The sequence below is a fragment of the Schistocerca piceifrons genome, chromosome 4 (assembly GCF_021461385.2).
Source record: "Schistocerca piceifrons isolate TAMUIC-IGC-003096 chromosome 4, iqSchPice1.1, whole genome shotgun sequence".
Classification (NCBI taxonomy): domain Eukaryota; kingdom Metazoa; phylum Arthropoda; class Insecta; order Orthoptera; family Acrididae; genus Schistocerca; species Schistocerca piceifrons.
This window is the reverse complement of record NC_060141.1, coordinates 158,097,491-159,235,269: the sequence shown is the minus strand read 5'-3', so window position 1 is coordinate 159,235,269 and position 1,137,779 is coordinate 158,097,491. Positions and strand designations below refer to the sequence as shown.

Genomic DNA, 1,137,779 nt, shown 5'->3' with positions numbered 1-1,137,779 from the left:
AGGCCAACAAAACGGGGCGTAGAATGTCGTCGACGTACCCCTGCATTGCAAGGGTTCCGCGGATGACAATTAAATGAAATGTCACCCCAGACCATCACTCCTGGTTGTCGGACTGTATGGTGAACGACAGTCAGTCCCACCACATCCTCGGCCCACATTCAACTTGATTGGTGCGAAAAGTAGCAATTGATCCTGAATAAAGAAAAGCGTGAAGTTATTCAAATGAGTACTAAAATTAGCTAAATTTCGATTACGCGATAATTCACACAAATCTGAAGGCTGTAAAATCAGCTAATTACTTAGGGATTACAATTACAAATAACCTAAATTGGAACGATCACATAGATAATATTGTGGGTAGGGCAAACCAAAGATTCATTGGCAGAACACTTAGAAGGTGCAACAGGTCTATTAAAAAGGCAGCTTATACCACGCTTGTCCGCCCTATTCTGGAGTATTGCTGTGCAGTGTGGGATCCGCATCAGGTGGGACAGACGGATGACATCGAAAAAGTACAAAGAAGGGCAGCTCGTTTTGTATTATCGCGAAATAGAGGAGATAGTGTCACAGACATGATACATGAATTGGACTGGCAATCATTAAAACAAAGGTGTTTTTCGTTGCGACGGGATCTTCTCATGAAATTTCAATTACCAGTTATCTCCTCCGATTGCGAAAACATTCTGTTGGCACCCACCTACGCAGGGAGAAATGATCATCACGATAAAATAAGAGAAATCAGGGCTCGCACAGAAAAATTTAAGAGTTCGTTTTTCCCGCGTGCCGTTCAAGAGTGGAACGGTAGAGAGACAGCTTGATGGTGGTTCATTGAACCCTCTACCAGGCACTTTATTGTGAATAGCAGAGTAATCACGTAGATGTAGATAAGACCTTCAGCACACGGCGTGGGTTTCATTCCTTCTCTTCGTGCTTGTCAAACTCTGCCTTGGCCAGCAAGATCGCAAGATCCCTCCCCAATTTAGAACGTATGGAGCTTTACGGGGATGACCCTCCAACGAACTTGGGATTTTGACGATCTAATTCCCAATTGGACACAATTAGACACTATATCCCTAAGGAGGACATTCGACAACTCTATGAATCAGTGCCAAGCAAAGTAACTGTTCCTAAAAGGCCAGAGGTGGGCCAACGCTCTATTGACTTGCTTAATTTGTTAATCTCTTAAGCTCATCTGTTGAATAAATCATCCAATTTTTCTGAAATTGTTATCATTTGTTTGCTATACATGTACGTCATATCTACCGATTTCCGTCCCATTCGGATAATTTCTTAATGGTGCGTCGTTCTTTCTTTTGGTCCATAAATTACGTTTTGTAGTAGATAAAATAAGGTCAGGATAACGATGTAACAACATAGGAATATGTCTGGGTAAGTATGACAAGTGATATAATTGCGTAGACTTCCGCGGCCAGAGTCAGTCGACATAAAAGTTTTCTGGGTGTGGTACCGCGACATAATGTATAAAACTACTGCTGCTGGAGAAAAACGAACGTTTCTGGGTCTAGTCCCAGAAGAAGGCCGCTGGAACCGTGGCCGAAACGTTGGTTTTCCTCCAGCAGCAGTAGTTTTATACATTATGACGCGGTACGACACCCAGAAAAATTTTATGTCGATGAAAGTGCTGTTACTACATCTCGAGAGGGAATCGTCGAACTAGACTGTATTCATATAGCGAGTGCTTACTAGAAACAATTTATTTAAAGTGCTGCCGTAACAAGAGACCCGCCGTTTCTTTAAACAATCCATACGAAAATCGCTTGCTATTTGTCCTGCATTTTGGGCAGGTACCTTTTCGTTATGTCTTGCGAAAGTGAAAGGTTACAAATCTTTATTATTTTTCATATACAATAAATACATAGTTATTCTGTAAACATTCTTATAATCCACACAATTTATAAAAAAAAAGTTATTGGCAGGAAGAGTTACGGTCAGCAGTAATAAATTTCCTCATCTTCATGGAGCTTTAAGTGCAGGCGAGTTTTAACAATAAAATTTGGGAATGGTCTGTAAACGTATATCATAAAAATTTTTCGAACGTTGATGTGAACGACAGAGTATTTCGTAACTTCATAATGGTGAACGGGATCAGAAAATCTTTTGATCTATGATCATTTTCCGATCTTCTCTGGAAGGAAATTCTATAGAATGTGTCAGAAACTCAGAATTTCATTGCTAACTGCCGTTAAGCAATGACTAATTCTTTCGACTACCTTTTCCTTGCCAGTGTCGTTCGGGGAACGAAGGCGTCATAATTTCCTTATCTGAGTAACAATTTGCACTCAAATACCTCGCAGCGTATCTCATCTCTTTCCTCGAACGTCACATTTCGTGACACTATGATGTTTGCAAGTGACGCGCTACAACGCCCTGTTTCATAGGAACCAGTGATTCACTTGCCCAGCAACAATGCGCTTTTACTTCATCATACGTACTGGCGCCCAATCGGTTAAAAGCTTCTTCTTTAGAAATATTTTATATATTTCCGTCACCGAAAACTAATATACAGAAAACAAACGAATATGCGATATTTGTGTGGAAGTGGAATTTGTTGACGTTTCTAGGGAGCTCAGGACACTCCTGCCAGTGGACTTAGAAATAGTGCCTCAGTGTGTAATGAATGTAACTTATGGCGTAGTGTAAACTTTATAAAGAATACATGTAAAGGAAGACTACTCACTAAAAATAATAATTTTAGGTGAAGGTAGCATGTTTGTTTCCCAAATGACGCAGCAAATGAAGTGCGAATATATGTTACAACTCGAAAAAAACGTGCTAAAGAAACAGGTGCTACAATTTCACTAGCTTACGTTGAAGAAGTAGGGCAGCTCTTCAATCAAAGCTACCACTTAGTGACATCGTTATACTCACATAGAAGTGGGAAACAATAGCTGCATCGCATTAGGCAAAATAATGTGGGAACTTCGCAATAATCGACAGGTTCTGGAGGAATGTATTTCAAGAAAATAATTGATGAATGGTGACAACAATTTTTTTTCTTGCAGAGAAGATTCTAGGGGAATATATTTCACGAAAATAATTGATGGACGGTGATAACAATTTTTTACTTGCAGAGAAGTTCGAAAAATGATCATAGATCAAAAGATATTTTGATCCCGTTCACCATTATGAAGTTACGAAAGATTCTGTCGTTCACATCAACCGTATACCGTATGAGAGACTATCGGTGTTTACCAGAAAAGGGAAAATCACGCCTCTCTACTGTCAATCATTGTTTGGGAACGGAGCGTTCACAAGTTCGAACAAGGAGTTTGGACAGTTGTTTATACTCCACGCCAATCTCACAAGTTCTTTGCATGAGAAAAACATTATTCCAGCTGTTTACACTTCGCTACCGAACGAAAAGCGAGAAAGGTTCTGTCGCTTTCTTAAAGCTATTCAAGCTAACGGGTCTTGTCCAGCCGGCCGAGGTGGCCGAACGGTTCTAGGCGCTACAGTCTGGAACCGCGCAACCGCTACGGTCGCAGCTTCGAATCCTGCCTCGGGCTTGTATGTGTGTGATGTCCTTAGGTTTGTTAGGTTTAAGTAGTTCTAGGGGACTGATGACCTCAGAAGTTAAGTCCCATAGTGCTCAGAGCCATTTTCTTGTCTTCTCCATCATGAGCGGTAACGAGCGTATGTCAAGAGAACTATGGTACCCACATTAATGTCAAATGTTCACCCAAATTTGCTCTAGTTGCAACAAAAAAAAAAAAAAAAAAAAAAAAAAAAAAAGAAGAAGAAGAAGAAGACTTGAGAAGACGCACAGGTACACGGCCAAGAAAGAAGTCAGCAATTAAGACTGAGGAATTATACAAAATCATTGCTACAGAAAATCAGGCAAATGACATGCAACTACATTCATTCTACCTCCATCTGAAGACGAGAAAACCAATATGAGAGCCCTTAAGGCTAAATTAATTATCATGGCAAAGAGTGGTCGTAGTTCACAAACTTTCAATATATATTGAAACTAGTTCATAGTAACACGTGTTGTAGACTACACGCTGCTGTATATTGAAGCTGTAATATTGGCTTGTAACGGCGAAAAGCAGCTATTGCAGCAAGAGTCTTAGGCTCGTAGAAATGTCTACATCTACATCGTACTCCAAAAGCCACCTAACAAATCTCGCCTTCCCTTTTCCATTCACGAATGTCTCATGGAAAGTATGATTGTCGGTAAACGTCATTATTTTGGGCTCTAATTTCCCGAATTTTATCGTGTCTCGTGTCACACGGAGCAGGGACTCTTTCCGGAAAGTGCTGTCTCGAAATTTCAATAGTAAACGTCTGCGTGATGTACAACGCCTCCCTTGTGATGTCTGTCGGTGGAGTCTGTTGAGCACCTCGTTATGCTCTCGCGCCGACTGAACGAACCCGTGACGAAACGCACCGTTCTTCATTGGATCCTCTCTGTCTCTTATATCAGGCCTACCCGGTAAAGATCCCAGATTGGTGAACAGAAGAATTGGTCGAGGAAGCCCCTTGTAAGCCAATTCCTTCGGGAATTCCTTAAGATTCTTCCTATTAATCTCAGTCTGGCATCTGCTTTTCCTACAGTTTATTCTATGTGGTCTTCCCACTTAACGTCGCTCTGATAGTTACTTCTATGTATTCTACGATAGATAATATTTCCAGAAATTTTTTATCGGTAGTGTAGTTTACTTTAGTGTCATCTGCCTTACGCTGAGGCGTTCATCAATCCTCCGCAGATCAGTCTGGCATTGCCATTTTCTAATAGACAACCACATTATCTGCGAACAGTCTTAAAGAGTTAGCGACGCTTTTTCTACTAGATCATTTATAGACATTGTAAACAGTAAAGGTTCTGTCATTCTTCCCTGCTGTACTCCGGAAATTACATCTGTCGATTTTGTTCCGTTAAGGGCGACGTGCGTAAATCTTGAATCCAGCTGCAATCCGATGTAGTTTTTTCACTGAACAGCAGTGCGGGACGGTGTCAAACGCCTTCCTCAAGTCAACGAAAGGCATAAAAGTGAGCGCCGTGTCTACAGCGCTATCAGTCTCATGGAGGAACAGAACAAGCTGAGTTTCGCAAGCTCTCTTTTTGCAGCATCCATGTTGACTTTTATTGAGGGGATTTTCGTTCTCCAAAGAGTCACAGTTCTTGAGCACAAAACATGTTCCATAATTCTACAACAGATTGAGGTCAACCTTACAGGCCTATAGTTAAGTGCATTTGTCCTACGTTCCTTCGTGGAAACGGGAATGACCTGCGCTTATTTCCAATCGCTAGGTACCATTCGTTGCTCCAGCGATCTACAACAAACTGCTGCTAGAAAAGAAGCAAGTTCTCTCACATATATAATCTTTGTATAATCTTATAAGTCATCTCATCTGGTCTTTCCGCTAAAGAACGACCGTAGTTGCTTTTGTATTCCTTGTTCGGTTATCTCAGTATCTGCCATTTCGACGTTTGTATGTTGATGCAAAGGAGAGACTGCGTCATGATCTTCCGCAGTGAAACGATGTCGGAAGACTACATCCAGTATTTCGACGTCTGTTATCTTCCGTTTAGGTGTCAGTAAAGTCACTGTGTGAATAAACTTTCCGTAGAAGTGTCATTTCGCACAAGCGTTCCAATCCTGAGGAAACTACGTTGGTTTGCTTCTGTCACGAAATCTCCAAGGGGATATTATGAGTAGCAGCAACTTGGATACAGGTGTAGTTACTACTTTATGCCAGCTACTAAATCCGGCAGTGGCTTTCATAACAGCGATCAGCGTTAGCCATTCACCGGAATATGTTACAGTTTTCATGCATATCGGCTCCTCTCCTCCTTTCTTCTAAGTTATTGTTAGCACGAAAACAGAAAAAGCGAGAAAAAAATAGATCATCTCGCGAAAAGGCTACAGCCTCCTTCCTACAAAGAAGACTTCTTACAGAATACTTGTGGGACCTATGCTAGAATTATGCGCAGAAGCCGAACCAAATAGGTCTTACGGGGGGCAGTAAATGTATCCAAGAAAGGGAAGCATTACACTGAGGTGACAAAAGTCATGCGGTAGCGAGCCGCATCTATACAGATGGCGGTAGTATCGCGTACACGAGGTATAAAAGGGCAGTGCATTTACGGAGCTGTCATTCCTGTCCCCCATCTGCTCCTATTCCTTGAACATATCCACATCCTCTACACCTCCCGCCGTCTTGAACCCCCTCACCCCCTGGTTGCTCCTCTCCTCTCTGATCCCCGCCCCCTGCCACGTCTTCACCGTTGGGTCCCCCCTACCCTCCATCTCTACACCCTACATCTCCTTTCCCAAGGTGGCTTCCATCAACTCCCCCTCCCGGATGATGCCCTCTCTCCCTCCATTTATCCCTCATATCAATTCTGATCCTCACTCCCCCTCCTCTGTCCTTTTCCCGGGCTCCCTCTCCCCCCCCTTCCATTCTCTTTCTTCCACACCTCCCCTCTCTTTGCCCCCTTCTCTCCCCCGAGTCCTTTTACATTTCCCTCCTCTGCCTCCTCTCATTCCGTCTCGCGTCTGCCCTTCTCCCCCTTTATTAGTCCTCTCCCTCCTTGGTTCCCCCCCCTTTTCGTTTTTTCCTCTCCTCCCTCCTTGTTTTTCCCCCTACTCCAGGTCCCCGCCCCCCATCTGCCTTGGATCGGGAGATCCATCTTTGTGCCGCCTTTTTCGTGCAGTGTTTTACAGTGTGTTTTTCCAGTGCGTGCTCCGTGTTGTGTCTTTTGGGAAGTGTAGCGAACAGCCATCATACTGTCGCTGGGTGTGCTTTTTATCACTTGCGAACAGACACCAGACTGTCGCCATGTATTTTTAATTGTGTGTCTACTATGTTACTTGTCTGATCCCTGTGTAATTTATCAACATTGCCGTCCCCTTTCGCTTTCTGTTTTAACTTTCCGCATTTTTCCGCCATTTTCCACTTTAAGTCACCATTTTATCGCCTGTTTTTTTATTGTTTCTTTCTTCTTACTTTTTTTAAACAAAAGTCTGTACGCTGTAGAGCAGCGTAGTAAGCTGCTGCCAATAAAGAAAAAAAAAAACGGAGCTGTCATTTCTACACAGGTGATTCACGTGAAAAAGTTTCCAGAGTGATTATGACCGCACGACGCAGTGGCCGACGGCCTTAACTTAACGACCGAAAGCAGCGGCGTTCGCGTAGAATTGTCAGTACTAGCATACAAGCAACACTGCGAGAAGTAGCCGCAGAAATCAATGTGGGATGTGCCACGAACGTTTCTGTTTGGACAGTACGGCGAAATTTGGTATTAATGGGCTATGGTAGCAGACGACCGACGCGAGTGCCTTTGCTACATTATGACATCACCTGCAGTGCCTCTCCTGGGCAATAGAGGCAGCATTGCTCAATATTTCTGCAAGGGACTTCCAACGACTTGTTGAATCCACGCCACGTCGAGTTCCTGCATTACGCCTGGACAAAAGGAAATCCGTCTCGATATAAGGAGGTATCCCATGACCTCATTATAACGAACACGGGTGAGCGTCACTGCTGACAAATTTTGACTGACAAACACTTGAAGATAAACGGTGAAACGTCCCCTTTGAACAATTCTACATGACTGCGCTTAAACTGACACACAATGTTCTGTTAGCGCAACGCAATCTGACTTTCAAAATTCCCTACAAAAGAATGGCCCTGACTAACATTAAACTATACCTTTCACAAATCACTTACCTCACAAAAATCTTCGCTGCTCAAGCTACTGCAATACAGCGAGCGCCGCTACTGCCAGCTAAATAAAAGATTCAAACTATGGAAGGCACTAACTACTGATAGGGATAGTTAGCAAATGAAAGATATTAGTAGAGAACAAACAATGTATTTACCTTGATATCATCATATATAAATATAGCAGTTCATGACAAATTACAAATCTCCGCCATCTCTCTCCCCACATCCACCACTGCTGGCGGCTCACCTCCAACTGTGCAACGCTACGCGCTGTTCACATCCAGCTGCCCCTCTACAATGGCAGACAACAATGCAAACTAGCCACAGACTGCTCACAGCACAGCCAGTGATTTCATTTTCATACAGAGAGCGCTACGTGGCGGCGGCGTTACCAATATAAGAACCTAAACAGCCTACTTACATAAAGAAAACATAAACAGCCTACTTACATAGCCCCCATGCTCCCCACAAGAAATTTTTACAAATGGTGTTGGGCACTGGCCAATACAGATTTGACAAAAATTTTTCACAATTACACTAACAAAGATATAAAATGCACACACTTATTGATACAACGTTGGTCAAAAGCTAAAATTTTCTCACAGTCCATAAAGATAGTCCTGATCATTCATCATAATAGTAATTACAGTTTCTCATTAGTAAAAGAAATTGCACACAGAAGTAGTGGATTTCCATACAGTCTTGAAGAAGTAGTGTTGTCCTTCCAATGGAAAGACAGTGCTGACTCTTGACATGCTGACAGGTAATGGGCCACAATGGAGCAAACCCACAGCAGAGTCATTCGAAGTTTTGAAGAATATTGGTAGGTACGTCATCACAGAGTAGACCCACTGTAGTCCTGGTAGAGAGTATGGTATTGGTGGGCCACCAGAGGTGCAGACCCACTGCAGTCCTTGTAGAGATAATGGTACTGGTGGGTCATCAAAGATGCAGACCCACTGTAGTCCTTGTAGAGATAGCCAGCAGCCATCTGTTGTGACTGTGCAGGTGCACAATCACCATTGAAGAGTCTTGCGGATAATATAGCAAGTCCATAAACCACCACTTGTGCACTCACAAAGTTTTCGGAACTGTCCTTAGAACCAACAATGCTGTTATCCAGTCCCTTGCTGAATTATTAACACACGTGCAAACACTAACAGTCCCTACTTCTCACATATTGTCCATATACTATGACCAACAGAAACGTGTGCAGTGAAATGTAACTTACAAGTTACTTAATTTGATGAACTGGTGTCAATTACAATTGTATAACATAAGAATACAATTACAAAGGTACAAAATACATCATTAAAGAACATAACAATACAGATAACATTTGTAGTAATAGGGGCTTTACAAAAGAATAGAAATAAGCATATACATCAGTGTTACAGGAATTATGACATAAGTAAACACATAAAAGATCAGAATAATTATTGAAACATCAACTTCACACATGAGCATTAAAACAAAACAGAATAAATAATGTGTAAACATCTTTACAAAGTAAATAACATATTATTAATGCAAATTATATTCGAGGATAACAGTATTCCTCATCATAGTGAATGTAACTTAGTATTAGAAGAGAAAAAAGTTCTATGAAACAGTACACAGAGACAGGAAGAAAACAAATACACAAGGGTACACAAACATATAGTGGGATAACACAAAAGGGAAAGGACAGGGTTTGTTTTACTGCAGTATTTTGCATGGAGATCTCCCTTTGTTCATCATTATTCCCAAAAAGTCCTATCTAAGCCTGCTTTCTGTATTCTGTTCATATTTCTTTCAAAATAATTATTTCTGATTGTACAATACTCATTTGGGCCCAAATCTTTTTCATATAACTTCGCAATGCATTCTTTACCTATTCTCCATAGTCAGTTTCTTATATAGTCTACCCCCTCTTAAGCTAAGTTAAATCTACTGAGTTCAGATGCTAAACTAAGGGACGAGGCAATGCAGCAGCACATAAAACAATTAATATAAACAGCAATGAAAAAAAATGGAAAATCGCAAAGCAAGCTACAGTAAATCTAAATTACCAAGCAATTCAACATTACAACTAATATGGCCAATGTGCAGCAACAAAAAAATAAATCTGGCTTAGCAAAGTAACACAAATTAAAGTTCAGTAGCACTATGCCTGGCAAACAGCAGCAGCAAACGATACGCTATAAACCTAAACATGACAAAGCTCAAGCAGAAAAAATAGTACACTAAAGATAACAATGCAGATAAGAGAAATGTATAATCACATCTTAATGTCTAAGTAATTAAAGTGGTGCACCACAACAACTTATTGTAAAAGAAATATTACCATGTACTTGAAAAGAATATTATGTATGCAGTTACTGTTACTAGTCCCTTCTTATTGTTCTTTCCTTTCCAAGTGCTCCTTTTTTGAAGAATGTGGATCACAAAATTATTATTTAATAGATCTGTTGAGAGAAAGTGTTCACATTAGCAAATGCATTTAATTTTATTTTATGAAACCAATGCTGCAACACAGCTGGAAACCAGATGTCAAATGAAATAAGCAATTACGCAAACCAAAGCATAAAAATATCATTCAATAGTCATGTGACATTTCATAAGTTAGTAGAAATTCTCTCAACTCTCGTAGAAAGACACTTGTCATTATCAGGTTTGCAGATGTAAGAATATTTCCCGTCATTTCATTAGGCATTTCAGTAAATATCATAAATTACGAGCTCCACAGTATGCTTTCAACAAGGAAATGTCAATAGCGAGGACAATGACCTCCCCTTTCTTTTTTTCTACCTGTGTTTCTGATGAGGCACTCACTAATGACTTGCTCTCCCGGCGTCTGACACAGCTGGGTGCCCACGACGCATTACGTGCAGGTGGTCACTTAACTTTCTTACGGAAATATTTACGACAGCAGTTTCCGCTACAGTGACAGTCTCACATAAAAATATTTCACAGGTCAAGAATTAGCGTTGCAAATCTGTAGAAAGAAAATCCTATAAATATAAGTGTCCAAATAAAATACTCGTCAGCATTGTGATACAGTCACGCATTTACGCACATTTCATAACTCTTAAAGTACGATTCTTGGTTTCCAACATACTTCTTATTCCTCATATACGGTAGCATCATCTTATTGATCATAAACATATCTCAACAGCATAGTACACATCGTCGTCGTAATAATAACATCATAACACCTCAGTCAAATCTCAAAAACGTCGTAGCTTTCTGCAATAATTTCAAAACCTAAAAAAAATTCTCTGCTCATTTCAATAGTGTCATCTACCTCAAACGTACTTTAAAATCATGCTCCCTTACCAAATACATCATTCAAAGCTCTCATAGTATCACAATGATTCCGAAAAAATATGAACAGTTTACAAAGTACAGACAAAATACAGTTTCATAAGTGTGAAGTTACCCAACTGTGTATTGCGTAAACATGTGTCACTGATGTAGTAAAAAAATGTTTATCTCTCAGTTAAATGATCAGATAGCTGTGTAATTTGTGTGTTAGAGAAATATGGTACCGATGTGTAAAGTTGTATAAGCAAATACCATATTAGCTAGGGTTCCTTGTGGTTGCCACACACATGGTACACAAAGTAAGCGTGTACCCCCCTGTGGATAAATGTAATTATACTCCCAGGTGTTACAAATTACAGCAATGGAATGAAATGTATCACGGAAAACTTTCTTTGTAATTAAAAAATCTTTAAAAATAAGTGTTTTAAGTATAAGATTAATCACTCAAATGCGTGTACTGTAGCGCTAAACTGTGCATCTTGTCGCAACATAATCTCTGTGGAAGTGTCGTAGTTATCGTCCTCCGAAAGCTAAGTTCTGCAGAAGTCAATGTACTTACCACATGATAAACAAAAGTGAAATGCTTTGCGTATAGATATCGTAGTTATTATGTTTATTGGCGTGATGAAGAAAGTACTGTACAGTAACGTATTGTTATGCCACGAAAAAGGCTGTCTCATTGTTGCTATACCACAAAAGTTACTACTAAAACATGTTTTTCTTCCTAGAAGAATTCAGAAAACTGTGCAGATATAAAACAGATACACTGCAAAAGCAACATTGTAAATTGTCACTCATTAGTAGCGTCGTGATAACATCGTGTAGCTCTCACATAAACTAACCACTGTGTCCTCTGGTATCTCACAGAAAGTACCTTGAATCCGTAATGTATTTGCAAGTAAACCAAAATGTTGCATTAAAATCTCATTAGCAGTACTGGTAAATGTTCTAAGTATGTAAGCCTTATAGTCGTTCCATAATCGTGCAACTAACAAGCAAGAATGTACACACACAATAACACTGCGGCGTCTGTTCACTATAACAATGCATTCGTCATTTCTGTTTAAATAAGTTCTCTTGGTTCTTGATTGGATATTTAACTTCAAAAATTGTTGTATGTTAACAGATTCTAAGTCTGACAAAGCATACTAGAAATGTGAAGTGAAAAGTTTTATACCAAAGAGTAAGTTAAAAAGCAGATTGTCTCTCAATAAATGGTTTTACATGTGAAATGTGGTGTAAACCTTTACTCTTCCTAGTACGCAGAGTTTCAACTTCAACGCAATTATCATGTGGTATACGTCGGATTCTGTATGGTCCATTGTAAACTAGAAAGAATTTGTGACTCAAGTGTTTCTTCTTATGTGACAATGAATGAGCTTTAATGAGAACTTTCTGACCAATATACAATTTCTTTGCATTTGCTTTACCGTGTAGTTTTCTCCTTTTGTCTGCTGCAGATTTTATATTTTTAAGAGCCAAATCAATTATGTCTTTGTGTCGAAGTTTACGTGTATTCGGGAAAGGTACAAGCTCTGTGATTCTGTATGGTGGTTCTTCATTCTTCAGTACAAGAGTAGGTGGTAAAGCAGTGGAATCATGAGGCATTTCATTCAGCACATTTTGAAATAACTGTAGATATCTGTCCCAATGCTGATGCTTTCTGTGACAATAAAGTCTGCAAAGCTTATTGATTTCTTTCATAATCCGTTCAGACGGGTTGCAATGTGGTGAGTACAATGAAATAAAAACAGGTTTGATTTTATGATTCCTAAGCGTGCGTGACCAAACAGCAGATCTAAATTGCGGTCCGTTATCTGAAATGACTTTAGCAACGTGGCCAACTTCACGTAAGAAATTTTTAACAAAGGCGTTGGAGACAGATCGTCCAGTGGCTTTACGTAACGGAGTGAAAGAAACAAATTTTGAAGTAAGTTCAACAGCGACTAGAACGTACGAAAATCCATTGGATGTTCTGACAAGCGGTCCCAAGAGATCAACAGCAGCAAATTCTTTTAATTTAGAAGGAATAATAGGAAACAACAGAGCACGATGTGAGACAGTAGATGGTTTCGCCTTTTGGCAAAGTTTACAAATAGACAAGACTCTTCGAATTCTTTTTTCCATATTGTTAAAATAACAAGTCGTTTGAAGAATATGATAACATTTTCGTGGGCCAAAATGTGCATAGCTGAAATGAATGTACCAAATGAGCTTATTAACAAAATCGTCTGGAATGCAAAGTACCCATAGCTTGTCATCAACAGTGCAGCGTTTGAAGAGTATGTTGTTTCTAACCAGGTAATAATGCCGAATCTGAGTGTGTGTCTTTTCATGCCATTTATTTTTGATGTCTTTCCAAATCGGATCTTTATCTTGTTCATGAGCAATGTCTTTTAAAGATGTGGTGATGAAGTTTTCAAAGGCGACTTTCTGAATGTAAAGAATACTGAAATTTTTCTCGAGGTTGCCTTCTTTGTTACTTTTCTCAAGCCCAGCCGGTGCGCGTGACAGTGCGTCCGCAACAATGTTCTCCTTGTCGGGAATCTAGACTATTGTGAAGCGGAATTCTTGCAGAAACAATGCCCAACGTTTTAACCTATCATGATTTAATTTTGAAGACATAAGAAATTGTAATGCACGATGATCACTGTTTACTTTTACGTGCTTACCAGAAAGAAAGAAACGGAATTTGTTAAATGCCCAAACGATAGCTAAAGCTTCTAATTCAGTAACGGAATAATTTTTTTCAGATTTTGTTAGCACTCGGCTAGCAAAAGCAATGGTTTTCTGAACGGTAGTGTCATTTTCTATGGCTTCTTGAAATAAATGGGCACCAAGACCGACTTTAGAAGAATCCGTGCTAAGGCAGAAATCTTGTGACAGATCTGGATGAGCTAGTATTGGCGCATTAAGTAGCGATTCTTTCAAATAATTGAATTCCAACTGTGCTTGTACGTCCCAGTTCCAAATAGTATTTTTTCCAGTGAGAGAACAAAGTTTTGGTGTAACAAGAATTTGCATATTCAGAAAACGACGGTAAAAATTTACGAGACCTAGAAAACTGCGGACTTGTCTTTTTGTAGATGGAACTGGAATGGCTCTGATTGCTTCTAACTTTTCAGGATCTGGCTGAATGCCTTCAGAAGAAATAATATGTCCCAAAAACCTCACCTTTGACCTACCGAATTCAGACTTTTCCAAGTTAACTGTAATTCCAGATTTTGCAAAAATATGTAACACGCTGTTGAGGATGCGATTGTGTTGTTCCCATGAGGCTTCTGCTATCAGAATATCGTCTACATATAAGGTGATGTGACGTTTTAAGAATTCGGGTAATATGGAATTTAGCCCGCGAATGAATGCTGCTGAAGAAATGTTCAAACCAAAAGGAAGTTTCCGAAACTGATAATAAACGCCGAAACAAAGGAAAGCTGTGTATTTTCTACATTCTGGATGAAGTTCGATCTGATAAAAGCTGGATCTGAGATCAATGGAAGACAACACTTTTACACCATTAAAATTTTGAAAAAGTTCTTCCATCGTCTGCAGCCTGTTTGTTTCAGGAATAATGATAGTATTGATTTGTCTCGAATCTAAGACAAGCCTGATCGATCCATTTTTCTTCTCAACAACATGTAACGGATTGTTGTATGAGCTTACTGCAGGCTCAATAATGCCCTCGTCAAGCATAGATTGTATTTCTGTTCTAACACGGTCCCTATAATGCGCCGGAATTACGTATGGTCTAACACAAAATTTAGTATGCTCACGAACACGAAATTGGTATTGAAATCCCTTGATTGTTCCTGTTTTGTGAGTAAAAACTGTGGAATGTGCTTGTAAAATCTCAAAAAGGTCTTGCCTATCATTGTCATTACAATTCTCAATTGTTTGAATTTTATTCTGAATTAACTCATTAGTATCAAATGCGCCGTCGATATCACCCCTGTCAGTACTTGCAGAGTGATTGTTAGTGTCAAGTTCCGTCGAAAATTCCGAACTGTTGTCTAACAGGAGGTAAAGCCGATTAATTTCTTCGTCATGGTTTGAGAGCCAATCTTCAAATTTCAAAGCTACTGACTTACCTTCTTTTTCGAAAGTTATTTCAGCATCGTGAAAGTTTAAGATTGCTTTGTATTCATTCAAAAAGTCTACTCCCAGTATAATTTCCGTCGACAATAATGGAACAATGAGAAAGTTCATAGAGAAGCTGTGGCTTTGACAAAAGAATTCTAAATTGGTTTGTTGGCGTACATCTACACTTTTTCCAAAGATTGCACCTTGTAATTTAATCTTACGTAACGGAAGTGTGGGGCAATCGTTCGATTTGTTGCATTTGCTAAAGGCTGTTTCACTGATTACTGAAATGGGACTGCCAGAGTCAAGTACTGCCGTAAATTTTACATCATTTACAGTAATGTGAATCACAGGATATGCAATGTTGTTATGCTTTACGTCGTGTTCCTGGAGTAAGATGTCCCTAATGTCTTCCATTTTTACGTAATTACTAGCTACGGCAGCTGCGTCGTTAGTGTCATAAGAACGTTTTGTGGCTGCCAGCGGTGTGAGTCATTGCCTATTGTCTCTTTGTTGGCGCGCGTCGTTATTGGGATTTGGAGACCTAACTTCTACAAATTCACCTCCTCGAGAGGGCCCTGCTCTGTTTGAATCCCGCCAGTTCTGATGCAATTCAGGTCTGTCGTTACGATCACATCGTCTGTCGTCATGTCGGTAGTTCCTGTAGTTTCTTTCTTGTCGGTTAAGTGGTGGAGAATTTCTCACTGAATCGTAACTGCGCGCTGAACTGTTGCGTCTGAAGTTATTCTGTCTCCCTTGATAATAATTATTTTGGTTCCCATATTGTCTGTTTCTCTGATTGTCTCTGTAATAGTCACTACCGCGGAGAGGTGATCTTTCCCTGTAATTATTACTACTCTGCCAATGGTTGTCGTACGGGTGGTGTCTATTTTGGTCACGATTTGCGTTGTAAGAATAGACCAGTCGCGTCCGGTTATTGTTTCTGTCGTCACGGAATTGTGACGGATGTGACCTGTAATTGTTGTGTTCTTGTTTTCGCGTTCCGCGATTATCAGTGTCAATTTCTAGTTCTTGTAACAGTCCCTGAAATGCTTCAATGTCGTCTTTGCAACGTCCTGCCAAAATAATATGTCGTAAATGTTCAGGCAGTTTGATTAAGCAAATGCGGATGAGTTCTGAGGGGCTGTATGGGTTTGAAAGATACTGATTCTTATGCAACATGTCTTCAAAATATTTCACAATACTGGAGAATTCAGATTGTTCGAAATGTTTCATCATTATGATACCATGTTTTACTCGGTCTTGTGTGGGTTGAGACCAATATGCTGAGAGGAAGGCATGGTAAAATTCTCCTTCACTGTGGCAATCGTGAATGACCGATCGCATTCTTACAGCTGGTTCATTCTCTAAGTAGCCACACATAAATTCTAATCTGTGCTGTAATGACCAGTTGGGAGGAAAACAATGAGAGAATTGATGGAGCCACGCTTGTGGATGAATGTCGTTGCCAGAATTCTTAAATGTTTTGAATTTACGTGTAGTAATGAACAGCTTATAGTCAAAATCATCATGTCGGCAAGTCGCATGTCGGTCATTGTTACGTCGTTTCGGCGGTTCCATCTCAAAATTCGGCGTACCTTGCCAACTTCTTTCACAATTTCCGAAGTGCCCTGTGTTGTTATTTTGTGTCTGTTCCGTATTTCTATGTCCCTCTTCCCGTACTGGAGCGCGAGTGTCCTCTGAAATACGTAATTCTTGTACTACTTGTGCCAACTGATCTTGCACTTCCCGGATTTCTCTTTTGTACTGTGTATTGATTTGATTTTGATTTTGTTTGAATTTTCTAATTTGTTCATACTCTTCAGCGTCCGTGAAGGCTACAGGTGTTGTGTCATTCAGAACATCATCTACCTTTGTAGATAAGTTAGTGAACTCATCTGAAAGTTCGGCTACTTTATCCGATAGTGAAATCATTTTCTCTGTATGTTTTTCTGAACCAAGTTTCAGAGTGTCCATTTGTGTTGAAATCGTATCTACTGTGTCCTTTAAGTTTTCCTGAGTTTTTGCAAGTTGCATAACCGTATCGGTAGATGCAACTGAGTCAAATTTTGCTTGCAAGGTCTCATGATTTTCATGAACAATAGTTTGCAGTTCTTTTATGGCTGCTTCGTGATTCTGTAGTGCATTTTCATGACGCGAAAAAATAGGTTGGAAATGCTCACAAATTTGTGTTTTTACGTCATTACAGACTTTTTGACATTTCGATTCAATGTGATGTAACTCGGTAGTTAAATCCTCACGTGTTTGTTCAAGAGTTTGCTCCAATGAGTCTAACTTTTGAAGATTTTGTTCCATTGCGTCTAACTTTTTAAGATTTTGTTCCATTGTGTCTAACTTTTGAAGCTTTTGCTGTGTTTGTCTCTGATTTTGTTCCATTGTGTCTAACTTTTGAAGCTTTTGCTGTGTTTGTCCCATTTGTTGTATTAATTGTAATAACAATGCATTGGTGTCTGAAACATGTTCCTCAGTGCTTTTCGGCAGTGAATTTGCACCGGAAACATTCACATTTTGACAAGCAGAAAATGTGTCTTGACTTATTTGAGAAAACGGTGAGGATCCAAAACCTGAATCTACAGTATTTGCGAGATTGTGTCGTGTCATTTCGGCTTCCTGAGGCGAGCTATTGCCGACCGATCGATCGATAATGCTTCCCTCTTCACTAATTGTTTCACTGTCCACGCCATTGTTTGCCGCCCGCTCCATTTCCCTATGCACAATTACCAAATTACTACTTTGAACATCAGTTAATTCATTACTCGGTGGCGCTAGCATACTGCTTTCATTTTCACTGTCATTTCTCAGTTTACTTTGGAGCCTAGTATTACGTTTTTCACACGCCATTATTGTCACAGTACTTCACACGACAACACAGAAAAACACAATTTGAAGATCAAAAATAAGAGAACACATTAAAATAGCACTGAAAATAATATCTAGTTAATTGCAGCTGCGAAATACTTGCTGCAAATCTACATGCATGCCACAACTGTTTTACTGTACAACAATGAAAGACTGCAACTACAAAGGAGATTCTCTCTACAGTTACGCGCTAGCAATAAACAAAATCTACACTAATTACACAAACTACAAGAAAAATCAGAAGATTCCAGTGAGGTATCCTAGGCTAAGGGTCGACATATGAAACGTCCCCTTTGAACAATTCTACATGACTGTGCTTAAACTGACACACAATGTTTTGTTAGCGCAACGCAATCTGACTTTCAAAATTCCCTACAAAAGAATGGCCCTGACTAACATTAAACTATACCTTTCACAAATCACTTACCTCACAAAAATCTTCGCTGCTCAAGCTACTGCAATACAGCGAGCGCCGCTACTGCCAGCTAAATAAAAGATTCAAACTATGGAAGGCACTAACTACTGATAGGGATAGTTAGCAAATGAAAGATATTAGTAGAGAACAAACAATGTATTTACCTTGATATCATCATATATAAATATAGCAGTTCATGACAAATTACAAATCTCCGCCATCTCTCTCCCCACATCCACCACTGCTGGCGGCTCACCTCCAACTGCGCAACGCTACGCGCTGTTCACATCCAGCTGCCCCTCTACAATGGCAGACAACAATGCAAACTAGCCACAGACTGCTCACAGCACAGCCAGTGATTTCATTTTCATACAGAGAGCGCTACGTGGCGGCGGCGTTACCAATATAAGAACCTAAACAGCCTACTTACATAAAGAAAACATAAACAGCCTACTTACAACGGCAACTATAACAAGAATGCTTACAAAGTTTCGAAGACAGGAAGTTTGGAATGTATAACATCTCTCTACATATCACTCTCGCAGGGAAGTCGAAGATAATATTTGACAAATTACAGTGGACGCAGAGGCTATAAGCATTCAAACTTTCCTATCTCCGAAGGTGAAAGGAAAGAGGAGAAACCTTAAAGAGTGGTACAATGTGCTAGACCTTGGAGGACGCAAGGACGAGAATGAGAGCGAAGTGTTGATGACAAAACAGAGGCAGGTATGGACAGTCATACGAAGCATTTTCTTTCCTAGGCGCATATCACCCCGGCCACAACTCGGCTAGTACCTGCAGCAACCTGCTCCATCAGCAGCACTGCCAGGCAATACGGCAATATTGCTGTCTGTTGTAGGCACATTGAAGTAATGTTGACGCAACACTGTTGCGCCCACACAGTGCCGTTTAACCCTTAAGCGGCCGCGCCATTTTTCATACCACAAGTGGACGCGCCGCGCAGTTCGTACAGATATAGAGAATAGGTGTCTTTAGGTTACCAAGGTAAATATGTATGAGCAAAATCACAGTTTAATCTTAGTTTAATTGAGCAATGATAAAATAAACTTATACAATATGACCTAAAACACTCTTTAATTATACAATAATGAAATAATTTTTCATTATATCACTCTGTTGCCACAGACAGGTGTTTCCCTATAGTAATGACCCACTCGAGGCATTAAACAGTTGCATGGCATCAGATCCAGACAACCGCTGTTTCGATAACTATTAACCCCGTAGTGGCCTCATTGTGGCATTGTGTTGCTAGGTCGCAATCTGGGTCATTTTCTTGCAGGGATCGTAATTTTATTTTATTTTATATTACAGCTGCTTCGTTGGACGCTTCTGATAGTAGAATCAAAAATGAGTGTGAGCCCTGGCGCCATTGAATTAATAGGCTGTTATGTCTGGCGTCACTGGCTCAGTTGTAGTATCGACTATCCATCTTGCGGCCCATTGCCAGTATCAATGAGGTAAAGTTGGTATCTGTGGGTTGTGTTTTTATAAGGTCTTTGTTTGCCTACACACACACACACACACACACACACACATATATATATATATATATATATATATATATATATATATATATATATATATATATATATATATATATATACGGGGTTCACTGGCCCAAGAGGAAGGCACGAAATTTGCGGATTGGCGGTAGCGTCGCGACAAGAGGTGGACACGAGGTCCGAGCGGCCGAAGCCACGAGCTGCGCAAGGAGGGCCTGCACAGAGCGAAGATACCGGAGTACTTCACTAGGGTCAGCGTCGACTACAAGCAACACGATGACATCCCGTCGGTTGGTTGACAACATTCGAGTCAGACGACCGTTCGTGGCCTGTCTGCACTCTTCTATCTGGCACCACTCAGTAACCGCTGCGACGCACCGAGGATTCGTGGAACTGCTTGCTGATAAAAGGGAGTAACATTTTGTAATCCTCGTGGTGATTTGTTTCATTGACTGCCTGCCCTCCTTATTTTACTCGGTCGGCTCTTAGTATTGTATGAAGACACTAGTTGTTGTTTGAAAATTTAGCCGGCCGGTGTGGCCGAGTGGTTCTAGGCGCTTTAGTATGGATACGCGCGACCTCTACGGTCGCAGGTTCGAATCCTGCCTCGGGCATGGATGTGTGTGATGTCCTTGGATTAGTTAGGTTTAAGTAGCTCTAAGTTCTAGGGGACCTGATGACCTCAGATGTTAAGTCCCATAGTGCTCAGAGCCATTTGAACCATTTGAAAATTTGTCCCGCTATTATATTTCCTTTCCTTTCTGGTTTGGACTCGATCATTAATGTTCTAATTAATCAGTTCTTGGTCGTAAATACAGATGGGACAATTGTACTAAGGCACAGGTTGCAGTTAAACAAAAGAGGGACCTTGTCGTTAGATTTAGCTGTCAACCGGTTCAATTCTTTGATTGAAATTACATTTCTCAGTCATTAGTTATAATCTGAACAACCTGTTGTACTAAGCTGTTCGTTTCTGTGCTTGAAAGACCGGGTCATTATTAATGTATTTTACCTGGAACTTGTGTTAACGCCGAGTGAGTTCTCTTGTAATGAGTGTACACAAGTAATGTTTTTTGGTATTCCTTCAGAGCCGTCTTAATAGTCACCAGGGTTTCAGTCAAAATAAAACAGTCAGAAGTGACGGCTTGGGATCCAATCGCACCTTGGTTGCCGATTGAAATTAAGAGGTTCGTTGCTTTGAAGTAAGCCTTATCAGTGTCATATTGTTTGCTAATCTGTTTAATCTTTAAGCACAGGTACGCAACTTAACCCCGAACCTTTCGACATACAGCTTTCCAATTACATCTACATCTGAATCTACATCTACATGGATACTCTGCAAATCACATACTCTGCCTGGCAGAGGGTTCATTGAACTACCTTCACAATTCTCCATTATTCCAATCTCGTATAAAGAGCGCAAAGAACGAACACCTATATCTTTCCATACGAGCTTCGATTTCCCGTATTTTATCGTAGTGATCGTTTCTCCCTATGTAGGTCGGTGTCAACAAAATATCTTCGCATTCGGAGGAGAAAGTTGGTGATTGGAATTTCGTGAAAAGATTCCGTCGCAACGAAAACCGCCTTTCTTTTGATAATGTCCAGCCCAAATCGTGTATCATTTCTGTGACACTCTCTCCCATATTTCGCATTAATATGAAACGTGCTACCCTTCTTTGAACTTTATCGACGTACTCCGTCAGTCCTATATGGTAAGGATCCCATACCTCTCAGCAGTATTCTAAAAGAGGACGGACAAGCGTAGAGTAGGCAGTCTCCTTAGTAGGTCTGTTACATTTTCTAAGTGTCCTGCCAATAAAACGCAGTCTTTGGTTAGCCTTTCCCACAACATTTTCTATGTGTTCCTTCCAATTTAGGTTGTTCGAAATTGTAGTAGCTAGGTATTTAGTTGAATTTACGGCTTTTAGATTAGAGTGATTAATGTGTAACCGAAGTTTAACGAATTCCTTTTAGCACTCATGTGGATGACCTCGCACTTTTCGTTTTTTGGGGTCAACTGTCAATATGCGCACCATTCAGATGTTGTTGTTGTTGTTGTCGTCTTCAGTCCTGAGACTGGTTTGATGCAGCTCTCCATGCTACTCTATATTGTGCAAGCTGCTTCATCTCCCAGTACTTACTGCACCTACATCCTTCTGAATCTGCTTAGTGTATTCATCTCTTGGTCTCCCTCTACGATTTTTACCCTCCACGCTGCCCTCCAATGCTAAATTTGTGATCCCTTGATGTCCTACTAACCGGTCCCTTCTTCTGGTCAAGTTGTGCCACAAACACCTCTTCTCCCCAATTCTATTCAGTACCTCCTCATTAGTTATGTGATCTACCCAACTAATCTTCAGCATTCTTCTGTAGCACCACATTTCGAAAGCTTCTATTCTCTTCTTGTCAAAACTATTTATCGTCCATGTTTCACTTCCATACATGGCTACACTCCATACAAATACTTTCAGAAACGACTTCCTGACACTTAAATCTATACTCGATGTTAACAAATTTTTCTTCTTCAGAAACGCTTTCCTTGCCATTGCCAGATTACATTTCATATCCTCTCTACTTCGACCAACATCAGTTATTTTGCTCCCCACATAGCAAAACTCCTTTACTATTTTAAGTGTCTCGTTTCCTAATCTAATTCTCTCAGCATCACCCGACTTAATTCGACTACATTCCATTATCCTCGTTTTGCTTTTGTTGATGTTCATCTTATATCCTCCTTTCAAGACACTGTCAATTCCGTTCAACTGCTCTTCCAAGTCCTTTGCTGTCTCTGACAGAATTACAATGTCATCGGTGAACCTCCAAGTTTTTTTATTTCTTCACCATGGATTTTAATACCTACTCCGGAGTTTCTTTTGTTTGCTCAATATACAGATTGAATAACATCGGGGACAGGCTACAACCCTGTCTTACTCCCTTCCCAACCGCTGCTTCCCTTTCATGCCCCTCGACTCCTACAACTGCCATCTGGCTTCTGTACAAATTGTAAATTTGTATGTATAAAATATTCTCGGTATTCTTGCCGCGTCAGTTCTAGATAAAATCTCGAGCTTTCGACGATTACCTCCATCGTTATCGTCAGGAGCTGACTGTCTCTACTGCTGCTATGGTAGCCTCTATATAGCCCGAAGACGGCTTCTGATTGGTCGGATTCTGATTGGTCGGCGATTACGTGCTGCTGTCTCAGACGGTGTCACTGTGTGCGCCGGTGGCGCCACCGCTTCCGTTTAAACGTAAACCTTGGAAGGAACGTCTCTGCTGCTTCTCTGCATCAAGCGCTCGTTTCCACGCACAGCTCAGATGGTATCCGCTATCGCGGTTAAAGTTCTTTTGGCTCATTCTGATTTCAACAGCCTCCTTAATAACAGAATCCCAGTACGTGGAGGCATGGGACAGAATTTTAGTTTCATCGAACAATATTTTGTGTTTGTTCGTGAGGCTGTGCTCCGCAATTGCCGATTTCTCAAGCTCTCTATTTTTAATGTGGCGTTGGTGTTCTGCACAGCGGTCGGAAACGGTACGAATAGTCTGACCTACATAATTGCTTCCACACTCACAGGGTATATTATAAACACCGGGGACCCTGAGGTCGAGATTGTCCTTAACAGGGCGCATCATCTCCTTAATTTTCTAAGGAAGACGAAAAATCGGTCTAATACCACGTCTACGCAGGACTCTTCCTATTTTGCTGGAAATTGCGCCACAAAAAGGAAGAACCGCAATCGGTGTTTCATCCTGTGAGGTTGCAGCATTATCACGTTTCCTTCTTTTGGAGAACGCTGCCTTTATATCGCGTGCACTATAGCCGTTCTTTCGGAACACGTTCTTTAGGTGATTAATCTCGAACCTTAAGTGGTCCTCGTCAGAAACAGTTTTGGCTCTATGTACCAACGTGTTCAAAACGGCTCTCTTCTGAGCAGGGTGATGGAAACTCTGTGCGGTAAGGTATAAATCGGTATGCGTCGGCTTACGGTATACAGAGTGGCCAAGACGCCCGTCCGTCTGTCGTTGTAGTAAAACGTCTAAGAAAGGCAGTCTCCTTTCCTTCTCCGTCTCGACAGCGAACTGGATGTTCGAATGGATGCTGTTCATGTGTTCAATGAATTCTTTAAGAGCTTCTTCGCCGTGTGGCCAGATCATAAATGTATCGTCAACGTAACAATAAAATAAGGACGGACGGAGGGGAGCCGAATTTAGTGCACGTTCTTCAAAATTCTCCATAAAAAAGTTAGCCAATGATGGAGACAACGGAGAGCCCATTGCCATACCGTCTGTCATTTCATAAAATTTATTACCATACAAGAAGTAGGTGGTCGTCATCACGTGCCGGAACAATTTTATAGTTTCAGGAGGAAAGAGATCCGCCAGCATTTTCAAAGTGTCCTCCACAGGAACTTTTGTGAACAGCGACACCACATCCAGGCTGACTAAGATGTCATTTGGACCAACTCTAATATCTTTGATTTTCTCAATGAACATCTGGGAGTTTTTGATGTGATGTTCACACCGGCCAACTATAGGAGTCATCAACTTTGTTAAGTATTTGGCCAGCTTATAAGTAGGAGAACCAATTGCACTGACAATAGGTCTCATGGGAACATTATCCTTATGGAGCTTCGGTAGTCCATACAACCTAGGCGGTCGAGGAGCTCGGACTCTGAGATTTTTTGTAATATCGTCTGGAAGCCCGGAATTCTTCAGTAACTTCATGGTTTTTCTGCTGTACGTCAAAGTTGGGTCCCGTTTAAGACACTTATACGTACTGTCCTCCAACAGTGAAGTCATTTTTCTATGATATTCGGTAGTATTAAGGACCACGGTGGTATTTCCTTTGTCAGCTGGTAATATGACAAGATCTTCATCCTTCTGAAGTAAACGGAGCCCCTCCCTCTCCTCTCTACTAATATTAGACCTGGGAGGCTTAGCTGAGGCCAAAAAGCGACTGGTAACAAGTCTCACTTCGTCGGCGTCGTCCTGTGCAAGATGCCGCACAGCCTGTTCTACTCCACTGATAAGATCCACGATGGGTATAGTACGTGGTGTAGGAGCAAAGTTCAAACCTTTATTAAGGGCCGAGATGGCTCCTTTGTCCAGGTTCTTGCCCGACAGGTTGACGACAGTGCGTGCTGTTTCATGCGCTGACTCTGATCTTTGCACAGCAACAAGACGCTCAAATTTGTTTACTTGTCTAGCAGATGTATTACTAAGATGAGCTCTTTGATGAGCAGCCGTCGTCATATCGACCCACTCCCAGTCAAACGGCGAGAGAACAGTAGATAACAAAAGATGGCAACTGTATAAGCTTCGTGCATTAAGATCCAGTTCGTACCTTGTGTGTCGTAATCTTTCTCTGACGATCGCCCGACTTGTCTTCTGTAATATATTCTTCATTCCAACCGACTTGATATGGTGTTTAACCACAGCAAACTTAGGCACAATCTCCTTATCGCGACAGCGTTGCAGAAATGCCAAATTACTCCGCAACTGTGCATATTTGACGCGCAGCTTCTCCAGGTGACGAACCTGGCGTGCGATGTCCTCCCCGTAGAGGAAAGTAATATGAGAACGAAGTTTTTCGCGGCGGCACTTATGTATAAAATATTCTCGGTATTCTTGCCGCGTCAGTTCTAGATAAAATCTCGAGCTTTCGACGATTACCTCCATCGTTATCGTCAGGAGCTGACTGTCTCTACTGCTGCTATGGTAGCCTCTATATAGCCCGAAGACGGCTTCTGATTGGTCGGATTCTGATTGGTCGGCGATTACGTGCTGCTGTCTCAGACGGTGTCACTGTGTGCGCCGGTGGCGCCACCGCTTCCGTTTAAACGTAAACCTTGGAAGGAACGTCTCTGCTGCTTCTCTGCATCAAGCGCTCGTTTCCACGCACAGCTCAGATGGTATCCGCTATCGCGGTTAAAGTTCTTTTGGCTCATTCTGATTTCAACAGCCTCCTTAATAACAGAATCCCAGTACGTGGAGGCATGGGACAGAATTTTAGTTTCATCGAACAATATTTTGTGTTTGTTCGTGAGGCTGTGCTCCGCAATTGCCGATTTCTCAAGCTCTCTATTTTTAATGTGGCGTTGGTGTTCTGCACAGCGGTCGGAAACGGTACGAATAGTCTGACCTACATAATTGCTTCCACACTCACAGGGTATATTATAAACACCGGGGACCCTGAGGTCGAGATTGTCCTTAACAGGGCGCATCATCTCCTTAATTTTCTTAGGAAGACGAAAAATCGGTCTAATACCACGTCTACGCAGGACTCTTCCTATTTTGCTGGAAATTGCGCCACAAAAAGGAAGAACCGCAATCGGTGTTTCATCCTGTGAGGTTGCACCATTATCACGTTTCCTTCTTTTGGAGAACGCTGCCTTTATATCGCGTGCACTATAGCCGTTCTTTCGGAACACGTTCTTTAGGTGATTAATCTCGAACCTTAAGTGGTCCTCGTCAGAAACAGTTTTGGCTCTATGTACCAACGTGTTCAAAACGGCTCTCTTCTGAGCAGGGTGATGGAAACTCTGTGCTGTAAGGTATAAATCGGTATGCGTCGGCTTACGGTATACAGAGTGGCCAAGACGCCCGTCCGTCTGTCGTTGTACTAAAACGTCTAAGAAAGGCAGTCTCCCCTCCTTCTCCGTCTCGACAGCGAACTGGATGTACGAATGGATGCTGTTCATGTGTTCATGTGTTCATGTGTTCTCGGCCCTTAATAAAGGTTTGAACTTTGCTCCTACACCACGTACTATCTTATCAGTGGAGTAGAACAGGCTGTGCGGCATCTTGCACAGGACGACGCCGACGAAGTGAGACTTGTTACCAGTCGCTTTTTGGCCTCAGCTAAGCCTCCCAGGTCTAATATTAGTAGAGAGGAGAGGGAAGGGCTCCGTTTACTTCAGAAGGATGAAGATCTTGTCATATTACCAGCTGACAAAGGAAATACCACCGTGGTCCTTAATACTACCGAATATCATAGAAAAATGACTTCACTGTTGGAGGACAGTACGTATAAGTGTCTTAAACGGGACCCAACTTTGACGTACAGCAGAAAAACCATGAAGTTACTGAAGAATTCCGGGCTTCCAGACGATATTACAAAAAATCTCAGAGTCCGAGCTCCTCGACCGCCTAGGTTGTATGGACTACCGAAGCTCCATAAGGATAATGTTCCCATGAGACCTATTGTCAGTGCAATTGGTTCTCCTACTTATAAGCTGGCCAAATACTTAACAAAGTTGATGACTCCTATAGTTGGCCGGTGTGAACATCACATCAAAAACTCCCAGATGTTCATTGAGAAAATCAAAGATATTAGAGTTGGTCCAAATGACATCTTAGTCAGCCTGGATGTGGTGTCGCTGTTCACAAAAGTTCCTGTGGAGGACACTTTGAAAATGCTGGCGGATCTCTTTCCTCCTGAAACTATAAAATTGTTCCGGCACGTGATGACGACCACCTACTTCTTGTATGGTAATAAATTTTATGAAATGACAGACGGTATGGCAATGGGCTCTCCGTTGTCTCCATCATTGGCTAACTTTTTTATGGAGAATTTTGAAGAACGTGCACTAAATTTGGCTCCCCTCCGTCCGTCCTTATTTTATCGTTACGTTGACGATATATTTATGATCTGGCCACACGGCGAAGAAGCTCTTAAAGAATTCATTGAACACATGAACAGCATCCATTCGAACATCCAGTTCGCTGTCGAGACGGAGAAGGAAGGGAGACTGCCTTTCTTAGACGTTTTAGTACAACGACAGACGGACGGGCGTCTTGGCCACTCTGTATACCGTAAGCCGACGCATACCGATTTATACCTTAACGCACAGAGTTTCCATCACCCTGCTCAGAAGAGAGCCGTTTTGAACACGTTGGTACATAGAGCCAAAACTGTTTCTGACGAGGACCACTTAAGGTTCGAGATTAATCACCTAAAGAACGTGTTCCGAAAGAACGGCTATAGTGCACGCGATATAAAGGCAGCGTTCTCCAAAAGAAGGAAACGTGATAATGCTGCAACCTCACAGGATGAAACACCGATTGCGGTTCTTCCTTTTTGTGGCGCAATTTCCAGCAAAATAGGAAGAGTCCTGCGTAGACGTGGTATTAGACCGATTTTTTCGTCCTCCTAAGAAAATTAAGGAGATGATGCGCCCTGTTAAGGACAATCTCGACCTCAGGGTCCCCGGTGTTTATAATATACCCTGTGAGTGTGGAAGCAATTATGTAGGTCAGACTATTCGTACCGTTTCCGACCGCTGTGCAGAACACCAACGCCACATTAAAAATAGAGAGCTTGAGAAATCGGCAATTGCGGAGCACAGCCTCACGAACAAACACAAAATATTGTTCGATGAAACTAAAATTCTGTCCCATGCCTCCACGTACTGGGATTCTGTTATTAAGGAGGCTGTTGAAATCAGAATGAGCCAAAAGAACTTTAACCGCGATAGCGGATACCATCTGAGCTGTGCGTGGAAACGAGCGCTTGATGCAGAGAAGCAGCAGAGACGTTCCTTCCAAGGTTTACGTTTAAACGGAAGCGGTGGCGCCACCGGCGCACACAGTGACACCGTCTGAGACAGCAGCACGTAATCGCCGACCAATCAGAATCCGACCAATCAGAAGCCGTCTTCGGGCTATATAGAGGCTACCATAGCAGCAGCAGAGACAGTCAGCTCCTGACGATGACGATGGAGGTAATCGTCGAAAGCTCGAGATTTTATCTAGAACTGACGCGGCAAGAATACCGAGAATATTTTATACATAAGTGCCGCCGCGAAAAACTTCGTTCTTGTAAATTTGTATCTTTTCTAAATCGTTTTCCAATTTGTTTTGATCTTGTGATGACTTCATTAGTCGATAGACGACAGCGTCATCTGCAATCAACTGAAGACAGCTGCTCAGATTGTCTCACAAATAGTTTATACAGATAAGGAACAGCTAAGGGCCTATAACACTACCTTGGGCGCCAGAAATCACTTCTGTTTTACTCGATGACTTTCCTTCAATTACTGCGAACTATGAGCTATCTGACAGGAAATCACAAATCCAGTCACATAACTGAGACGATATTCCATAAGCACGCAATTTCACTACAATCCGCTTGTGTTCTACAGTGTCAAAAGGCTTCCGGAAATCCAGGAATACGGAATCGATCTGAAATCCCTTGTCAATAACACTCAACACTTCATGTGAATAAAGAGCTTGTTGTGTTTCACAGGAACGATGTTTTCTAAACCCGTGTTCACCGTGTGTCAATAGACAGTTTTCTTCGAGGTAATTCATAATGTTTGAAGACAGTATATGTTCTAAAATCCTGCTGCATATCGACGTTAACGATATGGGCCTGTAATTTAGTGGATTACTTCTACTAGCTTTCTTTAATATTGGTGTGACCTGTGCAAGTTTCCAGTCTTTGGGTACGGATCTTTCGTCGAGCGAACGGTTGTACATGATTCTTGAGTATGGAGCTAATGCATCAGCATACTCCGAAAGGAACCTAATTGGTATACAGTCTGGACCAGAAGACTTGCTTCTATTAAGTGATTTAAGTTGCTTCACTACTTCGAGGATATTTACTACTACGTTACTCATGCTGGCAGCTGTTCTCGATTCGAATTCTGGAGTATTTACTTCGTCTTCTTTTGTGAAGGCATTTCGGAAGGCTGTGTTTAGTAACTCTGCTTTGGCAGCACTGTCTTAGATAGTACCTCCATTGCTATCGCGCAGGGAAGGCATCGATTGTTTCTTGCCGCCAACATATTTCACATTCGACCAGAATCTCTTTGGATTTTCTGCCAGGTTTCGAGACAAAGTTCGGTTGTGGGAACTGTTATAAGCATCTCGCATTGAAGTCCGCACTAAATTTCGAGCTTCTATAAAAGATCACCAATCTTGGGGATTTTGCGTCTGTTTAAATTTGGCATGTTTGTTTCGTTGTTTCTGCAGCAGTACTCTAACCCGTTTTGTGTACCAATGAGGATCAGCTCCGTCGTTTGTTAATTTATTCGGTATAAATCTCTCAATTGCTGCCGATACTAATTCTTTGAATTCAAGCAACATCTGGTCTGCAATTATATTATTAATTTGGAATGAGTGGAGATTGTCTCTCGGGAAGGCTTGAAGTGAATTTTTATATGCTTTCTTGAATAGGTATATTTTTCGCTTATTTTTGGAGGATTTGGGGATTACAATATTCAGTCTCGCTACGACAAGCCTGTGTTCACTAATTCCTGTATCAGTTTTGAATTCCGTTATTAACTCAGTATTTGTTGCTAAGAGGTCAAGTGTGTTTTCACAACCGTTTACTATTCGCGTAGGCTCATGAACTAACTGCTCGAAATAATTTTCAGAGAATGCGCTTAGCACAATTTCGGGTGATATTTTATGCGTTCCTCCGGAATTAAACATGTATATTCGCCAACATATCGAGGGTAAATTAAAGTCACCACCAACTATTATCGTATGAGTCGGGTACGTGTTAAAGGTAAGTCATATGTTTTGAGTAAATGAATCACTCTTGTCATCAGTGGAGCATTTATGGTTTCGTGTGTTTCAGAAGGACGTTTAATAACCTAGACTGTGTCCAGTGCGGTAGTAAACACCGCTGTTTCACCCGATAAAGGGCGGGCTGAAGGTCCGGCTGTCTTGTAATCATTGTCATATTGTTTGCTGTTTTGCAATACCGCACTTCAGATTTCTTTAGCAAAGGTTAAAATCTTATTCAAGTTAAAGTTTAAGGTCAAAAGAATTTTGCAAATTTGTTCATTTTGTTAAAGAAAATTTTATGGTTAAAGGCTTCGATTATCTGTAAAACACAGTCTGTATATTGTTAAACAAACAGGTTGTGTGAAAAGTAAGGTTTATGTTGGTGTGTCCTCCCTTCCACATTTTCCTTAATTCCAGTAACTACCACGTATCAGAAGGAACATGTATAGACTCGCTGTGGTGAAACAACAATGGAACTGTGCAAAACAGTTTTACTTGTGGTTGGCGCACTTTATACATGTTCCGTGCAAACGTACCTTTTTGGTGCCGCACACGCTCCAGTTGACGGGTTTTCAGGTCGCTCATTATGGTTGGTTGGTTGTTTCGGGGAAGGAGACCAGACGGCGAGGTCATCGGTCTCATCGGATTAGGGAAGGATGGGGAAGGAAGTCGGCCGTGCCCTTTGAAAGGAACCATCCCGGCATTTGCCTGGAGCGATTTAGGGAAATCACGGAAAACCTAAATCAGGATGGCCGGACGCGGGATTGAACCGTCGTCCTCCCGAATGCGAGTCCAGTGTCTAACGACTGCGCCACCTCTCTCGCTCATTATGCTACGGTGACGAGGGCCACTGGGTATCGGCGGCAGTAACACACCAGATTGCCGGAAAAAAACATCACAATGCCTCAATACGTGACACCGCGGGGCAGAAATGTGCCTGGCACACCTACTGGCGGGCAAAAAGCTTTGCTTTTTCTGCCTTTTTTTTTTTTTTTTTTTTTTTACTTCGTGCAATAGCTCGTTTCCAGCAATAAATTCTTACAAACGACATCCATTGCGTTCGCAAATTCCAGAGGGAATTATAACAGGCAGAGACTGAACGAAACAAGTACTCATGTTGTTTTTGTTGTGCTCTTCAGTCCTGAGACTGGTTTGATGCAGCCCTCCATGCTACCCTATCCTGTGCGAGCTTCTTCATCTCCCAGTACTTACTGCAACCTGCATCCTTCTTCTGAATCTGCTTAGTGTATTCATCTCTTGGTCTCCCTCTACGATTTTTACCCCCCACGCTGCCCTCCAATGCTAAATTTGTGATCCCTTGATGCCTCAGAACATGTCTTACTAACCGGTCCCTTCTTTTTGTCAAGTTGTGCCACAAACCCCTCTTTTCCCCAATTCTATTCAATACTTCGTCATTAGTTATGTGATCTACCCATCTAATCTTCAGCATTCTTCTGTAGCACCACATTTCGAAAGCATCTATTCTCTTCTTGTCCAAACTATTTATCGTCCATGTTTCACTTCCAGACATGGCTACACTCCATACAAATACTTTCAGAAACGACTTCCTGACACTTAAATCTATACTCGACGTTAACAAATTGCTCTTCTTCAGAAACGCTTTCCTTGCCATTGCCAGTCTACATTTTATATCCTCTCTACTTCGACCAACATCAGTTATTTTGCTCCCCAAATAGCAAAACTCCTTTACTACTTTAAGTGTCTCATTTGCTAATCTAATTCCCTCAGCATCACCCGACTTAATTCGACTACATTCCATTATCCTCGTTTTGCTTTTGTTGATGTTCATCTTATATCCTCCTTTCAAGACACTGTCCTTTCCGTTCAACGGCTCTTCCAAGTCCTTTGCTGGCTCTGATAGAGTTATAATGTCATCGGCGAACCTCAAAGGTTTAATTTCTTCTCCATGGATTTTAATACCTACTCCGAATTTTTCTTTTGTTTCCTCATGTACTCAGTGCAAATGAAGAACTCCGTCCGAAATGTCAGATTCATTTTCTTGATTATTGTCCCCGTTCGCCCCACTACACCACGCCGTTATAGTTCACAAACTGTTGAGTACTATTAAGTCACTTACACAAACGTCATCTGTATTTACATCTTTATTCGCATATTAGCGTACGATGTATGGAAAGGGTAAATTGTATTAGAAGTAGCGATTTACTCCCATAACAGATGTTCGAGGCAAGGATTACTGTCGGAACGTCTCCGTACTAAGGCATACGCAGCATACGAGAAGCAAGAGTAAGCAGCTTATGTTAGTCTCATGGTGAATCACAACATGCACTACGCAACACATTCGAGAATCACTTTTCCGAAACCCCGCAACAGTCTCTCACTGCGACGTAGAAGTTTGAAATTTAGCTCAAAGGTGTCTGCAACCTTCCTCTTCAGTACTTCAAAAGCAAGACGCCTTGTAATGTGAATCTCGGACTGGCGATCGCCTCAAGCAGTAAGGGTTTTGACACACTTGACAAAAAAAAGCCACAACGCAGAAGCTTATGTGCGTGTAAGGCGTGTTAATGATGTAGCATTCACTACAATTATGCACACCGCCAACGTGGACGTGACACGCGATGGGAAGGCCATCACGCTCCTTCTTACCCACTTTTTTCCCTTTCTTTTGACGCCTCTGGCATGGGGATCAAGACTGCGATGCCCAGCATTGAAATCATGCGATATTCTTAAGTAATAGAACCCAGTACGTTGTCCTCGATGGTGAGTGTTCATCGGAGGTGAGGGTATCATCTGGAGTGCCCCAGGGAAGTGTGGTAGGTCCGCTGTTGTATTCTATCTACATAAATGATCTTTTGGATAGGGTAGATAGCAATGTGCGGCTGTTTGCTGATGACACTGTGGTGTACGGGAAGGTGTCGTCGTTGAGTGACTGTAGGAGGATACAAAATGACTTCGACAGGATTTGTGCTTGGTATAAAGAATGGCAGCTAACTCTAAATATAGATAAATGTAAATTAATGCAGATGAATAGGAAAAAGAATCCCGTAATGTTTGAATACTCCATTAGTAGTGTAGCGCTTGACACAGTCACGTCGATTAAATATTTGGGCGTAACATTTCAGAGCAATATGAAGTGGGACAAACATGTAATGGCAGTTGTGGGGAAGGCGGATAGTCGTCTTCGGTTCATTGGTAGAATTTTGGGGAAGATGTGGTTCATCTGTAAAGGAGACCGCTTATAAAACACTAATACGACCTATTCTTGAGTACTGCTCGAGCGTTTGGGATCCCTATCAGGTCGGATGGAGGGAGGACATAGAAGCAATTCAGAGGCGGGCTGCTATATTTGTTACTGGTAGGTTTGATCATCACGCGAGTGTTACGGAAATGCTTCAGGAACTCGGGTGGGAGTCTCTAGAGGAAAGGAGGCGTTCTTTTCGTGAATCGCTACTGAGGAAATTTAGAGAACCAGCATTTGAGGCTGACTGCAGTACAATTTTACTGCCGCCAACTTATATTTCGCGGAAAGACCACAAACATAAGAGAGATTAGGGCCCGTACAGAGGCATATAGGCCGGCCGAAGTGGCCGTGCGGTTAAAGGCGCTGCAGCCTGGAACCGCGGGACCGCTACGGTCGCAGGTTCGAATCCTGCCTCGGGCATGGATGTTTGTGGTGTCATTAGGTTAGTTAGGTTTAACTAGTTCCAAGTTCTAGGGGACTAATGACCTCAGCAGTTGAGTCCCATAGTGCTCAGAACCATTTTTTAGAGGCATATAGGCAGTCATTTTTCCCTCGTTCTGTTTGGGAGTGGAACAGGAAGAGAAGATGCTAGTTGTGGTTCGAGGTACCCTCCGCCACGCACCGTATGGTGGATTGCGGAGTATGTATGTAGATGTCCGAGGGAAACATTTCAGATACACCACTGCTCAGAAGCAACAAGAGAAGTTATTGGGAGTGGCATAATGGGTTCAATGTTACCACTCCTTTCCTTGAGGTGTTGATTTCCGCACATTTCGAGGTCGAATACGACATTTTGCAGTGTGAGGTGCAACAGGACGACGTTCTTGACAACCTTTGAAACTGCTGACACCTACCCCCCCCCCCCCCCTCGTCCCTCTCCCCCGGACGATTCAACCCATCTCTAACTCATCGTGGGCGAGCAACCTCGTTGAACGTGGTCGCACCCCTTTGGAGCGCAGTGCGACCAGAGTTTTTGTTCTGGTGAACAGGGTGGAACCACTAGGGTCTGTTCATTCGACGAAATCGGAACGACATCCGAAGCAACAGAGGGTGCTTTTGGCTTTCAGCCCCTCCTGTCTTGCGTCATCCTGTGGCTTGATCATTTAGGGGTGCATTGTTGACACATGAGTGAATGGAACGGCAAAGTGTTCCTCCAAGAGCGCCCAGATCGGCAACATCCTTGGTGCCACACGGCCATCTTTGTTGAGCGCTTTAAATGTATCTCTACAGAGAGTCTTAGGCGCCCGGTGCTTTTACAGCTGTTAGCCGTGCGGAATCGGAGTGGTATCAAGGGTTGCCATCCTAAAGTGCCAAGGACTCCGTCACAGTTTGTACAGGTAGTGTTTAAAACAACTGGACAAGGGGAGGGGGAGGGGGGCGGCACAGAGGTTGTTGCCTAACTGGCAGGTCTTGGATATAGATTCTTTGCTGTAGATTCTTTACTGCTTTATTCACGCATGTGTCAGTGTCGCAGCCCTCCGTGATAACGCCGCAGGACAAACAGGAAGACTGAGAAACCATAAGCACTTTTTGTTGCTACTGATTGAATTCCATTTTCGTCGAGAGGTTTTGAACAGTACACAGTGGTTCCACCCTGTATTCCACCCTGTACGACAAAGCAAAAACTGTGTTTGCACTGCAAACAAAGGGGTGCGACCACGTTTAATGAGACTGGTCGCCCACAATATCCCGAGAGGAGGACTGAATCGTTCGGGGGACGGGGGTGTAAGCAGTAAGAAAGGTTGTCAAAAAAACTCGATCTGTTGCTTGTCACGCAGTAAACTGTCGTTTTCGACCGCGAAATATATGGGAATCAACGTCCCAAGGAAAATGATGCTTTCATTGATGCGCTTTATGCATTCCCCTAAGAGCTTCTCGTGTCGGTTGTGAGCGGCAGTGTGTCTCAAATGTCCTCCTCAGACACCCATAAGAAAAGCGCATGAATTCAACGTTGGGCGTTGAGGATATCATCTCTGTCGCAGAGGCGCCAAAAGAAGGGGTGAAATGTGTGTAAGGAGTGTGACGACCTTTCTACCGTGTGAAACATCCACGGAGACACTGGGCATAATTGTGATGAAATACGGTGCAAATGTGACATATCGCATGAACTTCCGAGCTGTGACCTTTTTTGCTATTTTGTCTAAAACTGACATGTTGAGACCGTGGCTGTATACAGTTAATGTAGGTTAATTCTTACAAAGAAAAGGACAGCAACCAGCCAATATTAATACAGCTATTTATTTTGGCAAATAGCGCCGTTACCGATTTCGAAGTGGCAAGTTCATCATCAGACGGCTGTTCACATGATTTCCAAGATACACTTTACATCATCGTCCGTTTTCGATTTTTATTCTTCCACTGCGACGCAGTATTTTTGGTTTGTTGTTGCCCTACGGTAGAAAACAGTGTCAGATGCGCCGTATGTGAAAATAACTAATTTTCACATAGGGTGCTTTAACACTGTTTTCTACCGTAGGGCAACAACACTTCTTTCTTTTTTTTCACTAGCTGCTTATATTTTATGACCCACCGTCTAATTTCTTATGGTGGGTCGTATGTTGCCACTTAGCCGCTGTGACTGGGTCTGGGGTCCGGTGTGACTGAGAATGACACCACACCGGGTCCCGTCCCCACTCACACCGTTGGCCGTGTCCCGCCACGCGGAGGCGGTCTCTAATTGTTTACATCCATTTGATATCCTTTTTTTGTGCAGCATTAGAAAAACTTATGACTAAAACAAAATCAAGTGAGATATTAATAAACAAACCAAAAATACTTCGTCACAGTGGAAGAATAAAAATCGAAAACGGACGATAATGTAAAGTGTACCTTGATTAGATTAGATTAGATTAGATTAATTCTAGTTCCATGGATCATGAATACGATATTTCGTAATGATGTGGAACGAGTCGAATTTTCCAATACATGACATATTTAGGTTAATTTAACAACATACTTAAGTTAATATAACAACTTTATTTTTTGTGTTTTTTGTTTTTCTTTATTTTTATTTTTATTTTTTTATTTTTTAATTTTTTTTAATATTTTTGTTTTTTTTCTTATTTTTCTTAATTTATATCTAAAAAATCCTCTATGGAATAGAAGGAGTTGTCATTCAGAAATTCTTTTAATTTCTTCTTAAATACTTGCTGGTTATCTGTCAGACTTTTGATACTATTTGGTAAGTGACCAAATACTTTAGTGCCAGTATAATTCACCCCTTTCTGTGCCAAAGTTAGATTTAATCTTGAATAGTGAAGGTCGTCCTTTCTCCTAGTATTGTAGTTATGCACACTGCTATTACTTTTGAATTGGGTTTGGTTGTTAATAACAAATTTCATAAGAGAGTATATATACTGAGAAGCTACTGTGAATATCCCTAGATCCTTAAATAAATGTCTGCAGGATGATCTTGGGTGGACTCCAGCTATTATTCTGATTACACGCTTTTGTGCAATAAATACTTTATTCCTCAGTGATGAATTACCCCAAAATATGATGCCATATGAAAGCAATGAGTGAAAATAGGCGTAGTAAGCTAATTTACTAAGATGTTTATCACCAAAATTTGCAATGACCCTTATTGCATAAGTAGCTGAACTCAAACGTTTCAGCAGATCATCAATGTGTTTCTTCCAATTTAATCTCTCATCAATGGACATACCTAAAAATTTGGAATATTCTACCTTAGCTATATGCTTCTGATTAAGGTCTATATTTATTAATGGCGTCATACCATTCACTGTACGGAACTGTATGTACTGTGTCTTATCAAAATTCAGTGCGAGTCCGTTTACAAGGAACCACTTAGTAATTTTCTGAAAGACAGTATTGACAATTTCATCAGTTAATTCTTGTTTCTCAGGTGTGATTACTATACTTATATCATCAGCAAAGAGAACTAACTTTGCCTCTTCATGAATATAGAATGGCAAGTCATTAATATATAATAAGAACAACAAAGGACCCAAGACTGACCCTTGTGGAACCCCATTCTTGATAGTTCCCCAGTTTGAGGAATGTGCTGATCTTTGCATGTTACGAGAACTACTTATTTCAACTTTCTGCACTCTTCCAGTGAGGTACGAATTAAACCATTTGTGCACTGTCCCACTCATGCCACAATACTTGAGCTTGTCTAGCAGAATTTCATGATTTACACAATCAAAAGCCTTTGAGAGATCACAAAAAATCCCAATGGGTGGTGTTCGGTTATTCAGATCATTCAAAATTTGACTGGTGAAAGCATATATGGCATTTTCTGTTGAAAAACCTTTCTGGAAACCAAACTGACATTTTGTTAGTACTTCATTTTTACAGATATGTGAAGCTACTCTTGAATACATTACTTTCTCAAAATTTTTGGATAAAGCTGTTAGAAGGGAGATTGGACGGTAATTGTTGACATCAGATCTATCCCCCTTTTTATGCAAAGGTATAACAATAGCATATTTCAGTCTATCAGGGAAAATGCCCTGTTCCAGAGAGCTATTACACAGGTGGCTGAGAATCTTACTTATCTGTTGAGAACAAGCTTTTAGTATTTTGCTGGAAATGCCATCAATTCCATGTGAGTTTTTGCTTTTAAGCAAGTTTATTATTTTCCTAATTTCAGAGGGAGAAGTGGGTGAGATTTCAATTGTATCAAATTGCATAGGTATGGCCTCTTCCATTAACAGCCTAGCATCTTCTAATGAACACATGGATCCTACTATATCCACAACATTTAGAAAATGATTATTAAAAATATTTTCAACTTCTGACTTTTTGTTCGTAAAGTTTTCATTCAATTTGATGGTAATACTGTCTTCCTCTGCTCTTGGTTGACCTGTTTCTCTTTTAATAATATTCCAAATTGTTTTAATTTTATTATCAGAGTTGCTGATTTCAGACATGATACACATACTCCTGGATTTTTTAATAACTTTTCTTAATATAACACAGTAGTTTTTATAATTTTTGATAGTTTCTGGGTCACTACTCTTTCTTGCTGTCAGATACATTTCCCTTTTCCAGTTACAAGATATTTTTATACCCTTAGTAAGCCATGGTTTGTTACAAGGTTTCTTACGAGTATATTTAACTATTTTCTTGGGGAAGCAGTTTTCAAATGCATTTACAAAAATGTCATGAAATAAATTATATTTTAAATTGGCATCAGGTTCACGGTGCACCTCATCCTAGTCTAACTGCTGTAGGCTTTCCCTGAAATTTGCAATTGTTAAATTGTTGACTGAACGTACTACTTTGAAGGACTGTTTAGTATTGCTGAATGGAGCTATGTCATATTTTGTAACTAGCTGTGCACCATGATCAGAAAGACCATTCTCAACAGGCTGAGCATTTATCTGGTTAAACTTATCTTGGTCTATAAAGAAGTTATCTATCAGTGAGCTGCTATCCTTTACCACCCGAGTAGGAAAATCAATAACGGGTGTCAAATTGAAAGAACCGAGTAATACTTCAAGGTCATTTTTCCTATTACTCTCTTTCAGAGAATCTACATTGAAGTCCCCACAAATAATAATTTGCTTCCCCCTGTCTGACAGATAGCACAACAAGGAGTCCAAATTTTTCAGAAATAGATGAAAATTTCCTGATGGGGACCTATATACAGTTACAGTTATAAATGTGCCTTTATTTAATTTAAGCTCACAGGCACATGCTTCTATATGTTTCTCTACACAAAACTTTTTTGTTTCTATACTTTTTGCACAATGATAACTTTTGACATATATGGCAACTCCTCCTTTCTCCATATTTTCTCTCATTACATGTGAACAGCCGTCTGATGATGAACTTGCCACTTCGAAACCGGTAACGGCGCTTTTTACCAAAATAAATATCTGTATTAATAGTGACTGGTTGCTGCCCTCTTCTTCGTAAGAATTAACCTACATTATCTGACCTTTCTGCACATGTGTTGACACCTTACTGTTTGAAGCCTCACCGAGCCCGAAGATGATATCGCAGGGCGCCACGCTTTTGCACCGTTTCAGAGAAAAGTTGTAGGCACCTTTGAGTCAAATTTCCAACTTTCACTTCACGATGGGTGGCAATTATGGTACACCGAAAAAGTTCTCCTCTAATTGTGTTGTGCAGTGTTGTTTTGAGATTTCACGGAAATAGCTCTATGTACACTAGCTATTAATCAATATCCATTACATGTTACAGCTTTTTTTTTCAGATCGAGATGTGTGTTTGGGTTAACCGGATGCAGATTCTATTTCTGAAGTTTCATTTGGAAGCAGTGTTAGAAACTTGGAAAATGAAGGGGGGGGGGGCGGTGTCAAACTGCCCTCCCCTGCCCCTAGATTGGTACACCCTTGCCATCGTACATAAGCACAACTTCCTCTATTTTTAAATCCGCGTACATACTATGCAAGCGACTGTACAGAGCATGGCGGAAGGTTCTTTGCATCAGGTTTGTCAACTTATATTCGATTCATGATTTTAATCAGGGACAAAACATTATAGTGTATCCACGGAGGAATGGTCAGTATTCAGGAATATGGCGGGTACGCTCATTTGAAGTAAGAAACATCGTATGGGCATAGGTCGTATTCCAAATGGTTTAACGTACATTTAGTTTCGGGCTAGTGGCGTGCGCTTATTTGCTTTACCCACCCATCGTGTGTTCAAATAACATAGCTGGATTATCTGCAAAAAGGACAGATGAAATGTCCGCACTGGTGGGCAAATCATTAAGAAGGAACAGAGAAACAGAACTCAGGTTAGAACCTTGTGGGACACCTTGTGTCGCTGTTAAAACTCTGTATATGTCAATGTACGTGCTTTAATCTCTCTTGCCTTACTCTCATTATCACTACGCGAGATATACGATGGTGGTAGCCGAGTCGTCGCACAGTCATATTCCATTATATGTTCTTTAAATTTACCCAGAAGTATTTCGCAAGAACTACGTAGACTCCAGCGATTCAAAATAGCTTCCCCGACCATTTTTGTTACACTTTAGTGTGGGTTATACCAACCTCTTACAGTCCTAGCCAATCATTCTATGTCTTTAAAGAGTTTATTAATGATTCTGTCAACAGTCGTCTAGTATAAATACTGCAGCTATTACAGAATTATTAATCCAAGAATTTCAAAAAGTTGCTGGTTCTCTGAAAGAAAATGTTGAAACTGAAGAAACGTTCTATGTCTGTTTCATGCCCATTCGATAAGCACTCTAAACGCTGGATCAGTTCCGCGAAAATCAATACGTGAACCTTTTCAGGAAATCAGTAATCTGTGTGCTGACTCCTATCGATAGTGTTAGCTCTCGTATCTTTAAAGTGCATCCGTCATTCGCACGAACTTCCTAGTAACGTCTCTAACCAGAGTTGAGCGATTTCTATGGCTTCGCTTTGATTAAACGAACACTTGCAGAAGCGCACAGCTCTTCTCTTATTCTTCGCTATTATTGGATCTAAATTGGCAGTATTTTTAGAATAAGTCACAATGACACGAAGGGAATATGCAGTATTGATCCTATAAGAGATAATACGAACAGCGGCGAAAAAATGAAAATGTTATTAGAAGCTGCGAAAGTTCCGACAAAATTAGTGCATTTCACTCTTTTTTTCTTAGTTGGGAACTGTTTGCTCCCTAAATTATCTGAAAACTGAAATCAGCCGACAGTTGTCTCGTGAGTCTTAGAAATTGGTCAGTATCTCGATAGTCACAGTGTAAGCTTCACATCTGCAGAGTTGGTTATGCCACAATCTTTGTCTTTAGGTAGGGCAACGCCCCTATGAGGGGGAGGACTCGTCTGATGACGTGATAGAAGAAGACATTAGAGACGATATGGAAGACATAGGTAATCCAAAATTTAAAAGAGCTTCGGAAGACTTGAGATCAAATATGGCAGAAGGGATGGACAACATTTCACCCGAAGTCAAAAAAGTGACAACCAAACTACTATTCAAGCTGGTGTGTAGAGTCTATGAGTCTGGCCTTTGGAAAAATATAATTCACGCAACTTCAAACTGCAAGAGCTGACAAGTGCGAGAATTATCGCACAATCGGCTTAACAGCTCATGCATCCAAGCTGCTGACAAGAATAGTATACAGAAGAATGGAAAAGAAAATTGAGGATATTTCAGATGAGGATCACTCTGAGTTTTGTAAAGATAATGGCACCAGAAGGTGCAGTTCTGACGTTGCGCCTGATCATGGAATCAAAAATCAAAACACATTCATATGACTTGCAGAATTAGAAAAAGCGTCGACAGTGTAAAATGGTTCAAGGTGTTCAAACTCTGGGAAAAATGTGAGTAAGCTACAGCGAAAGGCGGGTAATATATAGTATGTACAAGAACCAAAGGGAACAAGAAAACTGGAACATGAAGAGCAAAGTACTCGAATTAGAAAGGGTGTGAGCTCCTGCCGTTCGGCCTATACATTGGAGAAGAAATGAAGGAAATAAAAGGAAGGATCGAAATACAGAGTGAAGCTGATGACAGTGCTACCGTCAGTGAAAGTGAACAAGAATTACAGGGTCTCTCAAATGGAATGAACTGTCTAATGAGTAAAGACTATGGTGAGAGCAGACCCAAGAAAGACAAAAGTAATGACAAGTAGCAGAAATACGAATAACTAGAAACTTCACTTCAAAATTGATAATCACGAAGTAGAGGAAGCTAAGGAATTCTGATATTTTGGAATGCAAAATAACACATGACGGAGCAAGCAAGGAGGACATAAAAAGCAGACTAACATGACCAGGAGAAGTCTACTGGTGTAAAATATTGGCCTTTATTTGAGGAAGAAATTTCTGCGAATGTACGTTTGAAACTTAACATTGTATGGTGGTAGATCATGGAGAGTGGGAAAACTAGAACAGAAGGGAATCGAACCGTCTGAAATGTAGTGCTACAGAAAAAGCATAGCATTATATGGTAGTGAATCATGGACCGTGGGGCAACCGGAATAGAAGAGAATAAATGATTTGAGATGTGGTTCTACAGAAGAATGTTGAGAAATAAATAGACTGATAAGGTAAGGAATAAGGAGGGTCTCCGCAGAATCAGCGAAAAAAGGAACACATTGAAAACACTGACAAGGAGAAGAGACAGGATGATAGGAAATATGTTAAGACATCAAGGAATAACTTCCATGGTACCGGAGGGAGCTGTAGAGGGTTAAAAACTGTAGTGGAAGACAGAGATTCGAATACATCCAACAAATAATTGAGTGCTACCCTCAAGAGGTTAAAGCAGAAGAAGAATTCATGGCGGGTCGCACGAAACTAGTCAGAAGACCAGAAGACTGGTGACTCGAAAAAGGAGCAACGCTCTCACTGAGACCACAAACGTCATTTCTCCGACTCACAATCGAAAGCAATGGAAATTAATTCATGGAATAAGATTTACTGCCGACTGTAAGTCGTAATACCCAAGCAGCAGGCACAATAGCGAAACGGGAGTAAAAAAAAATCATCCAGCAACGAACTGACGGTCAGCCGTTGGGAATGAGTACATTCGTAACGGCAGATGGACCAGCCACAAACGCGAGGGAAGAGGAACTCGTTTCTGTCGCTAAACGCTGTGAACGTTGATTTAATGTTGCTCCTAGTGTACGCGCGGCGCCACTTATGAATGTGAATAGCCGCTCCTGATGACTTTATGCTGTGAAACGTTAATCAGGGCCGCAATTTGTCCGAACGCAGTAGCGGCTTACGAGCCTCGACCGGGGCGTTAGGTAATTTAACACCTCCGCCGGTTTTTCTCCGCCTCAACTGCGCACGCCGTAACCACAGCGTCCACGGAGTGAGAGCGCGGGGTTCTCTCCAGAGACGTTCCCACCGCGCATCGTCGAAATAAATATTTAATTTCTGTACGGCCGTTCACACCGTCACGTCTGGTAATGATTCGTTTAAAAATTACATACTTGCAGCTTGCTGGCCCATTCTTAGAGAGCGAAGCTGTGTTTTTACTCGTACCCGTTACCACTGGCGTTCTCACAACATAATCATTAGTGCCACAGACGGTTCTCTACGAATAATTTGTTCCACGAGTATTACCCTAATTGGAACAGCGGTGTACGTGCCTATGACTGAATATTAAATTCCCTTGCGGCTTCTCTTAAGGTCTTTGAAGTGTTATATAAGGATATGGTTCATCCGCCCGCCTTCAGTTCACTTCTTTTGGGTTTGCGACCGTAGCGTCATCTAAAATGATACACAGGGTGAGTCAGGAGAGAACTTACATGCTTTGGGGAGCGATAGTATTGGTCATCCGGAACAAAAAATTTCCTTTTCTTAATGCCCCCGTGGCTCCCCCCGTCGGAGGTTCGAGTCCTCCCACGGGCATGGGTGTGTGTCGTCCTTAGCTTAATTTAGTGTAAGTTAGATAAAGTAGTTTCTTTACCCTAACATTTCAATGATGACCAACACATCGATCCAGTTGTTTGTATCCTTATTTCCTCTAAAATGTTTACCAGAATACTTGGAGGATATTCCTTTGGCAAAAAGACGTCGTATGTGCTTTCAGCACAACGGAGCTCCGGCACATTCTGTACGGCAAGTGACACAGTGCCTCACTGAAACTTATCCTGGGCGTTGGATCGGTCGCCGTGCAGTCATTTCTTTTCCATCGGGTTCACCGATCTCACTCCATCAGATTACTGTCGGTGGAGATGGCTTAAGAGCAAAAATCTACTAGCGCAGAGCGGACACAAAAGGAGAATCTTCTCGCTTGCACTTTACGTGTGCTCGAGTAGAGGACTGTAAGAATGAGCTCAGATCAGCAATACAGTAGGTGTCTACAAGGGCTGCACAATGCATTACAATTGATGGTGGAATTTTTGAACAACTTTTTTAAAGAAACATACACAATTAAACGAAACATAAGATCACATTATTTCGTCTCAGTCACCTACCTTTCTTGTCTTCCCCACTGTTTTCATTATTTTCCTCCGAAACTGTTAAGAACAGGACATACATAAACATGATGTTTTTGTTCAGAATTACTAATACTGCATATCCCTCTCCTCCTGACTCTCCCTGTACGTACTGTGGCCATGTAGACTCAGGCTGCACTTACACCACTGCAGAATTGCATCTGTTATTTTCATAACATACGTACTTATAGTAAACCCAGAGCTTGTGTCGGTCTGTTTACGGCGACACACACACCACTCGTTATTTAGTCCTTGCATCTTATTATCTTAAAATAAAGAGATTTGCATGTGTTTGATTATTTTGACTTTTTGACTTTTGGGCTAAGGTACGATCGTCTTGAATGAAAAAAGGGACGCCATTAAGTGACAGTTACTCAGACATTCAAATGTGGTGCTGTCCTTCTGAACTTCAAAACTTGTACAAAACTCTGCACAGCAAATGTGGTGCGGTCCTTCTGAACCTCAGAACTTGTACAAAACTCTTATTGCTTCGTCTTCCTATGCCAAAGACAAAGTAGTCGAAGGGTTGTGTTATCAACACTACAAAATACAAACAACAAAACATACTTGAAGTACAAAAACAAACAGAATACATTGGTGTGCACAAAAGACTGTTGTCAGAAATGCATAGTACTGCAGAACATCTAAAAATTAGAGCAAAATTATCAGTGTCTAACACTGAAAAACAACAATGTGCTAGCAGACGGCATTTCCCGATGTAAGCGAGAAATCAGCCGAAAAATCAACGTAAGTACGTATCAACCTATTCCTAAAGAACTTTTTTTCGATCTAAAAAGCAAATAAAAATGTGAATAAGTTAATTACAGACCACTGATGATGCTTTAACTCAATAAAGCGAAACAAAAATACTCTCAAGAATTATAAAGCAACTACGGACACTATGGCCACACAAATGAAGAGAAAGAAGGAGCTTATGGAACCACACCACACAGTCACATAAGCTGAGTACAGTGGTTGTTCCAGTGCAACGTATGGCGGAGGAGAACTTCATATGCTACAGTTCTGTGCATTCGCGGCACTCTGTGGAGTAAAATATGCGTTGTCCGTCCAAAGAAAATTCCCCAGCCACATGTTATCCACTACCACGAAAGCCAAAAGACGAAGGACAAAGCCACGGCGTTGTAGCCTACCTTGAGTATCCTTCTGGTTCACATTCTGGATTTTGTAGGGATACCAGGTAAAATGCAGCGCAAAATCTTTTGAAATGTTGACCAGGGAAGAGAAAATTCTCGTGACACAGCTCGAGCACTGACTGCAGAATTTGAGGCACGTGCTTCTCAGTCGGCTATAGCTACAACAATTCTTCAACAACTGCCATGGGAATGGGCTGCCTCCCTCTTACTGCTGCACCATTTAATTCAGCTGTTTCTTCAGATTTGTTGATCATATTCTTTAACCCATTTATTGAAATGGGGCCTCTTCGTAGCTGGTTCTGTACACGATATTCCTGCAATGCACCGTCGTGTTCTCAATAGCCACTGCGTTTCGTATATAAAACTTCAAAATTCACAACCCTTTACACCAACAGTCAATTCACAAAACACGTTACAGCGCCATATTTTGAACTGGTGGCAGAAAGTGAAACTATTAGTTTTTCAGTATACTCCGTGAGCGACCGACTAACGAAAATCCCTACGGTGTTTCAGCGTCCTCTGACTAATACAGCCCGCTCTCCTGCACTCGAAACACCTCAGTATAATCATAAGCTAGTCATACGTTAAACATAACGCGGCCCAGACTAAACTTGATTCTTGAGTGATTTCTTAACGCGGTACAAATTTCAGTTATTAATTGGCAACCAATGCTGTATAATCGCAATAAGGTCATGAGATGTTCAATTGACTCTTTTATTAGAACATGTTACGCGTTGCCCGCATCTCGTGGTCGTGCGGTAGCGTTCTCGCTTCCCACGCCCGGGTTCCCGGGTTCGGTTCCCGGCGGGGTCAGGGATTTTCTCTGCCTTGTGATGGCTGGGTGTTGTGTGCTGTCCTTACGTTAGTTAGGTTTAAGTAGTTCTAAGTTCTAGGGGACTGATTACCATAGATGTTAAGTCCCATAGTGCTCAGAGCCATTTGAACCATTTTTTTGTTACGCGTTTCGGGATTAGACCCATCTTCAGACATCACAAACTTCAACTCCTTCCTAACCAACCAGGCGTACAGCCTTGACAACTCAAAGAAAGTGTCGAATAACATATGACTGCGGCACAAGCGGTGCTCTGCTTCAGGACTGCTTGTGTCGCAGTCATATGTTATTCGACACTTTCTTTGAGTTTTCAAGGCTGCACGCCTGGTGTTACGAAGGATTTGAAGTTTGTGATGTCTGAAGATGGGTGTAATCCCGAAACGCGTAACATATTCTAATAAAAGAGTCAGCTGAACATCTCATTACTTTAAAGCGATTGTACAGCATTGGCTGCCAATTATTAACATAAAAGGATGGCAGGCGTCAGACGGGATTTTATGTCATGTATATCATAAATTTCAGTGTTACATTTTGGACAGCCTTTGGTCCAGACCAATCGTTTAAGTAAAGACCTATCTATTAACCCTACACTGGAGAACAGCTCCAATCTCTGGCAACGCGAAAACCGACGCTGGCTTCCACGGTAGCGACCAGCTCTTGTCGAAGAGGGAGGACAGAAATGTTATGTTACAGTGATTTCGACGTCTGTTAATAGGCGACGATGGAAAGAAGGGGGGAAGGGCGAGGTAAGGGGTGTATGATTATGAACACTACCTTCTGCCACACACCACACAAAGGCTTGTGGAGTGCAAATATACTAGGGGCGATCAGTAAGTAATGCAAAACACTTTTTTCTCTGGCAATTTCGGTTGAAAAAATGCAGAATTTGTTGTATGGAATATCCCACTTCAGCACGTATAGTTTCATGAAGCTCCGATAGGAGGCAGCGCTACACGTAGCTTTCACAAAGGTGTCTGCAGTGGAGGTGGGTTACAAGCAGAGAGCTGTCGTTGACTTTCTTTTGCAGGAAAACTAGAGCATCACAGATATTCATAGGCTCTTGCATAACGTCTACAGAGATCCGTTAGTAAACAAAAGTACGGAGCGTCATTTTACAAGACAGCTGTCATCACTGCATCAGGATCGTGCAAACCTGTCCTATCTCCGGCGTGCCGGCTCACGCAACTGTGTTACCCTTACGAAATTAAAGAAACTACTTCAACGTGTTCGTCACCACGTCCCCATGACAACGCAAGGCCTCACACAAGACTGCACACGAACATAATTGCGCTGTTCTTCCTCGTCCACGCTACAGCCCGGACCTCACACCTTTCGATCTCCATCTGTTTGGCCCAGTGAAGGATGCACTCGACGGGAAGCAGTAACGTGGATGATGGGGAGTTTATTGATACAGCAAGACGCTGGCTCCGATGTCGATCAATAGAGTGGTGTCATTCGGGCACGCACACCCTCCCAGTAAAGAAGCGTAAGGGCACTGAACAAGATTGGGCTGAAATTAGAGTTTTGTATCTTAAAAAATGGGGAATAATATGGTGTATTGGAATACCGAATAAAGGTAACCTACTGTCAGAAAAAAGTGTTGCACTTCTTATTGTACGTCTCTCATATGTTTAGGGTCATGGACATTCAGTGCCTCGTCACCGAATAGCCGCATCAGCGCAATTCGTTACACCCTCGTCATTTACGTGCTGCCTTCTACATCTACATCTACATATATAATCCGCTAGCCACCAAGCGGTGTGTGTGTGGCGGAGGGCACAATTCGCGCCAAAGTCATATTTCCCCCCTCTGTTCCACTTGCGGATCGCGCGAGGGAAAAACGACTGTCTTAACGCCTCAGTACGAGCTCTTATTTCCCTTATCTTTGAATGATGATCATTACGCGATTTGAAAGTTGGTGGTAGTAATATATGCTCTACATCCTCGGTGAAGATTGGATTTCGGAATTTAGAGAGCAGCCCCTTCTATTTAGCGCGTCGTCTATCAGCAAGTGTGTCCCACTTCAAATTTCTATGAGATTTGTAACGCTCTAGCGATGGTTAAATGTACCAGTCACGAATCTTGCCGCTCTTCTTTGGACCTTCTCAATCTCTTGAATCAGACCCAACTGGTAAGGGTCCCATACAGATGAACAATACTCTAAGACTGGACGAAGTAACGTATTGTAAGCTATTGCCTTTGTTGAAGGACTGCATAGCTTAAGGATTCTACCAATAAACCGCAATCTAGAGTTCACCTTACCCGTTACTTGCGTAATCTGATCATTCCATTGGAGATCATTTCGAATAGTCACACCCAGATACTTGACTGATGTAACCGCTTCCAAAGACTGATCATTTATTTTGTACTCATACATTAATGGGGATTTTCGCCTCGTTATACGCAGTAGATTACACTTACTAATATTGAGAGACAACTGCCAGTCATTACAAAAATGGTTCAAATGGCTCTGAGCACTATGCGACTTAACTTCTTAGGTCATCAGTCGCCTAGAACTTAGAACTAATTAAACCTAACTAACCTAAGGACATCACACACATCCATGCCCGAGGCAGGATTCGAACCTGGGACCGTAGCGGTCGCTCGGCTCCAGGCCAGTCAATACACCACGCATTTATTTTGTGCGAGAATTCTAATTGATTTGTTCACAACTTTCGGGTGATACTACTTTCCTGTAGACTACAGCATCATCGGCAAACAGTCTAAGGCCGCTGTCAATACCATCAACCAGATCGTTTATGTAAATCGTAAAAAGCAGAGGACATACTACGCTGCCCTGGGGCACACCTGAAGTTACTCTTGTTTCTGTTAAAGTTACCCTGTTCAGGACGACATACTGCTCCCAGTCCCGTGGAACTTTGCCGTTCCAATGATCTCTGATAGATGACGGATAAAAATGGTGCTATATTTGTAGCACAATCCAAAGTCAAAAAGACAGCCTATGCAGGGGCGCTGTTGTGTACATAGTTCCGCGTAGTCAGCGCGTACACAACTTTCCCACTAGAGCGCGCCCCGCTAAGCACAACAGCGCAGGCGCAGCGCTCGTCCGTCTCCGCACTAAGAGATGGCGCTGCCATAGAAACGGACCAAATTCTGCTTCCGACGATCCGCGTATTAATATGTAACGCAGCCAATGAGATTGCTGCTAAAGTAGAACCTTTCCTCCTCGCGGATCACACTCGCGCAGTGATACGTGAACACGCGGGGTGTTATAACGAGTGTACAGACCTCCGATTAGCCTGTACCAGTCTGCATTAGTCTGTACCAGTCTGTACGAGTTCTACATTTGTCTGTACCAGTCTACAGTCAAGTTTCAGTCTGCGCCTAATAAGATTACCATATTCCTGTACATAGCCATGAAGATAAATGTATAGACACTTTTGTCAAGTATCAGAGATATATGTGAGAATAAGATTAACGTACCAATACCAAAGGAACTTCAGATTGTCAATTGTGAATAGCACCCAGAACGAAGTTAAGTAATTTTTATGCTTGTTATTATTTTAATAAATGTGTGTGAAAATTAATCAAGTTCTGTTTAAAGTTGGCCACCATCAATCTGCTACTCCAAGCGTGCAAGTGGCATTTCTATCATCTGACCTAATGGCAGAAGATAAACACGCCACGATAAGACCACGAGACATATTGCTGACACTCGCCTACTTCGTTAGAGCGACAAGTCAAATAATCTGATGGTGTGTGTACTGAAGGTCTTACAGTACGCACACCACCCATAGTCAACATAAAATCTTACGGGGATACCATTTGGGCAAGATACCTTTCTGGCGTCGAGGATTTTAACTGTTTTACAGTTCCAGATATATTAAACACTATGTCAGCCTTGTTTCTACGCTCTCGACTGAACGATTTCTCTATCTCCGCGTTAGAGCATTAGCTGTCTTCCGTGGGAGGTAGGCGTCTAGGAATCATTATGGTTGACAAATGTACACGGCGAAAGGTGTGGACTAGTACAGCTGGGACTGAAGCAGTCCTTCCGTGAGTCTTTTCTACGTGCGGAGGAAGGCCGCACCCTCAGCCGGTGCACCTGCTTCTTGTGCCGGCTGCTGGAAGAATTCCAGGTCAGACGGGGCGGCAGCGTATCGCAACCACGATCGTGGGCTGGAGCACAGACAGCGTAGGCCGCAGCGTGTGCGTGCGCTCCGCCTACGGCGCCGACTGCTCCTCCCGGAATCCCGCCGCCAGCTGGAGTATGGAGGCTGCTCGCTGGAGGCTAAATGTAGCCGCGGAAGGCGCGCTTCCGGCAGCTCCGGCCCGCAGCCTCGGCCGCAGACCAGCCACGGCCAGGGCCGTGTGACTCAGACCGCAGCAGCCTTCTCTCACTCTGCCACGTGCTCCGTTCCTGGAGATATCTACAAGAGAACCACGCAAACCACTGTGCGGTGCATGTCGGACGATATTTTTCACTGTTGTTTACGGTTGTGTGCGAGAAAAAAGGGCGAGTGCGTGATGCTTTCTGCGATCTGGGAGTCGGATAATACACCATTGGCCATTAAAATTGTCACACCAAGAAGAAATGCAGATGATAAACGGGTATTCGTTGGACAAATATATTATACTAGAACTGACGTGTGATTACATTTTCACGCAACTTGGGTGCATAGATCCTGAGAAAACCGTACCCAGTACAACCACCTCTGGCCGTAATAACGGCCTTGATACGCCGTGGCATTGAGTCAAACAGAGTTTGGATGGCGTGTACAGGTACAGCTGCCCATGCAGCTTCAACACGATATCACAGTTCATCAAGAGTAGTGACTGGCGTATTGTGACGAGCCAGTTGCGCGGCTACCATTGACCAGACGTTTTCAGTTGGTGAGAGATCTGGATAATGTGCTGGCCAGGGCAGCAGTCGAACATTTTCTGTATCCAGAAAGCCCCATACAAGACCTGCAACATGCGATCGTGCATTATCCTGCTGAAATGTAGGGTTTCGCAGGGATCGAATGAAGGGTAGAGCCACAGGTCGTAACACATCTGAAATGTAACGTCCACTGTTCAAAGTGCCGTCAATGCGAACAATAGGTGACTGAGACGTGTAACCAATGACACCCCATACCATCATGCTGGGTGATACTCCAGTACGGCGATGACGAATACACGCTTCCAATGCGTTCACTGTGATGTCGCCAAACACGGATGCGACCATCATGACGCTGGTAACAGAACCTGGATTCATCCGTAAAAATGACGTTTTGCCATTCGTGCACCCAGGTTCGTCGTTGAGTACACCATCGCAGGCGCTCCTGTCTGTGATGCAGTGTCAAGGGTAACCGCAGCCATGGTCTCCGAGCTGATAGTCCATGCTGCTGCAAACGAACTGTTGGTGCAGATGGTTGTTGTCTTACAAACATCCCCATCTGTTGCCTCAGGGATCGAGACGTGGCTGCACGATCCGTTACAGCCATGCGGATAAGATTCATGTCATCTCGACTGCTAGTGTTACGAGGCCGTTGGGATCCAGCGTTCCGTATTACCCTCCTGAACCCACCGATTCCATATTCTGCTAACAGTCATTGGATCTCGACCAACGCGAGCAGCAATGTCGCGATACGATAAACCGCAATTGCGATAGGCTACAATCCGACCTTTATCAATGTCGGAAACGTGATGATACGCATTTCTCCTCCTTACATGAGGCATCACAACAACGTTTCACCAGGCAACGCCGGTCAACTGCTGTTTGTGTATGAGAAATCGGTTGGAAACTTTCCTCATGTCAACACGTTGTAGGTGTCGCCACCGGCGCCAACCTTGTGTGAATGCTCTGAAAAGCTAATCATTTGCATACGACAGCATCTCTTTCCTGACGGTTAAATTTCGCGTCTGTAGCACGTCATCTTCGTGGTGTAGCAATTTTAATGGCCAGTAGTGTACTTTGCGGTTCCGTCAGTGTGTCTCTGCTTTGTCTTGAAAACTTTTATTCGCTCTTCGCCGTATTTCCCTGTGTGGCGAAATAGCGTTAGATTTGTATTGGCAGTAAGTACGAGGCTGATCAAGGATAAACAGTGGTGGAGTTCACAAGGAACAGATCACGTATGTACGCCACTTTTCTGGCGAGGCGTTGTCATCTTGGAAAATCGGGTTTTCTGCCGGTAATCCGCGTCGTTCTTGTACGATGTTTCAATCGCATAACTCAGTCTTCATCAGGTGTTCGCTCAGGATGAATCCAATATGGAGCGGGTTCTGTTTATGCCTGTATGTGTGGCTAGGCGCTCTGTCAGAGGCCTGCGCATCGCCAGGCATCCTGTACAAGGTACGCGCCAGTCAGCAGCAGCAACGGTAGTATTTTTTAGCCACAGCTGTCTTGCCTGATGCTCGCGTACTTTTTGGTTGTTGTCAGTACGTGTTTGTCGCGCACTATTTGATTTTCCTGTGTTATTATCGTACGACTATAGGCGAATGCGCGTGACTGTTACGAAGTACCCTTGTGTAAAACTGTAAATTGGTGTGTAGTGGAATAGCGTTTAGCTAGGACATTGATTCAGTTATCATTGTGAAGAGCTAGCGGAGCGCTGCTAGGTCCCAAAGTGACACAATTCGTCGGAATATAAGCGACAGTCGGTTTTAACCCTAGCAATATCAACACGTTTTCCATAATGGGCATTACTCTAGAAAATTGAAAAAAAAATAGATAGTTCGTTAACTGTTTGTTGAATTATATTAATAACATACTTTTTAAAGACGTACACATGTGTTACTAGTGTCCAGAACATGAGCATATCTTTTAGCAAATTCTAAGGAACATCAACGCATTTTCAGTAACGTGTTCTACTGGGGAGGGGAGGGGGGGTGTCACTTTATGCCTACTCTAAAAAAATTAAATGTAAATTTAGTTAATTATTGTGGTGTCACCGCCAGACACCACACTTGGTAGGTGGTAGCCTTTAAATCGGCCGCGGTCCGGTAGTATACGTCGGACCCGCGTGTCGCCACTGTCAGTGATTGCAGACCGAGCGCCACCACACGGCAGGTCTAGAGAGACTTACTAGCACTCGCCCCAGTTGTACAGCCGACGTTAATAGCAATGGTTCACTGACAAATACGCTCTCATTTGCCGAGACGATAGTTAGCATAGCCTTCAGCTAAGGCATTTGCTACGACCTAGCAAGGCGCCATTACCAGTTAATATTGAAATTATAAAACACGTACCATCAAGAGCGATGTTCTCCAATTGTGGATTAAAGTTAAGTACTCCAAGAACTACGTTCTTTTCTTTATAGGATAATTACTTTACCTTGTTCCAGACCTCACGGCAATCTGCGTGAGCTTAAAAGCGTGCATTTCGGCCTCCTATAGCAACACGGTGTTGGCTCTTCTGCCAACACTTCAATTATTGTTGTCATTTACTCACAACTTACTTTTAAAAGAGATACTGATATGGAAGTAAGGTCCTGAACCTGAAAATACTGAATATATCATTCATTAAGGGAAGTGACATATGCTTTGTACTAACACTGATTGTTTTGATTAAGTTTGACTGAAAAATTTAAAATACTTATGGAATTTGGCAGAAGAATTCATTAATGACAATAACTTTTTTTCAAAATTTTAAAATATGCCTTAACTAACTAGACTGCTATATTTTCAAAAGGTGAGCACGAATTAACCCCCCCCCCCTCCCCCCGCCTGCCCCCACCTCTCTTGGTATTGCAAGTGTTAAATTTAAGATATAAAGGTAATGTAGGATGTCATCTCATACGACTTTTAAATGTTCTCGGTATTAAAGGAAACGCAAGTCACAAAAAAGCTCACGTCGAAGGGAATCCAAATAACCTAAAAACATGTAATATTTCTGGCTTTAGCAGCCGTATCTACATCCAAGATTCTCTCCTCATAGCAGTTGAGATCACAGCATTAAGCAGCTTACGAATAAGCAGGGTGACGTACCGGCAGCAGATGGTACGACAGGAACCCCTTTCGTGGGAAAAACCGCCCGAATTGTAGTCAAATTCTAGTCCGACATTGTTATTGGCCGCTGAATTCGGAGGCAGCGCGCCAAAAAGCTAATTTTCTATCATTAATCGAATGAAAGCTATGCATTAAATTTCCTTCGCTTTCGAATACAGGTATCCAGAAGCCATAATACTAAGCAAAACTAAGAACAAAAGCTAAACGAAAAAGCGGACAAAGCACTTCGATACCTTCGCATCCCACCTAAACTGCGCATTTAGGCTAAGTGGTTTGCGCTGCCTAATTACTAAAGAACGAGGAGTCATGAGGCACAGACGTGGTGTCTGGTACGATCAGATGTGCTTCAGTTCTGTAAAGAAATGTTGCGTCTAGAACAGTCAAAAGAATAAGAAGATGTATGTTCAATTACGTGTTTACAGAGAGAACTTGTGAAATTATTAATGAGATGTAAATTGCTAAATAGACTGTGGATAAAGATTGTAATTCGCAGTTTCTCGTGTTCTGCTAGAATAAATAAGAGTAGCACCCCAAAAAAGTGAAAGAATCAGTCATTTGAGAAGTATCAGTTCCTCGCTAACAGTTCATTATAGCGTTAAGACAAAGGATCTACGAACTAAGTGCTGTTCTCCGCGCAAGTTGGTGAACTTCATCTGTAATCCCATGCATTTCACTCAGAGTGGTGAAAACAACTAGGCATCTCGCGTATACTGTTTCCTCGCTACAAATGGGATCAGTGGCAAATAACTGTGACGCCAAGACATACGAAGCCATTCTCAAAGTAAAATTATTCTAAAGTCCAGTGAGAGGCACCCACATGCCTTGCTCATACTGTGGCATCAAGCAGTCAGGCCTGCAAGATGAGTGGTCTGCCAAGCGAGTGGATTCATTCTTATTTATCGAGTAATATGAACTCTCGTACTCTCAATTAAGTTACAAATTATCCTCCTGTATGAATAATACGCAACGGAAACGCACATCTGACTATTAGTAATTTACAGAACCCTGACTGTTCACTACGCACTGGCAATACCACATTTTCTTTTTGTCTTTTTGTCTTTTATTTAACGGCTTGTATCAACACGTGGCCACCGCATTGAGTATGAATGGCGCACACATTATAAATTCGGGACATCATGACAACATACAATTCGAAGGAAAAGTCCACCAATCTTTTTCTTTTCACTTTATTATTTATTCCGATAAATTCTATAACCTAAACACACAAATTCTATAACCTATAACAATAACACATGAGAAATTCCGCCCAGTGGACATGGCTTTACACTGGTGATTCTCTACCTTATGGTCTCGTAATTACTTAACGCTACATGCACTTTCTGGATAGGATGGTGGATCTTTTATTATATCTCACACTTTGACTCTCACAATCATCATCACGAAACTTTCCTCCAGATCGAGCGGTACAGGAGGAACAAGCATAATCCACTAATCTTTTGAAACTACCTTGCTACTCTCCCATGCAAACCACACATACCCAAATTACATGACATACACCACTCTACAACATGGAATACAATACAATAAATAGTCACAACACTATCACTTTCAGCTTTCCCACTTCAATTAGTATTTATCCCAATTTCACACGACACTGCCTCACTTTGTAATTCTACTTTCCTACTATGAACTCTGGAGATATATGCACGTCTTCCTGTGCAATGCATGCCAAGTGGCGTTGCTGGATAGACGGCCGATTCACCTTGCTTCTCTCTCAGAGTTTGACTCTAGCGTCACACGGAATCATATCAAGCAAAGTAATATTAAGAACATATTCATCACACACGTGAGTCCTCAACTGATACCATGGATGAGTACTTCTCTTTATCCTTTGTCTCACACACAGATTGAGACTCACACAGTACTCACCACGTGGAAGTACTTGTCTCTAATTTCAAGTCCTGCACACGCCATTTCTTAAATATTTCAACTTATGGTACACACGCTATTTCTTAAATATTTCAACTTATTGTACACACGCTAGTAATTCAGCTTAACTTAAGCGCACAGAAGTATTTCAACTTATTGCTACACGTGGTTTCATTGTGACCGTTGGTCACTTCCGAAGATTACTACGATCCCATTAATATTACCTGCCTGACATTTAATTCTCCCCACAAAAGTTCCTGAAATAGAGAAATTATTATTTCAAACTACTCTTAAATATTCCACATGCATACCGTGTCTCCACTCTTTTGTCTTTACGGAGCACAACTAAGACAGGTCTTAACAGCACAAGATCCAGCGGCAGAGTGTCGAAACATTGCCGTTCTTCAGGTCCTCTCGCACTTCTGCTGAAGTGGGGGAGCACCTTGCTACCGTATTGGTCAGCCACATTTCAGGCACTCAAAGCTCAGGTAAATTTCATCTCTTTGGTCCCACCAAAGGTGGCCAAAGGATCGTCTCAAAGATGATCATATATTCACATTCACTATCTGCGGTTAGCAGACGACCATACATTCATTCATTTCACAAATCTCACCAAATTGGATGTAGGGATTTATTTTGTGGGAGTGCACATGTGATCTATTAAATAAATAAATTGTCATTCTTTCCCTCACTGGTAACCAGCTTCGCTGTATTAATTGAAATTGAGTTATTTTACAAAAAAAATGTGTTGTTCTGACAAAAATAATGAAGTATGTTGTACCTATTTTCAATGTTGGGCGGTACTGTACCCTTTCATCAGTGCCGAGCGAACGTGGCAGTAGCGACGTCGAAAAGGAAACCAAACACGGCGCAAAGCGATTGTGTAGCAGGTCCGTCGGGAAAACACCAGTAAGCGACAGTCGATACTTGCGATTTGTGTACTGTGTAACCATTATACTACTCTGTGTAGTCATTGTATGTAGAGACTGATAGATTACATATTAATACGAAACACTCCCTATGATGTTATCCCAAAATTTTCACAAAAAATCTAGGTTGCGGGTCCGAACTGTAAACACACAATTTCTTTTGTTCCAAGCCACGCCTGCCTTGTCCAATAACTGGCCCGCTGGTTAGGCATCACATTGAGCCATTAATCCTGATTCTGACTGTCCATGGGAAAATGTATATGGTCGGAAAATTATCGCTGTCACTTCTTTACGTTAAGTTTGCTGCATGCCGCCGATAATGAAAGCCACAGTGGTTGATCACCTTCATAACACCTAAACTAACATACAGGTGGGGCTCAATGACGCTAATGGCCGGAACCTCACGCAATGCACTACTCCTTACTAGCGCTTATTGCACCTCTAACTACCTTTTTACGCGAACATCACTCTAGTCATTATCAGTCCTGTTCTATTCGCAAGTTGTACGAGCGTAAAACTAATGGCTGTACGTCTCTTTAGGAGCCCTTAGCCCCCTTGTTTTATCCCTACAGTCCTTGGAGGCAGTAAAATGGCTCTATAAACTGATAGAAGTACTGGTTCTCTAAACTATCTCGATAGTGCTTCCAAAACAATTCTCCCTGTATGGAATCCCATCAGAGCTCACGAGCATTTCCGTAATATATACAAATCAAAACCGGAAACAAATCGTGCAGCGCGACTTTCTCCTATCATCCAGGCCATTCGGTGTCCCAGTCACTTAAACAATATCCCAGAGCGGCATAGAATTGTTGAAGCTTTCTCAGGCACTTCTAGAAGTGTTCCCTGTTGGCGCGCACATTGGGATATTTGGTGGACGATCATTTAGCTGTTATTCTGACATTTCGCCGGCAAAAATGGCTAGTACTGGCAAAGATTCACCTTCCACTGAGACTGTCACCAATCTCTCTAACAGTGCTCTCCATTCGATCCGACGAAATGTCATAAGAACCACGAATAATTTTACTTTCAGAATGAGTTTGTTTGTCTTTCCAGATGTATGTCACAGATGACGTGTCACTGATGCCATTTGTACCGAGAAAACAGTACATGCGAGATGCCTAATTGGCTTCACCACTCTGAGAGGAGCCCCTACACGCAACACGAGAAGTGGCTGCGAAGGCCTCAACAATATTATACCATTTTAGACTATCACGCGAGTGACTGGAATCCCCAGAGGGTCCAGCAAAGGATGAAATCACGCTACACGACTTATTACTATCAGACGAAGATTTCAGCCCAGTTTCCAGTAAACTGTTCCCGACAATCCGAGCAAAACTCTACTAGGATTTCAGCTGTCAGCATCCGTCTATTCGTCAGAGCCAGACGAACAGTTCTGCGACTTTCTCACAAAGCAGTCTTGATGGAAGGATACTTGTCTGTCCGTCGGGGTGGCCGAGCTGTTCTAGGCGCTACAGTCTGGAGGCGCGCGACCGCTACGGTCGCAGGTTCGAATCCTGCCTCGGGCATGGATGAGTGTCATGTCCATAGGTTAGTTAGGTTTAAGTAGTTCTACGTTCTAGGGGACTGATGACCTTAGAAGTTAAGTCACACACCTCCATGCCCGAGGCAGGATTTGAACCTGCGACCGTAACAGTCGCGCGGTTTCGAACTGAAGCGCCTAGAACCGCTCGGGCACGGCGGCCGGCTTGAATTTTAATCAAGACATCCCTCAGGTATTGAAACAGTGGAGTACCAGTTCGGCCAAGTTGTCCATGGTGTGACGCTTTCCATTACTGCCAGTGTATTCTACAAAATGCTCATATACTTTTCTGGTAGAATATCACACATCGGAAAATTTTTGCGCAAACTCGTCTCCACTTGCAGAATAACTGGTGCTTGATAACTGCGATCTACTGATACATTCGGTTCAATCTCTTGGGCAGGCGTTCGCGTTTTATAACGTTTGACAACCGGTCAAGCAACTCTGTGCTTTACTGGATCTTGTATGTCCTCTAAGAGAACAGCGACACTGGAGCTAACAAAGTAGTCACCCGGGTTACAGAAGAAAAACCGATTTGTCGCAAATATTTCCAGTGTAATAGCCGGTCGTTGTCGTGAGTGTCAGTTTTTACTACGCACAGTTCCTCCCTGCAAGACTTACTGGCGCGCGCTCCGACAACGTAATAAGGACAAGCGGCCAGGACGGAGAAATACGACCACATGCGCGGGGGACGGAGAGAGAAAGGGAGCCTTCTCGGCGTGAGCAACAAAAATGACAATGTGCCGCGCCGCACCGAGGCGTGCACGTTGATAGAGAAGAGCCGGGCCGGCCGGCCCTCTTATCGGCGCTGAGATCGCGGTGCGCCGGCGCGGCAGCCTGACGCTCTGATGTGGTCGCGATTATTTGCGGGGAACCCGATCCGCGGCGTGTCGCGGGGTTGGCAGCACTGACTGCGCGGCGGGCACGCGAGGCAGGTGGGGGAAGCCCCGGCGCTGCGAGGCGAGGCGTGGAGCGGAGCGGAGAGGCGCCGTGGTGGCGGAGCGCTTTACGACGCAGATCTGATCGTCGGGCGACGGAGGCGGCGGCGAGGTAACTGGATCTGGCGGGGGTCAGGTGCACGCCCGCTTCGCTGAGCCTCCCGGAAACGAAACGTTGCCTGCTTGCTCCACTCGTTCGTCGCTTTGTTGTTCAGCGGCGATGATAGCGCAGGCGAACCGAGTCCACAGTAGGTGCCAAGGAGACATATACGAGCAAATTTTAGAAGAGTTTACTGAGAACTACAGGGACTAATTTCCATCTCATAGTAAGACTGCGGAAGGGAAAGAAGATGTAATTGACATGTCTGTGAAGCAGCATCGCCAAAAGTAGAAAAGTCAAAGCCTAAATTTTCTTGTTTTTAATCCCAGCGTTTTAATCCATTTCTGTAGAGTTAATATGCACTGCCTTACTTCTGTCGATCTATGACGTCTTCTCGCCAGAGGCCAATGATCTTTACATTCACAGTGAGACGGCTAAGGCAGACCACTCCAAATTAAAGCAGAGCTAGTAAATATATCGACGTGCTGTTTTCTCCAAGATCCAGTCGACAATGTGGCGAACTTTCTGACGAACACAAGTAATTTTTAACGTTAATAGCAGCCAAATTAAGACATCGCCCTCCTTTTACGAACTATTGTACTTTATTCGTAGAACTGGAAAGAGTTTTCGAAGACGACTTCAACGACGTAATATCTGCGGATCAGATACTAACAAGCGCTGCAAACCGCTGTTCCGCCTTTAGGGGAAAAGGTCTCACAACTGTCTACTCTGGTACAGTTCGTGTGTTGGCAGTTATGACTGGCATATCAAGGGCTCACAATGTTAACTCTGAGCACTGATACATGCTACAGAGCTATACCGGATAGTACTGCTCGTTGAATTTCATCTGGACGTACCGCACCACAGGCTCCTGTCATAAGGCATTTGTATGTCTTCGGGAGGGTATGGTTTTCCTTGTGGTACATATTCTGTGGACTGAGGAGACTGATTTGTCCATGGCTTATAAACGACACGTCATCCGTAAACTGTCTTGTACAGAAATACCATATCACATGGAGGATTTTCATTGCTCAGTCGTATTCACTCGTATAAAGCATAAGACTTGGGAGAAATATATGGGATTACACACCGTCTTCAAGAACTATACCTGCCTGTAAAGAAAAAAATCATTCACTCTTTTTTAAGAGCGATACATATTCCACTGTTTCCCCCTACCTACTGAAATAAGAGTTTCTCGAATTCTGCAAACTACTTGATTGTGTAAATGATGCGCTGCCTGAAGACTATGTGACAGATAACGGTTCAAAGTCCCGTCAATGGAAGGGGAAAGATAGAGAAGAAATTCGACAGTGCTCTTTTTAGTGGCGCCCCACCCCTCGTAGCATCGGTCCTTGTTAGTTTGTCATATCTGAAAAGAGTATTTTAGGCAAGAGCTTGATGGCATCGTGGCACGGTAGCAGCATCTTGCAGTTCAAAATTCTTGCGTACAGTTATCCATCAACCAGATGACCGCTGTAAATTAATCCTAAACTTACGCATTTCGTCTTGAGGGCCTCCTTGTCAGTATTATAGTACACTCTCCTTGTGCAGAAAAGAAATGCAATATTTCCTATGTTTCATCCACTGGCCATTTCAGCATTTCGTCTCCTTCTTGTTCCTCTTTCCTCTCCACCTTCGCCCTCACTCTTCCCCCCTCCCTACCTCATTTCTTGGGCAAGCGCCCCAATTCGCATACCCTAGATACAACGCTGCCTTTATGCCCTGAATACCGGCCCGCATGCGAGTAGAGCGGAGTACGCATTTGTATAGGTGCATCCCATTCAGGCTTGTAACGCGAGCGGACATAACCGCCCAGTGCGAAAGACAATACGGGTGCTTGATAAGAATCCACTCTCTGTGTTTCACACACACACACACACACACACACACACACACACACACACACACACACACACACATTACTGTGCAAGCTCTACACGGGGAACTGAGCGCGCAGCGATAGTGTCTGTGAGGAAAACAATGACTGAGACCCTAACAGGAATACGAGCGACACCGTACGTCAACTCCTATGTACACATGGCTATATCTATTGTCCGGAACGCTGCACTGAGTCACATTTTCAGCGAACGTATGCCCGGATATCCCACCCACGTAACAGATTCACGGATGTTACAACCTAACTTTCCTATTTCCGTTCAATTTAACGTAGTTATATCGGTTTTTGAGACAAAAATAATCTGCCTGTAAGAATTAATATCGGTTTTGCCAACAGCGATCTCGCGAAACTCAGCTCACTCCGATCGTCCATGATACACTGAAGAGCCAAAGAAATTGGTACACCTGCCTAATATCGCGCAGAGTCCCCGCGAGCACGCAGAAGTGCCGCAAAACGACGTGGCATGGACTCGACTAATGTATGAAATAGTGCTGGTGGGAATTGACACCATAAATCATGCAGGGCTGTTCATAAATTCGTAAGAGTACGAGGGGATGGAGATCACTTCTGAACAGTACCTTGCAAGGCGTCCCACATATGCTCAATAATGTTCATGTCTGTGGAGTTTAGTGGTCGGCGGAAGTGTTTTAACTCAGAAGATTGTTCCTGGAGCCACTAAGTAGCAATTCTGGACGTATGGTGTGCCGCATTGCCCTGCTGGAATTGCCCAAGTCCTTCGGAATGCACAATGGACATGAATGGATGCAGGTGATCAGACAGGATGCTTACGTATGTGACACCTGCCAGAGTCCTATCTAGACGTATCTGGCGTCCCTTATTACTCCAACTTCACGCGCCGCACACAATTACAGAGCTTCCACCAGCCTTAAAATCCCCCTGCTGACATATAGGGTCCATGGGTTAATGAGGTTGTCTCCATACTCATACACGTCTATCCGCTCGATACAATTAAAACGAGACTCGTCCGACCAGCAACATGTTTCCAGTCATCAACCATGCAATCATCAAGGGTACACAAGTGGGCCTTCGGCTTCGAAAGCCCATATCGATGATGTTTCTTTGAATGGTTCCATGCTGGCACTTGTTGATGGCCCAGCAGTGAAATCTGCAGCAATTTGCGGAATTAAGCCAAGAGCCCCTATCGGTTCGCAAATCAACTTCTGTAGCACCAATGTCACCTCCTCACTTCGAATGGTGGAACAGACCGTGCATATGCCCCACCCTCAACGCACACAATATCAACGGAGTAAACCAAACCATTACTACATTCCAAGATGAGTTATGAGAAGAATTGTGTCTCGAAGACTTGTACAATTATTTCTGAACCAAAAATGCAAGTACGGTCCAGTGAGTGCTACTTTCCAGAATCATTCACATAGCCTGACTGCTCCATTCAGAATTTATGGCTCCCATTCCATCGCTCTTTCTGTCCTCTGTCGCCTTCACTACGGCCCCTCAGGTACAAGGCCTGTACAGGCTACACATGCAGTCATAAGAACATTCTGCACACAATATCCTCATGTGAAAAGGTCAATGGCTCTGAGCACTATGGGAATCAACTGCTGTGGTCATAAGTCCCCTAGAACTTAGAACTACTTAAACCTAACTAACCTAAGGACATCACACACATCCATGCCCGAGGCAGGATTCGAACCTGCGACCGTAGCGGTCGTGCGGTTCCAGACTGTAGCGCCTTTAACCGCTCGGCCACTTCGACCGGCTGAAAAGGTCATAAAACACACATACCAAATGCAGTACTGGTGAATACCGAGATCATGACCTAAAATATGAATATTAATCTGGCTGACAATATCGTTGAAGTGAGAGAGTGAGTACCGTCTCTCAAATTTAATATCATTCTTGAGATTTTTACTAAGAATACTTTGTATATGAGTGAGGTGGGCTTCAGTTTAGAGCAGAACAAACTGACTTTGGCTTCCCAGACCATTCGGTTAGTAGGTTCATTGTCAATGTGTGTGGTATAAATGAAATTAAAAGTGGCTTGAAATTGAATTCTAGATCTTTCATTAGTTTCTGGAATTGATACTGGTTAACTTTTGGAATTGATATTGGTTAGCATTGTGCAGCCAAACTGCTACGTCGTCAGTGGTAGAGTCTAAGCCGATTCTTTGTTAACCTACGGTGAATGGTTCAAATGGCTCTAAACAGTATGGGACTTAACATCTGAGATCATCAGTCCCCTAGACTTAGAACTAATTAAACCTAACTTAACCTAAGGACATCACTCACATGCTTGCCCGAGGCAGGATTAGAACCTGCGACCGTAGCTGCAGCGCGTTTCCGGACTGAAGCACCTAGAACCGCTCGGCCACAGCGGCCGACCTACGGTGAATGTGAGCACCTTCATTGTCTGAGTGTTGTATGAAATGCATTCCAAATTTCTACTTATTTTTTCTGTTTTTCCGTTGTGTGAATCTGGATTTACTCAGCCACGTGTGACCAGAGTAAAGCGTATTGCATTTTTACAATCAGTCAGTAGACTGATCTCGATCTGTAGTGTGGAATACGCATTTGCTTAGCCAAATTATCCAGATCAAGTAGTGTATTTACTTTGCGGATAAAAGTCTGTGCAGACGCGGATATCCAATTGTACGTCAACGGGTATCCACAGATATCGTAATGGTGGACGGTGAAAGAATGATTCAAATGACTGTGAGCGCTATGGGACTTAGCTTCTGATGTCATCAATCCCCTAGAACTTAGAACTACTTAAACCTAACTAACCTAAGGACATCACACACATCCAAGCCCGAGGCAGGATTCGAACCTGCGACCGTAGCAGCAGCGCGGTTCCGGACTGGAGCGTCTAGAACCGCTCGGTCACAACAGCCGGCGGTGGACGGTGATCTAGAAATGATTAGTTTATAGTTAAAAGTTAAAGGTCGATTCAAACATTACGATTTTCGTCTGTTTGTACTACGTGTAGCTAATAATAACAATTCTAATTATTTAAAGTCACTGCTGTTACCTATTGGGGAACAAGTGTCACTACATTGGCACAAAACCGGTCATGGCAATGAAACAAACCTTTTTTAAAGACTTTTCGACAGTTGGGAAATGAAAGCTGTTCGGGGAGATTCTATTCATTGGAATCTTGGCCAGCCATCAGACATCGGGCGTTTTGCTACACCGCAGAGTGCTGTGCCGCCCGCGGCGCTTCCTCTGCTTCGGCGATGCTGTCGCCACTTTGCAGGCTAGCCCGACCGCCGGGTGACTCAGCGGCGCTTTCGCCGCCGCGCTGTGGGGCACCGGCCGTCGGCTCTGTGCAGTCGGGCGCCGGCCGCATCTCGCCTGGCCGGCCGTTTACCTCCAGTGGCGACAAATGTCAGCGGGAAGACTTTCTCCGCACGAGACACACTAGCAGCGTGTCATGGAGGCGTCACCGTCCACCAGTACGCGATGGGTAGTCATCAAGTTACCAAATCTAAAAAAATAAAGCTACGGTCCTGATATACTTTGAAATCACTGCTCCAAAGTACTGTAGGACGCCATTAAGGTACAAAAACAAATTCACAAAGCCCATTCATAATGTTGAATATGGTGCAGTAATTCGTTTTGTGTATTTGAACACATTTTGAAGTGCCGTCATAGGACGCAGTGGTTAGGCGAGAGTATAAAAAATGGAAATCAGCCATAGATAAGATTTCAGCCTCTCGCACGACATTTTGAACGTGATAAGCGTCGCTCCCTACAGGGTTCAGTGACTGCTAACGTCTATTCAAAAAGCCGTCCGAATCGAGGCAGTAGCGGCCAATGCTGATTGAAATGCCTGGGCTAGCAGGACAGAGCGGATTAGGTTGTGGAAAGGGGCCAAAATGAGTTCCTGTCAGTTGCACTCAACATACAAACCTTATTTATCAACACACAATATTACAACAAGGATGCAAAACACTCAAAACTTTAATCGACCTCCTTTGATTAACTTTAGATCGGCTGAAGGCCACACTCAAAATCCAAGACAGAAGATCTAAGCAAGAAATTGAAATAAAAGGCTCTTCTGGAGGTTTCACCCAAAAATATTTTCTAAATCTTCAATCTAAGCAGGCTGAAGGCCTTAGCAATTTAATTTTAATCCAACTTGGCTGGAGGCCGCATATTAAGCAATAAGAAGAGTTTCAATCAAACAGCAGAAGGTCTTATTTTACAACATTTCATGCACAATTCGGCTGAAGGCCCCTATAAACAATCTCATGCCTTAAGGGCAAGACAAGAACATTAATTTAAGACATATTAATACTCGGCTGAAGGCCACATATCAACAAAATATGTTTAACGGCTTAAGACCTAGAAAAAGAGTCTCAATTTAAAAGGCAGAAGGCCTTATCTTAAAACATCTCGTGTAAAATTCGGCTGAAGGCCCCATATAAAAGAATAACAATCTCATGCCTTCAGTGCAAGACAAGAACATTAATTTAAGAGATATTGATACTCGGCTGAAGACTACACATCAACCAAATAACTAAAACCCAAACAGGGAAATTACTACGTAACACACAAAGAACGGCGCTCTGAAGTTTCCAAGGGTCGGCCTGACATTGTAACACCAAGGCCCGTTTAGGTGAGACAGACAGCCTGTCCAACGACTTCTTAATCTGAAGGCAACCTAATCAACAGACAGCCGACCGACTAATCAACATAATCAGTTCCGGTCCACGCAGCGAGCAAAACGACCACAAGATTTCAATACGACACACAGAATATTGGCGCCTACAGCGACCAACACCTCAGCTGTCGAACTACACGCCGCGCTGCACGTCAACAACACGACGAGGAAAATACACGAAAATTAAGTCAACGACCAGGGCAGGCAACCGCAACGTCAAAGGCCACAAGGCAGAAGATACCGCTGGTCAACTTCAATAACAGGGAATAAATTAAGATGGCTGGAATCTTAGCAGACTTGAATACACAAACGTTGTTGCTCGCAGGAATGTCCCAATAGTGGCAACCAGGATCAAACGAAGAAATGTAAACAGTTGAGGACTCAACTTTCATGTCCAAGATCGGTGGGCGACGAACTTCTTAGCACTCGCAAGCAGCACCTCACACTCCATATGCGCCGGCACACCGCCAGCGGCCCCGGCCAGAGCACGCGCGACGGAGATTTCCTCGCTGCTCCATGCCAACCGACCGACTGCCCAGGCCCGGAAACGGCGAAACGTCCAAATACACGCCGGCCGATGAGACGACCTACCGAACGACCAACCAACGGTCGTCCCGCTCCGTTGGACAGTTCATGTGTGTCGCCAGCGATCGGCGAGCACTGGCTGTCCGCCGCCTCACCGACGCTCCGCCCCGACTCCACTGCTGGTCCAACTGACTGCCAGACACACGACGACCCGGAAATACTATCTGTCGCTCCAGAGATGGTACGACAGTGCACTTATCGATACGCTCTGCTGCTGCCGCTCACGGGCAAGTAAGGCAGGAAGTTAGCGACGCCAATAAATTGAATAAGAGAACGAAGCGGCAGTACCGTAATAGAAGATGACAAACAGTAACTGGCATGAACACGAGCCGTGCACGGCTCACAGATGACAACATTCGACGCTCAGTCACCAAGGATGAGTGCTGGATCGGTATGATCCCCATAAAAAGAATGAAACAAGCAATGGGAACATGTGGACGCACCACCACAGAAAAAATGCGAACTCTCGTCAGTCATAGGACATATCGATGCTGACAATGAGTATTTTTCGGGAATGACGTAATGCGGTGCTAACACATTATCCTAAATGGCCAGTCATCACATGAGTGTGCTATCAAAATTCCCTGACGAGGTTACAAGACAAGGCTGTCAAGACGAAACTTCGCGCGAAGCCGTCCAAGGGAGTGGGTTTCCTCCATGCCATAGAACACACACATGTACCTCTGTGGGCAGTCAATTTGTATCTCACCCTCTGTATTCTCCTGCCTTAGCACTGTTAAGGCACTGAACAGTAAGAGGTAGAAATGAGAAAAAATTATAAAAAACGCACTCACATTGCCTTAGGCAAATTCAAGTCAGAACAGAGACGGAAGCAGGAAGCGAGCCAAGTGGGTCGGGTCGATGACCCTAAGGAATAAGCATTGAGCAGAAAAGAAGACATAAAACTAAAGGAAGCGAAACAAGAATATTCGTTATCTTGTTGTGCACTTTGCAAGAAACTGTATCTACACTACTGGCCATTAAAATTACTACACCAAGAAGAAATGCAGATGATATACGGGTATTCATTGGACAAATATATTATACTAGAACTGACATGTGATTACATTTTCACGCAATTTGGGTGCATAGATCCTGAGAAATCAGTACCCAGAACAACCACCTCTGGCCGTAATAACTGCCTTGATACTCCTGGGCATTGAGTCAAACAGAGCTTGGATGGCGTGTACAGATACAGCTGCCCATGCAGTTTCAACAGCATACCACAGTTCATCATGAGTAGTGACTGCCGTATTGCGACGAGCCAATTGCTCGGCCACCGTTGACCAGACGTTTTCAATTGGTGAGAGATTTGGAGAATGTGCTGGCCAGGGCAGCAGTCGAATATTTTCTGTATCCAGAAAGGCCTGTACAGGACCTGCAACATGCAGTCGTGCATTATCCTGGTGAAATGTAGGGTTTTGCAGGGATCGAATGAAGGGTAGAGCCACGGGTCGTAACACACCTGAAATGTAACGTCCACTGTTCAAAGTGCCGTCAATGCGAACAAGAGGAGACCGAGACGTGTAACCAATGGCATCCTATACCATTACGCCGGGTGATACGCCAGTATAGCGATGACGAATACACTCTTCCAATGTGCGTTCACCGCGATGTCGCCAAACACGGATGCTACCATCATGACGCTGTAAACAGAACCTGGATTCATCCGGAAAATCGACGTTTTCCCATTCGTGCACCCAGGTTCGTCGTGGAGTACACCATCGCAGCCGCTCCTGTCTGTGAAGCGGCGTCAGGGGTAACCGCAGCCATGGTCTCCGAGCTGATAGTCCATGCTGCTGCGAACGTCGTCGAGCTGTTCGTGCAGATGGTTGCTGTCTTGCAAACGTCCCCATCTGTTGACTCAAGGATCGAGACGTGGCTGCACAATCCGTTACAGCCATGCGGATAAGATGCCTGTCATCTCGACTGCTAGTGATACGAGGCCGTTGGGATCCAGCACGGCGTTCCGTATTACCCTCCTGAACCCACCGATTCCATATTCTGCTAACAGTCATTGGATCTCGACCAACGTGAGCAGCAATGTCGCGATACGATAAACCGCAATCGCGATAGGCTACAATACGACCTTTATTAAAGTCGGAAACGTGATGGTACACATTGCTCAAATCACTTGCTGCATAATGCTACGAAACATGCTTGTGATGCTTTACATGTAGATATTGAAATGCTGGTTATGAAAATATATGGCCATTTTTCTGCATCTGCAAAGAGAAGATAAGATTTGCAAACATTCTTCAATTTTGTTGATGCTGAGTGGCTAGAAATTGTTCCTCATGTTCCTACCCGTTGGCTTTCGTTAACATCTGCTGTGGACAGACTAATGCAGAACTGTTTACCAATTAAGAGTTATTTCAAGAGTGTGGATGACTGTCCAAAAACATTAACAAAGTTTTTTTGTGAAGAAGATCCAGAAAAGGAATGTGTTATTGAGGCATATCTAAATTTCTTTTCCAACGTAGGTGGTTTACTTGTTCAGTCTGGAAAAATCCTTCAGACTTCAAATTTCTGCATCATGGAGTGCTATGAAGTGATGAAAGATGTGTGTAATAAGATTCAGCAAAGGTTTAAGAACAGTTTTTTGGTACTACCACTGAACAATTATTGAACAGTTAAAGTCCATCCATGGAAAAATGTGTCAGAGACGATTTTACTAACTTCTACCTTGCTTAAATAATAACATAACAAAAAATTTTGATGTATCAAATGCAAAGCCAGTTCACTGTCTTTTACCATTAAAGTTAAAAACTGAACACCTTTCAGAGTGTTACAAGCCATAGTTATAGAATTTGCTCTTGATTTTGTAAATGAGGGTGCACTGTATGAGGAGTTTTCTACTGTCAAAAAGTGCTGTCAGTACGGTGAAAAAAAAACAACAGCAGAAAGTTGGGTAAAAATTTATAAAGATCTAAAATTCAAGCAAATTGATGTCCCAAACCTTAGCAAAATCATAAGCTTTGTATTAAGCATTCCAGGATAAAATGCTCCCACAAGAAGAGTTTTTTCTCCTATGAACAATAAGTGGTGGGCAGATCAAATAAACTGTCCAAAAACATTAACAAAGTTAGCTTAGAACTTATTAAGGCAGATCTTACGATTGAAATTAATTTTGATTATAATTACAAAGAGTTTTTTAAATTTGCTCAGGAAGATAAAAAACTGCAGAGTTATGCTGCTTCTGTAAACAAGTATGTGTGAATTTGCTACATTTTGTTGTGATTATTTTGGAACATTTTATGCCATGGAAAAAATAAATTGTTTTGTTTAAATTCCTTTTTGATTCCATAGACCAAAAAAAAGTGTGGATCCTTGTAGGTGTGAAACATAACAGAAAACATAACAAACATGCTTAGAAGACATCTGTGTAACACATATTTCAGTGCACTTTTAATATATTGAATTTACTCCACAAATGAGTCTTATTAATTTCATTGCACTCTTAAAATCCTGCTCGCAGCTTGAAGAGCTACCCCAAAACATGATATATGAGTAAAAGTAAGCATAGTATGTCTTACTTTTTATGTTTACATCCCCATTGTCATCCAGTTCAAGGAAATGCGTATAACTGCGTGGCTGAAATTCACTATGACTAAATCTCCCTTATTCTTCCTTATAAAGATGGTCAGATTTTGGTCACCTCCCTTAAACCCGTAGTCAAAAGTTGGTCGCCCTCGTGTATTTTCTGTTCAAAGCTAACCTCGTAGAGCGAAATACCTGTCTTTTCATGGACTGTGGAATTTTAGATGCTTATGACATCTGTAATAGTTTGCTCTATTCATGATGGCTACTAATTACTTAATAACTCAGCCCTTTACTCAATGTTCTACGAACTCTCCCTGTCCTACTATTCGCTTGCAGGTGAAGGGCGCTAGTTCGTAACATTCTTAAGCACAATAGTCGAAGTAGGTGATTGAATAATCTAGGCATAAAGTTCGTGTCATGATCTGTTATTATCATTTCTGATGTCCTGAATTCAATAGCCACTGGTTAACTTAAGTATGAGGTATTGTACTTGTTCGTTTGGTATGGCTAGCATCGCCAAGTAACGTGATATATGGTCAATTATAGTAAATATAAATCGATTTATCGTTAGTGTTTGTGCAAATAGTCCAAGCACGTCAAGTCCTACCTTTTGAAACTGTTTCTCTGCTTCAGGCATCTTTGCAGTGGGATTCGCTAATGACTCACATTGACTCTGGGATAGCAATAAATGCAGTTCTTTACGTAGCACTCAACGTATTGTTTTCTCTGTGGCCACCTGTAATTTTTCGTAATGTGGCCTTAAGTGGCTCGTTGTCCGCTAAACCCAACTAAAACGGAATCATGGGCTTGCCTCAGTACTTCGCACTGCAAAATGTTCAGATGGCTCTAAGCACTATGGGACTTAACATCTGAGGTCATCAGTCCCCTAGACTTAGAACTACTTAAACCTAACTAACCTAAGGACATCACACACATCCATGCCCGAGGCAGGATTCGAACCTGAAACCGTAGCAGCCGCGTGGTTCCGGACTGAAGCGCCTAGAACCACTCGGTCACAGCGGCCGGCTCGCACTGCAGACAGGCTGGTTTGGTAACATAGAGTGCAACGAGAATTCCACTGTTAAATGCAGAGGAGAGAGCGTATAGGTGGCAAGAGTACACTGAAGGCGTGTAGGGCGGGGAAGATTTGTCTGGTGTGATAGAACAAGAAATAGAAATCGATTTAGAAGAAATAGGAGATCCAGTATTAGAATCAGAATTTAAAAGAGCTTTGGGGGACTTACAATCAAATAAGGCAGAAGGAACAGATATAACATTGCATCAGAATTTCTAAAATTATTGTGGGAAGTGGCAACAAAGCGACTATTGACGCTGGTGTATAGAATGTATAAGTCTGGATGCATACCATCTGACTTTCGGAAAAATATCATCCACACAATTCCGAAGACTGCAAGAGTTGACAAGTGAGAAAATTATCACACGATCAGCTTGATACCTCATGCATAGAAGTTGCTGACAAGAATAATATACAGAAGATTGGAAAAGAAAATTGAGGATGTGTTAGAGGACGACCAGTTTGGCTTTAGGAAAGGTAAAGGCACCAGAGAAGCAATTATGACGTTACAGTTGATAATGGAAGTAAGAGTGAAGATTCATAGGATTTGTCGACCTGGGAAAAGCGTCTGACAATGTGAAATGGGGTAAGCTATAGGGAGAGACAGGTAATATACAATATGTACAAAAGCAAAGAGGGAATCATAAGAGTGGATGACCAAGAACGAAGCGCTCGGATTAAAAAGGGTATAAGAAAGTGGTGTAATTTTTAGCCCCTAATGATAAATCTGTACATCGAAGAAGCAATGATAGAAATAAAAGAAAGGTTCAAGAGTGGCATTAAAATTCAAGGAGAAAGGATTTCAATGACATTATTTGCTGATGACATTGCTGAGTGAAAGTGAAGAAGAATTACAGGATCTACTGAATGGAAAGAACTGTGTAATGAGTACAGAATACGGACTGAGAATAATGACAAGTAGCAGAAACGAGAACAGCGAGAAACTTATCGGGATTGATGGGGACGAAGTAGTTGAAGTTAAGGAATTCTACTACCTAGGTAGCAATATAACCAATTATCAACGCAGCAAGGAGGACAAAAAAGCAGGCTATCACTGGCAAAAAGGACATTCCTGGCCAAGAGAAGTGTACTAGTATCAAACATAGGCCTTAATTTGAGGAAGAAATTTCTGACAATACATATGGAGCACAACATTGTAGCGTAGTGAAACATGGACAGTGGGAAAACCTGAACAGAAGAGTAGCGAAGCATTTGAGATGCGGTGCTGAAGACAAATGTTGAAAGTTAGGTTGACTGATAAGGAAAGGAATGAGAACGTTCTGCGCAGAATCGGAGAGGAAAGGAATTTGCGGAAGATACTGACAAGGAGAAGGGACAGGATGATAAGACATCTGTTAAGAGACAGGGAATATCTTCCATGGTATTAGAGGGAGCTGTAGAGAGCAAAAACTGTAGAGGAAGACAGAAATTGGAATACATCAGTAAATAATTGAAGAAAAGAAGGCAGGTTGGCACAACTATGCGGCAACCACACCTTGTTTGCTTGTAAAGCAGTCTGTCATCGGAGCTGAACTGCGCGTGTTTTGTGTACCGCTGACAATCGATGTCAGGCGCCTACACTCTGCACTACTCTTCTGTGTCTATTCCTATGCATTCTACAGCACATATTTTGCGACTTAACCTATTAGCGTTGCCTTGATACTTCCCTCAACGATGCACTACATCAGTACCGAATTTGATAAGTCTTACACCCCAGTGGGTTAGACTACTGGTGGAATCCTTTAACCCCAGAAGCCATCTAATGTGGCATGATATTTTATGACCTTCAGTCGCCCCCCGTAGAGATACGTGATACGAAAAGTTAGCGCCAGAGTTTATTTTTCCGTAGTTTAAAAATGTTTTCTGCTTTATTTAGTTATCTGGAAGCACATTCCTTGAGGCGTTCCTCCCCTTCCACCACTTGGCTCAGAATACAGCTGATGGCATGGTTGTTCGAATCACAATATTAGATAAATTGGTTTCGATAATCTGGGAAAATGAGAACAGGACCTATGGTCAATAATTCCTTTAACCATTGAAAATCTTCCTGACGGTCTGCAACCAAGTAAATTTTACTCCATTTTTTAGCAAATGCCTAGAGGTCTTGCTACCTCTGCTAATTTTGGAATATACTTCCTATAGAAATCCGCGATCCCGAGATTTGACTGTACTTCTTTTAGAGTGCTAGCCCCTGGAAAATCTGTTACAGCTCGCACACGTCGTTGGTCGGTACGTACTTCATGCTGGCCAACAATCTGACCTAAATAGTGGAGCTCCTGCAATACAAAGTGAGCTTTTTCTGAGAGTCAGCCAAATTGCTCAAAACGAATATTTCCCACAAAAGCACCATGTGCTCTTGCATTTCCTTGGAGTGTGCTATTACGTCATCTAGGTAAACTGGGCACTGTTTTGCTTTCAGTCCCGGTATAACCCCATCCAACCAGCGTTACAAAGTCACCGGCCTGCTTTTCAAACCGAAAGACTTCTGACGTTACTGGAAGTATCCAGATGAGACCGAAAGTGCTGTTTTGGGCCACTCTTCTGCTGCTACTCCTAACTGATGATAGCTGCTGTGTTAAGTCTAAGGTGATGAAGTAATGGCATTGCCCCAGATTTTCTAATGTCTCTGTGATATTGGGCCGCACGGGAATAGCCGAGCGGTCTGGGGCGCTGCAGTCATGGATTGTGCGGCTGATACCGGCGGAGGTTCGAGTCCTCCTTCGGGCATGGGTGTGTGTGTTTGTCCTTAAGATAATGTTGGTTAAGCAACGTGTACCCGTGGTCTGGGGGTAGCGTCTTTCATTCATAATCGAAACGTCTTCGGTCCCGGGTTCGATCCCCGTCACTGTCTAAATTTTGATTAATATCAGCATTGGCGGCCGAAGACTTCCGGCATAAGAAGTCAGCCTCATTCTGCCAACGGTCTTGTCAAAGAAGGCGGAGGAGCGGATAGAGGTTCAGAGCACTATCTTGTCCTAGGGGTGGGAAATTGCCCCTAAAGGCGGAAGAATCAGCAATGATCAACGACATGAGGATGCAGAAGGCAATGGAAACCACTGCATTAAAGACACGTAACGTTTATCCACAGGACATGTGGCCTGTAATTGAAGAAGTGTCATGATGATCTCTCCATTGGGAAAAGATTCCGGAATAGTCCCCCATTCGGATCTCCGGGAGGGGACTGCCAAGGGGGAGCTTACCATGAGAAAAAGATTGAATAATCAACGAAAGGATAACGTTCTACGAGTCGGGACGTGGAATGTCAGAAGCTTGAACGTAGTAGGGAAACTAGAAAATCTGAAAAGGGAAATGCAAAGGCTCAATCTAGATATAGCAGGGGTCAGTGAAGTGAAGTGGAAGGAAGACAAGGATTTCTGGTCAGATGAGTATCGGGTAATATCAACAGCAGCGGAAAATGGTATAACAGGTGTAGGATTCGTTATGAATAGGAAGGTAGGGCAGAGGGTGTGAACAGTTCAGTGACTGGGTTGTTCTAATCAGAATCGACAGCAGACCAACACCGACAACGATAGTTCAGGTATACAAGCCGACGTCGCAAGCTGAAGATGAACAGATAGAGAAAATGTATGAGGATATTGAAAGGGTAATGCAGTATGTAAAGGGGGACGAAAATCTAATAGTCATGGGCGACTGGAATGAAGTTGTAGGGGAAGGAGTAGAAGAAAAGGTTACAGGAGAATATGGGCTTGGGACAAGGAATGAAAGAGGGGAAAGACTAATTGAGTTCTGTAACAAGTTTCAGCTAGTAATAGCGAATACCCTGTTCAAGAATCACAAGAGGAGGAGGTATACTTGAAAAAGGCCGGGAGATACGGGAAGATTTCAATTAGATTACATCATGGTCAGACAGAGATTCCGAAATCAGATACTGGATTGTAAGGCGTACACAGGAGCAGATATAGACTCAGATCACAATATAGTAGTGAAGAAGAGTAGGCTGAAGTTCAAGACATTAGTCAGGAAGAATCAATACGCAAAGAGGTGGGATACGGAAGTACTAAGGAATGACGACATACGTTTGAAGTTCTCTAACGCTATAGATACAGCAATAAGAAATAGCGCAGTAGGCAGTACAGTGGAAGAGGAATGGACATCTCTAAAAAGGGCCATCACAGAAGTTGGGAAGGAAAACATAGGTACAAATAAGGTAGCTGCGAAGAAACCATGGGTAACAGAGGAAATACTTCAGTTGATTGATGAAAGGAGGAAGTACAAACATGTTCCGGGAAAATCAGAAATACAGAAATACAAGTCGCTGAGGAATGAAATAAATAGGAAGTGCAGGGAAGCTAAGACGAAATGGCTGCAGGAAAAATGTGAAGACATCGAAAAAGATATGACTGTCGGAAGGACAGACTCAGCATACAGGAAAGTCAAAACAACCTTTGGTGACATTAAAAGCAACGGTGGTAACATTAAGAGTGCAACGGGAATTCCACTGTTAAATGCAGAGGAGAGAGCAGATAGGTGGAAAGAATACATTGAAAGCCTCTATGAGGGTGAAGATTTGTCTGATGTGGTAGAAGAAGAAACAGGAGTCGATTTAGAAGTGATAGGGGATCCAGTATTAGAATCGGAATTTAAAAGAGCTTTGGAGGACTTACGGTCAAATAAGGCAGAAGGGATAGATAACATTCCATCAGAATTTCTAAAATCATTGGGGGAAGTGGCAACATAACGACTATTCACGTTGGTGTGTCGAGTATATGAGTCTGGCGACATACCATCTGACTTTCGGAAAAGCATCATCCACACAATTCCGAAGACGGCAAGAGCTGACAAGTGCGAGAATTATCGCACAATCAGCTTAACAGCTCATGCATCGAAGCTGCTTACAAGAATAATATACAGAAGAATGGAAAAGAAAAATTGAGAATGCGCTAGGTGACGATCAGTTTGGCTTTAGTAAAAGTAAAGGGACGAGAGAGGCAATTCTGACGTTACGGCTAATAATGGAAGCAAGGCTAAAGAAAAATCTAGACACTTTCATAGGATTTGTCGACCTGGAAAAAGCGTTCGACAATATAAAATGGTGCAAGCTATTCGAGATTCGGAAAAAAGTAGGGGTAAGCTATAGGGAGAGACGTGTCATATACAATATGTACAACAACCAAGAGGAAATAATAAGAGAGGACGATCAAGAACGAAGGGCTCGTATTGAGAAGGGTGTAAGACAAGGCTGTAGCCTTTCGCCCCTACTCTTCAATCTGTACATCGAGGAAGCAATGATGAAAATAAAAGAAAGGTTCAGGAGTGGAATTAAAACAGAAGGTGAAAGGTTATCAATGATACGATTCGCTGATGACATTGCTATCCTGAGTGAAAGTGAAGAAGAATTAAATGATCTGCTGAACGGAATGAACAGTCTAATGAGTACACAGTATGGTTTGAGAGTAAATCGGAGAAAGACGAAGGTAATGAGAAGTAGTAGAAATGAGAACAGCGAGAAACTTAACATCAGGATTGATGGTCACGAAGTCAATGAAGTTAAGGAATTCTGCTACCTAGGTAGTAAAATAACCAATAAAGGACGGAGCAAGGAGGACATCAAAAGCAGACTCGCTGTGGCAAAAAAGGCATTTGTGGCCAAGAGAAGTCTACTAATATCAAATACCGGCCTTAATTTGAGGAAGAAATTTCTGAGGATGTACGTCTGGAGTACAGCATTGTATGGTAGTGAAACATGGACTGTGGGAAAACCGGAACAGAAGAGAATCGAAGCATTTGAGATGTGGTGCTATAGACGAATGTTGAAAATTTGGTGGACTGATAAGGTAAGGAATGAGGAGATTCTACGCAGAATCGGAGAGGAAAGGAATATGTGGAAAACACTGATAAGGAGAAGGGACAGGATGATAGGACATCTGCTAAGACATGAGGAAATGACTTCCATGGTACTAGAGGGAGCTGTAGAGGGCAAAAACTGTAGAGGAAGACAGAGATTGGAATACGTCAAGCAAATAATTGAGGATGTAGGTTGCAAGTGCTACTCTGAGATGAAGAGGTTAGCAGAGGAAAGGAATTCGTGGCGGACCGCATCAAAACAGTCAGTAGACTGACGACAAAAAAAAAAAGTTTAAGCTTAGGGGCTGATGACCTTAGCGGTTAAATCCCACAAGATTTCACACTCATTTGAACATTTTTTGTGATATTGGGCATGGTGTAACCATCGGTGACTGTTCACTAATTTAGAAATTTGTAACCGCAGCAGAACCTATAAGCATTTTCCCATCCGAGGACTTCCTGGGTACAGGTATTTTCAGACCCGACCAGTGACTGCCACTTTCTTCTATAATTCCATCGCAAAGCTGTTGGTCAATGAACACCTCCATCACCGGTTCTAAGTAGTGGGCGGCACTGTACGGTGTCTTGTATATAGACTGTTCATTCCCAGTGGGAATTTTATTTTCCATCAGAGGTGTAGTTGGCACTGGTCCAGGTGGGTTAAATAATCCTGCATATTCCTCCAATAACTTCATACATAGTGTATCACATTCTTTCAGATGCGACACTTTTGCCTTGGCGCAGTTAAATCGACAGACTGTCCTAGCTCTTGGTATTAATTCTCTACAACTTCTAAGTTAGCTATCAGCATTCCTTGTGATAGCCTCATTTACTCTGAACCAGGGCTCTGCTTGCCTACTGTCTACCTCCTGCTCATATGGCAAACTACGTCGTATGAACTATTGCGCCTGATCCAGTACCTCATTCTCTGGCAAGAGCTCTACCATACATACGGTGTTAATCGGCAGATCAGCTTCTACATTCATCTAGACCAGCCTTCCTGTATCTTTCGGTATAGTATCCCTCGAGTCAAGTCCAAGAGGCCGTGTACGCAGTTAAATTGGCTCACCCGACATCTCAGGTGTTTCTTGCGATAGTTTGGTTCTTAGAATCGTAAAACTGAGGCAGACCGATGTCCCCACCAGCTCCACCATGGATTGTCGTAGATCGACTTTGGCGTGATTTTTAATCATCAAGTCCAGACCCACAGTGATGTTGTACCTAACTCCCACAGTAGGAAGAATTCCACTCGTACTCGGGAAGTCTCTCCCTCCCACTCGAAAACCCAACAATGTTGAACTGAGATAATTACCATCCACACCACTTAACCTACAGCGTGGTGGGCTCAAATTCACTTTATTTAATGGACACCGGTTAGACGAAGATCCTGCGATCCTTCATCTAACAACAACGTACACAACCTTCTTTTTACATAGCCGCATGGACATATGTCTGCCACTGGTTTTGAAGTGGGTTGTCCCTTAGTCGAAGCTACTGGGGGCGTTGCACTGTGGCCACACCGCTTCCCGGTCCGTTTAATGCAGAGGCGTGAGTGTTACGTTGATTCCACCGTCTATGCACCTGCGGATATTTTGAACGGAGTGCCCTACTTGCTTGCACTTCAGGCACAGAAACTACAAGTGCCTTTTAATTCGTACTTATTGATAATGATTCTTCTGATACAGTCCACAAACCGTCTACTGGTTCTCCTTACTTCTGCGCAACACCATTACATTTTTCGCGACAGTAACGTGAGGTATTTCTCTTCCTGTAACGACCCGTTAAGCTTTCCTGAAAATCTGTGAAGGTTTGAGCATTCCACAGTTTTTCATTGTGCATGACATATGTTCTAGCATCCCTTACTAATTTTAAACGAGCCACACTTAACAACTGTTCATTACTGCAGTTCCCTAATTTCGCGGCTGCATGCAAATTATCGGTTAGTCATGCACTAGGGGCCCACGAGACGAATCTCTGGTTAGCTCCCGGAAACGCCGACTGCAGAATTAGTGATTGCTGACGTTGCTAAGCTGACAGGGCATTTGCCGGCAGACTGGGGTCCATTTCATTGCTGCGTTGCTTTTCCTGCTGCCGGATACCGAACCAGTATAACTCGATACTGCGCTACGCTTTCCGGTCAGTATTGTCTCAGTGTGTTGACTGAAAGGAGGAAGCGTACCAAGACCTTACTCGGACTTTTGACATCCTCCGTTTCGGTGCCAGTATCATCACTAATTGACAGGCTTTGTTCTGTTTACGAATATAAGACCAAAATCGTCTTAGACGTTTTTTTGTATTATCGGTGGACAGAATTTTACTTTTGATTTCGTTACACGCTTTTATGCGTGGATCTCCCTAAACTCATTTTCTCTTCTTTCATATTTTGTACATCAAAAACTGTTTGACTACGCTTAAATATGTGGCTAAGTTTGCATTTCATTTGGAACAGCTTTATAGCACGCATCTTCAACCACATTGGGTCTTCTTCAAACCTCACAGCCTTTCTAATGAGATACATTAGGCGTTTTATAGAAGGTGGTCCATTGATCGTGACCGGGCAAAATATCTCACGAAATAAGCGTCAAACGAAAAAACTATAAAGAACGAAATTTGTCTAGCTTGAAGGGGGAAACCAGATAGCGCTATGGTTGACCCACTAGACGGCGCTGCCATAGGTCAAACGGATATCAACAACGATTTTTTACATAGGAACCCCTATTTTTTATTACACATTCGTGTAGTACGTAAAGAAATATGAATGTTTTAGTTGGACACTTTTTCGCTTTGTGATAGATGGCGCTGTAATAGTCACAAACTCATCAGTGCGTGGTATCACGTAACATTCCACCAGTGCAGACGGTATTTGCTTCGTGATACATTACCCGTGTTAAAATGGACCGTTTACCAATTGTTTCGGCGCGAAAGTAGTCTTTTCTTATTTGAAAGGCCAACGTCCCAGAGGTCTTTTTAGTAACAGTGTGTGTCTCACGTAGGGAATCTGAAGTGTGATCGAAGAGGTGTACTGGTTTGATGAGATCGCAATTTTAAACGATTGCTGAAAACGATATCTCGAGTGTTCCAGTGGTAACCAAAGAGTGCTTCTATTTTCTGCTAACTGTCGGAAACCATTTTGGTTTAAGGCCTTCAACAGATGCACTATTGAACCATGATTTCTCCTCCAACATCGCTGACAGTTTGTCTCATCACCTTGAGCAACCAAGAGCAGTTAGGACACTGTGTAAACTCCGCTATATTATGGCAAAAGGTGAAAATTTTAATGTAGAGAAGTAGGTTTTAGTCAAAATTTGCCACTCGTGACACTTCTCTGAAAGTCACAAATGGTTAGCCAGGTAAAAATAAGTCGCTGCATTTTTGGCGAAATTGATTTTAGATACTAACCAAAGCAGAGGTGACAGATCTTTTTGAATGGTTGCAACGTAAGGGGGGGGGGAAAATAATGTTTATTTAGTGCTATCCCACTTTGGGTCTGTTTAACTGCGCAAATAACACCCCTAATACCGTTTGCATCAATTTTGAAAAATAATTTCTGCTAATGGAAACTCTCACTCTCATTAAGTGGTTTACTACCTACGGAAATGATAATAAATTTAGTCATGGTATGTAATCAAATAACAAATTTATTAATCAAAAACACGATGAGGAATGTTACTGACCTAAGACATCACAACACCAATCAAATTAACCTCTTAAACTAAGTACTCTACCATAGGCGCAATGGAAAATCTATTTTTTTCGCGCCCCTCTCCCAACCTTACATTGGTTGATACTGGTCATGCAAGTCTTTGTTCTACTGAAGCTCCACCTAGACGGACAGAATCAGAGAGCTCAAGCAAAGAGCTTTTGGAACACGTACTCATTTACGATTACACTGCCCTACTTTGTCAGCTGTTTGCGCTAATATCACCGTAATTCAGTGTGAAGATCACGACGGTTGTCCCAGGCACCGGCGTGATGTCGTCTTTCCCCTGTGAAATATCGACTTTATCTAAAAACGTGGACGTGATCTTGGTCCAAAAACTCCTGGGCGTAAGTTGCTCAACTGCGGAGTCCGTCACGAGTCGATACACAATTTACGAGTAGTTGCACAAATGCCAGGAGTAGTTGGTAGACTCAAGTGCGCGGCAGCAAAGGAACACTTAATGTTGCATTCGAACGCCACTAGTGTGCACAAATCTGTTTTCTCTCCTCAGAGCAATAGATGATTTTACTTTTGTGGAGATGTATGCACTGACTCCGAAAAACTGGAAAGGAATCACTGGTCGCAATGCCAGCAATACCTCTGAACTTAACCATGTCTAGGCCTCCACTCGCAGACGAGACACTCCGTGTCTACCCAGCACCACACCAGGCACCAGATCCCCTACCTCTTGTTGCCGCCAAACTTTCCAATTCCTCTCACATGTATCGCTACGCGTTTTCGGCCGATCAGGACTCTGAAATTTTGTGCGGTTCTCCCACCTTTCGGAGGTCATCAGTCTCCTAGAACTTAGAACTACTTAAACCTAACTAACCTAAGGACATCACACACATCTATGCCCGAGGCAGGATTCGAACCTGCGACCGTAGCAGCAGCGCGGTTCCGGACTGAAGCGCCTAGAATCGCTCGGCCACAACGGCCGGTACCCTCTCTCCCTTCGCTTGCTGAGTCATAAACGCTTGTATCAGAAAACATTTCTTTGAAATATGAACTGTTGCGGAAACTACCATGATGCTGTGTGAGAGAAGTGAACGTCGTGAACTCAGCATGTTGTTGAAACTACTTTGGGAGTTTCAAGACACGTTTTTAGGTTATTTACGAATGACTGTAAAATCGTTCATCCGTCTCTTACAGAGAAACTACAGAAACGATATACTAATTACGGAGCTAGTATATCTCCTGAGTATCTCTCCAAGAAGTGGAAATGGAGCTGATGATATTGCCACAAGCTCTTTGCACTTTTTTAAACAGTTACAATTTTTAAAAAATGCTTCGGTGGACGAGGAGCAGAGAGAGCGGAAGCCAATCAACAACAGATGAAAGTGCTACGGTGTTTCAGTATGTTCAATCTCCGAAGTTACCAGATTTTCCTCAGATAGTTAACACACCTGAGTCTCAGAGGAAAAAATGTATACCAGTGTATGTATAAGCAAAGACGAACGGTTGTTGGACATCGAGCGAAAAAAAAGAAAAAGGAATACTGGATCAAGACATATACAGAAACTTAAATGGCGATCTTTGTTCTTTCAGAGTTTGTTAGTCACAAACATATGGCTCACAATTTTACCCGATATTAAAATACAGAACATAGGTACATTTGAACATTTTATTTCGGTTGTTCCAATGTGATACATGTACCTTTGTGAACTTTTCATTTCTGAGAACTCATGCCGTTACAGCGTGATTACCTGTAAATACCACATTAATGCAATAAATGCTCAAAATGATGCCCGTCAACCTCAATGCATTTGGCAATACGTGTAACGACATTCCTCTCAACAGCCAGTAGTTCGCCTTCCGTAATGTTCGCACATGCATTGACAATGCGCTGACGCATGTTGTCAGGCGTTGCAGGTGGATCACGATAGCAAATATCCTTCAACTTCCCCCACAGAAAGAAATCCGAGGACGTCAGATCTGGTGAACGTGCGGGCCATGGTATGGTGCTTCGACGACCAATCCACCTGCCATGAAATATGCTATTCAGTACCACTTCAACCGCACGCGAGCTATGTACCGGACATCCATCATGTTGGAAGTACATCGCCACTCTGTCATGCAATGAAACATCTTGTAGTAACATCGGTAGAACATTACGTAGGAAATCAACATAAATTGCACCATTCAGATTGCCATGGATAAAATGGGGGCCAATTATGCTTCCTCCCATACTGCCGCACCATACACTAACCCGCCAAGGTCGCTGATGTTACACTTGTCACAGCCATCGTGGGTTTTCCGTTGCCCAATAGTGTATATTATGCCGGTTTACGTTACCGCTGTTGGTGAATGACGCTTCGTCGCTAAAAAGAACGCGTGCAAAAAATCAGTCATCGTCCCGTAATTTCTCTTGTGGCCAGTGGCAGAACTGTACACGACGTTCAAAGCCGTCGCCATGCAATTCCTAGTGCATAGATATATGGTACGGGTGAAATAGTTGCTGATGTAGCATTCTCAACACCGACGTTTTTCAGATGCCCGATTCTCGCGCAATTTGTCTGCTACTGATGTGCGGATTAGCCGCGACAGCAGCTAAAACCTACTTGGGCATCATCATTTGTTGCAGGTCGTGGTTGACGTTTCACATGTGGCTGAACACTTCCTGTTTCCATAAATAGCATAACTATCTGGCGAACGGTCCGTGCAGGATACCGAGCAGCATACATAGCTCACAGCCGTTGGGAATTTTGATCACAATAGCCATATATCAACACGATATCGACCTTTTCCGCAATTGGTAAACGGTCCATTTTAACACGGGTAATGTATCACGAAGCAAATACCGTCCGCACTGGCAGAATGGTACGTGATACCACGTACTTATACGTTTGTAACTATTACGGCGCCATCTATCACAAAGCGAAAAAAATTTGTCCAACTAAAACATTCGTATTTCTTTACGTACTACACGAATATGTAATAAAAATGGAGGATCCTATTTAAAAAATCGCAGTTGATATCCGTTTGACCTATGGCAGCGCCATCTAGCGGGCCAACCATAGCGCCATCTGGTTTCCCCCTTCAAGCTAGACAAGTTCTGTTCTTTTTAATTTTTTCGTTTGACGCTTATTTCGTGAGATATTTGGCCCGGTCACGATCAATGGACCACCACGACTGAAATTCCATCGTTGCTAAATCTTCCAATGCCAAGGAAAATTCAAAATATAATTGTTTCAGAATTGGAATCGGCTCCAGATGTCGTTCCGCTTTTGAAAACTACTGATATTAATGCTTCGTCATTTGCGGTAGGGGAGAAACAAACAAAATGACGTAATCAGCAAAGTTTATCAGGCAGTATACTCTTCGAAGACGCTGGGCGACACACCAGGAAGGACCAACACAACCGTGCATCTAGCGACATGCGAAGCGACTCGCTTAGTCAGTTATCGCTCACTGAGGCCGGCCTCCATAGTTCACGGCTGTTTGTTATGAAGATGAGTCACCTTCTGACAAGTGGAAGCTACCTAGGTGCCAAGCGAGGCGTGTCCGATGTGGCAGTAGCTTTAGGCAGCTTACAGCGGCGACTCAGAAGGAAATTGTATGACTGAACAACCTTTTCTCTCTTTCTGAATCCATTCTGGGTCACTCGCTGCGCGGTCAGGCGGTAACGAGGATGCAGCAGCCGGTCTCGCCTTCCGCATAAGCTCACGCAAGAGTGGTGTGCCATCCGGATTCACACCTCACCGATGGCCAGCGGCGCTTCCTCCCGGGACCGGGAGGCCTGGGAGCTGGCTGGCTTTCCCACGCGGACAGACCGACTTGCGTGTGACTCAACAGCCAGCGACCGCAGTGCCAGGTATTTGGGCTGCGGCGTTACTCTACGACCGCTGGCCTGTGTGGAACGCGATCGGCACGCCGGGATGCGGCAACGCGGGCTTTCTTTGTGCCCCACGTGCCACGAATAGTATCCACGGTAGCGTGCCTGCGGTATCACCCAGTTTCCGGCAAAAGAGTCTGCTGAAGAAATTCCAGAAAGTCCACTGAATTGTATGTCCAAAACGGACGCAGTCCTCATTGAAAATGAGGAAGAGCTGCAGAACCTGGAATTATCAGGGGCAGAATATGCGTTGGAAGTAAACTGAAGAAATGAATTATGGATGAACTTGTCATAAAAATTAAGAACCACAAAGTAGGCGAAGTAAATAACACATAGTGGACGCAGCAAGAAGAACAACAAAAAAAGTTAATAAAAAAGAAAGAGACTGGCATAGGCAAAACGGGCATTACTGGCTACCGAAGTCCACTTGTATCAAATATCAGCATTAATCTGAGGAAGAAATTTGTTAAAAAATACATTTGGAGTAGCATTTGGAAGTGAATCATCGACTATTACGAAATAGATTTGCCTTATGAGGACCTGGATTGACGTCAGCTGTTTGCAACTCTCGAAAATTTTTACGTGGCTAGAACCAGGATTTCCAGATTATCGCGAGCGGTCGCTTTAACCGCTTCGGCTATCCGATCACGCTTCCAGAACAGAACGAGACTTACTTACGCCATGCAGTCCACAACCTTTACGCACGCACGTTTCGTGATTAACGAACATGAAGAGACAAACATTTTATCGTCATTTTAGCTTCGACGCGTGGACACATTTTGGGTGCATGAAATGTACTCGCGGTTGCAAATACGAGCAACAATCAGCTGTGTAAGTGAATGATGACATGAAATTTGTGCCAGATCAGGGTTCGAATCCGGATTTCCCACTTTACACCAGCAGTCGTCTTATTCGCTTTGGCTATCCAACTTCCATATGCTATCGTGTCACAACCCGTGCTCGTACAAACATTATGCAATTCCGGTACTGGGGAGGACACTTGATTTGAAAGTTGCGGATAAATACAATATTCCAGTACCTTTATTCTTAGGAAGAAACGTGCAGTGTCTGTATATTCACAGTACAATGTCCTTTTGACATGCATGCATGATACATACACCAGATAACACAGAGATTGTAACCACAATGATGTATCCATGCCTCCACGGGCTAAAATGACGATAAAACATTTGTCCCCCCCTGTGTGGGAATCACGAAATGCGCGAGCATAAGTGTTGTGGACTCTGTGACATTGGGAAGTTTGGGTCGGTCCTAGACGCGTGATTGGATAGCCGAAGAGCACTCATGCCCATAAATTAAGGATAATGCTGATACTTGGTGAAACAACGCTCTGGTGAGCGGTTTGCGGGTTTAAATCACCTCAGGGTATGACCATGCAGTGCATTTGACCTGTGGTCGTCGCACGGTGGCGCTGGCAGCAGTCCATATACGCAGAGGTGTGTTGGTGCATGTCAGAGTACGGTGTGAGGGGCAGAATACTAGGGCGACTGGAGGCTGGTCAAACACAGCAGGTCGTAGCACGGGCCCTCTGTGTGCCACAAAGTGTGAACTCAAGATTATGGCAACGATTCCAGCAGACAAGAAACATGTCCAGGTGCTACAGTACGGGACGTCCACAGCGTACAACACCACAAGAAGACCGATATCTCACCATCAGTGCCTGCAGACGGCCACAGAGTACTGCAGGTACCCTTGCACGGTACCTTACTGCAGCCACTGGAATAGCTGTCTCCAGACACCCAGTCTACAGACGACTAAACAGACATGGTTTATTCGCCCGGAGACCTGCAAGGTGCATTCCACTGACCCCTGGTCACAGGAGAGCCCGTAAAGCCTGGTGTGAAGAACACAGTACATGGTCACTGGAACAGTGGTCCCAGGTTATGTTCACGGACAAGTTCAGGTATAGTCTGAACAGTGATTATCACCAGGTTTGCATCTAGCGTGAACCAGGAACCAGATACCAACCCCTTAATGTCCTTGAAAGAGACCTGTATGGAGGTCGTGGTTTGATGGTGTGAGGTGGGATTATGATTGGTGCACGTATACCCCTGCATGTCTTTGACAGAGGAACTGTAACCGGTCAGGTGCATCGGGACGTCATTTTGCACCAGTATGTCCGCCTTTTCAGGGGTACAGTGGGTTCCACCTTCCTTCTGACGGATGATAACGCACGTCCCCACCGAGCTGCCATCGTGGAGTTGTACCTTGAAACAGAAGATGTCAGGCTAATGGAGTGGCCTGCCTGTTCTCCAGACCTAAAACCCATCGAGCACATCTGGGATGCTCTTGGTTGACGTATCACTGCACGTCTTCAAACCCCTATAGCACTTCAGGAGCTCCGACAGTCACTGGTGCAAGAATGGGAGGCTATACCTCAGAAGCTGCTCGACCACCCGATCCAGTGTATGCCAACCCGTTGTGCGGCCTGTGTACCTGTGCATCGTATTCCATATTGATGTCGGGGTACATGCGCAGGAAACAGTGGCGTTTTGTAGCACATGTGTTTCGGGACGGTTTTCTCTACTTATCATCAATACCGTAGACTTACAGATCCGCGTCGTGTGTGTTCCCTATGTGCCTATGCTATTAGCGCCAGTTTTGTGTAGTGGTGTAGCGCCTCGTTGTGTGGTACCACATTCTGCAATCATCCTTAATTTATGAGCATGAGTGTAGTTAAGGCGACCGCTCGCGATAAGCGTGAGATCTTGGTTCGAGTCTCGATCCGGCACAAATTTCCATTTGTCGCAAACAGCTGACGATTAACCAGATTCGCGAAAGTCGAATACATCTCCTAATATTTACCATGGCTGTAGTAGTCAGAACATTGTCTGTTCCTTCAGATATGGATGCATAGCTGAAGAACATTGCAATGTGAAAATACATACGTTGTATAAACACAGACATTGTAACCAACAATAATCAGTCATGAACTGTTGCTGAAATATCGAAGAAGGAGAGAATCGAAATATTTGAGATGCGCCGCTATAGAAGGACGTTGAAAATTAGGTGGATTAGTAAGGTAAGAGATGAGGAGGTTCTCCGTAGAATTGGTGACGAGAGAAACATGTGGAAAACCTTAACATGTAGAAATGACAAGATGATAGGACAGGTGCTAAGATATCAAAGAACAACGTCAATGTTAATTAAGGGAGCTGTGGAAGTTAAAAATAGGAGAAGACAGAGATTTGATTACATCCAAGAAATGAATGTGGACGTTGGATGTAGGTGGTGTTCTGAGATGAACAGATTGGCCCAGAAGAGGAATTAGTGATGGATCTCACCAGAAGACTGATGACCCAAAAAAACAGTGTGAGTTGTAGATTCATAATCTGCAAAATGTGCCATAAATAGTCGCTATTTTAGTATATACGTACGAGAGGAGAGCACTCCAGCTCGCTCATCTATCTGTAAAAGTCGGGACTGGAACAGCTGGACAGAGTGACACTTGCACGGAGTGACACTTCCGCGGGGCCTGGGGCTCTTGCTAGGATGAGCGGCTTCCCAGAGGTACGGGCGTATTGAGATGTCTAGCAGCGTAGCACAGCGCGTTGCGGTCTACTACATGTCTTCAGACGGAGGGAGAATGAGTGGGTGCAGTTGCATATCATTTGACAGCTTTTCGGCTGCAAAAATTTTGGATTCGGTGCCCCACTCACACAGATTTCGCTTCGGAGACTTTCACAAGGAGAATGCCGCGACGATTCTCTAGAAGAGACAAGGCCATTGAGACAGTCGTTCTACATCAGCAAATATTTTATAAATTGGAAGAGACACTTAAACGACTTTTTGTCGTTTCCCAGGAAAAGCATATTGGAAGAGACACTTAAACGACTTTTTGTCGTTTCCCAGGAAAAGCATGAGGAAGTAGTCTCATTTCGCACCCCATTCAACGTATTTACAAAAAATGGCTCTGAGCACTATGGGACTTAACTTCTGAGGTCATCAGTCGCCTAGAACTTAGAACTACTTAAACCTAATTAACCTAAGGACATCACACACATCCATGCCCGAGGCAGGATTCGAACCTGCGACCGTAGCGGTCGCTCGGCTCCAGACTGTAGCGCCTAGAACCGCACGGCCACCGGCCGACAACGTATTTACAACATTTACAAGACTGTCAAGGGGTATGACGTGAATTAAACAAATTTTCAATATTTACATATTTTCCAGTGGTTGTGACGTTTTCTGCTTCACTGTAATGTCTTTGAGCAGGCTACACAAGTCAGAAATTTTGCTAAATTGCCGCAAAGTCATTGCAGAAGTCCCATCAGTCTTAATTGCTGAATTCTTTCTTCCTGTCCCACCTAAATTTAATTCACGAACACTCCATGCTGTTTATGTGTGGAACACAACCTACGAACAGCCTAGAGACAGAAGTGATGACACTTTCTGCAGGACAATGCTCAAGCACGTACAGTGCAAGCTGTTACTGATTTGTTTGACTGATGGGGCTGCTAAGTGCTATACCACATACTGCGCTCCCCTGACTTAAGCCCTCGTGAGTTCAACTCGATTTCTAAACTGAAGGAAACACTTCACGGCATTCGCTTCAGAACTGCTACAAATTCGTCGGACAATAGACTGCGCCGCTCGAACTATCAACACAACTGGCACTGCTATGAGTAATCTACGACTTCCACATCGCTGGCAAAGGGCTATACACAATGCTGGTGACTAATTTGAAGGTCACTAAAACTTTGAAACACGTATCTATTTTGCGCGAGCTGTAAGTAAATAGTTGCCACTATTAAAGTTCCAACCCTCGTATATGCAAAGTAGAGCAACCTCTATGCCGGTGAATAAGCACCTACATATAGGAAACGGATTAGTGTGGCTTTCGTGTCTTTCTGACGTGCGTGCAGTGAGTGTGGAAACGTGAACTTTGGCGACGTTATTACAAAATGCGTTCAAGCAAGACCAACGTGCTGGTATTCTTTTCTTGGTTGCCGAAGGATAGACACCGGTAGACATCCATCGGAGAATGAAGAACGCGAGTGGGGCAGCATGTCTGCGACAAGGGGTGCTGTTGGTTCATGATAACCGCATTTCTCCATATCCCAAATGTCGTAACGCACAAGCTAGGCCGTCTCAAGTGGGAGACACTCGAGCATTCTCCCTAAAGACCTGATCTCTCCCCATCCTATTATCTTGCTTTCGCTCCCTTAAAGAGTGTCTCGAAGGTTGGACGATCCCTATCCGAGGAGGATGTGCAGTAGGCAGTTAGTGACTTCATCACGCACCAGATCACGTTGTATTACCAAACGGGTATCTTCAACGTGACGCTTCGGTGGGGCAATTGCCTCAATGCGAATGGCAATTTTGCCTGCTTGGCGTTACGATTCTAGACTGTACTGCACTCAAACGGAAATATTTTTATCACCCCTTAGCCGGCCGCGGTGGCCGAGCGGTTTAGGTGCTTCAGTCGGGAGCCGCGCGACTGCTACGGTCGCAGCAGGTTCAAATCCTGCCTCGGGCATGAATGTGTGTGATGTCCTTAGGTTAGTTAGGTTTAAGTAGTTCTAAGTTCTAGGGGACTGATGTCCTCCGATGTTAAGTCCCATAGTGCTCAGAGCCATTTGAACCATCTGAACCATCACCCCTTGCGCAAGGTGATTCAGCTGCACCTACCGCTGTCGTTTTACGCAATCCGCAATGTTACATCTGGCCTTCAGAAACCACGCGCGAGATTTTCATATTGACTCGCTGACTACGTACAAACTATTAGGCCCATAGCAAAAAAGGAACGGGACCTTTTTGTAGGAAAATTTATATAGTCAATATAGTACTGAGATACGGTTTCGTTGGAGACAAAGGTTTCAGAGTTATTCAAGAAAATGGTAAAAAAAAGTGATCTCTAAATGCAGTCCCACTCCCACGCTCAGTCCCTACTTCTCAGGATTTCTAGTACGTTTTTCGTGGCAATCCGTCTTACCACTGTACAAATATTTGCGGCTGCACGAATTATTTCCACGTTCGACCTTGTTGTGGCCTTCATTGACTGGCTTTATTACGCTGCCGGCTTGTTGAGCACTTACAAATTGCAAAACTGATGTTTGTGTGAATTTTGCCTATGTGACCAAGAAACTACTGTGCTTGTAAGGTTTAAGTTTGGATCGAATTGTCAACGTTATTAGTTCTAGCGTAACGTTTACGAAAGTCGTTTTCCTTTCATTACCCTCAAGGTCACGTTTAAATTAATGATGTCTACGAAGTAGTCGACTATGCTGGTGACGTGTAGCCCATTCAATAGAAATAAAAAAAGGTTTAATATCGGGAATAGATTTTTTCTACAGCTGTAGAAGGAAGCGCCACGAGCATCGTACTAGACATGCTGACTGTTGAAGGATGGACGTGGGGTGAAGGTACATTTGAAGGTCACTTTAGTATGTTTTTATTGAATAAGTCGAACAACGTGGCCTCCAGCAAAAACATATCCCAGCCAGACCACCCTGTATAACAATCTTCTAGAGTTACTAAGGCATATATCAGCCCATGATACGAAAACAACAATAAAAACATCAGTAACAGCGATGTATGTAAAACTGCAAAGACGACAAAGACTTCCAAATGCAGTCCAAACAGAAAAAAAGGTAACTGATACCATATTAACAGACACGCAGTCTACTTTCTTTCGCTGTTCTGTTCAAAAAAGTTATTACCTTTTACAAATTTTAGTAGTTTATTACCAGCAGGCTCATAATATTCTAGGGATCACAAATGATTCCTATACGCCAAAAGTAGCACTATATTCTTACTATTTATAGTTGCATAGCACAGATTTACTTCATGAGATGCGAATAACGTAAAACTTTCACCAATAAGGAATTGAAGTAAGTTAATGTGTTCACGATCGTACCTATTTCCATATTTTTAAGGCTTTATTTTAGTGCTGTTTCTGATGGATATGTGTAATTGATAGTTTTGTGTGTTTTTTCACACATGACCTTCTTCCTAGCAGCATGTTGCATTGCTATGTAATCATGCTGCGTCTCAGTTGTAACAAATCAGTAAACAGATCGCTTTGAAATCATCTCAATCACCATAACACATAGTTTATTAAATGTTTTTCGTAAGAGAAAGCGTTTCGTATGCAGTTACTTCTGCGTATACATCTTTATCAGAGCGTGGTATAATCTCGAGCTAAATAGCCTTTTTCGACATGTTAATTTATGTAAAATGAAAGGAAATTATTATAAACGATTGCAACGAAAAAATACGAGGCCAGTGGCTGTGGGCTCCATTAATAATTTCATTTTCTGCAGCAGAAATGGCTAGTTCTACTCTTAATTATTTGCTTAATAATATTCCGTTCCCATTTCTTAAACAAGATCCAACGGTGTATTACATATCAGCTTTGTAGGTTCCGGCTCACGCCCTTACGCAAATGACTTAATAAAGACCCTGGGTGGAGGTAATCAGGTGGGTCTGCCTTATTGATTTTTAAAAGCCCTTTGCATGACTGCCGTCCTGACTTTTCGTGCTTCGTTCTCTAGCTTACCTTATAGGTGGTATTAACATAACGATATCTAAAAAATGGCTCTGAGCACTATGGGACTTAACATCTGTGGTCATCAGTCCCCTAGAACTTAGAATTACTTAAACCTAACTAACCTAAGGACATCACACACATCCATGCCCAAGGCAGGATTCGAACCTGCGACCGTAGCGGTCACGCGGTTCCAGACTGAAGCGCCTAGAACTGCACGGCCACACCGGCCGTCAACGATACCTATATAGTCAAATAATGGAGTATCATATTCTTGAAATGTGCACAACAGACAAAGTAATTAATTTCGAAAGGTCGACAATGAATAATTTGACAATGGCTACAAACCCGAAACTGCAAGGGAGTACCCAGAATGAAACAAATAACAGGCCAATGGCGTAAGCTTTAGCATTTAGAGAATCTCAACGAAATGTGTTAGTACTAAATATCGAATATCGGGAGTACTGACACATTTGCCGTTTCTGGTACAGAAAACTCACGGAAAAGTGATAGAAAATGCTGTACTAGTTACATTCTTGATCGTTTACAGAGAGTCGCCGTAAGAATTTAGAAACCGTTTTACACAGCATCAACTCGGGACATTCATAGCTGACGTTTAACGGTAAAGCTGTAATCATAAAACGCAAAATCAGATTAATTACGGCAGATACTTTATCAGCAGAGCTATACCCAATGATAACCTATTTGAACACGGGAAGTGTGCGGTACTTCTGGTTAATGAAACTAAGACTTAAATCATAATCGGTACATTCACAGGAAGCATAAAATCTATTGCTTATGCCGAGGCTAATAATTTTCAGATGAGAAATTTTTTTTCTACATTCTCGGAAAAATTAAATCATAAGGAATGAGCATATTCACGCTTTACTATCGAAGTCATTAGAGGGTGAGAACGAGCCGAGAACATTTCAAGGAAGGAGAAAGAAATCAGCTGTGCCCTTTCAAATGAACCATAAAGGCATTTGCCTGGAGCCGTTTATGGAAGTCACGGAAAACCTAAATCTGAATGGTCGGGCGCGGATTTAAACCGTCGTCCTCTGGAATACGAGTCCAGTGTGCTAACTATTACGCCATCTTTGCACGGTTTCTACTGGAGTAAAGATTGCAGCTTCAAATGCGACAAGCGAAATAAAAACTATACAGTTCTTGTCTACAATTTATTGGAAAGTTTTCAAACGAGTGGGGTTACGAGAGGAATTGAAACCTCAGGAGCCGGACAGAAAATAGTGCTCTGACAAAGTGATAGTACAACATCGCTTTATTTACAGACGTTTCAAAGACAACGTTGTCAACACTTGCGTCAGTTATAGCAAACTGTAGAAACCTCTGCGAAAAATGGTGCCGGAAGTCTTAACTAGCGTAAGCAACGACCAGATATTAGCAACTAAGCATTTTGATGTCGTTGTAGTTAACCTCAATTTGGAGCTATCCGTCAGTTTTGCTACAAAGCAATTATTTTTTCACGTTCTCTAATCAGCTCAGACAGAGGTGAATGTAGATGAAATAAGGCAATAGTCCCACCTCGGCTGCGTTGACCTACTGTGTCGTTCTACAACACGGGCCGTGTTTACGACGTCATACTTCTCTTTTTCTTTTTTTTGTAAATTTCCGGAACGGTATCGCAGTAGTCAGTTACAGTTCTCTTATTCTTATTGAACGGAAAAACAGTAGCTGATCCATTACGGTGTAGCGTTGTACACATCTCTCTTCTGGCAGTGTATCTGAAGAAGAATGTTATCCCCGAAATGTGTTGCGCATAATAGAGCAATAAAGATGGATAATACAGCCGAAGTGGATTTACTTCTTCGTATCCCGCGTCAGCAAAATGACGGTGCCACCACAGCCTGGATCGAACAAAACGGACGGATTAGGTTGTAAACCTATTACACTCAATCCGCGCTACACAACATGACCACTTTTATACGTGACGTCAATCAGCTACGACAGAATCGACGATGAATGTTTCCCTTGTGGCAAAGTTTCAAATCTTTTATACGACTTGTCCAGAAAGTCCCTTCATTTTTTACTTATATGTATGTTACGCCATCTTTCGAAGGAATTGAAGACAAATTTAGTGGTTATGAAGTTTTTAAACATCCGGTGATTGTGTCAGATATAGCCAATGTATGCTGCACAATGATCTCGTCAGCGGATGTTGATTTGTTTTCATGAAAATAAATGGCGCTGGAACAGACAAACGTACAAGAAGTAAGTTTAAACTCTGAGGTAGAAAAGTGATGTTAACGTGTGGAAACGGCATCCGGTAGCATAATTGGCTGTTTACCACTGGCAATTTCACTACGCTTCACATAGAGTACATTTTTCAATATGATATTTCGACAATACACGTCCGCTCATTTTCACATAAATGACATTAGATGCAAACGGTTGTGGTACACATATCCCGTCCAGTGTGTAACAGAGAACGACGGTAAGAGCACCCGTCCACCCCTTAAACTAACTGTGCCGAATCCGTTGCTAACCATGCCGACTCTGCGCCGATGCAGGACAAAGGCAGAAGAACAGGAATAAGAAGAAGAAGAAAAAGAAGATAGTTCCACAACGTGACTATCCTACCGTGAGGATTCTAAAAGAAAAAAAAAAAGAGACTATCTCACAAGCTTCAACAAGTAAAGTCTGACTTTCCGATACTGTGCAATTTAACAAGCGTTTGACATGAATTGTGAGTACAATTGAAATAATCCCCTTTATTATTCTTCATGAAAAGTGTCTAAGTTAATTTTGGTACACTTGAATAATATTCTGTTGGATTACAACCAGGCACTACACTCATCTATTCTCTACATGTTTCTGAAGCCTATTCTCGCATCCTCCCCTTTTCCAAGTTCTTGTGCAATCGAAATTTGTACAGAGTATCTTCATTACTCATTCACTTGCTGATGTGTATAGTAAGCATGTTTCGTGTGTGTTTAGATGATGATACATTATTCATCCATATGGAACGACAGACTAGAAGAGATCGAGAAAGAGCTTACAAAAATCAACTGGAGTATTGTTGGTTTAAGCGAAGTTCGCCGAAAAGGGGAAGACTGTCTCCGTTTGCGCTCTGGCAACTTGTTTTACTTTTGTGGCGATCCAGAAGGAAAACTCAATGGAGTTGGGTTCTTAATCAACAAGAATATTGCTGATAGAGTATCTGTCTTAGAAGGAACTTCCAGCAGGACAGCTCGAATGGTCCTGAAGGTGTCGAATAGGTATAAAATACAGATTGTTCAGGTGTACGCTCCCACCTCAAGTCACCCTGACGAAGAAATTGAATCCTTTTACGAAAGTCTGGATAACACCTGTAAAAAAGGTAGCGATTGTCACTTCCAGATGGTCATTGGAGATTTCAATGCAAAAGTTGGCACCAAGAAACAAGGCGACACAGTGGTGGGCAACTATGGGATTGACGACCGAAACGATAGAGGTGAGAGATTAGTCCAGTTCGCTGAGTACACCAGTATGTCCATCATGAATACGTTCTTTAAGAAGCACCCTGACCGAAAATGGACTTGGAGGAGCCCAAATTTCAGTGTCAAAAATGAGATAGACTTTATTCTGTCAAATATTCCGCAGATTGTAAAAGACGTATCAGTGCTAAATCAGTTCAACACTGGCAGTGATCACCGTCTTGTGAGAGCAAGGGTCGAACTCAATGTAAGAAATGAAAGGAGTAAACTTATGAAAGGGAAGAGAAGGGTAATCAACCTCAAAAACCTGGAAGAACATTCCTCGAAATTCCAAGAAGTCCTCCAAAGCAAGTTCCACGTAACTAAAGATTGTGATTTGGCGGAAATGATTGTTTCAAGTGCACAAGAAGTCGGTAGCCTATGCCAAAAAAATAAACAACCAAAGAAATTCAGTGCCAAAACTGAAACCCTTTTACAACAGAGGAGAGAAATGAAAATCCAAACCGATCGTGACATGGTGGCGTATTCCGAACTATGTAAGGCAGTGCGAAGAGAAATGAAAACTGACATACAGAAATTCACTGAAGACACCTTACGAGCAAGCTTGGAGAACAAGACAAGTTTAAAGTCAGCCAAACGCAAACTCACAATAGGTAAAAAGCAGATTATCGCACTCGATGGAAATGACAGTCGAATCACTGAAAAGGAGGCGGTTTTGAAGTTCATCAGAGACTTTTATAGCAATTTGTATAGCAATCCAGGGGAAAATTTGAGTGTATCTAATTTAAATGATATATCTAGTGTTCCAGATATACTCCCATCGGAAGTTAAGTGTGCTCTAGATAGCATGAAGAAGGGAACAGTGCCAGGTGATGATGAGCTCAGCGTTGACATCCTCAAACTGGCAGGAGAGGTAACAATAAATCACTTGGCAAAAGTATTTACTTCCTGCCTGCACTATGCTTCAATCCCACTATCGTGGAACAAGGCTAAGATTATTTTGATACACAAGAAAGGAAGTATTCACAATATTAAAAACTACCGTCCTATCAGCTTGCTCTCAATTTTGTACAAAATTTTTACAAAGATCTTGTTAAACCGAATTAGTTCCACCCTAGACTCAGCCCAACCTATAGAACAAGCTGGATTCCGAAGCAATTTTAGCACTATTGACCACATTCTGACCGTTAGTGAAGTGATAAGCAGAGCGAATGAATACCAACTGCCTCTCTGCATTGTCTTTGTTGACTTTGAAAAGGCATTTGACTCCGTTAGCCATGTAGCTGTCCTCCAAGCTTTGAGTGAGCAAGGAGTGGGAGCAGCATACATTGAAGTGCTCAGGAAAATCTACGAGAATTCTTCAGCTTATGTTAACATCGGCGAATCAACTCAAGAATTCCGCATCATGAGGGGTGTCAAGCAAGGCGATCCCATCTCCCCAAAACTGTTCTCTGCTGTATTGGAAATGGCTATGTCAAAGCTGAGCTGGGAAGGTAAGGGAATTAGAATTAATGGAAGAAGGCTTACCAACTTGAGATTTGCTGATGATATTGCCTTACTGGCCAAAGACTTCGCAGAGCTCCAAAACTTAGTTACAGATCTTGCATCGGAATGTCAGCTGGTTGGCTTGAACATGAACCTTTCCAAAACAAAAGTAATATCCAACAAATGGGTCCCAGCTGGAGATGTGAAAGTCAAGGACAGTCTACTAGAAGAGGTCAGTGAATATGTCTACCTTGGCCAGATTATAAATATGAAGGGAGACATAAGACCAGAAATCTATCGACGCATCAAGCTTGGCTGGCAAGCATTTGGGAAGAATTCAAAAGTATTCAGATCAAAAATGCCGGTAAATCTGAAGAAAGCAGTATTTGATCAATGCATTCTTCCTGTGATGACGTACGGATGCGAGACATGGACACTGAACTCATTCACAAAAGGGAAACTTAGGACAGCACAGAGAGCCATGGAGAGATCAATGCTGGGCTATACAAGAAAGGACAGGAAAAGGGCAGATGACATCCGGTCTGTGACGAAGGTTAATGACATCTTAGAGAGAGTAGGTTCCTTGAAATGGCAGTGGGCTGGCCACGTCGCAAGAAGAAAAGACAACAGATGGACGAAGTTAGTACTGGAGTGGAGTCCGAGAGAGCACCGGAGGCCTAGAGGAAGACCACCAGACAGATGGGAAAAAGACATCAAGAAGATCGCTGGTAACACCTGGCAGAGAACTGCCCAAGACCGTCCCACTTGGAGAAGGCTTCTGAAAGCCTACCTGAATCCACGACTCGAAGAGGCACATCATCTAATGATTGAATTGGCTGATGATGATGATGATGGAATGCAAATGAGATGTGAAATATCAGTCTGAATATAACAGCTAGAGGTTTTCAACACTTTGTTGATACTTAAAAAACATCTGCCAGTAACAAGAGAAAGAGAAATCAGAAGTAGAGCTTAAACGAAGCGACTAATACTGCCCTGCTGTAAACTTAGCTGTCTTCTGACCAGCCTTGGCGGTAGAAATACTACCACTTGATGGAGACCTCATTTGGGAAAACGAGTTGTGAATGATCTCGCGCAACAGTACTTACGGACACATCCTCGCTTAGCGCGGCAGGAAAATAAAATAAATAAATAAAAGAAGAAAACGCTAACTCAGCGCAGATACGCGGGGCACCAGACAGGTCTCAGTGGGAGGACGTTCACCAGATAATCACGCCTCTTCGCATTTGCAGTTACGCTACTGGTCTCGTCAAATACCGTGTTGCAGCTTATTCCAAAAGAGAAATCGGCGACAGCAAATAACGAAGACGCTGTACTGGTCGCTCTTTCGAATTCTCTCTCTCTCACATATGAAGTCATAGGGTCAAGTGTCGGTAACGGAGTTCCATCTGGGGTTGATCATCACGTACATAATGAGACCTGGGGTCGTATTTTACAACGTAGGAGGATTAGACTGTATTTAAAAACTGAAGGTGATGCGTCAGTAGAAATAAGAAAGTTCTTGTGAGAATGGGGGAGTTAATGAACTTTTCATGTTAATGAAGCAACAGTAACCGTAGAACAAATAAATATGTCAGACTCTACATTAGGACGAGTAAACTTTTTACGTTCTCCACACAGTCGAATATTCAAAACAGTAGGGATGGGTGACGAACACAGTAGAGAGGTGTTAACTATATTTCCAATGTTTCTACTAAAAAAAATTAATAGTAACATGGCAATTCGAAGCGTGGAGCAACTATCTAGTTCTGTAGACTATCTTTCTCCGTTCAGATAGGCACAGTTCCTTCCCAATATGTAAGTACTGTGTCTGAAGTGTATCTATTTAGTATAGACTTCGATGGAAGTCGTTGAATATAGTATTGCGTTTTCACGGCGAAGTGAAAGGCGCAGAGCCTACACCGATGTAAGTACGAAGCCCGTCACCGAGCTAGCCTACAACTGCAATTGTCGTTTTAAAATCCACTTTTCGTTTGGCCAATGTCCGACCTGGACAATTAGCTTGGCTCCCTTTAATGTCGTAGGGAGGCCTTACATCAGCGCTTTAAAGCCCATACATTTTTTAAAGACCTATCCCTTACATCGTCATAATATGGTAGGCAGGTTAGCAAAATGTAAATAAAGAAACTGTGTGACTAAATCCCTTTGAAACGATAATGTTGTCGAAGTACAATAACTATAACTTACATCCAATAAATGTTTATTGCAAATAATTCACACATTTTAAAACGGTGGCCTCACCCAATTGCGGATTCAAATGAAAACAAAAATAAATAAGCAATAGAGCAACGTAAACGCAACATGTCCGTGCAAAGTTTGTTTAATAATACAGTTACCAAGAAATTCATAAACAAATACTCGAAAGTCCGACAGCACAATTTCTCACTAGTAATTGTGACGTGACTGCGAAAACAAGAACGTCACAAGCGCGTCTCAATATCAACTGCATTCACCAAAAATATTTGAAGCTCAAAAGTTAAAGTATGTAACTAGCGCGGCTGCTTCGCCGATCAGTCTCAGCTACCACCAAGCACATCTGCCAACACAATAGCAAATTATAAAACAATGGCCACCATTAAAAACTAAGAGTATTTGCACATATTCGCATATAATTAGAATAAACCCATGATTATTATCATCATTTTGCGACCTTTCTTTACAAAAATAAGTAAGTATGCCTAACTTACTAACAAAATTACGGCGTCGTACCACTATCAGTCGAGATGACAGACATCTTATCTGCGTGGCTGCAACGGATCGCGCAGCCACGTCTCGATCCCTGAGTCAACAGATGGGGACGTTTGCAAGACAACAACCATCTGCACGAACAGTTCGAGGACGTTTGCAGCAGGATGGACTATCAGCTGGGAGACCACGGCTGCGGTTACCCTTGGCGCTGCATCACAGACAGGAGCGCCTGCGATGGTGTACTCAACGACGAACCTGGGTGCACGAATGGCAAAACGTCATTTTTCCGGATGAATCCAAGTTCTGTTTACAACATCATGATGGTCGCATCCGTGTTTGGCAACATGGCGGTGAACGCACATTGGAAGCGTGGATTCGTTATCGCCATACTGGCGTATCACCCAGCTTGATGGTATGGGGTGCCATTGCTTACACGTCTCGGTCACCTCTTGTTCGCATTGACGGCACTTTGAACTGTGGACTTTACATTTCAGATGTGTTACGACCCGTGGCTCTACCCTTCATTCGATCCCTGCGAAACCCTACATTTCAGCAGGATAATACATGACCGCATGTTGCAAGTCCTGTACGGGCCTTTCTGGACACAGAAAATGTTCGACTGCTGCCCTGGCCAGCACATTCTCCAGATCTCTCACCAACTGAAAACGTCTGGTCAATGGTGACCGAGCAACTGGCTCGCACAATACGCCAGTCACTACTCTTGATGAACTGTGGTATCGTGTTGAAGCTGCATGGGCAGCTGTACCTGTACACACCATCCAAGCTCTGTTTGACTCAATGCACAGGCGTATCGAAGCTGTTATTACGGCGAGAGGTGGTTGTTCTGGGTACTGATTTCTCAGGATCTATGCACCCAAATTGCGTGAAAATGTAATCACATGTCAGCTCTAGTATAATATATTTGTCCAATGAATACCCCTTTTATTATCTGCATTTCTTCTTGGTGTAGCAATTTTAATGGCCAGTAGTGTACATAATGATTGAGTGTACAGGGATTGGATAAAAAAGGGAAACACCACGAGATTCGCATGTTTGTACATAAATGCGTACGCTAGCCAAGGATGGAGATTGCACCGTTGTATTTTAACATGAACGGCAACTGTGCACGGCAACTGTGCAATATCCTCAATAAGTTGAAAGTATCTGTCGTTGTCAGGAAAGTGTTCTGTGTAGCTGTGACTGCGTATTACGGAACTAAGTGAATTCAAAGGTGAGCAAATTGTTGATGTTCATACGCTAGGTACTTCCGCAACCAAGGGAGCCGAAGTGCTTGGTGTTTCAAGAGGCAACGTCCCGAAGATTTATGCCACATACAGGAAAAGGGGAAACACCTTACACGCTAAGTCACAATGCCGACGAAAATGTGTGCTGGGTGATTGTGACAGGCGGTGACTGAAGTGGACTGTGAAGAAAAATAAGCAGGCGACAGCTGTAAAAGGCACTTCAGAACTCAATACTGCCCTCGTGAACGCTGTCAGCACCAGCATAATACGAAGGGAATTTCAGAACGACCTGGAATTCCAAAACCACTCATTAGTGTTGCAGATGACCGCAACAGGAAGACGTCGTGCCGAAGCCATAAAACCTGGACTGTGGAGCAATAAAAGAAAGTCATTTGTTCGGATGAGTCTAATTTCGCTCTGTTTCAAACTTCAGGCCGATTATAGGTCCCAAGAGTGAAACGTAGCGGGAATTCGGTGATGATTTTGGGAGCCGTATCGTGACACCACGAGATTCGCATGTTTGTACATAAATGCGTACGCTAGCCAAGGATGGAGATTGCACCGTTGTATTTTAACATGAACGGCAACTGTGCACGGCAACTGTGCAATGGCCTCAATAAGTTGAAAGTATCTGTCGTTGTCAGGAAAGTGTTCTGTGTAGCTGTGACTGCGTATTACGGAACTAAGTGAATTCAAAGGTGAGCAAATTGTTGATGTTCATACGCTAGGTACTTCCGCAACCAAGGGAGCCGAAGTGCTTGGTGTTTCAAGAGGCAACGTCCCGAAGATTTATGCCACATACAGGAAAAGGGGAAACACCTTACACGCTAAGTCACAATGCCGACGAAAATGTGTGCTGGGTGATTGTGACAGGCGGTGACTGAAGTGGACTGTGAAGAAGTCCCGTGGGTCCCGTGGTTACTCTGCGAGGTACGATTACTGGTAAGGACTGTAACACCAGTTTGGCTAGTCAGATCCATTCCATGGTACGAGGCGTGTTTATTAAGTAAGTACTGTTTTGAAATTTAAAAAAGACGTGCTAAGATATCTCAATAATTTTATTTTTACATGAGAGCCTGTACCTTAATCTACTTTTCTATATAATTTCCGTCAATGTTGAGACACTTGTCATAACGTTGTACCAGTTTCTGAATACCCTCCTCATAGAAGTCCGCCGCGTCACTTGTTAACCTCTGCATCACCACTGTTTTGACTTCGTCGTCGTCTTGAAGACGGTGACCGCCCAGGTGTTTCTTCAAGTGCAGGAACAGATGGAAGTCACTGGGCGCAAGGTCGGGGCTGTACGGAGGATGATCTAGAGCAGGGCTTCCCAGCCTTTTCAGCTGGTGGACCCCTTCTTCAGTCGAAAATCCATGGCGGACCCCTAGTCAGCCAAGAGCACAGTAACTTTACATTTCAGAGCGAAACACATGGGAACTGAAAGCTTCTTAATGCAAGTTCCATTTTCCCAATGACTCCCCCCCCCCCCCCGAAGTATCAATAGTCTTTGGTTTAAAGATGAATGAATGAATGAAAACAACTTGAAGGTCAAAAATCGACTTATGAAATTGGTAGTGTACTGACAAAGCAAGTTTAACATTTAATGATGCCTGGAGCCGCATATGTGCCAGGCGAGTGCTGTGATTGGTCGACAAAGCTCACTCCGCGCATGCGTAAAAGGTTTCAGCGCATCTACCGCCGTGAGCCGGCGCACAAATGACCCCCGTATTGTTGCGAAACAGTCGATCAGAGAAGCCGCATTCTCCGGCAGTAAACTGTGTATGCGTTCTCAAAGGCTGCTTGGGAAAACGACCTGAAGTACACGTTTTTCACACGAAAAAAAATAGCGATGAATTTAATTTTCACATTTTTATTCAATAATTTTACTCATTATTTTACACGATTTGGTGAAGGGTTGCCGCGGACCCCCTAGAAAGAGTCGGCGGACCCCTAAGGGGTCCGCGGACCACTGGTTGGGAGGCCCTGATCTAGAGTTTCCAATCGAAAATATGTGATGAGATCTTTGGTCTGATTCGCCACATGCGGACGGGCATTGTCTTGCAGCAAAACGATGCCCTTGCTCAACTTCCATGGACTGTTGCTTTGATTCTGGTGTGACGTAGGCCACCCATGTTTCATCGCCCGTAACAGTTTGGCGTAAGAAACCATCACCGTCGTTGGTACTGCTCAAAGAAAGTCAATGGACTGTCTAAATGTTTGGTTTCGTGCACATCCGTCAACATTTTTAGTACCCAACGTGTGCACAATTTTCGGTAATTCAAGTGCTCGGTCACAGTGCCATATGAAACAGTACGAGAAACATTAGGAAAGTCATCCCGCAAGGAGGAAATCGTAAAGCGTCTGTTTTCTCTCACCTTATTGTCCATTTCCTTCACCAAACTTTCGTTAACGACCGAAGGATGCCCACTCCGTTGTTCATCATGCACATTTGTCCGGCCGTCTTTAAATGCTCTCACCCTCTTTCTTACCATTCCATCACTCATAATGTTTTCTCCGTAAACTGCACAGATCTCACGATGAATATCGATCGCTTTTAGGCCTTTAGCACTAAGAAATCTTATAACAACCCGTACTTCACAGTCGGTGGGACTCACGATTATCGGAGGCATCTTAAACACTCACTAAACAACGTAAACAAGGAAGTATCAGACTGTAATGGCGTCAGTGCGTAGATTAAGTTACAGGCTTTCATGTAAAAAAAAAATATTGAGATATCTTAGCACGTTTTTTTTTAATTTAAAAATGGTACTTACTTAAAAAACACGCCTCGTACAGTGGTTTTTCCCCAGTGGTGGTGCCATGTGTCAAAGCGGCAGGTCCCGTATTCACACAGCTCGCTTCATCCAGGAGTGGTTTTGTGAGCACCTCGGTGAACTGTTGCATCTGCCCTGGCCACCACAAACTTTGTGGTCTACTTTGGAGAGAAAAGTGCATAATCGTTATCAATCTCGGTCATCTTTACCTTAACTTGCTACTGTTTTGCACGAAAATGGTATAAGAATCCCTTGAATACAGTAGATGAGCTGTATCTATCCATTCCGTGACTACTGAAATATGTTTTGAAAGCCAACGGGTTTCCTGCGCCTTTTCACGGATGGTGATATGTGCGTTTTCTGATGTTTCCATGTTTTTGTCCAACCCCTTCTAACATACCTCTACTTTTCTACTGCTGCTTAATGATGGCGCAGACTTACCACGAGAACGTACAAGTGATAATTTGCGCAACGGATATTTTAACGCGACTGGAGTCGCGCTGAAACTTATACGTTCCCCAGTCGTTGTATGTTATTCCCTTTGATTAAGTAAATTGTCGTGTGATAGCACTGTTTCCTAATCGTATCCTGTGGATGCGATTGTATGTCAGGATTAGCCGACAAAATCCAATTCCCTTTTAACGAATAAGTTAAAGGAAGTATAAAATGTACACAAGTGACAAGATTAATTAGCACAGGAAAATACTATCTACTAAAGGATAAATGCCCTGATTTTAATATATTTATTCATCTTAAACACAATTCAAGGAGACTAAACAATAATTACAACTCTCAGGTTCTCCCTGAATTAATATTGGCCTTTAGACTGTCTGGCTCTGCCCTATAATGCACTCGCGATCTGTGATTAGGTGCGGAGTAACTGACATCCCCGTTGTACTAAATAGCAAGAAGGAACTACTATCTCAATGAGCAGTGTGAAAAATCAGTGCAGAACGGAGTAGAACATGTGATTCAGCGATGTAAATTTACTTTCCTACACGCCGGTGCATAAGCAAGATCACCGTAGTGATCAGACGCTATAGCCGCAGAACTTCTCTTCTCAGCGAGATAATAGTAAAATTATACTTCACCAAAATTACAGCTGAAGACGTCCGTCGACTGCTGTGAACCCATGAAGACCCTCTAGCTCCACGATCCGGCAACGACTCTGTAGCTCCACGTCCAAGGAACGACCTCTCAGCTCCACGTCCCAGGAACGACAGACCTCTCACTTCCCTCCACTTTTTCCCAGCTCAAAGTCTTTTTTCCCACCCTATATTTGGGTATCGATTCATCTTTCCGGAAGGCGCTCGTTTCCGAACGCCGACCAATCTCAGTTTAGACTCCAGACTGAAGTTTCTGGAAGTTCTTTCTACGTCCGTAGGAAAGTCCGCGAATACTTGCTGCCACGAGTTTTTGACGGACCCGCTACGTTCTCACGCCTCCCCTCCATGCTCACTATGAGTGACAGCCTCCCAGAGGTTGCCTAAAAATGAGGAGTCTTTGTCCTGTGACATTTACTCCAAAATAATGTGTGGAATGTTAAAACTGGGACAAGGGAAAAACTCGACTTGCCCGAGCAAGGCAGGATAAAATAACTTCCATATGCTAGTAGATCTAGCGAAGTTTCTTCTTGGTCCTGGCTCTTGACACCACATCTATGAGGGATTGCCAATCCCTGGGCGTGAAGATCGGATGGGAATTAATCAGGGCTAGGTCTTTTTTATATACGACGTTGTGCAGGTTTGCAGCTGCCCAACAAAAGTCGTATCGTTGGTGAGGAAGAGGGGGTTTGGGAACATCGGGAGGGGTAAAAGGGTATGGATGGTAGAGGTACGGATATGTACCATCTCGCAACGACTCCGCTAGTATGTTCCATCACCAGCTTAGCAGCTCGCGGGTTGTCCGGTAGCGGCAGGTGGTCATGTTTGCCATGTTTTGCACCCTCCTCTCGGACCATTAAAGTGACAGCAGCGACTTATGCTGCCTCTTCGTCGTCCTCTTCTTCCGGCTGCTGTACCACCTTCCTAATGGGGGTCGGCGCCTCTTCTTTCCGAGTCGAAAGGGTCAAGGCTTCCGTCAGCTGCCACACCTGACGGCCTCTTCCAATTGCGCCCTCAGGGACGCCCTCTCCTCCGCGATGGCTGATTTAAGGGCGGCAACGGCTTCGTTCGTGGCTTTCTGTAGCGATTCGCAGAAACTATCGTAATCTTTTTCTCGGCGGCGCGGTCCTCTTCCCCTTCTTGGATAGGGGGGCGGGGCGGACGCTTTGTCTTGCTGGGCCACTTCTCCAGGTTTAGCGGCCTCAGTCTTCTTATTCCGCTTCTGCTTCCTCCAATTCTTCATGTAGTTGCAACGACGATGGTTTGCAGCGTGTGCGCCGCCGCAGTTGACGCACTTCGGAGCGGCATCTTGCGGCTTATTACAGTCGCGTGTATCATGTCTCTTCGCACACTTTATGCACGCGACCGTATTGCTGCATGACTTTGCTACATGGCCAAGCTGTTGGCATCTGTAGCACTGCTGCGTCTTCATCTTCTTCTCACGCCTGCTCTCCGGACACGCGTTCCCGTTTTGCAGGTGGTCCAGCTCCCTTGCATCCCGACATTAGCACTGGAAGCGGCTGCGCCGTCCTATTGTCCGAAGGGATGTGTGAGCTCCCTGTGGCCTTCCGATCTACCACGAGTTTCACAGCTCTGCTTGTTCCTCAGTCACCCAACACGCAGACATACAATAAATTAAGTGTACTGGACGATGTCAGTCACATACATGTTTTTAAATGAAGGGGCTTACTTGTGTCGTATTGGATGTAAACGCCGTTTGTACAACAACGCCACCATACACCCTGTACGTCTAATAGCTAACTGCGGATAGTCATTATCTGCGATGATCAACTGACGACCTGGAAAATCATGCTGCCCTCCTACTGCATGTAGCTTTTGCAGTATATATTCTGTGCCATACTAACATATTTAAATGTTATAAAATCGTCTGTAATTTTGGATGTAGTCGCTGAATATAAAATGTAGCATGTTAAGGTGTTTGCTGATGTCTCAGTTTTCATTTGATAATTCATATGATGTAATAATAATAATAATAATAATGTCGTGTGACGAGGACCTCCCGTCGGGTAGACCGTTCGCCTGGTGCAAGTCTTTCGATTTGACGCCACTTCGGCGACGTGCGCGTCGATGGGGATGAAATGATGATGATGATTAGGACAACACAACACCCAGTCCCTGAGCGGAGAAAATCGGCAGCCCAGCCGGGAATCGAACCCGGGCCATTAGGATTGACAGTCTGTCGCGCTGACCACTCAGCCACCGGGGGCGGACCATATGATGTTATTATTCCAGTAGTTTAATTATTATCAATTTCTTTTGATAATGAAAAAAGGTTTAAATTTCTTAATACTTATCGTTAGAGTTGCAATGAGTTCTTCACACCGTCGCGATTTTAATGTTGTGTTTGGTTTTATTGCATCATGTTTGTAAGGTCTGTGACACAGTTTCCCTGAAAACACAATATCATTTTATATTTCGTTCGCCGGCCGTAGTGGCGAAGCAGTTCTAGGAGCTTCAGTCCGGAACCGCGCGACTGCAACGGTCACAGGTTCGAATCCTGCCTCAGACATGGATGTCTGTGATGTCCTTAGGTTAATTAGGTTTAAGTAGTTCTAAGTTCTAGGGGACTGATGACGTCAGATGTTAAGTCCCAAGTGCTCATACCCATTTGAATCATTTTACATTTCGTTCACTGTTGTCTCCATTGCGACTTTTTCAAACGCCTCATCCATGCCTGCGTGAACGAGGCGGGCAATATCCCGCACCCACCGGCCACTCTGCTCACCTGCCTGCTAACCTTCCCATGCCGCCAGAGTGACAGTTAATGTCCACCAAGCCACAACCGTCGTTGCACTCCGCATGCGAACAGTCTTGTATAGCACTCATCGTAAGTCCTGCGAAGAGGTTTTGGATTCATCCTAGCGTATCTGCTCAAGGCTTCGTGATTTTTAACAAAAACAGTCCAGATCGCAACAAATATTTATGATTTCTGGTAACTGACTTCACTCAGAAATGACCATCTTCAAGTCACTAACTCCTTGGTGACGCGTGGAGCCAATACATTTAGATGCTGTACATATCAAAAGGCACCACTAAACAAAGCAGTTGTGTGCATCAGTAATTAATTTGTCGACTTAGAATGACCTCCAATAAATCTGGAGAAACGCGTTATCTGAAAAGCATTTGTCCTGTAATTTCAGAGGTGCATGTGTCAAGCTATTCATTTTAGAACAACCTTCACATCTTTTAAACTTGCATGATATAAAAATGAAATATGCATTCATTAGCAGCAGTTACACTAGCTTTAAGATTGTCGGCAGATTGTGAGTATGTAAGCATGCAAATTGGAAAATGCTTTTCCTTTCAGCCTATATTTTGGAAGATTAGCCTCGGTTATTTTTCCCTTTCCCCATCGCTTCGTACAACTTCGTGTGGTCTGCCGATTCAAACTGTCGACCGAAGGGCCATGTTAGGTTTGTTGTCGGCCGTAGGTACCAACGGCCTGTGAATGTGTGCATTTACCTGGCTGGAATATTTCATGCAGCCGGTCAAGTTGCAAGCTGATTCATAAGGGCTGGAATCTATAAGTGTAATGTGACTCTTAGTTTCACATTACTTTATCACCCGAAAGTTAGTTGGAAAATTTCGAAATCAATACACGTAAAAATTGGAAAGCATTTAGTAAAATATACCACGGCCTCTCTCCCCCCTTGGACTCTTGCCTGAACCGAACGGGCTACCTAATGGGTCGAGCGTCAGCACCCTACAACCTCAGCTGCGGTAAAATGCAGTGCATTAGCTTCTAGCTCACCCAAACAGAAAAAAGGTAATGCCGTTTCAATCTCGTAAAGCTCACACACTTGTCATATGTTAGGTGGTGTCCTCTTCAGGCAGGTATCGTTAGCGTCCACAGTCAGTTTGCGTACAAATAAATATCATCTCACTCAGTCCGGGATTCTTGAAAATAATACGTGCACACTCGTATGTAACCGTAACCTAGGTTTTAACAACCAGGTTCCTCGGCGCGCTAATCCCCGCAACCACTATCACAACCACCACCAGCCAACGTTCAAATTGCGGTTGTCCATGTTCTCTGAAGACCGTTTCAGTTAAAGAAATAGTTTTTTTTTAATTGTACCATAGTTATTACTAATTATATTAACATTTTGTTATAATAAAATTAAAATACGAAGCATTTCGAGCGAATTCACCTCGCCAGCGGTAGTGTAACAAACGATAGAAACAAAAGTGTGCTACTGAACGCAGTTCACCAAATAAACCGAATCCCAAGAGAAGAAATGGTGAAATTCAACAGAACAGAATGGAAGTCATGAAATTCAACAGAACAGAATGGAAGTCATGAAATGCACGCTGAACGTAGAACAATATCCACTTGTCGGTCTTGAGATAATTTCATTTTTAAATTGGGTTATTGCGGCCTTCAATTCTCAAAAAATACTTTCTTTGCAATTTCCGCCTTCGGCCATACCCAAGATGTAAAATTTCTTACTTTAGTACATGTTAAAATGCAAAATATATGCGACGATGTATTGCGTGTCATTGTATGATATATTTTGAATTTTCGCATGTTCTAAAGCACGAAACAAGACGAAAGACTAAAATTTGCAGTCGTGGAATATGCAAATGAAGTAATTTTAGAAGTCAAAGATGACGGTTATTTTTTGAAAGGTTTTACGTGACGTCTTTAATATTTATTTATTCAGTCTGGTTGAGTTTTCCTATTGACGGTTACAGGTAAGATATAGCACACCGCTCTGAGAATCAATTTTAATGTATTTGTCTCTCCATTAATTTACATTATTTATCATTTTACTTTTAAAGAATCAAAATGTCCTACATGAACGTAGACACAATCCAAGAAAGGATAATCTCAAGCATACGAGGAGGTATGAATGTCACCTTAAATCGTTGACGAATATGTAATGTCGTTCTTGCCCATCGCCGAAATCATCTGGTCGTATAACGTAAATGACAGTGACTGCATAACAGCCAAACTGTCTGATGACGTGTTAGACGAAATTGCACTTTATTTTGAGGATGTAAGGAACGCACCATTACAATCAGAGTTTGAGAGATCTTTCGTAGACTAGTGTTCAGACAAGCAGAAGGGGTAGATAACCTTCCTACAGAATTTTTAAAATCATTGAGGGAAGTGGCAACCAAGTGATTATATGAGTTAGTGAGTACATACCTTGGGATTTCACAAGAAAATCATTCACAGAATCGAATAGACATACAGGACAGATAAATTCCAAATTAGATTTCACAGCTCTAACGTCCAAGATGATAAAGGGGAATAGACAAGGAAAGCTGAGGATACGTTGGATGGCGATTAGTTTGGCTTTGGGTAGGAGACCATCTGACATTAAATTTGGTAATGGAAGCACCTAATGAAGAAGCTTTTGACAATATAAGGCGATGTAAAATTTTGAATGCCTCAGAATTATAGGTTTGGACTCCTCTAAAAGACGGGCAATTTATAATATGTAAGAACCAAGAAAGAATTATGAGAATGGTCTAACAAGAGAGAAGTCCTCGGAATGAAAAGTATGTAAAGCAGAGACGCAGTCTTTCTGCCCTGCTGTTCAGTCTCTACATCGGCTAAACAAAATAGAAGAAGATCCATAAATGGGTTCAAATATTCACTGATGACATTACTCTGAAAAGTCTACTGAATGCAGATATGTACTGAGAGCAAATCAGACAAGGTCGAAATGATTAAAGACACAAAAATAAGAATGTATAGTAGATGAAGTGAATGTATTCTGTTTCATTAGAAGTAACATAATGCATAACAGATGAAGTGAGGATGAAGTAAGTAACAGATGAGCACAGGAAAACAAAGCATTCCTGGCCAAAAGAAGTCTACTAGTATCAAACATAGGCCTTAATTTCAGAAAGAAATGTAAGTCACAGCATTCTATGCGAGTGTCTCATGAACTATGGGAAACCCGAAGTGGAAGAGAATGAAAGCATCTGAGAAGCTGGAAATAAGGTGGACTGATAACATAAGATGACTGGTAGAATCGAACCACTTTAATCGTACTGAACAAAATACAAGATTCTCATCAGGTTTTCAACACTCACGTCATATGTTTCAACCCTCCAATAAATTAACAACACAGTTTCAGTGTTTATAAAATAAAATAAAAGACGCTGGACTATATATAGTCCCTCATCTCATATCAAATCGTTCACTTCTGTTGTTGTCAGTCATTATTACACGCTCGCAAGTGAGATCATGTCGTCTTCGTCAGATGTGGGCACCGAGGGTATCAAATTGCCCCTTCTTATGGTGTCCGATGTGAGCTGCAATCAGCGTGTGAACTGAGTATTGACAATATGATAATGCGACCATTTGCTTTCTAAGTGCGTTGCTGTATTGTGGAAAGTATGGTTATGCTAATTGAATGCTACCATTCATTACTGATGAAGTATAGCAACTGATATCTCACATCGGATGATAGGACAAGCGGCCGGACATAATGAATAAACTTCCATGGTACTAGAGTGCATTGCTAAAGCAACAAGGAATTGGAATATATCCAACAAATAACTGAGTACGTTGAGTGTTGACGAACAGGTTGACGGAGGAGAAGAAATCGTGGCTGACTGTATGAAACGAATCAGAAGACTCATATTCGGTAGATCACTACTTGCGAAGGCAAATTCCCGCCTTTCGAGTCCCAATTCGGCACACAGTTTTAATTCCTCCAGGAAGTTTCATATCAGTGCACACTCCGGAAACATCCCTCAGGCTGTGACTACGCCATGACTCCGCAATATCCTTTCTTCCAGAAGTGCTAGTCCCACAAGTTACGCAGGAATACTTCTGTGAAGTTTGGAAGGAAGGAGATGAGGTAGTGGCGGAAGTAGAGCAACGAGGAGGAGTCGTGAGTCGTGCTTAGGTAGCTCAGTCGGTAGAGCACATGCCCCTGAATGGCTAAAGTCCTGGGTTCGAATCCCGGGCTGGCAAGCAGTTTTGATCCACAGGGAGTTTCATATCAGCGCACACTACACTGCGAGCGAAAATTTCATTCTGCAGTAGGAAGAGTGAATAAAAAATAAATTAGCAAATATCATAAAAAGAAGAAAAACATTGTGTAGCCGACGAAATGCCGAAACTTCCTTGGAAACTGCTGGTAGCAGGTTATCTTCGACATATTATCGACAGAGCATACACCAGGGAGTCCCACGCGAGAACTACATTTTATGTAACTGGGTGGGGTGGCGCAATGTCAAGGCAGTGAACTCGCACTCGGGAAGGCAGGGATTCAAATCCCAGACAGACGAACCAGTGTTTGGTTCATCGTGTTCCCACTATATCGGTTAAGGCTGTGGCCACAGTGGCACCGATATGGTGGATGCCGCCGGCAGCCAACATTGGCCGGAGATGGCCGATCTTTTGAAATCAGTACACCACTACGTTCGCGTTCACACTGTAGCCGATCTCACAGTCCGAATGTACAGGCTTCAAGCAGTGAAATTCAAATAAGCTTGTTTTCTTCGATCGAATCGACCGACGTTCTGACACACAGGGAATATGGACTGTGAGAAGCTGAGAAAAGAATGAGTGAATTCATGGCAACTTGATGATGAAAAATATCCTAATCGGGGTTTAGTTCAGAGTCTATGGCATTACATCACAGGTTTATAGGAAACAGAAGTAGGCAAAACCTTTACCCGTAATTTTAGTAGTAAATTATAACTTCATAAAATAATTTGTGGAAGTGAAAAGGGTGGCGTACTTATGCTTATACAGTATTGTAGTGGATATTCTTTGATTTCTGGTAGGAGGGTAATAGATGTCTAAAAATTAGTTACGCTACTTATTGGCACTTTTATACCAGTAGCGTGGTGATTCAGTTATATGAAGTAGTTTGCAGATGTACTGTATGTGTTCCTATTGCCGGCCGTTGTGGCCGAGCGGTTCTAGGCTCTTCCGTCCAGAATCGCGCAACTGCTACGGTCGCAGGTTCGAATCCTGCCTCGGGCATGGATGTGTATGATGTCCTTAGGTTAGTTAGGTTTAAGGAGTTCTAAGTTCTAGGGGACTGATGACCTCAGATGTTAAGTCCCATAGCGCTCAGGGCCATTTGAACAATTTTGTGTTTCTATTTTTCACAGTTATTATAAATTTAAATTTGTCTTTCACACGTGTGCTGAATGACATTCACTGAATGTTAATTGACGTATGTCTGCACATCTTCAAATAAATATAGCAAACCAGAGTGTTCATAATATTATATTATATATTCGTAAAACTGTTCCGGTTATTCCGATAACTGAGGACAGACTGTACAGTACTTCGTACGTTCTTTTCGATACAGATATAGACCCCAGCTTATTCAGATGCATCTGGTGTCCCTTTAATAGCAAAAGCCGTAATGCATCACTCGTCTGCAAGCACAGGTTAAAATCTAATCTACTTCATACAGAGAACAGATTCTAACCTAACCTAACCTCGCTGACCTTGCCAAAAGCTGACGAAGGGGTCGGATGCACTGTGACTAAGCTGTCCGCCGATTTTATCGGGCGACCGCTGACGACGTCTGGCAACTGTTGTTGGTGACGCTGCAGACGCAGCCTAAGGTCGTAAGGTATCCATATTATTTTGGTCACACTTTAAATTCTGTCTCTTACATAAATATCGAGATGCCTAGTCACACAGAGCAAACCCATGTAGCTGAGTAATCTTTGACTATTGCAACAGTATCTTTGTGTTGCTACACCACCTCTACCTGAGAGCGCTAGCAAAGTTACACGTATTCTAAGTTGGACAGTGTTGCGTATTAGACTTATTTTGAAGAAAGGTCAGGAAATTTTCTTTATAAGTGTAATATGAGATTGATGGTATTGGAGTATCAATATGTTTGATGCAATTATGGAGAGAGAAGTTAAGGAGATAATTTGTGAGTTTTTCTGGAATACTGACAGACTAAAATAAGCACACAAGTGCGTAGCATTGTTTTGTGTTATTGAGATTGTAGTAATGAAGCTCAGATAGTACGACTTGCGGCGACGCGGTTCCTTTTTCTTCCTTTACCTGCACTTAGCTGTGAACTCGTTGCAGCAGATCGCCAGCAGAAAAGCCGAGCAGAAGCCTACCGTACTGTAACTCGCACCAGGCTGCATACAACGTAACTATTCCAAGAATCGGGAAAAGGTCTTTATTTTGAATGAAGGGTGGAAATAGTGGCAAAACTTCGGTATATTCTGAAATCAAGAATTAAAAACCCACTGCCAACCCTGTGCTAATCCTACCACTGTCATGCACAAATCCTTTCACTCATGTTAGCAGGTATATGGTAACGTATTTCCCGAAATCTGAACAGCTACTAAGCACAGATTGTTCTTAAATGAAAATGTTCGCCATACTATTAAGTTTATCAGTGTCTAATGCACTCAAGTTTTTAGTCACCGATCAGCTCAATATGCCACGCGGAATTACTGTCTTTTCTCGTACACAAAATTACTTAAAAAATATATACTTTCTGAAAAAAAACACACCGGAATAAGTGTGCCTTCACTTTAAAGCACTTTTAAGGCATGTAGCACAACTAAAACCGGCAAACTATAGCTTCCTTCGGGGCTCATACAACACACGACAGTTCCATTGAAAGGCTGGGCTCCGACTACCTTAAACTGCTGTAAGCATTCTCTATTTCCAAGAGAAAAGACGCGCGAAGGATACTCCGTTCTGAATGGCCAGTTTTCATTAAGGCCAATAGAAAAGCATTATTCTCCCGCGTTAGTCCGCGCTTTTCATGACTAACCAGTCAACAAATAACACACTTTCGAAGTGTACTTTTTCCCGAAATAAACATTTACCATTCTGATATTTTGTTTATACTTATGCTATTAACTATTTACATTTGCACTCGAATTAACTTTCCTTTTACCATAAACTTACGTAACATATTATGATACAAAATTGTCCGTCGTGTGCATTCACACTGTCTCAAAAATTTCTCACGCTAGTTCGTACAGCGTTTATCAGTAGAACAATGATCTACATGTTTCGTTTAGTCCACATTCACGCATCATTCACACTACTAAAAGCATATACAAAACTTTTCAAACATACAAAACTGTACAAACATAAACAAACAAGAAAGCCATCAATAAATAAACAGAACAATTCACAAAAACATTCTCTTGACCTGTTTCTTGAATGTCTCTGTGCACTACTGGACTCGCGTGGATGGAAATTAGAACTACGTACTCGACTGAACCCGCTTCAGACCATCTGTCACTATGCAAGCATGAGTCATTCTCCCGACACACAGGCTCTAGACAGGAGCGATATAAGGCGCCACGCCTCAGACTGTCATATGGATTGCGCTGATAGGAAGATGAGATTCCCTTTGCTTAGAGTTATATCATAAAGTCATTTTACGTAGATAGTATTGTGAACATTCAGTTGATTTTTAAGCATTATTTCTGAATATAGAGCTTCATTTGAATTTTGTAACAAGTTGTTTCTTATTAGTTCAAATTTCCACCTTTCACACAGTTTACTATATTCTTACGCATATTGCAATTTGTGATACGGAATTTTCAATCGTAGTTTTATTTTTAATGTCGAGAAATCTGCAAAAATGCTTTTCAAGACACAAGGTAAGTGAAAATACAGTTTAGGGCCGTGGATTTCTTTGTAAGTGAAGTTGAGCATTTATTTAAGAAGTCAGGTTACATTCAGGGTAGCACTGCATTTTTAGAGAAACAGTTAGCTTCACGACTGCAGACAGTGTCGAACAAATAATACATTACTGGGCATTAAAATTGCTACACAATGCAGATGATAAACGATTATTCATTGGACAAATATATTGTACTAGAACTGACATGTGGTTGCATTTTCACGCAATTTGGGTGCATAGATCCTGAGAAATCAGTACCCAGAACAACCACCTTTGGCTATAATAACGGCCTTGATACGCCTGGGTATTGAGTCAAACAGAGCTTGGATGGCGTGTACAGGTACAGCTGCCCATGCAGCTTCAACACGATACAACAGTTCATCAAGAGTAGTGACTGGCGTATTGTGACGAGCCAGTTGCTCGGCCACCATTGAACAGATGTTTTCAATTGGTGAGAGATCTGGAGAATGTGCTGGCCAGGGCAGCAGTCGAACTTTTTCTGTATCCAGAAAGGCCCGTACAGGACTTGCAACATGCGGTCGTGCATTATCCTGCTGAAATGAAGGGTTTCGCAGGGATCGTATGAAGGGTAGAGCCACGGGTCGTAACGCATCTAAAATGTAAAGTCCACAGTTCAAAGTGCCGTCAATGCGAAAAAGAGGTGACCGAGACGTGTAACCAATGGCACCCCATACCATCACGCCGGGTGTTATGTCAGTATGACGATGACGAATACACGCTTCCCATGTGCGTTCACCGCGATGTCGCCAAACATGGATGCGACCATCATGATGCTGTAAACAGAACCTGGATTCATCCGAAAAAATGATGTTTTGCCATTCGTGGACCCAGGTTCGTCGTTGAGTACATCATCGCAGGCGCTCCTGACTGTGATGCAGCCTCAAGGGTAACCGCAGCCATGGTCTCCGAGCTGATAGTCCATGCTGCTGCAAACGTCGTCGAACTGTTCGTGCAGATGGTTGTTGTCTTGCAAACGTCCGCATCTGTTGACTCAGGGATCGGGACGTGGCTGCAAGATCCGTCACAGCCATGCGGATAAGATGCCTGTCATCTCGACTGCTAGTGATACGAGGCCGTTGTGATCCAGCACGGCGTTCCGTATTACCCTCCTGAACCCACCTATTCGGTATTCTGCTAACAGTCATTGGATCTCGACCAACGTGAGCAGCAATTTCGCGATACGATAAACCGCCATCGCGCTAGGCTACAATCCGACCTTTATCAAAGTAGGAAACGTGATGGTACGCATTTCTCCTCCTTACACGAGGCATGACAACAACGTTCCACCAGACAACGCCGGTCAACTGCTGTTCGTGTATGAGCAATCGGTTGGAAACTTCCCTCATGTCAGCACGTTGTAGGTGTCGCCACCGGCGGCAACCTTGTCTGAATGCTCTGAAAAGCTAATCATTTGATATCACAGCAACTTCTTCCTGTCGGTTAAATTTCGCGTCTATAGCACGTCATCTTCGTGGTGTAGCAATTTTAATGGCCAGTAGTGTATCAAGTCTTTGTACTGTATAATTCATTATAGTCAAGAGTTTTGCGGAGTCCACGAGTGTAAGTTAGGAAGTAATTTGTTTGGTAATCTGTTATGAGAAGTTTCACTCAGAGAGGAGCAGACAAGCGGTTAAGCTACATGATGAATACTGGGACTATTTCATCAAAAGAGTACAGCCGATTTCAAAGGCACAGACGATTTCCTTCCCTGTCCCTCCTCCTTCCCAGCTTGTACTCCAACAAGCTCGTCCTCCTCGATCACTTTGGTAGAAGACGCCCTTTGCCGTGAGGTCCCTGGACTGGCGATGTAAGCCAGGACGGCTGCGGTACGACACTAGTTGTGGAGCCATTGTCCGGCACGTGACCCGGCGCGCGCTGCGGGTTAGCCGACCGCCGCGGGGCACCTGCCGCCGCTGCTGCCGCTGCCGGAGCACGACGCGGCCTGCCGGCCGCGCCTCGCCATCTATTATTTGTAATGGGGGCCTTGAACCAGCTGCGCAGCTACTAACACCCGCCATAACGAAAAATAAAAGGGAGCGCGGCGGCGGCGGCGGCGCCGTCGGCAGGAACAGGTTCAGCGCGGCCGCTGGCGCCGAGAATAGCTGCAGCACGGCACAGGGCCCGGGCCCTTCCCTCCCCTTCCCGTCATTAACTCCTCTGCTTATCGCCTCAGTGCGCCCACCGCGCCGCGTATCCCACGCGTTCCGCCGCTGCGAGGCTAATGACTGCGACCTACGCTACCGAGTTACGACCCCCTTCCTGACACACTGGTTAGCAAAACTCCACCGTGCTGGCGTTTCGAACCACTGACGTCGTGCGGTGGTATTCCAGTACAGTTTCTGAGCCGACCTACTCCATATAGGAGTAATAATAGCGAAAAATTAAAAACTGAGGTGCGTGTTACGAAGAGCGTAGGGCAGGGCTGCAGCTTATTGCTCCTCTTGTTCGAGACTGAAGCGCCAAAGAATCTAGTATGGGCCTGTGTATTCAAATACCGATATACGTAACCGGGCAGAATACGGCGCTGCGGTCGGCAACCCCTTTATAAAACAAGTGTCTGGCGCAGGTGTTAGATCGGTTACTGCTGCTCCAATGGCAAGTTATCAAGATTTAAGCTAATTTGAACGTGGTGTTATAGTCGGCGCACCAGCGATACGACACAGCATCTCCGTCACAGCGATGAAGTGGGGATTTAAAAAAAAAATGTTCAAATGTCTGTGAAATCTTATGGGACTTAACTGCTAAGGTCATCAGTCTCTAAGCTTACAAACTACTTAACCTAAATTATCTTAAGGACAACACACACACCCATGCCCGAGGGAGGACTCGAACCTCCGCCGGGACCAGCCGCGAAGTCCATGACTGCAGTGCCTAAGACCGCTCGGCTAATCCCGCGCGGCTGGGGATTTTTCCCGTACGACTATTTCACGAGAGTACCGTGAATATCAAGAATCCGGTAAAACATCAAATCTACGACATTGCTGCGGCCGGAATAAGATCCTGCAAGAACGGGACCAACGACGACTGGAGAGAATCGTTCAACGTGACAGAAGTGCAACCCTTATGCAAATTGCTGCAGATTTCACTGCTGGGCCATCAACTAGTGTCAGCCTACGAACCGTTCATCGAAGGCCCACTCGTGTACCCTTGATGATTGCACGACACAAAGCTCGCCTGGGCCCATCGATAACGACATTGGAGTGTTGATGATTGGAAACATGTTGCCTGGTCGGACGAGTCTCGCTTCAAATTCTATCTAGCGGATGGACGTGTACGGGCATGAAGACGACCTCATGAATCCATGTACCATGCATGTCAAGCTGGTGGAGGCTCTGTAATGCTGAGGGCCGTGTGCAGTTTGAGTGATATGGGACCCCTGATAAGTCTAGATATGACTCTGACAGGTGACACGTACGTAAGCATCCATTCATGTCCATTGTGCATTCCGAGGGACGTGGACATTTCCAACAGGGCAATGCCACATCCCACACGTCCAGAATTGCTACAGAGTGGCTCCAGGAACACTCTTCTGAGTTTAAACACTTCCGCTAGCCACCAAAATCCCCAGACATGAACATTATTGAGCGTATCTGGGACGTCTTGCAACGTTATGTTCAGAAGAGATCTCGACCCCCTCTTACTCTTACGGATCAACGGACAGCCCAGCAGGATTCATGGTGTCAGTTTCCTCCATCACTACTTCAGACATTAGTCGAGTCGATGCCACGTCATGCTGCGGCAGTTCTGCGTGCTCGGGGGGGCCCTACCCGATATTAGGCAGATGTGTCAGTTTCTTTGGCTCTTCAGTGTTTGCAAGTTGAAAAAGCAATGAAAAAAATCAAAGAATATTTCGGGACACAGTTAAAAGAGCTTTGTGGATGATACCAGTCATGAGGTTATGCATAGGCCTTTATTGCAACTCATACTTTGGTTTACTAGGTCTGGATTTTGACCTGTTGGTGCCAAAAGCTGGAAAGTCGTAACAAAAAATACATTCATTAAGCCACCCTGATGACTTCATTCACAAATAAATATAATTTTCGTAGGCTTCTTTGAGGCCCTTTCGCCCTATTATAGTGTGGTTCATAGACAGAAGAACCCTCTGGAAGATTACTGGTAGAATGGGGTGCATACATGATACAGAATACGGTGTAAGATTGTGTACCTGGAGTTAGTAGAGCGGTATCAAGATAGAACCTGCACCAACGCCACACGAACCTAACAATCAACTGGCAGTTGGTCTCCAAGCAGCAGAACTGCCTGGTCTTGGATACATGGCGGTTGACTTCGCGAACATATGAATTTGGTCCCATATGTGTTAAGGACGGGGCACCTGCTGTTATCTTGGTATCCGGAGTCAGTTGTGCAGGACGGAACCTCACGGACTTGAACACTCAGCTGAGGAGCCGAGTGGTGGTTGGCATTGGCGAGCGGTCCCAAATGCTACGAGTACTGGCCGGCCAGTGTTGTCTTGGTATCGGCTAGCCTGTTATTGCCGTTCCTGGTGAGCGCCAGCAGGGACGGTGATTAGAGCTGTGTGTCTGTGTCTTACATACAGTGCTTCAGAAGGGCCAATGCGAGTTGTTCTTAAGTCTGCCCGCTGTACTTTCAGGAAACTGAACAGTCACATAGCATACACGGACTATGCTTCAGTAGAAAGTTGTCCATATTCTTACACAGCTTGTCACTGATTTTGAGTGTCGTTGGTTACGCCTGGTTATGATTCTCCTGGCTTCCGTTATTTCATGCAGTCCTTGAAATAATATAGTACGATTAAAACGTGTACTGTCATTTTATGATGCAGTTGCATTTGGAAGACAAAGCTGTTTTAGGGTAAATTCAGCCAACAGTGGTGATTACGTTATTAATTCAGATTTTCATTACATTGTTCATTTGCGGCGTTTTGAGCATGGCAGTCTAGAACTCATTTTTCTGTGCACTGTATGGGCGAGATTCTAAGTGGGATTTATTCTGCTATTTTGTGGTTCCGTTACTACCGGCTTTTCCCTCATAAGGTTTTGTTTTGTTCATTGTGTATTCGTTAAGAAAACCTTAATCACTGTATGGGAATTATATACGTTCACTATCATTCAGAAGTTATGTACTATCCATTGTCTATTCATTCAGAATGTTTTAATTACTGTTATTCGTTGTGTATTTATTAGATAAACTCGTGGTATCACTTAACAGGTTGGCCGTAAGGTTCCATGGTTTATATGAGTCCAGTCCAAGATGCCTGTGGTCATCAGTATTATGCCAAGCAATGCGCGGTAAGGATGATCTGTTTACGCTCGAAAGCGCAAAGGAAAGATTACCCATAATGACACGTCTTCCCAGGGCACCAACTCCTCAGTGGGACGTGATCCCCAACAGCAGTAGCAGGTACACGTCTGTCTGGCAGTATTGCTGCATAGTGGACGGCTCGTGTGACGGCCATTACGCCACGGCGTCGTATCCGGAACAGTCTGGGCAACGTTGGGCAGCAGGTCTACGAGCTGACTTCTGAAGTGCCGTCGTTGATGTCGAAGACACATCGCAGGAGACTGGCCCTCCAGTCCAGAATGAAGTACTCGTCGTTATGTGGAGTTCGAACTGCAGCCTCCAGTTAGGAGACAGGTTGCCAGCATCATCAGTGTTGGCAGCAGGAACAGGGCCAGCAGCAACAGTGGCTTACACTCACGAGGACGGATGGCGAACAACTTTCAGCCCAGCTGGTCAAGTCTCCAGTGGGCCAAAACACTGATGGAGGTCTCTGCACCGCGTGAGTGATGATACAGCTGGTGGGGCTGCTGTGTGCAGTGCCAGAGTCACTCCAGCGAGACTTGGGTCTCCATAGACGATCGCATGTGATTAGGTGTGCAGAGGGTCGACTGGCACAGCCTCCTTTCACCGTAGAACCGCTGCAAATGAGATCATTGATTAAGAAAGCATAATATTTATGTTGGTGCTTCCCACACACTCTGCCATATTGTGGGTAGCAAACATTGCCCACTAATGGTAAAAGTTCGAGTCTCGGTCTGGCACACAGTTTTAAACTGTCAGGAAGTTTCATATCAGCGCACACTCCGCTGCAGAGTGGAAGTTTCATTCTGGATCATGTGTACTAGTTTTGCCATTACCAGGTAGCTTCAGACTTTCGTAACTCTTTTCCGTTGCGTCACTGGCTTAACACTTACTGTTGCACTATTTCTGGGCCTTCTTGTGACACTCTCGTCGGCCACCAGTATCAGTGCTTCCTGATGCCGTGATGTAACTCTGCTTTGTTCACGGACTTGGCCATTTGTCTAGTCCCACAATTCCACTTGTCACACTCATTTCCGCATTCCCCTCAACCTCAACTTGCTCATAATTTACTCCCCCCCCCCCCCCCCGGAGAATTTCAACGAATTTTTAGTGTTCACCTGAGATACTGCTCTGTGGCTCAACATATTACTGTGTACTTTTTTAACAGACGTGCTTGTTTACAGTTATTTATGGTATTTATGTTGTCAATGTAATGTATGTTGATAGAAAAGCATTCGTCTCCACAAACTCCAGTTACTTCCACTCCTCAACCTATGTTGCTGCTAATACTGCCGCCGGCCACAACCTTTACGCACGCACGTTTCGTGATTAACACAACATGAAGAGACAAACGCCGCCCGGTGTGGCCTAGCGGTTCTAGGCGCTACAGTCTGGAACCGCGCGACCGCTACGGTCGCAGTTTCGAATCCTGCCTCTGGCATGGATGTGTGTGATGTCCTTAGGTTAGTTAGGTTCTAAGTTCTAGGGGACTGATGACCTCAGAAGTTAAGTCCCATAGTGCTCAGAGCCATTTGAACCATTTGCTAATACTGCCATTCCACTAGTAGAAAAGAGAATAACTACTTGCCGGACATCAAGCTTGGTAAAGACATAGTAATGGAAGAAACGAAAGAATTGTGCTATCAAGAAACCAAGCTTACCCAGGATGTCGCAAGCAAGGAAGGTATCAGAAGTAGTTTGGAACAGTGGAAAAAAGCTTTCTTCAACAAAAGACCTCTATTGATATCATATATTGGTTTGAAACACAGCCAAGTTCTTAAAGAGGGACCTCTGCAACACATCATTGTATGAAAGTGATGCGGGCCCTCGGAAATCTGGAGAGGACAAAACTGAAAGCATTGAAGATGTTGAGTGTAGTTGTGATGTAAGGGTGAAAAGTTTACCAGACGATCGGAAAAGATAGACTACAGCAACATATTAGTAGAAAGAATGATTTTTAAAAAAGTAATAATGAAACTGTCGTTAGAACTCCATGTGGCCAGAGGTCAAAAGACACACATATATAAAGACTGAACCAAGTTCCGTGCAGTCAGACGTCATAGAGCCATTCAATTCACACTAATAGTTCAACAATGTCTGCGACAAAGTTTCGTTCCGTGATTATTTTCAATAGAAAACGGACGTTAGAGAAAGGTAATATGGGAACACAGCAATCACAAGCACCACAAGTTCAAAATGGCTCTGAGCAAGATGGGACTTAGCTTCTGAGGTCATCAGTCGCACCACAAGAATCTTCATTCACTGCTGTTTAGCTGTTCTGCACAGTTAGTAGACTAGGTAGAGTTTTGCATTACAGTAATTGAGTTCGTCTGTTAGAGTCCATGTCTCAGTGGCTTTTTCTTTTTTTAATTTTGTAAAGTATGCTTCGTGATATTGTATCTGGCTTCATAACCGTTATACAGCCTTACAGCAGGTCCTACACAAAAAAATGTGTGATTATTTGATACCAACACGGAGGGGGGGCTTACAATTGGTTCGCCTCTTACTTTAAGAAGAGAAAGCAGAAGGTAATTCTCCGCAGTATTGAGAGTGGTAGTGATGTTCAGTCGAAATGGGGCACTGTTAAGTGGGGCGTTCGCCAAGGGTCGGTGCTGGGTCCACTGCTGTTTCTTATTTATATAAATGATATGCCTTCTAGTATTACAGGTGATTCAAAAATATTTCTGTTTGCTGATGACACCAGCTTGGTAGTGAAGGATCTTGTGTGTAACATTCAAACAGTATCAAATAATGTAGTTCATGAAATAAGTTCGTGGCTTGTGGAAAACAATTTGATGCTAAATCACTGTAAGACTCAGTTTTTACAGTTTCTAACTCGCAATTCAACAGGAACCGATATATTGATCAGACAGAAAGGGCATATTATAAGAGAGACGGAACAGTTAAAGTTCCTAGGCGTTCGGATAGATAGTAAGCTGTTGTGGAAAGCCCACGTCCAGGATCTTGTTCAGAAACTAAATGCTGCTTTATTTACCATTACAACAGTATCTGAAATAAGTGACAGTTCAACACAAAAGGTAGTCTACTTCCCATATTTTCATACGCTTATGTCGTATGGTATTATTTTTTGGGGTAATTCTTCTGATTCAAAAAGGGTAATATTGGCTCAAAAACGGGCTGTTCGAGCTATATGTGGTGTAAGTTCGAGAACCTCTTGTCGACCCCTACTCAAGAGTCTGGGAATTCTGACGTTGCCCTCACAGTATATATTTTCTTTAATGTCGTTTGTTGTTAGCAATATTAGCCTATTCCCAAGAGTTAGCAGCTTTCACTCAGTTAATACTAGGCAGAAATCAAATCTGTATGTGGAATGTACTTCCTTGTCTCTTGTGCAGAAAGGAGTGCAGTATTCTGCTGCATCCATTTTCAATAAGCTACCACAAGAACTCAAAAATCTTAGCAGTAGCCCAAAGTCTTTTAAGTCTAAACTGAAGAGTTTCCTCATGGCTCACTCCTTCTATTCTGTCGAGGAGCTCCTGGAAGAGCTAAAAAATTAAGCAAATTCCAGTGTTACGTTGTTGATTTTCTTTATTTAAACTTTCGACTTGTCGCCTGAATATGTTTTTTATATTTCATTTTATCTGTTTCTACTATCGTGTTATAATTTCATGTATTGACCCGTTCCATGACCATGGAGATTTCTCCTTAATATGGTCCCACGGAACAATAAATAAATAAAATAAAAAAAACCAACACGGATATGAAAGTACAGTCATTTTAAACAAGTAACCCTACACGTTTACTCTATTCTCTTCCATGCACTACACGCCTCCCGCATTGCTTCCCTTTTCTTGAGTTACACCCCTTCCCCTAAAGTAGAAAAATTATTCCTCTCCTTTTTAGCCTATCCCTGCTTCTTTTAACCTAAATGGTTGTCCTGAATCACATCGCCACATCGCCTAGCATTATTGTGTCGTACTACTTCGTAAACAATTTTCGAACCTAGCTTCCAGTATACGCTCCTGCCATATCACGCTTACTACTTTCACGTCCATTACATTTCCTGAATCCATTACGTCATGAGACTTCTCAGGCAAGTCTCAAAATCTGTTACTACCACACTGCTCTTGTTACTGTGGATGCACCTATGCGACGAAGGGTTCAGTGAACTCTTAGTGAATGTAGTATTACAAGGGGCGATCAAAAAGTTTCTTTTCGAAGGTCTCAGTAATCCCATTTCCTATATGACGCTGCTTATATACCCGCATCGAAGTCGTGCTGGGTTGCATATACGCTGCAGCAACACCAGCAAAAAGGAAAGTAGTCGTATCTGACAGCCCCCCCTCCACATTGACAAGTTTTGTAGTAATTTCTGTCATACGACATGCAATTAATTTTTGACTTATTATTATTCATGGTTATTTCTGACGTATCTAACCAACAATTACTATGTCCGACGTTAAAAAAATGTAGAATTTGTATCATTTACGAATATGTGCATGCCACTGCATTACTGAGCAGATCGAAATTAGATAATAAAAAATTGTTTCCTAGATCTGGAAAAGAACTCACGAACTCGAGTGTTCTAACGCAAAACTGTACTCAGTGCACTAATAGGGCAGCACTGTTCCAAGCTATTGTATCAAGGTACTTGTGGTTACAATGTTCCCAAATTTTAAGTTTTATTTTTTGCCGAAAATGTTGTTACGGGCATTTTTGTACTGTTAGTATGGAAGGACTGTGGCGTCTGAGAGCCTGAATTTTGGTTCAGCCTGTAGATCTGCACTCGGCACTTTATGGAGTGAGTAAGAAGTGAGGAGCGGGCTACACAATGGACCAGTTTCATCCCCTTCCGCTCCGTCCTCGAGCCCTCCAGTTCCCTGTCCCCCTCCCCAGCACCCCGTCTCCTCCCCAGTCCAGTGCCAAATACCCCCTTGTTTCCTACCCAGTTCCACAAATAAATGGTGTGTAGAAAGAGTGACAGTGTTTAAGCTTCTCCATGTATATGGTCTGTGTCATTTTGTGCAGTTTGTTACATCTTACTAGAGTTACATCTTACTAGAGTTACCAAAACTACAGTTCAGTAGTTTTGGTACAGTACGTAAAAGCCGTAGTAAATGGTAGGATTATCGATAGTATTGGTAGCATTGGTAGAAAAAGGAACACCAAGGCGGGGGACTGTATGGGAAGAAACTGGGAACCGACGACTTCTCTTTGTTTTTGGTTTATTTATTTTACACATAATTGGAACCACACATCGGTCAATGTTAGTCCATTGTGAATTTTATATCCTTACAAATTACAAACTGCAAAGCAATAAAAATTAGTTGATCGCTTAACTTCTGCGCTTTTATGTAACCAAAGCAATTACTCTTGATGCTAGTACAGTTTACATGCTCAAACATAAGATATCCATTTAATTACTGTTTTTATTTTGTACTCAAAGGAACGTTCTTCATCAAATGCAAGAGTTTCCTGTTATTAATGATAAATGCGAAAGCTGTTTATGAATAATAGAGTGATGCTTTATACATGCCCGAAGAAGTAGTTTTTTTTTTTTTAATTTTACCTTTTATTGAGAAAATTGCGTTTTCTAGCACTATATTGCCCTTTTTTCTGCTTTTACTACAACGTCCTTCTGTTTCACATTACAGATCAACAATTTTCGAAGAAAACCTAAATTATTATTTTGTTGTAAAAGCAGTTTATTCTTAAGCAACAGAGAGGAGGATAACTATGTAGACCAAAAATGTTCTATAGGTTACATGGTGCTTTATACATCCTCACTCAGTTTCTAGACGATTCACCGCTTCTGGTTTCAAGTAGAATCTACGTACTAAGACACTAATCGAACATGTAAACGAAGGGACCGAAATGAGGTGACCCCCGATGGGTATGCAACACACTTAATGTACAGGTAGTGTGGTTACGATCTTGGCTGACCAAGGCTACTAGGAAATCTACTGCAGTCTACGCTTACTTATGATAGTCTACCGTAGCCTATGGTTGTTTTACAACCCTTGGTCTGACATTCTTGCGCTAAAAGCAGTTTCCTGCTTATTTGTTCGTTGGCTCTGTTAGGAGCAAACACTACGGACCCCCTCGGTAACATCACAGTAGACGACGTGCATTCGTTTCACGAGTGGGAGGTACGAACGCATACATGCATCGGCTCATGTGGCTGCCGACTCGAAAGTCGAACGGAAGCAATGCGAATGTGTTACTTGGCTCTTCTTGGAACGTGCACTCTCGTCTGCCACTGGAGTCGGATTAGCATCTCCGTGACGTTTTTGCGTGACGGGCAGTTCTTTGAACTTCTCCATCTCTGTCAGTCCAGTCCGATAACCCGATAAACGATCCAGACAAGGATTGGTTGTAATACAGAAGTGGCCGCCTTCAAGGATGGATTACTTTTCGTTAAAATTCTTCGACTGAATCTCAGTTTGTCATCTGCATGTTCTACAACTAGTTTTCTGCGGTCGTTACGCTTTTAATCGTTCTGAACGCTAAATGCTATCAATTTTAAAGATGATGTTTGTGAGACTGAATAGACCTCAGTAATCTAATCAAACATTAATCAAACTTTCTGCGTTTTTACGTAAGTTCCACTTTCATTCGTTCCAAAACGTTTGTTTTACGTTGACGAAGACATTTGGTTAACTGAGTTTGCAATTGTACCCATTGCCCAATCTATAATCTGGCACATTAGGTATTCATGATCTTCAGTCACAAGGTAGTAAATTTTCCTTCACAAACGTACCATAAAATAATAAAGTTATACAGAGGAATGTGAGGCTGATTGTCAGTAAACATGTCAACCGAACTCCATCGCAAAAAGGAAGAAATATTTTATATAAGTCAGTTGAGGTACACAAATGGTTGTGTGAAAATTATCTTCACCGCTATCTGTTTTCAGCCAAGACTGCACGACTCGTATCGTTTCTTTCTCATTTTTCTCCTTTATCTGTTGTTGTTCGTCCTTACACTTATAAGACAGCGAAGATATTAATGAATGGAATATAGCTATGTTTCCAAAAAAATAGTATTTGTGGAGAGCCTGTTTTATACTCGTTCTATTATTCCACAGCAAATGATATATAACTTCTGATGAAATTCACAGCTGCGACTGGCGATTCAGACCAAAAACAATTTTTTGCAGTCAGTAATGAAAACAAATTGACAATGTTTTTAAACAATTCAGGTGGGGTTATTTATTTTAGATGTGGAAGTACTGGACACGTAATTTTTATAATAAATTATTCGGATATTTTTGAGCACAGTCAAGATGGGGCCGCGACTGTAACGGTCTCTTTTATATTAATGGCGGCTGAAATACTAGGCTTTGATTTTTAGATAAGGGAGTGAGATGGTACATTATGCATTGCGCCTGGTTTTATGTAGTTTTACATTTTTGGTTACGGAGAGCCCCACTATTCAATTATACTAGCGCGCTTCTCATCAGGCGGCCAAGTGAATTTTCTTAATTAGTACTAATACTCAAGACGTCTCCGATCAAGATATAGAATATTCCTATCTGAAAGCGATCCGTCGTTATTGTAAAGCTTCATACACAATTTCAGTACTTCGCTGTTATTGGCTCGACACAGCGGGAGTTGATTTTTAATTCCCCAGTTGACGCCATATAACGAAAAGTGTGAGGTGATCCACATGAGTTCCAAAAGAAATCCGTTGGAATTCGATTACTCGATAAACAGTACAATTCTCAAGGCTGTCAATTCAACTAAGTACCTGGGTGTTAAAGTTACGAACAACTTCAGTTGGAAAGACCACATAGATAATATTGTGGGGAAGGCGAGCCAAAGGTTGCGTTTTATTGGCAGGATACTTAGAAGATGTAACAAGTCCACTAAAGAGGCAGCTTAAACTACACTCGTTCGTCATGTTACAATATTGCTGCGCGGTGTGGGATCCTTACCAGGTGGGATTGACGGAGGACATCGAAAGGGTGGAAAAAAGGGCAGCTCGTTTTGTATTATCACGTAATATGGGAGAGAGTGTGGCAGATATGATACGCGAGTTGGGATGGAAGTCATTAAAGCAAAGACTTTTTCGTCGCGGCGAGATCTATTTACGAAATTTCAGTCACCAACTTTCTCTTCCGAATGCGAAAATATTTTGTTGAGCCCAACCTACGTAGGTAGGTATGATCATGAAAGTAAAATAAGAGAAATCAGAGCTCGAACAGAAAGATTTAGGTGTTCGTTTTTCCCGCGCGCTGTTTGGGAGTGGAATGGTAGAGAGATAGTATGATTGTGGTTCGATGAACCCTCTGCCAAGCACTTAAATGTGAATTGCAGAGTAATCATCTAGATGTAGCTGTAACGAAAGTGACTTGGTTCCTCCAGCTTGGATTATTTTACTAGCTCATTCATTTTTAATACTATGCTCTGATTAGTTGGAAAAAGTTGGATGGGAAAGTAGAGGAAGGGGAGGAGGAGAGAGCATAAATTGCCATGTGATAGGGATGGGGCCGTGGGTTGTCACGTGACAGATAAGAGGGAAGTGGCTTGTCATGTGATAAGGCAGACGTTATATCCACCTTCATGAATTCTGAGGGCAATAGCCTGCTCACGTGATATAAACTAAGTGCACCAAAGTGCCCAAAGTAAACAAAGTGGACTGGAGACCCTATATATATATATATATATATATATATATATATATATATATATATATATAAGTTCCACTACTACTCTTCTTCCATTTTCGGACTGCATTACGTATGGGGTAAAATGCTCACACTTGTCTAACGCCTTTGTCTATGGTTCAGAGCCGGCCAGAGTGGCCGAGCGGTTCTAGGCGCTACAGTCTGGAACCGCGCGTCCACTACGGTCGCAGGTTCGAATCCTGCCTCGGGCATGGATGTGTGTGATGTCCTTAGGTTAGTTAGGTTTAAGTAGTTCTAAGTTCTAGGGGACTGATGACCTTAGAAGTTAAGTCCCATAGTGCTCAGAGCCGTTTGAATCTATGGTTCAGGCAGCCCCACTATCTAACTATACCATCGCAACTCTCACAAAATGACCAGGTGAATTTTTCTGATTAGTGCAAATAATCAAAACAGCCTCCGATCAAGGTACAGAATGTTTGTTTCCGGAAGCGCTCCATCGTTTTTGCAGAGTTATATTTAGTTTCTTCGGTGTCTACATGCTCATTGTTTAGCTTTGTCGCTGATTTGTCAGAGGTGTTTGACAAATACTCTTTGTTATTGAGCAAACAACATCCACTGGTTCCACGTCTGATTGCTCCCCATCCATAGAGATTGGGGGGACCATCTCATACACTTTCGTTGTTGCTAGAGGTTCCGGCGGCTGAATCTTCTCCGTGGCTGCCATGAAATACTCTCTAACCAGTGTACACTACTGGCCATAAAAATTGTTACACCACGAAGATGACGTGCTACAGACGCGAAATTTTACCGACAGGAAGAAGATGCTGTCATATGCAAATGATTAGCTTTTCAGAGCATTCACACAAGGTTGGCGCCGGTGGCGACACCTACAACTTGTTGACATGACGAAAGTTTCCAACCGGTTTCTCATACACAAACATCAGTTGACCGGCGTTTCCTTTGGGAAACGTTGTTGTGATGCCTCTTGTAAGGAGGAGAAATGCGCACCATCGCGTTTCCGACTTTGATAAAGGTCGGATTGTAGCCTATCGCGATGGCGGTTTATCGTATCGCGACATTGCTGCTCGCGTTGGTCGAGAACCAATGACTGTTAGCAGAATATGGAATCGGTGGGTTCAGGAGGGTAATACGGAGCGCCGTGCTGGATCCCAAAGGCCCCGTATCACTAGCAGTCGAGATGACAGACATGTTATCCGCATGGCTCTAGTGGATCTTGCAGCCACGTCTCGATCCTTGAATCAACAGATGGGGACGTCTGCAAGACAACAACCATCAACACGAACAGTTTGACGACGTTTGCAGCAGAATGGGCTATCAGCTCGTAGACCATTGCTGCGGTTACTCTTGACGCTGCATCACAGACAGGAGCGCTTGCGATGGTGTACTCAACGACGAACCTGGGTCCACGAATGGCAAAACATCATTTTTTCGGATGAATCCAGATTCTGTTTACAGCATCGTGATGGTCGCATCCGTGTTTGGCGACACCGCGGTTAACGCACATTGGAAGCGTGTCTTCGTCATCGCCATACTGGCGTATCACCCGGCGTGATGGTATGGGGTGCCATTGGTTACACGTCTCGGTCACCTGTTGTTCGCATTGACGGCACTTTGAACAGTGGACGTTAGATTTCAGATGTGTTACGTCCTGTGGCTCTACCCTTCATTCGATCCCTGCGAAACCCAACAATTCAGCAGGATAATGCACGACCGCATGTTGCAGGTCCTGTACGGGCCTTTCTGGATACAGAAAATGTTCGACTGCTGCCCTGGCCAGCACATTCTCCAGATCTCTCACCAATTGAAAACGTCTGGTCAATGGTGGCCGAGCAACTGGCTCGTCACAATACACCAGTCACTTCTCTTAATGAACTGTGGTATCGTGTTGAAGCTGCATGGGCAGCTGTACCTGTACACGCCATCCAAGCTCTGTTTGACTCAATGCCCAGGCGTAATAAGGCCGTTATTACGGCCAGTGGTGGTTGTTCTAGGTACTGATTTCTCTGGATCTATGCTCCAAATTGCTTGAAAATGTAATCACATATCAGTTCTAGTACAATATATTTTTCCAATGAATACCCATTTATCATCTGCATTTCTTCTTGGTGTAGCAATTTTAATGGCCAGTAGTGGAACTCCAATAACAGTCGCCCGCTTTGCCTGTGAGTCCTCTCCCTCAGTACAGCCCAAAGAAAGTGGCGCACACCGACGCCTGGATGAAAGCCGCACGTTGGTGGTTATTCCCACAACGCTTCTTCACCTCTTCCGGAATATCGCAATCTACAGTCTTATTAGAAAACACTTTCAAGCCTCTTCAAAACTGCCTGGCGGAACTGACCACTTTGACGGCGAGTTCACTTGGTATCTGGACTGTTATTTACGGCCCGTCTGCAACTGCCCAACAGTGCAGTGTAGCACAGGTCGGTTAGAGTAGACCCTCTGGCCGAGATTCGCAACTGGACAACCACCCTGGCTCCGGTGAGTGCTGGGACGCGACTGTACCGCGTCCAGAGCGCCGGGCGCCGCGCGCACTCAACCCTCGCCCGCAGGTGCCGACGCAGTGAGTTATGGGGTCGCAAGGTCACGCTCGGGGGAGGAGCCACCCCGCGCACGATGTGGGTCACTCGGCGCCGCCCACACAGCCGCCCACCGCTCGCCACTCCACTGGGCTCCCCGCCCCCGCTGCGCAGCACGATAGCCATGTCCGCCAGCGCGCGGAAAATCTTCACTCTCTCTTCGAGTAATGTGCCAGAGAGAGGTGACTCAGACCTGAGTACTTCCCTATACACTGAGGTGACAAAAGTCGTGCGGTAGCGCTATGCACATGGCAGTAGTACCGCGTACACGACTGTCGCGTCCCGGCACAGCCTCACTATGCCATAATGAAGTAAGTGCGATCTGCGTAGCGCAATCGGGACGTTAACGACAATGTGTTAGTTATAAATTTCTGTCAACCTTCATATCGGAGATGAGAGGGAGAGAAACTCCTTGGTTCAGAGCAAATAAGTTTCCTGAAAATAGGTTACAGAATTGCAGTAGGCAGGAAAGATTGGTTAGTTTCTATCAAGTTTATTCTCACACATACTTATGTGAGGTGTTGGATCATAAACCACTTAGTAAGATTCAGTCAATTTATTCGGACTTGTTACTTCAAAGCTAATTGCCGGTACTTATAAGAAACAAGTACAAAGCAAATCACTTGTTCTTGGTTAGCACTGAAATCTCTCTAAGTAATTGAGACAAAGACTGACAGCCTCTGTTCAACACTATTCCAATGAAACTCTAAAAATCCTACTTGACCTGCAGTTCCTGAGTGTCCAGCAGAGTCTATCACCGTCTTCTCGTAGTTGAAGTCTTTATCCGCTGTATCGGCTGCTATGGGCCTACTCGGCCCCGCTGGCGTCTCGCTGTGGAATCTCCAAACTGCCGGCGCTGGCTCTGAATCTGCATCTCAATCTCTGCTTCTAGCTATTCCGCTGCCTGGCCTTTTATTTCTCATGTACTTGGGGTGATGCTGAGGGTATTAGATTAGGAAATGAGTCATAGTAGTAAAGAAGTTTTGCTATTTGGGGAGCAAAATAACTGATGATGGTCGAAGTAGAGAAGATATAAAATGTAGACTGGCAATGGCAAGGAAAGCGTTTCTGAAGAAGAGAAATTTGTTACATCAAGCATAGATTTAAGTGTCAGCAAGTCGTTTCTGAAAGTATTTGTATGGAGCATAGCTATGTATGGAAGTGAAACATGGACGATAAATAGTATGGACAGGAAGAGAATAGAAGCTTTCGAAATGTGGTGCTACAGAAGAATGCTGAAGATTAGATGGGTAGAGCACATAACTAATGATGAAGTATTGAATAGAATTGGGGAGAAGAGGAGTATGTGGCACAACTTGACAAAAAGAAGGGATCGGTTAGTAGGACATGTTCTGAGGCATCAAGGGATCACAAATTTAGCATTGGAGGGCAGCGTGGAGGGTAAAAATCGTAGAGGGAGACCAAGAGATGAATACACTAAGCAGATTCAGAAGAAGGATGCAGGTTGCAGTAAGTACTGGGAGATGAAGAAGCTTGCACAGGATAGGGTAGCATGTAGAGCTGCATCGAACCAGTCTCAGGGCTGAAGACCACCACAACAACAACAACTTGAGTGCACGCGAGTTAATTTGTTTCACAGGACCCTTTCATTTCTAATTGGTCGGCTTGCGCAAGAATGTCTTCGGTTCCATACGACACTTTCGTTTCTAGCTGCACACAACTTAATTTGGTTCCACACGAGTCTCTGCCGCACGTGACTTACACTCTCTCTTGCTGTATTATCGCCCTGGTGTTTGCGTCTTCCATTGCGCAAGTTCGATTCATGCTGCTTCCTCTGCTAGGAAGTCAAACACTAAGTTACTTGATCAACAAGCCATACTTGGCAGCCTCCGCCGCTTATCTTGTCCCTATGTCCAGGTTGACTATTTCTTAATGTCGGCTGGCTGTTTGGAGCCTGGACTCTTATTATGGCACGAAAGCAAGAATAAAAATTAAAATTTTCTACAGTCACAACACGACATATAAGGGGCATTGGTGGAGTTGTCATTTGTACTCAGGTGATTCATGTGGAAAGGTTTCCGAAATAATTATGACTGCACGACAGAAATTAACAGAGTTCGAACCCCGAATGTTAGTTGGAGCTCGGCGCATGGAACTTTCCACTTAGGAAATCATTAGGGAATTCAATATTCTGAGATCCACAGTCTCAAGATTGTGTCAAGAATCCCAAATTTCAGACAGTACCGCTCGCCACAGGCAAGGCAGTGGCCGAAGGCCTTCACTTAATGACCGAGAGCAGCGGCGTCTGCGTAGTGTTGTCAGTGTTAACAGACAAGCAACATTAGTGAAATAACGGTAGAAATCAATGTGGGGCGTATGACGAACGAACCCATTAGGACAGTACGGTGAAAGTTCGCGTTAATGGACTGTTGCTGCGGAAGACCGACGCGAGTGTTTTTGTTAACAGCACATCTTCTTCAGCGCCTGTCCTGACCTTGTGTCCGAATCAGCTGGATCTTAGACGACTGGAAAACCGTCGCCTGGTCAGATGAGTCCAGATTCCGGTTGGCGGTTGGTAAGAGCTTATGGTAGGGATCGAGTGTGGCGCAGATCCCACTGTAACAGGGATCCAAGTTGTCAATAAGGCTCTGTGCAAGATAGTGGTGCCTCCAAAATGGTGTGCGCTGTGTTTTTGCATGCAATGGAGCGGGTCCTCTAGTCCAACTGATCCGAACATTGACTGTGATTACTTTCGGCTACTTGGAATTTTTATGGATGACAATGCGCCATGCATTAGGAAATGCATTACTAAAACAAAGGGAGCAGGTTACAGTACACTTGTTCGCCCACTGCTTGAATACTGCTCACCGGTGTGGGCTCCGTACTAGATGGGGTTGACAGAAGAGATAGAGAAGATCCAACGGAGAGATGCGCGCTTCGTTACAGGATCATTTAGTAATCACGAAACTCCAGTGGAAGACTCTGCAAGAGAGGCGCTCAGTAGCTCGGTACGGGCTTTTGTTGAAGTTTCGAGAACATACCTTCACCGAGGAATCAAGCAGTATATTGCTCCCTCCTATGTATATCTCGCGAAGAGACCATGAGGATAAAATCAGAGAGATTAGAGCCCACACAGAGACATACCGACAATCTTTCTTTCCACGAACAATACGAGACTGGAACAGAAGAGAGAACCGATAGAGGTACTCAAGGTACCCTCCACCACACACCTCAGGTGCCTTACGAAGTATGGATGTAGATGTGGATGTCACTGGGCCACAACTGCTCGCAACTGGTTTGAAGAACATTCTGGACAATTCGAGAGAATGATTTGACCACCCGGTTGCCTGACATGAACCCCATAGAACATTTATCTGACGCAATCGAGAGGTCAGTTCGTACACAAATCCTGCATCGGCAACGCTTTCGTAATTATGGACTGGAGTTTATGGCATGTCGAGTTGCTGCACTACGCCGAGCAAAAGGAGCTCCAACACGATGTTAGGTGGTATCCCATGACTTTTGTCGCCTCGTTGTTTTTAGTACTACGCATGTGTGTAGTAGCGATTTATGTTCAGAGGAAGGCTACTAAATTGATGTCAGGTGTTCCACGACTCAGAGCGACACAGAGAAATCGGAAAGCCTTCATTCACCCACTATCTGCAACTCACAGAGTGACTGGATCCGAGGCGATGGAGGAGTGTCATTTTCAGTGACATAGGGGTGAGGTTCTAACCCATGTGTTTACACTGGGTGTCTCTCCTAAATGTCCTCAGAAGCATTTCCTATGTCGCTCCGGCAAATATTTCCTATTTTGTTTTTTCGGTGTATAGCTGGAGCCAGCGCAAACAAATGTTGCTTATCGAGAATTCCGTGCAACACCCATTTTCAACGGAAAGCGTCGGTTTGTTTCCCATTACAAACAAAATTATTTTTAAAGCAGAACTGTAGCCGCACATTCTATAGAGCGGTCTCAGGTTAGCCTAGTACTATACTTGTTTTTTTAAATATAAGTCAATGGTCGATAATCCTCTTAGTATTTCCTCTGACTGACCGAGCTTTCTGATTGAAAACAAAGAGTGATATCGTCTGCAGAGCAAAATTTCTTTGTAGATGTTTTTGGAAGGCCAGAAAGACACTACTGGTCATTAAAATTACTACACCACGAAGATGACGTCCTACAGACGCGAAATTTAATCGACAGGAAGAAGATGCTGTGATATACATATGATTAGCTTTTCAGAGCATTCACACAAGGTTGGCGCCGGTGGCGACACCTAAAACGTGCTGACATGAGAAAAGTTTCCAACCGATTTCTAATACACAAACATCAGTTGACCGGTGTTGCCTGGTGAAACGTTGTTCTGATGCCTCGTGTAAGGAGGAGAAATGTGTACCATCACGCTTCAGACTTTGATAAAGGTCGGATTGTAGCCTACTGCGATTGTGGTTTATTGTATCGCGACATTGCTGCTCGCGTTGGTCGAGATCCAATGACTGTTAGCAGAATATGTAATCGGTGGGTTCAGGAGGGTAATACGGAACGCCGTGCTGGATCCCAACGGCCTCGTATCACTAGCAGTCGATATGAAAGGCATCTTATCCGCATGGCTGTAACGGATCGTGCAGCCACGTCTCGATCCCTGAGTCAACAGATGGGGACGTTTGCAAGACAACAACCATCTTCACGAGCAGTTCGACGACGTTTGTAGCAGCATGGACTATCAGCTCGGAGACCATGGCTGCGGTTACCCTTGACGCTGCATCACAGACAGGAGCGCCTGCGATGGTGTACTCAACGACGAACCTGGGTGCACGGATGGGAAAACGTCATTTTTTCGGATGAATGCAGGTTCTGTTTACAGCATCATGAAGGTCGCATCCCTATTTGGCGACATCGCGGTGAACGCACGTTGGAAGCGTGTATTCGTCATCGCCATACTGGCGTATCACCCGGCGTCATGGTATGGGGTGCCATTGGGTACACGTCTCGGTCACCTGTTGTTCGCATTGACGGCTCTTTGAACAGTGGACGTTACATTTCAGATGTGTTACGCCCTGTGGCTCTACCATTCATTCGATCCCTGCGAAACCCGACATTTCAGCAGGATAATGCACGACCGCATGTTGCAGGGCCTTTCTGGATACAGAAAATGTTCGACTGCTGCCCTGGCCAGCACATTCTCCAGATCTCTCGCCAATTGAAAACGTCTGGTCAATGGTGGCCGAGCAACTGGCTTGTCACAATACGCCAGTTGATGAACTGTGGTATCGTGTTGAAGCTGCATGGGCAGCTGTACCTGTACACGCCATCCAACCTCTGTTTGACTCAATGCCCAAGCGTATCAAGGCCGTTATTACGGCCAGACGTTGTTGTTCTGCGTACTGATTTCTCAGTATCTATGCACCCAAATTGCGTGAAAATGTAATCACATGTCAGTTCTAGTATCGTATATTTGTCCAATGAATACCCGTTTATTATCTGCATTTCCTCTTGGTGTAGCAATTTTAATGGCCAGTAGTATATAACATGGTCATTAGCATAGGAAGAATCACCAGCAGCGGCAGCACCACCCTGGCTCCCGTCATGCAGCAGCGCTGCTGTCACTACTGGAATACTCGTTATTCATAGTGGAGCACACCCATTAATGCGTAATCATAAAACGAATATATGCACTAGACTAATCTGGGACTCTCTGTCGAATGAGCACATAAAATTCTGCACTGAAAATTATTTTGTTTGTAACAGTAAACAAGCCGACGTTTTCCGTCGAAACTGGGCGTCACATCAAAGAAAATTGAAGCTGGTGGAGGGGAAAGGAATATTGATGTCAGCTGCATCGAGACTTTATACAGAATCAGAGGCGATGAATGGAACTGCGTGCCAGACTGGGATTCGAACCTCGACCGACCGACCCATATTCCCATCCTGCTACTCCTATCCGCACTCCCCGTCATGTCCTCCATGCTCGTTACTTAGAGACCCCCGAAAGAATTCGAACGTAATTGTCCACCCGCGTTGAAGGTGGATGCACAATTACGTTCCACATGTCCGAAAGAAGAGCACCCGTTCGCATAATTGATTCGCCTCGATGGGCAATGAATCCACCATCTTCAGTGACGATGCACAGTTACGTTGGACCTCATTCGTGAATCTCAAAGTATGGAGGACTTGGATGGAGACTTCTGCTGAACGTACCGTATTAAAGGCGAAGTCTAGACACATAAAAGAGCTATAAAAATTTGGTCTCTAACACTCACTTCATTTGTTGCTTCCGTTCATTTCTTATCATCTTTCTCTCATGATATGCTCATAATTCAAAAGAACAACGAATGGGAGATATCAGCACGATTTCCATAACTCGTTATTGTACACAATATTTCAGTTAGCTCGTCAAAACTTGATTTAGAATGGTGAGAATCTGTCGTTTGATAGCTATTGCTTTTATCACCATAACATTCCCATTAATCGTTTCTGGAGTCACAGAATTAGGAGACTTATTTACATGTACGATGGTGTAACTCAGAAAGTTCAGTCTTGATCCGGAAATACAATTCAGTGATTTAAGGATGAATTTTTGTATCCCGTTTGACACTCCTTTCTAATACTGTACACTACAAAGTTTTTTACAATATGCTGTAAGAAATTAATCAAGCGGGTGCAAATATTGACGTATTTTCTGTTGCCTTTATTGTTTGAAGCGAGAATGGAACGTTTCTGACACCTATTTTGGATTTCATATAATGCCAAAATCTGTTTAAATGATTTTCATAAATCTCATCACCACATTAAAATAGTTTCACAGCTCTTCGCCTGTGTTTTGCAGTTTTCTAGTTGCTTTACTCTATCTATGGGTCATTCTCTACTCTGATAACACGGAGTCCTCTAAATCTTTATTTTATATTCTTGCTGTTGGGTGAGAGTTCAAAACGTATGAACATTCTGAGCCAAGGGTATGCGACTTCCTTTGAGAAACAGTAGACGTCTCCTCTTCATATTCTGAACAGGATACCAGGATTAAATCGTCTAATTAGTGAATTGTGATGGCAGGAAGAACAGTACTTCTGGTCAGGTGAGTATGGGGTCGTAAATACCAATTCACATAGGGATAATTCACGAGAAGGTCTAATAATGAATAAGAAAACAGAAATGCGGTTAAGCAACTATGAACAGCGAGGTTAAAGCATTATCGTAGACAAGCACGAAGCCAACACCGCAACAGTAGTAAAAATTTCCATGCCAACTAGCTCCACACCGATGAACATTTCAAAATACGTCTCATGCGACGACAGAAATTCTTCAGATAGTTATGTGTAATAAGAATTGTATTTGGTTCCTTTAGTTCTCTCTCACGTTTCCATTTCACATTCCTGACTATTTTCGTTGTGCGCATTCGCTTTTCATTAAATAAACTTTATTCTAAAGCGTGACTTCTTTCGCTTGATCATATACCCGTCACTATAAATGCATACATAATACTTTGATGAGTGATATAACATCCTATTACTTAAACAAATTCGTACACAAAATCTTTTGTTTGCCCGAGAGCATAATTCTCTGATGGCGAAAGCAAAATTAAAAAATTCTCCTGTAGAATAATGAGAGTGTGGATTTTAGGCGTTTCTTGGACATCTCTCTCGTGCTAGTCTTCAAATTTGGTTGTACTACCTTTGTTGGCTTGTTGGAAAGAAAAACAACATTAGAAGTAAACTCAGAAGTTCATTCCATCAGGCAGCTTCCCTCTCTATTAGTTAGTACGCTGATTGTGCACCGATACATGTAAGATCTTGATGGTGGGCTGAGGTGCTTTCGCTCACATGGCTCCTTTAGAGAGATTATTTATATGACCGGTAGCATACGTTTAAATGTCTCTTTTTCTGTATAACAGTAGCGTAGCAATCAATTTCCTCTTTTCTGTTAATTTCAGCGTCGCCAATTTTTGCTGTGCAGTGTGTATCAGTTTAAGAGTTAATTGAAGCATTTCGTAACGTTTAATTTAATAGCCAGTTCCTGCAATTTCCGTCACGCAGATGCCTTTATAAACTGATTATAAATCAGTTTCGTGACATCCTGTCCAGATCTTAAAGGTATGATGGATTTATCACGTTTCTCTCAGCCATATGATTGCTTGAGGCGTGCTCTTTTCAAGCGACTAAGACAAGCAGGAGAAGTAATCTTATGAAATATTTTTTGTAAACGGGGGTAGCAATTATAGCGTCACATTTAATTGGTGACCATTTATTTACTTTCATAGAAGACGTCCTCCAGATGCCGCTGTCCAGGCTTTATTAGCTTCCCATATCTAGTTCGTTTTTTTGTTTGTTTTTTTTTTGTTTTTTTTTTTCTCCAGATACAACCGGTATGCAACTTCTTTTCTTTGAAATCGTTTTAACGGACATTGATGGCATATTTATGTTCGTTTAGACAGTGTCCTAAAAATAACATCGTGTTCTTCACTTTCTTCATAAAGTTAGTAATTTTTCCTTTAAGAGTGTTCAGAAATTCTGTTTCAGGACATATGACACCAATGAATAAATGTTGATCACTGCCTCTATGAAAATAATTATTCTATAATAAGCATATGCTGATTTAAACACAGTTGGTAGAGCTACTGCACTGAGTTTGAATTCCTCAGTATAGCACTTTTGTAAGTGGTATACTAGTGAGATTGGTCTGCTGGAATATGAGATCTGGTGTAATGTTCTTAGTAATAATACAGTAACTGTAGAATATTGTGGACTGCGATTTTGCTGTCTAATCCACCATTATTTGAAAAGATTTTTAGGCTATGAACTGAGTTACAAACGAACTGTATATTTCTTATCTAACAGTAAAACTCGGAAAATAGAAGTATTCTATCAGTCTTATATTATGATTTTTAGAATTAAATATCATAGCACAAAAAAGGATACAGTATCTGAGACAGTCCACTTGTCAACAGGGACGCGTGAATCTTTGGCAAACGTAGTGCGCTATGAAGCAAGTGCATGGTCAAGGTATTCCACTAGCAAGTGAACGTTTCCTCCTTCAAATGGCGAATCAAAAATGAGAAGTGCGCTAATTTAGCTAAATATATGTAAGGGTTGTAATGGTTGACACACTAATGGTTTAGTATCAGAAGACAATTATCTTGACGTAACGTACCGTAGTCCAAGAATATTTATTTTTGGAGGTTTGGGTAAAGAAAACTGTTGTCATCATCATGATGGCTGTCGGTCGCTAAAGGGGGTGATGTGAACCTTCGGGACCTCAGAAGCTCATTTTTTGTGAGTTCTGAGGTCAATATAGGCCAAATCTGAAGCCGCAAGCTCTCTGACACTGTTGACAGACATCTGTGTCAACCACAGCATGCTGAGAGTTGTTTGTTCGAGTGGTCACACTTTTCTTCCTTGCGTGTCGCTTATCCATATCAAATTTTTGACGTGCCTGTTAGAGGTTTCATAGACCTTTAACAGCTTATCGACCCTATGATTGTCGAGTAGATGGTGTTGCTTCCTAGTTTTGAAAATTGGTCAAGCATTTCTCCACGTTGCATTCCGCGCTGTCGTCCCTGCGTTTCCGTTTGTTTCCCATCCGCAAGTTGAAGTTACATGATTTGATTATGGATACGGGAGTCTGCATATGGTCCGCACACGCTGTTCCGACCGGAAGGCTGTGGCATGTCGTCACCGTAAGGCTCAAGACGCTCAGCTCTGCGCTACCCCGTAATGAGATGCTGCTTCTAGTTGAGTAGACGTCTATTTGTAACGCAGGGAACGGAAATTTACAAATACGTATGAGAGGACGGATAGGTTCTCAAGACTGTACTTTATCAACACTAAAACGAATTGTACATTACGAAAGTCAGTCTCTTCATCACATGCTACTTCATTAATGTTGACAACTATTATCAGATCTAAAAATGAGAAAATGTAAACAAAAAACGTATCATCAATTAATTCATAAAACAAGAAAATGTACTTACTAAATGTGCGAAAAAAGACCAAGTTATTTAAAACTTGCAGCAGTGCGTAGCCAAAACATAGAAAACCTTGAGCAGGTAGTGCAAATTTATAAATTAAGTAGAGTTTACAATGATCGGCGCTTACAAAATACAGTAAAATAATAATTAATATCAATTACAAACAGTTGAAAAAAATGGCTCTGAGCACTATGGGACTTAACTTCTGAGGTCATCAGTCCCCTAGAACTTAGAACTACTTAAACCTAACTAACCTAAGGACATCACACACATCCATGCCCGGGGCAGGATTCGAATCTGCGACCGTAGCTGTCGCGCGGTTCCAGACTTGAAAGTATGTGTTTTAAAAATAGATAGTAAATATAATCTCTGTAAAAGCTATAGATCAGTGCATTTCAAGTGTGGTAAAAGAACGTAACACACACGGTGTTAGGAATGTAAGTGCAGATACGTTTATTGGTGATTGAGGACAGCATACTGAACAACATTACATCATTTTTCCAAAGAAAATTCCGCACTGGCTGTATCAATGATTTTTATTAAATCTGCGACCGGTTTCGCACCACTTATAGGTGCATCATCAGGCAATCTGTACAAAAAGTTATATAATAAGAGCTCTTATAAACTATTCGATCCCCCAATTCTGAAGTATAAACTGAACTTTTAAACAACCAGTTTTTTGAATGAGACAAGAAAGTACTCATATACGCTATTTACAACATGGTAACGTTGAACATTGCCCTGTAGCCACTCCCCACCATTCACGTCCCACGTCACATACGCTATTTATAACATGGTAACGTTGAACATCAGTATTTACTTCATTTGCAAACTGATAGTTACAGCTATTGGGTGTAGTATGTTTTTAGGTTGGTTAATATCTCCAAGTACATGTGACAGGAATAAGCACTTAACCCTTTCGGTCATGGTGTCCTCATATAAGGACATACTAAATAAATGCTTAGTATATTAAAATTCTTTAAATTTTACCATTTGTGATTTTTTCTTCATATTGTCACAAGCACAGAGTTTATTTGAGAAAAGTGTCGACATCTCCTGTCAATCTGTGGTAGCACAAAACAAAACTGAATGTCCACAGTCACATGGAAGCTTCCCAATAATCTTTGTACCTCCCACCAGCCGGTTAATATCTTCTGACATTAGGTAAAAAAAAATATTTGTGCTTAGAAAGGTGTGTTCTTGAAGGTGAAAAATAAAGGTGTCTTTCAGAACGAAAGGTAAGTGACGAATTTATAACTTTATACATGTCTCCAAATGAGGACATTGTGATTGAAAGGTTGTAATAACGCAGAAATTTAGGACATTATTTCGCTGTCTTTTTAGTCATCTTACGGTGATTTCACATTGCCCCCAGTCCAAGATAGACGAAGGCCATTTACAAAAGAAGAAGTTATAGAGCTCCTTAATTCATCTGAGATTGACGATCAATCCGATGATCCTGGCGATAATTTTGAACAAGAGGATAATGATGGAGGTAATGTTAGACGTTTTATATCATACGGTTTATTAAAAGCTGAGTAGCCTAGATGCAAAGCCCGTTTACTGCATGATAAGTGACACTGACATAATCACGAAACACTCGTCCCATCCAAACGACAATGCATTGGCAGCGAGAATGTTAGTGTTGTGTACGAATTTGTTACAGCGCAGCCAACCTAACGCTCATAAGAAAAACATCTGTTCTAATAGTAACAGACTGAAAGATAGCTTTGAATGTCCAAATTGGTAACTCTGATGTCTGATTGCATCCGGACATGGCAGGGCGACAGCCACGCCTATTGGGCATTTAGAAGCTTTGCACCCGAAGACAACATGCAGTTAGCTACTTTTGAAACCGAACACGATTTTCGACAACCATTTTCGACGGTTTACAGCCGGTTTTGCAACCTGAAAATATTCCATCATGTAGGCGCTGAAAAAACTATACAGCCTTGTGCCCACCTCAAAATCGACATAAAATGAATTTTTTAATGTCAATAAACTTCATCAACAGCGGTATACTCTAAGATATTTTATTTGATTCTGAAAGCAACCGGTTTCGGCAATTCATTTTGCCATCTTCAGGCCCTATACGCTTTTATCCAAATAAACGACTTATCGTATAGCGCAATAAAACACTTGATATCGTGAATTTCAGTCGTTATGCAAATGCTTCATTTGTGTAATTTATGTATTTCGGTGAAATACAATCAAATAAGATGACTTTTAGACTTATTCTGCACGCACTTTAACACAATTTCCTCATTTGGGGACGCGTTGTATCTCCCCTTGGAGGGAGGGGGGGGGGGCACCTCGAAATATTTAATACATCTGAAAAATCATAATTTAATTCGAAGAACTGGATAGCAAAGCGAAGATTGTTTTTTTTTCAGGAAAAAAATAATTCATGACCAAAAGGGTTAATGTTTATTTTAACCTGTGCAGCAGGTCAGATTTTGACGCTTCGATGTGTGGACGGAAAATGGTCGATCTGTACTGACAGCGTAGTCCACTTAGTTGTGCAGTTATGACCATCCAGAAAGCATCAGGTAGTCAATTATGTGACATGTTATGGAAATACTATTAGATGCAGAGAATAAAAAACAACGAGAATAAAAAACAACTACGAGACTGAAGTGGGTACGTATTAAGGTACCAGTGATCACAGTATCTGCACTTATATGTCTAACATCCCGTATGATGCAAGATATAAGGTAAACGCACAAAAAATTAAACCGCACTTCGAAGGTGTATCTACACAGCTGGATCACACAGGCATTACGTGAAAAGCAGTGCATGGTATCGCAGCTGCCACACAACTCTGTACATGATTCATAGAATGCAGGGCATTATATCGAAAGCGAAGACGAGTTAAAATGAGCTACAAGGCATGAGATGTTAATGTAAGGTGGCTTGAATAAAAATGTAAGTAAGTAAATAGTTGTATAAATATAATTTTAAAAATCGATTACTCTGGAAGTAGGAGTGGCGAAGCAGCGCAGGTGACGTCAGTGTTGGAATTAGCTCAGGGTGACCATCGGCGACTGTAGCGGCAGACAGGGAGGCGGCGCGGGTAGTCCGTCGCCTTGTGTTGACGTTGGTGGGCCGCGAGGTCGCTGTAGGCATGAAGCACAGTGGTGGCTATGCGCCTAGAAAGCATCCATAAGTGTTTTGTCAAAACAAATTTCTAAAAATGTGCTATGGTGTTGTTCCTTTAGGGAGTTCAAGCGGTTAATTTTTTCTGCTGGCACAGATTTCAGTTTCTTTCATCGCGATGAGTAGAGCACCTTTTGTTTTCCACGTAGAGTTTTGGAATCGGACTGCATGCCGTTCACAGTGTGCCCAGTGGCGTTCGTATACTTCCATATGCTGTTTCGTTACTCTGTTCATAAATGTGGTCTTTGTATTACGGAGAAAAGGTCCTGCATCTTTAGCCAACGTTTTCTTTATCGGAGTTTCCGCACTTAAGACTGTACGCTTTAGAGCTAAAAAAATAAGTCACTTTCGTGAAATGTTACATTATGAATTAATTTGTTTCCCAGTGTTCTTTCGGGACTTGAAAGCATATTTTAATATTATGTTTATGCAGCCATTGTGTTATTTGAACTGATATTGGTCCGTGGTATGTCGTTGCGACATATCTTGCTTTCTCTTCATTGCTGTTGCTGCCTTGCCACAGTGGTAATACCAATTCCGGTCACATAACTGGAGTCAAGCGTTGTCCGGCTGCGCTAGAGCTGGATGGGTGACCGTCCGATTTGCCGAGTGCTGTTGGCAAGCGCAGTGCCCTCAGCACTTGTGATGACGCCTATTATCTGAGGATGACACGGCGGTCGGTTGGTACCGTTGTGCCCTCATGGCCTTTTCGGACTGAGTTCTTATATTGTCTCGTTACTGGTTCGATGCAGTCCGCCACGAATTCCTGTCCTGTGCCAACTAGCGCTTGAAACCTACATCTTCACTTATTTGCTGAATGTATTCCGGTTTCTGTCTTTCTCTACAGTTTTTACTCTCTACAGTTTTTAATCTCTGTAGCACCCTCTAGTATCATGGAAGTTATTTTCTAATGTATTAACAGATGTCCTATCACCCTGTCTCTTCTTCTGTCCTTTCCTCGGCGATTCATTGGAGGACGTCCTCGTTCCTTACGTTATCAGTTCACTTAACATTCGCCTGTAGCGCCACATTCCATATGGTTCGATTCTTTTCTCTTCCAAGTTTACTCACAGTCCATGTCTCAGTACCATACAACGCTGTGCTCCAGACGTACGCTCTCAGAAATCTCTTCCTCATATTAAGATCTATGTTTGATACTAGTATACTCTTGCACAGGAATGGTCTTTTTGCCAGTACTAGCCTGCTTGTCATGTCCTCCTTGCTCCATCCGTCGTGCGCTATTTTGCTGCCTAGGTAGCATAATTCCTTAACCTCATCACCTTCATGATAAACAATTCTGATGTTCAGTTTCTCACTGTTCTCGTTTTGATACGAACGGCAACGCCTGCTGCTAGGCCACCCCTGTTGCAGTAAACGTGGCTTTGTATGCTTACGAACCGTAGGCGGAACGAGTCGCAATGTTGTTTGTTATTCAGTGATCCCTACTGATTGCTAAGATTGCCAGTGGAGAAGGAGCTTGCAGCGCTGTAGGCAGGCTTCATCTTCTATGAATACGATGCTCTCTTACTTTGGTGAATGACAGTTTTGGACATGGGTTTCCAGCCGCAGTTTACTTTTTTCCCCTGTATACCGAAATATATTGGATATTTTACGCGTTCCAGATGAGAAATAAACTGAAGATGATAGCCTGTGTCCAAAACCATCATCCACAGATGAAACAGAGGATTGCATTCGTAGGAGACAAGGCTTTTCTATGTAGCAGCTAGCACCACTTTCTCCACTGGCAATCATGGCAATCAGTCGCAATCACTGAATAACAAACAACATTGCGAGACGTTCCATCTGTGGTCCGTCAGCGTACCGATTCACGTTTGCTGGCAAAACGGTGGAAGAGTGGCAGGCGTCAGCGTCTAGAACGTCGACGCTCTGTAGCGTCGTTGGATGAAGTTTCCGGACACGGACTCCTATCTCGATTTGCTCGTCAAGATACACTCTACAGCCACTCGAATTTGTCGCAACATTTCTGGAACACACAGTACATCTGTTCTGCCATATCACATTTCTGGCAACACAACCACACCTGTTTTCGCAAATTTCCACTAGTTGATTGTTTATTTCAGGTGTGGCCATTTCCTTCAGTCTTATTACACTTGATACAGTCTTATTACACTTGATACTGCAATCTCCAGCCACATATCCGTCAATCCCTCCATCTTGAAACGGCATTTCGAACTGATACAATGTAGTTACCGTCATCATTTTAAAGCTATGATCGTCTTTTGTATCTAGACACTGATATAATTTATATGTGGTGCGGACACAGTAGTGAGAGCTTCTTGTTACTTTTCCACCCTTATAGTGACAATTTTAACTCCTTCTCGCGGGACAAATAGAGGCGGGTGACCACAAAAAAATATTTTTACGAAGTATGTCCTCAGAATTAGACTAGATCCGTGAACAAACATTTCCCGTTTTTTCAGAGGAGTGATCAGTCTGAAACTTTGTCTCTAGCGGTGCACATAACTGAGAGTGTATGGGTTTTGGCTGCAACCAGAATGAGAGTTTGCACAATGTTACGAGGGTGGACGAAAAAGTAATGCCTCCACCTTCGTAATTCTTCAACTGTTGGCAGCATTGTTATGCGGCAGGTACGGGCTTGTTCCGTAGCGTCTTCTCTACAGCTCCAGTTGGAGGGAAGCCTTAGCGTTGAACGATTGTGTAGTTACAGTGTAAAGTATAGAACCCTGTGCAGACGGTCGGCAATGGGATTTAAGCAACGTGCCGACACTGAATTCTTGAAAGATGAAGGTGTCATCCCAAAGGAGATTCATCTGTGAATGAAAGCAGTTTAAGGCGATTGTGTTGATGTGAGTACTGTGCGTCGTTGGGCGAGTAAGTTTGAAGATGTTGAGGCGGGAACAGAAGAGTTTGACGGCCTGTGACAGCAACCACCGAGTTTCACAAGCAAAATGTTGACAGATTGATTCAGGACGATCGTCTTATCACTCAGAGAGAAATTGCAAGCACAATCGGCATTTCACAAGAACGTGTGGGTCACATTATTGCTTAGCTTGGCTATCGGAAGATCTGTGCACGATCGTTACCCCGGATGCTGACCCCTGAAATGAAAGAACACAGACCTGAAATTTGCCAGGAACTCCTCTCGCGTTACGAGAATGAAGGTGAATCCTTTCTCTATTCAATTGTGACAGGAGACAAAACATGGGTACACCATTACGACCCGGAGACGAAACAGTCTATGGAAGATCGACACAAAGACTCGCCCCAGAAAAAAAAAAAAAATTCAAGACGCATCCCTCAGCTGTAAAAATCATGGCCACAGTCTTCTAGGACGCAGATGGTGTTATCCATGCTGATTTCCTTGATCGTGGAATAACAATAAATTCAGAGCGTTACATCACAACGCTGCGAACTCTGAAACGACGATTAACAAGGGTCCGAAACGAAAAGGGAAATGTTTTCCTGCAGTATGACAATGCCAAACCACACACTTCACGTGCCACCACAGCAGAACTTCAGAGACTGGATCTCACCATCGTACGGCATCCTCCATACAGTTAAAAACTAGCACCGTCTGACTTCCATCTGTTCCCGATAATGAAAGACGATCTGCCGGGACATCATTATGCTTCTGTTGAAGACGTTGAGAGAACTGTGAGACTGTGGTTGCGGAAACAGAGTGGCGACTTCTTCTGTGACGGCTTCAGAAAACTTGTTCAAATGGTTCAGATGGCTCTGAGCACTATGGGACTTTACTTCTAGGTCATCAGTCCCCTAGAACTTAGAACTACTTAAACCTAACTAACCTAAGGACATCACACACATCCATGGCCGAGGCAGGATTCGAACCTGCGACCTTAGCGGTCGCGCGGTTCCAGACTGTAGCGCCTAGAGCCGCCCGGCCACCCCGGCCGGCAAAACATGTTCAACATTGGCAGAAATGTATCCAGTTGGCTGGTGATTACGTGGAAAAGTGAATATTAGTAATTAAAGATCACTTTCTAACGATTATTTCTACGTTTGATTTATTAAAATATTCCCATCGAAACCCAATTAACGAAGATGGAGGCATTTCTTCTCATTCAATCCTCGTACAAGGCTCCAAGAATGAGACAAAAGAACTTTCAAGCTGTATGGAACTACTGACATTATTACATGAACAAATATGCTTGTCTCCCACAGCCCCTTTAATCTCCTAACTGAAATCCTAGCCGGAGAAGTCATTGACATGTGTGCTCATCATTAGTCATCTCGAAAATGAAGTGTTGCAAGTGGAAAAGTTCAGAAGATTGAAGCCAAGACAAAAACAGTGAGGTTGTTCAGACACTACTGAACGTGGACTCAGTTTATGGAATTCAGGCCGTTTGGATAGTTGCGAACATGGTGCCAATGTACGCAATTCAGATTATTCGTACACTTTTGAACAGAGTGCCAATTTACTCAATCCAAGTCGTCTGGATACTTTTGAATGTGGGAAGGTGGTGGCCTGGGCTGCATACTGATCGCCTATTTAGTTTTCATGGGCGCTAGTTCCGCCATCTCGGATTTTTCTATAATTTCTCGCTAGCAAAACTTTGCTGGTTCTGTCATCTTACATTTTTTAATTTCCCACTACCGCCATCTTAGCTTCCACCTTGTACTGTAACATCGATGAGTTATGAGGGTGTGTTACTGTGAACAGTTCAGTGACCGGGTTGTTCTAATCAGAATCGACAGCAGACCCACACCGACAACGATATTTCAGGCATACATGCCGACGTCGCAAAATAGGCAATACGCGCATGAGATGATGTAATCCACGCATGTGACGTCATTGCTCCAACAGTGACGTCAGCTTGAAGAAACTGACACCAGTTACTGAAGAACGGTTGCGGCTACCTGTGGGGCGTCCAGCCGAGTGAGCCCACGCCGCGGGCATCTCTCCCGCTCGCTGTGATCAGGCGGCTCGTCGGAGTGATCCAGCCGGCGCGGGTCGGCGCGGCGCGGCCACGACTAATGGCCGCGAATTACAACGGAATTAACGAGCCACCAGCTCGTTAGGTGGTCCGCCGGCAACAGTTTTATGGTTGCCAAGTGCAGCTGGGAGGAGCCGGCTCAACAGTTTGGTCTTGCGCAGCACCTCGTGATTAAACCCGGGCCCAACGAGCGGGTGCGCATGCGCGAGTGCCCCTCCCACTTCCTCGTCTGTCTGCCGGCCTGCTTTATTTGCCGCCGACTCTCGTTCGGCGAAAAACTCGTCTAACCCTCTTACGAAATCGCCTTTTATTGCAGGTGAAATACCCAGCCGCCATAAATTAAGTCGAGAGTTCGCGATTACGCATCCCAACAGTTTTCCAATTTCGCTTCCCTCAGTTTCTTTACGCACATTTGGGGATATCGGTTTTTGCTTCCTCCTTTGTGCAGGGAAATCAAGTACAGAGTATTATGCACCTCAAGAAACTCCTCCGTTGCTTAAAACGAAGCGCGCTTAGTAATAACCACAAGTTTATTTCCCCGGAGCGTAAAAGTAATAATTAATTTCTTTCTTTTCAGGTAAATACTGCTGCGCCTGCATTGGCTTGAGCATCATCCACCCTGTAAGTACAAAATTTTCTACTAACGTAATGCAATACGCCCATGCCTTAAAACCATTGACAAACTGCGTTTTCCGCAGATTGAACTGTCCAGTTTAATGCACTGCACTGTCACTCCGAGAATTAAGAATGTTTTACGACGCTGGCGACGTTCATTACAGACCTTGTGGCTAATTGTATTAAATTATGAGCGAAGAATTTTTGAGAAGATGGAACTGGAGATGGACCAAGCTTTTCAAGGCAGCTACTAATGAGAAACAAGAGGGAAAAAAATCTGAATAAACACTGTGCAAAGATTCCGAGATATAATTGTCCAGAACCGAAAAACTTAGCGCAGTATACAACATAACTGTTGCTGAAATGTCGTACATCATTTGCATGTTCATTTACTCGAATGGTGTAAAGACAAGGGAAAGGATAATTCCTAGTCAACTGAATTCTTGATGGTACTGCAACCGCAAACAAACCGCAGGTTGGTCACTTCAGCATCAAACGATATTCAGCAGTCAGCGTTGCTTTCGATAAATAAATGATAAGTTCTCCCTAGACAAGATATCGCTGACACCACTTCTGGACAAGCAATCCAGTTTTGAATTTCTGTGAGGACTTAAAATTACATCCCCGTGCATGAACCAAAATCAGGTGTAAGCATATAGAAATCAGTATTCTACCAAATATACTATTTGCGTATACCTCATTTACTGCCACAATGTGCATTTCTGAGTTGTTGACCTTCGGGCCTGCCACGTTCATCTAATTAAGTAGCAATCTGTCTTTTCCTATATTCATAATTAAGTTTTTATTTCTCGATAAACAATGGAGAAGAAACAGGCACAGATCAAGTAAAACATTCGTAAAAGTCTACATTGTCACCCATACCTTCGTACTTTGAGGAAGGGTGCCACATTTAAACACCAACGTACCGTTTCCCTACTTTTAATTACAGCAAATGGTACGAATAATGTTGCTTTTCTGCTAATTTTATTTTGGTTTTCACTCGTTACTGACGACATAAAAAGTTTAGGCTAAACAGCAGGTGGAAACAATTTTTACCGAACTCCAGCATTTTCATTATTGAAATAACTGGTTGGAATTCCATTGAAAGTCGCATTAAGGAGTATCCTTTGTTTCTTGGAGATGTCTAATTTCGGGCATTTTGGCCATTATCAAACCATACGTCTTCGTAAGTACTTAGATTACAGTGAAACATGTACCCTCGCAAATAGCCACAGCAGACAGTCCGGAGTGACAATAAGGTAGTTCAACTCTCAATAAACAAACTTAAAAGTACAGAGATAAATGTTCAACATAGTATGTTTATTCAGGGCTGAAGTACCTGAATTACCGCCCTGGACTGTCTGTGGTGACTATTCCCGAGCATGCGTATTTGATTCTACTCTAATTGATTATGAAGAGGGATGATTTGATAATGGACAAAACGTTCGAAACTAGTCAACACTAATAAATAAAGGATACTACCTAAAGCAACTTCCGACAGAATTCAAACCATTTATTTCAAGAGCAAAATTTTATCATAAATGTGCAGAAATCGTAGGCGGCAGGATTAGATGCTCTGCCACCGTCATATATATAAGAGTTAAAGTAAAAAGTGACCTACAGAGATGAGCGACCGCATGTGTGATGTGGAGAAAACAGGTGAAATTGTAGGGAGACTAGGAACAAGACGAAGAAAGTGTGTGGAATTAATTTGAAACAGCATTTTTTAATATATATCAAGTTGTAGTACCCTCTAGGATTTGCAGGAAAAAATTAATTGCAGATGGAATCCTGTGTCTAAAGCTATCATCCACCAATGCAACAGAGCATCGCAATCGTAGGAGACAAGACCTGTCTACGCAGCACCTAGCTCCATCTTCTCCACCGGCGATCACAGCAATTAGTCGCGATCACTTTCAAATAACTTCCGGGAATTCAGCCAGGTAACACTAACAGCGACCGCCGATATTCCGGCGGGAGAACACCGCACCATTTTCAAGGCAAACTCCAACGGACAGGCGGCGTACATGCAAATTTAATACCTCGGTTCTCGGACTGAAGCAGGAAAGATAACACACACACTGAACACTAGTGCCACCACAGATGACCAAAGTCAGAGCTATCGGTAGTGAGACTATGAATTCGTAGGTGAGGTAGCGTTGACTCTGTCCCTCTGTTTTTTGACAAGGGAGAGGGCCGGATTCCAAACAGATTTTAAACAGAAACCTCCATCCCTGTTGATGAGGTTGCTCGCTAATTTAATCTCAACTGCCTCCCGAATCACACTGTCCCAATAGCTGGACGTGCATGCCAGTATCTCGGTGTTATTATATAACACGGGGTGACCAGTATCTAAGCAATGTTCGGCAATAGCAGATCTACTTGGCTGCTGTAATCGTGTGTGCCGTTTATGCTCAGTACATCGGTCCTCCACGGTCCTGATAGTTTGACCAATATACGCCATGCCGCAGCTACAAGGAATACGATATACACCCGCCTTACGCACTCCAAGATCATCCTTAACGGAACTCAAAAGTGCTCTAATTTTAGATGGAGGTCGGAAAACACATTTCACATCATATTTCCGTAAAATACGACCGATCTTGTTGGACGTATTTCCTACGTAAGGCAAAAAGGCAGTAGACTTAGGTGTTGACTCAGAATTATCATCAATCACCCGATGTACAGTTGGTCGATAGCGCAACGCACGTTCAATCTGTCTATCACTATAACCATTTTGACGAAATGTAACTTAAAGATGGGACAGCTCAGCTGGAAAAGTCTTAGCGTCAGAAACGACATGTGCTCTGTACCTTGGTGCACAGCACCATCGCAAGCGATTATTTGGAGATTTTTATGAAACATGAAAGCTGAAACATGCTGTGCATATTTTGTTCCCTGTGTCATAACTGGACAAAATTCATCTTTATTTCTGTTTTATCATTCACTGCTAATTAATTCTGAGTCAAATAATCAACAATAGTAGGTAATTCTTGATAACTATGTGAGACCTTCTTTTCTGCAGTCGATAATCAGTTGGTCCCTAGTAGCTACCCTGAACATTTTCATTCATCAGTCTATTAAGAACTGTCTCCCAATTTAGATGCTGATTGCTTTTAGAATTCTCTCTTTTCATTTAGTGTTTTGTCAAGCAGATATTTGTCATGAAGGATGAAGTAGTATTTTTATTTTTCAGTTCGTTCTTCACCACGACAGTGTTGAGGTTCATCTAGAAGTTTCGGATATTTGATTTCCTACTTTCGTTTCTTTTGTTTTTTATCTATTAGGATTTGGGCAATGCTGTGCTGCTGTCCATCGCATCAACGTACTATCTTCCTTAACACGTATTTTACTGTATATTTTCTTTATAACTCAAGCTTCGTTGCTCACGAATTTGCAAGGAAACGTATAGTCGTCTATTCGAGGGATACATTCCGACAACCACCTAGAGAGATCGAGGGAAACAACCGGAATCCTATGGCCAAAACTGGATGTCAACGCCAATTGATCTAAATTTAGGTCCACCTTGAAGTTCCCATTTTGGAGTCGTCTGAGCTGACGAGAGATCAAGAAAGCAAGGAATACTGTTACTCAATTGAGAAGAATAGCACATGTACCGTAGATTAGGCGAGAAAAATGCAAGTGTTTTTCAGCCTGAAGCACAGTTAATTCACACGACGATCGATGAAGCTCTAGCCCACTATTCCTGAACAGCAGCACTCCTCACTGTGGCATCAAAGCAAGTTGCATCCGTATATCATTCAGATCAAAACTGTAACTGTCTGGTGCTTTCTAATTCATCACCAGCGGGAAAATCAGCGTTTGTTATTAGCGTTGTGTGAAAAGTAACGATACTAATTTCAACGTCTTCTGAGATTAATGCCATATGTTAGCTGTCAGAGGCGTGGTGTAGGTAATGTTTGTGTAGCGGAGACGTGTTATCCGTCAGGAATTAATTAACGCAGCGACCGTGTTTCATTTCCGTCGGGCTATCTGGCTGGTAAGAATGCGGGCGTTGACCATCAGATGGAAACGTACGGTCGTAGTAACGAGCACTACACCGATTGGGCAGGAGCAAGATTATGCGATTAACAGCTGGCCGCAGCTGCAACCTCTGCTGGTAAGGCTTAGCTGGCCTGCAGGGAGAGCAGCAAAACATGAATTTCTAATTGTCGGAAAACTACGTCACTGAGAAATGTGCCAGAATTGCTTCTGTTGAACTAAGGTCAAATTATTAACGAGGGTCATGAGGCTGTTGTTTGGGTCTACAACCGTAACATTGGTATTATGCATTACTGAATTCATTATAACTGCTGCACCCTGCTTTACCTTGCACACTAATATCCACGCCTGCCCTCCTATATTAATTTTACATCACTCCCTAGCAGCACCAATGTATTAATGCATGGCCAGCCATATCTCGTATCCACACGTAAAATAAGTCAAAAGCACGTGGAAATATTTCGTCACTCAGGTATAAGAGTCTACATAAACTGAGTAGAAGAAAGCCACGGGAAGAGTTGTCCCAATTCTTTATGTCCCGAAGCTGCGGCATTTCGTGCGAGTGTAGATTCAGCATCTGAGCAGACTGTTACAGTCAGATGCGTTGTGAATGTGGCAGCCGACATTGAGCATGGGATGATAATCGATGCAATACGCTTGGGTCATACAGTACTGGAGACTGTCCATTATAATTATCCGGGCTGTTATGCCGTGGTCGGTTGATGAATTCTGTGGTGATTCCCAACGTTTCGTCTCCGACTGCGGGAGACATCTTCAAGGGGGTCCGTAGCTAGATGGAAGGTCCAACACACACACACTGGCTCGCTCAGGTCTTAGGCGCTGCAGGCATGGGCTGTGCGGCTGCTCCCGGCGGAGGTTCGAGTCCTCCCTCGGGCATAGGTGTGTGTGTTTGTCCGTAGGATAATTTAGGTTAAGTAGTGTGTAAGTTTAGGGACTGATGACCTTAGCAGTTAAGTCCCATAAGATTTCACACACATTTGAACATTCTGTGTAATTTTTTTTTAGATCAAAAAAGCATCTGTAAAATCTACAAAGGAAGAAGCAATGAAGGTTAGGGCTTGAACGCCGACGAAGTCTTTAGAGACGGAGGACAAGCTTACGTTCCAATAATTCGATATATCCCTGAGTTTTTTTGTCAACAAAAGAGGAATAAGATGATTTGTTGGTCTAGAACATTTATATAGTACTACCTGAGTATCCGGTGTTGCCCAAGTACATATTTATTCTAATGTTCTGCTAGTGTGTCTCATCCTTCCACCTCTCTCGTCCACTTCCTCCTCCTTCCTCTCTCTGCCCACCTCTTCCTCGTCCCTGCCTCTGTCCATTTCATTCTCTTTCCTTTCTCTGTCCATCTATTCCTCTCCCTTCTCTCTGTCCACTTCCTCTATCTCTGTCCATTCCTCTTCCAGCCTCTCTCAGTCCATCTGCTCATCCCCATCTTTCCCTTCTCGCTGTCCATTTCCTCCTAGCACCTCTCTCTGTTCATCACTCCTTTCCTTTTTCGCCGACCGCTGTGGAAGAGCGGTTCTAGGTGCTTCAGTCCGGAACCGCGCTGCTGCTACGGTCGCAGGTTCGAATCCTGTCTCGGGCATGGATGTGTGTGATGTCCTGAGGTCAGTTACGTTTAAGTAGTTCTAAGCCTAGGGGACTGATGACCTCGGATATTAAGTCCCATAGTGCTTAGAGCTATTTGAACCATTTTTTCCTTTGTCCATCTCCTCCTTTCCCCTTTCTCTGTCCATCTCCATCTCTCCCACTGTGGGATTCGCATGCTGCCCGAAAGATGGAGGAAAGTAGTGGCCAGCGATGGCCAACACACCGAACCGTAAATTTTTTGGAACTTCGAGAAAAACGGCGAAAGCAAAGTTGTAGGCCTAATACATTATTGGATTCAGATCTGGGGACCTCGCCACTGGATTTTACCCGTTAATCTTCAGTGGCCCTCGCTATACTCTGTGGTACGGCGTCAGTTACCTGCCAGGAGATTGTTCGCGTGTCCGGCCTAGCCCGCAGGAGACGAGCCACAGGCGAAGTTTATTATGTGGGGGAAGGCTGCGACCCCGATCGGTTCTTTACGCAGTCCCGGGCAGCGGGAGCCGCGCGCCGTCAGCGGCGACTCGGCGCTTTACGCCGGCAGTAAACTCGCGTCGCTGACGTGCCAATGGCGGCGAGCGCAGATAGCCGCGCCGGCGCGCCGCAGCCCGTGAATCTGTCCGCTCGGCCTCCGCTCTGGACCGCCGACTCCTCCAGACTTAACGCCGCGGACTACCCGCGCGCGCGCTCGTAGGTGCGTAGCGGGGCCGGTTAGTTATTTGTAGAGCAGCCTGCCGACAAGGATCGTCCGCTGCTCACAGGGCTTTATCGAGAATCAAAGCAACTTCTGCCGACGCGAGTTATTTAATGAATAGTATCCTTGTCTCTTTGCAGCGCTGGTCGGTAACTTCTGCTAACGAATAGAGGAAGGACTCCGTTTCCACAATCCCTACTCGTATGTCTGGAGCAAGGGAGAGTTTGCAGTGTTGGTCGTTGCATTATGAGCAGCGGTCTGACTTGTGGCATAACGCATTCCATGCAGATTTTATGCGATAGCTGGGCACTTGTGGAATCTACGCGTTGGGAAAGGAAGAAGGAATGAAGAAGTTTGAAGGCCTGTCGACGACAAAGTCATCAGAGATGGGAGACAAGCTCCCGTTCCAACAATTCGTTACATCGTTGATTTTTTTCAGTCGACAAAACGGCTTTTTGGACAGGAGTAATATGATTTGTTTTCATCTCTTTGGTCTAGAATATTTATGTAGCATTTGTCAGTCACCTTTGGAACGTACTGAATAAGGACCTTTCGCGTGTTGGAAAGCATTGAACATCCGTCCTGGTGAATGAAATCGCTTCCTTTTTCTTCCTCTTCCAGGAGCATAGCTCTTCCAGCCAGTCCTTTCATTGTTGTCTGGCTTCTGGCGTGAAATGACACCACCTACAGTAGCATATGACCTTTCGCGTGTTGGAAAGCATTGAACATCCATCCTGGTGAATGAAATCGCTTCCTTTTCCTTCCTCTTCCAGGAGCATAGCTCTTTCAGCCAGTCCTTTCATTGTTGTCTGGCTTCTGGCGTGAAATGACACCACCTACAGTAGCATATGAACTTACAAAAGATTGCTGAGTAATTCATTTTATTATTTGATTTTTACCAGCATTCAATAAACGTTGCATCCATCTAGTATATAGCTCTTTTATATGAGGGTTGGAACTTTTAACAGCCGGCCGGAGTAGACGAGCGGTTCTAGGTGCTTCAGTCTGGACCGCGCGACCGATACGGTCGCAGGTTCGAATCCTGCCTCGGGCATTAATGTGTGTGATGTCCTTAGGTTAGTTAGGTTTAGTTAGTTCTAAGTTCTAGGGGACTGATGACCTCTGATGTTAAGTTCCATAGTGCTCAGAGCCATTTGAACCATTTTGTCATCACTTCTGCCTCTAAGCTGTTCATTTTTAGAATACAACCTACGACCGGCTTAGAGACAGAAGTGATGACGCATTCGACAGACGTCGGATCAACTGCTTTCCTTCGTCTGCCACAGCACTTCAAAAGAACCTGTCTTTCCAATGCTGCAATCTTTTTCACCAGTCCCTTAGGAGACATCGAACTAATGTCTTTTTTCCTACCTTTGAGTGTCCGGAACTTCTGCAAGGCCACTGTCGCACAGTCAGCGTTCTTGGGAAGTTCTGCAGGGCTACTGGCGCACAGTCAACGTTACAAGAACGTTGACTTTACCAACAGCCTGAGATCCTTCATGGTGACAGACATATTGGGCATCTGGGACGCTAACTGAGCTGCCCATCTACTGTTGTGAATATTCTTACGCTTACAGAACATCTATTGGTTATATTTTAGTGATTTTTTTCCCGTGACGTTTCCCCTGCGTCAATAGTAAACAGTTCAAATGTGACGTCATTCTGAGCAGTGGTTCTCCTTTCACTGCGTTTTGAAACTGCAACTTTAGTTATGGACACCCTGTACATTGTAGGCCTACGTAATAAACTCTCCATTTATACATAACATGATTGTTGTGTTTTCATGAAGGCTTATTAAGGTTTTAATTAAATGGACTAGATATGTTCTTCAATACGCTCCACAGTTTTGTTCTCTATTTCCAGGAGTAAATTAAACAAGAGCTGTAAAGCTTCCATATCGTTGTCCTGCCGGCAATGAACTCTGTGAAAACAAACTGAAACGGACAGGTGTAGTCATAATATCCTCTGCATCGCTGAAGCGATTCAAGTAGTGAGGCATGTGAACCGAGCGCTGCCGCTAGATGCTTCGGAACTGACGTAACTAAAAGCTCAAGATCTGTAAGTGGCGATGCTCCTGAGATACCGCCGGGATAGTGGCTTTGAAGAGAACACGTCCGATTCCTTTCCACTTTCGCCCTACATCAGACCGTGTGCTCCATCCCTACTGACCTTATCGTTGATGGGGCTTTAAAACCGTGTCTTCCTTCCGTTGTCTGCTGAAGTATTGCAATAACTACGATCGTTTACAATGGACAGGAGTACCTTTCCACGGAAAGCAACGAAAATTTTCGTTAAAACTTCGAAAATGTGTTAAATGCAGAGCTCTTTTATTGAGTTTGGCAATCAATTTCTGCCCCCGACAGATCAGTCACATCTACATCTACATCCATACTCCGCAAGCCACGTGACGGTGTGTGGTGGAGGGTACCCTGAGTACCTCTATCGGTTCTCCCTTCTATTCCAGTCTCGTATTGTTTGTGGAAAGAAGGATTGTCAGTATGCTTCTGTGTGGGCTCTAATCTCTCTGATTTTATCCTCATGGTCTCTTCGCGAGATATACGTAGGAGGGAGCAATATACTGCTTGACTCTTCAGTGAAGATATGTTCTCGAAACTTTAACAAAATCCCGTACCGAGCTACTGAGCGTCTCTCCTGCAGTCTTCCACTGGAGTTTATCTATCATCTCCGTAACGCTTTCGCGATTACTAAATGATCCTGTAACGAAGCGCGCTGCTCTCCGTTGGATCTTCTCTATCTCTCCTATCAACCCTATCTGGTACGGATCCCACACTGCTGAACAGTAATCAAGCAGTGGGCGAACAAGCGTTCTGTAACCTACTTCCTTTGTTTACGGATTGCATTTCCTTAGGATTCTTCCAATGAATCTCAGTCTGGCATCTGCTTTACCGACGATCAACTTTTTATGAGCATTCCATTTTAAATCACTCCTAATGCGTACTTCAAAATGGCTCTGAGCACTATGGGACTTAACATCTATGGTCATCAGTCCCCTAGAACTTAGAACTACTTAAACCTAACTAACCTAAGGACATCACACACATCCATGCCCAAGGCAGGATTCGAACCTGCGACTGTAGCAGTCGCGCGGTTCCGGACTGAGCGCCTAGAACCGCTAGACCACCGCGGCCGGCTAATGCGTACTCCCAGATAATTTATAGAATTAACTGGTTCCAGTTGCTGACCTGCTATTTTGTAACTAAATGATAAGGGAACTATCTTTCTATATATTGCAGCACATTACACTTGTCTACATTGAGATTCAATTGCCATTCCCTGCACCATGCGTCAATTCGCTGCAGATCCTCCTGCATTTCAGTACAATTTTCCATTGTTACAACCTCTCGATACACCACAGCATCATCCGCAAAAAGCCTCAGTGAACTTCCGATGTCATCCACAAGGTCATTTATGTATATTGTGAATAGCAACGGTCCTATGACACTCCCCTGCGGCACACCTGAAATCACTCTTACTTCGGAAGACTTCTCTCCATTGAGAATGACATGCTGCGTTCTGTTATCTAGGAACTCTTCAATCCAATCACACAATTGGTCTGATAGTCCATATGCTCTTACTTTGTTCATTAAACGACTGTGCCAAATAGCTCGAAATAATGCCGTTTGTTGGAGCTAAGGCCTCTAGCACAGTCAATTTCAACTCCCTTATGCCACGTTTGTGTGGTAATTAATAGAGGTGCACATGTAGCCCATTTTTGAGCTGTTATCAGGAAAAGATTTATGGCTTGAGGATAAAAGTTGCAACTTTCATTTACAAGAATGTAGCTGTTTCTGTGGTGTCACAGCCAGACACCACACTTGCTAGGTGGTAGCCTTTAAAACGGCCGCGGTCCATTAGTATACGCCGGACCCGCGTGTCGCCACTGTCAGTGATAGCAGAACGAGCGCCACCACACGGCAGGTCTAGAGAGACGTACTAGCACTCGCCCCAATTGTACAGCCGACGTAGCTAGCTACAGTTCACTGACCAATACGCTCTCATTTGCCGAGACGATAGTTAGCATAGCCTTCAGCTACATTTGCTACGACCTAGCAAGGCGCCGTATTCAGTTGATATTGAGATTCTATTAATGTATCATCAAGAGCAATGTTCTACAAATGTGGATTAAAGTTAAGTATTCCAGAAGCTACGTACTTTTTTCTTTATAGCATTCATTACGTATCCTGTTTCAGTCCTCACGCCAGACTGCGTGAGTTTAAGCGCGTGCCTTTCGGCTTCCTCTCATTGTGTCTAGGCTGTCTTGTCTAGACACAACAGTTTCAATACTCTAGTTAAAAATACTGTACCCCATTTTGTCATTCTTGTTAGCTTTAACGTGGAATGAAAATGAAACATTATATTTTCCTGACACTGTCGGATTGGGGCGATCTGAACGATAACTGAAGATAACTTCAGGTCGCTACAAAAGTATTTTGTTGGATGATCGGCTTCGACAGAGCAATACTGTCATTTTCACTATCAGATCTTATCGTTCAAAAATGACTCCGAGCACTATGGGACTTAACATCTATGGTCATCAGTGCCCTAGAACTTAGAACTACTTAAACCTAACGAACCTAAGGACAGCACACAACACCCAGTCATCACGAGGCAGAGAAAATCCCTGACGCCGCCGGGAATCGAATCAGATCTTATGTTTCTGAATTTTTACATAAACCTAAGATCTGATGATTACAGAAAAGCTCTGTCAAAACTGGTCTTTCAGAAAGTGCTTATTTACGATCTTGGCCTGTGAAATTTTCTTCAGTTAAGAAAATAAAACAATTTAATTATTAGAGATTCATGCTAGATTACCTTTTGGTTGACAGTCTAGCGTAACTATATTCACTATCTGATCATATGTATCCGGACAACTATTAGAGGGTATTAATATGGTGCGTGTCCACACTTCACTTTTATGATGGCTTGAACTCTGCTGGGGACATTCATGTGGTTGTCTGAATGTTTGTCGATGAATGGCAGCCCATTCTTCCTCAAGAGCCGAAACTAGGGATGTGTTTGGCCGCTGGAGCAAAGGCGACGTTCTAACTCATCCAAAGTTTCCCAGAATGAGATTTTCGTTCTGCAGCGGAGTGTGCGCTGATATGAAACTTCCTGGCAGATAAAAACTGTGTACCAGTCCGAGACTCGAACTCGGGACCTTTGCCTTTCGCGGGCAAGTGCTCTACCAACTGAGCTACCCAAGCACAACTCACGCCCCGTCCTTGCAGCTTTACTTCTGCAAAGGTCCCGAGTTCGAGTCTCGGTCAGGCACACAGTTTTAATCTGCCAGGAAGTTTCATCCAAAGGTGTTCCACTGGGTTAAAGTCGCGACTCTGGATAGAGAAATCCATTTTACGAGTGTTACTATCCACAAACCATCGCGTCACAGATGACGCCTTACAACTTTGCCACGCTGATAGAGTCATCGTTTCCGAACTGTTCCTATACCGTACGCAAAACACAATGCCGTAAAATGTATTCATATCCGTCCGCATCTATCGGTTTCTTGAGCACAATAGGCGGACCATACCATAAATACCGTGTACTTTAAGACGACCTCCTCCGTACTTCACTATTGGAGACACACATGATGGCAGGCAACGTTCTCCAGGCATTCGCCAAACCCAAAACCCTCCATTGGATCATTGGACTATCACAGGGTATAGCGTGATTCATCACTCTAACTGACTTGATTCCAGTCCTCCACTATCCAGTGGCGTCGCTTAGCACTGAGTGTAGCTTATGAGGAGCTGTGTTACACAATCATTGTGATAGCTGGATTGCTGGTACCACTCTGGAACTCAAGATTCCTTCAATCCTTCGCAATGCTACACGGCCCCTGGTGGTCCAGTACATGATACCTGCGTGGTCTTGATTTAGCTGTGGTTGTTGCTTCTCTTTTACCACTTCACTATCACATCAACAACAGTTAAATTGGGCAGCTTTAGAGAGCATAAAATGTTACTAAGGAATCTGTTACTCGCGAGACATCCAATGGCTAGTCGAGGACACTGAAACCCCCTGACCGACCTATTACGCCCTCCCCCCTCCGCCCTCTTTTACGGTTGCGGGTCCACTTCTCGTGACTTCTAGTGGTCAGTTACTCATTATGGATGTCCGGATACTTTTGCTCAGATACTGTGTCTGGTATCATTGTTACATCGTCTATGAACGGTCTTCAGTTCGAAGACAGATTTGATGCAGATCTCAACGCTAGTCTATCATGTACAAGCCCACTCATCTCTACATAACCCACACTTCCCTGAAACATCAAATTGATTACTTTTTTAATTCATCAGGATGGTCCTAATAATCGATCCTTTCTTTTACTCGTGCCGTAAATTTATTTTCTCTCGGTTAGACTCAGTACGTCCCCATTAGTTATCGAATCTATTTTTCTGATCTTCGGCATTATTCTGGCTACGTGTGAAATATGTTGTAAGCGTACTTTCCTAACATTCCTCGTACTGAAACCTCCTGGTAGTTCAAAATTGTGTGCCGGACCGGGAGCCGAACATGGTACTTTTGCCTTTAGCGGGCAAGTACTCTAGCACTAAGCTATCCAAGCACGACGCACGACCCATTCTCACAGGAATACCTCATCTACTACCTTCCAAACTTCACGGAAGTTCTCCTGCATACCTTGAGGGACCGGGACTAGTACCTATGCTTTTACAAAGAGTACAGCTTTGGCCTCTTACGTAGGTTGCATTTTTCACGATTCTCTCGCCCAGTGCAACGTACTAAGTGACTGGAAAAAAGGAGCCGGTGGCTCGAGTACGTAAGAAGGGTAAAAGAACGGCCCCGAACAATTACAGACCAATATCCGTAACGTAGGTTTGCTGCACAATTATCGATTCTCTGTCGAATATAGTAAGTTTCCTACAGACCAGGAAGCTTATGTCCACGAATCACCACGGTTTTCGAAAGCATCTATCGTTTGAAACTCAGCTTGATCTTTTTTTCACATGAGACACTGCGAACTGTAGATGAAGGGCTACAAGCAGGTTCCATTTTTCTAGATTTGGGGAAATCATTTGACATGATGTCCCACTGCAGATCTTTAGCGAAGGTACGAGCAGGTTTCCAGGTATGTGGGTGGCTGGAAGACTTGTTAAGAAACAGAAACCAGTACGTTGTCTTCGGCGGCGAGTGTTCATCAGAGAAAAGTTATCGTCAAGAGTGCCACAGGTAAGTGTGACAGGACTATATAGGCTTAAATGATCTGGCGGACACGGTGGGCAGCAATCTGCGGTTGTTTGCCGATGATGCGGGGAGGTGTTGCCGCGCGGGATAGCCGCGCGGTCTGAGACGCCTTGTCATGGTGCGTGAGGCTGCCCCCGTCGGAGGTTCGAGTCCTCCCTCGGGCATGGGTGTGTGTGTTGTCCATACCGTAAGTTAGTTTAAGTTAGATTAAGTAGTGTGTAGGCTTAGGGACCGGTGACCTTAGCAGTTTGGCCCCGTAAGACCTTACCGCAAATTTCCAAAATTTCCGGGAAGGTGTAAAGTTGAGTGACTGTAGAAGGATACAAGGTGACTTAGACAAAATTTCTAGTTGGTGTGATCAATGGCAGCTAGTTCTAAACGTAGAAGAATGTAAGTTAATGCGTATGAGTAGGAAAAATAAAACCTCAGTGTTCGAATACAGAATTAGTAGAGGGTCATTTGATGCAGTCACATCGTTTAGATATCTGGGCGTGACTTTACACAGCGATATGAAATGGAACGAGAATGTGAGGATTGTGGTACGCTAGAGTTATTCGGAGAATTTTAGGAATTATTTATTTAGAGTTATTGGAGAATCTTAGAGAAGTGTGGTTAATCTGTAAAGGAGATACTGTAACCTCTTCCTGTCTACTGATCTCGTGTTTGAGATACAGATCGGATTAAAGCAAGTCATCCAGGCAGTTCAGAGGCGGGCTGCTAGATTTATTACCGGTAGGTTCGAACGTGCAGGTACTACGGAGATGCTTCGTGAACTCAAATGAGAATCCCTGAAGAGAAGGAGACGTTCTTTCGAGGAACATTAATGAGAAATCTGGCATTTTAAGCTGACAGCAAAACGATTCTACTGCCGGCAATATACATTTTGCGTAAGGACCAAGAAGATGATATACGATAAATTAGAACTCGTACGGAGGCCTATGTACTGACGGAAAAAGGTATCGCAATGCCAAGTAGGAGTTGTGAGATATAAACGGAAGTTGTTAGGAGTGTTTCTACATCTGAAAGATGACATCACTTCAACTTTCGCTCCAGTCGCATAAGAGTGGCGCTGGTAGTGCCACTATGAGGATGCAAATCAGTTTTTCTTTAAATACGTTCTACAACGGTCGTGAGCGTTAGCTACTTTTGAGGTAAGGCGAGATGACGCCATTATCAACATCTCACCGAGTTTGAATGAGGTCGTGTAATAGGGCTACGAGAAGCTGCGATACTGCAGAAGGACTTGACGGGAATGTAGCCATCGTACATGACAGCTGGCACAGTTGGTCACCAGAATGTGCGGTCGCAAGAAGACCGGGTGCGCAAGGCCACGTGGCACTTCCTAGAGGTGCAAGACTGTCGTGTTCCGCATGTGGCTCTGGCGCATCGAACTGCACGTGCAGCAGCAATCTGAGCAGCAGTCGGCGCCGCAGTGACAGAACGAACTGTTACAAATCGGTTAATTCAAGGGCAGCACAGAGGCAGGCGCCCCATAGTGTGCTTTCCACTTACCCCTAACCACTGCCATTTACGACTTCAGTGGTGTCAAGCGCGAGTACATTGGAGGGCAGATTGGCGGTCTGTTGTGTTTTCTGACGACAGCTGGTTCTGCCCCGGTGCCAGTGATGGCCATGTATTGGTTAGGAGGAGGCCAGTTGAGGGCCTTCAACCAATTTGGGTAGTAGACACACTGGACACACATCTGGAGATATAGTCTAGGGTCTGGTTATCTCACACACCCTGACTGCAAATCTGTACTTCAATCTGGTGATTCGAACTGCTGCCAGTCGTGAAAAACATTCCAGGTGGTGTTTTCCAACAGGATAACACTCGCCCACAATCGGTGTTGTAACCCAACATACGCTACAGAGCGTCGACATGTTGCCGTGGCCCGCTCGATCGCCAAATTGTCTGCAATCGAGCACATATGGTACACCTGCGGACGACAACTCCAGCGTCATCCACAAACAGCGCTAACTTTTCCAATACCGCCCGACAAAGTGCTACCGGCATGGAACTCCATCCCGCAACCTGACATCCGCCATCTCTACAACACAATGCTTTCACGTTTCCGTGCTTTTATTCAGCATTCTGGCGGTTACACCAGTTATTAATATACCAGCATTTCACATTTGCAATGACTTATCTCGCGCTTACATTAACTTGTGATCTTACAATGTTAATCACTTAAACATGTTACGTACACAAATGTACGAGGGTAATCCCAAAAGTAAGGTCTCCTATTTTTTTATAAGTACATAAACCTGTTTATTTCTACAACGGTTTACATCATTTTACAGCTTGAACATTTAGCTATCTTTCGACATAATCACCATTTCTGTTGATGCATTTTTGTAGACGCTGTTGCAGTTTTAGTATGCCCATGTCATTCCAGTTCGCCGCCATGCTGTTCAGAATGTTATGAACCTCTTCTTTCACCCGCCGGCCGGTGTGGCCGTGCGGTTAAAGGCGCTTCAGTCTGGAACCGCGTGACTGCTACGGTCGCAGGTTCGAATCCTGCCTCGGGCATGGATGTGTGTGATGTCGTTAGGTTTAATTAGTTCTAAGTTCTAGGCGACTGATGACCTCAGAAGTTAAGTCGCATAGTGCTCAGAGCCATTTCTTCTTTCACCTCGTCGTCGGAGCTGTATCTCTGGGACCACAATTAACGCTGACAGGTACCGTGAGACTGAAAAAACTCAAACGGGCAATTCAGAACCGGAGAAGAGGGATGTAGAGCAAGGGCGTACACATTCTCCATGACAACGCTCGCTCACACGCTCGGAAAACCGTTGCTCTCCTGCAACAGTCTCAGTGGAACATAATCACCCACACACCCTATAGTCCTGACTTAGCGCCCAGTGACTATCACCTGTTCCCTAGGTTAAAAGAAAATTTGGCCGGAAAATGATTCGGCTGCGACGACGAGGTGAACTTTCTGAACAGCATGGCGGCCAGCTGGTATGATATGCGCATACAGAAACTGCCACAGCGTCTACAAAAATGAATCGACAGAAATGGTGATTATGTCGAAAAATAGCTGAATGTTCAAGCAGTAAACTGATGTAAACTGTTGTAGAAATAAACAGGTCTATGTACCTATAAAAAATAGGAGAGCTTACTTTTGGGATTACCCTCGTATTTCCCAAATTTCTTTACTTACTCTACATCAATGATTTTTGATTTTGCGATTTTTTCCGCCTTTGTAGATAGTAGCTTTTTCCTCCGTTTCTGAGTGGAACCGAGAAGGAAGTGACTAGTGGTTGTACAGAGTAGCCTCCTTCGCCAGGCACCACGGTGTGTTGGCGGAGTATGTATGTATATACAGATGTAGGTGAAGTAAAGGGACTGCGGATTAGTAACAGTCCAGGTCGTGTCATGTTTGGGTTGCGCAGTCTACTGCCAGCCGCCGCGCGGGACGGACGTGTGGCGCTCAGGAGCTGTGTCGGAGTATAAACAACGCTCAGCATGAGACCAGTGCGGCTCGCGGCCGGACGTCTTTCTTCCACAGACTGTGAGTGACGACAACGACACCACGCAGACAGACGACCAGGAGACCTACGGCCAGATTCGGTTTGCGGTATGGGGAACAGCGCCCCATGTTGGTACCACTGACAGCTGGTTGGTCGTAACAGTCAATGTTTCTGTACTACTCTATCGCAAACTCTCCACCGCAAATTACGTTTAAGCAGTTAACGCTGATGTACATGCACGAGTGATAGGTCACTTTGATTTCATCGCTGATTTTTCCTACTTCCACAAAGTATTTGTTAGTTACGCCTGTATGGGACTGTATTCAAATAGCCCTTTCAAATGCCCAACGAGGATATAAAACAGGCTGTAGCTTCCTCTCGAATTTTCTGCAAATACAAAAGGAGAAATGGTCCACAGACGGAGCATTCAATGCATAAAGGCTAATTCAGCTGCCCCTACTGCTAGGTTTTATGCAGCCCTCAGTGCCTTCAAATATCACGTGCAAGGTTTTCATATTCTCTCGCTCGCTGTGTGCAAACTATTAGTCCTGTAAATAAAATGAACAGAACCTTTTGGTAGCAAATTTCACGTAGTTAACTTTTGGATTAGCATACTTTTTTGGTGGAAACCACAGTTTTTGAGTTATTCAAGAAAAAACGCTTTTGGAGATCATTTTTGTACAGTTTTCTTGAATAATTCGGAAACGGGGGCTTCCTGCGAAATCCCAGAACGAAGTTTAACTTCATTAAATTTCTTACGAAATTGTCCAGTTCGTTTTCTTCTGTAGGACTGTAATTTGCATGAAGGGAACGTGAGGATATGAAAATCTTGCTTGTGGTAGTGGAAGACTTTGCGGGTTGCATAAAACCCAACAGTATGGGCAGCTGAATCACCTTGTATAGTGGTGTAAGAGTTGTGCAGATTGATTTGAAAAAGTATATACCCTCTTACTTGATAGCAAATGGCTGCAAAGCTGTAATTATGTACGAGAGCCAGCCCCACACTTGTGTGACGTGCGCTAGTTTCGACCACCTACTCGCCCAGAACACTGCAGTCATATAAGCACTCAGCTGTCGCGAAAACCTACGAAATCAGACTTCGCAGGCAGAGTCCTTTACTTGCTTAACAGCCGCCCTGTATCATCGGAGGTGGTTGACTGACAGGAGTGGAATGCATCCGCAATAAAAGGACTCAAACCCACCACCAAGTCAACAGGTGCGCTTACCCAGCCTCATGTTACCGCCACAGCCGGTTCGCCATCCACTAGCTCGACGACTATCGCCACTACTCCAGATCCACGCACAGTGCAGGTGAAGAGAGAAAGTCGAACTATACATTCATCTTAAGCATCGACCTCTTCGGGGCTTAGACTCGCGGCACGTGATTCAGCGACAGTCGAGAGGCCAGATCGGTTGCGCTCACCAAGATAACCCTCTGCTGCACAAAGAACTCGTTCTCAGTCTTCGGAGCTCAGAACGTAGCAGCTCATTCGAGCAAAACAGACTTGAACCCAAGGTGTGGATCCCATAGACGGTCGACGCGAGAGACGTACACGTTCGCAGTTTAGAACTGCTACGTAATTTCAGTCTAGAGCACAGCCGTTGCGGAGTGAAAATTCGTACCGGATTCCTCGTTCTTAATCCCCTTCGCCCTCTGCTTTGCTCCCGCAAATCCTTCGCCCCCACGGATGTGAATGAACAAGTGTGTAGGCCCGGCCCGAGACGCGAATTGGGCTTGCACCTGCGCGACCTGCGAGAATCGACCGGGGCGTGTCGTGTTTTGGTTGGCGGGGCACCTGCCCCGAGCCTCGCCCCGTTATAAGGCGGGGCGCGGCGCCGGCCGCGCAGTCACGCGGAACGCACGGCGCGTAGCCGTAGCGCACGCGGGTCGACGCCCGCCGGCTGCGAGCGCGTCTCGCCTCGCACAGCCACCGCCCCGTTGCTGACCACTGCAGGTTTACTCAGCAGGCGCGGGATGAACTCAACACTGTCGATAAATCCGTGGCTACATAATATCAAGTTACAGTGTATTCCAAAACGATTCTTCAGACTGCACAAGACGATACCCGCCACATCAATTAATATACAGAGTGGTCCATTGATTGTGGCCGGGCCAAATATCTCACGAAATAAGCGTCAAACGAAAAAACTACAAAGAACGAAACTTGTCTAGCTTGAAGACGGAAACCAGATGGCACGCTAGATGGCGCTGCCATAGGTCAAGCGGATATCAACTGATGTTTTTTTTTAAATGGGAACCCCCATTTTTATTACATATTCTTGTAGTACGTAAAGATATATGAATGTTTTAGTTGGACCACTTTTTCGCTTTGTGATAGATGGTGTTGTAATAGTCACAAACGTATAAGTACGTGGTATCACGTAACATTCCGCCAGTGCGGACGATATTTGCTTCGTCATACATTACCCGTGTTAAAATCAACCGTCTACCAATTGCGGAAAACGTCGATATCGTGTTGATGTATGGCTGTTGTGATCAAAATGCCCAACGGGCGTGTGCTATGTATGCTGCTCGGTATCCTGGACGACGTCATCCAAGTGTCCGGACCGTTCGCCGGATAGTTTCGTTATTTAAGGAAACACCAAGCGTTCAGCCACATGTGAAACGTAGGTAAATGATGATGCCCCAGGTAGGTGTTTTAGCTGCTGTCGCGGCTAAGCCGCACATCAGTAGCCGAGAAATTGCGCGAGATTCGGGAATCTCAAAAACGTCGGTGTTGAGAATGCTACATCAACATCTATTGCACCCGTACCATATTTCTATGCACCAGGAATTGCATGACCACGACTTTGAGCGTCGTGTACAGTTCTGCCACTGGCCGCAAGAGAAATTACGGGACGATGACTGATTTTTTGCACGCGTTCTATTTAGCGACGAAGCGTCATTCACCAGCAGCGGTAACGTAAATCGGCATAATATGCACTATTGGGCAACTGAAAATCCACGATGGCTGCGTCAAGTGGAACATCAGCGACCTTGGCGGGTTAATGTATGGTGCAGCATTATGGGAGGAAGGATAATTGGCCCCCATTTTATCGATGGCAATCAAAATGGTGCAATGTATGCTGATTTCCTACACAACGTTCTGCCGTTGTTACTACAAGATGTTTCACTGTATGACAGAATGGCGATGTACTTCCAACATGATGGATGTCCGGCACATAGCTCGCGTGCGGTTGAAGCAGTATTGAATACCATATTTCATGACAGGTGGACTGGTCGTCGAAGCACCATACCATGGCCCGCACGTTCACCGGATCTGACTTCCCCGGATTTCTTTCTGTGGGGAAAGTTGAAGGATATTTGCCATCGTGATCCACCGACAACGCCTGACAACATGCGTCAGCGCATCGTCAATGCATGTGCGAACATTAGGAAGGCGAACTACTTGCTGTTGAGAGGAATGTCGTTACACGTATTCCCAAATGCATTGAGGTTGACGGACATCATTTTGAGAATTTATTGCATTAATGTGGTATTTACAGGTAATTACGCTATAACAGCCTGCGTTCTCAGAAATGATGAGTTCACAAAGGTACATGTATCACATAGGAGCAACCGAAATAAAATGTTCAAACGTACCTACATTCTGTATTTTGATTTAAAAAACCCACCTGTTACCAACTGTTCGTCTAAAATTGTGAGCCATATATTTGTGACTATTACAGCGCTATCTATCACAAAGCGAAAAAAGTGGTCCAACTAAAACATTCGTATTTCTTTACGTGCTACACGACTATGTAAGAAAAATGGGGGTTCCTATTTTTAAAAAAACGCAGTTGATATCCGTTTTACCTATGGCAGCGCCACCTAGTATGCCAACGATAGCGCCATCTGGTTTCCCCCTTCAAGCTACACGAGTTTCGTTCTTTGTAGTTTTTTCGTTTGATGCTTATTTCGTGAGATATTCGGCCCGGTCACTATCAATGGTCCACCCAGTAGAATCTTGAGGTTAATGTTAACTTACCCATCGAAACTAAAAGTTTACTTTGGCGTCACTTGTAAGTTGTTTACGTGGTTGCTCCTCCTGTATGATGGCTTAACACACGTGGAAGCATTGCCTGTGACACTGAAGATGCATTCTAGACTTTGCTGACGTCGGAATCCCGAATTTTAGTATAATCTCCTATATGCTATGACCCATGCCTCTGGAACCGATTACTGTCCCATTTTCAAAGTCTCTTACACCGCGACCTGCTGCCATATCCACTACACACCTTTGTACAATAGACTACTCAGATATCGAGTTAACACTCGCACCATACACAGCAGCTAGCCACGTTATTCGTGCGTCAAACAAGACACATATTCAAATGGGTCAGCCTTCCCCGTCATATTTGGCCACTAACGAGGAGAACACGGCAAGTGCCATACACCGATTTCCCAGAAAATTGGTGCAGTGAAAGAGGAACCAAAATAAAAAATACTGGTTTCGGCTCATCCTTAGACACTCGAACGTCTCTGAAAAAACACCCGCCAATGTCTTTTAAGGCGCGATACTCTTAGGCCAACTGATGGCGTAGTGACCACCGTCGTGGCCTCTCGCTTTTGCGTCCCGTATTCTATACCCGACAATTGTCTTTATTTATTTTATTTTTGTTTTTGGTTATACACGAATGTCGCTAATCAAGTTAGAGGATACAAGAGCGTTATATTACTTGTAAAATTACAACTGGTTTTCACGATAAGTGGCACACATATATTATATAATATATGGGTGTATGGTATTTTCAGGGGTTACAATCTTTGCAAATAACATTCTTATATTTCATTTTTTCGTTAATTCTCATATTTTTTCCTACTTTTATTTTTTAGGAACATATGGTGCATTCACTTGGATGATACCAATCGTAGAAACATTCCAAACAGAGAAATTCCAAACACGGCGAGTATCGCGCAAAGGCAGCTTTGAAAGAGCATATGAATCTCACTCGGGAAAGAAACATTGTTAACATTGCACAAGATTTCACACGTTGGCAATAATTTCGCGGCAAAACCACACATAGTGGATCACTTTTCCGAAAACTGCTGCTTTCATTGAGTATGAATCAGCTACACCACATGTATTTCATCGAGAACAATTTCAAATAACTTTTCCATTCATTTAGTGACTTTTCGTCTTATTATTCACCAGACGTACTATTAGTTGACGAACACGGACAACGTTATTTCAATCTACATTGGAAAACATCCGTGCAGTACTCTCCTACGAATATGTGTAGATAAATGAGAAACAGAAATAAAAATAATGATCCGATTTGGAACATGGGGAGTAAAAGCGTGAAGCCGCAGCGATGGCCACGCTGCCACCGCTGCGGTTGAATTTTGTATGAAACGACTGAGTATCTTCAGATAAGCCGAGACGCGTGTTCATGTATTGCGTCCCCTCTTCCACTGACAAGGGGAGGCCGCCAATTGTGAAATTCAGATTCAATTCATACTGCGCATGATAAAAGCTCATGGCCAGAGGTGTAATGTGGCAAAGCACCAAGATGCACTTCTCAGCCGTTGTCGAGAAAATCGACAGTTAACAGAAACCGTTGCGGTGAAATACTGTCTACGATTAATAGTTTTCTACAGCGTCGTGGCGCAGCGGTAAGCGCTCGGGTTCGTAATCGGCAGGTCGCCGGATCGAATCTCGCGCCATGCAATTTTTTTTTAGTATTTGTTATTCAAATGTGTCTATACACACACACACACATATATATATATATATATATATATATATATATATATATATATATATATATAATTCCCGGCAATCAGTTGCAACAATTATGCATATAATAAGCTGTTGAACGTCGTTTGTCGTGGAAAAACTGGTACTTCGAACATCATTATGTTTTCCGCAAATAAAGTTGTATTTCACAAGTGTTATTAATTGTCTTCACAATGTTAACCACGTATAGTTAACGGAAGACGTAGAAACGATATTCCGAAATGAATACGTATAACGTAAGTCAAACGTTCGAATTAGAATAGAGACCCCACGAACACAAATTTGCTGTGGCAGGTATGAAATATAAGCTCCGTTACTCACTCGTTACACTTGAAGGACAGATGTTGAACGGGCCGAAGCGAGCCGCCGCATAAAAGCGTAGTTGCCTACTAACTTTGAAAGAAGGTAGATGCGGTCCCTAGCGCAACTTTAACATCGTCGAAAATCAGCGCGGACGTGAGAGCTTTGGTACACCCTGTTAAACAAACGGAAAAATGGAGGCGGTACAATTGGAGAGCGATCCGCCTTCACCAAAATGCATAAGCAATTCATTAATAGTTTATATATATATATATATATATATATATATATATATATATATATTTGAATTACAAAAACCTAATAATAAAAAAAAATGTTGCATGGCGCGAGATTCGATCCGGCGACCTTCCGATTACAAACCCGAGCGCTTACCGCTGCGCCACGACGCTGTATAAAACTATTAACCGTAGAGGGCATTTCACCGCAACGGTTTATTTTAACTGTCGATTTTCTCGACAACGGCTGGGAAGTGCATCTTGGTGCTTTGCCACATTACACCTCTGGCCATGAGCTTTTATTATGCGCAGTATGAATCGAATCTGAATTTCACAATTGGCGGCCTCCCCTTGTGAGCGAAGTTTCTGGGAAATCAGGTTATGGCACTTGCCGTGTTATCCCCGTAAGTGTAAAACATTTATCACACGCAGTACTACCTGCGAGGCCCACTGATTCTATTTTACCTCCCTCCGGCCCCTACCTGTTTCCACGCCTTCAGAAATTTGTTGATTGGGAAACGTTCGAGTGTAATGAAAAAGTTTTGGCAGCCGCAGATGAGATATTTTCAGACCTTCCAGGATCGCGCATTAGGGGAAGAATCTACACTACTGGTCATTAAAATTTCTACACGACGAAGAAGACGTGCTACAGACGCGAAATTTAAGCGGCAGGAAGAAGATGCTGTGATATGTAAATGATTAGCTTTTCAGAGATTTCGCACGAGGTTGGCGCCGTTGGCGACACCTACAACGCCCTGACATGAGGAACGTTTCCAATCGATTTCTCATACACAAACAGCAGTTGACCGGCGTTCCTTGGTTGTGATGCCTCGTGTAAGGAGGAGAAATGCGTACCATCACGTTTCCGACTTTGATAAAGGTCGAATTGTAGCCCTTCGCGATTGCGGTTTATCCGATCGCAACATTGCTGCTCGCGTTGGTCGAGATCCAATGACTGTTAGCAGAATATGGAATCGGTGGGTTCAAGGGCGTAATACGAAACGCCGTGCTGGATCCCAACGACCTCGTATCACTAGCTGTCGATATGAAAGGTATCTTATCCGCAAGGCTGTAACGGATCGAGCAGCCACGTCTCGATCCCTGAGTCAACAGATGGGGACGTTTGCAAGATAACAACCATCTGCACGAACAGTTCAACGACGTTTGCAGCAGCATGGACTATCAGCTCGGAGACCATGGCTGCGGTTACCCTTGACGCCGCATCACAGACAGGAGCACCTGCGATGGTGTACTCAACGACGAACCAGGCTGCACGAATGGCAAAACGTCATTTTTTCGGATGAATCCAGGTTCTGTTTACAGCATCATGATGGTCGCATCCGTGTTTGGCGACATCGCGTTGAACGCAGATTGGAAGCGTGTGTTCCTCGTCGCCATACTGGCGTGATGGTATGGGGTGCTATTGGTTACACGTTTCGGTCACCCCTTGTTGGCATGAAGGCACTTTCAACAGTGAACGTTACATTTCAAATGTGTTACGACCCGTGGCTCTGCCCTTCATTCGATCCCTGATAAACCCTACATTTCAGCAGGATAATGCACGACCGCCTGTTGCAGGTCCTATACGGGCCTTTCTGGATACAGAAAATGTTCGACTGCTATCCTGGCCAGCACACTCTCCAGATCTCTCACCAATTGAAAACGTCTGGTCAATGGTGGCCGAGGAACTGGCTCGTCACAATACGCCAGTCACTACTCTTGATGAACTGTGGTATCGTGTTGAAGCTGCATGGGCAGCTGTACCTGTACACGCCATCCAAGCTCTGTTTGACTCAATGCCGAGGCGTATCAAGGCCGTTATTACGGCCAGAGGTACTAATTTCTCAGTATCTATGCACCCAAATTGCGTGAAAATGTAATCACATGTCAGGTTTAGTACAATATACACTCCTGGAAATGGAAAAAAGAACACATTGACACCGGTGTGTCAGACCCACCATACTTGCTCCGGACACTGCGAGAGGGCTGTACAAGCAATGATCACACGCACGGCACAGCGGACACACCAGGAACCGCGGTGTTGGCCGTCGAATGGCGCTAGCTGCGCAGCATTTGTGCACCACCGCCGTCAGTGTTAGCCAGTTTGCCGTGGCATACGGAGCTCCATCGCAGTCTTTAACACTGGTAGCATGCCGCGACAGCGTGGACGTGAACCGTATGTGCAGTTGACGGACTTTGAGCGAGGGCGTATAGTGGGCATGCGGGAGGCCGGGTGGACGTACCGCCGAATTGCTCAACACGTGGGGCGTGAGGTCTCCACAGTACATCGATGTTGTCGTCAGTGGTCGGCGGAAGGTGCACGTGCCCGTCGACCTGGAACCGGACCGCAGCGACGCACGGATGCACGCCAAGACCGTAGGATCCTACGCAGTGCCGTAGGGGACCGCACCGCCACTTCCCAGCAAATTAGGGACACTGTTGCTCCTGGGGTATCGGCGAGGACCATTCGCAACCGTCTCCATGAAGCTGGGCTACGGTCCCGCACACCGTTAGGCCGTCTTCCGCTCACGCCCCAACATCGTGCAGCCCGCCTCCAGTGGTGTCGCGACAGGCGTGAATGGAGGGACGAATGGAGACGTGTCGTCTTCAGCGATGAGAGTCGCTTCTGCCTTGGTGCCAATGATGGTCGTATGCGTGTTTGGCGCCGTGCAGGTGAGCGCCACAATCAGGACTGCATACGACCGAGGCACACAGGGCCAACACCCGGCATCATGGTGTGGGGAGCGATCTCCTACACTGGCCGTACACCACTGGTGATCGTCGAGGGGACACTGAATAGTGCACGGTACATCCAAACCGTCATCGAACCCATCGTTCTACCATTCCTAGACCGGCAAGGGAACTTGCTGTTCCAACAGGACAATGCACGTCCGCATGTATCCCGTGCCACCCAACGTGCTCTAGAAGGCGTAAGTCAACTACCCTGGCCAGCAAGATCTCCGGATCTGTCCCCCATTGAGTATGTTTGGGACTGGATGAAGCGTCGTCTCACGTGGTCTGCACGTCCAGCACGAACGCTGGTCCAACTGAGGCGCCAGGTGGAAATGGCATGGCAAGCCGTTCCACAGGACTACATCCAGCATCTCTACGATCGTCTCCATGGGAGAATAGCAGCCTGCATTGCTGCGAAAGGTGGATATACACTGTACTAGTGCCGACATTGTGCATGCTCTGTTGCCTGTGTCTATGTGCCTGTGGTTCTGTCAGTGTGATCATGTGATGTATCTGACCCCAGGAATGTGTCAATAAAGTTTCCCCTTCCTGGGACAATGAATTCACGGTGTTCTTATTTCAATTTCCAGGAGTGTATTTTAGCTCCCTCCGGCCCCGAACTGTTTCCAAGCCTTCAGAAATTTGTTGATTGGGAAACGTTCTGAGTGTAATGAAAAAGTTTTGGCAGCCGCAGATGAGTTATTTTCAGACCTTCCAGGATCGCGCATTAGGGGAAGAATCTACACTACTGGTCATTAAAATTTCTACACCACGAAGAAGACGTGCTACAGACGCGAAATTTAAGCGGCAGGAAGAAGATGCTGTGATATGTAAATGATTAGCTTTTCAGAGATTTCACACGAGGTTGGCGCCGTTGGCGACACCTACAACGCCCTGACATGAGGAACGTTTCCAATCGATTTCTCATACACAAACAGCAGTTGACCGGCGTTCCTTGGTTGTGATGCCTCGTGTAAGGAGGAGAAATGCGTATCATCACGTTTCCGAATTTGATAAAGGTCGGATTGTATCCCTTCGCGATTGCGGTTTATCCTATCGCAACATTGCTGCTCGCGTTGGTCGAGATCCAATGACTGTTAGCAGAATATGGAATCGGTGGGTTCAGGAGGGTAATACGAAACGCCGAGCTGGATCCCAACGACCTCGTATCACTATCAGTCGATATGAAAGGCATCTTATCCGCAAGGCTGTAACGGATCGAGCAGCCACGTCTCGATCCCTGAGTCAACAGATGGAGACGTTTGCAAGATAACAACCATCTGCACGAACAGTTCGACGACGTTTGCAGCAGCATGGACTATCAGCTCGGAGACCATGGCTGCGGTTACCCTTGACGCTGCATCACAGACAGGAGCACCTGCGATGGTGTACTCAACGACGAACCGGGCTGCACGAATGTAAAACGTCATTTTTTCGGATGAATCCAGGTTCTGTTTACAGCATCATGATGGTCGCATCCGTGTTTGGCGACATCGCGTTGAAGGCAGATTGGAAGCGTGTGTTCGTCGTCGCCATACTGGCGTGATGGTATGGGGTGCCATTGGCTACACGTTTCGGTCACCCCTTGTTGGCATGGAGACACTTTGAATAGTGGACGTTACATTTCAAATGTGTTACGACCCGTGGCTCTGCCCTTCATTCGATCCCTGATAAACCCTATATTTCAGCAGGATAATGCACGACCGCATGTTGCAGGTCCTGTAAGGGCCTTTCTGGGTACAGAAAATGTTCGATTGCTGTCCTGGCCAGCACACTCTCCAGATCTCTCACCAATTGAAAACGTCTGGTCAATGGTGGCCGAGGAACTGGCTCGTCACAATACGCCAGTCTTGATGAACTGTGGTATCGTGATGAAGCTGCATGGGCAGCTGTACCTGGACACGCCATCCAAGCTCTGTTTGACTCAATGCCCAGGCGTATCAAGGCCGTTATTACGGCCAGAGGTACTAATTTCTCAGTATTTATGCACCCAAATTGCGTGAAAATGTAATCACATGTCAGGTCTAGTACAATATATTTGTCCAATGAATACCCGTTTATCAACTGCATTTCTTCTTGGTGTAGCAATTTTAATGGCCAGTAGTGTACTCGTTGGAAAAATCTTTGCACGAAGTGTTATACACCAAAACGGAACCAAGTCGAGAAATGATAATTTTACGTAAAAGACAGTGTTTCACTGACACATCGAAATCACTTCATGTTGCCGTCATAACGCCTCACCGTGCCCTCCAATAACGCGTGCCACGTTCAACGTAAACATGGCTTGTGGGTGTCGCCGGAATGAATCAACGAGGAAACGCCGTGCTTTGACCCCGACCGCCGCGAGTTAAGTGGCTCAAGTGCGGCCGTGTCCTGTGCAGAGCAATCACAACGTCCGGCGTGGCAGCTCAGCGACTTGCGTTGGCCCCATTGTCCGAAACTGTGGGCAGCCACGCTAGGCCACTTGCTGCTGATGACCGCGTCCGCTGCCGCCGCTGCATCTCCATCAGGCGGGCTCTCCGGAATGCTGTGCTGTTGGAGGCACACGGCGACCACAGTGTCACCATCGTTGCGGCTTCTGGCAATGTGCATAATCAAACGGCTAGAACGGTCACCCGATTCCAGCTGTACGTTTGCTATCTAATGGCTTCCAGAGGTAACAATTTACAAATTTCAATGCTGTCATAATCTACTCATTACCTACTCGTTAAGAGGAATGACGTTACGTTACAGGTTTAACACTGGAAGCCCAGTATTAACGTTAGGAACTAAGTATAGGTCTTTAGGCAGCCTAACTCACGGCGTGCAAATTATCCAGGCTATATTCATCTAGTATACGAGACCGAGAGACTTAGCAGCTTGTAACAAACTTCATACATAATTTCAAACCTTTTCGAAAATTATCCTCGCTAACATCTCCTACAAAATAATTAAAGGATTAATGTTTATCATTCACTACATTTTCGTTGTTGTGGAGCAAAACTGCAGCCTCGGGCATGAGAATTTAAAGTTATTGATTATTTACAATTAAATGTATTCGGAACACATTTTGCGAATAGTATCCACGTGTAATATTGAATGTACGTGCAACATTTGTGCCGATTTTCGGAATGATTGTGTTCCGGTCGCCAGTGTTAAGAATCGATATTGGCCTCGCCAGAGATACTGGGGCGGCGAGTTTGCGGCGAGTGGCCCTCTGGCGACGAGGAGAGGAGGGTTGGAGAGTACCGAGCGAGAAGGACAACGGCAGAGTGTTCGGGTCCGGATGGTCCGAATTGTGCATTAATAATTTTGGCACTCTGTGGTAATGAACTGATGGTGAAACCGAGACGCTTGAAAAATTCAACGTTGCTGTGGAACGATAAGGCGTGGGCTCTGGAATTGTATGGACGCAATTTACAGCGAGCTATGGTCGATGTCGTTTGTGAGTGTTTTGCCACGGCAGATAAACAAGACAGCATGAGCCCAACCTGAACACGCTGTGCTGTAGCATGTTCGCCCACAATAAGGATGTCATGATATTGGAGAAGAAAGCAGTGGAATAAGGTACGTGTATTAACCTTCAGTGACTTTTGCGGTGTTAGTTTGCTTAACTGTGTGGAGATTGAGCAGTGACTGTCACTTTTCAGTGAAATTTACGATTGTGTAAAAGTTTGGCCAATGCTGGATGGTCGTTGTCATAAAGTTATTATATTTCTTATTTGGAACATAAATTTCTGTTATCAGGATAACTCATTGTACAGATTTGAAATTGTCAGTTCTGCGCTGTAGTTAAGAGGGTTATAAATACTGGAATTTAACAAATATGCTAACTGTGAGTTTTGGATACGTTTTTATATCTGCGTCTTAAATTAAAGTGAATTTTGAAGTTTGTAAAGTACTTTCCTACGGTTACGATTCGGTAAGTTTTTATTTGGAAGTGATGTTGTTTGCTACTTATTGGTTGAGAATTTATTACCCGATTAATCAAACGAACAGTTATTTAACCAGCCTTTCTATGAAGTGTTCTAAGACTTGTTTTTCAGCGAACTATTATTAATAAATTACGTAAATCAGTAATGTTGTGTAAGCAGTTATTGAAGGCACCCATCTCCATTAGCCAATCAACCATGGCCAGTTGGAAACGGGCACTGATGTAATATTAGGGGATTAGAAGCTGTTTGTTAAGTTGTAGCAACGCTAATCCTGTTGTTTGTTGCTCTTGTTGAAGTGTCTAGTCGCCCTAAATTACGAGGGCAGTTCAATAAGTAATGCAACACACTTTTTTCTGAAAAAGGGGTTGTTTTATTCAGCATTGAAATACACCAGGTTATTCCCCAATCTTTTAGCTACACAACACTATTTTTCAACGTAATCTCCATTCAATGTTACGGCCTTACGCCACCTTGAAATGAGGGCCTGTATGCCTGCACGGTACCATTCCACTGGTCGATGTCGGAGCCAACGTCGTACTGCATCAATAACTTCTTCATCATCCGCGTAGTGCCTCCCACGGATTGCGTCCTTCATTGGGCCAAACATATGGAAATCCGACGGTGCGAGATCGGGGCTGTAGGGTGCATGAGGAGGAACAGTCCACTGAAGTTTTGTGAGCTCCTCTCGGGTGCGAAGACTTGTGTGAGGTCTTGCGTTGTCATGAAGAAGGAGAAGTTCGTTCAGATTTTTGTGCCTACGAACACGCTGAAGTCGTTTCTTCAATTTCTGAAGAGTAGCACAATACACTTCAGAGTTGATCGTTTGACCATCGGGAAGGACATCGAACAGAATAACCCCTTCAGCGTCCCAGAAGACTGTAACCATGACTTTACCGGCTGAGGGTATGGCTTTAAATTTTTTCTTGGTAGGGGAGTGGGTGTGGCGCCACTCCATTGATTGCCGTTTTGTTTCAGGTTCGAAGTGATGAACCCATGTTTCATCGCCTGTAACAATCTTTGACAGGAAATTGTCACCCTCAGCCACATGACGAGCAAGCAATTCTGCGCAGATGGTTCTCCTTTGCTCTTTATGGTGTTCTGTTAGACAACGAGGGACCCAGCGGGAACAAACCTTTGAATATCCCAACTGGTGAACAATTGTGACAGCACTACCAACAGAGATGTCAAGTTGAGCACTGAGTTGTTTGATGGTGATCCGTCGATCATCTCGAACGAGTGTGTTCGCACGCTCCGCCATTGCAGGAGTCACAGCTGTGCACGGACGGCCCGCACGCGGGAGATCAGACAGTCTTGCGTGACCTTGCGGCGATGATGACACACGCTTTGCCCAACGACTCACCGTGCTTTTGTCCACTGCCAGATCACCGTAGACATTCTGCAAGCGCCTATGAATATCTGAGATGCCCTGGTTTTCCGCCAAAAGAAACTCGATCACTGCCCATTGTTTGCAACGCACATCCGTTACAGACGCCATTTTAACAGCTCCGTACAGCGCTGCCACCTGTCGGAAGTCAATAGAACTATACGAGACGAAGCGGGAATGTTTGAAAATATTCCAAAAGAAATTTCCGGTTTTTTCAACCAAAATTGGCCGAGAAAAAAAATGTGTTGCATTACTTATTTAACTGCCCTCGTAAATACTAATTCCGCACATTGGTAGCAGAGGGTGGTTCAATGTGCAGAATTACTATTAAGGCGAGTACACCGTTAATTGGTCCCGGCGGAGGTTCGAGTCCTCCCTCGGGCATGTGTGTGTGTGTTTGTCCTTAGGATAATTTACGTTAAGTAGTGTGTAAGCTTAGGGACTGATGACCTTAGCAGTTAAGTCCCACAAGATTTTACACACCCAGTTACCCAGTTACGCCGTTAATTTTTTTATATATTTTTACGTGCTTCAAACAAGAGCGACTTATTTTCAGTTATTTGTGTAGTTACTAGTTTATTTTTGTTGTTTCTTGCGTGGTTGAGTGCTTATTAGGCACAACCTCTTATTTTAATAACAGTGTAGAGTACAATACCACCGTTGTTACCGACGCTTGTGTCGACCCTCGAATCGTACAGACTTTTGCTTGTTTCGGTTAGTGTAGCTCAGTGTCAACAAGGAATGTAAGGACTGAGGATGGTCTCTTAGAAGGTCGAAACAGGTCATCTAAAAATAAAAGTAACTTAAATGCGATCACTACTGTGCTTGTTAAATAAGTTATAATATTAATAGACTGAAGCGCTATAGGCATGGGTATTCAAACACAGATATACGTGAACAGGAGGAACATGGCGCTTCGGTCAGCAACGCCTATACAAGACAACAAGCGTCTGGCGCAATTGTTAGATCGCTTACTACTGCTGCAATGGCAGGTTATCAGAATTTAAGTGAGTTTCAACGTGGTTTTTCGTGTTTTTTTAGTCGGCGCACGAGCGATGGGACACAGCATCTCCGAAGTAGCGATGAAATGGGTATTTACCCATACCACCATTTCACGAGTGTACCGTGAATATGGGGGATCCGGTAAAACATCAAACCACCGACATCGCTGCGGCCGGAAAATGATCCTGCAAGGACGGGACCAACGACGACTGAAGTGAATCATTCAACGTGACAGAAGCGCAACCCTTCCGCGAATTGCTGCAGATTTCAGTGTTGGCCATCAACAAGCGTCAGCGTGCGAATCATTCAACGAAACATCATTGATATGTGCTTTCGAAGCCGGAGGCCCAACCGTGTACCCATGCTGACTGCAAGATACAAAACTTTACGCCTGACCTGGGCCCCTCACCACCGACATTCGGCTGTTGATGGCTGGAAAGATGTTGCCTGGTCGGTCGATTCTCGTTTCAAATTGTGTCGAGTGGATGGACGTGTACGGGTATGGACACTACCTCATGAATCCATGGACCTTGCATGTCAGCAGGGGACTGTTCGAGCCGGTGGAGGCTCTGTAATGGTGTGGGGCACGTGCAATTGGAGTGATATGGTACCCCTGATTCGTCTAGATACGACTCTCAAAAATGTTCAAATGTGTGTGAAATCTTATGGGACTTAACTGCTAAGGTCATCAGTCCCTAAGCTTACACACTATTTAAACTAAATTATCCTAAGGACAAACACACACATCCATGCCCAAGGGAGGACTCGAACCTCCGCCGGGATGGATACGACTCTGACAGGTGACACGTACGTAAGCATCCTGTCTGGTCACCTGCATCCGTTTATGTCCACTGTGCATTCCGACGTACTTTGGCAATTCAAGCAGTACAATGCGATACTCCGCACGTCCAGAATTGCTATAGGGTGCCTCCAGGAACACTCTTCCGATTTTAAACACTTCCAATGTCCACCAAACTCTTCAGTCATGAGCATTATTGAGAATATCTGGAATGTCTTGCAAGGTGCTGTCCAGAAGAGACCTCCAGCCCATCGTATTCTTACGGATTTATGGACCCCCATGTAGGATTCTTATTGCCAATACCCTCCAGCACTACTTTAGACATTAGTTGAGTCCATGTCACGTCCTGTTGCGGTACTCCTCGTGCACGCAGGGGCCCTACACGATATTAGGCAGATGTACCAGTTTCTTTGGCTCTTCAGTGTAGATCCCTGTTTTTCCTGGAACCATGCTCCAAAAAAAATTAAATTCTTAAACTGTCTTTCTTTCTTGCTTTCTTTTTCTGCCGGTTTTGGCGCCACTTCGGTACGGCCCTGCATTCCATACAACAGATACTACGCGAGACGCCGTCCCTACTGCGTCGCATTGCAAAACTTTTAAGGCGAGAACCCGGCCACCTGGCCGCCGCCTTTGTAATACAACGGCTGCCCTGGGCATCCAAATAATAACGCCTCCATTAGGGCGGCGTTTTTTTCATTATTATTGAGTCGGCTATGAAATGCCGACGTGTCACGGCGTAACAATGGTTCGTAAAAGCGGCGCTAAGCAGAGCGGAACGGATACACTGGAGGCGTGCGGCGAGTCGACGCCCACCGTGGCGGCGGCGCAGTGTAGTGCAGTGTGTGGCTGGCTGGCGTGCTGGCATTGTGACCGGTGCGTACGTTTCCTGCTCCTAGGGGCAGAGAGAGAGAGAGAGAGAGAGAGGGAGAAGGGGGCACTGCCTCCCAAGAATGCCGTGCTTTCCTGCGTGGACTGCGTGTCCAATCGCGAAACGTTCCGTTCTCCGGGTGAAACTGTGGCGTCGGCGGCGCCAGAAAGCGGAATGAATCACAGGCGAGCGGAAGAAACGCGCCGCGAGTGCGCGGCCGCGGCGGAGCACACACGGTGTCGAAACGCGACTTGCCGTACGCTGTGGGTCGAGGCCTACGAGGCGTCTTTTAATGGTACGGAGAGTCATCTGCGGGATGGCGTGCAACACTTGCGGACGAAAATTGCTCAGAAGTATTGTATCATTTCACAACGATCCGCTACCTGATGCGTTGTAACGAATGTCTGTATCTGCACCACAGAATTACCACTATGATTTTCCCGTCAGAATTGTTGCTGTGCTACTATTAACGTGCCTCTCTAATTAACTGAACGATGGTGTAGCTGCACGAGTATTATCTATACCGTGTTATTCCTGTAAAGACTGATTGACAGTGGACGTAAATGGAACGCGAAGGAACGTAGAGGCCAAATGAATGCGTGTTCACACAAGGGGAACGTCAAAACAATGTCCCTTTACGCAGTGGTTATGCGGTTATGAGAAACGATACATGATATAAAAAGTCGATTTATAATTTCGGAATTAAAGTACAATCACATTAGTAGATTTCATTGGAGGTCAAAGCGAAATTCGTAGCAGAGATTCTTGACAGTGCTGGTAGGGCAAATTTTCAACGGTGTTGTGAAGTAAAAGAGGAGGAAAGTGTCTTACAAACATTTCAAAGAAATCAACAATTATTTGTTCTATAAAATATATACATACAAACAAATCAGACAACATTCACGAAACAATACGTAGCACCTCTTTCTTTATCCACTGCATGTTATGTTATTAGTACCAAATACTGTAAAGGTTGTATTTTATTCCTGACTTTTTCTCTTGTCTTATTACTACCAAATACTGCAAAAATTGTACTTTACTCCTGCCTTTCTGTAATGAAAATTGTTTCATCTATATACGTTGCTGTTTATGCATTTTCTCTGTCCAGTTACCAAAAAAATTGTTCAAATGGCTCTGAGCACTATGGGACTTAACTTCTGATATCATCAGTCCCATAGAACTACTTAAACTTAACTAACCTAAGGACATCACACACATCCATGCCCGAGGCAGGATTTAAACCTGCGACCGTAGCGGTCGCGCGGTTCCAGACTGAAGCGCCTAGAACCGCTCGGCCACAACGGCCGGCAAGAACACACGGTTCTAGTTCTGTAACTGTTAACGAAAAGCCGCTCCAGTTGCATAACTAGACCTTTATTAAGTGCACACGACTCTTTTCGACATTTATATAAGGCTATCATCAAGTTTATGTGAATACTATGACGTAGAGATGGAACATAGCCGATAAGTTACTCTTAACACTCAACATTCGTGTTTCGGAAAGGAAAATTGTCGAGTACAAAACGAAGAGGTAGTAAAATGGGCGAAGAAATAAATCTGTCAGTGTCTTGCAACATTGGTATGAAACATGACTCACACCAACCAAAATTAACAGTCGAGGGAAAGGAAATTGTGGCAGATGACAAATATCCTTCGAATAGCTTACTGAGGAAACTGACTGCAGCGTTTGTGGTTCAAATGGCTCTGAGCACTATGGGACTTAACATCTAAGGTCATCAGTCCCCTAGAACTTAGAACTACTGAAACCTAACTAACCTAAGGACATCACACACATCCAAGCCCGAGGCAGGATTCAAACCTGCGACCGTAGCGGTCGCGCGGTTCCCGACTGTAGCGCCTAGAACCGCTCGGCCACCTTGGTCGGCTAGCGTTTGTGCAGAGATGAAACAAATAGAATAGCAAATTAAAAATTGTGAATGACATTCTAAAATAATCTGATAAGAATGTCGATGTGGTGCTGAATATAGCGGAATAAGTTTTCTGATACGTTAATATATCTTCCTTTATAAAATAATAGCAGACCGCGATCGGAAGATGAAATCACGATTTTTTCGTGGAATAGCTCTTTATCAGCCAAGCAGATAAAAAGGGGTTCCCTTCTTTGTTAATACCAAGCAATCGAAGAGAGATTAAAACATGGTTTGTTCGGAGAACTTGAGTGATTATGCCGTTCTGATTTGGAGATACATATTCGCAGGTTCAGATTACGCCAGCAGCAAGTTTTGCATAACCCCGGTTCCCAGAACTCCTGAAGACAGACGTTGACTGTAGATATTGTATGGCAGGCCCAGTCCCTTTGACTGTTCAGAAATGTCACTAAACCCGCCCAAAGACGTAAATAACCAAAATAACCATGCATGAGCAGCGCCTATTAGACAGAGGGGGTCAGACAGCCGATCTGTTCCAGTCATTCCACCAGAAAGGAGGTACACGGCTCGTGTTGTCTGTAGTTGAACCATGCCTAGACGGTCAATAGCGCGGCTCGATCGCGTCCGCATTGTTACTTTGTGTCAGGAAGGGCTCTCAACAAGGGAAGTGTCCAGGCGTCTCCTAGTGAAACAAAGCAACGTTGTTCGGACATGGAGGAGACACAGAGAGACAGGAACTGTCGATGACATGCCTCGCTCAGGCAGCCCTAGGACTACTACTGCAGTGCTCGACCGCTGCCTACGGATTATGGCTCGGAGGAACCCTGACAGCAACGCCACCATGTTGAATAATGCTTTTCGTGCAGCCGCAGGACGTCGTGTTACTACTCAAACTGTGCGCAATAGGCTGCATGATGCGCAACTTCATTCCCGACGTCAATGGCAAAGTCCATCTTTGCAACCACGACACCATGCAGCGCGGTACAGATGGGCCCAACAACATGCCGAATGGACCGCTCAGCATTGGCATCACGTTCTCTTCATCGATGAGTGTCGCATATGCCTTCAACCAGACAATCGTCGGAGACGTGTTTGGAGGCAACCCGGTCAGTCTGAACGCCTTAGACACACTGTCCAGCGAGTGCAGCACGGTGGAGGTTCAATGCTGTTTTGGGGTGGCATTGAGTGGGGCCGACGTACGCCGCTGGTGGTCATGTAAGGCACCGTAACGGCTGTACGATACGTGAATGCCATTCTCTGACCGACAGTGCAACCATATCGACAGCATATCGGCGAGGCATTCATCTTCATGGACGACAATTCGCACCCCCATCGTGCACATCTTGTGAATGACTTCCTTCAGGATAACGATATCGCTCGACTAAAGTAGCCAGCAGTATGTTCTCCAGACATGAACCCTATCGAACATGCATGAGACAGATTGAAAAGGGCTGTTTATGGACGACTTGACCCACCAACAACTCTGAGGGATCTAGGCCGAATCGCCATTGAGGAGTGGGACAATCTGGACCAATAGTTCCTTGATGAACTTATGGATAGTATGCCACGACGAATATAGGCATGCATCAATGCAAGAGGACGTGCTACTAGGTATTTGAGGTACCGGTGTGTACAGCACTCTGGACCACAACCTCTGAAGTTCCCGCTGTATGGTGGAACAACATGCAATGTGTGGTTTTCATGAGCAATAAAAAGGGCAGAAATGATGTTTATGTTGATCACTATTCCAATTTTCTGTACAGGTTCCGGAACTCTCGGAACCGAGGTGATGCAAAACTTTTTTTGATGTCTATATGAAACTTCCTGACTAATTTAATACTCTGAACTCGTGGGCATTTCTCTATCAACTGAGCCGTCCAAGCGCGTGTCAAGATCCAACTCATAGCTAGTATCACACTGCTGATCTCACAGAAGGTTCCCTGCATTCCTTGTTCGCATGTCACTCCTCGGTGGAAGGACATAGCTGAGAACGAGCTGGTCCAATCTAAAGTTTGTTTCTCTACCAATCTTTTTGTTTTGCAGCGCTATGTATACTTTAGCAGAAACAATGTCATGTGGCATTGTTGGGAAGTAGACCCCGAAGAGATGCTTTAGGAGCCTAGCCAGAAACGCTTTCTTTCGACGAGTAAGACGGCACCTTTCCTTCGGGAAGAAAGGCAGTCGTGTCTAAAATATATCTGTTGAATGCATGAGAAGGTTTTGGTGTCGTGTTTCTCTAACTGAAGGAGAAGAAGAAGATGGTGATTATTATTATTATTATTAGTGAGAGTAAGGAGAGGATGAAGCCCATAGTCGGCATACAGTCGACTCTAGTCGAACAGCACCAACTACGCTTATATAACTCGCAAGTCACTGCATAGTGTAAGGCGGAGAGTGCTTCGCACCAACATTTTCTATTTTCTGAACTACTCCATTCACATGTTGAGCGAGGGAATGTGGCAGTTTGTAAGTCTTTGTACGTACCCCGGTCTTACCAAGTCTCAGTTTCCCTACGCTAGATACATGACTGTGCGAGCACAGTTTTCTTTGAATTCATATTCTCCAAATTTTACCTAACATTGTGTCGGGAGAACAATTTTTCTTCAAAAATTCCCATGTTAGTTCTCCGAGCATTCCCATTAGACTATCGTATAGGCTGTACCGAACTGTTACTATACTAGCAGCACGCCCCTGAATTGATTCGAAGTCTGTTTTCGCCCCACTTGACAAGGACTCCAAACACTGGAACTGTATTCCAGATGAAGTCGTAGTAACATCTTACAAATACCGAGGTTTTCCAGCAACTCTTCCAAAAAATTTGAGACTTACATTCGCTTTCCCCAATACCGATTATACGCGATTGGCACATTTCACGTTGCTTCTTGCCTAAATGCTTAAACACTGCGATGTGCTCGAGACGTTCACCACTAATCTCTCTCTCTCTCTCTTTTTTTTTATTTTTTTTTACAGTGCAGTGCAGACACAGAGGGGGCGCCGAATTAAATGTTCCCGTCACGAGTGCAACATTTTCTGACTCAATGATACACTGCGGAAAAGTTCTGAATTTAGTCCACGACGCTGCCTCAGAGTGGTAATCACTAACTTCATGTCACCACCTTTCCTCCTCTTGCCAGGAAACGAAATTTTTTCACTAATAGATTTTGAACCGGTTACATATATCGCCCTATCAAGTTAACAGCTCATGCATCGAAGTTATTGATAAGAATGGTGTATGGAAGAATGGAAATGAAAATTAATATCTGATAGACAATCAGTTTAGGTTTAGAAATAGTAAATGCACCAGAGGAATAATTCTGACGCTACGCTTGATACTGGAAGCAAGACTTTAGAGTAACCAAGACACGTTCATAATGTTTGTATATCTAGAAAATAAGCTCTACAAGGTAGGTTAAAAATTCCAAGGGAAATAGGTGCAAGCTGTAGAGAAAGGTGGGTAATAATCAAAATGTACAAGAATCAATATGGAAAAATAAGAATAGAAGACCAAGAACGTAGATAGGGATGTTGTATTTCGCCCCTACTGCAAATCTATACATCGAAGAAGCAGTGACGGAGTTAAAAGCAAGATTTCTGGAGAGCGTAAAAACCCAAGGTGGAAGATATCAATGATGATCATTAGTGAAAGATAGAAGGAACAGCAGTATCTATTAAATGGAATGAATTGGGTATTGAACATAGATTATGGGTTGGGAGGAAAAAGAAGAAAGATAAAATAATGAGGAGTTACAAAAATGAGGTTAGAAATAAATGAAAATTAAGGATCACGTAGTGGAATTATGCTACCTTGGAACGAAAATAACACATGATATAAAAAGCAAGAATTACATAAAAAGTGGCTTGCACAGACAAAGAGGTCATTCATGGACGAGAGAAGTATACTGGCATCGAATATTGGCCTTAATTTGAGGAAGAGATTTCTAAGGATGTTCCTTTGGAGCTAAAATTTGTATGGAAGTGAATCATGGATTGTGGGAAAACCGGAAAAGAAGAAGATCGAAGCGTTTGAGGTGTGTTATTGTAGAAGGACGTTGGAAATTATATGGACGGATAAGAAACGAGGAGTTTCTCCGCAGAGTCGGCGAGGAACAAACATGTGGCATAGTCCGATAAGAAGAAGGGACAGGATGATAGGACATGTGTTAACTCATCAAGAAATAGCTTTCATGATGTTACAGGGCGCCGTAGCGGGTAAAACCTCTAGGGGAAGACAGAGAATCCAACATATCCAACAAATAATTGAGGACGTAGGCACAAGTGCTACTCTGAGATGATGGATGAGGTTGGCACAGTACAGGAAATTACTGTCGGGTCTCATCAGACTATTCAGAAGACTGCTGACACAAAAGAAGGTCAAAGTCGAGCCACACAAGAGTACATTACCAAGCGAGGTGGCGCAGTCGTTGACACAATGGAATCGCATTCGGGAGGACCACGGTTCAAAACGGCGTCCGGAATTCCTGATTTAGGTTTTCCGTGATACCCCTAAATCGCTTCGGGCGAATGCCGGAATGGTTCCTTTGAAAGGGCACGGCCAACTTCCTTCCCGATCCTTCCAGAATCCGATGGGGCTGATGACCTCGCTGTTTGGTCCCCTCCCCCCAAATAAACCAACAAGGGTACGTTAACGACATTCGTTACGGATCCGAGTCTACATTTTAGTGAAAGTTTGTGGCAATGAAGGTACGTAATTACCGCAACACGACTGATTCAAATTTATTCTGCTTGCTAATTAAAAATCACGAGATGGGCAGGCTGATGGGACAAGTTTATTTTAAGGACGTTGTAAGCTCTCGCTGCTCGCTACAGTTATTTATGTTGTAGTTTGAAGAAACTAGTTGGGAAGTGACTTAATAAGAAAATAGGTACTAATGTTACGGCTTGCATACGATGCAACTAATCTTGCCGAAATCAAGAAAGATGTAGAATAACTGCTTACTTGACATCGTACTTCAGTCAAGGATAAGGCAAAGATGAAAGTGATAAAGAATAGCATAAGTGAGAATCTCGATGTAGTGAACGTCAAAACAGTGGACGACTCAATAAAATGAAAGAATTTTCCTTTCCATGGAGCAAGGCAAGAAAGATCGTACAAGTACATCGAGATAAAAGAGAGCTTTACACAACGAATTTTCTGCTGTTCTGTGGAATATGTCGTGTTATATAACTTCCTGACACTAAATCTGAATTCTCGACTGGGATTCGAACCCGGCCTCCGTTGCTTTCTCGAACAATTCTCTTACCTTCTGAGCTATCCAGATACGTAGTCGAAAGGCGAATTCTGTGAAGGCAAAGCCTAATAAATGTGATTAGGCTCATTTCAATGTGTCCAAGATGAGCTTAAGCAAATAACACACAATGTTGTGCCAACATTATCGTCATATATAAATTTTCCGTTATCGATTAATCGTAAGGTAAGATAAGGCTGAGAAAGCGATAAGTTATTGTAGTTAATCACAGTAAAACTCAAGTACTACACGTAAATTTCACTTATTACCATGTTACAATCGCTTTGTTTCTATCAAACCTATAATCTTACTTTTCCTGTTGTGTAGGAAACAAGAAAGATTGTCGAATACGGCCGGCCGGTGTGGCCGTGCCGTTCTAGGCGCTACAGTCTGGAACCGCGCGACCGCTACGGTCGCAGGTTCGAATCCTGCCTCGGGCATGGATGTGTGTGTGATGTGCTTAGGTTAGTTAGGTTTAAGTAGTTCTAAGTTCTAGAGGACTGATGACCTTAGAAGTTAAGTCACATAGTGCTCAGAGCCATTTGAACCATTTTTTTGTCGAATACGTCTTCAATATGAGGATAAACAGCGATGGAGCAATAGTTAGGATGCCAAGGAGATAGACAAAAATCCTGTGTTTTGATTAAGTAATGGTAAGGCAACCATACAAAACGGATAGAGAAACCATGGGAAGTTAGAATCTGGATAGCTTTATGGGTGTGAATGACACTCGTTCCGATTTTACTGCTGCACAACCTTGTTATGTGAGCGTGTCGCTGCTCAATAACGGTGAGGTGGGCACAGTTACCCTCCCCCCCACCCCCCGGGAATACTTTTTAGAAAATAATTACTTGGTTCTAAAAGATATGTAACGAGGTGCTCTACTAAGACACACCGTCGACGACACCATCATTAGAGACGGAGCACAAGCTTGAATTGGACAAAGAAACTATCCCGGCACTCACTTTAATCAGTTTACGGAAACCAAACCAAGAAAACCCTACGCCGGGGAATGAGCTGAACCCTAGTCCTGCCGAGTGTCATATCTGTCTCTTACCCGACTAGCAGTAACTTTCACTTATAGTTGCAGTTGTTGTAGCTGTTACATAGGCATGCGAGACAGCTTTCCTGGCGAAACATCGTTCCTCTTTTCTTTTCTTTTTTTTTAATTCTAAATTCTTTTCTAAAGATGCCTCTAAACCCGAAGGAGTGAATCAGTATGGAGTAGGAGTCATGCACTTCTGGGCACAACTCCAGTTTTATTTCTGTCGAAAGTGAAACAAAGCAGATGCTTTCTCGACTGGCTGAGTGCCAACATACTGCGTGAAGCGACTGCATTCACACACAACTTGAGTTGGATTACACTGACTTCTATCGGTGCGTGACACGTTCTTCCAGCAGACCGACAGACCTTGTCTCAGTCATCGTGCAATAAAGATCGGGGTCGGCAGTACACACACATCAGTCGTAAAATAACCGCACGAGACTAACAGTTGCTTAACTAACGTTGCACACTATTTATTTGTCCGCGCTGGGATAAACTGAGTTTTTGCATTCCAGTCATCAACGTCTTTGTAGCGTGTGAAGCAGGGTACTAGGATCATTGTATATTAAGTGTCCCGAACTCTTCGACCACACAGTCAGCCATAGTAGACAGTCACCTGCAGTCAGCAGCTAGTAGTCTTGTAGATAACTTTGCTAACTCTCGATCAATGGGCCCCAGATTCGATTCCCGGGCTGGGTGAGGATTTTCTCCGCTCGAGACTGGGTTTTGTATTGCCCTTACGATCATTTCATCGTCATCAACGTGCAAATCACCGAAATGACGCAAAATAAAATGATTTGCACCAAGCGGCCGAAGAACCCAAATCTCCTGACCAAAAATGCCATATGTCCATTTCATGTCAGCAGTACAAGCTACAGGTTTGTCGGATGTGTATTTTCTTCCTTCTTGATACCTAGAAGAGAACTATGGAGTTCTCCACGTTCTCAATATTACCGCCAACCTCTCGCGGTGGGATTAGTATTCGGGAGAACCGGGTTCTAATCCACAACGAGATATACGCTGCCGGCTGTAAAAATTGCAGCACCACGAAGGATAACAAATATCGGAATTAGCAGAATAAATACGTCATTAAATTTTGTAATAGTTCTAGTGAGTGCATTGGGTAGGTTCGATGAGTGTGACACATGTTTTTCAGACCCATTACATTGACTGCAATTCCAGTACCCAAGAAACATTTATTTAAAAAATAATACTGAAACTTTCTTTATTACAACGTTTCGAATCGCAAATATCACCAGTAAATGTTACTTACAGATGAGCTCACACAATTATGATAAAACGATGCAAATGGCTTTCCACACAATTCTAATAAAACAGACACTAGTTTCTTAATTCCAGTTAACAGTCGGGAGTAATTTAATGACTTGGTCATCAAGCTAGAAGCAACACCAACAATCTTACAGAACTCACGCCTTTCAATCATGTGGTTTTCCTTCAGCTGCAGTTGTAGTAGTTTATCTGCTACGTTAAATGATGTCGTTATTGCATTCCACACACGTTTCCTGATTTGACTGGAAGGGCAGTGAAGAAAACTTAACGTTTCCGAGTAGATATACAGCGCATTTCCTGCAAAAGGTCAGGTCTCCAGCTGTTTACTAGCAGTTTCGTCGCTCTTAAAGTACGTGATATTCTCCAGAAAATATCTGTAGGTTACAAGAAAATCGTAAATAAACTGTTCTGTAATGCAGCGGTTCTTACCTCCTAGGGCCGTTAGGAAACGTTGTTGTTGTAGTCTTCAGTCCAGAGACTGGTTTGATGCAGCTCTCCATGCTACTCTATCCTGTGCAAGCTTCTTCATCTCCCAGTACCTACTGCAACCTACATCCTTCTGAATCTGTTTAGTGAATTCATCTCTTGGTCTCCCTCTGCGATTTTTACCCTCCACGCTGCCCTCCGATACTAAATTGTTGATCCCTTGATGCCTCAGATTATGTCCTACCAACCGCTCCCTTCTTCTAGTCAGGTTGTGCCACAAATTTCTCTTCTGCCCAGATCTATTCAATACCTCCTCATTAGTTATGTGATCTACCCATCTTATCTTCAGCATTCTTCTATAGCACCACATTTCGAAAGCTTCTATTCTCTTCTTGTCTAAACTATTTATCGTCCACGTTTCACTTCCATACATGGCTACACTCCATACAGATACTTTCATGAAAGAGTTCCCAATATTTAAATCTATACTCGATGTTAACAAATTTCTCTTCTTCAGAAATGCTTTCCTTGCCATTGACAGTCTACATTTTATATCCTCTCTACTTCGACCATCATCAGTTATTTTGACCCCCAAATAGTAAAACTGATTTACTACTTTCAGTGTCTCATTTCCCAATCTAATTCCTCCAGCATCACCTGATTGAATTCGACTACATTCCATTATCCTCGTTTTGCTTTTGTTGATGTTCATCTTATTTCCTCCTTTCAAGGCACTGTCCATTCCGTTCAGCTGCTCTTCCTGGTCCTTTGCTGTCTCTGACAGAATTACAACGTCGTCGGCGAACCTCAAAGTTTTGGTTTCTTCTCCATGGATTTTAATTCCTACTCCGAATTTTTCTTTTGTGTCCTTCACTGCTTGCTCAATATACAGATTGAATAACATCGGGGATAGGCTACAACCCTGTCTCACTCCCTTCCCACTGCTTCCCTTTCATGCCCCGCGACTCTTATAACTGCCATCTGGTTTCTATACAAATTGTAAATAGCCTTTCGCTCCTTGTATTTTACCCCTGCCACCTTCAGAATTCGGAAGAGAGTAGTCTAGTCAACATCGTCACAAGCTTTCTCTAAGTGTACAAATGCTAGAAACGTAAGTAGCCTTTCCTTAATCTATAGGAAACCTTAAAAAAGACAAAAGTTGTGTCTTCTTCTTGTTTTTGCTGCAGTTTATTGCGCTACAGATGCTCCCTTTTGTAAAAACCATTCTACAGACCAATATAAACAACTACGATTCTCTTTCGTTTTCGTAAGACTTCGCCGAACTCAACAATGTAACTTCCTAGCCGCTTGGTGCGCTGCAATTGTAGTGGTTAACAAAAAGAGAGACGGTGTGTCGCGACTATTTATGTTAGACTGTGGCCGCAGCTGCAACTAGGCAGCGCCAAGTCGCGCCACTTCCAGCGCCGCGCTCCAGCGAAAGGCACGTGCAGGAATCCAAGCCACAGATTTGTAGGTGATTTTGAGGTACACTGGTGGCGAACGTTGGTACACAATTCTGTCGCCAGTGACAGCAACAACGACTCCTTGCCAGCTGGGCATCGAGTTGAACTGGGCTTGGATGACAGATGAACGTCGTACCACGCTGCTTCAACTTCGTGTCTGAGGTTATCAGTAGTAGTGGCTGGTGGGTGGTGGCGTGCCAGACTCTCGGCAGCGCATCGCCAGATGATTTCATTGGGCGAGAGATGTGCAGAACGTTCAAAAAATGGTTCAAATGGCTCTGAGCACTATGGGACTTAACAGCTCTGGTCATCAGTCCCCTAGAACTTAGAACTACGTAAACCTAACTAACCTAAGGACATCACACACATCAATGCCCGAGGCAGGATTCGAACCTGCGACCGCAGCAGTCGCGCGGTTGAGGACTGAGCGCCTAGAACCGCTCGGCCACCGTGGCCGGCTGCAGAACGTTCTGGCTTGGGTAAGAGTCGAATTCGGTCTGTGTCGAGGTAGATCAAGACAGCTAGGACACCATATGATCTTGCACCATCTTCTTGAAAGGCAACGTCACGAAAACCTCGAAGATAGGGCACAGCTACCAGCCTTAAAAGATCAGGAATACAACGCCTGCTATTCGGATTACCAGCTACACGAATCAGAGGTGATAGTGTTGTTTACCCAGTGGCCTGCTATTCGAAGTACCAGCTACACGAATCAGAGGTGATCGTGTTGTTTACCCAGTGGCCTGCTGTTCGAAGTCCCAGCTACACGAATCAGAGGTGATCGTGTTGTTTACCCATTGGCACACCATGCAATCACACCAAGTGCTGGGCCCCATGATGATGAGAAATGAAATCTGGCAGCGTTCGTTCTCTTCAGATGTCCATACACGATACGTCCATCGTGACGTACGCGGAACTGGTATTCGTCTGTGAAGACGACGCGGTGCCACTTCAAAAATGTTCAAATGTGTGTGAAATCTTATGGGACTTAACAGCTGAGGTCATCAGTCCCTAAGCTTACACACTACTTAACCTAAATTACCCTAAGGGCAAACACACACACCCATGCCCGAGGGAGGACTCGAACCTCCGCCGGGACCAGCCACACAGTCCATGACTGCAGCGCCTCTGACCGCTCGGCTAATCCCGCGCTGCTGCGGTGTCACTCTTGTGTCCATTGATGTCACTGGGTGCACTATTGCGCTCATCTCAGTGCTGCCGCGTCGAGGAAAGCTGCAACAATGGTCCCCGTCGTGACAGCCGATGGTGCTACACACGTCGTTGCAGTCTCTGCAAATTATTCTGCAGGGTGACACAAAACATTTGAAAATATATTACTTCACGGAATGATGTCGGTAGAGAGATAAAAATTGACACACGTACTAGGAATGACATGTGGTTTTACTGAAGCCAAAGAAGGTACACAACTTGAGTAAAAAATAGCGCTTCATGTGATACAAAGGCAATAAATACCGTAAAAATTGACTTTAAACGAAGACAATGTTCTTTATAATAAATGCTCAACATGTCGGCGTCATTCATCAAAAATACCTTTGATCGAGGGGGAATTTAGCGAACAGCGCTGTATAGCATATCAGTATATACGGTGAGAAATTGTCGTCGGATGTTGTCTTTTAGCATCCTCAATGCGGTCTGGGTTCCTGGGAGGCCAGGCTTTCGGAAGTGGTGATTCAGCATGCCATCTTCGCCAAACGATATGTGCAAGAGATGTTTCACACGTGTAGGGTGGAGCGCCATCCCACATAGACGTCTTACCTTCCAACAGGTGTTTATCAGCCACACTAGAGATGATGCGATTCTGCAAAACATCGGTGTATCTCGCACCCGTCACACTGTCAGTTTGAAAAGTAGCACCCTGCGTTTCCTGTAAGACAAGGGTTCCGATCACGACTGATGTGGTAAATTCACACCACATCGTGTCTTTCTCGTCATGCAATCGGGTTCCCACGACAGTTATAGGATTTTCAGTAGCTGCGGCTGCAGATAGACCTTCGGAGTGTGAAAAGGGCTTTGTCGATCCACAGCATGTTAGACAACCAATCGTCATCTCTCCCTTTTTTTTTTTTTATTAAGTGTCTACACTGCAAATGCTCCCCGCATCACAAAAGCATTGGATAACAGTTCATAGTGACGCTGGATTTTGTAAGGATGGCATTGGAGGGTATGCCTTAGTGCTCTCCAAACAGTAGTGGGTTGGAATGCCGGTGCGCCGTGCGACATCACGAGCGGTCTCGGGCGCTGCAGTCATGGACTGTGCAGGTGGTCCCAGCGGAGGTTCGAGTCCTCCCTCGGGCGTGGGTGTGTGTGTTTGTCCTTAGGATAATTTAGGTTAAGTAGTGTGTAAGCTTAGGGACTGATGACCTTAGCAGTTAAATCCCATACGATTTCACACACATTTGAACATTTTTGAATTTAGCGAAGACCTCGAAACGTTCTTGACCAATTTACTTGAAATTTTTACCTGATACTCTCATAAACATTCAAATGGGTATAGGCTATTTTTTAAACAACAATGCATAGGTTTTCTGTTAAAACCGACTGTGAGAAAGAAAATAATGTCCCATGTTGTGTTGTGGATATGTGGGTTTCGTTTCCTTTCCCACTCTCAGTTTTAAATATCATTGCAGGGCATTTAAAGCATTAGGCAGATTGCTTCTCGTGTCCTTTTAAACAAAACTAGTATATACAACAATGTACTGTCACAGTTTCTGCTCGTGGCCTTGTTAACAGAAAAAGGGGGAGTTGTAGGTATGACGTGTCGGCTTGTGATTAGAATACTACTACGGAATCTCAGTCGTGCGGAATTTATTAATCTTAACCTTTTGGAGATTGAAATTACGCGAAACAGCGTCATTGAAGCTACTGTCTTCACAGTTCTAACATCAGGAGTGGTCTCTCCAACCCCATATTTTAGTCGACTTCAACTCCAAATCAAGGTTTCGTTGGCTGTAACAATAAATAATGCCCAAGGTCAGCGAGAGGGGGAAGAAATGTGCAGGGAGGGGAGGGGGGCGTAGACATAGAGAGGGGGAAGGAGCAGAGAGAAGAGGAGGTGGAGGTGGAGAGCCGGGGGGGGGGGGGGGGTAGAGGGGTAGAGGAGGAAATGGACACAGAGAGGAGAGAGAAGGACACGGACAGAAAGAGGGAGGGGGAGAAGAAAGTCAAGGTGTATATCCAGTCATATTAATATTTCGTAATTGCGAAGTATTGTCGCATTCAATAATAAATTTTATAACGTAAAGTTACTTCCCTGCTTCGTAAATCACAATTACTGTGCTAGAAAATTTTACTAATAACAGCTATACAAAAGTGGGCAGTAGGTAAAAAGGGTTGACTACCCTTGGACTAGTGACTTCGAGATCTAACGAGTCGTTTACAGTAGCATCAGAACAAAAGGGTCTAGCGAAAAACTGTGTGAAACTAACTCGATCGCAGCCTTACAGAATGAAGCATCCCGGCATTTGCCTGCAGTGATATTATCTGAACCAAATAAAAATTACACTGCTGGCCGTGAAAACTGCAACATTATGAAAGCAGCATGCAACAAATGTCTGGCTGGCGTCAAACATACACGCGCGGCTTCTTCGCTAACAAGCATCCCCAAGACACAGGCTGATTCGCGAATGTTTGGTTGGTTCAAATGGCTCTGAGCACTATGGGACTTAACATCTATGGTCATCAGTCCCCTAGAACTTAGAACTACTTAAACCTAACTAACCTAAGGACAGCACACAACACCCAGCCATCACGAGGCAGAGAAAATCCCTGACCCCGCCGGGAATCGAACCCGGGAACCCGGGCGTGGGAAGCGAGAACGCTACCGTACGACCACGAGCGCGAATGTTTGCAAATATTTTAAAATATGTTATTCTACAAGTAAAACTAAAGAAAAAGTTCATATAAACATAGGTCCTCAAATGTATAGTACGCAGTTACGGTTAATAAAAGATTTTGCCTGAAATTTAGCAACTTCACTAATATGAAGGCATCGCAAAACTGTACGAGGTTAAAGTAATCTAATAAAACATGTCCCAGACGTGTATCTGCAGTAATTTTCCAAAACATCCAGTGAATCAAAGAAGTAATTTCGTAAAATTTTAATTTATTTACTACTTGGCCTATTTTTTTTTTTTTTTTTTTTTTTTAATTCCAAGCAATTGCTCAAAGTTTTCAACAGAAGTTGCAGAGAATTTAATTTTGGAAAAATAATGGTAATAACGTTAACTGAAACTATATGACTGTGTCAGATAATCTGCTTTTATTAATATCATAGCATTTGTACAGTGGTCAATGTACATACAATTTCACTATGTATTCACAATAAATGTTCAAAAATGTCTCCATCAAGTTCAATGCTTTTAGCTGCTCGTGTATGAACAGATTTTGTTGCTCGATTCAGTTTCACAGGGTTGTTCTTAATTTCGTCTGTTGCATTCATAATGCGAGCGAGTAATGCCTCCCTCACATATATTGACTTTGGCCTCATAAACTATGTCTTTCATGCATCCCAACGCACAAAAATCCATTGGTGTTAAATCGGGCGATCTTGGTGGCCACAGACGTGTAGCACCATGACTAATCCATTTCTGGGGAAAATGTTCATTTAAATGTGTAGTAACGGCGTTGGTGAAGGCGGGCTGTCATGTTGAAAATGCATTTGCAATCGCATAGCAAGTGGAACATCTTCGAGCAAGCGGTGCACTTCATCTTGAAGGAATTGTAAGTACGTCTCGCCTGTTAGACGTCCTGGGAAAATGAATGGTCTAATAAAGTGTGTGTTGGTTATACCGCACCACACGTTTATGCTAAATCGCTGCTGAAAATTGCGTTTCACTGTTGCATGCGGGTTTGCTTCAGACCATATGTGCTCGTTATGTAAATTGCGTATACCATCTACAGTAAACTGTGCCTCATCAGTAAATAAAATGTGTTTGTGTAACTGCCGATTAGTATTTAACCAGTTGCGAAACTCCAAGCGAAGGGCAGGATCTCCGGGATGTAAATAATGTACTTTTTGTTTGTGGTAAGGATACAGATTATTGTACTTCAGTGTACGCCGTACCTTAGATTGTGAAATGTGTACTAGTGTAGTGGTACCCGGGCTTCTTTGAACAGCATCCACAATATTCTCACCATCGTCTTCACGTATCGAGCGCTCGCACTGATTATGAGCGCTAGGTAGACACCCTGGCCGGCCGGCGTGGCCGAGCGGTTCTAGGCGCTACAGTTTGGAACCGCGCGACCGCTACGGTCGCAGGTTCGAATCCTGCCTCGGGCATGGATGTGTGTGATGTCCTTAGGTTAGTTAGGTTTAAGTAGTTCTAAGTTATGGGAGACTTATGACCTCAGATGTTAAGTCCCATAGTGTTCAGAGCCATTTGAACCATTTTTTAGACAACCTGACTCCCGTGACATTCGAAATACTCCACTAAAGGTTCGTGCATTCGGAATCCTCCGAGTTGGACAATGTACGTCATGTTCGTTAACTGTAGCCGTAGCATTACCATCACATTTGCCAAAAATGAACACGATATCGACCTATTCCTCTGTCGTATATTTGAAAGGCATCCCTATTTCAAAAACAAACTGCAAACTACAACAGTGATATGTGGTTTCACTTAAAAACACTGTTGTTATTATGTTCTTTCACTGAGCAATACAGAAAACTAACTCGTTTCAAGGCTAGGAAACGATAGAAACAACTAACTAACGGTTGTCAACAAGGACATAAACTGAAACTTCCTGGCAGATTAAAACTGTGTGCCCGACCGAGACTCGAACTCGGGACCTTTGCCTTTCGCGGGCAAGTGCTCTACCAACTGAGCTACCGAAGCACGACTCACGCCCGGTACTCACAGCTTTACTTCTGCCAGTATCTCGTCTCCTACCTTCCAAACTTTACAGAAGCTCTCCTACGAACCTTGCAGAACTAGCACTCCTGCCAGGAGGTTTCATATCAGCGCACACTCCGCTGCAGAGTGAAAATCTCGTTCTGGAAACATCCCCCAGGCTGTGGCTAAGCCATGTATCCACAGTATCCTTTCTTTCAGGAGTGCTAGTTCTGCAAGGTTCGCAGGAGAGCTTCTGTAAAGTTTGGAAGATAGGAGACGAGGTACTGGCAGAAGTAAAGCTGTGAGTACCGGGCGTGAGTCGTGCTTCGGTAGCTCAGTTGGTACTGGCGAATGCCGTGATGTGATAGCGCTGGCGGAGGAGTGCCGGCTTAAAGCGGCGATGGTGGCGGTTGATTTTGACAGTGCTTTTGATAAGGTGCGCCACAACTATCTGTACGCTGTACTGGAACAAATGGGATTTCCAGACCGTTTTACTGGTGTCATTAGAAGGATTCATGGGGGCGCACAATCCTTGGTACAGGTTAATGGGCGCTCAGCAGGGCCCATTCCAATTCGACTATCCATTCGCCAGGGCTGCCCTCTTTCGATGCTGCTGTTCGCGATAGCGTTGGAACCATTAATTGGGAGGCTAACAAATTCTCTTTCTGGGATGGAACTGCGGGGCTACACCTTCAAATGTCGTGTCTATGCGGACGACCTCCGGCTGCTCGTTCGTTCTGAGGAAGAGGTGAAGACGGTCCTTGAACTGTTGTTGGACCACAGTGTGACGGCGGGTGGTGCCGTGAACACGAACAAATCGGCAGCAATGCCGGTTGGAAGGGGCCTTACGCCGGAAGAAATCAGCCCGTTTCCTTATGTGCAACGGTTCCGCTATCTCGGCATAGACTTTACCTCATCTGTAAAACATACTGCGGCAGTTAACTACCGACGTATTTTACAGACAACACGTACCATGGTCCGACAACATCTCCTACGGCGCCTTGATCCTTTGCAGCGAGTCGAATATCTGAACGCTTATGTGGTTTCTCGAATGGTGCATATTTCTCAGATCCTGCCCCTACCACTCACGCTCGGACGTCGACTTCAATCAGCACTAGGCTATTTTGTGATGATTGGGTCGCCCCTCAAGGTGCGATACGCAACGCTCACGCTCCCTACGGACAAGGGGGGACTCGGACTTACGAATGTTCCCTGCCGAACGACGGCGCTCCTTCTAGCCACGATGTACAAGCAATGGCGTAGTGGTCGTGATTCCCTTACATCCCGCTTACTGGATCTCCTAGTTCCAGCGTCCCTTACACCTCCGGTGGCGGTGGGCAACATTTCGCCATATTTTGCGCATGTATCAACATTTATCGTGGAACTTAGTTATATCAGAGACGAGCTTCCGCGCACGAGACCGCCATGCGCGAAGGATTTTTATGTTTGGCTGCTACGACGGATAAGTTGTAATGTAATTGAACTGAAACACCCCAGGTTGCATTGGCCGAAGATTTGGAGACATGTGCACCAAAAATTCTTTCCTACCTTCGTTCGGGCACTGTGGTTCTCTGTCGCCTGTGGCAAGTTCAACACCCACCAACGGCTCCACGCAATTGGACTAGTGGACACTCCACTATGCCCGAAATGTCACCAAGTGGATGACGACCATCACCGCTTAACTTGTATCGCGGTGGAGGACGTCTGGCTCCTAGGAAGACAGATGGTGGCTTGCTACCTCCGTGTGACCCCGCAACATATTACACCTGCTTCCTTCTTACATCCGGAGAGTGACTACTTTCCGGCGACTAAATCACAGTCGATCATCTGGATCAAAGGTTGGACGATCGCGTACCTCTATGGGGATACTGCCACGTCGCGACTTGACTTGACTTGACTTGACAGTGAAGTTCATAGATGGTCACACTATCGGAAAACCTTTGCCAATTATCTTCAGGCAGTCTTCCTTGACCCCCCACGCAGTTGGAATGTGCCGGGTGCAGTCGGTGTGCACATTTGACAGCTGATGATGAACCTCACGCTTCTCTCACCACTCACTATGTAATGCACATACTATACGATGAAATGGTCTATATGTTCCTTTTAACAGAGTGATCCTTATTGAAAAAAAAATAAAAAATAAAAAAATAAAATTAAAAAAAACATCAAAAAAAAAAAAGGTAAGCGCTTGGGTTCGTAATCCGAAGGTCGCCGGATCGAATCCCGCACCATGCAAAAAAAAAGAAAAAAAAAGAAAAAAAAGGTTGGTAGAGCACTTGCCCGCGAAAGGCAAAGGTCCCGAGTTCGAGTCTCGGTCGGGCACACAGTTTTAATCTGCCAGGAAGTTTCATATCAGCGCACACTCCGCTGCAGAGTGAAAATATTCTGGATGACATAAACTTTTCTACACTGAGACATGTTTTATTAGACTCACCAGACTAATACCAACAACATAAATAGAAATCGTGCTTTACTTTAACCTCGTACGGTTTTGCGATGCCTTCATATTAGCGAAGTTGCTAAATTTCAGGCAAAATCTTTTATTTAACTAAACATTTGCGGACCTATGTTTATATGAACTTTTTTCTTTAGTTATTTGTAGAAATAACATATTAAAATATTTGCATATCTTCGGGACTCACCCTGTATATATTAAAGAAATATGTAGGCTATGTCCATCTGAATATTAATTAGAGTGCCCCGTAAAAATTTGAACAAAACTGGAAACATACCTTTCGAGATTTTGGATAACAGCTTTAAACAACGTCTTGTCTTCATGTCTTCATATAGTAGTGTAGATAAAGCAGAGTTACAGTAGGTTAAAGCGTTTAATATTATAAGGTTCAATCAAAAGATTTCCGTTCGAAGACCGTGGAATCGGTATCAGGCAAAATCGCCGTGAGAATTGAGACAATCATTCCACAGACGCACCAGGTTCAATAACGGCGCGAAAAAGCCACAGGAGGTGATATAAAGCACCTCAACGAAACCACCGCTTTCCCCGGGTCGTTAATTCCCAAACATTTCGCTGTCGAAAACGACATTCCGCAGTGTGATGAGCATCAGGGTGACGCTCTTGACAAACTTTGACACTGCTGACACCCTCGGACGTTCCTTAGAGGACACTATGAGGATGCATCACCATTAAACGTTATCTGACCCCTTTGAAGCTCAGTGTGACCATAGTTTTTACTCTCGTGTTGTGATTGGAACAACTAGGAATCGCTCAACACCATTCAACGAAATTTGAACGGGATCCAGAGCAACAATCGGTGTTTATTCTTTTCCGTCCCTCATATTCCGCGTCTTCCTGTGATCACAGTGGGGTGTAACACTGACACGGCAAAGTGTCCTTCTAAGACCTTTTCCGCCCCCCCTCTCTCTCTCTCTCTCTCTCTTTCTCTCTCACTCTCTATCTATCTATCTCTCTTCCCCCCCCCCTCCGCCCCCACAGTTCGGCAAAACTCTCACTACCACCCACCCACCTGTGATAAGCACCTTAAAAAATGTACCTCTGAGACAGAACCTGTGACGAGAATACCAGGCACCTGCAGGCAGGCTACGCTGCTTCGCTTTCTTCCCTACACTGCTGCTTTTGCGTCTGAGAGTAGGCTATCTGGAATCGGAGAGTGCCAAATAGGTTGCTGGTCTGCAGGCGCCAAGGACTTCGTCAAAGGTTCTGTCTGTGGAGGTACATTTTTAAATTTCTTAGTAAACTTGGGAGGGTATCACCGAGGATTTTGCCGTACTGGGGGTCTTAGGGGGACACTTTGCCGTTTTATTCACATATGTGTCAATGTAGCAACCCCAATAATCATGACAGGAGGACACAACACAGGAGAGCTGAAAAAGCATAAACACTCTTAGCTGCTTCGGATCACATTCGAATTTCGTCAAATGTTTCTTGGACTGTCCCTAACGGTTTCAACTTTTACACGAGAGCAAAAATTGTTGTCACGCTGAGCTCCAAACGGGTACGATCACATTCGACGGGGATACAGCCCCACAATATCCTTAGAGAAGGGCAGAAACACCCGAGGATGTTAGCAGAGTCAATGGCAGTGAAGAACGTCGTCTTGTTGCTCATAGCACTGCGAAGTGTCGTTTTCGACCGCGAACCCAGCGCCCCATGGAAACGGGTGGTTTTAATAACGCCGTTTATGCGAAATCCTGCGACCTTTTCGTGCCGTAATGTTTTTCTTGGCCTCTCACAGGAAGACCTCGGTCTTTCAAGGTTGAGCGTCGCGGTTATGACTTCCACGGCAGAGTCATCAAAAGAAGAGGTGAAACGTGGATAAGAGGGGGTGAAACTTCCACTGTGGCGTTGGGCAGAATTGTAGTGAAACTTGGTGCTAACGTGACGTCATCAACTCACCTTGCATCTCACATGAACTTCCGATCTGTGGCCGTTTCGCCACCTTGCTGTTTGAAGCGACCTCGAACACGAGGTTGACGTCCCATGGTGCCACGCTGTTGCAGGTAGCTTTGGGCCAAATTTCCAGCTTAAGCGTCGCAATGGGTGGGAGTTGTGGGATTTCGAAAGAGCTTTATTTCTTTAATAAAATTTTCTCGGGCTTCCAGCCGCGTCAGGTGGTTAAAATCCCACGAGCTTTCGACCGAGCTCTCCTCAGTCATTGTCAAGTGGTAAGACTGACTGCTGTGTCGCCGTGGCCGTGTCGTTATAAAGCCGCACTGCTGGCTGTGACGTCACTAGTGCTCTCTTCCTCGCCATAGATGGTAATGTTTTCATCCCACGTCCGTCGCGCCCGTTTTAACCTCGCGATGGCCGGGTCCCAGGCTGTGCTAAGCTGCAAACCGCCGTCCTTGTTGATGGTGTTTTCAGAGGTTTTTATTTCAGTGGCTGCTTTTATGACGCTATCCCAAAATGCCTTCGCCCTCATAACGACAGATGTTTCGTCGAATAGAATTCGGTGTCCATTTTCTACGGCGTGTTCTGGCACGGCTGATTTTTCCGGATAGCGTAGGTGTAAGTATCTCTCGTGTTCCGTCCGGAGTTGCTCCACAGCCCGAGAAAATTTTATTAATTCATTTCGCCGCTAAACCATGCATTCATACTGAAAGTATCCAACCAAAATTGTATCCTTTTATTCTGTGAAAGTATCAGTGATAAGATTGTCCTAAACTAATTATTCAGCAAACCTGCATCTGACTGCTTCTGTGAACTTGTCTCTTGCGCTCCTCCATTTAGCCAGAAATACAACATGTATATGACTCAGCAATCAAGTTTAAGAGAATAATGCCGTTTGTGCACTGGCATTAAGATGGTACTGGAAAATTAACTTTTGGCCCTGATGTTTACTTGGTTCCTTCATTGGTGGGTAACTTTAGTTTACTACTCATTTTCGTATTCAGTACAAGCGAAGGATGGGGATTATGATTCAGGCTGTTAGATTTAAACACAATGTTGATCTTAATATATGTACTGTTAAAATTTTAAGTCATACACAAAACCTACTATTTCAAACATTTTCGCAGCACGAATCACTCTTACAAAAAATTTTACAAAACGCTTACTGCGACAAACCTTGGACATACAAATTCTAACTCTGAACATTATCTAACAAAAACCAATTTGAAATGATTATATATCTTCTCTCATTTACATGCTAAAGTTTGGTCAGGGGCAGCGACCTACCTTAACGCTGTCACCACACGTCTGCTTCCTCCGGGCACCTAGCTGCGACTCCTCCCTTAAAGCCGTCTGCACACATTTGATTCCTCCGGGAACCTACCTGCGACTCAACGGTTTTTTTACTGCACGCTCCCGGCTCTCTTAACCATCAAACATCCTTCCTACTCAAAGATATTATACTCGTTCCACCTTGCGGTTGGCAACCCCCGATTATTTTCTAGAGCTACCCTGATCAGACCTTAGTACATACCTTTCAATACAGCTTTAATTCTGTTGCGTAGCGTACTTCATGTCAAGATTATATGAAACAGTATTGATAATTTTTATAAAACCGCAACCGCCTCCGGCCATCTTGAAATCTGGAGCGCTCAATAGTGCGCAGTAGAGACCAGACTGATTAGCTCTGGACTAGACCCTTTTCTAATAACTTTGCTGTAAACCGAGATGTTAGATCTCGTCCTTCCACTTTTAACTCTGTAAGTAAGAGTGCTTTGGTTCAGGGTGTTGCAGCCTATTGAAGTGGCCGATAACTGGACCACCCCACCACCCATAGCCTATCGTTCCGTCGCGACACACACTGCACTGGGGTAAAAGCCCCCGGCAGCCCCTCCCGGCGCCCCCGCGCGCCGGTTTAACGACCCACTAGCCCGAGGCGCGCGCCCGACCAGCCGTAATGGGATCACTTTGACTCATTTTTGCATCTCGTGGCGACGGTGCTGCTACTTCAAAGGACTTGTGCTCACATGAGACTGCAGATTAAGGCTTAGTGCGCCTGCGGTGCCCTGCTACCGAGAGCTTTAATCCAAAATGCAAATAAGCTCCCGTGGTGTTATAATTGGCAGGGAGAAAAAGACAAAGCGATACGCGTAATGGAAACTGACGTGCAGTCTAAAGATAAAGATGAAGTACCCTGAAACACGGTGTCTCGCAAAAAGTAAATGTGCTCTGCGCTAATGTAGGAGTTGTCCTAATTATACGGAGATATTTCAGCTCAGAGACCGTAATTACGTCCATTGAACTAACAGAAATTTGCATTCACCTGCTTCACATTACCAGCAATTGCAATTAGACTACCACACTATGTTTTGCTACAGTTCTTCTAGTACATTTCGGGTATTTATAGCTCAGAAGAATGACAGGAAAATATTTAATAAACAAACTAAAAAACGTTTATTGCAGCATTCATAAATGTTTATTGATTCGTCGAAGCTATGAAAAAGTAACAACATGCCCTGACGTATAGAAAACGACTTTCTATCATATGAGCAGTTCGACGTAACGTGAGCACCTCTGTATTTTCGTAAATGGTTCAAGATATAGGAACAAGCATTTTGGTAACTGATGAAGCACAAAAGGTCAAATACTTTCCTGAAACTGTAATACTTGTAACTCTTCAGGCCATGAGGTTTTGAAGCCACTATGTTTATCTTAACCTCATTCGAGAGCTGTTGCAAAAGAAGTGAGACATATCAACTTTTCACGTAACAGCAGGGTATGCTAAACGTGACTCTCAAATGCCCCAAACACCACAGTACGAAACTTCATATATCGTGGTTTAATCCTGGTTGGATCAGCAGCGTCATTGGCCAGATTTGCAATTTTTGTCGCCTCTTTAAGCGAAAAGCTGCGCTGTAGGCGTTAATGAACACTGTGTTAATCTACTCTTCCTTCCAAAAGGTATCGAATAAAGAATACATTTTCCAGTAAAAATACCACAGGATATCCAACACGATAGAGAAATAACTTATGATTGCTATCCACACGGCAAATACTTGCCACTTTGCAAGCTAACACTTTCCGAGCGACATGATTCGATTTCTCGTACCTTAACATATCGACAAGACAAATTTCTAAATATTTTATGAGTTTCAAACACACGTTTAAGCAACGTCTGGTAATACTTCCGGCCAATTTGATGAACATAGTTCAACATCAGGCAGGAGAAGCGCGCGCATACGCACGGGTGCACACACACGCTCATGCACACACACACACACACACACACACACACACACACACACACACACACGTACGCACTCACAGGCACGCACACGCAAACCCGCACGAGCAAAACACTCATTTTTATCTTAGTTCTATTTGTTTTGATGTAACGGTCAGGTTGGTTTTTTTTTTTTTTTTTAAATGACATCATGCACGCCATCGACGGTTTTATTTATTACAATTTCTGCGATTACAGTTTGGACTCTATGCCATTTTCTAGTGATTAAGGTACTGAAAACACACCAGTTGTCAACATTAATAAAGTAAATAAAGAGGACAGAAGCTTATTCGTCTCATGTCGGCAGTCGTCAGATACACCATCGGTGTACAACAGAAGAAAATAAGTCTCGTCAAACTGTCTTAACATGTATAGAAACCATGAATCCAGTTACACAAGATTTATTTCTCTCTGTTTCATATAATTGGTGTATGAAACGAATGCTGGCTTGTGCCATACAGGCTGACATTCTGAAAACCTAACTATTTACGTCAACCGTTGCGATGTTTTGAGCACGTTAATCACTTGAAAATTTCTTTCAAAGTCGAAATTGTAATCGCAGCAGTTATGCACTGCTCCCACAGTCGGACGTTCGAGTCCTCCCTCGGGCATGAGCGTATGTGTTGTCTTTAGCGTAAGTTAAAGTTAGATTAAACTGTGTGTACGCCTAGGATCCGATAACCTCTGCAGTTTGGTCCCATAGGAACTTACCACAAATTTCCAAAATTTTTCGCAGCAGTTATGATAAACATATAGCCGATAGCGAGCACATCATTTAAAATTTAATTTTAGTTATCACTTAGATAAAGAATAACAACAGAATATAGTTCTGCACGTCCTCACAAATTAGTATATTAAAAATGCAATGTAAAGAGATCCTGCGACGTCATTCGTATTACGATTACATTCAGTTCAGCATAATGTTCAGTACTGTGGTGCCAAGGAAGTCTTCTTGAAATATCAGGTAGATTTTCGTTTTGGAATTTCGTGGATCGTAACTGCCGCGAGACGTTGCTAAGAACTGAGATTTCAATTGCTGCCAATAAGAAATACCGGCTGGAGAATGGTGGACAGAGCTAGAAAGCTCGGACATCATTCCAGAAGAAGGCCTAATCACCGCACCTACCGGCAGAACCTGAATTACTTGAATGGGGAAACAAGAACGACATGTACGTTGTGAAGTCGTAGGCGTGGAATATCGACAATATCGCAAAGATGGAAGTTACTTCGAATTATTAAATTTTTTTTTTAATTTGTAAATTTGTGGTAAGGTACTACGGGACCAAACTGCTGAGGTCATCGATCCCTAAGCTTACACACTACTTAATCTATCTTACGCTAAGGACAACACACACAGCCATGCTCGAGGGAGGACTCGAACCTCCTACGGGGAACCGTCACAAGGCGCCTGAGACCGCGCGGCTCGAATTATTCACAATTGTGAAATAGATTTCGGATTTTGTTTTTATCTGTACTACGATATTAACTAACAGAATTGGATTCTATCTTTATTTTTAACTTTCGTTGAAAGACGTTGCTTGCAAACATTTACGCCTGATAAAGCCTTGTTATCTGACATAATACATAAAAGTGAATGTTTTTTTTTTAGTATTCGATGCATTCCTGTGCCATTCGCCCGATTACGATGAAATTTTGGTAAGTTGTTGCACCCGTGAAGGTTTCTGTAGGATCAAGAACCACCTTCCACCCATACGAGTGGATGTGAAGAGGTGACACAGAAATTTAACTCAGTAACATCCGGAGCAATTTGAATCGAAATTTTTAGATACATGACTAATTTTTGTATAAAATTATTGTGGAATTAATATACACCAAACACCCCAGGGCGGAGAAGAAGTGATGTGTAGGAATGTACGTTAATGACCGACGAGATGTATCAACTCCATAGTTTTCGGGGTCGCTAGACATGTAACAATCACGGTGACGTTTCAGGTGTTTAATTGGCGATAGGAGAGTGGGGCCGGGGAGGGGGTTGCGGAGACAGTGACTAGTGACATATCAGCATATCTCTGTAACGCCTGGAGAATATCTACCAAAGCTGGCACACGAATCACTTGCTGTCTGGAAAAATGTACTGCGGCAGTAAGTCACCGCTAGCACCTCTATGGTTGAGCGTTGGGGTGAAAAAGCATGACATAGAAGCATAACTCAGGAGCCAGTAGATAAATTTCAACTGCATTCGGTAAATACATAACATTATTTGCGTAACTCTACTACCATTAGAGTTGAGGGTGAGGATGACAAAAGGGTGACATGCAGAAAAGTTCTTAACTGACCGTTGGTATTTCTTTACTGTAATTAGTTGACAGTTTGAGGAAGCTGGTAGCAGAGGTAGCTGAGAGGATAAAAACTGAAGGGAAGACAGAGATCGGAATTCATCCAGCAAATAATTGAGGAAGTACGGCGCAAGTGTTACTCTGAGATGAAGAAGTTCGCACAGGAGAGAAATTCGTGGGTGTCGCGAGCCGCGTCAGAAGATTGACGATTCAAAAAAAAAAAAATCAATCAATAAATAAATAAGAAAAGTGTGTTAAGCGCCACTGTTTTTATATCTGTTATGCAGGGTGTCAACCATCTCGTGAGAATAAGCACTGCAGCCGGACAATAATTTTACCAGCACTTTTCCTGGCTTAAGTTCATACCACACGGCTCAATACTGCAGATGCATTCAACGTCCTGAGTCGTATGGAATAAAATACCGGAGACGCAGACAGTTTCTCTAGAACTCATATGAAACTGCAGGGCGAAATTCGCTAGAAATACGGATGAAATATCTGTAGAAATATATGTCAAATATGTTAAATTTACGTGAAATATAAACAGTATGTATATGAAATACGCTACTGATCATTAAAATTGCTACACCACGACGATGACGTGCTACAGACGCGAAATTTAACCGATAGGAAGAAGATGCTGTGACATGCAAATGATTAGCTTTTCAGAGCATTTGCACAAGGTTGGCCCGGTGGCGACACCTACAACGTGCTGATATGAGGAAAGTTTCCAACTGATTTCTCATACACAAACAGCAGTTGACCGGCGTTGCCTGGTGAAACGTTGTTGTGATGCCTCATGTAATGAGGAGAAATGCGTACCATCACGTTTCCGATTTTGATAAAGGTCAGATAGCAGCCTATCGCAATTGCGGTTTATCGTATCGCGTTGGTCGAGATCCAATGACTGTTAGCAGAATATGGAATCGGTGGGTTCAGGAGGGTAATACGGAACGCCGTGCTGGATCCCAACGGCCTCGTATCACTAGCAGTCGAGATGACAGGCGTCTTATCCGCATGCCTGTGACGTATCGTGCAGCCACGTCTCGATCCCTGAGTCAACAGATGGGGACGTTTGCAAGACAACAACCATCTGCACGAACAGTTCGACTAAGTTTGCAGGAGCATGGACTATCAGCTCGGGGACCATGGCTGCGGTTACCCTTGACGCTGCATCACAGACAGGAGCGCCTGCGATGGTGTACTCAACGACGAACCTGGGTGCACGAATGGCAAAACGTCATTTTTTCGGATGAATCCAGGTTCTGTTTACGGCATCATGATGGTCGCATCCGTGTTTGGCGACATCGCGGTGAACGCACATTGGAAGCGTGTATTCGTCATCGCCATACTGGCGTATCACCTGGCGTGATGGTATGGTGAGCCATTGGTTACACGTCTCGGTCACCTCTTGTTCGCATTGACGGCACTTTGAACAGTGGTGGTTGCATTTCAGATGTGTTACGACCCGTGGCTGCGAAACCCTATATTTTAGCATGATAATGCACGACCGCATGTTGCAGGTCCTGTACGGGTCTTTCTGGATACAGAAAATGTTCGACTGCTGCCCTGGCCAGATCTCTCACCAACTGAAAACGTCTGGTCGATGGTGGTCGAGCAACAGTCTCGTCACAATACGCCAGTCACTACTCTTGATGAACCGTGGTATCGTGTTGAAGCTGCATGGGGAGCTGTACCTGTACACGCCATCCAAGCTCTGTTTGACTCAATGCGCGGGCGTATCAAGGCCCCTATTACGGCCAGAGGTGGTTGTTCTGGGTACTGATTTCTCAGGATCTATGCACCCAAATTGCGTTGAAATGTAATCACATGTCAGTTCTAGTATAATATATTTGTCCAATGAATACCCGTTTGTCATCTGCAGTTCTTCTTGGTGTAGCAATTTCAATGGCCAGTAGTGTATATATGATATCCATACATGGACGAAACCGCGTGCAAAAAGCTGGAGAAACTGTAAATACTGTCGTCTGCAAGAAGCATTCAGTAGGCGAGACCTCAACATGTGCATGAGTCCAGCGCTTCACTGCAGTGGCAGAGAACAACTGCCTCAGCCGGGAGGAGACCCAGAACTGTACCTGTTGTCCTGTTTGACGTCCGCCTCATAGGGCAAGGGAGAGCTTCTTATGGAAGGATGTAGGAGTTTTCTAGTTCCGTCCACCGTTCCCCGGTCGCTGATTATGGTGAGCAGTAACTAAAACCTGAGTGTTTTGCCGGGCTACCTTCGCTTCGCAGTTGGCTGCGATCCATGTAGTGGGTGGTATGTGTTGACTTCCATCCTCGTCTTTTCCACGTGCAGTGCTCAGCAGAGGGGCTCAGTGCGAGCTCCTGTAGAACTCTTTTCCATTCTTAACGTTGACGTCTTTGCTTCTGATTTCGCCAATAGTTTTCTTTACTTTTCTGCAACCTGAATTCGTTCTTCCAATGACCGTTTCCTTTGTAACGTTCTTTAAAAATTATTGAAGTACTTAAATGAATGCCTGAACTGTGAATGCATACAAAACTGGAGTTATCGTGCAGCATGTTGTAATTGCATGTGGTGTGCTTATTCTGTGTTATTGTTAGCAAACCTTTATAGGAACTGATTGGGTACTGCAACTCCCAGTGCCAATAAAGAATTACAGTCAGTGCAAAATACATTCAGCCCCTACTGAATGCTCTCGCTGTGTTCAAAACTGATAACTTTGGTCCCTGTGCACATAACGGATAAATAAAATTGTCTTACCTCTAAAGCAGCAACGGCGGATCGAGCTATATTCTGCTCTCTCATGTAGAAGAATAAAATGTACTAGCTATAGGCTCAGCGGTGTTTAATGGTGTCCATAATACTTTGAAATATACATGAAATTCTTTTGGCTAATAAATGAAAACATTTAAGAAAAATTCGATGTCTTTAAAAACATATGACCTGTACGGGGAGGCGGTAATGATTTGGGCGAATTACTAACACTGACTTTTTTAACAGTGACGTTGTATTTGAAGTTATGTCTGGTTTTTCAAAACACCTGACAATTGAAATTACATTACTCAGAAAAATTACATCGTTTTTACTAAATGAAAACCTTTCTTTGCTGACGTAGTCACAAACAATGCGATCTGTACAGCAAAAGTATTATCTAACATCACAAAATGTTTACAGAACCACTTATGTCAGTCCATGATTTCGATGCCATCATAAAATTGATTTCACTATGATTAAACAGAACGGTCCTTAGGGTTGTAACACAAGGATTGATCTCTATTCATACAAGTACATAAAAGAGGTTATGCATGAACAGGGTGTAACTAAATTCCCTTCACAGACGTTGAGGACAGGTTTCTTACATCAAAATAAGAAAAAAATTTCCAGTAAACATGGGCTCTAGAATGCATACCGTAAGAGCTATGTGCACTACTTCATCTTGTTCAATGGAAGAGATGTGTTTCACAGTAGCGAAAGCGAATAAGTCATCGTATCTGTTAACGTGTGCATCTTAGAGACCATATTTACTCAAATTTTTTTTTCTTGTTTTGGTCCATACCACCTCCTCCTAAAATACAGAAAGCAAAGAGCCTGCAGAAGAATAATTACGTTTCACAGTACCTATAATGAACAGCCGCCAGTGTGGCCGCGCGATTCTAGGCGCTTCAGTCTGGAACCGCGCGACCGCTACGGTCACAGGTTCGAATCCTGCCGTGGGCATGGATGTGTGTGATGTCCTTAGGTTAGTTAGGTTTAAGTAGTTCTAAGTTCCAGCGGAGTGATGACCTCAGATGTTAAGTCCCATAGTGCTCAGTGCCATTTTGATGATGAACAAGTGCTGATTGCTCTTAAGATATGTATTTTAGAGCCCGTGTTTACTGGAAATTTTTTTCTTGTTTTGGTGAAAAGAACCTGTTCTCAGAGTGTGTAAATGGAATTTAGTTACACACTAAACTAGAAATCTAGATACTTCACAGCTTATGACAAACAAACCGCTCTTCAATACTACGTTTCAATCGCTCTTACAAATATTTTCTACGGGGATGACATAGGGTTATTTAGAGAGCGAGTTGAGGTGCAATAGGGTACCTGAATGTTCGTCAAGCCAAGAACTTATTTGTGCAACCCTGGGAACATTGGAACCAGAGCTGTTGGCATCTTGCGAGACAAGCCTGCATACTCATAATGAAGATGTAGGTGAAAGGGTACGATTTTGTCACCGGAAATATTGAAATAAACATCCTGTTTGATATTCACGTTTATCTGATTGATCAGACCAAAGTCATGAAACGAAAAACATGCCCAGTACACCATAAGCCGGCCGGTGTGGCCGCGCGGTTCTAGGCGCTTCAGTCTGGAACTGCACGACCGCTACGGTAGCAGGTTCGAATCCCGCCTGGGGCTTGGATGTGTGTGATGTCCTTGGGTTGGTTAGGTTTAAGTAGTTCTAAGTTCTAGGGGACTGAAGACCTCAGATGTTAAGTCCCATAGTGCTCAGAGCCATTTGAGTACACCATAGACCCACCTCCGTTCTGAATTATCTTGCATCTTTTGAAAAGAGGTGAAATCATAACTTTTCAGACCCAACTACAAGCCCCCATTCAGCAACTGTCCATCTTATGTTTGAAGACATGGGAAACGGTCTCTTGTGATGTGTCCATTCCAAAAGTGTTTTGCATGTCGTTCCTTTCGCTAAGTTCGCTCGCAAACATGACGGATTTGAAATCGATTCTCATTGTCATGACTTGACAGTCGTCTCCGGCCCTGTCGTTTAGTATCTTTTTACGACCTCTTTTCTTACGGCGAGTTATTTGGCTGTGAGAAGGAAACTACTATTTATGTATTCGTTGGAGAGACCGCCTGATGCATCAACAAATCGGCCAACTTCATTCGTAGTGTGGTATTATGCATGTCTGCAAGCAATAGTTCCTTTCGATCATTTGGTCACGTGTCTACGTCGACTTACGTCATTGCTCTGATTCTATACAACTGACTGGCTTCCACACACCATTTCACTGCCATAACTTATGACAGTGGTGAAAGGTCACATGACGTACTTCTACATCGCTTGAAAACGACCAGTAAGCTATCCTGACTGGAGAGATTACCATTATTTCCATCTCTAATCAGCCGTCGCACGAGAATACCTGCACTAATTGTTTTTTGGCAAGCAGAATTCACAATTTCACACTGTTTTGTCTTACCCGTTCGCATTAGAGTGTAACGACATGTAGTGTAACTCATTAGACTGAGCGACCAAATCCACGCTTCACGCGTGTTGCTGCACCCAAGTTAATATTTGTGCCCCAGCGAAGATAACGCGTGTGGGTTGGAGCTACTGTGCCTTATAGCCAGTGGGCAGCGTGCTCTCCAGAAGTTGAACTGGTGAGCGATTGTTACCCATATACCCTGTTTATCCGCTGAAGTCAACGGTGACCCCTGTTATCAAGACGCCGTTGTCCACCGCATTTGACTCTCGCAGTGGCTGTTTCCTACGTTTCGATGTATCCACGGTACACTCTTGATACGGTGGCACGCGATGAGCCCAGTGCGTGGGTGACCTAAGATGTGGAAAGCCCAATGTATCGGCTACCTACACTCCGCACTGATTAGATGCACTGATAGAGGTCCGGCCATTGTGCCCGTCGACTGTGAAACTGATAACCAGTCCGAGGTCAGAAGACTCCCCAATCACGTGACACGTGAAACTTTCCTCTAACACAACTACTGAGTTTAATTTAATGTCATGAGTTATTCGATGGAAGCTGTTATCTTTAAATGAAGAAACACCGTCCAGATCACAAACTTCTTTTGTTGACGGCTATCGGTTTAGGTACCCGTGGTCTAGGGGTAGCGTCTTTGATTAGTAATTAAAATGTCTTCGGGCCCGGGTTCGAACCGCTCCACTGTTTAAAATCTGAATAAAAATCATGAGCTTTTACGGCCGAAGCCTTCCGGCAAAAGAAGTCACCATCATTGTGCCAATGGCCTTGTTAAAGAGGGCGGAGGAGCGGACAGAGGTTCAAGTGGGGAAACTGCCACTAAAGGCGTAAGAATCAGTAATGATCAACGGCTTCGGGATGCAGAAGGCAATTGAAACCACTGCATTAAGAAAAAAACACATAATGTGGATCCACAGGACTTGTGGCCTGTAATTTAAAAAGTGTCATGATGATCTCTCCATTGGCAAAAGAATCAGGAACAGTCCCCAATTCGGACTCCGGGAGGTAACTGCCAAGGAGGATGTGACTATGAGAAAAAGACTGGACAACCAACGAAAGGATAACCTTCTAAGAGTTGGAGCGTGCAATGTCAGAAGCTTGAACGTGGTAGGGAAACTAGAAAATCTAAAAAGGGAAGTGCAGAGGCTCAATCTAGGGGTAGTAGGGGTCAGCGAAGTAGAATCGAAAGAAGACAAGTATTTCTGGTCAGATGAGTATAGGGTAAAATCAACAGCAGCAGAAAATGGTATCACGGAAGTAGAATTCGTTATAAATAGGAAGGTAGGGCAGACTGTTGCTGTCGACAACAAACCAACACCGATAACGATAAGTCAGGTGTACTTGCAGGCGTCACAAGCAGAAGATGGGTAGAGGAAGTATATGAGGACACTGAAGGGGTTATTCAGTACGTCAAGGGAATGAAAATCTAACAGTAATGGGGGAATGGAATGCGGTTGTGGGGGAAGTCGTAGAAGAAAGCGCTACGGGACAATAAGGGCTTGCTGTTACGAGTGAGACAAGAGAAAGACTAATTGAGTTCTGCGATAAATATCACCTAGTAACAGCGAATACTCTGTTCAGTTATCACATGAGAAGGGGATATACTTGGAAAAAGCAGGGAGATACGGCAAGATTTCAGTTAGATTACGTGATAGTCAGGCAGTGATTCTGAAATCAGATACTGAATTGTAAGGCATACCCAGGAGCAGATATAGTAGTGATGAAGAGTAAGTTGAAGTTTAAGAGAATAGTCAGGCAGAATCTATACGCAAAGAAGTGGGATACGGACGTACTACGGAATGCACAGATGCAACTGAAGATCTCTAAGGCTATAGACACTGCGATAAGGAATAGCTCAGTACGCAGTACAGTTGAAGTGGAACGGATATCTCTAAAAAGGACAATCACAGAAGTTGGAGAGAAGAACTAAGTACATTGGGTATCAGAAGAAATACTTCAGCTGGTCGATGAAAGGAGAATGTACAAAAATGTTCGGGGAAATTCAGGAATACAGAAATACAAGTGGCTGAGGAATGAAATAAATAGGAAGTGCAGGGAAACTAAGACGAAATGGATGCATAAAAATGTGAAGAAATAGAAAAATAAATGATTGTCGGAGGTATTGACTCAACATATAGGAAATTCAAAACAACCTTCGATGAAATTAAAAAAAGAAAGGGTAGTAACATTAAGAGTGCAACGGGAATTCCGTTGTTAAATGCTGAGGAGAAGGCGGAGAGGTGGATAGAGTACATTGAAGGCATTTATGAGGGGAAAGATTTCTCTGATGTGATAGAAAAAGAAACAGGAGTCGATTTAGAAGAGATAGGGGACCCAGTGTTAGAATCAGAATTGAAGAGAGCTTTGGAGGACTTAAGATCAAATAACGCACAAGGGATGGATAACATTCCATCAGAATTCCTAAGACCTTCGGGGGAAGTGGCAACACACGTTGGTGTGTAAAATGTACGTATCTGAGGACGTGCCATGTGACTTTCGGAAAAATATCATCCACAAAGAACGCAAGAGCTGACAAGTGCGCGATCAGCATAACAGCTCATACATCCTGGTTTCTGACAGGTATAATATACAGAAGAATGCAAAAGAACACTGAGGAAGTGTTAGATGACGATCTGTTTGACTTTAGGAAAGGTAAAGGCACCAGAGAGGCAATTCAGAGGTAGCAGCTGATAATGGAAGCAAGACTAAAGAAATATCAAGAGACGTTCATAGGATTTGTCGACCTGGAAAAAGCGTTCGACAATGTCAAATGGTGCAAGAGTAAGCTTTAAGAAGAGACGGGTAACATACAATATGTACAAGAGCCAAGAGGGGATAATAAGAATGGACGATCAAGAACGAAGTGCTCGGATTAAAAAGGATGTAGGCTCTACTGTTCAATGTATACATCGAAGAACAATGATGGAAATAAAAGAATTACTCAAGAGTCGAATTAAATTCTAGATGAAAGGATATCAATGATAAGATTCGCTGATTACATTGCTATCCTGAGTGAAAGGGAAGAAGAATTAAATGATCTGCTGACTGGAATGAACAGAGTAATGAGTACAGAATATGGACTGAGAGTAAATCGAAGGAACACGAAAGTAATGAGAAGTACCCTAGCACGAATGAGAACAGAGAGAAATTTAACACTAGATTTCAAATGGTTACGAAGTAGATAAGGTTAAAGAATTCTGCTACCTAAGCAGTAAAATAATTTATGAGGGCGGAGCAAGGAGGACATTAAAAGCAGACTAGCACTTGCAAAAGGGGCATTACTGCTCAAGAGAAACCTATTGGTATCAAACATAGGCCTCAATTTGACGAAGAAATTTCTGAGAATGTACGTTTGGAGCACGGCATTGTATGGTAGTGAAAAATTGACTGTGGGAAAACAGGAGCAGAAGAGAATCGAATCATTTGATAAGTGGTGCTACAGACGAATGTTGAAAATTAAGAGAACTGATAAGGTAAGAAATGAGGAGGTCCTGCGCAGAATCAGAGAGGAAGACTATGTATGGAAAACACTGACAAGAAGGAGGGACAGGATACGACATATGTTAAGACATCAGGGAATGACTTCCATGGTACTAGAGTGAGTTGTAGAGAGGCACAATTTACCGCCAGTTGCTGAATGAGTTTTATGCCATACATACCACTGTTGACAAACAGCACCTTGCTGCACCATAGCGAAGATGATCAGCAGAGCAGCTCAAAATTGATAGTCGTCAACAAAAGAATTTGTGATCCAGCCAGTATTTCTTCATTTAAATATAACAGCTGAGATCACCGATCCTAACATGGCTTCAGTCGTTCATCCTATAAAAATATGAAGTGGAAATCATTTGAAAAAGGCACTTATTTTACACAGATATCTCACACAAATTCTTCATTTGTGTTGTCAGTGTTTGTAGCTCCAGTATAATTATTTAACGCATTTCATCAAAATCGTCTTCGCGACTACTAAAATGTTCCGTCTTGTTTCTTCTGTACTGAGAATATACTGTGATTATTTAATGAAAGCTATTTGTCTCTCATTTGCAATGTTTTAAATCTTTTTTAAGACCTGTTCTTCGTTATGATTTACCTTTACAGTAGTTTCATGTGGGATGTGTCCACAGCCTTCATCCATTTATTAAACATGGTCGTTTTCGCTTATGGCTATTAAAAATTGTTATTTTTCATTTATTGACATTGCAAATTGTATTATTATTCATCTTGAGGCAGAAATATTAAGTGCACAGAATACAGAAATAAACACAGAAGTACATAAAAACCACTGCAGTAAAATAATTTTTCACTTCTTACGGCCCTGCTTCCATTTGGATAACGTGATGTTTGAATGTTCGAATGAGTGTGAAATCTTATGGGACTCAACTGCTAAGGTCATCAGTCCCTAAGCTTACACGCTACTTAACCTAAATTATCCTAAGGACGAACACACACTCCCATGCCCGAGGGAGGACTCGAACCTTCGCCGGGACCAGCCGCACAGTCCATGACTGCAGCGCCCTAGACCGCTCGGCTAATCCCACGCGGCAACGTGATGTTTGTTTTCAATTATCAAGAGGGACGAGAATAAATTTAGGAAACATGTCACTGGCATGGTTTTTATCTGATTATGTGTTTGTTACGTGCTCCGTTCGTACTCGATTGGTGTTTGGACTAGTGATTGTAATTAGAACTGTGTGCGTGTCTTCATTTGATAGTTCTGCCTGGAGAAATAATTCAGATTACTATCGCTATAAATAAATAATAAAAATTATTTTTCACAGCCTTAAGTGAAAACAGCCATCTTTAATACTTAGTGTTTTGATTATAAGATTGGCAATCTTTGAATAGGAATATTTTTATCTTTGATGTTTTGAAGTTTTGTGTTGCGCATTATGAGGTCTGCTCTTTGTTGCGCTTTAGCCATGTTTGTGCAGCATTCAACTTTTTCCATGACGGAAGCAAATCGAGAAGGACTATTTTTATTCTAAGTGGAGATGAATTTTATATAATTTTCGTTTGAGGCTTTTTTTTTTTTTTTAGTACTTAATTTTGTGTCAAAGCGGCTCCTTGTTGTACCCCACTACCTGACTAAATAATTATTTAGGATGACATATAAGGAACGTTTCCGAGCGAATTGTTGAACGTTGAGGCTACGTTAATCAACTCTTATGAGAAGATCCTGCAAAATCCTTGCAGTTTTTCTAGCTCAGCATGGAGAGGTTTGTTTAACACGTGTCTTGTAAAGATTTCTCGCTGTCTCTATTGGTTTCCTTCTCCATCGATCGCAGATTCTAACATGCATACAATCGACTGTGACTGATGGAATGGCAAGCAGGAAAGTCTCAATAATACTTCAATGAAAGTCTAAATAGAAGGATGTCAACTTACTTTAATAGAAATGAGGAAAAAGTAGTCTTTTTGAGCCAGTCTGACACCAATAGTTGAACCTAAGTTCGCGGATCCTAATCTACACTTTTCGACTTTAATAATCATACGAAGTCGCACACATGCGAAAACCCCTCCCGAACAGGCCATGAAGGCACAACGCTACCGACCGGCCGCCGTGTGATCCTCAGCCCATAGGCGTCACTGGATGCGAATATGAAGAGGCATGTGGTCAGCACACCGCTCTCCCGGCCGTGTGCCAGTTTCCGAGACCGGAGCCGCAACTACTCAATACAGTAGCTCCTCAGTTTTCCTCACAAGGGCTGAGTGCACCCCGCTTGCCAACAGCGCTAGGCAGACCGAATGGTCACCCATCCAAGTGCTAGCCCAGCCCGACAGCGTTTAACATCGGTGATCTGACGGGAACCGGTGTTACCACTGCTGCAAAGCCGTTGGCCGCACACACATGAGACCGCATACAAACTTTCTCCGAGGCACTTTTAATCAGTAAATCGCTTTTACGTGGAAATTCAAATCGTCGAAGCACACATTAGTATGTGTTGCCTCTCCAAAATCTAGTCTGAGACTTAGTCATAAACGTTTCCCGAGGCTAGCTTTAACTCAATCTGAACAACCTAAAATATCTACTTGTGTTGAATACGTGGTGTCGACATGAAAGTTAGTTTTACAAGGTGATTCAAAACGACGTTTACAAACTGACGTGGCACATCGGGCATACAACAAAGATCAGTAATCACATAGGAACCGGTGGTCACAAAGGCCATGAGGGGCTAATAAATGGCGTTGCAGTTGTTTAGCCACGTGCTACAAATGGACACCCACTGCAGGAAATGCTCAAAGTTTTGTCCAGATGTATCGCGACACCCGCGGCATCGACGTTGCGTTGAACGGCGCACCCTATCTAAGATACCTGGTGTATCTCGACGACATCCTGCAGCCGCAACAATCCAGCCCAATAGGTCCTCAGCCGATGTAACAAGTGTTTCGTACGGAAGACCCTTCAGATATCCCTCACAGGAAAAATCGATTGGAGACAGATTAGGTGATTGTGATGTCCTTGCGTCTGGCCCACTATGACCAATTCAGAGGCCGGGAAATGTTGCCCGCAGATGTAGCATTATTCATCATGTCCGGCAAAATCTTCCGTAGGAATCCCAGATACGTATGACCGTCAAGACGGTCCGGGAGAATATACGGCCCAATCAAAGAGTTTCTGACAATGCCAGCCTACATGTTAAGGGTAAATTTGCGTCGTGGCGCAAGCGTACGTGTAACATGCGGGCTCACATTCGCCCACGTATGCAGGTTGTGAACGTTCATCACACCCTTGATTGAGAACGCAGCCTCCTCAGTAAAGAGGACTTCTTGTGAAGCTTCGGTTTGCAGCGGGTTCCTGCAGAAACCACTGCGCAAATCCCATGCGCTTGTCGTAGTCCCCCGGTTGCAATTCCTGGAGGCGTTGGAAATGAAACGGATGCAGCCATGCGTCGTGTACAATGCACCAAACGGAGGGTTGGGGGTTACCAATGGCACGGGATACATCTAGCGTACTTGATGACGGCGTACGCTGCACCCTTTCGAGGACGTTTTCTTCCGCCGCAACGGTCCGCGTTGTTCGTTGGCGGCCGGATCTTGGTACATGCAACGAGCCGGTTTCGCACAATCGGCGATGTTGGGTGGGCAATAACGTGCGGCACGGCACCTTTCTATCGGAATATTGCGCACGATACAATCGCACGGCTTCTCGTCCACTGCAGCTGGCCGCGCCATAAATCAGATGCATCTCAGCCATTTCAGGGTACGTGTAGCTAGCCTTGTCACTCCAAACGCTTCCACGGCGTGAATGGCGACGGTCTCCGTGCACTCCGCCCGTGTTTGTGTAGCAACGTCCTCTCGTGACCGTAGCGCCCTCTCGTAGCGTTTGCGACCCCCCCCCCCCACCCCCCCACCACCGCCCCCCCTCCCTTGCTGTGTGATTACTTATCCTTGTTGGGTGCCTGATGTGCCATGTCAGTTTGTTAATGGTTTTCTGAAACATCCTGTAGACTGACTGAGGAGCTAACTTCGGTATTTCGCCTCTGCCTGCACAGGTCTTATTGGTCGATGTAGTCGGGCAATGGCTGACAACATTACCAACATTATATGAAAGTGAGCTTGATTTTGGAGTTACCAGTGTGAATAACGTTGACAGTCTAGTTGGAGTCGTGTGTAAACATTTTAACAGTTAATATTAATAACCAGACTTACGCGTTTGCGGCCAAGCCTTGTAGTGTGACTAACCACCGCATTTTCTACACTCTCCAGTACCACACGGCTCCTACTTGTATCTTCGTTCTCACGCTTCGTGTTGGCTTACAGCAGCGTTGGCGTTATTATACTGTTTCACGACATCTAATAAAATGTGAGCTGGCCGGCCGGAGTGGCCGAGCGGTTCTAGGCGCTTTAGTCCGGAACCACGCGGCTGCTACGGTCGCACGTTCGAATCCTGCCTCGGGCATGGATGTGTGTGATGTCCTTAGGTTAGTTAGGTTTAAGTAGTTCTAAGTTCTAGGGGACTGATGACCTCAGATTTGAGTCCCATAGTTCTCAGAGCCAAAATGTGAGCTGATATGGGCCGTAAATGTCACAGTGTCTCAGCCAAACATTCGAAGCAGTTTGACTGCTTTGCCCTCCGGATTGTTTCTTGAGATTAAAAAATTGTTGCTTTACTGTGGTTATTACATCTTATAGTTTCAACGGCAGTTGCAAAGACAGATTTGAAATAGTTAACCAACGCCTCACCTTATTAATATAACGCAGTTTTCGAACGTAGCCATGAAGACAAGCGTGAGTCAAAAGACAAGGGCTTTGCAGGAGCAGGCGACGAGCAGTTTGGCCACTGTACTCTGGAACAATGGTCTAGTAGCTATCAGCAAAGAAGATCGGAGAACGTGGTGGCCTTTAGCAGCTGGAGCAGTTCTCTCTCTCTCTCTCTCTCTCTCTCTCTCTCTCTCGCTGGGAGTTGGTTCTCACTCATTACGTGAGGCCGGGTTCCCACGCGCTGTTTACGAGCAGGCCTCCTGCTGCACTCTTTAAGTGGCCCGTTTTGCAGACGTAGCTCGCTATAATTATTACAGAAGCCTTGTGCGTAACGGTACCGCGGAAATCTGTGGGAGGCGCCAGGAAGCACTTAACGATCTCGGAACGCGGTTAGCTTCTTCGCGTCAGTGTCCACCAACTCCTCGCCAACTTGATAATTATCGCTGCCGCTCGGACTGGTAGCTAAGTACCAACACAAACCTTCGTTACTGATAATTTGTTTAGCTGAATAGCAAGATGTTTCCCACAAGTCTTCCTACCACTAGGTCAAAAAATTTTTCAAGAGAGACGTTCAATAAGTAATGCTACACATTGTTTTCTGAAAGAAGGTTGGGTTTGCATAGATTGACTGTTCTGTCGGTTCTTGGCAGAATATCTGATACATTATGAATGAGACAAACACAACACTGGTGTAATATTCTACAGTATATATTATTTGTTAAACGAACTGGTTTTCGACTGTTACGCCATCATCAGGTACGAAGGTGTGTGGTGCAGAGAAATTTTGTCAGATCAAAAATTTTAAACTAGTGCATCTACACGGTATCTAAATTTCCAGAGATAAAAAATTTTAATGTTAGAATTAGGAATAAAACAAGAGTGATCATTTCAGAGTAAATGAGATGTTAGATTGTTTAACTAAGACAAAATACGTGGCACATCAACTAATGAACTGTAGACAAATTACAACAGTTGTACGTGGAAGAAAATAGTTGGACAATGAACTTTGATGACATATTCCAAAGATGTGGCTGAACAAAATAATCCTGTCTTTAATAAGCCCTAAATTACAAACAGATAAGATATAATAGTGATACTGTATTAAGCAGGTAAGTGAAGCAGTTGTAATTTTACAAAATTAAATTTCTTTTTTTTTAACGTGACAAGGGAATTAATTATAAATATAGGTTCCGCCTTTTATGCAAAAACACTGCTTTTTCTCTTGTTACCGAAACGTGTTTCGGCACCTCTGTGCCATCATCAGTGGGTTTTGTTAACTGAGAAGTGATTATACATTATATGGTTTTGCAGGAGTGCTCACCGCCTTTTGCGAAATGAAAATGTTTTTGTAAAACCGAAATTACACAAAGTACATTAATATGTGTGTGCAGTGCTCTCAGAACACACAAAAAGAAGGATGAGTCATAACAAAACATGACAAGCTGTCAGTGCAAGACTCTATACACATGGTATTGAAAAACCATATAATGTAAAATCACGTTTTCAATAAACAAAACACACTGATGATGGCACAGAAGTGCCAAAACATGTTTGTATAACAACAGAAAACACAGTGTTATTGCATAAAAGGCGGAATCTGCGTCCCATAATTGTAACTGCAAACACAGAAAAAAATACAAGAGCTTGCAAATCAAAAAGATTAATATATGCCGAGAGAAATTATAGTACGTGAAATAAAGGAAATGTGGCATGTAAGTAAGGAGGGTAATTTATGACAAGACCTGGATGTGATAACGAGTAGCATCTGTGTCTGCTCATTAATAAACACATGTCCATCAACCCAGGCTTAGTACTGAATGACCAGCACATTTCCCTTACTCGCCGCTTCTTAACTGCAGATACTACTCACAATCCCATCCAGACCATGCTATAAATTACCCCTCTTGCTCACGTGCCCCATTTCCTTTATTTCATGTACTACAACTTCACTCGTTGTTTAAAAAAAATGAATAAAACGAAGTTACTTCGTCCAATCAAAGCTGCTTCACTCACCTGGTTAATATCGCTATCATATCTTATCTCTTTGCAGTTTAGGACCTATTAAAGACAAGATTATTTTGTTCAGCCACATTTTTGGAATGTGTCACAGAAGTTTATTGTTCAATTATTGTCTTTTTGTGCAATACTTGTAATTTTTCTGTAGTATATTAGTTCATGTGTCATATAATTTAGCTTAGTTAAATAATCTTAAGCCGCATTTACACTGAAATAATCCCTCATGTTTATTCCAAATTCTAACATTAACATTTTTCATCTCTGGAAATGGAGATACTGTGTAGATGCACTAGTTTAAAATATTTCACCTAGAAAAACTTCACTGCGCCACGTACTTACCTTTGTATCTAATGATGGCGTGACAGACGAAAACCGTTTCGTGTAACAATGTTATGGAATATTACACCAGTTTTGTGTGTGGTGCATTCGTAAGACTGGTTTTATTCAGGATTCCAGTACACCATACTATTCCCCACTCTTTTGGTTACAAAACACTACATTTCAACATTACCTCCGTTCAATGTGACGGCCTTACTGCGCCTTGCTGGGAGGCCTATATGCCCGCATGGTACCACTCTGCTGGTCGACGTTGGAGCCAACGTCTTCTTGTGTCAATAATTCCCCATCATCCACGCACTGCTTCCCGCGGAGTGCATCCTTCATTGGGCCAAACAGATGCTGTTTGTAGTCTTCTATTAGGCGGCGAGGAACTCAGTGGGCTCACAGCGTAAGAGTATCCTAGCTGGTAGGCGAGTTCTCAACACTGCCAACGGAGACGTACAGTTGAGCAACGAAGTGTTCGATTGTGATCCGTCTAGCACCTAGACTGAGAGGGTCCACAAGTTCCAGCACTGGAGGAGTCACAGCTGTGTGCAGCCGGCTGGAACGCTGAGATCAGACAGGTCGGCGTGGCCTTGGTGCGATGATGACAGATACCTCGCTGAGCGACTCATTGTTCCCTGCCAGGTCTCCGTATACATTCTGCAAGCGCCTATGAAAATCTGCGATGCTCTGACCGAAACTCGAAATCGAGACCTTTGCCTTTCACGGGCAAGTGCTCTACCAACTGAGCTATCCAAGAGCGACTCACGCCCCGTCCTCACAGCTTTACTTTCGCCAGTACCTCGTCTCCTACCTTCCAAATTTTACAGAAGCTCTCCTCCGAACCTTGCAGAACCACCACTCCTGAAAGAAAGGATATTACGGAGACATGGCGTAGCCACAGCTCGGGGGATGTTTCCAGAATGAGATTTTCACTCTGCAGCCGAATGTGCGCTGATATGAAACTTATATGTAGAGCACTTGCCCTCGAAAGGCAAAGGTCCCGAGTTCGGGTCTCGGTCCGGCATACAGTTTTAATCTGCCAGGAAGTTTCATATCAGCGCACGCTCCGCTGCAAAGTGAAAATCTCATTCTGGAGATAGCCCCCAGGCTGTGGCTAAGCCGTGTCTCTTGCATTATCCTTTATTTCAGGTTCGCAGGAAAGCTTCTGTAAAATTTGGAAGGTAGGAGACGAGGTACTGGCAAAAGTAAAGCTGTGAGGACGGGGCCCGAGTCGTGCTTGGGTAGCCCAATTGGTTGAGCACTTGCCCGCGAAAGGCAAAGGTCCCGATTCCGAGTCTCGGTCCGGCACACAGTTTTAATCTGCCAGGAAGTTTCATATCAGCGCACACCACTGCAGAGTGAAAATGTCATTCTGCGATGCTCTGGCTTCCCACCAGAAGAAATTCAGTGACAACTTTCTGCTTGGAACGCACCTACGTTACAGACGCCATTTTCAAGGCTGCTTATAGCACGGTCACCTATCCGAGCTTCATGAAACAACAGGGGCTGAAGCGGGTATATTCCACGATGTCCCACACCAAATTACGCATTTCTTCAACCGAAATTGTCCGAGGAAAGAAGTGTTGCATTACTTATTGAACGCCCCCTACATATTTAACTACGTACCCAGCGGATTTGCATGTGTTCCGTCGAGCCTTTCATGGAGATATATGCGTTTGCATGTCATTCTTGAGGTCACCATGTAAGAAGCATCTCAAGAACTATTCTTCCTCAACACTACATTAGTGTTGCGCCGACGTTGAGTCACATGGCACTTGATTATTCCCCGAAATGCGTTGTCTGTCGTGCTAATATTTGATCTTTGCCGTGGTCATTTCATGCTGGTGACCCAAGCCCATTTCAGGGTGCTCTAAACTTTTCATCAAAGACCTCACGCACCTGAGTAGCAAAGTGTCCTGGAGCTCCGCCCTGCTATAATCACAAGTGATCCAGTATTCGCTTCAGGATAAGGTTTTAACATGAAATGGTAAGGATGCGGCGATACAGGAGTGGTGAGCTTCCAAGCTCACACTCAGCAAAATAAAATTTCACAATTTATTTCACGCCAGAAAGTTTTCGTAATGCACACGCTGGTAACCAGAGCACCCTTGACTATTAAACGCTCGTATGGTAATTACTGAATTGTTTAAAATCACTAGCAAATAAATCACACTTGAAACATCAAAATATTTTCCTCTAAAATGATATTTGTGCCTCAGCGTTAAATTAATACAAATCTGGTTATCGACAGAATTCCAGTGACACGAGTTAAATTACAACCCACAACCTAATTACAATACCAAAATAGCAGGCCAATAGCCAATGAACGAAGTTAAAGAATTATCTTGCGTGACTTCATTCAGAAGTTGGTATAAAAATTATTTACATTTCCCATCAGTTTTACACAGGTGTAGCATAACTATAAGGTTTTAAAGTTCTAAAACAGACAAAAAGCAACAATACATGTCGTAACACCTTAAACAAATTACATATAATTTAAGCGAAGGTACCAGAGTTGCACCTGCTCCACAAACCAACAGCATAAAAGAATTGATCATGTCATTGTTCTAGTAACTCGTTGACTACGTGGCCTCTTTGGCCTAATCGTACTCATTTTACCAGCTAATACCTAGGGAATCACATTTGGAGGCTCTAATCTTAACTGGCATCGTTAAATAAACTCTACCCCAGTGACAACTCAAATTCACGAAGGACACCTTAATTAAAAAAATAAAAAAACTATACCGCAGTCGATGGCCACCTCGTCCTCTTCAAAACAGAATAAAGTCTGCGGCAAGATTCCACCGACGTGTGCAATATTTACAGATTAAACTAAATCACAGGAGCCCACAGGCTACTGTTGGCACTCCCACAGGAAATGTAAATAAAACGAGCTTCTAAATTTAACGTACTGTACCGCAATAACTGGCACCTGATTTCTAAGCATCAAACACAGTACCAATTTTCGTCGACGCGTAAATGATGTGGCAACTAATCTAGCACTGCCACTATTAACATTCATGCAAGTCGTATGCTCACTCGCTTTGGTACAACTAAGCCCCTTTCAGATGCAGCTCAGCAGAAGGAAGCTCGCCATTGCCGTGTCATCCTCAGCTGAGGATGCGGATTGGAGGGGCGTGTGGTCAGCACACCGCTCTCCCGGTCGTGACGATAGTTTTCTTTGACCAGAGCCGCTACTATTCGGTCGAGTAGCTCCTCAATTGGCATCACGAGGCTGGGTGCACCCCGAAAAATGGCAACAGCGCATGGCGGCCCAGATGGTCACCCATCAAAGTGCCAGCCACGCCCGGCCGGGGTTAACTTCGGTGATCCTCACGGGAACCGGTGTATCCACTGCGGCAAGGCCCTTGCCCTCAGTCAACTAATTTTGGGACTGTATTAGAGTCTGAATCCACCACATGGAAATGTTCCAGACCAGTATTTGGGAACGCAACGTAAGAACTGAAGAATTTACATGTGGCTGCCAATCACCTAACCAACTCCAAGCTGAAAAACCTGCCGCATTTTCCAAGTTGGGCAACGGCCTTGTCGCAGTGGATACACCGGTCCCGTGAGATCACCGAAGTTAAGCGCTGTTGGACATGGCCGGCACTTGGGTGGGTGACCATCCAGGCCGCCATGCGCTGTTGCCGTTTTTCGGGGTGCACTCAGCCTCGTGATGCCAATTGAGCAGCTACTTGACCAAACAGTAGCGGCTTCGGTCAAGAATACCATCATAACGGCCGGGAGATAGGTGTGCTGATCCCACGCCCCTCCTATCCGCATTCACCTCTGAGGATGACATGGCAGTCGGATAGTCCCAGTAGGCCACTTGTGGCCTGAAGACGGAGTGATTTTCCAAGTTGGCAATTGGCATGTTGACATGCTCGCCGCTGCCAGGAGACTCCGTGGTCGAAGTCCTTCCAAACCCAGCACCCTTACCGGGCGTGCGCACCGTCTCCAAGTAGGTGCATGCAGAGTTGCGCCCCCCCCCCCCCCCTTTCCCGCGACGCAAGTAAGCTCCAGGTACAGTAAGTCGAGGCATCGTCGCATCGGAACGAACGTATCATTAATAAAGCCTGCAGTTGCTTAGAAGAGAAAACTGCATTCCTCCTGCGTGATCTGCGATATGTCTCACAATCATTATGACACGGTTGCAGGTGGCGTATGTGATTGTGCCAACAAAGCACTGCAGGTTGCAACTCACTACTCCAAGTCGTCGTCTGATAATTCATCGGCAAGTGTCGGTCAACGTCCTTTCGTACAATACTGACAATAATGTTTTTCGTCAGTTTCAAAGCAGGGGTAGCAATAAAACAACTATTTATATTCCCAGTCGCCCAAAGTCAAGACGGGTACAGGGAGTGCCGAACACCCTTAAAGTTTCCATTGCATATAAAAACGTTCTGCTCGTTCACGACATTCAGTAAGTTAGACCTTTGTCTGTCAGTATGCGAAAGCGATCGCTACGTCCTTGCTATGTACTGATAATCTTTCGGGCGTTAACTGTGTGAGATTTGCAAGTTCGTTTTAATTCGAATTGGTATTTCTGCTGTTATGATAAGTGAAGCTGCTAGCAATTCGAAGGTGGGTTTTAACATAGCAGTGCCGGATGGAGTACGCCTTCACCTTACAACGATTTTTAAACTGACTTAACCAGTCAAGTGACGTGGACCCCAAACTATGGCACCTTTCACACTAACAAATCATGCCTGTTAAATGACAGAAAAAGTCTTTCGGGTTGACGGTGGTTGAATCACGGACCTTTGGAAAACGATGACCCACTGCTGACCGTTAACGAAGGCACGAGCATAGGGAATAGTTTCCCAGATGTGATAGTGGCTCGAACACTTCTTATGTAGCACAACCCAGTACGTTGTCCTCGACGGCGAGTATTCATCAGAGACAAGGGTATCGTTAGCAATGCCCCAGGGAAGTGTGATAAGACCGCTATTATTTTCTACATACATAAATGATCTGGCATACAGGGTAGGTAGCAAACTGCGGTTGTTTGCTGATGATGCTGTGGCGTACGTGAAAGGGTCAAAGTTGGGTGACTGTAGGAGAATACAAGATGACTTTGACAAAATTTCTAGCAAGTGTGATGAATTACACCTAAATCTAAATTATAAATACGTAAGTTAATGCGGATGAGTAGGAAAAACAAATTCTTATTATTAGGATGCAGCATTAGTAGTGTCGTGCCTGGCACAGTCACGTCGCAGTAAGGGGCATGTTTGGATTGTGATAGGGAAGGCGAGTGGTCGAATTCAGCTTATTGGTAGAATTATGGGAAAGTGTGGTTCATCTGTAAAAGAGGTCGTATATAGGACGCTAGTACGACCTGTTCAATAGTACAGCTCGAGTGTTTCAGATCCGCAGCAGGTCGGATTAAAGGAAGACATCGAAGCTGTTCAGAGGTGGGCTGCAAGATTTCTTGCCGTTAGGTTTGAACAGCAAGAAAGTATTACGGAGATACTTTCCTGGTGGGAAGACTACGTTCTCTTATGAGGAACACTGCCGAGAAAATCTAGAGAACCGGCATTTGAAGCTGCCTGTACAACGATTCTGTAGATTCCGACATACGTTCTGCGTAAGGATCACGGAGATAAGCCAGGAAAAATTAGGGTTCATGGGGAGTCATATAGATAGTCGTTTTTGCCTCGCTCTATTTGCGAATGGAACAGGAAAGGAAACGGCTAATGCTGGTGTATGGTACCCTCCGCCACGCACCCTATGATGGCTTGCTGAGTGTCTATACAGATGAAGAAGTAGATGAAGGAAAGAACATTAGGGTTTGACGTTCCGTCGACAACGTGGTCATTAGAGACTGTGGACCTTTGGACTCGTCGACTGACGCCTACCCACTTTTTCTTACAAACTTTTATTTTACACAATTGCGCCACAATAACAGATAAAATTTTAAGTAATTGTTTACATTCACGTATCAGTCTTCATAAGAGAATTGCAAGAGTAAGCTTTCTACTTCTTTTGCAGCTTTTTTGTCTCCTTGGGGTCGGAGGCTATAAACATGATTCATTTGTAGCGTCAATCTCTCTGTCCGAAACGTCTCCTTTCGGCTGCGGCTGTGTTTTTCCTTTGTGCTTGTACGAGGGTGAGTCAATGAAAATCGTAAACTTGTAATAACAATTCGAAATTTCGCGCCGTTGTCCTGTAAGTTGGTAAGCGTGCAGAATGGTCTGTAGGTGGCAGCATAGTGCAGATGCACACATACCGTCGCAGTATCAGTATAAAGACGGCCGCCACACTTGCGACTTGCACCAGGAAAGAACAGCGTTCTGTTATTCGGTTTTTGCGTAGTGAAGGTGTGAAACCTATTGAAATTCATCGAAGAATGAAGGTTTAGTATGGTGATGGCATGTTTGTCACAGCAGCAAGTCTACGAATGGACTAAAAAGCTCGCAAATGGTGTGACTTCAGTGGAAGATGTTCCTCGTCCAGGTCAGGTACAACGAGTTGTGACTCCACAGAACAATGCAGCAGTCGAAGACATAGTGAAAGAAAACCGCCGAGTGACACTGAATGACATTGCAGCACGTTTACAGATTAGTCATGGGTCAGCACACCACATTGTGCATGAGGTGCTCCAAATTCACAAAGTGTCTGCAAGATGGGTGCCACGGCAGCTCATTCCTGAAAGGAGAGAAAGACGTGTTGATGCTTGTGAAGAACTTCTTCGGCGCTTTGAACGAGAAGGTGATGGCTTCCTTGCAAGAATCGTTACTGTGGACGAAACCTGGGTTCACTTCCACTAACCGGAAACGAAGTGAGCGAGCAAGGAATGGCGCCATTCCTCATCACCAAAACCAAAGAAGTATCGAACAGAACCGTCAGTGGGGAAGGTTATGCTGACTCTCTTTTGAGATGAAAAAGGCGTCATTTTGGAGCATTACATGCCTAGAGGGACGACTGTCACCAGAGCATCATACACAGATCTTCTAAAAAACCATCTGCGACCTGCTATCAAATGAAAGCGACGTGGATTGCTGTCAGCAGGTGTCCTTTTGCAACATGACAATACAAGGCCCCACACTGCCCGTACAACAGTTGCAGCAATCACAGACCTGCATTTTGAGTGTCGTCCTCATCCACCATACTCACCAGACCTTGCCCCAAGTGATTTCCATATGTCTGGACCACTCAAAGACGCAATACGAGGAAAGAAGTTCCGTTCTGATGAAGAGGTACACCACGAGGTGCATGAGTGGTTGCGCGGACTACCAAAAGAATTTTTTTCTAAAGGAATTTATGCACTTTGTAAGCGCTGAAGGTCTTGCATTAAGCGTGGGGGAGATTATGTTGAAAAGTGATACAGCATCGTACCACTTCTGCACAATATATAATATTTAAAAAATATTTAATGGTTTCATTTGACTCACCCTCGTATTTGTTTACAATTTGAACTTAGTGCAGCATAATTATTATCAACAATCTTGCGAAATATTGTATTTGATTTCTGATATTTCTGTATTTGTTATGTTGCATAGTAATGTAGTAATTCTCCAAGTTTGTGTGGTTTTCCCCCGATATCACGCAGTATCCGGCGGGAGGTAAGCTTTTTGGAATTGTGCCTCATTATAAGCGAGAGCTTTCAAACCTTTTCCGAGTCATAACAGATCTCAGCAAATGGGAATAACTCAGTATCTCTAGTGAGATGACAGTCATAGAGTTACTGCCATGTTCTACATCCTGAGGAACCGTTGTACACTTTATCGCTAAAGACCATACTGGAGCCTAACTTCCGCAAAGAAAACCTGGATGTGGCCCGGTGTGAGATATTTGTCTGGGGATATTAGCGGAAAGCATCTTCATTAAAAAGATAACGTATCAGTGTTAATGGCTTGTTAGTGTACCTGAGTGCCACAGACTCTTCGTTCTTCCCGCAGCCTGCTTCTGTCATTGCGGAAAAACCAGTCCCTCGGTACTTCCTGTCGGAGTTGTCAATAAACGAGCGAGCTTGCGGAATGCGGCTCACGTCGGCGTTAGCCGTGGCGATGTCTCGTTCACGATCACGTAACATTCGTCTTCCGCTGTACGGTGCTTTCAGCAAATTGATTACAGTGCTCTACGTCCATTTGTCCGTACACCGTGACATAAACAACTCGTGGACGTCTCGGATCATGTTACAAGCTATAGCCGTCCACGTGAACCCAAATCGTTATAAGTAATAGCTATGTCCTCATCAGGTCTATAAACTTAAGAGAAATCTTATCATTTTTCCTTCAAGTAGTCAAAGTACAAAATATCAGCTGATGTTCGTACGAGGTGTGTTCAAATAGTAACGGGAACTTTGTAATTTAGCGTGTTCTGTTAATCCGATTCTCGCGATGTCTTCGTTGTTGTGTTGATAAACATGTCTGAAAAGTAACTGTTTAGTGTTACACATATCGGATATATTTTGGTCTCCTGTCAGCTGTCATAATGGTAACACTTCTTTCGGTAGTATCGTCGATAATTTAATTCTGTAAAAAAATGGATCAGAGTTTATAGTAATTTTTTTTCCAAGAACAGAATCAAGTGCAGCAAAGTCATATAAAAGTTAAATATTGCTTTTGGTGGCTGTGACTAGTGGTATAAGCGTTTCGAAGAAGACTGTGAAGACGCTGAACTTGACGAGCGCCGTGGGCGCCACTGCATGCTGTCAGGAAATCTTGGAGAACGTGAAAGAAATCACTATGAACCATTGGCGGATCAAGCACAAATCGCTGACGATGCTGGCATATCGACTTGCTAGCTAAGATGTTTTTTGTTCGGTTATTTTAGGGATGAAACGTGTGATAACAAAGCTTATGCCCCAATTGCTGAATTTCGAACAAACACAGCTGTGAATACATGTTTCTCGGGACTCGTTAGATGAAGTCAACAACGACTCTGAATTACTAAAATGTGTCATGAAAGGTGAATAAGCGTGGGTTTGCGGGTATGATGAAACTAAGGCTCGGTCGTCACAGCGGAAGCATTACGGATTACCAAGGCCGAGAACGGTCAACGAGTACGGTCAAATCCTTGGATTTTAATGGGCTACTGAACAATGAGTTCTCGCCACTAGTTCTGTCAATAAGGAGTTTAAGGTCGCTTGCGTGAAGCAGTCCGAAAAAAATACCCAGATATGTGACGAAGCATTTCAAAGATTTAGCACCACGATAATGCACCTGCTCACAATTCGCTGTCTGTTCGTGTATTTTTGACCAAAACCAATACTGCAACGATGTCCCAGCCTCCATATTCGCCAGGCTTGGCCGATTGTGACCTTTCTCTTTACCTAAAATAAATATAACCATGAAGAACTGTTATTTTACAGGCACAGATGAGATTAAAATCGCATCACAGAGGCAGCTAAAAGTTATCCCAAAGGTTAAGTTCCTAATGTGTTACCGTTATTGGAAAGAACGCTTGCGTAAATGTACAATATCTCATGGGAACTACGTTTACGAGGATAACGTTTATTTAGACGGATAAATAAAGCGGAAGACAATAAATAATTTTTTGATACTTTCTAAAATCGTTAAGGGTAGTGGCAACCGAACGGCTATCCAAGTTGGTTTCTAGAATGTATGAGACTAGAGATACACCATTAGGCTATCGTAAAAATATCATCCACACAATCCCGAAGATAGCAATGGCAGATAAGTACGAAAACTCACGCATCCAAGTTGCTGACAAGAATAGTATACAAAAGAGTGGAAAAGAAAATTGAAAATTGACTGTCTGATACATGACGATCAGTATAGCTTTCGGTAAGTTAAAGACAACAGAGATGCAGTTCTGCCGCTGTGCCTGATAATGGAAGCAGGATTGGAGGAATATCAAGACACGCTCGTTGGATCTGTTGAGCAAGAAAAATCGTCCGACGGTATCAAATGGCACAAAATGTTTTAAACTCTGGGAAAGAAAGGAGCAAGCTGTACGTAAAGACACGTGACGTGTATTATTACAAGAATCAAAAGGAAAGAATAAGAGTAAAAGACCATTAATGGTTCAAATGGCTCTGAACACTATGGGACTTAACTTCTGAGGCCATCAGTCCCCTAGAACTTAGAACTACTTAAACCTAACTAACCTAAGGACATCACACACATCCATGCCCGAGGCAGGATTCAAACCTGCGACCGTAGCGGTCGCGCAGTTCCATACTGTAGCGCTTAGAACAGCTCGGCCACCCCGGCCGGCGACCATTAATGCAGTGCTTGTATTAAAAAGAGTGTAGCGCAGGGATTTAGTCTTTCGCCACTAGTGTTCATTATACACTGCAAAGAAGCAATGGCGGAAATAAAAGTAAGATTCAAGAGAAGAATCAAAATGATAACATTCGCCGATGACATTTGCTATTCACAGCGAACGCGAAGAAGAATTAAAGACATGTTGATTGGAATAACCTAGTTTGTACAGAACATTGGATGGCAGTGCACTGAAAAAAGACGAAAGTAATGAGGAGTAGCAGAAATGAAATTAGCGAAAAACTTAACATCAAAATTCGTGACCAAGAAGTAGATGAAATGACGGATTCTGCTACCTCGGAAAAAATAACCATGACGGACGAAGAAAGGAAGACATAAGAAGTAGACTGGCACACGCAAGAGGGACATTACTGACCAGAAGAAGTCTACTGGTATCAGTTATCGACCTTAAATCGAGAAAGACCTTTCTGAGAATGTAGGTTTCGAGCACATCATTCTATGGAAGTGGATTATGGACTGTGGGAAAACAGGAAAAGAAGAGAATCGATGTGGTGATTAAGAATAACGTTAAAAATTAGGACTGATAAGGTAACGAATGAGGTGGTTCTTAATAGATCGGCTAAGATAGGAGCCTATTGAGAACAAAGAGAAAAACAAGGAAGAGGATGATGGAACATGTGCTGAGGTTTAGGGAATAACTTCGATGGAACTAGGGGTAGCTGTGGAAGTAGAAAGCATGGATTAAATACAGTTGACGGTGGAGTGTTTATTCCTGTCGAAGTAGTTTACTGTGCAGTGAAATTAAAGTAGGTAGTGCCTGTGAATTATTATGGGTAGAGGTTATACTTGGCAACTGGAACCCCCCCCCCCCCGGAAACCCCCCACCCACCCTCCACGACGACTCAGACGATACAGTTGCTGAACAATTCAAAGAAAACTTGAGTGTCATTTTAAATGGGTATCCCACTGGTACAATTATAGTTGGTGGTGAATTCTATCTACGAGCGATATCTTCGCGAAAATATGTTTTTAAAGTCGGTGATAGGCCTAAAAGTCGTTCGAAATCGTCCTTAATGCTTTCTCAGAATGATGTGAAAAGTTAGTTCACGGGCCCACTCGGATTGTAAATGGTTGCGAAAACATACTTGACCTCTTCGCAACAAATAATCCTAAGCAAATAGGGAGCATCACGACGGATACAGGGATTAGTGACCGCAAGGCTGCTGTAGCCACCGAACATCAACGCAAAATACATCTACATAAAAAAGCAGGTGAAAATTCGCTTCACGCTTTCCTAAGACACAGTCTCCACCTTTTCCAGTCTATGTAAGAACAGACCAGGTGTGATTTAAGTTCATAGAAATAGTTTAAATTCAGGGAAATCGACGATAATTTAAAGATATACATACCAAATAATTTAATAAGAGGTTGTACTGATCCCCCAGTCTACACAAAACAGTTCAGAATACTCGTTGCAGAAAAAGCATGCCAAATTTAAACCCCCAAATTGACAAAATTTTATAGAAACTGAAAAATAAGCGCTAACTTCAAATGCGAGATACTTTTAACCGTTTCCGTAACGAAACTCTGTCTCGAAATCTGACACAAATCCCAAAGAGATTCTGGCAAGATGCAATCAATACCTCAATTGCGCCATAACAATGGTGACATTTCTGATGACAGTGCCACTAAAGCAGAGTCACTAAAGACGGTTTTCCAAAGTTATTTCACCATTCGAATCAAGAGGCAAACATGAGTAGATGTAGATATCCTCGGTCTGGCGAAGCAGCTTAAATCACTTAAAGCCCATAAAAGCTGGTCCCGATTGTAGTACGTCAGGTTCCTCTTAGAGTAAGCTGATACAATACTTCCAACTTAGCAGTCACATACAACCGTTTAACCGTCGGAAGATCCGTACCGAAAGACTGGAAAGTTGCATAAGTTACACCAATACCCAAGAAAGAAAACAGGAGTAATCCGCTTAATTACGGACCCATATCGCCAACGTCGATTTGTAGTAGGATTTTGGAACATATACTGTGTTCGAATGTTATGAATTACCTCGAAGAAAACGAATTATTAACAAGCAGCCAACACGATCAGAAAATATCGTTCTTGTGGTACACAGCTAGATATTAATGCCCAATAGCTAAAGAGTGCTATCGTCAGTGGATGTCAAATTGATTCCATATTTTTAGATTTCCAGAAATAGTTTGACACCTTTGCACTTAAGCGACCTCTAATCATATTGCATGCCTATCGAGTATCGTCTCAATTGTGCGACTGATTGCGTGATTTCTTGTCAGAAAAGTCACAGCTCGTAGTAATTGACGTAAATGCAACGAGAAAAACAGTTTGACGTTCCCCAAGAGAGTGTTTTAGCCCCCCTGTAATTCGTGATCTACATAAACGACTTAGGAGACAATTTGAGCAGTCCTCTTAGATTGTTTGCAAAGATACTGTTTTGTGCTGTCTTCATATGATCAAAAGCATTTGATGATGGTTTAGACGAGATATCTGTATGGTGCGAAAAGTGGGAACTGACTCTCGATAAGAAGTATTAAGTCATCCTTTAAATTTCAGCCACACGATATATCTACATCTACATATATACTCCGCTAGCCACCAATCGGTGTGTGGCGGAGGGCACAATTTGCGCCATAGTCATATTTACCCCCCCCCCCCCCCACCCCTGTTCCACTCGCGGATCGCGCGGGGGAAAACGACTGTCTGAACGCCTCAGTACGAGCTCTTATTTCCCTTATCTTTGATTGATGATCATTACGCGATCTGAAAGTTGGTGGTAATAATATATGCTCTACGTCCTCGGCAAAGACTGGATTTCGGAATTTAGTGAGCAGCCCTTCTGTTTAGCGCGCCGTCTATCTGCAAGTGTGTCCCAGTTCAAATTTTCTATGAGATTTGTCACGCTCTCGCGATGGCTAAATGTACCAGTCACGAATCTTGCAGCTCTTCTTTGGACCTTCTCAATCTCTTGAATGAGACCCAACTGGTGAGGGTCCCACACAGACGAACAATACTCTAAGTCTGGACGAACTAACGTATTGTAAGCTATTTCCTTCGTTGAAGGACTGCAATGCTTCAGGATTCTACCAATAAACCGCAATCTAGAGTTCGCCTTACCCGTTACTTGTGCAATCTGATCATTCCATTTGAGATCATTTCAAATAGTCACACCAAGATATCTGACTGATGTTACCGCTTCCAAAGACTGATCATTTATTTTGTACTCATACATTAATGGAGATTTTCGCCTTGTTACACTTACTAATATTGAGAGATAAGTGCCAGTCATTATACCACGCATTTATTTTCTGCAAATCCTAATTGATTTGTTCACAACTTTCGCGTGATACTACTTTCCTGTAGATTACAGCATCATCGGCAAACAGTCTAAGGCCGCTGTCAGTACCATCAACCAGATCGTTTATGTAAATCGTAAAAAGCAGAGGACCTATTATGCTGCCCTGGGGCACACCTGAAGTTACTCTTCTTTCTGTTGAAATTGCCCCGATCAGGACGACATACTGCTCCCTGTCAGGAAACTTTCTATCCAACCGCATATGTCACTGGATAGACTGTAAGCGCGCACTTTTTGTAGCAAGCGACAGTGCGTCAATGAGTCGAATGCCTTTCGAAATTCGAGAAATATGGCATCAACCTGGGAGCCGGTATCTAGAGCCTGTTATATATCACGCACAAAGGGGGCCAGCTGTGTCTCGCATGACCGCTGTTTCCTAAAACCGTGCTGGTTTCTGCAGATGAGCTTCTCAGAGTCTAGAAAGGTCATTATGTCTGAACACAAAATATATTCCATGATTCTACAACAAATCGATGTCAGTGAAAGTGACCGGTAATTATGTGCATCCGATTTTCTACCCTTTTTATAGATTGCTATGACCTGGGCCTTCTTCCAGTCCCGTGTAACTTTCCGCCGTTCCAATGATCTCTGATAGATGACGGATAAGAATGGTGCTATATTTGTAGCATAGTCAACATAAAATTTACGGGGATACGGTCTGGGCCAGATGCTTTCCTGGCGTCTAAGGATCTTAACTGTTTTACAATCCCAGATACACTAAACACTATGTCAGCCATCTTTTCGTTTGTTCGATAATTGAAAGGGGGAATGGTGCTGCAGTCCTCTATCGTAAACGAGATTTTGAAAGCTAGGTTTAGAATTTCGGCCTTCTGTTTATCATCATCAGTTACATTACCCGAACTGTCAGCAAGAGAAGGTATTGAATTATTTGTAGCGTTCATAGATTTTACGTACGACCAAAAGTTTTTGGGGCTATTTTTAGAATCTGCAGATAAAATATTGCTTTCAAATTCGTTAAAAGAGTCTCTCATTGTCCTTCTGATAGTTGCTTTCATTTCGCATAATTTCTGTTTGTCAGCGGAGCAGTGACTACGTTTAAGACGACTGTGCAAAATTCTCTTCTTTCTCAGCAACTTCCTAATATGTTTGTTGTACCAAGGTGGATCCTTTCCCTCCCCTATACTTTTGCTAGGCACATACTTCTCTAGCGCGTGGTGGACAATACCTTTAAATTCCGACCAAAGATGCTCAATGTCTTTGTGGTCCGCGGTGAATACTTGGAGCTGACTATGAAGATATTCATTGATGGCACTTCTATTTGCTTTCCCAAACAAGAAAATTATACGCTGTTTCTCTCTCTCTTTTTTTTTTTTTTTTGCTGACATAGAAGCCACAACGACATTATGGTCGCTAATACCTTCTTCTAGATTAACTTCCTCAAAAAGATCAGGTTTGTTTGTTGCCAAGATATCTAATACGTTCCCATCTCGAGTTGGTTTTCTAACCAATTGCTTCACACGAATCTTTGCTTCTGCCCCCTGTGATAAACGTGTAATTTTCCCGGTCAATGGATACTAGATTAAAGTCTCCACCTATAACTAATGGATAATTTGGATATTTACTTCCTAGAAATCGTTCACATCTAAAGGCCGTAAATTCAACTAAATACCTAGGAATTAAAATTACGAATAACTTAAATTGGAACGATGACATAGATAATGTCGTGGGGAAAGAAAGCCAAAGACTGAGATTTATTGGCTGAAAACTTAGAAAATGCAACAGGGCTACCAAAGAGACTACTTATACTACATTTGTCCGCCCTCTTCTGGAGTGTTGTGCAATTGGATTCCGCATGAGGTAGCACTGACTGAGAAAATCGAAAAAGTTTAAATAAGGGCAGTTAGTTTTGTATTATCACGACATAGGGGAGACAGTGCCACGGACACGATACGTGAATTGGGGTGGCAATCATTGAAACAAAGTAGTTGTTCGTTGCCGCATAATCTTCTCATGAAATTTCAATCACCAACTTTCTCGTCAGACAGTATTTTATAGGCGCCAACCTATATAGGTAGAAATGGTCATCATAATAAAATAAGAGAAATCAGAGCTGGCACGTAAAGATTTAAGTGTTCGTTTTTCCCGTGCGCTCTTCGAGAATGAAACGGTACAAAAATAGCATGGCGGTGGTTCTGCCAGCCTCTTAATTGCGAATTTCAGAGTGATCGTGTAGATGAAGGTTTAGATACAGATGAAGAAGAGAGAGATTGGAATACATTCAACAAATAATTCATCGCGTTGGGTAAAAGTGCTACTCTGAGGCGATGGGGCTTGCGCTGGAGAGCAAATCGTGGCGGGCTGCGTGAGACCAGTCAGAAAACTGATTACCCTCCAGAAAAAACTATTACACAAAATATTTTCGAACACATTTTGGAAGAAGCAGCAATCAGTTTTCACAATTGTATTCAGAAAACAGTCTAGACCGCACAAATCACATTTATTGGTGACCGGTTTCAGTTCAAAGACGAACAATTTTCAGACCCTACTCCAAAGACGATTGGTCGAGAGAGATCCATGAAGCAGGAACTGCAGAAGCAGTTTAAAGCATTTGGAGGCTTCTGTAGTTCCTGCTCCATGGATCCGCCTCCACATATCAGCTTTTGAGTACGGCCCGAAGATGGTCCGCCTTCCGACTGAAATCGATCACTAATAAATGTGGTTTCTGCGATCTAGACTGTCTTTCTAAGTAAAATTATTACATTAAAACTGAAGAAATTCTGACACACAAAAACATATTGATAATCATTCTTGCCACACGACATCCTGGATTGTACGACGGACTTCAGTAAGTCTTACTTCAGTAAGGCTTACTTCAGCAAGTCATGCAACAATTTTTTTTTTAAGCAAGTAGGTTCCATTCATGATTCCATTATTCCTCACTCTTTTGGCTACAAAACACTACTTTTCAGCATAATCTCTGTTCATTGAAACGGCCTTACGCATTACTGGGAATGCTAGCATGCCCGAGTGCTACCACTCTACTGACCGACATCGGAGCAACGTTGCGGTGCTTCAGTAATCTCCCCATCATCCACATATTGGTTCCCGCAAAGTTCATCTTCCACTGGGCCAAACGGATGGAAGTCGGAAGATCTGGGATGTGGGCTGTAGGGTGGAGAAGGAAGAACAATCCAACGAAGTCTCTGGTGTGCAGACTTGTGTCATCACTACGAACAGCGACGTCTAGTTGACGGGCGAGGTGTTTGATTGTGATTCGTCAATCACCTAGAATGAGAGTGTCCACACGTTTCAACATTGCAGGAGTCACAGCTGCGTGCGTGCATCTGGCACGCGGGAGCTGGGACAGGTTTGCGCGATCTTGTTGCGGTAATGACAGACACCTAGCCCAACGACACACCGTTTTATTCAGTGCCACGTCTCCGCAGAAATTCATCAAGCACCTATGAATATCTGCGATGAGCTTGTTTCCCGCCAAAAGGAACTGCGTGACAGTTCTCTGCTTGGAACGCACCTACGTTACAGATGCCATTTTGAAGGCTACGTATAACGCTGCCATCTATTGGAACTTCATGAAACTGAAGCGAAAATATTCCAAGAGTCCCGCAATAAATTCCAAATTTTTTCAACCGAAACTGGACGAGAAAAAAAAAAAGTTGCATTACTTATTCAACGCCCTTCGTAACGGAGTAACGTGATACTTGCACTATACGAGGTGCGGCTAGAAAAAAAACCGGACTGATGCTGGAAAAAACATTTATTTACAATTATTTACAATTTCATGTTATCTCCTTCAATGTACTCTCCTCCTCGGTCTCTACACCGCTCCATACGAATTTTCCACTGTTCATAGCAATGCTGCAGATCATTTTCGGTAAGTCCATACATTACTTCCGTCGCTTTTTCTTTTACTGCTTCAACAGTCTCAAATCTAGTTCCTTTCAAAGCTGACTTGACTTTAGGGAAAAGAAAAAAGTCACAGGGGGCCAAATCAGGTGAGTAGGGTGGATGATCTAAGATGGGAATGTTGTGTTTTGCCAAAAACGTCTTCACTGACAACGCACTGTGAGCTGGGGCATTGTCTTGGTGAAGGATCCATGACTTTTTTCTCCACAAATCGTTCCGTTTTCTCCGTACTCGCTCACGTAGGGTAGCCAGGACGCTAATGTAGTAATGCTGATTCACTGTTTGTCCCTCTGGTACCCAATCAATGTGTACAATCCCTTTGATGTCAAAAAAAAACAATCATCATTGCCTTGAATTTCGATTTTGACATTCGTGCTTTTTTCTGTCGTGGAGAACCAGGAGTTTTCCAATGCATCGATTGGCGTTTAGTTTCGGGATCGTAAGTAAAAAACCACGATTCATCGCAAGTAATAACATTTTGTAAGAAGGTGGGATCACTTTCAATGTTTTCCAGGATGTCAGAACAAATCATTCTTCGGCGTTCCTTCTGTCCAATTGTGAGACACTTTGGAACCATTTTTGAACACACTTTGTTCATGTTGAAACTTTCATGAAGAATCTGCCTAACACTTTCCTTGTCAATTCCTGTTAACTCAGACACTGCTCTGATTGTTAAACGGCGATCTTGTCGAACAAGTTTACCGATTTTTTCAATGTTTGCATCAGTTTTTGCTGACAATGGTCTGCCAGTGCGAGTGTCATCACTGGTGTCTTCGCGGCCATCTTTAAATCGTTTAAACCACTCAAACACTTGTGTTCGCGATAAACAATCATCGCCGTACACTTTTTGTAACATTACAAACGTTTCACTTGCAGATTTTCCTAGTTTGAAACAAAATTTGATGTTAACACGCTGTTCTTTCTGTACTCTCAACATTTTCCGACGCACAGACAAAACGTCAACTACTTAAAACAGACGCCACGGGCAGACTGAGTGCAGGAGGCAGATGAAACTCGAGCAGTAGGCGGAGCGAGAGTCACGTGACAGGCCATGCGACTTTCAGCCTTATTGCATTCGTTTTATTGTTTCACCAGTACTAGTCAGTTTTTTTTCTAGCCACACCTCGTACTTCCTCTGTGCCATACGCTTGAGAGATGTAGATATTAAGACAAGGGTCATTCTTCTGTCCTCGAAGAAACTATCTGCGACGGTCTTTGGACGCAAAACGTGATACTAAACTTCAGTCAGCAAGAAACACCGATTTGAGACCGTCAGAAACGTATATTCCAGTGGCAGGCACTCTGCTACTGGAGTACAGCATTTTACAGTGAATTCTATCTAATGGATCATTGTCAGTTCAGTCGCTAGACACCATAAATTTCATCAGTACAAGGCTGACATGTTTCGACTATCACTTGACATCTTCAGATCATCATGTCAGTCGCATGATACTCGTTTTTCCCAACGAGGGATTACTCGGCAGAGATCTTGTTTGTACAATTCCACATCGCGGCCTTGCTGTGTGGCATGTTAGGTGAATTCAGGCAGGTGGGGTGAGGACAGGGGGAGGGGGAGGAGGAACGTGGAAAAATCTGATAGCCCAAAGAAGTAGCATGTGTGACTGCGTCCTGGTGCACATTGAGCTGGTTCATTGTCGCGGAGGAAGACCACACCCCTGGACAGCTTCCAGGAACGATTCGTCTTCACAGCCTTCCACAACCTAATCAGGTGGTTACAATAGTATTTTACTGTGAAGCTTTGCCTCATAATGTGTTAGAACCACACCTTGATAGTATTTAAAAAAAAAAAAAACTGGCCACTTGCGCACACTCCTCTGCAGAGTGAAAATCTCATTCTCGAAACATTCCTCAGGCTGTGCCTAAGCCATGTCTCCGCAATATTCTTTGTTTCAGGAGGGCTAGTTCTGCTAGGTTCGCAGGAGAGCTTCTGTAAAGTTTTGAAGGTAGGAGACGAGGAAATGGCAGAAGTAAAGCTGTGAGGACGGGGTGTGAGTCGTGCGTGGGTAGCTCAGTTGGTAGAGCACTTACCCGAGAAAGGCAAAGGTCCCGAGTTCGAATCTCGGTCCGGCACTCAGTTTTAATCTGCCAGGAAGTTTCATATCAGCGCACACTCCGCTGCAGATTGAAAATCTCATTCTGGTAACTCCAGTGTCATTCACAAACAACATTAATCGTTCCTTTATTGGCCGATCAAGCGCAAGAGTCATGGAACTCCATCCCACAAACTGACACCTGGCACGTCTGTAGGTTCTAGGCGCTCAGTCCGGAACCGCGCGACTGCTACGGTCGCAGGTTCGAATCCTGCCTCGGGCATGGATGTGTTTGATGTCCTTAGGTTAGTTAGGTTTAAGTAGTTCTAAGTTCTAGGGGACTGATGACCACAGATGTTAAGTCCCATAGTGCTCAGAGCCACGTCTGTAAGCTTGCCTTCAACATTTTGGCCGTTACAACTGTTATTAATGTTCTAACAATTCGCACTTGCAATGACTTTATCTGGCGCTTACATTAACCTGTGGTCTTGCTCGGTTAATCACTCAAATATGTTACCTTGACAAACGTATTCCTGGAATTTCATTACTCTACAGTTTTTTTTTTCTTTTTTTGTGTTGCCTTTTTGCTCTTCGGGCAAAATGTCAGGCTAAATACAACGCCGAGTCCGGCTTTACTATTTTTGGACCTGTCAACCCTAACGGTAGTCCAAGTTCGACACTGGTAAAGAGGAAGTCACGCACAGCAGCTCAGAGCCCTCCCAGTCACACGAGCGGCGAACCAGCGGCCTCGCTGCTCGTTGCTACAGGCGGCCGGCTTGCGAAGCGGCCAGCGGACTGGCGGAGCGCCGTTCAGCGAGTGCAGCGGGCGGCGGAGAGCACAGAGCGGCGGCCGTGTAATCTGGCATCTGCGCCGGTGTCGCGGCCGCGTCCGCGGGATGCCTGCTGTCGGAGGCGGCGGCCATCTTTACGAGCGCCGGCCGTCGGTCATGCGGCGACGTAATGAGAGCGATACATCAGGGCGCCGCCAGATAGAGACGTCAGCCGGGCCCGGCCTGCAGGGGTCGCCCGCTTCGCATCCCATCGCTCTCCCTAATCGATTCGCCGCACTAATGGCTTGTTTACCGTTGCCCGATGAGTCATCCATCTGCAGGTTGCCGCCGCTGGATCCTGACGCTCATGATGCTGGCTGGCCTTCTCGGTTCAATGGTGCCTGTAAGTAGGCACTGGCTGTCTGTGGCGCTGAGCACGTTGAAGAGACCTAGGCAGACGACGTCTACTCTCTCTTTCTTTTACAGATCGTATCCGTTATGGTGATGAACTGGATCATATAGTTGGTTAATTTTGGATATTTTATGTGTATTATCCCCAAACAGCCGTCATTATACCATTTCTTTAAGTTTTAATAACATTTGGGAGTTCATCCGACACTCACACCTGTTAGGAAGGCCTATTGTGAAACCATTAAGGAGAAAAAAAAACAGTCATTACCACACAGAACTGTCTTGGAACGTGCTATTTGCGTCCAACAATACGACAGGAAATAGCAGGGCCATAATTACCAAACATACACAGCTTGCGTTAAACAATATTTATTACCTTGCACAATTGAATTGCAATAAAACAGACAAATTTAACAACCTCACAGAAGCACAATAAAAATTTTTATTAAACCACTGTTGAAAGCTGCATAACAAATGCGTAAGCGCTGGTCGCGGAGGCCGAGCGGTTCTAGGCGCTTCAGTGCGGAACCACGCGACTCTTATGGTCGCAGGTTCGAATCCTGCCTCGGGCATGGATGTGTGTGATGTCCTTAGGTTAGTTAGGTTTAAGTAGTTCTAAGTTCTAGGGGACTGATGACCTCAGATGTTAAGTCCCGTAGTGCTCAGAGCCATTTGTACCATTTTGAACTATCTTATCTTTGTTCCTGATTCTTCCGTTTTGTAATTTTTAGTACTGAAGACGACTATGTAGCAGATGAAATCTAGATCTGCTGTAATAAAAAGTCTGATTTCGCGACTGATTGCTGTCCTTTTTTCCACAGCTGACAAAGAAGTACGTAAAATTCTATTTTGCTCCACAGCCAAAGGAATTGCTTTAGCTATTTCTTAAATGCAACAGGACACTGAGCTGTACGTAGAGTAGTTCATTACAGAGGTGGACAGTAGCAACAGAAACAGTTAGTGAATGTTTCATTACATGGAAGAAGGTGTAACGCACGCGCTCTCCTATCTGCATTCTTTTCGTGTATCCGAAACGTCGGCTAGCGAAAGTATTACTGCTAAATTTTATGTCCATTCTGCGAGTAATAAATATCAACTGAAGCTCAAAAACCTGCCTTATGACTACTACAGGTAATTGCTTGAATGGCGAACGCCAGTATGCCTTAGCAATGTCGGTTTTACGAACTTCGATAAAAGTCCTTTTTTTTTCAATGAACAACATAAAGGAGAATACTGCGTTCCATACTGCGAGTAATTTCCGTAATACCCTGTATCAGCTTTAATTATCTTAACATCAGCACGTAAACGATCATAACTGTACGCAAGCTTGCCCTGGGGGCAACGACACCCCCTCGATTTTCGCCAAGACTGCTAAAGATAGTTCGCATGCATAGTAGCATTTACTGGTTTCCCTGATGCTTTGCTGATCTGTGATATCCTGTCTGTGCAACACTGACAGGTGTACGTACAGCAGGTGTACAGCAGTAGAGAAGCAAACAAAACAATAAACAAATTGTACGAGGGCGTGCTGAAAAGTATTGTCTCGGGATTTTTATATAAAAAATTCTTATTTAAAAAAAAACTATCGTTATTAACATTCTACATGTTTATTGTTCATGTCAAAATATTTGCAGCACTCTGCCGCTAGGAGGCTCAGAACTGTTGAGTGTAACGTGGCGGTGTTAACGTAAAACTACACGGCCCAGTAACATTAATGTCAGATGTTTTTTATTCCAGTCTTTGATCAGAAAAAAACAATTCTTTAGACGATGACCGGTTTCAGTCCGTAATGACCATCCTCCGATCTACAATACACAAATATATACACATAGTGAGCAGTGTGTCTTTCAACATAATACAGCAATACGTATCAGAATATACTATCATACAACCAGGGAAATGTACAGATAAAATACGGTAAAACTTGATTTTTTTACACCATGTCCTAAAGTGATAAGGACATAGTGGCATCGTCAAAACATATAAATATAATCAGCACAGCATCGTCACGCAGATCAAAATAAGGTATAGAATAGGCCACATCGTCCACACAGTCACTATTGCAACTGGCTACTGAAGTACAGTAGTTACCAGAAATCTGTTTGCCTACATCGTCCGTAGATGTTGATACTGTGGGCTTAGATGTAGTCATTATTTACGCAAGAAACATAATCTGATAAAAACACGTTAGGTAAAAAATATGTAGCAGACTTTTAAATATTGATAACTATCATATAAACCAATTGTGATACATGAAAAGACGAATACAGTTACCCATATAAAATTATTAAAAGGAAATATATGAAGAGAATAGGTCCGACCCTTTTATGGTCAATTTACGGTCAACCATTAATATGCGTAATACATTGCCTGTAGCAACCTATAAATTGCCTATGAAAGATAAAATGTCTACATGACAGCTGAAAAAATATAGATCAATGATCAGCGCCCTCTGTTGGGTCGGCCGCCAGGATGCTGTGTAAGCGCTCACCGATAGTAAGAACGTAACCACTAGAGGGCTTTGCATACATCGTGATATGTCCCCCACAGGAGTTTACACAAAATATTAACACCATAAAAGGGTCGTACCTTTTAATAATTTTATATGGGTAGCTGTATTCGTCTTTTCATGTATCACAATTGGTTTCTATGATAGTTATCAATATTTAAAAGTCTGCTATATATATTTTACCTAACGTGTTTTTATCAGATTATGTTTTTTGCGTAAATGATGACTACATCTAAGCCCACAGTAGCGACATCTAGGAAGGATGTAGGCAAACAGATTTCTGGTAACTACTGTACTTCAGTAGCCAGTTGCAATAATGACTGTGTGGGCGATATGGCCTATTCTACACCTTATTTTAGATCTATGTGGCGATGCTGTGCTGCTTATATTTATATGCTATTATGGCCTTATCACTTTAGGGCGTGGTGTAAAAAAGGTACGTTTTACCATATTTTATCTGTACATTTCCCTGGTTGTATGGTAGTACGTTGTGATACGTATTGCTGTATTATGTTGAAAGACACACTGCTCACGAGGTGTATATATTTGTGTATTGTAGATCTGAGGATGGTCGTTACGGACTGAAACCGGCCATCGTCTAAAGAATTGATATTGTGATCAAAGACTGGAATAAAAAACATTTGACAGTATTGGATAACTGTTCGTATACACGACTATGTCGCAGTTGGTGTTACATTAATGTGACCACCAGTCAAAAGCCTGAATAACCGTCTTTTACGGCTCGGACGTGCATGAAGAGAGGCAATGAGGTTCTGGAACGGGGCGACAGGTATATTGTGTCATGCCGACTCTAGCTTTCTTGGTTGAGGGTCCATTGCGCGAACAGCCCGCTCAAGCTGGTCCTGCAGATCCTCGATTGGACTTTAATCCGGGGTGGGGGGAGGGTGAGGGGGGGCGGGGTGGTTGGCGGCCAGGAGAGGGGAGTACGTACGGTAAACTGATCCTGCCGCTCTTCGAACCACGCACGTACGCTGCGAGCTGTGTGACACGTTGCAATTGCCCCACTGGTAGATACCACCGTGCCGAGAGAAAAGAAACTGCGTGTAGGGATAGATGCATTGTGCCTTCCAGAAGGACGAGAGCACCCAGGGAATGCCTCGAAAAGCTTCTCAAAGCCGTAACACTCCCTCCTCCAGCCTCGAACTTCTAATTTCTGACGTTTCACGCCTTACACGCCAATAACCATCTATCCGATGGAGCATATAACGTGATTCATCTGAAAAGGCCCCTCAGTGGATGCGCAATTTCGGTACTGGTGTGCAAACTCCAGCCTTCGTCGCCGATGAACAGCCGTAAGCATGAACCATGCGCCTGCTGCGGACGCCCACACGCACCAATGTTCACTCAGCGGTCGTTGAGGAAACAATGTTGGTAGCCTCTTGGTTCATCTTGGTGGTCAATCACTTAACAGTTGCACGTCTATTCGGCCTTACAAATGTCCGCAGCACTAGTTCAACCCTGTCATCTATGGCCCGTCGTGCGCCACAGTTGCATCAGCGTCGGTTTTCGAGAGCGCCATTTTGCCATGCATGGCATATAACCATAGCAGCATGCGAATAGTTTAAAAAGTCGTTTCGGAGGTCCTTGGCCCGAGAGCCAATGATTATGTGCTTTTGAACGTCAGATAAATAGCTTCCTCCCCGCGTTACAAAGACTGCGCTGTTTCTCGTTCCCCTCCACACGACAAGCTTCATATACCCTCCACTGTTAGTACTGCCACCTGTTGTCTGTGAATAGTTACTGTATGTTGGCGTCGAACATTGGCGGCGTTCACATTAGTACGACTGGAGCGTATATGCCGGTGCTCGAGAATCAGCGTGGTGTTTTCGAGTTTCCAATTCGAAGTGTTCGTCCATACATGCAGCATCCTATTGTTCAGCATGCCAATGCCAGACAACACACGAGCGCTGCGACATCTGCAACAATCCGATGCCCTGCGTTCACTGTCATCGATCATCCTGCGTACAGTCCCCCGTACAGTCGAATGGGTGGGGGAGGGTTCGTTAAACTGCTTTGTCACTTCGCTTCTTGACCGTGGCCCTGTCCACACCACGTACCTGATAACCCCGCGGCGGTCGTATTGTTCTCCTCCACACTGCTGCTGGCTTGCCTGAAATTATCTATCGAAATATGCAAGCGGGTTTAGGGGAGCCACTCAACGTTAAAACACGTCACTGTTCTACGTCTGGTATGAACAACTATATTGTGAGACGATAAAAGAAAATCGCATGTTTCACTGTTAAATTCTAATTCATAAGTGTTTATCCCAATTAATGTATGATTACCAGTCCACAATATCGCTCTGACGAGCGTACGCATAGCCGACACGACGCGGGTGATTGTTGATAATGCGGAAGCCGAATGATCGCACGAAAATTCTTAAGCTCATCACGCATACACAGATATTTGGTACCAGTCCTCCTTGACACCAGTATTGATATTTTAACACTGTTCGTAAAGTTAACTTTTCAGTTTTCACTTGTACAAGCGTGCGCGTAACCGTCGCGGCGCAGCTGATCGTTGATGATGCGGAACACGATGACCGAACGCACGTTCTCACGCTCGCTACGAGACACTGGCACTTAAACGCTCTCTTTTGTGGTAAATAGTATTACTGATTCACATTAGTTCATCTGGGAGACCGAACACGACGCGGCTGATTGATGCTGTGCGACACGCAACGAGAGCATACACAAATACGTTATTAGCGGCACTGCTCATTTTTAATTACATCATTACTCACTTTCCTCTGAATCGCTTTCCTTTACTGTAATAGCACTTGTAGCAACACTTCAACTTCCATACTAACAAAGCCTCTCACATGCAGAGCTACCCAAAACACAACAGTTCGGTGTCCCGTGCTCGACTCTGCAGACGCGGCTGCCCGCAAAGATACTCCGCAACCAGTCCAGCGATATGACAGTACGCTTACGTCCCGACTTGGCCCCATCCGATTTTAATCTGTTTCCAAAACTTAAAGAACACCTTCGAGGACGTCTCTTTCGTAGTGATGAGGCAGGACAAGCAGAGGTGAGGTTGTTGCTCCGTCAACGAAGTCAAACATTCTACAGTGACGGCATCAACAAACTGATCTCTCGCGGGGAGAAATATGTTCGTAGCCAGGATGTCTATGTTGAAAAACAAATATGTATAATGTTAATAACGTTTGTTTTACTTCGGCCTAGTAAGAGTTTTCACATAAAAAGATCGGAGGCACTACTTTTTAGAACGCCCTCAAATCGTGAACACAGTATGCTCATTATGGGTGCAACTAGGCCCGCCCGGTTGGCCGTGCGGTCTAACGCAAGGCTTTCCGGCGGGAAGGAGCGCCTGGTCCACGGCACGAATCCGCCCGGCGGATTTGTGTCGAGGTCCGGTGAACCGGCCAGTCTGTGGATGGTTTTTAGGCGGTTTAGCATCTGTCTCGGCGAATGCGGACTGGTTCCCCTTATTGCGCCTCAGTTACACTATGTCGGCGATTGTTGCGCGCCGGCCGGTGTGGCCGTGCGGTTCTAGGCGCTTCAGTCTGGACCCGCGTGACCGCTACGCTCGCAGGTTCGAATCCTGCCTGAGGCATGGATGTGTGTGATGTCCTTAGGTTAGTTAGGTTTAAGTAGTTCTAAGTTCTAGGGGACTGATGACCACAGATGTTAAGTCCCATAGTGCTCAGAGCCATTTGAACCATTTTTGATTGTGGCGCAAACAAGTTATTCACGTACGCGTACCCTGCCATTACTCTACACGCAAACATAGGGGTTGCACTCGTCTGGTGTGAGACATTCCCTGGGGGGTCCAACGGGGGCCGCACCGCACAATAAGCCTGGGTTCGGTGTGAGGCGGCGGAGGGGTGAAGTGGACTGCAGTAGTCGTGGTGGGGTTGTGCACCACTGCGGCTGCGGCGGGGATGGAACCTCTCCGTCGTTTCTAGGTCCCCGGTTAACATACAATACAATACAATACAATGGGTACAACTGTGAGACTAGATAAATGGGACCTTGAGCCTGTGGAATCTCTAGGATTCACTGCAGTGATAACTCCGAACAGGCCTTGTAAGGCCCAAAGCTACAGACCGACGACGATGTCATCCACAGCCCATAGTCGTCACTGGATACGGACATGGAGGGGCATGTAGTAAGCACGCCGCTCTCCTGGCCTGTCAGTCTTCCTGACCAGAGACGCTACTTCTCAATCAAGTAGCTCCACAGTTGGCCTCACAAGGGATGAATGCACCCAGCTCACCAACAGCACTCGGCAGAGACCAACGGCCACCCATCCAAACGCTAGCCGAACCCGACAGCGCTTAACTTCGATGATCTGGTGGGAACCTTTGCTACCCACTGCGGCAAGGCCTTGGCACGGCAGTGATAAAACATCATTAAATTTCGAAAAGAAATGGTAGGAAAATACCCAGCTGACAAAAATCATTACAATTATGTTCGAATGTAGACTCCTTAGGCGGATCCAACCATCCAGTAGCATGGTTTTGTTTAAAAAAAATGCAGGACTAGCTGAGCTCTTAAATAACGCAATCACGAACACCGTTTTACTCCAAAGCCAAAGAACTATTTGCAAAAAAATGTGTGTGAAATCTTATGGGACTTAACTGCTAAGGTCATCAGTCCCTAAGCTTACACACTACTTATCCTAAATCATCCTAAGGACAAACACACACACCCATGCCCGAGGGAGGACTCGAACCTCCGCCGGAACCAGCCGTACAGCCCATGACTGCAGCGCCTCAGACCGCTCTGCTAATTCCGCGCGGCGAACTATTTGCGAGTTAAATGTATGACATGTCTGCTGGACCGTCGTAGGACCATCGCCTTCGGTCAATTGTAGTCCATTGATACCTCTCCATCTTCCAGCCGCTAATAGTCTAATAGGGGACAACACGACCGTTGGTGCGAAACTACTGTCTGGAACCTAGAAGGCGACGGATAGAGTAGTCACTGCAAGTTGGTGGCTCTTATTGATTATTAGTAGGCGTATCGATAATGGTACCCTTACACTAAGACTCAAGTACCTTATCAGTTAAGAGACACGTAAGAACGGATGTGAAGATGGTACCGTGATATGATTTAACATGAAATCGGAACCATTCCACAGACGGCCACATTTCCAATACGTGAATATAGCCAGATTGCCAACGTTTGCGAACAACATACACTTTCTGGCTGGATGGAAGAAAGCCTTGGAAGAGCTGTTCAAAGTAATGGACAGTGTAATTAGCACAGACTGTGCCATAAGAACAACCATGACAAAGGAATAAGTCATATGAGAAGTAGAAAGAAGAAGAATAACATGTAATTCATAAAAAAGAGAAGGAAGTGTAATTAGGAGAAGAAATCCCTGTCTAGGAAGCTAGACTGAAGTCACGAAAATGTCAGAACTAGATTGTCACAGGTGAAGAAAGTTTCCATCTACAAAGCTGTCCGACTGATATCTAATACTGCTACGGACATCAGGAAAAAGTTTTCGAAAGTGAATGTCTGAAGCATAGAATTGTAAGAAAGTGAAACCTGGACCACTGATAATTTCGAGAATAAAAAACTGGGAGCGTTTGAAATTTATTTCCACCGAAGAACGTTAAAAATTAAGTGGACAGATGAAGCACGAAAGGAAGAAGTAGTACATAGAATAGATGAGGAAATATGTGGAGAAAGGGCCATGTTAACGGGATTTCAGCACATCAGCCAGGAACTGTGAACTTGTCGCAGATGTGTAGAAATGGATATATTAGCACAAGGTTCCAGTTGGAGCGAAATTTAACGAACGTGGGAAAAGATGGAGAACTGCATAAAACAGGTCGACAGACGTTAAAAGACAGTTGGCGAGTAGTCTCGAGATTTTAAACGAACATCAGTTTCAAAATCAAACGAGGTCACAGAGAAAATAAACGAAAATCATTCCGCGTCTGTGTGTGAATGTGCTTTATAACAACATTTTTTCTGCGTTAGAGTCAGCTAGTTATTTCTGTATGTCCTCCCCCAACAGACGCGGGAGATAATTAACTAGAATTACTCTCGCAACACGTTACCAAGAAGTGCTGTGTAGAACAGGTCGCAGACAGTTGTTTGTTTCTCATTCTTCATGTCAGATTGAGTACACACTAGACGAGCAAAGATACGCGAACGTCAGTGACTGGGTGTCAAAGCTTTCTGCCGCCATTAGCATATCGCAACAATCTTGTTCCTCGACGACCTTTTCACGTGCGTATCAGTGGCGTATTCAAATGCTAGTGTCCGATTACCTTACATGAGAAAGATATACTACCTCGATAAATCAATCATTCGTGTAACCCCGTTCACTCATTCGCTCTTTGCAGAACACAAAGCATATCAGTAATTATCTCAACATTTGCTGTTTGCATTCGTTGTGTAGATTCGGATGAGTTTTTCTTGGTGCAACAAAATCACCTTTGAATTTTAAAAGATGAATATGTCGAAAATTACAATACAAAGAAAATTGTGATACATTATATCGTATGTTTTGTTGTCGTAGGCACGCTTTTTCTTTGCGGTCAACTTCAAAGAGTTACACTACTGGCGATTAAAATTGCTACACCAATTAGAAATTTCGATGATAAACGGGTATTCATTGGACAAATGTATGATACTAGAACTGACATGTGATTACACTTTCACGCAATTTGGGTGCATAGATAATGAGAAATCGGTACGTAGAACAACCACCTGTGGCCGTAATAACGGCCTTGATACGCCTGGGCATTGAGTCAAACAGAGCTTGGATGGCGTGTACAGGTACAGCTGCCCATGCGGCTTCAACACGATACCACAGTCCATCCAGAGTACTGATTGGCGTATTGTGACGAGCCAGTTGCTCGGCCACCATTGGTCAATTGGTGAGAGATCTGGAGAATGTGTTGGCCAGGGCAGCAGTCAAACATTTACAGTATCCAGAAAGGCCCGTACAGGACCTGCAACATGCGGTTGTGCATTATCCTGCTGAAATGTTGGGTTTCGCAGGGATCGAATGAAGGGTAGAGCCACAGGTCCTAACACTTCTGAAATGTAACGTCAATGCGAATAAGAGGTGACCGAGACGTGCAGCCAATGGCACCCCATACCATCACGCCGGGTGATACGCCAGTATGGCGATGACGAATACACGCTTCCAATGTGCGTCCACCGCGATGTAGCCAAACACGGATGCGACCATCATGACGCTGTAAACAAAACCTGGATTCATCCGAAAAAAATGACGTTTTGCCATTCGTGCACTCAGGTTCGTTGGTGAGTGCACAATCTCAGGCGCTCCTGTCTGTGATGCAGCGTCAAGAGTAACCGCAGCCATGGTCTCCGAGCTGATAGTTCATGCTGGTGCAAACGTCATCGAACTGTTGGTGCAGATGGTTGTTGTCTTGCAAACGTCCCCACCTGTTGACTCAGGGATCGAGACGTGGCTGCACGATCCGTTACAGCCATGCGGATAACATGCCTGTCATCTCGACTGCTAGTGATACGAGGCCGTTGGGATCCAGCACGGCGTTCCGTATTACCCTCCTGAACCCACCGATTCCATATTCTGCTAAGAGTCATTGGATCTCGACCAACGCGAGTAGCTATGTCGCGCGACGATAAACCGCAATCGCGATAGGCTACAATCCGACCTTTATCAAAGTCGGAAACGTGATGGTACGCATTTCTCCTCCTTACACGAGGCATCACAACAATATTTCAACAGGCAACGCCGGTCAACTGCTGTTTGTGTATGAGAAGTTGGTTGGAAACGTTCCTCATATCAGCACGTTGTAGGTATCGCCACCGGCGCCAACCTTGTGCGAATGCTCTGAAAAGCTAATCATTTGCATATCACAGCATCTTCTTCCTGTCGGTTAAATTTCGCGACTGTAGCACGTCATCTTCATGGTGTAGCAATTTTAATGGCCAATAGTGTATTTTGCAAAATGTTATTGCAACTTCCGTTTGCTTACCAAAAAAGAACAGAAGGTCATAATTCCACAAGCAGTTTTCGTTTACACCTCTTCATCAAGCAATAGTAGCTACTGTCCACTTTTTAACGTCACCTTGTATAACTTTGCATGTCTCCTAAATTCGATATTTGCAACAGTCGAGTCCATCTCTGGCCCCACTTGGAAATTCAGTTATTGTAATCCTACTATGGATGCAACAAAACGAAGTTGTGAAGTCGCTGGTACCACACAGGGGATCGTCAGATCGTTGTCACTTTTCTAACGGCCAACGGTGTTGCCGCAGTGCTGACACCGGTCCCCGTCAGATCATCGCACTTTTCTAGTGCTTCGATGGGTCACCATCCAGATATGCCGAGTTCTGTTGGCAAGTGGGGTGCACTCAAACCTTGTGAGGCCAATTGAGGAGCTACTTGACTGAGAAATACAGGCTCTGGTCACGAAGACTGACAACGGTCGGGAGAAGGATGTGCTGTGCACATGATCCTCCGTATCCTCATATGGTAACGCCTGTTGGCTGAGGATGACAAGGCAGCCGATCGGTACCGTTGGGCCTTCAAGATGTGTTCGGACGTTGTTTGTTTATTTTATTTAGTAGACGTTTGAGGAATTTTGCAGAAAAATGTGCTTTTAAGATAAGATATACATTTTCAGAGGTGTTACTAACAACATATTTATCCTTCCGTTACTACACGGAAACAAGCGGCAGCAAATACTGGATTCTGCAACGATATCCATACTTATGCCGCATATCCGATTCTACTCAGAACTCGAAAATTTACAAGCTACATTCGAGAACAATTTAGAATAGGGTCTAGTTGTATTTTCTCATTGGTTTAGATCAGCCCCGTAAAAGTGCTACAAATAGGTATCTAAGTCCTGCCGACTCCACTATCTGTGGGTATCACCTTGCATAGTTTCATACTGACAAATGTTTGGATGTTTCCATTTAAATCATTGGAAGAAGTTCTGTGAACTGGCTAACTAACGCAGAGTGTCTAGAGAGAGAATTTCATTTAATTTGAGAGTACGAGTAATTTATTTATGGTGTTGAATAACTGCCACATTGCATTACGCAGTTTGGTTTATTTAATCGCTGGCTCTCAGAATTTGTTACTATCGAACTACTCATGACTTCTACTCCAGAACGTAGTGTGAGGTGTCCCACAATGATTCCTAATTGTTTAGTAAATTATTACTTTCTCTTCGGCATTTCTATAGTTCTATAGTTCTTCTCTCGCGTTACGTATGGCCCGCAGGCTCAAGAGCAGTTTGCAATTCTTAAGGTAACTTGTTCCAAGTATTTACAGACATACAGGGTGACAATTTTTGAAGTATATGAAATAAAATCGTCCTAACTCCTGAACAGTTTTGCTTTAGAACTTCAAACGGCACGGCTGGCCGTGGGGCATGATGGATATTAGTATGCGCATGCGCCCGCACCATGTTTTTGTATGCCATTTACACGTGAAAGTGTTGCGGTACAGCGTATAGCGTTTGTGAAGGCCTACTAAGCGAGCAATAACAGCCCAACTGCGGTTCAAAAGAAGTTTGCGACAGAGTTCAAGCTGAAGATAACCGTCCAAGTGTGCTAAAAAATCAAGAATTTGATGCGCAAGTTTGAGAGAACGGGTAGTGTTCATGACTGTAGTGTTGCCAATGTCTGTCGTCGAAAAAGAATGAAAAGGCCTGGAAACATCGAGAAGACACGCGCTGTGTTTCAAACCAGCCCCATGAAATCGATCAGACGAGTTGCACAATTGGTGGGAATCAACCAGGAGACAGTGCGACAAATTGTTGTTGAAGACCTGTGACTCTTCCCATATAAAATTCAAATTCATCAGCCATTAAATCCCAGGGCCAAGGAAGAGCGGTTATGTTACGCCAACATTATTGTCCACAGGATTGCCGAACAGGACTTTGATGTGAATATGGTTTATTCTAGCGACGAAGCCCACTTTCAATTGGATGGGTTCGTCAGTAAGCAAAATTGGCGCCTTTGGGGAACTGAGATTCTGAATTTCGCGAACGAGAAGTCTCTTCACCCTCAATGAGTGCCTGAATGGTGTGCAATGTCCAGTCATGGAATAATTAGTGCGATATTCCTTGATGGCACGGTGACTACCGAACAGTATGTGAATGTTTTGAATGATGATTTCATCCCCATTGTCCAAAGTGACCCTGATTTCGACAAGACGTGGTTCACGCTACACACACATCTCGTAGCGATGCGTCAGCCTCACTGGAACAGGTAAATACATGCGTGCGGCTGACGCATCTCGCGTGTCCCATTTGGATCGCTAGGAACAATGCGCTATTATGGGAAGCATTGGAACAGATTTCTATAGCGCTGGACCCACAGCTCTGGCCGGCCGGTGTGATCGAGTGGTTCTAGGCGCTTCAGTCTGGAACAGAGCGACCGCTGTGGCGCAGGTTCGAATCCTGCCTCGGGCATGGATGTGTGTGAAATCCTTAGGTTAGTTAGGTTTAAGAAGTCTAGGGGACTGATGACTTCAGATGTTAAGTCCCACTGTGCTCAGAGCCATTTGACCCATTTTGAACCACAGCTCTGCGTCATCGCGCCAGCAACGGTGCCTAGGTGAACACGTATTTCGACAAAAATTTCTCGTGTGTCAAGTATGAAAGGGGTGCCGCCGCTTCATCCTTGCGGGACCTGAACTGACACCTGCGCATGGTTCGGCAGCTAACGGCCGCGTCGTCACTTCGTGGCGTTCTCAGTGGACCAGTGGACAGGGGACAGGGAGCACTGCATGCTTCACGATCAAAAGATTTTTAACTGTGTAATTACGTGTGATGTGTGTTTCATGACGGTATTCCTTGCGCAACCGGAATAAAAAAAGAAATACGATCAATGTAATTACTTCTCACAAAACCTGCATCTTTCCAGACTGCAAATAATTATGAACAAGAGAAATCCATGCCCTGCAAACTGATTTTTTTTTTTATGAAAAACAAGATACCCCTGAATTTCCATTCGTGAGATCCTTCCTCTCCACCACAGAGCGACAATTTCCAGGTAGAGAAGGGGAGAGGGAGAGAGGAGGGGGTGAGGGGGGCAGGATAGGGTGATGGGGTGGTGATCGATTTCCTGAAAAATTATTAAAATAAATAAATAAACTGTATTCCATAAACTGCCTTGAATCCCCTAAACTGTGTGAGTAAATAATATTCCACACATTGCCTAAATTGTTTAAACAATATTTCATACACTGAAATCGATTTACAGACAAATTCTGTAACTAGATAAATAAACTATATTCCATACACTACCATAAATTATTAAACAATATTCCAAACATTGTGTAAATTGTTTAAACAATATTCCATACACTGAAATCGAATTCCCTCCAAATGAACGATCAACTGAGCCTTTTTTCCGCCAACTTCCGAGACGTAGGGTCGTAGGGGATAAGGTTCGCCAGTGAGGGGGGGGCAGAAGTTAATAATTAATCAATTTAATTATGTAGTCAATCAAATGATAAGAGTGAGAGGGGCTATTTCTGTAACTCAGACCTGAAAGTGTACCTGTAGCAGTGTAGGGGGAGGTTTCCTGAGGGGAGAGGGGAGTGCAAAGGGGTGGGAGAACAATAGGTTAAGTGCCTGTCAATGAAACGGAAGGATCCTTATCAGAACAATAGGCTAAGTACCTGTCAATCAAAGAAGAACAATAGGTTTGCCCCTTGAGTGCATACCTGCACCTGATGTAGGCAACTCGCGCTAACAAAATGTGTTCACGCCAGCCTCGTCCCCCTACTAATCAGTGTTCATGCTCTCTCTGACTACCCTGATTTAGGTTCTCTAAAGTATTCCTATCAATGCAGATAAGTTCTGGAATGGTTCCTTCAACAAGTCCACAGCTGACCACTTGTTCTGTCCTAATTAAGACCATGTGTATACTCACATGTCTGCATATGTGACTCACGTTTTCCTGAGTCATAGTATAATGATTCCTGATCGAATCCATTACGAACATTTATATTAAATGATCTACATGTGCTGTTCTAAATGATCCACATGTATCTGAAGCGAATAATACACACTTAGAAACTACAGATGATTTCCGAATAAGATTCCAGTACTGAAGTCGAAACGTCGAGTTTTCAGAAAGAAAAGGAGACGTTAGAAGCCCATTCAGTATCTCTTTTTCTTTTTTCGTGGGCTCCGGGAGGGATGGGGCGGTATGTTTACCCGTTCCACCACGATTTTCTCTCCAGTGCCTGTTCAGAGCTGCATCTTCACCCAGTTTATTTCATTTGCTCCAGTTTCTTAATTTCTATCTTACCCCGTATTTCTTGGCTTATGCAGCTTAGTCCAATACAGTGGAAGTTGCCCGTTGATGTCTTAGCAGTGTTTCCCATCATATCTGACCATAACACTGTATCTGAAGCACTGCTAGAAACACAGCAAAATCTTTCACATAATTATATAGAATTGTTCAGTTACATAATCAAGTTCAAATTAAGCGATATAGTTGAATATCTATTGGACGGCCACTAACCTAAAATCCTCATTTCGGCAATTTTTTTACGATTGGAATGAGGCACCATAGTATAGTCTCCTCCTGTAAAACAGTTTCAGAAGACTAAATACAGGTTTTCGGCCTTCTCTCATTCACTCTCCGTTTCTGTTCAGAATTGCGTATGGTGAAGGCCTCTAGGAACAGTGACTGAAATGCTAGTGATGAAGCATGACCTCGCAGTGACATACTCGGAAAAGTTTTAATTGACAGCGACAGCTGTCCTACTAAAAAAAGACCGCATGGGACATAAATCGGTAAATGTGATGTACATGTACAGATGAACAAACACATGATTACAATTTCGGACAAAATGGTTTATTTATTGAAGAGAAAGTGTTTCCCAAACCGAGTGAGTTAGTAAAGCGTTGGTCCATCTCTGGCCCTCATGCAAGCAGTTATTCGGCTTGGCATTTATTCATAGAGCTGTTGGATGTGTTCCTGAGGGATATCGTGCCAAATTCTTTCTAACTGGCGTGTTAGATCGTCAAAACCCGAGCTGGTTGGTGGGCCACCCCCATAGTACTCCGAACTTTCTCAGTTGGTGAGAGATTTGACGACTTTGCTGGCCAAGGTAGGGTTTGGCAAGCACAAAGGAAAGCAGCAGAACAGTGCTACTTATACAGACCGTCTCCAATTTAACCCTTGTAGTTATGAGTACTGGAAGATGTTGAAACGTTGACTCTCGGAATTTTTAGAGTGGGCCTCACAACTTTTTCCTTGCAGTGGCCCGAACTAATTACACACGCGACGGTTGTGAATTTTTTTAATGTATGTATCCTCTGCATCTCTTCCGTCAAATTGCAAAGGGAAACCAAGGCTTGACCGCACTGATCAGGTTCAAACGGGATTAGGAGAGAGCCAGTAATCGATCATTGCCGGCGGGGTTTTGTAAGTAGCATCGGGGGTGAATTACACTTCCTTATAGTACTTTCGTCTATTACCTGCTTTCCCCATGGCTACGTTTGCGTAGTCGCATATACAGAGTGTTTGTTTTAACTTGAGACAACTAAATCTTTTGAAAACTACGCATCGAAAAAAAAGCTTTAGTTAAGGGGACATTTGTCTTTACTACAACTGGCCGTCTTCTAGCCATCGCTTTTGTGAGGGCAGTCTCAACTTGGTATTTTCATTGCATATTCGGATTCTACGTCAAAAAATACGTACGGTTTGCTCAAGTCACTCTGTTCCATTCGTGGTGTGCTCGCCAAATATCAAGTGCGCATGTTCTTGCAATTAAGAACCGACGCATTTGATTCTACATTTCATTTAGGATATAAATGCAAACCTTTGTGTTCTAATGGTTGAAATTTATGTCCGAAATTTCGTTTGGTGTTGCAAATTTGATTTATAGTGAAGTATGGTTAGTCGTTTAAGTATCTGGTTAGAAACTACGTTCAGCGTAATCCAGGAACATCGACGTGGTTGTATTAGTTTTCTTGCTTGATTTCGATGAGACCACTCTCACAGTTGGGGTGTTTGATTTCGGTGAGTCTCCTTGCCTCTCACCATTGGAGTGCTTGATTTCGGTGAGTATTCGCGGCAGGCGTGCCTGTCACCATCACTTCATGGACATTTTACATGATTATGATAGTTGTGGCTTGTATTCCGCCTACCACCGATAGCCCCATAACGGCCATCGCGAAAGTTACGGCAGTTGAGTGGAAACACGTACCATAATCAGTCACCTTGATGAGGGGGGGCGGGGGGGGCGCTCGAGGGCAGCCACCGAAATCAAGCCTTACAATGGTTTGGGGACTCACCACAATCAACCCCGTAGGGAAGAGAAAACCACATTACCACACAGGTAGCTTATTTGCCGGAAATTTTAATGTCTAGTCATATTATTTATACTCTACAATCACATTTGCGACACCCTAGAAACGTGCGACTATCAGTATCAACCGTTAGAACACAAAGGTTTACAAATTACATCGTAAATGAAATGTAGAATCAAATACGTCGTTTCTTAACCGCAAAAACAGGCACACTTGATATTTGGTGATTACAGCGCCACCTACCACGTGTGAGCCCCTATAGTGATATTAACTTTTCAATTAATTTTTCATCTACAACAATATCTTCGTACGATGCGACGTTATCGAGATATTTACTTGTCTGCAGTTAAAACGTACACACTGTACACTCGTAGACACTGGATTGTTGAGACTCATCCCAGCGACTGATCGGCTTTCGTCTTGTCAAACGCTATCGGATCTTTCTAGCCTCTTTTTGTGCACCAGATTACATTTATTAATATTGAAGAACTAACTGTCATTATTTGCACCAAACGCTAATGACATCTGCGTGTTGCTGCACTTATATAATCATACACTCCTGGAAATTGAAATAAGAACACCGTGAATTCATTGTCCCAGGAAGGGGAAACTTTATTGACACATTCCTGGGGTCAGATACATCACATGATCACACTGACAGAACCACAGGCACATAGACACAGGCAACAGAGCATGCACAGTGTCGGCACTAGTACAGTGTATATCCACCTTTCGCAGCAATGCAGGCTGCTATTCTCCCATGGACACGATCGTAGAGATGCTGGATGTAGTCCTGTGGAACGGCTTGCCATGCCATTTCCACCTGGCGCCTCAGTTGGACCAGCGTTCGTGCTGGACGTGCAGACCGCGTGAGACGACACTTCATCCAGTCCCAAACATGCTCAATGGGGGACAGATCCGGAGATCTTGCTGGCCAGGGTAGTTGACTTACACCTTCTAGAGCACGTTGGGTGGCACGGGATACATGCGGACGTGCGTTGTCCTGTTGGAACAGCAAGTTCCCTTGCCGGTCTAGGAATGGTAGAACGATGGGTTCGACGACGGTTTGGATGTACCGTGCACTATTCAGTGTCCCCTCGACGATCACCAGTGGTGTATGGCCAGTGTAGGAGATCGCTCCCCACATCACGATGCCGGGTGTTGGCCCTGTGTGCCTCGGTCGTATGCAGTCCTGATTGTGGCGCTCACCTGCACGGCACCAAACACGCATACGACCATCATTGGCACCAAGGCAGAAGCGACTCTCACCGCTGAAGACGACACGTCTCCATTCGTCCCTCCATTCACGCCTGTCGCGACACCACTGGAGGCGGGCTGCACGATGTTGGGGCGTGAGCGGAAGACGGCCTAACGGTGTGCGGGACCGTAGCCCAGCTTCATGGAGACGGTTGCGAATGGTCCTCGCCGATACCCCAGGAGCAACAGTGTCCCTAATTTGCTGGGAAGTGGCGGTGCGGTCCCCTACGGCACTGCGTAGGATCCTACGGTCTTGGCGTGCATCCGTGCGTCGCTGCGGTCCGGTCCCAGGTCGACGGGCACGTGCACCTTCCGCCGACCACTGGCGACAACATCGATGTACTGTGGAGACCTCACGCCCCACGTGTTGAGCAATTCGGCGGTACGTCCACCCGGCCTCCCGCATGCCCACTATACGCCCTCGCTCAAAGTCCGTCAACTGCACATACGGTTCACGTCCACGCTGTCGCGGCATGCTACCAGTGTTAAAGAATGCGATGGAGCTCCGTATGCCACGGCAAACTGGCTGACACTGACGGCGGCGGTGCACAAATGCTGCGCAGCTAGCGCCATTCGACGGCCAACACCGCGGTTCCTGGTGTGTCCGCTGTGCCGTGCGTGTGATCATTGCTTGTACAGCCCTCTCGCAGTGTCCGGAGCAAGTATGGTGGGTCTGACACACAGGTGTCAATGTGTTCTTTTTTCCATTTCCAGGAGTGTAATAACAATCAGTTTCATAGAACTGCATAATCTGGACAGGAAAACAAGAAAACTCATGACAATTCACCGTGTAATCTACCTTCGTAGTGATGTCGACGTGCTGTATTTACCCAGAAATGCAGGCGATAGAGCAGTGCAAAGTTTATTGGAAAGGAACAAGCCATCAGAACTACAGCCGTCAATGACAGAATAGAGAAAGCAACAAACTGAAAATGTAGATTACGCAAAGAAGTTGAGGAGTCAGTTGACGATCTTCGACCCGTGGCAAAAAAGTTCATTAAGACTGAGTATAACAAGAGGTAGTATGAGGTGAGACGAATGATCCACTGGCAATTATGCCAAAATTACCGTTTGCTGGTGGCAAGGAACTAATTGCACTACAGGCCGGAAAAAACTGTCGGAAACAAACATGTCAACTTATTGTAGGACTTCCGACACGTCGAATGCTGGAATAAAATGGTTCAAATGGCTCTGAGCACTATGGGACTTAACATCCGAGGTCATCAGTCCCCTAGAACTTAGAACTACTTAAACCTAACTAACTTAAGGACATCACACACATCCATGCCCGAGACAGGATTCGAACCTGCGACCGTAGCAGTCGCGCGGTTCCGGACTGGAGCGCCTAGAATCGCTCGGCCACCGTGGCCGGCAATGCTGAAATACTATGCAGAATTCATCACAACTGTGGAGGAAAAATAAGTTTGGATCAGTAACATTGCGATGCGAGTTGACTGCAGAATGAAAATAAACAACTTGAAAAACCTGCCAGATACGAGGAGTTTAAAATCGAGCTACAGCGATTTGATGTAATTAATGAAAATAGTCCCTTGGTTCTCAGCATACTGGAAGCAGTGGCAGAAGATTTTACTGGGCACTTGAAAACTATTGGCACTGATAAAATATCCATGTGCCAACTACAAAAAGCCGCTTTACTGAGATCTGCACGAATTATCTGCCGATACATCAAGCAGTCTAAGACGCTTGTGAATTGATCGACTATTGATAAAATACGAAATCCAGCATAGTAAACTCAATTCCCATGTCTACAGTAATAATAATAATATTTATCCGCTCTCCGATCAGTTTGTACAATGGTATCGATAAGCCATTTAAAAACAGGTGTGATAAATGTAGGCAGAGGAACATGGAAAAAAGTTTGTCTTGATTATCTAGATATGGCCCGCCCTGTTAGCTGTGCATTCTAACGCACGGCTTTCTGTACTGGGAAGGAGCGCCTGGTCCCCGGACTTGTGTCGAGGTCCGGTGTGCCGGTCAGTCTGTGGATGGGTTTTAGGCGGTTTTCCAACTGCCTCGGCGAATGTGGGCTGGTTCCCCTTATTCTGCCTCAGCTACACTATGTCTGTGACTGCTGTGCAAACAAGTTCTCCGCGTACGCGTGCACCACCATTCCTCTACCACGCAAACTTGTCTGGTGTGAGACGTTCCTTGTGTGTGTGTGTGTGGGGGGGGGGGGGGGGGGAGGAGGTGTGACCGGGGGCCGAACCGCACAATGTCACTGCAAGAGTGGTTCGGTGTGTGGCGGCGGAGGGCTGAAGTGGACTGCGGTGGTCGTCTACATCTACATCTGCATCTACATCCATACTCCGCAAGCCACCCGACGGTGTGTGGCGTAGGGTACACTGAGTACCTCTATCGGTTCTCCCTTCTATTTCAGTCTCGTATTGTTCGTGGAAAGAAGGATTGTCGGTATGCTTCTGTGTGGGCTCTAATCTCTCTGAGTTTATCCTCATGGTCTCTTCACGAGATATACGTAGGAGGGAGCAATATACTGCTTGACTCTTCGGTGAAGGTATGTTCTCGAAACTTTAACAAAAGCACGTACCGATCTACTGAGCGTCTCTCCTGCAGAGTCTTCCACTGGAGTTTATCTGTCATCTCCGTAACGCTTTCGCGATTACTAAATGATCCTGTAACGAAGCGCGCTGCTCTCCGTTGGATCTTCTCTATCTCTTCTATCAACCGTATCTGGTACAGATCCCACACTGCTGAGCAGTATTCAAGCAGTGGGCGAACAAGCGTACTGTAACCTACTTCCTTTGTTTACAGATTGCATTTCCTTAGGATTCTTCCAATGAATCTCAGTCTGGCATCTGCTTTACCGACGATCAACTTTATATGATCATTCAATTTTAAATCACTCCTAATGCGTACTCCCTGATAATTTATGGAATTAACTGCTCCCAGTTGCTGACCTGCTATTTTGCAGCTAAATGATAAGGGAACTATCTTCCTGTGTGTTCGCAGCACATTACACTTGTCTACATTGAGATTCAATTGCCATTCCCTGCACCATGCGTCAATTCGCTGCAGATCCTCCTGCATTTCAGTACAATTTTCCATTGTTACAACCTCTCGATACACCACAGCATCATCTGCAAAAAGCCTCAGTGAACTTCCGATGTCATCCACAAGGTCATTTATGTATAGTGTGAATAGCAACGGTCCTATGACACTCCCCTGCGGCACACCTGAAATCACTCTTACTTCGGAAGACTTCTCTCCATTGAGAATGACATGCTGCGTTCTGTTATCTAGCAACTCTTCAATCCAATCACACAATTGGTCTGATAGTCCATATGCTCTTACTTTGTTCATTAAACGACTGTGGGGAACTGTATCGAACGCCTTACGGAAGTCAAGAAACACGGCGTCTACCTATGAACCCGTGTCTATGGCCCTCTGAGTCTCGTGGACGAATAGCGCGAGCTGGGTGTCACACGACCGTCTTTTTCGAAACCCATGCTGATCGCTACAGAGTAGATTTCTAGTCTCCAGAAAGGTCATTATACTCGAACATAAGACGTCTTCCAAAATTCTACAACTGATCGACGTTAGAGATATAGGTCTATAGTTCTGCACATCTGTACGACGTCCCTTCTTGAAAACGGGGATGACCTGTGCCCTTTTCCAATCCTTCGGAACGCTGCGCTCTTCTAGAGACCTACGGTACACCGCTGCAAGGAGGAGGGCAAGTTCCTTCGCGTACTCTGTGTAAAATCGAACGGGTATCCCATCAGGTCCAGCGGCCTTTCCTCTTTTGAGCGATTTTAATTGTTTCTCTATCCCTGTGTCGTCTGTTTCGATATCTACCATTTTGTCATCTGTGCGACAATCTAGAGAAGGAACTACAGTACAGTCTTCCTCTGTGAAACAGCTTTGGAAAAAGACATTTAGTATTTCGGCCTATAGTCTGTCATCCTCTGTTTCCGTATCATTTTGGTCACAGAGTGTCTGGACATTTTGTTTTGATCCACCTACCGCTTTGACATAAGACCAAAATTTCTTAGGATTATCTGCCAAGTCAGTACATAGAACTTTACTTTCGAATTCATTGAACGCCTCTCGCATAGCCCTCACACTACATTTCGCTTCGCGTAATTTTTGTTTGTCTGCAAGGCTTTGGCTATATTTATGTTTGCTGTGAAGTTCACTTTGCTTCCGCAGCAGTTTCCTAACTCGGTTGTTGTACCACGGTGCCCCTTTTCCATCTCTTACGATCTTGCTTGGCACATACTCATCCAAAGCATATTGTACGATGGTTTTGAACTTTGTCCACTGATCCTCAACACTATCTGTACTTGAGACAAACTTTTGTGTTGAGCCGTCAGGTACTCTGTAATCTGCTTTTTGTCACTTTTGCTAAACAGAAAAATCTTCCTACCTGTTTTAATATTTCTATTTAAAGTTGAAATCATCGATGCAGTAACCGCTTTATGACTGCTGATTCCCGGTTCTGCGTTAACTGTTTCAAATTCGGGTCTGTTTGTCACCAGAAGGTCTAATATGTTATCGCCACGAGTCGGTTCTCTGTTTAACTGCTCAAGGTAGTTTTCAGATAAAGCATTTAAAAAAATTTCACTGGATTCTTTGTCCCTGCCACGCGTTATGAACGTTTGAGTCTTCCAGTCTATATCCGGCAAATTAAAATCTCCACCCAGAACAGAACCATAACATGGTGGGGAAATCTACTCGAAATATTTTCCAAATTATCCTTCAGGTGCTCAGCCACAACAGCTGCTGAGCCAGGGGGCCTATAGAGACATCCAATTACCATGTCTGAGCCTGCTTTAACCGTGACCTTCACCCAAATTATCTCACATTTCGGATCTCCGTCAATTTCCTTCGATACTATTGCACTTCTTATCGCTTTAAACACGCCTCCCCCTTCACTGTCCAGCCTGTCTCTGCGGTATACATTCCAATCTGAGTTCAGGATTTCATTACTGTTTACGTCTGGTTTCAGCCAACTTTCTGTCCCTAATACTACATGGGCGTTGTGACCGTTTATTAATGAAAGCAGTTCTGGGACCTTTCTATAGACGCTCCTGCAGTTTACTATTAGCACATTAATATTGTTATTCCCTGTTGCATTTTGTCTACTCCTACCTTTCCGCGTCTCAGGAGGCGTCTTGTCGGGTCTAGGGAGGGAATTCTCTAACCTAAAAAACCCATATGTGCACTCCACACGTACTCCGCTACCCTTGTAGCCGCTTCCGGCGTGTAGTGCACGCCTGACCTATTCAGGGGGACCCTACATTTCTCCACCCGGTAGCGGAGGTCGAGAGATTTGCATCCCAGATCTCCGCAGAATCGTCTGAGCCTCTGGTTTAAGCCTTCCACTCGGCTCCAAACCAGAGGACCGCGATCGGTTCTGGGAACGATACTACAAATAGTTAGCTCTGATTACACCCCGCGAGCGAGGCTTTCCGCCTTCACCAAATCCGCCAACCGCCTGTACGAACTGAGGATGACCTCTGAACCCAGACGGCAGAAGTCATTGGTGCCGACATGAGCAACAATTTGCAGTCGGGTGCACCCAGTGCTCTCTATCGCCGCCGGCAGGGCCTCCTCCACATCTCGGATGTGACCCCCCGGCAAGCACACAGAGTGAACACTGGCCTTCTTCCCCGACCTATCCGCTATTTTCCTAAGGGGCTCCATCACCCGCCTAACGTTGGAGCTCTCAATAACTAATAAACCCCTTCCCCCGTGTGCCTGCTCGGACCTTGCTCACAAGCAGAGCGGGCGATGCCACACGGCCAGCCTCCACATTTACCCTCCGCCTCGTGCGCCGGAACGCCGCTGAACCCGCCACTCCCCTTGGGGAGAGGGTGGCCCAAACGCGCCCGGTACCCGCGATGATGTCTCGACAGCAGGGACAGTGGGTGAAACATGTAACACCTGGGGTGTACCATGCGACGCACCAGACTCCCCACTGGCGCTACACTCCGAGGCAGCAGCCTGAAGACGGCTGACCGCGGCCATCAACACGTTCAGCTGTTCGCGAACAGTGGCCAGCTCCTCCTGCGTCCGTACACAGCAGTCACACACACATCCTATCCATCCTAAGAAATCTTTTTACTGTAGAGAGTTAATCAACTTTTAACTAGACTGCTAATTCACTAAAGGCGGATGATTGTTGACTGAACTGTGGTTGCTAGCCACTTCTTGTAGAAAACAATGAAAATAGCACTACCTGTCTCTGGACTGTATTGAAAACAAACACTAGCACTACTTGCACTATGTTTGACTAGAGGGACTCTCTCTGACTGTATTCAAAACAAACACGAAATCTATGGAACACTATTACTAGCACTCGACAATTAAAGCTTCCTAAAAGCAAAAACACACGGAAGAAGAAGTGACAAGTAAGAAAAATACAGTTAATACTTAAATTAAGGTAGCTCGCTGCACAGCAGACGTGAAGCAGGCGGCAGTTACGAAGACGTCGTGGGGTTGTGGACCACTGCGGGGCTGCAGTGGGGACGGAACCTCTCCGTCGTTTCTAGGCCTCCGATTCACATAGAATAGAATACAATGCAATACAATCTAGATATGTAATCAAAATATTATATTCAGAAGCATAACCCATCCTTCTAGAGTCGTATATCAACACAACATTGACACCACTACACTTTGCACACGTATATTATTGTCCATCAACAGCTTTGGAGTTGTCCGATTATTATCTACCTACTGTCGACTATCAAAGCAGAGAGGTAACTTCAGAGACATTCTTTATGAATTAGACATAGTAAAATGCATTCTTGAACAATGTGGCAAGCCTGAATCAAAGTCAGTAATATGTACAAAAGTACAGCGAGTCATGAGAAAGCGAACACATTAACAGATGTGTATCGCTTATACAAGTATAAAATGAAATGATATTTAAATGGACACCCTAACTGCAAACAGGCGTTGATGTACTTCATTGTGCGAACGCACACGCTATGCCCGAACTCGTACGGGACTTGGTAGATTAATCTGCCACGAGTAATGAGTATGATGGGCAAACATCTATTAGGCGCACTACGAATGTAGTGGTGTGGACATGTTGGGAATGTGGATCTCACGGGAAGCGTGCAAGGGATACGTCCCTGCAGACGCACTATCCTCTGTGCCCGCGGTGGCTCAGATGGATAGAGCGTCTGCCATGGATGCAGGAGATCCCGGGTTCGAGTCCCGGTCGGGACACACATTTTCAACATGTCCCCAATGAAGTACATCAACGCCTGTTTGCAGCTAGGGTGTCCATTTAATTATCATTTCATTTCTAGCAAAGCTGCATGGTCATCCACGGTAACTGTTCTTTCGGGAACAGATACTACCGTCATATATAACAAGTATAAAAGGCGGTGCATGGGGGGTGCTGTCATTTGTACTCAGGCGATTAATGTGAAGACATTTCCACCGTGATTAGGCCGCGCGACGTGAATCAACAAACTTTGAACGCGGAATGGTAGTCGGATCTAGATGCATGGGACATTCCATTTCGGAATCGTTAAGTAATTCAATGGTCCGAGATCCATAGTGTCCAGAGTGTGCCCAGAATACCAAATTTCAGGCATTACCTCTGACGACGGGCAACGCAGTGGCCGACGGCCTTCACTTAACGACCGAGAGCAGCGGCGCTTGCGCAGAGTTGTCAGTGCTAACAGACAATCAACATTCCATGAAATAACCGCAGAAATCAATGTGGGCTATAAGGTAAACAAATCCGTCAAAACAATGCCGCGAAATTTTGCGAATGGGCTACGGCAGCAAACGACCAAAGCGAGTGCCTTTGCCAACAGCATGAGATCGCCTGCAGCGCCTCTCCTGGATCCCCGACTGCGAAACCGTTGCCTGGTCAGACGAGTCCAGATTTCAGTTAGCAAGAGCTGATGGTAGGGTTCGGCTGTGGCGCAGACCCCACGAAACCAACAAGGCACTTTGCAAGGTGGTGGGGGCTCTGTAATGGGGTGGGCTCTGCTTACATGGAATGCACAGGGTCCTTTTGTCCGACTGAACCGATCATTGACTGGAAATGGTTATCTTCGTCTAATTTTACAGCCTTTCATGAACATCATGTTCCCAAACAATGATGGAATTTTTGTGGATGACAATGCGCTATGTCACTGAGCCACAACTGTTCGCGAATGGTTTGAAGAACATGTGGCCAACCGGATCGCCCGACATGAATCCCATCGAGTATTTGTAGGATATAATTGAGAGGTCAGTTCGTGCACAACATTCTCCACCGGGAACACTTTCGCAATTATGGACGGCTATAAAGGCAGCATGGCTCAATATTTCTGCAGGGGACTTGCAAACACTTGTTGAGTTTATGCCACTGCACTACGCCGGAGAAAAGTAGGTCTGACATGGTATTATGAGGTACCCCATGACTTGAATTTAGAATATTTTTCTCACGATCTAGCTTTCCTGTATACAACTAAGTCGTGTGTGAACAGCGTCAGAGAACATACCTAGAAACTTGTGGAGACGGTAGAGCAGCAAGCTGCGGAAGACCAACTTTTCAAAAGGCCGGCAGTTATGTATTTGTGCAAAAAAGTCATTTGCGTTACAAAAGATACGAGTGGTCTAGATGCAGAAATAAGATGCAAGGGCCACTCGGAGGAACGATACCGAGAACAGTTACAAAAGAGGCAATCGATTTTATTCGGACCGAAACCGCAGCAGGTTTCGATTGAGGTGAGCCGGCAGAGCTCGGAGAATCCGCCCCGCATAATCTAATCTGGGAATCGATCAGCGAGCCTCGCACAGTGGGCAGTGACCGGGGGTGGGGTGGGGTGGGGGGGGGCGGAGGAGGGCACCCTTCACGGCCGCCATTTGTAATGCTAAATGTGTCTCTACGGCGGCGCGACGCGGGCGGAGCGGCTCTGCGCGAACGAGATAATTCATCGGGCTGGGTGCCGCTACTCGTCCGCGAGCGCCCCCACCGACGCCTGCTCCTCGCCGGCAAGAATAATCGCGTCTTTAACTTGCGTAATTAGCCGGCTGGCCAGGACGAGCGACTGGACTGGCCGCCTGCTCGCGGTCGATTACCCCGCGGGTCGACGCTGCTCGCTGCGATTAATCGCGCTCGCTCTCGACGTCGACCATTACTAGACGCTTTCCTTCTTCCACCTCCCCTCCTTCCCCCACCGCTCGCTCTCTCTCTCTCTCTCTTCCCTGCCTGTGCGCGGGAGTAATTGAGAGCTGCTGGCTAGCATGTGCACAGTAGCCGAAATGAAATACGTGCGGAAATTTCATAAATAAACGGCGGTGTTTACTGTCGGTTTTCGTTCTGCGCCTCGAGGAGGGATTACACCCCCCCCCCCCCCCGACCACCGCTTCCACCAACCCGATGGCCTCGAGCGTGGCGTTTGATGCTTAATGGCATTTATAGGCGCAGATGGTATTCCATTACCGTCCCTGACGCTGTGATGTCTCGCTAATGACAGGTTATTAATGAAGCTTAGCGTGTTCTATGGCGTAGCTGCTGATTCAAGCTGACGTTCTCGTAATATTTTATTTTGCGCGTCTCTCCTCGTACTCGCGCGCAACGGACTCTCGTAGTTTTACTTTTTCTGTCTGCGTATCCACATACTTTCCACCTGGCTGGTGCTTTCGCACTTATGTTCTGATATGTATGTTGTTTTATATAAGCCATATAACATAGTAATGTAAGAACCACTAACCACATTAAAGATATCATAATTCCACAATGCCTCGTAATCTCTTAGCTCCAGTCTTAGGAGACAGTTAAGTAACAACTCTACATGTACATCAATTTCATTGTTAAAAATTGTTGAAGTAAACTACGCAGTTTGAAAACTTGTGACATAACTTACAACGAAAAATCATTTTTTATAAATTACTGTTCTGTAATTCAGGTTTTTAAAACATAATTTCTTATACTCAAAACAATAAAACCACTGAACTTAATATAAACAACAGCTGCTCTGTCTTTCCTCTTAGCAGTGTCACGCTGCTCCCTACGTCTGCTCGATACATACCGGTGGTATGGTGGTGGTTTTATTATCATTACAATTATTATTTAATTAATTTTATTGTATTCTGGCTTTTAAAAAGTTTGAACTCAAATGCAAATCTGAATCAAATTATAATTATCTTTGGCTACATGAGCCTTCAATTAAATCCAGAAAATTACGTACTTGAAAAATCATGTAAAAATGTTTTTTTTTAAATATTGAAATTTGAATGCAATTACCACCTTCATAGGTAATGATTCATACTTTCTTTTAGCTAGGCTCCTCTACCGGGATTGTCTGTTGGCGAGTATCATTTTAGGACGTGATTTGCGCATAAAAGCTACCGGACTTGGAAAAACTGAAATTTTAGATGCAGGTGCCGGCCAGTGTGGCCGAGTGGTTCTATGCGCTTCAGTCTGGAACCGCGCGACCGCTACGGTCGCAGGGTCGAATCCTGCTTCGGGCATGGATGTGTGTGATGTCCTTAGGTTAGTTAGGTTTAAGTAGTTTTAAGATCTAGGGGACATTTGAACCATTTTTAGATGCAGGATCTACTTTGAAAACAAACCAAACTTATTACACTGATTGGTGCCGTTAATGTGCAGTCATTCACCAACAGACATCCCCACACAAAGTAAGCCACATTTACTTATCCAATTCATGAAAAAAGCTGAGGAAAAAAGGTATGATTAGTCGTAGTGATAAACACAACGAAATTAAATAATTATTGTTACGCAAAATGAGTACAAAAAAAAACAGAATCTCTGCGTAACACAGATTATTGCGAACATACCGGACAATGGCTGAACACGAAGAGAGAGAACAAATCGTTGCCGGTCCGGTTCATTTAAATTTACATAGATGATGTTATTACAGAGAGGTTTTATTGTAATCGCAGTGTCTATTAAGCAGCGATAAAATCGTCTCAGCGCTACTGCACGAAAAAACACAGTCACGAAATCCGTTAACACTTGGGGAACATTACCGTAGTCTTCGTGTGTATGACGTCATGTTTTCAACTGCTGCCAGTCGCAACGCTCAAACAGTCCGAATCTAGCTGCTTGGCGAAGAGGAAGTTTCGAAAAATGGCTCTGAGCACTATTGGACTTAACTACTGTGGTCATCAGTCCCCTAGAACTTAGAACTACTTAAACCTAACTAACCTAAGGACATCACACACATCCATGCCCGAGGCAGGATTCGAACCTGCGACCGTAGCAGTCGCGCGGTTCCGGACTGCGCGCCTAGAACCGCTAGACCACCGCGGCCGGCGGGAAGTTTCGAGTGAACACTTGTATTCCTAAGCTTTAGAAAAGCTCACCATGAATCTCCTGTGGCCTTAAAATTTCCTAAGTGATGTGTTTCATTAACTAACATGTTAGTCTAGTTACACAGAGCCTTATCCAACGCCCCTGCCCATCCCACTATGTTCATCACCAATCGTGGTGCCGGCGCAGCGGCAAATACAGTTACGTTGCAATTTAATACACATGTACTATTTTAAATCTCCGGTGTCAGCGCGCTCGGGCAGAAATTAAGCCCTGAATGCGGATGACTTGCGCAGCAATGGAAAAGTGTGTTGCAGAAGTCAGTAACTCTGAACAGGCCGATATGCTAAAAACAAAATTAACAGGATATAAGGCCTTTGACGATACTTATATATTAGAAGAATACAAAATAACCCTCCTATAACACATTATTTTTCTTCTTTTTCCTCGCCTTGTCGCCTGTCTTCACAGGATGTACAGATCCCCCTCCCCCCCTTTTTGCCATTTGTTCACCTTCCTGATCTGACCGATCTAATTACGGTAACAGATCCACCCTCAGGAGCCAGTGCTAATTAATAAAGTTACGCAACAGAATTTTGATAACATGATCTGGTCTAAGGAGCCCTATGAGCTGTATCCTGAGTGCGGTCTCACGGAATCTTCTATTATCATTTTTTTGTGGCGTGGGGTTTACTGGCTATGAAAGCAAAATCGCAGGATATAATAGATTCAGAATTTATTTCAGAAGCAACATCAAAACTTCTAAGGATTGAACATGCATTATTCACAGAATCACGTTTCTGGCAGTACATGGCAGGATACATTAATAATTGTCACGTTGGCAAGGCCCAGAGAAGAGTGAGGATATCAGTTTGTGATGATTACCTATCATGATTACAGAATGGTGAAAACTTATGGCAAGTACGCAGTGACTACAGCGCGAGAACTTGACAGCAAATGAAAACAATTCTACTAACTGGGCAGAGCGATCATACCGGAGGCCACCGTTTCCATCCAAACGAACAAATAATTGTGTTTTTCTATGCGTGGCACGTTGGTGCAGCAAAGTAATCTTATAGTGAGGTGCACTGGTTGGCGTCGAAGTGCAGCATTCGAGCGGTCCCTCCATCATAGCCGATCGTCTGTGCACTCCTGTCTCCAGATCCGAAGTCTCATCCCGCCAAAGTTCTTCACAATCAGATTCCGAATTTTCAATTCTCTTACTTGCCCGTCCGATTCTGAACGTCCGACTTCACCGAATGAGTATAAAACCACATAATCCTCCAAGCATGGATACCGCTTTTTGCACGCCTGAAGTTTCCTAATCTCACGCGTTACTTCCAACATGGGCCAATAGTAAAATTTTATAAAGTATCTCATATTCCCTCCATTAACTTCGTAAATCTCCTCTCAAAGTCAACTTCTTTATCGCCCGTCTCCGCCCAAAAAGTGTAACCCAAGACGCACATCACATGCCGCTTGCTAATGACAGAGCGTGTTTTTCCCGCAGGTGCGATTTTCCCATCGCGGGAAAACAAAAAGAAAGGAGTTGTATCCTCTTAGCTTCGGCTGGGAGAATCACCAGCCCTGCAGTAACAGCATAATCGGTGCTGCTTTCTTGATCCACTTTCTAAAGGTGCGCGTCTGGAGCCTTCGCTGAATTCCCTCAATTCTTCCATCAATTCACTATCGAGATTTTCTCGTTCACCTGCAGGCGCACTGTGCTGTTCGCAGGCCGGGATGGAGGGAGCAGAGGGAGTGGGGGATTGCATTTCTACTCCCACAACTGCGTCTTGTTGTATTGTCCCACGCCTTGACAGTCCAAGTCCCTACACCGTTCCACCTTCTTTCGCAAAGACCATTATTGCCACTTTCTCCTTGCCACGGGTTGACTACACAGTTATTAAAAGACACCGCCACTGTGTCCCAAGGGAATGACTCCCCGTCTCCTCCCCGGACAGCACAGCATCCGCCTTTATACCTCCAGACATAGAAGCACAGTAGAGAAGGAGCAAGCATAGACAGTTACGCACTATCCTGTATGAGGACAGCCGCAATAACAAGTAGGCATCTTGAATAACAGCAGCTTGGGTGCTGTTGTAAAGAATTTATTTAACGACTGATTTCATAGCCTAGGAGCCACATCATAAGGATAAATCTGTTAAATTACAGAAAGCGTTCGCTATAATTGCGGTCGAATTATACAGTAGTTACAATCATTAGTGAATCGTGACATTAAAGTAGAAAAGTGGACGGGACCGAACCATCCTTATCTATGAATAAATGACGCAATTAGCGGATCATTAGGTAACAGGAAAGTATAGGTCCACGGTTCCTCAAGTGTGCCCCCTTTTTTTTTTTAACTGTAAGAATCGTCAAGAAATATCTTCCCATCCTAATGTGATAAAAGGCCAAAAACGGGCCAGTCAAAAATTAAAAATATCTTTCATGAATCCAAATGGACGTCAGTAGACCGAACATAACCGGTTAACCATTAGATACAGGGACACAATCCATACAGAGAGCCTAAAAATTAATGAAAGTATGGGAAGTATCAACAAGAAACTACTTAGTAATAAAAACAGTAGACGATAAACTGATGGGAAATTTGTGTGAAAAGACGTACTGTAAATTCAGCAAACTGCAATGCATTGAGGTACAGGCATAGCTAGCCACGTTCCCACCTGTATCTTGTAAGTAGGCTGTTTAGGTTTTTATGTTGGTAACGTCACGTAGCGCTCTGTATGAAAATCACTGTGCTGTTTGCAATCTCTGGCTGGTTTGCATTGCTGGAATTTGCTATTGTAGTGTTGGGCAGTTGGCTGTTAACAGCGCGTAGCGTTGCGCAGTTGGAGGTGAGACGCCAGCAGTGGTGGATGTGGGGAGAGAGATGGAATTTTGAGAGCGGATGATCTGGACGTCTGTCCATCAGAGACAGTAAATTTGTAAGACTGCATGTCATGAACTGATACATATATTATGACTTTTGAACACTATTAAGGTAAATACATTGTTTGTTCTCTATCAAAATCTTTCATTTGCTATGCCTATCTGTAATTAGTGCCTTCAGCAGTTAGATTCTTTTATTTAGCTGGCAGTATTGGTGCTCGCTGTATTGCAGTAATTCGAGTAACGAAGATTTTTGTGAGGTAAGTGATTCATGAAAGGTATAGGTTATTGTTAGTCAGGGCCATTCTTTTGTAGGGATTTTTGAAAGTCAGATTGCGTTGCGCTAAAAATATTGTGTGTCAGTTTAAGCACGGTCATTTATAATTTTTCCAAGGGGACGTTTCAATCTCCATGCAATGCAGTCTGCTGTATTCATGGTATGTCTTCACTCTAGGTGGACGGTGCCCCGGTATCGAATTGTTAAATGGTTATGTTCGGACTACAGTGGTCCGTTTGGATACATGTTGGGTGTTTTTAATGTTTACTTTTTAATTTTTGACTGGGTGCTCTAGCCAATCATGGGCCTTTTATCGCATTAAGATGGGAAGATAGTTCTTATAGGTTCTTACAGTTACAAAAAAATTTAGGCACGCTTGAGGATCTGTGGATCCATACTTTCCACTCACCTGATTATCTTCTAACTGCGTCATTTATTCATAAATAAGAAAATTCCGTCCCGTCCATGTTGCAGCTTTAAAGTCATGATTCACCATGTGAAAGTTCTGTTTCTCACTACTGATTGTAGCTACAATTCGACCATAATTGCAGCTAGCGCTTTTTGTACTTACACAGATTTAACTTGACGATGTGGCTTCGAGACTACGAAACCGGTCGTTAAATAAATTATTTGCAAGAGCAGCCACGCAGTTATTGTTCTAGATATAGACAGACAGTACTGATTTGCAATCTCTGCCGCATACGACCTTACGACTGTAAGTGCAGTTGTCCCGTTCTACAAGTCATTAGCATCTACTCCATTCCAACTCTACCTATAGGTGATATGTGGCTAACTGGAAACAGTAGCCACCTTTTAATGGAAGTGGCAATATTAGTGGGAGAGGGTAGCCGGATGCCATTCATGTCATCCCTCCCCACTTGCCGCAACGAGTGTGTATAGCCGCGCGGAGTGGCCGCGCGGTTCAGGGCGTCTTGTCACGGACTGCGCGGCCCCTCCCGCCGGAGGTTCGAGTCCTCCCTGTGTGTGTTGTTCTTAGTATAAGTTAGTTTAATTTAGATTAAGTAGTGTGTAAGTCTAAGGACCGATGACCTAAGCAGTTAAGTCCCTTAGAATTCACTCACATCATCTCTGAGTGTGTATACCCCATCTGTTTGCGTCTAGCGTTATCCCATTTAAAAGAATGTGAACGTTTTCGTAATGTTTGCGAAGCATTTAACTGTGTCGGGGATATCGCCCCGCTATTCATCTTATCGGATATGGGAAACCGCCTAAAAGCCACTTCCAGGATGGCCGGCACACCAGCAGTCGTCGCTAATCCGCCGTAACGGGTTCGATCCCTGAATCCCTGAAGTGGCTCGGTAACGCGTGCGGCTAATCGGGCGGGACGTTCCTTTCTCCCTATTTCCAGCATTATCTCAAAGACTACGTGGAAAGTGCTACGCATTTTGGTGAAAGACCATTCTTTTTAGGTCCAAAATACACTCAGTTTCACACTTGGTGCAACGTGTTTCCAGTGTAGTTCAAATGGTTCAAATGGCTCTGAGTACTATGGGACTTAACATCTGAGGTCATCAGTCCCCTAGAACTTAGAACTACTTAAACCTAACTAACCTAAGGACATCACTCACATCCATGCCCGAGGCAGGATTCGAACCTGCGCCCGTAGCGGTCGCGCGGTTCCAGACTGAAGCGCCTAGAACCGCTCGGCCACACCGGCCGGCCCAGTGGAGTGTTTTCTGGAAAATCCGCGAAATATTCATCTACGTCTGCTACAACCATTTCGTTCGCCTCAAAAGTTATTACAGTATTTTCTGAGGTTGCCTTGCAACAGTTGTTTGGTGCGGTGCAGTAGGCGGAGGGTTCAGTAGTACCGCATCTACTCTCTCTCCCGTTTTAAGATTTGCGAGCCGCCTCCATATCGAAGTATAATCCCAGTATGCAATTTGTGTAAGTTGGTTACGCCCTATTAACGTTTTGTACATCTTAGAAATATTTTAAACATAGCTGCACAACAGCAACGATTTCACGTAGTAAATTTATAAACAGCCGACCAGTTGCAATGGATAAAGAAATTCTTGACCTAGATTTCGACAAATATAAATTTGTCTTCTTCAGAAGGTAACCTAAGGCGAATGAACATCATAGCTTACCTGGAAAACCAATCGCCGGCGATCTCTACTGAATGTACAAGATTTCTCTTTAAACTGGAGATGTTACAGTTACATTTTTTCATTAGAAGACGTTTTATCCTATATGATATGTTGCCAAGAAAAGAATAGAAATAAATTTTTTTAGCTATTTTGCCTTTCCAATTCAGGGGTTTACAAACTAACGTGTAACAACTGTCCTTCATATGATATTGGTCAAACAGGCAGAGCTATGAAAACAAGATATAAAGAACACCTATTAGGTATAAAAGGAGCGAATATATACAATTCTACTTTCGCTGAACACCTCCTCATAGCCAGTCATACGCCAAAACATTTAGAAGACACTGTTATCCCACACAGAGGAGACAAAGGGCGTAGATTAGATCTGTGGGAAGAGTTACATCTTGAGCTCAAGGACGGTAATATACTGAACGACCAGTTGAACCTGGCTTGTAGACTATTTTTCGAAGGCTTTAAACCTGTACTGTTTAAGGTATAACATTAATGCTGGTAACCTTAGTGGTTTACTTCCTCAGGAAGATATGATGCACCTTCAGTGCTTTAAGCTCACTACCCCTTATGTAATGGTGGTTTTGTCACGATGGATGTTTGCTACTACATCGGCCCTTATGTGATTTTGCCTGGCTCTAAAATTTTGTTTTTCCTGTGAATGTGTGTTAACAGGATCGTGTACCAGTGTTCGTAATTCTTTCTTGACAAGAGCCATTATTGTCAATTTTAAAGTTCTGACATGTATACCGTTTGTGTGCTTCAGTAATATAGTAATGTAATTTTTTATATTTTGGCTATATATGCCACTGGGCGTAAGTTTCTCGGCGTAAGCGCCACCTGGCTTTTTTTATGTATAACTACATTATTTGTACCAATGCTCCCATACTGTTATAAAGGGAGTGTTAATTTCCTTCCCTTTTTTTATTGTTATTCTACCTAAGGACGTTATTAATACTGATAATTTACACGATGTCTTTGTACGCCAATTGTCACATGTTTCTCGGCACGAGCGCCACCTGCCCTGTTTTCAGAGCAACTTCGCTCACCGATTACACTCAGTCAGTTGTGAGCACTGCAAGATCCATTACTATTTATATTAACGTGACAAACCCTATTTCTAGGGCTATATTTTATTTTGGACACATGGATCTATGTCGACAATTGTAAAAACGGCGATGGTACATTAGTCCTTACTAATGTAAAACTGTAAGTACCAGTCACCGTTATCATACTTCTGTAATGCAAGAGATCTCTAATTTGTCTTAAAATTTATGCTAGGCTTATAAGTTTCATACTTATCCAATGTAAGCTATGATGTTCATTGCCCTTAGGTTACCTTCTGAAGAAGACAAACTTATATTTGTCGAAACCTAGGTAAAGAATTTCTTTATCCATTGCTATTGGTCGGCTGTTTATAAATTTATTACATCTTAGAAAATCCTTCCCGTGTCGCATTTGATCCTGAAGGACAGCACGGTGCACAACAGCGCATGACCACGACGAAATCAAAGGATATGTATTGTATATTATTTTTTTAACGAATGTAACCACTGAGCTTAATAAAACTTCCTGGCAGATTAAAACTGTGTGCCCGACCGAGACTCGAACTCGGGACCTTTGCCTTTCGCGGGCAAGTGCTCTACCAACAGAGCTACCGAAGCACGACTCACGCCCGGTACTCACAGCTTTACTTCTGCCAGTATCTCGTCTCCTACCTTCTGGAAACATCCCCCAGGCTGTGGCTAAGCCATGTCTCCGCTATATCCTTTCTTTCAGGAGTGCTAGTTCTGCAAGGTTCGCAGGAGAGCTTCTGTAAAGTTTGGAAGGTAGGAGACGAGATACTGGCAGAAGTAAAGCTGTGAGTACCGGGCGTGAGTCGTGCTTCGGTAGCTCAGTTGGTAGAGCACTTGCCCCCGAAAGGCAAAGGTCCCGAGTTCGAGTCTCGGTCGGGCACATAGTTTTAATCTGCCAGGAAGTTTCATATCAGCGCACACTCCGCTGCAGAGTGAAAATCTCATACTGAGCTTAATAGTTGATGTTTGTGTTTTTTGCTTTATTTTTAAAGGAAAAGATTTGCATACTTGGTTAATTATAGCATCTATGCTTGATTATTTGTCGTAATTCGTTGGATGTCGTATGCATCACATGTAGGGAGGTTTATGGTATAAGAGTTTAAAAGGAAGGAAAATATTTTGTCCTACAGTGCGCATTATAGAGCCTAGGGGGCATTTAAGTTGTTGTTTTAATTAAAATTTTGTGATCAGTATTTTATTGCCTTTAGAGGTCACAGGTGATATCTGGGAAAATTTTGGTATTGCCATGTGGCGTTAGAATCTTTTATTTAACCTTGCATTATGCAATTTAATTTTTTTTCTTTTCTTAAAAAGGGATTTTGAGTCTTAAGCGTTGTAATTTGATCTGTTATTATTCAAGAGACTGTTAGTTAAATAATGTTTCCAAAAAAAATGGTTCAAATGGCTCTGAGCACTATGGGACTCAACTGCTGAGGTCATTAGTCCCCTAGAACTTAGAACTACTTAAACCTAACTAACCTAAGGACATCACAAACATCCATGCCCGAGGCAGGATTCGAACCTGCGACCGTAGCGGTCTTGCGGTTCCAGACTGCAGCGCCTTTAACCGCACGGCCACTTCGGCCGGCAAAATAATGTTTCAGGAACTTTCATTAAGAAACTATATTGAGGATCTCTCTGTTCATGACAACGAATGTTCACTTACTATTTTAAAATGAAGTTAATAAAGTTGTAAAATTTTAAAGGTGAAAACAATCTTTTATTAGAGAAACGGTGCCTGCCCGTACTCCCCACAACTTCCACGTATTCAAGCTATTGGCCTCCGGGCGCTATCTGATATTTTTCCCGGTATCTACCCCAGCTAACGCCTGCGGGGCCATGTCACCCGTTTTATGTATTATAGTTCCTTCCCAACACTTATTAAAATGTGATGCATGTACCTCTTCGACCACGTAACGGGTTTGAGATCACCCACTAGATATGTATAATACTCAAGAAAGTAAAGTACTGGCCGTCGTTTAATCAGAGCTTTTTATTAGAGAAAGTGTATGCAGGGAAAGTAATTCATAAGGAATGGTCCAAGATTTCTTCTTTCCAGATCAATCGAGGGATAAGGCACGTGTGGTATAGCCTTCTTCCGTTCCTGTGTCTCGCCCTATCGTCGGCTGGAGAAACTATACAGCCACCAAAATTATGTTGGTAAGCAAACAAGAATTGGATGTTGTTTCAGCTAACAAGGCAGACGTGAAATGGGGTAAGAAATGAATCACAATCTGAAATTAAAACGAATATCTGCTATAAGGTGACCGAAATGATAAAGACCTAAGTAATTTATTACAATTTGCAATCCGTAAAAAGAGTATCGTTCATCATTATCTCAAAATGCGATGCGAGATTCTCTTCCATGTAAATGCTAGTTGCAAAGGAAAATTAAAAATCTCTTCGACGTCGATAGTCAATGTGATGTATTGAAATTTAATATACATTGGAATCAGCTGAGAGGGAGCATTTCATTCGTGTATTCTGAACGGATTTGGGAAAGGGTGAAATATCAGCAGAAAACATAGACAATGCGGGTTGACTTCTTGCATCGTTACTTTGCATCTAAACAAACAACCTACAAGTCTGTGACGTAAAATCATTTTTTTCGTTTATTTTTTCCTTCCTTCTTCCTGATCCATGTACAATGAAGCATCGTAGATATAGCCATCTCAACGTCAATATAAGCGCATTAATACGCATTAATCTCTATTCTGCTGTTTTACGACCCTTTCAGCAGACAACAGAGAGTGAAGCATGATTCATTCAGCTTTGATTATTCCTTTTCCACACCTGAATATGGCGACATCGAAAGAAAGTTTTCGTTAGAATATTCGAATATATTTCCCTATGTACATTCGAGTTCTTCGATTAAAGCATTCTGCTTTAAACTCTTGGGAGGGCCACACCAAACCACAGAATGATGTCCCACGCTAAATTATGAAAATACTATCATCGATTTCGCCACGACAAGTAGAACCGTGAAATACCATAAGAAGTGAACTGCAATTAACACGATTGATAAGCGTGCGACTGAAAAGCTCCACAGTCAATCTTTCCATTACTACAGACATTTAATAGTACCTCCAAATTTCTCTCGTGGACACTACCAGAGTGTCAAATTACTCGTTATAACTGTAGATAACAGAGTTTAATATGCTAGGGGCCGACTTAGGTTTCTTAATAAGACAAGCAATGATTCAGACCCTTGCTTGGCTCCACCTTCGATCCAAAACAGTAATTTACTTTCAAAATGGTTCAAATGGCTCTAAACTATGGGACTACACATCTGAGGTCATCAGTCCCCTAGACTTAGAACTACTTAAACCTGACTAACCGAAGGACATCACACACATCCATGCCCGAAGCAGAATTCGAACCTGTGACCGTAGCAGCCGCGTAGTTCCGAACTGCAGCGCCTAGAACCGATCGTCCACAGCTGCCGGACAGTCATTTACTTTAACGCAGCTCAATAGATGATAATGCCGACATCAACGCTCTCCTCCAAAGCAGCGCTCCAAATGGAGACTGCCGTACCTAAGCAAGGCTTACACCACTCACAAGTCTGATAGTCTGATATACGCACTACCAACGTGCACCTTTTTAGAATTCTTATGTTCACCTCATACACCAAACTTGCCGTAATTCTTCGTCGAAATCCAAGGGCAGAACCAAGAAATCACTTCTCAGCCCTTGAATGACCATACGGTGACCACCATCGGGACAACACCGGCCTTCCACACGACAACCTTCGAGCCCACGGCGTTCCTTCCCCAACCGACTGCTTCCGCGGGGCCCAGCGACCAAGCGGCCTTACCCTCCGACACCGACGTCGCTCCTCACGCACTGTGCAGAGCTAACTCACAGCAACCCGCTTCTACCTCATTCTGTCTCCTCGCGGCGCGCGGGATGCCAACTCGCCAAAGATATACGGCGCCCAGAGGCTCTAGTTCGATCTCGATATAGATATTGCGGCGAAAAGCGGGGTGATCTCAAAAACAAATAAAAAAAACAATTGAAATAGCGATCCGTATCGGCTCAATGGGTTTGTTTGCAAGAAAAATGCAGTTTTCAAGAATTAAATGTGAAGTGCTGAATCGTCCCTGCTTTTGCACAGATCCACTGTCTGATCAAAAGTGTCGGGACACCAATAAGTAATGCGGAATTGGCCACTGGTGTATGAGAGGTGGACACGTCAGTATAAAAGGATGTGGACAGTAGAAAAGCAGTAATAACAGAATGGGTCGTTCAGGGGGATTCAGTGACTTCGAACGAGGACTAGTGATTACGAATCACTAACAAATCCGTCCCAAGTCGCCTGTTCGTGATGTCATTGTGAAGTCGAAACTCGAAGGAACAGCCACCACTAAATCAATACCAGGCAGACCTCACATACTGAAGGACAGGGTCTGTCGAACATTGCGGGATAAATCACTCCTGAGTTCCAAAGTGCCACCAGCAGTTCATCCAGCTCAATGGCTGTTCTTAGGGATATGGAAAGAATGGCGTACAATGGCCGAACAGCTCTGCAATCAATGCAGAGCGACGCTTGAGGTGGTGTATACAGCGACGCCACTGGATAGTGGATGACTGGAAGCGAGTGATATTCAGTCATGACTGTCTTATATCCCATGACAGTCTGATGGAAATGTTTTATTGCCGAATGCCTGGAGAACGGTATCTGCCGCGATGCGTAGCGCTACCAGTGAAGTATAGAAGAGGTGGGGTTACAATAAGGTAGGGTTTTTCGTGGTTGGGATTGGTCCCTTTAATGCGATTAAGGAAACGATAAATGCGGAAAGGTATGATCACATTTTACAGCATTGTGTGTTGCGTAAAGTAGTGAAACAGTAGGAACACTATGGCTGTTTGTATCAGCATGACAGTACACCGCCGGCCAGTGTGGCCGAACGGTTCTAGGCGCTTCAGTCTGGAACCGCGCGACCGCTACGGTCGCAGGTTCGAATCCTTCCTCGGGCATGGATGTGTGTGATGTCCTTAGTTTAGTTAGGTTTAAGTAGTTCTGAGTTCTAGGGGACTGATGACCTCAGATGTTAAGTCCCATAGTGCTCAGAGCCATTTGAACCATTTTGAACCATTTGACAATGCACCATGTCATAAACCAAGATACACTATGTGATCAAAAGTATCTGGACATCTCGCTGAAAATGACTTACACGTTCGTGGCGCCCTCAATCGGTAATGCTGGAATTCAGTATGGTGTTGGCCCACCCTTAGCCTTGATGACAGAGTCCACTCTCGCAGGCATACGTTCAATGAGTTACTGGAAGGTTTCTTGGGGAATGGCAGCCCATTCTTCACGGGAAGCTTCACTGAGGACAGGTGTCGATGTCAGTCGGTGAGGCCCGTCACAAAGGCGGGGTTTCAAAACATCCCGGAGGTGTTCTATAGGATTCAGGACAGGACTCTGTGTAGGCCAGTCCATAACAGGGATGTTATTGTCGTGTAACCACTCCGCCACAGGCCGTGCATTATGAACAGGTGCTCGATCGTGTTGAAAGAATCAATTGCCATCCCCAATTTCTCTTCAACAGTGGGAAGCAAGAAGGTGCTTAAAACATCAATGTAGGCCTGTGCTGTGATAGTGCCACGCAAAACAACAAGGAGCGCAAGACCCCTCCATGAAAAACACGACCACACCATAACACCACAGCCTCCGAATTTTACTGTTGGCGCTACACACGCCGGAAGATGACGTTCGCCGGGCATTCGGCATACCTGCACCCTGCCATCGTATCGCCACATTGTGTACCGTGATCTGTTGCTCCAAGCAACGTTTTTCCACTGTTCAATCTTCCAATGATTGCGCTCCTTACACCATGCCAGGCGTCGTTTGGCATTTACCGGCGTGATGTGTGGCTTAGAGCACCCGCTCGACCATGAAACCCAAGTTTTCTCACATCCCGCCTAACAGTCATAGTACTTGCAGTGGATCCTGATGCAATTTGGAATTACTGTGTGATTGTCTGGGTAGATATCTACCTATTACACATTACGACCCTCTTCAACAGTCGGCGGTCTCTGTCAGTCAACAGACGAGGTCGGCCTGTGCGCTTTTGTGCTGTATGTGTCCCTTCACGTTTCCAGTTCACTATCACATCGGAAACAACGGACCTAGGAATGTTTAGGAGTGTGGAAATCTCACGTAGAGACGTATGACACAAGTGACACCCAATCACCTGAGCACGTTCGAAGTCCATGAGTCCGCAGAGCCCCCCATTCTGCTCTCTGTCTAATGACTGACTACTGAGGTCGCTGATATGGAGTACCTGACAGTAGGTGGCAGCACAACGCACCCAATATGAAAAACGTATGTTTTTGTGGGTGTCCTGATACTTTTGATCACATAGTGTATGTGAGGCAATAGTTTGTGAACATAACACTCCCGAAGTGGAGTAACCTGCCCAGTGTTCCGGCCTGAACCCAGTGGAACACTTTTGGAATGATTTAGACTGTGGACTTCGCTCAGACACCTAGATGAAAGTGTGCCCATCAAGTTTCAAGCTGTCATAAAAACTAATAGTGGACACACCCCTTATTAATGTCCATTAATTGGTGTCCGGATACTTTTGGTCAAATAGTTTATGTGACAGCATGTTTTGGCTGTTTTCAGATGAGCTAACAGGAAATATAATTCTAGATTTTCTGATAGCGTACATCATTGATTTGCAACCAAGCAAATATTATGCAAGTCGCAATAAAATATGTGGCTGGGAATAATTCGTACCCTTGTTTCACTTCCGTTTCCTCGTACTGGTACAATGGAGCGTAGGAGAAATAAATACATAACTACATCTGTTCGTCCTTAAGTGCCTTAGTCTCTCAGACGGTGTTTTTATGGTACTTGAAACAGAGTAATAAATATTTTATTCTGTCTTGACTATTAGCTTTCTACAATTAAATACTGCGGCCCTCGAAAAAGAAATGTTCGTCAAGAGATACCCGTGAAGTTCTTTGTGTAACTTCGGATACTAACTCAAATGCTCGAGTAAAGCGTTTTATTCGTTAAAACTTACGAAAGCATTAGTTTGCGGAAGTTATTGAATATAATAGTCAAAGGTATTTCAAGTTGCATTTAGAATACACCCACCGACTTGTTAATGCAGCAAGCGTAACCATATTGTCCTAATGCTACGGTCGCGCTCTCCTCGTATGTATTCAATGTACATCGTCACTCTTCACCCCTCTCCCCCTTCCCTCCCCCCCCCCACCCTCCCTCACCTGGCAGGTTAATGGAAACCGCCGCGCTCAGGTCCGCATTCCTCTTCGGGCGTGACTAGAACACTACAGGCGGCATGAAGAGCTTTTCTGTTGCTGGGGGTAATATAAATCTCCAAGAGAAATTAGAGGTACAGGAAGCCTTCTCCCTCATTCCGTTTCACCGTGTACAAATAATGCAGAGGCAGCCAGCTAAAAATAAACTCGCTGCAGCGAGTGGACTACTGGGAGGAACAAGCTTATTACAAATCACGGAAGCGGTATAACAGGGATGCCACAGTCACATTTTTCTGAAATAATATTATTGTACTTCGCAGTAATACCAAGAAACTTAAAAAGGTTTTGTTTTCTTGCAGCAGTTTCAAATTTCTTCCTCAGAGTGTAGCAGATAGTAGTTAGTGTAGCGAGAGACACTGTCGCCGAGAAGACTGATGTGCTTCAGTTTCGTTAGCGTCGGAAGTCAAAGTGCACTAAGCGTCAGCTTCATTCAGCGATGACGTCCTCCATTTACAGACATAGTATGAATACTTTCACCTTACATCCTCAATTATTTGCTGAATTTATTCCAATCTCTGTCTCTCTTTGCAGTCTTTACACTCTACAGCCGCCCCTAGTACCATGCAAGTGATTCCCTGGGGTCTTAGCTTATGTCCTATCATCCCGTCTCTTCTTCTTGTTAGTATTTTCCATATATTCCTCTCCTCACCTATCTTGCGGAGATCCTGTTCATTTCTTACCTTACCAGTGCACCTAATTTTCAATATTTTTGTGTAGCATGGCATCTCAAATGCTTCGATTCTCTCCTGATCCGATTTTACCAGTGTCCATGATTCACTACCGTACAACGCTGCGCTCCAAACGTACATTCTCAGAAACTTCTTCCTCAAATTAAGGCCTACGTTTGACACCAGTAGACTTCTCTTGACGAGAAATGTCCCCATTGCCTGTGCGAGTCTGCTTTTTATGCCTTCCTTGCTTTGTCCATCAAGGGCTATTTTACTTCCAAGGTAGCAGAATTCCTTAATTTCATCTACTTCGTGACCACCGATTTTCATGTTGAGCTTTTTTGCTATTCTCATTTCTCCTACTTCTCATACCATTTGTGTTTTCCCGGTTTACTCTCAGTCTGTATCCTGTACTCGTTAGAAGTTCATTCCATTCAGCACATCCTGCAATACTTCGCTTTCACTAAGGATACCAATGTCATCAGCAAATATTATCACTGATATCCTTTCACCTTGAATTTTGATCCCACTCTTGAATCATTTCCTTCATTGTTTCTTCTATGTGTAGGTTGAACAGTAGAGCCGAAAGATTGCATCCCTATCTTACATCCTTTTTAATCCGAGCACTTCGTTCTGTGTCTTCCACTCTTATTATTCCCTCTTGTTTTGTCCATTATAATTATCCGGGCTATTATGCCGTGGTCGGTTGATGACTTCTGTGTCAATTCCCAACGTTTCGTCCCCGTCTGTGAAGGACATCTTCAAGGCGGTCTGTCGCTCGATGGAAGGTCCATCACACCCACTGGCTCGATAATGACTTCAAAGTTCTTTTCAACCTTCCCTCACGGCACTTGTTCGCTATCGATCTCGTGGTCACATTTAGTCTCAGATGGACTTTACCACCCATTTGGAGCTGCACTCTCAAGCAACCCGACTCGAAGGAGAGGTCAGTAGAGAGCCAGTGGGTGTGTTGGACCTTCCATCGAGCTACAGACCCCCTTGAAGATGTCCTCCGCAGAAGAGGGCGAAACTTTGGGAATTGACACAGAATTCATCAACCGAGCACGGCATAACAGCCCGGATAATTATAATGGACATGACATTTCCGGCCGGGACAGTCTACATTTTAGTATCCCTCTTGTTTCTTGTACATATTATGCATCATCCATCTTTCTCTGTAGCTTACTCCTATTTTTCTCACCGAACGAGGTGGCGTTAGCTCATTGGATTCGCATTCGGGAGGACGACGGTTCAAACTCGCGTCCGACCATCCTGATTTAGGTTTTCTGTGATTTCCTGAAATCGCTTCAGGCAAATTCCGGGATAGTTCCTTTGAAAGGGCAGGACCGACTTGCTTTCCCATCCTTCCCTAATCCGATGGGACTGATGACCTCACTGTTTGGTCCCCTCCCAGCGAACCAGCCTACTTTTCTCAAAATTTCGAAGATCTTGCACCACAATTTCGAAGCTTTTTCTAGATCGACGAATCGTGTGTGTGTTTTGACTTATCTGCAGTCTCGATTCCATATCAAACGAAAATTCAGATGTGCCAGTTCGGTGCCTTCACCTTCCCTAAAGCGAAAGTGATCGTTACCTAACGTATCCTCAATATTCTCTTCTGGAACATCTTAAGAAAATGACTAACATAGAATCTTACCGCTTGTAATTAGAATAAAATGGTTTCCATGAGATAGGTACAAATACGCTTATAAGTGCACTAAGTTTTCATTGTTTTTTCACTGGAACATATTGTCCCAGAATTAAATTAAAAATAGTTCCCATGCCCTGGTGTTCGAGATGTTGCCTACATGGCACATGCCCGATCTGGAAGTCACTCTCCAAATTTTCCCAATTCGACTTCCTTTGCTCCACTATCAGCTTGACCAGTATTTGTCTGCAAACGCCCGAACCCCGTAGTGCGTCAGGACACTGGCAGCCCGCTCAACCTACAGAGATACTGAGTGAAAACCAAAAAATAAACAACTACAAAGGAAAGAAGAAGGAGCAGATAAGCAGTTGTTGGCATCCCACTTAGATGCTGAATTGACATCATTTAGTTCCAGTATGATGGACGTAGAGGAATTACGCGCAATGTTTAAACGGATTACAAATCGTGACCTGGAGATGTATATGCCGTGTAAGTGGATTAAGGACGGAAAAGACCCACCGTGATTTAACAATGAAATTCGGAATGTGCCGAGGAAGCAGAGACTGCTACACTCGCCGTTCAAAAGAGAAGGCGCAGATGATAACAGGCAAACGTTCATAGAAATTCGTGTGTCTGTAAAAAGACTGATGCGCGAATCTTACAACAACTACCACCGTCATGCCTTAGAAAAATCCTTGCCGAGAACCCGCGAAAATTCTAGTTCTACGTAAAATCGCTAATCGTGTCTAAGGCTTCTATCCAGTAATTCGTTGACCAGTCTGGTATGGCAGCAGAAGATAGTAAAAGGACAGCCGAAGTTTTAAATTTCACATTTAAGAAACGGTTCACGCAGGGGACTTGTACAAGCATACCATCGTTTTACTGTCGCACACAGACTCCTGTATGGAGGACATAGTAACAATCATCCCTGGCGTAGACAAACAACTGAAATGAAACTTCCTGGCAGATTAAAACTGTGTGCCCGACCGAGACTCGAACTCGGGACCTTTGCCTTTCGCGGGCAAGTGCTCTACCAACTGAGCTACCGAAGCACGACTCACGCCCGCTACTCACAGCTTTACTTCTGCCAGTACCTCGTCTCCTACCTTCCAAACTTTACAGAAGCTCCCCCGGGCTTTGGCTAAGCCATGTCTCCGCTATATCTTTTCTTTCAGGAGTGCTAGTTCTGCAAGGTTCGCAGGAGAGCTTCTGTAAAGTTTGGAACGTAGGAGACGAGGTACTGGCAGAAGTAAAGCTGTGAGTACCGGGCGTGAGTCGTGCTTCGGTAGCTCAGTTGGTAGAGCACTTGCCCCCGAAAGGCAAAGGTACCGGGTTCGAGTCTCGGTCGGGCACACAGTTTTAATCTGCCAGGAAGTTTCATATCAGCGCACACTCCGCTGCAGAGTGAAAATCTGATTCTGGAAACAACTGAAATGTTTGATGCTAATAAGCCGCCACGCCATGATGGAATCCATCTCTAGCGCACTGGCCCCTTGCATTCATCGCGAATCTCTCGCCCAGCGCGAAGTTCCCAAGTGACTGCGAAAAAGCGCAGTTGACTTCTGCGTATACAGTGATGATACTGTGGTGTACGGGAAGTTGTCGTCTTTGAGTGACTGTAGGAGAATACAAGATAGGTAAAATTTGTAGTTACTTTGATAAATGGCAGCTAGATCTAATTGTAGAAATATGTAAGTTAATGCAGATGAGTAGGAAAAACAAACCGGTAATTTTCGAACACAGCATTAGTAGTGCGCTGACTGACAGTCACGCTATTAAATATGTGGGCGTTAATTGTAAAGCTGTATGAAATAGAACGAGCTTGTAAGGACTGCACTAGGGAAGGGTAATGATCGAGTTCAGTTTGCTGGGAAAATTTTAGGAAAGTGTGATTTATCTGTAGAGGAGGCCGTATAGGTCGGATTCAAGGAAGACGTCGAAGCAAGGATGCAAGAACTGACGACAATGCGGATGTGTGTGCCGTGAATAAACAGTTTCCAAGAAGAGCGAATGTAATACGAGGGGTCCGACAAACTGTATAACAACTGTTTTCTGTTAGCGATAAACGTACTAGAATACTGCGAGGAAGAACACTGCGAACAATTAATTCAGTACCCCAAAGTGTTCTACTGCAGTTTTAGTGATGATCGTCTGGAGTCTCTCTGTTAAAATATCTGTGGCTAATATCACGATGTGATATGAAATACACGTGACATCCTTAATAGAGAAAGTAAACGGTGGCCCTGGCAGCAGTCCACATACACAGAGGAGTGTTGGTGCATGGAGAGTACCGTGCAGCGAGTAAGTGGGCAGACGTTTTCAGACGTGCTAATGGTGACTGCGTGTTGAAAATGGATCAAACAACACATATTGATAACGGCATGAGGGGTAGAATACTAGGGCGACTGGAAGCTGGTAAAACACACCAGGTCGTAGCACGGGCCCTCCGTGTGCCACAAAGTGTGATCTCAAGATTATGGCAACGATTCCAGCACACAAGAAACGTGTACAGGCGCTGCAGAATGGTACGTCCACAGTGTACAACACCACAAGAAGACCGCTATCTCGCCATCAGTGCCCGCAGACGGCCACGGAGTACTGCAGGTAGCCTTGCTCGGGACCTTACCGCAGCCACTGGAACAGTTGTCTTCAGACACACAGTCTCTAGACGACTGAACAGACATGTTCTATTCGCCCGAAGACCTACAAGGTCTGACCCCTGGTCACAGGAGAGTCCGTAAAGCCTTGTGTCAAGAACACAATACATGATCATTGGAACAGTGGTCCCAGGTATTGTTCACGGACGCGTCCAGGTATAGTCTGAACAGTGATTCTCGCCGGGTTTTCATCTGGCATAAACCAGGAACCAGATACCAACCCCGTAATGTCCTTGAAAGAGACCTGTATGGAGGTCGTGGTTTGATCGTAAGGGGTGGAATTATGACTGGTGCACGTACACCCCTGCATGTCTTTGACAGAGAAACTGTAACAGGTCAGGTGTATCGGGACGTCATTTTGCACCAGTATATCTGCCTATTCAGGGGTACAGTGGGTCCCACCTTCCTCCTGATGGATGATAACGCACGGCCCCACCGAGCTGCCATCGTGGAGGAGTACCTTGAAACAGAAGATATCAGGCGAATGGAATGGCCTGCCTGTTCTCCAGACCTAAATCCCATCGAGCACGTCTAGGATCCTCTCGGTCGACGTATCGCTGCACGTCTTAAAACCCCTAGGACACTTCAGGAGCTCCGACAGGCACTGGTGCAAGAATGGGAGGCTATACCCCAGCAGCTTCTCGACCACCTGATCCAGAGTATGCCAACCCGTTGTGCGGCCTGTGTACGTGTGCATGGTGATCATATCCCATATTGATGTCGGGGCACATGCGCAGGAAACAGTGGCGTTTTGTAGCACATGTGTTTCGGGACGGTTTTTTCAACTTATCAGCAATACCGTGGACTTACAGATCTGTGTCGTGCGTGTTCCCTATGTGCCTATGCTATTAGCGCCAGTTTTGTGTAGTTCCACGTTGTATGGCACCACATTCTGCAATTATCCTTAATTTATGAGCATGAGTGTACATATGGATATACTGATATTCACATTAATATGAAATCGGGCTGTGGGAGGTCAAGAAAGGCACAAAGGATTGGTGGTAACTTTGGCAGTCGGAAACATGAACGCACCTCCATTTAGTCTGGTCATGGAAAGAGAGAGAGAGAGAGAGAGAGAGAACAGTCTTTTTGTTAGACGCTAGCTAATCTAATCTAAAGCCGTTAACTCTGTTGCCTGATACTGAAGACAGAGCTGGCTACACTGCTGTACGACAGATGGCGTGTCTACAAAGGCTCTGCACTTCCACCAAAGAATGTCCAGACGCAACTACTTTCAGCTAATACGTTCAAGACTTCGATGACGACTGTGAGGAGATGGAAGTGGTCATACGATTTCGGCAGATACGATCTATCTTCAGATCTTGATTCGTTAGTTACACTGTAACACGGCACATTCGACACTGTAAACGACTGCGTTGCCATTCGATTTCAGTATTTATATTATAATATCGTCTTTTAATTTACATCACACTTGTCCTCGGTGGCATATTCTTCCTGTTACTGCGAACTTCTTACTAGAAACGTGCTTACGGTCGTGTTTTCTACCATATGATTCCACCGTGTTAATTATCGCCTAATTCCTACAATGATCCGACGAACGCCGGTGGGGATGCTCAGAATAAAGGAGTGAATAAGAAACGACCTGATTCCCTTACATTCAGTCTCTGAGTAGTTTGATGCGGCTGCCAAGATTTTTCTCTCATGTGCCATTCATCTGAGAGTGACACTTACACACAGTACCCTCAGTTATTTGTTGTATACATTCCAATCTCTGTATTCGCCTGCAGTTTGGCCCTCTACTACATGTTCCCAAATTTTAATGACAAGTTTTTCTCTAATCTCATGGGCCCTATGTTCGTTCATTTAATCCAGAAGGAATTCGATACATTGCCGCACTGTCGCCTAGTGAATAACATTTGAGCTTACGAAATATCGGACCAGTAGTGAGAATGGATTCATGACTTTTAGCAGGTGTCATTCTCAACTCGATCTTAACTCGAAAAACTTCAAGCATCGTATCTCAAGTAAGAAACTCGAATCTTCTTTAGCCGCCTGGGAATCTATTACATAGACAAACGGATAATGATTCGCAGAATGCCGATGTAAGTGTTGGATTTCTCCTAAAGGAATGTTACTGGGCTGTTACTGTTTAAACGATCAGTTGCACGCGAACTCGTACACCGTTGGAAGTTCTTTGAGGCTGGATTATGTGGGTAGGAAAACTGTAGCTCAATGCTGGAAGATCAGCAGAGGGTCGGCGTTTGATGTAAGTGTATAAAAATGTATTGGATTGCGCTTAAGTAGGTGGAAAGACGCGTTATTGTTAGGTTACGTAATTTGCGATGTTACTGTGAAGAGTCACGATCGTAACACGTTTAGGTATAGGTGTAAAGCGGGGCTTAAAAGTGAAAAACTAGTTTTAGGAAAGATAGGTACCAAACTGGGACTTACTAGAACGATCCTAAAGAAATGTAATTCACCAACGTTAGTAAACCTTTCTTTGGACGTATTCTTGATCTTTGCTTGTCAGTCTGATAATTTTACCAGATAGAAGTAATACAGAAGACAGAGACCTAATGAAGAGTAGCCCCTTCCATCACGGGATCGTTTAGTAAGCGCAAACGCATTACCGAGATTTTTATCCAGTTCCAGCGATAGATGCTGCAAAAATGCCGTAGGCCATCACATGCGTTTCTACATGGCTGCCCGCAAGTCTGCATGTTTTTAACATCAGTCGTGTATTTAAGCAACAGCTACGTTGCTCTCCACAGCAGCTGACATTCGTGGAACCACGATACCTGCTCCGTTCGCTGCCACAGCCTATCTTCATGGATATAATTTCTTCTTTTACTTTTGGTCGTATATCATGTATTTTATATGTTACTATTAATATCAGACTTCCCTCTAAATCCATTCTGTATTTGTATTTCAGTGTAAATGGTCTGAAGATTGTCATATTCTGACCGAAGCAGATTACCATTGCAAACAGAAATTTTATTGCGGTCAAGACTATTTTTAATCCATTTTTAAAACATCACATAAACTTTACCATTAATTTTTCGACACTCATTAGAAAAATCTTACGGAGATGCCATTCGCCTATATTAGTGAACTTCCTGTTGCGAGTTTATTGATCATTGCTTTTCAGTGGCGCAGTTTAATACATCATTTCACATGCAGGGTGAACCAGAACTCCATCGACAAACTTTCAAAGGTGGTACAGGGCACGGCACGTAAAACCGGCCCGTAAAGTCAACACATGAACATAAAGTGAAATTTAATGTACTGAATATACAATAGGTGCTGAAAATGTCGTCCGCCCACTTTAGCACACTAGTGGGCTCGCTTGAGGAGATTCACATATACCCTCGTCAGTTCTTGTGTTGTGATGCTACTGATGACATCCCGGATCCTCGTCACGTGGTCTTCATTTGTGTATGTATGTGTTTCGTACACTCTTCCCTTTAACAACCTCCTCAAGTAAAAGTCACAAGTGGACGAGACTGGTGACACAGCTGATGTATGCCATGTTATACCGTCTTGCTGAAAGTAACATAAGTGACACTCCTTTTCTCTCAAGTTTGAATAAAACTTATCTAGGATTCCCAAATACACGTCACTGTTCACCCTCGTCTCAAATATCACGGATCCCATAACGCGTGTGGTGGATATGGCACACCGAACACCCATCTGCTCGTCAGGCAACGGTACTTGGTGGATGGCGTGAGGATTTTCTGTCGACCAATACCGGTTTTTTTTTTGGGAATTTATGTACCCAGACAGGTGGAATCACGCCTCGTCACTCATGATGAGCCTCAGTGGGTTCAGGACACCACTGGCAACATTTCTCAACAGCCATGAACAGAAATGCACTCTCTTCTGCAGGTCAGACTCTTTCAGTTCTTGCACAACACTTATCCGGTACGGTTTTAACTTCAGTCCCCTTAAAACACGTCTGCTACTTCTCTCACTCGCATGAACCTGTTGACGCAATTTCCTGGTGGACTTCTTGTCATTATCTCTTGCACCTGCCTGTTTAATTCAGGTGTGCAGATAGGTGATGGTCTGCTCCTGGGAGCATTCTGAAACGATCTTGTACGCAGCCATTTTTCAATGAGTTCGGTGCTTTTTGCTGGAAGAGAACGTCCTGGAAACTTCTCCGGAAACAAATTCAAAACAGTCGCGCACGAACGAACCATTTCCTCTGATGAACCGCACTGCGCGGAACTTTGTTGTTGTGTAAGACAGCTGCAGCCGCAGCCAGTGAAACTTGTCGAAACCAGTTGAGAAAAAGGCCTCGTTGTGTGAAGCCGGGTCAGTGTGAGTGGGTGATAATGCTATACTCGTTATACGAACTTTCTCATTTTTCATTATTATTGACGCGCGCACTGGAATATTATCGTTTCATACGACAGGCCGGTTTTACGTGCCGCACCCTGTAGTATGGACCGACACAAGAACAAATACTGCCAGCCGCTGTGGCCGAGCGGTTCTATGCTCTTCAATCTGGATCCGCGCTGCTGCTACGGTCGCAGGTTCGAATCCTGCCTCGGGCATGGATGTGTGTGATTTCCTTGGGTTAGTTAGGTTTATGTAGTTCTAAGTCTAGGGGACTGATGACCTCAGATGTCCCTAGTGCTAAGAGCCATTTGAACCACCTGAATCTGAAAAATACCTAGACAACAAGGCATACCTTCGTATCTTCGCTACTGTGAAACACATCTCTTGTGCTGAACAAGTGCTCATAGCCGTTCAGAGCTCATGTTTACCGGACATTTTTCTTGTTTTGCTACATACAACCTCCTTCCAAAATATGGAACGCAAAGAGATGTGTTTCACAACATCGAAGACGAAGAAATGTGCATTTTAGAGCTCATGCTTAATGGTTTTTTTTTCTTATTTTGGTTCATACTACCTCCTCTGAAAGTTTGTCGGTTCACCCTGTATGTCCCTAAAAAATCAAATACATTCGGGGTCATACGGACACTTATAACAGTCGTTCTTCCAGCATTCACATATGGAGCAGGAAATGAAAAAATGATAGCAGTACTGGAAATACCTCCCGCCTCACACTGTAATGTGATCTGCAGCTCAAAAGGAGGACAAAATGAAACTGACACTGAAAATATTTCGCGTACCTCAAGACAGGCAACCCAACTTACACATCTGCGCTGAGGACAGATGATGTATGTTGCGTTGCCTATTTTAAGGTGCACGAAATGTTTTCCGTGTCAGTTTTATTTTTCCGCTTTCTATAAATGTAGATGCTCGATTCCTTCGTAGTAGGCTGGGACATCAGTGATTGATCAGAATCGTTCGCCTTCTCGTTCCACGAATATTCATTCCTAGTCAGACTGAGAAGCTTAGATCAACTTGCATATCGAGAATTCTACTGCCAGACCAGTAGTCCTGTAATGGACCTGTACCATTACTTGTATCCAGCAGGGAGCCATCGCCAAGGGATAACTATTGGCATAGTGCCACTGGTCATTAGATCGCATTTTATCGCGTGCTCCAAGTCGATTTTCTTGAGGAGATAACAGGCAGCTTAACCTCTGTTCTAGCATACATGAAAAGTATTCGCAGTTGCGTATACGAACAACCATCGGCTGTATAAGGGCATGATGGAAATAAAAACTTGTGCCGAACCGGGACTCCACCCCGGATTTCCCGCTTTACGCTTTGGCTATCCGTTCAAGACTCACGGCCAGACCGAAGCTTTCACATGTCGTCGTTTCTGCGTCACAATTTCTTTGTCACAACCTGTACTCGTACACACAGGATGTAATTCCTATACAGGGGAGGACATTTTAACTGAAAGTAGCTGCCTGTCATCGGCTGATAAATACGATATTCCTTCGTTTTCTTTATCAACACAGACGCTGCAATATCGTATCGCCTGTTCTAGTACTCTAACCGAATGGGCAAGAATAAGGGACTTGCTTTTTTCATCAGTCTTCCGTCAGCACGCAACTGCCTTCTCTCCTGTACCAACGTCTTCACCTCAAAGTATGAGGAAACTTCAAAAAAGTAAGATGCACATTACTACGACAGACCAAGTAACTTTCATTGAATGCTATGCTTCACTTCGAAATGACAGAGATAAATGACATTATTTTGCAACATACTGACCAAGTCTCTCCAAACAACGGTCGGAATATCCTACCAACAGTTCATTTCCTCGGTGACAGAAATCCGCTACTCGGTCACGGAGCCATTCGATAACAGCTACGTGAACGTCCTCATTACTGGAGTCTCTTTCCTGACAGACGTTCTTTTAGCTTACCGAAAAGGTGGAAATTCCATTGTGCATTGGACGGAGTGAGGGCACCATTTCACTACGGGTGTGTGCGACTGTGAATTTGGCCCGTAAATCGCCAGCATTTCACTGTTAGTCTGTGTCCAGTTTAGATGTTTTGGCTGCAAGAATCGTACTGTCCCGCACTTTATCTTGGGAGTGCGTTTCCAGTTGCCATGCTATTTCATTGCCACACTGTGATACACCTATTATCCGTACCGTATCAGACCTGTGTCTGCAATAAACAAGAAACATGTTCTCTCTTCTTGCAATGCGCCACTCTTGTTGTGCAATGGTCTCAGCGTTGGACGACATAGGACTCGTTTTCTGAAGTTCCTATACAGCGCCTACACTCAAAGCCCTTGATTACTTGCTGAATACATTCCAAACTCTTGTCTTCCCTACATCTACGGCTCCCTCTAGTGCCAAGGGAGTCATTCCCTGAGGTCTTAACACATGTTCCATCAGTCTGTCTCCTCCTCTAATCATGTTTCCACATATTCCTCTCCTCTAAGATTCTGTGAGAAACCACCTCACTTTTTCTCATGGAGTAACAGTGTGTACTGTGAAAGATTCACATTGATAGCTGCGCCACTTCCGGCTTTCTGGGAGATGCGCCGGCCCCAGATCGAATCCTCCCGGCAGATTCACGACGAGGGCATGTGTGTCGGCCAATATGGATGTGGTTTGTAGACGGCTTCCCACATCCGACTAGGTGAATACCGCCCTAGTACCCACCTACCACCTCAGTTACGTGATCCGCAAACATTTAGAAATCATTGACACACTTTCGCGCGGAACAACACTAGAGGCACACATGTGGGGTAAACAAATTCCGTCCAGGGTGGAAGGAGCGTGGCAACAGGAAGGTGATCTAGCCACCAATGATCACTAATATTGCCAAATCCTGACGTTAACCAGCTGACCCTGTGAAGACACGAAATAAAAGGTAGGAAAGTAAGTAAAAAGAGGAAGTGTATTGTGGAACATAGACACCTTGTTACGGCTTTTAGCTCCCTTGGATATTGTTACATCGTTAGCTGGTTACCGAGTTATAGTAAAATACTACTGTTCTTTCACCCACAATATATAGGACAACGATATATATTATTTTAGACGGTTTTCTTTTCCTGTTGCACGGAAATGGTTCTTCAGAAACACGCCTGATCTAGCCAACATGAGCAAGTCGACCGATTTGTTTCGTCTATAAATACATTATTTTGAAACTTCCTGGCAGATTAAAACTGTGTGCCGGACCGAGACTCGAACTCGGGACCTATGCCTTTCGCGGGTAAGTGCTCTGGCAGAAGAGGAGCTGTGAGGACGGGGCGTGAGTCTTGCTTGGGTAACTCAGATGGTAGAGCACTTGCCCACGAAAGGAATAGGTCCCGAGTTCGAGTCTCGGTCCGGCACACAATTTTAATGTGCCAGAACGTTTCATATCAGCGCATACTCCGCTGCAGAGTGAAAATCCCATTCTGAACACATTATTTTATTTAATAGTGTACGCTGTTTTCTGTGCCTGTTATATACCTGGCTCTCAATGGCATCCTAGATATCATCAGCCGTTGACCTCTATCTGAAGAGCCAGTTTATACACTCGGGCGACAAAAATCATGCGATACCTCCTAACATCATGTCCGTCCTCCTTTTGCCTCGACGTTACATAGACTCAACAAGTCGCTGGAAGTCCGCTGCAGAAATATTGAGGCATGGTCCCTCCAGAGCCGACCACAATTGCGAAAGTGTTGCTGGTGCAGAATTTTGAGCGCGAATTGAGCTCTTGATTATGCCCCATAAATGTTCGGTGGGATTCACGTCGGGTGATCTGCCTGGCCAGATGACCCGCTAGAATTGTCCAGAATGTTCTTCAAACCAGTCACGAGCAACTGTGTCCCAGTGACATGGCGCATCGTTGTTTGGGAACATGAAGTTCGTGAATGGTTGCAAATGCTCTCCAAGGAGCCAAAGACAACCATTTCCAGTGAATTGTCAGTTCAGTTGGACCAGAGGACACAGTCCATTCCATGTAAACACAGCCGACACCATTGTGGAGCCACCACCAGCTTGCACAGTGCAGTGTTGACAACCTGGGCCCATGGCTTCGTGGGGTCTACGCCAACATTCGAACCCTGCCATCGGCTCTTACCAGCTGAAATCGGCACTCATCGCACCGGGCCACTGCTTTCCAGTAGTCGAGTGTTCAAGCGACTAGGTCACGAGCCCAGGAGAGGTGCTACAGGCGAGTTGGTGTTGTTAGCAAAGGCACTCGCATCTTTCGTCTGCTGACATAACCCAAAAAATCTGGCCACACTGTTCTAACGGACACGTTCGTCGTACGTCCCACATTGACCGAGAATTCGGGAGGACGACGGTTCAATCCCACGTCCGGCCATCCTGATTTAGGTTTTCCGTGATTTCCCTAAATCGCTCCAGGCAAATGCCGGGATGGTTCCTTTCAAAGGGCACGGCCGTCTTCCTTCCCCACCCTTCCCTAATCCGATGAGACCGATGACCTCGCAGTCTGGTCTCCTTCCCCACACAACCCAACCCGTCCAACGTTGATTTCTGCGGTTATTTCACGCAGTGTTGCTTGTCTGTTGGCACTGACAACTCTACGCAAACGCCGCTGCTCTCGGTCGTTAAGTGACGGCTGGCCGGCCGCGGTGGTCGAGCGGTTCTAGGCGTTTCAGTCCGGAAACACGCGGCTGCTACGGTCACAGTTTTGAATCCTGCCTCGGGCATGGACGTATGTGATGTCATTAGCTTTAAGCAGTACTAAGTCTAGCGGACTGATGACCTCAGATGTTAAGACACATAGTGCAGAGAGCCATTTGATTTGAACGTGAAGACTGTTGGCCACTGCATTGTGCGTAGTGAGACATAATGCCTGAAATTTTGTATTCTTGGCTGTGGATCTCGGAATATTAAATTCCCTAACGATTTCTGAACTGGAATATCCCATGCGCCTAGCTGCAACTATCACTCCGTGTTCAAAATTTGTTAACTCTCTGTCGTGCGGCTATAATCACTTCGGACGCCTATTCATATGAATCGCCTGTGAACAAATGGGAGCCGCAGCAGTGCACCGCCCTATTATACCTTGTGCATGCGATACCACCGCAATCTGCCTATGTGCGTATCGCTATCCCATAATTTTTCTGCCGTGCGGTCTAAGGAGCCTTCTCACGGCCCGCGTGGCTCCCTCCGTCACAGGTCCGAGTCCTCCCTCGGGCTTGGTTGTGTGTGTTGTCCTTAGCGGAAGTTAGTTAGTTTAAGTTAGATTAAGTAGCAGGTAAGCTTAGGGACCGATGACCTCAGCAGTTTGGTCCCATAAGACCTTACCACAAATTTCCACCTTTTCTCACCTCAGAGTAAGCGCAGTGAATACGGCACTTACAGGTGGAAAACCGTAACATAAAACAATAACAAAGGTGAGGAGATTGCAGTGATGTATGCGGCTGTGGACCGCAACAAAGCCGCTAGGCTAAGATAGCCTCCATCGTTATGAGAGTGATAGTGAGTTAAATCGAAATACAAACGAAGACGTCACAAGCTCACATAATTTTTTTCCCTGGTATCGATGAAGTCACCGGCGACGTCTAGATAAGAGGCGAGGTGAGATAGGTGTTTGGCGCCAGGGAGGCCTTGGATGGCGTCGTGTTCCCTTTGATACGAGCCGGCGGCTTGTTCCGGCTGTCGCCAGAGCTGTCATCAAACAGCGCTACGATACGCCTCGGAGATATTCGCGACGTCCAACAGCGGCGCTGCATCTGACCCTGCGGGGCATGGCCGGGATGACGCCGCCGGTCTTATCAACAAGACTCGAGACGCCAGTGGGCAACTTGCCGCCCGGCCCACGCGCACTCTTCGCAGCCAGGCGCGCGCATGCGCCTGCGATCGCACACGCTATCGCTCTGACCTGCAGTAGACGCGAACACGCTGTTGCGACCGGTGTGAACCGTGAGCGCGCTCGCGGTGTCGGCTCAGTTCGCAGTGGCGTGTGTTTTATTGTTTTTAAGCCTACATGTCGGCCGAAGACACGCGGAATACTGAGCGGGCAGCACGTCTGCTCTCTGCTCTGGTCAGTGAGCTGGATATCGCAGAAGGCCGACTGTCAGGTCTGTACAAGTCCCTCTTCATTAACGTAGCTAACGTCTGTCTTGGTAGACGAGCATTTTGAGTGACAAAATAGGGCTTCATGCAACCTCTGAGACAAATTTCAACATACTGTACGTAATAAAATCACTATTAAAACTGGCCATTGTTACCGAAGCCTTCCATCATACCGCCGAAGCGTCTCCTCGTGTTTTGTCCCACCATCACAGCCGAAATTGGGTCACAATGGGCGAATCGTCTACAGGATGTTACAAAAAGGTACTGCCAAACTTTCAGGAAACATTTCTCACACACAAATAAAGAAAAGATGTTATGTGGACATGTGTCCGGAAGCGCTTAATTTCCATGTTAGAGCTCATTTTAGTTTCGTCACTATGTACTGTACTTCCTCGATTCACCGCCAGTTGGCCCAATTGAAGGAAGGTAATGTTGACTTCGGTGCTTGTGTTGACATGCGACTCATTGCTCTACAGTACTAGCATCAAGCACATCAGTACGTAGCATCAACAGGTTAGTGTTCATCACGAACGTGGTTTTGCAGTTAGTGCAATGTTTACAAATGCGGAGTTGGCAGATGTCCATTTGATGTATGTATTAGCACGGGGCAATAGCCGTGGCTCGGTACGTTCGTATCGAGACAGATTTCCAGAACGAAGGTGTCCCAACAGGAAGATGTTCGAAGCAGTTGATCGGCGTCTTAGGGAGCACGGAACATTCCAGCCTATGACTCGCGACTGGGGAAGACCTAGAATGACGAGGACACCTGCAATGGACGAGGCAATTCTTCGTGCAGTCGACGATAACCCTAGTGTCAGCGTCAGAGAAGTTGCTGCTGTACAAGGTAACGTTGACCACGTCACTGTATGGAGAGTGCTACGGGAGAACCAGTTGTTTCCGTACCATGTGCAGCGTGTGTAGGCACTATCAGCAGCTGATTGACCTCCACGGGTACACTTCTGCGAATGGTTCATCCAACAGTGTGTCAATCCTCATATCAGTGCAAATGTTCTCTTTACGGATGAGGCTTCATTCCAACGTGATCAAATTGTAAATTTTTACAATCAACATGTGTGGGCTGACGAGAATCCGCACGCAATTGTGCAATCAAGTCATCAATACAGATTTTCTGTGAACGTTTGGGCAGGCATTGTTGGTGATGTCTTGATTGGGCCCCATGTTCTTCCACCTACGCTCAATGGAGCACGTTATCGTGATTTCATACGGGATACTCTACCTGTGCTGCTAGAACATGTGCCTTTACAAGTACGACACAACGTGTGGTTCATGCACGATGGAGCTCCTGCACATTTTAGTCGAAGTGTTCGTACGCTTCCCAACAACAGATTCGGTGACCGATGGATTGGTAGGACCAATTCCATGGCCTCCACGCTCTCCTGACCTCAACCCTCTTGACTTTCATTTATGGGGGCATTTGAAATCTCTTGTCTACGCAACCCCGGTACCAAATGTAGAGGCTCTTCGTGCTCGTATTGTGGACGGCTGTGATACAACACGCCATTCTCCAGGGCTGCATCAGCGCATCAGGGATTCCATGCGGCGGAGGGTGGATGCATGTATCCTCGCTAACGGAGGACATTTTGAACATTTCCTATAACAAAGTGTTTGAAGTCACGCTGGTACGTTCTGTTGCTGTGTGTTTCCATTCCATGATTAATGTGATTTGAAGAGAAGTAATAAAATGAGCTCTAACATGGAAAGTAAGCGTTTCCGGACACATGTCCACATAACATATTTTCTTTCTTTGTGTGTGAGGAATGTTTCCTGAAAGTTTGGCCGTACCTTTTTGTAACACTCTGTATACTGCCTAAGAAACCTCAGAATGTAGTTGAGTCCATATAACGTGAAATTTAAAACAGTTTAAAACAAAGAAACAAAGTTTATGAAGAATCATAAAATGAAAAATTCCATTTGTTTTTGGGTAATTTCCAAGAGGCATTGCCTATCGAACGCGAGGTATACAGATGATATGTATCGAACGAGCGACTCTCGTGTCGGCAAATATCGATACTGTTTACTGTGGTGGCTAGACCGACGACAAAAGCGGAACGTTTACAAACATTAATTACAAAGAAGAGTAGTAATTTCACTTACTTTACTCGACAGCCGGGTCTTCTTCAAGAACTATTCTACGGGTTGTGTATGCCGCCGGAAGCTATCCTCGTTTCCCGAAATCCTGGTACATTCTAGATATGTCTCTGAAGAATAATGGGAGGGTTTCAGAAGGCTGAATTTTCCCAAATTGTGAACGTGCAGGTATTGGAATAGGTACAGTTCATCCCTGTCTCCCTGTCGGCCCTTTATTTTAATCGACGATTTGACAGACTTCCACAAGCGCTCTGTATTCTGTGTGCGAGCTGATGGATAACCATAAAAGACAAATTTCAGAGAAGGGTTTACAAATTCATGTTGGAATTCTTCTTTCCTCAAGGAATTGTAGGATTCAGAGCCGTCTTTTATAACTTTGGTCCCTGGTAAGTTGAAGTGCTTTCTAAGAGACACTAAAGTTTTCTTGCCCCTCAAGTAAACTCGAACTATGAAGCACTTCCTGGATTCCCTTTCAGTATCTCCGAAGATCTGTGTGTTAAATTTCTTTTTTACTGTTCGTCCATTCTTGTGTTTCCGAATGGCTACATGCGGTTCACATAACAGACTTCTCGAAAGAACCCGTAGAAGTCACAAACTGTAGTTATCGATAGCTCAGTTTCGGTAGCGCTCGCTTATGGGGTATAATCCCTTACTCAACATGAGACTAAAATAACGTTCTTTTCAAAGGTCAACTTACAGTTGTCAAACTATACGTCTTTCCTTATTGGTGTCCTTTTCTGACAATGCGTGCAGTAAAATTGAAATGGGAAATCAACATCGGCGCCTTCCTTACGAAGTGTCACACATCTATCTCCATGACAGTTCGCACAATTCCTGAAACTGTCTTTTGGCAGCGATCCATATTCCCAACAGAAAGCCATACAAGATTGCACACTACATAATCGAGGAATTAAGTTTCGCTAGGTAAGATTATAGGGAATGGAGACTTCAACGACTTCACTCATTCTTATTCACAACGCTGAACGTTACTCGATGTTCCCTTGGCAGCGCACTAAAAACATTCCATATCTCCCGCCATGACAGCCGTGCGTTCGATGTATTTCATCGTTTGATACATATCGCTCGGAGCCCTCACGTTCGATAAGCAACGCTTCTTGGAAATTACCTGCTTTTGTGTATAAAATTACGTACTTTCTTGAATGGCACTCGACAGTTCGTATGACGTTAACAGTCTTACGAACAAGACAAGAAAATATGCTGAATCTATGATCAATGTTTGCCGGCACACGCATTTGCACAATTTTTGCTTGTTGATGAAGCTGAAACATTGACACATCAGGTTTAAAATATTTCTTCACTACCTTTGTGAAATGTTTTACTACGTATATTTCTGTTATCTCTCTGTGCTTCGGTTATCACGAGCTAAAATTTAATTTAAAATAGCGCACAGTTCAATTTTTAATAGAGAAAGTTGCAGTTTCTCCAATAAGTAGGCGGATATAGAATTTTAATAATACATCAAAATACCCCTTCCCCTCTTATTCCTTACGCGTACAATGGTTTACCGAAAATCTGTTTCTTTTTTTTCATATCTCGAGCTGTTTATGAAATATTATGGGTATCCATGTAACAAGGGACTCCTCATATAATAAAATAGTCGCGTTCTCTTCTCTCCACAATTAAGAAGTGCAAAGATCGTTGTGCATATGTATGTAACTGCAGAGCGACCCCGAACACCTGTTTCTGGTTTCAGTCTATCGGTTGACCATGTGCGGCATTTGTTCACATCGATATTACGCAATTGTATCACGCGTAATTTTAACAGGCCGTATTATGTACCACAGAACTATATTAAAAACCCACAACTGGTTTGTCAAAAATGTTTCGATTTAGCCAGCTGCTGACTACATCTTTAACTTCCTAATTCATTAACTTCTTCAAATGTCACAATGTTTAGCGTCGTGTCAGTGAGGAGCTCATATTGACGGATACTAGAATTAACGCAGGCGAAACAGAAACCCACCTTTCCAAACATCAACTAAAATTAATCAAAAATAATATCCTCGATTCGTTTCATAATGAATTTCCATAAGTATTTCTTCGTTATACGCGTCGGCTTCTTCAGTGGCTGACCTTGTAAAACAAATATTCTTTGTGGAATTATAACAGACCTGGTATGTTACAAAACAGTTAATCATTCCTCAGTAACAAAATTCGACATTTTCCACAGTCGCACCATCATAAAAGCAGATAGTTCAACCACTGCAATGTGAAGACAGAGTTTAAAAGTTTCTTTTCGGAAATGAAAACACTAATTCAATAATTGGAATTGGACAATGACAATGATTTAACAAAAAACACAATAACAACTCTTCCGCTTATTTAATTAGAAACGATATCGTTGAAGAAAATCTTATCAACGACAAACTCATAATTATTTTTCAAAATCATTTAATACAAAGTGAAACTATTAACTGACGTGAAGACATCAATAATGATCAGAGGTTGATGTTATTCTGTTGTATTACAAACGCCTCATAACCCTGTGAGTTCCAAAAATATTAAGAAAGAGAGGTAATTTTAAAATTGTTCCCAAAATTGAACTTAATCATCATAATAATATACGAATAAGAAGGAATTTGCCCAAAGTAAAGAATCAGTTATGCTGAGGAGGTGGTCTCACTTTTGAACACAATTTTAAAATTTTTCAGGAACTAACCTGTATTATCATAGTATGCAATGAATACAAGAAGAATTTGGCGAAAGATAAACTATCAGTTGTCTTAAGGCAGTGGTTTAACTTTTAAATATGATTTCAAAATGTATTGAAAAAGTTACCTCGATTGCAGTATATTAAGTAACGCAAACAAGAAGAAATTGGCAAAAGTAAACGTTCAGTTGTTTTAAGGAGGTAGTTTCACTTTGGAACCAATGGGACATGCAGTACTCAACCACCCATCATTTCATGTGATATATTTAGTTGTAATTTCGCGTTTTCCTTAGACACAATCTTACATCTCGAAATTTCCATGAACTTATAATAACTAAAATATAGTCCTACGTATCAAACGAAAATGGGCGTAAAATTTAATAAACTTACATTCATAGTACATACTGTTCCAGTGGCTTCGTTTCCAGAGCACTAATAAATACCAGTATTACAAACTTAAATTTATGTTACAATAACTTTATATATATATTTATTTTCACTGTCAATGATATCTTCAATACGATCGCTATAAAATAAACCGCATGTCAGAATGCCCTACAATCACGTAGCACCATCTCCGCGCCGACTGTTGCTTTCAACGCTGTGACTGCCACAATGCAGTGCATTTGTAGAAGTACTCGAGTGTACCACTAGATGTATCTACATTGCAATAGCATCGATGTCTTCATGCAAAAGGCACTGGTACTTCAAAATAATAATAATAACAATAATAATAATAATAATAATAAAACGGTGGTTAAAGGCAGAAATCACTGGTACTCAAAGCGTTACTCACGAACTTTCTTCACTACCATGTAAGATCCCGTACAGCCTGCCTTATTACGCTGATAACTAATAATACAAATCAAATAAATAGTTTAATTCCTGCGAGCAATTTCACACATTTTATACGCTTCAGTGGCAGGAGTTCGAAATTGATAACAAGCATATCTCAACTAAAAAACTACACCTCGTAGCTCGTGTTGGAAAAATACCCTTGCAAGATGGTACACGAGAGCGAAACAAGAGATTTTTAATTAAAAAACTGACTGTATTTACTTCTCACAATGTCTTGATAAAGAGATCACTTTTGTTGTTGAGAATAAAGCCTATTCTCTTATCACTTTTCCTCCAGTTAGCTGTGTTTATTTTTTATTTATTTTTTATTTGCTATCTATTTCGAAGGAACTCCGGCTTCATCTTCAGGCATTACAGCACTGTAATCTGTAAGATATACCACATCAGGTATATCCTGTTAATGTACTCCATCATCCTCTAGTTCAACTCAAAGTGTTTGAATATGAAGCGGTGGTTGGTTCGAAATCGATAAATTAAAACAATAAACACTGCTGAATAAACCAAAGGTGGTATAAGAATAGCCTTTCTTCTCCATAACAAATCCGATAACAAAACATTTCAGCACAGACATCCCGTATTTTTAACGTCACTGTACTGTCACTGTAGCAGGCGTAACACAGAAGATGAAAATGGCAGGTCTTCAACAACTTCAGTAAGTTCACATATCCAGTATAAACTAATAAATAATTAGTATTTTACGTATGTTCCTGTACTTGCACATGTACCTTAACAGAGTACAAGCTTTAATGCTGCAACTACAGTTACAACATTTCTAACATTTTAATCTCTTTAAAACACTGTTCTCGCTTCTAGAACGCTCGATAACATTTGTACGTCATTCACAAAGTCCTGTACGAAGTGGGGGAAAAAACACCCCTCCTTCTAGTCTGGGATACAATGCTAGCAAGTAACACAAACAAATTCGCAGATGCTGACATTTGTGAAGGGCCGCTTGCAGTCTGTCACTGTAGCAGGCATAACACAGAAGAGGAACACGTGGAACTCATCATGGCTAATCAGAGCCTCGCTGTTTACAAACACCAGCTCTCCGTCGAATGATCCAACGGCGCGAGCACACTTGCTGTACAGGCGTTCGCAAGTCCAAACAGGAAGCATACTCCATGCGATACAACGCTTTTGGCCACAAGAAAAACTGGTAATAATTTTTACTTTTCTTTGTACTAGTGTTTTGCATTGAGACATCATCTTCATAGCGTTACTGAACAAAACGGCTGAGCAGATTTCCAGAAAAAGGCCAGAAAATTTCGTGTACAGTCGGCATAAGACGCGTCCATCCGTGGAAGCTATTTCATATTCACGACTTCTAGAGTGCTTCATCTTTCTGTGTATTACGTTTCAATTGTGATGAAAATTTGAAATTCAATTCAGTGCATCTGTGCTCATTATGTTGATTAGGAAAAGGGCCGCGCTATTTCCAGCTGCCATACAGTGCGGTACACATTAGCATTCTGTCATCACTTATTCTAGCACGACGTCGTAGTGGAAACAATGCGATATTTTCTTCTCCAAAGGTTATCTGCAACTATTCGAGCGTTCCTAGAAACAACAGGCTCAACTTCCTCCAGCCTCCATCCACCATGCCACCCCTATGTCCCTGTCCTCTCTTCCTCTTTTTGCTTAGTTTGCGTTCTGTATCGATTTCTCTTGTACGAAGAATAGCTTGTTATTTGTGAGATTAATAGAATTAAAGCCATTTTTAGTGAGGTAATTCAGTAGTCCCTGTACATATACGACAATGTCGTTGCACAGTGCACTCTTTTGCGCATGCCACATAAGTAAGGAACAAGGGATAAACCTTTAGATGAATAGGGTCGAGCCTGAAATGTATTTAGGCCCAAATTCAGCAACCACTGACCTTTTGGAAACAATGAACAAGCGTCCACTGCTTAATACCAGGTAACTGTGTTTATATATGCTACCGAGCTGTTCTAGGCGCCTCAGTCAGGTTCGAATCCTGCCTCGGGGATGGATGTGTGTTATGTCCTTAGGTTAGTTAGGTTTAAGTAGTTCTAAGTTATAGGGGGCCGATGACCTCAGAAGTTAAGTCCCATAGTGCTCAGAGCCATTTGAACCATTTGAAACATATGCTACCAAACTAACTGTACAGCACAAGCTCGTTATCCTGTACACACTTGAGTTTGGGTCGACAAAGCCGAGTCGTTACGTTAGTCAATAAGCGGGAATATTCCGTACTCGCGTGTCCTACGTGAGTCGTCCTGCTAGATTTATCACCAAGGTTTTCATTCCTGCAGACTTATCATTGACGGGTTATGCTAAACAACCTGCTCCATGACGCAAGGGTCTTCGTCACCCAGGGTATCTCCACCCATTAGGCGGGAATGATTATGCTTTCACAGAGAGCCGATTCGGCGACGTACAGGTTAGATGGCCACTTCAAGTCTCTATACTCATTTACTTTGTGTTACACTGTACATATTTAACCCGTTTCCTTTATCATCGTTCCATATCTCATGTTCCCTACACCATAGATGGTCACTTCAACTCTCTATACTCATTTACTTTATGCGTTTCACTGTGCATATTTAACCCATTTCCTTTATCATCGTTCCATATCTCATCTTTCCTACAGCATCCGTCAGTAGACGGAAGAAATTACATTTCGGTGGACTGCAGTAATAATAATAATAATAATAACAATAATAACAACATCACTTCCATGCATATAGTTTCAGCAGAAGATACTCCATAGTTTTGTACATATTCAAGGACATACTGAACCACCAACAGCTGTTGTGCAACCAGTTTCAATCGTAACAAATCAACTTTTTTTTCTTTTTTTTTACATTTCTAAACACAGACACTGAGCTATAGTATTTTCGTACGTGTTCTGTTACGACTGAAAGTGGTTACATATACAGGGTGAGTCACCTAACATTACCGCTGGATATATTTCGTAAACCACATCAAATACTGACGAACCGATTGCACAGACCGAACGTGAGGAAAGGGGCTAGTGTAATTGGTTAATACAAACCATACAAAAATGCACGGAAGTATGTTTTTTAACACAAACCTACGTTTTTTTTTAAATGGAATCCCGTTAGTTTTGTTAGCACATCTGAACATATAAACAAATACGTAATCAGTGCCGTTTGTTGCATTGTAAAATGTTAATTACATCTGGAGATATTGTAACCTAAAGTTGACGCTTGAGTACCACTCCTCCGCTGTTCGATCGTGTGTATCGGAGAGCACCGAATTACGTAGGGATCCAAAGGGAACGGTGATGGACCTTAGATACAGAAGAGACTGGAACAGCACATTACGTCCACATGCTAACACCTATTTATTGGTCTTTTTCACTGACGCACATGTACATTACCATGAGGGGTGAGGTACACGTACACACGTGGTTTCCGTTTTCAATTACGGAGTGGAATAGAGTGTGTCCCGACATGTCAGGCCAATAGATGTTCAATGTGGTGGCCATCATTTGCTGCACACAATTGCAATCTCTGGCGTAATGAATGTCGTACACTCCGCAGTACATCTGGTGTAATGTCGCCGCAGGCTGCCACAATACGTTGTTTCATATCCTCTGGGGTTGTAGGCACATCACGGTACACGTTCTCCTTTAACGTGCCCCACAGAAAGAAGTCCAGAGGTGTAAGATCAGGAGAACGGGCTGGCCAATTTATGCGTCGTCCACGTCTTATGAAACGCCCGTCGAACATCCTGTCAAGTGTCAGCCTAGTGTTAATTGCGCAATGTGCAGGTGCACCATCGTGCTGATACCACATACGTCGACGCGTTTCCAGTGGGACATTTTCGAGCAACGTTGGCAGATCATTCTGTAGAAACGCGATGTATGTTGCAGCTGTTTGGGCCCCTGCAATGAAGTGAGGACCAATGAGGTGGCGCCAGTGATTCCGCACCATACATTTACAGTCCACGGTCGCTGTCGCTCTGTCTGAGCCAGCGAGGATTGTCCACGGACTAGTAATGCATGTTCCGTAGATTCACTGCCCCGTGGTTTGTGAAACCCGCTTCATCGGTAAACAGGTAGAACTGCAACGCACTCTCTGTTAATGCCCATTGACAGAATTGCACTCGATGATTAAAGTCATCACCATGTAATTGCTGATGCAGCGACACATGAAACGGGTAAAAGCGGTGACGATGCAGTATGCGCATGACACTACTTTGACTCAGTCCACCGGCTCTCGCAGTGTCCCGTGTACTCATGTGTGGGTTTATGGCAACAGCAGGTAACACACCAACTGCACCCGCTTCTCCTGTGACGGGCCTGTTACGGACCCGTTTGCGTGCTACGACCATACCTGTTGCATACAGTTGGCGGTAGATGTTTTGCAATGTGCGGCACGTTGGATGCTCTCTGTCCGGGTACCGTTCTGCATACACCCTGGAGGCTTCAGCTGCATTTCGTCGACACTCGCCATAGATGAGTATCATCTCCGCCTTTTCAGAGTTCGAATACACCATGGTCACAATTCCTACAACACTACACTATCACAGACGTCTGGTAACACGGTTGGTCTGCGTGCGGAGACGAATGCAGAATAACAATAGCAGCAAGCGCTACATGCGGACACTGCGACAGCTAGACCAAACCACAACAGTGCACTACAGCCACACTCGTAAACACGGTCGTCATCGTAAACATGTCCCTGCAGATGCTGCTCGCCGACCGTGGTCCGTGTTTGTTACAACACGCAACTGAACGTCGGAGGTTTCAAGCGTCAATTTTAGGTTACAATATCTCCGGATGTAATTAACATTTTACAATGCGACAAACGGCACTGATTACGTATTTGTTTATATGCTCAGATGTGCTAACAAAACTAACGTGGTTCCATTTAAAAAAACGAAGGTTTGTGTTAAAAAATATACTTCCGTGCATTTTTGTATGGTTTGTATTAGACAATTACACTAGCCCCTCTCCTCACGTTCGGTCTGTGGAATCGGTTCGTCAGTATTTGATGTGGTTTACGAAATATATCCAGCGGTAACGTTAAGTGACTCACCCTGTATAATGTATTATACGACAGTAGCTGTTGGTGGTTCAGTGCGACTTAGTATGTCTCTTAGTATCAGGCGAGTGGCGTAGTGCCTTAGACGCTGGGCATGCCTTCAGGAGGAATGAAATCTGCAGCCAGACGTCCTGTTTCTTCTTCCGCTGTTTACCTAAATCACTTGAGATTAGTGTCGCCCTGCTCTCTGGAACAACGGTATGTGCCACGTGACTGGAAATATGCGCAGGTAGTTTAATCTACAAAAAGAGTGGTAATACCTACGTCACTGATATCAATTTCTTGTAGCATGATGGAACATACACTGATCAGCCAGGACATAATGACCACTGAACTATTGTCAATATAAACCCGTCCAAGCGACAGCAGGGTCACTCGGAGGTCACCGAGGGCAGACTGTGATAGCCTGGACGCTCGGCGCGAGCATTTCGGAAACTGCACTACTTATCGGGTGTTCGAGGAGTTACTGTCTTCAACATGTGGCGAAACCAATGTAAAACTACTTCCAGGCGTCGTGGGTTGAGCAACCACCCCACATTTACAGACATCGTTGGCTGGGCAGACTGGTAAAACAGGACAGGCGGCGAACTGTGGCGGAACTAAGATCAGATTTTAATGCTGGGCTGTGTCCGAACACTCCTAACGACGGACCTCCACATCCGACGACCCATGTATGTGCCAACTTTAACACTACGACATCGACAGCTGCGACTGAAATGTGCACGTGACCATCGGCACTCGACGTTGGAGCAGTGGCAGAGAGTTGCGTGGTCTGATGAATCCCGGTACCTTCTTCATTATGCCGATGGGAGGGCGCGAATCCGTCGTCTTCGAGGGGAACAGTTCCTTGGCACTTGTAGTACGGAACGGAGATAAGCGGGAAGGGGCTCCATTTCCTCTGAGGAACATTCACATGGGCATGCATGGGTCCAGTTGATCTCATGCAACACACTATGACAACCAAGGAGTATCGTGCACTGGCTCCAAACCACGCACACCCCTTCACAGTGGCTATGTTTCCCACCGGCAGCGACAATTTTCAGCAAGATAATGCGCCAAGTCACAAGGCCAGAAGTGTGATGGAGTGGTTCGAGGAACACAAAGGCGAGTTCCAAATGATGTGTTGGCCCCCCAACTGGCCAGATCTGAACCTGATCTGACATATCTGGGATGTTATTGACCGTGGCGTCAGAGCTCATCGCCCCCTCTCCTGAATTTACGGGAATTAGGTGACTTGTGTGTGCATATGTGATACCACCTCCCTCCAGTCTCACTGCTTTCATGCTAAAACGCGTCGCCACTATTATCCGTGCCAAAAATGGACATGCCGGCTATTAGGTAGGTGGTAATGTTCTGGCTTCCCCTCTCCGAATTTACGGGAATAAGGTGACGTGTGTGCAAGTGTGATGCCAACTCCCTCCAGCGACTTACCACGGCCTCACTGCTTTTGCCAAAACACGTCGCCACTATTATCCGTGCCAAAAATGGACATGCCAGCTATTAGGTAGGTGGTAATGTTCTGGCTTCCCCTCTCCGAATTTACGGGAATAAGGTGACGTGTGTGCAAGTGTGATGCCAACTCCCTCCAGCGACTTACCACGGCCTCACTGCTTTTGCCAAAACACGTCACCACTATTATCCGTGCCAAAAATGGACATGCCAGCTATTAGGTAGGTGGTAATGTTCTGGCTTCCCCTCTCCGAATTTACGGGAATAAGGTGACGTGTGTGCAAGTGTGATGCCAACTCCCTCCAGCGACTTACCACGGCCTCACTGCTTTTGCCAAAACACGTCGCCACTATTATCCGTGCCAAAAATGGACATGCCAGCTATTAGGTAGGTGGTAATGTTCTGGCTTCCCCTCTCCGAATTTACGGGAATAAGGTCACTTGTGTGTGCAAGTGTGATGCCAACTCCCTCCAGCGACCTACCATGGCCTCACTGCTTTCATGCCAAAACACGTCGCCACTATTATCCGTGCCAAAAATGCACATGCCGGCTATTAGGTAGGTGGTAATGATCTGGCTTCCCCTCTCCGAATTTACGGGAATAAGGTGACGTGTGTGCAAGTGTGATGCCAACTCCCTCCAGCGACTTACCACGGCCTCACTGCTTTTGCCAAAACACGTCGCCACTATTATCCGTGCCAAAAATGGACATGCCAGCTATTAGGTAGGTGGTAATGTTCTGGCTTCCCCTCTCCGAATTTACGGGAATAAGGTGACGTGTGTGCAAGTGTGATGCCAACTCCCTCCAGCGACTTACCACGGCTTCACTGCTTTTGCCAAAACACGTCGCCACTATTATCCGTGCCAAAAATGGACATGCCAGCTATTAGGTAGGTGGTAATGTTCTGGCTTCCCCTCTCCGAATTTACGGGAATAAGGTGACGTGTGTGCAAGTGTGATGCCAACTCCCTCCAGCGACTTACCACGGCCTCACTGCTTTTGCCAAAACACGTCGCCACTATTATCCGTGCCAAAAATGGACATGCCAGCTATTAGGTAGGTGGTAATGTTCTGGCTTCCCCTCTCCGAATTTACGGGAATAAGGTCACTTGTGTGTGCAAGTGTGATGCCAACTCCCTCCAGCGACCTACCACGGCCTCACTGCTTTCATGCCAAAACACGTCGCCACTATTATCCGTGCCAAAAATGGACATGCCGGCTATTAGGTAGGTGGTAATGATCTGGCTTCCCCTCTCCGAATTTACGGGAATAAGGTGACGTGTGTGCAAGTGTGATGCCAACTCCCTCCAGCGACTTACCACGGCCTCACTGCTTTTGCCAAAACACGTCGCCACTATTATCCGTGCCAAAAATGGACATGCCAGCTATTAGGTAGGTGGTAATGTTCTGGCTTCCCCTCTCCGAATTTACGGGAATAAGGTCACTTGTGTGTGCAAGTGTGATGCCAACTCCCTCCAGCGACCTACCACGGCCTCACTGCTTTCATGCCAAAACGCATCGCCACTATTATGCGTGCCAAAAATGGACATGCCAGCTATTAGGTAGGTGGTAATGTTCTGGCTTCCCCTCTCCGAATTTACGGGAATAAGGTGACGTGTGTGCAAGTGTGATGCCAACTCCCTCCAGCGACTTACCACGGCCTCACTGCTTTTGCCAAAACATGTCGCCACTATTATCTGTGCCAAAAATGGACATGCCAGCTATTAGGTAGGTGGTAATGTTCTGGCTTCCCCTCTCCGAATTTACGGGAATAAGGTGACGTGTGTGCAAGTGTGATGCCAACTCCCTCCAGCGACTTACCACGGCGTCACTGCTTTTGCCAAAACACGTCGCCACTATTATCCGTGCCAAAAATGGACATGCCAGCTATTAGGTAGGTGGTAATGTTCTAGCTTCCCCTCTCCGAATTTACGGGAATAAGGTCACTTGTGTGTGCAAGTGTGATGCCAACTCCCTCCAGCAACCTACCACGGCCTCACTGCTTTCATGCCAAAACGCATCGCCACTATTATGCGTGCCAAAAATGGACATGCCGGCTATTAGGTAGGTGGTAATGATCTGGCTTCCCCTCTCCGAATTTACGGGAATAAGGTGACGTGTGTGCAAGTGTGATGCCAACTCCCTCCAGCGACTTACCACGGCCTCACTGCTTTTGCCAAAACACGTCGCCACTATTATCCGTGCCAAAAATGGACATGCCAGCTATTAGGTAGGTGGTAATGTTCTGGCTTCCCCTCTCCGAATTTACGGGAATAAGGTGACGTGTGTGCAAGTGTGATGCCAACTCCCTCCAGCGACTTACCACGGCCTCACTGCTTTTGCCAAAACACGTCGCCACTATTATCCGTGCCAAAAATGGACATGCCAGCTATTAGGTAGGTGGTAATGTTCTGGCTTCCCCTCTCCGAATTTACGGGAATAAGGTCACTTGTGTGTGCAAGTGTGATGCCAACTCCCTCCAGCGACCTACCACGGCCTCACTGCTTTCATGCCAAAACGCATCGCCACTATTATGCGTGCCAAAAATGGACATGCCGGCTATTAGGTAGGTGGTAATGATCTGGCTTCCCCTCTCCGAATTTACGGGAATAAGGCGACTTGTGTGTGCAAGTGTGATGCCAACTCCCTCCAGCGACCTACCACGGCCTCACTGCTTTCATGCCAAAACGCATCGCCACTATTATGCGTGCCAAAAATGGACATGCCGGCTATTAGGTAGGTGGTAATGATCTGGCTTCCCCTCTCCGAATTTACGGGAATAAGGCGACTTGTGTGTGCAAGTGTGATGCCAACTCCCTCCAGCGACCTACCGTGGCCTCACTGCTTTCATGCCAAAACGCGTCGTCACTATTACCCGGGCCAAAAGTGGACATACCAGCTATTAGGTAGGTGGTCATAATGTTTGGCTGGTCAGTGTGCACTGTGTTCACATATGATGACTTTTTGTGGACTCCTGTGTAAGAGTTAACATGGTTTACGCAAGCACCGATCAAGTGAGACACAGCTTCCTTTGTCCATATATGAGATCCAGAAGACATTAGATAGCAGGGCGCACGTAGATACCATGTTTGTTCTACAAAGCATTCGATACAAAACCGCACCTTCGCCTAGTAAACAGCCAGAGGCATACCGAATATACGAACATATGTACTATTAGAACTACATGGTACAGCCACATTATTGTGACCACAGTCTGTCTTTGACGTCAGCGTCAATAACCACTTACAAACAGCAGGTGGCAGCACTAGCAGTAGAGGGTAGATATAGCGTGTGGGGGGAGTGAAGAAAAGAGTGCAGTCGGTACCGTAATGCAGAAATGGGGCGATTTATCTGACTTCCAAAAGGGCATGATGATTGGCTTTCTGTCAAAGGTGGAACTATTTCCGAAACGGTTAAATCTGTAAACCGTTCGTGTGCCGCAGTGGTTCAAGTATATTGTGCGTACCAAACTGGCGGTATCCAGAAGCCGGCCGGCCGAGCGGTTCTAGGCGCTACAGTCTGGAACTGCGCGACCGCTACGGTCGCAGGTTCGAATCCTGCCTCAGGCATGGATGTGTGTGATGTCTTTAGGTTAGTTAGGTTTAAGTAGTTCTAAGTTCTAGGGGACTGATGACCTCAGAAGTTAAATCCCATAGTGCTCAGAGCCATTTGAACCATTTTTGGTATCCAGAACCGGTGCCGAGTCATCTGTGGTGCACCGCGGACCATAGATTAAACAAGTCAACAACGGCTGCAGAGATGTGTACGAGCGAATTGGCATGCATCTGTTGAGCAACTGATCGCCCAGATGAACCAAGAGGTTGACGACAATGTCTCCTCAATGACCACTTAGCAAACGGCGTTGTCTATGGTCATTCGCAGCAGGCGCCTGGTTGTAACAGCCATGCTGATGTTCATCGGTGACGAACGGAAATTGACGTCCACTGAGTGTGACTTTTTATGCTCCATCAGACAGATGGCCTTTCGCCTGTACAGTGTGAAACGTTTGGAAGCAAACACCGTACAAAAACCGCTGGGAGAGTCCAGGACGGAGGAGGAAGTGTTACGTGCTGGGGAATGTTTCTGTAACATCCCTCGGTGATCTCGTTATTCTGGTAGGCACAGTGGATCAACAGAAGTATGCATCTGTGCCTGGTACCATGTCCATCGGCACGATGGCATCTACCAGCAGGACAATGCAACGTGCCACACAGCTCGCAGTGTACGTGCGTGGTTCGAAGAGCATCAGGACGAGTTTACCGTACTACCATCTGTTGAGCAAGATGTATGAGACAGGCGAAATTCCCTCAGACGTCAAGAAGAATATAATAATTCCAATCCCAAAGAAAGCAGGTGTTGTTTCTCTGCCTCGACTGGGTGTTGTGCGATGTCCTTAGGTTAGTCAGGTTTAAGTAGTTCTAAGTTCTAGGGGACTGATGACCATAGATGTTAAGTCTCATAGGGCTCAGAGCCATTTGAACCATTTCTGGACCAAAGCAGGTGTTGACAGATGTGAAAATTTACCGAACTATCATTTTAATAAGTCACAGCTGCAAAATACTAACGCGAATTCTTTACAGACGAATGGAAAAACTAGTAGAAGCCGACCTCGGGGAAGATCAGTTTGGATTCCGTAGAAATGTTGGAACACATGAGGCAATACTAACCTTACGACTTATCTTAGAAGAAAGATTAAGGAAAGGCAAACCTACACTTCTTGCATTTGTAGACTTAGAGAAAGCTTTTGACAATGTTGACTGGAATACTCTCTTTCAAATTCTAAAGGTGGCAGGGGTAAAGTACATGGAGCAAAAGGCTATTTACAATTTGTACCGAAACCAGATGGCAGTTATAAGAGTCGAGGGGCATGAAAGGGAAGCAGTGGTTGGGAAGGGAGTAAGACAGGGTTGTACCCTCTCCCCGATGTTATTCAATGTGTATATTGAGCGAGCAGTAAAGGAAACAAAAGAAAAATTCGGAGTTGGTATTAAAATCCATGGAGAAGAAATAAAAACTTTGAGGTTCGGCGATGACATTGTAATTCTGTCAGAGACAGCAAAGGACTTGGAAGAGCAGTTGAACGGAATGGACAGTGTCTTGAAGGAGGATATAAGATGAACATCAAGAAAAGCAAAACGAGGATAATGGAATGTAGTCGAATTACGTCGGGTGATGCTGAGGGAATTAAATTAGGAAATGAGACACTTAAAGTAGTAAAGGAGTTTTGCTACTTTGGCAGCAAAATAACTGATGATGGTCGAAGTAGAGAGGATATAAAATGTAGACTGGCAATGGGGAGGAAAGCGTTTCTGAAGAAGAGAAATTTGTTAACACCGAGTGTAGATTTAAGTGTCAGGAAGTCGTTTCTGAAAGTATTTGAATGGTGTGTAGCCATGGAAGTGAAACATGGACGATAAATAGTTTGGAAAAGAAGAAAATAGAAGCTTTCTAAATGTGGTGCTACAGAAGAATGCTGAAGATTAGATGGGTAGATCACATAACTAATGAGAGGGTATTGAATATAATTTTGGAGAAGAGGAGTTTGTGCCACAACTTGACAAGGAGAAGGGACCGGTTGGTAGGACATGTTCTGAAGCATCAGTGGATCACCAATTTAGCATTGGAGGGCAGCGTGGAGGGTAAAAATCGTAAAGGGAGACCAATAGATGAATACACTAAGCAGATTCAGATGGATGTAGGTTGCAGTAAGTACTGGGAGATGAAGAAGCTTGCACAGGATAGAGTAGCATGGAGAGCTGCATCAAACCAGTCTCAGGACTAATGGCCACAACAACAACAGTTCGAAATTGTCACAAATAATAAATACATCCGGGCTGTTAATGATCGGCTTCAGACGTATAAATGACAATAAAACTTTGATAGGTAACAGTTTAATCTTTCATTTTTATTTATAGATTCGAAGACGATCATTAAGTGATGGAGACAAGTTATCGTCTCCGACAATTTTCAACTGAGACTGTTAAAATAAATATTTTTAAAAATATATAGTTGCACAATCTTTCATGACATGTCGTCTATTATCAAGATACACTACTGGACAGACTTCGTAGCAAACAGAACTCAGTATGTCGATTTAAAAAGCGGAGGCGCCGTCAGAAGCAAAGTTAGAGTGTGACACCGCAAGGTGTCAAGGGAACTGTGTTGTCTGGTGGCTGCTTACGTGAAAATCACATATCGTTTGATTTCTTTCTCCCATTTATCTTTGTGACTGTATTGCACTGAAAATATCTGCACGACAGTGCAAATGTCGTTGACTCGCGCTGGGTGTCTTGTTCGGAAATAAACTTGTCCTGCTCTGTCACAGCACCGGCTGTTGACAACAGGAATGACCACTCTGCTTCAGGTTGCATTCTGTACAGCTCGGCTCTGTCTCAAGTTAGTTTTTCTGATAAGTGGTAGCTGAGCGTTAACCGCTACTCGTAGTGGCATGATCAGATTTACTTAAGAAGTGATGGGCCAAATGCACATCGTGAATGGGTTCACTGAACAGTATGGAAGAGCGCCACAGCAACGTTCTGCTCAGCTGTTCCCACAGTGTCGGCAACCATACCACAGTACTTTTACATCTGTATACAAGGTCTCCCCGAAGGAATAGTCAACATTCAGGTATATAACAGGAACTCTCATTTGAAGCAAAAATCTTCATAAGAGCGTATGCGCTGTTATGAATGATTTCCGAGTTAGAACAGATTTAATGTATATTTGTTGTGGGGCTCACGTATGTCTCTTACCGACCCAATCTCTTTGATTTATCATTCTAGCCCAAACTACCTCTTTGATCGAAATGTTTCTTTGACATTAAACTAGTCCGCTGAACGCGCAGTCGTCCACGGTGTGTGAACTTGTGCGAGGGACTGACAGTGTGTCAGAGAGAAACATCGGTTAACTTTGTTTGTACACGCGCTGGTTGAAATGCCGTATATCTACTCCAATGAAGAATACACATATATGATGTATGTTTCCGACTTCTGCAACGGCTGTGCTTCTGATTTTGTCGAAGAATGCCGTCGGCGCTTCCTGATATGTCGAATTCTTGATAGCAGATGTTGACCAGAGTTTTCAGCACATTGCGTCAAACAGGTATTCTTCCAAGCTCTCATTTTTCTTCTGAACGTCTAATTCAACAATCTGTGCAGTAACAATTATAATTTTACGTATACAATGATGCTTAGAGGAAAATTTCTTAAAAACACATATTTTTCAGTTAATATTCGTTTTGTGAATAAAAAACGCCTTTTTCTAGCTGCAATGTACTTCATTTGTTCCTGACGCATTTCGCCTTATACTTTGAGGCATCTTCAGTGGAGTCCAGAATGATACAGTTATCTTTTGATATGCGTTACTTGTAGATTATAAAACAGTTCACGTTTAATATTTTACATAAATAAGTGATTACTTATTTTCGTAAAAAATATAAAAATCAAAACAAAGCTGTATCATTCTAGACTTCACTGAAGATGCCTAAAAGCAAAAGGCGGAATGTATCTGGAACAAATAAAATACATTGTAACAAGAAAAACGGCGTTCTTTATTTACGAAACGATATTTCTGTGCTTGCTAAGGATGATGGCTACGCGCACGAACTTTTTTTCAATTGATAATTTGTGAAACGAATACTATAATTTTTTCAAACCTGTAAATGTATTGAAGAATACTGAAAATAAATAACGGTGTACATTAAATGTGTTCTGTCTCGGAAACCATTCGGGATAAGGCATATGTCCACATGAAGTTTTTTGCTTCAGATTATCGTCCCTTACATGTCCCTGATTACTGACCATTCATCCTGGGACGTCCTCTCTGGGAGCCTATGAGTAATTAAATCCTTCCATCATAGAAAAGAAAAAAGCAGCCGCCTATTGCAGGTTTCATAGAAACAAAGGTAATTGGGGTAACAAAACGAATAAATCATAACTCTGTTATTATTCTGTAACGAGCCATAGGAGACCATTAGCTTCTTAAACCAATATTTTAACCCAGCAAGCTTGAAGAGCGATACGTTTCAGTTTCCAAGAAATGCAGGAATTAAGGACCTCTCGCTACAGAGCACTGTGTTTGTCTGGATAACCGTTTGGCTTCGCCATGTTGCAACTAAGTAGTAACAGCAGTAAATTTTGCAAATGAAACTCTGCTACTATCCGCATTACGTGTACAGTTTATGTCCAGTGTAATATTATTCACAAGAACTTCATGAACAATGCCCACTTAGCTGGAAAAGTGAGTCTGAAGGTTTTAATCTTTCCAGGAAAAGTAAATTCGAAAATAAAAAAGTTAAAAAACATCTTTATCACCTCAGTTTTCCTCGGTAACAGAAGATTAGAACGTTGCATAGTTTGAAATACAGGGAGTACGAGAACGACATTAACTGAACAGTTGCCAGAAAATAGCCTCTAGGAAAAAGTATGCGACGCTAGTCAAGTAGTCCCTGCGTTTATTCAGTTCGAAGAAGCCACAGCGCTCAGAATCCGGTTATCGGTTGCCGTCGCCGCGATAAGCAGGCACACGGTGCTCGATCTTCCTATGCTACGCCCTGTTCCTGAGTTTTCGCGGTAGTCAGTGAAGTAATGTCAAGCGAATCGTACGTCATGGGAGTGACGCGACACACTTATGTCACACATTCCTTTGTGCTGAGCTATTCCAAATAATTGTAGGCCTACTTTTCCACGAAATAGTACGATAACTGGTCATGTAATGTCGTATCTGCAAGCAGACGACGTTATTTATGCTGTAAGTGGCTAAAAGTGTGATTTAGGGATGAAATCCTATCAGGAATATACGTACGAACCGATTCAACTCCTTATTAGACCATTAAAGCTTAGAAGCTAAAATTTTCGTGAGTTTATTTACTCCACGAAAACGCAAGACGTGTTCTTTTAACAATACCAAGGTTACGTTTGTGGGCAATGCGCTGACATTTGATCTGAAACAACCTCAGTGAAGAAGAATTACAGGATATGTTGAATCGAATGAACAGTCCAATGAGTACCGAATAAGAATCGAGAGTGAATCGAGTAATGAGAAGTGCAGCAGTTAGAGCAGTAAGAAATTTAACATCAGAAATGGGGATCAGGAAGCAGATTTAGTCAAAGAATAGTGCCACTAGGTAGCAAAATAATCCCTGATGGACAGAGCAACGACATACAAAGGAGACTACCGCTGGAAGAAAGGTCATTCCTCGCCGAGAGAAGTGTACTGGTATCAAGCAAAGGCCTTAATTTGAGAAAGAAATGTTCATTTGGAACACAGCACTGTATGGTGGTGAAACATGCACTGTGGGAAAACCGGAATAGAAGAGATTCGAAGCATTTGAATTGTGGTGCTAGAGACGAATGTTGAACATAAGGTAAGGAATGAGGAGGTTCTCCGTAGAATAGGCGAGAAAAGGATATGTGGTAAACACTGAAAAAGAAGGGACAGGATGATAGGACAGCTGTTAAGACATCAGCGAATATCTTCCACGGTACTATCGAACGTAGAAACTGTCGGGGCAGACAGATTGAGACTGCAATACATTCAGCAAATAACTGGGAACGTGCGTTGCAATTGCTACTCTGGCATGAAAAGATTGGCACAGGAGAGAAATTCATGGCGGGCAGCGTCAAATTATTCAGAAGACTGATGACTAAAAAAAATAAAAAATAAATTATCTTACTGTGTAATAAAATCCTAGCCACGAAAGTTGGGCTCTGTATCTTTCCCGTTCTGCTTGCTTGGTTCCCAATTCGAGTGTTAACGTGTTAGAGAACAATAACAGTAATAATAAACGTTTTGCCAGGCGCGGTGGCCGAGCGGTTCTATCGCTTCAGTCCGGAACCGCGCTGCTGCTATGGTCGTAGGTTCGAATCCTGTCTCGGGCATGGATGTGTGTGATGTCCATAGGTTAGTTAGGTTTAAGTAGTTCTAAGTTTTAGAGGACTGATGACCTCAGATGTTAAGTCCCACAGTACTTAGAGCCATTTTTTGAATAATTAACGTCTTCCTGATCATCCAACCCTGTCGAAACGACACGAATGTAGAACCAAATTCCGACAAGATATCGATGTGGTGCAATGATTGGCAATGGACTGTAAATTTTGAGACATTTAATACAGTTCACAGTAGGCTTTATACCGTAATAAAACAGCTACCTATCGTAATTAAAATATTTTATCGCCTTGGTGAGATTCTAAGACTTCAGCCAGCAGTATTCCGTTTGTTGCTTGCGTTTGAAGTCTTTTTTCTTCTACATCTACATCTTCATGGATACTCTGCAAATCACATGTAAGTGCCTGGCAGTGGGTTCAGCGAACCACCTTCACAATAATTCTCTATTATTCCAATCTCGTACAGCGCGCGGAAGAAACAAACACCTACATCTTTCCGTGCGTGCTCTGATTTCCCTTATTTTATTATTATGATCGTTTCTCCCTGTGTAGGTCGGCGTCGACAAAGTTTTCGGAGGAGGAAGTTGGTGATTGAAATTTCAAGAGAAGATTCCGCCGCAACGAAAAACGCCCTTGTTTTAATGATGTTGACTCCAAATACTGTATCATGTCAATGACACTCTCTCCCCTATTTCGCGATAATACAAAACGTGCTGCTCTTCTTTGGACTTTTTCGATGTACTCCGTCCGTCCTATCTGGTGCGGATCCCACACCGCGCAGCAGTATTCTAAAAGAGGACAGGCAAGCGTAGTGTATGCAGTCTCTTTAGTAGATCTGTTACATTTTTTAAGTGTCCTCCCAGTAAAAAGCAGTCTTTGGTTAGTCTTCCCCACAACATTTTTTATATATTCCTTCCAATTTAAGCTGTGCGTAATTGTAATTCCTAGGTATTTAGTTGAATTTGCGGCCTTTAGATTTATCTGATTTATCGTGTAATCGAAGTTTAACGAATTCCTTTTCGCACTCATGTACATGTCCTTACACTTTTCGTTACTTAGGGTCAATTGCCAGTTTTGCACCATACAGATATATTTTCTAAATCGTTTTCCAGTTTGTTTTGATCTTCTGATGACTTTACTGGTCGATAAACGACAGCATCATAATCTGCAAACAACCTTCTTCTTCTTCTTTCGTGCGAACTTTTTTCATACAGGAGCTTCCAATTCCTAAATTTAAGACGAAATTTGTCTGTATAATGATGTTGTAAAGATGCTTGAGGCTAAAACATTTAGCGAAATCGCTATGGTTTCCCGCGAACGTAGCATAACCCAGAGAACTGACAAGGAAACATCACCAACTTGACCTTACATTTTAAGGAGAAAAAAGCACACTAGCAAGATATCAGCCTCGGCAATCGACCCGCCTGAAAATTTGCCCCGTAATTCTGTTAGTGCGCAGTCGAAAGTACAGCTTTTTAACTTTCGCACGCACGTTTGTTTGTCACTCGCTCCACCCCACTCAGCCGCCTAATGCCCGAGCGCGAAGTACAGTGGAGCGAGTAAGAGGTTTGTGAAATACTGTTTTGATATTGATAACATGCCTCGTACATCGTGTCAAAGCGTTCGGAATCTAATTTACAGATGGTACCAGAGATTTTGCTCTGAACATCTTTACATTGTATTTCACAGATGCTGTGTAAATGAATGAAACGAATGAGTGTATCATTAAAGAAGTAGCTTAGCGCTATTTAATTATAGACATCGTTTTTTTCGTTTAGATTTTACAGCTGGCACTGTTAAAGTGTAGTTCATTTGAAGGAGATGCGCCATTCTTCAACGTAAGTGCCATGATTGGATTGTAAAAGAAAAATAATTTACTCATTTCGTAATAATTCTCCGATTGCTTAGGTTTATTCATTCTTATTTTGAGGCATATACTTAGCTGCAGAATGTCAGTGCAAGAATATTGTTAAAATAATATTGAACGAGTTTGACGTATTACGTACTCATATTACTTAGTATTTTAGAGCCGGCCGCTGTAGCAGAGCGGTTCTAGGCGCTTCAGTCCGGAACCGCGCTGCTGCTACGGTCGCAGGTTCGAATCCTGCCTCGGACATGGATGTGTGTGATGTCCTTAGGTTAGTTAGTTTTAAGTAGTTCTATGTGTAGGCGACTGCTGACTTCAGATGTTAAGTCCCATAGTGCTCAAAACCATTTGAACCATTTATTTGCGATTAAAAAAAAAAAACACGTTGGACAGATGCGTCCACCTCCCTATCCTTCTTCCCTAATCATAAATATCCCGAAAATAGGAGGCCTCTGGCTATCACTCCACTTTACAGTCTCGCGCTCTGGCATTAGGCGTCTGAAGTGGGGCGGAGCGTGTGACAAATAAACGGTGAGCGCGAAAGTTTAAAAGCTGTACTTTCAGCAAGTCGTAACTGCCAAAATGTCCAAAATTTTTGCGCAGGATTGATTGCAGAGCCGACATCTTACCTGTGTGCTTTTTGTCCTTAAAATAAGAGGTCAAGTTGGTGATGTTTCCTTGTGAGACGGCTTCAGTTCAACACTGTGTAACAATTTCACTTCAGTACTGTATCTGCGCCTTTGTAAAAAAAGGCGGTTTCAGTAGCTACAATATTTCTAAAACACATTCCATCCTCCGAAACACCTTATGTTCGCCTAAGTATGAAAGATGAGGACGTTGATATAGATATAAAGATGACGCTGATATACACTTATGCTCATAAATTAACGATGACTACAGAATGTGGTGCCACGCAACGTGGCACTACACAAAACAGGCGCTAATAGCACAAGCACGTAGGGCACACACACGACACAGGTCTGTAAGTCCACGCTGTTGGTGATAAGTTGAGAAAAGCGTTCCGAAACACATGTGCTACAAAACGCCACTGTTTCCTGCGCATGTACCCCGACATCATTATGGGATATGATCGCCATGCACACGTGCACAGGCCGCACAACGGATTGGCATACTCTGGATCAGGTGTTCGAGCAGCTGCTGGGGTATAACCTCCCATTCTTGCACCAGTGCCTGTCGGAGCTCCTGAAGCGTCCTAGGGGTTTGAAGACGTGCAGCGATACGTCGACCGAGAGCATCCCAGATGCGCTCGTTGGGGTTTAGGTTTGGTGAACAGGCAGGCTACTCCCTTCGCCTGATATCTTCTGTTTCAAGGTACTCCTCCAAGCTGGCAGCACTGTGGGGGCGTGCGTTATCATCTATCAGGAGGAAGGTGGGACCCACTGCACCACTGAAAAGGCGGACATACTGGTGCAAAATGGCGTCCCGATACACCTGACTTGTTACAGTTCCTCTGTCAAAGACATGCAGGAGTGTATGTGCACCAATCATAATCCCACTCCACACTGCCAAACCATACAGGTCCCTTTCAAGAACATTAAGGGTTGGTATCTGGTTCCTGGTTCACGCCAGGCGAGAATCACTGTTCAGACTATACCTGGATTCGTCCGTGAACATAACCTGGGACCACTGTTCCAATGACCATGTACTGTGATCTTGACAACAGGCTCTACGGGCTCTCCTGTGACCAGGGGTCAGTGGAAAGCACCTTGCAGGTACCCGAGCGAATAAACCATGTCTGTTCAGTCGTCTGTAGACTGTGTGTCTGGAGACAACTGTTCCGGTGGCTCCGGTAAGGTCTCGAGCAAGGCTACCTGCAGTACTCCGTGACCGTCTGCGGGCACTGATGGTGAGATATCGGTCTTCTTGTGGTGTTGTACACTGTGGACGTCCCGTACTGTAGCACCTGGACACGTTTCCTGTCTCCTGGAATCGTTGCCATAATCTTGAGATCACACTTTGTGGCACACTGAGGGCCCGTGCCACGACCTGCTGTGTTTGACCAGCCTCCAGTCGCCCAAGTGTTCTACCCCTCATAACGTCATCATGTGTTCTTTGAGCCATTTTCAACACACAGTCACGTCTGAAAAAGTCTGCATACTTACTCGCTTCACCGTACTTTGACATGCACCAACACACCTCTGCGTATGTGGACTGCTGCCAGCGCCACCATGCGACGACCGCACGTCAATTGCACCGCATCATCATACCCCGAGGTGTTTTAAACCCGCAAACCGCCCACCAGAGCGTTGCTGCACCATGTATCAGCATTATCCTTAATTTATGAACAAGCGTGTAGCCAGCCGAAGTGGCCGTGCAGTTAAAGGCGCTGCAGTCTGGAACCGCAAGACCGCTACGGTCGCAGGTTCGAATCCTGCCTCGGGCATGGATGTTTGTGATGTCCTTAGGTTAGTTAGGTTTAACTAGCTCTAAGTTCTAGGGGACTAATGACCTCAGCAGTTGAGTCCCGTAGTGCTCAGAGCCAGCCATTTTGAGCATGCGTGTAGATATAAAAGCTATGTCCAAAGATACAGACAAACAAGGAAGTATGCACTTAAGCGACAATTCACTCGTTACTGTAAAGATTGCGCCTACCAGTGCAACAGGTCCAATAAATGCAAGGCACGCTTCATAGCGCCATGCAGCTTTAAGCGGTTTACCGAGTTTTGTTTGGTGGGGCTCTACCTTTCTCTTCGGAATTAGGACTGTTGTTACGCGCTGAAGTTCTTTTGCCTGCGAGCTGTCTCAACGGGGACAATACGTTTACAACTGAAATGAGCAAGGAGTGCTGTTCTTTCACCACAATCGCGGTTTGCTGTACGACTGCATGCGTAATGACACCTGCTGCAATAACTGTGTTGTAAACCACCGCCAGACAATTTTCTCTAACAAATGGTGGACGTTCTAGTCCTCGCACGCACAGTAATTCCACTGTCAAAGGAGGACAAATCATAGTTTTAAAAAGAAAAATAGCACAAGTTTCCATCGACATCGTGATAATTGGAAACAGTGCAAGACGACTGGACAAAGGAGGGATAGAAAAACGATCGTTGCGTTATTTAGGAATCGTCTCGGCGTTCTTTTGACGTGATCTGTGGAACTCAAGGGATGTCAACTTATGAATGGCCCGAAGGCTATTGAAATTCCACTCCTCTCGATGAAGGATCCGGTATATTATAGCAGCGCTTCCTCACTCCGTATTCACCGTTCGAGACGAAACAATAAAACCTTACTGCGGACTGTTACTGTCTGAAACTTCCTGGCAGATTAAAACTGTGTGCCCGACCGAGACTCGAATTCGGGACCTTTGCCTTTCGCGGGCAAGTGCTCTACCATCTGAGCTACCTAAGCACGACTCACGCCCGGTCCTCACAGCTTTACTTCTGCCAGTATCTCGTCTCCTACCTTCCAAACTTTACAGAAGCTCTCCTGCGAACCTATCTGTTTGGCACCCTAGGATCAGGTAAGTTAATTCTGGGAGGTATTTTAATTTTGGCACACTCAATCTCATTTGTCATTTTTACGGAAGTGTTCGAGGAATCTCAGGAGTTGGTTACCACATGTCGAGTGAGACGTCCATTTTTACATTCAATGAAGTTTTTAACACCAGAGGGTATCGATCTCTTCATTTATAAAAAATAATAACTTTGTATAATTCGACTCTTACGTAGGCGATATACTTTTTCAACTACTGCTCTCGTTTGGTATGAACTGAACAATTTTGCAGTTAATCAAAAAACATAAATATGTTAATTTCATATTGCTATTTACAATAATACTTCAGTAACTTTGGTAATAGTTACGCAAAAACTTTTGTAAAGTAAATTTGAACACTTTCGTCGCCAACTATGTAAACGCTTAAGCTCTTTGCTTATGATAGTTTCGGATGTTCTCCCAAGAGGATTCTTTGCTTATAACTGTAGTATCTCTGTTTTTCGCCTGGCGGGAAGAAATGTGCTATTAGGGACTCACGTGGAGTCGGTGGAGTTGGTTTATCGTTGTGAAACAGTTTGCTTTTTTTATTAGGGAACATTACATACGACAAGAACTGATGGGATCTCTTATTGTTCACGAATGGTAGCTCTTCGATCAAAAAAGCCTGTGCCAACAGTCACACTCCGAAGATGTAAACGAAGTCAATACAAAACAACCCAAGTAAAATGGGTTCTTGTGGCAACTAAAGAGGCCAGAACAGCACAGAGGAGCAAGAAAAGGAAGAGAGAAAATGAGGAACACACAAAGCAAGAATATTATGCAGCTGCCGGCCGTTGTGGCCGAGCAGTTCTAGGCGCTACAGTCTGGAACACTGCGATCGCTACGGTCGTAGGTTCGAATCCTGCCTCGGGCATGGATGTGTGTGATGTCTTTAGGTTAGTTAGGTTTAAGTAGTTCTGTGTTCTAGGGGACTGATGACCTGAGAAGTTAAGTACCAAAGAACTCAGAGCCATTTGAACCATTATGTAGCTGGAGGGCCTTAATAACGAGAGACTAGACTTCATAATTTAGCATTCTGGGCATGAGTTCTTTGAATTTTACGCGAAATAACAAACATCTGTAAAGTGATACGACATTGGAAATACCCCTATGGAAAGAGCATGTCGCCGGCCGGGTTGGCCGTGTGGTTCTAGGCGCTACAGTCAGGAGCCGCGCGACCACTACGGTCGCAGGTTCGAATCCTGCCTCGGGCATGGATGTGTGTGATGTCCTTAGGTTAGTGAGGTTTAAGTAGTTCTAAATTCTAGGGGACTGATGACCTCAGAAGCTAAGTCCCAAAGTACTCAGAGCCATTTGAACTATTTTTAAAGAACATGTCAAGCACACACACACACACACACACACACACACACACACACACACACACACACACACACACACCATTAAAAGAAGACTGCTCGAAGAGAGTCAGTACGTTGCTTTCCCAACATTACATTAAGATATCCGTTTCGTTTCCTCTGCTGCACAGTAATTAGAACTATATATTACCATCACCTAGTGCTGCGCCGGCCGGAGTGGGCGTGCGTTTCTAGGCGCTACAGTTTGGACCGAGCGACCGCTACGGTCGCAGGTTCGAATCCTGCCTCGGGCATGGATGTGTGTGATGTCCTTAGGTTAGTTAGGTTTACTTAGATTCTAAGTTCTAGGCGACTGATGAACTCAGAAGTCGCATAGTGCTCAGAGCCATTTTTGAACCTTGTACTGCTCGTTAAAAAACTAAACTAAACTCCACCCGAAAGGGCCATGAAGGACCAAAGATACCGACTGGCCGCTGTGTCATCTTCAGCCCACAGCTATTACTGAAAGCGGATATGGAGGGGCACGTGGTCAACACACCGCTCTCCCGGCCGTATGCCAGTTTACGAGACCGGAGCCGCCATTTCAAAATCACTGCTGCTCGTTAGGAGTACCACGATGCAAATAGCAGAGCGTTCAAATTCGACAAAAACGGACAGTTTTTAATAATTAACTCACTAAATGGCACGACTGACTAAATGGCACGAAATTTAAAATAGTGTCTCCCTGTTTTGGCAGCCGTAAGTTATATAGCCTTAGCATGCGAACAATACACCCAACAACAAACTTCATGAGACGGCACTGGATGTAATATCCGTCGTCGGCTGCTGAAGCCTATGCGGTGGATTTGTCCCCATACAGACATTTTAGAAGTGCGTTCCTAAGAGCCCACATTCAGACAGACAGTGATCCCATACCATACCGTCGTTCGCTCCGTAATTCTTTATGTGATATCCGTTCGCTAAACATTTCTGGTCGCACTGCCGGCGGTTTATGAGTCTTTAAACATTGTCACTAAGGTACTGAGGATATACACTATGTGATCAAAAGTATAAGGACACCTCCCTGAAAATGACTTACAAGTTCGCTAATTCTGGAATTCAGTATGGTGTTGGGCCACCCTTAGCCTTGATGACAGCTTCCACTCTCGCAGACGTACGTTCAATCACGTGCTGGAAGGTTTCTTGGGGAATGGCAGCCCATTCTTCACGCAGTGCTCCACTGAGGTATCTGTGTCGTTCGGTGAGGCCTGGAACCAAGTCGGCGTTCCAAAACAAACCAAAAGTGTTCTATAGGATTCAGGACAGGACTCTGTGCAGGCCAGTCCATTACAGGAATGTTATTGTCATGTAACCACTCCGCCACAGGCTGTGTATTATGAACAGGTGTTCGATCGTGTTGAAAGATGGAATCGCCATCCCCGAATTGCTCTTCAACAGTGGGAAGCAAGAAGGTGCTTAAAGCATCAATGTAGGCCTGTGCTGTGATAGTGTCACGCAAAACAACAAGGTGTGCAAGCCCCGGCCATGGAAAACACGACCACACCATAACACCACCCCCTCCGAATTTTACTGTTGGCACTACACATCTTGGCAGATGACTTTCACCGGCCATTCGCCATACCCACACCCTGCCATCGGATCGCCACATTGTGTACCGTGATTCGTCACTCCACACAACGTTTTCCCACTGTTCAACCCGTCCAATGTTTACGCTCCTTACACCAAGCGAGGCGTCGTATGGTGTTGACTGGCGTAATGTGTGGCTTAGAGCAACTGCTCGACCATGAAGACCAAGTTTTCTCACCTCCTGCCTAACTGTCATAGTACTTGCAGTGGATCCTGATGCAGTTTGGAATTCCTGTGTGATGGTCTGGATAGATGTCTGACTATTACGCATTACGATCCTCTTCAACTGTCGGCAGTCTGTCAATCAAGAGACGATGTCGGCCTGTTCGCTTTTGTGCTGTACGTGTCCTTTCACGTTTCCACTTCACTATAACATCGCACACAGTGGACGTAGGGATGTTTAGGAGTGTGGAAATCTTGCATATAGACGTATGACACAAGTGAAACCCAATCATCCGACCACGTTCAACGTCCGTGAGTTTCGCGGAGCGCCCTTTCTGGTCTCTCTCAATGTCCAATGACTACTGAGGTCGCTGATATGATGTACCTGGCATTAGGTGGTAGCACAATGCACCTAATATGAAAAAGTATCTTTTTTAGGGGTGTCCGGATACTTTTGATCACATAGTGATCTCGGTAACCAGAATCCTTAGGTAACCTCCGAAATGCTCTGACCTGTGCGTCTTTCAGCAATTTTCGGCCCACGTTCAGTGTCGGTTAACTCGTAACGCGCTACCCCCACTACACACGTCTCTGTAACAACAGTTCAGAAAATTTGTTTATACTGGCGTCATAACCACATTTAGCCGCAATATTCGGGCTTCATACACGGCACGTCTTAAAATAGGGCAACCTGTTCACATTATACAAATCCTTTACCAGTCTTGTATGGAACAAGCACAGATTTATTCAACGTTCTATGGCTAAAAAGTCGAACAGTCTAGAATGGATAGCACTGAAATGACACTGAACGTAAACCAAAATTGGGAAAGTTACGTAATGATTCTTCTCCAGCAACAGTTCTCGGACAATGGTATAGAGAGTGGAACTATGTCGCGGAAACGGTTTAAGCACCAATACCACTACTGTAAGGTACGGTGGGCTGGTAAAAACAAAAGAGATTCTTCTCTAAACTTTCTCCGAAAAAACGTATGAAGACCGTTTGTGGTTAGTTTTCACCTCGTTCGGACCTTGACTCAAACCCTAATCCCTGTCTTTCATGGGTAAAGTGCTGCCAAATACGGAGTTAGTTCAAACCTCACGGACAGCCTCAGAGCTGCAGCATGACGCGAAGTTCACAGTCCATGAGTCCTGTTCGGATGGAGCAACTGGTAGCGCTCTGTCTGCGAAAGACATGAATTCTGGTTCGAGTACTGGTCCGGAGCACAATGCACAATGTTTCCTCTCGCACGCGTCCATCTCAGTGTATGCTCCCTTAAAGCATGTCATCTCAGGAGATTCGGAATGACAAGAGGCAATGTCGCCTATGTAACAGCGCCCTGTACGTTACAGTGGGTGGTGAGTGTACGACATTAACGGAAATAACTTAACGGTGTGCCCCAAGAACGCGTAGTGGTATCTCTAATGTTATCATTGTACATAAACGATTTATCAGGTAGGTTTTGCAGCACCATCAGATTGTCTGCTGACGATGCTGCTGTCTGAACAAAAGAATCGTCGTTGGACAAACATAAGGAAATGAAGAAAGACTTGTGCAAAATTTCCAGTTTGTGTAATAAATGGCAGATAATGTCTATAACAAAGAGCCCTGTAATATCTGATTACAAGGTTGGTAGCCGCGCGGAGTGGCCTTGCAGTTTGAGGCACCATGTCACGGATTGTGCTGCCCTTCCCGCCGGAGGTTCGAGTCCTCCCTCGGGCATGGATGTGTGTGTTGTTCTTAGCATAAGTAAGTTTAAGTAGTGTGTAAGCCTAGGGACCGATGACCTCAGCAGTTTGGTCCCTTCGGAATTCACACACATTTGAACAAGAGTGGTAGTGAACATCTGGAGTATGTTAAATTGGTGAAATATCTACTATTCATACTGTGAAGAGGTATGAAATGGGATTACAGTAGATGTGGACGAAATCGTACTGTTATGATCGTAAGAGAACGATATACCTCCTACAATAGTGCAACAGAGACACTGCTGACACGATGGATGCAGCATGCATCTATCTCGCGCCTTTTGGAAAATTTCAGGCAACTACTGGTAAAGACCATACCAACTTACACTAAAGCCAAAGAAACTGGTACACCTGCCTAACATCGTGTATGGCCCCCGCGAGCACGCAGAAGTGCCACAGCCGGCCGCGGTGGTCTCGCGGTTCTAGGCGCGCCGTCCGGAACCGCGCGACTGCTACGGTCGCAGGTTCGAATCCTGCCTCGGGCATGGATGTGTGTGATGTCCTTAGGTTAGTTAGGTTTAAGTAGTTCTAAGTTCTAGGGGACTGATGACCACAGCTGTTAAGTCCCATAGTGCTCAGAGCCATTTGAACCATTTTGAAGAAGTGCCACAACACGACGTGGCGTGGACTCGATTAATGTCTGAAGTAGTGCTGGAGGGAACTGAATGCTGCAGGAATGTCCATAAATCCGTAAGAGTACGGCGGAGGGTGGGGGGTGGGGGAGGGGGGATGGAGATCTCTTCTGAACAGCACGTTGCAAGGGTCCGAAGTCTGCTCAATAATGTTCATGTCTGCCTTCCTGTAGCCACTCTGTAGCAATTCTGGATTTGTGGAGTGTCGCATTGTCGTGCCGGAATTCCTCAAGTTCGTCGGAATGCAAGATGGACATGATCAGGCAGGTTGCTTACGCACGTGTCGCCTGTCAGAGTCCTATCTAGAAGCATCAGGGGTCTCATATCACTCCAACTGCACAAGCCCCACACCATTGCAGAGCCTCCACCAGCTTGAACAGTCCCCTGCTGACATGCAGAGTCCATGGATTCGTGAGGTTGTCCCCATACCGGTAAACATCCATCCACTCGATACAATTCGAAACGAGACTCGTCCCACCAGGCAACATGTCTCCAGTCATCAACAGTCCAGTGTCCGTGCTGACGGGCCCAGGCGGGAGTAAAGCTTTGTGTCGTGCAGTCACCGAGGGTACACGAGTGGGGTCTCAGCTCCGAAAGCCAATATCGGTTATGGTTCGCACATTGGCAGTTATTGATGGTCAAGCATTGATATCTGCAGCAATTTGAGGAAGGGTTGCGCTTCTGTCACGTTGAACGATTCTGTTCAGTCGTCGTTGGTCCCGTTTTTGCAGGATCTTTTTCCGGCCGCGCGATGTCGGAAATTTTATGTTTTACCGGATTCCTGGTATTCACGGTACACTCGTGAAATGGTCGTACGGGATAATCCCCACTTCATCGCTACCTCGTAGATGCTGTGTCCCATCGCTCGTGTGCCGACCATAACACCACGTTCAACTCACTTAAGTCTCGATAACCTGCCATTGTTGCAGCAGGAACCGATGCAACAACTGCGCCAAATACATGTTTTCTTATATAGGCATTGCCGACCGCAGCGACTTATTCTCCCTTTTTACATATCTCTGTATTTGAATACGCATGCCTATACCGATCTCTTTGGAGCTTCAGTGCAATACCATCACCTCAGAGAAAATGTTGTTGAGAGTAGCTTCAACGGTTAGGAGGGTGAGTAACTGACATAGCTAATAATGTGTATTCTGAGTGCTACAAGGAATCGGTTATGACCACAGTCTAGCTCACAGGCATCTTTCTTTTCTACAAATGCACAACCAGAAGTGGTTCCATATTGAACAAGACAACAAGACCTTTTCTTCACGTTTGTCAGTATGTGAGCAGGAAACAGCAGTTCTTAGAAACACGACATTAGGTCCAAAGAGATCAGTGACCGACTTATTGTGAACTTACTTTTATTTCAAACGTAGTCAGATTCTGTGACACAATCATAACCGGTTTTGGCTTACAATGATCATCTTCAGATTCTATTGGTCATGCGCAGCATTTGGTGAACAAACTCTAGTGTGACAACGCGTGGAATGAACATTTTGTTCACCAAATGCCGCCAATGACGAATAGCACCTGAAGACAGCCATTGTAGGCCGAAAGTGTTGATGACTATGTCATGGAATGTGTATGTGCCTAATTTAAAGGTAGAGCTATTCTTGTTGTTCTCCTCTATGGCATTATTGTTGAGAGACGTGTCGGTGAAGTGGACTATTCAGACAACTACATCCTGGTCCCATATACCCTCGATCTAGGAAGAAATTCGATATCTACCTCTACATCATACTCCGCAAGCCACTTAATGATGTGTGGTGGAGGATACTTCTGGTACCAATAAATGATTGCCCCTTCGCTGTTCCACTCGCGAATGGCACGTGGGAAGCCTCTGTTTTGACTGCATTTTCTCAAATTTCCCAAATTTTCTCTGGAAATGTATTTGGAAGAAATTAATATGTTGTCCCACTCTTCCCGGAAAGTGCTCCATCGAAATATCAATAGTAAGCCTCTCCGTGATGTACAGCGCCTCTCTTGTAATGTCTGCCAATGGAGTTAGTTGAGCATCTCTGTAACGGATTCGCGCCGACTAAGCGATCCCGTGAGGAAACGTGTCCATCTCCGTTGGATCTTCTCCGGCTCTTCTACCAGTCCTACATACTAAGTATCCCATACTGCTGAACAAAAGAATCGTTAAAAAAAGCGCCTTATTAGCCACTTTTCCCTGCATGATTTACATTTCCTTAAGATTTTTCCTATGAATCTGAGTCTGGCATCAGCTTTTTCTGCTATTGGTTTTATATGGTCGTTCCACTTAACGTCGCTCTGGATAGTTTCACCAAGATATTTTACGGTAGATACTGTTTCCAGCAGTTTGTCATCAACAGTGCAGTTGTACAGCACTAGCTTTCTTTTCTGTGTAAGCGCAGCGAGTTACATTTATTTACGTTCTGGGTCAATTATCAGAGCCTGCACCATTCATCAATCCTCTTCAGGTCATTCTGCGATGCTGCTTTGTCTTCTGGCGTTGCTATTTTGTTACAGACAATCGCATCATCTTAAAGAGCATCCGACAGTTTCCACTAGGTTATTTATATATATTGTAAACAGTAACGGTCCTATCACACTTCCTTGTGCTCCGGAAATTACCTTTACATTTGTCGATTTTGTTCCGTTAAGAGCGACGTACTGAGTCCTGTCTTCAGGAAGTCTTGAAATCAGTCGCAAATCTGGGCCGATACTCGATAAGCTCGTTTTTTTCCCACTAAACAGCATTGCGGGACAATATCAAAGGCCTTCCTTAAGGAACACGGCATCAACCTGAGCGTCGTTGTCTACGGCACTGTGGATCTCATGGGGAAACAGATCGAGCTAAGTTTCCAAAGATCTCTGTTTGCGGAATCCACGTTGATTTTTATAGAGGGGGATTTTCGATCTCCAGAATGGCCATTATTCTCGAGCATAAAACATGTTCTATTTTTCTACAGCAGAGTGACGTCAGCGAAATAGGTCTATAATTGTGTGCATCTGTCATACAATTCCACTCGGAAACGGGAATCACCTGCGCTTTTTTTCCAGCTGCTACGATGAACCCCAATGACTTCGCTACAGCTTAGCTTTCTACAGAAAAAACTGAATTCCGGTGGATAAAATAAACGTACCGTTCAAATAGTTTTTTATAGGATAAATACAGGTGGAACAGATGGATATTCAGCAGTCAGCCTTATGCATTGTTGCCTCAAGCATAAGCAGACGACACTCAAGAGCAAAACTAATTGATGTACTCTGCGTCTCCAAGAATTTGGCGTTTCACGAAACCACCGTGAGCCACGTACAGGGGACTAAGAACAGCCGGCGATGACGTGATCGGTAAAGCCGGTTTGCCAGCAACTTTCAAGCCGTCTGGATCTCTAAAAAGTTTAGCAAGACCTTCGGCAGTTGTTGCTTTGAAGTGGACGGCAGTCGAAGAAAAACTGGTTCAAATTACAATCCACGTTTCGTACCCTGCGCACCAGTGTTTTCGCTACCGGCACTGTTCATAGCACCCACTCGTACGAATCCATATATATATGTGTGTGTGTGTGTGTGTGTGTATGTGTGCGTGTGCATGCGCTCGTGTGTGTGTGCGTGTGCGCGTGCGTGTGTGTGTGTGTGTGTGTGTGTGTGTGTGTGTGTGTGTGTGTGTGTGTGTGTGTGTCTGTGTGTTGGGAGAATTATTATGAATTTTCTTGCGTATGCTTCTTTTTAAACTAAGAATGTGCTACAAGGCCTGTACTCTACAGTACTCTTTGTCCAATTTATGTTCACGCCTTTACTATGCACTCTAAGTTTTCGTTGTTTTTCTAAGCGCTTCCTGGCAACAGAACAAGGAACGGCTCTTAAATGACGTGTTTCATAGTGTGAATTAGTTCTTCTAAATGGACTTTCTGCCAGTGTGCTTCGCGAGATTTATTCATCAGTGACGCGTTATCACATGATTACCTGTAATTATTTACACTTAATAACCGATTCAGATTGTTTTGTAACGTACGTTGCTTTATTGCTATAACAGGAACAGATCGCCCAGCAGGACAATAGCGCGCTCTTTCCCGTCCATAATAATGATGTGAAACCTTCATTACTCGGTGAGATTAAGTGTCATACTCGGTAGGAGCGAGAAAGTTAGTTTTCCTTGACTCTTTTTTCGGGAAGCTGAAATCACGCACGACCTTCTTGATGTAGACAAACATGACAGCCCTGTGAGGTACGGCAGTATTCAGTCACTAACAGAGACACTTTAGCACCGCGATGTACCCACAGCTCCAGCCGAGGTCGCTAAACCACCCTTACTTTCACAAAAAATTTTGACTGGACAGTCTGCGTTGTGTTATTAGTGGCGATTTACAAAAATAGATTAAGGATGAATCTATCATACTAGAAGCAGCACAAGATTTTTAAACTCTACTAGAAACAACCTTATATTGTTACCTATGTCTTTTTAGTGATGTATGGTTTTTATAATCTCGGGAGTGTTTTTGGAATTAATGTGTGTATATATATGCATGTCAATTTAAATAAATATATATGCGTTTCGTTATCCATATTAAGTGCAATATTTTTTGCCACTGTGTAATGAGAGCCGGCCAACTTTTCTGCGACGGTTTATAGTTAGCGAAGTCAATTTCATATTATCTCTGACTATACTTGGTTTTTGTATAGACGATTATTTCTCAGCACAACATCCCCTGCAACATCCCTACAAGCTTTTCAGACTGTTTCTGACTATCCTGTATAATGAAATCTGTATTAGGTTCTGGTGATTGAAAGATGACCAAGAATCAAATAGTAAACAGCTGATTTTTTACATATGAAAGCCCTACTCCTGGCGACCATTATAGAAGAGTAGCGTAGCTCTGTAATATTGATAAACCAGTCTTTGGGCTGCTAGGTTCCTACTTATGTACATGCACACTGACCTGTTCATTCCATACACTAATAAAAATAACCAGCGCAGAGTACGCGCTACAGTACCCAGACCTAGCAGACGACCTTATGATCCTTTGTGCGGACTCCGTCTAGACAGAAAAGGAGCTCTTTATATGGGAGCACATGGGTGGGCCAGAGCTTCGCGCCAAAGCGGTGCACAGAGAGAGCCAGAGGAAGCATAACACAAACGGTGTAATTTCTCCCCTTCTCGACAGCGTCAGATTGGACGCAAACGAGCCGAACTCTAAACAAGAGATGGCCGGGATGCCGACCCGATTACACAGTACGTGAGATCAAAGGACCGCGAGCAGCGGCCTCGATCGTGTGAAGGACTTGCGCCGCGCTCCGGCGCCTTATTAAGGGCCAGGAAGTTCGCCGGGTACGGCGCTGGCGCCTCCACATATGGGAGATTCGGGGACAGCCTGCAGTCCGCTCACACTAACAGGCGGAGCGAAACCTCTGCCTGGCCGCCTTATGTAAATCTGATTTCGCAGTCAAGAGCACGCCTTTGTCCGCAGTGTCGTTCCCTCACACTCCTCCTACACGGTCCGGTCAAATTAATGTGGGCATCGCCTCTGATGTCAGCGACAGATGGCAGCACTAAAAGTGGAGGGCGTATACGGCGTGTCACGGGGGACGCAGAAACCAGTGCTGTCGTTGTCCAGACGCGATAACTGAGCGTTTTATCTGACGTCCAAAAGGGCATGATCATTGCCTTTCGGGTTGAGGGTGTAAACATTACCGAAACGCGTGATTTGAAAAAAGTGTTCACATGTCGCTATAATTAAAGCATGACGTTTATAGCGAAATGGCGCTGTCCAGAACAGGCACCAAAACAAGTATGGAGTACCATGGGCCATAGATGGCAGGAGTGAACAACGGCTGCAGAGATGTGCACAGGCGAACAGACATGCAACTGTTGAGCAACTGACCGTCCGGATGAAACAGGGGGCTACCAACAGTGTCTCCTCAACGACCGTTCAGCGAACCGCAGAGATGTGCATGTGGGAATAGACATGCAACTGTTGAGCAACTGACTGTCCGGATGAACCAGGGGGCTACCAACGGGGTCTCCTCAATTACTGTTCGGCAAATCTGGGAGAGGTGCACAGGCGAACAGGAATGCAACTGTTGAGCAACTGACTGTCCGGATAACAGTGTCTCCTCAATGACCGATCAGTGAACCGCAGAGATGTGCACGGGCGAATAGACATGCAACAGTTGAGCAACTGACCATCCGGATGAACCAGGGGGGTACCAACAGTGTCACCTCAATGACTGTTCAGCAAATCTCGGAGATGTGCTCGGGCGAATAGACATGCAACTGTTGAGCAACTGACTGTCCGGATGAACCAGGGGGCTACCAACAGTGTCTCCTCAATGACCGTTCAGCGAACCGCAGAGATGTGCATGGGCGAATAGACATGCAACTGTTGAGCAACTGACTGTCCGGATAACAGTGTCTCCTCAATGACCGTTCAGCGCACTGCAGAGATGTGCACGGGCGAATAGACATGCAACTGTTGAGCAACTGACTGTCCGGATGAACCAGGGGGCTACCAACAGCGTGTCCTCAATTACTGTTCAGCAAACCTTGGAGATGAGCACAGGCGAACAGACATGCAACTGTTGAGCAACTAACTGTCCAGATGAACCAGGGGGCTACTAACAGTGTCTCCTCAACGACTGTTCAGCAAACCACGGAGATCTGCATGGGCGAATAGAGATGCAACTGTTGAGCAACTGACCGTCCGGATGAAGCAAGGGGCTACCAACAGAGTCTTCTCAACGACATTCAGAGAACCGCGTATGGGCCTCCGCAGCAGACGTCTGGTACTCGCACCCATGCTGACTAGTCTTCATCGGCGACGAAGGCTGAACTTTGCACGTCACTAACGCAAACAAACGTCCGCTGAGTGGCGACAGGTGTCCTTTTAAGATGACAAGGCGGTTGCGTGTACGGCGTGAAGCTCCTGGAATCAAACGCTGTAACAATCGGCGGAAGTTTCCAAGCCGGAAGAGGGAGTATTACGGTGTGGGAAATGCTGATTTGGCATTCTCTGTGTGATCTCGTCATTCTAGAAAGCACAGTGGATCAATGAAGGTATCCATCTACGATTGGGAACCATTTACACTCCTGCCAAATTTAAACAGACGCAAAATCCCCAAGATTGGCGATCTTTTACAGAAGCCCGAAATTTAGCGCGGACTTCAATGCGAGATGCCTATAACAGTTATGGAACGAAACTTTGTCTCGAAACCTGGCTGAAAATCCAAAGAGATTCTGGTCGTATGTGAAGCATGTTAGTAGCAAGAAACAATCAATGCCTTCTCTGGGCGATAGCAATGGAGATACTGTCGAAGACTACTGCCAAAGCAGAGCTACTAAACAGAACCTTCCGAAATGCCTTCACAAAAGAAGACGAAGTAAATATTCCAGAATTCGAATCGAGAACAGCTGCCACGGTTCTAGGCGCTCAGTCCGGAACTGCGTGACCGCTACCGTCGCAGGTTCGAATCCTGCCTCGGCCATGGTTGTGTGTGATGTCCTTAGTTAGGTTTAAGCAGTCTAAGTTCTAGGGGACTGATGACCACAGATGTTAAGTCCCATAGTGCTCAGAGCCATTTGAACAGCTGCCAACATGAGTAACGTAGAAAAAAATATCCTCGAAGTACTGAAGCAACTTAAATCATTTAATAAAAGCAAGTCTTCTGGTCCAGACCGTATACCAATTAGATTCCTTTCGGAGTATGCTGATGCATTAGCTCCATACTTAACAGTTATGTACAACCGTTCGCTTGACGAAAGATCCGTACCTAAAGATTGGAAAGTTGCACAGGTCACACCAATATTCAAGAAAAGTAGTAGGAGTAATCCACTAAATTACAGGCCCATATCGTTAACGTCGATATGCAGCAGGATTTGGAACATATATTGTGTTCAAACATTATGAATTACCTCGAAGAAAATGGTCTATTGACACACAGTCAACATGGGTTTAGAAAATATCGTTCCTGTGAAACACAATTACCTCCTTATTCACATGAAGTGTTGAGTGCTATTGACAAGCGATTTCAGATCGATTCTGTAGTTTTGGATTTCCGGAAGGCTTTTGACACTGTACCACGCAAAATGCTTGTAGTGAAGTTGCGTGCTTATGGAATATCGTCTCAGTTAGGTGACTGTATTTGTGATTTCCTGTCAGAGAGGTCACAGTTCGTAGTAACTGGAGGATAGTCATCGAGTAAAACAGAATTGATTTCTGGCGTTCTCCAAGGTAGTGGGTAGTGTTATAGGCCTTTTGCTGTTCCTTATCAATATAAACGATTTGGGAGACAATATGAGCAGCCGTATTACGTTGTTTGCAGATGACGCTGTCGTTTATCAACTAATAAAGCCATCAGAAGATCAAAACAAGTTGCAAAACGATTTAGAAAAGATATCTGAATGGTGCGAAAATTGGCAGTTGACCCTAAATAACGAAAAGTGTGAGGTCATCCACTTGAGTGTTAAAAGGAATTCGTTAAACTTCGGTTTTACGATAAATCAGTCTAATCTAAAAGCCGTAAATTCAACTAAACACCTAAGTATTACAATTACAAACAACTTAAATTGGAAGGAACACATAGAGAACGTTGTGGGAAAGGCTAATCAATGACTGCGTTTTATTGGCGGGACACTTAGAAAATGTAACAGATCTACTATGGAGACTGCCTACACTACGCTTGTCCGTCCGTTTTTAGAATACTGCTGAATAGTGTGGAATCCTTATCAGATAGGACTGACGGAGTACATCGAGAAAGTTCAAAGAACGGCAGCACGTTTTGTATTATCCCGAAATATGGGAGAGAGTGTCACAGAAATGATACAGGATATGGGCTGGACATAATTAAAACAAAGACGTTTTTCGCTGCGACTGAATCTTCTCACGAAATTCTGATCACCAGCTTTCTCTTCCGAATGCGAAAATATTTTGTTGACACCGACCTACATAAGGAGGAACGATCACCACGATAAAATAAGGGAAATCAGAGCCCATGTGGAAAGATATAGGTGTTCGTTCTTTCCGCGTGCTATACGAGATTGGAATAACAGAGAATTGTGAAGGTGGTTCGATGAACCCTCTGCCAGACACTTAAATGTGATTTACAGAGTATTCATGTAGATGTAGATACATGCAGTTTGTTTTTTCTCAGCACGATGGCATCTATCACCAGGACAATGCAACGCATCACACTGTTGGCAACGTACATGCGTGGTTCGAAAAGCACCAGGTTGCTTTTATCATACTCCCCGGATTTAAACGCAGTCGAGAATTTATGGGACCACCTCGATCGTACTGTTCACGTTATGGATTCTCAGCCGAGAAATCTAGCGCAAGTGACCAAGGCGCTGGAGTCGATATGGCTCCACATCCCTGTCGGCTAAGTTTGTAAAATGTTCGCATGCCACTATGACTCTCTCCCTGCTCGTCTCGCAGCAGGTCTCACTGCAAAAGGTGGTTATTCTGGCTTTTGACAGGTGGCCACACTTATGTGACTGCACAGTGTAGTATGCGCATTTACACTGACTTAAATGTGACACCTAATTTTATGCCGTCACTGTTGAAGAGAAAAGGCTCACGCCAGAACATAATGATCCCTATATTAGAAAACAAAAAGAAAGCTACTACATGTAGCATAAAGATTGTTTTTCTGTCAGCTCCTTTATTATTGATCATACATTCCATTTCTTTTCGAGGAAGACTGCTACAAGTAACGAACCTACGCAGCATATCCCTATATTCGAAAACAAAAAGAAAGCTACTATATGTAGCATAAAGATTGTTTTTCTGTCAGCTCCTTTATTATTGATCATACATTCCATTTCTTTTCGAGGAAGACTGCCACAAGTAACGAACCTACGCAGCATATACTATAGCAGTGCAAAATTAATATGCCCAGCACTTTCTGCGTGACATTTATAATAATTAGCGTCATCTCGTGTGCGATATACGATGTTCAGATACACACAACCGCGCACTTCCTAGCGTGTTGGACCACCTTTGGCGTGCAAAAAAGCTGTAACTCGTTGTGGGACGTAGTGTGCAAGTCCGCCGTGCTTGTTCGGAGGTAAACAGCGCTAGCTGTTCGCGCTTAGGTCACGCAATTCTCAGGCATTACGAAAAGTTGATGCGTAAGCTCACAACAGCATCTAATAGCAGAAGCGTAACAGGAAGCGAAAAAAATTAAAAAGGGTAGAATAAAAAGGGAAGAGGGAGATTGGAGAAGAACAAGAAGAAGAAGGGAAAAGACTGAGTGCATTAATATTAAAATGGACCCGAAGTACGAGAAAGGAAATCGGATTCGGATTGTTCAGTAAAAATTCTTGAGATCTACCTCGCCCTGGTACTGAGACGTTTCTTGTATTCGACTACTAAATGTTGACACTCTGATTATGCCAACACAATTAAAGTGCAAAGAGTATACTTTGTGTTTGTTCATTCTGTTTGTAACGGCTTTATATTGATCGCAACTGTAACAGCGAAGGAAGGATTCGCGTCACTGTTGCAATCAGTGGGACTCAGTGTTTGTTGTCACAGGTTTGGAATCGTATCGTAAAAAAAGCGCTATTGAGCTGTTTACCTTTTCTCTATATCTACATTACAACATAAAAACGAGTAGATGATTAAAGTTGTTACAAAAAAAAAGCCGGCCGGTGTGGCCGTGCGGATCTAAGCGCGTCAGTTTGGAACCGCGTGACCGCTACGGTCGCAGGTTCGAATCCTGCCTCGGGCATGGATGTGTGTGATGTCCGTAGGTTAGTTAGGTTTAAGTAGTTCTAAGTTCTAGGGGACTGATGACCTCAGTAGTTAAGTCCCATAGTGCTCAGAGCCATTTGAACCAGCCATTGTTACAAAAAATCCCCGAAAGTTCTTGATAGATTTACATCAGATTTTTACACTTTATTCTAATTAACGTTCGGACATTATATATATATATATATATATATATATATATATATATATATATATAAGGGAATAAAGGCAAACGTTGGTAGCAAAAATCGTGGCCTTACTTCATATTTTCAAGCGATACTCTAATAACCGTTTTGACGAACATAGGTCACTCATTTTTAGTATACATGTTTCATATAATGATATATAAAATATATAAAGAGGAAATATTGTTACAAGTTCTTGACCGACAGACCTCATATTTTTGCACAATAATCTAATAAACCTTTGGACGGACGTAGGCTATTTACTTTTCAGTATATATAATGTATTAATATATGTACATTATATAATAGTTAAAGGTTGTTGGCAAAAATCTCGAAATTTTTGCTCGATATTCTAAAAAACATTCAGACGGTCATTGTCTTCAACAATGTACAGATTTTCTCCGATGAAGAAAGTGTTGTGTTGTGAAAATGTGCTGTTTCGTTTTCTTTCTCGTAGTCAGTTTTAACTGTGACAGCAGGGAGTTTAAACCATTGGGCAAATTCTTCTTCCCATAATACATATTCCTTCTCCAAAAAAATGGTTCAAATGGCTCTGAGCACTATGGGACTCAACTTCTGAGGTCATTAGTCCCCTAGAACTTAGAACTAGTTAAACATAACTAACCTAAGGACATCACAAACTTCCACGCCCGAGGCAGGATTCGAACCTGCGACCGTAGCGATCCTGCGGTTCCAGACTGCAGCGCCTTTAACCGCACGGCCACTTCGGCCGGCATTCCTTTTCCTAACATATTTTAACAAAAGTTGTATACACAACTACGCGTTGTTTTCTTTTCTTCCTCGGAGTTGGTTTTAAAAGAAAGTTAAATTTTTTGCTTACTGGTTTACGATCAGAATACTTCTGAGGAATCTGAATTGTCCGAAACTTCGTAATCCCACCCGTTCGCAGATTAAAACAAGAGTTGTAAAAGGAGCGTAGGCTACCGTACCATAAGTAAGCACAGACTTCAGTAGTTTTCTTAGTAACTTTGGTCAGTTAAGGTCTTACCCGCGTTACCTATATGTTGGATGTGTTGCATACCGATCGAGCGTTACATCATAACGATCGATTTCTTTATGAATGCGTCTCACTAATACCCCTAAGACCGGAAGCTGCGCCGGCCGGTGTGGCCGTGCGGTTAAAGGCGCTTCAGTCTGGAACCGCGTGACCGCTATGGTCGCAGGTTCGAATCCTGCCTCGGGCATGGATGTGTGTGATGTCCTTAGGTTAGTTAGGTTTAAGTAGTTCTAAGTTCTAGGGGACTGATGACCACAGCAGTTAAGTCCCATAGTGCTCAGAGCCATTTTTTTGAACCGGAAGCTGCGAACCATCTAGAAACTGCGTGAGAATATATAAAGGGCCGGGTAATCTACAGAACATTTTCTTCTACTTAGTCATCCTCCTGTCTGCCTCTTAAGAATAAACAGTATTTACAGCAAAATTAAAATTATCAATGAATAATTCAGGTTTTATTTGAAAATTGTTCATTTATAACGGGAAACGGAGGGATGCTGTAGTAGAAATAAAGAAAATATTATGAATTTATTGTACAGCTCTAGAAAACGCAATCTCCTCAACAAAAAGATTAAATAAAAAAATTGCAAAACAAAAATATACCAAAAATGGCTTCAATACAGGGAGTCCACAATGAGACTCCAACATTTGAACTCATAAAATCTGAAAGGGAACACAATTTATTGACGAACAAATACAGGGAAATCATACAGCAGCTCATCAAGTTTTATTAGACAGGTGGACGGTTCAGTACACTTGAACATGAGCGCCACGGGTAGCGCGAAGAATATCAAGACTATAATCGATTTCGTGCCATGTGTTGCGCAGCATCTGTTCTGCGACAGAGTTGATGACAATTTTTATGCGCTGTTTCAAGTCCTGCAGGTCCTTTATTGGTGTAGCGTGTACCCGGTCATTCACATAACCCCACAAGAAAAAATATCTAGGGGGGTTATGTCGGGCGAACGTGGCGGCCAAGGAATTGGACCTCCACGGCCAATCCATCGTTGTCGGAATGAGTCATTTAAAAATTTTCGGACATCAAGGCTCCAGTGGGGTGGTGCACCGTCCTGTTGAAACATCAGATTTGGCTACAGGTCTGTTATCTGTGGCACGGCAAATTGTTCCAACATTTCCAGGTAGATGGCTCCATCCACAGTCGGCTCCTGAAATAAAAACTGCCCAGCAATGCGATTTATCATCAAACCACACCACACATTAACTTTCGGACTGTCGCGCATGTGTTCCCTAGGTGCATGTGGATTTTCGGAGCCCTAGATGCGCACATTGTAATAATTGACAGCCCCTGACACGTGAAAGGTTGCCTCGTCAGTAAACATCACGGGTGATAAAAATGTCTCGTCCGCGGCAATGCGATCAAACATGACACATGCAAATTCTTCTCGCTTTGGTCGATCATCAGGCTTGATTTCTTGCACAACCTGCACTTTATATGCGTACAAACGTAATAGCTGATGAAGCACTTTGTGCACTGTTGAACGTTTCATACGAAGTTCTCGTGCTGCTTGTCGCACTGACTTCTGTGGGCTTTGTTCGAATGACCGCCGCACTTGTTCCACATGATGTTCGCTGATCCCAGGCTTACCACCACCATGTTCTTTCGCAACACTCCCAGTAGCTAAAAACTGATCACACCACTTCTTTATAGTCTTGAACGGCGGGGGCGCTTTGTTGTAAACTCGACGAAAGTTTCTTTGCACTTCGGTCGCCGATTTTGTCTCTGAATACCACCTGACCACTTGTACACGCTCCTTCATATCCTCCATTTTGCTAAAACAATTGATTGCAGCTCCACTACGGCCACTTGGCGTATCAAATTTGCACACCACAAACTTGTTGAGTTGCTTGCTCTGTCTGCCCCTTCAGGATTCTCAGGTCCACCATCTGAAATGAGAAAGATATAGGATATTAAAATGTTGGAGTCTCATTGTGGACACCCTGAACTTCGTCGAACGTACATAAAACATATTTATGTTATTCATAAACAACTTTCGCATTTGTCAATAACAAAAGGAAACTCTTGACTTCGATCACGATTAAAAACGTTCTACTGAGTTCAAAATAACAACAATAACTATACATAGACCTAGATTTTTTTGTGTTTGTGCAAGTAAACTGTACTTGTATCAAAAGTAATTGCTTTGGTTGCATAAAACTACAGAAGTTTTTATCACTTCTAAAATGCAATTTACATTCTGTAAGGGTGCAAAACACCTTGGACTAACACTGAATCATGCTTGGTTCTAATTCTGTGAAAAAAAGAAAAGAATGGGAGAGAGAATTCGTCGACTCCCTGTTTCTCTCCTACACATTCATTTATGTTTTCGTCCTTACCAATTCTACCAACATTTGTGGTGACCTTACAATTTAATGCGCCATTTATGTAGTGTACCAAAACTACTGAACTGTAGTTTTGGTAGAGCGCCAGTCTAATTAAAACTATGCGAAATATTGCCATTCAAGCTACAATCCTCACAGATCTAGCAGCTAGAGAGGTAACTCACACCCTTACACCGATCATCCCTACCGATTTATTTTAAGCGATTTCAATTCCCAATCAAGGTTTCGTTTTCTGTAACAATAAGTAAGGCTCAAGTTCAGCGACAGGGGGGGGGGGGGGGAGGCGGGATAGGAAATGCACAGAGGGGGCGGAGAAGGGGGTGGACGTAGAGAGAGTAAAGGAGGAGGGAGGAGAAAGATAGGGGGAGGAGGAGGAGATGGACAGAGTGTGGGTGAGGAGGCGTTGGATAATGAGAGAGAAGAAGGAGGAGAAGATGGAAATATAGAGGTGGGTTGATGGACATCAGACAATTTATATAATTCCCATACGTCTTTAGCAATTGTGAAGCATTGCCGGGTCTACTAGTTTCAGTATAAAGTTATGTAGAGCTCAGTAATCAGTGTAATAAGCGATGAGCGTGAATAAAAAATAAAAATGGGGAGATCGGCAATCGAGGAAAATGGGGGGGGGGGGGGGGAGGCACAAAGTGTCTCTAGGGCATGTCATTTTGAAAATTTGTGGTCCAGAACATCAACTTGAATTCATAATGCATATTAAAGCAGTAGAACGCGGTCTTGATCTTGGGTCGTGGACAAATATCCTTTTGGAAAATATAAAAATATAACCTTACGAATTAAGCCAATAAGAAAGGTTAAACGACTCATCGTTAAGAAGGTCATTCAGTCAATTTGATTTAAGGTGTCCTCAGAGCGTATCTATGTTGGCTTTCATCTTAAGCGGTTTAGGAAAACCACGGACATCTTAAATCAGATTGACTGAATGGAGAACTGAACACTGCTACTTGATAATGCGGGTCTAGTGCCTTTAAACATCGCTCGGTGTCACCAGCCTTGAAGAAATGGTAGTGGACAACAGTTACATTGATCTAGTCCGAAGCTTTCATGGTGTCTTCCATAATAACCAACGGTTCCTCTATTATCCAGTTGAATGTCCTCCAGCATGCACCCAACAATTTGCAGTGACTACTGTTTCCCGAAACACAAAGTTTAATTATTTTTGATTATCTTTAGGATTGTCTGGTGGTATTATTGTCAGATTCATTTGCTTCCGTCAGGTTGATTTAAAGTCTTTGATTGCCTATTCTTCTGCTGCTCATATGAGAATGGTTATAGCTGGTTTAATGACTATGAATTGATGGGGATACAAATCCTGTATGTAATCCTTGATACGTTCCTTCACGAACTTCAACAACGTGATATAAGACACTACTGTTGAACATGGTTACACTATACAGTACAAACGATAAGGAGCCTAACGGTCTTGCACTCCAGCGGCAAGCTGAACAGCTGAGACAACTTTGCCAAACACGCAAAGAACGAAACAAAGCACAGTGGTTCTCGGTGGGTCTGATGAGGAAAGCAAAACTGGCTGTCTTCTACAGTCAGCCGCGGTTCACACCACAGGTTTTGCCATTACACTGTGCTGGCATGTGCGTCCCAGTTGCTGCGTATGGTCTGTAATCCCCCCCCCCCCCCCCCCCCCCCCACGTTCAGTATTTGTTGTACAATAATATTCTGTCAATGTATTATGCGAAGGTGCGAGACCAATATCGGCACTCTATTACTGCACAATATTTATGCCTGGGACGCATCGTATCGAAAATACCGGCGCTCGCCGATGTGGAACTCACATATATTCCAATTGAGTTGCTCCCCTTGTAAAAGAGAAGCACAAATTATCCGGAACGGGCGAAATAAGTCTTAAAAGCTTCCAGTGAACATTTCACTGAACCAGGAGCTCATTCATTGAAGCACAGAATCGTAAACTAAAACAACAACTAATTACAAATTAAGCAAGTGAAGTGTGTCATTTATCGCGTTCATGTGCTATTCTCGATATATTTCTCTGTTGTAGCAACTGTCGCAAAAGAAATAAAACACCCATTTACTACTTACTGATTGAAAGCTTATATGATCTTGTCTTTGGTATGACAACTATTACAAGAAAAAAGAAAAAAATATATCTATGCTCAATGAACAGAATTAGTCAATTCTGCAAACTGCTACAAGGGAAATAAACATTTCTGCTTACTTTCATAACACCATGATTTTTAGTTTCCTGTGGACAACAAAATATCTGGAATTTTCTAAACAGCCTGGAATTTCATTTCTCGATGTCCCACGTAATACTTTAATACACATCCCCCAGCACACCCACTGACATGTTCTCATTTACTTTCTTTTAGTTCTTTGCGGAAATTCGTTCGGAGCGGATTAAATTTCTTTGGTCTCGGCAGGAACTGCTGTGCGTTGCGCAATGCTACCCTCACACGGTACAATATATTGCACAGTATATTGAGCAAGCGACAATGTTTTTAATGCTCTTCGTACTTCAATATACTGCGCAAACCATTAACACCGCTTTTCAGATGTTCAATATTTTGCGCAGTACTCAGTATTGCCCAATAAATATTGAGCTTGTGATGGCCCCTTTAAGTTCCCATCGCCTCCTCTACGACGTCAGAGCGGAGGAACTAAGCAGTTGACAGCTGAATATGCGTCACACACATACATTCTGCAGTTGGAAATAGAAAATAAAGCAAACGTAACAACTCTGTGAAAAGGTGTGTGCTTGCAATTTGTGTGGTGTACAGACAGGATTCACTAGTGGTGAACGCGGAAGAGTAGCTTCGCCAAACAGCAAGCTCGCATATGAAGACAGACAACACCACACACGTAAAACATAAATAAATTTTTTTTTTCTTTTTAGGCTTACCGCAGTTTAAGAGTGTTTTTCACCAGACGTGTTTCGGTGTTGTTTACAAAACATCTTCTGTGGCCATTCTGAAAATCGTATACATGTTTCTAGATTTTGTTGTTTGTAGATTAAAAACTGTTTTTCCTTGTAAGTTTGATGTACAGTTTTCTTACAGTGTTTTTCATTCTTGTTTATATGTTCTGAAAGTCACCGTTTTTTCCCGCTTTGTTAGCGGAAGCTGAAGTTCAAAAAAATCTGACTCCACATTCAAACAGTTCAAATGGCTCTAAGCAATATGGGACTTAATATCTGAGGTCATCAGTCCCCTAGAACTACTTAAACCTAACTAACCTAAGGACATCACACACACCCATGTCCGAGGCGGTTCCGGACTGAAGCGCCTAGGACCGCTCGGCCACAGTGGCAGGCGCTCCACATTGATTTTCTCGATATGTGTGTGTGTGTGTAGAAGTATAAATTAGAGGAGATGTGTTACATCTTTAGGAGAAAAATCATGAAGATGAATGTCAACCAAGTTTATTCGATTTCAGCTTCCACTAAGAATGGGGACTAAAGCGTGGACTTCTGAACATGTAAACAAGAGGAAAAAAGCTCCATCAGTAAACTGTACTGCCAGTACTTCTGGCAGGCCTACAAGCCTGTGTTAAGACACCGAGACGATTTCGTGAAAAACGCTGTGAGGATGCATCACAAACATACCATAATAATCATACGTCATTGTACTGATTTATACTCCGGGGAAAGGAGATTTCAACGTGGTAGCAACAAACGCGGAGGAAAGCGTACTCCAATGTTTACTTCTATGTTAACGACAAAGGGAGTAAAGCAGGAAGTGAAAGTAGAGCGTTTAACGTGAAATCTCGAAATTTTTTTTCCTTCAGCTCCCATCCCCTCACCCCTCTCTCCCCAATCGCAAAAAAAATTCCACCTCCAGCCGAGGTCTTGATGTGCTGGGTACTTTCTTAGACAAGAAATCCTTACTTCGGTCGTTCTTTGGAACATTCGTGACAGTTAAAAGCGACCGCATGACGTGGTCTGCAATCAGCACCCATATGACACTCTGGTCACTTCGACGAAAGCTCCAGTCATAGGCCGCTGTCTTATAATCTGAGATTGCCTGAGGCGAACAACAGGTGGTGGCAGTGTATTACAGCGGACGGCGCCTGCAGCGGACCAGCTCGGCAGCCTAGCTCGCCGTGGGAACCCGCGCCTGCGCTTTAATTGCTGCCGGCGGAGGCTCTGCTGCGCATGCGCGTTGGGCAGCGGCGGTTTTTGCCTGCATAGCCGCGCAGCGATCATACTAATGCCGCGAGCTCTTTGTGAGGGCCACGCTCGACCCATTGTGGCGCGTTTCAAAGGAGGCGGAAAGCGGGAAAGAAGGCAGCGACGGACCGGTCCCCTGGCTGGCGGGGCTGCTTTTTCACCGCGCTGCGCCACGAGTCCACCGATCGATCGATTTTCTCATGCTCCCACCGTTGCGCTCATATGTTTTTTTCCCGAATACGACTGCTCCAATCGGTATGTCGTTTTAGTGGATTCGTATCGATTATAACGTCTTTACTGAGGACGAGACTGCTAATTCTAATAATTTCGAGATTCTTCGCGCACGTCTTCCCTCATTATTTGTGTGGAGTAGTCCAGATGGCTCTCTCGAAAAAATTACACAAATCATGCGATGTAATACCAGTGATAGCCCAGTATCTGTAAACTTTCTGATGACGATAAAAAAGAGTCGACTAGCGATGATAGCACAGTTTTTATTATTGAAATATACTGATGACCCAAAGCGTGACCACTACCCACCAGAAAATTGGATGGTGCATGGTTGCTTTACACGCAAGTGACGCGGCGAGGGATTTTTATAACTTGAGCAGAGAAGAATGAGGAATCATTTTAGCGACATTAAGGTCCGCAAATGGGGAAACCCACTAACGTACCGGGAAGTCAATTAACCACGTGATGTTCCTTTTTTTAAATTTGGAACCGCCTTCCCCCTTGGTGAGATTTGGTGAGATATGGTAGTACCCCTACCGCTAACAAGAGGTCTACACAAAACTTTTTAAATAATTGAATTGAATTCATATGTTCCTTTTTACTTGATAACAGTAAAAATACCTAAATCATAGCTTTTATGTGCCACATTTTTTTCTTTGTGCTTAGGGGTGAAAATAATAAGGCGCGCATAACGAGTTTAATTAAGTTAACTGCCTTGAAAACTGCTGAGTGGCTATCTACATATCGCGGTTTTTGTATATAACTTTCTCTAATAAGCAAATACAAAATAGGCTGCGACAGTTACCTTCCATAAATGTTCACTCACTGCTTGGGCATTCGAGGGCATCATCTAGCGGAGTGATTGGACGCATAACATCCACGTGTTTTCGTAGTACAGGAAGACAGTCTTTAGACGTATCTACGGCCTCCTCGTGCAGCCACTCCAGCCTATCGTCCAAGGCCCACAGGACCCCCTCAGCCCAACTGTTGACCAGACGCGTTGATTGAACCCTGAAATTAGGATTCGTACGGAAGCATGTAGACTGCCGCTTTTCCTTCGCTCTGTTTGCGAGTGGAACAGGAAAGGAAATGACTAGTAGTGGTACACGGTACCTACCGCGATACACTGTTGGTGCCTTGCGGAGTATATCCATTGTTGTGGATGTAGATGTAGACGTTAGATTAGTAGCGACACGCAGTTACTTGCAGTGAGATGCTGATACAGAGTAAGAGGAAAGTGTAGTTTTTGTTGTTTGGGTAGCATTCATTTCATCGTTCAGCTGTCCACCTCTATATACGAGTGGTATGCAAAATACAAAGCTATTATAATTTATGCTTTGAATCGCATTTTTATTATAACATTCTGTTCTACGACATTTTCATTTGTACTCATTACAAAATATAATCATGTAATTAAAGATAAAGAAAGAAAGAAAGAACAATTATAGACCAGTGAAGCCTATTGCCTTGGGAGAATTTTTGAAAATAGGGGCATCGCCTGAAGAGGAAGTGTTCATCTTTTTTTTTAGGTAGGGTTCCAGGTAGGGGCAGATTTCATTTTCGCTTCTTTTACTTTTACAATTAAATCAATACCATCAGCTGCTGACGGGCGTTGATATACACAAACAGGGACAGTTGAAAATGTGTGCCCCGACCGGGACTCGAACCCGGGATCTCCTACTTACACGGCAGATGCTCTATCCACCTTTTTTAAAATTTTGTTCGTTGTTGATCGTTGTGTTTGGTCGTTGTGGACGTCACAATGACATCCGTTCAAGTTCGTTTGTTGATCCTTCCACTCAGTTTTTTTAATTACAGAGGCCAAGCGGCTCTCTGGCCGAACACGCTGAGCTACCGTGCCGGCATCCACCTGAGCCACCGAGGGCACAGACGATAGTGCGACTGCAGGGATTTATCGCCGGCACGCTCCCCGTGAGACCCACATTCTCACCTTATAGTCCACACACTACGTTCGTAGTTCCCCTGCCATTATACCAATTACTCGCGGCAGACAATCCACCGAGCCCCGGAAGAGTTCAGGCAAATCGCGTGCATCCGCACAGAAGAAGGTCATCAGGCGATTAGCCTTAAACGGTATGAAGATGGCATCTGTTCTTTCAGACACGTCCGAAAGAACAGATGCCATCTTCATATCGTTTACTTTTGGCGATTACAGTTAGTTAGATGGAGAGACAGGTCCACGATAGCAAAAGAAAAAAGAAAAAAGTGACCAACGTGGCAGAATGCCATGCGAGGGGCCCAAGGTCGATTCCCGGCCAGGTCGCAAATTTTCTCCGCGCGGGGACTGCGTTGCATTGTCCTCATCGTTATTTCATTCTCATCGCCACGCAAGTCGCCGAAGTGGCGTCAGCTAAAAAGACTTGCACCAGGCGACAGGTCTACCAGACGGGAGCCCGTAGCGACAAGCACAATTCCTGTCATGTTTCAGTATTTGCAATAATTAATATCTTGATACATTGGTCGTATTCCTAGGAGAATGGAATACATCAGAGAAGGTGCAGGCAGTAGCCCCAATGCAGAACTGCATTCAGCTTGAAATCAGTGTTTTGCAAGTGATAGCAACTATAGTGACAAGACAGTTTTAATGTCATTTTTTCATTAGTTTTTTTGGGAAAAATAGTAAATAAACAGAAAAGTGCCTCAAATAACAATTGGTATCCGCGGAGCTGTACGTATTTTGAAGAAGGTTTCTAGATTTGTCTTCATCTGTATAAGTTCTCCGGAACTGGGCTTATGGTGTTGCACCGAGCAAGGCGCTGCTGTACCGAGACGCTGAAAATGGAGTCGCAATCGGAGGACGACGGCTCAAATCTCCGTGCAGCGTCCCTAGGTTTTGTGTGCTTTTCCTAACTCATTCACGGGAGGACGACGGTTCAATCCCGCGTCCGGCCATTCTGGTTTAGGTTTTCCGTGATTTCCCTAAATCGCTTCAGGCAAATACCGGGATGGTTCCTTTGAAAGGGCACGGCCGACTTCCTTCCCCACTTTGATTTCATCCATACTGGATGAGAGGTCGTGGTTGTGAATGTCAATGTTAAAAAATATATTGGCTTTTTATTATTCTGATGATGGAAGCTTGACTTCCGAAACGAGTCAACCTTAGTGTTTTACACTATAAACAAGTGGTTGAGCCAATATATTTTTTAACATTCCTTCCCCACCCTTCCCTGATCCGATGAGACCGATGACCTCGCTGTCTGGTCTCCTCCCTTAAACAACCCAACCCTAACTCATTCAAGGCAAATGCCGCCACGGTTCCCTTGAAAAGAATATGGACGATTTCGTTAGCCAGCCCACGCCAGTGCTCCGTCTCTAATGACATAATGACCTAATGACTGGATGTTCGATCTTAATCTTCTTTTCTTTAGTGCATTGCGTGAAACGTTTAGAACAGTTAATTGCTATGCAGTGGCGGGTGTACTACTTGAATCCCTAAATACCCCACGAGATCTAAGTTGTGTACTGCCTGCACAGAGCTGCCGAGACAATGGAAGACCACATCGTGTTCTCGTTACCAACTGTGTCGGGCCGGTGGATCAGACGGCTGCCGTGCCCACTAAGCGATCGGGCGGGCTAGATTAGTCGCCACGAATGGCCTCTGTCCACTGCGGCTCTCTAGGCACGTACCGGCTTGCAGCTCGTTTGGCCAAACGCGGCAGTCCTGTTCGGCCAGTCGGCTGCCTCCCGCTTTCGTCAGCAGATTCGTCCCACGTCTGGCGCAGAAATGGTATTTCAAGGCCGCATTCCTTCTCTGTTGACCTTTGCCTGTTCTTTTGTCCTGAGCGACTCCTTTCGATTCTACTGACTTTATTTTTCTTCCTGCCTCTTCAGATAGTTTACACGAGGCGTATTTTGACGACGCTTGCTTGTTTATTCGTTTGTTGGTCCATCTGTGATGCTGATGAACCGTCGGGATTCTCTTTCTTTTTTGTTTTTCAGTGACTTCCTTTCAACATTTCCTGGGGTGTCTCTGTCTTCTTTTTTCGTGCTTTGGGAAACGCCACCTTTACATAGTACAAGTCGATCTGTGATTCCTTTTCCTTCCTATGCTTTGTATTAAATTAAGAAAATTTATCAGTATCTGGCTGTACTGATGATTTCAACAGTTTCAACTTCTTAACACTGTCACCCGATTCGTTTTGCAAATTCGCTTCTCTCTGCATTGTTCTGTTCTTCAAAATTTAATTTTTAGAATCATTTCTCCTTGCACACACCAGGTTAAATTAGGGCAAGTTACGACATGTATATAATTCTTAATTTCAGTGTCTGATATTTTTTTCATTTCAAGAGTTCCATGTTCTTGATGTGATCAATCTCTCCGTTTTTCAAATTCGCTTCTCTCCGGCGTTTTCCCTTCACAAAATCCGTTTGTTTTAAAACCTTCTTCTTTGTACTCCTCTCATCGAATTAATGAAAACAATAACATATATACAATTCTTAATTGTAATAGCTGATATTTCTTATGACTCCAACAGTTTCGTGTTCTTCACGTTATCATCCAGTCAGTTTTGGTCCTTCGCTTCCTTTTGGGTTATTCTGTTCGCCGTCCGCCTGGATATCTGTGTGGTCAGCGTGACGGATTTCCGTCCTACGGGCCCGGGTTCGGTTCGCGGCTGGGTCGGGAATTTTCTCCGCTCAGGGGCTGGTCGTTGTACTGTCTTCCTTATCATTTCATCCCCATCCGGCGCGCAGGTCGCCCAATGTGGCGTCGAATGTAATAAAGACCTGCAAAAAGGCGGCCGGACCTGCCCCACAAGGGGCCTCCCGGCCATTGACGCCAAACGCTCATTTCCATTCTGTTCGCCAAAGTTTCTTTCCTTTGACGATTTACAAGCGAGTACAGTACATTGAGACGAAGTAATTTACGTCAAACACGTTTTCAGTAGTGAAACGACACCGAAAAACCTAATGCATGTTCTTGCAAAAAGAGAGATGCAGATTAAATGACAAACAGGAGTGCTCGTTCGGCAAGTTTCGCGGAAGAACGTCTGCGAAGTTTGGAGAAGGGGTACTGGCGCAAGTAGAGCTGTGAGGAGGACTCGTGAGTTGGTAGAGCTCAGTTGGTAGGGCACTTGCTTGCGAAAGGCACGAGTCTGGGTCCGGGAGACAGTTTTAATGTCCCAGGAAGGTTCATATCAGGGCACACTCCGCCGCAGAGTTAAAATTTCATTCAGGAAGCAACTACATCCAGGCGAATTTGTTTCCGACGGGATTGCTAACAATGACTTTGGTTATACCACCATTGGACAATTTCGGCTGCAGTTTCATTTTCAAGTGAAATTCGTTATTCTGACACCTCTGTGTAGTGCGGAACTGATCACTAAATTTCACAAGAGGCGCACCCCGACAGCATGATAGGAGGTGAGAAGTATTTTGTTGTCAGGAACACCAGTCACTTCGGGCGTAGACTATTCGTCGGATGTCATCTGAGGCACATATCTGTCAAGGATATTTCAACACTTCTGAAGCTTGTCACGTAACTGTGGAGACATGAAGGAACAACAACAGCTAAACCAAGAACAGGCGGAACCGCGCGACTGCTACAGTCGGAGGTTCGAATCCTACCTCGGGCATGGATGTGTGTGATGTCCTTAGGTTAGTTAGGTTTAAGTAGTTCTAAGTTCTAGGGGACTGACGACCTCAGATGTTAAGTCCCATAGTGCTCAGAGCCAAGAACAGGCACAGCTCAGGCACTGACGGACATAAGCCATCGAGCAGTATGGAGGGTGTTTGTAAAAAAATGCCAGAAATCAACAGAAGGAATCACTCGTGAGTTCCAAACGTCCAGCTGGCACAATGTGCGTAGAAAATTAAAAAGAACGGCGTACTATGTTCGAGCAGCAGCTGCACATTCCTGTTGTCACTGCAAAGCGACGCTTCTGATGGTGTAAAGAGCGACCCGACGTGGCAGAGGACAACTGAAAACGAGCGACTTACACTGACAAAGTACACTGTACGCTGTGGCAGTCCATGGAAGAGTGAGTGGAGAACATTACCTGTCGTGATGTGTAGCGTCAACAGTGAAGTACGCAGGATGTTGTGTTTAGGTATGGGGATGTTTTTCGTGGCTATGACGTGGTCTCGTGTATTGCACCTAAGAAAACACTAAGTGCTGAAGAATATGAACACAGCTTTCTGTACTACGTATAGCAGAGGAGCAGTTTGCTGACTATGACTGCATCAGCACCATGTCGTATGAAGGAGCATATGTGAGGCAAAGGATTGTGGACAATAACATTCCTGTAATGGACTGCCCTGCCCTGGCGGCCGCTGGTGGCCGAGCGGTACTAGGCGCTTCAGTCTGGAATCGCGCGACCGCTACGATCGCAGGCTCGAATCCTGCCTCGGGCATGGATGTGTGTGATGTCCTTAGGTTAGTTAGGTTTAAGTAGTTCTAAGTTCTAGGGGACTGATGACCTGAGATGATAAGTCCCGTAGTGCTCAGAGCCATTTGAACCATTTTTTTGCCCTGCCCAGATCCCCGACGTGAGCCCAGTGGAATACGTGTCGGATGTGTTAGAACGTGGACTTCACTCCAGACTCCAGCGTCCAACATCTCTGTTACCTCTGGTTTTGCCCCTTCAGCAAGAAAGAGCTGCAATTCCTCCACAGACATTTCGACCTTTCGTTGAAATCATCCTCAGCAGAGTTCTAGATCGCATAAAGTGAAAGGGTGGACACGTCCCATATTAATGTCCACCAGTAACACTGACAAGATGAAGGGATAGCATGGCAGAACATCTCTTAAGACATCAGGGAATAATTTCCATGGCACTGGAGGGAGCTCTAGAGGGTAAGAACTGTAGAGGAAGTCAGAGACTAGTTCACCTTAACTGCTGAACTCATTAGTAATCAATAAATGAATAACAGTTCGCCTGCTTAGCTGGGTGGTACAGTGTTCGCCTCCCATGCAAACGGGCACCGGGTTCGATTCCCGGCCGGGTTGGATAATTTCTCCGATTGGGGACTGGGTGTTGTCCTCATCATCATTTCATCCTCATCACCGGCGCGCAAGTCGCCCAATGTGGCGTCGACTGAAATAACTTGCTCCTGGCGGGCGAACTTCCCCGGATGGGGCCTCCCGGCCAACGATGCCTTACGCTCATTTCATTTTTTCCAGTGAATAACAATATCAGCAGTGAAGTGAAAAATGATACTAAAAAAAAATTAAAAGTTAAAGTGTAAGTAGGCTGTTTAGGTTTTTATGTAGGTAACGTCACGTAGGGCTCTCTATGAAAATCACTGACTGTGCTGTGTGTGCAGTCTGTGGCTTGTTTGCGTTGCTGGATGTTGTTTTTTGGGGGAAGAGGCCAAACTGCGAGGTCATCGGTCTCATCGGATTATGGAAGGACGGGGAAGGAAGTCGGCCGTGCCCTTTCAAAGGAACCGTCCCGGCATTTGGCTGGAGCGATTTAGGGAAATCACGGCAAACCTAAATCAGGATGGCCAGACGCGGGATTGAACCGTCGTCCTCCCGAATGCGAGTCCAGTGTGCTAACCTCTGCGCCACCTCGCTCGCTGCATTGTTGGAATATTAGCTATTGTAGTGTTGGGCAGTTGGATGTGAACAGCGCGTAGCGTTGCGCAGTTGGAGGTGAGCCGCCAGCAGTGGTGGATGTGGGGAGAGAGATGGCGGAGTTTTGAGAGCGGATGATCTGGACGTGTGTCCATCAGAGACAGTAAATTTGTAAGACTGGATGCCATGAACTGTTATATACACTACTGGCCATTAAAATTGCTACACCACGAAGATGACGTGCTACAGACGCGAAATTCAGCTGACAGGAAGAAGATGCTGTGATATGCAGATGATTAGCTTTTCACAGCATTCACACAACGTTGGCGCCGGTGGCGACACCTACAACGTGCTGACATGAGGAAAGTTTCCAACCGATTTCTCATACACAAACAGCAGTTGACCGGCGTTGCCTGGTGAAACGTTGTTGTGATGCCTCGTGTAAGGAGGAGAAATGCGTACCATTACGTTTCCGACTTTGATAGAGATCGGACTGTAGCCTATCGCGATTGCGGTTTATCGTATCACGAAATTGGTGCTCGCGTTTGTCGAGATCCAATGACTGTTAGCAGAATATGGAATCGTTGGGTTCAGGAGGGTAATACGGAACGCCGTGCTGGATCCCAACAACCTCGTATTACTAGCAGTCGAGATGACAGGTATCTTATCCGCATGGCTGTAGCGGATCGTGCAGCCACGTCTCGATCCCTGAGTCAACAGATGGGGACGTTTGCAAGACGACAACCATTTGCACGAACAGTTCGACGACGTTTGCGGCAGCATGGACTATCAGCTCGGAGACCATAGCTGCGGTTACCCTTGACGCTGCAACACAGAGAGGAGCGCCTGCGATGGTGTACTGAACGACGAACCTGGGTGCACGAATGGCAAAACGTCATTTTTTCGGATGAATCCAGCTTCTGTTTTCAGCATCATGATAGTCGCATCCGTGTTTGGCGATATCGCGGTGAACGCACATTGGAAGTGTTTATTCGTCATCGCCGTACTAGCGTATCACCCGGCGTGATGGTATGGGGTGCCAATGGTTACACGTCTCGGTCACCTCTTGTTCGCATTGACGGCACTTTGAACAGTGGACGTTACATTTCAGATGTGTTCCGACCCGTGGGTCTACCCTTCATTCGATCCCTGCGAAACCCTACATTTCAGCAGGATAATGCACGACCGCATGTTGCAGGTCCTGTACGGGCTGTTCTGAATACAGAAAATGTTCGACTGCTGCCCTGGCCAGCACGTTCTCCAGATATCTCACCAATTGTCTGGTCAATGGTGGCCGAGCAACTGGCTCGTCACATTACGCCAGTGACTACTCTTGATAAACTGTGGTATTGTGTTGTAGTTGCATGGGCAGCTGTACTTGTACACGCCATCCAAGCTCTGTTTGACTTAATGCCCAGGCGTGTCAAGGCCGTTATTACGGCCAGAGGTGGTTGTTCTGGGTACTGATTTCTCAGAATCTATGCACCCAAATTTCGTGAAAATGTAATCACATGTCAGTTCTAGTATAATATATTTGTTCAATGATTACCCGTTTATCATCTGCATTTTTTCTGGGTGTAGCAATTTTAATGGCCAGTAGTGTATATTATGACTTTTGAACACTATTAAGGTAAATACATTGCTTGTTCTGTATCAAAATCTTTCATTTGCTAACGTTGCCTATCAGTAGTTAGTGCCTTTAGTAGTTAGAATATTTTATTTAGCTGGCAGTATTGGCACTCGCTGTGTTGCAGTAGTTCGAGAAACGAAGATGTTTGTAAGGTAAGTAATTCATGAAAGGTATAGGTTATTGTTAGTAAGGGTCATTCTTTTGTAGGGGTTATTGAAAGTCAGATTGCGTTGCGCTAAAAATATTGTGTGTCAGTTTAGTGTTGATCAAAATAAATAAAGAGAGAAATGTCTGAGTATGTTCAGTTCTGCTCAGCTGTTTGAAAATCAAATAACGTAAGGGGTTTACCAGCACAGTAATTCATAAATTTTTCTAAGGGGATGTTTCAAAAGCAAAACAACTAGGAATCAAAAGACATTCTAAAATAGATAAAGAAAAACTAAATGCGTTGATTAATTATAATTTTGAAAATTTATATTTTAAGGAATTATATAAAGTGTGTTCGACAACAGTTGATACATCTAGAAATACAATTGTTGAGTATATTAGAAATGATGATCCATTTGGTAAATTTGGACGGAACTATATATCAGGAAATATTACCAAAAAACACTGTGAAAATGTCCAAAATCTATCAGAGTATCTGAAAGTTTAGACATTTACATAAATGGGCCTTATAAAGACGATTAGTGACACATTCTCAAGGAAATTTAAAACAATATGATAATTGAGGTACCGAAAATACAGATGATTCAAGCTGTATTTCACAACCTAATTCAGACCAAAAAACATAAAAAAAAGCTAATAAATTGTGAAAATGAGAGAAAAGAAGTCCAGGTTGTCAAAAGTTTGTCAGCGTACAAAAACAGATTTTCATGTAAGATAAAGATACAAAGGTTGCAAATGCTTGTCTCCGATGAAGAGGCTGGCACGGGTGAGGAATTCGTGGCGAGTGGCATCAACTCAATGAGAAGATTGATCACAAAAAATAAATAAATAAATAAATAAAAAAGAGGTAGTGTTTGCCTTTGTTGGTGAGACGTTATCGTCCTGTAAAAGTCAGAAGTTGTTACGCTTGGAACATACAGTAACTCTGTTAGAAATGCAGAGCGAGTTGTCCGAGCGAAGATTTAAATCCCACACCTCCAGGATTACGAGTTCACTGCGCCACGTGGCTCGGTGTAATTGATTTCTCTCCATCCTTTGTGCTCGAGTATTACCTCGGTAGTAGAAGAAGTACTCTCTTCAAAAGGGACCGCCGTCGAGAGAGAACAGAACGAGTATAGCTGGAAGTTGTACTTCTGAGTATTCTGCCGTAAATAGACTGTGCTGAGCGGTAGACAAAGTACAGCAACGACTGCACCAGCACGGAGGCATTTCCGCCAGCGTGCCCCGCCATAAGAGGCGGCTACAGAAGGCGATGTGTGAGTCAACGCGTTCACTGGCGCAACGTCCGGATTCTTATCTGGACCGCCCAAACGTCGTCCTGTGCTGCAGTTCGTCACGAAATGGCGTGGCTAACATACGGCAGTGGGACGTACCTGGCAGTTAATGGCCACAGATGTACATGTATTTCCAACAGTACACTGGTATGCAAAAGTTAAGGACGAAAGTGACTTTCGCATGCTGCATCACTGTCAGGTAATATAGTTCGATGAAACTTGAACATTCATAAGAAAATAGTTGCAGCATAATACCGAAGGTAACTGAAAGAGATACGAGTTGAGATGAACAGAAATACACTTTTATTGAAAAACAATAGTTGCACTGAAGTCACCGCAATTCGTGAAGGTCCGCTGGACATTACAAAAGTTGGCCATGGTTCTTAATAGACTGTTAATCACCATAGACAGCAGTCCTGCCCCGGTAGCTGAGTGGTCAGCGCGACAGACTGTCAATCCTAAGGGCCCGGATTCGATTCCCTGCTGGGTCCGAGATTTTCTCCGCTCGACGCGCAAGTCGCCGAAGTGGCGTCAAATCGAAAGACTTGCACCAGGCGCAGTGCCTGCTCTGTAACATCCTCCCACGCATGCCACAAGATTGGTAATTAGTTATTGCGGTAAGGCGTTCCATCCTTCCACCAATGCTGTTAAAAACTGGTCGTCGGTGCTTGTGGACGCGCCGCAATACGTCTCTTCAACGCGTACCCCAAATGCCCTATGGGATTTAAGTCGGGGGGGAACCTGCAGGCCAGTCCTTTCGCTGAATATTCTCCCGTCCCAAGAGCTGTTCGGTGCGGTCATTGTCATCTATAAAAAGGTGTTCAGCGCCGAATGCACCTCCAAAAGACGCACTTCGGGGAAGAGTATAGTGTCACGATAGCTCTGAATGGTGAGTGTTCCGTGTTGAAAGATTTGGAGGTCAGTGATATGTCTTGCGAAAAGTTTTGCACACCAGTGTAATATACGAGGGAAAATCAAAAAGTAAAGGCAGTTTTTAAACAATGAAACGTTTTACTGGGAAAACAACATTGGAAGTGGCGTAATTTTTGTGCATCTTCAGCCTCAAATCACTTGGGTCATCTATTGACACACTTCCTAATTCCATCTTGGAAGATGTTTGTGGCGTCGTGCTCATATACCCTGGCACCATCTCCACAACATTCTCATCAGGCGAAAACAATGATTCAAGCAGATTCATCGGATGAAAAAGGCCAAAATAATGTGGACTCAGGACGGCAGCTCTCGAACAAAAATTTTAATGCACTGGGTTAATTTCCCTTCTGTATGATCGCCGGGGTTATCAGGAATCAACATCTCTCTCCAAAGCTTCCCTATCCTCTTCGTTTTGATTTTGAGTTTCAGATTTCACAGTAGCTCACAGTAGCTGTCTTGAAGTTGTCGCAGTCTGCAGATCCCATCTACGAAACCTACTGCTATTTATTAGAGAACTGGACTCGTTATTGAGCTACGCTTCGGGCAAGAAGAAGCAATAGTTTGTGGGAGTTCGGTGCAAATTTGTTAAATTATTCTGAAGGAATTTGGCTATTTCAGTCTGGTTTCAAGAGTGTCTTTTCCAACTCGTGTGCAGCAAGAGAGCAGGAACCGCATTGGTAACATTTTTACAGACAGTAGTGAGACTGAAACGACTAATGTGTACCCCCAATTGTTAACGAATTATCGAATCACGATGTGTCACTAATCGAAATAAACAATACATCACCTTACAGCTGTGAGGCACGCTCGTAATAAGCGGTGATGCCACCTAATGCTGTCAGTACATAGTATTTTAAGAATATGTTAAAAGAGATTGTATGGGATGAGGTGTATAAGAAAAGAATCTCAGTGCGACCTTCAATGCAATTCATACTAAATTTGGATCAATATTTGAAACTAGCTATTCTAAAAAGGTTCTCAGAAATTCTAATAAAAAAAAAGGAAAAGTAAACCATGAATTATTAAAGAGATTAAAACATGATGTAAGAGGAAAAGGGAAATTATACTCCAGAACAAGTCAAGATCCAAAGTTACTTGTATTCTACAAAAAATACTATAATATTTTAAGGAAAGTAACTGAAATCTCCAGAAATACGCCCGTCATGATTGAGATTAATAGTGCAGATAATAAGATCAAAACTAAATGGGATACTGTGAATTGGGAGACGGGACAATTAGTGCAGAAGATACTGTGACAGTTAAACTTAACCGCAGCGTTGTGACTGCTAATTCCAAAGTTTCGAGTATTTTTAGTAAACACTTTCCAAATGTAACAGCAAAAATAGGACTAAATGGCTCAGTTCAACAAGGAAGAGAATATATTAAAAATGTGATTCCGCACAAATTTTAAGAACATCGAAGTAGCACAAAATCCTTCACTGGAATTAATATAAATATGAAAATTCTAAAAAACAGAATTCCGAAAACTTCTTCTAACTTAATAGTAATGTGCTTAGTGAGGTATGACATGCATCACTCGCATAGGGAATTTTGCCAGATAGATTAATATACACATTTCTTAAACCTCTTTATATGAAGGGTGGCAAGGAAGACGTAATTGCCGTTGAATTTCCTTGCTGATGAATTTTTGTAAATATTCGAGAAAGTAATAAACTCAAGAACAGTTTCACATTTACGTAGAAACAATTAGCACATCACAGTTTATATTCCAGAAAGGTTTCGCGACTGAAAACGCTATTTATACATTCACTCACCAAATATTACAAGCCTTAAATAATAAGATATCGTCAGCTGGTATTTTCGTAATCTGTCTAAGACGTTTAATTACGTAAATCACGTTACTCTCTAGAAAAGCTAAGTTTTGTGGAAGTTGTGGTTTTACAACCAACTGGTTTGAATCATACTTAAGAAACAGAATGTACTTGTGGTGAATAATTCAAACAATTTTAGCGACTGGGGAGAAATCACAAAGGAAATTTGACAGGGTTCAATTTTTGTCCACTCACATTCCTTACATTTGTGAAGGATCTTCGTCAAGCAGAACTGATACTTTTGCAGATGATACGTTATGACAAATCCCCTTAGAGAATAAGCATCAGGATAAGCTGTTAAGAATTTTGTAAGGAACTATTAAGTGATTCACTAAAAATGAACTCTCCCTAAATTTTGAGGAAACACACTGTATTCAGTTCTTTACAACAGAGGAGAGTTATACCTACACCACATGTAGCGCATTGACAGGTGTCATTGAGTACGGTAAAATTCTTCAAATTTTTGGGTTTACGTATTGATGAAAACTTGCACTGGAAGAAGAACTTTAATGACCTCCGCTCTACGCATAATTTTTGCTTTTGAAGACAATCGAATCAATCTCCTAACATACTTTCTATATTTCTCTAATGGGATTTATTATTATTACGTTTTATGAAATAATTTTCTGGGGTGACAAATCACTTACAAATAAAGTATTATCTGCACAAAAGCCGCGCGGGATTAGCCGAACGGTCTATGGCGCTACAGTCATGGACTAACAAGCAGGAAGAATAATGTGTGGCGTTCATCCGCCGTCATCTTCGGAGTTGGATGTTTTAACTATATCTTCACTCTATATATACGCTAATGAAATCCATCACTGAGAAGAATAGTGATTACCATATCTGTAACAGAAGAAAAATTGAAATTTATTACCCATTATTATAGTTGTCAGTGGCTCACCAAGGAGTTCAATATCAACAAAAAAATTTGATCACTTACCCAGTAACACATAATACGAGTATCTGACAGATACAAATCAAGTCTTAAATGTAGCTTATAATCTTTTGTTCTGAACAGTTCCTTCTATTCTATAAAGGAATTTTTATTTAAAAACTGATAGCCATAAAAAAATACCTAGTTCTTAATTTTAGTAGTTGGAGTAGATAAAAATATTACATTCATTTATTTTGAAACTGATCATGTACATACATCTTTTAAACTGACTCGTTCCTCATCACTTCGCTAAAAATGTCATTCAGATGGTCACTGGAATATCTACCTAACTTAAATATCCAATTTCTGACCTTTAGGAGTGTAATGAGTTAGGAGTGGACCTCTCATATTCCAGAACACTGTCATTATCAAGTTCTCTGAAGGAGTATTACATTTGAATTTATTTGATATGGGCAAACACGGGTGTTTCCATATCATGTTATCCCCCTTACTGTGGGGTTCGATGTGATGGATCCAAGTCTCCTCATCGGATACTATATGACTGCGATGACATCTCCTTCCTCTTCAAACGCCTCAAATGTGATTTATACATTTGTAAATATCTTTGTTTGTCCGTTAGTTGACGTGGCACCCAATCTGTAGAAGCTTTGCAGTAGTTTAGATATGCACGAACGATGCAAATACTATACCATACTTAATGTTTAACTCATGCACAGTATCATCAGCTCTGATACGCCGATCATCGCGAATTGTTTTCTCGGAGTCTCGATACTCCTGTCCGTATTTTAAGTGGATGACCTAACTGATCGCTCTTCGTCGCAGGCAGATACACGTCCACATTTAAAGCGATTTGTGTACAGGTAACAGAGGTCTACAAATTTATACTTTGCACTTTTTTCTAAATCATTTTAGGTGATTCTAATGTGTTTGAGCAGCAAACACATCAGGTTTTTTACAAAGTAATGATGGAAATCCTAAAAATTCATACAAAACACATACATTAAAAAAACAGTATTAAAATATCATAAAATAAAGCACTTTTAATATTATAAGGAAGTATTACGTTCTTCAGGCATAAAAGAAAGACCTCAAACTTAATCTCTCCCTTTTCCCCTCAAGTCTCCAATGCGCTTTCTTCTGTGCGCTGACTGAGGAGACTTCATGTGCAGTATCCAACAATAGTTAGCAATCATGCTCCTGGTACTCCAGTTGCATTTGTTTAATGTTTTGCTGGAACCTTTCTCTCTGCTCCTCACTCATAGCAACAAGACACTCGTATTCTAAAAATAGCTGACGCGGGGGTCCAGAAAGTGCAACTTCAAGCTCACAGAGGACACAGTATTTTCATCCAGCACGTTTCTTATTAATTCTCGTAATCAAGGTCTTTATCGTTCGGAAGAAACTTGCTGTCAACTAAAGGATATTCAAGATGATCTTCAAAATGATTCATTTTTCTTGAAATGTTTCGTTTGTCATTAGTTCCCGAACGTCAGGGCTAACGAAAACCCTCTTCTTTCATCTTAGCTTCTGATAGCCACAGTAACTTATTAGACACATACTTGAAATTATCACCATCTTTTCGTAAGGCTTTAATAAATTGTTTCACATTGCCAAGTTTTATGTGAAGTAGAGGCAGAAATATTTTTTTTTTTTTATTTCATCCGCCTTCGAATCAAATAGTTTTTGCCTGCAACTTTTGGCGTTCTAATTGGCCAGATTGTTTGACACTGCTTCTTGTCATTTGCACGACTGTTCCATTTTCATAGGAAGCAGGTGGCGTTCCTCACGACTTGAACTCAATAGATGTGGGGCCCATGAGTTATCTTGATGACGAACATTTTACACCAAAATACACATTTTTGACTGGGAACGTGAAAACCTGATGACACCTGAGACAACAAGCTGTCAGAACTTTGGCTCTAGCCACTCTGTACCTTTCACTGTTTCTCTGCCACTATTTCAGCTCTTTCAATAGCTCAGTGTTTAACGCACGATTGCCCGCAAATGATACAAAAGTAATAGTTAAATCAGTAACTTTACTTCATCAAATCGTCGTACAGAAAAGCTTCAACCATGGTTTCAACTCTAATTTCTGACAACATCTATCTGTGATTCAAGACACAAAGGAAGTCAGCGTCCATCGTAAGGTCATCTGTCTTTTTTATAGCATTGCAGATCTAAATTTCAACTGACATTGCAGCTACCATCAACTGCACTGTCAGTTGCAATCGAGATCTGCAATGCAGTAAAAAAGATAGACGACATCACGACCGGTTCTGACCTTTCTGTCCCGGATTGCATCACGCCCGTGGGGCACAATCATTCCCATGGAATCGAATATGAATTATTTGTGTGTCGTTTAATCTCTGTTTATGTATATTCGTTTTTTGTTTTCTTACCGTGTACTTGCGGAAGGCATTGGATAGCACTCTACAATTAATATAAATGGGAGTAGAAAAGTGCATACATTGTTAAATCTATGCCGGCTATTGTATCAAATAAATGACTAATTCATTGCGTGGATTTTTACCATGTCTTGTTCATCTACGTGTATAGCAAGTTACCGCTCTTCGCCTTGCATTACACGAGACATTGTGACATTACTGTCGCATATCGCTGCATGATATTGATTAATTTGACACAATTTCGTGCTTAATTTTTTTTGGGAGAGGGGGGGCAAATATGATGCGAGGAAAGCTTTGTTGTTTTTTCTCGCTGGGAAGGTATACACCTGGTGTATCCGCTGTAGTGTCTGGGTTCTCCTTGTTAGCAGGAGGGTCTGGGTTCTCTTTGTTAGCAGGAGGCGTTGAACTAAGGCTGCGGCCTGCGTTGTGCTTATGTCAGTAGATCTGGCACCTCTCCTAGCCTTGAGCGAGAGGTGCCATGCTGCCACTACCACCCCCATAAAATAATGGAGCATGACGTTTTCGGCTATTCTCTTCGGATGTCAAAGGATAAGGTACTGCGAGTCCAGCAAGGGAGCCCAGCTTGAGAAGGTCTGTCGGTTTCTCTTCAAAATTTGGTGTACCCATTCGAACTGCGTTTGGCGCGAATTAGGCGACCAATCAGTACGGCACTGCTACATCCCAGTACCAACCTCCTATTTGTTAAGGTGCGTTTTGTATGCCAGGAATGGGAAGTTACTGTAGGATTCTCCCGTATTTTAATAAATGGTATTCTCATTTGTCACACTGGCAACAGCACTGAGTCGTCCTATCCACACACAGCATCTTTTTTTTTAAAAAGAATCTGAGAGCTGTGGAGGGAGTCGCTGTATCTTGGTCATTCGAACGCCATTCTCTGTGAAAGTCCCTCGTCACCCAGCCACCATTTGGTGCTGGTAGGTGCATGGTTTTCTAATTTTGTGGAAATGTGTGGCGGTAGTGCGAGCCATATTCTGAGCAAGTCGTTACTCACTTACCTTACCAGACAACTTGTGTTGTTTAGTTTGGTTATTATTTGTAGTAGCTTGTTGTACCATTAACTTTGGTTTCACGAGCTTCCCAGATGAGCAGATCTTATTACAATTTCTCCACACTGTCTTCCACGTTTTTTTGGTGCCTCCCCAGATCGTGAGCATCATTTTCTAGTTTGACCTGAGTTTTAGACAACTTCGTTCTCTCTTAATTTTTATTGTGATTTTTGTCAGTCATTAGAGCAAATTCATACCTGTAGTCTCAGGTATGACTTAGATTCGAAGGTCCTTTACATTGTCCTACACCTTTTCGACGATTATTCGAGCCACTAATAATATATATAATCAGTTGCACACATGCACCTGTTGTTCTCACTGTGACGGCGTTATTGCCGTGCACTGTGATCAAACTAAGCGATCGGTTACATCGAGAACTCAGAGAAAAAGAACAAGCAAGCTCTGCTGTCGCTCGTCTGGTATGATCAAAAGGTTTGTTGTATAAGAAGCAGTACACTTACGGTTCTCGACTCTGATCCATAACTGGAACCCGGCCGCTGTGGCCGAGAGGTTCTAGGCGCTTCAGTCCGGAACCGCACTGCTGCTACGGTCGTAGGTTCGAATCCTGCCTCGGGCATGGCTGTGTGTGATGTCCTTAGGTTAGTTAGGTTTAAGTAGTTCTAAGTCTAGGTGACTGATGACCTCAGATGTTAAGTGCCATAGTGCTTAGAGCCAGACCTTATCATAAAACTAGCTGCCCACTCCGACAAGAATACAGTTGTATCTCTACTGACGTGTTAGTTGTGCACACATTTTAAGCTAAAGCTGTAAATTTCCGAACGTAGGACCTTCCGCCATAATAGTAAAATGTAAGTTGTCTTTGTGAAGAGATCCGGAACCTGGAAGATTAGTTCAACTGCCAGTTCCGTAACGTGCTGTTACCTAAACAGACACAACTTGTGATGGTTGTCAACACATAGCGCATTAGAACACACACATGTGTACTGACGAAACACGTAATCTGCTTCCTTGTTATGCTTCTGACACTAGACTTTCTAAACAAGGGAGAGACGGCATCTCGCTGATAATTTTTGCAGCGGCGCCCGTACGCAAAAAGGTTATCGCGTTAAGAGCCGTCGATATTTTCTCATGATAACATCACAATAATCAGCTTGCGGTTGCACAATGTCTCTTTGATGGTCGCCGCCGGTAGATCCGAGCCTAGCACTGACCCACCACGTGAATACCTGACGTGGCTGCATTATGCAACGTTGTATTACTTACGTTGAAGCAGATATTTCGGAACGAAGGTTATTCTTCGATAACTGCCATGGAGACTTCTTACATAATGGAAAATAACCGATATCTGTGTAAAGTTCCCATTATTTACGTAACAAAAAGAAAAATCTCTCTTGTTCTCCACATTGAGTACATTTTCCAAACTTCACCTTATGTTGTGTATTTATCGCATCATTTTACAAGTATGACGTACGCCGTTCTCTTGTTTGCTCAGCGCACGGCGCATTTCGGTCTACTGCGTCCCCCCTACACAGATTTTATTTTTGTCTTATTATTTTTTAATTTTAGTTTAATTTATCTTATATCGCTTTCAACTGAAAGGAACGAAGAGCTGTACGAAATGTGCGTTTTCTTGCTTTTTCATTCAGTTCATGTTCCGTAGCAGGTCTCTTTTTTTTTGTATCCGCAGCGAATATAAAGATTTTCTTCTTTTCCAGGCTCGTGAACTTTTAACACTACGGCCTTCGTTACGCTCTGGCGTAATCACACTCGTTGTGCCACTGACACTAGATTATCTCTGACCATTTTCCTAGTGTACCCTTACCTGAAAACCCCATCCCAACAGTTGTGAAAAAGCGTAACACGAAAGATTATTACATAAATTACAGCCAGTCAGAAAAACACAGTGCCCACAAAGTCACATTACAACAGTCATTTACAGCAAGTACTGTGTTTCTCGTTTTTTGATGACTTTGTCGTTATAATGTTGTCTAAATTCTCATAGACAATAATTTTCTTTAGATTTAAAACCATAAAACTCTGTTTCATTCAAGCATCCCACAGTTTTTCTTCCAATTATAATCACGCCATGTTTCGGAGTTTCAATCATAAGAGATAACTCGCTGGGATGTGGAACAAGTTGGGGGTCGCATATACGCACAGACTGAACTGTAAAGAACTGTTTGTGTCGACGACGAACACTACAAGTAATAATGGGCAGCTTGTTAAGTATGTCAAGGAAATCAAGCATGCTGTACTTATGAAATGGCTCGAAGCACTATGGGACTTGAGGTCATCAGTCCCCTATACTTAGAACTACTCAAACCTAATTAACCTAATGACATCACACACATCCATGCCCGACCCAGGATTCGAACCTGCGACCGTAGCAGCAGCGCGGTTCCGGACTGAAGCGCCTAGAACCGCTCAGCCACAGCGGCCGGCGTACTTAATGATGATCGGATATAAAATGATGAATTACATAATCGGCAGGAAAGTCGCAACTATAGTAAGTACTGTTGCTTCCCCCGTTATATTAATTTGCTGCTGATCATGTTTTATCATGTGGTTCACAAATGAATGAATTTACTGATAACTGTTAAAGTATAACAGTTGTTATTACTTTATGAATGGATACTTCCATGGAGTTGTAATCTAAAAATTTTAATGATTCCTAGACATTATTGCTTTAGCCTTGTAAAGAAGTGAAATGTGGACAATGAGCAGTCAAACGAAAAGAGAACAAGCCTTTGAAATGTCGTGCTACAGACGAATGTTGAAGATTAGATGAGGTACTGAATAAAAGTGTGGATAAAAGAAATTTATGGCATTACTTGACTAAATGAAAGGGTCGGTTGACGGGAACACATTCTGAGACATGAAGGAAACATCAGTTTAGTAAGGGTGGGTGGGTGGGTGGGTAGATGTGTGAGCGCATGTGCGGGTGAGAGGGGGGTGGGGGCTAAAATTATAGAATACAGTAGCCAAGTTTAAATGGATGCAGAATGCAGTAGTAATTCGAAGTTGAAGAGGTTTCCACAGGATAGAGTAGCGTGGTGAGCTGCATCTTACCGGACTTCGGGCTGAAGACCACAACAACAATTGAACCCAGTACTTGATAATGGACGGCCACTACTTGGGAAGTGTCCCAGCGATGAGCAGTAGGACCCCTAATAGCTTCCTATACGTAAACGATTTAACAAGCGTGAATATAAGATTGTTCACTGACAATACAGCAAAATGTCGTCGTTGGACTACCATAAGGAATTGCAGAAAGTTGGACTAAATTTCCATTCGGTGTAACGAATGACAGCTCTCTTTTAAATACAAACAAAGGAAGCAAAAAATATCCGATTACAAGTGCAATAATGAACTTCTTGAGTACGTCACATCGTATAGGCATTTAGATTATCATGTAAACTGAAAGGGGAGGGGAGAAAGGAAAGGAAAGGTTCCAATGATGTCAGCCGCATCGGGGCTTCGTGCGGAATCAGCGACGAGTGATAAAAGTGATCAGGACTGGAACTCGAACCCAGGATGTCCTACTTACAATGCAGTTGCGTTAAACATTGCTCCTTCCGGACACAGTGTTTATCGCACATGCGTGGAATATCTCGGCAGTCTCCCCGGCCAAGACACAGTTCCACCTAGCGCCACCTATCTGCACTTCCCTCCATGTCCTCTGCGCTCGCTAAATTTTAATTTCCGCTGGAGGTCGAACGTAAACGTTCATCAGCACTGAAAATGGTGATTCGCTGTCCATACAGGCGAATCAATTATACGGATGTGTGGTGTCAGATCTTTCAGACATATCCCTTTCCTTTCCTTGCCCCCTCCCTCAATTTAAATAGCACGTATCACAGCTGTGGATCCCGCGGGGCGTCTGTTCTTTAGGACATTTCCCTGTCCTTTTCTCTTTCTCCCTTCAGTATCCATAATATCTATCACAGCTGTGGAACCTGCGTAGTATCTGTTCTTCCTCACATGTCCGAAAGAAGAGACACCATGAATTCATGTAAGTATTTAGGGGCAATACCAAAAGCGATAAACAAATGGGACGATCACATAAGATAAGTATTAGCAAAGGGGGAAGAAAAAAAATTTTTTTTGGATTGATTCAGGCAAAACACAATAAATCGTAAATGAAATCACACACAAGGGGCTAGTGCGTTCGAATGTAGGGTAATGAAGCAGTGTTTGGCGTGCTTATGAAGTACGCATGATTATAGACATCAAACGAAATCAGAGACACGCTGCAAGATTTGTTACCGATCAGTTCTGTCCGTACGAAAAACTAACAGAAATGTTCGGGGAACTTAAATTGGAATCCGTGGAGGTAAGACGACGCAGCTCTCGCGAAACCGTGCATGATAAATTTAGAGAAATATTATACGAAGATGATGGCGCGATCATTATGTTATCACTCTCGCACATAGCACGTAGGGCTCATGAAAATACCGGGTGATCAAAAAGTCGGAATAAATTTGAAAGCTGAATAATGTAGATAGAGAGGTACAGACTGACACACATACTTGGAATGACATGGGGTTTTATTAGAACCAAAAAAATACAGAAGTTCAAAAAATGTCCGACAGAATGCGCTACATCTGATCAGAATAGCAATACTTAGCATAACAAAGTAAGACAAAGCAAATATGATGTTCTTTACAGGAAATGCTCAATACGTCCACCATCAGTCCTCAACAATAGCTGTAGTCGAGGAATAGTGTTGTCAACAGCACTGTAAAGCATGTCCGGAGTTATGGTAAGGCACTGGCGTCGGATGTTGTCTTTCAGCATCCCTAGAGACGTCGGTCGATCACGATGCACTTGCGACATCAGGTAACCCCAAAGCCAATAGTCGCACGGAGTGAGGTCTGGGGACCTGGGAGGCCGAGCATGACGAAAGTGGCGGCTGAGCACACGATCATCACCAAACGACGCGCGCAAGAGATCATTCACGCGTCTAGCAATATGGGGTGGGTCTAATAAAACCTCATGCATGTGTGTCAATTTTTACCTCTCTATCTACATTATTCCGTGATTTATTAAGTTTTCAAATTTATACTGACTTTTTGATCACCCGGTATAATAATATAACAGAGATTAAGGCATGTACAGAGACAGTCATTTTCCCTCACTCAATACGAGGATGTAAAACTAAATCAATAATAGGTACTGGTACGACATACACGCCGCCATGTACTGTATAGTGGCGTGCGGAGTATGTATATAGATTTATATGTTATTCAGTGGAAATGCGGTAAGACGTAGCCAAATGAGGAAGGGCTAACGAGTGAACTGCCGGGCTCCCTAGCACCAGCATTTGCCTGAAAATGTAGCGAAAGTGTTTTCCGTTGGTCTGGCGAGCGTCGAAGCGTAGGCCCCGCGGCAGGATGTGGGCCGTCTGCTACCCGCCCGCTCCTAATACAGAGCAGCCGTTAATGTGACGTCACAGCACCTGTCGCCTGCACCTCTGTCGCACCGGAAACCTGCCAACGCCTCCTCGGGGCGCGCCGTTGCGATATCTGGGTTGGCTCTTACGCACCACTATGTGGGTAGCCCATAAAATGATCTGTATAAGCATATGGGACGAGACCCACAGCTTAGCTTAGGAACGAGGTTTAAGGACCCTCCGTATATACAAATGAATTCACATTTATACCAGCACATTTGTAATGTTCGACGTACGATAATCGTCTGCTAACTGTAGCAAAGCAAAACTTCTGACCAACATTGAAAATCTCTGTTGCTCGAAGACAGGGGGCATGTACGACGTCAGTGATATTACGTCCTGCTTCACGTGATATCTCAGAAATAGTACGAGGGCCATTCAGTAAGTAACGCAACACTTTTTTTTTTCTGAAAGCTGGTTGGGTTTATTCAGAATTCCAATACACCGTAATATTCCCCACTCTTCTGTCTACAGAACCCTATTTGTCAACATAATCTCCTTCAATGCGGCAGCCTTGTACCAACTTACTGGAAGGGCCTGTATGTCCACATGGTATTACTGGTGACGTCAGAGCCAACGTCTTGCTGTATCAATAACCTCCCCCTCATCCACGCACTACTTCCCGCGGAGTGCGTCCTTCATTGGGATGGTCCTTCGTTGCTCATTTTGGTCTTTTGTTAGGCGGGATGGAACCCACCGGATACACACCTTTGAGTATCCCTACTGGCGGACGAGTGTGTCAGCACTACCAACAGAGACGTCCAATTGAGCAGCAAGATGTCTGACTGCGGCCGTCCATCACCTCAGATGAGAGTGTCCGCACGTTCCTACATTGTAGGAATGCGGCCGGCCAGCATGCGGGAGGCCGGAGAGGTTTGTGCTACCTTGTTGCGAAGATGATAGACGCCTCGCGCAGCAACTCACCGTGCTTTTGTTCACCGCCAGATCTCCGCAGACATTCAGCAAGTGCGTTTGAATATCTGTGATGCTCTCGTTTCCCGCCAAAAGAAATTTATTGACAGCACTCTGTTCAAAATGTTCAAATGACTCTGAGCACTATGGGACTTAACATCTGTGATCATCAGTCCTCTAGAACTTAGAACTACTTAAACCTAACTAACCTAAGGACAGCACACACATCCAAGCCCGAGGCAGGATTCGAACCTGCGACCGCAGCGGTCGCGGGGCTCCAGACTGTAGCGCGTAGAACCGCTCGGCCACGACGGCCGTCCACTCTGCTCGGAATGCACATCCGTTACGCTGCGTATAGCGCCGCCACTTATCGTAACTTCATGAAACTGTAGGGTCTGAAGTAGGAATATTGCACGATATCCCAAAACGAATTCCGTATTTTTTCAACCAAAAGTAGCCGAGAAATAGATTTACTTATTGAACACACGTCGTACATGCTCCCTACTATTGAGCAGTAGAGACTTACGATATAGGTAAATAGTTTTGCTTTATTATACACAGCAGACGACTATGGTATGCAAGTAAATGGCTGTTACATTCCGTGATTGCTAAATTAAGTAAAGCTTCTGCCTTGGAGATAATCAGCAAAAAATAAGTACACCTTTCTATTCATTTTTACCGTTGTTGTTGTTGTTGTTGTTGTTGTGGTCGTCAGTCCAGAGACTGGTTTGATGCACCTCTAGGCGCTACCCTCTGGAACCGCGCGACCGCTACGGTCGCAGGTTCGAATACTGCCTCGGGCATGGATGTGTGTGATGTCCTTAGGTTGGTTAGGTTTAAATAGTTCTAAGTTCTAGGGGACTGATAACCTCAGAAGTTAAGTCCCATAGTGCTCAGAGCCATTTGAACCATTTTTTAAGCAGCTCTCCATGCTACTCTATCCTGTGAAAGCTTATTCACCTCCCAGTACCTAATGCAACCTACATCCTTGTGAATCTGCTTAGTGTATTCATCTCTTGGTCTCCCTCTACGGTTTTTACCTTCCACGCTGCCCTCCAATACTAAACTGGTGATCCCTTGATGCCTCAGAACATGTCCTACCAACCGATCACTTCTTCTAGTCAAGTTGTTCCACAAATTTCTCTTCTCCCCAATTCTATTCAGCACCTCCTCATTAGTTATGTGCTCTACCCATCTAATCTTCAGCATTCTTCTGTAGCACCACATTTCTAAAGCTTCTATTCTCTTCTTATCTAAACTATTTATCGTCCACGTTTCACTTCCATACATGGCTACACTCCATACAAATACTTTCAGAAACGACTTCCTGACACTTAAATCTATACTCGATGTTAACAAATTTCCCTTCTTCAGAAACGCTTTCCTTGCCATTGCCAGTCTACATATTATATCCTCTCTACTTCGACCATCATCAGTTATTTTGTTTCCCAAATAGCAAAACTCATTTACTACTTGAAGTGTCTCATTTCCTAATCTAATTCCCTCAACGTCGCCCGATTTAATTCGACTACATTCCGTTATCCTCGTTTTGCTTTTGTTGATGTTCATCTAATATCCTCCTTTAAAGGCACTATCCGTTCCGTTCAACTGCTCTTCCAAGTCCTTTGCTGTCTCTGACAGAATTACAATGTCATCGGCGAACCTCAAAGTTTTTATTTCTTCTCCATGGATTTTAATACCTACTCCGAATTTTTCTTTTGTTACCTTTACTGCTTGCTCAATAAAGATTGAATAACATCGGGGATAGGCTACAACCCTGTCTCACTCCCTTCCCAATCACTGCTTCCCTTTCATGCCCCTCCACTCATATAACTGCCATCTGGTTTCTGTACAAATTGTAAATAGCCTTTCGCTCCCTGTATTTTTACTATTCATTTCTAATGTTCTTTTAATATTTTTCAGTTGTCTTAGAACAGTCGGGTGAAAATTGCTGTCGAAAGTATTACACAGTTACTAACAACGTTGCGTTATATGGTAAATTGACAACAGGAACTGACTGTCACTGCGTATGTAGCACGCACGCTACAGCATATACGTACAGCGAATGCTCTCCAATCCATCACAGGACACGACGGTCATGAAATATGCTTTCCCTCTTGAGTAACTCTATTGCGCACGGAAGGTTTTCGTTGTTATTCTCGACAGAATGTTTACTTGCTTGCCCTCTCAGGAAAAATCACAAGCTACGCTACAAATGATGACAAGGTCTCTTTCGTTCAAGGCACTAGGCCTATATAGCATCCAAAGGAGATAATTTAAAAAAATCATTTATTGAACTGAGATTTTAAAGATAAACGTAGGGAGCTATCGTACAGCCCTAAATTTAAAATAAACTTTAGTAGAAGGAAAAAGAAGGTGAAGCCTATTTTGGCTGTCAGTCTGGTAATAAATATGAAGTGTCAGACTTGCTAAGTGGTCGCGTTCTGTACATATGTTCAAATCGTTCAAATGGCTCTGAGCACTATGGGATTTAACAACTGAGGTCATCAGTCCCCTAGAATTTAGAACTACGTAAACCTAACTAACCTAAGGACATCACACACATCCATGCCCGAGGCAGGATTCGAACCTGCGACCGTAGCGCTCGCGCGGTTCCAGACTGAAGCGCCTAGAACCGCTCGGTCACTCCGGCCGGCTTCTACATGTGTAAGCTAAAATCTGAGGTATTTTGCCATCAGTTTATCGCAGAACACGGATGAGGCTATCCGGATGAATCCACCTCTATGTCTGTTATTTCTACTTCCACAAGTATGTAAGTGTCAAGCTACAAATCCAAAGGCCAAAGCACAGTTACACATAGGATCTTCTTTTCGTTTGTCGCTTCGTCCCCTTGCGATTCCATGTTAAGCTGTAGATCAAAATGGCTCTGAGCACTATGGGTCTTATCCTCTGCGGTCATCAGTCCCCTAGAACTTAGAACTACTTAAACCTAACTAACCTATGGACATCACACACATCCATGCCCGAGGCAGGATTCGAACCTGCGACAGTAGCGGTCGCGCGGTTTCTGACTGTAGCCACTAGAACCGCTCGGCCACTCCGGCCGGCAGCTGTAGATCCTCTTCACAGCAGACTGGGCAAGTTATCGTGATGATCGGAGAAAGGCATATCTCCAATAGTGCCATGTCGAGTACAGCTCAGCGTTGAACAAAGGCAACGTCGACTTCAGGACAAGGATGTGTTATCTGTTCATCACCATCCTTAACTGCAGCAGCCATTTGGCATCCACAGCTCTGAAAAACATCCTTTAAAATTTTCATGCATTACGGTCTTTGTGGCACTCAGCCATGCTTCTACTGCATATTTTCTAATGCCAATTACTCACCTACTATACCCATCCCTCATCTCTTGTAATTCGTCAGACAACTTCCTAGATCCAACTACTACGCCATTCGCCTGGCTACGTATTCCGCCAGTGACCATTTCCTTTTCTATTATATCAAAAATAACATGTTCAGGCCCAGTCTATTTCCTGAGTCATACATTTGCTTTCCTATCTGTCCTAGTAACTCTCAATGTACTTCTCTCCGTTGCTCGCAAGGCAACTTTCTTCTTTTGGGTGGATCTCACTGAACTGCCACAAGTCAAAACTGGTGATGTACACAGGCAAATTAGAAGCTTCGCTTTGAAAATCTATTTAATTTTCGAGAACCACTCGTCTAATTTACTCTTCTGTTTATTTCTTTTCCTGTCCATCCTGACGTTGTCTTCAGCTACCTTAAGTGTAAAAACTTGTTAACTGGAACTACACGGTGAGCATTAAGTCTTTCACTGCTTGCAAAAATTTACTTCAGAATAACGATGCTAGATACAGCTATGTGGTTTCTTTCAAATGATAGCTCATAAAGTTTTTGCATGAGCGCACTTCCACATATGCTGGAAATAAGGCGCTTCGATTTCTGGGAGCTGCATTGAAATGCTGTTCGTACGGTATCAACAGCGTCTTCACTCACCTCGTGTCCACTGCTTCTTGTCTTGTCAGCAACACTACTAGTCATACCCTCCTTTGACACTTCATACCTGGCGGATCTCGACATTAGGTATTTCTGTGATGTTGCTGAACTATAGTAAGCGACCATGTTCCATGAAACCAGGTAACACATTGCGCTCTCTAGTGCAACGAAACAGAGAGAAAAGAAATCAGATGCTGTCAGAGCACATGTAGAAGTGTTTTCGTAAAAAACCTGATAACTTAAACTATTACGTGCAATAAACCCCATAGCTGTATCTAGCACAGATCCTTAGTAATAAATTTCTGTAGTCAGGGAACCACTTTATAATCACCCCGTATGTCTTCACTGTTATTTTGTGTTATTGTCTTTTCAGTGTCATGGTTATACATAACTACCTTAGCCCCTACTGCTTCGATTGCATAGACTGCATAGTGTGCACATTTTTTTCTTTAATCGCATTTTTATATTGTTCAGAAATGCCAACTTTTCACGCAAATCAAGGAAACAGAGACATGGTATTTGCCAGATATACTTCTGACAAACAAGCGATTCTGGTACGTAGAGTCCAAGGTTTTTGTTACTCATTACTTTGCGTTCTTGTGAAGATATTTCCATGCCTAGAAGTGAAATGGCAATTTTCATACATAAAGAATTAAATTTTTTTAATATAACGAATTATTCTCTTAAAAGTTTTCATGCTGTAGTCACTCCCTTAGGGGCTGGATTTCCAAAAAGAGAGAAATATGTATTTTTTTATTATTTCTAACCGAAAAGTCAAATTCAAATTTTCATAGATTTACGCTTGATATTAAAAATGCTTTCGTAATGAAATAGTTTCGTAAAACATTTCCTTCCTTATTTCACCCCCGGGGGGGGGGGGGGGAGGGTTGATTATCCAAAAACAATGAAACACGTATCCTTTTACTTGAAGCCGAGAAGTCGAATTCCAGTTTTCATAGATGAGGGTTTAAAAATACTTTAACAGTTCTCTAGTAATGATATGTTTTCCAAAATGCTTTCACCCACTGTTTCACCGCAATAGGGCTAAATTTCCAAATATGCTGAAACACGTATTTCTTTATTTCTCACTGACATGGAAACTTCATCAACTCGATCTCGTGTATTCTTGAGAAAAAACACATGAGCTAGATAACAACCCTAGCAATCGATCTCAAGCGAAAATTCAGGCCATTATGCAGATACTACGCAGGTATGGCCTTCTCAACGTGCAGCTTTTAAACATTCACGCGCTCGGGTTGTTTGTCGCGCGGCCCGCTTCACAGTGGCCGCATAATGCCCGAACACGGAGTACTGTGCGCGGCGTTCGGAAAGAGGTTTGCGTTAGTGATGTCGGTGAATCTACAAGCTGTGGTGCGGCGCGTCCGGCAGCGGGATGGAATGACGGTTCAACACGGTAAACGAAAGCACGTGTCCACCCTTGGTAGCTGTGTGGAAAAGCGCGACGGAAAGTCGTACCTAACGGCCCGGGTTCGATTCCCAGCTTGGTCGGGGATTTTCTCTCTGCTCAGGGACTGGTTGTTGTCTTGTCCTTCTCATCTTCATTTCATCCTCATCGACACGCAAGTCGCCGAAGTGGCGTCAAACCGAAAGACTTAAACCAGGCGAACGGTCTACGCGACGGAGGCCCTAGCCACACGGCATTTACATTTTAACGAAAGCGTGTGACGCTTTCCTTATGCTTATCTTTCAACTTCTCTGCCAATATCGTATACAATTGCAAGGATGAAGACGTGCTAGATATAGAAGAAATCAGTGGGTTGAAGTTCGGGGCATGTGTACAAGAGGATGACGACAGCGATAATGAAGCTCCCATTTCATCACCGTCACATTCATGGAACACTTCCATTGCTTCAAGGAGGCTGGGGTGTACAACCGAGGATGTCAGTGATGGTGAAGACTGCTTTGACGATGTAAAATCGTCGAACATCACCTTTCCCGTGTCCGTAACAGAGAAATATATATAACGGGCCATTGCCTTCTGGAGAAGTGGAAAGGAAGGGAATCTCTATCAAGACCATCAAGAACAGCTTTAAATTATTAAAACTAAAAAAGTTGTTGTATGCTTGGAATAAATAGGTATAGATAAATTTAACAATGCATACAGCGATAAGATCACGATGTTAAGGGTTACAGCAGTGGGCCTAAATAATTTCAAGGCATCTACTGGATGGGTTTACGCCTTCAGGAAGAAATATGGTATTGTCTTACGAGGGATAACCCATATTACATCAACATAAAAATGGTTCAAATGGCTCTGAGCACTATGGGACTTAACATCTGCGGTCATCAGTCCCCTAAGCCTTGGAACTACTTAAACCTAACCTAAGGACATCACACACATCCATGCCTGAGGCAGGATTCGAACCTGCGACCGTAGCGCTCGCGCGGTTCCAGACTGAAGCGCCTAGAACCGCTCGGCCACTCCGGCCGACTCAACATAAAAGCTGTGAAAAATTCGTCCTCGACACCAGGGTTGTTATGGAGGCGTTCGGTAAACGAAGTATTTACAATATGTTTCAGAGTGGACTTAATTTAGAAATGAAGTCAGGTCGAATTCTTGCGAAAAAAGAGATAAAAGATGTCGTCACAGTCGTGCAGTCCATCAGTAACACGACTCATAGCTACACCATAACGACGACGATAATTGCAGATGGACACTTGCAGTCACCTCTGTCTGTTTCTTTAAAAGAGCCGACAAGATCGTTTGGGCCGCGTATCAAACAAAACTTGTTTCACACCGACAATATTGTAGCTGTCACCTCAACCTCTGGCAAAGTGAACAAGGAACACTTACAGAAGTGGCGAGAAGAGGTGTATTATGAAATCATCCGAATCAGTTTTAATAGTTCACTCGTTTTGTGGTCACAAAAGTTTGTCAGAGCATTAAACACAGGCGATAGAAGACACCGCCGTCTCCGTACTGACAGTGCCACCAGGTGGCACAAAATACTGCCAACCGCTAGGCGTAAGAGGCTCCCGCGTGTTCAAGAGTTTTGTCAGGAGCTTTACCAAATCGGTACCACTTCTGGGTGTTGATGTAAACTTCGGTCGGAGGAAAGAAGAAGCTTTATCACAGGCAGTTATGCGCATCAATTTTAGGTAACTCGTCCAGAACGCGTGGTACACCAGTAACCGGCCAGAACACTGGGAACACCCAGTGAAATACTGTTTCGACGCTGGTGAAGTGCTATGTTCGTTATGTCAAAGTGCGCGATCGCTAACGTGTAGCTGGTGTCAAAGATCCCTTTGCTTTGAACATTTTTACATTGCAATTCATAATTGCTGTGGAAACGAATGGGTTTTTCAACGAGCAGTGTAGTGTTATTTAATTTTTAATGTCATCGATGCACGCTATATTCTTTGATATGTAAGGCTGACACTATTAAAGTGCAGAACGCTTGTAAGAGTTACACTACATGGATTCCATTTCATACTAATATCCGCTGCTCCACTTTCCTAGCTCTTTACATTTCAAGTTTTGGGGGGGACTCGCTGCTGTCACTTCGTTACACATTACTTCGCTTTCGGGTATAATGAGGCCGCATGAAGCAGGGCGCGCAACAAACAACCCGCGCGCACGAATGTTTAAAAATTGTACTTTGAGAGGGCCATACCTGGGCAGTATCTGCATAATGGCCTGAATTTTCGCTTGAAATCGGTTGCTGGGGTTGGTATCTATCTCATACTTTTTTTTTCTCAAGAAAGTACGAGGTCGAGTTCCCTAGTAAGTAACCAAATACCAATTTGTAGCCGCGCGGGATTAGCCGAGCGGTCTTAGGCGATGCAGTCATAGACTGTGCGGCTGGTCCCGGCGGAGGTTCGAGTCCTCCCTCGGGCATGGGTGTGTGTGTGTGTGTTTGTCCTTAGGATAATTTAGGTTAAGTAGTGTGTAAGCTTAGGGTTGGCTCTGAGCGCTACGGGACTTAACATCTGTGGTCATCAGTCCCCTAGAACTTAGAACTACTTAAACCTAACTAACCTAAGGACATCACACACATCCATGCCCGAGGCAGGATTCGAACCTGCGACCGTAGCAGTCTCGCGGTTCCGGACTGCGCGCCTAGAACCGCTAGACCACGGCGGCCGGCTCGGGGTATTTCAACACAATAAACAACGTTAGTAAAAAAAAAAAAAAAAAAAAAAACCTCCTCGTTCGTTAAAAGCATAGTCCCAGAATGGCAAGGTTCTGGGTTCCAGGCCCAGACCAGGAGACAATTCAAATCTGCATTAGCCTTCACTGACACTATCGTGGGCAATAGTTCATTCAGTCTTTGCTCCACCAAGACTCCTTGATGCGATTCCTGTTTGTTTGGCCTTTGAGTTATTGTACATAGAACTTCGTGCACCGAACTGATGTCACACACAATGCAGAAAATTTATTGTTGGCTGGTCAAATGGCTCTGAGCACTATGGGACTTAACTTCTGAGGTCATCAGTCCACTAGAACTTAGAACTACTTAAACCTAACTAACCTAAGGACATCACACACATCCATGCCCGACGCAGGATTCGAACCTGCTACCGAAACGGTGGCGCGGTTCCAAACTGTAGGGCCTAGAACCGCTTGGCCACTCCGGCCGGCAAAATTTATTGTTAAAATAAAATTAGTAATCGGGCTTGATGCAAATGATTTACGTTTTTCACTCATGGACAGTGCGATGACATGTCGAGACCCATGGTCTGTCAGTACCACGACTTTTACTGCTACAGCAACAAAGAGAGGTGCGCCGGCAGGATGCGCCCAGCGATAACATTGGGTACAGGAGCGACACCACGTCTCTTTTCAATGGAGTACCAGCACTAGCTACAGATCACGATGGACGTATTCGTGACTGGAGGCTCCGAGGAGAACGAACGTTCCCATATTGTTATTCGTCAGTAGTACAGGTCCAGTATCTTGCACAATAGAGTGTCATTCCGTACACAACACGATCACCTCTGCTTTTGGCAGACGGTAAATTGAACAGCGCAATTAATAAAATGTTCCGGGCTATTATGAGGTGGTCGAATGGATTTCACATTTATACTCAATGTTTCGTCCCCATCTGTAGGAGACATTTTCAAGGTGGATCGTAGCTTCTTTGAGTGTCCTATTCATACCTTGGGTCGCTATTGACTGCAACAAAATTCCGTTCACCCGTGCTCCCCAGCAATGGCGTGACATCACATGCTTTGAATACCCGAGCGCAACTGCCCTTGTCGGCTGCCGTCATCCGGTGTTGGTATCACCCTATCGTGGAAGGTAGGTACACATCTTCCTCAGTACCAGCATCCAAATGTCATTCAATTTCACATTCTCCTCCTTCCCATTGAAATTCCTGGGATGTTTTACAATCTCTATGGTCTCTCTGCATAGTCATTCATGGTATCTGCTTGTGGCTGCCAGTACGCGAGTCTTTTCAAAATGAACGTGGCGGTCTCCTGGCTGCGAAGCTTGTTCCACAACAGCTGATCTGTCACTCACACTCTTTCTGCATTGCCTTTGTGCTCTTCCAGTCGGACTTTCACCTTACTTTTTGTAGTACCAATGTACACCTCCCCACAACTGAAAAGAATACTATAAACATCCACTTTTTTCAGCGGTTTGCGAGCGTCATTGGCCAGTTGTAAGATGATCTTTTATCTCCCTAGTCGGTCTGTAGATTACAGCGATGTTCCGTTTTTTTCCAGGGAGCGAATCGGACACTCAAAGAATCTACGATGCACCTTGAAAATGTACTCCACAGATGGAAAAGAAACGTTGGGTTTAAATGTAAAATACATGCGACCACGGCATAATAGCCCGAAACATTTTATTAATTGTGACATTCCCGGCCGGGAAAGTTTACATTTTACATTTCGGATAGTAGCAGTAGGTTTCTTATGTGTTAAGGCCAATGGCTACACTCTACCTTCGAGACCTCGGTGAAGCGGTCTTCCAACAAGATAACGGAAGACTTCAGGCTGTCCTTACCCACCTCGATGCAGAGCATGTTCTACTGTTGCGCTAGCCAGCATGTTTTCCTGATCTTTTACCCATGGAAAACATCTGCTCATGGGTCTCCCCAGCCACTAAAACTGATAGACACTGGCACAGAGATATAGCAGCATAAGATTATGCAACTATTCCTGTAATCCAGTCTCAGTCCGACACTAGGTCTAGCAGAGTTAGATCCATTATCGCTGCAGTTCTGAGTACTGAATATGGTACCTTACAAACCACGAAATGACCTAGAAATTTAATGATTTACTCGTACAACTATACTGTTTACGAAGAAAAGTAAAATACAGTTATGCCTTTACTGGTGTTGCAAAGAGACGCCAGCGAAAACGTTCACTACTGGTCATTCAAATTGCTACACCACGAAGATGACGTGCTACAGACGCGAAATTTAACCGACAGGAAGAAGATGCTGTGATGTGCAAATGATTAGCTTTTCAGAGCATTCACACAAGGTTGGTGCCGGTGGCGACACCTACAACGTGCTGACATGAGGAAAGTTTCCAACCGATTTCTCATACACAAACAGCAGTTGACCGGCGTTGCCTGGTGAAACGTTGTTGTGATGCCTCGTGTAAGGAGGAGAAACGTGTGCCATCACGTTTCCGACTTTGATAAAGGTCGGATTGTAGCCTATCGCGATTGCGGTTTATCGTATCGCGACATTGCTGCTCGCATTGGTCGAGATCCAATGACTGTTAGCAAAATATGAAATCGGTGGATGCTGGAGGGTTATACGGTACGCCGTGCTGGATCCCAACGGCCTCGTATCACTAGCAGTCGAGATGACAGGCATCTTATCCGCATGGCTGTAACGGATCGTGCAGCCAAGTCTCGATCCCTGAGTCAATAAATGAGGACGTTTGCAAGATAACAACCATCTGCACGAACAGTTGGCCGACGTTTGCAGCAGCATGGACTATGAGCTCGGAGACCATGGCTGCGGTTACCCTTGACGCTGCATCACAGACAGGAGCGCCTGCGATGGTGCACTCAACGACGAACCTGGGTGCACGAATGGCAAAACGTCATTTTTTCGGATGAATCTAGGTTCTGTGTACAGCATCATGATGGCCGCATCCGTGTTTGGCGACATAGTGGAGAACGCACATTGGAAGCGTGTATTCGTCATCGTCATAGGAGCGTATCACCCGGCGTGATGGTATGGAGTGCCATTGGTTACACGTCTCGGTCACCTCTAGTTCGCACTGGCGGCACTTTGAACAGTGGACGTTACATTTCAGATGTGTTGCGACCCGTGGCTCTACCCTTCATTCGATCCCTGTGAAATCCTACATTTCAGCAGGATAACGCACGACAGCATGTTACAGGTCCTGTACAGACCTTCCTGGATACAGAAAATGTTCGATTGCTGCCATGGCCAGCACATTTTCCAGATCTCTCACCAACTGAAAACGTCTGGTCAATGGTGGCCGAGCAACTGGCTCGTCACAATATGCCAGTCACTACTCTTGATGAACCGCGGTATCGTGTTGAAGCTGCATGGGCAGCTGTACCTGTACACGCCATCCAAGCTCTGTTTGACTCAATGCCCAGGCGTATCAAGGGCGTTATTACGGCCAGAGGTGGTTGTTCTGGGTACTGATTTATCAGGATCTATGCACCCAAATTGCGTGAAAATGTAATCACATGTCAGATCTAGTATATTTGTCCAATGAGTATCCGTTTATCATCTGCATTTCTTCTTGATGTGGCAATTTTAATGGCCAGTAGTGTAACTACTGAGAAGCGAACGCTATTGATGCCGAGTTTGTATCTATTGTGGACCCGGCCGTCGAGACACGCTTGAGTTCGTCGAGGTAGGCGAGAAGAGTGTGGTTTCAGTGGCTGGTGAGGGCGCTAGTAGCCTCGGGTGAGGTCCCGCCCTCTGAACTTGCCGGGAGAGCGCACTTGTTGTCGGGCGCCACACCTCGGCAGGGCGTGCCGTACGCAGGCGGTGGCAGCTGGAGAAAGTCCGGACCCCGCGTTGTGTGGGGGCGTGGCGGCTGCGCCGGATCTGGGTCGCAGCTTAACCCGCCGCTCCCGCGCAGGTGCCGCTGCTCGCCATTCACCACTTGTCCGGGGCTCCCGGAGACTGGCCTTTTGCACGTGCGCCGGCACCGACGACTGGAGATTAGCATCTGGCAGAGATTTTTATTTAGTGTCGTTACAACCTTCGTGTACTGCACAGCGACCTGGCGGAGCCAGAAGGTGGGGTTACATACGCTCTAAAGTACAAGATCCTAGCGAATGCAAAAAGCTATAATTCTGCGGTGCAAGGAGTAGGTATGCAACCTCGTTCCGGGAACTTCGAGGCTATTACCACAAACCAAAACGCTGTTGGTCGCTAGCTACAAAGCGTTGCTGTTCATTTGAAAAGTAATATTTATGTCGTCATTTTTTTCTGTTTTCCGTCGTTCACCAGTTGCTTTAAAAAGCATCGCCGTGTATTCCGTCTTTGCATCTTCACTGAAGCGCCAAAGAAACTGGTATAGGCCTGCGTATTCAAATACAGAAACATGTAAACAGGTAGAATACGGCGCTACGGTCGGCAAGGCCTATTTAAGACAACAAGTGTCTGGCGCAGTTGTTAGATCGGTTACTGGTGCTACAACGGTTGGTTATCAAGATTTAAGTGAGTTTGAACGTGATGTTATAGTCGGCTGACTTGTTGGGGGTCACAGCATTTCCGAGGTAGCGATGAAGTGGGGATTTTCCCGTGCGACCATTTCACGAGTGTACCGTGAATATCAGGAATCCGGTAAAACATCAAATCTCCGACTTCGCCGTGGCCGGATAAAGATCCTACAAGAACGGGACCAACGACGACTGAAGAGAATCGTTCAGCGTGACAGAAGTGCAACCCTTCCACAAATTGCTGCAGGTTTCAGTGCTGGGCCATCCATCAACAAGTGTCAGCGCGAGAACCATTCAACGAAACATCATCGATATGGGCTCTCAGGGCGGAAGGCCCACTCGTGTACCCTTGATAACTGCACGACTCAAAGCTTTACTTCTCGCCTGAGCCCACCAACACCAACAATGGACTGTTGGTGACTGGATACATGTTGCCTGCTCGGATGAGTCTCGTTTCAAATTGTATCGAGCGGATATGAAATACCCTCATGACTCCATGGAACCTGCCTGACAGCAGGGGACTGTTCAAGCTGGTGGAGGCTCCGTAATGATGTGAGGCGTGTGCAGTTGGAGTCATTTGAGACCCCTGATACGTCTACCTACGTCTCTGACAGGTGACGTGTACATAAGCATCCTGTCTGGTCATCTGCATCCATTCACATCTATTGTGCATTCCGACGTTCGTCAGTTCCAGCAGGACAATGCAACACCCCACACGTCCATAATTGCTACAGAGTGGATCCAGGAACACTCTTCTGAGTTTAAACACTTCCCACCAAATTCCCATGAACAGTATTGAGCGTATCTGGGATTCCTTGCAACGTGCTGTTGCAGAAGAGATCTCCACCTCTCCCCTCCCCACATACTCTTACGGATTTATGGACAGCTCTGCAGGATTCATGGTGTCAGTTCCCTCCAGCACTAGCTCAGACATTAATCAAGTCGTTGCCACGTCGTGTGGCGGCACTTCTGCGAGCTCGCAGGAGCCCTACATCATATTTGGTATGTGCACCAGTTTGTTTTGCTCTTCAGTGTAAATGAAAGGCAGTTTTTTTTCTCGTAAGCATTTCGATTTTTTTATCTATGAAGCATCTTCGGTGGCGATTCCCAATGTTGCCAGTCCATATCTGTGGTCCCCATACTCTAGATGGCCAACTTCCGGCGTTTTTTCACCCACATTTATTGCACACTTCACTTGCCAGCTGACCAGTTGGCAACACTACATGCGGAAACACACATATACGTTCAACACACAATGAAAAGTCAAATCAGTTGGCATCACTACATACTGTAAACACACACTCGTTCAACACACAATGAAAAGTGCAAGTAATGCGTGGTAATAAATGTGGGTGAAAAAAGGGTGAGTGTTGGAACCAGAACCATAAACATGGACTAGCGTTGAAAATCACCAAAGACAAAACTTCGTAAATCAAAGAAGCGAAATGCGCACGGAAAAAATGTGCCTTTCATATAGCTGCAAAGATGGAACATACCTCCAAAAATCTTTGGTTTCTGCAAGATAGTTACGTCGGCAATTTACCAAGGGGGACGATGGTGGAGTCGAGTGACTAGTGTGGTCTTGCTTTAATTCATGTTTATAAAACAACTAATCAGGAGATTGATAGGCAAAAGTGTGTCAGGGATACGGGAGCATATGGGGAGCGCTAGCTGTCAGTATTAATATGGTGTGGGCAGTCCGATATAGATGGCGAGTTTATTTTTATGTATTTATTTATTACCCTTAAAATGACTCCGCGAATATAAAGTCACTTATTACATTCTCTACTTTCTACATTTTCTCTCAGTATCACATGAAATACACAGGGTTAGTCAGCAGCAAAGGTACATTCTTTGAGGGGTGATAGTATTAGTGATTATGAGCAAAAAACGTCGTATGAACATATGTCCTGTTCTTAACAGTTTCCGAGGAAATTAATTAAAACAATGGGGAACAGGACTAATGATTGATAGTAAATGAAACATTGTGATCTAATGTTTTGTTAATTGTGTACATTTCCTCAGAGAAGACGGTCAAAAAGTCCACCGTCAACTGCAATGCATTTTGCAGCTCTTGTAGACATCTGCTGTGTTGCTGATATAAGCTCATTCTTACAGTCCTTTACTTGAACATACGCATGTAAAACACAAGCGAGATTCTTCTTCCTGCCCACGCTGCGCTTGTTGAGTTCGCTCTTAAGTCAACACAACAACAGTAATCTAATGGAGTGAGATCGGATGACAGCGACACGGGAAACGTACCCTGGTGGTTGGATCGTTCGCCCTGGAGTCATTTCTTGGCCACCGAGGTCACTCAATCCTACTCCATTAGATTACCGTTTGAGGGGTTGGCTTAAGAGCGAACTCAAAGAGCGCGCGATGGACACAAAGAAGCATTTCTCGCTCGTATTTTACAAGCATGTGCTCAAGTGAAGCACCCTACGAAAAAACTTTTGTCAGCAACACAGGAAGTGTCTATAAGAGCTGCAAAACGCACTGCAGTTGACCATGCAGTTTCTGAACATAATTTGTGGGTAAATATACACAATGAAACAAAACATGAGTTACAATGTTTCATTTACTATCATCTACATTTGTCCCGTTCCCCATTGTTTTAATTAGTTAAGAGCGGGACATATTTTCATATGACGGACTTTGTTCAGAATCACTAATAACATCAACTTCAGAACATGTACCTCATCTCCTGATTCGCCCTGTGCAACATTAAACATCTGCAGCTATATTGTAAAGCTGCAGGGTGATTCCTTGAAGATGGTACCAACTTCCAGAGATGATGAAGAAGGCTCAATATATTAAATTGAGGTAAAGAACCCCAGTCCAGAAACGACATAGCAGAAAGTTGTAAGCGAAAATCGTTGTGATTCCTCTGACTGTGAACTTTTGTTCAAGATTCAAATACACCACATTATTCCCCACTCTTTTGGCTACAAAACCCTATTTTTCAACATGAGCGACCGGGAGGCCCTCTGTGTCCGCATGGTTCCACCCTACTGGTCGACGTCAGAGCGAGCGTCTTGCTGCATCAATGATCTCCCCGTCATCCACGTACTAGCTGTTTCCCGCGGAGTGCATCCTTGAAATGAAATGAACGTATGGCATTGTTGGCCGCCGTATTGCAAGTCCTTTTTAGTTGACGCCACTTCGGTGACTTGCGAGTCAACGATGATGAAAGACACGCAACACCCAGTCATCACGAGGCAGAGAAAATACCTGACCCCACCGAGAATCGAACCCAGGACCCCGTGCGCGGGAAGCGAGAACGCTACCGCAAGACCACGAGCTGCGGACACTGCATCCTTCATTGGGCCAAATAGATGGAGGTCGGTAGGTGGGAGATATGTGCTGTAGGATGGATGAGGAACGATAGTCCGGTGAAGTTGTCAGCTCTCCTTGGGTACGCAGACTTGTGTGGGGCCATGCGCTGTCATGGAGAAGAAGTTCTTTTTCATTTTAGTGGCGACGAACACGCTGAAGTCGTTTCTGCAATTTCCACGGGGTAGCGCTATATATAGCAGAGTCCCAGAAGACCGTTACCGTGCCTTAGCCAGCTTATGGTGCGGCTTTGAACTTTTTCTTCGGAGGAGAGGTGGTATGATGTCGCTCCATTGATTGCCGATCTGTTTCTGGTTCGAAGTGAGAAAACATGTTTCATCCCTTGTGATGATGTTCGACAAAATACTGTCGCGATCGGCCCCGCGTCCAGGTGTGCAGCAAGGTGTTTGCATGTGATCCGTCGAGTACCTCGAATGAGAGTGTCCGCACGTTCCAGCATTGTGGGAGTCACAGCTGTGCTCGGCTGGCCGGCACGCGAGAAATCGGACACGTTTGCGCAAACTTGTCGCGATGATGACAGACACCTTGCCCAACGACTCGCTGTGTTTTTGTTCACTGCCAGATCTCCATAGACACTTTGGAAGCGCTTATAAATACACTCCTGGAAATTGAAATAAGAACACCGTGAATTCATTGTCCCAGGAAGGGGAAACTTTATTGACACATTCCTGGGGTCAGATACATCACATGATAACACTGACAGAACCACAGGCACATAGACACAGGCAACAGAGCATGCACAATGTCGGCACTAGTACAGTGTATATCCACCTTTCGCAGCAATGCAGGCTGCTATTCTCCAATGGAGACGATCGTAGAGATGCTGGATGTAGTCCTGTGGAACGGCTTCCCATGCCATTTCCACCAGGCGCCTCAGTTGGACCAGCGTTCGTGCTGGACGTGCAGACCGCGTGAGACGGCGCTTCATCCAGTCCCAAACATGCTCAATGGGGGACAGATCCGGAGATCTTGCTGGCCAGGGTAGTTGACTTACACCTTCTAGAGCACGTTGGGTGGCACGGGATACATGCGGACGTGCATTGTCCTGTTGGAACAGCAAGTTCCCTTGCCGGTCTAGGAATGGTAGAACGATGGGTTCGATGACGGTTTGGATGTACCGTGCACTATTCAGTGTCCCCTCGACGATCACCAGTGGTGTACGGCCAGTGTAGGAGATCGCTCCCCACACCATGATGCCGGGTGTTGGCCCTGTGTGCCTCGGTCGTATGCAGTCCTGATTGTGGCGCTCACCTGCACGGCGCCAAACACGCATACGACCATCATTGGCACCAAGGCAGAAGCGACTCTCATCGCTGAAGACGACACGTCTCCATTCGTCCCTCCATTCACGCCTGTCGCGACACCACTGGAGGCGGGCTGCACGATGTTGGGGCGTGAGCGGAAGACGGCCTAACGGTGTGCGGGACCGTAGCCCAGCTTCATGGAGACGGTTGCGAATGGTCCTCGCCGATACCCCAGGAGCAACAGTGTCCCTAATTTGCTGGGAAGTGGCGGTGCGGTCCCCTACGGCACTGCGTAGGATCCTACGGTCTTGGCGTGCATCCGTGCGTCGCTGCAGTCCGGTCCCAGGTCGACGGGCACGTGCACCTTCCGCCGACCACTGGCGACAACATCGATGTACTGTGGAGACCTCACGCCCCACGTGTTGAGCAATTCGTCGGTACGTCCACCCGGCCTCCCGCATGCCCACTATACGCCCTCGCTCAAAGTCCGTCAACTGCACATACGGTTCACGTCCACGCTGTCGCGGCATGCTACCAGTGTTCAAGACTGCGATGGAGCTCCGTATGCCACGGCAAACTGGCTGACACTGACGGCGGCGGTGCACAAATGCTGCGCAGCTAGCGCCATTCGACGGCCAACACCGCGGTTCCTGGTGTGTCCGCTGTGCCATGCGTGTGATCATTGCTTGTACAGCCCTCTCGCAGTGTCCAGAGCAAGTATGGTGGGTCTGACACACCGGTGTCAATGTGTTCTTTTTTCCATTTCCAGGAGTGTATCTGTGATGCTGTGCTTTTCCGCCAAAATACACTCAATGATAGCTCTCTGCTTGGAACGCGCCTCAATTACAGACGCTATTTTGAAGGCTGTGTCTAGCGCCGCCAACTGCCAGTACTCCCTGAAACTATTAGGGAATATTCCACGATGTCCCGCAACAAATTGCCCATTTTTTTTCAACAGAAGTTGGCCATGGAAAAAGTGTTGCATTACTCTTTGAACGCCCCTTCTACATGACACATTTGCTTGGGTAATTGGGCTTGACGACTCTGCTCCAGGAAATGAACTGACGATGGTACTTGACCTGAAAATAATTGTTTTGAGATTGTGTTTGTTGTTGTTCCGAGTGACATTGTTCGAGAATATGTAGTAACAACACGATTTGTAGTATCTGAAGAATACGACTGGGTTGAGTGTTCAAATATGTATATCAGGCCTTCCCCAAGGTACTGTTATAGGCCCTTTGCTGCTCCTTATATATGTGTATATATAAACGATTTGAGAGACAATCTGAGCAGCCGATTTCGGTTGTTTGCAGATGACACTGTCGTTTATCGACTAATAAAGTCATCAGAAAGTCAAAACAAACTGCAAAACGATTTAGAAAATATATCACAATGGTGCGAAAATTGGCAGTTGACCCTAAATAACGAAAAATGTGAGGTCATTCACATGAGTGCCAAAAGGAACGCATTAAACTTCGGTTACACGATTAATCAGTCTAATCTAAAAGCCGTAAATTCAACTAAATACCTAGGTATTAGAATTACGAACAGTTTAAATTGGAAGGAACACACAGAAAATGTTATAGGGAAGGCTAACCAAAGACTGCGTTTTACTGGCTGGACACTTATAAAATGTAACAGACCTACGAAGGAGACTGCCTACACTACGCTTGTCCGTCCACTTTTAGAATAGGACTGACTGAGTACATCGAAAAAATTCAAAGAAAGGCAGCACGTTTTGTATTATCGCGAAATATGGGAGAGAGTGTCACAGAAATGATGGATTTGAGCTGGACATCATTAAAGGAAAGGCATTTTTCGTTGCGACGGAATCTTCTCACGAAATTCCAATCACCAACTTTCTCCTCCGAATGCGAAAATATTTTTTTGACACCGACTTACATAGGGAGGAACGATTACCAAGATAAAATGAGGGAAATCAGAACTCGTACGGAAAGATATAGGTGTTCATTCTTTCCGCGCGCTATACAAGATTGGAATAATAGAGAATCGTGAAGGTGGTTCGATGAACCCTCTGCCAGGCACTTAAATGTAATTTGCAGAGTATCCATGTAGATGTAGATATAAAAACTTACCAACAACTCGGCAGAATATCAAACGGAACATCATTAAATTACTGTGTAGATGTAATTTCAGACAAATCCCTCTAAACTGATGCGTGGAGTCGCTGACCTACATATACGCGATAATATTTGGGCAGCAGACTTTATAACAGGAATGGCGATGTTTCACAAGCGAAAGTAAGAATGTGGCGTCTTGATCGCATGTAGTTGAGAACTGTAGGTTCACCATCGGCCTCGCGACTGATCACATGTCCTTTAACGCCTTTTAATCGACGCTGAGACACAGCCACCGTTCATGAGACGCCCATTGTCATTAAGAAATAGGTTGCTTAACTCAATTAACTGGAACGGCTTCCATCTAAAGCGACATTTGTGTAGTTACTGCTATTACGGTAGCTTACGTTTACAGTCAACTTAATGGAAAGGTTCAGTCAATTAGCAAACGCCAACACTACGCTTTACTCTAGAAGCAGGAGCGTCTAGCTCATAATTTTTGAAACGTCATCAGTAGTCTTTTAAAAGACATAAACTCAGAAAATCCCATTCTTAAAGCTGAGTACATAATAGGGACTTGGAGTGGGAAGCAGGAAACTGAGGTCATCTCTTTTACGACATAGTCAGTATGGTCAGTACTCCAACTGAACTTATAGCCCCACACGGCAAACTTGTTTCTTGCTAATTGCTAGCGTAGCAAAACAGGTGGATGTAAGACCCACCAGGATAAATAACCGCAAGGGAAGTCCCTGCCGTAATCTGAAAATTAACGAGGAACTCTCCTCTGAGACGTAAATGGACAACCGCACTTTTTCGTCTCTGTAAGAATTTCCATCAAGGTGGCGGACGTGGATTATTTACATAACTCGTAAACTATTGTAAAATAAAAGAGATATACGTTTTACACTGAAACTTATAAAAGAAGAATTAAGGTACTAAGTGATACAAAAAAGGTCAACTAGGTCATTGGAGTCGATCAACGAGCTTGGGCTATTCACTCTGTCCAAACCATGCAAATGAAATAAGTAGCCGAGAAGTGAGATAAGTTGCTGATTAGCAGCAATGATAAATACTAACTGCCAAGGATGTAACATAATTATAAGGGGCAGGAAACTGTTTATTATTTAAAAAATAACCGCCATTACTGGTAACAGATTTATCTCACTGTGAGACAAGACAGTCAGTCGGTTGCTTACAGAACCATGATGCTTCCCAGGAGTTCACCTCTTCGTTCGAAGCAAATCCACAGCGATTAATGTCTTTCTGCAGGGCTCCAAAAGCGTGGATATCAATTAGAGAGAGATCGGGGCTTTATGGTGGATGCGTCAGGGGTCCCAGCGAAACTTTCTGCAGCGTAGTAAAAACAACTTTGGTGACATGTGGATGGGCCCAAGATATACGAGAGAAAAAAAAAGTATATTGTGGTGCTCAGGGAGCGACAAATGATCACTAATGCTGTAAAAAATGTTGCCTCATATACTGATGGGTGATGACGATCATTGTGAGATATTTAAAATCGTTCATAATCTCGGATGATCCAAACCAAAATTGAATTGAAAGTTATTTGATTGAAGTTTCTCATAAAGAGAAACGAGAAGGAGCGACCTGTACGTACTTTAAAGAGTATAGCCAAGATCGCGTTCAAAAATGTTTTTTGTTGAACGGTTCCTACAAGTAAGATGGCCATCTTCAGATCTTTGGAGGTTTTTTTTTGGGGGGGGGGGGTTGTACGTCATGATCTATTGTGAGTTCATTACTCATGCCATCTTAATATTTCAGCAGAGAGAATAGTGCGTAGCCGCGCGGTCTAGAGGCGTCTTGACATGGTTTGCGCGACTCCCCCCGTCGGAGGTTCGAGTCCTCCCTCGGGCATGGGTGTGTGTCTTGTCCTTTGCGTAAGTTAGTTTAAGTTAGATTAAGTAGTGTGTAAGTCTAGGGACCGATGACCTCAGATGTTTGGTCCCATAGGAACTTACCACAAATTTCCAATTGCCAAATAGTGCGTATTCCATACAGGTTTGCCGAAAATAAAATTACAGACAGTAAAAATATACACAACTAAAATGCGTTTCGTCGAACTCGGCATGTCCACACATGTACCACACCTTTGACGTTTGTCAGTTGTTGAAATCCACAACATATAGTAGAACTGCACATTTATGCTACTGTTTACATTTATGTGTCGAGAGAAGTATATCTTAGAACCTTCTTACTCGAAATACATATCGTGACTTCGAGCGAGACGGTTACAAGATGAGCTTCACTCGTCACGTAAATGTAAACATTGGCATAAATGTGCATTACTACTAAGTATTGTGGATTTTAACAACTGACAAGCATCAGACGAGCGCTGCATATGTAGACATGAGGAGTTCAACAAAATGCGTCTTAGATCTGTATATTTTTACTTGTGACAAACCTGTTTGTAATTTTATTTTTAACAAACCTGTGTGAAATTTACAATACATTCTCCACTAAAATGTTAATATGACATGAGTAATGAACGCACAATGAAACATGACTCACAACCAAAATAGTTTTTGAAGAACGAATACGACGGTCTTGTGTGTCGGAACCGGCCAATAACAAACGTTTCTGAATGCGATCTTTGCTATAAAATATTTTTGCAAGTTATTTATAAAGGTAGTCGAGGTGAGATTTTTAGAACTGAGGTGGCGTCTAATTTTGGTATGTCGCTCAAGGTAAGATAAGTTGACCAACATCAGTAAAACGAAATACGTAATGACTGCATGGAAATGGTGGATGGATCAGTAGAACCAGTTGCTCATAACCAAGAATGAAGTCTTCTCTTAAATTAAAAAGGAAGGAAAAGCCGAGACAGGGTACATTATAGTCAAAGAGTGTGTACGAGGGGCGTTTGAAAAGTCCGTGCAAAGTCCGAGAGATGGCATGTTAAGTTAGTGGCATCTTTGGAAAGAACGCACACCAAGTTTCAGACATATTGATCTATTTCTTTGTGTCTGGCATTCGTGTGAATCAAGAAAATCGAGTGATTGTCAAAAAATGGACGAAAAAGAATTTCGTATAGTGATTAAACATTACTATATGAAAGGCAAAACGCCTCAGGAGACTAAATAGAAGCTTGATAAACATTATGGTGACTCTGCATCTTCGATTAGAACTTTTTATAAGTGGTTTCAAAATTTTCGTAGTGGCCATATGGGCACAAGTGACGCTGAACGTTCTGGACGCCCTGTGGAGGTTACGACACCAGAAATAATTGATAAAATGCACAATATGGTGATGGATGACAGAGGAGTTAAGATGCGTGAGATTGCTAGTGCTGTGGGCATCTCGAATGAACGGGTACATAATATTTTACAGAAACATTTGGACATGAGAAAGCTATCCGCAAGATGGGTTCCGCGATTCCCCACGCTTGACCAAAAACGGAATCGTGTGAAGAATTGCAAGTATGGTTTGCAGCTGTTCAGGAAGAATCCGCAGGACTTTAAGGGTCGTTTCGTCAATGTGGATGAAACATGGATACATTACTACACTCCTGAGACCAAACAATAATCTAAACAATGGGTTACCAAGGGAGAATCAACACCATAAAAGGCGAAGACCATTCCTTCGGCCAGAAAAGTTATGGCGACTGTCTTTTGGGATTCGCAAGGGATAATCCTCACCGACTATCTGGAAAAAGGTAAAACTATTGCAGGTGCATATTATTCATAGTTATTGTACCGTTTGAAAACCGAGCTGCAAGAAAAACGCCGGCGATTGAAACGCAAAAAAGGCCTTTTCCATCACGACAATGCACCAGCACACACCTCAGCAGTTGTGGTCGCAAAATTAATGGAAATAAGATTCCAACTCGTTTCACATCCCCCTTGTTCTCCAAACTTGGCTCCCCCGGACTACTATTTTTGAAGAAATGGCTGGCGGGACAAAGATTTTATTCAAACGAGGGTGTGATTGCAGCAGCCAATAGCTATTTTTCAGACTTCGACAATTGCTATTATTCGTAAGGGATCTACCAATTAGAACAGCGTTGGGCGAAGTGTATAAGTCTAAAAGGAGGCTATGTCGAAAAAAAAAGGTTTACCCCCAACACGTAAATAGTTTTTATTTTTGCACGGACTTTTCAAACGTTCCTCGTACAGTAAAGGCATGACGAGTGAAATTGTCAGAATCCTAATAGGAAGGAAGAAAACAGGTAAGTTGAAAATTAAGGAATGCTAAAAGGGGTGCATTCCTGGCTTGCTTGTGGCCACCGCAGTCACGTAGATCGACATAAGTTGCCTTTTAGCTTATCTGCTCAAGTGTGAAGAAATTTTTCCCGCGCGTCGAGTCCTTGGCATCTCGGTGAATCGCTGGCTCGTGTCGCAACGTAAGCCCCAGACGGTTACCTGCTTCCTCGGCTGTTGGCTTCACGCCGAAACGACCCCGACGGGCTCGATTACGGTGCCGCACTGACATTTGTAGCTCCGAATTGCTACATTCGACAGCACATTCGGGCTGATCGCTAGAAATCCCAACACAACACGCATAACACCGCTACGATCAGATTGAATGTGGGGCGGTTTCCACTTGTTAGGACAGCCAAAGCACGTAAGCACACTGGCACGATAGACCACTAAGCACCACATAAAGAAAAGAATGGGCCGTTCACGTGAACTCGGAAGAGGAGCGATTGACACGAGTTATACTCGCACTTCTTTAACGAGATACTGTACAAATAGCGTCGAAGTTTGAGATACCCTCTGTATTAGCATAGAAATGGTGTTTGGAAGTTACCTGAGAATTGCCTCTTCTGGCAGGAGTGCGCGAACGCTGCATCGTGTACATCCAATATATTGCAAGATAGCCAGCCACGCGAGTACCGCGGGGCGAAAACCAGCTCGTAAATACGGGCAAGCACCTCATTTCTGCACGCGAAGTGCCGTGCCGAAGGCAGGCTGCGCGAAACGGGCGGGGCACTTGCGCTTAACATGTGGAATCGTACGTAAGTCGTACTTGTTTTAGTAATCCTCAAGCTGCTTGCGAATTACAGTGCAACTTTCTTTCCTTTTTCCGTACTGCAAGAGCCTCCATTCATAATGCGGTGCAAAGGCTTGCCAAACGCACGTTACACTGATCTGTTGACTCACGAGGCACATACCGATTGAGGTGGTGCGGTTCTTCAAAAAACGGAATGAAACAGGGAAGCACAAATCTCTGTCGTCCAGCCTGCAGAAATTTTATATATGGTTTTGCAAAATCGGATGCTGGAGTGCTTCTTAAGGGGCCAGCACACTTCAACATTTATTGACAACATTAATTTGTTGGACCTTCACTATATTGAAGCGACTCCACCTATTCAATAATACTGACAAAAATTATCAGTTAACAACATGGTTTTGCAAGGTTAAGAGATCGGATACCCAAAAGAAAGTGAAATTAAAAGTAAGGGTGGTAACACTAAGAGTGCAACGGGAATTCCTCTGTTAAATGCAGAGGAGATAGCGGACAGGTGGAAAGAGTACACTGAAACCCTCTATGAGGAGGAATATTTGTCTAATGTAACAGAAGAAGAGACAGGACTAGACTTTGAAGTAATAGGGGATCCAATATTAGAATCAGAATTTAAAAGAGATTTGGAAGACCTAAGTAATAAGACAGTAGGGACAGGTACCATCCACTAGAACTTCTAAAAGTGCCAAGAAAGCGACTGTTCTTGTTGGTGTGTAGAGTGTATGAATTTGGCGATATACCATCTGGCTTCTGGAATAATATAATCCACATAATTCCAAAGATTGCAAGAGCTGACAACTGCGAGAGTTATCGCACATTCCGCTTCACAGCTGATGCATCCAAACTGATGACAAGAATGATCTGGAGGAAAATTGAAAAGAAAACTGAGAATGTGTTAGATGATGATCAGTTTGGTTTTAGGAAAGGTGAAGGTCCAGAGAGGCAATTCCGATGTTGCGGTTGATAATGGAAGCAAGACTAAAGAAAAATCAAGACACTTTCATAGAATTTGTCGACCAGGAAATAGCGTTTGACAATGTAAAATGGTGCAAGATCCTCGCAATTCTGAGAAAAGTAGGCGTAAGCTATAGGAAGGGATGGTTAATATGGAATATGTACGAGAGCTAAGAGAGAATAATAAGAGTGGACGACCAAAAACGAATTGCTCAGATTAAAAAGGGCGTAAGACAGGGATGTAGTCTTTCACCCCTACTGTGCAATCTGTACATAGAAGAAGCAATGATGGGAATAATAGGAAGGTTCAAGAGTGGAATTAAAATTCAAGGTGAAAGGATATCAGTTACAGAATTCGCTTATGACATTGGTATCCTGAGTGAAAGTCAATAAGAATTACATGATCTGCTGAATGGAATGAACAGCCTAATGGATGCAGAATATGGATTGAGAGAAAATCGAAGAAAGACGAAAGAAAAGAGAAATAGCGGAAATGAGAACAGCGAGAAACGTAACATCAGTATTAATGGTCACAACTTGGCGAAGTTAAGCTATGCTCCTGCCTAGGCAGTAAAATAATCAATGTGGGAAGGAGCAAGGAGGACACCAAAAGCAGACTTTGAATGGCAAAAAGGGCATTCCTGGCCATCAGAAAACTGGTAGTGTCAAACACAAGCTTTAATTTGAGGAAGAAATTTCTGAGAACATCTATTTGGAGCACAGTATTGTATGGTAGTGAAATATGGACTGCGAGAAAACCGAAACAGAAGAGAATCGAAGCATTTGAGATGTGGTGCTACAGTGGAATGTCGAAAATTAGGTGGACTGATAAGGTAACGAATGAAGAGGTTCTGCGAAGAATCGGAGAGGAAAGGAATTGTGGAAAACACTGACAAGCAGAAGAGACAAGATGATAAGGCATTTGTTAAGACATCAGGGGATGGTACTAGTGGGAACTGCAGAGGGTAGAAACTGTAGAGAAGGACAGAGACTGGAATATATCCAGTAAATAATCGGGGACCTAGGTTGAAAGTGTTACTCTGAGACGAAGAGGTTGGCACAGGAGAGAAATTCTTGGAGGGCCGCATCAAATCAGTCTGAAGACTGAGAAAAAGAAATGGCTTACAAGCAAAAGGAAACAGTAAAAAAGAGAAATTGGTTCCGAGAATGATTGAAAAAAATTGTAGCGTCTGGTCACGTGTTAATTCACTGACAAATCAATATCTTGTACCCGAATGTTTCATAAACTATTTTTCGATCATTCCTGCATAGCACAGCAATGTATTAATGTTGATAGGAGATGAAATAGAGAAACAAAATACGTTGATGAGAGTGGCGGCATATGTCTAGCAATTATATGTTCAGGCTATTAACGAAAAACTTTTTTTTTTAGATTTGTACGGAAATAATTTGGATTTGGACAAACTGACAAGCATTTTCCTGACCTCTTACTGGCTTTGCAGATATATGACATTTTTAGGAGTGGAAGCACTTTTCCCGAACTGCTATGTAATTCTCCAGTCTGTACTACATTTTCAAACTAACAAACATAAGCAGTGTGATAGAAAATCCTCCGTGGACCATCCTAAAATTCTTCATAGCACGAGCGGTTCTAGGCGCTACAGTCTGGAACCGCGCGACCGCTACGGTCGCAAGTTCGAATCCTGCCTCGGGCATGGATGTGTGTGATGTCCTTAGGTTAGTTAGGTTTAAGTAGTTGTAAGTTCTAGGGGACTGATGAACATAGCAGTAAAGTCCCATAGTGCTCAGAGTCATTTGAACCATTTCTCTTCATACCATGCCGGCCGCAGTGGCCATGCGGTTCTAGGCGCTTCAGTCTTGAACCGCGCGACCACTACGGTCGCAGGTTGGAATCCTGCCTCGGGCATGGATGTGTATGATGTTCTTAGGTTAGTTAGGTCCCATAGTGCTCAGAGCCATTTTTTCTTCATACCATAATATGCACAAAGAGGAACTGAAAACATAAACAGTGCACACTAACCTCATGTGGGTGGTTCATGAAATACTGAACGTCTGAATGGACGATGCTCGTCAAGATTTCTAGTATTGACTGTACGTTAATAGACACCCCCAGACGATAAATTCATTGACGGTTTGACAACATTGTTGCACGTGTGAGGGCTGTTGCATTCCTTCCTTCCCGTGCAGTACCGGGGAGCAAGCACCGCATTCTACCCCTGTCCTTGTCAGTATACGACCTCAGCAAAGTTTGTGCGCCAAGAATCAGACGCGCCCTAAGTTGGAACGGTGTGTAGGCGACAGCGAGCTGTTACCTGTTGGCGCGCGCGCGCTCTCGCTCTCGTTGTGAATCAGGCGCGCAAAGTGACGCAACAGCTGAGGAGGCGTGTAGGCATGCGAGGAGAGAGGCCCAAACTGTACGGGGTGACGCGGCTGCCGGCTGCCGGCGACCTCGCGCCTTCTCTGCAGTCCAGGCGACGCGGGTTCGACTCCCCCTCCTCTCTCGAACATTTCTTTTTACTTTCTAAACTCCGACCCTGCAGTCCAGGCGACGCGGGTTCGACTCCCCCTCCTCTCTCGAACATTTCTTTTTACTTTCTAAACTCCGACCCTTGATCGTAACCACAAGACGGCTTCAGCTACCACTGCGAACTTCTATATAATCTAAAACAAATGGTATGTTCTCTCTTGATGAGATGGCACATGCGCTCATTTTCACATCCCAGAATAAAATCTTCACTTCGCAGCGGAAGACGCTCTGTAATAAAATTTCGGTATAAATTAAAATTGGGGGCCGAACCAAAACTTTAATCTTTCCTGCCTCTCATAGACACTGCTCTTGCCAGCTGAGCTATCCTGGTACGCTGACTATACACGAGATGCTCTATCGGCTCTCTCCTACTTTCCAAAGACTACAACAGCTCTCCGCAATTTCTGCACTTGCATTCCTCGGAGGAAGAAGGACTGTGCCACAAAATATATGTAATTAGATTCCAAAATTAAAAGAGTTATTCGCGACGAATGCTCTTAAGGATCTATCGAAAATGCTTCCTGCAGACAGATGAGCCATTCAAATGCGATTTATGAATGATATTTACCGTCTCTTTTTTGCGCCGTGGAGCTAGATTCAGCTCAAGTGAACGCTATTCATCACTTCCTTCAAGCTACGCCCAGCGTCGATGGATAGCGTGCCGGCCGGTGTGGCCGTGCGGTTCTAGGCGCTTCAGTCTGGAACAGCGCGACCGCTACGGTCGCAGGTTCGAATCCTGCCTCGGGCATGGATATGTGTGATGTCCTTAGGTTAGTTAGGTTTAAGTAGTTCTAAGTTCTAGGGGACTGATGACCTCAGATGTTAAGTCCCATAGTGCTCAGAGCCATTTGAACCATTTTACTCCGGTGATTCAGGTGAAAAAGTTTCCGGTGTGATTATGCATGCACGACGGGAATTGAGAGACTTTGAACGAGGAATGGTGGTTGGAGCTAGACGCATGGGACATTCCATTTCAAGAAATCGTTTAGGGAATTCAATTTCCCTAAATCCACAGTGTCAAAAGTGTGTGAGAATAACAAACCTCAGGTATTACCTCTCACCACGGACAACGCAGTGCCTTAGCTTAACGACTGAGAAAAGTGTATTTGGTTAGAATTCCCAGTACTATCAGATAAGCAACACTGCGTGAAATAACCGCAGAAATTAGAGCCGGCCGTGCGACAGTGCAGCGAAATGTGGCGTCAATTGGCTATGGCAGCAGACGTCATCGCCTGCAGCGCCTCTCTTGGGCTCGTGACGACATCGTTTGGACCCTGGACGACTGGAAAACCGGGGCGTCGTCGGACGAGTCCCCAAACCCCGCGGATACGTGGACCCAAGCTGTCAACAGGGCTGTTTGCAAGTAGGTGGTGGCTCCATAATGGTGTGGACTGTGTTTGCAGGGAATTAAGTCGGTTCTCTGTTCCAACTGAACCGACCATTGACTGGAAATGGTTATGTTCAGTTGCTTGGAGACTATTTGCAGTCATTCAGGAATTCATGTTTCCAAACAACGATGTCTTATCACCGAGCCACAGTTGTTCGTTTGTTTGAAGAACATTCTAGACAATTCGAGCGAATGATTTGGCCACCCAGATCACCCAACACGAATCCAATCAAGCATTTATGGGACATAATCGAGAGGTCAGCTCATGTAGAAAATCCTACACCATCAACACTTTCGCAATTATGGACAGCTACAGAGGCAGTACGGCTCAGTAATTCTGCGGAGGACTTCCAACGACTTGTTGAATCCATCCCACGTAACGATATTAGGAGGTATCCCATGACTTTTGTCACCTTAGTATGGAAAGTGTAGCTATATCTTGAGAATACATTCCAATACAACGTACTGTAAAATCGTTTTGGACCCTAAAGACGATCATTTCGATCAATCGAAGCTCTGTGACCACCACGTTTTCGTCGCTGTCTTGAATCAGCTTCTCTTAAGTAACTGTAGTGGTTTCTTTGCGATACGTGATGCACTTGTGAAATTCCATTGCACACTACATTTTTATGTGCTATCTTTCCAAGAAACTTCAGGCTATTTGAGCTGCCATGGAAGGTTCTAGATTATCACCATATTACCGTGTTTCATGTCCGACCCCGGTAGCTGAATGGTCAGCGTGACGCATTGTCAATCCTCTGGGACCGAATTCGATTCCCGGCTGGGTCGGGAAATTTTCTCCGAGCAGGGACTGGGTGTTGTGTTGTCCTCATCATCATCCTATCATCCTCATCGACTGCAGGTCACCGAATTGGCGTCAAATTGAAAGACCGGCACCTGGCGAACGGTCTGCCAAACGGGGGGCCCTAGCCATACGATTAAATAATACAGGAAGTCGTTTCTGAAAGTATTTGTATGGAGTGTAGCCATGTATGGAAGTGAAACATGCACGATAAATAGTTTAGACAAGAAGAGAATAGAAGCTTTCGAAATGTGGTGCTAGAGAAGAATGCTGAAGATTAGATGGGTAGATCACATAATTAGTGGTTCAAATGGTTCTGAGCACTATGGGACTTAACATCTGTGGTCATCAGTCCCCTGTAACTCAGATCTGCTTAAACCTAACTAACCATAACTAATGAAGAGGTATTGAATAGAATTGGAGAGGAGAGAAATTTGTGGCACAACTTGACTAGAAGAAGGGATCAGTTGGTAGGGCATATTCTGAGGCATCAATGGATCACCAATTTAGTATTGGAGGGCAGCGTGGAGGGTAAAAATCGCAGAAGGAGACCAAGAGACGAATACACTAAACAGATTCAGAAGGATGTAGGTTGCAGTAGGTACTGGGAGATGAAAAACCTTGCACAGGATAAAGTAGCATGGAGAGCGGCATCAAACCAGTCTCTGGACTGAAGACCACAACAACAACAACCTTGTTTTTTAAATGTTTCCATCTTGTCATTATTTGGTTTCAACCTTATGCCGTTTGAACGTACCTACTCATTTTTTTTAACTATATGACCATGAACTGTGCGATGATAAATGTTGTCCTACGGTCGTAGGTTCGAATTCTGCCTCGGGCATGGATGTGTGTGATGTCCTTAGGTTAGTTAGGTTTAAGTTGTTCTAAGTCTAGGGGACTGCTGACCTCAGATTTTAAGTCCCATAGTACTTAGAGCCATTTAAAATGTTGTCATGCTGGTCTCTTCTCGTGCTGTCTGTAAACCATGCCTGTAACCTTGCATATAACACGTGAAAGAGGCAACATTTGCCATCCTACATTTTTATGACCACACATTTTAGGTACCTGAAAACGCTCTATGGCCCATACTGCTCGATAGCGCAGGCTGGAATCGAATCATTTGGAAAATTCGTGGGAGCTGTCAGTATTCGTACTAATTTGCACAATTTCCGTAGATGCAGTAGGTCTCTCTTCTTCGTCATATTGTCGTTCAGTCTCAGTCACCAAGGTAGCCATGTTCCACACCGCACTGGATACCGGTTATAGTGGGTCGTGCATAACTATTGGAGGAGCAACTGCAGTTGCTTGGCAGCGCAGGGGTTCGACTTCACGCACTACCGAGATACGAAGTCGTGAGAGCGAGCGGTCATGAATGGTGGTGGCTCCCACGCAAGAGCAGGCGGGCAAAGCGGTCGGCAGCGGGAACGCCGCGGATAACTGTTTTAGTGAATGGTGGCGCGGTGATGCCTTCTCCCTACTCCCAAGACGCCGAAGTAGGTCTCCTCGGCTCCGGGCACCAGGGCCTACAACTCGGCTCGCGTCGGTCCCCCTCGGCAGAGCTCGGCCCGGCGGCGTCGTCTACAGGCAGGGCGGCCGACTGGAGCAGCGCAGTCGTGGCGTGGGTGTCGTAGTGTGTGGTCGCGAGTGCGAGGCGTCTGCTTGCCGGCCATGTGGCACGGCCTAGTGATCGCGCGCCAGTGAGAGCACCGGCAGGTGTCATGCCGTCTGAGAGGCAGGCGCTGCCCGGCGGGCCCACCGCCGAAGAGGAGGACGCCGAAGCCGCCTTCTGGGCGTCCACTGAAGCCGGTGAGTACACAAACAACGCACGGCGCAGAGCCCCGAGCAACCAGCGGCGGGAAGCGGGCAGCTGGAGGCGGAGCCGCGGAAGACGCTACTGCGCTGCCGGCCGGCATCCTACAGCCTCATGGAGTTGCCACCACTGTGCGTGTATATACGTCTGCCGCCCAAAACGATACTTTAAGTTGGCGACCGTGGTCAGCATCTAGTTTTAACACAACGCCATGCTTCTGAGTAACTGATGTTCGTCCCGTTGTCTGTTGATACCCATGATTCGAAAACAGATCTTAAAATGTACTGTATTTTAAACGTTATCGTCATCTGAGATTTCAGACAAGCATGTTAAAAGTGTGTGTAGCAACGTTTGTGGGTGATTTACAGCTTCATCAGCGTACATTAAACGACGTGGCTAACCGCTAACCTGTGAGGGAGGTGGTCAATTTGTGTACAGTGTCAGGTAAAGAATTAGCCGAGCAGGCTAAAACAGGAATACGCTTGTCGTGTATTTAGTGTCAGAGGCAACAGACGATGATGATAGGAGAATGAGCATCGTCTCATTCTGGCGGATGGTGAAAGAACTGAACCCTACGGCGGTTTTATGAACGATTCTAACATTCATCCGACTGATTTTGCAGGTAACAGTGTCTGGCGGTTGACAATTGACATATAAGGCATCCCCTGGCGGAAAATGGTCGAACTTCGACCACAGTTATTCTCCTGGCGATATCTTATCGCCATTTCTCTGCTTTACAGGAGCAGCATTTACTGAATACTATTGTAATAGTTGTTTTCATATGTACTTTTCTCAACAATTGCCAACACAGTTTACTTTGTGCCGGACCGAGACTCGAATTGGCAACCTTTGCCTTTCGCGGGCAAATGCTCTACTTGCCCGAGTTCGAGTCTCGGTCCGGCACACAGTTTTAATCTGCCAGGAAGTTTCATACCAGCGCACACTCCGCTGCAGAGTGAAAATTTCATTCTGGAAACAGTTTACTTTCTTATGGTCCTAGTGTGTCGCTCTTAATATGTGGCACCGCCCACTTCGATGAGTTTCGCAAGTGAATCATTACGGTTCTCGTTGCCTGACACGGTGATTTTCAGTATTCATTAATTTTGAAAAGCTTCACTCTGTCTTCATATCTACACAAGACAGATGTAAAGATGTGTGCAGAACATAATTCTAGTAGTGAGTCAGTGCATCTGTTCGTTCCTATAAAGAACAAAATTATTTTGTTATGGAGTATAAAGACAATTCTCTCACTACTTTAAACTGTGGTCTATAGCTTGGTTTTTGGCTGGAACCAGCAGATGTTCTGTCTCACCCCCACCACGGTACACCTCCTTTGATCGTAATACCGTGAGACTGACTGTCACGAAGTCTTTTACTCTGTCGTGAACATAATGACAGTCAGAATGACTTTCTAAAGTCCTGTCTAGTTCCTTGGTCGATATGACGAAAAGTCAGAGTACACGAAACAAAATCCCCTTGCCGTGACATGCTTCCTGTTTGTTCCTTGCAGGAAGACAAGTCGTCGAGCAGTGGCCTGCGTGATGCATTTCCAAAGTTGAAGGGGAGGAATTTTCGTTGCAGCGTCAGGCACAGACTAGTTTAGCACACACACACGTTCGTATTACAAACCCACTCAGATGTAGCATCGAAGTTCTGGAGAATGTTTCGTTGAAATAGTCGCTGAGTTATCAACCAATACGTCGGCACGTGGGAAACTTACTGGCATCCATTTGTCACACGTAAGAGTGCAGCTACCTATACCGTTAGAAACATAACGGCTGTTAAATAGCGTTTGCCACACATAAAAGTGCATCTACTTGTACTGTAAGCAACATAATGGCTGTTACATAGCGTTATATCACAAATAAAATCGGGAACAGTAATTTGTTTGGGTAAAACCGACACAAAGACGAATCTCTCTACTTGTATGTGGAACATACAAATAAAGTCTAATACTCAACAAACGGAAGATTAGTTTTGCAGTGGAGAGCTGTACCATACATAATTTTGTTTACTGTCTCCTATCCAAGCTAATTAATGCGCGTTCAGTTTAGCATATACAAAACGTTGTTACAAGTTTAAGTCACGTTAAGTACCAGAGTAGCTCCTAGAAACCAACCTTGAAAATATGGACTGAGACACGCCGTGTTGTTCAGATCCCATCACAGCTGCTATGACAGAATAACTGTGTTCGTCCTAAATAACTCCAGGCAAAGGATAGAATAGTAATCTAAGCTACGTGCAACAATTACCAGTTCTGCCTTTGGCGAGAATGCTGTGGTAAGAGACGGCACACCAAACGAAGCAGGAGACAAACGACAGCCTTTCTCAAGTACGTTCGTGACTTCAGAGCAACATACATCTAACATATCTCGAGGTCGACAGGTAATTTCGAAAATATGCTAACCTAACACCATAATAGTAGCTGTGTTCTGAAAAACTTGACAGCTTCGCTTTTTGTAGCGAGGACAGCCGCTAGTGTGCTAAAGCGCTACAGCCTTGAGAAAACGCGGTTGTTGTGTCGCCCAGCGCTGGTTGTTTCAAACAGAACACCCGGGCACCCGGGAATGTAAACATCGGCTAATCTGTAGCCACGCCCACATAAGCATCGGTGTTCACTTGTGAGATATCGCACTGTGACAGATTCAGTACCGGTGATGTTGGTTCTCAAGCTGGTCACAGTGCCAGGCGTTTTTGGTTGGTTGGTTGGTTTTGGGGAAGGAGACCAGACAGCGTGGCCATCCGTCTCATCGGATTAGGGAAGGATGGGGAAGGAAGTCGACCGTGCCCTTTTAGAGGAACCATCCCGGCATTTGCCTGGAGTGATTTAGGGAAATCACGGAAAACCTAAATCAGGATGGCCGGACGCGGGATTGAACCGTCGTCCTCCCGAATGCGAGTCCAGTGTCTAACCACTGCGCCACCTTGCTCGGTGCAGGCGTTTTTGCTTCAAATTTCACTCCTTCTGTGAGTGGACCACTTTGCCGCTTGCAACATCAGTAGAAACTTGTTACCGTTTCTTTGCTTAGTGACAGATTTCGAAATCTGCGTCGTCACATCAGTTCAAGCCGCAATTATTATGGTATACGCCACAGTAAAGGAACAAATGAATCTATGAACTATACACGGATTTTCTACCTCTTATTTTTCGAATTTATCGCACTTTATGCATAAGATTGTTGGTCACGGCAGCTTTGGCCGACGTTTGTGACTTTCTTGATGTCTCGTCAACACAGTTGAATGGCATTGTCAAAGATTCACGCTCCATTGCTGGTGGCGGACTGACGTATCCAGCAGTGGATGGTGAACCTTTAACAATGGCAGTTAAGTGAAATGACCGTATAAAACGAATAGTAGGAAAAGTAGATGCCAGACTGAGATTCATAGAAAGATTTTAAGGAAATGTAATTCACCCACTAAAGAGGTGGCTTGCAATGCGCTTGCTCGACCGATTCTTGACTGCTGTTTATCAGTCTATGAAAATAACAAGGCAGAGATAGAGAAGATCCCAAGAAGAGCGGCATATTTCATCACTGGACCGTTTTGTCGGCGCGAGAGCGTTACAGAGACACTCAACAAACGCCAATGGCAGACGCTACCTGAGAGGTGTTGTGCATCATGGAGAGACTTACTATTGAAATTTCGAGAGCGTTCTTTCCGGGAAGAGTCTGACAACATACTACTTCCGCCTACATACGTTTCACGAAATGACCACGGCGATATAATTCGAGAAATCAGAGCCAATACAGAGGCTGACCGACTCTCCTTCTTCCCACGCCCCATTCCCGAATTGAACAGGAAAGAGTGAATCATATAGTGGTACCGGAAATAATCTCCGACACATACCGACATGTGACTTGCGGACTACTTATGTAGTTATTGCTCAACTTAGACGGTATTCTTGATCTGAAGCATCTGGTGAGAAACACATTTATTATTTATTAAGACAGTAACTGTTCTCGAATGAACAGATACCATTGATGACCGTGCAGCTTCTCTAGAATAAATGATAATTAATTAAAACCCTCAGCTGCCGACAAGTGTTGATATACCTCGATGGGGAGAGCTGAAAATGTGTGCCCCATTGACCTTCGTCTGTGCGAATGCGCACAGGTTGCCCCAACTCTTACGGGAATCGTCTCCTAAGTTGGCGCGAGTAATGAGTGGATGGGCAAATATCTATCAGGAACATCACGTATGTAGATTGTGGACAGTTGGGATTGTGGGTCTCACAGGAAGCGCGCAAGGGATAAGTCCCTGCAGTCGCGCTGTCCATCTCTGTCCTCGGTGGCTCAGAAGGATAACACGTCTCCCATGTAAGCAGGAGAAAATGGTTCAAATGGATCTGAGCACTATGGGACTTAACATCGATGGCCATCAGTCCCCTAGAACTTAGAACTACTTAAACCTAACTAACCTAAGGACAACACACAACACCCAGCCATCACGAGGCAGAGAAAATCCCTGACCCCGCCGGGAATCGAACCCGGAAACCCTAAGCAGGAGATCTCGGGTCCAAGTCCCGGTTGGGGCACACATTTTCAGCTGTCCCCATCGAGGTATACAACACCACCTGTCGGCAGCTGAGCGTTTCAATTAAGTAACATTTATGATTTGCTTGCAACTAATTTGAAGCCGAGACATTTTGACTGAAGTTACAGTTCGCGGTTTAGAAACTACTTTGCCTCCCTGGAGGCTGCGGCAACTTCGCATCTTCGCAGCTCTCTCGGGGCCCTCCCGCTGTTTACGCTCTGGTTACGCCAGTCCACGGCCGGTATCAATCATCATCGGTACAAGTGGCGGCTTCGGGCGGCCACCGGTTCCCCGACTGCTTTCTCCATTGTACCCGCTTTTGGAGAAAGCGTTCCGTAACAGGCGAAACAACTGGTCAAGCGAGGAAGGGGTTGCGACCTTCCCCTCGGGAAGTCTGTACTAGCTCCACAGCTTCCAGTCCATTTCCGCGTAAGCATTTGTACCGTGACAGGGGAAGAATGATACGAACTATTTCGCGCACATGGCGTTTGTCGAGTAGGATGAGAAAGCTATTGTTTACGTTTCTGAAGGGCATCACCTGCTCACTGCTGTCTGTCACCGAGCGTGGTGGCATCTGCACCGGAGAGGATGACGGTTCAAATCCGTATCCTACCATCCTTCTTAGGTTTTCCGTGATTATGCCAGATCGTTCCAGGCAAAAGCCTGGATAGTTACTTTGAAATGATACGGCCGATTTCCTTCTCTATCATTAAAACATTGCGGGCTTCTGCTGCGTCTCTAATGACCTCATTGTCGACGGGACGTTAAACCCTAATCTTCCTTCATTCTTCCACTCTGCCATCGATCAATGAGGCTTCCAGTCCCTACCTCGACATCTCAGCCGGCCGGCGTGGCCGAGCGGTTCTAGGCGCTTCAGTCTGGAACCGCGCGACCGCTACGGTCGCAGCTTCGAATCCTGCCTCGGGCATGGTTGTGTGTGATGTCCTTAGGTTGTTAGGTTTAAGTAGTTCTAAGTTCTAGGGGACTGATGACATAAGATGTTAAGTCCCATAGTGCTCAGAGCCATTTGAACCATTTGACATCTCAATTTAAATTTTCAGAGTTTTCTGTTGAGGCTAGGACAGTTCCTCCAAGGAGGATTTCCATTTGCTTTCTTCTCGTACTGCGTTATTTAAGCGTTTATTTGTATTTAGCTTTCCGTTGTCACATTCTTTCTGCCTTCCTTAAACCGCTATCTGTAAGTTCCACTATCATTCCATCAGGAGGTAATCAGTTGGATTCTCGTTGCTGAGAACGATTTTCATCATCCTGATTCTGTCGGCAAGAGAAAACTGCCAAAATTATTGTGATCAGATGCAGTGCCTTATTCCTACCCTAGTTTACAAATATCTCTGCGATTTTGCGTATTTTGCTCTAAAGAGATAGTGGTAATAGAAACAGTTCCATTAAGTGTCATCAGTCACTTCATCAAGAGCAATAGATTGCCAGACACACTCTGCAGCCTTAACAACATGAACAAAATCTTTCTGTAAAACTGATAAACGGTTACTCGGTTTCAGTAATAATATTCGCAGTTACTCCTGGAATTTTGTCATTTCCTTCGTCACAGGGGTCTTGCTCGCTACACATATAAGGTTGCCTGCTGATGCTGGTTAAGTATTTAAGGAGACCGAACAGCTAAGATATCAGTCTCCTATTCACACCCGATGACAGAAGTAGTGTACCCAGTCTGTCTGGGTATAGAGTAAATTCCGTGAGAAAGTGTATTAAATGTTTGCATAGCGTGTATCTGAGGCGGAACATGGAAACCATGCCGGTACTCACCTACTGCGACGTGGGAAACCATATAAAAACACCTAGTCGTTAATTCGCTGGTCGGACTGAATCCGGGGCCAGCATATCCCCCCTTTCCTGAAGAGATCGCTTAACATTCGCGGTTACGCTGGCGGATAATGTTGCCCGTTCAGCACGTTTTGTATTAAAGCGACATTTGTCGTTTTTTTAAATCTGTGTTAACTTCACCGATAAAAATTCCGCACGTTATTCAGGAATATTTGCTGAGTGTTTTAGCACAAGAGACTTATGGTCTCCGGTGACTTGTTACAGAGTAGTTACATTGTGTTTGATTTAGTACGTCCGTCTATCCTTGTATCTTTGTTGCACTGGAAATATCTGCACATCAGTGCAAGTAGCATTGGTATGTGCTGTTTGTATGATTTGGAAATAAAGTTGTTCTATCCCCGTACGATATTTACTGATAAAAGTACCATCCAGTTTACTCTTCGCTCTCAGGTTGCATTCAATACTGCGCCGTTCTGTCTCGGTTGTTTTTCTTTTTTTGTGGTGTTAGTTTTATGCTCACAGCAATAGCAGCGGGATAGGTTTACTGAAGAAGAACTGGTCGATACGCAACTCGTGAATAGGTGATGAAAGGACAGCAGCATGACGCTGTGTTAGGCTGTTCTCGCAGCGATGTCAACAACATCACAGTACCTTTGCAAAGGAGGGTTGGGTATCCTATGTTTTGGTAATTAGATATTACAGATTTTCTCACTGTTGAGAACCTATTTTGACAGAGACAGGGGTAATTGGAGCAGCAAACGAAAAAAATCGTAATTGCTTTATTTGTTATTGATCCCCAGATACCATGGATCCCTTTTACCGAAATATTCAGAAAATATCCTTAAAAACTTGCGGAAATTTATCGGTGGAATTCGATGGTACCCCGTATACTACTGGTCTGCGTTATGAAATGACCCATGCTCGTAGTATTCTCTTCCGTTCATTGATATGTGGCAGTAATAGAGTTGTAAAATTACCGTAAGCTACCGTTAGTAAGCGGAGACCGCAGTAGTTTTCCTAGTAGCCTTGGTCACTTAAGATTGAAACGCGTTATCTGAACGTTATGTGTGTTGCATATTTATTGGGCGTACCTCATTTTAATCACTTCGGTTGCGTATGCGATCAGAGTGTTATTAGGTTCCCTAGAAACAGGAAGCGGTGAACCGTCTAGAAACTGAGTGAGGATATATAAAGGGCCACGTAGCCTACGGAACAGTTTTGTTCCACATAGTTATCCAACTGTCTGTTACTTAAGCATTGAGACTATTGTAGCAAAACTGAAAATATCAATCTTTAATTGAGATTTTATTCGAAAATTGTTGATTTCTGACGTGAAAGAGTGCTGTTTTAGTAAAAATAAAAAAAATTATCATATAGTAATAGAAAACGCAATTTCCTCAAAAAAAAACAGATAAACTTAAAACAACCGCAAAAAACGTGTCAAACACCGCTTCAACACCTCGCCGAACTTACATAAAACCTGTTTCTGTTATTGCTAAACAACTTTCACACTTACCAACAACAACAGTTTCCTGTGCACAAAACAATAATTATGTAAATTTTGATGTGATTGTGCATGTAAACTGCATTTGCATCAAAAGTGATTGCTTTGGTTGCACAAAAGCGCCGAGGTATCATGACCAGTTAATTCTTTGTACTTTACGATAATGTCTTCTCTGCTCCTATACGAACCTTGCACCCAGCAGTTTCCAGGCGCCATATTTGTTTAAAAATATGACAGTATACATGGGTTGCGTTATGACAGCGAAAGGAACCTGTGACCACTGGAGGTACTCTATCTTACTTATTTTATGTTTACCGTTAGATATAAGTTTAATTTTTTGTCAGAAGAAAGCCAAAACCATGTTCTGAAATAGTGTCTTGTTTCTCCATTAGACAGTGCCACAAGTTCCTCCAAAAAATCGTAACACAACACACACACACACACACACACACACACACACACACACACACACACACACACACAGCCGGCCGTGGCTGAGCGGTTCTAGGCGCTACAGTCTGGAACCGCGCGACCGCTACGGTCGCAGGTTGGAATCCTGTCTCGGGCAGGGATGTGTGTGATGTCTTTAGGTTAGTTAGATTAAAGTAGTTCTAAGTTCTAGGGGACTGATGACCTCAGCAGTTAAGTCCCGTAGTGCTCAGAGCCATTTGAACCATTTTTTGAACACACACACAAATGTCATACTAACTAATGTAAATCCACCTGAGGATGGAGGTTTAAACCTTTGAAACGCTTCGTGGAGATAAATAAAACGGTGGCTGGTAACAGTAAACTTGTTGTTTCATTTAATGTCAATAACAGTCACGGTAAAGCCTAACCTAAAATGTTCTCATTTAAAGTGATTCTTGTTACTTAAAAAACGCAATTTATATTTTGTAAGATTTTAAAATACATAATGGCCTAACACTGAACGATGCGCAGCTCTAATTTGCGTGCAAATCAAACAAAGATAATTCGTCGGCTCACAGTTTCTCTCTCAAATATTCATTTATGTTTATTTCCCTGGCAATGCTACCGGTAATGCTGGCATTTACTACGTCATTTATGTGCTGTACCAAAACCACTACCTAGCGAGATGGCGCAGTGGTTTGCACACTGGACTCGCATTCGGGAGGACGACGGTTCAAACCGGCGTCCGGCCATCCTGATCTAACTTTTCCGTGATTTCCATAACCAGGCAAATGCCGGGATGGTTCCTTTGAAAGGGCACGGCCGACTTCCTTCCCCATCCTTCCCTAACCCGATGGGATCGACGACCTCGTTCTTTGGCCCCCTCCCTCGAATCAACCAACCAAGACTAAGAATCGTAGTCTTGGTCAAGCGCAACTCTCGGTAGTATTGACAGTCTCCTCTGCGCTTACGGGTACCGTAAGAGTCTCCCGCCTGCAACTGCCCGCCGTACCGCAGCCAGGCGCCAGTGCGCGCTGTGCAGCGTGCGCCACCGAGAGCCGGCCGGCCTGTGGTGTAGCGGGCAGCGGCAGCGGGCGTTGACTCTGCGGCCACGGACTCCGCCCGCCGGCGGCTACTGCTGCGCCAGCTACGGCGCGTCGCTCATCGCGCCCGCCTCATTCACTTTACGTCCCGGCTCCATTCAGAGCGCCCACTTGCACCTTCAAGCACCTCCTCCAGGTATTACGGTCCGCTCCGGCAGCTCAATACATTTCCTGTACCAGTCGGTCGAGATGACAGCTGAGACTCGACAGCCCAAGTGATAACGCTGATGGGGCTGTTATAACTCCTGACAAGCCCTAACGTGGTTTCTGAAGCCTGTGGAGGGTTACACAGGAAGAATTAGAATGCATCAGTTAACAACACGAAGACTTTTGAGGTGAATCTTGAGTGTATCGCCCAGCAGCGTCGTGGACGTTGTAATGCCAGCTTAACACTGTCTTCACGTGGGCAGGGTTGACGGACGCTATTTATCTGTCAGGAAGTTTCATTAAAAGTGGGCACTTCGCTTCTGATTCATTTCGGAAGCATTGCATAGGCTGTGCCTAAGCCGTTTCCGCCTTGGCCATTCTCCTAGGATTACCACCACAGCAAGGGATGTATCCAGTAGGAAAAACAAGTGAAGTGTTGACCGAGTGACGTTTCGTGCCTGGTCACGAGTCCTGCTTGACTGGTACGAGTATTGAGTTATGGGACCATTGCTTTTCACAATATATATATAAATGACCTAGTAGATAGTGTCGGAAGTTCCATACGGATTTTCGCGGATGATGCTGTAGTATATAGAGAAGTTGCAGCATTAGAAAATTGTAGTGAAATGCAGGAAGATCTGCAGCGGATCGGCACTTGGTGCAGGGAGTGGCAACTGACCCTTAACATAGACAAATGTAATGTATTGCGAATACATAGAAAGAAGGATCCTTTATTGTATGATTATATGATAGCGGAACAAACACTGGTAGCAGTTACTTCTGTAAAATATCTGGGAGAATGCGTTCGGAACGAATTGAAGTGGAATGATCATATAAAATTAATTGTTGGTAAGGTGGGTACCAGGTTGAGATTCATTGGGAGAGTCCTTAGAAAATGTAGTCCATCAACAAAGGAGGTGGCTTACAAAACACTCATTCGACCTATACTTGAGTATTGCTCATCAGTGTGGGATCCGTACCAGATCGGGTTGACGGAGGAGATAGAGAAGATCCAAAGAAGAGCGGCGCGTTTCGTCACAGGGTTATTGGTAACCGTGATAGCGTTACGGAGATGTTTAGCAAACTCAAGTGGCAGACTCTGCAAGAGAGGCGCTCTGCATCGCGGTGTAGCTTGCTCGCCAGGTTTCAAGAGGGTGCGTTTCTGGATGAGGTATCGAATATATTGCTTCCCCCTACTTATACCTCCCGAGGAGATCACGAATGTAAAATTAGAGAGATTCGAGCGCACACGGAGGCTTTCAGACAGTCGTTCTTCCCGCGAACCATATGCGACTGGAACAGAAAAGGGAGGTAATGACAGTGGCACGTAAAGTGCCCTCCGCCACACACCGTTGGGTGGCTTGCGGAGTATAAATGTAGATCTAGATGTAGATGTAGATGAACACTTACCTCAGATTAAAACTGTGTGCCCGATCGTAAGCGGATCCAGAGAGTCGGCCACGTTACTAATGAACACTACACACTGAGGCGACAAAAGTCCTCGAATAGCAATAAGACTTGTACAGATGGCTGTAGTATCGCGTACACAACGTAGCTGTCATTCGTAGTCAGGCGATTCATACGAAAAGGTTACCGACATTATTATGGCCACGCGACTGGAATTAGCACATTTTGAATGCGTAATGGCAGTTGCAGCTAGACGCATGAAACATTGCATTTCGGAAATTGGCAGGGAATTCAATACTCCGAGATCCACAGTATCAAGAGTGTGCCGAGAATACCACATTTCAGTCATTACCTCTTACCACGGACGATGCAGTGACCGACGGCATTTACTTAACCAACGAGAGCAGCGGCGTTTGCGACCGTGTAGGACACCAATAAAATTGTTCTAAGACAGTGATGAAAAAGCTGTGATATTTTAAAGTGGTCATCCCTGATAACTAGAGTCCTTCACGTATGGAATCCGTTGGAGTGCTAACAGAGAAGCAGCACAGCGCGAAATAAACGCAGAAATCCATGTGGGGCGCGCGATTAACGTATCCGTTAGAACAGAGCAGCGAAGTTTGGCTTTAATAGGCCACGGCAGCAGACGACTGATGCGAATCCCTGCAGCGCCTCTCCTGGTCTCGTGACCTAATCGGTTGGACCCTAGACGACTGGAAAACCGTGGCCTGGTCAGATGGGTCCCGATTTCATTTGGTGAGAGCTGATGGTAGGTATGGGTTGGGTTGTGTGGGGGAAGAGACCAAATAGCGAGGTCGTCGGTCTCATCGGATTAGGGAAGGACGGGGAACGAAGCCGGAAGTGCCCTTTCAAAGGAGCCATCCCGGCATTTGCCTGCAGCGATTTAGGGAAATCACGAAAAACCTAAATCAGGATGGCCAGACGAGTTATTGAACGGTCGTCTGATAACCTCAGATGTTAAGTCCCTTAGTGCTTAGAGCCATTTGAACCTTTTTTTTTTTTTCTTTCCAAAGCCCTTCCTAACGATTTTTGTTTTGTCTAGATTCGGAAACACGAAGTTCCTTGCTCCAAGGAAAATGGAGTTCTTTGGCAAACTTTGTGAGAAAGATTTCTTGCAAGAGTAGAGCTTGTGTCGGTGGAGGTGAATAATGCCTCCCCTGTAAGGGGAGGACAGATGCCCTGTATTAAAAATAAATAAATAAATAGAGAAAAGACAATGCTGTTGGTAGGGCCCGGTTCACGAAAGGCACGAATAAGGAGTCTCTATCCGACACCAGGCATCTTCATACGAGTACTGACTGCGAAAGCCAACGGTATCATACTGGCTCCTGGCCCAGTATACAGCTTTAATCCATCAGCGAGTTACAACCCGAAGCACATCTGCAGTTGGGCATTTCCGCCTATATAGTCACCAACCGACAGGAATAATTTTAAAAGAACAATATTGTGCGACTTCGTCGTCTTCTCCCTGCTTTGCAAAAAACACTTCTCTCGGTGGCGGCTCCCTGCGTCAGAGGTTCGAGACCTCCCTCGGGCATGGGTGTGTGTGTTGTCCTTAGCGTAAGTAAGTTTAAGCTAGATTAAGTAGCGGGTAAGCTTAGGAACCGATGACCTCAGCAGTTTGGTTCCATAAGACCTTACCACAAATTTCCAAAATTTCTCTCGGTGGCGCTAGGTGTTATCTGTGAAGATAAGACAAGCGCCCTGCAATTGCAAGAAGAATAAAAAATGAACCGCTGGAATGTACGTCAAAACCATGGCTAAAATAGGTACCTCCCGCGGTGTAGCAAGAACGGAAGTGTAAGAATAGGAGAAAAGCGTCGAAAGACTAATAACTACTGAAGGATGATGTCTGCTCATCAAAATAATAGAGAAAACAATCGTAATTTTACTGGAGATGAATTTTGCTATAGTAACCTCACGTAATAAACAAGACTGTGCACCCTTTACTCCAAATGCAGAACTAAAATTAGTCAAAAGCAGATTTTAGAAAACACTTTACTACAGCCCTGCCAACGGCCTTGCCGAAGTGGTAACACCGGTTCCTGCCAGATCACGGAAGTTCAGCGCTGTCGGGCTGGGCTAGCACTTGCATGGGTGACCATCCGGTCTGCCGAGTGCTGCTGGCAAGCGGGGTGCACTCAGCCCTTGAGGAGCTACTTGATTGAGAAGTCGGAGCTCCGGTCTCGGAAACTGACATATGCCCGGGAGAGCGGTGTGCTGACCACATGCCCCTCCATCTCCGCATCCAGTGACGCCTGTGGCTGAGGATGACACGGCGACCGGTCGGTACCGTTGGGTCTTTATGGCCTGTTCGAGAGGAGAGTTCACTGTAGCCCTGCTTAGATGCTGTTGTCATGACATACGTTCTGCAAGGAGCAAATATGTGTTAGTAAAACGGTACTCGACTGTTAGACAGCAATAATAGACAATTTGGAACTAATAGCATAGCAGAACATGGCTCAAAAGAATTAGAGGAACGTTACCTTGGGCCTCTGCCACACTCCACTGAGCAATAATTCAAGATCGGGTATGCTACCGAATTATATCGTTATCTTTCACGAATTAAGTATATAACAAAAAATCATTACATCCTCCATCGCATACATAAAAAGAACTGAGAGGTCCGACATGTCTGCGGAGGTCACCCTGCGGTATCCGTTCCCATTGTTCAGTGAAATCCATGAGAGTTCTAGGAGAATCTGTGGCGGAACAGGGTGATCACGAGCACCTCTGTCAAACATGTCCCACATACACGCAGTGGAGTTTACGTCGGGACTTACCGCCGGCCATTCCCGTATTACTGTGTCCAAGCGTCGCGAGAAATCCCTGCTGACGCCCGCCCCATGGTCCCCGGCGTTAGAAGGAATTCAGGGTCACTACCGCTTGCAGCAACCACCACATGGTCCAACGTATCTGTTCGATATAATGCCTGGCTATAACACAACATGCACGATAACGTCCGTGTGGCTGTCAACATTAAAGCGTCTCCACAACATCATAGAATCTTGGAAGTCTGTCGTTTTCGTGGACAACATTTGGCAGACACCACTCACCACGGGTCTCCGCACACGAACACGGCTGTCACCTTCCATCTGAGGGTATCTGGAATCATCTGTGAATAACACGTATCGCCAGTGACGAAGTTGCCAGTTGACATGGGAATGGCAGAACTGAACACGAGCTGCAAGATGTTGCTGTGTCAAACGGGGTAGTCAGACAGGACATCTGGGTCGTAAGATCTTTGCTCGTAACTTGTTCCTTACAGTCTACCGAGCGAGGTGGCCCAGTGGTTAGCACGCTGGACTCGCATTCGGGAGGACGACGGTTCAATCCCGCGTCCGGCCATCCTGATTTAGGTTTTCCGTGATTTCCCTAAATCGCTCCAGGCAAATGCTGGGATGGTTCCTCTGAAAGCGCATGGCCGACTTCCTTCCCCGTCCTTCCCTAATCCGATGAGACCGATGACCTCGCTGTTTGGTCTCTTCCCCCAAACTACCCAACCCAACCCTTACAGTCTGATCGGACACAGTGGCTACAGTGGTAGTGCTCTGGCAGCGTCCGCATCGCTGAGATGGCCGGATATCGGTCTTCACGTGGTGTTGTAATGCGTCGGCGACCTTGTCCAGCTCGCCTTATGTAATGAACCGTCTCCCTGCAGTGTATCCACATCCTACGGATGACACATGGAGAGGTATTGGCATGTACAACACCACAACCGAAGGTCCACCCGTTTTCGGTCAAACAGACCGCCCTTGCAGCTTGCGCTACAATAAGATTTCGCATGTCATGTGCTTGGTTGAATACAACGTCCACAACTGACAACTGTCATCTCTGTACTTCAGTAGAAAAAACAGGGGCACCGATACCCATTTCCTACTGTGGGGATCTACTGACACTGTCATGCATAACACAGCCAATAGATGTAGACTGATTTTAATTGTTGTCTACACTGAAAGCGAAGATCTAAAACCACATGATAAGACCACAGTTGTCGTCTGTATGACAATAGATTTCACATAGCAGACGTTGATACACGTGTGCCCAATTCTTTTGAACAGTGTACTACCTCACAGTGATTTAAAAAAAAAAGTGCGGATATTTCCCAGAGGGCCAAATCAGTTCGAAATGTGCGTCCGCAGCATGTGTGTACAAAACGGCAGGCCGAGAGCGCAGCTCGTTATCTCGGTGTATAGAGGTCGATTCAGCAACTCTCGCTCTTATCAGTAATCCCGTCGAACTTCTCTGCTATACCACTTCCCCTGTTCCAGCATCGTCATTGTGTTTAGTTCTCATAGCGCTGTTTTCGGCAACATATTAACCTTGCAGGTATTTGAAGCATCGAAGTATTGGATGACACTTACTCTATACTATGTCAGAGTAAGGTAGGCTAGGCAGTAATTAATTTTATTCAACATCATATTTTTGGTCGCGGTACGGCGTGTGGAATAGTAGTCCACTGTGTTGTTCAACGATGACGATGACTACCTACGCTTCAGTTTTATGTACCGGAAAGAAATTCGATTACGGAAATCATGACTTAAAATGCACGTTTAAGATCCCAGAAATACATCCGCGTGTTTCCTAAAGAAACAAAAGACACGGAGTTATATCTATGAAATGGCAGTGCAAATACTAATTAGAAAAGTAAGGAAAGATATTCTGCTACTGGACCGGTAACTACTGGACCGCACAGAACTAGCTCATTAGATGTGGTCCTTTGACCAAGAAATGGCTTTGATAAGTTGTTCCTATCTGAAGTACAGGATGAGACGTTTACACAGCTGTTGTCTTAGTCATTTTGGATTAGACCCAGTCGCCATAGTTGTGAGTAGCAATAGACATACCCAAATAGCTGTAACCATTCAGGTGTTTACGTTCCTATGTGCCATTTTCTGACAACATCTGGGGCTATCAGCGGTCGCAGACTGTATTTTCGAGTCGCTAAATCCGTTACGTGTTTGATTTAATGTGATGGAACTTGTGAACACTGGTAGATAAATATGAGTTGAACACGTCCGAAAGAACGACACGATTTTGATCCAGCCGCTACTGTGAATTAAGACACAAAGGAAATACAGACATAATGGCCAATGGGCACTACGTTAGTAATGTGTGAATAACTTGAGAATTTGGGTTTAACGGGAGGTATGCTAGGGTAGTACGTGCACCTGCCATGACCATTGTGTCCGGATGGCTTAGTGGTCAGAGCATCTGCCTAGTAAGCTGGGTTAGAACCCTAGCCCGGAACAAATTTTCAACTTTCCCTATTGATTTCAATCAATGACAACGTTTCTAATTCCTTTGTGGTTTAATTTATAGTGGCTGCTGGATCTAAATCATTTCTATTCTTTCGGACACCTTCGAAAGAACTGACATCACATACATATAATTAAGCCGAGGACGGCCAGTGGTCTTTTCAGTGCAGATGCACATCAGGTTCTAACTCTTACGGGAATCGGCAAAATGGTGCGAGTAATGGGCATAATGGGCAAGGGGCACTACATTCGTAGTGTAGGGATAAGTTGATAGTTTGGATTGGCGGGATGTGTGGTAGAAGAGTCCATGCAGTTGGTGATGATCATTGTGTCCGGATGGCTTAGTGATCAGAGTATATGCCTAGTAAGTGGGAGACCTAGTTCGAATCCCGGAGTGGCACAAATTTTCAACTTTCCCCATTGATTTCAATCAGTGCCCACTCGCAGCGATAGTTTGTAATTTCTTTGTATGTGACTGGTAGATAATGCTATACATGTCCAATAATCACTCATATGAACCATGCATGTTACGTTAACCTTGCGATCCAATAATGCGAGACAGAGATTACGCCATACGGCTGAGTATCTGAATTACATTCAACGTTCTCCCTGGAGTCGCACGGTGTACAACAACGGAGCTCCAGACAGTTTTCAGTGGCCAGGCGCATTTTCTCCGGTTTTTCGGCAGATATTTGCATTTTCGCTCTTGCACCGCGCAGCTCGAGTCAGCCCAAAATAGTACTGCTCTTTACGTCTTTCATACGAAGCCCATTGTTGACGGAAGTCACCGGTTCGTTTCCCCATTACAAACAATATGATTTTCAAGGCAGAATTTCACGTGTCCATTCTATAGAGCCGTCCCAAATTGGTCTAGTGCGATATTCGGTGTATCGGTATGTATCAACAGCGGCAGTAATACACGGAGGATAAGCAGTACTGAAGCAGCAACAGCACAGCACTGGTACACACTGACTCCTTACCGCCATGCAGCAGCGCTGATCAGTCGCTGCTGGAGTTCTGCTTACCATTCACGTTTTACTGCCTCTGCTAACACATATCGAAATGTCGTTCTCAATGGAGAGAAGTCTTCCGAAGTAAGAGTGATTTCAGGTGTGCCGCAGGGGAGTGTCGTAGGACCATTACTATTCACAATTTACATAAATGACCTTGTGGATAACATTGGAAGTTCACTGAGGCGTTTTGCGGATGATGCTGTAGTATATCGTGAGGTTGTAACAACGGAAAATTGCACTGAAATGCAGGAGGATCTGCAACGAATTCACGCATGGTGAAGGGAATGGCAATTGAATCTCAATGTAGACAAGTGTAATGTGCTGCAAATACATAGAAAGAAAGATCCTTTATCATTTAGCTACAATATAGCAGGTCAGCAACTGGAAGTAGTTAATTCCATAAATTATCTGGGAGTAGGCATTAGGAGTGATTTAAAATGGAATGATCATATAAAATTAATCGTCGGTAAAGCAGATGCCAGACTGAGATTCATTGGAAGAATCCTAAGGAAATGCAGTCCGAAAACAAAGGAAGTAGGTTATAGTACACTTGTTCGCCCACTGCTTCAATACTGCTCACCAGTGTGGGATCCGTACCATATAGGGTTGATAGAAGAGATGGAGAAGATCCAACGGAGAGCAGCACGCTTCGTTACAGGATCATTTAGTAATCGCGAAAGCGTTACGGAGATGATAGATAAATTCCAGTGGAAGACTGCAAGACAGGCGCTCAGTAGCTCGGTACGGGCTTTTGTTGAAATTTCGAGAACATACCTTCACCGAGGAGTCAAGCAGTATGTTGCTCCCTCCTAAGTATATCTTGCGAAGAGACCATGAGGATAAAATCAGAGAGATTAGAGCCCACACAGAGGCATGCCGACAATCTTTCTTTCCACGAACAATACGAGACTGGAATAGAAGTACCCTCCGCCACACACCTTCAGGTGGCTGTCGGAGTATGGATGTAGATGTAGATGAAGAAAAAACGAATATCACACTAGACTAATTTGGGACCATTCTATCGAAAGGACATGTATGCTTCTGCTTTAAAAATCATTTCGTTTGTAATGAGATAACAAACCGATGCTTTCCGTCGACACGGGGCTTCGTATGAAACACGTGATGAGCAGTACTAGCCTCGGCTCACTCGATCTGCACAGTGCAAGAACGAAATTGCAAATATCCGCCGAAACATCAGCGGGAATGCTCCAGACGACTCTTAGGTGTGTGTCTGTGCCTGCGTGTGTGTGTGTGTGTGTGTGTGTGTGTGTGTGTGTGTGTGTGAGAGAGAGAGAGAGAGAGAGAGAGAGAGAGAGAGAGAGGTCTGTGTACGTAGACGAAGCCGCGGACAAAAGCTAGTTTTAAATAAATCTGCCTGATGAAGTATTTTTTGCGAAACCCACAATGACAGATAAACAAAAGTTCTCTCCAGAAGAGAATTTCTCCAGGATATCTCTTTGAGAACTCAGTAAGTTTGCTATGCAAGATGTCAGCATCTCCCGGTCTTTCTGTGACAATGACGTCACTGTAGTACCACCTGGTAGAGACGTCACATAATTTAATAAATCCTGTAAACCATGGGAACATGAGGAGGAAGTCAGTTCGTATTTTGTCTAACAGTTCATGGTTATATTCAAGCACGTTCGCAAACCTCCATCGTCTTCTCCCAATGATGATAGGATACTCGTTACCAGGTATGTGTGGAGCTTCATGGATAGTTTCTTCACTTCGGCTTCCAGCATCGGCCACATCAAGGTTATCAATTCCACTATGTGTTCCATTTTCAGAATTCTGCAAACAAATTATCAAACATTTGCTCATCATCTCCATCAGAATCGGAAACTGCACCAAGACAACCTCCACAACGTACACTACGAAATAGTGGGATGTTTGCACAAAATGAGCACCAATAATTATATTTAGTTACAATGGGTGGTGCAAATACACCTTCAACAACTTCCAAAGGATTAACAACTAGTGATATGTTGTCGACACAAAACATTTTATAAATTAGATCTCTGGGTCGTACAGAAAGCATTTCATTTACACACTGCTCACAAATATTTATTGTCCATCTTGAATTCTTCAAGTATGAATTATTGATCTTAATATAATAATACTGCGCACTTATTTTGAAAACACTGCTAAAGAAATTGAAACGCTCTATTTCATATGAACTTCACGCTCACTTAGAGTAAGAGGGGAAGTAAAAGGGGAGGCAGTTACAAAGTGAACGATGCACAGTGACAAAAAGAAAAAGCTAATTTCATCCACTGATACAAGACGGGCGTAGAACTGTAAAGTGCTACAGCCACAGATTGAGCGTGAATATTGTCAGCCGTTCAGTTTTTGCTGAGAGCGAGAAACCTCTAAGCAGCGCGCACGTCCAGCGCCTGAGAAACGAGGAAAATTTACAGCCCAGATTGCCGTCCATTTGTGGCTTCCAGCTCCGGGCTTCCGTCATATTTCATTTTTGTTGCTTTCTTTTCCCGTGTCATTTGTTTTTCGTCCCTGTTATCGCCGACCACTTTCGTGTTCGTTGCCGGGGCAGAGCCGTTCACGCTTTCTCCAGAAAGGCCACAAGCGTTCGGCTAGCGTAAACAAGAACCTTTCTCCGAACGATCACCGCCTCTTGCTGCTCGAGAGCACATTTTTTTTTTTTTTTTTTTTTGGCCCGTTGATTGCTCATAACGTAGAGAACATTATATCTCGACAAATCATTTCCGTTCCTCATTACTATACTTTCCTTCAGAAAGTGTTGCCGATTAATGGATCCAGCCGATTGCGCAAGCGGACGCTGAGTTCCTACGCTACTTGTTCGGACGACCAATACAGAGTGCTTCTACGTCTGCACCTACATACACATGCTCCGCAGTGACTGTCGGATGACCGTACCCACTAATATTAGAGACTGGATGTCTTACTCCATTCACGTATAGAGTGATAATAAAAGGATACGTTCTTCGAAAGGAAGGAAGGAAGACTGGGCATAACGCCCCGTCGACATCAACGTCATTAGAGACGGAACACAAGCTTGGTTCGTGGCAAGGATGGAGAAGAAAACCGACCGTGCCCTTTCAAAGGAATCGTCCTGCCACTTGCCTGGAGCGATTTAGCGAAATCATGGAAAACCTAAATCTGGATGGCCGGACGCGGTTTGAAGCGTCATCCTTCCGAATGCGAGTCCAGTGTGCTAACCACTGCTCCACTTCATTCGGTAATATGTTCTTCGATTCTCACATTGAAAACCCTTATCTTATTCTCATGATCTCTACAACCGATACAAGATGAAAAGCTGTCAAATTACCAAACAGTCTTTTCGGAACACCTCTTCTCTTAATTTAACCGATAAAGTTTTGCCGGAAGAACGTCGACTTTCTTCCAAATATCCCCAATTAAGTTTCGTGCGTGGTATACCAACCTGCTACGCTTCTAGCAGCGTATGGAATCCTTATCCAGCAGACACACACACACTGAAGCAGCATTCCAAGGTTAGACACACTAGTTCCTTGTATACTGTTTCCTTTAAATATATACCAAACATCTTCAGGACCCTTCCAAGTCTTGCTTTCGCATCTCCTAATTCCGATTAACTTCTCATGGTCGGGGTTTGTTGTTATGTAGAATTTCTTAAAGGACACCATATTCGCCTCTGCCTGTAGAAATTATTTATTTCACAAATGCAATTTCGGCCTTTGGGCCATTTTCAAATGGAAGTGCAAAATATTTTGCTGACTCATATCGGAAGATTTTAAAGTCGGGCACGTGCTGAAGCAAAATCTTTTTCAGTACCACTTGCAAAATGACCCAAAGGCCGAAACTGCAATTGTTAAATAAATTATTTCTTCAGTCAACGGCGAATATGGTGTCCTTCAAACAATTTCCTATTTCTGATTTCAAGTGTTCGTCTCATTACGTATCGCTTCGCAGTATTTCTCACCACGTATTTAGCTCGAAACGTTTATGTTTGACCATGTACTTGGGTACTATGGGGTTTTCTTTGTTGTGGGCATTACCTTACATTTACCTGCATTGAAAAAGAGAGCAGAAATTCAGTAAATTAAGTGATAAACCCAAATTATTCTCCGTGTTTTGATGGTTGTTTGCCCTCTACCTTGCTCTTCACAGTGTTACTGAGCCTATACGTAGTGACAATACATTCATGTAGGCAACAGTACTGACAGCGAACAATGTAACCGTGTTGATGAAACTTTCTGATAGATCTTTTATTTCTTGCCTATCTTTTAGTATTGTTGACTGTAGTAACAGAGGTCACAGTTTCGTTTCCTAACAGTCCGTCCGGAGACTTCAATAATTTGAAATTATTTCCACATATCGTTGCGAGATGAACTAAGGAGTTCCTTGGGGAAAGATTAATTTGTTCACATTTTCCTTTTCCCTTTCGGAGATGGTGGAAAGTGGTGCAGTTTACTGCCACTAAGGAAAGAGAAGTAGTCTCCTCCATTATGCAGTTCATACAGCTTGTGAAATAGTTAATTGTGTTTTGTTGTTCCTGGTCGTAAGTCGTGATCCTTGTTTCCTCCAAGGCATGGTTGTCGGCAATGCCTGCGCTATCATCCATTTTTAGAATGCTCAAATACGACGTTAGGAACCGCTACGCAAAATTCAACTGCTACGGCAAAGTTGCAACGTCGCGCCGTACTGCTTGTTCACGAAGCTTGGCATGTGCACAACTTACTCTAGGACTTCTCACTTCTTCCGATTCTGACCAGTAGACACCGTAGCAGAAGAAAAAAAAACAAATAATAAAAATAGACACTGAAAGCCGATCGTCAAAATGACATCAAGTCAAGTCTGAATCCAATTTTTAGCCAGACGACATAAGTATTCAACCCCTGATAAGGGTCTCGAGATTATAATTTACGTAAAGCGCCAATGTGCACACCTGGCATTCATGAACCATCTACTTTGCAGCAATGATTAGGGCCTCCTAGATGCTTCTAGCGACAAACGCAGTCCTCTACCATTAAACGAATACCTGATGCCACACATACTGCCTTCAAAAAGTCAGCAGAGAAAGCTGAAAAGGTCAAGACGTCTAGTTGTAACCTAGACTTGTTTCTAGGAAGAGTATCTGCATAATGACACGGGGTTAAACGTACAATTTGCACTTCAAGTGGCGATTAACGGCAGGACACCGAGAGGGAAGAAGGCTCTGCTCGCTGATCACTGTAATCAATGGTGTCAGAGATGACACGTTATTACCTGTCTGAACCAAGTACAGCGCCGGAGCCCGATTATCTCCTCAAGTTCTCACTAATAATGCCATCGTAGACATGCCAACCGAGGCAGTACACTGTTAAAGGATGCAACAACCATTACTTGCGTTCAATTCCAGTTTTACTCATACTAAAAACCATTTCAAGCGTTTTCTGAAACCGTTGCCATTAAATAATGACGAGCACCGTTAGGAAGGACTACAGTTTTATTCTCATGAAATGTGCTTCTTTGCTGGGATGTAAAAGCCCGCGTTTTTTACGCACGATAGCTTGAAAATCATACGTGCAGAATCTGTGTTATTAGATTTCAGAAGGACGTTAACCATCGAACCAAACTGTCGATTGACAACGAAAATAAGAGCATGTAGACTGTCTTCCCAGATATATCACATTGTTCTGGATAAAGATCGCTCGTGATAAACAAAAAGTGTACCTCAAGGATACCGTTGCACCTTGAAGGATACGTGGAGTTAAAAACAATTACGTTCCAAAATTGGCTGAAATCTCAAACGGTAGCAATTACTTCTGAAGGTCTGATGAGTAGAATATCTTAGTATCAAAGTGGGACACTTGCGTATAGATCAAAGAAAGTTTTCATTGTCTTACTCGTTATTGAATGAGTCATCAAATTATTCGCCTAAAGCACACTTGTACATTGGTCCTTGACTCTGTGATTGGTGGTTCGATTTATGAACGTAGAAGAAATTTTCATCACCAGTATTTCGCCAGCAAGGAGAGAAGACGAGATGCAGTAAGTTCTTGCACTTGGGGTTTTATGCCAGTGTCACGTGGAGTTAGAGCATGTCAAAACTGCTGAACTGTCTGTGTTGGTTCGTCCGTCGGACGAGGACGCTGAGATCGGTGGTTCTCATGGTAGCCAGCAAGAGTAAGCTGTGAACCAATATCGAGTTCCACTATTTCCCTTCTCCCATACAAAATGCCATTCACGACGCAAACGCAGCGCTACTACACACCACTCGCAATCATCATGGCCGCTTAGACGTACCAGACATACTGTACTTAATTTACAACTTCCACAGTTCGCGGAAGAAGTTGGCATAGTGTGCAAACAATGGAGACCTTTCAAGTTAGGCTATCCTTAGGGGTCAGTCAGCCAAGAGGGCCATATGACTTTTTTCCTTCCTTACAATATCAACGATATATGTGTTCAACGTACAAATAATATCGAGAATTCTGTGTTTATGTACCATGTACAATCTTAAAAACAATTTGTCATATATACATAATTGTTAATAATATCATTGTTGTATAATTTCCTTGCGCATACGAACTACATAGTTTGTATCGCCATAAACACACTACAGTGCAATGAAATCTACTTTTATAGTTGAAGAAACGTTTTGTTTTACCACTTCGTCAACAGCTTGGTCATTCGATGGTGAACAAAAGGTCAATTTAGCACATACAAAATGTCTCAGGAGGAATTATCAATATTCAGGATATGACAGGAAAGAGCATTCGAAGTAAAAAAGTCTATTAAGCATGGCCCTAAAATGCATACCTTCAAGCTATAAACATTTCTTCATCTCCGATACTTGGAAAAAATCACGTCTATTGCAAATTCTTTGCTTTCCATTATTTAAGACATGGTAATATGGACCAAAAGAAGAAGAAAATGTACAGCAACCATAACTACGAGCACTTTTTTTGGTGGAGGAACTGTGTTTCAAAGTGGCGGAGGTGAACAAGTGCTCATAGCTCGTAAGATACGCGCTCTAGAACCTGTGTTTACTGGAATTTTTTTCTTGTTTTGGTCTATAATACCATCTCCCAAATATGGATGCAAAACGCTTGCTGCAAAAGAGATTTGTTTCACATTATTTAAGATGGAGAAATGTTCTTAGCTCTTAAAGTGTGCATTTTAGAATCCATGTTTACTGTGCTATTTTGCATCGAATGGTCGTTCCTCTCATATCCCTGAACATTGTCCATTCCTCCGGGGATACCCTGTATATGGAGAAGGAAGGCGGCCATCACATTTTCAAAGAAAGCTTCTTGGTATTTGTCTGAAGTGCTTTAGGTTTCCGGCGGCCAGAAATTTAGATGGCCAAATGAAGATTTTAATTTTTTTTCCTTACGAATATGAATCCGGTGTCTTAATCAACTCGTGCATCTCTGCCAATCGAACACCGCGAATCATTATATAAATTGCTAAGCAAGTTCGTGCGAAGGAACACGTAGTGATGTCACTACCTGTTGTGACGTATCATTTTATATTGTCTTCCGTATAGCACAAACTGTCTCGTAATGCCGCACTGTGCTTGTTACCTCTTTCGGGCCTCTGATGAAAGCTCTCTGGCGCCAGTCATTACTGAGGCAGGTGACGCCGTTTCCGCGCCAGTCGGTTGCAGCTTAACCTGTGCTGGCGTTGTGGGTGGTCGTTTTCTGTTAATCCCGCCGTGTTGCAACTGCTGACTGGCGCCTGGTTACGTCTCCTAGATAAGATACACTAACTACTCGCAGATGCTCAGAAGGGCCTAGAGGCATGCCAGTTACGCTGCACTAGCACAAACATGATTCTACCAAATTATTACATCTACATCTACTTATGTACCACGTAAACGGATGACGGAGGGTGCATAGTGTGGATGTATGAAAACTGCCTCTAGTGAAATTTGCGCCTATTCATAATTCTGTGAAATCTGCGCCTGTTACTCCTGGGAACTACGATTCACTGAATCACAGCCTACTTACAAAGCCGAGAGTCCTCACCCATCGGAAACGCTTACATTCCGTAGTGAGATGCTATGTCGCTATGTCCCAGGAGTCATGCACATGACCAGCAGCGTAAACATTCTACTGTCGGAAGAAGCGCGTCATCAGTTGTGGATATAAAGTTCGGTGATATGCCCTCTTACATAGGCGTATTGATAGATGTTTTAGCGTTGAAATCGCTTTCCCTTTTTTTATGATACCGTAAAGCGGGGTGACTGAACATTTTAAATTCATTTTTTGAAATTAAACAGAAACTTCTGAAGATATTGACATGAAACTTTTTGTCAAGTTGCAAGAGGTGTTGCTGAATATGATAAAGCATATTATACATTTTCATCACCCAAGCTTTGTTTATTTATTTATTTTTTTTTAATTTTTCACTGTTCAATTTCACCTCATGGGTCGCGGTCACTTTGAACATGGGAAAAATTTGACTATTCTGTGGGAGTAATGTCAATTACTGTTAAATGACACCCCTATCATATGAAACAGCATGATATTTTGTATATAAATATAGTTTTGAAAGTAACTTATTTAGAAAAATTTGAATATTTTTTATGAGTTTTCTTTAATCACCTGAAACTGTTCGTATGATAATGGCTTAATTTTGCTAATAATGGAAATGTGTGCTGAGCTGTTATGAAATAAGAAAACTATTTAAAAACAGATCTTTTTAGAACAGTCTGTATGACTTTAATAAATGAAAGGGAAAAAAAGTTATCGCATATTAAGAATTACATCTGTGAGCATTCTACAGGAAAGGGGAAGTGGTCACGAAAGAGTGTCCACTCTACCAGATGTCATAGACAGCAAATTTAAACTCAAAATGAAGCTTTCCCCTCCTGTCTACCTTAGAATCAGATAGAATCCTACAAATTTCATTTTTCTCAAAATCTGACACATTGGGAACATTAGGCCACACAAAAAAATTTCATCTCATTCCACCTTGGACTTCCATTTCCTCAGAAGTGTGATTTCATCATCAGTGATAACATGTCCAATACTATTTTACACTTCCCTTTGAAGGAAACTTCACTAAAACATGTTTTCCATGGAGCTGATGCGTCAAAGAATAGCGAAGGTGCTGTTCAAAGTCACTCCTTGAAAGGCAAGACTTCACATTTTATTTTTTTACGTCACCAAAGAAAAAATTTAACATTTTGTGCTTTCTGTAGATGTTCAGTCAAGTGTTGACTTTGCCCGTAAAAACTCGTTTCAAATTCTAAACTCAAAAATGCTTCTAATAATGGGCAAATGTTTTTGCGGTTGTGAAGGAACTTGCATTTCCAGAAAATTACTTTATTTTCTGGCGTTGGTATACAATATTATTTCATATTGACTGTCATATAACCTGAAAGTATCGATTATTGGAGATATATAACGACTCTGGCCTTAGTTACATACTTACATAGTAGAGTACAGCATTTACTTTAAAAAGACGCTGAATTGCTGCTCAGAGTCACCTTACCGTTCAAAGTCACCCCGCTTTACGGTATACGCTCTGTCCTAATGAGAAAAATCATGCTATGCATTACCACCTAAAAAAGTTGATTGTTTTAATAGGTAAATTATTTTATGATGCGAACTGTGTACTGCTAAAGTATTTCTTACAGTTTTATAACGGCCATATATCTTCCGCTTGGCAGAAATGACGATGGTATGCACTCACAATTATAAAGATCGGCTCTACGTTTTTGAGCCAAATATAGAAGACGTACGCATGCAGCGCTATGAGTGGAGGAGACGCTGTGTACAGCTAACGTCACGTATATACTTGCATTATTCTGATCTTTGGGTATCATATGCTGAAGAAAAAGTGGGTACCACGTTTTACTTTACATGCATTTTAAAGGACGATTGTAAAAATGTTGACATTAAGTTTTTCTAGAGTTAATTTTTCTCTCTACAGCAGAGTGTGCTCTGATATGAAACTTCCTGGCAGCCGGAAAGGGACTCGAACCCGGGACCTTTGACTTTCACTGGCAAGTGATCTACACGAGCTCGACTCACGACCCGTCTTCACAGCTTTCCTTCCGCCAGTACTTCATCCCCAATCTTCCGAACCTCCTTCATTTTTCTGGGTCCAAATTTCATTGGGCGCAAATTACAGCACATCGGGCTGACATAGCTGAAAAAAAAATCACAGAAAGAGCAGTGAACAGCAAACGCACTTAATGCGCTTACTGTCCTCGTAGTTAACGACGCCAGGTGACTACAGAGGGGTGAGGGGGGGGGGCTAAATTTCTCCCACGCCAGCGCCGTAAATCCTCGCCGTTATTCCCGTTTACTTTGCCGACAAAGCGAAAGGCCGCCCACTCGAGCGAATCCGCCGAAGCAGGTAGTCGAGGGGGCCGTGTAAACAGCCGGGCAGGTATACTGCCCTCTCGACAGCAGAGAAGAGCAGCTAATTGCCCGCGGAGACGTCTTGTCGCGGCGACCGGCGGAGCGCACTTCCTACCTGCCGCCTCCACCTGCGCCGCCGTCTTCAGGTCATTTGCATGGCTGCCTTCCGCCGGATCTGCGACTGGCCCCGTTCCCTCGCCCTCCTTCCGCTCGCGTCGCTCTCTGAAGACACAAACAGCGCGTCCTCCGAGAACTGGTCTTCCTCGCGGCTAACCAGTCTCTCCTGAATTCAATGACTGGATTTGTCCGGTTCTGGCTTTCGCCACAATCATACGCTTCATGGATGAGATGAACAGTTTCCTCGGCCTTCCTATACAGCCCACTAGTAATCGCCGTTTGCAGTTTACACACAAGTTAGACGAATTGCAATTGGATATGGAATGCCGGCTGATGTGGGCGGGTGGTTCTAGGCGCTTCAGTCTGAAACCGCGAGACCGCTACGCTCGCAGGTTCGAATCCTGCCACGGGCATGGATGTGTGTCATGTCATTAAGTTAGTTAGGTTTAAGTAGTTTCAAGTTCTAGGGGACTGATGACCTCAGCTGTTAAGTCCCATAGTGCTCACAACCATTTGAACCATTATTTTAGACTTGGAATGTATCTGGAACTACGTTTTTAGCACATTTACCATCTATTCTTAACAGGTCGCAGTGAAATCCTCACAGAGGGAACACGATGATCGCGGTTTTTTCTTTTTCGTGAACTTCCCAATCATTTTATAAGCAGAATTTTATTTGTAATAGCTTTCTGGAAATCACAAGTCTGAAGTTTTCTTTTTCCGCTACTACTTTCGGGCCGCGCGGGATTAGCGAGCGGACTGGGGCGCTGCAGTCATGGACTGTGTGGCTGGTCCCGGCGGAGGTTCGAGTCCTCCCTCGGGTATGGGTGTGTGTGTGTGTTTGTCCTTAGGATAATTTAAGTTAAGTAGTGCGTATGCTTAGGGACTGATGACCTTAGCGGTTAAGTCCCATAAGATTTTACACACATTTGAACATTTTTTTAAACTACTTTCGGCATCACAACCTCATTCTGAGGCGCTCATTCTTGTTCAAATTAGCCAAGATGCCATGCTGAAACCTGTTATCATCCCTGCCTACAGTACTTGGATACTTCAGTCGAACTTTATGCAGAAATGATGCCAGGTTGTAGCATCACAGCCTGGCTTATAGATGAAGAACGTGCTATTTAGAGTGGTTCTGTGACTCTGAAGCTAGTAGCAGAGGGAGAAAGAAGAAAAAATTATGGCTGTGGAATTTTTGTTTCATGAAAAGAACATCAACTGCGAGCGATTGGGATATTACAATTGCAGTTTCGTGATTAGGCAAGTACAGTCGGGCAAAAAGACGCCCCATTTTTTGTGAAGTACTTACAAACAAAGATACAAAGAAAATACGTTTGTTCGTGAACAACAAATATTACGCCATTTTCCATTAGCTGTTTTAAAAATTATGTCCAGTATATGGCGTACTCCATTGTTTACTCAATGACGAGGCCTTCCCTGGGATTTGTGTATAATTCTTCGTGCCATTTCCAATGGAATGGCAGCCACTTCCTGAATGATTGCCTCCATAAGTGCTTACAGGTTTGTGCCCCCAGCGAAAAAAATTACTAGGTGGTAAATCGGTTGACTTGGCACGGCGATGTCTTCTCGTGAAGAGAGAAGGCGTCTAGGAGACAACGCGAATGTTTGGGAGTGTGGGCTGTGGCTCCGTCTTGTTGAAACCAGACTTCTCCCTCTTCACGGTCGCCAACAAGCTGGTTTAATAAAGGTCGGAGAAAGGTCTCTATCAAGTGACAGTAGTGATTTGAATTAACCGTGCCGGCGGCTGTAGCCGAGCGGCTCTAGGCGCTTCAGTCCGGAACCGCGCTGCTGCTACGGTCGCAGGTTCAAATCTTGCCTCGGGCATGGATGTGTGTGATGTCCTCAGGTTAGTTAGGTTTAACTAGTTCTAAGTCTAGGGGCTGATGACCTCGGAGGTTGTCCCATAGTACTTAGAGCCATTTGAACCATTTTTTGAATTAACCGTGACCATTACGCCTTCCTCTTCGAAAAATACAGATCCCGTCAGCAAATTCGTCAACGTCGCAATGAATTGTCGTATGATGGCTTTGAAGTGGTCGCTGCTGAAGTTCCTCATGGTTTTCTCTGCTCAATAGCGGAAACTTCGTTTATTTACAGTACCTGATAAGTGAAATTGGGCCTCGTCAAGATTTCCATCACTTAATTCTTGCTAACCATCTTTTGTATGGGTGTTTGTAAAGATCTCTATGCAGCATACTTCGTACATTCCTGTCAGACAATCTCCGGGCAGCTGTATGTTTAAGTTCTGAACGCTTTGGAGACTGCTGGACGGACTCACTCACACGCGCCACGTTTTCTGGCGGTGTTACAGTCCGAAGTCGGCCAGCATATTTTCTTTTCAGTGCAGAACGTGTTGTTCTAATGTTCCATACCCAAACTCGAACACTTTCTCTATCAGGAACAGAATCATGTCGGCCAAGGTCGGACCGAATGCGAAGTGCTCGCTGAGTAGTAATCACAGAAACATCATTATGAATATACTCCTCCACAACAAAAGCGCGATGCACATATAGCCAAGCCATTTCGGTTACTGAAAACAGCAGGTATACCGCTATCGATCGATACCCCTTCCATATGTGTATCCCCACCGCAACTCACACAGCTGACTCTACAAATACGGGAGGTCTTTTTACCGGATCCTATACTTCGAACTTTTTAATGTGCGCTCCCGACCGTTTGAAGAACCACTATTTGTGTGGAAAGAAGCATTACCTAGATGAAGGAGCCTGTCCTTCCAGCGAAGGCGTAGCTATATGCTGGTATACGAGAACTTCACGCCATTTGCTGACACTTCTAACCATTTGCAAGACCCTACCCTTACCGGAGAAGAAATCGTTATATTTGGGTGCGCATAAACTACCATAGTATACTGCTCATTTCAAGTCATTTGCGGAGATGTTTAACAGTTTGCGAAGCAACATTATCTAGCTGAAAACTTTCCAGCGAAGAAGTCGTTACGTGCGGGTCAATGTGAACTTAAAGAATTTACCATGGTTTTCCAGCCGTTTTCGGACCTGTCTGTTCATGTGAAACGAATTATTTTCTAGGTCAGATATCGCATCGTAGCCTTCCAGCCATTTTAGGGCACTTGGAAAGAAGCTACCTAGCTGAAAAATTCCATCCTGTTTGGAGACGATATCGTCCTATGCTGATGAAAGCAATTTTCAAGAACGGATCACTGTCTTCCATCCACCTGCGGACACTCGGAACTATATGGCGTGAAGTATTATCTACCAGCAAGATTTCATTGTTGTGTTCCATTCATTTTAAGACAGTTCATATGGAAAAGCGATCTTGATGAAATATTTCGTGCTTCTCACCGATCATTATGCAGATTTGCTAACTAATCGGTAAAGAACCCATTCGAAACGGATTAAGGGTTCTAGAGAAAGGTACCAAAATATAGACTTGGCGCTGTGTTAAGAAACTGAACTCGACCACTACGAAGCAGATCTTTAATGTCTGTCTTACGATAGCTGTTGAAAGTTTGAATGAGATCGCTGTGGTGTACGCCGATCCGGCGAGCAACTTCCATTGCTGATAATTCCTCCTGTCGTAAAGCGACAACGTGAAATCCGTCTAAGCTTCGGATGATCCTTTTGGAAAACTGAATAACTTACCCAAATCAACATTGTCTCGTTCATCACTGGAAGTTTCCGATCAGCAGATCAGCAAGACGTATGTAAGTCACGAGGGTGTTGCAAGACCTTTTTGGAGCAGCTTATCTAAAACCTTCCATTTTCATGTTCTGCAACTTCTCTTTGTTCATTGTTTTGGATCAGTCTACTTATGCAGAAAATTCTTTCTCGACTGGATGTAAATACACTCCTGGAAATTGAAATAAGAACACCGTGAATTCATTGTCCCAGGAAGGGGAAACTTTATTGACACATTCCTGGGGTCAGATACATCACATGATCACACTGACAGAACCACAGGCACATAGACACAGACAACAGAGCATGCACAATGTCGGCACTAGTACAGTGTATATCCACCTTTCGCAGCAATGCAGGCTGCTATTCTCCCATGGAGACGATCGTAGAGATGCTGGATGTAGTCCTGTGGAACGGCTTGCCATGCCATTTCCACCTGGCGCCTCAGTTGGACCAGCGTTCGTGCTGGACTGCAGACCGCGTGAGACGACGCTTCATCCAGTCCCAAACATGCTCAATGGAGGACAGATCCGGAGATCTTGCTGGCCAGGGTAGTTGACTTACACCTTCTAGAGCACATTGGGTGGCACGGGATACATGCGGATGTGCATTGTCCTGTTGGAACAGCAAGTTCCCTTGCCGGTCTAGGAATGGTAGAACGATGGGTTCGATGACGGTTTGGATGTACCGTGCACTATTCAGTGTCCCCTCGACGATCACCAGTGGTGTACGGCCAGTGTAGGAGATCGCTCCCCACACCATGATGCCGGGTGTTGGCCCTGTGTGCCTCGGTCGTATGCAGTCCTGATTGTGGCGCTCACCTGCACGGCGCCAAACACGCATACGACCATCATTGGCACCAAGGCAGAAGCGACTCTCATCGCTGAAGACGACACGTCTCCATTCGTCCCTCCATTCACGCCTGTCGCGACACCACTGGAGGCGGGCTGCACGATGTTGGGGCGTGAGCGGAAGACGTCCTAACGGTGTGTGGGACCGTAGCCCAGCTTCATGGAGACGGTTGCGAATGGTCCTCGCCGATACCCCAGGAGCAACAGTGTCCCTAATTTGCTGGGAAGTGGCGGTGCGGTCCCCTACGGCACTGCGTAGGATCCTACTGTCTTGGCGTGCATCCTTACGTCGCTGCGGTCCGGTCCCAGGTCGACGGGCACGTGCACCTTCCGCCGACCACTGGCGACAACATCGATGTACTGTGGAGACCTCACGCCCCACGTGTTGAGCAATTCGGCGGTACGTCCACCCGGCCTCCCGCATGCCCACTATACGCCCTCGCTCAAAGTCAGTCAACTGCACATACGGTTCACGTCCACGCTGTCGCGGCATGCTACCAGTGTTAAAGACTGCGATGGAGCTCCGTATGCCACGGCAAACTGGCTGACACTGACGGCGGCGGTGCACAAATGCTGCGCAGCTAGCGCCATTCGACGGCCAACACCGCGGTTCCTGGCGTGTCCGCTGTGCCGTGCGTGTGATCATTGCTTGTACAGCCCTCTCGCAGTGTCCGGAGCAAGTATGGTGGGTCTGACACACCGGTGTCAATGTGTTCTTTTTTCCATTTCCAGGAGTGTATTTGACATCAACAGAGCACTTTTCGTTGAAGAAAGCCTACTATGTTCACCCAAATCCACTTCTTATTAAAGTGCGCAAGTTTCTGCAGACAGTACCTATTTGAATAAATTCCATTTATGTAACGAAGTACTTCGAAATCTTTCGACCGAGTTAGGGAGATCCTCTTCAGGACGAGGATCCGACTGTGTTCTGAAGTCGTCTCCTTTATACAATATTCATATTTTGTTTGTCATATGGTCTGCCAGAGCCAAGCTGCCTGTGGAGGATGAAAATGTGAGGGAGTCTTTTGCGAATACTACTCTAGTAGCGCATTAGCAGCTTTTGACCAGGAACAATACCTGTCAGTAGAAAGTCATCGATACGCGCTACAGTTTTCCTACCCCTTCTAGTATATTTTGATGCTCTCGGGTCTTGAGAAGCGCATCGTGCGTTTTACTTCATGACACGCAACTTGCGCGGCGGCAGCTGACGCCCCCCTGGCCATGTGCCAAGGTGGAGGGATAGGGTTTCCTCCCCTTGTAAGCGGCAGGTGGCGGTCGCCGTATGCCGTGGTGTGGATCACCGAGGGGATACCACCTCTCGGATCGCGTTTACAGAGCGCCGGCCACCTTTCCTATCACCCTTTCAAACACGACGTTTTACTTCTCAACAACTGGAGCTTCCTGAAAATTAAGAGGACTGGTAAGGAAGACAATGTTCTCCGCATAATCGATGAGGAATGGAATGCTTCCAGTTAAACTGGGAAAGGGCGATAACACGTAACTTTCATGATAGTAGAGGGAGCCACTGAGGACAAAACTCGTTGGGAAAGACAATGATTCTAATATATACAGGGTGGTCCATCTGAAGTTTCGGATGAGATTATCTCGAAAACTATACATCGGGTAAAAACAGTGGGTAAGACAAATTCTTAAGCTCAAAGTATCAAATGATACTACACCCAAGGGGGCAGGGGACAACTTTTAAAAATGGAAACCCTCATTTTTTATTGCAGATTCGGATTCTCCATAATAAAGCAATCAAGTTTTGCCTGAAACATTTTTTTAAACCATTGATAGATGGCACCCCAACATGTGAGCTGCAAGGGGACTCTCACTAATGAAGCACCCCATGGGAACATCATTCTACCACGTCCATGTCGTTGTTCCTGGGTAACGCTAAAAGTAGGATACAGTACATTTTGTACAAAAATAGCTTAATTTGGCGTACCGAAAGAACTGGTGCACATTTTTTTATCGATTTGATGCGTCTTTCTCGCATAATTCTAAATAAATCAGAGTTGTTCCCCAATTTTACTTTTTCTCGATTGTAGCGCCATCAGTCAATGGTTTAAAAAATGTTTCAGACAATACTTGATTACTTTTTTATGGAGAATCCGAATCTGCAATAAAAATGGGTGTTTCCAATTAAGATTTGAAAGTTACCCCACCCAAGGGGGCGGGAGGTCACGTGTAGTAATATTTGATGCCCCCCTTTGAGCTTACGAACTTGTCTTAACCACCATTTTTACCCGATATATAGCTTTCGATATAATCTCATCCGAAACTTCAGATGAGGGCACAAATTTTTGAGGGCACTGAGCGTTTGTGTTATCCTGAAGCAAAGGGATAGGAAATCGTAAAGAGTGATGACAAAAAATGTCTCCCATTGTGTAATCAAAAAACTGTAGGCTATCTGTATTAACAGTATCTAATGTCTTATATACTAAAATGACTGATCTTCGTAAATGATGATTTTTGACGTGTTCTTTGTATGCAGTCAAAGAAAATGTGATTTACATCTTCTTCATCTTGTTCACATAGATGAGATGGTACGATGTTGATGGTATGGTAATTCTTCATGTCACGTGGTTGGCTCTTCATACTTTGTTCCGCCGTTGTTCTGAAGAGAAGCTGTATTTTGGCATGAAGTTTCTCCCCTCACTGAAGTATAGTAAGAAAACAAAGAAAGAGTTGGTCAGAACTGATAGTTGATGTAACGAACGGCAGGTTTATTTAAATTTCACAAATGAAAACTGTAGTCACAACCAAGCGAAATGACGTATCATATCACACTATAAGGTTAGTTGTAAATTTTTGGAGCTCCTCACATCATTTGCATATTTGGAAGTAATGCAAACAAGCGACATGAAATGGGACGAATGAGTAAAATAATTAGCAGGGAAGGCAAATAAAACACGTAGATTTGGTTGGTAATTCGGGGAGGTGCTGTGCATCCGTAAATTGCATACGAGACGCTAACGCGTCCACTTCTGCACTACTGCTCCAGCGTTTGGAGCTCCTGTGGTAGCCGTGGCAGCAGACACGCAATGAAAGTATGACAGAGATGCTCAGGAAACTTCAGTGGGAATCAATGGAATCAAGTCGTCGTTGTTCTACCGGAAGGCTGTTTGGTAAATTTAGACCAGTAGTCGAGAAAGACTGCAACAAATCTGCTGTCTCCATCGTACATCTCGCCTATTAGTCATGGGAATAAGAAAGCTAAGGGCTTGCGCAGGGGCATATAGTCACTTTTGCCTAGCTCTGTAAGTGATTGGAATAGTAAATGGTATGAAGTACCCTCCGCCATGCATCGTAAAGTGACAGAGGCGAGAGTGTCACGGACGTGATACAGGATTTGAGGTGGACATATTTTTAAAAAGCCATTTCTCGTTGCGGCGGGGTCTTCTCACGAAATTTCAGTCACCAACTTCCTCCTCCGAATGTGAAAATGTTTTGTTGTCGCCGACCTACTTAGGGTGAAACGATAATCATAATAAAATAAGGGAAATCAGAGCATGCGCTGGAAGATATAGGCGTTCGTTTCTTCGCGCGCTGTTCAAGAGTGGAATAATGGTAGTGAATTATTGTGAAGTTGGTTCGATGAACCATCTGCCAGAGTGTCCATGTAGATGTAGCTGTATCGATACCGTATTCTGTTATGTTGGAAGAAAGGAATAGCGTTTGCTTTTGAGTAGTATGCTAATCCAAGGACGGGGAATGGTATGATAGCTTGTTGTAGCACGTCAAAAATGCGTACACATTCGGGGCTGAATCCCGAGACACACGGACGTGTCACTGTTTGATCCTGTACAATCTCTGTATCCGTAACACTGTGCATTTAACACCACATCGTATATCACGCATAACGACGTTAATAATGAACTTATTAAGATTATAGCTAGTTAGGTGGCATAGTGTTAATCATTTTTCCACGTTCCATCCACAAATTTAGCGGGAAAAGAAGTCAATAATTATAGTACAACAAGTGCTTACTGACCACTGTACCGGACAGTGACTGATGCGCAGTATTTATATGCAGGCACACCAAGATGGGTTAATATCCTCGCGAAAGAGAGTACGACATGGATCAAACCACTAAAGTATAATAGCCTTCATGGCGTCAATTTCTTAATTCTTTGTTGATTAATTAAAGTAGCACAACATCGTACGACGTCGTTGGCTGGGAGGAGGTCCGACACCACAAATTCCTGAAATTGGCCTAATTCGTTACTCATCAGGCACCTGTCCTTTGCGAACCATGAGCGTTGTGCTTCATGCGCAACAAGCTTTGTGTAAGCGACCATGGTGACTGCGTGAATACTGTGAAGTTGTGCCTGTGCCGTTCATGATGAAGAGAGAAAGAAGGGACAGCATGAAATCCGTTTCCGGCAGGAATCCTACTCGTTTTGAATATCAATAACGGCGCTGACGAGCTTACCGTCTCCATTCCACGAACTGATAATCATCAACGCAGCCTCGGCTCACGATAGACTACAGAGCGGTTTAGGATTTGTGCTACGACATTAGTGAACAGTGCGTTGATCAGGAGACATACGTCACCACCCGCCCTCTGCTTTACAGACATTTGCTGATGATAAAGGTAGATTCAAGATTAGAACCAGCTACTTCTTGGTCTGCCACCATCGAACTGTCACACATTTTGTTTTTATTCCTTATTTTGGATTTCAGCAACTGACTGTTAAGCATCTACAATATCGTACTTATCTCTTCTTTCTAATAATAGAATTATGAATACTGCTGTTGTTTTCAACTATGATTAATTGTTGACAGCAAACTGCTGAAGTGCGTAAATGTACTCTGAGACTGTCAGAACGCCCAACAGTTTAAAGAGCTGTCTACATTTACATCTACATTTACGTGACTATCCTATAAGTCATACTCAAGTGCCTGTGAGAGTGTTCATCTAACTGCTGTCAGACTATTTCCCTACCGTTCCACTCTCAAATAGCACGCAGTAAAAACGAACATTTAAATCTTTCCGCACAAATTCTAATTTCTCTTATTTTCTTAAGATGATCATTTCTCCCCCTGCAGACCGGCATCAACAAAATATTTTCGCATTCAGAGGAGAGAGCTGGTGTTTGAAATCTCGTGAAAAGGTATCGCCACAGAGAAAATCGCCTTTGTTTTCATGGTTGCCGCACCAACTCGCTTTCCGTATCTGTGAGACTCTCTTCGCTATTTCGCTGCAATAGAAAACGAGCTTCTTTGAACTTTTTCGATGTCTCCCGTTAATGCTAACTAATACAGGTTCCAAACCGCGCAGCAACACTCAAGAAGCGGCCGAGCAAGGGTAATGTAGGCTGTCTCTACAGTAGACCAGTTACATCTTCTAAGATGCCTTGTCCACAAGATTTTCTAAGTGATCGTTCCAATTTAACTTGTTCGTAATTGTAATACCTAGAGATTTAGCTGAACTTACAACCTTTAGGTTTGTGTGATCTATCGTATAACCGAAAATATACCCACGTGGATGACTTCACACTTTTCATTATTTAGAGTCAATTGATATTTTTCGCACCATACAGATATCTTACGCGAATTATTTTGCAATTGGTTTTCATTTTTTGATGACTTTACTAGACTCCAAATGATTGAATCATTTGCAAACAATTGAAGAGGAGTTGCTCAGATTATCTCCTAAGTCTTTTGTGTCGATTAGGAAAGCAGGAGGCCCGTAACTGTGCCTTGGGCACCGCCAGATATTACTGCTGTTTTACTAGGTGACTTATCATTGATTACTAAGAACTGTAACCTTTCTGACAAGAATCTACAGGAGGCACTAGAACGGGAACCGGCGCGGAGGAGTGTGCTCTTTAGAGAGATTAAAATTCGGGCAGGGGACTCGGAACAGAAAGGACAGTAGTAAGATTGGAACTGGGACGCGGAGAAGAGCTGACTATTATGATTGGGACGGGGTACATGGAAGAGGGCGGGCGTGCAACATCATACGGTGGCGTAAGACATCTGCGGGCAGCACACACAAGCAGCAATGACGGGGGGCCAGCACAGCTCACAATATAGGTGTATTTACACCTGTGTGCCTTATGGGCTCGTTGCCGTGCAAGCAAAGGCATGTGTGTAGCTGCATGCCTCATTCTCAAAATTTGCGTACGAGTATACTTGTATTCACACTGGTCGCCTCTACTTTCGTATGGGCCAAGCTACAGCCGCACGACAACGAACCGGAAGGTGCACATGTGTAAACGCATCGTAAGAATAACTGCTGCAGCAGCAAGCCAAGGGCAGATAGCCATAGGCACAACGATTGATTCGTCCGAACATAAGTAGCAGCCTTCAGAATGGTGGTTGTGCCCCAATAGGAGAGTTATTTTGATTTGCTGTGCATTACTTGCCGCACAATCACAGCTAACCTAACGCACAACTTTGCGCGGCTCTAAGTATGACAGGATCGTTTCATACCTTGAGTAGTATCCCTACTGGTCTCCGACCCTTGCCAACCAATAATGATGACTGTGAATGTAAAATGTCTTGCAGTAATTAAGATGAGATTGCGAATCGTAAATGCTCAGTTCTTGCAAATTCTAAAGTTGTTTATGAAATAAATTCTGGATGTTGAAATTTAAGACTTTCCTTTCATACCTAGTAAATCCGTCATAGTAAAGACTTAGAGAGATATCAAAGAGGCCCTACTCGGCTTAAAGTGCTTAGGGCCCCATACACCAGATCGCATTGTCCAAAATTTGTTGCGCAACTTCACTAATTAGCATTGCACCCTGAGGAGAGAACTGCTACTGGAATCGGATCGATCTCTTACAATAGAATCACAACTACGGTCGAATTTTACACACACAGGAGGTCTCGCAAAATTTGTAAATAATAATAGACAGAAAAAGACACATGGAATGCTGTTTCTAAAGACTATTTGAACAGAAAATTGTGATGTGATGATCTGAACGTCAAGTATTAGACAAAACGTCTCCGATCATATCACTGTAAACAGTAAGATATGTCTCGAAGTAAAAAAATTGAGAAAAAGAAGCGTACAAATCTATGAAAAGTGCATGTGAAAACTGTGGCCGAATAGTCATTCTATGGCGACTTAACAATGGAGGAGCCTGACATCAGAACAAACGAAAGGATGGGATAGGCAAAGCTCCTCAACCAGTTAGTACAAAATGAAATGCAGTGCACTGATGATGCAAAAAATATTAAATTGGAAAGTACAACATCCATGGGGCGTACTACATTACCGAATTTGTCGAGTACGAAGATATTAATCTACAAGTAATATCTTCTGGCTGAGGCTGTTCTAAAATTTTTTCATAACATGAAATGCAAATGACGTGTTGAAAGTCAGTTAATCTTCGCACAACTAAGAGCCTCCGTTAAGTATTTACTCGGGAAAAACATTCAATAGCCAAGAAAGTTTTTCCGAAGTAAAACGAAGATCGCTCCGTTTTAAGTCCTGAACATGAAAAAAATCAGCATTAAATATTTCTCAGTTTCACAGATAACCACTTTTTTTATAATATACGCAATAAACAGTTCAAACTCATACACAGGTCACCGGTTGTCAGCTAACGAAATGTTATTGCCAGCCTTATCGCCGCAGTTTCCCGAGCAAAAAATCCTAAACCTCGTTGTGACCTCCTTCTGAAATTTGCAAAGAAAAGGTCGTCATCACTTTGTATTTCTTACACCTCTGATACTTAGATACCTTTTTACCCATAGCCTTCGTCGCTGAGTGGCCATGCGGGTGTCCCAGGTTCGATTCCCGGTATTGCCACGGACTTTTCCTCGGTGCGATGACTGGAACGGGGAACACTCTGCCTCATTATGCAAATTGAGGAGCTACTTGAGCGAATAGTAGCGTATCGACGGCCTGGAAAGTCTGCAAAACAGCCGTGAGGGCTGGTCGCTGACCACATGCTTCTCCGTACCACATCTGCATGGCGCAGCCAAACAGAGAATAACACGGCGACCGGTAGACATCACTCGCACCTTCCGGCCTGGACGAGAAGCTCTTTAAACCCGTAATAGCCTTTTGTTTTCTTTTTGAATTCAATAAGTGCAAAACAAATTGCCGCGCAAAGAAATGGATGCATAGCAGACTGCTTGAACAACGAAGCAACGTGTAGACAGGAAAACACGCAAGCGTACGTGCGTTCTTTCTACTAATTTTCGTGCATCCGCTGACCTTAAGACTTCCTTAAGCCCGCCACCATTATGCGAGATTGCAGCTGGTTGGTTTTCTCCAATTTTTAGCACAAATAGGCCTGCTGCCAAGTTAAGGGTGGGAAACACTGATTGGTCGAAAACCATACCGCTATTTAAGTTCTGGATAAACGGTGTTTCTCGGTATTCGTTTAGTATCAGTTGTAACAGATTTTTTTTACTAATAAACTTTTAAGAACCCTGAAATATCAATTAGCCATAGCAGCAGTGCTTAAATGTTTGGTTTTTAAATATTCTTTTTAAAAACGAGTAATTGTTATCCGTAAAATTTCCGTTGCTTTGAAAGATTGCGTTATGTCAGAGAATGGGAGAAGCGATCAGTGCTATTGTAATAACAAAACCGACAGAAACGAGCTCAAATACACGGCATAAGAATTGGTACAGCATTGCTGAGGCAATAATGAACCTGTTACCGTGTGGTGTGTACATGCAGTGTATATGGTAGTTTCTCGCTGTTGTCGTTGAACAAAAAAAATTGTTCAAATGGCTCTGAGCACTACGGAACTTAACTTCTGAGGTCATCAGTCCCCTAGAACTTAGAACTACTTAAACCTAACTAACTTAAGGACAAAAAAAATGGTTCAAATGGCTCTGAGCACTATGGGACTCAACTGTTGAGGTCATTAGTCCCCTAGAACTTAGAACTAGTTAAACCTAACTAACCTAAGGACATCACAAACATCCATGCCCGAGGCAGGATTCGAACCTGCGACCGTAGCGGTCTTGCGGTTCCAGACTGCAGCGCCTCTAACCACACGGCCACTTCGGCTGGCTAACCTAAGGACACCACACACATCCATGCCCGAGGCGGGATTCGAACCTGCGACAGTAGCAGTTGCGCGGTTCCAGACTGTAGTGCCTAGAACCATTCGGCCATACTGGCCGGCGTCGTCGAACATTTGTTGTATTATAGAACGGCGTCATCCCTATTCAGAAAGCACTCGAATTTTGCGAAGAGCCATATTAGTGAAGTACAATGCCCCATTTGCTTTAAAAGATTTAAAATAGGAAGAGCAACAACAAACTTCTGACATCATGTAAGGAGGAAAACAGAAAGTAGCTGATCTGTTACCTGTGTCTACGTAATACGTTTTCACCTTCTTGTAGCTTTTGAAAACGGACAAATTAACATGAAAAATAGAGTTCTTCGAAACGGACAAATTAACATGAAAAATAGAGTTCTTCGACCTCAGTTTACACACCTTAGCACTGACTGTTCGTAATGCCCAAATAGTGGTGTGATCCTCGATTACAACGTGATTTATAAGCAGAGTTTAAAAAAAATTTCGGAATCAATTGGTGAATACCAGTGATTTTTTTGTAATATTCAACCACTTTTCGGAAAATGCAGCGAATGGTTGATGGACAATTTCTTTTTTATTTCCAGAATGAGATTTTCACTCTGCAGTGGGATGTGCGCTGATGTGAAACTTCCTGGCAGATTAAAATTGTGTGCCGGACCGAAACTGGAACTCGGGACCTTTGTGGCAAAGCCATGTCTCCGCAATATCCTTTCTTTCAGGAGTGCTAGTTCTGCAAGGTTCACAGGAAAACTTCTGTAAAGTTTGGAATGTAGGAGACGAGGTACTGGCAGAAGTACAGCTGTGAGGACGGGGCGTGAGTCGTGCTTGGGTAGCTCAGTTGATAGAGCACTTGCCCGCGAAAGGCAAAGGTCCCTAGTTCGAGTCTCGATTCGGCACACAGTTTTAATCTTTTATTATTTGCCTACTTGATTTAATATTTTGATTCTGCGTGTCTTGAAACTAAGGGAGTCAAAATTTTTCAGTCTTTGTCCGATTTTTGCAAGAAATGATCGGAATAAAAAACGGAAAATCTATTTCATAAACATCTACATCTACATCTACATCTATACTCCGCGAGCCACCTTACGTGTGTGGCGGAGGGTACTTATTGTACCACTATCTGATCCCCCCCTTCCCTGTTCCATTCACGAATTGTGCGTGGGAAGAACGACTGCTTGTAAGTCTCCGTATTTGCTCTAATTTCTCGGATCTTTTCGTTGTGATCATTACGCGAGATATATGTGGGCGGTAGTAATATGTTGCCCATCTCTTCCCGGAATGTGCTCTCTCGTAATTTCGATAATAAACCTCTCCGTATTGCGTAACGCCTTTCTTGAAGTGTCCGCCACTCGAGCTTGTTCAGCATCTCCGTAACGCTCTCGCGCTGACTAAATGTCCCCATGACGAATCGCGCTGCTTTTCGCTGGATCATGTCTATCTCTTCTATTAATCCAACCTGGTAAGGGTCCCATACTGATGAGCAATACTCAAGAATCGGACGAACAAGCGTTTTGTAAGCTACTTCTTTCGTCGATGAGTCACATTTTCTTAGAATTCTTCCTATGAATCTCAACCTGGCGCCTGCTTTTCCCACTATTTGTTTTATGTGATCATTCCACTTCAGATCGCTCCGGATAGTAACTCCAAAGTATTTCACGGTCGTTACCGCTTCCAATGATTTACCACCTATGGCATAATCGTACTGGAATGGATTTCTGCCCCTATGTATGCGCATTATATTACATTTATCTACGTTTAGGGAAAGCTGCCAGCTGTCGCACCATGCATTAATCCTCTGCAGGTCCTCCTGGAGTACGTACGAGTCTTCTGATGTTGCTACTTTCTTGTAGACAACCGTGTCATCTGCAAATAGCCTCACGGAGCTACCGATGTTGTCAACTAAGTCATTTATGTATATTGTAAACAATAAAGGTCCTATCACGCTTCCCTGCGGTACTCCCGAAATTACCTCTACATCTGCAGATTTTGAACCGTTAAGAATGACATGTTGTGTTCTTTCTTCTAGGAAATCCTGAATCCAATCACAAACCTGGTCCGATATTCCGTAAGCTCGTATTTTGTTCACTAAACGTAAGTGCGGAACCGTATCAAATGCCTTCCTGAAGTCCAGGAATACGGCATCAATCTGCTCGCCAGTGTCTACGGCACTGTGAATTTCTTGGGCAAATAGGGCGAGCTGAGTTTCACATGATCTCTGTTTGCGGAATCCATGTTGGTTATGATGAAGGAGATTTGTATTATCTAAGAACGTCATAATACGAGAACACAAAACATGTTCCATTATTCTACAACAGATTGACGTAAGCGAAATAGGCCTATAATTATTCGCATCTGATTTATGACCCTTCTTGAAAATGGGAACGACCTGCGCTTTCTTCCAGTCGCTAGGTACTTTACGTTCTTCCAGCGATCTACGATAAATTGCTGATTTTGAGCCGTAACAACACTCAGGTTAAACTTCTGTTGAAAAAAAAAAACGATGTAATGGAAAACAGGTCGTTTCAGCTATAACCGCCATGTCAAGCGCACAGTACCGTTCCGCTGCTGGCGCCCCTACGACGAGAGACAGCCGCCGCCGCCGCCGCCGCCGCCGCTTCCGCCTCCGCCTCCTACGCCGCCGCCCACCTCACAGGCGCCAGGGGCGGCGTCGCCCCCGGTTAGCGCCTCGTTAGCGCAGCGCGGGTCCGCACCCTCCCAACCAATTACCGGTTTTCGCTGGAACTGATGGACGGTCCGTCGTCCGCTCGCCAACCCGAAAGACGCTAACGCGCGAGCCAAACGTCAAAGTCACCGCTAAAAACGGCGCGCCGGACGCTTGCAGCACGTTGCCGACTATTTGTGTTAACTGCCTGTCCCAACAACAACGATCAGGACCTGTTCGCCACCACCTCTCTGCCTGTCCCGAACATACTGCAGTCGCTGAAATTATTTTACCAGCAACAGCAACATTCGAACCAGCTAACTCAAGACCGGGTGCAATTGCGTGTAATTGATTTAAATATCTCAACCGTATACACCAGTGCATGCTCCTTGCCGAAAGACGAATCCAAACTGCATGTCCATTCTGTTCTCTGATGTATCGCATTTGATCTTTTAGTCGTGATGAAACCTAACGAGCGCTAACCCACTGGATATCGTAAACATTACCGATTTCTGTCATAAGAAAGTTGCAGTAATTTCACCCCCACAGGGTGAAGTTCGCTTTTACGATTACGTACCTCAGTGGATAAAAACGGAACCCTTGTAGAATCATTTAGTTGTCGGTCTGCCTTTCTATTTGTCTGTCTGACTTTTGAAAACCCTTTCTCTCGGGAACATGTAGACGCATTAAGTTGAAATTTCTGTCACATACTGAGGTCTACGGTACTTTTGTCGTGCAACACACTTAAGCTTCTAATTCAATGCACTCAAAAGATACGCCCATTATGTCACATGTTTTGACACTAGCAAACTCACTCATCAAAATCTCTAGGGTACATTCCGTTGGCCTATAATCATGAAATTTGGCAACGAGCAATGTATTAAGGTACAAGTATGGGAAAAAATCCGAAAATTGGTAATCTGTAGTTAGATCAAGCGAAAAAATGTTCTCTATGTCTTTTGTTACCCGATATCTGTTAAAACCCAGTTTTCCTCAGGAATGGGTGAACGTATCAAGTTTTAAACTTGATACGTTCACATTAAGTTTCCAAGTCAATGCAGTCAAAAGATACGCTCAGTTATTTTATACATTTTGATATACACAAACTCACTCATCAAAACCTCTAGGGTACTTCTCGTTTACCTAGAATCATGGAATTTGGCAGGAAACAAAGTTATACACTACAAGCAAAGAAGAAAAAAAACAGAAAATAGTTTTTATAATTATATCACACGAAACAATTTTCGTCATATGTACTCTGACAGTATGTCTGTCCTCTGTCAAGATACCTTTTACTCAGAAACGAGTGGACGCATCAAGTTGACATTTATTTCACGTACTAAGTTCTATGGTCTCGTGGCAGCGTAAAAGATTTAACTTACCACGTAAATGCGTTCAAAAGATACAGCTATTTATGTCACATTATTTTAATATCTTGCCAGTGTCAATAACGAAACAGTCAAAAATCGTCGAAATTATCAATTCTCGAAATGGATGAAGTATCTGTATACTTGATTAAGTTCGTACGGAACCCTCGGTGCTCGAGTCCTATTCGCACGTATCCGGATTTATTAGTAGTCTTCTTCGTCTAACAAGATCTTAGACGATTCTCTCTACGTTCTCGTCATGCCGTCTGTTTCTTAGGCATGATTCTTATCCAACTCTCATCTTTACTACTAAACTCTTCAGGAGATCAAAAGGAGTTGTAAAATGATTAGACAAGACATCTGAATGATGCGAAAATTGGCAAGTGATCTCAAACATAAAAAATGTGAGATCTTGCACACGAATACTAAAAAAATTCGTTAAACTCCGATTACACGACAAATAACACAGATTTAAAGGTTGTCGATTGAACCAGATACCCAGGGATTTCAATTACGAGAAACTTAAATTGGAACCAACACAAAGCAAATCTTGTGTGCAAGGTGAACCGAAAGCTGTGTTTTATTGACAGAAAGCCAGACACATACAGCAGATCTGCTATGGAAACTGCACACACTATCCTAGACCGTCTTCTTCTGGACTGTTGCTGCTCGGATTTAGATCCTCACCTTATTATTATAGCGAAATAGGTGAGACAGTCATACGGATATGACAGGCGAGTTGGATGACAGTTATTAAAACAAAGACGTTATTCGACCATCCTAATAAAAATAAGAGAAAACAGAGATCACACAGAAATATTTACGAGATTTTCGCGCTTGCTGTATGATAGTGGAACCCTCGAGAAACTGTCTACGAACCCTCTGCCGAATAACTGAATGTGAATTGCAGAGTAGCCAAGTATGCTAACTTAGACAGCCCACTACCTTTCCCAAATAGCTGACCTCTCCAAGATTACAACGACACTTGCAGAGGATTGTTCGTCACGTAACTTGCTCCAGTCATGTCATGTTAGAGTTCGGCATTGACGCTAACATACCTGTGCCATCTTCCCCGCGACAACACATTAGCACTGGTAGAACCGCTTATCGAACTTAATCCGTATTTTTTGTCACATGCTGACACACGGCGTGACAAAATTTTCTTTCATTTAACTACAATCCCGAATACACGTCATCAGCTCTACGTTGTGTTTGTCGTTGATATTACGGATGTGGATCGATTCCTGCGTCGTTGTAAAGTAAAAGGGCGTCGAGTCACTTGGCACTGAACTCGACAGCGTGTAAATTTAGTATCAATAAGTACAGCCGAGAGTGAAAACAAAAAGGATAGGGAAAAAACTGGCCAAATGCGAGTAGGACTCCCGCTCTGAAGGTTCGGTATGATCTTAATGATGTGTACTGACAGGTCATCCATCTCGGGAATCGAGAATTTCGATGTTTTTTGCCTGTTATCAACGTTGATACTGGTACAATACCGCTCCCGGGAATTACAAGCCTTTCGAGAATGTTTTAAGTTTGAAGTCGGACAACAAATGAAAAAAAAACATGTTTTGTCGTGTGGCGTAGTTAACAGGTTTTTTTTTGCGTATACTTTTGTTTCTTCCAAATTTCATGATTCTAGGTCAACGGGAGGTATCCTATAGCTTTTGATGAGTGAGTTTGTTCAAAATCAAAATATGTCACATAAATGGCCGTATCTTTCGACTGCAGTGACTTAGAACCTCAAATTTTTTATACCGTCCAGGGATCGTAGACCGTTGTGTGTGACGTATATTGCAACTCCCGTCCGTGAGGAAAAGGAGATACTTGTTTTGTGCATAAAACCTCCTTTTCTTGCTAAACTTATTTTTCCCAAGCGCGTTGCGCCTTTTTCTTGCTCTAAGGTATCTGCACTGGGCTCTATGACGATACAGTTTTGTTATTTTTAGATTATCATAAGTTCACGTTGCGTTTCCTTATGTAAATAAGTAATTGCTTACAGTTTGCTGTGATCTGCGTTTCCTCTCATCTGGTGCGGAGGTCGCACTACTGCTTTATTTCCGAAACATAACCACAATTTTGTACTCCGCACTTTTTCACACTGCTTACCATGTTCCTCCTCCATTTTTCGTGCGGTGTACTATTATTCTTTTGCCACTAGGTGTAGCCATTTGTTGGAACACTGTACTTTTAACAACGTAAACGTTGTAAATTCACTCTGTGTTTTCTCCTCTTTGGTTTGTTTACCTACATATTGCCAACCTAACCAAGCATTTGTTCAAAACCAACTTCTGTTTATGATTTTTAACTCTTTGTTTGTGCTCGTGTTTGTGTTTATAAAACAAGTATTTCTGTGCTTGCCGCGGAAGATGGCGACGCAAACAAAATCGGACTGACAGTCAGACAGACGGGCAACGAAGTGATCCTACAAGGGTTTCGTTTTTACCGATTGAGGTACGGACCACTAAAAAGGAGAACACAAAAAATATTTATATCCCTCCTCAGTCTTTACCGTCTGACGTCCCTATTATCGCGTGTCGCCATGGAAGCGACTATGTTAGGAAGATGGAACGTTTCTCAAACCTGCCTTCCTACTTTGAGAGACAAGTAACTTCTGTGTTTAGGTTACTGCTTGCCGTCAATTCACAGTGCGTCTCAGTTATGATAAAATTTTGAAATTCTGCAACACTCTTCCGCATTTTCTCTCTCTGTACTGCGACCATGATATTTTAAGCAATACAAAATCTTAGAAATTGTTGTCAGCGCTGCGCGGCTGCTACGGTCGCAGGTTCGAATCCTGCCTCGGGCATGGATGTGTGTGTTGTCCTTAGGTTAGTTAGGTTTAAGTAGTTCTAAGTTCTAGGGGACTTACGACCTCAGCAGTTGAGTCCCATAGTGCTCAGAGCCATTTTATTGCTGTCAGTGGTCTTACAACATCGCAGGAGAGGAAGGGAGAGTATCTACCTCGAATGAAATCAGTCTGCGACCAGAGGAAAGCCAAAAACGTCGGTTATTATAGTAAGTTAGTATTCTGAGTTCTTTATATGAGAACGTGGTCGTAAGCGCAGCAGGATTTTAATGAAGTAGCAACACAGGCCTCTAGTCCTGAATAACGCTACAGAAGCTACGACATAAGCTGAGTCCCGCGAGATGGCTCCGCGGGCAGGCAAATGCCAGATGCGGCCAGCTCGGTTTTAAAAGGCAGCGCAGCGCAACGCAGCGCGCCTAGCGGAGACCACCTGTTGCGCTCGTCAGCGCCACCGCGTCGGTTTTTTTGTGGCGTCGCTGGCGCGGCCGCCGAGAGTGTGCCGTGCAGTGTCTGCCGGCGCCAGCAACCGCAAATGGCGCCCGGCAACTCCTCCTGTTGCTCGTATGCTAGCGCACAACAGCCAGGAATTTCTTACAGCAGAACCTAATTTGTCATCTCATAGAATGTCTGCCCCTGGTTACGCCTTACAATCCGATATCCCGTTTCGATCTCACTATGAAATAGAGCTGGCTTAATCCAGTGTCTCCAGGCATTTTCCCTTGTGGTTCTTGGACTGTTTGTTTGCTGTTACTAGCAGAAATCTATCCTGGAACACAACGGCTCTTCTACTCCCTCATTCCTGCTACCGAACCCGTATCCTGTCGTTACCTGATCAACGCCCTCATATTCTCTATTTCTTCTTCTGCTTGTGACTTCGGTATGTATACGTCGATTATTGTTAGCATTGGCTTGCCGTCGACTATGATGAGAGTAATCCTGTCACCAAACTGTTCACAGTAGCTCACTCTATGTCTTTCCTTCCAATTCATGACAAATTCTACTCCCATTTGTATCAATAAATAGCACTCCGTCGTCAGGCCACAAGTGGCCTACAGGGACCATCCGACCGCCGTGCCATCCTCAGTTGAGGATGCGTATAGGAGGGGCATGGGGTCAGCACACCGCTCTCTCGGTCGTTATGTTGGTATTCTTGACCGAAGCCGCTGCTATTCGGTCGAGTAGCTCCTCAATTGGCATCACGAGGCTGAGTGCACCCCGAAAAATGGCAACAGGGCATGGCGGCTGGATGGTCACCCATCCAAGTGCCGGCCACGCCCAACAGCGCTTTACTTCGGTGATCTCGCGGAACCGGTGTACCCACTGCGGCAATGCCGTTGCCTGTATCAATAAATAACTGAATTATTATTTCCGACCATTAGTGCTGCGCCTAAAAGCACTCGATTTACCACAGTCTACCATCTGTAACCTACAATTTTAACCCAATAGATTTTGAACAATGTACATTGTGCAGTTAACACGGCAAAGCTTAGCGGATCCGTCCCAAGGTGGATAAAATACAATCGAAAAGTAGAGCAGCGCAATCGCAACGCTGCCAGAGCTTCTCACAGGAAGCGGCTTTGAAGTAACAACCAACGGTTTTCTGCTGTTGTCAAATAACTGATTCACATATAGGTCAGTTGAGCATATGCCTATGAGACTACCTGTTCTAGTCCAATTTCTGCCTTATGCACAGCCAGGAAAAAAACGTGCAAGAGTTTGCTTATTTTTCCACAACAGAAAATACGGTCAGTACAATGAGATGTCTCGAATACAAGTCTAGCGGAGTATACTGAGTCGTTAGGGAGATCGGTGCAATTCAAATTTTATTACTTATCGTGAAGCCGGTTTTTGGTTTTCCAGAAAAAAACGAAAATCGAAGCGTTTGAGATGTGATGTTGTAGAAGTATGTTGAAACGTGGGTGGACTAATGAGAAACGAGGGGGTTCGCCACAGAATGGGCGAGAACAGGACTATGTCGAAAAGAGCACCTAAAGACAGAGCAGGTTGTATGTGTTAAGACATCAAGCAATAACTTCCGTGGTATTGGACGGAGCTATAGAGGGTAAAACCAGTATGGGAAGACGGAGATTGGAATATATCCAACAAATAATTGAGGACTCTGAGATGAAGAGGTTCACACAGGGGAAGAAGTCGTGACGCAAATACAGGGGATAGGCAAAATAATGTGAACAGTGGTAGTAATGGGGTGGTTGTGTTAGACGGTCAACAACGTAGGTAAGGCACAAGTCGCAATAGACTGTACATGTTTAGTATGGACTAGGCATCAGTGCAGGTTGTTTACGAGTAGCACTCACTTCGTATTTGCATTCAGAGGCCGAGGTCGACGTGCAATGAAAGACGTACAATAGCTCCAAAGAGGGCGCATTGTCGGAGCCCAATTAGCTGGAGCATCAGTGACCAAGAATGTTTCGAGAGCAACTGTTTCAACAGTCATAACAGCCTACACAAAATATGGAAAGATATGATCGTGTAAACCTAATAGTGGACGCAAATCAAAACTAAATGACAGAGATCGTCGTACGCTAATGCAGCACAAACTACGACAGTTAAAGTGACTGCAGAGCTCAATAGCCATCTTCGAGATCCCGTATCTATGTACACTGTCTGCGGAGAGGCCGAGCTGCTATACCGAAACCATTAGTGACTACAACCAACACAAAAAAGCGTAAAACATGGTGTCAGCAGCATAGATCCTGGACGGCAGATGAGTGTAAACACGTCGTATGGTCCGACGAGTAAACGTTTTCATTATTTCCAACATAGGACAGTGTTTACGGCTGAAGAACGCCAATAGAAGCCTCTAATCAGGATTGCTTGATTCCAACGGTTATGCATCGAGGGAAGTGTGACGGTGTGGGCAGCCATATCATGGTATTCTGCTGGTCCCATCATTACTCTCAAAGGCCGTGTTACAGCCAACGATTATGTGAGCATTTTAGGTGAACAGGTGGTGCACCCCATGATTCAAATGTTGATCCCTAACAATGATACCATATTTCAGAACGATAATGCGCAGATGCATACAGCCAGGTCAGTACAATCGTGGTATGTGTAGCATGTAACTAAACTGCTGCGTCTTCCCTGGCCAGCACAGTTCCTGGATTTGAACATTATCGAACCCTTGTGGGTGGTATTGGAACGCAGACTGCGGAGCAGATTTCCGCCTCCCTCGACAGTACAGGAATTAGGAGAGGTGCTGATCGAGGAGTGGCACACCATTCAATTGGAGACTGTACAGTCATTATATGCCAGTATTCCAAGAAGAATCACAGCTGTATTACGGGCAAATGGAGGTCCAACCCCTTATTAATAAACCATTCCCAAATAAGTACAGGTTTTGACATTATTTTGCTTGTCCCCTGGACATACACTACGGGTATTCATTGGACAAATATATTATACTATAACTGACATGTGATTACATTTTCATGCAATTTGGGTGCATTGATCCTGAAAAATCAGTACACAGAACAACCACCACTGGCCGTAATAACGGCCTTGATACGCCTGGAGCTTGGATGGCGTGTACAGGAACAACTGCCCATGCAGCTTCAACACGATACCACAGTTCATCAAGAGTAGTGACTGGCATATTTTGACGAGCCAGTTGCTCGGCCACCATTGACCAGACATTTTCAATTGGTGAGAGATCTGGAGAATGTGCTGGCCAGGGCAGCAGTCGAACATTTTCTGCATCCAGAAGGGCCCGTACAGGACCTGCAACATGCAGTCGTGCATTATCCTGCTGAAATGTAGAGTTTCGCAGGGATCGAATGAAGGGTGTAGCCACGGATCGTAACACATCCGTCCAAAGTGCCGTCAATGCGAACAAGAGGTGACCGAGACGTGTAACCAATGGCACCCCATACCATCACGCCGGATGATACGCCAGCATGGCGATGACGAATACACGCTTTCAATGTGCGTTCACCGCGATGTCGCCAGACACGGATGCGACCATTATGATGCTGTAAATAGAACTTGGATTCATCCGAAAAAATGACGTTTTGCCATTCGTGCACCCAGGTTCGTCGTTGGGTACACCATCGCAGGCCCTCCTTTCTGTGATGCAGCGTCAAGGGTAACCGCAGCCATGGTCTCCGAGCTGATAGTCCATGCTGCTGCAAACGTCATCGAACTGTTCGTGCAGATGGTTGTTGTCTTGCAAACGTCCCCATCTGTTGACTCTGGGATCGATAGGTGGCTTGTCTTGCAGACGTCCCCATCTGTTGACTCAGGGATGGAGAGGTGGCTGCACGATCCGTTACAGCCATGCGGATAAGATGCCTGTCATCTCGACTGCTAGTGATACGAGGCCGTTGGGATCCAGCACGGCGTTCCGTATTATCCTCCTGAACCCACCGATTCCATATTCTGCCAACAGTCATTGGATCTCGTCCAACGCGAGCAGCAATGTCGCTATACGATAAACCGCAATCGCGATAGGCTACAATCCGACCTTTATCAAAGTCGGAAACGTGGCGGTACGCATTTCTCCTCCTTACACGAGGCATCACAACAACGTTTCCCCAGGCAACGCCGGTCAAGTGCTGTTTGTGTATGAGAAATCGGTTGGAAACTTTCCTCATGTCAGCACGTTGTAAGTGTCGCCACCGGCGCCAACCTTGTGTGAATGCTCTGGAAAGCCAATCATTTGCATATCACAGAATCTTCTTTCTGTCGGTTAAATTTCGCGTCTGTGGCATATCATCTTCGTGGTGTAGCAATTTTAATGGCCAGTAGTGTATATTTTATGAAGCCCAGCGTTAACCACCTCCCCAACTAACAGTGTCTTGGAACCGCTCTTCCACTTTTGCATCCAAAGAAAGCTGCTACCAGCTCGCAGAGCCTGTCGTGGTGTGCGAAGTGGCAGCAGCACGCAGCGCTGGAGGCGCCTGGTTTATGCTTTGGCTCACGAAGACAAGTTGGCACGCCACCAGACTAACAAGTGAATCAGCGGCGTGCCTTCGCCGTTCAGTCAGAGTTTCCCAATCGCTCATCAGAATACGTACGTGAGCCGGACACCTCACACGTGACTCACTAGATACTCCACTGCTCTTGCAACATGTGCCTCAAGAGTTTCACCCAGTCCAGCATCCGACGCGCAGACTTCTACCGCTGGCATAACAATGATATACTAACCGTTGAGACTGGCGGAAACTCAGTACAAATACGAATTTGAATCAAAGCCTCGAGTGTGTTAGGCAGCGTCTTCATAAAACACTAAAACAACTATACAACCGAGGAGGACCGCTGCAAGGACTGTCGAAACGTTGGCTGTATAGTTCAAAAATGTTCAAATGTCTGTGAAATCTAATGGGACTTAACTGCTAAGGTCAACAGTCCCTAAGCTTACACACTACTTAACCTAAATTGTCCTAAGGACAAACAAACACACCCATAGACGAGGGAGGACTCGAACCTCCGCCGGGACCAGCCGCACAGTCCATGACAGCAGCGCCTCAGACTGCTCGGCTAATCCCGCGCGGCGGTTGTATAGTTGTTTTGGCGTTTTATAAAGACTCTGCCTAACATCCCAAAGGAGTTTATTCAAACTGACACAGGCTCGTGAACTTAAATCAGTAAAAGCACTTAAGGAGTCATATTTCTTGGGAAGTGAGACTATGCAAGGTAATAACAAAGGAGACTTCAGAAGTTCGCAACCAAGGAGAAAAATTCCGCTGATACCGGGAATTATCATGAAATCTTCTGAAGAGCAGCAATGTTTAGATTCGAAATATGGATAGTGGGTAAAACGAAAAAACCCTAAACATCTGAAATGTTGTGCTAAGAATTATGTTGAAGTTTATGTGTCTTTCCCCATAGCTGTGAAACACCTGAGGGAGTGCAGCCAAGCTTGGACTTCTATCTGAAAACAAATATGGTATGGGATTAGGACAGATGCAACATTCCTTGGCATGCGAATTAGAGGACGGTAGTGCACCCTCATGATTCGAAATACTTGTTGGTTGGTATGGAGAAGAAAATTCTTTTTGAGATACCTCACTACGTCTCATTTCTGAAAATGTTGTAAGATGAGACTGGACCATAGTTTTTGAAAAGCTTTTGCTACCCTTTCAAAAAAATGGCTCTGAGCACTATGGGACTCAACTGCTGAGGTCATTAGTCCCCTAGAACTTAGAACTAGTTAAACCTAACTAACCTAAGGACATCACAAACATCCATGCCCGAGGCAGGACTCGAACCTGCGACCGTAGCGGTCTTGCGGTTCCAGACTGCAGCGCCTTTAACCGCACGGCCACTTCGGCCGGCGCTACCCTTTCAGTAGACGGGTGTGACCTGTGCTTTCTTTCAACTTCTGTGCAAGTTTTTTTGTTCGAAGGGTCTACGGTATATTAAGTAGTTAAAACATCCAATACTTAATGCTGTATCTGTCAATTAAGACTTGTCAGAAACAGGCCAGACAAGGGAATTATCGTATCCCAAACTTTTCTGACATACATTTCCTTCAAGTGAGACACTGTCAAATTTAAAACATTGCTGGGAACAGATCATTGAGAATGTTGACTGATGTACGTATGGAGGTATGAGAAAGCATGCCTAAAAAAGATCTATAAGGGAGACTTCGCTCAAAGGAGTTACAACAAAAACAAAAACGTGTGGAACACTTGTGTTTTAAACTAGAGGTTTTCTGAGGAAAAATGATAAGTATTCTATGTAGCCTCCTCCCCACTTCGTACTGTACCTTGCTAAGTACAGAAACAAATGTAGACTTGTCAGGTATAGCGATTTGTATATATTGCTGGGATGTCAATCTGATTACATTGCTATTTCAACGTCGTGGCTACATTCTTTTGCTAAAATCTGAGCAAAAGCAATACAGAAATGCTTCAATTTCATTTTTATATTTAGTTTTAATGGACTGCATCCTAAACCCCTTCCTTGTGAAACAAGAACCCATCATATGTATACATCGAGTTCCCATTTTTAAATTACATCATGTTGAGACACTATTTATTACAACTGCCACAATTGCACTTTCGACTTTTAAGTGGTTTTCAATGGCGAACACGATATCATTTTAAAAAATCAAAGTTACTGTAGTTCCAAAATAAACAGGAATATGTACACATAGTATCTTTGTTGTTTTAATGGGTGGTCTGGTCTGCCGCGAAAACTATCTACACCGCAACTATTAGCGGTCACCGATGAAGACGATGGCAAGCGAGAGCAAAGTGCATGGCAGATACTGCTCATGACAGACCCTTTTTTTCCCCCCTTGTTTGCCCCAATTAGCTGCAACGCCTGTTTATCCATTACCCAATTAACCGCTATAAACACATTTTATTTCTTTTACTCAGGAGATTAGCTCTTCCTTTTCTTTTACAGTACTCTTTGAAGATAAGCGTCTGCCGCCTTGATAAAGACTAGACTTGTACGTTACACGTCATTCCCCACTCGTAATAATCTTTCTTTCTCTTTCTTTCAGGTGAGTCCCGTTCGTGTGTCGGAGTGTTCTTGAGAATATAGTGCTGCAGGCAATATGCTGCCACCCTCATTCTGTGGCGTAATTGACAGGTACTTCTAGTGCACTTTAGTGACTTCATATTTTTTTTTTTTTTTTGTTTCTCGAAATGGTAATGTCTTTTTTGTGTTTATGGAATAGCGGGATGCCCGACAAATCTCAAATTTTCTTTACTGTCACAATTTCTTAGATGTCAATTAGCAATGCCATTCAAGATATTTCTCCAAAGTAATAGTGTCGTAATGGAGACTACGTCAAGTTTTCAGAATTTTTATTCGCCGTCACAATCCCCAAGTTATTTCACATTGTTACCGGTCGTCTTTAGAACATGAAACGTCGCAGCAGTCTACTCGGCGCATTTTTTAGTAAATATTTCTAAATTATTTATTAAAGTTTCCTCAACTCCCTTGGGAAATTTCATTAAATGTCTTAAAAAAGCTAGAAAGGTTGATATGAAATACTATGTGCTGAATAATTGCAAATGCATCGCTAACCGTGTAACATTGTGCTTATTTATAATCGTTGTAGCGATAGAAGCAAAGCCAAGTAAAATAAAGCAGAGTAGATTCGTGAACAAATGATATCGTATTGATATGGTAAGATTTGATTACCCATTAGACTCCATTACTGCAGTCGCCGAATTTGAGTTGGTATATGCTATACGTGCCCTTTACAGGCTTTCATTCCAGTGTACGATGGTAAATTTATCAAAATCTGTGGCTATACAGTAATTATTTTTAAAGCAGAAGATAGTATTTAAGGTAACATAATATGTAAGTTAAAATGTAGGGAACTGATTTTAGGGGCCGGCAGCAAACCCGAGGATACTTTGAAGACTTACTATGACGAAAAATCTTACGAAGTCACACATCCCAGAGTTGCATGTAAACCATCTAACATTTGTGAAATCATCTTACAAATATTTGCACTACTTTGAAATATTATGAAATTCTGGTTAAATATTTACGCACCATTTTTGAAAACTCGTAACTATAAATAACTTTTGGGATAAGTTAGAGGTTACCATTAATATTGTCTGCAGGGTCATTAATGTACAAGACGGGAGCAAGAATGCCATACACACTTTCCCGAGGGGCGTCTGAAGTTACTTCTACCTCTGTTGAAGATGCTCCATCCAGGTTGACATGCTGTGTTATCCCTACCAAAAAACCCTTCACCGAGTCACAAATATCGCTCCATACGCCATGTAATCGTAGTTTCCATAATAACCTTACGTATGATACTGAATCAGTGCCTTTCGGAAGTCAGTAAACGCTATTGAACAGCACCAGATAAAGACTACATCCCTGTCTTATGTGCTTTTTAATGCGAGCAGTTCTGTCTTGGTCTTTCACCGTTGACATTTTGGTATCTACTAAATATTTTATATTGTCAGCCTTTCCGCCTCTAATGACTTTAGTATCGGCGGGACGTGAAGACCAAAATTTGTTCTTATGCTGTGCGCTAGGAACGGATACGCTGTTCCTTGCCGAAATTCAGAAAGCCCAACAGCATGTCGAACTCCAACTCCTCTCTATATTTCATTAGATAATAGCGTTCGCAAGTTTAATAAAGGCAATCTTAATGTATTTATCTACTTAGATGAGAGATAGATAAATAGATAGATACATAGGTAGGTAGAGAGAGAAAGAGAGAGAGAGAGAGAGAGAGAGAGAGAGAGAGAGAGGCAAGACTCACAAACAGGTAGAGACAGGAAGGTTAACACCTGTGAGCATGTGCGATCCTATCCCATGCCCTGCTCGATTTAAATACAGCAATATTATTATTCATTTCCATTCGTTTAGGTTTGATAGACATACATTCATATTCAGTATTGCAAAACGAACAAAATACTTAAATATAGTCACTGTTTATTCGACTAGCATTTCAGCTCGCATTCTGACTGGTAAATATTGTTAACAATTTCATTATGGCGAGTGTCATTCCGCATTGTTCCCTGTGGAAAGCTAAAAAATTTACAGCCGCGTGGGATTAGCCGAGCGGTCTGGGGCGCTGCAGTCATGGACTGTGCGGCTGGTCCCGGCGGAGTCCTTCCTCGGGCGTAGGTGTGTGTGTTTGTCCTTAGGATAATTTAGGTTAAGTAGTGTGTCAGCGTAGGGACTGATGATCTTAGCAGTTAAGTCCCATAAGATGTCACACACATTTGAACATTTTCAAAAATTTACAAAAAGAATCTTGTGTTTCTTATCGATTACATGCGATGATTAATTTTAACCACTTGAGTCAGTTTAAATCACAACATTACTTCTTTAATAACTCCTTATGACCATTTTCCGACTGCCTTACAAGTTAATATCCTTCCCCTCTTCACATCTGCCCTTCTTAATCACATCAATCTCGTATTTTTAATCATTAATACTCCAGGTAACGGCGATCACCGCAATTTTGTCTGTCTCTACCAGTCCCAAGCGACTACACGCCTGAATTCAAAAACCAAGCATTCTCAGCACGACAATGCTCACTAGGGGACCGTACGAACTTGCCCTCACCGATCTGATTCATACTGACAGACTGTGTAGAGCACGAACAGAGCTTCAACATATGTAAACAGCAGGACGTAACTCTCAACTGGTTTCGATAAAGTCGGCCTTGAACATTTTGCGCGTGCCTACACACTTCGTATGGTCGCTAGTACCTAAGCGAGTAAGCGCTTTGTTTCGTTAAGTGCAAGCTCTGTGGAGCGAATGTCCCTTTTTTTTATTTCATTCGCGCGTAGTTCTAAGAACAGATATGCGTGGTACGCTGCTTAGTTGTGTGATGGTCGAGAACTGCTTACGAATGTAACTCAAGTTCCTTTTGCAATAGAAACATTGAAAGAAACATGCACGTGTAAGGATTCGGTGCTCATTACAAGAGCTGTACGCAGCAATAATTATTGTTTCTCATATTTCTATGATCCGTATCATTTGATTCGTACAGTGCTCCATAGGTTACACATTATATTTGCCACACAGGTACATAAAGTAATATAAATACAGTGACTATACTGATCTGATTGAAAGTTTTTGTGTTTCCTTTCTTTTTTCAATTTGAAAATCATATTTTCTTTCTCCTCTTTTGAATATTATGATTATGAAAATAACAAATGAATCATTCTAGAATGACAGTTTGCACAACCATAATAATTACTTTGGAAGAATAAAAGGAAGTGCAGGCAGGGATACTCGATCCGTCAAGCTCGCGCTTTGAAACTAACTGTTTGACAATCTCGGGTGCGGACTTCTTGATCATACAAAATACACACCGAACATCCAAAGAAACTAGTACACCTGCCTAATATCGTGTAGGTCCCCGCGAGCATGCAGAAGTTCCGCAGCACGACGTGGCATGGACTCAACTAATGTCTGAAGTAGTACTAATGGGATTTTAGACCATGAATCCTACAGGGCTGTCCATAAATGTGTAAGAGTACGAGAGCAGGGATATCTCTTTTGAACAGCTTGTTGCAAGCCATCCCAGATATGCTCAGTAATGTTCATTTCTGGAGAGGTTGGTGGCCAGCGGAAGTGTTTAAACTCAGGGGAGTGTTCCTGGAGCCACTCTGTAGCAATTGTGGACATGTGGGGTGTCGCATTGTCCTGCTGGAATTGCCCAAGTCCGTCGGAATGCACATTGGACATGAATAGATGTTGGTGATCAGAGAGGATGCTTACTTACGTGTCACCCGTCTGAGTAGTATCTAGAGCATCAAGAGTCCCAAATCACTCCTACACACGCCTACAACATTACACAGCCTCCACCAGCTTGGACACCCCTGCTGCTTTGCAGGGTCCGTGGACTCATGAGATTGTCTCCATACCCGTATACTACCGTCTGCTCGATACAATTTGAAACGAGATTAGTCCCACCGGGCAGCATGTTTCCAGGCATCAACAGTCCAATGTCGGTGTTGACGGACCCAGGCGAGACCTAATGCTTGTGCGCGCATTCATCAAGGGTACACGAGTGGGCCTTCGGCTCCGGAAGCCCATATCGATGATGTTTCGTTGAGTGGTTCGCACGGTGACACCTGTTGATGGCCCATCGTTGAAATCTGCAGCAATTTCCGGAAGGATTGCACTTCTGTCACGTTGAACGATTCTCTTCGGTCGTCGTTGGACCCGTTCTTGCAGGATCTTTTTCCAACTGCAGCGATGTCGGAGATTTCATGTTTTACCGGATTCCTGATAATCGCGATACGATCGTGAAATGATCGTAAGAGAAAATGCCAACTTCATCATTACCTCGGAGATGCTATGTCCCATCGCTCGAGCGCCGACTGTACTCACTTAAATCTTGGTAACATGCCATTGTAGGAGCAGTAACCGATCTAACAACCGCGCCAGACACTTGTTGTCTTATGTAGGCGTTGCCGCCCGCAGCGCCCTATTCTGCCTGTTTACGAATCTCTATATTTATTTGAATACGCATGCCTATATCAGTTTCTTTGCCGCTTCAGTGTATAAGTACGCGTAAAATCTTCAAATTTGATTTTCTCGAAAATGATTGGGAGTTGTATGTTTAACGTATGTTGAAACCGTAGTCGTGCCCTACACATCCTATCAATGTAAATCAAATCGGCGAGGGGAAGCTCGTACGCTAGTCAGTGCCTACCAACGAAATTGCATACGAAACATTTACAACCCGTCACGAGAAGCAACCGGTATGCAGCCATAAGCAAGTGTCAGACGAGATCCCAGATGCAAATCACAAAACAAGTCGACGGCGCCTGCCAGTCGAAGGCAATCAGTGGCCGGCCTCCGCATATGGGCGACGACCCGGTTCCGCGCGGGTCAGCCAGCGACTCGCGGCGGCGGCGGCGGCGGCGGCGGCGGCGGCGGCAGCTGACGGATGACGTCACCGCTGCGACACCCGCACTGTGCTCCGGCGCCAGAGCCAGCGCCGCAGCCGCCGTTGCAACAGAGGGCGCCGCGTGATAGCCATCTCGCTCGTGCCCGCCTTGCTCAACAGGTTGCCGGCGCCGGCGACGCGTGGACTGGACCTGCAAAAGGCGGCGGCTCCTCCGCAACCAGCGCTGCTCGGTGTTCCGCTCGTAATGCAGCAGTTACGTGTGAAGACGATGCTGTTACCTGTAACGAAGTACAGCCTGAAAAAAAACTGGTCATGATTGTTTGAATATTGGAAATGAGCGTTTGGCGTCATTGGCCGGGAGGCCCCTCGCGGGGCAGGTCCGGCCGCCATATCGCAGGTCTTATTACATTCGGCGCCACATTGGGCGACCTGCACGCCGGATGGGGATGAAATGATGATGAACACAACACAACACCCAGTCCCTGAGCGGAGAAAATCTCCGACCCAGCCGGGAATCGAACCCGGGCCCAGAGGACGGCAATCCGTCACGCTGACCACTCAGCTACTGGGGCGGACGTTTGAATATTGGCGGTAGACTTTAATCACACGAGCCCCAGTAAGTAAAAAAGTTTTAATTCAAAATGTTTTCACAAAATTGCATTTGTCATCTCAGAAAGCAACGAGTAGGAGAAGAAATTGGCAAAAATAAACAATCAATTGTTTTAACGAGGTGGTTTCACTTTGGAAAATAATCATAAAAAATTTCACAAAATTGATCTTTACTGTAGCCGTAAGCAACGAATGCAAGAATAAATTGGGAAAAGGTAACAATAAATTGGTTTAACGAAATTGTTTCACTTTGGGACTGACAGTTTTGAACGAACCATCACTTCACTTGTATGAATATCAAAGAGCTCAGACGAACTATCAGTTTAATAAGTCACGGCTGCAAAATACTAACCCGAATTCTTTACAGACAAATAGAAAAACTGGTAGAAGCCGACCTCGGGGAAGATCAGTTTGGATTCCGTAGAAATATTGGAACACATGAGGCAATAGTGACCCTACGACTTGTCTTGGAAAATAGATTAAGGAAAGGCAAACTTACGTTTCTAGCATTTGTAGACTTAGAGAAACATTTTGACAATGTTGACTGGAAGACTCTCTTTCAAATTCTGAAGGTGGCAGGGGTAAAAGACAGGGAGCGAAAGGCTATTTACAGTTTGTACAGAGTAATAAGAGCCGAGGGAAGCAGTGGTTGGGAAGGAAGTGAGACGCCTCTCCCCGATGCTGTTCAATCTGTATATTGAGCAAGCAGTGAAGGAAACAAAAGAAAAATTCGGAGTAGGTATTAAAATCCATGGAAAAGAAATAAAAACTTTGAAGTTCGCCGATGACATTGTACTTCTGTCAGAGACAGCAAAGGCATATAATCATAAAAAATTCACAAAATTGATCTTTAATGTCGTCATAAGCAACGGATGCAAGAATACATTGGGAAAAGATAATAATACATTGGTTTAACGAAATTGTTTCACTTTGGAATAACAGGGACAGACAGTTTTCAAACAGCCATCATTTCATGAGAGATATTTGAAAGTAATTTCGCATTGTTGCTAGACATAATCCCGCATATCGAAACTTCCACGAACTCATGATTCCTAAAACAAATTATAGTCTTAAATAACAAGCAAAAATTGGCCTAAAATTTATTAAATTTATACCAAAGGTACCGACTACCACAGTGGTTTCATTTTATTCGAAGCCACTCATAAAAGCAGTAGTACAGACTGAAATTTACGTTACAATAACTTTAGATATATTTACTTTCACCGTCCATGAACTCCTCAGTACGATCCACTATTCAAAAAAAGACCTGTCACGATCTCGTACGATCACAAAGCACAATCTACGCGGCAACTGTTTGCTTTGAACGCTGTAAGTGACTGCTACAATGTATCAGTGCCTCAGTGGACCATTGAATATCTATGTCTTGCAACGGCATCGGCAGATTCATACAAAAGGCACTAATACTTCAAAATAAATAAAATAGTGGTTTCAGTCAGAAACAACTGGCACTCAGAGGCTTAATCGTATAGAAATGTAAATCATGCTCTTCACAAAATGAAAACACGCTGTATCTTGTGACAGCGTTATCAGTCATTCACGATGTTCGGGCGAGATTTAACAAAGCGCGTTCTGACGTGAAGATTCCTGCCAGGATGGACAGCCGAAATTCCTTGTCAACAGGATTGATCCGATTTCAGACCCGGCGAGAACATTGTAAGTTAATACGCTGTCAAAACCTAAGTAATCACTACAAAAAAAGACTGCTTACAAATCACTTGCGCGTACCACCTCAGAATATTGTTCAAATGCATGGAACCCATTCCATATGGACTAACAGGAGATACTAAACGTGTACAAGAAAGGACTGCATGATTGGTCACAAGTTTGTTTTACACACGGGGGTGTCATGAAATGCAGAAAAACTGAACTGGCAGACTCTTAAGATAGACGCAAACCATCCCGAGAAAGCCTATTTTGAGATTTTCAGAAACCAGTATCAACTGCAGAATCTACTAGAGACATTCTTCAATTCCACTGCGTATCCTCACGTGGGTTTGTGAAGTCACGCTTTTTTTTTTTCAATCCTGTGTAACGCTACAAATTTGGTAAAAGAGGTGTGAAGAAGTAGGTAGCGTTACATAACCGACAAGAAAAGAACAATAAATTTAAAAATATGGCACAAGTTTATTTGTGGTGCCATCAGATCCTGTCTCACCCGAACGTTGAGGTTTTTATAGCCACAGGTCGTAGCTGGAAAATAGTAGGGTTGGTGGCGGCTGGCCGTGTAACTGTTATCGTTAATGCTAAAAAGTTAGTTTTGCATAAAGATGGTAATGATAATCGGACATCTTTAAAAACATACACTACCATTTGCTTCTGCATCGTCTGGTGACGATAGAATTTGTTGAGAGAATGGGGACGGCATGTCTTTAACACACTATTCTCTCCTTCAGCATATTCCTCTACCTTTATTGCATTTTCTGAGGAGCTGTATTTGTTTCGTTTTGTAGTGCCTTTAATCTGACTTGCAGATCGTCTTTTACCACTTATTATGAAGTTTTTTATGCATATTCACTCTACGTTCTGTTTCTAATATTTCCTGAACTCGATGACCGCATAATCTACTATTTCTTAGTCATTAGCTACGATGGCCTGGCGATAAATGAAGGTAGTCGTTCACGACTTGGAGTCTTCCTCTCAAGCAGTTTCCTCTCCAAAAAGGAGAGGTTTTCATAACTTATTTAAAAAATTGACGCCAAATTGTTTTCACTCTTCTATTTTGATGCAGCAGTGGGATATTGCTATAAATGTCTATACATACAGCTTACTTATATCAGCATTCATTAGTGCTGACTTATTCAAAGAAAGAATAAAGAGGCATGTAAAAATACTAGGGCAGCTACATATGGAACTGACTGATGATTTTGTGGAAACAGTATTTCCTTACTCTGGTTCAAAGAATGTTGCAGTTGTATAACGAGTAACAGACTACGCGTGAAGAGCCAGGAATTCCTTCGGTCATAAGAAAAAAGGAACGCTGCGCGGCTAGCTCTCTGAACAATGTGCGCGCGCCTCAGAGGTTTCATCGTACAATTTTCCAGTTCACGCGACATCAAAAAGGCTGCGCCAAAGTCGAATTGATTTGAAGGTCAGCCTCTACCCGCCGTCTGGCTTTTCTCAACAAAAGATTAACGTTTTTCTCAAAAACCGGACTGCAGAAACTGCGTACTTTAGGTCAGTCATGAAAATAATAATAATCATCATCATCATCATTCTGTTGATCACTTACAGTTTTCTGGGTGCGAAGAATGAGCACTCACCATTGTTCAAGTACGTGTCTACATCCATTACGCGATGAAAATTGAGACCTGGCTCGGCTAGATCATTTCCAATCTCATAGATCCAGTTCTTCCTTGGCAGTCCTCTTGGTCTCTGCCGTCGGAATTTTTTTCTGAGAATACATTCTAGCTTTTCTTTGTGGATTCATTCTTTTGAGATGACGATGACCAAACCATTTCAACCTGACTTCAACACATATCTCGGTAAGTGGTATTCTTAATTTTTTATTTAGGCGTTTCTTGCACATCGTATGTGATAATACGCTGAAGTTCCTGTGGAGTGTATGTTCTGAAGTTAAGAGAATTTTCTTATTCCAGAGCTTTCTTCTCACAAGATGGTAAAACGGTACTCTAATAATTATTTCTGCAGATGGACCGTAATCTGTTACAATTAAGATTTGTTGCAGAAAAGTATACTAACACGACATAATTATTATTACTAATCTGCTCATGCTCATAAATGCATAACTAATTCGCCGGCCGCGGTGGTCTCGCGGTTCTAGGCGCGCAGTCCGGAACCGTGCGACTGCTACGGTCGCAGGTTCGAATCCTGCCTCGGGCATGGATGTGTGTGATGTCCTTAGGTTAGTTAGGTTTAAGTAGTTCTAAGTTCTAGGGGACTGATGACCACAGCTGTTAAGTCCCATAGTGCTCAGAGCCATTTGAACCATAACTAATTCCAAAGTACTTTACACGAATATGTTTATGTGTAGTACGAAAGAAGTACGCTTCTACTACACATTTGGTGATTTTACCTAATACTTCAAACAAAGCATTTATGTAACTTTACACATATCACTACGAGCTGTCTACATACCTGGATAGTCATCAAGTGTTTAATGTAAAAATAGAGTTAAGCGCTTATATCTCGGACTCAAAATACTCTGATTAATTTTCGAATATAAAATTTCAGTTCCGCGTCTGATAAAAAAAAAATCATTTTGGACATGACCACAATCAGATTTTTAAAAAAAGCTGCATACTAATCTAACCTATCTGCGCGACAAAACGACAGACCTCCTATAAATCATTGGGTTATTGGAATCCACCTTCTTTCGAATGCAAGACTAGTCCGCAACTTTCGCGCCACTTCCATCGTTTTTCGAGCAATGCTGGGGCCGATACGTGAACAGGAAATCTCTTTGTAACTGACAAAGCAGATCTGTAGAAGACGTCACTCTTCTTTTAACACGTATAATATGACAATAATTGATATTTGTTGAACTCTAATAATTGTCGAAAATGTTTAATGAAATTGTTGAGAATCTGTTATTATCGTGCACAATTGGAGTAGAATGTGATCAGAAATGTGATATCACTATATTTATCCCGTTTTATATCAGACAGAGAGGTGTAACTCTCATGTAACATCCGTTTCCAGGTGCCTAACTACATGTACATATACACTGGGCCGGTCACTGTTCAGTGGTTGGCAGCAGTACTGTCACACGTTCCTCATCAGATACAGCCATCTTAAATATACACAATAGCGTTTCTTGAGAGGAAAGTCAACTTTATTGCAAAGATCGTCACCGGAATTCCCCGCGCAACTTTCCTACACTTTTCTGTACCAACTTGTTAGCATCGCGTCTCTGAGTTAGTGTCTTCTATCATGCCAACTTGACATTGTCTGGAAACGCTGGAGCAGTAGGCCAGTCTAGGACCGATCGCACTAACGTCGTGGTGTGCAATATCCTTCGCAGATACACCGCAGTTGCTCAGAACCCTGCCAACAGATTTAAGTTAGGCGTTCGCCTTCCCCATTACTGATCTTAGGCATTCGTCCCTTGCCTCATGAGTTCAGAATTTTACTAAAAAATTGTTCAAATGTGTGTGAATTTTTAAGGGACCAAACTGCTGAGCCTAGACTTTCACACTACTTAAACTAACTTACGCTAAGAACAACACACACACACACACACACACACACACACACACACACACACACACACACACACATGCCCGAGGGAGGAAATGGTTCAAATGGCTGTAAGCTCTATGGGACTTAACATCTGAGGTCATCAGTCCCCTAGACTTAGAACTACTTAAACATAACTAACTTAAAGGCATCACACACATCTATGCCCGAGGCAGGATTCGAACTTGCGACCGTAGCAGCAGCGAGTTCCGGACTGAAGCACCTAGAACCGCTCGGTCATAGCGGCCGGTCCGTGTGAGGACTCGAACCTCCAACGGGAGGGGCCGCGCAGTCAGTGACATGGCGTCTCTAACCGCGCGGCCAGAGTGTTACTCCTAAGTGTTCATCACCTGCTCTAGATGTTCATCACCATCCTGTAATCGGATTCTGTCGGGTTCTTTGTCTTTTTTATGGGAATTATGTTGTATGTATAAGTGTTAAATGAGAGATTTGATTCATCATAGCTCAACCTCGGAACAGGAATCATGCTTCATTCTCGCAGGGAGAAATATGAACAGGACATTTGAGTCTCTTCTCTATGCTATATGAAGCTCCCGCAGGGAGCATTGTGTACTATAGGGTAGGACCTCTGTGAAACTGAAACGAGAAATACACGGTACAGTGACACTGACGTGACCACCGCCTATGTTCGACGTCAATATGCAATAACAACTCACAGGCGGAAAGTGGCGGCATTGGCTGTGGAGGGTATATAAAGCGTGTAGGGCCCACGCGGGAAACAGTTGTCGTGATGCAGAAAGAGAGCAGTTTATCTGTCTTCAAAAAGGACGTGATCGTTGGCTTTCGGGCCAAGGCTGGAAGCATTTCCGAAACGGCTAACTTTATAAACTGTTCGCGTGCCGCCGCGGTTAAAGTATACTGGGCATGCCAAAATGGCGCTATCGAAAACCAGCGCCGAATCAATTGTGGCAAACTCGGGCCATAGATGACTTTGGTGAACGACGGTGCGGAGCTGTGTACGATCGACTAGACGTGCAAACGTTGAGCAGCTGACCGCCCAGATGAACCAAGGGGCTACTAATAGCGTCTCCTCAACGACTATACGGCGATCGTTGTTGCATATGGGCTTCCTCAGGGGGTGCCTGCTCCATGCTGATCGCTGTTGATAGGCGACAAAGGCTGGAATTTGCACGGCAGTAACACAGATGGACGTCCAATGAGTAGTGACAGGTGGCCTTTTCAGCTGATAAATGGCCGTTGGCATGTACGGCGTGAAACGCCTGCAAGAATCGTCGGAAGTGTCCGTGCTGGCGGAGGAAGCGTTGTGGTCTGGGGAATATTTTCGTGGCATCCCCTGGGCGATGTCGTCATTCGGAAACGCACATTGGATCAACGCAAGTAGGCATCTATTCTTGGGGACCACGTCCACTCCTACAGTCTGTTTTTGCCTCGGCACGATGGCAAAAAAATGGTTCAAATAGCTCTAATCACTATGGGACTTAACATCCGAGGTCATCAGTCTCCTAGGCTTAGAACTACTTAAATCTAACTAACCTAAGGACATCACACACATCCATGCCCGAGGCAGGATTCGAACGTGCGACAGTAGCAGCAGTGCGGTTCCGGACTGAAGCGCCCAGAACCGCTCGGCCACAGCGGTCGGCGCACGATGGCAGCTATCCGCAGAACAATGCAACGTGTCATAAAGGTTGCAGTGGATGTGCGTGATTCAAAGAGCACCAGGGTGAGTTTACAGTAGTTCCTTGGCCACCAAACCCCCCGGATTTAAACCCAGTAGAGCATCTGTGGAACCACCTCGACTGGGCTATTCGCGCCATAGGTTCTCAACCGAGAAGCCTAGTGCAGCTGGCCGCGACACTGGAGTCGACATGGCTCCATATCGATATCGGTGGTTTCCAGAACCTCTCTGACTCTCTTCTTGCACGTCCGCGCTGCAAAAGGCGGCTATTCAGGCTTTTGGCAGGTGATCACATTAATCTGGTTCAAATGGCTCTGACCACTATGGGACTTAACATCTGAGGCCATCAGTCCCCTAGGACTTACGAGGGTGAGTCAAATGATAACCTTAAATTTGTAATAACAAATCGAAATTTCGCGCCGTTATCCTGTAAGTTGGTAAGAGTGCTACAAACAGCGTGCAGGACAGCATAGTGCAGATACACACATACCGTCGCAGTATCAGTATAAAGATGGCCGTCCCACTTGCGACTTTCACCAGGGAAGAACAGCGTTCTGTTATTCGGTTTTTGCGTAGTGAAGGTGTGAAACCTACTGAAATTCATCGACTAGTGAAGGTTCAGTACGGTGATGCATATTTGTCACGGCAGCAAGCCTAAGAATGGAGTAAGAAGTTCGCAAAAGGTGTGAGTTCAGTGGAAGATGTACCTCGTCCAGGTCAGGCACAACGAGTTGTGACTCCACAGAACGTTGCAGCAGTTGAAGCCATAGTGAAGGAAAACCGCCGAGTGGCACTGAATGACATTGCAGCATGTTTACAGATTAGTCATGGGTCAGCACATCACATTGTGCATGATGTGCTCCAGTTTCACGAAATGACTGCAAGATGGGTGGCACAGCAGCTGACTCCTGAAATGAGAAAACGACGTGTTGATGCTTGTGAAGAACTTCTTCGGCGCTTTGAACGAGAAGGTGATGGCTTCCTTGGAAGAATCGTTACTGGGGACGAAACCTGGTTCACTTCCAACAACCGGAAAGGAAGAGAGCGAGCAAAGAATGGCGCCATTGCTCATCACCGAAACCAGAGAAGTTTCGAACAGAACCATCAGCTGGGAAGGTTATGCTGACTCTCTTTTGGTACGAAAAAGGCGTCATTTTGGAGCATTACATGCCTAGAGGGACCACTGTCACCAGTGCATCATACACAGATCTCCAAAAAAATCATCTGCGGCCCGCAGTCAAATCAAAGCGACGTGAATTGCTGTCAGCAGGTGTCCTTTTGCAACATGACAATGCAGGACCCCACACTGCCCGTACAACAGTTGCAACAATCATAGGCCTGCATTTTGAGTGTGTTTCTCATCCAACATACTCACCAGACGTTGCCCCATATGTTTGGACCACTCAAAGACGCAATGGAAGGTAAGAAGTTCCGTTCTGATGAAGAGGTACGTCACGCGGTGCATGAGTGTTTGCGCGGACTATCAAAATAATTATTTTCTAAAGGAATTTATGCACTGTTTAAGCGCTGGAGGACTTGCATTGAGCGTGGGGGAGATTATATTGAAAAGTGATACAGCTTTGTACCACTTCTGCACAATAAATAATATTTTCAAAAATATTTAAGGTTTTCGTTTGACAGACCCTCGTTGAACTACTTAAACCTAAGTAACCTAAGGACATCACACACATCCACGCCTGAGGCAGGATTCGAAGCTGCGACCGTAGCGGTCGCGCGGTTCCAGACTGAAGCGCCTAGAACCGCTCGGTCACAGCGTCCGGCCACATTAATCTGACTGGACCGTGTATGGACAGTACATACGGAGTATCCACAGGATACCTTGCACAACCGGGGAGCGCTGTATAGCTGCAGCGAGAAACGTAAACAGTACTGTACTCTTGAGCCACCTGTGTTTTATGTACGGGGCACTCACAGGCTGCGTTATGTAGCTCGATGGAGGAGCGTTGTGGCGCTGGGCTTCACACGTCGGACAGTCTATTGCGACGCCCATTGCCGGCGAGGGCAGCGGTTCCCGGCGCGTGTGGCCATTAGGAGGGACCGCGTCTCCCTGACCCGGCTGCACAGTGGGGGCGAGGGCGCCGGCCATTACCCAAGTGTGCGCCGACGTGATTTAGCCGCCCGTCCGTCACCCGACACAAATTGTCGCTCTTACGTAATTTGTTTTATCCCAGAGTCGCCGGCTGCCCCAATCCCGGAGAGAGCGGCGGCCAGATGACTGCGGCGCGGCTGTTATTTGTCTTATGCAGCGGCCGCCTCTTCTTCTCGCGGGCGCGCGCTTATTGCCGGAATTAATCCGGGCCGGGTAATTTTAGTAGCCACGCCGGCCGACCGGCGGGAGTCCCGGTTTAGAGGTCAGCGCGGCGGCGGGTGGGTCCGTCGCTACCTTACATGGAGGAGGCGAGGCGCCCTGTTGCCAGTGCACCGGCCGCCAGCACGGGACTGCCCCGGGCGAGATGCGACGACAGGCGACGCCACAGGAGGGCCGCTGACAGCTGCAGCTGGCTACCGATATGGTGTTCTTGTAATGTCGATACACGGCCTTGACAAAAGTGCGAACCGAAGAAGTAGTGAAAGAAATAGGAGAAGAAAGAAGCAGCCTATATGGAACGCCCTTATCAGAAAAACACGGACAAGTTAGCCTGACACCTGCTGCTGCACCTAGCAATAGTTCACTTGTTACTGGTAGGAGCAGTAGAGAGGGAAATAGCAGCGACAGACTAAGACCAGGATGTGCAATACAGATTATAGGGAATGTCTTGTGCAGCTCAGTAGAGATGGCTAACGAAGGAAAAGGCAGGAAACTGTACCAGACTGGTCGAAACCCTAATGACTGCTGCTCCACCTGGCAACAGTTTACTTGTTACTGGAAGAAGCAGTAGAGAGGGAAATAGCAGCGGCAGACTAAGACCAGGATGTGCAAAACAGACTACAGCAGATCACTTGTGCAGCCCAGTAGAGACGGCTAAGGAAGGATAAGGTGGAAAAGTGTATCAGACTAGTCGAAACACTAATGACTCTGAGAGAGAATTATCGAAGCGGATTAGTCTCTGTAACCGACGTCGCTAACGTACACCTGTGTGGTGGTGCTCGACTCGGAGGTAAACAGGTTCGAATCCTGGTGGTGGATGAAATTTTCACTGTCAGTGTTTGGCCAAAGAGGGCAGGAGAGGTGCCAGACCTCTCCACAGTGTTTCGCTAAGTGAAGACAAGTGACGCTGCAGATGGTGGTCCGTCCGACGGAAGGGGGCGTTTAGCTCGGCGACACCGATGATCCTATTCGACAGGAGTAGGCTATATGCCAGCACTGGGTTACATTCTCTGCTTTCTCTCATTATCATCATACAACACAAACATAACACTACACAATACACGCATCCATTACACTCACCTAAATTTCACAAATATACGAGGGTCACTCCAAAGGAAATGCACACTATTTTTGTAAAAATACAGTTTTCATTCTGCATGTGTGAAACATTTACAATGTTCCCGCTTGTTTTCAAACTTAGTTCAACCTATTCCCGTGAGTGGCGCCGTCACAGCATGTCTTCAAGATAGCTGCTGCACTTGACGTTCGTCAGAAGCAACGTGCTGTCACAGAATTCCTGTGTTGTGAAAACGAGACAGTGGGAAACATCCTCAAGAGGTTGAAAAAGGTGTATGGAGATGCTGCTGTCGATCGCAGTACAGTTAGTCGGTGGGCAAGCAGGTTACGTGATGAAAGTGGGCACGGCAATATTGAGGACTGTCCTCGCAGCGGCAGGCCTCGTACTGCACACACTCCAGACAATGTGCAGAGAGTTAACGAATTTGTGACTGCTGACAGACGCACCACAGTCAACGAATTGTCACGCTACGTTGGGATAGGGGAAGGAAATGTTTGCAGAGTACTGAAAGTGTTAGCGTTAAAAAATGCTTGTGCCAGGGGGGTTCCCAGGATGTTGACAGTGGCTCACAAAGCAACAAGAAAAACGGTATGCAGCGAACTTTTGAAACAGTACGAGAATGGTGGAGATGACTTTCTTGGAAGAATTGTGACAGGTGATGAAATATGCCTCAATCATTTTTCACCAGAGACGAAGAGGCAATCAATGGAGTGGCATCATGCAAATTCACCCAAGAAAAAAAATTCAAAACCACACTACACCTTCTGCTGGAAAAGTTATGGCTGCGGTGTTTCTCGATTCCGAAGGACTGTTGTTTGTGGACATCATGCCAAGTGGAACCACCATAAATTCTGATGCATATGTGACGACACTGAAGAAACTTCAAGCTCGACTGAGTCGTGTTAAACCACATCGGCAAAAGCAGGATGTTTTGCTGTTGCACGACAATGCACGGCCACATGTCAGTCAAAAAACCATGGAAGCGATCACAAAACTCGGATGGACAACGCTGAAACACCCGCCTTACAGTCCTGACCTGGCTCCATGTGACTATCATCTCTTTGGGAAACTGAAAGACTCTCTTCGTGGAACAAGGTTTGATGATGAGTCTCTTGTGCACGCTGCCAAACAGTGGTTCCACAATTTTACCGTGCGGGTATACAGGCGCTGGTTCCAAGATGGCGTAAGACAGTTGAGAGGGATGGAAATTATGTGGAGAAATGAAAATATTGTTATTAAAGGATGTATCTACAAACTGTAAAACTTTCAAACATGTAGAATAAAAGATGGATATTTAAAAAAATAGTGTGCATTTCACTTGGAGTGACCATCGTATACGCGACACAATTCTCTCATATCTCCAACGACAGAGGAGGTGGGAACTGACGTGAAAAGCGTTACACTGGAGAGCCGTCGGAGCTTCGGAGAGCAGCGAAGCGTGTCCAAAGTAACTATACACATTATAAAGTCCCGCCGGCTCTGTGGCGCCGGCCGCTGTGGCCTAGCGGTTCTAGGCTGCTGTGGTCGTAGGTTCGAATCCTATATCTCGGGCATGGATGTGTGTGATGTCCTTAGGTTAGCTAGGTTGGTTGGTTGGTTGTTTTGGGGAAGGAGACCAGACAGCGTGGTCATTGGTCTCATCGGATTAGGGAAGGATGGCGAAGGAAGTCGGCCGTGCCCTTTCAGAGGAACCATCCCGGCATTTGCCTGGAGTGATCTAGGGAAATCACGGAAAACCTAAATCAGGATGGCCGGACGCGGGATTGAACCGTCGTCCTCCCGAATGCGGTTAGCTAGGTTTAAGTAGTTCTAAGACTAGGGGACTGATGACCTCAGCTGTTAAGCCCGACTGTGCTTAGAGCCAATTCAACCATTTGAGCCGCTGTGGCCGAGTGGTTCTAGGCGCTTCAGTCCGGAACCACGCGTAGGGTCGCAGGTATGAACCCTGCCTCGGGCATGGATGTGTGTGGTATTCTTAGGTTAGTTAGGTTTAAGAAGTTCTAAGTTCTAGGGGACTGATAACCTCAGATTTTATGTCCCATAGTGCTTAGAGCCATTTGAACCATTTTTATAAAGTCCCTGTAGCGTTTCCCTGACTACATGTGAATGCTAATCTCAGAAACTACTGTAAGGATTTTGATACTGTTTTCACAACAGATAGACTGATTAATGAAGAAGGTTTGTGTGTATAGTTTGTTACCGTTACGCCAAACAAATCGTCCGCTGGTAGATTTTTAGTGGTATCGACTCGAAGTCGATGCGGGTCGCCAGTTTTTTCTGAGTTTTCTGGCAATTGGTAGTAGCTGCAAAATACAGAAGCACATGAGAATAAAATTGAAAAATAGGCTAACTAAATAACACGTATTTATGACTGACATTGAACAAAGTTTATTTAAATAAATAATGCTGGACTTAATTGCTAATAGTGGTCTAACAATAAGAAAAAAAAACAAATAAAAACAGTTTTGACACGAATGATTCGTGAGCAAAGTCCATATATGCGTGATATAGAGCTAGTAGTACACCACATATGATCGTAGCGGACTTCAATACCAAGCAATCGTCACACGCGGACACTGTTTCAAAGTTCGAAAGCTCCCTAACTTAATGAAAATCGGAAATTAATGCCCATTAAATACACTGCTGGAAAAAAATTAGTACAATCTTTTAGAGGGTTCCACTTCACTCAAGATTTAATGCTGCTTGACAAATTAATAGCACAAGCGGTTCTGTGGTGCCTGAGGTACCCCACGTCAGTACGTGGTGTATCTCAACAGGCGATAATGCAGGTGCTGAGTCTGGCATCCAGTCGATGGTACAGATGACGAATAGTGTCCCGCGATACGTTACGCCACGCCTGCTCGTCCTATTCACGTAGTTCGGTAAGAGTTGTTGGTCGACGAGTCGCACGAATCGCTTCTCGCCCCATCATATCCCATACGTGTTGGATTGGAGAGAAGTACTGAGATCTTGCTCATTAGAAAGTTGCTGCACGTTCTGCAGACCACGTTGAGTCTTAAGCCCGGTCCACACGCAACGATCTGTCTGCGCAGACATCGGTGCAGATGTCTGTACATGCAAAAGATCGCTGCAAATGTGGTGTGTTCACACGACACAAACCCCAATCTACTACTCGCCCGCCATCTGTCGGTGTAGAAAAGAAATATCAGTGGCAAGCGACTACGCTCCCCGCAAACGTCAAATATTTAATTCAGTTATTTTGAAATATAGAAATGAAGGAAGTTCTGTTGTGGTCTGTGTTCGCAACTTGCGTTGCAAAAAAACATTCAGACCAAGCGCAGGAAACAGAGAAAGCAGGCAAAATGGTGTAGACAGTGGCTGCTAAAGCGAAAGCAGTTTTCTCACGTAAATTTACTGAGAGAGTTGCAGGACGAACCTAACGACTGGCGAAATTATTTGCGGATGGATGTCGAAACTTATAATTATCTCTTAAAGCTTGTAACCCTTCATATTATGAGAAAAAATACTTGTATGAGAAGGGCAATTTCTCCTCACGAACGGCTGGCGGTAACATTGACACTCCAATTTCATCTTCAATTGTACTCCTGCTTGGTCTTGGCGTTTCTTGATCACTAAGAAAGCCAAGCAGATCAAAATACCATAACGTTGGCTGGTATACTTGATCTATTCCTACACCAGATCTAGATTTCTGAACTTTGGATAACTCAATTAGAGCATTGTATGCTGCAGTCTTTTTGTCTCGGTCACTATATTCTTTACTTTTAATCTTCCACAAACATGGGTGGTTTCTACATATTTCAACGAATTCACTTACAAACTCTTGAGAACACTGACGAGTATCAGACAATTTAATGCCCTGTGCACGCAAACACTAGACTGAGCAAACAGCTGTTTCGCGCCAGATTTGCGGCGATCTCCTGTCCACACGCTCCAACTTGTCTGCGCAGATGTGGTTTGAACCCACAGATTTGAGAGGTTTCGCTCAAACCTCCAACTCCAACTTCCAGGTTTGCACACACCTCAGGTTGGTGCAAATCTTCTGTCCACACGCAACGATCTGTCTGCGCAGATGTGATGTGCGCAGACATTTGCACAGACAGATCGTAACGTGTGGACGGGCCTTTACGGACAGTGTGCGGGTGAGCGCTATCATGTTGGAACAACACATTACCTTCCTGTTGCAAAGACAGCAAAAGAACGAAAAAACTAGCTCTGAGCACTAAGGGACTTAACTTCTGAGCTCATCAGTCCCCTAGAACTTAGAACTACTTGAACCTAACTAACCTAAGGACGTCACACACATCCATGCCCGAGGCAGGATTCGAACCTGCGACCGTAGCGGTCGCGCGGTTCCAGACTGAAGCGCCTAGAACCGCTCGGCCACAACGGCCGGCCCAAAAGGACGAGTCTAACAACATTCTGCACAGATTCGCAACATTCTGCACGTACCGAGCGCTGGTTAGCGTCCCCTCCAGGAACACCGAAGGTGAACGAGAGTTGTAGGTTACCGCACCTCAGACGATAAGGGCTGAGGTGGGTCTGGGGGGTCGGCCCAGTGTGTCCACTCTAAGAGACTGAGTTCACTCTGTCTGCATCGTATGCGTAAACGACCATCACTTGCTTGTAGGCAGGATCTGCCTTCGTCGCTGAAGACCACGGCGCTCCATTCCATCTTCTAAGTGATCTTCTGACGGTGCCAATCGAGCGGTGAACGTCGATGTTGTGGCATGAGTGGAAGATGGGATACAGGTGTGCGTATCGGTAGTCCCATTGATAATAACCGATCCTACTGGTTGTGAGCATGGCGCTCGCGCTATCTGAATAGAAAAGTGTCGCGGATACACTTGGGATTCTTAACAACCTACACAACAAAATAACGAGACCGTAAAAAATTTATATAGTATATTACAATTCGAACTTGCATCTGGTTAAAAAGGTCTCGTTTCCCTTTGCCTCTTAAACCTGTCGAGAAGTACTGTAACTGAAACTCGAGCGTCACATAATCCCAGCTTCTTCTTTCGTTACGTCGCTGTCAGAGAGTTCTTCAGTCAATCAAGGGACATGTTGGGACTATTAGAACTGGCAGAGTTTAACAGCATTTAGTAAGGCCTCTTACCATTTCTCATCAACAGGTAAATACTTCGGAAGTGATACCCACTGCAGGGCTAACTATCTGAGGTGAAAGGTGCTGGCCGGCCGTTGTGACCGATCGGTTCTAGGCGCTTCAGTCTGGAACCGCGCGACCGCTACTGTCGCAGGTTCGAATCCTGCCTCGGTGATGGATGTGTGTGATGTCCTTTGGATAGTTAGGTTTAAGTAGTTCTAAGTTCTAGGGGGTCTGATGTCCTCAGACGTTAAGTCCCATAGTGCTCAGAGCCATTTGAACCATTTGAAAGGTGCAGATCCACTTGCAACAAAGCTACAGACAGTTCGTGTGTTTGTCAACAAGCTGATTGCGTTGAGTTACCGGTTCCTCCCCCCCACCCCCCCCCCCCCCACCCCACCACCCCGGCCCACTCCTCAAGCTCCTCACAACATCCATCACCTGCTTGCTTTTGTTAAAATGATTCATATTTTGTGTAATAAAACCCAGCGTCAATATAGGTGCCAATATCCACTGCTAGGTCTTGTGGGTTGACGAAGAGGGCGATCGTTCACAGGGCAGTTATTTGCAGAATGCACGTTTATTCCTACTTAGTTGATTTTCGATCTCGCATCTGAGAAAAGTGAGAAATTAACTGCGAAGCTTTGGATTGGTTTCTTTAAACGCTGCAGGGAAGCCGGTTGCTGCTTCCACCGCGAAGAAACGTGCTGGGAAGGTAGTGCTTAGCGGCACCGCACATGACACAACATAAGCTGCGGAAATATATGAAGACTGAGGTCATGACTAATAACGCGAAACGCCTGCTAGACGTTAGTTGGTGTAGCACTTAGGAGAGGGGTCATGCCGAATTGCCAAAGGCCGCTGGGAATAAACTCGGCGCTGAAGACGCCACCATTAACTTTCACTCGGCTGCGATGTAACTGGCCGCCGCGCCAGTCGCGATTTATCTGGTGCGCCGGCTGCGGGCTGACAAGAGGAGCCGAGTTAAGGCAGAGGCCGTCACATTTAAATGTGCTCCGCCCCCTCGCTACAGCTGGGGAGTGCACGGCGGTGAAAGCCCCGCCGGCCCGTCCCTGCCGCGCACGCTCCGGCGTCTGGTCGTGAAGCGGCGGCAGTAGCCGGCTGGACAGCACGCGCGTGCACGTGCACGAGCGGGATCGGCCGCTGCCGGTACCACGGCAAAAACTACCGCAGCCGCCGTCTGCTGCAACGCCGGGAAACTTGTCGCTACCGAGCAGTGCTGACGTGCGAAGCGCTGCGTGTGAATCGCTTTCCATCCTCTGCCGCTACATTCCGCTTCCATTTTGTTATTACCACTAGCTGAGTACCTGGCGTCTATCTTATCCTGCCCCTCTCTCTATCCACCACCCTCTCTGTGTCCACCCCTTCCACCCGCACTTCCTGTTCATTCCTCCCCTCTCTCTCTGTTCATCTCCTCCTCCCCCTCTTGTCAATCTGCTTCTTCCCCTCAGTCCCTCTGCACCTCCCTTATCTCTAATTCCGTCTCCTCCTCCACTCTTGCTGTTCATCTTCTCCCCCTTCATTTCTGTCCATTGTTCATCTCCTCGTTCCCCATCTCTCTGCCTACCTCTTCCCATCCCTGTCTCTTTCCATTTCCTCCTCTTTTCATTCACTGTCCATCTCCTTAAGTAATAGAACCTAGTACGTTGTCCTCGATGGTGAGTGTTCATCGGAGGTGAGGGTATCATCTGGAGTGCTCCAGGGAAGTGTGGTAGGTCCGTTGTTGTTTTCTATCCACATAAATGATCTTTTGGATAGGGTGGATAGCAATGTGCGGCTGTTTGCTGATGATGCTGTGGCGTACGGGAAGCTGTCGTCGTTGAGTGACTTCGACAGGATTTGTGATTTGTGTAAAGAATGGCAGCTAACTCTAAATATAGATAAATGTAAATTAATGCAGATGAATAGGAAAAAGAATCCTGTAATGTTTGAATACTCTATTCGTAGTGTAGCGCTTGACACTGTCACGTCGATTAAATATTTGGGCGTAACATTGCAGAGCGATATGAAGTGGGACAAGCATGTAATGGCAGTTGTGGGGAAGGCGGATAGTCGTCTTCGGTTCATTGGTAGAATTTTGGGAAGATGTGGTTCATCTGTAAAGGAGACCGCTTATAAAACACTAATACGACCTATTCTTGAGTACTGCTCGAGCGTTTGGGATCCCTATCACGTCGGATTGAGGGAGGACATAGAAGCAATTCAGAGGCGGGCTGCTAGATTTGTTACTGGTAGGTTTGATCATCACGCAAGTGTTACGGGAATGCTTCAGGAACTCGGGTGGGAGTCTCTAGATGAAAGCAGGCGTTCTTTTCGTGAATCGCTACTGAGGAAATGTAGAGAACCAGTATCTGAGGCTGACTGCAGTACAATTTTACTGCCGCCAACTTACATTTCGCGGAAAGATCACAAAGATAAGAGAGATTAGGTCTCGTACAGAGGCATATTGGCAGTCATTTTTCCCTCGTTCTGTTTGGGAGTGGAACAGGGAGAGAAGATGCTAGTAGATGTAGATGTAGAATTCCGTCTCCTCTTCCTCCTCCTCCTTCCTTTCTGTACATTCTTCATCTCCTCGTTCCCCATCTCTCTGCCTACCTCTTCCCCTCCCTGTCTCTTTCCATCTCCTCCTCTTTCCATTCACTGTCCATCTCCTCGTCTCCCCTCTTTCTGCCCATTTTCCTCTCAACTACCCTTGCCCATATTCCCTTCCTACTATCTGTACCTATCTCCTGGTTCCCCTCGCTGTCTGTTCATCTCCTCGTCCTCACTGCTCTCACATTATCACAATCACCCCAAAAGGAGGCTGGTGGGTCTTACCCACACAGTGTTTCGTTGCAGATTGTAAGTAACGTGTGTACCAAAATAGAAATCGTTTGAGCGGTTTATGATGAGCTTTTCATCCGTATCTTTGTTCGCATACGCAGATGTCACATATATTTCACAAACATTTAACATATTTCTCTGGTATTTGTACACATATTTCACCTGTATGTCTAGCTAATACCATCCTTCAGTTTCATTATCACGCAGCTCAATGTTTACGACGTCGTATCTTCTGAACCATGTGCTCTAAAGTAAAGCAATTCTGCAGGTACGTGCAGCAGTATACGTATGTGCCTGCTCTCTGCGAAATGTGTTGTGGTTCAAATGGCTCTGAGCACTGTGGGACTTAACGTCTGAGCTCATCAGTTCCCTAACTAACCTAAGGACATCACACACATCCATGCCCGAGGCAGGATTCGAAGCTGCGACCGTAGCGATCACGCGGTTCCAAACTGTAGAGCCTAGAACCGCTCGGCCACCCCGGCCGGCAGATGTGTTGTGTAAAGAGTTAGTAGTAAAGAAGAAATAAAGTAAAACGTCATGCTCCAGGCTTATTCTCAAATTTTGGCTGACTGAATTATGGTATTCTGACGTCGTAGGCTACATTGCTTTTTCACTCTCACCCCTACCCCCTTGATAGGTGGACGGCTCTAACCCACACAGTGGTTCTGTATACCAAATGTAGTTGCAATCCACCCAGTGGTTTAGGAGGAAATGTGTAACTTACATACATACATAAACCCACTTTTACAACTTGTATGAATTATTCACGGTTTTATAATGCATTTATATTTTCTTGTAGCTGAAGATTGCAAATCAGCTTTAATTTTCGTTCCCCACTTGTGACTATCAGCCCATAAATTTTCTCAAATATTCTTCTTTGCTACTATCCACGTGGTGGTTAACTCTCTCTTTTCTTTCTTCCTTGTGGTTCCCATTCCACGATCTGCCATGGTAATCTCGCCTCTGACACCACTGTCGTATGTCCTTCTCATATGAGCGGTTTGTTCATCACACTCATTTTGGCCGGTCGCTGTCGCCGAGCGGTTCTAGGCGCTTCAGTCCGGAACCGCGCGACTGCCTCGGGCATGGATGTGTGTGATGTCCTTAAGTTAGTTAGATTTAGGTAGTTCTAAGTTCTAGGGGACTGATGACCTCAGATGTTAAGTCCCATAGTGCTCAGAGCCATTTGAACCATTTTTTTCCGAGTCGAATTTCCCCGACACCATTACTGCGAAATTAAAGGAAACAGTATACGTACTGAGAGATGTGTTGTTGCTCGTTAGAGAACTCTCGCTAAACTTAGATCTTTCACAAATAACCTCTTCGACGTTTCTCTTACCTTCTAGAACCTCGATGACCTCTTTCCGCACGCCGGCCGCTGTGGCAGAGCGGTTCTAGGCACTTCGGTCTGGAACCTCGCGACCGCTACGGTCGTAGATTCGAATAGTGCCTCGGGCATGGATGTGTCTGATGTCCTTAGGTTAATTAGGTTTACGTAGTTCTAGTGCACTGATGACCTCAGATGTTTAGTCCCATAGTGCTCAGAGACATATTTGTAATTAAAATGGTTCATTTTGGCTACGTTACTTTTTCGTGCTTAAACCTTTGTGAAGAGTCCGTAGATCTCTAAATGTTTTAAACTGAATGAAGTAGGTCTCAAGCCTTACAAGGTTAAGCGGCTTGCCCTAGTCGGATGTGGCAAATCGACTTAAAAGCACATCCAGAGTGGCCGGGCGGCCGCGTTGGCCAAGCGGTTCTAGACGCTTCAGTCCGGAACCGCGACGCTGCTACGGTCGCAGGTTCGAATCCTGCCTCGGGCTTGGATGTGTGTGATGTCCTTAGGTAAGTTAGGTTTAAGTAGTTCTAAGTTCTAGGGGACTGATGACCTCAGATGTTAAGTCCCATAGTGCTCAGAGCCATTTATTTGAAGAGTGGCCGGCGCACTGGTCCCCGTCGTTAATCAGTCGCCCAGTTTCGATCCAGGGCCAGCGCATTTTCCCGAATCCAGGCAAATAAAGATAATGAAAATGTCTGCCATCATCAGGTGTTGAACGACACAGATCGTCTCGGTATCCCACGCCACATGGTATCAGCTGTGTGACGTGGAATACCCAGACGATCTAGCGTTGCGTCTACTGGTACGATGCGCCAATCTGATACGCGAGCATCAGTGTGTCTCGCGACGGAGGGTAACGGCCTGGTGGGGCACCCTCGTGCAGTCTGCTGGCCGAGGAATGCGACTGAGGCCCTGGGTGCTGGCGTCTATCACGCGGTGATAATTCAAAGCCTATTGTCGTGGGGCTCGGCGGCTCGTTAGCCGTGGCCTCTGCGAGGGCGGGGCCAGGCGCACAATGGCGTGAAGCCTGCCGGCTGCTGCCGTCCGAGGCTGCCGAATGAGCCACGGCGCGGCGGTCCGCGCGCGGAATGGTAACCGCCGAGACAATGCCGGCGCGCGCGCTCGTAAAGCATCCCGCCGCGCGCGCTGCAATGCAAAGTAGTTAACGCCGAGCGCGCCTGCTTGCGCAACCGCACAGCCCGCGATGGAAATCTCTTCACCCGCGTAAGCGGCCAGCCGGTAGGCGCACGGCGACCCAAACACATCCAATTTACACATATTTTATGCACAATCGAAGACAGATGCAGTAGTTTTCTTCAGGTGCTGCGAGATTTGTTGCCACGCGCCCTTCATACTGTGAACTACTGTTGGTGTCGCGCTGATGTTTATAGCCGAACTGTTGTTCAAATGGCTCTGAGCACTATGGGACTTAACATCTGAGGTCATCAGTCCGCTAGACTTAGAACTACTTAAACCTAACTAAACTTAGAACACCACACACATCCATGCTCAAGGCAGGATTCGAACCTGCGACCGTAACAGCAGCACGGTTCCGGACTGAAGCGCCTAGAACCACTCGGTTACGGCGGTCGGCAGACCGTGTAGTCCTCAGTTTTGTAGCCGCTCTAGGGTATTTAGATAGACTCGACAGTTTTCTGGGAATTTTTTCTGTAAACTAAACAAAATCAAAATGTAATAAGTATGCACCCAAGTCACAAAGCAAACTCCATAAATTCGCTTTTCCTAATCAAGAATTCAAATGTAAATAATACCTGTCGATGTTGATAATACACAAATCGAAATCTGTAAGCCCTTATGTCATAGCCAAGTAAATGAAATGTTAGATTTTATTCATGAACATAAAATTGTGGCAGTTAATTCTGTCACTAAAGTAAACTTCCGAAAATACTTCTTTCACAGAAGTAAAACAGTGCCATCCATTGGTTCTTGGGTGTACTGCGCCATGATGACTGTGTCACTGAGGCAGGCATCCGAACTGAGGATATAAGTTGTCTCCTAAAACTATAAATTAAGGTAGCTTTTTTCTCATGATCTGATTTTGATCAAATAAAGCCCATATGTTACCCCAGGTCACGCTCAAGTTACCTGCGGAAATCCTATGATCCCGTCTAGTAGTTTTGGAGATTCGAGTTTTCCAACAGACAAAGTTTTTAAAAATAGTGTTATTGTATTCTGTTACACTCCCCGTATTACCTAAAACCAGTTTTTCGCAAATACTTTCAATGTACAGGCACGACAGTCTTACAGTTTTATTATTAATATAGATATTGCTTGAGGTAGCTTTTTTCTCATGATCTGATTTTTATTAAATAAAGCCCATATGTTGCCCCAAGTCACGCTCAAGTTACCTGCGGAAATCCTATGATCCCGTCTAGTAGTTTTGGAGATTCGAGTTTTCCAACAGACAAAGTTTTTAAAAATAGTGTTATTGTATTCTGTTACACTCCCCGTATTACCCAAAACCAGTTTTTCGCAAATACTTTCAATGTACAGGCACGACAGTCTTACAGTTTTATTATTAATATAGATATTGCTTTCTATTCGTGATGCGTCACAAATATTCCGTGGTGACTTGCACATTTTTTCCATCTAGTATTGTTCTGCTAGAGAGACCACATATCTGAGAGCAAGAAAATGACTTAGACTTTGCAATAACCCGAAAGAGAAAAAGTGGACACTGTGTGTAAATAAGATCATAAGTTGATGAAGCGATTTTCATTAAGTAAGCTCTTTCTAACAGCGAAAGATTAATTCTAACGAAGGATAAAATTCAGTAATTCAAAAAATGGCTCTGAGCAGTATGGGACTTAACTGCTGTGGTCACCAGTCCCCTAGAACTTAGAACTACTTAAACCCAACTAAGGACATCACACACATCCATGCCCGAGGCAGGATTCGAACCTGCGCCGTAGCGGTCCCGCGGTTCCAGATTGAAGCGCCTAGAACCGCTCGGTCACATCGGCCGGCGAACTGTTGTGTACTGCCCACTCTTCCAGTATAGGGTGCTTAGGAAAGCTGCTTCTCGGATTGCTAGACAACAATTCAAGCAATTCATATTATTGTATTTTTATTACAGCAAGAGAAATCGCAATACTTAACTTTGAAATGTACAGTGAGATGTTGCAAGTAAAGGGCGACGTGAAACATAAGCAATCTCTTCAGTATATACTTTTATGTTAGCAGAATAGCCAACACAGTATTACGAGTGGAGGCCGAAATGCACGCGTTTTAGCTCACGCAGGCTGGCGTGAGGAGGGACGAAATATACTAACGTGAGGTCTGGAACATGACAAGGAATGAGAATTCAGAATACGGACGTAATTAGTTTGATACTTAACTTTAATCCATTGATGATGAACGTCGCTCTTGACGGTACATGATTCAGAATATTATCTGTTCAGAATACATTCTTGAAGTAATTATAGTAAGTGAATATGGCGCCTTGCTAGGTCATAGCAAATGACGTAGCTGAAGGCTATGCTAAACTGTCGTCTCTGCAATTGAGAGCGTATGTAGACAGTGAACCATCGCTAGCAAAGTCGGCTGTACAACTGGGGCGAGTACTAAGGAGTCTCTCTAGACTAGACCTGCCGTGTGGCGGCGCTCGGTCTGCAATCACTGATAGTGGCGACACGCGTGTCCAACGTATACTAACGGACCGCGGCCGATTTAAAGGCTACCACCTAGCAAGCGTGGTGTCTGGCGGTGACAACACATATACAATTCCTAATACAAATGAAATAATACAAGTCCTAAGCCGCTGCTGTCGAGTTCGTAGACTGCTTGGACTTCAAATGGTTCAAATGGCTCTGAGCACTATGGTACTTAACTTCTGAGGTCATCAGTCACCTATAAATTAGAAACCTAAGGACGTCACACACATCCATGCCCGAGGCAGGATTCGAGCCTGCGAGCGTAGCCGTCAGGGATGTCGTGGTGGCAATGACGATGTTTCACAGCCAAGCGCAACAATGCTCTATTCGATATTCTAAGTTACTACCTCCAACAGGTGTACGCACTGTCCGTTCCTTTAAATGCAAGTGAATATTCAGGTACTGAGTTTTCAGTCAGTATGTTGCCCGTTGTTAGCTACACGTCGCCGTAATACCGGCGCCGTGGATGATGCGGGCTCTGAAATATGAGATGGCGCATTGTCTGCGTGCAGACGTATTTCTCATTGTGTCAGCCCGGTGCATTGTTTTAGGATCTAGAGGCGTCTCTGATGCATCCAGCTGGGAACAAGGATGAGTGTATTTTTCTGTGGACTCGGACGTAGAACATTTATTTTCTTAAGCATAATTTGCATCTCGTTCTCGAGCTGCTAATATTTGCGTACACATAGTGGAGAACGCCCTCGTCTGAGGATTAGATATTGCAAGTGGTTGTGATAGTTGGTTTCGGCGCTGCTAGTTCACACTGACTAAGGGACATTAGAGATTAACGTTCCGTCCACATTTGCGCCAGTGGAGGAAAGATGGTTGAAGATTAAAGGTGGAAAGGGGGGGTAACCACATGGAGGTGTGGCAGTCGATCTTAAAAGGGGTTATTTTCGTATATAGTCTGGTATATGTCATGAATTGACCGTGGTAACATAAGAGTGATCCGAGCTCTTGAAAACTGAAATTTCCCAGTGCACGAATAATAAACACCGAATTTCCCGTTATTTAGTAGAAATAGAATAAAAACTTCGCTGATAATGCTGTTACGTTCAGCGAAACATATCTGGACAAAAAAGAAGAAAAAAATTGTGTTTGCTCAAGGCACAACCTATGTAAAAACAACTTCAGTTGTTTCCTGTTGAATTTTTTTGGATTTTTATACTACGTCAGTACGAAACACGTAAACAATCAAAACGATGGCTCTGAGCACTATGGGACTCAACATCTTAGGTCATAAGTCCTCTAGAACTTAGAACTACTTAAACCTAACTAACCTAAGGACATCACACACACACCCATGCCCGAGGCAGGATTCGAACCTGCGACCGTAGCAGTCCCGCAGTTCCGGACTGCAGCGCCAGAACCGCACGGCCACCGCGGCCGGCCAATCAAAACGATGACATTTAGACCTTCCTTGGAGTGTTCCAGTGAGTAAACTGTCCAGTGACATACCAGAATCTGAGGTCAGCAGTTTAATTGCCTAAAAAGGACCACTGCGAAGACAGTTGAAAGGTTAGTTTAGTATTTTGTAATGATGCAACCTAACTCCCAACTCCAAACTGACACTGACCGGAGAAGTACACGCTTACATTTTTTGTAAGGGGGACATACTGTGGTGGTTATCAGTAGCAACTAATGTGCTGTAGCACACTGTAATATCGCGCTGAAATAATGCCATTTCTCTTCGAATGCAAGCCGGAAATCGCACTAATAATGCGACATTTTTCTTCGAATGCGAGCCGGAAATCACACTAAAATTACGCCAGTTCTCCTTGAACGTGTACTAATGTGCAAATAAAATGGACGAAAACGTGTTTTGAAGAGCTCTGTCCGTGGTAACTAGAACCAGTGTCGAGTGGTGAAATGACTGTCAGCCACACTACCATCAACTCAGAGAAGGGATCCAGCGGTCTATATCTGACTTGTATGCTCGGGTGTGACGCCATACCTTCGTACTATGAGTGCTACGTTGCTCACAGCCCCAGGCCTGAAACTGTGTGAAACGTGTTGTACAAGCGCGGAGTATGAGAGATTCTTGAGGAGCTATGGATGTAATGGAGTCGTGGCCAAGTGGTCATGCACACCGGCTGTTGGCTGCCCTGCTGCTACTGTCACATTTTTTTTCATTTTATTTTATTCATTATAATTTTTGCATTCTATGCATAGCGCGGCTTTGTTATTGCTGTAGTGCTCGGCTACTGCTGCTACCTGTGCTGATAGGAGGGTATTCCAGCCACTGTGAAATACTTATCGTCTGATTTTCAGAAAATATCTTCGCTCGATAAAGGACTGAATTTATTTTCGTTATTCATCATAGTTACTGTGTTGCATCAGTTGGCTGATTTTCGCCCATACATTACTATGTATGGAATGTAGATAAAACATCGAAATTTTATTTAAAATTAAGACCAGAACGATAGCTCATTTCGTTCTCGAATTACTCATTCTTATGTACAGTAGATAGTCAATCCGCGACACGTCCGTTTCCTCTTTGCATATCGGTATTCGTGTGGTCATAACAATCAAATGGTTCAAATGGCTCTGGGCACTATGGGACTGAACATCTGAAGTCATCAGTCCCCTAGAACTTAGAACGACTTAAACCGAAATAACCTAAGGACATCACACACATCCATGCCCGAGACAGGATTCGAACCTGCGACCGTAGCAGTCGCGCGGTTCCGGAGTGAAGCGCCTAAAACCGCTCGGCCACCGCGGCCGGCTCATAACGATCAACACGTTTCATAAGCAATTCAAGATATCGAAACGAGTCTTTTATAGCATGCAAAGAAGCACGTACTTTATACGACAAATACTCGAAACTTTTTTATTCACCGAGACGTGGAAGCAACTCGTATAGAGCAGTGAGAGGGTCGACGGGACAGAACGCATTCAGTAAGAGCTGATTCCCAAAGCCCAGGGGTGAGCTGGAATTAGACCATCGTGAGACAGGTTAGTTTTCCCTACTGATCACTACTGTCTCGTCTCACCAGTAATCCTGCTTGATACGAGCATTTGCTTCACGCACTAGGCCGAGCGGCCGGTGGTGCGAATCCGTGGGATTGTCTGACAGCCTCTGAGATCGAATCCCGTCTAGCCATTGTGGCAGCAACGATATCGCTAAGAAGTCCTGATGGTCTAAGGCCTCCAAAATACGTGACTTTACTATGCGCGGTCGACCCATGTGGCGCCGCACCCTAAGGGCCTAATTCGTTTGCCGGACGGGGCATTCGGGAGGCGCTTGTCTGGGATATAGTTTCCGCGCCCCCCTGCCTCTACCAGTCGACCATAGGTGTCTATATTTCGATGTCGGGACTCGGATTCGTCTGTAGACTTCTTAGGTACCGGGCAGGATGTTGTGTTGGGTGGAGCAGTTGCCACGATGCGATCTATTGAGACTCAGCGCTAGCTTGGAGGATTCCTAAAGAGATGAGATAAACCCAAAAAAATTATAACAAGAGAAGACAAAAACCATAAATAGAATTTTAAAAAGTGGTGCTGAAGAAGTGCACGTATTAACATTTTCAAGAAATATTTTTATTTTATGAAGAACGTCCTTTATTTAAAAAATGGTTCAAATGGCTCTGAGCACTATGGGACTCAACTGCTGAGGTCATTAGTCCCCTAGAACTTAGAACTAGTTAAACCTAACTAACCTAAGGACATCACAAACATCCATGCCCGAGGCAGGATTCGAACCTGCGACCGTAGCGGTCTTGCGGTTCCAGACTGCAGCGCCTTTAACCGCACGGCCACTTCGGCCGGCTCCCTTTATTTAAAAATGAATTCATAGGAAAACTGACAGAAAAAGAAAAAAGGTAGTAGAGCACTTGTCTGCAGAAAAAAACAGACACCAATACCTACAATTTCAAAGACACCTCGGAAAAAAGTGGTCAAATGGCTCTGAGCACTATGCGACTTAACTTCTGAGGTCATCTGTCGCCTAGAACTTAAAACTAATTAAACCTAATTAAACTAAGTACATCACACTCATCCATGCCCGAGGCAGGATTCGAACCTGCGACCGTAGCGGTCGCTCGGCTCCAGACTGTAGCGCCTAGAACCGCACGGCCACTATGGCTGGTCAAAAGTGGTCACGTGCACTGACTGCCAATTGATTGGCTCAGGTTTTTATTTTATTTCTCGCCGTGTTGAAAGATCAATTATAAAATTTAAGTAATTTTAAACAGTTCAATTAATAAAAGTAAAATCAATATACTGTATTTAATTTAGCTACGATTACTACAATTGTAAGTGAAGTGACCATAGGTCGTTACATTCCAGCACACTGGTAACATTTTGCACGCGTCGGCACTGGTGGTAACCGTTACTTTGTTGAGATTCCCCTCAACGACTCGTACGCGGCCAGCTCACGAGACCCCCGTATATCAGAGCCGGGGCGCTGGCCCCGTGAAGTTGGCAACAGTGCGGCGTGTCAGCCGGCGGCGGGCACCCGCGGCGGCACGGCAGCCACAACACAACGCGGAACCCGGGCTGGCCGGCCAGAGCAGCCGCGTCGCGCGTTAAGCCTGTCTCGTCTCGTCTCGTTTCGTCTCGACGGAGATCTCGTCGGCAGCGGGCCTAACGCAACGGACTGCGCTCGCATTCCCGGCACGAGCGCGCTCGTGAGGCCGCGTGGGCCCTCGCGATGAGCGAGCGCTCGCCCGGCTGCCTGGCTGCGTGCGTGCGTGCGTGCGTACACGCATGCGTGCCCCCGCCGGCTTATCTGGGACCTCGTCTCGGACTCCGCGGTCGCCCTTCCGGAACTATCCGGGGCTGGGCCGCGGGCCGCCGTCCGCATGCTAATTTGGAACTCGCTCGGCCGTGGAGCTTAATTGGATTGTCTCAAAACAGAGCGGTTCTGACTCGTTTTATGACGTCTCTCGGAATTCCGCTCGTCAAGTTCTTGGTTTCGTTCCCCCCTCTCAAAAAGAAAAAAAATGTTTTGTATTCCGACGAGATTCCATATTTGGCCCTTTCGCATAAACATTCGGGTGCAATTACACTACCTTCTGCCACACTCGCATCTCGTCGGGTCGGGATTTCTCTTCTTGACTTCTGAAGCAGCAAAATTCAAATAGGCTTTCGAGTATCCCAGTTTCCTCCGTTTACCCAATTAGACGGTGTATCCCAAAACATTACTGAGCGACAAGTCGATCTATACTGGACGCAATTGCAGTCTTCAGGATGCCGGCCGCTGTGGCCGAGCGGTTCTAGACGCTTCAGTCTGGAACCGCGCGACCGCTACGGTCGCAGGTTCGAATCCTGCCTCGGGTATGGATGTGTGTGATGTCCTTAGGTTTAACTAGTTCTAAGTTCTAGGGGTCTGATAACCTCAGATGTTAAGTCCCATAGCGCTCAGAGCCATTTGAACCATTTTAGTCTTCAGGATGGGCAGGGAGACCAAGGTGAGAGATTCATCATCTCAATAAGATTTTTAACCTTCCTGGCAGTAAAAGATTCTGTGCAGATGCACAAAATAATTTAAGGAAACTATCTACAATACTATCGCTTTGTGTAGTGTTAATGATTTCAGAACTGTGGTGCCGGGGCTATCCTGTAAATGTATTTCTTGAATTTTTTTTCCGGCGGATGGAATATTCCATCACCTTTCGTATGTGCATCTTAGATGGTAACATTTCTTCTTCTGATATTTCGCCTGGTGAGTGTACACATTTGTACACATTTGTCTAAAATACATGTTGAGAATATGAAGCAACCTCTTACTGACTTCCGAAGAATGAGATACCGCCTAAAACCTCATTCTTACTGGAGTTGGTTAGTTCATAAACACAGCTTTTGACGAGATAAAGTCTCATAGACGATACGCAAAGAACGATGTCATTAGGAAGACGCAGTACCGCTTCAAGGCAAACTGATCATTGGAGGATAGGTATGGAGCCATTACCGCATTTGCTTTTAGCGATTTCAGGAAAATCATGGAACACGGAAAATTTATCTGGGTCGTCCGACGGGGAATTGAACGACGATACTGCCGAATACGAGCTCCACATCTTGCCATTGAACTCACAGCTGTAGTTTTCCTGGTGGAGACACGAAGATCGTAATAATAACCTATTACTCGCGCAGCTCTGTAGCGGATAATGAGGGTGCACAAAAATATGGAAACGACAAAAACACAACACATTATACTATCTAATGCAGTGTAGGAAAACAGTTCACATTCAAAACCGTTACCGGTTGTCTCTAAATGGATAAATGCAGGTCTTGCATGGTTTTCAAGGGTTCTTACATCATTAATTCCTACAAAATCGTGCCTTGTACAGGTAACGATGGTGGAAGTGGATAACGATCAAACACCCTTCTCTCCAAAGTACACCACAAAGACTCAACAATGTCCTGTGGTGTCCAGGGCACATGCGACAGATCATCCCCGTGCTCAACAAGCCAGTTCTCAAGCACGCGAGCTGTGCGAATATGGGCCCTGCCGTCTTGGAACAGAGTGTCACCATCGGGGAACGTAATCAGTCAAAATCAGTCAGAATGGTCACATAATGCTTGACAGTAATGTGACCTTGAAGCATAACCGTGGGGCCCATGGAATACCACACTATGGCTGCTCAGATCATCACCGAACCACCGCCATGTTCCACTCTTAGGGTGTAAACTCGGACAGAAGTTGGAAACAGCGTGAAAAAAGGCACATCCAGCAAAATTACTTTCGTCCATTGCTCGAAAGTCCTTGTTTTATGGCCCTGGCACCACTTTTTCCTGTTACGGGCATCTGCATCATTGATGTGTGGTTTTGAAATGCTACCTCGCCCTGCGATTCTCAGCTTTTGGTGCTGACAGGGATCGCAGGTGCGACACTCTGCTCTGCAGTGACAGCCGTCGTTCTCTTCTTTTCCGCCATAATCCTCTTGAATGGGCGTCTGTCACGATCACCCAACACGCGGTTTCGTCTGCCTTGTGACTCTACGGATGATGTTTTGCCGATTTATATGCGGTAAGAATCTTCAATATAGTGCCTCTTGAAACGCCAAACACTTCAGCTATCTTGGTTCCAGAAGCACCCGTCATACGAGTGCCAAGAACTGGTTCGTGTTCGAATTCACTAAGCTCCGACGTAATGCACTTACAACTACACAGAACACTGTTATGACCAAGTCTGGCCCTTGCAAAGTATTTGGGGCAGTGCACAGGCGCCGTTCTTGGTCAAATACAACGGCGCAACCTTAATGCTTGAGTAGCATCTGCATATTTTAAGTCCAAGCGTGCATTTGTCACGGTATTTTCCATATTTTGTCCTACCGCTGTGTGGCCTACGTGTTGCTAGGATTATGAAGGACTTTTTGTTCCGAACTGTAAAAACTGAAGCCTGCTCGGTGTGGGAATCGGAACTGCTGAAAACTTCTTCCATTCAAGAATTAGCAGTAAAACTGCAAGCCCCAAATGTGAAAGGCTTAAGGGCAGACGTAGAGCAATATATATTCTTGTACTTAAACATATGTAACCCCAGAAGCATCGCCGCTAAAATAATAAAACTTGAGATTATCGTGTACAACACAATGCTTGATATGTTGTATAATTTTTGTTCGGAAATTGGCATCGACATACATTTTATAAGGATTTGAATTTTTAGTTACCATTGTTTCTATAATGTACCTTTTCTTGTAAACTAATCAAGCAATTAAACTGGAATTTGACATTTCACATCTGCACAAGAGGCCAATAAAACTGTGAAACAGATCTTCGTTTAAGGTCATAGCTGCTGTCAGATTATTTTTTCAGTTTCGTGTTACCCAGGAGCACTCTATTTCTTTTTTTTAATTTTAAAGGAGATCTTTTCTCGGAAAAAAGGTAACGAAAAGGTGCTGCACAGGATTATTCAGTAAGTAATTCTTAAAAACTATGCCAAATTTCAGGATGTTAGCTTCTATAGTTCCTGAGAAAAGGTACGTTCTAGTTCAAAAAGGTTGGTTTATGGCAGGTCGCATTTAAAGTTTTCATTTCATTTTTTCACAACAATGACTAAAGCTGTCCATATCCATAATCTTTATTCTCTTCCTCGTCTTCCTGGAGTAATCTCTGCCCCTGCCTCCTTTGCCTATACAATTTTTGCATTTTTTCTTCTGCTGCCTGAGCTCTGTCCAGTCGCACATCATCAAAATTGGCTCTGAGCACTATGGGACTTAACATCTGTGGTCATCAGTCCCCTAGAACTTAGAACTACTTAAACCTAACTAACCTAAGGACATCACACACATCCATGCCCGAGGCAGGATTCGAACCTGCGACGGTAGCGGTCACGCGGTTCCAGACTGAAGCGCCTAGAACCGCACGGCCACACCGGCCGGCCGCACAACATCGATGCTTCTGAGTGCCTTCAGTGTGAATGTTCCTGAATGGAAGCCTGGTCACAGCAGGCACTTGATCCTACCTACTTTTCCACTACCGAACACTAGACGGGAATGGCATGCAGCTATTTTCACAAAAACTGAGGACACAAATATTGCTTTTGGACAACACATCCATATAAGGTGATTGTACCTCTCATTTACATTATGTGTTTTCCGATGTACACATTTTTGAGAAGTTCAGGATTCGCTAGTAACCTGACAATTGGTTTTACACATCTGAAACAGAAAGTGGCAAACCATGTTTGTGTGTCTGTGGCTTTCCACTGGCTTCTACCTGGAGATACTTGCACCGCGATATGTCACAAACGGAATGTTGAGTATTATCATCTCCGGAAAGTTTGTGAAAGAATATTGCCCACACCGCTTGCTTCATCGTTTTCACACTATGTAAGCATCCCTGATACCTTTTCCATAATATATTTTTAATGTGTGAACTTCCTCGTGTCTCAGTCTATAGACACCTCCCAGTGGCTTCCCATCTTCTAAAAGCCACCTTGTAAGCAAAGGAACAAACAAAGATAATCTTTCTCACAGCCTTCTAGACTCATCTGCAGTTCGTTTAGATTGTGTGAACGAAAAATTGACGCACATACAATTTCTAGCATAGAGAAGATGTAGATCACTCCATAGAAAGAGTGGGCGTGGCAGGCCCAGACGCCCAAGCAAAACTTTTTAAAACATATTTCTAGCCAGAATTCGGTTATGAAACTTTTCGATGTTATTCTTAAAGAATCACTCTAATAAGTAGCGCAATTACAAAAATTCGATTTTTTCGCTATTTTGGCCTGTATCTGCCATTAATGAAAACCAAATGATGTGCTAATTTGAGAGAGTCAGTAACCGTATCACTTCGTCTTCATAGTCTACACAGTCATCAGATGCTCGTCAAAAACTAGCCTCTGTGATTGCCAGAACCTTAAAGTTCTGCACGCTTTTAAATTCCATCACAACTTATCTACGATTAGGTAAGATAAAACATAGCTAAAGTAATGTACTTCCATCTAAGATCTGCGCTACTGTTCCTTAGAGTAACTGAGTTTGTTTGTATTCAGTATAAATGAACAGAAAACTTTTTCAAGTCTCACGACTTCCACTCTTATTACCAAACAGGCTATATGAGAGACAAAAGAGGAAGTAATTACGTGATGAAAATATTTTCTTTTAAAGGTGTAGTTAACATTGCTACTTTTTCATCCTTGCCACAACATTTGTCACGCTGACCCGATTCACCACAGCTGCAGTTTGCTTGAAGGAAGATGGTCAGTCAAATGGTAGTCTTTGTGCTCTAGACTTCTACGCTTTCCTGTGTCGTATCGGTTTCAACAGAGAGCCACATTCGTTTCTAATTGCTTCCGGTCAAACTAGGGCGCTCTAGCAGAGGCTTTCTGAGCCACGTCGTCGCAACAGCGGATGGCAGTGACAGATGCAGCTGGGTGTGAGAAATAAACAGCGGACACGATGTTTGTGGAATGTGATGCCTGTTTCCGCTTCGCGGTAGGAACGCAAAGCACAAAAAAAGGGTTTTATGATGTGCGTTCTAATGCAGGAACGGGGCTTCGCATGTGTGTAAGTATTGTCACTGCCCTAATCCTCTTCGTGTTGTACGTTCGTTTGTTGACAGAACGTCCTCGTGGGGTTCAGTAGGCTGCGGTTTAATACGACATGTCCTTAGCTCATTATGGAGGCAGAAAAATGCAGATTTAAATAACGATGGACATTTACTAGGCGTTCAGTTACACCATTAAACACAGCCTAAGAACAAGCGGGATGCATAACAGAATTAATTTGTGAACTTCCGCAATGCAAATGTGCATATATAAGGCCACATAAATGTGTCGTATCGCAAGTATGTTAGATCAGTTGACAGTGACAGAACGCAATGTTGCACAAATACTACATAGTTTAAAAAATTCCGCCCGTCGTAACACCAAGAGTAGCACAGACATTTAATTTAGAATTCACCGACCGAAAGAAGTATGTCAGCAATAATTCTAAACCACGTTGCAGATAGCATTCTAAAATATGCAATAAACAAGTTTATGATCAGTTATGGCTGGGAAAGTATCTGCATCATCCCGTCCGTATGAACCCGAAGTAAAGCTATAAAATCGCCATTTGCGATAGCGTCATAAAACTTGCTGTATGTTTTCTTCGCAGAAGACAACTGTACTAGAAAATGGCAGTAGAAGTAACTCCTGATAGCAGACGCTTAAATTACGACATGAAAAAGAATGACATCCCAACCAGGCAGAAATTTCTCCTACTGTCTATGACTTGCATAGCCTGAACCAGCGATGTAATTGTTCTGTGGAAAACTAGAATATTCGTGTTTAACTATGCCCTAAGTGTGCTGTGGCACAAGCACGCACTATTTTCTTTTACTGTACACAGGACATCAAAATTATGCTGATATCAGCAGTCTGCGTTATTGTAAGATGTCTTCATTTTGAATCGTTGAAGTTTTTACTACCTGACCGATGGACCAGAAAGTTCTGCTACCACTGCAAAACTCTTATACCACTCTGCTTAAATAAATTACGGATCCTGTTGTGGCAATATCGCTGTCAAATTGAGGACGCATTAACTGCTTTTGATAAGTGTCGATGAAAATCGGTACACACCTATGTCCTCTTCTCAGAAGACCAGTTAATAGGACTTGTCAAACAGCTGTAAATGTGGCCATATAACTGGCTTATCAGGTAGCAGTAAAACCTTCGACAGATGACAGATAAATTTGACATAGACAAAGCTTTATCTAATTGGATGATTAATTGAATTTTGTCGCTGTTCCCGCAAAGAGCCTCAATGTGCCAGGGCAATATCTGAAAAGAAATGAAAGGAAGGTTGGAGTTTAAACGTCTCGTAAGAAAAAAGGAGATGGAAAGATCATTAGAGACGCAACAGCTGGGCGAGGTTGGGGAAGTAGACAAGCCCCCACTCCCGAGGGAACAGTGCCAATGTTTGTCTAAAGTGATTTAGCGAAATCCCAGAAAATCTGTTGTCATAATGGCCATTTGCGGATTTGAACCTTTCTCTTACGGATTATGAATCCAATGCCATTATTGAGGTTCGAAAACCAATTCCTACTGGTACCATTTACGAATTTATGCTTTTCGAAAACCAATTGCATCTTCCAGATATGCACCACTGAAGGGTTCTCCTGCTGGTAGAGGGGCTACCGTACAAAGCGTGAGGGAATGTATCTGCAGACAGTTTCTGTCTGAAGTCAGAGTAGCCCATTTCAGAATTCTCTGAATCCTTCTAGCCGCACTAGGATTGACTCCAGTTACTTCACTCACTCACGTTGAGCAAGCTACGGCGTTGCTGACATCGCGTGGGCTACGGGACGTTAAGTCTTAATCTACCTTCTTCATCAGGCAAGTAGCACATGCCGTTTTACACTCTAAATCGTGTATTACGCTGCAAAAACAAGCTATTACTGATGCCGCAGTTGTGAACTAGTGTTTTACCTACACCCTGTCAGAGATTTTCCATCCGATTTTAGGTTAGGAACTCTGAGTGTACCTGTACGTTCCTGTGCCAAGGAAGGAAGGGTGGGAGGGAGGGATGTTAAATTTTATGATATGTCGACATGGAGATCGTTAGAGATAGCTCATATTCAGGAGATATCCACAACAGGTTCAGCAAGTCGCTGTTCGCTGTTTCATAGATGTACGAATCACTTTCATCACTAAGCCAAGTAAAATTAATAAATAAGATTTCTCAATTACAGATCCTAAATTTGGAAATTTGTTGTAAGGTCTTATGGGACCAATCTGCGGAGGTCATCGGTCCCTAAGCTTGCGCACTACTTAACCTAACTTAGACTAACTTACGCTAAGGACAACACTCACACCCATGCCCGAGGGAGGACTCGAACCTCAGACGGGGGAGCCGCGCGGGCCGTGACGAGGCGGCCTAGACCGCGCCGCTACCCCGAGCGGCCCACAGATCCTACTCACAAATTTTCGGTGTCCTGTTCAGTTTTTATTAAATTGATGGCGTTGTAATGATTTAAAGCTAATCCAATTAATATAACTAGTATAATTAGGTTGGAGGTTATTGTATTGTTATACTTGCCTGAAGATGTTTAACCTCTAACCACAATGCTAAAGTAAAAATTTAAGCAAATAGCAACAAATTGCAAGCAGTATTGTCTACGGTATGTCATTTTACTAATTACAACCAAGACGCAGTTTAAAAACAGCCAGCGTAACTGTAGATAGAAAAAAAAGCGTTGAATGGCTGGCTCTGAGCACTATGGGACTTAACATCTATGGTCATCAGTCCCCTAGAACTTAGAACTACTTAAACCTAACTAACCTAAGGACAGCACACAACACCCAGTCATAGCGTTGAATGTTATTGATTAATTTATGATTTTTAGGATCATTTTTTCACCATCTATCTGTCCAATTGGTAAGAGCCCTTTTTGTCAGCAACGGGTAGAAATAATAAGTTCAAATTTATGACAAATATTAACGTCTGCGGTCCCTTGGAGGGACCGCTTCTAAGTCAACGGAACCAAAAGATACAGCGTTTTGATATTCACAAACTCATTCATCAGAACCTATAGAGTACTTCCCGTTGATCTGGAATCATGAAATTGAATCAAAGTTTAACAGTACAAGTAAACGTAAAAATTGGATATACTTGACGTCACTCAAGTATGGGGGCGATCTAGAGTAATATGAAATACCAAAGTAAAAATTTCAGCAGCCAAGATCGCCAATTATAATTTGGTACCGTTACCAGTTTCGAATCGTTGTGATTCATCCTCAGGCGGTTTACATGCTTTCTTTATGACATGTGGTGTGTTTTTTACAGATTAACTGTCCCAAAATGTAAATAATACATAATTATAAACACGTCATACACAGATGGTTGCGTTACAGATTTTCGTTGCATGTGACTTACGTGAAATGTCCGTTTGGAGTGTTTGTTTTCATAATATTCGTCCAACAGATGTGAATACGTAATACGTTCCCACTGCATTCTTATTGTTTATTTATGATGATCAGCTTCGACAAATCTAAGTTGCTTAAGAGCCGATGGTGACAACTTCTCCGAAAGCTGTCATCATAAATAAAATTATAATTAACGATCTTCTATAATTCATAAACAAAAGTAAATCCTAAAATTTTTAATTGGTAATTATATCACTCAAAAAAATATTTTTTGCCGTTTGTTGTCCGTCAGTCTGTCCGTCCGATTTTCTCAGGCGCCGGTAGAGCTACCACGTTGAAAATTATGTCAAATACTAAGGCCTATGCTGCCTTGACACAGTAAAAAATTTAAGCTTCTCAGTCAATGTAATCAAAAGATACGACCATTTATAACATACGTTTTGATAAACGCGAACTCACTCATCGAAACCTATACATAAAGTGTCCGTATACATAATTAAGTCTGTACGGAACGGTCAGAGCGCGAATCTTATTCGTACTTGTTGTCAAAACGAAACTGATAAAAACATACCTTAGCATATCCAGAACTTTTTAAAAGAAAAAAAAATCAGAATAATGAAAATTGAAGTAAGACGTGTCAAAAAGAAACTAACGATAAAAATAACATGATGATAAATAAATGACGTAACAATGTACGCCTTTAACAAAAGGTTTATAATAGGTTAGCAAACGTGTCTGCTTTGGCGTCAGTAACAAACACCCTATCAGATTCACCGATGATAAGAGAATGTAAAACCCCAATCAATATGGCTGCATCAAGTAAAGTATTAAACAAGCTTCAATCCTCTGTATATGAACAGTTTAGCCTTTATATTCAACTCATTTACCATCACACTGCAGGCCTTCAAGGCTACTGTTAAAGTAACTGATGATTTCGTTACATTACCATTAGAGAACGGTTTAAGGCATGTCCCTGTGCCTAATGTTTCTTCTGCCAATGCTGGAGTTACCCGTCAGAGCGTCTAAAGACGCAATTACTGTTTGCGAATCTGAACAAGCTCAGCAAGGATAATTATTACAGTCTAAAGCCATATAACAAAGCACGACTCATCATTTAGTTACCTTTGGCATAAAACAGTGAAACGGAACTCATTTACGATTCTTTTTCTTCGTTTCATTGAATTAGATTCACGTCACTAAATGATTGCAGTACGCGTTGCTCGCCGGAAGAACTGCTACAGAGAAGAAATAAGTGTCCATCGCGAAAGAATAGAAATGCTTGTCAACACACCAGACAGCAGGGGAAAGGGTGAGAGGGAGAGTAAGTTGTTTGGGATTTGACACGATACGTCTTCCTTGTCAGGTCTCTCGCCTCTGTCTCAATCGTCGATACACAGCGCGGAGTGGCCGTTTGTTTTTCTCTGGGTCCTTAGCGTGTATCGCAGCGTTCTTGGCTGCTCCTTCCGTGTATTTGTTTCCCGCCTCGCCCTCGACTGCTTCTCGAGCCACACTGCGCGCCCTGTGCGTTTCTCTCTCTCTCTCTCTCTCTGTGTGTGTGTTTGTGTGTGTGTGTGTGTGTGTGTGTGTGTGTGTGTCGTCTTTTGTGGGTGTGTTTGAGCACACTCCCACGGAAGTCGCCCGGTGTTTATTTTTTGCTTTTCCATCTCGCACACACACGCGGGAACAGAGTTAGCGTCAGGCTGGCAAACAGAGCCCACCCCAGGAACCTGCGAACAACGTTGTCGCGAGGCGCGGCGCGTGGCAGCCGACCGACCGCAGACTGCACCGACCACACGCAGCGACCGAGACGGACCTCCCAAGTCCATCTCAGAGTAGCAATATCTCTGGAGTAAGCATAGCGTACCACGCAAGTCGCCAACATCACGAGGCGCTAAAATGTATACGCTACAGACTGGCTTTCGGCTGAAATTATCCCGTTTGACTGTGGTGACAGACGGACCTGTACCGTAGCCCGAGGTCTATGTTAAGTTGAAAGGTGTGAGTTCGCCAACAAATATGAATGCCAGATAAGGATTATGGTAACAGACTGACCAGTAGCCTAGCCTATTGTTTACGTTCGCGCCGTATCAGTCGGTCGATTACAGCAGAATAACTGTTGTACAGTTGCTCTGTACTCATTGTGCTGGTCGTGCCAACAACAAGTCGTGATTGTTACTTGACATTCGTATAACGCTGTTTGTTTACATATTAGCTTTTAACACTGTTTCTCACAAGCCGCTTCTAATCAACTAGCGCGCTTATGCAGTGTGACTGAATTCGTGACTTTCTGTCAGAAGGTTCGTAGTAACTGGCTGTAAGTCACCTAGTAAAACCGAAGTTGTTCAAATGTGTGCGAAATCTTACGGCACTTAACTGCTAAGGTCATCAGTCCCTAAGCTTACGCACCACTCAACCTAAATTATCCTAAGGACAAACACACACACTCATGCCCGAAGGAGGATTCGAACCTCCGCCGGGACCAGCCGCACAGTCCATGACTGCAGCGCCTAAGACCGCTCGGCTAATCCCGCGCGGCAAATCGAAGTTGTATCTCCGGTTGCGCAAGTAGTGTTCTGTGCCGTTTTCAGTCAACATAAGCAGTTCAGGAGACAATCTCAGCAGCTGTCTTAGACTGTTTGCAGATGTTGCTTTCATTTAGTGTCTAGTAAGGTCATTAGTAGAGCAACACGAATCACAAAAAGATTTAAACAATGTTTGTGCATGGGGCGAAACACAACAATTAACCCTGAACAATTAAAAGTGAGATGTTCTCGTCGTGAGCACTACAAATACCTTTAAATTTCGGTTACGCGATAAATCATAGAAACTTAGAGATTGCCAAGTAAACTAAATGTCTGGGGATTACTGTTCGGACAAACTTAAACTGGTACCATGGCGCCGGCCGCTGCGACCGAGCGCTTCTAGGTGCTATAGTCCGGAACCACGCCGCAGGTTCGAATCCTGCCTGCGGAAAGGATGTGTGTGATATCCATAGGTTAGCTAGGTCTAAGTAGTTCTAAATCTAGGGGACTGATGACCTCAGATGTTACGTCCCATACTGCTTGGAGCCATTTGAACCATTTGGAACCGTGGCATAGAAAATGTTGTCTGGAAGGTGGACCAAAGACTGCGTTTTATAAGAATACTTAGAAGGTGCAAACGAAAATGCTGATGAGCGATGAGACTGCGAACATTACGCATGTCCGTCTTTAGGTTTACTGCTGCGCGGTTTGAGATCCTTACCAGATAGGATTGACGGCTGACATCGAAGAAGTTAAAAGAAGTGCAGCGCGCATTGTACTGTCACGAAATAGAAGCGAGTGTGTCATGGAAGTGATGAGCGACTTGATATGGTAATCATTAAAATAAAAGTGTTTTTATGTAGCCGCGAGATTTTTTCAAGGAATTTCAACTATCAATCTTACCTCCGAAAGCCAATATACTTTTTGACTCCCACGTGCAGAGGAAGAAATAGTTATAGTGATAAAAGTAGACGAATCAGAGCTCGAGCGATAAAGTTTTTCCCCATGTACTAACCGAGAGTAGAAGTGTAGAGAAATAGTCGGAAAGTGGTTCTGTGCACTCTTTGCCAAATACTGTAAACTGCGACATAATTACGTGGCTGTAGAACTCTGAAACCCAACTGGCTAATGGATAGACTATGTCCTTATAGTTTTATTGGCCTTAGTGGTGTTCTATAGTGATGTCTTCGTCTCCTCCCGTGCTGGCAGCTCCTAGGTTCTGCGTGTAGGACCAGCTGTTGTCGGTCCTTCGTCGGTGTGTCTGCTGAGTACAGTGTGTGTAGCAATGGACCAAGGAAAAATTCTTGTCGCTCCCCAGCTCGCATGTGGAGTTCTGAAACTTCACCCACATTTTGTCTTCTCTAGTGCCGTACTGGCCTAGAAATTTCAATACGCACCACGGCTGCAGAAGGTACCAACAAACCAACAAAAAATTAATTAACTGACTTAATTTTTTCGAAGTGCTAATTAGAACTTTATGACTGTCAGTCGCAGTTTTGCTACAAAAATGCTGTTCTGAGCTGAATGCTCTCTGCAGCCGACGCACAGAGCTCGCCATTAGCCCACCTCCAGCTCGGCCAGTGAATTATTCATAAGTGACGGAGCCGTGTCATCCGGAGTCTTCTGCTGCCCCGCTAGGGGCTCGTCACCTTCTTTTTGTTGGTCATCTGCTGGATATTATTTTTTGCATTTCGACAGCCATCCGAGACAGCATAATTGCCAATCTTCTTAATCCGTGAACGGCACCTGTGCCTATCTCTCTCTCCCCCTACCTCCGCTTCCCCCCCCCCCCCCACCCCCCCTCGCCGGTACCCCGTACACCACCCTGCCAACAGACGGCTCTTCCTGTAGCGTTCAGACATTCTACCCTGTGTCATTAATTATCTGCTGCGTGAAGCGATGCCATGTTCTTTTTAATGGGTCTACTCGTTGACCAGCTGCTATCAGCTTTTACGCACAACGTACTTGTTGTCGCTTTTCCGTCACGTAGCCAGGAGAGAATCCGGATGGAAAAACCAAGCCCGAGAATGCTAATTCATCTCGTCCGTAGTTTACGTATATCACTTCAAGTGAATATCAGAATGGTTCCTCAAAATCAGACCTTTTCACGGGCAAACCAAGCTGCGGTCCATCCATCCAGCTGTATTCCTGAATATTCACTCTTTCTTCTATATTGGCATAAGCGGCGAACAAAAAATTTCCGTTTTGAAGGCCATAGATTCCAGCGCCATGAGCACTGAGCCAATCATCCCATCGACGCAGCAGACTGAAGATACGCGTCTGGTAAAACACGGTGTCCTGTTGCGTGAAGAAGTCCATAACTGTCTGCTGCACATCCTCGTCCGACAAGAATCGTCGGTCCCTGAAGGCCTTTTGTAAGGGACCCATGGCGCGATAACCACATGGAGAGAGATCAGAACAACACTAGGGCGAGTGCTCGAGTGTCTCCCTCTTGAGTTGGCGTAACTTCTGCTTTACGACATTTGTGATATGGCAACGTGCGTTGTCACGATGGAGCAGCGCCCTCTGGCGCACGGTGGCACAACGTTGGTTTTCGAGAGCCATGCTGCCCCACACACATTCTCCATTCTCCGACGGATGTCTACCGTTGTTGTCCTTCGGCAGCCAAGAAAAGAATAACAGCACGCCGGTCGGTGAGGCCGAGCGGTTCTATGCGCTTCAGTCCGGAATCGCGCTACCGCTACGGTCGCAGGTTAGAATCCTGCCTCGGGCATGGATGTGTGTGATGTTCTTAGGCTAGTTAGGTTTAAGTAGTTCTAAGTCTAGGGGACTGACGACCTCAGATGTTAAGTCCCATAGTGCTTAGGGCCATTTGAACCATTTGAATAAGAACATGTTGGTTCTGTTTTGGGCGCACTTGGTTATAGAGTCGTCATAGAACACATTTCTACTTTTACCGTAGGGGTGTCAGAAAGACACGAATGCAACACTAATCCCTGATCTACATGTCGCTGCTTATATACTCGCATTGCAGTCGCGATACGGTGCATATACGCTGCAGTAACGCCCTTAAACCGGAACTTTTTGATCGCCCATTATAAAAGGTGTAGGTTCCTCAGCTGATCCCCTTTTTCGTCCTGCTGTTTTTATTTATGTTTGTTATAAGCTGTACTGATAATTTTATCTTTATGTTCAATGATATCAGTATCTACATACATACATACTTACTCTGCAAGCCACCACAGGCTGCATGACGATGGGTACCTTGTACCACAGCTTCTCATTAACTTTTCTATTCTCCTCGCAGATGGAGTGAGGGGTAAACGACTGTCCATGTGCCGCCGTACAAGCTCTGGTTCTCTTATTTTGTCTTCGCAGCCGTTAGACTAGACACATGTTACTGGCAGTAGGAGCTTTCTGAAGTCTGTCGCAAATGGCGGTTCTATAAACCTTCTCAATAGTGTTTCATGAAAAGAATATCTTCTTCCCCCCCCCCCCCCCCCCAGGGATTACCATTTTGGTTCACAGAGTATTTCCGTAATACTCGTGTGTTTATCGAACCTACCGGTAACAAATACAGCAGCACATCTCAGAAGTGTCAACTCCGGAGTGGCCGAGCGGTTCTAGGCGCTACAGTTTGGAACCGCGTGACTACTACGGTCGCAGGTTTGAATCCTGCCTCGGGCATGGATGTGTGTGATGTCCTTAGGTGAGTTAGGTTTAAGTAGTTCTAAGTGCTAGGGGACTGATGACCACGGCAGTTGAGTCCCATAGTGCTCAGAGCCATTTGAACTTGATGAGGTTCGCAAATAAACACATAAAAGAAAGTTTTGCATCACCCCATTCCCGAGAGTTCCGGAACCTGTACAGAAAATTGAAATAGAGATTAACATGAACATCATTTCAGCCCTATTTATTGCTCATAAAAACCACGCATTGCATGTTGTACCACCATACAACGAGACCTCTAATACCAAGTAGCACGTCCTCTTGCATTGATGCATGGTTAAAATGGTTCAAATGGCTCTAAGCACTATGGGACTTAACATCTGAGGTCATCAGTCCCCTAGAACTGAGAACTACTTAAACCTAACTAACCTAAGGACATCACACACATTCATGCCCGAGGCAGGATTCGAACCTGCGACCGTAGCGGTCGCGCGGTTCCAGACTGAAGCGCCTAGAACCGCTCGGCCACTCAAGCCGGCCATTGATGCACGCTTGTATTCCTCTGGCATACTATCCGCAAGCTCTTCAAGGCACTGGTGGTCCTCATTGTCCCACTCCTCAACGGCGATTCGGCGTAGATTCCTCAGAGCGGTTGGTGGGTCACCTCGTCCATAAACAGCCCCTTTCAATTTATCCCAGGCATGTTCGATAGGGTTCATGTCTGCAGAACATGCTGGCCACTCTAGTCGGGCGATGTCGTTACCTTTAAGAAAGTCATTCACAAAATGTGCACTATGGGGGTGCGAATTGTCGACCATGAAGACGAATGCCTCGCCAATATGCTGCCGATATGGTTGCACTGTCGGTCGGAGGATGGCATTCACGTATCGTACAGCCGTTACGGCGCCTTCCACGACCACCAGCGGCGTACACCGGGCCCACACAATGCCACCCCAACACACCAGGGAATCTCCACTCTGCTGTACTCGCTGGACAGTGTGTGTATGGCGTTCAGCCCGACCGCATTGCATCCAAACACGTCTGCGTCGATTGTCTGGTTGAAGACATATGCGAAACAGATCGGTGAAGAGAACGTGATGCCAATCCTGTGCGGTCCATTCGGCATGTTGTTGCGCCCATCTGTACTGCGCTGCATGGTGTCGTAGTTGCAAAGACGGATCTCGCCACGGACGTCGGGAGTGAAGTTGCGCGTCATGCAGCCTATTGCGCACAGTTTTGAGTCGTAAAACGACGTCCTGTGGCTGCACGAAAAGCATTATTCAACATGGTGGCGTTGCTGTCATGGTTCCTCCTAGCCATAACCCGTAGGTAGCGTCATCCACTGCAGTAGTAGCCCTTGGGACGCCTGAGCGAGGCATGTCATCGACAGTTCCAGTCTCTCTGTATCTCCTCCATGTCCGAACAACATCGCTTTGGTTCACTCAGAGACGCCTGGACACTTCCCTTGTTGAGAGCCCTTCCTGGCACAAAGTAACAATGCAGACGCGATCGAACCGTGGCATTGACCGTCTAGGCATGGCTGAACTACAGACAATGCGAGCCGTGTACTTCCTTCCTGGTGGAATGACTGGAACTGATCGGCTGTCGGACCCCCTCTGTCTAATAGGCGCTGCTCATGCATGGTTGTTTACGTCTTTGAGCGAGTTTAGAGACATCTCTGAACAGTCAAAGGGACTGTGTCTGTGATACAATGTCCACAGTCAACGTCTATCTTCAGGAGTTCTGGGAACCGGGGTGATGCAAAACTTTTTTTGATGTGTATATTAGAGTAGTTCTCAAGAGTGGCTCACACATGCGTTCTGTACGCGGTCTCCTGTATAGATGAACTACACTGTCCTAGAATTCTCCCAGTAAACAGAAGTCGACCATGTTTCATACCTACAGCCGAGCTTAGTGCTTATTTCACTTCATGCTGCTTTGCAACGTTACGCCTTGATATTTAATCGACGTGACAGTGTCGAGCATCACACCATTAATACTGTGTTTGAATATTACATGATTGTTTTTCCGATTCATCTGCATTTACTTTCGTGTTACTGCGTTAGAGCGAGCTGGCACTCATCACATCACATCGAAAGTCTATACAGATCGTCATCCCGTATCCTCCTACAGTCAGTCAGAGATGACACTTCCCCACATACTACAGTGCCATCAGCAAATAGTTGCAGACTGCTGCTCACCTTATTCATCAGATATTTTTTGTATATAAAATACAAGAGCGGTCCTATCACACTTTTTTGGAGTACTCCCAGCGGTACATGTGTCTCCGATGAACACTCGCCGTCCAGGAAAACGTATTGGGTTTTACGACGTATGAATCAATCAGGAACCACGAAACTGCGCTGTCTCATGTCAGGGGTGTACAATATCGATCTGGACGTTCCAGACTTACTTGAAAGCGATATAACAATGAAATTTAACAGTCACGTTGCTTGCAAGTAAATTTGGCACATGCAGATTGGGAATGTGTACACCTGATATGTATGAGACACCACAGTTTTGCTGGGCAGCGGTTGATTTAGGTGTCCTTTCAAGGCGCTCTGTGACGAAGCTTCCTAGCTTCAAAAACTATACCATCTAAAACTAACAACAATATATACTGCAGGAGGAAAAGACAGTTCTCTGTTTCTATAGTTCTTCAAACTGAGCATGACGGAGTAGTGGTTAAAATATTTCTAAAGAAACAGGTTAAAATCACGGCAGTCCAGATTAGACTTTGCAGTGGTTTCCCTGAATCTCTTAAGGCGAATATTGGGATGACTTTTTTTTTTAGAAGGACACGTCAGATTTACTATCACGTCTTTCTCCAATCTTATCCTGTTCTCTGCTTCTACAGGTGCTATCATCAATCGAACTTTAAAATCTTATCTTTCTTCATGATTTGGCTATCCAGTTTCTAGGAAATCAAGGTAGCGTGGCTCAATTACATTCAACCGACGAATGCGGTGAAGTGGCTGTTTCCTGCTGCATCTACGGAAAACTAATTTTTTATTATAAATAAACTGCCTGTTTATGCGCAAAGTGAAGTAAATCATTGATAACGTAATTGTGTTTCGTTTTCAGTTTGAATAGAATTTTCAGTGGTATCCTGTTATCTGCCATTGTTTTTGTTTCATGCCAGAAGGAGCTAAATGATAGGCGCAAATGTATATTTAGTACAGTGTTTAAATGAAGCAAAAACAATATGGGTGCTCAGTTTTCTGTACGACGATTAATTGTAAGTACCTTCTCAGGTTGCTCTGTAGCTACTAACTATTTTAAACCTGTAACTATTAATCTTATAAAAACAAGGTTCTAATTCATTGATGTAGATAGATGTGCAATTTATTTATTGCAAATTGTAAACAGATTATATCCTTTTTCTGTTATAAATATCAACAGTAATTGCATATCGTCTGTCTCTGCTTGACTCCGTACGCCACAGTAAGAGGTTCATGGTTCGGTTTCCGATGCTGTAGTTCTCTTTTTTCAGAGCTGTACGTAATCGGTAAACAGTTACCAATTTTCCGATAAATTAAAACTTGGAGACGAGCCGATACTGATAACTTTGCACGGCACGAGGCTTGCTCGAATTCCTCAGATGGTCAACGCTTTGGAAAACGTAAAAGTAAAAAGGTTCTTTACACAATTTCAGTCTGCCAGCATTAGATTGCAGAGAATACTTAGCTTCAGAGTGAAAGTTTATTTCGGAAACAATTAATATGTTTTGAGACAGCTTGGTTCCGTCTTCGATGAAATTCATTGAAAATGAATGACGTATCTGTCGCAGATTTGCATCCATTCAATAATGGTTCAAATGGCTCTGAGCACTATGGGACTTAACATCTATGGTCATCAGTCCCCTAGAACTTAGAACTACTTAAACCTGACTAACCTAAGGACATCACACAACACCCAGTCATCACGAGGCAGAGAAAATCCCTGACCCCGCCGGGAATCGAACCCGGGAACCCGGGCGCGGGAAGCGAGAACGCTACCGCACGACCACGAGCTGCGGACCATTCAATAATGATAGGTCTCTTACTGCGGGACACACCCTCAGTTGCTATAAATACGCAGTTAATTGCCGAAGATAAACTTGTGTACGTAGCCGAAACTGACTTTGAATATCTGCTAACTACGTCTGAGGACATCTCCAGCAGGAATGAAACCTGCGATACCCTGGGTCAGGAATCGTGCACTTACCACTCATCACTGTAGCGCCAGGAAGCACATTCCGTCTCGTGAAGCTGGAAACTAACTGCACGTCTTGCAGAGGGACGGACGGTGACTAGTAGCTTAAGCGGAGAGCAGTGCAATGCAAATGCGAACCGTTGCGGCAGTGGTGTGCTGTTGTGCACTGCCCTGCAGCGGTGCTAATTGCGCCATGCAAATGGGCGACACGGTTCGCCGCTATCGGACAAAGAGAGCACACACGTACGTAACGATCATTAGCGGTAGGCCAGCGCACTTTCGCCATTGTATTATCGTGCTTATTCGTACAAGCAAACCTGCCAGTTGCTCGGCTCCACACAGAGGGGAAGAAAAATGAGTCTCCGGTGTCAAAGAACTGAAAAGCTCATTTGTCGCACACGGTCTAATTACCTAACACTGGAAATATTATTCTCTTGACATTGCTTCTACGTACATTGTGCCGCAGCCTAAGGCATTTTCCTGCGCCCAGCGTACCCTACTGCGGGAGACTTCTGTGGATGCCACACAGACGTAATTAATTTTCAAAGTGCAGTTTCGGCTAAATATACAAATTTACCTTCGAAAATTAACTAACTGCGTCTTTGTAGCCACTGAGAACGCTTCCCGCAGTAGGTGGCGAAACGCTAGCTACGGAAATCCTACATTTACATCTACAGGGTGTTTCAAAAATGACCGGTATATTTGAAACTGCAATAAACACTAAACGAGCAGCGATAGAAATACACCGTTTGTTGCAATATGCTTGGGACAACAGTACATTTTCAGGCAGACAAACTTTCGAAATTACAGTAGTTACAATTTTCAACAACAGATGGCGCTGCGGTGTGGGATACTCTATAGTACGATATTTTCCACATATCCACCATGCGTAGCAATAATATGGCGTAGTCTCTGAATGAAATTACCCGAAACCTTTGACAACGTGTCTGGCGGAATGGCTTCACATGCAGATGAGATGTACTGCTTCAGCTGTTCAATTGTTTCTGGATTCTGGCGGTACACCTGGTCTTTCAAGTGTCCCCACAGAAAGAAGTCACAGGGGTTCATGTCTGGCGAATAGGGAGGCCAATCCACGCCGCCTCCTGTATGTTTCGGATAGCTCAAAGCAATCACACGATCATCGAAATATTCATTCAGGAAATTAAAAACGTCGGCCGTGCGATGTGGCCGGGCACCATCCTGCATAAACCACGAGGTGTTCGCAGTGTCGTCTAAGGCAGTTTGTACCGCCACAAATTCACGAAGAATGTCCAGATAGCGTGATGCAGTAATTGTTTCGGATCTGAAAAATGGGCCAATGATTCCTTTGGAAGAAATGGCGGCCCAGACCAGTACTTTTTGAGGATGCAGGGACGATGGGACTGCAACATGCGCCCGTTCTGTTTATTGACGAAGCCGTCCAGGTAAAAATAAGCTTCGTCAGTAAACCAAATGCTGCCCACATGCATATCGCCGTCATCAATCCTGTGCACTATATAGTTAGCGAATGTCTCTCGTGCCGCGTTTGAATTTTGTGTGGATAGAGGTGTAAACTCTGGCGCATGAGACGATACGTGGACGTTGGCGTCATTTGGACCGCAGCTGCAACACGGTGAACGGAAACCCGAGGCCGCTGTTGGATCACCTGCTGCACTAGCTGCGCGTTGCCCTCTGTGGTTGCCGTATGCGGTCGCCCTACCTTTCCAGCACGTTCATCCGTCACGTTCCCAGTCCGTTGAAATTTTTCAAACAGATCCTTTATTGTATCGCTTTCCGGTCCTTTGGTTACATTAAACCTCCGATGAAAACTTCGTCTTGTTGCAACAACACTGTGTTCTAGGCGGTGGAATTCCAACACCAGAAAAATCCTCTGTTCTAAGGAATAAACCATGTTGTCTACAGCACACTTGCACGTTGTGAACAGCACACGCTTACAGCAGAAAGACGACGTACAGAATGGCGCACCCACAGACTGCGTTGTCTTCTATATCTTTCACATCACTTGCAGCGCCATCTGTTGTTGAAAATTGTAACTACTGTAATTTCGAAAGTTTGTCCGCCTGAAAATGTACTGTTGTCCCAAGCATATTGCAACAAACGGTGTATTTCTATCGCTGCTCGTTTAGTTTTTATTGCCGTTTCAAATATACCGGTCATTTTTGAAACACCCTGCACACTTTGCAAACCACTGTGAAGTGAAGGTCGTTCTTATGAGTTTGTAAACAGGATTCAGCGGGGTAGTTTGCGTCTTTCGTCAGGCGTCTGTCAGTTCAGTTTTTTGCAACATCTCCCCGACGTCCTCTCATGGGTCCAACAGTCTGCACATCTCCGCTGACTTCGCTGCCTCTAGATCGCGAGGTCCCGGGTTCGATTCCCGGATGGGTTGGAGATTTTCTCTGTTCGGGGGCCGTGTGCTTGTGTTATCCTAATCATTTCATCTCATCTTCATCGACGTGCAAGTCGCCGAAGTGAGGTCAAATAGAAAGACTAGCTCCTTGCGGCTGAACAACCGCAGACGAGCTCTCCCGGCCAATAATGCCATACGATCATTTCATTTCATTCCATGGATCAAACCAACCTGTGACTATTTGCGCTTTTCTCATTTTTACATGTTCAGTGTCCCCTGTGAGTCTAATTGGTCGGATCCCACACAGTTTATCAGCATTCTAGGATGAGCAATCTCCTTTGTAGAAGGACTGTATTTTCCTCGTACCCGAACGACAACTATGCCTACGAGACCGTTCCAATGTATATCTGCACTAACTGTAATAGCCAAGTAAGTATTGGTGTGAGTTGACGAATTAAAGTTGTTCAAATGGTTCAAATGGCTCTGAGCACTATGGGACTTAGCATCTGAGGTCATCAGTCCACTAGAACTTAAAACTACTTAAACCTAACTAACCTAAAGACATCACACACATCCATGCCCGAGGCAGGATTCGAACCTGCGACCGTAGCGGTTTTTCCTAGCTTATCAAGATCGACTGAATGTCTACACAGTTGTTTCTTCTTTTTCAGACGGTACTTTATTACAGACAACCGCATCATCTGCGAAAGTTTGACTTTGCTATGAACATTGTCTGTGTGTCTCATTAATACGCAACATGAAACGCAAGGATCCCAACACACTTTTCGGGAGCGCGCCTGAAGTTGCTTCCGCCTATGACTCTCGAGTCAAGGTAACATGCATTAGGCCTGTCTTCCGTACCACAGCCTATTGGTCATAAAATCATTGATACGAAGGACGTAAATACCGACCGTGAAAGCGTGCAGTGTAGATTAGAAAGAGTGACAGATCCAGGAAGAAAACTTGTTTGTGCTCTTGTGGAGGCAGTTTGGTAGTTAGTTTAGTGTTCGACACCGCTTTAAAATGATAGCACCGCTGCTTTGATGCGTGAGATTCCTCTTTGAATCGTTGCAGTGTATCAAATTTCAACTATCGGAATTTGGGTGACAAGAGTACGTTGTGGCACATAAATTCTGATTACTAGCCTATGTGGCATCGTCTTTGGTTAAACAACTGGCCTCTATTTGCTGTTTCTCATAAAGCGTTAACCTGTTACACTTTCGTGATCATACGCCCGTCGGATGGGGAAGTTTGAGCTCGGCGGGCTTCTTGGTGCCATTCGACAGACGTAGACTATGTAAGGGCATTGCCGCGCCGAGTGTCCGCGCGGTTAGAGGGGTCATGTCACGGACTGCGCGGCCCCTCCCGCCGGAGGTTCGAGTTCTCCCTCGTGCATGGATGTGTGTGTTGTTCTTAGGATAAGTTAGTTTAGGGGCCGCTGCCCTAAGCAGTTTGGACGATGCACCGAGCATCGTCAGCTACAAGAAACATTCACCTAAGACACTGTACTGATACCTCGCAATGACAAGGTCGCTCTACAACGTCAAACGATCTCCCATCCAATAATGCCAGAAGACCGTTCTTTATTTTGACTATTGATGCATTTCCATTAGGTAGTAGAAAAGGACATTAAACTGTATTTGCTTTTTTTTGACGCAGTTCGAATTTTCCAGACATATCGTTCATCGATATTATCGTATTTGAAGTTGTAATTTATTAACATGAATGAGAGGTGACTGAACTCAAAGAAATTTGGATCGCCATTTATCGAAACTAGCGCTCCTCTGTTCTCTCTTGTGACATTGCATCGTAAATATTGAAGTAGTATGAAGATGGCACGCTTGCTATCGGAGCAGTTTGACGGGGAGATGCGACACAATGGTTAAAGCATTTTGCTCATATTATCGAGTAGTAGAATTGAAATCCCCGCCCAGTCAACATGATTTAGGGTTCCCACGACCTTCCCAAGTCATTTCATTCCTTTACGAATTCTACAGTCCGTTCACCCCCGGATGCAGCCGCAACAGCGTCCAGCTATAATAATGTCACCGAATCTGATGAGGCGTGAAACCAAAACCTTACCTGCGTTTGATGCTGTTCCCAGAACTATGTTGTGCGTCTCTTAAAAATCACAACGGTAATTCGCGGGGAGTCCCCTCGTAATAATGATAACTGCCATGCGTAACTTTCTCTTTACAGTTTACAGATTTAAAAACAAATTAGTATTGAGACTAAGTTTTTATACTGTTACTTGCAGACCACCATGTCAGTAATTTGACATTAATTATTTTCGTGTACAGAACTCTAAAACGAATTCTCCTTTCCGTTCCTCACTCAGTATAATTCCAAAAAAGTGCCGCCTTCAAATTACCAAATGGCCAACTCGGCGCTTTAACATCGCACTGGAACGGTGGGAACGCCGAAATCAAATCGAGACCGAGTTCTTGGTGGGAATTACCGATCGGCGAACAGTTCGCTCCCAATAGCTCCGAGCCGGCAACCGGCAATTGGCCCTCGCTCGATCGCTCCAGATAATAGCGAGAGATTTTACGCAGCGGCCTCCGCAGACAAACGCTCGGCGTGGGCGCCCCTGATAACCGCTGATAAATCACGCAGCGCCCCGCGTTCGCACGCTCCGTTCGTAACGAGCCTGCTAATAGCTGGGCAGGGCGCGTCCGGAACTCGCGAACAATCGAGGTTAGTCCACCGAGCAGCAGACGCAGGGAGCATTGTTCGCGTAAAGTTCACACCTCTCCCTTGCTTCGTGGAGTAAGTACCCGAGATCACCAGCAACCGCCTCCGCAATAGAACATTATCGGAACCGACCAGCTTCGAGCAGTGCCCGACAAGTAAAGCCCATTTTAAATTTGAAAACACAACCAAGAAACAGCTTTACGTGAAGCTATTTTGAGCAAGACGTCTTTCGTGGCTGCATTCTTGGATGAAACCTCCTCCGTTTTGTTATTTTTTTTATAAAATTTCAAGCTTTTGACATAGCATGTCTCCAGCATTTTCCCGAGAGAAACAAGCGACCGACTTCGTGCTGCTGACAAATATGGAAGCAATCTTTGAAAGGTTGAGACTTTATCCAAATTTGTGCGGAGGAGAACAAATGAAATTATGTTCCAAGAATCATTTTATTTTACAATGAAATGAAAATCCTTAGCTGCTTACAGGCGTTGACATACGTCAACGGGGGATAGATGAAAATGTGTGCCCCGACTGGGACTCGAACCCGGAATCTCCTGCTTATATGGCAGAGGCTCTATCCGTCTGAGTCACGGAGGACACAGAGCGTAGTGCGACTGCAGGGATTTATCTCTGCCGCGCCTCCAGTGAAACCCACATTCTCAACGTATTGTCCCGCACTACATTCGTAGTGCCCCCGTCCATTATACTCATTACCCGCGGCGCGTTGCCGATTCCCGTAAGAGTTCGAGCACTGTTTGTGCATCCGCACGGAAGAAGAAGATGGTCAAGTGGCCGGTGAGCCATAACTATATATATACTAAGATGGTATCTGTTCTTTCGGACATGTCCGAAAGAACAGATACCATCTTAGTATGTATATCATTTTATTTTACAGCTACATTCAGGGTGTCCCAGGAAGAATGGTCCATATTCAGCGGTACTACAGGAACGATCATTCGAAACAAAAAGTAGTACAGCACACGTGGACCCTAAAGTACATCCCATAGGAGCTATGATCACTTACTTCTGTGTCTTCGTTACCGTGAAACAAATCTGTTCTACTACAGGCTCGTTGCTTTCCACAATTTTAGAGGTGGCAATATAGCCAAAAGAAAAATAGTAAGTCCAGTAAACATGGGCTCTAATAAGCAGGTCTTAAGACTTATGAGCACTTGTTCATCTTCGCTATTATGAGACACATCTCTTCTACTGAACAAGTGCTCATAGTTCTTAAGTTACGCTCTTTAGAGGCCATGTTTACTAGGCAAAAATTCTTGTTTTGGTCCATACTACTTCCTCCCAAAACACGGAAATATTTTATTTTTTTATTTTATTTGCCGCTGTTTACAAATGTCCTGCCACCTCGTTACCAAGACAGATCGTACTTTCACAATACGAGATTGTACATGTACAGAATGTGAAACTTATTTGTTGTTTCTTATTTCTAATAAGAATTAATAATATTACAGCTTCAAATATCTGTGCACTTAAAAATAATTAACAAACGAAAGTCTTAAAGTTAACGATTCATGAATAGATGATAGGAATTTAGGAAGAGAGAGAAGAGGTTATGACACATGATAACTTTATGACGTATTATAAATTCGGAATGATTTTTCTAAAATACACAAGTTTCTTATATTTAAGAAGAAAAGATAATAAACATTTATGAAATTAACAAAATTTTGGAAAATCGAAATATAAACCATAAACATTATAGAAAGAAAAGAAGTCGCATAAGAAGAGATTTGTTTCATGGTATGAAAAATGAATACGTGCTCACAGCTCTTGAGGTAAGCATTTTAGGGACCATGTTTACTACGACATTTTTTGCTTCGGATGATCGTTCCTGTCAGATCGTTGAATATTGATCATTGCTCCTGGGACAACCCTGTGTTTACATGAATATTTACATAGCTACTCTTAAGTCCAAATACAAGACCTATCGTATAATAAATTAGCAGCCTCTCTTCTCATTCCTCCTCCATTTTTCTTTGAAAAAGATGATAGGATACCACTAATGGTTGTGAACGATAAACGAAATTCTTTCATAGCGTTTGCCCCGTCGTACGGGGCCCACCGTTTCCATAATATGGCCAGTTTAGTTTTACTTTTACGTTTGAGCCCGAATGCTCATTCTTTCGCCACAGTCATCAGCTAACCCAAGGGAGGGAAGTCGTTTGTTTCAACTGTCTGTGAATCGTGTAAACTTTAGTTGCGAGTGTTATCGTACTGTAACTCTTTGTGTGTCGTACTTTCCGAGGCGGAGGTTGGAGATCAGCCCAGCGTTTGCCTATTCTAGCGTGGAAAACAACCTAAAAATCACATTAAAGCTGCTCGCTGTAGCAGATCAGTGGTCGTTAATACACTGCGAGAGTTAGATCCGGGTCTGGCTGACATTTCCGTGACACAAGGCAGCGCACTGAGCATGAAGCCGTACAAGCTGTTCTTGGTCGGAAGCGATTATCAAAATAAACGAATATAGTGACTGATCCAAGCTAAGCGGCAGCGTTAACTGCACCAACGAAGCACTAGATTTTAGGTGGTATCAGCCAGTCGTGTACGGTAAGAACGAATGAAGAGGGTACTGTCGATTTTTGCTCCGTCTCTAAAGACATCTTTATAAAGGGAATATTGAAATAAGAAGATACCAAAAGACTGAGCAAACGCCAAAATGGTACAGATGGCTCTGAGCACTATGGGACTTAACATCTGAGGTCATCAGTCCCCTAGAACTTAGAACTACTTAAACCTAACTAACCTAAGGACATCACACACATCCATGCCCGACGCAGGATTCGAACCTGCTACCGTAGCGGTCGCGCGGTTCCAGACTGCAGCGCCTAGAACCGCTCGGCCACCCCGCCGGCGAGTGACATGGGACTCCTGATACGTCTAGATACAACTCTGACAGGCGATACGTACGTAAGCATCCTGTCTGATCACCTGCACCCATTCGTGTCCATTGTGCACTCCGACGGACTTCAGCAATTCCAGCAGGACAGTGCGACAACCCACAGAGTGCTATAGAGTGGCTCCAGGAACACTCTTCTGAGTTCAAACACTTCCGCTGGTCACCAAAATTGAGCATATGTGGGATGTCTTGCAACGCGCTGTTCAGAAGAGATCTCCACCCCCTCCTACTCTTACGGATTTATGGACAGCCCTGCAGGATTATGGTGTCAGCTCCCCCCAAAACTACTTCAGACATTAGTCGAGTCCATGCCATGTCGTTTTGCGGCACTTCTGCGTGCACGCGATGGCCCTACACGATACTGGGTGTTGTGTGATGTCCTTAGGTCAGTTAGGTTTAAGTAGTTCTAAGTTCTAGGGGACTGATGACCATCGATGTTAAGTCCCATAGTGCTCAGAGCCATTTGAACCATTTGAACCGTACACGATATTAGGGAGGTGTAACAGTTTCTTTGACTCTTCAGTGTAGATTCTGCGAAGTCAAAACCAGAGGTGGTGGGGCTTTGAAAATTCTCTGACCTAGAGCGCCATTGCTCGTAAATTTGGGCATGCTGGCAACTGCCACGAACCCCACAGTTGTGTCGGATAGATTCTATGACAATCTGGCACCTTGAATTCCAACAACCTTCACCCGAGACAGGAGAATGTGATACGCCGCACATTGCATTTTCACCTCGCGAAGGTCGGAAGAGGGTTAAAGCTGATAGGGGGCTGAGGCTTGTTTACCAGGTGTCAGTGTGTCGATTAGAGCAGAGCAGCGATGCACTTGCACGGACGCCTGATGACCTGTTCGATACCGTCTGCAGGTTCTGCTCGGGTTATCGCCGCGGGGAACAATGCATCTGGCAGACTGACACACGAGAGCGGGGAGCCCGTCCTGGCCCTGACCCACAGCGCCTCGTTGGCCAACGGCGGAAAGTTCACCGGAGATGCTGGATCAATTAAAAGCGCCGGCTGTGCGAGGCGTTGGCCGGTCGGCCGGCTGGCTGGCCGCGAAAGCCGTCTGACCTTTAGTTGCCCCCGGCGCCGGCAGGTGGCAGCAGTCGTGAGAAGGCCTGTTTGCCCGCTGCAATCACATCGCTCGCAGGCGTACAAGTCGGGCATTTAGCCGCCGCCTCGCCTTTCACAACTCCTTCCTCCTCCCCGCGTGGCTCCTCTCACTCTGTTTATTGCCTGCGGCCCGGCTCGGCGCGGCTCCGTGCTTTCCATTCCGTTACTCAGCCCGCCTCCCCGGCTGAGGGATATGAAAACTACGACCTACTTTGTTGCTGAATCACGCCTCTTCGATGTAGGATGCTGTACTGCAGTCGTGCCCTAATCTCGTATGGATTGCCGCGCGGACAATTGAGCAATGCCTTTGCCACGAAAGCTGCAGGGGGCTTTGTTCGAGATTGCGTTCTGCCCCCTCTGTTGTGAGCCGTTCCACAGTGCGGCTGCTAACGTTGTTGTTCTCGCAGGACCAGACAATACGAGAAACAATCATAAAATATTATAGTTACCAATTCCGGACGGTAAGGAGCGCCGGTCCTCGGCACGAAACCGCCCGGCAGCTTTGTGTCGAGGTCCGGTGAGCCGGCCAGTCTGTGGATGGTTTTTAGGCGGTTTTCCATCTGCCTCGGCGAATGAGGGCTGGTTCCCCTTATTCCGCCTCAGCTATACTATGCCATCGATTGCTGCGCAAACAAGTTCTCCACGTACGCGTACACCACCATTACTCCACCACGCAAACATAGGGGTTACGCTCGTCTGGTGTGAGACGTTCTCTGGGGGGTCCACCGGGGACCGAACCGCACAATAACCCTGGGTTCGGTGTGGGACGGCGGAGGGGTGAGGTGGACTCCGGTAGTCGTCGTTGGGTTGCGTACCACTGCGGCTGCCTCGGGGCCGGAGCCTCTCCGTCGTTTCTAGGTCCCCGGCTAAAATAGCATAACATAACAAAGTTACCAATGTTAAAAAAAAAATGTTTTCGTTTGGTTGCAAGTACCTGTCTTGGTATGCATTGGAATCCCTGTACCATAGTACAAAATTTTAGATGCCGGAACGCACTTCTTCAACCACAAAAGTCGCACATACTCCCCCCCCCCCCCCCCCCCCCGTGCTATAAATGTTTGTGATGAAACTTACAATAGTAATAATTTCGTGTGGCTCACTCACCTGGTGCAAGTCTTTCTATTGGACGCTACTTTGGTGACTTACGTGTCACTAACCTACCCTGCTTATCCAACTGGAGAAAGTGGGACTACTGTTTAACGTGGAATCCGAACCACGTGTCGTTTCTGGTAGCTCCTCACATAGTTGAGACGTGAAGACTAGGTTCAAACGTAGATTTAAAAAAATCCAACGCCGACCGGGATTCGATCCCGCGACCTCTTGATTTCCAGTCGAGAAATCATTTTTTTATAAAATACTGTTCTGAAATTCAGGCTTTTAAAACAATTTCTTATAATCAAAGCAAAAAATCCCAAAATTTAACATAAACAACAGGTGCTACCGTCTGTCACTGTGTAAGTGTCACTCTGCTTCCTTGTTCTGCTCGGCAGCTTTCGTTACGATTACACCATGTTTTCCACTGTTGTCAGCCGCAACGTTCAAACAGTTGCACTGTAAATTGCGAAACTTCATTGTAGATGACCATCAACCGTTTACTTTTAAGTTCAGTGCTGCCGGTTTCGATCAGTAGACCATTATCAAGCCGAAGCAAAGCGTAACCAGCTTGTCACCACAACATTTGCAGTGAACAACTTCGATGTAGGTAGGAAAACATAGATTCTGTTGCAGTAAATACTCTCCAAGAGCGTATGTTTTTCTACCTACATCGAAGTTGTTCACTTCAAAGGTTGCGGTGACAAGCTGGTTACGCATTGCTTCGGCTTGATAATGGTCTCTCATCGAAACCAGTGACGCTGAACTTAACAGTAAACAGCTGATGGTCATCTACAATGAAGTTTCACAGCTGAAGTTTGACAGCTGTAAAGCCCCACCTGATCACAAATCTAAACTTGCACAGTAGCTGTTAGGTGAACGTGTTTCCAGTATTAATTAATAAAGCATTTAGCGAACAATGACGCTGAAGATATTCCTGGCCCATCGGGACCATAGTCAATTGCGACTTTCCGAAGAGTTACGAAAAACAAATCACGATGTGGCATAAGACAGGGAGTTAGATGTCTAGTGAATACTTTAAATGTACTTTGTGTTCTACACTTGAGTTTATTACAACTGGATTGATTTAAGTTCATGTTTATTATTACAGATATGCAACACATTTAAACAGCAGTGTGTCTGTAACACGGACGGAGATTAGCTCATCTTGGTTATACCGCAGATCTCTGAGGTTGCTGACAGCCGTAAACAAAAGACAGTCGACACGAAGGTCACCGATACGTGTAGATCGTAACTAAGGAACGAAGCTCAACTTTTATAATTATGTTCCGATTTAAAATACGTGTACTGTTTTAAATCTTCGGTGTCGACCTGATCAACGAGTTCAAAAAAAGTTCCCTACGAGGTGCCTGAACGCCGTTCCGGTCGTAATTAAGACCAGGGAATTTCGAGCGGTAATTTGTTCTTTGTAGCTGAAAGGAAACAACATTGCAATAATGCAAGTTGAGTTCGTGGAAGTGTGTGGAAACAATTCATGAGCACAGTCACATGGTGGGTAGGTGACGCGGTCACTTCCAGCATGGTAAAAAGACGATGAATGACAAAGATCAAGGTGGCGGACGGTCTCTTTTCAAGAACCGGAGATCACGAGAAAAGTGGAATCCCCAGTGCTATAAGACCAGTGTTTCGCAATAGAGGCGATTCATATGCTTCAAATGGCTCTGAGCACTAAGGGACTTAACATCTGAGGTCATCAGTCCCCTAGAACTTAGAACTACTTAAACCTAATTAACCTAAGGACATGACACACATCCATCCCCGAGGCAGGATTCAAACCTGCGACCGTAGCAGTCGCGCGGTTCCGGGCTGAAGCGCCTAGAACCGCTCGGCCACCACGGCCGGCCTCGAGGCGATTATGGTGAAAGGGGAAATCAGTCATAGAGTATTTTGTCAGAAACTGACATTTTGAGCCCGTGGCTGTGTATAGAATACGGTTCACTCTTACACAGAAGATTACAGCAACCAGACACCTAACTTCCTCTTACCTCTCCCTTTCTCATATAGTTGTCACAATTTATTTTATTTCCATTATCATGTTTCAGAGGCTTAAACCTCCTAGATTTATGTGAAAAAATGAGACATTTATGACGAGTTTGGCGTAACCTATGATCACTGGCGCCAGTGCCCAAAGTTGCCCCAAAGTCGTAAAAACATACCGGCTGATCAAAAAATCAGTATAAATTTGAAAACTGAATAAACCACGGAATAATGTAGATAGAGAGATACAAATTGACACACATGCTTGGAATGACATGGGTGTTTTATTAGAACCAAACAAATACAAAAGTTCAAAAAATTTTCGACAGATGGCGCTGATCAGAATAGCAGTAATTAGCGTAACAAAGTAAAACAAAGCAAATATGATGTTCTTTACAGGAAATGCTCAATATGTCCACCATCATTCCTCAACAATAGCTGTAGTCGAGGAATAATGTTGTTAACAGCACTGTAAAGCATGTCTGGAGTTATGGTGAGGCATTGGCGTCGGATGTTGTCTTTCAGCGTCCCTAGAGATGTCGGTCGATGACGATACACTTGCGACTTCAGGTAACCCCAAAGCCAGTAATTGCACGGACAGAGGTCTGGGGACCTGGGAGGGCAAGCATGACGAAAGTGGCGGCTGAGCACACGATCATCATCAAACGACGCGCGCAAGAGTTCTGTCGGACATTTTGTGAACTTTGTTTTTTTTTGTTTTGGTTCTAAGAAAACCCCATGTCATTCCAAGTATGTGTGTCAATTTTTACCTCTCTATCTACATTATTCCGGGGTTTATTATGTTTTCAAATTTATACTGACTTTTTGATCACCCGGTATATACTGAGGTGACAAAACTCATAGGACAGAGAGAGACAGCGATAGTCACACGTACAGATGGCGGTAGTACCGCTTGTATAAAGTTTAAAAGGGCAATGCGGTGGCGGAGCTGTCATTTGTACTCAGGTGATTCATTTGAAAATGTTTTCGACGTGATTACGACCGCATGACGGGAATTAACAGACTTTGAATGCGGAATGGTAGTTGGAGCTAGACGCACGGGACGATTCAGTTTGGAAATCGTTAAGGAATTCAATATGCCAAGATCCACCGTGTCAAGAGTGTGCTGAAAATAACACATTTCAGGCATTACCTCTCACCACGGATAACGTAGTGGCCGACGGGCTTCACTTAACGACCGAGAGCAGCGACGTTTGCGTAGAGTTGTGAGTATTAACAGACAAGCAACAGTGCGTGAAATAACCGTAGAAATCAACGTGGAACGTACGAGAAACGTATCGGTTAGGACAGTGTGGCGGAATTTGGCGTCAGTGGGCTTTAGCAGCAGACGATCTACGCGAGTGCCTTTGCAAACAGCGCGACATCGCCTGCAACGCTTTTCCTGGGTTCGTGACCTTATCGGTTGGACCCTAGACGACTGGAAAACCGTGGTCTGGTGAGATGAGCTCCTATTTCAGTTCGTAAGAACTGATAGTAGGATTCGAGTGTGCCACGAAGCTAAGGAACCAAGACGACAACAAGACACTGTACGAGGTTGTGGTGGTTCCATGATGGTGTAGGCTGTGTTTACATGGAATGTACCGGCTCCTCTGGACCAACTGAACCGATCATTGCCCACTTGGAGACCACATGCTCTTCATGTTCCCAAACAACGGTGGAACTTTTATGGATGACAATGAGTAATGTCACAGGGCCACAATTGTTCGCAATTGGTTTGAAAAAACATTCTGAACAAGTCGAGCGAATGATTTGGCCACTCAGATCGCCTGACATGGGCCGTAACCGAGAGATCATTTCGTGCGCAAAATACTACACCGGCAACACTTTTAGAATTACAGATGGCTATAGGGACAGGACGACTGAATATTTCTGGATGTGGAGTGAACGACACATCGAACTGCTGCACTGTATCGGGAAAAAGAAGGTTCAAAATGGTTCAAATGGCTCTGAGCACTATACGACTTAACTTCTGAGGTCATTAGTCGCCTAGAACTTAGAACTAATTAAACCTAACTAACCTAAGGACATCACACACATCCTTGCCCGAGGCAGGACTCGAACCTGCGACCGTAGCGGTCGCTCGGCTCCAGACTGTAGCGCCTAGAACCGTACGGCCACTCCGGCCGGCAAAAAGAAGGTCCTACATGGTTTTAGGGGATACCGCATGACATTTTTCACCTCAGTGTACGTGTCTCATTAGTTACCATAGGTGCCACTGATCATGGAGGTGTAAATCCCTGAAATGCCGTGTCGAAATAAAATAAATTGCGACCGGTAAGAGTAAACTTATAGTTTCAATTGATATCACTAACAGTCACGATAGGGCCTAAGTAGTATATTAGTGCTGTTCTTCATACACGTAATGTTGATTGAAAATTGCTCAAAATTGTCCACTTATTAATGTTATTGCAAGTTAATGTTATCATAAGTGTGACTGGTTGGCTGCACAGTTAATTAATAATTGATATTCATATTCAATCAGTCACTAATAATTAGTTTTTACCCAGTGAAAGACTAGTCTGTGTTACGTCACAAGCAAACAGGTCTCAACAGTACGTGACCGTTAGTGCAAAGCGAAGATACAGGTCCTTATGAAACACGTAACTGGCCGTAACGAAGATAAAAAGAGAGAGAAATGTACGGACTAACGAGTAGCGGTGATCTCGTGAGACTGCTTTCTCCGGGCGGAAGCTGTGCGCTTATCTGGATCGGTAAGACAGGTAGCGGCCGCTTAACGAGTGTGGGCTGTTCCCAGGCCTAATCAGAGCCGCGCCGTCCTCAGGGTCTGGAGGCAGGCGACCGGCGCTGGTCGCGGCCGTCAGCTGCGCCGAGATAAGGCGCTGGCGGGCGTCTGCCACCTGCTGGAGCTGGAGCTGGAACTGGAAAGCCGACCCGCCCGGCCGCGGTTGCGTGAGTGCCGGGCGAGGAAGCGCAGTGCGTGTCTTCGGCTGGCGTCTCGTGTCGCCTGTTTGTTGAGCAAGCAGCCGGCCAGACCGGTAGCTTGCTCCGAGGACACGCTTCCGGAGTTGTCTCACAAAATGAAGACCGCTGGAAAGTCGACTGATAACATCGATACTATCATACACGCAGTATATTGGATAAACGAAGGCCTTCGATAATATACGGCGACTTTGAACAGTGACGTCATCCCAAGTCCCAAAACGGGACCGAACCAAGATTTCAAAATGGCAAGCACGAACTCACAACACCACTGTTCATATACAAGGTGGCGCAGATAAAAGTAGGGCGTATAAATGTAAAGGAAATGCAGTGAAATTACAGAAATAAATTGAATTTACAATGAAAAATACAGTAATAAATACGTTCATACAAGATGTTGAAAGTGACTCCCTGCAACATGTGGACAGCTGTGCAGGTCTAAGCATGTTCAGACACGGTCGTCATAATTTGTTCATCGATGGCGGCAACTTCCGGGCTTACGTTGTCTTTCCGTTCCTGTAGTGAGTGTGGATTTCTTTCACAGACCTCACTTTTCCAGTGTCCGCGCAGGAAAAATCACATGTTGCCAGATTCGGCAAACGTGATGGCCATAAATTTTTCTGACAGGTCGTTCCTCAGTGAAGACACCATGAACTCGTTGCAGGGATACCTTAGACGTCGTGTGTTGCCCAACCTTTCTGGAAGAAGCGGTAGACCTATTGCATTTCATATTCAGTTGGTTGAGCACAAAATGTATCGAAAATTTCCATATATACAACCATGTTGAGGGTAACGTCAAAAAATATCGTTCCAATGATGCGCGTTCCTATTACAGAGCACCCAACGCCTCATCATGGAGTGGTTGATGACACACAATACTAGGGTCCTCCGTTGCCTAGTACTTCGCGTCCTGTGAATTCACAAGACCCGAAAAATGAAACCATTCTTCAATACTGATGATGTAATGGGAAGGATCTAACGAACCATCGTCGATGTTACTCAAGAGCCACGTGCAGTAATCTAAACATTTCTGACTGTCAGCCTCCGGTACTTGTTACACAACCGTGACAATATCCGCTGGAAACTCTTCCTAGTTACATGCACTTGTTGGGCCAATTTATGTGTGGACTACTTTGGGCTCTCAATAATTCTTCTGGTATTGCCTGCATTAACTTCTGGTGTGCGAACTGAAGGAATTGTTTGTCGTTTTACATTTCGTACAGATCAGTAGATGAGCCAGCTTTTATATGCACTATTACTCTTGGTTCAAATGGCTCTAAGCTTTATGGGACTTAACTTCTGAGGTCATCACTCCCCTTGACTTACAATTATTTAAACCTAACTAACCTAAGGACGTCACTCACGTCCATGCCCGAGGCAGGATTCGAACCTGCGACCGTAGCAGCACCGCGGTTCCGGACTGAAGGGCCTAGAACCGCTCGGCTACAGCGGCCGGCACTATTACTCTCTTTGCTGGTAGTCCTCTCTCGGGATACTTGACCCCGAAAATTTCGCGAGTTTTGTTGTGGATTGGCAGGAGCCAACGCACGGGGTTTGGAGGAAGCCGAAAGGCCCGCGTTTTAGCTCACGCTGGCTGGCGTGAGGTCTGGAACAGGTCAAGGAAATGAGACTAGCAAAAAAGGACGTAGCTGTGGAATACTTAACTTTAATCCATAAATGGTGAACATCGCTCTTGACGGTACATGTTTTACAGCATCAATAGTAACTGGTAATGGCGCCTTGCTAGGTCGTAGCAAATGACGTAGCTGAAGGCTATGCTAACTATCGTCTCGGCAAATGAGAGCGTAATTTGTCAGTGAACCATCGCTAGCAAAGTCGGCTGTACATCTGGGGCGAGTGCTAGGAAGTCTCTTTAGATCTGCCGTGTGGCGGCGCTCGGTCTGCAATCACTGATAGTGGCGACACGCGGGTCCGACGTATACTAACGGACCGCGGCCGATTTAAAGGCTACCACCTAGCAAGTGTGGTGTCTGGCGGTGACACCACAAGTTTCATTAATCGAACCTGTTTTCACATATGCTTCCACAATTTCAATTCTTTCTTCTGTCGAGAAAGTCATTTTGCAGGCCGCAACGAGAAATGTCTAACTTCACTGGTGAAATAAACTGGAATGCTGACAGAAGAATGCTAACAAGTGATTATTGCATAAAACTGGCCATTGGTGTTGCTGCTTATTTCAGAAGTCGAGGTACTGCATTGGCACTGAAAGGGGAGACGGGCTAATTTCAACTGCGACACCCTGTATGTTGTAAAATACTCCAGCCTTTCGGCCGCTATTACAGCTAACGAAGAAGCTAATGAAGAAGCATAAAAGGGAATTCTGTTTCTCTTGAAAATATAATGACGACTTCAGACTTCGGACCATTTACTTTCCACCAAAAATCCATTTTCCAGAGATAGATTACCTGCATCCAAACGATCCTAATACATGTAGAGCTACAGGATCGAAAACATCTACGACTTGAAAAAGGTTGTATGTAAGACAAGTCAAAGCTATCTTGTTGGTTCAACTTATCATCAAGGATAAACAGAATGTGACGTACATATTCTAACGAAATGAAACAAAACTTGTACAGTAAATGAATTCAGAGGGTAGTGAACGAAATTCTATGACTGTTTCTTATAAACTTGACGTAATGGATGTCATAAATATGAAGAAAAGAATCACTAAATTGTGAACGGGTAGCAGACCTAAGTTCGGTGTACAAAAGCACAGTTGTGTAACATATCAGATGCGTACAGACGAAAACTCAGCTGTTTCGCGGAATAAAAGCGCTACTCCAGGAATCAGCTCTGCTTGAAGAAAGTCTGAGACAGGTTACGAATGGCTCTGATGTCATCCGGGCTTTTTACTACCTGAACTGCAAAGGATGCGCTGTGCGTATCAATCAAAATTGTTTCGGACGTAGGTATAGAGCTTAAACGTTCCACTGGATTGCTCGAGAGGTATTGTTAAGCTGGGAATTACGGTGATCACGTCGCATCTCAGAGAGCTGTGTCACAGGACAAAGAAATTTGCATGCAACGTCCCGTTGGGCGGCATAAGTGCATGGACAATGTTCCTCGCCAATTTTGTTCTTTTTGAAGTTACCGATAGTCGAGAAACGGCGGGAAGGCGCTTTATGAACCATGGAATAGAACGGGTAAACATGTTGTTGACCAGGAAAGGATGTTGGGGTAGCACTTACACGGTGGAATGATATATCACAGAGGTACGGCCACGGACTACGTTATTTTAAGGAAATCAATACGGAGTGCAGTTGCGACCGAGGCGCTGGGATTATGTATACATTGTCTGCAAATAAGCATACAGAGAGATGTTTTTTGTTTGTTTTCATGTTATTCTTCTACAGAGTTTTGAAGTACCAGGCGATATAATCGTGAGCGGAAACGTGAAAAATCTGTAATTCGAATAATTCCGAGGAGTGCGACGCACTTTCCGACAAAAACGAACCTTTCAACAGATGAAAGAAAATATTCACCATCTCACCAACAGGTGGCACTGTAATGGCTCCAGATCTGCTGCCCGCAATTTTTTTAAATTTATAGATTTATAAATGAAAAATAATTGAATTATATACAGCCTCTGCTCTGACGATTCATCTTTCCCCTTAATGGGTGTACAAATGTACATATTTGCTGCCTTTACGAAGTAATGAATGAAATGAAGCGACGCATGTATTAGAAAAATATAGCAATTTTGGCTATACTTGTGTTTTTCATTGGAATATCTACAAGCCTTTGTACATATTCCTGGAAAACTACATCTCGAGTAATGTACTTAGGAAAACGTTACTTAAATTACTGTTTTGTGGTCATCTAGTATCTTGACATGATGTCTTCACTTTTTTGTCAACGGTCTCATGTAGCGTCATCCATTCCGTCCCCAAGGAATTTATGGAAATACGTATAGTAACTGTGAGAGTAAACTGACTGTGTGACAGAGAATTTGTGCTAGCGCCAAGGAAGGAAAGCATGAAGTCATTCAGGGAAGGACAGTTACATTACTTGTTGAAGTCAAAAAAATCTGGACCATAACGTAAGCCTGATTTCGACTCCTACCACAGTTGTACAACATCCCTGCCCAGATCATTGTTCGATGGTATTTTGCGGTACTACTACCTGTAATCAAAACACCAACGAAAAAAAACTACATTCTAATCTTCAGTCGATACTGGGGTTTGTGTTTCTGCCACAGTGCTTTTTTCACCTCTGGCACCGATGTACAAAAATGCGGTGGTGTTAGAAGTCAACGTTAAAGTAAAAGCCCACCTAAAAAGTAGCTATGCAGATCAGTTTCGAAATAGAAGGGACGCTACGACATACCACTCCCAACAGGGTCAAGTCAATTAAGAGCTGTAAATATTTATGTATGTAATCAACAATGGATCCAAAGTTTGGCATTTAGTACTCAACTGCTACTTAAACACTAGTGTGCTCTGGCTGAGCCAATCGGAGCCTGAATTTTCCCATTATCTGTTGCTAAACAGGGTACTCACTGGTTATTCCCTACGCAAGGTCCCTTCCACATAATACGTTCGGAAAATAAATTTCAAACATATTGTTTGCTGTATTTATCAAACTGAAGTTCTGACGGATATGCATAATGTTACAAGTTGTGGAATCGTCTTCCTGTGTGCCATCTATATTAAGCTTAACGAATATCGCACAACTGTTCATATCCATTTTGACAGGAAAAACATTTCTTCGTGGCTATAAAAAATAAATGCCATTATTTAATCCAAGTATGAATGTATTTTTTGTGAGGTTTGGGAGTAATTTTCTCCCCGCTACTTTGCTCGACAGGCAGGATAATGGGCTGAATTTGCTACTATATTTACAATAGTGTGCAAAACTTGAGAACTAAAGTTACTTTCATGATGCGCAACTGCCAAGTAACGTAGCTCGATGTAACTTGAGCCAAGGTCGTGTTACAAATGTCTGTGACGCGTGTAACTGAGGCGGAACGTGGGGACCAGCCCGGTATTCACCTAGCGGGATGTGGAAAACCGCCTAAAAACCACATCCAGGCTGGCCGGCACACCGGCCCTCGTCGTTAATCCGCCGGGCGGATTCGATCCTGGGCCGGCGCGCCTACCCGAGTCCAGGAAGCAGCGCGTTAGCGCTATCGGCTACCCTGGCGGGTGGTGACTGGAATCTGTTATTCTTCCAATAAATCAGATCCTCCTCAAATCTTCCTGCATTTCGCTAACCTTCTGCCATAGCAGCTTTCCAATAGACAACATCGTCGTCTGCGAACCGCCTCACAGAGCTTCGGAGATTAAACAGTACGTCATTTACATGCATTGTAAAAAGTAAGCTCGTATTTGTTCACCGAATGACGGTGCTGTACTGTATGGAATTCCTCCGGGAAGTCAAGAGACATGGTATCAATTCGGCCGCCTTTATCTGTGATGTTCTGGATTTCGTGGATGCGAGATCACTGCTCTCTGATCGGTGTTTATCTTTTAGCGCAATGCTTAGACACTGGTTTGGGCATAAGATCTCGTGCTGAACCCTGTACCTGCAACTTGTGGCGCCGACAGAAGGGCGAAGCACCTGTGCTGGCGTGCAGTGAGCGACAGGTTGCGGGCCGGAAGCGGGCGCTCTGTCCGGAGCGCCGGTGCACGTGCTGCGGCTGGCGAGGTGATGGCCGCGTGACCTTGGCGGCGGGGCAGCCTCCAACAAAGAGCACCGGCCAGCCCCAGAGACGCAGCCGATGACTCAGCCGTGGAGCCGCCGCCTGCTGCTGCTGCCGCTGCCGCTGCCGGCATACCTCTTCCTCCCTCCTCCTACCTGCCTGCCCGCCGGCTTGCTACGGAGACTGCGCGCTTCCCAGTGCGCGCTCTGTTTGGGTTCGTATTACTTGAGGCCGAGTCACATTGGAAGTCAGCGGTACGGAACGACAGACGACGTCACCGTCAAACATTGGAGTGCTCACACGAGACGAAAATCAGTTCAGCGTCACTTTAGTTACATACAAATTTATAATTTGGACAGTCTTGTTCCATAAAAACACGGGAGAACTTCCGGATATCAGTAACGTCCTGCCACGATATTTCGGCGCAGAGTCTTCTGGTCATCTTCAGGTAACTACCACCGTAGTAGTAATGGCGAGTACGCGCTGAGCTCCGCTATTTAAAGCCGTATTGACAAGGGAACCTCCCCCTCAGATTTAGTTATAAGTTGGCACAGTGGATAGGCCTTGAAAAACTGAACACAGATCAATCGAGAAAACAGGAAGAAGTTGTGTGGAACTATGAAAAAAATAAGCAAAATATACAGTCGACCTGAAGGCCTCTTCCTTGTTCCGTCGTTTGTAGGTCTGCATTACTCTGTTCACTTGCCTAGTTGAAAAGCCATTCTTCAGAAATACTTTTTGCAGGTGTTCCAGTTCCGCTTGAAGACTGTCGGCGTCAGAGATGGTGTGAGCACGGTGGATCAAGGTTTTGAGAACGCACATTGTTTGTGCTGGATCCACTCATACTGTATCTACAAGCTACTAGTTGCAACTAGTAGCTTGTAGATACAGGTCCGTTGTTGTTGTTGTTGTTGTTGTTGTGGTCTTCAGTCCTGAGACTGGTTTGATGCAGCTCTCCATGCTACTCTATCCTGTGCAAGCTTTTTCATCTCCCAGTACCTACTGCAACCTACATCCTTCTGAATCTGCTTAGTGTATTCATCTCTTGGTCTCCCTCTACGATTTTTACCCTCCACGCTGCCCTCCAATACTAAATTGGTGATCCCTTGATGCCTCAGAACATGTCCTACCAACCGATCCCTTCTTCTGGTCAAGTTGTGCCACAAACTTCTCTTCTCCCCAATCCTATTCAATACTTCCTCATTAGTTATGTGATCTACCCATCTAATCTTCAGCATTCTTCTGTAGCACCACATTTCGAAAGCTTCTATTCTCTTCTTGTCCAAACTATTTATCGTCCATGTTTCACTTCCATACATGGCTACACTCCATACGAATACTTTCAGAAATGACTTCCTGACACTTAAATCAATACTCGATGTTAACAAATTTCTCTTCTTCAGAAACGCTTTCCTTGCCATTGCCAGCCTACATTTTATATCCTCTCTACTTCGACCATCATCAGTTATTTTGCTCCCCAAATAGCAAAACTCCTTTACTACTTTAAGTGCCTCATTTCCTAATCTAATTCCCTCAGCATCACCCGACTTAATTAGGCTACATTCCATTATCCTTGTTTTGCTTTTGTTGATGTTCATCTTATATCCTCCTTTCAAGACACTGTCCATTCCATTCAACTGCTGTTCCAAGTCCTTTGCTGTCTCGGACAGAATTACAATGTCATCGGCGAACCTCAAAGTTTTTATTTCTTCTCCATGAATTTTAATACCTACTCCGAATTTTTCTTTTGTTTCCTTTACTGCTTGCTCAATATACACATTGAACAACATCGGGGAGAGGCTACAACCCTGTCTTACTCCCTTCCCAACCACTGCTTCCCTTTCATGTCCCTCGACTCTTATAACTGCCATCTGGTTTCTGTACAAATTGTAAATAGCCTTTCGCTCCCTGTATTTTACCCCTGCCACCTTTAGAATTTGAAAGAGGTCCGTATGAGTAGATTTTCTGTAGTCTTGGTAAACTGAACTAGAATAAAACCGCTAGCAGCTATTAGATGATGATTTATTCACGACCGGTTTCGCTGCGTTAAAGCAGTATCTTCAGGTGGTTGTATGTGAAAAGGAAATCACTCTTGAATCTATACAGGGTGTTTCAGAAGTGATTTTCAATAATCAAGGATATGACAGGAACGATCATTCGAAACAAAAAAGTCAAGTAAACACGGGCCCTAAAACGCATACTTAAAGAGCTATGAGCAATTCTTTGTCTTCGATACTGTGAAACAAATCTCTTCTACTGCACGCTCTTTGTTTTCCATATTCTGGGAAGTTAGTATGGACCAAAACAAGAAAAAATGTCCAGTAAACACGTGCTCTAAAATGCATGCCTTAAGAGCAATGGACGCGCTGTCTGAGGCGCCTGGCCACGGTCCGTGCGGCTCCCCCCGACGGAGGTTCGAGTCCTCCCCCGGGCATGGGTGTCTGTGTTGTCTACAGCGTAAGTTAGTTTAAATTACATTAAGTAGTAGTGTGCAAGCTTAGGGACCGATGACCTGAGCAGTTTGGTCCCATAAGATCTTACGACAAATTTACAATTTTTACAATTTTAAGAGTTTTCAGCACTTGTTCATCTTCGCTACTTTGAAACACACCTCTTCTACTGGACAAGTGATTATAACTTTTAAGGTATGCATTTTAGTGCACGTGTTTACTGGTCATATTTTTCTTGTTTTGGTCCATACTACCGCTTCCCAGAATATGGAAAACAAAGAGCTTACAGTAGAAGAGATTTGTTTCATAGTATCCAAGATCAAGAATTGTTCATAGCTCTTGAGGTATGCATTTACTTGACTTACTTGTTTTGAATAATCATTCCTGTCAGATTCCTGAATAATGACCATCACTTCTGAAACACGCTGAATATTTAAAAAATCAATCGAACACAGCCAGTAAAAATAAAGCCAAATAAAAAGCACTTACAGTACTGCCACATAGATTAGCAAGTTGAGACTCCCCCAACGTTCTTAGTCAGAGAATTCAACCATATGAAGACGGAAAGTGGACAACAAATAATAACCGTTAGATCATTGGGGCGAAAAGGACGGACTCTGAGGCACTAAGGTAAAAAGAACCATAGTTACTATAATAGATATTATTAAAATGCAATAAAAGTAGCGGAAAAATAGATACCATCAGCACAACGTCTGTCTGAGAAACGGAACCAACTAGCCAGCACCGATACTACAATGATTTTAAACAAAAAGAAGAAGGAAAACTATACGGAAGATTAAAAATCAGGAAACAAGAACTTTATTTAGCTGTTGGGCTTACAAGTGCATCCATGTGCAAATTGAATGCAGATGAAGGAGGAAAAGTTCTAAAAAATCTTAAAAGATTATGAAACTTATTTAAGAAATTTTATCAATAACAGGCTACTCAGAACCGAGAGCGAACATCAGATAATAGGAGACCCATTTATAATTTCAAACCTAAGAAACCAGAACAGGTTAATGAACCGCCTAACATAACTTGAATGTCCAGACATACCAGTACACGATATTTAGTTGTTTGTCATGAGCGCAGAACACGGGAGGCGGTCAGTTGTATACAGAACTGCCGGGGCTCGCCATACGACGGGAGGCGATGAAAGAGGTGACATGTTATTGGCGCAGCGGGGTTTTTGAACTACGAAGGTTGAGGAGAGCCTTAAGAGCAGAGCAATTTATCTGTGAATCAAGGAACAGTGGCCATCATAAGGGCCACTCATTGTATTAGTAAGAATGCAAGAAAGAATAGTGAGCGAGTAAGGTACCAGAAGTAGTAACAAAAAGTCATGGGATCCAAGGAATTACATTCCACTTTAAACAATCAAAATTACTTAGAATACCGCAGTGTCTTAGCTCCATATCGTTATTTAACGTAGAAAAATGGAAGTTTGTTCTTGCGGCGAACAATCTCAGCGCCCTCAAAGATATATAGATCACAAGGATGCTTTAGTTTCTATATAGAACCACCTGGAGATGCTGCATTAACGCAGGGAAACCGGTTGTCAAAAAATAATCATCTAACAGCTGGTTTTATTCAAGTTCAATTTACGATCAATTTAGGTAGCCCAGTACCGAACGCTGAAATTTAGTTTATTAGATACGATCCGTGATAGAAAAAGTCAGAATGTAGCACTAGAAGTAAGGGACCAGCAAAGATAAACTTCATTAATGACGAATGTGAACTTCACAATGGATATTCTACATACAGTTTGTATGGTAAACTGCTGAGTAGTGAAACAACAGAAAAAAGTAGTACTAACATTTCAAGACATTCACATTTATTTGCTACTATACAAACAAATAAAACAATAACAATAAGCCATTAAATAAACGTTGTTTACATTGTCCTTTATGTTTTCCTTAATACCAATAGCGTATTTTTCTCCTTCATTAAAATTAGTCTTTCGCTGTTAAAAAGATTTTATTTAATGTCAATCGCTTCATCAACAAATATTCTTATTTATACACAGTGTAGACTTTTTCTCTTTCGAGTTATTACAAAATCTAAATCATATCTGGTCTCCCTAGCAGAAAAACACTCGATGGAAAAAATATGCAGTTCATCACGGAATATTTGTGACATATCATGAATAGAAAACAATATCTATACTAATAATAAAACTGTATGACCGTCGTGTCTGTACATTGCAAGTATTAGCGAAAAACTGATTTTGGGTGATACAGGGAGTGTAACAGAATACAATAAGACTGTTTTTAAAAACTTTGTGTGTTTCAACACTCTAATCTCAAAAACCCCTAGACGAATTTTCATGGGGTTTCCGCAAATAACTTGACCGTGGCTTGGGGCAACATATGGGCTTTATTTAATCAACATCAGATCGTGAGAAAAAAGCTACCTCAATTTATAGTTTTAGGGGCCTGCTCAGATCCTTAGTTGGGATGCCTGCCTCAGTGATACAGTCATCACGGCGTAGTGCACCCAAGAACCAATGGATGGCACTGGTTTACCTCTGTGAAAGAAGTATTTTCGGAAGTTTGGTTTAGTGACAGAATTAACTGCGACAATTTTATGTTCATGAATACAAACTAACATTTGATTTACTTGGCTATGATATAAGGGCTTACAGATTTCGATTTGTGTATTATAAACTTCGACAGCTATTATTTACATTTGACTTCTTGATTAGGAAAAGTGAATTTATGGAGTTTGCTTTGTGACTTGGGTGCATACTTATTACATTTTTATTTTGTTTAGTTTACAGAAAAAAATTCCTAGAAAACTGTCGAGTCTATCTCAATACCCTAGAGCGGCTACAAAACTGCGGACTACACGGTCTGCCGGCCGTTGTGACCGAGCGGTTCTAGGCGCTTCATTCCGGAACCGCGCTGCTGCTACGGTCGCAGGTTCGAATCCTGCCTCGGGCATGGATGTGTGTGATGTCCTAAGTTCTAGGGGACTGATGACCTCAGAAGTTAAGTCCCATAGTGCTCAGAAGCATTTGAACTACACGGTCTCAAGAATCTAACGAAGACCATGAGGCGAGACTTGGTGTAATCCAAGAACGTTAGGCTTCAAATTACTGTTTGGAAACTCCTGAAAGCGAGGTGCGATGTAACTCTGCTCGAGAGCGTCATGCATTCTCGCGCTCCTCGCTACATATTAATAAACAAATCACACGGTTGTGCTAAGCTGGGGTGGGCCGCTCGTAATAAAATAAAGACGAAGAAGACTGTAACTTTTTCTTAGAAATCTGTTACTATAACACGAGTGAGGCAAGTGAAAACAGATTAACTTTCTGTGTTAGCAGACGACGAAATTTTCTTCCCTGCTCCCATCCACCACCAACATGAACGTCAAAGTTTCTTCACGAGAAACGTTGACCTTGACATCCCTTTCCATCCTGCCCCATCCGGTTCCATTCCGCTGATGGCCTGTGAGAAAAAATCCATTTCAAATGCTCTGCGGAATGGTCCGGCGTTCTGTGCAGTTGCGTTCCGTGAAGTGTGGATCCACCTTTGGTTGGTTGGTTGTCTGGGGAAGAAGACCAGACAGCGTGGTCATCGGTCTCATCGGATTAGGGAAGGATGGGGAAGGAAGTCGGCCGTGCCCTTTCAGAGGAACCATCCCTGCATTTGCCTGGAGTGTTTTAGGGAAATCACGGAAAACCTAAATCGGGATGGCCGAACGCAGGATTGAACCGTCGTCCTCCCGAATGCGAGTCCAGTGTCTAACCACTGCGCGGATCCACCTTTAAACATAAACAAACTTCACACTCGAAACTAGTGCAAAGTCCATATCAGAGCACTGAAAAGTCAGTCTACATAGTCTATACATAGACCATACCTAACGTAGGAAACCTTCACCATACCAGCAAAAAAATCAGGCATCAAAATCATATTTAAAAATAAGAGAAGTAGAATCTCCAGCCACACTATGTTAGCCCGTAAATAGTCGTGAAAGGTGGAAAATAGTTCTAAATGGCCTAATGCAGGACCACATAAAGAACCCAGTTCCCTTTTTATTTATGTGAAAAATTACAGACATCCTCTAGCTCCACCTGGTTGACGTTGATGATTCACAGGACTTAGACGATGGATTTCAGAATACGATGTCTATACAGAATGTAGGGCACAATCGCTCACAGAATGGAAACCACAGTGAAAATGAAAAATGATTGATTTGCAACAGCTCGCTACACCATCCAGCTATTTCTTTACAGCCGGCCGGGGCGACCGAGCGGTTCTAGGCGCTACAGTCTGGAACCGCGAGACCGCTACGGTCGCAGCTTCGAATCCTGCCTCGGGCATGGATGTGTGTGATGTCCTTAGGTTAGTTGGGTTTAAGTAGTTCTATGTTCTAGGGGACTAATGACCTTAGCAGTTAAGTCCCATAGTGCTCAGAGCCATTTGAACCATTTTTATTTCTTTACATAGTCGCCGCTCCGATTTTGACATTTGTCGTAGCGTTGTACCAATTTTCCAATAGTCTCGTCATACAAGGCAGCCGCCTGTGCTTTCCGTCATATCTCTACGCCGATCTGCAGTTCATTGTCTGTGTCAGAATGTTCTCTTCATAGCCAGCGGTTCGTGTGAGCCGAGAAGAACAAGGGAGCAATGTCCGGGTTGTATGGTGGGTCATCAAACACTTCACATCGGAAACACTGCAGTGGCGTCATTGCCCCAGCTATGTGCGGCGGAGAACTTCCATGAAGAAGGAAATGCATGACATGTACACTATGTGGGGTTGCATGAAATCAGGCGCAACTGACAGAGGCCACACATACTTGCAGTGAGATACCACTGTTCCAGGCATCTTTACGTCCTCACAACTGAAAACAGCGACGTGACGCAATCAACGGGCATACGAGAGACACTGGCCAATGCATCTGTGCAAAGCTTCATCAGATTTTCACAGTCGTTTCCGTTTCGCGACCTATCGGACCTTACTTTCCGAATATCCCTCGTACATATTTCTTGTTGATTCGTGTCTGGAAATCCAATTACATTTTCTGTTTCCGGTACTATGACAACAGTACCAAGCAAATTCTTATTTGAATCACGTACTGAAGAAGGCACGAGAATTCTGGGAATTTAGTTTGAGACGTGTTGGAAACAGTAGTAGCACGGCCCCCTCTTCTGCAAAGCCCCGCTGTCGATTTGGCGTGCCCGTTTCTACCTGTAGGACAGTGCGCGCCCTCTGTGACCATGTGAGGGACGTGTCCGGAGTGTTCACGGCGGCTGACTCACAACAGGCCCGCAGGTCGCCGCAGGTCCAGCGCGATCCCGGCCTCGCACACAAATATCGCAGTTGAGGCCGCCGCGTGGGGTCCGCGTTTGCAGTCGCTTGCGACACGCCATTGCCAACGTGTCCCACATCCGCAGTCGCTGCTGAGGCAAACTTGACCGCCGCCCGTGCACCAAAAAACTTGTGGCGGGTTTCTTATTTTCTTCTGGCGCATACTATCCTCGGGGTAATCTGTTTTGTCAGCCAATTGGCCGGTAGCAACAGAGGCCCACCGAGTACAAGTTATCGACCTAGGAAGACCCCACACGAATATGAGGCCTGTAGAGTTATCCCTGTATATTTTACTACCTCACGATAGTACCCCAGTCCTGAATTCCTAATTAGTCTGTCTGCTCCTCAGAAATGGCCGAGGGCGAACTTGAATACTACTAATGTTGAGTGAAACCAAAGCTTCCAAAGAACAAGTCTCTCGCACATAAGGAATGAATCAACATTTGTAAAAATATATCCTCAGTCTTCTGTTCAAAACCAGCAGAGTAAACGTTCCAGACCAAAGCTGCAATAATCACTTCCAGCCGAAATCAAATTTCACGTCACTGTATTTTTCCATAATGCGTACAGTTAAGCGCCATTCAGAACAATAAACTATTCTTTAAAGTCAACAGTTACATTTAACCGCCGGCCGAAGTGGCCGTGCGGTTAAAGGCGCTGCAGTCTGGAACCGCAAGACCGCTACGGTCGCAGGTTCGAATCCTGCCTCGGGCATGGATGTTTGTGACGTCCTTAGGTTAGTTAGGTTTAACTAGTTCTAAGTTCTCGGGGACTAATGACCTCAGCAGTTGAGTCCCATAGTGCTCAGAGCCATTTTACATTTAACCTACCACGCTTGCCGCAGTACAGATCTTTACCAGTGCTCATACAGATACGAACAGAACAGTACTTACAAGAAATCTTTCTGCTGAGCTGGTGGATTCCTTGGTGCGTGTTGGCTGCCCGCTGTTAGGTACCAGATACTTGGTTCACCCATCGTCCACCAGTAGCAGCACCTCATATATTACTCTAGTCTTTCTACAACAATTTTCAGTTCATAGTAACAACCTGAAAAATCCCCCTTTTCCGGACAGTGATTGCTCCTCTCAGCTTTCTATGTAATTTCCCATTCTGACACGTTTATCCCGTGCGAGTTTTTGGTTTAGCACTTAAAAAGACGGCCGATGTAAGCGGATCCTCACAAACTGCAGTCTGTATAAGGGGAAGCCCTTAAACTACAGCTGGTTACCCTGTCCATTTCCACTTCCTACGACGCTACCCTATGCCGGAGCGGGCGGGGATCCAAGGTTCTGTTATGTGGAAAAAGGGGGGGGGGGTGTGGGGGCGTTGTCACAGAATGACCTTGTCCCTACCAGCCGCCACGCCCTCTCGCAGCTCAACTTACAGTCATCCACAGTTAACGTGTTACAGATGTCTGGGATTTTAATAGTAATAATGATAAAATAAGTGCAACATATTAACACAGTCGCAATAATTTCTTTACATCGGTGGATAATACAGTACTTATGCATTTTTTGCTGAGGGAGTCATGATCTTCATTACTCTACCGCCTTGGATCCGCGCCTGGGTCGTTTTACTTGCACAGTAGCATGTTCAGAGCTGTTCCAGGCGGATTCCTGGAAGAATGCGATCGAAAGTTGCTAAAGGCGCTCAGTTGGGGGAAGGCGAATGGACCTGATTGGCTACCTACACGATTCCACAAAGAGTATGTCAAAGATCTTGCTCCTCTTTTGACAGCAATATGCCTTAGGGTGCAGAAAGAGTGAAGGGTTTCTAGTGTTTGGAAAAGAATACGCGGATGGTTCCTCTTTTCAAAAAGAGTCGTCGTACAGATGAACACAACTATAAGTCTAGGGAAATGGCGCAGTGGTTAAAACACTGGACTCCATTCGGTAAGACATGGGTTCAATTCTCTCTCGGGCCATCGATATCCAGCTTTCTTCCTGTGGCTGTTCTAAATGGATTACAGGCGAATACCGCAGTGACTCCTTTGAAAACAGCAGGGTGTTTCCTTCCCCTATCAGAACTTGTGTTCCTTTTCTAATTACATCGTCGTCGATGGGACGTTAAACCTTAATCTTCCTTTCTTTAGAATCTCCATCCGACTCTGACGAAGTCAATTATATCAATATTTTTTGTGAAAGTCAAGGTCGCTTGATTTTAAGACCTTTATTCCAGTTACTAGTTTCAACAGAATTGTGCTGTCATCTTGAATTAGCATTACACTTTCCGTGTATTTTCGCACACTTGTGTCTTCGACATATTGAGAACAAAGCCTAAATACATTAAAAAACTACACGTGTATGTGAACCTATACACAAAGCGTAATGTCAGTCTGAAGAAGACAGCACGATTCTGTCGAAACTAGTTATTGGAATAACCGTCTTAAAATCGAGCCAGCTTGGCTTTCAAAAAATATATATATGTATATACAAACAGAGATCGCCCCAATAACATGTGTAAGTTAATTATATCAACAAAGCGAAAGAATGAAAAAACATAACGTGGACAAATGGTACCTGTATTGACGCCATCTTCTCTCCCATATATCAGTGTCATGACGATTCAACAATATCGCTCGTTTTGTCGTTCGGTAACTCGATAAAGAGTTGGCATTTTAAGAGGGGCAAAAATTATTGACAAACATAGTGTAAGTACGTAAGACTTTCGCAGGCGAAGTCAGTAATCGTAAAATTCTTTTGAGCTGTAGATTGAGTCATGTTGTGAAACTATTTACGAACGTTTTGGCCACTTTGCAAGCAGCCTTTATTGCAGTACGTACTATACGTCCTAATGTAAGGGTTTGTGATAGTGGCTGAAACTTTGAAGCATCAGTTTACAGTTAAGATCTGATCTACATTTCAAAAAAATGTTATGGAAAGAAACACAATGCGTTCGCTTATGATTCCACTGTCAAATACACTGTACCCAAGCTTAGCTCTATTCTAGCTCGTATATCTCGTAATTATCTCTTTAAGTAACACAGTTAAGTAACATAGCTACTAAAGTAAAGAGAGGCTACACAGTCATAACACAGAGAACGTACTCAGCAAGGAAAAAAGCATTTTAACATGCAGTTTTGAGGAGAATTCGCCTCTTACGTGATGAAAATTAAAGTAACATGATAGCCGATGCGTGCTTTGGAATGCAGGGAACGTAGGGGGCGGGACTTGCGACGGCCAAACAAGTGTAATGCTCAACTTCCTGCATTACGCAAGCTTTCCGTGAGCTTACGTGCAGCGGAAGGAACGTAATCATTTAGCTCACGTCATTTATAAAAGTGGATATCGAGCGTCATACAGCCGAAAGAAGTAACAATATAAAGTTCCGAATGGATTCCCCTATCAACATGACGCAATTTCGCCTGTCGTTCTTCCATGCCACACCAGAACGAAAACACGCCTAAGCAGAACAGTCTGTGACATTGAAGCTTTTATTGAGAGCCAGTGACTTACTGTAAGAGACCCTTATTTCTAAGTGTGACAAGCGAAATAGAGCCTTCTTGATCGATTAGAAGTAGTTCCATTTTAAGATGCGCTAAATACACATTCAGATGGGTGAAATCGACGATTTATATATGTACTAGAAAGAGTTCGCAGTATCTTCCAAGCAAAACCAGACCATGCTGGCTTGTTTAAAGAGGTTTATACCTAATGTGCGAAATATTGTTTTGTAACAACTAGAAGACCTAATTTCGTTGTCTTTGACCTTTTATGAAATATTGGTGTTCTGCGTGTTTCTCAAATACTAACTTACGTTTTCCTTTGTGACCGTTGCCGAACCCTATAACTGTGGTGTAAATTATACAACGATTCTGGTAGAAACAGCAACCATCCGCGTCGTACCACACACATTATTTCTCAAGACAACATCCCTTTCTCTAAACACATCCTAATCGCACAGGGATGAATGAGGTATCTTAGAAAGGTTTTTAACCCGTTTCTGATACTGCAAAACCGATTTTGCGCTAAAGCTTACTACCACAAAAGAGACTTTTAACTATCTCAGGCAAAAGACATCATGGATGCCCAGCTTAACACCTTTGTTTCAAGAAGCTAACTTATTAATCAGGAATAAGAAACTCTTTTTTCATATTATCTTATTACATTTACCATTTTATTTGTTTTAAAGTGCTTATTAACTGGACAATTTGCATACAGCATTATCGTAGACAACAACCGTAACCACTGCGGTAGTGCATTCTCTCTGCCCGCCGTGCAAGCTGACTTTCCTAAGCGAATATACTTTGCGAAACGACAGATACACTTGTTATCGTCACCTTGAATGGTGATTTAACTATTGCTGCTACGGCCTAATGTGCGTATTGTAACTGAAAATGTTTGTCGAGCTAAAGTTACAGGTCATTTGGCCCTACTGACAGTCCGTGATCAAGCCTGGAAAATCAATCACAATGCAAAACACGTTTCAAGCCACATGGAAATGTATATACAAGGACGTTTCATAAATTCTTGATTATTATTTCTCGTCGTTCACTCATTTTTAAAAAAGTTTTCTCTTCACTCCCATTACTACCCCCTTCCGAATGAGTACACTTACTCCAAATGCTGTCATTAGTTTAAACTATGAAAGAGCAAAAGTTTCGCACGGGTGCCCTGGTTTTGTTAAAATATTCTATTTTCTATTAGCTATATATTAGTACCAAGTAGACTGTTTAGCAAATAGTTGCAGGTAGTGTATAAGACCATATAAAATTGAAGTTATAGTGCTGATGAAATCGTAGTAAGTGCTTAGAACTGACGATGAACCTACTGAGAATAAGACAGCTGATGGGGAAACGGTTATTTCTGAAGAATATATTGCAACTGGTTGCTGTGTCTGCCAGATATTACCTCTAATATAATGCTGACTTTTGAATGCTTCATCTGGATACCACGGCGTTATCTTTGCGGTTGTGGCTATTATTGCTACTATTGGATGGAAACGTATTTTAAACTTGGATCGAAACAAAGGAACGAGTTGATGTTTTTCACATTTACTGTGCTATTTCAGAGTGAATGTAACGGTCTTAGCAAACTCGGGTGTATTTGATTTCTTTTGGACGGCTTAAAGTCGACTCAGGCTTAGAACTAAACGTGATGAAATAATACATTCCAAAAGGCCACTTTTTCACAGGGCGTCAACAAACGGAACGTCAACGTCAAGAGGCATCTCGGGAAAATGTTTTGACGTGTATTTTGGTGGTGGGCGCTGTGGTGGCGGAAGGGGGTGGGGGGACGTCTGCTAGGGTTGGAATTTAACCTAGTCCCTCAGCGCTCACTACTGTTATAAAAGATAATTTGTTTCTACTTGGTCTTAATAAAGACTAAGCAGACACAAACATACGAAAACCATTGTTTGATGTGTTTCTGTTCGACCTTGCAAAGCATCCATGACGAGCCGAATATTTTTCACCTTAGCGTTCTTTCACAAAAGAAACCATTATCTGAAAGCTAAAAATGCTTTAGGTTTCACAATACATGAACAAAGAAATAGCCTCCAATGTGTATAAATACGAATATAAACTGATGAAACATAAAGTAACGTTTTTTAACTGTGAAAAAGTCAGCCCTTTTGCAGGAGTAAACCTCTGTTGCTTTTGAAGTTATCTGGTACTCAGAAAGAAAAAAAATAATCGGATTCGATAATGAGAAAAGGCTCCATGTATTCTTTAAATATTGTCTGAAGCGGTTGTGTGCCTATATTTTCTCTAGCAGAATAAGTATCGAGGTACTGAAATGTTTCGACAACACTTTCAGTGCTGTTTCACACATCAGCAGTTTGTCAAACAAACTTTTTCAGGAACATCTGTTATGAATTCTGCGTCGACCATCATGAACCACTGCTAGTTGCTTATTGCTGATACTATATTGCCACTTAACCTCACTTTCATCGTCCTGTGTTGAGCTAAGTGAACTGTGCTGATGCTCCGTCTAATGTGAATATTCCGCCATTTGACGGTCATGTTCTGTTGACGCCCAGTGTGATTGTATTTAAAGAAGAGATCCTCCAGAATCATTAAGTCACGCGCTGACTTCATAGATGAATAAGAAATGTGAACATACATCTCCGATGTTGTCCACAAATGGCGGAATGGAGAGCTTCCTGAATAGATCGCTTGACCTCATGTCTACGCCTATTAGGAAAATGGAGATTTCAACTTGTTCGTGACTCCGCTGTCCTCCGGCACGCCTTTCTGGGCAGGGCGCAGCAGTATGCAGAAATACACTGCCTTGCACAAGCGCCAGGGACGGCTAACAAGGCCCACAGGGAGTGCCACATAAATCTGCACGGGCTCTGCTCTCTCTCCTCTCTCCTAGGTGGACCGTGGCGTCTGCCAAATGAAGCGGTAGCGGCCGGAGTGAGGATTTGTGGAGATGGCTATCTGGCCGGCGTGTCTGAACAAGAGGGCCGGCTCCCACACCCTGGCTGCAGCTACCTGGCTGCGAGCCTATTGTCCGCTCCGGCATTCCACAGGCACCTGTCCCGGGACACGCCTCCCCCCCCCCCCCCTTTCTCCCCCCAACTGCCCTGCTCTGCTTACGTGCCGCATCCGACACAAAAACCGACCGCTCTGCCCTGCTGTATATCCGTCACGCCGGAAGCCTCTGCTCTCCAGAATAAGTTTCAGATAGCCCCCTGATTTGTGACACCGCAGTCACTTTACACGTGGCTCTTGTTGAGCATTTACGGGTCAAACAACTGGGAAAGGCGGCCGCCAGTGCCTCGATGGCTAATATCATGATACCCTTGTAGAGAATTTGAAAACTGTTTCCCCAAGAAAGTAGTTAAATCTATTTATAAGAAACCATGCAAAAAACCTTGGCTTACTAAAGGAATAAAAATATCTTGTAACCACAAAAGGGAACTGTATCTATATTTTTAACAACAAGGAAGAGTAATGACCCAGAAACAGCCAAATATTATAAAAACTACTGTGCTACATTAAGAAAGGTTATTAAAAAGTCCAGAAGCATGTGCATCATGTCTGAGATTAATACCTCTGATAACAAAATCAAAACAATTTGGAAAATTATTACAAGGGAGACAGGACAACCAAGAGTACAGGATGACGGCATCACCATCAAAGCGAATGGAAACTTGATAAACAACAAGCCGGGTGTCGAAAACATTTTGAATAATCATTTTTTAAATGTTGTAGAGAAAATAGGATATAAATGTTCATTAGAAGAAGCAAGGCAGTTAATGGAAGAGGCCTTACCCACACCATTTGATACAATTGAAATTTCACCCACCTCTCCTTCTGAAATTAGGAAGATAATAAACTCTCTCAAGAATAAAAGCTCACATGGAATTGATGGCGTTTCCAGCAGGATAATAAAAGCTTGTTCCCAAGAAATAAGTGGGATTCTTAGCCACATATGTAATAGCTCTTCGAAGCAGGGTATCTTCCCAGATAGACTGAAGTATGCCATTCTTAAACCACTGAATAAAAAAGGGGATACGTCTGATGTCAACAACTAGCGCCCACACTCTCTTCTGACTGCCTTATCCAAAATTCTTGAAAAAGTAATGTATTGTAGAGTACCTTCACACCTTTGTAAAAATAAAGTTTTAACAAAATGTCAGTTTGGTTTCCCGAAGGGTTTTTCAACGGAAAATGCTATATATACTTTCACTAATGAAATATTAAATGCTCTGAGTAACCGGATGTCACCCGTTGGGATTTTTTGTCATCTATCAAAGGCTTTTGATTGTGTAAATCATGGAATACTTCTAGATAAGCTCAAATACTGTGGTATGAATGGGACAGTGCTCAAATGGTTTAAATCATACCTAACTGGAAGAGCGCAGAATGTTGAAATAAAAAGTTCACATAATATGCAAAAAACTGGTGATTTCTCAAACTGGGGAACAATCAAGAATGGGGTGCCGCAAGGTTCGGTCTTGGGTCCTCTGCTGTTCTTAATATATATTAATGACGTACCATTCTACATTCACGAACATGCAAAGCTGGTACTATTTGCAGATGATACAAGTATAGCTATCAAACTCGACAGACAAGAATTAACTGGTGAAATTGTAAAAGATGTTTTTCAGAAAATCATTAAGTGGTTCTCTGCAAATGGGCTCTCATTAAACTTTGACAAAACACAGTATATACAATTCCACACAGTAAATGGAATGACCCCATTAATAAATATAGACTTCGATCAGAAATCGGTAGCTAAGGTAGAATATTCAAAATTTCTAGGTGTATGCATTGATGAGGGGCTGAACTGGAAAAAACACAATGAGGATCTGCTGAAACGGTTGAGTTCAGCTAGTTATGCTATTAGGATCATTGCAAATTTTGGCGATATTCATCTCGGTAAATTAGCTTACCACACCTATTTTCATTCTCTGCTTTCGTATGGAATCATATTCTGGGGTAATTCATCATTGAGTAAAAGAGTGTTCATTGCACAAAAGCGTGTAATCAGAATAATAGCTGGAGCTCATCCAGACACTTATTTAAAGAGCTAGAAATCTTCACTGTAGCCTCGCAACATATACAGGGTGTTACAAAAAGGTACGGCCAAACTTTCAGGAAACATTCCTCACACACAAAGAAAGAAAATATGTTATGTGGACATGTGTCCGGAAACGCTTACTTTCCATGTTAGAGCTCATTTTATTACTTATCTTCAGATCACATTAATCATGGAATGGAAACACACAGCAACAGAACGTACCAGCGTGACTTCAAACACTTTGTTACAGGAAATGTTCAAAATGTCCTCCGTTAGCGAGGATACATGCATCCACCCTCCGTCGCATGGAATCCCTGATGCGCTGATGCAGCCCTGGAGAATGGCGTATTGTATCACAGCCGTCCACAATACGAGCACGAAGAGTCTCTACATTTGGTACCGGGGTTGCGTAGACAAGAGCTTTCAAATGCCCCCATAAATGAAAGTCAAGAGGGTTGAGGTCAGGAGAGCGTGGAGGCCATGGAATTGACCCGCCTCTAACAATCCATCGGTCACCGAATCTGTTGTTGAGAAGCGTACGAACACTTCGACTGAAATGTGCAGGAGCTCCATCGTGCATGAACCACATGTTGTGTCGTACTTGTAAAGGCACATGTTTTAGCAGCACAGGTAGAGTATCACGTATGAAATCATGATAACGTGTTCCATTGAGCGTAGCTGGAAGAACATGGGGCCCAATTAAGACACCACCAACAATGCCTGCCCAAACGCTCACAGAAAATCTGTGTTGGTGACGTGATTGCACAATTGCGTGCGGATTCTCGTCAGCTCACACATGTTGATTGTGAAAATTTACAATTTGATCACGTCGGAATGAAGCTTCAACCGTAAAGAGAACATTTGCACTGAAATGAGGATTGACACATTGTTGGATGAACCATTCGCAGAAGTGTACCCGTGGAGACCAATCAGCTGCTGATAATGCTTGCACACGCTGTACATGGTACGGAAACAACTGGTTCTCCCGTAGCACTCTCCATACAGTGAAGTGGTCAACGTTACCTTGTACAGCAGCAACTTCTCTGACGATGACATTAGGGTTATCGTCAACTGCACGAAGAATTGCCTCGTCCATTGCAGGTGTCCTCGTCGTTCTAGGTCTTCCCCAGTCGCGAGTCATAGGCTGCAATGTTCCGTGCTCCCTAAAACGCCGATCAGTTGATTCGAACGTCTTCCTGTCGGCACACCTTCGTTCTGGAAATCTGTCTCGATACAAACGTACCGCGCCGCGGCTATTGCCCCGTGCTAATCCATACATCAAATGGGCATCTGCCAACTCCGCATTTGTAAACATTGCACTGACTGCAAAACCACTTTCGTGATGATCACTAACCTGTTGATGCTACGTACTGATGTGCTTGATGCTAGTGCTGTAGAGCAATGAGTCGCATGTCAACACAAGCACCGAAGTCAACATTACCTTCCTTCAATTGGGCCAACTGGCGGTGAATCGAGGAAGTACAGTACATAGTGACGAAACTAAAATGAGCTCTAACATGGAAATTAAGCGTTTCCGGACACATGTCCACGTAACATCTTTTCTTTATTTGTGTGTGAGGAATGTTTCCTGAAAGTCTGGCCGTACCTTTTCGTAACACCCTGTATAGAAAGACAACACATACGCACAGTAAAAAACTAATGCCATCACACTGTAAGTAGGCTGTTTACGTTTTTATGTTGGTAACGCCACGTAGCGCTCTGTATGAAAATCACTCACTGTGCTGTGTGCAATCTGTGGTGTTGTTCCATTGTGTCTAACTTTTGAAGATTTTGTTCCATTGTGTCTAACTTTCGAATATTTTGTTCCACTGTGCCTAACTTTTGAAGCTTTTGAACCATTTGTTGCATTAATCGTAATAACAATGCAATGGTGTCTGAAACATGTTCCTTGGTGCTATTCGGGAGTGCATTTGAACCGACAATACTCGCATTTTGAAAAGCAGAAAATGTGTCTTGACTTACTTGAGAAAACGGTGAGGACGCAAAACCTGAATCTACAGTATTTGTAAGATTGTGTCCTGTCATTTCGGAATCCTGAGGCGAACTGTTGCCGATCGATCGATCGATAATGTTTCCCTGTCCACTTATTGTTTCACTGTCTACACCATTATTTGCCGCCCGCTCCATTTCCCTATGCACAATTACCAAATTACTACTTTGAATATCTGTTAATTCATCACACGGTGCTGCTGATAAGCTATATTCGTCGTCACTATCATTTCTCAGTTTACTTTGGAGCCTAGTGTTAACGTTTTTCACACGCCATAATAATCACGTATTTCACACAATAACAGAAAAAGCTCAATTTGAAGAGCAAAAATGCGAAAACACATTAACATAGCACTGAAAATAATATCTAGTTAATTGCAAGCGCAGCTGTGAAATACTTGGTGCAAATCTATATGCATGCCACAGCTGTTTTACTGCACAACAATGAAAAACTACAACCACAAAGGAAATTCTATCTACAATTACGATCCATTAATAAACAAATGGCTCTGAGCACTATGCGACTTAACTTCTGAGGTCATCGGTCTAGTAATAAACAATAGCTACACTAATTACACAAACTACAAGAAAACATCAGAAGATCCCAGTGAGGTATCCTCGGCTAAGGGTCGACATATGAAACATCCCCTTAGAAAAATTTTATAAAATAACAGTGCTGGAAAACCTCAACGTTATTTGATTTTCAAACAGCTGAGCAAAACTGAACGTACTCAGACATTCACTAAACTGACACACAATATTTTTAGCGCAACGCAATCTGACTTTCAATAACCCCTACAAAAGAATGGCCCTGACTAATAATAACCTACCTCACAAAAATCTTCGATACTCAAACTACTGCAATACAGATAGCGCCAGTACTGCCATCTAAATAAAAGATTCTAACTACTGAAGGCACTAACTACTGATCGGCATAGTTAGCAAATGAAAGATTTTGATAGAGAACAAACAATGTATTTACCTTAATAATATTCAAAAGTCATTATATTCAGTATCACAAATTTACTCTTTCTGATGGACACACGTCCAGATCGTCAGCTCTCAAAATTGTGCCATCTCTCTCCCCACATCTACCACTGCTGGCGGCTCACCTCCAAGGCTCCAACTGCTTCGCTACGCGCCGTTCACAGCCAACTGCCCAACACTACAATAACGAATATTCAAAAAATGCAAACCACCCACAGACTGCACACAGCACAGTCAGTGATTTTCATACAGAGCGCTGCGTGGTGTTACCAACATAAAAACCTAAACAGTCTGCTTACAACACAACTAACACCAACGTCAGAAGTTATCGATAGTGAATGTTAATTACCGAGAGTTGAGAGAGTAGTATTAACTCTATTCCTCTGTTATTTGACCAGGGAGAGAACGGGATTCAGAGCAGAATTTAAGCAGAAATCTCCGGCTCTATCTATAACGTAACTAGCTAATTTAATTCAAATTCCTCCTTTACACTTTCCCAATAGCTGCAAGTGGACGGCAGAATCTCTGTGTTGTTATAATGCGTTGGATCACCGGTACCAAGGCAATGTCCTGCGTTAGCAGATTTGTTCGGCTCTAGTAAATGTGAGTGATGCTAATGTTCTGTACACTTTTCTCTTCCACGGTCCTGATGGGCTGACCAATGTGTGACACACGCCACAACCACATGGAGTACTGCAGACACACAACTAACTGAAACCAAGATCATCCTTTACAGACCCTAAAAGGGCCCTAATTTGGATGGCAGTAGAAAAATACGCTTCACACTGTGTTTCCGCAGAAAACAATTCCGTCGAAAATGCCATCTCCCTAAGTGAAAAAAGCCTTAGACTTAGGTGGCACGCGATTTACGACTGATCGATAGCGCAGTACTCGCATGATCTATCGTTCACTACCGGTAACTATGAGGTGGGAAACTCTTATCAGGATCTGAGATGAAGTGAGCCCTATGAATGAAGGTATTCGCACTGTGGCGAACGGTTGTAGGTTTCAGCATGAAGATACAAATCACTGTGAGCTGCTCTCCTACAAAAAACATCTAGGGAAGAAAGACAGCCATCCTTGTCCAACTCTAGACTGAACCGATTATTTGGGTGGATTGGGATCATATGTTCTAAATAACTGTTCAAATTCTTACTATCACGAGGCCAACAACAAAAGTGTAGTCTACGTATCTAAAAAATCATGCAACTTTCAATGCCGCCGACTCCAAGGCAAGTTCCTTCATTGCATATGTGTCTTGTAAACGACAGGGCTGTTCACATATCGAAATATCGGCGGTTGTCAAAGACGTCACCCGGCTGCACTCCTGTAAATTGTCTGAACATTTTAAGCGCCGGGAGAAATTCAAGTTTAACACATTTATATACCAGTACATGATGCCAACAAAACGGTGTTACTGCTTGAAGAGAAAATCGTTGCTATCATTAGCATTGCTTACATGGTCGAACACTTACAGCCGTTCTACGAACACAGACCACCTAAGAGGTAAGAGAGATTTGTGACTTCTATCAGTACACAGGATGAATGAACAGTCGCGTCAACGCCGGCTCGCTTTCCGCTGTTGTTGGATTCTGAAACGCCTTAACAGTCACCTAACACTTTTTCCTAACGGTTTATTCAACAGTTTGTGGGCCAACCCAATCTCGACATAGTTTTGCGAGGATACGCCACTATGTCCCTGTATGGACGCAGAACGTTGTGTCCAAAGCTGGTACAGATTACATAATGCTTTTAAAACTGGAAATTCTTTAGACTTCAATAACACGAAAAACAGTTACGGAATGAAAAACCATCTAGGAGCAGTTCTGACAAAATTTACGATAGACCTAAACTGTTAGACGAAAAATTTTGTTTCAACGACAGTGTACGTAACATATATAAACTTTTTTGCATATAAAACGCATATTTTACCTATTTTTGAAAAGCGAACGGCTTTTCTTAAAGCAACCAGTTTAATGAAATCATATTCAGACATTTGTCACTGTACCACGGTTCTCACACTGAACACGTTCCGAACTGAAGTTCATTTTCAGCATTTGTGATGATAAAAGTTTACAGCAATAATAAAAACAACAAAAGTACAGAGCGCAACCAAAGATCTCTGTTGGCTGCAAAGCATAGTCAAAACGTTAAAAGCTGCTATTCTGCCTCAAAGGTACGGTGGTTGCTGGCTTAAGTTAACTCCATTAAGGGTTCATTGTTCTCTCTGTAGATATTTGGCAAATCCAGACGTGAACTTTCTTATAAAAATACGCATGAAATGTCACAAATAGACGGATGCGAACTCAATAATTCAGAAAAGATCGAGGAAGAATATACTAACCTCCCCCCCCCCCCCCCCCGTCTCCCACCCCGATTTCCGTAGCTTGACCTTCAGGTAGAAGAGCGCGTGGGCAGGAGACACGTAAGTGCTTTGTGGACTGACAGATTAAGTGGACAGATTGCCCTTATCGAAGTGTGTTTTGTAGAAAGGTTAAATATTACCGTTGTCTTAATAATATTCTCTAAAGAGATTGAAGCTCATTATTATACACTTTCATTCCTTTGAAGACTTCTCTGTTCTTTTTCTGCCATTTAGTGAATAAAAGATTAGTTATAATTCACTTTATTTCCGAACTTTTGCCATAAAAATGCAATAGTAAGAGTGCTGCTCTCCTACAATATCGCTTATTGACGTTTTGCAGTGAGTAGCCAAGAGTAAATCACAGGTCTGTTGCCGATTGCGGAGTTTTGAGCAAGTAGCGGAGGCAAGGTGTTGAGCAGGTAAAAGCTACAGAGTTAGTGTGAACCAGTTACAAAAACTAGTAAGATGAGGATTTAATGTTCTGTCACAGAGATGCATCTCTATCTGAGTAGAATGGGGAAGAAATTGGTTTTAAGGAAAGCAGGGAAAACTTAAATCAGCATAGCCGCGCGATGATTTGGCAACGGCTCTATTGCCTCAACCATTGCGGCTACTCGTTAACTACACAAGTTTATCAGTTAACTCATTATTCGAAATATTGAAAGTGAGCGTGCAGGACGGAAGTCCGTACGAAGGCTGGCATAAAAGCGCGCGTGTGCGTGCCGTGGGCGCTTGCGTGACAGGACAGCACGACCTCCGCGAAGCCACGGCCTGCGGACGCTACCAGCGCCCCCGGGGTCCCGCCACGGCTGACACACACGCACATCTCAGGCCTGAGGTCGCACTGCGCAAGCGCGCACTCGTGACATTTGCCTGTCACCGACTGGAACGCCAGCCTAACCGCTCCAACTAGTCAGTCCACACATTTCGTACTTTCTCAGCTGGTGTCCGGTTTCACAGAAACACCAGCGTGCCCTTTCCCCTTAGAAAGTGCTTTCTTCATTCTGTTTCAGCAGTTTAAAACTTATTTACAAATATTCCACCTGAAAATGATGGTGCGAGTCTCAGAAACGCCAACTGAGACGGACTACAAATGCGATTTATTGTTAATGTACGAGGGTGAGTCAAATGAAATCCTTAAATATTTTCTAAAAATATTATTTATTGTGCAGAAGTGGTACAAAGCTGTACCACTTTTCATCATAATCTCCCCCACGCTCAATTCAAGTCCTCCAGCGCTTACAAAGCGCATAAATCCTTTAGAAAAAAATTCCTTAGGTAGTCCGCGCAACCACTCAAGCACCGCGTGGCGTACCTCTTCATCAGAACGGAACTTCTTTCCTCTCATTGCGTCTTTGAGTGGTCCAAACATATGGAAATCACTTGGGGCAAGGTTTTGGTGATGAGGAATGGCGCCATTCCTTGCTCGCTCTCTTCGTTTCCGGTTGGTGGAAGTGAGCCCAGGTTTCGTCCCCAGTAACGATTCTTGCAAGGAAGCCATCACCGTCTCGCTCAAAGCGCCGAAGAACTTCTTCACAAGCATCAACACGTCGTTCTCTCATTTCAGGAGTCAGCTGAGGTGGCACCCATCTTGCACAAACTTTGTGAAACTGGAGCACATCATGCACAATGTGGTGTGCTGACCCATGACTAATCTGTAAATATGCTGCAATGTCATTCAGTGTCACTCGGCGGCTTCAACTGCTGCAATGTTCTGTGGAGTCACAACTCGTTGTGCCTGACCTGGACGAGGAGCATCTTCCACTGAAGTCACACCATTTGCGAACTTTCTACTCGTTTCCTAGACTTGCTGCTGTGACAAACATGTATCACCGTACTGGACCCTTCATTCGTCGATAAATTTCAATAGGTTTCACACAGTCACTACACAAAAACCGAATAACAGAACGCTGTTCTTCCATGATGCAAGTTGCAAGTGGGGCTGCCCATCTGTGACGGTATGTGTGCATCTGCACTATGCTGCCACCTACAGGCCATTCTGCACGCTGTTTGTAGCACGCTTACCAACTTACAGGATAACGGCGCGAAGTTTTTAATTGTTATTACAAATTTAAGGTTTTCATTTGACTCACCCTCGTGTATAAAGTCTGCTTGATTTGCAAACAACTGCTTTTTTTTCTTTTATACCCAAACATGTTTCACCGCGTTTGTGCCATCTTCAGTGAGTGTTATTTATGCAAATGTGTGAAATGTGAACCTGGTTTAAGTGACATTAGTTCTAACGAAAATTAGGCCCAAAAAGTTTTTGATTGTTGTTGTCATTAACTTAACATTTTTGTCCACATTACTGGGTTATGTTCGTTTATAGTCTGTTTTCCTTCTGATTTTGTCTTCTTATGCATAACTCTTCTTCTGTTGTAAATTTATGGTATAATCTGCGGCTAGATTTTAGTATTTTTAAATCTGATTTTGTTTTAGTTGGGTGAGGTTGTAGGCCGTTAGGTGCTTTCCGTAAAAGGCCTTTAGGAATCACCGACTCAGCCCCCCCCCCCCTCTCTCTCTCTCTCTCTCTCTCTCTCTCTCTCTCTCTCCCTCTCTCTCTTTTCCAAGTAAATTTATGTCTGCAGTCAGATTTCCTTGCAAAGACAACAAGTGTTTAATATGAACATATTTTGCTGGTTTCAATATGACTTTAAAGAGACAAGTTTGTAGTTTAGAGGAGTTTAGATCTGTGGCATAGTGCGCTATAAACACACGTTGGGTCAAAAAATGGTTCAATTGGCTCAGAGCACTATGGGACTTAACTTCTGAGGTCATCAGTGCCCTAGAACTTAGAACTACTTAAACCTAACTAACCTAAGGACATCACACACATCCATGCCCGAGGCAGGATTCGAACCTGCGACCGTAGCAGTCGCGCGGTTCCAGACTGTAGCGTCTAGAACCGCTCAGCCACTCAGGCCGGCCAAACACACGGTGGGAGATACGACTTTATATCTTCCTTGAGAGTCGCCTGGCGCCATAGATCGTACGATGGCGGCTAATGACTCCCTAAGCACTTATATACAGTCTGATATCTACCTGCTGAGGGTAGCCGTGTTCATAAACGCTCAGTTACCTTATTTATGATCAGAGATATGGAAGGCGAAGATTTTATCATTATAAGTGGATGGTCTTCAATTCTGTGATTGATAAATATTGTCCTCATCTCCCGTTGCAGCACATGCACTTATAATCTTAAACTTTTTCTACATGTATATCTACATCGAAATCTACATCTGTACTCTGTGGGCCGCCGTCCCCCCGCCCCCCCCCCCCCCCTTTCCCTGTTGCAGTCGCGAATGGTGCGCTGGAAAAATGATTCATGGTAAGGCTCTGAGTGGGCTCGAATCTATCCAATTTTAGCTCGTGGTCTCTTCGCGAGATACATGTAGGTGGATCGGTTGACTCTTCTACGAACGTACATTCTCGGAATTTTAAAGTAAACAGCGCCGTAATGCACAAAACCACTCTTACAGAGCCTACCATGGAATATAAACTGTGTGGTGTCCGCCTTTCTTGTGATTAATTTTAGGTGATCGTTATGCTCTTTACTCATACTCCCAGATATTTGGTGGATGTGACATCTTCTGGTGAATATTCGGTGATCGTATTGTCATGCAATCACAGATGTTTCCGCCTATTTGTACCTTAATATCCACACGTCGTATCGTATGTACAGAGTGGTCCATTGACAGTGACCGGGCCAAATATCTCACGAAATAAGCATCAAACGAAAAAACTACAAAGAACGAAACTCGTCTAGCTTGAAGGGGAAACCAGATGGCGCTATGGTTGGCTTACTAGATGGCGCTGCCATCGGTCAAACGGATATCAACTGCGTTTTTTTTTTTTTAATAGGGACCCCCATTTTTTATTACATATTCGTGTAGTACGTAAATAAATATGAATGTTTTAGTTGGACCACTTTCTTCGCTTTGTGATAGAAGGCGCTGCAATAGTCACAAACGTATAAATACATGGTATCACGTAACATTCCGCCAGTGCGGATGGTATTTGCTTCGTGATACACTACCCGTGTTAAAATGGACCGTTTACCAATTGCGGAAAAGGTCGATATTGTGTTGATGTATGGCTATTGTGATCAAAATGCCCAACGGGCGTGTGCTATGTATGCTGCTCGCTATCCTGGACGACATCATCCAAGTGTCCGGACAGTTCACCGGATAATTACGTTATTTAAGGAAACAGGAAGTGTTCAGCCACATATGAAACGTCAGCCACGACCTGCAACAAATGATGATGCCCAAGTAGGTGTTTTAGCTGCTGTCGCGGCTAACACGCGCATCAGTAGCAGACAAATTGCGCGAGAATCGGGAATCTCAAAAACGTAGGTGTTGAGAATGCTACATCGACATCGATTGCACCCGTACCATATTTCTATGCACCAGGAATTGCATGGTGACGACTTTGAACGTCGTGTACAGTTCTGCCATTGGGCAGAAGAGAAATTACGGGACGATGACAGATTTTTTGCACGCGTTCTATTTAGCGACGAAGCGTCATTCACCAACAGCGGTAACGTAAACCGGCATAATATGCACTATTGGGCAACGGAAAATCCACGATGGCTGCGACAAGTGGACCATCACCGACCTTGGTGGGTTAATGTATGGTGCGGCATTATGGGAGGAAAGATAACTGGCCCCCATTTTACCGATGGCAATCTAAATGGTGCAATGTATGCTGATTTCCTATGTAATGTTCTACCAATGTTACTACAAGATGTTTCACTGCATGACAGAATGGCGATGTACTTCCAAAATGGTGGATGTCCGGCACATAGTTCGCGTGCGGTTGAAGCCTTATTGAATAGCATATTTCTTGACGGGTGGATTGGTCGTCGAAGGACCATACCATGGCCCGCACGTTCACCGGATCTGACGTTTCCGGATTTCTTTCTGTGGGGAAAGTTGAGGGATATTTGCTATCGTGATCCACCGACAACGCCTGACAACATGCATCAGCGCATTGTCAATGCATGTGCGAACATTACGGAAGGCGAACTACTCGCTGTTGAGAGGAATGTCGTTACACGTATTGCCAAATGCATTGAGGTTGACAAACATTTTGAGCATTTATTGCATTAATGTGGTATTTACAGGTATCACGCTATAACAGCATGCGTTCTCAGAAATGAGAAGTTCACAAAGGTACATGTATCACATTGGAACAGCCGAAATAAAATGTTCAGACGTACCTACGTTCTGCATTTTAATTTAAAAAACCTACATGTTACCAACTGTTCGTCTAAAATTGTGAGCCATATGTTTGTGACTATTACAGCGCCATCTATCACAAAGCGAACAAAACATAAAAAGTGGTCCAACTAAAACATCCGTATTTCTTTACGTACTACACGAATATGTAATAAAAAATGGGGGTTCCTATTTTAAAAAACGCAGTTGATATCTGTTTGACCTATGGCAGCGCCACCTAGCGGGCCAACCATAGCGCCGTCTGGTTTCCTTCTTCAAGCTAGACAAGTTTCGTTCCTTGTAGGTTTTTCGTTTGACGTTTATTTCATGTTATATTTGGCCCCGTCACGATCAATGGACCACCCTGTACATATTGTCAGCAATAATGGTCCTACAATACTCACTTGGGGTACACTAGAAATTACTTCTACGTCAGTTCGTTAAAAATGATGTGGTGTGTTCTGTTTGTTAGGAAATCTTCCATACAATTATATAGCTGGTCTTTAACTTCTGCATTTTTTCGTTAGGTGACAGTGCGCATCTGTATCAGATGAGCTGGGTGCCAGACGCCTTCTGAATTTCCTGAACGAACGGAGCGAAATAGGTTTCACACTACCGTTGTTTACGAAGTGCGAGTTGATTGCTGCAGCCGGCCGTCGTGGCCGAGCGGTTCTAGGCGCTACAGTCTGGAACCACGCGACCGCTACGGTCGTAGGTTCGAATCCTGCCTTGGACATGGGTGTGTGTGATGTCCTTAGGTTAGTTAGGGTTAAGTAGTAGTACATTCTAGGGGACTGATGACCTCAGAAGTTAAGTCCCATAGTGCTTAGAGCCATTTGAATCATTTGATTGCTACAGAGTTCGGTCTCCAGAAAGATCACAATACGGGAGTGTAGAATATGTGCCACAATTCTGCGACACGTTGACGTCAGCGTTATAGGGCTGTAGCTGTGTTCTGTTCGGCCTCCTTGAAGAGAGGAAAGACCTGCGCATTGTTTCATTCACTTTTTGCACAGCGTTGCAAGATCGTCTCACTGCAGCTGGAGATGAAGCAAGTAAACGGATCCAGTGCAGTGCACAAGTAACTGCACAGCGGCGTCGCGAGATTAGATTGCTGTGGAGCCCCACTCCACCGGCAGAGCCGGCCAGGGTCGCCTGCAGATCAGCGGGCCCGTCGCCGCCTCGCCGGCGCCTGCGCTGTCGGCTGGGTGGCCTACGCGGCAGGTGCTCCGCGCCTCGCCTGCGAATCGCTGACCCACATTCGAGGCGTCAGTCGGACCGCCTAAAGCCGCCCGCCGCAGCGACGCCGCTTTGCGCAAGCCGCTGCCAGTTCCCGCCCGGCTGCGCTGCATGACGTCGTCCAGAGGGAAGCCCGACATAGTGGCTGCGGCTCATTGTTACAATCACGATAGAGATACCTCGGCTGAGCGACCACCTCTCTCCAACTAGAACCTCCTGACAATCGTTAAAAACACTCCGTAAGAAACATTCATCTGTAAAGTCCCACCATTATTTTTTTATCGAAAAAAAATGCAACAACCAGCCGCTATGCTTATTTACGTCAACACGTGTTTCGATTTTCCATCCGTCTTCGCGTAACACACCTGAAGATGGGTGAAAACCCGAAACGTACATGGTGATTTAGCTACCCCTACAGCTGGGTTAGATGCAAGCCGTAACTCCGTCAAATACCACAGGCAAAATTTTCGTATTTTCTCGCTCGCTATACCCAAACTATTAGCCCTACAGAAAAAACTGATAGAAACTTTTTGTAGGAAATTTTTTATTATTATTTTGAGATTTCCCTCATTACAGAGGCTTATCTCCAACATAATAATTTACTCGGAAATTACAATACAAACAATAAACGTTCTTAAACTATATTTTCAAAATATTCCTCCAGGTGTTTCGATCTTGTATGTCCTCTTCCTCTTCGCCCATTCTCCTCATTGTGTGCTGTACATTTTCGAGCCAGGTGGTCATAGGTCGTCCTCTTCTTCTTCTCCCCTCCGGTTCACACTCCAGTATCAATTTTGGTATTCTCGTTTTCTCCATTCGTCGTACATGCCCGTACCACTGTAATTTCTTCCGTCCGCAGCTCGTGGTCGTGCGGTAGCGTTCTCGCTTCCCGCGCCTGGGTTCCTGGGTTCGATTCCCGGCGGGTCAGGGATTTTCTCTGCCTCGTGATGACTGGGTGTTGTGTGATGTCCTTAGGTTAGTTAGGTTTAAGTAGTTCTAAGTTCTAGGGGACTGATGACCATAGATGTTAAGTCCCATAGTGCTCAGAGCCATTTGAACCAAGCCACTGTAATTTCTTCCTATCCATTACGTCATACATTCTTTCTTTTATTTCCATTCCTTATTATTTTGGCGTTCCTTATGTTTCCGTTCCCGGAGATTCTTGCCGATCTTCTCCAGAAGTCCATCTCTAGAGCTTGTAATTTTTTAATGTTCTTCATGTTAATTGTCCAGGTCTCCGTTCCATACAGAACCACACTCTCTAATATGGATTTGTATATTACTTTTTTAGTTCTGCTCATTATATTCCTGCTCCATAAGACTGAGTTAAGCACCCAATGACCTTCCGTCCGCTACTAATTCTTTTATTGATTTCTGACTCTGATTTTCCCTTGATTTCGAAAATGGATCCCAAATAACAGAAAGTGTTTATCACTAGGAAATTTAATGCAGTTAAATTTTGTACTGGAATACGTTTTCGTCAGAGGCCGTAGTTTTCGAATTATTCGAGAAAAGCATATCAAAGTAACCTCCAATCGCGTTTTTCTTGAACAGTTCTAAAACTGCGGGCTTCAGCGAAAACGTATCCCAGTACAAAATTCAACTACATCAAATTTTCCACGAAAAGGTCCTGTCCATTTTTTTCTGTGGGGTTAATAGTTCGCGCGTGGTGAATGAAAGACAGTATGAAAACACCGCGTGTGTTTGTGGCATACGTAAAATGCAGCGGAACGGGCACCTGTACATTTGTATTAATAAAATTATTAGAGGTAGCTAAAAAAAATAAAGCTACCTACTTAAGTTTGTGTTTGCAGGTACATGTTTGCAGTCCTGGTACACACTGAAAGCCGCTCATCGCAGCAGCGTGGAACGCTGATAGAAGAGCTGGTCCATTATCAAGTTGTGTGTCGTGCGGTAACCCCTCAGCAGGAATGTTGCAGCTGTGTCTGGCCGATCTAAATGACTTCTTTATCCGTCTGGATTGGCCCGACGCAACTGCAACATGTTCCCTGTTGCCGCACAATATTATTCTTTCTTTATCTGTAGGGCAGTGCTATTTTGACTCCGACAGCAGCGTTATTCGCTACTCCGGTGTGGAGATTTCAATGTGTACCAGCACCTAAGACCTGTACCTACAAATAAACAAAGCATAATAGCGTAGCTTTATTTTTTGAGGTGATAAAAACTTCATAAATACACTTGTAATCTCTCTTCTCTCGGCTAGAACATCACGCCATCAACAAAAATAAAACCAATATTTGTTTATTCGCGTGTACCTCGCACTCTTCATAATGTAAAACAACGACAGAACTACTTGTGGGTTTATAACAGTCTATTGTCTCGACACATTTCGAAAGCACGCGCCTTCGTATTCAGATGGCTAGATTCTGTCCACTTATGTCTGAACACAGAGTTTTCTCGTGCATACTTGCCAGTGGCTAATGCCCATCGTAAACGTCTAACTCATTTTAAAAATGCGTTGGTTTCTAACATGTTGTTTAGTATCTTAGATTTTCTCAGCATATGTTATTTTCGAACACTTCTATTCACCGTAATGGCGTCGTACGTGTGGTGCGATATTTGTCACATTCAGCCAGTCCTAACGCCAGGACACTGGCCAGCTTGTCGAAATATCGCACCATATCGAAGATGCCATTCGAGAAGAATTCAGAATAGTTGTTTAGTAGTTAGCGTATGGTTAGTTTCTCAAGAGTAATAAATCCGTGACCAAATATGGTGAAGTCGAAGAATCACACAAATCGTAATCAGAATAGGAAAGCACATAGAAATGATATCAGGAAACCATAAGAATATCTGAAAAGGCATAACGAAGCATAAAGAAAAGGCAGGCCGCTCAACAGAGGTGACTGTGTATCGTGTTTTTTATATCTTTTTATTTTTTATAAATAATTGTGTTTAAATGCAAAAAAAATCCAAATGTTCGGGATCATTGTCAGACAGTCATACGTTGTTATTGACACTTTACGCCTCTTTCACCTTTAGTAACGATTTATTGAAGTAAAGAGGTGCCAGGCAGAATCGCTGATATGAGATTATTTATTAGACCGATAACTGACACCATACGTCAGTTCAGGAAGTTGAGGGCGTTTTTATAGGACCATGAGTAGCAAAGCACTGCCGTGTTGAAATCAACATTTGAATCGAGGACAGCCCCACTTACACATTTACCATGGAGATTACAGTTCATATACACTACTGTCCATTAAAATTGCTACACCACGAAGATGACGTGCTACAGACGCGAAATTTAACCGACAGGAAGAAGATACTGTGATATGCAAATGATTAGCTTTTCAGAATATTCGCCGGCCGCGCTGGTCTCGCGGTTCTAGGCGCGCAGTCCGGAACTGTGCGACTGCTACGGTCGCAGGTTCGAATCCTGCCTCGGGCATGGATGTGTGTGATGTCCTTAGGTTAGTTAGGTTTAAGTAGTTCTAAGTTCTAGGGGACTGATGACCTCAGAAGTTAAGTCCCATAGTGCTCAGAGCCATTTAAACCTTGACGCTGCATCACAGACAGGAGCGCATGTGATGGTCTACTCAACGATGAACCTGGGTGCACGAATGGCAAAACGTCATTTTTTCGGGTGTCTTCAGGTTCTATTTACAGCAGCATGATGGTCGCATCCGTGTTTGGCGACATCGCGGTGAACGCACATTGAAAGCATGTATTCGTCATCGGCATACTGATGTATCACCCGGTGTGATGGTATGAGGTGCCATTGCTTAGACCTCTCGGTCACCTCTTGTTCGCATTGACGGCACTTTGAACAGTGGACGTTACATTTCAGATGTCTTACGACCCGTGGCTCTACCCTTCATTCGATCCCTGCGAAACCGTACATTTCAGCAGGATAATGCCCGACCGCATGTTGCAGGTCCTGTACGGGCCTTTCTGGATACAGAAAATGTTCAACTGCTGCTCTGGCTAGCACATTCTCCAGATCTCTCACCAACTGAAAACAACTGGTCAATGGTGGCCGAGCAACTGGCTCGTCACAATACGCCAGTCACTACTCGCGATGAACCGTGGTATCGTGTTGAACCTGCATGGGCAGCTGTACCTGTACACGCCATCCAAGCTCCGTTTGACTCTATGCCCAGGCGTATCAAGGCCGTTATTACGGCCAGAGGTGGCTGTGCTGGGTACTGATTTCTCACGATCTATGCACCCAAATCGCGTGCTAATGTAATCACATGTCAGTTCTAGTATAATATATTTGTCCAATGAATACCCGTTTATCATCTGCATTTCTTCTTGGTGTAGCAATTTTAATGGCCAGTAGTGTAATAAGACGGAACTGTTGTCGTCTGCATTCGATAGACGAGAGACAAGCCTGCTGGAAAAATTCGGAACTTTACTTAAGTGTTCAATTAATTGCTCTCAAACCAGTTCATGTTTGATGCACACTGTACAGTTTCCACTATTTCCTCCAGGAGTATCAAATTTTTATCAAAACTAAAGAAATTTGGAAACTATCACATAAAGCATTATTTACTCATTACTCCAGATTTCTTCTATTTCTTTTTTTTAAATCAAGATTTTTATTTACGTTAGCTGGTCTCTCAACACTACAACCTACATTTCAAAAAAGATTCACTGGTCTCGTTAAAGTCACTTCATTATATGTCATTTGTAGTACGACAGTTTTACATAACATTTGCATAGTTTTTGCTGGTCATGTCTAGATGAGTTTGTTAAATATGCTTATATGAACTGGATCTAAGTGGTAACACGGGTAATCAAAGCTTCTCGTCGGGTAACATAAAGAATATATATATATATATATATATATATATATATATATATATATATATATATATTTGGCGTTTCGCTAGCCAATCACGTGATTTGCGTCACCGTGTTCCGCAACACCGTTTACGCTTGGACTGTTGCGAAGGGAAATATTTCATGCCGTAACTTTCACTGCATTCATAACGCCAGTTCCTAGAACTCCACGTTCGGAGCGGGCTTTGTCAGAAATGATTGGACATCTAGGCACGTTAAACGTGTACTTAAATAGCAACCAACTGAAAGACCTCACAAATAACTTATCTGCTGCCACAGTTGGTAAAGAATGTTGGCGCGCTGTAAAGCCCGTAGAAATCAGTTCCGCTTGGTTGCGCAAGCTGTTTCTCTTTTCCTGTAACAATAAAATCAGACGATAATTTTTGAATAAGCAGTTAAACGAGTATGAGTAAAGAAATCTCTGAAATCGTTTGTGGTTTACTCCACATCTGCTTTTAAAGGGATGGATAAATACCTAAAGTAAAGGCATTTTCTGTGTTCAGCAAAAAAGAATAGCATCGCCCACGTTCATTGTAGTACAGTATTCTACAGGACACGGTGTCGTCTTTCTGAAAGTAAAAACTACTTTTGTGGCTGAAAAGGCATTCACAGTAGAAATCACGCACAAGGTAGTGGGAGCACACTCGTTTCTAGATATCATGCTAGGTAAAAGGAGTTTCGTCATCAAACAATCTTACGTTCTCCGCCTCTTGCTACGTTACGCGCGAGCAGCGGAGCACAGTTTTCACTCAGTAAGCAACAGTTTTCAGAGTGTAGGACGATGAAAATAGAAGTTCAAAGGAAATAAAAAGTTATTTTCCACAGTAGCCATAATTCACCTACCGTTTTTCTGCAAAAAACGGTTATCACTCTCACTCTCCCCTTCTGCTATCACGTTCCCACGAATAGGATTTGCGTTTTTACTAAAACATACGTAGAAGATAGGCAGAATATTAGTCCCGAAATATTTTATTTTATCGAAAATCCCATTGCACAAACTGCTGAATGTTTCAAAGTAACAGCTTTACAAAACAAATAATTATTAAAAAGAAGAAACAAACCTTCACTTTTAAAATGCAAATCTTTCACAAACATTTCCCGACTGTTCACCGTTGCTGTTCTCCATTTCCATCCCATTTTGGTTCCCCTGTGTATTGCCTGGAAGATAAATATTTGCACCTCACTATTTCCGAGAAGAATAACAAATTGAAAAGAAAGTAAATATTAAAGAAGCTGTTAAAAAAGGCGTGCTACTTAGCTTCATGCCTTTATTTACCTGACAGCACAGGATCGTGTTCCAGTGCAATTAGCAGCACTGTTTGCAAAGAAGGTTGTGAACAAATGAGATTATTTCTCAATAGATGCACTTAGTCTGCCAGTATTCATGTTAATAGTGTAGACGTTAGGGAAGAGACTTTGTCGTGCAGGAATATTTTCGTGTCACACCAAAACAGACCTTAGCTTTTAAATTTTGTTGCTACTACTTTCGATTAATTTGAACACTGACTACATGCTTTGAGCTATAAGCCGGAAGCAGTCAACAACTGGTATGCCACAGACTATTACTTAAGAGATTCTTCTATTTATTTTTTTAGGAAGGGATGAAGAATGGAATACAGTGGTCATCGGTGAATAGCGGGCATTAACCTCAAGCGCTTTGAGGAAGCCACCAAAATGCTAAATCTGGATGGCCGGACGAAGATTTGAACCAACCTCCTCCCAAATGCGTCCTACCACTCAGCCACCTCGCTCAGCATTTTATAGTCCACCCAAGACTTCTCCTCTATGTGAAGTGAAGATTATATTCGCAATGTATCACCTTTTTAGATAGTACGTATTAGAAATGCAAACTCGATTTAGAGAACAATTTATCTCCACTTACCTATATTCTCATTGGTCACACTAATGTGAGAAGAAAACGACCTAAGCTATTCCGAACAGCAGAGAACGGGCGACCTAGCTAACCGACTGAATACAATGCGGAGTTGAGTTGCTAGAACTGGCGCACACAGCAATCAGCATTGAATTTAAATGAGAATCTTCGGCCAGACGAAATATATCTAAACGTTACGCCGGGTGTGTTGCCGTCACGACTTTTAGTCGGGAACGTGACTAGTTTCTCGCTTTCTATCTAAGAATTACGTTTGGTCTCACCGGCATGAATGCAGAATACTCAAGTGCACGTTTCGCTTCGTGAACTGAACTATTGCCATTCTCTTGGTCCTTGACAACCACAAAATCTCAAGTTCTATCTGCACAGCTGTCCTCCTCTTTTTATGTGCCCTATCACTGCTTACATTTGGAACGTAATACAAGGCACATTAATAGATTTCAGATTTCCTTATATTTAGGAAATGCAAATGTTAGTCCAGAAAGCTGAAGGCTTGGGTTTGATTTCCAGAGGCCTCCAGGTAGTTTTATTTTATTACTGTGACTTTCAGCTCTGGCAGCACTTAACGTATCTGAAAATTAAAAGAAACTTGAGCTTGTACTGTCGCTCAAATTCCACAACAAATTGTAGGCTCCTCAATAAATGGCAATCAGGATGGAGTAAAGCAGGTGTGTACCCCATTTTAGGACCATACTGTAGTACTGTAGAGTTAAGATCAACTTCATCTTAATTACAGCCTCACTTTAATACCAACCGATGAATAAGTAGTAAACCTAGCAACGCCCGTCTCTGGGCTGTGGTTGACTGCTGCATGTCCACACTTTTGACGTCAAAATTGCGCCGATAATTGGTGGCAGGCGACCCTAAAGTGAGCATTTAGAAATAAGAACCCAATGGTCGGAAAAGAAGATTTAGTGTAGTACGAAGTTCGGAGTGGGCAAAGTGTGTGAGCCCATTGTTGTTAATTGCTGTAAATTTCATGACAACCATCTTCTTGAAACTTCCTGGCACATTAAAACTGTGTGCCGGACCGAGACTCGAACTCGGGACCTTTACCTTTCGTGGGCAAGTGCTCTACCAACTGAGCTACCCAAGCACGACTCACGATCTGGCTTTCACAGCTTTAATTCCGCCAGTACCTCGTCTCCTACCTTTCAAACTTCGCAGAAGCTCTCCTGCATACCTTGCAGAACGGTCCAGCACACAGTTTCAATCTGCCAGGAAGTTTCATATTAGCGCACACTCCGCTGCAGAGTGAAAATTTCATTCTGGAAACATCCCTCAGGTTGTGGCTAAGCCATGTCTCCGCAATATCCTTTCTTCCACGAGTGCTAGTTCTTCAAGGTATGCAGGAGAGCTTCTGCGAAGTTTGGAAGGAAGGAGACGAGGTACTGGCGGAATTAAGGCTGTGAGGACGGGTCCGGAGACGTGCGTGGGTGGCTCAGTCGGTAGAGCACTTGCCCGCGAAAGGCAGAGGTCCCGAGTTTCTAGTCTCGGTCCGGCACACAGTGTTAATCTGCCACGAAGCTTCATATCAGCGAACACTCCGGTGCAGAGTGAATATTTCATTCTAGAACCATCTTCCTAACGCATCGATGCTGAGGGCGCTGCCTGGAAAAACAGTGTTATCCTTAAGTCACGGAAAAGCTGCGGGTGGGGGGGGGGCGTCAGCTGGCGCCGACGCTACATCCTGAACTACCGACATTGGCCCACTACGTCGTCTAACAATTAGTCGGCTGATGTTTTCCTCCAGGACTGCACTATTCGTGTCGTGCATGCGTTCGGTCCACTTTGCCGTCCCACTGCCCTTCACCCCTCTAACAGCGGACCTATCACTGCGCGACGATAGCACAGAATGATCTGCGTAATGTCCATACTGAAGTATTCACAATATACGTAAATGTCCTTGTGGATGAAATCAGAAGTTCACTGAGGCTTTTTTCAGATGATGCTGTGGTGTATCGACAGGTTGTAACAATGGAAAATTGTACTGAAATGCAGGAGGATCTGCAGCGAATAGACGCATGGTGCAGAGAATGGCAATTGAATCTCTATGTAGACAAGTGTAATGTGCTGCGAATACATAGAAGGATAGTTCCCTTATCATTTAACTACAAAATAGCAGGTCAGCAGCTGGAACCAGTTACTTCCATAAATTATCTGGGAGTATGCAATAGGAGTGATTTAAAATGGAATGATCATATAAAGTTGATCGTCGGTAAAGCAGATGCCAGACTGAGATTCATTGGAAGAATCCTAAGGAAATGCAATCCGAAAACAAAGGAAGTAGGTTACAAAATGGTTCAAATGACTTAACTTCTGAGCTCATCAGTCGCCTAGAACTTAGAACTAATTAAACCTAACTAACCTAAGGACATCAAACACATCCATGCCCGAGGCAGGATTCGAACCTGCGACCGTAGCGGTCGCTCGGTTCCAGACTGTAGCGCCTAGAACCGCACGGCCACCCCGACCGGCCAAGTAGGTTACAGTACGCTCGTTCGCCCACTGTTTGAATACTGCTCAACAGTGTGGGATCCGTACCAGATAGGGGTTGATAGAAGAGATAGAGAAGCTCCAACGGAGAGCAGCGCGCTTCGTTACAGGATCATTTAATAATCGCGGCAGCGTTACGGAGATGATAGATAAACTCCAGTGGAAGACTCTCCAGGAAGGACGCTCAGTAGCTCGGCACGGGCTTTTGTTAAAGTTTCGAGAACATACCTTCACCGAAGAGTCAAGCAGTATATTGCTCCCTCCTACGTATATCTCACGAAGAGACCATGAGGATAAAATCAGAGAGATTAGAGCGCACACAGAAGCATACCGACAATCCTTCTTTCCACGAACAATACGAGACTGGAATAGAAGGGAGAACCGATAGAGGTACTCAGGATACCCTCCGCCACACACCGTCAGGTGGCTTGCGGAGTATGGATGTAGATGTAGATGTAGAAGTTTACCACTGATTATAGTTCATAACTGATTATCGAACTTGGAGCATTACTCTTACAGGAACGTGGAGGCTTGTATTTAATGTAAGGGACAGCAAGTTGTAGTGATCGAAGGACCACACGAATGTGTAGGGAAGAGTTTGGCAACAGGTGGTGTCCAAACTGGCGGGACTTTATTGCCGTGGGTAAAAATACACTGCAGAGTGGGACATTCAAATCACAGAGAACTCGATAAGATTCTCGACAACTTGAGAAGATAGCGTTGGGCCTTGAGTGTGATCTCCCATTAAAATGCACCGCCGACGTGGCAGAGATTTGCTCTATTCGTAGTGTATAAAGCGGAGAGTGCTGGTGTGACAGGAGCTACATCCCTATCATGAACACCTGTCAGGCAACACGGATATTTGAGAGAACGCTGCAAAATATGAGACCCGCTGTAATGCATATTCAGACTTAAGACAGTAAAAAGAAAAAAAAATCCGGAGTATGTCTCACGGATCGAGGATACCGTACAAATTTAATTATGTATATCGATAGTTCATCCATCGCGAAAATCAAGAATATAGACTTTTTTTGCCTGTTATGTGTACCGAGACAGGCATGATATACATTTAGCTATTCCTGATAAAAAGCGGTATTAACAGAAGATCAGACAGGCAGTCGGATAACAAATGACAAAAAAAATTTAGTTTTCGGTGATATATTTACAAATTGACATTTTATGATTTTTTTCTTCGCTTATACTGTGAAACCTTGCTTCTTGCCATATATCACGTTTCTAGGCCAACGAGAAGTACCCTAGAGGTTTTGATGAGTGAGTCTGCGAGTATAGAACATGTGAATTAAATGCCGTATCTTTTCATTACATTGAATTGGAAGCTTGAACTTTTTACACCGCCAAGAGGACGTAGGCCTTAGTATGTGACATAAATTTAAACTTGATATGTCCACGCGTTCCGGAGAAAAAAGGGCGTTAACACACGAATAGACAGGCAGTCGGATAACAAATTACAAAAGAAAAAAATATTTTTTTCGTGTGATATAATAACAAATTCACAGTTGCAGGAGTTGTTCCTTTACTTGTACTGTGAAACTTTGCTTCTTAACAAATTTTATAATTCTAGGAATAGGGAAAGTAGGGTGTTAGTTTTGATGAGGGAGTTTGTGAGCCGGCCGGTGTGGCTGAGCGGTTCTAGGCGCTTCAGTCTGGAACCGCGCGACCGCTACTGTCGCAGGTTCGAATCCTACCTCGGGCATGGATGTGTGTGACGTCCTTAAGTTAGTTAGGTTTAAGTAGTTCTAAGTTCTAGGGGACTGATGACCTCGGATGTTAAGTCCCATAGTGCTCAGATCCATTTGAACCATTTTAGAGTTTGTGAAAATTAAAATATTTGACATAAATAGGAGTCTCGTTTGATCTCGGTTGATTGCATTCACTTAGAAGCCTAAGTGTTTTACACTGCCAAGACCCCTTAGGCCTTACTTAGTATGTGACACAATTTTTAACTTGATACGACTACATGGTTCCTGACGAAAATGGGTTTTTAATAGTCGGACTAACAGACAAACGGACAACACAGTGATCCTTAAAAGGTTTTTTGGACAACATGGTTGTGGAGATGAAGCAGCGATTAGTATGATTAATCAATTATTCAAAAAACAGTCTTAATCGCATTTATTATTATTATTATACCGCCAACCGGTTTCAACCCGATGTAGGCGTCATCTTCTGGGCGTTTACGCCATTGGTCGACTGCTGGTGGTGTCACTCCTGTCTACATAACTCATAGTTTCCTTCCGTTATGTAGACAGGAGTGACACCACCAGCAGTCGACCAATGGCGTAAACGCCCAGAAGATGACCCCTACGTCTGGTTGAAACCGGTTGGCGGTATAATAATAATAAAAAATGCGATTAAGACTTTTTTTTGAATAATTGATCCTTAAAAGGGTTCCGTTTTTACCTGCTGAGATTCAGAACCCTAAAAAACGAAATGTTCTGACCTGGTCATTTTCTCCTTACCTTACAAATTCGGATCCTCTACTGCTCTGTATAATTATGACCCCAAAGGAAGAACACTGGCTCAGGGAAGATAACATAAGAACTGATGAAAATACCTGTTGTGCCCCTGTAGTTCTACCGATGTCAAGGAATGTCAGGGACGAGATTTGAACCCGGATCTTTACGAACACGAATGCAGTGTTCCCCTCCCGCGAGTCTCGTGAAGTATGAGACTGGCGTTAGCGGTTCAGAATTCTTCTCCCGTACTAGCTGAACGGGCTGTGATTTGTGCACGTGACAGAACCCGCAGAGTTTTGAAAATGATGGCTAAGCTCGCAAGGCCTCCCTGGGGGGGACCTGGAGAAAAGATTGGCGTTCGAGAAGCGCTGCCCTCCGTCTGCCGCGTGGTTTTGCCGTGGTAACGAGATGCGGCCTTATACGGGCAGGGCGGTCTTCCGTTTAACGCGTGGGCCATTTGGCGGCGACTCTGCGGGGCATACTAAACGAGCGTGCGCTACTGGATTTGGCAGCGACGTCGTAACGCGCATTTCGAACAGCCTGCAGCCTTGGCAGTATGTCTTTTCCGTTCTTCCCTCACCTGCCGTTTCTTTTCGTTCCTCTTCTGTCCCTGAGTCTTTTTCCCGTCCAGCATTATCCTGCCCTACGTGACAGGCTGCTCGAAAACCCAGCAGACCAGTACTCCGAAGAAACTGTGACAGTAAATCCGCTTGTGTCGGTATGTGTTCAGTGTAGGGTGTATTTCGAAGTATTAGGCAAAATATTTGCACGTAGACAATTTCCTTCGTCCCGTTCTACGAAACGAAAGTCTAAAGAAAATTTTAAATACCACAATGGTGTCCAGTATTTGATGCCGACATATTTTCGCACCGTTTTTGGTTTGTTAACCAGGCTTTTATTGAAATATTTTGGCCTTGCTCAGTTCTTGAGCGATTGTGTGGTGTATTGCCTTGCAGAAGATTGCTGCAAAAGGATAAATAGACGCATATAATCGGACAGAGGCTTCATGTGTTTATCGCCGGTGAGACGAAGTAGAGACCTTATGTAATCCTTTGTCCTCCTCCACCCTGACACACACACACACACACACACACACACACACACACACATATGATAATATCTGCCTGAGCCGTGTGCTGTTGGTCAATGGAAAGCATCACCAGAAGTAGTATTCTACATACTTGCACCCTACCATCGGCGTGTACCACCTTATACCGTGAATCATCCCAGACAATCCCTCTCCATGATTCGAGATACCAACACCACATTCTTGTGGGCATGATAACTCTCGTATCTGATCTGAGTGCAATAAACAGAGGGATGAATGTGCGCGGAGAGAGAGTGGGGAGGGGAGGAGGAATACGATTTTAGTGTGGTCCTAATATGATAAGCTGAGGAATTAATTTGATGGAAGTAATTACAGGTTGGTTCAAATAGCTCTGAGCACTATGGGACTTAACTTCTGAGGTCATCAGTCCCCTAGAACTTAGAACTACTTAAACCTAACTAACCTAAGGACATCACACACATCCATGCCCGAGGCAGGATTCGAACCTGCGACCGTAGCGATCTCGCGGTTCCAGACTGTAGCGCCTAGAACCGCTCGACCACTACGGCCGGCAGTAAAATTACAGGAAAGTTGCGTTATCTGTTTCTAATAAATAATAAAAGTTAAAACTGTCATTAAACCGAAGGGTGGTATGAACACTACAATGCTCTTACTAGACTTGATTCTATTGTATGTGGTATGAATCCGCTTGCGCGCCTCCCACCTGGAACTGATAATCCCTTCAGTTAAAGAGTGATCTACGTTCCAGTGAGGACGTACAGCTTGGATGTTTTCGCATTTGCAAATTGTTGCCAGCGGTGAAAAACCGGCAAATGACTGAAAAAATTCTAGGGGCAACCGGACCACGAACGTCGAATATTTTAGTCTGAAGTCTGGCACTTTTCCGATGAGTCACAGAACCACAGCACTCTTGTAAAAAGAAAAAAATACTGCAAAGCTTTCTAACAACACACCTACGTTAATATGTGTGTCCCAGCTTTCGTTGTTAACGCTCACCTTAATGTGTACCTCCCGCGATGTAACAGACTTCGAGGGCTTGCTGAAAAGTAATGCTTCCGAATCTTCAATATGAAAAATCTTAAAGTCTTTTAAATAAAACAAACGTTATTACCGTTCTACATCTTTATTCTTCATGCCTACATACGTATTTGTCAACGTAGTCACCCTGGCGACAAACACGTTTCTCCCAAAGAGAGACCTGTTTGTTGATTCCAACACTGTAGAATGTTTGACCTCACCTACGCTTGCACCGCTTTATCACTATCAAAATCACGTTCTCAACTTGACAGAAGTTCTCCTAGCCAGCCGGTGTGGCCGACCGGTTCTAGGCGCTTCAGTCTGGAACCGCACAACCGCTACGGTCGCAGGTTCGAATCCTGCCTCGGTCATGGATGTGTGTGATATCCTTAGACTAGTTAGGTTTAAGTAGTTCTAAGTTCTAGGGGACTGATGACCTTAGACGTTGAATCCCATAGTGCTCAGAGCCATTTGAGCATTTTTTTAAATCTCTCCTACGAAACTTGCAGAACTAGCACTCCTGGAAGTTTCATATCAGCGCACAGTCCGCAGCAGAGTGAAAATCTCATTCTGGTACCCTGAAAGTGTGGGAACACTGGATCAACACTGTAGTTTTGGCGTTATATGAAAGAAGGTGGGGGACGGGAAGAGATACTCCATGTTCGCACATAAACAGTGAATATTATCTGGACATTTGCATTCCTGCGATGACACGCCGAGAAAATTATTAGGAAAAAAAGTGAGGAAAATTGCTATTTTTCACCCTTAAAAAGCAGGAGAGGATTGGCAACGGGAGAGAGTATTTCATATTCGCACAGGGCCGTGAATATTATCAGAACAGGCGGAATAACTAAGCGGTTACGGACTGCCGAAACGTCAGTGGATCAGACAGAGCGATTCCGTTGCGCCGTTTCCAAACTGAGCGGCAGACGCTCCCATCTGGGGGGAGACAGATACGGAGTGACGGCAGATAGGGGGCTGTCGGATGTTCGCGTGAACCGCCGTGTTTCTGGCAGCGGCGGCTTCCGGCCGCCAGCAGACCGAGTCTCCTGGAAGGGCCGCCGCCCCCTCCACAGATAACGCCCCCGCCCCCATCCCCACAGTGACAACGAGCCGCGGTGGTCCCCGCTGGCCAAAAGTCCGAAATGCGTCACCTGTCGACGGCGGCCCGCCGTCGACGGAACGAATCTCCCTAACCGGTTCGTCGCACCGCCGACAACCGGAACACGTTCCAGACACGGGGACACTGGCATTGTGCTACCGGGTTTCAATTAATATTCAGTCGGTGAGGCCTCACGTCACGTATTTTTCGCATGTCAAGGAACACTGAGTCACTCTGTGCTTGCAAAACACGATGCACGCTGGAAAGCGGCGAGTGCATTGTTTTGTCTTGATCTGAACGCTGTCGGCGACGATAAGATAGCAGCTGGCGCCTGCTTTCATTCTGCACCGCACACACACACACACACACACACACACACACACACACACAGTCTTCACTGATAGAGGGAGACATGCTGCGTGAAATCCGTTCTCATACAGTTTTGCCGTAAACGATTGTCGAGCCTAATAAAGCGTCTGAATGTAAACACCCTGTACTACAACATGTTCACTCAGTCTATCAAAACAGAATATATTTACATGCTATTGTCAAAATTTTCAGTTTAATCAAAACAATAGAATGAATGTTGTTGTTATGCTTGTGATGGTCCCCAGACTGAATACTGGTTAAACGCAGCTCTCGATGCTAGTCTGTCCTGCACAAGCCTCTTCATCGTTACTTAACTAGATCCTCTTCAACCTACTTACCATTGTCTTGTTTTCGTTTCCTCCTACAATTTTTATTCCACACCCCCTCCCAAGACACTTCTCCCACTTACCAAACTGCACAATTCCTTGATGCGTCGATCTCTTATTTTACTCGAGTTGCGCCATAAATCTATTTTCTCTCTGCTTTGATTCAGCACTTCAGTACTTACGTAATACTCCTGTCTAATCTTCAAGATTCTTCTGCAGCACCACATTTCACTTTTATTCTCTTCTTGTCTGAGCCGTTCATCATTTAGGTTTCACTTCCGTACAGGGATACGATCCACACTAATACTTACAGAAAATTTCTAATGCTTAAATTTATATTCGATGTTAGCAAATTTCTCCTTTTAGAAAGAATTTTCTTGCTAGTGCCAGTTTGCAGTTAATATCCTCTCTACTTCGGAACTCGTCATTTACTTTGCTCCTGGAATACATCTACTACTTTCAGTATCTCATTTCTTATAATTTTGTCAGCATCACCTGATTTAATCCCACTGCACTCAATTACGCTTTTTGACATTTGTTGATATTTCTGTTTTAGAGCTCTGTCCTAAATCCTTTGCGGCCAATCACGGAACTGCAATATCATCGGGAAACAGCCCAGTTTTTATTTCTTGTAGCTGAACTTTAATTCCCTTTCCAAGTTTCTCCTTGACTTCGTTTACTGCTTGCTCAAAGTAGGGACTGACTAATGTAGACCACAGGTTGCAACCGTGTCTCAGTATCTTCTCAGTTACTGACTTTCGTGACTTTTTTACTGTTCTGAGGCAATTTTGTTTCTATATATATTGCAGATGACGAAGACATATGACAAGAATAAAAACAATAATAATAATAAACACACTGAACAGAGATATAAGGCTAACCTGAACTGTGAAACTGCACAGCTGATTTGAATCATGCTTAACAGAATGGAAAACGTTGTGCTGAATAATTCAGACGATGTCAGAAAGGTAGAAAATTTTAGTGACCGGGGAAAAATCACAAAGGGAGTTCCGCAGCACTCAGTTTTGCGTCCACTCCATTCCTGATATATGTGACTGTCCTTCCACTTAACATTCAACAAGCTAAATTGGTACTTATTGCAGACTGTATTAGTGTTAAAATAAATCCCATTAGAGAGAAAGCAACATAAGAGTTAGTGTATGATATTTTCCAAAGAATTATTAAGTGGTTATCTGAAAACGGACTCTCTCTAGGCCGAGCGGTTCTAGGCGCTTCAGTGTGGAACCGCACGACCGCTACGGTCGCAGGTTCGAATCCTGCCTCGGGCATGGATGTGTGTGATGTCCTTAGGTTAGTTAGGTTTAAGTAATTCTAAGTTCTAGGGGACTGATGACCTCAGATGTTGAGTCCTATAGTGCTCAGAGCCATTTGAACCATTTGACTCTCTCTAAATTTTCAAAAAGCACTCTACATTCAGTTCTGTATAACAAATAATGTCATACCACCAATTGATGTAGCACACGAGGAAAGGATAGTCAGTAAATAGAGCACAATACTCCAAATGTTTGGGTGTATATACTGATGAAATCTGCAGCTGGAAGAAGCAAACAGCTAAGTTCAGCTTATTCTTTATATCCCACGATGTGTCCTATCCCTTCTTTGAGTCAAGTTGAGGCAAAAATCTGCCCTCTTCGATGCAGTACATTTTTCACTAGGTCTCTGATCAAATACCCAGAATTCTTCAAATATTCTGAATCTTTCGTTAGCTCCGCGTTTCGGACACATCTATTCTCTTTTTAATACTTACTTTACATTTTCGTGTCCGGGAGAGCTTTCTGCCATGGTCGCTGATCTTTCTCATCTCTTCTAAAATTTTCGGCCCAGTACTGGACGACGTCAACACTGCGATGTGTCCCAATCATAGATCTTCGACAGTGCATCTACTACGACTGATAGGACTCTATTTCATGTGTGTGCCATATCTTTCACCTCAATACAATCACATAAAATGTAACCGTCATCTTTTAATTCCCACTTTGATACATTCTTAATGCTATTTAGTGTCCCAAGATACTTCTGTCGTCACCATCGCTGAAAGGGAAATCCTTCGCACCTTGGCGGCACGTTGTCAGCAACTCCAACAACACCTGCCCAACTTCCACAGGACATCTTGTGACGGCCCGTGGAGCATCTCGACACGAGCTGAGGAAGCGAGCACCGCTGCAGCCGAAGAAGGCCGGCTACTTTCTGCCCGACTCTCAACTTGGAAACCCTAAGATGTATGAGACGGCGTGCAGGATGAGAAAGGAATAATGGCACGGTGAGGGGTCTGCGAGAGGGGGGGGGATGGAGGGGGGGGAAGGGCGTAGAGAGACGGTCGCGTTCGGCGCTCGTGCTGGGTGCGCATGTGCAGTGGAAGGGGAAGCGGGCTCATTCAAGTCCGACCGATCGGTCCGGTCGGCTCTTTAACTGTGCCGCCGCGCCGAACCGAAGTTGTCGAACCGGCTGCGGGATTAAGCAAATCAGGACACAATTTCGTACCGTTCACCTGCGGCTGCAAATCAGCTCGGCGGCTTGTGCCTCTTTTTTTCGCCCGGCACTTGCCAGTAATTAAGCCACAGTGCACGTCTCGGAGAGATATTCGGCTTGTCGCTTCAACCGTTCCTCATTAAGGAGTATGCTCGCTGACTACACATGCCAAACCATTCAATATCGTAACAGAACTGCCAGCATCGAGAGAAATACCCCCATGCTAGGCTCCAGAAACCTGTTTCGGTCCCTCCACATCTACATAATTCTCGTTCGGCGTATTTATCTCCTGCAAACCCATTCCCTCCTTTCGCCCCTCTTTTTTTTTTTGCCTTCAGTTGAGCGTTTACTGTCATTCGCCTAGTGAAGAACGTTATATTTTCAGATTACTGGCAAAGTATACCTTCCTTCACAACACTTCAGTGACCTAACTGTGGTAGTTAACGCTAATATTGTGGCATTTTCCGCACCGTTAACGTCGAGCTAAGAATGCACGGTCCCTATTATACTTTTTTGTGTTCTTACCGAACGTGGCTTCTCATCACATCGAGTTCTTGCATCTTAAAGCGAATAACGACGAATTAGTAGGATATTCTGCGTGTGGCGTAATATGCTAACCGCCCTTCTAGGCCAGCTAATCTGCTTTAACGTCGGTAAATACGTCTAGAATGACTTTTTATTAATTCAGTTTGGACCCGTCGTGATAAAACAACGACACTGTATTGCAATGACAAGCACCTTGCTGTTCAGTCGGAGCAGGTAACGCAACTACGACACTAAGAAATTTGAATTTTGTGGCCTAAACACCCTATAGGAGAGGTATCAAAAGTTTTACAATATAGTTGAAAATGACAGATGATAATTGTTCTGTGTCAAGTAAACTGAGCTGAACAGTTTCCTCGTCATGTAGTACAGGCACCAAACTTCTGTAACGGCTTGAATTTTCGTACATGGCGACTGAGTCATGGTGTTTAGGATTTTAATTTTGAGGTTATAATTAAAAGTTTGTTACTTGTCGGACAGGTTGAGACATCACTTGTGGCTTCACTGACGGTTACATGTCTGAATAGGAGAAAAAAGATTATAAATATCTGAACAATCAGTTATAATTTTTTTCTCGATTTCATCGACAAGAACACTTATATTAATATTCGCATGTGAACGTGTACGAGCATAGTGGTTTATTTTGACTTCCGTTAAGAATGTTAACATTATTAGAAAGCTCAGATATGAATATAACATATGTATGTGTGAGCCGATTTTTAAAGTTTGAAATGTGCTGAAACACAGCCTTTCGCATTATATCACTTTGATAATGACTGTAAGTCCGAAACTGCACTAGTGGAAAAAAAATAATTTTTACAATCGATGGTGAATATGATGTATTTCAAAAAGCTCTGCATTACTGCGGACCTTAGCCATTAGAAATTAAACTATTGAACTAGTAGGGGAGGATGTGTACCCCTTTCCATGGTACAGAATCACTGCAGTGTTATTTTTATGAAGGCGGATAGGAGCCAATTTACCACTTAGAAACTTGCTAGCAGGTTAAAAAAGTGTCCGGTAAAGTATGCGGTAGGACAGCGAATTTTGGAGGGTAGGAGGTACTGGGAGAGGAAAGCCGTGAGGGAGGGTCGTGAGCCGTGCTCAGGTAGCTCAGTCGGTGAAGCACGTACTTGCGTAGGGCAAGGGTCCCACGTTCGAGTCCTTGTCTGGCACACAGTTTTAATCTACCAGGAAAGTTCAAATCAGTTCGCACTCCGCTGCAAAGCGAAAATTCATTTTGGAATTATTACTTCGTCTTTCTTTTTTAAAAAAAAATAAGAAAGAAAAGAGACTGCTGTCCATCTTCTCAATTCATACGCTAATTTCTTTCATCTCTGCTTGACTGATACACTCAACATACTCTACAATCTGTTTTGCATATTCTAATCATTTCCTGCCGCTACTATTTTCCACTTCTAATGAACCTCCCAACCTCAGGTTAACTATTTATGGCTGTCTTAGCAGGTGTCCTACTAAGTTCCCATTCTTCTGATAAGAGCAACCTTGACACTTTTCCCCGTCTATACTTTATGGTACCTTGTCTTTCCACTTTTTTCATTTTCAGTAGCATCACATTGTAAATTCTTCCATTTTCTTCTTCTCCAGATTTCCAGTGATCCACATTTCACTTTCATACTGTGCAGTGCTCCAGATGCCCACTTTCATTTCCAAATCAATACAGCTCTTTTATTGGAGGAAATTTTCTTCGCCTATCCCAATCTACTACCGACTTCTGTGCTTGCTTCGGCCATCCCATGTAAGCTTCCTTCCTAGATGGGAGATTTATTTCACGTCTTTCGCTACTGTGTTGTTCCCAGTTTTGGAACGGCACTGTTCATTCTCCTTTCTACTACTCTCCATTCTCTTAGCTTTGCTTATCGTTTAGTCATATGTGCTAAGTATGCTGTCCATTCCATTCTTTCTTCCAGCCAGATGGGCTATGCTGTCTTCGAACCCACGAACATAAAAATTTTCTTTCGCTTCGTTCATCGATTCTTCAAAGTACAAGATGCACATCAGTGACAAGAAGTTGGGACACTGCCTCTTAGCAAAAACTTGTATATTTTGATCTTTCGCACTGATTGCGCCCTCTTTGTTTTGCAGCATTAGTCGTCTGTCTCTACACTTTACCCTAAATTTTCTACAGGATGTGAACACCTAATTCCATGTTTTGGACTATTTCTGGGCGCGCGGTTTGAGGCGTCCTGTCACGGGCTGCGCGGCCACCCTCGCCGGAGGTTCGAGTCCTCCCTCGGGCATAGGTGTGCGTGTTGTTCTTAGTATAAGTTACTTTAACTTAGTTTAAGTAGTGAGTAAGCCTAGGAACCGATGACCTATGCAGTTTGGTCCCTTAAGAATTCACACACATTTGAATATTTTTTTTTTTTTTTTACTATTTCTGCCCCAATCCATCACAAGCATTATTAAGCTGAACAAAACGTTACAAACGAGTTGTTATTTTGAAAAATGTCACCGCATCGTTAGGACAACCGAAAGCGAAGCGTTCACTGCTTGATGCAGACTTCCGTTGGATGCTTGTTTGCGAATTTTCCTGGAAGTCCACAACAAATTGCTTCGTTGAACTTTTGGTAAACGATCACATTTACAGAAGGTTTTACAGAAATTCGTTGTGGTCACGCTTCCCTCAATGATGAATACCTTGAAGACCGAAAGAAATCGGTTATTGTTTCAAAAATGAAAAAAAAGGTTAAAAACGTGGAAGCTGTGCTTAATACGATTTAAGAGAATCGACAATTGAGATGAAAACACTCTGAAGAATATGGAAGACAGTAGTAAATTCGACTAAGTACGAACATTTAGCTATGAAGACTGCTCCAGATTGATTCCGAAGCTCACAAACATTCACGTCAAGTAATGTAACGAAATGTACAAAAAAATCGTCCGAACAAATGAAAAGTCCTTAGAGGAAGTCGCAGTATGAGACGAAAATTGGATGTATTCGCATGGACTAGGAACTAAATACAGTTTTGTTTTTAAATGTGATATTTATTGTTTCGTAATTGTTCGTATAATAATGTTTAAATAAATGTTCTAGTTTTGCACTTTTCGGACTTTGTTTCGCGTAAAGATGTAGGATGTGCTATATTACACCGTTGATGTAGCGCGAATCACCTTTTTCTTTCTGTTCTTTACCTCATCTATCAGGGCATGGGTAAGGGCTTCGGATTCTAGGTGTTCAGAGGATTGGATTTTTGTTTAGAGGTTATTTGAAGGGAATCAGGGACGTGCAAGGTGAAAATGGGGTTATGTGGCACTTGTTCTACCATGTCCTCTTTTAAAGTGATGGGAGTTTGAAATTGTTATTGTGGTCTTCATTCCGAAGACTCCACATTAGTCAGTCCAGCGCAGTTGTCTTCATCTCTGAATAACTGCTGAAATTTAAATCCATTTGAAGCAGCTTACTGTATTCGAAGCAACTTTCACCTCCCTCACTTCTCTCCCTTACCAAATTTATAACATCTTGGTGCTTAAGGATGTGTCATATCAACTAATTCCTTCTTTTAGTAAAACTATGCCAAAAATTTCGTATTTCCTCAATTCGACTCAGTACCTCTTCATTAGTTATTTGATTTACCCATCTAAGCTTCAGTATTCTTCTATTCGCCACATCCAGACGGTTCTACTTTATTGTTATTTAAACTGTCATAGCCCACGTTTCACTTCAGCACAAGGCTACACTCCAGAAAAGGTTTCGTAACACTTAAATTAAGGTGTGTGTGTGTGTGTGTGTGTGTGTGTGTGTGTGTGTCCTAAAGAACAGACACCTTTCTTGATCTGCATTCGTGTTGAAATGGCTCTGAGCACTTTGGGACTTAACATCTGAGGTCATCAGTCCCCGAGAACTTAGAATTACTTAAACCTAACTAACCTAAGCGCATCACACACATCCATGCCCCAGGCAGGATTCGAACCTGCGACCGTAGCGGTCGCGCGGTTCCAGACTGAAGCGCCTAGAACCGCTCGGTCACACCGGCCGGCTGCATTCGTGTACACATGACCAAAGAGAAATTCCTACATCGGCTGCAATCGGACATTGAAATAAATCCAATGCTGACAAGTGAAAATTTGATCTGGACCCGAATTTTCGCTTATCGCGAGCGGTCGCCTTAATCACTTCGGCTATCCGAGCACACTTCTCGTCAAGCTCAAATTTCCATGTGTCGCGCACTACTTATGTAGTGTCTCCTGTCCATTCACTATCCTCCTCGCTCGCAGTCTCACCTGATTCCCACAAGCTGGACTGTGCGGCTGGTCCCGGCGGAGGTTCGAGTCCTCCCTCGGGCATGGGTGTGCGTGTTTGTCCTTAGGATAATTTAGGTTAAGTGGTGTGTAAGCTTAGGGACTGATGACCTTAGCAGTTAAGTCCCATAAGATTTCACACACATTTGAACATTTGATTCCCACAAGAGGTCGAAAAGAAGAGAGCATTCGTATTGAAGGTATCATTATTTTCAATGCCTGATAGCAGCTGATGTCGGAATTTCTCTTTCGCCATTTAAAATAATATTAGTTGTTAACAGATTCCTGTTTCTCAGAAATACCCTGCTCTTCTTTCTACTAGCGGTCTACATTTTATACCCTCTCCATTGTCAGTTACTTTGCGGCTCAAATAGCAAAAGTTATCTACTACTACTACTACTGCTGCTACTGTGTCATTTCGTAACGAAATTCCCTCAGTACTGCCTAATTTAATCGGAATATATTCCATTACCATTGTGTTGCAGCTGGTTTTAAAAGTTATAAAACGATTATTTCTTGCTGCGAAAAACTGCAGCACAAACATATTAACTGAATAGTTAGTGTCTTACTGCCGTATTCGCCACTTTCGTAGTGAAATGCCGGAAAATAGGAGCGATCGCTGTCGCCGCTCAGACGTTGGACTAGCGGCGCAGACATCGCCGCCTGGGGGTGGCCAAGTGTGTGTGTGTGACTGCGGCCACCCGTAGCGCCGCGGGCAGCGACGTCTGCGCAGCCGGCGGAGAAAGGAAATGCTCCCCACGGCGGGAACCTGTTCTGTTCTCTTACAATCGGCCGCGACGATCGGCCGGGTTTCGCCGCGGCTGCAATCCGTACCAGGAGCGGTCCTGACTCACGGCTACGCTGGCCATTACAGACGCGGGCGGCGCAAGTGCAGGGGCAACAGTCTCTCCTGCTCGCCGTCTCGGGCAGCGGCGGCGGCGATCCACCTTGGTCGAGAGTCTACAGCACTCTATACACCAGTCCATCTCTTACTCTCCGCCTCTCTCTTTGCACAACGCCCTACCTTCGTATGGCTTCAGTGATGCGTCGTATCGCTTTTACAAGACATGTTCAGAAAGTAAAGTGCACTTTTATTTTTTTTAAGGAAAAGTGTATTTGAAAAAAAAAAATTCACAGGATATTGTTGATATACGAGGGACGTTCAAAAAGTAATGCAACACATCGTTTTTTCTGGACAAATTTTCGTTGAAATGAATGAATATCGAATATTGCCGACACATCCCTGTAGTTTCAAGAAGTTCCGATAGGTGGCAGTGCTATACGCAGCCTTCAAATGGTGTCCGTAACGGAGGTGCGTTCCAAGCAGAGAGCTGCCACTGAGTCTCTTGTAACAGAAAACCAGAGCATCGCAGATATTCATAGATGCTTGCAGAATATCTATGAAGACTCGGCAATGAACAAAAGCACAGCGAGTCGTGAACAAAATCACGGTGAGTCGTTGGGCCAGGCGTCTGTCATCATCGCAATAAAGTCGCGCAAACATGTCCGATCTTCCGCGCTCTGGGTGGCCGCAAGCAGCTGACCCCTGCAACGTAGGGACGTGCAGACACTCTGATTCGAGGTGCACTTCTCCTTCTCTATGAGAACGTTAGGCCGTAGACAAGTTTGCGCACACGAGACGAGCTCACAAAACTTCATTGGACTGTTCTTCCTGACCCATCCTACATCCCAGATCTCGCATCTTCCGACATCCACCTGTTTGGCCCAATGAAGGATGCACTCCCTTGGAAGCAGTATGTGGATGTTGGGGAGGTACTGATGCAACAGAATATTGTGCTCAGATATCGAACAGTAGAGTGGTTCCATGTAGGCACACGGGCCTTCCCAGTGAGCTGACAAAAATGGTTCAAATGTCTCTGAGCACTATAGGATTTAACATCTGAGGTCATCAGTCCCCTAGAGTTTAGATCTACTTAAACCTAAGGACATCACACACATCCATGCCCGAGGCAGGATTCGAACCTGCGACCGTAGCAGTCGCGCGTTTCCGGACTGAAGCAACTACAACCGCGAAGGCAGTGAGGTGACATATGGCAATCCTGAATAAAACAAACCTGCTTTCAGAGAAAAAAGTGTTGCTTTAGTAACTGTCCGACCCTTTTCCTCCTTGATTTTTTTGCACGTAATCTCCATGCATGTTGTGAGGCATGGCACAAGTTTCTTTATGCACACCTCAAAGAAATCCCCCGTCACCTCCTTCTCCCACTCCAGAACCCCTTTCTGCACCTGCTAATCGCTTGAAAATTTAATTCCACTCATGAGTGCATTCAAGGAGGTGAAAAGATAACCAGAAGGCGCTAAGTTCGGGGAATGCGGGGGTTCTTCAAAACATCCCAACCAAATGAATCCGTGAGCGTCTTGGTGGCTAAGGCTGTGTGGGAATTTGAGCATTTTTGTGCAACAAGCACACTCCTCTCGTCAGCATTCCCCTTTATTTGTTCTTAATGCTCCTTTTACTTTTTTTTTTAGTCTCACAACATCGATGTGCATTAATAGTCTCCTCCTGAGGCAGAAATTCGACCAAAATGATGTCATGTCGGTCTCAAAACATTGAAGCTATGATTTTTGCCCGAAATTGTAGTTTTGAATTTTTGGTAGATAGAGGATGGGCGTGATGGCACTATGACGACCGTCTTTTTGTCTCAGGCTTAAATGAGCCACGCACGTTTTACCTCCAGACACAGTAGAACTCAAAAAATCCTCGCCTTCCAGTTCAAGTCGCTCAAGAAACTCGCAGGCGCTACTGAGATCCGATTTTTCTCGTGTTGCTCTGTCAGCAATAACCTTGGGTTCGGAGTGGGGCGGCGGTGGGGTGAGTGGACTGCTGTAGCATGTTGTGGGGTTGTGAACCACTGAGGGCTATGGCGAGGACGAAGCCTCTCCGTCGTTTCTAGGTTCCCAGTTCCATACAGTACAATACAGGAGCTGGAATAACAATTTCGATAAATTTTTTATCATAACTTTGCTCACTCCATCATTACCTACCACATCATAAGAGATACTGATAATGGCTGTTAACTATAGTGATATGCCTTTCATATCGTGTCCGACTGTACATTGCGCGGGATAATAATAAAGTTTTAACTATCACCTCCAAAAAAATAAAGCTGTGTAATTGATTTAGTGCTCACTTACAGGTACACGTCTACAATCATATACATTGAAATCCGCACGCCACAGTGCCGTAGCACGGCGCTAGAGCGACTTTCAACTCGGTCGTTGGCGGATCAGGATCCCATACTATAGACTGATGCATTTACTCTTCCTTTATTTGCACCAACGAAAATGAAAATAAATTACGGCTGTCGTAATACAACGCGATAAACAGAACAAAAATGACATTCAAAACATTTAGTAAACATCTGTGATCGTGTCTCATGTTTCATAGCGCTTAGAAATATAATCGCTGACATCTTGGATTGCCGGGTGTTCTGCCGGATATCAGCGTCGTACTTGCACGATATTTCGGTCACGTAGCTCGTGGCCTTCATCAGGTGCGACCTGAGACTACTCCTCGAGTGGACCTGGTCCAGTATTTATGCCTATGGCCTTCCCCCTCCACCAACGGCTGCAGGCGCTTCCTCTGTGGTCCGCGCCCATTCCCTGCGACCTGCTGGAGCGTTGCTGCTCCGTTTTCCGTCCGCAGCGTGCAAGTACGATATCCGGCAGAACACCCGGCAACCCAAGATGTCATTAGATGGCCGGAAAGCCTGAAGAGTTACAATATAATTGCTGTTATTAATCAATTAATTATCCACTCACACAAACGACAGGGCAACACTTCATTATGCAATTACAGTGTCACAACTACTGAAACAGATCAGTCGAGGACGAGATTCCCGAATGGTGCTGACTTTTAACGATTAGTCCCCGGGAGCCGGCGGCCAACGTATCACGACCTTACTAGAGCTACTCTATTTTTGGTTCATATAAGATTCTAATTTACGTATGTTACTAATTAATAATTACATTGGTACATATGCAGCCCGAGCTGCCGCCACACAATATCAGTATTGGCTCTTGAACAAAAAAGTTTGACGATCACTGGTCTACAGTAAAGGCGAGATTAAATTTACGTGTATCTGCACATCTGCTGAAATTAAACTGGCAACTAGTGTAAATGGGGCAGTTCACTGAATACCCTAAGTACATGCTAAAGACTGCGAATTACATTTCGTGGACTAATATTCCGCATCTACAAACTTTACCCCATCTGGCGGAAAGACCCGTCAATTGACACTGAGGAGCCAAAGATACTGGTACACCTGCCAAATATCGTGTAGGGCCCGCGCAAGCACGCAGAAGTGTCGCAACACGACGTAGCATGGACTCGACTAATGTCTGAAGTAGTGCTGGAGGGAACTAACACCATGAATCGTGCAGGGCTGTCCATAAATTGGTAAGAATACTAGGGGGTGGAGATCTCTTCTGAACAGCACGTTGCAAGGCATCCCAGATATGCTCAATAATGGTCGTATCTGATGGCCAGCGGAAGTGTTTAAACTCAGAAGAGTGTTCTGGAGCCACTCTGTAGCAATTCTGGTCGTGTGGGGTGTCGCATTGTCCTGCTGGAATTGCCCAAGTCCTTCGGAATGCACAATGGACATGAATAGATGCAGGTGATCAGACAGGATGCTTACGTTCGTGTCACCTGTCAGAGTCGGATCTAGACGTATCAGGTGTCCCATATCACTCCAACTGCAGGCACCCCACACCATTACAGAGCCTCCACCAGCTTCAAGAGTCCCTTGCTGACACGCTGGGTCTATGAATTCATGAAGTTGTCTCCGTAACCGTACATGCCCATCCGCTCGATACTATTTGAAACGAGACTCGTCCGAGCAGGCAACATGTTTCCAGTCATCAACAGTCCAATGTCGACAGACCCAGACGAGGCGTAAAGTTTTGTGTCGTGCGGTCGTCAACGGTACACGAGTGGGCCTTCGGTACCGAAAATCCACGTCGATGATGTTTCGTTGAATGGTTGGCAGGCTGACACTTGTTGATGGCCCAGCATTGAAATCTGCAGCAATTTGCGGAAGAGTTACACTTCTGTAACGCTAAACGATTCCCTTCAGTCGTCGTTGGTCCCTTTCTTGCAGGGTCTTTTTCGATGTCGGAGATTTGTTTCAAAGGATTCCTGATATTCACGGTACACTCATGAAATGGTCATACTGGAAAATCCCCACTTCATCGCTACCTCGGAGATGCTGTGTTCCATCCCTCGAGCGCCGAGTATAACACCACGTTCGAAATCACTTAAATCTTGATAACCTTTCATTGTAGCAGCAGAAACCGATCTAACAAATGCGCCAGACACTTGTTGTCTTATATAGGCGTTGCCGACCACAGCGCCGTATACTGCCTGTTTACATATCTCCGTATTTCATTGCGCATACCTACGCCTGTTTCTTTGGCGCTTCAGTGTATTTGTTTGGGAGAGAGAGAGGGGGGAGGGTGAAAGGATCTATTCTAGAGCCCGTCAGAAAGAAAGGCAGCAGAAATGGTGAATGTTGATGTCCAAAACAGCTTTGAGACAGAGAATGAGATGTGTACCTGCGGAGAACCATCGCAGGGCGCCTATTTACAAACTGGAACGCTGCGTCACTGTGCCGATTTGTCAACCGCTGCTCTGCAGCCCGCGGACGGAGTGGTGGCCGCGCCGTCTGATGCATCTGGTCTACCCACCACGCCTGCACTCCCACGCTGACAGCCGCCGCAGCCACCTTCGCTCGGCCTGAATACCTGAACACTGTGCATGAGAGAGAGGGGGCGACAAGCGGCAGCCGCGAGTGACGGCGGGGAAATGGGACCGCAGTGGCGGCTCAATGGCTGTGCTCAATGCTCAATGGGTGTCGGCCGCGGCAGTGCGTGGGCCATGAATGGCGTCCGCGCGCTGCGCCGGGCCTCGCCGCACGCCCACGCAGTCGAGTCGAGCCGGGTCGAGTCGCCCGGCCGTGCGCTATGAATGGACATCACCGAGAGGTCGTGACGCGGCCGTGACGTCACACGGTGCCGGTTGGGGCCCGCCGCTCAAGGGCGCCGCACGCACCCACACAGCCCGCCATTCGGTATTCCAGTCTCTGTCTCTCTCTCTCTCTCTCTCTCTCTCTGCATCTCTCTCTCTCTCCGACTCTCTTCCCTTTTGAGAACAAGCGCGACATTGAAAATGTTACGGCCTTACAAGAAGACCGAAGGGTAACGATCAGATACCATTTATTACGAAACATATCTTTTTTTCCGTACTACATCTGCACTAGGCTGCATACATTATCTGCAAGTCACTTTGTATTGCATGGTGGAGGGCACATCGAACCAATACTACCGGTTCTCTGTCCGTTCCAGTTCCCATTTTCATCGAGGAAAAAAATGAATATCTATATACCTCCGTACGCACCTTAACTTCCTTTATCTTATTCTTACAATCCCTACGTGAGATATATGATGGTGGCAGCAGAAACGTCATACAATCTGTTCCGAATACAGACTGTCTAAATTCAACAAAAAAGGTTTCGTGAGAACTGTATCTCCTTCCTTTCAAGGAAGCTCCCAAGCATGTCTGTTACACTTTCGTATTGGTTATACCGATCTTTTACGTTCCTGACAGCGCGCCCCTTGATTTGTTCTATGTTTTTTGTCAAGCCTACTTTATATGGGCACAAACACTGTAACAATACTCTAGAAATAGCCTAAGCACAGTCTTGTGTCGATTACCTTTACAGGTGCATTGCAATTTCGCAGAAGCCCCTCCCTTCCATTACTGATTTTATGTGATCGTTTCCTTTCACCCCAAATACTTACACAGTTTGAAGTGCTCAAGATGTTCACCACTAATCTTGTAATCGGATGCTGTCACCTTCTTCCTGTTAGTTGAAGTCATTATCTTACATCTATACACATTTAGAGAGGGCTGCCACTTATTACACCAAGTGTTTCTGACAATACTTCCATGTACGCAACAACATCGTCAGTAAACAATCTTATAGTGCCGCCGATCCCGACTGACAAACGTTTATTTATAATGATAACATTTCCCACAACGTCTTCGTCAGGGAGCAATTTTACAGTCCTGCCGGTCATGTCTCATAAATACTTTATGTATCACTTCTAATTTTCGAAGCTGGGTACCGTAAGTTTGTTTAGTCATTCTGTCGATAATCTAGATACAGACCGTTTGTCTCATGATTGTCCTGCAATTTTACAGTCACATCGCTTTCAGTTAAAGTTGATACACGAAGATCAGAATTCTATGCCCGGGCTTGCATAAGATTGCACTGTTTTTCGGATCTCAAATGATTCACGCATTATATTTATCCAGCTGAAGTTGAAGCTATCTTTCTTAAATTGACACAAATAACACAAATAAGTTTAGTGAATGTGAAAGGAACAATTGGAAATTGGAAATTTGTGGTAAGGTCATACGGGGCCAAATACTTACGCACTACTTAATCTAAGTTAAAGTAATGTACGGTAAGGACAATACATGGCAGAGGGGGGATTTGACGGGGGGACCCGCGCGGACCGTGACAAGGCGCCCAAGACCGCGAGGCTGAAAAGAATATTTTCGTCAATAATGGAAACCTAATATTCCCGTACCTTCCGCCAACATGAAATAATTATTTTTGAACAATTATCTTGTGATCCTATATATTTTATATAGTTCTACCCAAGTTTTCAATCCCCCTTTCAAAATAAGTTTTATACATCTCGTAAATGATGTGAATTTACGTCGAAACTGCCAACTTTTGTGATTTGAACAAAAAATAATTGCTGTCAATCAAATACTGCAAATACAACGGATGTGGAAGCGATTCAAAACGAAAGTTATACCATTTCGCGTTTGATGATAAAGTGTCAGCTTTTGACGCATTAATTAGTATATGTTTCCATAGTGACGCTTCCTCGCTTTGGTGAGGTTTTTTTTTTTTAATAACTCTAGTCTGTATTGAACGAAAATGTCCGTTCCAGTAAGTTCCACTGGGAGGGAATAATTGTTCTTTGCCGCAGTCGCATTCGTGAGAACTGGAAAGTACTACTCATCTACGATCTTCTGACTATGGGAAGATTATATCTAAAGCATTTCTATGGTGGCAAGCTAAAACTGCACCTATGAACGTTAAACTTCTTAAAATCTAAAACGTTGCCACTGGTCCACCCGAAAACCTATTCTGAAGACAAGAGTAATGCCGCTGTATCACTGCTGTCCAAGTGAAACCGAACTGATTTATGCTGTGATGAGGAGAAGAGCATACCAAATAGGTTTTCGCCTCACCGACTAGCGTTAGCATTGCCTTCCTTCTCTGGCAAGTGGGCGGTCAACCATGCTGCAACAAAGCAACACGTTCCACGACCAGTATTCGATTACTTTAGAAAAATTCCAGTGAAACTTCGAAGTGTTTTGCACGTACATCGGACCAGCCCAAAATACGGTGGCCGCCAGCGAATTAAATATTCCAGTAGCTATTGCGGTTGCACAACCTTCGTCCTCATGAATGCTTCAATCGGATTTTTTTAAATATCGTTTGCGAAGTTAGTAAATTCGTCTGTGAGGCCGGAAGTTTCTGATTTCTTAGTCATTCTTAGTCGTGATGGTGCAATAGACCATATGGTGCAATCGTACTCCGACAGTGCAAAGTTGAAACTCTCGTCCTGCCACGCTCTTCTGAATTTTTTGTGGTTTCTTTACATTTCTTCAGCCATATGTTAGGTACTATTCCTGCCTCCCACCTTCCACCCTCTTCCATATGGTACAAGGGCAATACTCAAGTTTAATGCCTCTGATGACCAATAAGCTCGGTCTTCTTAAATTTTTTCCCCTTGAGTGGAGCCCACATTCATAAAAAATATTTTAATGCATCATTCTCTCCACTTCGCTTAAATTATCTATTTGTAAAATATACGATTGCAGTTTTGGCCTTCAGCCGTTTTCAAGTGGGATACAACGACAATTTCGTACTTTCGTACGCGACAGAATTTAAAAATGCCAACATCGCACGACCCATATCCACTGGCTGGGTATGCAACTTTCTTGGCATCACTCAACTGTGACGAATATTTGCAATATTACCCGAAAGGTTAACTTTTTTATTTTATGTCTTGATGCGCAGATACACTAACAACAGTTTTACTGTTTTTGACTCCAGCTACGTAAAAAAATGTCCTTATTGGTATTTCGAGTAAATTATATTTACCCCTTTAGTAATGTTCGTTTTGATACCTTCGTCGTCTACATTCAAAGGATCGAAGAGAAACCTGGAAAGGCAGGGCATTCTACAATCACTATCGGAAGAACGACAAACCGTCGGAGTTGTAGCATGTGTTTACAGCGATATTTTCATGAATACGGGTAGGACATGCTTTTGACCGAATCGGTAGCAAATCTGTGCTGAGAGATTATGTTCGCCCGTACTCCACTATTCTGTAAGCTTAGAGGACGTGTAGTTTCTTTCATAAGGACGGGTGATGCGTGTAGCAGTGAAGACAGTCTTACGATGCTCCTATTTCTGTGTCTCTTAGTGTGTACTGCTTTCGTTTCAGGTATACATGGTGTAAAGGGTATAAACGCAGATATTTCTATGCGTGACTGAGGACGGTGTACTGAACAATATTACATTAAAATTTACGTCATTCGCAGGCTGATAAGTCCTTCGTTTGAAGGTTGGTTTGTGTCTCAAAGTGGGAGCGGGCCAGCTGTCGAAATGTGGACACATGGACGCAAAACGGTTAGTCTGTACTGAAAGGCCTAGTCCACTTAGTGGTGCTGTTATGACTGTGCAGAAAACATCAGGTAGTTAATTCTATGACGTGTCTGCAGGAAGATTGTTAGACACAGAGAAAAACAACTGACACACTAAAGCGGATACACATTAAGGCACCAGTGACAGTAATATCTCCACTTATGTCACTAACACCCTATTTTTATGTCTGTTTCAACAACTTTGTGGTAAGTTATGTATCTGGGGTTACTACTCCTGTGTTGATGTTTTTTAATCATCGAGTATTTATTGTGGCCTTCTGTGTGCAACAACCCAGAGAGTGAGTGTCTTTCTTTTGTTATTACAGTCAGTATTGCATTCCGGTGTCTGATTTATTCTACTGTGGGACTGGTTGTATGTATGCTGGTTGGGTGCATAACTGTAATTGTTAATAGAATAGGATTCTTCTTATTGCTTGCCGTGCGGAGGACAAACAATAGCGGCCAAGTACTAAGCTAATCCTGTAGACCAACTGGAAGAAAACATGGCCCACGAAGAACCATACAAACAAAGAAAGAGTATAATGATCTTGTCCAAATGTTTGCCGCTTGAGTCTCCGTCTTTCCAAGACGCTGGTAAGCACAGTAGTCTAAAAGCGTCCAGCCCCGTCAGCATATAACACAGTGAAGTGCAGCCTGAGAACAGTAGCAACGGTAAATACTTTCTAAAGCCAAGAGCACATAAAAATTTCTTTCTTTACAAACAACTAGTTTCGACAGACTTTGCCGTCATCTTCAGGTCTTCAAACGTTTTAGTTATAAAATGAGTTCATTTTGAGTTGGACCTAACACCAAGTAAAACACAGCCTCCTCCTGATTTCCCCACACGAGAAAATTCAGACGGAGTAGTTAAGCACACTATAAATGATGGGTCCTTTGGTTACTACCGAGTAGTCACAACCTTTGACAATATTGGATGGAATACTCTCTTTCAAATTCTGAAGGTGGCAGGGGTAAAATACAGGGAGCGAAAGGTTATTTTACAATTTGAACAGAAACAAGATGGCGGTTATAAGAGTCGAGGGGCATTAAATGGAAGCAGTGGTCGAGAAGGGAGTGAGGCAGGGTTTTAGCCTCTCCCCAATGTTATTCAATCTGTATATTGAGCAAGCAGTAAAGGAAACAAAAAAACAAAATCGGAGTAGGAATTAAAATCCATGGAGAAGAAATAAAAAATTTCAGGTTCGCCGATGACATTGTAATTCTGTCAGAGACAGCAAACGACCTGGTACAGCAGCTGAACGGAATGCACAGTGTCTTGAAAGGAGGGTATAAGATGAACATCAACAAACACAAAGCGAGGATAATGGAATGTAGTCGAATTAAATCGGGTGGTGCTGCGGGAATTAGATTAGGGAATGAGAGGCTTAAAGTAGTAAATGAGTTTTGCCATTTGGGGAGCAAAAAACTGATGATGGTCGAAGCAGAGAGGATATAAAATGTAGACTTGCAATGGCAAGTAAAGCGTTTCTGAAGAAGAGAAATTTGTTAACATCGAGTATAGATTTAAGTGTTAGGAAGTCGTTTCTGAAAGTATTTGTATGGAGTGTAGCCTTGTGTGGAAGTGAAACGTGGACGATAAATAGTTTAGGCAAGAAGAGAATAGAAGCTTTCGAAATGTGGTGCTACAGAAGAATGCTGAAGATTAGATGTGCAGATCACATAACTAATGAGGAGGTATTGAATAGAATTGGGGAGAAGAGAAATTTGTGGCACAACTTGAAGAAGCGATCGGTTGGTAGGACATGTTCTGAGGCATCGAGGGATCACCAGTTTAGTATTGGAGGGCAGCTTGGAGGGTAAAAATCGTAGAGATGAATACACTAAACAGATTCAGAAGGATGTAGGTTGCAGTAGGTACTGGGAGATGAAGAAGCTTGCACAGGATAGAGCAGCATGGAGAGCTGCTTCAAACCAGTCTCTGGATTGAAGACAACAACAACAACAACAACAGTCGTAATTACGCCACTGGACGACGGAATGAGCTTCTCTGGGAGTATTTTCGGAGGTGTAACAGAATACCCGCTGACCACTTGCAGCGCAGACACGGTAGGCCGGACGCCGGCACATCCCCCCGGCGGCGTCGGTGGCCGTGGCGGTCTTATAAGGCGGGCGGCTGTCCAGCGCCACACAATGCGACCGGCCGCGCCCTTATAAGGGCAAAGTGGCCCAGGCGGGACGCGACGCGACGAGGACGGGCACCAGCCGCTTCTTGCCGCGCGGCTCCCGCCTGTCTGCCTCTCTGCTCCTCTATCGCTCTGCCCTCCTGCCGACAGCACCAGACGCGGCCGTCTTAACGGCACATTGTCAGCGTTTCTCAAAGTAAAATGGAACCCTGCACTGCCATAGTAGCGCAGTTACACCGTTTACTTAGATCGGTAAGATTTAATAGTACTTCGGAACCTCCACTCGATTTTCATCAGTCTTCATCTGGTTTTGTCCCAGCCTTCGCCCCCTCCTATAATTTTTGCTCTCTTGAAGTCCATCTACTACTGTGGGGGATATTCCTTGAATAGAACAATCGGAAAACTCTCTAACACAAAAAAGTCGTACAACGAAGGAATTATCCGCGTAATGCAAAAATCGGTAAATATTATGTACATGTACAGACAAACAAATGATTACAATTTCAGAAAACTTGGATGATTTATTCGAGAAAGAGAGCTTCAAAAAGTGCACAAGTCATTAGCGCTTTGCTCCACCTCTGGCCCTTCTGCAAGCAGTTATTCGGGTTGGTACTGATTGGCGGAGTTTTGGATGATCTCCTGACGGATATCGTGCCAAGTTCTGTCCAATTGGCATGTCAGACCGCCAAAATCTCGAGCTGGTTGGATGGCCCTGCACATAATTCTCCTAACGTTCTCGACTAGGGAGAGGTCTGGCAACCTTGCTGGCCAATGTAGGATTTGGCAAGCATGAAGAGAAGTAGTAGACAGTGGCCCCTAATGTTCTCGACTGGGGAGAGGTCTGGCAACCTTGCTGGCCAACGTAGGATTTGGCAAGCACGAAGAGAAGTAGTAGACAGTGGCCCTGCATTTAATGCTCCTAACGTTCTCGACTGCTGAGCCCCGATGACCAGCGAAAGCGTGTCCGGAGATGGGCCGGTCAATGGGGCGAGGTCCTTCACATCTCGATGATTCCTTCGTGATATGATTTTTATCTTAGAGTGTAAGTTAAAGTACCAGTGAATAACTCCGATGGTTTCTTAATACAAGTGCTACTAATCAAAGTCCGTGCCTATAGAATATCGTCGCAGTTGTGCGACCGGATTCGTGCTTTCCTGTCAGTTCGCAGTAACTACCGGAAGTCGTCCAGTCCAGTGACACAGAAGTGATACCAGGCATCCCCTAAGGCACTCTGCTGTTCCTAATCTACGGGGGCGCGCTCAAAAGTAGTTCAAATGGTTCAAATGGCTCTAAGCACTATGGAACTCAACATCTGAGGTCACCAGTCCCCTAGACTTAGAACTAGTTAAACCTAACTAACCTAAGAACATCACACACATCCATGACCGAGGAAGGATTCGAACATGCGACCGTAGCAGCAGCGCGGTTCTGGACTGAAGCGTCTAGAACCGCTCGGCCACAGCGGCCGGCTGAAAAGTAGTGCCTCCGAATTTTTTATGTGGAAAATCTTTCAGCTTTTTAAATAAAACAAACGTTTTTAACATTCTACATCAATATTCTTCATGTCTACATATTTTCAGCTTTCTGCCTCTAGAGGGCTCTGAACTGTAGCGTCTAACACGGCAGTGTTATGTAACTACGTCGGTACGTCAGAAACCGCGTGCTCTAATCGAGTCTGCTATTCGTTGAGTTCATCCACACATGGGATACCCCCTCCTTTGGCATGGCAATGCTAGACAATACACGAACGTTGCGACATCTGCAGCAGTCGGGCGCCTTGCGTTCACTGTCATCGAACACTCTCCACACGGTCGCGACTTGGACCAATCAGATTTTCATCTGTTTCCAAAACTTAAAGAACACCGTTGATATCTTCACTTTGATAGTGATGAAGTGGTGCCAGCAGACATGAGGTTGTGGCTCCGTCAGCAAAGTCAAACATTCTACAGTGACGGTATCAACAAACTGGTCTCTCGTTGGGAGAAATGTGTTCGTCATCGGAGGATTATGTTGAGAAATAAGTCTGTAGATATGGAAAATAAAGATGAAGAATGTTAATAACTTTAATAATATTTGTTTTATTCAAAAAACTTTAAAGTTTTCACAAAAAAATTGGAGACTTTGGTTTTCAGCATGCCCTCGTTTATAAATGATGTTGGAGCCAATATCAGTAGTCCTCTTAGATTAATTGCAGATGATGCTGTCGTTTAACGTCTAATGAAGTCATCAGAAGATCAATATCAGTTTGAAAACGGTTTAGACAAGATGTCTATACAGTTCAAAAAGAGGAAATTGGCCTTAAACAATAAAAAGTGTGAGGTCCTCCAGAAGAGTACAAAAAGGAAGCCATCAAATTTCGATTAGACGATAGATAGCACAAATTTAAAGGTTGGTAGTCATTTCAATTACGAACAACTAAGACTGGAACAATCACAATGAAAATTTTCTGGGGAACGCGAACCGAAGACTGCGTTTTACATGTGGGACACTAAAAAGATGTAATAAATGCACTGAAGAGGGTGCCTGTACTTCCCCTTTTGGAGTACTGTGGCGCGGTATGGGGTCTTTACCACATAGGATCGACGGAGGACATCGATGAAGTTCAAGAAACGTTAGCTCGTTTTGTGTTACCGCGAAAGAGGGGATATAGTGCCACGAATATGATAGACAAATTGGGGGGCCAGTCATTAAAACGAATGTGTTTCTCCGTGCAGTGAGATATTTTCAGGAAACTTCAATTAACAACTTTCTCCTCCTAATGCGAAAATATTTTGTTAACTCCTATCTGTATAGGGACAATGACCGTCGTAATAAATAAGAGAAATCAGAGCTCAGATGGAAAAATTTGAAGTTTTGCTGCTACGCCTCACAACTGGATTCGCCGTTAATTTACTCACCAAAAATTTATTGATAGTATTGGAAGGAAATTTTGCTATTAGGAAAGGTCATGTCTACAAGGGATTCGGTTGTGAGGGGTGGCACCAAAACTTCAAATTACAGACATGTGGCTACGTTAAGCACCATCTATAAAATTTATTCAGGTGTGTTAAATAACAGATGAAAGATTACCAGAGAAGTATACCTTCTAGAAGAACAAAGCGGTTTCGTAAGAGGAAGCCTTACTGTGCGACAAATAATACAGTAAAGATGAGAATTTGATTTCCCAATCTACTTGTTTTTCAAAGATCTTGAAGAAAGCATTTGACAGCCCGGGTAGAAAGGCATGAGAGAAATTATGACGAAACGTGAATGAACTGGTGAAAGGCTCGAAGTAGCAATCACTTCAAGAACGGATGGCACCTGAAAACAAGAATATACTGAATTCGCACGTTAACGTGTGGATTACTAGCTAAGAGAGTATATAGCAAAGTGCAAATCCAAATGCCTAGGGTGAAATCCACGGTTGGTCATAGGACTTTTTCTGACACATAACTTGTTTCACCACTGTGAAAACTATAAGTCAGTTCAAAGGTCGCAGGGAGTGCAGAGGCAATGCCCGCTCCTACTAAGGCTACATCTACTAATGCACGCCGGCCGGAGTGGCCGAGCGGTTCTAGGCGCTACAGTCTGGAACCGCGCGACCGCTACGGTCGCAGGTTCGAATCCTGCCTCGGGCATGGCTGTGTGTGATGTCCTTAGGTTAGTTAGGTTTAAATAGTTCCAAGTTCTAGGGGACTGATGACCTCAGAAGTTAAGTCTCATAGTGCTGAGAGCCATTTGAACCATTACTAATGCACAGCTGTTTTTAAACCTACTGCCGGGCTACGAACTGCTTTAGTTTTACTGATCAAAGTATATGGCGAGCGTTTTCGTGAATAAAGATATTTAATATGCTAAACACGAAAGCAGATACTATAGGAACAGCGTACTTACGCGTGATTTTAAATTTGAACTTCGGTTTAAGGAGTGGAATATATCCTGTGCTTGGCCGTAATTATTCATCACCTTCAGTTCTTTCTTTACAAGATGTGTCTTTAGGAACATTAACACATTTAGGAACATTAACACATTCTTTTGAAGCTCTACGGAGTGCTTTTAAAATTGTATACAGTTCTACTTAAAAGGCGTGTAATTGTTGAGGTACCTCGGTGCATACAAAATAATGATTTAAATGTAGAGCAAAATTACCTTTGCGAACAGTTATAACTGGAAAACCTTGGTTCGATATATTCACAAAGAACTGGAGCTGTCTACGCTCCTCGGAAGATACAAGGTTTGCGAATAAAGTCTTGATGTTCTGTCCTCCTTGTAAAGCTCGGAATAGCGTTGCGTCAAACACTGAGATTGTTCGTCGCAAAATTATTCCAGTAATCTTAACTTTTCCTGTTCAAAATTTTTGATGAACACCCATCCTAAGCACGCAGTCCCCTAAATAAATGTAAATGTCGTTTGACTAGGGCCTCCTACCGTCGGGTCCAAGTCTTTCGATTTGACGCCACTTCGGCGACTTGCGCGTCGATGAGGATGAAATGATGATGGTTAGGACAACACAACACCCAGTCCCTGAGCGGAGAAAATCTCCGACCTAGCCGGGAATCGAACCCGGGCCCTACGCAGTCCCCGTGAAAGGAAAGAGAGAGAGAGAGGTGGATGTATAGCAGCAGTGGACTACTTTTCGAGTCTTGACCCTGTGTTAGATCATCTTTGTGGAGCGTGGGTCATAACGTTACTCGGCAACAGAGTTGCGGTCGCGCTTCGTGCATCCTAAACACGAGGTCGTCAGCCTCTGTCAACCAGCGAAGAGAGCGGAACGCGCGGTACCAGGATGCACAGCTGTGCTGCGCCGCGTCGCGAAGCGAGATACGACAGAGTGCTTTTCGAGGAACCTGTTACATTCATAAGAACAATTTAAAGGCTGTCCGCGACGCCTTTATGAGACACCATCTTCCTCAGTAATGAATAGTAATGAACAGCTCCGCCAGTGCAGGAACAAGACCTCAAAAGGGCTAAGAACAGTGGGTGCTTTATATGCGAAACTACAGCGCCGTGATGTGCCGAGGCGGATGAGGCTGCGAAAGCGTGTCCCCTCAAACCAAGTGGATTCCAGCCACAGACCAAGTCAGCGTTTGCTGGCTTTAATAATACGTCGCACTTTTTTAGGACAATAGGCTTTTGTTCTACCGATGTACCTGTCCGTGTACAGCACGTTTCTAATCTAACTCAGGGTCGCGGTTTAGTAGAGTCCTTATAGCATTTAGTTCTCCTTTGGAACCTGCTTCGGACAATTTCCTTAGATGATAATGAAGTGCTGTCAGTTCGCGAGAAGAATACATTGAAAATGGAATGTAATTTCTTGCATAGCTTTAGGTGTATGAAACGTTAGATGCTTTATCTGTGGCTATAGCCGTATTATATTAACTGTCAGCAAAGTAGATGATCACGTCCTTATAAACTCAAGGTCAAGAGTTACAGGAAAAGTTGTCCCATTAGAAAATGTGCCACGTGTGACCCCCGAATGTTGCAACTAGACGTGGCACGCACCTACGACGCGAGGTCAAACACCATAGCTGAGCAGTCTGCTGCAGACCGTTGTGTAATGAACATTAGTGGCAAGTTGAAATACCCAACTCTGAACGTGGGTTGATAATGAATGGAATGCCGATGGGTCAGTGGAAATTACACAAGGATTCCAGTTTTCTAAGTCAGTAATGACTAGGATAGATGATGATCATGATGATGTTCGTTTTGTGTGGCGCTCAACTGCGCGGTCATCAGCGCCCGTATACATTCCCAATCCGTACACAGTCCAACATAGCTACTTTCATGAATGATGACGGAATGATAGGAGAACACAAACACTTAGCCCCCGGGAAGAGGGCTAGGATAGATCAGCGGTATGAAAACCTCAGCTATAAACAGTGCTCAGGGAGAGGTTGACTGTTTTGAAAAACTTTGCAGTAAAGTTTCGATAGAATCGCATAAATAAGCTATCGCCAGTACATCCATTCTGAGTTACGACATATTTTAAAAATCGTAAATTACAGGGTGACACACGGGAGACGGACAGTTTTTAATGAAATAATACCCAGCCAACTTTAAAATTAATGCATGTTTATTTACACAAAATCAAAGTTATTTGTGAAAAATAATGTTGTCAAGGTGATGTCCATCATTTCGAATGCAGGACTCTCTTCTCAGAATTGTCCATCACACGGACTAAAATCTCTGCAGGGATGGCAGCAATTTCTTGAGTGATTGCATTCTTCAACTCGTCCAAATTTCGTGGTTTGTGGTTATAGACACAGTTCTTAAGGCACCCCACAGAAAAAAAAAGTCACATACTGACAAGTCGGTAGACCAGGCAGGCCAAGGAACATTGCCAAAACGTGAGATAATCCGGCCAGGAAACATGCGTCTAAGAACTGTCACTGAGGTGTTTGCGGTGTGCGATGTTGCCCCATCCTGCTGGAACCAAACGCGTTTTAAAGGGATTCGTCGTCTTCTTAGTTCTGGTTTCAAGAATGTTTCAAGCATACGAATGTAACGAACCGAATTAACAGTAACAGTGGCCCCGTTCTTTTTTTTAAAAAAAAAATAAGGTCCAATAATGCCAACAAAGCCAAGAGCACACCAGACTGTTACTTTTTCTGAGTGTAGAGGACGCTGGTGGATAAGGTATGGATGCTCTGGAGCCCAGTAACGTAGGTTTTGCTTATTCACGGTATCGTTTAAATGAAAATGAGCTTCATCGCTCTTCAATAAAATTTCATTTTCGTTCGATCCCAAAATCATTTGCTTTCTGTAAACGAAGTCTTTTCGTACAGCAAAATCAGTTTCCTTAAGTTGTTGGCCAATGAGCACTTTGCTGGGATGGAATTTTAATTCTTTATGCAAAATTCGTTTAGCCGATTCACGATTGATTCGTAGCTCACTAGCGTGACGTGTAGCTGACCGTCCTGGGCTTCTGACTGCCGCTTGCCTCACCCTTTCAACATTTTCTGGTGTCGTTACTCTGCGTCTCGGGCCAGGATGCTTCTTATACAGTATGTTTCCAGTTGATCTTAAGTTTTCCACCCATCTGAGGATTGTGTTACGGCTCGGAACAGCTCCATGTCGACCGACATTAAACCGCGCACGAAACAATAGCTGCATAGCAATAATAGACTCACCACTTTCACGAAACTGTCCTAGACAAACACTCGATGTTGCAAGTCCCACTGCTGAGGAAATGAAATGGCGTCTTGTGTGGATCAGAACTATCCCCACCACGACCACCTCCCACCACCGCGCCCTCAGTACTATGCAGTTCAAAACCGTCCGTCTCCCGTGTGTCACCCTGTACATCCAAAATTTTATTCTTAAAAGTACGTCAAAGGGTACTTAACATTGTTTACTTGCAAACTGAGTGCAACACATGGGTCAACACGGACTTGCCATTGCTTAAATTGCTTACTTTCTAGGGGAGTTGACGAAACATTGCTGTAAAACCTCTCAAAAAGACAAATTTAAAAGCTCTGAATTGCTTCAGTTTATGATGGTAAGATTTGCATTATCAATTTTTGCAGTAATAAAGTACAACATCTCAAAAATTAATCCGTGACTTGGCGCAGTGTAAAGGGCGTCCCAGAAATGGGACGACAAACTTCGAGGGGCTGTAGAGGGTATCCTGAGGAACAAATCGAGGATAGGAGCTCGTGTCCAGAAACGTCGTCCAACGATGCCACAGAGCGTCGAAGTTATTAGCGCCAGCGCCCCCCCCCCCCCCCCCCCCCCCATTAGGCCTCTCCTTCGGCAGTTCAAATGATTCAAATGGCTCTGAGCACTATGGGGCTTAACATCTGAGGCCATCAGTTCCCTAGAACTTAGAACTACTTAAACCTAACTAACCTAAGGACATCACACACATCCATGCCCGAGGCAGGATTCGAACCTACGAACATAGCGGTCACGCGTTTCCAGACTGAAGCGCCTACAACCGCTCGGTCACAGCGGCCGGCCCTTCGGCAGCAAACGTCCCTTTGTACGCTGACGGACCGTAGGTCTCGCAATGATGTTTTTCAGCAGTCGTGACTGATTGCAGCGATCGCCAGTGGAGAAGATGGAGCTACCTGTGTGTAGACAGGTCTTGCCCCCTATGAATGCGATGCTCTGTTGCCTTGATGGAGGACAGTTTCAGACACAGGTTTTCAGTTGCAGTTTATTTTTCTTCTGGAACCCTCCAAAATCTCCAATGTTTTTCGATGTACGGGAGAAAAACAACTGCAGATGAGAACCTGTGTCCGAAACCGTCATATACCGAGGTAACAACCGCATTCATAGGAGACAAGGCATTTCTACGCAGCAGCTAGCTCCATCTTATCCACAGGAGGCCGTGGCAGTCAGTCGCGATCACTGAATAACAAAGAACATAACGAGACGTTCCATCTACACTCCTGGAAATTGAAATAAGAACACCGTGAATTCATTGTCCCAGGAAGGGGAAACTTTATTGACACATTCCTGGGGTCAGATACATCACATGATCACACTGACAGAACCACAGGCACATAGACACAGGCAACAGAGCATGCACAGTGTCGGCACTAGTACAGTGTATATCCACCTTTCGCAGCAATGCAGGCTGCTATTCTCCCATGGAGACGATCGTAGAGATGCTGGATGTAGACCTGTGGAACGGCTTGCCATGCCATTTCCGCCTGGCGCCTCAGTTGGACCAGCGTTCGTGCTGGACGTGCAGACCGCGTGAGACGACGCTTCATCCAGTCCCAAACATGCTCAATGGGGGACAGATCCGGAGATCTTGCTGGCCAGGGTAGTTGACTTACACCTTCTAGAGCACGTTGGGTGGCACGGGATACATGCGGACGTGCATTGTCCTGTTGGAACAGCAAGTTCCCTTGCCGGTCTAGGAATGGTAGAACGATGGGTTCGATGACGGTTTGGAAGTACCGTGCACTATTCAGTGTCCCCTCGACGATCACCAGTGGTGTACGGCCAGTGTAGGAGATCGCTCCCCACACCATGATGCCGGGTGTTGGCCCTGTGTGCCTCGGTCGTATGCAGTCCTGATTGTGGCGCTCACCTGCACGGCGCCAAACACGCATACGACCATCATTGGCACCAAGGCAGAAGCGACTCTCATCGCTGGCACGTCTCCATTCGTCCCTCCATTCACGCCTGTCGCGACACCACTGGAGGCGGGCTGCACGATGTTGGGGCGTGAGCGGAAGACGGCCTAACGGTGTGCGGGACCGTAGCCCAGCTTCATGGTTGCGAATGGTCCTCGCCGATACCCCAGGAGCAACAGTGTCCCTAATTTGCTGGGAAGTGGCGGTGCGGTCCCCTACGGCACTGCGTAGGATCCTACGGTCTTGGCGTGCATCCGTGCGTTGCTGCGGTCCGGTCCCAGGTCGACGGGCACGTGCACCTTCCGCCGACCACTGGCGACAACATCGATGTACTGTGGAGACCTCACGCCCCACGTGTTGAGCAATTTGGCGGTACGTCCACCCGGCCTCCCGCATGCCCACTATACGCCCTCGCTCAAAGTCCGTCAACTGCACATACGGTTCACGTCCACGCTGTCGCGGCATGCTACCAGTGTTAAAGACTGCGATGGAGCTCCGTATGCCACGGCAAACTGGCTGACACTGACGGCGGCGGTGCACAAATGCTGCGCAGCTAGCGCCATTCGACGGCCAACACCGCGGTTCCTGGTGTGTCCGCTGTGCCGTGCGTGTGATCATTGCTTGTACAGCCCTCTCGCAGTGTCCGGAGCAAGTATGGTGGGTCTGACACACCGGTGTCAATGTGTTCTTTTTTCCATTTCCAGGAGTGTATGATCAAGTCACGTTTGCTGTCGATGGGGTGGGCTAGCGGCAAGCGCCGGCGCCTGTAACTTCGAAGCTCTGAGGCATCGTTACCTGACGTTTCCAGACACGGTTTCCTATCCTCAATCTGTTCCTCAAAATAAGCTCTACAATCCCTCGAAATTGTTGCAACGTTTCTGGAGCACCTTGTAAAATTAATTTTACTGTCGCTTTACTGCAGCACGTAAACAATGTTAAGGCTGTCCTTTACATTCCTAGCACCACGCTGTCACGGGGTAAGGGACAAAACATTGCTTATTTGCTCAAGTAAATATTAAGGTATGCCTGATTAGCAACAACTTTAGAAGGGCATTTGCGTTCATAAACGTGCTCAGAATCTTTACCTGAGACATAGTTATCCACATCATCCTCAGATTTGTACAGATCATCCCTGATCAGCATTTTCCTGGCACGAACACGGCACAAGTTACTACTACTAGCAGCGGTGTTTCTGGCACTTACCACTATTTCAATGAACACATCCTGACAAAGCTGCAATTAGAGAGAATCTGAAATTAGAGACAGAGCTGCGGTTTCTTGGTTTATTATGGAACTATCAACTGATATGGATCAAGCTCATTACGTATCATGTTTAACATGCAACAACTCTGTTCTCTTTGACTGTCCCTTAGCGTTGTATACAACCGAAGTCTTGATACTGCAGAAGGAATGTTAACCAAACAATTAACCATACAAGTAAACCACCGCACAGAACGACCTCAAGAGACTGATGATCCACAGAGCCGTAAGAGGTGATCGACGATCTACTGTGAGAGGCGCTGCAGTCATGGACTGTGCGGCTGATCCCGACGTAGGTTAGAGTCCTCTCTCGGGCATGGGTGTGTGCGTGTGTGTGTTTGTCCTTAGGATAATTTAGGTTAAGTAGTGTGTAAGCTTAGGGACTGATGACGTTAGAATTTAAGTCCCATAAGATTTCACACACATTTTGAAGATTTTTACTGTGAGAGATCGCCTCCGATTTGGATTTGGGGCGCGGTCTCAGAAACCTGTCTTTACACGACTGCATAGAGTTCGGCGGTAGGCGACCAACTCGCGTCACAGTGTCTTCCGCTGCTTTCAGCCATTCAGTGTAATATACGAATATCTCAGTCTACACGAAGAAAATTCTCCGGAACTTTACGCAGGTTTAGAGAATAAAGAAAAACTGAGTAGTTTTATTGTACTACTCTTAAAGACTGGATTTTTCTACTGTGTAAACGGCTGGACTATCGAAGTATTTTAAATCAGCGTGTTTAGTCAAAGAAAAGTAAAAAAAACATTTATGTGCATTAACGGGAAAATATTTAGTCGTGCGTTACTTTAGGAAATGTGCAGTGCTGCCAGTGAAAATGAAAAAGAGTCCAAAAAGACGAGTGCCAAAAACATGACGACAAATGTCGTAGGACACTTGCGGATGTAAACTGAAAACAGACGTCAGTTGAAGCACTTACGAGGTTTAATCAACTAAAACGAAACGCTTATGATAAAATAAGGACGCATTTTTTTGTAGTTGCATAGAGGGATTTAAAATATCTTAGGTGATTGTACAGCAACAACGGACACCGTGATTAAAGAAGTGAAGGACTTACGCTAAGAAGTTAGCTTATTGGAAAAATGAGATTATTAAAGGACAGAAGCGAAAGATAACCGACAGCGTCAGTGATGCAAATTCCAATTGAAGAGAGTAAGTTCTGTTAACCGTTTAATCGTGTTAGTTCGTGACTCTCATTCTACTGTGAGACAGCTCGATGGTTACATTCCGCAAATCGTTTACAGAGAGATTGATACGATTAAATGTGTGTGTGAAATGTTATGGGACTTAACTGCTAAGGTCATCAGTCCCTAAGCTTACACACTACTTAACCTAAATTATGTTAAAGACAAACACACACAACCATGCCCGAGGGAGGACTCGAACCTCCGCCGGGACCAGCCGCACAGTCCATGATACGATTAAATTATCTGGCGATGTGTAGTGAGCTGCGCGATGTGTATAGTCAAAATCGTGTTCTTTTCATTTTTACTTCTGATAAACTTCGAGAAGATGCTGAGTAACACACACATATTCTACCACTGAAATTCTTAAAATGTCCATTTATTTGCCAAGTACGTCCACGGCTTCGTTCTTCACAGCTATTAAATGTTTAATAAACAATTACACCTTAAATTATGGTCTTCACGATCACCATTGAACAGGTGCAAATAAACACATGTTGATGGTTCTGTCGTACTTGTCTGGAACACATCCGAAACCAGCCCTTTGTAGCGGTATGTGGATGAGTTTTCGTCCAGTATAGCCCGCTACATTATGATTTCGATGATAATAAAGTTACTATGCAATTAAAGACTTTTCTTACATGAAAAAAGTCCCTAGTGCAGAACATTATTACTTAAATCACTGTCGGTACAAACTTCCCTGCTGAGTAATGCTGTGTGCTGTACCTGTATTCGTGGTTTATTTAATACGGTCAAGAGTGACTGTCTGAACCAGCATTGTCAGAAATAGATCTTCCTCTCTAATTGCTAAAACAAAAAGGAAAGACGGAAGGTTTCTGCCCCTCCACTACGGGAATGTCCGTCCGTTTTTGCCATGCTGATCGAGTGTCTCATGCCAGGCTAAAGAAACGAACGCTACTCCTCAAGAACAATGACCTATAATACTTTACATTTTTGCCGTGTGTCTGCGCTGTTAAATGCCAGATTCCACGAACCTTCGCCGGACAGATAGATCACAGAGTGGTAAGGCAGGACAAGAAGACGCCGCCGTGACACAGTTCAGCGGACGCGGAATGCAAGTCTACATAGCGCAGCAGACTAAGCGCTTTTTAAAAAAAAAAAAAAAAAAAAAAAAGAAAAAAGTAGCAGAATCTCGTGGGGCAGTGGTCAGAAGAAATGGAGCAGCAGCTACGTTTACAAGAAGAGTCGGGACGGTCCGCCTGCCGTGCACGTGAAAAAGCGCCCGGCCGTCGCAGCTGCCATGTAAGGGCAGAACGGCGCCATGGCGGCGGACCCACGCGCTGGGGGCCGCCGTGCGAAGCCCGGCTGAGTCACGGGGCACCGGTCGAGCAGATGGTGTCTCCATCTTACGACTATTTTCCGTGAATGCAGTTCATAGTTCTTTTTCTACAAAAAAATTCCTGCTTTAGTTACGATTCATAGCAATATATAGGGGAAGGCGGGGCAAGATGGGGAAGCTAACTTTAAACCCTTACAAAAGGGTAAAAAACAAACAAATTCAAGTAGGTTTGATTATCATTTGTTTATTTAACCATTGAATTACAATAGCATGCAAAGAAACCTGCAAACTTGTTACATTTAGTTAGAAATATCTCGATTTGAAACATAAACTACCAATTCCCGATCTTGCCCCATATGCGGGGTAAGATGAGGAACTAGCATGAATTCATCTCTAAAGCTTAAATGGCTTGGCTCAAATGGCTCTGAGCACTATGGGACTTAACAGCTATGGTCATCAGTCCCCTAGAACTTAGAACTACATAAACCTAACTAACCTAAGGACAGCACACAACACCCAGTCATCACGAGGCAGAGAAAATCCCTGACCCCGCCGGGAATCGAACCCGGGCGCGGGAAGCGAGAACGCTACCACTCGACCACGAGCTGCGAAAGCTTAAATAAGGACTGGAATAACGAAATCATGTGACGATAAGGTTTCGAAACATGATTCTGCGAATTGTAGAATCAGGTATTACGTTTTATTTAGGCCTCTTACTTTCACATAGTACACAAGTGTGGACAGCCTCGTCATCATCACTTTCTGCCCCTGCACAAGTGTCGGGGCACCCCGACGCTGAAACACATATTTCTGTGGCACGTTGAACTGTCGAGCAGCCCTGAAAGAACCCATATGACCTTCCATAACAGCATTTACAGCGCCTTCCATTGACTCCAATGACCAATCTTGTCGCCGATACTTGCGAACCATCTGAAATAAAACACGTGGAACGTACTATTGAGTCAGATCATTCCTGGTAGTTTATATTATACACTAAATACCATATTTCCAATAGTCAGTCGTTAAAGCATGGCAGGAATACTGACTTTGCACGTTTTGTGTATTTTTGTTCACCATATAGCCTAAGGCATACATTGCAATTAATTAGGAAAGTATTGGAATAACGAATACCATTCTATTTACAATTTTATTCAACGTATAATGTACGTGTTCAAAACTCGCAGCGAGGTAAACACATGGGACGATCAGAACGTAATGGTTGGACAAATAGCAGGGGCTAGACGGGGAAGCCCCCCACCTTGCCCCACCCCGTCTTCCCCACTACCATTGTGTCAGATTATATTACGCCTACATGAACACTATGTAGTGGCCATTGACTACTGACACAGCATTTTGCTGTTAATAAGACGTACTATTCAGTGCTATATATACAGTCTGGACAAATATTCACGAAACACATGTTTTAGGACCTCGAAAGGTGTAAAACATTGCAAATCAGTACAACAATTGTACGTACCTTGAAAAGCTCACAGAAACCGCCGCGAAACTAAGGTTCAGCAATGTCAACACTCTGGGACCTGTGCACTGATGATGTTGACGTAGCTATCCACAGATGACAGCACTCTAACTGTAGCTTATAGCCCTTCCCCGTCTTACCCCACCTCCCCGTCTTGCCCCGCCTTCCCCTACTTCAGAGTTACCGGGTTACATATGTAAATAAAACTCTGAATTTTATTACATACGCTACTGCTACGATAGTTTTGATGATGCTCGTGCCAATGGGGTTAGGTGTCGAAATTCTGCAGAGAAATATTCGCTGGGTTACGAACGCATAATTTTTTGCCCTTAAGGGGCATATTTGAAATTCCTGGTCTTTCCTGCGTGAAACAGTTTTTGTTTTGTATAAATACGACAACTTTTTCGTGAGATATGATGGTTTTCCTGACGCTCTGTGCAATCTGGCATTTAAATGCCACGCCTTCCCTTTTGCGCCATGCAGAGATCTTCTTCTTCTTCATGTGCCGTCTCCTCTAAGAAGGTTGGCTGTCATCATGGCAATTTCTGATCTTGATTTGGCTGATCTAAGGAGTTCTGACGTTGAACAGTTGTACCAATTTTTTAAATTGTCAATCCAGGATGTCCGTCTTCTACCCCTCGTTCTCTTCCCACAAATTTTCCCTTCTAGTATTATTTGCAATATTTTGTAATTTACTCCCCTAATAACATGGCCTAAATATTGTAGCTTCCTTACTTTAATAATTTTAATTAATTCTTTTTCCTTTCCCATTCTTCTTAGGACATCTTGATTAGTAATCCTCGACACCCAACTAATTCTAAGTATTCTTCTATATGCCCACATTTCAAAAGCTTCTAAACTGTTCATGTCCTTCTTTTTCAATGTCCACGCTTCCATTCCGTATAATAATATTGAGAATACATAGCATCTTAGCAACCTCATTTTTGTGTTTAAACAAATGTCTCTCGAACAGAATGCATTTTTCATCTTATTAAAGATACTTCTGGCCTGTCCTATTCTCGATTTAATTTCTTCTGAGCTTTCAATCTCCTCATTTACAATTGTTCCGAGATATTTAAATTTACGTACTTGATCGACTCTTTCCCTATTGATTGTAAGATTTTCTTGTTGGTGTGTTTTAGATATCACCATGAACTTAGTCTTGCTTACGTTAAGAGTCAAGCCAAATTCTTCACTTTTTTCGGCGACTTTGTCAAGAAGTAATTGTAGATCTTTGAGGTTTCCAGCTAGTAGTGCAGTGTCATCAGCAAACCTAACATTGTTAATGTTTAGCCCATTCACTTTAATGCCAGCTATTTCATCTGATAGAGCTGCCTGGATTATGTCTTCTGAATACATATTAAACAATAAGGGTGAGAGAACGCAACCTTGTCTCACACCCCTCTTTATTTCTATATCATTCGATAACTCATTTTCTACCTTCACGGTTGCGGTTTGATTGTAGTAGAGGTTATATATAATGCGGATGTCTTTCTTATCAAGTGTTTTCTTTTCTAACAATTCTATGAGATGATCATGACGAACTTTGTCAAATGCTTTATTATAATCCAGGAAGCACACATATAGTGGCTGGTTAACCTCCATACATCGTTGCGCTAATATGTTAAAAGCAAACAATGCTTCTCTTGTACCGAGGGAACTTCTAAAACCGAATTGTGTTTCACTTATACCTTCTTCTACTTTTTTGTATATTCGTTGGTGTATAACTTTTAGAAATATCTTTAAGGTGTGACTCATTAAGCTTATTGTACGGTGATCATTACAAGTTTTGGCATTAGCCTTTTTGGGTAATGTAAGAAAGGTAGATGTCAACCAATCCCTAGGAATAATTCCCGAATTATAAATATCATTAAACAATTGTACAAATATATCTATATGGTCTATTCCTATGAGTTTCAGGATGTCATTTGGTATCTTATCCGGTCCAGGGGCTTTTCCTGTCTTTGATTTGTTGATAACATGTAATATTTCTTCTTTCGATATGCTTGGTCCTTGTTCTCCGATCATGTTATCATAAAATTTTTGATCTTTTCTTGTATCTTCAAATAGTTCTTTGACATATTCTGTCCACCTGTCCAGTTTACCTTTAACATCAGGAATTATTTTGTCATTTTTATCTAACAATAAACTTGTACTTTTCTTTTTATTAAGTCCAGCTAAATCTTTAACTTTTTTGTGTAAGTTGAAACTATCATGTCTTGTTTCATAACTCTCAATTTCAGAGCATTGTTCCTTGTACCATTCTTCTTTTGCTCGCCGTGTTTCTTTTCGTATTTCTGCATGTAATCTTTTATACTCACTTTCATCTCTATTTTTAAGTATTCTTCTCTGTTCCATCAATTGTAATATCTTCTCTGTCATCCACTTCTTTTTCATGTTGTCGTGTTTGGTCGCCATTGTGTTTTTACATGCATTATTTAATGCGTCTTTTATAAGTTCCCATTTGCCATCAATGTCTTCTGTTTGATTATTCTTTATCCTAACTAATTCCTTATTAATCTCTTCAGAAGTCTTTTGTTTAGTCAAGGGGTCTCTTAGAATAGTTGTATTTATATAGTCCTTCTTTTGTTTCTTTTGTATGGCTTTCAGTTTCACATGGAACTTTGCTACTAAAAGGTTATGATCAGAAAATATATCAGCTCCTGGATATGTTTTCACACCATGAATAGAATTTTTGTACCTCTTGTTTATAAGTATGAAATCAATTTGATTTCTGCAAACTTCTTCATTACAGTCTCTTGGTGATTTCCAAGTATAAAGTCTTCGTTTAGGGAGTTTAAAAAATGTGTTTGTAATAGACAGATTGCTTTCCTGGCAAAATTGTGACAGCAGAGATAATGCACAGCTTTTAATTAAATGAAATGAAATTAAACCCATATTTAGAGACTTTTGTAAAGATACCTTATTGAAGAAATGTCTTCATGGGAAAACTCAAAATTTAAATGAATGTGTGAATTCTGTCATTTGGAACCGATTACCGAAAACTGTATTTGCTCAGCTTACAACCCTCAAATTTGGGGTTTATGATGCTATTTTATGATGGTGTGATTAGAAAACTGTATGTTTTGGAACTATTGGGCAAAAAATCTAATGGAAATACTGCAAAATCCTTGGTGCAAATAGATAAAGAGAGAATCCGCAAAGCAGATACCGTTGATTTAAAATGCATAAAAGAAGCCAGACAGAAAAGAAGAGGGACCAAGAGAAGAAAAGAAGATCAGTGTTATTCAGATGATGCTCAATATGGTGCAGGAAAATATTAGTGGTAAGTAATTCTCATCAACAACTACACTAGAATTGCAATATTAAACTTTAAATGGATTTTTCTCAAAACTCCATTTTTTATACTTTGAGGTACCGTTATTTGATAAACTAATGGGGTTAGAAACATGAAATTTGGTCAATTTCTACTGCAGATAGTAATAAGTTATTACAAGTAAACTGAGAACCACCAAACAATCAGAAACTGTTTTGCAATAATTAATATACAAAAAGAGTTAAATTTTACTAGTGAAAGAGGAATTGTGTTCATTTTACTTGTAAATTGAGGCATATATGTTATATTATGCAGTAAAAATATGATTGTTTCATCACTTATAGTTCTTTTGAAAAGTGTTCCTATTCAAAGGGTAAAATAGTATTGGCAGAATAAGGATAAAAATTGCCTTCCGTCGACCCTTAAACGTGGCGTGTATTGATTGAAATTACCTGCTACCTGTATTACCTATTACAGCGGCGCGGTTCTGGACTGAAGCGCCTAGAACCGCTCGGTCACAGCGGCCGGCATTTCTTTATCCCACGTACATCTCGCGGAGTGACCACGACTAGCAAACCAGGAAAATTCAAGTTAATACGGAAGCTTACTGACAGTCGTTCTTCAGATGCACCATTCGTGAATGAACAGAAAAGGTGTGAAATGATAAAATCAGAAATACCCTCCGAAGCACACTGCAAAATGACTTGCGGGGTATAGATGTAGATGCAATGTAAACAAACATTTTTTCAGTCTCTGGGTCGTTTTTATTGTAAGATTATAGGTTCCGGGTAACGTCTCCAACCTTTACGTCACATTCTTAGTTACACAGTAACCTGTATTACAAAAAATTTATCAGCTCCACAGTCATGCATACTAATAGTTTTTTACCTGCTATTTCGTTTTCATTGGTTCCGCAATGTGCCTTCATGCAGTAGAGACTGACCTCCTGTTGGTGGTTGTAGAGTTATTTCAAGAGCTGTTGATGTTGGCAAAGGGGTGATCACTACTTGTTCTCCAGCAGAGTAAGCGTTTATCTGGAATCCGATTGTCTGATAGTCGGCTCTTCCAATTTTCATAAAGTTCGTTGGAAATGCTGTAGAGAGGCTGTCTTAACTGCTATTAGAATAGTGATGACCGGTGCAAGTACAGCTTTTTCTTTCCTTTCGTCATTACTCAGTGCCTCTTCGTCCTTCTTCGCTTAGAGATTCATTGCAGAAATAGGACGCTTGTTCATATAGGAAGAAATACAGATTGCAAGTGTCTCCGAGGTAAAAGGGTAATCAATTGATACTTTCAGATGAAAGACGATGCACTGGCAGCTTCAAGACGTTAGAATCTCGGGGCAGATCTACTTCTGGTGAATTTATGAATTGCCGTCGCAAACCACGCCAGGGGTGAGATGCGGCGCCATTTCAGACATTGTTTCGAGTAAATCGGCGGCTTTCGAAGGTCCGCTAAGAGTTTATCTTCTGTAAACTTCTTTCGTTTTAATAACAGTTTCCAACTGAAATTAAGACATCGGACATGAAATGGCTATTCAGTTGTTTCCACCGGTAGGCCGTTCGTTGGCGTGTATATTACGATGCCAAGCCAAACTCGGAATTTCTTCTACTGGTCAATTGTCAGGGCCGTATACCGTCCTATGAGAAGAAGCCAGTGTAAGGCATAGTTTAAATGATTTATAACTACAGTTTCATTTATTATGCCACCGTCGTTTCAGATGGGTGCAGGAGATTTTCAGAAGCGTAAAAATTCTCAAAGGCAGTCTATGAGTCAACAGGAACGTACAAATGATGTCTAGTGAATAACAGAATACAGCTGAACAGTGAAAGCTCTCGTGATGATTACTTAGCAGACTTAAATGAGGCCGGCCGGAGTGGCCGAGCGGTTCTAGGCGCTACAGTCTGGAACCGCGCGACCGCTTCGGTCGCAGGTTCAAATCCTGCCTCGGGCATGGATGTGTGTGGTGTCCTTAGGTTAGTTAGGTTTAAGTAGTTTCTAAGCCTTGGGGACTGATGACCTCAGAAGTTAAGTCCCATAGTGCTCAGAGCCATTTGAACCATTTGAACTTAAATGAGATTACGGTGCAGTATATGAGCTGTCATCGTGTTTGAACTGCAATGAAGAAAACGCGGTTTCAGTAACTGGTACCGTCTAGCGTTCCTCTTAGTTGGGCTGAGTGGATACAGCTTCATTCAGCCTTTGTACTTTATTCTAAATCACTTGAATACTGGGATTGTTCCTTCAACGACACGGCTGTGTTCTTTTCTCATTCTTACCAAACTGAGCTCGGGCAACCATCGGTTTCGTGGTCCGTTGGAGACAGAGATTACGTCGCACTATTAGATAGACCATTGAATGTCCACGGCTCGTCCTGTTTACCTCTTTCTGTCAACGAGGTCACAGCAAATTACTTCTGTGGTATTCGTCGAATTGTGTTACACCTCTGACGACTATGCTGTAGGTAGGGCTGTTAATTAGTATTAAATAGAACAGAAGACACACCTCCCTGCGAGTGTTAGCGGGTGTATTTCTCGCTCGAGCGGTTAATAAAAGTAAATGTTGCAGGAGTCGCATGAAGATGGTAATGAGATACACTCTCCAGATCTCACGCATTCGAGTCGAAGCCGCCCGCTGGCCGAGCGATTCTAGGCACTTCAGTCCGGAAACACGCGACCGCTACAGTCGCAGATTCGAATCCTGCCTCGGGCATGGATGTGTGTGATGTCCTCAGTTAGGTTTAAGTAGTTCTAAGTTCTAGGGGACTGATGACCTCGGATGTTAAGTCCCATAGTGCTCAGAGCCATTTGAACTTTTTTTTTTTTTTTTTTTTTCGAGTCGACTTTACCCGACACCATTACTGCATACGTACTGAGAGATGTGTTGCTGCTCGTTAGAGAACTCTCGCTAAACTTTGATCTTTCACAAATAACCTCTCCGACGTTTCTCATACCTGCAAAAGTAGTTCGCAAAATCCAGCACATTTCTCATCCGTGGCGCCAATATACAGTGTCATAATTAGGCAGAGAAACTAGCGTTGCAAATTTCCGTCGAAATAATCTCCCTCTATTTGCCGCGCGCCTTGATTTAGAGGCTGGCATAATTTCTATCGCCTGAGCGCTCTGCACATTTATCATCTCTCCGCCTGACCTCTCCTCCAGCTGTGTTACCGTTAAGTCCAGTGACTGACGTGCAGCTCGTCATTTTTTTTCTTCTCCTTTCTTTTATTTTTGCTTTCGACTTATTTGCGTAGCAGCGCGGCGCGGTCGGGCGCGCGTATTGATTCTCGTTATTCGCTGGGCGTTCCTGGGCACACGGAACCGGCGGTGTAGGCGGAATAATTGGTCGCTGGATTCAGCCGCCCGGGGCGAGAGGCCCGCCGTGTTTGTATAAGGCAGGCAGCGGCCGGTGACGTCACACGCGGCGCGCTGCTGCGGCGTGTGGGCGGACCGGAGCGGACTGAGTCTGGGGCGGCCCGCGAGAACAACAGGAGGCAGCGCAGCGGTCGGGACAGAGATGCGCTTGTGGTCGCGGGCAAGGACAGCGGGTGTGACGTGCCGCCGCCTCTTATTGTGAGGGGCGCCGCGAAACTTGGTCTCCTTGATGACCTGCAGCGAGGTACACTACAGGCCAATAAAATTACAACACCAGGAAGGACAGCAAATAACGGAAGTTTTCTTATTGTGCATATACGGTATAGCAGAAACAAAACAAGGTTAAACTTGTAGGTGGTGTGGGGTATACTGAGTGCGAAATTTAGCTCACAGAGTTGTCACCTGTCGTTAGCCGAGGCCCGAGAGTGCTAATGCGCTGCTTCCTGGACTCGGGTAGGCGCGCCGGCCCCAGATCGAATCCGCCCGCCGGATTAACGACGAGGGCATGTGTGCCGGCCAGCCTGAATGTGGTTTTTCGGCGGTTTTCCACATCCCCCTAGATGAATAGCGGGCTTGTCCCCATGTCCCGCCTCAGTTACACGACTCACAGACATTTGCACCACATCCGCACTTTTCCATGATTTACACTGGACGCAGACAGATGGGGTACTCTGATTCCGTCCCGGGGGGGAGGGGGGGGGGGGTGTACGGGGGGGCGGCAGGAAGGGCATCAGGCCACCCCTTCACATGCCAAATCCGGTTTAACTACGCACACCCCGCGCAGAATGGGGGACAAAGGCGCAAGCGATAGAATAGTTGTCACCAGTGGCACCAACTGCGGCTCTCAGCTAGCTGCACATAGGGTGAAACTGAGCTCGAATGACAGATGCAGGTACGTCTTTTCTTCTGCTAAAATTCTGTGCCAAAGTTCATCAATCGTAGTTGCTAGCGAGTGTTGCCGTGTCCGTCTCGTGGCAACTCACGACTAGATGTTTTTAGTGGGTGACAGGTCTGGAGAATGTGATGGCTAGGTCAGCAGTCGGAGACAGGTCAGAACACGACGGGCAATATGTATTGAGTTGCCGTGTTAACTAATAACGTCACACATATCTCGAGGATGTGAGCACTAACATAGCACCATAAATGCACAGCCTGCTGTCAACTTGCCGCCGGGAAAGAGATGATCATGTGGTGTACCGATATTGAGCGACACCTCATACCATCATGTCATGCGCTGGACCTGTATGACGATGATAAATAGAATCTTGAACGTGCGTTCCCTTCGGAGTATCTGCACATCGGTGTATTACGATGTCCACTCATACTAATGTAACAACCTGTCGCCTGAATAGCCACATTTTAAAGCGGAGACGCCTGTTAGACGCGCGGAAAGATGGTTCAAATGACTCTGAGTACTATAGGACTTAATCTGAGGTCATCAGTCCCCTAGAACTTAGAACTGCTTAAACCTAACTAACCTAAGGACATCAAACACATCCATGCCCGAGGCAGGATTCGAACCTGCGGCCGTAGCGGTCGCGAGGTTCCAGACTGAAGTGCCTAGAACCGCTCAGCCACAGCGGCCGGCGTGCGGAAAGTGGTCAGCGAGGTTCTGGAAGGTACCGTTAGGGAATTGCAGCCATACCGACTCTGGTGCAGTGGCCAGCTGCGGTAGGTTTCTCGGTTCAGGATCCACGAATAGCTCGGTCGAGGTGGTCCCACAGATTCTCGATTCGGTTAAATCCTGGGTGTCTAGAGGCCAGGGGAGTACAGTAAACTCTTACTGGACCTTTCCGAACCACTCATGTACACTGCGAGCTGTGTGACACGTTGTTGTGTCTTGCTGGTAGATGCCATTGTGCCGAGGCAAAAGAAACTGCATGTAGAGGTAGAAATGGTTCTCAAGGATAGATGTACACTTGTGTTCAGCCGTTGTGCCTCCCAGACTGATGAGATCACCCGATGAAGTGCCGAGAATGCATTCCCCAGACCAAAACGCTACCTCCGTATTTGCTTTCAGAAGTTTCACACAATACATTCCAACGACCGTCTGTATGATGGCGCTTGAAACTACACTGAAAAAGCCAACTGTCGCCATTCAGTAGACGTCCAGTTGAGGCACTGAGTTGCAGATTCCAGCCTTCGTCGTCGATGAATAGCAATATGGGTGCATGAACCACTCGCCTGCTGCGGTGGCCCATAGCTAAACAGTCGTTGGGGAGACACTGTTGGCAGTCCTTTGGTTCATCTGGGCAGTCAGTTGCTCAACAATTGCCCGTCTGTTCGCCCTGACACATTTCCGCACCTGTCGTTCACCCCTGTGGTGCACCACTGTTGCCTTCGCGCCGATTTTGGATAGCGCCATTTGGCCATGCTCGGTATACTTTAACCATGGCGGCACACGAACATTTTACTAACTTAACCATTACGAAAATGCTTCCATCCTTGGTCCGAAAGCCAATGATCATGACCTTTCGGACGTCGGATAAATCGCTCCGCTTCCGCGTTACGATTACGATTAGACGTGTCCAGTGCTCAGTCGGACGCACCACTCTCGGTGCGCCTCCCTTTGCTCCCGCATCAGAGGATACTATAACAATGATTGCTGTACTGACAGTTTGTAGTGTTTCACACAAACGCTTGCCTTGGTACAAACAGGCCCATTTTCTGGCTGAAGCTAAATAGCTTTACGATCCTGCATAATCGAACGAACGACATGTTTGCCCTCTCGAGCGCTAGTCGCGTGGGGCCGTTCAGAGCCTGCATGGCGTTGAGTACGGCCCTCTGTCTCGCGACGTCTCGATTCGATACGTATCGTCCCCTGTCCTCTCTTCTCCTCTCCTTTCCTCTTCTTTCATGATGTTGGTTAAGACTGCATTCATATTCTTGAGGACCGCGGTTCAAATCTGCGTTTAGTTCATCCCCAACTGCATTTTTTTTTTTTTTTTTTTTACCGGGAACCTAAGTCAAGTGGATGATGAAAGTTAAGTACCAGCGTCGTTTTGACAGTCTCGTTGCTTCAGAAACAAAATAGTCACGAGATCCTAACATGCAGTTACATCGGTCGTGCGAAAACTGCACCATGAAGGAGAAAGATTGTCATTAGTCATTTAGAGAAGACTTTTAAAAATTGTCTTACCTTCCGGACTCCGTTACAGAATCCAGAGAATTTGCTCGCAGAAGGGTCGCCGAATGATGGCTGTTTTCCGGTCACGTCAGCCCGAGGCCTCTCGCTCTCCATTTCTCACTTCTTCCGCGTGCTTTGGAACGACGGTCACAGAGATCGCTACGCCAAGGAATCACATACTGAAAGTTTGTCGCAGAATTTCAGACTTATGATGGGGTACCACGAAAATAAAAATTAACTTTTATTAAGTGCGCGCTACAGAAATACAAAAGTAGTTCGTCGAAAACGCGTTCCTTCGGTTCAGCGTTATATTACCAAACGCGACGATGAACTCATGTGGGACAGACGTGACAACGGGCCACGATGCAGCAGATCCTTCATCGTGGGAAGCGCTTGCATTGCAGTTCGGAGCACGTCCTAGTGTACTGATGAGTAAGCTCCACTTCGTGTCATTTAAGGAGCTACGAACTTGAAACGTAGCCTATGTGTAAATCGTAGTCATAGCTAAAACCAGAGATCACAACTGCATTCTCTTCGTGGTTTGCCTCCTTACCTGCAATGCAGAATCCCAGCAGAAATATAACGCTTAAAACGTATGTCACTTGCCATAAGAGTGGTCGTAAAGTGAAGATTAACACTGTCATAAGAAGCAGATATTCTGACAGCATTCTCTTCCTTGTATCTTTTTCCACTTCCGATTTTCTTTTCATTCAATCACGACACCTCGCGAGTCTCCAGAGGCCGATGATACTGCAATCAACCAGGTTCTGACTTTGCCGATGCAATCCATCATTTATGCGATTAACTTAGCAGATAACTGGATCATAATTGGTCTGAGCCGCTTACAGTTTGCGGAGAAACTACAAGTTACTAACGGATTCTTCCGCCACACCTTCGTGGAAAAAATTTCACGTTTAAGTTTGAAAAGGATGCAAACTGTATTTTATTTCGCTACTAATTGTATGTTACAAATCGAATTTTCTCTTATTAGGGCATCATGTGGTAACAAATGACTGGAATCCAAAGGAGATACTAGTATGCGAGAAACCAAAATTTGGAAACTAAATATATTACCAACACCCTAAACCTTTGGTCATTGCGTTAGATAGAAAACGTTAAATACAGTGCTTCGTTTGGGGCTTCATTTATTTTTGCTGACATAATCCGTGTCTCTCGTGCCGGCCGCTGTGGCCGTGCGGTTCTAGGCGCTTCAGACCGAACCCGCGCTGCCGCTGCGGTCGTAGGTTCGAATCCTGCCTCGGACAAGATTCAAATGGCTCTAAGTTCCGTGGGACTTAACATCTGAGGTCATCAGTTCCCTAGACTTAGAACTACTTAAACCTAACTAACCTATGGACATCACACACATCCATGACCGAGGCAGGATTCGAACCTGCGACCGTAGCAGCCGCATGGTTCCGGACTGAAGCGCCTTGAATCGCTCGGCCACGGCGGCCGGCCCTCGAACATGGATGTGTGTCATGTCCTTATGTTAGTTAGGTTTAAGTAATTGTAAGTCTAGGGGACTGATGACGTCAGATGTTAAGTCCCATAGTGCTTAGAGCCATATTGTGTCTCTCGTTATCTGTACTATATTATACTGTCTACACTTCCCTGGTTCTACATTCACGCAACCTGCATACTTTGATATAATGTGTGCCCGACCTGTAATGTTTTGGCACTATTCATCCTGCAAATTCTAATTTAACTCTCTCGTATACTTACACCGCTGTTAGTTTACCACCATAATACATAATATGTAGCAAGTTGTGTCTTCATAAAAAAATCTGTGTCGATTTGTATGCATTTGACACGAAGTGGTAGTTGTACTAAACTTTGTCTCTCGTACCCTGACAACTATTCGCAACGTATATTCCATGTATTTGTACCGCACCGAGCCACTAACTACCGTAACATGTTTGATACACGAGTTATTAGCACAGCATTTAAAATTTGCTACTTAGTTTCACGATCAAAGGTTGTGTGTGTTGGTAATTCGTAGTTTCCAATGTTTGGTTTTGTAGCATACTGGTTCTTGTGGATGCTAGTCAGTTATTACCAGATGATGACGTAATCAGCTGGAAACCGGTTCGTAATAGAAAAATATTGATGGAACTAAACACTGTTTGTTTTTCAACAATAACGAGAAGCCTGCGCCTTCGGGGCATCTGTAAATTTTGCCATTGTTTAATTTCATTATGGATTTAAGATAGCGATGTAGTTACTCTTGTTCGATCCTATTCTGGTTTAGGACGTACGATGCTTCTACCTTAAAATCATTGCCGGAGCATTTATATAATATACTTTTGTACATTGAAAATCCTCGAGACTGCAGTATGTGTGTGTGTACGATGTGTGTCAAAGCGACCGAGTTTTCTACCGTGCAGAGTACGGACCAAGTAGCGTCTTTGTGGCCTCAGTTTTGCACCATCAAGAGTACACGCTGCTCACAAGTGCAAGCACGACCGAGACGTTGTGTGGTGTAATATATTGTTTTCGTCATCACTTGTGTATTGTTAGTGTAGAGTTTTCCTTTCCTGTACACGTACTTCAGTCTTGTGGGGAAATCTTAACGGTTGTTTACAGCAGTTACTCACGTGTTTTCTGGCAATACCGGCCATGACCTTCTTCTTCTGTGCGGATGCACACATATAACCCGAACTCTTACAGCACTTGGTAAGAATGTCTTCCACGAGTAATGAGTGTGTTGGGTAGGGGCACTACCAGTGTAGTGTGTGGACATATAAGGTGAGAATGTGGGTCTCGCGGGAGTTGAGCGCGAGATAGTCCCTGCACTCGCGCTGTCCTCTGCGCCCGCGGTGGCTCAGATGCCGGCACGGTAGCTCAGCTTGTCCGGTCAGAGGGCTGCTCGCCCTCTGTAATGAAAAACTAAGTAAAGGAATCAACGATCACCTTGAACGGATGTCCTGTGACGTCCGCCCAGACCAAACGCAATGAACAACACAAAAAAGGATGGACAGAGCGTCTGCCATATAAGCAGGAGATTCCGGGTTCGAGTCCCGGCCGGGGCACACATTTTCACCTGTCCCCGTTGATATATATCAACGCTCGTCAGCAGCTGAAGGTATTAATATATAATTCCAATTTTGTTTTCTTTCAGTTTCCCCCTTTTTCCTATCGTTCTTTCAGCAATAACAGTACCATACATTTGGCATCAAAATAATACATTTTTCAAGACTCTTACGAGTAAGCAAATAAATACAGCGTTAACAGCTGGTGCAGCGGAACAGTGTGTGCTGCATTTCAGTGTGCGCCTGTTGCAGCGCTGGTGCTAGACAGAGGCGGTGCAGCACCTGCCGATGCAGCTCGCGCTGTGGGCGATACTATGTGGCTCTCACAATGGGAGCATTAACTTTTACGCGCTCCTGAAATGGTGAGCCGTGTACTCACCCTAACCTATATAGCTCAGCGATAACGGTCCATATCCGGAGACGCTGTGCCTAGACTTCAAGTCTTGTTTGGTGCTCTGTGCATCATGCTGCCAGAACAAAAACGAAGGAAGATTTGTGTTTAACATCTCGTTGAAGTTTAGGTCATCAGAGAGGGAGCATACGTTCATATTGGGGGAGAGCGTTGAATCAAACGGCCGCACCCTGTACATCTACATGGATACTCTGCAAATCACACTTACGTACTTTTGAATACATTCTGGGAGTGATAGTGATCAATATGTTACAAATACTTACTACTAAAAACAGTCTTTATCACAATTTATTTAGTACGGTGACCGGTTTCGACCACTACTGTGGTCATCTTCAGACCAATGAGTAAGAACCTTCTTCTGCTAGAGAATCACTAGATTAATGATTCTCTAACAGAAGAAGGTTCTTACTCATTGGTCTGAAGATGACCACAGTAGTGGTCGAAACCGGTCACCGTACTAAATAAATTGTGATCAAGACTGTTTTTAATAGTAAATATTCACACTTAAGTGCCTTGCAGAAGATTCATCGGACTACGTTCACAGTAATTCTCTACCATTTCCAGCTATGTATGTGGGCGTCAACGACATGTTTTTGCATTCGGAGGAGAAAGTTGGTGACTGAAATTTCGTGAACAGCTTCCGCCGCAACGAAACCTGATCCCATATCATATCAGTGACACTCTCTCCCCTATTTCGCCGTAATACAAAAAGTACTGCTCTTTTTTCAATTTTCTCTATGTACTCTGTTAATCTTATCTGGTAAGAACTCTACATTGCCCACCATTACTGCAAAAGAGGACTGACAAGCGTAGTGTAGGCAGTCTCTTTAGTAGATCTCTTACATTTTCTAATTGTTCAGCCAATAAAACGCAGTCTTTGGTATGCCTTCCCCACAACATTTTCTATGTGTTATTTCCAATTTAAGTCGTTCGTAATTGTAATTGCTAGATATTTAGTTGAATTTAAGGCTTTTAGATTTGATTGATTTATCGTATAACTGAAGTTTAACGGATTCCATTTAGCAAAGGTACATTTCGGCTTTTCAAAGGAATCATCACAGCATTAGCTTTAAGCGATTTTGGGAAATCACGGAAAACCTAAATCTGAGTGGCCGGACGGAGACTTGAAACCACAATCTTGCCAAATATTGGTCTAGTGTCCTTTTACACTGCACTACCTCGCTTAGTACCCCGTAATTGATTTCAGAAAAGTGCCGTTAGTATGTATCAAACATATCTTTTAATTTGAGGAAGAAATTTCTGAGAAAGTGTTTTGGAGGACAGCATTGTAAGGAAGTGAATCATGGAGTGTGGATAAACGGAAATGTAGAGAATCGAAGCGTTTCAAAATGGCTCTGAGCCCTATGGGCCTTAACTTCTGAGGTCATCAGTCCCCTAGAACTTAGAACAACCTAAACCTAACTAACCTAACGACATCACACACATCCATGCCCAAGGCAGGATTCAAACCTGCGACCGTAGCGGTCGCGCAGTTCCAGACTGTAGCGCCTAGAACCGCACGGCCACTCCGGCCGGTTCGAAGCGTTTCAAAAAAATGTGTGTGAAATCTTATGGGACTTAACTGCTAAGGTCATCAGTCCCTAAGCTTACACACTACTTAGCCTAAATTATCCTAAGGACAAACACACACACCCATGACCGAGGGAGGACTCGAACCTCCGCCGGGACCAGCCGCACAGTCCATGACTGCAGCGCCTTAGACCGCTCGGCTAATCCTGCGCACCGGCCGCGGAGGTCTTGCAGTTCTAGGCGCTCAGTCCGGAACCGCGGGACTGCTACGGTCGCAGGTTCGAATCCTGCCTCGGGCATGGATGTGTGTGATGTCCTTAGGTTAGTTAGGTTTAAGTAGTTCTAAGTTCTAGGGGACTGATGACCACAGATGTTAAGTCCCATAGTGCTCAGACCCATTAATCCTGAGCGGCTCGAAGCGTTTGAAGCATGGTGCTAGACAAAGACATTAATAATTAGTTAGGATGGTAACAGTTAGGAGTTTGTCTGCAGAAAGTTTAGCAATGTTAGGAATGTGTGGGAAACACTGACTACATAAGGCGCAGGAGGATAAGACATTTCTTAAGACATCTGGGACTTGCTTCCATGGCACTAAAGTGACAAGCAGAAGAAACAGTTAGGGGAAGACTGAGAATTCAGTACATTCAAAAAATACTATGTTGGCTGAAGGTGCTACTATGAGATGAAGATGTTGTTACAGCAGATGAAGTCAGCCGTGCGGGCTTAGCGGAGAGGTCTAAGGGGCTGGAGTCATGGACTGTGCGGCTGGTCCCGGCGGAGGTAGTTAAGTCCCATAAGATTTCACACACGTTTGAACATTTTTGAAGATGAATTCTTGGAGGGCTGCATCAAACCAGTCAAAAGACGGTTACAAAGAGAAATTTCCTGGAATTTGTGTTTAGATACCTTACTAGCGAAGCATTCAATGTTCCTGACGGGATTAAGGTTGGAAAACAAAATAGGAGTGTTATCGTGAGCGCTTCAATTTCTATTCTGTACCTGCTAGCACTGAATGACAGACGAAAGAAACCAAGTATTAATATGGCTTGCATTACCTTCATTTTGTGTGCAGTTACGTAGAAATAGAATCAGCACTTCTTTATTGTACTTCGTTTGTGGAAGTTCCTATCTCACGTATGAGTGTCATCTAGGAAAACATACAGCCTGCGATAGAGGATCCTTGAGGAATCAGGAAGCAATGAAGTCAGTGTCTTCCGGTAATAAGTAGTGTCTCAACACAGGTCATGAACAATCAGTCGAGGCTGTTGACTACCGCTTTCATTGGTCCACTAAAGCTTCATTTTAACTGTTCACAGAAACTGGTTCCTTTATTTTCCCTCTTAAAACATCATATCTTTCTGTAGTTGTTTTGCAGTAGTAGGCATACACTTAGTGGCGAAGACGTTTTAATTTGATTGCTAGATGCTCCGCAGTTACCAACAGGCATTGTGCATCTGTGTAATGTAGTGAAATCACGATAAACACACACGGAAGCATATTTTGTTTTGCGTTATATGAACTAGAGATTCCTGTATGAATCACTTCCCCTTTTTATTTCATTAGTTTCTGAACTCTGAAATCATTTTAGTTTTCGTTTTCGCGTCAAAGAGGTCTGATGTGAATTTTTAATGTTTGAAAAAGATGTTCGACACCAAAGAAGAATTTCACAGATTTTAGTAGCTTTGGAAGCTGTGTTATGTTTCATCGGCTGCTACTAGCGTGAGGCTATCTAATTATATCAGTGTCCTCGGTATCTCCGCGATAGAGATTCAGTAGACATATGGCGCACAGTGCTTTCGATTTCGCTTGGTCTTGAGAGCCGCTCCTTCATTCGCCTAGACTAGCAGGAGAAACCGCACGGGAAACCTATTACGCCTACCTATCACACCAGTACACGATCTTTCCGAGCTGCGGTTTTAAAGGCAACCTCGTAATAACATGAAAAGTAGCGCACACGTAAAATTGCTAAGCTCAGTGGTTTCCCGTCAGCATGTCTGTTATTCTATAACACATTAACTCTGCGCATTGCGTTTTGCGTTGGTAACTTCAATTACCTTCAGTCTCTGTGTTTAGCCAGTCAGTTCACAGGAAAACATATTTCAGGTTTTAAATTCGTGTTCCACGTAATGCTTCAGTTGTAAAGTGTTGTTTTCTTATCTTTAGGATGTGTTTTATGGCAGTAAACTACGTGATCGGATTTTTAACTTGGATAATGGACTTGCGACGAGTAGCAGACTTTTCGGTGGATTGTCTGTACTACATGAAGCAATCGGTGCATCGATTGGCACTCCAGATCAATTTATCTAAAGTCAAGCATATTTGTCTCTGGGGAGTGGTTTCCAGTATGCACTAAGTATTCGTTCGACAGCTTCTTCGGTCTTGTGAATCGTATGAGGTTTTTTCCCTACGACCTCGGAGAATTTTTGAGAATATTGGATGGTAATTTGTAGTAGGAGGGGTTTCTGTAAGAACACATCACCGTACAGTGGGTGGCAGATAGTGACAGATAAGGTAGAAACACTGGAAGTGTAAATCGATTAGTAGATTTCAGTGTTGATACTAAAAGGATAAACTGAGATGTAAGGCGTTTCATCAGCAGTTTATCACCGTTAATATACCTTCAATTCAGCACATCTACCATTGGTGAAATATGGTCTGAAGAGGAATCTCTCATATATACTTGTGAGACTCCAAAACCTATTAATAGCATTTGTGGCAGATATGCTGCGTTGGTTTACTAGCTTTTGGGTCTGTGGCAAGGGCACTATTTTCTTTGCACGGTATTTCAGTAACTTACTCAGGTGTTGCTCGTTGTTTGGACTCCAACCAAATTGTGAGCGGGATCGGTGCACGCTGAGAAGCGTAAGAATTTACAGGTAGTACGTACATCGATAATATATCTCAAGTGAACTCCTAGATATGACTGAAACAGGAGGAAAGAAGGAGTGCCAGATGGACCTTCGAGGAGAGTGCCGGCCGCTGTGACCGAGCGGTTCTATGAGCTTCAGTCTGGAACCGCGCGACCGCTACGGTCGCAGGTTCGAATCCTGCCTCGGGCATGGATGTGTGTGATGTCCTTAGGTTAGTTAGGTTTAAGTAGTTGACCTCAGATGTTAAGTCCCATGGTGCTCAGAGCCATTCGAGGAGAGTAGAAAGTGGGTTCCTGGCGTCCGAAGGAACTAGATCATTTTCAGTATCTGTATTCCTAAAACAAAGTTGTTGTAGGCTATGTTAGAAGCATTAAGGATTATCGTGCAATAGCAGTTACGTTTCCTTTCACGAGAGAGGACTTTGTTTAACTGTTCAAGAATTCCTAAGGGACCAAACTTCTGAGACCATCGGTCCCTAGACTTACACACGACTTTAACTTATGCTAAGAACAACACACATAAAGAAATTTTATCCGTGGTTCCAGTTGCAGAAGGCCGTCCCGCCAACAATTTTGTGTAGGATTACACTCCTGTTGGAACTAGTTGGTATGGACAGCTAGGGGGCTGCAATGTTCTCACCGGCACCACGCCAATTGGAGCTTGGGTTCCTCCGCTTCCACCGTGTTGTCATTTCCACTGCGCAAAGCATTGCAACTATCAGCTGTTAGAGAACCGTTGCAATATGAGATTCTTGTAACGTGTAGTTTCGGGTGGATTATAACGTGCGATGAAAGAAGGTAAACGAGGGCCGTAGGGGGAAGGCACGATAGCGATAGACCTATACACCAAACAAGCAGAAAGTTTACGTGGTTTTTGTAGAAGACATAGACTTCAAACTTCATGTTACGAGATAAATTACGAAGAAATCGCGTTCTTCCATAGTTTACACATATCACATGCAATGCGACTTCAGAAAGATCCTTCGCCAAACTTACTGGTTTGGTAATCAGCAAAGAAGAAAAGTGAGCTTGGATATATGACATGATATCCTTAAAACTGTTTCACGGGCAAAAAAAAAAAAAAAAAAAAAATTCAGCCAATTTAAAAAGATTTAAGTGACTCTGACCCTAATTAAAAGAAAGAAAAAAAATTGGCAACCTTAGAGACACCATAGAGGTCTATACCATACGCAAATTTCATATGTCATATGACTATTTTAGGTGGTAGGAACTTAAAAGTGATCTTCTATCACCACAGAGAGACGATTGCTTTGGATCTTAAACTTCAGGTGCCAACTAATTAATTTAAATGAGTCTATATTGAACAAGGAAGAACGTGGAGGAGATGTTGCTCGACGAGTTTCGGTAGTGTGTAATCAACTCGTTTGTTTCTGTGGATATGAAGTGACCTTGTGTTACAGTTTTGAATCTCGTGTTTTTGAACGATTATTCCCAGAATTTATTTTTTTGTTCCGAGGTCGCTGTGGCGAACGAATACGGTGAGAATATCAACACTTCTAAGATAGTTTGAGCGTTATTGGATAAAGAGGGGGCATTTTCCACTTATAGTAATTCAATAAGACGTATTACGAAATCCTCGTTTACATGTAATCGCACCGGCCAGCGAGTAACCCCCGTGTTTCCGAAGCTCCTCGAGTCGGTATTACCTCCATATTGCCTCGGGAACGCTTCCATTTGTGGAGGCGGCCAGAACTCGGCCGGACGGTACCTGAATAATAACTTCCTGAGGAGCCGGTGCGGCTTCTGCCGCCAGAAAAAGCGGCCCCGAGCGTGAGGACCTGTATTAATTACGGCGCAGCGGCCAGACGGCGTCACGGCCTTATAAGGCAGGCGGCGGTGCAGCCGGGCTGCTGGCCCCGCGTAGCGCCGGCTGCTGGCGCGGAGGGGCGCTCGCTCCGTTGTTTACACGGCCGCTACACCTGTCTTAGCGCCGCTCCCACGCACCACGCAGCGGACAGGTGTACTTTGCGCCGTTACGGCACGCCAATAACAATCGCCAGGCGGCGTAGTCCTCCGCGGCGCGAAGTGTTTTCCCAGCGGGTATTCTGCTGACGCTTTGTTTCAGCGCTAGATCTGCAGCTGCAGCGACGTCCAGACAGCGAAAGTCATGCCTACACCATGCAGAATCTGCCCGACACGCATCGACGTAGTGGGCGTGTTCAACACGTTACGGATATTAAACAACTAACCTTTCACTCCATTGCCGCGCGGGGTAGCCGCGCAGTCTAGGGAGCCTTGTCACGGTTCGCGCGGCTCCACCCGTCGGAGGTTCGAGACCTCCCTCAGGCATACGTGTGTGTGTTGTCCTTAGCGTAAGTTAGTTTAAGTTAGATTAAGTAGTGCGTAAGCCTAAGGAGCGATGAACTCAGAAAAATGGTTCAAACGGCTCTGAGCACTATGGGACTTAACTTCTAAGGTCATCAGCCCCCTAGAACTTAGAACTACTTAAGCCTGACTAATCTAAGGACATTACACACAGCCATGCCCGAGACAGAATTCGAACCTGCGACCGTAGCGGTCGCGCGGTTTCAGACTGAAGCGCCTAGAACCGCTCGGCCACCCCGACCGGCTGACCTCAGTAGTTTGGTCCCACAGGAATTACCACTACCACCTTTCAATCCATTCAGAGCATGTACTACAACATCGCTCTATACTGAGACCCACGAGGGCACGAATGCTCTCTTGAATTCGTTGCAGCACCGAAGCAAACAACCTGCGAATGTCATCTTGAGGAATTTCTTGCCACGTGTAAACCACACCCTATGTTAGTTCATGAACATGAGAAGAGTCTGCCGGCCAGTGTGGCCGAGCGGTTCTAGGCGCTACAGTCTAGAACCGCGCGACCGCTACGGTAGCAGCTTGGAATCCTGTCTCGGGCATGGATGTGTGTGATGGCCTTAGTTAGGTTTAAGTAGTTCTAAGTTCTAGGGGACTGATGACCTCAGAAGTCCATAGTACTCAGAGCCATTTGAACCATTTTTTTAGAAGAGTCTAGTATCAAAGTAACGTGTTCCCAGAGCTTGATTTGTGACAATACGCACCAGTAATCCGTACCAGTACCTCTGACGAAAAAAAATCAGAATCGCAGATTTAGAAATACGGTACAACGCAACTTTTGCGGCGGTTGAAGCAAAATTGGAAATTTGTGGCAACGTCTTATTGGACCAAACTGCAGGGTCCCTAAGCCTACACACTACATGACAAGACGCCCTAGACAGCACGAAGGCCGTTGAAGCGATGTTCGCTTGGTGCGGGATTAGACTGTAGTGGCCACCAGTGAGAGAGGGCTGTGGTCAGCTGACTCTTGTCCCCCGTCCCTGCTTCGTCCACCACTCTGCGCTAGCTCCACTATACTGCCATGTCAGTTCAGTCAGTTTTTTTCGATTCGACTCTGTTTGGTGTGTGAAGTCACTATTCGGCGTGTCAAGTCACAGTTCTGTTGTGCTTGCTCAGTTCTCCCGAGTAACGTTCCAAATTCAAAGTGTGTGAAGTTTTCGTTCGTTGTGTACGATGGATAAAGTAATTAGTTATTTCATTAAGAAACATAAAAAACAGAAAATAATATTTAAGGTGGTCAATAAAACAAGTAATAATTAATTGTTGGTGCACTGGGAGTTTTATTTGTTACCAATACAAATGTCGTACCCACATTTCTAAAATGCGCAGAAAAGCTTTAAAATAACGTTTTAAGAATTGTAAATTAACCCCGCCCCCCTTCCCGGAAAGTCACAGTAATTTTTTAAAATGGAGCACAGCACGTTCCTATAGTATCCCAAATGTGTTCTATGGATGACAAACCTGGAGAGTGGACAGCAAGTCAAGAATCCATACCTCCCTCAAGACGTTTAGGGTGTGAAATGCACTGTGACGGCTTGGATTATCCAGCTTGAATATGTAATTTGGTACAGCAGTTCTAAAGGATATAACAATCTGGTTTACCACAAACTAGTTTATATTCTGAACTGTAGAAGGTCGATTCATGCATGACCTGCCCTCGCACCTTTGCTACCAACAGTACCTTCCCTTCATTCAGAAGTTCTCCTGTATGTCTTGTGGGAGTAGCATTCCTGAATGAAACGATGTTGCGTAGAACCGGCTTTAGCCACAGTCTGGGGGATTCATTCCAGAATGATGCGGGAGAATAACTGAGAAATTTGGAAGGTACTGGCAGATGTAACGCTGCGAAGTGGTGTCGCGCGGCCTGCTTGGACATGTCAGTCGGTGGAGCACATGCTGCAAGAAACAAAAGTCCCAGGTTCGATTCCCGGTCCGCCACACAGTTTTATTCTGCCAGAAAGTTTTAAACCAGCACACACTCCACTGCAGAGTGAAAACTCATTCTGTTAACTGTTTACCATTCTTTTCACACACTGGCGCGCATTCAACCTTTCTTCTCGCATTACAGAATCAGTCCAATAGTACAGCAAACCATGAATCCAGGAATGGGAGACCCAGGGGTCTCGAGAATCGCTGCTTCCTCTGACCTGTCACCATTTCGTCAACAGACCCGTTGAATTCTCTGTTATGTGTTGAACGACGTCCGCGGTAAACGCGCTCGAAATCTCTACACTGTTTCCAGTAATCAGTTTCCGATGGTTCTTGGTGACACACGGCCTGCAACCTCTGGCCCGATTTCAGGTGCTGTCCTCTATTTTTCAGAACTAGTAGAACAGTAGTATCACCCTTGGTGAACTATTTCTGGAAGGACCAGTGCCTACTCTTGTTGCCACAAGTTCTTCTGTCATTGCACTCCAGCCAACGGTCCCTGCAATCTGTCGGTATGCCAATAATTTGATCTTGCTCACATTTAAAATACGGCGATAAGAGTCACCTGTTTTGTTGGCGATCTCCACTTGAAAAGTTCCAATAACGGTAGACACACCCATCTTCACTATTCTTCGCTAATCTCGTATAACGGTGAAATTTTAATCTACATATCCCACAGGCATGGTAAAGCGGTCATGCAGTTTGTTAGTGTTGATTTTCTTTCCCAAAATTTTTTCTTGTAACATAATTGGTTCAAATGGCTCTGAGCACTATGGGACTTAACTTCTAAGGTCATTAGTCCCCTAGAACTTAGAACTACTTAAACCTAACTAACCTAAGGACATGACACACATCCATGCCTGAGGCAGGATTCGAACCTGCGACCGTAGTGTAATAGAACTGTTAATAAGAAGTTGCGTCTAAATAAGTATCTAAAAAGTTTCGTTTTGCTTTTTTTTTAATAGTTGTTAAGCTCGTCACATTGTAAATACCTAGAATACAGAAAAATATCCATGATACATTACGTCATTCAATGTACCCCACTTCCTCGCCGTTTGTTTGGAAATGTTCATTGAATCATCACGTTCTTTGATAAGCGTAAGTGATGGTTGGCAAATAGACATCACAAACGAGGGCGTTACGCATTGAATACGAACTGTTACCAACACAGCAGAAACCGCTGAAGTGTCGCTTTTTCTCCGCTACTGATGTCCATTTCCCAATCGTTGGCGGCGTGAACCTGCAAGCTAAAGCTTGTCTCCCACCACCTCGTGGATGCATTCGCAAATGCAAGAAACAAGCTACCAGAGTGACCTTCTCCTCACCTTCCTCTGTCTCGTTCTCGACTGCAGCCCAAACATCTACATCTACATTTATACTCCACAAGCCACCCAACGGTGTGTGGCGGAGGGTACTTTACATGCCACTGTCATTACATCCCTTTCCTGTTCCAGTCGCTTATGGTTCGCGGGAAAGCCTCCGTGCGCGCTCGAATCTCTCTAATTTTACAGTCGTGATCTCCTCGGGAGGTGTAAGTAGCGGTAAGCAATATATTCGATACCTCATCCAGAAACGCATCCTCTCGAAACCTGGACAGCAGAGCGCCTCTCTTGCTGAGTCTGCCACTTGAGTTTGCTAAACATCTCCGTAATGCTGTCACGCTTACCAAATAACCCTGTGACGAAACACGCCGCTCTTCTTTGGATCTTCTCTATCTCCTCTGTCAACCTAGCCTGGTACGGACCCCACACTGATGAGCAGTACTCAAGTATAGGTCGAACGAGTGTTTTTTAAGCCACCTCCTTTGTTGATGGACTGCATTTTCTAAGGACTCTCCCAATCAATCTCAACCTGGCATCCTTCCCGCGCCCGGGTTCGATTCCCGGCGGGGTCAGGAATTTTCTCTGCCTCGTGATGACTGGGTGTTGTGTGATGTCCTTAGGTTAGTTAGGTTTAAGTAGTTCTAAGTTCTAGGGGACTGATGACCATTGATGTTAAGTCTCATAGTGCTCAGAGCCAACCTGGCATCCGCCTTACCAACAATTAATTTTATATTATCATTCCACTTCAGCTTGTAGGATATTGCGCGATAGAGTAATGTCGGCTGTTGGGGATAGCTGCTCTGCACACAAGCGATTGCCATTAGAATGAACGGTAACTAACCACATTTCGGTTTCATCATACGTTCAATGAGTTGAGATTAACGTATGTCATTGAACAAAGAATGCACCATGGAGCGTTATCGGGAACTGGGCCATGTACCTCCACGACCTCAACAGCGTTGCGAACGTTGTTATTAATCCGTAGGTCTAACAATAGCATGTTTGACACTTTAGTACATTCCTGAATTGTTTGTTTGCTCGTGTTCACAGAATTCCTTTTCAGTTTACACACTGAACTACCACGACTGTCAGAGAATGTAGGCGACAGTTAATGGTATCCGCGTGACGATCTTCTACAGAGAGCGGTTTCTGGCTCGGCCGTTGCTGTAACGAAGTCCGGCCGCGAGTTTCCCGCGCGGCACTCAGGCTGTAGGCGGCGTGAGTCAGCGCCCAACGGCCTGCCCCCCAGTGTAACCGCTGACTGGCAGTTCCTCTTCCGTCACCGCCAGCCGCCGCTGCAGCCCACCGGCCAACTGACTCAGGTACCCGCCAACCTGCCGTATATAGCGGGACGGGCCAGCCAGCCACCGAGTAGGCGCACTTTGCATCACGTGATTCATCAAAACAGGGCGCGGAACACAATTTCGCCCGCCAACTGTCCTGCGTGACACTGTTTTGCCATTCGTCTTCTGTGGTGAACGGGTGCTATTCTGTCATTCTGTGCAACGGATTAATCTGAGATGTACCCTTTACCCTGTGGCTCCTGCAAGATGCAATTTCCACCCCCACACTACTACAGAAGTCAGACAGACGCTCCTAACGTTCTAAAGAGAAATGCCTGAAAAACTTTCAGCAATAAATATCTTCTGGATTCGTCCGCTGTAAGGAAATGACACAAAAATTCACAAATTTTCTTATATAACTAGTGGGATACTTGGGTACTGGAGTAGTGCTAGTTAGTGTAAGAAAAACATGAAACTAACGAAAATTATTATTATTTTTTTTTTTGCAAAAATTCTGAGAAATAACAATGGCACTTTTGTTTATGAACTGAACAAGTCATTTCTGGCTTCTTTTCGGAATGTGAAGTTACCTCTTAAGGGTAGGAATCGCTAATGAAATTTCTATACAAAGTTTAAGATTGTTATCGACTTGGCAGAATGGCTGAGAGCCGCGCGTACTCAACTTGAATAATTATCCATTAGAATGTTGCTAGGTACGGTTGGGGCTGTCGCGTGTGAAATGCAGTGAAGTGTACTGTTGTGGAGGAAATATGGGGCTCGGAAGAGCTATAGCGCAGAATACCGTAAGCTGCGATGACTGCTGTCTGCGCCACTCGCTGCTCACAAATAAGATAACTCTCGTTCTATCTGGATTGTCCTTCGCCAATTAAACTCTCCCTACACCTTGATGAAGTCAAGGACTCCTATTCGCCACTAGTCTAACTATTGGCGTGGTACACCGGTCAGATAACCAGTCCACCGCGATGCCACTCAAAAATTCGCTCGCAGGCGTTTAACTATAACTCAGTGAACACAGTGAACAACGCTTAATCGTAAGGACTCAATATAGAGTCGCACTCCGATTCGCTCTCGGCCGAAGTGCTCTCCCAGTGAAGTACTGAGGAGAGACTTGTTCCTCGCTCTTTGGGTACATGTACGAGCGTGTGCGCTCGTTATCTGTTCTCGCTCCAAGAGAGACAACGGAACGTCCCCTCTCCACACCAGACATGAAAGAGTATATCTTTCGTTATCTTCCATTACTCCTTCGGCTCAAGGCGTCAGGAATATCGTCTGCCAATCAGCATTGCTCTTTTAAAACGGGAGAATGACGTTTCGTTTAAGGCGACCAATCCGGAAATCTGTAGCATCGGCGTCTGGCGTTTGCTGTCTGCCTGTGAAAACCTCTGAAACTGCATGCTATGTTTGTAAGGAATGTGTAGGCTGGGTGCTCCCATACAATGTAGCGGAATTTGCTTTTAAGCCGAACATGGGGTTGTTCTCCCTTTCACTCAGGCAAACGCTGTCTGCTCTATGGGCGGTCGCCGGCCGACATAGATAGGTTAACTCGTCCTCTGAAGGGACCAGCCTCCTGGCGTGCGGTTTGCCTCTCCAGAACTAAAAGCTTTTGTGACCATCGTGTGTTGAATGTGGTTCAAATGGTTCAAATGGCTCTGAGCACTATGGGACTTAACATCTGTGGTCATCAGTCCCCTAGAACTTAGAACTACTTAAACCTAACTAACCTAAGGACATCACACACATCCATGCCCGAGGCAGGATTCGAACCTGCGACCGTAGCAGTCGCGCGGTTCCGGACTGAGCGCCTAGAACCGCTAGACCACCGCGGCCGGCCTTGAATGTGTGTGTGTGTACACCAGCCTCGAGTATTTCAACCACGGTGCGCACTTACGATTTACTTGTTATTTGCATATAGTTTACATAAATTCATACAACATTGACTTTATCTTATCGAGTTTGGGTTCGAACGAAGCATCTTGATGTGTGGAATATGATCGTGAGGGCGGAATATGTAAGCAATGAAGGACAGGAGACCACGACGTCTTACATTCTTCCTGGAGCTCATACAAAATCGAAAATATTTTATGTCTTCCTTTGGAAGTTCCTTATAGCGTGGTGTGAGACAGGTGTGCTCGAACCCAACTCAAATGCAAGAGCTTATGTAAACAATCTTACAAAATAAGCGAAAGCCACTCTTTCTTCCAGAACGATGTCATAATTGCAAAGAAGAGTACACCTTCAATATCACTGAGAAAAAATATCGTTTAACCCTGACGATATGATCACACCTCGAAACAACACTAAATTTTGTGGGCAGGAATTGACGGTTACTACTTTCTGAAATAGAAGTACATTTTATTTTTCATGTCAGTTTAGCTGAAGAAGGTTGTCTTGAACTCTGCTGTCCGCTAATAGGCACGCACCTATTGGTATGCCCTTGCCTTCCTCTTGCTTTTCAGCTAACTTACCCAGCTACCGTTAAACCCATTTATTTACGACTCAATTAATTCCGAAAATCAAATGGTTCAAATGGCTCCGAGCACTATAGGACTTTACATCTGAGGTCATCAGTCCCGTAGAACTCAGAAGTACTTAAACCTAAGTAACCTAAGGACATCACACACATCCATGCCCGAGGCAGGAATCGAACCTGCGACTGTAGTGATCGCGCGGCTCCAGACTGAAGCCCCTACAACCGCTCGGCCACACCGGCCTGCTTAGTTCCGAGAGCTCATCTCCAAATTATATCTGTCCAGTGTAATGGTTTCCCAAGAAATGGTCTTCGTGACACTTGAAATGACGAACTCTCATAACTGTTTATATTCTAAACAAATGGTTTGATGGTAGCTAGAGGAACTATGGGTCAAATTCCATGCTTACTGAGATAAATCATTTCAGGGCAGCAATGGGATGATCATTTACGCAAGCCAAAGAAAGGTTCTCGTCATACTAACACTCAGTCGGTAAGAACGGAACCCTTATAGCATCTCTTTCTTGTCCGTCCATCTGTCTGTCCGACTGCTGAGACCCTATTTTCTCAGGAACGGGCAGACGCATCAAGTTGAAATTAACGACACATACTTAAGTCCACGGTGCCTTGGTGATGTAAAAAATTTAAGCTTCCACATAAATGCAGTCAAATGATACGGCTATTTACCTCACATTCTTTCATATCATGCCATTATCGATAACAGGCAATAATCGTCGAAATTCTGGATTCTCGCGATCGATTACCTATCCTGTCGTAATATTAATACCTGAACACGTTAACTGAAGTACCGATTTTTAATATTAATTGTACAAGGAGGCCAATGATATATAAAATTCAAAAGATGCTTCGCCATACATGTGCGCAAAGAAAAAATAACGTGTGTGTGTGTGTGTGTGTGTGTGTGTGAGTGTGTGTGTGGCCGGCTGGTGTGGCCAAGCGGTTCTAGGCGCTGCAGTCTGTAACCGCGCGACTGCTAAGGTCGCAGGTTCGAATCCTGCCTCGGGGATGGATGTGTGTTATGTCCTTAGGTTACTTAGGTTTAAGTAGTTCTAAGTTCTAGGGGACTGATGACCTCAGAAGTTAAGTCCCATAGTGCTCAGAGCCATTTGAGCCATTTTGTGTCTGTCTCTCTCTCTCTCTGTGTGTGTGTGTGTGTGTGTGTGTGTGTGTGTGTGTGTGTGTGTGTATGTATGTAGCCGCTATGAGTGGTAAAAGGAAGTAGAAGCTTCCACATTTACAACACTGATGTCACGTTCTCTATCACGCATTAAAATCCCCAATGCCTGAACATCGAAAATTTAAGAGCTGCCAACCTCTGCCCTGTACACCGATCATGTGCTATGATAGAAATGACACATGAAAGTAACAACATTCCGTGAAATCGCATCTTAGGGGCTTTCATGTTTACATGGTTCATTTGCAGTAAAACATGTCTACCGGGCAGATTAAAAGTGACTACTGCTAAGTCGATGATGTTGTCAACATATCGTAGTAAGGAAGTCTGTGAATAACGTTGTATATTGGTCGCGTTACATCAGTTACTTTTCAGTAAGAGTAACTGTATGGTCGTTTGCTGCCATTACCAGAAAATTTTAAGTCCTAATTTTTAATTGCTTCATTTTTAATAACCATGACTTCCGACTTCCCTTGTTGTGCCGGAACTATATTTGTTTTAGGTATGCCTAGAAGGAGAATGTTAACGGGTCAGAGTGAAAGACGCACAGCTAGGCATACACAATTATTTGTGTAGGATAAGCAATAACAATGACGACGTTCATAATGATAATGCATCTGCTTTATTTAGCGATCATAACATTAACACGTAAGCGTCGAAAATTGAAGTACCAATTTTTAAAATTAATTATGTAAGGTTGCGAATGAAACTTATACAGTTCGAAAGGATCTTTGCAGCAGATGTGCTCAAAAGAAAAAAAATTCATGTGTATACATAGCCGTTAGGAGATGAAATAGACACACACACATGAGAAAAGTTTTCCTTTGTCTCTGACATTGCTCCAACTTCTACCACGCGTAACGATCAGGCACTACTGTAGAAACGACGCACGAAAGTAACAACGTTTCGTGAAGTTGCATTCTAGGGATGTTGATGTTTAAATGTTGCAGACAGTTCATTTGCAGTAACACACGTATACCGGACAGCTGCAGTGCCGCACCTGCTACGTCGTTGGTGTTGTCAACAGTAGAAAGCGAAAAGTAGAAACGAAGCCGGCGGGGACAACAAATATTGTTTATTAGTGTCGTTCTTTCACTTACTGTGGCCTCACCACAAAATTTAGAGGGTTTCTAATTTTCAGTATCTTCATTTTGAGTAGTTACTTCTCTTATTAAGAGAAAACTATGTTTGTTTTAGGCTATGCCTCGAAGAAGAATATTAACTGATCGGACTGAAAGACGAAGAGCTATAGACACACAGTTGTTGCGTAGAGAAAGAAATAGGAATAATGGAGATGTTGATAACGATAATTCTATTGTCGTTCTGAAACAGTTAAATGTCCGCTGAACATACATCCAAATAACTTTGAGAACTGTTATTGTGGTTTGATGAATGTACAGTGCAGATTTTGTGATACAAATCATTTCGCGACTGAAGTGGCGGTGTTAACATTGTATCGTAATAAGGGGACAGTTATATTTGCTAACAATAACACAAAATTTATTTTTCAAAGCAGTGTATCAAAGACTCTCTTCAAATGATCGTACAATTAAAGAGAAATCAAAGAACTATTTCAAGAATACACGTAGCTGTTGTTGTTGTGGTCTTCAGTCCAGAGACTGGTTTGATGCAGCTCTCCATGCTACTCTATCCTGTGCAAGCTTCATCATCTCCGAGTAACTACTGCATCATACATCCTTCTGAATCTTCTTAGTGTATTCATGTCTTGGTCTCCCTCTACGATTTTTACCCTCCACGCTTCACTCCAGTACAAAGTTGGTAATTCTTTGATGCCTCAGAACGTGTCCTATCAATCGATTCCTTCTTCTTCGCCGGCCGGAGTGGCCGAGGGGTTCTAGGCGCTACAGTCTGAAACGCGCGACCTCTACGGTCGCAGGTTAGAATCCTGCCACGGGCATGGGTGTGTGTGATGTCCTTAGGTTAGTTAGGTTTAAGTAATTCTTAGTTCTAGGGGACTGATGACCTCAGCAGTCAAGTCTCATAGTGCTCCGAGGCATTTTTGATTCCTTCTTCTATTCAGTTGTGCCACAAATTCCTCTTCTCCCCAATTCTATTCAGCACCTCCTCATTAGCTGCGTGATCTACCCTTTTAATCCTCAGCATTCTTCTGTAGCACCACATTTCGAAAGCTACAATGCAGTATTTGTCACGGATCAGTTCTGCGGCTAAAATGTCAGACACTTGTAAGACACATGGCATATGCTATCACAGCTGAGGGCCACTGACGCAACTGGTCAAATTTCGAGCACAGGCGATAGAAGTACACATAATCAATTTTGTACGGAATCCTTGTTGCGCTAGTCCTACTTGTACTTTTAGGGTTTTTTAATGTGATATGAAAGGACCTCCCAATGGCATACCAGGATTAAGCAGATCCGTGATCAACCCAAATGTTCCTTTGAATAACACCTACTCTTATGAGGTTCGCTCTTAGTGGATCCGGTTTGCCCGTTTCTCAGGTGAAATGTGCTCATCCTGTCACATATGGGATTAAGACGGATTCCCAGGGACAGCTTCGTATTTTCTCATAGAAATAGCACTATCAAAACCGGAAGTATCAGAGATGATGGATCTGAGCACTATGCGACTTAACTTCTGAGGTCATCAGTCGCCTAGAACTTAGAACTAATTAAACCTAACTAACCTAAGGACATCACACACATCCATGCCCGAGGCAGGATTCGAACCTGCGACCGTAGCGGTCGCTCGGCTCCAGACTGTAGCGCCCAGAACCGCACGGATCAGAGATGATACTTACACAATCGGACACCTGGCTCAACGCGTATAACATGCAAATTAAAGTAAGAAGAAAAATACCTAGTGTGTCAGGTAGAGAGAAGGGGAAAATTAAACAGCCGTGCAGAAGTTTAGCTTTTCAACATAAATCTGTCGTACTTTCACGTCGTAAAATGTTCGTGATGTCGCCTGACAGTTGGGTTTCTCCACAGCTGAAGATTTCCGACGTTTGTCGCACGACTTTGTGCGAAAATACTGTGTACGGTGACAACAGAGTGCAAACGGCACAGATTGCGCAACACAGTGTTACCTCAGCATTAGTCAGAAGCCGCACGACTCCTGATGTTAACCGCTAAAGGAGATCAACTGCAGACAGGGGGCTTCCCACACAACAATGTTGCCAACCGCAAGCTTGAGCTGCCAACAGACGGCACGAACTGACTGATTTTAGAATGCACGCCTTCTGCGAAGTGATTCTAAGCATTTCGAGATACGCCTCTCGTTTTATGAAAAGCTATAGCGAGAGCTGGAGAATATGGTCTTGGTACTAGGAATGAGAGAGGAGAGAGACTGAGTTCTACAATAAATTTCAGTTAGTAATAGCGAATGCTCTGTTCAAGAATCACAAGAGAAGGACGTATACTTGGGAAAGGCCGGGAGATACGGGAAAATTTCAGTTAGATTACAGCATGGTCAGGCAGAGGTTTCGAAATCAGATACTGTATTGTAAAGCGTACGCAGGAAGAGATATAATGTAGTAGTGATGAAGAATTGGGTGAAGCTTAATAGACTAGTCAAGAAGAATCAAAACGCAAAGAAGTGGGATATGGAGGTACTAAGGAATGAAGAGATGCAGTTGAAGTTCTCGGAGGCTATGGATAATGCCATAACGAATAGCTCAGTAGGCAGTTAAATTGAAGAGGAATGGACATCTCTACATCTCTCGAAACGGTAATCACAGAAGTTGGAAAGAAATACATCGATACAAAGAATGCAACTGCGAAGAAACCACGGGTAACGGAAGATGTACGTAAGATGATCTATGATAGAGGGAAGTGCAGAAATGTTCAGGGAAACTCAGGCATACAGAAATACAAGTCGCTGAGGAATGGAATATACAGGAAGTGCTGGGAAGCTAAGACGAAATAGCTGAATGAAGAACGTGAAGAAACCGAAAAAGAAATGACTATCGGAAGGATTGACTCAGCATATAGAAAAATTAAAAAAAAAAGGCCTTAGGTGAAATTAAAAGCACGAGTAGTAACATTAAGAGTGCAGAACATTAAATGCAGAAGGGAGGGTGGATAAATGAAAGAGTACACTGAAGGCCTCTATAAGGGGAGGATTTGTCTGGTATGTTAGAAAAAGAAACAGGAGTCGATATAAAAGAGACAGCGGATCCGGCATTAGAATCAAAATTTGAAAGAGCTTTGGGAGACGTAAGATCAAATAAGGCAGAAGTAATAGATTACATTCCATCAGAATTTCTAAAATTATTGAGGGAAGTGGGAACAAAAGGACTATTCCCATTGGTACGTAGAATGCATGAGTTTGGCGATGTACCATCTGATGTTCAGAAAAATATCACCCACACAATTCCAAAGACTGCACGACCAGCTTAACAGCTTATGCTTCCAAGCTGCTGACAAGACTGCCATACAGAATAAAGGAAATCAAAGTTAAGGAAACGTTAGATGACGATCAATCAGTTTGGCTTTAGGAAAGGTAAAGGCACCACAGAGGCAATCCTGACGTTTCGGTTGATAATGGAAGCAAGACTAAAGAAAAATCAAGACACTTTCGTAGGATTTGTCGATATGGAAATAGCGTTCGACAGTGTGAAATGGCGCAAGGTATTCGAAATTCTGAGGAAAGTAGGGGTAATCTAAAGAGAAAGATGGGTAATAAACAACGTGTACAAGAGGCTGTAATAAGAGTAGAAGACCAAGAACGAAGCGCTTGGATTAAAAAGGCTGTAAGACAGGGATGTTGTCCTTCACCCTACTGTTCACTCTATACATCGAAGACGCAACGACCGAAATAAAAGAAAAATTGCCGGCCGAAGTGGCCGTGCGGTTAAAGGCGCTGCAGTCTGGAACCGCAAGACCGCTACGGTCGCAGGTTCGAATCCTGCCTCGGGCATGGATGTTTGTGATGTCCTTAGGTTAGTTAGGATTAACTAGTTCTAAGTTCTAGGGGACTAATGACCTCAGCAGTTGAGTCCCATAGTGCTCAGAGCCATTTGAACCATTTTTTTTAAAAGAAAAATTAAAACGTCGAATTAAAATTCAAGATGAAATGATATCAATCATAAGATTCGCTGATGACATTGCTGTCCTTATTGAAAGTGAACAAAGCGCAGAATATGGATAGAGAGTAAATTGAAGAAAGACGAAAGTAACGGGAAGTAGCAGAAATGTGAACAGTGGTAAACTTAACATTAGGATTGATGGTCACGAAGTGGATGAAGTTAAGGAATTCTGCTACCTAGGCAGCAAAATAACCCATGGCCGACGGAGTAAGGAGGACATAAAAGGCACTCTAGCACTAAGAAAAAGGGTATTCTTGGGCAAGAGAAGTCTACTAGTACCAAACATGAAACTTGATTTGAGGAGGAAATTTCTGAGAATGTACGTTTGGAGCACAGCATTGTATGTTAGTGAAACATGGATTGTGCGAAAACCGGAACAGAAGAGAATCGTAGCATTTGGAATGTGATACTAGAGACAAATGTTGAAAATTAGGTGGACTGACAAAGTAAGGAATGAGAAGGATCTCCAGAGAATCGGCGACATCAGGGAATAATTTCCATGGTATTAGAGGGAGCCGTAGAGGGTAAATACGGTAGAGGAAGACAGAAATCGGAATACATCCAGCAGATAATTGAGAATGTAGGTTGCAAGTGCTATTCTGAGATGAAGAGGTTGGCACATGGTGGACTTTAAGACTTTAAGACTTTAAGAAATCCTTTTTAAGCTTACATTTTTATATCGTTTAGTAAATGTATTTTTCGTTCTTCCTTAGGATTACTAGTTAACAAATTATGTTATGCAACTTAGATTTTACTTTAACATGTTGAATTTCATAGCGAAATTACTGACTACATATCTCTTTACAAGGAAATATTATTGACGAATATGTGACCAATCAATACTGAAGTCCTCATCTTACAATATAGTGGTAGTTAAATCCGACAAGATGGCTTTAAAGACGTTTTGCAATGTGAACCACTGTTAACACATTTTTGTGTCTAAAAAAGTGGTGAAAATACTGAGACTCCTAGTAGTCGCTTGTCGGGCGTTTAGATGAATATGGTATACTGAGTGCTATTGTATGATCGTTAAGCAATAGGAGTTTCTGTTGGCTGATTTCGATGTTTAAATCATAATTTGCCATGTGTTCCATATGAAAGGTTTTAAAACTCAGCATTTACCGTTTCATCTGATTTCAGGAACGAACACAAGGATGAATCACAGTTTCGCCATGATTATCATGAAAGGAACTACAGTTTTAGACTTGCACTTTGGTGATCTTGGGCACTACACTCAGCAGATGTAAAATGTGGCGAAGATTTATTTTACAGTGCCCCATACGGCCGGCCGAAGTGGCCGTGCGGTTAAAGGCGCTGCAGTCTGGAACCGCAAGACCGCTACGGTCGCAGGTTCGAATCCTGCCTAGGGCATGGATGTTTGTGATGTCCTTAGGTTAGTTAGGTTTAACTAGTTCTAAGGTCTAGGGGACTAATGACCTCAGCACTTGAGTCCCATAGTGCTCAGAGCCATTTGAACCATTTGAACAGTGCCCCATACAGTTTCCCCTCTTCCCCTCTGTCTGTCCATTTTCTCCTCCCCCTCACTCTTACCATCTCCTCCTCTGTCCATCTCAACCTGCCCCAACCATACACATCGGCATATGTAGCCCTTGCAATACAGTTCAATAAAGCAAGCCAATACTACCCACACAACACACCTGTCATGCAGGGCACGGGACACATCAAAGGTTTGAAAATCATTCGTTTGCCCCTGACGTATAGGCAAAGTAGGTACATAAAGCGGGCTGATACAACTCCAACACAACACATCTATCATGCTAGGCAGCCTACATATCGGGGCCCAGAAAACAGTTTGTTGCCACTGCCACTTAGGCTACCATGCAGAGCAGGTTGTTTTGACAGGCTTGTAGTTTACTTACACAATCTGAGCGTTGTTCTGTCCAACCTCAATGCCAGGGGCTGAAATAACACGTTTTTGCCCATATGAAGGTATGGGGTTAAACCCTACAGTGCTGATACTTGAGAGATCTGCTGTTTACGTAGCAAATTGGGTTGAAATCGATCTTGTGAGCTTGAGGGGGGGGGGGGGGAGGACGAGATCCCTGACATTACATACAATCTGCTATATATATATATGAAGCAGGAAAGGTAGTAATCGGACCTACGGAGTAACGCTGGGAGTCATGAAAACTAGGGCCCACACCATCCCAGATAAACAAGCAGATAAACAGCAGGTTGAAGTGACCAACAGGACTTTCACAGTCAGTCCAACGTTGCCCCAGCAATACTTCAGCCATTGGGTAGAGATGTTAGGCTCGTCTAACCCCTTGGTACTACTCCGAAAAAGTTGGCTTTGACCCCGCACAGGACTTTACCCTCTCCTTTCCCTCTTCGTCATCATCATTATGATCATCATCATCATCGTCGTCGTCGTCGTCGTCGTCGTCGTCACCATCATCACCATCAACATTATTAACAACTTAAACATTAAACTGCATTATATATACATTCATTATAGTCACCTACACGAAGTAATTACAATTAAGACGCCAGTCACGCAAGAATCCCAAATAGCGCCTATTACAGAATGGCTTGCGCCAGGCCATCAACCGCACGAGTTCATCATTCGTCGGCTCTGACAATTTGCGGTGATGGTAATAATCATCTACATATTTTCGCCTCCGACACCGAAGTAAAAGTTAGCTTGCCGTTCACATAAAACGTCCAACGGAAATCACGTGAAAAATGAACGCTGACTGACTGAGTACTTCACTGCAGACAACTAGTTTGATGAAAAACTTTGCCACTCCTCATGGGCTAAACTTTTCTGCTGATAATGGGAAGGTTATAACATGTATTACAGAAAACATTTTTTTGTTTCTGATGCTTTTATGGTGACATTAATTTGGAAATGGTAACGCCATTATCGTCGCCTTCTTCTCTCTCTATCCTTTCTCAGCTTCGCAGAAACGTCGGAAAAAACCCCAGCTGCAATGTACTGGTCAGAAGACTAATTTCGGGCGTTGTGTTGTATTTCTTACTTTTGTTGTTTTGTTATTATTATTATTGTTATTATGGGCGGCTAAACGTAATTGCATGTGCGGTGGCGCAGTCCTTTGTGTCTCACGTTTCTCACAGCTCTTCACAGTCCTCTCTCTTCCTTTTTTATCCAGTAATTTCTTTTCTTTCTGTTGCTGGTACAGCCGTCCGTTTTACGAGCATTTTTCTTCTCCCTTTGCTCCTGTGGCGCTCCCTGAAACGCAGCTTCCCAGACGTGCTATCTCCGGTCCGGTTTTTGGAGCTGGCTAACGCGAAATGACGGTGACCGAAGAGTTCCAGATTCGAGTCACGCAGTGGACGGAGTGTAATTTAATCTGCGTGGCATTTGTCTTTACATCTCCCAGTGGAAGCTATATACAAGGATGAGCACATAACATTAGAGGCCTGTCATTCGGACGAAATCTAGTGTCACTTGCAGAAATACTGCAGTACTTCGCAGGAATTTTCACAGTACAGACCAATCCATGTTGATTCTGAGAAATGATGGTTCAAATGGTTCAAATGGCTCTGAGCACTATGGGACTTAACAGCTGTGGTCATCAGTCCCCTAGAACTTACAACTACTTAAACCTAACTAACCTAAGGACATCACACACGTCCATGCCCGAGGCAGGATTCGAACCTGCGACCGTAGCAGTCGCGCGGTTCCGGACTGCGCGCCTAGAACCGCGAGACCACCGCGGCCGGCTGAGAAATGAGCATCATGTGATATTAATTAGTTATTTAAAGATTGGAGGTTCATTGTCAAACAGAGTCTGTTCAGATTCTGAAAAATTACACTGAAGCGACAAAGAAACTGGTATAGCCATGCGTATTCAAATGCAGAGATATGGAAACAGGCAGAATACAGCACTGCGGTGTGCAATGTCTATATAAGACAATAAGTGTCTAGCGCAGTTGTTAGCTCGTTTACTGCTGCTACAATGGCAGTTTATCAAGATTTAAGAGAGTTTGAACGTGGTGTTAACAGCCGGCGCACGAGCAATGGTACACAGCATCTCCGAGATAGCGATGAAGCGGGGATTTTCCCGTACGATCATTTCACGAGTGTACCGTAAATATCATGGATCCGGTAAAACATCAAATCTCCGACATCGCTGAGGCCGGAAAAAGATCCTGCAAGAACGAGACCAGCGACGACTGAGGAGAATCATTCAACGTGCCAGAAGTGCAACTCTTCAACAAACTGCTGCAGATTTCAGTGCTGGGCCATCAAAAAGTGTAAGCGTTAGAACCATTCAACGAATCATCATCGATATGGGCTTTCGGAGCCGAATGCCCACTCGTGTCCACTTGATGATTGCACGACGTAAAGCTTTACGTCTCGCCTGGACCCTTGAACACCGACAATGGGCTGTTGATGACTGGAAATATATTGATTGGTCGGACGCGTCTCGTTTCAAATTGTATCGAGCTGATGGACGTGCAAGGGTATGGAGACAGCCTCATGAATCCAGGGACGCTGCATGTCAGCAGAGGACTGTTCAAGTTGGTGGAGGATTTGTAATGGTGTGGGGCGTGTGGAGTGGGACCCCTGATACGTCTAGATACGACTCTTGACAGGTGACACGTACGTTAGCATCCTTTCTGTTCACCTGCATCCATTCATGTCCATTGTGCATTTCGACGGACTTGGGCAATGCCAGAAGGACAATGCGACACCTCGCACGTCCAGAATTGCTACAGAGTGACTCCAGGAACACTCTTCTGATTTTAAACACTTCCACTGGCTACCAAACCCCAGACGTCAACATTATTGAGTATATCTGGGATGCCTTGCAACGTGCTGTTGAAAAGAGATCTCCACCCCGTCGTACTCTTACGGGTTTATGGACAGTCCTGCAGGATTCATGGTGTGAGTTCCCCCCCGTACTACTTCAGACTTTAGTGGAGTCCATGCTACGTCGTGTTGAGGCACTTTGCGTGCTCGCGGGGGTCCTACACGATATTAGGCAGGTGTGCAAATTCCTTTGGCTTTTCAGTGATGGCTTCAAATGGCGTATATACTGATGTTCGTACATGATCCTAGCTGACCGAAAGAAATATCTATATTTAAATCCGTTACACTCAGTATAGAGGGTGGTCCATTGATAGTGACCGGGCCAAATATTTCACGAAATAAGCATCAAACGAATAAACTACAAAGAACGAAACTCGTCTAGTTTGAAGGAGGAAACCAGATACGCTATGGTTGGCCCGCTAGATGGCGCTGCCATAGGTCAAACGGATGTCAACTGCGTTTTTTTTCAAATAGTAACCCCCATTTTTATTACATATTCGTGTAGTACGTAAAGAAATATGAATGTTTTGTTGGCTCACTTTTTTCGCTTTGTGATAGATGGCGCTGTAATAGTCACAAACGTATAAGTATCACATAACATTCCGCCAGTGCCGACGGTATTTGCTTCGTGATACATTACCCGTGTTAAAAGGGACCGTTTACCAATTGCGGAAAAGGTCTATATCGTGTTGATGTATGGCTATTGTGATCAAAATGCCCAACGGGCGTATGCTATGTATGCTGCTCGGTATCCTGGACGACATCATCCAAGTACACGGACCGTTCGCCGGATAGTTACGTTATTTAAGGAAACAGGAAGTGTTCAGCCACATGTGAAACGTCAACCACGACCTGCAATAAATGATGATGCCCAAGTAGGCGTTTTAGCTGCAGTCGCGGCTAATCCGCACATCAGTAGCAGACAAACTGCACGAGAATTGGGAATCTAAAAAACGTCGGTGTTGAGAATGTTACATCAACATCGATTACACCGGTACCATATCTCTATGCACCAGGAATAGCATGGCGACGACTTTGAACGTCGTGTACAGTTCTGCCACTGGGCACAGGAGAAATTACGGGACGATGACAGATTTTTTGCTCGCGTTCTATTTAACGACGAAGCGTCATTCACCAACAGCGGTAACGTCAACCGGCATGATATGCACTATTGGGTAACGGAAAATCCACAATGGCTGCGACAAGTGGAACATCAGCGACGTTGGCGGGTAGATGAATGGTGCGGCATTATTTGAGGAAGGATAATTGGCCCCCATTTTATCGATGGCAATCTAAATGGTGCAATGTATGCTGATTTCCTACTTAATGTTCTACCAATGTAACTACAAGATGTTTCACTGCATGACAGAATGACGATGTACTTCCAACATGATGGATGTCCGGCACATAGCTCGCGTGCGGTTGAAGCGGTATTGAATAGCACATTTCATGACAGGTGGATTGGTCGTCGAAGCACCATATTGTGGCCCGCACGCTCACCTGATCTCACGTCCCCGGATTTCTTTCTTTAGGGAAAGTTGAAGGATATTTGCTATCGTGATCCACCGACAACGCGTGACAACATGCGTCAGCGCATTCTCAATGCATGTGCGAACGTTACTGAAGGCGAACTACTCGCTGTTGAGAGGAATGTCGTTACACGCCAAATGCATTGAGGTTGACGGACCTCATTTTGGGCATTTGTTGCATTAATGTGGTATTTACATGTAATCACGCTGTAACAGCATGCGGCCGGCCAGAGTGGCCGAGCGGTTCTAGGCGCTACAGTCTGGAACCGCGCGACCACTACGGTCGCAGGTTCGAATCCTGCCTCGGGCATGGAAGTGTGTGATGTCCTTAGGTTAGTTAGGTTTAAGTAGTTCTAAGTTCTAGGGAACTGATGACCTCAGCAGTTAAGTCCCATAGTGCTCAGAGCCATTTAACAGCCGGCCGCGGTGGTCTAGCGGTTCTAGGCGCTCAGTCCGGAACCGTGGGACTGCTGCGGTCGCAGGTTCGAATCCTGCCTCGGGTATGGATGTGTGTGATGTCCTTAGGTTAGTTAGGTTTAACTAGTTCTAAGTTCTAGGGAACTGATGACCTCAGAAGTTAAGTCCCATAGTGCTCAGAGCCATTTGAACCATTTTTTTTAAATAAAAAATGGGGGTTCCTATTTTAAAAAACGCAATCGGTATCCGTTTGAGCTATGGCAGCGCCATCTAGCGGGCCAACCATAGCTCCATCTGGTTTCCCCCTTCAAACCAGACAAGTTTCGTTTGACGCTTATTTCGTGAGATGTTTGGCCCGGTCACGATCAATGGACCACCCTGTATACACAATCAAAAAGGCCAGGGTGATAACCGATGACTTGGAAAATTGTTATGGTTTAGCCTCATGGTAATTGAGCTGGAGATGCTTCTTCTTCTTCTGTACTCAGTTTCGTGGCGCTACAATTGCGACAGGATCTTGTCTTGAAGTGCTGCGCAGTGCCTTGTAATACCAACGACAAGCTCCAGTCTTCTTGAAACCAGGCACACATTTCGCCAGCATTACTCCCTTCGGTAGGTCACAGGAGAATAGAGAGACACGCGGTCCCGTAAGCTGAGTCACGGGCGCTGCTTGCGCGGCGCTACGGACCGGCGCTTTCTTCTGCGGCGGCGTCTCTTTGTCGGGGCGTCGCGTTCCGGTTTGGCGCCCGCGCACAAAACCTCCTCCGCCCGAGGGTCGGTTGATTCCCCCCGCCCCCACCTCCCTCGTCCGCTGAGCAATGCACGTGCACCTCGGCAAGTCCACTCCAGCTTCTTGCTGGTCGGCGCCTCGCGACACACCTCCACGCCGCTGTGGCCCCCGCAGTCTGCCCATAAAGTACCGCCAAATACGGCGACGACCAGCCCCCGCACGGCGCACGGCTCGCTCGGGACCCGGCCGAATCTTAACGTGGTGTGAGGGGGTCAGCCGCGTTTGCCTCATTGTCCTGTCTGGTGGCGCCTTTATGCTCTCGTCCGAGCAACGCACTTTCCATATGCGTCGATCCGTCAGCGATGTTACCGAATAAGGTTGTGACTGCATCGCGCTCCTCTTAAAGATTTTCCTCCAATTTTTTCTGGGTTGACAGTCGCATTGTATTCGTGAGACGATAACAACTACAAGCGTATAACATGTGTTTGGTAAATAAGGAAGAATTTTAATTTTACGCCATTTTGCCATGTTACGGTTCTCAGCCGTGCTTTTTTTCATGTTTGTTATCCGCGATCTTCCCCATTAGTTGCCTGATAGCTTTCGTGTGGTGAACATTGTTGTTTGATATTTACGAAGATGAGTCAAATGAAAGCCTTAAATTTGTAATAACAACTCGAAATTTCGCGCCGTTATCCTGTAAGTTGGTAAGCATGCTACAAACAGCGTGCAGAATGGCCTATAGATGGCAGCACAGTGCAGATGCACACATACCGTCGCAATATCAGTATAAAGATGGCCTCCCCATTGGCGTCTTGCACCAGGGAAGAACAGCGTCCTGTTATTCCATTTTTGCGTAGTGAAGGTGTGAAACCTATTGAAATTTATCGACGAATGAAGGTTCAGTACGACGATGCATGTTTGTCGCAGCAGCAAGTTTACGAATGGATTAGGAAGTTCGCAAATGGTGTGACTTCAGTAGAAGATGCTCCTCGTGCAGGTCAGGCACAACGAGTTGTGACTCCACAGAACATTGCAGCAGTTGAAGCCATAGTGAAGGAAAACCGCCAAGTGACACTGAATGACATTTCAGCATGTTTACAGATTAGTCATGGGTCAGCACACCACATTGTGCATGATATTCTCCGGTTTCACAAAGAGTCTGTAAGATGGGTGCCACGGCAGCTGACTCCTGAAATGAGAGAACGACTTGTTGATGCTTGTGAAGAACTTCTTCAGCGCTTTGAACAAGAAGGTGATGGCTTCCTTGCAAGAATCGTTGCTGGGGACTAAACCTGGGTTCACTTCCACGAACCGGAAACGAAGAGAGCGAGCAAGGAATGACGCCGTTCCTCATCACCAAATCCAAAGAAGTTTCGAACAGAACCTTCAGCAGGGAAGGTTCTGCTGACTCTCTTTTGGGACGAAAAAGGCATCATTTTGGAGCATTACATGCCTAGAGGGACCACCGTCACCAGTGCATCATACACAGTTCTCTTAAAAAATCATCTGCGGCCTGCAATCAAATCAAAGCAAGGGGATTGCTGTCAGCAGGTGTCCTTTTGCAACAAGACAAGCAAGGCCCCACACTGCCCGTACAACAGTTGCAAAAATCACAGACCTGCATTTTTAGTGTCGTCCTCATCCAACATACTCACCAGACCTTGCCCCAAGTGATATCCATGTGTTTGGACAACTCAAAGACGCAATGGGAGGAAAGAAGTTCCGTTCTGATGAAGAGGTGCCCCACGCGCTGCATGAGTGTTTGCGCGGACTACCAAAAAGAATTTTTTTCTAAAGGAATTTATGCACTTTGTAAGCGCTGGAGGACTTGCATTGAGCGTGGGGGAGATTATGTTGAAAAGTGATACAGCTTTGTAACACTTCTGCACAACAAACAATATTTAAAGAAATATTTAAGGTTTTCATTTGACTTACCCTCGTATTTTCGTCATTGAGCAGGTGGCAGCTGAGCAACGTATCCAAGCGACAAAAAGTTATTACAAAGCAGTGAAAGTCCCGCGTCAACAGTTCGTGAACTGTGTGTGGCACTCGGACGTAATGCTGACCTGGAAGTTTGAGACCACGGGTTCTGTTTTAAACGTTAAGAAAACAGGACGACCGCGTTCTGTTCGAACACAAGAAAAAAATTGCTGTCGTTCGTCACAGTGTGACCGTAAGCCGCAGTAAAAGGTTCGCCAACGAGCTCAACAATTGAATTTATCACCAAGTTCTCTGCACGAAGTCCTTTCAAAATCTGAAAATGCATTCGTACAAGATTCAACTTACACAAGAGTTGAAGGCTGCAGAACACGGAAAGAGATATCGATTTGCTCAGTGGCTCTTGGCTCGAAAAGCGGAGAATGAGAACTTCATGAAAAGAATAAATTTCTCAGAAGAGGCGCACTTCAATCTCAGTGGGTACGTCAGTAAGGAGAACTGCAGGATTTGGGGTAACGAAAATCCGCAAGTGACTGTGGAAGACGAGATGCATCCACAACGCACAACTGCGTACTGTGGACGGAGGAGTGATCGGCCCGTACTTTTTTTGAAAACGGCGAGGGAGCCGTCGTCATGTGAACGGAGACCGTTACCGAAATACGCTTTCTTTTTAATGAAGATGACGATTTTTGGTTTCAACAAGATTGAGTGACATGTCACACATCCCGTGAAAAGATTGCTCTGCTGAATGAAAAGTTTTTCCAAAAAATTATCTCTTTGCGTCTTACGTATTGTGACTTTTTTTTAACGGGGATTTGTGAAATCAAAAGTGTACGTGAACAAACCAAAAACAACACACCAATTGAAGGGTAAAATGTAAAGGGTTACTGACGGCATTCCACCAGATGTTTGTGAACTCGTCATCAAGAACTTCAAATGAACACATTACTACCGGCCGCGATGGACTAGCGGTTCTAGGCTCTTCAGTCTGGAACTGCGAATCCTGCCTCGGGCGTGGATGTGTGTGATGTCCTTAAGTTAGTTAGGTTTAAGTACTTCTAAGTTCTAGGTGACTGATGACCTCAAATGTTAAGTCCCATAGTGCTCAGAGCCATTAGAACCATTTGAACGCATTACTCGTTGCCGCGCGGCCTTGGATGGTCATATAGAGGACATGATTGTTCATACATAAACGGGAAAGGTTACTTAATGTGTTTGTAAAAAAAAATGTTACAGTTTCAATAAATTTAGTGTGTTCAGTATCACTTTAATATACGTTTCTACTTCCCAGACACCGTTTACTAGATAAACATGTCAGAGAAAAAATTAATCGTCCCCGTGACACATTACAATAAAATAATATGATAATACGAAAATACCGCTGAGAAGTGGGAAAATGCTCTTATCAGAGCAGAAAAAAGGAATATACTCCTGACTGAAAAGTGGGGTACCGTCTGCTTCGTTCTACGTTCCTCAGCAGCTGTAAAAATTTTCCTAAAAATTTTGGTGTGCTCGTATATTTTTAACACGCAACTCACTTCCGATTCCCACAAGCTCCACTGACTGTAAATCACTCACCCCCACTGGCCCATCGTAAGTCCCTCATACCCATCAATCCCCACTTACCCATTCTCACTTATTCAGCCCAGCTCAATGTCATTACTCCTTGTGTCTCTCTAACTGTCACTTTCTCCTCTCTCACAGCCACAATCTCCTTCGTTCTGTCCTAGTGCTACTGCTGTCTCCTCTCATTATCACTGTTTCCCTGTCGCTCTCTCTCACTACTACTATCTCATTCACTCTTTCCACTGCTGCTGTTTCACTGTCACTATCTTTCTCTTCCTCTCCGTCATTGTCATCGACGCTATCATTATCATTCGCTCTGACCCATTTCCGCGTTCTCCTTCTCTTTATTCCTCTCCCTTGGCACAGTCTCCGTCACTCGCTTCCTAACATTGTTGTGTCGTTGTCAACTACTGTATGTTCCACTGCCACTGTGTCCCTCTCTCACACACACTTCCGCTGTCTCCTTTGATCTTTCTATACCACAACAACAGTCTATTATATTCCAGTATTTACTTTTCCGTGTCTTCCCCACTGCCACTGTTTCCTTCTCTCTAACTAAAAAAACCAACAGTATATTTGACAGGGGCATTTTTCCGCTGGTTGCCTTCTCTTCCCTGCCACAGCGGAAAATGTCACTCATATCAAAAGAAATTTATGGGTCAGTAAAAGTTTGATAGTTTACTCATGTGGAACTGAAATAATGCAAAATTAATCTTGCACCTCAGACCGGATTTTACGTTGGCGGAATTTTGTAATTTTGTAGAAACTGAAAATAAGAGAATACTTTCTCATAGTAGGAAAGAAATTTGCAAACGTACGAGGCTCTTAAATCTTACTTCATGCCTGAAAATAATATTCCCTTTACAATTAAGCATTTCCTGGAAAATTCTCTATCTGAAGGATACCTGTGATTTCTTTATAGTGTCTCTTGTTACCAGCACAAGCAAATATCGCGAATCGAAGGGGAAAGGCTGTCATGGAAGTGTCCTGGATGATTCCGTGTCAAGTCTGCAAGACAGAACTAAAAATGACTTAGTTTCCTTAAACGTAAGAGGTGTCATCTCTTAATGAGATAATGACCAGCTTGTTCATGTGTTCAGAAAACGTATGGATGCTTTGCATTCTGTTTAAAGTGAATACATTAGCAAATTGATGAGCTAATATGATGAACTGACTGGAAATAATCTTGTGGATGACAGTGAATTGATTGATGAAGTACATCGTCTAAAAATATTTCTACGTGAACAGCTCATATCGGAAACCAGATCAACATTTTTAGAGAAAACTGAATCTGATGGATGATGTGACTTCATAAACAATCGTTGTGGTCATGAATATTCAGAACATTCGAAAATCGTGCAATATCTTTTTTTCAGTCCCTGTGCACAACAAATTTGTGCAAAGGACATTTTACTTATTGAATATACATTACACTGATAACATAACTCGACTTTTAGTACAATGTGTAAAGAATTCGTTGACTGTCAGAACTACGAAGATCTCACTTGTTGTCAGTGCTATGATAACGCCAAATCCAAGAAAGAGTTACTTAAGAAGTTTCGTGGAAGCGATACATATGCTTTCGTAAACAAGTAAGCCATTGTGGTTCACATAAATACTGTTTGTAATTCATCCCCGGTTTTTTTTTCTTTTGGAAATATTGTAAACCTACGCCCATTAGACCGCCAAACCATGGCAACAAGGGAAATGCAGCGGTGTGAGTCCAATCCAGATGACTTCTTTAACTTCCTAACTCCATGGACGTTAACTGGGTGCCTCATTATGATCCCAATAAAACGGAGCAGAGTGTGAAATGGAAACATTCGGATTCACCACCGCCTTGTTGCGCGAAGAACCAACCATCATCGGGCAAGACCATGCTGTTTCTTTTTGAGACTGCCTTGGTGTAATGCTAACAGATTATGTACATCAGGGACAAACGGCCACAGAAGCAAACGCCCGAAATCTTCTGACGAAGTGTGGATGTTTTTACAACGCCTCATCACATTCTGCGCAGAACACAGTCACAGATACGAGTACTGCGTCTTTGGGATATAAAATTTTGTCTCGCCTCCCGTATTCTCCTGACATGACATCCAGTGATTTCTTCACGTTTCTTGCGACTGAAAAACATCTTTCCGTGGCAAGGATTCCACAAGGCGAGGTGATTTTCGAGCAGCCAAAATGCAGCAATATCCAACCAAGGTCTCCGCCAAGACATACACCAATGCAAAAGAAGTGTCGCACCGAGGGGTGAATATGTGGAGAAGGACCAATACCGTCTCCAAGGTTTATGGTGACAGCCTGATTTTTTTTTCGAGATGATAATTAAAACCTTATGGCTTGCCCTGTTATTGTCAGCCTGACAATGGCCGTCCGCCGTTGTTGCCACGGCGAAGACGTGCTGATAGGATGAGTGTGCTGGATTAGCAGCTGGCAGGGAGAGGAGAGCTCCCCCTGACACGAACAACAGACCACAGGAGGCCCAACCGCCGTTTTGTTGCCCTGACAACGCCTACACACCTGCGGCTAACGGGAAAAGCCGGACTGCTTCGGAGGGCTGGGACAGTCACGTACTCTTTCCACGTTGCAGGTTAACTTTTTTTGTAGAAGAGATGGTAGAGAGAGTTGAAGACTGGACATACTGTAACATAAATTACCAAAGCAACATATTACCCAGTAGGGTCACGTCTCGTCTAGCGATTGTATTTGTGTAAGATTTCGAGCAGAGTTGAATTCGGCACAGGTTTAACCGCGTATTGTCACTGAACAATCTAGGTTTCGTTCTGTAACTGGGCCGCGTAGGATTAGCTGAGCTGTCTAAGGCGCTGCAGTTATGGACTGTGCGGCTGGTGCCGGCGGAGGTTCGAGTCCTCCCTTGGGCATGGGTGTGTGTCTTTGTCCTTAGGACAGTTTAGGTTAAGTAGTGTGTAAGCTTAGGGACTGATGACCTTAGCAGTTAAGTCCCATAAGATTTCACACACATTTGAACATTTTTTTTCTATAACTAGCGGATGAGATTTTGCTGTGTTGGCCGGTAATATATAGACATTACTTTTAATTTTCATATTACAGTATTTCTTTTCTTAATTACGGGACCTGATGATGTCAGAATACGAAACATGACTGGTTAGTATCCCCGCCTGTCACGCGGGAGAGAGAGGTTCGATTCCCCGCCACGGAAATGCAATTTTTATGTCGCAAAACTGCGCGAATTTTGCACGTGTGAGCCGAAAATGGATTAAATTTGCGATCAAGGAGTGTAGTTGCTGCAAAATCTTAAAAAAATGCTACATCTTAGGAAGTGGTTCTCGCATTCTTCACATGACGTCGTCGTTTCAGAATTACAGGACCAAATAATGTAATAAATAAAAAGTTAATTGAGCGATCTAGACAGTATGATTCCCAAAAGTTCATAATGATGGTGATCTCACTCCAGGATCATTTGCTTTGTTAATACTAGGCAACATAACATAACATTATGCTGTGCCAGTTAAATGTACAAATAACTGTAACTAACAACTTTTACTGACCTTCTCACAACACTTTTCACAGGATTATTTTACCATCACCAGGTAGATTTATTTAAACAGACAAGACAATGACGTGTTTTCGAAGTTTTCTCAACACATTGAATAGCCCATCATGTTTGGGAGTACACCAGGGATATTATTAACTCGTGTGCCGTTAATTCACCTGACAACCTATTAGTCATTCTCAAGGTGTGCTCTCACAGTATAAACTGAAAAATGAAAGAATAGTTACTGCACAAAAACTTCCACGTGATCTTCATAATTTCTGAAGCATTTCTGCCAGCATTATGTATAACAAGGCAGGAACAGCCACTTCCTAAAATGTTGTCCCCTAAGCCTTTCTTCATTTTACTGAACACGTTGTTGGAGCCAGATCGTTCTAGACCGCCAAAAACGGCATTGACATTATCACCCCCAAATGCAACCCCTCTTGTGTCTCTGAAGTATTTTCGGTTATACTTCACTACACTGTCCGACATTTCATTTGGAAGATTTTGCATTTCAGTACGTTTAGTCTGCATGCCTTCCTTCCTCGTCCTCTCACCCTCCCTCCTCCCCCTGCCCCCATGAACTACAAGAAAAAGTTTATTTTCATTGTTGCTTGCATCAGTAGTAACACTAAGAAAAGTAACGCCTTCCAACCGAACTTTTACCTGATCTGGGCACTCAGGGGTTAAGACGTTGCTGAGTATTGGCTTTACATTTTGTTCGAGCGCAAGAAAAATTCCTTGCAATGTTGGAGTCATCGAAAGCCTTTGCAACCAATCTTTTGGTACAATCCATCGAGCTAAAACTCTAATGATGGTTCACGGTACAAAATGCGTACGCTGCATCAACTGTTACTATCTTCAGATCACGTTCACTTTAGGTTTACGGGAAGATCTAGCGATTTTTCGCGATGTGCCTTGTGTTTCTTTTGTTTTATTTTTTGTGCGTTTTGCTATTGACATCATCCATAATATCTGATCTCCAACCCTGTGATACAGAGAAGGAACAGTTGCAAGTAAATAAACTTGAAATGAGACTAATAATGAGCTGATAGAAGATACCAGTCGTCCGTGGGCGTAGGACGCAAAGTTGCAGGCTCTGCACGCATTGTTTTCTTCCACATTTCGTCCGCAGCTCGTGGTCTTGCGGTAGCGTTCTCGCTTCCCGCGCCCGGGTTACCGGGTTCGATTCCCGGCGGGGTCAGGGATTTTCTCGGCCTCGTGATGACTGGGTGTTGTGTGATGTCCTTAGGTTATTTAGGTTTTAGTAGTTCTAAGTTCTAGGCGACTGATGACCATAGTGCTCAGAGCCATTTGAACCGTTTTCTCCCACATTTTATTTATGTCTGAGACTTGCTTCCACGTCAAGCACACTTTCTCACATGCAGTTCTTCCTTCTCGTAAAAACGGAAAGTCATTCAGGCAATTTTCCCCAAATATGCATTTACACTGGCCGAGGTCTAGGCGCTTCAGTCTGGAACCGTGCGACCGCTACGGTCTCAGGTTCGAGTCCTGCCTTGGGCATGGATATGTGTGATGTCCTTAGGTTAGTTAGGTTTAATTAGTACTAAGTTCTAGAGGACTGATGACCTCAGATGTTAAGTACCATAGTGCTCAGAGCCATTTGCATTTACAGGTTAGGCATATTCGAAACATTCTCTACACTTACAACATCTAAAGTCTGACGAGAGTAGTGATGGGAAAACTGAGGAAGAAAGGGCCAGCGAAAGCAGAACGCGTCGGAATTCAAGAACGCAGGGAGCCGGCAGGAGCGCACCAGTTTGCCCTTGGGAAGCTGGTTAAGGTCGGCGGCATCGCGTGCGTGTTGTGTTACCCGCGAAGCTCGCCGCGTCTGGCCCACAGAGAGAAGCCATTCATCTCGGCTCGTGACGCAGAACCTGAGGAAACACGAGTACAGGCCTCCTCCTGAAAGACTTCTAGAGTTACTGCGGCGCCAGCGGCTCGAGCCCTTTCGCTGGCCGCGAGAACAACCGACCACGCCGCCAGGGGTACGGCGTCAGGTGCGCGTCGCGTGCTGCACGTACCGTGTAACTGGGCTCGCGTCTCACGTACAAAACGTGGAAACCCTGACGACATTAGATGTGATGCAGGGTTTAATGCTTCGTAGGCTACAACGTCAATTAGAGACGGAAGAGTAATTTAGTTATAGCGAGGCCCTGAACAAAGCATTACAGTATTGACATCGAGTCAATATAGGGAAATAACGAAAACGAAAATTAAAATGTTCGGCAACAATACACCATCATATAGCATAGTGGTTAGCTGGCAGACGGTGTGTGGCGGAGGGTACCATGAGTACATCTATCGGTTCTCCCTTCTATTCCAGTCCCGTATTGTTCGTGGAAAGAAGGATTGTCGGTATGCATCTCTGTGGGCTCTAAACTCTCTGATTTTATCCACATGGTCTCTTCGCGATATATACGTAGGAGCGAGCAATATATTGCTTGACTCCTCGGTGAAGGTATGTTCTCGAAACTTCAACAAAAGCCCGTACCGAGCTACTGAGCGTCTCTCCTGCAGAGTCTTCCACTGGAGTTTATCTATCATCTCCGTAACGCTTTCGCGATTACTAAATGATCCTGTAACGAAGCGCGCTGCTCTCCGTTGGATCTTCTCTATCTCTTCTCTCAACCGTATCTGGTATGGATACCACGCTGGTGAGCAGTATTCAAGCAGTCGGCGAAGAAGTGTACTGTAACCTACTTCCTTTGTTTTCGGATTGCATTTCCTTAGGATTCTTCCAATGAATCTCTGTCTGGAAACTGCTTTACCGACGATCAACTTTATATGATCATTCCATTTTAAATCACTCCTAATGCCTATTCCCAGATAATTTATGGAATTAACTGCTTCCAGTTGCTGACCTGCTATATTGTAGCTAAATGATAAGGGATCTTTCTTTCTGTGTATTCGCAGCACATTACACTTGTCTACATTGAGATTCAATTGCCATTCCCTGCACCATGCGTCAATTCGTTGCAGATCCTCCTGCATTTCAGTACAATATTCCATTGTTACAACCTCTCGATATACCACAGCATCATCCGCAAAAAGCCTCAGTGAACTTCCGATGTTATCCACAAGGTCATTTATTTATATTGTGAATAGCAACGGTCCTACGACATTCTCCTGCGGCACACCAGAAATCACTCTTACTTCGGAAGACGTCTGTCCATTGAGAAATACATGCTGCGTTCTGTTATGTAGGAACTCTTCAATCCAATCACACAATTGGTCTGATAGTCCATATGCTCTTACTTTGTTCATTAAACGACTGTGAGGAACTGTATCGAACGCCTTACGGAAGTCAAGAAACACGGTATCTACCTGGGATCCCGTGTTTATGGCCCTCTGAGTCTCGTGGACGAATAACGCGAGCTGGGTTTCACACGATCGTCTTTTTCGAGACCCATGCTGATTGCTACAGAGTAGATTTCTAGTTTCCAGAAAAGTCATTATACTCGAACATAATACGTGTTCCAAAATTCTACAATTGATCGACGTTGGAGATAATGGTCTATAGTTCTGCACATCTGTTCGACGTCCCTTCTTGAAAACGGGGATGACCTGTGCCCTTTTCCAATCCTTTGGAACGCTACACTCTTCTAGAGACCTACGGTACACCGCTGCAAGAAGGAGGGCAAGTTCCTTCGCGTACTCTGTGTAAAATCGAACTGGTATCCCATCCGGTATTTAATGTTCTTTTTCAATCCCCGGTTCCAAATTTATAAAACAATAAAAAACTCTCGCCTTTTGGGCTTCCATGTCAAGTTGTTGTTCTTTGACGCTAGGTATCATGTGATGGACTAAAACTGAAACTGGACATAAATTGGGAGAGATGAAACCAGGTTGTCAGCATTTCAGGCGATCGTCGACTTTCGTGGCACGGCGACTTGAGCTTCAGCTTCGCTCCTCTAGGGTGGAGTACCGCGCTTCGAGTCGGCCGTGGTGGCGGAAAAAAAGTTATCTCAATACTTGCGTACGAATACCGCCTGGCTTGTTCTCTTTCTGAAGCGTCCGTGGACAGAATGAACGTTCAACGTGTCCATGGCTGCCAAAAAGCTGAATAAGTAAATCTAGATGCGAAGTACTAACTTGACTGCATAGTGCTGAGTTAGACAAAGTAGTAGTAACTTCCAATATCTGCTGTCCGAGGTAGGATTGGAGATACGCCTGCACCTCAAATGAGTGTTAAGGACTATTAAAGAACGTACAAAATTACATAAAATAAAAAATGCAGAAATTAAGGGTGTACAAAATTTCATGAAAATTAAAAAATTCAAAAATTAAGAAAGCGGCTGAACCAAGAAACAATATAACAGATGAAACTGAATTAAATGGAAGCACGACGAGGAAAAAATATCAGAACAGCGATTGCCACTCCAAGATATGAACTATGTACCACACGGAAAAAGAAGTCTTGGAAGATAACAAAGACGAGCTGTCATGCTTGGTTGACCAACGAAGACGAAGCTTCACGCCTAACTCCCGAAAGTTGCGATGATGAAGATGCAATAAAATAGTGGAGCTGCAACAAAATTTTCAGATAATGAGATCACGCTAGGCGCAAAGCATAACAAGAGGGGTGTATCAAAAAGGTCTACTACTCCGGTAGTTGGTATTAATAATGGGACACTCAATCATTTATGGCTACGAAAGCACGTGGCATAATATAAAATAAAATAAAATTGTGGTGCATAACATGTGAAACCGATATAACATTCAGAGATTCTTATAATTCTCTCCGGCCAGTCCTTGCAGACTCGCAAAGCTGAATATAATAATTAAAATTACATCAGACCGCTTCAATCTGAATGAAAGCCTTAGTCCCTGATCTTTACAAAGAAATAGTGCTGTCCACTAAACATAAGGAAAGACACAAAGATACTTAAAGGGCATCTCAACCTTAACTCTTTCAATAACGCGACCGATAAAACTGTTACACGCTCCAGAAATAATTTGAAATGTAATCGAAAATGTTATTCACTGTCACGTCAATGTAGTCCTTGAAAATGGAGCACTGAAACGCGTTCGAATAATACAGGGAAATAAAGCGTTGTAGGACGGTGTCTACTAACAAAAATATTTCTAACGTGTAACCCAGTCACGGACAAGCCTTGGCGTAATTTCTGTTGTTTTATGTATTAATACTCTTAGCTACAACTTCACTCCACAGTATACTAATCAGATGTTTCATTGCTGCCCCAACCCGACCAATCCTTTACACAGTTTCTCCGTTACTTGTTATTGATATTCCCAGGTATTTGTATATGATTTTTTTGCGTTATCAATCTCCTGACTGGTTTTACACGGCCCACCACGAATTCCTCTCCTATGTCAATCTCTTCATCTCAGAGTAACACTCTCAACCTACCGCTTCAATTATTTGCTGGATGTTTTCAAATGGTTCAAATGGCTCTGAGCACTATGTGACTTAACATCTGAGGTCATCAGTTCCCTAGAACTTAGAACTACTTAAACCTAACTAACCTAAGGACATCACACACATCCATACCCGAGACAGGATTCGAACCTGCGATCGTAGTGGTCGCGTGGTTCCAGACTGAAGCGCCTAGAACCGCTCGACCACACCGGCCGGCTGGATGTTTTCCAGTCTCCCTTCTCCTCTACAGTTCTTCCTCTCTATAGCTCCCTCTAGTATCATGGAAGTTATTTCCTAACGTCTAAACAATTGTCCAATCATCTTGCCCCTTCTTCTTGTCAGTGTTTTCCATATATTCCTTTCCTCGGCAATTCTCCGGAGGACCTCTTTATTCCTTACCTTATCAGTCTGCCTAATTTTCAGTATTCTTCTTCTGTAGCACCCATTCTCAGATGCTTTTCCCGCAACCCATGTTTTGCTACCATACGATGCTGTGCTCCAAAGGTCCATTCCGAGAAATTTCTTCCTCAAGTAAAGGCCTATGTTTGATACCGGTATACTTTTCTTAGCCATTAATGCCCTTTCTGCCAGTGCTAGTCAACTTTTTATGCCGTCCTTGCTCCGTCCATCATGAGTTATTTTGCAGAAGCAGAATTCCTTAACTTCGTCTACTTCATGATCGCCAGTTCCGATGTTAAGTTTCTCGATGTTCTCATTTCTGCTGCTTCTCATTACTTTAGTCTTTCTTCGATTTACTCTCAATACACTTTCTGTACCAATTAGACTGTATATTCCATTCAACAGATCCTGTAATTCTTGTTCTCTTTCACTGAGGATAGCAATGTCATCAGCGAATCTTACCATTGATATCCTTTCACTCTGAATTGTAATCCCGCATTTGAATCTTCCTTTCGTCTCCGTAATTATTTCTTCGATTGACCAGCAGGGGCGAAAGACTACATCTGATTTACTTATCTTTCTTATGCATTCCTATGTCTCCGTCCATAAGAAATCGTGCAAATAACAGCTCTCACGGAGGCGTACAAGCAGTTCGCACATACCATTCCCAACTGGAAGGGGAAGAAAAATTAACATCTGCTACAATAAAAGATAACCCTCTTGTACGTATTTCGCAGGGATTCGCTCTGTTTGGACGCAGATAATAGGAGATATTAAACGCATTCGAAGATAGGTAACACTGTTTATAACAGGTTTACTTGACTCATGAGAGAGTGTCGCGGAATGCCGGAAAACCTGACAAGGCAGGTGCTAGAAGGTAGACGCCAATCTTCCACGAAAACCTGCTTACAAAGTTTCAAGAACCTGTTTAAGTGAAGAATCTAAATATATATACCTCTGTCCACTACGAATCGCTCATTAGCGACCGCGAGGGCACGGCAGGACTATTAGAACACGTGCAGACTCATTTAGTCAGTAATTTTTCTCGCGCTCCGCATGCCATCGTGACGGGAGAAACTCCAACATATGGGATAGTATTCAGTACCTGTCGTGCACTTCACAGTGGTTTCCGTTGCACGCTGAGGTGACAGGTTGCCCGGTATGGTGCAACAGCTCGTCATGACATGGACTCAACAAGTCGCCATGCTGTCTCTATAGTCTTCCATTATTGCGAAAGTGTTACCGGTGCAGAATTTTGTGCACGAGCTGACGCCTCTATTATGTTCTATAAATGTGCGATGGAGCTCACGTCGGACAATCTGCGTGACCAAATCACTCGCTTGCATTGTCCAGAATGTTCTTCAAACCTTTCACGAACAACTGTGACCTGGTAACATGGAGCATTGCCCTACATAAAAATTCCGTTATTGTTTGGGAACATAAAGTCCATGAATGGCTGCAAATGGTCTCCGTCTAGGAGAACATAACCATTTCCAGCCAATTATCAGTTCAGTTCGACCACAGGACCAAATCCATTCCATAAAATCACAGCCTACACCGTTATGGAGCCATCACCAGCTTGCGGAGTGCCTTGTTGACTTGGGTGCACTGCTTCGTGGGATCTGCACCACACTCAGAGCGTACTATTAGCTCTCGCCAACGGAAATCAGGTCTCATCTGACCAGACCACGGTTTTCCAGTCGTCTTAGGTCCAACCAATATGGCAGGAAAGGCGCAGCAGGTGATGTCGTGGTCTTCGCAAAGGCACTCACTTCGGTCGTCTGCTGCCATAGCCCATTAACGCCAAATTTCGCCTCAGTATCCTAAAAGATACGTTAGTCGTAAGTCCCATATTGATTTCTGTGGTTATTCCGCGTCGTGTTGCTTGTCTGTCAGTACTGCCAACTCTATGCAAACGCCGCTGCTGTCGGTCGTTAATCGAAGGTAGTCGGCCACCGCGTTGTCCCTGGTGAGGGATAATGCCTTAAATTTAGTATTCTCGGCACACTGTTGACACTGTGGATCACGGAATATTGAATTACCTAACGATTTCGAAAATGGAATATCCCATGCCTCCAGCTCCAACTACACTACTGGCCATTAAAATTGCTACACCACGAAGGTGACGTGCTACAGACGCCAAATTTAACCGACATGAAGAACATGCTGTCATATCCAAATGATTACCTTTTCAGAGCATTCACACAATGTTGGAGCCGGTGGCGACACCTACAATGTGCTCACATGAGAAAAGTTTCCAACCGATTTCTCATACACAAACAGCAGTTGACCGGCGTTGCCTGGTGAAACGTTGTTGTGATGCCTCGTGTAAGGAGGAGAAATGCGTACCATCACGTTTCCGACTTTGATAAAGGTCGGATTGTAGCCTATTGCGATTGCGGTTTTTCGTATCGCGACATTGCTGCTCGCGTTGGTCGAAATCCAGTGACTGTTAGCAGAATATGGAATCGGTGGGTTCAGGAGGGTAATACGGAACGCCGTGTGGATCCCAACGGCCTCCTATCACTAACATTCGAGATGACAGGCATCTTATCCGCACGGCTGTAACGGATAGTGCGGCCACGTCTCGATCCCTGGGTCAACAGATGGGAACATTTGCAAGACAACAACCACCTGTATGAACAGTTCGACGACGTTTGCAGCAGCATGGACTATCAGCTCGGAGACCATAGCTACGGTTACCCTTGACGCTGCATCACAGACAGGAGCGCCTGCGATGGTGTACTCAACGACGAACCTGGCTGCACGTATGACAAAACGTCATTTTTTTTCGGATGAATCCAATGTCTGTTTACAGCATCCTGATGGTCGCATCCGTGTTTGGCGACATCGTGGTGAACGCACATTGGAAACGTGTGTTCGTCATCGCCATACTGGCGTATCACCCGACGTGATGGTATGGGGTGCCATTGGTTACACGTCTCGGTCATCTCTTGTTCGCATTGACGGCACTTTGAACAGTGGACGTTACGTTTCAGATGTGTTACGACCCGTGGCTCTACCCTTCCTTAGAGCCCTGCGAAACCCTACATTTCAGCAGGATAATGCACGACCGCATGTTGCAGGTCCTGTACGGGCCTTTCTGGATACAGAAAATGTTCCACTGCTGTCCTGGCCAGCATATTCTCCAGATCTCTCACCAATTGAAAACTCTGGTCAATGGTGGCCGAGCAACTGGCTCGTCACAATACATCAGTCACTACTCTTGATGAACTGTGGTATCATGTTGAAGCTCCATCGGCAGCTGTACCTCTACGCGGCATCCAAGCTCTGTTTAACTCAATGCTCAGGCGTATAAAGGCCGTTCTTACGGCCAGAGGTGGTTGTTCTGGGTACTGATTTCTCAGGATCTATGCACCCAGATTGCGTGAAAATGTAATCACATGTCAGTTCTAGTATAATATATTTGTCCACTGAATACCCGTTGATCACCTGCATTTCTTCTTGGGGTAGTAATTTTAATGGTCAGTGGTGTACCATTCCGAATTCGAAGTCTCTTAATTCCTGTCGTGTCTCGGAAACATTTCCACACGAATCAGCTGAGTACAAATGACAGCTCAGGCTATGCATTGCCGTTGTACACTTTGTACATGCGCTACTACCGCCATTTGTGTATGTGGATATCGCTATCTTGATATCCCACTACTTTTGGCACCCCAGTGTAGATGCAGATACAGATATTCTCCGGGGTGGAGAAAAGCGGGCGTCCAGCTGTTGTGGAGAACTTCCTGCCTGTTGAATTAGGCAAGCGTGACACAGCTGCCGACTTGTATGTTAGCCGACAAGAGGGTGTAAATGCGCCCTCGATCTTTACACGCTCCTCGGCACGTCATCCGCGTCCTCCCACGCAGCCCCGCGCCTAGGGTGGCGTCACGATTCAGAGACTCCCCGCGGCGTGCTCCGTATCACCCAACCTCCCCTCTACTTCCCCTCCCACTCACTACCTGCTAGGGTCCGGAGGCGCCCCACATGGCGCCAATTACAGCCACCTACAACTCCTCACGCACCTCCGTCCCTCTCCCATCCTCTCCCCCAGACACACCTTCGTTATTGTTTCTGATGGAGACGCACGCTCCTGCCCCCCCCCCCCCCTTCTCTGGTTATTATTATTTTTTTGTCGCATCTGAGATTGAGTGAGCAACCTGTAACGTCCACGATATGGAAATGAAAACCGATATATCATGTCACTTTTTTTCCTCGTCGTTTTTTTATCTCGCCGGCCCCCGTGGCGCAGTTTATTTTGTGAGGCGATGGAAACGACGCGCAGGGCGTGTCCGCCCGTAGTTTTCGGGGCGCGGCCTCCAAGCGTCGTCGTCCCGGGACTGCTACTGTGCGTCCCATCCGGACGTCGTAAACCGCGGCGGGGATGGAGCCGTTCGCTTACACGGAAACGCCATTCACGGGAACGACTACTGCGCCACGCCCGTCAGAGATTCCTCCAGCGTGTCCGACGCGACACCAATCGACGCCTCGCCAGCTGCTGATGCTACATCTGTTGCCGTTAAGATGGGAACCTCTCGCCTCTAAATTTCCTACGAGTATTATACACATAAATTGGTGGTCTGGTTCCGTAACAGGTAGCACATATTGTCCCCTCTCCCCCTCACACTAACTCTCTCTCTCTCTCTCTCTCTCTCCCTCTCCCTCTCCCTCCCTCCCTCCCTCCCTCCCTCCCCACCCCTCCCATGCCGCGCTGCCCAGTCTCCCATCCTTCTTACAGCTCGAACTAATTGAAGAACAGACCTTTTTATCTCAAAGACTTTGGGTTTAAATTACAGTGGAAACTCGATTAACCGTCATCTTCGGGATCGTGGTCGTGACGGTTGAGCGAATAGACGGATAACAGAAACACTGTATTCCTCCAAAACATAACCTCAATCAATTATTTTATGTATAGACACATATCGCTCTCACAGTAATATAATAATATTTCGGAGGGAAAACAAATTAAACGCGATTGAAATAGCAAATAAAACTATTTACTACATGATAAAAACATCCGTACAGTAGCTACAAAAGTTGCAAAATACGTTTGTTGTTCATTTCAACAGCCTTGGCCATTATTATAGGCCCTGAAAGTGGAATCCCCTGACTTCTTCCTTGGATAAACCACCGGTACATTGCAGTGTCCAATACATCATATTTTGCAGGTTTCATTGTCTTTCTTGTTCGCACACCTCCATCCATGCTCTGCATTGTTGACACATGTTGTTCTATTTTATCAGCATCACGTTTTATATCGTTAACTGTTGTTCTTCCAATACCATAAGTCAGCGCTACACTTGTCGCAGTTTCGCCCTTTCTTAAGCGTTTTATAATTTCAAGTTTTTGATTCAGTCCTAAAACAACACGTTTACGTTATTTAGACATTTTATCAAGTCACTGTATCACACACACCTGCACTAAATACGATAGTGTAAAATATTAGTCAATAAAGCTTATTCAAGTGGAAAACACGTAACACGGCACAGCCCGCTAGATACGCTGCGACAATTAGTCTTCTCGCCACAACTGGAAACCGATCCAGTGGTGATTGTTGACTCACAAGTGAGACAAAGACAAGAAAAGGGGGAGCTGTGTTAGCACGTCAGCTGAAGATCATATTTTATGTACCATTCTACGGCGGGCGGGTACATTCACTTCCCACTAAAATAGAGTAAATAAACAAAGCGAACGCGTCACTGCACCTTAGAGCATTCTGTTATTACAGTGTTATTATGCTGTTACAGCAGTGACGGTTAACAGAAACTGACGGTTTAAAGAGTGACGGTTAATCGAGTTTTTACTGTATTGATAAAATATGCTATAGCAATTTAGGCCATTTAGCTATTTTCAGGACGAACCAGCGAGAATTATGTGCTTCACCACATCATTTTTTTAAAAATATTCCGAGACTAGCTGTTAGCCTCCAATGGCCGCAGTGGTAACACCCGTTCCCGTCAGATCACCGAAGTTAAGCGCTGTCGGGCTGGGCTTGGATGGGTGACCATCCGGTCTGCCGAGCGCTGTTGGCAAGCGAGGTGCACTCAGCCCTTGTGAGGCAAACTGAGGAGCTACTTGATTGAAAAGTAGCGGCTCCGGTCTCGGAAAATGACATACGGCCGGGAGAGCGGTGTGCTGACCACATGCCCCTCCGTATCCGTATCCAGTGACGCCTATCAGCTGAGGATGACACGGCGGCCGGTCGATACCGTTGGGCCTTCATGGCCTGTTCGGGAGGAGAGCTGATAGCCGCGCTTTATTATTGAGAGTGGTAGTGAGTAAGTATGCCACAGTGCGTGTAAGAATAACAGCTGTCCTCACCTGCTTGCCTGTTCGGGTAAGCATAGCTCGTAATTGACGCCCCAATCTCTCCTGTCCCAAGCTCTGCCATCGCACAATGCGTCCCCATGCGCAGTGTCGGTGCCGAGCAGTGTTTATATGGGGGCACAGGCAGCGCAGCTTTGTTTCGTGCTATTGAAGTAGCTATATGTTATACAATTTGTACATTATGCAACAAGTAGTTTGAAAATATGGATTGAACACCATGAAGAATATATAAGAATTTTATTCATTGCTTTGAATCGAATCACATGGCCCTCGTCAACCAATGAAAGTATTTTCGCCGTGAAACAGGTCTATTGGTAGTCTGTTAATTCCATTTCTAGAATTTGTACATACTTTGGATGTCTCAGACGCTAAGCGATAATTTTGAATCGCCTATTGGTCAGAGTAGCTGTGTCGCTGGAAGATGTGCTTGTTTTTGTCATCGCTGCTTGGCAGCGAGGAGCTCGGGAGTTCTAAAGTTAGATCAGCAGTGAGACAGACGCCGAGCGGAGGACTCGTAGCAATGTAGACGTAAAGTTAAGTGCATCTGTGGTTAAGTAAAATCATTTGTGTTTGAATATTGTGAAACAGAGAAGTGATTTAGAACGAAAAGAGTATGAAGAGGAATGAAGATACTACATATCTTTTTTTTATTGGCATTGCAATCGCGAATAGTTAGGATTCATTGCTGAATGAGATATCCACATCAGGGAAATTCACATTCTTCATTAAAGACTGAGTAATTTTCGCCGTAACGTATTACTTTTCATGTTCATTAATGATTTGTCTAACATTTGTGAGAGTAAGAGTCTGGTATATACGTTGCCCTTTCTCAGTGTTAATGAGTGTGTTAACATGAATTGCGTACAAGTAATAATATATCAGATAATTTAAGAAACGGTTTGTTAAAGAAATATTTCTCCTAAGAGCATTGTCCACAACATCGATTCAAGTCATTTTTATTTCAAGGAGTGTCTCACTCAATGATGTGTATAAAATAGTTTACTTGCTGTCTGGAGCATTGCACAAAGCTCTCAGCAACTGTAGTTAGCAAAAATTTGCAGCTGCCGCACATAGAGCAGGAAGCAACGGTTTCCAAGCAATTACATTACAAGGTAAGATATTTTCACTTCAGGATCAGTTTACTACGAAAATTATCAACGCACAGGGACCATTTCATGAACAGAATTATTAGGCAGATAGTTAACACACGGGGACCACTTTGTTTAATTAAAGATATTAACAGTAAAGTTTAGGATTTAATCTGTTTCCACTTTTTTAGGAAGATTATAAAACAGTTCCAAATTCATGTTGATTCTGGCAGGCAGATATATTTGGTTTATCTCGCAGTTGTAAATGCATAAATTCATTGAAATTTAAACGACAGAAAAGTTGCAACCAAGCCAGTTCTAAAATCAAATCAAATGAAAAGAACTATTAAAAGAAATTTTCAGCCAATATGATAAAGATGAAAAGTCAAAGAGTAAATATTTTTCCATAATTCACGTAATATCCTTCAAATCAGTCACTATCTTCTGCTACGCAGTTTCTAAAGTTGCTTATGTACTTCCCCTGGGTTCAGGGTATCTCCATACCAGGTTTCATCGAAATTGGTTCAGCAGGTTGGTCGGGAAAACTTAGGAGACACAATTACTTTTGCGTTTATAATGTGGGGATATAACCTCTATGGACTTCCGTCCCTAAGAATATCGTTGCAAAAACAGTATCTTTGGACCTTGGGCAGTGTGTTCTGAGATGCCAAGTGTAAGTTTTATCTGACCTTATAACGTGTATAAGTGAGTATCGTGTATGTGAATCGGTAGCGTTGACGGTCATTACGCATCATGAATATCGTGTTCGTTACCCAGTCCTTACAGTAATATTAGTGAGGGTAGTACTTTCAGTTACTGTATCTTTTTTTTCGTGATCCAATATCGATGAAATAAAGTATGTACTGTGCAGCAAGCTATGTTCATGTTACCTGTGAAAATCCCATGAAAATTCATCTCGTAGCTCTGGAGATTAGCATGTACAAACAGAGAAGCAGATACGAGGGTTTTAGTTAAAACTTTAAATCACGATATCTTTTTTCCCCATAATTCGGTTTTGATTAAATAAAGCCTACACGATGCCCATGCTACCTGCGAAAACCCCATTAAAATTTGTCCAGTAGTTTCGGATAAATGTGTTCAAAGAAGCAGACACAACAGTCAATAAACATATTGCTTCCTTCTATCCACACAGGTTGTTAGGGATATAAATGCAGACATTTCTATTGATGACTGAAGACAGTATACTGAACAACCCTACGTCAGTATTTACTTCATCTGCAGAGTAATAATTGCAGTTATTACAAATAGTATGTTTTTAGGTTGGTTAGTACCTCCAGGTACAAGCGAGCCTTAATGATTATTTTGCTCTAGGCAGCAGGTTAGGTATTGGAGTACGGACACGTGGACGCAAAACGGGAAGTCTTTACCGACAGGCAGAGTGCACTTCGTGGCACAGTTACGATCGTGTGTAAAACTTCAGGTAGGTAATTATGCGATGTGTTTGCGGGAAGACTGCTAGATGCAGAGAAAAAATAAGTAACAAACTGAAGTAGGTATATATTAAGGTATCACTTATCAACCTCTAACTCTCTGTCTTGTGAAGTGGGTCTCGAGGTAAAATTAGAAATTCGATCTCACATGGACACTTAACAACGTTCGTCCTTCCTACAACACCATCTGTAACTGGACAGGTCAGTGAGTAAGTGAAGGTGGTACATGAAATACTCCTTCCATTATGCGTTTATAGCGATTATAGGTGAATATGTAATTGCGATAGAATCATTAAGCGTGATGAGAGTCATTATTAATATTACCAGCTGACCTACACCGATACCGTTTACGACCCGCTCTCCTGCTTTCCAAACTTTACACAAAAACCTTTCTGCATACGTAGCTGGACTAACACTCCTGGAATGAACGACGAAGACAGAAAAACAGCTTCGCACAGGAACTCTTTTCGCGATGAAAGTTTCAGTCTTCAATGGAATGTTGACCGTTACACGGTAGTCCATATCGGAGCGTTCGATTTCCGTGACATATGCTCTTACCCAGGGAGCCGTCAAGTCGTTAAGGATCTGTCCTCGAAAGACAAGTGTTTTTGTTGTAAATGTGCCAAAAGATATGGATGCTTGAAACACACACACACGGAGAGAAACAAATACGTATTTCTATTAAGCTGATTCCCAGAAATTCCTTTACCCTAAATCAAGTTAACCAGGCCTATTTCCAGTAGCCATCCGTTAGACTTCAGACTTTTTTTACGTCAGGTTACCGCTCATACCGATTTTACTTTGACATGTTTTCACTAGAAACATTTTAGGCTTCGTTAACCTTAATGAATTGTTTTATTTTGCAGACACTTTGCTCCCCGTTTGCTCCTTCGCACAGTTCTGAACTGCTGTTAATGCTGTCTTCAAACTACTGTTCATTAATTTTGCTCTCTAATTAGAGTTTAATGTTACGTTGTGATAGTGCCAAGCTTTCAGCTTAGTTGTTTTCCTTGCTCGGCCTTCTCCTTTGTTACGGAAAAACGCAGCCATTCGACGTACGTATACTCCGCGGAGAACAATTACAGTGAGGCACACCCGTAGTTAGCTCTAATCGTTTTCTGCAACTGCATTCCGAATGCGTCGCTAGCAAGAAGAAAATATCTCGAGCCCTCTTACCAGAAGGCAAGAGAGATTCCTTCCCCATTACCTTTCGCTGCTGAGGCGTCCGAGGAAATTTCATTGTTGTTTTTTTTTTTTTATTTCATTTATTTTGTTTTTGTGTCTGTGGGTGTGCGGCTGCTCCTCCCATCCTCCGTTGATTTACGTCTCGGGGAACAGCCATCGCCAGTAGCTCTGGTGTCCGTGTAGTGGCAACACTGGCGCGCACCTCTGTCAGTCGCTAAAGACGCTGCCTGCACTCGGGCCGTGAGAACGAACGTAGACGTGCAACTGCACGGGGTTTGTGACTTTGCAGTGTGTATTATCACGTTACAGACCATTCAAAGCCAGAATGGCAGAACCAGAGGCGTTAGATTTTTGCCGCGTGGACGTGAAAATATCCCGCGAGACAAGATCGTTCTCTACCTCGCAACCACAACTTAAGAAACACCGTACAGGATTACATCGATAGTAGATGAAACCCGTATTTAGTAATTTTTGTGTTATAGCTTGCATACTATACTATTTCAAAGCGCCGGCACATTCAGAATCGAAAATCTACCATTCTTTTTCTAATAAAAAGACGGAAAAGAACATGTCGTTGGATAAAAGCTTTCCGCATTTGGCGCTTTCAAATGGTTCAAATGGCTGTAAGCACTATGGGACTTAACATCTGAGGTCCCCTAGACCTAGAACTACTTAAACCTAACTAACCTAAGGACATCACACACATCCATCCCCGAGGCAGGATTCAAACCTGCGACCGTAGCAGCAGCGCGGTTCCGGACTGAAGCGCCTAAACCGCTCGGCCACAGCGGCCGGCTTGGCGCTTTCCACATGCACCTTGTGTGAAAGTACAACGTTTGAAGGCACCAGGGCGTTGAAGGTATATCACAAACGCGTGGCTTTTGTTATAATTTGCTATAATTGTCAGATAATGAAACATCGACACATCGGAGGCTAAAGTCTTTAGAATACCCTAAGATCAAGGACATAGACTCAAATAACATGTGTCAGTTCATTACTTGCTTAATTTAGTTTGAACAATTTGTTGATAATGGTTAAGTTATACATCAACATTTGTACAACGTTGTAATCCACTGAGCACAATAAAAATTTTTTAGTGAAAATGCTAGTTTGTAGCGAATAGAGATTTTTTCACTTTGAAACGGAAAGTTGCTCATTCGCATTCAGCTTTTTACATTTTTTTTCAAATTCAGCGTCATATATTCCAAAAGATTATCAATTATTTTTTAATAGAAATATAGTCCGGAATATCGTATTATATGTGTAAATAATGGTAGTCTCCATTCAGGAATGAGTTTGCTCGATGTTGTGAATGTGTCAGAGAACGAAGCCCCATTTACTGCAAGATGGTTGTCTTTATCACTGCTTGATTTCCTCGTAGTTCAGAGCACCGTATACCACAGACAGAACGACTAAACTAGTATATGGACAATGGAGCAAATGAGTGCTTCAGTAGATGCGGTGAGCCGGCCGATGTGTGCTTTAGATCGGAGTTAATAACTCCAGTGGTGTGACAAACCTTATTTTTAAATATTCACAGTCTATGTAACATTGAAAGTAGAAAAAGTGGCGGGAGCAAAAGGGAAGTAATCTGAACAGCTGCTCTTCGACAATCGCTATTAGGGCTGTTTTACGCACTTCTATTTTGGTAAACAAGGTGTGTGATATGGGCACGAGGTATGGCCGACGACTGCCGCTGGAAAGAGGTGTGATCGCAAATCACGATCAGGAGCACAGTTCATGAGATGAACGAGCTCCTATCAGCACGTACACCATCCGCGTTTGGCGTTTTACACGTTGAGAGACACGTCTTTTGTGAGGAGGGCAAAGGGTCGTGGGGCAGAACTGGTGCACAATGCGAAGTGCAGTAATCGTCAATCACGATGATGAAAACACGTTCCATGTGATATACCAGTTCGCTTCAAAACTTTCAACAACCTCGTTGGAAACTACACTACTGGCCATTAAAATTGCTACACCATGAAGGTGACGTGCTACAGACGCGAAATTTAACCGACATGAAGAACATGCTGTCATATCCAAATGATTAGCTTTTCAGAGCATTCACAAAAGGTAGGCGCCGGTGGCGACACCTACAACGCGCTCTCATGAGAAAAGTTTCCAACCGATTTCTCACACACAAACAGCAGCTGGTGAAACGTTGTTTTGGTGTCTCGTGTAAGGAGGAGAAATGCGTACCATCACGTTTCCAACTTTGATAAAGGTCTGATTGTAGCCCATCGCGATTGCGATTTATCGTATAGCGACATTGCTGCCGCGCTGGTCGAGATCCAATGACTGTTAGCAGAATATGGAATCGGTGGGTTCAGGAGGGTAATACATAACGCCTAGCTGGATCCCGACGGCCTCGTATCACTAGCTGTCGAGATGACAGGCATCTTATCCGCATGGTTGTAACGGATCGTGCAGCCACGTCTCGATCCCCGAGTCAACAGATGGGGACCTTTGCAAAGACAACAACCATCTGCACGAATAGTTCTACGACGTTTGCAGCAGCATGGACTATCAACTCGGAGACCATGACTGCGGTTGCCGTTGACGCTGTATCACAGACAGGAGCGCGTGCGATGGTGTACTCAACGACGGACCTGGGTGCACGAATGGCAAAACGTCATTTTTTTCGGGTGAATCCAGGTTCTGCTTACAGCATCATGATGGTCGCATCCGTGTTTGGTGACATCGCGGTGAACGCACATTGGAAGCGTGTATTCGTCATCGCCATACTGGCGTATCACCCGGCGTGATGGTATGGGGTGCCATTGGTTACACGTCTCGGTCACCTCTTGTTCCCATTGACGGCACTTTGAACAGTGGACGTTACATTTCAGATGCCTTACGACCCTTCATTCGATCCCTGCCGGCCGAAGTGGCCGTGCGGTTAAAGGCGCTGCAGTCTGGAACCGCAAGACCGCTACGGTCGCAGGTTCGAATCCTGCCTCGGGCATGGATGTTTGTGATATCCTTAGGTTAGTTATGTTTAACTAGTTCTAAGTTCTAGGGGACTAATGACCTCAGCAGTTGAGTCCCATAGTGCTCAGAGCCATTTGAACCATTTGAACCATTCGATCCCTGCGAAACCCTACATTTCAGCGCGATAATGCACGACCGCATGTTGCAGGTCCTGTACGGGCCTCTCTGGATACAGAAAATGTTCGACTGCTGCCCTGGCCAGCACATTCTCCAGATCTCTCACCAATTGAAAACGTCTGGTCAGTGGTGGCCGAGCAACTGGCTCGTCACAATACGGCAGTCACTACTCCTGATGAACTGTGGTAACGTGTTGAAGCTTCATGGGCAGCTGTACCTGTACACGCCACCCAAGCTCTGTTTGACTCAATGCCCAGGCGTATCAAGGCCGTTACTACGGCCAGAGGTGGTTGTTCTGGGTACTGATTTCTCAGGATCTATGCACCATAATTACGTGAAAATGTAATCACATGTCAGTTCTAGTATAATATATGTGTCCAATGAATACCCGTTTATCATCTGCATTTCTTCTTGGTGTAGCAAATGGCTCAGATGGCTCTGAGCACTATGGGACTCAACATCTTAGGTCATCAGTCCCCTTGAACTTAGAACTACTTAAACCTAACTAACCTAAGGACATCACACACACCCATGCCCGAGGCAGGATTCGAACCTGCGACCGTAGCAGTCCCGCGGTTGCGGACAGCAGCGCCAGAACCGCTAGACCACCGCGGCCGGCGGTGTAGCAATTCTAGTGGCCAGTAGCGTACGTTTGGTGTGCTTTTGAGGAAAACGTACCGCGTGAGAACGGCATGAGGGGACAGGGAGCGGAGCAGATGCCCAGTGCGAGGCGCGGCTGCGTCCTCCAGCGCGCACGCTCCAGTAAAGGCTAACGAACAGGTGAACGGCTGCGGAGTGATTTACGCTCCTCACAATGCGGCTTCCGCTCGCCCGCCAGAGCGGGTAATAGAATCGCGGTAATCTCACTTCTCCATCGCTCGGCCGTCCTCGGCAGACATAATGTCCCCCATTCCACCCCTCAGCACGCACCGGGCCCACAGCTTTGGACCCTGAGGTGTGTCCCTTCCCCACAGTGCAGGTGGCGGAGTGCACGCGCATTGTCTCACCGCCGGCACCGGCGTGTGTTCCTTTTTGGACGCCCTCCGCTGTGCAACGTGCCGTGCGCGCCCGTTCGTCTGATATGTGCCCCTCGTAAAGCTCTCGCGCCGCCGACGGGTTAATTGAAACGGAAACGCACGGGGTCGTACATTACCTTCGCCCGGCACCCGACCAGTTAACTTCTTACCATTCATGGGCGCCGTTCACACTTCTGCGTTTTGTTCGACGCTCACGGCCTTCTTACGAGAGCAGCTCTGAGGTTACGACTCGCATATTTCGATTTTGTCGTCGAAAGGCTCGTCCATATGAAGCAACCCCCATTGTTAAGCTGTGCTGAGGAATGTTCGTTATTTCCTTACTGTTATGGACTGGTATGGGCCACGTGCAGTTTCAGTTCCTAGTCATTAGCTCTTTTCTCCTAATATTCTTTCTTTTCGCCGTGCCTCATTTTTATTTCTGCAGATCGCTTCCCACGCGTTCTCCTAATCCATCTGCCTTTGAATTCTAATTTTAATAATTTCGTTCTGAATGTATCTCTTTCTGCTGCTTCTTCTGCTTGTTTGGTGTGTATTTTCAAATCTTTTTTAACTTCACGGATTCACAGAGCACGCCCTTAAGACTGCTTCAGGTAAGTGAATAATCCGAATAAAAGCTTTACCAGAACATTTCTAGCATGGCCTATCATCAGAATATCAAAAACAAACTTGATACAGTGTACCCTTCAATCCTGGACACGGTACTTCTTATTTTGACATTGGAAAGTAACAGTTATTTCAGTTACACGATACAAACGGGTCCTCAGTTTCATATCCGACAACAAATGAAAGGAGGCTCGCCATCAGCCAACGCATGAAGAAGTTCTGGGAAAATAAGAAGAAGAAGATTCTACCACAGTCTTAGATTGTAAGTGGTGTAAAGTAGCCAAATTCTGTAATTTTTTAAAAAAAGTGGTTCCTTCAAGAATCTCTTATCTTTATTATTTTACAAAATGTAAAATCTCGGGGTCAATTTCCTCCTTAGGTCTGTAGTCGAAATGCTACCTTAATTTGAAGGATGGCAAAGCGTAGAACTTATCCAGCGCCTCCATAAAAAAACTCAGGCTTGGAAGCTCTGTCTTTCTGCCCCTATTATCACATGACACGCCCGTCCTAGATCTGTGTCTGGATTGTGGCGCCAAGGAGAAAGGGGACTTATTGCACAAATATTGATCTCTAGGCTACTGATATATGTTGCCACATCGATGAAGGACACTCAATTGCGAATGTCTTTGTATTTTAGATATAGCGTTGTCATTTTTTAATTGCAGCTATCATTATATTTTAAATTACTGTAGGGGACTGGAAGGGAACCCTTTACAGATCTGTACAAAACTAGTAACCTCTGGAAAGATAACTTCTTCTCAGCACACACAAAAACCAAATGCAGGGCTAGTCGTTAATGGCTTTAAGAAAGAAGCTAGAAATGAAAGAGGGTCAGCAGCGCTACGCCCTCCCGACCTATTTAAGTGCAATACAAACAAATCAAAAGAAATGATAAACAAGAACATTGCATTAGATTTGTTGACGATATTGTAATATTAGCAGATTTAGCGAAGAAGGTGAAATATATGTGAAGAAAAAATGGCTCTGAGCTCTATAGGACTTAACATCGGAGGTCATCAGTCCCCTAGACTTAGAACTACTTAAACCTAAGTAATCTAAGGGCATCACACACATCCATGTCCGAGGCATGATTCGAACCTGAGACCGTATATGTGAAGAAAAACAAAACGATGTTGAATTGGCGAACAACTTGAGAACAAAAATTAAGGAAGCGAATGTAGTTCTAAAGCGGGTAAAAGATTTCCATCTCTTAGGTTGCATAGCTTGAGAATAACAGATATTAGAAGTCTGATCAATGTAAGAACAAAAGTACTGGTGAAGATGAAATACTTCTTGACTGATAAAGGTTTTTTTACTGATGAAGAGCACCTTACTGTAGAAGTAAAGAAGAAATTTATCAATAAATTTACTTAGAACGTCTGTGAAGAGTGTTGACTGGAAACAGAGCAAAGGGCGAACTTAGAAAGGAATGATGTTGATGTGACGGAGAGACATAAAAACAGCACGGACTGAAAAAAAAAAGTCAAGTAGTAAAAGAGTTAAACGATAAAAGGGGTTGAGTACCGGAGTACAGAAAAGGAAAACTGCGTTAATTAGCCAGCCAGTTCGGTTTAACGACTTCATAAAGAACATCTACCAAAAGAAAATACTTGGAGGAAAATAAATAAATAGGCCCAAGACATTCACACCGCAAAATGTGATCAGTAAAATGAACTGCGGCAGTTAACAACCGAACTGACGGAGATGGTGAGAGGCGAAGCGACAAGATGTTGGTTTCAGTGGACGGTGGTGATGACAAAAAGCAGCCAGGATTCAGTCCCGTACTGTACGGGGAGGAATGCAGTGAACAGTACAGGAAAACAAAAGGACGCGGCAGGTGGAGCGCAGGACGACGCGGTCGGCCGTCGCAGCCTCTGTGTGGGTACGACGACCCGAAGTACCCGGAAAGACGCCGCCCCTGTCGACACGGCATCGCGTGTGTGGTGACCCGAGGCTCGCTCTGGATCTGGTCGCGATAGCGTCTGCAGTACCAGCGCCGGCCGCCTAGTTCGTGTCCGCCGAGCCTCTGTGCTTCTTCTTCTTCTTCTTCTTCTCTTCCTACGTCGCTGCTGGCCTCTGCACGCACAACAGAGCGATGCTCATGCCAACACGGCACAGAGGCGCCCCAGCACTGGTCCGTGGTTTGCAAAGCTGTTACCGACCCATCCCTGTGAGAATGCAGCGGTTCGTGATGTCTTTCCACTCACCATCACACCCTTGTGTTCATAAATCAGAAAATCAGCAATACCTAAGGAAAAACGTAGCTGACTGCAAAGTTGAGTAGCCAGCCGTTGTGTCCGAGCGGGTCTAATCGCTTCAGTCCGGAACCGCGCTGCTGCTACGCTCGCAGGTTCGAATCCTGCCTCGGGCATGGATGTATGTGCTGTCCTTAGGTTAGTTAGGTTTAAGCAGTTCTAAGTTCTAGGGGACTAATGACCTCAGATGTCAAGTCCCATAGTGCTCAGAGCCATTTTTTTGCAAATGATGCCATAGTTATAAACTTCTGAAGAAGGGCACTAAGTGCTTGAAACCGGATAAGGAAATAAAATATGTTTTATGCAACTGGTTGCGGATCATTTCGATGTATACAACTACACCTAATTTGCTGTATGACTTCAGGTATCATTCAGGGACGTGTCAAATGTTTGTCTAATCTGTTTTATTTATGATTTTTTTGGGCAAAACAATTCACAAAATATTTCACTGTTTTCTCTTTCATTTTTTCTTCAAATCCCTTCAGGCTAAACGACTTTCACTTTTCTTAATTGATGCTAGAATTCTGCTTCTAATTACTTCCACGTCCAAGGGACGCTAAGTGCAACTTTCCTTCCTCCTGACAAAGTCGCTATGAAGTTTCCATCTCTTCACAGTGTGTCCGTCATTCCTTGATGCACGCAGGTGGGAGGTCTCCTGCACGAAGTGTTCTTTCGCGACGGTCTCGGTGGTTTTCTCCGGACCACGCGTGCCAGGCCGGCTCGTGTGCTACAGTATACCGTAGACTGCTGTGGTGTGGTAATCGGGCGACCGCACAGCCGCAAGAAACCGCGGTGCGGCGCGGCGCGGCGTTCATGCACGAGTGACCCAGTTGTGCGCTATAAACAAGTGCGGGCCGTTTTATGGAGGCGGAGTAATGGTCGCCGGGAACAAACCGCTAGCTCAGTGACACGACTCTCCCCGCGGGGAAGCCGTCAGGCGAATTGGCAGCAGCGAGACGGCCCGGTCCGGCGCGGCCATGGGTGTCGTTTCCCTTCCTTCTTACACAAAAATAAGCTGTGATGCCTCAGGTTCCGAATGTTGTCGACGACGAGGTCATTAGATACAGAGCACGAGCTCGTACTGGGTAATGAAATCGGCCGTTTATGGCACTTGCCTTAAGCGATTGAGGGGAACTGACGCATACTTCAATATAGCTGACCGCGCGCGGAATTGTAACCTATAGTCTGTTCTAAATTACTTCAGGATTAACAGCTACCACGAAAGTAGCAGACCGCATTCCGCCAACAACACGATATCAGTAGCTACAGCAAACACCCAATTTTGCCAAACTTTCACCCGTCACCACAAGACCGCTTGCACTATTTCACTTTCAGGCATCTTGCTATCCTGTACGATCCTTGAACCCTATTGTTTTGCGTATTGTTTCTTTTTGCTGTTGCAGAAGTTCTTATTTTATTTACCGTTACTGTTATTTGTTGCGTGGTACTGAACAATTTCACAAATAAGTTCGTCGGAAGTTATATGAGTGGAAAAGTTCCAAGTCGTTCTCTTGGTTAGGGGATAGCTGTACGAGGCCAGTCGAGGGAAAAGGTTTACGCATTACGTGCCTAGCTTGAGATTAAAGAGCTTAATAGTGACCCGCTTCTCTCTGTTAACAATGTGATCGACAGAAATGCTGCTGCTCTGAACGTGAACAAACACACTATTGTGTAGACTGACAAGGAAACGTTCGAGAAATAAAAGGAAGCTGGAAAAACATCGAATCTGGAAGCTATTGGAGATACAAAGTTTCGTGGATTAGTTGATTGTGACCAGTCCACACTGACCGTCACGTCACGTCAAGCCACGTCACGTCAAGCCACGTCACGTCACGTCAAAACATTCTGCAATGCATTTCAAATATCGGCATCACACTGGCCGTCCAATCATGCCACATTTCTCGGGAAGAAAGTTTTGACGGCTGACATCATCCGTCCGTTGTTAACCACGTGACCCCCGAAGATCCACGATACACGGCCATGAGTCCTTCCCCATATTTCATTTCATCGTGGTCTTCGTGATTGGCATCAGTTACTTGTTCGTTATTTATGTTATTTGTTGTTGTAAATTTTTTCATTTCATTATTTCATTTGTTAAAATTTATAAATTTGTGATGATTGACGAAAGATTAATTGAAGCAGTGAGGCAGGAGTACCAAATTACTTACCCTGTACTTCATTCATAAGGTGGATTTTTATTGCTATGAGTATGGTATTTAATATTTTACAATGAAATGCACTGAAATATCGCTGCAACTTAAAGCGAAAATGTACAGTGGGTAGAATCAGATTGATTAGGCAGTTGAATTTAATTGTACGTTGTCAGGCATTTGTAATGTTTCATAAATAAATGGACTGAAACCATCAGGCACTGCAAAAGTGACAAAACTCGTTTTTTGTCAAACGTACGTCAAGTAATATATTAGAGTTGTTTGTTTAAATATTTGTCTGTGGCAGGCTTATTTATTGTTTAGTAGCTCTCTGAATTACGTGTGAAACCATTTTGGAAGCATCAGTGGTCAATATTTATGTGGTTTCACAGCTAACTCCAGTACAAATAAGGCACTTGAACCATTAAAAGCCAAATATAGTTGTAAAGGAAGTCTATAAATCTTGATGGGAAAGGTATTGAGGAAGATGTGACTATTGCATAAAAATCTGCGCCTGGACGGCAACTAAACTTAAACAAACCAATTTTTCATAGGATGTGATGACAGCTCGTAATACTGTTTTCCTTTTAGGAATTCTGGATGCAATTTCACGCAACAAATGAAAAAAACTTGGAGCTTTGAGTTTCTAAAATGTTCGTAAAAAGCAAATTCTGCTTCCTTGAACTCCCTGTATAGTGTTTGAAATTCCATCTTTCCCTAATCCGAGCTTGTGCTCCGTCTCTAATGACATCGTTGTCGACGGGACGTAAACGCTAATTTTTTCCTCTTCCTCTAAAGACCTACACTTTGACGGGACGTTATATTCTAATCTTCCTTCCCTCCTAATAATTTGACTGTACCGAAGCAACTCTTTTTTTGGTTTTTTGCTCATGTCTAATATTGTTTCAAAGATTGTCCTCGAAATGATAATGATTTAATATCAGCACCCTGGCATACACATTTTCATAGCGTCCTGTGAGCTGTGGTTTTACATCCTCGCGATCTGAGTTTTATGTGAAAAGACGAATTTATGGAGATTCAATGAAACTGGTTGGAGTTCAACTCATAGCACCTGAGGAATGCAGTTAGATCCACCAACTTCTTTACTTTAGTTTCCACATCCTCTATGAACGTGTGAAAGGTCAAAGCCGTGCTTCCGTTTAGGCTGTAAGTTTTTCTTCCAAAATTAAAATTAATTGTTACATCACGACCGGTTAAGTTTTGATCTTCACCCATTTTCAAATGATTCCCAAAAGCTGCCACATACATGAGGTGTCTTAATCTCGAGAAATACATCTCAGCACGTGCCTCGGACACGTATCGACAGGAATGTCCTGAGTCGTTACTAAAGAAATATAATGCCGTCCTCAAACAACGGCAGCGTTTTAATGTGAATGACCTGTTGGTGGTGGTCAACCGTCGCCTTGCTCCCACTTATAAATGACTTATCCAGCCAGATATACTGATGCGTTTTAACGTGGACTAAGAACCATGGTTGATTTCTTACATTAGCATATTATCGTCAGAAAAAGAAGCATTAAAGGATGGAAAAAATCCGAGAACCAACTAACGATTGGTCCCAAATCTTTGGTTTGACACCACTAGCCCCCTTACATGAGTCCGCATTATAAGAACAGTATTTTTTAAATTTGATTTACTTGGTTCTTTCACGTAGCAGTCCTCAACACGTTTTCGCTGTTTAGTAGCTTTTAACTTGAAACTTCCTGGCGGATTAAAACTATTTGCTGTGCCAGGACTCAAACCCGGGACTTTCGCCTTTCGAATGCAAGTGCTCTCTGTCTGCTGAGCCACCCACGTACGACTCACGCCAGTACCTCATCTCTCGGGACTTGAGTCGAGCTCGGGCACCTCAGTTGGGAGCACTTGCCTGCGAAAGGCAAAGGCCCTGGGCTCGAGTACCAGTCCGGTACACAGTTTTAATCTGACGGGAAATGTCACATCAGCGCACACTCTGATACACAGTGGAAATTCACTCTGAGGTTTTTAACTGTTTCTCTATCCTCCATACAGCACTGATGCTACCGTTGTGTCTTTGGTTCTCTTCCACACACATGTATTCAAGTGAGAGGACAGCTGCGGGTCATACGGGCTGTGAAACTTCTACTTGCACAACATCCGAACTCGGAAACTCGCCTTTACACAAACTCTTCAACTAGCAATAAGGCTGTGATTTTCTCTTGGCCACTTCGCACCACACATCAGTAAGCCGTAGTGTAGGAGTTTGGCCATGCGGGGCTGAAGAATGCTGCTACGCTGTTCTTACAAAATTTGAGAAAAAGGTAAATTAGTGTCTCAAATATTCTAACTGATAGACGGACGACCAAAAATTATTTAAAGAAAAGAAAGTATATAATGGCAAGCTTTCATTGCAAGAATTGCTATTAAAAAGATGTTTATAAGCTAACGATAAAATTTAAGCTTTGTATGAAACCCACTTCAATAAGTAAAATCTGTTCACTTCACCATTTCGTCATTGTGCAATTTTGTTCTGGGCCAAAGCTTGCCTTTCTCTGATTGTTTTAGTCAGTTTTTGGTATGGAATCAGGACCGACTCTGTTTTGCTGCATGTTAAGAGTCTGTTTGCACTCTTTTCATGGTAGTTATTAAAAAGGAGGTATAAAGATGAGCCGATTCACACAAAGACTTGAAAGGAGAGTAAAAACTGTCACCTGCATTTGCCAAAGCGCAGAGGATTTGTCTGTCTACGCATATTCGCGCTCTGCTATTTGTAGGGCAAGTTGCTGAATTCCGTGTGGAATGGTGAATATACTTGACGTAAGACACTTAACTTATGAAAGTGTGACTGGAGCCCATTCCGGTGTGCTGCTCTGCACGAGAGCATCTGATGATCGAGTCTCAGATTGACATCGAAATATCGTACCAATTTGACACTTATTCAGCGTGATATCCGAGAACTTGTCTTTCTAAGAAAGTAGTATGATCAGTGGTCTCCAAGAACGAGGAGGTCGATGTAGCGGAGAAAGAAGAGTGAATGAGGTTCGATCAGTGAAACAATACAAAACAATCCTTGAACTGGCAGGAATGCAATTAATTCTTTAAATAGAAGGAGAAGATGCTTCCTTGGCTTCCTTGAGCGGCGAGAGCATCGTGCTGGCTTTCTTCACCCCGCAGTTACTGGCTATCAGCGAGTGGGACGTTTTGTGTATTCTGATAGCGCTATCAGCGAGACGCTGAACCGCCGCAAACACGACGGCCACAGCACACAGACCCTCTGTGTTTTTTTCTGTGTATGCGGGCTCCCGAATGGAATTTAAAGTGGATCTGATTCATTCAGGAGGTGAAGGCCGACCCGCCGCTGCGCCTATCACTCGCGTTCTTCAACTTTTTGATGCCACTTCCCGTTCATGGAGGCGCGTGCTGGGAATCACCCTTTATAAGCCGCAACAGGTATGTATTTGCTCGCTGTTATAAACTGAGCGCCCTGTGGACAGCTAACGAAAGAAATATCCTCTTTTGGAGCTTCGCCACATTTATCACATAGGCTTCAAAATCAATGGTTTTTTTTTTTTTTTCCTTCTTCTTGGTTGAGGCTCTGTAATGACGCAACACTCATCGCCTCGTGTCTAAACAAACACGATACAAACTATGCTGGACATATGTTATTCCTCGTAAGTTCTGCCATCTATACGGTTAATCACTGAGTCAGACCACACAAATTGGTGTTAAGATCTTGGACTCGTATTGGGAGAGATTCGTTAGATTTTCGTCCAGCCATCTAGATTTTGGTACTCTATGAGTTCCCTAAATCCTGCCTCCTCGAACGACGGCCGTTCAAGAAGTGAGGCAACACAATTTTTTTCTGAAAGCAGGTTGGTTTCATTCCGGATTCCAGTACACCAATTATTTTCCACTCTTTTGGCTAAAAAATCCTATTTTTCAACATAATCTTCGTTCAGCGCGACTTTATGCCTTCTTACTGGGATGGGGGGACCTGTGTGCACGTATGGTACCACTCTACTGGTCGATGTCGCAACCAACGTCTTGCTACATCAGTAATCTCCCCATCATCCGCGTACTGCTTACTGCAGAGTGCATCCTTCTTTGGGCGAAACAGACAGCAACTGGAAGGTGCGAGATCTTGGCTGTAGGGTTAATGAGGAAGCAAAGACGTATGAGTTTTTGTGAGCTCCTCTCTGTGCGCAGAATTATGTGAGGCTTTGCGTTGTCATGAAGGAGGAGAACTTCATTTGCATTTTTATGACGACGAACACGATGAAGTCGTTTCATCTATTGCTAGAGAATAGCACAATACACTTCAGGTTTGCGCGACCTTGTTGTGATGATGAAAGACGCCTCGCCTACCGGTGCTTTTGTCCAATGTCAGGTCTCCGTAGACAGTCTGCAAGGGCCTATAAATATCTGCGATACTCTGGTTTCCCACCGAAAAAACTCAATGGCAGCTCTCTGGTTCCTCAGTTACAGACGCCATTTTGGAGCCTGTTTATAGCGCCGCCACCTGTCGGAACTTCATGAAACTATTCCACGAAGTCCCACAAAAAAATTCCGTATTTTTTTCAGCTGAAATTGCCCGAGAAAGAAAAATGTGTTGCATTAAGTATCGAATGCCACTCGTAGTAAGGCCAACGTTGATTTCTCCTCTCATCCTCTTGTAGCTAAGAGAGAGCGCCGTCTCTGATGACCTTGAAGTCGACGGGACGTTAAAATTCTAATCGTGCTTCCTCTGTCGCATCCCTGTGGCAGCTCCCCCCCCCCCCCCTTTTTTCGTGCAATAGTGTGTGCAGTCAGTCGAAGATCGTCGTCAGTGTTTTCTGTGCAGTGTTTCTCCGTTATCCGTTACAGTGCAATTGTGTCTCCTCAGTGTCCTCCACCGTTCGACAGTGTACTCATTGTGCCTTCGTGTACGTTTGCACTTGCTTATGCAATTCAGTGTCTTCAGTTCGAACGTCTTCGTTTTTACCATTATGTGTGTCACCCTTTGTTTCATATTCATATTTTTTGCATATCTGTCTACATGTTATCTGTTTTTATCGTTTTCTGTGGCCGAAGAGCGGCGTCGATGGGCCACTGCCGGCCTACCTTTTGTACAAGGTATTAAAATAACAATAAAGGGGAAAAAATCCTCTGTCGAACGCAGTAACTGAGCGGTAAGACAAGGTAATCGATCCATGAGGATCCGGTTCCCACTTTCCGACTGGTAATAGTAACTGTGTTTCATTTAGCTGGTTACATTGGCGTTCACAGTTTAAATAATCTATCAAGTCCAAATTCTCTTTCGAGTGGGAGACTGTGTTTGACGCTTCCTGTGCTAGTCTTTACTTCTCTTCCAGTTCGTCTTTCAATCTAGGGGCTCCAACTGCACGATACTGAAATCTGCTTTTCTTCTGCCATTCTTTTTAGATGAACGTACAAAGTGAGATGTGCTTTTTGCTGTATCGCCTATGTGTTCGTTCTTTCTTTTCTTACTGTCGTTGTTCCAAAAAGCTCATAGTGGAAATGTTCCTTCAACAACACCTTGATCGTTTCCTTCTCATAATCTTACATGTTCAGTCGCACACGTTTAATTATCTCGCATCGGCAACCCAGGGACGTCACCTTATCGAAGGCTCCTTCAGATTTTTAGAGAGATTATACAGGAAGAGACAGGAAAAGGAACACAGAAATAATGACGGAGGTACAAATACGAAGTATAAGCGTACCAGGGCCGAAGACCAAAATGGACAAAATACTCATATTTTGAAAACCTGTACCAGCCATGGAGGTGTTTAGCACCGCCAGAGAAAAGAGGGAAAAATGAGCACCAGCGATGCAAGCTGAGGAGAAAGAGAGTTGTCAGTTAGTTAGATGCAAAAAACAAATCATACGTGCTAGCTCCGAAAGTCGGTAAAAAGTCTTCTTTTTCGTCATCATCGTTCTGAACAGCTTGATCGATACATCACATTTACCCTCTTCATTTCAGAGTATCACTAGCACCCAACGTCTCCAGTTTTTTGCCGAATGTATTCCAATCTCTGCCTTCCACTACAGTTTTTTACTCTCTTCAGTTCTCTCTAATACTATGGGAGTTACACCCTGATCTCTTAACACGTGCTGTCATTCCAGTAAATGTTTACCACTTATTCATCTCCTCGTAGATTCTCTGAGAACCTCATCAGTTCTTATCAGTCCACTTTTCAGAAGCCTTCTCTAGCGCCACACCCCACACAATTGGTTTCCCTTCCGTGTTTTTCCTAGTGCATGAATCATTTACATGCAAGTGATGTACTCCCAAGATCGACATTCTCAGAAATTTCTTCCTTAAATTAAGGCATATGTTTGATACAAGTAGACGTCCTTTAGCGAGGAATGCCCTATTTTTCTGTGCTAATCTTCTTCTTCTGTCGTCCTCACTTCTTCCGTTACGCGTTATTTTGGTACCAAGGCATCAGCATGCCTTCATCTACCACTTGGTCCTCAATTTTGATGCTAATTTTGTCACTAATCTCATTTGTACTTACTCTCAATATTTTCGTCTTTTCTTTGGTATAATTTTGATTCATATTCTTTGTTCATTAGCGAATTGTATTGATTTCTTTTCACCTTGAATTTGTACATCTCATAACCTGTCTTTCATTTCCTTCGTTGCTACCTCGCGATATAGGTTGAATAATAGGGAAGAAGATAAATAAAATGTTCCACGCTGGCTGTTAAAGTAAATTTGTTAAAAAGTCACTGCCGGTTTCACATCAATAGAGATGCATCTAGAGGTGATCAGTTATTTAAACAGCCATGGCGCGGCAAAGTGATTACTTGGAGCCAAGTTCCATCGTTCATAGTCAAAATAGAAACAGATAGTACTCTAAAAACGATAGTCCATGATTAAATCACTTTGCCGTCGCGTAAGTGTTTAAAAAGCCTGTCACCTGAAGATGCGTCTATATTGATGCGAAAGCAGCAGTGGGGGTTTAATATAATTACTCTAACATCCGGTGTAGAAGATTTTATTCACCGTGTGGAATTCTGGCTGCTGTTATCCGATCTTTAAAATAATAGTGGAAAAGACTGCTTCACTGTTTTACAAACTGCTGCCTGTTACATGATTTAAATACGTTAGGCACAGTCTTTAAAGGAAGTTACCTATTTTTGTACGATATAATTCACAGGGGCACTGTTGACATTACGTCACAATAAGAAATGTTATCTTCTACCCAGGCGTAGATACCTCCGCTGTCATTCATTCAGTTGTTGACGTTATACTAAACGGAGTTTCGCAGTTTTTAAGGAACTAGTTTGGGGTCAACGAGATTCTTTCCTCCATCTGGCCATCCTGAGTGATGTTTCCCTATGCTGTCTTTAATTAATTTAGAGGAACACTAGAAATAATTGTTTCAGAGACGTGGTGGGACAGTGGTCGGAACACTATATCCGCATTCGGGAGGTCGGTGGATCATATCCACATCCGGCCATTTCATATTTAGGATTTCTGTGGTTTTCCGCAGTAATTTAACGCAAATGACGAAATGGCTCCTACGGAAAGGACCGGTTCTTTTTGTCTCCGACCTCAATTCAAGACTGTACTCCGCCCTCCAGTGACCCGTCGTCGACGGGTCGTTAGATCACAATCAACCCTGCCTTCCTTTATCCTTCAAAGAGCTCGCGGACATTCCCTTACGTATCCTGGTGAACTTAGTCTGTGGTCCATTTGTAACGACCAAGACGGCGGCGGGCCAAATTAATCTTCCTTTTTCTTTTCGTCAGCCGGTGAGCTGTCTTTTCAGTCTTCAACCTTTCTCTCGACCATAAGTAAAACTTGGAAAAAGAGACGAAAATACCTGCGTCCAGGATTCAATGCACCAGTGAGGGAACGATGTTTTATTTTGCTCCGCCTTCCTATCTGTCTTGCAGTGTGTCTGATTGTATTCTCTGACTTTCCTCGAGAGCGCCTTTTCCGATCAGATGGCTATGAATCATCCCCCTGCTTTCAGGCAACTTGTTAATTTTTTGCGCGTTGCAACACGGCAGGCTCACGGGCCCGCACGGAAGATTTGGCCGCGGGCGGTCTGCGGTTAGCCGAGCGTAAAGCGCTTGCGGTCTGCGAGAGGAGACAACGTCTTACAGAAACCGAAAGGCGAAAGGCGGGCTCGCCTTGTGACGCGACACGGCACGCAATGTTGCAGCCGGCGAAAGTGGTTCATTCGCTAATAAATGACGCAATGGACGCTGGCCTTTCGACCGGAGCGGGGAGCAGGGGTTTTTAAAATTATAGGCGCCTTTGTAACGCGTTATAATACAGCTTGATTAAATGGAACTTTCGCTGTTGCGTTCAGCGTCACTACACCGATACAAGGTACTATAGGTGGATGCACAACAAGCGAAAAATGAGCGCACGCTATGCTCTACCGTCGTCGTTTACTGGAGAAAAAAAATGGCTCTGAGCACTATGGAACTCAACTGCTGAGGTCATTAGTCCCCTAGAACTTAGAACTAGTTAAACCTAACTAACCTAAGGACTTCACAAACATCCATGCCCTAGGCAGGATTCGAACCTGCGACCGTAGCGGTCTTGAGGTTGCAGACTGCAGCGCCTTTAACCGCACGGCCACTTCGGCCGGCGTTTACTGGAGAAAATTGAAGGCAGTATAATTTAAGTAGTCAATAGCTATCCGACGAACCTCACCACTGCACAAAATAAGGAGACAAATTACAAAACGAATAATTTATTGAGAACTAACTAACTCGTGCTAAGCGCCAATAAGAAAGTTTTTGTTCCAGCTGCCTTTAATACAGAGGCACTACTGAGTTCTCTTTCTTACAGAAGCGCAGGCTTGGAATCAGATGATCCAAAGTTGACTGAAAAACTCCGAGTGCCGTTTGCAGATGATAAACGTGCATGGTCTTTTAGATGAAGTATGGCGTGGCACACATCTGCCATTGTCTTTCCTCTTTTGAATACTGTGGTTACGATAGCTACGATGCCACGGCTCAGGTACCAGTTAAGTTGGCATCACGAACCGACACTGATGACAGCGCCCTCTGGCCCGCGCTGGAGAGCTCTACGAGCATCGCTGCAGATTCTGCCCGTTTCATCAGGTGCAGCCAGCCAGGAACATCGCTTCAGCTTAGTTTACTATTGAGACTTTGCATAGTTACGATGGGGCCACAACGTCGCAGCTGCGTGTCGTCACCTAAAGTTATGTAATATGTTTGCATATGTTTATACACTAGTAACGGTGCTTTAATTGTATTTGCAGTACCGACGTGTATTACCTTTTCCTGCTCCTACCCACGCGCCGCCTTCCAGGCGGGATACAAAAAATACAGTGACATTTTTCCATTCTTCTGTTTCAGAGTAAGAATTTTTAATAGATATTTGAGGTGGATGAATGCGAGACACTTTGATCACACTGTATTTGATGATCTTACACACCTACATTGACAACATTGTTTCAACAGCTTAAAATGAAAGAAGTCAGTTGTACGCATTGGAATGGCACTTGCAAATCCAGAGCGAAGCAATGCTTGACACAAAGACCGCACACCCTCTATAAATGAATATTTTAAACATTTGCTCCATGGTTTGAGGCGTGGAACAAGTCTAGGGACATGCCAGAGAGTACCGAGAATACAATAGCACTGAAAACGCGTTTCTGTAAATATGGCAATATACATTCCACTCTTCAAATAATTCCGTGATCAATGTTGCACTCAGCGAAAGTCTTTCAAATGGGGAACTTACACAACGAGTACAATTTTCGAATATTTCGTCCGTTTTTGCAGGTAATCTATATAAGACTAACGGTGTACTGATGTATTAGCCGATTCAGAAAAAAAATGGTTCAAATGGCTCCAAGCACTATGGGAATTAATATCTGAGGTCATCAGTCCCCTAGACTTAGAACTACTTAAACCTAACTAACCTAAGGACATCACACACATCCAAGCCCGAGGCAGGATTCGAACCTGCGACCGTAGCAGCAGCGCGGTTCCGGACTGAAGCGCCTAGAACCGATCGACCACAACGGCCGGCAACCGATTCAGTCTTGAAGGTAAAATCTAGATTGTTAGGCCGCGCCATGTTCAATTTCTTCTTACACAGCCGACTTTTCGATGTCTTTGCCGGAACCTTTTGGTGTTCCTGGTTGGCTGTTCATCTGTATTACCGACCAGAAGATTCGAGCAGATGGGCCGAAACGTCGAATGTGTAAGAAGAAATTGAACAGAACGCGACCTAACAACGTAGACTTTACCTTCAATGACAACGGCTGTGAAAACCTGCAGACTTACGTAACCCTGTGTTGCTACAGCGCTACGTATACTGATATCTCTCCTCGGGTCTGCCAACAGACGCCAAAATCCGCTCTCATCATGATGATGACGTGGAAGGGGATGCAGCAGCACACACACCTATAACTGTCTAGTACAGTGTAGCTCTCTGTTACGCCCTGACGACGACAGCAAAATGCAGCGCGGATTTGGATTATGCCTATAATTTGAGTATCCTATTGGGAATAAGTTTATAAGTGTATAACGATATCTTTTTTGTGTACATCACCGATGAACGTGTTAAGAGTAATACTGCGCAAACTACGTGGACGAGTTATTTTTAAAATGGAACAGTGTGCCTTTCTTCCCCTTCGAGAAAAATTTCCTGACACTTTCGGATTTCTAGATCTCAGTTTTTTTCTGTTGAATTCTCACCCTACTGGACGAATTGCGCTTTGTAGCACTAGTTTTAGATGTGAAGACGATCTGTGCAACACAGATTTTATGTTGACTATGCTATAAATATAGCACCATTTTTATACGTCATCTATCAGAGATCATGGACCGGCGGAAAGTTCCACGGAACTGAAAGAAGGCCTAGATCGTAGCAATCCATAAAAAGGGTAGAAAATCAGATGCACATAATTACCGACCAATTTCACTGACATCGATTTGTTGTAGAGTCATGGAACATATTTTGCTTTCAGACATAATGACCTTTCTAGACCCTGAGAAGCTCATCTGCAGAAACCAGCACGGTTTTAGGAAACAGCGATCATGCGAGACACAGGTGGCCCTCTTTGCGCATGATATACAACAGGCTCTAGATACCGGCTCTCAGGTTGATGCCATATTTCTCGACTTTCGAAAGGCGTTCGACTCAGTTCCGCACTGTCGCTTGTTACAAAAAGTGCGCGCTTACGGTCTATCCAATGACATATGCAGTTGGATAGAAAGTTTTCTAACAGACGGGGAGAAGTATGTCGTCCTGAACGGGGTAACTTCAACAGAAACAAGAGTAACTTCAGGTGTGCCCCAGGGCAGCGTAATAGGTCCTCTGCTTTTTACGATTTACGTAAACTATCTGGTTGATGGTACTGACAGCGGCCTTAGATTGTTTGACGATGATGCTGTAGTCTACCTCAAAGTAGTATCACACGAAAGTTGTGAACAAATCAATGAGGATTTGCAGAAAATAAATGCGTAGTGTAATGACTGGCAGTTATCTCTCAATATTAGTAAGTGTAACCTACTGCGAAAGCAAGGCGAAAATCCCCATTAATGTATGAGTACAAAATAAATGATCAGTCTTTGGAAGCGGTAACATCAGTCAAGTATCTGGGTGTGACTATTCGAAATGATCTCAAATGGAATGATCAGATTACACAAGTAACGGGTAAGACGAACTCTAGATTGCGGTTTATTGGTAGAATCCTGAAGCGATGCAGTCCTTCAACAAGGGAAATAGCTTACAATATGTTAGTTCGTCCAGTCTTAGAGTATTGTTCGTCTGTGTGGGGACCCTTACCGGTTGGGTCTGATTCAACAGATTGAGAAGGTCCAAAAAAGAGCGGCAAGATTCGTGACTGGTACATTCAGCCATCGCGAGAGCGTTACAAATCTCATAGAAAGTTTGAAGTGGGACACACTTGCAGATAGTCGACGCGCTAAACAGAAGGGGCTGCTCACTAAATTCCGAAATCCAATCTTCACCGAGGATGTAGAGCATATATTATTACCACCAACTTTGAAATCGCGTAATGATCATCATTCAAAGATAAGGGAAATAAGAGCTCGTACTGAGGCGTTCAGACAGTCGTTTTTCCCCCGCGCGATCCGCGAGTGGAACAGAGGGGGGATTCAAATGGTTCAAATGGCTGTGAGCACTATGGGACTTAACTTCTGTTGTCATCAGTCCCCTAGAACGTAGAACTACTTAAACCTAACTAGCCTAAGGACATCACACACATCCATGCCCGAGGCAGGACTGGAACCTGCGACCGTAGCGGTCACGCGGTTCCAGACGAACAGAAAGGGGGGGGGGGGGGGGAATATGACTTTGGTGCGTATTGTGCCCTCCGCCACACACCGCTTGGTGGCTAGCGGAGTATATATGTAGATGTAGATTGGAACCGGATATCTCTCTCTTTCCTAGCTGTTATTCCGTCTTATGGGGTCCGCTGTTTTCATATATTCTAATTTTGTGAGTGCATTAGGACTCCTGGCGATGTCTCTCAGTAGTTTACAAAAGCAATGGAAGAAGAAATGTAGGAATTCCATACAAAAGATGGAGTACCGAATAGACAATTCGTCTAGTACGCGAAATGAAGAGGGGGGAGTATGCGGTAATTTCCAGGAGGTTAAAACTGTGTGCTGAATCGAGACCCGAACCTGGAACCTTGCTGTTACCAACAGAGCTTTCAGCCACGACTCATACCTGTATATTCACCAATACCTCTCTCCTATCATCTGCCTCTTCTGCACAAATGGTTCAAATGGCTCTGAGCACTATGGGACTTAACATCTGTGGTCATCAGTCCACTAGAACTTAGAACTACTTAAACCTAACTAACCTAAGGACACCACACACATCCATGCCCGAGGCAGGATTCGAACCTGAGACCGTTGCGTTCGCGCGGTTCCAGACTGTAGCGCCCAGAACCGTTCGGCCACTCTGGCCGGCTCTTCTGCACACCTGCTACTTAATCTATCTACTTTATGGGTGGGGGTTGGTGGGGGGGGGGGGGGTAGGACATCAAACGGGCCGACTTGGAGTATAAGAGTCACCACAGGACATTTTAATTTCTACTGTCTATACTTTTACAAATAAATTCATAAAACTTTGTAACCATGACCAGGAAGGATTGAGGACTCACACTTATCGCAGTGGAAGTTCAAAAACGTAGCAAAATACCTTTTTTACATGTGAAATTTCATCATTTTTTCACTTATTACTGGCTGCATTTGTTGCTATAGGTACACTTTTCCTCCTAAGTAAGAGAGATTCTTCGATGAATTTTTCATAGCATACAAATAGTAGTTGCAGGTGTATGAAACTCTAGAATTTTCCAAATCTATTAAAAAACTGTGGAAAAAATTGAGATAATTAACTATAAAACTTGAATTTTTTCTTAACATGAAGTTTAAAATGTAACAGTTCATTCATTTTTTCATAAATGAAATAACTTATAAAGTTTCATACACCTGTAACTATGGTTTGTATGTTGTGCAAAAGTCATCGAAGAATCTGTCTTACTTAGGAAGAAACGTGTACCTATGGCAACAAATGCAGTCAGTAGTAAGTGAAAAAAAAGATGAAATTTCACATGTAAAAAAAAAGTGTTTTATTACGTTTTTGAGCTTCCACTGCTATGAGTATGAATCCTGAATCCCTTCTGCTCATGCTGTTAAAGTTTTATGAATTTATTTGTAAAAGTATAGACTGTGGAAATCAAAATGTCCCGTGGTGCCTCTCCTGCTCCAAGTCGGCCCGTTTGACGTCCTAACCCCCTTAATTATTTGTCGAGCGCGGACTATACGTGCGATGCTGGCCGGCATTTTAGCAGCAGGTACAGCGACCGTGACACCAGGAATTCCTTTGCAAACTATGCGAGCGAAATATACGCGCGTGGTTCACAGAAGCCGTCGGTGGCTTCTGTCTGCTCCTAAGGCCCTGCTCATAGCTTCCCACGAGAGCGCTGCGCGTCTGAGCCATTAGGCGCTGACACGCCGTCACAACGCTAATTCTCCTAGCCGCCGCAGCGCGCGCTCGGAGCATTCCTCCGCCAGACAAATGCCGCGAGTTTTTTTCCCGCGGGTTCTAGCGGCGAGATGGGCGCAGCTACTGCGCAAATTGCAGTCGGCAACAGCCTCATTTTCTGTGTCCTCTGCTGTGCGCCGCGTCTTTTGTTCCACGCCTACAGCAGCTGCTGGAGCGTGGCGCTACCTTCACCCGTCTGCCTTTGTACTCAAAATCACCAGTTCGCTGAGCCTTGCAGCTCAATTGTAACGTATCAGTCCTGGCCGCTGCCATGTGCTCTACCTTTGTCTATTGTGGACGCCGAAGCCAGTTTCCAGTAACTCGGGGAATGTGCCTTTTTCCAGTCCAGAGATGACGCGGCAGACTTTCTGTAATCCTTGTGTGGGTTGCAGTCGGCACCTGCTAAGCTGGCTTATGAGCTAGCGGCTTCCCCACCGCGGCACTTATTCCCCAGCACCCGTACGAAAGCAACTTTTAAGAAATCCTGGCAGATTGGAGCACCTACAAGCGGGTACAGGAAATTCCTGCATTTCTGCTTCTTAGTCTGGTTGATGAAACAATGTTCGTGCAGCGGCTTGGAGTTCACGAAAACGAGGAATCTGCTTGTGGCCGTCGCAGGTGTGGTAGGCAGTTAATGGGCGTTTGTTACAGACGCGATTTCTTAAGAGTTTTGCATATGTCGTCAGGAGTGAATGATCCTTCGTGACATACACTTATTTTACAACTAGCTGCTACCCACAGCTACGCTCACATGCCAGTAGTTTTGTCATGAGTGATGGTGAGTAAATAGAACTACCATACGTAAGTAAACTATTGTACATGCAATAAGGTCAGCTGCCCTCAGTGTCTGGCCTTTCGGGTAAGCATACCTCGTGATGACGAAATAAATCTCGGGTGAACAGCCTGGTATGAGTGTGCGTAGGACACAATATTTCAGCAATCGACCACGTTGCCATCATCAGGTGCGCTGATGTACTGACTGGCGGTGGGCCGGCGCCAGGTATACTACGGTGAATACTACGAGCAGACAGAAGGAGAAGCCATGGGGAGTTAACTCTCACCCGTTGTCGCAAATATGTACATGGAACATTTCGAGGAGGAAGCTCTAGAATCAGCACATGTAGAACCCATCTGTTTCTTTAGATATGTGGATGATACCTTCGTTATCTGGCCACATGGAAGAGATAAACTGGCAGACTTCCTCACACATCTCAACTCCAGACACGAGAATATTAAGTTCACCTTGGAGATCGAAACGGATGGGATGCTCCCTTTCCTAGATGTTTTGATTAGAAGACTAGCTGACGGCCACAGCGTGTATAGGAAGAAGAGGCACACGGATTTGTACCTACATGCGGATAGCTGCCACCACCCGGCACAAAAGAATGGCGTGCTCAAAACTCTTGTACACAGAGCTCACACCATCTCCGACAGGGACAGTCTCCAACAAGAATTGGACCATCTGAAGACCGCGTTTCGGAGGAAAGGTTACAAGGAAGGGCAAATTCGGTAGGCTCTACATCCCACACCTGCAGCACTGGCGGAAACTGAAGATTAACCTCAGGAAGCAGCGGCCTTCGCTAATCACCAATTTCGTATTGGAGGGAAGCGTTGAGGGTAAATACCGTACAGAGAAACCGAGAGATGAATACACTAAGCAGATTCAGAAGGATGCAGGTTGCAGTAGTTCTTCGGAGATCAAGAGGCTTGCACAGGTTAGAGTAGCATGGAGAAGTATCATGGAGAGCTGCATCAAACCAGTCTCTGGACTGAAGACCACAACAACAAACATGGTTTATGTTTACTGGTGTAAAAAAAGATGTCCCACTCTCTACTTCGCACTCTTAGGAATAGTAGCCTACGTTCTTCCTGAAGTTTGAAGCTACATCCATACCAAATTTCATCGAAATCAGTTCAGCTGTTTAGTCGTGAAAGCTGACAAACACACCTTCGAATTTATAGCATTAGTAATGCGAGAAGTTTAAAAGAGTTCGTAGTTGTGTTCCCATGTGCGGGCACAGAATTCAATCAATCATTTTCTGGTTATGTAGGTGAGCGTTGCAGTTCTGGGGGCGTGTCCGTGCTCCGTAGGCCGAGGCTTCTTAGAGAACTTATTGTAATCCTAAATAGGTTAGGGGTCAGGATCTCCTACGCTTAAAATCAAATGATATTTTCCGTTTTCTGTTGAAAGTAAACTTTCGAAAAGCGTAGGCAGGAAGAGGAACTTTGCTGAGGAATACTGTTAATAGGAGCATTGAAAATATCTGCGTTGCATGCTCTGGCACAAACTAACCTACTTTCACCTTTCGTCAGTTGTCCTAGGTTGTAATCAGCTAAAATATCACCGTATAAGATAGTCCAAGATTATATGACGTCACAAGATTACCGAATTGCAGAACATACTTTTAGTTCTCAGCTTGTGTAATTTTCATAAATGTCTACCGGTTGACGTGAAGTTTCGCAATACCTACTTACACCTGCACATCCCCCAAGACACTGACATCCCCTCACACAACTGCAAGGCAGATGTTGAGATATTAACCCTCCTTACGATTAAATAGAATTGTTGGCTAGAGAATTTATTTACATCCCTACCCAACATTGTTTATGATGTAAGCAGATCAGAATGCGGTAAGTTTTTAAAAAATATTTTTTTTAAACGTATCACTTTACTTGAGTCAGTTCACACGTATGAAAATTACACATGCGACGGGCCTAACCAAGAACCTTATGACAAAGAAAAAGGCTTGGCAGTTGGGTAATCTTGCGATGTCATATTACCTTGTACTGTCTTATGATATTGGAGCTGTGAGTGAGCTAGGACAATTGCCCAAAGGTTAAAGTAGGTCACAGTTATGGTAAGACAGCGAGGTGTCTCAGAACATATAAATCACCCCTGCTGAGCTACACTGTCAGAGGCATGGATACTGAAACAATTTCGTGGGGCGGTTTGACAGGTTAATGAAATCAGGTAGATGGGCATTAGTCGGGAGTGTAAGAAGGTCACCGTGGACCATGTGGGAGTGGAGGCGAGGAGTAGGAAACTTCATCAGTGATTCATGAGTTCTTCAGCAAGTGCATTTGTGCGGGCAAGGAACTCTGCTAATTCTTCCGGTTTTCTCGGCGGTTTAGTGAGTGCTCTCGTGTTCTTTAGGAAGATGCCTCGTAGCACTGCATGGAGACATTAACAAGCTGGCAGTGGTGCTTCATAAAAGTGACTGACTCCATAATTTCCTTAGGGTCATACGTTACTTTTTTGTTGCTTTAAACATATATTGTAACAGTCTCAGTGACGATTAGTCAAACAAGATAACTAGTTTCAACCAGTTAATTATCAACTTCAGATCTTATTATTCAGTAGTTGTGAGAAGTCAGATTTCTTCAAAAAGAACAGTCATAAGAATTTTGACTTTTCACAACTCGTGATTGATCATATCTGAGGATGATTATTAAGTGATCGAAACTAGTTATCATGTGCTACTAATTGCAGCTGAGGCTGTTACAATAAATATTTTTAAAAACGTATACAGCTGCGGTATCCCTCATGACACCATCAGCAGTACATTGCATTTGTTTCTGTAGAAGCGTGAAGCGTGGTGTTTCTGTGTGTCTTTTACCCGTTGACTTTCAACTATTATCTTCTTTCCCGTTTTTGTTTATGTGGAAGTCAGCAGTGGCAGCTGCTAGGAGTCAGCTGCAGAAGATGTATGTAGTGTCATATCACGCTACGTCTTCCAGACAAGTGATCGGATTTCGAAACCTCTCTGAAAGTATTTACATTGGTACAAGGCATTTATTAGATATGTAGGAGTAGTGACATTTTTAACTCTGTCTCGTTGGTAGAAGCGAGGCTGGTGAACATTTTTAGACTGATTTAATGGTGTAACAGCGCCGAGAGGTAATTCGTGTCCACCAATAAAAATAGCCGCCTAAGTTATCTCGCGCGCAGCAAACGGCTAAGAGCCGCGGCGGAACTTCGACACGGAAGCTCCAATGACGGGACGGAAAGAACGTGTTACTGTGTCTGCCAGTATATTCACTGAGTGAGGTGGTCATTACGGCGAGGAATTGCGTTCAAAGCCCCGTCCGTTCCCCATCATTCACGTGTTTCGTAGTTTCGCCATCTCACCTGGCAGATTCCTTCAAAGACTGCCACGGCCAATTTATTGCCACCCCTCCGTCTACACATCCCGTATCCTAATCATATGACCTATTTTGCCCCTAATGACTACAGTTTCTTATGGGAAATAGGGCTATTAACACCTCCTTCTGCTCTTAGCATTGCACTCAGCGATTCCAATGGTTGAAGGACGAAGGTTTGAGTTTTAAATCTGTAAGTGGGTTGTTTAGGTTTTTATGTTGGTAACGCCACGTAGCGCTCTGTATGAAAATCACTGGCTGTGCTGTGTGCAGTCTTTGTCTGGTTTGCATTGTTGTTTGCTATTGTAGTGTTGGGCAGCTGGATGTGAACAGCGCGTAGCGTTGAGCAGTTGGAGGTGAGCCGCCAGCAGTGGTGGATGTGGGGAGAGAGATGGCGGAGTTTTGAGAGCGGATGATCTGGACGTGTGTCCATCAGAGACAGTAAATTTGTACGACTGGATGTCATGAACTGATATATATATATATATATATATATATATATATATATATATATATATATATAATGACTTTTGAACACTATTAAGGTAAATACATTGTTTGTTCTTTATCAAAATCTTTCATTTGCTAACTATGCCTATCAGTAGTTAGTGCCTCCAGTAGTTAGAATCTTTTATTTAGCTGGCAGTATTGGCGCTCGCTGTATTGCAGTAGTTAGAGAAACGAAGATTTTTGTGAGGTAAGTGATTTATGAAAGGTATAGGCTATCGTTATTCAGGGCCATTCTTTTGTAGGGATTTTTGAAAGTCAGATTGCGTTGCGCTAAAACTATTGTGTGTCAGTTTAAGCAGTCATTTATAATTTTTCTAAGGGGACGTTTCATAAATCCACCGACGGCGAGGTGACTGAAGACGGTACCGCAGTTTCATTTGTGTGTGTGCAAACATGGCAAGAACACCTCCTACCATTGCAAAACAGTACGACTGACAGTCGCCTTGGGAACGTATAAGTGAAAATGCAAGGGGTCAGAATAGCATGACCATTTGAGGGCCTAGAGAGAACCGACAAAGAAAAGTATTTCAGTTTCTTGTCTCTGCCAGACAGTTTCACAGGCTGCCCATAAATATCATGTATCCCTTATTAATTGAAATAAGTCTGTTCAACGATGCAAATGTATTCCTCCGGAACTTCTTGTGGGAAAACGATAATTATAACTCCTTGCAGTAATTTGTATTTTCAAACTGATAGTCATAACAGACAATATCAACGCTAATCTAAAATGTTCGCATTTAAATATTCCACTGTGTTTAGCCATGTCATTGAATTCCACTTAAATAAAATTGACATTACACAGACTAGGCATACTGCGTCCAGTAACGAATTTTTTAAATTGTATGTGTTATTCTTTGGTCATCTTAAATTGACTAGTCAACTGCGCAACGTACTCAAAATTATCTGGGCTCGTTAAGAAAAGAAAACAGTAATAAAATCAAGTGTGTGGCACGAGGTTCAAAAATGTAATAAAGAAATTCATTTTTTACTTTTATCCGCATCCCTAAAACGTCTCTCCACGCTATCCATTGGCTGAACTGACCTAACGTAATGTAAGAACCGTGTCAATGCGAATTCGCCAACAGCCCCTGGGAATCGCAGAACGCAGCCAGCATGACACGCACGTATGGCGGGTTGAGGCTATTCAGGAATGAGTGAGATCGCGCCGGCGGTCGCGACCACGACGAACTGTGTTACTGCTCGCTGGGGCCACGTTATTACGGGACTCGGCGTTATGCGTAATGTGCTGCTCGTATTTCAGAGATAACCACAGGGAACTGATGGCCCGCGCTCCGTTGGTGGGCGTGACGTTTTTACTGCTGCACCCTTTATCTGCGCTCGCGAGAACAGCAAATACTCATACGTTACCGGGAGACCTCATTAACAGAAATGGATCGTCAACACGTGACATAGAAACATGTGCTACTTAATAATCACTGCTAACACGCAAAGAGATAGTATTTTGTTGTGTGGTATCGATATTGATACGTTTGTCATAGTCATCTTGAACTGTATGCCTTCAACAGCAAGGTCTCTGGGCTCTATTCTGGCCCAGTCTTCTCTGTCCTCAATGCTTTCTTCCTCTACTTATAGTCTGTTGTCCATTAGCCACCACCTTAGTCTATGATTTTTCGTCTCAGGCATCCATTCCATTTCAATCTTTTCTCCTTCACACGTCTCTCGTAAGAGTTCATCATGAGTTATCTTCCTGACACATTCATTTCTCCTCTGATTATAAAAAGATTAAAAAGCATTGGTGGCTGGTATTAGATAATTTTCTACAAAAATATTGAAAGAAAAACAATTTTTCGTACAAATTGTTTTTATTTTTGAAGAAATAGTTCACATATGAACGGCCGTATGACAGTGTCCAATGAGCATATTATTTCGGCAGGCGACCACATCTCCTTTATCAGGTGCGCTGGTGACTTGAACTGCAATGCTGAGTTGGAAACTGGCATCCGGCCGTTCACCTGTAAGATACTTCGACATACAACACGCTGGGAGAAATTGAACGTTTTATTTTTTCTCGAAATATTCGTCTTTAAAATTTACCCATTTTTCCTGGCATTTTAATCAAATCTGGAAAAATTTTTTCCGCTCTGATGTCCTTAGCTTCAAAAAATGGTCTTGAGAGTTTTGACTAACTTCTTGAGATGATGAAAATCGCTGTCCTTGCATTTTTTGTTTGATAAGGGGTTAAACAGAGCTTTTTTACACAATAAATCGAGTAAATAGCATGAGACGTTAAGTCGATGTTTCCTTTGCAGTGTGCGATTTGCAGGGGGGGTTGGGGGCGATTTCCCCTCCTCTGCATCTGACCATCCCTTCCTCTGGTATTAGTTTATGCATCCCAACCTGGGATGTTTATTTCCCACGCACTGGAGTAAAACTTTACATATAATTTGAATTTGTGGAGCCGAACTCTGAAAGTTTTTTATACAGTCTTACTATTAATACTATTAATGTGTTTGCTTATTAATTTTGAAAAAGTGTTATGTAGTAGTTAAGCATTTCAAAACATTTAGAACTAAATCATCATTCTCATGTTGTCATTGTTGCTTTCGTCTAAGGTGCGTCGTCCGTTTACTTGCGAGCTTGCGAGGGAAGTAGTGTGTCAGTCACACCGCAACAGTCGTACCGCAGAGTTGGGAGAGCTGGGGGCTGAAATTCCCACCCCGGGCCCTGACACAGGGTGGTGACCGGCCCGGTACCTGTGCGAACATTTACTGTTAGGCCACCTTTTGGCAACGGTATGGCGCGGAGTAACGTGCCTGGGACGAAAGCACACATTACTAAATAACGCACCATCGTCTGCTTCTAGTTCCTAAGATACTACTTCGTGGACCTTCTTTAAATACTCTTCTGTTCTACCACTGTTTTCTTTTCCTTTGGTTTTCATCTCCGTTGTTAGCTGCATGTGCAAGTACCAAGTAGGCCGCCGCTGCGATACTTTACCATCCTTTATACTGCAAGACCGACACACGTGTGGCACAAATTCTGTTGCTTTGGTATAAATTAACCTGCCGCACGCAACATACGCCGCAAGATGTTGCCTGTTGTAGCATGCTACAAGATGACGCACACCACATTTCCGTAGCATGCCACAATGTTGCAAGACGTCGCCCCAGCGTAAACGTGGCTTTAGAGCCAGGTTTGTATTGTATGGTGGATGTGATGTGTTGCATACGAAACTAAAACCTGCCATCAGATCCAAACGTCGCGGAAAACTGTGAAGAGGTGTCATCTTGCAACAAGATAACGCTCGCCCACATTCTGCCAAACGGACAGCCGACGCAATAAAGGAGTTGAGATTCGAGGTGCTGGCTCCAAGCGATTTTCACATGTTTGGACCCTTAACGGAAGCACTGTAGGGAAGAAGATTTGAATGTGATGAAGACGTCATTGTTGCGGTGCAAAATTGGTTAAAGATTCAACCGAAAAACTTATTTTCTGATGAAATAAAAAAAAAACTCGTAAAACGTCGGGAAAATTGCATTGAAGTCCAGGGAGGTTACGTAGAAAAATAACGCACCCTTCAGTTTTCTGTCATGAGAATAAGTACAGCTTTTCACAAACCTGCCTTTACTTTTTGAATTCCCGTCGTATACCTGTACGTAGATGATTTTGTAAATAAGCTTTACCTATAATGCACTTTTAAAGATATAACAAGGGATGGCTTTTCTGATAGTGCATACGCGTGAATAGTGAGTTTCGGCATTAACATCTGTTTATAAATAATTGTTTAACCATGGGTAACGCCACGGTCCAAGCTAGTAACATATGTAATTATACTAACCCCCTAAGACATTCCCCCCCCCCCCCCCCCCCCCCACTGGTAAAAGCAAAAATCGCACACTGGTCCCTTGTCATAGTTGTTTGGCGCGATTTGTGACTTTCATCGTCGGGATAAAGAATAAAGGGCAAAACGGGTCTGGAACGTAAATAAATATTGTATTTCAGCAAGAAGAACGCGCTTTGAAACTACAAAACAGATATTAATTCTGTTGCCTTACAACTGGCATCGTCGTAGTGAAGAACTGTGCGGTTACCTCGTCGATAACTTGCGGCAAACAATTTTTTGTATACCATTCTGAATTAACTGTTCTACGATCCTCTAATGCAGTGGTCCCGAGAAGAACAAGTGCAACCAAAGGGGAAAAAAGCCATGATTTTCTTGCAAGCGCTCGCGAACGAACTACTTGGTTTCTTTTTATCTGATTGCTGCTTATTTTTCGGCTCGTTTCGCCTCCTGCAGTGATGTTGTATTCGGATTTTGCATTTCCACGGTCTAATTTTTTGACCGTTCCCTAGGACCAGCTGACACCAGCCTGTTTTTGAGCTGCGGTCAAACTGTGCGGAATCCATTGACAAAACATATTTTTCATTGCTAGATATTCTTGCGAAATGGAGTGTACAACCCAAGAATGGGTGTCACGAGAAGTCAAACGCCGATCATCTTCTATCAAGTTGTGCACCAAATCGGAGCCTTTTGCATCAACAAGGATTTTCTTCAACTTTCACCAAATTCGCATTTTATTTTATCGACATGATAACTAAAACTTTGTGACTATCTCCTCGTAAAAAGCGATATGGAATGGCAGAAAACGTGAAATCAGTGTTACGAAAAACGAACGAAAGACTCAGAATTGTTGAAAGGGCTCTGGGAACGTGTGACCTGTTCAAAAAGACTACTACGACGTTTTAAGCATTGATCAAGTAGGCAAGATCGTAGGCATGCCGCTGCTGAGGCTGTAACGTGTCGGCATAGGACATATGGAAGTGTAACGTAGAGTATTAGACAGGCGACGTTGTTCTCGGGAAACCTCAAAAAATGTTCAAATGTGTGTGAAATCCTATGGGACTTAACTGCTAAGGTCATCAGTCCCTAAGCTTACACACTACTTAACGTAAATTGTCCTAAGGACAAACACACACACCCATGCTCTAGGGAGGACTCGAACCTCCGTCGGGACCAGCCGCACAGTCCATGACTGCAGCGCCTGAGACCGCTCGGCTAATCCCGCGCGGCCGGGAAACCTCGTTAGTCAAATTTAGGGAAGCGGTGTTTGACGAATACTTATATTCTGCTGCCTCAGTCGTATATAGGGGTTGGACAAAAATATGGAAAAACACATTACCATGCCTAACAGTGTAGGAAACCCGTCAGCTCTCAAAACAACTTCCATCCGCCTCGGAATGGATAAATACAGATTCTGTATGGTTTTAAAGAGAATCTTCCACCATTCTTCCTGCAACAGAGTGGTAACGATGATACAGGTGAACAGCGACCATGCACCCTTCTCTCCAAGGTACACCACAAATATTTAATAGTGTTGAGATCTGGCGATTTTGGTGACCAGGGGAGGTGCGACAATTCATCCTCGTACTCACAGAGCCAGTCCTGGACGAAGCTAGTTGCGTGAATAGGGGACCTGTCGTCGTGGAATACAGCATCACCATTTGTGAAAAACATTGTACCGTGGGATGGACCTCATCAGCCAGAATGGTCTCGTAATACGTGGCAGTAATGAGACCTTGCACAGCAACCATGGATGCCCATGGAATACCACGATGAGGTTGCCCAAATCAACACTGAACACCCGCAATGTTGCTCTCTTGGGATGTAAACTCGCCTAGAAGTTAGAAGCAGTGAAACAAGACTCATCCGACCAGATGACTTTATTTCATTGCTCCGTAGTCCAGATTTAATGCACTCGAAGCTACACAGAACACTGTTGTGTCCACAACCGACACTTACAACGTTCTGAGGACATTGTACAGGTGCTATTCATCGTCAAATACAACAGCACAACATGCAGGTTTGACTAGAAATCAATTTGTGTTTAAGTAAGCATTTCTCGCAGTGTTTCCATAATTTTGCCGAACATTTGTATCTCCTCTAGCGATCATAAGAATTGGATAAATTAGGATGGGTGTTGACGTGTACAGACAGTAACTGTTACTTGCTCTTTATGGTGTCGTGTGGCGTTTCCTGGTGTAAAAGCAGGGGAATACAGTGGAGGCAGCCTGGCTCCAGACATCTTCACTGAGAAGCCAAAGCGTTATGACCACCTTTCGAACGTACTACAACAAATATTCCGCGTGGTATGGATTTGACAAGTCCTTAGCAGGTGTCGGGAAGCATGTGGCTTGTCTACTCACAGGTCAAACAATTCCCGGTGGTTTCTGTGAATGGAACTGCCGCGCGCTACTGTTCTGGATGCGCTCCATAAGGTTCATATCATGTGAATTTGATGGTAAAGACATCAACGTGAGTTCACTATAGCCGGCCGGAGTGGCCGTGTGGTTCTAGGCACTTCAGTCTGGAACCGCTTGACCGCAACGTTCGCAGGTTCGAATCCTGCCTCGGGCAGGGATGTGTGTGATGACCTTAGGTTAGTTAGGTTTAAGTAATTCTACGTTCTAGGGGACTGATGACCACAGATGTTAAGTCCCATAGTGCTCAGAGCAATTTGAACCATTTGAACCAAGTTCACCATAATATTCTCCAAATCACTGTAGCACGGTTCTGGCCTTGTGATGTTGACCGTTATCCTGCCGGGAGCACCATCGCCGTCGAGGAAGACGTCAAACATGGAAGGGATTAAGGAGGTCTACAGCTTTGTGCCTTCAATCAGTATGACAAATCCAATGGAAGCCCAGGTGAATGTACCGCATAGTGTAATACACTAGTGGCCATTAAAATTGCTACACCACGAAGATGACGTGCTACAGACGACAAATTTAACCGACAGGAAGAAGATGCTGTGATATGCAAATGATTAGCTTTTCAGAGCATTCACACAAGGTTGGCACCGGGGGCGAAACTTACAACGTGCTGACATGAGGAAAGTTTCCAAACCATTTCTCATACACAAACAGCAGTTGTCCGGCGTTGACTGGTGAAACGTTGTTGTGAGGCCTCGTGTAAGAAGGAGAAATGCGTACCATCACGTTTCCTACTTTGATAAAGGTCGGATTGTAGCCTATCGCGATTGCGGTTTATCGTATCTCGACATTGCTGCTCGCGTTGGTCGAGATCCAATGACTGTCAGCAGAATATGGAATCGGTGGGTTCAGGAGGATAATACGGAACGCCGTGCTGGATCTCAACGGCCTCGTATTACTAGCAGTCGAGGTGACAGGCATCTTATCCGCATGGCTGTAACGGATCGTGCAGCCACGTTTCGATCCCTGAGTCAACAGATGGGGACGTTTGCAAGACAACAACCATCTGCACGAACAGTTCGACGACGTTTGCAGCAGCATATACCATCAGCTCGGAGACCATGGCTGCGGTTACCCATGACGCTGCATCACAGAGAGGAGCGCCTGCGATGGTGTACTCAACGACAAACCTGGGTGCCCGAATGGCAAAACGTCTGTTTTTCGGATGAATCCAGGTTCTGTTTACAGCATCCTGATGGTCGCATCCGTGTTTGGCGACATCGAGGTGAACGCACATTGGAAGCGTGTATTCGTCATCGCAATACTGGCCTATCTATCACCCGGCGTGATGTTATGGGGTGCCATTGGTTACACGTCTCGGTCACCTCTTGTTCGTATTGACGGCACTTTGAACAGTGGACGTTACATTTCAGATGTGTTACGACACGTCGCTCTACCCTTCATTCGATCCCTGCGAAACCCTACTTTTCAGCAGGATAATGCACGACCGCATGTTGCAGGTCTTTCTGGATACAGAAAATGTTCGACTGCTGCCCTGGCCAGCACATTCTCCAGATCTCTCACCAATTGAAAAAGTCTGGTCAATGGTGGCCGAGCAACTGGCTCGTCACAATACGCCAGTCACTACTCTTGATTAACTGTGGTATCGTGTTGAAGCTGCATGGGCAGCTGTACCTGTACACGCCATCCAAGCTCTGTTTGACTCAATGCCCAGGCGTATCAAGGCCGTTATTACGGCCAGAGGTGGTTGTTCTGGGTACTGATTTCTCAGGATCTATGCACCCAAATTGCGTGAAATTGTAACCACATGCCAGTTCTAGTATAATATATTTGTCCAAGGAATCCCCGTTTATCATCTGCATTTCTTCTTGGGGCAGCAATATTAATGGCCAGTAGTGTAGTTGCTCCTGCCGTTGCGCTTTCGTGGTGTGGTGCGTGTTTCGAGCATCGGTTCGCCAGGATGACGGCGTATCCGGACACGACCGTCAGGCGTGATTCATTCTACCAGGCGACACGTTTCCATTGATCTCAATTATGACATGTCCGATACAATTGCAGTTGGTGATGTCTTTGATATGAGGTAGAGGTCGCCTATTGTGGCGCCCATGTCGAGCAATGTGCGCTGAATAGTGTGTTCCGAAACATTTGTTGTTGCACCGGTGTTTGTCGTCAGTTCTGTCATGGAGCGTCGACTATCCTGCTTCCGATTTTCACATTCTGTGATGAGGCGTGGACATCCAACACCTTGTCGGCTACTCGCGGTTTCACCGTATATGCTCAGAACAGTAGCAAACAACGATTCCCCATTCGTCTCTGCTTCGCTTACAGGTTTTCCTTCCCAAGTACGTGCCCGTAACGCCACGAGCACTTCATTTTGCGGTGTGTGTTGGTCATAGTGCCTTGACTTATCAGTGTGTCATTATGATATTGGTAAGCCTGTAGTCGTAGCAGTTAATATTCCTCTTCAAAATGCACCAGACGTTTGGACGCCTCTTGGGATTTTCTTCAGGAGTATTATGATGTTCCCCGGTGTTCAGCCATTCAGGGTGTAATGGTTCTTTATTTACGTGACCATTACGGCGCTCCAACCCCAGTTCTCGATACAAGTAATATCGTACTACTTTTCTGCGAAGTAACAGACATATTTTTGTGACAATATTCACATTTGGTTTTATTGATGTATAGGTACTCCGATGTATCGATATATTACAGTGATATGGTTCTTGTGTGTATTCATTTCTGTGAGACTGTCATAATCTTTGACTTACTTGTAACCGTTTTGGCGCGAATGCGCACAGGGCAGTCTTTGTTTCACTTTGCAGAAGTTAAGTTGTTATTTCGCTTTGTAAAAGAACAGTCAAGTCTTGTGTTTGGTTAAAGTGGAAATTAAATATATGAAGATTGATACAAAACTGTTTTCTTGATGATATGACAGTTAATAAGGAGTATATGTGAATTTACAAGAAGTTTAATAAAAATGTGGATCGTGAACACCAAGTCAAAAATTATTTCTACCATACCACTGTTCTGATCTGGGATTGTTTGATTATTGACCCGGCGGAGGTTCGAGTCCTCCCTCGGGTATGGGTGTGTGTGTTTGTCCTTAGGACAATTTAGGTTAAGTAGTGTGTAAGCTTAGGGACTGATGACTTTAGCAGTTAAGTCCCATAAGATTTCACACAGATCTGAACATTTGAACATTATTAAGAATTTCCTGAAAAACGCATTTATTAGGTCTTCAAATATTGTTAAAATACAGATCTAGACCTTCTAGCAGTCAAAGTGGAATCACGCTAGAATCAACAAGATGAGCCGTAACAACTTCGACGAAACCTACGTGGGAATCCATTCAAGACAAGTGCCAAAATTAATGATTTTTTTACAGTGACTTCATTATTTCCATTCTGACGACACCATCCACACTCAATAACTTTGTTGTTGCCCGATAAAGCGAACATATGCTCCGTGAGCAACATTATTAATCTGATTTCTAACCTACTTTTGAGGTGGTGGTATTGTTAGAAGGGCCATCATAAGACTCTTAAGACCCTTGAAGAAGACCCCATCGGAGTGGTCGAAACATCGAGTACTGGAGAAGTTTGCCAGAAGATTTTACCTTCAATCATCTCTTCCAGTGCTTTGGTTGCAAAAAGATCAATGTGTCACCTCCAGCCCACCCAACCACTCTTTGCATAGGTATTTCACACGGGTATAGTAACACGGCTAGACTGTGTATCAGTGCTGGGAAAGCTTATTGCACAAGAAACTGAAACTTAAATTGCTCTCCCTCGTCGTTCGTTTGGTCCAGCGGCGCTTGTAAACCTCGGGGGCTCCGGGCGGAGGTCGACACGGGACGGCAGTCGTGGAGATGGCGGTGCGAGTGTTTAGTTTAGCCGGCGGCTAGCTGAGCTGCCACCGCTGCGTCGGCTACCTGTTCGGTCCCGCGTGCGCTAGTTGCGGTCGGTGCCGCGAGAGCGCACCCCAGGCGGCAGGTGGGCGGAGCCGGTATGACAGGTAGGGAGGCAGTGACGCGGCCGCTCTCAGTGCTGCGGCGACGCGCCGACGAGCGTGATCTCGTGTGTGGTGTGTGTTTGTGGAGTACGTGAGCGCGGTGCGCGTGTGCGGCGGGATATGTGCGCCGAGACATGAGCAACACGTCCTCCCTGCGGCGGCCCGCCTCCGGGCTCAGCATCAGCGTCCTCGGTACGGAACCTCTCTCTCACCACATTCTGTCGTTAACTGTGAAGTGCCGTTGTTAGTCATATACTCAACTGCAAAACAACTATCTGAATATGGAACAAGAATTAACTACTCTCGCCCATGATCGCGTTGTGTGCATGTGCATCCGTTATTGATTATTTCTCACGTATTCGACTAGGCTTGTCGGTTATCGAAAGCGAGACCTTAACGCTGAACGGCTTGTCTGGCGGGAATGCCAAATGCGCAGGGGCAAGGATACGTTCAACACAGTAGCCCCACGTTTTCGTGAAATCAATTAGGACTGACACCTGCACAATGTTTTGTACCGGTACTCCAGATTTATCAGTGAGTGATGGTCTGGAATTCTACTTTCCATTCAAAATTCCACCTATATCTCTTTATTCAAGGCGTTTGTTTGTGTTTTTATTTCGCCTTCTCCAGAGACCGCCGTGCGTTTATAGTGCATGTGTGAATAATAGATTGAGATGGCAGGATAATTAACACTCTGACGTGGGTTTAGACTCCATTACGGCTGCCATGCATAAAGCTTTATTTTTCTGCCCATCTCATCTCATCTCATATCTTACCTGTCGTCCGTACTGTGTGTTCTCACTTATCTAGACTTTTTGGTGTGTGTGTTTGTGTGTGTGTGTGTGTGTGTGTGTGTGTGTGTGTGTGTGTGTATGTGTGTGCGTGCGTGTTCACATGGTTCACATGGCTCCAAGCACTATGGGACTTAACATCTGAGTCCCCTAGACTTAGAACTAATTAAACCTAACTAACCTGGCACCACACATCCATGCCCGAGGCAGGATTCGAACCTGCGACCGTAGCAGCCGCGTGGTTCCGGACTGAAGCGCATAGAACCGCTCGACCACAGCGGCCGGCTGTGTGTGTGTTTGTTTGTTTTAGAGGGAGGGGGGGGGAGGGTTAAGGAAGCAGGTGGGCGAGCTAAAACCAGAATGGCACCTTGTGATTGTTTCGTGCATCGGAGTAAGCTGTGTAACAACAGACCAACGTACTACTACAGTGTTTCAGACGACGATTTCTTTAACACTATTTTCGTGCAAGTTATGAGGCTACCATAAGTCATGACTCTCTTAGGTCTATGCGCAGGGATTCCCTTACCTACCGCCTCAGTCTGTTGTTTATCTTCTGTTACTGTACAGGCAACTTCGTCGCCTAATTCTTGATATGGTAAGTTGCTGTTCCGATTTTCCTGTAACCCATATGAAATGATGTGTAATTGAATATAAGAGTTATTGACTGTTCTGTGGTAGTACTCCAGAGTAAAGAATGGGCCGTTAAGAACATAGCTTCTCGTCGACGTCGGCATTACTAGAGTCAGATGACGAGCTTGCCCGAAAGGGAAAAAGAGAAATAAAAGGTCTTGATGTTATCAAACCATTCTGAAATTCGCCTGAAGTGTATCTCGAAAATTATGAGAAACCGTTAGTAGGGTAACGCTCTAAGGATTAGGATCCTCATTCTTTCCTAATACTGCACCAACTCTCTCCGTCTCTGTCAGCATTCTTAGTGATCACTACATGAGCTTACATTCTCTTTTTCCTGAAGTCTAAAATTGATTTCATTTCACAAAATGTCGTTTACCGTATCGTCCAGGGAGTGGTATCGTCTCACTACCATTGCCGGATCCAGTTATAAAAAAATTACTGTAATGATAAAACGCCGAAGTTCGCGTGTTATTTGCTCTTTTGTATTACTAATTTCACTTTGTTAACAAGAGCATCATCAGATATTAATCGCGCTGATGGCAACATGTTTAATGCTCATCGCCATTGTCAGACGCTAAGTGGTTTAAGCTGGATATGCCGTGTTTACTGCAATCCATTGGCTGGGCGTATAAGTAATAAAAAAGGAAATAATGCGCCACCAGCAGCGGTTTGTCTTCACGTTAACTGTTAACGGTCGCCGCGTCCCGTGCAGACGATGCATGCGTTCGCCCACTCAGTTATACAAAGCTTCCCTGTCTGGCGTGTTCCACCAGTACGACTGTTTTCGTCGTGGAACTGATGTGCACAAGACTTTTAGAGAAAATTCGTACGCTCTGATACATGTCAATAATATCTTTTACTCGTATTCTAGACGACTGTCCTGATAAGTTAAAAATAGGACGATGCCTGTCGCAATACTTATTAACGTGCACTTTCAGGATTTCAGTTACTGACAGTGCTTGCTATGGCGCTTTTTGCCTGACGAACCACTATTTCACCTCTTGCGATACAGCTGGTAGAAACTAACGAATGTATCGTGTAACTATTGTAGAGACCAGGAAGGGATTCCCGGAGATACGCGCTTGCTCGTTTCCACTGGCTGCCGGCGCCGTGCAGACAAAAGAAGTGCAGCGGAAATTAATTGTTAGCACACTGCAAAGCTTCCTGGCAGTGTTCAGCCTCTGTTACGAGACCGTAATGTACACAGTCGCGGAAGTCCGTACACTGCATTGCGATGCGTATCTGTAATACAGCCGACAATAATGCTACGCTGCTCCTAGAAGAGAACACACATCCTATGCTCACAAGTCTAAAGTTCACGCGCACCGCTGACGCAAGTATCCTTGGATGTGCTGCGCTATCCATCTCGTCTTACGATTTATGGTTGCATAAGGTCTTTGAGGAATGTGAATGGTAGTCAGTGCCTAGGCATAGTATGCACAAATTCTTTGCCGGAGTTAACTTGTCTGATGAGAAGGGAAGGTAAGAAAATTTCTTATTTATTTTCTGTCACTAGGACTAACTCCTTACTCGGCTGCATTGCAGGGTTATCTATCTCTTCGAAAGATTCGAATTTTGGAACAAACACATTGATTCATTATCGTTCCGTTGACCATAGATGTGGTAAAACTTGCAATGTCTGGTGTGATCTACTTGGTTGAAAGTAGTGTAAACGACAGTGCCCCTAAATAAAGCGTGAAGAGGGGATGGAGGTCCCTCCATCACACGCACCCTAATTGATGGGCTGAGAATTGTGGATGTCGACGTAGACATGTGATGTCGAACCAATAATCACTGCATATAATCGAAGTATTTATCTCCTCATTAGCGGCTTCTCCTGCTGCATGTTCATTTTGTCATATATATGGCCTGTGGAACTATTCTAACGTGTACCCCTTCTATTACTAGACTTAAAATGCATAAGGAGTGAGTTGTTATTCACAAATTCTCTAGCCACAGCATTTAATCTGTGTATGAAAATTATGCTTCGTGATAGGAAACTGTGAGCTGTAATTACTCCTCACAATTTTTGGTTTGTGGAAACCACATTCACTATCGTACTGTGCCTAACTAAGTATATGGCGTTAGTTCGGTTTTATACTTTTTAGCGCCGACGATGTATCCCATGTACTGTGCACTTGATACAGAGTAGACAATTTAAACTAGGTAGTACTGCTAAATAAAGAACTAACTCGAAATTACACCATGATAGATTGAAGCAATGTCGAATTTAATCGTTCGCCTGCTAGTATGGTTACGCTCAGCAGAACGTTTTCCTTTTTTCGAAAATATTGTACATGAACCGTTGTATCATTGTCAAAAACATTTGTATATATCACTAGATATTATGGAAGTTCAGGCTCGCGTGTTGTCCCAAGTACGAATCTTTTTAATGCCCAAACACGTTGCAGCACGTTTGTGTCATTATCAGTGAGTACTTTTAATCTGTACGAAAAGCATCTTATTTGTGTTATGATGATTACCTTATTCTCTAGAATGTCGGGTTCTGTAGCACCTTCTTTACATTGTTATAAAACTTTCCATCTCTAACAAAATGAGGTTATTGTGAGATTGGTGAATTACCAAATCACTTTATAGGTAAACGTAATTTTGTTTCACGAAAACCAAACGATGATGAATTCAACAGAACTGAAGGAACAAAGGTTTCACTTTTTCATGTCTTTTGCCAGTCTCGTAATCTATACTTGCTTCCTTCAGTAAACATCGTCAATAACGCTGTAGCAATAATCTGACACATTCCACCCCCCCCCCCCCCTTTTCTGCTGGTCCTTCCAGTGACCAGGTAATTAATAATAAATTACGCAGTCAGCAGTAGCTTACTCCTCATGAATCGCTAGATTAGACCCTGCTGATTCTAATTACAATAAAGCAAACTTCTATCATTAAACAAGGAAGGCAGTCTGATTGTAGTGGTTACACGACTAACAATGAGACCAGTAGTTCCTTATATATTTCTGTAATAAGAGAATTCTATTACCTCAGTTGTCCAAGTGGATTATGTAGTTAGAACGATAAAGTCAGCAGCGAGGTGCAAAAAGTGGCAATAATAGTCTCCTGTGACGATTCTTGGCGAAGAGGGTGTCACCCAAAAGTGACAGCTCGCACACCGACTCTTGTAAATGTATGTTGCCCTTCATGAATATCATCTTCCGCGTGACGTTCAAACTTTCATAAGAGGCCTATCTTGTTTTTGACTTGTCGAAATCTTCTCTTAGTGTTGATAAATAGCTACGCAGGATCTTCAGCCTTTTCCATGCCATAAAAACGATGCAGAAAAGACATTACATGACGTAAGCAGTCCACCATACTGCATGATTTTTCTGGCTAGCAGTCCGATTCCCCAAACTGGATAACCCGCTATCTGTGGTGTATTTTCGTTACACGTTATGTAAGATGAACTGACAAGCATGAGTCAAAACTGTGGCTGGCGCTACTCTAGATTATCGATAGGATTATCTAAGACGAGCTCTGTCGCGCAGCTTCGTTGAAGTTGCGCAATGAGAACTGTCTGTTAGCGAGAAAGGGTACCTACCTTTCCTGTGCAACTCGGCGGTGAAGTGGAAATAATGCACTAGCCTATTCTTTGCTATTGCCGCAAAATTTTACAGTTTCTTGGTAAAACACGCGGTTTGATACCAGTATCTCCTGTATCTCACTAACACATTGTACTCGATTCTACAGCCACCTAGCTTTCGAGGATATTTTGTGTTTAAAGCCCTGACAACAGCAAAGCTACTCCACACGCAGTATAAACTCGGTTTTGAATAGAATGTTCCGTGTATTCGATCGCGACCTTGGCGAAGGAACAGTACAAGCATAGGATGGGTAGTACACGAACACTGCCTTATCGAAAACTGGTTATAACAAGAGTCGGATTAGAATCGCTTCGTCCTGTTGCTAACCGTGTCTTGTCTTACGTGTAACTGTTTAATAGTAGTAGCTTGTCACACTTTTAAGTGTTACATGTAGGGACGTCTCGCGTTGTGACCACGGAAGGGAAGGAAGAGGGCGCAGCCTGGTGTTATATCTTATGGATAGTTCGAGAAGGGGCGGTGGCCGCTGCATTTTATTTTCACATTCGACGCAAGGATCACCACTAACGGTCTCAGATGAGATCGTTCTGTTAGAGAATGCGGAGAGACCTAAGATCCGAGCGCGGACATCGGCGCATAGGCTAGTGATCAGAAACTGTATGACGTCATACTTTCTACACCAAAATAATGTTGATTGCAAGACCCGAACCACTTACCCACATTTTGATTGACATAGTACTTGCGTCCACTACAGAACTCAGCGGTGGACGCCGGTATTGTTGTTATATTAACAATCACAACTGTACTGTGTTGCCTGTTGTGTGGGTTTATCTCTCATAACAATCCTACTGTTTGACTCTCAGTCCATGTTGTGCTGCATTCGGTATTGCAGTACATTGTTCCTATTAAGCAAGATTTTTTTATCGTTCCCCTAACCTGGCTCACTGAGTTTTCCAGTGGATATCAGGAGATAACTGACTCGGTCTCTCGGTGAAGGAAACAGTTCTGTATGACTCACGACCACGGGATAATTCAGTGTTGTACCTATCGTCTGCGTGACAGACGAGCTCAAGATGCGTACGGCACTACCTGCCAGTGCCTTTGATCGCTGCAGTATCATCGGAACCAGGCACATGTACCATTCGTCTAAAGTCTCGCAATCATCAGACTTTTTACATATCACTGAGTCAAAGGTGTGCCAAAGACTACGACGATTTGGGCACTGAGGTTAACAATGTACCCCCAGTTGTAGCATCAGTATAGAAAGACCTCAGCGCAAAAGCCAAGTTGTTGATTCAATGCGTCAGTGCTGGATAACATATATTAGTACCCATACCATCAAGAACAAGCATATGTCCACGTGGTACGCATCTGTAACTCCTTGTGCCAAAGCAGATAAAACAGAACGTAGCTTGCTATCAGGGCTTAGCATGAGCACAGCAACATCGTCTTTGGAGATGGCAAGTGTCTTGGATCAAGAAATACGGTTTACAGCCAAAGACATATCAAGGCAAGAGGGTTGACACAAACTTGTTTCTTTCTTCCAAGAAGTAGGGCGCGCTGTTTGAGATGCGACCAAGTGCTGACTCGCGGTCCTTTTCAGTCAAATACCAATGGGGATGGTAGTGGGGCCGATGTGATTACAGTCTGATAAAAAATGGGAAAGGTTTACTAGTTCCAGGATTTGTCTTACAATCAAGGGAAATCTTTCGAAAACCTTGGCCAGAATCAGTGTAATGGATCTATTTTTAATTTATTTCTTGGGCAATGATGACCATTAGTCCAGACAAAAATCAAGTAGATGTGAGTTCAAGCTGGTGGTGACATAAGGATTGGAACGCTAACGACTGTATGCAAACCTGCGCCGATGTGCTGCAAGCTCTGCTGAGAATGGCTTGACAGAAAATACGTTTTCAAGTTTTCTTCAGTTCAGTCCAGTTGGTCTCTATGAATACATGACTGTAGGCATATTCCCTAATTCGACCCCACTCTTTCCAGTGAGTGGTAGACCCACAAAAGTTATCACCAAGGTAGTCACGAACAGTAATACTCCTGCAACACTACGTTGGATGCTACCCTTACAGTGCAACATATTCCAGTAGTATTAAGAGTTTCTCATACTTGCCTAAGAATACCAAATAACAGCAAAGTTTAACGCTTCATTGTACAGCAGATGTTGAACGTCAACGGTTGTATTCAGTTGCTCTTTCACAGAAAGAATTCTCTGCGAAGACACAGGCGTTTCGTTGTAGTTGGCGTATTGCGCGTTAACATCGGACGTACGGTACGTACAAAGTAATAACGCGTAAGCCGCATAATACTCAGGCTATGTGTGGACAGCCGAAGAGGCTCTTTAATACCCTGAGGCCTCCCGCTGAGGCACCTATCCCGCATTCAGAAGAGACGGGCGGCAAGCAATCCGTGGGTACAATTTTTTTGTACGTTCATCTTGCATCAGCGCCATGCTGAGATTTCGTTGAGAGTGTACTTCTGGTTTCTTTTAGCAGACTCGATAACACTGCATGGACGTGTGTTGCTTCTGTGTGTGTGTGTGTGTGTGTGTGTGTGTGTGTGTGTGTGTGTGTGTGTCTTGGAGGAGGAGGAGAAGGTGGGAGAGGAAGCTGTGAAAATTTTATTGCTTCGATTCAAAATCCCGCAGACAGAAACAAGAGAAGCTGCCAAGGCTTACAATAATACGCGTAAGAATCAGACATACATTTGTATCGAGAATTATTCTGAATGGTGCGAAAGTTGGCCGTGGACCCTAAATAACGAAAAGTGTGAGGTCATCCACATTAGTGCTAAAAGCAATCCGTTAAACCTCGATTACACGATAAATCAGTCAAATATAAAGGCCGTAAATTCAACTAAATACCTAGGAATTACAGTTAGGAACAACTTAAATTGGAAGGAACACACAGAAAATGTTGTTAGGGAAGGCTAACCAAAGACTGCGTTTTATTGGCAGGACACTTAGAAAATTATCAGATCTACTAAGGAGACTGCCTACACTACGATTGTCCGTCATCTTTTAGAATACTGCTTCGCGGTATGGAATCCTTACCAGATAGGACTGACGGAGTACATCGAAAAAGTTCAAAGAAGGGCAGCACGTTTTGTATTATCGCGAAATATGGGAGAGTGTGTCACCGAAATGATACAGGATTTGGGCTGGACATCATAAAAAGGAAGGCGTTTCTCGTAGCGACGGAGTCTTCTCAGGAAATCCCAATCACCAACTTTCTCCTCCGAATGCGAAAATATTTTGTTGACACCGACCTACATAAGGACAAACGGTCACCACGATAAAATAAGGGATATCAGAGCTGGTACGGAAAGAAGTAGGTGTTCGTTCTTTGCGCGCGCTATACGAGATTGGAATAATAGAGAACAGTGAAGGTGGTTCGATGAACCCTCTGCCAGGCAGTTAAATGTGATTTGCAGAGTATCCATGTAGATGTATTCAGACGTTCGATTGTCCTAATTGGAAAGAGCCATAGCAAACACTATTCTTAATGATGAAACCAACAATTCACCGTGGGTGCATCTTGAGGAGTAGTTTGAGAGGGATAGCGTCAAGAGATTGTGGTGGAAGAGAAGCACAGTTTATGCTAGCAGAAGCTGCAGCTTTCTGCACACAGGCCGTACCGTGTACTGAGAAAGCAGTGTCACGTGTGTACACACTCATTCATGGCAGCTTTTGACAGCTTCTCCAACGGACACAACGCAGTGGAGAGAAAGGGAATCTCTGTTGTGAATTTTCCTGGTGTTTACCGCGCCGTTTTTTCTATTTCGGCTTCTACAGTAGTTGTGTACCAGCCTGTAGAATGTGTCACATTTCGCAGCCTTTTATCTCTCAGAACAAAAACTATAATTTTGTTCTTAAGCAGCATTACAGGTTATTGAAGGTTTGTCGTACTGTCAAATAGAGAAATCTACGGTAACTGAATGAAGTATCTTTGTCTACCATTGCACTTTTTTGACAACTATTAAAGGGTTCCTATAAATTATATAGATCTCTAGTACTCGAACGAAACATCTATTTGTTTAAAAAAGGGTGATATTTCAGAGCTGTAAAAGACATTCCAGTGTGATGGATACCATACCCATGCGTTTAAAAGTCGAACAAGTCCGAGGTCTGCGAATTATTCTCAATGAAGCTACATTAAGCGTAATATTCGCGACATACTTTAGTACCCTATGTCTTCGCTCCCGTCACTGTATTCATTCTGACTCCTATTTACAGCGATATGTCCACTTGCAATTTATTATTGAGGTTGTTACGTAGACGTGGTTAAAATTTTCTTTACCATGGTCAAGCTGCACTGCAGTTGTAGTTAACATGGTCAGTAATTTATAATACTAACGTAATGTGGATAGCTCTGTGGATCCCGCGATCTTCCATACACCTGAAATTACCACACCCTTGTGGAAGTTTCTGCGCATTACCCTCTCATTGATCCACCCATTACATTAAGATACGAGGGCCGTTCAGAAAGTAACCTCCGGTTGATTTAAAAAAATACACCAAGTTAAATAAAAATATTTTAATATATACATCTTACAACTACATCTTTGCACTATTTTTCTACATAGTCTCCATAGCGATTGAGGCACTTATCGTATCTCTTCACAAGATTTGAAATTCCTTCTGCATAAAAATCACCCGCTTGTGCCTGGAGCCAGCCTGTGACCGCATCTTTGAGCTCTTCGTCGTCATCAAACCTCTGTGACCCGAGCCATTTCTTCAAATGCGTGAAGAGGTGATAATCACTTGGCGCCAGGTCTGGGCTGTAAGGTGGATGGTTGATAACGTCCCACTTGAAGGACTCAAGAAGGGCCGTTGTTCTGCGAGCAGAGTGAGGACGGGCGTTATCGTGCAAAAAAACGATACCGGAAGTCAGCATACTACGGCGTTTGTTCTGTATAGCCCGTCGTAACTTTTTTATTGTTTCACAGTACACGTCTTGATTAATGGTCGTACCACGTTCCATGAATTCAACCAACAACACCCCTTTGACATCCCAAAACACCGTTGCCATCAGTTTTCTGGCAGAAAAATCTTGCGAGGCTTTTCTTGGTTTGGTAGGCGAATTTGAATGTGCCCACATCTTTGATTGTTCTTTTGTCTCAGGGTTCACGTACTTAATCCAGGTTTCGTCACCGGTCACGATTCTGTTTAACAATGGTTCTCCTTCGTCCTCATAACATGACAGAAAGTCTAATGCAGAGGCCATTCTTTGAGTTTTGTGGTGGTCGGTAAGAATTTTGGGCACCCATCGTGCACAGAACTTACGGTAACCCAATCTTGCTGTCACTATCTCGTACAAGAGAGTCTTAGAAATCTGTGGAAAACCAGTAGACAACTCTGACATTGAGAAACGTCGATTTTCACGAACTTTTGCATCAACTGTCTGAACGAGTTCGTCAGTCACCAATGATGGTCTACCACTCCTCTCTTCGTCATGAACGTTTTCTCGTCCACTTTTAAATAATCGTACCCATTCACGGACAACTCCTTCACTCATAACTCTTGGTCCGTACACGGCACAAAGCTCACGATGAATAGCTGCTGCAGAATATCCTTTGGCTGTAAAAAACCTTATGACAGCACGCACTTCACATTTGGCGGGGTTTCTATTGCAGCACACATTTCAAACTGCCACAAAAACTAAACTAGCGCAGGTACGACGTTCACTCGACCACGGCTTGATGCCGACTGACCTGTTGAGTGCGTGAACGCACAGATGGCGTCGCTACTCCCCCCACAACCCGCACTGTGACCAATCGGAGGTTACTTTCTGAACCGCCCTCGTATTTTGAGTAAAAATCTTTTTGGCGTGTGACTAGGCGTGAAATATTCCAACATTTCAGACAGTTTTGCCAATGCCACATCAGGGTGACGAGATATTATATACAATTGAGACTTTTATTGAAACTAGTACAAGACGTGGGAGCCTGTGTCCTGAGGTTAAAATTCGGAGCGGAGCTGGGAATCGAAACCGGTTGTGTGACCTTCGCGGGTAGCGGAGCAATCCGAGCATCCCTTGCTACATACTTCAAAAGGTTCCTTGCTGGTCGTGAAAAGGTACAGACCAGCGTTTGATTCCCATTCTGAAATACAGATTTATCAGTCATGTGGATCAGCTTCGACCATCTCAGCGCCCAAAGAGTTGAAGTAACAAGCCATCGATGATAGTATGTAAAATATTTACTAACCTTAGGATTGTAAATCCGCTTTTCATGCGTTTTAGAACTCATTGCATCTTACACAGTATTAATCGGGTTATTATTGCTACTTTAATACGTATTATGTTATTTGGATTTTTCGCCTCTTATTAAGAGCTGGCTGTAGCGTTCTGTCTCCAGATTTGTGCATAACCTGGTGACGATCGGTTTCAAGTTGAAAGCGGTTGTGCAATAAGGATTATGTCGTCTAAACAGCTGAGTTATATACTGATCACATTAAACCATCTGTACCGAATTATTTAATCCACACTGTGGTCGAACGCTGACATTTGGGGCAATACATGGCGTATGCGTCCGCTCTTACATTTAGACTGCCTGCAAAATCGGGACGTAATTTTGCAGTTTGCTTCCGGCTCGGCTCAGGAGCTGCTATCAGAAAAAGAGCAGTTAAACTCCCTTTCCTTTCATAATAACATAGGTTATCTGCAATCTCTGAAAGTCATTTTATTCGAATGGTGGTATACCAAGTTTTGCATGTTCAGGCTGATTAGCTCTAACATCCTTGCCATCTGAATTAGCATTCCGTCTGTAGTGATTTCGAGGTTTACGTGATTTTGAACACTAACCTTACTTCCCACCTACACCACCATTAATGAACAGTGGCAAGACCGCCATCATTCTGCATCAACGAATACACACTTTTCGCAACGCAGTCTGCGGCTGACACAATTTAGCTGCGGCTTGAAGTAATTTTGCTCTGTCGTCAGCATAAATGCCAGCAGCCACGTTTCACCGTTGTGACATTACAGCTGCATACATACCCTAGCAATGTGCATTGTTAGGAGCACTTTCCATGAAACAAGTTGTTAAGGTACACTTCTTTTCCATTTACAAGTTCAACACGATAAGATCGATTGCTTGTATGTCTCCGCGAGTGCTGTTGCACAAACATCTCCCGTTCTGTGCAATAGTAGTACGTAGTTACGGAGCCGAAGAGTATTCAGGACTCTCTTGCCGAAAACTTGAAACGGGGATCCTCTAAGTAGCTATTTTCGAGGTATTATTTTCTCTATGGAGTCTAGGAGCTGAAGTTCTATAACGCTGCGAGACAAACGTTCCTGTAGGCATTCGCGCAGCCCGTCTTTGAATATGATCCATAGTCCTACCTCGTAGGAATCCAACACATTTGAATAGTATAGGCTGCAATAGTGCTTTCCTACAACGAAGACTATGCCATGTCTCCATACACCAGCAGGTACATCCATGAATGACTGGTAGCATCTGTACATGAAATGTATTTGCTGTTCCGAATACAACAACCATCGGGGAATGAGGACAATGAAATTTTGTGCCGGGCCAGGACTCGAACCCAGATTAAACGCTTTGGCTATCCGTGCACGATACTTGGCCAGACTAAATCTTCCATACGTCATCATTCCTGCGCACGACATGTACTCGTACACACGTTATGTAATTCCCGTACAGGGCACGACATTTTAAATGGAAGTCGCTGCCTGGTGTCGGTGGGTAAATACAATACTGCAGTGCCTGTGTCACTAAGAAAAACAAGGTAATATTCCTTCGTACACGGATGCTTGTCCGAAGGGACGTTGCATCGTTCTTGCTAACAACAGAGGCACTGCAGTATCGTATCGTATCGATTCCATGTGTGGTCCGTTACTAGTATACGTTGCTACATTGCGCGAAGTGCAGTAAAAGCGCATTGAGAGGTGCTCGTTAAGCTTACGCATTATGGACGCTGTGGAACAACGGGACTGTATATTAACTGAATGTAAATGGGGCCGGCCGGGGTGGCCTAGCGGTTCTAGGCGCTACAGTCTGGAACCGCGCGACCGCTACAGTCGCAGGTTCGTGTCCTGCCTCGGGCATGGATGTGTGTGATGTCCTCAGGTTAGTTAGGTTTAAGTAGTTCTAAGTTCTAGGGGACTGATGACCTCACAAGTTAAGTCCCATAGTGCTCAGAGCCATTTTTTTGTAAATGGGGCTCTCTGCGATCAGTCACTTACGAAATATTTCTTTAGTGCCATGAAGCATGTCATCCGCAAAAAGAATGAGTTTGCTCACTTAATATTATCTGCTAAATCGCTAGTATATAACGTGGATAATTACGATCTTACAAGAGAGTAAAAAAAATTATATAACAGTCAGTGTTCTGAACTTCTTCCACGTCACGAACATTTAACTTCGTCGCGCGTCGTTCATACCAGACCGAGATTTTTTTTCAGATCGCCAGTACATCCTGCGTTAAATGTGCATCTCATGGCGGGTTGCGACGTGGGATTTCTTTTGTACCTGCTGCTTGGATGCAAGCAGCTTCTCGACTCCGTATCATATTTATCAGTTTTGCATGACGCTGAGATACGTGGTGCCTCCTAGTACATGTTCTTAATATTTTTTTTTTTTTTGTGTTTCAGGTAAGTGGAACAGCCGTCCCACGTAAAGCAGCACTGCAAACGCAAAGGAACGCGCAAGGTAGGCTTCACCGGCTGCCATATCCATTCCTTGTAACGAAAGGGAGTGCAAAAATAAAAAAAAAAAAAAACAAGAAGTTAAAAGTAATTAAGAAATACTAAGTGCGCCATAAAAGTAAAGCATGTTGTATCGACTGTTGCTTACAGCGTTTGCTTTTAGTAGCTCGATACGGGACGGTATATGTACACACTGAAGAAAAAAAAGACGGCCAGCTCTTGCGAGAGTGAGCGCGAGCTGTAAAATTTGTGATACGGCTCCAGCCGTCACGGCAAGACCTGTATGTATCTCTCTCTCTCTCTCCCTCGTTTTCTTTTTTTTTTCACTCGGCCGGCGTCTTGTTTTCGGACGCGCGTTTTTTAATCGTCCCCGCGGCGTTCGCCATTTGCATGATTGCCCGCGAGTCCCGTTTGGCGCCTCCGACGGACGAGCGAAGCGGGGCGCGCGGGCAGCCGGCGACCAGACACGAAGACGGCTGTCTGGAGGCGCCGCTGCCTGCAGCACGGATAATTGCGGACGCGGGACGCTTCCTCGTTACCACCGGTCGGCCGTGTAATCACCCGAGGGCGACCGAGCGGCGCCGAATACTGCCGAACGCTGATCCGAACTCGGCGCACGCGCAATCGTACTGCTGCTCGTTAGGCCAGTAACTGCACAGAACGTGAAAATATCAGAGTGCAAGGCCCATGTTACGATACGGAAACAACAGACCGACACAAGCGCTCCGTGTGGCTTGGCAGTGAACTTCGAATTCGGGAAAATATGGAGCGATACTTTGTATTCTTGCTTTGCGAAATACGAGTACTATCAAATTTCTTTGTCAAATATCTTTGTCCAATATCTTTGTCAAAGATATTTGATGGTGTAATCTAGGGCCTCGCTGTAGATTTGATCAAAGAAGTCGCTTGTCTTCTGTTCACTGCAATGTGACATGTTACCACATGAAGCGCTAGCATCGCTGCATTCTGTCGTCTGTAGTGTTTTTATAAACATTCCCGGTAAATGCAATTGGTGTGTGCTGACAACTACAAAATTAATAGAAATGTATGAAGCTGATGAGGCGCTTTACAACGTGAGGCACGCTGAATACAAAAATAAATTACGAAGATTGGAGACCTAACCTAACCTAACCCTCTCCTGTAGCAAGGAATCAGAGTGTTACGGTGAGCCTGTCTTCTGCTGATGTAGCAGTTCTTAAGTGAACATTGTTCTCTGTGATATGAGGATACACTTCATTGAGCACATACAGGACTGTATGCTCATCCATTCTTAAGTAATTGATGTACGACTTGACGTCCTCCACTATAAGCTCACGTAACAAGTTTTGTTGAATGCTTTTATCGTGTTGTCGTAGAACCCACGGCTTCACCCAAGTGTGTTTCCTTTTTTCCCCCGCTTCTCTTCCGCATGTGCACACAGTGCAATTGTGGTGCATGCAACTGCTGCGGTTAATAAAAAGTAGTTGTTGTCAGCCATCTTGAACTTTGACGAAAAATATGATGACAGTGTAATACCCCTTCTAGCGCTACGTCAAAGATCTTCGTCAAATATATTTGACTGAATATTTCATCACATCTTTGATCAAATCTCTGACAAATAAATTCGATAGTGTAATACCGGCCTAAAGTATACTTACCTAAAAATCCTAACATTGCAATTTCGACCGTTTGGCTATCATCAAGTGGAAATTATGTTCCTGATTACTACCTTCTTCTGTGTACTGCACTCTTTGAATTCCAATGTAAATATTTTGCTTTTCATACGAAAAAGAAACTGGTTCAATCGCATAGTATCCTGTGGCTCATGTCTATTTGTTACTGCCTATGAATCCGTGTGTGAACTCCATTTAAATGCACTATAAGTATACTGCTCGTATTCTGCGGTATTTTTGTTCCCATCCGTTTTCCATATTCACGCATTTAATGGAGGCTGCTGAAATTTTCATTGATTTCTACTAAAATGTAGTGTTTGAAGCATCTGCTAATAACGTGTGATAACATTTCCCTAACTCCTGTCGCATTTTTATCATTTAGAAGGAAGAACGCACTAGTCGCCAGTTTTACAAAGCAGACTCATCTGCATCTACATCCATACTCTGCAACCCACTGTGAAATGCGTGGCAAGAAGCAACACCATTCAAAGAGGAATTACATACCTATTCCGTGATAATAAGTAATGGAGTTGAATAGTAGTACTGTCAAAAAGTGCTAACATGGAGATCTCTCCATTAAATGCGAGAAAGTACGAAAAACGGATGCAAACAAAATTAAGGTAGAATAAGAGCAGAATTCTTACGAAACTCTTAAATAGAGCAGTTCACACACAGCACGTTTTAATCTGTTCCGTGAAATGGATGGACTCATGAGTGTAACATCGGCAGTTCCTGCCCGTACACTGATACTGAAGTGATGATAATGCCTTACGTTCACGATTGCTTCGTGGATCTGCATCTGCCCACACAGACATATTGTTGTAATTTACTACACAATGTCTTGTAAATACTGTCTCAAATACACCAACAAATACTAAACATCACTCGTGAGAAGTAAAATGGTCCATATCTCAACAGATACCGGTTTCAGGTAGGATTGAAAACTACTGTAGTCGGTCGGAGTGGCCGAGCGGTTCTGGGCGCTACAGTCTGGAACCGCGAGACCGCTGCAGTCGCAGGTTCGAATCCTGACTCGGGCATGGATGTGTGTAATGTCCTTAGGTTAGTTAGGTTTAAGTAGTTCTAAGTTCTAGGGGACTGATGACCTCAGAAGTTAAGTCCCGTAGTGCTCAGACTCATTTGAACCAAAACTACTGTAGACGCTCATGAGTAAACGTAGACAAGGTAGATTTTAGGGAAATCAAGTAAGACACGCTTGTGATCATTATGAGGTAATGCCTGATACGTATGTAACACACCCAATGTACAGGTAACGCAGGTATGACCTTAACTGACCAGAGCTACTAGGAAAAGCCAGGAGCGGTGAACTGTCTAGAAAATGAACCTTGATATACACTCTATGATCAAAAGTTCCCGGACACCCCCAAAAATACACTTTTTCATGTTACGTGCATCGTGCTGCCACCTGCTGTCAGGTACTCCATATCAGCGACCACGGTAGTCATTAGACATTGTGAGGGAGCAGAATGGGGCGCTCCGCGGAGGCCCACTGTTTCCGATGTTATACTAAAGTGGAAACTTGAAGTGACACGTACAGCACAAAAGCATACGGGCCGACCTCGCCTGTTGACTGACAGAGGCCGCCGACTGTTGAAGAGGGTCGTAACCTGTAATAGGCAGACATCTATCCAGACCATCACACAGGAATTCCAAACTGCAACAGGATCCACTGGAGGTACTACGTCAGTTAGGATGGAGGTGAGAAAATTTGGATTTTATGGTCGAGCGGCTGCTCATAAGCCACATATCATGCCCGTAAATGCCAAACGATGTAAATGCCAAACGATGCCTTGCTTGGTGTAAGGAGCGATTGAACAGTGGATAAAACGTTGTGTGCAGTAACGAATCACGGTACACAATGTAGCGATCCGATGGCAGGGTGTGGTTATGGCGAATTCCCGGCGAACGTCATCTGCCGCGTGTGTAGTGCCAACAGTACAATTCGGAGGCGGTGGTGTTATACCAGTATGGTCGTGTTTTTCTTGGAGTGGGCTTGCACCACCTTTTGTTTTGCGTGGCACTATCACAGCACAGGCCTACACTAATGTTTTAAGCACATTCTTGCTTCCCACTGTTGAACAGCAATTCAGGGATGGCGATTGCATCTTTCAACACGATCGAGCACCTGTTCATAATGCACGGCCCTGTGGCGGAGTGGTTGCACGACAATAAAATCCCTGTAATGGAGTGACCTGCACAGAGTCCTGACCTGAATCCTATAGAACACCTTTGGGATGTTTTGGAACGCCGACTTCGTGCCAGGCCTTACCGACTGACATCGATACCTCTCCTCAGTGCAGCACTCCGTGAAGAATGGGCTGCCATTACCCAGAAACCTTCCAGCACCTTACTGGACGTATGCCTGCGAGAGTGGAAGCTGTCATCAAGACTAAGGGTTGGCCAACGCCATATTGAATTCCAGTATTACAGATGGAGGGAGCCACGAACTTTTAAGTCATTTTCAGTCAGGTATCCGGATACTTTTGATCACATAGTTTATACGGTAAAGGGCTGGGTAACCTACTGAGTATTTTGTTTTACACGTTACATTTCTGTCTGTTGTTTAAGAATAGACAATATTTATAGGAAAACTGGAATTGTCAATGTTTAATTCAGGTTTTATTCTAAAATTGTTGATTTGTGACGTGAAAGAGAGGGCTGTTGTAGTAAAAATAAATAAAACAATACAGATTTACTATATAGTGCTAGAAAGCGCTATTTCCTCAACAAAAACGTAAAACTAAAAAAAGTAAAACACAAAACAAAAATATATCAAACATTGCTTCAATACTTCGTCGAACTTATATAAAAAATGGGTCTGTTACTTAGAAGCAACTTTTGCATTTATCAATAGTATCAGTTTCATTACGACGAAGAACGTTCTGTTGGGTACAAAATAACAGTAATAATTATATGTAGATGCTTACGTTTGTGCATGTAAACTGCGCTTTGATTACTTAAAACCGCAGAAGTTACGCAATCAACTCATTTGTATTACTTGTAAAATACAATTTAAGTTTTTTAAGGATATAAAATACGCAATGAACTAACGTTAAGTGATGTGCAGTTCTAATTTTGTGCAAAACAAACAGCCAAACAAAAATGCAAAGAAGTCATCGGCTCCCAGTTTCACTGTTCCACATTCATTTATGTTTCTTTGCCTGCCAACACTACTGGTAATTCTACCATTTACTACGTCATATATGTAGTGTACTAAAACAACTAAATCGTAGTTTTTATGGAGCGCAACTCTAGTTTCAGGGCAGAGTTAGTACTAATACTACATCGTAGAGGAATGTGTCACACTTAAAAAAATAAAATAAAAAGGCAATAAAATGATAAACTTACAGAACTCGTAGACAGTCTGTAGAGAGCTCATGTCTGAAAACGTCCAATGACGCTACAGTACGTCGAAGTTACAGGAAGGAACGCCTGCCGCTAGGCAACCCCTCCGGCGGCAAACAGGAGCTGCACGGCTGACTCCTTTGCCGATTCTGTATTTTCGTACAGCTGATGTTCGCTGCTGAAGGAATGGCCTATTGGTACGCATTTTCCTATCCTCACTTTATTCCTCTAGACATCCTCTATAGCTTCTCGGTATATTTGTGTTACACGCTCTATACTAGGAAAGATTGCCAGTCGGCATCGACACACACAGTAGTGGGCTCGTCTTAAAAGAGACCTGCTGTCGCTCCATGGCCGTGGTTTATGAAGGCGCTCAAGTCTGTATGTAGTCATCGTAGTAGTTAGTTTCTCGTTATTTCTACGTCCTACAGCCATCTGCCGACGGTACTGTCGTTTCCAGCCTGCGCGTAGCGTCGCTCCTCAATAAATATCAACATGGTTCTAGTTCAGACTATTTTGTTATTGATCGACAATCTGTTGGTGCTTTCTTGTATTGGTTCTTGCTGCAAGTGTGCTTGTACACAGTGAGACGTGCAGCAAGCGTTGGTAATGTTCGGTCCTCCTGTGTAGACTGCAAGGGCCACAGAAACTGTCTCCCCTCTTGCTCATTCATTCCCACTACTGCTGTCTCTTCTCGCTGTGACTACTTCTCTCGTCCCCGTTGTCACTGTCATAGACTCTGTCTCTCATAACGAGTGATTCTCAACTACTTCCAGTTTCTTCTTCTCTTTATTCCTCTCTCGCTGATACTGCCTCCTTCTTTCTTTTCCTAGCACTATTCTGTCACTGTCAACTATGTTCCACTGTTACTGCGTCCCTCTCTTTCTTCCAAACTGCCATCGTCTCCTTTGCTCTTTCTGTACCACAACTACTATCTACAGCCTTCCAGTATTAATTTTATTACTTTTTCGTCTCTTTCCCTCTGCCACTGTCTCCTTCTCTGTCAGCATAAAAAATCGGGAATACCTTACGCAAGCCAAAACTGATGTGTTTCACACTATTGAAGACGAACAAGGGCTCATAATTCTTCAAAGAGCCCATCTTTATCGGACATTGTTTTCTTGTTTTGGTCCATGCTACCACCTCTGAAATTTGCCTACCCTACAATCTTAGCAACAACAGTAGCGGTACACGCATTCCACTGTCAGAGGTATCAGAGCTATTCCTGGTTACAACTTTCGATCCGGTTGTTTCCTACCAGGTGCCTTATCTTAGACTGATACATTTAGCCTTCTCCATCGTCCCTGGACGTTTGTAACATCATCACGGAATCACCCTGTATAAAGGGTTCTTTTAGTCAAATACAGGCTGATTATAATTAAAGTTAAATTTTCAAAAAGCTGTAGAAATAACACCACTGGTCAGAATGACGTCAAATTGCAACCGAATATTATCGGAGAAGGGGGAAAACGTATGATAGAAGAAAAAATAGTGTGAAATGTTATCAATAGAAGGCGCTGAATGTGTCAGAATACGTAAATGTAAACACCTGTCATGTCCACGACCCATTGAAGTTCGTATAAACACGCCGGGTATACGGCTTTTCCTCCTTTCGCATCTGCGACGTTCGCCATGACTCTCTCAATGGAGGATCGCGCTCTGCTTGTAAAGCTGTATTACAAGAATGACTGTACACACGTCGCTCTGCAGAAGTTCCGGATACTGAAGGGTTTGAAAAAAGGCGTTGGTCCGATGACGGCCATGAGTCTGGAGAAAACGATTCGGAAATTCGAAAAAACGGTTCCTCTGACAACCTGGTAGAGGAAGGAAACGAATTGATTCGACGTCAATGGAAGCAGTGACCACAGCAACGCAGGAGGAGACAAGTGGTGGTGTGTAAACGTGTAGTGCAATGTTCGAACATTGGACATACCGCGAGCACGGTGCGTAAAATGCTACGAAACATCCTTCTTTGCTACGCATTCAGAATTACCCATGTGCACGAGTTGCTTCCTGTTGACCTGACAGCAAGAGAGACCTTTGCTTTAGAATTTCTTGCTCGCATGGAAGTGGACAATGATTGGCCGTGGAAGATTTTGTGGACAGACTAAGCCCACTTCCATCTGACGACCGAGCGAGGTGGCGCAGTGGTTAGACACTGGACTCGCGTTCGGAAGGACGACGGTTCAATCCCGCGTCCGGCCATCCTGATTTAGGTTTTCCGTGATTTCCCTAAATCACTCCAGGCAAATGCCGGGATGGTTCCTCTGAAAGGGCACGGCCGACTTCCTTCCCCATCCTTCCCTAATCCGATGAGACCGATGACCACGCTGTCTGGTCTCCTTCCCCAAAACCAACCAACCATCTGATAGGATGTCATTACACAGAATTGTCGAATGTGGGGAACGGAAAATCCACACGAAAATCAACCAGTACCACTTCATCCTGAAAAGGTCACTGCGTGTTGCGAGTTTACGGCATGATTTATACAGGGCCATATTTTTTCGAAGAGGCAGGTGCTTCCGGTCATGTTACCTGTACCGTCACTGGTAAGCGCAATGAGTGTCTTTTGCGCAAATACGTCATTCCAGCTCTCCAACAGGCATGGATGTGTGGATGGGATCATTTGTAAGCAAGATGGCGCACCTCCGCACATTGCAAATCCAGTTAAGCAGCTGCTAAAGCGCCATTTCGGAAATGCTAGAATTATCAGCCGCCGTTTCCCTACAGCCTGGCCGTCCCGATCACCTGATCTTAATCCGCGTGACTTCTGGCTGTGGGGCTGTCTGAAAGATGTTGTGTTCAGTGTTCCGATTGCAAACTTAGCTGCATCGAAGGCACGCATTGCTCAACACATTCTGAACGTGACCATGGAAACACATCGATCAGTTGTGGAACATGCTGTTTCTCGAGTTTAGCTTGTAGCAAAAAACGATGGACAGCATATTGAACATTTTTTGCGCCAGTCACACGAAAATTAGTAATCCGATTTTATTTTTGACTGATGCTTTTTATGCGGTTTTTGGCCTCAGGACATTTAAAAACCGATGTGATTGATGCTTTTTATGCGGTTTTTGGCCTCAGGACAATTAAAAACCGATATTTCCCGTCCGATATGATATGAACTTGACGTGCAGGATGGGCTTACGTAACTAATCAGTATCACACATGTACACCGATGCACAGTGAGTAGTACAGTTTATTTAACGTCAAACGTACAGCCGGCCGTTGTGGACGAGCGGTTCTAGGCTCTTCAGTCCGGAACCGCGCTGCTGCTACGGTCGCAGGTTCTAATCCTGCCTCGGGCCTGGATGCGTGTGATGTCCTTGGGTTAGTTAGGTTTAGGTAGTTATGTCTTGGGGACTGATGACCTCAGATGTTAAGTCCCATAGTGCTCAGAGCCATTTGAACCATTTTTTTTTTTTTTTCAAACGTACAGCTTAGGCATTGTTGTATGATTCATTTGTCATTTGTAGTCGACCACTATTAAATTATGATGCGTACCGCGCCATCTATTGCTACATTTTGTAACAATTTCTTCTGCCATACGTGTTCCCCCTTCTCCGATAATATTCGGTTGCAATTTAACGTCATTCTGACGACTGGTGTTATTTCGACAGCGGTTTGGAAGTTTAGCTTTAATTATAATCACCCTTTATTTCTCAAGCCGATCATGTACTTGTGAAGACACTCGATACGGTCGGTTAGCGGTTGACGCTTTGAGATAGTGCCAACGCTTCTCGGAAATCCAGGAAGACGGAATCTGTCTGCTCAGCTGCATATACATGTGTGTTCAGGATGTCGTAAAATACTACATATATTTCAGTTTGAATGCAGCAACCGCGCTTGTCCTGCAGCGGTGTTATTTAGCCTGCAACAAAGTCACGTACGAGCCGTAAACACGTCCCTCGGCTACCTCCGAACGAAGGAGTGTAAACGTAGATGTAAAGGTGAATGTAGGACCTCCCTGACACGGGCGACGTCGTCTCGCGTGACAGACCTCGACTGCAAGTACGAAATGAACTGAAGAAACGACCCAGGTGCAGACGGGGGTGAGGTCACGGGACGTGGCGATCAGACGCTCTGTTTACGAGACGCTGACCCGCGCGCAGTACCAGCCGCCGTCTGTTTACGGTCCATTGTTCTGGCGGGCTGACCGGCACCGCAACACGCGGCGCTGCGCTAGCCGAGCGCAGATCCGCGTCGGAACGGCAGCTGCGGCGCCGCTGTGCCGTTATGGTCGCCGATGGGAACGCGCGGCAGCTACTGGGCGTATCGGGAGCGCTCTCCAGTGCACGGAACTGGCACCAAACGGGAAAGGGCTGTCTGCAACTCTAAAACTCGAGGATACCAGGTAACTGGGTTTTCTGATTGGCTAACGTTCATGACGCCGTATTGCAACCCGATGCGACAGCGAAACTGGATAGCATTCGGGCGCCGTATTGAATTCCATCGTATTTCAGTGTGTTTGTATTACCTATACATCTACATCTATCTACATTTATACTCCGCAAGCCACCCAACGGTCTGTGGCGGAGGGCACTTTACGTGCCACTGTCATTACCTCCCTTTCCTGTTCCAGTCGGGTATGGTTCGCGGGAAGAACGACTGCCGGAAAGCCTCCGTGCGCGCTCGAATCTCTCTAATTTTACATTCGTGATCTACTCGGGAGGTATAAGTAGCGGAAAGCAATATATTCGATACCTCATCAAGAAACGCACCGCCGGCCGCGGTGGCCGTGCGGTTCTAGGCGCTCCAGTCCGGAGCCGCGCTGTTGCTACGGTCGCAGGTTCGAATCCTGCCTCAGGCATGGGTGTATGTGATGTCCTTAGGTTAGTTAGGTTTAAGTAGTTCTAAGTTCTAGGGGACTGATGACCACAGCAGTTGAGTCCCATAGTGCTCAGAGCCATTTGAACCAAGAAACGCGCCCTCTCGAAACCTGGACAGCAAGCTACACCGCGATGCAGAGCGCCTCTCTTGCAGAGTCTGCCACTTGAGTTTACTAAACGTCTCTGCAACGCTATCACGCTTACCAAATAACTCTGTGACGAAACGCGCCGCTCTTCTTTGGATCTTCTCTATCTCCTCTGTCAACCCGACCTGGTACGGATCCCACAGTGGTGAGCAATACTCAAGTATAGGTCGAGCTAATGTTTTAGTCTACATTTTCTAAGGCCTCTCCCAATGAATCTCAACCTGGCACCCGTCTTACCAACAGTTAATTTTATATGATCACTCCACTTGTCCGCCCCAGTAGCTGAGTGGTCAGCGTGACGGGTTGCCGTCCTCTGGGCCCGGGTTCGATTCCCGGCTGGGTCGGAGATTTTCTCCGCTCAGGGACTGGGTGTTGTGTTGTGTTCATCATCATTTCATCCCCATCCGGCGTGCAGGTCGCCCAATGTGGCGCCGAATGTAATAAGACCTGCGATATGGCGGCCGGACCTGCCCCGCGAGGGGCCTCCCGGCCAATGCCGCCAAACGCTCATTTCCATTTCCATCACTCCACTTCAAATCGTTCCGCACGCATACTCCCAGATATTTTACAGAAGTAACTGCTACCAGTGTTTGTTCCGCTATCATATAATCACACAATAAAGGATCCTTCCTTCTATGTATTCGCAATACATAACATTTGTCTGTGTTAAGGGTCAGTTGCCACTCCCTGCACCAAGTGCCTATCCGCTGCAGATCTTCCTGAATTTCGCTGCAATTTTCTAATGCTGCAACTTCTCTGTATACTACATCATCATCCGCGAAAAGCCGCATGGAACTTCCGACTCTATCTACTAGGTTATTTATATATGTTGTGAAAAGCAATGGTCCCATAACACTCCCCTGTGGCACGCCAGAGTTTACTTTAACGTCTGTAGACGTCTCTCCATTGAGAACAACATGCTGTGTTCTGTTTGCTAAAAACACAGTTGTTCTGATATTCCGTTGGCTCTTACTTTTTTTATCAGGCGACAGTGCGGAACTGTATCGAACCCCTTCCGGAAGTCAACGAAAATGCCATCTACCTGGGAGCTTGTATCTAACATTTTCTGGGTCTCATCAACAAATAAAGCGAGTTGGGTCTCACACGATCGCTGTTTCCGGAATCCATGTTGATTCCTACAGAGTAGATTGTGGATTTCCAGAAACGACATGATACGCGAGCAAAAAACATGTTCTGTGTGTTATGTAGTGTTCTGCGCTCTGCCAAAACTACGGTTCGGTAGTTTTGGTACAGTACATAAAGGACGTAGCATATGGTAGAATTGCAGGTAGCATTGGTAGGGAAAGAAACAAAAATACATTCAGCTAAAACATTACGACCACCTACCTAACAGCCTGTATGTCCACCTTTGGCACCACCAGTGAGGACGCTTCGTGGCAGAGAAGCAGCGATGCCTTGGTAGGTTGCTGGGAGGGCGCTGACACCACATCTGCACACACTAAACTAAACTCCTCCCGCACAGGCCACGAAGGCCCAAAGGTACTGACTGGCCGCCGTGTCATCCTCAGACCACAGGCATCAATGGATGCGGATATGGAGGGGCATGTGGTCAGCACACCGCTCTCCCGGCCGTATGTCAGTTTCCGAGACCGGAGCCGCTATTTCTCAATCAAGTAGCTCCTCAGTTTGCCTCACAAGAGTAGAGTGCACCCCGCTTGCCAACAGCGCTCGGCAGACCAGATGGTCACCCATCGAAGTGCTAGCCCAGCCCGACAGCGCATAACTTAGGTGGTCTGACGGGAACCGTTGTTACCAAGGGCGTTGGCACATCTGTACATACAGGTCGCCTAAATTCTCGGAAATTCCGGGAAGGGGGCAATGAACTCTGACGCCACATTCAGTCATATCCCGGATGTGTTCTATCAGGTTCACATCTGGGGGATTGGCGGCCAGCACATCAACCGGAACTCGCCATTGTCTTCCTCACACCGCTCCGTCATACTGCTGGACTTGTGACATGGCGCATTATCTTGCTGAAATACGCTACTGCCGTCGGGAAACATGATCGTCATGAAGGAGTGTACGCGGTGTGCATCCAGCGCACGATACTCCCTGGCCACCATGGTGCCTTGCTCGAGCTCCACTGGACCCATGGTTGCCCACGTGAATGTTCGCCAGGGCATAAAGGAACCGCCGCCAGCTTGTCCCCGTCCTGCAATACAGGTGTCAAGGAGCTGTTCCCCTGCAATAAGACGGATTAGCGCCCTCCCATCGGCATGATGGAAGAAGGTATCGGATTTCATCAGACCAAGCAGCACTCTGCCACTGCGCCAACGTCCAGTGCCGATGGTCACGTGGCCATTTCAACCGTAGTTATCGACGTCGTGGTGTTAACATGGGCACACGCATTGGTCGTCGTCTGCGGAGGCCCATTGTTAGGAGTGTTCGGTGCACTGTGTGTTCAGACACACTTTTACTCTGCCCAGCATTAAAGTCTGATGTTAGTTCTTCCACAGTTCGCCACCTGTCCTGTTTTACCAGTCTAACCAGCCTACGACATCCGACATCTGTAATTAGGGGTGGCCGCACAGCCTTGCGACCTCTGGACGTGGTTTCACGTTGGTTTCGTTAGATGTTGAAGACACATACAACAGGACTCCTCGAACACTCGACAAGTCGTGCAGTTTCCGAAATGCTCGTGCCGACCTTCCGGGCCATCACAGTATGCCCTCGGTCCAACTCAGACAGACCATGCGCCTTCCCCATTGTGCACACGGACAGCACACTCACTGATACTACATGCACCGAGCGTTTGACTGACGAGCAATCATTCCTCGCCAAGTGATACTGCTGTCGCCTGGACGGGTTTATACCGATAGTATAATTTTCTGGCTGATCAGTGTAAGAGAGGAACTGGGGAACGACGTGTTCTCTGTGTTTCTTTGCTTGTTTGTTTTGCACATCATTCAGTGTTAGTCCTTTGTGTGTTTAATATCCTTACAGAAAATAAATTGCATTTTATAAATAATCAAATTAGTTGATCGCGTAATTTATGCACTTTTATGTGTAAGCAATGCAATTGCTTCTGATATAAGTACACTTTACATACAAACACATAAAAAGTCTCTATTATTATTGTTGTTATTTTATGCTCAAATGAAAGTTTTTCAACGTGATCAAAGGCAAGAGTTTCCTGTTATTGTCGATAAATGTGAAAGTTGTGTATGTATAACAAAAACATGTTTTAGGTAAGCTCGACGAAGTATTGAAGCGATGTTTAATATATTTGTGTTTAGCGGTTTATTTTTTATTTTATCTGTATCATAAATTGTATTTTGTTATTTTTACTACAACATACCTCTGTTTCACATTATAAATCAACATTTTTCGAATAAAACCTTTTTCAGTGTGTTTTTAAACGACAGACAGGAAGTTAACTACATAGAACAAAAATGTTCCGTAGGTTAACACGGCCTCACTCAACTTCTATACGGTACACCTCTTCCAATGGTTCAAATGGCTCTGAGCACTATGGGACTCAACTGCTGTGGTCATCTGTCCCCCAGAACTTAGAACTACTTAAACCTAACTAACCTAAGGACATCACACACACCCATGCCCGAAGCAGGATTCGAACCTGCGACCGTAGCAGCAGCGCGGCTCCGGACTGGAGAGCCTAGAACCGCACAGCCACCGCGGCCGGCTCCTCTTCCAATTTCTAGGGCACTCTATCAAAAGTACACTGTCACATATCACGCTATCACATATGTCAAGAAAGCGATCTTTATGAGGTACAGCCCGATAGATATGCAACGCATAAAACGCAGGTTCGGTCTTAACTGACCAAATTTACAAGGAAAACTACCGTAGTCTCCGCTTACTATTGATAGTCTACGGCAACCTGCGTTAGTTTTACAAGACTAGTGTTACGACAGTGTACAGTTACAAGGCAACAGCCCATTGAAGATTTATGACGAACATGTCACTTTTGGTATAATGTATTATAATTACGTCAGTTAATGACATACCGACAGTAAAAAGCCTTCAGGATATCGTTAGAAAGGTAATGTTTGAAGTTGCGTGAATTCTCTTTGACGTAATGAAAAGAGGCATTCATTCACAGAGCCGATGTATGTATGTTCGCATCCTACTTTATGCTGACATAGTCGCATTTGTAATATATTCTGAGACTTTTTTATTAATGTACTGTAAATATGTTCTGCAATTTTCGATGCTATGTACATATAAGGCCGCAATCTCTCAGGAATGATTAAAAGAGATGAAATTACAGCGAGGTAACGAGCAACAACGGCAGCCGTAGTGTGGCTTGTCACAAGAAACCAGGGCGTGCTAAAAAGTAATGCCTCAGAATTATTTATTCTGTTCTCAGTATCAGTTGAGGTGTTATTACGTGCGTATTACTCGTTCGCCTTCCCATCTTCACTGACGCAAGTTGCAATTCTGTGCCTCTAGAGGACTCCGAGGTGTAGCGTGCAACATGGCGGTGTATGACGTAGCTATGTCTATTGCGTCAGAAAAAGTGTGCTGCAATCTACTTTCGAATTCGAAAAGTTCGTCCACATATGGAGCAGCCTCTCCTTCAGCATGAAAATGTCAGACCACACACGAGCGCTGCGACATCTGCAACAATCGGACGCCTTGACTTCACTGTCATCCATCACGCCCATACGGTCTCTACTTGGCCTAATCCTATTTTCATCTTTTTTCAAAACTTAAAAAAATGTCTTCGACTTCGCTTTGATGGTGATGAAGCGTTGCAAGCAGAGGTGATGGTGTGGTTCCATCAACAAAGTCAAAGATTCTACAGTGACAGTATCAACAAACTGGTCTCTCGTTGCGAGAAATGCGTTCGTCGCCAGGCTGACTGTTGAGATATAATTATGCAGACATGAACAGTAAAGATGTAGAATGCTAATAAAGTTCGCTTTATTTAAAAAAGCTTTGAGTTTTCACATTAAAAATTCGGAGGAGCTACTTTTCAGCAGATCCTCGTATTTGGGTGTTTCTTTCCGAACATGCCGCTGTTTCCAAGGGTGTGTTTAGGCAGGAACAGAAAAGATTACAGCTTGAAGTGCTGCAAGACCCAAATGTTTGGATGCTTATTTCTGAATAAGTTGGGGTTTCCGAATATGTGGTTAAACACGACTCTTAAGAGAACAGCTTAAGAGCTGCTTACAGGCCTAGTCACGAGGCGGAGCTATTACAGACTTTCTGCTTTCCTTATGACATCACAAACGTTAGCAAATCAGCAGCCAGTTCTCTGACGGCCGCGAGAAGCAGGTATCTATCACCGGCTGCTAAGGCTCACAATCTTTGCCAATAATTTACTTATCTCTGCTTCCACAGCACTGCGTTATTAAGATCAGCAGTATCTCCATAGGGTGTCGTATGCGCACTGATACGAAATGGAGAAGCACTGAGAAGAGGAAGAATGGAGCCCAAGGGAAACCTTTTTCAGGAAAAGGGACAAATTAGTGGGACATCCAGAAATAAACATGGCGCTAGAACGAGTATTAGAGAAGAAAAACAGTACTGGCAGACAAAGACTGGAATATGCAGAAAAGGTTATACAGGGTGTCGGATGTAATAGTTTTGTAAATACGAATAGATTAGCACAACAGAGGAAAAGATAGAACACGACATCACACCAGTTGAAAGACAGTTGGCTTAAAAAAAAAAACGCCTCTATGATCTCATCATTCTTACCCACTCACTCATATTCATTCCCTTGCCATTCTCAAAATGTCTGTAGAATTACTCCCTCAGATTTCGGAGGCACAATGGGAAGTTTCCCTCATCTTAAGTATTCCTGAAGACAAACTCTGTGGCTGAAATGTAGAGTTTATGATGCAGCGCAACGACCCAGGAGATTTTTACATTTTTGTTGACATCGGCAACGAAATCTTACAGACCTATGCATTGGGACCTTATGATTGAACACAGCGCTACATTTTCTCAGTGAATTTATAAGCGTGGACCTAATCATCGCAATCTGCTTGTGTATGTACATGATTTCAGTCACTTGTTCAATAACGTTTCAATCTTCAGGATCATCTATTCGACACATTACCTGAGGTAACTTTTGTATTACTTCAGTTTCCAACCCTCTCGGTAAATTCACTCCTCGCTAAAGTTCTCCTGCAGTCGAAGTAATTAAAATAAGATATAATCCATTGATACCTACTCCACCATCCGAGTCCGCATAAAGAAAACTTTCAGAGGCATGATATATGAGTTCGTAACTTTCTCACTCGATGCAGCTGCGTTTCTCCTTGACGCCTCTAGCTCTCTTACTGCCGTTGGTTGCTACGAGGAAATGGGCTTCCGTAAGAGACAGAGTGAAAGGGTAATGTCTATTGACTAACTTCGAGAGTTTTCTTCTAATGACTTTGTTTATGTAAGAAACTGGTAGTGCCTGTCTTATAGTGCCTGTAAGTGAAATTATTTTATTCCGATTTTCACATAGTTTTTAATAAAGGAGACGAATTTCCTGCATGAGTCCGTGATCGTGGAGAATATTATCTGAACAAAACCGTCTAGATCGCTTGCCGAAATTTATTTATTTACTTCGAGGTTTCGGTTGTGCCATCGTCAGGTATCAAAAAGCTTAGACCTAATAAAAGTACGTTCTGTGTCAGTACTGAAAACTATACCGAATGCCTATGAGAACTAGGTATCAATTTTATTGTGGCCTTCTTGTATAAGGTCTAGTATTTTGATATTGATGATAGCAGTTGCCGAAAACCTCGTAAAAAAGTAAAGAAATTTTAATAAGCTATCTAGACGGTTCTGTGTAGAAAATATTTACAGAGTTGTGTTTTGCGTGACGCGATCAAGTCAAATTTTCTAATTGACTGTGTCAAGTAATATACAGTGAAAGGTATATCCGATTTTCCACATCAGAACGTAGCACATATCCAGCATGTCTTGCACATTCAAGACGCAACGTAATTTGGTGACCACCTCCAATACAAAAGCGCCATGGGCACTAAAAATCTTGTCATTGACGAAGATACTGCAATTTTTTTTTCATCCTGATTAGCAGTTACAGTACTTACAATGCAGTTTCTGATAGATGAAATACGAGTAGCTGTTATTACTTGTCGGACTACGACAGAAGATGTCACCGAATTCTGTTTATAGTATGAGATGCAAAAACTGATGGTTGTGCTTTGGCAAAACGTAACGTCAGATGAATGACCACAAAGTTCTCCAGACGCCAGGCAGCAAAAGGAAATTGGCTGACAGGGCACAGAATAGCAACATCGAGAGACACGCCAGCGCGTCGGAGCACGACGAGATTGGTTACGGCCGTACTGAAGCGACGGAATTACGACAGAGACGAATGGTTAGGTCGAACAAAGCGAGCGCATATTCGCGCCGGCAGGACGTCAAATAGCTCTGGGAATTGTTCGTGTAGCGGCTAATTGACTTTGCCACCGGCCGCAGGGGGCCGCACGGGAAAAAGCCAGGCGGCTATCGTTGCAGCGGCAGCGGCGGCCGGCCGTGCCGTGACTCGGCGTGTTTCGATCAGTTGCAGCCGCCACTGCAGCTGCAGCAGTGCAGCCGATGCAACGCGGAGTGCAGCCAGCTGGTCCGCACCTGCGTAATACGCGGTATAGCTAAAGGGGTCGCGCAGAGCAGACGGCTATTACAACCGACTCACACGATGAAACATATATATCATTTGTGCTCGTATTTTGGCATAATATTGCCGAAGTTTGCACTCTTTTTTTCGATTTATTCCACCAGAGCGTTGCGGTAAGTAAGAAAGGCGCTGAGAGGGGTGGTGCTGTGCCTGAATTTTATTCGCATCAGTTACAGCAGTGCAGTGGCACTTCAGAACTAGGTCACAATCACTGGCAATTCCATTCGACGATATTCTACATCCACATCTACTTTAAAAAAATAAATAAATAAATATTTATTCTTCAATACAGGATACACAAGCAACCCACCACCTAATACATTAGTGGGGCCTACTTCATACTAATGCAATTATTACTACTGTAGCTTTTTTATTCTATGAATGGCAGTACTATTACTCTTCCACTATGGGCACTACTGCTAAATCGTAAGGTTACCAGTATTTACCTACGTCTACTACTTATGCTAGTCCGCCCGCATCTCGTGGTCGTGCGGTAGCGTTCTCGCTTCCCACGCCCGGGTTCCCGGGTTCGATTCCCGGCGGGGTCAGGGATTTTCTCTGCCTCGTGATGGCTGGGTGTTGTGTGATGTCCTTAGGTTAGTTAGGTTTAAGTAGTTCTAAGTTCTAGGGGACTGATGACCATAGATGTTAAGTCCCATAGTGCTCAGAGCCATTTGAACTTATGCTAGTCTACTCTACCTGCAGTATTACAGGTGAGGTGTTTATAAACCTACATTAGCTGGCCGTGCTCACCGAGCTAATCCTGGTGAGCATGCGCCTGACACGGGGCTGGCCCAGAATAGTTGATCGCTACAGTACTACTCTAATGTTGCTATCCCAGCTTATCCTACATCTAACCTAATACTAAGTCCTGTGTCAAGTCCGGCGAGTGTCAGAATCGGGTAATAAGGTGCACCCTCCCCCTAATCCCAGACTTGGCGGATCCCAGCCGTGAAGCTTCTGTGAAGTTTGGAAGGTAGGAGACGAGGTACTGGCAAATTGAAGCTGTGACGGCGGGTCGCGAGTCGTGCTTCGGTAGCTCAGATGGTAGAGCACTTGCCGGAGAAAGGCAAAGGTCCCGAGTTCGAGTCTCGGTCCGGCACACAGTTTTAATCTGCCAGAAAGTTTCATATCAGAGCACACTCCGCTGCAGAGTGAAAACCTCATTCTTGTAATCCACCGTTAGACACCGTGGGAACGAACTTGCACACACTTTTGAATATCCAAGAGTGCGTATAATTGCATGCACATTTCATTTGCTGATTGACTGATGCAGCGCCGACTGCCGAGTCGTAATGCGTCTGTACTCGCGAATGACATCAGCAGCTCGCTGCAACATGTCAGATGTGACAGCCATGGATGGTCTCCCCGACCGCTGCAAATCGTGGATCTCCGCCGAGCCGCCTTCTGACGATCTCACCCTCCGTGCTCAGCAACTAACTGTACTTCTGTCGACAGCAGATGCTCCACAGACTTTGCACAAGCATTTGTGAATATTCTCCACAGTTTCTTTCTCTGTAATGAGAAATTCAATGACGGCACCTTGCTTGTAACCTACATCATCTACAGACGCCGTTTTGAAACTGTCCTGCAGCTTCGCTACCTGTCGGAAGTGACGGAAACTTGGCGCGTCACTCTGGAGACTTCAAATAATACATACGTAGCGTTTCGCATTCGTAGCATTGTTCTCAGCAGAGAAAAAAAAATGCGGTGCATTACTTTCTGGGCAACCCTTGTATACTGTATATGGTTGCAGGTAACGTTCTCCAGGCATTCGCCAAACCCATGCCCTTCCATTGTGTTACCGTGGCGTATATCGTGATTTATCACGCCACAGCACTCGTGTCCAGTCATCGACTGTCCAGTGGTGTCACTATTTACACCACCTCAACCGTCGCTTAGCAGTGATTACAGAAATGTATGACTTACGAGGAGGTTCTCGACCACTGTACTCCACTCCTTCCAACCCCGTGCGCACTGTCTTTATGGCAGTTGGACTGCTTATAACGCTTTCGTACTCAAGAGTGAATCCTTCCGCTAATTTGTTTTTATAATCTCCCTCCACGGTGCTCGATGGTCTGTGTCCGTCAGTACATGAGTTCTGTCTGGTCTTGGTTCAAACGTGGTCGTTTCCAATTAACAATCACATCACCAAAGGTCGACTTGAGCAGCTTAAGAAGCGTTGAAATCTCCCTGATAAATTTGAATATGCTTGACATCAAGAGGGGTCGATCTAGAGTAACATGAGGTACTGAAATTAAAACTTTACAAAATCGCTGATTATAATTTCAGTTATGATGACCGGTTTCCGCAAATCTGAGTTGCCATCGTCAGATCTTACGTGCTGAGATTTATGTTCATAATACCCTATGATGGATCCTTAGATTTGCCGAAACTGGACACCATAACTACACTACTGGCCATTAAAATTGCTACACCACGAAAATGACGTGCTACAGATGCGAAATTTAACCGACAGGAAAAAGATGCTGTGATATGCAAATGATTAGCTTTTCACAGCACACGCACAAGGTTGGCGCCGTTGGCGACATCTACAACGTGCTGACATGAGGCAAGTTTCCAACCGATTTCTCATACACAAACAGCAGTTGACCGGCGTTGCCTGGTAAAACGTTGTTGTGATGCCTCGTGTAAGGAGGAGAAATGCGTGCCATCACGTTGCCGACTTTGATAAAGGTCGGATTGTAGCCTATCGCGATTGCGGTTTATCGTATCGCGACATTGCTGCTCGCGTTGTTCGAGATCCAATGACTGTTAGCAGAATATGGAATCGGTGGGTTCAGGAGGGTACCACGCAACGCCGTGCTGGATCCCAATGGCCTCGTATCACTAACAGTCGAGATGACAGGCATCTTATCTGCATGGCTGTAATGGATCGTGCAGCCACGTTTCGATCCCTGAGTCAACATATGGGGACGTTTGCAAGACAACAACCATCTGCACGAACCGTTCGACGATGTTTCAAGCAGCATGGACTATCAGCTAGGAGACAACGGCTGCGGTTACCCTTGACGCTGCATCACAGACAGGAGCGCCTGCGATGGTGTACTAAACGACGAACCAGGGTGCACGAATGGCAAAACGTCATTTTTTTCGGATGAATCCAGGTTCTGTTTACAGCATCATGACGGTCGCATCCGTGTTTGGCGACATCGCAGTGAACGCACATTGGAAGCGTGTATTCGTCATCGCCATACTGGCGTGATGGTATGGGGTTCGATTGGTTACACGTCTCGGTCACCTCTTGCTCGCATTGACGGAACTTTGAACAGTAGACGTTACATTTCAGATGTGTTACGACCCGTGGCTCTACCCTTCATTCGATCCCTGCGAAACCCTACCTTTCAGCAGGATAATGCACGACGGCATGTTGCAGGTCCTCTACTGGCCTTTCTGGATACAGAAAATGTTCGACTGCTGCCCTGGCCAACACATTCTCCAGATCTCTCACCAACTGAAAACGTCTGGTCAGTGGTGGGTGCGCAACTGGGTCGTCACAATACGCCAGTCACTACTCTCGATGAACTTTGGTATCGTGTTGAAGATGCATGGGCAGCTGTACCTGTACACGCCATCCAAGCTCTGTTTGACTCAATGGCCAGGCGTGTCAAGGCTGTTATTACGGACAGGGGTTGTTCTTCTGGGTACTGATTTCTCAGGATCTATGCACCGAAATTGCGTGAAAATGTAATCACACGTCAGTTCTAGTATAATATATTTGTCCAATGAATACCCGTTTATCATCTGCATTTATTCTTGGTGTAGCAATTTTAATGGCCAGTAGTGTAAAAATATCATTAGCGATCTTGGCTCTTGAAGTTGTTACATCCGTATTTCGTGTACGTAAGTAATTTGCTGCTCAGGCACACCAGTAACTAGTCCACGTTCGTTGTCACTTAGCTCTTCTGATCGATTCCTTGTCCTGTTACTATTTCGTGTTCGTGATAGGTTTGCTACTCAGGCGACATCCAGTGACTAGTCCACGTTCGCTGTTACTTTGCTCTTCTGATCGATCTGTTGTCCTGTTACTGCTTCTCTTCCGGCAACACACATGCTCCACATATCCTTTTATAACGGCGGGTCCGCCTCTTGTGACATCTGGGAGTCAATTCCGCATTGTATAGGGGTGTCCGGATGCTTTTGGTCAGGTAGTAGTGCAGGATGAAGAAAGATAAGAGTCACCCTGCGTCGTGATGGAGGGCGCAGCTAGCTGCTCGCAGCAGACGCGGTTGTAAGCGGGAGACTCTGAGGCTCCTTTTTTGTTCCCGTGTTACCACTGCAGCCACTGCAAGTAATTACGACGCAGGAATTTCGTAAGTGGCTGTAAAATGGGGGGATAGCGCGGTAGCGGGCGTGTCCGGCACTTTGCATAGGGACCAGACGAGTGAGGTGGCACCCAGCTAGCTGGGTACCGGCGGTCCACAGTGGCTGGTTCTGCTTGGCAGTAACTGGAACTGCACCTTTCCAGGTGTGCTGTCTCTGGCGAAATGCTGTCTCGACATTGCCTATACCTCCACCTTGTATTGTCGCTTCAGTGTGACTGCGATCGCTGAAGCACGCTTGCGTTATGCAGCTCCACTGCAGGCAACCTGCTTCGAGTCCTGTTGGTAGAAGACATTTTCGTGATCCAAATTTCATTGTCAGCAGTATTTTGTGTCCTGCAACCTCAGAATGTTGTGGAGAGCATAGAACGTAGATGCAAGATCTGATGGCCAGTGTCTATACGTCGCTGCTTCTGCTTTCTGGGAGCCAAGCAGGTCTTCAAAAAAAAAAAAAAAAAAAAGGGGGGGGGGGAGCTCTGAGCACTATGGGACTTAACATCTGAGGTCATCAGTCCCCTAGACTTAGAACTAGTTAAACCTAACTAACCTAAGAACATCACACACATCCATGCCCGAGGCAGGATTCGAAACTGCGACCGTAGCAGCAGTGCGGTTCCGGACTGAAGCGCCTAGAACCGCTCGGCCACAACGGTCCGCTGGCACCACCTGTACACAACATATTACCGCACAATGATCTGTCTTCCTACCGAGGTACAGAACACATCAAGTCTTTAGCCCTGAATTTTGGTTCAAATGGCTCTGAGCACTATGGGACTTAACTTCTGAGGTCATGAGTCCCCTAGAACTTAGAACTACTTAAACCTAATTAACGTTAGGACATCACACACATCCATGCCCGAGGCAGGATTCGAACCTGCGACCGACCCTGAATTTTAATTGGTCTATTGTAGCTCCACTGTTTTGTGATCTGTATCTGTTACACTGTAGTCAGTATTTTCCGAGGGTGACAGTTCAAATCAGAACCCTCCAAATATGGGATGGTTCGTCCGTCATTCGTGATTAAGCTTCCAAGATATCAGAATTCCTTCATGTTAACTGAATCTTCCGTCGGTTCTCGGTACACCAACATCATAATAAATGAAAAGCCCTAGTTTGCTTTTGTTCTACAGTATTACTTTTATTGTGTTAACCGATTTTCGGCTTACATGGCCATCTTCCTCCATTTCGTGTACTACGTGAGGTGGTTTTCGTGTGTGAAGTTTATCACTAATCCCATTTTCGCTACTTGTTATTATCGTCTTTCTTTGGTTTTCTCTCATTCCATGTCCTATGCTACTAGACTGCCTATTCCACCCAAAAGCTTCGTCACATTCACTGACGATAGGAATGTCACCAGCTAATCTTATCACTGATAACCTTTCACGCCGAATTTTAATACACTTCCGAAACTTCCTTTTGTTTCTATTATTCCTACTTTGACGTACAGGTTGAACTCGAAGCAGTAAAAGTCATACATTAATACAGTCTTTCTTGGTCTTCCATGTGTATTGTGCAGATCCACACATCGTAAAGATGTCGAGGTGACGCTAACTCGCTACTCAGTTTGCGTTGTATCATGGGACTGGAAGGTCTTGAGAACGTTACAAAGTAAACAACGACGCGGCTGATTCAGCCAGGGACGCGTCGCCTCGATGCACCGCGCAGTGAGCGGTCTGCTGCAGCCGGCACTACCTGTTGCTCCAGCGCGTCTCCTCCGGGTTCTCCAGCCCGCGTCCTTGGACACTCGTGCGCTAGCCGCGGCTGCGAGCGCTCACGATACTGCCGCCCGTGCGCACGGCCCACATTCCGCAGATCTAGCCTTTGATTTCCGCAACTGCACTGCTACCACAATTATCGTCTAACCTTTGTTCTCCACTCTGCGCCGCTTTTGAAGGCCACTCCCCACCGTACCGTGTTGCGTTGTCTCCGTAACAGGCGGGTCGACTGCGGAATCAACGTTCTTCTTCTTGCTAACCACAGACTTACAGCGAGACTAACGAAGGAAATGTAACTGTGCAATGCCTCAAGGCGAGGCACAGCCATAACAGTCAGTACACACTCTTGCGACATTCCCCAGAACACTCATTCCCAGTGCATAAGGTAATCCATTGCAGCTGCTTGACAAGGCAGCTGGCATCACGTCTTCATACAACGTACGTATTCATGTATATGAACGTTGCACATTAATAGGAAAATGAAAGCTGTCACTCCTGCGATATTTGCCTGCATCGATGCGAGCTTCAACATATTATCAAATGATTTTTATCTTAATAATATGAATATTTATACATGTGTTTGGAGAGAGAGAGAGAGAGAGAGAGAGAGAGAGAGAGAGAGAGAGAGAGAGAGACCGATTTTTGATTGAGATTTTTACTTTAAGTCGTAACTGGTACCTGAATTTTGATTGCTGCCTCCTTGAATGATCAGCTTCTGCACCAGTTGGTGACGTATTATAATTTGGAGGAAGTTATTTTTCTTTAAGGTTTAAAATACGAGTCTGTTAGTTACTTAGCCGTATTGCGGATAGCTTTGAGCCCAAGTTTTCGCACCTTTTCGTACCTAAGGGACCACTGTTGTAAGTAAATAAGATCAAACAGCAGTCTGCTTTTCGTGAGAAAAGAAGATTGCTTAGCACAAAAACTTCCCTCAAACTACACGTTCTGCTGCATCAAAATTGGTCAGTGGAGTTCAGCATCATACTATTATACAAGAACATAATCCAATTACTGCGATTAAGAAATTATGATATGTTGTTACGTATTGAATAAAAACTACAGAGAATGCATTTCCTTTCCTGTATTTTAGTGAACTTTGTACACTTTCACCTTCTGTCGATTGATAGCCGGCGACGACAATGAAGTTCACCTCCTTTTCCAAAAGCAAGATATTCCTATTCTTCATTTCCACAAAATTTGTGTACATAAATTTTTGGCAACTATTACACATACTTTACTCGGTTTTATCACTGAAACAGCAATTTTCATTAAATGCAACAATACGTTCTGAGCGACGCCCTAGCAACACGCCCTCTTTCCACAAGATACAGATTAACAGTCCTCTTTTTTTTAGTTAATCAATTGTCTTTTTTTTTAAGAGTCCATACTCAAAGATTCACAACTACTATAGTTACGGGGATTGCGCGCTAAAGAGTTTGCTGCTGTCCAGCTGCGCTTCACTTCACTTAAAGTACTTTTTGAATTACGTTTACATTTACTGTATTTACATACATTACTGAGCTTCTCAGAATAACATCAGGCACAAATTAGTTAAAAATGGGGGCAGTGAGGCTCACATAACCTTACAATATATCGTGTCCTGCTTGCTATTATAAACAACTGAAAGAAGGAAGGAAGGAGGATTGGGTTTAGCGTGCCGTCGACATCGAGGTCATTAGAGACAGAGCACAAGCTAGGATGGTGTCAAAGATGGAGGAGGAAATCGGCCGTCCCCCTTTTAAAGGAACCATCCCGGCATTTGCCTGGACTGATTTAGGGAAATCACGGAAAACCTGAATCTGCATGGCCGGACGTGGGTTTGAACCGTAGTCCTTCAGAATACGAGTCCAGTGTGTTAGTTACTGTGCCACCTTGCTCGGCACATAAACGACTGACGTGTTTGCTTCTTTTTATCACTTGACAAGGGCTACCAATGCTGAAACTAGACACTCGTGATGCTCAAATACATTTAATTTTTTGATGAATGATTGGAGCCTTAGTGGATTGATGTACATGGCATTTCAACAAATGCAGAGGACAGCAGTTCGCTTAGAAAAGCGACATATCATCGAAATCGGTGAAACGTACGCAATTCCTTTCCATGATTAATCATTTCACAGGCAAGAGACAGATCAGAAACTTAAAATTTTCACAATACTGACTTCAAGACAACCACATTCGGGATCATTTGTCACAATTCCTTGTCAGTATTTCAGACGAGCAAAGCTCTTCTGTTGAGAAAAGACCCTTTCTTTGTACGTTTCTGATGTCTTCCGTACATCCGCGAAGTGTATAATGTTGCTCCGAAACGACGAAATAATTTATTTTACGATCCCCATCCTACTTTATGTTAATCAAGACCCAAGACTCTTCTCAATGACAGTTCGCTGATTTCGTCTTTGCTTCGTTTTCCTATACCCAAACTGTGTACAGTAGTTTGTCATAAGTTCCTCTGAAGTGTAAAGTAACAAGAAACACGCTGTCCTAAAACCTTACACTGCGAGATGTTCGCGTCGCACTCCCACATGAGTTTTGTAGATATTGTAAATTTTTAATCTGCCTCTGTACTTCGTTCTTTGTGTTCTCTGTATTTCGAAGGTTTTATTCCACTTTACTTGAGCGAAAGATATCTGTTTCTGGATGACTTACGAGATTTTTTTTTTCAAAAAGATGACATCTTTATTGTCTTTAAGCTGCAACGTATGGTTTGTTGTTAACACGCAGGAATGTGGTTTATTGTTAACACGCAGGAACATTTTATTACCAACAGACATCCTTTCCAAAACAAAAAATAAAAATGAGATACAGGTACTCTTCTCTGACTACAAACTTGCGTGGAAGAAAAAACTTATTTGTTGGTAAAATCTTCTCGGGTTATGAGTCGAGCCCTAGCGTCAAGTCTCAATGTTTCGACGAGTTTCCTACTCAAGCGTGACTTCACCTGAAGATGAGGAGTAGGGAACTCGTCGAAACGATGTAACAGCACCACAACTGATAAAACCAAAAGATTTCGTCAATGAAATTCGCCTAGAAATCCTGAAATCCCATGTAATATATTTATGTTTGCTGATGAGTGCGGACATCTTGGGAACCGCAAATCTCAGAACACACTTACTGATAATATGCATCATTACTGGAACCGACAACATTAAATCTCTGGAAATTTTACGTAAAATAATTCCACTAATTATAAAGGCTGAAATGTATTCGTCAATAATATGCGTATTTATTACTCATATGCAACATTTCAACAGCGATAAGCTATAGATCAACCACATACTCGTTGAACATCATAATGCCAACTGCTAGTTGACTGTAATTGCTGAAATCAAATGATCACAGACCTTTTGGAAGTCTCAAAGTAAACATTACACTGTCTAGCATGTCGTCACAGGTAACCGCAGCTACATGTATGTTTTAACGAAATATACAGTTTTTTTTTAAGAAAAATGCTTACTGTAGCTGTCAACAGTAACTAAAATTGGGAAAAACATTGTTATAGTATTATACCATTTATGTCGCTAGATATTGATAATAATAATGTTACGATTCATGAAACATGAAAGCATCAAGACCAGAGCCAAAGGAACAGAAGTGTCTACTCGTACATATTGTAAAGTTTCAATGTTGGTAGTTCTGTTCCAATAAGACATATATTTTAAATACACACATTCTTAAATGTGATTACACAACTACTGTTTTTTTGTTCCTGTAAGTTACCGATAGGCGAGAACTGAGTGTTTGTAAATCGAGGGTATCTGACAATCGTTTTTCATTCGTGTTTTTCTTTTGGCTGGATGACTGACGATAACCTAATTGTTATGAAACATGTCGAGTGTGTGAACAGTGAAATATAAGATGCACGTCAAAGGTAATAAACATGTCGTCTTTAAAAAAAACTGTTAGCTACGAGTCGTGGCGTTTACTTAAAAGAATCACACTGGACTGACCTCCTAATCTCCTAATCACTACTCCAAAAATGATTATATGGCACAAATATTTGAGCACGTTTCAGCAGGAGAGGACAAGGATAGGAGTAGAGGCAGAAAAAAGGGTTTTGTAAACAGGCCGTGTGTGGTGACGGCGGAAGTATCGCTTTGCAGCCGACGCAAGAGGCGGTGTCGCGTGTCGGGCGGATCCGCGCCGCCCCGCCGTTGCGTCACGGCGAGTCGTCTTCGTCTTTACGCGTTGCTCAGCGACACGGCCCTCACTTGGCGGGACTGGCAGTCCCAGCGAGGCTGCGGCGTCAACAGCTCACCCTCGCGCTGTTTGTGCCTCCCAAAGTTACGCCACAATGAAATTAAAAATAAAAAGAAGTCTGTGTTTCCCATTCAGTAGGGCACCAAGTTCAGAATGTAGCGTCCAGTCAAAGTCGAGGTCATTGGGAGCGGATCTCCAGCAAGGACAAATACACTAAAGAGGCAAAGAAACTGGTACACCTGCCTAATATCGTGTAGGCCCCCGCGAGCTCGTAGAAGTGCCGCAACATGACGTGGCGTGGACTCGACTAATGTCTGAAGTAGTGCTGGAGAGAACTGACACCATGAATCCTGCAGGGTTGCCCATAAATCCGTAAGAGTATGAGGGGGTGGAGATCTCTTCTGAACAGCATGTTGCAAGGCATTCCAGGTATGTTCAATAATGTTCATGTGTGGGGAGTTCGGTGGCCAGCGGAAGTGTAAACCCAGAAGAGTGTTCCTGTAGCCACTCTGTAGTAATTCTGTACGTGTGAGGTGTCGCATTGTCCGGCTGGAATTGCCCAGGTCCGTCGGAATGCTCAATGGACATGAATGGATGCAGGTGGTCAGACAGGATGCTTACGTACGTGTCACCTCTCAGAGTCGTATCTCGACGTATCGTCTGCACATGTCCCACGCCATTACAGCGCCTCCGACAGCTTGAACCTTCCCCTGCTGATATGTAGGGTCCATGGATTCCTGACGTTGTCTCCATCCGCTCGATACAATTTGAAACAAAACTCATCGGACCAGGCAACATGTTTGTAGTCATCAACAGTCCAACAGTCCAATGTCGGTTTTGACGGGTCCGGGCGAAGCGTAAAGCTTTGTGTCGTGCAGTCATCAAAGATAGACGCGTGGGCATTGGCTCCGAAAGCCAATGTTGATGATGTTTTGTTGAATGGTTCGCACACTGACTCTTGTTGATGGCCAGCATTGAAATCTGCAGCAATTTGCGAAAGGTTTGCCGTTCTATTACGTTGAACGATTCCCTCAGTCGTCGTTGTCCCTTTCTTGCAGCATCTTTTTCCGGCCGCAGCGACGTCGCAGATTTTATGTTTTACCGGATTCCTGATATTCACGATATACTCGTGAAATGGTCGTACGGGAAAATCCTCTCTTAATCTCTACCTAGGAGATTCGGTGTCCCATCGCTTGTGCGCCGACTGTAACACCACATCGAAACTCAATTAAATCTTTTTAACCTGCCATTGTAGCAGCAGTAACCGATCTAACAGCTGCACCAGATACCTGTTGTCTTATATAGGTGTTGCCGACGGCAGCGGCGTATTCTGCCTGTTTACAGATCTCTGTATTTGAGTACGCATGCCTATACCAGTTTCTTTCCGCTTCAGTGGAGAACATGGAGTAGGAATCGGCTGCTGCCTTTTTGAACATATCGTTCGCTCAAAGTGATTTAGGTAAAACGTGGAATCTTAAATCGGTGTCGTCGTATGGGGGTTTTAACTCCATGTGAGATCCCCTTTACTACCTCTTATATTCCCTAAAACCCTTTTCTTATTTTATCCGTTTCTTTACAAGTTTAAAGAAAACTTGAGAATGACGTGGTCAAAGAAGATACGTAAATTCGAAAGAGTAACGTCTGCGTTTCATTAAGTTCTTATTGAAGGCCGCGCTGCTCTGCCTGTATGGCTCCTCAGCTTCCAATCTGTAGAATTCTTTTATTCCGGTTATGCAACATAGTGCAAATGGCTTTCTTTGACTTCATTCTTCTTCTTTTTCTTGTAGATTTATCCCGCATTTGCGCAGGATCGGTATGGTTCAAAATGGCTCTGAGCACTATGGGACTTAACTTCTAAGGTCATCAGTCCCCTAGAACTTAGAACTACTTAAACCTAACTAACCTAAGGACATCACACACATCCATGCCCGAGGCAGGATTCGAACCTGCGACCGTAGCGGTCGCGCGGTTCCATTGACGCATATGGGATGGCTAATTTAAGGAGTAATTGTCAATGTCAGTGAAATTCACCAATAGCCGTGTAACTTAAGATGCTATTTTAACCAGTTTCAGCATTTCACTGCGCTGTTTTCAGGCCCCATATTCATCTCTCCAAATAAGCAAAAATGTGTCACATAGAGCCATAAATCTCTAAATGTCATGAATTGAATCGTTACACTAGTGCTTCATTCTAAGACTTGATAGCAACTTTAGCAGCTCGAATGAAGCGCTAGTATAACGATTGAATTCACGACATCCAGAGATTCATGGCTATACATGGCATTTTCGTTTATTTGGAAACATGCGTATGGGGCCTGAAACTGGTGGCCTCAAAATAAAATAAAATAAAATAACATCTTAAGTTACACGGCTTTTGGTGGCTTTCATTGACATTGATAATTCCTTCACCAACCGATGTCGCCTGTCAATGATGGACCAACAGAAATTTAAGGAGTGGCCGACAATCCACCCAGTCGCCATCCCGTTACACCATGGACGGAATACGTGCACCCCCAAACACTCTGCGTGTAGTGTTATCCATGTGAAAATGAGCGGAAGTTTTCTAAATGTTTGCGAATCGTGTAACTGAGGCGGGACTTGGATATTAGTCCGATATTCATCCAGTAGGATTTGGGATGATGATGAAGTCCCATACTGCTTGACAGAGCGTAGGAGACGATGCCGGAGACCGTCACCGCTGTACTAGGCAAGGTCCTAGCGGCGGTGGTTTGCCATTGGCTTCCTCCGACCGTAATGGGGATGAATGATGATTATGATGAAGACTCATCTCGAGGCAGGTGAAAATCCGTGACCCCGCCGGGAATCGAACCCGGGACCCCGTACTCGGGAAGCGAGAACGCTACCGCGAGACCACGAGCTGCGTACAGGATTTGGGAAGACGCCTAAAAATCACATCCTCGTTAGCCGGCACACCGACCTTCATAAGATAGTATTATTGGGAACAGGATCTGTTATTAAAGTAAAATTAGTAAAAAACAGTCTTGATCGCACAATTTTACCAGTTTCAGCCTCTAGTTCCAGGCCAACTTCAGATAATGCACTGTAAAGATAAAAAAGTGCTGATTTACATAGGGAAATCGGAAAACATTGAAAGGAATATACGTTAAAATGATGTATCCTCCTTACTCATCTAGCTGACGATGAGGACGGCTGGAAAAGCTACGCAGACCCCAGTCGCAAAGCTCTGCTGCTGATCGCTGAGGCCGGCCGGGGTGGCCGAGCGGTTCTGGACGCTACAGTTTGGAACCGCGCGACCGCTACGGTCGTAGGTTCGAATCCTGCCTCGGGCATCGATGTTTGTGATGTCCTTAGGTTAGTTAGGTTTAAGTAGTTCTAAGTTCTAGGGGACTGATGACCTTAGATGTTAAGTCCCATAGTGCTCAGAGCCATTTGAACCATTTGATCGCTGAGCAGCCACGGGTTAAATAGAGTGGAAGATGATGCGCATGAGCCGCATGGCGTCAATGTCAGCCAGTGGGAAGTGATTGACATGTCATATGTTAAGATTTGAACGTCAGTTTTTTTTAAAAAATGTACATAAAATTAACTGTAAACAGCTAAAAAAACTGAAATTTCTGTATCCTGTGGACTTCGTAAAAGTTAAAACCAGTTTTATGGACATTGCATAATGAGCCAACGTGATAGCTTAACCAGAATTATCTCTGGAGGGAACAGATGGCATTACGAGGATGCTGTTTCCATAGCAACTGTTATTAAGTCATCAATTATATATTCGTAATAGCTGTGCGATCATGACTCGTCTTTACTAATTTTATACCGACCTATGTTGTTAAACCACCAAGCGGATTCGATCCGGGGCCGGCACACCTCTCCGTAGTCGTTTTAAAACGCTCGGCTATCCACGCAGGTTTTGCTTTTGCTTCATTCTTAAACTAAACTAGGTGTTAAATAATTGCCCCAATATTCTTCAAAAAGTTCATAAGCTGCTACTTATTTAATAGCATTTACAACGCGCACCTGCAAACTACAACTCGTTCTTTCGCCACTGTATTATTAACAAACATTTTCATATCTCGAGCAGTGCAGTAACTAGTACCCTACAAGGTTACTGCAGTGGAATGATAAGAGATCTCCAACTACTATAATGTTTATTTACCTCGTATGTCCGATGCTTTATTGAGCCATAACTCAATTCAAGGACTACAACGTTCAAATAGATTTGTTTTAGATAACATCCTAATACGAAATGGCAGCCACACCCCTTTTTGACGACGGCTTCCAGAGAAACTGCTCCACGTAGCTGATGAAAGGCAGAGAAAGTCAGTTTCACAATAAAAGGTCACACTCTGTCGCCTGAAAAAGCCAGTGAGTTACGGAATGCGACTCGTACAGAACAGAGACGGCCACTGAACGGTGTGTGCTTGTCGGCCTCATTTAAGGACACGGTGATAAAATAGCTATCAGCCCCAATCTCTGTGTTTCTGGACTCCTTCCCCAGTAGGCGGCCTCGGCGCGTCTTTCCTTAGCGCTTATCGTCATAGTCAACTCGTCAACCTTGCTTCGAACATTCCTCTCGGGGCACCTGGCAAGCTCCTGCTGTTTTCCATACCTTCCTGGCATTTATGGCTGGTAATTTAAGCGCTCTGACTAGCCGATGAGACCTTGGCAAGGAAGACTGGTGAATGGCGTGCCACGCGCCTGAGAGAAAGAGTCGAGGGAGTTACAACGCCATTCAGAGTTAAATATATTTACTCTCGACAGCTTTGTCACTGTTCCACGAGTAAATATGGTATATGATGAATGGAATACTTAGGATTGAGAATTAGGGATAAACAAAGCATAAGCGCCAGCGATGAACAGAGACAGAAGAATGGCAGCATATTTAACAAAGCTGGACAAGAAACAGTATAAGAAGTGTACTAGGACGCTAGATTATACAAAATAGTTCACGTAAGGTAGACACCAAAAGCGGATTAGGATGGACGAAAACAGCCTTGTTCAATAGAATACCTCTTCAGCTCTCAAGCATTGGCGGGACATGTGGGAAGAAAGTTGGGAAAATTTTATATCTGTATCACAAAATAGTATGGCAGTGTAATGTGAATTATGGGAAACCAGAGAAGAATCAAATAGAAACATTTGGAATGATGATTAAGAAAAGGATGCTAAAATTTTAGAAGTACGAGAACGAATAAGTTCGGAATAGTCTATGGAAAACTGCCTAAAATGGACAAGTTAGAGCGACTTTCACTGTAAGGAAGAGAGACAGGAAAATTGTAGAATACACAAGATTAGAATGTATAAAACAGATTAGTGAGGACTTTAGGTGTAGCAAATGCGTAGAGATGAAAAGAGTGCCGGCCGGGGTGGTCGAGCGGTTCTAGGCGCTACAGTCTGGAACCACGCGACCGCTACTGTCGCAGGTTCGAATCCTGCCTCGGGCATGGATGTGTGTGATGTCCTTAGGTTAGTTAGGTTTAAGTAGTTCTAAGTTCTAGGGGACTGATGACCTCAGAAGTTAAGTCCCATAGCGCTCAGAGCCATTTGAACTATGAAAAGAGCGACACAAGACAGCGAGAGATTAAGTGAATCATCAAACCAGTGGAATGAATGATAACTGGAAAAAGTAAACTTACTATTTTTTTTCTCAACGCAACAGATTAAGGGAATCATCAAACCAGTGGAACGAATGATAACTGGAAAAAGTAAACTTACTATTTTTTTCTCAACGCAACATTGAACCCGTTTTGTAAAGCACCATCTTTGGAATGTAACCTATTTTTCCATTTCGTTCCATATGCGACAAAGGGATTTGCTGTTTGTGTGGCTACAAGATTTTTCCATAACCGGCTACTGCAACTTACGTTTATATAACTGTCCTTAGCGATTGCACTCGTAATTCTACGTTTGTCTATCTTATGTAATTTGACACTTCTAACAGTTCCACACATTTTTTTCGTGTTACTGTATCTCTTTCGGAAACATTTTTCTATGTTGTCCACGTATGCCAGAGTTTTCTCAGGAAAATAGGTGTACGTTATGCCGGCCGCGGTGGTCTCGCGGTTCTAGGCGCGCAGTCCGGAACCGCGCGACTGCTACGGTCGCAGGTTCGAATCCTGCCTCGGGCATGGATGTGTGTGATGTCCTTAGGTTGGTTACGTTTAAGTAGTTCTAAGTTCTAGGGGACTGATGACCTCAGCTGTTAAGTCCCTTAGTGCTCAGGGCCATTTGAACCATTTTTGTGTACATTATAGAGTAAGGCGGATAATATACAATATATACCAGAAGCGAGAGATAAAAATAAGAATCGAAAACCAAGAACGAAGTGTTCGATTTATAAAGAATGTAAGAAAGGGATGCAGTCTTTCACCCCTGCCGTTCAATTTATATTTCGAAGAAGAATTTAAAGAAAAGTTCAAGAGTGGGATTAACATTCATGGTGAAAGCATCGCTGATGACATTGCTAGTGAATGTGAGGAAGTGGGAAACATTGACAAGAAAAATGGCAGTATGATAGGACGTCAAGGAATAACATTTACGGTACTTGAGAGAGTGGTAGATGGTAAAAACTGTACCGGAAGACAGAGCTTGGGATACATCGAACAAGTGATTGACGATGTTGGGTGTGCTCTGAGGTGAGGTTGGCACAGGAAAGGAAGTCGTAGCGGCTCGTTGTGGTATCAAACCATATGAAAAAAAATGGCAGCTATTACTTATTACTGTGCATATTTTCGGAACGTTTTTGGTTTCATATATCCGTCAGCTCCACTAATGCTACAGTACTGCACAGTGCGACACTTTCTGTTCAGCAGGAATCGTGTAGTGATCATGAGACACAGTGTTCTATCGCGCGTTTGTGTGTGTGTGCGTGTGTGTGCGTGTGTGTGCGTGTGTGTTTGTTCCTTTGCTTACTGTAAACTTTTGTACTCCTATGCTTGTATCCTCGAAAATTCGATCACTTTGATTTTGCGTTGGTAAATTTTCAAATTAACGTCTGGTTAATATGAAACTCGAAAAGAAATGTAGAAAAAAGTCAGTTCCATAATAAGGACGTATTGGATTGAAAAGATACAGACCAACGGGGGGCACAAAATTAAGTCACGGTGGTCCAAGGAACCCCAAATGTGAATGAGACTCTAATTTCTCACTCTTACCTAGATGTGCATGCAAATAAAACAGAGACGTCAATAAATGAGCAGCTTTTATGTAGCAGATTGCGTCACTACAGTACCGTATTCCACTGTCACGTGTATTGTTTACACTTATCACAAAGCAATTGTTAATGCGCGTCAGTATTCATCGTTATGGGATCATCGTTGGTGACTAAGACCCCAATGTCAACTGGCAAACAACGTCTCGAACTTGGAAGAAGGTGCCTTGCCGAACTGTGCAGGCTATTGTGGCAAGAGTATTTGAAGAACGACGTTTCCTGTTTACCTACACTAATGGCCTGAGACCAAACCGGGGTACGTTGCATCAGATCTTCACCGAATTTCACTGTCAGCGCAACATCTCGAGTAATTGCCTTTCACCAGACACATGTCGCGCCGACGCATACTTCTCTGAGTGCAAGGTCATTTGCTGAGACTCACCGCAAACCCTTCCACCTCTGCGCCATAGACTAATGGCCGCGACGCGAGACCGCGCATTTATTCTTGTGCTCAGTGCCTTTTTGGCAGCAGCGTCATCAAGAAAACCGAACGAAACCGCTTCACAAGGGATCGCTACTCCACTCATATCTCTCAGCTGCAACAAAATTCTCTGCAGCATGTGAGAAGCACGTCATTGATAGTCAAGGATTAAACCTGCTGCCTGTTCCTTCTTTATTGAATACAATTGGTTTTACTCCAACGAGACTATTAAAATTCTTGTATTATCCGTTCTTTCAAATGTTTTCTTTCCATTTTTATTGTTTATTCCGTTTAAAAATGCTCAGTTCCTTTCGCATATAATTATTTCTTTCTTTGTCCACGAGTTTGTTGACTACGACACATCTGAAAAATCGTACCTCGGAACCACTGTGTCATCGATGAGGTTTCACCGCTGACGTTAATACTCTGGCTGGCACAACCTTACGTTGCTTAATGGTGTTAATTTCTGGCTCTGAGCACTATATGACTTAACTTCTGAGGTCATCAGTCGTCTAGAACTTAGAACTAATTAAACCCATCTAACCTAAGGACGTCACACACATCCACGCCCGAGGCAGGATTCGAACCTGCGACCGTAACGGTCGCTCGGCTCCAGACTGTAGCGCTTAGAACCGCACGGCCACTCCGGCCGGCTGTTAATTTCTGGATTTCCCCCTTAATGTCCTGTTAATTGTACCACACATGTTCGATTTTTTTTTTTGTTTGATTGTTAATCTCCCTTCACTCGTGGTAACAGTTTAAGCATTTATAGGTATGTTAGACCTGAATATGATTTCCCCTGGAAACACATAGCCTTGGTTTTCTCACAGATACCTTTCAGGCTAAAATTTTGACTATATTTTCCAGCTTATTGGTAGCTAATCGCCGGTCGTCTTATGAATAGCTGCACAAACACTGCCCATCTACAAATAAAATGGAATTTAAAATTACATTCTCAATTTTATGGTTTTTTGACAGTGCCTTTTCTACTCCTATGTGACCACGACTATGTGTGTCTTAAATGGTAATGATCATATTGGGCAACTTTATTTTATTCCCAGATTTAAGACCACTTTGTTATTGCTATTGGTTTGCCGTTTCTGAATTTTTACTGGCTGATTCATATAAGGGATTTAAATTATTTTAATAAAATATTTCTAAGACACTTTAAACTTACGTTGTTTCCCATAATTTACTTCTTCTCTCGCAACCAAATGATTTTTTACAATATATGAATAACAATAGTTTAATAATTCGTCATCTTTGTCAGTAAATTTCTCAGGCCTACTAGAGCGAAGATTTGATTTAGGTCCTCTCTGACGTCTCGGCTTTACTGTAGCATCTCAGACAGTGGACCTAGCCATTCTTAACACATTTGTCGCAGAATATGCCTGCCGGACTGACCAAACTTGTAGGCCAAGACATCTTGGCATTCTCGTGCTCAGGCCCAGACCTCTCCAAATTTTGACAGAGAAAACGTCTATTATGTTGACGTCAGTGCCTAAGCTCATACGTCCTCGGGTGCCCAAACTGACGTCATGCAAACCGCATTCGGTGATAATGTCTGAAAACTTTTGACCATATCCTGTACTTTATTTTTGGCACATAGATTCTAACCCTACATTGCAGTCAGAATGAGAGCTGTTTCCTCGTTGATGGAGGTCGCGCGGATTTCCTCCGCTCTCGGGTGCCGTGTCCATCCGCTGGGCTGGACCAGGCGGGCCTAGCGCGAGATGCTGGAGTCTTCCAGAGCTAGCCGCTGCCCACGTGCGTTTCCCACGGAGCCTGCCGCCGGGTGTCCGCTGCGTTCTCACGCTCACCATACCGGCTCTCTCCATCACCCTCCCGTATTTGCACAGCAGACGATGCGATCACCATCCTAGCAAGTGCACGCTGCTACTTTGCCGGCGGATGCTACTCCCAGCGCCCCATGTCCCCCGCTGTGATGCATAAGTTCCTGGATGTCACACAGAACCCACCAACATTTATTTATCACCTTGACTACATCGTACTTGCCATACAGGACTCTCTGAAGTTAACATTCTGGCTGTCCGAAGTTAACATTCTGGCTGTTACCACGCTGTTTCCTAAAGCCTAGAACCGTGAGGTCATCCAGTGCGTTAGAGAGAGACAAATAGAAAAGCAACGTATGTCAGGCCCAGGTACTGAATTTTCTTTAGGTGTAGCTACCAGACTAAGATGGAATTTATGAAGAACAGTTGACTGCACTTAGGTCAGTATTACACTATCAAATTTCTTTGTCCAATATCTTTGTCAAATATCTTTGTCAAAGAAACTTGATGGTGTAATAGGGAACTTTGTCAAATATCGTCAAATATTTGATCAAATCTAGGGCCTCGCTGAACATTTGATCAAAGAAGTCGCTTGTCTTCTGTTCACTGCAATGTGACATGTTACCACGTGGAGCGCTAGCATCGCTGCAGCGTTCTGTCATCTGTAGTGTTTTTATAAACAATGTCGGTATATACAATTGGTGTGTACCGACAACTACAAAATTAAAAAAAGATGAATGAAGCTGATGGGGCGCTTTACAACGTGAGGCACCCTGAATACAAAAATAGATTAAGAAGATTGGAGACCTGACCTAACCTAACCTAACCTAACCTTTCTCTTGTAGCAAGGAATCGGAGTGTTGCAGTGAGCCTGTCTTCTGCAGATATAGCAGTTCTGAAGTGAATACTATGCTTTGTGATATAAGGATACACTTCACTGAGCACATACAGAAATGTATGCTCATTAATTCTTAAGCAATTGATATACGACTTGACGTCCTCCTCTATAAGCTCACATAACAAGTTTTGTTGAATGCTTTTATCGTGTCGTCGTAAAACCCACGACATCACCCAGGTACGTTTCCTCCTCTCCCCCCTCCACCCCGCCACCCCCACCGCTTCTCTTCCGCTTGTGCGCACAGTGCAATTGTGGTACATGCAGCTGCTGCGGTTAGTAACAAGTTGTTGTCAGCCATCTTGAACTTTGACGAAAAATATGATGACAGTGTAATACCCCTTTTTAGCGCCACGTCAAAGATCTTTGCCAAATGTATTCGACGAATATTTGATCACATCTTTGATCAAATCTTTGTCAAAGAAATTTGATAGTGTAATACCGGCGTTAGTCCTACATGTACGGGCAGCAAATCGTCTCGCATGATTTGGAGAGTAGGAGGAAGGGATACTAGTGTTGATGCGAATTTAGCGTCACCACTGATGACTACCGGAGACATTCAAAAATCCGTAGTCGTTCATTCCGTATTTAGCTGATGCCAACTGGAATAGGTGGAAAGTTGGTGATTCGTACCAAAACCTACATACTCTCTCTCTCACACACACATACACACACACACACACACACATATATATATATATATATATATATATATATATATATATATATATATATATATATATATACCCCAAGGAATATAAATCCCTTAAATTCCTGTTTTGTAACTTTCGTTGGACGAGATGTATCCTCATCAGAAATTGTACGAGCATACGAGCGAACAGTACTGTAGCACGGCGACTTAGGCTAAAGATCGTGAATGTATAATGACTGGAACAGAGAATCTTACCGGAACTTTCAAACTTACTCGATTTTAAGGAAGAGAAATAATGTAGTTGCAGAAGAGGTTGTTTACACCAAGCTGTGCTAGTAACAGGGTGGGCTGGCTTTGGTTCCCGTCCTTATAGTGACGAGTACACAACTTCCCTACTGATTTATATTCCGACACTTATCTGATCTGAAAGTACCGGGTGATCCGTCACTAGTAGCAGTGACATAAGTGGATCGATAAGTGTGGTCAGAAATTATGAACACAAGCACAACGGAAAAAATTAATCACAAGCACGAGACAGCCAGTACCGTGTACGCCGGCTCTAACTTTACTAATGTCCTAAATTTGGCGAGAAAGAGGGACCAAAATACAGTTTTTCTTACATGTCTGAAGAGCACACAATGCTCGTGAAGTCTTCCACAGAAACCGGACGCAAATTTTGGTTCCCTGTAGTATACTTGTACGACTGAATGCTTCTTGTCGTTCATGTCACAGAGCCTGAAGATAACTCTACTGAGGAGTCAAAACTGGTAACCTAAATAAAAAGCTATAAAAATAACAAATGTTGGAATACTGTTTTTACAATTCATCGATCAGCCGCAGCCCGATACTGCATAATCGCAAGATGGACTTACGTTTACAGTTTTGTTCATGTACGTCATATCCATGTGAAGCCACCTACTAATCATACTGATTTGTACGCTTCACCCACTGATCCAGGTAATCCCAGACACTTTCTTCGACATTCAGATCGGATGATTTAGTGAGCCAGTCAACGTGAGACAAGATGCCTGAGACAATAGGGCAACGTATGTGTGCAGTCTGCGGACACGGCTGTTGTCAGCTTGGCAGACGCGTGTATCCACAGCATACTCGTCGTAAAGATGTAGGGTAATATCCGGTTATCGAAACTGAAATAAACATCCCGGTTCACATTCGCTGTAATCTGCATGAAGGGGCGCAAGTTATGGTACGAAAAAGGAATAACCTCTGGCCTGAAATGCATTCCCCCATACATTGCGGCTTAAACGACTCATTGGTCCTTCGAAGTACTCGGCCCCCATTTTTGAGAAGAGGCCAAATCGTGGGTCGTCAGACCACATTACACCTGTCCAGTCAGCTACTGTCCAGTGTAGGTGTTGCAGTGCCCAGCTGAGACATGCAGCTGTATGTGCCTCAACGAACAGCGGAATTTTGCGAAGTACCAGACTCCAAATGTCCATTTCATACAGTTTCCTTCGCCCGGAAACTGCTGGATATGGACCTCCATTCATTGACAACAGTAATTCTGGTCGGATTCGAAATTATCAGTAACGAGGTTAAGATCTTCTTACAACTGCCGTGTACATGACTGCGAGTAACACATAATTGCTTGTACAGGAGGCGTTCAATAACTAATACAACGCATTTTTTTCTGAAAGCTGGTTCGTTTTGTTCAGAATTGCAATTTCTTTCTTTCTTTCTTTCTTTCTCGGGCCTTCGTCCCGCTCCAACGCGGGGTCGGCTTTGTTATGACGAATTTGGCAGTGTTAATTGCAGTGGGTGGCCGGATGCCCTTGCTGCCGCTACCCCGAACCCCAGCTGTCTGCGTCTAGTGTAAGTCATGAAATAGTGCGAACGTTTTCAAATGTCTGTGAGTCGTGTAACTGAGGCGGAACTGCGGGACCAGCCCGGTATTCACCTAGCCGAATGTGGAAAAACGCCTAAAAACCACATCCAGGCTGGCCGGCATACAGGCCCTCGTCGTTAATACGCCGGGCGGATTCGATCCGGGGCCGGCGCCCCTACCCGAGTCCAGGAAGCAGCGTGGTAGCGCTCTCGGCTACCCTGGCGGGTTTTTGTTCAGAATTGCAATGTACCACATTATTCCCCAGCCTTTTGGCTACAAAACCGTACTTTTCAACTTAATCTCCTTTCAATGCGATGGTCTTGAGCCACCGTCCCGGGGCGGCCTGTGTGCCCGCGTGCTACCACTCTGCTGGTTGACGTCGGATCCAACGTCGTGCTGCATCAGCAACCTCCCATCATCCACGTACTGCTTCCCGCGGAGTGCATCCTTCATTGCGCCAAACGGATGGCAGTCGGAAGGTGCGAGGTTCGCCCTGTAGGGTGGATGAGAAAGAACAGTCCAATGAAGTTCTGTGAGCTTCTCTCGGTTGCGCATTGTGCGAAGCCCAGCGTTGTCATGGGGAAGGAGAACTTCGTTTCCGTTTTTGTAACGACGAACACGTTGAAGTAGTTTCTTCACTTTCATTAGGATAGCACAATACACTTCAGAGTTGACCTTTGCACCATGAGGGAGGACGTCGAACAGGATAACACCTTCAGTCACAGAAGGCGGTCCTATAACTTTCCCGGCTGAGGGTGTGGCTTTGAACATTATCTTCGAAGAGTTAGTGTGGCGCCACTTCATGGATTTGCCATTTTGTTTCCTGTTCGAAGTGATGAATCCCTGTTTCATCGCGTGTGACGGTGTCCGACAAAAATAGTCACATCAGCAATTCTGCATAGATGGTCCTTGGTTGCACTTTATAGTCTTCTGTTAGGCGGCGAGGAACTGGGTGGGCACACACCTTTGAGTACCCCAAATGGTGGACGAATGTGTCAGCACTACCAACAGAGACATCCAGTCGAGTAGCGAGGTGTTTGATTGTGATCCATCGATCACCTCGAATGAGAGTGTCCGCACGTTCTAACACTGCAGGAGTCACAGCTGCGTGCGAACAACCGGCACGCGGGAGATCAGACATGTTTGCGCGACCTTGTTCAAGAAATGGTTCAAATGGCTCTGAGCACTATGGGACTTAACATCTGAGGTCATCAGTCCCCTAGAACTTAGAACTACTTAAAACTAACGAACTTAAGAACATCACACACATCCATGCCAGAGGCAGGATTCGAACCTGCGACCGCAGTGGTCGCTCAGTTCCAGACTGTAGCGCCTAGAACCGCTCGGCCACTCCGGCTGGCGCGAGACCTTGTTGATATGATGACAAATGCCTCGGCCAACGACTCACCGTGCTTTTGTTCACTGCCTAATCTGCTGAGACAGTCTGCAAGCACCTATGATACCTGCGATGTTCTGGTTTTCCGCCAAAAGAAATTCAGTAACTGCTCTGCTTCGAGCGCGCCTCCCTTATAGACGATATTGTGTAGCTACGTACACCGCCGCCACCTATCGGAACTTGCTGGAACTGTAGGCGCTGAAGCGGGAATACTCCGCCTCGTCTGTATCTTTGCAACGACAATTGGTGTTACTTACTGAACGCCATTCATAGACACGTTGGACAGTCGGTGTTTATTCGCCGACAAATTGGGGAACGTCATTCACGATGTGGCCACGGATATGTCCAATCACGATAGCTTCTTCCTGCCACTCCGTCTGATCTCCTAGTCGGACCATCTTACTGCACTAATTCCATAACACTGCCTCGCATATATACTCCGCTTCACTAACACTACTTACACGACCGTCTGGTACCAATTGTACATCATCTGAAGCGCTTCAGAGCGACATGTGTACTTCTTTAAGGGGATGACTAATATCTTACCCGACTATTCCGAAATGCTCGTATATTCCACTCCAAAGGAAAAAAAAAGTATTATTGAATGGATGTGAACGGCAGAACAGCATTTCCATTAGTTACCGTTCGACGCCCTTCCGCTGGACTCTGTGTGAGTTGCGCGACCAGTTGGTCGTCGCCTGGAGGCGAGATTTGTTCCGCCGCCGCGGGGACAGGTCGTAAAGTGCGAGCCACCCACCAGCCGCAGCTCCGCTGTCCTGTCCGGGTTCCGCTCGCCGCCCACTCCCCCGTGCTCACATTAAAACCCACGAATGGACCCGAGGCGCTGGCTGCATGAAAATAAAGCGCTGACTGCCCCACGCCAGGAGCTCGCGCGCGGGTTGGTGACGTCTCTCCCGCGTCAGAGGAGGCGTCCATCATTTCAGCAGAAACGGGCCTTGTGCCGAAATGTCGTGCACCCTCGGCCTAGTTGAATTAATTTTACAAAAAGCTGTAACTAAGAATGAAAACACTGCCGCCAGTCCGTGTTTCAATATACGTCCCGTATTATGTTTCGGCAGCATCCGACGCTATGAAATATAAATAAAATCACTGAAGAGCCAAATAAACTGGTACACCTGCCTACGGACGTATAGGGCCTCGGCGAGCACGCAGAAGTGCCTCAACACGACGTGGCATGGACTTTTCTATTGTCTGAAGTAGTGCTCGAGGGAACTGACACAACGAATCCTACAGGGCTCTCCATAAATCCGTAAGAGTACGAGGGGGTGAAGATCTCTTCAGGCATCCCAGATATGCTCTACAATTTTCATGTCTGAAGAGTCTGTTGGCCAGCGGAAGGGTTTAATCTCAAAAGAGTGTTCCTGGAGCCACTCTCTAGCAATTCTGGACGTGTGGGGTGTCGCATTGTCCTGCTGCAATGCACAATGGACATGATTGAATGCAAGTGATTAGACAGGATGCTTGTGTACATGTCACCTGTCAGTCGTATCTAGTCGTATCAGGGGTCCCATATCACTCCAAGTGCACACGCCCCACACCATTACAGACCCTATACCAGCTTGAAGAGTCCCCTGCTGACATCTAGGGTCCATGGTTTTATAAGGTTGTCTCCATACCCATACACGTCCATCTCCTCTATACAATATGAAACGAGACTCGTCTGACTAGGCAACATGTTTCCAGTCATCAACAGTCCAATGTCAGTGTTGACGGGCCCAGGCGAGGCGTAAAGCTTTCTGTCGTGCAGTCATCAAAGGTACACGAGTGAGCCTTCGGCTCCAAAACCCCATATCGATGCTGTTTCGTTGAATGGTTGGCACGCTGACACTTGTTCATGGCCCAGCACTGAGATCTGCAGCAATTTGCGGAAAGGTTGCACTTCTGTCACGTTGAACGATTCTCTTCAGTCGCCGTTAGTCCCGTTCTTGCAAGATCTTTATTCCGGCCGTAGCGATATCGGAGATTTGATGTTTTACCGGATTCCTGATATTCACGGTATACTTGTGAAATGGTCGTACGGGAAAACAACACTTCACCGCTGCCTCGGAGATGCTGTGCCCCATCGCTCGTGCGCCGACTATAACACCACGTTCAGACTTACTTATGTATTGATAACCTGCCATTGTAGCAGCAGTGACCAATCTAACAACTGCGCCAGAGACTTGTTGTCTTACATTGGAGTTGCCGACCGTATCGCCGTATTCTGCCTGTTTACAAATCTCTCTATTCGAATACGCAAGCCCATACCGGTTTCTTTGTCGCTTCAGTGTATAATGGACCGTTGATAGTCATTTTGGTACCATATACATCATTACAACCGGTTCCAGGGTTCTTGCTCCATCAGCAGGCGATAAATTTTGTTCTTAGCTAACTTGCGTCAGAATATACTGCGTCATTCCATAAATAACAGTTCGTTTTCATAGACACATTATTCAGCTATTTCACATTCATTTGTAGTCTCTGCCAAGTCTTTAGTGCAACAGTATTTGATCGTATTATTGACAGGATGGCCGGCCGCTGTGGCCGAGCGGTTCTAAGCGCTTCAGTCGGTACCGCGGTGCTGCTACGGTCTCAGGTTCGAATCCTGCCTCGGGCATGGATATGTGTGATGTCTTAGGTTAGTTAGGTCTAAGACTAGGGGACTGATGACAGATGTTAAGTCCCATAGTGCTTAGAGCCATTTGAACCATATTGACAGGATGTCCCAGGAGCAATGGCCGATATTCAAGGATATGATAGGAACGATCATTCGCAGCCAAAATATCTAGTAAACATAGACTCTAAAATGCATACCTTAAAAGCTATGAGCGCTTCTCCATCTTCGATACTGTAAAACAAATCTCTTCTGCTGCACGCTCTTTGCTTTCCATATTTTGGGTGGTGATAGTATGGTTCAAAATAAGGAGAAACTGTCAAGTCAGCATGGGCTCTTAAAATAGATGCCTTAAGAATTATGCGCTTTTGTTCAGTAGAACAGATGAGTTTCACAGTAGCTAAGATGAACAAGTGCTCGTAGCTGATAAGGTACGCACTTTAGAGCCATACTGGACATACTTTTCTTATTTTGGTCGCTAGTACCACCCAGCAAAATATGGAAAGCAAAGAGCTTGAAGTAGAAGACCGAGCAGGGTAGCGCATTGGTTAGCGGCCTGGACTCGCATTTGGAAGGACGACGATTCACGCCCTTGTCCCGCCATCAAGGTTTCCCGTGATTTTCCGAAATCGCTTCAGGCGAATGCCGGAACAGCTCCTTTGAAAGGGAATGGTCGATTTCCTACCCCATCCTTCCCTAATCGGGGCTTGTGCTCCATCCCCATTGACCACATTGTTGACGGGACGTTAAATACTTATCTCCTCCTCACGATCATGCGAGCGAAAGCAGGACGAGAGCAAAGCTTCAAACGGCATATTTCAAAACGGTAATTATATTTTAAAAAACTCCTCGTATAGATATCGAAATTAAAAACAGCTCTATCCATTGCTGGTGGCGCATAGGGAAGCATAGCGTCCAGTGTTGTGGTGGCTGCCTTTCATGCTGGTAGTGCAATGGGCATGTTTTGAGGACCTTGACAATTTGCTGTTTGCAACGCACTCTTCTTGTGTACAACTCACAACGTGCTTTATGATACCTGTTGAATGACCAGCTACGATATATTATCCTGTCTTATTTTTTATTATTTTTGAGCTCTGACTAACGTGATTTACTTTACTGATAAGCATTTTCCTTTACGTTTCATAGATAGGTTGCTTGGTTGATTTGGGGGAGGGGACCAAATAGCGAGGTCTGCGGTCCCATCGAATTAGTGAAGAATGCGAAGGAAATTGGCCGTGCCCTTTCAAAGGAACCATCCCGGCATTTGCCGGAAGCGATTTAGGGAATCACGGAAAACCTAAATCAGGATGGCCGGACGCGGGTTTGAACAGTCGTCCAAATGGTTCAAATGGCTCTGAGCACTATGGGACTCAACTGCTGAGGTCATTAGTCCCCTAGAACTTAGAACTAGTTAAACCCAACTAACCTAAGGACATCACAAACATCCATGCCCGAGGCAGGATTCGAACCTGCGACCGTAGCGGCCTTGCGGTTCCAGACTGCAGCGCCTTTAACCGCACGGCCACTTCGGCCGGCCAACAGTCGTCCGCCCGAATGCGAGTCCAATGTGCTGACCACTGCACAACTTCATTCGGCACATTTCATAGATCTGTAGATGGTTGTTCAATAGCTAAAACCGGTTTGCAACTGGTTCTTTATATGGCAGTGAAGGCAAATTACTTTATAGTGAAATATTACGGATCGCGTGTCTCCCTAACTGTCTATTTTAGGTCTTACCACAACCTTTTTTGTGTCTAAAGTTAATCGATAAACACAAATACCCAATAGCTTGGATTATTGTACCACTGTGTCTGACCAGCTTAGTAAATAGGCCAGTGGATCAAATGTGAGCCAGACGTCTTCTCACCCAGCTGGACAGCAGTTGCAAATGTAATCATCTAGCCGTTCGCTGTTGAGAAAGGAAGACGGTTTCACAGCGAGTATCCACTTGCCGCCTTGGGTGGAGTGCTGCTTACATCTCTTCTCGAGTCTGTTTGCTCCGCGGATGAGGGGACTGGTGCGTGCGACCGCGCTATAAGGTCTTAAACTTCCCACGGCCATCATAGAGCCACGTGCAAATAACGGGCGCGCCGGTTTGCGTCTTCCTGGAGTCAGACGAGAGAGGTTAATATTAGACATCGGTTGCGAGGCGTGTGGTCCAGCTGTTCACTACTCCGAAGAATTAATAGCACCGGCCCGAGGATGACTGGCTGATACGTGACGAAGCGTTATCCGGCGCTGTTTCGCAGCCGCGTCAGCTCCGTGTACACAGCCCGGGACGTGACTGCCCGTAGTGCCGGTACCTCTGCCGCTAGTAAAAATATCCACGGCAGATGGGAAGAGGCAATAAGGAATGGTTTTATAGCCCTTAGCTTTCGACATACGCGTTTGTTACGAGAGACTCTGTTTGTGCAATACCGTCGTTGAAATGAATTGTACCGAAGCTGCAGATCTCTAAACGATCACCTCTCGAAATGCCTGTATGTCCAATAAAGGAAAGAAATGGTCAGGTGCGAGCAGGACTCACATGCTGAGGGTTCCGTATGAACTTACGTGTGTGTATAGACAGTTCAACTATCCCGGGAGTCGAAAACCTCGATGATTTTTTTTGCCTGTTGTCGATATTGAGACTGGCAAGATATTGCTCCTGGGATTTCCTAGGCTTACGAGAATGTTGTAATTTTAAGTTCGAAATCGGATAACGTATGATAAAAAAAATATTTTGGTATGTGATATAATTAACAATTTTCGGATTCTATCTTTTACTTATACTGCGAAACCAACAATCTCACCAAATTTCGTGATTCTAGGTCAACGTGAAATAGTCTATACGTGTTGAAAAAAATGGTTCAAATGGCTCTGAGCACTATGGTACTTAACATCTGAGGTCATTAGTCCCCTAGAACCTAGAACTACTTAAACCGAACTAACCTAAGGACATCACACACATCCATGCCCGAGGCATGCAATGCAAAACTGTAGTCGCCGCAACCACTCTGACTGCACACGGAGGAGAGTGTCTCCTGCAATTTGGTCACAGGCGTGTTGTATGCGTTCCTCCAGGTGTCTCAAACCACGGATGCTCTCAGCATACACTATCTGCTCAAGATGTCCCCATAGCACGGGATGGACAACACGTAGAACATGTGTTGTAGCAGTCGGTAAGAAGCTAATTTCCCAACTTTGAACATTAATAACCTCTAGACTGTACAAGATAGACACAAACAATTTACACCACTAAATTCCAGAGCTCAAGCGAGTGTTATTCGATATGTCATACCCCCCTTCCCTTTTTAAAAAAAATGACTTGAGTTCAAAACTGGCGGATTCAAGTTGGCGGCCATGAATGACATTCATTCCAAAAGTTGCGGCCCCATCGTCACATTTCAATTTTCCCTTTAATCTTCCAACTTATGAAGGTGTCCAAGGACTTCTGACTCGCCCTGTATTCTGTTTCCTGTGCAACGGTGCAGAACAGTGTTCCGGACCTGAAGAAACGCGGCCACAGCTGGAGATACTGCGAGGCTTACATCGTCTGGAGGCAGGCCGGAGCGAGTCGATCCGCTGGCGGGCGGTGCGCGGAGCGTGCCGAGGCGTCGCGCGGCCCGCCGTCAGCGGGAATGCGGCGCTGACGTCAGCGTCGGTGGTGTCGGCGTCGCGGAAGTCGCGCCGTTGCAGCGGGCAGGGCAGCGTGCCAAGCGACACCGCCTTCACTGTCGCCGTGACCTCGCGACTCCCTGCACACATACACGTTGCTGTTCTCTCCATCCCTAGCCTGCTGCAGCCGCCGAGGCGCGGACAGCGCAAGGTCACCAGCGAGTTCTGTTCCGCGCTCTGGTTTCGCACTAGTGGGCGAGATGGAGGACTTTGAGCAATCAGGACTCTTAGTTCCGCACGTGGAAAATGACCGAATGGTAACAAGATATGAACACAGTTACCATGTAATCAACTTGTCCATAGTTTCGTAATGGCTCTGAGCACTATGGGACTTAACTTCTGACGTCATCAGTCCCCTAGAACTTAGAACTACTTATACCTAACTAATCTAAGGACATCACATATATCCATGGCCGAGGCAGGATTCGAACCTGCGACCGTAGCGGTTGCGTGATTCCAGACTGTAGCGTCTAGAACCGCTCGGCCACACCGGCCGGCAGTTTCGTATTGCAAAAGGACTTTAATTGTTGCCTGCGCAGGTGTAAATGGTCCGAAGTTGGTTCTTGGACGGTCCGAGAATTTTCCTGGTAGTTAACATCCAACTGAGATAATGTATATGAAAACTCAGTGTTTTGTCTTCAGAATGAGATTTTCACTCTGCAGCGGAGTGTGCGCTGATATGAAAATTCCTGGCAGATTAAAACTGTGTGCCGAACCGAGACTCGAACTCGGGATCTTTGCCTTTCGCGGGCAAGTGCTCTACCAACTGAGCTACCCAAGCACGACTCACGCCCCGTCCTCACAGCTTTACTTCTGCCAGTACCTCGCCTCCTACCTTCCAAATTTTACAGAAGCTCTCCTGCGAACCTTGCAGAACTAGCACTCCTGACAGAAAGGATATTGCGGAGACATGGCTTAGCCACAGCCTGGGGGATGTTTCCAGAATGAGATTTTCACTCTGCAGCGGAGTGTGCGCTGATATGAAACTTCCTGGCAGATTAAAACTGTGTGCCGGACCGAGACTCGAACTCGGGACCTTTGCCTTTCGCTAGCAAGTGCTCTACCGGTTCTGCAAGGTTCGCAGGAGAGCTTCTGTAAAGTTTGGAGGTAGGAGGCGAGGTACTGGCAGAAGTAAAGCTGTGAGGACGGGGCGTGAGTCGTGCTTGGGTAGCTCAGTTGGTAGAGCACTTGCCCGCGAAAGGCAAAGGTCCCGAGTTCGAGTCTCGGTCCGGCACACAGTGTTAATCTGCCAGGAAGTTTCAGTGTTTTGTATTCTGCTATGAACTGTAGACCTTATAAGTGGTTGGATGAGGCATGTTCTCGTGTCAAAGTCAAACATAGGTAAAACCGTGCCACCTATGACAGTACTACGACTGCTAAAGTACTATATAAACAAACAAGCTTTGAAAGCTCGAACGAAAATGCATTTTGTAGTTTTTTGTTTTCGCTTCGCTCAAACATTTGACCTATAGATACGTGTAAGGCTGCATTTATACATTTGAATAGACGAAAATATTCGCCCTCGTCTGTCGTCGTCGATTAGTCATTGGAATTAGTGACATCCTTGTACTATCTTTAGCGTTTTGTTTTCGTCAGAGGTACCAGTACGGCGTACCCACGCAAATCACGCACGGTACCTCTGTCTAAAAGGAAATGTTAAAACAACGTTTGAAGATGTTTAAATAAAAAAGACTCTCCCCGGAAGGTCACAGAACCGTATCCTCCTTATATATATATATATATATATATATATATATATATATATATATATATAGCAGCATTACTTCCCCGTTTCTGTTCCGAAAGTCTATCATAATTTTAGCTCCGTGGGTGCTAGATGATGTCTGCATAAAAAGAAAAGAAAAAAAACCAACGGAGCTAAAATTATGATAGACTTTCGGAACAGAAACGGGAAAGTAATGCTGCTATACACTATACGTGGGGTAGGCATAAAAAGAAAAATAAATTACGTAATTAATTACTTGTTTGTCTGCAGCTATCTGTCTGCAGTCCTTTGGTACACATGAAATACCCACACCACACTACCGTTGCAAAGTAGGGATGGCAGTTATCGCCGAAACAACCGATTCTCGGTTGTATCGTTTGTTGTCCACGTCAGTTTAACCTGAGTGCTAAAATCGCTCGAAATAACCAGTTTATGAAATAAATGATTTTCGGTTTCTTATTCCTTTTATTTCCTGTAATAAAAGTAGAAATAGAAAAAGGACTGAAAATTTTTACCTTCTCAGTTCAAAGATACATATAATCAAAATATTAAATTAAATAGGCATATATATATATATATATATATATATATATATATATATATATGTGTGTGTGTGTGTGTGTGTGTGTGTGTGTGTGTGTGTGTGTGTGTGTGTAGAGAGAGAGAGAGAGAGAGACAGACAGACATGCAGACATCATCTAGCACCCACGGAGCTAAAATTAGATAGACTTTCGGAAGAGAAACGGGAAAGTAATGCTGCTATACACTATACGTGGGGTAGGCATAAAAAGAAAAATAAATTACGTAATTAATTACTTGTTTGTCTGCAGCTATCTGTCTGCAGTCCTTTGGTACACATGAAATACCCACACCACACTACCATTAAAGTAGGGATGGCAGTTATCGCCGAAACAACCGATTTTCGGTTGTATCGTTTGTTGTCCACGTCAGTTTAACCTGAGTGCTAAAATCGCCCGAAATAACCAGTTTATGAAATAAATGATTTTCGGTTTCTTATTCCTTTTATTTCCTGTAATAAAAGTAGAAATAGAAAAAGGACTGAAAATTTTTACCTTCTCAGTTTAAAGATACATATAATCAAAATATTAAATAGGCAAATAAAGGAAAACTTAGTACGTCCAACATTCACTGCTTCTGCAAATGATAAGTGGTTGAATACGGCAAAAAATCACCAGTATTATCCTATTGGTTATAACTGTTAACTATGCTCAAAAACCTTGTTGTAAGCGGGGGTCATACCACGGGGCATTACAAATAGTCAGTGCTAAAGTTTGAAAACTGAGATTAAAGAACTCTGTTTTTCGTGTTAATTTATCATTTTCAAGGGCTACAAGGAGATAAAACCATATTATGTAGACACAGAGAGTAGATCAGATACTTTCAGTTTTATTGTTTGCTATGAATCAGTTGTTGTTACGTTTTTAATTTATTGCTGTTAGCATAATTCCCTTCCTCATTATTATTCCTTAGAAATGATAGACAAGTCTTTTTTAAGCAAATGAAGCATTGTATTTCATTCCTACGTCACTTCGTAACAATATTTCCAGACTATGGTTGGTGGCACTCTGCAATACAAAGGATGTCAGGCTACGACAACGAGCAACTACCGTACAGACCAGCTGCGGAAAAGCGTTGCACACCGTACGTGCACGCGGCACAAGGCAACAGGGACATTAATGTGTCAGCAATGCCGCACCTATTCTTATGCCACGTGTTTTTTGCTCGTTTCTGTCGGTATTTTGATTAAAATAGCACTGATAGATTTTCCGATTTTCTGCAATAACGCAATATTTCAAACCAATGTAAATTTTACGAATAAAATTACTTCATTTCTAAAATAGATTTATTTAAAAGGAAAAATTTTAGCACTGATCCGTGGCTAATTGATATTTCGGTTTCTTTACTCGGTAATTAGTAAAAAATAAAAAGCATCTGACATAGCCGATACCAAACAAATGCCAAAAAATATCGATTATTCAGAACCAAAATACCGGTATCGGTTTTAACCAGTAGGTTTTTCGCATCTCTGTAGCAAAGTGGGAATGGTCCGCGCCATCTTGTATTGCTTCTTCTAGAGGCATGGCACAATACTGTGGCGCGAAGATGTCAGTGAGTGACAAGACTGCAGACATTTATCTGCAAAGAAAGAAAAAGTTGATTAGGTAACTACTTCTTTTCTATGTAATAATTAAAGGTTTAAGACCATCCCTCATTTGGTGATTTGCGCAGAACACATCTAGAGGGGGACAATTGTTGAACTATATGAAAAAAACGTGAACTAGTTACAGAATGCGACGAGCACACTCGTTATTCAACATGTAAACGTCACTACAGATATTCGGATTTGGGTTATGACATGTTCCATATGCCTGACATTATTGGCGATGATGTGGCGCAGACGAATAGCGAAATTCTGCATGACTCGCTGAAGTGTCTGAACATCGATGCTGGCCTTCTGAATAGCTGTTTTCAGCTCAGCAATGGCTTTGAGTTTATTGCTGTATAATTTGTTTTTAACATAGCTCCACAAGAGGGAGTCGCATATGTTCAGATCCGGAGAATATGGCGGCCAATCGAGGCCCAAGTCAGTGGCTTCTGAGTACCCCAGAGCCAGACTTCGGTGCGCAAAGTGCTCCTCCAGGACATCAAAAACTCTTCCGCTTCGATGTGATCGAGCTCCACCTTGCATGAACACTATCATGAAATCAGGGTCACTTTGGATAAGGGGGATGAAATCCTCTTCCAAAACCAACGCGTACCGTTCGATAGTCACCGTGCCATCGAGGAATATCGCACCGATTATTCCGTGACTGAACACTGCACACAACACAGTCGCCCGTTGAGGGTGAAGAGACTTCTCGATCGCGAAATGCGGATTCTCAGTCCCCCAAATGCGCTAGTTTCGCTTATTGACGAGCCCATCCAAATGAAAGTGCGCTTCGTCGCTAAACCAAGCAACAATCGCATACTAATTCCCGTCATGAACCGCAGCCATCCGTGCAGTTTGAACGTCCTAACGCAAAACCGTTTGGAAGTTATGACGATTTTATTTCATGTAGTTCAATAACTGTCGCCCAGTAGATAAATGGTGGGGACAAACACTTTCAGAACAGGGCGGGGATCTTTTCACCTTGCTACCGCTGGCCGCAGTTCGTAGACAGGCGTCCACGTCACGCTACGGTGGAGACTTGGACCCCTGGGAGTAGTTGCGAATCGCAAGACGAGTTCTCGGGGAGCCGTGGGAGCCGTCCGGAGGCTGTCGCCGCTTGGAGGTCACTGGCGCAGAGCGGCCGGCCGGATGGCCGTGGCGCTGCCATGTTTGGTCGCCGCCCAGGGCAGCCCGGCAGCCACGCACACGCGTTTCCTGCCGCTTTTTACCGGAGGCCGCCGCGTCTTCCACAAGGCGTCCATCTGCGGGGCCGCGACAATCTCCTCACCTGTCTCGCACATACCTTTTACAGCAGGCGGTAATAAGTACAAAGGGCGCTCTCTCTCTCTCTCTCTCTCTCTCTCTCTCTCTCTATATATATATATATATATATATATATATATATATATATATATATATATATATATATATATATATATATATGACTGCACCTGCAGTGCTGTGGGGGCACAAGAATCAACTGGGGCACAAGAATCAACAGTACAGTTCACGGGCCCTGAAGGAGAAGAGCGGCAGGTGGCAAGCAGCTGACGGCAGTCCGTACACTAGGCAGTGTTACGTTCTCTGTGTGTCCAGAACATAGTGTGACCTCTAGACTGAAAACATCGATACAGAAATTGTAGTTTGTGTGTGTGTGTATCAAACCAGCCACGAATTCCACTCCTGTGCCAAACGTTTCATCTTCGAGTAGCATTTGCAAGCTACGTCCTCAATTATTTGCTGGATGTATCTCAGTCTTTGTCTTCCTCTCTATTTTTTACTTGCCCGATGTATCTCAGTCTTTGTCTTCCTCTATACCTTTTTACGCTCTACAGCTCTCTCTAGTACCATCGAAGTTATTCCCTGATGTCTTAACAGACGCCCTATCATCATTTCCCTCTTTCTTGTCAGTGTTTTCCATACATTCCTCTCCTCGCCGATTCTGCGGAGAACATCCTCAGCCCAACTAATTTTTAGTATTCATCAGTAGTACCACTTCTTAAGGGTTTCGATTCTTTCCTGTTCCTGAACAAATCCTTGTCTCTCAACACTATTTTAATTTTAGGTTGTCACGTTTGATACCTGTGATGCTGCAGGGTATCTAGAATAATTATATCCGGACACTGTACTTATTAATTCTAGAGATAAATTAATTGTCTCTCATAATAATTTCTTCCTCAGATCCTCATCCTGTTTCATAGCGGCGATGGAACTGTGACTAAATCCTTGTCCCTTTACGGCACTATTACACAATAGTTTGAATAACAGTCTGAACCGCTTTAATCTAATGGACCAATTGTGGTTAACACATCTATTAATCGTCTCTAGGTGTCGATTCTGTAAACTCTGTAGAAACTTTGACATACTATTCCTGCAAAATCATCACATAAACTTGTCCTTCCAATGCGCCCTTTACCTTAATGTCAAATGTATTTGCAGCAAAACTGTTCGTTCCACTTTGGCACTCATGCAATAGGAGGTGCAAAACGTGAAATTATTCTGTAGATACTCGTCAAACCGTAACGGCAGCGTCTGTTTGCGTATGTTAAGCACGCGTAAGCTAGGATCAGCTAGCAACTTCTATGTTCCACATCAATATCAATGTACAAACTTTGGAAGGCATATGCTATCAAAACCCAAATGAAACAAAAATAAAGGGAGATTATCACCTAATATCCCGTCTATGACAATGAGGGAACACAAGCCGAGATAGAACATTGAAGGAAATCGGTGGCATTATTTTCAAAACAATCATTGCGGCATTCGCCTAATCAGTTTGGGAAACGGCAGACAACCTAAATCATATTTGCCGAATGAATATTTGAACTTCACACAGCGGAAGTCTTAACCGTTGCTCCATCTTGCTCGGTCCACAAAATCTCGAAGTCTCCCTCTTTGAGGCTGTAGTAAGATATATTCAGTGTTGATAAAAAATACTTTCATATGATTTTCCAATTAAACATGCCTGACAGCAGAAAATGAACCCTATGGTCTGCCTACACACCTTTCTGACGTCACACTTTTATAAAAAAGTTTTTAATTATTAAAATTTATCATTGTCACGTATGAATAAGGGTGCATCTCCGCATTATAAGCCATGTATGCAGTAACACAGATTGACATCAGCACTGCGGCAGCCGCTTTGCTTCAAATTATAAGGTACTTTGTTTCAGTCTGAGAGCCTCACTCAAGCTTTTTTTTAGCAGCTGCATTTCCACCCCTAAAAAGCGAATAGGAAACAGAGCTGGTGAAGGCAGATATCTTACTAAGACGCCCGTTACCTTGTGCCTCCTGGCTCCTTAAGAAACTAGTATTAATCATACAGCAAAACACACTATCTGAACGAAAGTGTCCTGATACCTACTAATGGACATTAATATGAAATGTCTCCACCATTTACCATTTCGATTGCTTGAACTGCTTGGGACACTTTTAGTGAGCTGTCTGATTATCTGGAAAGGAAATGGAGCCCCTTTCTCCTCCAGCACTCCGTCTTCACGCCAAAAGTGGCCCATTGGGACCATCCGACCGCCATGTTGGACCTCAGTTGGCATCACGAGGCTGAGTGCACCCCGAAAAATGGCAACAGCGCATGGCGCCCGGATGGTCACCCATCCAAGTGCCGGCCACACCCGATAGCTCTTAACTTCGGTGATCTGACGGGAACTGGTGTATCCACTGCGGCAAGGGCGTTGCCCTTCTCCTCTAGGGCCTAAACAAAAAAGATAGTTATGTTGGATGTTGGGGTCTTCTGCTGAGTAAAAGTGGACACTCTAGGTAGGAAACTCCATTTCAAGAATGTTGTTGACCAGAAACCATTGCCTTATAGACGCTGCTTTATGAGAGGCTCCATTCTCATGTTGGCACAGCCAATCATCATCTCCGCGCTTTTCCTTTATTATACGCAGTACATAATGCTGCAAAATGTTCATTTTTCCGCATTTAGTGTTTTCTGCAGCCCACCCAATAAAGGGACCAAACCCTAACGGCGAAAAACACCTCCATACCGTTACATCCCCTCTTCCGTACTTCACTAATGGCACTACTTATGATGACATGTAGCGTTCTCGAGGCATTCGCCCAAACACAAACTCTTCCGCAGGCTTACCACAGGGTACAATGTGACCCATCTCCTCATCACTCCAAATCACTCGTTATCCATCGTCCTGTGGGGTCACTGTTTACACCATCCCAAGCGTCGATGAGCGTTGACTACAGAAAAGTGTGGCTTCTGGGGAGGTGGTCAACCACTGTGGCCCACAAATGGCTCTGAGCACTATGGGACTCAACTGCTGAGGTCATAAGTCACCTAGAACTTAGAACTACTTAAACCTAACTAACCCAAGGACATCACACATATCCATGCCCGAGGCAGGATTCGAACCTGCGACCGTAGCGGTCGCGCGGCTCCAGACTGTAGCGCCCAGAGCCGCTCGGCCATTTCGGCCGGCACTGTGGCCCACACTTTTTAACTCCCTCCGCACATTGTGCTAGCTGGATTTCTGATAGCACTTTGGAACTCACGAGTGATTCGATGAGATTTTTGCAGTTACCCTCTGCAATGCTCGACGTTCCCTGCCAGGGATTGGTTTAGCTGTTATCGTTCCTTCGCGTTTCCACTTGACACTTTTACCAACAGTCGACTTGGGCGCATATATAAAGGCTGAAATGACCTGATGGATTTGTTATTGAGGTGACATCCACTGACTAGTCCACGTTCTAAGTGACTGGGCTCTCCTTGTCTCCTCGTATACTGCCTGGTCGGTCTCTCCCGAAATCTAATGGTCTATTCGGTATTGCAAAGGGGATACTAATGATCAGATAGCGTATCTGATCCTGTGTTTACTCTCAGTATGGAAGACCTTTTTTGACTTCTTGAGCCGTTTATCTTTTACAGGGTTGTCCAAGATACACGGTATGCAAATATGCTGATGTAGGTCTTCAGAGGGGATCTTATCTGACGTTCGTGAAATTTGTATATATGAGGCTAAAGAACGATATAATGCGTTATTACATACTAGCCTTCAATTATACGGCCGTCAGTTAAGACCTCGCTGACTGCGTTTTGCTACCCAAGACTGGTAAACGATTTCCTGCTGCGTCTTCAGCCTGGATATATGGAGCGGGTTTGTGAACATTTGTAATCTGCGGAGAGCACCCGACGGCGCAGTAAAAGTGGACCAAAACGACAGGTGGTGACGTAAATCAGGCGCGGTGCGTGCAGACGCGCGGCCGTGGGCGGCGGGCGCCCGGCCGTCTGGGGCGGCGGAAGGCGTGGGCGGCGCTGGCGAGCGGCAGGTGCTGTCTGGCGGGCCACGCCCCTGCCGCTGCCCTGCTCGTGGAGCCGGCGCGGAGGGCACGCTAATGTAGAACACCATGTGGAACTGCGGTATCAGCTTCCAGTGTGGCTTCACATTCTGCGAGTTAGTAGCGTCAAGTATTGAAGTGTGTATTTCGTTCGGAGCTTTCGCTGTACCGCACAAGACCCCACGCTCGTAAGGGAACCATAAGACCAGCAGGTTCCCGATTCTGCACATCTTTCCCACGATTGTGTTACGCACTGACAAGGGAACATCACTAACTTGACCTCATATTTCAGAGAGAGAGAGAAAAAAAGCACACTTGCATGATATCAGTCCCAGCAATCGTCCCCGCTCGAAAATTTGGGCCATAAGTTCGACAGTACGAAGTTCGGTAACACTCTCCGTGCATTCCACGCACGTTTGTTGAGCACTTTAGAAATGTGCCTTTAGAAATATCGACACCCAATCAGCCTGTCGCGGCGGATGCTGTAGTACCCGAGGGTTAGGCAACCGCTTCGACATCCCTTGCCTACCTTCAGCCGCTAGAGCTTCACTGGTTTCTAACAGGCAAAGGGTGACGCTTGTTAAACTATATGAAAAAAAACGTAAATTAGGTTGCAAACTACGGTGTGCACACACTTTATTCAACATGTAGACATCACTTCCTTCTCTAAATCCTCGCACAAACGAAAAAATGGCTGACATCGAAATAAGTGTCCAAGGAATAGAAAAGCAACTGAAATCACTCAACAGAGGAAAGTCCACTGGACCTGACGGGATACCAATTCGATTCTACACAGAGTACGCGAAAGAACTTGCCCCCCTTCTAACAGCCGTGTACAGTCTCTAGAGGAACGGAAGGTTCCAAATGAGTGGAAAAGAGCACAGGTGGTCCCAGTCTTCAAGAAGGGTCGTCGAGCAGATGCGCAAAACTATAGACCTATATCTCTGACGTCGAACTGTTGTAGTATTTTAGAACATGTTTTTTGCTCGAGTATCATGTCGTTTTTGGAAACCCAGAATCTACTATGTAGGAATCAACATGGATTCCGGAAACAGCGATCGTGTAAGATCCAACTCGCTTTGTTTGTTCATGAGACCCAGAAAATATTAGATACAGGCTCCCAGGTAGATGCTATTTTTCTTGACTTCCGGAAGGCGTTCGATACAGTTCCGCTCTGTCGCCTGATAAACAAAGTAAGAGCCTACGGAATATCAGACCAGCTGTGTGGCTGGATTGAAGAGTTTTTAACAAACAGAACACAGCATGTTGTTATCAACGGAGAGACGTCTACAGACGTTAAAGTAACCTCTGGCGTGCCACAGGGGAGTGTTATGGGACCATTGCTTTTCACAATATATATAAATGACCTAGTAGATAGTGTCGGAAGTCCCACGCGGCTTTTCGCGGATGATGCTGTAGTATGCAGATGAGTTGCAGCATTAGAAAATTGCAGCGAAATGCAGGAAGATCTGCAGCGGATAGGCACTTGGTGCAGGGAGTGGCAACTGACCCTTAACATAGACAAATGTAATGTATTGCGAATACATAGAAAGAAGGATCCTTTATTGTATGATTATATGATAGCGGAACAAACACTGGTAGCAGTTACTTCTGTAAAATATCTGGGAGTATGCGTGCGGAACGATTTGAAGTGGAATGATCATATAAAATTAATTGTTGGTAACGCGGGTACCAGGTTGAGACTCATTGGGAGAGTCCTTAGAAAATGTAGTCCATCAACAAAGGAGGTGGCTTACAAAACACTCGTTCGACCTATACTTGAGTATTGCTCATCAGTGTGGGATCCGTACCAGATCGGGTTGACGGAGGAGATAGAGAAGATGCAAAGAAGAGCGGCGCGTTTCGTCACAGGGTTATTTGGTAACCGTGATAGCGTTACGGTGATGTTTAACAAACTCAAGTGGCAGACTCTGCAAGAGAGACGCTCTGCATCGCGGTGTAGCTTGCTCGCCAGGTTTCGAGAGGGTGCGTTTCTGGATGAGGTATCGAATATATTGCTTCCCCCTACTTATACCTCCCGAGGAGATCACGAATGTAAAATTAGAGAGATTAGAGCGCGCACGGAGGCTTTCAGGCAGTCGTTCTTCCCGCGAACCATACGCGACTGGAACAGGAAAGGAAGGTAATGACAGTGGCACGTAAAGTGCCCTCCGCCACACACCGTTGGGTGGCTTGCGGAGTATAAATGTTGATGTAGATGTAGATATTCGGATATAGATTATGACATGTTTGATATGCACGCGAATAGCGAAATTCTGCGTGACACGCTTAAGTGTCGGAACATCGATGCTGTCGATGACCTTCTGAATGGCTGTTTTCAGCTGAGCAATGGTTTTGGGGTTATTGCTGTACACCTCGTCTTTAACATAGCTCCACAAAAAAGAGTCGTACTTGTTCAGATCCGGAGAATATGGAGGCCAATCGAGGCCCTTGAAAGTGGCCTCTGATTACTCCAGAGCCAGAATGTGGTCCCCAAAGTGCTCCTCCAGGACATAAAACACTTTTCTGCTTCGATGAGGTCGAGCTCCGTCTTGCATGAACCACGTCTTGTCGAAATCAGGGTCACTTAGGTTAATGGGGATGAAAACATCTACGACAACATTCACGTACCGTTCGGTAGTTACCGTGCCATTGAGGAATATCGCACCGATTATTCCGTGACTGGACATTCCACACCACACAGTCATCCGTTGAGGCAGAAGAGCCTTCTCGATAACGAAATGCGCCAATTTCGCTTATTGACGAGCCCATCCAAATGAAAGTGGGCTTCGTCGCTAAACCAAACCATATTCACATAACAGTCGTGTTCGTCAGTTCTGTGGACAATAGTGTTGGCGAAATACAGCTGCTATTCCTTGGGCCTGGGGCTTAATGGCTGATAGGTTTGAGTTTTGTATGGGAAGAGATGCAAGTCTTCAACAACAAGTTGCCGCAGTCTCTCCCGGTTGATTCCCATCTGTTGTGCAGCTCGTCTGATCGATCTCCTGGGGCTGGTTTCTAACACAGTGCATGTCTTGCCGATAGCGTGTCCCCTCGAGACGCACTTCACTTCAGCAAAAAAAATGGTTCAAATGGCTCTGAGCACTATGGGACTTAACATCTGAGGTCATCAGTCCCAAAAAAATGGTTCAAATGGCTCTGAGCACTATGGGACTTAACATCTATGGTCATCAGTCCCCTAGAACTTAGAACTACTTAAACCTAACTAACCTAAGGACATCACACACATCCATGCTCGAGGCAGGATTCGAACCTGCGACCGTAGCGGTCGCGCGGTTCCAGACTGAAGCGCCTAGAACCGCACGGCCACATTGTTCACTTCAACAGTTCCAGTTTTAAAACCGAAACAAAATAACGCACAACAACGATGTTAATGATTAAATAGCGCTACGCTACTTCTTTAATGACACACTCAATCATTCACCCATTTACATTGCATTTGTGAAAAACGTAACATGTTAGAAACTGCGTACTTAGAGATAATGAACAAAGTATGTTACCAATGTCACAGCAGTGTTTCACAAACCTGTTATTCACTTCACTGTATAGTACTTCGCGCCCGGGCATTAAGCGGCTCCAGTGGGGCGGAGCGAGTGACAAACAACCGGTGCGCGCGAAAGTTTCAAAGCTATACTTTGAAAAGGTCATAACTGCGTAATCAGAATTATGGCCCAAGTTTCTTGAGCGGGGTCGATTGCTGGGGCTGATATCTTGCAAGTGTGCTTCTTTCTCCGTAAAATGTGAATTGAAGTTAGCGATGTTTCCTTGTTAAACGCAATGCGCGAGTTAAAAAAAAAAACGGTTGAGAAATTCATCTAGTAAGAAGAGTGGTCACATATAGTATGTACTACGATAGTACACATGTTGAGCAAATTCGGAAAACCGTTGGATGGATGACATCCCTTGTAGGGATGTACGGCACGCAAGACAAATTACCCGACCTACTGTTTGTAGATTTACACTCGGTAACGTTTATCGATGGACCCGGATTCATCGCCTGCATTTCTGCGGTATTAAATTAGTCTAAAGAAGGGTCTCCAGTCTTGCTGTCACGCGCGAAACAGGTTTAAACTGCCAGTACTCCTATACCACTCACAGGCTGCCGAGACTCGAACCTGGGACCTCCGAGTACCAGTCCGACACACTGTTTCAATCTGCCAGAATAAAACATTCGTTCTGGGAGCAACTGTTCAGGCCGTGGCTTACAAGGCGATCACACAGCTATCGCAATTTGGTAATTTTTTATGTTTATAGTACTTGAAGTTCAGAATTCAAATATCAGTTCTCCAAAGCCATTCGACGCAACTCTAAAAAATTCTCGAGTTAGTCCACTTTGGAGTTTTCCCACCTCCCTTACTACCGTAAGGTATGGCCCATTTTTCGACAAGTGATGTGAATTTGGGGTGAAATGCTTACCTACCATGTAGGCGGCCTGGGTTCGATTCTCAGGTAATACAAATTTTTTTTAAAAAAAGCGCGTATTCTACGAGCTTCTCAGTGAAGCGTAAAATACATAAGATGAAAAAAATATAGCGCTCGAGACTGGTAATGGCTGGCTCGAGTCATTTTGGTCATTACTTTTCCGTTTTTCTCGTTTAATTAAAATAGTATGTCATTTAAATATAAAAATCAGCAAATATATGCTAATTAACACATGTGCAATTGTTATTTTATGAAAAATGTTCGTTTCGTTATTTCTAATTACATATCATTAAAAAAGTTTCCATAGCGAATATAAATTCTTAATTACCGATCTTTTATAAAATACTGTTGATATGTATATGTGTGTATGGTATTCTGCCTTACGGCAGGTCTTGTCATGGGTTAAACCACTTCCACTTTTGTCTGTCCATAGCCAGTCTTTTCATTTCTGAGTATTTGCCTCCTTTGATATTGTCCAGCATTTGATATCTTGTTTTTCCTCTTCCCCATTTTCTCTCCACCGTTGCTTCTATTCCTTCCTTCAATAAACAGTCGATCCTCAAACAATGTCCAATCCAGTTTCTGTTGATATAGACCGTTTAAATTTAACAAGAATATTACGAATTAATTTTGTTTCATTTTTATGTACTGTGCTTTTCAGTAAAAATATTGTAGAAGCTCTGTTTAAAAATTTGCGTAGTCCAAGAATCGAATCCGGACCGCCCACATAGGTGTCAAGCACTACCACAGTGTCAAGCCACGTGTCAAAAAATTGTTCTTAATGTAGAGTATCAATAACGTTCAGAAAACTTAGGTGTCGATTTTCTCGAAAATTTTTTGCTACGTCCATCGAACTGCTTTCGCCAGTTGAAATTTGAATTATGAACTTCACACACATAAATGTAAAATACAAAACTCACACTGCCGCCGGCCGGAGTGGCCGAGCGGTTAAAGGCGCTACAGTCTGGAACCGCACGACCGCTACGGTCGCAGGTTCGAATCCTGCCTCGGGCATGGATGTGTGTGATGTCCTTAGGTTAGTTAGGTTTAAGTAGTTCTAAGTTCTAGGGGACTTATGACCACAGTTGAGTCCCGTAGTCCTCAGAGCCATTTGAACCATTTTTTTCACACTGCCGCGTGGTCTTGTTAGTCATGTCCCCGGAATATAATGTGTTTTATTCCAGGTGTGCTAGTCCCAAAAAATGGTTCAAATGACTCTGAGTACTATGGGACTTAACTTCTAAGGTCATCAGTCCCCTAGAACTTAGAACTTCATAAACCTAACTAACCTAAGGACATCACACACATCCATGCCCGAAGCAGGATTCGAACCTGCGACCGTAGCGGTCGCGCGGTTCCAGACTGTAGCGCCTAGAACCGCTCGGCCACCTCGGCCGGCGTGCTAGTCCCGCAAGGTATACAGGAGAACTTTTTGTTTAGTCTGGAAGGTAGGAAAGGGGGTACCGGCGGCAGTCAAGCTGTGAGAGCAGGTCGTGAGTCGTGCTCGTGGTCGGGCAGATCAGTCGGTAGAGCATGTGACCGCTAAAGGCTATCCCACGCTTGAGCCCTGACCCAGCACATAGTTTTGGTCTGCCAAGAAGTGTGCAATGCGCCCACACTGCGATGCCGACTGAAAAACTGCAATCTAACTACGTTCCTAAGACCACGTACACAGCAAATATTCACTACACCAACTCCAGCTGATTTTTAGCAGTTCCTGCCGATAATCTCTTCCCGGACGAAACGGGAAGTAAGTTCAAAGTCAAAAGGGGAAAAAAATGCCACACGGAAGACGCTAGGTCTCGACTTTCCACCGTTGAGTCAGACCGGGTCAAGACCGTCCTTTTTATCAAACAGTACCTAAAGCTGAAGACCACAACAACAACAATAACCTAAAGCTATGGCTCAGTAACTGATTTGAGGCTTATACCTACGATCACGCTCGCTCACTAAATTGCACCAAACGTGCAGAGTAATAGAAATGTTAATTCAAAATTCTGCGCACACCCACGGGAGTGTACTTTGGGTTTTTGGAGGCTTCCAGTATTGGGAAAATAACTTTGTTGATCACTAAAGATGGCTGGTTAGTTACAGAGAGTGTTAAATAAGTAAAACAACACAGTTATTTCTCGGCCGGTTACGGATGAAAAAGTGCGCCATTTATTGTGGGACATCGTGGAATATTCCCACTTCAGCCCCTACAATTTCTTGAAGTCCCTGTAGGTGTCAGTGCTATCCGTAGTTTTCAAAACGGTGTCTGCAACGAAGGTGTGTCCCAAGCAAAGAGCTGTCATTGGGTTTCTTTTTGTGGAAAACCAGAGCATCGCAGATGTTCATAGGCGCTTGGAGAGCATGTACGGACACCTGGCAGCGAGTAAAATCACGGTGAGTCATTGGGCGAAGCGTTTTTCATCATCGCAAGTTCGCGCAAAACTGTCCGATTTCCCGCGTGGCCGACCGCACACAGCTGTGACTGCTGGAAGGTTGGAACGTGCGATCACTCTCATTCGAGGTGAAAGACGGATCACGATCAAACATGTCGCTGCTCAACTGGATGTCTCTGTTGGAAGTGTTGACACACTAGTCACCAGTTGATGTACTCAAAGGTATGTATCCACTGGTTCCTCGCCGAAAGAAGGGCCATCTGTGCGTAATTGACTGTGCGTTACGAGGCTGATTGTGACGATCTTTTGCCGAACATCGTCAAAGGCGACGAAACATGAGTTCGTCATTTCGAACCAGAAACAAAACGGCAATCCATGGAAAAGCACCATACTTCTTCTCATCCCAGGAAAACGTTCAAAGGCACACACTCAGCTGGTAAAGTCATGTGACGGGTTCTGGGCCATTGAAGGGGTTACTCTGTGTGATGTCCTTCCTCATGGTACTACGATCAACTTCGAAGGTTGAAGAAACTACTTGAACGTGTTCGTCGCCACAAAAATGCTAACGAATGATAACGCAAGGCGTCACAAAATTCTGCTCACCAGAGAGGAGCTCACAAAACTTCTTTGGACTGTTCTTCCTCATCCATCCTACAGCCCGGATCTCGCACCTTAGGAGTTTCATCTGTTTTGCCCAACGAAGGATGCACACCACGGAAGCAGGGATGTTACTGAAGCAGCAAGGCATTGACTCCAACGTCGACCAGCCAAGTAGTACCATACGGTCATACAGGCCCGCCGGCCGGAGTGGCCGATCGGATCTAAGCGCTTCAGTCTGGAACCGCGGGACCGCTACGGTCGCAGGTTCGAATCCTGCCTCGGGCATGGATGTGTGTGATGTCCTTAGGTTAGTTAGGTTTAAGTAGTTCTAAGTTCTAGGGGACTGATGACCTCAGATGTTAAGTCGCATAGTGGCTAGAGCCTTTTGAACCATACAGGCCCTCCTAGGACGGTGGCGTAAGACTGTGACACTGAACGGAGATTATGTTGAAAATTAGGGTTTTGTAGCCAAGAGAATGGAGATTAATATGGTGTATTGGGATCCTGAATAAAACCAATCTGCTTTCAGAAGAAATGTGTTGCATTACTTGTTGCACGCCGCCCGTACTTCAGAAATAAATTTAGAAGGAGCAATTCCGTCCAGGAGGGTACAAGACGTGTGTCTTACATCCCACTAGCGCTGTTGGCTATCTCTCTGAATTAGTGAAGCGCCATCCACGCCACAGTGGGCACGTAACTGGCTTCCACGCTCCACGAGCGCTACCGGCCCATTCCTGACTTATAGAGCTCCAAAACCGCTGCGCCAAATTGTTTCAACATCCACACCTTTCAGTGAGTCAACCTCAGAAGCATAACGAAGATGTTCCAATGACTATTTCCTGCTACCGCTAGAAGCTCTTTTCTGGAAGGTGCCTCGTCCTGCTGGGACTCCTCAGTTCTTTCCAGAAGGTGCTGGAAAACACCTGCCGTCGTGAAAGCCACAATCCCTTAAGCCAGTCAAGTATGGTACGATCAAACCCAACCCATTTAGAAGGATTACGGAGAGCCTGACCCAGGTCAGGTTGGACAAAGCCACCTTCCCAGGTCTAGCGGAAACCGGCTCTGGCGTTCACAGTAGCCACAGGATGAGCCCAAGGACACGGCTGGGAACGATACGTCACAGTATCTATTAGTAGAGCTTTGCAAGCCACCCTTTGGTGTTTGCTGACATAACACCCAACATTGTTGAATGCTGAAGCTTCTTTAGAAAATTCTGGACGGAAGAAATTAAAACGACATGAAAAGTCTAGCATTCCTTAGGAATGCGTAGTGTGACTGTTTTTGTTTGCTCATCATGTGCGCATAAGTAATTCCTCTTCTGTTACAGGCACGAACCTGCTGTCAGAAGTAGCCTATCTTATGAGTCGTGACCAAGTAGCGGCATTCCAGATGATCTCAGTATCCAAGAGTCTACGAGAGAACAGACAAATAACGGTTTTTATCTTATTGAAGGGACAGAGTCCGTCCTCAGGTACCGAGTTCCTCGTGGATATTTCAGGAGAAGTGTCTCCTAATGACTCTGGTGACGATGCTGTGTCGGATGCGGGCCTCACGCCACTGTGAGACTTCTGAGGCATTCTGAAACAATGGGGCCACAGATACGACACACAAAAAAAATTCTTGATGACTCGGTGGTTATAGTCAGAGAATGAAACCGGCATTGCGCCTGAAAAGCTTTCAGTAACGTGAATGATGTAGTAGACTCTCTGTGGTCGGTAGCTGCAGAGAGCAGTCATACTCGTCATCTTTGAATACTTCAACAAAGACTCTGAGCACCGGGACATCATTAGCTACAGGAATACCAGGTCACAGTGCCTTTGTAAAACAGCGTATCTCCTTAAAGTTACAGAAAATCGATGTTTAGTTTGAAGGGATTAGGTGATGGGTTCTTAGGACACATTACTCTAGCTGTTAAATAGACATTAAGCATTTTAATAGTTATATGAATTCATTGTTTCAGTTATTTTTACAGTTACCATTCGTATTAACAACCAGCAATGAGCTTTCTAGCTGAGCATGGTAGTGTCTTTATCCACAGGATGGCGGGAACATTTCATTCTTTTTTTTACTTTTTTTATGCCTTTCTCCCTATTTCGATGACTGCTCTTCACATTTCCGCTTATACAGGGTCAGAATTATAAAAATGGCAGATTACCCTGAACTGAGTATTTTGAGATCAAATCTAATGGTCACAATTTGATACTTCGTTTTTTGATGACATAAGTAGTGACAACTTATAGCAATAATGTTACCTCATAGCAACTGTTAACGTCTTTGTCATAGGACGTTTGGCAGTGTCGTCTTTTGTAGATAAATTCGGGTTTCTTTCGTCTATCAGTGTCATTCGCTTGTCTTCACCGCCGCCTAAGTTGACGCTGCCACTCGCTCTACTCCCTCCCCAAACAGTCGTTACCGCCCGCTTGGTGGAAATGACTGAAAAGAGTGAGCTTTGATGTAGTAAGCAATGAATGTAACAGCATTGTGTCTCATTGGTTATTTTTGGAAACAGATGAAGACCATCCGCCGTCTATGAGTTGTTTTCTACTCGCTGTGCGCTTCGCAACCTTGCATTGCAGATAAATTACAGCGCCTCCTGCGAACAATTATTTCCTGGCGCCGGCATTACGGGCGAAGTTATTAACGCACAATGTGAATAACAGAACAGCTGTGCTACTGCATTACCGCTGGGTAACCTCTCTGATACCTGCATTCCCATCTGCACACCGAGTGCTACGGTTAAGGACCATCAATCCAGTCGCATAATTAGACATAATTGAATTGCGCAGAGACGCCCACTAATGAGCAATTCAATTAGAGACAGCTGCCATGCGGGGAGAAAGCGCTGTTGCCGCTTCGGAGGACGCTGAAGTTCAGCGCCGGATGTAATGTCGCCAGACTTTGTGCTGGCGAGTTGATTAACAGTCACGTCGGCGACGGGCAAAGAGCAGTGCAAGAATGTCATTTGTTTCCAACTTCTGATCGAGTTGGTGATGATTTGGGCAGCCATACCGTGGTTTTCCGTGGGTCCCATGGGTATTCTGCGAGGTCGCTTTACTGCCAAGGAGTATGTAACCCTTGTGGCTGATCAGGTCCATACTATGTTTCAGTGTTTGTTCCCCATGCGTGCTCCAAGACGGCACGGTCCCTATTCACACAGTTCGAATCGTCCAGGATTGGTTTGTGGCCATCACAGTCACTAGATCGCAGTATTATTGAGCCTTCGACGCCTATTTTGGAAAGAAGAGTGCGCCATTGCTAACCAACTCCATTGTCGTGATCTGAACATGCCATTATTTTGCTAGAGGAATGGTGTAGGATTCCCTTCAAAACAATAAAGCAGCGGTGGTTATTCTTTCCGAGACGACTGGAAGCTGTTTCGAATCCCAGCGGTTGTCCTCCACCTTGTTAGACATCTGTAACGCGTTGTGTCCATCTTCTGTAAATCGTTTAGTGGCTACACCATTCCCGTGTAGGTGTGGTCTAGGGGTATCGTCTTTGAGTAGTAATCAAAACGGAAGAGGCTGGCACAAGAGAATTATATGTAGTGGCCCCATTACAAAGTTTCGACTGAGTAATTATTAACAATAACCCTCACGAGGGCTATTTGGAAAGTAAGGTCCGATATGTAGCGAAATGGAAGCGACAGAAAACCCGATGACGCTTTGCGCAGATGTGTTTGTCAGTGTCTCCAGTACGCCTGTCGATCGCATCACGTCGCTCTTTTCAGTTCTGAGCACACAATGCGCATTCAAAGACGCCAAGAACAATAGTGTCTCCCGCAAAGAATGGATGCCTGCTTCGAGGTACGCCCGATTTCATGCAACCCCACGTAACGTATCTGTCATGAATTTCCTTCTTCATGAAAATTCTCGGCCGTGGGCAATGAGAAAGCCCTTGCACGGGAAGTGTTTGATCATCCACCGTGTAGCCTGGACTTGTCTCTCTCTGACGTTCGTCTCTGCTCATATGAACAGCTAGCTATGAACAGAAAGGTGGCGGAAAGCACACGTGGCTGCCTTCTACGACGAGTGTATTGGAAAGTTGATACAAAACTACAGCAAATGACTGCGTTGGAGCGGCGACTATATATATTGAGAAAGCTGGAAGGTGTAGCAAACTGTTGCAAATAAAGCATTTTTTATTTTCACTGTGGTTTCCATTTCGCGGCCAATGGGACCTCACTTTCCAAATGGCCCTCGTACCTCATGACCAATGGCTATGACAAAACATTTCATTGAAGTTCGAAAGTAGGAGTATCAAAGAAATGTTTACTCCTAGCTTGCTTTCCCATCCACCGGTCAAGAAATATTTATAGGTTTTTGAAAACGACTTGGCAATCGAAACCGGTGAAGCTAGCGAACATTTTACGTGGCCACTGACTGAAATAAACGTTCTAGTGTAACGTTATATGCTCGCTGTTGCTCTCAGTGTATATCATGACAAATATGAACAAAAAATATGGAAGCCTAGTGCTTTTTTCAGTATATGTTTATGACTCAAAACTTAGTAAAGTCGACAACTTGCTTGACACGTACTGTGCACCTTCCCACCGCGTCGTAGAATCTGACGTGCAATGCAAAACAGAAGTTTACTCGCGTTGCGCAAGTTGCCTGCGATACAAAGAAAGATAGGGAACATTGAATAAACGGCAGTCGTCTCAGACGCAAGAAGCGTCTCACGAAAGAATTCAGCCTACGGAGGCAGAAAAGTCAAGACCTTCGCAACTGCTCAAGTTTCCTCGAAAGTAATTAAGAGAGTAAGAGGTGCAACGGCGGTGTCCGCTTCAGTTGCTGGCGGCTTTTTGTTGCGCTGTTGAAAAAGTCTGCAAGTTCGTTAGTACCCCTTCTACGGTAAACGAGGGCGCTGTTCATTTTCTATGTAAAGTACGAGACGGCAGACGATAAAATTCTACTCTGCAGCTTAGCAAAAGAACCCTAACTTTTAAAACGTACTGTCGAATCAACTTGTTCAGTAATCTAATTTTAGCCTCACAGCTTCCCGTTCCGTTTCATAAACTCTGACGGCAATCTTTTGTTGATGTTTTCTTTTGGAACCAAGGTTGAGGAACATAGCGCAGATAATTACTGCATCAGTGCTGCTAATAAAGTCGGCCGTATTGTTAAGGAACGGCTAACAGAATCATTTTCTGCATCAGCGGCCCGTTGAGCGCTCGTAAAGCCGTACTGCCCTGATGAGCCTGAAATAAGAAACTACTTTTTATTTTCGGTTTCGTGACTCAAATTGAGATCCACAGCAAGGGAAGAGCGCCATGGATGAACGGTATCACTATTTACGGGTGTGATTTGGGATGTGTGATGGACCACTCCAGTTCCTGTTATGCTATTTATTGCCTAAACTTATTTACGCCACGATCAGTCTACAGCGCTGCTTCATTCTTTGGCTGTAGGCGTTACTGTATGTCAGTACTGGAGGAACATTTCGATATAACACGACACTCCTGGCCATCAATGGCTGTTTTGCAATTGGGGAACGATACTTCTCTGAGCAGCTTTCCAGTGCTGACTTTATTATCAGTCACGATCGCGTATGATTTATGAAGCTATTACCTGATTCGGCATCTCAGTCATCTTCAGATAGCCTTATCCCATAATCCGCCTGGAGACGTCCATCTTCCACGCGTAATCAGTCTTGCACTGGGCTTGTAAATAAAATTCCCTATTTGTCCTCATATTTCTTAATAGACCCCGTCCCAGTTCTCTAACAGGAGAAGAGTGCTTCGCAGTGTCAAGGTACCGAACCTGGGGTCTTCGAGTGGAAGTCTTATACGGTGACAGCTGAGCAGACATACGAGTCTTGTGAAAAAAGTAATAAAAGTAATAAGACTAACAACACTGCGAGCGATTTGGCAAGGCTGTGTTTTCCTGCTTGTGCACACTAGTGTATTCATCTCTTATAGATGCTGATTCCGAGTTTCAGCTCCGTACAGCAGTCACGTGATTTTTGAGAGCACCATCAGTGAAGTTTTTGTGTGTGTGTGTGTGTGTGTGTGTGTGTTAACGAAAATGGAGCAGTGGAATTTAGAGCAACGTTATGCCATCAGGTTTTGTGTTAAAATAGATGAATCCGCGAGTGTTACCTTTGACAAGTAGAAACATGCGTATGGGGAGCACTCCTTACGACGAGCACATCTTTTTCGCTGATACAAATAACGTTTGGATGGACGAGAACACGTTGAAGATGAACCTTGCTCAGGGAAACCTTCAACGTCAAAAACCGACGTAAACGTCGAACGTGTGGCTGCTATCGTGACATCGTTCCTCCTGAATAAACTGTCAAACAAACGTTTTACGAAGATGTCCTTGAAAGGCTCAGGAAAAGGGTGAATCGAATGAGACCAGACATTGCAGACATTTCGATGCTGCGTCATGACAACCCCTGTCACACAGCCATTTACATCACAGAATTTTGGACTTCAAAAGGCATTCCTGTCTTTCCATAGCACCCTGTTCACCTGCTCTGAGTCCTTGCGACTTTTTTCTTTTCCGAAATTGAAAAATGTCTTCAAAGGATGTTATTTTGGAAGTCTGGAGCCACTCCCAAGCAATTCTGGATGTGTGAGGTGTTGCGTTGTCCAGCTGCAATTGCCAAAATCCGTCGGAATGCACAATGGACATATATGGATGCATGTGATCAGACAGGATGCTTACGTACACGTCAGCTGTCACAATCGTATCTAGATGCATCAGGAGTCCCATATCACTATAACACGCCCCACACCAGCTTGAACAATCCCCTGCTGACTTGCAGGGTCTATGGATTCATGAGGTTGCCTCCATACCCGTACACGTCCATCTGCTCGATACAATATGGAACGAGACTCGTCCGACCAGGTAACATGTTTCTAGTCATCGACAGTTCAATGTCGGTGTTGACGGGTCCAGGCAAGGCGTAAAGCTTTGTCTTGTGCAGTCATCAAGGGTACACGAGTGGGCCTTCGGCTCCGAAAACCCATATCGATGATGTTTCGTCAATGGTTCGCACGATGACACTTGTTGATGGTCCAGCAATGAAATCTGCAGCTATTTGCGGAAGGGTTGCACTTCCGTCACGTTGAACGATTCTCTTCAATCGTCGTTGGTCACGTTCTGGCAGGATCTTTTTCCGGCCGCAGAGATGTCGGAGATTTGATGTTTTACCGCATTCCTGATATTCACGGTACATTCGTGAAATGGTCGTACGAAAAAATTCCCACTTCATCGCTACCTCCGAGATGCTGTGTCCCATCGCCCGTGTGCCGACTATAACACCACGTTCATACTCATTGAAATCTTGATAACCTGCCACTGTAGCAGCAGTAACCGATTAACAACTGTGCCTGACACTTGTTGTCTTATGTAGGTTTTGCCAACCGCAGTGCCGTATTCTGCCTGTTTACATATCTCTGTATTTGTATACGCATCCCTATACCAGTTTCTTTAGCGCTTCAATGCAGTTTAAATTTCAGATACTTCTCGTAGAATGAAGTAGTGTTGCTTTCGTTGAGCGCAACAAAATTGTTCTCAAATAAGTTACTGTCCGTAGCTGTTACTGTGTCAGGGTTCACCTTTGGTTTTTCGAAACCTGTCTAATAGTCTGAGTACTCTGGGCTACAAACCTAAAAAACAATGACCTGACTCACTGAATTCTCTTTCTCTCTCTCTCTCTCTCTCTCTCACTCACTTTTTCTTCCTCTCCCTCTTCCTTCACCCCCTCCTGCCCCCCCCCCCATTTATGTGTGTGTGTTTGTAAGCCAGCGCCGTCCCTGATGTCCGCAGAAGAAGCCATTGTCCCTGAGCGCTCGACGCTGCAGCGGTATTTACGTAATGTAAACGTACGCAGCTGTGGTCATCGCTTTTCGCGGACCTGACAGCAGAGACACACGGCGCAAACGGAAAGTGCCGGTTTAGAGAATCTCACCTCCCCATACTGCGATGTTTTTTGTGTCGGGTCTGTTGAAATTATGACAGTAGTATGAAGGATTCGCTGCCGTCTAGCGCCCTGTATCAGAATACTGTATCTTTTTGCGCGTAAACTGGAATCATCAACCCTGCTTGACATTGATCAACCACACTGAAAACTCTTAAATCACAATGCATAACATATTTCATTCAGGACATTTTGACAGGTTAAAACTGAATGTGAAATCGGTTCTCAGATCCAAATCCCTGCCTTGCTTGGAGAGTGTACTACTTACTAAATTCTTCTCGCACACATGTATGCTCCTTAGGATATGTAGCGGCCCTGTTCCATTAGCAAATAATGCGCGGTTATGACGGTTGTGGGTAAGCCTGTATACGAACTCGAGGGTTTTTCTGCTTTTACCGTCGTGGGCATTTTATGGGATGAAGGGTGGAAGAAGTATTATGCTGCCTGATTCTCCTTAGAAGTATGTTTGCAAAATTATCGCAGTCTTATCCACAATGCCTCCCTTGCAGCATCTCAAAAACTCTCTCGCATTTACTAAACGGACCAGTAACGAACCATGCCTGTTTTCTTTGTATCTTCCCTATCTCCTCTACTAGACTTGTCTGGTGAGGGCCTCAGACGCACGGGCAGTTCTCAAGAATCGGTCGAACGGGATTTTTGTACGCTGGATATTTCGTAGTTAAATTAAGCTTCCTTAGAAGTATTTCAGTGAACGCGCGCGGATAGACGTGCGCGTTAGCATGACGCTCCCTGGATTCGGGGAGGTGCGACCAACCCGGATTGAGCCCGGCCGGCGGATTAATTCTATGTGTACCATGCCTGAAACCATCGGTTTACTACGATTTTTTTTAAGTGCCAGTGCCTTTGGTATGGAACCGATGGTGTCGCAAGACAGAGACATCTAATGGTGCACTGAGTTACTTCAACGAATTAAGGGGATCATTGAGACTGACAGTAAGTGTAATGCTATTGCAAAGTAAATTTGAGATATTACTAGAGCTTTTATGAGTGGTTTAGAAATGAAACCACTGGGACAGTACATAGTTTTGATACAAAATTTATTAAATTTTAGTACCTTTTTTCCTTGTTGTTTACAGCTATCATTAGTTTCAGGCATTATGAACTAAACTAAAACTAAACTCCTCCCGAACAGGCCATGAAGGCCCAACGCTACCGACCGCCTGCTGTGTCATCCTCAGCCCATAGGCGTCACTGGACACGGATATGGAGGGTCATGTGGTCAGTACACCGCTCTCCCGGCCGTATGCCAGTTTCCGAGACCGGAGCCGCTACTTCTCAATCTAGTGGCTCCTCAGTTTGCTTCACAAGGGCTGAGTGCACCCCGCTTCCCAACAGCGCGCGGCAAACCGGATGGTCACCATCCAAGTACTAGCTCAACCCGATAGCGCTTAACTTCGGTGATCTGATGGAAACTGTTGTTACCACAGCGGCAAAGCTGTTCGCTTCAGGCATTATGAATTCATGGGAGTTTCGAGATGTGGAATTGTGCCTAGCAAAAAAGAGAATTTGCCTTCAAATATGTCACATGAAATGATGAGTGGCTGAAAACTGTATGTCCTAGTGGTTCCAAAGTGAAACCACCTCTTTAAAATAACTGTTTGGTTCCTTTTTGCCAATTTCTTCTTGTATTCGTTGCATACTTTGATAGTAAAGGTTAATTTTGTGAAGAATTTTAAAATTATATTCAAGAGTGCATGCCTCTGGATCACGGGGTCCCAGGTTCGATTCCCGGCCGGGTCAGGGATTTTCTCCGCTCGGGGGCTGGGTGTTTGTGCTGTCCGGATCATTTCATCATTATTCTCGAAAGTGGTGACACTGAACTGTGAAAAGACTGGGAATTTGTGCAGGCGCTGATCCAAAGTGCTACCATCTCCTAAAAAAAATTGAGGGTTTGCTTTTTGTCATTTTCTTCTTTTAAAAAAATGTTCAAATGTGTGTGAAATCTTATCGGACTTAACTGCTAAGGTCGTCAGTCCCTATGCTTCCACAGTACTTAACCTAAATTATCCTAGCGACAAACACACACACACCCATACCCGAGGGAGAACTCGAACCTCCCCCGGAACCAGCCGCACAGTCCATCACTGCAGCGCCCCAGATCGCTCGGCTAATCCCGCGTGGCTTCTTCTTTTATTCTCTGCCTACTGTGATAATGGAAGTTACTTCTGAGAAAAATTTTAAAATTATATTTGTTTTCATATTGATGGGAAAAAATGGTTCAAATGGCTCTGAGCACTATGGGACTTAACATCTATGGTCATCGGTCCCCTAGAACTTAGAACTACTTAAACCTAACTAACATAAGGACAGCACACAACACCCAGTCGTCACGAGGCAGAGAAAATCCCTGACCCCGCCGGTAATCGAACCCGGGAACCCGGGCGCGGGAAGCGTATTGATGGGAAAATTGGAAATTTGCAGTAAGGTCTTATGGGACCAAACTGTTGAGGTCATCGGTCCTTAAGCTTATGCACTACTTAATCTTAAACTAACTTACACTAAGGGCAACACACACCCATGCCCGAGGGAGGACAAGGCGCCCAAGAACGCGCGGCTACCCCGCGCGGCCATATTGTTGGGACTCAAAGGGATAACGAAGGGAACCCGTGTGACGGCCAACCTGGATGTGGTCTTAGGCGGTTTCCCACATCTCATTATGTGGATACCGGGCTGGTACCCACGACATGGTTCAGTTCCACGATTCGCAAACATTAATAAAACGTTCGCGCACTTTCACTTGGGATAACACTACACGCAGAGAGATGGGGTGCACAGATTCCCTCCAGAGGGAAGGGGATCGCGACAGGAAGGGCATCCGCCCTCTACCACTAACATTGTCAAATCAATAAATTATCATGTCGACCCCGCGAAGATACGGGGTGGAAGAAGAAGAAGAAAGGAGCCTTCCAGTGGTGCAACTGCTTTTTCGACAACCAGTTTTACATGGTCGTGCGCTTCCGATCGCTCCGAAAGCGTACTCCGTAGGTGTTTAACCATCTCAGAGCTTCAACTTGCCGTTAATCAAGATACTTCGTAACCACAGATGCCGTCCCGTTCCCTCGACAGGAGAGGAAATAGTGACATTCAGTCTGCCCTTGATGCACACGGCACAATGTTCAGCGCACTCACTGAGAAAGGCGCTGGATTGATTTCGATTCCCGATTCGGCACATTATGTTAGCATGCCCCAGATGTATACTGCGCTACAGTGTAGAACAGTGTCTTTTTTTATGATCATTTCTGCTTCATTTGTGGCACAATTTCCGTATTACTGAGTTACATACTTTCTGTATTACGGGGACATTACCGGACGCGGTGTTGACGTGGCCGCAATGTTCCTCGCCCCGCCACGTGGCGTGTCAGGCCAGCAGGATGCGTGGGAGGCGAGCCCACTAGGGCGACACAAGAAGACGCGTGCTTTTTGTCCTCAGGCCGAGATTCGCTGGGTGGTCGCAGCGGCCGTTGAGTGCAACGCAATCTCGGCGGTGATGTCACACGCTTCGTGTCCGCCGGCGGTTATGGGATGTTTGCCGAGGTACTTCGAGCCATCTCCGCGACATTCGCGGAGAAGACAGCCGGCGAACAGTACGTTACGCACTCTGTCCGTGGCATCTCCCAACCGTAAAAAGCTGCTGCATTAGTAACCGATTATTTACAATTATTCTCAGTTATAGATCATCATAAACATAGTACACGGACATTCGTGAAATATGAATTGTCAAGTCGGAAAATCACAGTTAGGTAGCTAATTTTTTTGTTTGGAGGTATCTGTCTTCAGTCGTGGTACACATTGAAATCGCTGCTTCTCGGCAACTGAGTATAACGATACGTAAAAGCACTCCGTCTTCAGGCCACGAGTGGCCTACCGGGACTATCCGACCGCCGTGTCATCCTAGGACGAGGATGCGGATAGAAGGGGCGTGGGGTCAGCACATCGCTCTCCCGGTCGTTATGATGGTATTCTTGACCGAATCCGCTACTATTCGGTCGAGTAGCTCCTCAATTGGAATCACGAGGCTGAGTGCACCCCGAAAAATGGCAACAGCGCATGGCGGCCTGGATGGTCACCCATCCAAGTGCCGGCGACGCCCGACAGCGGTTAACTTCGGTGATCTCACGGGAACCGGTGTATCCACTGCGGCAAGGCCGTTGCCTATAACGTTAGGTAAGCCAGAACAAAACGTTGCAGCGCATTGATGAAGTGGAGTATCGTTCGATAATACGGATAATATGAATTGTTTAGCTCGTTAATTTGTTAGTTAGCTAATTACATGTTCCATAGATCATTTGAAAGATTCTTTTATCGAAATGACGTGGAACGAGTCAGTTTACAGCATATGTATACATTGTTAGTGCTAACATTAATGAACACATCATTTTCTTCTTATTCATGCAACCACACTTAAAAACTAGTGTTTTTAAGGAGTTGTCCAGGAGAAGTTATTTTAAATTATATTTAAAACTTGCTTCGCTACCTGTCAGACATTTTATGTTAATGGGCAAACGCTCAAAAGTTTTCATTGCTTCATGTTGAACTCCTCTCCCAGCAGCTGACAGCTTTAACAGTGGATAATAAAAGTTATTTTTCCCTGGAGTCTCGTGGGTATATATATAAATCTCTGTTCTTCTCCAATTGTGATAGATTGCTTATGACGAAATTCAGTATCACAAATAGCGAAGTTAAAATGCCCAACACCTTGAAGAGGTATCTAATTGACGCCCGTAGGTGAACACCACACATTATTCTTACTGCACGCTTTTTTGCAATCAGTACTTTCTTTCTAAGTGATGAGTTACCCAAAAAATTATCATCTACGACATTGTTGTATGGAAATTTTCAAAATGTTTCAAAGTTTGTTTCCAACTTTACCCGTTATAGTCGGCCGGTGTGACCGAGCGGTTCTAGGTGCTTCAGTCTGGAACCGCACGACCGCTACAGTCGCAGGTTCGAATCCTGCCTCGGGCATGGATGTGTGTGATGTCCTTAGGTTAGTTAGGTTTAAGTAGTTCTAAGTTCTAGGGGACTGATGGCCTCAGATGTTAAGTCCCATAGTGCTCAGAGCCATTTGAACTAACCCGTTATATTAAGAACAAAAGTAGCTGTACTTAAATGTTTGAGAAGCTCAATAACATGCTTCCCCAGTTAATGTTTTCATCAGTACGGACACCCAAGCATTTGGAGCATTCTGTCCTACTTACTGCCTCCCTCTCATATGATACATCAGTTGCTGGTACGACTATTCGTTGTACAGAACTTCTTTAGCCGTCTGAATTGTACTGACAAAGCTCCAACGTTTCCCCTACTGCCGCAAAACATGGTACCAAACGATACTCCACTTCATCAGTGGGCTGCGACTTTTTCTTCGAGCTCATCTATGGGCATGCTGTGGTAGTGTGGAGTGGCGATTTCAGTGTGTATCACTTCGACGCGATAGTTAAATCTTCATGATTACTTTTCGAATTAGAAATATGACATGTATTGGACATTCTTTGACATCAGACATGCAATCGACATATAACCGCATTGGATTGAGTTTAACTGCTCTACTAATACTTCAGTTTTCACAATTGATATCGATCTTGTGAAGTATTTGTAGAGCTGTGATGCCCCAGACAGGCACGTCTTATGTCTTCTTGTATTTCTGATGTCAAAGAACTGCGTTTATATGCCATATTTATATTATTACTAGCTGACAAACCCGGCATTCCCCGGATGATAATGTTTTCAATTTTCTATTAGATGTGAAAAAAGAACTACGTTTGTAGTGTAATACCGAAAAAGTTTCGGTTCCATGTATTCGTGAAAACACCTTTGAAATTATGGAACAGTCGTACAAAGAAATATGCATAATGTACAAATGTATAAGTACAGCTTCTTCGAGTGACTGCAACGTGATTTTGCAAACATCTCTGCGGCTACACCTCATCATAGCTCTGTAGAAGGCTATTATTTTCACTTACAGCCGTTAGTGCTTCACAGCTGAAAGCTGCCAGGTCTCTGACATTTCCTTGATTGTAGGAGTGTCTTCGTAGTAAAGAATAAATGTACTAGAAGTTCATACATAATGCAGCAGTTTTTCATGCTTCTCAGAGTTTATGACTTCATATCTCCAGAACTATGTGTCATACAATGATATAATTTTGTAGGTACATTCAGAGGCAAATGCGGATACTGACTGCAAAATGTGTTGCGAATAGAATTAGTAGCAAAGAAGTAATAAATTTAAATGTCACGCACAATGTGGCAAATTTTGTACCCATCTCGGTTGTTTATGACGTCTTTTAAATTATATGTGGTATCATGGTTTAATTTTGTAGGTGCATTTAGCAGCATGTGTGGATACTGTCTACGAAAATTATTGTCAGTAGAGTTAGTAGCACAGAAGTAATAAATTTATACGCCATTCATGGTGCGACAGTTTTTTCACGTATCTCTCTGATTAAGACATATATTCTGAACTATGATAGGTAGGTTGTTCTTACTTCAAGAGCGACTGTCACCTGACACTAAGGGATATGTGCACCAAGTTTGGTTAAAATCGTTCCAGTGGTTTAGGAGGAGATGTGAAAAATACACACACACACACACACACACACACACACACACACACACGTAAATACACACTCACATACATTTTTTATAATATGCCCAGATAACCTGACGATAATGTATGTTTCAAACTACTCGTAAATTAAAACAGCGATTTCGGCACTTTGTAAATGTCTTCGTGAATCATTTGAGAGCTGTAGGGCGCTGCCGAAGAAAAAGACTGATTTTTGATTGTTTCTCACAGACGCAAGATTACCAACTGTAATAACGTGTGGGCTAGAATATACGTGTACGACGTGGTGCAGTCAGTTCGTGCTTCCTTATTTCGCTTCATCGGTCTCCATCGTCGTGGAAACGCAATTCATTACTAAAAGCTGAAATAGTTCAAATAAATGACCGTTGGGGTGTAGAGTTGTAGAAATAAGTAAAGCGGTCCTTAAATAGTATTACAGAGCGTAGTATATTCGGTAGCCTTGCCTTCACCAAGCTTTCAACTTGTTTCTTTTGTAAAGAAGAAAACTTGAACGAAATATATTGAATCAACAGTCTACCTCATCATGAATGTAGTGGATTAACGGTTTGTCGCTCTAGAGAAATATTTTTTCCCAAATTTTACACAGTCACTAGAACTGTGCTAATTAGATTTCAGTTCAAAGGGTTAGTTTAACTACGTCTGAAGTAATAGCTCTGGTTTAGGGATGTAAGTAACTGGCGCCATTTTTATATTGCCTTTCTCTTAAATGTTACCTACTGTCGAGCACACGTAAACGCGTTCCCTTCAACACTTGCTTTACCAGCACAGAAAAGATGTGTGAGGTTCATGTGAGGTCGAGCTATGCTCTGTTCATCATAAGAATAAACTTGATGTAAACAAATACAAACGCCATGATTGGTCAGAAGCAGTAGCACACGTACACTGGTGTTGTTACGCTCGTGGAAGTAGGTCCTGCCTGTGTATAAGATATATTATTACTAAGGTATGTTAAATGAAACTTTAAGATATTCTAATGTATTAACAGCCATCAATGTTTTTGTTAATCACGCTTTAGCTGTGTAGTTTTTATCTCAAAAATCGTGTACAGTCACAGTTTCTGTACTGTTGTGCTCTGATTGTCGCGCTGTTAATACGCAATATGAAGATGACTAACGCTGCTTCCCGTTCCGAAGTGAAACATGCGTTAGGAACGCGGTTAAAAGTGCCGAGAAATATGTTGTTCATAATGGTTTTCATAAATTTACAGAAAAAATCGGCTTTGAACTTTTCCGATGGACTGTATTTGATGCAGTTGAGAAACAAACGGATTGAACGTGTAGAGGAATCGGTAGCGTAGTAGATTGATAACCTTGTGTAGTTTGTAGATTGGTGGTTCAAGTCTCGCCCTAGTGATTTTTTTTCGTTCAATTTGAAATACTTACATCTCGTAATTGTAAAATTCTTCAGCATTGTTTAGAAATAATGCATGTCTTCTTGTTTCTAATTACATATTGCAAGCGAAATTCCTGTCTTCATTTCAAATATAAATGTTTAATTATCGATATTTTATAAAACATTATTAATAAAGGTTGCTTAAATTAGGGAAACATAACAGTTTAATTTGTTGGTGCAAAAGTCAAAAACCAAATACTCTTTATTTGGACTATGTCCATTGTTTTACCCACAAATGTGGTCTCACAGGAGCCCAAGTGACAAGTGTCGTAGAAGCAGGAAATACAATCATTTTCACAGAATCGAGCATATCATACAAATGCTGCATTTTTACATTTGCCACTGTACCATTTAATATGAATCCAAGCGAACTGATTTAAGAGCTTTGGCCCGAGAAATAACAAGATTGCCAAGCTGCCAGACGTACTGTAACTAACGCACGCAGCTTTTTCACATGTTACTGCCGAACGCTGGCCTGTCATAAAAGGAGAAAATGCGGCGGCTGGGTGGCTTCGTGGATTCTGTTGTTGGTCGATTTGTTATCAACGTATGACAGTTCCAGAATTGAAATGTATATCTCGCAGTCGGATAAGGAAGGAGCTAAGAGATCACCAGACGACTGACTGTAATTAGTACCTTCAGTGGCTTCAGTATTCAACAGTACGGTGAAATTAAAATTACCCTGTGTTTAGCCTACAATTTTCATCATTCTTGTTTGTTACTAGAATACTACGTTAGATGAGAACGAGAGCATTTTGTGCTTTGCTTCTGGTCAACTAAGAAGCGTAAGGAAGCGCTGCAGTTTTGACGAATATTATTTCATTCTCTTAAAAAATTAAATGACATTCGAAGCTATATTCTTTGCTCATCTCTTTTTATGTGTGAACTGTAACTGCTCACATCATCGCAGGTTAGTTGGACCAGCTGGATGGCCAGTGCTGTCCAACATTAATGGGCTGGTAAAGCTGTTATCGGTCAGTATGTGTGCGTGTAACACAGCATAAAACTTACCCTTATGATCGTACTTGACTTTACTGGACACAGCAAGGCTTCCGTTCCACGTGAAACGAAATCCAATGAGATTCAAGCAAACGCGGAAGAACACATTGTGTAATGTTTACGTAATGTTTATTCTTATTATAAACAGAGTATAGTTGGATACGTAAAGCGTATACAAAGAAGGGCATAGGTTGATAAACATAAAACTAGAACGCAACAGTTGCTGGGAAAACAGAAATGACACTAAAAACCTCGCTAAAACACTGTTTAAAAAAAATTGTAAAAATGTTATTTTTCAGGCTCAAAGTCTAGCACCCATAGAGACAACAGAGAGGAAGTTAGACTAGTAACAGCCTACGGAGAGGCATGTAAGCATTCATTTTTCACGAGCTCCATTCATTAACGGAAAAGAAAAATTGCAATACTTGACGCATGTAGTACCGTCTATCATGAACTTTAAAGCTACAGTCGTATGCGTAGAAACCCGATATGGCCTTTAGACTGGCTAATGGAGATTTTTGCTTTAAAGGACGAGAGACAGAAAGTAAGTTTTATTTACTGGTGTTACGTCTTGATACAGAACACCATTCTTGCTAGAAATCCCATTTCTTGTTGATACCCCGATGAAGCTTTCAAATTCCACGTAGAATATAAAATGTCCTACTTACAACTTAAGGAATATCTTTAATCATAATATTTGCCATTGTTCATAAATTCTAGTTTCCCTTTGCTCTTATCCATATGGGTTTAGCCCCGTCTTCAGTTTGTTTGTCGAAAAATATCGACTTTGTACTAACTGAAGATATTATTCCTGCATACGTCTGCAACTACTCCGACAAGAAAGAAAACTGAAATTGCGAAGGGCCAGACAGCATTTGAAATCGTCCCAAATGCGGGTCCTTGTGGTCCATATGGGTTTAACCCCGTCTTCAGTTTGTTTGCCAAAAAAAATCGACTTTGTACTAACTGAAGATATCGTTGCGACATACGTCTGCAATTACTCCGACACGAAAGAAAACTGGAGTCGCGAGGGCCAAACAGCATTTGAAATCGTCCCATATGCGGGTCCTTGTGTACCATTTCGCTCGGCTGGAGAATGACGTTACCTCTTTTTGTTGTTGCAGTGCTAGAAAGCTAAGCTACCTGTCGTCAGCCCGCATTAATCACGATCACCGCTAGAGAAATTTCAATTAGACATAAAAACGCCCTCGCAAAAAATGGTTCAAATGGCTCTGAGTACTATGGGACTCAACAGCTACGGTCATCAGTCACCTATAACTTAGAATTACTTAAACCTAACGAACCTAAGGACATCACACAACACCCAGTCATCACGAGGACGCCCTCGCAGCCAGACATCTTTGCGCGGGAGTCCCACTAACTTTCCTGTTTTTTTCTATTCATCCTTGTGACAGCAGCTGAAAGATAGAGGAATAAAAAAACCGAGGATGTCACGACTGACCTCTGGCTCTAATGGACACAAAGCGGATGACACGGGGCTGGCAGCATTTACCTCCGCCCCCTCCCCTATCCACATACTCGTGGACACATCAATAACTTAATCGAGTTAATTTAAAGAAATACTGCCCACTTCTTTGAGTAACACACAGAGTGCAAATTTCGTTACAACGTCTTCTCTGAGCTCAGCCCAATCATTACATGTCTCTCTTGCTTTTTCTAAGTTCATATCGACGCCATAAAGGAAACAGTAATAATTAAAAACACTTAAATAGTTTCTCACAGCACACGAAATCTGCCGTTCGACGAAACAGCGAAATGGGGCTTTCGAAGCGAACATGGCAGAAATCCTCGTCCGATTATCGTGATTTTGGGATTCCTGCGGTTTTTGTAAATGATTCATTTAATGAAGCTCTGGTCAGTTCGAAATGTGGATCGGATTTCCAGGCTTGATTATCTCGCAGCACTTGAATGCCACTAACACGAGAGTCGGCTCACTCAGGCACCGTGAGGGGATCCCACTGTTTAATTTGAACACAGAAAGAGTAGTGTTTTACCTGCGACGAGATCAACAAAGATGGAGCACAAGCTCGACGGAAGTGGAAGGCGCAGTAAATTATTGTTTTTTAAAGGACCGTTCTGGCATTCGTTTAACGTGGGATTCGCGTTGCAGTGCAACAACTTTTCAACCTACTCGAGGGATTGCGACAGGTGAAAGACGCGTTAACTGCCGGCAAAAAACATAAAAAAATAAGAATAAATCGATGAACGAATTCCCGACCTAGAGACCTTTACCACGACACTAAAGTAGCCACAACAGTCTACGATGATACCATAAGATCACGATAAAGATTTTAGTAAAAACAAGTTTATTTAGTCTACATCGCTGCTTTCACAGAAATCTTCTCATTGCCGATTTCAGCGACTCATTGATATCGAAAGATGTGATACGAATATGACCCAAAACCATCGGCTGAAGCTAAAGAATTTTAATCTTATGCTTCCACCCGATATCACAACTGTTACAGCAGAGCTGACATTCATCGTTCAATATCTTGACAATGCTTACCGAGTAATGAAAAAAAATTATCGTATTATCAGGCACCAAATCAGCGTGTATTCTCCGAAGCATTTTCACAGCAAAAGCAGTAATCACCGCCAAAAGCCTTTGCTGCGTAAAGATACATTGCTACGTTAAGGGAAACAGCTGCTGAGAAAGTAGACATTTGCGCCTGTCTTCCGAAGAAGTAGAGCCACAGTCAGGGAAGTGGATAACAAACAATGACATCGGTCCTCCAAACAATCGGGGACAGCTTACACCCGCCCGCATCTCGTGGTCGTGCGGTAGCGTTCTCGCTTCCCACGCCCGGTTTCCCGGGTTCGATTCCCGGCGGGGTCAGGGATTTTCTCTGCCTCGTGATGGCTGGGTGTTGTGTGCTGTCCTTAGGTTAGTTAGGTTTAAGTAGTTCTAAGTTCTAGGGGACTGATGACCATAGATGTTAAGTCCCATAGTGCTCAGAGCCATTTGAACCATTTGATCGCTGAGCAGCCACGGGTTAAATAGAGTTGAGCTTACACCCGAGCATGTGGTGAAGCGCAAGACACCAACTATAACATCTTCGATTGCATTAATCGCGGTAAGCTCACCATTGTCATATTGCAAGGTCTGATGAAACAAAACTGCTCCTCCCAGTTGTTGTAATAATGTAGTTATCATCAGAGAAGTATAGAATCTGCAAGGCGTTTTTAGTCGATTTGGAAATATTGAGTGAAATTGAAAAAAAAGAAAGAGTTGTTAAGTGTCATTTTTCGTTGCAGTTTGTTTTTAGTCATCACTATAGTAGCTCTGGTTGTAATATCCCTATACAGACGCCAGTAAAAAAGATATCCTTGTGATTATTAAAATTCTTATGTAATCTCAGATTATGTAATCACACTTTGTGAAGCGGGGCGCCAAGGATTACGAAACCGTACACACATTCCTCAATGGTAAGCAGAGAATGCCAGCTTAAGGGTCAACCAGAAGAACTGCCAGTGAGGTGCCACGTAGCGAACATTGCCTGTTTGAAAATATAAACCGCTAGCCCCGAACCTGCGTCCCCGTTGACTTCTAGTTTGAATCCCGCCTCTCTGTCAGTGTGCCAGTGTGTGTGTGTGTGCGTGTGTGTGTGTGTGTGTGTGTGTGTGTGTGTGTGTGTGTGTGTGCGTGTTGTGTCCAGCAGACAGACAGGCAGGTTCCATCGCGGCCGTGACGCCCGCGTTCCTTCCAAGGCCGTGCTCCAACTCTGGTCCAGAGACGTGGGCCCGCCTAGATGACGCATGCGTCATACATTCTGCGACCTCGCTAGCTGATCAGTCACGCTCAAAACACAACACCAATCACTGCCAAGAGCGTAGTTTATCACAAGCAGCGGCATACGTCTTACAATGAACTGTTCATTTTCCACGACACTGTATACCTCATTAGAGATCTACATAAATGAAGATGTTACCTTTTAGCAGTTTATCAGAGTTCCAAAATGTTCCTTTCGTCTAGAAACAGAAAATAGGCTCCCAAAAGCTCAATAAAATAGTCCTTATTTATCACGTGATAGTGGACCTAGAAAAAGATTTTCCGTGGCTCTAGGTCTGCAATACGCGTATCTTTATTCAGTGTGTTTGGCCACCGTTTCGTTGGCCGTTCTCGTGGTGTTTGTCCATCCACATTTCTCTCATAACCAGTTTTTTTTTTTATCACTGTGCCCTGCGCTGCTGTCCGTAACATCCCGTGGTGGTCCTCTCGCTATTTCTCGGTGTTTAGCTTCACAAATGAACTGCTGTCGCATTGTACTACTTCTTATGCAGTTTGGCTAAGACACCCATCCTATCCGACGCAGCATCGGAAATTCCATGAGAGTAAAGGGATTGCTCAGCGGCATTCAACCGGGTATGTGGAACAACTAGCAGGAACCTTGGAAACAAAACTAGGAAAGGTACTCAGATTCTACAAAACAGTTGCAGTCCACACACTGCTCTGTGGAAGCGAGACCTGGGTGATTAGCAAAAAGCAGGAAAGCCGTATTCAAACACAAGAAATGAAATCCCTGAGACGACTTAAAGGTTGCACCAAGGAATCAAGATATTAGAGAAGAACTAAATTTTTTTTTGTCTAAATGATAAAATCCTAGATTATAGAAAAACACGGAACGAACACAGAAAGAATGGAGTGTGAAAAACTACTCCTAAAGGTTAGAAATTATAAGAACCGAGGAAAAAGAGTTGGAAACCCCGGCAGTATTGGTTACCCTAACAGATTACTTCGCCTAATACCTTAATTAAAGAAGAAGAAGAAGGGGGAGGATTAGGAGAAAGAGGAGGAGGAGGAGGAGGAGGAGGAGATAAAACGAGCAGCCCTTCTTCGAACTTTTAGAGTATCTTCCGTCAATTCTATCTGGTAAGCCTCCCATACTGCACAGAAATACTCCAGAATAGGACCCATAAGTGTTGTGTAGGCAGTCCATTTCATAAATTTGTTGCACCTTCTAGGCCGTGCGGTTCTAGGTGCTTCAGTCTGGAACCGCGTGGCCACTACGGTCGGCGGTTTGAATCCTGCCTCGAGCATGGATGTGTGTGATGTCCTTAGGTTAGTTAGGTTTAATTAGTTCTAAGTTCTAGGCGACTGATGAACTCAGAAGTTAAACCGCATAGTGCTCAGAGCCATTTGAACCATTTTGCACCTTCTAAGTGTTCCACCAGTGTTCCAGAGTAGTTTTGTTCGCCTTCCCCGCAACATTTTCTGTGTGATGGTTCTAGTCTAAATTGTTCGTAATTCTTATGTATTTAGCTGAATCGACAGATTTTAAATTTGCATAATTTATCGTGTAACTGAAATTTAATGGAATTTTTTTAGTACTCATGTGGAGAACCTAACACGTTTTGTTTATTAGGGTCTGTTACTACTTCTCGCACTATGTGGATGACATGTGTAAATCATTTTATAATTCGTATTGGTCTTCTGACGAGTTTACTTGACGGTAAACGACAGCACGATATGCAAAAAATCTAAGAGGGGTGCTCAGGTCGTTTCTTAAACCGTGTAAAGAACAACAGAGGGCCTGTAACACTCCCTTGGGGAATCCCAGACACCAGGTGTAGCAAAACGGGTATTTGATCCCCGCTCCATTCGACAGGAATCCATTGCCTAAACCAGGCGTCTCCCGTCACGCTCACAAACCTACGCAAGTTATTGTATGTCCACATGTCAAACGGGTTCCAAGTGTTTGCGGTTCCCTTCCATTTCAGCCGTCAACCGGGAAACGGGCCATCCCACGGCGCCGCCTTTCTCCACAGTGTGTCGACGCGACGACAGCCGCTTACCCCGTCAAGCACTTCCCGTACAGCACTGGGCTAGTCCGCCGTGCCACTTCCCACACACCTTGACGTGCTTTCCCGTGTATTGACAAATGTCCCTCGAGCCGGCGCCTTGTTTGCTGTCCTGGATTCTGCGAACGCAAACTTAGCAGCTGACGTGGAGGTTTCCCTACCGAGAAACGTTAAGGGAAACAAAAAGCTGCGAACAATGGTTACGCTAAACGTGAATACAATCTCACTCAATGACGCTCGGACAATACAAGTAGAAGGGAGAGTACTGTTTAACGACGAGTAGATCATTAGTAGGAAGAAAGATTACGACTAACCGTGCCGTCGACGACAATGTCGTTGGAGCAGAAGCACGAAATGGAGACGAATAGAGAAGAAAACGTCCGTACCCTTTTCGAAGCTAGAAAGCTGGCATTTACTTTAAGAGATTCAGGAAAGTCGGGTAAACTTGGATAGCCAGAAGGGGAATTGAGCCCACAGATCTCCTAAATACGAGTTCTGTATTTCAAGAAGGGTTTGAGACAGGAAAGTAGTCTTTCACCGCTACTGTTCAGTCTATACATCGAAGAAGCAATGACAGAAATAAGAAAAAGGTTCAAGAGTGGGAGTTAAATTGAAGATGAAAGGATATCGATGATAAGATTCGCTGTGGTATTGCTGTCCTCATTGAAAGCGAAGAAGAAGTGTTGGATGTGTTGAGTGAAATGAACAGTCTAATGAGTTCAGAATATGGATTGAGAGTAAATCGAAGAAAAACGAAAGTAATGAGAACAACGAGAAACTTCACAACAGACGTGGGGATCATGAGGTAGACGAAGTTTAGGGATTCTGCTAGCTAGGCAGGAAAGAAACTCATGATGGACCGAGTAAGGAGGACATAAAAAGTAAACTAGCATTAGCAAAAAGGGCTTTCCTGGCCAAGAGAAGTCTATTAGTATGAGCCACTGTGGGAAAAACGGAAAAGAAGAGAATTGAGGCATTTGAAATATGGTGCTACACACGAATGTTAAAAATTAGGTGGATTGATAAGGTAAGGAATGTGGGAGTTCTCCGCAGAATTAACAAGGAAAGGAACATACGGAAAACACTGACTAGAGAAAGGACAGAATGATAGGACATCTATTAAGAGGGGTTGGGTTATTTGGGGAAGGAGATCAGACAGCGAGGTCCTCGGTCTCATCGGATTAGGGAAGGACGGGGAAGGAAGCTGGCCGCGCCATTTCAAAGGAACCATCCCGGCATTTGCCTAGAACGATTTAGGGAAATCACGGAAAACCTAAATCAGGATGGCCGGACGCGGGATTGAACCGTCGTCCTCCCGACATCTATTAAGATATCGCGAAATAACTTCCATGGTACTAGGGGGATCTGTAGAGGGTAAAAACTGAGGAGAAAGACAGAGATTGGAATACATTCAACATCCGGCATTTACTGTAACTCAGAACGTAGGTTGCAAGTGCTACTGTGAGATGAAGAGGTTGGCACAGGAGAGGAATTCGTGGCGGGTTGCATCAAACCAGTCACAATAATGATTTTAAAAAAGCCTCACGGAAGTCGGACCTACCTTTGTAGACATACAATAAAAATACCAGCTTTTACAGCAACAATAAACCCGGAAAGCAATAGCAGATCTGTGGAATAATGAAACAGACCGAGCAGTTGACTTTAGATCACGGACCCTTAAAGGCTGAGATATTTTCACGAGTGTCAGAAACTTGTCCTCATGAATTTCTTATACTTATGTCGAGTGAGCTATGTGATGACCGGTGTGACTAGGGGCGCACATTAAGAACGTATTCTCTCCCGGCAGAGTACAGCCTCCCGTGAAGCAAACAGAAGTGCCACAGCGAGTGAGTCAGATTGCGGAGGTAGACGCCTAAGTAATGCATTCCGGACCTCACACGATATCTCCCTAGAGGCAGACGCAATTGCTGGCCAGATTTGGCGATAGCCAGTCAGCCTGCGGTACCACCTACAGTATCTCCCACCAACTAGATGCTGCTGCCGGCCAGAGTGGCCGAGCGGTTCTAGGCGCTACAGTCTGGAACTGCGCGACCGCTACGGTCGCAGGTTCAAATCCTGCCTCGGGCATGGATGTGTGTGATGTCCTTAGGTTAGTTAGGTTTAAGTAGTTCTAAGTTCTAGGGGACTGATGACCATTTGAACCATTTGAACCAACTAGATGCTGCCTCCCAACGGACAACGACGACAACAAATCTCCATTGCTTCTGATGGCAACTACAAAACATCGCGGGTTTCTATGTCTCTGAACACTCAAGTGAGCTTTGTTAAGCGCACCTCGGGGAAGCTTAATAAGTGGTGACGGATTTGTTATACTACCCAATTCGAGATGGTAATATATGTTGTTTGCATTTATGAGCTATACAGAGTGAACCAAAATTAGCGCGCGAACGCCACAGCACGATTTCTTGCGTGTAAACAGTACAAAAATGTCTGTAACAAAATTTCGTTCGGTTCGTATTTTTGGTGGAAAATAAGCATCAAAGAAAGGTAATGTGACAACGCTGCAATCACGTGTACGACAATTACCTTCATTCAGTCTTGTGCAATTGTGCTGCACAATTGGTGCAGTGAGTAGAATTTTGCGTTAGAATATGCAAGTTCGGGACTTTGGGTCTAATTGTTTTTTTTATTTATAATTTCAGACAGCGTGATGTGGTATCTTGTGGCGGCTGAGTCAAACTGAGCCAGCTTCTACTAGCAATTGGTCGTACGACGAAAAAAGAGAACAAACTCCGGAGAAGATTCTCAGAGCAAAAGAACATTTTCTGAGAAAGCCCTCAATTTCGTGTGAATAAAAAATTAGAACCACGTTCTCTGACGAGGGAGTTCTTCTGCACTACCCCCACTCCTTGGTGAGGTTCTCGATGTGCGTCTTCTGCTGTGTCCGACCCAGAACACAAACGTGATCTTACATTTCGTTGAACTCGTTCATCCCGCGGCTCCCACCGTCGGAGGTACGAGTCTTCCCTCGGGCATGGGTGAGTGTGTTGTCCTTAGCGTAAGTTAGTTTCAGTTGGATTAACTAGTGTGTAAGCCTAGGGGCCGATGACATCAGCAGTCTGGTTCCACAGGAACTTACCACAAATTTCCAACTGTTCGAAAGGGCAAACTTTTCAGTGCACAAATATGGAACTGGCATAAGTGTGTCCTGGAAGAGTTGGATTATGTTTCGATTTTACTTTTCTAAGAGGCAACAAATATTAAGATGATTACGGCCAATTTACGAAAATGCGTTTTCTGACGATATTACTGAAATTTCGTCATACGGGAGTCTTTTTTGTTACTGAAGTTAGGTGAATACATTATTTGAGTTCAATCGTAAGAATACATAACATTTGCATCCACTACAAAACTATCACGGTTTCCAACACTGGATAATTTTGGTTAAATATGACGAATAATGGTTCGCTCACGCGTCAAGTACTTGCGGTCGCCCGTGCGGTTCCATTACGAGAAACAGATCGCTAGGTTTGTGATAAACCAGTTATAATTTCTTTTCTGATCGCCCTACTCACAGCATAACAAACTATAAATTTTTTGTTGTGAGAAAATATGATTATGAAGTCTGAAAATGTAGGTGACACAGTTGTCTTGTGTATATCTAAGTGTTCTCGTACATCAGTCTTGAAACATAGTTCTGCTAAATAGCGAAAATAATGTTTTCATTTTCGGTTATTTTGAAACGACGCACCCTCTTCTTTCATGGTTTTCGAGAAGGAAGTTCGCCAGACGAATAATGTTTTTTGTTGGTAAAACCGTATAAACTTCTGCAGTGATTCTCTTCAGTGTTTCTTCGGGCTACGTACATCATTTTTTACCTCCTGAGCAACATAAATTCTGCCATTGTTACGAGTACAAAACATTAATACAACTTACTTAGGCAGGAAGTAAGCTGCAGAGCTCACTTCAAAAAACGGAGATTGTTCTCCGCTTGCGAGAAACTTCTCTAGTTTTATTATTACGAAAACGTAGAATGCTCTTCTCGTTGAGCCCTTTCCGCCGACATTCCGCCTCGGTTGCCGCAGCTCGGCTGATTGCTAACCGAAGGTTGGAGATTTTCTCCGCTCAGGGACTGGGTTTGATGTTGTCGTTACGTTCATACGGCGTAACTCTCACTCTACTATTGAGATGACTGTATGGGCGCGTCCTGGAAGCCAATTAAAAAAAGCTGAGGACGTTCTCAAGTTAAGTATATTCTCAGACTCGCTTTATTCATGCGAATCTCAGAACATTCTCCGAAATTCCGTTTTATTCGTACGATCCAGTGAATGAATCATAGCCACTGTCTGTTTCCAAAGTCTCGGGTGACGTTCCAGCAGAAGTCAAAGTACACAAAAAATGGTTTAAATGGCTCTAAACACTATGGGACTTAACATCTGAGGTCATCAGTCTCCTAGACTTAAACCTGACTAACCTAACGACACCACACTCATCCATGCCCGAGACAGGATTCGAACCTGCGACCGTAGCAGGCGCGCGGTTCCGGACTGAAGCACCTAGAACCGTTCTGTCACAGCGGCCGGCCAAAAGTACATAACATCAGTCCTATATCACTGCTTGTTTAACAAACTGAAAATGACGCGTTTCCGCTGCAGCCCCACTTCAGAATGTCATACAAAATAACTTCATACAAAGTATAGGGTTACATACGTTCTTTCTCACCGTCAGTGCTCAACACAGCGCACACTTGCGAAGAATGTTCTGCGAAAACGATCCCAGAACAATGCTTATTTTGGTAATACCTACAATCTCCAGGTGCTATAGAATCGTAAATGTTTATATCAGGCTGATCCACTGTGCATATCGATGGCCCTACATGCAAAACAGCGGAGAGGTTTGTGCCGCACATATAATATCTTGGAGAGATCTACAAGTGGTGGCAATGTCTACTGAGTACGTCTACTTCCTCTATGTCTCCACATGGCTTGGCGTCCGCACATACACTGTCTGACGAAAGCTATCCGGGCACATAGTGCTGAACATTAATATGAGATGTGTGCACACTTACACTTTATGACGGCCTGAACACTGCTGGGGATACATTCAGTGAGGTGTCTGCATATCTGTGTATGAATGGGTAGCCCGTTCTTCCTAAGAGCCGAAAACAGAAGTAGTGACGTTGGACGTTAGACACTGGGGTCTGCAGTGAAGTCGCCGTCATAACTCATCCCAAAGGTTTTCCATTGGGTTCAAGTCGGGATTCTGGCAAAGCTAGTCCATTTGAGGAATATTATTGTCCACAACCCATTGCGCCACAGTTGCTGCTTTATGACAGGGTGGTCACGCTGATAAAATCAATCGTCGTCTCCGAACTGTTCCTCTTCTGCACACAGTACACAATGCTGCAGAAAGTGTTCGTATCATTCCCTGTTTCGTGTTTTCTTAAGCTAAATAAAGGGGCTATACCATAATCACGAAAAACACCCCATGTCTTAACACACCTCCTCCGTACTTCACTATTGGTGCTACACATGATGGCAGTTAACGTCTTCCAATCATTCGCCAGACACCAACCATCCCTTGGATTGCTACAGGGCCGGCCGCTGTGGCCGAGCGGTTCTACACGCCAACTAGTTTCCATTCTTCCACTGCCCAGTGGAATCTCTCTTTACACCATATCAAACGTCGCTTTGCGTAGAAATGTTTGGATTATGAAGCTAGTCGACCATTATACACTCAATCTTTTGCACCACATTCCCACAATGCTTTTTCATTTCGCCTTCATCAACTTGAAGGTTCTTAGAAATCTAAATGAGACATAATAATAAAGATGTCAGTAAAATGGAGAGAATGGCAGAGGATAGAATTCCGAAGAAAATGATGAAAGGTATGATCCATTCAGTTAGGCGAAAAGGGAGACCTAGAAGAAAATGGATCGATGAGATAATAAGGGATATCAGCAATATGGGAGTCCGGGGGTGGAAAATAGCAGCAAATAACTGAGAAATGTGGAGGAAGATTGTTGAAGAAGCCAAGGCTCACCAAGGGCTGTAGAGCTACTGAAGAAGAAGAAGAAGAAGTAAAATAATAACCTTCTGTTATTGGCGCAGATGTACAGAAACACATTCTGAAACCAATCCCATAATTTTTACTAAGGTAACAGATACAGAGAACTCTCAGAGAATCTATACTACTGGCCATTAAAATTGCTACACCAAGAAGAAATGCAGATGATAAACGGGTATTCATTGGACAAATATATTATACTAGAACTGACGTGTGATTACATTTTCACGCAATTTCGGTGCATAGATCCTGAGTAATCAGCACCCAGAAGAACAACCCCTGGCCGTAATAACAGCCTTGACACGCCTGGCCATTGAGTCCAGCAGAGCTTGGATGGCGTGTACAGGTACAGCTGCCCATGCATCTTCAACACGATACCAAAGTTCATCGAGAGTAGTGACTGGCGTATTGTGACGACCCAGTTGCGCACCCGCCACTGACCAGACGTTTTCAGTTGGTGAGAGATCTCGAGAACGTGCTGGCTAGGGCAGCAGTCGAACATTTTCTGTATCCAGAAAGGCCCGTACAGGACCTGCAACATGCCGTCGTGCATTATTCGGCTGAAATGTGGGTTTTCGCACTGATCGAATGAAGGGTAGAGCCACAGGTCGTAACACATTTGATATGTAACGTCCGTTGTTCAAAGCGCCGTCAATGTGAACAAGAGGTGACCGAGACGTGTAACCAGTCGCACCCCATACCATCGCCAGTATGGCGATGACGAATACACGTTTCCAATGTGCGTTGACCGCGATGTCGCCAAATACGGATGCGACCATCAGGATGCTGCAAACAGAAACTGGATTCATCCGAAGAAATGACGTTTTGCCATTCGTGCACCCAGATTCGTCGTTGAGTACACCATCGCAGGCGCTCCTGTCTGTGATGCAGCGTCAAGGGTAACCGCAGCCATGGTCTCCGAGCTGATAGTTCATGCCGCTGCAAACGTCGTCGAACTGTTCGTGCAGATGGTTGTTGTCTTGCAAACGTCCCCATCTGTTGACTCAGGGATCGAGACGTGACTGCACTATCCTTTACAGCCATGCAGATAACGTGCCTGTCACCTAGAGTGCTAGTGATACGAGGCCGTTGGGATCCAGCGCGGCGTTCCGTATTACCCTCCTGAACCCACCGATTCCATATTCTGCTAACAGTAATTGGATCTCGACCAACGCGAGCAGCAATGTCGAGAAACGATAAACCGCAATCGCGATAGGCTACAATCCGAACTTTATCAAAGTCGGAAACGTGATGGTACGCATTTCTCCTCCTTACACGAGGCATCACAACAACGTTTCACCAGGCAACGTCGGTCAACTGCTGTTTGTGTATGAGAAATCGGTTGGAAACTTTCCTCATGTCAGCACGTTGTAGGTGTCGCCACCGGCGCCAACCTTGTGTGAATGCTCTGAAAAGCTAATCATTTGCATATCACAGCATCCTCTTTCTGCCGGTTAAATTTCGCGTCTGTAGCAAGTCCGTGGTGTAGCAATTTTAATGGCCAGTAGTGTATATATATATATATATATATGACCACAGGAGGATGAGAGCCCCAGTCCTCCCAAATGCGAGTCCATTGTGACCACAGCCCACCTCCATCGTAACGAGTGGAATGAGGAGGAACTACAGTATGGCCTTTTTTTTCAGTGAAATACGTATGATCCTTTTAGATACGAATGAAGTGTTTAGGTTCGACACTTCTGGGTCTCGAACAACGAGAAATCTGCCAAAAATATTTAAATACTGGCCCGGCAATGAGGTTCAAATGGTGAGGCACCTCCTTCGAGACCCTACCGTGCCGGTTGGGAGAGGGGAGCGTTCGAAGAAAGCGCTGGCAGAGCGGTCGGTGGAGCGCGGAGGCGGCCAGTGAAACAAAGGAAGGCAGCATTTGCATACGCGGAGCCCGGGCTGGCGGCCGGCAGACGCGCGGAACGGAAACGCCGCCGCCTGCTCCGGGCCCCGCTGTGCCGGGCAGAGCACGGGCAGCGGCGGCGACCCCGCGTCCTTGCGCGGGAGCCCACGCCTGCGCCGCCCACCCGCCGCCGCGGCCCACGCGCTGCCCACACGGCCGCCGCTGCCACCGCCGCCCCGCCGGGCCCAGCCAGCCGCGACGGGCGCAGGTGGCCGCCGACGAGACTTGACGTGCGCCCCGCTGCGCCGCACGTCAGCGCTCTCGAGGGGCCGGCCGGACCTTCTTCCTAAGCGTGCCGCAGGCGGTGGGTCTACCCGAAAGTCAAGACTGACTAGCTGCTCAGGCCGACTGCACGGTTAGACGAAAGTCAGAGAGTCTGCTTTAGTTATACAAGGAAAGCCCGCACTCTGATTAGCTGCTTTAGTATGTCTGACAAATAGAAAAAGCCATAAATTGTGATGTACCTGCTTGAGGGGGCCCCAAGCTGTGGTTAGCTCTTCGGCCCAGCCTGACGATTAGGGCCAACACCAAACACTTCGACCTTCCCAGTACTGTATAATGTCGGCTTTCACAACACCAACCACTGTTGGCGTTCCCAATATTAGACATTGCCGACTTAACCTACACGTAATACTGTGGACTTTCCCGACTCCAGACACTATCGGCTTTTCCAACAATGGACACAATCGACTTTCCTAACACCGACACTGTCGACTTTTCCAGTACCAAACACTGCCAACTTTCCCAACACCAGATACTGTCGACTTTCCCAACACTAGACCCTGATATCTGGTACTGTAGAATTTCACGACTCCAGACGCTGTCAAATTTCCTAACATCAGACAGTGTCGAGTTTCCCGACAGCAAACACTGTCGACTTTTCCAACACCAAACACTGCCAACCTTCCCAACACCAGATACTGTCGACTAGGTGGTTCAAATGGCTCTGAGCACTATGGGACTTAACATCTGAGGTCATCAGTCCCCAAGAACTTAGAACTACTTAAACCTAACCAACCTAAGGACATCACACACATCCATGCCCGAGGCAGGATTCGAACCTGCGACCGTAGCGGTCGCGCGGTGCCAGACTGATGCTCCTAGAACCGCTCGGCCACACCGACCGGCCCCAACACTAGACCTTGTCGATTTTCCTGATACCTGATACTGTCGAATTTCGTGACTCCAGACACTGCGAAATTTCCTAAGACCAGACAGTGTCGAGTTTCCCGGCAGTCGACTTTTCCGACATCAGGCACTGTCAACTCTCCCAGCAGCCGAAACTGTCTACTTTTCGCCCCCCACACTCAATACGTTTTCCAAATATTAAATAATTTTTTTAAGATTTGGACAGCACCTGATAGCTACTATGCGCTATCTGTTCCCTACAGTGTAAGCATCTAATCACAGCAATAGAAACGACGCTCTTTTCTAGTACCTACAGTACCTATAGATTTACACTCTCCCTGTCGAGCGTTTAGAAGACTCGAAGAAGCCATCGGCGAGATCAGAGCTTCGCAACGGTCTCTGGAGCATGTCAGATTACATCACGTGGCCGAACACATTTCACAGCAATTGGAGATCCGAACCCCGACAAGTCGTTTAGCAGAAAGTGGGAGTTATTCATGTTGAAGACGAAAAATATCGACTCGACACTGTGGTGCAATACTGCAATATTCAAGTAAAACAAAAAACAAAAAAGTCACAAACTGAAAGTAAAGCGCAAAAACCAGTTGGACTTTAGAAAGGTTGGCAGGGTAGAAGTTCTCCCAGGAAGAGATGAGATCATCTCGATCAGATGAAAAGTAATGGCACTTGGTCTACCAAGTCGAAATGGGAGGCACTATCTGCAGACATTTAAAGGCAGTAGATCTGTTATCGAAAGAGTTCAGAGGTTCTAGCATGCTGGCCCGAACCGAAAGGTCGTGAATAGAGTGCTGCGCACGCCGTGAGTGAAGGCAAATTATTAGCATAATGTACCGCACTTTGCAGGAGGAAGTGAATGCTAAGCAGGCGAGCGTGTAATGTATAATCGCGCCGTGACGTTTATTGGACATGTCTGGGTGAGTCAGCCCACCGGTGGCTCCTGGGGAGACCTTTCTCAGGCGCGCGCCGCCCACCGCCTCAGCTGTGACGTTACGTCCCGGGGCCTTGTTTGTTTAGCTCCCTAAAACTCTCTGCGACAGCTGAGCGTCTCCTTAACCGGTACTCCAACAAGTCGCGATGCCAGTTCTGTCTACCATTTTAGTAGGTGTCCGAGAAGGTTCTGAAGAACAGCTCATACTGAATGTCCAGTCGATGAGGCCAGTAGCGATGGAGCACTTATCCGGTAGGTAAGGAACGGCCGGCAAATCAGCTGTGACCTTGTGGATTAATAGGCCTCACATTCGATATTTCCACAAACACCAAAAATCGAAGACGGGTGCATGAATATTTACAACCTGCTACTTCCTGTTTCCTCCTCATCGCGCCACTTTCCTTGGTGGTTTCTTTGTCAAAGTTTATGTGCAATATTCTTGTCTGGACAGAAAAACATTGTTTATCGATTTGCTTTGTTAAATTCATGAATCAGTTTTCCTAATTAGATTAAAGTTTCCTAAACTTCTTCGTAAGATACGCTTCTCCTTCTTCCTCCCTTTCTTGTTCTTCTTCTTCTTCCTTGTCTTTTCACTTTCCCCTACGGGGTCAGCGAAGTTTGATGTGTTTTGGCAATGTTAGTGACAGTTGCTGATCACGTGCCCTTCCTGACGCCTAGGACGGAATTTGCGTACCCCGCCTGCCTGCGTCTAGAGAAAGCGAAGTCGACGTCCTAGTTCATTCCAATGGTGTTCCACTGAGTTCATGTCGGAACCCTGGGCAAGTCAGTCCATTTCAGGAGCGTTACTATCCACAAACCATTACCTCACTGATGCTGCTTGTCATCTGATACAACTGTTCCTCTAACGTACTAAGTGCTGAAAAATGTTCCTATCATTCCGCATTTAGTGTTTTCATAAGCATGATAGGGATACCACACTCCAACCACGAAAAACACATATAGTAACACCACCTCATCCGTGCTTCACTGTAGGCACTACACATGATGGTAGGTGATGTTCTCCAGGCATTCGCCAAACCCAAACCCTTCCAGCGGATTGCCAGGGGGTATAGCGTGATTCGTCACTCCAAATCACTCGCTTCCAGTTATCCACTGTGCAGTGGCATCGCCCTTTACAGCATCTCAAGCGTCACTTAACTTTGCCTATAGAAATGTGTGGCTTATAAGGAGCTGCTCGATCATTGTAACCTAGTGTTTTTAACTCCCTAAGCGCAGTCGTTGTACTAGCTGGACCGCTGGTAGCGTTTTGGAACTCACGAGTGATTCACTCGGACGAGTTCACGCGATTTTTTACAACCACCCTGTGCAGTGCTAGACAGCACATGATATCTGCCTGTCATGGTTTAGCTGCACTTGTTCCTTCACGTTTTCAGTTCACAGTCATATCACCAACAGTCTATTTGGGGATATGTAGGATTGAAATGTACGTAATGGATATTTTACTTAGGTGACATCCAGTTATTTTTTTTCTCGTGTCAGAAACATACAGGTACATGTACATAAATTTTACACAGTTATGATTAAATTACTGACCAAAAGTTGGCCACTTCCAGTGCATTTTCTTTTGCTTGTTGAAGATCATCTTCCGTACAGGTGACTGGGCACAATAGACGCTGAAGCATATGCCGAACTGTCTGTTCTTCTCCACAGTCACACCGAATATCATCTGGATCAGTGTACCCCCATCTTGCCAAGTAAACTTTTGATCTTCCAACTCCGGATCTCAGTCTGTTCAGGGACTTCCAAGTTATCCATTCCCCGTCGTGGCCTGGAGGTAAAGCTTCAACAACTCTTTTCCAACCAGGGGGAAGGCAGGTCGTAGCTCTCCATAGCTGTAACCTAGCTTTTTCAGCAGTGGTTCTAAGTTTCTTTGATTCGTAAGGAAACTCTTCCTTGACTTCAGTCGTTGCGGATGCGGTTCATGCCACACAGAGGATGGGCAATTTCCTGTTCCACGGAAGGTTGGGATTCCGTCAACATTGAAATCATTGAAGACCGAGCACAAGGCCAGACTGAATAAGAAAAAGAATAGTAATTTACACTCATCCAATGACTTCTCCAGTTTCGAAGTCATTGAGCTCTCCTGACCAACCCATTCTGCTGTTACTCCGCTGACAATGCTCCCCGTTTCCTTTCATACTGATGGTTCTGCCTCTCGTGACATCTAGTGGAGAATTTCTCTTTGCAAACAGGTGTCCGGATACTTTTGTTCCGATAATGCATGTAAAATTGTAAAAGAGGTCATCATCCAGCGAAGTGTGTTGAATGCTTGATGATGGTGGTAACGCATACTTCGCCGAGGGAAGGTCCAATTGCGCGCAAAGAAAGCAAAAAAAGGAACGGAAGTTTGGGATTCTGTCAACATTTAAATCATTGGAGACCGAGCACGAAGTCAGATTGAATAAGAAAAAGAACAGAAACTGACTTTAACCTCCGAAGACTGTAGGAGAACGGTGGAATAACTAAATAAAAATGACATTTCGGTTAATCCCTTGAGGTTCTTCGTTTCTGCTTCTTCAGACTGAGGAACAGCTGGAGAGCAACAGGAGAATGCAAGATCAAAGGTGTTAGTAGGGTTGGCGGCTGCTCTGCGTCGTCCTTGATCTCTGGTGAGTCAGAGTGGTTCTCACAATTGACAACGCCATTCGACCTTTACTTACTCCGCATTGAGAACAGAACGTAAACAAATCTCGATCAGCCCTCTCCAGAGTATTAGATACTCCGAAAAATTTACATTACTTGACAGACGAGAACGTATCGGCATCTTCCTCGTAATCGTACGTTGTTCCAGTCTGGTTCAGTTGCTCTTCTTGATCTATATGAATGATTTTCCACCAAACTCACTGACTCAAAGCTTTTCTGTAGCTCAGCAGTGTGTTCGTCGCATCTGAAGATGTCCATGAAACGTAGCAGGAATTTCACGACGACATCCGACTATCACCCGAAAATTGTTTCTAAAAAAAGCCTCAAGATAAGCAAACTTTCTCTTCCCAGGTGAGACAAGTGTTACAGTTAACGACGAGAAACGTAATTAAAATGATTCAGTTAGTCGGTATCATCAAACTTTCTAACTCGGAACTTCTGTAAAAGTGATATCATATTGAACCGAGGTAATCGGACACGCAGTGAAGTCGACCATTTTAAAGACTTAGGATTGCGGATAGATGAAAAGCTTTCTAGAAGGTATAGCGTTCAAGATCTTGCACAAATACTAAACGCTGCTGTTCTCACTGTAAGAATAATCTCCTCTTTCTCTGACAATGAAACACGTCGGCTTGTTTACTTTACTGACTTCCATTCTGTTATCTCGTACGGTTTCATATTCTGGGGCACTTCTCCAGACTCGCCAAGAATGTTTATAGCCCAGAAAAGTGCGGTCAGACATATCTGCAGTTTCAGCTTGTGAACTTCGTGCAGGTCGATGTTCAGGTGTGTCGAAATTCTAACCCTACCGTCCCTGTACATATATTCCATCATCGGATTTGTTGTTGACAATATATACTTCACCTGATGCGAACCTCCAACATATCAAGGCGGCTGAAGATGGCAGTTTACAAAATAATTATAAAACCTGTTGGTATGTAAAGGTCTGAGACGTTGATGCATGCGAGCGTTAAGTATTGCGGAAGATATCTGGGGCAGTATGCGATAATGGTGCTTGAAGCATTGGGACGAATGCAAAAGTGCATTCAGCCCTCTACAAGAATACACCAATCACCGTAGGTGTAAATGCACGGAAGTTACAGTGTTGTGGGATGTGCACAGAATGGAAGAACACCGATTACCAAAGAAGGCGCTAACTGCATAGACAAAGGGACAAAGGGTAGCCACTCAGTGGGGAGATCAGTATTGCGATGGCTGGATGACGTTGAGACAGATCTGAGTAGATTAGGAGAGCGGAGCTGGAGAAGGCTGGCGATGTCGAGAGATGAATGGATGAGACAGGTAGTCGACAAGCCCTAGGTCCTTCAGGGGCTTTTGCGGCGGAGAAGGAAGAATATGGGCTCATTCAGGAGATACTGCAACCTTAATTCAGTGAACGCTAGAGGGGAAAACTGTGTACACATTTGGATAACTTTTCCTCAAGCATTGTACAGAAACGTGTGCACTGTTCAGCTGGTTTCATTTCCATAAGCTTGCAGCAGATTTTTTTTTTCTTCTTTTTTGCCGAATGCGTGTAGAACTCGTTCGCTGGGGGATCCGTGGAAATTTAGATTTTTTCCTGTTTTCAATATAGAAACTGGCAAGATATATCGGTCCTGGAATTCCAAATGGCTCTGAGCACTATGGGATTCAACTTCTGAGGTCATCAGTCCTCTAGAACCTAGAACTACTTAAACCTAACTAATCTAAGGACATCCATGCCCGAGGCAGGATTCGAACCTGCAACCGTAGAGGTCGCGCGGTTCCATACGGTAGTGCCTAGAACCGCTCGGCCACTCTGGCCGGCCCTGGAATTCCAAGACCGTATCAAAACCTGTACAGTACTTTCTCCGACTAGCCCGGACATACAAAAAGAAGTGAGCAGGGGACTTCAGTTTATTTATGTAGATATACAAGATATAATAAAACATTTTCTAATTTACATACTAAAACATGACTACAACTTACATTTTATGTTATCATGCAGTAATGTTTGTCTAATATGCTTTTGACGGATGATGAATGTTGTAATGGTTAGAAGATATTTTGTATGTGATAGAATTACATACAGTTAATCAATTTTCATATTTTTTTGCTGTGGAATCTCGCTTCTTGACAAATTTCATAATTCCACGTCAATGGGAAGTACCCTACAGGTTTTATTGAGTGAGTCTGCGATATCAAAATATGTGACCTAAGTGGCCCTAATTCTAACTCCACTGGCTTAGAAGCTTAAAAATTTTATACCGCCAGTATAACTTCGAACTTTACATGTTTCCCAGTTCCTGAGAAAACGAGGGCTGAATAGACAGACAGGCAGACAGACAGATGGACGACAAAACGATGCTGTAACGATTCCGTTTTTACAGGAGGCACGGAACCCTAAAAAGAGTGATAAATGCAAAATACTGAACTCTTTTAAGTTGAAAGGTTTTCTTGACACACACTCCTTGTATTCTGTACAGGAGTTCCTCGCAGTAGTTCAGAACTTTTCTCTGTAATGTAAAGCAGATGTTATACTGAGATTCATTGGAAGAATCCTAAGGAAATGCAATCCGAAAACAAAGGAAGTAGGTTACAGTACACTTGTTCTACCACTGCTTGAATATTGCTTACCAGTGTGGGATCCGTACCAGATAGGGTTGATAGGAGAGATAGAGAAGATCCAACGGAGAGCAGCGCGCTTCGTTACAGGATCGTTTAGTAATCGCGAAAGCGTTACGGAGATGGCAGATAAACTCAAGTGGAAGACTCTGCAGTAGAGACGCTCAGTAGCTCGGTACGGGCTTTTGTTGAAGTTTCGAGATCATACCTTCACCGAGGAGTCAAGCAGTATATTGCTCCCTCCTACGTAAATCTCGCGAAGAGACCATGAGGATAAAATCAGAGAGATTAGAGCCCACGCAGAGGCATACCGACAATCTTTCTTTCCACGAACAATACGAGACTGGAATAGAAGGGAGAACCGACAGAGGTACTCAAAGTACCCTCCGCCACACACCGTCAGGTGGCTTGCGAAATATGGATGTAGATGTAGATGTAGAAGCATTCGTATACACTCTTATAGTCCGTTTCCGTGTTTTATTAAATGGTTCAAATGGCTCTGAGCACTATGGGACTTAACTTCTAAGGTCATCAGTTCCCTAGAACTTAGAACTACTTAAACCTAACTAACCTAAGGACATCACACACATCCATGCCCGAGGCAGGATTCGAACCTGCGACCGTAGCTGCCGCGCGGTTCCAGACTGTAGAGCCTAGAACCACTCGGCCACCTCGGCCGGCGTTTTATTAAATCTTTAGCTTCTTTTTTAATACATTTTCTAGTCGGCATTCTCTAAATGTTACTGACTCGTTGATTACCAAGTAGCTTTGGTTCGGATGATCCGAAAAAAATTGAAAAAAAATGGATGAAAAAGTTCTTCGTGCGCAAGGTCGCACTGCGAGACGGTACACGGTGTCGTGCTCGGGCCAAGTACGCAGTACTGGCGCAAGAGCCGTGGCGGGGAGCAACCGAGTCAGAGCAGTGCCCCTGACATATCCACATAAGGCGCGGGTCGGAGAAACACCGGGAGCGATAGATAGGTGTCGGGGGAAGCCGGGCGTGAAATACCAGGCCTCCATCTCCTGGGTGTGACACCGACGCCGCCGGGGGGGAGGGGGAGGGGGCCACCGCTCTGGAGGGGGTGAGGGGAGGGGCGGCCATTCATGCGGGCGCTCGCTCGCCGGCTCCCACACGTGCGTGGACCGGCCTCTCCCACGTGCAGCGCCAGATCACTTTCCCCTGTGCAACGGCTCCGGGACGCGGAAATACTGCGCGAAGCCCGAGTCGTAAAGATATGTCAGCATTGCGAAAGAGAAAAGACACCGTGGGCAGCGCAGACCAGTCCACCTGCGGTTTAATTTACTCTGCTCCCCCACTATCCATAGAAAAAAAAAAGTCGGTCGCTAAGTGGATTTCCGGGAACCACGGTGCGTTGGTGAAGCGGTAAACTGCCGGCCTCCTTTTCGACAAGACAGTTGTTTCAATACCTCTGCAGGTACCCCGTATTCCCCAGAATGGACCTTTTGCTAAGCAGAAGAATCATTGTTTCGGTGGTCCATGTGCTGCCACTGTATTAATCAGAACAGGTTTCACGAGGCGACAAAAAATTCAAGCAGCTCCCCATCTTAGTGGCTGAGAAAGAATGGTGCTGCCAGCGTGAAACTTACGTGCACCGTGAAGATTGTTCCGGTGGCAAATATAAGAATGTGGCAAAAATCCGAGTTTAAGTTACGATGCGGTACAAAAGACAGCTGTCTGTTTTCGTCCTCTGGAACCACATTATTACTGTATGTTTGAAAAAGTTATTCTATAAAAACTGATAATAACTCTGTTGATTAAATAGGTATAAAAGCATTAAAAGTCTTAAATGTAACAAAAAATAGAAAGGTAGTGGCCTAGACGACATTACTGCTGAATTAATCAAATACAGAGGAACCATTTTAGAATTTTCGCTTCCTCCATTTTTTTATGTGTTAGAAGAATTGTTTTGCAGTTGAAGAATGGAACACAGCTAAAGTTATTTGTATTTCTATATTTAAGAAAAAGCAATGGTAAAGACAAAGGAAATTATAGAGGAAAAAGTTGACTAAATTAAGGATACAAAATTTAGTGAAAAATTCTTAATCAAAGATTAAAAATATAGCTGATGCCATAATTTCAGAACAACAATTGGGCTTCGGAAAGGGACGTTGGCGTAATGGTAGTATACCTACAAGAAGACAAATTATTGAAAAACTCTGGGAATTTCACTTAGAAAAGCACTTACCATTTATTGATTGTGAGAAAGTCTTTGATAGGGTAAACAGACCCATTTGGTGAAAAATATTGGAAATAGGTTTCCTAAACAGCTTATTAGTAAACTACCATAAAGAGTTTACACATAAATACAAGAATAATTATAAGTTCAGCTTCGAAAATGTCAAATGAAATTTTAAAAATCAAGGTGTTTGGCTAAATTGCAGTTTGTATCCCACTTTATTTAATTTATATACTGACAACCTAGTTATGAAGTGGAAAGATGAAATACGCTTAAGAATTAAAATAGGAACCAGCGTACTATTAAATACTCTGTTATACGCTTATGACCAGATGACGACGATATCGTGTGACTACGGCCTCCCGTCGGGTAGACCGTTCGCGGGGTGCAAGTCTTTGATTTGACGCCACTTCGGTGACTTACGCGTCGATGGGGACGAAATGATGATGATTAGGACAACACAACACCCAGTCCCAGATCGGAGAAAATCTCCGACCCAGCCGGGAATCAAACCCGGGCCCTTAGGATTGACATTCTGTCGCGCTGACCACTCAGCTACTGGAAACGGGAGGCAATTTACAAAGAGCAATATATAGACTGAGCGAAAACGCGATATATTACAACTTACCTGCAAAGAACACGATAATAATGGCTTCCAAAGGAAAAAATCCACTTTAATTACCTATATCTGCAAATAAGACGATGATAATGGCTTTCAAAGGAAAAAACCCACATAGATCGAAAATAATAAAAACTAAGAAAATTTTATGACAAATATCCCACTTGGATTATCTAGGATATGATATTAGTTTTAACTATGAGAAAGACATTGAGAATAAGGTTAATAAATATCACGCTATCTGCGGAAAAACTGGAAGAACACTGGGAAGAAAATCAAGAAAATAAACACAAATTCTACATAGTTAAGGCTGTACCTACTCTTGTGTGTGGCTTAGAATCACGGACAGTAACAAAAAAAGAAAACTGACGTATACAGGCAGCAGATATGAAGTTAATAATATATGTAAGAGGCTGTAATAAAATAGATAAAATAAAGAACGAAAAAATAAGGTAAGATTTAAAAATCTTTTCAGTTAATAACAGCATAGAGTATAATAGAATGAAATGGAAGGATCATGTTGATAGAAAGAAAACAAATTGCCAGAAAAGATAATAAATTATCGGCCGACTGGAAAGAGAGAACTACGTTGACCTTGTAAGAGATGGATGAATGGTTGGATGATAGACATCGTAACAGGTGGCTACAGCACCTAATCCCTGGAATGAGATGATGATGATGCAGCGTGTGGACGAATTACAAGTTTAATTGTGGATTTATGGCACCAGTCACGTCGTATGATTCTTTAAGGGTTGATGACTGAAATTAGTTCCGAATGGAATGAAAGTTCATTTACTTGTTATGTGATGAATATCTCCACCAAGTTTGGCAAATATCAACTGGTGCTGCACGATGAGCTCTTCCTATATCCGCCAGTGTACCATGTGTAACGGTCTGACGTGTCTCGAATATGAAATTTGACGACTTGTCGATACTCCCACAAATACACACCACACACACACACACACACACACACAATCTTATAAGATAACTTTGTTATCCGTCTGTCTTTTTGTCTGTTTGTTAAAATCCATTTTCGTAGGAACGAGTAGATGTATCAAGTTGAAATTTATGTCACATACAAAGGTTTATGCCCCTTGGCTGTATAAATAACTGAAGCTTCTATGTCAATACAATCAGAAGATACGGCCATTAATGTCACATATTTTATTATTCGCAAACTCACTCATTATAACCCCGTAGGGTACTTCTTGTTGGGCCGACCGGGGTGGCCGAGCGGTCCTAGGCACTACAGTCTGGAACCGCGCTACCGCTACGGTCGCAGGTTCGAATCCTGCCTCGGGCATGGATGTTTGTGATGTCCTTAGGTTAGTTAGGTTTACGTAGTTCTAAGTTCTAGAGGACTGATGATGGTTCAGATGGCTCTGAGCACTATGGGACTTAACTTCTGTGGTCATCAGTCCCCTAGAACTTAGAACTACTTAAACCTAACTAACCTAAGGACATCACACACATCCATGCCCGAGGCAGGATTCGAACCTGCGACCGTAGCAGTCGCGCGGTTCCGGACTGAGCGCCTTAACCGCGAGACCACCGCGGCCGGCTAGAGGACTGATGACCTCAGAAGTTAAGTCCCATAGTGCTCAGAGCCATTTGAACCATTTGAACTTCCCGTTGGCCTAAAATGATGAAATTTGGCAAGAAGCAAGATTTCACAGCACTAGTAAAGGAAAAACATCAGAAAAATATTAATTTATAATTAAATTACACGAAAAATTTTTTCTTTTGTCATTTGTTGTCCAAGGTTAAAATTAAAATCAAACATTCTTGAAAGTCTTGGAATTTCCACTGCCCGACATCTTGCCAGTATCAATTTCGATAACAGGCAAAATTCGTCGAGATTATAGATTCCCGGCGTGGTTGACATGTCTGTATACATAATTAAGTTTGTACAGAACCCTCAGTCCTCAAGTTCTACTCGCATATGGCCGATTTTTTTCAAAATATGTGACTTTTTTGGGTAAGTTTTTGCAGTCGATCTGTTTCCATGACATTCCTACGCTACGTGACTGGACGAGATGCCCGGCTCATTTCTGACCTGATTCCAGTGGCATCGAAGGGATATTGCTACTAATTAAAGATTCAAGAGATGTATTATACGTCACTGCGTTTTCGGACGACGATATCACTGTGGTACGGCAAAAAAGTCCTATCAGCATTCCTCAAAGTGCGTGATGGATCTCGTTTGGTATGTTTCACGGAGTCAGTCCGAGACTTTATAAGAAGGCGGTCCGACGCCAGAATTACTTCTGAGAATTCGTCGGCAGTGGCTTTCATAAGAACTCGCCCTGGCGATGACGCAGAGATATGCTCTTAGATAGGGTCGCTGGACGAGCAATCAGGTGTGGTCCACTCTGAACGGTGTCGTGTTCTCCTAGTATTACCTGTTAAGAGTGATGCGTCATCCCTAATGTTTTCTCTGTGTGGTTAACGTGTGCACTTCCGAGCTGTTGTTTCTATTTTGCACAATATTTCGATGACAAACCCAGTCGAAGACGACTGTACACCCAATGCACACCATTTAGAGTGATGTTTGTCACACTCTTCCTATAAATTCTTATCAGACACCTAACTCCGTAGGGCGTATACAGTGTGGAGGAGTATTTAACACCTCGGCGTCGGGTGCTTAATGAAATTTCAGTAACCATCAGTCAGATTACTGCATGTTCTAACAATAAAGCATTTCAGTGGTAATATAACAGTTATTGACAGACGATTGTTTCAGTAAATACAGTATGTGTCTATTGTGGAGTTGTTGAGACTGATATTTGAAATCTTACTACAGTGGAAGATGTAAAAGGGTCACGTCTGAAGACATGAATCAGAGAGTGCTTTTGTAGGGTAGTGGAGGACCACCGGCTGCAGAGAACACTCCAGCCACGAAAAGTCGCCCATTCACAGACTGAGTATACCTCCTACCAACGACACATCTGACACAAGAACTGGCAAAACACAGGAAACAGAGTAAAGCAATACAAGAAAGGAAAAACTGTTCAATAGAATAACCCAGTGAGACTGACTTTTCGAAAGAAAGTGGAAATGAGCGTAAGAAATAATACTTTTAAAATAAAACTACATTTTTTCTGAATTGCAATTTCTTGCAAAAGTTAAGCCAAAGTAATATTCTGACCAGGCCGAGTTCTAGTCTCGGTCCGACACGTTTTTAACCGTCCAGGAAGTTTCATATCAGCGCAAACTCCGCTGCAGAGTGAAAATTTCTTTCAGAAGAAGGCTTCGTAAATCACTATGGTGTTCGGGTCAAACAAGGTTGAGGACAGCTTTATTTTTCCGTATACATATCAACGAACGCAGTGTGTCGCCGTGATGAAACAGCGGTAGGCTGTTTTTATTCTTATTTTTTTCTTTTTCTCTCATAAGCAAAACGGCCCTGTCCAGCCTTAAATAACAATAGTTGGGCAGTTACGCTCTCTTGTTGTTGCATTCTTCAGTCCGAAAACCTGTTCAATGCAAACTTCCTGGCAGATTAAAACTATGTGCCGGACCGAGACTCGAACTCGGGACCTTTGCCTTTCGCAGGTAGAGCACTTGCCCGCGAAAGGCAAAGGTCCCGAGTTCGAGTCTCGGTCCGGCATACAGTTTTAATCTGCCAGGAAGTTTAATATCAGCGCACTCTCCGCTACAGAGTGAAAATCTTAATCTGTTTGATGCGCCGGCCGCAGTGGCCGAGCTGCTCTAGGCGCTGCAGTCTGGAACCGCGCGACCGCTACGGTTGCGGGTTCGAATCCTGCCTCGGGCATGGATGTGTGTGATGTCCTAACGAGCTTCGTGATTGTGTTGTACCTGATTCTTAAAAGTGGCTTTCACTTTTGCCCAAAAAAGGTTTAAGTAGTTCTAAGTTCTAGGGGACTGATGACCTCAGGTGCTAAGTCCCATAGTGCCATTTGAACCATTTTTTCTGTTTGATGCAGCTGTACGTGCCGTCTGTTCTGTGCATGCCTCTACATATCTGAAACCTACATTCATCTGAATCTGCTTCCTACAGTCAAGATTTTATATCCAATTCCTACCCCCTCCCCTTTCCTCCGCTACCCCCCTCTTCTTCCCCCTCCCACACAACATACTTCGCTCCATCAACAAATTGATTATTTGATGAAGTCTGAAGATGTGTCGTAGCATCTTATCCCGTCTTTAATAAAATTGTACCGTAAATGTCTTTTCCTTCAGTTGTACTCAGTACCTCTCAATTAATTGCCCGATTTACCCATTTAATCTTCAACATTGTTCCATAGCACCACATTTTAAAGATTTTGTTTTCTGAACTGATCGTCCATGTTTCACTTCCATACATGGAAGACAAATGCTTTCAGAAAAGACTTCCTGATACTCAAATTTATATTCGATGTTGACAGCTTCCTCTTCCTCAGAAATGTTTTTTTCTTGGTGTTCGCAGCCAGCATTCTACATTTCCTCTTCTTCGGCTACAGTCAGTTATTCTGCTATTCGGATGGAAAAACTCGCCTACTGCTTTCAGGGTCTCGTTTCTCTTACTTTACGAATTATCGGAGAGCGTGAGAGAGTAGAGGTGGGAGTATTCTATGGGGGAGGAGGGGGCGGATGGCTACAGGAGAGAGTCGTACTGGAATTACGGCGAATAGAGCATGTATTACTTGGAAGCTACGGTTGTTCGCAGTCACCTGTTTTGGGCAAAAGTGAAAGCCACTTTTAAGAACCAGGTACAATACTATCACGAAGCTTGACCTCAGATCAAAACACGTGCCTCGTGGGTTAACGATTTCGCTTGTGACAAGCACCGGGTAAGAAAGAAAGAGACTTTCGACACATCTGTTACTGGCCTGCAGCGTGTCATTAATAACGAATAGGACGGCCCCGAGTGTGCCGGCTACCGGATTACGGGGCCGGCTATACCGGCCGCGTGAGAGTAACGACATGCGTGCGTGCGTGTGATGGAGTGCGTGCTGCGTGGGCGTTTGAGTCACGAGCGCTGTGGGGAGTGGGATTTACGGCGCCTGATCCAGGCGCTGCCCGCATGGGCCCGACGCATGCGCGTCTGATGGATGAACTCTCCACCCACGCCGCGTTAACGCCTGTTGGGCATGAGGATTGTGCGTGAGTGGCTGCACGAGGTCCGACGGCTGCATTTGACGCCGAGAACAAGCTGGTGCGATAGGCCCGTTTAGAATTCGCCGGTCGGGTTAACAGCAAATATTCCAGTATTTTGGACACGTGCTGCATGGTTTTTAGAAAAATTCAGGGCTGCAGCTCGTTTTGAACACGCCTACTGAGGCTTTACCAAAGGCAGAGACACCAAAAAGGTAATTCTGACGTCGCTGGTGATAACGGAAGAAAGACTAAAGAAAAATTAAGACACTTTCATAGGATATGTCGACAGTGGTTCCCGATGTTCGAATCGGAGGTAAGCTACACGGAAAGACGGGTAACGTACAATATGTACAACAGTCAAGAGCGAACAATAGGAGTGGAGTACCAAGAACGAAGTGTTCAGATTAAAAAGGGTGTAAGACAGGGTGTAGTCTTTCGTCCCTCCTCTTCAACCTATAAATTGAACAAATAATGTCGGAAATAAAAGGAAGGTTCAAGGCTGGAATTAAAAGTCAAGGTAAAAGGATATCAGCGATAGATTCACTGTTGACATTGTTATCCTCAGTGAAGGTGACGAAGAATTACAGGATTTGCTGAATCGAATGAACAGTCTAATGAGTACAGAACGTTGTAGTAAATAGAAGAAAGACATAAGCAATGAGAAGTAGCGAAAATGAGAATAGCGAGAAACTTAACATCAGAACTGGTGATCACGAAGTAGATAAAGCTGAGGAATTCTGCTCCCTAGGTAGCAAAATAACCAATGACGGTCGTAGCAGTAAGGACGTGGTAAAAAGAGCATTCCTAGCCAAGGGAAGCATACTGGTATCAAACATTGGCCTTAAGTTGAGGAAGAAATTTCTGAGAATGTATGTTTGGAGCACAGCATTATGTGGTAGTGAAACATGGATTGTGAGACAACCGGAACAGTAGAGAATCGAAGCATATGAGATGTGGTGCTACAGAAGAATGTTGAGAATTAGGTGGACTGGTAAGGTAATCAATGAGGAGGTTCTCCGCAGAATCGGCGAGTAAAGAAATATATGGAAAACACTGACAAGAAGAAGGGGCAGTATGATAGGACATTTGTTAAGACATGACAGAATAACCTCCATGCTACTAGAGGGAGCAGTACAGGGTAAAAACTTTAGAGGAAGACAAAGATTGGAATACATCCAGCAAATAACTGAGGACGTGTGTTGCAAGTGCTACTCTGAGATGAAGAGGTTGGCACAAGAGAGGAATTTGTGGCTGGCCGCATCAAATCAGTCAGAAGACTGATGACTCAAAAAAAAAATCTACCTATGACTGTTTATTTTAAATGGCATTCATTCGAGCCCCAACTAATAACATAGACTCCCAAACGCACATATATAATTATCTTGCCCATGGTTAGTGGATCACAGATTCACGTGTAATGTTTTGAACTTTCAAGTAACTAACAAAAACTTGGAATATAGTTGTTCATTATTTTTCTGTACATAAACAATAATACGAGATAGTTGCACAGAAATATCTCGCTACCGCATTGTCGTCTCCTTCACCCTAGGCAAAAACGATATGGCGCCATGTTGGAAACATGTGCACATTTGTAGCAGTCAGGACGTCTCGTCGAGATAGTGTCGAGACTGTCACGACAACGGCCCAAGTGCCAAGTGCTCCCCTCTACCTGGAGCTGCCGCTTTTGTTCTAGTGGCATGTGACGTCATTCAAATGACGTCAAGCAAACCCTAAGTCAGAATTACGACCTGTCTTACAATTCAGATTAAGACTGATGTAAATTAAAGTTATATTGATGGTTAATTATACTAATTCAGTGTATCGATATGTGAGTCCTCACAGATTATCGGTTCTGGTCGCTTCCAAATCGTATTTATAGTGTACTTATTGAACTGGGCTAAAACTTGGTGGAAAGGGTTAGAAACATGCCGAGATAAATATCAAATAGAAGTTTGTCGTGCTTTATATCAAACGGTTTCGTTTGATCAGAGTATTATAAAACTGAAATTGGTTTTGTGTAGGCAAAGTATTATAAAAGTTATCAATTTGTCTTTATCGATATTTTAATTAATTAGCAGTAATTGAAATATCGTCTTTTAAATGAAACTAGTTGTCAGAAGATAAGTATTTTGACGTCGCTTCAAAGGTCTTCCCTAAAAAACTGTTAAAGTTAAGACGAGCAGTGGTCAGGCTTTGTAGAATTAGTCGATGGAAGCCACAGTCACGTCGAATGGAAGGTGATGCTGACTTCCAATATACGTAAGTAAAGCTAGAGATGATTTCTAAAAGACGAATCAGTTATGAAAACTTGAACCACACATAGAACTGATAAAGTAAATTAGAGTTAAGAGATTTATATAGAAAGGGATAGATAATTCCAAGCAATTTTATGTAGTGACTGCAAGTGCCTGATGTTCTACACCATAAAACTTTTATTATGTGGTTCATCTACTCGATGTGTCTTATACTTTATACAGGCTAAATAGTTCTACTTCACATTTTATCGAAATAATTATCCTCCCTTTATTCGTAAAGCGATATTTAATAATTCTCATCTTTGATATCCAACTGAGACACTCTTTGGATTCACCAAGTTTAAAATCTTCAGTCTAACAAAATTTACAGCCACAGATATTTATCTTGATACATTATGATGACATAACTCCAGAAAACCGATTAGATAAATAATAAATGTTTTAGATACACATTATGATGACATAACAGCCGAAAACTGATTAGATAAACAATAAATATTTTAGAAAATTACATATGTGTCGTACGTTTTTATTCGTAACTAATACAACAACTAATACAATATTATGGAAATGGAAGAGGATGTAGATGAAGACGAAATGGGAGATAAGATACTGCGTGAAGAGTTTGACAGAGCACTGAAAGACCTGAGTCGAAACAAGGCCCCGGGAGTAGACAACATTCCATTAGAACTACTGATGGCCTTGGGAGAGCCAGTCATGACAAAACTCTACCATCTTGTGAGCAAGATGTATGAGACAGGCGAAATACCCTCAGACTTCGAGAAGGATATAATAATTCCAATCCCAAAGAAAGCAGGTGTTGACAGATGTGAAAATTACGAACTATCAGTTTAATAAGTCACAGCTGCAAAATACTAACGCGAATTCTTTACAGACGAATGGAAAAACTGGTAGAAGCGGACCTCGGGGAAGATCAGTTTGGATTCCGTAGAAATGTTGGAACACGTGAGGCAATACTAACCTTACGACTTATCTTAGAAGAAAGATTAAGAAAAGGCAAACCTACGTTCCTAGCATTTGTAGACTTAGAGAAAGCTTTTGACAATGTTGACTGGAATACTCTCTTTCAAATTCTGAAGGTGACAGGGGTAAAATACAGGGAGCGAAAGGCTATTTACAATTTGTACAGAAACCAGATGGCAGTTATAAGAGTCGAGGGGAAGCAGTGGTTGGGAAAGGAGTGAGACAGGGTTGTAGCCTCTCCCCGATGTTATTCAATCTGTATATAGATCAGGCAATAAAGGAAACAAAAGAAAAATTCGGAGTAGGTATTAAAATTCATGGAGAAGAAGTAAAAACTTTGAGGTTCGCGATGACATTGTAATTCTGACAGAGACAGCAAAGGGCTTAGAAGAGCTGTTGAACGGAATGGACAGTGTCTTGAAAGGAGGATATAAGATGAACATCAACAAAAGCAAAACGAGGATAATGGAATGTAGTCAAATTATATCGGGTGATGCTGAGGGAATTAGATTAGGAAATGAGACACTTAAAGTAGTAAGAGTAAAATAACTGATGATGGTCGAAGTAGAGAGGATATAAAATGTAGACTGGCAATGGGAAGGAAAGCGTTTCTGAAGAAGAGAAATTTGTTAACATCGAGTATAGATTTAAGTGTCAGGAAGTCGTTTCTGAAAGTATTTGTATGGAGTGTAGCCATGTATGGAAGTGAAACATGGACGATAAATAGTTTAGAAAAGAAGAGAATAGAAGCTTTCGAAATGTGGTGCTACAGAAGAATGCTGAAGATTAGATGGGTAGATCACGTAACTAATGAGGAGGTATTGAATAGGATTGGGGAGAAGAGAAGTTTGTGGCACAACTTGAGTAGAAGAAGAGATCGGTTGGTAGGACATGTTTTGAGGCATCAAGGAATCACAAATTTAGCATTGGAGGGCAGCGTGGAGGGTAAAAATGGTAGAGGGAGACCAAGAGATGAATACACTAAGCAGATTCAGAAGGATGTAGGTTGCAGTAAGTACTGGGAGATGAAGAAGCTTGCACAGGATAGAGTAGCATGGAGAGCTGCATCAAACCAGTCTCAGGACTGAAGACCACAACAACAACAACAACAACATTCTACCAAGAAGCAACGGAGCAGTCATTTAACTCAGTTTCAAACCATTTCGTTTACCACAACTTTCGGTTTACTGACTGACATTATTATTATTATTTCTTTTTTACAGAAAAGCACGGCGATTGTGACATTATCTTCAAAAATGATCGCTATAATAAACGGTGATTCAGGTTCCCCTACCGCTGCCGATTTATGCAACTCGCAATGTTATTCTCGAGCACCTACAAATTGTAACATTGTTTCTGTTAACTTTACCCACAAATTGTGTGAATTTTAACAGCATAAAATAAATAGGTACATCATTGTATCCGTCAGGCGTTCTGACTACGAAACTACTGTGCTTGTAGTCGGCCGTGGTGGCCGAGCGGTTCTAGGCGCTTTAGTCTGGAACCGCGCTACCGCTACGGTCGCAGGTTCGAATCCTGCCTCGGGCATGGATGTGTGTGATGTCCTAGGTTAGTTAGGTTTAAGTAGTTCTAAGTTCTAGGGGACTGATGACCTTAGAAGTTAAGTCCCATAGTGCTCAGAGCCATTTCATTTACTGTGCTTGTAAGGGTGAAGTTTGGATTCAGTTGTCAACGTAATTAGTTTTAGCGTAATGTTTACGGGAGTTGTTTTTCTTCCATTATCCCCAAGAGCACTTAAATCAATAATGTTGACGCGATAGCAGACTATGCTGGTGGCGTAGGAGCCTAGCCAATGGAGACAAAAAAAAAAAAGGTCGAATATTGGAAACAGTTCGCACAGTCGGGAATTTTTGTACAGTGGTAGAATGGTGCGCCACAAACAACATACTAGAAATCCTGACTGGTGAGGGATGAATGTGGGGCTGGAGGTGCGTTTGAAAGTCACTTTTGTATATTTTTCTCGAATAACTCGAGAACTGTGGCCTCCAGTACAAAATTTAATTACATTATATTTCCTACAGAATAGGTCCAGTTCATATTTTTCTGTAGCACCAATAGTTAGCGCGTAGGAAGCGAGAGAATACGAAATTCTCGTGCGTGGTTATTGACGGTCAGCCATTATCTTGCGGGTTGCATAAAACGACAATGGCAGGGATAGCTGAATCTCCCTGTATACTGATTGTATGTTAAGAAACTGATAAATGATGACATGAAAGCAATATAAGAGTTGATATCGGAATGGCGTTCGATACAACTGACTTATGTTACCACCGCATCTTATTTTACATTAATCCCGAATAAGGGCTTAGTAGTTATCAGAGCTAACATTATTTCGCGATATTTTTCTCCTCATATATTCAAACCGCTAGCATTAAACTTCATCTCACTCGATCGCGTTAGTACGCTCCCCAAAGACAATCGCAAGGTTGAAATAAACTAGCTACAAGCAGGAACCTTGATCTTCACATCAGCGCGATAACAGCTATACGAGGAATGAGCGTGAATGCACAGCCACTTTCGCCGACATCCATTCATCTAACCGTAACGGCGCAGCAGGATGTTGGCGGTAAACAGATGCGAGCGTGTGGTGAGAGGAGAGCGAAGCTGATGACGAAACGGACGCCATGCAAACGAGCTGCGCAGGCCACCGCTGGAGCGGAAAGCCAAGGACACCCTCGGCACGTTTCCGGGGCGTTCATTTACGAGTAGCATTGGTTTTACTGTCTCTTGTGCCTCCTAGTATGGGTGTTGAACAGGGGACCCAGAGGATGAGCGTCCATCGGTTGCCCTTTTTTCCATGCTGCGTAAGTTCTTTCAGACTTGCTGCTACTCTCGAAATAATAAAATCTTATGGACGCCGCACAGAGAATAACACTACAAATTTGCAACAAAGTATCATTTATTTCCTATTCGGTTCTAATGTCCGTTACATTGAGTGTATCCCTTTGTCCTTGGAAATCATTTATCAAGTACGCCTGCAGAAGCTCTACAGCTGTTGAAAATCGTCGCATGCCTCCTATATTTACGTCATTTGTAGAACTGTTCCTGTTTTTTGTTTAATTTTGTGCTAGTATGAGAGGTAGCCAATGAGTAAAGCAACACATTTTTTTCTGAACCCAGGTTAGTCTTATTCAGGATTCCAGGACACCACACTATTCCCCACTCTTTTGGCTACAAAATTCTATTTTTCAAAATAAACTCCGTTCAGTGCGACTGGCTTGCGCCATCTTACTGCGAGGGCGTGTATGCTCGTATGGTACCACTCTACCGGTCGACGTTGGAGCCAATGTCTCAATAACTGCTCTATCATCCGCGTGCTGTACGACAAAATATTGTCACGGTCAGCTTCGTAACGCGCAAGCAATTCCTTCGTTGCTCTTTATGGTGGTGGTGGTGGTTAGTGTTTACCGTCCCGTCGACAACGAGGTCATTAGAGACGGAGCGCAAGCTCGGGTTAGGGAAGGATTGGGAAGGAAATCGGCCGTGCCCTTTCAAAGGAACCATCCCGGCATTTGCCTGAAACGATTTCGGGAAATCACGGAAAACCTAAATCAGGATAGCCGGAGACGGGATTGAACCGTCGTCCTCCCGAATGCGAGTCCAGTGTGCTAACCACTGCGCCACCTCGCTCGGTGCTCTTTATGGTCTTCTGTAGGGTAGCGTTCCCAGCGGGCACACACATTTGAGTACCGCAACTGATGGAAGAGAGTGTGAGCACTATCTACAGAGGTGTCCAGGTGTACAGCGAGATGCTTGATTGTGATCCGTCGATCCCCTCAAATGAGAGTGTCCACGCGTTCCAGCACCGAGGGAGTGACTACTGTGCGCAGCCAGGCGACACGCGGGAGATCGGACAGGTTTACGCGACTTTGTTGCGAAGATGGCAGACTCCTCTCCCAACGACTCACCGTGCTTTTATTCACTGCCAGGTCTCCGTAGATATTCTGCAGGCGCCTATGAATATCTGCGATGCTCTCTGGTTTTCCGCCTAAAGAAACTCAGTGACAGCTCCCTGCCTGGAACGCATATCCGTTACAGACATTTTGAAGGCTAAGTACAACGCTGCTACCTATCGGAACTTCATGAAACTATAGGGACTGAAGCGGGAATATTCCACGAAGTCCCATATCAAATTCCCCATTTTTGCAACCTAAATTGGCCCCGAAAAAAAAGTGTTGCGTAAGTTATTGAACGCCCCAAGTGAACATACTGGAAATGTCTTCGCCGACTAACCTCTGTGTAATATGATGGTGGATTGTTTCCGTACAGTTCCTCTAACTCAGTGTGGCTCGTTGCAGCGTTATTTCCATTGAAAAGCAGAAAACGAATTAACGCACGATACTGTTCATAACCAATGAGGAGGTATTGAATAGAATTGGGGAGAAGAGGAGTTTGTGGCACAACTTGATGAGAAGAAGGGACCGGTTGGTAGGACATGTTCTGAGGCATCAAAGGATCACAAATTTAGCATTGGAGGGCAGCGTGGAGGGTAAAAATCGTAGAAGGAGACCGAGAGATGAATACACTAAGCAGATTCAGAAGGATGTAGGTTGCAGTAGGTACTGGGAGATGAAGAAACTTGCACAGGATAGGGTAGCATGGAGAGCTGCATCAAACCAGTCTCAGGACTGAAGACCACAACAACAACAACTGTGCTTTATGAATGAGTTGCACCATTTTGTTTTGGTTTCTCTAGCTGCGAGCTACGGTAATTAGGAGCGGGAATTCAATGTGAGCCAGGACTGCGTACTTGTAACTTGAAAATAAACCAAAAATATGTACATCTGCAATTCACACTTAAGTGCCTGGTAGATGGTTCATCGAACCATTTTAATACTACTCTACCATTCCACTCTCGAATGGCGCGTGGGAAAAAAGAACACCTAAATCTTTCCGTTCGAGCTCTGATTTCTCTTATTTTATTATGATGATCATTTCTCCCTACATAGGTGGGTGTCAACAAAATGTTTTCGCATTCGGAAGAGAATGTTGGTGATTGAAATTTCGTAAATAGATATCGCCGCAAAGAAAACCGGCTTCATTTCAGCGACTGCCACCCCAACTCGCGTATCATATCAGTGACACACTCTCACCCCTGTTGCGCGGGAACACGAAACAAGCTGCCCTTCTTTGAACTTTTTCGATGTCCTCCGTCAATCGTACCTGGTAAGCAATATTCCAGCAGAGGACGGACAAGTGTAATGTAGGCTGTGTCTTTAGTGGGTTTGTCGCATCTTCTAAGTGTTCTGCCAACAAAGCGGAGTCTTTGTTTCGCCTTCCCCACAATATTATCTATGTGGCCTTTCCAATTTAAGTTGATTATAATTCCTAGGTATTTAGTCGAATTGACAACCCTTAGATTTGTGCGATTTATCGTATACCCAAAATTTATCGGATTTCTTTTAGTACCCATGTGGATGACCTCGCACTTTTCCTTGTTTAGTGCCAATTGCCACTTTTCTCGTCATGCAGGAATTCTCTCTAGATCATTTTGTAATTGGAATTGATCGTCTGATGATTTTACTAGACGGTAAATTACAGTCATCTGCAAACAATCTAAGGGGGCTGCTCAGATTATCACCTAGATCATTTATGTAAATCAGGAACAGCAGAGGGCCTATGACACTACCTTGCAGAACGCCAGATATCACTTCTGTCCTACTCGATGATTTACCACCTATCACTACGAACTGTGACCTCTCTGAGAGGAAATCACGAATCCAGTCGCAGAACTGACGCTATACTCCATAAGCACGCAATTTGATTAATAGTCGCTTGTGAGGAACGGCATCAAAAGCCTTCTGGAAATGTAGGGATATGGAATCGATCTGAGATCCCTTGTCGACAGCACTCATTACTTCATAGAAATAAAGAGCTAGCTGTGTTGCACAAGGATGATATTTTCTGAACATATGTTGGTTATGAATCAATAAGTTATTCTCTTCAAGGTGATTCATAATGTTCGACTACAGTATATGGTCCAAAATCCTACTGCAAATTGAGGTCAGTGATATGGTTCTGTAATTCAGTGGGTTGCTCCTATTTCCTTTCTTGAATATTGGTGTGAAGTGTGCTACTTTCAAGTCCTTAGGAATAGACCTTGCCACAAGTTTTCTACCGATGTCAGCCAAATGCAAGCGATGATTTTTTTCCGTTGCCAGGATTCGAACCAGCTACCTCTGAGCCGAGCGGCCCCGAACAAGCAACGGTTAGTGCCTTCAGTTGCAGAGTGTTAACATTATTTAGATTAGCATCTCTATTTATCATGTACATTTTATGTGTAGGCTGAACTGCATCCCAGCCACATGCAGAGGTAATCTGGTCAGACCGTATACTTTTTGTTCACTGTAGCACAGGAAGTGGGCAGGTTGCCACCCGAGAGTTGACGCAAAGATCTTGTTCGACATCGGGGAATTTGCGAAGTCTACAGCGCAGTTAAATCTCCGCTTAAACTCGCTCGGCCAGCTGCCCTACAGCATACTAGGCAGACTGCGAACAGACTACTCTGTCACCTGCTGTATTGCATCCAGAGAGTCTCTTCGCTAGCCACATGCACGCATACATTATTGCCGCCGCTAGTCTTCTTCATCCTGTTTATCCTTGCTGTTCTAGAGGCTGCAGGCTCCAGACAGCGCTCTTCGCAAATGACGTTTCGCAGCCAACTGGGCTGTGATTTATTACCCTGTAGCTGTCAGACAGAGCCAGCTACTGAAAAGAGACTACAGAGAGCAGTATTGCTACATAACATTATTATCATTGCCACATCCGCACGCAGTCGGGAGTGGGCGTAGTAGGATACTGTGAACGAGAAACTTGTTTGCGTTGAGCTGTTTGCGTTGCAAGCACGTAGCACCTCGTAAACTGAGCTGTAAAATGACGGCCTCATTCTACCGTCCTACATATCAGACGTTCAATTTCGTTTCTGGTCTCGTAACCATTCTCGGAACATTGGCACTTAGGAGTTAATGCCACATCTACAGAGAGGTCGTTGTATCTTGACACGTCCCGTTGAATTAATGGAGTGTGGTACGTCCAACGGAAAGCTCCCTGTATTCGTATAGCCAAAAAAGTAATTCAGTATATATGAAAGCAGTATGCAACAAAAATACGCATACTTCTTTCTGTACAGGTTTCATGCAACTACAGGTAAATAGTGTGTAAGCTTCCTAAAGTGGAGCTCATTGCCAAACTGGGCAAGTGACGGACTGCAAATTCCAAACTGTCTGTTTTCAGTCTTCAGTTCTAGGCTTTCGTTTGTCAGTTATCAGTTCTTTCATCTCTGACAATGATTTCTTTGTGCGAGAAATATTAAGTTGCATCGTGGTTGGGGACGCACTTCTAGATCTCCCTGTAACTGGGTGAGTAACACAGTTTAAATATGTTAGGAAGGGCCCGCATCTCGTGGTCGTGCGGTAGCGTTCTCGCTTCCCACGCCCGGGTTCCCGGGTTCGATTCCCGGCGGGGTCAGGGATTTTCTCTGCCTCGTGTTGGCTGGGTGTTGTGTGATGTCCTGAGGTTAGTTTTAAGTAGTTCTAAGTTCTAGGGGACTGATGACCATAGATGTTAAGTCCCATAGTGCTCAGAGCCATTTGAACCATTTTTTTCTTAGGAAGGAAAAGTCATTCCACCTCCGACAGGCCCCCATCTAGTTAGCCACTATGGTGCTGAAAACAACCTTCAGATTGATGACAGCTTTATCTTTCTTTACCTGTTGACTTCATGTCTGGTTCGATAGTCTTCAAATTGCGTTTAGTAATTTTTCATTTTTTATGTTGCTGTACTTTAGGCAGTGGACACTCTGTATGCGAAGAACCTGTCTCAAAGAAATTTACATGTGGGTCATGTTTTCAATTATGGCAAGTGAAGGAGAGAGACAGAGATAGTGCGAGAGGGATTTATGTGTGTATGAGAAATCCCTTCCCTCGAAAATTTCCTTCCTTCGCATCTCCTCTGTGTTGCCACAGATGAAATATCACTGATCGCAATCGTACTAAGACTGCAGTACACGCGAGGTGCCTAGTTGCTCCCACCGCCCTTAGTGGAATGCATTAGTTCTGAATAATGTTCACCAACCTGCAGTTTTCTATAATTGTTGTCCCCTGCGCAGAAAACAGCACGTGGGTTTTGAATCCGTTATCTCGCGCTGAAATAGACTGTTGGCGAGGAACTGGTTTTGTATAAATAAATAAAACTTTAATTGGTTTGTTTAAATGGGAGGCCAGCCGTTTTATATTAGCAGAATACGATAAACTGCACAATTATAGTCCACTTTGTGAATCAGAGATAATTTCCGTTCTTCACACTTTCACAGAGAATAAACAAAATAATGAACTGCGTGTCTGCGTAACTACTGTCAAACTAATTCTCAATTACATTTCCAAATGAATACGTGGAGCTTTCCGTGTGAATTCTAATCTCCCTTATTGTATCACTATGATCATTTCCCCGTATGTAGGCGGGAATCAACAAAATATGTTGGTATTCGGAAGAAAGTTGGTGACTTAAATTTCGTGAAAAGATGTCGTCGCACCGAAAATGCCTTTGTTTTTATGATTGCCATACCAGCTTGGGTATCAAATCCCTATCACTCTCTCCCCTGTTTCCCTATAATAGAGAAATAACTGCCCTTCGTTAAACTATTTCAATGTCCCATTTGCTAAGAATCCCATACCACACAAGACGAACAAGCGGAGTGTAGGCATTCTCTTGAGTAGACCTGTTACACCAAGTGTTTTGCCAATAAACCGTAGTCTTTGGTTCACCTCCCCACAACATTGTGTAAGTCATTTCCAATTTAAATTGTTCATAATTGTAATCCCTAGGTATTTAGCTGAATCGACAATCTTTAAATCTGTATGATATATCGTGTAATATGAATCAAGACTTGTTGAACCTCCATACTCGTATAGAGGACCTCACACTTTTTATTGTTCACTGTCAATTGCCACTTTTCGCACAATGCACACATTTTGTCTAAATCATTTTTTAATTAGTTTTGATTTTCTCAAAACTTTCTTAAGTGGTAAATGACGGCATCATCTGTGAGGGCTGTTAAGATCGTGAGTTTAGATTACGGACAGCAGAGAGCCTATAACGGAACGAAATCCTGGTTCTGGACGCAAAACTGTAGCAAGTAGTAATTCCCTTCTATCCTATCACACATACGGACTGGAACCACCGCATTTGGCGCGTGACTTCTCCCTTTCTCCGTGCGCATCAAGAACATAGTTCGAGTAGCTAACATGGGCGGCAACGTCTCTTCAAACAAGAATGATGAGGTGACCTTGTTGTTTGAACACTGGACTCGAATTGAAGACGGTTTTAATTCCCGTCTAGCCATCCAATCTTAGATTTGCGTGGTTTCCTCGAATACCGGAGTGGCTCTTTTCAAAATGACGCGGTAGATTTCATTCTCAGATCTGTGCTTGCACTCCGTCTCTAGTGAGCTTCAGCGAAGTGATGCTGAACCCAGTCTTCCATCCTTTCGTCAGAAAAGTTCCGGGTAGGAAACCGTGATTTGTGCACGATCATTAACGTTGCAGTCCACCTTCGTAAGGCGCATACACACTAGCCCAGAGGAGACAAACCAACTAGCCAATGGATTCCGCCGAACGTTGGTCGTCAACGCATTGGTGTTCGGCCTGCCATCCTCACCAAACCGAGTTGAGACCGAGGGATACCACCACGTGGAATCGCAGTTGGCTCTCATAACTTGTTGAAGTTGCTCCCATGTTGTTATTGTTAGAAAGTAGCGTTTTGAGAACAGTTTCACCGGCCGATCTCATGAGGGAAGAAGAGGATTCGGCAGCCGTCACACGTGCAGCATTTATTTTACTGCAAGGAGCTGATTATGAGAAAAATAAGTAGAGGAAGAAACGACGCTGATGGACGACTTCTCTTTTAAAAAGGAGAGAGCAGTGTGGTGGGACAAAATTAATGCCTGATCTTAAAACTGGTTTAGAATATGCGCTATTTCGTAATTTCTTGGGAATGAGAAATACAGATTTCGAGTTGTTATTGCATTATGTAGGCCCTAAAATTTGCATAGATGACACCTCTTTTAGGAGAGCTGTACCTGGAGTAGAAAAATATCCGTTCAGATTTCATTTTTTTTTCACATCGTGCAAATTATTTTCCAACAGCTCAATTTTTTCCCTTCAAGTGGCTAATCTTTTCAATTTGTTTTTACAATCGCAGTTCGTAGGGTCCCATAAACTTCTCTTTCATCCCATACACTTTCCCGTTCACGGTAAAAGTATCAGCTTTAATGCTGCGTCCGTATTCCAATCAATACTCCAATATTTTTAGACACAATAAATATCTACCCGTTCGACAACACAGCAAATCGCAACTGAACCAACGAATATTCTACCCGGCGTCCACACTAGGAGGTGAGTTCCAAGCCCAATTCACGGCGAACACTTTGATATTAACACCGGCAGTCGGAACACTAACCAAGGCCAATCGCTCCGATTTGCCTCCCGTACATACTAAGCAAATTTCGGCCAACGATGCAGCTGATATTCGTTCGTTGGTCTAGATTCTAATGTCTGCCCGCCTTTGCGAGAACGCGTAGACAAACTGTCGTGCTAAGGTCTCGCAAGTGTAGGGTGAGCCGGGCGGGATTTGCCGAGCGGTATCAGACGCTGCAGTCATGGACTGTGCGGCTGGTCCCGGCGGAGATTCGAGTCCTCCCTCGGGTATGGGTGTGTATGTTTGTCCTTAGGATACTTTAGGTTAAGTAGTGTGTAAGCTTAGGGGCTGATGACCTTAGCAGTTAAGTCCCATAAGATTTCACACACACATTTGAACTTTTTTTTAAGTGTAGGGTGATAAACAACAGCGTTGTGTCCGGCCAGCAGTTGCCCGTTGCGTTGCACCGGCGACCCCCTGTCACGCTGGATCTGCGCATCTGTCGAGCAGGGAGACCGGACCGCCAGCTGACCACCTGGCACTTCTGACAGCGGACAGCAGTGTCACGAACCTGCTCGCAGCTACCTGCAGCGCCCAATTTCGTAACCGGCCGCCCGACCGGTGGACGAGATATAAATAGCTTTTCTGGATTCCGCGCCCAGCCGGAATCTCGTAAAACAGGCGTCTTTCTTCTGGCCCCTCTATCTCGCTCTCTTCTGCATTTTTTTTAATTTTTTTCGCCGCGCTTCCCCTTATGCTCGACCGCGGGTATTGGAAGCTGAGTGAGCGCACTGCACGCTTCTCTCTGCGGCGGTGAAGGAACCGGTCGCGCTTGCACAGGCGCGCAAGGAGAAGGGGCGGTGATGGGCGGAGGGTGCTTGGCGCCGCGCGACGTGTAATTGCGGCAGGGGGACGGCGACCGGCGATCCCAGGCGTCGTAATGGGTGCACGGCTATCGGCCGACCGGACTGGCTAAGTGGATTCCTCGACTCTGCTCCAGATAACCTGCTGTCCGCCAGCCGGCCGGATCTATTAAAGCGGGCAATTGCGAAGTGCGACCGGCCCCGTCGCAATACGCGGCTAATCTGCCCGGCTCAGCGTATGATGGTGTCACATTCCGCGCGTGACGCTCTAGCCCTGCAGCGCCCGTCGCCTGAAAAAGCCGCAGCTCGCGCCGCACGCGCACTCGGCGAGTGCTGCAGCTCCTACTTTTTCGTTTTTAGTTTCCCACAGAAATGTGAATGGGAACCGGGCCTGTTCCTGCGGAGGCCGACGTCGGTTAAGCAGCACGTGGGCGAAGTCCGGCGAGTCGCTCACTTGCCTCTTTCGTCGACCACGCTTCCACTCCCCCCCCCCCCCCCCTGCCTGTCTCGTGACTCTACGACTTACTTGCTCGGTCTCTCTCGTAAATGACAGTCGCGGGCCGTCAGAAAAATTACTAATAAAGAACCTTCTAAACCGCACTGTTAATTTCTTTATGGGCGACTCTTATCCCTCACGTATGAAGAACCACGGCGTGGTCTATGTTTTGCATCTACATCTACATTTATACTCCGCAAGCCACCCAACGATGTGTGGCGGAGGGCACTTTACGTGCCACTGTCGTTACCTCCCTTTCATGTTCCAGTCGCATATAGTTCGCGGGAAGAACGACTGCTTGAAAGCCTCCGTGCGCGCTCGAATCTCTCTAATTTTACATTCGTGATCTCCTCGGGAGGTATAAGTAGGGGGAAGCAATATGTTCGATACCTCATCCAAAAATTCACCCTCTCGAAACCTGGACAGCAAGCTACACCGCGATGCAGAACGCCTCTCTTGCAGAGTCTGCCACTTGAGTTGGCTAAACATCTCCGTAACGCTATCATGGTTACCAAATAACCCCGTGACGAAACGCGCCGCTCTTCTTTGGATCTTCTCTATCTCCTCTGTCAACCCGACCTGGTACAGATCCCACACTGATGAGCAATACTCAAGTATAGGTCGAACGAGTGTTTTGTAAGCCACCTCCTTTGTTGATGGACTACATTTTCTAAGGACTCTCCCAATGAATCTCAACCTGGTACCCGCCTTACCAACAATTAATTTTATATCATCATTCCACTTCAAATCGTTCCGTTCGCATACTCCCAGATATTTTACAGAAGTAACTGCTACCAGTGTTTGTTCTGCTGTCATATAATCATACAATAAAGGATCCTTCTTTCTGTGTATTCGCAATACATTACATTTGTCTATGTTGAGGGTCAGTTACCACTCCCTGCACCAAGTGCCTATCCGCTGCAGATCTTCCTGCATTTCGCTGCAATTTTCTAATGCTGCAACTCATCTGTATACTACAGCATCATCAGCGAAAAGCCGCATGTAATTTCCGACACTATCTACTAGGTCATTTATATATATTGTGAAAAGCAATGGTCCCATAACACTCCCCTGTGGCACGCCAGAGGTTACTTTAACGTCTTTAGACGTCTCTCCATTGAGAACAACATGCTGTCTACTGTTTGCTAAAAACTCTTCAATCCAGCCACACAGCTGGTCTGATATTCAGTAGGCTTTTACTTTGTTTACCAGGCGACAGTGCGGAACTGTATCGAACGCATTCCGGAAGTCAAGGAAAATGGCGTCTACCTGGGAGCCTGTATCTAATATTTTGTCTCATGAACAAATAAAGCGAGTTGGGTCTCATACGATCGCTGTTTCCGGAATCCATGTTGATTCCTACAGAGTAGATTCTGGGTTTCCAGAAATGACATGATACGCGAGCAAAAAATATATTCCAAAATTCTACAACAGATCGATGTCAGAGATATAGGTCTATAGTTTTGTACATCTGCTCGACGACCCTTCTTGAAAACTGGGACTACCTGTGCTCTTTTCCAATCATTTGGAACCTTCCGTTCCTGTAGAGACTTGCGGTACACGGGTGATAGAAGGGGGGCAAGTTCTTTCGCGTACTCTGTGTAGAATCGAATTGGTATCCCGTCAGGTCCAGTGGACTTCCCTCTGTTGAGTGATTCCAGTTGCTTTTCTATTCCTTGGACACTTATTTCGATGTCAGCCATTTTTTCGTTTGTGCGAGGATTTAGAGAAGGAACTGCAGTGCGGTCTTCCCCTGTGAAACAGCTTTGGAAAATGGTGTTTAGTATTTCAGCTTTACGCATGTCATCTTCTGTTTCAATGCTATTATCATTTTCTTTGAGTATGGGTCAGGCAAATTAATGATGAGTCCTAGAACTCAGTATTGGGAGCCGGTCCTATTCTTGTAAAATACGAGGCGTATTCGCAGAGGCGCGAAATGGAAATCAGTGTCCTAAAACAACAGTGTCTCCCGCCAAGTATGTGGATCTGGTGACAGATGTCGCCTGAAGCTATGCAGTCCACATAACACAAATGTCATGCGTTTCTTTCTTCAAGACAATTTTCAACCGCATTCTGCAGGGGCAACGAAGACGCTCCTGCAGCTTTTCCGATGGGAAGTGTTTGTTCACCCACAATACAGCTCTTAATTGGCTCCCTCCGTTGTTCTTCTCTGCTCACATGAACCGCTGGCTACGAAGACAACATTTTGGCACAAACAACGAAAGCCAGACCAGCATAGAGAATTGGCGGAAAGCACAGGTGGCTGCTTTCTGTGACGAGGGTACTGGAAAGTTTGTACAACGCCATGAGAAATGTCTAAGTCGGAGGGGCGACTAATTAGAGAGGTAGCTGGAAGGTAACTGTTGCGAATAAAAACTTTTTGAGTTTCAATGTGGTTTTGATTTCGCGATCGATCGGACATTACTTTCCGAACAGCACTCGTAATTATTCGAGGTGTGGTTATAAAATGGAGGAACTGATGCTATCGCAGAGTAAGTACGCGTGCGCCAAAGATGAACGACCAATAGCTATGAAGTGTGAAGCCTTGTCAGGCGACTGCGGCGTATCTGGTTTCTGTAGACAAACCAGTGTCGCCATGACCTGCGTTTGTCTTAGAGCTGCTGTTTTCTTTTAACGAAAAATTTGTAAAGTCAATAATACAGCAGCGAATTGTCGTCAAGTTCCATATGAAACTTTGAAAAACTGCCACTGAAGCCTATCTTTTATTTTAAAAAAAAGTGTGTCGCGAAGACTGTTATCACATAAGCGAGTTTTTTAGTAGTTTTAGGCGTTTCCAAGAAGGCCGACAAACGTTGAAAACGACTCACGCCCAGAACGCACTTCAACTACAGAAAAGAATTAAAATATCGAAAAAGTAGGTAATCTACTTCGACGTGACCATTGATTGAGTATTCGATCGATTCCAGAAACTGTAGCAACTGACAAAGAATGCACAGGGCAAATTTCTCATAACCAGTTTAACATGGGGAAAGTGTGTGCGACACGTTGCCGAAAATTTTCACGATCGAACAAGAAGAAGCTCGTGAAAATGTTTGCACGGGCACTTTGAATACCACTGAAAATGTTCATAATTTCTTGGAAAGAGTGACAAGGTTTTAAACTTACGATCCAGAAACTAAGCGCTAGCTCATGCAATGGAGGGATCCAGCTTCACCGAGAGCGAAAAAAGCTCGAATGTGTAAATCAAGATTCAGAGCGACGATGATTGCTCTTTTCGATATTCATGGGACTGTGTGTCTTCACTGGGTTCCTGAAGGTCAGACTGCTAATTAACATCACTACCTTGGGGTTCCATCTCAACTCCGTGAGAAAATAAGGAAAAGAAGAACCTAAAGAACCTAGTTGTGGATGGGTTCTCCACCAAGAGAATGCACAGACTCATACTGCTTTGTCAGTTACGAGGTTTCTAACGTAGTACAGCAACCCAATGCTTTTACTCGCCTGACATAGCACTATGTGGCTTATCTATTTCCCATGGTCAGGTTACCATTAAAAAGAACAAGATTTCAGTCCGCTGAAGCAGTGAAAGATAAAGCGACCCGCGTCATCAAGGAGCTCCATCAATGGAAAATTCTCATGGAACGCTGTGGGGCTAGAGAAAGGGCATATATTGAGGGTGACAGTAACTAAATATGTACCTTTTAAATAAAATGTTTTACTGCAATAGCCCCGCTATTTTATAGCCACATTTTTTTATATGGTGTAGAAATATTTTTGCTGACGATGTAGGCACTATAATGAACTTCACTAGAGATATATCATCAGATATAAATGTAATCTTTTTTCGCTAATCTTCTTGATTGGTTCTCTATAAATACGAGGTCACCACTTAGAAAAACACAAAGTTATTCACAAGTCAAAGAAAGTAGAAAGTTTCGTCATTTAACGTTCCGTCGACGGAATCATAGCTCGATTTGAACATTGATTATGGAAGGAAATGGATGAAATTCGCTGTCCACGAAGTTTTTATTTGACATAAGCAACGAAAAAGTCACTAGGCGAAATAAATTAGGTGAATACGCGCAATGAGAACTTAATTCGACTGTTTTCTCCTGTCAAATAATCAGAACTGACTTTTGTTACATTATGATGTTTAGAGCTATTCGCGAAGGAATTACTGCAGAACTTTGTGTTGTCTCAAACGTAACCAAGCCTATAGACTCCATTTTGTTCATATTTTCATTGTTAATTACATTTAAATCGTGTCACCATCATTTTGTGTGCTCTAGTAATATTATTTAATACATCGTGCTAAGGGCAAAGCCCACGCTTTTTTTCAGTCATGAAGCTCTAACGCACGTAATGTCTCATACTGCAAATAATAAAACGGTTGCTATGCGGCGTAGCAATTAGGTAGTTGGTTGAGAGGGACGACACATTGGGTCAACTTGATCTTTCGATACCACTCCTCGGCTTTAACCAGTGACGTAGTACTGTTGTGGCGGGTGGGACACATTGATGGAATCTTTCACAAAGCCCTACAAAAACGAATCACATAGCTTGAGTTCAGGCAATCTTGTATGCCAGTGGTGCGATGGGAGGTCCGTATGACTGATCCGTCGGTGAGGCAGCTCATTGTTATGAAATGCTTTTAAATGCAGGTGCGAATGCGATGTTGCTCCATCCCGTTGAAATATAAAATTTTCTGAATGTTCTCGCAATTTTGGCAAAAGGCAGATATACATCTACATCTACATCTACATCCATACTCCGCAAGCCACCTGACGGTGTGTGGCGGAGGGTACCTTGAGTACCTCTATCGGTTCTCCCTTCTATTCCAGTCTCGTATTGTTCGTGGAAAGAAGGATTGTCGGTATGCCTCTGTGTGGGCTCTGATTTTATCCTCATGGTCTCTTCGCGAGATATACGTAGGAGGGGGCAATATACTGCTTGACTCTTCGGTGAAGGTATGTTCTCGAAACTTTGACAAAAGCCCGTACCGAGCTACTGAGCGTCTCTCCTGCAGAGTCTTCCACTGGAGTTTATCTATCATCTCCGTAACGCTTTCGCGATTACTAAATGATCCTGTAACGAAGCGCGCTGCTCTCCGTTGGATCTTCTCTATATCTTCTATCAACCCTATCTGGTACGGATCCCACACTGCTGAGCAGTATTCAAGCAGTGGGCGAACAAGCGTACTGTAACCTACTTCCTTTGTTTTCGGATTGTATTTCCTTAGGATTCTTCCAATGAATCTCAGTCTGGCATCTGCTTTACCGACGATCAACATTGTATGATCATTCCATTTTAAATCACTCCTAATGCGTACTCCCAGATAATTTATGGTATTAACTGCTTCCAGTTGCTGACCTGCTATTTTGTAGCTAAATGATAAAGGATCTATCTTTCTGTGTATTCGCAGCACATTACACTTGTCTACATTGAGATTCAATTGCCATTCCCTGCACCATGCGTCAATTCGCTGCAAATCCTCCTGCATTTCAGTACAATTTTCCATTGTTACAACCTCTCGATACACCACAGCATCATCCGCAAAAAGCCTCAGTGAACTTCCGATGTCATCCACAAGGTCATTTATGTACACTCCTGGAAATTGAAATAAGAACACCGTGAATTCATTGTCCCAGGAAGGGGAAACTTTATTGACACATTCCTGGGGTCAGATACATCACATGATCACACTGACAGAACCACAGGCACATAGACACAGGCAACAGAGCATGCACAATGTCGGCACTAGTACAGTGTATATCCACCTTTCGCAGCAATGCAGGCTGCTATTCTCCCATGGAGACGATCGTAGAGATGCTGGATGTAGTCCTGTGGAACGGCTTGCCATGCCATTTCCACCTGGCGCCTCAGTTGGACCAGCGTTCGTGCTGGACGTGCAGACCGCGTGAGACGACGCTTCATCCAGTCCCAAACATGCTCAATGGGGGACAGATCCGGAGATCTTGCTGGCCAGGGTAGTTGACTTACACCTTCTAGAGCACGTTGGGTGGCACGGGATACATGCGGACGTGCATTGTCCTGTTGGAACAGCAAGTTCCCTTGCCGGTCTAGGAATGGTAGAACGATGGGTTCGATGGCGGTTTGGATGTACCGTGCACTATTCAGTGTCCCCTCGACGATCACCAGTGGTGTACGGCCAGTGTAGGAGATCGCTCCCCACACCATGATGCCGGGTGTTGGCCCTGTGTGCCTCGGTCGTATGCAGTCCTGATTGTGGCGCTCACCTGCACGGCGCCAAACACGCATACGACCATCATTGGCACCAAGGCAGAAGCGACTCTCATCGCTGAAGACGACACGTCTCCATTCGTCCCTCCATTCACGCCTGTCGCGACACCACTGGAGGCGGGCTGCACGATGTTGGGGCGTGAGCGGAAGACGGCCTAACGGCGTGCGGGACCGTAGCCCAGCTTCATGGAGACGGTTGCGAATGGTCCTCGCCGATAGCCCAGGAGCAACAGTGTCCCTAATTTGCTGGGAAGTGGCGGTGCGGTCCCCTACGGCACTGCGTAGGATCCTACGGTCTTGGCGTGCATCCGTGCGTCGCTGCGGTCCGGTCCCAGGTCGACGGGCACGTGCACCTTCCGCCGACCACTGGCGACAACATCGATGTACTGTGGAGACCTCACGCCCCACGTGTTGAGCAATTCGGCGGTACGTCCACCCGGCCTACCGCATGCCCACTATACGCCCTCGCTCAAAGTCCGTCAACTGCACATACGGTTCACGTCCGCGCTGTCGCGGCATGCTACCAGTGTTAAATACTGCGATGGAGCTCCGTATGCCACGGCAAACTGGCTGACACTGACGGCGGCGGTGCACAAATGCTGCGCAGCTAGCGCCATTCGACGGCCAACACCGCGGTTCCTGGTGTGTCCGCTGTGCCGTGCGTGTGATCATTGCTTGTACAGCTCTCTCGCAGTGTCCGGAGCAAGTATGGTGGGTCTGACACACCGGTGTCAATGTGTTCTTTTTTCCATTTCCAGGAGTGTATGTTGTGAATAGCAACGGTCCTATGACACTCCCCTGCGGCACACCTGTACGTGATTCCTGTAACTGAGCGAGCGTGCGAGTTAGTTGCAGCTGGAGACCCCTGCCGTACAATGATAGAATTCTGCAGGTACAGTCAGTGGTATATGTGAATTACAACTGCAAACTGAGTCACGAATGGAGATAGTAGTAAAGAAGTCATAAATTTAAACGTCAGCCTTCATGCCACGGTTTACTGGAAGAACAGCAAAAATGCAGTGAGCGCTAAACTTTTTTTCTCATCATTTGGGGAGTCGGGGGGGGGGGGGGGAGGGGGTTGGTTGCCAGGGGGAAGAACTTTAGAACTTACGTGAAAGTTTGAATTTATGTGTAACGTATGTTACAAGTCACAGGGTGATCTCATTCTCAGATTCTTGATGAATATCTTCTGGGTACCCGCGCGCGGTGAGTTACACTGCCTCAATTTTCTGTAATAGTTGTCTTACTGTGTTAAACGTTCAGCTTCTTTATAGCTCTTGTTGTTGTTGTTGTTGTTGTGGTCTTCAGTCCAGAGACTGGTTTGATGCAGCTCTCACATGCTACTCTATCCTGTGCAAGCCTCTTCATCTCCGGATAACTACTGCAACATACATCCTTCTGAATCTGTTTAGTGTATTCATCTCTTGGTCTCCCTCTACGATTTTTACCACCCCCCCCCCCCCCCCCATGCTGCCCTCCAATACTAAATTGGTGATCCCTTGATGCCTCAGAACGTGTCCTACCAAACGATCCCTTCTTCTCGTCTAGCTGTGCCACAAATTCCTCTTCTCCCCAATTCAGTACCTCCTCATCAGTTACGTGATCTACCCATCTAATATTCAGCATTCTTCTGTAGCACCATTATAGCTCTTATGAGTAGGTAATGGTAGCATTTTATTTTTTTTAAATTTAGTCAATAATTGTATAACACATTGAAAATAAAATTTTTGTAGCCCCTGGAGGCTGTTGCGTGGGCAACCTATAACTGGAACCGGTTGCCATGTACCAGATTATCCATTTGGTAATTCAGAGGGCCTTGTGTGAACGAGGATGAAGTACACTGTATGCGCCCGCTCGGCTAGCCGCACGTTCTAACGCGCTGCTTCCCGAGTGGGAGGACGTGCCGGTCCCCGGCACGAATCCGCCCGATGGATTAGTGTCGAGGTGTGGTGTGCCAGCCAGCCTGTGGACGGTTTTTAGGCGGCTTTCCATGTGCCTCAGCGAATGCGGGCTGGTTGCCCTTATTTCGCGCCGCCCGTTGTGGCCGAGCGGTTCTAGGCGCTTCAGTCTGGAACCGCGCGATCGCTACGGTCGCAGGTTTGAATCCTGCCTCGGGCATGGATGTGTGTGATGTCCTTAAGCTAGTTAGGTTTAAGTAGTTCTGAGTTCTAGGGGACTGATGACCTCAGATGTTAAGTGCCATAGTGCTCAGAGCCATTTGAACCATTTGAACCTTATTTCGCCTCAGTTACACTATGTCGGCAATTGCTGCTCGGACACTGTCTCCACGTACGCGTACACAACCGTTACTCTACCACGCAAACATTTGGGGTTACACTCGTCTGGTATGAGACGTTCCGAAGGGGCGGGGGGGAGGGGTTGGGGGAGGGGGGGTCCACTGTGGGCCGAACCGCACAATAACCCTGGGTTCGGTGTGGGGCGGCGGTGGGGTGGGTGGACTGCTGTCGCCTGTTGCGGTGTTGTGAACCACTGAGGGCTACAGCGGGACAAAGCCTTTCCGTCGTTTCTAGGTCCCCGGTTCCATACACACACATACGCACTGTATTTTGACAGAACCATCACGTTTGCTGACTGCTGTCACGCTGATATTTCCTAAATTTATTCTCATTCTGTTATGACCTGACGAAACTACAGTCGTCCAGTCATAACTCTCGGTTTTTTTGTCGCTCTGGGAGATGGCTGGTCGGAACTACAGCCTATGAAATATCTGTTCACTTTATAGCGAAAATGAGAAAAAGATTATCTTAACCTTATACAATCCATTGACACAGCAGTGTGTCGAATATTTAAACCTGTTTTTCAACAGTAGACCACCACTTGATGTACACAATTACGAGCTCTTCTCTTGAAGTAAAAGTTGATCATTAATAAAATTAAAGTTCCATCCCACTACATGATGTTCGACTGCTTCATCGGAGGTCACAAACTGGGTCAGAATGAGCCCGTGTTCGGCCCTATATCGATCACCGAGCGATGGCGCTGCAGTGCTGAGAGAGAGGGCGTGTCTTCAGGAGCGCCTCTCCCATTCATCGTTCCGGATTGCAGCGTCGGTAACGTCTGTGGTATCGAAGTGCGTTGCCGACTTTGGCGTGGCTCCGCGATCTTTCGACTACAAAACACATTCCATACTCTTTTCCCACTTTCACAATTATCTCCATCATTAATTGTAGTTCTTCCTCTGATACGTACTGTATTAGCACTATTGGATGTATGATGAATGAGTCGTGCGGGCCGGCTGTGTTAGTTCTGACACTAGAAGCCAACTCGCGCCATTCAGGTCGCCATGTAGGTGTGCCGAGCCCGCAGCTGTCTGCGCGCTGAAGGACGAGGGCGCCTGGCGATAAGACTTTTAACGAGCGTCGTCAGCTTTTACGATCCGCCTCGCGCGGCCTCTTGCGCGCTCACCTTTTTTAGCGACGCGCCCCTCTGCTTGTACTCGCGCCAGTGACTAATGTGAACACGTCGCTCTACTGTGCCATCAGGCGACATGTCCACGTTCCGGCTCGAGCTGGGTGTCTGAGCGCAAATATTGCCATACGTTGGGTAACCCAGGCTTACGCTCAGTTCGCGGCAACCGACTCATCTGCCAACATATGAATCCTCTCATTCTCACAAGTCCAGTGAAGGACATCACCACGCCTCACAGCTCACTGTTAATTTATGCGAACACCATCCGCACGCTGTTCTAGGTAATACAGAAATACTTTTCGTTGCACTGTTATTATTTCTTCACATTTCCCTTAACCGTTTCAGAGATGGGTGCAGGAAGGAGAAGCTAGAAGGAGTAGGGTAAGCAAGCGCAACCTCCGTCGTCGCTAGCAACCTCGGGCTGTGGCCAATGTAGAGTTGTACGGCCAGCGTTGGACGCTGTTTCCCCTGGAGCGTGCAACACTAACCTACACCGAATAGCCAGAACATTATGACCACCGACCTTCAACCATAGATACCAGTAGACTGGCCTTGCTGTGCAGAAGGTATAGGGCTGGTGTGGCTCCAACATAAACCACGTGACTGTTGGCTAAACGTGGCTGGATTTCAAATCAGCGGTCTGCCATCCTATGTTTGTATCGTATTTTACCCACATTTCTCAATTGATTGCCAAAAGCTTCCAACAAAAATTACTTTTTTATTTGCGAAAAATTATGCCAGAACTATATTTGACCTGGATTTGTTCACAGTACCATTTATAGAATCTAACAAATACATCGAACGCCACTCTGGCGGGCATCGGGATGAAATTACTATAAACTATCAATTAAAGTAAAATGTCGTTAAAATTCTTTTAAACAGTAAGAGTGGGCTCGTGTCAAAACTTTAAACATTGGATTCGCCGCGTTTTGAGCTCTAGTCACTTATAAAAGAAAATGGGATATGGAAATTATGTGGCAAAATTGTCGACTTTAGGAGCAGGTCCATTTTAGAGTATCAATTTTAGGTGCACTTCAAAGGTTCAGTTCCCACTATTTTTACAAAAGTTTAAACTATCAGTTTAAAAAAAAAATGATATTTTAGATGAAAGGTGAGACTTTGAAGTTCCAGAAAATAATTTTGGAGCCTAGGTTTAAAAATGACAGACACTGTAAATATAAATTATAAATATACATTGTAGATAATAACTAACCTATCAAAACACTTCTCCGCGAAGTGCTTCGAGCAAAGACGCGTATGTGCAGATGGCTTAAAGTTTTTCCGTTTCAGGACCTGTATCCAAAGCTGCCTTCGGTTTTCATCCTTAGGGAACCTATGAGTAGGAACGAGAAACAATTATACTTACTTCTGTAACCGAATTATCAGAGATACCTTCCAAAATGTAATATGAGTCTGACTTTACAGGCATCACTTTCAACACTTTAATACTCTATTTCAAGTGTAAAAAACATATAAAAGTCACTTCAGTAGATTTCAATAAACACATCTGCACTATCATAGAAACACTTACACGTGAAATGTAATGCCATTTCCCCCGACAAAACGCTGAGTACAGCCATAAGCGCAACACGAAACAACCATGTTTTGCCAACATTCACGTGACTTCAGCCCATAGATGTTGGAGCCACGAAAATGACGTCAGGGCCAGTCTATTATATTTATGGTCGAAGCCACTATCGACGTAAAACCGTCCAGGCGATAGCAGCGTCACGTGGCGAGGGATGTCTGCTATCAGACACACGTACGGTGCATGTAGCATCAGTGAGTGTGCTGTCCGTCTACAGAATGGGGAAGACGCGCGATCTATCTGAGTTTCACCGAGGGCAGATTCTGATGGCTCTGAGGCTCGGCTCGGCAAGAGCTTTTCGGAAACTGTACCACTTCTCGGGTGTTCGAGGAGTGCTGTGATGTCTTTTAACACGTGGCGAAACCAATGTAAAACCGTGTCCACACTTCGTGGCGTTGCTCAGCCGCTCCTCATTACAGATGTCGGACGTCGTAGGCTGGGCAGACTGGTAAAACAGGACAGGCGGCGAACTGTGGCGGAACTGGGCAAGGTACAGATGTGTCTGAACACACAGTGCCGGACCCATGCATGAGTCAGTGTTAGCACCACGATATCGGTAACTGCGGCTGAAATGGGGACGTGACCATCGGCACTGGTCGTTGGTGCAGTGGCAGAGCGTTGCATGGTCTGGTCAAATCCGACACTCTAATCTCCCCCCTCCTTCCTAATTCCAGTTGTTGTCCACGATAAGCAAAGTATTTTATGAAAAATTTGAGAGGAGTGAAGATTACAATACACTTTCTATTTTACTAAGTTTTTCGTGTAGAGTTGGCTCCAGTTCTTCTTGCCTACGGGTCTATTTCTTGAAGCAGAAATCCTCCAATTTTAGGTCCTCATAGCTGAACTGATCTACATAAATCTGAAGATTGTTGTTGCAAAATTTTTGTTGTTACGTTAGCATATTTTGTCACGTTTTAGTGTATCATACAATCTTTTGAATTTTCACATTAACAAAACCGAAATTACATTGTTCGCCCAAAATACAAAAATACGTCCGATCACATCACAGGCACGCGGAAATAATATTCCAAAGGGTTTACCATTTTTCTTGACAAATGAATTTCCATTAGTTTCGATTATTATTTCATAAATAAATGTGCCAAATAATTCCTAATTTCAAATGTTTCTAAAAAAAATAATTTTAACTGTACATTCAGAGCTAGTACTTGTCGATTTTAACATCGAAAATAAAGTAATTCCTTTTCAAAAATTTTAGCTTGAAACATAACATATTGTGTATAAAATTACATGGAAGTTTTCAGAAAAAGTCGCCGTAGACTTTTGCTCAACACATACATCCTGTCTTTATCAGGTTCCTGCCACCAAAACCACACCTTGTTTTCGTGACATCACACTCGATCTGTAAACTTCCACTAGATGGCGATGAATTACAACTGGAGAAGTTTTCTTTAAATGCAAAAAGCTCATTACGCCAGCCATGTATCCGTCAATGCTGCCGTCTTGAAACTACGGTATATAACCCCACCAACCGGCGACATTTGTTCGTTTCTTCTATCTGGATTCTAAACATGGAAATTATACACTCATGAGAGCTCATGTTACCTTACTTACTGAGCCAGCCTCAAGTACAAAATGGTTCAAATGGCTCTGAGCACTATGGGACTTAACATCTGAGGTCATCAGTCTCCTAGAACTAATTAAACTAACTAACCTAAGGACATCACACACACCCATGCCCGAGGCAGGATTCCAACCTGCGACCGTAGTGGTCACGCGGTTCCAGACTGAAGCGCCTAGAACCGCTTGGCCACTGCGGCCGGCCCTCAAGTACAATTACATGTGATAATGACAGCTGGATCATTAGCAACCCATATAAAAGTGGGTTTGCCTGGGTCGCCTAATAGACATTATGTACAATATGCTGCACCTACTCTCTCTATTACTATTCTCGAACAGCTGTAATCCTATTCGAACAAAACCATTTTGGGTATTAGGCCGTATCTTTATGAAATACTAAAATAACTAAGTTTTGACCGACTTTGCAGCGGTCCTCTTCAGAGCAGTTAATCGTCCTGAAGAGAGCCGCTGCAAGGTCAGTCGGAGCGTCTGCATTTTTGTCGTTTTAATGTCGTACAATGACACTTCCTGATGTCCAAAGTGATTATATTCAAACTGACACTGTTCGCGAAAGCATACAGATTTATATTAGCTATAACCCTCGCTACGATAATCTGTCGTTATTCCAGTTAGAATAAGTTATGCGTCATTGAGAACATAGTTCTAGTTCTCCGTTCCATTCTGTCCATAACCTTACCGCAAGCACAGTCTTGTAATAAAACTGACCATAGCCACGTTTCTGAAATGACAATGAACTACAATAAAGTTCTTGTAGTCCACTTCGGTCTTCGCTAAATTTATCACTGTTGCCTACAATTGACACTACTTTCCGATCCTGACAAGCGTGTGCAGATAATGCTTCGTGAGACCGGCCAGAAAGGAATGCTGTTAATAGAGTCGGGCGTGCGTAGGACGGTTGTGACGCCGGCTCACGCGACTGGGGCCATTACACGAAATACGGCTGTCCAGAGCGCCTCGCAGCAGAAAGGAAACCAGCCTTGGACTACCTTAACGAGCTGTTTCAGCCTTTGCCAGAGTATGGAACGGGCATCGGAATGCTCGGGAGCACGCCCGTTGCCAGACAGCAAGCACATATATTTTGATGTAGTCTTGCCATATAATAAACGAGGTCTGGCAAGAGTCTCAAACAAACATGGTTGGCATAGCAGGCGCGTTTGTTCTGTATTTGTACCCTTGTTCGCCCTGCCAATTTCTGTCACGTTCCTACAGCGACACAGGTGCCAAGTCAAACGAGTCATGCGCTAATTCGCTAGCTGTACTGCTGTCGAGCTCAGTGTAGCGGCGGCCACAAAATAAGTGTAGATTTTTTTTTATTCTGTCGATATAAAGCGTAGATTATTATGAGAACTGAAATTCTGGTTGGCTGCGCAGTATCCTATATAACAGACACACACCACAGTAACGTATTTAACAGACACACATCAAATTCTTCTTAAACGGTTCGAGACATCCAAACCAGTGTATGACACGTGAAGAGCCTCAAATGGGCGAGAACTTCCTGCTTATTTAACGCTCGTAATTTCATTATGTCCTGAACTATGCACGAGCTACTTATGTAAATAAATGGAACGATATTTTTTCACGGTATTCGGTAGCTCGAGAAAGAAGATTGTGGTGATATAGGACACGACAGCGCTGTTGAATTTATTGTAAGCTACTGGCTATTAAAATTGCTACACCATGAAGATGACGTGCTACAGACGCGAAATTTAACCAACAGGAAGAAGATGCTGTGATATGCAGATAATTAGCTTTTCAGAGCATTCACACAAGGTTGGCGCCGCTGGCGACACCTACAACATGCTGGCATGAGGAAAGTTTCCAACCGATTTCTCATACACGATCAGCAGTTGACAGGCGTTGCCTGGTGAAACATTGTTGTGATGTCTCGTGTAAGGTGGAGAAATGCGTACCATCACGTTTCCAACTTTGATAAAGGTCCGATAGTAGCCTATTGCGATTGCGGTTTATCGTATCGCGACATTGCTGCTCGCGTTGGTCGAGATCCAATGACTGTTAGCAGAATATGGAATCGGTGGGTTCAGGAGGGTAATACGGAATGCCGTGCTGTATCCCTACGGCCTCGTACCACTAGCAGTCGAGATGACAGGCATCTTATACGCATGGCTGTAACGGATCGTGCAGCCACGTCTCGATCCCTGAGTCAACAGATGGGAACGTTTGCAAGACAACAACCATCTGCACGAACAGTTCGACGACGTTTGCAGCAGCATGGACTATCAGCTCGGAGACCATGGATGCGGTTACCCTTGACGCTGCATCACAGACAGGAGCGCCTGCAATGGTGTACTCAACGACGAACCTGGTTGCGCGAATAGCAAAACGTCATTTTTTCGGATGAATCCAGGTTCTGTTTCCAGCATCATTATGGTTGCATCCGTGTTTGGCGACATCGCGGTGAACGCACGTTGGAAGCGTGTATTCGTCATCGCCATACTGGCGCATCATCCGGCGTGATGGTGTGGGGTGTCGTTGGCTACACGTCTCGGCCACCTCTTGTTCGCATTGACAGCACTTTGAACAGTGGATGCTACATTTTAGATGTGTTACGACCCGTGGCTCTGCCCTTCATTCGATTCCTGCGAAACCCTACATTTCAGCAGGATAATGCACGACCGCATGTTGCAGGTCCTGTACAGACCTTTCTGGATACAGGAAATGTTCGACTGCTGCCCTGGCCAGCATATTCTCCCGATCTCTCACCAATTGAAAACGTCTGGTCAATGGTGGCCGAGCAACTGGCTCGTCACAATACGCAAGTCACTACTCTTGATGAACTGTGGTATCGTGTTGAAGCTGCATGGGCAGCTGTACCTGTACACGCCATCCAAGCTCTGTTTGACTCGATGCCCAGGCGTATCAAGGCCGTTATTACGGCAAGAGGTGGTTGTTCTGGGTACTGATTCTTAGGATCTATGCACCCAAATTGCGTGAACATGTAAACACATGTCAGTTCTAGTATAATATATTTGTCCAATGAATACCGGTTTATCATCTGCATTTCTTCTTGGTGTAGCAATTTTAATGGCCAGTAGTGTAGTACTGGGACGTGTTGATCCACTTTCACTGCTGCACGGCTGCGCTCCGTCGCTGTCCCAGGAGTGTGAGCCTGGCGTTAGTGCGAAATAGCTGGCGGCGCGCTTGTTAGCGGGCAACAGGTCCCGCATTGGGCGCGTAACAACGCCCACGAAGGCAGGTTGCCGGCGCCACACATTACATCAAATTAGAACCCGGCTGGCTACCCCGGTCGCTGCCCACGCCCCGCCGGGCACTTCATCTTCATTTGATTTGCCCGGGACTACCGGCCGTCCGCGCCACCCGCCACAGGATTACTGTCTCTAATAGCTTCCTAATTTGTAGCCCACTCGTCGTTTTTGATCTCGTCGGTACGCGACGCTGAATGGATGATTTACATTCGTTAAAAAGTTGTTAAACCAGATGTCACAAAGGGGGCTTTCCGTGTGCAAGCGGTGCGCCTTAAGAAAACAGCCCGCTTAAATGGTTTTTCTTCGCCAGATGAGCGACGAGGATACAACTGTAAGCTTCTAATACTTTTAAAACGTCGCAAACCATTTCTTAATAAATCCTCTGCGTGTTGCGAGAGTACTGTCTGTTAAGTAAGAGAGTGGTCGGCTTTACACGCAGTTAGATATCGCCTTAGTTTTTTCACAACCCAACAAAGGGAATCTTGATATTTCACTGTAAAAATACAGCAACCAGCCACTTTTTAATGCGTTTTATTTATGCCAATATGCATTTCGGGTTTGCACCCATCTTCAGCTGGCAAATTACATGGATCTTCAGTTACTACAGTAGTACAATCTCGACAGCAGTTTGGATGCTGCAGCAGGCCTGTGCAAAAGCAACGATTCCAATCATTTACTTCAATTTCGCGAGTTTAAAGTTACGTACTATCAGTTGTTCATTTTACTTACATTCTCCTCTCCTTGTTTTTTCTTGGATTTTCTTTTTTGCAACAACACAAACACTTTTTATCACGCATTTTACACAGCCGCACTGCGTTATCCGCCATGTTGTCGACTGACAGTTTTTGTTCACATACAAACCGTTTGTATAATACGTCTGGTTGCGCCTAAATTTGGTTACTGGTGCCATAGTTTCCAGCAAATGATCGACTATGCGTAAATGTATGTTTAGATAGTCCATATTTTACGGAAATATTTGAACGCAATAGCGTTACTGTAAAGACTGCTGCAATGTGACTGCAATAGACGGCAGTTGCGGTGTGGGTACGCAGTATTGCTGATGTTGCAGGTAGTTGTCGACATATTGCCAAGGGGTTGCTGTGCAGTCCACCAAGGGTGCTCTCACGTATATTTCCTACTTCTCTCACCGACAGCGCTGCAGTCACGTGTCTGAGCGAAAACAATATCGTTCCGATTTTGTTAGAAAGTTTGCTCGTACATAATGTTTGTTTCGTAGTTCGTTGTCGTGAGCTTCTTGTGTATAGCAGTGGAATAGCAGATAAAATAGAAAACAATAATTTTTATAAATGTGACTCATATACGACCAGTACTACCGGACGTTGACAATAATGTATACAAAGGTCGCAATATGAAAAAGGATAGTTGGGAAGCTGTTACCGACGAATTCGGAATCATGCTTGACGAAGTGTACAAAAGATTCCCAAGTCTTTGAACCTCTACCAGATTCGAGGCAAAAATTTTCCTTAAGAAGAATGGAAGCGGAAATGGTTCTTCATCCATGCCATGAGTTTCTTACTATCTCGAGGCATACCTGAAGCAGGAATTGATGGTGTAAACAGGTCTGTGCTGATGAACACAAACAAAATAAAAACTATATTATTATTTCAAATTTCCTTTAATGAAATCTTTCAGTCTTTCTACCAAAACATTGCAGTACCTACTTCTGGTACCAAAAGTCGTACTGAAGGATAGTGCACTTTAAAAAAGTACATCATACTTCTATACGAATCAGCAGTAGCTAAAAGTCAAAGATTTTTAGACAACATAGTTGTATGAAGATAAACAGCGATTAATTTACTTATAATCAATTACTCAAATTGACAGTCACAATCGCATTATTTATTTTGTCGCCAACCGGTTTCAACCCGCGATGGGGTCATCTTCAGGACAATTTACATCATTTGGTGGCTCGCTGGAGTCATCACCCTGCCTGCATGGTTAGCAACCGTGCACAGGCAGGGTGACGACTCCAGCAAGCAACCAAATGGTGTAAATTGCCCTGAAGATGATCCCAACGCGGGTTGAAACCGGTTGGCGGCAAAATAAATAATGCAATTGTGACTGTCGTTTTGAATAATTGATTAAAAATCAAAGTGTGATCGCAAGTCATATTGTAACTGGTATACAGCTTATATCATGTTTGTATTGGTTTTAGCGACTCTCGGGTCAATTGCTTGGACGGAATATTCGATGTCGTTTTTCGAGATTCTAGTGAAATGCTGGAACAGGTTCGTTTCGAACATCAATTCAAGAGTTAAATTTTCTGAATCTGAACTGTTCCGCCTACATAATAATGGATGCATCCGAAGTTCGGTTCCTCTTGTTCTTCTTTCTATTAATTGTGTGATTTAAAAGCAGGAGAGATGGACTCACAACCGCTAGTTCGTGCTCGTCCATTTTGCAGCTATAGTGTGGCCCCGTACAAACACTTCTAGTCCAGAGCGGTATTGCCGCAAACATCGTCGAGTAACGGTGGTCAGTATGTTGTACATATGGCTGCAGTTCGGTGGCCCTAATGTTGCCCGACAATATTTTCGGGATGTATTGGCAATGTGCAGTTTTTATGGCCCACCTAAACGTACTTTAAGGGACTGTACAGGTCCCCACTGTGAACAGAGATGGAAGCAGAAGTGGCGGCGTAGTGGAGTAGGTCCCTGGAGGGGGCAAAGCTGCCACTCGCCGTGTCCCGCAGCTTCCGGAGGCTGCAGCGCGGCTGCGAGGCGCGTGACTGAGATGGTCCCGGTGTGGCGGTGAAAGGGGCGCCAGGCCGGCTACGTGACGGCCCTGGCTGCTAAGTGGGACGACGCAAGCGCCGGCGCAGGCGCAGGCGCCGACTTTCATCAGCGCTGCTCGGGTCGCGCGGTTCAGCCGCACAGTAGAGGCGTCCGCCGCTGATGGACGGGCGGCAGTTTGCGACCAGAGGATCAAGGCCACGCGCCCGCCTGCTTTCCAGTACCCCCGCGGTCACGCGTCGCCACCGCCAGCCCTGCCTTCAATCACCGGCGAACTGAGCAGCCTCACGGCCACTTGTTCTCACCGCGCTCTCCTGTGTTCACGATCCCAGTTTTCTTATTGTCAGCGTAGCGTCCCCACACATGAGCAATCACAGCCGAACTAAGGTCAATACCAACATCTCCTGGATAAAGAGGGAAAGCTACCTTACATTTTTTGTACTCATCAGGCTCCTGACTAAATTGAAACCATGGCGGACCGCCCGAATTCCTCTACACCTCAGGGTATCACGTACGCCCTATCTTCTCACCTTTCAGTCACAGTTTCCCCTTACAGTTCTTAACCTCTATAGCTCCTTCTAGTACCGTGCAATTAACTCCTTGATCTCTTAACACATGCCCCGTCATCCTGTCCATTCTTCTTGTCAATGTTTTCAGTTAAGTTCCCTTTCCACGCCGATTCCAGGAAGAACTTCTGATGCCTTACCTTATCTGTCCACTGTCTACAGGGAATCTCAAACCATTTGGGTCAAGTTGAAACAATTGATAACGGGTCCAAAAAAAAGTTCAAATGTGTGTGAAATCTTATGGCACTTAGCTGCTAAGGTCATCAGTCCCAAGTTTACACACTACTTAACCTAAATTATCCTAAGAACAAACACACTCACCCATGCCCGAGGGAGGACTCGAACCTCCGCCGGGACCAGGCGCACAGTCCATGACTGCAGCGCCTGAGACCGCTCGGCTAATCCCGCGCGGCGATAACGGGTCCACGACCGATTATATTCTGATAGTCCGCCCCGATAGCTGAGTGGTCATCGTGACGAATTGCCGGGCCCGGGTTAGACTCCCGGCTGGGTCGGGGATTTTCTCCGCTCAGGGACTGCGTGTTGTCTTGTCTTCATCATCATTTCTTCCCCATCCGGCGCGCAGGTCGCCCAATGTGGCGTCGACTGTAAGAAGACCTGCACCAAGGCGGCCGGACCTGCCCCGTAAGGGGCCTCCCGGCCAATGACGCCAAACGCTCATTTCCATATTCAGATAGGAAACCAATGGTCAGAAATGCATATTTATTGTCCTATGGACATACACGGCGTAGTCGCATAACAACAACGTAGGTCATGGTAATTTTTCGAAATGACGACCGCCAGTCCCAATGCATGCATGGCAACAGCGCACGAAGTTCAGCCGCACTCTCTCAAAGTTCCCTGGTGTCTGCTGTACCAAGAGACAGGCAGCTTCGACCCTAGCAAGCAGGTCTCCATCCATTTCTACGAGAGTTTAGTACACCAACGTCTTGACGTAACCCCAGAGGACCCGCCGTTCGCGCTGGCCACGGTACAGGACAGGACCCCCCTTTTCAATCCAACGATGATGGCAGGTGTTGTTCAGGCGCTCCCGGACATTAACATCGCAGAGGATTGATGCACCATCGTGCTGAAACTACATCATTTCGCGGATAATAAGGAGCACAGTCTCCGAGGATAGTGCCAGCACATCTCGCAGGAACACCATGTAAAGTGGACCAGTCAAACTGGGAGGCAGCAAATAAGGTGTTAGGTGATCGTGGACAATGACCGACCATACTTTTACAGAGAATCGTTGTTGATGACCATCGATGTGGGTGGCATGAGGATTGTCCTCGCTCCAGATATGGCTGTTGCGGCTGTTGAAAATACCATCAGGGGTGAATGAGGCCTCATCCGTGAAACAGACACCTGCGATCTTTGCAAGAGTACGGCAGAATTGCAGTACATGCGCTGAGACTGGAGGATGTCGCTTTGACCAAATGCTATGTGCTACGTTGTTGTTATGCGATGTATGCTGTTTATGTCCATAACACGATAAATAAGCATTTCCGGGCATTGGTTCCCATCTCATTATAATCGGTTGTGGACCTACTATCACCTGTTTCAATGTGACCCAAAAACACTATGACACCTTGCATAGCGCCACATCTCAAATGCTTCGACTTTATTCTTTTCCGGTTTCCCACAGTCCCTGATTCAAACGTAGGTTCTGAGAAATTTTATCCGCAAATTAAAGCCTATGTTTGATATTAGCAAGCCCTATGTGCCTGCGCTATTCTTCTTTTTACGTCCTCTTTGAGTCGTCCGTCATGGGTTATTTCGTTTCCAAGGTAGCGGAATTTCTTGATTTCGTATACTCAGCTCATAGAAATTCTGTATCGGCCTACCCTCTCCAAATTCTATCGTATGGATTCACAGACCGCGGCTCACGGTTCACATGGGGCCCGCCAATAACCTAATCGCGGCCAGCCCCTCACCGTTCGTTCTCGTATTTTTTTACTCATCTTACATCCCGTAAAGGAGAGAACAGGCCTTGCAGAACTTCTTTTGTGCTAAGTGTCCCTAACATTGGGCAGGGAGCTCCCAATCCCAAATAATAAGTTGTCTCACACAACTTTATTTTTGAACTTGCAGCACTTAGGTAACCTGAGTGAGGGATTTGGGGCCAGCGGTACCAGCAAGTCAGTGCACTCTAGAGTAAACGGAAGTGATTTATTAACCTATTATAATAACAGCTACAATAATGGGGAAAATTTGAAGACTGTTAAGTCTGAAAGTTATGTTGCAAAGTTTATTGGCTGCACCCCCAAACCTACTTCCTCCCCTCACCCCTTTCGCCCACCCCCTCGGGGTTGTAGCAAAGTGTGACTATAGGCCATGAACGTGCAGACAAGCCAACACTCACTGTGTTTTTTATTACTCATTTAATATGTTGGTAAACAGCTGTTGTCTATTGTGTCTCTCCCAGATATTCTTTGAACTCTCTAACAAGTGTCCATAGGACATTTTCCCAGGAAGATTACCTACAAGGAAAGATTTTGTTCTTCACACTGCATGCATATTACATTTATATTCTGCAAGGGCACCGGTAACCATACCGCTGAGTGCACTAAAACCAACGTTATCATTACCATCATCGTCATCGTGATTCCGCGGTGCACAGTACTTCCATTGTACTGCAATGGGAGAAAATACTGCAGATGTCTTTACAAATGATGACATCGTGCTAGTTAATATTGGTACAAAGTCAGTATTTGTACGGTTGTAATGATTCCTTTATCTGACACAACTAGTTCGTTGGACGGGTGCTCAAGCTTCGCGGTTCGTTCCTTCGTCAGTTATAACGTCTTGTCACAACAGTGCTGTGTTCAAAATGGTTCAAATGGCTCTGTGCACTATGGGACTTAACTTCTGAGGTCATCAGTCCCCTAGAACTTAGAACTACTTAAACCTAACTAACCAAAGGACATCACACACATCCATGCCCGAGGCAGGATTCGAACCTGCGAGCGTAGCGGTCGCGCGGTTTCAGACCGTAGGGCCTAGAACCGCTCGGCCACTCCGGCCGGCAACAGTGCTATGTAATGGATGTCTTTTAAAAGTAAGACTTAGAGTTCTGTAATTTAAAAGAAGACATGCCTACAGAATATTTTGTGACCATCTCTCCAAGCGTTACTCGGTAAATTTTGAAGCAGAAAATGTCTTTCCTTACCTGATTTGCTACGAGATGCTTCCTAGTCAAAAGTCACTCGAATTATCGGCAACTTCAATGAAGATGTTTACAATTTGTGACAGAGAGGTCATGTTTCTCAGCACAGGGCTATTGTAATTTTTATTAATAATGAGCGCGCATACAATTGCATTACATTTGAGCCTATGAAAACCGCCAATATTGGAAAATAAGCTGTAGTAGACTTACTTCTCGTCAACCCTTGTGCCCGAAGGGCATTCTGCGGACGGTTGCTTGGCCAGTGCACATGCGCGCGAAATTAACGGACAATTACGTGAAAAACTGGAAAATTCTGCCACGTCCGGGCAAGATCAGCGGAAGATTGCCGGCATTGGAGACGCCAAATTGATGGCGGGCGCGTGCACGGTCGTTGGGCCAGATTACATTAGCGCCTGGATGTGGCAGCCAGTCGGTGGGTGGTCTTTATCGTGATCTATAGCCGAGCCGCCTCCATACGGTATGGAAGCAGACCGTAAGCGGAACTATAATGACGGGTTGCGCACAGTGCCCAGCCGTTAACCGTTCATTAAGACGTAAGTGCGTCTTTAGCTTCTTTCCACGATAACCGTGGTTATTTATTATCGTTCCAACACGCCGGCGCTCTGATAGTGGATACCAGGACACTGAGATTTACCACTACCTCGGTACTAGATAGCCTCACAGTTTTAACCGTCAGGAATCTCGGGAGCAAAAGAAAGTAGTTGTAAAGTTTTACTCTGAGTTGCTTTCCCAGCAGCATTTACCGCTTGCTGGAAACATGATGTCACCTACCAGAGTACCGGCCGTTAAGTAAGCGCCGAGAAGTGTCGTGTAGTGGAATTACACCAATAAACATCTCTCTCACTGTAATCGGCTTCATCTGGATTATACTTCAAAGCACCGACAAGAAGGTACGTGAACTGAAGATATATAAATTTAATTCTCGATAAATAAAGTGGAAATTCATGAACAGAACTATCTAGATCATGTTTTTTATTTCCTGAAACTAAAATGGACAAAAACAAAACCATTAATTATTTACCTATCATCTCAATTACTTACAGTAATACGCGAAATAGCTGTATAATGTGATTTTGTTAAATGGGGACAGAACGCAAAAAACGTTCCCTGAGAAGATATTTACATTACGTGGTCAGGCCCAGAGGACCGCGCGTTCACCTACAAGGCTCCTCTTCCACTGGATTCGATTTCTTGCTTCCTGCCGCCAATCATTCTCTATGCCAATCTGCAGCAAGTTCTTCTGATCTTCAACTCTCGACCTTTTTTTTGGTCTGCGTAGTGGTCTTCCGCGGGAAGTAAAACCCATGGATTTCAAAGGCCAACGGCGTTTATGCATCCGAGAGACATGCGGTCCCCTTACGAGCCGTTCGGTTCTCACCAGGCCTGCAATATTTGGACTTTTGTACATCTCACCAACTCAGAATTACACCGGATCCTCCATTCCTAGTGATCTTACCTTGTACCGGACCATAATCTTCCGTGACAGGCTAGGGGGCAAACGACGTCATACGGCCGGAAATGCTTTCCAAGACGGGTACACCAACTTGAAGGTGGCCCCACTGCGAGGCCGAAATTGTGTGCTTCAACTGTCTGCGCCTAATATTCTACCACGTAAACGCGTGAGAACGTATTCTAAACGTTCGCGATTCGTGCAAATGAGACGAGACTTAGGTACCAGCCCGCTGTTCATCTAAACGTATGTGGGAAACCATCTAAAAACTATGAGGGACGTTCAGTCAGTAATGCAATATATTTTTTTTTCGAAAGCAAGTTGGCTTTGTTGAAGATTCAATTACACGATATTATTCCCCACTCTTTTGGTTACAATTTTTTTTTTTTTCAGCGTAGTCTCCGCTCGGTCCGACGTCCTTACGCTGCCTTACGGGGAGGTCCTATGTGCCCGCATGTTACTACTCTGGTGGTGATTGGACCAAACAGATGGAAGTCAGAAGAAGAAGAGATGGCGTGGCGCCACTCCATCAACTGCCGTTTTGTTTCCGGTTCGAAGTAATTGAACCCAAGTTTCATCCCCTGTGACGACGGTCGAGGGAAAATTGTCACGATATCAGCCTCGTAATGTGCAAGCAATTCCGTATAAATGGTCCTTCGTTGCTCCTCTGTTAAGCTGCGAGAAACCTAGCCGGGATTACAACATGGAGTACCCCAGCCGGTGGACGAGTGTGTCAGCACTGCCAACAAAGACGTCCAGTTGAGCAGCGAGGAGTTTGATTGTGATCCGTCCATCACCTCGAATGAGTGTCCGCACGTTCCAGCAATGCAAAAGTCGCATGTGTACGCGACCGGCCGGCACGCGGAAGATCGGACAGGTTGGTGCGGCCTTGTTGCGATGATGACAGTCGCCTCGCGCAACGACTCGCCGTGCTTTTGTTCACTGCCAAGTCTCTGTAGACATTTTGCAAGCGGCTTTGAATATCTGCGACACTCTGGTTTTCCGCCAAAGGAAACTCACCTCTCTGCTTGGAACGCACCTTCGTTACAGACGTCATTTTGAAAGCTCCATATAGCGCTGCCACCTACCGGAACTTCGTGAAACCATAGGGGCTGACTCGGGAACACTCCACAATGTCCCACAACAAATTCCGCTTTTTTTTTAAACCGAAAATGGCCGAGAAGAATAGTGTTTCATTACGTATTGAACGCCCCTCGTGCATCTGGGATAGCCGGCACACAGCCCCTCGTCTTTAATTCGCAGGCGGTTTCGATCCCGGGTAGGCGCTCCTTCCCGAATTCCGAAAGTAGTATGCTAACACGCGCCGCTATCCGGGTGAGCCATAGAGGGCAAAAATTATAGGGAAAGGCAAATAATCGGAAACCTTGGGTGTAAGTACTACTTTGAGATGTTATTGTTGTTGTGGTCTTCAGTCCTGAGACTGGTTTGATTCAGCTCTCCATGCTCTCCTGTGCAAGCTTCTTCATCTCCCAGTACTTACTGCAACCTACATCCTTCTGAATCTGCTTAGTGTATTCATCTCTTGGTCTCCCTCTACGATTTTTACCCTCCACGTTGCCCTCCAGTACTAAATTGGTGATCCCTTGAGGCCCCAGAACATGTACTACCAACCGATCCCTTCTTCTAGGCAAGTTGTGCCACAAATTTCTCTTCTCCACAACTCTATTCAATACCTCCTCATTAGTTATGTGATCTACCCATCTAATCTTCAGCATTCTTCTGTAGCACCACATTTAGAAAGCTTCTATTCTCTTCTTGTCCAAACTATTTATCGTCCATATTTCACTTCCATACATGGCAACACTCCATACAAATACTTTCAGAAACGACTTCCTGACACTTAAATCTATACTCGATGTTAACAAATTTCTCTTCTTCAGAAACGCTTTCCTTGCCATTGCCAGTCTACATTTTATATCTTCTCTACTTCCACCATCAACAGTTATTTTGCTCCCCAAATACCAAAACTCGTTTACTACTTTAAGTGTCTCATTTCCTAATCTAATTCCCTCAGCATCACCCGATTTTGAGATGAAGATTTTAATACAGGAGAGGGGACCGCATCAAAGTAGCAAGAAGACAAAGCGACAGGACAGAGGGAGAGAGAGAGAGCCAAAGTAAAATGGAAATAAGAAGGGGTCATAATGAAGACACCTTTCCTGTGAAAACATGCGCAATGCCAACTGTTGGTGCTACCGTGCGGCTAGAAATGCCCCTCAAACGGGGCGGTCACAGGCCACAAAACGTTTGTAAACCAGGCGGCGAGAGCGCCCGCAACCGGCATTCCGCGCCTCGGTGACAACCGCGACGACACGACAAAGCCACCGGCGTTTCGCCTCAGCTCGCCGCGGCCGCCGTGTGTGGATAACACGCGGCCAGCGACTGGCCGGTAGTTTTACGGCGCCTCCGCGACTGTAAAGAGTTGTAGCCGCGCAGCGCTCTCCTCACTCATCTACATGTTAAACGACACCCGGTCTGGCCCGTGTTTTACAATGGTAATGGACCGGACTGGCGCGCCGGACGCCCGGCCGCTACCTGACAGTCTCCCCGCAGCTCCCTGTACTGCCTCCACTGCGCTGCAGCCTGGGGATGGGAAAAACCGGCCGGTTAAAACCGTTACCTGTATTTTAGTTCCAATTAACTCGTATTTTCTGGTATTTGTGTATGCACTACTGGCCATTACTACACCAAGAAGAAATGCAGGTGATAAACGGGTATTCATTGGACAAATATATTATACTAGAACTGACATGTGATTGCATTTTCATGCAATTTGGGTGCATAGATCCTGAGAAATCAGTACCCAGAACAACCACCTCTGGCCGTAATAACGGCCTTGATACGCCTGGTCATTGAGTCAAACAGAGCTTGGATGGCGTGTACAGGTACAGCTGCCCATGCAGCTTCAACAAGATACCACAGTTCATGAAGAGTAGTGACGGGCGTATTGTGACGAGCCAGTTGCTCGTCCACCATTGACCAGACGTTTTCAATTGGTGAGAGATCTGGAGAATGCACTGCCAGGGCTGCAGTCGAACATTTTCTGTATCCAGAAAGGCCCGTACAGGACCTGCAACATGCGATCGTGCATTATCCTGCTGAAATTTAGGGTTTCGCAGGGATCGAATGAAGGGTAGAGCCACGGGTCGTAACACATCTGAAATGTAAGGTCCACTGTTCAAAGCGCCGTCAGTGCGAACAAGAGGTGACAGAGACGTGTAACCAATGGAACCGCATACCATCACGCCGGGTGATACGCCAGTATGGCGATGACGAATACACGCTTCCAATGTGCGTTCACCGCGATGTCACCAAACACGGATGCGACCATCATGATGCTGTAAACAGAACTTGGATTCATCCGAAAAAATGACGTTTTGCCATTCGTGCACCCAGGTTCGTCGTTGAGTACACCATCGCAGGCGCTCCCGTCTGTGATGCAGCGTCAAGGGTAACCGCAGCCATGGTCTCCGAGCTGATAGTCCATGCTGCTGCAAATGTCGTCGAACTGTTCGTGCAGATGGTTGTTATCTTGCTAACGTCCCCATCTGTTGACTCAGGGATCGAGACGTGGCTGCACGATCCGTTACAGCCATGTGGATAAGATGCCTGTGATCTCGACTGCTAGTGATACGAGGCCGTTGGGATCCAGCACGGCGTTCCGTATTACCCTCCTGAACCCACCAATTCCTTATTCTGCTAACAGTTAATGGATCTCGACCAACGCGAGCACCAATGTCGCGATACGATAAACCGCAATCGCGATAGGCTACAATCCGACCTTTATCAACGTCGGAAACGTTATGGTACGCATTTCTCCTCCTTACACGAGGCATCACAACAACGTTTCACCAGGCAATGCTGGTCAACTGCTGTTTGTGTATGAGAAATCGGTTGGAAACTTCCCTCATTTCAGCACGTTGTAGATGTCGCCAACCTTGTGTGAATGCTCTGAAAAGCTAATCATTTGCATATCACAGCATCTTCTTCCTGTCGGTTAAATTTCGCGTCTGTAGCACGTCATCTTCATGGTGTAGCAATTTTAATGGCCAGTAGTGTAACAGAGGCTTTTTCTTATTTTACGTTACTAACCGAGCAAAAACACCGAAGTATCAGCCGTAGCAACAGTGCTAAAATTGTTCGCTTTTAAATAAACCTTTCTTAAAAAAGAAGTAAATTTTATATGTACAATTTGCGTTATTTTGAAATGTTGTGCAATTTCAGAAAATGGGGAGAGTGATCGGTGCTATTTTAATAACAATGCCGACAGAATCGAACAACAGACACATTACATAAGAATTGGTAGAGCACTGCTCAGACAATGATGTTACTGTTGCCACGCGTCGTGGCTTAAGGTACGCGTGTACGTGCAGTGTGTTAAGAATTGCACCCACCTGGTATGTACGGGAATTTCCCGCTCTCGTTGCCAGGCATCCGATATATTGCCAAAAAAAAAAAGAAACAAAAAAAAGTTCAAATAGCTCTAAGCACTATAGCACTGTGGGACTAAACATGTGATCCATGCCCTAGGCAGGATTCGAATCTGCGACCGAAGCAGCCGCATGGTTCCCGACTGAAGCGCCTAGAACCGCTCGGCCACCACGACCGGCTGCAGAATGTAACCGACCCTTGTCAGGAGATATTTTTACGAAGTGACGTAACAGTGAAGTACAATGCTTCATTTGCTGTAAAAGAAAAGATTCGTCTATAATTTCTTTGAAATAATAAAAGAGGAAGCAGTTTATAGTGACAGGAACAAATTAAAAACTTAACAACTGTTCATTCATAATGCACAATAAAAACAAAAAGTAGCTGACTTGTTGCCGGTGTCTGCATAATATGCCTCTATCTGCTTGTAGCCCTCGAAAACGGGCAACTTTAACACGAAAAACAGAGTTATTCAACCACGGTTTCGCCCGCATCTCGTGGTCGTGCGGTAGCGTTCTAGCTTCCCACGCCCGGGTTCCCGGGTTCGATTCCCGGCGGGGTCAGGGATTTTCTCTGCCTCGTGATGGCTGGGTGTTGTGTGCTGTCCTTAGGTTAGTTAGGTTTAAGTAGTTCTAAGTTCTAGGGGACTTATGACCACAGCAATTGAGTCCCATAGTGCTCAGAGCCAACCACGGTTTCACCCTTTAGCACTGACTATTCGTAATGCCCAAATACTAACATGATCCCCGTTTACAACATGATATTTGAGCAGAGTTTCAAAATATTAGATTCAATACGAGAATTCTGATGATTTTCTATATAGTTCGATGCACCGAGAACAATCTTTCCAGCCAAACGAGCGCAAGGCGCCAATATCGCATGGAACCAACATGTTTTAAGCTTTAGGTTGCATTTGTAAACAGTAAATTGCAGTTATTATTTGCGGTGAGCGTGTATAGCGCAATGAAGATCGGTAATAATTGGAATGACTCTCTGGAAAACAGCATCGCGGTCGGTGGATAATTAACCACCGTGACTTGTTCGCGACTGGCATAAGTAAACAAGTGGTCGGTGTTGTCAACGCAAGCAGCACGAGCGTAATGAACACAGGACTTGCAAATTACTCTATTACCAGTGTACAAGCTGCTTCTAAATACACCTGCCTTCATGACTGGCAGCTTCGACGAGTGTTTGACCAACATGAGGGACTAGAAAGGTAGGCACCTGTACGACAATATATAGGAGCTACAGGTTTTGTTATTCTAGTTCCGCATGATTATCGCCGTAGAGTCTGTGTACACTGTCTGTGTATAGATTTGTTATGTACAGTGGTATACGACGACGGGAAGGAAGACACTCAAAGCATTGTCGAGCAAAACTTTTCATACACCGAAGCATTAACACTTCTTGAGGAAAAAGTTATCTACACTGTAATTTGCCTGTATGTGCTTACAAACTACAACAATCTTAAAGGAAATCAGCGATCACGCAAATGCTTAATTTTTCACGCTAAGTTCGAATATTTTGCAATCAAGATAAGTGACCCGACGTCATACATTTTTGGGAAGCGACGTACAACTATAGTGATTTGGTTTATGATTCATTTCCTTACATCACTTCGAATAAATGTCTGTATACTGGTTCTTGGAGAGACTGAAGGACACTTCCACAACAGACTTCTGCTCATAAAAATAAAATATAACTTCTTTTTGATTTTTGTTTGGTTTCCTTCACTCTTTAAGTTATAAAAGCTTTTTTTCAGCATAACAATGAAATACATATACTCTTTGGGAATAGCACTGAATAAACCTGCTCAGTTTATAATGTATTTTTTTGGCCATCATGCGATATGGAGTGTTAAATATTCTTATCAATGAATAAGGAGAAAAACAATTATACATGATAACATCAGCTGCTTACCATTCGTATGCTTATTCACTTAAAGGAAGTTCTATTCTATAGTATTTATTTCGCGACAAAGAATTAGTTTTTTGTTCGGGAGGATCAACAGGCGGTTTCCAGGCAATATTTGAATATGAAAATTAATATGTACGAAATAAGAGTACAGTAACAACTACTAGCAGCTGTTTGAAAACGCAATGTGAATTTACCTTTGAGTCTTTTAGAAGTTTCCCGCTCTCTTGTTAACAATCGAAACAGGAAACAGCAATTGTTTAGAACAAAATCGCCAGCGGCTTAAAATATGCTAGTCGAAGGCTGAGAGGTGCTACTGTAGCTATCACGAGTGAGACAAGGTGGTAAGGATGATTATTTTTTGCACAGTCACCACTTAGGAACTAAGTATAGAAAAATATAAAACAGGCCAGTATAGCTTGTGTTACACTGTGCGGATCCTGGGTTCTATTTTACCAGGAACATTCCGGACTTTCTGTAATGCGAGATGTGTAATGGGTTCCATCCAGTCTCGTGAAGTCAATGAGAAGTTTCTGGTCAACTGGGCCAGTCGCGGTGCTTGTTTTTACTGTCCCATTGCACTGCCTCAGTGAAAGAATCTGTCTTACTAGAGTGGAATCTGTCTTACTAGAGCATGAAGCTTTTGCAGCTTTTGCCTCTTCGTTTGGGTCAAATATGGTACTTAAAATATCACTCCTCTTGTAATGATGCAGCATCAAGTGGCCACTGACAACAGAATAGACGCACATGTTAATATTTAAGGCTTAAAAAAGAAATCTAGCCAAATTTTGTAACACTTGTACGGAAAGGACACATGAAAATATGTAGAAATAAACGTATTCTGCGGATGGAAAAGTTATAATTTCTAGAAATATAAATGAGATCAACAGAAGACGACAAGGCATGTATGACTAACAAAAGGAACAAGAGAAAACGTGTTGTTTCGCACAAAGCATAATTTTTTGAAAGCAGTATGCATATGCATAAACAGTGTGTTTGTGTCAAAGAGTTTGGAATTATTCTTTGAAATCGGGTACCTGAACATTTGTAGTACGAGGTTCGAAGAAGAAGGAGTCTTTCTTCGTCCCTCTCATTCCAAGCACTTATTCCGCTCGGGATCCTCTATTTTTCATGATTTTTCAAATTTGTTTTTATTTAGATCTGTGGCCAGGATGCCGTTCCTATCGGCATAGTTAACGTACGGTAGGGGAAGCGCTTGTAAGTCGTGTGAACTTTGTCTCATGTCCTGCTGTAATTTAACTGTTTGTGTGTCGTACTTTGCGAGAAGATGGGGAACACGCGAACATTTCGCCTAAATGAGCTTGGAAAATCGTCAAAAAACCATACTCGAGAGTGGCAGGTTTACCATACCACTGGATCGTTAATCCGCCGTCTAAGCCGATTAGAATCTAAGAAACAGCCTTTCTTTCATTACGTAACAAAACATCGGTCACTAACTACGAGGTTTTTGTCTGTTCTCTTTGTACTAAATTGAAAAATATTGAAAGCTCTGTGTAATTTCCGTAACAGGTCGCTTGAGTTTTATATAGTACCGGGTGATCAAAAAGTCAGTATAAATTTGAAAACTAAATAAACCACGGAATAATGTAGATAGAGAGGTACAAATTGACACACATGCTTGGAATGACATGGGGTTTTATTAGAACAAAAAAAAAAATACAAAGATTCAAAAAATGTCCGACAGATGACGCTTCATCTGATCAGAATAGCAATAATTAGCATAACAAAGTAAGACAAAGCAAAGATGAAGTTCTTTACAGGAAATGCTCAATATATCCACCATCATTCCTCAACAATAGCTGTAGTCGAGGAATAATGTTGTAAACAGCACTGTAAAGCATGTCCGGAGTTATGGCGAGGCATTGGCGTCGGATGTTGTCTTTCAGCATCCCTAGAGATGTCGGTCGATCACGATACACTTGCGGCTTCAGGTAACCCCAAAGCCAATAACCGCACGGACTGAGGTCTGTGGACCTGGGAGGCCAAACATGACGAAAGTGGCGGCTGAGCACACGATCATCACCAAACGACGCGCGCAAGAAATCTTTCACGCGTCTAGCAATACTTTTTTTTTTTTTGTTCTAATAAAACCCCATGTCATTCCAAGCATGTGTGTCAATTTTTACCTCTCTATCTACATTATTCTGTGGTTTATTAAGTTTCCAAATTTATACTGACTTTTTGATCACCCGATATAAATTGTAAATATACTTACCGGGCTGGTAGACCGAGTACTAACGGGTCTGCAGCTCGTTCGCTGATGTTTTGCCTGGATCTGACCTGATTATCTTCTGGGCTGTGTTCCGACAGTCATGTATCTATCTACCCCTAAAGATAACCAATGCAGCTTCAGTCACGGCACGCAGGTCTTGACCACGGTATACAGTTCAGTAAGTGGAACGTACATGTTACCTAATGTCTGCTTCCTAGAATAAACAAAAGCTGCATTTTTCAGGCCGGCCGGTGTGGCCGAGCGGTTCTAGGTGCTTCAGTCTGGAGCCGCGCGACCGCCACGGTCGCAGGTTCGAATCCTGCCTCGGGAATGGATGTGTGTGATGTCCTTAGGTTAGTTAGGTTTAAGTAGTTTTAAGTTGTAGGGGACTAATGACCTCAGATGTTAAGTCCCATAGTGGTCAGAGCCATTTTTTTTTTTTTTTTTAAATCTTTAGACGGAAGTGAAGGCCTCATCTACAGTGAGAATTCAGCTTGATATCCATTTTTACACTTTGTGTTTGTAGCGGAGACAGTGCATGATAACTCAACCGTCTGGGATCACGGTGGTAACAGGTGTACCGCTTTGGTTTTGCAGATCTCGCGGCGATCCGCAAGCTCCTAGAGAGCGAGTCGTCGGGAGGCACGTGCCCCAGCTGCAACATGCCGTTCGACAAGGGCAAGAAGAGGAAGCTGATCGACAACTGCGGCCATGAGCGCTGCTACTCCTGCATGTTCCGGAACGAGGCGTGCCCGCTGTGCGCCGCCGCCCAGGAAGGTCAGTGTCAATGCCGCCAGTGCTCCTCCACCTGCAACCTACCGTGTTCTCTAAGAGGCCGCGCCAACCGCTTCTCCCGTCACGAATGGCTGTCATTGTCTTTCCAGCGGGCACGAATCTCTGCGAGGAAGCTCGCATTTGTACCACAGCAACGATATTCCTCATCTGAACGATTAGACACGTCACCGTTTACATTCAACATCTATCGACGTTTGGAAGGTAGGAGATGAGATAATGCCGGAAATACGAGAGCATTTGAAAAGTCCGTGCAAAAATAAAAACCATTTACGTGTTTAGGGTAAACCTTTTTTATTTTTCGACATAGTACCCTTTTAGGCTTATACACTTCGTCCAACGTTGTTCTAATTTGTTGATCCCTTCCGAATAATAGGAATTGTCCAAGTCTGCAAATTAGCTATTAGTTGCTGCAGTCACCTCCTCGTTTGAATAAAATCTGTCCCGCCAGCCATTTCTTCAGATTGGGGAACAGATAGTAGCCCGAGAGGGAGCCAGGTCTGGAGAATAGGGAGGATACGAAACGAGTTGGAACCCTATTTCCATTAATTTTGCGACCACAACAGCTGAGGTGTGTGCTGGTGCATTGTCGTGATGAAAAGGACTTTTTTTTGCGGTCCAATCGCCGGCGTTTTCTTGCAGCTCGGTTTTCAAACGGTCCAATAAAGATGAATAATATGCACCTGTAATAGTTTCATCCTTTTCCAGATAGTCGATGAGGATTATCCCTTTCGAATCCCAAAAGACAGCCACCGTACCCTTTCCGGCCGACGGAATGGTTTTGGCTTTTTTGATGCTGATTCTCCCTTGGTAACCCATTCTTTAGATTGTTTTTTGGTCTCAGGAGTATAATAATGTATCCATGTTTCATCCACAGTGACGAAACGACACTAACGTCCTGCGGATTCTTCCTGAACAGCTGCAAACCATTCTTGCAACACTTCATACGATTCCGTTTTTGTTCAAGCGTGAGCAATCGCGGAACCCATCGTGCGGACAGCTTTCTCATGTCAAAATAGTTATGCAAAATATTATGTACCCATTCATTCGAGATCCCCACAGCACTAGCAATCTCACGCACCTTAACTCTTCTGTCATCCATCACCATATCATGGTTTTTATCAATGATTTCTGAAGTCCTAACCCCCACAGACTATCAGAACGTTCAGCATCATTTGTGCCCATGTGGCCACTCCGAAAATTTTGAAACCACTTATAAACCATTCTAATCGAAGGTGCAGAGTCACCGTAATGAAAATATGTGCCCCGCAATGTGTACCGGGGCACATATTTTCAGCTGTCCCCATTGATGTATATCAACAACACCTGTCGGTAGCTAAGGGTTTCGATTCAATTATCAGTCATATTTAGGATGGGATGCACAAATGTTTTGTCTCCATTAACCTACCAATGAACAGATATCTGCCACTTGTCGCACCTGTAATTATACGTATGTGATCATTCCATTTTGTTAATGTATACTCTGACTCATTCCACATTCCTGAAGTTTCTCGTTCTTGATTGGATTTATGGAACATGATGAATGAATCAGTATCACCAGAAAATGCTACACTCATGTATTTTTGTAAATTGATTGATTTCTGTTATGGTTCATTGACATTGTAGATGTAGGACACTATTTCTCTGTATTTTGTGAAGAGCAGAATTTTACATTTCTGGTCATTTGATGCAAGTTCCCAACCCTGCACCACTTTGAAATCCTTGTGAGATCTGATAGGACACACACATTCGGCTTTTTTTTCTTTTTTGTAAAGTGGTATTTCACTATAGATAAATATATGCTTGTATAGTGTAATGTGCATCATGTTAGCCTGTGAGGCAGGAAGGTGAGCCAGACCTGGAATGAATCCAGGCAGTGGATTAAAGAGCGTGGACTGGTACAATAGCCAGCTTGAATGTGGTTTTTAGGCAGGTTCCCAAACTCGTTAAGCCAAAAGGTAGTCTAGTCTCCAAATTCCACCATGGAGAATGCAATACATAAACAATAAAACACGATAACACACATAACAAAGTTTCCATGTTTCACAGACAGATGGTACACACGACTTCACTACCATAGGTTTGCTTGGTAACTGGGGTATCAGGTAGAGCATGCAGCCAGAAAGCTAAATAATGAAATTAAATTTGCCAAATCCTGAAAAAGCAGACTCCATAGTAGATGAGATTTGCGCTAGGGAAAGGAGAGAGAAAAATACCTCATTATAGATAAAGCATTATAGATGAAGCAAAAACTCTGAGGTTACTGTTAATGGTGTCTTTCAGGTTGTTAATATACACCCTGAAGAGCAAGGATCCCAAAAAACTTTCTAGGGACATGTTTGAAGTTGTGTATTGTGTATTGAACCGGGGACCTAGAAACAATGGAGAGGCTTCGTCCAGCCATAGCCCTCAGTGCTTCACAACCCCACAACAGGCCACAGCAGTCCACCCACCCCACCGATACCCCACACCAAACCCAGGGTTATTGTGCGGTTCGGCCCCCAGTGGACCCCCCTCCCTCGCACCCCCTCCGGGAACATCTCATACCAGATGAGAGTACCCCAAACGTTTGCGTGGTAGAGTAATTATGGTGTACGCTTATGTGAAGACTGTGTTTGTGCAGCAATCACCGACATAGTGTAACTGAGGGGGAATAAGGGGAACCAGCCCTCATTTGCTGTGGCAGATGGAAAACCACCTAAAAACCATCCACATGCTGGCCAGCACACTGGACCTCGACACTAATTCACTGGGTGGATTCGTGCTCGTTCCTGACACGCCTTCCCGCTCGGGAAGCAGCGCGTTAGACCGCGCAGCTATCCGGGCGAGCTATGTTTGAGATTAGTTCTACATCTGTCAGTGACTCTCCATCCTAGATAACATTGTGTATCCCCCCTGCCAAGAAATCATCAATCCAGTCTCAAAAATTTCATTTGATTTTTTCATATCATGGTACATCTGTTAGCAAGTGGTATGATTTGGGGTCAAACACATTTTGGAGGTTGTTCTACAGATCTATGGTTTATTATGTTTAAAAGTGGGTCTAATTGAGATGCAAATTCTACTCATATAATTATGAGTTCCACTGGGTCCAGAGTTTTATTCACTTTTATTGATTTCAATTATTTCTAAATGCCACTGACACTAAAACCTATATCACATTTCCAGTAGCACAAGAATTAAGTCAGCCTCTGATATGTAGAGCATCCCTGACCCATTTAAGGGCACACTACAGTTCTCAACCCTGTGGTAAAAGTGTAGAAAGTTTATGCAGAACATTTGATGTTAAAATTACATTTAACAATCAAAAAGCTTTACTTATGATTATTCACATGTCACTTACCTTTAATTTGCTGTAAAATAACAATGTATGTTTTCGAGTCATCCAGTAACCAAAAAGTGTGTATAATCAAGTGATGTTCTACCATATATAATCACATTGTTCCATTATATTTTGCAATGCAGTTGTTAGAACTGTGCTTCTACCTGAAAGTCTGTAACAAGAAAACTAGTTTTGTTGCGTATGGAGAATTAAAGTTCAGATGAAGTACGTATGAACATGACTTGAATGTTCTGGCCTTTTTTTTTTCTTTTGTTCTTTTGATTTACCAAAGAATGAGTGGTATAAGTTAATTGTAATCTTTATATGCAGTCACTCTTTAGTTCTGATTATCACTTGTGTTGAGCTGTATCCATGAACTCATGTCTAGTTCTTTGAAAGAGAGATATATCCCCATTCTGTAATTTTCCAGTAATGCAGCCAAGCAACAAGAAGGCATTATCTGAGGAGCAGGGAGTGGACACAGATGCCAGTCCGTCGAGTGTTTATGCCACTCCCCACTCGAGGCCTCAGGTCAAGACCAATGGACACTTTACTACCTACATGCAGGTAAGCACAATAATAACATTTCAGCTGGCGTTCCTTCTACTTACTAAGACTTTTTTCCAGTCATTCTTCTGACTGATTTGATGCAGCCTGCCAACCTCTTCATCTTTAAGTATCAATTACATAGAAAATCCTCAAATATTTGTTGGGTATAATCCAATCTCTATCTTCTACAGTTTTTGCTGCCATTACTCCCTCTAGTAAAATTGAAGTTATTTCTTGCTGTCTTAATGCATATTCTCTCATTCTGTTCCTTCTTTTTGTCAATATTTTCTACATATTGCATTCCTGGCTGATTCTGCAGAATGCCTCCTCATTTCTTACTTTATCAGCATATGTAATTTTCAGAATCCTTCCATAACTGTATGTCTGAAATGCTTTTACTCTCTTCTTTCCCAGTTTTCTCACAGCCCATGATCCATGTCCATGGAATGCTATGTTCCAGATGTACATTCTTAGAAATGTCTTTCTATAGTTAAGGATGGCTGGTTGGAGGCCAAACTACTAGGTCAGCAGTCCCCTAAAGTTAAGGCCTACATTTGAGATTGTGCATTATGTGGCAGAAGATCCCTGACAGCCTTGCAGCAATGCCGTAGAGAAGTTGTGTTAAGTGACTGGTTGTGGTAGACAAGCAAAGCAGCCATGCCAAACCCACTTTAACCGTCAGGGATCTTCTCTGGCCATTTAGACTATAGCAAAGTTTTTTTTTGGCGAGGAATGCTGTCTTTGTCTGTGATAGTGGAATGCTGTCTTTGTCTGTGATAGTGTGCTTCTTATGTCCTTATTTTATTCCTGATATGTAGTTTTCTTCCAAAGTAACAGAATTTGTTCATGCTGTCGACCATGTAGCCCCAAATTTTGATGTTAAATTTATTGATAAACTCATTTCTGTGATTCCTCAATATTTTCATCTTACTTCAGTTCACTCTCAATCCTTAATATGTTCTCACTCAACTGTTCTTCCAATAGGTCTTGCACATTTTCCTCATTTTACTTGGAATATAATGTTGTCAACACATCTTATCACTGCTGATATTCTTTCACCCAGAATTTCAATCCCACTTTTGAAACTTTTTTCTCGAACTTATTGCAGTAGACTATATTTTAACCCTGGAACAGAGTACAAGTACTAAATAGCATCATTCTTTTTTAACCTTGTTTCATATTTGTCATAATAACTCTTCTTTTCCATTTGTACTCAGGTGACAGCTGAACACACAGTTTTTAAGGTACTAACCTAATGCCTTGACAAAGTTATCTTCTCACTTTCCATTGTGATTCTTCTGTGGTGTTTAGCTCAGTGGTGTAGTAATTTTTAAATGATAGTAGTGACTTGGCTTCTGATGAATTCATCCTGTAGAGGACAGTTTGTCATTCACATTTGTTGTACCTCACTTTTCCAAATACTGTCATTCAGAGATATGTTAAATTATTTTCTTGTGTAGGACTGTCTTCTCTTTAACAGATGCATAGGTATCTGACGTAGGCCTCTTGGTTTACTTTTTTATTTGTTTTTTACAAAATAGAGATTCACTTGGGTTTGGTGTTGAGGTGTGTTTCAAATTTTCTGGCTTCCTTACTCCACTTAATGAGTTAACTTCTTTGATCACCACCATTACTAATCTGGAATGATATTATCTCATTTTCTGTCTTTTCATACGATTGTAGTGTTCTTACTTCTACCTCCCTGGATACTTCCCCCTTGAAGTATCAATCCCCCCCCAGGTGGCTACTGACTTTGTTGACATCCCTAGACATCACCATCAAGTCTTTGGCCATAAATGTGCTTTTTCCCCATCCTCTAGCGCTTCCAATTTATTTATTCACATTGATTTTAATTGCATTTTGTTTTTACACCTCATAATTTAACTCAGATGAAATCTATGGTTATCACACATTCTTCTGTCCATATTTTTATTAGAACTGAATTCACTTTTCTGCGTATAATATGCTCATATTGCTATAGAGCAATCACCATTATCTCACAAGCTCCTCTGAACATTTATTATGTAAGTTCAATACCTAACAATTACACTATGTCATGTAAAGTGCCACATTCATTCTTAAGTTTGACACATTACTGTTATGTAAGAAGTCTTCTAGAAATGGCTTGCCATTCGATTTCTCTTACCAACTAATGAAGTGTATTGTGAATAACTATCATCAATTCAAGTTCATTGTGTTGTTGAGAGGAAGAATAAGTGTGAAATGTTGTGCAGGCATGTAGCCTGCTTATCTTTAATAGCATCATTGGGTGGGGGGTTCATTGAGTTTAAAATCATTGTTCATTAAAGTAGACATCAATAGTGCCTTATGCACTAACAATCTCTCTGCTGAGGTATGGTATTGAACCCACGGCATTGGCAAAAATAAATCTGGAGGCATACATTGCCATCTTTCTTCTACGAGCTGGCTGAGTTCTGAAGATTAGCAGGTAAGATTTTAAACCAGTTACTTCTGGTTTAGCCACAATGACAAGTCAATTATGGCTAAGATTTCTAGTTTTCCTCAAAGCAGTCTTAATTCATTTTCTTACAGATTCAATCATCTCACGTACTGGTTATCCTGTGTACTCAGTTTCAATTATATTATATGCAACTCTCAATCATGCTCTTCATTCCTTCTGTAGTTTTTATGTGCACTAGTCTATAGACACATTTGTATTTGTCATTACCCCCTTTTAGTGTGTGATTGCCCTATGTGGTAGAGTTCAAAAACAGCGTGAACTTTCATGACAAATTTTTCCATTTTCATTTGGGTAATATGACTCCATGTTCTACATATGGTCAATGTTTCCCGGGTAAGTAAAAAAAAAAAAAGACATTTTTTAAAAGAAATGTCGGTGTGTTGCAGCTTTAAAAGATAACCCATCATGCTAAAAATATGAACTATACTCCATGATAAATACTGTAAGTCTGTTAAACACAACTGAAATCATCATTTTTACTTCTGGTAGTTTTTCCTTAAATTTATAGCTGTGAATTATATGGCTTGTTCCAGACTCGGCAGCATCAACAACAGCAGCAAGCACAGGACTGGCCGTCTCCTAGTAGGCTTCCGAAATCCAGACCTACACAAAGGCGGGCTGGAGCAACACCAGCAGATGGTGCTGGCATCATGACTCAAAGTATGTATCATAGTTTGCTGCTTCTTTTGAGTAGATGAGACAACTGTTAGTTTGTCTACATAAATGACATTCACACTTCACATAGTGCAGCCAATGCTATACTACTTGCAGATGTTACTAGTGTGATAACAAGTACACCAGAGCAAGTATTGCAAATAGCTACTGATCAAGTCCTAAAGTATGTTCGCTCTTGGTTCAATGCAAATAAAACAAATTGCACCATGTGATCAAAAGTATTCGGACACCTGGCTGATAATGACTTACAAGTTCATGGCACCCTGCATTGGCAATGCTGGAGTTCAACATGCTGTTGGCCCACCCTTAGCCTTGATGACAGCTTCCAGTCTCTCAGGCATATGTTCAGTCAGGTGCTGGAAGGTTTCTTGGTGAATGGCAGCCTATTATTCATGGAGTGCTGTACTGAGGAGAGATATCAATGTCACTCAGTGAGGCCTAGCATGAAGTCAGTGTTCCAAAACATTCCAAAGGTGTTCTGTAGGATTCAGGTCAGGACTCTGTGCAGGCCAGTCCATTACAGGGATCTTATTGTCATGTAACCACTCGAGCACAGGCTGTGCATTGTGAACAGGTGCTCAGTCGTGTTGAAAGATGCATTTGCTATCCCCGAATTGCTCTTCAACAGCGGGAAGCAAGAAGGTGCTTAAAACATCAATGTAGGCCTGTGCTGTGATAGTGCCATGCAAAACAACAAGGGATGCAAGCCCCCTCCATGAAAAACATGACCACACCGTAACACCACCACCTCCAAATTTTACTCTTGGCCCTACACAGGCTGGCAGATGACGTTCACCAGGCATTCACCATACCCAAATCCTGCCATCGGATCGCCACATTGTGTACCGTGATTCGTCACTCCACACGACATTTTTCCACTGTTCAGTCGTCCATTGTTAATGCTCCTTACACCAAGCGAGACGTCATTTGGCATTTAATGGCGTGATATGTGGCTTATGAGCAGTCACACGACTATCAAATCCAAGTTTCCTCATCTCCCACATAACTGTCATATTACTTGTAGTGGATTCTGATGCAGTCTGGAGTTCCTGTGTAATGGACTGGATAGGTGTCTGTCTATTACACATTACGACCCTCTTCAACTGCCAGTGGTCTCTGTCAGTCAACAGACGAGGTCAGCCTGTACGCTTTTGTGCTGTATGTGTCCCTTCACGTTTCCACTTCACTATCACATCATAAACAGTGGACCTAGGGATGTTTGAAAATCTTGTGTACAGACGTATGACACAAGTGACACCCAGTCAACTGACTACATTCGAAGTCCTTGAGTTCCACGGAGCACCCCATTCTGCTGTCTCAAGATACCTAATGACTACTGAGTTCGCTGATATGGAACAGTGTTTCTAATCAGTGAATGTCAATGCAGAACAAATAAATATTTTTTGATTATGTTTATATTAAGTCAAAACTTAAAATACTGTCTTTCGCCCCTAAGCTTCTTTTATATTTGCATATCTAACAGAGAGCTCTTGTGCAATGTAAAATCTTTACTGAATTTTTGTAGTGTGTATGAGGACTTGCTGCTTAGCGAGGACAAAAGTAAAGCCCTGTGGAAAACAGACTTTGCATTTATAATACTGTAAGCATAGATGTATATAAAGTTGTAGTACTATGTATTGTACAAACTTGCATTCTTTTGTTTGTGCCTTTTTATATATGTATTTGTATGTTCCCCTTCCTTGGAATGGTTTCCCATAAATTTATATGTACATTTGGACAACATCCAAACCATATTCATTTTCTGTGGATAATGCAACTTTCACTGATTACATGCACCACACACATGCTCGACTGGATTTGTACTCTCCAGCACCAGATGAGCATGCTCATCTGGTGCTGGAGAGTACAAATCCAGTCGAGCATGTGTGTGGACACTATTAATAAGCAAAAGTTGCATGGCAACATGAATGTAAGTAGTATTTTTATTAATGACATGCTGATTTGCGGTGATCTACCTGCTGATAAAAATTGCATTTCCAAACTAGTTAGATTTTCAACATTGTCGAAATATGCAACATAATTTTGAAAAAGGTGAGATCCATGATGACGGAAAATTACTATTGAAACTAGTCATCAATTATAAATAAATATTTAAATGCAGTCTTGACACTAAAGTATTTCTTCAAATATTACAGTCTGCAGATCACCTCATGATCAGAATGTCTGTAATATATAAACTTAAAATTGTAAATTAGTAATCTCTGACTCTGTTCTCAGGGAATCCATTTATCATTGTCACATGACGTACAATTTCAGAAACAAAAGGAATTAAGGCTTTTAATTATGTTGAGCGGGAATACATCTGTGTCTAGTTGATCCTGCTTATACCTACACTAGCCCACATAATGGCATTATTTAATAAAAGCATGATGAATGTACTGCCTGCTACTCATCTTATCACATTTCATTTTTCCCTTTCTTTCACCAATGCACTAAATAGAAAATATCAGATTAAATAAAGATTTCTTAAGCCCTCTTTGTCAAAATTATGAGAAATGATGATGAATACATTTTTCTGTGTTTGTTTGTGATTCACGATTGCTGTCTTTTGGACAAAAGTCAAATTTATGTCCAGGATTACCATGGATAATAGTTTCTTTCAGGCATTTCTGTAATGTTTTTCCTCTTATATCACTTACTTTATGGATGATTTTCATATTTATGCCTTGAATAGTTATGTTCATTCTGCATATGTCCTCTTCCTTTCTTGATGAATGAACTTCTGGTTCTGGGATCTTCCATATTGTCACTCTTTGCCATCCTCTATGAGTTTTTACTTGTTGCAGTTTCATGGTGCTTTTTTCAGTTAATTGGTTTCTACTATTTGACAGTCCAATTTTCTATTTCTTTATGTCATAATGTTTTCCCATCATTGTTGCTGTTTAATTCTAATCTCTTTCCTTTTCATTTGATTTCCACTGAACTTTCTCTACTAGTTCAGTTCCTTATATCACAGTGCTATTTATGTTGTTCTTTCATGCATTCCTAGCATTTTTTAAATCCGGTCTTTTGCAGCTTTCACTATGTTATTCCTCTCTTTTCATTCAGTATTCTTCTCCTTTCAGCCCACCCTTCTATTAAGTATATATTGTCCCATCATTTATCCACTTCTTCCCATTATTTTCCATACTATTACTGGTAACTACTGTTATGATTCTTTAAGCTCTTGAGTTCATGACTTAATCATCTCATTTTCAGTATAGCCTCTGAATCTTTTAGTTCTTCCCTTTCAAAGCATAAGACACTTAATTGTACTTGCTACCCATTTGTCTTTCAGCAGCCTCCACAAATATCTAATTTTAAAATCAGTACTTGCAGCCCGACTCTCTGTTTGACAAATGAGAACACATCTAGTTCCAAGGCATAGTTAGTTAACGTTACTTGTTGGATAGAATGTGCTGTTGTCTATTGCAATCAGTGGTAGCCAAATAGGTTGCAGGGTACCAAGCATTAGCTGTTATGCTTTCCTTGAACTTTGCAAGTGGACTGACACTTTGTGGAAATACTTGGCAATAATGGGGAGTTTGCATCTAACATTGAGAGCTCTGTTATAAGACATCAGTTCCAAGGCACGGAGAGTCAACTAATGAGTAGTTTTAATCAGGCTATAGTGTTTCAATCAGATAGTGGACGCATAGCAAGTCTACATGGCCGGAAACCATAGGTTTTGTGTCATTATATTTTGTCTACATAGATGTCTGCTATTGGCTATCATGTCTGCTACTGGCTATCTATCTATCCTACTATGTACATATCCCTGCTACACCTGTTATGTCTTACTGTTTTACTGTAGTTTTATTTCAGAGATCGTGTTTTTAAAAGACTTGTGACAGATTCATAAACTTAACTGGTGTGACTGTCATGCAATATATGTTTCCCATTTTGTACTACTTTTATTTTGTAATATGTACATGAAAACTTTGCATGTCATATTATCTGTATAACTTTTCTACATACCCTGAGGCTTTCAACCTTATTATTTTATTAGAAAATGCTATAGAAATTTCTGGAATCATGCCCTCTTCCAACACTCATCTCCTGTTGGTCTGAGCATCAGTATCAGTTTGAAAATGTAAACCTACCAACAAGTAATTCATATATGGGGAATGACAAAATTCAGTGTATGCCAAGTCAGGGCTGTAAAGTGAAATGAGTGGTCACTGCCACTCTAGTCATGCAACTATGGCCAGTGTTATTTGCGACCATGTGGGCTACATGTGGTGGTTTAGTATAAAGGCACGATTTGAGGGTAGCCCAAGATGCTTACATCAGACAGCTTATTTCAATTGTTCCGAAACCTGACAGTATCAGTAGTGCATTGCAAATTTTCCTTGCAAAGAACTCAACAAAAATGTTTAGCATTTTTGTGTAAAAAATCAATCTAACATGTTGAATGAATGAGCCTGGCATATCATGTCAGGCCTTAATTTTTTGCCTCACCTATAATGCTCCTTAAAGTCTGTTGTCTTTGGGAGAAATGACTAGTGTTCCTAACAGTAAACCACATGTGCAATCTTATTCAGTTACTTATGACACAGGGAAACATTTATGTTGGATGATCTGCATACTTTTTTGTAAATACTCAAGAAGAACTCAACACTTTTTAGGCTGTCCTACACCACCACAGAGCCGGAGACGATTTTTTCTGAGTCCAAAGTCTTTGCGTAGTGCTTGGGGGCAGCGGACAGGTGGCACAACTCCTGGTGGATCACCCCATCCTCCAGATAGTGCAGCACTTTCAGGTTAGTTGAATTTCATTAACATTACCACATGAGATACCTCATGCCAACCAGAAGAGAGGAGAAAGAAAGACACACAAAGAGAGAGTGAAACATCAAGCTAATAGCTTACTTATGCCAATACCTTAAGAAGTTTTATGCTTACTACGTTCTTTTAATTTTATATAGGACGTTTTGATTACTGTCACAGAAATCACTAAATTTTATTGATGACTGTAAGGAGCATTACAGAGCCTCACTTAAGAAAATTATTATGAAGTTTAAAAATTAGCTAAGTTCCATTTTCACTTCTAGCAAGTATGACAGCGTCAACAGAAGGCCGGTATTGGCCAAGCTACGTCTTCAACAAGATTAAATCTCTGTGGTCTGTTGGAGGGAGCAGTGCTGGACTCAATATGCTGGCTGAGTCTGTCCAAGGTCCTTTTGAACTGCATGTCTGTTTAATCAAACCTGCTTGCAGTTATTTGTGCATATATCTGTTTGTACTCTGCTAATCTGTATATCTAAGTCTGGAATGGAATTGAATAGTTTGTTGTTTTTTGTGTGCTGTGTTGTTAGATTTATTTGTTCCACCTAGTACTCTGTTAGTGTATTGTGTTACTAATGTCATTGATGAGGGGTTAGATGCACTATTTGCTAATACGTTTGAATGTCCATTCAGTGTGTCACTTCAATTCAGTGTGTTTGTGTTTACTTCATAGCCAGTGGGTCATCAAGAAAAGAAGAAACTGTTCATTGTAATAAATTAATACATTGAACAAATAAAGGAAATGTAAATACATCTCTTACACTGCAGTGTACAGTAACAATCAATAACTCATGGCTTTGTCTCTTCTGTTTGCCTCTTCCCATCCTTTTGCTTACAGTGACTGACTGTTTATTATAGTTTCTATGTTCAGCCTCATTCCCCTGCCATTAATTTGTTGGTGATGGTGTGTCCATGTTTCCCATTCTTTTTGTTTATGTATTTGCATTTCCCTCTTTTGGTTTATGTATTTGCATTACTTCTTTCACTCTGATTTAACACTGGGATTTTTTAAAATACAATATTGTTTTTCTATCCTCATTGTTTTCCATGGCTGTGGGAATTTCCTCCCTCTATTATTATCAAAATTAAGAAAGCTACTTGTATCTTAGCAGGGTGGTATACATCATGACACAAAAAGAAAGAAATTGTGTGTTTCATATTAGTATGTGTTTATTCTCAAAATTGAACCTAGTTTCTACTTCCATAAAAATGTTGTCTCATGACAGTTATGACAGTGAGATTTTTGTGTTTGTACTACATAGAAAAGCAAGCATTGTTTTTCACATATCTATTTTCTCTGTGAAATAAATGAGACTATCACTTATAGCAGCAATTATTTTCAATTTTTCCCCCTTCAGTACTTCTTAGGTCATGTGATAATTTATTTCCACAGTAGTCTTTAAAGAACAGCCATGTGGAGTTTTGTAAAATTCACAACCCCCCCCCCCCCCTCCCCACCCCCTTTATGTGTTCAGAACAAATGTTTGGTTACAAATGAAATTTCACTTTGGTTGCACATAATTAACGTCACAATTTGCATTATTGTACATAAACTGTGGATTGTGGCACAAGCATGTGACAGACTGATATTTAACATTTGAAGAGATATTTTCTACTACATTGTTTACATATTTAATAAATCTAACTGTTCCTCTTGATGTGCAAGAAAATAATAGAATTGCTTATACTAACCCAGTTGCTACTGTAATAATCAAATTCACCAGGCTTGCAATTATTAGCATAGTTTTTTTGTAGTTGGACTACATGTGGTGTGTATAAAAAATGCAAATATATTTGTATAACTTTGTAACATATCTTGATGTAAAAAGTAATTAATTTGTATGGCAATAGGAAATTTTATAAAATAAGCTTGCTAGTATATTTATTCATGAATTGAGTAGAATTTTTTAATTTAAAAATTTGCATTAGTGTTAGCAACATGCATCTCAAGCAGACTGATGAAATGTAATCTGAAGTTGATGGAAGAGGTTAAGGCTTTTAGTGAGGACTGTAGCAAGGCCATTATTTATTTCTGTAGTTACAGTCATATCTGTATTCAGTTACAGATGATAAACTTTTCTTCTGTTGTGATCTTATACCTACTCGTTTTACTCAGTTTAACACTAAGTTTTATATGCTAAATTTTGGCCATAACAGGACTGTAAATGTTTCTATATTACAGGATTAGTTTGCTAATTTTATTGAATAGGGTGTTTTTTTAAACCTGGAAGATGTAATCACAGCAGTATGGGAAAAATTAACACACAAAAATAAGACAATACTGTATCTTTCTGCCTAACCCTGCCCCACTTGCGTCACACACCCATACCTTTAATATCAGAAGTGATGGCAAGTATGTTGTGCAAATGAAAGATCCAGCGCTACTTCATCAGTTGATTTTAAGTGGTCTCCTTGGGCTCATATTTGTGTAAAGGAGTGTTCTTTCTGCAAATAGATGTATTTAAATGAAAATTTACCGTTGTTAATATGATAGAATCAAGCCATCATTAAATATGATCATAAAATGTTTTGGATTAAGTTCTGTGAAGGTCCTACTAGGCAAATTCTTCTGTAATAAAACTCTTTGAATTGTAACTAACTTGTATAAAAAAGTGACCAATTATCACACAGACTCTCTAAGGGGAAAAAAAGATGTATCGCGAAGAAATCATTTGAATAGGACTGAAATTGGTAGATGCGATGTACATGTACGGACAAACAAATGATTACAGTTCCAGAAAAACTGGATGATTTATTGAAGAGAAAGAGCTTCACAAATCGAGCAAGTCAGTAACATGTTGATCTGCCTCTGAATCTTTTGCAAGCATTTATTCAGCTTGGCATTGATTTATATTGTTGTTGGATGTTCTTCTGAGGGATATCACACCAAATTCTGTTGAATTGGTGCCTTTGATCATCTAAATCCTGTGATGGTTGGAGGACTGTGCCCACAGTGCTCCAAACATTCTCAGTTGGGGAGATATCCAGTGACTTTGCTGGTCAAGGTAGTGTTTGGCAAGCACGAAGACTAGAAACTCTTGCTGTATGAGGGTGCGCATTATCTTGCTGAAATGTAAACTCTGGATGCAACAAAAAGGGGCATAGAATATCATCCATGTACCACTGTGCTGTAAGAGTGTTGCAGATGGCAACTGAAGGGGTCCCGCTACAAAAAGAAATGGCACCCTAACATCACTTCTGGTTGTCAGACTGTCAGGATGGTATCCCACTGCTGTCTGGAGTGTCTTCAGACTTGACTTCAGCCTGGAATCTCATTGATTGGCATGGAATTGTCTTCAGTGCTGAGTCTCACATGAACTGAATCCCAATGACCAGTGAAGACTTGACTGGAGACACCCTGGACACTGGTGGGACACCAATCTGACTGTCACCCGCCGTACAGTTTGACAGTTCGAAGTAATGGTCTGGGGTGCCACTTCTTTCCATTGCAGGACCCCTCCACAGCACCCTTACTGTATAGCAGTATGTCAACAATATACTACACCCTATTTCATTGCCCTCCATGGCAAGCCATTCTGGGCTTACATTTCAGCAAGATAATGTCTGCTCATACACAGTGAGAGTTTCTACAACTTTTCTTCATGCTTGCCAAACCCTACATTGGCCAACAAGATCACTGAATCATTACCCAATTGAGAAATTTGGGAACAACATGGGCAGGGTCCGCCAACCAGCTCAGGTTTTTGACAATCTAAATCAACAGTTGGACAGAATATGGCATAATGTCCCTCAGGAGGACATCCAATAACTCTATCAATCAATGCAAAGCTGCATAAATGCTTGCATAAGGGTGATAATGTGGTCTAACACAACATTGACTTGCTCAATTTGTGAAGCTCTTTCTCTTGAATAAATCATCTAATTTTTCTGGAATTGTAATCATTTCTTTGTCTGTATAAGTACATCACATTCTGCTAATTTATTCATAGTGTGTCATTTCTTTTTGTATTAGTATACAATTTCCAAAAAAATTTCTCTGACAGATATTGGATGATTGAAGTTTTACTTTTTGAATGCTCCTGAGTTTGACTGTGCTGAATTATTGCACAGATGATGAGGGTGGAACTGTGCGTCCTGTATCCAGCTGCAAGAAGCCCCCTGCTTCATCCTCATCACAGAATGATCTGTATGTGCGACTGGGCCTGTTGCTGGGAGAAAGTGCACGTCGACGTGCGCAACAGTCCAGTGGCCACACACAGCCACAGTCCCGTCCAAGTTCAGCTGGCCGTGCCAGCACATCCTTCTCATCACTTGCGTCACTAGAGGCCAACACCCTTGCCTCTAGTAACACAAGTCCAGTGTCAACTTTGACAGGTAGGTCAAGAAAATAAAATTATTTATTTTGTGGCTATGAGAACTTTGCAATGAGCCTTTTACTGTGTTAGAGAGAACTGCATTTTATCATTTCTTAAGTTGGATTCTGCCTCAGTTATTTGTTACTTAGTCATATGAAATAATGGTTCGCTTTGTGTCATTGCACTGATATTGATCTGAAAACTTTAAAATAATATTTGAAATGAAGGAATCATTTTGAAATGGCAGTACAAAGTCAAAGTACAAACTACACAACTGTAGGAATTTTTTCCCATAATGAATATTAAAGCCAGAGTTGTGAGCAGTGGGTGGATATTTCAAGTAAAACTTGTAGCCTTGCTAGGTAAGCTATCTTCCTCTCGTGTTGCATGGACATGTGACAGAAAATATCAATGAAATTCTTTTAATAATAATTTGCTAGGTTCACAAATAACCTACAGGTTGTTGTAGAATTTGTCACACACTGTAACTGATGTTTTTAATAGTCTCTTTTAGTGTTTCCTGATCCAGTATGAGAATGGATATTCTTTGAAGTAAACACATACTAGTTCTTTTTTCTCTCACCTGTCTAGCCATTGGATGACCCTTGGATGAATTGTGATAAATGTTCCCGAGTTGTATAGTCTGTCCTAGTCATTGCAACTTCTTAAAGTTAATAAGCTAATTTTATACCATTTTTTTGTTAAATCAGAACATAAAAATCATTTTCACTGGTGTATTTGTTGTTGTTTATTAAAATAAAAGGCCAATCGTAATACCATTAAGGACCACATACAAAAACTTGAGTGGACTTACATAACAGACATGAATACCCTTTCCATTAACTCACATAGATTAAAAGGTAAACAGACTGCAATATAAAGTTAGTTAGTTCATGTAACCAATTACAGTAAGTACAACAATAACTTTCTGCTACCTCACCGCAAATGAAGCATTGTTAGATGTATAAAATTAGCTGATAAGTGGAAGTGAAGTTATGTCTACATCTACATCTATACTCTGCAAACCACCTGAGGTGCATGGCAGAGGGTACATAATATTGCACCAGTTATTAGGGTTTCATCCCATTCCATGCATCATGTATCTGTTGATATAGCATTGTTTCATTTTACTTATGAATGACTCACCTGCATTGGGTAGCCACAAGCTGTCTGTGATAAAATGCAACAATATTGCATGTGTTACCAATCATGCACACAGTTACTTCAAGCACTGAGGCCATCACAGTCACATGACATAATGACTTTACACACACACACACACACACACACACACACACACACGGAATAATTTCAGATATCCTTATGCATCATCTGATTCAGCAAGTATTATTGTGTGTATCAAAGCAAGCAACTACTTATAAACAACATAAATAATTTCAGGTTCTTCAGAAGCAGATGTCCACAGCCATTCGAGGACACTGAAGGACCCATCATCAGACAGTATTACTTCACTTATGTCTGTCTCTGGCCAGAGCAATTGTTCCTCAAGTCCTGTCAGTAGGAGGCATTCTGTGACGAGTATGTTGAAACAGAGATCCAAGTTTTAGTCTATTGATCTAAATATTTTAATATTGAATATTGTTGGTTATGTACAACACTGATCTGTTACAGCCTCTCAGCCAGGCCAGGTTGAAGAACTGAATGTATTCAAAAACAGGCGAGCTTCCATACGTAGGTCAGCCAGAACAGGATCTGTCAAAGGTCCAATAGATCCTAAAGGTAAGCAAGGTTGTAAAATTAAGTTTTTGCTCTTATTGTTACTATAACATATTTGTAATACAAGAAGGAGCTTCCAGACTGTAGTGGATTAGCTCGCAATGTGGGAAGCATTTTTCAATCGTAGTAACTTCGGAAATGGGGAGACTAGTATGGAAAAATGGCAAACTCAAATTTGTCTTGCTACAAAGATAAATACAACTAATAATAATGGCAGTGTTATTTTCAATTTTGTGTCATAAGAACCTTATTCTCTTATTTCAGTTCGGTTTGCACAGTATCGCACACCACAGTTAACTCTGAAACCTTTGTTCTTCGAAGTTCCATTACAAGAACCTGATCCCTTGTTCCTTGGTCGCCATTGGTTGATTCGTGAGATGGAAGATGCTTTGGCTTCTAGCAGTCCTGGTGTCATAGTTTCTGGTAATCCAGGTACTGGCAAAACAGCATTAATTTTGCAGCTTGTAGAGTACAGCTGCTTTGGCCGTCGAAGGGATCCAGCTTACCAACAAGGTAATATATTAATTTTCTGTGTTCTCTTATAAAATGATGGTTCTTGATTCATGTGTTGTCTAACTTAATGCCTTACTGAAGTAGTTATTGTGTTTTGTATTTGTCTGCAAAATGGAGAAAACGTATTTATTTGCATTAATAAATAATAAAATCTTCTGGATTTTTCTAAGAATTTAATCCATATGTAAAATAAGTATGCAATGTAGAATTCTTGTGATTTATTGTTTAGTGTTTACTAGTTTCTATTTTCTTACGTGTCTCTAATGACCTCATTGTCATAGAATGTGAGACGCTAATCTTTCTTCCCGCCTTCCTTCCTTATTATTGTTATCATTGTTGTCATTATTATTATTATTATTATTATTATTATCGTCATCATCATTATTATCTTCAAATTAGGCCAGCTCAGGACCAAGTGAAACAATATTAGATTAAACAAGATATACTTTTCATTCCAATAGATCCTCCAGGATGTAGAACAACTGGCTTATGACGACATAATCTTTTCCTTTTTTTCCCCAGTACTTCTTCACTCTTGCCATTGCTGTTCTCTTCTTTTTTCTGTACAAGTCTCTTCTCTCTTCCTGTGCATCTTTTTCTGGAAGCCCATGACATTTTCTACCTTTTCTCTGAAGTCTGTTTTCTATGTAGATTTTTTTAAAATTTATGTAAACCATGAAATTTGGGTTTTTGCCAAAGAAATTTATTTTGTTTGTCAGCTTTTTGTTATCCATTCTTTTCAAGTGCTTATAAAATGTAATCTTCCACTTTATCATTGTATCTATGATATTCTCAGTTTCTTCATACATTTCTGTAGTTATATTCAGAGTTAAATATCTGGTACATAACTCATATAACATCATTGTATTGGTGATGCTTTTTTGCCCTTGTAAGTGAGATAATGTGTAGTAAACAAAGAAAACTGAGCACATTCATTTGACATTACTGCCAGTCTGTTTTCACTGTTCTGAATGGAGGGAATGCTGTATAGAGTTAACATGAGGAAAATCAATGATTATGATGAGACTAGTGTGGAACAAGAAGGAAGAGAGAAGATAAAAATTGATTGGCACCTGTGAAAAGAAGGAGTGTGTAGATAATTCTGGCAAAGAGGCAAAAAAGTGTGAACCATTCTTTATGTCACTCTTGACATAGAGAAACTCAATATGGAGCAAAAACAATGAAATTATTGCTAAATATGATAGTGGCTCTGTCTCTCTCTGTGTGTGTGAGAGAGTGAGTGAGAGAGAGAGAGAGAGAGAGAGAGAGAGAGAGAGAGAGAGAGAGAGAGAGAGAACTTGCAGTTGGGTAGTATTTGTATGTTATAATCTGTATAATATAATTAACCTCCTTTGTTTTCAGATCCGTATGTCTGCAATGGAAAAGACAGGCCACAGGGCTCTCAGAGCATTTACTGTCAAATAAATCTAGTCTCAGAGAGGATTAGCCACTTGGCATCCCATGTTGTTGCATATCACTTTTGCCAGGTATAATAAATATTTATGTATGTTCTCATATATGTCTTGTTTATTTATACAGTATTTATTAACGTATTATTTATTTATATTCATTATTTTATGCCACAACTGTATCATTTGCTTCAGTATAATTAATGTGAAGTTCAAATAAATCCAGAATTCACTTTATATACGTTTTCATCTGAAAACTCTGATCTGTTGTCCATAAGAGGAGCTATTGACACTTGTGTTTCCTCTAAGGTTAGATATTATATACAGCTTCATCTACTATAGATCAATAGTAAGTTTTGGTGATTTGTATGTAATTTATCTGCTAGTCTTTGCAAATTTGTAAACATTAATGGATCAACTAATTTTTGAATGCCTCTCTCTTTAAGGCGGATAATAACAACACCTGCCTTGTGCCAGACTTTATCCACTCTCTTGCTGCACAGCTGTGTCAGGCCCCACAACTGTCTGCTTACAGAGAGTACCTTCTCAGTGAACCACATCTACAGGTGAATTTTATTTTTTCATCTCTTCTTGCAGTTATCAATGACTTATAACACAAGTCAGGGTTTTGTTAGTGTCTTGTCTTACAAATTACATTGTTACTTCTGCAGAGTATCAATGACTTTTAATTCACTTTTTATAGATTAAATATCCATCTAGATGATAAAACACCATTATAAACACAGATATAGGGTCTATATGGCAGGCAACAGCAAACTGACACACACATATTAAGCCTAAGAGACTCTTAACTTTCAGAACTGCATCTACTTTGACTCACTAAATAGAGAGAATATTGTTGAGAGGTACAGGAATTTTATAGTCGCCTTCCTGCAACTCTTTCCTCTTTACTTTCTGAGACGAATGAACCCCAAATTACAAAAGCCACTGCATCTATTAGTTCCATGTTGTTTGACAAGTATCAGCCACCATTAATGGATATGCACAAATGGAGTGTTAGGTCACTTGTGTTTCTCATTCATATAAATGATATGTGATTTAATATAAACCAAACAGGATTAGTTCTTTTTGTGGATGACTTTAATCAATCCCAGTACAGCAGCAGAACAACTTGGAAGTAATATTTTCAAAGAAATTTGTGAATGCTCCACTGGCAGCATTTTCAGTGCCATATAGCAAAGGATACAATACCAATGATACACTTAGTATGTGTCAGGATGTAATAACTGAGACAGAATTTCCAAAGACAAAAATTTAAATTGAAAAAGACACATTCTAGAGTATTTCAAACAACTCACTTCAGCTGCAGTTATACTTCATACACTTCATAATCTCCAAGAGAAACAAAAGAATGAACTAATATATTTTGTGTATTTTCTTTCAGTCCTGTGCTAGGGAATCGTGGCCTGAAGTAACTCATCTTTAAGAAATAAAGTTTTCAGTACAGTGAAGCATGCTTATCCACAAAATCCTGTTGATATCTATGAAATCAGTTACGCTATTTACCAACACATTCACAATATGTACATTCTCCCACAAAATCTGTCGTAAATAATCCATCAAACTTTTAAAGTATTAATGTGTCCATAACTGCACTATTAGAAGAGAAAAATGAACCTTTATCACTCTTAATTAATTAGGTTAGGAAGGTGATCCACCAAATTGCCAGAGTCCACAAGTGAACATACTGGGGATGCATTTAAAACAAAATTGGTATCTTTTCTTGTAACTAAATGTCTGTATTCACTGAAAGAATTCTAATCTTTTGAATTATCTGCACCAGACTATGAAACCAAATTATACATGATAGCAAAATCTACAAGCAATTATAGAACATACTTTTTTTTTTTTTACAAACAGTGAAAAAAAAACACTAAAATTAGCTGTCAGATTTGAATTAACCCCTGGTTGACAGTAGAAATTGTAAGTTATAAGCAGGTATAAAATTTGCAAATAAGCACAGAAGAAATGTACAGTCCATACCTAGTCAAAAACTTATTTTTATTTAACTTATGATATGAACTGACCTACATAGATAAATATGAGATGTACAAAACCTTTGTACACAAATATGGTATGTATTAACCTTGTACATAATATGATGTTTGCAAGTCATTACATGATGTCTACATGCAGTATACATGTAAATAAAAATAAGCAGCAAGGGATAGGAAAGGATACCAGATGCACTCAGTGTATGTGCCTGGGAGCCTCATTCAGTGTGTCAAAGAGACTATTCCAGCAGCCATTGAGAGAACAAGGTGCAACCAACTGCAGATTGTGGTACACATTGGAGCAAATGATGGCTGTTGGCTGGGCTCCAAGATCATACTTGGGGTCATTCTAGTGACTAGCAGAGAAGGTTGAGAAGATCAGCCTTGTACATGGGGTTTCAACAAAGCTCACAATTTGCAATGTTGTTCCCAGAACTGATCGTGGCCCTTTGGTTCTGTGTAGAGTGGAAGGACTGAACCAGAGACTTTGAAGATTCTCTAACAAGCTGTGCTGCAACTTACTGGACTTGTGCCACAGGGTTGAGAACTGTAGGGTACCCCCAAATGAGTAAATTGTGTGCTACTACTCAGAGGCTGCTACTCAGGTAGCTGACTGCGTGTGGGGCGCACACAAGGCATTTTTAGATTAGACAACTCTCAATCCAATCCAGATAATGCTAGCTGTAGGAAACCCAGAAGTATCAGTCTAAGAACGAAAGAAATTCCTCCCACAGTTGAGAATATTGAAATCCTAATAGTTAATTGCCAAAGCATACACAACAAAGTGTCAGAGTTTGAAGTGCTCGTGAAAAGCAGTGAAGCTCATGTAAAACTAGGTACAGAAAGATGGTTGAAACCTGAAATTGCTGGCAGTCAGATTTTTGGGTGAATTTGATTGTGCATTGAAAGGATAGGCAAGTGGGAAATGGAGGTGGTGTATTTGTCACAGTGGATATGAAACTCAAATCCATCGAGATAGAAATTGAAGCTGCATGTGAGATTGTTTGAGCAAGACTCAGTATCAGGGGTGGGCATAAAATAATAACTGGATCCTTCTGTCATCATCCATTCTTATCTCATAATGTAACCAAAAAATTTAGAGAACACCTCAGTTCACTTGTATGTAAGTTCCCCAACAATACTGTAATCATTGGTGGAGACTTTAATCATCTGACAATTAATTGGAAAAATTATAGTTTTGTTAATGGTGGGCATGATAAGACATCCTGTGAAACATTACTGAATGCCTTCTCTGAAAACTGCCTAGGAACAGATAGTTAAGAATTGCACTCATGATGAAAATATATTTGATCTAATGGCTACAAACAGACTTGACCTCTTTGAGAATATGCACATTGAAACTGGTGTCAGTGACCATGATGGTGTTGTGACAACAATGATAACCAAAGCACAGAGGACAACTAAAACAAGCATAAAGATGTATCTGTTCAGTAAACTAGATTTTAAAAAAGAGTTGTGTTACACCTCAGTGACGAACTTGAAACTTTCAGCACAAGACAGGAGCATGTAGAGGATCTATGGCTCAAGTTTAAAAGAATAATTGATAGATATGTACCCATTATAACATTTCATAAAGGGAGGTACCTTCATGGTATACAGTCACTGTAAAGAAACTTCTAAAAATATAGAGATAACTGCATAATAGGTGTAAAACAAAGGGTAGGACTATAGATAAAGAGATGCTGAATGAGATGCATTTGGCTGTCAAGAGAGCAACACAGGAGGCCTGTAGTGACTAACTAGCAGAATATCGTCAAATAACATTTCACAAAACTCAAAGAAATTCTGGTTATATGTGAAGCCTTTTAGTGGCACCAAAAATAGTGTCCAATCCCTAGCAAATAAGACAGGAAATGAAACTGAGGGTACGAAAGCAAAAGCTGAAATGCTTAACTCTGAGGCATGGCACCTTATATAGCTCCTGTCTAGAGCCTGTGTATCAGGAGAATGACTCATGCATGCACAGTGACAGATGATCTGAAGCGGGTTCAGTCGAGTATGTAGTTCTAATTTTCATCTGCTAGAGGATAGTGCACAGAGACATTCAAGAAACAGGTCAAGAGAATGTGTTTGTGAATTGTTCTGTTTATTTATTGAAGGATTTTTTTGTTTATTTATGTTTGTGTAATTTTTGTATATGCTTTTAGTAGTTTGAATGATGCTTGAATGTGGTCTAAAGTAGATACGTAGATCATTGTTCTACTGATGAACATTGTATGGCAGGAAATTTTGTATCACGATATGATAAATAAGTTTATGGTAAAAGAAAAGCTAATTTGAGAGCAAATGAAAATAGTTGATAACATAAAGTATAAACAAAATATCAGAATGTTAAATATTTATCTTGGGAAAAAGTACAGTTCGAAAGTGTGTTATTTGTTGACCGGTTAGATATGAAAAGAGCGGACTAATGCGGGAGAATAATGTTTTTCTGTTGGCCTTAAAGAAAACTGACCAATCAGAATGGAGTACTCTTCACGCATCTTTTCCCTTGGAGACAGAGAATGCTTACAGCAGTCTAAGTAGTTGGAGTCCAGCCTTTCAATGGTACGGTCGTGTGTAGTATGAGCTTCGAAGGAAGTTATAATTTGTCAGTTTTAGTTGTGCTACATGCTTCAATAGTGTTTTAATTTGAAGGCATATTTATTCCAGTGTGTTTTTTTTTAGAAAGTATGGATATTTTAAGTAATTTTGTGTATGAAAAAGGGCAGTAATTCTGCATCGCATACTGAGCAGATCGATGACTAAAAGCTTGAGTGCTTTAGACACCGATAAACTTAATAGTATGGCAAACACTTTCATTTAAGAACAATCTGTGCTTAGTAGCTGTTCAGATTTGGGGAAATATGTTAGCATTAACTTGGTCACATGAACAAAAGGATATATACATTACTGTGTTAAGATTAGCACGGGCTTGGCATTGAATGTGTACATTATCAACGTTCAGAATATACTGAAGTTTTGCCAGTATGTCCACCTTTGATTCAAAATTAAGACCTTTATCATGATTCTTAGAACAGTTACATTGTATGCACTCTGGTGCGAGTTGCAGTATGGTGGGTTTCTGCTTGGCTTTCCTACCGGCGATATGCAGCAATAAGTTCACAGGTAGGTGCAGGTAAAGGACGAAAGGAACCGCACTGAAACAAACTCCATTTTCAAATATTCCCTTAGAGAGGAAAATCCAGGAGAGTGGCCCCAATTTTATCCTCATACCACTGAAAAGAAGAATGAAATAAGTGTTAGTTTAAGTGGTGTTGAGAAACAGCTGAAATCATTAAAATTGAACAATGCTCCAAGGCGTGATGGAAACCCTATCAGATCATATACTGAATTGGTAGCTGAGTTAGCCCCTCTTCTAACTATAATCTATCATAGATCCTTCAAACAAAAAACTGTGTCTAGTTCTTCGGAACAAAGCACAAGTCACACCCATCTACAAGAAGTGTAATAGAGGTGATCCACAAAACTACTGTCCAGTATCCTTGACAGCAATTTGTTGCAGAAACTTAGAACATCCTCCCCAGTGCTAATCATTATGGATTCTGAAAACATCGATCATGTGAAACCCAACTCGCGCTTTTCTCACATGACGTACTGAAAGCTTTGGATCAAGGCAGTCAGGTAGATGGAGTATTTCTTGAGTTCCGAAATGCATTTGACCCAGTAGCAAATGTACGCTTATTGTCAAAAGTACGATCATATGGGGTATCAAGAAAAATTCATGACTAGACTGAGCACTTTTAGATAGGGAGGATGCAGCATATTGTCTTGGATGGACAGTCATCTTCAGGTGTAGAAGTAACTTCAGGCTTGCCCCAGGGAAGTGTGTTGGGACCCTTGCTATTCACGCCATATATCAATGACTTTGCAGATAATATTAATAGTGCTCCATAACATTTCAGGGATGCAGACACATAAATTCGACTTCAGAAGATGGCTGGATGGTATTCAGCTGAAATATTAAAAAAAGATGTCGAATTTATGTGGCTGCTGCACACCTGAAGTGTTATGGATCAGTCTTTGCACCACAAAAATATGAAGATGGGCAATATTAGTAGTGACCTCCAACTTTTTGCAGATGAAGCAGTTATCTATGATGAAGTACTGTCTGAAAGAAGCTGCATAAATATTCAGTCAAATCTTGATAAGATTTCAAAGTGGTGCAAAGATTGACAACTTACCTTAAATGTTTGGAAATATAAAATTGTGCACTTTACAAAATGAAAAAATGTAGCATCCTATGACTATAATATCAATGAGTCACCATTGGAATCAGCCAACTCGTACAAATAACTGGGTGCAACATTTTGTAGGGATATGAAATGAAATGATCATATAGGCTCAGTTGTGGGTAAAGCACATGGCAGATTTTGGTTTATTAGTAGAATACTTGGGAAGTGCAATTGGTCTGCAAAGAAGATTGCTTACAAATTACTTGTGCAACCAGTTCTAGAATATTGCTCTAGTGTACCAAATAGGACTAACCGGTGGTGTCGAATGTGTATAGAGAAGGGCAGCACGAATCATCACATGTTTGTTTGATTCATGGCAGAGCATCACAGAGACACTGAAGGAACTGAACTGGAAGACTCTTGAAGCTAGACGTAAATTATCCTGAGAAAGCCTATTAATGAAGTTTTAAGAATTGCCTTTAAATGATGCTTCTAGAAATATATTACATCCCCCTATGTATTGCTCACATAGGGATCATGGGAATAAGATTAGGGCAATTACTACACACATAGAATCCTTCAAGCAATCATTCTTCCCACACTCCATATGTAAATCGAACATGAAGAAAACCTGATGACTGATACAATGAGACGTACCATCTGCCATGCAGCTCATGGTGGTTTGCAGAGCTTAAATGTAGATGTAGATGTAGGTCAAAAAGAGGTGAATAACACGTATTGAAATATTTTGTCCCTGACCTACTGATATAAAATTCCGAACAGATAGCAAGAATAAATTTGAAAAATTGATAAAAATGTTTATTCTGGGTAACTCTTCCTGTTCTAAGAAAATGTTTTATATTGATAATGGCAGTTCATGTGGTGTAAAAGGATTATACACTCCTGGAAATGGAAAAAAGAACACATTGACACCGGTGTGTCAGACCCACCATACTTGCTCCGGACACTGCGAGAGGGCTGTACAAGCAATGATCACACGCATGGCACAGCGGACACACCAGGAACCGCGGTGTTGGCCGTCGAATGGCGCTGGCTGCGCAGCATTTGTGCACCACCGCCGTCAGTGTCAGCCAGTTTGCCGTGGCATACGGAGCTCCATCGCAGTCTTTAACACTGGTAGCATGCCGCGACAGCGTGGACGTGAACCGTATGTGCAGTTGACGGACTTTGAGCGAGGGCGTATAGTGGGCATGCGGGAGGCCGGGTGGACGTACCGCCAAATTGCTCAACACGTGGGGTGTGAGGTCTCCACAGTACATCGATGTTGTCGCCAGTGGTCGGCGGAAGGTGCACGTGCCCGTCGACCTGGGACCGGACCGCAGTGACGCACGGATGCACGCCAAGACCGTAGGATCCTACGCAGTGCCGTAGGGGACCGCACCGCCACTTCCCAGCAAATTAGGGACACTGTTGCTCCTGGGGCATCGGCGAGGACCATTCGCAACCGTCTCCATGAAGCTGGGCTACTGTCCCGCACACCATTAGGCCGTCTTCCGCTCACGCCCCAACATCGTGCAGCCCGCCTCCAGTGGTGTCGCGACAGGCGTGAATGGAGGGACGAATGGAGACGTGTCGTCTTCAGCGATGAGAGTCGCTTCTGCCTTGGTGCCAATGATGGTCGTATGCGTGTTTGGCGCCGTGCAGGTGAGCGCCACAATCAGGACTGCATACGACCGAGGCACACAGGGCCAACACCCTGCATCATGGTGTGGGGAGCGATCTCCTACACTGGCCGTACACCACTGGTGATCGTCGAGGGGACACTGAATAGTGCACGGTACAACCAAACCGTCATCGAACCCATCGTTCTACCATTCCTAGACCAGCAAGGGAACTTGCTGTTCCAACAGGACAATGCACGTCCGCATGTATCCCGTGCCACCCAACGTGCTCTAGAAGGTGTAAGTCAACTACCCTGGCCAGCAAGATCTCCGGATCTGTCCCCCATTGAGCATGTTTGGGACTGGATGAAGCGTCGTCTCACGCGGTCTGCATGTCCAGCACGAACGCTGGTCCAACTGAGGCACCAGGTGGAAATGGCATGGCAAGCCATTCCCCAGGACTACATCCAGCATCTCTACGATCGTCTCCATGAGAGAATAGCAGCCTGCATTGCTGCGAAAGGTGGATATACACTGTACTAGTGCCGACATTGTGCATGCTCTGTTGCCTGTGTCTATGTGCCTGTGGTTCTGTCAGTGTGATCATGTGCTGTATCTGACCCCAGGAATGTGTCAATAAAGTTTCCCCTTCCTGGGACAATGAATTCATGGTGTTCTTATTTCAATTTCCAGGAGTGTATATGCATTATGGTTATTAAACTAGATGTCTTATTATTGTGATCTGTTCATCTGTATATGATTAGCATGCAGAAATTTTTAATATGAACTATCTTAAATAGCCTACAAAGTGACTTTATGACTTAATGTTATTACTGTTGTTTTGTTGTGAACAAACTGCAGCATTTAGGAGGATGTTACAAGAATAACTGTAGTGTCAGACTAGATGAAGATTCAATACACAAATAAAAATTATTAATTGTTCATATATAAGATTATTCTTGCCAAGTAACATAGGCTGTACTTTTTCAATTCTAACATTAAAGTTTTTTTTCCTGTTTAACTGAACTTCTGAGAAAACTAGACACATTGCACAAGTATGTAAAAGCTTTTCTTTTGTGAAACAGGGTGCAGTTTCGCTGAAAGAATGTATAGCAAACCCAGACGTGGCCCTGTGCCGTGGTGTACTTGAACCACTTGGGTGCTTACGTCGTGCAGGAAAGCTCACTGGTGAGAGCTGCCTAGTATTAGTTGATGCACTGTGTGAGGCTGAGTACCACAGGCCAGACCATGGTGACACTCTAGCTTCTTTTCTTGCACGTCGTTGCGCTGACTTCCCACCGTGGCTGAAGCTGGTTGTGACTGTTCGCACTCAGCTTCAAGAAGCTGTAGCACAACTGCCATTTCGTGTTATTAGGTATTTATCATTATTATGTCAATATTGTTGTGTTGCATGTTAAGTAGTTTGTTGTATCTCTATTGTACTATGATCCATGAAACTTACTGTGATTAAACAAATTTTAATAAAAGGAAATGCTTAACTTCTTTCGTATGTAAAGTAAATTTTGAAATGATATTGGTTAAGGTGTGATTTTGCGAACTTTGTTTAAAAAATTATATCACTATTCTGTATTTCAGCCTGGATAAAGTTGACAGGAATGAGAATTTGCAGAAAGATCTCCTGGATTACATAAACTTTCGACTTAGTAACAGTCCAAGTATCCAGAGCAATGTAGCTTCAACTTCTGGAAAGCTTGATGGTGGTAGTGTAGGAGGCTCTCAGTTCCGATTTGCTCAGCACCTCCTCTCTTTGAGTCGTGGTTCCTTTCTTTTTGCTAAACTTACACTTGATCTGCTTGAGAGGGGCCACTTGGTTGTGAAGTCATCAGGCTATAAGGTAATGTCCGGTCTTGACTATAGTCTTTCTATAGTGTCAATATACAGTTCTTTAATGTGAATGTAAAATCACAATTGAATATAAAAACAAAATGTAGCTCCAGATACTTGCTTAATGGATTTATTTTTATTATTACATTATGGTGTCTTGGTCAATTGTTTCAGAGTGAGTTAATTGTGAAAGTTGCCAGCATCATCATATCATGTTTTGGTTGAAATTAGTCCTTTGAGGGAATCCCATATGTTTAAACATTAAGTTACTGTATTATATTATTGTTATTCACAGTTGTTAAAATGAACACTGTTATGTGTATTAGAAAAAATGGAATTTTGATTCCTTGTTTAGCTTTCAGCCCCTTACTTCTGCTTTGTTAGGAGAAAGTTGAAAATAGGAGGAAGAAAATGAAAATATGGATACAGCCACTGGAGGGAAGCAAAAACATGTTTCTTCTTGAATCCTGAAGGATGCTAGGTGTAAATTAATAAATTTAAGGAGTGGGGAGAGAAAGCAAGAAAAATAAACACTGCTATATGTTTTTGACATCTCTAGTACTAGGTAGTTTTTGTATACTTGCGTATAATATGATAATGGAAAATAATAGAAAATTTGCAAATTATAAAATTTGAGGTTAGGGCTATCTCTACACTGAATGATGTTTACTTGTTGAAAATCTTATTAGTCACTTGAACTTTAACTTTATCCTTCTATTGTGTTATTTAACTAACTTGAGTTGATTTTGAAAATAAAAATCTGCATGCTAATTTTATGAAATGTCATTATTATTGTTACAGGTGCTGCCGGTATCCCTGGCACAAATATTTTTGTTGCATTTTAATCTTCGTTTCCCAACGCTTCGGTCTTTTGAGAAAGTTGCTCCAATACTTAGTGTATGCCTCGCTGCCCTTTATCCTCTGACACTTTTAGAGATTTACTATTCTGTTAACGCACTTTACACTGAAGAGTTCCTGCCATGGGATGAGTTCCACCAGAGGTTCAAGGTAATTCAGTTTACAATAAATTAGTCAAAAATGTCATGTACCATATTTACATCATATTCTGTTATATAGCTGTTAGTTTAAGTTCTTTACAATAGTGTCATTTTCATTGTCGAAATAATACTGTAGAGGTGACGTGATTCATGTACGTAATTAACATTGGATATGAACTTTTTGGAACATAAATTGTGTGTAAGATTTAGGTTTGTGGATATGATAACTCATGTATGGCTGTCCATCTATAAAACTCTTATAATGTGAAATTATTGAAAGCCTTTATACATTTAACCCTTTTAGTGCCAAATACGATCTGATCGTGATCCAGATTTTCGGCGGAAAATGCCAGTAACGATCTGATCGTGATGCCTTTCTCATTCATTTTTTCCGTGCTTGAAGGCAAAGTTGTTAGTATTTCCTAGCGAATGAGAAAGGCATCACGATCAGATCGTTACTGGCATTTTTCGCCGAAAATCTGGATCACGATCAGATCGTATTTGGCACTAAAATGGTTAAATTCCAGTTAAGTTGTCGCCACCAAAAATAAGAATCACAGCTATGAAAATTGTCCTTTTTTGGACTTTTGGGCTATTCTGGAAACCTTAATGTTTTCTTTCCCACTTTGTTTGTCTGATCTATTTTAATTACATATTTCCATTCCAATTAAATAGAATTAGTTATGTTTCTTAAATGATTTGTGAAAACCTGATAAGTAGTCAAAACATTCAATCACAGTGCATAATGCTTATTTATTATTTCCACAGTTGTTATCAGGATTCCTGGTGAAACGTCTGGACAACACGTACATGTTTTTCCATCCTTCTTTCCGGGAATGGTTGGTTCGCCGTGATGAGTGTGAGAGCTCCAAGTTTGTGGTTGACCTTAGAATGGGGCATGCGGGAATTGCATTCCGTCTGTCACGAGTTCAGGCACCATTAGATCCAGAAAAAACACTCGAACTTGGCCATCATGTGCTGAAGGCACACCTGTATAAAAATATGACATTGCACCGTTATTCATCAAGAGATCTCCAGGCACACTGGGTGGCTGTAAGCTCGTCTGATGTTTCAGCTGCTCTGTGCTGTATGCGCAATATCTACAGTCCAAATGTAAAGGTAAGAACTGAAAATCCAAATTATTTTGTGATGGCAAGAACATCTTATGCCTTCCTGTGGCATCATTATAGGTTACTCACACAGATGTATAGAATTATAGTTTTATTCAGAAAAAAAGTATTAAGGAACAGCATACTAATGAAATTTTCAACTAAACAGAGGTTGTGTAATCTAAATGAAATATTTTACTGTTTTCATTTCAGGTATCACGACTGCTGCTTCTTGCGGGTGCAGACCCTAACTATGTGACAGAATTCCTTGGTAATGCACCAGCTCTGTGTCTATATGCTCATGAGGGTGCAATCTCAATGGTCAGTCTTCTTCTTGAATTTGGTGCAGATCCTGATCTCACAAACAGTCAGGTAATATTTCAATGGGAAATGGCATACAATTTTGATATAATAATGCAGCATTTTTGTAGCCTCGACCCCCCCCCCCCCCCCCCCCCAGTCTCCTTCACCATCCACCTGCAGATTACTGTCTCACTATCTGTGTTTCATTTCACTTCCATCACTTGTCATTCTCTACCTATGCCTTACTCCACTCTTCCAGTCACCACCAAAGAGAAAGAATACGTGTTTTAATGTATAGTGTTACATATTGTTGGTTTCTGGTAGTCAAAAAGGAACTCCAAACACCCTATGGGACTTAACATACTATAGAGACAAATTAATATTTATATGTGAAGCTCATTAGGGAATACAAGACTTCGTATTATTTGCATTTGGGGGAAAAACAGGTTTAAAGCAGCAGAGCTTTTCTCCAAAGAACTCTGAAACATACCACAGGGCATTTTGGTCAGAAGACTGTAACATATGTTGTGCTAATCATAGCGTGTAGGCTTTCACGGCCGGCGTCTTCAGTAATTAAAACTTCTGGGCTCGTAGACTCACCTCAGATGATGTTGCCCGCAGCTGGCAACGAAACGTCAGGGAGAAGTATTTCTACTATTGGACCACGGCCTCTTAGCCCGGAAGTTTTAATTACTGATATGTTGTGCTAGTTTGTATTACCATGCAGTTGTTGTGAACTTACACAGAACCTGTTATCTCTTAGGGAAGAACAGCACTCTCTCTGGCTTCTACAAGGGGTCATCTGGAGGTTGTACAGCTGTTAACTGCGGCAGGAGCAGGACCAGGGCGTGCTGACACTGCAGGACGATGCCCTCTGGTGCATGCTGCACGTCATGGTTGTCATGATATTGTTTCACATCTTCTGTCTTGTGACTGGGTTCTACACAGTCGTGGGGATGAAGTCCCGCTAGGGGAAGCAGCACAGCAAGCCCTTGTAGCTGCTGCTGCTCAGGGGCATGTTGAGGTGAGTACTCTTACTATAAGAGTAATATCATTTTGTCCACCCGAGATGGCATGATTATTCAGTTCTGGCATGTTTTACCAAATCAGATTCACCCTCCTCATGGAAATTAGAAATGATGACTATGTAGGGCCACATACTGAAATACAGATTAACCCTCCACATGGAAATTAGAAATGGTGACTATGTAGGGACACATACTGAAATATTTCAAGGGGCATTGGTAGACAGTAGCAAGGAAAACCATGGTCCAGTGTGGTCAGACAATCTTTTGAATTTAGATTGAAATTACAAGAGCTAATGGGACCTCCCAAGCAGATTTTTTTATTTATCTATTTTTATTTCATTTTATATTCCATAGATCCTGGTAGCAAGTTAGTCGCAAGGATATGGAACATGTCAAATTCTACATAGTTTAAATATAACTTGTATAGATACAATAAAAAGATACAATGTAAATAAAAATCAACTAAACAACAGCACAATCAATTAACAGAAAATTGTGTTTCACATGTTAAGGATAAGTAATATACTTATGATATGGAATGTGTCAGATTGTACACAGTTGAAAAATATCTTTCATAAATAAAAGATACAATATAAATAAGACATCAGCTAAACAACAGCACATTCAGTTAACAGAACATTTTTGTTTCACATATTAAGAATGTGAAATATGTACAGGACTCAAGATAAACTAACTATTCCAAAGGAAATACAGGAGTACCAATAAATAATATTGATATGCCAATGATATTATTCAAAATAAAATTAATTATACTAATTATTAATTATACTTACAAATTTAGTAAGTGTTGCTCTGCAGTATGGAGCATGGTTTGAGTGTAGTGGAAGGGGGACGTGTCTGGTGGTGAAGGAGATGGCAGTAATGTGATGGGAATGTCCACCTCTGGAAGATGTTGCGACAGGGACCACACTTGGAGGTTTACGTGGAACTCCTGTAGGTGGTGTGGGCAGAGGAGGTGTCAGCCTGCACATTAGGATGGAGCAGTGTGGTGAGGGAGTGTGTCCCCCGCGTGATCGGCTGGCAGCATTCGAACTGTAACCCTTCCTATGCGGGTTACCATAGCTCGGAGGAGCGTGTGGTTTACCCCGTGTGGGAAATGGCAGGAGGTGGTGATCAGCTGATGACCCAGGTCCCCAGTTGGTTGGGGCGAGTTGTTTTTCAGCAGGATGAGATGTGGTTGTCATCGATGAGGATGGTGACATCCTTCACAAATTTGGGTGGGACATCAGTTTGCAGAACCACTGGAAGGGGTAGGGGGAAGGCGATAGAGAGGGCGAGAACTCGAGGAACGTCAGGGTTATCACTGTGGGATTTCTGTTGGGTTGTAGCCCAAAGAAACACATTCATTTCTGTAAGAACTGGTATATTTCATACAGATCTCCACATTACAACAAATCGTACAGCCAGCTGACCAAGCAAGATGGCATGGGCCATTAGGATACATAGTCAAAGAACTTGCAATGGCGGAGATATGTAGTTTGTAGTGGTCAACGCCACATGCATATGTGCAGTCGTTTAGGATGAGTCATGACTTTTAATATTGTTACACCAGTCACAATATTCATGAGTATAAATGAAAGGGTGTAGAAAATGAATTGAAACTGTTGCGCAATTTTCTTTTTTTTAACGGAATACTTCATACATGTTTTCCTCTTTTCCATCCTGTCTGTTGGTATGCCTCTAACATGTCATACATTAAATTCACCAATATTTGAGATTTAGTAAGCATTTCTGCCAAAATCCAATTGCACTGAATTCAAGTATTCCTCCTTTCAAAATGTCATGCAGAGACATAGTTCTTGATCTTACAGACTCTGAATGTTCCTACTTGAAATTATCCTTGCCACAAAAGTACTGTGTTTGCTGTGAGTAATTACCTGTGGTACTGGTCTCAACAGGCTCTCCTTCCAAAAAAGCATTTTCTTCAAAAGTAGCACCCTATGCTTCCTGGTGACTGTCAGCTACTTCAGAATCAGCATCAGAATCATAAAAAATGTTGTCATCATTCCCACTTTCCCCTTCACCTATATCATATAACTGCTGTTGCATCCAAGCTTCAAAATTTGGTTCAACTGCAGACATCTCACTCCTCTTACAAAGTCACTGCATGCTGTAGCTAAAAAGTAACATAAATTCATACATGTAATAAAGTGATATAAAATAAGGAAATCTGAAACAGCAATTGAAAGCAAATATGTAGTAATTAGAAACATGTGATGTATTGGACTTTGCCAATTATGACATGTAATGCAAAACATGTGATCAGACAGGAGGCACCGAGTTTCGTGCTCACTTCTAATAATATACTTTATTATTAGATTGACAAAGTCATGCTGATCGTTGAATGTTGCTTTATGTGCAGCATGTTTCAGTAAAAGATACTGAAAAAGAAAGACCACAGTAGTTTGCAGTGCTACCACACTCAATGTTTAAAATGAATAATGGAGCTGAGAGACCGATGTTTTCGCGTTAAGGATTAAGCAATGATAGTCAGAGATGTCAGTTTTGTGCAATACTATTCTCTGCTGTAGATTCCACTCAAGTATTTGTTGTAACTATTTTAATAAATTGGAAATTATACGAAGAATGACTGCATAATTTGCATATTTTTATCTCACTTTTAATATACTGCCATCTAAACATTAAGATATCAGTTACTGTGCATGGTTAATTTTGTTTCTTGTCATGTAACATTATGTATTTTATCAGATTGTAGAGAACCTGTTGGACATGCCAGAAGTAAATGCAGATACTCCAGATTCACTGACTGGGGAGACAGCTCTCACAGTAGCAGCAGCTAATGGCTGCCATTCTGTGTGCACTGTCCTTATAGCAAGAGGTGCCAGTATATCTGCAGTTAACAATAAGGTAAAAAAAGTTGATTTTTTATGTAAACTTTTATCTCCCTTGACTGTAGCAAAGTTAACTACATATACATAACTTTTTAAGATCATCAATAATGGGAGTCATTTGAGACAATATATGTGCTTTACTGTGTTGTCAAAATAAAAAACTGAAAACTTTGTTTACGTGCATTATGTCATGGCTTCAAGATCTGGATTGGACATTGGGATCTTCTTCCATTTCCTGAAACATTTCTCCTGATGCAGGTCATTCACAGAGCATCTTTCAGTCACCTCTTTTCTCCCTATCTATCATTCAGCATTTCCTACCACTACAATCCTCTTCAATTCACATCACCCTTCAACGAGTCTCTCCATCTTGTTCCTAGTCTTCCTATTGGTTTTCTTCTAGATTCTGGCAGTTCCAAAGTGCTTCTTGCTAGTCTTTCTTTTCCCATTATTTTAACATGGCCAAACTATTTCAGCCTATTTCTCTCCATAGGTCTTTTAGGGGATTTATCTTGTCCTGGCCTTTCCCGTCTTACCCAGGATCCCTCATAAAAAGCGAATCTCTGTTGCTTGTATTCTTCTCAGATTTGCCTTTGTCCGGGTACAACATTCTGATCCATAGGTCAAAACTGGTAGATAACATGATGTGTATATCATGATCTTTGCTTTGGCAGGTATTTTACAACTCCTAATCACATCTGATATACAATAATAAAATCTTGGGCAATTTTGTATCCTCTCCGAAATTTCTTCCTCGATGTTTCCTTCCTTGGTTCGCTTACTTCCTAGATATTTGAATGCAACTACTTCTTTAATAACTTTTCCATTACAACTTACATTTTTTTTTAGTTTTCCCTACTGATTTTCTTTACCTCACTTTTTGTTAAGTTCATTTCCACATCATCTTCTTCAATAACAGTTCAAATCTCGTAACAAAGTGCTACTTAAAGGAAGAGCAATAATGACAATGTGTCACTTAAAAATATACATCGAATCTTAGGTTGGAGAACTATTAGTTCATGCTTCAAGGAAAAAGGGGGATAGGATGGGGGAGATTAGACAGGGTGGAGTTTTGCCTCCTGAAGGAAAGTTTATTTTCAGTTTTATACCTTTCTCAAGTTAATTTTCTTTTTGATACAAAACATTAAATCTTAGGCCTCAAAAGTGAGATTTCACAACTAACAGTTGTGTGTAAAAGAAACTGTGTAGAAAAATATCAGAGTGCTGAAGAGTTAAGTATTTCATACAGTAGGGTACATTCTGCAAGTGTTTTAGATAGACACTCACCTTGTGCTTTTGTTTTTTGGTTAGTTTTGTGGTGATCGTACCTTTATCACAATTCTTCCTCTAACTTTATAAGCCTAATATTAATAAATTATATCAAAAGGAATATTTATTTGGGAAAACTATAAGATACACTGGCCAAGAGACAAAATTCTAGTACTGCTGATTGAACACATTTAAAAATGAAAAGAGTGTTTCTAGTTTACAGAACTATTAGTTCCTTTCTTGTGGAGAAAAGAAGGGTAGGTTTGCAAAACATGGTGGGACAGGCTGGCCTCAGACCCTAGAATGAGAAGGAATCAACTAAACAATGTTTTTGCACAAATTAGTAAATTGTAGATGCTTTCAGGAGTGCTCTTTTCTTGCTGTTTTAAGTTTTACGCAGTAGTTATAGGTAGTGACAGTGAGGTGAACAAGGAGTATTCAGTTCATTGAGGCTATGAGTCAGTGGCCCCTGTGGCAATGTATAACTAGTATATTATGTTTATTAAGTTGATATTGTAAACAATTGAGGTTAATAACTGGATTGGGCAGCTCATTCAACTGAAAAGAGAAATCACTGATCCTTTTCTGAGATTGCCTGGGATTGTCAGAGCAGAATAGACATTTGTTGTTGTTGTTGTTGTTGTTGTTGTGGGGGTGGTCTACAGGCCAGAGACCAGTTTGATGCAGCTCTCCATGCTACTCTATCCTGTGCAAGCTTCTTCATCTCCCAGTACTTACTGCAACCTACATGCTTCTGAATCTGCTTAGTGTATTCATCTCTTGGTCTCCCTCTATGACTTTTACCCTCCATGCTGCCCTCAAATACTAAATTGGTGATCCCTTGATGCCTCAGAACATGTCCTACCAACCGATCCCTTCTTCTAGTCAAGCTGTGCCACAAATTTCTCTTCTCCCTAAATCTATGGCTACCCATCCAATCTTCAGCATTCGAGCAGACATTAATGACTGTAATTGCATTGAGATCAGTTTATGAAAATGTGGAGCAAGGGGAATAAAGCTGCAGAGTGATTACTAGTTAAAAAAGACTTATTGATGATTAATGAGATTGATAAAGAAAAGGAAATTGCGGGTAACATGTTTTTCTTTTGATAAAAACGATATAATAATACAAATGCCTCTCTTATTCAGTGAATTGATAATTTTGCTGTTAAATTATTTACATTCTGCTAGAACTTTCCATTACCATAAAATAATATAAACCAATGAAGATTCATTTAAGAAGGTAAGTATGTTAATGTACTTGTAGTTTCATCACCTGGAGCCAAGTGCCAGTGACACACTAAGTAATTCATGACTGCAAGCTCTCAATTTGCAATGCACTGTGGCAGTCAGGCTACTGAACAAACTTGGCCCTTAAGCATCAAGGTGTTAATGAACACGACCAAGTTAAAACGTAAATTACTGTTAGTCCTTGGTGAATGTTTGGTGCTTATCTTGCAGCTGAAATGCATCGTATGACATGTAAGAAAAGTAACGGTGCATGATTACTGATCTAATTTAATATTTTCAAAATCATTATAGGTACAGAAAGCTGGCTAAAGCCTGAAATAAGTTCTGCAGAAATTTTTATGAAGTCTCAGATGGTGTTTAGGAAAGATAGATTAGGCAGAATTGGTGTTGGAGTGTTTGTGTCTGTCGGTAGTGGCTTATCTTGTAGTGAAGTCGAAGTAGATACTCCGTGCAAATTGCTATTGGTGGAGGTTATACTTAACAGCCGAACTAAGTTAATAATTGGCTCCTTCTACCGACCCCCAGACTCCGATGATATAGTTGCTGAACAGTTCAGAGAAAATTTGAGTCTCGTAACAAATAAATACCCCACTCATACGATTATAGTTGGTGGGGACTTCAACCTTCCCTCGATATGTTGGCAAAAATACTTGTTCAAAACCGGTGGTAGGCAGAAAACGTCTTCCAAGATTGTCCTAAATGCTTTCTCCGAAAATTATTTCGAGCAGTTAGTCCACGAACCCACCAATAGATCTGTACCTACAGATTGGAAAATTGTGCAGGTCGCACCAGTGTTTAAGAAGGGTAGTAGGAGTAATCCATCGAACTACAGACCTATATCATTGATGTCGGTTTGCAGTAGGGTTTTGGAGCATATACTGTATTCAAACATTATGAATCACCTCTAAGGGAACGATCTATTGATACGTAATCAGCATGGTTTCAGAAAACATCGTTCTTGTGCACGCAGCTAGCTCTTTATTCGCACGAAGTAATGGCCGCTATCGACAGGTGATCTCGAGTTGATTCCATATTTCTAGATTTCCGGAAAGCTTTTGACACCGTTCCTCACAAACGACTCCTAATCAAGCTGCGGGCCTATGCGGTATCGTCTCACTTGTGCAACTGGGTTCGTGATTTCCTGTCAGGAAGGTCACAGTTTGTAGTAATAGACTGCAAATCATAGAGTAAAACTGAAGTGATATCAGGTGTTCTCCAGGGAAGCGTCCTGGGACCTCTGCTGTTCCTGATCTACATAAATGACCTGGGTGACAATCTGAGCAGTTCTCTTAGGTTGTTCGCAGATGATGCTGTAATTTACCGTCTAGTAAGGTCATCCGAAGACCAGTATCAGTTGCAAAACGATTTAGAAAAGATTGCTATATGGTGTGGCAGGTGGCAGTTGACACTAAATAACAAAAAGTGTGAGGTGATCCACATGAGTTCCAAAAGAAATCCATTGGAATTCGATTACTCAATAAATAGTACAATTCTCAAGGCTGTCAATTCAACTAAGTACCTGGGTGTTAAAATTACGAACAACTTCAGTTGGAAAGACCACATAGAAAATATTGTGGGGAAGGTGAGCCAAAGGTTGCGTTTCATTGGCAGGACACTTAGAAGATGCAACAAGTCCATTAAAGAGACAGCTTACACTACACTCGTTCGTCCTCTGTTAGAATATTGGTGCACGGTGTGGGATCCTTACCAGGTGGGATTGACGGAGGACATCGAAAGGGTGCAAAAAAGGGCAGCTCATTTTGTATTATCACGTAATAGGGGAGAGAGTGTGGCAGATATGATATGTGAGTTGGGATGGAAGTCATTAAAGCAAAGACGTTTTTCGTCGCGGCGAGATCTATTTACGAAATTTCAGTCACCAACTTTCTCTTCCGAATGCGAAAATATTTTGTTGTGCCCAACCTACATAGGTAGGAATGATCATCAAAATAAAATAAGAGAAATCAGAGATCGAACAGAAAGGTTCAAGTGTTCGTTTTTCCCGCGTGCTGTTCGGGAGTTGAATGGTAGAGAGATAGTATGATTGTGGTTCGATGAACCCTCTGCCAAGCACTTAAATGTGAATTGCAGAGTAATCATGTAGATGTAGATGTAGATTATCTTCTATGGAAGCTAAAGTAAAGAATACAATTTCAAGAATAGGAGAGCTCAATAAAAATCTGACATCTTCCCATTTCACTCTATAGTTTTCATCATTCATCTTTTATTAAAATTTCTGAACAAATTCTTCTGTATCTAGCTGTTGTGCAAAGATGGACCAGACATGAAAATTACCAATACAAGTTTTACCTCTTTTCGTTCATACATATTCTGTGTGTTTTTATTATTTTATGTGATTCTTTATCATTTCTACATTTCATTTAGGAGAACTGCATACAAAACATTTGTCGACATTTTCTGACTCGATGCTTTCAACAGGAGCTTAGCCCACTGTTGGTGGCAGTGAAGGAGGGCCATTGGGCAGTTGCTGAGCGTTTGCTGCAGCACCATGCACCACTGGAGCAGTGTGATCCTGCTGGCCGGACACCATTACTGGTTGCTGCTGCTGAGGGACATGTTTGTCTGATTGAACTGCTTCTTGACAGAGGTATGAATCCAAAAGTTACTAAACTTTACTTCTCTGATTAGGAACAATGGTTTTTCCCACGAGTCATCAAAAAATAACCCTGTGTTGCGGGAACAATTTAATCTGAAGTCTCGATAGTAATACATTCTGAAAATTGTGCTAAACAGAAAGCTCATTTGAGAGAATTGTAAAATTACAAGGAAACATAATGGCGTGCCATTAGATATCTTCAGAAGGTGGTAAGATTCAAAGTACTGATGATAGACATTCATAAAAATGGGAAAAAAATCCTCAATTTTGGATTAATTAGTTAGTAAGAATTGTACCATCCCTACTATCACTCTGCCCCCCTCCCTTTTGTCTCTTAACAAAAGATCAGGCCATCTTAACTTGGTACTCTGAGTAATCTGCCCTTCCCCTGCAGTCTTCCCCCAGCTTATCACTCTTTCCTCCCTGACAAAGGACATAAACAGTACCAAAAGATGTTGTTGTTGTTGTTGCTCCATGCTACTCTATCCTGTGCAAGCTTCTTCATCTCCCAGTTCCTACTGCAACCTACGTCCTTCTGAATCTGCTTAGTGTATTCATCTCTTGGTCTCCCTCTATGATTTTTACCCTCCACGCTGCCCTCCAGTACTAAATTGGTGATCCCTTGAGGCCTCAGAATATGTCCTACCAACCGATCCCTTCTTCTAGGTAAGTTGTGCCACAAATTTCTCTTCTCCCCAATTCTAGTCAATACCTCCTTATTAGTTATGTAATCGACCCATCTAATCTTCAGCATTCTTCTGTAGCACCACATTTCTAAAGCTTCTATTCTCTTCTTCCCCAAACTATTTATTGTCCATGTTTCACTTCCATACATGGCTACACTCCGTACAAATACTTTCAGAAACGACTTCCTAACACTTAAATCTATACTTGATGTTAACAAATTTCTCTTCTTCAGAAACGCTTTCCTTGCCATTGCCAATCTACATTTTATATCCTCTCTACTTTGACCATCATCAGTTATTTTGCTCCCCAAACTCCTTTACTACTTTAAGTGTCTCATTTCCTAATCTAATTCCCTCAGCATCGCCCGGCTTAATTCGACTACAGTCCATTATCCTAGTTTTGCTTTTGTTGATGTTCATCTTATACCCTCCTTTCAAGACGCTGTCCATTCCGTTCAACTGCTCTTCCAGGTCCTTTGCAGTCTCTGACAGAATTACAATGTCATCGGCAAACCTCAAAGTTTTTATTTCTTCTCCATGAATTTTAATACCTACTCTGAATTTTTCTTTTGTTTCCTTTACTGCTTGCTCAATATACAGATTGAATAACATCGGGGATAGGCTACAACCCTGTCTCACTCCCTTCCCAACCACTGCTTCCCTTTCACGTCCCTTGACTCTTATAACTGCCTTCTGGTTGCTGTACAAATTGTAAATAGCCTTTTGCTCCCTGTATTTTCCCCCTTCCACCTTCAGAATTTGAAAGAGTCAATGTTGTCAAAAGCTTTCTCTAAGTCTACAAATGCTAGAAATGTAGGTTTGCCTTTCCTTAATCTATCTTCTAAGATAAGTCGTAGGGTCAGTATTGCCTCACATGTTCCAATATTTTTATGGAATCCAAACTGATCTTCCCTGAGGTCGGCTTCTACCAGTTTTTCCATTTGTCTGTAAAGAATTCTTGTTAGTATTTTGCAGCTGTAACTTATTAAACTGATAGTTTGGTAACTTTCACATCTGTCAACACCTGCTTTCTTTGGGATTGGAATTATTATATTCTTCTTGACATATGAGGGTATTTCGCCTGTCTCATACATCTTGCTCACTAGATGGTAAAGTTTTGTTAGGCCTGGTTTTCCCAAGGCTGTCAGTAGTTCTAATGGAATGTTGTCTACTCCCAGGGCCTTGTTTCGACTTAGGTCTTTCAGTGCTCTGTCAAACTCTTCACACAGTATGATATCTCCCATTTCATCTTCATCTACATCCTCTTCCATTTCCATAATATTTGTCCTCTAGCCATCCCTGCTTAGCCAATTTTCACTTCCTGTCGATCTCATTTTTGAGACATTTGTATTCCTTTTTGCCTGCTTCATTTACTGCATTTTTGTATTTTCTCCTTTCATCAGTTAAATTCAATATTTCTACTGTTACCCAAGGATTTCTATTAGCCCTCATCCTTTTACCTACTTGATCCTCTGCTGCCTTTGCTACTTCATCCCTCAAAGCTACCCTTCTTCTGCTTTATTTCTTTCCCCCATTCCTGTCAATCGTTCCCTTATGCTCTCCGTGAAACACTGTACAACCTCTGGTTTAGTCAGTTTATCCAGGTCCCATCTCCTTAAATTCCCACCTTTTTGCAGTTTCTTCAGTTTTAATCTACAGTTCATAACCAATAGATTGTGTTCCAAGTCCACATCTGCCCCCGGAAATGTCTTACAATTTAAAACCTGGTTCCTAAATCTCTGTCTTATATAATCTATCTGACACCTTCCAGTACCTCTAGGTTTCTTCCATGTATACAACCTTCTTTTATGATTCTTGAACCAAGTGTTAGCTATGATTAAGTTATGCTCTGTGCAAAATTCTACCAGGTGGCTTCCTCTTTCATTTCTTACTCCCAATCCATATTGAGCTACTACGTTTCCTTCTCTTCCTTTTCCTGCTGTCGAATTCCTGTCACCCATGACTGTTAAATTTTCGTCTCCCTTCACTATCTGAATAATTTCTTTTATTTCATCATACATTTCATCAATCTCATCAATACCAAAAGACATGATAGTGTTTATGTTTGTCTGTGAACAGTACGTGGAATTTTTTCATCCGAAGGTAGATTTTTTTGTCAACCTTTATGTTTTGGGAGTATGTGATATGGCTAATAATAGATGAATATGATGATTGGGTTTTGAGTTCGGTAACATAGTTCCTTAATTTATATTTTCATATATGGAATGCAAAACAGGACAAAAAAAGAAACAAACAGAATTAATGTCTGTTCTAATGTCAGGGTACTACAGCAGTTTAACAGTTACCAATTATTAATACAGTGTACATATTCAGTTTCTCATCAGGTTGCCTTCCATTCAGAGGGCTGTTGCACTCAGCGACTGTTACATTGACTTGCAAATAATAGATTTGAGCTATCAGTCATCCTTTTTAAGTTTTTATTGGCAGATCTAGATTTCAGCTAGAAACTATCCATTCTCAATGCACTATCACTTTTGATCAATGCATGTAATGCCTGTTGGTCGAGCTTCATCCACAGTTCATTGAATAATCAGTTTCTGATATCTCATTTCCTTTTCAGTCTATATTTTAATAGTTCCACATCCCTGAAGATACTCCTTCATGATAGAATATACAGAACATAATTAATAAACAAATGAGTATGTAAGTAGTATAGCATTCAGTGTTTTGTTTATGTTGGTCTTCTAGGTGCCTGTCTCCTGAAGCAGGACCGTGAGGGCCTAACTGCACTAAGTTGGGCATGCTTACGTGGTAGAATACAGGCAGCACAATGCTTACTAGACCGAGGAGCTGCTGTCAACCATGCTGATAAGACAGGACGCACACCACTTGATCTTGCTGCCTTCCAGGGAAGTGCAGGTCTTGTTCAGGTATGTTAATATGTATTAGTATTTCTGGTATCTCTCTCTTTATTACCACTAATACATCATATTGTATTTGACTCAAAGTCCATTTAATGTTAACAGTTTAGGTTCTTGATTTTGAAAGTGAACCCAAGTGAAAGTATCTTATGAAGAATTGAAGAAGAGTTTGATCAATAGCTAGATTTATAATTTAATAAGTCATTAGCAGACTATAACATGAAAGGAAGGTTGCTAAGTAAACATCTTTCTTTTACTCCAGATACTTTGTTTTCCTCCATATTCCCCAGAACCCATCAAGATCTTAAAACCTTTGCAAATATCTATCAGGCTCTAAAACTGCTCTTGTCATACCAAATATTTACTGTGAGACATCTGCTTGATATCCTTGCATCGGATGATGTGTGCTACATAAAACCCACCATGAAATAATTTACACAGTATGCTATGGGTACATTTATGAGGAAAAGATGAAAATTTCTCTTCCTGGTACAGACGTTGCATTGAAATCAAAGAAATGTTGACATATGTTGTGCAACAATGCTCAAAATTGAGAAACGGATGGCTAAAATAATTTGTGCTCTTAAAGGTGATTGAAACGTAGCACTTCATGAAACTGCAGTTAAAAAGTACTAAATGTGTTATTGCAAGAATTAACAATTGAAGGTGGATGAAACACATAATGCCATAGGCGTATGACAAGAAACTTTCCATTTCTGATGAGCTATGTGACAGATTTGTACAAGATGGGAGCTACATTTGCTGAATGTTTTATGTGAAAAAGAGATTCTTCATTGTTTTCTTGACCGTTTAAAAAAAGAAACCAACTGATTTAGTGTTCTGTAATGTGGGTCTTTCATATCACACAAGAAATAAAAACAGCAATCGAGCAATGAGTGGGAGCTACAGCTATGCATCAAGAAAAGGCGACTTTATTTCATATAACATAAAAGTCATGGTTGGTGTTTTTTTGGCATGCGAAAGGGATTCTTTTTGCAAAGGGTAGAACTATAACTGGGGAATACTATGCAGATCTGAACCAACTGAATGAAGAAATATGCAAGAAGAGTCCTGGTTTATAAAAGACGGTTTACAATTTACTCTCTCACCGTAAAAACTTATACCTTGTCTGTGTACTCCATTTTTCACATTTCTCTATTCCCTTAGCAACCTTAATCATGTCTTTTTCTTTTCTGTCTGTGTGACTTCCTTTATCACTTTTGGTCTTAACCAGTGTCACTTACTTCCTCACTCACTGTCTATTGAATTTTTTATTAAAAACTGAAATGAAAGTAATTAGGTTGATATTGTCATTATTTGAAACAGGTAGGTAGTCATATAAATGATTCTGATGATAAGAAAATGATTGTCAAATTTTCAGCTTCTATAAGCTAATTTTCTATCTTTCTACCAGAAGCAGTACTAGAAAGAAGGAATCAGTTTTTATAAATAATAAAAATCATTCGTTGGAAATGAGTGGAAAGACAGAGAGTAAATATCATTTGCAAGGAATGTTTAGTGAACTGTAAATCACAAAGTCTGGCAGCCTTCTACAGTTGTTACTGAATCCTCTTTTTTGGCTGGCCCCTCTCCATGCTATTTATGAGAATTCTATCTTTTGTACTTAATAAATTTTCTTATATTATAAACTATTCACTGTTGCAGCTGTTGATGGAAAAAGGGGCAATAATAGAACATGTTGACATCAACGGAATGCGCCCATTGGATAGAGCAGTTGGATGTCGAAATACACAAGTGGTTCACTGTTTTCTGAGGAAGGGGGCAAAACTGGGACCAGCAACATGGGCAATGGCAGCTGGCAAGCCAGAGATATTGTAAGTAACTTTGTGCTTATTTTGTTCACACACACACACACACACACACACACACACACACACACACACACACACACAAACTAAAAGTATTGATGATAATTTAATACTTGATAAGGCTTTAAGAAATCCTACAAATAAATGTCAAAGTGTGTTAAAAACAGAGTAAATAAAATAGATATGATTCATAAGTTATTCAAATAGTTAAGAATAGATGTTATGGTAACTGTAAGATGAGATGTTAACCATTTACATTTTAGTTGAAGGTAGAGGGGCATGGCTTCATTGGAACTCACTAACTAGACGGTGTCCCTTTCTAGATCTATTAAATTGATGAGCTATTGATGTTATTCTCCTAATGTTGTGTAGAGATAAGCAATTTAAATGGTGAGCAGAATATGGGGTAGAAGATGAGGTACTACAAATTAGAAAAATATTATTTCAAACTGAGACACTGCAATTGGATTCAAGAAAGGTGCAAATATACCTGGCATGTATGCCAAAGGACATGAAGACAAACTATATAGATGATAGTCTTGAAAGGCAAAGAAGGGAAGTAACAGCATTAACAAACAAGTGGGCCTGTTGTGAGCACGGGAGTTGAAATGAAGTGAAAAGGTAAAAAAGAGAGAGAAAACAAATGAAAAGAAAGGGGATGAGATAATGAAATAACAGAAAGAAGAGTATGTACGTAACATGGCCAGGGGACACTAAATCACTGGCAATCTAGAAAGGACTACAATCCCTGTTGGATCTCGACAGAAACCACCAAACTATAACAAGGGTGAGGGTTTTTGAATAAAGGGATGTCTTAAGCTAGCAGTTTGGGATGTAACAGGTCTGGGTATGAAGGAAACAGAACTGTTTAAGATGTTTAAGGATAGGAAAGTGCACACTAACAAGCCAAGAAGAACCTAAAGGGTACAAGAAAGTCTGAAGGATGCACAGTGATATGTAGCAGTTTTGAAGCAAATAAACAAGCTGGTGAAGGAGTGGCAGTGGTGGCAGATAGAAAATAAAGCTCAATAATATAAAGTTATATTTATGTAAGTCAAAAAATGATTATAGACAGATTTACTGGAGACAGAAGTCATATAACAATTATAAGAGTATATGGCCTCAGGAAGGGAAAGATGATGAAACAGAAGGGCTTTATGAAATCTTTCAGAGAGAGCTGCACAAGTTTAACAAAACAGATCATATTACCATAATGGGAGACCTTAATACAAGAATAGGAAATAACCCAGCACTGAATGTTATGGGTCATAAAGGAGAACGGCTTATCAACAACAATGAAGAAAATCTAATACATTTTGCAACCAGCAACAATCTAACAGTTGCTAACATACTTTTGAAACAGAAAGAGATTCGTAAGTTCACTTGGAGTGCTTGTGGTGGAGGTCAGTAAAATATTATGGCATTACCAATAGCAGACTCAGTAAACTGATACAGGACGTTGGTTTTTCATGGCAGCTACATAAATCCCAATCATTTCCTGCTGGTGTCAGAAATTCCTTTACTAACTATATGGAGAAGGGAAGGCTGTTTCATAATATTGAGAGAGAAAATGAAGAACTGTATAAAATATACTCACTACAAGATCAAGAAATTAGGGTATTTATTGCATTAGGCTAAGCACTTATTTCCAAAGTCAAATAACCAGTGAAAGTATTGAAAAAGCATGAGCAAGGATTAGCTGTTTCATTCATATTACTGCACTTGAAGCATTTGGTAAAAAGTGTAAGCTGAGGAAGAAGAGAGGTCTGAGAATATTGAATAACGAAATAGCCAGAGAAGAAAAAGAAAGCTCATGATGTGTATTATATTTACAAACAAAAGTGGATAGCAATGAAGATAAATGTAATACAAAGTGAAACATAGCAAAAAGAGTTGTAAGTTAAGCTAAAGATTAAGCACTAGGTTTGTTAGTAATGTTGAGGATGGATACGCAGCAGGCAAACACTAGCATATAAAATAATGAAATGTCTTTATAAGACAGACAAGGATACAGCCAATATAAAGTCAATAACAGAAAAATATAGGGAAAGATATTATAAGAGATTATGGTACATTGAAAAACAGGAGCATCAGTAGAGAATGTCACAAATGTGAATGTGATCTTTTGACATATAAAGAAGTTGATGAAGTTGTGGCAAGAACGAAGAATACGAAGGTGACCAGGAAGAATGGGCTAAATGCTGAGCTCATAAAACATGGTGGTACGTCACTAAAATTAAAAATGCTTTGTCTGTTTAATGTGTGCTGGAAGAATGAGCATATACCAAGCACATTGTGAAGTACAGTCATCCCTCCATTTTTTATTTATTTATTTATTTAATTTTTTTTAATGAAAACTGAATAACTGTTATAAATAGAGAGGGATAAATTTGATGGAGACAGCATGTAAGATATATGCTAGAATAATTGGCAAGAGACTAAAGGCTATAGGTGAAACACTCCTTTTAGAAGAACAGAATGGTTTGAAGAAGGGAAGATAATGCACAATTCGTGTACTCATTATAAAACAATTCAGAGAAAAAGGTATGAATTTAATATAAAAATGCATAAAGCCTTTATAGATTTTGTATATGCCTCAGTTGTGTAAATACACAAATACAGTGGAGCATACTAGAGAAACTAGGTTATCTTAAACACATCATAAACATCCTGAAAGATGTGTACACAGACACTAAAATGATGATTGGAACAGATGCAAGAATTTCAGATATGATAGCTGTGAATCAGGCAATCAGACAAGAGGGCAGTTTATCACTGACATCTGTAACAGTGGTTCTCATACTTTCCAATAACACTGACCCCCTGCTTATTTGGAAAGTGATCTGTGGACCCCCTTGCAATGCAGTCTGAAAGTTCACATGGTATTAAAAAAAATGTTAATTAGAAATGCTACTGATAAATATATAAAGAAAAATAATGTGATAAGTAATTTATTGTAAAGATATGTGATTGTTGTCAAGTGAACAAAATTTCAATAGAAAATACAGTAAGTTAATACGGTGACAATATAGTAGTACAGAAAATACAGTAATACCATACAATAATTACAGTAACTGGAAATCAGTATCTAACTTTTTTTAAGAAATCCACTTGATAAAGAATGCTGTACAATGTGGGAGTCACTAATGTGAAGAATGAAATTCTTTGTGTTTTTCCACAATTCCAGTAAAATCTGGAATAAGTTTTGTCACCGTCAACATTAGGTCTGATTCCACATTACGACAATTTTGCTTTAAGGTTTTAATACTGCAAAGAGTGGGAAAGGACTGGTCAAGTAACTAAGTGGTAGAGAAAGGCATCAAATGTTGCAATGCCTCTTTACACAAATCTTAATACTCACAATGCACATGCAACCAAAAGCTACAAAGTTCATTTTCCTTGAAAACATTTTTCCATGAAGTATTGCAGGATAGTTCAAATAGCTGTTCTTGTCCTGTTTCAGAGAGATTTCACCATTAGTGAAAGGGTCTTCAATCTAACAATTACCAGGTTGTGGGCTAGGAACATATTCTCAAAAACTTACAGCTAATTATATCAAGTCTCTTACAAGTGCTCCGCACTTCAGCTGAAAATTTCTCACCTGGAGTATCAGTGCAGTCCCTGAGCACCAGAAATGATGAATCATTATTATTGTGTACTTGTACTGCCCACAGTTGCAGTTTGTTAATTGTTGCACAATATTAACATTTCTTCCTTGCAGGCCTAAGTTACTTTTGTTGAGAAAGAAGAAAATATCCACCCCCCCGACAGGCCGCTTTACACTATCAGTCAAAGTCAAACAATTTCTTGCTTGAAAAACAATGTTGCTTGTCTAAAAGAAACAAGCACACTTCATTATGCTGCTCAAGGAAGTGACAGAGAACTTTCCCTTCTGACAAACAGTGCAGTTCAGTATGTAAGAAAGTTGAGTGTGTTCACTGCCAATTTCTTCACATAAAACTGTGAAAAGACAGGCATTTAGAGACCATGATGTGAGGAAATTAACAAGTTTTGTAACTCCATCCAGAACACATTTCAGATCCAAAGGCATTTTTCTCACTGCTAAAGCTTCTCTATATATGAAGCAATGAGTACACTATTCCTGATACTAAAGGTTTCACTCGAGCCTTTAGGCCTGTCTTCCAACCTGTAAAAAATGCCCCAACAAAGAAAGAATTTCTCTTGCTTGAAGTAGTCCTATATAACGGTTGACCAGCTTCGGGGCAGAAATTTAGTAAAGTAGGGAAACATTTAAATTTACAAACTTAGGTGTAGTTTGTAATTGCTTTCTTTTTAGTAGCTGAAAAAATACTTCTTGCATAACAGCTGTGAATTACATTTTCTCACCGCACATTTCAAGTTTTAGGCATCGCAGACCCCCTGGCTAGTTACCACGAACCCGCAGTGGTCCGTGGACCCCACTTTGAGAAAGTGGTCTCTAGTAATGATGAAACTGTAAAACCATTTTGTCTAGACTACCTTAGAAAGTATGTAGTACAACATATGTACTGATTTTAAGAATATAACACCAAATATGGAACAATAATTACTCTTTTAAAAAGCTATTTACTCTTTGACTTCTGCACTTTATCACATCTGTGAAAATGATTTTATTATTTGGTTTATTGTACACAATACGATTCAACACAATGAATATGATGCTTATATAATCCTCTTCATGTTCATTCAATACTTCCGTACTAATGTCAGTCACAAACCCATCAGTTTAAGCCACTGAGTGTCAGGTGTCACTTATAATTTCTTTGCAGCACATTCATTTGTGCTAATAGCCTGTTACGCTTTCACTAAACTGACATCCATTAAATTTGGCATGAGATAGCTTGAACCCTGATGAAGAAGACAGGCTACTTTACAGAGTGTGTATACAGGATTTTAATTGATTTGAAGAACATTATGCAAATTAAGGAAAAATGTTTATTATTTGAAAAAGCTATTTACTCTTTCACTTTTGAACTTAATCATATTTGTTAAAATATATGTTCTATGTAATATGATTTAGTGTAATCAGCACACTGCTTATTCAATCTTCAATGTGTTTAATCCATACTTCCATTCTAATACCAGTATTATTAATTGTGAAAGTAACCCATTCTGTTACATTTTTATTATTCTATCACTGAACCAATTCCGATGGTATTTGGTATGTAGTTAGCTTGAACCCTGCCTAATATCGTATAGGGCCCCAGCGAGCACCCACAAGTTGACTAATGTCTGAAGTAGTACTAGAGAAACTTGACACCATGAATCCTGCTGGGCTGTCCATAAAACTGTAAGAGTACGAGGGGCTGGAGGTCTCCTGTGAACAGCACGCTGCAAGGCATCCCAGATATGCTCAATAATGTTAGTGTCTGGGGAGTTTGGTAGTCAGCGGAAGTGTTCAAACTTAGAAGAGTATTCCTGGAGCCACTCTCTAGCAATTCTGGATGTTTGTGGTGTCGCATTGCCCTGCTGGAATTGCCCAAGTCTGTCAGAATGCACAATGGACATGAATGGATGCAGGAAGTCAGACAGGATGCTTCCGTACATGTCATATCTACTTTAGAAAATTGTCTTTCTGAGTATTATTTACATCTGTAAATATGGTATACATGGGTGGTATGCAGACAACACTGGGACAATGAATGGTGACTCTTAGTGTCTATAGATTATTCCATGACTGTGCATGTGATTTATGGTATTGAGTTCCTATACCACCTAGCATAGATGGAGAGTTCTGGTGGAGATACAACATTAAAACTGGACAGTAAGCTTGAGAACCACATTTAAAACTGTTACTATAAGCCATGCAAACATAAAGTCCGATTTAGTGCATAGTTCTAAGAGAGCTCAAGTTGTGAATGTTACTTGAATCCAACAGACCTCAGCACAATCTCATGTCTGCTGGAACTTGGGTACGGAATATCAGGCGGCTTTAACAGCTATAGAGACATTCAAACAGTCACAAGCCCGTCATTTTAGATGCTGAGTGTCACATGTCTCTTACAGCTTCCAAGACGCTTGAAGACTCACAATTGCAGTGTTATTTAAATAAAGACTGTATGAAAAACAGAGAATCGTACCTTTGCATGTGGAACTTGGAGGCTATTGGTGAGGCTGCATTTGATTATGATCTATTAACTGACTATGTTTACCATGAATTAGTCATGATAGGGGGTGGATAAAAGATGTAGGCACCATAATAAATTAAAACGGAAGGGAGAAATGGTTGGTATGTGTTGCTCAGGTGGCAAAATCTCACATCCCTTACCAGATGAGCCAGAGAAACTCTTAAAAACTCTACTTCTGCATGAATGTAATGAATCAAGGGATTATGTAAATGTAATTAGAAAATATAATGCAGGCTTTCAGGTTTGCCAAACAACAAAATAATAGAAATACATTCATTATGCACCTACATACCAGCACTGCATACATTTGTTACACATACATGTCTGCACCACTATACACGCAGACGTATCGTTAAATTACAAGCTTGCTTACACTTCATCATTCATTATAAAAAAACGACTGATATGCAAGTGAATCAGTGGGTAACAGCTAATTCTGTAATACAATACATGTGGAAGTATCTCTGTTACATTTTCACGACTACTGCTGAACTAATTTCGGTGAAATTTGGTACGGAGATAGCTTGACCCCTGAGAAGGAACACAGGCTACTTTTTATGTGGATAATAAAAGACAGTTAAAAGTGTGAAGTAGGGGACTGAACACATTTTTTTTACATCAATGAACAAAGCCATGTTTAAAAAATTATTAAATTTGCCGTGAAGAAGATACGTCAAGTAGCAGACAGGCACTATTAAAAGCCACTCACTTGTAGCTTTCGGCCACAGCCTTCATCACCAAAAACACACACACACACACACACACACACACACACACACACACACACACACACACACACACACAACAATGCATGCATCACCGGCCAACTCCAGCATCTAGGGCAGGAATGCACCAAAGACTTTGTAGCAGCATGCAGCAATCTGTCTTTTCATATATTGTTGACATTCCTACCAGTAGTTTCCATTGTTTGAAATTACAACCTCTGACAATAAAGTTCGATGAATGAAGTCAGAATGGTCGATCGGGCAACTCTGGCGACTCACAATGGTGCATCTGCATAACAGCTAGTGCTGACATCCTGCCCTCACTGTAGTTCAGTTGAGCATCACGTGTGTTCCGTGTTAGACTTGTTGGATGAAGTGCTTGTTTATGTGTTGATTGTGAACTGAGAACAGGACAATGAATGAGCAAAGGATCAATTTAGTGTTTTGTTTCAAGCTTGACAAGACACCAAAAGAAATGCACAAAGTGCTGGTATGTGTTTATGAGGATCAAGCACTGTCCATGAAATGTGTGTATGAGTGGTTCACCCATTTTCAAGGAGGACAGGAAAGTGTTTCTGACAATTCCCGTAGCAGATGACCGACGACCGCCGTCAGTGACAAAAACATTGAGAAAGTGAGGACATTAATCACGAACGATCGTTGATTAACTGTATGCATGATAGCGGATGAACTGCAGATGAACAGTGAAGCCGTGCGACAAATCCTTACCCAGGAGTTAGGGAAGAGGAAAATGTGTTGTTGTCTTGTGCCACATCACTTGACTGACGATCAGAAGCAGGCATGTTTAGAGGCTTCACAGGATTTTGTCAAAATAGTGGATGCAGCACACAATTTCCTGAACTGTATTGCCATTGAGGATGAAACCTGGTTTCTCTGGTACGACCCTGAAATGGAACAGCAAAGTGTGGAATGGCGTTCTCCAACATCATGTCATCGGAAAAAGGTCAGAGCTGAAAAATCACACATCAAAACAATGCTCATTGCCTTTTTTGATAGTCAAGGCATTATCCACAAGGTATTTCTACCTGAGGGAACGATGTTGAACGCTGCACAGTACATTGAAATTTTGACCTGTTTCATGCAATGTCTATATAGGATACGACCCCAATACATACAACAAGGTTCCTGGTTTTTAGTGCATGACAACGCTTGCCTACGCACAACCAATATCGTCAAACAGTTCCTGGCAAAAAAGGAGATGGTGCAACTTGAACATCCAACATACTCGCCAGATCTCAATCCTCCAGACTTCTTCGTATTCCCTTGACTCAAACTCGCTTTGAAAGGAAAGAGATTTGACAATATTCCTGACATCCAACAAAATGTGACATGGCTTTTGAACATCATCCCAAAGGAAGACTTTGTGCAAAGTTTCCAGGGACATGTATCACAGAGCTCAGTGGTGCATAGTTATGGGAGGTGACTATTTCGAAGGACAGTAAGGTAACTGTAGATCATAGTTCATCTATGTTAATGTTACAGGACTATTCACCAAACTTTATTTCAGAGGTTGTATTACATTTGTTGCATAACATACAAACTATAATGTACAGCTACTTACACAGCACAATGCATAGATCCATGCACCTGTCCATGCCTGTCTGCATGCACTTCTCAGCAGTAACACTGTATGTGTGCCATGTCGTTGTGTGCTGGGATAGTTGGAGGGGTAGGAGGATGCATCTTATGCATCGTGCTATGCTTACCTGAACAGGCAGTCATGTGAGAGCAGCTGATGTTACTACATGTACATTAACTTACTACCATCACTCATCGTAACAAAATTAACGATATGTGAACATAGACATGAGTAACAACTTCTTGTTTAATGTATACATTGACATCTTGAGAAGATGGAAATCAGAAGTTTCAACTTCCCTCCCCCCTCTGAAAATGAAATTAAATTATTATGACAGAATAATATGTCGTTACTCGAATGGAAACTTTTGGGCGAGAGAAGTTGCTTCTCCCAATATTTTTACACAACTATCTCCCACTCTTCCAGATAGAAATTTTGTTATTATTTTGAAACCTTAAGTCTATAAAACAAAATGATTAGAAGGTACAGTTAATAATCATGCTCTCTCTGACTCTTGTCATCAAAGTTAGAACCTGGAATAAAATCTGTCACTTTGAAGAATTCTGGCAATCATTGACTCTGAAAATTCTTAAACTAACCAGAGGCACAATTGTACACCCTGGGGAAGCCATCTTAGGTGCTATGATGTACTCACTCTCCAGCATGGGAATCAGTGTCCAAGTTGTGTATCAGTTTCGATAAAGTCCAGAATTTAATGTTTGAAAATAGAGCATAAACGACAGTGATGCAGGCTCTAATGATTTCCCAGGATACAAAGCTCCCTACGAGTTATGAAATGCCAAATATTGTTCCGAGCCACAGCTAAGGCAGAAGTTAAAATAACCAAAGAACTGAATGTACATGAAATTCTAATTTTACATAAATGATTTTCCTAGCTATATTCCAGTATACATCATCCTCCTGTATGAGGTGAAATGTTACCACAATTAATCAATTTTCATTCCTTATTCAAGATGGCAGCTTACAACAATGCTGCTAATTACAGTTCCATTGTATGTTTAATGTTCCACACTATATCCACAGAGTCTTTATATTGCAAGTCAGAGATAATCTGTCTCTTGCAGTCATAATGAATCTTTGGGCCATATAAATCACTTGCTTGGTTATGCATAAACATTTGTGCTACATGATAAAAAGTGTGATACTACAAAGTCCCTCTTGGGTTACAGATATCACAGCAAGGAACCATATGTATGTAGTAGAACATTTCATGATGACTCTCCATGGTGAACAGTCTCTATAAAAAAACTGCTAAAGAAACAGAGTGCGCTCCAATATATAAGTAAAACAGGGGATAGCACAGTGTCCAGACACTCATGAATGACAAAGAAACAAAATTGAAGGTATCAGAGCAAAACCGGAAATGTTTAATTTCATTTTAAAAAATTTCCTTTACAAAGTAAGATAAAGGAATAATGCTCTAGTTAATTCATGGAGTACTGCAAGGATGAGTGATATACATTGAAGAGCCCAGGAAACTGGTACAGCTGCCTAACATCGTGTGTAGGGCCCCCACAAGCACAGAGAAGTGCCGCAACACGACGTGGCATGGACTCGACTAATGTTTGAAGTAGTACTAGAGGGAACTGACACCATGAATCCTGCAGGACTGAATCTCTTCAGAACAGCACGTTGCTAGGCAATCCCAGATATGCTCAATAATGTTCATGTCTGGGGAGTTTGGTGGCCAGTGGAAGTGTTTAATCTCAGAAGACTGTTCCTGCAGCCAGTCCGTAGAAATTCTGGATGTATGGAGTGTTGCATTGTCCTGCTGGAATTTCCAAAGTCTGTCATCATGGACATGAATGGATACAAGTGATCAGACATGATGCTTATGTACTTGTCACCTGTCAGAGTCGTATCTAGATGTATCAGTGGTCCCATATCACTCCAACTGCACACGCCCCACACCATTACAGAGCCTCCACCAGCTTGAACAGTTGCCTGCTGATGTACAGGGTCCAAGGATTCATGAGGTTGTCTTCATACCTGTACACGTCCATCCACTCCATAGAATTTGAAAAGAGATTCGTCTGACCAGGCAACATATTTCCAGTCATCAACAGTCTAAAGTCGGTGTTGATGGGCCCAGGCAAGACGTAAAGCTTTGTGCCCTGCAGCCATCGAGGGTACACAAGTGTGCATTTGGCTCCAAAAGCCTATATTGATGATGTTTCATTGAATTGTTCACGCACCGATGCTTGTTGATGGCCCAGCATTGAAATCTGCAGCAGTTTGCGGAAGGGTTGCACTTCTGTCCCATTGAATGATTCTCTTCAGTCATCGTTGGTCCCATTCTTGCAGGATCTTTTTCTGGCCAATGTGATGTCGGAGATTTGATGTTTTGCCGGTATTCCTGATAGTCATGGTACACTCATGAAATGGTCATACAGGAAAATCCCCACTTCATTGCTACCTCAGAGATGCTGTGTCCTATCTCTCATGCGCCGACTATAACACCATGTTAAAACTCACTTAAATCTTGATAACCTGCCATTTAGCAGCAGTAACCGATCTAACAACTGCATCAGACACTTGTCTTATACAAGCATTTCCAACCAAATTGCCGTATTCTGCCTGTTTACATATCCCTGTATTTGAAAATGCATGCCTATACCAGTTTCTTCGGCACTCCAGAGTAGATATTAGAACCAGTGACATTGAGAAAGTGCTTGAATTGTAAATAACTGAACAAAGCTGCAGAGGCTGATGGAACCTCTTCACTTTCTGTATATAATTTTGAGAGGATTTAGTCCTTCCCCCCTTAAAAAGGGGATGAGTTAGCCCTCCATCATCCTCAAACAAAATAACTATACCCAAAAGTTGAAAGAAAATGCAGATTACACCTGTCTGCAAGAGTTGTAGCAAAAAAAAAGATCCATAAAACTACTGTGCAGTGTCATTGACATCTATCTGGTGCAAAATCTTAAAATGTATTATGAGCAAATGTAATGAGATATTTTCAACATAATATCCTCCTCCATGCCCACTAGCATGGATTCTAGAAACATAAGTCATGTGAAACCCAACTCAAGCTTTTCTTGCATGACATCTTGGAAGTCATGGATCAAGACAATCAGATGGATTCAGCATTTTTTGACTTCTGAAAAGCATTTGACTCAGTAGCACAACAGTGGTTATTAATAAAACTATGTTCATATTAGGCACCAAATGAAGTTAGTGACCGCATTCAGGATTTCTTTATAGGGAAGATGCAACATTTTCTCTTGGACGGAGAGCCATCAGCAAATTTAGAAGTAAACTGATGTAGCATAGACTTGAAAATAGATGTCAGCTACCCAGTGAAAGCCTATTTATCAAATTTCAAGAATCAATATTAGGTGAAGAATCTGGGAAAATTCTGTGGCCCTGTAACTTCTGTAGTATACCAAAGACAAAATTAGACTAATAAGACAGACACAGAGAAATTTAAACAGACATTCTTCCCATGCTTTACGTGCAAGTAATACAGGAAGAAACCTAATCTGTGGTACAATGGTTATTACCCTCTGCCATGTTCTTTAAAGTGGTTGTAGGGTATGGATGTAGATAGACAAGAGAAGTGCCTGCTTACCAACAGTTAACAGACTTACCTAGAGTGGCACAAGCATACAAAATATATTGATACAAATATGAGAATTTTTAGCTTTCAAAACTTTTAATCAATACCTCTTTCACAATGAAGGGTTAGAAAAAATAACTGGTAAAATGTATGTGTTGGAAGAAAAGTCTTTCAGAAAAGGCAATGAAATTTTAATCTTGACCTTTAGCCTATTGTTATTTCATTTCTTTTACTATACTTTGTGTCACTTGTGATCCCTGGTTTGGAACAAATGTTACTTGCCACCAACACTTGTACCTCCTGCTTTTTATTTATCCTTTTCCTTATCAATCATCCATTTGAAATGTTCATTACCTGCTGAATTAATAGTTTTATTGCTGTGCAATACAAGTTATTCTGAATTGTGAACCACATGTGAACTCACAGTAACGGGCACACACTGATGAAGTTATTAACCATAACTTGTCTCTTCTGGATAAGGCAAAACAAAATATGTTTGTTAGCTTTGTATCTATCTTGCATCTCCTGTAAGTTGAACATTGCATTAAACAGGATGACTTTTGAAGAATCTGATAGTCACATGAAAATTTTATTAATGTAGCATTAAAAGCACAATTTACAAAAGTTTAATGTATGGTGCTTAGCATATGCACTTCTTTATGTGTTTTTAAATAAGTAATGTATCTGGTAAATGAAATGGATATAAAACTTGTATAGATTTCTTCTGTTCCACAATAATTCTTATTCTTTTTCAGGCTGATCTTGTTGAACAAATTGCTGGAAGATGGCAATGTTCTTTATAGAAAGAACCGTCTGAAAGAAGCTGCTCATAGGTATCATTACGCACTGAAGAAATTCCCCACAGAGGATTTAGGAGAACATATGGCCACATTTGAACAGTTACGGATAAACTTTCTACTCAACCTATCGCGATGCAAAAGAAAAATGAATGTAAGTTAAACACTTTATAGCATAAACATTTTTTTCATAGTTTGTGTACTGCAATCAATAAAAAATTTGTACCTTTCTCTGTCCCTAAACATTTTACTGTAACTTGTGAATACAAACTATTTTCATTTCTGCTTTAAGCATTTGTTTTTGTAATGTAATGTCACTTTTATTTTATTTTTAGGAAAATACTGAAGCAGTAGAACTAGCCAACCAAGTTTTGAAGATGAAACCTGACTCTTTTGAAGCATTTTATGCCAGAGCCAAAGCCAGAATAGAACTGAGGTAAACAGGAAACTACATTTTGTAAATATGTAAATGAATATACAAGGTGTACAACTTAGCTTCCATCGTTTTTTCCCCAACATTTGAGGCTTTAATGAAACAAATTGGTTGCACATGTATCATTCAAAGTATTTTCCGTCGCTGGCCACTACTTTCTCCCATATTTCGGGTAGTGTATGAATCCTGCATTTAAAAAATTGTTCATCTTTTGAAGCAATCCATGAATGAATGAATCGATCCAATTTTTGACTTCTTCATGAGATCAGAAGTGTTGGTCAGCCAGGCCATGCGCCATTGATCCAAGCAGGTGATAGTCAGAAGGAGCAATGTCTGGAGAATACGGAATGTAGAATAGGACTTCCCATTTTAACATTTCCAAGTACATTTTGACCTCTTTTGCAACGTGGGGTCGAGCATTGTCATGCTGCAAAATCACTTTATCATGCCTCTTGCTGTACTACGGCTGTTTGTCTTTTAATGCTCTGCTCAAACACATTAATTACATTCGATAATGAACACCTGTGATTGTTTCAGTTGGTTTTAACGTACATGTGACAGGGATATCCCCAAGATTTTTTGCATTTAGGGTTATCGTAATGAACCCATTTTTTGTCCCCAGTCACAATGCATTGCAGAAATCCCTTCCGTTTTTGCCTCTGAAGTAACTGTTCACAAACACACAAACGCCATTCAATGTCTCTTGGTTTCAGCTCACACAGGACCCCAAGTTACTTCTTTCTGAATCATGCCCATAGCCTTGACATGTTTTGAAATGGCTTGCTGTGTCACTCCCGCTAATTGTGCCAATTCTTCTTGAGTTTGACGCAAGGCTCCACTCAGCAATGTCTCCAATTCTGCATCTTCGAAAACATTCTCTCTTCCACCACTATGCCTGTCTACAATGTTAAAATCACTATTCTTGAAGCATTGAAACCACTCATTACATGTTCTTTCACTAAAAGCATCCTTACCATACATACTTGAGAGCATTCGATGAGACTCGGCCGCTGTTTTCTTCATATTGAAACAAAACAGTAACACCTCCCGCAAATGATGAGGATTTGGCTTGTAAACTGACATTTTCAAGCAAGAACAACTTTATGATGCAGACACAAATCGACTAATGTTTGAATGAGGTTGTGCTGACCGAGGTCCAAGCTAACTGCCTGACGTCTGTGATCTGTTTCTTTCGACTGCTACTTACTGTTGTCACCACCTATCGGCAAACGGCGGAAGCAAAATTGTACACCTTGTAAAAGTTATGATTAAGTAGCAGTACACTCTGTGGTCAGTTCTGCAAATTGAAGCATTTGCTTTTTTGTGTCAGCTTTAGTTGCAATGTCCAGTGAAAATACTGTAATGAAAAATTATTTAGTGGGGCACAACTTGATCAAAGCAGACCATGTATAATTCATAGAACTATCCAAACCGCAGAAGTATTTCAGTGCTAAAACATTCAATACACTTTTATCTGCTATTTTTTGTGTAAAGTGGAACGTGCCTAACACAGAAACAGAATGCAGATTAATAATTCATTGTATAATGCAGAATAGAGCTTATACAGTACTACAGTATACATTAGTTATTCATGACCCTGTGATGATACTACTTTTAACACAAAGATTGTACAGCTATGACAATGCTATTAAGCAGCACAAAACCAAGAAAAGAGGTTCGGTGCAACACAGTGATGCAGGACTGGACGTCAAACCATGTTGCTCTGTGCAACATTGAACAATTATGCTCAGTGTCAGTACTTCAAAGGAAATAGTTCATTCGTGGGCACTCTGTTAGTCAGCATTTCTCATTTTCCATTATTATTGATGTGAGCAGGTTTGTTCTGAAACATTCTTGCGCACCTGTGAACACACTGCTGCACTCAGTGAAAGATGTGGATGTTGTTCTGTTAAGCAGTGGTTTACACAGCAAGGTCAAGAATTCCAAAGAAATGCACTACCTGCATTATTTTCTGCCAGTTTAAGTTGACTAGTAGAACATTAAGTGAGAAAATGATGCCAAATAAAAAGTACGGGTCACTAACACTAAATGAAAAGATTAAGGTAATTAAGGTGAGCGAGAAAAACAAACTCTCTGTGTGAAATAATGTTTTGTTTCAAATACATTAAAATGCAAATTTACAATACTTTAATAAGCAACTATAAGATACAAGATGAATGGATGAAAGGGAAAGAGAAAATAAAAGGAAATCAAAGAAGATGGGAAATAAAGAAATTAATGAGATAGTGTGGGAATGGTTCATAAGTGTGTGGGCAAAAAACTTACTTTTGTCTGGATCCATGTTACAGAGTGATGCTCTGAAAGTCACTGAAGAGCTTGGAAATATGGAGTTTGAGAGGCATCCACATGATGGCTGGATATTTTCAAATGGTTCAAATGGCTCTGAGCACTATGGGACTTAACTGCTGAGGTCTTCAATCCCATAGAACTTTTTAGAACTACTTAAACCTAACTAACCTAAGGACAACACACACATCCATGCCCGAGGCAGGATTCGAACCTGCGACCATAGCGGTCGCGCGTTTCCAGACTGTAGCACCTAGAACCGCTCGGCCACTCCAGATATTTTCAAAGCTGGCTGCAACATCATGCAGAATGAAATGTGTGGGGAAGCTAAGGGTGTGCAGGAAAGTGTAGCAACAGAATGGAAGACATTGTACAACCTGATTTTGAATGATGACCTGAAATGTGTGTTCAGTGTCAATGAAGCAGGACTGTTTTATTGCCTGGTGCCTTCAAAATCTAGGAATTCGAAGTGAAAAGTGCACTGGCAGAAAAATGTTTAAGGAAAGACTGTACTCTGTGTGGAATCATGTTAAGTGAAACAGGGAAGCCACTGGTGATTGGTAAGGTGGGAAAACTGCATTGTTTCTTAAACATAGATGTCAGTAAGCTTCAAGTCGCATGGCAAAGCAATAAAAAGGTGTGGATGTTGAGTAGTCTAACAGAAGAAAATGTTCAAATGTGTGTGAAATCTTATGGGACTTAACTGCTATGGTCATCAGTCCCTAAGCTTACATACTACTTAATCTAAATTATCCTAAGGACAAACACATACACCCATGCCCGAGGGAGACTCGAACCTCTGCTGGGACCAGCCACACAGTCCGTGACTGCAGCGCCTTAGACCGCTCGGCTAATTCCGCGCGGCAATCTAACAGAAGAACGGCTGGGCCCTTTCAGAGCCAAAAGGAAAAAAATGAAATTGCCAAGCTCTCATTTTCCTAGACAATGCAACCTGTCTCCTGAAAATCATGTGAACAAACATGAAATCCCATTATAGGCAATTACTGATGCAGTCTGTTATTCTTAGTGTTGAAGAAGCCGAAAGAGCATTTGTTTCTGTACTGAATTGGCTTTGCAGTAAGAGAAATAAAGCCCAAAACAGTTACCAAGCACTTTAGTAAAGTGGGGTTTGGAGGTCAAAAACTTGTTGTGTGCCCCTTGAAGTTCAAGAAAATGCAGTAGCAGTTGCTGCATTAATTAAAATGTGAAACATTTCGTATAGTACAGATGACTACTTTCAAAGTGGTACTTTCTGTCAGCTCACCCCAATTTCACTTCAGAAACAGATTTAATAGAAATCTGCAACACAGAAGATGAACAGGAAGAAACAAAGGAAGGGGAAGAGGAGCAAAATAATGTCCCTAGGAAAATTAATATGCCTGAAGAAGCTATTGCATGCATAAACAATGTTGCAATTTGCAGCACACCAAAAGTCTCCCAAGCTGTTGGAACAATTGCAATTTGCAGCACACCAAAAGTCTCCCAAGCTGTTGGAACAATTGTATAGTGCAAAAAACTGCGTAGAAAAACAATTTTGAGCAGAAAATTCAAACAGGTTTTCTTCCATGACATGTGGAGAAAAAAGTGAAAAGTAAAGCAAATAAACACAGGAATAAAATTTGTGTACATATAACCATTAAAAATTTTAAAGTTAGTGTAAAAAAATAGACATGCCATATGATTTATCAGTTGGTGTAGTAGTCTGGTGTTCTGTTGTACAATATACAGTTAATGAACATCTACTGTGCAGGAGTGAAAGCACATAAATACCTGCATAATTACAAATTTATAATTTCGTGCATGATACTTGACAAATTTTATGTAGCCTAGTGAATTTTGTGTAATCTGCAAACTTGTTCAATTTGGAAAATTATTTTAGTCCCATTCGATTCTGTCTTGAGCAAGTTTTACTGTAATATTAACAATAAATATGAAGCCATTGTCTGATAGCTGAGCACAGTTCAGCTGTGGCAAACAAACACATTCATGGACAACATTTCTAAATTGAGGATTCACTTAAGCTCATTTGCTTATGTCTGACGGAGGGCGTGTGTTCCTTGAAACGAGCTCCTTGGGGACTCATTCCCCCCATTTCAACATTGTCAATCTTCTGTTTTTGCCTTCTCTCATTTTCACTGCAGAATGCCTTTTGAATTTCAAAGAATCTTTTTTGACCATACTATAACTTTTTCAATTAATAAAGTATGTAGCCAACAGTTGCCAATTTTTTAATTTATTTTTAGACTTGGCCCAGGTTTTAATGCCGTGAAAGGTTTCTTCTTCAAAAGAACAAAAAGTTACTTGGATTATATTACACAAAACATGTTACATCCATCATGAGCTGATACAGTCAAGTCACATACAGACTTGAGTACCTCAGCTTTTGATGGAAGTAACATCTTTTACAGAATGTTTTACAAAATGAAGAAAATTCCCTTAGTGGCACCAAAACCTGGGTCATGTCAAAAAGTGAATAAAAATTGGTAACTGATTGGCTATACAATTTTGTTATTGGAAACTTACTCAGAGCTGCTGCTAACAGCCATGTTCTAGATCGAATTCAGTTCTTCCAGTTCACTTAATTATTGCACTGTATGTGGCAAGACATGCTATTACTTTTCTTACACAAAAAGTAGTGAATTATGACTGTATTGCAATGGAAGATCTGTGGCACTTAGCTTTCAAATCAGCCTTATTGATCAGAACATGGGGTAGAGACTATAGCAGCACATTGCTAATTATCACTAAAAGCTAAATTTCTATCTCTAGTAATGGTAACCTCTTTTTTTCATGTATCTTATCTGAACATTGCCCTGCAATTATTGTTGTGGTGTCCCGAGTTTCCATTTTATAAATAATTCATGATATGTATTGTAGCTGATTCAAGGAATGTGCATGCTGCTACAGTAATTTGGATTTATGTTTCAGGCTTCTTGATGAGGCATTAGAGGATGTACAGGATGCTCTACGTGTGGCACCAGCTCAGAATCGTGATGTTCGACGTATCCTTTGCAAAGTACGAGAGGAATTGCGTACAGAGATGGCAGCAACTGGGGCATGCCCTGGAGCTCCCTTGTCTTCCTTGACATTAGGAACTGCAACATCTGTTGATACTCTTCATGAACCAGAGACAAGAGTTTAAGTGAGAGTGTAATTTTCTCTCTTTATGGCACCCAGTTGCACCTCATCAAGCAGGGAGCTTGGTGGATATATACTGCACAATTGTGCTGCATGATGATCGAGTATCTCGAGATGTTAAGACTGAGCTGGCAGTTAAATCATTTGCTGTTCTGCCACAGTATCATAAACTGTATCTATTTTATGACTCTGACAATGCAATTGTATACATTCTTTGTAATTTCATTGTAAAAAGTCTGGTAAGAGGTTATCAGTTGTTTCTGCCGGTGTAGCTGTACTTTTATACTAAAATGTAACAAATGCTGATTCCTACATTTCTAATATATTTCTTCTGTAATATGTAATGAATTATTTTTAAATTGTATGTAGTTACAAAATTGGTCTGGTTTCAAGGACCTTAAAATTGATATCTTGCCAGAAAAATATATGATGGTGTTAATAACTGAAAATTAGTGATTCATTTAAATAAAAATGGTGAGTTTTATTTATGTTATTGTTCACTCATTTCTTTCCTGATATCTCCTGTTCTCTTTAGCTCTGCCAAAATTGGGGTGAAAAATTGCAAATTGTCTCCAATATTCAAATACTTCAAGTGACCTGGGATGTATTTTGTGTTTCAAATCCCACTGCAGTACATACTACAGCAAAAGCCTAATACAACAATGAGAACAATCAATTTTTGACAATATAATGTAACTGGATAGGTAACAAATCTTCTCACCAAGCAGTGGCAGAACACACATAAAAGAAGGTTATAATCAGGCAAGCTTTCGGAGCCAGAGGCTCCTTCTTCAGGCAGAAGGGATGAAGGGGAAGGAAGAGGAGTGAAGGAAAAGGACTGGAGAGGTCTAGGAAAAGGGGTAGATTTCGGTAGTCACCCAGAAACATGGGTCATGGGACGGGTCAGGGGATACTTTTCAACCCGTCCACTAAGTCTCCCCTGACCTGCGGTTCTGGGTGACTTTTCCGAAATCTATCCCTTTTCCTAGGTGTCTCAAGTCCCTTTTCTTCACCCCTCTTCATTCCCCTTTAACCCTTCAGCAAAAGCCTGTATGTTATATATGTGTACCTATAAAACTTGGGAAGGACATCCATGTTTGTTGAGAGCTTCAGTCTAGGCCATATGTGAAGCATCAGCCAGGTTTAGCTAAGAAGGGAAAAGTGCAGTTTTACAGAAGTCTAAAACCTGACTTAGTGGTGATATCCGGATGGAAATTAATGGTGGAAAATGGGAAGTAGTTCACGAAAGGCTCATAGAAGTTGAAAAATTTAATTCTTTCCTAAAAATATTCTTGCAACACTATGAATCCAGTTTTCCTTTGCAGCGTGTCATGGAGAGTTACAGTGAAAGCTGAGAGAAATGGTTGCTAACATCTTGGGTAAGGAAATATGTTACAAAGAAAAAGGTTTATTTAACACACGGGACTAGCTCAAATGATGGCTTACAAATGGGACGACCACAGTGCCCAAACATGCACTCGTGTACAATGTACTGCATGTGTACAGTCCAGGTCTCCCCCTGTCTTGGCATTACTCCATATGTATTGGCTTTGTTAGGTCCTTTTGAGTTATGCTCAATCCCTCTCAAAACTACTCGATATGGTGTGATGTTTCATTTAACAGTGCAATATGTTACTCTTTCTTCAGGCATCTGGTGCAACATTTTTCAGTCAGCATTACTTTCTTCTGTTCATGGTGACAGTGCTGTTTATCCCAGGCATTCTGCTCATGATATAAAGGAAGCTCAAAGGTCCAGTGGCTGTTGCAATGGGACATACACTCAAAAAGAGGCAGTCTAGCAACCTATAAAAATGAACAAGAATCAGTTCTTTTTCAAAGAGAAGGTCGAGAATTCTCAACGTCTATTATGCAGTTGTATAATCACCAGGCAGTACAAATTCGCTATAGATGGCTTTACACCATGTATAATGAATTTAAAGACTTAGTCAGTGCTGAATGAGCAAAAAATTACAATGGTCAATAGATAATTTGTATTGGTTTCATTCATTTGTACAACACGAAGCACTTCATGCTAAATTTGCAAATGTGGAGCACATGATAAGAATAGTAAATTTTCTGAATTCACATGCATTACTGCACCACCGTTTTTCATGGAACTGAACTAAGAGTCTGGGGAATCAGAATCAGTAATTTTATTGTCTCATAACGTACACGTTAAATCATTGATTTTATGTACAGGAGACTCATCAGATGTTCTATATTACTGCAAAGTACATTGGTGAAGTCAAGGGGCAGGCCTAAAATGACTTTTTGGATTTAAGACTAATATTGTTGAATTCTGATGGACAAAGGAAAGCAGGAACCATAATCCGAAGGTCCAAGACCTCACATTTTTAGTGGACTTAAATTGCACACTTGAATGCCCATTGAAACATGAAAATCAACTTACTTATTATTTGATGGGGAAAGTGTAAGCACTTTATAAGAAAATTGCATTGTGGTAGGGACAACTTCTGACAAATATCAATGGCCGTTTCTCTAGTCTCCCTGGTGATAAGGAAAATGTGATTTTTGACTAGTTCATTGCAATGTTGAAAGAATTAGAATGACAGCTCCCTAAACATTTTCATGATACTACCAGTCTCACATTTGTATTTTACCCTTTGCCATCTCATTTGAAGGCACCCCCGTGCATTTGCAGATGGAGCTGAATGATCTGCAATTTATGCGTCTCATTTAAAAGACAAGTTATTTTATGTCAAAACTTCCCAGAAGTTGTAGGAAATTTTCCTCTGGACGAGTTCCAAATCTCCATAATGGGACTTCAAAAATGATAAAAATGTTTTGATCACTGTATGTATCAAAGTGGTTTCCCCCCCACATTATGAACCTAAATATTTCACATTTATGTTGCAACCTGAGTGACATGAAAAACAGAGAAACTGTTTGTATCTGTCTGTGTGCTTACAGTTTGGGCCAGAAATAAATTTCATTATGTATTCAGCGAACCAGAAATAATACTGAAAATTGTTCTTATTTGTGGCAAATGTTGTTGAGAAATGTAGCCATTGGAATGTTGGCAAAGTAATTCTAGACGATAAAATTTGATTCTACCTACATGTGAAAGAAGTAAACCAGCTCTCTCTCTCTCTCTCTCTTTTTTTTTTCCCCAGCATAATATAAAACAAAGTTGCAACAAGCCATTCATTGTTTCTTGGTGACTGCATAGCAATCCAATGCAATGAGTTCATAGTTTAGGCCAGCTTCCCTCACAGGCAGTTTGGAATGGTAGTGGAGGAAGTGTTCAGTCAGCCACAAGAGACCCACAAACCTGCGAGAGCTGTGCACATGTGCAGAGTTTTGGGGCATCCATGAAAAACTCTTTACTACATGATCCCAAAAGATAAAAATCATCAAGTGACACAAAGAAACTCAAGATCAAAGTAAAGACATTGTTAGACATGACACACAAACTAGGTAAGTCAAATTATATTCAAACAACCCCCACTGATAATCTCAAATTCAAATCATTGCTCACTGATGTAAATGAACTCTTCCTAACAGTACCTGAAAATGTGGGGAAAAAGCAAAATATGTACAGCCACATTATCTACGACATCAACTGAAACACAAAGCCTGTACAGCATCGTAGAAAATTTTTTATTCTTTGTAGTGCCAGTCAGTAGCTGCAAGCAGAGATATGCCATGTAAGCTGTAGTTTAAGTCAACAGTAATTTATATTTTATGTATTACCATTGACCTCAAGTACAGCTTACATGGCAAATCTCTGCTTACAGTTACTGGCTGTAGCAGAAATAATGACATGGACGCTTCAATGTGTAAAAAAGAAAAAAAAAACATGGTGCTGTACAGGCTTTTTGTTTCAGTTACTGTCATAGATAACATGGCTGTACATAGCACATTTTACTTGGAGATTTAGAATAAGAATGTTATGTATGGTGCAATGGTTTTGTACACTGTGAGGGCATTTATAATATTACATGTGATATGAGGATGGTAGTGAAACCACCAAAATTGGTCATCCATCACTTTGTAAACAATTTATTAATGTTAAATGCAATTGAGACAATATATAGCAAAATTCTGATTGTTTTAAAAAGCTTTTAAAATTTTTATAATTTTACGATTGACTATCTGCTTATGGTCACTTTCTCCTGTTTTGACAATGTCAGATATATTCTACAATGTACTAAAATCCTGTGTTGCTTGGATAGTGTCCCTCCTGAGTGGCTTTTGTAACCAACAGATGTGTCAAAGTGTATTTCCTCAAAGATTAAAGTATACGGCAGTTAGCTAACACTCATTTATGAAAAATGGAGATTAGCAAGTAATTTCTAATTACAGATGCAGCTCTCTCCATTCTTTGTAGTTCAGGACAGAACAGTACATACATGTTCCAACTTCACACATGATCTAGGGAACACTGGTAATGACCACAAGGAATTCTGCCTATTCCACTGTCCCTCCACCTCTGTGCAGAGTGTCAAGTTGGACCATGTGAATGAGGGGCGTGAGAAAAGTAATGAAACTGACAATACTGAGAGCGATTTGGCAATGTTGTGTTGTTCTACTCACGTAGACTGATGTGTTCATCCCTTCCAAATGCTCAGTTAGAGTTTTAGCTCTGTACAGCTGTCACATGATTTTTGAGAGTGCCGTCAGTGAAGCTGTGTTTTGTTATGTGTTACAAAAATGGAACAGTAAAATTTACAGCAAGGTTACGACACTAAGTTTTGTGTTAAACTTGGGGACTCCATGAGTGTGGCCTTTGAAAAGTTGCAACAGGCCTATGGGGAATGTTCCTCATCAAGAGCACAGATTTTTTGCTGGCACAGATCATTTTTGGAAGGCCGAGAACACGTTGAAGATGAACCTCACCCAGGGAGACCTCCAACTTGAAAAATTGATGAAAATGTTGAATGTGTGTGTGCTCTTGTGAGATCAGACCAACATTTAGCAACCTGTTAAACTTATACTCTTTCACCATACATCAAATTTCGACCAAAATTTTGCACATGTGAAAGATTTTTTTGCCAAAATAGTGCCAAAAAATCTCACTACTGAGCAAGACAGTTGAAGAAATGTGTGTGTTGATCTTTTTGAGAGGATTGCCAATGATCACAAATGGTTCACTCATAGGTGATGAATCCTGGAGTTTTCAGTATGATCCTGAGACAAAGCAGTAAAGTGAGGTGTGGCACAGTGAGATATCTCTTCAACCGAAAAAAGCTTGAATGAGCAAATCAAAGGTCAAAACAATGCTGATTTGCTTTTTTGACAGTATGTGTATTGTGCATAAAGAATCTGTTCCTCCAGGACAAACTGTCACCCAACTGATTTGTAAAGATGTCCTTGGAAGGCTAACAAAAAGGGTGAATTGTTGTTTCATAGCCTACCCCCCTCCCGTTTACCTGATCTGAGTCCTGGTGATATTTTTCTTTTCCTGAAGTTGAAAAAATGTCTTAAAAGGAAATCATTTTGTGACTCTGGAGAACATTCAAAAGAATGTGACTGGCACAAAACCACTCCTTTTAATACATTTACACGCAGTTTTTTCAAAATTTTCCCGAATTGCTCCACCATTTAACGTGTTCTGGCGGCAACACAACCACGTAACCTTTGTGCACATCGTTGTCTACCAACCCAAGTTCACCACAGGATCAACATAGCCCAGCTATAACCAACACCTTTTCACCTTTTTTCACGCCAGATCTCCAGTTGCTTTCTAGTTCACCTTATCTCTCGCCATATATTTTTATTTTTACTTGTAACTTTATAGACTTTTCTTATGTATTCAAAACTGTTGCATACATTAATGCGGGCTATTAGCATATCCCATCAGTGTCTATTACTATTGACTATCTGTTATTATTATATAAAAAATTATTGTTATGTATCAATGTCAAATTTCTAAGAAATTTGTTTATTCTGTATAAAACTAGTAAAATGACACATCTAATATCATTATGAAACATAAACTATGGGGAAAAAGCTATTGCTATCTTAAGTGAAAAAGCATATTGTACATTTATGATTGTAATATAATACACCATACCACATACAGGGTGTCCCAAGAAGAATGGTCAGTATTCATGTATATGACAAGAGAGGTCATTCAAAACAAAAACGAAGGATGGTGGTCGAGTTTCGGGTCAGTCTGCAAACCCACGTCATGCATTCTATGACAGCCAATGAGCATACAGCAGAGTTCCGAGTGCTGTGCTGTGAATGTTGTATGCAGTGCGACCATTTAATGTGATCGCAGTGAGTGATTTAGTGGATTTTTATTCAGTTTGTTGCGAGTTGTCATGGCGGTAAGCGACATATTTTACACAAGCAAGTGAGAGACATAATTTGTGGGATACCCACTTACATCAAGTGTAAAGCGCGCGTCATAATGGATAGTCGAGGAACTTCAGCATGTTTCCTTACTACTGAGAACATCTTTTAACATTTGGTACTAAGTTAACACCAGTTTTATCTGGAACTGCAGAAACAACAAGTTGTCATGCCATTTACACAGAAACAGAGCATTTTTCTTTTTTATGACAAATTTGGGGGATACAATTTTATGTTGCAGTCTCAGTGCCCACAAAACCTTGTTCTCTGAGAAAAATTAAGAAATTGAAGCTTGTAAACAAGTGGTCAAAATAGAAGTAAAAATTATTGAAGTGCTCTCATTAGTCCTCAGCATTACTCTTACGTAACACTGAAATCATAGCATGTGATACAAATAACATTACATGAATTTGAATAAATGATGTGATTATTGGTGTTGAGCCAGTGTAACATCTCTGACATTGTAAATGAGGACCGCTGCTATGTGAGGCAGTGGGAGTTAGTATGCTCTGTATGCTTGTAATGCTTACACATGTTATGTATGTGTGGTTACTAATAAACAGTGTAGAAATTGTATCTCAGTGGTGTGCCACTATTCTGCCATCACACTGTTAGTACCTCACTTCCTACAGCGGTGACCCAGAATTTCTGTGTCACACTGTGATTTTGCTGTTAAGTAGAAAGTCTACCATGCTGGTTACACCATCGAGGATGCTGCTGTTACAAATGGTGTAACCTCACCATTTCTTCAACAATGTCGACAACATCGCTCAACAAGTGCTCATGAATTCCACGAATGTCCCACGTGCAAAATTGCTAAATATCCGCCAAGGCTTTAATGATACTAGAGTGCCAAATGTCATAGTGACAATGCCTTCATTTTCGCCACATCTTCAGACCAACATCGCTTTGTTGCCAAAGCCAAGCAGTGAACTGCACCATGACAAGTGTCCAATTCACCAAGTGACTTCATAATAAACATTCCAGATTTGACACTATGAGTCTATTCCTGGCATTCCAGACAAAAGTGCAGCAGAGCGTCACAATAAACAATGGCTGTCACCTCCATAACAAATATTAATATTAGCGCCTTTGACTTTTGCACTGGACAAAACATCACAGATTCCAATGCTAATGATTATCAGTGTAATGACACATGCATTAGCAATGTGAACAACATGGATGTCTCCCACAGTGCCGTTATGGTTGAATAACAGTGGCCCCTGTCATACCACTCCATCGTTCTGTTTTGTCATCAATCTGCCAATGGACCACGGGACAAGGTTTGGATCACATTTCAGTACCTGTGCATTCCAATTTTCCAAATCCTGTTCTGACCATTGCAATTAAATACAAGTTCCATGAGACAGATTATGATGTCACTCACATCCACATTGGGCACAACAGCCAACTCACTTCTGCTCCAGCAATGTGCTTCACATTTGCATCACCCGCTCCCAGCGTCAAAATGGACTCTGAGAATGTGTTTTTCATGACCTCACCTTGGCAATGTCAGCAATTGCTATCTCCCACTTTGAGTGACATCACTCCTGCATCAGCTGCACTGTGAATGATTGCACATCCACACAAACTCTATGAGACACTGACACTGCCTTTGGATAATAAATGGACTATTCCTTCCTTCTTTATGATGGCAGGACCTCATATGCACTCTCACGTGCATTTTCTGCCATCTCAGACATCTGACATTGGGAAGTTGTACCTACCGCATATGCCCTAAAACTTTACTCACATGTGTGGCCATTCTTTGAACAGCCACCTGTGTTCTACACACATTACTGTACGACACCAATGCCACCTGCACCACGACATGGCCCGCCTCATCACATGCCACCCTATATCGAGCCGCATTTCCTACACATCCTCACACATTGATGCTCCTGTTCTCCAAATAAATGGTACAAATGGCTCTGAGCACTATGGGACTTAACTTCTGAGGTCATCAGTACCCTAGAGCTTAGAACTACTTAAACTAACTAACCTAAGGACATCACACACATCCATGTCCAAGGCAGGATTTGAACCTGCGACTGTAGAGGTTGCGCGGTTCCAGAATGTAGCGCCTAGAACCGCTCGGCCATCCTGGCTGGCCCTGTGTCTCCCATGCTGTGCCATGCCCTTCTCATGCTGGAGCCTTACAATCAGACCACTGATGGCCATCATACCATTCACCACTGTCCAAAATATTGCTGTTCCACACAGATTCTCCTGGACTGTGGTTTGCCCACAGTGAGTGTTTGGTGTCAGCCAGTGGCATAATTGGGAATGACAAGAATTTTGTCACTCTTCTTAACCACCTCAGAGACAGTGACTAGCTTTTGTCTGGTCTGGCTTCTCAAAAATACGAAACTGCCAAGACACTACTGCTACAGTGACTAACAGGCATGCTTGAGCAGCAGCTACATCTCATCATCAATGAGACTACTTTGAGAAATAGCATGCCGTCTTCACTCTGGCACCATCTGCGAGCTCTAATTGACCCAACACTCCTGCATGACCCCGTGCTATGGGCACTTTGGCACCTAAAACTGCCAGAGAATATCTAAACACTTTAGGAGACACCGCTGGAGTTTAAACATCGACTTGCTGACAGAATGTAGGCCTTACCACAACACCACATTCTAATCAACAACCAACAACACTACACTGCAGTCAATGCCTGGTAGGATGCACTGAAATCAATTTTGCATGATACTGGCTGAGCTGCCCTGACATTCCATTCAGCTCCAGACCACCTGATGATGGCTGCACCAATCCAGACTGGGCTGTGCCCACTGCCTCTACCACAGCAAGTGCCTTTCATGGCTCTGTCAGATTACAGATGCCTACCACAACAGCCAAGACTGTCACCCTTCCAGCTGGCCACCATCCCAACTCTGTGTATAAATAAAAGCCGTGCCCACCTAGAACATCACCTGCTACCGTGCCCAACACCCAACATTATTGCTCGTTTCACACCAGATTTGGGCAGGACGCGCAGTGCTGCAGACAACCCTGCACCTACCAAACTAGTACGGTGACCTGATTTAGGCGCACCAGGCTGTTCTTCATTAACAAGACACTGTAGCAAAACAGCACCAATGCAGCATTTCAATGGACAGATGGTCCCCAAGTAAGAGTCCATTACAGATGTCTGCACACATATTTCCTTATTGATATTGGGACCAATGTGATCATTCTACCATCTGCTCTCATGCCTACTAAACTGTTGCCATCACTGCTCAAAGTGTGCGTGGCCAATTACACTGTAATCACAGTTGACGGAACTGTACTCATCACACTCAACCTTGGCACAGATACGCAAATACCTTGGAAATTCCTAGATGCAGAGACAGTTGAACCAGTCCTGGGAGCCAACTTCTTCTGGCACTACCAACTACTGTTGGATTTAAATCATGCCTTCCTATTATGATGGAATGACCATCAGTCAATCCATGGTGTGTTCAGCAATACGCTACCTGCCAGTGCTGCCATGCCTTCAGCCACGTGCCACTGCTCCATATACCACTCAACCAGAAGCTACAAAGTGAAGCTCTTTCCAGCCAGCTACACTTAAAGGCAGCTAAGTACTCATCAATGCATCATGACAATGAGGTCACATGCCTCACCAATGGACAACTAAGGAAACAGATCATGGATGCGCACACATCACTACATGCAGCTCAACTGCATCTTGATTACCCTCCTCATCTCAACACATCACTACCATGGTGCCACTACAATGGACACTTCTCAGTTTAACGAAGCATCACAAGCCCCACTTGAGAGCACTCCTGAGACAATGTCATATGACATTAACAGTGACAGTTAATCACATCACACCCTACTTCGTGGACTCACTCCATGCTCCCCCATTAGACCACATACAATCTGTGCTATGCGGGGTGGTACGCTCCACCACATTACAATTGCACAAAGTCCCCCTGTCCATAACCATCCCTGTCGTCTAGCTCCCCACAAACTTAAAGTGGCTAAAGGTGCGATGGACGAACTTTTGTGAGCTGGGATAATCAAGCCATCAGACAGTGTTTGGGCCTCCCGAATTAAATTAGTTCCTAAAAATACCCACTAACCAACATGACCAAACAAGTTTGATGTCTTGTTGCAAATGGACGTGTCTGACCAATAGTGCCAGAGCTGTATTGCATGACAATTTTTTACCTTCTCTGTAAACTGGCACATTTGGGCATGCACCCTACTGTACACCTCATCATGGAACAGTTTGTCTGGCCTAACAATAAGAAGGATTGTGTCATGTAGACCAGGACTTGCAATCCATGCCCAACATGTCCACACTGACATCGTAGGATCACTCCCTGAATCGCATGGTTACTGTTACATTCTGTCAAGAAAAGGTCGCGTGACACAATGGGTGGAGACCACACCCATTTTTGATGTATCAGCAGAGCCAGTTGCAAAAACTTTCAGCCGGCTGCTGTGGCGAGCGGTTCTAGGCACCTCAGTTTGGAACCACACGCGGTCTGCCTTGAGCATGGATGTGTGTGATGTCCTTAGGTTAGTTAGGTTTAAGAAGTTCTAGGTCTAGGGGACTGATGAACTCAGATGTTAAGTTCCATAGTGCTTAGAGCCATTTGAACCATTTTTGAAAAACTTTCATCAACATCTGGATTACCAGATTTGGCTGCCCGGCCTCCTTGACATCAGACTAGAGTTTGGCAGTTTGAATCCAAACTGTTCAATGACTTATATCATATACGTGGATGAAACTGGTTCCACACAACCGCCTACCACACCCAGCCCAATGACCTCATGTAATGGTGGCATCGGACGATGAAAGCTGCTCTCATGTGCCACTTGGAATATTGGGTGAAGGCCCTTCCACAGGTTTCCCCCAGGTATTCGCACTGTACATAAAGCTGACCTGGATGCACTGCTCACCAGAGTACTATTCAATGAGCCTCTCACTCTATCCACTGAATTCATAGCACACGAAACAGTCCTCACAGACCAGGACTCACCAGACTTAGTTGTGCATGTGCACAAACATATATACAAAACTTCTGTGTGCCAACACCTCCCATCACATGACACATCGAATTTTTATTCATAAAGATATGGCCATGTGTTCTCATTTGATGCTACCTACAGACGAAGTGAAACCCACCCTACAGCCACCATTTACAAGTTCATACCGGGTGGTGAAATGTGAAAAAACACTTTTGATATCAAAACTGCTAAAAAACAGTTTGTTAGACAATTTCCAAGTGCTTGTGAATCTCCATGATTTTCTAGATGATGACATCCTCATGTTATGTGATACTGACCTCATTATTACAACTTACATGGACAGGTGGTCAGGTGCAAGAACTGTCACACACAGCTTTTGTGCACACCACTCCTGTCCCACCACAGCTTGACATGGCAGGACTCACCTCCCGTTTATCGGCAGACGATACACTCACCACCCTGATTTACATGGCTGCTGGCCCCACAGCACCTCCTGTGGATGCAACAATGCAAGGAAATTCCGCCAACATGTCTCCCTCTTAAAACGGCACTCCCAAGCCAGCAACAATTAAAGACACCATCAAGACTACTTCTGTATCTGCTAATGCAGCCACTTTGGGCATGTCCTGTGCCCCAGGCACACCTCGCTCACTATGACGTGTCTTCCATTCCATCCACCATCACACAGGTGCCTGCATGCAGCCTCTCCTCACTTGCTCCGCACTAGAGGGGAGGGCCTCTGCAAATGAGGATCTGTGCCCAGCAAGGCAATGGGAATTAGTATACTATGCACTCGCAAAACCTACATTTTTTATGTATATGTGCTTCCTCATAAATAGCGTGGAAAATTTCTCTCTATGCTGTATCTCTATTCTGCTGCCACACTGCCAATACCCCTCTTCCCACAGTGTATTAAGGAGCTACTTACAGTTTTTGCACTTGAATGGCAAAATGTTTTAATTATATATAAAAACAAAGATGAGGTGACTTACCGAACGAAAGCGCTGGCAGGTCGATAGACACACAAACAAACACAAACATACACACAAAATTCAAGCTTTCGCAACAAACTGTTGCCTCATCAGGAAAGGGGGAAGGAGAGGGGAAGACGAAAGGAAGTGGGTTTTAAGGGAGAGGGTAAGGAGTCATTCCAATCCCGGGAGCGGAAAGACTTACCTTAGGGGGAAAAAAGGACAGGTATACATTCGCACACACGCACATATCCATCCACACATACAGACACAAGCAGACATATTTAAAGACCAAATATGTCTGCTTGTGTCTGTATGTGTGGATGGATATGTGCGTGTGTGCGAATGTATACCTGTCCTTTTTTCCCCCTAAGGTAAGTCTTTCCGCTCCCGGGATTGGAATGACTCCTTACCCTCTCCCTTAAAACCCACTTCCTTTCGCCTTCCCCTCTCCTTCCCTCTTTCCTGATGAGGCAACAGTTTGTTGCGAAAGCTTGAATTTTGTGTGTATGTTTGTGTGTCTATCGACCTGCCAGCGCTTTCGTTCGGTAAGTCACCTCATCTTTGTTTTTATATATAATTTTTCCCACGTGGAGTGTTTCCTTCTATTATATTGATATCATTAAAATGTTTTAATTGTTATACTTACTCTAAATCCATGGTATGATTGTAATCCAGGTGTAGAAAAAAATGTTTAAATACAATTGCCAATTATTCCCAGTAGTAGACTGCTTATAATAATAATAATAGTAATAATAATAATAATACCCGTGGAGGCCCCGGAAAAGAATAGGCCTCCGGTATGTTCTGCCAGTCGTAAAAGGCGACGAAAAGAACAAACCACTAATAGGGCTAACCCCCCCTTTTAGTGTGATTAGTTGGTTCAGGACAGAACTAAAGAAGCCTCGGACAAGCGCCGTCATGGTCGGGGACGACGCTTGAACCCCATGCCCGCCCACAATGGTAACGACACTGCTAGCCAACTGGAAAATGATTTAAATCCAAATAGAGGTGTTTTGCAGGATATGCTTCCTGCAACCACCCTAGAAGGAAAACAAAGACAGAGGATGAGATGGTCAGATGAAGTTAATCGACACCTCATGTTCTGTTATTACCAAGCAACAAACCTAGGAACCAACACAACTGGATACAGATCACAAGTATACACAACATTTATTACCAGATACCCAGAATTAAAATTTTTAACAGAACAACGACTAGCTGATCAGATCCGTATAATAATAAAAAATAACAGGATACCCCAGTCAGAATTAGAAAACATCAAACAACAAGTACAACAAATACTGGAACAAAATAATGTGCAATCAGAAGAAGAAGAAAATACAGTAATGAACTCAAACATCCCAGAGCAAACAAACAAAGAACAACACGCACCAATTAAACAATCAGAGGAAAACGAAATCGTAAGACAGCCACCAGAACAAGCACAAATAGAACACGAAGTGACACAGATGTTAGATATAGAAGAAAAATTTCAGCTAACATATATAGAATACAAAGACACAAATACAGACATTAGACCATTCTTGCATAGACCACCAAATAACCCACAAGTCGAAACAACAATAAAAACTATCAACACAATCATACACAACAAAATAAATGAAAACACAACTATGGAAGAGTTACAACTACTGGTTTATATAGGAGCACTCACTACACTAAATATACACACTAGGCAGAGATCAGAACCAACCAACACACAGAAGAAACCCACAAAACCAGCATGGCAACACAGGCTACAGATCAAAATAGAAAAACTGAGAAAAGACATCGGACAGCTACCACAATTTATAAGAAATGAAATCTCGGAAAAAAAACGAAAAAGGTTAGGTAAAATCTCACAACAAGAAGCGACAGAGCAATTAGATGAAAAGAAGCAGAAATTACAAGCATTAGCCAAACGACTCAGAAGATACAAAAAAAGTGAAAATAGAAGGAAACAAAACCAAACATTCAACACAAACCAAAAGAAATTTTACCAGACAATAGATAACACACACATTAAAATAAACAATCCACCAAACATAACAGACATGGAACACTTCTGGAGCAACATATGGTCAAACCCGGTACAACATAACAGGCATGCACGGTGGATACAAGCAGAAACAGACACATACAAGATGATACCACAAATGCCTGAAGTGATAATTTTGCAACATGAAGTCACCCAAGCAATTAATTCTACTCACAATTGGAAAGCCCCTGGAAATGATAAAATAGCAAATTTCTGGTTAAAGAAGTTCACCTCAACACATTCATGTCTAACTAAATTATTTAACAGTTACATTGCGGACCCATACACATTCCCTGATACACTTACACACGGAATAACATATCTGAAACCTAAAGATCAAGCAGACACAGCGAACCCAGCTAAATATCGCCCCATAACATGCCTACCAACAATATACAAAATATTAACTTCAGTCATTAAACAGAAATTAATGACACATACAACACAGAACAAAATTATAAATGAAGAACAAAAAGGCTGTTGCAAAGGAGCACGAGGATGTAAAGAGCAACTGATAATAGATGCAGAGGTGACATATCAAGCTAAAACTAAACAAAGGTCGCAACACTATGCATACATTGATTACCAAAAAGCTTTTGATAGTGTACCCCACTCATGGTTACTACAAATATTGGAAATATACAAAGTAGATCCTAAATTGATACAGTTCCTAAACATAGTAATGAAAAATTGGAAAACCACACTTAATATCCAAACAAATTCAAATAATATCACATCACAGCCAATACAGATTAAGCGTGGAATATACCAAGGAGACTCATTAAGTCCTTTCTGGTTCGGCCTTGCTCTGAACCCACTATCCAACATGCTAAATAATACAAATTATGGATACAATATTACTGGAACATACCCACACAAAATCACACATTTGCTATACATGGATGATCTAAAACTACTGGCAGCAACAAATCAACAACTCAACCAATTACTAAAGATAACAGAAGGATTCAGCAATGATATAAGTATGGCTTTTGGAACAGACAAATGTAAGAAAAATAGCATAGTCAAGGGAAAACACACTAAACAAGAAGATTACATATTTGATAACCACAGCGACTGCATAGAAGCGATGGAAAAAACGGATGCCTATAAATATCTAGGATACAGACAAAAAATAGGAATAGATAATACAAATATTAAAGAAGAACTAAAAGAAAAATATAGACAAAGACTAACAAAAATACTGAAAACAGAATCGACAGCAAGAAACAAGACAAAAGCTATAAATACTTATGCCATACCAATATTGACCTACTCATTTGGAGTAGTGAAATGGAGTAACACAGACCTAGAAGCACTCAATACACTTACACGATCACAATGCCACAAATATAGAATACATCACATACATTCAGCAACAGAAAGATTCACATTAAGCAGAAAGGAAGGAGGAAGGGGATTTATCGACATAAAAAACCTACATTATGGAGAGGTAGACAATTTAAGAAAATTCTTTCTAGAACGAGCAGAAACTAGCAAAATACACAAGGCAATCACTCATATAAATACATCGGCTACACCACTGCAATTTCATAACCACTTCTACAACCCTTTATATCACATAACATCAACAGATACGAAGAAAGTAAATTGGAAAAAGAAAACACTACATGGCAAGCACCCGTATCATCTAACACAGCCACACTTCGATCAAGACGCATCCAACACATGGCTAAGAAAAGGCAATATATACAGTGAGATGGAAGGATTCATGATTGCAATACAGGATCAAACAATAAACACCAGATATTACAGCAAGCATATTATTAAAGATCCCAATACCACAACAGATAAATGCAGACTTTGCAAACAACAAATAGAAGCAATAGATCACATCACAAGTGGATGTACAATACTAGCAAATACAGAATACCCCAGAAGACATGACAATGTAGCAAAAATAACACATCAACAGCTTGCCTTACAACATAAACTTATAAAACAACATGTTCCCACATACAAGTATGCACCACAAAATGTACTGGAGAATGAGGAATACAAATTATACTGGAACAGAACCATTATAACAGATAAAGCAACACCACATAACAAACCTGACATCATACTCACCAATAAAAAGAAGAAATTAACACAACTAATCGAAATATCCATACCCAATACAACAAATATACAGAACAGGAGAAAAAATTGAAAAATACATCCAACTGGCTGAGGAAGTCAAGGACATGTGGCATCAGGACAAAGTTGACATTATACCAATTATACTATCAACTACAGAAGTCATACCACACAATATCCACCAGTACATCAACGCAATACAGCTACATCCAAACTTATATATACAACTACAGAAATCTGTAATTATTGATACATGTTCAATTACCCAAAAGTTCCTAAATGCAATGTAACATATACCGTACAGTTAAAAGGAAGTCACGCTTGATCAAAGTCCACGTCCCTTTCCATTTTTGACCAGACATAACGTCTGAGAAAAGAAAGAATAATAATAATAATAATAATAATAATAATAATACTTTATTCGACATTAAATGATTCACTGCAAATGTACAAAAACAGGTTACAGTCCTTGATACGTAACACAAAATACATTCTTCTGAATACATCAGTGGTTAACAAAATGATGAGATTACAAGTAAAATGGTTGGCTTAACATTATTTATATACTTTTTCAAAGTAATTCTTATTCTGCGTGTAAATATGATACTGTATAAAAGGAATTTTGTAACAGGAATTTCTTTAGCTGAAATTTAAACTTCATTTCGGTAAGGGTCATAACTGCAATGGGCAGTGCATTGGCTAATTTTAAACCTGTATAATGTGGATCCTTTTCATAGAGCACTGTCCTGTGGCTCACTGTCACAGTCTACAGATGTCTTTCTCCCACTGGGATTTCCTCCTCTCTCTCTCTCTCTCTCTCTCTCTCTCTCTCTCTCTCCCCCACAGTCCCTGTCTTCATACCTTTCTCTCACTCACGAATACGTTCACATGCCAAAATTTTTGGTGAAAGAAGGTGTAATGAGGATTGAGGCAACTGGTTGCCTACTTTCCTGTCAGAGTCTTACGTTTTTGTGCTCTGACAGAAGCATTTTTCAGTTGGTTCCCTTCTTTTGCTTGTTACAGTAGGGTGTGCTGCTTATATAAAGTCAATTCTGTAGATCAATAAAATTTTGACACTTTATTTATACACTTTGACACATTTTTATACTTTGTGACATATAAACAACACTAAAAATTGTCTCCCATCCAACACAAGTACACTTTACACTACTTTACATAAAAGTGCACAACATTTTTAGGTGACACTTACAGGACACCAAAAAAAGCTATACTGGATTTGCAAGTACAAAGAATTTCATATGACAAAATAACTTTTTGTAAGATGCTTACACTACCAGGTGGCACTATCGAATGATTTCCAGGTAAAGAAATCCTGGTTTCCAGGTTCAATCCCAACCACTGCTTAAATTATGAATAAAACTCATGAGCATGCTGCCAAAGAAGAAGATGGTTGTTTTGGGGAATATAAATGTATAATGTGTATCGATAGGACATGTGACCTGCAATGAAAAAAGTGGTATAATGATGACTCCATCGGCAAAATATTGCAGGTTAGTCCACCATTCGAATCTTCAGGAGCACGCTGCTTAGGAGGTACGTAACCATGAGAAGAAAATTGAGGTGGTGTTAGATTATGGTCAGTTTGGCTTTAGGAAAGGTAAAGGCACCAGAGAGGCAATCCTGATATTGTAGTTGATAACTGAAGCAAGACTAAAGAAAAACTAAGACCCATTCAGATGTTTGAAATTCTGAGAAAAATACGGGTAAGATATAGGGAAAGACAGGTAATACACAATATGTGCAAGAACCAAGAAGGAATAATAAGACTGGAAGACCAAAAACAAAGTGCTCAGATTAAAAAGGATGTAAGGCAGGGATGTGGTCTTTTATCCCTACTATTCAATCTATACATCAAAGAAGCAATGACGGAAATAAAAGAAAGGTTCAAGACTGGAATTAAAATTCGAAATGAAAGGATATCAATGATAAGATTCGATGATGACGCTGCTCTCCTCAGAGAAAGTGAGGTATAATTAAAGAATGTGCTGAACTGAATGAACAGCCTAGTGAGTACAGAATATGGATTGAGAGTAAATCTGAAGAAAGACGAATGTAATGAGAAGTAGCAGAAATGAGAACAGGGAGAAACATAACATCAGGATTGATGGTCACGAAGTAGATGGAGTTAAGGAATTCTGCTACCAAGGCAGCAAAACAACCAGTGACGGACAGAGCAAGGAGAACATCAAAAGCAGACTAGCACTGGAAAAAAGTGCACTCCTGGTCAAGAGAAGTCTACTAGTATCAAACAAAGGTCTTAATTTACGGAAGACAATTCTGAGAATGTATGTTTCAAGCATAGCGATATATGGTAATGAAACATGGACCGGAACAGAAGAGAATACAAGCATTTGAAATATCATGTTACAGTAGTGTGTTGAAAATTAAGATGGCATGATAAGGTTCTCTAGAGAATCGGCAAGGAAAGGTAAATATCAGAAACACTGACAAGAAGGAGGTACAAGATTGGTAGGACATCTATTAAGACATCATGGAATAACTTCCATGATACTAGAGGGAGCTGTAGAGGGTAAAAGTTGTAGAGGAAGACAAAGCCGGGAATACATCCAGCAAACAATTGAGGACGTAGGTTGCAAGTGCTACTCCGAGATGAAGAGGTTGGCACAGGGGAGGAATTTGTGGTGGCCTGCATGAAACCAGTCAGGAGACTGATAAAAAAAAAATTACAACAAAAGGTTAACATTCTGCAAGTGAGAACATGGAATTTCAGAAGTCTGGATATGGTAGGAAAGTTAGAAAATCAGAAAAGGGAAAGGCAAAATCTCAGTCTAGATATAGCGAAATGGAATGAAAATTAAGCTTTCTGGTGGTCAGATGAATAAAGGATAACATCAGCAGCAGCAGAGAATGGTGTAACAGGGGCAGGAAGGTAGAGCAGGAAGTGAATTATTGTGATGGGATTATTCTCGTCAGAATTAACAGCAAACCAACACCAAAAACAATAGTTCAGAGATGCCATCATCACAAGCAGGAGATGAAGAGGTAGAGAAAGTATGTGAGGGTATTGTATCTATTCAGTATGTAAAGGGATATGAAAATCTAATAACTATGGGTAACTGAACACTGTAGTAGTAAAGGAATAAAAGACACAGTTATAAGAGAATATATGCTCATGGTAGAAATGAAAGAGGAGAAAGACTAATTGAGTTCTGCAATAAATTACATCAGTTGACAGTTAATGCACTATTCAAAAACCATGAGAGGAGAAGGTATACTTGGAACAGGCCTGTAGACATGGGACATTGATTACATTATGGTCAGACAGAGATCCCAAAATCAGATATTGGACTGTAAGACACACCCAGAGACAGACAGACTCAGATCACAATTTTGTAATGACGAAGAGTAGCGTGAAGTTTAAGAGTATCATCTGGAATATCAACATGAAAAAAAGTTGGATACTGAGGAGAATCATCTCGAAGAATCTAGGTGTAAGGAAATGAGATACTGAAGTACCAAGAATAAATAAAATATGTTTGAAGTTATCTAAGGCTGATGGTACAATGATACCCAATAACCAAAATTTGCATTTAAGTTGAGGAGGACTAGAGATCTCTAAACAGCACAGTCACATAAGTTTGACAGATAAATTTAGGTACAAGGAAGGTAACTGTGAAGAAACCTTGGGTAACATAAAAAATATATCAATTGGTCAATGGAAGAAGGAAGCACAAAAACGTTCAAGTAATGACAGGAATACAACAATGTAAGTCAGCTAGGAATGAAATAAATAGGAAGTGCAGGTTAGGCAAGGTAAAATGGCCACAGGAAAAATGTGAACAAATTTGGAAAGAAATGGTCCTTGGAAGGACTGATGCACCATATGGAAAAGTCAAAACAACTGGTTTTCCCACAGTCAGTGATTCACTTCTTCAAAAAAGCTGTTCTCCAAATGTACATTCTCAGAAATCTCTTCCTCAGGTTGAGGTCAATATTTGATACAAATGGAGTTCTGTTGGCCAGGAATGCCCTCTTTGCATGCACTAATCTGCTTCTTATGCCTCTCTGTTTTTTCCATCATGTCTTATTTTGCTTTCAAGCTAGCAGAATCCTTAACTTTGCCTAATTTGTTGTCCCGAATTCTGATGTTAATTTTATCACTAGTCTCATTTCCGCTACTCTTCATTACTTTTGTCTTTCTTTAGTTTACTCTCAATCCATATTCTGAATTTTATTAATTCCACTCAACACGTCCTGTAATTTTTTTCCACATTCAGTGAGGATAGAAATGTCAGCAGCAAATCTCAGATCTCATCATTGATATCTTTTCAGCTTGAATTTTAACCCACTCGTGAACCTTTCTTTTATTTCCATCATTGCTTCTACAGTGTATGTATTGAACAGTATGGGAGAAAAGATTATATACCTCCTTATACCCTTTTTAATCCAAGCACTTCATTCTTGACCTTGTACTCTTACTGTTCCCTCTTGGTTCTTCTACATATTGTATATCGTCCATCTTACTCCTAATTTTCTCAGAATTTTGAACATCTTCCACCATTTTACATTGTCAAATGCTTTTTACGGATTGACAAATCCTATGAAACTGTCTTGATTTTTCATTAGTCTTGCTTCCATTAACACACAACATCGGAACCTTCTCTCTGGTTCTCTTATATTTCCAAAAGCCAACCTGATCATCACGTAACAGATCCTCAATTTTCTTTTCCTTTCTTCTGTAAATCATCCTTGTCAGCAACTAGGCTGCATGAGCTGTTACACTGAGTGCACGATCCTTCTCACATTTGTATACCCTTGGTATCTGTGGGATTTTGTGGATGATATTTTTTTGAAAATCTGACAGTATGTCTCCTGACTAATTGATTCTGCCATCAACCTAAATAGGCACTACCCCCAATAATTTCAGAAATTTCAAGGGAATGTTATCTATCCCTTGTACCTCATTTGAACACTAGTCTTCCAAAGCTCTATTAACACTGGATTCCCAATGTCTTCTATATCAACTCCTGGTTCTTCCTCAATCATGCCTTCCCCCTCATAGAGGTCTTCATTGTACTCTTTTCAGCTATCCAATGTCTCTTCCACTCTTAACAGTAGAATTCTGATTGCACTCTTCATGTTGATGCCTTTGCTTTTAATTTCAGACTACTTTGACTTTTCTACTTGCTGAATCAATCCTTCTGATGACCAGTTCTTTTTTTATTTTCTCACCTTTTTCCTATTGCCTTTTTGGTTGTCTTCTTTGTGTTTCCCATTTATTTCAATCCTAAGTATTGTATTCCTGAATTTCCCTGAATTTTTTTGTACTTCCTTCTTCCATTGAACATTTGAAGACTTCTACTGTTACCCAAAGTTTCTTCGCAGTTACCTGCCTTGTACCTACGATCAAAATTGGTGACCATGAAGCAGATGAAGTTTAGGAATTCTGCTACCTAGGAAGCATAACAACATATGACAGATGAAGCAAGGAGGATATAAAAACCAGATCAGTACAAGCAAAGAGGGCTTTCTGCCAAAAGAAGTCTGCTGGTATCTAACACAAGTCTCAATTTGTGGAAGAAATTTCTAATGATGTATGTTTGGAGCTTGGCATTGTATCGTAGTGAATCATGGACTGCAGGAAAAGCAGAAAAGAAGAGAACTGAAGGATCTGAGATGTTGAAAATTAAGAGGACTGGTAAGGTAAGGAATGAGGAAGTTCACCATAGAGCTGGCAAAGAAAAGAACATATAATAAATACTGACAGAAGAAGGGAACAGGATAGTGGCACATGTTTTATGACATAAAAAAATAAAAAGAAATTTCAACCTGAGAACTACATTAGTGTCTGATAGTCACTGGTTGGACTTGCCAAGCTAGACAGGTCCCAGTAGATGTAACAGACAAAGCATGACTCACAATGTCTCCTCCTCTGGGCTCTCTTAACCATTCACACCATAGCCCTGTATGACAGCAACCCAAGCACACACAAAAACATATCTGACTCTCACTGCAGACATTGTGGAGAACAGATGCCTGCAACCTGCAATCTTCCACAGAGATTGCATTACTTTATGCAGTTTAAAACCAACTAACTGACTGATACTAACTATTAATGGGTAGCCCTTCATTGCCACATGTTCAGTATATGAACGGTCACATAGATGTCCATCCTCAACAGAAACACCTGTGAGCTGTTCTTCTGAGATTTGTCACTGGACATGCGTCACACCAAATTTTTCAGACCTGGCAGCCTAATGGACAGTTGACAGAACTGTTGGAGGCCAACTGCTATTTAAAAGTTCCTGGGATGTAGGTATCTCAGTTAGGGTTAAAGCATATTGAAAGAAGTGGATCGAGCAGACTCAGGCAGTGTATTCATAACACTTGGCACACTCGGGTAATTCTATATCTAGACATCGCTACACGAAATGTGGATGAAACAAAATATCACAATTCACAAATACTTGACAACTTCTATCACACTCCGTATAGGAACTATAAATTGCAGGATACTTAGGACTGAAGCTAGTCTACTGGAATGGGAAAGTAAGCTGACTCATAGCAAATGGGATTTCAGCAGGTTATCAGAGCTGTGAAGAAAGAAAGAGAATCACTTTAAGCTAGAGCCAGGAAATGTATTTTACCATACAGGCACAGGCTAAGGCTGTTAATCAGGAGTACATTCTGTTATTAATAGGATAATTAAAAATTGAATTGTTGATTTTCTTTAAAGGTGCACATTTTAGGTTAGACTTTGCTGTGACTGTTATTCATATCGAGTGAAATGACAAGTTCACTGTTACCAGCCACTGTTACTGATTACAGTGACTGGTAACAACAAACTTGTTGAATTGTTGATGTTGAATGAATCTTGAATAAAATAGCTAGTGGCACAGCATAGAGATATGATTTCCATACTGTTTATTGAGCATACAGGGCATACTATCTCTTCACTGCCTCATGGGGCACAATACTTCTTTTACTGAATCAGTGATGTTGCACCACCACAGAAACCCACCACCTCACATCTCCCCCACCCTGCCCCCCGATCCCCTCCGTAGTGCTGAGCACATGAGGAGAGGTTGCAGTGGGGCATCGTCTGTCAGAAGTGATGTACGCGGCTGTGTGATGGCGGATGCAGTGGAATACACATTGTAGTCAGCAAGGTGTGTGTGTGGGGGGGGAGGGGGGGGGGAGGGGTGCAGGGCACATCCAAAGAGTGCAAAATCGGCAGTGCCGGCATTATTAGCAGATAACGCTGTAGTCTCAGTGGCATCTTTAATTGTTGCTGGCTCAGTGGCGGTATGTGAAGAGGGAGGCATGCTGGCAGTGTTGCCTTGCACTGTTGCATCCGCAGGAGGCATTGCAGAGCCTGTGGCAGTGTAAGCCGGGGCGGGGACAGGGGGACAGTGAGTGTCCCTTCTGCTGAAAAACGGGATAATGGGATGTGAGGGCTGCCATATCAACTTCCGGTGGGACATGAGTGGTGTTCACAAAACTGTGTGTGACAGTGCTTGCACCTGACTGCTTGTCTATGTAGGTAGCAGTAATCATGAGGACAGTATTGCCCAATGTGATGAATATGTCATCAGACAGAAAATCTAGGAGACACACATGCACTTGGAAATTAACTAAAGGTGGCGTAGGAGGCAGTGGGATGGGGAGTGTCTGTTGTGACAGGTCTACTGAAGCCCACGGCATTTTAAGTCACTTCACCGACACTGCTGTTTGTTTTCCAGCAATTTTGATAACAAAAGTGTCTGTATCGTGTTTCAACACTTGGTGTGGTCCTGTAAATGGCAGTTGTAGAGTATGTTTCACTGCATCTGTATGTAACACAACATGAGAATATGTAGCCTGATCTTTATGAAAAAAAAATTCTTTGTGTCATGTGATGGGAAGGGGATAAGTTCTGGTCTGTAGGGACTGTTTCATTTGCTACAAATTCAGCGGGTAGAGTGAGGTCATCTTTATGTGCAGTGTAAATGCCCAGCAGAGCCCATGGAAGGACCTTCACCCACAATTCTGAGTGACACATCAGAGCAGCTTTCATAGTTCCATCATCAATGCCACTGTTCCATAAGGCCATTGGATTGGGGCTGATGGGCTGTTGTGTGGAACTGGTGGCATCCACAAGCAGGCATAAGTCATTGAATAGTTACAATTCAAACTGCCAAGGTCTGATGTTAAGGAGGCTGGGCAGCCAAATCTGGCAATCCAACTGTTGATGAAAGTTTTTGCTACAGTCTATGCTGATATTTCAGAAATGGGTGTGGCCTCCACCCATCATGTCACGCGATCTAACATTGACAGAATGTAATGGTAACCATATGATTCTGGAAGTGGTCCTACAATGTCAATGTGGACATGCTGGAACCACCCCTTTGGATCAGAAATTTATGAAAGGGGGCTATTCGAGGGAGCCAGTTTTTGCCTGCTGGCATGGAATGCAAGTCCTGTCCCACATGGCACAATCCTTTTTAATGTTAGGCCAGACAAACCATTACAGGATGAGGCATACAGTAGGGCACACACCTGGATGTGCAAGGTTGTGGAGAAGGTCAAAAATTGTCCAGAAATACGGCTCTGGGACAACTGGTCAGACCCGTCCATTTGAAATGTCACACCAAACTTGTTTGGTTGCAACAGGTAGCATGCATTGTTGCAACTGGAATCCAGTGTCTGATTTGTTAAACAAATTGTGGAAAGCTGTCACTCATGCATCTGCAATTCTATTATAGTCCAGCTGGGAGGAGGTAGCTGCAATATGGGAAAGATAGTCCACCACAATATTATCAGCATCTCTAATGTACCGGTACTGCACATCAATAGTGATCTGAGCTACGAAATCTCCTGGGTGCAGTAACTGGTGACAGGTTGCAGAATGTATCTGCCAATGGGCAATGGACCGTATATATGGTAAGGGGTCTCCCCTCAACTGTTTCTTGAAAATGATGAGCTGCTTTATTTATGGCTAGTAGTTCATGGTCAAATGTAGATGATTTTTTCTGGGAGTTGGTACATTAGCATGAGAAAAAATGAGCGACTCGGTGATTCCACCAATCTCTTGCTGTAAAGTAGCCTTGATTACGTGATTGCTAGCATCAGAAATTTCAGGGGACACTAAGTTCATATTTTTGAAGAAATCAACCTTGTTTTACAAAGTGCCTGGCATCCAGGACATGTTGGTCTATCAATTATTCGTATGATTTTGAAACATATCCCTGTTGGTTTTTGAACATTTTTGAACACATTCTAAGTTGATTTCTTAACAAATGATAAGTTGGTTTTTGAATACACGCATAATGTATGTGATGTCTCTGCCAGGGGAATCCCAATCACATCTCGAAATAAAAATCTTCTTCCTGCAGACAAAAGGGGATTGGGCTATACAACCTGAGCTGAATGAACCCAAACGGGTGAATTCCAGTTGCTGTTTATTTATGTGGGTGACTGGGTGAGCAAATGATCAGTGTTATAATTATTAGCAAAATCCATAGAGTCAAACTACCAGAGTGGAAATAAGTGGTGAACAGGAATAACAGGTAAGAAAGATTACATATTATCTTCTCAGTGTATCCAGCAAAACGAAATTTTGACAGAAAATTTTTGCCGGACTGCTACACTACAAAGGACAAGTTGTACAATTCTTGGTTAGCAGCCACTCAAGTTCAGTTCTCCAAACAGCACGCAAAATGCATTGTACAAACACATAATAATGCCTAACTGGGGAATAAATGCAGGATAACTAAACCGGTGATTCTTGCAGGGTTTGTGAACTTAACCAGAGAATAAGTTTTGACATTGGCAGGAATAGTTGCAGAATTAGTGATGACAAGATTGTTCACTAGAATGAGGAAGGAGAAGAGGGAATACCAATCACATCTCACAAAATTCCAATCACCAACTTTCTCCTCTGAATGCGAAAATATTTTGTTGACACTGACTTACATCAGAAGGAACAATCACAAAGATAAAATAAGGGAAATCAGAGCTCGTACGTAAAGATATAGGTGTTCCTTTCCGCGCGCTATACGAGATTGGAATAATAGAGAATTGTGAAGGTGGTTCGATGAACCCTCTGCCTGGCACTTAAATGCGATTTGCAGAGTATCCATGTAGATGTAGATGTACAAGAAACAGGGGCATCACCCAAATTATATGGAAGAATATGACGATTCCAAATTTATATAAAAATTTCTTACTACTACTTTTCTATCTCATTTTGAGAAACTGGAGCATATGGATGAAATGTGAAACTATTTCCTAACATGAAAATTTTTTCTTGTAGTAGGCCTAATAGCATTTGGCAGTGGTGCTCATTAATTATGTTCTGTTGTGTTATTTATGTAAATGAGACAGATAAAAATGACCATTAGTGCTTAAACACTCTTGCTTATTTGGTGTGTGTTACAACTACTGCAATTTTAGAAAAGCCTATTTTGGTTTATCTAACAGACAGTGACAAAATAAATGAAACCAAACTAAGAAACCACACCAGTCTTGGGTACTATTTGTATTAATAGCTTTTTCAGCATTAGACAATGACATCTTGATTTTTCATGTAGCAAATGTTTGACGAAGTGTGATGAGGTAATAGATTCCTTCACAGAAAAGAAAGCACGTCATATAAAGTTGTAACAAGATTAGAAAGAACAAATGTTGGAACCTAAGGACTGAAGAAATGTGTACTGTCTTGCTTGTCTCTTGTCTTTAATGGTTTTATATTTTCTATATTTAATTTTATATCACACAAAAGAGAAAGTTACTAGCTAATAAGAAACAAAGAGTGCAAATTTTCTGAAAAGTTCTTATTCTCCTGCTTACAAACAGTCTCACCCAATATTAATTGTAAGTTTTTTTTTATGGGGGCTAGGATGTCAAACCAGCCAACTGAGAGCAGGAGAGGCAGCACAGAACATTTTAATTTCCACTGGCCTGAATACAGGTTTGATGGCTTCTATTACAAAGCATATGTGTTTGAATTCCCCAGAGCAAAATACAGTGATGTGCAATAGAACATTGCATGAAGAGACACTGCACTTTGGCACACTTAAGACCAAATAACATTTCTTACATTTTCTAGAACAAGTATGTTTGATATATATCAAACTATTTAGAAAGATGCGCCCTACAAAATGAACATATTTTGAAAAATCTATTTTTTTTAAATTTTTGATGTCCTATAGTAAACAATAGAAGTTTTTGCCTCAGTTCAGAAATATCATAGATCTGGGGCTGACATTGGGCAATGGGTGGGTGAAAGTCATACAATGTAACAGATGATCTTATATTTTGTCAAGGACCGCCTGTATTTGTGGTGTCCAGTTGAGACATTGTTTACTAGATGTATTCTTACAGTGCAATGCCTGGGTGAATGGTAGCAAAGCCTCAGTGGCATGTGACCACTAGTTCCTGTAGAAATTTATGACCCCCAAAGCCTATGCAGCTTTTCACAGGAGTAGGAAGCACCCCAGACATTGCTTGGCATTGGCAGTGACGCAAGGTTGGCCCAACGATGTGACAAACAATTAAGGCATTGTCCCACAAAGGTCACATAGGGTTACCGAAGTTGGCACTTGTCATTATTTATCACGACCCCACGCAAGGCCAGCTTGTCGAGGACAATACACAGATTATCGTCCTGGTCTGGTTCATTTTGCAAGATTATGACATCACCTAGATAGCCATAACAAAAGGCAAATTGAACAGTGCACTATCAGCAAGTCTTTGCCATGTCTGTGCTGCATTTTTTAGTTCATACAGCATGTAGAGAAACGCAGAGATACTGAATGGCATGATTATCAAGTTTTTGGCATGTCTTCATTTGCCATAAGAATTTGCAGGTATACTATTTTGCAGCTGACTCTGAAAATTTTTGCTCTGGCCAAGACATGGGAAAAATCGTGCAAGTTCAGAACAGGGTAGCTGCCAATGATTGTATGGGCATTGAGGAAGCAGTAGTCACCAACTAAATGCCAAGTACCATTCTTCTAAGGAACTAGTTCAATAGAGGAAGCCCAAGACCATCCGATGGCCTGTCAGTGCCAGCTTACAAAAGTTTGTCCACCACAGCCTTAGCTGCTTTAAGTTTGCAGGGAGCTAGACAACAGAGACAGTGATGGACAAGGGGACCTGGTGGGGTTGTAATGTGGTACCATCCCACATGGCACATATTGTATTTAGTCTAATGGGGGAGCATGGAGCGGATCCAGGAGGAGAGGCATGACACGATTGACCATTTATGTTAACATCACACAGCATTTTCTCAGGAGCGCACTCAAGTGGGGGTTGTGATCCTTCACTAACATGAGAAATGTCTGTAGTAGCAGTGCCACAGCAGTCATTGGTGCTGAGACGAGAGAGGTCATCGAGATGCTGTTAATCAGCATGTAGTGATGACATGGTGTCCTCGATTCGTCTCCATAGGTGATCGTTGGTGAAGATTGTGACCCCATTGATATGATGTAATGACGAGTACTCAGTTGCCTTTAAGTGTAACCATCTGAAAAGTATTTCACTTTGTAGCTTCAGGTCGAGTGGTGTGTCGAGCGGCAGCAGCATGACTGAAGGGGTTACAGTGCCAGCAGGTAATGTATCACTGACCCCAACACAAATCAGCTGCTGACCATCCCTTCGTAATAGGAGGGCACGATTTAAATCCAACAATAGCTGGTAGTGCTGAAGGAAATCACCTCGCAGGACTGGTACAGTTGTCTCTGACACTACGAGTGTCCAAGGCAAGGTATTTGTATACCTGTGCCGAGGTCAAGCGTGATGTGTGCAGTTTCAGCAACTGTGAGTACAGTGTCATTGGCCACATGCAATTGAAGCGGCAATGGCAATTGTGTAGTAGGCATGAGAGCAGATGGTAAAGCGCTCACATCAGCCCTGGTATCAATGAGGAAATACGGATGCTGGTGCCTGTCATGGACGAATAGTGGGAACCATCTGCCCATTGATATGCTACATTTGTGCTGTTTTGCAGTGGTGTGCAGAGGTGTCTTTTTAATGAAGAGTGACCTGTTGTGCTATGTCAGGTCACCGTTCTAGTTTGGGTAGGTGCAGGGTTGTCTGCAGCATAGTGCCTCCTGCCCAAATCTAGTAAGGTACGTTGCTGTGTGCTTGGCATGGAAGCAGGCAATGCACTTGGTCGGCATGGCTTTTGTTTATACACAGAGATGGGGGCAGTGGCTATCGGGGGGGGGGGGGGGGGGGGGGCACAGAGTGCCAGAGTGAAGAAGACAGCGTGCTGTTGCCCATAGTAGTTGATGACACGAGATGTAGCTGCTGCTCGGGTGTGTGTATTAGTCATTATAGTACATTATAGTAGAATTGTGTTGGCAGTTTCGTATTTGTGAGAAGCTGGAATGTCCAAAAGCAAGTCACTAACAACATCTGCAGTGTCTCTGAGTTGGTTAAGGAGAGTGGCGACCTTCTCATTGTGCCCAGTATTGCCACTGACTGACATCAAATACTCACTGAAGGCAAACCACGTCATGGGACAATCTGCACAAAACATGGCACCAGACAGTGGTGTATGGTATGTTGGCTGTCAGTAGTTTGATTGTAAGGCACCATTGCAAGATGGGCATGGCACAGTGTGACACATGCAGGAGGCTTCAATGTGCGAAATGGACAGGAAATGCAGCCCAACATATGGTCTTGAGGTGAGTCACATCACAGTGCAGATGACGATGGCACTACGTGGTGATGTGCAAAGAACTTGGGTAGGTGTTTGAATAATTTTCGTGCATGTGACTGAAGTTTCAGAGCCAACACAGTAGGTACGACTTTCCCAATGTCAGATGTCTACAACAGTGAAAAATGTACGTAAGAGTGCACGTGAGGTCCTGGCACCATAAAGGAGGAAGGCACGGTCCATTTATTATCCAACAGTGTGGTCCACATCTCTTGGAGTTCATGCGGACTTGCAGTCGTTCACGACACGGCTGACACAAGTGTGACGTCATTCGAACTGGGAGGCAGCTGTATCTGAACTTGCCAAGGCGCTGTAAAAAAAAAAACCATGGAGTCCATAGTTGGTTTTGGTGCTGGGTACAGGTGATGCAAATGCAAATAATGATGCTGGACCGGAAGCAAATAAGTTGTGATGTTTGGTGTGGCTGGGATATGAATGCGTCACAGTCTGTCTCGCGGACCTTGACATCATAGTTTGTCTCGCAGATCACATGTTTAGTTACAACGCTCAGAACCAGATTTGGAAAATTGGAATGCAAAGGTACTGAAAGGTGATGTAAACCATCATCTCATTGTCCGTTGGCAGATGAATGATGAAACAGAATGACGGAGTGGTATGGCATTGGCCATTGTTGTTCAACCGTAAAGGCACTGTGGGAGGCTCCATATGGTTCAGGTCATTAATTCGAGTTTCATAATGCTCATAATCACCAGCACACATGAAGTTTTGTCAGTTGTGCGAAAGTTGAAGACATTTTATTAACTCCGAAATGTCCTGTCCACTATCCTTCCCACCCCTCCCACAGTGGTATTCCACCGTCCACCAAACCCACACAATATACTCATCCATCTCTCCACAACCCCTGCTCCCAAACCCTTCCCTCATGGCTCATACCCCTGTAACAGACCTAGATGCAAGACCCGTCCTATACATCCTCCCACTACCACCTACTCCAGTCCGGTCACAAACATCACCTATCCCATCAAAAGCAGGACTACCTGTGAAACAAGTCATGTGATCTACAAGCTAAACTGCAACCACTGTGCTGCATTCTATGTGGGCATGACAACCAACAAGCTGTCTGTCCCCATGAATGGCCACGGACAAACTGTGACAAAGAAGCAAGTGGACCATCCTGTTACTGAGCCTACTGCCAGACATGACATCCATCATTTCAATGATTGCTTCATAGCCTGTGCCATATGGATCCTTCTCACCAACACCGGCTTTCCTGAATTGTGCAGGTGGGAACTCTCCCTGCAATATATCCTACACTCCTGTAACCCTCCTGGCTCAACTTTTTTTAGTCATTGTCCTCACCCATCCAGCCTTTCTGTTCCCATTCCAGTACTACACAGGCCTCATTCCTCCATCGCACCCACTCTTTTTACTTCTCTCCTTTTCCGCTATCCCCCCTCCCCTCCCCACCTCTCCACTGCCCAACCATCTAACCGCCCGGCTGCACATAGCTGCCCTACCCTCTTTCCACCTCGTCCCTGCACACTCCCCAACAGCATGTCACTGTCTGCCACCCCTACCCTACTATCCCTCCCCCTCCTCGCCCCAGCCTCTTCCATACCCCCACCCAGTCGCCACTCCCATCATGCTCTGGTGCTACTGCTCATAGCGTGGTCTCAGTTGCCTGAGACTGCAGTTGCATGTGTATGAGTTGCATTTGTGTAAGTGTGTGTTTGTCATCTAATTTTGATGAAAGCCTTACTGGCCGAAAGCTATATTTGTGACAGTCTTTTTTGTTGTGTCTATATGTGACTCAGCATCTCCGCTATATGGTGAGTAGCAACTTCCCTTTTCACAATATTGTCTAAAAAATGAGATAGGCACAAGCTGCAAAATGACTAAGCAGAAATGGCTACAGGACAAATGAAAGCTATAGAAGCATGTGAACTAGGGGAAAGCTAGACTGCACCTACAGGAAGATTAAAGAGACCTTTGGATGAAAGAGAAGCAACTGTGTGAATATCAAGATCTCAGATAGCAAGCTGATACTAAGCAGAGAAGGGTAAGGTGAAAGGTAGAAGGAATATATAGAGGGGCTCTACATGGGAAACGAACTTGAATGCAATGTTGCAGGAATCGAAAAGGAAGCAGATAAAGATGAGATGGAGACATGACACCATGAGAAGAGTTTGACAGAGCACTGAAAGACCTAAGTCGAAACAAGGCCACTGGATTAGACTATATTCCCTGAGAATTGTTGATACCCTTTGGAGAGCCAGTAATGACAAAACTAGTTATGTGCCAAGATTTGGTACATACAAATAAAATAGCAATCAATTAGACTTGAAGTAGTAACACCCTTATTCTGGATACAGTTAGAGGAAGAAATAAAACTGTCAAGCAACTGTATGGGCTAGGTAGGTTACAGGAAAACATAGCACTTAGTAAGTAACCATCTAAGGAATTACAAGAGGAGATATCACCAGGCTCGTAACTCAGCTGAAGGTGTGCAATGGAGCCCTAATAGTGATGCTTAGTCTGAGGCCTAGATTTGCAAGTCAGTGTCAGCCAAAAGAAGGATATCATTAGATCATTGGAGGTCGGCACCGGATGGTGGAGGCTGTCTTGCTAATAGCCCAAGATCCGGTGTAACTATCCCACCTGGAGGCCAAGATGTATGAGATGTGAAATACTCTCAGACTTCAAGAAGAATGTACTAACCCCACTTCCAAAGAAAGCTGGTGCTAACAGGTGTGAATATTATGGAACTATCAATTTAATAAGTTGTGGTTGCAAAATACTGACATGAATTATTTATAGAAGAATGGAAAAACTGGTAGGGAAGATGACCTTGGCAAAGACCTGTTTATGTTCTGCAGAAATGTAGGAACACACAAATCAATACTGATCCAACAGTTTATCTTACAGATAGGTTCAAGAAAGGCATATCTACATTTACAGCATCTGTAGACTTAGAGAAAGACTTTGGCAATTTTGACTGGAATACACTCTTTGAAATTCTAAAGGCAGCAGGGATAAAATTCAGGGTGCAGAAGGTATGTACAGTTTGTATAAAAACCAGACTGCTGTTATAGAGTTGAAGCACATGAAAGGGAAGCAATAGTTAAAAAGGGAATGAGACATGGTGGTAGTGTGTCCCCCATGTTATTTAATATGCACATTTACTGAGCAATAAAGGAAACTAAACAAAAATTTGGAGGAGGAGTTAAAAGTTCAGGGAGAAGAAATAAAAACTTTGAGGTTTGCTGATGATATCACAATTCTTTCAGAGATAGCAAGGGATGGAATGGCTAGTATCCTGAGAAGAGGTTATAGGACAAGCATCATCAGGCTGTGCTGAGGGAATTTTATTGGGAAGAGAGAAAATAAAACTAGTTGATGAGTTTTGCTATTTATTAGACTGCAAAATAACTCATGATGGCTGAATTAGAGAGAATATAACATCAAATATAAATTTAAGTGTTAGGAAGACTTTTATGAAAATATTTTTCTGGCGTGTAGCCTTGTACAGAAATGACGTGTAGATGGTAAGTAGTTCAGACAAGTTAATAGAAACTTTTGAAATGTGGTGTTACAGAAGCATGCTGAAGATTGGATTGGAAGACTGCTTACCTAATGGGTTGTTCAGAACCAAATTGTGGCAAAAATAAACTTGATCAAAGGACGGGATCAATTGACAGGGCACTTTTTAAGGCATCGAAGAATTATCAGTTTGGTATTGGAAGGAGCTGTGGGAGCTAACAATTGTACAATTGTAGAGGAGGAGGAGGAGGAGGACGGGGGGGGGGGGGGGGGCGGGCAAGGGATGAATACAGATGGATGAAGGTTGCAAGTTATTCGGAGATGAATAAGTTTGCACGGATTAGATTAGCATGGCGCGCTGCTTCGTACTGAAGACCACAACAGCAACACTATCTAAGGACAACTAGTGGAATGAGGATTTTCGTATAATTACTCTATCACCTTGGTGTCGGTAGCGTAAAGTAATTGCTCTCTTGGTGCTTCGACTGGAATTTCTTTGAGGCAAGATTGTTACACCAGCCCTGCAATTAACATCTTACAGCGTTATTTTTATGAAATAATTTCTACTGCTTCAGTCAATTTTTACTCATATATAAATTAGTATAACTGCGATCATCAGGCGCAACCAGTTACATGTGCACTACGTTAACGGGATGTGTGGTTAGGTTCATTTGCTTTGCGCGCCAGTGAAGTTATGTGTCGAAATACAATCATTTCTGTTGGATATTTAGATGTCTGACACATGGAGCACAGCTACAAACACATTCCAGGTTAGCACCACCCTCTTTTTTTTTTTTTTTTTTTTTTTTCATTTATTGAATTTCAATTCCCCCCGAAGGGGGCGGGCTGGCAGCAGCTTAGTATGCCGCTCTTCAGCCGACAGATTTTGTGACAAAGATCAAGAGAACAAATAATAAAAAACAGGCTATAAAATCGGAGACTTAGAGAGTAACAAGGCGAAAAGAAATCGTGGAACTTAAAACAACAACATAGGGATGATGACCAGGTTAGCACTTTCACATAAAGATATTTACGGCATTCCAACACCGTGTTGCTTTGCATTCCGATAACGTTAACTTTGCGATATACATCTATCGATAGCTGCAGGTAAAATTCGATACCTAATAGTAATCGATTGGAATTGTTGAAACACGTGAAGTGCTGCCGGTAATTTGCCGTGTGTATGGTAATGTATACGACTGAAGGGTAATATGGAACAGCTTAGGATAACAAACGAGGCCGATAAGAACACTACCATGTAATATGGTCTTTGATCTTGGAGTTATCGTCACCTGATTACAAAGTACAGTGCATGTGCATGCGTAGCAGAAGGTTTATTATTTATACTGTTTCTCCCAACTGAAATCAGCTCAAGAAAAATGGGAAGGTAAAAACAGACTTACCGCTGACAGACCTGAAATGTCAAATTCGATCAGTACTAACATAAAACTTCCTCGTGTAGTTTAAGAAAATTTTTGGAACATGAATTTCAAAAGCAGTGATTTGTCAGTGGCATATAGAATCAAATTCGGGAAAAGAGTACCCTTTATTTTTCCAGATAAAAAATAACGGCACACTCAAGTGCTGCGACGTTTTGACATCTTAGATTCCATTGACTGCTAGACTGATAACTCTAGAGCAGAGTGTGTCTCACTGTTGTAGATTAGTTAGGCTAGCTAGTTTCATGTTACTTAGCTCGTTTACCACGACAGGTTGTAATGATGTGGAACAAGTCGTTTTACATTCACTTCACGAACTAATCGGTACATGCGGTTAAATTCTGAAGATAGCCAAGTTTTTTCCTCATTTCCTTTTACCAGAATGGTAGACAGATGCTATGAGTTAGTAAGTCCTGCACGGTACCTTTTACAAATTACAGTAGTAGAAATTATTCTATGAGATAGTTGTCAAGGAGAAATTTCTCAGTTTGTTTTCAAATTTTACTTTGTTGTCTGTCAGACATTTCATATACTGTAACTGGTGAAGTGATCAAAAATTTTTGTTGCAGCAATGTTCACCCCTTTTGTGCTAAAGACAACCTTAATGTAGAGTATTGAATGTCATTTTCCCTTCAGATATTGTAATTATGTATGTTATTGTTCCTTTTGAACTGTAGTGGGTAATTTACAACCATCTTCATGAGGGACTGAATATACTGTGAAGCAGTAGTCAGAATGCCCAATTCCTTAAACAGATGTCTGCAAGATGATCATGGGTGAGCATGTTTTTGTGCACTGAAGGCTTTCTTTCTTAAAGATGAGTTACCCCATAACGTTATTCCATATGACATTATTGAATGAAAATATGTAAAATGCATATGTCAGCTCACTGATTTGTGTCTCCCCAAGATTTGCAATGCTTCTAAGTGTAAATATGGCTGAGCTACATTGTGTTAGAAGTTCCAGAATGTGCTATTTTCCAGTTTATATTCTGATCAAGAGTTTTGAAGTTTCCTCCCTATTTATTATTGCCTTCCCATGTGCTACACTTATTACTGGTGTTGTACCCCTAGATGTGCAAACTGAATACGATGTCTCTTTTCAAAATTGAGAGTGAGACCATACACAGAAAACCAGTCAATGATACATTTAAGAACTTTGTTTGCCATTCTTCTGTTTTGGTATGTATGATTGACCTGATTACTATACTGGTGTCATCTTCAAAAAGAACTAATTCTGCTTGTTGTATATTAGATGGAATATCATGTACATATATAAGGAATAATAATAGACCTAAGAATGAGTCTTTGAGAACTCCACGTGATTTTTTTCCCCAGTCAAAATTATGTCCCCAGACTGTATTGGTTGAATTACTATGTACAACTTTCTCCATTATTCTGGTTAGATATGACATTATCCATTTGTCGACTATTCCATCTGTCCCATAAAACTTCAATTTATTTAGGAGAATACTGTTGTTCACACAGTCAAATGCCTTAAGCAGGTCGCAGAAAATAGACTGGTGCTGTGTTAGTATTTAATGCTTGTAAAATCTGCTGAGTGAACAGTTAAATGATGTCAGTTTAGCAATGCTTCTGGAACCCAAACTGTGATTTGCTGAGGATGTTATTGTTGCCAACATGATATACTATTCTCAAAAATTTTGGAAAATGACAGCAGTGGAAAAGGTCAGTAGATATTGACATCTCTTTTATCTTTCTCAAGGAGTGGTTTAACAACATTACATTTGTCTCTGGAAAAATGCCTTGATTAAAGTGATGTACAACACATTTCAGATAAGACTGGGCTGCTTATGTGGGAACAGACATTTAGTACTCCATTGGAAAAACCATCAAAACAAGATGAGCTTTTATTTTTGAGTTTGTGTATAATTTTCTTAATTTGTAAAGAAGTTGCTGATATAGATATCTGATTGAATTTTACTAGAGTTATTTTTTTAGTATACAGCTGTGATTTTTCTCTTCGACTCTGTCCCTATGCTTTCTGCTGTATTTAAGAAATGATTATAAAGTACATTTGCTACCTGCGATTCATCATTAGTAGCCCTTCACTTCAATAGCAGCGTTATCCTGTTCTGTGGCTGGTTGTCCTGTCTGTCATTTTGCTACATTCCATACAGCCTTAAGTCTGTCACTGAAATTACTGGTTCCTGATATTATGTGTATATTCCTTTTTTTATACTCTTTCTTAGTAACTTTGAGTAATTTTATACTGTGCAGCTTCTGCAGGATCCCTACTTGTTCTTGCCAAAAGATAAACTTCCCTTTCCTTTCACAAAATACTTCAATCCTTATAGTGATCCATGGTTTCATACAAGGCTGATAAGTGTCCTTTCTTATTACCTTATGCGGATTGCTGTTTTCAGATAATGATATAAATTTATCATGGAATATATTAAATTTTGTTGCCATTTGGTTAATTATAAATTTCATACCAAATCATCTCTGTAAACTATTTTTAAAAACATTTGTCCTGGAGTCATTAATTATTCTGACTTCCACTGAGGTGTATCCATACTATAAGGAACTATGTTAGTTATCCTAACTGTGCACCATGATGAGAGAGAGCATTTGTTACTGGGTAAATGGTTATTAATTACCGAGAGCAAATTGCAGGCTCCAAATAAGGTTCCAGATTATTTTTCCTATAAAAATCATTTAGAAAATTTGTCATCAAAGACTATTAACTGCTTGATGCTGCCTGACAGACAGCACAGTAAGGAATCCAGATTTCTCATAAACACTTAAAAATTTCTCAGTGGGGATCTATATACAGTTACAATTAAAAGTGAACTATTTTTGATTTCTGCCTAGTATTAACTGAGTGAAAGCTGCTTATTATTGGGAATAAGCTAATATTATTAACAAGAAATGACAGTAAGGTGTGTGGGAAAAATATATCTAAAAACAAAGATGATGTGACTTACCAAATAAAAGCGCTGGCAGGTCGATACACACAAACAAACACAAACAAACACAAACATACACACAAAATTCAAGCTTTCGCAACAAACTGTTGCCTCATCAGGAAAGAGGGAAGGAGAGGGAAAGATGAAAGGATGTGGGTTTTAAGGGAGAGGGTAAGGAGTCATTCCAATCCTGGGAGCGGAAAGACTTACCTTAGGGGTGAAAAAGGACAGGTATACACTCGCGTGCGCACGCGCACACACACACACACACACACACACACACACACACACACACACACACACACACACACACACACACACATTTGTAAAGGCAAAGAGTTTGGGCAGGGACGTCAGTCGAGGCGGAAGTACAGAGGCAAAGATGTTGTTGAAAGACAGGTGAGGTATGAGCGGTGGCAAATTGAAATTAGCGGAGATTGAGGCCTGGCGGGTAACGAGAAGAGAGGATATACTGAAGGGCAAGTTCCCATCTCCGTAGTTCTGACAGGTTGGTGTTAGTGGGAAGTATCCAGATAACCCGGCCGGTGTAACACTGTGCCAAGATGTGCTGGCCGTGCACCAAGGCATGTTTAGCCACAGGGTGATCCTCATTACCAACAAACACTGTCTGCCTGTGTCCATTCATGCGAATGGGCAGTTTGTTGCTGGTCATTCCCACATAGAAAGCTTCACAGTGTAGGCAGGTCAGTTGGTAAATCACGTGGGTGCTTTCACACGTGGCTCTGCCTTTGATCGTGTACACCTTCTGGGTTATAGGACGGGAGTAGGTGGTGGTGGGAGGGTGCATGGGACAGGTTTTACACCAGGGTAGGAGCCAGAGGGTAGGGAAGGTGGTTTGGGGATTTTGTAGGGATGAACTAAGAGGTTACGAAGGTTAGGTGGACGGTGGAAAGACACTCTTGGTGGAGTGGGGAGGATTTCATGAAGATGGATCTCATTTCAGGGCAGGATTTGAGGAAGTCGTATCCCTGCTGGAGAGCCACATTCAGAGTCTGATCCAGTCCAGGAAAGTATCCTGTCACAAGTGGGGCACTTTTGTGGTTCTTCTGTGGGAAGTTCTGGGTTTGAGGGGATGAGGAAGTGGCTCTGGTTATTTGCTTCTGTACCAGGTCGGGAAGGTAGTTGCGGGATGCGAAAGCTGTTTTCAGGTTGTTGGTGTAATGGTTCAGGGATTCCGGACTGGAGCAGATTCGTTTGCCACGAAGACCTAGGCTGTAGGGAAGGGACCGTTTGATGTGGAATGGGTGGCACCTGTCATAATGGAGGTACTGTTGCTTGTTGGTGGGTTTGATGTGGACGGACATGTGAAGCTGGCCATTGGACAGGTGGAGGTCAATGTCAAGGAAAGTGGCATGGGATTTGGAGTAGGACCAGATGAATCTGATGGAACCAAAGGAGTTGAGGTTGAAGAGGAAATTCTGGAGTAGTTCTTCACTGTAAGTCCAGATCATGAAGATGTCCAATAAATCTGTACCAAACTTTGGGTTGGCAGGCCTGGGTAACCAAGAAGGCTTCCTCTAAGCGACCCATGAATAGGTTGGTGTACGAGGGGGCCATCCTGGTACCCATGGCTGTTCCCTTTAATTGTTGGTATGTCTGGCCTTCAAAAGTGAAGAAGTTGTGGGTCAGGATGAAGCTGGCTAAGGTAATGAGGAAAGAGGTTTTAGGTAGGGTGGCAGGTGATCGGCGTGAAAGGAAGTGCTCCATTGCAGCGAGGCCCTGGACGTGCAGAATATTTGTGTATAAGGAAGTGGCATCAATGGTTACAAGGATGGTTTCCGGGGGTAACAGATTGGGTAAGGATTCCAGGCATTCGAGAAAGTGGTTGGTGTCTTTGAGGAAGGATGGGAGACTGCGTGTAATGGGTTGAAGGTGTTGATCTACGTAGGCAGAGATACGTTCTGTGGGGGCTTGGTAACCAGCTACAATGGGGCGGCCGGGATGATTGGGTTTGTGAATTTTAGGAAGAAGGTAGGGGTGCGGGGTGTCGGTGGGGTCAGGAGGTTGATGGAGTCAGGTGAAAGGTTTTGTAGGGGGCCTAAGGTTCTGAGGATTCCTTGAAGCTCCGGCTGGACATCAGGAATGGGATTACCGTGGCAAACTTTGTAAATGGTGTTGTCTGAAAGCTGACGCAGTCCCTCAGCCACATACTCCTGACGATCAAGTAGCACGGTCGTGGAACGCTTGTCCGCCGGAAGAATGACGATGGACCAGTTAACTTACCAAGAAGCTAAACAAATTTGAACAATTACATTCTGTTTGGTCAATGTCCACATATGCTGCAGCTACATTACCATCACCATCACAAGTACCAGTTGTACCCTACTCTGTACCACGAACAGTGGACCCTCTGGGCCTTCAGAATACATCCGTCCCCTTGGTGGTAGGGGGAAAATCCCAAAGTACCTACTAACCCAGGAGACATTGGTCCCCCCACCCCCCCCCTCCCCAAGCCCGAGAAGCAACAGCCTTCTCCGGCACCTATCGTGCAGAAACGGTCCCTTGGGACTCTCTCTCCCAAGGTCTCCACTAATGCCACAGTGGATGCTTGCCAGTGGCTAAAGGAGCCAAAAAGCTGGTGGACGATGAGCTTCATGGTCTTCCTCCATGCCTGAAGCTACTTCGGAGAAGTCCTTCCAGCAAGACCCTAAAGAGAAGCAAGAGGGCAAGCAAACAAAGACATCTGTTGAGAAAAAGGACCCTCCAGTGGCCCCAACAACACCACTCCCTGCCAATTCTGCACCTGAGGATGAGGTGGAGATCTTAGCATCTCCTGAGCACCTGGATTCATAGATGTCTCATCCACAATAGGAATGGGTACAAATACTTCATCAGTGGCAGCAGGTGACGCTGAGGCGTAACCTGCCTCCTTGGGTGCTTCATGCCTTCCCAGCCTCACGATAACGTCATCCTCCAGCGGAATTGCTGCTATTTTTTCCACCACCTGGCTGAGCTAAGGCAACTGCTTTCTGCATTGCCCCCCAGGGGGTCCACAACTCTTTTGTGGATACGTGCGTGGCGAGCACGGGGCCCCTAGCCATTGCAGCCTTCTTTCTCTCCAGGGCTGCATTTCCTTTCCCTTCCCCTCCTTTCCCCTCCTTGCTCGTTTCCCCTCGCCCTCTCCTCTCCCTCTCTTGGTGTCCTTGCTTATGTTGGCCCCCACTATCCTCCTGGTTCTGTTGGTTTTACAATTCGGCTTTGTTGCATAATCATCTCCTCCTTTTGGCATTCCTTGGTCCCCCTCTGGTGTTTGACCTCCATTACAAAATTTCTCCTCCGTAGTATGAGCCATTTGAGGAAGAGCACCTTACCTAATGTCTCCGACGTGCGCCCTCCTAGTACATTCCACCTTTTCTTTCACGTCGTTGTCTGATTCTAGGGTGCATAGCCAGCACGGTAGCCAGCCCGTGTGGTGAGGTCGCTATGTACCCTTTTGGTTGAGCCCCCTGAACACACAGGGATCACTCTTCTGATACCTGAGCTGTGACTTCCTCATGCATGCCTTGGAGTGGTTGCTCGTCATCCTGGAGCATCGGAACTCCCGACAATGGCCGCCGTGCGAGACGGCCCTTGCTGTGGCTGGGTGGCGCCCGTGAGGAGAGCCCCTGATCGGAGTGGGTGGTATCAGGGCGGACGCTATGCAAATGAAACGCATACGGGTCCAGAACTCTGGCCGTTCTTCTGCGGCCATCTCTCTTCGTGGAACTGATTCCTCAAGTGCTGCTTCTCTTGCCCCTTCGGCCTTCCCTTCCATGGCTACCCCCTGGGAAGAAGGTCAGGCCCGTCAGCTAGGGGCGAAACCTTTCCCCCGTTATCTAGTTTGCACCAGGACTAATGGAGATACTTTCACCAATACCAAACCTTTATTCTTTGTGGAACACATTGAAGATAAGTTTGGCGAAGTGGACTCCCTGAGCAAGATGCGGTCGGGTTCGTTGCTGATAAAAACTGCTTCAGCTGCCCAATCTGCGGCCCTTCGTGCCTGTACCCATCTTGGCACAATTCCTGTGTCCATTACCCTCCACCAGTCTCTAAATATGGTACAAGGTGTGATTTTTCACAGGGACCTCATCCTTCAAACTGATGAGGAACTTCGGGACAATCTCGGACGGCGGGGTGTTCACTTTGTTCGGCGTGTTCAGAAGGGTCCTAAAGACAATCATATTGATACTGGTGCCTTTATCCTGGCCTTTGAAGGGGATACCCTCCCTGAGAAAGTTAAGATTATGGTCTATCGGTGTGATATGAAGCCATACATCCCACCTCCTATGAGGTGTTTTAAGTGCTTGTGTTTTGGACACGTCTTCCCGCTGTTCACAGGCCCCTCTCTGTGGTGACTGTGGACGTCCAGTCCATGAGGGGAGTCCCTGTGTTCCCCCTCCTGTGTGTGTAAATTGTCATGGTAGTCATTCTCCACGTTCACCAGATTGCCCAGTATATAAGATGGAAAAAAAAGATACAGGAGTATAAGTCCCTCGATCGTTTAACCTACACAGAGGCCCGTAAGAAATGTACACGACTTCACCCTGTGTCCACGACATCTAGTTACGCCTTGGTTACATCTACACCCCTTCCTTACCCCCATCCCGGACCCCTCTCCTTCTCCCGTCCCCTGCGGCTCCCTCACATTTACTTCTGGGCGCTGCTCCCCCTCCCCAGCCGGAGAAGTGTCCCACTCCTTCGGCGTCTGCTGGTCAAGGGCGCCTCTCCCGGGATGCCCCTTCCTGGCACCTTCCTGGCACCTTCCAGGCCAAAGGTCTGCTGCCGTGTGACGACCTCGAGAGCTGCGGTCTGTCGGCCCCCAGGTCGCCTGGTCTCTTTCTGTTCCTGATCTTGCTGCAGCTGGCTCCTTTATGCCACACAGCCCTCCTCGATCTCAGCCTGAAAAGAAGAAGAAACATAAGTCCCGGGACAAAGAGCCTCTGGTGTCACCGGAGGTACCTTCCCCGACTTCACAACCGGATTCTGACCTGTCGTTCATGGATGTCGCCCCCTCCTTGTCGGTGACAGGTGGGGACCCGGCGGTATGACTGGATTTAGCGTGTTCAGCCCCCATTTAAACCATTGTTCTGTGGTTCTCCAATGGAATTGTAATGGATACTATCGTCACCTTCCGGAATTGAAATCCCTTCTTTCGTCCTACTCTGCAGCTTGTGTGGTTCTCCAGGAATCTCATTTTACTGATGCTCACTCACCGACCCTCTGTGGGTTCTGTGTTTTCTGTCAAAATCGGGTCGGACCTCTGCAGGCTTCTGGTGGCGTTTGTACCTGCTACCTTAACTGCCCTTCTTCAGCAACTTCCTCCTCCCTTCCTCCTCCTTGGGGATTTTAATGCTCATCATCCCTTGTGGGGCAGTGCCTTTCCATCTAGACGAGGTCTTCTTATAGACCAATTTATTGCAGACTATGACCTGTGCTTTCTTAATGATGGCTCCCCTACTCATTTCAGTGCCGGTCATGGTACCTTTTCTGCCATTGATCTTTCTCTTTCTTCTCCCTCTCTCCTCCCTTCATTACACTGGTCGCCACATGACGACCTTTGTGATAGTGACCATTTCCCATTGATTATCACGCTCCCTTCCCGCTCCCCGATGGACAGGTTACCTCGTTGGTCTTTCCAACTTGCCCATTGGCCTCTATACACTGCACAGGTCGTGTTTTCTCCCTCTTTGTCGGGTTGTATTGATGACGTCCTACGTGACGTGTCTGACGCGATTGTTCGCACTGCTAGCCTTGCTGTCCCGCGCTCATCTGGACCATTTCGTCGCCGGCAAGTCCCATGGCGGAATATGGCCATTGCCATTGCCATCCGTGATCGCCGTCGAGCTTTGCAACACTTTAAGAGGCACCCATCTGTAGCCAGCCGTACTAGCTTTAAACAGTTCCGTGCTAAAGCCCGTTATTTAATCAAACAGAGCAAGCGGATATGTTGGGAACGATTCGTTTCTTCCCTTGGTTCTACTGTCCCTCTGTCACGGGTATGGGCTACACTTCGCTCTCTCCAAGGTTGCCATCGGCAGTCCACCCTCCCAGGCCTTCACCTCCCAGATGGCCTTTGTACGGACCCATTAGTTCTTGCAGAACATCTTGCGACCCATTTTGCAGTGGCATCAGCGTCAGCCTCCTATCCAGCTGCTTTTCTTCACCAAAAACAGCGGGCTGAAGCTTCCACCTTATGTTTCACCCCTTGTGAGTCAGAATCTTACAACGAACCTTTTACTGAATGGGAATTTCTTTCTGCTCTATCTTCTTCTCATGATACGGCCCCTGGCCCAGATTCCATTCATAACCAACTGCTTCAACACCTCAGTGCTCCACAACGGCAACATCTTCTTCGGGTGTTTAACCGTATCTGGCTCCAGGGTGACTTCCCTTCTCAGTGGCGGGATAGCATCGTGGTTCCTGTCCTTAAGCCTGGTAAGAACCCCCTATCTGTTGACAGCTATCGGCCAATTAGTTTGACCAATGTTGTTTGTAAGTTACTTGAACGGATGGTAGCCCGTCAGCTCAATTGGGTCCTCGAATCTCGGGATCTATTGTCCCCTTACCAGTGTGGCTTTCGAGAGGGACGGTCTTCAATCGATTATTTACTTTGCTTGGAATCCACAGTTCGGCAGGCTTTTTCCCAGTGCCGCCTTTTGGTTGCAGTGTTTTTTGACCTTCGCAAGGCCTATGACATGGCCTGGAGCCATCACATCTTACCCTTCATCAGTGGGGTCTTCGAGGCCCACTCCTGATTTTTATCCGCCAGTTCCTGTTCCATCTGTCATTCAGAGTTTGAGTTGGTACTGTTTTTAGTTCTCCACGGACCCAGGAGACGGGCATCCCGCAGGGTTCTGTCTTGAGTGTCCTTCTTTTCCTCATTGCTATCGATGGACTTGTGGCCTCTGTCGGTCCCTTAGTCGCCCCTGCCCTGTATGTGGATGATTTCTGCATTTGGGTTAGTTCCTCCTCGATGGCATCTGCAGAACGGCAGCTCCAGGTAGCTATATGGCGTGCCTCTGCATGGACCCTCTCACGCGGGTTTCAATTCTGTCCTTTAAAATCGCGGGTGGTCCACTTCTGTCGCCATACTATGATCCACCCTGATCCAGAACTCTATCTCGCTGCACAACGATTGCCTGTGGTCCCACAGTTTCGTTTCGTGGGTCTTCTTTTCGACAACAAGCTCACTTGGCTGCCCCATATCAGACTCCTGAAGGTAGGATGTTTCTGTAAACTCAATGTCCTTCGCTTCCTTGCCCACTCCTCTTGGGGTGCGGACCGTTCCCTCCTTCTCCGTCTTTATCGTGCTCTAGTTCTGTCTCGCTTGGACTATGGTTGTCAAGTTTATGGTTCAGCTGCTCCTTCCACACTGCATGTGCTGGATCCAGTCCACCATCGTGGTATCCGTTTGGCCACCGGTGCCTTCCCTACTAGCCCTGTTGATAGTCTTCTGGTTGATGCTGGGATCCCCCCCCTTTCTGTTCGGCGATCCCAGCTTCTGGTGTCTTATGCACTCGCTATCCATTCCTCTCCTACTCATCCTTTCTAGTCTATCCTGTTCCCAGACCATGGACGTCGCCCACCCGACTCCCGCCCACAGGTGGGGTTACCAGTTGGGCTCCGCCTTGCGTCTCTTTGCTGTGATTTTCAGCTTCCTTCTTTGTCCTGTCTTCCTCGCTCCCTCCCTCCCCCTTGGTTAGTTCCTCGGCCTCGAATTCGGATGGATCTTCGCCGAGGTCCGAAAGATTCCATCTCCCCCCGGTGGTGTTCCGTTCCTTTTTCCGCCAAATTTTATGAGAGTTCCGGGATGCTGTTGTTTTTTACACTGTTGGCTCTAAATCTGCTGATCATGTTGGGTATGCCTTCACATCCTCTGTTGGAACGAAAAATCATCTGCTGCCACCTACATGTGGGGTGTTTACTGCGGAATTGATGGCAATTTCCCAGGCCCTTACCTTTATTAAACAGTCCCAACACAACCGTGTTTTGTTATGTACGGACTCGATGAGTGGTCTTCTTGCTATTGACCGGTGTTTTTCGCACCATCCCTTGGTCTCTGCCATTCAAGACCATCTCGCTGATATTCACCGTGCTGCTTGTTACATTGACTTCCTTTGGGTCCCTGGCCATGTGGGTATCCCGGGTAATGAGCTCGCTGATCGTTTGGCTGGGGGAGCAGTCACTTACCCCCCGTTTTCTGTAAGCCCTCCTGCAGCGGATTTACGGCTTCACATCAAATCCCACTTCGCACAGTCATGGGCCAATTCTTGGGAGGCTACTCCCCTGTCTAATAAACTTCGTGCGATTAAGGTGACACCAGGCCCGTGGCGTTCTTCCTTTCGCCTCTCCCGAAAGGACTCGACCACACTGTGTCGTCTCCGCATTGGCCATACCAGGCTGACCCATGGTTTTCTTTTGCATGATGAGCCACCCCCACTTTGTGGTTGTGGAGCCTTCCAGTCAGTAGCCCACATTTTGGTTGAATGCCCCCTTCTTTTTGCTCTGCGTGCTAAGTACAGAGTCCCCCACACTTTACCTTTGATGTTGGCTGACGATTCCTGGATGGTCTCTCTGGTTCTCAGTTTCCTCCGGGAAAGTGGTTTTTATTCTCAGTTTTAAGGTTTTTAAATCTCTTTCTGGTGTTGGGGCAGGACGGTGAGTGTTTGGGTGTCTCCCACTGTAAGCCGTGTTTGGAGATTCCCAATTCACCTCCCTGACCGTGATCCTCTTTTCTTCTCCTTTTACTCTGTTTTTACCTTTTTTTTTTTTTTTTAAGGATTGGTTAGTCTTCTTTTCCCATACGTATTTCTACATTCTAGCGGTTGCACGTTTTAAGTCACAGGTGGTCTTGCTTATGCTGCTTCAGCATAGCGTTGGGTTCGTTCTCTTGCCGACTTCCCTCATTTTGTTTTTTACCATTGACAACATGACTGCCCTTATACGTTTTTACCTTTTTCCCTTTTATTGTTCTGACTTTCCTGAGATGTCCCATTAGTGGAATGGACTATATTTGAAACAAGGGACTGATGACCTTGCTGTTTGGTCCCTTAAACCTCAACCAACCAACCAACTTTCTGCATTGCCCTCCAGCAAACCTGGTTCCCGGCAATGCGGGCCCTTGCCCTCCACTGTTGTAGGGGATATTACAAGAACCATAGCGACTATAATAAAGTGTCAGGTGGAGTTTGTGTCTATGTCCTGAACTCAGTATGCAGTGAACCTGGGCCCCTTCTAACCCCTCTTAAAGCTGTGGCTGTCAGGATGAGGATGATGTGGGAAATAACTGTCTCAACACACATCTTCCTCCAGATGGTGCAGTACCCTGAACTCATTGGCTGCACTGATTCATCAACTCCCTAAACCTTTCCTGCTTTTGGGGGAGTTGTGGGGTGGCACCATTCTTAAGGGCCGAGGTAGAGATGTTGAAACTTTCCTGTCACAACTCGACCTCGACCTCTGCCTCTTAAATACTGGGGCCCTCACACATTTCAGTGAGGCTTATGGCATTTACTCAGCCATTGATCTATCCCTCTGCAGCCTAGGACTTCTCCCATCTGTCCACTGGAGGGCCTACAATGACTTGTGTGGTAGTGACAAAGCCAACGTCACCATCAGCCATCGAGCAGTCGGAGTAAACCACTTCATGGTCCCGGTACATGTCAAGAATCGAGAGGAAGTGACAGCGGAGAGCCGTGGGGTTAACTGAGTCCTTAGGATCATGTGAAAGGTCCCGGTGAAGCTTTGGCCTAGGTGTACACCGGACTCGTCCTGAAAGCTCCCGTTGCCAGTCAGATGGCACTGGGTCGAGTAAACACAATTCTGAGGGGGCCGCCAAACCATAAACCAGACTCCTATAGTCAAGGTGGGTTTGAACAAGGGCTCTGTAGAGCTGCAGCAGCATAGTGATCTGCACCCCAGATGGTTTTGCCCAGGCAGCGGAGAGCATTGAGGTGCTGCCAGCACTTCCACCTCAGCTGACGAAGATGAGGAAACCACATCAATCAGGGTGTTGAAAACCAGTCCTAAGAATCAATATGTCTCCACTACAGTGAGCGGTTTCCGTGTAGCCTGTTTGGCCAGCCTGTCGGCAAGTTCCTTTTCCTTAGATTCCAACGTGGCCTGGAGTCCACACTAACACCACAGAACAACTGGACTGTTCCAGGGCATAGATGGACTCCTGGATGGTCACTGCCAAAGAATGGCACTGTTCAGTAGCTTGGAGGCAACGTAAATGGTGAGCAGTTGTACACGCTCAGCCTTCAATGGAGGGATTACGGCCTCCACCAGGACACTGCTCAAGGAAGGCACATGTTTGTAGTTCTCCTGAGAAGCTGAATTACTGTCTCCTTTTTGCACCCACGGCAGTTCATCTCCCACATCAGAGACCCAGTTCAGGGCTTAAGATTGTGGTTAGTGTCTGATCTCATCAGTCTGAAGTGGAGTCCTTGCCTTTACCATGGTATACTCAAGGTCCATTCATGTACGCGTCCACGGCCAGGTCTGGAGGATGAGAGAGCACAGTGATTTAATTTTTTATGCAATAGTCACGCACCAACAGGGATGGATGTGCAGGTGTGTTATCGTGATGATACAGCTATTAAATCTCCCTTCCCCTTTCAGGCCATTTCCTTCTCATATTTTCTCACAGGTGTTGCAACACATCCTGCTAGCACCATCGATTAGCAGTTTTTTCCTGTGCCATGAATTCATGATGAACTAATCCTTCAAATTCAAAGAAAACTATCAGCATGGCTTTGACATTTGACCTGACCTGACAGGCTTTTTTTGGCCTTGGAAAACCTTTTCTGGTCCATTGTAAGGTTGAACCTTGGTCTAACACTATATCCATAGACCTACGTCTCATCACCAGTTAAGATTCTCTTAAGGAACATCTCGTTCTCATTTGCACGATTCAGAAGCTTTTCAGCAGATTGTGTGGCAAAGATCTTTTTGGTCTTGACTAATGCACCATGGGACGAACTTGGTGGAACACAATGGATTCCAAGAGGCTCTGTCAGGATTTCATGACATGATCCAGTTGAAGTGATACATTCCTCTGCAATCTCTTGGACAGTCAATCTTCGATTGGCACACACAATTTTGTTGATATTCCTGACATGAGCGTTGTCGGTAGCCATCAAATCGTGTCCTGAACAAGGGTCATTTTTAACTTCCATGTGGCCTTTTTAAACCGTGTGAACCATTTGTAACACTGAGTATGGCTTAAGCACTCATCACCATAGGCTTCATGCATCATTTGGTGTGTCTCTGGAAAGGTTTTCTTGAGTTTCATGCAAAATTTATTGGGACGCGTTGCTCTTCTAACTCTGCCATCTTGAAATATGGTAACTGTGCGCCACAGAGTTCTGCTCAGTACAGCACACACAACAATGAAACTTCCAGCAGTTACACATTAAACACAGGCATGTGTGTGGATGCCAACTGCATTTTGCTTCAGTACACCATTGGTGTGAAATTAGGAATGTTCCAAAATTTTTTGAACATGCCTCATAAATGTAATTGGAGCTATTGGTAGTAAGCTTAATTGTTTACGCAGTTCCCTACATGAAGTGTATCCTTGCAGCACACTTCTGTGTTATAAATAAAATGTTTCTGTGTAAAGAATTGTCCCCAGAAAATTAAGCCATATGTGAATGGAAGTCTGCAAAGTAAGCTTATGTTCTGATGCTTTCATACCAAAATTAGCAAGGCACATTGCTGCCCAGCATTGAATCACAGAATTATTGTGTATAGCACTGTGGGATGCCTGTTTATTTCTATAATCTGCATTATCTGATAGTAATTCCTCACCATATGTTTTTGTCAGTTTTGCTTGACTTTGGCGGCAGTGGTTTTACCCATATGAAGGTGTTCATGGTAAACATTTGACTTAGTTGCATGTCCAAAGGTTAAGTTTAATTTAGTTTAGATTTTCACCTGTTACATGGATGCTGTGTGAGACATCTTGTCATGATGTAAAATGTTTCAGTGCGTTCACAAATAAGGTACTTTTTCTCGCTGAAAACGTGGCTACTTGTTGGCCTTTTATGTAACTGGATTCATGCCTGTTTGACTTCACAGATAGTGAGACACACTTCACACAGAACATTTCTTATGCATCCAGCCTCATTGGTCTACCCACAACAGAGATTTTGTTTAACTATTCAACTTCTCAAGGAGTGTTTGAAATACCACTTAATGGTAAATCAGATGGTCATAACAACTGCACAACTAGGATGATTTGTTTTGACATGGAATGTAGTGGAATAACTTTTACTGATTTGGTTGTTATGAATTTTAATGTTGTTTACTGATTTTTGTATTTCTTTGGTGAACGGAAAGAACTAGAAGTGCTGAAAGATTGACTTGTAGCGAAGCACGAGGCCTGTGTTATGTTGGAATGTGATAATTTGCTTCTGCAATGGTGAAGCCAACGAATTTCAACATGAAAATATATGCTTGGTTCACCCACTTTTACTCTTCCTGTAAGTGCTAATTTGAAAACAAGTGAATCAACCACCTGACATATTTTGCATATTGTCACTCAATAGTATCTCAAGGAATAATTTTCTGGGGCAACTCAACACTTAGAACAAAAATATTGATTGCATAAAAGTGAGCAGTAAGAATAATATGTGGTGTTAGCCTGCGGTGACCTCTCCCCATGTAATGTCCGTAATTTTTTTAGCTCTGAAGAAAGACATTCGGGGCCAGTGATATGCTTCAGACAAAGAAATGCTTGCTTGGGTAGAGTCGTGGTTCCATTGGCAATGACAAACGTTTTACCATGAAGGCATTGACTGTCTTGTTCCCCAGTGGGATGAGTTCACTGAAGCGCCAAACAAACTGATATAGTCATGCATATTCAAATACAGAGATATGTAAACAGGCAGAATACGGTGCTGCAGTTGGCAATGCTTATATAAGACAACATGTGTGTGGCACAGTTGTTAGATTGGTTACTGCTGCTACAATGGCAGGTTATCAAGATTTAAGTGAGTTTGAACATGTTAAAGTTGGCACGTGAGTGATGGGGCTCAACATTTCCAAGATAGTGATGAAGTGGGGATTTTCCCATATGACCACTTGGCAAATGTACTGTGAATATCAGGAATCTCGTAAAACATCTAATCATCAACATAGAGGCTTTGTAACAGTGTGGGGCATGTGCAGTTGGAGTGATACGGGACCACTGATATGTCTAGATACGACTCTGACAGGTGACACATTATGTAAACATCCTGTCTGATCACCTGCCTCCATTCATGTCCATTGTGCCTTCCAACGGGCAATTCCAACAGAGCAGTATGATACCCCACACATCCAGAATTGCTGCAGAGTGGCTTCAGGAACACTCTTCTTAGTTTAAACAGTTCTGCTGGCCAACAAACTCCCCAGACGTGAACATTATTGAGTGTCTCTGGGATGCCTTGCAACGTGCTGTTCAGAAGAGATTTTATTTTATTTTATTTACACGTCAAGTTCCATAGGACCAAATTGAGGAGCAAATCTCCAAGGTCATGGAACTTAACAGTACATGAAATTACAACATAAAAGTAATAACAGATAAAAATAAATGTTTATGAACCCAAAAGTAAAGTCGGTCCATGAGTTTAAGTAAACACAATCAACTATACAACAAGAATCACCTTAATTTTTCAGGGAACTCCTCGACAGAATAGAAGGAGTGACCCATGAGGAAACTCTTCAGTTTAGATTTGAAAGCGTATGGATTACTGCTAAGATTTTTGAATTAGAGTGGTAGCTTATTGAAAATGGATGCAGCAATATAGTGCACATCTTTCTGCACAATGCATGTTTGATTTCTGCCAAGTGTTAACTGAGTGAAAGCTGCTTATTCTTGGTAATAAGTTAGTATTGTTAACAAGAATTTACAGTAGGGAATATATATATTGAGAGGCCAGTGTCAAAATACCCAGACTCATGAACAGGGGTTGACAGGAAGTTTGTGAACTTATCACCACTTATTGCCTGAACCACCCATTTCTGAGCCAAAAATATCCTTTTAGAATGGGAAGAGTTACCCCAAAATGTAATACCATATGACATAAGCGAATGAAAATAAGCAAAGTAAACTAATTTTCGTGTCGAACGATCACTCACTTCAGATACTGTTCGAATAGTAAAAATGGCAGCATTAAATCTTTGTCCTGAATGTGGGCTTTCCACAACAGCTTACTATCTATCTGATCACATAGAAATTTGAACTGTTCAGTTTCACTAGTCGGGGTGGCCGAGCAGTTCCAGGCGCTACAGTCTGGAATCGCGCGACCGCTATGGTCGCAGGTTCAAATCCTGCCTCGGGCATGGATGTGTGTGATGTCCTTAGGTTAGTTAGGTTTAAGTAGTTCTAAGTTCTAGGGGACTGATGACCTCAGAAGTTAAGTCCCATAGTGCTCAGCCATTTGAACCTTTTTTTTTTTTTTTTTTTTTTTTTTTTTTTTTTTTTTTTTTTTTCACTTATCATATGCCTATTCTGTGAAATTAAAATGTCAGGATTTGTTGAATTGTGTGTTAGAAACTGTAAAAACTGAGTCTTACTGTGATTTAGTGTTAATTTTCTACAAGCCGTGAACTTGTCATGTTTTGCACTATTTGAAACCGAGCTAATGTTGCACACAACATCCTTTACTACCAAGCTAGTGTAATCAGCAAACAGAAATATTTTAGCATTACCCGTAATACTAGAGGGCATATCATTTATATAAATAAGGAACAGGAGTGACCCCAACACTGATCCTTGGGGCACTCCCCACTTGACGTACCCCACTCAGATCTCACATCATAGCCATTCTCAACATCATGAATAATGACCTTTTGCTGTCTGTTGCTAAAGTAAGAGGTGAACCAATTGTGAGCTACTCCCTGTATTCCGTTATGGTCCAACTTCTGGAGCATTACTTCGTGATCAACACAATCAAGTGCCTTAGTTAAATCAAAAAATATGCCTAGCATTCAAAACCTTTTGTTTAACCCATCCAGTACCTCATAGAGAAAAGAAAATATAGCATTTTCAGTTGTTAAATGACTTCTAAAGCCGAACTGTACATTTGATGGTAAATCGTGTGATATAAAATGATCAAGTATCCTTACGTACTGAGCCTTTTCATTAACTCTAGTAAACACTGATGACCTAGAAATATGTCCAAAATTATCTACATTATCCCTTTCTCCATTTTTATAAAGCGTCTTTACTACTGAGTACTTTAATCGTGCAGGAAACTGACCATTCCTAAACGAAAAAATTACAAATATGGCTAAATACAGTGCTAACATCTGCAGCACAGTACTTTAATATTCTGCTAGGCACTCCATCATAACCATGAGTGTCCATTGTCTTCGGTGATTTAATTATTGACTCAATCTCCCTCTTGTCTGCATCAGAAGAGTGCTTCAGACATCATCTTGGAAAGGCATTTGTCAAGAGAGTTATAATCCCCTATAGGAACTAAATTTTTATTTAATTCGCCAGCAATGCTCAGAAAATGATTGTTAAATATTATACATATAGCTGATTTATCAGTAACAGAAATATTTTTACTACGAACTGACGTTATATTGTCGACCTTGTGCTGCTGACCATACAGTTCCTTCACAACTGACCATATGGTTTTAATTTTATCCTGTGAATTAGCTATTCTATTTGCATACCACATACTCTTTGCCTTCCTGATAACATTTTTTAAGCACCTTACTATACTGTTTCTAATGGGCAACTGTAGCATGTTTGTGACTATTTGTAACATTTTGATATAATTCCCATTTTGTTCTACACAATATCCTTATCCCACTAGTCAGCCACCCGGGCTGCCTATTACTGCTAGTACCATGCTTAGAACATTCTAATGGAAAGAAACTCTCAAAGAGCATGAGAAATGTGTTAAGGAAAGCCTTATATTTATCATCTATGTTATTGGCAATATAAACATCCTGCCACTCTTGTTCCTTGACAAGGTTTTAAAAACTCTATTGCTGTTGATTAACTTTCCTACATAGTTTGTAATCAAATGTGACATTTGTTTGAGTACTAAAGCCTTTTAGTGTTAAAACATGTGCATCATGGTCTGAAAGGCCATTCAACCTTTTACTAACAGAATGCCCATCTATTAATGAAGAGTGAATAAAAATATTGCCTATGGCTGTGCTACTGTTCCTCTGTACCCTAGTTGGGGAAAAACACACTGCCTGCATCAGATCATATGAATTTGTGAGATCTACCAACATCCTTTTTCTTGCACCATCATATACAAAATTTATATTGAAGTCACCACGTATAACTAATTTCTGGTACTTCCTACAAAGTGAATCAAGAACCATCTCTACCGTGAACAGAAATGCTCTGAAGCCAGAGTTAGGGGACCTATAAACAACAACAATTAGAAGTTGAGTTTCACTAAATTCAACTGCCCCTGCACAACATTCAAATATCTGTTCAGTGCAGTGCCATGATATGTCTATTACTCGAATGTAATCTTGTTCCCCTTCTATTCTTATAGATTTATGGACAAACCTGCAGGATTCATGGTGTCAGTTCCCTCCAGCACTACTTCAGACATTAGTAGAGTCCATGCCACGTCATGTTGCGGCACTTCTGCATGCTCGCAGGGTCCCTACACGGTATTAGGCATGTGTACTAGTTTGTTTGGCTCTTCAGTGTATATTACCAGTTATAGCGATTATTTTTGAAATAATAAAAAGTTTACCTACTTTTTCCACATGTCTCATTTTCATTTGACTGATCCTTGCATATTGAACTTATTTACTGGTATTTATTGAATTGCTGCCCATATAAAAATCAGTTTTCAGACATTGTCATGGATGTAGTTCACATATACACTGAGAGACAAGATTGCACTAACTGTACTTCTCTTACCACTGAAATATAAATGCATACATTGACATAAAAAGTGGCGATCCAAAATTATCAGTTTTTTGTTACAAAAACAAACTTATGGCTGTATACATTAACAGTTTTACCAGGAGGCTTTACATTTGAAATCTTCTATTGAATAATAGCATTTATCTATTAGTAAATGCTCCAGTTCATTCTTTAAGGTATTTAATTAGGTACCTTGAGATCAGATGGTAGTCTCATGTAAAAAATTGTTCCTATTGCGTGTGGTCTACAGTCTGCAGTCTTTTTATTACTTTTAATTCTGTGAAAGTTTGCAGTTGCCTGTCTGTTGTAGTTATGAACATTACTGTTCATCAGGTTATGTTTTGGATTCACTAACATGACTGCCTGTAGGATGTACACAGAGTAGGTGGTATAAGTATTTTAAATTTTCTGAAAATTTCTCTACAAGGCTCTCTCTTGTTTGCCTAAGATACCACACTTATTGCTGCTGCCCCCCTCGCCCCTTTTTTTAGTCTAAAAAGCCTGTCAAAGCTATATAGACTGCTGGTGGCCCAACTGTATCAGTACCATGCTGAAGATGCAGATGAATCAGACCGGAATATATTTGCCGTAGGGTATCACAGTCCATGCATGCTGACACCAGTTTCAGTAAATAAACTTTTATAATGTCTGTCTTACAAATATGATATGTGTGCTTTTTCTATGATAGGTGTGTGTTATAATACCCAAAAATGTGTGGGGCTCATCAAAAGTAGCATTGCACAGTGAATTCATATTCTGGAGTAGTGGATTTCTAATCTCCATAGGGCTGTTCTGCTTCAAATTTTTCATGATTTCCAGAAATCATTCCACATCTAATATAGAATGGTTGCTTAAAAAAAGCTGCATCTATCGCTTCCCTTCTCAACTCCACACCCATACTATCTGTAATGGCCTTGACTCCAATGAGGCAGTAAACATTAAATCTCATTTCTTTTTTAATTTCATTCTTTGAGAATAACTGTTGTTTATAGGAAAATTAATATGTTGATGTCGCTACTTTAATGATGAAACAGTACCTGTACTAAGAGTGACATGTTTTAAAATGAAGATTCACATAATTGAATAATGTTTTTTTTAATTCCTTGTTTCCAAACATTAATATTTTTTTTGTCCATTTACAGTGGGGATCAGAACATGGCTCATATGAAACATGTGAACAACCTAGTGAAGTTAAGGAGTCTCTTTAAAAATCTGAAATATGTTCCTGAGCCTATTCAGGGATATGTCGTCCCATCTGATGATGCCCATCAGGTGTGTATCTTGTAAGAGCTTACTAGTGACATTGTACTATTAGATACATCTGTGAAAAATAGACATAGGGGCAAAGCTAGAGAGATTCAGTGGCTGCAAGGAAGCTGTAGTGTTAATGCTGATAAGTAATGAAACTGAAAGTTGGGTACTAAGAGTACAGTTTGTTGATTGGAACTTACTGATAAAAAAAGAAATGGTTACTTAGCAAGCCAGGGAATGCAAAAAGGGAACATTAAAATCTTAACTGAGCAACATTTCCATTTATGAATGAAATGCAGCCACGACAACCCTTCTAAAGGCTCTTTAATGATGAACAAATAGAAATTTCATTTTTATGATAACTAACCCCATTGAGTTTACTTCATGGTAATGTATGGAATGGTGAATGGTTTAACAGAGTATCTAAAGATGATAGGGGAAATGCTGTTATTGTTGAAAAGTAAAATGAAAATACAAAAACATACAAAAGTTAAGTTTTTAGGAATGTCTTGAAGGAATATTGACAGTGTAAACAACACTTTGGTGAGTAAAAGGATTGATAAATACATCCTATAAAGGAAAATGTGGAGCAGAAAGAAATAGGGAGAAAGAGGAGACTGTAAATTGAAGAAGCTTAACTGCTGGAGAGAGATTATTTTTCATAAATAACTTTAATAACTCATGTGATAATGATAAGTAGTAATAGTGGAAGAAGTAAAGGTAACAATTCGTCATAAAGTTGAGACATGGAGTCACTGATAAGCTCATAAATAAAGCAGAATGTTACTAGCTTTTAGACAAATCCTTCTTCAGAGGACTACTGCTAGCCCCTGCCTCGCACCCACCTCTGCCCTCATCCCACGACTTTAACCTCTCTCATCTTGCATTCACACTTCCTATACAGTCTCCCTCTTCCTGTATTCTGTCTTCCCCTTCCAAACCATCCTCTTCATTACTGTGTGTCGTGCATAACTCCCTTGTCTTTGCACCAGAACTAGTTCACCAGTGCCACATTCCTATACTTTGCAATTGCTGTCTCTCCCTCCTGGGCACTAGCCACTCTTCCCCAATTCTCCCCTCCCCACTACTCACCTCCTTTCTCAAATCCTGCTCCACCTGACTCAATCTCCCACCATAGTCGAGCTGCAGTGCCAGCACTTTGCAGTCAACTGAGGCGATGCAGGTGTGTGTGTGTGTGTGTGTGTGTGTGTGTGTGTGTGTGTGTGTGTGTGTGTGTGTGTGTTGGTAAGATTCTTGGTAATGGATCAGGTACTTATAACGCATCTCCACTCTTCCATTGGAAAATCTTTAATATCTTGGTATGGATGTTTGAATTACTATTTTGAAGCAAAGGACTGAATTGGCTACTGCTTAGCAGCATTGAGTGCGCTAGGGCACTATGTAGGCAGCTACATGTGATGCAAGGAAGATATTAATGTCTTAGCAAGGACCATATTATGGTTATTAAGACTGTGCCTGGGCTATTGGTGTCTGGATCTGCAAAGTTAAAATGTTCCCTCTCGTCAAAGTGCAGAGGATGGTTGCAGCAGATAAAGCCGTGTGTGTGGACATTGTCAGTGGGCATTTCTCATTTAGAGGGGTTGTCCTGTGTGTACTAAGAAAAAATATTAATGCTGTCTGTGTTCTACACGGTCATGATGTTTAGCAGCTTGAGCTTCAAAAATATGTGCCACATTCTACATCATCATTCAAGTTCTGGTGTTACAGTGTAAGATGATGTATGTTGCCAAGCTCACAGGCAGACTAGAAGTATGATAGTCTAAAATGAACCCATTACCCATGGCACAAACATGTTCTGCAAACTGTAAGTCATACAGATTTTGTTCTCACAGTACTATACAGAGCTTCTGAAAGGAGAGAGAATGTGCAAATTTTGACCAAGTTTCCTGAGAAGACACCTATTTCCAAATGATTGCATCTGTATCAATACTCACATTGAGAATTGTATGACTGATGGTATTTTTGATAAGTTGTGAAATGTTCCTCATACAGCAGTAACCATTTCTTGAAAAAAGGGGGGGGGGGATGGGTGGTTGGTAGAGGTGCCATGGCAGAGCTGCCATTATGTATCTAATGGGACACTATGTGGTGCCTAGTGTGTATAATAGGGTGGTCATTAGCTTTTTAATTTTTTTTTTCTTTATGGGTGCCCCCTAGTCTTCGTTTGTTTCAAGAAGAGTTTTAAAACCTATTTCATTGAAACTGAAGATGAACCCATGCCATAGTGGCAGAGAAGTTGTCATGTCGTTTTTTTTTTTTTATTACTGTGTATACATGTGCTTGGCTGCTATCATACTCCAGCATGAAACTTTCACTCTGCAGCAGAGTGTGCATTGATATGAAACTTCCTAGCAGATTAAAATTGTGTGCCGGACAGAGAGGCAAACTCAGGACCTTAGGACCTTTGCCTTCTGCAGGCAAGTGTTCTACTGACTGAGCTACCCAAGCATGAGTCACAACCTATCCTCAAAGCTATATTTCTATCAATACATCATCTCCTGCAAAACTTGTGAGACTAAACTCCTAGAAGAAAGGATAACATAATATTTTACCTTAACATTTTTTAGCCTCTTCAGCACTAGGGTAAAAAGTAACTGAATCCAAAGGTAAAGGAACTTTATTTAAGAAATCTAAGACTATATGCTTAACTTCAACATGTCCAAATTCTTGACTGAAATGAACTCGTCAGTCTGCTGCAGAATGAAAATTTCATTCTGGAAACATTGCTGAGGCTGTGGCTAAGCCATGTCTCTGCAATATACTTTCTTCTGGAAGTGCAAGATCCGCAAGTTTTGCAGGAGGGTGTCTGGGAAGTTTGGAAGGTAGGACTTGTTACGATGGAAGTAAAACTGTAAGGACATGTCATATGTTTGGGGAGGGCAGTTGGTAGAGCGCTTGCCCGCAAAAGGCAAAGTTCTCGAGTTCATGTCTCAGTCCGGCAAACAGTTTTGATCTGCCAGGAAGTTTCATATCAAAATAGCAGAACGCGGTAGGCTTGGTATTGGGTATTGCTTTATGTAGGTGAAGAATCTAAAGATGTAAGAAATGACCACCAGAAATCATCTTGTTAAAGGTATGGTATGGTTATGTTGTTCCAGCTTTGTGATGCACTTGTCTCACTTTTCTTCCTGTATGTGTTTGTGGTAAGTGTTAAACCAGTTGGCTGGGGTGACAGCTACAGTAAAATAGGCATTGCAGGAGCAGGCAGGTAAGCAGCTCTGTGTTTAGTCACATCTACAAGGTGCATACCGAGTGAGGTCTTGCATGTTGGTATTCAGTGTTATGTTGTGTGCTGTGTGTGGTAGTATTCATTGTGTGACATGACACCTTATACTGATGCATCCTAGGGATGAACTGGTAGACTCACGTAACGACATAGCACCCCATGAGTATTGAATCAGTGAGTAAAATGAAAAGAGTGTTGTTTGCTAAGTTACAGAAGATGTAGTCCTCACAATACCAGTGTTCAACACATACCATCGCTACAAGGACGAGAAGAAAATTTGTCCATTTGTAAGTGAAAGGTCATTTTTTTTTTTTTTTTTTAAGTCTAAATGCAATCATGTTTAGAGCATTTTTAAGGTTAAGCACTTTTTCTGGTAAATAGAATACACTCCTGAAATAAGATTCTGTAAGGTCTGCAAAATACCTACCTAAGTTGCTGTTGCCTCTTCATGGGACTCAGAATTTGAATCTAGCCACATACGTTTCTAAAAGTTGAAATAAGCGTGTCAGATATAATGATTTGTTTGGATGTCCAAAAATGTTTCAGATCCATTAGTCTTCACTTTATTCAAATACTTTTGAGGGCAGGTGTGTTTTTCTATGATAATTTATTTTCTTTTGTGAGCTGCACTGTTCTTTTTTTCTCCCCCCCCCCCCCTTCCATCCCCCCCCCCCCCCACCCAGTTGCAGCTCAACACTGCCAGATGTCATTGACGGGGTCAATGAAAGAAAGTGCTAATGTACAGCTAAATTCAAAGACAAGAACATAAATACAATAAGACAAAGCAATTTATATAGATAGCATATCTTAGATGGACATACAGAAATACTCATCATCATGTGGTACATTTGAAAACATGAGATAACATGATCAGACTAATCAGATTGCCTGTTGGCTTCTGTCTCAGGTTCTTTGGCTGACATTTGTTTGACAGTTTTTCTGATGTTTCGCCATTGCTAGTGGTGGACTGGAGTAGAGTTCTGTAGCTGTCACACCAACATCTGAGAGCTCTTCCTTGCTCATTACTGCTGTGGTTCTCCCTTTGTTACCTGCAATGTTCGTTCGCTGCAGGATCCATTTAGTTTGAGACATTCCTCTTTATTTTTTTGAAGCAGTTGTCATTTTTATGGTTTTCTGTGGCTTATCTGAACAAGCACGTATTGTAGCTCTTCTTCACAGCAGGTACTTCCACGTTGACAAATTTTTATATTTGGTCGGTATCACACAGCGTGTGCTCTGCCACAGTTGAGGTTTTCACCTGTCCCAACTTGCAATGTCATTATGTTTGGTGATCCTGGTGTTAATGGATCATTCAATCATTCCCAAGTATACTTTTCCAGATGTACAGGATGTGCAGTATATTTCTGATGATGTTTCAAGTGGGTCCATTTTGTCCTGTGCCGATCTGAGACACTCTTGGAACTTCTTGGTTGGTTTTCTAAATAATCTTTATGCCATGTTTGTACAGTATATGACCAATTCTTTCCATCACCCAGGGGATGTATGGCAGAAAGGTTGTACCCAATGTTCTTTTTGCGGTGTGTCACTTCTCAGAGTGGGGGGGCTTTTGTAGTGGCAGACATCAACACACAACCTCAGCTGATTTGGTCACTGGAGCTGTCAAGAGTTCTTGCACTGGCTGCCAGCAGTGTTATGACTGAATTTGTCTTTGCTGCAGTGCGATGCTCTGACTGTTTTGTTCCAACAAAATTTTCACTTATTTACCAATCAATCTTTGGTGATATACCTGCCTCTATAACAACTCTACTTATCTTATTTCATTGTATGTTTGGATTGTTCTGCAAGTGCAATGGTGATCTGGTTTACTGTAAATAAAATATTGTTCATGATACACCAGAATTAATATTTTGTATCTCTACCCGGATGAATTATGAGTGCTTCATATTCAGTTTGGAAGGCTATCAACTAGTCTTGTGACATGTCATCTATGGGAATTTAATATACCTATTGAGTTGTCTTACAACTTGATTGTCATTCAGACAGTGAGCATCTCTGGAATCATAGGGTAGACATCACGAATGTGACCTCTACTGGGATGGAGGAAACAGTTGTGCAAAGGTCAGGAAGTAATATCATCTCCTTTGCCAGGACATGACTTGTGGGCTGTGGTGACTAGAATTGAGCAGTGAACTATGGTAAAACATCCCTGGTTGAATCAGACTTTTATTCATGTTAGATACAGTGGCGTGGTCGCTGCTGGAGGATAGGGCAGCAACCCAAGGATGACTTAGTGAATTGCAGAGTCCAGCGAGCCATGGTCATAAAGTATGTCTGGGCAGCAGTGCACAAGCTGCATCATTTGCTGTAGCCGGAAGAACTGGTGATGCTGTCAAAGACTGTGCACCAATGCTTGATAGTCCCGACCAGGCTGCAGACCTGCCTTGTGCAGGAGAGGACGGTACTCAGATGTTTGCCCACATCATGCTAGATGTCGAAGGCATGTGTCACTCTGGGTGTTGGTCAGTAACAAGGTGGTAGATGAGGACTGGAAGACAACTACTACCAGTCCAGATCTAAACACACACCCCACCAGGGAGGTGGATGTCCTCAGGAGGAAATCACCCAGTAGGTGATTTGGCAGTGTGAAGATACCCGATCGTCTGCATGAAATCCTCTGTTCAAGTGGATGCCTGCAGCTTCTGGAGTCTAAGTGTGGAGTAGGTGACTGGCTGCGTCATCATGTACTGCAAACGTAAATGTTGTTCAAAGCAGAGTTAGTCTGGCACTGATAGCCTACCTCAGCATGATGTGCCCACTTGGAGACCATCTGAGAAAATCTGAGCAAGCTGAGCAAAACTGAGAATGAGTGTCTGATTTGGGGGATGTTAATGAGTCTGCTGGTCAGTACCCCTCCCACAGCAGCAGTCCCACACAGGTGGGCAGCAGGTCATAGTTGCCAGCAGTCGCCATTGTCTGTTGACTTCATTTGCTCTGCTAGTCGTGTTCAGTCAGCGTCTGAAGGCACCTAGGCAGAGGTGTAATATTACACAACTTCACTCTTCAGTGGCTAGTTGCTCCTGCTCCATCAGGTTCCTGAATAAGCAGTGTTGCCTTCTTATTAAGTCTTTTTACTTCTTAGTGTGTGGTCACCACAGTGACAGAACCTCGCTGCTTAGGGTGTTGTTTTGGTGCATTGATGCTAGATGGTTCAGTGCCCCAAACTAGGGCATTGCTTAACTGTCCTCCATTTTGTGGCATCTTGCATTAGAAGGGAAGGTGTCATAATTTTTACGCAGTTATTCCAAGTTCATTATTTTGTGCCATAGCAAAGGAAAGGGTCAGTACATCTGTAGTTCTCTTACCGTAAGATACATGCACGTCCTGGTGGTGCAAATTGTGAGCACTTCAGTAAATGAGCTGGGTGATGACCAGCATTGCCAGTCCTGTGTTCCTGCAAATTCTGAGTGTGCATCGACAACCAATCTTCTGTGTAGCAGTGGAGTGATGTGTGTCTTAGGAATCGAGGATTTTAGTTTTATATACCAGATAGCAAGGATAGGGGAAGCCTGTACAAAAATCTGCAACTGCAGCAGACACAAAATATTGGTGGGATTTATGATGTGATGCTAACCAGTTGTTAAGTTATATTCTCTGTGCCACTTGCCATGTCAGAGTTGTGCTACATCACTTTTCTAGAATAAACTTTCATTTCCGTAGTTGCTTATGAAAATGGATGATTGTAGTGTTATGTATGTACAGGAATGCTATTAATGGTAGATATGCTGAAGTTTATTAATTTCTTCAGAAATTGCACACATTTGGTGGAGGTAGGTACATGACATCAAGCTTGATACATTCAAAAACTGGACGTGCATTCCAGCTACATAGTAGAGGTGGAATTGCAGAATGTTCTCAGATGTAGCAATGTTATTTCTCATACAGAGGCTTGATACTCACAGGCATAAAGAAACTGTAGGAAGAGTGGGAAAACAGATTGTTAGATGATTTAACAAAAGAGTGATCGCTGAGTTAGAGATGACAGCCACATTTATACCATTCTTCAGCTCTCCCACTTCCATGGTAACTCATAATTAAGCCTCTTCTTGACGTAATGGCCTTTATTGTTCTTTACAAATTGGAAATTGACTACAGCTCTGAAAGCATTAAATTAAGAGTGCATCTAAAGGCTTCGATTGTGTAGCTGATGTAAAATGCCTGACTTTTAACAAAGTTTCTTATAAATATAAAACAAAGATTTTTCCTTCTTGCGAGATTCTAATCTGCATAAAGTTTTTTTTATTTAAAAACTTTTTACATACAAATGAGAAAGTATGGCACATGCGCTACTGTTAAAATGACATTTTTCACTTTTGTGTTTTTTCGTTGGTAAATGACGATTGTGGATAAGTACCTTTGTTCTGTAGTGCACAATTCACACTTCTACAATGTGTATTTGCATTCTTTGAGCTTTTGATTCTGAATAGCTTGTCATTTGTCATTCAGGAGCATGTGGTACCCTTCCACCTTCTTAACCCAACTCCCAGAAATGAATGAATTGTCCTGAAAGTGTGGTGTTGATCTTAGCTTTGATTCGTATAAGCAATTAGTGTAGTATATACAATGAATTTTTTTGTCCTTGATTTTAAGGCTGATACATGGTTTAACTCTTTATTACAGAGCGAATACCTTGCAGAATGTGATAAAAGAAGAGCATTTATATCCGGGTTTACTGGATCTGCTGGGACTGCTGTTATTACAGAAACACAGGCTTGTTTGTGGACAGATGGACGTTATTTTCTCCAAGCAACAAAGCAGATGGATGATAACTGGACACTTATGAAGGAAGGTATGCTACAGTGACATGTCACATTGCTGAAAATAGCATAAACATGATGCTAACAATTTGAGTGGTGACTGCCATTTGAGGATATAACATTAAATAATCACAACCATCATGTACACAGTTAGGTGGTAGATTACAGGTGAACTACTACGCTTTACTTGAGGTGTAGGTGGGATGTTAAGATTATTGAATTAGCCAAGATATCCTGAGAGTAATTTGTTTATATTCAATGTTTACTGGATAACTGGACGACATGAACACATTAAAAAATTGCTTGTTTGGCATATGGAGCACGTTGAAGAAGATTCCTCAACTGTTGTATTGATTTTGAATAAAATGCAAGCACTCTTCTGTTTGACTTAGAGACCACAACCAGTTTCGCTCTCAAAGGCCATTATCCAGTGGTATGTGCCAGGATGTGAAATTGTCCTTTGGGGGGGGGGGGCTGAAACTAGTCATGGTTTTTAAAACAAAAATTGCAACTGGTGCTGGCATTTTATTCAGAATCATCCAAATATTCATTGTTCAGATAAGAAGTTTAGTGTAAGGGATACACATTGTGATGGGATTATTAATAATTGGCAGTAATTAGAAAGCTTTACCTGTCCCAGCAGAACAATGCCTTGATTGACTTAGTGGAAAACGTTACAGCAGAATGATACAAGAAACTGCAGTTCAGAGGCCAGTTAGGTGTTTTTGCGTAAGACACTGTAAGCCAGGGCTGGCCAGGAATTCTGCACGCGTGCGGTGCTCCTGCACATGTGCAACTTCCGGGTCACAGCGTGCACGCCGCAGCCGTCAGCGTTCATGTAGTGCATGTTTCTACGCACAGATGTCGCTTTATCCACTTGCTGGGATACTCTGTACAGGTGCATTCTAGTTCTCTTTCCACAGCTTGCAGGCCAACCATGGGAAGGTATTTCGCGTATTAAACATTTAAAATACTGTCACAGTCTACTCATTGAGCCATTTACTATCGTGTTAGCAGTTTAACCCAGTAAGACAAGTAACACAGTTAACAACTGTGGGTTTTTATTAAGGCAGCTTGACTGACAGCACGAAAATACGCATAATGTTTTTGATCTAGTATTTAAGAAAGAGAGCACTTAGCGACTTCCAACGAACCTTATTCATGATTTCAAATAACATTAAACTAATGCAAGGTTTCCTATAACTAATCCTCAGGTGCCCTCAGTTACACCCACACAATTTCTGTCTCACTGACCTCTGAACAGAATGATAACCACAGACCTCTCGATGATCACCTGTTATTTCAATACCATTATTGCTATATCTTTCATTAGTTCCATCTGAAATCTGCATAATAACCGACAATTAGATGAATGTTACGTTTCATCGACTTCAGCTGAGGGTAGCCCATCACACATTTAAAAAAAAAAATATCCTAAATGTAAGCATACAATGGAATAATTGGTTTAATGACCAATTTTCCTGATAATAATGTAACATGGAGCAGAATGAGGCAATAATGCACAGTTAGTAAACAATAATTTTTAATTATGAAAGGAATAAATCCAAACACGTTTATCACTGGTCATGAGAAATGATATAGTTAATATCGGGCACAAAAGCACGGCTCATTGACAAACATAAGCAGTTTCGAAGATTTTCATCACTTATGCTTGATCTAAACCTTGATTTATTCATTTGCATGCCCGAGAAAAATCTCTCTCAAACATATGTCATCCCGAACATGGGCATAACTCTCGCGGCATCTCGGTGCAGGCGTGGAAATTCTTGTTGCGAATAATTTTTGTATAATTCTTTTGTACTTTGCACTGCAAAGAACTTGTCCTTCAGTCTTGTATTGCACTGTAGATCAGTTCCATCTGTAGATCATTCGGAGCATCTTCAACTGACGACAAGAACGGTCGAGCAAAGAGGCGAATGACAGGAGACAAACTCTTAACATCTGCAAATCGTGCTCGAAATTGTTCCTTAATTTTTACAATTATTGACATGTATTCTTGAAATCTAGCACTTTGATGGACCAGTCCAAGAGTCGGGAATTGTGCAGTGTTTTGTGTCAATAGCTGGCTCTCCTAAAGTGCAAGCTTCCTTTCAAAGCCATTTACTTTTTCCAACATGTCAGAAATTAAATTATTTTCACCTTGCAAACTGATGTTCAGGCTGTTCATGTGAGACGTAATTTTCCACGAGAAATGCAAGATCTGATATCCAACAAGTGTCTTCCAACATAAGTTCACTTTTTCCCTTCTCATGTAAGAATGTTACTAAGACCAAACGTAAATCAAAAAATATTTTCAGCATTTTACCTTGACTGAGCCAGCGTACTTCGGTATAGTAAGGTATAGTAAGGTATGTTGCCGTACTCCGTTCCTAATTCCTCCAAGAACCGCCGAAACTGGCGATGCGTAAGCCCACGTGTCTTCAGATAGTTTTCAGTATGCACAACAATGTGCACGATGTTTGCTAACGTTACTGATTTTGCACAAAGCGCCTCCCGATGCAGAATGCAGTGAATTCCATACAACGTTTCGTCTGTGCGTCCTAGCTTTTTGCGCATCAATGCTATGAGTCCTCTCTGATGGCCTTGCATTGATGGTGCTCCATCTGTGGTCACTGAGACTAACCGATTCCAGTCCATACCAACACCACCAATCGCTTGCTCGACAGCTTGGTGTAAGTCCACACCTGTAGTAGTCTCCTTCAAAGGTACAAAGTCCAAAACATCCTCTGTTACACAAAGTGCGTTATTGACACCTCGTATTTATATCACAACCTGGGCTGTATCTGTAAGATCTGTTGCTTCATCGAGCGCAACAGAGAAAGCAACAAAGTCTTTAGCCTTATTTATTAGCTGCCTGTGCACATCGCCGGCCATAGCACTGATACGTCTTGTTACTGTTTGTTTGGATAGACTGATTTCTTGAAACCTGCTAATGTTCATGGGACACACAAGTTCTGCAGCATCAATCAGACACCCTTTCACAAACTCCCTTTCGAAAAAGGGTTTCCCAGATTGTGCAATTCTTAATGTGATTTTAAAACGTGCTCGCAGTGAAGATTTAGTGTGGTTGTCATTGTGGAAAATTGAAAACAGTACATTGTACAGCATACAGTAAAATAGACATAAATGTAACACAAGAAACTAAGAGTTCAAGAAGTATCAGTTACTTTGATGTACAGTGAAATCAAGTTGTGTGTCATCCATTTTCTTAAGGACATTTAATTTTGCTTGCCATTCTTCTCTGTTGAGTACACTACACTCGTCTTTGTGATGCATATTGTAGTGTCTTTCAATTGAAAACTTACACTGCCTGCCTATTATTCGGCGGCACAGCAAACACTGAGTTTTCGTCATCGGCTACAAAAAATAATTGCAGTTCCCAGTCATTTTTAAACGACTGAGGACATAGACCTCCTGTCCTTTGCTACAATACCTGCCATTTCTCAGTACCTCTGTTAAGGTTACGGTCACCAAGAGTAAACGAGACTGGGTATGTTGCACTCTTGCTTGTACCACATAAAAAGGGAAGTGGAGTCGCCGCCGTTCATTTAGGACACATGTCTAATAACAGATGTCGCTATTGCTCGCTATCACACATGTGCGCACATGTGCAGCACTTCCACACGTCTGCACGCTGTGGAGCGTTTGGCCGGCCCTACTGTAAGTGGATTATGCTGATATCGCAGAAATCATATCTGTAAGGTGAAATTGCTACATCTCCATGGCACAGTCGGGGCTGTGAAGTTGCTGACAGAACGAAAAGTCTGGGGCAGTGATGTCACGGTTGTCCAATGGCCACGCCTTGTGTCTCAGTTCTGTTGTGACTTAGGAGAGAAGTGCTACTGTTTCAGAAACGATGATGTACTGAGTTCATATAAATACTACCCACTTTAGACAGGCAGTATCAGTTTCTGCCAAGAGGAGCCTTCATCAATTTAAAGGTGCGCCAAGTTCATTGCCTCCCTAAGCAGGAGGGAGGGGTAAGAAGAAGAATAGAAAATCAAAAGCACTCACGCAAATCTCAAGTAAAAATCCATATGCATGAAGGCCACGGAAATAGGGGAGTATACTAGGATGTTCTATTTTTAACTGTATTTGTGCTGTTAAGATGATATCAGATGATGTTACTAGAGTCTTGTGTATATTCAGGAGTATAGTTGAGGGTGTGGGACATGGATGTAGTTGAGGGTGTGGGACATGGATGATGCAGTTGGAGGGAAGGGGAGAGAGTAATGAAATGCATTTTTTGTGAAGGGTTTCATATACTTACTATTGTAACCAGAATGTGACAATACTGGGAATGTGAGAAAGTGTGTCAGCACTTGTGTGTTGTGCTGTGAGCCTGTATTTAATGGTACCAGTATAGAAGCTGAGGGGAAAGTGCCCAATGATGGAGCCATCGTGCTGTCCATTGTGGAAGGTGGGAACGTGGCCCGAAGAGTGCTACCAGTGGTTTGTAGTCTGTAATGAGTGTAAACTTAGTTCCCAATAGGTAAATATGGAATTTTTTAATTGCAAAAATAATCACTAAGACTTCTTTTCCTATCTGTGAATAATTCTTTTGAGTGAGTGTCAGCGTTTTCAACACCTAGGCAATTGGTTGCTCAGTACTGTCATTGTTCCTACACACCAGAAATGTACCAATGCCACATGGAGAAGCACCTGCAGCCAAAACAGAGCCCCCCTGCGGGTTCGGGGGTTAGAATAGGCCCGCGGTATTCCTGCCTGTCGTAAGAGGCGACTAAAAGGAGTCTCAAACGTTTCGGCCTTCTGTGATGGTCCCCTCTTGGGTTTGACCTCCTTTTTTCTTCGAAATTTCCGTCGTCAGTGCGTGCCATTTGGGGAAGGACACCTTACGTGGTGTTTTTGTATTGGTCCATCATGCTCCACCATCTTGCATGTTACCTATTGTCGTGGGGGGGGGGACTACGCCCAACTTCTTCTGGGTGGTCTCCTCCTCGCCTTGTGCGCACTCTTCTTCTTAGTGCCTACGACAACTGTGGACCCTTTAAACACCTAAAATCCAGCACGGTAGCCAGTCCGTTGTGGTGGGGTCGTCATGTACCCTCTTGGTGGTAGCCCCCTGACCACGCAGGGATCGCACTACAGATGCCTGAGCTGTTTCCTCCCCATGCATGCCAAGGAGTATGTGCCCATCTTGTCTGGGGCACGGGGACTCCGGGCAACGGGATATCGGCCAGGTACCCGTTGCTTTGGCTGGGTGGCGCCCTTGGGGAGAGCCCTCGTTCGGAGTAGGTGGCATCTGGGCGGATGTGGCGCAATGAAGCGCAATAAATCACATCAAGCTGGTGGTCGCACGGCCACCAGCGTCTCTAAGCGAGGTAGAGTCGACTTCGATGCTGCGCAGTATGACCCTCAGACGTTCCCCTCGTTGGCTGCGCCATGGGAGGGACGCCGATCTAGTGCTAAGCGGGAGCCTTACGTACCGCAATACCTTGTCTGCAGCAGGACTGATGGTGACTCCTTTCTTCCGACGAAGCCTATGTTTTTTGTGGAACACCTGGAGGATAAGTTTGGGGAAGTGGCGGGGTTGTCAAAAATGAGGAATGGGTCCATCCTCCTCAAGACGTCCTCCCCAGCTCAGTCACGAGCGTTGCTCTTGTGTGATAAGCTGGGTGACGTCCCTGTTACCGTCACTCCCCACAGTAGCTTAAATATGGTCCAGGGGATTATTTACCATCGTGACCTCTTGTTGCAATCCGATGACGAGCTGAGAGCCGACTTGGAACGACGTGGTGTGCATTTTGTCCGTCGTGTCCATCGAGGACCCAAGACAAACAGGGTGGCCACCGGTGCCTTTATCTTGGCCTTTGAGGGTGATGTCTTGCCCGAGAAGGTCAAGGTGATGGTTTACCGTTGCGACGTCAAGCCATACGTGCCTCCCCCGATGCGGTGCTTCCAGTGCTGGAAGTTTGGGCATATGTCCTCCCGTTGCCCATCCAGCGCTACATGTCGAGATTGCGGACGCCCCTCTCATCCTGATTCTCCATGTGCACCTCCGCCTGTATGTGTTAACTGTGGGGAGCACCACTCTCCATGCTCGCCGGATTGCCCCGTTCTTCATAAGGAGCGGAAGATCATGGAATTTAAGACCCTGGACCGGCTTACTTATCGAGAGGCTAAACAGAAATATGAAAGGTTGTACCCTGCTTCCCTTCGAACATCTTATGCTGCAGCCACGTTATCGTCGCCCGCACGGGCGACGGTTGTCGCTTCATCTGTGCCGCCTTCAGTGGGCCCTCGGGGCCATGTATCTCTGTCTGCCCCCCTCGTGCCTGGGGGCAAGCCTTCCTCTCTTGCCCCCTTAGCAGTTGGGGGCAAACCCTCTTCTGTCGCTCCCCCCAAGCTTACTTCGGGAGTGACATCTGCTCCACAACCGGGAGGCTCGATTCCTCCCCCTCCTTCTCCGGCGGCGTTGCCTCCGCCGGTTCCTCTCTCGCGGAAGGGGTCCCTCGGGGCTCTCCCTTCCTCCGTTTCTTCTCCTTCCCAGCCGGATGTCAGCCAGTGGCTGAAGGTTCCGCCACCTGCTGGTCGTAGGGCTTCTGCGTCGTCGTCAGCCTCCGACGCTCCTTCAGAGAAGCTCTCCCAGCCCTCTCACCCTAAGGGCAGACGCGAGAAGAAGGAACGGAATGTGTCCAAGAAGAAGGACGTTCCGGCGGTTTCAGCACCGCCTGCTGTACATAGTCCTGGCTCTGGGGATGAGGTGGAGATCCTCGCCTCTGCCGCGGATCCCGCCCTCACGGAACCCTTGGGGGCCTCTCCTATGGACTCAGCTGACTCTCCCCCAGTGGCGGCGGTTGGCTCTGAAGCGCTGTCTGCCTCTTAGTCGCATTCACGCCCTCCCAGTCCCTTCCTGCTTCCATTCTCCAATGGAACTGCGGCGGTTATTTCCGCCACCTGCCAGAGCTCCGGATGCTTCTGAGTGATTCCCCTGTTCTCTGCATTGCTCTGCAGGAAACTTGGTTTCCTGCACTGCGGACCCCCGCCCTTCGCGGTTATCGGGGATACTATAAGAACCGTGCTGCCTGTCAACGAGCGTCAGGTGGGGTTTGCCTCTTTGTTCACCACTCTGTCTGTAGCTCGCCAGTACACCTTCAGACGCCTTTAGAGGCAGTTGCTGCCAGGGTTGAGCTCTCGCCGGCTATTACTGTATGCTCTGTTTACATTCCTCCGGATGGGGAGCTCCCCCGCCATGTCTTGGCTGCGCTGCTGGCTCAACTCCCGCCACCATTGCTGCTTCTGGGCGATTTCAATGCCCACAATCCTCTATGGGGTGGGACTGTCTCCGATGATCGCGGTCGGGCCGTGGAGCATGTGTTGGCTCAGCTCGACCTTAGCCTCTTGAACACCGGTGCTCCCACACATTTCAGTGTGGCCCATGGTTCGTTCTCGGCCATCGATCTCTCTATTTGCAGCCCTGGACTTGTCCCATCCCTCCACTGGAGGGTACATCCTGACCTGTGTGGCAGTGACCATTTTCCCATCTATTTGTCACTGCCACAGTGTCATTCTTCTGGGCGCTTGCCCCGCTGGGCTCTCCACAGGGCTGACTGGCCAGCTTTTACTTCCGCTGTAACCATTGCGTCTCCCCCACAGGGTGACATTGACGAGGTGGTCCGTGTTTTCACCACGTCCATCATTTCGGCGGCCGAGGCTGCCATCCCCCGTTCCTCTGGCCTCCCTCGGCGGAAGGCTGTCCCCCGGTGGTCGCCGGAGATTGCTGAGGCTATTCGCGACCGTAGGCGGGCTCTCCAGCGTCATAGGCGGCACCCGTCTCTGGAGACCCTCATCGCCTTTAAGAGGCTCCGTGCCTTCGCCCGTCGTCTTATTGCACGGCGTAAGCAAGAGTGCTGGGAGAGGTACGTCTCCTCCCTGGGCTCCCGTGTCTCGTCCTCGCACGTGTGGTCCCGGATCCGGCGGATTTATGGCTCCCAGACCCCTATGGGTGTCCCTGGGCTCTCCTTTGACGGCGCTGTCTGCACGGACGCTGCCGCCATTGCTGAACGGCTAGCCGCGCACTTTGCTCAGAGCTCTGCGACTGCCTCCTATCCCCCCGCCTTTCGCTCTCTAAAGGAGCGAGCCGAGCGGACGCCGTTCTCATTCCACACGCGTCGTTCTGAAACATACAATGCTCCTTTCAGCGAGAGGGAATTCCTCGCCGCCCTCGCCGATTGCCCTGATACAGCACCAGGCCCAGACAGCATCCATGCGCAGATGCTGAAGCATCTCTCCAGGGACTGCCAGAGACACATTCTCGCGATATTTAATCGCATTTGGAGTGAAGGCGTGTTCCCGTCGCAATGGCGGGAGGGCGTTATTGTCCCCATCTTGAAACCCGGTGCGGACCCACTGGCGGTGGACAGCTATCGTCCCATTACCCTCACCAACGTTTTGTGCAAATTGCTCGAACGTATGGTGGGGCGGCGTTTGTGTTGGGTCCTTGAGTCGCGCGGTCTCCTCGCTCCATCCCAGGGTGGCTTCCGTCGGGGCCGGTCTGCAGTGGACAATTTGGTGCGGCTGGAATCTGCTGTCCGTACGGCTTTTGCCCGACGTCAGCATCTTGTTGCTGTATTTTTCGATCTGCGGAAGGCGTATGACACCACATGGAGGCATCACATCCTCGCCACGTTGCATGGGTGGGGTCTTCGTGGTCGGCTCCCGGCTTTTCTTCAAAACTTTTTATTGCGCCGCTCTTTCCGGGTGCAAGTCGGTGCCACCTCTAGTTCCTCTTATATACAGGAAAATGGGGTCCCGCAGGGCTCGGTGTTGAGCGTCTCCTTATTTTTAGTGGCCATTAATGGTCTGGCAGCAGCAGTGGGGTCGTCGGTGTCTCCTTCTTTGTATGCCGACGACTTCTGCATTTCATTTAGCTCCACGACTACGGGAGTCGCCGAACGCAGGCTGCAAGTCGCCGTTCGCAAGGCCGCATCATGGGCACTGACTCATGGCTTTCAGTTCTCTGCTGCCAAGACTCGAGTAATGCACTTCTGCAGGCGTCGGACGGTCCACCCTCATCCTGCACTTTACCTCGACGGCCACCTGCTTGAAGTGGTGGACACTTGCCGCTTCTTGGGACTCGTGTTTGATGCCCGGCTCACATGGGTTCCTCATGTTACTCAGCTGAAGCAAAAATGCTGGCGGCACCTCAACGCCCTCCGCTGCCTTAGCCACACGTCTTGGGGTGCAGATCGCTGCACGCTGCTGCGGTTGTACAGAGCCCTTGTGCAGTCCCGGCTTGATTATGGGAGCCTGGCCTATGGGTCTGCGTCCCCCTCAGTGTTAAAGTTGTTAGACCCCATACACCACTGTGGGGTTAGGCTTGCCACTGGCGCTTTTCGCACCAGCCCCGTGGATAGTCTACTGGTGGAGGCCGGGGTTCCCCCACTGCGGATTCGCCGCCATCGTCTGCTTGTCGACTATGCTGTCCACGTTCATTGCTCGCCAGATCATCCCAATCGTCGCCTGCTTTTCCCTGCTATGATCCTCCATCTGCCCGAACGGCGCCCTAGGTCTGGGCTTTCCATAGCTGTCCGTGTCCAGTCCCTGCTGTCAGAACTGGGGTCATTCCCTCTTCTGCCTCCCTTCCGGGTCCGTACACCTACGCCTCCCTGGTGTTTGTCCCGGCCGTCCGTCCGTCTGGACTTGGCACAGGGACCCAAGGACTCGGTTCCGCCTGTGGCCCTCCGTCGCCGTTTTCTTGCTCTCCTCGCCTCATTTTCGGACTGTGAGACTGTCTACACTGATGGTTCCCTGGTTGATGGTTGCACTGCCTACTCTTTTGCTCATGCTGCTCATGTTGAGCAGCGCTCCTTGCCGGCTGGCTGCAGTATTTTTACTGCAGAGCTGGTGGCCATATTGCGCGCTCTTGACCATATGCGTTTCTGCTCAGGTAGGTCCGTCGTGATCTGCAGTGACTCCCTGAGCAGCCTTCAGGCCATCGACCGCTGCTATCCCTCCTCTCCTCTGGTGTCCTCCATTCAGGAGACTGTTTCCGCCATTGCCTGTTCTGGTCGTTCGGTGGTCCTGGTTTGGATGCCCGGTCATGTTGGCATCCCAGGGAACGAACGTGTCGACAGGCTGGCCAAAGGGGCGATCGACGCCCCGGCTTTGGAGATCGGCCTTACGGCTCGCGACCAGCAGATGGTGTTGCGCCGTAAGCTGATTGGGATGTGGGCTACTGAGTGGCGTGGCATGACAGCCCCGAATAAACTGCGGGCTGTCAAGGAGACGACCGCCGTGTGGCGTTCCTCCCTGCGGGCTTCTCGCAGGGACTCGGTAGTCCTGTGTCGGCTGCGCATCGGCCATACGTACCTGACGCACGGCCATCTCTTGCGTCAGGAGGATCCCCCCCTGTGTCAGTGTGGGTCCCGGCTGACGGTCGGCCACATTTTGCTGGAGTGTCCTCGACTGCGCACACTCCGGCAATCTTTTAATCTCCCGGGCACTTTGGCTTTGGTTTTATCTGACGATGCCTCCAGGGCTGATGACGTTTTAAATTTTATCCGTGGTAGTCCGTTTTATGGTTCGATTTAGGGAGGTCCTGCACCTTTCCCTTTCTGTGTCTTTTGTCCTTGTGTCTGTTGCTGTTCTGGTGTGCCGTGAGATGGTTGACTCTTTCCCCTTTTTGTTCTCGTGGTCAGTCAACCAGTCTCTGGCCGTCTTCCTTTCTTCTGTTTCTTTCTTTCTGTTTGGTGTGCCTCTGTCCTGTTCTTGTTTGTAGTGTTTGTTGCTGCATTTGTGTTCTTTTAGCGCCTGGGGGGACGTCTCCTCCCCCTTTGGTTTTTACCTGCTCCATCGATTTTGGGCTCGCCTGATTTTGGAATGGGGGACTGATGACCTTCGCTGTTTAGTCCCCCTTAAACATCCAACAACCACCACCACCAAAACAGAGGGTCTGATGGGGAGAAAGGTATAAGGCAAGGTGATGAGTGCAAGTGCTTCAGCTGTGTGAAAGCATGCTCACAGGCAACTGCCCAACTATACTGAACACTGTTCTTTCACAAATGGTTAAACAGATTATAAAATGGGCCACTTGTGTGAGGAGCTTAGAATTATAATCCACCTTCTCAAAAAAACATGCAGCTCATAGTTTTTGAGGCAGAGAAGTATCAATAGCTGCAATGTTGTGGTCTGAGGTCGGGACCCCTTCTGTGCTGAACAAGTGTCCCAGGTGCTCAGCTTGGTTCTGAAAAGACTGGCCTTTGTGTAACCAGCACTTCAGCCATGTGTCATGCAATGTAGCAAGGCGGGTGCAAAGGTTGTGCAGGTGGTCCTGACATGTAGCTCAAATGACAGTTAAGTCATCAAGATTGTTTGTGAAAGCAGTAATGAAATGATTTCCTGTTCCAGGTATCTCTGGAAGACTGCCAGAGCATACAAGATCCCAAAAGGCAAGTGCTTATACTTGTATAAGCCGAAGAGTGTTACTAACCATGATGCGTAGTCACAACCATCACCTACCCCATTAATGGCAGGGATACCTGTGAAAGCAGTCACGTGATCTATCAGCTAAGCTGCAACCAATGTGCTATGTTGAACGTGGACATGACAGTCAACAGGACTTCTGCTCGCAAGTACCCTCACTGACAAGCTACGGCCAAGAAACACCTGGACCGCCTAATTGCTGAACATGCTGCCCAACATGGTATTCACTTCAATGACTGTTTCACAGCCTCTGCCATGTGGATCCTTCCTACCGACACTAGCTTTTTTGAATTGTGTAGCCGGAACTCTTCCTGCAATAAACCCTACGTTCCGGGGAATCCGCAAACATGCGTCTGCTAGATCTATCTTAGAAAAATAGTCACTTCCGACAAGGAGGTCCTCTGGACATGATATGGGGTAAGGTTCCACATGTGCCTGTGCATTGATTGTTGTTTTCAAGTCTCAGAATAGCTGGAAGAAGCCATTGGGTTTCTTCGCCACTACCAGGGGTGTGGTCAAAGTGTTTGTTTTACAGGTTTAGCCACCACAACTTCATGGAGGTAATAGTTACAGTTTAACAGTCATTCATAAGGAGACTGGATTGGGCATTACCCAACAGAGATGGGGCCTGTGTCCAAATGCCAGGAGATTGAGCTCCTGGAAAGGAACTGTGGCAGACTGAAAATGTTGTTGACTGAGTAACTATCGACAACAGAGTTGTCGTGTGACCTTTTTGTAGACAGCCGTGATTTTGAATTGACCCCAAAGTGGAACAAAGAGTCATCTTATGTGAGCAATGCACGGGAGGTTGGGGCCAATGTAGGGGATTGCAGATGAGCATACTTTTGGCAATTCAGCAAGGAAACAGTAGTCCTGTGCTGTGCTGTGCTGTGCTGAAGTAGTTGTTGCCAGAAAGGTTGACCAAGGAGTGTGGCACAACTGTAGCTGCAAGGCAGTGGTGTGATAATGAAAAGTACAACTTTTGACATCTAAGGACCACCTTTTCACTTCATGGCTACTGTAACTGGGACTACCATTGTGATTGTGACAAAACATTTGGTGTATGGGTCAGATAAATAAACGAAAGTGCACCTGGCCTAGAACCTTATCTACCAAGAATTGGTAGAATTGGTTTTCAGTGTCATGCTAGTTCGGGAACCATATGTGAGGAATGCAAAACTTCTGCACTTACTGACACTCACGACCACAACAGTTAGGCATCACAATGCCAAGACAGCAGTCATCTTTAAGTCACACAGTTATGTGATGAGTGTGCTGTAACAGTAGAGATGTATATTCCTCAATGCAAGTGTTTATTACCTGCCTAAAACTGCAGCATACCCACGTAAACGATCCGTAACTTGACAAATCAAGAGTTGCAATACTGTACAGTCTGATGAATATCACGTAATAGGGGCGAAAACAGTCAGTTCTTTGGCCTAGGAGAATGACAAATTAATGGGGAGTAATGCTGCAAGAGTTGCTCCAAGACCTAGACCTGAAGTGGTCAATAAAGAAGGGTAGACTAGCAAATTTGCAAATGGTACTGGTGCAGAGACCAATATACACTGCCCTGCAAAATCGGGCAGTGGCTAATAACATTTTATCTTGGGAGGTTAAACAACATATAACCCACTAGTGACTGTACTGTCATAGAAAAATCAAACCATGGAAAATCCAGGATTGAATAATGATAATATTATGAAATCATAGATTTCTATTCACTATATAGTGGAGCTGTTGACACACACACACACACACACACACACACACACACACACACACAATCACTGTCTCTGACTGCCAAGGCCAGATTGTGAGCAACAGCTTAGCAGGATGGGAAAAGCAGTCTGGGTGGTGGGGGTGGGGAGGAGGCTGGGGTGGGGAGGGGGGTATATAGCAGATGAGGGATGGTAAAGTGCTGCTTGTGGGAACATACAGGGATTAGGTGAGGAGAGGTTGGGGCAGTTAGATGCAATCAGGAGGTTAGATGGGGTGGGGATGGAGGGGGGGGGGGGGGGGGGAGTGCTGAAAAGGGGTGATGTGAAAAGATGTGGATGCATTGGCTGTGTAGTGCTGGAGCGGGAACAGGGAAGGAGATAGTTGAGTGAAGGACAGTGATTAAGGAAGGCTGAGGCAAGGAGGGTAATGGAAATGTGGGGTTTATTGCAGGAAGAGTTCCCAGCTGCACAATTCAGAAAAGCTAGTGTTGGTAGGAAGCATCCACATGGCAGAGGCTGTGAAACAGTCATTGAAGTGAATACCATGTTGGGCAGCATGTTCAGCAATTAGGCGGTCCAGGTGTTTCTTGGCCGTAGCTTGTCAGTGAGGGTACTTGCGAGCAGAAGTCCTGTTGACTGTCATGCCCACGTTCAACATAGCACATGGGTTGCAGCTTACCTGATAGATCACGTGACTGCTTTCACAGGTATCCCTGCCATTAACGGGGTAGGTGATGCTTGTGACTGGACTGGCCTTGGTGGTGGTGATGATGGGAAGATGCATGGACAGATCTTGCATCTGGGTTTACTACAGGGATATGGGCCATGAGGCAAGGGGTTGGGAGCAGGGGCTGAGCAGGAATGGCTGAGGGTACGTATTGTGTGGGTTTGGTTGGTGGCAGAATACCACTGGTGGAGGGGGGGGGGGGGGGGGGCAGGGAAGGATCGTGAGTAGGGAATTCCTCATTTTAGGGGATGACAAGAGGTAGTCGAAACACTGACTGAGAATGTGATTCAGTTGCTCCAGTCCTGATTGGTATTGAGTCATGAAGGGAATGCTCCTCTGTGCCGGGGCGGTAGGGCTTTGGCAGATGGCTGGCGAGTGGAGAGATAAGGCACAGGAGATCTGTTTCTGTAGACATTTAGGAAGATAATTTCTGTCTGTGAAGGCCTCTTGATTCCATTGGTATATTTTAGAGAGGGTCTGCTTGTCACTACATACGCTATAGCCATGGGTGGTTAGGCTTTGTGGAAGGGCTCCTTGGTACGGAATGGTTGGCAGCTGTCAAAGTAAAAATACTACTGGTGGTTCGTAGTTTTGATCCGGACAGAGGTACTGATGTAGCTGTCATTAAGGTGGTCAACACCAATAAAGGTGGCCTTTTGGGTTGAGGAGGATCAGCTGAAGTGAATGGGGGAGAATGTGTTGAGGTTCTGGAGTAATGTGGATTGGGTGTCCTCACCCTCAGTCCAGATCATGAAGATATTAGTGAATCTGAACCAGCTTAGCAGTTTGGGATTCTGGGTGGCTAGGAAGGACTCCTCTAGATGACCCATGAAAAGGTTGGCATAGGATGGTGCCATGCAGGTGCCCATTGCTACACCTGGATTTGTTTGTAGGTGATGTCTTCAAAGGAGATGTAATTTTGGGTGAAGATGTAGTCAGTCGTGGTGACCAGGAAGGAGGTTGAACACTACCTTTGCCAATGCCCAATGGATTCCAGACCTACAATCTCCCTTCCGGTCACCCATTCCATACCAAAAAGTCTCCATCATACAGCCTAGCCACCCACGGCCATCTGATCTCCCATGCCTTATCTCTCTACTCACCCACCACACCTTAAAATCCGACCATCCAGCCACAGTGGGGTATGCGCCTCATGACTCAGTATTACCGTGGAGTGGAGCAACTGAATCACATTCTGTGTCAGGGTTTTGGTTACCTCTCATCGTGCCCTGAAATTAGGAATGTCCTACTCCCTATCCTTCCTACCTCTCCCACAGTTGTATACCACCACCCACCAAATCTATACAATATCCCCATCCATCTCTACACAGCACCTTCTTCCAACTCCATGTCTCATATATCCTCCAGCACTATCTACTCCAGTCTGGGCACAAGCATCACCTATCCCATCAAAGGGAGCGCTATCTGTGAAAGCAGTCATGTGATTTACAAGCTAACCTGCAACCACTGTGCTGCATTCTGTGTGGCATGACAACCAACAAGCTGTCTCTCTGCATGAATGGTCACTAACAAACAATGACCAAGAAACAGCTGGATCACCCAGTTGCTGAGCACACTGCGCAACACAGTGGTTTCTTTATTTCAATGATTGCTTCACAGCCTGTGTCATCTGAATCCTTCCTGCCAACACCGGTGTTTCTGAATTGCAGACGTGGGAACTCTCCTCGCAATATCCTATATTCCCGTAACCCTCCTGGCCTCAACCTTTGTTAGGCACTCTCCTTCACCCACCTATCCCCTTCCATGTTCCCACTTCAGCACTACACTGCCTTCTGTTCCACCAATGCATTTAGTCTTTTCACTTCCTTCCTTTCCTGCTCCCCTCACCCCCTCCTTCACCACCACCAAAACCATCCTTCTAATCTCCCAACTGTACCTAGAGTTGTCTGCCCTCCTCATCCCTGTATGCTCCCACAAGCAGCTCTTTGCCATCCTCCACCCCCACCCTACTATGCCTCCCCACCCCAGCCTACTACTTACCCACACCACAAAGAACCCAGATTGCTTCTCTCATGATGCGCTGTTGCTCACAGTCTGGCCTTCTCTCTCTCTCTCTCTGTCTTTGTGTGTGTGTGTGTGTGTGTGTGTTTGTATGTTGTCTAGTTCTGAATGTCTTTTTGCCAAAAGCTTGCTTGTTTAGCAGTCTTTTTGTTCTGCCTGTCTGTGACTTAACATCTTCACTATATGATGAGTAGCAGTGTATCCTTTTCATTGTACTGTCGTAACCTTAAAAGTCAGAAGAGTAACTGAAAACTTTAGAAATAATGAAACCGGTAGGGAACCAGAAGGCTGGGATTTGAAGAGTACCAATTGGAATACCCTTATTGCTGAAATAGCTTCTTTCAGTCTAGACCATTTACCTGCAAGCATAGATCTCCATGTGTATGCTTTTACTGAGCTCCTGCCATGGGCACAGGCAAATGACGATATAGAACTAGTCCTAAGACACCTACAAGTAGGGAACTGACAGAGTTGCGCAGAAAAGTTCATAATGCAAGGAGGAATTATCAGCACTCAGTAGGGAGTGGCGAAAGAGATAGAAGGCTAAATAAATATAGACATCTGGAATAAACGTACAGAGACAAGATTCAAGACACTAGGAAGGAGAACTGGAAGCAGTTTCCGAATGAACAAGTGTAGTAAGACTTGTGGGGTCTGCCAAACAAGCTTCTAACTGACAAATTAAAGGCCTCCACCATTCTGTCCTCCCTTCTCAAGAATGACGGAACAGTGACAAATGGCTGGAAGAACTCTGGCAAATATTAACTGAATGCCCTTTTTCCAGATGACTCCAAATACAGACAATGCACCATGACCAGATGAACTATAAATATACTAACAATGATGTCCTCTTCCCGTTTGCTCAGGAAGAAGTAGCAATAGTGGTAGCCATGCTTAAATGTGGTAAGGCACCAGGTTGAGGTGGTATCTGTTAAGAGATACAAAAAGTAGCCCCAGTCATAGTGCCATTCTTAACACATCTGTTGAACAAGGCATTGAGATAGGGTAGGGTACTGAAGACATAAATCTGCATGTGTAGTTATCATAAAGAAGGCCTCAATAAAGATCCCTCAGAAATGAAGAGCTGTACATCCATATGTCCAGTAAATACATTAGCAAAAGTTAAGGAGCAGCTACTCTGCAAATGTCTTCAAGAACACAGAGCACTTCAGGTTCTCGGCACATTTCAGTTTGGTTTAAATAGAGATAGATTGACAGATGACACCCTTAACCAATGTTTTCATATCATAGGCAGGCAAACAATAAATGACTTGACTTGACTTAATTCCTTTGGCCCCTATGGGGGCATAGGGCATCCAGGAGAACTCGCCATCCGTCTCTGTCTTTGGCCATTTGCCTCAATTCTGCCCAGGTCTTGCCAACTCTTTTTGCTTCCCCTTCCACTGTCCTCTTCCATGTGCCCCTTGGTCTTCCTCTCTTCCTTGTTCCCTGGGGATTCCATTCCAATGCTTTTTTCTCGATGGCTCCATCTGGTTTTCTTGAGGTGTGCCCCAACCGTCCCCACTTTCTCTCTTGTATCTGGTCTTTTATAGATATCTGGTTTGTTATTCGCCAGAGCTCCTCATTACATATTTTTTCTGGCCACCAGATATTCATGATGCGTCGAAGACATCTATTTATGAAGCTTTGTAACTGGGATGTTATCTTTTTATCTATTTTCCAGCTTTCACTAGCGTACAGAAGGACAGACTTCACATTTGTATTAAAGATACGGATTTTTGTTTTATATGTGATATTTCCATTTTTCCATGTTGGATGCAATTGTATGAAGGCAGCATTTGCCTTTTTAATGCGGTTTTTCACATCTCCAGCTCCACCATCTTCCGCCACTATACTACCCAGATACAGGAATGAGTTGACAGTCTCCACCTGCTGCTCACCTATTAACAATGGCACCTCCATGTTCCCTGAAATTTACCCTCATTTCCTTTGTTTTACCTATATTTATCTTGAGGCCAGCAGTCTCGGCTTCTTCTTTCAGCAAGTTTAATTTAGCTTGCATATCAGTCAGCCTTGGAGCTAGTAAAACTGTCGTCTGCAAAATCCAAATCCTCCAGACGTTCGTGGATCCCCCACTGGATTCCTCGTCTCCTGCCTGCTGTGACTCTTCTCATAACAGAGTCTAGAACGAGTAGAAAAAGTGTTAGTGACAAAATGCAACCCTGACGGACTCCAGTTGTTACTTTTATGGGCTCTGTCATATTTCCCTTGTGGAGTATGCAGCATTTGTAGCCATCATATAGATCTTTTATGATGTTTTAAGATCTTCTGTGGTATGCCATACTTCCGCAATATCTGCCAGAGCACTTTGTGTCACGGAATCGAAGGCCTTTTGAAAATCAATGAATGCCAGGTACATGGTTGCTTGGAATTCTTTGCTTTGCTCTAAAATGATCCTAAGAGTGTTAATAAGATCAACACAACTGCGTTGTGCCCTAAAACCGGCCTGTTCTTTACGCAGTCGCTTTTCAAGGGATTCTTTAATTCTGTTTAAAATAATTCTGGTGAGGACCTTACTGGGCACTGACAACAATGTAATACCACGCCAGTTGTTAGTCTGACAAATTTCCCTTTTTTGGGAGCTTTACCACCAAACCATTTTTCCACTCCTTTGCTTCAGCAAAGGATGGAGCATTTTAACAGTACTTTCAATATCAGCTTTTAAGAGCTCCGGTGCTATGTTGTCTAGGCCTGGAGCCTTTGTATTTTTTAGTGTTTTCAAGACAATCCTAATTTCGTCCATTGTGGGGCACTGCAAATTTATATCTTGATCTTCTTCGACTTCCTCTGAAACATCTCTTACTTGTTCCTCTTGGTTGTCCTCACAATTTAACAGTTCCTTGAAGTGCTCCTCCCATCTCTGTAGCTGTGCCTGTTGAGTTGTAAGCATCACCCCGTCCTTGTTCTTAACTGGTCCTTCATGTCTGAAGTTCTTCATTGACAACCGTTTGGTAACATTGTAGAGCTCTTTCATATTTCCTTGTCTTGCTGCCTCTTCTGCTAATTTTGCTTGTTCATCTATCCATTTCCTTTTATCGCGACGTAGCAATGTTTTCACTTTTTTGTTCGCCTCCATGTATTCTTTATGCACTTCGCTCTTCTGTGCTCTTGTCTTACAAAAATTCAACTTAAGTTTTAGTTCTTTCCTGTGGCTGATTTCATTCCATGTAGCATCGGAGATCCATTCCTTCCATTGATGTGCCTTAAATCCTAAGATTTTTCTCCCACATCTAAATAACTGTCTTTGATTTTTTGCCAGCATGTTTCAATTCCCTCTTCCATAAAATTTTCTTCAGAGAGGACCTGGAATCTGTTTTGTAGTTTCTTTGATCTGTTGGTCTTTTAATCTTGCCAGATCTATTTTCTTGCACCTGTGATTGAGCTTGGTTCTATTTGCCACTATCTTCAGTCTGAATTCCGCCAAAACTAAGTGGTGGTCACTTCCAATGTCTGCCCCTCTTCTATGTCTGACATCTAACAGAGAGTGTCGGAACTTGTGGCTTATGACTATGTGGTCTATTTGATTTTCGGTAACGTGGTCTGGAGAGACCCACTTTATCTTATGGCAGTTACAATGTGGAAACAATGTGCCTCCAATGACTAGGTCATGTTCAGTGCATGTATCTATCAACATTTCACCATTTACATTCCTGATCCCAATTCCATGCACGCCCATGATATGTTCAAGCCCTTCATTTTCTGAACCAACTTTTGTGTTCAAGTCACCCATTAAAATTTTATGTCCCTAGAAATTGTTTGTCTAAGGACTCCATTAAGCTCTGTATAAAATGCATGTTTTAATTCTCCTTTAGCTATTTCAGTAGGTGCATAGCATTGAATTACGGTGACATATCACACATTTGTTTTAAAGCGTGCGGTTATTATCCGTTCTGAGACTGGTTTCCACTCCAGTAAGCTCTTCTTGCTGCTTTTAGATAGTAAGAGCCCTACACCATTCCTATGCATTGCGTCCTCACCTGTCTGACCCGCATACAGCAACACTCCACCATTTTGTGTTTGGAATTCCCCAGATTCTGGCCACCTTACTTCACTTAGTCCCAATATATCTAGTCGATAGTTCTCCATCTCTCTTTCAACCTGTCTTAGTATTCCTGCCTCTCTCAACGTCCTTACATTCCAAAAACCGATATGGGTTTTCCTTTTCAGGCCAAAGGTCATATCCTTAAGATCCATCCGGCTGCTTCTCCTTTTGGTTTCTGTGATATGTGTTTTTTGGTGGTGCGGGTTATCAGCCCACAGCCCCCAAGTGTCTGGTGGGGCTGCCACCTCATGGCCTGGACACCTGCCAAGATTTTATTTCAGGGCCTTACCCCTTAGATAGCTTGTCTTCACCACGACTACAGAACGCTATCCATCCCTTCGCAGTAAGGCCTATGTGCATCAACGTTGTCCTGGTTTCCAAGGATCTTCCGCTGTCCACATAAGGGGACTGTGTCTGCTGCCACACAATCACAAGGAGGAAAAGGAAAGGAAGGGAGTGTATAGGACAGGACAGGACACTGGACGGGACGTTGTGAGACACACTTTGTCTGGATCCTCTATAGAGGCCTGTCCGGCTTGGGAGGCCCTGCTGGTAGTTACAGCACCGCCGGCATAGCCCTCCACTTCATTGGATCACACAAACCCCCTCGCCCACACGGACAGTGTTTCGTTAAGGCGGTGTCTCCTGAGGAGGCAAACAATAAATACTGTGCTGCAATTATCTAGACTACGTAGATACTCCACAAGCTACCATACGGTGTGTAACGGAGGGAACTTTGTACCACTACTAGTCATTTCCTTTCCATTTCCACATACAAATAGAGCGAGGGAAAAATGACTGTCTATATGCCTCCATATGAGCCCTAATTTCTTGTATCTTATCTTTCTGGTCCTTACACACAGTGTATATTGGTGGCAGTAGAATTGTTCGGCAATCTTCAAATGCTGGTTCTCTTAACTTTATCATCTGTTTTTCTCAAAAATAACATTGCATTGCCTCCAGGGATTCCCAGTTGAGTTCCCGGAGGCATCTTCATAACACTTACGTGTTTTTCGAACCTACCAGTAATGAATCTATCAGCCCATCCTGAATTGGTTCAATGTCTTCCTTCGATGTGACCTGTACAATTCCCAAACACTCTAGCAGTACTCAGGAAGAGGTTGCTCCAGTGTCCTATACGTGGTTTCCTTTACAGGTGAACTACTCTTCCCTAAAATTCTCCAAGTAAAGCAAAGTTGAGCAACAGTTCTTACGTGTTTGTTCCATGTCATATCGCTTTGCAGTGTTACGCCCAGATATTTAAACAACTTGATTGTGTCAAGCAGGATGCTAGCAATTCTGTATCTGACAGATTTTATCTTCCTATTCGTACGCACTAACTTACATTTTTCCACATTTAGGGCTAGCTGCCATTCATCGCACCAACTGGAAATTCTGTCTGTCATCTTGTATCTTCCTACAGTCACTCAATGTCAACACCTTACCGTGCATTATGGCATTGTCAGCAAACAGCAGATTGCTGCCCACCCTGCCCACCAGATCATTTATGTATAGAACAGCGTACTATTACACTGTCATGGGGCACTCCTGATGATACCCTTCTCTCTGATGATCTCACCATCAAGGACAGCATACTGGGTTCTGTTACTTAAGGAGTCTTTGGGCTGTTCACACATCTGTGAGCTTATTCTATATGCCATACCTTTGACAGCTTGCAATGGGGCACCATGTCAGATGCTTTCTGGAAATCTAGAAATATGAAATATGTCTATCCTCTTCATCCACAGTTTGCAGTGTATCGTGAGAAAAGGGCAAGCTGAGTTTCACACAAGCGATGCTTTCTAAAACCACGCTGATTCATTGGCATTGCAGGTGCATTCGACAGTTTATGGTGGCCTGTGGTGTTAAATTGCCTAAGAAGTTTTCAGGTCCCAAAATTGTGGACTACTGTAAGGGTTGCATAGTTGAATGACCTGCTTGGCAGCAGAAGCTAATAAAAAAGATTGCAAAGGGCTGTCCACAAGGCTTGATATGTGGGCAGATGTTTGGTACCTAATAATCAAGCCACTGCTGGAACTGCTGGATTGGACTAATGAAACAAATAGAGTTGTGATGTGTGCTGATGACATCTTGGTGTCTCTGGAGAATACAGATGTAAGCTCAAAGAAAATGCAAACCATTTGAAAGATGCATGAACAGCAGATTAACAATAGCTGCAAATAAAATTACACACATGCTATTTAAGGGCAAATTGTTGCTAAAGAGGAATCCAGCCTTTAGGTTAAATAACAGCCAATTACTAGATGCACTGCATGCAGATACTCAGAACTTTTCCTTGATGGCAGAAGAAATTCCTCCATTCATGTAGATACAATATGCCTAAAGGCTACTGAAATTGTGCACAGAATTGCCAGTGCTGGAACTGCCAATGAAGCCCTGGAGGCTGTAAAATTGTACCACAGTGCAATTCTGATTGTCATTGTGAACTTAGTCTTGGGCTCACTGGCTCCACCTTGTATGACACAGCTACCCAAAGACATACACAGTGAGGGGTCCTCCTAATGATGATGGAAGAACATAGTACTACACTGGCAGAGGCTCTTCTCATCATTCTGGGAATATGTCCTGCTGACATCACACTACAATATCTTGCTGCAGCATATTGGTTGTGGTGAGATAACCTACGAGGGTGGTTTTAAAAGTTCTCGAAATCACCACAAGAGGTCAGTGCTAGCACAACGAGTTGTTCACGTGATATTCATTGGACTGTTGCCTCTAAACACATGCCACGTCAGTGCTCTTGGAAGAGAGTTGTGGCGGTGACGGGGCTCTGTTGTTGTTCCCGCATAGTGATTTGCAAAGAGGGAAAAAAAAATCAAGATTTGAGCAGTGATTAAGTACTTCATAAAGAAAGGTATGAAAGCAAAGGACATTCATGCCGATTTCCAGAATATACTGGGGGACTCTGCTCCTTAATATTCAGCTGTTGCCAAGTGTACAAATGAATTTAAATTTGGTCAGGAGAGCTTATATGATGATCCGTGCTATGGTCGGCCAGATGTGTCACTACTCCAGAAATCATTGCAGAAGTGCACAGAATGGTCATGGAGGATCACCAATTGAAAGTGCGTGAAATTGCTGACGCGTGCCAGATGTCATCTGAAAGGGTATATCACATTTTAACTGAACAATTAGAAATGAAAAAAATTACCTGCTGGATGGGTGCCGCGACTCTTGATGCCCACCCTTACATATGTGCCATCGGCATGGCAAAATTACACAAACTGAGGTATGAATATTGTTGCCACACTGACCTTATTCACTTGATATGGCTCTGTCAGACTTCCACCTCTTCCCAGAACTGAAAATTTTTCTTGATGGATGAAGATTCACTTCAAACGAAGAATTGATAGCCAGAGTTGACAACTATTTTGCAGGCATGGAGAAAACTCATTTTCGAAATTGGATCAAGGCCCTGGAACATCGTTGGGCCAAGTGCATTAATCTACAAGGAGACTACATTGAAAAATGAAAGAATTGTCAGTGATGTAAGTACTTTTTTCTATTCCATTCCAAGAACTTTTCAAACCACCCTCGTAGATGAAGTATGAGTAATTACAGGTTCCAGGATAACTAACAAGTTAGCTCTCCAAAACTGGAAATTCATGAATTGCAGTGGGATTGCTACAGTGGAAATACAGGACACCGGGTATGGTCTCCTTCCAAACATCAGAGAGCGACTACAAATGAACTATATTGTTCCCAACAGAGGTATGGTTCACTTTTACAGGACACAGCCCTCACCACCAATACGTACATTAGAGTAGGAAAGGGACTGTCAGCATTTTGTGACTGTGGTGTTTCGCGAACTGCTGAGCATATGATGTTCACATGCACACTCCAAGTGGAAGCTAGGAGACATGAACCCCTCAAGGTGAAATGATGCATCTAATTGGGAATGCTGGCACATTCCAGTTACTGAACATAGTTACAAACAATAGATCTAGGAATGAGCTAAACAAGTTCAGAATAACTATTAAAAACCTAAATATGTGTGTGACACATCGATGGAGGAGAGGAGGTGAGAGAGGAGAGTATGTGAATGACAATGAGATATGAAAGGGTAGCAGTAGTGCTGATGATGAGGAAGAGAAAAACACTGTAAGATCAGTAAAGTGTTGGGTGGTGCCTGTTAAGAAAAGCACATTTGATTTAATTTGGTTTTAATATAAATACAATAGTTATTAACAATGTAGGAAAAGAGAGATTGCTACTTACCATAAAGATGACATGTTAAGTTGTAGACAGGCACAATTAAGACATTTGCACATAAGATTTTGGTCAGAGCCGTCATCAGAAAAAGAGAAACGCACACCATTCATTCACACGACGACACCTTTTTCTGACACAGACTGAGGCCGAAAGCTTAAGTGTAAGTTTCTTAATTGTGCCTGTCTGCAACTTAATGTGTCAGCTTTACAGTAAGTAGCAATCCATCTTTTCTGCATTGTTGATATTCCTACCTGGAGTTTCCATTGTTGCATTAGTTAATAATAATAATAATAATAATAATAATAATAATAATAATAATAATAATAATAATGCACTCACTACACTAAATATACACACTAGGCAGAGATCAGAACCAACCAACACACAGAAAAAACCCACAAAACCAGCATGGCAACACAGGCTACAGATAAGATTAGAAAAACTGAGAAAAGACATCGGACAGCTAACACAATTTATAAGAAATGAAATATCACACAAAAAACGAAAAAGGTTAGGTAAAATCTCACAACAAGAAGCGTTAGAGCAATTAGATGAAAAGAAGCAGAAATTACAAGCATTGGCCAAATAACTTAGAAGATACAAAAAAAGTTAAAATAGAAGGAAGCAAAACCAAACATTCAACACAAACCAAAAGAAATTTTACCAGACAATAGATAACACACACATTAAAATAGACAATCCACCAAACATAACAGACATGGAACACTTCTGGAGCAACATATGGTCAAACCCGGTACAACATAACAGGCATGCACGGTGGATACAAGCAGAAACAGACACATACAAGATGATACCACAAATGCCTGAAGTGATAATTTTGCAACCTGAAGTTACCCAAGCAATTAATTCTACTCACAATTGGAAAGTCCCTGGAAAAGATAAAATAGCAAATTTCTGGCCAAAGAAGTTCACCTCAACACATTCACATCCAACTAAATTACTTAACATATCTAAAAACAAAGAAGATGTGACTTACCAAACGAAAGCGCTGGCAGGTTGGTAGACACACAAACAAACACAAACATACACACAAAATTCTAGCTTTTGCAACCAACGGCTGCTTCATCAGGAAAGAGGGAAGGAGAGGGAAAGAAGAAAGGATGTGGGTTTTAAGGAAGAGGGTAAGGAGTCATTCCAATCCCGGGAGCGGAAAGACTTACCTTAGGGGGGAAAAAAGGACAGGTATACACTCGCATACACACACATATCCATCTGCACATACACAGACACAAGCAGACATTTGTAAAGGCAAAGAGTTTGGGCAGAGATGTCAGTCGAGGCGGAAGTACATAGGCAAAGATGTTGTTGAATGACAGGGAGGTAAAGGAGCACGAGGATGTAAAGAGCAACTGATAATAGATACAGAAGTGACATATCAAGCTAAAACTAAACAAAGGTCGCTACACTACACATACATTGATTACCAAAAAGCTTTTGATTGTGTACCCCACTCATGGTTACAACAAATATTGGAAATATACAAAGTAGATCCTAAATTGATACCGTTCCTAAACATAGTAATGAAAAATTGGAAAACCACACTTAATATCCAAACAAATTCAAATATCACATCACATCACAGCCAATACAGATTAAGTGTGGAATATACCAAGGAGACTCATTAAGTCCTTTATGCTTCTGCCTTGCTCTGAACCCACTATCCAACATGCTAAATAATACAAATTATGGACACAATATTACTGGAACATACCAACACAAAATCACACATTTGCTATACATGGATGATCTAAAACTACTGGCTGCAACAAATCAACAACTCGGCCAATTACTAAAGATAACAGAAGTACTCAGCAATGATATAAATATGGCTTTTGGAACATACAAATGTAAGAAAAATAGCATAGTCAAGGGAAAACACACTAAACAAGAAGATTACATATTGGATAACCACAGCGACTGCATAGAAGCAATGGAAAAAACAGATGGCTGTAAATATCTAGGATACAGAGAAAAAATAGGAATTGATAATACAAATATTAAAGAAGCACTAAAAGAAAAATATAGACAAAGACTAACAAAAATACTGAAAACAGAATCGACAGCAAGAAACAAGACAAAAGCTATAAATACTTATGCTATACCAATATTGATCTACTCATTTGGAGTAGTGAAATGGAGTAACACAGACCTAGAAGCACTCAATACACTTACACGATCACAATGCCACAAATATAGAATACATCACATACATTCAGCAACAGACAGGTTCACATTAAGCAGAAAGGAAGGAGGAAGGGGATTTATCGACATAAAAAACCTACATTATGGACAGGTAAACAATTTAAGAAAATTCTTCATAGAATGAGCAGAAACTAGCAAAATACACAATGCAATCACTCATATAAATACATCGGCTACACCACTGCAATTTCATAACCACTTCTACAACCCTTTAGACATCAACAGATACGAAGAAAGTAAATTGGAAAAAGAAAACACTACATGGCAAGCACCCGTATCATCTAACACAGCCACACATCGATCAAGACGCATCCAACACATGGCTAAGAAAAGGCAATATATACAGTGAGATGGAAGGATTCATGATTGCAATACAGGATCAAACAATAAACACCAGATATTACAGCAAGCATATTATTAAAGATCCCAATACCACAACAGATAAATGCAGACTTTGCAAAGAACAAATAGAAACAATAGATCACATCACAAGCTAGTATGTACAATACTAGCAAATACAGAATACCCCAGAAGACATGACAATGTAGCAAAAATAATACATCAACTACTTGCCATACAACATAAACTAATAAAACAACACGTTCCCACATACAAGTATGCACCACAAAATGGACTGGAGAATGATGAATACAAATTATACTGGAACAGAACCATTATAACAGATAAAACACCACCACATAACAAACCTGACATCATACTCACCAATAAAAAGAAGAAATTAACACAACTAATCGAAATATCCATACCCAATACAACAAATATACAAAAGAAAACAGGAGAAAAAATGGAAAAATACATCCAACTGGCAGAGGAAGTCGAGGACATGTGGCATCAGGATAAAGTTGACATTATACCAATTATACTATCAACTACAGGAGTCATACCACACACTATCCACCAGTACATCAACGCAATACAGCTACATCCAAACTTATATATACAACTACAGAACTCTGTAATTATTGATACATGTTCAATTACCTGAAAGTTCCTAAATGCAATGTAACATATACCGTACAGTTAAAAGGAAGTCACGCTTGATCAAGGCCCGCGTCACTTTCCATGTTTAACCTGACAACGTCTGAGAAAGGAAAGAAATAGTAATAATATTGTAATTTACAGATAATTGTGACTCATTATTGATTTTTCTGAGTTGCTAAACAACTGGGTGTTTAATTTTTATTACAAAATTTTCAATGTTTCGCATTAGATATAGAGATATAGGACAGAGAGAGAATGAACAGGTGGCTGAAGTGTAGGTTATTTTCCCACTCAGCACATGTAAAACTTGAATATGTGCTGAGTTAGCTGCAAACTGAAGGTTAGCAAGGTCTGTGCCAGTCTGACTAGAAATGGGGTCAACAAGCTGCTGTCACCACCAGACACTGTCTGCTTGAGCTGCGGGTTTGCTGTCTGCACTAAGTCTGAATGCTGCTGACTGTGTGTCTTCCAATTGGTGGGTCACCTTCTGACTACTTTCATCCACTGCTGGCCACCTGTACTGGGGGTCCATAATTTGTACCTGGACCAGCTAGCCGCCCAGCCATCATTACCTATGTGGGAAAATTGTTGCTGTCTTTCATCACCTTTGCAGGCACACTTTGCCACCGTGAGCTGCTGCAATCTGTCTTGTGGTCCACAGTTGTATTCTTCTTGTTGTGATGTACTCCACACTGAACTGCACATTTGTATCAATTGGCAAGGCTGGTTACTCCAGGTGTTGCATACTGCCCAGCATCAGGACTTTAGCCAGCACAATACTGCTCAAGTGTGACCTGTGTCAGCTTTATATTGCTGAAGTGCTGACGACGTTGCCTCACATGACTGCCACACTCTGCCTGTCGTGATGTCTCCTGCTGGCTGTAATGAGAGGCCACTTGCTGATCCCAAGATGCTTCACTGACTGAGTCCAGTGTGGGCATTGGGGGTTTGTCTGTTTTCTATGCAGTATAAGTAGATCAAATAATTGTGGGACAATTCAGAAGTAAAAAAAAAAGAGAAAAGAAAAAAACTACATTGTTTCAATCCATACATCCACTTCGTGTACTACGCTTGCAGTGATCATATTCCCAGTTTGTTACTTCTTTCAAATTGTAGTGGCAGGTGTGTCTTCTAAGCCACTAACCACATTTTCTTTGGTGGTGAGACAAGTATTTACAATTTTGTTTTGGCAATTCGTAAATATAGTTGCTGCAGACAAATACTGCCCATCACATATTTCCTAAAGCACCCTCTGTTAACTGATAATGTTGATTTGTTTCTCATTACAAACACAATCTTGTCTAAACTGGAATTTTATATGCTTATTTGATAAAGCAGTTGGCTGTCGCTCTTATGGTGAATTATCGATGGAAGTTTGCATCCTCTCCACCTTGGCACTAGCAGTACAGAAAGCTTTCATTTGCTATCTTTTGTAATTTTGTGTTGACATGGTCACATGAGTGAAGGAGTGGTCTGAAGAGAATGTAATATTGCTGTTAAAAGAATATTGGTATCATTATTGCTTTTGGGGTTCAAGAGATCCATAGCACAAATTCTGAAGGAAAAGAAATATAATTTGTAGAAATTGCTGGCACACTCAATGGTCCAACTGGGAACGTGAGAAAGATGATATATTCATTATATGCTTGCATTAAGTGGGAATGGAGTTGATAAGCTCAAACATTGTATTTTTTATTAAAACAGAGAAGCACAATTAATATCCTTGATAGTAAGAATGTATGAATAAAAATGGTTTACCTGGGATGATGGTGTCTGCCCTCTAACAAACTGTATAGCAGATTTTATCAGGTCATATGTATATTTCACATTTCATTTATCATTTTTTATTGACATTATCTTTCTTGCATGTACATTAGTAAAATCATATGAGGAGCTGTATTTGTATAGGGTGACACCATCTACAAATGGTAAAAATAAAATTGCAAATATCTGCCAAAATAATAGAGAAAATGTGCTTGACTCTTCACACCCTTCACATTCTGGATGTCTGAAAAGTAACTAGGTATTGAAAAGGCAAATAAATTGTACATTTAGAATGTTGATTTATTGAAATTAATATCATGCATACATTGTTGTATAAGAATGTGAATGCATACTTTAAACTTCAATATAGGTGTGTGTGATGTTAACCAATCATCTCAAACAGCTGGGTATAGAATCTACAGTCCTTTGTATGAAGTTGCGTGGCATATTGTGGATAATGTCCCAAATCCACTGCTTCCAGTTCTTCCAGTGTGTGAGGTTTCGTTCGGTACATCATTTTGCCCAACCATCAAAAGAAGTTGCGTGGTGTCAGTTCTAGTTTTCTTCAGGCCACTTATGGGGTCCTTGCTTCCCAGGCAATGTCCTGGAAACATTTCATCCAACAATGCACACACAATATTTGCAAAGTGATGTGGTGCACTGTCTTGTACAAACATGTGTTCATTGTTATCCCACGCAGATACTGAGGGCCAAACATAATTTTTAAGCATCTGCTGCTAGTGTTCTGCGTTCATCGCATCAAGCGGGATAAATGACACAATAACATTTGTTGCAGTCATACCTTCCTGCTCACACCACCAGTGATTCCACTGTTTCCCTAGTGTCCCAAAGGTCCTCACCCTGCACTGCTCTGGACAGCTGCTGGCCCTGGCCACCCCCATCTGGTCACCAACTGTTTTGTTCGGTACTTTCAGAGAAGCTCTTTTGGAAGTTTTATTCCAAGCTCCCACCATGACGGCCTGGTGCTGCCAGACTTATTCCTGGTGGGGCCCTAATTTTTTAAAGGGAGAGGAGTGTAGTATATGTACAGATGGGTCACTTTTGGGTGAGACCGCATCTTCTCCACTGTACTGCCACAATACTGTTCTGCCCAATGATGGCAGTTGTGTTGAATGCCAAAATCTCCCGTATGGAATATGGCCTTCTCACTCCAGAAGATGTTATTAAATAATTTGAGTCCAGTCTTCATGCCAATCCAGCATTGCCTCCCTATACTCCATTGTGCAATCAGTCTTAACATGTCAGCTGTTGCATGTGGTGAAGTTTACAAATTCAATAATTATGTTCTTGCTCGAACAGTCCACGGGTGTACTGCCAGTCCATAGTGTCCAACGGGCACAATATTTCGGTGATCAGACATGTTGCTGTCATCAGGTGCGCTGATGAACTGACCTCCTGATGGTGGGCACCAGTCTTAAATCCCCTCCCCTCGCGAGGCGTTCTCTCCGCAGTCCGCACCCGTGCATCAGCGGTCGGTGAGATGCTGGCATCGGCGTCTGTGGTGGCGTCGGTGTAATTGCGTCATCTGCCCTAGTCGCCTGTTCGTTTCCTTTGCTGAGCATCTTTTTAATTAGACTCAATGCAGGTTCCCATGCCCTGCTGATGTTGTAGCCGCAATCTCGGTTGAATCCGTCCCTGGTACGAATTTCGATAGCCTCTCTAATGACACTGCCCAGTATTTAGATGTCTGTGCCAGATCCCTGGTATGTTGGTAGTCCATTTCGTGATCTTCGGACAAACAGTGCTCTGCAATCGCCGACTTGTTGGGGTACCCAAGTCGAGTGTGCCTTGGATGTTCTCAGCAACGATCTTTGATGGTCCCCACTGTGTGTCCAATATAAGTCTTCGCACATTGACACTGTATCTAGTATATGCCGGCCTTCCGCAAACCGAGATCATCTTTGACACTTCCCAATCTACATCTACATCTATACTCCGTGAGCCACCTTACGGTGTGTGGCGGAGGGTACTTATTGTACCACTATCTGATCCCCCCTTCCCTGTTCCATTCACGAATTGTGCGTGGGAAGAACGACTGCTTGTAAGTCTCCGTATTTGCTCTAATTTCTCGGATCTTTTCGTTGTGATCATTACGCGAGATATATGTGGGCGGTAGTAATATGTTGCCCATCTCTTCCCGGAATGTGCTCTCTCGTAATTTCGATAATAAACCTCTCCGTATTGCGTAACGCCTTTCTTGAAGTGTCCGCCACTGGAGCTTGTTCAGCATCTCCGTAACGCTCTCGCGCTGACTAAATGTCCCCATGACGAATCGCGCTGCTTTTTACTGGATCATGTCTATCTCTTCTATTAATCCAACCTGGTAAGGGTCCCATACTGATGAGCAATACTCAAGAATCGGACGAACAAGCGTTTTGTAAGCTACTTCTTTCGTCGATGAGTCACATTTTCTTAGAATTCTTCCTATGAATCTCAACCTGGCGCCTGCTTTTCCCACTATTTGTTTTATGTGATCATTCCACTTCAGATCGCTCCGGATAGTAACTCCTAAGTATTTTACGGTCGTTACCGCTTCCAATGATTTACCACCTATGGCATAATCGTACTGGAATGGATTTCTGCCCCTATGTATGCGCATTATATTACATTTATCTACGTTTAGGGAAAGCTGCCAGCTGTCGCACCATGCATTAATCCTCTGCAGGTCCTCCTGGAGTACGTACGAGTCTTCTGATGTTGCTACTTTCTTGTAGACAACCGTGTCATCTGCAAATAGCCTCACGGAGCTACCGATGTTGTCAACTAAGTCATTTATGTATATTGTAAACAATAAAGGTCCTATCACGCTTCCCTGCGGTACTCCCGAAATTACCTCTACATCTGCAGATTTTGAACCGTTAAGAATGACATGTTGTGTTCTTTCTTCTAGGAAATCCTGAATCCAATCACAAACCTGGTCCGATATTCCGTAAGCTCGTATTTTTTTCACTAAACGTAAGTGCGGAACCGTATCAAATGCCTTCCTGAAGTCCAGGAATACGGCATCAATCTGCTCGCCAGTGTCTACGGCACTGTGAATTTCTTGGGCAAATAGGGCGAGCTGAGTTTCACATGATCTCTGTTTGCGGAATCCATGTTGGTTATGATGGAGATTTGTATTATCTAAGAACGTCATAATACGAGAACACAAAACATGTTCCATTATTCTACAACAGATTGACGTAAGCGAAATAGGCCTATAATTATTCGCATCTGATTTATGACCCTTCTTGAAAATGGGAACGACCTGCGCTTTCTTCCAGTCGCTAGGTACTTTACGTTCTTCCAGCGATCTACGATAAATTGCTGATAGAAAGGGGGCAAGTTCTTTAGCATAATCACTGTAGAATCTTAAGGGTATCTCGTCTGGTCCGGATGCTTTTCCGCTACTAAGTGATAGCAGTTGTTTTTCAATTCCGATATCGTTTATTTCAATATTTTCCATTTTGGCGTCCGTGCGATGGCTGAAGTCAGGGACCGTGTTACGATTTTCCGCAGTGAAACCGTTTCGGAACACTGAATTCAGTATTTCTGCCTTTCTTCGGTCGTCCTCTGTTTCGGTGCCATCGTGGTCAACGAGTGACTGAATAGGGGATTTAGATCCGCTTACCGATTTTACATATGACCAAAACTTTTTAGGGTTCTTGTTTAGATTGTTTGCCAATGTTTTATGTTCGAATTCGTTGAATGCTTCTCTCATTGCTCTCTTTACGCTCTTTTTCGCTTCGTTCAGCTTTTCCTTATCAGCTATGATTCGACTACTCTTAAACCTATGATGAAGCTTTCTTTGTTTCCGTAGTACCTTTCGTACATGATTGTTATACCACGGTGGATCTTTCCCCTCGCTTTGGACCTTAGTCGGTACGAACTTATCTAAGGCGTACTGGACGATGTTTCTGAATTTTTTCCATTTTTGTTCCACATCCTCTTCCTCAGAAATGAACGTTTGATGGTGGTCACTCAGATATTCTGCGATTTGTGCCCTATCACTCTTGTTAAGCAAATATATTTTCCTTCCTTTCTTGGCATTTCTTATTACACTTGTAGTCATTGATGCAACCACTGACTTATGATCACTGATACCCTCTTCTACATTCACGAAGTCGAAAAGTTCCGGTCTATTTGTTGCTATGAGGTCTAAAGCGTTAGCTTCACGAGTTGGTTCTCTAACTATCTGCTCGAAGTAATTCTCGGACAAGGCAGTCAGGATAATGTCGCAAGAGTCTCTGTCCCTGGCTCCAGTTCTGATTGTGTGACTATCCCATTCTATACCTGGTAGATTGAAGTCTCCCTCTATTACAATAGTATGATCACGAAACTTCTTCACGACGTTCTGCAGGTTCTCTCTGAGGCGCTCAACTACTACGGTTGCTGATGCAGGTGGTCTATAGAAGCATCCGACTATCATATCTGACCCACCTTTGATACTTAACTTAACCCAGATTATTTCACATTCGCATTCGCTAATAACTTCACTGGATATTATTGAATTCTTTACTGCTATAAATACTCCTCCACCATTGGCGTTTATCCTATCCTTGCGGTATATATTCCATTCTGTGTCTAGGATTTCGTTACTGTTCACTTCCGGTTTTAACCAACTTTCCGTTCCTAATACTATATGCGCACTATTTCCTTCAATAAGAGATACTAATTCAGGAACCTTGCCCTGGATACTCCTGCAGTTTACCAATATTACGTTAACTTTTCCTGTTTTTGGTCTCTGAGGACGGACGTTCTTTATCAACGATGATAATGTCCTCTCTGGTAAGCTGTCAGGTATTTTATCGTTTCGCCCAAGGGGGGGTCCCTCTAACCTAAAAAACCCCCGTGTGCACGCCACACGTACTCTGCTACCCTAGTAGCTGCTTCCGGTGTGTAGTGCACGCCTGACCTGTCTAGGGGGGCCCTACAGTTCTCCACCCAATAACGGAGGTCGATGAATTTGCAACCATTATAGTCGCAGAGTCGTCTGAGCCTCTGGTTTAGACCCTCCACACGGCTCCAAACCAGAGGACCGCGATCGACTCTGGGCACTATGCTGCAGATATTAAGCTCAGCTTGCACTCCGCGTGCGATGCTGGTTGTCTTCACCAAATCAGCCAGCCGCCGGAAGGAACCATGATGGCCTCAGAACCCAAGCGGCAGGCGTCATTCGTTCCGACATGTGCTACTATCTGCAGCCGGTCACACCCAGTGCGTTCAATAGCTGCCGGAAGGGCCTCCTCCACATTACGGACGAGACCCCCCGGCAAGCACACCGAGTGCACACTGGCATTCTTCCCCGACCTACCTGCTATTTTCCTAAGGGGCTCCATAACCCGCCTAACGTTGGAGCTCCCTATAACTAATAGGCCCGCCCTCTGTGACTGTCGGGACCTTGCCGGAGAATCGGCCACTGGCCCAACAGGCGAGGCATCCTGTGGTGGCTCGGAAACGATGTCATCACCACTAGGAAGCACCCCGTACCTGTTGGAAAGGGGTGAGGCAGCTGCCACGCGGCCAGATCCCACCTTCGCCTTTCGGCCAGGCACGCGCGAGCCCACCACTGTCCGCCATTCACCCTGGAGTGATGGCTGACCGGTAAGATGCTCACTGCCGGAAGACGCAGCGACATCAGGGGTTCCATGTGATTCCAAGGCCACCGAAGTAGGCATAGGTCTCACCACAGTTGCCCCAACGCCACTACGAGCCGACGCCTGCGTCTCGAGCTCGATGAGCCTAACAGACAAAGCCTCCACCTGCCCCCGAAGAGTGGCCAATTCTCCTTGCGTCCGCTCACAACAACCACAGTCCCTACACATGACTATGTTTACCCTACTCTATACGGTGACAAATTCCCAAGATAATCTTCTGATGAGCTACTCTGATAATCAAGAAACACTCACTGAAATACGAGACGCGAAAACTACGCTAGGTTTTCCCAGAAAAACTATTTAAAAGCTAAGCGCAGCAAATAAGTACAAAAACGCTTTATACAAACAGTACTCGCTGCTGCTGGTGCTCTCGCTCTGGCTGTCACAAGACAACTGCTGATTCAAGTGACTAGTGGCTAACGGCCGCGAAACAAACAAAAGACGGTTTTAGGGCGCTTTATGTTCTAAACGATCAAGAAAACACTAAGAAATCTAACACGAAAACTACGTAAAGTTTTATCAAGAACTGTTAGTTACTATGCAGAGCAGATAAACACAAATAGAATCCCTTCCTTAGTGGAAGGTCGTAAACAAAATGCAAAATAAACGCTTTATGCTCGCTGTTTTACTTGGTGGGCAAAAGACAGTTCCTACTTGGTGTTTCCTCAATATTCGTCCTATTTTCCCCGATAGTGCACCAGTGTACGGTGTATAGGCAGTGGCTGTCTCTTTCTCCGTGACTTCTTCCGTCTCCACATGCTGTACTGTAGAGGTGGGGTGGAGAGAGCATCTGATCTGCCATTCCGCCTACTCGTTTTTCTGGAATACAGTTTTGAGTTGTTCCAGCTCTTGGGGCAGACTCTCTGCGTCAGAGGTGGTGCGCGCCATGTTCACCAGTGTTTTTAGCACCCCATTCCTCTGCGCAGGGTGGTGGCAGCTATCCGCTTGCAAATACAGGTCGGTGTGCGTTTTCTTCCTGTTTACCCTGTGGCCCAGGGTGCCATCCGCTCTTCTTTTGACTATGATGTCCAGGAATGGTAATCTTCCTTTTGCTTCGGAAGGACCCGTAGATGCAAGCTAGTCCATGATAGCAGTGCCACTGTAGTTCCTGTGTGTGCTGTGTGTGAATGATCGTGGTGGTCTCTGGTGCCGCCTCCTAGCATTAAGCCTTTAAACTTAATATTTGCAATGACAGCACCACTTCCAAATGTACGATATACTAGTGAGGCACATAAAATCTCTATGAAGGAGGAGCACCTGTGGGCCCAGGATCGGTAACCCACAGGTCGCAGGTGTCATGCCAGAACAGGCATGGTTGAGTATGCAGGTGCCCAGCACTGCATATACCACACATTATGCAGTTTTTTCTTTCTTTTCCTTCAAGCATTAAATACAGTGTGTGTGTGTAATTTTGCTTGAATCAAGCTAATTCTATTAGCATTTACAAATTAAAATGAAAACTAAGTTAATCTGTTCTAGGAATACCAACAACACCAACACAAGGGGCATGGCTGTCAAAGGCACTGCCAGCAGGATCTCGTGTGGGAGTTGATCCCAAACTTATATCCTACAGTGCATGGAAACCACTACAGACGCAGCTAGAGGCAGCAGGTCACAGTCTTGTGCCTGTTGCCACCAATTTGATTGATCTCATCTGGAACGACCGACCAGCTCCACCTAAAGGCACTGTGGAACCTTTACCACTTGTGTACACAGGTAACAGCACTCTGCAGACACAGTAAATAACCAACAGTACTTGTGAGATTCAAATTTGTTTTCTAATGATTAACAGATATTATTGTTTGTAGGAATTCAGATATTTGCAACAGTTGAAAATGACAAATAAGTCACCATGGGAAATGCCTACAGCAAAAAGCATTAATAACTAAATGACAGAATGATTATTTTTTATTTTTTATTTTATTTTTTTTATTTATTTTAAGCGTTGGAAGAAGAGGTGGCCAGGATCGGAGAAAAGAAGAAAAATTTGAGGGGAAAGGGGAGGGGTTGTTTGAGATCATCATCTAAAGATCCATATCAACTATGTATTTACTAGTGGAACCCAGCAGAACTTGTCTTACTTATGTATATTTATGCAGGGTGGCCAGAAGGAGCCTGAAAAGCTTGTAAGGTTGTTCTGAGAAATAATTAAGAAAAAATCTGGTACATTATGTTGCTTCCAAGTTATTTATCATTGAAGTTAGCCAATTGGGTAATGTCTGCAAATTGAAGCACAAGCTTGTGCTAAAATGCAGTAATGAACAGACATCTGTAGGTTTGTGCACTTGTTCAAATGATCATTCCCAGTTAAAATGTGCCTTTTTCAGAAGTGGTAAATTTAAGCTAAGTGAGCAGAAGCTATGTTTGTTTGATTTGAGGAAACCAAATAAAGAACGCATTTGGTGACAGTGCTCCTGGCAGGCTGCTTAAATTTACTCACGTGATGAATTGATTGGCTAACTTCAATGCTAAATAACAAGGGAACAGTATAACATATCTTCTCTTATAGTCATTGTGGATTTCGCAAATAGAGATCTTGCAGAATTCGGCTCACTTTGTTCCTCCATGAGATATGTTGCTCTGTAGATGATGACACTCACTTTGATGCCATATCCCTTGACTTCAGGAAGGCCTGTGACACTATCACTCTCCTACTGTGAAGTGAAAAAAATACAAGCTAGCCAATTATTGGACCAGATTTGTGACGGGATTAGAGGCTTCCTTGCAGACAGAACTAAACACATTGCTCTAAGTGAGCAAAATTGTCAGATGTAAAGGTAATTAATGCAATACCCCAAGGAAGTTTGATAGGACCGTTACTTTTTACAATGTACAGAAAGCATCAGAAGCACTGTAAAACTGTTCACAGATGACACGGTTGTCTGTAAAAGAGTAACAATGCCAGAAGACAGTATCAATTTTTAGAATAACCTACAGAAGATTGATGAATGATGCAGGCTCTGGCAGTTGACCATGAATTTAAATAAATGTAAAATATTGTGCCTACATAGGAAAAGAAATCCACTATTGTACAACTTACAACTACACTTTTGATGACAAACTGCTGGAAACAATATCTGCCATAAAATATCTAGGAGTAACTAACCAGAGCAGCCTTATGTGGAATGACTACATTAAACAAATACTAAGAAATGCAGATTCGAGACTGAGATTCAGAGGAAGAATCTTAAGGAAATGGAACTCGTCCATTAAAGAAGTGGCTTACAAGGTGCTTATTTGGTCAGTTCTTGATTATTATTCATCAATCTGGGACTCTCACCAGGAAGAACTGATAGAAGAGAGAGAGAGAAGATCCAATGAAGACTTGACACTTTTTGTCACAGGATCATTTAGTGGGCGCGAGAGCATATATTACTTTTTCAGAGATGTATCTCGCAAAATGACCATAATGAGAAAATTCGAGAAATTAGAGCTAATACAGAAACTTACCAACAATCATTCTTCCCATGCATCATTCTCCAGTGGTACAGGAAGGTGGGATCAGTTAGTGGTACCAGAAGTATCCTCCACCACACACTGTCATGTCTCTTGCGGATGTAGGTGTAACATTTTCAAACTTTTTTTTTATTTTCTTTTTATTTTATATGCTGCCATTTACAAATGACCTGCCATCTTGTTTCTGAGACAGGTCATATTTTCCCAATATGAAATTTTACATGTACGGAATGTGAAACTTATCTGATACTTATTACTTTTTAATAATGAGCAATAATATTGCAACTTTAAATACTTGTAGATTTAATTAAGAAACGAAAATCTTAAAATTAATGGTTTATTTATTTGGAAGAAGAGATATATTAAATATGTGAAATACGAAGGTGGGAGTTACATTATTTTCACTTGTCTTCAGCTCAGTGTATCTTCCTTTGTGCCACCATTAATTATGATTGTTGTTCTGTACAGGTTTAATAAGAGGGTTGTACCAAAAGTAAGTTTCCCATATTTTTTACAAATAGAAACATTCTTTATTGTTATTAATTTATATGTTGTTGAAAAGCTTACGCTTTTGTCTATTTTTCAACATAGTCTCTATTTTTTTTTTTACATACTTTTGAAGACGGTGCTCCAGCTTTTGTATTCCTAAGTCGAAGTCTCCTAGCAACCCATTGAGGAAGTGTGTAACCTCTGCTTGGACTTCATCGTCGCTCTTGAAGCGTTTGCCACCTAAGTGTGCTTTTAGTTTCGGGAAGAGGTGATAATCTCTGGGGGCTAAGTCTAGGCTGTACGGGGGATGGGGTATAACAGTCCACCCAAATTTTTTCAAAAGCTCCTGTGTTTGACGAGCGGTGTGGGGTCGAGCGTTGTTGCGAAGAAGTACTACTCCCTCCCGTCAGTCATCCTCTCTGGTGATTCTGGGTTGCTTGCCGGAGTTTGTCAATGTTTCGCAATATCTGTGTGAGTTTATTCATCCCAGGTCGCATGAAATCGATAAGGAGTACTCCCTTCCGATCCCAAAACACAGTCACTATAACCTTTCCTGCTGACTGCATTTGTCTGAATTTCTTTGGTGGCGGTGAACTGGAGTGACGCCACTGATGAGATTGTTGTTTTGTGTCAGGGGTGTAATGGAATGCCCACTTGTCATCTCCCGTGACAGTAGAGTCCAATAACTTCTCCTTGTTGCCTCCCTCGTCACATTGTTGAAGAAACTTGCAAGCACAGTCAAGACATTGCTCCTTGTGTCCGCCAGTCAGCATCCGGGGGACCCAGCAATCAACACCTTGCGATAACCCAACATTTCTGTTAAAAAGTTCTTTCAATTGTGCCATGGGAAGCTTCAGGAATGTGTTCAACAAGTTCACGGACAGTGACCCTCCGATCTTTGAGCAGCTCACTGTTGATCCTCTGGACAGTCGCACCCGAAACCGTAGTCTTCCACTCCATTCATCATCGTGAACTTCCATGTGATCCTCAGCAAGAGGCCTGCACCATTTGCGGATGTGCTGAGCGGACATGCACTCTTCACCTTAAACCTTAGTCAGTTGCCAATGAATCTCTATGAGCGGTAACTTCACTGTGTGGAGAAACCTGATTACTGCTCAAACCTCGCACTCGGTAGGCGCAGTGAATCGCGGACGGGCGGGCTCGAGAGTGGTGGAACCACTGCGCACGTCACTGTCATCGGATTTAGCCTAGCGCCTTCCCTCGAGGCTGTAGCTCATTGGGTGCCTTACTTTTGGTACAAACCTCGTAATTACACATGCATGACAAATTTCGCTGTAGAGTAGTGCTTCTTCTGGAATGCGACTGTTTTTTGTATTTAATGACAAAGTAATGTTAACAAGAAAAAGATCCTTAAAAACTATCCAGAATGAGTCCTAATACCCGATAGCATTGCTCAAGTGAATGTTTGACAGAAATCCCAATGCTGTTTAGATGTGCAAGTGGAAATTAGATCATCATATCACAACATTATCCAAAGGATCTGCAGCCGTAGCCTTACAAATTCTCAGTTGTGCATGAATTACAGCTTTCATACCAAAATGTGCATGTTCAGTTGTGCTGATAGCTTCTGAAAGAATTGATTTCAGAGTATTTGAGCCAGTTTTTATTTCTTCAGTGAAAGTGTAGTTCAATCTATCTGGGTGTGTGAACTTGGGTAACACAAATCATTATGCATCAGAAAATAATCATTATGTCAAATAACCTTAATATAATGTTAAGATTCTTAGTGTTTGGTGTACTATTTCTGGGTCATTCATTGTAAACACCCTGTAGGAAGATATTAAAAGAAAAGAAGAAACAAACAATGACAAGGAATGTAATTGTCTGTGCTTAAAAATCAGAGCGATCGAAATAGTTTACAAGTGACAGCCCTGTCACTGCAGAAGTGTTATTTATTGTTTAGACTAATACCTTTCTTCAGTTTGCCACTTTCAGTGATGAAAGTTATACAGAAATTCTGATAAGCACATTTGTCACTCATATACAGTAACCCCACCATGTGACTGTTCAGTCAAGAGGTTGGTACCCTCTTACTGGAGGGGGGAGGGGGGGGGGGGCGCTAAACTCTAAATCTTTGTTGCTATCAGTAATATTTTCAGTTAGAAAATTATCAGTTTTTTGTAATTAACAACCCAGTTTCATTTATCGTTTATGTCTACATGATCACTCTGTTACTCACGCTTCAGTACTTGACAGAGGGTTCTCCAAATCACTTAAGACTTTTTCAGTAATGCTCCACTCTGATACCACACCAAAAAAATACACACTTAAATCTTTTCGTGCAAGCTCTGATTTCTCTTAGTTTATTATGGTGGTCATTTCTCCCTATGAAGGTGGGAGTTAACAAAATATTTTCTCATTTGGAGGGAAAAGTGGTGATTGAAATTTCATGAAAAGATCTCATTGCAACAAGAAATGTTTTTGTTTTAGTGATTACAACCCCAACTGCATATCATATTCATTATACACTTCCTTTTTTTCCCAATAAAATAAAACGAGCTGTTCTATGAACTTTCTGATGTTTCCAACAATGGAAAATCGCGGATGGAATATAACAATATTATGAGAAGGGCCCCCCCCCCCCCCCCACACACACACACACACACACACACACACACACACACACACACACACACACACACACACACAAACTGGCAGTGTGGTTTCAGTTGACTGAGACACAGTCGTGTGTGTGAGTTGCGTTTGCATTTGTTGATGAAGGCCTTAATGGCCAAAAGCTATGATAGTGAGTCTCTTTTTGTTGAGCCTGTCTGCAACTCAGCATCTTTGCTGTGTGGTGAATGGCAACTTTCCTTCTCATAATATTGTTTTGATGTTGTCCATCATTCCTACACAGTAAGGATCTGATAGTGCACAGCAGAACTTCAGAAGACAACAGACATGTGCAAGGTAGGTAGTCCTTTTAGTAGATCTGAACATCTTAAGTGTTCCGTTAATGAAATGCAATCATTTGTTTACTTTCTCCACAACATGTGATTGTTCCAGTTTAACTTGTTAGTAATTGTTGTCCCTACCTGCTTAGCTAAAATGACAGCCTTTAAATTTGTGTTTTCCTTGTAACAGAAAATATCCAGATTCCTTTTAATACTCATGTGGATGACCTCTCACTTTTTACTGTTTAGAGTCAATTGCTACTTTTTGCATCGTACAGATCATCATCATTTAAAACTGATTATGCCTTTCAGCGTTCAGTCTGGAGCATAGCCCCCTTATAAAATTCCTCCATGATCCCCTATTCAGTGCTAACATTGGCGCCTCTTCTGATGTTAAACCTATTACTTCAAAATCATTCTTAACCGAATCCAGGTACCTTCTCCTTGGTCTGCCCCGGCTCCTCCTACCCTCTACTGCTGAACCCACGAGTCTCTTGGGTAACCTTGCTTCTCCCATGCTTGTAACATGACCCCACCATCTAAGCCTGTTCGCCCTGACTGCTACATTTATAGAGTACATTTGCAGTTTTTCTTTGATATCCTCATTGTGGACACCCTCCTGCCATTGTTCCCATCTACTAGTACCTGCAATCATCCTAGCTACTTTCATATCCGTAACCTCAACCTTGTTGATAAGGTAACCTGAATCCACCCAGCTTTCACTCCCATACAACAAAGTTGGTCGAAAGATTGAACGGTGCACAGATAACTTAGTCTTGGTACTGACTTCCTTCTTGCAGAAGAGAGTAGATTGTAGCTGAGCGCTCACTGCATTAGCTTTGCTACACCTCGCTTCCAATTCTTTCACTATGTTGCCATCCTGTGAGAATATGCATCCTAAGTTGTTGAAACCGTCCACCTGTTCTAACTTTGTTCCTCCTATTTGGCACTCAATCTGTTTATATTTCTTTCCCACTGACATTACTTTCGTTTTGGAGATGCTAATCTTCATACCATAGTCCTTACATTTCTGATCTAGCTCTGAAATATTACTTTGCAAACTTTCAATCGAATCTGCCATGACAACTAAGTCATTCGCATATGCAAGACTGCTTATTTTGTGTTCACATATCCTACTCTCACCCAGCCAGTCTATTGTTTTCAACATATGATCCATAAATAATATGAACAACAGTGGAGACATGCTGCAGCCTTGTCTTACTCCTGAAACTACTCTGAACCATGAACTCAATTTACCGTCTGTGATAATGCTAATTCAGAGTTATGTCTTGTTTTAGAATTTACATTCCAGAAAATGAGTTGCATATCATGTGCAGTACCACACTGTAAAAATACATCTACAAAAACTCCTAAAAAGTTGTTTTTGGGTGTTCCAGAGAATGAGAAGATACATGAAATGTAGTTGCACTGTACCAGCAAATTGCCACCAGATCAACACATAAGTTAACATTAACTTATCTTCGAGATATGGTCTTCCACTGTTACAACGAAGGATAGTGTCATTTAACAAAATTAAAACTCCTAGCGATAATTGTCATTTTACATAACTACACCTCAATTATTTGGTTGCTCTGTTGTTAGAGCGGTAAACCATTGAATTTCATAAGATGATGTTCCTAGATCACTGGTTCGAATCTAACCCGAAAGAACAGTTTAACTTATCTGTAGATCATCTCGACAGTCCTCTCATATGAAAACCAAATAACAATTATAAAACTTCGCCACACCGATCAGAAACAGAATATTACTGTGTTTTCCTTGCTGTTTACATGCACTTAAATTTACAATTGCTGTTTACACGTCACCTTCAAAAAGATATTTTCTAGTTAATGTGACCACACACTTTTTACTTTATTAGAAACTGTTTTATTTCCTTGCTGTCTAGGTAGAATCCTTATTGAAACTGTTGCAGTTTCATCATCTGACATAAAGGTGAAGTAAGTCTGCTTCAGACGCTAACTTTAGTTTACGCTCACAAACATCAGAGCTGTTACATTTGTGTCACCTGCATTTTGTACACCTTTTATCTCTTTCTGTATAACTTCATCATCCTATGTTTTGTTGTACTGTGGACATATGGTTATATCTTCACCACTAGCAATGCTTTCCAAAAATGACTTGTATGTTCGCAAAGTAAATGCATTTATCCTCTGTTGTCCATTTCTCAGACTAAAACTAATGAGAAGCTGTATATAATATATCCCGCAACCGGAACAACTGCTACAATCAGTTCTTGCTAACGCTATTTTCGTATTTCATGTAGAACTTTAAAAAATATTTGACTCTTCCAGGATTTGAACATATGCCCTCTTTTACTACAGTCAAATGCACTGTCCTTTGCAGTGTGGAACGCCTGATATATTCTGTGTCACTGCTGAGTGCCTTCTATACAGCACAGAAAATCAGCACTATGTTTTACCAAGACTAATTTTTTTGTGCTTTGAGTTGTAGCTCGTGACTGATGGTCAAGAATCTAGTTATAAAATAGACCCATTTGCAAAAGTTTTAAAATTAGTTAATTTTAAGTGAGTTTAATGATGTTGCAGAGAGCAGGGAAAAGAATGTCCGACATAGCACATATCACTGCTCTAAATTGGTGGACCATAAACACATCAACTTTCGCAGGGCTTCCACTATCAGCATTCACAAAATTCCTTCCTGTTGTTAACTTAAAAGTTTTAATTGCATTTTCCATCACTACATAGCTAAGCTGTTTGCATTAAAAGCATGTAAATACCTCGTAACTTTGGCTAATGTTCCTGTAAGGCAAGTACAGCTTCGTGTAACTCCTACTCTGTGACATCACCAGAGCATCAGCCAATAACAGAGCGTTTTCGATCATGTGACCAGATCTTGATATTTAGTGATTTTTAAAGTTTTATTTACAAAAAAAAAAAAAAAAAAAAAAAAAAAAAAAAAAAAAAAAAAAATTGTGAGAATATTGACCATAAATGCTATTTAAATATTATAATCAGTCAGACTAACAACAATCCCAACCATACTTGTAACATAGAAAAATAGCTACTTCTTTTGAATATCCTTTAAAAGACGTGTACGAAGTTTTATTCAGTCAAAAGAAATGGTCATAAAGAATCCCGAAAACATGAAGAAATTGAGGCAATTACTATTGATTTTTAAAAAATCTGCCTACTCATTACATAACCACATTTTACTTGTAATATTGTTGTCAGCTGTTTCATATCTTTCAATACACACATATTTAACAACAAAAATATTCAATTTTTGACTATATAGTGTAATTGACTAGATAAAAAATCTACTCACCAAGCAGTGGCAAGAGAGCACACATAATAAAAACAGGTTTTACTTGTGCAAGCTTTTGAAGCCAGAAGCTCCTCCTTCGGGCACGTGGATTTAAGGGGAAGGAAGAAGAGTGAAGGAGAAGGACTGGAAAGGTTTAGGAAAAGTGGGAGAGTTCGGAAAAGTCACCTAGAAACCAGGGTCAGGGGAGAGTTGCCAGATGGGATGAGAAGGAAAGTCTTGCCTTCTCGCCACATTCGGAAGTCTCCCCTGGCCCGGGATTCTGGGTGATTTTTCTGAACTTTATGCCTTTCCCTAAACCTCTCCAGTCATTTTCCTTCACCGCTTTTCCTTCCTCTTCAACCCTCCTGCCAGGAGGATGAGCCACTAGCTCCAAAAGCCTTGCATACATAAAACCTTCTTTTAAAACACACGTATTGTCAGACTCAACCTCAGTATGTTACAAGTGTGATGAAAGTGTCACCCAGAAAGGGCAGATGATATTTGCACTATGCTTAGACACTTCTTTGAGAATATTGTCAGCCCAACAGTAAACATCATTCTTTTCTGCAACTCATGTATGTATGTATGTATGCCAGAACAGGAATCTCATGGTGATGTGTTTTCTTCACTACACAGTTCATTCACTGAAATGATTTGCAACTATAAAAGTAGTTTTCCCTTTACAAGACATATGGAGGGAGACAAGGATGTGAATCTTGTCAGTGCAAAATCTTACACCTTCATTGGGAAAAATGACCAGCATAATAAAATAAGAGAAATCGGGGGCTTGCATGGAAAGGTTAAGTGTTCATTTCTCCAGTGTGCTATTTGAGTGGTGCGTTACAGAAATAGCCGGAAGAGGTTCGGAAAACCCTCTGCCAAGCAATTAAGTGTGGGTTGCATAGTAATCATGTAGATGTAGGTGAGTCTGGGTTGTTAATTACAGAAAACTGACAATTTCCTAACTGAAAATATTACTGATGGCAATGACAATTTCTAGGAAGTCTCTCTCTCTCTCTCTCTCTCCCTCTCTCTCTCTCTCTCCCTCTCTCTCTCTCTCTCCCTCGTCTCTCTCTCTCTCTCTCTCTCTCTCTCTCTCTCTCTCTCTCTTACTCTCTCCCCCTCCCTCCCCCCCTCCCTCCCCCCCTCCCTCACCCCTCCCTCCCCCCTCCCTCCTTCTCTCCCCCCTTCCCTCCCCCTCTCCCCCCTTCCCTCCCTCCTTCTCTCCCCCCTTCCCTCCCCCTCCCCCCTTCCCTCCCTCCCCCTCCCCCCTTCCCTCCCCCTCCCCCCTTCCCTTCCCTCCCCCTCCCCCCTTCCCTCCCCCTCCCCCCTTCCCTCCCCCTCCCCCCTTCCCTCCCCCTCCCCCCTTCCCTCCCCCTCCCCCCTTCCCTCCCCCTCCCCCCTTCCCTCCCCCTCCCCCCTTCCCTCCCCCTCCCCCCTTCCCTCCCCCTCCCCCCTTCCCTCCCCCTCCCCCCTTCCCTCCCCCTCCCCCCTTCCCTCCCCCTCCCCCCTTCACTCCCCCTCCCCCCTTCACTCCCCCTCCCCCCTTCCCTCCCCCTCCCCCCTTCCCTCCCCCTCCCCCCTTCCCTCCCCCTCCCCCCTTCCCTCCCCCTCCCCCCTTCCCTCCCCCTCCCCCCTTCCCTCCCCCTCCCCCCTTCCCTCCCCCTCCCCCCTTCCCTCCCCCTCCCCCCTTCCCACCCCCTCCCCCCTTCCCTCTTCCCTCCCCCTGCCCTCTTCCCTCCCCCTGCCCTCTGCCCTCTTCCCTCCCCCCTCCCCTCCCCCCCTCCCCTCCCCATCCCCCCTCCCCCTTCCCTCCCCCTCCCCCCTCCCCTCCCCCTCCCCCCTTCCCTCCCCCTCCCCCCTTCCCACCCCCTCCCCCCTTCCCTCTTCCCTCCCCCTGCCCTCTTCCCTCCCCCTGCCCTCTGCCCTCTTCCCTCCCCCCTCCCCTCCCCCCTCCCCCTCCCCTCCCCATCCCCCCTCCCCCTTCCCTCCCCCTCCCCCCTCCCCCTCCCCCTCCCCCCTTCCCTCCCCCTCCCCTTCCCCCCTTCCCTCCCCTTCCCCCCTTCCCTCCCCTTCCCCCCTTCCCTCCCCCTCCCCCCTTCCCTCCCCCTCCCCCCTTCCCTCCCCCTCCCCCTTTCCCCCTCTCCCCCCCTCCCCCCTTCCCTCCCCCTCCCCCTTCCCTCTTCCTCCCCCTTCCCTCTTCCTCCCCCTTCCCTCCCCCTCCCCTTCCCTCCCCCTCCCCCTTCCCTCCCCCTCCCCCCTTCCCTCCCCCTACCCCCTTCCCTCCCCCTCCCCCCTTCCCTCCCCCTCCCCCCTTCCCTCCCCCCTTCCCTCCCCCCTTCCCTCCCCCCTTCCCTCCCCCCTTCCCTCCCCCCTTCCCTCCCCCCTCCTTCCCTCCCCCCCCTTCCCTCCCCCCCCCTTCCCTCCCCCCTCCTTCCCTCCCCCCTCCTTCCCTCCCCCCTTCCCTCCCCCCCTCCCGCCTTCCCTCCCCCCCTCCCGCCTTCCCTCCCCCCCCCTCCCGCCTTCCCTCCCCCCCTCCCGCCTTCCCTCCCCCCCCTCCCGCCTTCCCTCCCCCCCTCCCGCCTTCCCTCCTCCCCTCCCGCCTTCCCTCCCCCCCTCCCGCCTTCCCTCCCCCCTCCCGCCTTCCCTCCCCCCCCTCCCGCCTTCCCTCCCCCCCCTCCCGCCTTCCCTCCCCCCCTCCCGCCTTCCCTCCCCCCCCTCCCGCCTTCCCTCCCCCCCTCCCGCCTTCCCTCCCCCCCTCCCGCCTTCCCTCCCTCTAAGATGGCATGAACCTCTTGACTGAATAGTCACATGGTGGGGCTGCTGTACATGAGTGACAACATTACCTTGCCAAATGTGCTTATCATAATTTCTGTATAACTTCCATCACTGAAAGCTTCAGACTGAAGAAAGATATTAGTCTAAACAATAAATAATACTTCTGCAGTGATGGGGGCTATCGGTTGTAAACTACTTCTATCACTCTGATTTTTAAGCATGGTGATTACATCCCTTATCATTGTTTGTTGCTTCCTTTCTTTTAATAACTTTCCACAGGGTGTTTAAAATGAAACTCACTCAGAAATAATACACCAAACACTACTAATCTTAACATTATACTATGGTTATTTGGCATAATGATGATTATTTTCTGATGCACAATGTTTTGTGTTACTGAAGTTCACATTCCCAGACAGGTTGAACCACACTTTCGCTGAAGAAAAAAATAACTGTCCCAAATACTCTGAAACCACTTCATTCAGAAACTATAAGGAAAACTGAATATGCACAGGTTGGTATGAAAGTTGTAATTCGTGCACAACAGAAAATTTTTAACGATACGGCTGCAGATTCTTTGGATAATGTTCTTACATTATGTACTAATTTCCACCTGACACCTAGAGGGAAGTCACCAGAAATACCACACTCAAACCACCACCTCTCACTGTCATCAGTTGTGCTACAGACATCGAATTTGAATCTTGGACAGACTTTTTATCTGGGCTTTATGTTAAATGCCCTATGCTTGCATGGTTAGTTAGAATTTTAAAGTTTGACCAAGAGGAGGCAAAATTCGCACTTCACAAGGAAAACTACTTTGGAAGCTGTTTTTGTTGGGAATTGAGGCACAGTAAATAAGAAATCAAGAATGTCTTAGCAAACAAATTGACCCAAACCTACTGAGAGGACTTTACAATGGAAAACTGCCCCTTAAACCCATAAAATTGAAAGATCTACATTTAAAACAGTTCATTACCAGTACTGATTCTCAAGTGTTCTACAATTCAGTGATCCCTGCCTTTGATGTGGACGAAGGAAAGGATCATGATACCAAGTATGTAGACGACCCACCAATTGATACACTCCACAAGTAGCAAAAATGATCAAGGTCCTGGTGTAATTTTGTTTTGAAATTACCTTTTCACATTTCATCTGTTAAACGTTATTTTTTATTTTTGAATATGTAATAAATGATGTATTACAATGTACAAAGCTTAAGAAATTTATTTTTACCTCTCTTTTTAAGTTATTTGTTCAACTTTAAGCTTCAAAAACTTAATCCTGAAAATTAAGGTGAGCGAGGCTATAACTGTTCTTCCCGTGTGGCCCTTCAATTGGTTTTTATCATCTGATGACTTTACTAGACAGTAAATGACAGCAATATTGGCAAACAATATGAGAGAATTGCTCAGATTGTCTCCTAAATCATTTATGTAGATTATGTAATATAATTGGATGGATAATAAAATCTACTCTCAAAGCGGTGACAGGAGAACTGACACATAAAAATGTTTAACTTACGCAAGCTTTCGGAGCTAGTGGCTCCTCTGTCCGGCAGAAGAGTTGGAAGGGAAAGTAGTGGGGTGAAGGAAAAGTAATAGAGAGGTTGAGGAAAAGGAGTATAGTTAAGAAAAGTCACAGAGAATACCGGGTCAGGGGAGACTTATCGGATGGGATGAGAAGGAAAAATTGACGTATGTAGATTTTAAACAGCAGAGGCCTATAACACTTCCCTTCCCCAGCATACTCAAGACACCACCTTTTTTACTCAGCGACTTTCTGTTAGTATGAACTTTGATCTTTGTGACAGAAAATAACAAATCCAACTGCACAACTGTGACAGTACTCCATAAGCATGTTGTAGGATTAGGAGCCACTTGTGAGAAATAGTGTCAAAAGCATTCTAGAACAATATTTTCTGAATCTGTGCTGACTGTGTATCAGTATATCATTTTCTTAGAGCGAATTCGTAATGTTTGAACACAATATTGTTATAAAATCTGTCAGCAAATAGACGTCAGTGATATGGATCCTTAATTCAATGGATTACTTTTATTTCATTTGTTGTTGTGTATTTGTATGAACTTTTCAGTCCCGAAGTACAGATCTTTCTTTGAGCAAGTGGTTGTGTGTGGTTCCTGAATATGGAGATATTACATCAGCGTATTCTGAAAGGAACCAAGTGGTATACAGCCTGGTCCAGAAGACTTGCCTTTATTAAATTATATAAGTTGCTTTGCTGCACTGAGGGTATCTACTTGTTCATATTGGCAGCTGTTCTTGATCTGAATTCTGGACAATTTACTTTGTCTTCCTTGGTGAAGGAATTTCGGAAAACGGTGTTTAGTAATGCCGCTTCAGTGGCACTGTAGTCGGGAACATTACCATTGCAATTGCACAGTGAAGGTATTGTCCTACCACTGGTGTACTTTACTTACAACCAGAATGTCTTTAGATTTTCTGCCAAGTTTAGATACACAGTTTCATTGTGGAGGCTATTAAAAGCATGTCACACTGAAGCTGGCACTAACTTCTGAGTTTCTGTAAAAGTCGCCAATTTTTGAGTGACTAGAGTGCTAAGCATTAATAAGTTTTATTATACTTTTTACTATTCTGCTGAAACCATATACTTGCTTTTAATCCCCCCCCCCTCCTGTCCCCTCTCCTTCACTCCTGTACCCTGCCTGCCTCGCTCCCCCCCCCCCCCCCCCCAATCCTCTCTCTCTCTCTCTCTCTCTCTCTCTCTCTCTCTCTCTCTCATGTGAATGTTAATTTTGCAGTCTTCATTTTGTTACTTCGTCTAACACTACATGGCTACTCTGCAAATCACACTTAAGGACCTAGCAGACGGTTCATCGAACCACCTTTACCCCATTCTGTTATTTCACTCTAGAATAGCATACAGAGGAAAAGAACACTTATTGATGATCATTTCTCCCTGTGTAGGCCAGTGTCAACAAAATACTTTTGGATGGAAAAAGTTGGTGATTGAAGTTCCGTGGGAAGAGCGCCCCCCCCCCCCCTCCCCCCTCGCAGTGAGAAACTCCGTTGTTTTAATGATGTCTACTGCAAATACAGAGTGTTTCAAAATGCAAATGCAGGTTTAAAGGCATTGTAGCATTTATTACGTTCAACTTACAATCGTGAATAATTCACCAAATGAAAGAGTAACTCAGAATTTTGTTTGTATACCTGGGTGCAATGGAAAGAGTATGAAATGACAAAGAGTGATTGAAAAACATGTTGAACAAGTGCCCAGTCTTTCACACTTAGCCTCAAGAAATATCCCCGCGGGGAGTTTTGGTGAATCAACTGTAACTGATGTTTTTTATCTTGATGTGCTGCAGCTATGGCCCATACCTCAATGGGAAGAAGCTGAACAACACATCTTTATTTGGGAGCAAGATGGTGTGCCTCCTCCCTGGCATAACTCAATACGCAACTGGTTAAATGTTGTTGTATCCGGCTGGTGGATTGGGTGCAAGGGGCCAGTTGATACAGCATTTTATGCATGACCACATTCACACATGATCTGATGCGATCATATGTATGTGTCTCCGATACCAGCTGATCTACCCGACTTTAGAAACAGTGTTATTGCGAGAGCTACTCCTGACACATTGCTCAAGGTTTTGGAACAACTCTCATATCGACTCAATGTGTGATCGGTGTTCACACTGAATAATTGTAAGAAAAACTGTTTATGTTTCTCTTTCATTTGATGTATTATTTATAATTGTAAGGTGAATGTAATATGTGCTACAAAGCCCTAAAACCCATATATTCATTTTGAAACACCCTGTACTGTATTGTGTGCGTGACACTCTCCCCCCCTATTTCTCAATAATACTAAACGTGCTGCTCTTCTTGAACTCTCTTGATGGGCTCCGTTACCCCTATCTGGCAAGGATCCACATACGCAGCAGTACTGCGAAAGAGGACAGACAAGTGTAGTGCATGCAGTCTCTTTGGATCTCTTCAGTTTTCTAAGAGTTCCTCCAAAAAATGCAGTCTTTGATTCACCTTCCTCACATTTTCTGTTTCTTTCCAGTTTAAGTTGTTCATAATTGTAATTTCTAGGTATTTAGTTGAATTTATGGCCTTTAAATTTGATTGATATATCATGTAACTGAAGTTTAACAGATTCTTTTTAGCAGTCATGTGGATGACCTCTCACTTTCATTATTTAGGGTCAATTACCAATTTTCACACTATACAGATATCTTGTCTTAATTTTTTTGCGATTGGTTTTGACCTTTTGATGACTCTACTAGACAATAAACAACAGCATCATCTTGCATTCAGAGCCACTTTCTCCACCTTTCTCATATCTCCAATTACCTACCCAGCCCATACATCTGACTCCTGTCGAGTTTCTGCATACCCTTCCTAACTCCCTTCGCCCTCCCTTCCTCTATTGTCAGACTGAAGAAATACACATAAACAGTCATTGTTGCTGCAGCTACAGGCAAGTGCAGTTTCATGAGTGCTCTCGTGTGTGTGTGTGTGTGTGTGTGTGTGTGTGGGGGGGGGGGGGGGGGGGGGGTGTGCTTGTGTGCAAGAGGGGGGAGAGGGGCAGGGGGGGGGGAGAGGGAGAGGGGGAGGGAGAGGGAGAGAGAGAGAGAGAGAAAAAGAGAGGGAGGGAGAGGGGGAGGGGGAGAGAGAGAGAGAGAGAGAGAGAGAGAGAGAGAGAGAGAGAGAGAGAGAGTACTTACACTAAAAAAGAGCCATAGCTGTAAGTCTAGTTAGGAATGTGAGCTATGCGTCTATCTATCACACATTCATCGACTATAAGTGAACTGTCGCCCTTCCTTATTTTTCCTTATTTTTACTTTTTGAACTGTTTGAAAAGTACAGTTACATGTAGAAATCTATTAACATCACTGAAAGGCAGATGGGCTTGTCAGTTCTTATTTTCAGGAGGCACAGTTACAGCTGATATACACACATAAAAGTAAATGAAGTCGCCATCTCTAAGTTTTGGAACTGTGGGATCTTCTGCAGCATTATTATCAGTCTTATTTATTCATCTGTTGACCACTCAATTCGTCAAGTATATACTGAGGGATTATCCAGACTCCTGCCATTATTTTTATAGATAGCAATATTTGAATGTCACAAGTTGATTTCTCATTCACCTCAACAATGTAATAATGTTACTGAGTGTGATATTTTCTTAATGCCCCATCCTTTGTTTCCATTATAATTAATAAACCAGCCTCTAATTTTTTCAGGGAAGACATCAAAAACAAAGGTGGAAGAAGTGCGAACAATGCTAGCAGAGAAAGGTGCTACGTTATTAGTTGTGACAGCCCTAGATGAAGTAGCATGTAAGTAATAATGGTCAGATATATTAATGCATTTTTATGAAACAATGAAATGATTATTTTAAGTTAATTTTGTAGGGAAGTTCTGCTGGAATGTAAATAATGTAGGAACAGTGGAGGCTATTTCTGCATGCCTGTCAATGACTCAATGTTTTTTTCTTTTTGATGGCTAATCTCCTTTACTCCAGAGTAGAAAAAAATGTTTCTGGCAACAGATACAAAAAAATTGTGAATAGTATCTCAAAATTACAATAAAAATTCAAAATTTAATTGTAAGTATCTAGGGAAATTGTAGCTTCTTATTTCTTCCCTTTTTAAAATTTATTTTCATCACTAATAGTTTGTTTCCTGATATGCTTTCTTTGGCAATGTGTGGTTTCTTAAGTTTTGTATATCTTCCCTTTTTTTTTAAGCATGTTTGCAATAACTAGCTGAAAGATCTTGGAAAGTGACAGAATCCTTTCTTTTTCTCATTCATTTCCTCTTTCCCAGTTTCTCCAATAAGATTGCTGTATTTCCCTCCTTTTCCTGTTGTTTCCCCATTGGCTCATAAATCTGATCTTCATATTTTATTGCTTTCTAAATTTCCTCACGTAGAGCCTATAATTAATCAGCTTGCAATGTCAGTTGGAAATCTGTAGATTGGTGTTCACCACTATATTTTTTATATCAAGAATTTTTTGCATGTTGCTCAAGGGAGCTCATTGTATTACCAATTTCCTACTTATAAACCATGCCAACAACTAGTACACTATGCCATGGGGAAAGGAAGATTAGGTGAACATCCTGTCGATCATGTGGTTACCAAAGGCAGAGCTCAAGTGTGGTGGGACAAGGATTGGTGAGGAAATTCAGTGGAACCATCCTGGCATTTGCCTTGATATATTTAGGACATCCCAGAAATGGCTGAGTTTGGAAGGCTGGATGGAGACTTGAATTCTGTTCCTCGAAAAAATGATTAAAGTCCCATAACCACTGTACCTATTTACTTGGCACCTTGTATTTTGGTGTGGTAGTTATTGTATTTCCTAAAAGAAGTGGTTATTTCTTTCTTTTCACCTCATTAATATATACTGAGCTTAACTTCAGCCTGTGAAAATCCTCCTCCACATTTTTTCCAATATCTGTCTTCCCCTACATTTTTTACCTTCTGCAGCTCCTGCTGGTACCTTGGAAGTTATTTCCTGATGTCTTTACAGACGTCCCATCATCCGGTCCCTTCTTCTTGTCAGTGTTTTCCATGTTTTCCTTTCCCCAGCAATTCTACGAAGAACCTCCTCATTCCTTACCTTACCCGTCAACTTTATTTTCAACATTCCTCTGTAGAACCATATCTCAATGCTTCAATTCTCTTGCGTTTGTTTTCCCACAGTCCATGTTTCACTACTACACAATTCCGTGCTCCAAACATACATTCTCAGAAATTTCTTCCTCAAATTAAGGCCTATGTTTGGTGCTAGTACTTTTTTGATCAGGAATGCCCTTTTTGCCAGTACTAGATTGCTTTGTCATTGCTTCATTCTTCTTGGGTAATTTTGTTGCCTACGTAGCAGAATTTCTCAGCTTCATCTACTTTGTGAGTCCCAATTCTGATAAATTTCTCGCTGTTCTTATTTCTGATTTTGAAATCTTTGTGGCCATGATGTAATCTAACTGGAATTTTTTCATACTGGTATCTCCTGACCTTTTCCAAATATTCCTCCTCCTCTTGTGACTATTGAACAAAGTATTCAGTTTTTAGGGGATGTAAAGACTTTTAAAATTCCACTTTATTTTGTGGAATGTAGTTTCTATTCACTGTTCTCTTGAAAACTCATTCTTAAGCAGTTCACATCCAAAATTCTTAATTGTGCGATAGTTTATGTGAACGTATTTTTGCATTGGATACAAAATTAAATGCCATAGTGTTCTATTTAATACAATTATTTCATTACCTTCTGATGCCTAGCTCATAGATCGTTGTACAGGTATCCACCTGTAGGGAGTTTTCAATCTTAAGGGACGAAAGTGTACCTTGAAATTGTGTGTGCTTCTTTCCTTTCTTATCTACAAGATCTTGGCAGATGACTTTAGACTCCAATTGCTTTTACATGTGTTTATTATAAATCTTAGCAATGATAAAGATCAAACCATAGATATTAATATGAACAACAAAAGACCTTGGTGACCTCTTTTTATCTATTCTTCCCCTTGTGTCTTGTCAATGCTGTAAATCTTCGGATGTACAACCAATGATTTTTGTGCTACCGAAATGTGCAGCTGTCCTGAAAGGTAGTCTCTGTACACCATGGCTCATGACACACAAAGTGGCACACCTGCCCAGCTTTGTAGGCACCTAGCATTTATAATGGTAGATTTTTAATGTACACAATGCAGTGTGGGATTTCAATTCAGTCAAGTGCCAGGTAGGGAAAAATATACGTAGAACCACCAAGACCAAATCCTGGACTTTCAGATTGTAGTGTGACAGCCACTCAGAGGAAATAATTACTGATTCTTGTTATAATGTATGTGGACTTCAAAACCATAATCTTAAGTAATATCATTTAGCACAAATGCTAAATAACATGCACAGCTGTGTGCATATTACACAATGTTGCCATCACTTGCTAGCATATTTATTTAGCTTTCCCTCATCTTTTTGCTACAAAAGTCACTCATTTTATTCCTTCTTCGAAAATCTTGAATGATGAAAGTTTCTGCTTGGTCAAGTGAAGAATTATGTATAGTGTAACTGAAGATGTGGGAGCTTATGTTATAAACATTAATGCAGTTCCTAAAAGGTGCAGCAATCTAGCTTGGAGTGAGAGAGGACGCAATACATCAAAATATTCTTGTCAATGCACTCTATAACTGTTTTAATTTAGAGTACTTTCGGTCCTCTTAACTCTTAGTTTTTTGGGAAGCAATCTCTCTTGTAAAGCATTGCCAGTGTGAAGTCTTTATCACTACCTCAGTTTAGTATGACACTCTGTACTAGTTCCCATGGCTTTTGGGGTTCTCTATTGCAGTATGCACATTATTTGACAATCCCTTAAACAAATGCTATCTGACCTTACAATGCTTGCAATATGCCATATTGTATGGAGTCAAGCCCAGCAACCTTTTAACTGTCTCACAGCCCCTCAGAGGAGGGCATTTTTGAAAAAAGAATGAGAGAGAAAGGGGGGCGGGGAGAATGAGAATGAGGGAGAGGGAGAGACTGCATTCTCAAGAAGTATATAAGCAGCATATTCTTAGGAAGAGATCATGATCTCCCAATAGTCTGTCTTGTCAGATTCATAGCCTTGAAGTCAACTGAGAGTAGGTACAAAAACAACTTCATAATCTTCCCTTTGCTACTTCCTGTCATCCCCTCCTTTCTTCTATGGAATTTCCCTTTTCTGTATTCATTTTGGTGGCAGATTTGTCTTTTTTAGCTTTGACAATGCTCCCATCTCATCAAATGTGAGATGTTACCTACTATAACACAATTAATCTTCAGTCTTGCAATTTCTTTCATCAGCTTTCCAAGTATTCAGTTTGATTAAATTATATTTCGGTACAGACTGTGCAAGGGCTGACAGACATATTGCTTTCAAAATACTGTTCTCTCACTTTTCCAATTTTTTAAGTTCTTGCTTTACAGTGAAAGGAAGTATAGGAAATTGTGAAAAATAATTATTTTTGGGAAAAGATAAGTGCCTAAATATTAATTTCCATTTTTAGGTTTCACTTTTTTTAGGTTTCCATCATAATTATGTAATGTTAGTGCCTAGTAACATTTTGCAGCATTGAGTAAGTCATCAACATTCACATTCATGTTTCTGTTCTTTTTGACAGGGCTGTTAAATCTTCGTGGCTCAGATATTGCGTATAATCCAGTGTTCTTCTCGTATGCTCTTGTCACGATGCACAGTGTGCACCTCTTCATGGATGAATGTAAGCTGACACCATCTGTGCGGCAACATTTTAACCAGGAAGATCTGTGCATCACGATCCACCCATATGAAAAAATACAAGATGTACTTACTGAGCAGGTACTTATCATTTATTGTGCTTTGTTAGAGTGTATCATTAAGTGCAACAGATTGATAATTGCTTTCCTGTAAGCAGAGGAGTGGTACTGACAGGTTCTCCTCTTGCTGAGTGTCGTTCCTACACATTGCCTCATATCAACTGACCAACCATCATCTATATGGAACCATAAGTTAAGTTGGAGTGCTTGCTTTCATAAATACTGTGTTTTTTGTCTAACAAAATGTTTCACCTGTTGTGTGTTCCGGAAATTCCCTTTTATGCTGCTTTTCATTCTAGAGAAGAGGAAGGTCATATGGGCCTGTATCATGTGAGTGACCTAAATGTGAAGTTCCTGACCTAAAGTAGTTCCAGATGGACTGGCATAGCTTTTGATCATCACAGTGCATGCCGTAATTTTTAGACTATTCCCTTCATGTTGAAATACAAACCAACATTATTTTCATGTTGATCCTCACTTGTTTTGTTTTCCTCTGTAATGATGGTGAAGCTTTTTTCCACAACTTCACTTTTGCTTGGCTTCCAAGTCATATATGTAATGCCACATTCCATCGCCTGTATGAATTTGTAATATTTGTGTGCTGTTCTGATAAGTGCGTAATTGCGAAATACTGAACACGTCTCCTGTTCTGGTATTGTACATGAGAATAAGTGTAAAGCCTGAAACTGGTTGTATGTAAAGGGACAGTGAAATACTGTAGTTTTGACAGCTGTGGTGCAGCCAATCAAATATTTGTTGCCCAGATAACAGCATTTATGAAAACAAACATTCAAATTTAACTATTGCAGTGGAGTGAAAGATAGTTGGTCAATTATCTCAGAATGGTGTGTATTAGAGGCAAAAGAGAAACTGTTAATGCCCTATCTTTCCTTAGGGAAGGAATTCTAATTCACTCTCCCCATTGTGCTTAACCTTGTAAATTGGTAATTTTAGCTGAATAAATACAAAGCATTTGATTTATTCTCCAGCGAAACTGGATCAAATATTTCAGAAAGGCAAATATCGGGATTTATGTCTAGTCAGGCAAACAGTTTTAAAGTAAAGAATATTCACAACTTGTTTTCCCTGCAGGACAGGTAACCCATTTCCTTGTTGAATGTCTTAGCATTAATTTTGTATGGTCTCCTTTGTTAAATGAATAATTACAAACAAAGTATTTACAGCACATTTTTGTATAACTGAAAGAGTAATTCTAAAACTGTGATATAGTTAATTTGTTCTGTCATTATTATTTGCATTATTTTTAGGAAAAAGGTTTATTTAGTACCTATAAACAATATGATGGAATGTTAATCACTGGAAAGATGACCCATTGAGTTGCAGACAGGCACAATGATAAAACTGTTACACATTATAGCTTTCAGCTAAAGCCCTCTTCAGAAAAGAAACACACACACACACACACACACACACACACACACACACACACACACACACACAAACAAACACACAAGTGTACCTTATGCACATGACTGCTACTGCCAGCAGCCCTTTAATTGCTCCTCTCCTCTCCTCTCCTCTCCTCTCCTCTCCTCTCCTCTCCTCTCCTCTCCTCTCCTCTCCTCTCCTCTCCTCTCCTCTCCTCTCCTCTCCTCTCCTCTCCTCTCCTCTCCTCTCCTCTCCTCTCCTCTCCTCTCCTCTCCTCTCCTCTCCTCTCCTCTCCTCTCCTCTCCTCTCCTCTCCTCTCCTCTCCTCTCCTCTCCTCTCCTCTCCTCTCCTCTCCTCTCCTCTCCTCTCTTGCTCCCTGTTTTTCCTGCACCCCACTTCCCAGCAGTTTTGTCAGGCCGTCATGTAGCCCTGCATGCCCCACCAGATATCTTCCCCCCCCCTTCCCCCAACTATTCCCACAACAGTTGCATTGCGATCAGAGCTGCCAGTGGTAGTGGACATGTGTGCACGAGGTGTACTGCGCGCGCGCGTGTGTGTGCGTGCGCGCGCGCGCGTGTGTGTGCGTGTGTGTGCGTGTGCGTGCGTGTGTGTGCGTGCGTGTGTGTGCGTGTGTGTGTGTGCGTGTGTGTGTGTGTGTGTGTGTGTGCACGCGCTGGACATGTGTGCACAAGGTGTGCTTGCTTGTGTGAATCTGTGTGCGTGCGTGTGTGCGCGCGCGTGCTTTTCTTTGGCCAAAAGCTATACTGTGTAACAGTCTTTTCGTTGTGCCTGTCTGCAACTCAACGAGTCATCTTTACAATGAGTAGCAGTCAATCCTTTTTGTAATATTATTGATGTTTTAATTAGTAGCTTTACTTTACTGAATAATTGTTAGATGTGGGAACAGACTGTTACTTTACAGAGGAAAACGTGACTGACATACATGCCACTAACAATTATACACAATTGTACATCAGATATCACACTTTCTCTATATCTATCTATCTATCTATCTATCTATTTATTTGCATGGAGTCATGGTGTGGGAGTGGAGAGTAATGGCTTCAGCTGGGGCTGATGAGGGGAGTAAAAAGAGTGGTAATAACAGTGACAGAGATGTAATCAAAGAAAGATAGCGATGGAGTAGTGAGAAATGTGAAGTTAGAAAGAGAGGAAGAAGATGCATTGTATAGAACAAAGCTAGTTTGAGGAGAATGGGAAGGAATAGTGATACGTAGAGGACAGGAACTATTGGAGACAGAGCCTAGAATGATTGTATGCGCATATAATGTCTTTGAGGGACAGCCCCCACATATGCAATTACAAATGTTGTTGTGATAAGAATGAAGGTGAAATGGCCTTTGAAACAGTTGTTACTGACAGTTTTGTGCTGAGGTACATTCTCCATACTTGTCAGTGTATAGTTTGTGGTGACTGTTCATTTGTGTGGGCTGTTGGTGCCTTAGAGTGCCAACATAGAAAACTGCCCAGCATATGCAGCAGAATTAACAAACCACACGGCTTCTTTTAAAAACAGCTTTGTTTCTGATGGGACACAGCATGCTGTAGAAATAGTTCTGTAATAAGAGAAGAAAGCAGCTGCAGGCAACAGGTATTCTACCCAGGTTTTTCAAAGGGGTATGACCCTTGGAGCTATGGGTTTTTGTAGGAATAGTGGTATAAGGATGATACTCTGCAGTGTTGTGCCGTCAGTATTTTTTGGCTCTACTGAGTAAAATAGTGACAATGCCACTGCTGTTGCAGAGCCAACCAAAACAGCACTACATCAGATGCAGCAATGCTACCAGTTGATGTCCACGTAGTGGCTGAGCAAGGGACCAGCAACTTGATAATGTCAATACAGCAGAAAGACAGAGCGACTACAGTGTGAACAGGCTTGTTACTACGCCTCCAAGCTAAGGGCTTGTTTTGGTGTACATGGTCAGAAGTGGTGTTTCAGCAAAATGAGTACCCATCTTTTTTAGCCAAAGAGATATCCGTCTGCAAAGGGATGTCATTCTGGCAATACCATCTATGAGGGGAGGTCTTCTATGGGCAATGAGGTGACACGATTTTGTGAGCAGCCACTATGAGCCTTGGCCTCCTCCAACTATGGGCCTACTGCTGGTTCTAAGTCCACCACGATGGACCTGGCACATTCTAACTGGTAGGCGACCGTCGGGCTCTCTCCAGACCAAGCCAGTGCAGCCGATTAACCACCTATCTCTGGGTGGGAATACTGATGCTGTACAGCCCCACTTGCAAGGGCAGACATCACTGCTGAGGACTGTCTTCCATTACAAGAATCGTGTCAAGTTATCACACCTCCGGCGGACCATGCTTGAGCTACAGACCCGTTCCCAGATGGTAGATTTGCTGCTGCGGACTCCACACATCAGCTGTCCTGCCGAGCTGTTCGTGTCAAACAGGCCACTGGCCACCTGTTGCATCAGCTCTGCCACACCCGCCATCAATAGCACACTCCCAAGACAGCGATTCCGCCAATCATCCTGACAACAACCCACACCTCAACTCGATCATGCCACTGTAGAGGTTATCCACCTGAAGCCTCTAAAGCAGGGATAAAATATTTTTAATTTTAGGTTGTGGTTTGGTTGTTCCAGCTGTGGATCTTATTGAGAGGAATGTGGCAAGTGCTCTTTTGGTATGATCAGTGGGTGCTTGAGTTGCATTATGAACATATGGCAGAGATGGGGAGGGTAGTGTGTTCTAGAGGACTGCAGGCCTGTACCCAATTTGCCTGGTGTTCACTTGTGAATTGTATAAAACAGTTGAGGCAGTGCTTGGCGGAAGTTGAAGATGACTGACTCTATCTGGCCTAATGATAAACATGCTACACAGCTTGCATAGTCACACGAAACTTGTGCGGAATGCACATAGGCTGCAGAGTTGCAGTGTGTGCAGGCTGTGTAATCTTTAAGCCTCGCACTGTGTTGTGAAGTAGCTAACTATCATCTTTTCTTAGCCATTTGGAAAGGGCCTTTAACTGTTGAGCCTAAATCGGCAAGTTCTTGCCCATATGAAGGTGAGTGAGGCACTGTCGGTGGTTTTAGTATGTACAGAGATTTTCATTGACGTGGGAGGGCTACTGCACCATACCCACATCTGGCTTCTGCAGTGATGAAGACCATAAGTTCATAATAGCTGACACAGGTAGTGCGCCACAACTTGTAAATATCAAGTGGATGTTACAATAAACCACCAGAAGCTGCTGAATTGTTAACACTTTGTTTCCAATTTCAGTCAATGTGATTATCAACTGCCAATTTGTATAACAATGGAGAAATGCTTGAGACTACCTGATTCTGTACATACAGTGTGTGCTTTGCATACTACACAAATTGCCATCTACTTACATAAGATGTCATTACAAAATATTATGTAACAGTAAAGGAAATTCTTGGATGGTGCAATATGTAAGATAAGGAAAGGCAGCCTCTCACCTATAATGGATTGATCCATAAAGCACAGAAACACACAACGGAAAAGTATTCACACTAGATGCCGAGCACTAGCTCTTTTTCTAGCAGTAGTACACATTCATACACAGACACCCAAACAGTCTTGCTATGGCCACAGGAGAATGTGTTTGGGTGTCTGTGTGGTTGTGTGTGTGAATGTGTGTACTGTTGTTGTTGTTGTTGTTGTTGTGGTCTTCAGTCCAAAGACTGGTTTGATGCAGCTCTCCATGCTGCTCTATCCTGTGCAAGCCACTTCATTTCCAAATAAGTACTGCAACCTACATCCTTCTGAATCTGCTTACTGTATTCATCTCTTGATCTCCCTCTACATTTTTTTACCCCTCCCTCACTTGCCTCCAATACAAAACAGGTCTTTCCTTGATGTCTCAGCATGTGTCCTATTCAACCGTTCCCTTCTTTTGGTCAAGATGTGCCACAAATTTCTTGTCGTTCCAATTCTGTTCAGTACCTCATCATTAGTTACTTGATCTACCCATCTAATCTTCAACATTCTTCTCTAGCACCATATTTCAAAAGCTTCTATTGTGTTTCTGTCTGTTTATCATCCATGTTTCACTTCCGTATGTGGCTACACTCCATACATATACTTTCAGAAAAGACTTCCTAACACTTAAATCTGTATTTGATGTTATCAAATTTCTGTTCTTCAGAAAGGCTTTTCTTGCCATTGCCAGTCTACATTTTATATCCTCTGTACTTCAGCCATCATCAGTTGTTTTGTTGCTGCCCAAATAGCAAAACTCACATACTACTTTACGTGTCTCATTTCCTAATCTAATTCCCTTAGTGTCACCTGATTTAATTCGACTGCATTGCATTAGCCTTGTTTTGCTTTTGTTGATCTTCATCTTGTATAAAGATAAAGATAGTGTCCATTCCGTTCATCTGCCCTCCTAAGTCCTTTGCTGTGTCTGACAGAATTACAGCGTCATCAGAAAACCTCAAAGTTTTTATTTATTTTCCCTGAACTTTAATTCTTACTCCAAATTTTTCTTAGACTTCCTTTACTGTTTGTTCAATGTACAGGATGAATAGCATTAGGGATAGGCTACAACCCTGTCCCTGTTTCACACTCCCTTCTCAACCACTGTATCCCTTTCTTGCCCCTTGACTCTTATAACTGCCCATCTTGTTTCTGTACAAGTTGTAAATAATCTTTCGCTCCCTGTATTGTAGCCCTGCTACCTTCATAATTTAAAAGTGAGTATTCCAGTCAACAATTTCAAAAGATTTCTCTAAGTCAACCTGTCTTCTAAGATATGTCGTAGGGTCGATGTTGCCTCGCATGTTCCTAAATTTCTCTGGGAATCCAAACCGTTCTTCTCAGAGGTCAGATTCTACCAGATTTTCCATTCATCTGTAAAGAATTTGTATTAGTATCGTGCAGTCATGACTTATTAAACTGATAGTTCAAGCAACTGCTTTTTTTGAACTTGGAATTATAACTTTATTCTGGATGTTGGAGGGTATTTTGCTTGTCTCATACATCTTGCCCACCAGGTGGAAGAGTTTTGTCATGACTGGCTCTCCCAAGAGCATCAGTAGTTCTGATGGAATGGAGCCTTGTTTTGACGTAGATCTTAGAGAGCCCCATCAAATTCTTCTCACAGGATCGTATCTTCCATTTCATCTCCATCTACATCCACTTACCTTTATATAATATTGTCTTCAAGTTTATCTCCCTTGTATGGACCCTCTGTACTCCTTCCACCATTCAGCTTCCCCTTCTTTGCTTAGGACTGGTTTTCCAACTGAGCTCTCGATGTTCATACAGCTGCTTCTCTTTTTCACAAAGGCCTCTTTAATTTTCCTGTAGGCAGTATCTACTTTTTCCCTAGTGAAATATGTTTCTAAATCATTACATTTGTCCTGTAACAATTCCTGCTTCACTGTTTTGCTCATGCTGTCAATCTCACTTTTTAAACATTTGTATTCACTTGTTTCATTTGCTGTAATTTTATATTTTCTTCTTTCATCAATTAAATTCAATATCTCTTGTGTTAACCAAGAATTTCCACTAGGCCTTGTCTTTTTACCTATTTGATCCTCTGCTGCCTTTACTATTTCATCTCGTAAAACTACCCAGTTGTCTTCTACTGTATTCCTTTCCCCTGTAGTAGTCAATCATTGTCTAATGATCATTTTGAAACTTTTGGCAACCTGCACTTCTTTCAGCTTATCCAGGTACTATCTCATTAATTTCCTATCTTTTTGCAATTTCTTCAGTTTTAATCTGCAGTTCAAAAATAATATATTGTGGTCAGAGTCCACAACTGCCCATGGAAATGTCTTACAATTTAAAACCTGGTTCCTAAATATCTGTCTTACCATTATATAATCTATCTGGAACCTTCCAGTGTCTCCAGGCCTCTTCCAAGTATACAACCTTCTTTCATGATTCTTAAACCAAGTGTTAGCTATGATTAAGTTATGTTCTGTGCAGAACTCTACCAGGTGGCTTCCTCTTTCATTCCTCTCCCCGAGTCCATATGCACCTTCTATTTTTCTTTTCTTTCCTTTTCCTACTATGAATTCCAGTCCCCCGTCTCAATTAAATTTTCATCTCCTTTAACTATCTGAATAATTTCTTTTATTTTGTCATACGTTTCTTCTGTCTCTTTATCTTCAATGGAGCCAGTTAGCATATGAACTTGTACTACAGTGGTAGGCATGGGCTTCATGTCTGTTTTGACTACAATAAAAGTCCGAAGCTCGTGGTCGTGCAGTAGCGTTCTCGCTTCCTGCGCCCGGGTTCCCGGGTTCGATTCCCGGCGGGGTCAGGGATTTTCGCTGCCTCGTGATGACTGGGTGTTGTGTGCTGTCCTTAGGTTAGTTAGGTTTAAGTAGTTCTAAGTTCTAGGGGACTCATGACCATAGATGTTAAGTCCCATAGTGCTCAGAGCCACTACAATAAAGCATTCACTATGCTGTTCATAGTTGCTTACCCGCATTTCTGTTTTTTTATCCATTACTAAACCCAGTCCTGTGGTACCCCTATTTGACTGTGTGTGTATTTATAACACTGTATTCACCTGACCAGAAGTTCTGTTCTCCTGCCATTGAACTTCACTAATCCCTACTACATGCAACATCAACCTTTCCACTACTGTTTTTAAATTTTCTGACCTACCTGACCGATTAAGGAATCTAAAATTCCACACTCCAATCTGTAGAATGCCAGTTTTGTTTCCCCCTGATGATTACATCCTTCTGAGTAGTCCCCACTCGAAGATCCAAATGGGAGACTATTTTGCCTCCTGAATATTTTACCGAAGAGGATGCCATCATCATTTAACCATACAATAGACCTGCATGCCTTGGAAAAAAATACGGCTGTAGTTTCCCGTTCCTTTCAGCTGTTCACAGTACCAGCGCAGCAAGGTCTTTTTGGGTGATGTTACAAGGCCAGATCAGTCAATCATCCAGACAGTTGCCCCACAGCTACTGAAAAGGCCGCTGCCCCTCCTCAGGACCTACACATTTGTCTGGCTTCTCAGCAGATACCTCTCCGTTGTGGTTGCACCTACGGTATGGCTATCTGTATTGCTAAGGCGTGCAAGCCACTCCACCAATGGCACTACTACTATTGCTAGAAAAAGAGCTAATGTTCAAAGAGTAGTAAGAATGTTGTTTTCTGTTATGTGTTTCTGTTCTCCATGCATTGATTTGCTGTAGTTGAGTTGCCGCCTTTCCCATATATTTTTGTAGAGTACTATAATTAGTCAGTTACAAAACCTTAGCAGTGATAATTATAATTATCAAAATCTGATATTAGCTCATGGAATATGAGTAATTGTTTCTGTTGGTATATTTTTATAGGATGTGTTGTAATTTTAGGGGTTTTACGGGGCAGTTCAAATCAAAATGTGTCTAGTAAAGCTTTACTTGGGTACAATATTATGAAAAATAAATATTGCTACTCACCATATAGAGATGTTGAGTTCCACACACACAACAAAAAGACTGCTAAACATGTGAGCTTTTGGCCAAAAAGCCTCCTTCTAAAGTAGACAACACACACAGTCATGATAGTATAGCTTGCACACACAGACCACAGAACACTGTTTCTGACCACTTGAGGCCACATTGTCAGCAGCTGCACTTGATGGGAGAAGCTATCGGGGGTGGGGTGGGGGGGGGGGTGGTAAGGAGGAGGCTGTGGTGGGAAGGGGGAGGGTTAGCAGGGTAGGAGTGGAGGATGGTAAACTGCTGCTTGTGGTAGCATGTTGGGGACATGGTGGAGTCAGAGTAGGTGCAGGCAGGAGCTTAAAAAGCTGGAGCCCGAGGGGTGGGGGTGGGGGTGAAAAAGGAGAGAAGTAGAAGAGGGAAAAAAATTCTGTGGATGTGATGGTGGAATAGAATGTTGTGTAGTGCTGGAGTGGGAGCAGTGGAAGGGGATAGGAAAGTGAAGGACTTGTATTAACGAAGGTTGAGGCCAGAGGGATTACGAGAACGTTTGATATCACATTCTCCACTAGGGTTTTGCTACATCTCGTCGTGCCTTGAAATTAGGAATATCGCACCAACTATCCTCTCACCAGCCACTCCCTAAGCCAGTGCAATATCCTCGTCCAGCTCTTTTCCAAACCTGCTTCCAACTCCTTGTCTCATTCCTCACATCCCTGTTATAGACCTAGATGCAAGATCTGTCCCATACGTCCTCCCACCACAAACTAACCCAGCCCAGTCACAAGCATCACCTATCCAATCAGAAGCAGTCATGTGATCTACAAGCTAAATTACAACCACTGTGTTGCATTCTATGTGGGCAGGACAACCAATTAGATTTCTGATTGCATGAATGACCACCAATAAACTGTGGTCAAGAGACAGCTGGACCACCCAGTTACTGAGCATACTGCCCAACAAAATGTTCTTCAGTTCAGTGACTTCTTCACAGCCTGCACCATCTAGATCCTTCCTACCAACACCACCTTTTTTTTTTAATTGCACAGGAGGAAACTTTTCCTGCAGTAAAGTCTGTGTTCCCGTAACCTTCCTGTCCTCAATGGCCTCAGCCTTTGTTAGTGCCTGTGCTTCACCCCTCCCTGTTCACACTTCACCATTATATAGCTTTCCGTTCCACCAAAGCACCTGCTGGTTGTCTTCTTTCTTCTTCCTCTCCTCTAATTCTCTCCTTCAACCCCCCCCCCCCCCCCTCCCCAACATTTCCACTGCATCTTGCTGTCCAATCTTTTCCTCCACCATGTCCCTGCATGCTCCTACAAACAGCACTTTACCATTCTCCACCCCTACACTCCCCCCCCCCCCCCCCCCCCCAGTCTCCTTAACCCTACCACTCCATCAGTGGCAAGAGACAGTAGACTGTGTGTGTGTGTGTGTGTGTGTGTGTGTGTGTGTGTGGGCGCGCGCGCTTGCGCACACAGCCTAGGAGGCATCCTTTTGGCCAAAAGCTCAAGTGTTTAGCAGTCTCTTTGTTGTACTTGACTGAGACTCAACGTGTTTATATCACAGGGATTATAGATTCTATGTGCATGTTATGGATGCTTTGTGTTTTATGCATGATTATTTATCATATGTCAAGTAGTGTGTATACCCAGTCACTCTGTGCTTGAGTATCAAAAATTAGTTCTCCCCCATAGAATCGTGTATAACCTGTACATAAATCAACAACCTAAATCATCCCTTCATTTATTCAGTATGCTCCATGTGTTTATGCTTCTATAAAGATAGGTTTTTGTACTACAGTAACATGTGTAACACATTGGTGTATGCCAGTGATGACACAATTGTTCCTTACAGTGACAGGTAAAGCTGTACAAATACTTCATCCACATATGTTTCATGAGCAGGTACAAAAGAAATTGTGTGCTGTGTCAGAAATGTGTGTAAGATATTCAACAGTAAGTAAGAAAGTTGATGGATTCCCACAGTTAAAGTTTCATAATTGATGGAATAGTATTACCAATATTAAATAGATTATAATAACATTTTATGGATGACAGGCATGATATTTTGTGCTATTACTTGCACCAGGTATATTGTGCTTGCTTTAAAATAGTTGAATCTTCCATAAAAATGTATGTCTGGAGCAAGCCATTTTAGGGATGATTGTAAATCAAAATAGGGTATCAAGTTGTGTGAAATTTAGTGCTATAGAAAGATGTTAAAAAAAAAAAAGGTGAGCTACTTGAAGAGATTTGGAAGAGTAGGGAAAAAAGTGGTCTATGTGAAGCCCATATCAAAACAAGTTAATTGAACATTTGTTATAAAAATCCAGGAAATTCACAAATGGTTAATTGGATACTAGGTAGGTTATTTGTGTAATTATGGTAGGGAGAAATAGGAACTGGCATCAAACTAGTCTAAAGACTGAAAACCAAAGCAAGGTCTTGTGCCCCTTGAGTGATGCAGTAACTAATGACAGGGGCTTGAAGCTGAGAGGATGGACCCATACTTAGAAACTTATACTTAGAAATTTCAACAGAGAACACATTAAGAAATGTATGATATGTTGTGTGTCAGAATATTTTGTAATAGTTACATAACAGAGCACAGGAATCCTCTGGGATTCACAGATTTTTAGAACTTTTGACTCAGTTTTCATAAAATCTATACAAAGAGCTCTTTAGAAACAAGGCATTGCTTCATCCTGTTTTGGTTCACCAAAAAATATACACAGTCTACTTTAAACATCATCAGCGTAGTGAGTACCTGACAGATGAAAGCAGTCAGGGAGATTCCATGTGCCCAAAACTTTCTTCAGAAGCCATAGAGGATGGTTTCTGGTCCTTAAACTGTGAAAAAGAAATATATGTTAAATGAATATACCTGAACCACCTTCATTTTTCTGACATCATAGAACTGTTTGCTCTTGTTGTTGGTAAAATTAAAAAGTGATTTAAAGGATGTGAAATTAGGCTTGAAAATTGAGGTTCATAAGGCTAAGAAAATGTATGTTGAAAACAGAACTGTAAAAATTAACGATAAAGTCATTAAACAATTTGATGAGGTTTTTTGATAGGACATTTGAAGATAACTGGACATAGAGCAGAAGAAATTAGCAGAAGAGTAAATGTGGCCTTGGAGTGTTTGTGGTAAACTAAATAGTTCTCAAAAACAAAGTTTGTTATGTCTGAAATGGACAAATGGCAGTGTTACATGGTCTTGCAGTGCAAAAAACTGAGAATCTCTCAGTGAGAAATGGAGAGATAGATGTTTAGAATTAAGAGGAGGAACAGGAATCCAAATATATTGATAATAGAATGAGCTGAAATGGAAGACTCAATTGTTGTGACTATAACTCTTCCACCTGGTGTGCAAGATGTATGAGACAGGGGAAATACCCTTACACTTGAAGAAGGGTATAACAATTCAAATACCAAAGATAGCATGTACTGACAGGTGTGTGAATTACTGAACTATCAGTTTAATTAGTCATGGTTGCAAAATATGAACACGAATTCTATACAGACAAATGGAAAAGCTGTTAGAAGCTGACCTCAGGGGAAGATCAGTTTGGGTTCTGTAGAAAAGTAGGAACACAGGAGGCAATACTGACCCTACAACTTGTCTTAGAAGAGATGTTAAGGAAAGGCAAACCTACATTTATAGCTTTTATAGACTTAGAGAAAGCTTTTGACAATGTTAGCTGGAATACTCTTTCAACTTCTGAAGGGGCAGGGGTAAAATATAGGGAGTGAAAGACTATTTACAATTTGTACAGGAACCAGATTGCAATTATAAGAGTTGAGGGGCACAGAAGGGAAGCAGTGGTTGAGAACAGAGTGAGACAGGGTTGTAGCCTGTCCCTGATGTTATTAGATCTGTATATTGAGCAAGTAGTAAAGGAAACAAACAAACAAACAAAAATTTGGAGTAGGAATTAAAATCCAGGGAGAAGAAATAAAAACGTTGAGTTTTGCTGATGACATTGTAATTCTGTCAGACAGTGAAGGATTTGGATGAGCAGTTGAACAGAATGTACAGTGTCCTGAAAGGAGGATATAAGATGAACAGCAACAAAAGCAAAATGAGGATAATGGGATGTAGTTGAATTAAATCAGGTGATGCTGAGGGAATCAGTTTAGGAAATGAGACAATTAAAGTAGTAGATGAGTTTTGCTATTTGGCCAATAAAATAACTGACAATGATTGAAGCAGAGGATGTAAAATGTAGACTGGTGAAGGCAAGGAAAGTGTCAGGAAGGCTTTCCCGAAAGTACTTGTTTGGAGTGTAGCCATGTATGGAAATGAAACATGGACGATAAATAATTAAGACAAGAAGAGAATTGAAATGTGGTTGCTACAGAAGAATGCTGAAGATTAGTTGGATAGATCACGTAACTAATGAGGTACTGAATAGAATTGGGGAGAAGAGGAATTTGCGGCACAATTACTAGAAGAAGGGATCGGTTGGTAGGACACGTTGTGAAGCATCAAGGGGTCACCAATTTAATATTGGGGGAAGCATGCAGGGTAAAAATCGTAGAGGAAGACCAAGAGATGAATATACTAAGCAGCTTCAGAAGGATGTAGGTTGCGGTACTTACTCAGAATGAAGAGGCTTGCGCAGGATAGAGTAGCATGGAGAGTTGCATCATACCAGTCTTTGGACTGAAGACCACAACAAACAACAAAATGTAATGAAAGTGAGGTGGACGGGATGTATAGCCAGGCAGGCAGGTGTACAATCTGCCAATGAAGTACTCCATAGGATTGCAAGAGATAAGAAATGATAGAGGAGCCAACATACTGGAAAATGACTGATATTAGAAAACATGTGGTGAATGTATATGACATAATACAGTGATTCAGCGAGTCTGATGGAGGCCTTTATTTAACAGTAAATGACAAATGGGTGGTACAGTGACAGTGATGAAGATGAGATTGATAAACTGGGAAATAAATGATGCAGTATGGTTCATCCAAGGACGACATACAATCATTTAAGCGTGGTGGGTGGTTGTGGGGGGTTAGAGGTGGGAGGGGCAGAGGGCAGCAAAAATTGTTGATAAAAATAAATGTACTCATTAAAATTAATTTTATAGTGTGTTTAAGATATTAATTATTAATGACTTCAGTTATCAGTAATGAGGTTTTTTCTTAAAATATTTAGTGATCATTAAGTGGTTCTTTTTCAGATTTCAGAGCAGGAGGGAAAGATCTGGATAAGTGCTGGTGCAAGTTATGCTCTCACATCTCTTATTCCTGATAAGAAACGTGTATCAGAAGCAACACCTATTGCACTCATGAAAGCTATCAAGAATAATGTTGAAATCCAAGGTACTTCCGTACTGTATTTAGTCTGCACATTACCTGTGTGCTTGCAGTTTTATAATATTGTGTTTGAAATAGTATAGCTTGAGGAATTATTGTCTAGTTGTCTACTCGGACAAAGAGAAAGTATATAGAATTAATGAGATGATAAATATTTATGCAAGCTGCTTCAAACCTGTCCTGTGGAACAATTGCAGTTGTGGTTGGAGTTGAGACACACACACACACACACACACACACACACACACACACACACACACACACACACACACCACTTATTATGCATAAACCAAGAAACTGAATGAAGCCCTTAACTGCACTAATTATATATCATCAATAAGAATGACTTTCATAGATAGCCTGCTGCCAATCTGACATGGCTGAAATCTATGCCATGCACTCTTCCAATCACAACACATAACTTGGTGTGAATCTCTTCACCATTTATTCATGCCATTTGACAAAGCTGTATGTATTATTTGGAAACATTTGTATACATAACTTGGTCTCTGTTTACACACCAAAAATAATGCATGCATAGCAGTTTCGGTTTGGCCATTTAACTATCAACAGGCTGGTTTGGTTTCTTAGACTTCAGGTAACAATAAAGGAAACAATTCAGTGACATTGCACAACTACGTTATTATTATTACTATACACATAATAGACCCTGTGTGGATAATGTGAAGCATCTACAGTTCAGAGGTTAACGTGAAATAGAGTAATTACACCCAGAATGAGATTTTCACTCTGCAGCGGAGTGTGCGCTGTTATGAAACTTCCTGGCAGATTAAAACTCGGTCGGGCACACAGTTTTAATCTGCCAGGAAGTTTGAGTAATTATACTTGCTAAGAAGATATAAAGTTCTCATTACAGAAGTGTAATGGCTGATCACAATAGAAAAAGGTTTTATTATTACAAACCTTGGCATTAAGTATTTGATTTCACCTCTGATACTGGTTGAAGAACAATAATTAAAGTTCTTTTATTTGTAGAATACTCTCATACTAATTTAGTGCATGCAGAATAAACTTAACATTAGTTTATAATCATGATACCTTTTGATTAACATGTGTTATTTTAGCTTATTTTTATGTCTGAAATATTTGTAATTTTCTTCCTTCTGCACTCAGAGTGTAAGAATGATTCAGACATTTAAATTGGGAGATGCGATGACCATATTGATGATGATGGTGATGATTCACAATACATCTACAAGGAAAAATCCACACTGTGCATATTTATGAACATAAACTGATCAAAAATTTAAAAAAATTAATAGCAAAAAATGAGCCCTTTCAAAGGAGTAAAATACTGTTGTGTTTGACGTTATTTGGTACTTAGAAAGAAAAGCTACCTAACGACTCCACGCTCTGCTCTGAGGTTGCTCTTTTTGCTGAACAAGTCCATGCTAGCTAATCCGCAACATTTGCAATGTTGTGATATGAAGATTATTGGCAGAAATTGTTGTGACTTGGCAAGACAGCCAAGCCATTATGAGGTAGCCGAAAGGCACGCGTTTAAGCTCACGCAGGCTGGCGTGAGGTCTGGAACAGTTAAAGAAGTTGAGTCTAGTAAAAAAAGTACATAGCTTCTGGAATACTTAACTTTAATCCATAATTGGTGAACATCGGTCTGACGGTACATGCATCACAAGATAAATAGCAAATGATAATGGCGCCTTGCTAGGTCGTAGCAAATGACGTAGCTGAAGGCTATGCTAACTATCGTCTCGGCAAATGAGAACGTAATTTGTCAGTGAACCATCGCTAGCAAAGTTGGCTGTACAACTGGGGCGAGTGCTAGGACGTCTCTCTAGACCTGCCGTGTGGCGGCGCTCGGTCTGCAATCACTGATAGTGGCAACACGCGGGTCCGACGTATACTACCGGACCGCGGCCGATTTAAAGGCTACCACCTAGCAAGTGTGGTGTCTGGTGGTGACACCACAGAAATTGTTAGAAGCCAGTTGGAGGCAGTGCAGGAACTTGAAGTAGTGTACATATCCCAGTCCAGTGATCAGCTGTTAGAATCTTTCAGAAAGTAGTTGGATTGCTACAGGGCTTTTAATTACTGAATTTGGAGTGTGTTTCGCAGGTCAAAGCAAGGTTTGTGACCCTCATATTGACCAGTTTTAAAGTTGTGGTAGTGCAAAGAATTAATTTGGGTCCACTAATATTTCCAGTTAGATTGACAGAGCATTACATCACTTAGTTTGTCTCGCACATCAAATATCACCAAGAGTCTGTGGCTCTGGCTGTGATAATATGTGTGATTTTGTGCAATGCTATGGAAATAAGGAATATTTCATGATTGTTGCACTTAAGAAAGTTTTGCAAGAAGAAAACAGTATGAAGACAAGCACTGCAGACATCCAGAAACGCCTTCTCACACAGGAGCAAAAAACCATCTGCATGAATGTGTGTCAGGACTTGAAAAACAGAGATTGCACATGATCCAAACTTCTTGAACAAAGTCATTACAGGTGATGAGAGTTGGTGTTACGGGTATGACCCAGAAACCAAGCAAGCGTCAAGCCAGTGGAGGACTCCCAACTCTCCCAGACCAAAAAAAGGCAAGGCAAGTGAGGTCAAATGTGAAGACAATGATCATTGACTTTTTGATGTTCGTGGAATTGTGCATTTGGAATTCGTACCCCCTGGCCAGATTGTTAACCAGCACTTTTACTTGGATGTTTTAAGATGTCTGTAAGAGGATATGAGGAGGAAACGCCCAGAACTTTGGCAATCAGGTGACTGGTTTCTGCATCATGACAACGCTCCAGCACACACGGCCACTATTTGGCATCTCAGAGATGGTCTGTCGTTCCCCATGCTCCGTATTCACTGGACCTAGCCCCGTGTGACTTTTTCCTATTTCCATGAATGAAAAAAATGCTAAAAGGGGAGCGTTATGACGATGTGGAGGTGGCAAAAACAGCTTTGCAAAGGGCACTGGACAATATCAAACTTTAAGAGTTCCAAACATGCTTCCAACAGTGGGAAAAGAGACTTGACAAGTTCATCGCATGTAGTGGAGAGTATTTTGAAGGTGACTGAAGTAATTTTGTAAAAAGGTTCATCAATAAATTTCTTATGACAACAATACGGTGTCTTTTGGGCCCCTCCTTGTATATCACAAATGGCTTCACTGCTCACTCATTTATAGCAGAGTGGACAGTGGTCTGGAATGTGAGTGGTTCAGGAACAGCTAAGAACATGTATGACTAATGCATCATTAGGAGCTCCATGTAAATGGAAAGAGGCAGCTGGCAATCCACAACTCAGATACTGGGTATGGATCTAGTCTTATAGTTACATGTGGTTAACTTAATTCTCTAATGGTGAGTAGGATCAATATCTTCACATACATAGGACTCGTAGAACTTCACATTGTACACTCAACATCTAACCTGCGTCACACAAAAGCTTTATAAAACTGGATTATGTATGTTCGATCTACTCCTCAAGAACAGTGACTAAGCCAATTCAAGTTGCTTTGTGGCTTGAGGGACCTAGTTTTTAAATCCATTAATGTGGAAAAGGAACAGCAAATTGCAAACCATCCACAAATTAATGTAGGGAAAACAGTTCTGATTCCCACAAACTCTGTTACAACCATAGAGCCAAATTCTAACAAAATACAAAACAGTAGAACAATCCAATGTAATTCTTGTCATCTCCAAGAACATACAAAAATTACTTTATTGACATGCAGCTTATCTAAAGTGTCACTAGTTTTGTCAGCAGGAAAACCTTACAATCCCCCCTCTAAATCCCATATTTGGCCATCCTGACAATCATCAATATCAAAATTTTCCTGAGGAATAAACATGAAAATACAATATAAGAATTAACAATTGATATAAGAATGAAATACACTGATTTGAGAATTTAAATAGATAGTAACTCATGAAAATACGATACACACACACATTATATAATAAATGTATGACACTTATTGTGAAGCGCAGTTGTAATTTTACAATTAATATAACACCCTTGTATCCCCTAACTTGATAAACTTTCATATAGTAATCATCTAAGGACATGAGTAGATAAATGAAAAAAATAAAATATAAGCATTTATCAGGTTTCGAACATGGGGTGCAAAAGTGAGAGGCCATGATGCTAGCCACTGTATCTCCAGCTGAGCTGAGTTTATCGACCTCTAAAAGACCTCTAAATTACGTCAAAAACTTGGATGATCGTTTTCTCAGAAATCGTGTATCTACAGATGAGCAAAACATGTGTTTGTTTATTTCGACTCCCCTTCACACTGAACAAAGTTCCTGGGAAATATGGTTATGGCACCTGTTGTGTTTTTCTCATAAGAACAAAAGTAAAAGACTACAAATGTTAAATTAATTAATTTACCATTAGTTTCAAGCTGACGTGGTAGAAGGGGCAGTGTCATAATGAGTCAATCTGAAAGTGGCAGCTATGGAATCCTGGGAGATAAGCAGAGCAAGAAACTGACAAGTTATTGCATATACTACAAAACCACGTACCAATGTGGACCAAGAAACATATATTTTCAATGTAATGTGGCTGCTTGACAAATAAGGCATATGGGATCAATTTGAGGAGCCAAACTTTGAAATTTTTGTTATGGAAAAGTAGACTGTCTCAGACTTTTCTGAGAATTTATGATACTCACTCCAGTGGCCAAGGCAGAACTAACAATTAGTCTTGCTGTGGCTATGGGAGTGTGCATTTGGGTGGTTGTATGTGCGTGTACTATTGCTGGAAAAAGAGGTAGTGCTAGAAAGCTAGTGTGAATGCTGTTTTCTGTTGTGTGTTACTGTGCTCCATGGATGAAATTGATTGATTGTACCAAAGGTAGTGGCAAACATGCACTGTAGGTTGTAGTTAGGTTTCTTGTAGAAGTTATATGTTGATGGAATGGTACTTTGGATGTTCCATGAGGAGAAAAAGCTTTGTAAATTAACATTATCCATATTCTCCGTTAAATGTGCCCAATTAGTGAAGAGAGAACTGTCTAATCACCATCTAAAAAATTTATTGAAAATAATGTTAGCTAAATCTATTGTTTGTCATAGTGCTTTAAGTTTGTGTGGTTGATGAGCCTGTTTGATTCTGATTTTGAGATGCTGCTTGTGCAGGTATGATTAATGCTCACATAAGAGATGCTGCAGCACTTTGTTGCTATTTTGCATGGCTGGAGAAAGAGGTAGTGAAAGGCACAGTATCTGAAGTGTCTGGAGCTAGCAGACTTGAAGAATTTAGAAGGTATGTCACACTAGCAGAAGAGTTTTTTTTTGTTTTGATAATATGTGGATATAATTACTAGAAATCTATTTTTCAGGGAACAAGAGAATTTTGTTGGCCCAAGTTTTGAAACAATTTCATCGTCTGGTCCAAATGGAGCCATTATTCACTACACACCTTCACCAGAAAGCGACAGACTCTTAACTGTTGATGAACTGTACCTGTGTGATTCTGGTGGACAGTACAAGTGAGGTTAATCTTCAGCTTCATTATAGATCAACTTTTTATAGAATTGTTTTACTTGCCACGAAGTTTCATAATGATCATGTGACAAAAATAATTGTTTGCTGACACTCTGTCTTTGAAAACTGTATACTTAAAATTCTTTTCATTCTCCTCCTGTTCTTGCTTCTCTTTTGAGTGATCAAATTCAAGTATTCCTACAGAATTAAGTCACAGTATAGTCACTTAAATATCATTAAATTTTTATTTTCCATACTAATGGTGGTTTTATTTGATAAAACTATATTTTGGCTTTATCATGTGTGTAATTTAACAAGTGGCAGATGCTGTAATAGTGTTTTCTTTGGTGATATTTGTGTACAGAAAATGTTACATGCGTAGATATATGAACAGTTTTCCATAAGAAAGCAATTAACACTGATAGCTTGAAATGTTGTAGTTTGTCTCAAACAAAGCACAATAATGAGGCAGTAGTAAGAAAAGAAAGAGAGAGAATTTTTAATATACAAATGAGATATATTGCTGACAGAAAAAAGAAATAAATGAAACTAAATCAAAGTAGGTTTTTAAACTAGTCAATCATATGGGAAAAATATAAGGACAGTTTGAAAATTTGAAGAGATGTAGATTCTGCAGAACAAGATTCCAGCTATGGAATTTTCTCGCTATAGTGAAATAAACCTCTTCAGGGACATACTTTGAAATTCCAGAGCATATCAATTAACAGGGTGCTGTGTGTTGTAAAGATATGCCATATCTACCTCTCAGTTTGTTCTTACCACAATTTTCATGGCAAACTTAGTAATGTAGAATTCTGATATTCAGTAAATTGACTATTGTATTTTATCTTCAAAGCTGCCAGATAGTAGCTATGGATAAGAGAAAGGAGGCCCAATTTCATTTTTGGATGTACAGGTGCTTCCAAAACCCGGTGGAACTTTGGGGCACGAAGTCTACAGAAAGCCCACTCACAGAGACAGATGTTTTCACAGAAATTCCTATCACCATCCCTGGTAGAAAAGGAAAGTGACCAAAACATTGATGGACTGGCTTAAAAGAATCTGTGAGCCACATTCCTTGGGGGATGAACTTGATCTTTCAAGAATAGATAGCATCAGTAGAGCACTCAGATGACATGGTATTGTCACAGTGGTTGAACCAACAGGAAAGTGTACAAATATTTGAACACTGCAAAGAACTTATACCTGCCACTTGCCACAGCAGGAGTATATAAGATCGCATGCAATCAAGTGTACATAAAAACCACCAAGAGAAGCATTAACATCCACCTTAAGGAAAATGAGCAGTTGTCATCCAGGCAACACACACAAATCAGCAGTAGCAGATCATGCAATAGGATCGAGAGCCACCAAAAATTCATTTCTCAGATGCTATCATTTTATCAAGATCCAATCATTACAATGCTAAGATGCAAAGAGGAGCCATAGAAGTTCAAAAGAACAGAATTAACTCCAACAAAAAATAGTAATATTGAAATTAAAAAGGTGATGGGCCTTAGTGTTAAATGAAGAAAACAGTGCCAACTCTTCAGCACTACAAGCTCCATAAAACATCCAAGTGACTGCGATCTGAGGCAGTGATTTGATAATGTCACACGAACTGACATTTGCTTGGGTACTTGCAAACGGTTCGGCATGCTGAGCTTGTAACAGCTTTCTGAGTTGCAATTTAAGATTAAAGAGGACCACTCACCATTAAGCGAAAGTGTTGAGTTGTCGATAGGCACCCACACATAAAAGAAAGAAAACTTGCTAACTTTCAGTGTTATCCTTTGATGAGCTCATCTATGTGCCTATTGACAAATCACTGCTTCCACTTTTCAGTGAGTGGTCTCCTTTAATCCTAAATCATTTACGTTTTATAAGATCTTTCCTACAACAAATTATCAAATATAGTAAAACTTGCTCAAAATCGAATCACATGGGGCTAAAATAATTTTCCAGATTGGACAGGTTTCGGGATTACATACGACTTATTAGGCTACATAAAATTTTCAGATATCATGCAAAAAAATATGAACTTATAATTATGTACGTATTCACACTCTTGCACAGATGATGTTCATTTACTGTACATTGTACAGTAGAACACTAAACTATTACACTAACTGATAAATAATACAGAATTTTTACTCCAAATTTGTTTGTCATACGTATATACATATTATTACTGTATTTGTTTGCTTTGAATTTCACATGCTTTGCCACATGTCAAGGAAGGAAACCTGTTTGAATTTCCTGTTCAAAATTATTTTTTCTGCACACTATTTTGAAAGTTCCAACAACTTGGGAAAATTTGTGTGTGCTGCAAATTGCATAACATTGTTTATGCATAGCTTCTTCAGGCCTATTAATTTTTCAGGCCATCATGTTGCTCCTCTTTTTCTTCCTTTGTTTCTTCCTGATCATCTGGGTTGCAGACTTCTATTAAATCTGTAGCTGAAGTAAAAGTGGACTGAGTTGAAAGAAAGTCATCACTTCGAATATAGTCATTTGCACTATATGAAATGTTTTGTATTTTAATAATTCAGCAATTGCTGCTGCATTTTCTTGAGTTTCGATGGCCATCAGAAACGTCTTGTTCTTGACCTCCAAACCCCACTTTGTTGAAGCACTTGGTAACAGTTTTGGGCTTTATTTCCCATACTGACAAGCCAATCCACTTTATTGCATCCAAGACGGAAACTGACTGTGCAAGTGCACTTTTAGCTTCTTCAACACTGAGAATGAGAGACTGCTTCAATATGTGCTTCTAATGTGACTTGGATATGTAAATAACCCCTTGGTCCATGGGAGGTTGGTTGAACTGGACAGGAATCCAGTTGGTTTCACATTTGATAACTTGACTTTTGGATTGTAGGTCACATTGTCTAGGAAAACTTGGTAATTTCGTATTTTTGTTTTGACAGTGAAAGAGCTCAGCCATTCTTCCATAAGACCACTCACCATCCATGTCTGTTTGTTGCTCCACCATGTGACTAGAAGCTAACTGTCATGTTTTTGAAACAACATGGTTTTGCCGCCTTTCTGATCACCAGTGGCTTCTCCATTTCACATAACATGTTTCCACAAGGCACTACAGTGAGTCTTTCCTTGCACATTCTTCCGCCAGTGCAATTTCTACCTTGAATATCTAGAGATTTTGAAGGCAGTGTGCAATAAAACAGTCTTGTTTCATTGGCACTGAACACGTCTTTTGGGTCATAATTCGCATTTGGTTTGTACAGTATTGTCTTCCATCCTCTTGCTACACTTTCCGGAACATCCGTAGCTTGATCAGAAGTGGAAGTTGACTCTAGCAAGTACGTTGTTGTTGTCTGCCTCACTATAGAAATTATGGTTTGCATTTTACTTTTTCGCACAGCTTCTGTTTCCACCAAGTAACTGTTAATAAAAACATTACACAGTGGCTTCATAGCGGTTACCAGTTTTCAGTCGCAAAGTTGTGCATCATGCACTTCTGTCAGCCTCATACCGTTCACCTGGACCCAGAACTTTATCTTCTTCATGATCCACTCACTGTAGTGGAGACATATTGATTCTTAGGACCGGTTTTTGACACTTGATTGACTTGGCTTCCTCATTTTTGTCAGCTTAAGCCGAAGTGCTGGCAGCACGTCAATGCCCTCTGTTGCCTGAGCAACACAAATTGGGGTGCAGATAGCTCTATGCTGTTGCAGCTCTACAGAGCCCTTGTCCAATCCCAAATTGACTATGGGAGTGTGGTTTGTGGTTCGGCAGTGCCCTCAGCGTTGCATTTACTGTACCCTGTGCACCACTGCGGGGTTCGACTAGTGACAGGAGCTTTTAGGATGAGTCCGGTGACCAGTGTACTGCTGGAGGCTGGGGTCCCTCCATTGCAAATCAGATGCGCACAACTGCTCACCAGTTACGTAGCACACATTCGTAGTTCTCCTGAGCATCCGAATTACCGTCTCCTTTTCCCGCCCGCAGCTGTCCATCTCCCGCATCGGCGACCCAGGTCAGGGCTAATGATTGCGGTTCGCGTGCAGTCCCCTCTGTGCGAGCTGGAGTCCTTGTCTTCACCACCTCGACTTGTGGTCCATTCATGTACACCTCAGCCCCAACTTCGTCTGGACCTTTCACACAGTCCTAGGGACTCCGTTAACCCTGTGGCTCTCTGCTGTCACTTCCTCTCGATTCTTCACGTTTTCCGAGGCTCTGAAGTGATTTAAACCAATGGCTCGATGGCTGATGGTCGCGTTGGCTTTGCCTATGTTCACGGCAGCCATATTGAACAGCATTCCTTACCCAATGGATGCAGTGTATTCCCTGCGGAGCTGGTGGCCATTTCTGGTGCACTTCAGTATCTCTGTTCATGCCCTGGGGAGTCTTTTCTTTTTATGTACTGACTCCTTGAGCATCCTGAAAACTTTCGACCAGTGCTACCCTCGTCATCCTTTGGTGGTGTCCACCCAGGAATCCATCAATACCCTGGAACGGTCAGTCATTAAGTGGTGTTCGTCTGGACCCCTGGTCATATCGGAATCCCAGGAAATTAACTTGCTGACAGGCTGGCCAAACAGGCTACATGGAAACCACTTCTGGAGATGGGCATTCCTGCAACTGACCTGTGTTCGTTTTTACGCTGCAAGGTTTTTCAACTCTGGGAGGCGGAATGGCAAAATCTCAGTACACACAACAAACTGTGAGCCATTAAGGGGACCTTGAATGTGTGGAAGTCCTCAATGAGGGCCTCTTGCAGGGGCTCCGTGGTTCTCTTCCGGCTCCGCATTGCTTGTGTCTGGGTGACCCACAGCTGCCTCCTGCACTGTGAAGACCTGCCTGAGTGTTGGTGCAGTGCCCTGTTGACAGTGGTCCGTATTCTTCTGCTCTGTCCTCCTTTGGCTGCCCTGTGACTTCATCTTCGATTGCTAGACTCTTTATCATTGATTTTAGCAGACAACACTTCATGGCTGATTTAGTTTTACGTTTCATCTGTGAGGGTGGGTTTTCTCATTCAATCTGAGTTTTAGCGCACATCCTTTGTCCCTCTATGTCCTCCACCCTATTGCTTTTAGGGTGGAGGTTTTAATGTGTTGCAGGGTGGCTGGCTGGCTTTTCTTTTTTATTTTATTTCGTGGTCGGCCAGCCACTGTAATCTGCTTCCTTGTTTTACTCTCTTCTAACTGTTTCTGGCATTTCTCTGTTTTCTTGTCCTTTTGTTCCTTTTAGTGTTAGATACCTTTCCTTTGTTCTTGTGGTCTTTCCTTTCTTTCTGTTTTGTGTTATATGTCTTGTCTTGTTTTATTCTCACACTTGTGACATTGTTTTATTAGGAACAAGGTACCAGTGACCTAGTAGTTTCATCCCTTCCCCCCCTCTTTTAAACCAACAAACCAACGAGCAACCTTAGCTTCCCCACACACTGCATCCCACATGAGGAGGTGCTTAGCTTTTAAACTGTCCCACTATCCTGTGGATACCTTAAACTCCACAGTTCCAAGCCCTTTAGCGACTTTTGGAGCCTCGCACTGCAATATGCGTCCAGACAAAGTTAAGTTTTTTACTTGTACTCTTACTAACCATTCCCATACTATCTTGTTAATTTCCTATCTTCTTTACCTTTATTTTGATTTGCCTGTTTTCTTTAATCCATTCATCCTGTATCTTATCCTTTTTCCAAAAGTATCATAAATTTATTTTTTTTTCTCATCGCATTTGAAGTGCACCATTATTTTGCGCTCAGAGAGTTTGTCGTTCTCATTCGGCTTGATTACCTTAATCTTTTTATTTAGTGTTACCAACATGTACTTTTTATTCAACATCATTTTCTCACTTAAAAGTGTAGATGTAAAAATTAGAAGAGGAAAACTTTTTAAGATCTGGGACACTAAAACAATCCCAGAAAACTGGAAGATTACCTTAATTCGCCCACTTCGTAAAAATGGGGACTAGATGCTTATCAACAATTGCAGAGTATTTTTGTTTCCACCCTTAGAATACAAAATCTTATTGAAAGCCACTCTGAACAAATTAAATCCTTCGTTAAATAAACAAATTGGAAAGTATTAAGCATGATTTACAATTAGCAAAAAATTAGATATATGAAAATATCAAATATTGGTTTTAAAGGCATATGATTCAATAGACAGGCTCTCTCCTCGAAACTGTGAAGGAATTTGCTGTAGATGGGAAAACTCTGGAAATAACTAAACACTATTTTACACACACAGTATTTAAAATTAAATTTCTTTTGACAACATCCAGTCCACTCCCGATTGCATCGGAAATCAAGCAAGGAGGCTTTTTGTCACCTTTATTATTAAATTGTGTTCTGGGAAGGTTGTAAATGAATGGAAAATAGGGTAAGAGAAACAGAATGTGAATAACTAAATAAAGCGTGGCAGATTGGAAGATCCAATAAATTGCTTGGCTTTTACAGACAATCTGTAATAATAGATGGAACCTAGAGCATGCAAAGCAAGTACTAGAACTACAGAAGAAAAAGACAGCTGAAGAGGCAGGTCTGCAAATATCTTTTGAAAAGACTGAATATGTGGTCAGTGAAAGTAATTCAGCAAGAATTTTAAAAACAAAGTATGGCAACAAAAACAAAAGTCAGCTTTAAATATCTGGGTAAAAATATAAGCATAAAAAGTGAAAAAAGCAATTAAAATCTGCATTGAGAAAATGAGAGTGTACATGAAAATGAGAAATCTGTATATTAAAAATGTCTTCCTGAAGATATTAAATTAAGGCGTAATGCAGTTGTAAAACTAGAAGTCCCCTGAGTCAGAGAGGTTGCTTTTATCTGGATGCAGAATGGCATTGAAGAGTTAGAGAAGAAAGAAGAACCTTGCAAAAAATATTAACTCCAGTCGAGAACAAAAATGACAGTTTGAGGCCAAGTATGGAAATACACTTGTTCTTCCCTAAAATAACATATGAGATTGGTGCAACACATGCTACACTCCATGGACATATAGAGAGAATGAAGAAAGATTAACAAAGGAGATCCACACGTTCATCTACATGATGTAAACAAAGGGAATGAATGGGAAGGCAAGACAAAAAAGGACTTAGAAAAAATGCAGATTGCACAGGACACACAGAAAAACAGAAAAAACTGGAGCAAAGTGGTCAGATGAGGTGAAAACACCTCATTCTGAGAAAACGAAAGTTTTTGTAGAAGGATGAAGGAAGAAAGAAATAGTTATCTTGATGTGGTCCTAAGTTAGCTTGAAACAAAATAAATAAGAAAAAAGAATGCAGAAATGTTAATAGAAATTACTTACTGAACATCTTCATTCTTATAAATGAGTCCTACTATTGTATACATAAATCTTTTAGAATATACACCTGGACAGATTACGAAGGTAATCCAAAGACGGCACTATAAAATCGGAACAAGACTGATACTTAGGTTGAAATAGTATCACCAGAAGAGAGATGGCATTTTACTGACTTAATGATTTTTATGATCTCTTTGACAGTTGATTGGAAAACTGATGTTGCTGGTAGAGCATGCATTGTTTGTCTAAGTGAATGAAATGGATTTGCTTTCATTTTGTTTCCCTGTGTTTTGAATTGCTGTCAGCAAGAATTCGTTGAGTGTAGTGGGCAATGATTTAAGGAAACTGCATATCGTTTGCCTTTCCAGGTTTATTTTTTTATTCCTAATAAAATACCAAGCTGGCCTTGTTTTTGTCATGAAATTTTGTCTTTTTGATGACACAGTGAATAATTTTGCAGTACTGCCTGTAGGACATTTTTAACCTTGATTAGTTAGTCACTGGCATTGGATAAAGCTCTCTCTTCTTGACAAAAGGTACTTTGAACCCCCTTTTTCTTGGCTTCTACTGCAATTTTCCCTGTCCCATAGTAAAGAATTCATAATGCTGTAAGAATATTTTTAGGAAAGAATTAATTGTTGCATCTATTGTGTGCCCTTCATCATATTCTTTCTATTTTTCATCCTGTAAATTCTCTGAGTAGTGTGTACCATTTACGATTATGTAAAATGTTACCTTCCCATTCTTAATTCAATCTGGTTGATGGCATTATTGCTGCAATTTGACCATCATGATCTGATAAACCATTCATATGAGGCCCACATGTATTTCATGAAAAACAGTTGGATTTAGAAATAAATTATCAATTGCTGTTGTAGCATGGTCTCCTATCTTTGTTGGAAATGTTTCTGTGGGGATCAAACCAAAGCTTTACACCATTTACCGATGTTGCTGTTATCATCATGTTAGTCATTTGACCAGAATTCTGTCTTCTTCCCATTTCACTTCACTTATCCCTTCTGAATCTTTGTCCTGTTCATTCTCTCTTCAGATTCTTAGGTTTCCCTTACGTCATTGTCTCCTAACATTCCACACTCTGATTCATACCTTATGCGATCTCTTCCTGATAACTTCATAGGCTGTACTCACCCAGAGATCAAAGTGAGGAGCTAGTAGAATTCTTCAGAATTTGTTGCTCATTCTTCCACCATTAGAGGCAGTTTGAATTTTAATTCAAAATCTAGGCAGTGGCTAAGGTTGAACCTAGGACCTTTGGATTGGTTGTTAAAGATGCTACCCTTAATGGATAGCCTTAAGCCCTGTGTCTATAAAGTAAGTCCCATAACTTGTGACCAGAAATTTTGCTGTTGCCAGATTACCATTGTCACAAATTCTGATTATATGACAGATTATTCCTTCTCTGTGAGAAAATGTTGAACTGCTGCTTTCAAAGAACTCAATTTGGGTGGTTATGGTGTAATGCAATTAACTAAAACTAGCTTTGGGTTACATAGTAAGAGTCAGCAACATAAAGATACATTTTTATGTATTTATTTGCATTTCTTTTTTCAGGGACGGTACTACTGATGTTACTAGAACAATTCATTTTGGAACCCCTACTCAGTTTGAAAAGGAATGTTTTACTCGTGTTTTCAAGGGACAGTTTTTCATGGGGACAAGTGTGTTCCCAACTAAAATAAAGGTAATTAAAATGTCAGTAAAATATCAGTTAAAATAATATAATGGTCAGGAGAAAATTCAGTGATCTTTCCACCATGCATAGTCCACAGTGTACTTTTGTAAAGATGTATACTCTTGATTGCTGAGAATTTCAAAATAAACATAATGATTCATGTGCACAGTAACCTGAATGAGTATATCCATTTCATGGTATGGAAAAAAAAGAATTTAAAAAAAATCACAGAACCATTGCCATCCTGAACTAGACCCTTCACACAGTGCAGGTCAAGTGCCACAACATACAATAGTGCATTCATTACATTGCATCATTTGAAACAAGACAAAATTGCCACTCATCAGACCACACTACATGCTCCCAGTCAGCTACATCCTTCTCCTGTGCTGTTTGGCCCATTGAAGATGTTTTGCTTTATGTGCCACTGTGAGCAATGGCCTTTTGCAAAGTACCTAACTCCAAATGTCCATTGCATGCAGTGCCCTTTGAAATGTTCACTCAGAAACTGGTGGACATGTGGCTGTATTTACTGATGGCCAGCAGTTCCTGGCAGATTGGAAATCAATTGTCATGGAAAAGACATGAAACTGGTCCCTGTTGTAAGAGTTTTTTTATGCTCACTTTTCTTACACCATGTGTGACTGTGAGTGGTAACCATTTGTTGTAGGCACATTGGACAGTCCACATTAATATGCCAATAAATTGAACAACTTCATTTGTGTTGTGGTCATGGTCATGTTCAAACACTAATGCTCTATTTTTGCCATTCTGTCATGTGTCCATGTTGAAGCATCTTTCTGCCTTAACCATACAGCTGGCTGGTACACGCATGCATTTAGTTAGCAGCGGAGGGTGACATGACTGCCTGGTATCAATTTTACACCATCTGCAGCACTCCAAAGTGACTTGTGTGTTTTTTTAAGGGGGTGACTCATATTTTGTGTGGTGGGCTTATATCAGTGATTACTGAAGTGGGACATGCTGAGTGGACAACAAAACAGGTGTTGCACTTGTCTTTACATGTATATGATCCAAGAGACAAGAGATATGATGTAGGGGCTGCATAAGAATATTTCAGTAATTTGGAGAGAATATTCCCTTAGTTCACTGAATGATGATAAGCAGTTTAACCATAGTATAAGCAGTTAAACCGTAGTATAAGCAGTTAAACTGTAGTATACAGTGTGGTTCAGATGGTCTATACTGGGTTGGTTGTGTGTGAGGAGGGGTTTATCCCATGGATCTGACTTGCATGTGTGGCATGGGTATTGACAACATAGAAGTGTACAACACCAGAGAACTGTTAGTGGAATATACAAGAGTGACTGTGAAGGGTTTTTTAGACACTGTCAGAGTGACTGAATTGTTGGTGTTGTTAGGCTTGATGCATATTGTGGAGCCATCAGAGAGGTGGAGGTCATGATCAAGTGAAATGGAAGGGAGAGAAGCTGTTGAGGCTGAAGAGTAGTAAGTACAGTGTTGTGTAGATTGTAGGAGGGAATGGAAGGGAAAAGGGGGAGGGGAGGGGAGGAAGGGCTGTTGATATCAACTGCATCAAGACTGTATGCAGGCAGAATCAGCATTGACGAGTGAAAACGAATGCCAGACCAGAATTCGAGCCAGGGACCTCCCGCTACTAGGCAGTTGTGTTAACCAATGCGTCACATGAATGCAGCTAAATGCAATGTTTATCACAATTGCACAGACTGTCTTGGCACATTTCTCATCCGACCCACATTTCCACCTAGCGTCACCTATCCACAGTCCCTATCAATGTCCTTCATGCTCATTAATTTGAGATTCGCACAGGAGGTAGACATAATTGTGCATCTGCTCCGAAGCTAGTGGATTCATTGCCCATCGAGGTGAATCAATTATATTAAAGTGTGGTGTCTGTTCTTTTGGACACAACAGTAGATATGGTACATTGCTTGTGTAGGTCAGCTGTCATTTGTCTTGCAGATCCAAAGGGTACTCTGGTCAATGTTTGATACACAGTATATTCTGGATTGGAAATGGTAGAATGTGGAATTCAGGTACCTGTCTGTGCTGGCGAGATGTATTAACACAGTGTGCTCAGTTGTCCCATCTCATGATCTATACTGTTAAGTAAGCACAAAGGAACCACACGATTCTTCTCGATTTTTGTCAGAAATTGTATGTTGGGATTCTGTTGAAGCATGGCAATGGCTTCTCTTCATATGTTACTGCGAAGAGGTGTGATAATTGGGATGACTGTTGAAACTCATAATACTTCTGTGAGTCTCCTGATAAAATTTACATTAACACTTTTAGTGGAGTTTTTAAAACTGCATTTTTGTAAAACTTTAATTTTCTTCATGTACATACATATTCCACAAGCCATCATACAGTGCATAACAGAAGGTACTCCATACCATTACTAGTCAATTTCCTTTCCTGTTCCACTCTCACATAGTGCAAGGGAAAAATGACTGTCCTTATGCCTCTGTATGAGTCCTAATTTCATATATCTTTGTGGTCCTTACACGAAATATATATTGGAAACGGTAGAATCATTCTGCAGTCAGCTTCAAATGCTGGTTCTCTAAATTTTCTCATTAGTGTTCCTTGAAAAGAACATCACCTTTTTGTCCAGGCAATCCCTTTTCAATTCCTGAAGCATCTCCAGAAGATGTTTGAACCTATTGGTAACAGAGCTAGCAGCCCACCTCTGAATTGCTTCATTGTCTTCTTTTAATCTAATCTGGTGCAGATCCCAAACATTCAAGCAGTACTCAAGAATATGTCTCACTAGTGTCCTGTAATGCAGTCTCCTTTACAGATGAACCACACTTTCCCAAAATTCTCCCAATAAACTGAAGTCAGCCATTCATGTTCCCTACCAGAATCCTCACATACAAATTACATTTCATAACTCTGTGCAATGTTATGCTCAAATATTTAGACAATTAGATTGTGTCAAGCGGGACACTACTAATGCTGTGCCCAAAGGGTTTGTATCCTACTCATTCACATTAACTTATATTTTTCTGCATTTAGAGCTAGCTGCCATTCACCAGACAAACTAGAACTTTTGTCTTAGACATCTCTTATCCTCTTACAGTCACATAATGATGACACCTTCCCATACATCGCAGCATTATCAGCAAATAACCAAAGAATTGCAGATTGCTGATCACCCTCTCTGGCAGTCCTTTCACATTTCCCTGTGGCAGTGCCTGATGATACCCTTGTCTCTGATGGACAATTACTGCCGAGGAAAGCACATGACATACTGGGTTCTATTAATTAAGAAGTCTTTGAGGCACTCATATATCGGGGAACCTATTCCATATGCTCGTACCCTCATCAAGTCTGCAGTGGGGCACAGTGACAAATGCTTTTCAGTAATACAGGATATGGAATCTGCTTGTTGCTATTCAGCCATAATTCACTGTATATCGTAAGAAAAAGGCAAGCTGAGTTTCACTTGAGTGATGCTTTCTGAAACTGTGATGATTCTTGGTCACAAGCTTCTCGGTCATAAGGAAATGTTTTACATTGGAACTCTGAACATGTTCAAGAATTCTACAGCAAACAAATTTAAATGACTTGTCTTTTTCCAGACATTTGGGACTTGATGTTGGGCAAGAGATTCACTATAAAAGCAAGCTAAGTAAGGGCCAATACTGTAGAGTACTCTTTGTGAAACCAAATTCGGATTTCAGCTGGACCTGGCGATTTGTTTTCAAGTGTTTCAGTTGTTTGACTATGGCAGGGATGCTTATTATTATGTCATGTGTATGGGAGTCTACTTGATGGTCAAATGACAAGTATGTTTGTGAGGGTATCCTGCATGAGTGATTTCTTAAACACAAAGTTTAAAACTTCGTCCTTGTTTTTCTACCTTCAACTGCCCCAACAGACTGGTCAACGAATGACTGGATGGAAGCCTTAGATTCTCTTAGTGATCTTACATAGGACCAGAATTTTCTCGGGTTCTCAGCTAGATCTCGTGTTAAGGTATGAGGTGGTAGTAATTCTATGCTTCTTGCATAGATCTTTTCACAAATGCACTAAACTTTGCATGTAGTCAGTTGTGTGTTCTCTTTTGGCCTGTGATTTACAGTCTGTGTAGACTTTTCGCATGATTCCTCCGTGCCTATCTTACTGCAACTAAGTAATGTCAGTTCATTGTCTGAGTGAGTGCTCGCAACTGATTACCTGCTCTTTCTTGCAGAAACTCCCTCCTAGCCTTCTTGACTGATTTATTAACTTTTGCCACCATATTCACTATGTCACGATCACTAATCCCCGCCTGTATACTGACACTGTCGATAAGGTATGGCCTGTTTGTAGCTACAAGATCATTGCATGTGAGCTACTGAATTAGCTGCTTAAGACTGTTTTCAGAAAAGTGTTCAGAAGTATTTTGCAAGACTGTCTTTGTGTACACCCTCCAATGAATCCACAGATGTCCCAGTCTACATTTGGTAGGTTAAAGTAGTCTGCAACTAGTATTGCATGATCTCAGTATTTATGTAATACTGACTGTAGACTTTTATTGAGTGACTGTAACTGTCACAGTGGAATTGGGTTGCCAGTAAAAACATCCAACAATCAACATAGTTTCGCCTAGGCGTGTTATACAAGACCCAATAACATCACTGTCACACTCAAATTTGACCTCAATAGTGACAATATTTTTGTCGATTGCATTGAACACTTCCCTCTCCTGTGGCATCTAATCTGCCTTTCCAATATATACATTCCATGACTCCCTAGATATTTCAGAGCTTTTCTACTTCAGTTTCAGCCAGCTCTTGGTCCCAAGAGTAATGTAAGCTTGAGAACTTTCCTGGAGTGCAGTAAACTCAGGAACTTTGTTACAAATACTTCAGCAATTTACTGATAAAATTTTGACATTCAGTCTCTTTACTCTGAGTGCGGTCTCATTTTGCTACCTGCTTATTAACTAGCGAGTGTTCATTAGAGCAACTCAAACTACCACCTAACAAGAAGCAGCCCATTTGCACTCCATAAGTAGTCTACTCCCTGTGTAGCTGCTTCATTTGCCTAGCGCATCCCTGACCTGTCTAAGGAGTCCAACAAATCCCCACCCAATAATGCAGGTCCATAAATCTGCAGCCAAGACTGTCAGAGTCGACAGTGTCTTTGGTTGAGGCCCTCCACTCGGTTCCAGATAAAGGATCCCAACCAACTCTGGGAACACTTTGAGTATGGCATGACAGTGTTACATTGCAATAATAGAGACAGTCAAAGAAATATTTATGTCGATTAAGTATGTGAACTTGTACATGAACCTCATCCTCCCTGTCCAGTCATGACACAAGCACGTAATTGTGTTACATGCTTCCACTCATAATGTGACAACTGTAAGAATTATTTTGAAGTGTTAGCATACCACAAGACACACCCAAGAAAGTGCATGCAAAAGTAGCTGTAACCTGTGTTTTTCATACTAGATCATTACGTGGCCATACAATATAAGCAACCTTTGGTAAATCTAAACCAGTTTGACACTGATGAAGTTGATTTGTGCTAATAGCAATATTTATTTCACTCTTTAGGGAAACTGCTTGGATACATTAGCGAGAAAATATCTGTGGGATGTTGGATTAGACTATTTACATGGAACAGGTCACGGTATTGGGTCATTTCTCAATGTTCATGAGGGACCTATGGGCATCTCTTGGCGAATTTATCCTGAAGATCCAGGCTTGCAAGAGGGAATGTTTCTATCGAATGGTAAGTAGCTTGGGTACCTCTTGCCTCTTACTTATTGATGTATATTTTGCTGCCTCTCCAGCAATAAAAAACTATGCTACGTCATGTTACATTAGTTTTAAGTAATGAGGGAAAAGTTTGAAATGAAATGATGTTGTTGCAATAATTTCCAGGGCCTTATTGTGTCACATCACAGATAAAAATTACAAGTGAACTAAAAAGTATTTTGGCGTTGAAGAGTACTGCTGCAACAAACTAAAGCATTTCTTAATCCATAAGGATAACAAAAGTTCAAAGACCATGTAAACACAAGTATATGGTATGGTGTTCCTGTGAAAGGAAAAATGGCAACAGCATATGCCATATCCATTGTCAGCATGGTCCCCTGTAAAAAGATGTTACTTTCCTGGTTGGCCCTTGTGGGAGAAAGGGTGAGGGGGTGGCAGAAGAGACAGTGACGACTAGAGGGACTAGCAGACCTCGTCGATGATATAATACGGGGAAGTCCAATGTCCAGTAGTGCTGAGGGCTCATTGAAGCAAAATTTTCACAATAACTGCATGACTAGCAGAGTGGGTGTCCAACTGGATGTCATCTTCGGTGATGACTCTGGGCACAGTGGGATCAGACAGCCTGCCAAACTCAGCACTTAATCAGTCAGAAAATAGCATTGGCAAAGTAGCCTGTAGATAAAGTAACTGTAAGGACTTCTTGGCATAAAGTGGACAAGGCCAGAGTTGTTATGTGGTGTTGGGCTGTTGAGGATGCTGATGTTGTTACTCAGTCCTCACTCATAGTACTATTGTTTGTGAGGGCTGTAATTTGGTGAGTCCATTACTGTTTGGTAAAAATTTCCATCTCTCTTAGTTGCTTGATATACTGCTCATCATCTTTGTTACTAGATATCACAAGTGTTCTGTATAGAATCTGAATCAGCGGTAATTGGTATTGGGGACTCCGAATCTTGTCTCATTTTGAAAGGGTGGTCACAGTATCCAAGACTATCTATTATGGATTAACTTTGCTGGGCTTTTCGTGTCCACCAGGGTAGTGTAGAGTTAACGAACCTTTGAAAATCAGCAGGCTGAAGGTATTTGAAGACAAACTTGTCAGGGGGATATTTGCAGCTGCCATTTTGACAAATAGTTAAAGCAACACTAAGTCTCCTGTGGCTTATGTCAATAGCTCCGGTTCCTGTTTGGGGTAGCTAGCGCTCTGGCAGTATTTCAGCATTATCTCAAACAGATTACAGGGAAAATTCCAGTCTACCTAGACAATTAATTTTCACGTTATATTAAAAGCAGAAACCTCTTGTTTCATTTGAAACATTACAGACAAATGGGTTACAACTGAAATTGAAAAGTACCTTTTACTTCAGCTGCTAGTAACATCTTAGACCAGGCATTTCAAACTTGGTCGCACCGCCCAGGGGTGTTGCAGCTTTGCAGTAGTTTCATAAAAATAATAATTTAGTTTATTTGCTTTCAGAACCAGATGTGCACCAGTAGTGATATCTAATTGGCTGACAAGCAGGTGTTGTTACTATGATAGTGTGGTGGATGGCAGTCCAATTGTACTATATGATCCATTTGTTTTTATTGCGTAACAATCAGTTTGAAGATTAGTTTCATTGTATGCAGGTAGTTTTTAATAATTGTCACTTGTCTTCTGTGATTTGTGTTTCTCTGTCAGCATGAACAAGTTTTTCAATTTAAGTACAAAATATGTTTTTCAAATGTATTGTGCAGTTCTAATGACAGGAATAGATAAAAATGCTGGAAGTATGATGACAGCTACTTGAATTTGGCTTTTAGATGTACTACTGTTTGAAATGAGAAATGTGTGGTGTCACCGCCAGACACCACACTTACTAGGTGGTTACCTTTAAATCGGCCGCGGTCCGTTAGTATACGTCGGACCCGCATGTCGCCACGATCAGTGATTGCAGACCGAGCGCCGCCACGTGGCAGGTCTAGAGAGACTTCCTAGCACTCGCCCCAGTTGTACAACCGACTTTGCTAGCGATGGTTCACTGCCTACTTACGTTCTCATTTGCCGAGACGATAGTTTAGCATAGCCTTCAGCTACGTCATTTGCTACGACCTAGCAAGGCGCCATTATCTGTTACTATTGATATTGTGAATCATGTTCTGTCAAGAGCGACGTTCATCATTAATGGATTAAAGTTAAGTATTCCACCAGCTACGTCCGTTTTTCTGAATTCTAATTTCCTTGTCCTGTTCCAGACCTCACGCCAGCCTGTGTGAGCTAAAACGCGTGCATTTCGGCCTCCTCTAGTAACACGGTGTTGGCTCTCTTGCCAACCACAACAAAATGACCGCAGTGTGTCATTTGTATCAAAGTCTGCTTTCTGATAACATGAAACTACATTTGGAATCAAATCATGGTAGTTTGACAAACAGATTGTGAGACTGCTTTTCCCACAACTTAAAACAACTTTCAGTAAACAACCTATAATTCCCACAAAGGCTGTGTTTTCATCTTATAAAATTGTTTACCATGTAACAAAGCACCAGAAACCTCACACCATACCAAAAAACCTTATTTTACCAGCTTCTATGGAAATGGTATTTACTAGATAACTGAGTCAAATGCTGAACTACTAGCAAATGTGCCTTTATCAAACAACACTGTTAGTCATCAAATACTCAATATGGCTGATGCCATTAATGGATCAGATGGTTGAAACTGCAGACAACTAAAACGATTCCCGACTAATTTGTTAAATGCTGTTCATACATAACTACAGATTTCATGAAGACCTTCTTTGCTGCAGGAAGATAACTCTTGGAACAAAAGCAAAAACTTTGAAATACTACACTCTTTTATGAAAGGAAAAACATGAATTGGAAATTTGTGTTTACATGTGGGTCATAGTATAGCTGGCCGTTATGTCAGACTACCAGTTATCAAAGTTGTAAACATCATTAAGATTCTGCCACTTGAGTTGAGATATTTGCTATGAATGGATGTTGATAAGCAGGTTGAACATATTTCCTTAATGTATGACAATAACTCTCACTGACTTTCACATGATAGTGTCTCGAAAAGAGTGTATGAACTCAGGAATGAACTTTAGTGGTACTTTGTTAATGAGAAACATTCAAAGTTCTAAGAAGTTCAGAGACAGTGATTGTTTGGAGTATGCCATACCTTTGTGACATCGTTGAAAAACTTAATTCATTGAATGCATTCATTCAATGTAATGAAACCAACAGTCTGCTACTGTCGGGCAAGATTTCAGCCTTCAGAAAGAAACTAATATTGTGAAAGAAAAAGCTGGATGATAAGGGTACACATTACATTTACCATGCATGCCCTTCTCACAGTTTTAGAAAACACTGACTTTCAGTTGAGTGAAGAAGTTAACTCTGTGTTCATGAATCATTTAAGTAAACCCAGTGATTCCTTCCCGAAGTACTTTCCAGAAGAAGTTGATCAACACAACTATACCAAAGGATTTTTTCAGTACAAAACTTTTATCAAGACTTGCCGCTGAAGGACAAGAACAATTTATCAATATTTTTTCAGACTCCACATTGAAATTGAAGTAAGTTTGTATCACTACTAGAGTTTTGGAGCTTGAAAAGGAATATCCATTTGATAGTTTGTAACATCCTAGTTATTTGAGATAGATTTGTCAGCATTGTTAGTCAACAACACAAAATAGAGATCATGAGTGGATGAGGAGAAACAGATGCGAGTTGCAGTTTCCAATCTTGTTCAGATATTAGAATAACTGATGGGGAAGAACCAAGCTCATCCTTACCACTGATTTTGTAGCAAGAATAAGATGTAATAACATTAAAAGTTGATTAAAATGTGTTATGTCAATAGTTAAAAAAGAAATAACTAGTCTTTTCGCTTTTTTAACCTAAGTTTATTTCCCCCGCACTTGGGAGTATGCTGTCAAGTGCAAAAGGAGCCACAGCTGTTTATAGTTAGGTCAAGGGAGCTGTTAACTCAAAAAGTTTGAAAACCTCTTTCCGAAAGAAAAGTGACATATTACCCATGGACACCCATCTCTCTACGATGAAAATTTTTCATTGTGTTGCAATCAGAAAGAACTGCAGGTGTAGACTCATATACCATTATGTAAAGTTACTTAAGAATGCAGTAACAGTAACCACACCTGTAAACGGATTGTACTGAAAAGAGATGCCATTTTCATGGTCCCAGAAATGAAGGGATTAAAGTGACAATTGTTGCAATCATCTTACCTCTTCCATATTGTACCAAAAAAGCCATCAGTAGTCCCTATGGCTGTTTTATAATTTGATAGTGGGGTAGTACGGTCCAGTAAAGAGGCAGACAGTTTGGAGCCCCCAACTATGTTTGCCTCAAAGAGGCTGACCAGAGCTCTTTGCTGATCCACTATTATTAATGTGATTGGATACATGACCAGTTTATATTGTGCTTCAGTTTTGAACGAACTGTTAACCTGAAGGTCATCTGCACCAAAACCCATCAGTGGAGTGGCACTGTGAGAAAGTGTAATTTTCTGAATTGATGAGTCACTGATGCTCTTGTAATTACTAAGAACTTAATTGAATGGCTTTGAATACACAAGGTGATAAACAGATGGTTTGTCTTGTCACAGTGTCTTCCCTAATGTTGATGACTTTGTACAGCCTCGTTTACGTGTTTTCTGTTCTTGTTAGGACATACTTACTTGAGACGGCCCAGCCTGCCACACTTTGCACAACGTACATTATGAGTCCAATATTCACTTATTCTGTGTGTGACAAGTGATGTGCACAGAATTCTGCCCTTGATTTGAAATGTGAAACCTTTTGAAAGGAGGAGGATTGGGTTTAATGTCCCATCGATATTGAGGAAGCCTTTTGAAGAGAACCTGCCATGCAGTTACGTTGGCACACAGTTTTAATTTGGGCTACATATCAGGAGTTATTCATTTCACAATATGCTTTTTAAATAACTTCATGCATGTGAACTTGTTCCAGAATGTCATTTAGCTGAAGACTGAGAAGCGTTAGTACTTCTCAGCAAACTTATTTATTTGGAGGTACACAACATAAAACTATGTCTAATCATAATGTCTTCACGTGATATGACACATCCCGGTTTTTATCAAACAAATTTTGCATTTTTTGCTGTGGCCTGTGGTCTTTACTTGAAATCTTGTGACTTAGCTTTGTTCTTGAAGGTTTCATAGATGTCAATATTGTGCAGTTATCTTCTGCAGGCCTGTAGTCTCAGCTTTGCAGTTAAGGAGAAAATGGAATCAGGTGTCATAAATGAAAAACCTGGCTGTCCATTTCAACAGTACCCTGGATTTACTTAAGGTTCTTGCTCCATAATTATCAACTTCATGCACACTGCAGTGTAAGCTATAATATTGTGCCCACCATAACATCACTACAGTTTACATAATAAACCTGAATTTTAAATTTATCTACCAACACTGAGCTATAAATTTTCAAAAGGTAAGGACCTTTTATAAATATGTAAATTTCCAAGCGAAGTGTTTCATCAGGTTATGGATCAGTTCATATTAATGAATAGTTTAGATGGCTTTTCGGCATTTACACAAGTGTGGTCATTGTTGAAGTAAATGAAGTATTATCTACAGTTAAATTGCTCCACAATCTATTATTTTTAGGTCTCCACATATCACAAACATTGTTGCCTCCCCTCCCCCCGGGGGACTTCTCACTCTTTGGCGGGTTCATGCTTGGCTACCATGGGGCCCCAGCCTTTGCAGCATTTTTTCCCTTCCATGCTGCATGCCTATCCTCTTGCTATTCTTTTTTCCCCCTCTTGGGGAGCATGTCTGGGGTGTTATTGGGAATGTTCCACATTGTCTCTCGCAGACATAAGAACAGTCTCACCACTCTTTCTCCTTCCCTTTTCCTTTCTTTGTTTCCCTTCTCCTCTCGTTCCCCCGCTACAGTATTTGAGGTTCCACCTCCAGGGGGTCCACAACTCTTCTGTGGATGCATGGCGAGCACGGGACCCTGAGTTAGTGCAGCTCTTTTTCCTTTCCAGACTGCATACCTTCCTTTTCCTCATCCTTCCCCCCCATCCTTCCCCCCTCTCCTTCCCCCCTCTCCTTCCTCCCCCCCCCCCCCCCCCACCTCTTTCCTTCATCTTTTCCCTCTCTTTGCAAGTATGTTTCGTGCCTACATCCGGAGACGGTCACGTGTAACTGTAAGACATAGTTCTACATCTACATTCATACTCCACAAGCTACCTGAAAGTGTGTGGTGGGGGGTACCTTGAGTACCTCTATCGGTTCTCCCTTCTATTCCAGTCTCGTATTGTTTGTGGAAAGAAAGATTGTCGATATGCCTCTGTGTGGGCTCTAATCTCTCTGATTTTATCTTCATGGTCTCTTTGCACGATATACGTAGGAGGGAGCAATATACTGCTTGACTTCTCGGTGAAGGTATGTTCTCGAAACTTCAACAAAAGCCCGTACCAAGCTACTGAGCATCTCTCTCGCAGAGTCTTCCACTGGAATTTATCTGTCATCTCTGTAACACTTTCGTGATTACTAAATGATCCTGTAATGAAGCGCACTGCTGTCCATTGGATCTTCTCTATCTCTTCTATCAACACTATCTGGTACAGATCCCACACTGGTGAGCAGTATTCAAGCAGTGGGTGAACAAGTGTTCTGTAACCTACTTCCTTCGTTTTCGGACTGAATTTCCTTAGGATTTTTCCAATGAATCTGTCTGGCATCTGCTTTACAGACAATTTATTTTATATGGTCATTCCATTTTAAATCACTCCTAATGCCTACTCCCAGATAATTTGTGGAATTAATTGCTTCCAGTTGCTGACCTGCTAAATTGTAGCTAAATGATAAAGGATCTTTCTATGTATTCGCAGCACATTACACTTCTCTTCTTTGCTCTCTACGCTAGAAAGTCTGTCCTCCCTTTGTCCTTCTCTTTTCCTTCCTTCTTCTCTTTACCCTCTTCTCCACTGCGGCGTTTGAGACCTATCTTCTTTCCTTTTCTTTGTTCCTTCCTTTCTCTTTCTTTCCTCCCTGTGTGTGTCTGAAGGCCGACCCATGCATTCCCACATATAGCCGGTAATGGGGTAACGCGTAATTCCTTGCCCTGGGTAGACAGGTAGGACACATATGTATCCCCTGGTAAAGGCATTCCCAGGGAGGGGTGATTACCCAAGCTGGTATCTTCCAAACGTGCCGATTGGTCCCTCCGTCCATTTCTCAGGAGGTGTTACCTTAGGTGTGGACAATCACCTAAAGCAGGAGTGCCCTCAGCGAGGGCCCCCATGAGGGAGGAGCGCGTCATCGGAGACACCAGTAATCATGGGGGATACTTTCGCAATGGTTTCCTCTACGTCTACAACTTCTGCCCACAAGAGAAAGCTAGATGAGTCTCGGCCACGGACAATTCTTCATTCAGTGCCAAGGTTCCTAGTTGTTTCTCGGTCTGGCCTAGGTCAAAACTTCTCCACAGTCAACCCTTTCATTATTCAGAAAGGTGTTGACACAATTGCAGGTCCTGTAAAGTCTTGTTCCCGATTATGAATTGGCACCTTGCTGTTAGAAACAGTCAGTGCCCTCCAGGCACAAAAATTGCTGCAAAACTATGCTGCTACACACCTTCCTTGTCCGGGTGGAAGCACACCGCTCTTTAAATTCGTCACACGGGGTGGTTTATACGTGGTCAATCGACCGGGTGGGGGGGGGGGGGGGGGGGGGGGGGGGGGGGCTCTGTGCATTCCTCTGGATCCCAAGGCACGTTGACGTTGGTATCTGTGGAAACCAGGTAGCCAATATAGCGGCCAAGGCTGCAGTCTCTCTTCCTCGGCCCACTGTTTGGATGGTTCCCTTAGCCGATCTGCAGTGTGTTTTATGTTGTCATGTTACTCTTTTATGGCACGCACGTTGGTCTATACTTCCAATTATGAGACATGAGTCCCCTTCCCTGTGCTTTGACCTCTTCCTCCTGACCTCGTCGTCGGGAGGAGGTAATTTTAACTAGACTTGGGATAGGGCACTGTCTTTTTAGCCATTGACATCTTTTAAGTGATGATCCTCCCCCGCTTTGTCCCCACTGCTTTCAACCATGGACGGTGAGACACCTTTTACTTAGTGCCCCTATTTTAATCCGCCACGCGCCTGTTTACAGCTGTCGCCTGATATATCTTCCCTTTTAGCAGATGACACGCGCTTATCAGTGTCAGTGAGATGACATCGCTCATTTGAAGCTCTTTTTTGAGGAAAACACCCCCCCCCCCCTTCAGTGGTAGTTTTTTAAGGTTTCCTTCTGTTTTTAGTTTCCCTCCTTTTTGAGTTCGCTCCCATTGCTGCTGATTTCCCATTTGGTTTTCCATTCTTCCCTAAGCCACAGAATGGATGCTTATGACCATAGCAGTTTTGCGCCAAAAAGAAAAGTTCTTCTTTTCTTCCTTCCCCCCCCCCCCCCCCCCCCCCCCCCCCAACCCATAGAACTCTGAATTCTTACTGTGGTGTTATTTACACTAGGCTGCTCAACAGTCTGACCAAGGCCGAAATCCAATCTTACCTCTCTGATCAGGGTGTCATTACCGTCCATCGGGCAGTGGGAAGATAGATTCCTCCTTAGTGCCCACCCGCACTCCTTTTCTCACCTTTGATAGTGTGGTGCTTCCGTCCAAGATCAAAGCATGCTATGAAGTTTTCACAGTCCGACGTACATTCCAAATCCAATGCACTGCTACCAGTGTCATCGTTTTCAACCACACTAGAACGTCTTGTCGACACCCAGCCAAATGTGTAACCTGTGGTAGGGATGCGCATGAGGGTGATTGTCCGCCTCCTCCTCCCTGCTGTATCACTCCAATGGCGGCCATGCCGCTTGTCTCAAGATTGTCCCATGTATCTTGATGAGTGGGCTGTCCAGGAGATCTGTATAAATGAAAAAAGTGCCTCACTCAGTCGCTGCATTCTCCCATCTGGCACTTACAGTTCTGTTCTTGTTACCTCTCGCTCTATGGCCGTGCAGACATGCGACCTCAAATTCAGCTGTGAGGTTGTAAAATCACCCAGTGTGAAGGTAGCATTGCCACCTCCCCCCATCCAGCTGTGCAAAAAGCCATCAAACTTTCACTCTCAAATGGTGAAGCCACCAGCTACCCAACCAGGTAGGCCGGAAAGGATAGTAGTAGTACCCCTGTGAAGACTTCCCGCGCCCCTCTAGCCAACCAACACCTGAGTATTCCTCTGCTAACCAGAAAGGCTTGAAGAAGTCCAACAAAGGCAAACAGTCTTCTCCTTCGCTGACTTGAAGATACTCTTAGACAGTGTTGCCACGTGGTACCTAATTCCAGCCGACCTCCATGTCACCAGTGTGCACCACCAACTGTTTTTCTGCGTTGGTCTTCACAGACTGGCCAGTACAAGCAAGCCAATGCTTCTGTGGACCTCGTGGAGCAGGATCCTCGTGCTTCTGTGCCCTGTAGCAACGAGTCTTCGTAGGCTGTTACTCAGTAACCTCCGAGGTCCCCCCCCCCCCCCCACCCCCCCACCCCCCTTCATTTCTTCCTCATCATGACTCTCCTCCAATGGAATGTTCATGACCTTCAGTCCCACAAAGAGGATTTATGGCTGCTTTTAGAATTGCAGCATCTCCTTTTACTGTGCCTTCAGGAAATAAAATTGTGTTCTCGTGGCCGTTTTGAGCTTTCACATTTCTTCCCAGTTCGTTGTGACCTTCCTCCTGAGGTTGGCATTCCATCTCATGGGAGCATCATGCTGCTCATACGGGCTGACATTCATAGTCAACCCATCTCCCTAGCTACCCATCTTCAAGCTGTTGCAGTTCGCCTTTTCCTTCCTCACCTGACTCTTTCCCACTGTACCATATATGTCCCTCCGTCGTTCGATGTCACCAAGGCAGACTTCCTTCAGCTTATTGGGCAGCTACCTCCTCCATTTCTGCTACTCAGTGACCTTAATGCGCACCATTCCCTTTGGGGTTCTCCCAGAACCTGTCAGTGAGGTGCTCTCTTGGCTGATTTTCTTAATCAACTCAACCTCTTCTGCCTTAACACTGGAGCACCCACATTCCTTTCCAACTCCTCGCACACCTTTCCTCATTTGGACAGATCCTTCTGCACTGCCCAGTGTGCGCATCGTCTTGAGCCTGAAGCCTACTCAAGTGAATGTTTCCCATGTGCTATCCATTTGCTGACTCCTACCCCACCTGTGTGCACACCCAAATAGCAGCTTACTAAGGCTGACTGGCAGCTTTACTCCTCTGTGGTGACCTTTGAAGAGCAAGATTCCCCACTTGTGATTACCAGGTGGAATATCTCACAAACGCTGTCCTTACTGCTGCAGAACTTTCCATTCCTCGCACTTCCTGTTTATCGCGCCGTGTCCCAGTCCCTTGGTGGACTAAGGCATGCTGCGATGCAATTCGCACGCAGAGACATGCTCTCCCCGTTTTTAACTGTCATCGTTCAGTGGCAAACTGCATTCATGCATTCATTATAAACAGATGTGTGCAAAGTGTCATCACGTTCTTCGGGATAGCAAAAAAGCTAGCTGGATTTCATTCACTACTTCTTTTAACAGTTCCACCCCATCCTCTGTCATGTGGGCCAACCTCCGATGGCTCTCTGGGACGGAGATCCATTTGCCAATTTCTGGCCTGACAGTAGCAGACGATGTCGTTGTCGACCCTATTGCTATCTCCAACACATTGGGCCACCATTTTGCAGAAATTTTGAGCTCTTCCCACTATCATCCTGCCTCCCTCCATCGGAAATGAACGGAGGAGGCTCAGGTGATACCTTTCTCTTCTCAGAATCGTGAGTGCTACAATGCCGCCTTTACTATGAGGGAGCTAGATCATGCTCTCAGTTCATCCCGATCCTCCACCCCAGGGCCAGATGCTGTCCACATTCAGATGTTGCAACACCTTTTTCTTGCAGGAAGAACTTTCTGCTTAATACATACAACCATATCTGGGCAGAGGACACATTTCCCGGATGTTGGCATGAAGCCACTGTCATACCCATACCTAAGCCTGGTAAGGACAAAAACCTTTCTTCTAGCTACTGCCCCGTCTCTCTCACCAGCTGCGTTTTCAAGGTGATGGGACATATGATTCATGCTCAGCTGGTATGGTGGCTAGAGTCTCACAATTTACTAACGACTGCACAATGTGGATTTTGAGTGTGGCATTCTGCAGCTGACCATCTCGTTACTTTGTCCGCCCTTGTCATGAATGGCTTTCTGTGGAAATCCCAGACTGTGACCATTTTTTTCAATTTGGAGAAGGCCTACAACACCTGCTGGAGAACTGGTATCCTCCGTACTCTATACACGTGGCACTTTCATAGTCACCTGCCCTGTTTCCTTCAGGAATTTTTAAAAGATGAGTTTTTGAGGTATGTATGGGTTCTGCCTTTTTGGACACCTTTATCCAGAGTTCCGTCCTGAATGTCGTCCTCTTCGCTCTCGCCATTAACCCTATAATGACCTGTCTCACGCCGGGCATCTCTGGCTCCCTTTTCATTGACAATTTTGTCATCTATTGCAGTTCTCTATGGACCTGTCTCACAGAGCAGCATCTTCAGTGATGTCTTGATTATCTTTACCCCTGGAGCATCGACAGTGGCTTTCATTTTTCCACTGACAAAACCGTCTGTATCAATTTGTGGCAGCGCAATTGGTTTCTCCCACCGTCTTTGCATGATGGGCCTGTTGCTCTTCCATTCGTTGAAACTATGAAATTCCTGGAGCTCATGCTAGACAGGAAAATCTCTTGGTCATCCCATGTGTTGTACCTGGCAGCCTGTTGTATGCGGTCCCTCAATGTCCTGTGTGTCCTCAATGGTACTTCCTGGGGTGCAGATCGAACCACAATCCTCCGTCTGTACTGGCCCCTTGTCTGTTCAAAACTAGACTATTGACGATTTGTTTGTGTGTCTGCACATCCCTCTCTCGTATGCCATCTCAACACTACCCACCATCGTGGCATCTGTTTGGCCACTGGTGCCTTTTACACTAGCCCAGTTGAGAGTCTGTGTGCTGAAGCTGCTGAACTACCCCTGTCCTATCGCTGTGACTTTCTCCTCAGCAGGTATGTATGCCGTTTGTCTGCCAAGCGTGGCAACCCATCCTGTGCCGCCTCCTTCGAGGATGCCTTTCATTGCCAGTATGGGTCGCATCCGTCTTCTCTATTACCTCCTGGAGTCGACTTTCATCACTTGCTCCAGCAGCTTAACTTCACACTACCTGCAACATTCCTGGTGGGTGTGAACCCTTCACCACCTTCGCTTCGTGAAGTGGCCTGTGTTAACCTTGGTCTTCATTCCATTCCTAAGGACACTACTCCAGCCTCTCTCTATCACCTTCAGTTTCACAACCTTCAGGTGGAACTTCGCAGTTGTACATTTGTGTACACTGATGGCACTCGGACTGACCCATGGTGTCGGGTATGCCTTTGTCATTGGCATCCATGTCTTTCAGTTTCGGCTTCCAGCACACTGTTCAGTATTTACAGCTGAGCTATTGACCCTGTATCAGGCCATGGAGCACATACGGTGACACGGACATTCCAGTTGTGTCCTCTGCCCCGACTCTCTCGGTGCCCTTCAAAGTCTATGTGCGCTGTACACCGCCCATCCATTAGTGTAACGGGTCCAGGAAAACTGCCACTTGCTCACTCTTGGTGGAGCAACTGTAATGTTTATGTGGTTCTTGGTCATGTTGGTCTACCAGGAAATGAGGCTGCTGATGCTGCTGCCAAGACTGCAGCCCTTGTACCTCAGCCCACTAGTTCCTATATTCCCTCCAGTGATTGCTGTGTTGCCGTATGTCAGAAGGTGGCGTCCCTTTGGCATCGCCATTGGTCCTCCCTTCATGGGAATAAGCTCCGGATTATTAAACCTCTCCCAGCAGCTTGGACGATCTCCTCTCGGCCCTCCCACCGGAAGGAAATCATTTTAACTAGGTTGCGTATTGGGCACTACCTTTTTAACTATCGTCATTTGACTAGTGGTGCTGCCCCACCACTTTATACACATTGCACCCAAGTTTTAACTGTCCGCTGCATTCCTGGCGGAATGCCCATTTTTTAACAGCTTACATTCGCAGTTGGGCTTGCCGTCTGAGTTACCAGTCGTTTTATCAAATGATGCTTGGGCTGTTGACCGCATTTTACTTTTTATCCATCAATGCAATATGGTGAAGACCATTTAACTATTAATTTTAGACCTCTGTTTCTGTACTGTGTCTTTTGTAGCTCTTTCTCCACATCCCTGTGTTTATCTTATGTCAACTGGGATTTTTAACTCCTCCCTGTCTTCGTGTTCTCTAGTTTTGACTTGGGCGCATATGACCCCAGTTGTTTTTGCGCCATAAAACAAAAACAAACAAACATTGTTGCAGTTAGTTTGTAAAGGCATCAAAGATAGTAGCCCACTGATTATTACTTAATGTATGGGTTTTACATGGCCACATTTGAGCACACAAACATCTAATGCAAAAGTTGACACACAGTGTTGTACTATCTGATTTAGTATAGAAGTATCCATTACACAGTCTGAAATGTTATAGGCCTTGAACTCAGTAGCGAGCTAAATGTAGAATTGATTGTCTTTCTTAGTTTTCAGAAAAATGTAGCACACAGCTATTACATGGCATTTTTGCTCAAAACACTGAGGCAGCTTTCCCTTTGAGTATAATCCAGTGAAGTAATATCGTGAAGGGAAAAATGACCTTTTCAGCAGGATACTTCAAATACTGATCAAAAAAAAAATAAATAAATAATTGGTTTCCCACTAAGATGTTTGCTTGAATTCCATAAAAACTGATGGAAATAATTCAATCAATGAGTTTGGGCTGAGAGTGAGCCGTGGTGATCTCCTGGGCCAGCAATTATTTGAAGCTCTCCATCTCTCGCCATAAGTGTTAAGACTGCTGCAGCGTCTGCTGAATCAGCAAGATGATGGAATGTGTCTATAACTGTTCCACAATTTTGCATCTACCGTTGTCCTGAAACATGATAAAATCACAGTTTGTATTGCCTATATTGTGGTGTATATGTTTGTCATCAATGCACTGGTTCTGTGAAGTGCCTTGTGGCACTATGGTGATAGCTAATGCCCTATTAACAACTGTAACACAGGGGACCATTAAAAGATTTTATTCCTAAATGTTGAGGTTACAAGTTCACATGAGTGAACTAGTTGCCATGTCTTGCAACATTAATTTAATAGGCTTTGTTCAACTACAAAGTTTAATAAATATTATACAAAAATAAATTTTGAAATGACTTAAAAAGAGCCTGCTCCTAAGTGGACTTGCTGATATTGACTGTAATAGTTAACTATGAGAGAAACTAAGGTTCACAGATACAATATACAGGGTGCATATGGCTTGTGTCCCTGTACAAGGGAAAATGACAGCTGAATGTTGCATCCATTCCTTGTCTGCATGTTCTACTCCGAAAGATGGCACCACATTCCTGGTTGGCACTTGGGCGATAGAAGGGATGGTGGTGACGGGGTGGACGTGTTCTGGGGTGTGTTGCAGAAAAGTTTGATGTATGGTATTGGAAAGGGCTCATGAAAGGTTGCTCCACTAATAGAGTGAAGCTCTGTCAGGGTATTGTAGATAGTGACAACTTACGGCATTAGTGACAACTTAGGGCATGATGATCTCATGAAGACTACTATGCTGACTACGTAATCACTGACAAGGGAACCTTCCCATCAGACCCTCCTCAGATTTAGTTATAAGTTGGCAAAGTGGATAGGCCTTGAAAAATTGAACACAGATCAATCGAGAAAACAGGAAGAAGTTGTGTGGAACTAAGAAAAAAATAAGCTAAATATACAAACTGAGTAGTCCATGTGCAAGATAGGCAACATCAAGGATAGTATTAGCTCAGGAGTGCTGTGGTCTCGTGGTTAGCGTGAACAGCTGCGGAAGGAGAGGTCCTTGGTTCAAGTCTTCCCTTGAGTGAAAATATTGCTTTCATTATTTTCGCAAAGTTGTGATCTGTCCATTCGTTCATTGACGTCTCTGTTCACTATAATAAGTTTAGTGTCTGTGTTTTGCGACCGCACCCGCAAAACCGTGCTATTAGTAGACGAAAGGACGTGCCTCTCCAATGGGAACTGAAAACAATATGATCGCAAGGTCATAGGTCAACTGATTCCTCCACAGGAAAACACGTCTGATATATTCTATATGACACTGGTGACGGCATGTGCGTCACATGACAGGAATATGTTGTCGACCCACCTAACTTGTACACTTGGCGAATGGATAAAAAGATTCTTCTACCTTGCCCGATTTTGGTTTTCTTGTGGATGTGATAATGACTCCCAAGAAAGTGATGAAAACATAATGGACGAACAGATAATAATTGTCTGATAATAAAAAATTAAAATTTTCACTCGAGCGAAGACTTGAACCAAGGATCTCTCCTTCCACAGCTGCTCACGCTAACCATGGGACCATGGCACTCCTGAACTGAAATTATCCTTGATGTTTCCTATCTTGCGCATGGACTACTCAGTTTGTATATTTTGCTTATTTTTTTCTTAGTTCCACACAACTTCTTCCTGTTTTCTCGATTGATCTGTGTTCCGTTTTTCAAGGCCTATCCACTGTGCCAACTTATAACTAAATCTGAAGGGGGTGCGATGGGGAGGTTTCCTTGTGAGAAGATGCATTAGCAAGGTACCTCACAAGATGAAGTACCAATGTATACTTCTTAGGACAAAGTGGATATGGCTGTCATTGCTACAAACCTCTGTGGCTGATAGGGGGCTGATAGGGGCACTGGCATTCTGTCCCTCTCACATAGTGCTGCCATTGGTAAAACCTGTAATTCAAGAGTTAATTACTGTGTGGTCAGAATTTCTGTCTCTGTTGCGTGCTAGGTGTCGTGCTTGAATCGGGTACTAGAAGTGTGCCATGTACCTCCCATAAATACCACACTCCTAGTAGGGGGAAGCTGATAAGGTATAATGCTCTAATGTATCACTGAGGATAATGTGGTTGGATATTGTTCATTTCCTTTTCCAAGATCTAATCCTGGCATCTGCATTACATTATATGGAGATTAAGTAGGAAAGTCACTTAAAATATTATACACCCATACAGGATGAGAATGCTTACTGGTAGGGAGAATTTATTTCTATAAAGTGATTTTCAGTCCCAGTCTGTGATGCTGTCTCTTCCTTGGGCAAGGATTCTTAGTCATATAGGTACGTGTGCTCCTCAAATATTTTCATTTTTGCCTGACATTACCTCTCACTTTGCTTGATGAAACCTCAGATTCTAAGTAAGTAATTTTACTACTTTTCGAATCAATGTAAACTCCAAGTTGGAATATCAACAACATTAGGAAAATGATAGATTTCTACTTACAGTAGATATGTCCCTTAGAGTTTGCAGACAGGCTTTCCTAATATTGTCACCCCTTTTTAATGAGATGTATGCTGCCAATTTTCTTTCCATTTCAATTTTGCTAAAACATGTGTTAGGAGAGGCTTTTACGAGTTGTGATTAATTCCATGAGATCATCATGAACATGTTTCAGGTGTAATGCTTAACAGCCTGAAATCCGAAGTGCCCTGTGAAGTACTGCTGTGGAGAGTAACAATTTAGTCTCAAAGGGGTACACGAATGTAATTGAAACATAATTTTGATGTAACTGACTGCAAATGGTGCCAGCAAACAGAGTTTAATTAGTCATATAGTCTTCTTCATCAGCAATGTGAAATGTAAAAAAGTGACAGGCATACAACAGAAAGCAAAAAATTAGCTTTAGATGTTAGAATTTGCTACTCACCATATAGTGGAAACGTCCGGTCAAATACAGGCACAACGAAAAGACTGTTGTTCCTGTCTGAGACTCGGCATTTCTACTACATGGTGATTAGCAATCTCTCCTTTCCATAATACTGTCTTTATTCCATCTTGGATTTGCTATTGTTTGATTTAGCTTTACACATCAGATCTTCAGTTTATCTGGTCTGTACTTGGATTTGGTATCTTTCTCCATTGTTGGGTGCATTCACTTTTAGGACATTAGGAATGCATAGTGCATTCTGTCCTGTGTCATATTTTTACTCTTATATCTGTAAAACCTATGTTTCTGTATGATGTACAGTTGCCTATTAATTCTAGCAGAAAAAATGTTTCGGGTTTGAAGGGAAGTTACTTCTGAAATATATAATACTGATTGTCATCCAATAACAGTCCAGTTGTTTCATGAATTCTTTGTTGCCTGGAATAAATAGCTGTTAGCATCAGTACAATAACTGTGTTAAAATGATTTTTGTAGCTTGAAAATAAAGTATCGAGTTCTACGTTTCAATTTCTATGTTAGTTTATATTCTGTTGTATTCAGTGTTACATTTGTGGTTGTTAATTGTACCTCTTTGTATTGTTTCTTCCACTAGAACCAGGTTTCTATGAAGATGGAAAATTTGGAATTCGCTTGGAGAATATTTGCAGAATAGTTCCAGCAAATGTGCCATATAAATTTAAAGATCACAAATTCCTCACATTTGAAACAGTAACTTTAGTCCCAATACAGACGAAAATGCTGGTACGTGAAATGCTGACTGATAAAGAGGTAGGTCACTATTATTAAAACTTTAAGACGAAAGGTTTCGTATGTTAATAAGTACATTTTATTCGGCTTGCCTGTTCGCCCTTTCAGGTAGCTGAAGTGCTGTTCAGCAGAAGTGTGCGTAAAACTATTTTGTCAGATAAATAATCTTAAACCTTGTAGAAACATTTTAAGGATCTCAGGAGTCTTACACTCACTTCCTAATGGATTTCCTCCTTAATGATTTTTGTTGCTGTTAATTAATAAAGATTAATATCAATTGTACTGTGATGTACACAATCACATTACAAGAGAGACAAATTTTCACGTTAACTTCCCCTTCTTATCCAGAGTTCAGAATGGAGTTACATACTCTTGTGTTAAGATATTCAACTAGCTCCCATGTAATATAAAACAAAAAATCTTATTAGCCACTCTTTCTACAAATTTTCTCAATATCTAGAATCACGGACTGAAAAGTTGTGTTAGCTACATGGCAATATTATAAGTAGAATTGTCAGTATGTATAGAGGTAAAATATTTTCTTTGGAGAATACCACTTTAATCAAGTAAATATTAAGCTACTAGTAGCAGGAAAACAGAAGCTGTAAAGTAAAACTGAGGAAGCAGAAGCTTTTTTCAAAATAGATTTCTTGCTAATTTACTCAATTAAATTTATGTGGGATAAGTGTGAATAGCATTAAGCAGTTTAGTGATAGTTTATTATAGTTTCTACAATGTCTACCCCTAATGTTAATGTACTGTGACTCCATCCACATCCTGGAAGGTTAATCTTCTTGATAGAGTCTACAGAAAACAGTGAATGAATGAATGAATGAATGAATGAATGGATGGTGATGTAAAATGAGATCCATACCCAGCAAGAACCCGCGCATAAATTGCAGAAGACCAACACTTCTTACAATAAAGATATAACTTATTGAGTTTGAAATCGAGAAAAGTTTTAGGTATTTTGCTGAAGCAAGTGATTTATGCTCTGCTTCTGTATTTTTTATTAAAGCATTTTTACATTTCTTATGTTCAACAAGTTTCTTTATTATGTGTGCCTGCATCTGAAATTGCTTGAAGAAAACTTCCACATATTTTGACAATGTAGAGTATGAAAATGTTTTGACAATTGAAAATTTATGCCATTTTGGGACTTGAAACCAGATTTCCTGATTTCTGCAAGCAGTTGCTTTAACTGTTAGGCTATCTTCCAGGCTAGCTTCAAACTTTCGTTAGCGTGATTCCAGGCTAGCTTCAAACTTTCGTTAGCGTGATTCCAGGCTAGCCTCAAACTTTCGTTAGCGTGATTCCAGGCTAGCCTCAAACTTTCGTTAGCGTGATTCCAGGCTAGCCTCAAACTTTCGTTAGCGTGATTCCAGGCTAGCCTCAAACTTTCGTTAGCGTGATTCCAGGCTAGCCTCAAACTTTCATTAGTTTGATCCCAGGCTAGCCTCAAACTTTCATTAGTGTGATTCCAGGCTAGCCTTAAACTTTAATTATCACTAATGTTCCTACCTATGATTTGCTGACACTACTACCAGTGGTCATCCCACAGGACATATGCTAATAGCAACTTTGGGAGCACATATGTAATGAATATGTTGTGATGAAATATGGGTTCAAGTCTTGGTCTGGCACAAATTTTCAGTTGTCACAGCACATTGATTAAATTTCGCATTCCTGAACTGTTCTCTACAGTACACACTAGGACCAATAAAACACAATGGCGCACCCCAAAGGAAACTGAATGGGATGGAAAATGGTAGAAATGATGTACGTGAACAGACAAACAAAGGAGTACAATTTCAGAAAAATTTTATGATTTATTCAACCCAGAACTTCACAAATTGAGCAACTCTATAATGCATTGGTCAACATCTGGCTCTTATGCAAGCAGTTATTTGACGTGGCATTGATTGCTAGTTGTTGAATGTTGTCCTGATGGATACAGTGCAAAATTCTGTCCAATTGGTGCATCAAAATTGCAAGCTGGTTGGTGAGGGGTGCCAATAATGCTCCAAATGTTCTCTGTTGGGGAGAGATCTGGTGACCTTTGTGGCCAAGGTAAGGTTTGGCAAGCATGAAAACAAACAGTAGAGACTCTCGCCATGTGTGGGTGAGCATTATCTTGTTGAAATGTAAGCTAGCCATGGAGGGCAACAAAACAGGGCATAGAATATTGTCAACATAATGCTGTGCTGTATGGGTGCTGCAGATGACAACCAAAGGGGTCCTACTATGAAAAGATACTGCAACATGGGCCATCACTCCTAGTAGTCAAGCTGTATGGCAGGTGACAGTCAAGTTGCTGTCTGGGTTGTCTCCAGATACATCTTCAGCCTGGAATCTTGTTTACTTGAGTAGAATTGTCTTAATTGATGAGTTCCACTTCGAATTGAGCCTCGATCACCAGCCAAGTTGTTTCTGGAGATGTCCCAGACAGTCGTGAGATGCCAACCTGACTGTTGTCTGCCATATGGCGTGACAACCATGTGTGATGGTCTGGGCTGCCTTTTCATTTCATAGCAGGAGGTCTTTGGTTGTCATCCACAGGGCCCTTACAGCACAGCGGTATGTCAACAATATTTCACAACCAGTTTTTTTTACTTTCATTGTCAGTCATCGTGGGCTTACATTTTAGCAAGATAATGCCCTCCCACACAAGGTGAGAGTTTCTACTGCTTGTTTTCGTGTTTGACAAACACTATCTTGGCCAGCAACGTCACTAGATCTCTCCCCAGTTGAGAACGTTTGGAGCTTTATGGTCAGGGCCATCCAACCAGCTCAGACTTTTGGACAGAATTGGGCACGATACCTCAGTAGTATATCCAACAACTGTGTTAATCAATGCTCAGCTGAATAGCTGCTTGCATAAGGACCAAAGATGGACCAAAGTGTTATTGATTTGCTCAGTTTCTGTAGCTCTTTCTCTTGAATAAATCATCAAATTTTTCTGAAATTGTAATCATTTGTTTCTTTGAGCATGTACATGTTGTCAGACAATTTCCACCCCATTAGGATAATTCCTACATGGTGTGTCATTTTCTTTGTCTTAGATTGTATTTCTAAGTTATGCCATTGGGCAATAAATTTACATGAAATATGGAGAGAAGTAATAGAAGTTTTTCTAAACAGTAGCCACATAAGAAAATAATTTTTTACAAGATTAGTTTACACTTTTTGTGAAAAATTATTTAAACACACAGGAATCTATAGGCAATGGAAATGTATATGGAATATGTCTAATTTTATAAGGAATATTTATTTTTAAATTTGTCCTAGGTGGCCTACCTAAATGACTACCATAAGCAGTGTCGTGAAAAGGTTGGTCCCCTGTTGAAGAAGATGGGTCACCACGAAGCATGGGAATGGCTTTGTCGTGAAACAGAACCAATTGTTTGATTGCTACAAATTTTGTCTTCCATTTCAATTAATTTTGTCTTGAGCCAAAGGGTTACAGTTCAGATATGGTGGCATTATCTCATTTGGTTGTATTGCTGTCTACAAGTATTATGCATTTATAAATGTTAAAATGTGTGATCATTTCTCTTGCATTTATATTAACGAAAAGTATGTTTGGTATAATTTTACTGGCAAAGGCAATTTCAAACTGTGTTTTATTCACACATTATTTAACTATGGAAATCCCAAAGAACTTAAAATGTAATATATGCCATTCATATTCTGTTTACAGCTCGTATTTGGGTATATTCTTGTAATTTTTAATAAGAGTGTTCTTTTTAAAAATGATACATATCATATTTTCAGCAAAAATAAATGATTTGACTGTGCCATATATTGAGTAAAGCTATATGATGAATGGATATTGAGTCTTTAACTGTGATTATGATGGGTGCAGAAACAAAATTAATGTGCATTTTGAAACGGTAACAGACTGATTACTGGTACATAGTTTGCAATTTTGTACTTAACAATTAACACACAAAAACAATTGTACATATCAGTAAAATTTTAGAAGTTGTTTTACATGTAGAGTCTGTACCATATTATATTCTTTCATAATAAATATTTCAGTTTACAAAATATAATCTTTGTTAATTTATTTCTACATTTAAAACTTGACCAGTTGAAAAAATCCAAGTCAATATAAGATACGTAATGATGGTCATGTCTTCATGTTGTTGAAAAAAAAAATATTAATGAAATTGAAACTTTTGGTATCTCACACATTGTTCCAAATAGTGTGCAGAATATACCAAGGGGAAGAAGGTAATCAAAGGATGAGCTGGAAACTAGTACTGTATTAACCATTACATATAAATGATCTAAGAGACAACTATAATGAATAAAAGAACATAAAATGTGTAGCAACTCCCTAAACCTGTGTTATGAATTAAATAGTTAAACAAGAACCAGCATGGATAAAGCTATGTATTTCTCTGTAATAATTTAACGTTTTGGACGACTTGAAGTGGTGTAGTATGTGTGCAAACTTCAACTTCTTTAACAATATGACTTACTTTAGATGGTCGGCCGACTTTCCTAGCTGGTTAGCCTGCTGCTGCAAACTCCCTTTCTCTTCTTCTCTGTAGTATATTACTGGGAACAGAAATTTCTCAAGACTCTTTCTACTTATAGAAATAAGTAGATGTATGCAGTTTCTTTTGCTTCACAAAATGACGTATATTTAAAGATCAGACTTTTACAAATGTCACTCTTCACATGAAAGTCTCCTTGCGTGTCCAAATGTTAGAAATACAGTTACATATAAAACAGAGTTGGCTTGCTAACCACGAATCTATTATACAGAAATCATACACCTGTCTTGCCTCTAGCAAGTTAAAGTTAAAAGTTACCAAAAATCTTTTTCCAGTCAATTGTTCTTTCATCACTAACAATAGTCACAGTTACAAAACAGCACAGAATAACACAGAAGTTAACTAGCTCTGCCGTGCGCTTTCATTACAAGTTCCATGGACCGACCAACAAGTACTTCGTGGTGCCGTTAGACCGCCATGGCTACAGTCTTCTCACGATAAACTTCAAACCTGCGCGCACACAC

The 1,137,779-nt window shown here is 43.5% G+C and overlaps 2 protein-coding genes, 3 non-coding genes and 1 pseudogene across 12 annotated transcripts; 4 read left to right on the top strand and 2 right to left on the bottom strand.

Annotated features, from left to right (window-relative positions):
- Nucleotides 1-223,036: 223,036 nt before the first annotated feature.
- LOC124796507 lies at nt 223,037-223,154 on the bottom strand (annotated as a pseudogene).
- Nucleotides 223,155-273,751: 50,597 nt separating this feature from the next.
- Nucleotides 273,752-273,826, top strand: Trnap-ugg. Its single transcript has one exon. It is a non-coding gene; the product is annotated as a tRNA-Pro (tRNA).
- An 11,219-nt stretch (nt 273,827-285,045) lies between these two features.
- On the top strand, nt 285,046-285,120 carry Trnas-cga. The gene has a single exon. It is a non-coding gene; the product is annotated as a tRNA-Ser (tRNA).
- A 21,648-nt stretch (nt 285,121-306,768) lies between these two features.
- Nucleotides 306,769-960,045, top strand: LOC124794736 (protein TANC2). 4 transcript variants are annotated; one of them, XM_047258336.1, is made up of 25 exons: nt 306,769-306,888; nt 894,368-894,547; nt 898,315-898,451; nt 901,449-901,575; nt 906,219-906,353; nt 906,645-906,767; nt 910,450-910,713; nt 912,096-912,233; nt 912,327-912,434; nt 912,696-912,944; nt 914,307-914,431; nt 914,800-914,919; nt 923,272-923,561; nt 923,783-924,041; nt 924,833-925,039; nt 925,798-926,148; nt 926,352-926,510; nt 927,205-927,465; nt 930,200-930,358; nt 935,302-935,470; nt 938,875-939,056; nt 940,713-940,882; nt 953,668-953,863; nt 954,045-954,145; nt 959,378-960,045. In XM_047258336.1, exons 1-25 carry the CDS (start codon nt 306,795-306,797, stop codon nt 959,589-959,591), a joined length of 4,518 nt encoding a protein of 1,505 aa, XP_047114292.1. In that variant the 5' UTR covers nt 306,769-306,794; the 3' UTR covers nt 959,592-960,045. The 4 variants fall into 4 exon arrangements, with proteins under 4 accessions (XP_047114292.1, XP_047114295.1, XP_047114293.1 ...); XM_047258337.1 differs by lacking the exon at nt 306,769-306,888 and adding an exon at nt 414,019-414,197; XM_047258338.1 differs by lacking the exon at nt 306,769-306,888 and adding an exon at nt 721,596-721,729.
- Trnas-gga lies at nt 777,147-777,230 on the bottom strand. The gene is given in 2 exon segments: nt 777,147-777,181; nt 777,191-777,230. It is a non-coding gene; the product is annotated as a tRNA-Ser (tRNA).
- A 34,285-nt stretch (nt 960,046-994,330) lies between the features above and the next one.
- On the top strand, nt 994,331-1,136,805 carry LOC124794679 (xaa-Pro aminopeptidase 1). Of its 5 annotated transcripts, none has more exons than XM_047258220.1 (13): nt 994,331-994,383; nt 1,015,614-1,015,743; nt 1,023,608-1,023,776; nt 1,060,102-1,060,338; nt 1,076,783-1,076,878; nt 1,080,698-1,080,894; nt 1,094,869-1,095,010; nt 1,100,130-1,100,256; nt 1,100,333-1,100,482; nt 1,109,327-1,109,456; nt 1,115,003-1,115,180; nt 1,132,596-1,132,771; nt 1,136,039-1,136,805. In XM_047258220.1, exons 2-13 carry the CDS (start codon nt 1,015,627-1,015,629, stop codon nt 1,136,156-1,136,158), a joined length of 1,839 nt encoding a protein of 612 aa, XP_047114176.1. In that variant the 5' UTR covers nt 994,331-994,383; nt 1,015,614-1,015,626; the 3' UTR covers nt 1,136,159-1,136,805. The 5 variants fall into 5 exon arrangements, with proteins under 5 accessions (XP_047114176.1, XP_047114174.1, XP_047114177.1 ...); XM_047258218.1 differs by lacking the exon at nt 994,331-994,383 and adding an exon at nt 994,390-994,584; XM_047258221.1 differs by lacking the exon at nt 994,331-994,383 and adding an exon at nt 994,480-994,500.
- The last annotated feature ends 974 nt before the right edge of the window (nt 1,136,806-1,137,779 follow it).

Excerpts from the sequence above, each read along its gene's own strand:
- LOC124794736 (XM_047258336.1), top strand. The coding sequence starts at position 306,795 with ATGTCGGCCGAAGACACGCGGAATACTGAGCGGGCAGCACGTCTGCTC. Across the intron at positions 912,435-912,695 it reads AGGTCCAATAGATCCTAAAG|TTCGGTTTGCACAGTATCGC; the intron begins GTAAGCAAGGTT and ends CTCTTATTTCAG. Across the intron at positions 914,432-914,799 it reads TTGCATATCACTTTTGCCAG|GCGGATAATAACAACACCTG; the intron begins GTATAATAAATA and ends TCTCTCTTTAAG.
- LOC124794679 (XM_047258217.1), top strand. The coding sequence starts at position 995,372 with ATGCCCAATTCCTTAAACAGATGTCTGCAAGATGATCATGG. Across the intron at positions 1,100,257-1,100,332 it reads AGACTTGAAGAATTTAGAAG|GGAACAAGAGAATTTTGTTG; the intron begins GTATGTCACACT and ends TCTATTTTTCAG. Across the intron at positions 1,100,483-1,109,326 it reads GATTCTGGTGGACAGTACAA|GGACGGTACTACTGATGTTA; the intron begins GTGAGGTTAATC and ends TTCTTTTTTCAG.